The sequence below is a fragment of the Pongo abelii genome, chromosome 5, assembly GCF_028885655.2.
Source record: "Pongo abelii isolate AG06213 chromosome 5, NHGRI_mPonAbe1-v2.0_pri, whole genome shotgun sequence".
NCBI lineage: Eukaryota > Metazoa > Chordata > Mammalia > Primates > Hominidae > Pongo > Pongo abelii.
Window position 1 is genome coordinate 145,632,219 of NC_071990.2, and position 1,153,433 is coordinate 146,785,651.

The 1,153,433-nt window shown below is 38.9% G+C and overlaps 3 protein-coding genes, 1 long non-coding RNA gene, 2 other non-coding genes and 2 pseudogenes across 16 annotated transcripts; 6 read left to right on the forward strand and 2 right to left on the reverse strand.

The window, feature by feature from the left end:
* Positions 1 to 24,883: 24,883 nt before the first annotated feature.
* On the reverse strand, positions 24,884 to 27,162 carry SF3B5 (splicing factor 3b subunit 5). Its single transcript, XM_002817451.5, has one exon. The coding sequence runs from the start codon at positions 25,480 to 25,482 to the stop codon at positions 25,222 to 25,224; it is 261 nt and encodes an 86-aa protein (XP_002817497.1). The 5' UTR covers positions 25,483 to 27,162; the 3' UTR covers positions 24,884 to 25,221.
* A 15,204-nt stretch (positions 27,163 to 42,366) lies between these two features.
* On the forward strand, positions 42,367 to 55,415 carry LOC129060095 (uncharacterized). Of its 2 annotated transcripts, XR_010140533.1 has the most exons (4): positions 42,367 to 42,711; positions 42,838 to 42,915; positions 54,643 to 54,738; positions 55,241 to 55,415. It is a non-coding gene; the product is annotated as an uncharacterized LOC129060095 (long non-coding RNA). The 2 variants fall into 2 exon arrangements; XR_008526516.2 differs by having other exon boundaries at positions 54,643 to 55,397.
* Positions 55,416 to 80,179: 24,764 nt separating this feature from the next.
* Positions 80,180 to 118,146, forward strand: STX11 (syntaxin 11). 2 transcript variants are annotated; one of them, XM_002817452.6, is made up of 2 exons: positions 80,180 to 80,429; positions 116,400 to 118,146. In XM_002817452.6, exon 2 carries the CDS (start codon positions 116,405 to 116,407, stop codon positions 117,266 to 117,268), a length of 864 nt encoding a protein of 287 aa, XP_002817498.1. In that variant the 5' UTR covers positions 80,180 to 80,429; positions 116,400 to 116,404; the 3' UTR covers positions 117,269 to 118,146. The 2 variants fall into 2 exon arrangements, with proteins under 2 accessions (XP_002817498.1, XP_054414243.1); XM_054558268.2 differs by lacking the exon at positions 80,180 to 80,429 and adding an exon at positions 85,907 to 88,974.
* Positions 118,147 to 129,992: 11,846 nt separating this feature from the next.
* LOC100446464 (translationally-controlled tumor protein-like) lies at positions 129,993 to 130,766 on the reverse strand (annotated as a pseudogene).
* Positions 130,767 to 146,289: 15,523 nt separating this feature from the next.
* TRNAL-UAA (transfer RNA leucine (anticodon UAA)) lies at positions 146,290 to 146,372 on the forward strand. Its single transcript has one exon. It is a non-coding gene; the product is annotated as a tRNA-Leu (tRNA).
* A 68,835-nt stretch (positions 146,373 to 215,207) lies between these two features.
* UTRN (utrophin) lies at positions 215,208 to 789,196 on the forward strand. 9 transcript variants are annotated; one of them, XM_063724628.1, is made up of 75 exons: positions 215,208 to 217,834; positions 223,762 to 223,932; positions 333,769 to 333,830; positions 352,489 to 352,581; positions 354,161 to 354,238; positions 354,598 to 354,690; positions 356,916 to 357,088; positions 359,719 to 359,834; positions 360,522 to 360,682; positions 365,189 to 365,392; positions 367,325 to 367,506; positions 368,505 to 368,655; positions 370,132 to 370,251; positions 374,066 to 374,167; positions 376,966 to 377,073; positions 377,357 to 377,536; positions 378,362 to 378,531; positions 381,120 to 381,243; positions 384,869 to 384,956; positions 389,892 to 390,130; positions 390,293 to 390,473; positions 392,308 to 392,453; positions 393,768 to 393,980; positions 403,407 to 403,520; positions 404,305 to 404,460; positions 409,529 to 409,699; positions 411,918 to 412,097; positions 415,087 to 415,221; positions 417,263 to 417,412; positions 418,386 to 418,547; positions 419,737 to 419,865; positions 420,593 to 420,766; positions 422,961 to 423,116; positions 434,960 to 435,130; positions 446,661 to 446,840; positions 449,631 to 449,759; positions 450,312 to 450,482; positions 451,892 to 452,050; positions 452,474 to 452,611; positions 457,644 to 457,835; positions 458,679 to 458,851; positions 466,757 to 466,907; positions 468,784 to 468,959; positions 473,302 to 473,437; positions 475,033 to 475,182; positions 478,528 to 478,603; positions 484,415 to 484,629; positions 486,738 to 486,855; positions 490,465 to 490,670; positions 492,928 to 493,082; positions 512,659 to 512,848; positions 615,116 to 615,288; positions 636,704 to 636,860; positions 666,668 to 666,797; positions 684,315 to 684,583; positions 687,876 to 688,022; positions 690,815 to 690,893; positions 694,047 to 694,107; positions 708,186 to 708,247; positions 710,568 to 710,642; positions 718,152 to 718,353; positions 725,413 to 725,498; positions 730,055 to 730,212; positions 734,045 to 734,211; positions 739,288 to 739,399; positions 756,829 to 756,965; positions 763,534 to 763,572; positions 763,797 to 763,862; positions 764,977 to 765,042; positions 771,934 to 772,092; positions 772,455 to 772,695; positions 775,319 to 775,430; positions 776,890 to 776,982; positions 782,952 to 782,974; positions 787,148 to 789,196. In XM_063724628.1, exons 2-75 carry the CDS (start codon positions 223,854 to 223,856, stop codon positions 787,154 to 787,156), a joined length of 10,299 nt encoding a protein of 3,432 aa, XP_063580698.1. In that variant the 5' UTR covers positions 215,208 to 217,834; positions 223,762 to 223,853; the 3' UTR covers positions 787,157 to 789,196.
* LOC103891016 (rhomboid-related protein 4-like) lies at positions 325,800 to 329,398 on the forward strand (annotated as a pseudogene).
* Positions 789,197 to 1,131,669: 342,473 nt separating the features above from the next.
* On the forward strand, positions 1,131,670 to 1,131,741 carry TRNAQ-UUG (transfer RNA glutamine (anticodon UUG)). Its single transcript has one exon. It is a non-coding gene; the product is annotated as a tRNA-Gln (tRNA).
* Positions 1,131,742 to 1,153,433: the final 21,692 nt, after the last annotated feature.

Here is a 1,153,433-nt window from a genome sequence, read left to right on the forward strand (position 1 = left end):
CAAGTAGAAATACTTCCCACTGGAGCTTTCACAAATATTTTTGCATCTTTCCGTTATTTATTTTTCTTCTTTCTTCTCTGAGAAAATGGTTCTCCTTGCAAAAGCTAATCCCTGTGACTTTAGCTCAAAATCCCAAACTTCTCCAGGATTAGACTATTGGTTGTCACATTTTACTTGCATTTTTAGAGTCTTCCACTTTGTTGACTCTTGGGCCTCTGCTTTCAAGCTTATGTCTTCATTATTCTTTAAATAATAATCATTAATATTAATATAAAATTTTCCAGCAGCTTTGCCACTTCCTGAAACTATTGACTTGTAGTTCAGTGCTCCCTTATTACCTCTGAAGTTTAATATTGAGTGTCAACTTGATTGGATTGAAGGATGCAAAGTATCGTTCCTGGATGTGTCTGTGAGGGCATTGCCAAAGGAGGTTAACATTTTATTCTGTGGACTGGGAGAGGCAGACCCACCCTCAATCTGGGTGGGCACCATCTAATCAGCTGCCAGTGCCGCCAGAATAAAAGCAGGCAGAAGAACGTGGAAGGACTAGACTGGTTTAATCTTCTGGCCTACATCTTTCTCCCGTGCTGGATGCTTCCTGCACTTGAATATTAGACTCCAAGTTCTTCAGCTTTGGGGCTCAGACTGGCTTCCTTTTTCCTCAGCTTGCCGACAGCCGATTGTGGGATCTCACCTTGTGATTGTGAGAGTCAATACTCCTTAATAAACTCCTCTTTATATATACATCTGTCCTATTAGTTCTGTCACTCTAGAGAACCCTGACTAATACACCACTGAACTTTGTCAATGCATGTCTCTGCCCATTACCATTGGTTCTTGTCCCTACTCACTGTGGAACCCCTTAGTATCCACACCTTGCAGTCTGGCTTCCTCACCACTCTGCTTTACCCATTCTTTGCAATCGACAGTGACGTCTTCTAACTGACAAGCCACTGGGCTCAATCTTTAGCATCCTTAACTTTTCCAAATGATTTACCATAAAAATGGTTCTGAACCATTTACCAGGTTGATTTGTGCCTCTCCCTTCATATTCTCTTCCCAAAGGCTCTTTTTTAAAAAAGGAAACAGGGGATTTTAAAATTAGCTACGTGATTTAAATTACTGTTATTACTTTTATTTAATGGTCTTAGTTCCTTTGACGGTCTACCAGTTTGAACACTTCAAAACAAGCCAGACACCTGAGCATCTCATGTCATACATCAGTAATCCAAAATTAGGTAGAATCATTGCAGGCTGAATGTTTGCATCCTCCAAAAATTTATATGTTGAATCTTAATCCCCAAAGTGATGGCATTAGGAAGTGGGGGACTTTGGGAGGTAATTAGATCATGAGGATGCCACCTTCATGAGTGGGCTTAGTGCCCGTTCATAGGGACTTCAGAGCTCTCTCTTGCTCTCTTTCCTCCGTGTGAGGATACAATGAGAATCCTGCAGTCTGGAACCTGGAAGAGGGCCCTCACCAGAACTCACTCATGCTGGCACCCTGGTTTTGGAATTCCAGCCTCCAAAACTATGGGAAATAGATTTCCATTGTCTATAAGCTACCCCGTCTATGGCATTTTTGTTATAGCAGCCTGAACTGAGTAAGACACATTTTATTTATTCTCTCAATCTTTTCTGTCTATACATTTGCTTGGGGAAGGAGGACAGGGTTCTAAGTAGCCCCAAGGAAATAGCTAATAACCCTAAGCAGAGGCAAAGCAATTATCAAGAAATTAAGGGAAATCCTACATGAAATTATCTGTCCATTCAAAGCTGTTATCTCTACATTGAAGAAATAATGCCAGCCCTAGCAGAAAGTAATTCCTCCATTTGCTTCAGTGATTCTATATCTCCTGGCTCTCCTAACACTCAAAATATTTCTTTATCATCATTCTTTTCTCTTTTCCATTCTTAAATGTGGTGGTCTTCCAATATTTTAGCTTGAAACATTTCCCTTTATCTTCGCTCATTCTCCTTTCCACTTATGTTCTTGGGAAGCACATAGTAAATCACGTCTAGGCATACAGATTCCAAATCGCTAGCCCTGAAAGATCCCCAGTCATAAGATACCTGGTTTTTTTTTTACTGCCTGCTGAACATCTTGCCCTGCAGTGCCCACCAGACTTTCTCACTCAACATTCCAAACTGAACTCAGCATCTTATCACTATAACTAGTTTCCTATTTCAATTTTCATAATTCTAGCAGCACTGCCATTCTCCCAGATGCCTACATTTGAAAACTAACTTTGTGCCTCTGTTTCTTCTCTGTCCTTCCCTCCCCATATTGTATGTCCCAAATCTATCAAAAGTACACTTTGAGTAAGCTTGGCATGTGTATTCTTATGATACCTATCTTATTCTGTCGGGAATTATACAGATGTGACCATTTTAAGGAAAATCCATAAGAAGAAATGAAATTTAAATAGTAGTATTTAGACACTTAAGTTAATATCAATGATACTATTCATTCTACAAAAAAGTACTTTTGTATAACCTCGACAAGTACGAGATGTAAAATTCAACTTCTACCTCTAATAATTTAATTTTTACAGGCTAAAATTACATGCAGTTATGATATTTTTGCCTACTAGAAGAAAATAGTAACATTTTTAAACTATATATCTGTCATTTGTCAAAGTAATTTTATTTTCATATGAAAAGTTTAAGCATACAAAGAAGAGAAAGTAGTAAAATGAACTCTCATATGACCATTGCTTAATTCAATAAATACCAATATTTTGCCATGTGTGCATAATATATTTTTTCTTTTCTTTTATTTGTTAAAGTATTTAAAGCAAAACGCAGACATCAGCTTATTTCATTCCTGTTTACTTTCTTATGCTATTACAACAGTGTTATATAATAGAAGCATATAAGCATGTCCATACTAGCACATAGAGCACATAATAGTGTTATAATGTGATTATAACACTAGCAAAATTCATGGTCATAACTTGGTGTTGTATAAAACCCATACTGTATTCAAATTTTCTCTATTGTCTCAAAAATGTGTTCTTACAACTGTTTTTTGGGGGGTGGGGTATTGTTTTATTTTAATCAGGGGTCACACAAGTTCTACCCAAGGCATTTTGTTGTTATTGCTCATAACTCCTTTTCAGTCTTTTTATTTTCCATGCCATTAACTTGTGGAAGAAACCAGATCCATAATATTCAAACATCCCACATTCTGCATTTGTCTGCTTACTTCCTTGTGGTATAGTTTAACAACTTGTTCCTCTATTCTCATAGTTTCTGTAAACCGATGCCACTGTTTTGTTTTCTGCATTTTGTATATTTTTCCCACTGCCTGTGAGTCACTCAAAGAAATACATCTTTCAGTGATGCCTTTTTTCCTGGATTCATCTCAGTTGGGTTTTAATCTTTCAATAGATACCAATTATGATGAATTAGTCATATTCTAATGATTTCCCTAAGACTAGACTGATGTATTAATGAGGGTTCTGACAACACATAAACATGAGTTGAATAAAAGAAAGTTGTCTTTGAAGAATTCAGGAAATGATTGTAATTGTTTTATACAGCTAAGTTCTTTGATTCAGTATGTGGTACTGTAAGAACATTCTCTGTGGTATCATGATATATATATATATAAAAATATATATATTGGTTTTTGTCCACTGTTCCTGGTTCATACCTCCCATAAGCCCTTGCTACAGTCTTTGTTATAATGTTGGGTGTATTTGGCCTCAGGGATAGGCCTCTGCCTTTCTCCTGCCTTCCTTTCACTCTCCTGTTTCCCCGCCTCTCTGATAGTGGGTGGGTCTTAAGACCCTCCCAGGAGAGGGTTCCACCCTATACCCTGGGGGAAGGAAAGCTGATGTTTTGAAGCTTTCATAAAAAACCCAAGAGGACGGGTTCAGAGAGCTTCCAGGTAGCTGAACACATTGAGGTGCCTGCAGGGTGGCCTCCAGGGAAGGCATGGAAACTCCATGTCCCTTCCCCATAGTCACCCTACACACACCTTCATCTATATTCTTTGCAGTATCCTTTATAATAAACTGGTAAGTGTAAATAAGTGTTTTCCTGAGTTCCGTGAGTGGCTCCAGCAAATTAATTGAATCCAAAGAAAGGGTCATGGAACTTGGGACTGATGTGTGTGTAAGGGGAGGCAATCTTGGGACTGAGCCCTCAGCCTGTGGGATCAGACACTGTCTTAGGGTAAATGGTGTCAGAACTGGATTGGAGGACACCCAGCTTGTGTCTATTACTTGGTGTGTGGGAAAAAAAAAAAAACCCCACACATTTGATCACAGAGTCTTCTGTGTTGACTGTTGTGTAAGAGTAGAGGAAAAATGTGGTTTGAGAGAGTTTTCTTTACTACATTCTCTTTTTCAAAATTTACTCATTTAAAATAATAAAATATCTTCACATTTTAATTATTATTTTTGATAATGAGAGCTGGGTTTTGAAGTTTTTAGAAGTAAAGAAGCACTAGGCCGGGCACAGTGGCTCATGCCTGTAATCCCAGCACTTTGGGAGGCTGAGGCGGGTGGATCACCTGAGGTCAGGAGTTCGAGACCAGCCTGGGCAACATGGTAAAACCCCTGTCCCTACTAAAAATACAAACATTAGCTGGGCGTGGTAGCGGGCGCCTATAATCCCAGCTACTCAGGAGGCTGAGGCAAGAGAATCACTTGAACCTGGGAGGTGGAGGTTGCAGTGAGCCAAGATCATGCCACTGCACTCCAGCCTGGGCGACAGACCGAGGCTCTGTCTCAAAAAAAAAAAAAAAAAAAAAAATGAAGAAGCACTTATTTTTGAGTGACTGGAGGGATTTAACTTATGTCTGTGCAGACGTGTTATACTTAATAGTGTATGTGGACAATCTTGTGTTTTAAACTGAAGCTCAACAAGGTGATTTATTTCCCAAGTATATATAGATATTACAGTCATATTTTTATCATAAATATATACAACTTTTTTATAAAGATACAGTTTCTAAATATTTTCTCTACACTCAATAATATGAAAATTTCATAAAGGATATTATAATTACATTTATTATCTACAATATGCCATTTATGTGTTTACACTCTTTATATGTAATAAGCCTTTTAGGCTTTACAAAAATCCTATGAAATAGGCTTTAGAATTGTTCTCGTTTAATAAGGAAGCAGAGGCAAAAATCAGTTAGGTCCCTTTTCCAAGGGCTTTCAGGTCCAGGATTTGAATCTAGATAGCTTAGCCCTCTTGGTCTTTGCCCTTAATTTCCATGCTGTGCAAAGCTTGCATTAAAGTAGGCTAAGTGGGGAGGTGGGCGGAAGCAACTCATTAGGTCTCAGCCTGTGTAGGCCAGTGCCCACTTCCAGAGTGACCCCAGGAAACTTCTCCAGTTACAGAGGGGCTTTAGGGAATCCCCGTCCAAATAGGGCAGTGTGAGATAGACCTGAGAAAACTGTTGAAGAACAGTGGAAATCCCCTACCATCGAGAGATTTGAAAGAGTCTAGCATTTTCCTCTTTTGTCTCTTCAGATGGAACTAGTCCATTAGTTTATAGCAACTGCAGCAGTTCACAAAATAATGGGTATAAGTGCCCTTGGAGGAATCTAGACCAGCTCTGTGTAAGCTTAGCCACATTACCTTGGTTCACCATGCCTTTCAAAAACACTAAGGAGAGTGGAGTTTGCATTTTGAAGATCAGCTTAGAGTGAAATGACTTAGGTGAAAAGTTGCTTGTTACACTTGGCCTTTTTGTCCTTCATGCTGAATATTTCATTTTAGATCTTCAAAGACTTCTGTAAAGAAAGCTCTTCTAGATTAAGAAGACATTGTATTAAAGTTGCAATTGGATTGGCTGGGTTTTGTTTTGTTGCAAAAACACCTCTCTGTATCTGAAACCTCTCAACACCACCCGGAAAACTGTTGCTGAGATTATTTGTATTAGTTTGCTAGGGCTGCCGGAACAGAGTCCTGGTGGCTTACATTAACCAACACTTATTGTCTTATAGCTCTGGAGGCTAGAAGCCTGAGATCAAGGTGTTGCCACGGTTGGATCTGTCTGAGGCCTGGGAAGAAGACTGTTCCACAGCTGCCTGTTAGCTTCTGATGGTTTCCTGGCAATCTTCGGTGTCCCTTGGCTGGTAGATGCATCACGTGTTCTCTGTCTTCATGCTCACGTAGTGTTCTTCCTATGTGCATGTCTGTTTCTGTGGCCAAATATTTCCTCTTTATAAAGGCACCAGTCATATCGTATTAAGATTCATCTTAATGACCTCAGTTTTAACTTGATTGCCTCTTAAAGACTGTTATATTTAGAATATTTGTCCCCTCCAAAACTCATGTTGAAACTTAATCCCCAATGTGACAGTATTGAGAAGTGGGGCCTATAAGAGGTGATTGTGTCATAAGGGCCATGCTCTCATGATTGGATTAATCAATTCATAGGTTAGCAGATTAACCCATTCATAGATTAATGGATGAATAGGTTATCATGAGAGTAGAACTGATGGCTTTATAAGAAGAAGAAGAGAGACCTGAAGAAGAGGGGGCACAGTCAGCCCCATCATGTGATGCCCTGTACCGCCTCAGGACTCTGCAGAAAGTCCCCACAAGCAAGAAGGTTCTTACCAAATGCAGCCCCTTGGCTCTGAATTTCTCAGCCTCCATAACTATAAGAAATATTTCTTTCTTTGTAAGTTACCCAGTTTGAGGTATTCTCTTATTAGCAACAGAAAATGGATTAATGCAAAGACCCTATTTCCAAATAAGGTCACATTCCAAGTGAGGTACACCGGGTTAGGACTTCACACTATTTTGGGGGGGGGGGGCACAATTCAACCCATAACACTATTTTTTGTTGTTGAAATTAATGTTTTGTTTTTCGATTTTTTCTATTATTTTTATTTCTATTTATTTCTTAGATTATTGGCTGTGTTTTTATTTTTCAATGACAGAATTTTCTCCTCCATTCTGTCCCCTGTCCCCTCCACTGCCCTTGCCCTTTCCTGTCTGTCCAATTCTTCCTGCACATTGATTCTGGGTTAAACTTGTAGCGGCACAACTTTGAACAAGTAAATCTCTGCACAAAAATTCCCATTGCCCCCAGAATTGAGCCTCGGCTTCTTGGGTTGGCATTTTGGGCTCTTTTACAATCTGGCCTCCAACAGAGCTTCCCTTAAGAATGCTCTGCTCTTGACTGGCTTTCTTCTAAGATACATATTTATACTTGCACTTTTTCTTACCTTCTATTCTCTTTTTTCTAGAATGCCTTCTCTCATTTATCTTTGTTGACCTGAGCCATATCCTTACTTAAATGCCAAGTTCAAGAACTACTTCTTTCAGAAGAAAGACCCTATTCATTTCTAGGGGTCTGCTTTCTGCCAGTTATCACTACCTCTTCAGAACCCTTGAACCATTCACTTGTCTTCTTTTATCTACTCTCTTGTAGTAAATGCTGTATATAAGACACAGCAAATAGATGCTGATATGGTTTGGCTGTGTCTCCCACCCAAATCTCATCCTAAATTGTAGCTCCCATAATTCTCACATCTTGTGGAAGGGATCCAGTGGGAAATAACTGAATCACGTGAGCGGTTTCCCCGATACTGTTTTCATGGTAGTGAATAAGTCTCATGAGATCTGTTGATTTTATAAGGGGTTTCCCCTTTTGCTTGGCTCTCTTTCTCTCTTGCTTGCTGCCATGTAAGATGTGCCTTTTACCTTCCACCTTCCACCATGATTGTGAGGTCTCTCCAGCCACATGGAACTGTGAGTTCATTAAACCTCTTTTTCTTTATAAATTATCCAGTCTCAGGTATGTCTTTATCAGCAGTGTGAAAACAGACTAATACAGATGCCTTCACTTTTCAATTAGAGTATAAATTCCTTAAAGGCAAGGTTTATGTCATTTACTTCTATGTTCTTTTTTATTTTTGTATCCTTACCATCCTGACAAAAACCGGTACTTTATTTCATGAAGTCTAAAATGCTATCAGATGTAGGATGCACCATTATTTTATATACCAGTAGGAGGAAAAAATGTGACTGCTTAACTGAGGGCACAATGCTTTCTTATATTCTTTGTGGTATCAAGAGTGTTGATGACACAGCGTTTCTTAAAATACTTCATAAAAGAACTAAAAGCCATTGGTGCTGAGCTGTTGAGCTGACTGTGCAAGTATAGAGCAAGAGCTTTTTGACCCTTGCTTCAGAAATGTTGCTAAACATATCAGATTCACTACTTGTCCCTACCCCTCTTCCCATTACAATTTGGGTTCTGAGAGCTAAGAAAATGATCCCATATTTGTCTCTGGATTTTTTCTCAAGCTGCTGACACCCCTTTGGACAGGTCTTGATTTTGGAGTTTTTGATATTTGGGTACGCACAGTCAAGCCGTGTCATGACTGCCATTGGGCCAACAGTGATTATATGATGCTGCCTGATTTTGGAGATATAAAGATGTGAAGAAAAAACATGTACATCTTAAAATACAGGAAATGCAGTATGTAGCATGTAGCCTGACTGACTGAATGCTTAACAAATACTGTAAGTATTTTTAGGGGACAACTCTGGCTTAGTTTTGTTCAGCATCCATTCAGTCTTCTCCTGATAACTGTCCCCCTCTTTCTATCAATGGGTCCAACCCCTTACTACTGTGGGCTTGAGTACTTCTGGAGGCATTGACTTTGCCTGTGATCCAGGGGTGGAACATATGCCCATGGCTAAATTAATCAACATGTTGATGTCCCCCGTCAGAATGATTGGTCCAGGGATCATCTGGGATTTGAACCTGAAGTACATAGCTCTTGGAGCTACTGTCAGCTTCAGGAAATGGCAACAATACTGAGGAATCAGAAATGAGAAATTAACAGAGAACAACAAAGTTCCAGTCACATATTCAAATCGTGGATCTTAAAGCACCAAGACTGAAGCGCCTGGACTCGGTGGTGACATGAGCCCTAAGCTCTTTTTGCCTCAGCCTGTGGATTTCAATGTCCTTCTTTTGCAACTTAAATTATCTTGAATGAGAAGAGGGAAGATGAATCCCTAGGCAGAGAAACACATTCAAGAAATATTTATTGCCTGTCTACTGCATACTGGCACTGTGTTACATCCTGGGCTATAAAAATGAATAAAATAGTCTCTCCCTTGAAGCGCTTCCTAGGTTGGAAGAGAAAAATCTTTCCACCAGCCTTGACCAGGTTAGTTTGGCATTTTCCTTGAAATCTTTTGCACACCCTGAAAATGATAAATATTAATTTTGTATTAGTGGCTTCATTAGGAGGAATTTCCACAAGTCTGCAATATAACAGATAAAATTTGGACTTTTCTTAACCACATATTTGTGAGAAACTCCATCTTTTCCATAGGCGTAATATTTTTTTTAACAACAAAATTAAGACATGATACCAATTTATCACGTGCAGTGGTGTGATCATGGCTCACTGCAGCCTCAACCTCCTGGGCTCAAGTGATCCTCCCACCTCAGCCTCTAATGTAGCTGGGACTATAGGCACACATCACCACATCCAGCTAATTTTTTTTTTTTTTTTTTTTTTTTTTTTGAGACAGAATCTTGCTCTGTCACCCAGGCTGGAGTGCAGTGACGCGATCTTGGCTCACTGCAAGCTCCACCTCCCAGGTTCACGCCATTCTCCTGCCTCAGCCTCCCGAGTAGCTGGGACTACAGGCACCCGCCAGCACGCACGGCTAATTTTTTGTATTTTTAGTAGAGACGGGGTTTCACCGTGTTAGCCAGGATGGTCTCCATCTCCTGACCTTGTGACCCACCCACCTTGGCCTCCCAAAGTGCTGCTGGGATTACAGGCATGAGCCACCACGCCCAGCACGATTTTTGTATTTTTTGTAGAGACGAGGGTTTTGCCATGTTGCCCAGGCTGGTCTTGAACTTCTGGACACAATCAACCTGCCCGCCTCAGCCTCCCAAAATGCTGGGATTACAGGTGTGAGCCAGCTCGTCCGGCCTAATACTATCTTTTAAAATAAGCAGTGCTGTTTCAAGGAAACTGTTACTGAAGGTATGCACAAACTCCCAAAGTGCTGGGATTACAGGCGTGAGCCACCTCACCCGGCCTAACATTATCTTTTAAAATAAGCACCACTGTTCCAAGAAAGTTGTTACTGAAGATATCCACAGAGACAGTAGAGTGTAGTTTGAATTAAATCTTTTTTTAGGTCTATGTACCATGCACTACCGATATTCAAGGTTCAGTTACTTGGTAGAATAGAAAATATTCAGCAGTTCAGGCTGAAGAATAAGAAACGATGTGTCACTTGGGAAATAACGCCTGCTGTACAAATAAATGCCGTATTCCTTGCATTGCTTAACATGGCAGAGATAAGCCAAATGATGTTGCTTATTAACGTGCTGGGCATTTGAAATTGCATTTTAGCATTCCTATAAAGAGCCTGACATTGAAAGATTTCAGTAATTTAGAGCTGATTGGAAGAAATTATACTACTTAAAACTCAGAAAAATTAGTATCCTCAAGTGCATATTTGAAAAAATGAGTTAGTTAATATCAATATGAATGGGAATTTAAAAAATCAAATGCTAAGTGGGAACACAGGATTTTAGTAGGAGTCTTATATATGTGTAATATATTTGAATATTTGAAACCTAATAAATATGTGCATATGAAAGCCAATTTATATTATGCGAATTGTCTAGGACCTTGTGTCTGAGGCAAAAAACAGCTCTTACACAAATTAGAAATGATATACTAGAATTGAGAGAGACTTAAAGACCATGTGGGTGCAGGGAAAACTCTTCATTTGTAGAGGAGGGCTAAATTGAATAGATCCGAATATAACTTTCATGAAGGCGGGAGGTAGCCATAATCTCACAAAGAACAAATGTGAGGCAATTTTACAGGCTTTGACTATCAAAGAAACTTTCTGTATAGTGACAACTATGCATATATTATTGGCTTTTTTTTGAAAAACGGAAAGAGCTTTTCCAGAAATACAACAGTGACACGCATCACCGCTCAAATTTTGACTATGTACAGAATAACTGTTAGGAGGTCACTTTGGCCTTACAGTGCCCATAATGCTATCAGAAAGATGTGCCCAGCCGGGTGCGGTGGCTCATGCCTGTAATCCCAACACTTTGGAAGGCCAAGGCAGACAGATCGCTCAAGGCCAGGAGTTCAAGACCAGCCTGGCCAACATGGTGAAACCCCGTCTCTACTAGAAATATAAAACTTAGGTGTGGTGGCGCGTGCCTGTAATCAGCTACTCAGGAAGCTGAAGCAAGTGAATCGCTTGAACCCTGGAGGCGGAGGTTGCAGTGAGTGGAGATTGTGCCATTATATTATACTCTTTTGGAGGCAGAGCAAGACTCCATCTCCAAAAAACATGCCCTTTGACTGGCACTCTGTGAATAGCATCCTGAGAGTTCCATCTGACTTCCCACTAGAAACATTCCAAGAGTCCTGTCCTGGATAGGGATGTTGTTTGAATCTTATTATAGAATTTGCAGTAAGCAGGCCGGGCACAGTGGCTCACACAGGTAATCCCAGCACTTTGGGAGGCTGAGGTGGGCAGATCACTTGAGGTCAGGAGCTCAAGGCCAGTGTAGCCAACATGGCAAAACCCCATTTCTACTAAAAATACCAAAAAATTGCCAGGTGTGGTGGCATGTGCCTGTAATTCCAGCTACTCAGGAGGCTGAGACAGGAGAATCACCTGAACCTGGAAGGTGGAGTTGCAGTGAGCCAAGATCATGCCACTGTACTCCAGCCTGGGTAACAGAACAAGACTCTCTTAAAAAAAAAAAAAAAAAAGAATTTGGAGTGATCAAAGTTGCTGGCTTAAAGAGTGAATAAATCCACAAATATGGTCTCGGTTTTGGGTTTTTTTTTTTTTGACAGAGTTTCTGCTCTTGTTGCCCATGCTGGAGTGCAGTGGTGCGATCTCGGCTCACCACAAGGTCTCCCTCCCAGGTTCAAGTGATTCTCCTGCCTCAGCCTCCTGAGTAACTGGGATTACAGGCATGCGCCACCACGCCCAGCTAATTTTTGTGGTTTTAGTAGCGACAGGATTTCACCATGTTAGTCAGGCTGCTCTCGAATTCCTGACATTAGGTGATCCGCCCTCCTCAGCCTCCCAAAGTGCTGGGATTATAGGCATGAGCCACCGCTCCCGGCCTTAAAAATACTTTCATTAAATAAATTCACCACCTTTAAACTTTTTTTTCAGATTTTTGATACAGAAGCCTGAATAACCACCTCAAATGCAGTTCATACATTAAGCATTCTCAGGTGCTCCTACGACAAATGAATAACCTCTACAATCTTTTTCTACTGTAGCCATAACAGTATATACATATTATTTAGCATTCAGTTTCCCATTAGTGATGTGTATTTTATCAAAATAAACTTGTGTTATCAAATGAAGAACTCCTTCATGCACATATGCCTTATTTACCATCTTAAAAATTCCTATCTGCAGGACACAATCTTTGGAGTGTGGAAAATGTAATTAGTACTGCATGTCTTAATATATGAATTTTAAAGAAGTTCTAGGGCTGAGAGAAAAGGGTTAAAGATGTATTGGCTTCACTATACTAATCATCTGTTGTTTCTTATCATAGAAGAGCAAGAAAGAGATAAGTGGGAAGGGAGATAGAACAAAAGCCAGAGAACACGCTGAAGGGCTACAGGAAAAAAAATGAATGTCTAATCAGCTTTCATCCTCATGAGTGTGAATATGCTGGCTTTCCACAATTTGCCTTCTACAAATTTTAAGTCTATTTAAATGAACTGAAAGACAAGGTGCATATTTAGTCCTGTGCTCCCATGTTATAGTCATCACCTCCAAAGTCCTTACTGACATGTATTTACCTCAGATTTCACCTTCCATAAATCAATAATTGTTTTCCTCTGCATATGGGAAACATTTTGGTTTTAGCAATATATTTTTTCTTCAAGAAACTAAAAGAATTTTCATGTGATCCTATAAAAATGGGTATTGTGTCACTTTTTATTCAATCAAATATGTATTTTGAGATTTACTTGGCTTGAGACTTTCATTTTATTATGTGAAATTATCAAGTTATTTGAACATTTCATATTTTTCACACATGCTTATTTGTATGCTGATGATAGAAACAAGTGTGTATTTCTTTGAAAGATGTTGAGATTAGGAAAAAACCCCAAAACCTATGCTGCTTGTCAGACTTGATAAAACTAAAATCACTGAGGTAAGGTTGTTAACACATCAGAAAACATCAGAGTTCCACGTTGAACGTAAAGGGTAGAAAGATTCATAATCAATCTATGTTTAGCATTTTTCTGTGTCCCATCTGAACTGTTTCCAGTCGTCATTGTTCCTCATGAATTTGTTTGTTCATTTGTTTATTTATTCACTTACTCATCATTCAACAAATAGTTATTGTGTCCACTCTGTGTCATGCACTACTCTAGAATCTGGAGATGCATTGGTGCACTACATTTTTTTGTTGTTGTTGAGACGGAGTCTCGCTCTGTTGCCCAGGCTGGAGTGCAGTGGCATGATCTCAGCTGGGTGCAACCTCCACCTCCCAAATTCAAGTGGTCCTCCTACCTCAGCCTCCCGAGTAGCTGGGAATACAGGTGCGCACCACCACGCCTGGCTAATTTTTTATTTTTAGTAGAGATAGGGTTTCACCATGTTGGCCAGGCTGGTCTTGAACTCCTGACCTGAAGTGATCTGCCCGCCTCAGCCTCCCAAAGTACTGGGATTACAGGCATGAGCCACCCTGCCTGGCCTACTACTTTTTTTTTTTTTTGAGGAAGGGTCTCATTCTGTCACTCAGGCTAAAGTGCAGTCGTGGCACAATCATGTCTCACTGCAGCCTTGACTTCCTGGACTCAAGTGATCCTCCCACCTCAGCCTCCTCAGTAGCTGAGACCACAGGTGCGTACCACCACACCCAGCTAATTTTTTTGTTTTTGTTTTTGTTTTTTTGTAGAAATGGCATTTTGACATGTTGCCCAGGCTGGTCTTGAGCTCCAGAGCTGAAGCAATTTGCTTGCCTCGGCCTCCCATAGTGCTGGCATTACAAGTGGGAGCCACCATGCCCAGCCTCATTTTCTTTATTAATTGTGAGTGCAGGACCTTGTTTTCATAATCTTTGTATCACTCTTTAGTGCTTAGGACTGTGCATTACATGGTCTGACTAGTATTGTCAGTCAACAAATATTTTTCAAATATTTTTAAAGTGTCTATAGTGCATTAAATGCTAAGCTACATGATGAATAGCATCAGCTAAAATTGTTGTTCTTGCTTCATGAGATTTTATCATTTAAAGCAGGGGTCCCTAACCCTTGCTGCAGACCCGTACTGGTCTGTGGCCTGTTAGGAACTGGGCAGCACAGCAGGAGGTGAGCGGTGGGTGAGCATTACCGCCTCAGCTCTGCCTCCTGTCAGGTCAGTGACAGCATTAGATTCTCATAGGAGCTTGAACCCTATTGTGAACTGCGCACGTGAGGGATCTAGGTTGCATGCTCCTTATGAGACTCTGAGGCGGAATAGTTTCATCCCAAACCTCCCACATCCACCCCCTCAACTCTCCAATCCCCCAATTCCCCAGCCCTGGTTCATGGAAAAATTGTCTTCCATGAAACTGGTCCCTGGGGCCAAAAAGGTTGGGGACTGTTGATACAAAGTCCAAGTTAACCTAGCAGAAAAACACAAGAAATAAGAGATGTTCAGCTCCTAAATTTCATAGGAAAATACACATTTTGCTCTTTCTTTTAAACTGGTTTTTAGAAAAATGTATTCTAAGGCTGATACACTTTTTTGCAAGGTGAGATGGACGAAGTAAGATTAAAGAACCTCTCTTGAAAGAGAGGCTGAGAAAATTAGAAGACTGGTTGAGGAATTTAGATAACAACTGGAAATGGTGGGAGGAAAAGGGGTCAAGCGGAGGAAAGGAAGAGGGAGAAGCTGAGGAAGGTCCAGATGAAAAACAGAGTGGAAGGAGCTGCTTTGTAGAGATTGAAGTGTTCAAGAGTCCATCACCTCTTATTCTAACCAATTGATTACATGCCTCCTTCGCTGCAGACTGTGAGATCCACAGAGGCCGTGACGCCATTTGCCCCAGTGCAGGTTCAATAAATGTGTGTTAAATAAATGGCTAAGAGTAAAGGTTCTAAAAATAAGAAGCCTACATTCATATAATACATTAAATATTTGAAAACACATGACACACACCTATATACTGAGGACATTTTGCCCGCATCTGAGGAGACGTATATGAGAATGTTTGTTGCAGCACTGTCTGAAATAATAAAATGCTGGAAGCATTCTAAGTGCCCTTAATTAGAGAATGCATGTATAAATTGTGTAGTATATTCCTATGACATAGTGTTAAAAAGGAACGAACTACGTAACTATAGCTTTCAACTTGGATAGATCTCAAAAATATAACGTGTGGGCCAGGCACAGTGGCTCACGCTTGTAATCCCAGCACTTCGGGAGGCTAAGGTGGGAGAATCGCCTGATCCCAGGAGTTTGGAATCAGCCTGCGCGACATATGGAGATCCTGGCTCTACCAGTAATAAAAAGAACTAGCCAGGTGTGGTGGCATGCATCTGTGGTCCCAGATAAGTGAGAGGCTGAGTCAGGAGGATTGCTTGAACCCAGGAGGCTGACACTGCAGTGAGCTGTGATCGCACCACTGCACTCCAGCCTGGGCGACAGAGTGAGACCCTGTCTCAAAACAAAAAACAAAAAACTATAATATATTAAATTAAATTATGTGTGCAATATGATACTCTATAATACCATAACATATAATACCATATATAATTCAATTATATGTATAATACCATATCTGAATATACCGTAATACAATTATAGGTATAATATGTTGGTATATTATAATATCAATTATATGTATAATACCATATATGTATATGTATAATATGTATATAACCCATATGTATATAATACCATATATATCTACTTTAAACAGCTTTATTGAGATATAATTTACATACTGCGAAATTCATCCATTTAAAGTGAACAATTCAGCAGGGCACAGTGGCACACACCTGTAGTCCCAGCTACTCCAGAGGCTGAAGCAGGAGGATTGCTTGAGCCCAGAAGTTCAAGGCTGCAGTGCGCCATGACTGCGCCCGTGAATAGTCACTGCATTCTGGCCTAGGCAACATAGCAAAACTCTGTCTCTAGGAAAATAAAATGAAATAAATTTAAAAATAAAATGAACAATTCAATGGGTTTTGGTAAATGTATTATTAATTTTTAAAATTGCAGTAAAAATACATAACATGTAATTTGCCATTTTAATTATTTAAGTGTACAATTAATTCACTTGCATTAATTCACAGTTTTGTACAACCATCACTACTATGTTGTGATTATTTTGGAAATAATTTTCCATTACCCCTAAACAAAAATTCTGTAACCATTAAGCAATAATATGTCATTGCTTCTACCCCAAACTTCTAACAACCTCTATTACTTTCAGTCCTGATGAATTTGGCTATTCTAGGTACATCATATAAATGAAATTATACCACATTTGTCTTTTTGTGTTTTGCTTATTTCATTTAGCATAATGTCTTCAAGTTCATCTATACAGCATGTACCAGAACTTCATTCCTTTTTTATGGCAGAATAATATTGCATCGTGGGTATATGCCACATTTTGTTTATCCATTCATCTGTTAGTGGACCTGTGGATTTCTTCCACCTTTCGGCTATTGTAGATAATGCCGCATTGAACACTGGCATACAAATATCTATTCCAGTCCTTGCTTTCAATCCCTTTGATTATATACCTAGAAATGGAATTGTTGAATTATATGATAATTCTATGTGTAGCTTTTTGAGAAACTGCCAGATAGTTTCATTTGTGTGCATGTATATAGATGTATATATACGCATATGCATACATATACGCATATATACATACGTATATACATATGTACATATGCATACATATGCATATGTATATAACACATGCATACATATGCATATGTATATAACACATGCATACATATGTATATAACACATGCATACATATGTATATAACACATGCATACATATGTATATAACACATGCATACATATGTATATAACACATGCATACATATGTATATAACACATGCATACATATGTATATAACACATGCATACATATGTATATAACACATGCATACATATGTATATAACACATGCATACATATGTATATAACACATGCATACATATGTATATAACACATGCATACATATGTATATAACACATGCATACATATGTATATAACACATGCATACATATGTATATAACACATGCATACATATGTATATAACACATGCATACATATGCATATGTATGTATCTATACATATGTATATTTATGCATATACACATATATTTTTAAAAACACAATAACACTTCTACATATGGTTCCTGGATACAAATATACGTTTATAAAATGTAATGGCTATACGGGAAGAACTTACTCATAGAAGTGATTACTTTGGTGGTGGGGGTAGGGTTGGACATGAGGACACAGGAGAGACTGGGCTACAAATGGTCAAAGGAGACAATAGTTTTACCTGCAATGCTTCCTTTCAGTTTTAAAAAGGGGCATAGATACATAATTTGCAAATTGTTTTAAAAATAGAAAAAAGGGAAGGAAATTGGACAAAACGTGAGGTAGAAGTATCTCCATGTTATATTATTCTGTGTACCTTTTTTTTGTTTAATTAGAAAGAGACAAACTTTTCTACAAGGTACACATCATTCGATTCTCATATCAAAACTGATGAATGAGATAGTATTAATACCAATGATATCGTTTTAAAGGCAGAATTCTGAAACAGACAGCAGTGGGCCAGAACCAGAGATGAGTGCCCTAGTCTGCTGGTCCGGGGCTTGGAGGTGAGGAGAGGGAGGCTGAGATGATGAACACCCTAAACGCTTTGATGCTGTACCACAGGGCCTCAAATCACCTCCTGTATTTTCCCTTCGTTTGTAATGTTACGAAGACACTTCTGCTTTAAAGGCCACTGTTTTTAGAGGAGACATGGAGGAAGCAAGGATAAGGTTCACTGAAGTAGGAGGACAGAGTGATAAGAGGGACGCCTAAAGGACAAGATAACAACTGAGAACAGTGGCTAGGAAATGAAGGAAGTAGAGACGAGGAAGGATTCTGAGCTAACGCAGATCACAGATGGCGCTTGAAAGAGCCATTTGTACCAGACCCTTTGTGTAGTGTGAGAGATGAGATGGACTCTTCAATGTCTTGGTTTCCTCCCAGCACTCCCTCCGCTCCAGGTTTTGGTATTTCAGGGTTGAGTGGGCAGGCGTGATGGAGCACATGTGTGTATCACACATAAAGAAGATGCAGGACAGAGAGAGCTGGAAGAAATGTGCGATGTGAAATGAAAAGCCAGTTAAGAACAAATTGTCATCTCTCCAAAGCAGATCAACTGTTGGCTGCCAGATCATTCAGTACTGATGCCTCATCAGTACACATCTTCCAGACATTAATAAAATTAAGGAACAAAATGTATTGGTTTTCTTCTTGCTCTTGTCCTGAAAAAGAATGAGCTATACATAGCTTCATAACTAATTTGTGCAATATAATTAATGTCTCCTTTCTTTGTAATATCTTTAATTTGCTAGTCTAAGAGAGGTGGAAAGAATCAGAGCTGAGAACGAAGAATTTCCATTCACAAAGGTATTCGCTTTCAGCGATGGAATTACAACCCAAGGAAGGGAAAGTTATTGTGGCTATGAGTTCCAACCTACACACTGCTGCCAAATTTATCTTCCTTGAGTTCAGGGTTGAATACATCATTTCTCTATTCTAAACTGTTTTCATTACCAAAAGCAGTATCCCTGAAATATTTTTCTCAGAATTATCTTTGTATTTCTTAAGAAAATAAATTCCAGGATTAAATAAATGTAGGAAATGATGGTCAAGCAAAATTTCTTACTATAAAACTTTAAATAATCTGAAGCATGAATCTCCAAGGTATATGGCATTTCTGAAACTTATTTTACCAAGACAGTCCCCCCCCACCTTATCCCTAAAAACCAAAACCAAAACAAAACCAAAAAACCCCAAAAAACCATTGATAATTTTTCAAGGAAAATCAGAATTCTGTAAAATACATTTCTGGAAACCCTCATCGACCCCATGAAGAGACTGGATGCTAGTTTAAGTCCCTGCTCTAGCTCTTACTTGCTGAGTGATATTGGGCAAAACCCTTAAATTTTCCTAATATTTTTGCTTATTAGTATAATGGGATAATAACTTTCTCAAGTTTGTCATGAAAACTGAGATGTTGATGTTAGTCTTTGGCACATAGTGCGCCCATAGTAAACAGTAATTTTTATGTTATTGTTATCAACCTAGGACATAGATCCTGGTTTTCTAGCTTTATGAAAGCAGGGAAGCAGGGGCCAAAGGGTGGGAGGTCTTGTAAGCCATAAGAAGTTAATGGAAGTAATGGAGATGGTTTTGTTTTTTGTGTTTTTTTTGAGACAGAGTCTCGCTCTGTTGCCCGGGCTTCAGTACAGTGGTGTAATCCCGGCTCACTGCAACCTCCGCCTCCCCGGTTCAAGCAATTCCCCTGCCTCAGCCTCATGAGTAGCTGGGATTACAGGCACACACCACCACGCCCAGCTAATTTTTGTATTTTTAGTAGAGACAGGGTTTCACCATGTTGGTCAGGCTGGTCTCAAACTCCTGACCTCATGATCCACCTGCCTCGGCCTCCCAAAGTGCTGGGATTACAGGCGTGAGCCACCGTGCCCAGCCTGGAAAAGGTTTTAATAGAGAAAAGGGATTTGAATTATCCTGCCCTTGCTAGGGCAGCTAAGCAACCTTGCCCTAGTCTTAAATGTGTAAGTTTTGGCCAGGTGTGGTGGCTCACACCTGTAATCCCAGCTCTTGGGGAGGCCGAGGTAGGCGGATCATGAGGTCAGGAATTCAAGACCAGCTTGGCCAACATAGTGAAACCCCGTCTCTACTAAAAATACAAAAAAATTAGCCAGGCCAAGTGGCAGGTGCCTGTAATCCCAGCTACTTGGGAGGCTGAGGCAAGGAGAATCACTTGAACCTGGGAGGCGGAGATTGCAGTGGGCCAAGATTGCACCACTGCACTCCAGCCTGGGCAACAGTGCAAGACTCAATCTAAAACAAAACAAAAAAAGTGTACGTTTTATTAGTCAAGGCCCTGCCCAAATGCCTTTCTTAATGCCCTCACCTAGTACCTAACTGGCGGTTTGCAATAATCTCTTCCTGTACACTCCTGTAGCCTTTTTTTTCTAAATTTTTTTTTTTTTAGCATTTATCACTTGCTACTACATATTAAAGTTATTTATGTGCCGCTATATTTATTTCTCCAACTAGCATGCTTTCAAAGGGCCCATATCTTGTCCCATACTTTTAAGCATAATATAGTCACCTGTAAAATGATCACTAAAATTTGTCAAATGAAAAACGTGCCCAATTCTTTATAGTTTACCAAGTGGCTTTCTAATTACATCACTCTAAATAAATATAGAAACCGCTTATTTTTCTCCGAAGTTATCAGGAATCTACAAGTTTAGATCTTTTTCTGAAAGTAATTTCCATCTGAGTATCATCTGCTGCCCTCCTGTGTTTGACACAAATATTCTCTTATATGAGAACAACAAAAACAGAATGGCTCGATTAAATTTATTTGGACTGCACTTTTACTTTCAGATACTTGAAATGTGTTTCCACACAAAACAATTGTGCTTCCTACTAAGATTATTTTTATTCAATCCTTATTCAATATATTTCAAATTACATTTTTTACTTAGGGTTATATGAGATCTTTCATATTGCTCTGATATTCTTTCAATATAATCTACTAAACTTTTAGTATTTCCATTTAAAAAATCTGAGACAACTTATTTCAAATTATTCTAATATTATTTTTGTATACTAGACCTACTTGGGCAACAGTACAAGACTTTGTACTTTGAAACTAGAAAAACCTGGTTACTAGTTGTGCGATCTTGTGCAAATTACTTTTCTGAACCTGTTTCATCTGTAAAATGAAGACTGTACCACCCAAAGATCACACAAAACACTTAGCACACCATAAAAATGCTCAATATGTTAGCTGTTATTAATACTATAGGAAACATGTTTTCAAATGGCTCTTCTTTAGTATTACCTATTATGGTAAAGTTAAAGACTGCCTAAGAACATGAATTAGCATGGGCCCAGTATATCACCTGGATTAAGCTGTCCTTTGATATTCAACACTCAAGATTTATTGGACACCTGGGATGTGTTAGACATCATTCTAGATACTTAGGATATATTGGTTTGTAAAAAAGACCAAAATCCTTGCCTTTGTGAAACCTCACTCTTCATGGAGGTCTTTAAGTTACTGACTTCCTCCTAAATTCTTACTGTACATGTTACTCATTTCTTTACATATGCTATCCCATACCATATATCCAGTCCTTTCCTCTCTATCTCCAATGCAGTCTGCAATCTCTCTTGGTCTACTGCTACAGCCTTGAATTGGGGACAGGAGCTCACTCTAATGACACTTCGTATATCTTTATCAAGTTTTGTAAGGATGGTGACTTAGTTTGACTCTGCTACTCTTTAAAGAGGAAAAAAAATTAGTGTTGACATTTTTATTTAATTGCCAATTATTACAATCTATTTTCTTTTACATTACCCAAGTCTATTCTCAACACAGCAGCCACAGGGATCACCTAAAACCACAGTTCAACTGCTTTTCTTGAAGTGATGGCCCATTTCATCCTTTCTTTTTTTTTTTTTTTGAGACGGAGTCTTGCTCTGTCGCCCAGGCTGGAATGCAGTGTCACACGATCTCGGCTCACTGCAAGCTCTGCCTCCCGGGTTGACACCATTCTCCTGCCTCAGCTTCCCCAGCAGCTGGGGCTACAGGTGCACGCCGCTATGCCCAGCTAACTTTTGTATTTTTAGTAGAGCCGGGGTTTCACTGTGTTAGCCAGGATGGTCTCGATATCCTGACCTTGTGATCCGCCCGCCACGGCCTCCCAAAGTGCTGGGATTACAGGCGTAAGCTACCACGCCCGGCGATCTCATCCATTTTTGATAAAATATCGGCCAAATACCCAAGTGTAAACAAACATAGTTTAATCTCCTATCAGTCATTCTTTCCAGTAAAAATGGTAAGAAAGAAATCCCAGGGAAACTGAAGCCAAAACTATTTTCATAAAAGTAAGATTTTATTTGCCTTTCTTACTGTTAGCATTTGCACAGATGGTGCAAAAGCAAGTGATAAAACTACCAGCACTTAGCATGAATCAATGGAGGGGCACAAAAATGTATTGCTAGTCATTGTATACTTCATTGCCATGCACCCTCAGTAAAAACAAAAACAAAAAAACTCAGTTTCACTTAAGAATGTGCTTGATGAAGCAGTAAAAATTACTAACTTTATGAAATCTTAGCCCTTAAGATGTCTTTTAATATTCTGTGTGATGAAATTGGTAATATGCATAAAGCATTTCTGCTGCCTACCAAAGGACAACAGTTTTCTCAAGGAAAAACACTTTTTATTATTTGAGTTGCAAACTGAATTGGCTACCTTTTTTTTTTTTCAAGGCACATTTTTACATGAAAAAATGACAAACTGTATCTTGTTACTCAGACTTAGGTATGTATTGGGTATGTATTTGGCAGACATTTTCTTGAAAATGAACCAAGTGGGCCTTTCACTTAAAGGAAAACAATAATATTTGCTATCAACTTCATGCTTGATAGCTTGATCAAGTTCAAGCTATCAAGTAAAAACTTAAACTTGTGGAAAACTTATACCCTTCACGGCAGGTTTTTCAGTTTCCCAATACTATAAAACCTTCCTGAGACAGGGATGATATTAATCAATGTGATTTTTGATATGTATAATGAATGTAACAACATTTGGAAGGTCTGTATAACTCAGTAACCCATTACTTTTCAGATGACTGATGCATGATGTTCCAAATCAGGTATGGGTAAAAGATCCATTCAAAGCTCAAGATACATGAATGAATTTTAATGGAACAGAATAAAAAGTTCATTAAACCAGTTTCAGATTCCATGTTGTAACTAACCTTTAAGAAACTACCACTTGTTGGGTTTTAGTAGAATATCAAAGAAGTATATGTACATCTATTTGAAAAAGTTAAATATTCCTCCCATACTAAATATTTATGAGAAGTGGATTTTTTCATACTTCGACAGAAATTTCATATCCCAACAGTTTGAATGCAAAAGCAGATATGAGAATCAAGCTGTCCTCTATTAAGCCAAACACAGAAGACCTTTGAAAAACCGGTTTTTCTTAGAAGCCATTCTTCTCACTAAATTATGTCTTGGTAAATTGCCATTTTTCATAAAACAAAAAAAGTTTTTGTTAACATGAAATGGTTTTATTATCATTATTTTTACCATTGACCTGAGAATTTTCATTATTTTTCAATGAATTAAAACTTTTGTTTTCATTTCTATGGTGGTGAATACCAACAGCCACAATCCACATAAACAGAGGCTCTTTGGTGTCTTCAACAATTTTCTAGTGTAATGAAAAGTTAGGTGCAATGACTCACCCCTGTAATCCCAGCACTTTGGGAGGCTGAGGTGGGTGTATTGCTTGAGCCAGGAGTTCAACAGCAGCCCGGGAAACATGAGACCCCCATCTCTACAAAAAAACTAAGAAACACAAAAATTAGCCGGACATGGTGGCACGTACCTGTAGTACCAACTACTTGGGAGGCTGAGGTGGGAGGATTGCTTGAGCCCTGGAAGTTGAGGCTGCAGTGGGCCATGATCATGCCACTGCACTCCAGCCTGGAGTTCCAAAGCCACCACTGATTTAAGCTATGCCAGGTCACGTGACTTCTCTGTGTAAAAACCTTCCAATGGTCTGGAGTGGTGGCTCACACCTGTAATCCCAGCACTTTGGGAAGCTGAGGTGGGAGGATTGCTCGAGGCCAAGAGTTCAAGACCAACCTGGCCAACATAGCAAGATCCATCTCGTATTTTTGAAAACTAAAATTAAAAAAAAACAACCTTCCAATGGCTCCTCAGAGGTTCATATATTGTCCTACAAGACTCTACTGTTTCCCCCTCCATTACCTGTCCCTCTACTTTTCCCTTTGCTCACTCCCTCCAGCCATGCTTGCCTCTTTGAAGTTCCTCCAATAAGCCAGACATACTCCCAGCGTTAGTACCATTGCACTGGCAGTTCCCTCTTCATGGAAAGCAATTTCTCCAGTTTTCCGCATGGCCATTTCCCTCATTTTCCTAAAGTCTTTGCTCAAATGTCACCATCTCAATAACTTGTGCATCATATTTAAGATTACAGCCCTACCAGCTACTCCCACCCGCACCACATACATTGTTCTCCCCTCCCCGCAGCATCTTCTAACATTTGCTTATTACGTCTACAGTGTTTGACCTCCTTTCTCCACCACCAGCATAATGTAAGCCCCAAGAACATGGGAAAATGCCTGTCACATAGAGCTCAACAAATATTTGTTGAATGTAGAATGGACGAACTCGCTTGCCAGCTTGTAATTTCTGGAGACACGGCCACAAATTCCCAAGAAAAAGAAAGCTGCATTTTAAAGAGGCTAGGGAAGACAATGACAGCAAAGCTGCAAAGACTTTTAAAACGGGAGAAAAAGAAGATGGGATACAATAACCACTAATTTCAATACTGAAGGCATTGTGGGCCTGAAAATAACGCTCTTGGGAGAAGTGGCAGTCGGGGAATTAATTATAAAGGTAGACAGGGAGGATCTAAGTGCCTGGCCATGGACACTGGCATGCGCTCCCTCACCCAAACCCACTTCCCGCTCGGCTCTTTCCGGAGCCTTCCACCCCAACACAGGAAGTTCACACCAAGAGACTGAACGATTTGTAAACTTTATGGAAAAAGCCAATGACAACCAATTAGCCAAAAACCAGACGCCAAATCCCATCTCACTCCAGCGCCATGCTCTCAAACGCTTGCCGGCTCTAGGACCTCTCCACCAGCACAGTTCTCAGGGGTCCTGCTGGTCTCCCAATGCTGTTCTCACATGAAGGCAGGTCAGGCGGGACTCCCGGGGCAAGCACTTCTGTACGCAGAAAGCACGAGGCGCAGGAGAATGGAGAGCCGGTCCTTTGGAGACAGGAATACTCAAGAGGATTGGCAAACCGGAGGAACGCTGGGAGAGGTGCCCTGCACAGCGGTGGTAAGGCAGTCTCAGTTCTCCTCGGGCTTGTCGGCTGGCGGTCCACAAGGCTGAAGCATCTTCTCCATCAAGTTGAAGCGGACTCGCGCTTTGCTCTCATTCTCCGCAATGGCGAAGTAGTTGAGAAGGTCGAAGTGGCCCATGTAGGAGCAGTACGAGTCGCGGTGTTGGTTCACCAGCCACTCCCACTTGGTGGTGTCGGCGTGGCCCGTGCCGATGTACTTGGACTGCAGGTGCTCCAGCTGGCTATGGATGGTGTAGCGGTCAGTCATCTCGCCGCTTTCCCCTTCGCTCTCAGGTCAGAAGCCGCAGGCAACAACTCGCCGCTCCAGCGTTTTACAGGAGAGTGAAGCCACCGCGCGGAAGCTCCAGGCCCCCGCCGTCGCAGAAGAATGGCGTCACGACGACTAAGTAGCGTAACTCTCGCTCATAGGGCTCAGAGGCGGAAGCGGAAGCACATTCTGTCACACAATTGGAGTTGCTGAGGCGACGCCACAAGTGTGCCCCCCCTCCCCCGTGGACAGCCCCGCCCCATCAGAGAACGTTGCATGATGGTCCACTTAGTGGCTAAGGGAGGCCCTTTTCTGACAGGGAGCGTTGCATGCTGGGACTTGTGGTGTTGAGAGTTCGTGCACGCAGGCTTCCGGGACTCCTGGTCGCGTTGTGTTTGTTTGTTTGTTTGTTTAAGACGGAGTCTTGCGCTGTTGCCCGGGCTGCAGTGCAATGGCGCGATCTCGGCTCAGTGCAACCTCCGCCTCCCGGGTTCACGCGATTCTCCTGCCTCAGCCTCCCGAGTAGCTGGGATGACAGGTGCACACCACCACGCCCGGCTAGTTTTTTTGTATTTTTAGTAAAGACGGGGTTTCACTATCTTGGCCCGGCTTGTCTCGAACTCCTGACCTCGTGATCCGCCCGCCTCGGACTCCCAAAGTGCTGGGATTACAGGCGTGAGCCACCGCTCCCGGCCCCTGGTCGCGTTTTAGAAGCGATCTGGGGACCTAGTGGAGGGCGATGTCTGGAGGCAGGGAGCATACGTGGGTGGCTTGGGGCTGATAGGAAATGGGAAACCCAAGTAGGACTGGACTACGAGCAGCCCCGAAAATAAACTCTTGGTGTATTTCGGAGCCTTCGTGGCGGCACGGCCGTCCCTTCACAACCAGGGATGGATTACCCAGAAGTCAGCAGGCGCCAGTTCTGGTCCCAACTATGTCTCTTAGGAGTTTGTGGCATAAGAGAGTTATTTCAGCTCTAACCAGGGTGCTTGGTGAGCAAGTACAGCACCAGTTCCCACACATTCCGGCTTCCACCTCATGCTCCTCCTTCCTTTCTAGCCACTTATTTTGATATCCTCCCTCCAAGGCCTCACCTCACCCTACTTGGCTCTTCCATTCAGTGGGTTTTGTGGATTCAACCAACCCGATTGAAAATATTGGGGGAAAAATATCAGTCTGTACTGAAATGTAGAGTTTTTAGGTTATTATTCCCTAAACAATACAGTATAACAACTATTTACATAGCATTTACATTGTATTAGGTATTGTTAAATAATCTAGAGACAAACTATACAGGAGGATGTGCGTATATGCAAATACAAGCCGTTTTATATCAGGGACTTGAGCATCCTCTAGTTTTGGTATCCATGGGGGTCCTGGAACAAATCACTCACGAATACTGAGGGACAACTGTATTGCTCCATGTTACCTGTTGTGTCCATCCCCATTTCCTTGTACAAGCTATTCCCTCTACGTGGAATGTCTGTTCCCTTGGTGAACGCATCTCCCTTTAAAGGCAGCTGAAATGCACCTCCTTAGAGTTTTCTCTGGCTGCTCCAGACAGATGTAAACTCTCCTTCCTCTTTGCAAGTTATACGTCTCTTCCTTATTATTGCTTTATGTCCTACTGTTTGGTTTAATAACGTCCTTACATGGGTAGAAGCTACTTGAAAAAAAGATCCTTTTAAAAAAAAATCCAAAACAAAAATTTGATAAATGGATAAATTATTACAACCGAAGAGAAGGAAAACTTTACTGGGAAGGAGATAACTTGAAAATAATTTTATTCTGCTGTTTAAACTTTGTTATAACAAATGTTTCACTCCTAAAATGTAAAGAATTTTGTCAGGCATACTTCTGGGAGATGTATCAAACCTTAACATTTTGCCATTTTTCTCTGGAGCCTGTTTTTTTGATTGCTGAAAGTGTGTATCCATGCACAATAGTTGTTTTTGTTATGCATGTTTTAAAGCTATATATAAATAACACTCTGTCTATATTGTTATAAAAGTTGCTTTTTGCCCTTGTCAGTATTCATGTTACATGTTATGTAACTTTAGTTCATTGTTTACTGCTATATAGTGTGTCACTTAATTAGTATACCATAACATGTCCACTTTCTCAATGATGGGCATTTATTTTCGTATTTTTGTTATTAGAAACAATGCCGCAATAAATATTCTTGTGCATGTGAAGGTGTTTCTCCAGGGCAGTGGTCCTCAACCTTTTTGGCACCAGGGACTGGTTTCGTGGAAGACAATTTTTCCACGGACAGGGGTTAGGGGTGGCAGTGGTTTCGGGATGATTCAAGTGCATTACATTTATTGTGCACTTTATTTCTATTATTATTACATTGTAACATATAATGAAATAATTGTACAACTCACCATAATGTAGGATCATTGGGAGCCCTGAGCTTATTTTCTTGCAACTAGACAGTCCCATCTGGGGGTGATGGGGGATACTGACACCCAAAGTGTGTTGCTTATGTCCAGTCTACTCTGTAATCTCATTTTGGTTGCTATCACTGCAGAAAACCCTCCTTCACAAAGATAGCATGTTGGAAATGGAAGCAGGCTTTTCTGTGCTTTGGTGCCAATCTGAGGATATTCCGCCTTGACTCTAATCCAGAACATATGGAGATTTGAAGTTGTCTCAAACATACTTTTAAAGCCACCATTATTTGCAGTCTCAAGCAGTTGATCTTCTAGCACGGGCAAAGTTGATTCACCTGGTTTTTCACAAATGCGTCACGGATCCATTCCTTCCCAGTTCGGAGGTCTTTTGTAATTGGGAAGTAATGCCAATTACTCTTTTGAATGTGAGATAGGTGATCATGCACCGGCTAGGAGAAAAAAGGCCCTGGCTCAGTCTCTTTCAAAATCTCTACTAATGTTTGAAACGTCAAAAATCCCGGTGGTGACTTGTCACCCCCAAAATTCCAGTTGGATTTGAATGCAGCCACTTTATCTGCCAACTTGAACACAGTTGTTCTCCTCTGAAGTGACAGATTGAATTCGCTGAGCAGGTTGAATATGTCACACAAGTAAGCAAGTTTTGCCACCCATCCTGTGTCACTGAAATGTGCTGCCAGTGGTGACTGTTTTTCTAAAAGAAATCTCTGTAGCAGCTCTCCTAACTCAAAAACTCTGGCCAGTGATCTACCTTTAGAAAGCCATCTCACCTCTGTGTATAAGGAAGATGAGTGTGCTCTGCGTCCATCTCCTCACAGAGCTGTGCAAACAGAGGTGAGTTAAGGGCAGGTACTTCAATATAGCTGATAATTTTAATCACATCCTGCAAAACGTTGTGAAGTTCAGGTGACATTTTTCAGCTAGCCAGCATTTCTCCATGGACGACACAGTGCATAGACACATTCAGAAGCAACCTCTTTGACCCAAGTAGTGAAGCCAGAAAGCTGTCCAGTCATGGCAGTTGCTCTATCTATGCTTATACCCAGTCATGGCAGTTGCTCTATCTATGCTTATACCAACACAAAATGGCCAATTCAGTTTTCTTGATGTGTAATCATTTAAAGACTTGAATAGTTCTGCAGCTGTGGTGTTGGCTGGCAACAAAAGTACACGTAACATAGCCTCTTGCACATCCTCCTGAAAATATATTCACAAAAACAAGCATTGTTGCCTTGTTGTCAAGATTGGTAGACTCGTCAAACTGGATTGTATACCATGGTGACTTATTAATCCTCTCTAACAATTATGCCTCAATATCCTCTGCTATTGCATCAATTTGTCTAGTTGTGGTGCTAGCCAAAGAGGAACGCGTGCCTCCTTTTGAACTGCAGCCTCTCCTAAAAGTTCACAACAGATGTCCTTAGCAGCAGGAAGGATCAACTCTTCACCAATAGTAAAGGGCTTCTTAGCTTTAGCAATGTGGTTAGCCATTGACTGATGCTCTCGGTACAGACACACTTGATGGGGTAGTGGCCTTCAATAATTGCTTCTGTTTGTGTTCATGTTTTTTTCTTTTGAAAAACTCCAAAACCTGGTCTTTTAATGCAAGTTGGTTGGTCTCCATGTGGTAAAGCGGTTTTGAAGCTTTCATAGTTTCAGTGGATAGAGAGTTACCAAGTATTATACAAAATGAGCTTGGAGAATGTGAATTACCTGTTGCAAAGGGTAATTTAAGTAGGACCCTTGGTGTTTTCTTTTAAATGCAGCTTTCTTTTCACTGGCATTCTTAGAGTCTTCTATCTCATCATTGAGTCTTTCTCCTTTTTCAAAGAAGCTCTCTAGTGATGTTTGTTTTTTACTCATTTTGGCTGGGGTTAGCTTGTGTGCTTACCAAAACTGTGACTGAGACAAGTGCTGGAAAGAAGCGTGGATGGAAGCGGTAAATAATGGGTGGGCCATCCACAGACTAAAGTAAGTGTTGAATTGTGCCTTAAAGCCTGCCACCAGATGCAGCTGTATAATCGAAGTACATCAATTCACTTGCCACTATAAAGCCTGCCACCAGATGCAGCTTAATTGCCACTTACCACTCACTGACAGGGTTTTGATATGAGTCTGCAAGCAATTGATTTATTATGGTCTCCGTGCAGTAAAACCTCTGCTAACATTAAACTATATTTGCAACTGCTCCCCAGTGCAAGCATCCCCACCTCAGCTCCACCTCAGATCATCAGGCATCAGATTCTTATAAGGAGTGCACCGCCTAGATCCCTCACATGCTTAGTTCACAATAGGGTTGAAGCTCCTATGAGAATCTAATGCCGCTGGTGATCTGACTGGAGGCGAATCTCAGGCGGTAATGCCAGTGATGGGGAGTGTCTGTAAATACAGATGAAGCTTTGCTTGCTTGCTCACTGCTCACCTCCTGCTGTGTGGCCCAGTTCCAGGGGTTGTGGACCCCTGCTCTAGGGCATATACATAGGAATAAAATTGTTGAGACTTAGGGATGAGTGTCTTCAAGCTTTGCTAAGTGTTGCCAAATTGCTTTCCAAAGTGATTGTACCAATTGGTTCTTCCACCAGCAGAATGAGAATTCCTTTTGCTCCACATGCTTTTCAGTACTTGGTGCTGTCAGATATTTTTTAATTTTTCAAATCTGTTGGATGGAATGGAATTTCAATTTGGCTTTAATTTGCATATCCCTGATTAACTAGGGAGGCTGGAGATCTTTTTGTTTATTGATCTATTTTATTTCTGCTTCTGTGAATTGCGTATTCATATACTTTGCCCATTTCCTACTGGATGTTTGTATTTTTCTTACTAAACTTCAGTAGCTCTTTCTTGAGACGGTCTGGCTCTGTCATCCAGGCTGGAGTGCCGTGGCTTGATCTCAGCTCACTGCAACCTCTATTTCTCAAGCAATTCTCCTGCCTCGGCCTCCCAAGTAACTGGGATTACAGGCACCCACCACCACGCTTGGCTAATTTTTGTATTTTTAGTAGAGACGGGGTTTTGCCATGTTGACCAGGCTGGTCTCAAACTCCTGGCCTCAAGTGATACACACACCTCGGCCTCCCAAAGTGTTGGGATTACAGGTGTGAGCCACTGTGCCTGGCCTAGAAGCTCTTTACATATTCAGGATACTAGGCTTGCGGTTATAAGCAATGAAAGTATCTTTTCCCAGTCTATGGCTTTTCTTTACCCTTTCTTTAGGATATCTTTTGTTGTAGAGAAGTTAAATTTAAAGTAGTCAGATTTATCAGCCCTTCTTTACGGTTTGTGCTTTTTGTATTTGGTTTAGAAAATGAAATCAATCAAAGCCCTTTCCTGCCAAGGAGCCACAAAAAGAGTTTCCTTTATTGTCTTCTAAAAGTTTTAGAATTTTTGTTTTTCATATTTACGACTTTAATCCACCTGGAAGTTTTTGTTTTGCTTTGTTTTGATTTATGGATCTAATTTTTAGTATTTTCCTATTTGGCTTTCTAGTTACCAGTGATAACCAATCATTTATTAAATAGTGCATCTTTTTTCTCCTCATTTAGTGCTTCTATTACTTATTTATAGAGCTGGGCATTCTATTCCATTAGTCTATCTGTCTATACCTTTAACAGTAGCACAGGGTCTTAATTACTGAACCCTTATAATAGGTCTTCATATCTGATTGGACGAAAGCCTGTACAATTTTTTTCTTTCATAAATTTATTGACTATTCTTGATCTTTTGCTTTTCCACATGAATTTAGAATTGTCAGAATCCTTATGGCAATTGTGATAAAGTCAAACAAAGCCATGAAAATTAATCTAATACTATTTCTATATCATTAAGAATGATTCTAAGATATGAGAGAATTCCTCAAATTCAAAAGCCTTTAGAGGTAAATGGAAAATGCCCTTATGTGTATTAATTAAGAGTCAAGGTATATTAGTTTGCTAATGCTGCTGTAACAGAAGTACCACTGGTCGTTTAAACAATAGAAATTTATTTTCTCACAGTTCTAGAGCTAGACATCCAAGAGCAAGGTGTTGGCATGGCTGGTTTCATTCTGAGGTATCTCTCCTTGGCTCTCTGTGTCTTCACAAAGCTTTCCTTCTGTGCCTGTTTGTGTCCTAATATCTTATAAAGACACCAGTCATATTGGATTAGGGCTCACTCATATAGCCTTATTTTAACTTAATTACCTCTTAAAGGCACTGTCTCCAAATACAGTCCCATTCCAAGGTACCGGGGGTTAGGATTTTTTTTTTTTTTTTTTTTTTTTTTTTGAGACGGAGTCTTGTTCTGTCACCCAGGCAGGAGTGCAGTGGCGTGATCTCAGCTCACTGCAACCTCCACTTCCCAGGTTCAAGCAATTTTCCTGCCTCAGCCTCCCAAGTAGCTGGATTACAGGCATGCACCACCATGCCCAGCTAATTTTTGTATTTTTAGTAGACTTGGGGTTTCACTATGTTGGCCAGGCTGTAGGATTTTAACATATGAATTTTAGAGGGACACAATTCAGCCATAATAGTTATATACAGTGACATGGAATACATAAAATAACTTGCTTTTTACATATTTGTGAATTTGATTAGATTTAGGAAAATAATTGAAATACTTGAAAAGGTTTTATTTATTAAATCAGATAATTGCAATACTTACAAGGAACATAAAATATATTAATAACTATGGTTTAGACCTGGCGTGACAGCTCACGCCTGTAATCCCAGCACTTTGGGAGGCCAAGGCAGGAGAATCTCTTGAGTCCAGGAGTTGGAGACAAGCCTGGGCAACATGGTGAAACCCTGTCTCTACTACAAATACAAAAATTAGCCGAGGTTGGTGGTACGTGCCTGTAGTCCCAGCTACTCGGGAGGCTGAGATGGGAGGATTGCTTGAGACTGGGAGGTTGAGGCTGCGGTGAGCTGAGATCTCACCACTGCCCTCCGGCCTGGGTGACAGTGAGACCCTGTCTCAAAAAGAAAGGAAAAAAATTAACTATGATTTAAAGTGTTTAAAATAGTTAAACTCTGGAGTAGAACTAAATTTTATTCAAAGTCCCCTTTAAAAGGACCACTAAAATTTGCTAAACTTAGAAATAGATTAGGATTTTTAGCTGAAGTTAAAAGCTTAGGGGAACAGGTAGTTTTTCAGTTTATAAGTTTAGTAGATTGAGCATCAGCTTTTAAAACCTAAATAAATGCCTGAATAGTACTTTCTACACTCCCCCAGATGATCCTTAAAGGCACTACAAAGCCTCACATTTAATGCAGTCAGCTTTCAAATAGCATGAAAACCTTGCTGCAATTTTAATTGTAATTATATTTAATTTTTAACTTGGAGAGAGTTGTCATCTTAACTATGTTGAATTTTCTCATTGATGCACATAGTGTATTTTTTCATATATTTACTTCTTTCTTTCTTTCTTTGTCTTCCTCTCTTCCTCTCCTTTCCTTTCCTTTCTTTTCCTTTCCTTTCCTTCCTTTTCCTTTCCTTTCCTTTCCTTCAACAGAGTCTTGCTCTGTTGCTCAGGCTGGAGTGTAGTGGTGTGATCTTGGCTCGCTGCAACCTCCACCTCCCAGATTCAAGCAATTTCTCATGCCTCAGCCTCCCGAGTGGCTGGGATTACAGGCATGTGCCCCCATGCCTGGCTAATTTTTTTGTATTTTTAGTAGAGACAGGAGTCACCATATTGGCCAGGCTGGTCTTGAACTCCTGGCCTCAAGGCCACCTCGGCCTCCCAAAGTGCAGGGATTACAGGCATGAGCCACTGCAACCTGCCTAAGTCTACTTTTCTTAATGTAAAATAAAGTTGGTATGATTTTCTCCATTCATATCTTTCCCATATTCTGTTAAGTTTATTCCTGGGTATCTGCCATGTATACTTATATTACACATGAATTTTAAATTATGACCTAATAAGGAATATTACAATTTCTTACACTTGTTGACAATAAAGAATTTTGGTCTGGAAACAGCGATCTTATTGGCAAGACATGCCAGGAGAGCTGTGAGCATTTCCTAACCCAAGATATTACCTCAAGTCAATCCCACCTCTTAGGTTACTTTATGTAACTATCAAATGTTGTCTTTACTATGTGACTTTGGGGAAGAAAAAAAAGTAAACAGAAATCTTAAAAATAAAATTTTACAAATGCTGTCTTACAGTTCAGCATTTGAGTAAGGAAAAATATGCAATAAAAGATTCCACTGGAAAAGTGTATAGAATTTAAAATGTGTAAAGAAAAAATTACATATGTTTTAAGACAGAAAATTATATTTTGTCGAATCTGTTTTTCAAGCAAAGTCTTCCTTGTCCTTCTTGGTCTTGTGCTGCAGGCTTTAAATTTTTTAAAAAGCCATTTAACATTTTGACTAGTAAAGGCATAATCCACACATAGAGAACTATAACAAGGAACGCAGTATCTAACTTATACCATTTCTCACCCCCATCTTTAATGAGTAACCACACTGTATTAGTTTCTTGTGTATCCTTTGGGAGATTACATTCATGGATATATAAGCAAATACAAATATATATAGTATTTTACCCCCTTTTAAAATTCATATGGTAGCAAAATACTCACCATAATTCTCTACCTTGGTTTTTTGTGTTGGTTGTTTAATTCTGTTCTATGTTCTTTGATATATCACAGAGATCATCACATATTAGTACATAAAAAGTTTCCTCATTCTTTTTTTCCTTGTATTATTGCCACATAATATTCCATTGTATGGGTGTATCATACTCCAAGTAACCACCCTTTTATTGATTACCGTTTATATTTTTTCCACTGCTGCAATGAATAACCTTGCTGCAATGACTAATACTGTACATATGTTATATTGCACATGTACAAGTATATTCGTAGGGTGAATTCCTAGTAGTGGAATTAGAGCGTTATTTAAGACAATGAAACTACTGTTGTGCACACACTTAATGCAATCATGAATTTCTAGCCATAGTGCTTCTCAGTGATTTTTCAAATGTCATGGATTACCAGAAATTATATTCAAATTTTATTATGATCTAAGAAAGACATGAACTTTAAGTAGAAATTAACTAAAGTCGCATCTCCCTTGGTGAAAAATTATTTTAGATATCATTTCTGTCTGTAAGCAAGTATTAAGAGGACTTTCAATATGTCCAGATGTTGAAATAATGTTCCACACTAGGTGTCGCCAAAACAGTATTTAAGGCCAACAAATGGAACAATGGTTGAGAACATTTTTATAATGAGGCACCCTTGAGCTTCTCAATCACAGTAAGCAGAAAAGGTGCCTTGTGACTTAGATGCTAAAAATAATACTTTGGTGTGCTGTATTTTTAAAGGCAACTAAGACTTCCATAATTTAGGAGAAAAGGAAGCAACCATTCCCTTATCATACTTTGGGGGCACTACACAGTAAGTGGTGATGTGGAATTTAGGTGATACGGAATTTAGAGAATTTTTTAAATAAATTTGCTAGTTATGATCTTATTTTTCTGTGATTGAAAATGTCTTTATCTTCTACTTTTCTTTTTCCAACCATTGTAGGTTTCGTATATCCGGGCAGATCTAGAATTCTCCATTTTTTAAGGGTTTTACCCCTGATTGGGGATATACTACAAGGGTTAAGTTTTCTGTGCTTTTCATATAACTTCTCTTGGGGCAGATGTGATTGCCATGGGCCTCCATTCTATAGCTCGTAAGATTTAATAGGCTGATTCCTTTCTGTTCCTTAGTGATAACATTAAATCACAAGCCAGTGCAATTTTTAAACAATTTCTCATTGGAGAAATTTTACAAAGAAACATTGAAGCACTGTATGCACGTTCCATTTGTTACAGTAATATGAAATTTACTCTTATAATAGTATTTTTATGAGAACAAGGGTCTTAGTTCAGGCTGCTATAACAAATGCCGTAAATTGGGTAACTTAATAATAACAGAAATTTATTCATCACAGTTCTAGAGGCTGGGAAGTCCAAGATTAAGGTTCCAGAAGATTTGGTGTCTGGCGAGGGTCTGCTTCCTGGTTAATAGACAGACGTCCCTTCTCTGTGTCCTCATGTGCCTGAAGGGGCATGGGAGCTCTCTTGGGCCTCTTTTATGAAGGCACTAATCCCATTCACGACAGCTCTCCTTTCATGAGCTAACCTCCCAAAGGCCACACCTTCTAAAACCACCACCTTGGAGTTGAAATGTCAACAAATGAATTTTGGGGAGACACAAGCATTTAAACCACAGGAAATAGTTAAGAGTCACAATTTGTCATTTTCACAGTTTACCTAAGAGAGGGAAATCATCTTTAAATACATGGTGAGAAGAGGTTTGAGGTCTAAAAAAAAGATTTAACTGAAGATTTTTTGTAACTTCAGTAAAAGGAATAAACAGGGTGCTATGATAAAGAATAATGGGGAAGAAGGAGGGGGCCACTGAGGAGAAGGTGATTGAGGGAGGCCACTCTAGAGAGGTAACACTTGCATGCGTCCTGAGGAATGACAAGCCAGCTATGCCAAGAACTCTGGAAGAGCGTTCCAGGCATAGAACAAAGGCCCTGAAGTGGGGAGAAGGTTGAAGGACTCTAGGAACCACTAGACGGTTGGAGCCTAGTGACAGATAAATAGTTACATTAGATGAGGCTGGACATGGAAGCAGTGGCCAGGTAATTTACAGTCTTGTTTGAATTTTTAGCCTATTGGGAAGCAAAAAAAAGTTTGAAGCCAGGGGAGCACTATGAAACCCTCATGTGCAGAACGGGGGCTTTGGGGGGGAGGGAAGAAGAGAGTGAGCTAAATACAGCCACAATCACAATCTGTGTAAAGATGCATGTACAAGACTGCCCTGTCACTTCAACCATCTCTTGCCTCATCATTGTTCCAAACACACTGGCCAGGCATGTTTCTATCTCAGAGGCATTTTTCCTTTTTATTTCCTCTGCCTGGAATGCACTGTCTCCAGATGTCCATGTGGCAAAGGACCTTGGTTCCTTTAGGCCTTTGCTCACAATGTCACTTTTTAAATAAGTCCCTTTCTGGCCAAATTACCTAAAACTGTAAACCTGTCCCTCCATTACCAATGTTTCCTACCCCTATTTCCTTTATTTTCCCCTTAGCACTTATTGCTAACATACATGTTTAACTACATATAAATACATAAATAATGTTTTATTTATCATGCTTATTGTCTGTCTCCTTATATAGAATATAAGGTCCATGAACACAAGCACTTTTGGGTTTGGTTCATTGCTCTGTCCCCAGCATGAAGTTCAGTGATTGACATAAGTACTAAATTAATGTTGATGGAATAAATAAATGAAGAAATGTTCATGATGGCCTCTTGAGTGATAGCAAAGGATTGGAAACAACTTGAGTGCTAACAAAAAGGAATAATTACATCAATTATGGTATAAGCATAATATGTAGCTTTTAAGAGGCCCATACCTAATAGATATAAATAGGCATAAAAAGACATCCATTTTTTATATTAAATGGGAAAAGGAAGTTATAGAAGTTACATGATCCTATCTTTCAAACACACACCACACACGCATGCACACACACACACACACACACACAGACACTTGTATCAGCATAGGAAAAGTATTGAAGGAAATATTAACCATTTGCCTTGGGGGAATGAGATGGGTGATTAAGGGGGATTTGGTTTGAATCATGCATTACCTTTGACATAAAAACAAAGATTGAACAAACAAACATTATTTAAAATCAAAATGTGATTCTACTCCAAACCTACCAACATGGATTAAAATGTAAAATATTGACAGTATTAGAATATTGCTCTCATAATGGAGTAGGCAGGAGATAACCAAAATCTCAAAGGATCCCCCAGGAATTAAAACTAGTCACCTCAACGTCTCGACCATCCTTTATCTTAAGCCTAAGAGCTGTGGATTTGGGGGGAAATTTTATTCTATAGAATTAACATCAGAGAAAAAGACCCATGACAAGGCTTACAAAATTATGAATATACTAATTTTTTATTGTTTTTGAGTTGCTTCAGTGACTTATCTAAGAGGATTGCATGAAACAGTCTTTCCTAGCTGAGTCAGTTCAGCTAAGGTCCTTGAACAGCAAATAATTACAAATTAGAACCTGGAGTCTAAAAATAAGAGGTGAAATGGATGGGACGGACCTTCTGTGCAAATATTGAACACTTCAGGTTTCTAATTAAAGATGTCTTTCATTACAGTCTACCCAGGGGAAAAGTTGCAGGTGAACCCATAAGAAAGGAGCTGAGCTTATACTTTTCTTTTTATCTGAATTTGAGCAAGTGTAAGATTTGTCTGGTCCCTAGGGAAAGTTTAATGCCACTTCTCAATCGACATGGGGTAGTTGTTACATTTCACTTTTTAGAACAGGTATGTGTATGGAAGTGATGACAGGTGCATCCTTATTCATGTATGGTTTCTTTCATTTTTCACAAATTGCACTTACTTTCATAAAACAGAACCACATTTTAAAATCTCCATGTAAATTTTTGCAATGTTATTTATTTCTATCATATTTTCTTCACATTCACCTATGAGTGTTCCCTAAGGATCTGTGTTTAATTGTCTTCAGTGACCCGAAAAGACCATGCAGAAGCAAGCCTAACCAATTTTTTTTTTTTTTTTTTTTTGCTGTTCATTTGTTTGTGGTAGCTCAAAACCAAAAAAGAATTTGGGGATGGAGCAGATTGACACTCACAGCCATAGCTAACTATTTTTTTTTTTTTTTTTTTTTTGAGACAGAGTCTTGCTCTCTGTCCCCCAGGCTGGAGTGCAAATGGCATGATCTCGGCTCACTGCAACCTCCGCCTGCTGGGTTCAAGCAATTGTCCTGTCTCAGCCTCCCAGGTAGCTGGGACTACAGGCGCATGCCACCATGCCTGGCTAATTTTTGTGTTTTTAGTAGAGGCAGGGTTTCACCATATTGGCCAGGCTGGTCTTGAACTCCTGACCTCGTGATCTGCCCGCCTTGGCCTCCCAAAGTGCTGGGGTTACAGGCATGAGCCACTGCACCTGGCCAGCTAACTACTATTAAAGAAAAAATTATTCAGTGATACTTGTTGAAGCATAGTAAGGAAGAATTTATTCAGAATCATCAAGGTAGGTACAGGGATGACTGCAACAGTGTGTTGCAGTAGGGGAGAGAGATTGGGCTTATCTTCCAATACAGCCTGGACAAGTGGGAATTTATAAACAAGGAGGAGGGTGAGGGGCAGTGAATGGAAAATTACTAGGAGGAAATATCAGGGGTAAAGGGGATTCTGGCTAAATCAACCCAACAGGATTCTTGCTGAAGATAGGCCAGGATGATCAGACATCACCTGGGGGAGGATGGAGACGAGGAACCTGATCAGATATCAAGGATGATCAGATTATTGAGGATAGGGGGTTCTGGTGAAATTGACTTAGCATAGTTCTTTTGCTAAAGCTGGATTTTACAAGGAAGTGCACAGATGGGCCCAGGAGAAAGTTCAGAAACCTGATTGAAGAATCTTTGTCAACCAGGCACGGTGGTTCAAGCCTGTAATCCCGGCACTTTGGTCAGGAGTTCGAGACCAGCCTGGCTAACATGGAGAAACCCCATCTCCACTAAAAATACAAAATTAGCCTGGCATGGTGGCACGTGCCTGTAATCCCAGCCATTCGGGAGGCTGAGGCAGGAGAATCGCTTGAACCTGGGAGGCGGAGGTTGCAGTGAGCCGAGATCATGACACTGCACTCTAGCCTGGGCAACAAGAGCGAAACTCCGTCTCAGAAAAAAAAAAATAATAATCTTTATCAGTGTCCATAGTGCTATTTCCCCACCCGTTCTTTTGACATTTTCTTCAGCTTATGTAAGCCACTATGCAAAGCAGTTTCAAGTCTCCCTACTTCTAAGTGGATGTTTGCTTCTAAATCCCTCTTATAAAGACATTCCAGCAGGCTGCTGAGGACCGCCTAAATAATGAGCTTCAGTGAGTTAGCTGCTTTAGTTGTCTGAGGAACATATTTAGTCTGTTAGAAACATAAAAATACTTTCAGTCAAAGCCCCGTCTTCAGGGTCCTCAAGATAGTGAAATTCTGCTTTGGCATCATACCCTTCATCTCTATTTTTGGATCTCTTGATTTGCTAGACGGTCTTTTTACTTGCTTAATCACTTTACTTAAAAACGTAAGAAAAGCACATGGAATTTGGTCCCAGTTTTAGTGCAGTTCTGCCCTGAGACCAAGGCAAGAGTGGGGCTTTCCCCGCACCCCTCACTTTAAAGGGACCTGTTTGGACTCCTCTGTGAGCTTCACCCTCCCATGAGCTGCAGAGTCCACGGCGCAAGGGGACATTCCCACCTAGGTCCACACCCCCATGCTCCCCACTCCCTCAATCCCTGGCTTGGACTCACACAGATTAAATTTTGAAACACAGATTCCAAGTATGAATAGCCCCAAGCCCACATCCAGGGCTTTGCGCAGGTTTCTTTCCTGCATCTGCCCTCCCAAAGGCTCACTTTGCTGCTCAGGTGCATAGCACTGGGCATGCAGTGTGCCTAGGGAATGGCTCTTGGCTGGGATGTTCAACTCATGAACTCAGAGAGGCAGGTTGAGAAATTCCATCTGAAGAGTTTGGGCTCAGAGCTCCCTCGTAACTTAGAGATGATTTTTTAAAGGACTCAGGTGTCCATCTTTGGTTCAGAAAAGATGATCTCGTACCTAAATGTCTCCCATGTTGCCATCCCAGTCTCAAATGTCATACTGGTAAGTGACCTTATGGTCATAAATTGTATATTTATTAACAATGACTTGCTCCAGGTGGTAACCTCAGTTCTTTTGAAATAGAACATCTGATCTTGTAATATTAAAGCTTCTTTAACTTGTGATGTTAAAGCTGCTTCCTTTACTAAGCAAGTGACTTTTCAAATTGAAGATTTATAATTAAATGCAAAGCTGGTAAATTATAGCATGCCACCAGTATGAATACTTTCATGTTAGGCTTAGGAATAAGCTTTTTATTATTTTCTTTAAAGTGTTTATAATATTTAAAAGAATTTGCCATATTAGACTACCTTACGGATGTCTTGTGATTCCATTTATTTAAAACATGTAATTTACATAATTTCAAATTTTAAAAAGTAAGAATGTGAGCAAAAGTGTAAGTGGCATAATATGTAAGAGAAATGGATTTATCAAATTTATTACTTAAATTGAGATTTATGAGAGCCTTTGAAGTGCTCTGGAAGGTTTTAAAAACAAGATCAGAGGCTTGCTTGTTCAGGCATTTGAAATGCTAAAAATAAATCAAATATATTAAGCCCATTAATGCAGTTTAAAATATTCAAGGGGGTTTGCTGGATACAAAGTCAATATTAGAAAGTAATGGTACTATATTCCAGCAACAAGAAAATAAAATGGTCCACACATAAATGAATGCTCGATGTACAACAAAGGTGCAGTACAGGGCAGCGGGAGAAGAAAGTCTTTCTAATAAGTGGCGCTAGGACAATTGTGTACCATGCTGGAAAAAGATGAAATTGAACTCCTAATTCACACAAAAGTCCATTCCAGGTGAATATGAGATCTAATATGTTACAAATTATTCAGTTATCCAATGATTAATACAGAAGAATACCTTCGTGACCTGGGGGGGTGGCGAAGGGTTTCTTAAATGAGACACAAAAACACTAACCATAAAAGTATAGATTAGTACAATAAATTACATGAAAACAAAACACTTCTGTTCCACAAAAAATGCCATTAAAAGAATAAAAATACAAGCCATAATCTGGCAGGAGATATTTGCAACTTGGGTAACCAACTATCAACAATGAAACTTGTTTCCAATCATATAAAGACCTCTTTTGGTAATTTGGTAACAAATTTGGCAAGATAAAAGGCAGAAACCCCAATTAAAACTAGGCAAATGACTTGATTATGCATTTCACAATAGAGAAAATCCAAATGGCTACTAAACATGGAAAAGTGTTCTTCACATAATTAATAAACAGAGAAACGCTAATTAAAATAATAAGATGTCACTGAGTACCTACTGTATTAGCAAACTTTTTAAAGTTTCATAATATCAAGTGTTGATGAAGAGTTCTAATCTTTGGTGGGAATGTACTGTAATTTGTACAGTCAGTTTGTTTTTCTTGTTTTGTTTTGTTTTTTGAGACAGGGTCTCACTCTGTCACCCAGGCTGGAGTGCAGTGACACAATCTTAGCTCACTTTAAGTTCTGCCTCTCAGGTTCAAGCGATTCTCCCATCTCAGCCTCCCAAGTAGCTGGGACTACAGGAGCATGCCACCATGTCTGGCTAATTTTTGTATTTTTGATAGGGACGGGGTTTCGCCATGTTGGCCAGGCTCTCTTGAATTCCTGGACTCAAGCAATCTGCCCGCCTCGGCCTCCCAAAGTGCTGGGACTGCAGACATAGCCACTGCACCTGACCTGTACAGTCACTTTGGAAAACAATTTGGGATTATTTTACTGTGTTGCTTGGAGGAAGCATCACCCCTCTGTGAATCAGGATCTTTAGAAATAATTCCCCAAATAGGTCACTGGGAGTGATGGTGGAACCATTCCAACTTTCACTTCATTTCCAGTTCCATGTATTCTATATACTGGGATTACAGCACCATATACAGTGGCAGATGCTTGAAGGTCTCTTCTGTAACCTGAGGATAGTGCACTATATTTTGCAGGGTGTCATCTCCCAGCCGGCACTTTAGCTGTACCTTCAAGAGGCAATGTCACTACTCTTTCATGACGGCAGTTTCTAGATGGCGCATGATCCACAACCACACGCCCAGTGCCATACCTCAGTTGCTATGAAGACAGTCCTGTGGTTCAAAGACAATGTTAGGCGCCATCCCAGGTCAGTAGGTCTTACACTTTATGAGTTTGCACACAATGGAGATAGCTGAGGCACTACAGGCAGGAAAAGTAAAAACATATCTGGAATATGTGTCAATCCCATTCAAGATAAAATTTTTTTTTCCAGAGTTGAATGGAACTGATATAAACAATAGGCCGCCGAGTGACTGGTTGGTCATCTGAAGGAAGAATACCAATAAGAGAAGTAAGTTCTAGGGATCTGATATACAGCATGGTGACTATAATTGATACTGTATTTTATACTTGAAATTTGCTTTCAAGATTGCTAAGATCTACTTAAGCGTTTTTCTACCACAAAAAAAGTAACTACATGAGATGATAGGTGTATTAATTAGCTTGATTGTGATCATCATTACACAGCGTGTATGTACATCAAATCTCCACATGCACACCTTAGATACATAAAATTTTTATGTGTCAGTTACACCTCTATAAGGCTGAGGGGAAAAAGAAGGAATGGTACCATATCAAGTACTCGGGAGTGATCTTTGTTGCTGAAAGTTTAGACATCTAGCAGCAACAGTAGGTAGATCAGCCATGGTGAGACGGAGTTTATATTGTTGGACCCAAGCTTCAGGGTTGCTTGGAACATAGCAGGAACCTGTTTCAGAGTCTTTTTCATTCTTGGCCCAAGTCAAAATTAACAGTTTTCCAGATTATTCCAACAGTTTGTTGAAGAGCATTCCCAAGTGTTTTATATATTTTGCCTCCAAAATGGCCTGTAAAGGAAGGTGTGACATATAGAAGCTTGTCCTTTACCTTGGAAGGGATTTCTCAGCATAGTCCAGCATGTTGATGCCTAAAAACTTAATTGAAGTGTATGGCTGCCGAATCTTTGTAGTGTTTTTCTTCCTTCATTTAGATTACATGTCTTAATAAGATGTCCAGAATAGTTGCCATTTCTTGCTCCTAAGGTCCAAATAACATGATGTCACCCACTTAGTGACCCCAAGTGAAGTTCTGTGGAACATTCAGATGGCCCAGAACCCTTTGCACTATCACGGCAGAGATGTAGAGAATTGATACAGTGCTTGGACAAGACCATGAGTGTATACTGTTAGCCATCCCGTGTGTTTCTGGTCTTTCTGAATGATAGAGAGCAAAATGGAAGCAGATCAATAGCCACTAACCACACAAGCAGCAGTGTTAATCTGCTATAGTAAAGATGTCACATCGAATACAGAAGATGTTATTGAAGTTACTACTTGGAGAAGTTTGTAGTAGTTCAAGGTCATACGCTCTGATTCACCTGATTTTCTAGGGGGCAGAAAGGTGAATTATATGGGGTTATAATGAAATCCAGCACCCCTATATCCTTTAAATTTCTGAGGGTGATGCTAAACTCTGCCATGTCACTCCTGGGATGCGATGTTGCTTTTGATTTATAGTCTTGGCGGTGGGGTGAGAATGTAGTTTCAGGGGCTTCTACTTGCCATTCCTACTACAATAGCTCTTACTCTATAAGTCAATGAACTAATATGAAGGTTCTGTAAAATCCTAATATGTGTGTTCCAATTATACATTCAGAAACTGGGAAAATGATCTCTGTGTGAATCTGTAGACCAGAGGACACATGCATCCAGCTAGGACTCCATTAATTACTTGACCCTCATATACTTCTGCTCTACCAAGAAGTCCGTGAAGATGCTTTTGTTCTCTAGGTATCTGCATCAATTCAGACCCTATATCTAACAGTCCTCATAAAAGCTATGTATTCCCATTTCCAGAGCATGATACCCTAGTGTATAGCCAAAGACCTTTTGGGGAATAGCTAGAGGAATTGCTACTGTATACATTTGTCCTGGCGTTGAGGTGTCCTTCTTCATATGGACCTGGCCTCTCTTTCAGTCAAGGGGAATGTTCTGTAGTGGGTTTGAAAACTACCTGAGGTTTGGAAACTGTGCAAGGAATCCTGACTTTCTACTGGAGTAGCTGACCACAGTCTTCCACTCATCTGCTCTTGGTTTTTCTTTTGATTTTATATATATTGAGCAATATCCTTGATGGCTACACATCTATCTTATCCCTTAGAACATTTTATTCTATTTTTTAAAATGAGCTATTCAATTTATATGAATTTTTAGATTAGGCAAAACTAATTATTGGTGAACTAAATCAGAACAATGATTGCCTCTGTGGCTGGGGACTTATTGGGGCATAAGACACCTTTTGGGGGTGATCAAAATGAGCTTTCTTCTTTTTTATTTTTAAACTGGCAAATTAAAATTACATGTATTTATGGTGTACAATATGATGTTTTGAAATAGGAATGGGTTGTAAAATGGCTAAATCAAGCTAATTAATAAATGCATTGCCTCACATACCATTTATTTGCTGTGAGAACACTTAACATCTACTCTGTTAGCAATTTTCAAATATATCATACATTGTTATTAACTATAATTATCTCATTGTACAATAGATATCTTGAACTTGTTCTTCCTGACTGGCTGAAATTTTATATTCTTTGCCCAACATCTCCTCAATCCTCAGCCCTCTCCATGCTAGTTCCTGATAATCACCATTCTACTCTCTGCTTCTGTGAGTTCAACTTTTAAAAATTCCACATACAAGTGTTTCATGTGATATTTGTGTTTCTTTCTTCCTGGCTTATATCACTTAACATAATGTCTTCCAGGTTGATCCATGTTGTGGCAAATTTCTTTCTTTTTCAAGGCTGAATAATATTCCAGTTTGTGTGTCTGTGTGTATATGTGTGTGTGCAGGTGTATACATATCATATTTTCCTTTTTAAAGTTTTATTTCATTTTCAATTGACACGTAATTATACGTATTATTTATGGAGTACAATAAGACGTTTTGATATATGTATACATTGTGAAATGTTCAAATCAGGGTAAGTAGCATATCCATCACCTTACATATCTATCTTTTTTTGTTGTAAGAACATTCACAATCCTCTTTTCTAGCTATTTTGAAATATACAATACATTATTGTTAATTATAGTCACTCTGTTGTGCAGTAGAACACCAGAACTTAGTCCTCCTATCTAGCTGTAACATTATACATGTTGACCAACATTCCCCATCTCCACTCTTCCTCACTACCCTCCTAGCCTCTGGGAACCATTATTCAACTTCTATGAGATCAACTTTTTTAGATCTCATACTTTTTTAGTATTGTCTTTTTTAGTATTTGTCTCTCTGTCCCTGGCTTATTTCACCTAACATAATCCTCTGGATTTTTCCATGTTGTCCCAAATGACAGGATTTTATTCTTTTTTATGGCAGAATAGTATTCCACTGTGCATATGCATACACCACATTTTCTTTATCTATTCATCTGTTGGTAGACACTTAGCTTGATTGCATATCTTGGTTATTGTTATTAGTGCTGCAATCAACATGGGAGTGCAGATTAGCTCTTCGACATACTGATTTCATTGCCTTTGGATATATTCCCAGTAGCGAGATTGCTGGATCATATGGTAGCTCTATTTTTAATTTTTTGAGAAATCTCTCTACTGTTTTTCATAATGGCTATACTAATTTACATTCCCACAAACAATGTAAAAGGGTTCCCTTTTTTCCATATCCTCACCAACACTTATCTTTCATCTTTTTTTTTTTTTTTTTTTTTTGCAGTTGCAAGATTTAATAGAGTGAAAACAGAGCTCTTATACAAAGGGAGGGGACCCAAAGGGGGTTGCTGCTCCCTGCTCGAATGCCTGGGTTTATATCCCAATCATTGTCCCTCCCCCTGTGCTCTCAGGTGATAGATGATTGGCTATTTCTTTACCTCCTGTTTTACCCTAATTAGCATTTTAGTGAGCTCTCTTTACTACCTGATTGGTCGGGTGTGAGCTAAGTTGCAAGCCCTGTGTTTAAAAGTGGATGTGGTCACCTTCCCAGCTAGGCTTAGGGATTCTTAGTCAGCCTAGGAAATCCAGCTAGTCCTGTCTCGCCGTTCCCCTTCTCAACAGGAAAACCCAAGTGCTATTAGGGAGATTGGCCAACGACCACATTTAACTGCTTCCTGCTGAATTGCGGTGTAGTAGCGGTCGTGCAGTTGAGATTTCCTCAGGAGGGGTGACTTCGATGTCATTAACATCGGAGCATGGGCTGGCAGGCTGGTCCAGGGGTCTGTGGTAGATCTTAGTTATGGACTGCATCTGGAGCTCCATTTGAAGAACGATTTGTAGTTTTACAGCTTCGATTCTGGAAGAGACAAACTTAACAAGGAGGTTAAAGACACAGGGATAGAAATGTATGGCCTGCAGTGCAGGGGATTATTTCTTTGGCACACTTCACAGGCCCTGACTATCTGTTTGATAGTTTTGAAAAGGCCTGGTCCGGTAAGTAATAATTTGGCCATCTGATGGGTGCTATCAATGCCTAAGTGGAAGATTTGGTGAAGGGTTTTAAGTAATTTCCATTGGTTAGCTGAGGGCAAAAATATTTTTCCTTCTTTTGTGGCTAGCCATCCTGAGGGAAGAAAACTGTGTCCTCGTGGGGTTCCCCATTCTATTTCTCCTGTTATGTACTGGGGCTTGGTTTCCCGGAGGGGATTACCCCATACTAGGGATCCTTCTATAAGCAGTTCTAATGGAGGGTCCTGCGTTGTGGCTTTTTTGGCTTCAATATCCACTTGGCGGTTCCCTTCTATTTCCCTTTCCTTTCCTTTCTGATGACCCCAGCAGTGTAAGACTGCCACCTCTTTAGGTTTCTGTACAGCCAATAATAATCTCCTAATGGCTTCCTGATGTTTGATAGGTATTCCCTCGGAAGTTAGGAATTCCTTTTCTCTCCATATTGCTGTGTGGGCATGGAGGACTAGGTAAGCATACTTAGAGTCTGTTTATATATTTACCCTTTTTCCTTCTCCTAATTCTAGTGCCCGAATAAGGGCTATTAGTTCTGCCAGCTGAGCGCTAGTTCCTGGAGTGAGGGGATTACTTTCAAGTATTCCATTATCACTAACCACTGCATACCCCGCTTTTCAAAGTCCTTTTTCTACAAAGGAACTTCCATCAGTATACAAGTTGAGGGCAGGATCAGTCAAGGAACCTTTAGACGGTCCCCTCGAGTGGCATAGGTTTGAGCAATCACCTGTTGACAGTTATGTTCTATCTTTTCTTCATTGTCTGGAAGAAATGTGGCTGGGTTAAGAGTTGCACAAGTGTGCAGTCACAGCACTGGCCCTTCAAGTAATAGAGCTTGATATTTAAGCAAATTGTTGTCTGACAGCCACAAGTCTTCATTAGCAGTGAGTATGTCATTTTACTTCATGAGATGTCCACACAGTAAGATCTCTTCCCTGTATTATTTTAACTGCTTCAGATACTAAGACTGCTACTACTGCCACTACCTATAAACAATGAGGCCAACCCTTTGCCACCACATCACTTTCCTTACTCAGGTATGCCACAGGTTGCAAGCTGGTCCCTCAGACCTGTGTAAGGACTCCTAGAGCTATTCCTGGTTTTGCTGTGACATATAAAGAAAATGTCTTGCCCTGTTGTCAAGCTTAACACTGGGGCTTGGGTTAGGGCCTTCTTTAGGACCTGAAAAGCCACTTCTGCTTCAGGTGTCCGTCTTACTAAATGGGTATTTGCTTTCTGAGTTTTCTTAATTAGTGTATGTAATGGCCTGGCTATTTCGCTGTACCTGGGAATCCATATTTGGCAGAAGCCTGTTATGCCAAGGAGCCCTCTTAGTTGTTTTTGGGTTTTAGGATGAGGATAAGCCAATATAGGCTGGATACGTTCCTCACCGAGGGCCCTGGTGCCTTTGGATAGTTTTAGCCCTAAGTATTTAACCTGCTGTGAGCAGAGCTGAGCCTTTAGTTTGGAAACCTTGTAGCCACAGGTGGTGAGGAAATTTAAGAGTGCTTGGGTGGCTTGATGGCACAAGGTTTCTGAACGGGCGGCTAAAAGTAAATCATCCATGTACCGAAGGACAAGAGTGTCCAGGTATGAGAACTGGCTCAAGTCTTGGGCTAATGCCTGGCCAAATAGATGGGGGCTATCCCTGAACCCTTGGGGTAAAACAGTCCAGGTGAGTTGAGACGTTGGGTTCAAAGGATCTTCAAAGGCAAGCAAGAATTGAGAGTCAGGATGCACAGCGATGCAGAAAAAGGCATCCTTAAGGTCCAGGACTGTAAACCACCCTGTTTCCTCTGGTATTTGGGAAAGCAGAGTATAAGGGTTAAGTACAGCTGGGTATGGAGGGATAATGGCCTCATTGATAATCCTGAGATCTTGCACTAACCTCCACTGTCTGTTGGGTTTCTGTATTCCTAGAATTGGAGTATTGCAGGGGCTATTGCATGGTTTTACTATGCCTTGGGCTTTTAGGTCCTTAACAATCTTTTGGAGTCCTTGCTGGGCCTCGGGTCTAAGGGGGTACTGCCTTTGGTAGGGAAAGGAGGCGGAATCCTTTAGTTTAACTTGAACAGGACATTCTTTCCTTGTCCATATTGTCCTTCTATTGCCCAGACTTCAGGATTAATTCCTTCCTCAAGCAGGGGACAACAAACTGGTGTTCCTTCTCCTATGTTCAGGTGTATATTGGCCCCTGCTTTTGCTAGAATGTCTCTCCCTAACAAGGGAGTGGGGCTTTCAGGCATAATTAGAAAAGCATGTGAAAAGAGTAAAGTTCCCCAGTCACAACTTAGTGGCTGGGAGAAGTATCTAGTGACTGGCTGTCCTAGGACCCCTCAGATAGTGACAGATCTGGAGGACAGTTGTCTGGGACAGGAGAATAAGACTGAGAAGTCCATGCCAGTGTCCAGGAGGCAGTTAACCTCCTGGCCCTCAATGGTCAAGCATACCCGGGGATCTGTGATGGTGATGGCATGGGCTGGCGCTTGCCCCGGGCACCCTTAGTCATGCTGCTGGATCATCTGGTTAGTGGCTTCTGACTCAAAGGACCTTCATCCCCTGGGGCAGTGGGCCTTCCAGTGATTCCCTTGACATAAGGGGCATGGACGAGGGGGTGGCTTATTTTTATTTGGACAATCTTTTTTAAAGCATCCTTGTAGACCACACTGGAAGCAAGCCCTATTAGGCATTTGATTTGCCCAGCTTTTCCCTTTTCTAGAGCCTCCAAAGTCCACTTGCCTGAGGGCCATGACTAAAGTGGTGGCCTTTTATTTTATCCCATTTGTCCCGTTCTGCCTGCTTCTCCTGATCTCTATTATAAAAAACCGAGGTTGCCAAGTTCAACAGGGTTTCTAAGTTTTGCTCTGGGCCTAAGGCGGACTTTTGAAGTTTTTTTCTAATTTTTGCAACTGACTAAGTGATAAACTTATCCTTTAAGATAAGTTGGCCTTCAATAGAGTCAGATGACAGAGAGGTATGCTTCCTCAATGCCTTCCTTAGTCTCACCAGAAAGGCAGTAGGATTTTCTTCCTTTCCCTGTGTTATAGTGGACATTACTGAATAATTTATAGGCTTTTTCCTAGTTTTTTTTAGTCCTTCTATCACGCAAGTTAGCAAATGTCTGCAGACCAATATCCATGTTCTGATTCTGTGTCCCAGTCAGGGTCTACACTGAGAACTGCCTGCTGGCCTGTGGGGAATTGTTCTTTCCTCTGTTATCATCCTATCATTGACCTGACTGAGATATCAGAGATTGCCAAACTCTCGGGCTGCAGTTATGGTGGCACTTCTCTCATTTGGGGTTAGTGTCTGATCCAGCAGTAACATTATATCTCTCCATGTCAGATCAAAGGATTGTCATACTCTTGTAAAACATCAATATAGCCATCAGGGTTATCTGATAATTTACCTAGGTCTATTTTAATTTGCTTCAAATCTGAAAGAGAAAAAGGCACATGCACTCCAGCTGGGCCGAATTCTCTTCCTCCCACCGCTTGGAGGGGGCATAATTGGGGAATATTGGCACTTTTTGGTTCATTGTTTGCCCCTTTGTCTATCTTCTTTTGGACCATTTGGGTTGAAAGGGGGTCCTTATTTGTTGGGAAAGGAGTCAGGGGGACACTGGGGTAGGGAGGTAGACTCTGAGGGCTTCCTGTAGGGCATAAATCACACTTTTTACATAATTGTGAGTTGTCTCTTAATGAAAAGAAAGTTTGTACATATGGCACTTGACTCCATTTGCCTTCTTTTCTACAAAAGAGGTCTAGCTGTAAGATGGTGTTATAATTTATACTTTCCTCAGGAGGCAAGGTTTCTCACCCTTGAAGAGGATATCTTGGCCAGGAGGTACTGCAGAAGAATATAAGTCATTTCTTTCTTAGCATCTGAGGGTCGAATTGGTCCCAATCCTCCAGAATACATCTTAGGGGCATTTTTGCCTTGGGGGGAAAGTTTCTCATTGCTTTGGAGGTCCCTTCATGGTAACCAAAAAGTTACTAGGGGTTCTTGTTCTTAGAGCTCCCAAGATGGTGGCAGGCTGCTTCCAAGATGGCAGCAAGCCTCTTGTTCTCTGACTTGGGGTTCTTGGCCTCACGGATTCCAAGGAATGGAATCTTGGGCCATGTGGTGAGTGTTACAGCTCTATTAGAAGCCATGAGTTATGGAGGAGAACCATAGACCCCAGCAACTACTGTTCAGTTCGATTAGAATGAACCCGGGCACTTAGCCATGCAGGAACAATGGCAAGCTTTTAGCCAGATTGGGAGCGGCAATGGCCGTCTCGCTGGATCATAAGCACAGCGGACACCCTGCTGGATCCGGAGGGGTGGAGGTCAGCGGCGGGTCTGCAACAGTGGCAAACAGCAGTGGTGGATGGTGAGCGAAAGCTCAGCTCGAGCTGTAACAAACACAGACCAGAAGAGTGTGCAGTTGCAAGATTTAATAGAGTGAAAACAGAGCTCCCATACAAAGGGAGAGGACCCAAAGGGGGTTGCCATATATTTCATCTTTTTGATAACAGCCATTCTAAGAAATGTGAGGTGATATCTTATTGTGATTTCAATGTGATGATGATTAGTGATATTGAATTTTTAAAAAATATATCTATTGGCCATGTGCATGACTTTTTTACGAGAAATGACTGTTCAGGTCCTTTATCTATTTTTAAATTGGATTATTTGTTTTCTTAGTATTGAGTTGTCTGAGGTGTTTCTTAGCATCTATTGTTTGAGTTCCTTGTATATTTTGCATATTAACCCCTTATCAAATGTATGGTGTGCAAATATTTTCTTCCATTCTGTAGGTTGTCTCTCCACACTGTTGATATTTCCTTTGCTGTGCAGAAGCTTCTCGATTTGATGTAATCTCATTGATCCATTTTTGCTTTTGTTGCTCCCATTTTGGAGGTTATAGCCAAAAGATCATTGCCCAGACCAATGTCATGGAGCTTTTGTCTTCTGGTATCTTCTAGTAGTTTTACAGTTTCAGGCCATATGTTTAAGTCGTTAGTCCACTTTGAATTGATGTTTTGTATATGGTGTGAGATAAGGGTCTAATTTAATTCTTGTGCATGTAGGTATCCATATTTCCCAACACCATTTACTGAAGAGACAGTTCATTTTTCATTGTGTTTTCTTGGCATCTTTGTCCAAAATCAATTGAGAGTAAATGTGTGAATCTATTTCTGGGCTCCCTGTTCTGTTCCATTGGTCTAAGTGTCTGTTTTTATGCCAGTACCATGATGTTTAGATTATTATAGCTTTGTAGTATATCTTGAAGTCAGGTAGTATAATGCCTCCAGCTTTGTTCTTTTTCTCAGGATTCCTTTGGCTATTTGGAGTCTTTCATGGTTCCATATGAATTTTAGGACTGTTTTTTTCTATTTCTCTCAAAAATCTCATTGGAATTTTGATAGGAATTTCAGTGAATCTGTAATTTACTCTGGGTAGTATGGACATTGTAACTATATTAATTCTTCTAATCCAGGAACATGAGATGTCTTTCCATTTATTTGTGTCTCCAATTTTTTTCATCACTGTTTAGTAGTTTTCAGTGTACAGATCTTTCATCTCCTTGGCTAAATTTACTACTATTTTATTTTTTGATGCTACTGTAGATGGGATTGTCTTTTTAATTTCTTTTTCAGATAGCTCATTGTTAATGTGTAGAAACACTACTAATTTTTGTATATTGATTTTGTATCCTGCAATTTACTGAAACTTTTTTTAGTTCAACAGCTTTTTCTTGGTGGTGTCTTTAGGGTTTTTGGTGTATAAGATTATGTTTCCTGCAAACAGAGACAATTTTTTTCTGATTTGGATGCCTTTTATTTCTTTCTCTTGCCTAATTGCTCTGGCTAGGACTTTTAATTATCCCACAGAGTTTCTGGTGGTCAGAAATCTAAGGGTGGTTTTGCTGGTTCACTGTTGGTGGTAACATGCTACTGTGTGGCCTCTGGAATCTTATCATCCCCATGACTACTAGGGACCCTAGTTCTGAAATAGCATCTCTTATCATCAACTCTGGTCTACAGAGCAGAGCCACCACTCACCTCAATGACACTGGTGTCCTCTACCAGGAATTTCCTTTTTGCCTTGATGCATAGAGTCCTCCATACTCTTTCAAGAATCATATTTAGCTGATAAGTTTCCAGTTTCATGTAGTAGACCCTGTTTAGCATGTACACTTTGGTGGGCCTTTCAATCCCTTCCTCCACTCTGCCTGGCAACTCTGGTACCTCCGCTTGATTTAATAGGGGCCATTGCTCTTAAAATCTCCTGAAGTCCATCCCAGCTAGAACAAAAAATATTGGCTTGATAGTTTATTTTCATTTCACCTATATATTTCACTAAACTTTCCGCTGGCTTAGGATTCAGCTGGAGTGATGTGTGATCCTGAGCTCTGATTGGTGTTCCAATTTTTCCCATAAAATTGAGGTTAATACAAAGTGCATGAGATCATTATAATCAGCTCAGTAAAAAGAACTGTGGGCACAAGAGGTCAGAGAGTGCACAGAAGAGGAACAGGCCCCGGGAACAAATAGCTTAAACTTACAAAAGAGCTAGCATGAAGTCCTATTTTTCAGGAAGAGGTGTCTATGTAAGGCCAACGTGAGGTTCACTTTCAGGCAATTTATTAATGTTAATTGAGAGCTTTTTCTTCATTTCAAATACTATAGCCTTATTTTTCCTGTCTGAACTCAATAAACAGCTAGTAAAATTAGCCAACATGGACAAAAATTAACACAGAAAAAGCCTGTGGTCATAAAACACATTAACTATTCAGCATTGAGACTATTTTTATTTCTATCTTCTGCCAGAAAATTAGCAGGAATTAAAACTATAATTTTTTTTTCTTATTTCCATATAGGCCTGAGAGGTTAAAATAGAAAGTTAAATAACATGAGTGACATACCAAATGACCCAGCAAGTGTTTGACTGAGATAAGTTTTAACACTTCTGCTAAAAAATTGAAAAACTGTCACTTCCTTGTTAGAGCTGAAAATAGTCAGCTCTTACAAATTGTTCTTCCTGATGCAAATCCATATTAAGCTTTGTATTATTAACACGAATCACCCAGAACAATTCCAAATGGGACTTAGGGAGAATTGTGTAATAAATAATACTAGATTGTTGATAAAGCATTTAATCCAGTTTAAATGAGAGCTTTACCCAAAGAGCGCTGACTTGAGCTTTTTTCCTTTCCTTCTATAAATTCAAGGCCTACATACAAATTCAATTTAATAAATATGTATTATGCAGCTGTTAGGTAAAAATTCAGTGACTAGGTGCTCCCAGGACTACAAATGTGAAGAAGATGTAGTGAATACTATGTAAATTACAATGTAATTATGGTAATGAATATGAAAAATGTATAATTTATTACAATGGAAGGCAGCATAAAAACTGACTATTCAGTGAAGGGGTGGATTACTTTTCATGTGATGAAAAAGGAATTTATAAAAGAAATGATATTTTGGGTAGGCTTGGAAGTCTGTGCAGCATTTCAGAAGTTGGCGATTGTCCTTTAGGATGATCATTCTGGTGAAGGGTCTTTCTTTCATGAAACAGGTCATGGAGAACTGAAAGCTCATGGTGTGTTCAGAGAACAGCTAGTAGAGGAGAGGAGGAAAGAAGAGAAGGAAGGAAGAAGATCCAGCTGAAATGGTACTATGGGGACTCTTAATGCTCCATTAAGCCAAATGGTTTGGACTTCATCTGTAAGTAATAGGAGCCAATGAAGAGTGTGGGACAGGAGAGTAATTCAATTCAGTATGTATTTTGAATTGATGGCTATGATAGTGACTAAGGAGAATTAGAAAGTAGAGGCAGTTAGACTAGTTCGGTGGCTGTAGAAATAGTCTAGGTGGGAGATGAGGTCACATTTCAAAGGGCCTTGAAGAAATGGGCCCCTGTGGCAGAGATATTGTGTTGTCTTCCAATGTCTGTTTGTTCCTTCTTGCTTTACTTATAACCCGCTCACCTTTCACTGGGTGCATCTCCATTCGGAATAAAGATTAATCCCTGCCTCCTTTGCAGTTAGATGGGGCCATGTGTCTAAGGTCTGGCTAGCAGACATAAATGGAAGCAGTCTGTGTAACTTCTGCAGAATGACCCTAACAGAAGGGATTCACTTTTCTTTATCTTTTCTCCTTTCTGATGGTTGGAGGCTGGCCATGGTGGCTACAACTGGAGCAGCCATTTGGGCCATGAGGTGAGTTCAAGATGAAAGCCAAGCACAACCTAGAAGGACCCTGACTCCCTGACACCCTGGTTTACCATACAAGACCTGGACTGATTCCCTCTGGAACTTTATCTGAGAGAAATAAACTTCTGTCTTGCTTAAGCCATTGTTATGGTGTCTTTCTCTCATTTGTAGCTGATCCTAATCCTAATTTTTACATTATCCTTCCATAAACTGTGAAGAGCCACAAAAAGTTTTACACAGAGGAATGAAATGATGAATATCATCTATTGCAAGAGCTTCTGTGCTCACCATGTCTTGAAAGAACTGCAGAGACTCAATGCTTCAGGCAACAACACACCTTAGGAGGCCACTGTAGCCACCTGGTTTGAGAGGGGACCTGGACTGAAATAAGGCAGTGGGAATGGGCCATCATTCCATGAAGATGCCCACAGCCCTTTCACAACTCCCATGTTTTTGCTCTTACTAGTCCTTGTGATTAGAAAGATCTCACCTTCAAGACCTACCTAGTCCTGAAATGATCTTCGGCATTCTCACAGAGTTTTGTTTTCCTACAAAAGTTTGTCCACTCATTTCTTTGTTCATGCTATTAATGCTCTCTCAAACACATATATAAATCTGATGGTGTCTTTCCTGGTTAAACTCCCTGGGCAGACAAAGCACTCCAAGAACTAACCATCATGGAACACTTACTGTGCACCGGGCAGATTGTTACGCCCTTTATATGCACTATCTTATTGAAGCCTCTAAACATCTCTGTGAGGGGAATAGCTTCTTTCCAAGAACCCTGGACTTCCCTCAAAAGCAACACTCTCTCCTGGTTATCCTACATAGGCAAGGGGATATGTTGTTGATAGTGTTGTTTCTGCCTTGGCGCCTCTCAAGTCGCCATTGGGAAGGTGGCTGCCCCTAGAGCTAGAGGCTTCTAAAAGGGAGTCGTTAACACCTATTGTCTTCATATTTCTGTATTAGCCACAATTCTCAACAACAACAAATAAACTCTATGTCTTTTATATATTTAAATCACTGGTCCAACTTAACAGATATTTACTGAATAACAATTCTGAAATTTACATTCTACAATTTATTTTGGTGAAGGAAATGAAAAATAACACAGTTTTATTTTATTTTTCCATAGATTAGCCAGTTGTTCTAATACCATTTACTGAAAAAATAATAGTACTTATTTCTCTCTCTGGTTTGAAATACTATATTAATCATTTATTTTAAACTAATTTCACATATATGTGTATCTATAGGGATTTTATAAACTCAAATTATTCCTGGGAATATAACCTTGTAATTGTGTGGAGTTTTTAAAACTCTTTTTTTTTTTTTTTTAGACAAGGTCTCACTGTGTCACCGAGGCTGGAGTGCAGTAATGCAAATTTTAGCTCACTGTAACCTTGAGCTCCTGGGCTCAAGCAATCCTCCCAGCTGCCTGCCACAGCCTCCCAAGTAGCTAGGACTACCGGTGTAGGCCATCATGCTAGGCTAATATTTAATTTTTTTTTTTTTTTAAGAAACAGGGTCTTACTATGCTGTCCAAACTGGTCTTGAACTCCCAGCCTCAAGCAGTCCTCCCACCTTGGCCTCCCAAAATGCTGAGATTACATGCATGAGTCACCATGTCTGACCCTAACTATTTATTTTGGAATAATTATAGACTCACACGAAATTGCACAAATAGCTCAGAGTCCTGTGTTCCCTTCCTCGCAATGGTGATATCTTATATAACTACAATATCAAAACTAGGAAATTGGTATTGGCAAATTATTGTTAAATAAGCTACAGCTATTCAATTTTTCACCATTTAAAAAACATTCATTCACTATTATGGATGTGTGAATAGTTCTATGCAATTTTATTCCAATACATAGATTCATGTAACCACCACCACAATCAAGAAACAGAACGATTCCATTACCTATTTCTTCATATTTGCACCTGGCCCTCACATTCTTCCACCTCTTCACCCACTTCTCTGTGTACTGGCAACCACTAACCTGTCTCCATTTCTATCCTTTTGTCATTTCGAGAATGCTTTATAAATAGAATCATTACTGTACATAATGTTTTGAGAGTGACATTTTCCACTGAGCATGTTGCCCTTGACGTCCATCTAGGTTGTTGCATGTATCAATAGTTCATGTTTTTTGGCTAGGCATGGTGGCTCATGCCTGTAATTCCAGCATTTTGGGAGGCTGAGGCAGGCAGATCACTTGAGGCCAGGAGTTCAAGACCAGCCTAGGCAACAAGAGGAAACCCCATCTCTACTAAAAATACAAGAAATTAGCTGGGTGTGGTGGCTTGCACCTGTGGTCCCAGCTACTTGTGAGGCTGAGGCAGAAGAATCACTTGAACCCAAGAGTCAAAGGTTGCAGTGAGCTGAGCTTGTGCCACTATACTCCAGCCTGGGTGATAGAGCAAGACCCTGTCTCAAAAAAAAAACAAAAGTTCATGTTTTTTGCATTAGTAAGTAGCTTTCTGTTGTATGGATTTGGTAGTTTGTTCAACCATTCACCCATTCAAAGACATTTGGGTTGTTTGCACTATTTTGCTATTTATAAATAAAATGGCTATGAACATTGGTGTACAGATTTTTGTGTAAGTTTTCATTTCTCTGGGATAAATTCCTAAGATTGCAACTGCCAGGTTATATGGTAAGTGCATGCTTTGTTTCATAAGAAATTGCCAAATTATTTTCCAGAGTAGCTATACCAGCAATGTATGAGAGATACTCTTTCTCTGTATTCTTAGCAGCACTTAATATTATCACTACTTTTTTTTTTTTTTTTCAATGTGGTGTCTTGTTCTGTCGCCCAGGCTGGAATCAGTGACACGATCTTGGCTCACTGCAACCTCTGCCTCCTGGGTTCAAGTGGTTCTTCTGCCTCAGCCTCTCGAATAGCTGGGACTACGGGCACATGCCACCACGCCCAGCTAATTTTTTTTTTGTATTTTTAGTAGTGACAGGGTTTCACCGTGTTAGCCAGGATGGTCTCGAACTCCTGACCTCGTGATCCACCTGCCTAGGCCCCGCAAAGTGCTGGGATTACAGGCGTGAGCCACCGCGCCTGGCCACATTATCACTACTTTAAAAAATTGTGATAAAATTCACACATCATAAAATTGACCCTTTTGTGATAAAATTCACACACCACAAAACTGACCCTTTTAAAGTGTGTATTTCGGCTGTTTTTAGTATACGCACAAAGCTGTGCAGCTATGCCCACTATCTAATTCCAGAATATTGTAATCATCCCCCCCACACACACACAAACATATCCACAGGCAGTCATCCCCCGTTCCCTGTCCCTCCTCTCATACCCTAGCAACCACCAGTAGACTGTCTCTATAGATTTGTCTATTCTGGACATTTCATGTAAATGGAATTATAATGTGTGACCTTTTCTGTTAATGCTATTTTTATTAGTTGTTCTAATAGGTGTGTAGTGATACCTGATTGTGGTTTTAATTTGTATTTCCTTAATGACTAATAGTGTTGAACATCTTTTCATGTGCTTATATGCCATCACTATTTCCTTTTTGGTGCAATATTTGTTCATATCTTTTGCCTGTTTTGTAATTGGATTGTTTACTATTGAGTTTTGAGAGTTCTTTATATATTCCAGATGTAAGATCTTTGTCAGACATAAGACTTACAAATATTTTTTCTCAGACTGTAGTTTGTCTCCTCATTTCTCTTTACAAGGTCTTGCACAGTATAAAAGTTTTAGATTTTGCTAATTTATTAACTTTTCTCTTTTATGGATCATGCTTTAGATGACATGTCTAAGAACTCCTTGTCTAGCTCTGTCTCAAATACAAAAACACAAAAGCAAAATCATAATCATAACCCACTGAAAGTTAGTGATATAGAGAAAAATCTTAAAGGAACTAATAAAAGAAAAAGCTAAAATGATAAGAACTTATGAACACAAAGAAGGAAATGACTGGCACTGGGGTCTACTTGAAGGAGGAGGGTGGAACGAAGGAGAAGAGCAGAAAAGATAAGTATTGGGTACTGGGCTTAATACCTGGGTGATGAAATAATCTGTACAACAAACCCCCATGACATGTGTTTACCTAGGTAACAAACCTTCACATGTACCCCAAACCTAAAATAGAAGTCAAAAAAAGGAGCTGAATACATATAAGGATGAGATTATCATATTAAAGCCAGAATACATTGGAATAGCATCTTTAAAGTGTGAAAAGGAAGATACAAAAGGAATAATGAATATTTCATTTCCTATATGCACAGGGAGTTGGCCTTCCACAGTCAGAGCTGGTTAAGCACACTGTGTAAGGTTGATGTCTGTCCTTACAGCCGATGCTGGCACTGTAGGGATGGCTGTGGCTGATGCAGGGAAGAAAGATGGATGCCAAGAGGATGAGGAGAGCAAGAACAAGCTAGAGCTCACAGAGCAAACTGGAACCATGTCAGCTCCTGTTGCCTCGGGTCTTGGTGGTGTGGGTGTCCTGCAGAATCTGAGATTCTTCATGAAGGAGCTAAACACACGCCTGGGCCAGCAGTCAGAAAAGGTGAAGGAGGACCTTGGGGAAGGTGGAGCAGTTGAAGGCCTGGCTGCTGTCTCCCACCAACAAGAGATCCAGGTGATAAATGACAATGTGTAAGAACTACAAAAATGTCTGCTGCTTCATTTCCTCCTAATCTCACATAAGAATCTCCCCTGTGACCCTTCCTAATCAAAAATGCACACTGAGGAGAATTTGTAGAAATGTAATTGAGCTCTACACGCACATGTAATATTTCAGTTTATTTTAGCAAAATTTGAATAAAGTGGACATGGTGATAAAGATGTCTGGAAATGGCCAGGCATGATGGCTCATTCCTCTAATCCCAGAACTTTGGGAGGCCAAGGTGGGATGATCACTTAAGCCCAGGATTTCAAATCCAGCCTGGGCAACATAGTGAGATCTTGTCTTTATATAAAAATTAAAAAAATATATATATATATCTGGGTGTGATGACATGCACCTATAGTCCCAGGTACTCGGAAGCTGAGATAGGAGGATTGCTTGAGGACAGAAGGTCGAGGTTGCAGTGAGCCATGATTGCACCACTGCATTCCAGCCTTGGTGACACAGCGAGATCCTGTCTCAAAAGAAAGAAAGAAAAAAAAAGAAAGAAAGAAAAGAAAGAAAGAAGGAAGGAAGGAAGGAGAGAGAAAGAGAGAGAGAGAGAAAGAGAGAAAGAAAGAAAAGAAAAGAAAAGAAGGAAGGAAGGCTGAAAACCATCTGTAAAAAGCAGCATGCACATCTCGTTGCTTTAGATCTGGTTTATTGTGGTAACCATGCCCCAGAAGAGTTTCATCAGCTGTACTTACTGGAAAATATTATCTGGCTAGATCTCAGGTGGAATTTTGGCTAGACCAGGGGAACAAGTCTTCCCCAGGTGGAATTTTGACAAAAATCTATTAAATGTACACAGATGAGGGCAGAGTGAAGCAAAGCAAGAAGGAAAATTGGGGCATCGGAAGAAGCAACAGTAGGAAGTCTTTCCCTCCCAGAGCCCCGTGCAGCCTGGAGCCAAAAGGAGCTGTGGTGTGCAGGGACCCTGCTGGTGCCAGAACCTCGGTGTCACCCGGAAAGAGTAGAGAAATACCCTGACCCAGCCTCATTCTGCCTTCTGATCTCCTGCCAAAGCCTCCCGAGGCTCCAAGCAGCAGAGAGAATGGCCGAAAATGGATCTAGGAAGACAGAAAATAGCTGGTGCGAGTGATACCTAATTCAGCCAAACCTCTTGCTGTTTTACCAAAAGAATCTGAAATAGTTATGACAATAAATAAACTGATGTAGGGTTTATATTTTCTGTGAAATTTGCTCTTTCTCACTGAAGTTAAACCATATTCATCATTTTGACAAATACCATTACTTTTCATTTTTTTCTCAAATGGAACATTGCCCTATAAATTATTTTCATAACAAAGAGTGACTCAACTTTCAACAAAAGTGATGTACGGAAATCTGCCATGTTCTCATTCATAAATTACTCACTATTACTCATAAATTTTCTGAATGTTAGTCAACCTCTCTAAGTGTTCTGGGTCACGATAACTCATAGTTAGGCACTGAAAATACAATTCAACTATTCTAAAGGTGAAAGTGTACAATGGACTAATATGACATTCATGTAATAACATAAGAAAACCGTCAGCTCAACATAGTCAAAGCACTAACTGCACTTAGTTCAAAAAGTTGGTGGATTTAAAACTCATGAAGCCAATACTATAACAAAACACTCTCCAAGTATACTCTTGCTCTTAATAATAAGTTTAAAAGGCTGGACATGGTGGCTCACACCTGTAATCTCAGCACTTTGGGAGGCCGAGGTGGGCAGATCGCTTGAGCTCAGGAGTTCAAGACCAGCCTGGACAACATGGTAAAACCCCATCTCTACAAAAAAAAAAAAAAAAAGATACAAAAATTATCCACGTATGGTGGCATGTGCCTGTAGGCCCAGCTACTCAGGAGACTGGTGTGGGACGATCACTTGAGCCTGGGAAGCAGAGATTGCAGTGAGCTGAGATTGCGCCACTGCACTCCAGCCTGGGTGACAGAGCGATACCTGTCTCTCAAAAAAAAAAAAAAATAATAATAATAATAATAATAAAGTTATAATGTACAGCATAGATCTCCGGCTATTTCTTTGGAATATATTTGAGCTTCACCCTCCCTTTCCTCCTTCCTTCTTTCTTTCCTTCCTTCCTTCCTCCCTCCCTCCCTTCTTTCCTTCCTTTCTTCCTTCTTTCCTTCTTTCCCTCCCCTCCCCTCTCTCCCTTCCTTTCTTCTTTCCTTCTTTCCCTCCCCTCCCCTCTCTCTCTTCCTTTCTTTCTTCTTTCTTTCTACTTCCAAGCACTTTCATGTACATTCCCATTTAATCCTGAACAGAGGCATTATTTCCATAATGCAGATAATGAAACTGAGGCCCAGAAAGTTTGAATGACTTTCCCACTCTCTCCAGCTTAGAAAGGTATGACCCATGAATTGAAAGCAGGTTACCTGCTCAACCCCTCCGTACTTCAATAAAATACTTTATTACATCTTAAAAAGGCCATTTACCTGCCTGCGGCTGGGTAACCTATACATAGTTTCAATGACGTAGCTGCCCTAAAAACTCATCTTCTGACTTCATTCCTATGAATGCCCTGGCTTGCTAGGGGGATGTGTGAGCAGCCATTTTTATTTTTAAAAACTTTTTGCAAACTTACTGGCTCCACAATGGTAAAAATAAAATAAAATAAAATAAAACAAAATAAATCAAAACAACAATAAAAAACTCACGTGGGAGTGGTGACCTCTAAAAGCCACTCTTCAGGTCAAGAGATAAATTGGCTATAGGGACAGAAATTACAAATGCAACTGAAACATGCCTGACAAATTCCCGAATCAACTCAAAAGAGGAGACCTGCTCAAAGTCTGTATTTGTCTCTTTAATCTTCCTCAACGAGCATTGCAGAGTGCAGGGTAGAGTGTGAGGTTTTCTCCAACACATATTTGCAAGGACATCTACTCTAACTTGCCACTTTCCCTCCATTCACAATGATAAGAACAATAGTATTTATTGGGTTCTTACTACCTGACAAGTGCTTTTGTCAAATCTCTCCACAGTAAGCTCACTTAACCGTCGTATGGACCCTGTGAGGCAGGTGCCCTTATCTTGATTTTATAAATAAAGAAACAGACAGAGGCAAGTAAAGTAACTTGGCCCAGGTCACCCAGCTAGCATTGGCAGAGCTAGGCTCAGGGCCTAGGCAGTCTAACCCAACCCCTGCATTTTACCACCCTCCAGCCAAGGTCTTCTTCAGGTCCTGCGTGAATGTGCTCCCATTAATCTGTGAACCTCTTGCAGAGTAGTAACAGTTTGTCCCAGTAGACTGCCCAGTACTGTGCAGACTCAGCAAAGTTTATGGAATAGCTCGATAATAATGAATGGAGGAAGGAAGGGACAAAGGAAGGAAAGGAAAGGAAAGGAAAAGAAAGGAAAGGAAAGGAAAGGAAAGGAAAGGAAAGGAAAGGAAAGGAAAGGAAAGGAAAGGAAAGGAAAGGAAAGGAAAGGAAAGGAAAGGAAAAAGCACGGATATAAAAACACTTGTTCCGAGAGGTCAAGAAAATAAAAGATTGTTTTAGGGTGGGTGGGGGTAGGAAGAAAAGGTTACAACAAGGAGCTGTGAATAATGGTAGAATTTTAGTCAGCACAGATGAAGAAAAGGAAATTTCAAGAAGAAAATTATATAAACAAAGTCAGAGAAACTGGAAAGCCCAGAGATATATCCAGGGGATAGTAAGTGGCCCAATTAGTCATGGCTTAGTCTTGGGCAACATGAAGGGATACAGGGAGATAAGTCTGTTCAGGTCCGTTGAGTTGAGATTGCCGAATACTTCAAATGGTAGGATGAAGAAAGTGTTGGATAAAAAAATGGAAGCCCCTGGAGGAGTTTGAAGGAAGAGATGGGAGGATGACAATCTCAGGATTGTGCATTAGGAAAATTAAAATGGCACTAACACATAGGGAATTGTACAGCAGGGGCTGTCGATCTACAGTGAATGGATCCCTTGGGTCCATCGATGAGTGTCAGGGAGTCTGTGAATCCCTGAGTTGTACATAGAACTTTGTCTGTATCTGTATATGTGCAAGTTTCTACTGAGAATATCCATAGCCTCTCATGACTCCCAAAAACTGTGACCTGCTTCTATCAAAAGGACTATCCCAAGGCAGGAGTCCAAAAAGAGGCCAACATTCCACATGTATGAATACTTCAACATTATAAATCAAGCTAAGAAACTGTTAAATATGTTCTTCATCCTACGTTGGCAAATATAACCTTACAATGATGAAACTGAGAAATATGTGACTACAAATGGGAAAATATTTTTAAATGCCTAAATTTAATTATTACTGAGCATATGTTGAGTGTTGATGGACCATCAATGTTTGAAGAATAAGAAAAAATATATACAATTCATACATTACGGCCCATTTATTCCTCATAACTTGTTTTTCTCACATTCATTCAACAAAATATTATATTGTTATAGTAAGATTTCACATAGTTTTATTCTGTTGACATAACAGTCTAAAGAATTAAAAAATAAACAATAATGATATTCAAAACTCACTTTGAATTTACTTTTGAAAAAATACAAATTCTAATAAATGTAAAAGACTCAAAATATCAAACAATATGTTAACATTATCTAATAAAGTTAAAAGAATTACAATGACAATGAGAAACCACTACACGCCTGTAAGAAGTGCTAAAATCCAAAGTACTGATGACACCAAATGCTGGCAAGGATGTGGAACAACAGGAACTCTCACTCATTGCTGATGGAAATGAAAGATGGCACAGCCATTTTGGACGACGGTTTGGCAGTTTCTTACAAAACGAAACATACTCTTACTATATGATCCTTGGTGTTTACCCAAATGAGTTGAAAACTTATGTCCACACAAAAACCTGCACACAGATTTTCCGGCAAATTTACTCATAACTGCTAAAACTTGGAAGCAACCAAGATGTCCTTCAGTAGGTGAATGGATAAACAAACTGTGGAACAGCCATACAATGGAATATTATTCCATGAAAAAAATAATTCAGCTATCAAACCACAAAAAAATATGGGGGAACCTTAAATACATACTGTTAAGTGAAGGATGTCAGTTTGAAAAGCTATGCACTATATGATTCTGACTATATGACATTCTGGAAAAGACAAAATTATGGGTACAGTAACCCATAGCGAATATTTTAGGACAGTGAAACTATTCTGTATCATACTGTATGAGTGGATTACACATGTCTATACTATACTAATCATACATTTGTCAAAACCCAATTAGAGAAAAATCACACACACACACATATACAAACCCAATAGAATGTATAACACAAAGAATGAGCCCCAATGTAAACTGTGGGTTTTAGTTAATAAGAATGTACCAGTATGGCTCATCAATTGTAATAAATGTACCACATTAAAACAAGATGTGACTAAAAGGGGAGACTAATGAATGTAAACACTTAAATGTTATCCTTTGCTTCATTTGCCATTTGAGAAAATGAAACCTATTATATTCACTAATATGTTATATCATAAAATAATAATACTTATAAAATATCTTTTCATATTAAAAAAGATTAAGACACAAAAGTTTTCTTATTTATCCCTTTGTGTGGATGGGAGAAGATGAGGGGGTATGTGGGAATTCTCTGTACTTTCTGCTTAATTGTTCTTATAAATCAAAAAGTGACCTCCCCAAAAGTCTGTCAATTAAAACAAAGGCAGAATACAAATTATAACTAATGAACATAAATACTTACAAATTATTTAAATAGATCAGGATTTCATTAATTTATTAATTCATATATTTTGAAGCTATTATTAGATGCATAAGCTTTAGAATTGTTATCTTTCTGATTAATTTACCACTTTATCACTATGAAATGACCTTTTTTATCTCTAGTAATACTTCTAATTTGCTTTCAAATGTACTTTGTCTGATATCAATATAGCCACTCTAGCTTTTTTTATTCGTGTTAACATGCTGTATCTTTTCTCATAACTTCACTCGTGTCTTTATATTTAACGAGTACCCTTTCTGTAAGCAGTATATGGTTGCATTTTTCTTTTTGTACAGTCTGACCATCTCTGCCTTTTAATTGGAGTGATTAGACTACTTATATTTAATGTGATTATTTATGTGTTAGGCTGAAATCTAACATCTTGCTATTTGTTTTCTGTTTGTTTCATCTGTTCTTTGTTCCCCTTTTCCTCTTTTTCTGCTTTTTTAAGATCAATTGAGTATTTGAAAAATTCCATGTATTCTTCTCTTTCAGATGACTATAAATGCAAAGTACAGCTTGCTGTGATATCTGATGGCAGGATGACATTATGCTACCACCGTTCTGTGGACTTTCCATATGAACACACCAAACCTATCCCTCTAAACAGATCCGTGCGTAATAACTAAGAAACACGTGACCAGGTGCTCGGAACCAGATTAGAAGAATATGAGCACCTTGAGCAAGGACCCAGATAGACCAGCTTAGCAAAATGTTTGTTACTACTAAGCACTGTTGGTATCCTCATGGACAGTATCACAGTGTCATAAAAAACTGAACCCTCCAAAAGACAGATGATTTTGAGGTTTCTGGGAATCAAAGAGAAATGTTATCCTTTACTTCATTTGCCATTTGTGAAAATGCGATGTTATATTCACTAATATGACATATCATAAAAATAATAATTATAAAATCTCTTTTCATATTAAAAAAACATTAAGATAACAAAAGTTTTCTTCGTATCTTTTTCTGTAGTTTTATTTCTTCCTTACCCTGCGTATTAGTCTATCCTCACACTGCTATAAATACCCAAGACTGGGTAATTTATGAAGGAAAGAGGTTTAATTGACTCGCAGTTCCCCATGGCTGGGGAGGCCATGTCAATTTTAAACTTACAATCATGGCAGAAGGAGAAGCAGGTACTTTTTTCACAAGGCAGCTGGAGGGAGTGAGTGTGGGAGTGCAGTAGCATTTATAAAACCATGAGATCTCGTGAGAATTCACTATCACAAGAACAGCATGGAGGAAACCGTCCCCATAATCCAATCACTTCCCTCCCTAGACACATGGGGATTACAATTCAAGATGAGATTTGGATGGAGACACAGCCTAACCATATCACCTTGTGTCAGTTCTGTATGGAGATCTTCTGTTAGTGCCTCCTTCATGTAAGTTCTCTTTCTTTCTTTTTCTTTCTCTCTCTCTTTCTTTCTTTTCTTTTCTTTTACAGGGTCTCAGTCTGTCACTCAGGCAGGAGTGTAGTGGCATGATCACAGCTCACTGCAACCTCTGCCTCCTGGGCTCAAGAGATCCTCCTACCTTAGCCTCACAAGTAGCTGGAACTACAGTAGGGCACCACCACACCTGACTAATTTTTGTATTTTTTGTAGACACCATGTGGCCCAGGCTGGTCTTGAACTCCTGGGCTCAAGCAATCTGCCTGCCTCGGCCTCCCAAAGTGCTAGGACTACAGGCGTGAGCCACTGCACCCAACCAGTTTTTTCTTTTTTAATGTCATATGAAACAGAAGTGTATCTTACAAGCAAAGGTGTCTCATATTAAAGGAAATATAATTTTAATATTTCCATGTTACAGATTAGGAAACTGAGGCACAGAGAGGTTAGTTAGCCAAATTCAAACAACCAAAAATTTGTGGTGCAGTATTGCAGATTGGGTTGTCTAGAAGAATTTGCAGAGACAGAGTTTGGGAGGTAAGATGTTTATTAGGCATCAACACCCATGAAAGGAAGATATTGGAGGCAGAATTGGGCAGAGGAAGAAGTCAAACTGGGATGGAGGCCTGACAAAGCCTCAATCAATCTGGCCAGGAGCTCTGTTAGCATATTGTGCTCATTAGAGTATCCTGCATAGAGCTGAGATGGCCCCAGCTTTATCCCTAGCACAGGACACAAGCTGCTGGGGGAAGGTGTAACCTCAGAGGAAGCAGCTCTCTGTAGCCAAGTCAGGCCCGGAGTGCTCTGACAGTTGGATGTGCCTTCTGACTTCATTTCTAGCAGTTGCACATCAGATACTTCATGAGAGGGAGAAACACAAGCAGGATACAAACTCAGGCAGTCTGGTTCCAGAACCAGCGCTTCTGACCACGAGGATGTTCTGCCTTCCTGACAGATGCATTGGGATCAAACCATGGTTGGCCTGGAATCCAGACATTCAATCCAGTCTTTTCTCTATACCATGCTTTTCCACATAGCACAACCATAACTACCTGCCCAGCGTTTCAAACTATTATTGATGTTTGCAGAGGGTCCAATTGTTCTACAAAATTGAATTTGGATGGTAAGCTAAAAAAATTATAATTCAGGATTATCTGCATACTCCGCTTTATAAGTATACAGTCTCACCATTTACATCTGGTTGACACATGTGTGGCAACAAATCAAAGCCTGGCTCCAAGTAAAGCTCAGGTGATGTCTTGGTGATCTGCAGCACAGAAGGCAAATGATAGGACAGCTGAGTCATCATACAGCCTTCAGTAGCACAAGCATGCCTAACGTGAAGCACCTGTACCTCCTGAGTTACCGCCACGTTCCTGTTTCAAAGGACATGCATCATACCCAATATTTAAATTCATTAGGACTAAATATGATCATAAATATTGAATAAAAACATTTTCATTAAATTAAATTCATATTTTGGCATTTTATTTTAGCGAGCATTTTAGATTGATGACTTAGTAATGAACCATGGATTGACGATTCAGGACAAATGTATAGTTTAAAAGAGAAAATCAGAACAAGGATAATGAGAGATCCTCAAATGCATGTCTATTGTATTAAAAATAAATAGTATTCAAAATATTTGAATATTTTCATATTCAAATATATTCAAAATAAAGAGAATCACATAGCTAACAAGTGAAATACAAAACACCCAAATGATCTTTTCTACTTTTAGAATAAAACTTGCGTGGTTTTGTTTCATCAAAACAATGTTAAATCAATGCTGTTTTATTATTATTATTACTTTGAGACTGGTCTTATTCTGTGGCTCGGGCTGGAGTTTGGTGGTGCAATTAGGGCTTACTGCAGCCTTGACCTCAGGTGATCCTCCCTCCTCAGCCTCCCAAGTAGCTGGGACTACAGGCTTGCACCATCACACCTGGCTAATTTTTGCTTTTTTTTTTTTTTTTCTTGTAGAGACAGGGCCTTGCTCAAGCTGGTCTCAAACTCCTGGGCTCGAGATCCACCCATCTCGGCCTCCCAAAGTGTTAGGATTATGGGCATAAGCCACTATGCCCAGTCTATTTTAATATTATTATTAATTTTATGCTTTTAATGTGCAAATTGGTTTGGATTTTATAGTTTTTTAAAGGGTCTACAGCCATAAGGAATTTATAGCTTGTTTATGTTTAAGTAACACTGTGTTTATATTACATTCAAGTAACACTGTGGTAGAAGTAATTTGTCAACACTGGGTGCCATATAGGTTTTTTCTTGAAAAGGGGCCCACTCATTAATTTGCAGAGATTCTGTGCCAGGTCTGTGGAAGAAATAGGTGTGAATAAATTAAGTCTAGCACCCACATTTGCACTGTAATCAATTATGAATTGCAGTTTGCATGTGGACTTTTGTAAATGTTTCTTTGTGACTAGGGATACAGGGTTGTGGCAAAAGTTCCTGTTTCATAATTCACCTTTCTTCATCACCAACCTGTAGAAAACTAGGGTTTAAAGAAATCAGCTAGAGCAGCCTGTTTTCAACACCCTGAGTGATGCAAGGCAATGTTAGACCCTACCAAAGATCACTCCTCACACCTGGGGCACACAAGGAAAGGAGCGAGGGACTGAGAGGAACATCCGTCGGCTTCTGCAAGGTCTCAAAAAGATCATCACCCACAGAGGCAGATGTCTTAAGGAAAGACTGTCCTTTGAATCGGTGAGTTCACTGCTCAGACTTCAACCTGTTTACTCTGTCATTTTTGGTCAATTCACATATATATATATATATATATATATATATATTTTTTTTTTTTTTTTTTTTTTTTTTTTTTCAGAAAGAATCTCACTCTGTCGCCCAGGGTGGAGTGCAGTGGCGCAATCTTGGCTCACTGCAACCTCTGCCTCTTGGGTTCAAGAGATTCTTCTGCCTCAGCCTCCTGAATAGCTGGGACTACAGGCGCATGCCACCACGCCTGGCTAATTTTTGTATTTTTAGTAGAGATGGGATTTCGCCTTGTTGGCCAGGCTGATCTTGAAATCCTGACCTCAAGTGATCCTCCCACCTTGGCCTCCCAAAGTGCTGGGATTACAGGCGTGAACCACCGCGCCTGGCCCAATTCATCATTTGAAACAACTTATTATTTTTTGGTGCCAGTATTGTACTTTCAAATTTTCTTCAGGGTCATGGAAGGTTGCTAGCAGGCTGTGGTCCGTGAACTCACAGAAACTATAAACCATCTGTGAAGAAGGAATGGGTCCATCTGAAGAGTGCCAAAGGGAAAAGTAAGACAGAGACATGGAGCAGCCTCAAGGGGATGAAATGGATGAAGGGGAGGAAGAAGAGAAGAAAGCCAGATCTCAGCCCCAAAGTAAGGCTTCTTGGCGTGGAAGTATAGAGTTTCTAAATAGATGACACAAATTCATCTAAATGAACAGAATATGGCTATACAAATGTTTAATGTATTTGTGAAAATTATACTTGTTGAAAACTAATTATTCACATTCAAAACCAGTATTTCAAGGCTTGTGGCTAAACTATTATCTGTAAAAGGCATGGCTTACGTGTTACATTCTGTTTGTGCTTTTCTGTTTCACTTTTATCTGTTCTGCAGACGAAGGCAATGGTGCAAAAAGGAGTTTACCAGAAATGAGTATTGAGTAACAGTCTGATCTTAAAATACTTTTGCAACTTGTTATGCAAAAATCACAGTTGCAGAAAAATTGGTTTCCATCAAGAGCTATTAAGTGGATCAACTAGATTATCTCTAGATCAGATTTTTTAAAAACCCATTCTCCTTCACAGAAAACTTTTGTTCTATTTGTATACATTAGAGCAAGCAGTACATGTCAAACTTCAGGCCTCTTACAAGTAAGCAAATAGATCAAAGAAAAGTTTTTACTTAATTGAAATTTGGGTTAAAGTAAAGATACAATAGTGTCAATTCAGGAATTGTAGGCAGGAGCACAATTTAACAAATACCAAAATAATACAATTTTTCGCCACATGTTTTCTACCCCTATTGGTGTATCTTGGAAAAAGAAATGATCTTAGTAAATAACAAGAAATTTGCTTTTCTGTGAGAGTCATCTGTTGCATTCTTTTCTTTTTTTAGTATTTTTTCTAAGCTTACCTTGAGTTCATATTGCCCTTTTGTGCAGATAACAGGATGAAAAAATCATTTGCTATGGAAAGTCATTATTTTCAGTTTTTGTTGTTGTTGTTGTTGTTTTGAGACAGGGTCTCATTCCATTGCCCAGGCTGGAGTGCAGTTGTGCAATAAGGGCTCACTGCAGCCTTGACTTACTGGGCTTAGGTGATTCTCCCAACACAGCCTCCCGAGTAGCTGGGACTACAGACACCAACCACCACACCTGGCTAATTTCTTTGTATTTTTTTTGTAGAGACGGGGTTTTGCCATGTTGCCCAAGCTCATTTTGAACTTCTGGGCTCAAGCACTCTGCCCACCTCTGCCTCCCAAAGTGCCGGGATTACAGGCGAGAGCTACTGCGCCTGGCCTCTTCTGCGGTCTCTAACATTGTTCTTGAATTATTAATGGTGAAGAACCTGGATTTTTGTGTTACACACTAGTATTTGAGTCTGAAGTCTTCTGCTTGTTGTTTCGGACAGTGGACAGGAGGCTATAGGGTTCAGTCTATTCCTCTCTTAAATAGGGTTGAGTTGTGCACATTTCACAAATCTGTGATGAGAAATTAAATAATATACGACAATGTGAACATGGTGCTTGGCACATTGTAACCAAACAATAGTATTGGTTATCTTTAATATTGGTATCAGCATTATTAGGTTTATATTTTTTAATGATCTCATGTTTGCTAAAAACTGTACATTTTAAACAAGCTTCAAGGGATAAAAACTGTGTTTTCTTGTATGTGAGTAATGACTTGTTTGCAGTACTGAAACCTTTGGAGATTTCATCACATATCTAGAAGTAATTTAAGATATGCTTATTACATATTGAAATATTTAAAACTTTAACTTATTATATATTGAAATATTTAAAACTTTAACAATTAACTTGATTTTACTGTGTAAATTTCCATTTATGGGATAAAGAAAATGTGGTATATAAACACAATGGAATACTATTCCGCCATAAAAGAATGAAATCATGTCATTTGCAGCAAAATGGATGGAACTGAAGGTTATTATGTTAAGTAAAATAAGTCAGACATAGGCAAATTTCACATGTTCTTACTCATGGGAGCTTAAAAGTTAACTTCATTGAGGTAGAGAGTAGAATGATAGATACCAGATGCTGGGAAGGTTGTGTGAGTGGAAAGGGGGATGAAGAGAGTCTGGTCAAAGGGTACAAATTACAGTTGGATAAAAGAAGTAAGTTCTAATGTTCTATAACAGTTCTATTGTTCTATTCCTGCTAACTATAGTTAGCAACAATGTATTGTATATTTCAAATTAGCTAAAATAGGGAACTTGAAATGTTTCCAACATATGGAAATGATAAATAACTCAAGGTGAGGGATACCCCAAATACCTGGACTTGATCCTTACACATTCTATGCATGCAACAAAATATCATATGTACCCCATAAATATGTAAAATATTATGTACCAATTCAAAACACTAAAAGATTTCTCATTTATATGTTTCCATAAATTTATTTCTACATTTTATGTAGAAAAGCTATATGCAAAAAGATTTGCCTGTGAATCTGGGAATATATTTCTAGTCTGAGTGTACTGGAGAACAATTTATATGACATACAGTCTGGTTTCTTTATAAAGCTAACAAGTGGATTGAAATAATGATATGATGATATCACTAGGGAACATTTCTGTCAGGATTGTAGTTATAAAATTTTCAGAGATGGGATTTGGAGACTATGCTCTGGCTACTAATTAAGAAAACTGTATTAGTTAAAGTCCCAAAGGGAAGTGGATGGCATATTCAAATTAGGATAATTCAAGCAGAGGTTTTAAATAAGGGGTCTATTACAAAGATACGGACAGGGTGGAGGGGAGCTGTAATGGAAGTTTTGACTGCGAAGCACGAGTATGGAAAAGTATCTGAAACCAGGAAGGGAGAGAGACATGTAGAGGAGACCACCTTAGACGAATTGGGACCTTTTGTTGAGGGGCATACACGAACTTCTATTTGGAATACATTTCCTGACCTCATTCCCTGCCCCTGTCCTCCTGCCAGTTTTCCTATTTGCAGGAAAGCTATGGGGCACAGGCAGCTGTCAGAATAATCCATTCAGATCAGACTCCCAAGTCAGAGAACAGGTGGGAGGGAGGTGGAAAGTGGATTGGAGGGGCAAAAGGAGATCTCTGCACACATGCTGATACTATACAAATCTAGAATTTATTTGTTCTCATTATTATATTCACTTATGGTAACAGGTGTTTACAAATCAGAATAGTAGCTTTATAAACATGCATTAGACAAGATCCTTATAGGAATTACATTTTAAGCTACTTTTTAAATAATGGGAAAAAGATCCTAGCTTAAAATCTATGCTCCGTAAGAAAAAAAACATATTTTCTAACTATTAATATATGAGAGCTAGATAGATATTCCTAGGTCTTGTTACGTCTAGGTGCCTCCCTCTAATAGGCTGTATCAGGGCCTTCATCTCAGTGCTTACTATGGCCATTCATTAACTCGTCTTTCAACAAATATTTATTGAGTGTCTCTAATGTTCCAGGTATTGTGCTAGGCTCTAGGTAAAAAGGAGTAGGTGAAACAGGCATAATCCTTGCCTTGTTGAAACTTATGATTTAGTAGGTGAGTTGAACGATGTAGACAAAGCTTCAACTAGTTTTGTAAGTCTGCATTCACAGAGGAAATAAAGAGCAACAGAACCACATGATCACTGAGTGTCCAAATACAATATTTAAACATGAAAATTAGAGAGTTCACAGAGCAGCCGTTGAGGTACAAAAAAGCCACAGACTTTTAAGCAGCATATTTTCTCTCTCCTGAAAGAAAGATCTTAAACTTAAATTTAACGCTGGCCAGTTCTGGAAAAGCTTATTCAAATATTGTTTGTAAGATGAGGCAGAGGTGGCTACCAGAATCTAGAAAGTGCTGTCCAATATAGAAGCCAAATATTAATAACTGTCTACGATAATGGAAATATTATATTCTGCACTGTCCAAAATAGTAGACACTAGTTATGGTGGCTGTTAAGTACTTAAAATGTTGCTAATGTGGCTGAGGAACTGAATTTTTAAATTGTATTTAATTTTAATTAATTTAGATTTAATTAGCCACATGCGGCTATGGTACAGTGCAGATCTAGAACAAGGTGTACTAGCTGAGACTTGCTGAGCACAAGTTGCTTCATTTAACCTCATTTCCTTTTTGACAGGGTTAATAACGGTCAATAATTTACTCACATACTATCATGTGTCCTGCAGGGTATGAAATAGAAATCAAAGATAGTCTAAGGGGAATAAGTGTTGGCAAGGAGGTGGAGACATTGGAACCCTTGCGCATTGCAGGTATAAATGTAAAATGGTTTGGCTGTTGTGGAAAATGGTAATGATAATTCTACACAAAATTAAACATAGAATTACCATACGACCCAGCAAATTCATTTCTGGGTATATACCCCCCAAAAATGAAAGCAGGGACTCAAAGAGATATTTGTACACTCATGTTCATAGCAGCATTAGTCACACTAGCCAGAGGGTGGAAGCAACCCAAGTGTCCATTGACAGGTGAATGGATAACCAAAATCTGGTATATACATACAATGAGTTATTACTCAGCCTTAAAAAGGAAGGAAATTCTGGCACATGCTACATAGAGCATGGGTAAACATTGAAGTCATAATGCCAAGTGAAATAAGCTGGTCACTGAAGGACAAATATTGTATGATTCCACTAATATGAGATACTTAGAGCAGTCAAATTCATTGAGGCAGAAAGTAACATGGTGGAATCTAGCAATTTCACTACTGGGTATATATCCAAAGGAAATGAAATTAGTGTGATGAGATTTTTGCATGTTCCTGTTCATTGCAGCATTTTACAATAGCCAAGATACAGAATCAACATAAGTGTTCAACAGTGGATGAATGGATAAAGCAAATGTGATATATATACACAACGAGGTACTTTCAGCCTTACGGAAGAAGGAAATCTTGTCATTGTGACAACATGAATGAACCTGGAGGACATTATGTTAAGTGAAATAAGCCAGGCACAGAAAAACAAATACCACATGATGACACTTACATGTGGAATCTAAAAACATGGAACTCATAGAAGTAGAAGCAGAATTGTGTTTATCAAGGACTGAGTTAGAGAGATGTTAGTAAAGAAAAAAAAGTAGAATGGTGGTTGCTAAGGGTGAGAGGGAGGAGAGACTACGGAGTTAGTGTTTAATGGGTGCAAAGTTTTAGTTGGGAAGATAAAAATGTTCAGGATGGTGGTGATGGTTACACCACAATGTGAACGTACCTGTATTTAATGCCACTGTACACTTTAACATAGTTACAATGGTAAATTCTATATTGTAAATATTTTATCACAACAATATAAGAAGTTTAAACACATTCTTTATCTGCAAAGAGTTCTCGAACTAGCATGAAAAAGAGAAATGGTAGTTGGTGGTTACTACATGGTACAGGGATACACAATGACTATTTGACTGAGGGCCATGAAGGAGTTGCATTTCAAAAGGGTGGCTGTGCTAGAGGACCTTCCAACCCTGGGATTCAGTGGGTTTAGAGCTCTGTAAATTAGGAACGGCACTAGCGTGCAGGATGATGGCCACGGCTGACAGATCTCCATGCAACTGCCACGCCCCGCACCCAGTGCCTGCTCTGTTTTATCTGAGCTTCACCCTAAGGTCCTTATCGGTCATCATCTCTGAAAAACTGCAGACTGGAGGGGAGAGCCAAGGTCTCCAGAGAAATTTATAAAACAAGAATAACCTGGGGTTTCAGCTGGGTGTGGGCAGATCAATTGCGGAAGATAATTCACATTGGCCATACTCTAAACCCTGTCATTATGCACCACCATGCCCGGCTAATTTTGTATTTTTAGTAGAGACGGGGTTTCTCCATGTTGGTCAGGCTGGTCTTGAACTCCCAACCTCAAGTGACCTGCCCGCCTCGGCCTCCCAAAGTGCTGGGATTACAGGCCTGAGCCACCGCGTCCGGCTCTTGCTTTTAATTTCATTGATAAAATATGTTCTTGCCTCCACATTTACCAGCATCTCTGCCATACTTTCTGAATAGCTGGGACAACAGGCATGCACTACCGCACCCGGCTAATTATTTGATTTTTAGTAAAGACAAGATCTCCCTATGTTGCCCAGGCTGGTCTCTAACTCCTGGGCTCAAGTGATCCTGCTACCCTGGCCTCCCAAAGTGCTGGGTTTACAGGCTACCACACAGCTGAGATTATCATTTGAATCCATGAGGAAGACTGCCTGAAAAAGTAAATTGTGGATGGGGAGGGAAGGGGAAGATTGCTAGGGATTAAGAGCGGCATTTTGGACACGTTCAGTTTGGAGTTGTTCTCTCCTGTTACCAAGGACGGACTCTTTCTTCTATTTTACCCCAAATTTCCATTTGTGCATTGGATTGCACACCTGCTCATCTACTCAAGAACATTGCTCCAGTATGTAACCCAGTTTTTCTCCCCCATATCATCCCTCTTTCCTTTCCTTTTGGTTCATGCCGGTGAGCGTACAAACGTGTATAGCTTCTAATTAAAAAAAAAAAAACTGCTTTGACTATATGGTTCCTTCCAGTTTCTACTCCATTTCTTTGTCTTCATCTGCTGTTTTTATTCTTTCACTCCAAACAGGCTTTGGTCATCCCCCACTAAAACTCTTCTTACCAAGCTCACCACTGACCTCCATGTGGCCAAGCCCATTGCTCAGTTTTCCGTCCTAATTTTACACACTGTAGCAGCAATTTCACAGTTAATCATTCTTTTTTGCAACATTTTTAAATTTGGCTCCTGAAACGTGTTCTCTCTTGGTTTATCTATCTCACTAATCAGAACTTCTCATTCTCTTTTTTTGATTCTTTATCTTCCTAACCTCTGAACTTTGGAGCATGCCAGGACTCAGACTTCAGACATCCCCATTCTGTCTGCACACCATCTATATGCTAAAGAACTCCAAATATATACCACCATCCCAGACTCACCTAACCAACTGCCTTCATGACAACTTGACATCTCCAAACTGAAGGTGTCCAAAATGCCACTCTTAATCCCCAGCAATCTTCACCTTTCCTCCCCATCCACAATTTACTTTTTCAGGCAGTCTTCTCCATGGATTCAAAGGTTAATCTCAGCTGAGCATGGTAACTGATGCCTGTTAACCCAGCACTTTGGGAGGCCAAGGTGGGAGGATCACTTGAGCTGAGGAGTTGGAGACCAGCCTGGGCTAAAAATAAAAAATTTGCCAAGTATGGTAGTGCATGCCTGTAGTCCCAGCTACTCGGGAGGCTGAGGCAGGAGGATCACTTGAGCAGGGGAGGTCGAGGCTGCAGGGAGCCATGATCATGCCACTGCACTGCACCCTGGGCAACAGAGTGAGACGCTGTCTCAAAAAAAAAAAAAAAAGAAATTAAAAATGTCATCAGCAAGCACCCTCACAGACACACCCAGGATAATGTTTTACCAAATATCTGGGCACCCCATGGTCCAATAAATTTGGCACATCAAATTAACCATCATAGCTTTCTAACTCTTTGGCCTGTTTTAATCTTTGTCCTTTAATCTATCCTCAACAAAATGGTAGATTAAAAAAACAACCAGCCACATCATTTAGCTTCTCTGTTAAACATTCTTCAGTCTTCCTATCTCAATCACTGTAAAATGTAAAGACTATCACGACTACTAATGCCCTACATGCTCTATTCCCCACTCCTAGCCCCACCACCATCACTCTTCCTGGACTCTGTTTTGCCCACACTGATATTTCTCCCAGAAGCCAAGCATGCTCCTGCCTCGGGGCCTTTACTTCCACTGATTCCTAGGCTTGAAATGATCTTAATCCCAGTAGCTGCATTGTTTCCTCCCTCAATGATTCTCTTATCTTAGATGGCTTTGCAATATACCCATTTTTAAAAATATAACATAACTCATCCTTCTTATTTTACTTTCTTTTAAAATAAACTATTTTTTACAACAGTTTTAGATTTACAGAACAATTGCAAAGGTAGTACAGAATTGCCATAAATTCCATTTCAGATTTCCCTATAATTACCATCTTACATTACATTCTTCACAACTAATTAATCAACCTTGATTCTTATCACTAATGAAAGTCCGTACTTTATTTAGATTTCCTTAGTTTTTCCCCAAGTCTTTTTTCTGTCCCAGGATCCCATCCAGGATACCACATTACATTTCGTTTTCACGTCTCCTGAGTTTCTTCTAGGCTGCGGCAGTTTTTCAGACTTTCTTTATTTTATTTTTATTTTTATTTTTGTAGAGACAGCATCTCGCTATGTCGGCCAGATCAGGCCTCGAACTCCTGGCCTCAAGCAATCCTCTCGCTTCAGCCTCTCAAAGTGTTCGGATTACAGGCGTGAGCTACCACGTCTGGACTGTACTTTCCTTACTTTTGATAACCTGACAACTTTGAGGAATATTGCTCAGGTATTTTGTAGGATGTCCCACTATTGGAATTTGTTTGATATTTTTCTCATTATGAAACTGAGGTTATGGTTTTCAGGGAGGGAGACCACACAGGTAATACGCCACATTCATCACATCATATTGACTACATGCCATCAATATGAGTCACGATTGTTGACGTTGACTTAGAACATCTGGCTGGGGTAGTGTCTGTCGGCTTTCTCCATTGTAAACCTACTCTTTTCCCCTTTCCATATTGTACTATTTTGGAGGAAGTCACTGTGCACAGCCTAGGGTAGATGTCTACATAAATTATTTGGAATTATTCTGTATAGGAGATTTGTCTCCTCTCCACCTTTTATTTATTCAATTATTTATTTATATCACTGTAGACTCATGGATATTTTTTACTTAGGCTTGTAATCCAATACTGCCTTGTTTAGTTTACTTCGTTGCTCAAATGGTTCCATCTTTGGCAACTGGGAGCTCTTTCAGGTGGTTCCTATGTCTAAACATTCTCCCATCAAGGCAGGATTCGTTCTTTATTTTTATTTTTTTTCTTCTCATTCAATTGAGACAGAGTCTCATTCTGTCGCCAAGGCTGGAGTGCAGTGGCGCGATCTCGGCTCACTGCATCTTTGACCTCCCAGCCTCAAGTGATCCTCCCTCCTTAGCCTCCCAAGTAGCTGGGATCACAGCGCGCGCCACCACGCCCAGTTAATTTTTTTTTATTTTTTGTAGAGATAGGCTTTCACCATATTGCTCAGGCTGGTCTCAAACTCCTGGGCTCAAGAGATCCTCCCCCTTCGGCCTCCCAAAGTGTTAGGAATACGGGCGTGAGCCACCGCGCCCGGCCCGATTTTTCCTTTCTTGAGTATCATCACTTCCTTACTTTTCAGCCTCAGCCTTGTTTTTCAAGGTGCTTTACCACCACCTGGCACAATCCACACTTTCTGTTTATCTCTCCCCGTTAAAGTGCCGGGACCTGGAGGGTGGGTCTTGGCAGTATTTTTGAGCGCGGTGGGCACACAAGGGGACACTCAGTTGATATCCAGGGAATGATGAGCCCGGCGGGTGTTGAGGCCGACTGGAGAGAGGTTGGCCGGCAGGGTTCCGGGAAGGCAGTGCTCGGCCTGTGTGTGACCGCAGGCTCCTCGCCCGCCTCCTCGAGGGTCCCAGGGATGCAGTACCTGCCGCAGCTTGCGCAGCCACACCCACGCTCAGAGACCGCTTCCAGCGTCCTCGCCGCGGAAACGCACCGGACTGCAAATGTCACCACCGCAGCGGGGATTCCCGGGGAAAGTCCAGCGCGCTCCCTGCCCTGGGGACCAGAGGATGAGCGGAGGAAGTGTCTTGGGCGGCAAACATCCCACTCCCCGCGCCGGTGCGCGCAGCCCGCGGGAACGCCCCGGTGCTCGCGGGAGGGGCTGGAGCTCGTCCCCCGGCTCCGGGCGGTCCCGAGCGCACGGACTCCGGGTGGGGCGGGAACCCGTGCTCTGTAAGCCGGCTGCCGCCGCGCCCCAGCGCTGTCATCCCGGGGCGGGGCCTGGTCCCCAGCTGTGGTCGCTTCCTAAGCGGCGGGGGCTGAGCCGGCGGCGCCCAGATGCGGCCGCGGCGGCGCGGAGCTCGGGCGGCCGTGGAGGAGCCCAGCCTCGGCCGCAGGAGGCGCCTGGAGGGGAGCCGCCGGGAGCCGCGCAACAGGTTTCCTTCCGCATCGCTGCGCCCACAGGGGACGCGCGCCCTGCCGGGAGAGGGGCTTCTCGGTTCGCACACTCGCTCCCGGTCCAGGTTTGTTTTTCTCTTCCTGAGCCCCCGTTTCTCTTCCTGACTATTTTACCCGTGCGCGGAGAGATCGGGGAGGCAGGCGGGCCGGGGCGGGGGCACTGCCTAAGCTCGGGACCCGCGGCTGTGCCTTAGGTGGGATTTTGGATCTGGCGCAGGTCCTCACGCCGCGTCTGGGCACCTTCGGAAACACAGCATTGGGTTTCTCATATAAAGCGGAATGATTTTTTTTAAATTACTTTTAATTTCAGAGGCTGAGGGACTTAGGATTTAGTGCTTCATAAGAATTATTTTAGGGATACCTGTTGGTAGGCTGCCTTTATAAAGTGTCCACCCAAGACTACTTTTATTTTAAATCGAAAGGCTGAAGTGTTCTTTTGTTATCACTTCTTCACTTCCTAGTAGGGTGACTGTGTCAAAAACACCAGAATGGGTACTTCTTGACTTGAACTTGGCAGTGTCACTCAGTAGCCAGGAAAGACGGAGAAATCGATAGAGCCTTGGAGCAGTCCCTTCGAAGCCCACGTAAGACTTTGTTTTAGAAACATGGAGAGAAGTAGTGGCAATGCCTGCGAGAACCACGCCGTCCTGAGAGGGAATTCTGCCTTTTTCTAGACTCCGCTGACACCAGCTGAGATCTGTATTACTTCCTGTGGTTCTCACACACTTGTTTCAGCCGTTTCTCAGCAAAGGGAGGAGCTGTTATTTACAGGTATCCAAAAATGAGTCACAGGGCTGCTCTCTTAATTGTGAGACTTTGTTAATGAACTTTTGAAAAGCGAGGCTTGCTTTAAAATGAGACTGTAGATGTGAAAATGCCTGCCCTGCCAACCTGGGGCAGTGGTATGGGAAGTGACGATTGAGTTTTCAGTTTCCTAAGGCGCCTGATGTTACAACATGCCAGTAAAGGTCACTGGGCTGATCTAAGATAACCATTGAAATCATGTGCTTTGCCACAGAAGCCCAAGAGAAAACTAATTTCATTATTCAATGACCATTTTGCTGTCATTTTCACTGCATGGGAGAAAGGTATCATTTAATATGGTGATTGTAAGTAACTCTCTAAAATCAAAATATTTCAGACAGTTTGTGTTTACTAAGTTGGTGCTAAAACCACATGATGATTTTTGAAGCGGGTGGGTCCCAGTGAGAGTAGAGAAATTTAAAAGTTGAAGCTGACAGGTCCTATTGCGGTGGGTAACAGCCCTTAGGAAGGGACTGCACACTATCTCAACATGGTAGAGAAGGGAGCACCGTCTCTACTGGAGCTGAGTTGAGCTGAATTCAGCCCCAAACAACAGTTACCAGGTACCTTCTCTGTGCCAGCCTCTTCCCTGAACCTTGCTTGTACAACCATGAATAATAGGATCCTGCCAGCAAGGTGCTAGGGTAAATCTATACCCAGAGTGAAGTTTCTGTCCCAATATAACTCAATATGCTGGGTCCCAGTGTATTTAAAGAGTAAACTCAGCAGATTATCACCCCTAGATAATTGCAGTCACCTTTAGTTAATAGTGTGACTTTAAGAAATAGTGTGACTAATTAATAGTTTATTTAAATACGCTGGAAAATCCAATATAATGAGATAGGTGCTAGGGTAAATCTATACCCAGAGTAAAGTTTCTGTCCCAATATGACTGATGTTTCTCAAGATCTGGGATTTGGAATGGACTGGGTCATGGCTGGAAGAGCAAGGAAGCTTTGGAGTTTAGTCATTTACTTGTCTTTGTAGGCAGCCTATTCTTCATTCGATACATTATTTAAAAATATATGAATTTAAAAGGTGTGGTTTTTAAAGTGCTTGAATGAACCATGTTTCATATTATTTAATAACCATGTAAAACGAAACTCAGCTGATTATCACCCCTGGACAATTGCAGTCACCTTTAGTTAACAGCATGACTTTTAGGAAATGGTGTGACTAATTAATAGGTTGTTTTGTTTTGTTTTGTTTTTTGAGACAGAGTCTCACTCTGTTGCCCCAGGCTGGAGTGTAGTGGTGCAATCTTGGCTCACTGCAACCTCTACCTCCTGCGTTTAAGCAATTCTTGTGCTTCAGCCTCCCAAGTAGCTGGGACTACAGGCACCCACCACAACACCCAGCTAATTTTTGTATTTTTAGTAGGGACAAGGTTTGGCCCTGTTGGCCAGGCTGGTCTCGAACTGCTGACCTCAGGTGATCTGCTTGCCTTGGCCTCCCAAAGTGCTGGGATTGCAGATGTGAGCCACCATGCCCTGCCTAATAGTTTATACATTGGTAACACTATATTGAAGCAAGTTTTTGATCATTGTTTTTGTAGTTCAAATCAACGTTTTTTATCACATTATAGCCGTGTGAGCCAAAATGAATAAATCTGCCATATCACAGTTTACTGTTGCAATTGAAATCTGCTGAGATGCTTTTGAACTTGATGCCCAAGTATCAAAATTTTTAAGTTTCCCCAGTTTGCTAAGATATCCAACTAGTAAAGGCAACAATGCTAAATTTCAGGCAACTTTACCTTAATTTCCAAACTTTATTCCTCCTTTGAGAGCCCTGAAGTTACTTTTTCTATGAGAAAGAAAGGGTCGAGTTTGTCATTCAGCATTGTACTCCCTGAACTTAGCCCAGGCTTGTCTCATGATAAGTGTTAGAAAGTGTTTATTGATGGGATAATGAACCTTCGTGTAGGAGGATGAATTGTCAGGCAAGTGGAAGGGTAGGTGACCCAGCAGAAGGAACAGCACCCATAGAGAAGTGAAACAGCACTGGACGTTCAGGAAACTCCAGCCTGTTTAGTGACAGCACAGAGCGAGGCCTAGGGAGACAGGAAGGGCCAGATCACAAAGGCCCCATGAGGGTTTAATAGTACTGAAGCCTTTGAACAAGTGAATGATATTGTCAGGTATGTGTTTAAAAAGTAATAACAAAACTTGGAATTTTAAAAATCTTAGATTAGATGAGAGTGACATTGACCCTAGGAAGACACCGTGGAAACTGTTGTCATATTGCAGATGGGACATTAAAGAAGGCCTGAATCGGGCAGTGACAGTGCAGACGGGAAAAGAGGGAAGGGGCTGGTAGAGGTTTAATAGGTGGAACACTGTCGGGTGTGTATTTAGAAGTGAGCAATGAGGAGGTGGGAGCAGTTAAGATGACTCCCACGTTTCTAATGAATGACTAGGATAAGAATATCCTACTCGGTGGAAGAATAGGTTTGGGCTAAAGGGTGGTGAGAAGCTCACACAGTACTTGGCACATGATCAGTGCTCATTAAGATTTTTCAAACGAATGCTAGTAATAGCTAAAATTTATTGAGTGCTTATTATGGGCCATGCACTATCCTAGGCTCACTATGTGCATTAAGCCTTTTACTCCTCAGTACAATCCTGTGAGATAGGTACTCAAATTAACTGCTTTGACTGGTGAAGAAAGTGCAGTGTTAGTAATTGACAGAGCCAGAAATGGTTCCCAAGCACTTGGTTCCAGAGCTTGCATTCTGAAGCACTCTGCTGTGATGTGCTGTCTTGATGAATGAATCAATGAGGTTTTGGACTTTGTGGTAAGGTTGAAGTCACTCTCTTGCCCCTAACAATTCTTCCTTATCCAAGAATGGCCTTGATGCGTAAGATGGGCCCTCAGTGTCCCTACTGTGCTACATGACATCCCACCCCCTACCTTCACTCCAAGAAATACCTGATTCATCTAGGAAGAAACCTGGAATAATCAGACATTTGTATCCTGGGAATTGAAACATCTTAATGGAGACTCACAGTGTCTGAAGGTTCCAAGTGCTTCAATCATTGTGTCTGCAGAGCTGCCTTGGTTACCACCCCTCCTAAACACTGAATGCTCAGCTTTTCATATTTCTCAGATGCACTCAATGTTTTGTTGCTAAGATTTTCCATAGGGAAGCAGAAAGGCTAGCAAGGGAGGCGTTAATCTACAGAGCAGGGTCAAATGGTGGAAGAACCACTAACAAATGCAGACAGGTACATAACAACTCCAGATCTTACATTCCTGACTTGTGATCTGCCTTTTGAATCCTATTTTGTTCTAGTTTTACCCTGAAGCAGGCGCCTTACCTGCCTGTAACTTCCAGAATCTTATTAAGTGAGTCTGGTCCTGCTGTGTCTCCTGTTCTCTTGATTTTAGCTTGGCAAAATGATTCCAGTATCTTGTATTCAGAACTTGCTTTCTATTTGGGGCACCTGGGTAGATTCTTTTGTCTGAACAGCAGTATTTTGACCAACAACCCTGTCCACGTGCCCCCCTGCCCCCCGCCTCCAAAAAAAATGATCCCAACTCTTAACTGTTCTCATTGTTGATAATTCAACCTATCCTGACTTGGATTAATATCCTGATTTTTGTTCAGCAATCAGGGACTAAGAATTGATCTAGGAAGAGACTGGAATAATCAGACCTTTTCTCCTGGGAATTTACATTTTAATGGAGACTGTCTGAAGATTCCCAGAGCTTAAACCATTGTGTCCACAAAGCTGCCTTGGTGATCTTTTCCTCAAAGACCTCTACTTTGGACCATGTAAGGTTTAAAATGCCCAATTAATGTTGTACCCAAACTGAATCAGCAAACTCATTTATTGAAGCTTTAAAATGTTCAAGTATCCACTTTGGGAGGCTGAGGCAGGAGGATTGCTTGAGCCTGGGGGCAGCGGCAGGGGCAGGGGAAAATGTTCAAATGTCTAAAACTTGAAGTTTTAAACTATTTTCTCCACACATGAATTGAATGTTTTGTTCAGCATTTCTTCAGATTCACTGGGAAATCAACATATTTATAGTCGCCCATGAAATGAGAGTGACATGAAGCCTTGCAGGGTAATAGAGCCCACATGTCTACCCCTTGGTCTGAGCTTTTATGTGCCTGCCTGTCATTCATTCAGTGCTCAGATCACAAGAAAGGGAAGGGTTTTGGTTAATATTTCATATCGGTTTGTCTTGGCTGTTCAATTCAACTGTGGTTTCCCTGAGAGAAGAGAATAGCTAGAGTTGGGGGCTCTGTTAAGCCACCTCTAAGGCTCCTCCCCGTCCTAATAACCATTCTGTGACTTTTACTAATAATGAAACCATCTGTCAGAGTAAGTCATTTCTTGGCCACTCCTTCTGAGTTTATGGATACCAGACATTATCTGTGTATTTCATTCAACTTCTTTGTAAGGCTCAGTAATTTGGTAATATTTAGAATGATGTAGAGTTTTAGAATTGGTAATTTTCAGTTGCCCTTCTTGAGCTAATTAAATGTGTTTTAAAATTTAATCTTTCTCTTTCTTTCTTTCTTTCTTTCTTTCTTTCTTTCTTTCTTTCTTTCTTTCTTTCTTTCTTTCTTTCTTTCTTTCTTTCTTCCTTCCTTCCTTCCCTTCCTTCCTTTCTTCCTTCCTTCCTTTCTTTCTTCCTTTCTTTCTTTCTTTCTGTCTCTCTCTCTCTCCTTCCTTCCTTCTTTCTCCCCTCCCCTCCCCTCCCCTCCCCATTCCTCAGGATTTTCCCTCTTATTGCCCAGGCCAGAGTGCAATGGTGCGATCCCCGCTCACCACAACCTCCGCCTCCCAGGTTCAAGCAATTCTCCTGCCTCAGCCTCCCGAGCAGCTGGAATTACAGGGATGCACCATCACACGTGGCTAATTTTGTATTTTTAGTAGAGACAGGATTTCTCCATGTTGGTCAGGCTGGTCTCCAACTCCCTACCTCAGGCGATCTGCCTGCCTGGGCCTCCCAGAGTGCTGGGATTATAGGCGTGAGCCACTGCACCTGGCCTCATTTCCTTCTTTTCAGTGGATAGGACATCACAATAATCTAGAAAATACTAAGTCTTCTAGAAAAGTATTTCCCATTTTGTATACTTGTTTTACTTGTTTCCCTGTTCAAAGATGCAAAGAGATATTCCATTACTCCTTGCATAACTTATTGTGTAATAAGGTCAATTTCAGTTTTGCAGAATAGTGAAATAGCTCTGTTTTTATCTTCCTATGGAAACAGTAAGCAAGTAGTTCTGTCTTCGGTTTCAGTTTCAGGATTGCAGAAATCTCTTTTCACTGTTATATTTCTAATTTTCTATTATATACTTCATTATGTTGATTAGTGACCCAAATCTGTTGATTTGAGATAAGTAGGACATAGTGTATTAGCTAAATTCTGTAATAATACAACATTTCCCACCTCCTCCTCCCCTCTTCCTTGACTACTGCATGGTAAACTAACATATAATGATGTTCAGGTGGTAATATTATTTAGCTGTTTATTGTTTATGAAGTACTGTCATATACATTATTTCTGTTAATTCTCATAACAGCCAGAAAGAATGGAGAAATAAGGATTCATTGTTGCTGTTGCCATTATCCACATTTTATAGATAAGGTGGGAAACACCTGGAGAGATTAAGTGACCACCCAAGATTGCCCAAGAAGTTAAGTGCAGAGGCCTGCTACATGATGCTGTCAGGACTTGACTGAAAGGTGCAAGTTCAGTGTCTCAGGTCAAGTTGCCAGGAAACAGACCCCGAGACTCTGAGATTTCCATACAGGAGATTTTTATTGGGAAGTGCTCTGGGCACAACACACAGTAGGAGAGAGGGAAGCGGGATTACACAGGGGGAGAAACTGAACTGTGGGGCGTGCACAACAGCGGCCTCAACAATGAGGAGCTTGGAAGCTGGGATTGTTGTTCAGAATTGTTCTGCCTCCTGAGGCAAGAGGCTCAGCATTTGTACCTACATCAACGAATCATTGGATGCAGGCAGCAGCTCCCTTCAGTCCAGGGCAATTTCTGGAACTGGGAGCCTTCAGCAGCCAGCCTTCCTAGTACCTGGGGGACTGAGGATCTTGGTCCAGAAGGGGATCTGGATACCACATCATTTACTACATTTGCAGCCAAGAGAGCATTCTCCTCTGCAACAGCCTTACTTGTGTCTGATGGCCCAGACCATCACCGTGCAGAGTGGAGCCCAGAAAGTTGTCATTTTTTTCCAAGGCCCTTAAGGATTTTAGGATAGTTGACCAGAGAGCAAGAAGACAAAGTAGTCTTAATCCTAAGAAGATTAGGAGCAGAAGAGCCAGGGAGAGTAGGCCGTGGCGAGGGCAGTAGTGGTGTTTAACAAAGAAGGCTAAACTCTGGCACCCAGGTAACAAACAAATGTGGCTGTCCAGACCCAGAACAAAAGCATAACACACACCAGTCCTTGCTGTAAGGCTAGGCTTTAACATTGTTAAATATTGAACAATTTTGTGATATTAGGGTTCCCCCCTCTCTCTCTCTCTCTCTCGCTCTCTCTTTCAAGCCCTTGAAAGTCCTCAAACCAGTCCAGTGTGTAGTCTGTAGATTATAACCTCAGAATCTCACAATCTCAGTATGTAGTCTGTAGATTGTAACTTTCAGAATTACCAAAGATATTTCTGTACAAAAAAACAGGGGGAAAAAAAAAAAAAGAAAAGAGAAATAAAAGTCCAGGGCCCCATTCTAGATCCACTGGAATAGAATCCAGGGGTGGAACTCATGAATTGACATTTTCAACACATTTTCCCCAGATGATTTCGATACATGCTATAGTTTGAGAACCTTCACCCTAAACTCTTATGCCTTTCGTGGTGACCAATTCTATTGAGATTTTTTCAGATTATCCAGAAGTCATGGGAACCATGGGACAGCAGAGGAGCACCGGAGCCTTAGTCCCAGCAGGCCTGGTATAGTGAGAGTCATCCCTTGCTTTTCATTTAAATTCCTGATGTGGCCAACAGACAGCACAGCCCAAATTCCTTTGCTGGCTTCTGACCAAGATTGCAAGAGGGAGAGAGGTGTCCCTGGCTTGGCCTTATACTATCTTAGATAGCAGAGTGAGAGATGCCAAATTTTTTGAATAGTTGCAGATGGGGGATGGGAATCAGTGAACTTAGAGGAATCAGTAAACTTTCTAGGAGAGTAAGAAGGTTTCAGGATATCTTATGCCAGAGGAAGCTTTGAGGTGCTTTCTTAAAACTTTAATAATTGTCTAATAAGATCAGAGATAACTTACAGGAGAATGTTAAGCATTCATAAATGTAGGATGGTATATTACCTGATTCCCTGACATTGCCAATGATTTTTTCTTCAAAGGGAAAAGCACTTTTAAGCCTACCAATTTTTACTCCTGAAACACCAAATTGCTGTGTTTCTTACACTTTCCATGCTTCGTGCCTTTGCTGAAGTTGTCTGTGCCTGGGTCCCTTTCCCTTCTCCCTACCAAGCTAACTCCTTTTAAACCTTTTAGGATCAGCTCAGACACCACCTTCCCTGCCCTGTGGCCAGACTGACTTCTCAAAGTATTCCCAATGATCCCTCTATTATGGCATTATTATCGTTATTCTCTCTAACAGCCTGTAAGAGCAAGAACAGTCTTTTTCATTTTTGTGTGTGAGAGACCTAGCCTCATCAAAAATGAGTGAAAAAAATAATGATTCTGGTGAGCGTATTTATTCAACAACTATTTATCGAGGCTTTCCTATATGCCGGGTGCTCTGGAGTAAATGGTGCAGACACAACAAGTACAGCTCCTGACCCTGTGAAGCTTATGGGCAAGCAGAGAAGGTAAGTAACAATTGAATATGTTATCAAACAACTAGCAATAAAATATGGTGAGTACCAGAAAAAGAGAAGTGAAATTATAGAGCTGGAAACCCAGCCTAGTCTAAGGTCAGAGGAAGTGTCTCATTTTCCTGAAATATAATCTGTATCAAAATAGAAGTTACGGTTTTGGCTTTGGTTACAAGAGACTACTTTTTAACAAAAGGAGATCTTTTGGTTGAACTAGTTCAAAATTGACTCTGTGTGTGTGTGTGTGTGTGTGTGTGTGTGTGTGTCCATCCAGTATGTGGAAAAAGAGAGTGCAGGAAAATAACACCTTCGTTTAATGAGGTAAAATAGGTAACAAGGAACGGAGAGGGAAGTTTCTGTGTGTCTCATTCAATGCACCATTACTAGAAGTTATTTTGTTAATATTTTAATATGTAATATACAGTGGAAGAAAATAAATGTAAAGCTCTGAAAATCATGAACTTACATCACAGCCTTTTAAAAATTATCTCAAGGATCTGATTACTACGGCCTAGGAGGGTGCTTGACGGATTTGCTTTTGGGTCTTGTTGGAGACAGTGGGTGAAGTGCATTGCCCCAGAAGTCCATGTCCACTGAGGTTTCTCATCTTTCCAGGTCACTTTTGATGCCCTGGGTGAAGAGGCCACAACCCCAGTGTTGCAATTTGCAGCCTCCACCCAGCTTGGTGGCTCATGCTGGGTCCTTTTTTTCCTTTTCTGGCCAGTTCTTGTTTTTTAAAAAAAATTATGATTTTTGAGAGACTCTGTCGCCCAGGCTGGAATGCAATGGCACGATCTCTGCTCACCGTAACCTCCGCCTCCCAGGTTCAAGTGATTCTCCTGCCTCAGCTTCCCAAATAGCTAGGACTACAGGTGTGCACCACCACACCCAGCTAATTTTTGTATTTTTTTAGTAGAGATGGGGTTTCACTATATTTGGCCAGGCTGGTCTCGAACTCCTGACCTCAGGTGAACCACCTGCCTCAGCCTCCCAAAGTGCTGGGATTACAGGAGTGAGCCACTGTACCTGGGCTTTTTAAAAATTAATTTTGTACCTGCTTATTTCTCCCCATAAATTGTAGGCTTAGGGTAAGGATTGAGACTTCCTGATTTTTAACTTTTGAACCTTTGCAGCTCTTCTGCTGCAATTTATTTACATTTATTATATTCAATAGATAAAGGACCTTAAGTTTAATATATAAGTTAACAGGCAAATCTTGGGTTGAAAAAGTACCAGATTCGTTCTCTAGTGAGAACCTATTTCTTATTTAACCTGACATCACAAAGCAAATAGGCCAAGTGCTAACATGTGCATATTTAACCTATGAACCTCTACATTAAGTACTAAGAATACCAACCATTTGGCTGATTGCAGGGAGGGAGGGATTAATTCACCATAAAGCAGGACTTACTAGATGTAGGTGGAGTTATGTAATGCTCCGCTGTGTTCCATTCAAGTGGATAAACATATCCACACCATTCAGCATTTTGACCACACTGACACCAAAAAAAATGGAACTATAAATTATAGTGCGAGTGAACATTTAACTCAGGCTTGAAGTATGACTTCAAGTGAATGGATGTGTGAGGTCCTGTGATGACCATTTGCCATGTATTTTCATATCTTTCCTCACCCCCTTTGGCATATTCCTTGGTTTATCTCAAGTATAACTTGATTCATGTTCTCATTTTTTGTCTTGCTCTTACCATAAATATTATATAAAAGGAGCATATGAATGGTAAGGAAATAATTCTAGACATCTGTTCTTGCACTTTTCATTTTGTATAAGTTGAACTTGGTTCGTTGCTGAAGTGTAGGTAATGATTTTAGCCACTGTGAATCCAGTTGAATACTTCATTAACTGTAAATGAGCTCCATTTATTATATTTTCATTAAGAATTTGAATTTTTAAATAAGAAGTGATGATGGCAAAATGGAGTATTTTCTGTTTTTGAAAGTAAACTCGTTAGAGGATGAAACGTATTCCTTAAGGAATCAAAATTATAATAGCGTCACCTCATCTGAAAAGATTAACAGTTAGTGGAGGAAAATCCTGTTTAGTCAGCATATTTTTGGTATTCTTTAATTGGAAATTTTCTTTTTTTCTCCTTTGAGACGAAGTCTCACTCTGTTGCCTAGGCTGGAGTGCAGTGGCATGATCTCAGCTCACTGCAACCCCTGCCTCCCAGGTTCAAGCAATTCTCATGCCTCAGCCTCCCTAGTAGCTAAGATTACAGGCGCCTGCCACCGAGCCCAGCTAATTTTTGTGTTTTTAGTAGAGACGAGCTTTCACCATGTTGGTCAGGCTGGTCTCAAACTCCTGACCTCAGGTGATCCACCCACCTCAGCCTCCCAAAGTGCTGGGATTATAGGCGTGAGCCACCGCGCCTGGCCGGAAAATTTCTTGTTATTAACTGCCTTTTGCTGGAACTTCAAGTGCTATGGATAGTTTGCATTTCTGTTGACATCTAGATACCTGCACCCATCACTGTTCACAGCAGCACAAACACAATAAATGTTTTCATTCATAGGATGTTTTCTCTCTGAAATTCCTATTATTTGGAATTTGAATGTAAGGGACTGGACCTCTAAGCTCCTTATCTTTACTCTGTTATTTTTTCAACTCTTTTTTCTTTCTTTCTCTTTATAGAAAAGGATCTTCTATTTTTCTGCCTGTAAGATATAGGTCAGTGTGCTGGTAAGTAGGTGAAGGAGGAGGGTTTGAAGGTGCAACATTCCATGTAAAAATATTCACTGAATCCTCCTCTTTTCAGCTGGCTACCTCTACCGCAGTCTAGATTCTCTTTTACCCTGTTCAGAGTCTAATCTGTCATCTGTCTACTCTTCTGCCAGGGTAGAACAGAGGATGGAGGGCCCTCCCACTTCTTTAAAAAGCTTCTGACCAAACCCAACTTGTTAGTACCCCACCATCACGCCCTTTCCCATAGGTACTCGGCCTTTTATTATGAGTTCTGAGTCTTTAGAAATTTATTTGATGGTGTAACTTCAGTTGCCTCTTGGACTTCTCCATTGTTCACTGAGGATTTATCAGACCAATTATCATTTATCCATTTGCTTCATAATTTCCAACATTGTGTTGCTGTTTTCTTCTCTCTTATTCTTTATCCTAGTTGGCTTATGCCTTTAGAAAGTTCCTTTAGTGGAGTTTTGGAAGGGAGCAAAAGAAATGTTCAATTTGCTATTTTATCCAGAATGTGGAAGGCATCTTCAAAAATGCAAATATGTTTTCTGGATGGAGGAGTATATTAAGCTATTAGCACTTACAAGCAGATATATTCATCAGAACAGTTGTTTACTGCCTTAAAATATAGAGGATGAATTATAGGCATGGGATGTTTTGATGGACAAATTTGAATTTGGATAGGGGATGGGAAAGGTTGAGGGACATCTCTGGTTGGAGGGCATCTCCAGAAGGAAGGCAGGATGAGGTGGTTTGCCATGGTGGAGTTTCTGTAGGCCAAGACAGGCTAAGAGCAGTAAGTAAAAAATTACTCAACTATCATTTATAAATTTTCTTGTTGATATTCATAGAAAGTGTGTATGTTTACCAACATGAGTGACAACATAAGTATTATCTAAGAAAATACCTGCATTTGTTGAGAATTCATTCACTGTGTGTAAATACCTTTTGAGGTTCATTGTCTTATTCTAGTTTGCTCAGTGCTAGGAGTCCCATGCAGGCTTATTCGATTCTGCATCCTTATTTAAACACTAAGCGGTTCTTTGTGTCGTAGTTGAAACCAATGATTGAAATTAATAAATTCATTGCAAATACATAGAAAACTGAAGATGAATTCCTCCCATGATCCTCATAGTTCTGTCTTTAAATGTGTTGTGAGCCTCTGTCAGATAGTTGATAATGGGGAAGTTGCATAAGTCAGTTTTGTTTTCAACTGTGTCTACATTTAAAATATCTCATCAGTCTTACCTTCTGTCAAATTTATAACATTTTAATTCATTTCTTTAAAAATGCTTTATGGCGTAGGCATCATGGCTTATGCCTGTAATTCTAGCACTTTGGGAGGCCAAGGCAGGAGGATTGCTTGAGCCCATGAGTTTGAGACTATCTTAGGCAACATAGCGAGACCCCATCTCTACAAAAATTTTAAAACTTAGCCCATGGTGAGACCCCATCTCTACAAAATTTTTTATTTTTAAAAAAATTTTTTTAATTTTTGTTTTTTGAGACAGAGTCTTACTCTGTCATCCAGGCTGGAGTGCAGTGGTGCAATCTCAGCTCACTGCAACCTCCGCTTCCTGGGTTCAAGCAATTCTCCCTGTCTCTGCCTCCCGAGTAGCTGAGACTACAGGCACCTGCCTCCACACCTGGCTAATTTTTGTATTTTTTTCTTAGTAGAGGCGAGGTGTCTCCATGTTGGCCAGGCTGGTCTAGAACTCCTGACCTCAGGTGATCCACCCTCCTCGGCCTCCCAAAGTGCTGGTATTACAGGTGTGAGCCACTGTGTCCGGCCCCAAAATTTAAAAATTAGCTGGATGGTGGCACATGGCTTGTAGTCCCAGTACCCAGGAGGCTGAGGTGGGAGGATTGCTTGAGCCCAGTGGATGGAGGCTGCAGTAAGCTATGATTGTGCCACTGCACTCAAGCCTGGGTAATAGAGCAAGACCTTGTCTCTCTCTCTCGCTCATAAGAAGGTTTATGTTAAGTTTTTTTTTGTTTTTTGTTTTTGCTTATCTAGAAAATATATTTTAAAAGGACTGGGACCACCTATGTTTTGCTCACCAAGCTAACCTCATCATATCATGCCTGGCACGTAAACACTCAATAAATACTTGTTGAATAAACACATGAAAGTCCCTGTCAGAGTAGCCTGTGCAAACATGTGTCCTGAAAGATGTGGATAAGAATATCAATCACATAGTCTACTTTGTGAATATTACTTAAAAGCTCATTAAAAGGCTTCCCAACTTGGTTTATGAAAATAAAATAAAGCTAATGGATGCCATTATTTCTATGCTGTTGTGTATATTTTAGCTAATAGAATTGAGGTATTTTAATATTGTGTTAAAATCAAATGATAAAGAATACTCAACATAAGTAAAAGTGAAAGTTACGGTATTTAAAGTTGTATGCATTTCATGATTTCTGGGAATTATTCTGCATGGATACTGATAGTCTATTCACAAGAGAACAAATTACATTATTCTTTAGCTACAGAATTTTCTGCACTTTTGGACATATAGAAAGATATCTACTGATTCCCATGATAAACATTACCAGTATCACTGGAAACATGCAGCATCTCTTTTATCCAAATTAGAAGCTCACATAGGAGGGAAAATTAAAATTCTATTAGTATTAAAAGATGTTTAAGATTTTTTTCAATACCTATAGATGTTGGTTCTATATAGCTTTATTTTATTTTATTTTATATTTTTGAGACAGAGTTTTGCTCTTATTGCCTAGGCTGGAGTGCAGTGGCACAATCTCGGCTCACTGCAATCTCCACCTCATGGGTACAAGTGATTCTCCTGCCTCAGCATCCCAAGTAGCTGGGATTACAGGCACCTGCCACTATGCCTGGCTAATTTTTTTTTATTTTTAGTAAAGATGCGGTTTCACCATGTTGGCCAGGCTAGTCTCAAACTCCTGACCTCAGGTGATCCGCCTGCTTCGGCCTACCAAAGTGCTAGGATTACAGGTGTGAACCACCATGCCCAGCCTATATAGCTTAAAAGAGCACAGTTGCTACATGGAACAGTTTCAATTGGGGTAAATGTATAAGAAATTTGATCAATGACTACTTTTTAGTTGGTTTTGTTTTGCAAGGAGATATTGGTTATTTGTCTTCTTTGACAGGTATAATGCAATATATTCACTTTGAAGAAAAATTTTCTTGGCCAGGCGTGGTGGCTCACACCTGTAATCCCAGCACTTTGGGAGGCCAAGGCAGGCAGATCACCTGAGGTCAGGAGTTTGAGACCAGCCTGACCAACATGGAGAAACCCTGTCTCTACTAAAAAATACAAAATTAGCCAGGTGTGGTGGTGCATGCCTGTAATCCCAGCTACTCGGGAGGCTGAGGCAGGAGAATCGCTTGAACCTGGGAGGCAGAGGTTGCGGTGAGCAGAGATCGTGCCATTGCACTCCAGCCTGGGCAACAAGAACGAAACTCTGTCTCAAAAAAAAAAAAAAAGAAAAAAGAAAAACAGAAAAATTTTCTTTACAATAAGCAAGTTTGTTTTCTTAGCTCCTTTTATATAGTGAGTACAAAGCACCTAACTTCTGTCTTCCTGAATAGAGCATTAATATGCTATAACTTGAGTTATAGGAGTAATATAAAAACTAATAATAGAATCATTCTTTTTGTTTTATAGAATCATTTTAGATCATATGATCTGCACATGCTTCCAAAGGAGTGGTACTTACAGTATCTTCAATAAGCTACCTGATAAATTAACTGATTATGGATGGTAGTAGTTCAAAATACTAACTCCTAAGACTGCGTTTGTAAAATACTTTAAAGTTAACAAAGTGCTTTCATGTACATAACTTATATTACTTAACGATCAAAAAGTAACCCTTCTGAGGTAAGTAGAATTATTACCATCTTACAGATGAGGAAACTGACAGAGATGTTAAATGTCTTGCTCAACTTTACGCAGCTAGACATGGAAATGGGAATAAGCCCTCACTTACCAGGCCAAGTACCCTTTCTCCTACGTGGCATTTGCTTTTCAAATGATATTAGCAGCAGCAGGAGTATCTACCCTTTGCTTCTTGTTTGGAAATAGTACTTTTAAGGCTTCTATCTGTTAGATGAAGAACAAGATCTTTTCACTACATGTTCTTGAATCTAACTAAAAATCCTAACACAATCTACCACCACTAACAATGAAACCTTATTAATTGGTGGTGGGGGTGAGGGGAATACAGCTTACCTTTATGAGACACTTATAAAGAAGAGATGTTCAATGTATATGTAATGCATTCAAATTGTTAACTTGTTCCCAAAAGAAAAACTAGCCACTGATTTTATAAACATTAAGTCTTAAAGATGTCAGTCCTCAGACTGGCTTAGACGCTTCAAGATTTTCACAATCTCTGGGACGTGTGGAATTGGGGTAACCACCTTGAGGTTCTTAAACATGAAAGCACACATGAGGATTTTGTTGCATTCTAAAATTTCCTTTACTTTTGCAAGTTTCCCTCAGTCTTCCTTTCTTTCTGTTTCTTTCTTTTTCTTTTCTTTTCTTTCCTTTCTTTTTTTTTTTTTTTTTCTTTTGAGAAAGAGTCTCACTCTGCGGCCTAGGATGGAGTGCAGTGGTGCGATCTCAGCCCACTGCAACCTCTGCCTCCCAGGTTCAAGCAATTCTCCTGCCTCAGCCTCCCAAGTAGCTGGGACTACAGGCATGTGCCACCACACCCTGCTAATTTTTGTATTTTTAGTAGACACGGGGTTTCACCATGTTGGCCAGGCTGGTCTCAAACTCCTGACCTGATGTGATCCACCTGCCTTGGCCTCCCAAAGTGCGGGGATTACAGCCATGAGCCACAGTGCCTGGCCCCACCTTCCCCCTTTCCCCCTTCCCTTCCCTTCCCTCCCCTCCCCTCCCCTCCCTTCCCCTCCCCTCCCCTCCCCTCCCCTCCCCTCCACTCCCCTCCCCTTCCCTTCCCTTCCCTTCCCTTCCTTTTCCTTCCTTCTGTCTACCTCTCTCTTTCTTTTTACCTGACTTCACCTGCACAAAAATTTTGTTGATGGAAAGTACACTGTGACTTGCCCTGTGGCCCTGCATCTCTGAGGGATGCCCCTGGGAAGGAGAAACCCCACAGAGCCCCTGTGGTTTTCCAGGGAAACAAACTAAATTTCACAGTAACAGGATTGGTTCTTCTGAACACTGTCTCTTAAGTGTTGGCAACCTTCTGGTATAGAAAAGAATCTGGAAGAATATGTATTATATTTTATCATTGGTTATTTTATAGAGTTAGTATATATAGTTGTATTAGATGATGGAAAATTGTTACTTTTCATGTTAAACAATTCTGTCTTATTTGATTTATTATTACAGGTTGAGTATCTCTTATCTGAAATGCTTGGTACTAGAAGTATTTTGGATTTCAGATTTTTTTGGATTTTGGAATATTTGCATATACATCATGAGATATCTTGGGGATAAGATCCAAATCTAAACACGAAATTTATGTTTCATATATACCTGTACACATAGCCTGAAGATAATTGTATACAATGTTTTTAATAATTTTGTGCATAACAAAGTTTATGTACATTGAACCATCAGAAAACAAAGGTGTCACTATCTCAGGCACCCACGTGGACAATCTGTGCTTGCTTGGTATCACCATCATTCCTGACTCTGAATTTACATGCTACTGATAAGCAATCACTTCTCCTTGTTTTCATTTCTATTTTCTTTTTTTGAGACAAGATCTTTCTCTGTTGCTCAAGTTAAAGTGCAGTGGCATGATCACAGCTCACTGAAGCCTCAACCTGCTGGGCTCAGGTGATCCTCCCATCTCAGCCTCCCAAGCAGCTGGGAATACAGGTGTACACCACTGCTCTCGGCTAATTATTGTATTTTGTTGTAGAGGTGGGGTTTCACCATGTTATCCATGGCTGGTCTTGAACTCCTTGACTCAAACAGCCTGCCTGCCTAAGCCTCCCAAAGTGCTAGGATTACAGGTGTGAACCACCATGCCTCACTACAGTCATGTTCTTAGATTTATTCACACATAAGTACTTATGGTAAAAAAAAAACATACCATTAATACACTGAAAAAAATAATGTGTTCAGGGTAACTAAGCCCAGTAGCATCACCAAATACCTATACCCACTGTTAACAGCAACAACAATGGCAGGCTTTCAGTCTCTACGTGCAAATTATGTATTCTGATTAAAAAGTTACTGTACACTGTATTTTTTTTAGGTGAAAAGAAACATCAGTAACAGTTGAGGCACCAGAAAGTGGGTCTTCTGAGGATGAGGAGGCATTCTGCTGGATGGCCTTTTCAAATGTTTCCTCCAGAGTCATCTGCCTCGTTAACAATGGTTTTTGTCTTAGAAGTCTCTTTGATTTTATAAACTGACATCATTTCTTATTCTGTTATACATGCACGCTGCTCTAGTCCTTCAGTAAGCTCATCACACATCCACTATGTCATCTATAGGCATTTTTTCTGCAGTGTTAATGGTATCTTCCTTGTCACTATTATCACAATCATTTTCATTGAGAACCATTTCAGCTTTTTCATCATCAGTCAGTGAATGAAGAACTGTAGCCTCCTTGTTGATGTTAAAAAAAACTTCATTGATATCTTCTTCCAGCTTACTGACTGACTCTGAAGGTATATTTTTTGCATATGTAAGGAGGTCATACATCATTTTTTCTCTCATCTGATATACGGAATCCTTCAAAGTCAACACCTTGTTCATCATCATCACTGAACACGCCAGAGCTTGTGCCAGGTATACACAACTGTATCTTTAGTCATGTGTTCTAAACATTGGCAACAGCATATATGGCATCCCTCATGCTAAACTCCTTTTGAAAATCTTCTACACTCATGCCTCTTTTCACTGCTGCTAGCATGCTGTTCAAGAAAGCATTATTTAATCCTCATTGATCTAAGGATACCTTGTCACATGGATGAAGTAGAGAAGTCACATTTTAGGGAAAGTACATGGCATAAACATTATTTTTGATGAGAATTTCCACTGGAGGATGAGCAGGACAGATGTGAAGGAATAACAGATTCTTGCAGCTGTTATCCAGTCCAACGTCCCTGCAGTGAACACAAGCTCCTGGTACCAAGTGCTTATGAAACTAATCAGAAAAGACACCCCTGGTGATCTAAGCCTTTTTATTAGCATAATGGATTGGTAAGAAATTCACTCCTTGGAAACAGCAGAGACACAAGCTTTTGCCTATCATAGCCAGATTACACTTATGCATGCCTGCTGCATTAGCACATCCCTGCACAGTTGTTCTGTCCTTGGCATCCTTAATTCCTGTAGAGGCTGTCTCAGCTCTAGTCAGTGTCTTTCCGGGGCAATAACACCAAAATGGTGATGTTTTATCAGCATTGCAAACTTGTTCTGGAGTCAAATTTTCATCAGCAATGACCTTGGCAAACTCATCAATTAATTTCTCTGCTGCTTTGTGATAAGCAGATGCTTCATCACCACACATCTTTGAAAATTTGATGCTGTCTTTTCTAAAATTTCCGCAACCAGCCTTTTGATTATTTACAGTTTCCTTCAGTTTTCATTTCACTGTGATAGATCTTGCATGTTTATGATCAGTATACCATTAAGTGGCATGTGTTCAGTGTGAGGCTGATGGATCCACCCTTTCAATACATGATCAAGATCTTCATTTCTAGCTTTATACAGTGGTTTCCTCCCTCCCCCCCTTCCTTTTTTCTCTCCTTTTCTTTTCCCTCCCTCCCTCCCTTCCTTCCTTCCTTCCTTCCTTCCTTCCTTCCTTCTTTCCTTCCTTCCTACCGATGAGGTCTTGCTCTGTCACCCAGGCTGGAGTGCAGTGGCACAATCATAGCTCACTGCAGCCTCAAACTCCTGGGCTCAAGTGATACTCTGACCTCATCCTCTTGAGTAGCTAGGACTACAGGCACACACCACCACACCTGGCTTTTGTTTGTTTTTTGTAGAGCCATAGTCTCACTATGTTGCTAGTATTGAACTCCTGGGCTCAAGTGATCCTCCCGCCTTGGCCTCCCAACACACTGAGATTACAGGTGTGAGCCACCATGCATGGAGTGTTTACTATTTTAACTTAACTTCTGTTCATCATTTTCAGCATGGAACTTCAACAATTTATCTTTGTTTCTTCAGGTCGTATAAGGTGGTCATTCCAACACCATATTTTTCTGTCTGGTTTCTCCAATAGCTTGATTTTCTTTGCTACAGATAAACATAAACGCTTCCCCTTTTTCTTGTCACTGTTAGTCATAGAAGTATCTGCAGGCCTTTTTGAAATTTTCAAAAATGTCAGAGCAGAGTATAAGCAAAGAGTCATAGTGATTAATACATGAAGTTCTTGGTGTTATGTGGGGCATGGTGGAGAATCTGCTGTTGGTGCATCCAGCCTGCTGCACACGTGCCATTCTATTACCTTTTGTGTGTGTGTGTGTGCTTGGGAAGGGGAATCTGGGCATGTGCAGAAAAGATATATTGCAGCTGAAGGGGGATGGGAGGGTCTTTTTTGCCTTGGGGGCGCTGAGTAAACTGTGTGTTATGTACTTGTGTTTTGACTGCGACTTGTCACATGAGGTCAAGTGTGGAATAGTCCCCTTGTGGCCAGTGCTCAAAAAGTTTTAGATTTTGGAGCATTTCAGATTTCAGATTTTCAGATTAGGAATGCTCAATCTGTATTATTATTATTATATTTTACAAAGAGCATGGGTTGCTTTCATAATCAGAAAGAGATATTTTACAATAAAATAGTTGGAAGAAAGGTATTTAAAACCTCAAATAATTGAGTAATGCACAGGTATTAGTGTTCACTTATGATCATAGATAAGACAGAAAATGAACTGTTAGTAGTGTAATTAACAAATGGCATCATTTATACAAATAGTTACTGAATCTACATTAGTTATTTGAGGGAATTTAAATCACATGAATACGTGACCATAGGTAACATATACAGAGTGCTCACTCTCTGCTGGGTGCTAGTCTAAGAGCTTTACATGGCTTACCTCATTTAATCCCCTCTACTATCCTATGAGGTAATTATTTATACATGGAGAAGACCAGGTATAGAGAAGATGGCCTACAACAATACAGAACATAGCAGAGGCTTGAAAAGCACTCTTCGATTAAGAATTGCACTCATCTGTTCAGAATTGCCCTAATTGCTGTGAACGCTGAAGCCAGTGAGGAAACCCAGGCAAGACCCAGTAGCGGCAGAGTTGAGATCTGGATATGTCTCCACATAATTCCCCAGGCTTGAACACTTAGCCCCTCTCCTATACGTCCCTGAGTAGAGGTGGAGTTCTAAACTGATCCTACAGCTCTGAAAAGAAGTGTCCTGATTGCCATTAACATTTTGAAGGGGGTTAGTAAGGCCATAATAAACTTCTGAAATTCCTTAGAAACCTAGTTCACATCCCGCTAATTTTTGCCCTTTTTAACACGGCAGCAGGAAACTTCTCTGGTCCAGTCTTTGATGATGAAGGAAACTTTGGGATGTGGCAGTGGAGTTGTGTTGTTTGGGAAGTTGCAATGTGCCTACATACTGTTTATTTTGGTGAGCTGAATGATAGACTTGTGATACACTTCAGACTATCCACTTCCATTTAAAAACTGGCTCTTCAAGTTCTCAAAACGTCTTATCAGACTGAAACTCAGCCAAGGTTAAAACTGCCAAGTATCTCTGTACTTTCCTGACCCCACTGCTCAAGGACTCCTATTTAGCACACTGTATTATCGAACAGCTTTTGCAGAGTCTTTGTGTGGAAGCTGTGTGTGTGTGTGTGAGATAATCTTTTTTTAGCATCTTTTTTTCTCCTCACCGTAAGTATGACCACAGTCTTCAAAAAACAAACAAAAAAGAAGCGCTGTCTTCAGACATGTTAAGAAACATGTGCTTTTAAAAAATGTGTATGCTTTATATTAACTTTTGCATACAATATGGGTAGAATATCACAAAGGTCTACTGAATTAAAATCAAGATATTAATATATACCTTAAGTCACAATTATTGGATAGGTGACATACTTCATAAGGACAACAATTTCGTTCATGTTGCTTATGTTTGTGTTTTAAAATCATAGCAATAAACTTTTGTTTTAAATGCATGAGAATTTACTTTCCAGAAATTATAATTTATCCATGATTCACAACAGCCTCCAAGTCTTCTTTAAAGAAGAATACACCTTAAGGAGCATAGAGAAACCCAACGAGAGGTGTCCATCAGGTAGCTTTGTCAGTATAACAAGCCACCCCCAAATAACAATTTTCTATTTCTCATGGGTGCAAGGATTAAATGAGATAATCCGTGTAAACCTTCCACAACAGTCTCTGGCAGATAGTAAGCACTTGTGGTTCTTCTACGGATTTCACCTGGACTCAGTCATGCAGCTGTAGAGGTGGGTCAGCTGGGGGCTGGCCTAGCTCTCCATGTGGTCTTCATCCTCCAGGAGGCTAGCCTGAGCTTTCTCACATAATGGTTTCAGTGTTCCCAGAGCGGATAAGCCCCAAGGTGCTAGTGCTAGTGCTGTTGAAGCCCCTGCTTGCCCCGTGTTTCCTCCCATCCTCTTGGTCAAAGCAAGTCTCATGGCCAAGGGTAGAGAAACTAATTCAAAGGGTAGAGAGACCGACACCACTTCTTGATGGGAGGTGCTGCTAAGAATTTGTTGGCATTTGTTGTAATCAAGTATAGTCTGTCTCTGACAAAAATTATTCACATTTCTCTTGCAAGAAAAATATGCTCCTTCCCATCCCAGGATTCCCCGAAGTCTCATCAGATTATAGTATTAGCCTTGAAGTCTGGAGACTTATGCCTGATCTGCATGAGATCTAGATACAGTTCAAACTCCTCAGAGATAGCTCTTCTTATGCTGATCCTCTTGATCCCAGGACAATGAACAGGCTGTCTTTCCCATACACATCCAACATATAACGATGCGATAGGAAAAGGATAACAAAAGTAGGGACCCCATTTAAAAAAAAAAAGCCATTAACAGGATACATATGACAATCACTGGTCCATAGCAGTTCTGTCCAAGCACATGTTACCAGGTGCCCCTGATCCTGGGCTAGGCCATGTTCCTTGATTAGGACCCAGCTCTGCTTTTCAGAAGTGGTTTCCTGGTTTATAGTCCTCCACTGCTCTTGGCTCTACCCTCTGAAACTCTTCTTTTCCCACAACAAATGGCTTATTTTTGCTCCTAAATAGCTTCATTGGCCTAGATCCTGATCATAAAAAGTTGGGGACCCAGAGGCCTCTTTTCCTTTGAAAAGTCATTGTATTTTTAGGCCAAAGTTGTGTGTGTGCTTTTTAGTAAAATTCTCTTAAAAACTTTGTGGATTTCCAAATACTCTAATTAGGCTCCATGCCCCTAAAACCTATGTTCATAATTGTTTTCATGTTAGACCTCTGTCTACTTCAGGCTGAGGATCAGGTTGTTTGAGACAACACACTTAGAGTCTTAGAGCTCACTTTGTCTAGCTGAGAAGGTCTATGAGGCACCTTATTCAATTTTACCAAGGTCTTTACTCTAAGGCCATCCAAGGCCATTTCTTACTTAGAATTGTTTCTTCCCGTTGAAGAGACTGGAGAGATAAAAAGTTTTTATTTTCCTGTCTTGTGAGTTCTGGTTTCCCTCTATTTTCTCTAAATAATGCTTGCAAACTAGATGATTCAATTTTTAGTTTGTCTCTATCGTGCAGAACTTCTATGTAGTTATAGACACACTCAAACACTTTCAACATTGTCTGGAGATCTTTGCAGTGAGATGCAAAATTCATACCAACATTTTCAGCCTTTGGAGCTGCCATAGGCAACAGTGTTGCCAAGTGTTTGGCTGCCTATGATATGGGCTGCCTTTTCCCCCTGACTGCTCTCGCAGTTTCCTCACCACTGCCACCCTCCTCTGACAGTCTGCATGCCATCTTTCCAGTTTTACTTAACAGTTACATCACTGCTCTTCACCTGCTATCTGGTGCCAAAGCCAAGGTGGAATGTTTTAGGTTTCTGTTCTGGCAGCATGCCACTTCTAGGTACCAATTTTTCTGTCATTTAGCTTATGCTGCATAAGAAGCTGCTACCCATTTTGGTGGTTTCAAACACAACGATTTATTATTTCTCACTATCCTGTTGATTGGCTGAGCAGTCTTCTGTTGGGCTCTCCTCGGCTTCTTCATTTTCAGTCTTTTGGTGGGGTAGCTGGTGGTTGTGCTCAGCCTCGAGTACTGCTCAGCTGGGCATCATCTTCCTGCAGGCTAGCCCAGGCTTTGTCATATAGTGGAATTAAGCTACCCAATAGCAAGCCCTTTTGCACAAATGCTTTTCAAACTTCTGCTTGCATCATATTTGCTAATGTCTCAATGGTCAAAGCAAATCTCAGTCTCATAGCCACCCTCAAACTCAAGGAGTTGAGAAATAGTCTGTACCTCTTGATCAGAGAAGCTGCAAAGAATGTGTAGTAAGAACATTTTTATTTTTATTTTATTTTTATTTTTATTTTATTTTTATTTTGAGACAGGGTCACGCTGTCATCCAGGCTGGAGTGCAGTGGTATGATCTCAGCTTACTGCAACCTGTGTCCCAGTTTCAAGCGATCTTCCAGCCTTAGCCTCCCGAGTAGCTGGGACTGCAGGTGTGCACCACCACACCCGACTAATTTTTGTGTTTTTGTAGAGCTGGATTTTGCCCTGTTACCCAGGCTGGTCTTGAACTCCTGAGCACAAGCAATCCACCCGCCTTGGCCTCCCAAGCCAGGATTACAGGTGTGAGCCCCTGTGCCTGGCTAGAAAAATTTTTTTTGCACCCTTTCACAAAGAGTATGTACAAATTCAAGGGGAAAGAATGGGGCCACCTAGGAGGTGAGATCAAGAATGTGGGATGAGAACAGATGCTCACCACGTCATGGAAATAATCTAATTGGTTGATGTATTCATGGTTCTGATACTATCTGGTACTACAATACTAACATTAGGCCAGGCACAGTGGCACACATCTGTAATTACAGCACTTTGGGAGGTTGAGGCGGAGGGGATCACTTGCGCTTAGGAGTTTGAGACCAGCCTGGGCAACAGGCAAAACCCCATCTCTACAAAAAATATAAAAATTAGCCCGTAGTCCCAGCTACTCGGGAGGCTGAGGCGGGTGGATCACTTGAGGCCAAGAGTTCGAGACCAACCTGGCCAATGTAATGAAACCCTGTCTCTACTAACAATGCCAAACATTAGCTGAGCATGGTGACACACGCCTGTAGTTTCAGCTACTCAGGAGGCTTAGGCATTGGTAAACATAGGAGACAGAGGCTGCAGTGAGCCATGATTGTGCCACTGTACTCCAGCCTGGGCAACAGAGCAAGACCCTGTGTCAAACAATAATAATAATGATAATATAGTAAAATTAGTAGTTATCATTTGTTGAAGTCTCAATATATGCTACTCTCATGAAAATGCTTTATACATGTTAGAATTTTATTGCTATAAATGGAAATGGCAATTACATAAGAGTTTTTTCCACTTTGCTAATAACATTTTTTTTTCTTTTGCCTCATCCTCCCGAGTAGCTGGGACTACAGGCATACGCCACCATGCCCAGCTAATTTTTGTATTTTTAGTACAGATGGGGTTTCACCATGTTGGCCAGGGTGCTCTTGAACTCCTGAACTTAGGTGATCCACTCACCTCGGCCTCCCAAAGTGCTGGGATTACAGGCATGAGCCACCGCACCCGGCCTTAATAACACTCTTTTAATCATTATTTGTATGTTAATACAATGAGCCTCTCTTTCCTCATCTTTACAGTGAAGGCATTGTGCAAGCTAATCATTACAGTCTTTTTCTGCTCTCACCTCCTTTGATTTTACTTAACATGGTGGTTGGGTTGATTAAGGAAGGAACACAGTAAGTAGCTGCTCCTTACCCGCCTGACTTCCACACCCATGGAGAAATAAGAAAGGAAAAGCAGTCAGAGGCCAAAGGGTCTCATTAGTGACTGATAAAGACAAGGTTGGAAAATGTGGCTTACACCTGCAGGACTGTGCATTCTGATCTTGAAGCCAGCATTAGCTGGATTTACCCTCCCTGGCCAGAGCTGATTTCACCCACCCCACCCAGGGGTAGTGCAGAGACAACACAGGTTCTCTGGTAAACCCACTTTTAGGAAAAAGAAAGAAGTGGCTGGGCTACTGCAGACAGGTTCTTCTTTTAGATTCACTAATTAGATAAGCAACTCCATGCCCCTTTGCAGGAGGAGGTGGAGAGAGATGCCAGAGAAGGGAAGAAACAGAGCAGAGAATATTGCTCCTTAACAACACTAGCACCTCCCGACCTAGCACCTCCCCACACTAGCGCCTCCCACCCTAACTCCCCCAACAGCTTCAATGCATGATTAAGTGGAAAGGGCATGAACTCAGGACCTGGACAGATGTGTTTAAATCCCAGACTTCTCTCTTACTCACTGGGTGAACTTAACTTTTCCGAGACCCAGTTATTAGTAAATTGAAAATGATGCTACCCTCCTGCCAAGGTTATTGTGAGGATTGTGGTGGATTTTATATCAGTTCTCCAGCACAATGACTGGTTTTGGGTGCACACAGTCTGTCACTGAGATTTGTTTTTCCTTCCTTGCTTTATGGAGTGGGCTTGATTCTAGAGGGCTGCAGACACATGCAGAAAGTTACTATTATTGAATGTTTGCTTCTCGAATGTCTTTGCTTGCCACAATCTGTAAAGGGAGTGAGAAGACTGTCAGTGGTGAGTGGAGATAACTGAGGAAGGGTTTGCTATTTTAACTCCCAGGAAAGAGAAACATTTTAAATCAAATAAAACTATATCACCACATGGTTCAAAGATGTTAATAATGGCCATTTGAGTCATTAATAAATTGTCTCTAATGCCCTCCTTTTTAAAAAGCAAGGAAGTGTGTCCATGCATTTTAGAAGAGGATTTCCAACAAAGATAAGTAGATGCCTTTGACATTTGAAGGGAGAAACTTCAGTTACTGTAAAGGTTACTTACATGGAAAACCCTCATGCATTGATGATGTTGGATAACTCAGATATTTCTGTACCTTGTGTAAAAGATATCAGCCATATATAAGAATATTTTTTCTGGGAGAATTTAACAGGAGTAACCAGGCAATGAGACTAGAATAAGTGGCCCAAAGGACACTGTTTATGAGAAAGAGGAACAGATAAAGGAATGTAAAAATTCTGTGAGCTTTTCCTTAGCTGGTGTTATGAGTTGGAAAAGAAAAGGTCATTGATGATTCTGGAAACTCCATGGATTTCTCCCTTTAAAAGATACTTCATGGAATAGTTACAAAATATAAAGGAATTACTTAAAGGCATATATGTTTTCCAACTGGACTCAAAATCTATTCCCCATCATTTTTTAAACATAGATCTTCACTGTATTTTCCAGGAAAAGTTTTGCTTCACATTCTAGGGCCAAAGGGAAATCAGATGTAAGATTTACAACTGTTTTAGTTTGTAAATACTAATAGAGATACAAGTGGAAAAATTTGCACAGATGACTTGAGCCTTGAGCCTTGACCCTTGAGTGCTCCTGTCTTTACTTTCTCCCTTAGAAAGCTCATCTACTGGCTGGGCGCGGTGGCTCACACCTGTAATCCCAGCACTTTGGGAGACTGAGGCAGGCGGATCACAAGGTCAGGAGTTTGAGACCAACCTGGCCAATAGAGTGAAACCCCATGTCTACTAAAAACCCACAAAAAAATTAGCCGGGTGTGGTGGTGCACACCTGTAATCCTAGCTACTCAGGAGGCTGAGGCAGGAGAATTGCTTGAACCCGGGAGGCGAAGGTTGCAGTGAGCCAAGATTGCACCACTGCATTCCAGCCTGGATGACAGAGGGAGACTCTGTCTCAAAAAAAAGAAGAAAGAAAGCTCATCTACTGTCCTTTCCTGTTCTGGCTTCTATGCACCTGACTGTAAAATTTACGTCTCCAAGTATCTGTGTTCTGTTATTTCAGAGAGTTAATAATTTTATGGATTTTTTGAAAGTTGTGATGACTTACTCCCTGTTTTTAGGGCTGTAGCAACTGAAGTGTTGCAATGTTGGGGAAACTCTGATATGAAGAAATTTGTGTGGGAAAGAAAGTAGTGATTCTAATGGTGACAGTACTTCCATGTGTTAATCCAGTTCTAAGAATTAGATGCTAATAATTGTTCCTAATAGAAAAGCTCAATTTGGGAATACATTTCCTATTAGACTAACGATTTTAAAAGAAACCTTGTGGGGAGTTTAGGAAAAAGAAGCTAGTGTAGCTTTGTGGATTACAGATGGACTCTCAAGTAGTCACACTTTTGGGATTTATATCTCAACTCCATAACTGTGTGACTTTAGGCAAACTGCTTAAACTCATTAGGCCTCAAACCTGTAGACTGGGGATGATGATAATACCTCATAAGGAATAAATGGGTTAATACCTGCCCATTGCTGAGTACCGCATTTGGCATTTTACAAATGCTTAATAAATGTTCACTGTAGAGCAGAATGTATGAAACCTACACAGGAATAGCTGCTTTGATTTCTCGTGCATTTCTACATAAAGCATCCGAAAGCATATTGCTAAAAGTGAAATCCCAACTACCCACTGGCTGTTTATCAACTGTGCATATCAAACTGCCTTTTTCTCTTCACACACTGGCAGAAATTCTGATTGAGGAAACTGAAAAATGAATTATGTCAGAGGGCATCAAATGAGTAAAGCGATTGAAAAGTAGAGACTGTCTTCTCCAGAAATGCTTTGAATAACTCCTACCTGCTTTCGCTTTAGAGCAAAGAGAAAACAAGAGACATTTTAAAATTATTTCTTCTAGCCTCAGACTTTTATCGTTATAAACCATTTCAATTAATACTCTTCAGCCTTTCAAATTTTGCTTTGAATGAGCCCTAAGACAATATTAAATGCGTTCTTGCCCAATGCACTTTAAGATACGATACAAGCTTTTTTTTTTTTAATTAACTTTGGAGCAGCAAGAAAATTAGAACTATTTATTAGGAACTTTTTAGTTTTAACCTGTAATGTTTAGATGTTCAAAGAATAGTGTTTCCCTCTGTAGTAGTCTGTTTTCATGCTGCTGATAAAGACATACCTGAGACTGGGCAATTTACAAAAGAAAGAGGTTTAATGGACTTACAGTTCCACGTGGCTGGGGAGACCTCACAGTCATGACGAGGCAATGGTGAGGCATGGTGAATGCAAGGAGGGGCAAGTCACATCTTAGTGGATGGCGGCAGACAAAGAGAGAATGAAGAGGATGCAAAAGCAGAAACCTCTAATAAAACCATCAGATCTCATGACACTTATTCACTACCACCAGAACAGTATGGGGGAAACCACCCCCATGATTCAACTATCTCCCACCGGATCCCTCGCACAATGCATGGGAATTATGGGAGTACCATTCAAGATCAGATTTGGGTGGGGACATAGAGCCAAACCATATCACCCTCTTAGATGTGTCATTTTAAAAATCAAGAAACAGTGCACTGGTTTTACCAGTTGAGTGAAATTATTGTTTATGAACCTGTTGGGGAAAGTCCATTTGTTGTTCTTTAAGGGCTGTGTTACTATGGGGTATGCTAGAAAGGAACTGCTAAATTACAATTACACTCTACCTGTGGAATTCCTAGGTGCCTCTGGTGGCGGGGATGTGTGGGCAGGAGGGACTGGATGAGGTGATTGAGAAAGGTGTACACAGCGTGACCCCATGGGCTGTGCAGGTTGTGATCTCACCACAGATGAGAGAGACTGGCAGTCCAATCATGCTCAGCTCACCAGGCTGCATGCCCTTGGGCAGGGCTGTATCCACCTTTCAGAAAGGGCCCTTTCACAAAGATACTATATAAGCCCAACACAAAGCCTCATTAAGGCACCCTATAGACCAACAGAGGACCTTCTGATTTGTAATAATCACTTTAATCATACGTTTACAATTGGTATAAAATTAGGACATAGGAGGTATGTCATAGAATCTGAAAATCAGAACTTGGGTACTGTGCGTAAGTCCTGTATGGAGTGTATATCTTGGGGACAGGGTCGGTTTTGCTTCTGAAATAGCCGAATTCCATTTGCAAAGACTCTCTCTTTCTTTCTCTTTCTCTGTGTGTGTGTGTGTATCTACAAGCTGATCTCCATAATAAGCTTCACAAGGTTTGCTGTGTTCCTTGAGCTGCTCTGTATTGCATATTCCCATGTCTGAAAATTTCTCACTACTTGTAAAAATACTTTAACATCTTGCTGTGAAACAGGAAAAGGTTTTGTTTCCTGGTTTTGGCAAAATTTGCTTAATGCATATGTTAGTCTTTTGGGGCTGCCTAATAAAACTTCTCCTTTATGATCAGAGAGATGCTATATACATCATTTAAAAATGATTCCCTTAGAGGCATGTTGGGAACAATGACTTTCACAATTGTTCTTTGTAGCATCCAGTGTCTTGGTTATTTATGTGTGATATGGTTTGGCTGTGTCCCCACCACATCTCAACTTGAATTGTATCTCCCAGAATTCCCATGTGTTGTGGGAGGGACCTAGGGGAAGGTAATTGAATCCTGGGGGGTGGTCTTCCCTGTGCTAGTCTCGTGATAGTGAATAAGTCTCATGAGATCTGATGGGTTTACCAGGGGTTTCTGCTTTTGCTCCTTCCTCATTTTCTCTTGCCACCACAATGTAAGAAGTGTCTTTCACCTCCCACCACGACGCTGGGTCCCCCCCAGCCATGTGGAACTATAAGTCCAATTAAACCTCTTTTCTTCCCAGTCCTGGGTATGTCTTTATCAGCAGTGTGAAAATGGACTAATACAATGTGGTTGTCACCTCCACTCTTTGGTCTTCTGAGGTAGGTAGAAACCTGCTTTCTGAATTGTTCCTTCCTGATACGACAGAAAATTTTAACATTCTATGTGCCAAATATAGTAGGCTCTTCAAAGCAGGATCTAGGTCTCAATGGCTAATAGAATATCACCATCCTTCCTTGTTCCCTGTGAATGCTATCAGAGTATTTATTCATGTACCTGAGGGTGCTTCATCATAGTAAGCTCAGTCTTCAATTTTATTCATACTCCCATGCCTGCAGCAATTATAATTTTCCATCATAAATGAAGGGATCAGAATAAACTATTTCAAACGTTCTTGATTCCTTTTCCTTTTGAGCTTCAGAGATTGTTGTTATGGAAGTGAGTTTTCAGCTGACTTTCTTATTTAGCCTCCATACCAGGGAGCCAGAAGGCAGTGCTTATGAAAGCCACCATCCTTCCACTGGGGGAGAGAGGCCAATAGCTACCCCTTTTCCTTCTCTATCAGTTTTTTGCAGTCTCGACTGCCCCCAAGCTAGGAATTATTATAAGTTTTCCAGAATTGCACGATAATTATGAATAAAAAGCTGACATGGGCCAGGTGCAGTGGCTCATGCCTGTAATCCCAGAACTTCGGGAGGCTGAGGCAGGTGGATCACCTGAGATCAAGAGTTTGAGACCAGCTTGGCTAACATGGTGAAACCCCATCTCTACTAAAAATACAAAACTTAGCTGGGCATGGTGGTGCATGCCTGTAATTCAAGCTACATGGGAGGCTGAGGCAGAAGAATCACTTGAACCTGGGAGGCAGAGGTTGCAGTGAGCCGAGATAGTACCACTGCACTCCAGCCTGGGCAACAGAGCAAGACCACCTCCAAAAAAAAAAAAAAAAAAAAAAAAGCTGACATGGTAGGTATCTATGGAATGGGTCACAAATTTGAGTATGCATTATAATCACCTGGAGATCATCCTAGGCCTACCGAATCAGAAACTCTAGGTGCCCAGGCATCTGTTATCTTTGAAGCTCTCCGAATGATTCTGTCATCTCCTGCAGACCGAGGACCACTGAGCTACCATCATCTCTTTGTTCCTTTGTTTTCTCTTACACAAAACTTTATTGCTCAATGAAAAAAGGCTTAAGCAATAACCCCTTCCTTCCTTATTGGATCTAGTTTTCAGTACAGATTATATGCATGCCTGAAAAGAAAATTAGAAAGCAGAAGCAGATTTTTGGTAGTTGATTGTCAATTTTCTTTTGAATTCTTCACCTCCATGCAAATTGAAGCAGGACTTATTTTTAGCAACTTGATGAATGCAATTTACCAAAGTTTATTACATTATCTTTTATTATAATAAGACAGGAAGGTCAGTGGAATTGTCTGATTTTTCTTTCTCATTTACCATAGTTCTCTTTCTAGGAACTCATAGTACAGAATCAAGCTATGGGATATATAGGTTATTTTGATGCTCTATTTGTGCCCACTTCTATATTGTTGTATAACTAAGTAGTGTATACACTTTTAACCTTTTTGGAGACATTCTTAGGAATAGCAGTCTCTTCATTGACTTTCTATTGCAGTTTTCCTAATGTTTGCTCCCTGGTGACTAGGAGACCTTCTATGTCAGTGGAGACAACTCATCTGAGGCTGGCTGAGCCAAGAAACGTGGGCAGGAAGGCAAGGTGAAGGCCCCCTTCCCTCCTTCTTTACCACATCTCAATAGAGAATCTTTACATCTCCTGTACCCTTTCTTTTTCTCTTATTAGCACATTATGGACTTGCACCTTCACATGAGCTTGGGCCCTTACCTGATTTATAATTTGTTATCTATGACTTTAGGGTTGTTCAATCTTGAGAAGGAATGACTGTCTCTGGACATCTTCCAAAACCATTTTCTATATGGTTGAATTGTACTTGACTCTTCATATTGTGATGAGATGATTTCGCCCAATAGCTTTTTAATGGCCGTAGGAGAGCAATACAGAGCACAGGACCTGTCTAGGATGAGCAGGATACATACAAATGATTCCTAGTGTCCCAGGGCATGGCACAGTCCCTTACCTACCCATTTCCTGCCATTGAAGTGCCTTGTAAGGCTTGGCCAACATGTAAGGAAGGAAGGCATCTCTCACCTATTCTTGCCTTGTTCATCAAAATGCATCCATTCCATCTCATCCACTTGTTGCATGGTAGACTATATTGGGTACTAACTGAAGCAGACGGGTACAGCTCAACTCTACGCAAACTAGCTAATGTGCTTTCCCCAGGTAACATAAAATGTTAACTTGATTGCAATGCACAGACTTTTAAAAGTTGCTAAGGAGTTAGTCCTTTAAACGAATAGTATTTATTGTTTTGTGGGGGTTTTTAAATTATGAAATGTGTGTGGACATTATAAAAATTTTGGAAAATACAGAAAAGCAAAAGGAAGCAATTTAAACCATGTATAATACCACAACTCAAAGAAAACTATAATTAACATTTTGATGTGTATTATTCAAGTTTCTGTTTCAGAATGCTGCACATTCTCTTTCTCCATAACTACTTTTTATGCCCAACAGAGTATATATGCTTTTCATGCCATTAGATAGCCTTCTAAACTCTGTGACTTATGTAGAAGCCAGGACCTCATTATTGTGCATTTAACTTATTTCTGAATTTCTGTAAAAACAAGGTGGTGATGAAAATATTTAGAGCAATGAGTTTCATACACTTTTGCATTATATCTTTAGAATAAATGTACGAATGTCAAAACAAATGCACACTTGAAAAGCTTTTGATACATATTACTAAAGTGTCTTCCAGAAAGATTCTATCAATTACCAATTTTTTAAAATAATGAATAGACTTTATTTGCAAAATCATTAAGTTGCAAAAACAAAGACACCACAGGAGTTTTAAATTAGACTTTTTTTTAATCTAGAAAAAAAATTTAATGTAATTGCTTAGTTCAGCAGAAGCTGAGAGAGGTCTCAGGACCCTGAACAATAATACTGATTTTATTATTTTATTTTATTTTATGTTTTTAAGTTCCGGGGTACACGTGCAAGATGCGCAGGTTTGTTACATAGGTAAACATGTGCCATGGTGGTTTGCTGCACAGATCATCCCGTCACCTAGGTATTAAGCCTAGCATGCATCAGCTCTTTTCCCTAATGCTCTCCCCTCCCCCGCCCTTCCCCGACAGGCCCCACTGTGCATTATTCCCCTCCCTGTGTCCAGGTGTTCTCATTGTTCAGCTCCCACTTATAAGTGAGAACATGCAGTGTTTGGTTTTCTGTTCCTGCATTAGTTTGCTGAGGATAATGGCTTCCAGCTTCATCCATGTCCCTGCAAAGAACATGATCTCATTCCTCTTTATGGCTGTGTAGTACAGTCTAACATTGATGGGCATTTGGGTTGGTTCCGTGTCTTTGCTATTGTGAATAGGGCTGCAGTGAACATTCACATGCATGTGTCTTTATAATAGAATGATTTATATTCCTTTGGGTATATACCCAGTAATGGGATTGCTGGCTCAAATGGTGTTTCCAGTTCTAAATCTTTGAGGAATTGCCACACCGTCTTCCACAATGGTTGAACTAATTTACATTCCCACCAACAGTGTAAAAGCATTCCTATTTCTCCACAGCCTCCACCAGCATCTGTTGTTTCTTGACATTTTAATAGTCACCATTCTGACTGGCATAGATGGAATTACCAGTATGTTTTGAGAGTTCCCAGAATCCTTACCCATTTGAAAAATGATTGTTTTTAAAAAATTCCGGCTAACTTTATGGGCAAGAAAATTCTCAGCAGTTTAATCTGCATTTCCTTGTTTAATACAGAAGTCTTTTGTGACTATATTTTTATACTTTTGCTAAAGATTATTTCGTGCAGTGGTTAAGTGGTGCTATTCTAACGCCTGAGTGTTCACTTACTGGTGACCTTGAGTAAATTCCTTGATCTCCCTATGCTCACACCAACTCTGATAATGGCAGTACCTACTCATAGAATCTGTATGAAGACTAAAGAGGGTATCACATGAAAGATGCCTAGAAAATATCAGGCATATATAACATACGTTTATGTTCTCTGTTATTTACGTCTTCTCTGAATTGCTTCACTGTCTTTGGGTAAGTTGATTTTTTGGTAGCTTAGAAATATATATATTAAGTATCTTAACCTCTTGTCTGTCATATATTATAATTTCTCCCTAGTTGGTGGTTTGTCTTTCAGTTTTGTTCAAAGGGAGGAAACAGTTGAATATCAAGAAATTCAGACCAGGTGAAGGCATAGTTTTGGTCCAGGGTGGATCTTTTTTCTGCCTGTCAACCATACTGCTAGGAGAATCACCTTCCCCATCATTGAGAAGGTCTGGTATTGATTATAGCCACCAGGTATCAGAAATGGCACTTTAAGCAGCTTACGTTGTTATATTAAAAATCACCATCATAGAATAAAACTTCTGCTTAATTTATGTAAATAATGATCGTGGTAGATGAAAGGCCATGGTTAGTATTTCACCATTTTCCATTTACCACCAAATCCAACTTGTCAGCATTCCATTAGTGGTGATATAAAATTAATTACTTCAACTTGAAAGAAGCTTTTAATTTGAGACCAAGAACCCTGATAGATTGTGTAACCATTAAGTGTTACTACTTTTCCCCTCTTTGCTGCAAATTGTGTAGTAGAAACAGAATCTTTCTCATCATGAAGTCTTGTGTATAAAGGCAAGATGTTCCCTATATTAGCATATATACATGCGACTAAAAATGAAAGTTTTTCACTTCATTGAAAAGCAATATGGACATAGAGACTAATACTTTGCCTTACTAAGCAGAGGGATTACCAGAACCATCCTTGTAAAAACATGAACATTCTGCTTGAGCTGCTGACTTGTTTCAAAAAGCTATTAAAAGTGGGCAAACATTGCTGCTACATGATGAATGAATGGGAGTGTGTTATATTATTGCTACTAGGCCACGTATGATTGGAATTTTCCATATAAAAGCATTTACAAAGCAGTGTTATTTACGATGCTTATCATTAGGGAATGATACTGAGAAGAGTAAGGAAACTTCAGCTTCTAAATTTTACACTTAGATTTCTGTATTTTGTTGTCATTTTACTTCAAGCATGTTTTACTTTTACAACATCTTCAAGAGAAAAAAATTTAAATCATGATTTGCATGGTAACTGTTTTAAGAGTTGTTAGTATGTACAGGAGGGGATGCTTCCCAGTGCTGAAATAGACACAAAATAGGCAACATTTAGATGTTGGCCCCAAAGCCTTGTAGATTGTCCTCAATTAAAAATACTTAAGTTTGCAAGTCTTTCTTCTTCTTTTTTCTTTTTTTTTTTTCTGTGTCTGTTTTAATTTGCGACGATTGGAAAACATAAAGCAATGAAAACAGATGGTTTCCCGATGCAATCTAAAATTTTCACACACCAGGGCCTGTTGTGGGGTGGGGGGAGGGGGGAGGGATAGCATTAGGAGATATACCTAATGTAGATGACAAGTTAATGGGTGCAGCACACCAACATGGCACATGTATACATATGTAACAAACCTGCACGTTGTGCACATGTACCCTAGAACTTAAAGTATAATAAAAATATATATATATAAATAAATAAATAAAATTTTAAATTGCTGCTTGAGTTCTGGACGGCTATGATATTGAACTGCAGGTGCCCACAGGCCTTAAAACACAACTGTTTCATGTTGTTCAGTCATCTTATTTCTTTCCTTGTAAGCAAAATGTCAGAACATTTAGCACCTTTAGTGCACTTAACTGCCCACACCGAGGAATACAAAATTGGGACTGCTGAGTAAAATGTTTAAGTTTCAATCCCTTGAAGGCAAATATTTGACTCTCAATAGAGAAATTTAATTTCATTATCTCTACTTGCAGGCAGAATGAAAGACCGGCTAGCAGAACTTCTGGACTTGTCCAAGCAATATGACCAGCAGTTCCCAGACGGGGACGATGAGTTTGACTCGCCCCACGAGGACATCGTGTTCGAGACGGACCACATCCTGGAGTCCCTGTACCGAGACATCCAGGACATTCAGGATGAAAACCAGCTGCTGGTGGCCGACGTGAAGCGGCTGGGAAAGCAGAACGCCCGCTTCCTCACGTCCATGCGGCGCCTCAGCAGCATCAAGCGCGACACCAACTCCATCGCCAAGGCCATCAAGGCCCGGGGCGAGGTCATCCACTGCAAGCTGCGCGCCATGAAGGAGCTGAGCGAGGCGGCCGAGGCCCAGCACGGCCCGCACTCGGCGGTGGCGCGCATCTCGCGGGCGCAGTACAACGCGCTCACCCTCACCTTCCAGCGCGCCATGCACGACTACAACCAGGCCGAGATGAAGCAGCGCGACAACTGCAAGATCCGCATCCAGCGCCAGCTGGAGATCATGGGCAAGGAAGTCTCGGGCGACCAGATCGAGGACATGTTCGAGCAGGGTAAGTGGGACGTGTTTTCCGAGAACTTGCTGGCCGACGTGAAGGGCGCGCGGGCCGCCCTCAACGAGATCGAGAGCCGCCACCGCGAGCTGCTGCGCCTGGAGAGCCGCATCCGCGACGTACACGAGCTCTTCTTGCAGATGGCGGTGCTGGTGGAGAAGCAGGCCGACACCCTGAACGTCATCGAGCTCAACGTACAAAAGACGGTGGACTACACCGGCCAGGCCAAGGCGCAGGTGCGGAAGGCCGTGCAGTACAAGAAGAAGAACCCCTGCCGGACCCTCTGCTGCTTCTGCTGTCCCTGCCTCAAGTAGCAGGCCGGCCCAGGCCGCCACCGCCCATCCCAGACCATGGAGCGCGCTGGGAAGGAGGCACCAAAGCCGGGAGCTCTACCCTGCAGGGAGTTGCCCCAACTGTTTCCGGAACTCAGTCTTTAGAGAAGAAACGCCAGGTTCAAGAATTGCAAACCAGCCCGTGCTTGGAAAGATGGTTAGTTGATACCGTCCGATGATTCTTCAGTAAAGATAGATTCCTACAAAGTTGTGCAATGTCATTATATGACACCTTGCACTCTTACCCTCTTGACAGAAGCCAAGTAAGGAACTGACGTTGTATCTGACTGTAGGGTGGATGTCTGAGGCCTGCCTCCTAATAAAGACTCAAGGAGGAAGTCAATTGGGCATCTGCTAATAGAATGAACTCATGATGGAAACTTCAGTTCATTTACTTTGTCCTGAAAATTCCCTGGTTCTGTTCCATTTTGAGCGAAATTGGCCTTGGGAAAAACCACGTTCTTCCTTTCCAATTCTTCATCCGGTCTACGCTGTGCAATTCCTCCCCAAATATAGATCTTATTTCTGCTCATTTTCCCTACTTATTAAAATCACACCAAACACTTACTATTTTCTTATCTCTTTCACTTTTTAAATATCTTTCACCAGGTTATATTTTGGTATTATTTTTCCAAACATTTGTAAGCACTGAATATCGAACAAGCACTCAAATTGAAGTATCAGTCACGTTTTATGTATTTTTTCACTGATAAAAATTATTTAACATTTATCTTTTTACTTTATTACATATGCACATATATGTAAATGTAAAATACTAATATTCACTAATGTATGTACATAATGATCAATTGGTTTAACTTCTTTTATGTAAGTATGGTATATAAATTTCAAGAAGAACACTTTTCTGGCTCTTGGTGTTGGTTTGCTTGTTTTGAGTTTGTTTCACTCCAGTTTGCCCCTTCCTAGTCCAGTTTGGGTCAAACTTCATGTTAAACAACTCTGCATTGGTTATGGCGGTAGACATATGGCAGTAGAAAATGTATACAGAGCTAGAGACAACTACCATTCTTGGATATATTGCTTTTGTTTTACTGTGGACCATTCCTTCCATGCATTGAAATGGAGAAATTCAAAGTAAAAGAATTGTTTTTCAAGCAAGGTTAATAAACATTACATTATACACATATTTTAATACATTTCTGTCTTGACCATTTAGTTTACTTTCTCAATTATTGTTAAAATTTTTCGTTTTCCTTTTTTTTTTTTTTTTTTTTGAGACAGAGTCTCACTCTGTTGCCCAGGCTGGAGTGCAGTCGCGGGATCTCGGCTCATTGCAACCTCTGCCTCTGTCTCCCAGGTTCAAGCGATTCTCCTGACTCAGCCTCCTGAGTAGTTGGGACTATGGGCGCATGCCACCATGCCCGGCTAATTTTTTGTGTTTTTAGTAGAGACGGTGTTTCACCGTGTTAGACAGGATGGTCTTGATCTCCTGACCTCGTGATCCGCCTGTCTCAGCCTCCCATAGTGCTGGGATTACAGGCGTGAGCCACCGTGCTTGGCCTTTTTTTTTTTCCCCCTTTTGAGACAGGGTCTTCCTTTGTCACCCAGGCTGAAGTGCAGTGGCATAATCATGGCTTACTGCAGCCTTAAACTCCCAGGCTCAAGTGATCCTCCCACCTCAGCCTACAAATAGCTGAGACTAGAGATATGTGCCACCATGCCCGGCTAATTTTTGTATTTTCTGTAGAGACAGGGTTTGCCATGTGGCCCAGGCTGGTCTCAGACTTGTGAGCTTGAGCAATCCGCCCACCTTGGCCTCCCAAAGTGCTGAGATTACAGGCCTGAGCCACTGACCCTGGCCAAATTTTTTTTCTACTAGCTACTGAGGCTGCCACATCTGGATGGAACTGAGTGGAGGGGGAAAAGAATGAAAAACTCTAAAGAATTCCCATGAGGGTGTCTTGCTTTCTCTCCTGATTTACAATACTTTAGCAAAATCATCAGGCTTTAGAGATATGGTGTAGTCTGCAAACTTTTTAATGCCCTTACCCACATTTACCGTGTTTCCCGGCCTTCCTCTGTGTCAACTCTTAGCTCTTCCTAATCATTATTTAATACATGAGTGAGTTGAGTAGTGATTATATTTCTCAGGTCCTTTAGAAGCTGGAATTTTAAAAGAATTAGAAGGAGAAGTTTATGAATTCTTTGGAGCTCACTGCCTGACTTGCTTATGACCAGGAAAATCTATCCCCTGTATCTAATTGTAATTTCATGGTTAAATTTGAGAATTGTGGAAACCAAGTTCCACAAGGCTATTCTCAGATTTCTCCCAATTTCTTTTTCAGCTAACTCCAGGGATATGTATCACCTTTGACTTAATTCCCTTTCTCTAAGGGAAAGGGGAAAAAATGTTCACATAGCTCCATTGCAATGCTTTTTATAATAGAGGAGAGATATTGTAAATAGAGACTGCCAGCCAGTTTCCACAAAAAAACAAAGAGTTCATAAATTTGACATGTTTGAACCCATAAAGCATTTTCTTTGCTTGGAACCATTATAAAAGTAAGTGAGTTTTCAGGCTCTATATACATTTTAATTCCTCACATTTTATATTGGAGAGTTCGGTACAGACTGTCCATTACTGCAGCAAAAGAATGAGTGAACTGTTGCCTATGGAGAAAGAACACTTCTTCTTCCTGCTGTTTGGGAACCATCTCAGTGTGGCATAATGGTTAGGAGTACAGATTCCAGATCCTGTTTCTTAGATTTAAATCTTGACACTGCCACATACTAGCTGTCTGAACCTTGGTTTCTCTGCGCTTCAGTTTCCTCGTCTGTAAAATGGAGATAATAGTACTTACCTCATAGAGCTGTTGTGAAAAGTAATGACTGAATATGTAAAAGCACCTAGAACAGTGCCTGGCACATGCTAAGTGCTTTGTTCATTATTGTTGTTGTTATGTAATTTTCTCTCAGAGTGAGAGCACTGTTAGTGACCCAAGTAAATTTATAGTTTTTAAGTTCAGAGGAAAAATAAAGCCTATTTTTTGTTAACAGTCTTAATAAATTATAAAATGGAATAAAGAAACCAAGACCCCATCTTCTGTGAATATTGGGGCTTTTTTTTTTTTTGACAGTCATAAAGATGTTTTCACTATGGCATTTCTATCCCTGTGTATATCCAAACATGTCCTGAAGAAGAAATGAGATGTTCCACCAAAAACAGGAAGTAAGCAGGAAGTAGCTGTTCTGCTCAGCTTGGCAGGTGTTCTTTCCTAATTCTTCCCAAGCTGTGAGTCAGAAAGTCCTGGAAGGAGTTGTAGGAAGTTGTAGAGGCTGGGTCACTGACCTAAGGGAAGGGGTCATTTGGCCCGCCGCACGGCCTGGCCTGTTCACCAAAGCCCTTCCTGGCTCTGACTGCCACGCCAGGCAGTGGGTGATATGCTGACTTTTTCCTTAAGAAAGTGTGTTCTAGTGCCACCAAGAGATGCTGTAGAGCTGGCTTTACCAATCTCATGATGCTTGCTTGGCAACTCTGAAAGGTGACTTTGGCCAAGAAGACCTGTGGCAATTCTGCAAATTTTATACACTCATATCTTTTAGGGTACAAAATGAAAGAACAAATCACAAAGAATAATAGATCCTTCAGGAGCTGAAGGTAAGAATCTTTTATAGCTATTTTAACATATACGGTGACTACTTTCTACTAGCCAAATATCAAATTTTACAACTACAACCAAGCCACAGATTATAGGTGGTGACAACTCCAGAAATGTCATAACTAGGAAAGGTGCTCATCTAGTATGCGTTGGTATCCAGGATAATATGAGTTAGAATTTTAAAAATGTCAGTCATTCAAAAATATTTGAACTGTGACATCACAGAAGTAATTTTATGGCCTTTTAAAGTAACAACTTAGAACAGTGCTCTTTTTATATCACTGCCTTTACATTTATTTAAAAACAGTCCTAATGCTTTATAGTTAAATGTCATATGCAGATATGTTCAGGCTCTAACATATAAAGTTCCTAGCTTGACAGGAAGCTACTGAAGATTGTGTACAGCTTAAAAATAATAAAATAGGGTAACTATAGTCTTCATTTTTATGTATAAATTCTATCATTCTATATTTTACCATCAGACATATTTCTACTCCTTTCTTTGAAATATGCAGAGCATCTCCAACTGCAGCATGCAACTCATTCATTTGTAATCAAGACGATAGTTTGAAACACCCAATTGTAATCAGAGCAACAGTTGACTTTTGATAGCAGAGTTGAAAATCATTGCAATTAGTAAAATGGGGCTATTAGAAATGGAAAGTGAATAGGATCTAGAATGTAACTTCATCATATAAATGATGAGTGTCTTTATTATCAACACATGTTATTAAGAATGGGCAAGATGTCCTTAAATACTAGAAGCTTTTGTAAAGTCATGTATCTATGGATAATAAAGATTTTCTGAACTGATGTTCTGAGTGAGACTGCAAAGGATGCTTTAAAACGAGTGATATCTGGCCGGGCATGGTGGCTCCCACCTATACTCCCAGCACTTTGGGAGGCCAAGGCAGGCAGATCACTTGAGGCCAAGAGTTCAAGACCAGCCTGGCCAACATGGTGAAACCCCTTCTCTACTGAAAATACAAAAATTTGCTGGGCATGGCGGTGCATGCCTATAATCCCAGCTACCTTGGAGGCTGAGGCACTAGGATCACTTGAACCAAGGAGGCAGAGGTTGCAGTGAGCTGAGATCGCACCACTGCACTCTAGCCTTGGCAACAGAGTGAGACCCTGTCTCAAAAAACAAGCAAACAACAACAAAACCAGTGATGTCCTGCAAAATGAGGATTGAGAGACAAGTCCCCAACACTATATTTTTTAATTCCTGATGTTTCTTTTTAAGTTATATTTTATATTCTACTTGAAGCATCCATAGATACTTCTTGGACCTCTTCTATTTTTCTTAATCTATATCTCTACATTTTCATGGTCCTATAGCCAACTCTTTAGACATATCCACTCTTCTGTATTTCAGCATCCCATAATGTTTGATAGAGGGTAAAAATAACAGAGTATACACACACACACACACACACACAGAATCTACCATCGTCCCCATCCCCTGCTCCTTCTGTCTATCTTAACTTGCAAATGGCAGGATCAATCAACTGCCACCTGCCCAGGTCAGACAATTATCCTCTCTTGCTTCCATTACTTCAGCAGCTTTTAATTGGCCTCTGGCCTCTAGTCTTATCCTCCGCAGTCTAATCTCTGTACAATGCTATAGTACAGTCACAGTGCCTTTTTGTTGTTGTAGTCATTATGTTGTTGTTTTTAATTGCAGTATTATACACATGACTTAAACTTACCATCCTAACCATTCTTAATTATACAGTTCCTGTATTGGTTGGTTCTCACATTGCTATAAAGAACTATCTGAGACTGGGTAGTTTATAAAGAGAAAATGTTTAATTGACTCACCGTTCCATAGGCTGTACAGGAGGCATGGCCAGGGAGGCCTCAGGAAACTTACAGTCATGGCAGAAGGTGAAGTGGAAGCAAGCACATCTTCACATGGTGACAGGAAAGAGAGAGACAGAGAGACAGAGCAAAGGGAGAAGTGCCACACACTTTTAAACCATCAGATCTCATGAGAACTCACTCACTGTCACAAGAACAGCAAGGCGGAAATCTGCTCCCATGATCCAATCACCTCCCAGCAGCTCCCTTCCCCAACATTGGGAATTATAATTCAACATGAGATTTGGGTAGGGACACAGAGCCAAACTGTATCAGTTCCCATACTGCTGAGTACACTCATATTGTTGTGCAACCAGTCTCCAGGGTTCTTTTCATCTTTCAAAACTGAACTCTATACTCAATAAACAAAAACTGCTCATCCCTCCAGCCCCTGGCAACCACCATTCTGCTTTCTATCTCTATCAGCTTGACTGCTCTAGATACCACATAGAAGTGGTATAATACAGTATTTGTCCTGTCGTGTCTGGCTTATTTCACTTAGCATTATGTCCTCAAGCTTCATCCATGTTGTAGCGCGTGTCAGATTTTAAAGCTCAATAATATGCCATTGTATTTATAGAGCACATTTTGTTTAGTCATTCACCTGTCAATGGACACAGGTTGCTCCCACTTTTTGGCTGCTGTGAATAGTGCTGTTCAACTGCTTAAAACTCTGTAATGGCTGCCGATTGCTGTTGGGATAAAATCTCATCTCCTTAGTGAGGTTCTTCAAGGCCCTGAAGGAGCCAGGCCCCGCTTACTTTCAGCTTCATCCCTGACACCTTTCATTGCTTGCTTGCTTTCCTTCCTTCTTTCTTTCTTTCTCTCTCTCTCTTTTTCTTTCTTTCTTTTATTTCTTTTTCTTTCTTTCTTTTCTTTCTTCTTTCTTTCTTTTATTTCTTCTCTCTCTCTCTCTTTTAGAGAGAGGGTCTTGCCTAGGCCGGAGTGCAGTGGCACAATTATAGCTCACTGCATCCTCAAATTCTCAGGTTCAAGCGATCCTCTCACCTCAGCCTCCTGAGTCGCTGGGACCACAGACACGGGACACCACCCTGGCTATTTCAGAGCACTGCACCCACCCACTCAGTTACATTGTTGCGTAGGAGCTCTGTGAAGTGCATATTTAAGGACTGCATCGCCCCCATCTTCACGGTGTTATGTGTGCTTCTGCTACTAAACTGCTTTTTTATTTTTAAGGACAACCAATAGCATCTTACTTGTTTTGGGATCTTAGTATTTTGCATGGTATCTTTTACAGGCATTTGGGTATTCGTGTTCTACATGCAGAAATAGAGATATTCAGAATTTGTTTTCTGCTATGAGTGACTTTTTGTATACCTTTTTGAAGATGCATATTTTACAGCATAAAGCACGGTATCTAGTTTCTCCTCCCAGAGGATCTGTGTCGGGTGCTGAGGCCAGGATGGGGTTGGAGGCGCAGTGTCCTGAGAACAGGGGTGGGACTTAGTGAGGGGAGGGGACATGGGACTGGAGAAAGACTGCTTGGGAAGAAGCAGATCATGCAGGAGAACGGTCAGTCTGAAAAGTTGAGTGGAGAGAGAATGAAGTTCTGAGTCACGGGCACCGAAGCCAGCAGAACTGGGAGCAAACAGAGGCTGGGATTGGGTGCTGTATGGCAGAGCCTGGAAGAAATAGCTTAGTCAAGGTACAGACTCAAGTTGGATGCAAAGAAAGTTGTAAAACTACATTTTATCTGGAAGTGATTTTCTTTTTCTTTTTATTCTTCCAAGCATGTAAAACAAAGTTTGGTTTTTTTTAAATTTTGGACAAAATATGTTGGCTTGAGTTTCAGCTGGACACATTTCCATCTAACATGGCATCCAGTAGGGTAATTTGTGCAAAGTACTTAGCTCCCTGCTCCTAGTCATATGGGGCTGTGTGGCAGCTTTGGGCTTCAGTCCTAAAACGCCCTCAGCCACTGAAGTTGCCATGATATGATAATGGTCTGAGATGCCTCAGTCCGTGCCTCTGAATATGTCAGGGAATCCCACCACCCCCCACCCCACACACATGCAGAGTGTTTATGAATCCATAATACTTATTCAATACAAAAATGTCTAACAGCCTGTGGATTGTGCAGAACAGTAACAGCAAGGGTCTTCTTTTCCTACAAGCGTTGAAGACCAAGGAGAGAATAGAGGACCCTAAACTGCCCTTGCTTGGAGCTGCAAGTTCTCTCCCTGCTGAAGCTGAACCTGCAGGTTGACTGCTGCTTGAGCCTGAAGTGCCTCGCAGCCACCAGCAGCTGGTGCCCCAACTCTTTGAAAACATGGATTTGGGCCAGGTGTGGTGGCTCACGCCTGTAATCCCAGCACTTTGGGAGGCCAAGGCAGGAGGATCACCTGAGGGCAGGTGTTTGAGACCAGCCTGGCCAACATGGTGAAACCCCATCTCCACTAAAAATACAAAAATTAGCTGGGTGTGGTGGCGCATGCCTGTAATCCCAGCTACTTGAGAGGCTGAGGCAGGAGAATCCCTTGAACCTGGGAGATGGAGGTTGTCACAGTGAGCCGAGATCGTGCCACTGCCCTCCAGCCTGGCCTGGGCAACACAGTGAGACTCTGTCTCAAAAAAAAAAAAAAAAAAAGAAAAGAAAAAAAAATCCACAAAAAACAAAACAAACAAAAAAACACATGATTGTGAACCAAATCAAGCAAAGACTCTCCAGTGGGATAGTGACTATAAAAGGAATGTTACCCCCAGATAAAAACAAACTATTTAGATTCTACATAACAGAGGAATTTCTCTTGTGGGTAGGAATGTTTAACTAATTCATTCCTTGGCTCTGCTATGTGGTTTACCCTGGTCTCAGGCACCCTTAGAAGGGCAAAGATGAGGTAACATGGTTTCTTTTCATAATCTTCATCCACCCCTTGTCATCTGGTTTATGGAAGAAACCTGTCAAACAAGAAATGTTACCTAGTGTCAAGATGTTAGGACATGCAGTTACTAGGAGAAAGTAAACGGCCTGGAAGATGAAAGACATGGCCATTTTTTTTGAGGCTGCAACTCCACAGGAGGGGTAGCTTCTATTGTTTTGGCTCCCTGCATTGGCCATTATCAATATTTGAAGTGACTTTGCAAGAAGTTCTCATTTCCAAAAGGAAACCATAGCTTTATTAGAAAAATTTGCATCTCTCTTCTCTGATAAGAGTGTCAGTGCCACATTAAAAATGGCCTAGCAGAATGCACTGTGGGTATGGGAGTGGTAAGGAGAGATCCTTTCCTTCTTGCTAAGAGACAAAAAGGCTTAAAATAAATATTTTTGGAAGAAATAATCCAAAGTGATATGAATGAGTCTGAGTTATAAAATGAAAAAGAAGAAAAGAAGAAAGAAGGATGACCTGTTCCTAGACAGAAAGTAAGTCAGGGCCGGGCGTGGTGGCTCACGCCTGTAATCCCAACACTGAGAGGCCGAGGTGGGTGGATCATTTGAGGTCAGGAGTTCGAGTCTAGCCTGGCCAACATGGTGAAACTCCATCTCTATTAAAAATACAAAAAAATTAGCTGGGCGTGGTGGCACATGCCTGTAAATCCCAGCTACTCTGTAGGCTGAGGCAGGAGAATTGCTTGAACCCGGGAGGTGGAGGTTGCAGTGAGCCGAGATCGTGCCACTGCACTCCAGCCTAGGCAACAAGAGGGAAACTCCATTTCAAGAAAATTAAAATAAAAAATAAAAAAAGTAAGTCAGAAAGCAAGAAAAACTTGTGCACTCAGAAGGGCAGACCAAGAAAAGAGGGCATGGCTGAGTGGACCAAAACTTAGAAAGTCAAGCTGAAAATACAAAACACAGACTCTCCTGTGAACTAGTTCAGTTTCTTTTCATCTGTGTACCAACAAACGGAAAGAGTAAGTAAACAACTCTCTTGGCTGATCTTGTCAAAAGGGACAACAGTTACAACTAGAAGTTGGTAAGTTGTTTTCATTTTCCTCTGTGCATGCCCTGTGAGTATAATTTGGTAAAATTATATATTATGATAGTCTGTGGCATAATATTGTTTGGGCTTAAATTCAATGTAAGTGAGATGAAAATTTTGGAAATTTCTCCTAACAACTAAAGGTATTTACAGATTTCTAACTCAAAGCCTTTGCATTAATCTGTGTGTTATTTTATTTTTCCTTTACTTCTCTCTTTTTCTTTTTTTTTTTTTTTGAGATGGAGTCTTGCTCTGTCGCTCAGGCTGGAGTGCAATGGTGCGATCTCGGCTCACTGCAACCTCCACCTCCTGGGTTCAAGCCATTCTCCTGCCTCAGCCTCCTGAGTGGCTGGATTACAGGCACACGCCACCAGGCCCAGCTAATTTTTCTATTTTTAGTAGAGACGGGGTTTCACCATGTTGGTCAGGCTGGTCTCAAACTCCTGACCTCATGATCTGCCTGCCTCGATTTCCCAAAGTGCTGGGATTGCAGTTGTGAGCCACCATGCTTGGCCTCTTTTACTTCTTTTGTTAAAAAAAAAAAAATTTAAGGCCTGCCCATTGTCAGTCTGATAAAATACAAATGCCATTCTTTTCTTTATCTTCTTATTGTATTACTCTTTAATAGGTAAAACTGGGAGAGAACAATGCTATTAATTCTATTTAGTTTATTGTTTATTTGCTTATTCTGCTTTTTTATTCAGAAGAAAAATTTAAGAACATATATTTTTTTTCCATTTTCGAAATTGTCACAAAGTCTTAAAAACAAAGCAGATACTGTGTTTTATACCTCAAACAAAAATTCAGAGAAATAGAAACATACCATGTAGCAAGTAAGCAATTGAATTCCTTCTTAAACTTTATTGTAAAAAACAAACAAAAGGAAACATCCATGCATTCAAATATATATTAGTAATTCCTCTGATTTATTTGACAGGAGAAAGAGGCTGGGATTTGCCAACAGCCCACATACTCTGTGTGGACTTGGTTGACAAGTGCTTTCCCCCTCCTTAGCTGTACCTGCACACTACACAGCAATAAATCATCAAATGTGCTTAAGGAGAGCAGGCAAATTTACTGCCACCCAGTGCTTGGTAGCATAAAAACACAGTTACCACATCCATTATTCATGGTATTGGGTCAGATGTGTAAGCCCACACACCACAGTGTGAAATGGCAAGGGCTTCTACCCTTAACTCTTTCCTACCTTTCTAAGTGATCCCATCTACCCTGTGGCTTTGCTACCTTATCCTGATCATTGTCAAACCTTTGTGGAGAGACGGTTGGCTGCTGATGACTCTGGCAGCCCTCTTTAGTTTGACTGATAAGGAGTCGACGAGTGTCAACATCACCCAAGATTCCCACATGTTGTGAGCATGAGTAGACAACGTCCCCGGGCAGATGGCATCCAAGCTAGACTCATTTTCCTTCGAGTGCACGACTGCTCTCATTCTCACCATTGGTAAAAGATTGTTTTTGAGTAGCAGGGGTCAGCTCATAACGGCTCCAGTTGGGTCCTACCCAAGCATAGTGTATTAGTCTGTTCTCACACTGCTAGAAAGACCTGCCCCCGGTCTGGGTAATTTAAAAAGGAAAGAGATTTAATTGACTCACAGTTCCATGTGGCTGGGGAGGCCTCAGGAAACTTACAATCATGGTGGAAGGGGAAGCAAACGTGTCCTTCTTCACATGGTGGCAGGAGAGAGAAGCGCCAGCAAGGAAAAGCCAGACACTTATAAAACCATCAGATCTCATGAGAACTCACTCACTATCATGAGGACAGCATGAGAGAAACTGCCCCCATGATTCAATTACTTCCCACCAGATTCCTCCTATGACACCTGAGGATAATGGGGATTACAATTCAAGATGAGATTTAGGTGGGGACACAGCCAAACCATATCACATAGCATGGGATAATCAGAGACTACATGAGCATCATCCATATCCTACTGCCTACTTGACCTCTCTTCTTGAACGTCCCACAGGTTCCTCAAACTCAGTATTCTGTTTTGCCTCCTATAGGCCTTCTTCATTCTGCCAGTTATCTAGAGGCAAAAACATCAGAATCACTTTCATTTCCATCATCTCTGTTCATAGCCAAGTGAAATTAAAGAATTATTGCCAATACTAAAAAAAATTAATATCTGTGGACTACTATACGGCTGATGTCATCTAAAATGCACACCAGATACCTGAGATGTAAAGACAACTATAATTTCCTGTCTGGATTTTTGTAATTGGCCCAAAAAGGAAGTGGTTTATACATCAGAGAATTGTGTTTTGAGTCACACTTAAATTTACATAGTCCTTAATGTTAATGGTTGCTCCTTTAATAAATGTCTGTTGCACAGAACTGATATTAATTAATTTTGGTTCTACCTTGCATACATATTTCTTACACATTTGTAAAGTACCTAGGACCAGCTTCTTGTAGACATGTTGTACCAGAATGATTTTTAATAGCTACCTATTTCACCTTCAGCAGTGTTTGCGTTTAGGTGATAAAAATTATATTGTCAACCAACATATATATGATATGTAATCTGGATGTACCATTGTTTGACATTTTCTAAGTCCACTCTGCCCTTGGATCTCTAACCAGTTTAGTTTGAGACCCCAACCTGAGTAATTGCAGAAAGACCCTTCCTTTAGTTAGATTGTCACACTCTTTGATATAGAGCAGGTGGGGACAGAGGATGTGGGCTTTCTTCACTGCCAGGTCCCAAGCCCATATTTCTTGCTAGCAAAAAACACAAGGTAAAATAAATATTCTTCATGAAGAAAGAAAAATTTGCCAGGTGCAGTGACTCACGCCTGTAATCCCAGCACTTTGGGAAGCCAAGGCAGGTGGATCACTTGAGGTCAGGAGTTTGAGATCAGCTTGGCCAACATGGTGAAACCCTGTCTCTACTAAAAATACAAAAATTAGCCAGGTGTGGTGGCAACAGCCTGTAATCCCAGCTTCTTGAGAGGCTGAGGCAGGAGAATTGCTTGAACCCAGGAGATGGAGGTTACAGTGAGCCGAGATCACACCACTGCACTCCAGCTTGAGTGACAGAGCAAAATTCTGTCTCAAAAAAAAAAAAAAGAAAGAAAAAAGAAAAATTTAAAGTAAAATTATACAAAAAAGAGAGAAAATTTAAAAAAAACAAATATTGAAATTAAAATACAAGATTAAATATGAATGTAATGATTATAAGATAAAATAATTAGACTGATGATCAAGGAAATAAAAAGGTATAAAATATAAAATAGAATAAAAATATAAATTGGATTCATTAGTTTTTTTTTAGTTTAAATGCATTTTATTTTTCGACAACCTACATAATATGTTCTTCTTAAAAACAATGCCTCCACTCCAAATAAATCATGGTCAAAATAAATGAAGAGCTCAAGATGACATCAGTCCCATTTGTCTTAAGTCCTGGTGTTGTGTGGATGACAAGCAGAAGCCAGTTACAATGACAGGTGATAGATCCAAAGTAATTGCCAAATTTGTTAACATTTTTCCATTTCTAAACCATCCTTAAAGAAAATCATATATAGGGTCACACCATCTTCACCGTAGTCCAATAGAGCAACCATGCCATCTGGATTCATGTTTTCACAATTAAAGTACTGGTAGTTTTTGAAATTAGCAAGGATGTCCTTGATTTGTTTTGCAGCCCCTGTCATAAAAGGTTTTACTGTTTCTGGTCTCTGTTCTTCAAGTTTGGCTTTGATTGATTTCATGTAATCTTTGATGGACTTCTTGTAGGCTTCTTTTGTGAAACTTGTTTCCTGCAGGTGATGGTTCATGACAACATCAACACCAGTGATTACTGTGCTATCTGTACCTTCGCCCTAGGGGCATTCAGCAGAGGCATTACCACCAATGAGTGAGTCATCAATGTTACCCTCTATCCTACCGACCATCTTCCCCTCCACCTCCAGGTACAGCCCGTCCACGATCTCCCAGATCTTGTAGATGTCGGAAAACATCTCATCGTGGCTGATGAGGTCCCGGTAGATAATCATGATGGCGGCTGAAGGGAGACGATGCAGCGCTAACTTAGCAGGAGCCTGAAGCTCGCAGCAAGCGCGGTGCAGCCTGAGCGGTGCCAAGGTGGAGAGGGGAGCGGGTGGGGTGGGAAAAAAAGCTGGATTCATTAGTCTTTTATGAAAAATATAAATATGGATTAAAAACAAAAATTCTAGGCTGAACTAGGAATATAATTTCAAAAGGATGTGAAAGTATTATTTTTAATGGAAATATAAATAAAGACAAAGTAGGAAAAACAAAATAGAGGCAGAATACTTAAAGAATAAACAAGTAAAATTGAAATGGGGGAAATTAGATAAAATAAATGAAATAAGATAATATATGTAAAGTGCTTCTCACAGTAAAGTGATGTTGAGATGTTGCTCCATAAAACAACATTTATCTTTTACAAAATTCGAAAATAAAACATGAGGGGATAATGGGGGCAGGAAGGAGGAGAGTCCTAGTAAAAGCAAACGAGGAGTCTTTGGCAAAATTCTCATTTAGCTTTCTCTAGAGTTGGGTCCTGGATAGCTGGGAGATAGGACGCACAGAGCAATACAAGGTTTCTATCCCCTCTGCCCTCGTCCCATGTCCCCAGCAACCTTGCATCTCTTTATGGTATCCATCAGAGGGGATCCAGAGCTGTCTGAAAGAGCCTCACCACAAACTGGATTCGTTGACTTCACACCTGCTCAGCCACCACCTCTTTTCTTTGGCATCCATAAGAACAGCATGCACAGGGATCGAAAAGTGCATTGAAAGTATTTGGTAGTCCTCAGTATAAGCACAGATGGCTTCCCATTCTCACCCTTAGATGCAAAAATGTGTCCTAGTAGTAATGGTAGTTAGTGATAATATTCTGAAGATCTATGAGATGGCCATATTTCTTCATAATCTGTTTAAATAATGGATTTAAAACTCACCTGGAAGTGGAAGCATTTAACTAACGTTTAAATAAAATTGTATTAGAATGATGCTAGGAAGTGAGAGATTTCTGGTAAAGTGAAAGTGAAGGTTCTATCAAGGACAAGAACACAATTTGGGAAAAGGAAGCATTAAGGTTCACACAACAATTTTTATATATATATATATATTTGCACACACAAAATCTATATATGTATAAATATATTTCATATATAACCCCCCAACACAAGACAGCAAGTTCACCCTCTGGAGATAGCCTTACTTATAAAATAGAGATAAATATTAAGAAATAAAGCCAATAACAGGCGCTCAGTCAAGGAAGCAACTTCTAGGGAATACTTTAGATCCCTTCACTGATCTGCACATATTCGTATGAAGACTCAGCTAGGAATGCCTTTGACAGAAACTGTACTGTGATCACAGTGACCCTAAAACTTGAGCATGCTTCAGTATCACTGGACTCTGAGATGCAGATTCAGGACATTGGGGTGGGGCCAGAGAAAGTGCATTTCCAACAAGTTCCCAGATAATCTTTATGCTGTTGGTCAGAGGACCACACTTTGAGAGCCACAGGCTTATATTTAAAAGCATGCTAATTTTCTTGTACAACAAGAAGACTGGAGGTAAGTGGTTTCTGGTTGGCTGTAGCTCCATAAGGTCTTTGAAGGCAAAATCCCTTTCTAATTTACCATCTGACATCTTTGGGTATTAGCACATTATCCATAGAAATGCGACCTCCCTGCCCCCAATCCTGGCCCTGTGGTCACAGCATAGCCAACGCAGTTCCAAGGTTTCTATCTTCACATTGTCATATCCAATAGAAGTTCCTCTTCAAAAGTTTAGTTTGTTTAGTTTCCTTATTCTCTACTTTCAAGGTCCAACTTCCTTATCCTTTTTGCCTCCCTGCTCCTGGTTCCAGTAAACAACTCTCCCACCAGTCCTTATCTGCAGAGCCCACATCTGCCATTCACTCTGTAATTTACCACTCCCACTGTAACAGCTCTTCCCGCCAAAGCTGTCTTTCAAGTTAGCCAACTGGGTTCAGTTTAGATTGTGTGGTCCAACTCCAGCCAACAGGGACAGGACACAGTAGTAGGGACAAGTTGCGTTATGAATAAAAACCCTTTCCCTCCTTTGTTCAGTGTGCTCTCATGGCAACTGCGAGAAAGCACCCTTCTGCAGAAGTAAATTTGCCTTGCTGAGAAATCTTTTGTTTGAGTGCTCATTTTCTTTGCGACTCTGAGCTTTGCTTCCAACAACATGATCCCATTCAAGGGAGGAAGAAAAAGGGAAGGAATAGCAAGCACAAGGCTTTTACTTCCCAAGACTCTGTTTTTTAAATCCAAAAAGAAAATCCTTTCCAGAACTTCCAACCAGCTTTTTCTTATCTCTCATTGGCCAGAACTGGATCACACACCACTCTGCAACTGTCTCCCAATGAATTACTGTATTGACCAAAGGGATAAGATGACAATTACTGGTTTACACTAATAATGGTTCATTCCCTGGGGCTGGAGAATAAGTCTACCTTCCCTGAAATTAACGTGTCTCTGCCCACTGTCTGAATAAAATAAGATTTCCTTTATCAGGGAGAAAGGTGAGGAATGGCTGTTGGATAAGCAAGCAACAATGGCTACCAAAAGAGCCCACCTCATGCTGTAGCAGTGAAACAGCAAAAGAGCTAACATAACTAACTCCATTTTTGTTTAAGAGGGCTTTGCCCATTCTTACACATAAGCTAGGATAATTTCAGAGCACTGAGACAATATGCAAAAACAACTAGTAAAGTCTGGGGTTAAAGGGGAAGTAACTATGGTTTGTTTAATATTTATTATTTTTTTTAACTTTTAAGTTCAGGGTTATATGTATAGGTTTGTTATATAGGTAAACCCGTGTTATGGGGGTTTGTTGTACAGATTATTTTGTCACCCAGGTATTAAATCTAATACCCATTAGTTATTTTTTCCTTATCCTCTCCCTCCTCCCTTCTCCCTCAAGTAGACCCCAGCACCTACTGTTGCCTTCTTTGTGTTCATGATTTCTCATAATTTAGCTCCCACTTATAAATGAGAACATGCAGTATTTGGTTTTCTGTTCCTGCTTTAGTTTACTAAGGATAATGGCCTCTAGCTCCAGCCACATTCCCACAAAACACATAATCTCATTCTTTTTTATGGCTGCTTACTATTCCATGGTGTGTGTGTACTTCATTTTCTTTATCCAGTCTACCACTGATGGGTGTTTAGGTTGATTCCATGTCTTTGCTATAGTGAATAATGCTGCAGTGAACGTTTGCATGCATATGTCTTTATGGTTGAATTATTTATAATCCTTTGGGTATATATGCCCAGTAATGGAATTGCTGGATTGAATACTAGCTCTGCTTTTAGCTCTTTGAGGGACCAGCATACTGCTTTCCACAATGGTTGAACTAACTTACATTCTCACCAACAGTGTATAAGCATTCCTTTTTCTCTGCAACCTCACCAACATCTGTTATTTTTTGACTTTTTACCAGTAGCCATTCTGACTGGTGTGAGATGGTATCTCATTGCAATTTTGATTTGCATTTCTCTAATGATCAGTGATGTTGAGCTTCTTGTCATATGTTTGCAGTCACAGTTATGTCTTATTTTGAAAAGTGTCTGTTCATGTTCTTTTGCCCACTTTTTAATGGGGTTGTTTTTTCTTGTAAATTTGTTTAAATTTTTTATAGATGCTGGATATTAGAACTTTGTCAGATGCAAAATTTTTCTCCCATTCTGTAGATTATCGATTTACTCTGTTGATGGTTTCTTTTGCTGTGCAGAAGCTCTTTAATTAGATCCCATTTGTCAATTTTTGCTTTTGTTGCAATTGCTTTTGGCATCTCCATCATGAAATCTTTGCCTGTTCCTATGTCCAGAATGGTATTGCTTAGGTTATCTTCCAGAGTTTTTATAGATTTGGGTTTTACCTTTAAGTCTTTAATCCATCTTGAGTTGATTTTTGTATGTGGTGTAAGGGAGGGGTCCAGTTTCAGTCTTCTATATATGGCTAGCCAGTTATCCCAGCACCATTTATTGAATACAGAATCCTTTCCCCATTGCTTGTTTTTGTCAGCTTTGTCAAAGATCAGGTAGTTGTAGGTGTGCAGCCTTATTTCTGGGCTCTCTATTCTGTTCCATTGGTCTATGTTTGTTTTTGTACAAGTATCACATGGTTTTGGTTACTATAGCCCTATAGATAGTTTGAAGTTGGGTAGTGTGACACCTTCAGCTTTGTTCTTTCTGCTTAGGGTTGCCTTGGCTATTTGGGCTCTTTTTTGATTCCATATGAATTTTAAAATAGCTTTTTTCTTGTTCTATGGAAAATATCATTGGTAATTTAATAGGAATAGTATTGAACCTTTAAATTGCTTTGGGCTGTATGGCCATTTTAATGATATTGATTCTTCCTATCCATGAGCATAGAGTATTTTTCCATTTGTTCGTGTCATCCCTGATTTCTTTGAGCAGTGTTCCATAGTTCTCATTGTAGAGATCTTTCAGCTCCTGGTTAGCTATATTCCTAGGCATTTTATTATTTTTGTGGTGATCGTGAATGGGATTGCATTCCTGATTTGGCTCTCGGCTTGATTGTTCGTGTATAGGAATGCTAGTGATTTTTGTACGTTGATTTTGTATTCTGAGACTTCACTGAAGTTGATAATCAGTTTAAAGAGATTTTGGCCTGAGACTGGGGTTTTCTAGATATAGAATCATGTTATCTGCAAACAGGTATAGTTTGACTTCCTCCCTTCTTATTTGGATGTCCTCTACTTCTTTCTCTTTCCTGATTGCTCTGGCCATAACCTCCAATACTATGTTTAATAGCAGTGGTGAGAGATGAGGACATCCTTGTCTTGTGCTAGTTTTCAAGGAGAATGCTTCCAGCTTTTGCCCATTCAGTATGATGTTGGCTGTGGGTTTGTAACAGGTGGCTCTTAATATTTTGTGGTATGTTCTTTCAATACCTAGTTTGTTGAGAGTTTTTAACATAAAGGAGTGTTGAATTTTATTGAAAGCCTTTTCTACAAATATGGTATAATTATGTGGTTTTTGTCTTTAGTTTTATTTATGCAATGAATCACATTTATTGATTTGTGTATGTTGAATCAGTTTTGCATCCCAGGGATAAAGCCTACTTGTTGGTAGTGGAGAAGCTTTTTCCTGTGCTGCTGGATTTGAGTTGCCAGTATTTTGTTGAGGATTTTTACATAGATGGTAATCAAGGATATTGGCTTGAAGTTTTCTTTTTCTGTTGTGTCTCTGCCAGCTTTTGGTATTAGGATGGTGCTGGCCTCATAGAATGAGTTAGGGAGGAGTCCTTTCTCCTCAATTTTTTGGAATTGTTTGCATAGGAATGGTACCAGCTCTTCTTGGTACATCTGATAGAATTTGGCTATGAATCTGTCTGGTCCTTGGCTTTTTTGGATTGGTAGGCTATTTATTACTGATTCAATTTCAGAGCTCATTTTTGGTCTGTTGAGGGATTCAATTTCTTCCTGGTTCAGTCTTGGGAGGGTGTATATGTCCAGGAGTTTGTCCATTTCTTCTAGATTTTCCAGTTTGAGTCCAGAGAGGTGTTCATAATATTCTGTGATGGTTATATGTATTTCTGTGGGGTCAATGGTAATCTCCCCTTTGTCATTTCTACTTGTGTTTATTTGGATCATCTCTCTTTTCTTCTTTATTATTCTACCTAGCAAGCTAACCATTTTATTTTTTATTTTTTTCAAAAAAAAAAAAAAAAAAACAACTCCTGGATTCGTTGATCCTTTTAATGGTTTTTTGTGTGAACCCTTTGGTTCAGTTCTGATTTTAGTTATTTCTTGTCTTCTACAAGTTTTGGGATTGGTTTGCTCTTGGTTCTCTAGTTCTTTTCGTTGTAATGTTAGGTTGTTAAATTGAGATCTTTCTGATGTGAGTGTTTGGTGCTGTAAATTTCCCTCTTAACACTGAATTAGCTGTGTTCCTGAGATTCTGGTACGTTGTGTCTGTGTTGTTATGAGTTTCAAAAAGCTTCTTGATTTTTGCCTTAATTTCATTATTTACCAAGAAGTCATTCAGCAGCAAGTTATTCGATTTCCATATAAATGTATGGTTTTAAGCATGCTTTTTAGTCTCGAATTCCATTTTTATAGTGCTGTGGTGCTGTGGTTGTTATGATTTCAATTATTCTGCATTTGCTGAGGAGTGTTTTATGTTCAATCATGTGGTTGATTTTAAAGTACTGCCATGTGGCAATGAGAAGAATGTACATTCTGTTGTTTTGGGGTGGAAAGTTCTGTAGATGTCTGTCAGGTCCATTTGATTCAGTGCTGAGTTTAGGTCCTGAATATCTTTGTTAATTTTCTGTCTCAAAGATCTGTCTAATATTGTCAGTGGGGTGTTAAAGTCTCCCACTAGTATTGTGTGGGAGCCCAAGTCTCTTCGAAGGTCTCTAAGAACTTGCTTTATGAATCTGGGTGCTGCTGTGTTGGGTGCGTATTTAGGATGGTTAGGTCTTTTTGTTAAATTAAACCCTTTACCATTATTTAATGTCCTTCTTTTTTCTTTCTTTTTTTTGTTGTTGTTGGTTTAAAGTCTATTTTGTCTGAAATAAGGATTGCAATGTCTACTTCTCTCTGTTTTCCATTTTCTTGGTAGATTTTTCTCCATCCCTTTATTTTGAGCCTATGTATGTCATTGCATGTGAGATGAGTCTCTTGAAGACAGCATACCATTGGGTATTGCTTCGTTGTCCAGCTTGCCACTCTGTGCAATCAGCATTTAGCCCATTTACATTCAAGGTTAGTGTTGAAATGTGTGAATTTGATTCTGTCATCATTATGTTAGCTGGTTATTATGCAGACTTGTGCGGTTGCTTTATAGTGTCACTGGTCTGTGAACCTCAGTGTGTTTTTGAAGTGGCTGGTAATGGTCTTTCCTTTCCATGTTTAGTGCTTCCTTCAGGAGCCCTTGTAAGGCAGGTCTAGTGGCAACGAATTCTTTGGCACTTGCTTGTTTGAAAAGGATCTTATTTCTCCTTTTCTTATGAAGCTTAGTTTGGCCACATAGGAAATTATTGGTTGGAATTTCTTTAAGAATCTTGAATATTGTCCCCCAATCTCTTATGGCTTATAGGGTTTCTGCTAAGAAGTTCACTGTTAGTCTGATGGGCTTCCCTTTGTAGGTGTCCTGACCTCTCTCTCTAGCTGCCTTTAACATTTTTTCTTTCATTTCATCCTTAGAGAATCTGATGATTATGTGTCTTGAAGGTGATCTTCTTGTGAAGTATCTTACTGGGGTTCTCTTCATTTCCTGAATTTTAATATTGACCTCTCTATGTAAGTTGGGGAATTTCTCATGAATGAAATCCTGAAATATGTTTTCCAGCTTGCTTCCATTCTCCTCATCTCTTTCTGGGACACCAATAAGTCATAGATTTGATCTCTTTACATAATCCCATATTTCTCAGAGGTTTTGTTCATTCCTTTTCCTTCTTTTTTATCTTTTCTTGTCTGACTGTCTTATTTCAGAAAGCTATTCATTGAGCTCTGAGATTCTTTCCACAGCTTGGCCTATTCTGCTTTTAATACTTGTGATTGCATTATGAAATTATTATAGTGTGTTTTTTAGCTTTATCAGGTTGGCTACATTGTTTTCTATACTGACTATTTTGTCTGTCAGCTCCTGCATTGTTTTATCATGATTCTTAGTATCCTTGGATTGATTTCCAATGTACTCCTTCATCTCAATGATCTTCATTCCTATCTGTATTCTGAAATCGATTTCTGTCATTTCAGCCATCTCAGCCTTGTTCAGAGCCCTTCCTGGCAATGTAGTGAGGTTGTTTAGAGGAATGAAAGCAGTCTGGCTTTTTGAGTTGTCACTGGTTCTTTCTCATCTTGCTAGGCTAATGTTCCTTCAATTTTTGAAGCTGCTGTTCTTTGGATGGGCTTTTTTCCTTTTATCCTATTTGATGCTCTTAACGATTTTATTGTGGAGGAAGGTGGGTTCAGCCAACTGGCTTCATTTCTGGAAGATTTTAGGGGGCCGAAGCTCAGCTTCCAACCCCTGGACTATATGCTCTAACTCTAGGGGACTTGTATCAGCCTCAACTTAGTTCTCTGTCTCCTCGAGGCTAGGAATCCACTGTGCTGGGGGGCTGATATGCTCCCAGGTGGCTGGTCACTACACTCCAATTGGTGGTGTCAACCAAAGTGTTTTTGGTGTGGTGACAGCAGGATTGTCCTCATTCTCACATGCCAGCAGCAGTGGCAGCATGGTGAGGTGCATGCTTCTTGGCTGCAGCAGGGTGCTAGTGGATGCCAGGGTGCCTGCCTCCCTGTGGGCATTCACAGCTGCAGTGGAGGCAGCACGGCTTGAGGAGGAGGAGGGTCCCACTGGCAACTGTACATGCAGTTGTGCTGGTGGTGGTGTTAGCATGGAGTTGGGGTGCTGATCAATGCAGGTCTGAGTGTGCCATCTGTGCACGTTCATGCAAGTGGGGATGGCTGGGGAGGGTCTTCTGTTCTCTGTGCCTACTTTCACTCTACTGGCAGTGTTGATGCAGGGGCAGGGCATTGGCAGGGACAGGGCTAGTGGGCTCTATGCCCACCAAGGCTCTGACTGCAATGGCAGTATGGTGGGGGAGGGAGGCTGGTAGAGTCAAATGCACTTCTGCCAGCAGCAGTGGTGAAGCAGGGTGCATGCAGGGTGCATGGTGCCTCATGGTGGGGCAAGGATAGCAAAATCTGCTCATGCACATACATGCTGACAAAGCAATGTGGGGGGTGGCCATGGGCCCAGGGGAAGCTACGGTGCAGGGAAGGAGTGGGTAGACTGATATGTGGCCATGGAGACCACCGCACTGCAGCTCTCCACTAGTCAGGCATGGTCCACCAGTGCAAAAGCTATAGTGTGGGCCCCCAGGGCACCCGAGGCTGCCCTGCAAGCAGACATTGCCAGGTTGGGGTTCCAGAAGGGACCAGAAGACCAAGGACTACTCAGGTCAGACCAGTCCAGTCTAATGGGCAAGACCACCCTGCAGAGTTCAAGTCTGACAGTTCCACTAGGACTTAAGTCTCCTGTGGGAGCTAGTGGAGCCTAGAGAGATGGCTATCCCTGGCTGTGCTCCACTACAGATGCTCCCTCACCAAACACTCCAGGCTGTGCATCAGCTGGCTGCCCCTGCCACTTCTCTAAGCAGCTCTCCTTGCCAACTCAGGTGTCCGTGGTGGTTGAGGGGTCTCTACCTGCTGGGATTCCAGAGGCTGTGACAAAAGCAGGTTGCTCCTTACCAGTTCAGCTCACCCATTACCCCAGAGTTGCTGGGGGCCAGAAACGAGCCCTGATGCTTGGTAGCCTCATGCAGGGTTCCCAGCTTCCTCCCCCTTCAGCCCAGCTTCTGTGTCTTCCCTGCATCTACTCTTGGTGCCTTCCCTCTGAAGGTCTATTAGGAGTGTGCCAGTTATCCTGGTTCCCCCATTCCTCTGTGGCAGCTGTTCAACCTGGTTGTGTCTAGTTGGTCCTTGTTAAAGATTTGTAGAAGCATTATGACCAAGGACAAATAATTTCCTAACCTCCTCAGACCCTCGCTGCCACCTAGGTGTCTTCAGTCATTGGTTAACTCTTAATCTCAACTCTCTCCTCCACCCTTTGCCCTTAACATAAAAAGAGCCTGAAATTTGTAATGACTTAAGATGATATTTTGGAACGGCAGTTCACCATCTTCTCGGTTTTGCCAGCTTTCTGAATAAACCTGCTTTTCTTCCCATCAACCCTCGTTTCTTGTGTCTGGCTTAAGTGGCAAACCTGGGTTCTGTTTTAATGCCAGACAACCAGCGGAGATATTTTACATGCATATTTCACTTAATTCTCACAATATTTCTCTCAGGTAGGAATTATTATTCCCACTTTACAGATGAGACTTGAGGAAATTGGTAAGTTGTCTATACAGCTACGAAAGAATTACGATTTGAACTAGCTCTACTGACTTGACAGTTTAAACAATACATTTATATTACTATGCACTGCTGCCTTTTATTTTATCGATAGTTCAGAAAAATTATTGTTATCATAATGAAAACCCTCTGTTATGGACGAAAAGGCAAATTTACATCCTGCTTTACCGTGTAGGATATGTGTATACTCTATTTCATAAAAGTTTGAGACAAAAATTTAAATTCTACAAGTAAATAAAGAGAAAATTCTGTCACCAAAAAGAATACATTTCTAATAACACAAACTGTAATTTCTATTACAGTAGGGCCCCCTTATTCTTGAGGATACATTCCAAGACCCCCAGCAAATGCCTAAAACTGCAGATAGTACTGAATGTGATATACACTATGATACTTTGATCTGACCACCAGGAGGGTTACTAAGTGACTGACAGGCGAGAAGTATAGACAGAGTGGACATACTGGAAAAGAGATGATTCACGTTCCATGCGTGAGATTTCATCACACTACTCAGAATGATACTCAATGGGAAACTTATGAATTGTTTGCTTTTGAAATTTTCCATTTAATATTTTCAAACCGCAGTTGACTGTGGGTAACTGAAACTGAGGAAAGTAAAACTGCAGCTAATGGGGGGCTACTGTATAATGAGTAACGCCAGGCAGAGCAAGAAGGATATTTCTAGAGTGTAATTTGGAGCTTCCTGAGTTTTGTAAACTCACACTTGTAAGTGCAGCTTATTCTTACTCCTTTAACTTTACAACTGTGTGTGTGGTGGGAAGATAGGATTTATGGGGGGCTTGGAAGAGAGTTAGGCAGGGAAGAGCAGGCACGAGAAAAAGCAGAGGAGAGACAGAAAATGGTTTAGCATCTTCAAAAGACAAGGGACCCCAATTTAGTATGACTTTGATTATACGGGTTGTGAATGAGAGGTTTCACATTTTACTTTATTTCTACATTGTTTGGATGTCATACAACGTTTACAACTTGAATCTGTTTCTGTAAAGATGTTTTCATTCTGAAAAGATTAAGAGAGAGAAAGATAAGCATAGAAGCTACATTTCAGAGGATTCTGGAAAAAAACAGAAAGCAAATGAGTAGGCTTGGAAAGTACGGGCAATCTATTTAAGAATTTGAAAACAAATGCAAGAAGGAAAGTTGGATGTTAGCAAGGAGGTTAGCAGGATTACTCTTTCTTTTAAAATAGATGTGTAGAAACCCACGGATGCAAAGATGGGAACAATAAACACTGGGGTATTACAATGGGGTGTGACAGAGTGGGGAAAAGGGTTGAAAAACTATTAGGTACGAAGTTCCCTACTTGAGCAACAGGTTTATTAGAGGCCCTAACCAAAGTATCATGTAATATATCCATGTAACAAACTTACACATGTACCCTCTGAATCTAAAATTTTTTTTAAAAAGAAAGAAAAATTTAAAATATATATAAACAGGCCATGCGTGGTGGCTCATGCCTGTAATCCCAGCACTTCGGGAGGCTGAGGCAGTTGGATCACTTGAGGTCAGCCCTGCCAACATGGTGAAACCCAGTCTCCACTAAAAATACAAAAATTAGCTGGGCGTGGTGGTGCATGCCTGTAGTCTCAGCTATTCAGGAGGTTGAGGCAAGAGAATCGCTTGAACCTCAGAGGCAGAGGTTGCAGTGAGCCGAGATCATGCCACTGCGGTCCAGCCTGGGCCACACAGAGAGACTCTGTCTCTAAATAAATAAATAAAATATATATAAACAACTCTGAAAATAATAAAATAAAATAAAATAGATGTAAAGAAACAAAATACATGCCTGTGAGCACATCATCAGTGCTAGAGAAACTAACTTTGCCTAGTATTAGTGCTATAGTATTAGAATTAGTGCATTACAGTATTAGTAGAATATTAATATTAACGTATTAGTGCTCATAGCTATGTAAAAACAGCACAACATTTAGCAGCCTAAAGCAACAAATATTCATTATCTCACTTGGTTTCTGAGGATCATGAAATCAGGGCTTAGATGGGTGGTTCTGGCTCAGGGTCTCTCCTGAGGTTGCAGTCAAGTTGCTGCCTCTTGTTACAGTCATCAGAAGGCTTGACTGAGGTGGAAGACTCATTTCCAAGCTCACTCATGTGAGACCTCAGGTCCTCGTGGTGGTTACTAGAGGCTTCCGTTCAGAGCCTCCATGTGGGACATCACAGCTGGCATCCTCCAGAGTGAATGGTCCAAGACGGGACAACCACAGTGGTAGCAGCAGTGCCTTTTGATGATTTCATCTCCAAGGTTGCAGACCACTTTCATTTTATTCTGTCCATTAGAAATGAGTCACTAGATTCAGCCCACACTCAAGGGGAGGAAAGGTAGTCTTCCCCTGTTGAAGACGGAAGTATGAAAGCATTTATGGACATATTTTTAAAACCATCACAGAATGTATGAAGAATATCATGGCTTAACTAAGCACATATACACACTGAAAACTAGTTTAAATAGCGTGGAACATTTCTCTGTAAGAAGTATGTTAAATGCAGTTTCTTGAACGTGAAGCCATTTTGATGTTACAAAATCTGTCCTAATATTGACATTTACTCTCTAATATTGTCAGTTATAACAAATGCCATGGCACAGTGCTTTTCACATTTTGTTCCAACACTCAAGTGGGTATTTGTCATGCCTTGTAGTTGCCAGCAAGTTTGGCAACTTTTCCTATGTTTGGGGGATTTCTTCCATTTTCAAGACTGCTTCCTGAGGCAGAAGCCAGAACTTTCTTTCCTATCCACCCTTGCAGCAAGCATCCAGGGATGGAACTTCTGTTCTTCCACACAGACACTTCCATGTATGATATAGATTTGGAAGATGGCAGCATGGCCCTGAATCCAGTTTCTAGGAAGGGTGGAGTAAATGACTTCAATGATGGAATCAGACCTTGGACTCTCTCCATCTTGGGGTTCTGCTTCCCCCTGTGCTGGCTTTATTCTCAGATTGCCTGTCTCTTCCAGTGCTCCTAGTGCCTCATCACCGCACTCCCAGTTTATCATTCTCAGAATTTTCATTATCAATTGCTTCACTTAAACAAAAGAACAAACAAACAGTGGTACAAATAATAGCTATTTTATTATTTCCACAGATTTTGTGAATCAGGAATTGGAAAAGGATACTATGGGGACAAACTGTCTACGCTGCATACATAATAATATGGGGTAATTAACTGGAAGGAATCAGTGACTGTGGGGGAGGAGTCACTTGATAACTAGGGGCTGGAATCATCTGAAGGCTCATGCAGTAATATTTATAGCAGTTAATACTGCCTGTTGTTTGAGGGCAGTCACCTGAAACAACTATATGTGGCTACTTGGGCTTCCTCACAGCATGGTGGCTCAGTTCCAAGATCAAGTATCTCAAAAAAACAAAGTGAAGTACAGGTACAGCAACTTTTATGACCTAGCCTCAGAAGTCACATAGTATCACTCCTCCACACAAGCTCCTTTCCAGATTCAATGAATGAGAACACAAACCTCCCCCTCCCCCCACATTCCATCTATTAATGGGAGGGGTGTCAAAATCACATTGGAAGAAAAACATTAGTAATGGGAGATACTGTTAGAGTTTTGCTGTGTGGCAGGTTGTATTTTTCCAAAGATGACCAACGATAAACTAACTTGTACCAGGCTCATCCTTAAACAGCAGCCAGAAATTTTTAATACAATTTTGAGGCTTCAGAACGTGCATTTCTAAGGGATACCCTACGATGCGGCTGTGTTACTCCAAACTGTCTTATACTAGGGGCTTGTTGGAAGCTGAGTCTGGGGTTAAGAAAAATATCATTCAAATAGTACTGTGGTTTGAATGTGTCCCTCACACACCTACTTTACAGGGTTGTTAAGAAATTTTTATTCATTTATTTTAGAAATGGAATCTCACTATGTTGCCCAGGCTGGAGTGCAGTGGTGGCTATTTACAGGCACAATTATGACACACACAGCCTTGAACTCCCAAGCTCAAGCAATCCCCTGGCCTCAGCCTCCCGAGTAGCTGGGACTACAGGAACGCAACACCACGCCCAGCTGAAAATTAAATGACAAGATATATGTAAAGAGCTTAGAGCAATGCTTGTCACATAGTGACATGTTCTCAATCCATGTTATTATTATTTCAGTGCCTTGAAAGCCATTTTTATCAAGACTGTGGCCTCTGACAATTTGGCGCCACACAATGGAGATGGCGGGTGGCAGGTGGCACTCTGGTGACCCCATGTCATCACCACGTGGCTGCCTCTTGACCCTGGCAGAGTCTAAGTTCCCTTTCTTCTCTCAGCACCGCAGGGCAAGGCCTGAGGAACTGCTCTTGCCTGAGCTCCTGTTGTGTACTTCGGAGGGCCGGGCCTGGCGCTTAGAAGGAGGGGTGCTATTGAGGTCAGGACATAGGCGCAGGCCTCTGACAGCTTACAATGCTGTGTGGCAAAGTGTGAAGGGGGTGATTCTCCCGGTTACTATCCTGAGGCCCTCTCGCAGGGGCAGTTTTCTAAGAGTTGGCGGAAACTCCGGGAACCAGGGCAGCAGGCTCGTGACAGCCTGTGTTCCCAGGCATCGCAGGAGTTCCAGGAAGAGGCAAGACAGTTCTTACAATGTGACCCAGTAGGAGAGCCATTGGTGAGGTCTTGCACAGTGAGGTTAGTGTGTGCAGTCTCCAGGCTGATAGAAGTTCTTGATGAAGAAGTCGCCGCCTGCACCATATGAACAAGGGCGTGGCCGGACAGTCGTGTGGCTGCCAGATCCCAGCTCAGCCACAGGCCCCTACCACTCCACAACACAGAGCCTGGGCTCTGGGTTCTGTGGTAGATATGAGGTCCTGGGTAGTGGGGAATGGAGTGGAAGTGCTGGGAAAAGGGATAACAGGACAAACTGAATCTCATGCGCACAGAAAGGAAGGAGAGCATTGCAAAACAAGAAAGGGGAACAGAAATATCTCATTGCATTGTAGGGCAGCGGGGGCAAAGAGGAGGCCACCGCACTGCATCCAAGGCTGTGCAGTGGCGATGGTGCCTTCAGCCACCAGGAAGGGAGACTTTGCCACGCTCCCCTGCATGTGGCGTGGCACAGGCGACACGCGCATTTCTACAAAGCCTCCCTCCCGTGTGACTTGTGGCACGTGCGAAGAAGAAAAGCGGCCCCTAGGGGCAGAGGGTCCAGGAACTCTGCTGCTGCCCGTGCACCTCATTCCTTGAAACCTACTCTGCTTAGAACAACACAAACTAAACGCCGCCCTGTGGGCCGCGTCCCTGCACCACCAACCAGGCGCCTCCAGAACGCGCTCCCAGGAACCCAGAAGTTTGCTGGTGTGTGTTTGCGGCGCCCGCGGACCTCGAAACTGAAAGCTAGAGGGCCCGGAGTCTGGCCCCAGCCAAAGGCCCGCGAGCGCCGCTGCCGCAGCCGCCGCCCCAGCGGAGAGCACGCCGCTCCGCTGCAGTTGTCTTCACTGCCTCAGCGGGCCGGGGGCAACAGTGAGCCGCGGCGGCGAGAAACCGAGGTACCGGCGTGGCGGCCGCCCCAGCCCGGGCTGGGAGAACCGAGAGAGTGGCAGCGAAAATTCTCTGCGTTCTGGAAGGAGGGTGCGGGCAGGAGGAGGTAGAGGACGCCTTGTAAGCAGAGCGAAAACAACGTTCAACGTCGGTACCAGGATGGCCGAGTGGTTAAGGCGTTGGACTTAAGATCCAATGGACATATGTCCGCGTGGGTTCGAACCCCACTCCTGGTAGCTTCCCGTTTTTCTCTTAAATTATTTTATTTTTTAAAAATACGAATCTCACGGAACACACCACGCCTTGGACATTAGAATTCCGACTTCTGGCTGGGAGAAGCGCAACGCTCACATGCAAAGTCCTACTTCCCACCAAGAGACCGCGCAGGCGGCGGTCCTCAGAGCTCCGCTCACCTTCCCAGTTGCGGGGCGGGAGGCGGCCGGGAGGGGGAGGGCTGTGACCTGGAGGGTATTTTTAAAACTGCCTATGCAAAAAAGTAAAAAATGCATCTCTTTTTTTCCCCCCTCTCTCTCTCCCTTTTTTTTCCCCCCGCCAATGTTAATTTTGTGCACACAACCCTTCTATTAACTCCTAGAAGGCGGAGACTGTATCATCCTAGATGTAAAATGCACTCCAACTTGGGTTCGGCTTAGAATTTTTAAATACAGCGTGGTCAAGTTTTTTTTTCTTCTTCTTCCTTTAAAATTGTTTGTTTAATGAGAGCCATCTAAGAATTTTTAAAAGTTGCAAGTACAATGCAAATAACTTCTTTTCCTCTCTTGAATCATTTAAAAGTAAAATACCGAGTGGATGCCCAAGTACTACTATTAAAATCAGGAAATTAACATTGATGATTTAATACCATCTAATCCTCGGTCCGCATTCGGTCACCACTTGTCGCAAGAATGTTCTTTATAGCAAAAGGCTCCTCTTCAGAATGATGCGTTGCATTTACTTGTCCTGTCTCCTTCGGCTTCTTCCGTGTGGATCAGCTCCTCAGCCTCTGCTGACTTTCATGATCTTGACACTTCTGTTGACAAGCCAGCCGGTTTGTAGAATGTCCCTTTGTCAGTCTAGGTTTTCTGGTGTTTCCTCCTGATGAGATCCAGGCTCTGTTTATTTAGCAGGACTTCCACAGAAGCCATGCCGTGTTCTCACGGCAGCCTCTCAGGCGGCATGATTTCCGTGTGGCCTGCTTCTCTGCCAGGCTTCTCCTCTATAAAGTTACTGTTTTCCCTTTGTGATTAGTACCTGTTTTAGAGGGAAGTGCTTTGAAGCTGTGTAATATCCCGTGCCTTATCAAATTTTCATTTTATTCAATTATTTATGGAATTATAAGTTATGTACTTACGTACCCATGATGCCCTATTTTAATTAATGGTTACAATCCATTCATTCATTTTGATGCTCAGGGTGTCTCAGATTGGGCCAGTGACAGCCCATTCAAGCTGACTTTTGACCTGTCTGCATTATTCTTTAGCACTTCCTTACTTCTTACTCCAAGACAGTCCAGATTTACCTTGTGCTTTCCTGACCCAGTACTAGAATCAGCCATTTTCCAAAGATCCTTGGTTCCTTTTAGTGGAGAATGATATCTAGAAACCAAGGTCTCAGTGCTAGGTGTGCTCATTGCTTTTGAGGTGTTGCTACTCCCAGGCCCTCTGGGTAGACAGAATTAAGGAGTGTGTGTGTGTGTGTGTGTGCGCGTGTGTGTGTGTGTGCATATTTATCTATTTGTATATTTATCTATATAAATATATATCTATGTTTATTCATATATCTTTATGTATATCAAGGAGTTTATATATACCTCCAATTCTGATCCAACACTATAGACTTTGTTTTATTTTGTCTCCCCGTCCATGTTTGTAACTCCCTGAATTCCTGCCTCCCCAATGCAGATCTATACATTGCTTACGCTCACGTAATGGCTTTAGAATTGAATTGTTCAAAAAGGAAAGAGAAAAACAGTGTCTACAAATTTTGGAAATAAACATCCTGCCAGCAACTGAGAACAGGCTCTGAGCCACTCACTATTAGATACTTGGGATGTGCAGATAAATAACCCGGCCTCTGTCTCAGTGAGCTCAGATAGCAAGAGACAGAGATTTTAATAAGCCACACTTGTAATGAAAAAATATGAATTATGCCCAAGGTGCTAAAGGAGTGGTTTGGGAAGGCCTGACTCTTCCTCAGAGAGCCAGCTTTAGTTGAGAAGTGAAAGAAGAGAAGCAGGGATGAGGGAGGGGCAAGGGGGAGAGGGAGACAGATACAGGTGGGGTAAGCCACCTGGGAGCCATCTGGGGGCCCTGTGAAGTATGATGCCCAGGATGCCCTGAAGGATTTGCAACAGAAGGAACCTGACGAGTGTTATATTTGGAAGTATCTGTGTCTACTAATGTAGAGAATCTTGGTCTGTCTTTATAGGCTTGGAATGGGGGGCATGTTGAATTGGTAGAAAATATTTTGGGGGAAAAATTGTTTAACTCTGTTAATAGCCAGTTAGACTGAGCTCAGTCTTTCTCTTCCTCCTTAAAAGCCCAGGACTTTTTCCTTGAAAAGCAGATTTGTTATATTAGATTCTTTATATATTTTCAAAAGTTCTTAAAACATAGCGAATATATTGAAGTTAAATTTGAATCGTTAACTTAGTTTGAATTAAATTTAAATTAGTTTGAATTAAATTTGAATTATTAAATTTGTATACTGCCACTAAGCTTATAATGATTTTCTAATAATTATCTTAACAAAAAGAACTTAAGTCAGTCCTTTGAATTATAAATTAACAGTGCGGATTTATAAACATTCTCTGTGGGTTTGAACTAGTTGTAAGTTATTCAAAATTGTTTGATTATTTTCTATTGGGCTTTTACATAGATCTCTGTAGAAAAGCTGCTACCAATGTATTTACGCAGTGACACCTACTGGTTAAGTTGAGGCAAATTTTTTGTTAAATTCTGTCTGCCTTATTCTGACTATAGAATTCTGATAATTTGCTCCACAGTTACTGTGTTTGGAAGCAGATTCAGGCTGTATCTATGTCAGCCAGTAAATTGACTTTCTTTTTTCTCTTTTAATCATTAATGATAAACCTGCCATGGAAAATAATCCTGAATCACTGATACAACTTGCACGAGACATTATTTTCATTGTATCAATAGAAGCTTTATCGCACTGCATCTTCTTTGTTTGTTTCAGTTTATTTTCCAACTCCAAATCTGGCTATGAAGTTGAAGGATAATAGATATCTGGATTAGCCATCAACTTTAAAACGCAGAAGTCATGTCCAATTTGAGAGATCCTTAACAAGTAGCATTCTTGGTCCTCAGTAGGAAGTTGGAATTTGGAAGCCTTAATTATTTTGCTTGTTTTTCATTTTACTTTCAAATACAATTGCAGCTAGCTAAAGAACAAATTCAATGTATGCTATGAACCTCACCCATATGTTAATTGTTCAAGTGGGATAAATGGTAATGCTCCATGTTTTAATAAGTCTGTTTAGTTCAAAGATAGTGTGTAAGACGCAGAGAACATAATCCCAGGTGCCTTGCATCTCCTCATTACTCTGCTACCGGATAAAGGGTGATTGCGAACCAACCCGGCCTATGTTTCATTTTCATCAAAATAGATTTTGATGCCTCTGAACCATTTATCAGACTGCCTGGCAGAGAAGAATGATTCTTTTGTTGTTACTATATCATTTTAGAAGAAAATAACATTGAGGCAGAATCCCAGGTTGTAGATTAGTATTTGGCAAAGGCCAAACTCAATATTAAGAGCTCTGAAGCAAAAAGTGGATGTCCCAGTGTGAACAGGCTGCACTGGGCAGTGACAACCTGTGACTGTGGAATGTAAGCCAGCCAGGGCCAGAACTGTCTCATTAGCCACACCAGTCAAGGGTCAGCAGTGGGTCCTTACAGAACTGAAATGAAAACTTCGTCCAGCAGAGTGTCTCCAGTACATTACATGCACTCAACAAATACCTGCTGAATAAGTGAACTACCCCGAAATCCATTGAGTATTCATAATTCATTTTGTGTGTTGTACACATATTAATCCTTATTCAGGGCATGTGTTTTAAAATGTACTATGGATTTATTTTAATCAGGAACAGTAGGACACGACACAAAAATGACTGTCATGAAGGAAGCAATTTTTATGTCGCAGATCCCTAGACACAGGAGTCACACTACACCATGCAGGGCCACATGGGGAAGGAGTGGGGTCAGTCAGTGGCAGAAAGATTGAAGGGAAAGCATAAGTGACAATCTTTATTATGGGTACCAAAAAAAAAAATAGAATGAATAAGACATACTATTTGGTCACACCACAGAGTGACTATTTTCAATAATAACTTCATTAAACATTTTAAAATAAACAGTGTGGCTGGGTGCAGCTGGTCATGCGTGTAATTCCAGCACTTTGGGAGGCCGAAGTAGTTGGATCACTTGAGCCCAGGGATTTGAGACCAGCCTGGGCAACATGGCAAAATCCTATCTCTACAAAAAATACAAAAATTAGCCAGGTGTGGTGGCGTGCACCTGTAGTCCCAGCTACTCGGGAGGCCGAGGTGGGAGGATAACTTGAGCCCAGGAGGCTGAGGCTGCAGTAAGCCATGATCACACCACTGTATTACAGCCTGGGTGACAGAGCAACACCCTTTCTCAAAAATAAAGCAAAATAAAAAATAAAATATAATAAAACAACTAACAGTGTAATTGGATTGTTTGCAACACAAAGGACAAATGCTTGAGGGCATGGATACCCTCTTCTCCATGATGTGATTATTTCACATTGCCTGCCTGTATCGAAACATCTCATGTACCCACAGACATATACAGCTTCTATGCACCCATAAAATTTTTAAAAATAAGAATGAAAAAGCAGTAAGATTTTATAAAACAGCCTTTATTGTGGTTTTTGCAGGAAAAAAGGGGGCAAGAAAGGGTAAGCATGCTTAAGATTGGCTGGCTTGAGTAATTTCAGCAGGCTCTGAGGTGTAAGGGCTATTCTGAGTTGTCTCCCGTCTCTAGGAATTAGCTGACCTTGGGAGGGACAATCTCTGCCCAATCAGTAAGACCCCAGATGCCAGAGCATTAAAAATACACAACATTTTAAAATATAGTTAATACACTGTGGGTTCAGTCATTCTCATACTTATTTTACTTCTTTTCCCTCTCCTCTTCTTTGTTCAGCTAGGGTGGACCTTACTAATCAAGATTCAGAAGTCAGCTGGGAGCAGTGGCTCACACCTGCCATACTAGCACTTTGGGAGGCCGAGGTGGGCGGACAGCTTGCACCCAGGATTGAGACCAGCCTAGTCAATATGGCAAAACCCCATCCCTACGAAAAATACAAAAATTAGCCAGGTGTGGTGGCGCGTGCCTGTAGTCCTAGCTACTCAGGAGGCTGCGTGAGAGGATTGCAGCAAGAGGATTGCCTGAGCCCAGGAGGTCGAGGCTCGCAGTGAGGCGAGATTGCGCCACTGCACTCCAGCCTGAGTGAAAGAGTGAGGCCCTGTTTCAAAAAAAAAAAAAAAAAAAAAAAAAAGCATTCAGAAGCCCAAAGAGGCAACACTTAAGTAGTTTTTGAGTCATTGAGTCATTTCTATCTGGGTAGGCTAGACAATACACTTGTGCAATTCAAGTTCTAAGTTTATCTTTGGGTTTAGGTTGTGTTTTCAGGCATTTTATTCACTGCCATAGCATGGTAAGGTTGGCAGTTACTGAATAAGGTGACTTTTTTAAGTTGCATGGATAAGATGGATTATTTAAAAGAGTGTTGAATATTTGCCTCAATTCCACAATTTAATTTATATATAAACACAGAATTGTGTGTGTTTGTGAAATACACAGCATAGGTCCTATGAGGCAACACAAGAACTGTGATTAGGAGTCTGCCAGTTCAATTTTTAATCCTAGCTACAACCCGTGGTACCTGTGTGACTTTAGACTGGCCATTCAGTTTCTCCAAGTCCCTGTTTTCTTGCCTATGAGATGGAGTTGACAATAATAGTACCCATCAAACAATTCATTGTAAGAAATAAATGTAAGGTTGAAAAAATGCTTAGAAAGTGCCTGGCATATAAAATGATCAATAGATGAAGCTATTGTTATACTTTAGTGATTCTTATAAAGTGTGTATATGGATTGACTGTGAGATCAGTTTTGCTATAAAGGCAAAAGTTGCTCATGGAATTGATTTTGTTGGATGTACATTGTGTGTGTAAACTAAAAATAAAATTCTAAGTCCCCACTGACTAAACAGATCTCCTCTTAACCAAGGGGACCCCAGAGTAACCTTGAAAACTGAGTTGTCACTTATGGTGAGGTGAGAGGTCAGGCATGCCTCCTTATATCCTCTCCCTCACTAACCAGGATCAGGCTTTCTTCCCTAAGGCCTAAACAGAAACCAGCCCTTTCAAAAGACTCCACCACGACATCAACCAACTGCCTGACACTGCCCCTCCTCATTTGCCTAATAAGAGACTACCAAGCATGGAGTGGTTCTTGTCAGTCTGCGGAGGAGGTACAGTAAAGGTTTTTGTGTCCTCTGCTTCACCTTTTTTTTTCCTCTGAGACAAAGAGTCTTAATCTGTTGCCCAGGCTAGGGTGCAGTGGCATGATCATAGCTCATTGCAGCCTCAAACTCCTGGGCTCAAGCAATCCTCCCACCTCAGCCTCCAGAGCAGCTGGGATGACAGGCTCAAGCCACCATGCCCAACTAACTTTTTCTTATTTTTCATAGAGACAGAGTCTCACTATGTTGCCCAGGCTGGTATCAAAATCTTGGCTCAAGTGATCCTCCTGCTTTGGCTTCCCAGTGTGCTGGAATTACAGGCATGAGCCACCCCATCTGGCCTCTGCTTCATGTTTTGACATCAGAGGGCTGAAAACTGCATTCTGGGATCATGCTAACACCGCCATTTTTTGTACCTGGGACTCATGAAGGGGCATGAAGCTCAAATGCTCACGCACATCTTTCTCCTTTCATAAGTATGCATGAGTCCTCCTCTGGCTTATTAAATATGTATTATATATTTGCCATCCTGCCCAGCATAAATTCCTATTCCCTTTGCCCCTTCCTCAAAGTGTCTTTCTGGCTTCTGGCCAGAGGCTATATTTCCCCGTCTGTCATAATGGCCATCCTGCAGGCTGGAACTCTTTATGAGAAATAAAGCTCTCCTTTCCAAATTTAAGAATCTCATCATTCTTCAGTTGACAATTGTATTTGCCACAGCAATTGCAGGAGAGTAGAATGAGATCATCAGCAACAGATAGAATTTTTAAAAGAGAGAAAATTGGGAGAGGGACATAGATTGCATTCTTCTGATTTATTAAACTTTTTTTCGTTTAAAAGTTTTGAAATGTCTAATTTTTCATCATCAACAACCTCTTCTTAAAGAAAAGTCTGGGTAATTCCCTGAATAATTTCTGAATAGCAGAGTTCTAAACTCTAACTTTTCAAATGCACAATAAGAGAACTTATTGTTTCTCCCTGTGTATCACACCCACTGGGTTAGTCACAAATAGCTATATTAAGGATGTTTTTCACATTTTTTAAACACTAGCAATTTGGACCCACCCAGTTCAGCTTTTTAAATGCAACCTGACCTAAAAAAAAATATTTTTAATCCCACATAAGACAAATAAGAAACCCGTAACACTCGGAAGATGTGCAAAATAATATATGATATCCTGCTTTTAAGAGCAGCAAAGTGCACCAGAGAGTATAAAGTGGAATTGAAGCCTGTTATTATATAGCTCTTTTACTGTGATTCAGTGTAATGCCTAATTCCATTAGTGCTCTACAAAGAACAACATGCACAAATGTACTTTTAGCTGCAGATAACAAATGAAGTTTTAAAGCGGCCTAATGAGTTAAAGTGACCTCGATATTATACTAATTGAGTCAAAAATTAGTCAATTACTTTTCTTTTCTTTTTTTTTTTTTCTTCGAGACGGAGTCTCGCTCTTTCGCCCAGGCTGGAGTGCAATGGCGCGATCTCGGCTCACTGCAAGCTCCGCCTCTCGGGTTCACGCCATTTTCCTGCCTCAGTCTCCCTAGTAGCTGGGACTACAGGCGCCTGCCACCAGGCACGGCTAATTTTTTGTATTTTTTTTTAGTATAGACGGGGTTTCACCGTATTAGCCAGGATGGTCTCGATATCCTGACCTCGTGATCCGCCTGCTTTGGCCTCCCAAAGTGCTGGGATTACAGGTGTGAGCCAACGCGCCCGGCCCAATTAGTCAATTTCTTTAGTCTCTTGTGAGTGGCCCTCAGATGAAAGTAAGATGAGGATGAACTTGGGTAAGTCTGGGTGGAGAAGCCGGCTTGGGTGGATTTGGGGTAAAAAGTGTTTCCCCCACTGAATTTCTCTGTTCTGCTTCTATATCTCAGCACTGTGAGCCAGCCTAAAGGCTCCTTCTAGAACACACAGCTTACTGCTGCCATTTACCCATTTTTTTCAAAATGTCTAGGAAAGTCTTGTGGAGAGATACAAGCACTGAAAGCTGGCAATCTCTAGTTCCAACTAGGCAATTCATTAACTCAGTAAGTATTTTAAAAGTGGCCAGAATGGGCACACCCACCTATGCTGGGAGCTGGGATATAGCAATGAATAAGAAAGATAAGGTTCTGCCTTCATGGTGTTAAACAACTAAAATCATACAATTGATTATTTCATAGTTATTTTATGGATCTCCCCTTGAACTGTGGGGTACAGTTCAGAGCAGTAGAGAAGAAGCAGAGGCTGTTCACAGAAGTGATAGAATGTGAATGAGGGACAAGAAGTAGTATTTGCCTATCACTGGGAGAAAGCCTGCATTCAGCCAAGGGACAGGGAGAAGGAGGAGGAGGCAGAGAGAAGGAAAAGGGAGAGGGAAAAGGGGAGAAGAGAGAGAGAAAGAGGAAAAGAAAGAAAGAATAAAGAGCCGGGTGCAACAGCTCACGCCTATAATCCCAACACTTTGGGAGGCTGAGGCAGGCTGATCACGAGGTCAAGAGATTGAGACCATCCTGACCAACATGGTGAAATCCTGTCTCTACTAAAAATACAAAAATCAGCTGGGCATGGTGGCATGTACCCATAGTCCCAGCTACTTGGGAGGCTAAGGCAGGAGAATTGCTTGAACCCTGGAGGCGGAGGTTGTAGAGAGCCGAGATCACGCCATTGCACTACAGCCTGGTGACAGAGTGAGACTCCATCTCAAAAAAAAAAGAGAAAGAAGGAAGGAATGAAAGGAAGGAGAGAGAAAGGGAAACGGAAAGAGGAGAAAAAAGGAAGAAGGTAGAAAGAAGGGGAAGAGGAAGGAAGGAAGGAAGTCGGGGGAGGGACCCTCCCAAACCTCACTTGAATTTCTGGATCACGTTGTAGAATCAACACCATCCTTGCATTTCCAATTTAAAACAGTAAGTTCCTCTTGTGTATAGATAGATAGTAGTTTGTATTGGTTTCTGTTATTTGCAGCTGAAAGAATCAACACCATCCTTGCATTTCCAATTTAAGACAGTAAGTTCCTCTTGTGTACAGATAGATAGTAGTTTGTATTGGTTTCTGTTATTTGCAGCTGAAAGAGTCCTGGCTAACTAATATAGCTTTTAAAGTATTGATATATATTTGAGTATCTTCATCAAAGGATTAAAAAAAATTGCAATGTTTCAGAAGGGAAACAGGTAATGTCTACATGAGATTTAATCATGGGCTTGTTGAATGTCAGAGTTGGAAGGGATTTACTTGAACAAATCTTCCAATAAAGCAGAAATAACCCACTGATCACTTCTGACAGTGGCAAGTAGTCTCTAAATCAGCGGTTCTTAATAGTGGTAGCACTGGCCCTGGGAGACATTTGGGGAAGTATGGGAGCACTTTTGGCTTGTCTTGGCTTGTGGGGGTTTCTGTCATGAGGAACAGCCAGGGCTGCTAGGCATGCTGCAATATCTGGGAGTCCCACACAATAACTAATCGTCCTTCATCCTGCAAGACTTTGGAATGTTCAACAGGATGTTCCTGTGGGTTAAAAGGCTGTTTATCTGGACCCACAGACTAACTCTGCACTTCATATTAAGCACAAAATATTTTTGCAAGCTTTCATTATACAGTTAGTTTTGCAAGTACTACAGCTACCATGTAACTTAAGGGAAAATTGTACTTTGTTTTACTCAGAATTTCATCAAGAGTTAGTTCCTGGCTGAGCGCAGTGGCTCATGCCTGTAATCGCAGCACTTTGCGGGGCCCAGGTGGGCAGATCACATGAGGTTGGGAGTTCAAGACCAACCTGGCCAACATGGTGAAAGTTGGTCTCTACTAAAACAAAAATTAGCCTAGTGTGGTGGTGCACGCCTGTAGTCCCAGCTACGCAGGAGGCTGAGGCAGGACAATCACTTGAACAGGGGAGGCAGAGGTTGTAGTGAGCCAAGATCATGCCACTGTACTCCAGCATGGGTGACAAAGCGAGACTCTGTCTCAAAAAAAAGTTTCCACACTGGAAAGTCACATCACTCACAGCAACAGCAGCCGTGGTATTTGAATCCCTGGTTCAATACATCCATATCAGTGTGCATTTGCAGCTGCTGTATTCCTGTGACTTGATGGGCTCTGTCTTTTATAATCATGCTCTAGCATTTACATACTGACTTTCATGACCTTTACCCTTTGGAAGGTGCAGATCAGTTCTTTTGGTCGAATGTTTTTCAATTTATGTTTGTCTCACACATTGTCATAACTAGATCCAGCAATACCACAAACATGCTGCCATGTTCTTCTTAGTATATCATATCAGGTGGCACATGATGTCAATTTGTCCCATTTCTGGTGATGTTGATTTTTACAACTTAGATAAGATGATACTGGACAGGTTTCTCCACTGTAAAGTTATTTACCACATTTTTGGTACTTCCTCCCATTAGTATGAGCATCCATTTATGATTTTTGTCTGAAACAATTATTCTTACCTACCGTACAATTATGCTTAAACTGTGATTCTTACCAAATGATGATTTCTATGTCCATTATTCCTTCTACATTTGCTAGTTGACATTACTTATTTGTTTTTATCAATATTGGCTCATGGATTCCTATCTTATTCAGTTAGTTTTAATCCATTATAATCATTAACTAAAATTTAGCTGTTCAAATTTCCAGATTTGGCCAATAGGAGCTCCTTCAGGCTGGTTCTTGTATTCATTCAATAGTTTTCCTTGAACATGTCTTACTTTCTGATACAAGTGTTCTAGGCTCATCTAGACTGTTTCCCTCCAGTGGCCTTGAATCATCTCAATTTCCAAGGAGATGATTCCTTTAGAGGAAACTGGTATTTAGAAACCAAAATCTGGGTACCAAATATGTTCATTGCTACTGGGATATTATTGCTTCTAGTCCCTTTCAGCAGATAGAGCTATGAAATATATGTATGTATGTATGCATGTATATCTACATACACCTCCAATTCCAGTACAACTGCACAGGGTTAATTCTAACTTTCTCCACTTCGATATTTGTACCTACTTTCTCCAACAGTGAGAAATCTGCCTTCCATTATCCCCACCATATTCACATAATCTCCTAATATGTAACCAATTTCCAGTCACATGGATCATCTCTTCTTCCTGGCTCACTCCACACCTGCTGGTCAAGTGGGTCCAGTTGGCTTGCTCTGGTCATACTGAACCAACACCATCCTTAACCTTGGGCCATGCCCAGATCCCAGGTAGCTATAATCTAAATGCTGAATTTGATAGACTGCTTTTAATAGTCTTTATTTTAGCTATTTTAAGTAATTATTTTGAATTTTGATTATGTTATCCACTGCATTCACTGCCCCTCCTAGTTTGGGGCTATCAAAACATTTAATAAATTTGTATTCAAGTTGTCGATCAAATCTTGAACACAACTGGAATTAATTCCTGATGGAATTAATACATTAATGTACACTTTTTGTACGTCATTGTTCAACTGGCTCCAAACTTATATTTAATGATTCCCTGATCTGGCATTTATTCATTGTGACCATAAGAATATCTGGAGATGTGCTTTCTAATACTGTGCCAAAATTAAATTACATTCTGTCTATGCATAGTAACCTTATAAAAAATATTATGTCGGTTTGACCTAAGATGTTGTTAATGAATCGATGCTGGCTTCTGCTACTTATTGTTTCTTATGAGAGGGCTTAAGTAACTTGCTCACAATGTAGTTAATAAGTGAAGATCTGAAATTTGAACCCAGGCTGATATATCGCTAAAATCTTGCCCTTTCCACAATGCCTCCATCTGTTTTCTTTGGGATGGGAAAAGGTCCTCCTTTTTCTGTTTTTATTTCATGCCAATTTAATGAGATATTGTCAGAGTGCAGGTCTTGGCCTGTAGGCATGCTCAAGGGCACTGCTTCAGTTCCCTGGGGGTATACAGGCAGCCATTCTTTTTCTTTTCTTTCTGTTTCTATTTTTTTTTTTTTTTTTTAATTTAATGAGACGGTGTCTTGCTTTGTCGCCCAGGCTGGAATGCAATGGTGCGATCATGGCTCATTGTAACCTAGAACTCCTGGGCGCAAATGACCCTCCCCAAGCAACCATTCTTAACAGCTTCTTGAAGCCTGTACCAAGATGTCCTGCTGAATTGCTCATTTGATGTACAGATTGAAACCTAAACTAGAAAGGCAGCTGTGAGTCTCTTTATGAGCAAAGCATTTCTAAAAGATGATTATGACAGTAAATTATTTGTCCATGTGAAATATTTACTTAACATTCTTTTACCTCTCAGAATATCAATATTTCAAATATTAAGGAGTTCAGCACAATTTTTTAGCTCAAAGGAGAGTTCAAAATTTGTCTTTTTTTTCTCCATTTTAAACACCTTTAATCTAAGGTACATTAAAACTTAGAAATGCCACAAAAGTCACTTAAGACATACCCATGTACTTGATAAAGGTGTCTATGCTAGATTTAAACAAGAGAAGAGAAAAACAAAAATCTCCTTAAGTAGAAGAGTTGTCCACTGAGGCTGTTTTGCTGGATTTCATAGAACGTTGTAAGTGCAAACATCACATTCTTGAGGTTGTGGTCGTGTTGAAGGGGTAAGTCCAGAGGAAGAGGAAAGGTTCTGAACAAAGGAAGACTGAAGCTGACAAGCAGGGAGAAAAACCCCCACAGAGGAGTCTGTACATTCAAGAGAAGTGGTGGGTGTCCTCACTGGAATACTTAGAGACGCACTGCACAAAATAACAGAGGCGCTTCTGTGGGGACCATCACAAACTGGCAGCCACTCAGAAAAGTTCGCCCACCAGACTCAGCTGCTTAGGGCTATCTGGCTGTCTGAGCTCCTGCGGTCAGGGCTGGCTGGCTGCTGTCTCTCAGGAAATGGCCTGTGGGTCCCTAAGTCCTCATGATGCACAGGATGCTACCGATGTGATGCATCTGAGGCTGAGCACGCATGAGAGCTCTTGAAAAGAAGCCTGCCAGGCCATTCATTTCACTTCATCCATACAAATACATTGTTTCTCCACTAAATCTTCATGCGAAACTAACAGTCCCATCCCGGTGTCATCCAATCAATCTAGATATTTTCTACTGGTTTTATTTAGTGTTCAGAAAACAATGTTGCCAAGATTGCTGGTTGCTCCCTCCCCCGATCTATTCTCCATTCCTTCTGCAGAAATTGCAGCGCGATACTGAACTGGACACAAAGCTGCCTGGAATAAAGCTGCATTGTCCAGCTTTTCTCTCCACTGCGAACAGCAATGGCAATAAGTTCTGGCCAGTGACTTATAAGTAGAAGTGTTATTGGACAGCTTCCAGGAAAACATCCTCAAGACAACATGTGTGTGCCCATTACCTGTTCCTGGGAACATGGATATGATGGCTGATGCTTCAACTATCACATTGCACCCTGAGGATGGAGGCCACAGCCTGGGGTTGGAAGACAAAAGAGCTAGAAAGAGCTTCTTCCTGAGGCCTTGTTAAAGCAAAACAACCATCCCAACCCTGGATTACCAACCTTCAGACGTCCATGAAGGCAGAAAGAAACTGTTATTTGGTGAAGGCTTCTTTCACCTGCAGCCAATGTTAATCCAACCTGATATTAATACAAATCAACATAAATATTAGTATTAGGATTAAAAACGTAAGAAAGAAGTCACTAGCCATCCTCCGCATACCATTGCTTTAGCGTTTTCTTTTTATTACACATCTTCTCAATTCTGCTCTGAAATGCTGGCCTACAGTTTAAGGAAATTGTCAGATTCCCAACCTGTCTATCTGAATATCAATTATTAGTCTGTTCTTGCACTGCTATAAAGAACTACCCGAGACTGGGTAATTTATAAAGAGAAGAGGTTTCGTTGGCTTATGGTTCCACAGCCTGTATAGGAAGCATGGCAGGGGAGGCCTCAGGAAACTTTCAATTGTAGTGGAAGGCCAAGGGAAGCAGGCACATCTGACATGGCTGGAGTAGGAGAGAAGAGAGAGTGGGGAGGTGCTACACACTTTTAAACAACCAGATCATGTGACAACACACTTATTATCATGAGAACAGCACCAAAACAGACGCCCACCCCCATAATCCAATCACCTCCCACCAGGCCCAACCTCCAACATTGGGGATTACAACTAGACATGAGATTTGGGTGGGGACACAGACCCAAACCATATCAATCGACTTAGAAGAAAATGTATCTAATTGAAAATACAGCCAATAATATGAACATTACGGTGCCAAGCAGAGCAGACAACAGCTTGTATATATATTTATTTTTAAGTTTCTTTAGAACATTGAAGGAGCAAAAGAGTTTCTAAAACTGAATGCTCTGGATCCCTCATTCTCTGCTTCTCCAAAGATCCTCAAATGTATGAGATTAAAACTCGAGAGAGTAATAAGATGGGAGTCATCAATATATAGGTGGCAAAGGAAGCAAAGGCCTGAATACAATTATGCAAGAAGAGGGGATGGTGAGAAGAGGGTCTCTGAGAGTACTGCAGAAAGTGCGTTTATTTTTGAGATGGAGTCTCACTCTGTCGCTCAGGCTGGAGTGCAGTGGCATCGTGATCTTAGCTTACTGCAACCTCCACCTCCCAGGTTCAAGCGATTCTTGTGCCTCAGCCTCCCAAGTAGTTGGTATTACAGGCATGTGCCATCATGCCTGGCTAATTTTTGTATTTTTAGTAGAGACAGGGTTTCACTATGTTGACCAGACTGGTCTTGAACTCCTAATCTCAAGTGATCCGCCCACCTCTGCCTCCCAAAGTGCTGGGATTACAGGCGTAAGCCACCATGCCAGGCCGAGAAAGTTCACATTTAAGTGATATTAGATATATCTTTGGATATATCTCTGCACACAAACTAATTTGGCTGGCTTTTGTTTGCATTCTGTGGCAAAGTCAGTTATAAAGTCCGTTGTTTGATTAGACTTTCCAAGTACTTTGAAGTAAATTAATACTTGTGTGCAAGCCCAATCTATGTTAGAGAAAAGCAAAACTAGGAAAGCAGCATTTTTTGGAAGGGAAAATCTTCTTTATGTCAGGCTGCACAGTCCTGCCAAAGTCCTTCTTTAGGAGCATCTGGGAAAAGGAAGGGAATCACTAACTCCAATCTTAACCCTGGCTTGAATCTTCACATTGGCCTTGACTTGGGAAGGTATTATCATCTAAGCCATTTTTTCACTTTATCTAGAATTGGTCACTTACACATGAAGAGAGGCTGGAAAATGGGAGGGAATAAAGTTCCTGGGAAACTGACCTGCCGTTCTGGAGCTAGAATCAGAATGGAAATTTGGAACTTGGAAGACTTTCTGTTTTTTTTCCCTCCGTTTGTATTTTCTATAATTATTTCCTTTTTGCGAATACATGGTATTTTGTAAAGTTCTCTATTCACGTAAAGACAGTTTCTTCTATTTATTTCTGTTTCTCAGTGCCTTGCATTATTGCTTGCTAAATATATTTCACCATTTACTCCAGGCTGAAGCATTGACACCATTTTGTGGCTTCCCCACATCCAACTCCAAGCTGCACATTTCACAGATAAATCACTGTAATTAATCACGCTCTTGAAAAGGAACAGGACGTGTAAAAGCCAAACTAATGTGCACCTTTAGCCCACTCCAATGATGCTTTGGAAACCGACTGCTGGAACCCTTAACTTTGGCTCTGTATTTCCAGATCCTCTAGCAGTATGAGATCATTGAGACTGTGGAATGAGCTGGGAAATTTTATTTTTCAAAAGCAACCAACCATACCTGTATATATGTAAGGATTTTTATTGAGTCCTGCAGTATCAATCCTTAGGCTTGGCTAGTTCATCAACAAACTCAGAAACAAACTGAAAACTAGAGGTTTGGAATTCAGACAGAACTTTCAAAGCCAGGGCTAGAGATGTTTGTATTAGGTTGCTTTGGTTTATTTTTAGAAGGCAACTATTTTCTCACGAGCAATTTTCTTAGGTAGCTTAAAATGCAATCATAGCCACAAATTTGAATCTTCTTTCCTTGAAAAAAAGGGGGAAAAAGAAAAGGAAGATTGCTAAAAATTATTTCCTATTCTAGTATGAGGTAGAAAGAGCGTTCTCATTTTTTTTTTCCTCAGGTAGATGAACAAAAAATGCCCCACATAAGTACCTTGAATTGACTTTGTAAGGATAAAGGCAATCACTGTTTATGCTTAGGAAATGTATCGCATTGGGACCTTAATGTTGAGTACAACTTCTTACCCCACCATAGTTGCCAAGTTTTGCTAAATTTTTTTTTCTGCTGTAAAAGTTTATTGTTTCATTGCCGGGGAGCACCTCCCAGGCCCTGGGGAAAAAGCCTTGGTTCTCACAAGTGGTTCATATTTTAATCCACTTTATTCCTGCCCTTTCTATTTTAAATGTTTTCAAAATGAAATCTCCAAATTGCATTCTATACAAGGAAATCTTGGTGGAAAATACGAGGGTATAACTCATTCTCACATAAGCAATTGTTTTAGATAATTAAAATCTTTCTCACAAGAAGAAGCTGAGAAAACAATTTCAAGAATTCCCACTCACTGAAAGCCAGTTTTCTGAAAGCTAATTTATAGAATAATCTGACATATCAAATTTACATGAATTTACAAAATTTGCTAATAGTGAATTTAATAAGAATGTTAAATTCACTATGGGCTTTCACAAAATGTTCAACTTTTCAAAATTTCAGCATCTCCTATGGGAATCTTTTAGTCCATATTTTCTTCTTAATATAGATCATTTTAGCTAAATTCTGATTTACTTTTAGATGGTCTTAAACTTAAAATTTAAAGCTGATAGAACTATGAAAATATTCCTGATAGGGCTAATAAATATGTAAGTAAAATTGATAAACCTGATAAGTTGGTCATTTGGCAAATTTGCTTGGTGTAAACTTGATGGGTAGTGACTGAACAAGACTTTGCCCCATTATATGGTGTAGTGTGTACACTGCATAAATCCAGGGGCGCCATTTACAGAGTATAATATGAATAGAGCCCCCTGGAGTTGTGCAACACAGAGGCATTAGACTTAACCTGGATCATAAGATGGCTGGCCCCAGCCAAGTGGCATGTTGTGAGCTCTATTAACTAAACTAACAATTCCAATTTAATTTGAAGGAGCACACAGATCCTAGGAGTTCATACTAAGAGGATGAAGGAGGGTCAGCAGCACAGTTTATAGGGTATGTGCTACACACTGAATGTTTGTGTACCCACCCTAATTCATATGTTAAATCCTAATACCCAATGTGATATTTGGACATGAGGTCTTTGGGAGGCGATTAGGTCATGAGGGTGTAGTCCTCATAAATGGGATTAATACCTTTATAAAAGAGGTCTCAGAGAGCTCCCTTGCCCTTTCTACCATTTAAGGATCCAGCAAGAAGACAGCTATCTATGAATTAAGAAGTAGGTCCTCACCAGACACAAAATCTGCTGGTGCCTGTGTCTTGAGTTTCCCAGCCTCCAGAACTGTGAGAAATAAATTTCTACTGTTCATAAGCCATGCAATTTACAGTATTTTAAAACAGCAGCCTGAATGGAACAAAGCAGTATGTTAGAATCATCTGGGGGTTCTAAAGATCTTCATATTCAGGTTATTCCCCAAAGCAATTAAATGAGACTCTTCTGGTGGCATCCAGGCATGAACATTTTAAAAAACCTTCTTAAGTGATTGCAATATGCAACTATTCTATGAGAAAGGATTTGGCTGGCATTTGTCTCCAGTTCCTGAGAGGGAGATTTTAAATTCTTAGAATTCCCTCCCGTGATAGTAGTGTCTTTGTTATTCATGGCGGCCCCTTGGACCACACCTGAGTTTACACTAAGGCAATGACTCAGAATGGGAACTAGGCATGCTGGGAAGACCAGTCACGTGATTAGAGGGTTGGGTCTTTGAACAACAGTGATATTAGCCCAACCTACAGGGTGGGGAAGGGGGCTGGAGACTCAGTTCAGTCATGTGGCCAATGATTCAATCAATCATGTCTATGTAATGAGACCTCAATTAAAACTCTGGGCACTAAGGCTTGGGGGAGCTTCCTGTGCAGGGATAGTGATGTATTCTGACTCCTTGGGGAGATGGCATGGAAGTTCTGCATTTGGGACCCTCCTAGATCCCACCCTATGTGTATTGTCATTTGGCTGGTCCCAATTTGTGTTGCTTGCAATAAAACTGCAATAATAAGAATAGTACTTTCTTGAATTCTCTGAGTCATTCTGGCAAATCGTTGAACCTGAAAACGTAGTAGGACCCCCCAAATTTGTAGCCAGTTGGTCAGAAGTGCAGGTGACCTGGGGACTCCTGAACTTGCAGCTGGCATCTGAAATGAGGGCAGTCTTATTGAGGACTTCCTGTAAACCTATGGATTCTGATGCTAACTGTGGGTGATTAGCATTAGAACTGAATTGCTGCATCACAGCAACCAAGTTTGAGAACCACTATTCTAGGAAAAGGTGGTTCAGAGCATCCAACGAGCACCGCAATCAAAAGATCCATCCAGGATCAGAGTGGGGATTTCATTGGGGTCCAGCTAGAATGGGGGTTTATGAAAGGAGGTAGAGGGCAGACAGAATGAGGCACAGTGTCTTGGCCTCAATGTCTCATATGGGAATAAGAATAGAAATTATGACCAGGACAAAAGGTCAGTGCCTATATATTGCAGGACACTATAGCTCAGCACTCAGATATGCTCCATTGTCCCCAGAAGCAGAGGGCTTAGGTACAGAGCCAAAGGCTCTTTCTAGCATCAACGACACCAAAAGTCATTAGAAGGAAGCTCTCTGTTTAACCAGGATGGGTCTTATGACTAGAGTGAAATTGAACTGGCTAGTGCTAGAATTTTCATTGATATAGAATTTTCATTGGATGGTCTGGGGCCAATAAGTACAAGATTTAAAGAATTTAAATTCTTCCAATGAGAGGGTTCTTAAATAAAATATGCTGAACATATTATACTTTTAATATGTTTTGGTGTCTTGGATGTCTTTATATGAAGATTGAATGAAACGTTCTTTTCAAAATTGGATTGTCACCAAGAAAGGTGAGCTGACCCTAAGGCCCAGGAGACCCCTCACCCCTTCCATTGTGAGAAGACACAGAGAGAAATTGTCCATGAGCTAGAAAGCAGGTGTGTGGCCTTGATCTTGGACTTCCCAGCCTCCAGACCTGTGGGAAATAAATTTCTTTTGTTTATAAGCCACCCAGTTTATGGTATTTTTATTACAGCAGAAAGAATAGACTAAGACACATTTAAAATGCCTAATGTCCTAAAGTTCTGTGAGACGTGTGATGTCCATCTCCACCATGGGGTTATACATGCCTGCTCTGTGACCAGCCTTCACCTTGCTGCATGGGATTGGTTAAGCCCTGAAATGCTTGCCTCTGCAACTGTCTGTTTTCTTTGCTTTCTTTATTGATGAACGTTCTCTGCTGATTGATTCTTCTTTCTTTCTCCCTTTCTTTCTCTCTCTCTTTATTGCTTCCTTCCTTTCTTTTTTTTTTTCTCTCTCTCTCTCTGTCTTTCTTTTCTCTTTTGAGGCAGGGTCTCACTCTTGTCACTCAGGCTGGAGTGCAGTGGCACAATCACAGCTCACTGCAGCCTCAACTTCCAGGGCTCTGGTGATACTCTCACCTCAGCCTCCTAAGTAGCTGGAACTACAGGCATATGCCACCATGCCAGGCTAGTTTTTTGTATTTTTAATAGAGATGGGGTTTCGCTATGTTGGCCAGGCTGGTCTGAAACTCCTGAGTTTAAGTGATTCTTCTACCTTGGCCTCCTTAAGTGCTGGGATTATAGGCGTAAACTATGGCACTCAGCCTGATTCTTCATTCTTTACATGTCATTAACTTTAATCAGGTTACTGCCAAATAAGGCCTGAGAGTAATTCTGTTTCTTTATCAAGGTGACTTTACACAGCTCTCCTCTGGTTTGTTGTGTAGTGGGTTTATGTGTGACTCTCAGAGGATAATTTTTAAAATTATCATTATTGTTTCTTCTGGTATGAAAAATATTTTTACTTATAAAATACAGAAAAACATAAAGTATAAAAATTATTCATATTCCACCACCTAGTTGGAACTTAATTATGTTTTCTTAGGCCAGGTGTGGTAGATCATGCCTGTAATCCCAGCATTTTGGGAGGCCAAGCAGGAGAATCACTTGAGGCCAGGAATTCAAGACCAGCCTGGGAAATATAGCAAGATCTCATCTCCACAAAAATTTAAAAGTTAGCTGGGTGTAGTGGCTTGCACCTGTAGATCTAGCTACTCAGGAGGCTGAGGCTGGAGGATTGCTTGAGCCCAGGAGTTTGAGGCTGCACTGAGCTATGATCATGCCACTGCACTCTAGCCTGGGCAACAGAGAGACCCTGCCTCAAAAAAAAAAACACTATATTTTCTTTACTTATAAAGTTTGTTTCTAGGTGGCTGGAAGTATTCTGCTTTTAAAAACAACTTTAACGAGATATTATTTACATACCATAAAATCTACCTATTTTAAGTATACAATTCAGGCCAGGGGCAGTGGCTCACGCCTATAATCCCAGCACTTTGGGGGACCCAGGCGGGTGGGTCACTTGAGGCCAGGAGTTGGAGATCACCCTGGCCAAGATGGTGAAACCTCATCTCTACTAAAAATACAAAAATTAGCTAGGTGTGGTGTCCCACGCCTGTAATCCCAGCAATTTGGGAGGTTGAGGCAGGAGAATCGGTTGAACCCAGGAGGCGGAGGTTGCAGTGAGCCAAGATCGTGCCATTGCACTCCAGCCTGGGCAACAGAGCGTGACTCCATTTCAAAAAAAACAAAAACAAAAAGCACTCACTGATTCACATATATATATATATATATATATATATATATTTTTTTTTTTTTTGGAGACCGCAGTCTCACTCTGTCACCCGCTGGACTGCAGTGGCATGATGTCGGCTCACTGCAACCTCCACCTCCTGAATTGAAGCGATTTTCCTGCCTCAGCCTCCTGAGTAGCTGGGATTACAGGTGTGTACCATCACGCCTGGCTAATTTTTGTATTTTTTGACTTTTTGTTGTTGTCGTTTTTGTTTTGTTTTGTTTGAGACAGAGTTTGACTCTTGTTGCCCAGGCTGAGAGTGCAATGGCGTGATCTTGGCTCACTGCAACCTCTGCCTCCTGGGTTCAAGCAATTCTCCGGCCTCAGCCTCTCAAGTAGCTGGGATTATAGGTATGTGCCACCACACCCAGCTAATTTTGTATTTTCAGTAGAGACGGGGTTTCTCCATGTTGGTCAGCCTGGTCTAGAACTCCCAACCTCAGGTGATCCGCTCACCTCAGCCTCCCAAAGTGTTGGGATTACAGGCATGAGCTACCGTGCCCAGCGTTGTTGTTTTGAGACTGAGTCTACCACTAGTCCATTTTCTGTCTATAGATTTGACTCTTCTGGATCATTTAAGTGGAATTATACAATATTTGGTCTTTTGTGACTGACTTTCACGTAACGTAATATTTTTGAGGCTTATTCATGTTGTAGCATTGTAAGTAATTTTTTCCTTTTCATTGCAGAATAGTCTTTCATTGTATGGATATACCACCACATTTTATTTGTTCACTCACCACTTGAGGGAAGAGTGAATGGTTTCTGCTTCTTCACTATTATAAATAATGTTGCTGTGAACATTTATGTGCAAGTCTTCATGTGGGTATATATCATCATTTCCCTGGGTCAATATCCAGAAGTGGAATTGCTATATTGTATGGTAAAATTATGTTATTGTTTTTTGAGACAGGGTCTCACTCTGTTGCCCAGGCTGGGGTGCAGTGGCAAGATCATAGCCTACTGTAGTCTTGAACTCCTGGGCTCAAGCAATCCTCCCTCCTTATTCTCCCAAAGTGCTGGGATTACAAGCATAAGCTACCATACCAGGCAGTTAATTTATGTTTAATTTTTAAAGAAAACTGCCAGACTCTTTTGAAAAGTGGCCCTATCATTTAAAATTCCCATCAGCAGTGTAGAGGATTCCATTTTCTTCACATTATTGCCCACACTTGGTATTGTCTGACTTTTTATTATAGTCATTCTAGTGGGTGTGAAGTAGTATCTCATTGTGGTTTTAATTTCCATTTTCCTAATAACTAATGATGTTGACCATCTTTTCATGTGAATATTAGCTACCTGCATATTTTCTTTGCTGGTAATGTCCATCCATTCCTTTGTCTATTTAAAAAATTGAATTTTTTAAATTGTTGATTTGAAGAAGTTCTTTTTATATTCTAGATACTAGTCATTTGTTAAATATATGGCTTGAAAATATTTTCTCCCATTCTGTGGCTTACCTTTTCATTTTCTTTTTAAAAACATTTTAAAATTTATTTTATTTTTTAGAGGTGAGGTCTCACTCTGTTGCCCAGGCTGGAGTACAGTGGCATCTTTGTAGCTCGCTGTATCCTTGAAGTCCTGGGCTAAAGTGATCCTCCTGCCTCAGCTTCCCAAGCAGTTGAGGCACATGCTACTATGGCTGGTTAATTTTAAATTTTTTGTAGAGACGTGTCCTCTCCATGTTGCCTAGGATGATCTTGAACTGCTGGCCTTAAGCATTCTCTCTCCTAGGCCTCCCAAAGTGCTGAGATTACAGGCATGAGCCAAGACAGCCTGGCCCTTTTCATTTTCTTAACGGTGTCTTTTGAAGTGCAGAAGGTTTTAACTTTCTTTCTTTCTTTATTTTTTTTTTGAGACAGAATCTCCCTCTGTTGCCCAGTCTGGAGTGCAGTGGTGCAATCTTGGCTCACTGCAACCTCTGCCTCCCGGGTTCAAGCGATTCTTCTGCTTCAGCCTCCCTAGTAGCTGGGACTACACCTAGCTAATTTTTGTATTCTTAGTAGAGACGAGGTTTCACCATATTGGCCAGGCTGGTCTCGAACTCCTGACCTCGTGATCCACCTGCCTTGGCCTCCCAAAGTGCTGAGATTACAGGCGTGAGCCACCGCGCCTGGCCAGAATAATTTTTTACTTTTAATTTTTGTGGGTACATAGTAGGTATATATATTTATGGAGTACATGAGGTATTTTAATACAGGCATGTAATGCATAATAATCACATCAGGGTAAGTGGGGTATCCATCACTTCAAGCATTTATTCTTTGTGTTACAAACCAATTATACACTTTGAGTTATTTTAAAATATACAGTAAAGTTATTATTGATTATAATCACCCTGTTGTACTACCAAATACAAGATTTTATTCATTCTTTCTCAGTGTTTTTTGTACCCATTAACAATCCCCATTTTCCACCCATCCCTCCACTATCCTTCCCAGCCTCTGGTAACCATCCTTCCACCCTCTATCTCCATGAGTTCAATTATTTTTATTTTTAGCTCCCACAAATAAGTGAGAACATGCAAAGTTTGTCCTTCTGTGCCTGGCTTATTTTACTTAGTGACTTCCAGTTCCATCCACGTTGCTGCAAATAACAGGATCTGAATCATACTCCATTGTGTATATGTACCACATTTTCTTTATCCATTCATCTATTAACAAAAACTTGGGTTGCTTCCCAATACAATTTGGCTCCGTGTCCCCACCCAGGTCTTACCTTGAATTGTAATAATCCCCATGTGTCAAGGGCAGGACCAGGTGAATGTAATTGGATCATGGGGGCAGTTTCCCCCATGCTGTTCTTGTGATAATGAGTGAGTTTCATGTGCTCCGATGGTTTTATAAGCATCTGGCATTTCCCCTGGTGGCACTCACTCCATCCTGCCGCCCTGTGAAGAAGGTGCCTGCTTCTCCTTTGCCTTTTGCCATGATTGTATGTTTCCTGAGGCCTCCCCAGCCATGTGGAACTGTAAGTCAATTAAACCTCTTTCCTTTATAAATTACCCAGTCTCAGGTATTTCTTCATAGCAGTGTGAAGATGGACTAATACACTTCCAACTCTTGGGTACTGTGAATAGTGCTGCAATAAACATGAAAGTGCACATATATCTTTGATATACTGATTTCCTTTCTTTGGGGTATATGCTTAGCCACAGGATTGCTGGATTGTATGATACCTCTATTTTAAGTTTTTTGAGGAACCTCCAAACTGTTCTCCATAGTGGTTTTACTAATTTACATTCCTACCAACAGTGTACAAGTTTTCCCTTTTCTCCACATCCTCACCAGCATTTGTTATTGCCTGTCTTTTGAATAAAAACCATTTTAACTGGGGTGAAATAATATTTCATTGTAGTATTGTTTTGCATTTCTCTGATGATCAGTGATGTTGAGCACCTTTTCAATAACCTGTTTGCTATTTGTATGTCTTCTTTTGAGTAATATCTATTCAGATCTTTTGCTCATTTTTAATTGAATTATTAGATTATTTCCTATAAAGTTGTTTGAGCTCCTAATATGTTCTTGTTATCAATTCCTTATCAGATGGATAGTTTGCAAATATTTTCTCTCATTTTGTGGGTTGGCTCTTCACTTTGTTGTTGGTATCTTTTGCTGTGCAGAAGCTCTTAACTCGATGTGATCCCATTTGTCCATTTTTGCCTTGGTTGCCTGTGCTTGTGGGGTATTACTCAAGAAATCTTTGTCCACTCCCCAATGTTTTATTTTAATAGTCTCATCATTTGAGGTCCCAGATTTAAGTCTAGATTTAAGAGTTTTCTCAATGTTTTCTTTTAGTAGTTTCATGGTTTGAGGTCCTAGATTTAGGTCTTTAATCCATCTTGATTTGATTTTTGTATATGGTGAGAGATAGGGGTCTAGTTTCATTCTTCTGCATATGGATATTCAGTTTTCCCAACACTATTTATTGAAGACTGTCTTTTCACCAATGTTCTTGGCATCTTTGTTGAAAATGAGTTCGCCGAAGATGTATGAATTTGTTTCTGGGCTCTCCATCTTGTTCAATTGGTCCATGTATCTGTTTTCATTCTAGTATTACACTGTTTTGGTTACTATAGCTCTGTGGTATAATCTGAAGTCAGGTAATGTGATTCTTTCAGTTTTCTTCTTTTTGCTCAGGATAGCTTTGGCTAATCTAGGTCTTTTGTGTTCCATATAAATTTTAGGATTCTTTTTTCTATTTCTGTGAAAAATGTAATTGGTATTTTTATAGGGATTGCATTGAATCAGTAGATTGCTTTGGCTAGTACAGACATTTTAACAATATTGATTCTTCCAGTTCATGAACATGGAATATCTTTCTATTATTTTGTGTCCTCTTCAATTTCTTTCATCAATGTCTCAGAGTTTTCATTGAGAGATCTTTCACTTCTTTGGTTAAATTAATTCCTAGGTAATTAATTTTATATGCACCTATTGTAAATGGGATTACTTTATTGATTTCTTTTTCAGATTGTTCACTGTTGACAAATAGAAATGCTACTGATTTTTGTATGTTGATTTGGTACTACCTTGTGCTCTATTGATTTGGCATCCTGCAACTTTAGTGAATTTGTTTGTCAATTCTAATAATTTTCTGGAGGAGTCCTTAGGCTTTTTCAAATATAATATCATATCATCTGCAAACAAGGATAATTCGATTTCTTCCTTTCCAATTTGGATGCCCTTTATTTCTTATTCTTGTCCGACTGCTGTAGCTAGGACTTCCAGTATTATGTTGAATAACGGTGGTGACAGTGGGCATCCTTGTCATGTTCCAGATATTGGAGGAAAGTTTTTCAGTTTTTCCTCATTCAGTGTGATACTAATTATGGGTCTGTCATATATGTCCTTTACTATGTTGAGGTATGTTCCTTCTATCCCCAGTTTTTTGAGGGTTTTTATCATGAAAGGATGTTGAATTTTATCATATGCTTTTTCAGCATCAATTGAAATGTTCATATGATTTTTGTCCTTTATTCTGTTGATATGATATATCACATTGATTAATTTGTGTATGTTGAACCACCCTTGAATCTCTGGGATAAATCCTATTTGGTCATGATGAATGATCTTTTTAATGTGTTGTTGAATTCGGTTTGCTAGTATTTTGTTGAGGATTTTTGCATCAATATTCTTCAGGGATATTGGCCTATGGTTTTCTTTCTTTCTTTTCTTTTTCTTTCTTTTTTTTTACTTTTTTGATGTGTTTTTGTCTGGTTTTGGCATCAGGGTCATACTGGCACCATAGAATGAATTAGAAAGTATTCCCTCCTCTGTTTTTTAGAAGAGTTTGAGTAGGATTGGTATTTGTTCCTCTTTAAATGTTTGGTAGAATTCAGCAGGGAAGCGAAGCCATTGAATCCTAGACTTTTGTTTGCTAACAGACTTTGTATCATGGCTTCAATCTCATTACTTGTTATTGTTCTATTCAGGTTTTGGATTGAAGAACTTCCTTTAGCATTTCTTGAAGGACAAATCTGGTGTTGATGAAATCCCTCAACTTTTGTTTGTTTGGAAAAGTCTTTTTTTTTTTTTTTTTGAGACAGACTCTTGCTCTGTTGCCCAGGCTGGAGTGCAGTGGCATGATCTTGGCTCACTGCAACCTCCGCCTCCCGGGTTCAAGCGATTCTCCTTCATCAGCCTCCCAAGTAGCTGGGATTACAGGTGCCCACCACCACGCCCGGCTAATTTTTGTATTTTTAGTAGAGACAGGGTTTCGCCATGTTGGCCAGGCTGGTCTCGAACTCCTGACCTCAGGTGACCCACCCACCTCAGCCTCCCAAAGTGCTGAGATTACAGGCGTGAGCCACAGCACCCGGCTGGAAAAGCCTTTATTTCTCCTTCATGTTTGAAGGATATTTTTTGCCAGATATACTACTCTAGGGTAAAAGTTTTTTTCTCTCAGTCACTCTCTCCTGGCCTGTAAAGTTTCCACTAAGAAGTCTGCTGCCAGATGTATTGGAGCTCCCTTGTATGTTATTTATTTCCTTTATCTTGCTGCTTTCCTTTGTTTATCCTTGACCTTTGGGAGTTTGAGTATTAAATGCCTTGAGATAGTCTTCTTTGGGTTAAATCTGCTTGGTGTTCTATAATCTTCTTGTACTTGAATGTTGATATCTTTCCTTAAGTTTGGGAAGTTCTCTGTTATTATCCCTTTGAATACACTTTCTACGCTTATCTCTTTATCTCTTCCTCTACCTTCTCTTTATCTCTTCCTCTACCTTCTCTTTAAGACCAATAACTCTTAGATTTGCCCTTCTGAGGCTATTTTCTAGATCTTGTAGGTGTGCTTCATTCTTTTTCATTCTTTTTTCTTTTGTCTCCTCTGACTGTGTATTTTCAAATAGCCTGTCTTCAAGCTCATCAATTCTTTCTTCTGCTTGATCAAGTTTGCTATTAAGAGACTTAGATGCATTCTTCAGTATGTTAATTGAATTTTTTCAACTCTAGGATTTCTGCTTGATTCTTTTAAATTATTTCAATCTGTTTGTTAAATTTATGATGGAATCCTGAATTTCTCCTCTGCGTTATCTTGAATTTCTTTGAGTTTCCTCAAAACAGCTATTTTGAATTCTCTGTCTGAAAGGTCACACACCTGTTTCTCCAGGATTTGTCTTGGTGCTTGTGGATGTTCATTGGAGTCTGGGCATTGAAGAGTTCGGTACTTATTGTAGTCTTTGTAGTCTGGGCTTGTTTGTGTCTGTCTTTCTTGGGAAAGCTTCCCAGGTGTTTGAAGGGACTTGGTCCCCAAGCCCAATAATCCTGTGGTTCTTGCAGATTCATAGCGGTACTGACTTGGTGGTCTTGGATAAGATCAAGTATTCTCTGGATTACCAGGCAAGAAATTCTTGTTCTCTTCCCTTACTTTCTCTCAGACAGAGTCTCTCCCTCTCTTTTCTCTTGCTCTCTCTCTCTGTCTCTGCTGAGCTGCCTGGGTTGAGGGTGGGGAGACACAAGCACCCCTGTGGCCACCACCACTGGGACTGTGCTTGGTCAGATCTGAAGCCAGCACAGCACTGGGTCTCACCCAAGGCCAGGTTTAACCCCTACCTGGCTACTGCCTGTGTCTGTTCAAGGCCCTAGGGCTCTATGATCAGCAGGTGGTGAAACCAGCCAGGCTTGGGTCTGACTCTTCAGGGCGGCAAATTCTCTCAGGTCCCAGGCAGGTCCAGAGATGGCATCCAGCATCCAAGGTCCTTCTCACTATTACCTCCCCTTTCCACAGGCAGGTGGCACTCTCCCTGTGGCCACCACCACAGTCCCATGGGGGTACTGCCAAGTTACCAGCAATGTTCACTTAACACCCAAGGCATACAATCAGCTTTTGATGAATGCTGCCAGGTCTAGGACTCACCCTTCAGGGCAGTGGGTTTGCCTCTGGTCCAGGGCAGGTCCAGAAATGCTGTCCAAGAGCCAAGGCCTGGAATTGGGGACCCCAAGAGCCCACCTGGTGCTCTAGCCCACTGTAGTTGAGCTGATACCTGATGCCAGCACATCTTTGAGTCTCACCCAAGGCTCATGGCTTACTACCCGGATATTGCTGCTGGTTTTTGAGAGCCCAAGGGCTCTTTAGTCAGCAAGTGATAAATCCTGCCAGGACTGGGTCCTTCCCTTCAAGGCAGCAGGTTCCCTTCTGTCCTAGGGTGTGTCTAGACACATTGTCTGTGAGCTAGGACATGGAATGGGCGCCTCATGACTCTGCCTGTTGCCCTATCCTTTAGTGGCTGAGCTAGTATCCAAGATACAAGACAAAGTCCTCTTTTCTTTTGCTTTCCTCTTCTTAAGCAGAAGAAAGGAGTCACTTTTGTTGCTGCAAGCTGTGCTGTCTGGGGTTGCAGGAGGGGTGATGCAAGCACTTCCTTAGCTACCCTGACTGGTGTTCCAGGTCCACTGGCTCTATGTCCAGCACAGCACTAGTACTTGCCTAGGAATTGCAGTTCTTGTGGCCTAGACCGCATTTCAAGTTTATTTAGGACCTCAGAGCATTTTAGCCCTTGATGCTTGCCGAAGTCAAGTTCTGACTGCTGGGATGGGTGATTTCCCTCTGGCTAGGGCTGGTCTAGACTCTCCCTTCATAGGCAGGCGTCAACAGAGTTTAAACTGGTTTTGCTTTCCACTGTGACAGGGCAGCACTGAGTCCACAGCAGGGTCCCACAATCGCTGTGCTCTCCCTCCTTCAAGCGCACAGATTGTCTCTCCATGCCATGCAGCCCTGCCAGGGGATGGGGGAGGGGTGGTGTCAGCAATTCAAGACTGTCCTTCCTATCCTCTTCAGTGCCTCTTTCAGCAATTTAAAGTTAAAACCAGGTTCTGTGGTTGCCACCTGATTTTTGTGTGTAGATACTTGTTAAATTGGTGCTTTTTGTGTGTAGATAGTTGTTAAATTGGCGTTCCTGTAGGGTGGACAAAGGCTTCTATTTGGCCATGTGGTTCAGCCCTCTTCCTTGATTACTGCAGTTCTGTATGATGTTTTGAAGTCGAAAATTTTGTTTCTGTTTTATCTTTTTGCTTTTTAAATTGTAGCCACCACTTGGTATGGCTTTTCTATTTCCTTTCTTGCTGTGAGCTCCCATACCTGGTTGCTATCAGGGTACCCAATTATATAACTCTCTCTTCTTTTTAAAACCAGCTCATCTTAATTATATGCTTTGGTCTGGAAACCAAAAAAACACTGTTGATACAGTGTCCCCACCATACATAGGCTACCAGCACAGAGAGAGGATAGAAATAACAGCCCCTGATAGTTTTCGAATGGAGAATACGCTATCTCGCTTACTCCCATGTTGACATATAAAGTTCATAATAAAGGAAGTGATTGTCTTGCTTTATTCTCTGGTCATACCTCACCCGGGGTACTGAGTTTTTATCTGGACATCATTATATGAGTTTTTCTAGTAAACACAACTTGCTCTCCCTCTGGGATATGAATTTTATCCCCATGTAAAGCTCTGTGCTGCCGATAAAGTTGTCTTTACTCCTTGCTTCTGACCAATCAGGATATTGCACTCCTTTGCTGACAGTGATTGGTCCAGGAGAAAGCAAGTGACACATTCCGAGCTACTGAGATGCAGTGAGACTTTTTCTGGGATTTCTGAGAGATTCCCATTCTTCTGTACTAGACTTGAGGTTGTAAGAAGGTAAGGCTGGACCTCTTTAACCATCTTGCTGTGCTGAATGAAATGCCTGCCTAGATATAGACTCTTCTTAGGAGAAAACAGAGCTGAGAGAGAAGAGAGACAGTGAATCTTGATTCTGGGGGTCTTCTGTGAGCCCCTGTATCAAATCATGCCTTCAGTGAATCTTACTCTGGAGATTTAAACTGTGCAAGCTAGTTTAAACTAGGTTTTCTGCCACAAGCAACCAAAATAGTTTTAATTGATTCACACGGTTTAAGAGAGACACTAATAAATTAGAACAAGCCCAGAAAAGAATGGCCAGGGGGTATGATCAGAATTGTGTCAGAGGGGGGATATTGAAGGCTGTTTGGCTTGACGAAAGGAGGTCTAGTGTGTATGTGTCCCAACAGACAAAGAATGTTAATGGTGCGGGGGTGGATACTAAACATAGAGTTATTTTCCAGTATGTAAGAGGGTTTCAGTGTAGAGAGTGATTAGATTTGTTCTACTGGGCTCCAGGGAGATAAATTGGAATTAATAATAGGAAGATCCTGAAAACAGATTTCAACTAAAAGTCTTAAATTTCTAACAGTTTAACCTTTCCTAAAATGGAATAAATTGCACTAATAATATGTCTGCTCTGTCTAGAAGGGTTTTAAGTGGCTTATCAGAGATATTGCAGAGTGGATTGAAGCAACTCAGTGGATGATGCTTTTGGAACTTTAATTATTTGAATATGAGCTTCACAATTTTTGCCATATGGTAAAGACACAAGTTGTACCACTTTTGGTTTAATATTTTCTTTGCATCAGCTCCCTTTTATGTGGAAGTAAGTTTATTTTAAGATGAAACTTTAAATCACTACTGTAAATGAAAACAAGTACCAATGACCAAAAATAAATAAAATAAAACAATGGGCCATGAGCGGTGGCTCATGCCTCTAATCCCAGCACTTGGGAGGCCGAGGCGGGTGGATCACGAGATCAGGAGATCAAGACCATCCTGGCTAACATGGTGAAACCCTGTCTCTACTAAAAATACAAAAATTAGCTGGGCGTGGTAGTACGTGCCTGTAGTCCCAGCTACTCAGGAGGCTGAGGCAGGAGAATCACTAGAACCTGGGAGGCAGAACTTGCACTGAGCTGAGATTGTGCCACTGCAGATCCAGCCTGGTGACAGAGCCAGACTCCGTCTCAAAAGAAAAAAAAAAAAAAGTGATTCATATCGAAATAGCAAAAATATACCTGTGATCTAGTTTCTCTTTGTTAAATGAGAAATTAATAGTTGAAGTTCTGATAACACACTGATCATTTCTCTTTGTTCCAATGGATTGAAAGACAATTGAATGGGAAATTATCTCACTAAGCAATTCAACCTTTGTAATATCATGCCTATGTGCCGCCTAAAATCATCAATCTATTCACACATTCTCAAAGCCCACAGTATGGGTGTGATTCACACCAGCACTTCCTAATCTTTTCACAACTTGTCACACAGAACTATATTTGTTGGCACACTGGGGTAAACTAAGGCAGCTGCTCATCATGTGAGTTAACTGGCCTAAGGGAGTTAACTCTAGCCCAGGCAGCACCCCCACCCCACCTGTGGAATAGGAGATGGATATATTGTCACACTGGTAAATGTCCCAATTAATGTTCCATTAAGAGTTCTTTCTATGAGTCTATGGTTCTATACTATTAACTCTTTTAAGTTTCTTCTTTTTGAATATATATCTGAGAGCTCACAGGCTGGCTAAAGACCATCTCTGCACCTTCTGGAAAATTTTCTTGTGAGATATTTGGTATCTCCCTTTGCACATAAGACAGAGGAACGGCCCAGAAGTCAAGTTGCTATGCTAAAACAGGAAAACAAATCCCCCTTGCTCCCTGACCACCAAATGAAACCAAAGACAGCTTCTTGGATTTATGCTACCCTTTTCTCTAAATGACACACTGGAAAATCTGACTCAGTAAATAAGTGAGTGTGTGTTTAAAGAAGCCCTCCTCATAATCCTTCTAATCTTATATGTAGAAATGCACTTTAATTCTGAAAACAACTGGTTCATTCTAAACCAAACAGACAATCAGGTAGAGCAAAATTGTGTTTAAGAGCAGTAGCTGGGGCTACCTTATTTGGAAGAATTTGGAGTGTTGTTTGGGTTGTCTGCAGCTCTTTCACTGCAGAACATCTGATACCAATTTACAGATTCCATGATTCATTAAAGGATTTTGGTTTGTTCCTATTCCTTTAGTCCTCTGTAGTTATCCTAAAGATTTCCCCACAAACAGATTTCAGTATTTTCCTGAATGGAGACGTTATTTCTCTGAGTTTATTTGTGTGTGTATGTGTTCTGTGTAGTCTTTTTTTTTTCTAGTTGTGGTGATTTATGTTACTGGTATGAGTCTTTCAAGTTCCTTTCTTGGGTGGGAGATCATTTTTGGCTTCAAACTAGAATGTCCCAGAATAACTGCTGGTTAAAAGACTCTTTTTGTGTTGCAATTTTAAGGAAGTCTCATGGTTGAAGCTGAGATCTATCTATAGACACCAAATAGAGTAGGAATATTTATATCCCTGATTTCTGCTCAAGGATTCCCATTATTTCAAAACACATTTAGCCCAATTCTCCACTCAAGCCTGGAAGAAGCAAAGCAGTGGGTGGCATCTAACGACATTATAGTAAGAGGCAGGATCGTAATTCTCAGTACGTTTCAATCTCCTGGGGACCTTGTGTTAAAATGCAGGTCCTGATTCAGAAGGTTGAGAATTGGGCCTGAGAAGTTTTTTTCTAATGGATTCCCAGGTGACGCTGGTACTGCTGGTCCATATAGTATTTCCCAAATTTGTCTGAAGCTGATTCACCTGGGGTTGTTGTTATATAGGCAGACTACCAAATCATTCCCTTAGGAATTCTGATTCAGAAGCCTGAGCTGAGGTTTTTAATAACCCTTCCTTCCAAGAGCTCCTCCAACCTCTGGTTCCAAGCTAGTACTTCAACGGATTTGATGGTACTCCTCTGCTACCTCCTTTCTTCCCGTTTCTTCTCCTACCTCCTTTCTTCCCCTACCTCCCACTCCTCTCCTTTTCTTCCTTCCTTTTTTTCCTTGCTCAATATTTGTTGGGCATCTCCTGTGTTAAATGCTGGGACAGTTTTGAATAAAAGCGCTAGTCCCTGCCCTTGTCTAGTAGGGGGAACAGACAATAGTCAAGTAAATAGGCAGATAAACAAGAGAATACAGTTTGTGACGTTGCTGGTAATTAGCGACTATTTGGGGCTGGAGGCATGGCAATAAGAAGAATTTACCAAGACAGTTGTAGGTAAAGAAAAGAGAATTTATTAGAGAAACCATGAAAATATGTTGCAAGGGTGCAATGGGCAGGTCAGCAGAAAGGAACTGACTGCAAAGAGACAAAGGCTTGCCAGGGATTTTATAGAATGGTGTTCGTGCTGTGTGCTGAAGAGGGCTTTGTGCAGTATCGATAATGCCAAGGTTGCAGTGAGCTAACTTGACTTCTATCACCCAAGGGTCGCTAGGTGCAAGAAGATTGTGAATTATTTGCCCAGGAGGGCTATGTGTCCTGCACCATGAAGAAAGGCAGGCTTATAGCTTATCTGCCTTCTCCTTTTGCTTTCCCTAGGTCCTGCCAGCCCAACTCCCCCTCCCTAATTAGGACTCCACATGTGATACATGTTAAGAAGGAAATAAATACAGCGATGTGCTGGAGAGGGATGGGGAGGAGGTTTGAAACTAAACCAGCGTCATCAAGAGAGCTCTTCGAGGAAGACAGTTAAGCTGAAATTCATATCCAATACTCCAGCCTAAGCCACACTATTTGTTGAATGTGCCCTGTGTTTGGGAGACCTACTGCCTTCATTCATGCTGTTTCTTTCACCATGAGTGGCTTCTCACTGATTCAATTTGCAGTTATTCAAAGACCAACCTAAATGCCATCACTTTCACCCAGGTTTCCAGGCATATGTGAAATCTCTCCCCACTGAGCTCCCAAAGCACCTGCTATACTTCCATTCCTGTCTAGATCATTCTGCCTTAAACTGCAGTTGCCTTGTGATATGGGTGCATTTTGTGAGCACACACTGTTTACCCACATTATCTCAAACTATTCAATAACACTGGTAGGTTATATTATTATCTCCATATCATAGATAAACTGAAATTTGGGGAAGCTAAGTAACTTGCCTGGAACTACAGAATAAAGTGACGGAGCCTAGATTCAAGCGATGACCTCCCAGTTGATCTGTTTTATCTCCCCCAGTAGGCCTTAAGCAACATGGAGGAAGTATTATATCTTTGTATCCTTAAATTAAAAAAAAAAAAAAACAAGTTGCCAAAGAGCGTTTGCATTTGTGTATCATAATGGAGAAAAGAACAAAAGAAGAAAACAGAATTCCCCTCCCATCTTGCGTAAGTTTCCCAGGGCTGCTGTAACAAAGTACTCCCAACTGAGTGGCTTAAACACCAGAAATGTATTTTCTTGCAGTTCTGGAGGCTTCAAGTGTGAAATTAAGATGTCAGCTGCTCCATGCTCCCTCTGAGGACACTGGAGAGGTATCTGTTCCAGGTATGTCTCCTGGTTTCTTGTAGTTCCTTGGCTTGTGGCAGCATAACGCCAGTCTTCACGTGGCAATTTCTATGTGTGAATCTCTGTGTTCATATTTCCCCTTTTTGTAAATACATCAGTCATATTGGATTAGAGGCCCACCCTATTGACTTTATCTTAACTAATCATATATGCAACAACCCCATTTCCAAATAAGGTCACATTCTGAGGAGCTGGGCATTACGACTTCAGCATATGGATTTTGAGAAAACACAATTCAGTCTCTAACATTCTACTGTGTAGCTTCTATCACAATGCTGATTGCTAAACCAGGGAACCTGATGTAGTTTTCCTATTTGCCTTTGCCTAAAGGCAACACTGCAGAGGGGTCAAATGATCAATTTAGACAAGTTCAGGAGCTCAGTTCAAAATAATGGCCTCCACAATTTTTGTTTAACAAAAATGAATACACAAATTGTGTATATCCATACAAGGAAATATTACAAAGTGAGTACACTTTTACATATAATTTATTGAGTTTTTATTATGTACCAAGCATTGTGCCAAATGTTTTAAACATGTAATCACAACTCAATGAGGTAGGAATAACTAGCCTTTTTATACAGGTGGTGAAGCTGAGTTTTGGAGTTCAGTAACACATACAGGGTTACCAAAATTGAAGCTGGTTTCTGTCTTCAGTAGATTCAGTCAATCATGAAAGCAAAAGAGGTCACCTGCACAACATGAAAAGCTTGATTTGCTTTAAGCTGTCATAACCTGTAATTCTGTCTGTCTCTCACTAAAGAGTCAGGCCATTACTGTATATAACATTACAATACCTACATATGAATTTGATAATACTTAAAAGACTTTACAAAAATTATTTCAAAATGGGATAAGCTTGGTAATTTTCACTAAGTTTTTACAGTAAAAAAATGAAATATTATTATCAATAAATATTGCTATAAAGAAGAAGGAAGGGCTGATAATTTAAGAAGGCCTAAATGAGAATAGGCCCAGACACAGTATTTCATAATGCAAAATATGTTAGAATGTTGCAAAGTCAAAAATTTAAATATAAAGTTCAACCAACCACAAGGCACAGGTCACATGAATATTAAGAGTATTGAATTGGCTGAGCATGGCTTTTGCTTAATAGATTGCAAAATTCCTGGGGACAGGGATTCTCCCATCTGAGATATTCCCATCTGACTCATCTTTGTATCCCTAACAATGTCCAGGACATTGCATATAACAGGTTTTAACACATTAAATTAAATAATTTTTTTAAAAAGTGGCTTATCTTTCTTGACAGAGACAAGCAGCATTTAAAGTTAAAAGAAAGATGGGTAATGTTTTATCATGTGTCAGAAATTGTTTGAAGTTCAATCAGAGAATGAGAGAGATTCTATTATCTCCATTTTAGAGATAACAGAACAGAAAGATTAAATAGCTCTCACAACTGGAAAGTGGTAGCAGTAGGAATCCACACCTGTGTTGTTGACATTTACAGTTCACATTCTCAACCACTGCACTATAGTGGCAGATAACACGACCAGCAAACAGCCAGAGCTTTGTTTTCTAAGAAATTCATCAACTGAGATGTTTACTAGCATCAGCCTATCATCAGGAGTGTATAGGATGTTTACTATCATCAGGAGTGTACAGCTCCTGTTCGAATTCAGGAAATACGGTGTAGGGATTAAACACTCTTATTTTTGCCATTACTCTAGACCTAAGTTTAAACTCTGATTTTGACACAGCTTGGCTGTGTAACCTTGTATGTGTTACTAAACTTCTGCAAAACTCAGCCTCACCACCTGTGTAATAAGGCTAGTTATTTCTACCTCACTGAGTTGTTGTGATTGCATGTTTAAAGTATTTGGCAGAATGCTTGGTACATAATAAAAACTCAATAAATTATATGTAAAAAGTATACTTATTTTGTGAGTAATATTTCATTGTATGGATATACACAATTTCTTTATTCACTTTTGTTAAGCGAAAATTGTGGAGGCCATTAATTTGGACTGAGCTCCTGAACTAGACTCCAACAGACCAGATCAAACCAAAATGGAGTCGCTCATACTAAATGCTACATAATCAAGTTGAAACTTTAAGGAAGCAGATAGATCCCAAAACAAACCAGTTTTCCTGAAAACAGGAGATTCCAGTCTAGCTGAGCCAGCATAATAAGGAAGTCCCCTCTGCTTTAATCCTTACCAAAAAAACGATTGTTTTTTTTTTTTTCTTTTCTGTTTTCTTGCTCTCACCTTGCAACCCCCACTGTTGCTCTGTGGAGCTCTCATTCTATTTCGTAGAATGAAGGTTACCCTGATTCATAAGTCATGAATAAAAGCCAGTTAGATCTATAACTAAATGTGTTATAATGTTGTCTTTTGACACTGTTGATGTATGTTTGGATTGTTTCTAGATTTTGACTATTACTCATAAAGCTATTATGAACATCCTTGTTCAAGTTTGTATGGATGTATGCCTTAATTTTTCTTGGATAAATACCTAGTGTGGCATGGGAGATATATGTTTAGTTTTTAAGAAACTGACAAAGTGGTTTCCAAAGTGGATGTACTATTGTACATTCCCACTGGCAGTGTATGAAGGTTCCAGTTCTTCTACATCCATGTCAACACTTGGTGTGGTCAGTTTTATTTATTAATTTACTCACTTATTTACAGAAATTTTTATTGTGAATTAAAACACTCCTAAAATTTATTATCTTAACCATTTTTAAGGGTACTGTCCGATAGTGTTAAGTATACTCACGTTGTTGTGAAACACATCTCCAGAACTTCCTCATCTTGCAAATCTGAACCTCTCTATATATTAAATAACAGCTTCCACTTTGTTCCCTCTCCCCAGCCCCTGGCAACTATCATTCTTTCTGTCTGTAAGAATTTGAATACTTTATTTATTTATTTGTTTATTTTTGAGAGGGAGTCTCGCTCTGTCGCCCAGGCTGGAGTGCAGTGGCGCGATCTCGGCTCACTGCAACCTCTGCCTCCCAGGCTCAAGCGATTCTCCTGCCTCAGCCTCCTGAGTGGCTGGGATTACAGGTGTCCGCCACCATGCCTGACTAAGTTTTCTATTTTTAGTAGAGACGGGGTTTTGCCACGTTGGCCAGGCTGGTGTCGAACTCCTGACCTCAGGTGATTCACCTGCCTCAGCCTCCTAAAGTGCTGGGATTACAGGTGTGAGCCACCACACTGGCCTGAATTTGAATATTTCAGATACTTCATGTAAGTGGAATCATGCGTTTGTTCTTTTGTGACTGGCTTATTTCACTTAGCATAATATCCTCAAGGTTCATTCATGTTGTAGCATGTGTCAGAATTTCCTTCTTTATTAAGGTGGCATCGTATTCCATTGTATGTATATTCCACATTTTGTTTATTCATTCAAGTGTCAATGGACATTTGGGTTCTTTCAACCTTTTGGCTTAAAGAACCTGATGTAATGGTCATACTTATTATTGAGTATGATGAATAATGATGCTATGAACCTGGGTGTGTAAATGTCTTTGAGATTCTGCTTTCAGTTCTTTTGGATATATACACAGAAGTGGGTTTGCTGCATCACACAATGGTTCTATTTTTATTTGTTTTAGTAACAACTATACCGTTTTCCAAAGCACCATTTTACAACCATAGTAACAATGCACAAGGGTTTCACCTTCTCCACATCTCTGCCAACACCTGTTATTTTCTGTTTTTTTTTTTTTTTATAGTAGCCGTCCTAAAGAGTGTGAGATGATATCGCGTTGTGTTTTAATTTGTATTTCTCTGATAGTTATTGATATTAACCATCTTTTCATATGCTTATTGGACATTTGTATACGATCTTTGGAGAAATTTTACCTGTTTGTTAATTGGGTTATTTGATTTTTTTGTTGTTGTTAAATTGTAGGAGATCTTTATATATTCTGGATATTAACACCTTATCAGACATATATGCTTTGCAAATATTTTCTCGCATGCCATAGGTTGCCTTTCCCTTCTGTTAATTGTTTTTTTTTTTTTGACCGGATTCTCACTGTGTTTCCCAGGCTGGAGTGCAGTGGCACAATCATGGCTCACTGCAATCTTAAACTTCTGCTGGGCTCATGAGATCCTCTTGCCTCAGTGTACCAAAATTCTGGGATTACAGGAATAAGCCACTGTGCCCAGCCTTGATTGTGTCTTCTAATGAACAAAAATCTTGAAGTCTGATGTATCCCTCTTTGTTTTCCTTTTGTTGCTTGTGCTTTGGGTGTTAAAATGATATCAAAGAAATCATTACCAACTCCAATGTCATAAAAATTTTCCCTGTGTTTTCTCCTAGGAGCTTTATAGGTTTAGGTATTACATTTAGGTCTTTAATCCATTTTGAGTTAATTTTTGTATATGGTATAAGATAAAAGTCCAACTTTTTTTTTTTTTTGAGACAGGGTCATACTCTGTTGCCCAGGCTGGAGTGTAATGGTATGATCATACCTCACTGGAGCCTTGAACTCCTAAGCTCAAGGAATCCTCCCATCCCAGCTTCCCAAGTAGCTGGGACTATGGGTATGAGCCACCAAGCCCAGCTTCTAATTACTTATGTATTTTATTTCTTTTTCTTGCCTAATCACACTGGCTAAAACTTCCAATACTATGTTGAATGGAAACAACAGAAACAAGCATCCTTGTCTTGTTCCTGATCTTAGAGGAAAAGCTTTCAGTCTTTCACCCTTGAGTAGGATATTAATGATGAAATTTTCATATCTGGCCTTTGTTATATTGAGGTAGTTTCATTTATTCTTATTTCAATGAGTGATTTTATCATGAAAGTTTGTTGATCTTGCCAAATGGGGTATTTTTTTGCATCAGTTGAGATAATCATGTGTTTTTGTCCTTTATTCCGTTAATGAGTTGTATTACATTTACTGATTATCATATATTGAGCCATAGTGTATTCTAGAAATAAAAACATCCTTTGGTTATGGTACATTATCCTTTTAATATGCTATTGAATTCAGTTTGCTAGTATTTTGTTAAGGATCATTGCATTAATATTCATCAGGGATATGGTCTTTAGTTTTCTTTTTTTATGGTGTCTTTACCTGTCTTTGGAATCAGGTTAATAATATTGGCCTCATAAAATGAGCTTGGATGTGTTCCTTCTCTTTAAATTTTTAAAGAAAAAGTTGGAGGAGGATTGTTGTTGATTATTTTTCAAATGTTTGATGGAATTATTCGGTGAAGTCATCTGATCCTGGGCTTTTCCTTATTGGGAGTGTTGTGGGTTTTTTTGTTTTGTTTTTGTTTCTGAGAGAGTCTCACTCTGTCACCCACGCTGGAGTGCAGTGGCGCAATCTCAACTCACTGCAACCTCTGCCTCCTGGGTTCAAGTGATTCTCATGCCTCAGCCTCCCAAGTAGCTGGGATTACAGGTGCTCACCACCATGCTCAGCTAATTTTTGCATTTTTAGTAGAGATGGGGTTTCACCATGTCAGCCAGGTTGGTCTCAAACTCCTAGACTCAAGTGATCTGCCCACCTTGGCCTCTCAAAATGCTGGGATTACAGGCACGAGCCACTGCACCCAATCCTGCTTTTTTTTTTTTAAAAAAAAAAAAAGAATATTTTAAATCTTGTCCTTAGAAACTATAAAGATTGTACATGATTTAGAAGTGAGACTGTACCAAACAATGGCCAAACAAGAATTATCCACTCTATGCCTTCTCTTTTGTCTGGTCCCTCAGAAATATAATGTTATCAGCTATGATTGTTGCCTCATGTTATTTGTATCCAAGTATTCACTATAGTTTACTTCCCTTCCACATAAATTCTAGACCTCTTTTTCATATACTGATGTGCCACACCTCTCAGGCTGGGTAGGAATACTGATGTTCTGTGCCGTGTTGACTTTTGACTGGTGTATCCATTTCAGCTAGGATTTCAAGACACTACGTCACCTATTATAGAAAATCTCCTTTCCTTTCATGATCATACCCTAATAATCATCTTCCTAATTAGCTCTTTAGTACTGTACATTATTTCCCTAATATTAACAACTAAATTAACCCATCTAAGCACCCGTTTCATATACCTCACTTTCCCTTGATTGCCATATCTCATTTGTGGGCAGAGAAGATGTGGTGACTAGATTTTTTTCCCCCAACTATTAAATCACAGGGTCTTGGCTCACTTGCCCAAGTAACTGCACATGATTCAGAGATCTTTCAAAAACCAAACTGCTGGATATTTTGGACTCACGTCTTACAAACTGATGAAGCATCTGCAATACAGGTCTTCAAAACATGACTTCTGCTTTCTTTTCTTACAATCCAATCTTTTGTCTTTTTCTGATGCTCTAGCCTGGACAGCCTCAAGCCAGAGGATCTGTTGGGAGGTTTTTAATTACTGATTCAACCTCCTCACTAGTTATTGGTCTGTTCAGATTTTCTTTTTCTTCATGATTCAATCTTGGCAGGTTGTGTGTTTCTAGGAATGTTTCCATTTCTTCCAGGTTATCCAATTTATTGGCATACAGTTGTTCATAGTATTCATTTTGTCTTAGTCTGTCTTTCATGGCTATAATAGAACACCTGAGGCTGGGTCATTTATAAAGAAAAAAAGTTTCTTTAGCTCATGGCTTTGGAAGCAGGGAAGTCCAAGATGGTGGCCACATCTGGTGAGGGCCTTGAGCTGCTGCATAGCATGGCAGATAAGGGGAAGGGGAAGAAAGCCATGTGAACAGAGACAAGTACAAAGGGCTGGGCTGGCTTTATATCTACTTGCTTTTGAGGTAACTAACCAAGTTCCTAGAGAACAGCATTAATCCATTCATGAGGGCTCCACCCCTGTGACCCAAACACCTCCTACTAAGCCCCACCTCCCAACACTGTGCATTAAGGAATTAAGGTCCCAACACCTGAACTCTTGGGGGACAGAGTCAAACCACAGCACTCTTATAACCCTTTTTATTTCTGTGGCATCAGTTGTAATATCTCCTATTTCACTTCTGATTTTAATTATTTGAATCTTCTCTCTTTTTTTCTTAGTTAATCTAGGTAAGAGTTTCTCAATTTTATTAATCTTTTCAGCTCTTAGCTTCATTGATCTTAGCTTCATTGATTTTTAAAATAATTTTTCTTTTTTTTATTATTATTATACTTTAAGTTTTAGGGTACATGTGCACAATGTGCAGTTTTGTTACATATGTATACATGTGCCATGCTGGTGTGCTGCACCCATTAACTCGTCATTTAGCATTAGGTATATCTCCTAATGCTATCACTCCCCCCTCCTCCCACCCCACAACAGTCCCCAGGGTGTGATGTTCCCCTTCCTGTGTCCATGTGTTCTCATTGTTCAATTCCCATCTATGAGTGAGAACGTGCGGTGTTTGGTTTTTTCTCCTTGCGATAGTTTACTGAGAATGATGATTTCCAATTTCATCCATGTCCCTACAAAGGACATGAACTCATCATTTTTTATGGCTGCGTAGTATTCCATGGTGTATATGTGCCACATTTTCTTAATCCAGTCTATCATTGTTGGACATTTGGGTTGGTTCCAAGTCTTTGCTGTTGTGAATAGTGCCGCAATAAACATACGTGTGCATGTGTCTTTATAGCAGCATGATTTATAGTCCTTTGGGTATGTACCCAGTAATGGGATGGCTGGGTCAAATGGTATTTCTAGTTCTAGATCCCTGAGGAATCACCACACTGACTTCCACCATGGTTGAACTAGTTTACAGTCCCACCAACAGTGTAAAAGTGTTCCTGTTTCTCCACATCCTCTCTAGCACCTGTTGTTTCCTGATTTTTTTAATGATTGCCATTCTAACTGGTGTGAGATGGTATCTCATTATGGTTTTGATTTGCATTTCTCTGATGGCCAGTGATGATGAGCATTTTTTCATGTGTCTTTTGGCTGCATAAATGTCTTCTTTTGAGAAGTGTCTGTTCATATCCTTTGCCCACTTTTTGACGGGGTTGTTTGTTTTTTTCTTATAAATTTGTTGGAGTTCATTGTAGATTCTGGATATTAGCCCTTTGTCAGATGAGTAGGTTGCGAAAATTTTCTCCCATTTTGTAGGTTGCCTGTTCACTCTGATGGTAGGTTCTTTTGCTGTGCAGAAGCTCTTGAGTTTAATTAGATCCCATTTGTCTATTTTGGCTTTTGTTGCCACTGCTTTTGGTGTTTTAGACATGAAGTCCTCGCCCATGCCTATGTCCTGAATGGTAATGCCTAAGTTTTCTTCTAGGGTTTTTATGGTTTTAGGTCTAATGTTGAAGTCTTTAATCCATCTTGAATTAATTTTTGTATACAGTGTAAGGAAGGGATCCAGTTTTAGCTTTCTACATATGGCTAGCCAGTTTTCCCAGCACCATTTATTAAATAGGGAATCCTTTCTCCATTGCTTGTTTTTCTCAGGTTTGTCAAAGATCAGATAGTTGTAGATATGCGGCGTTATTTCTGAGGGCTCTGTTCTGTTTCATTGATCTATATCTCTGTTTTGGTACCAGTACCATGCTGTTTTGGTTACTGTAGCCTTGTAGTATAGTTTGAAGTCAGGTAGCGTGATGCCTCCAGCTTTGTTCTTTTGGCTTAGGATTGACTTGGCGATGTGGGCTCTTTTTTGGTTCCATATGAACTTTAAAGTAGTTTTTTCCAATTCTGTGAAGAAAGTCATTGGTAGCTTGATGGGGATGGCATTGAATCTATAAATTACCTTGGGCAGTATGGCCATTTTCACGATATTGATTCTTCCTACCCATGAGCATGGAATGTTCTTCCATTTGTTTGTATCCTCTTTTATTTCATTGAGCAGTGGTTTATAGTTCTCCTTGAAGAGGTCCTTCACGTCCCTTGTAAGTTGGATTCCTAAGTATTTTATTCTCTTTGAAGCAATTGTGAATGGGAGGTCACTCAAGATTTGGCTCTCTGTTTGTCTGTTATTGGTGTATAAGAATGCTTGTGATTTTTGCACATTGATTTTGTATCCTGAGACTTTGCTGAAGTTGCTTATCAGCTTAAGGAGATTTTGGGCTGAGACAATGGGGTTTTCTAGATATACAATCATGTCATCTGCAAACAGGGACAATTTGATTTCCTCTTTTCCTAATTGAATACCCTTGATTTCCTTCTCTTGCCTAATTGCCCTGGCCAGAACTTCCAACACTATGTTGAATAGGAGTGGTGAGAGAAGGCATCCCTGTCTCATGCCAGTTTTCAAAGGGAATGCTTCCAGTTTTTGCCCATTCAGTATGATATTGGCTGTGGGTTTGTCATAGATAGCTCTTATTATTTTGAGATACGTCCCATCAATACCTAATTTATTGAGAGTTTTTAGCATGAAGGGTTGTTGAATTTTGTCAAAGGCCTTTTCTGCATCTATTGAGATAATGATGTGGTTTTTGTCTTTGGTTCTGTTTATATGCTGGATTACATTTATTGATTTGCGTATATTGAACCAGCCTTGCATCCCAGGGATGAAGCCCACTTGATCATGGTGGATAAGCTTTTTGATGTGCTGCTGGATTCGGTTTGCCAGTATTTTATTGAGGATTTTTGCATCAATGTTCATCAAGGATATTGGTCTAAAATTCTCTTTTTTGGTTGTGTCTCTGCCTGGGTTTGGTATCAGGATGATGCTGGCCTCATAAAATGAGTTAGGGTAAAATAATTTTTCTATTCTCAAATTTTACTTATCTCTGCTCTAATCTTTATTATTATTTCCCTAAGATGGTAAATTTTATGCTATATTCCTTTTATTTTTTTTCTGTGACAGGATCTTATTCTGTCACCCAGGCTGGAGTGCAGTGGTGTGATCATGGCTCACTGTGGCCTCAACCTCCCTGTCTCAAGTGATCCTCCGGCCTCAGCCTCCCAAGTGGCTGGGACAATAGGTGCGCACCATCATGCCTGGCGAATTTTTAAAAATGTATTGTAGAGACAGGGTTTCTCTCTGTTGCCCAGGCTGGCCTCAAATTTCTAGGCTCAAGTGATCCTCCTGCTGTGACCTCCCAAAGTGCTTGGATTACAGGCTTGAGCCACCATGTCCGGCCCTCAATGATCTTTTAATTCTAAGTGTAGTCATTCAAAATTCTTTAAGAATTCACTGTGGGTATATTTGTCTCCTTTACTTTACATGTTCATAGCTCTCAAATGTTGGTACCTATCTGCTATTGTAATTTTGAGTCAATTATTCTCACTTTTCTGTAGAAGAAGCAGCACTATCAAGGGACTGAAGTTTGACGAAGAGATACGCTCTCAACTATTTTTCAACTTGACTTTTTCATCATCACGTTTTCAGATATTCATCCCACCAAAAAAGGTTGTTGTATGAAATGATATTGTTCTCTTAATTTTTTTACAAAGATAGCATTTATAACATTATTGTAGATATTCATATGTTTAACTTCAGAGATTTATTTTTCAAGAGCTTTATTTATCAACAATAAAACCAGCAATGATGTTACACTCCCTCAGATGGCTTTAGGATGCTAATTGTGTTGTTGAAATTATACAGTCTAAACCACAGATGTGACTAGTTTTACACTTTTGCTTTAAAAAAATCTAAAACCCCTCTTTGTTAAAACAAATGAAACCTAAAACAGTACTATGTACTGTATAATAGATAACAAAAATATTTCAAGACAATTAGACTTAGGTGCAATTTGAAATACGTTTTTCTCTTTGGTTCTTAATGATTACCAGTGTCAGGTTCTTCTCCGCTTTTGCTTTCGAAACCAGAAATTCCCTTTCTTTCATCTAATTATTCCCATTATAAACTATATCACTTTGAACACATACAGTAACTCCAACTCCACACAGTGGCTTCATCTGCAATTTAAATTTCAATGTCTCCCATTATTCCTGTTGAAAACTATTGCTTCAATGTAATTTATTCAACGTTTTTATTCAAAAGATATTATTAATTGCACATCAAACTATGTGCCAAGGCTCTATACCAGAGACAGAATAGTGAATGGGAAAAACGTAGTCACTCTTGTGGAATTTATAGTCTAACTGGGAAGATGGATATTGAAGAAGCAATTATAAGGTTGATGAGTATTACAATAAAAGGGATTTAGAATGTTTGTTATGGGAATATTTCCTTTCCCTCTGGGCTTCAGGAAAATAAACCACTGGTTTAAAAAATATGACTATATTTCCTCTCTAATTTCCTACTCCTGGCAACCCAAAAGAAAGATTTTACATAGGGAGTATCTGTATTAAGAAATAGAAACAAGTCCCTCTGAATAATTTTTTCTTCCTTTTTAAGAAAATAGAAACATCCCTTTTAGCATGTGGCATATTTCTAGCTTACAGCTGCTCACTAGTAACATTAGGTATTTATAACAATTCTGTTAGTTTTCTCTAGGTGGCTATAGCTGTTCTTCACATTTTATAAACTATTACTGTTTGGGAGATACTTAGAAACAACCTCAAAAAATGATTGTATTCTTAGTTTTTAAATAATAGTTAAGGCAGTTGTTAGGTCATATCTACAAATGGGTTTCATGAGAGACCTGAAGAGAATTTGTTGGTCTTACATTTCTTGAAATGCCTGGGAGCTCTTAGAGAAAAGACCCTGTTGACTCTAAGGCCATGTTTACAAGTCAACAGTACAAAAGCATTTTTGCTATGAAAGTCATTTGGTGGATCTACAAGCACAGTTCAGCCTGACAGGGAATAAGTAAATGAATGACTTGATATCTTCCAAAGAATCAATGGGCCAACCTCAACCCCAGTGTTAACAGCAGCTCAAAAGGGTAACCTAGCATTATCTTTTAACCAGGACTAGACCAAAAATAAGATAAGTTACAGATTTACATGGAGAATCCTAATAGTATTTATGACAGGCCCAGAGACCAGCCCATTTATGTGAGTTCCTTTTTTTCTGTCACCCTCGTTCACAGAAGAGGGGAGGAGGTTTTGGCATTCAAGTCTTCCCCCAAACCCAGCCTCCTAACATCCCTGCTGTAAAGGGAAGAATCTGTGAGACCAAGTTAGCATTTCTATTGAATTCATACATTTTTTGACTGACAAGGAAAAAAGACAATAGACCTGGAATAATCAGGCTGTGCATTTGAGTGAATGTCAACTCCTTATGGTAGAAAGAGCCCCAAACTGGCCAGGCACGGTTACCTCATGCCTGTAATCCCAGCACTTTAGGAAGCCGAAACTGGCAGATTGCATGAGTCCAGGAATTCCAGACCAGCCTGGGCAACATGGCGAAACTCCTTTTCTACAAAAATATTTAAAAATTAGCCAGGTTTCATGGCACGTGCCTGTGTCTCAGCTATTCAGGAGGCTGAGGCAGGAGGATCACCTGAACCTGAGAAGGCAGAGGCTGTGAGCCATGATCACACCACTGCACTCCAGGCTAAGTGACAGAGGGAGACCCTGTCTCCAAAAGAAAACAAAGAAAAAGAAAAGAAAGCACTGAACCCTGGGAAATGGGAAAATCTCTTAATTTCTCTGTCTCTCTCTTCTTGTTTTTTTTTTGTTTGTTTGTTTTTTTTTTTTTTAATGGACTGAATTAGAAGACATGTTACTTCATACCTGTAATCTCAGCACTTTGGGAGGCTGAGACTAGGAGTTTGAGACCAAACTGGGCAACATAGCAAGACCCCGTCTCTACGAAAAAATTTAAAAATTAGCCAGGCATTGACCAACATGGTGAAACCCCATCTCTACTAAAAATACAAAAATTAGGCAAGTATGGTGGCATGCACCTGTAGTCCCAGCTACTTGGGAAGCTGAGGCAGGAGAATTGCTTGAACCTAGGAGGCAGAGGTTTCAGTGAGCCGAGATTACACCACTGCACTCCAGGTTGGGCAACAGAGCCAGGACTGTCTCAAAAAAAAAAAAAAAAAAAAAAATTAGCCAAGCATGGTGACTTGTGCCTGTAGTCCCAGCAACTTGGGAGGCCAAGGGGCGAGGATCAATTGAGCCAGAGAGGTTGAAGCTGCAGTGACCCATGATCGTGCCACTGGGTGACAGAGCATGACCCTCTCTCAAAAAAAGAAAAAAAGGGTTTAACATCTGACATCTGAATAATTTGAGATACTTTTTAAATTCAGATTCTGATTAGTGGTCTGGGATGGGAATGGGGTGGAGGTAGGTGGGACTGGGGTTAGGGATAGGAGTGTGGATTGACATATGTTTTCTAAAAGCTCCAATCATGATTCTGCTGGGGGACCAGTCATGTTCTACTCTAAAATGCTCAGGGATGATTTCAGGAAACATAGTTAATAGCCACAAGTAATACACTTGTACTACCTGTACAAGTATTGCACTACATGAAGTTTTACAACCTGTGCTGAAAATATAATATTTGTTGTTCTTTCCTTTTATCTCCCAAAAGCTAATCTGGTTTGACCCCAGGGTTATAAATAGTAATCACAATGATAAAGTTAATAATACTATAATTTACCATATGCCAAACACTGATTTCAAAATTTCATGTCTTCATATAAGACTCTTTACAGTGCTGTGGGATACAGTATGACTATTAGCCCCATTTTACAGATGAAGAAACCAAGGCAAAGAGAAGCCAAGTAACTTACATATGACAACAGTATAACGCATAGCAAAGTATACCAGGTAGATTCAGGCTGGCTTAGGGAAACTTTCTGTCTGGAGAAACCCAAGCTGCTTCCCTCTAACATTGGGTGGCAGCGTGGTTTTATGCAAAAAGGCTAGGCATTGGCATGAGACACTTATTCAAGGTCTGGCACAACCACTCACTAGCTATGTTAACTCAGGTGACCTTCATTCACCTTGCTAGTTGTCTTCGTCAGCTCAGGCTGCCATAGCAAAATACCATACGCTGGGTGGCTTAAACATCAGAAATTTATTTCTCACAGATCTGGAGGTTAGGAAGTCCAAGACCAAAGTGCTGGCCAGTTTGGTACCTGGTGAAGGGCTTCTTCCTGGTTTGAAGACAGACGCCTTCTTGCTATATCCTCACATATCGGGGACAGAAAGGGCTCTGGTCTCTGCTCTCTCCCTCTTTTATAAGGGCACTAATTCCATCATGAGGGCCCCACCCATATTGAGGCAGGAAAATAGGGTCTGGAGGCAGGGAACATAAGGCCGATTCACACTTCAGCTATGACAGGAAATATCCTCTCCACAGGGTGTTCGCTGAGCAAACGACTTTGTAACTTTATTTCATCCCGTTCATTTACATAAGGTGTACACCAAGTAACCAATGGAATCCTCTAGAGGGTATTTAAACCCCCACAAATTCTGTAATGGTGCCCTAGAGCCCCTATGTTTGGGCCCGCTCCCACACTGTGGAGTGCACTTTCATTTTCAATAAATTTCTTCATTCTTTCCTTGCTTTGTGGGTGCGTTTTGTCCAATTCTTTGTGCAAGGTGCCAAGAACCTGGGCACCCTCCTCCAGTAACATTATGACTTCATTTAAACCTAACACTTCCCAAAGGGTCCCACCTCCAAATACCATCCCGTTGGGGAGTAGGGCCTCAACATTGAATTTGGAGAGACACAAACATTCAGTCCATTGCACTAAGATTCAGTTTCTTTATCTGCAAAATATAAGGTTTGAGAATGAAATAAGATGTTTATAGGCGTTAGCCCAGTCTCATAATAAAACCAAAGGAAAACATTCAAAATAGGTATTGACTATGTATCAGGTACTTTTGAAAAAAATGTAAAGAGTGAAAATCACTTATTGAATACTATGTCTTCAGAGTTATGCTAAATGGGTTTATGTATTATATTCATTTAATCCTCCATCACCCTTATGAAGTAGGTATAATGAAAACTGAGAGGTTGAATATTTTCCTGATGTCACAACTGGCAAATGGGAGCGGAGCCTGGAGCCAGGGCATGTGCTCTGAGGTGGTCTGTGGTCTCTTCTATTTAGACAGAAATACGCAAACAATTATTTAAATGTTCACAAAATAAATTTAAATGGATTTTTACTTAAAATAGTAGGAGAGAAATCCTCCTACTTAGGAGAGATTCCTCTAATAGGAGAGAAATGCTCTACTTAAAATAGAAGGAGAGAAATCTGTTTTTCACCTTTATGGTCACCTTCTCTGCTGAGTAAAAATTGGAATACGTGCTCTTACCATGGGACAAGGTGGCCAAAAAAGAACCCAGGAGTCGAATTCTCTTTCTTGCCTCTCTCTTCTTTGATGTCAACCTTCCGCTCTCGATGCCTATTCCTCCATGTTTACCCAAGGCCAACTTTAAGGGAAGAAATGTAGCTGTGAAAGCATTGGCCCGAGGGCAGCATTCTTTTCCAGTGCTAGAATTCTTTAGTGTATGAGCTGTCGCCCAGCCCCTGGTTTTCTATCTCTGATTAGTCAAAAGGCTGTAGAAACATTTATACTCTCTCCTCTGGAAGAATTCTTCGGCATGCTTTCCCACCTACATCCCAGCTCGAACACTGAAGGAACATCATGCTTAAACAGAGAAAAGCTTAGTTTTGGGGGAAACTGATAGACAAGCTGGGATTGAGTTTCCTTTTTAGGAACATTTTCTAGATTAAAGAAAATCAGTTCTACTCTTAATATGTTAAAAATGTGTCATGTGTTGGTTATGGAATTTGTGGGAAAAACTTAAGATGGTATTGAAGTGTTCTAAAGAAACTGCAGCGTCATCACAAAACTATACAAGTGATATTAGAAACGAAAGCTCTGACAGAAAAACCTCATTTCAACAGAACCAGAAAAATGAATGCAACCACTGGATCTCTGGCAGGATCCAAACACTTGGCTTCTCAAGGTAACCACTGAGAGGCTGGAGGTCAAGTTCAGGAAGGTACCATGTAGAAACCATACTATTCATCCAGCCAACTGGAGACAGTTAACCGATCACAAAGAAAAATGAAAATTGCAACTTCTAGAATTTAAAGGGGTTAGTCCCTGGAATCTTGGCTCTGTTAATGGCATCGACCCCTCAGGTTAATATTAAACAAACCACACTCTGGTATTCATTACCTTATCGTGAGCCAAAGGAAGATAAGCAAAATATGCAGGGCTCTGACACAGCTGGAGTCGGCCACGTAACAGAATAGCTCTTGAAGAGCCTTTTACTAGTACCGTCCTGGTAACAAATAACATTTAGTGATGATTAAATGAGTATTTATTCTCACCAAAAAAATATGCAAAAATGTCCTCATATGTTTTCCTGTCTTAATCTCTTTTCTTTCCAATCTATAATTTTTCTTTAGCACAGGTTTTCTCATTCACTTAGTTTCAATGTTATTTAATCTTTATATAAATAGCCTTAAATCCCATAGAGAAATCAGCAGGTCACTAAACACTTAAATACTTATTAAGAAAATGACAGAAGAAATTTTTTCTATCTCCCTCTTCCGCTTCTCTTTTTAAATGAAGGTTGGTTGACAGTCGGGTGATCTCAGGCCTAAAGTATTTGGCTTTCCCCATTGTTCAGGACTCCGGGTAAGCCTTGGTAGGCGAGTGATCTACAATTAAGATGACAATCCCCACCCCTCTCCTTTGCATTTAGAAGTTGGGCCTTTGGGGTTTTACAGTGTGCTAGCACTCTTAAAGACTATTCATATTACTGCCTTTTTGGTTGATAAATTTGTATATCACGGTAGCTATTATAACTACCCTGAGCTAAAAAATGAACTGGAGATTTTTGCAAATATGCAAAAACTGCTCTTACTTTGGAAAAAAGCAAAAAAACAAAAAACGAAAAAAAAACCCCAACAATCTCAGCTTTCATAATTAATTTCAAAGGACAACCATCAGAACAATATTTTTTCCCCGAAGTGGGAAAATTGAAAAATATATATATTTTAAAAGATTTTGGAACTGCAAAACAGACAAATGTCCCAACTCTTAAAATTTGAAGTTAATAAACGCTTCAAAAATCTTGCTGAGCTAATTAATGAGACCTGTTCCCCAAACACTCCCTGTTGTCTTGAAGTTGAAGGAAGAAAATGCTCTTTTTCCCACCCCTCCCCCATCCAGCAGGAGGAGTTGGAAATAGATACTTGGTAAGTGGACCCCCGAAAGGGTTATCCCTTTCCAGTAAGCCTGGGTACAGTTAGTGCTACTAGGACAGGATGCTGGCTGAGTACAAGCCTGGCCGGAATTCCCAAAACAGAGGCACAGCTGGGGTGGGGCAGAAGCCGAGTCCTCCAAATTCACAGCTGCTACCAGTTTCAAAACTGTTTTTAGAAGCCTCAGGGCTGGGAGTGGAACAGGTTGTGTTCACTTAGTGTGGCTCAGTTTGCAATTCTGGGACAGGAGCCAGGTAGAGGATTTTCTCCCATAATTCTTAAAGATGACGTGTGCCCTCCGGAGAGATGTAACATTACAGACTATTAGAACTCGGTGGGCCTTGGGAGGTCATCTAGTGGATCCATCCACTCATCCTACAGGCCAGGCAGTGGAGGCTCAAAAAGTTAAGCAACTTGTCTAAGGTCACATAAATGGCCTCTGACAGAGCTAGGACTCTGTTAGCTCAGAAAACCCAGTGTTTTCTTCCAACTCATTTATAGTTGATTATCCAAATTGAAATTATATTAAAAATTTCAGATATAAAACATAAACTTTAGCACATATATTTAAATTTTAACTGTAGTAAAATACACATGACATAAAATTTATCATCTTACCCATTTTTAAATGTACGATACAGTGGCATTAAGTAAATTCACATTATTATATATATATTTAATTTGGATTCCATTTCTACCATTTTATTTTATGCATTCTATTGTTTGTTCTGTCTTTTCTACATTCTTTTATATTCCTTCTTTTTTTGGATTACATTTCATGTTTTATTTTTTCTTATTCTATTTTTTTCTTTTACTAGTTTAGAACTTATATCTTTGTTTTTTATATTTTATGGGATGTCCTAGAATTTATAGCATATATATATAAATGTATATACACACACATACATATATATACGCATTATATATGTGTGTACTTTAATGAAGTGTGTAATTTAATAAAGTCTTAAGTTAATCAATGTTTTACCCTCCTGAACAAAACACATACCTTTGGTTTTTTGTTTTTTATTTCCTTTAAAATTTTTTATTTCCATAGGTTTTTGAGGAACAGGTGGTATTTGGTTACGTGAGTAAGTTCTTTAGTGGTGATTTGTGGGACTTTGGTGCGCCCATCACCCAAGCAATATACACTGAATCCAATTTGAGTCTTTTATTGTTCATTCCCCACCCCCATGTACATATATTTAAATGCTGAGTATCTACATGGCAATTGAAAAGGTCAGTCAAAAATGTCTTCCCCTGGGCCTGGCGCGGTGGCTGACACCTGTAATCCCAGCACTTTGGAAGGCCGAGACAGGCAGATCACAAGGTCAGGAGTTCAAGACCAGCCTGGCCAACATCGTGAAAACTCATTTCTACTAAAAATGCAAAAATTATCTGGGTGTGGTGTCAGGCACCTGTAATCCCAGCTAACCAGGAGGCTGAGGCAGGAGAATCATTTGAACCTGGGAGGCACAGGTTGCAGTGAGCTGAGATTGTGCCACTGCAATCCAGCCTGGGCGACATGAGCAAAACTCCGTCTCAAAAAAAAAAAAAAAAAAATCTTTCCCCTTATCAGTCAGTTATTTAATGGACACATACCATGTGACCCTACATGGTGGGATCAGACAGCCTCTGGGCCCTCAAGGAGCTTATCATTTGTTTAGGAGACTCAATATATAAACAGAAGACAACTATAAAAGGCAGTATCTGATATGTTTTAAATGATGGTACTCACAGTAAGCGTGAAGAATCCAAAGGACACAATCATTATGAGATGAGTACTCAGGAAAAGCTTCAACGAGAAGGTAGACTTGAGCTACACTGATATGAGCAGGCACTCCAGATGAAAGAACAGAGCGACCATGGGGGTGAGCTGTAAAAGATGTTCAACAAAAAGTGACTAGAAAAGCCTCAGAGTATCCAGCATGGGTTGGTATTAGACTATAGATAAATGGCCATTACACATTGATATTATTAGATATTAGATAAATGCCCAGTTTTATCTTGTAAGCAATTGGGAGCCATTGAAGACTTTCGGATAACATGATTACCATGTTAACAAGTTGATTTGGTGGCAAAGTGTAGGATGGATTGAAGGAGGAAGAGTTGTTTGAGTGCGGCTAGTTAAGACGCCAATACAAAAGTTCAAGTACAAAGGCAAGTTCAAGTACGGTGGTAGGATTGGACATTGATAATGTAGTTATGTAAAAAATATATAATGAACAATCAATAGAACTTTTTAATTGCCGGGTGCGGTGGCTCGCGCCTGTAATCCCAGCACTTTGGGAGGCCGAGGCGGGCAGATCACGAGGTCAGGAGATCGAGATCATCTTGGCTAACACGGTGAAACCTTGTCTCTACTAAAAATACATAAAATTAGCTGGGCGTGGTGGCACGCACCTGTAGTCCCAGCTACTCAGGAAGCTGAGGCAGGAGAATTGCTTGCACCCGGGAGGCGGAGCTTGCAGTGAGCCAAGACCGTGCCACTGCACTCCAGCCTGGGCAACAAAGCGAGACTCCATATCAAAAAAAAAAAAGAACTTTTTAATCAATTAGATTTTGAGTGTGAGGAGGAGAGGCAGGAATATAAGGTTCAAACTGGAGTGATGAGAAATGTGGTTCCAGTTGAATGGATTGGGTAAGTGAAGTGAGGGAAATAATACGGAAGGGAAGTTCAGTTTTAGATATGCCAATACGGAAAAAATAGACATCCAAGTAGAAAAGAGAAAGTCCTTTAAAAAATGTATAGAGCTGTACAACTGCAAGGCATTACTATTCAAAACATTTTTCAACAAATGCTTTTGGTTTTTATCTGCATCTTTGGGCACAGTTTCAACAGTATTGGTCTCACCAGCTTAACCAGCTGAGATGGGAAGGATTAAGTTGATCACAATGTATGACATACTCTTCATACAGAAGTGTAAGGCTTGTAACTCAAAGCTTACAAAATGTCACTTTTACTTTATAATAATGGATAAATAATTGGAGACATAAAAGCTTTGAGTACTCTATTCAACTGAGAATATTCCTATGGAAAATGAAAAATGCAGTCAACAAATTTGATTGTTTTATGTTAAGCTGCTGAGTTTAAACATTTCAACCTGATGTTTTTTGTATGAAATAAATTTAGAAAATATTGTGTAAGATGGTTGTGTACTAACAGTGTTGGGATCAGATCAAATGACGCTTCATTGTTTATAAAGTCACTTAATTTTCCACTATTGTGACCTAGAAATGTTGAGCCACAAAGCAAAGGGAGCTTTGTTAACTATGAAGTAAATAGGACTCTGTAGTTTTCCTCCTTTCTTTCTCTTACCAGGAAGGACTTATCCACTGGCACAGTAGGCATAATGCCTAGGGATCATGATACTTTTAAGAGGCCTGTGAAATTCGACTAAATTTTGCCTGAGAAGGAAAAAAATTGAAATATTTAAAGTTATATCAAAAATAAATTTTAGTATTAATATTATAGTGTAAGGGGCCTACATAGTCCAAGTGCCTAGGCCTTATGACAATCATAATGCAGCCCTGCCTCGTATACTTAAACCCTCTCCAATTCTAACCATAAAACTATGGCTTTTTGCATTATTCTGCATACATTTATAAATTCTGTGAGCCTGTTTTTTTCAATTTTTATTAAAATACATATAAACATATATATATACACATATATATATATATTTTTTTTTTTTGAGACGGAGTTTCACTCTTGTTGCCCAGGCTAGAGTGCAATGATGCAGTCTGGGCTCACTGCAACCTCCACCTCCCGGGTTCAAGCGATTCTCCTGTCTCAGCCTCCCAAGTAGCTTGGATTACAGGCATGCACCACCATGCCTGGCTAATTTTGTAGTTTTAGTAGAGATAGGGTTTCTCCATTTTGGTCAGGCTGGTCTCGAACTCCCAACCTCAGGTGATCCCCCCCCCCACCCCCCGCCTTGCCTCCCAAAGTGCTGGGATTACAGGCGTGAGCCACTGTGCCTGGCCCATAAACATAATTTTAATTATCACCAAGTTGCACAAAGTTTGCAAAGACAAATAGTCTCCCAACCCCTTATTTTCCATATTCCTTTTCCCAGAAGTATCTATTTTTAACTTTTAAAGATGCTTCATCCATTATGTAACTCCATTTCTCTATGTAATATACTTGTAATGTTACTTCTGTTTTTTTTGTTTTTGTTTTTTAGGTTTAGACATTATCTATTGACTTCCCTTCACAAAGATGAGGATTTACGTATCTTTTGTCCTCCACCCTTACCAAATAAAGTCATAGATACTTCTAAGCTATTCATTCTCCTTATTTAGATTTATCTTATTTCTGAATAACTCAATATTCAGGGTTAACATTGCTGTGACTCTGTAGGCTATTCCGTGTCCAGCCATATGGGCAACTATGATGACATTTTCTTGACTGTACAACTTGTAGTTTTTCCTCAGTTAAGAATTGTCGTGTTTTCTCATTTGCCCAATTTTCTTTGTACACATTTATCCCTAATCTATACTCCTCACCAGATCGTTAAATCTTTTCTTGATACATTCATTCATGTTGGGTATTATCTCAGTTTTATTGTCTTAAGTTTCTTCTGGAGCACTTGAGCCTAGAAGTATCCAGATGGGTTGCCCCTATGCTTGGTGCATCATCCTGAGTAAGTGTGGGAATTCCTTTTGCATTTCTCCTATGTTCCATCTGTTTTATCCTGTAACTCTTGTGTTTATTTTTCTAGACTTACTCCATTATTTTGGTGGTGCACATTCTGCAGTAACTCCCTCAGAAAAATATGTGTATGGGAGAGGGGTAAATTTTTTTTTTTTTTTTTTTTTTGAGATGGAGTCTTGCTCTGTCACCCAGGCTGGAGTGCAATGGCCTGATCTCAGCTCACTGCAAGTTCTGCGTCCCAGGTTCATGCCATTCTCCTGCCTCAGCTTTCCAAGTAGCTGGGACTACAGGTGCCCACCACCATGCCCGGCTAATTTTTTGTATTTTTTAGTAGAGATGGGGTTTCACCATGTTAGCCAGGATGGTCTCGATCTCCTGACCTCGTGATCCGCCCACCTCAGCCTCCCAAAGTGCTGGGATTACAGGCATGAGCCACTGCGCCCGGCCTAAAGTTTTTGACTAAAAGATATGCACCCTCACACTTAGTTCAGAAGTTGGATAGATATTTAAGACAATCCTAAGCAGAAAAGAACAAAGATGGAGGCATCCTACTACCTGACTTCAAACTATACTGCAAGGCTACAGTAACCAAAACATCATGGTTCTGGTACAGGAATAGACATTTAGACCAATGGAACTGAATAGAGAACTCAGAAATAAGACTGCACACCTACAACCACCAGATCTTTGACAAATCTGACAAAAACAAGCAATGGAGAAAGGATTCCCTATTTAATAAATGGTGCTGGGAGAACTGGCTAGCCATATGCAGAAAACTGACACTGAACCCCTTCCTTACACCTTATACAAAAATTAACTCAAGATGGATTAAAGACTTAAATGTAAACCGGGCACAGTGGCTCAAGCCTGTAATCCCAGCAGTTTGGGAGGCCGAGGTGGGTGGATCACCTGAGGTCAGGAGTTGGAGACCAGCCTGACCAACATGGTGAAACCCCATTTCTACTAAAAATACGAAATTAGCCGGGTGTGGTGGCACGCACCTATAATCCTATAATCCCAGCTACTCAGGAAGCTGAGGCAGGAGAATCGCCTGAACCCGGGAGGCAACCCAAATGCCCATTGATGATAGACTGGATAAAGAAAATGTGGTATATACATACCCATGGAATACTATGCAGCCATAAATAACAATGGGATCATGTCCTTTGCAGGGACATGGATGGAGTTGAAAGCCATTATCCTCAGCAAACCAACGCCGGAACAGAAAACCAAACACTGCATGTTCTTACTTGTAAGTGGGAGCTGAATGTTGGGAACACATGTACATATGGCAGGAAACAACACACACTGGGGCCTGTCAGGGTGGGGTGGGTATGGGGAGAGGTAGGGCATCAGGAAGAATAGCTAATGGATGCTGGGCTTAATACCTAGGTGATGGGATGATCTGTGCAGCAAACCACCATGGCACATATTTACCTAAGTAACAAACCTGCACATCCTGCACATGTACCCCTGAACTTAACATAAAAGTTAAAGGAAAAAAAAAGAAATTGGCTAGATATTTAATACTATTTGGAAATTAGTTCCCTTCGGAATTTTGAATGCATTACCCCATTTTCTTGTAACTTCCTGTGTTGCTGCTGAGAAGTTCAGAGCCCTTTTGATTTCTGATACTTTGTATGCAATCTTCCTTCCCCCACCCACCTGGAAACTTGTAAAATCTTCTCATTGACCCCATTGCCTTAGTCAGTTTGGGTTGCTGGAACAAAGTACCATAGACTGGCGTATACACAACACAAATTTTTGTCTCACAGCTCTGGAGGCTGGAAGTCCAAGATCAGAGAGCCAGCACAGTCAGGTTCTGGTGAGGGCCTTTTTCTACGTTGCAGATGGCCTTCTTCTTGTATCCTGACTTGGCAGAAAGAGGGAAAGAGAGCTCTGTGGGGTCTCCTTTTATAAGGACACTTATCCCACTCATGAAGCTCCACCCTCAAGACCTAATTACTTCTCGAAGGACCCACCTCCTAATACTATCACATCGGGGGTTAGGATTTCAACATATAAACTGGGGGCGGGGGAGACATAAACATTCTGTCCCTAGGTCCCGTGTTCTGAAATAGCTCTGTGATGTGTCTTAGTGTGGATATATTTTCATTGCTGGATACTCAGTGAACCCTTTCACACTGCAGACATGTATCCTTCAATTTTCAGAAATCTTAAATTATTTCATTGATGAAATAATTGCTTTTTCTAATCTATCTCTGAGGAACTTCTTCAGGACTGGCCTTTTAATTTGCCTATGTTTTACCTGTCATTTTACATGCTGTTTTCTTTCCTTCTGGGAGATGTCTTCAACCTTCTCTTCCAATCCATCTATTGAGTTTTCATTTTTACAACGTTTAAATTTATTTTTTGTTCTCTGTAAGTTTGTTTCATTAATTTAAAATCTTCGAATACCTCTCTCTCTATAATAATAATAATAATAATTATTATTATTATTATTATTGAAAGATGGTGGGGAACAGCCAGGCACAGTGGCTTTTGCCTGTAATCCCAGCACTTTGGGAGGCTGAGGTGAGTGGATTGCTTGAGCTCAGGAGTTCAAGACCAGCCTGGACTACATGACGAAACCCTGTCTCTACAAAAAATTCAGAAAATTGCTAGTCATGGTGATACACACCTGTAGTTTCAGCTACTTGGGAGGCTGAGGTGGGAGGATTGCTTGAGCCCAGGAGGTGGAGTTGCAGTGAGCTGAGATTGCACCACTGCACTCCAGCCTGGGCAACACAACAAGATCCTGTCTCAAAAAAAAAAAAAAAAAAGTGGGGGTTGGGCGCAGTGGCTCACGCCTGTAATCCCAGTGCTTTTGGGAGGCCGAGGCGGGCAGATCACCTAAGGTCAGGAGTTCGAGACCAGCCTAGCCAACATGGTGAAACCCCATCTTTACTAAAAATACAAAATATTAGCCAGGCATGGTGGTGGGCACCTGTAATCCCAGCTACTAGGTAGGCTGAGGCAGAAGAATTGCTTGAACCAGGAGGTAGAGGTTGCAATGGCCAAGATCGCACCACTGCACTCCAGCTTGGGTGACAGAGCAAGACTCCGTCTCAAAAAAAAAAAAAAAAAAAAAAAAAAAAGATGGGAGGTTGTATTAGTTCGTTTTCACACTGCTGATAAAGACATACCCGAAACTGGGAACAAAAAGGTTTAATTGGACTTAGAGTTCCACATGGCTGGGGAGGCCTCAGAATCATGGCAGAAGGTGAAAAGTAGTTCTTACATGGCAGCAGCAAGAGAAAATGAGAGAAAAAGCAAAAGCGGAACCCCTCAAAAACCCATCAGATCTCATGAGATTTGTTTACTATCGCGAGAATAGCACAGGAAAGACCAGCCCCCATGATTCAATTACCTCCCCCAGGGTCCCTCCCGCAACACGTGGGAATTTTGGAGATACAATTCAAGTTGAGATTTGAATGGGGGCACAGCCAAACGATATCAGGGGTCTTGCTATGGTGTCCAGGCTGGCTTCTAACTCCTGGGCTCAAGTGATGCTTCTGCATAGCTGGGACTATAGGCATGTGCCACCTTGCTGGACTCTTCTCTATAGATATTAATACTAATTTTAAAAGAAGTGTAAATTTTTTTTTCCTGACAACCTAGTCTTTGTTTCCTTCAAGTTGCCTTTTGCTGTTTATGTATTTTATTTCAACATTTGTGCGAGAGGCTATCCTCAGATGTCTGATAATTCTTGACTGTCTGCTCATGATTAAGGGTATCACAATAAACGCCGAGCAGAAGCTCTCCGTACATGGGTGGCTTTCATTTCTTCACTGATATGGGTAGCTATTTTGGCTTGGAACCTCCACTGTCTATCTTATGGTGTTTCTTCTTGGGCTGTTCAGATTCCCCATAGAGGGCACCTTCAGTCTCCTGTATGAATGGGTAAGGCCTGGCTGCCTGTATTCTGGTTGTCATACTGGGAGAGGAGGCAGGTGGTGTCGATCCCCCTTGTTTTTGGTACAGTTCCCCTACCTTGACTTGGTTCCCTGGTCTAGAGATCCTCTGGTTTCTCTGTTCCAAAAACACAGTTCTAACCTTCTTCTGAGGCTGCAGCTGCCTAGTTGTGTAGGGTGGGCCAAGGAATTGAGGAATTTAACTATTTATTTCAACCAATCCTTTTGATCCTGTCCCTACTTCCAGGGTACTTGGTGCCTTCAATTCCTGGGCTTTTGCCTGACATTTCAGTGGAAATTATATATGTATTTTTCTTAGCTGCCCTTGCTGCTAACTTAGGATTAGGCTTTTTCAGGCCTGCAAAGTCAGTTTCCATTTGGCCATGTTCTTTCCTCCTTCAAAGGTGTTGTTGTCATTATCTCCCTCTCCTTGGAGTTCTATGCCTTAAAATAAGTCCTTTTGGTGTAGTTTCAGTAGGGTTTGGGAAGAAGCAAAAAGAGTTCAATCTCCATCTTTACCTGGAAGTCACTGCAATTGAGTTTTTGATTATAAAGAGTTTGAACAGCCTCTTGTTGCCAGGGCAACATGGCGGAAACCCAGCCTCTACAAAAAAATAAAAAAATTAGCCAGGCGTGGTGGCAGGTAGTCCCAGCTACTCCGGAGACTGAAGCATTAGGATCACTCGAACCCAGGAGGTGGAGGTTGCAGTGAGGTGAGATCATGCCACCGCACATCAACCTGGGTGACAGAGGGAGACCGTGTCTCAAAGGAAAAAAAAAGGTTAGAAGGCCAGGAGAGGTGGCTCATGCCTATAATCCCAGCACTTTGAGTGAACAAAGTGAACAAAGTGAAACCCCGTATCTATAAAACATACAAAAATTAGCCAGGTGTGGTGGCCCATGCCTGTAGTCCCAGCTACTTGGGAGACTGAGGTGGGAGGATCACTTGAGCCTAAGAGGTAGAGGCTGCAGTGAGCAGTGATCGCGACACTGCACTCCAGCCTGGGCGCCAGAGACCCTGTCTCAAAAAAAAAAAAAAAAATTGAGTATTTAGTTTTTTATATAAATACAATAACTTATGGGGCTTTCAAAATTTTGTATAACATTTTATAAGCATCTACGATCATCTGGCCAGTCTTAACACAGTGTTTTTTGTCCTCTTGTGTTGCTATAAAGGAGTACCCAAGGCTGGGTAATTTATAAAGAAAAAAGGTCTATTTGGCTTGCAGTTCTGAAGGTTGTACAGGAAGCACCAGCATCTGCTTCTGCTGAGGGACTCAGGCTGCTTCTACCCATGACGGAAGGGGAAAGGCAGCCAGAGTGGGCAGATCACCTGGCCAAAGAGGAGAAGAGAGAGGGTGGGAGGGAGATGCCAGGCTCGGTTTTTTTTTTTTTTGAGACGAAGTTTTGCTCTTGTTGCCCAGGCTGGAGTGCAATGGCACAATCTCAGCTCACTGCAACCTCCACCTCCCAGCTTCAAGCGATTCTCCTGCCTCTGCCTCCTGAGTAGCTGGGATTACAGATGTGTGCCTCCACGACTGGCTAATTTTGTATTTTTAGTAGAGACGGGGTTTCTCCATGTTGGTCAGGGTGGTCTCGAACTGTCGATGTCAGGTGATCCGCCTGCCTCGGCCTCTCAAAGTGCTGGGATTATAGGCTCTTTTTAACAAGCAGTTTTCAAGGGAACTAATTGAGTGAAAACTCACTTATTACCTCAAGGACTGTACTAAGTGCTTCATGAGGGATCCTCCCCCATGAACTCAAACACCAACACCTCCCATTAGACCCCGCCTCCAACACTGGGGATCAAATTTTAACATGACATTTGGAGGGAACAAATATCCAAACTATATCAGACAGCTATTGCATTAACCCAATGTTTTGCAAACTTGAGTAATGTTCTAACCCTACTTAAGGAAAAATGAAATCTATAGATTCCTGGTGCTGAATTACATTATTTTAATTACAACGTTATTTAAATGTGCACAAACAAGAGGCTGGGCGTGGTGGCTTATGCTTGTAATACCAGCACTTTGGGAGGCCGAGGCGGGCGGATCACGAGGTCAGGATATCGAGACCATCCTGGCTAACACAGTGAAACCCCGTCTCTACTAAAAATACAAAAAATTAGCCAGGTGTAGTGGCGGGCACCTGTAGTCCCAGCTACTTGGGAGACTGAGGCAGGAGAATGGCGTGAACCTGGGAGGCGGAGCTTGCAGTGAGCCAAGATCGTGCCACTGCGCTCCAGCCTGGGCGACTGAGCGAGACTCAGTCTCAAAAAAAAAAAAAAAGAAAGAAAGAAATGTGTACAAACAAGCTTGCACTATTTATACTTATAGCTCTTGTTCATTTATATAAGACAAAACCAATACAACAAAAGCACATATTTAATTCAAATTAACAACATAAATTTAATGTGACAGATTATTTTAATGGAGCAGAATTGCTGCTCTAAATGTGAATATGGTGCTTATTGCTGTGTCATGGGTTCTTTCAAGTTCTTCATCCATCTGCTACTATGTGTTGCATGAGAGACAAATTCATCCATCTCTGCCTGAATTTGAAACACAGAGAAACCATTTTTCAGATAGCAAGGTTTGTTGCCATACAAGCATGACTTAGCAAGAATGCATCTTTTACCTACTGAGCCTGCATCTGTTCTTATTATATTAGTCTCTAACAAATATGACACAACTTCATGACACCAAGGGGATCATAAATGTGAAAAAGAATTTTGCTCTTCTTTTAATTTAAACGTATTTTCTGAGGAATGTTTGTGCCGCCCACATGAGTTGACTGGTGACACCAGTCGGTCCTTAGCTCTCTGGGAAGCTTTCCTGGAGAAGGTGACCGTTTTATCAAAGCAGGAAAATAGTATGTACTTATGTAGAATTACAGAAATGAAAAGCACCTTTTCCTGGATTTCCTTCACAAAGTAAGAGCAAATACTAGGCGAATAAAGCTGCCTATTGGAAGAAGGGTACATTTGATGTGGCAATACCATTTCATTCTCGGGCAGATGGCCACCAGTTTGAGGTCTGTGGTAATTTGAACTACACTGAAAAGCAATGTGACCTAATTTTGTAAAACAAAATAGTTGACTTTGTTAAAATAATCAATATTTTAAAATTGTCTGCATAACTCCAATAGATTTCCCAATATTTTCCTCTTTTACTGCAATGAACTGCTTGGGATTTCCCCTAGGCTCACATAGCTAGAAATGCCCAGTAATCACTGAGAGGCACTTATCAGTGCATTGGAGCCCCTTGCTAGTTCCCCAGAGAAAAAATCCACAGTGTCTGGTCCTGCCCTCCAGGCCCTCGATTTAAGATGGGAAACTCATGTTTATTTATTTGAGACAGGGTCTCAGCCTGTCGCCGAGGCTGGAGTGCAGTGGCACCATCACTGCTCACTGCAACCTCGAACTCTCAGGCTCAACCGATCCTCCCACCTCAGCCTCCCAAGTATCTGGGTCTACAGGTGTGTGCCACCCCGCCCGGCTAATTTGTATTGTTTTATTTTTTATTTTTTGGTAGAGACAGAGTCTCAATATGTTGCCCAGGCTGGTCTCTAACTACTGGGCTCAAGTGATGGCCCCTGCCTTGGCCTCCCAAAGTGCTGGGATTAGAGGCATGAGTCCCTGCACCTGGCCACATCTTTGAAAGGCAGAGTTAAGAACACAGAAGAATTTGGCATCCATCTAAAAACTATGAGAGTTTTCTAGAAGGAAATAATGGTTGATAGGCAGGGCCAGTTGATTAATACCATAACTTGGTCAGGCGCGGGTGTAAGTCATGTTGGCCATCTCTTCTCAATACACAGAGGCGGTGCCCACAGGGAGGAGTCCCGGAAGCAGGGAGGGGGGTGGGGGGACGGGCCATGGAGACACCAGATCCCTTAGAAATCAGCTGACAGTTTAGAGTCAGCCTTCCAGAGGGGCATCAAAAACATTGAGCTGACCTCATCCAGCTTTCCTGTCTGATGAGTTGCACTGGAGCAGGAGGACGCACAATCCAGGCTAGAGGGGTGTATCTTGCAAGTGAATTGCAAGGGTGTGTCCAGGAACCTGAACCTTGCCTTTGGGCAAGGAAGCTGCAGAGCTACACTGAGGGTTAGGGCTCTTGCCAAATAGGCTGCGATTTAGGGCATATTCCAGTTCCAATAACTAGCTGGAGTCTGGCAGGAGAACCAGTGCAAAACTAGACATAGAAGATGTCTGACCATAGCCTGGAAATCTAGATGGTGATCCCCCACCCCCCGCTTACCAGGCTAAGGCTGCAACTGTGTTTGGGTTAGCATGTGTCAGGGAGCTAGGGAGACCACGCAGGACTCCAACAAAAGGAAATGTTCTTCCTGCTACTTGCCACCATTCATACATATTCCATGTCTTCTGTTGCCTGCAGCCTTCTCATAGGGCTGCTCTTTTCCTGGTTAATTTTTATATTGAACTGGGCTCATTCAGTTGCAAGTGACAGTATACCAATACACATTAACATTCAGGATAAAGGGAGTGATAGGGCGCTGCCGATGGGCATGGAAGCCAGCGACTCTTGGCATTCTCAATTTTCTCTGTATATTTTCAGCTCCCAGTGCAATGGTTTAATTTTCTCCTTCTATAGAAGTGGAACTCCAGCCAGTAGTAGGAGCAGGAGAGGGGAATGGAGGGATTTTGTCTCAATTTTATGTCACTCCAGTTTACTAATTCCAAAGGAAAAAAGAAAAAGGTAACTTTCCCTTTCAGTGTTACCATGAAAACGCCTAGCAAGGACTATTATGGGCTTAACTTGGATCTCTGGTCCCTTCTTAGACTAATTACTGTGGTTGGGGAAGGGGCCCTATGATTGGCTATTCCTAGGTCATGAGCCCACCCCCAGGCTCAGTGATTGACAGTCCCACAAAATGATTGACAGCCACACAAAATCTAATTGGAGCAGAAAAGGAAATTTCCAAAGGAAGGAGTAATATTCCTTCAATAAGAGTGGAAAGATGCTGGGCACAGCAAGACAACAGGTGCCTTTTAGGATTCCTACTCAACTGCTAAGGCTCGACTCAGGTGTCACTTCTTGGTACTGCCCATTCCTGTCCTTTCTATTGGGTTATGTGTCCCTCTTCTGGCTCATGTTACATTTTGGCTGTACTGGTGTACCCTATTAATTTATAATTGTCTATCTATGTGTTGGTCTTTCTCATGAGACAGTGAGCTCTTTGAAGGTAACCACTGTGGCCTATCCCATTTGCATATCCTGCTTTGCAGCAGATAATGGAAGTTCCAGGAATGTTTTCAATAAAGAATGAATGAAGACAATCACAAAATGGCAGCCAATCCTCTTGAGTTAAAAGAAAGGGGAAAGGAACATAATAAAAGTAAAAAGTACCAGATTTGGTGGTAAATGCTTTATATTAACTAACTAATTTGATTCTCACAACACTTGCAGAAGGTATTATTCTTTCTACTTTACAGGTAGGAAACTAAAGGTTAAGTTCCACAAGCTTACATGGCTAATAGCCTTCAATATCATAATGAGTACTTAGGTAACTAAAATCTAGACCAGTTCTCTTTCAGCTACGCTCGCTTTCTTCCCCCACCTCCTCCCCTCTTCTTCTGGTTAACAATGAACTCATGTAACATAGGGATCTTCTCTTTTCACTTCTCGGTAATTTGGACACTTCCCCCAATAGATTGTTTTATTTTACCTAAAGGTATTCCCTGATCAGCTTTGTATCTTTCATTTTCTTCTTTGTAAAATCACAGAGTTGGCTGGGCGCAGTGGTTCATGCCTGTAATACCAGCACTTTGGGAGGCCGAGGTGGGCGGATCATGAGGTCAGGAGATCGAGACCATCCTGGCTAACAAGGTGAAACCCCATCTCTATTAAAAATACAAAAAATTAGCCGGGCGTGGTGGCGGGTGCCTGTAGTCCCAGCTACTTGGGAGGCTGAGGCAGGAGAATGGCGTGAACCCCGAAGGTGGAGCTTGCAGTGAGCCAAGACCATGCCACTGCACTCCAGCCTGGGCGACAGAGCGAGACTCCGTCTCAAAAAAAAAAAAAAAAAATTAAAAAAAATTTAAAAAATCAGAGGGTTGATGGAAACACTCTAAAATCTTTTTCAGCAACAACATTATAAAATTATACAAATTAAATTAAGACAAGAAAAATTTATAAGTAGGATAAACTCAGTGTAGACTGTGTTTTGTTCAGTTTTCCCCGAAGGTGGTGCTCTGGGTTTCCCACCCTCCACTCTCTTTGTGTCTTTTCCTTCTCTTTTTGGGGCTTCCTTTATTCTCCCATTTTGATCAATCAGTTGCTCTTCTCTGCGTAACAATTTAGTGCTTTTATTTTGCCCTTAGCTTCTTTGGATTCCACATTTCAGCTCCTGTATTCTCAATATTCCTGTCCTCCTTGTCCTCTCATCATTAAACTTTCTCTTCAGAGCCTCATTTCCTCAGAACTGGGCCATGCTTCCTACCACCTGTGCAGGTTAAATTGCCAGGAATAGTCCTAGGGTGTTAACAATTGTAGGTAACCTCCAGGGTGGTCTGAATCGAATGAAACACTTGAATTCAAAGAGATAAAGCTAATCATGGGTATTTCACAATTATGATTGATTCAGTATGGATTTTTTTTTGGTAGGGCAATTTCTTGACCTCTCCAATCATCCAAAGTGGCCTATTTAAGGCCAGCACCCCAGGGCACAGGGGCTCAAAGTGTGGCTCCTCAGCTATTCTGATCTAAAGCTAAGGAGTGGCATGTTAAACCTGCAGCTTCTCGGGCCCCACCAGGCCTACTCAATCAGAATTTCTGGGGAATGGCAGTCAATCTGAATTTAAAATATATTCTCTGGGTAATTCTTGAGTGCACTAAGTTGTAAGGAACTCAGCCTTTGTGCTATTTATTTTCTAAAAGTTTCATGTGCTATTATTTTTTGTTTCTTCAATTCTATTATAAAAATTTATGTATATGATAAAATTTTATCAACTCGCACACATACTAGATGTTTGACTGAAGAATTTACCAAGAATACGCAGCAAAAATCCAGTATCTATTACACACAAGCTCCAGATTTATACTTTTTTCACCTGAAAAACATAAGAAAGGCTAAATTCCGTAAACTTTCCTCCTCTCTTAAATGCTTGTATGTGGGGCTTTAATTATAGTCAATACCAAAGGTAAAGCTAAAGGAGTGTCTTGTTTTTTTTATACATTGTGTGTTTTCCCATGTTTCTACTGTTTAAAGAGAAACTGCATTTATATAGTCTTGCACAAAGTTTAGTAGCAAATGTTTTCTTTTTGGTTCTTATATTAGGATGCAGTTCCCTGTATATGAACAATATGTGAATCATGTCTATATACACTATACACACATACACATATATCTTTATATATGAATCTATGTATACACTACTCATATCATAATTTTCTCCTTTGTCAAAGGCTTTCTCTCCTCCAGTGACACTAACTCCATTTTCCTTAATTTTCACCGTTCTATGGTGACTGCAGGGCAATTCTGACTTTGGGTTACCAGTAGACCCAGGGCCACATTTCTATTATTCTCTCCACATGTTCTACAGCGATCTGATCTTTGGGATGAGCAGACAAAACCCCACTGGGCATCCTTGTTGCAGGCCCATTACCTCAGAGGCCTGTCTCCACCGTGCCTCACCTAGATTCTCTGGATATAAAGGAAGATCACACTGTGCTTTATGGATATATAGCCCTCTGTGGTCAAGATCGCCCACCAAATGTGGTTTCCCTACCAAATAAAGAAAGTGTTGGGGGACAGGACCAGCACAGGACCAGCTTGAGATCTCTTGATCGTTCCATCAACAAGAATTCCGCCCTCCCTCCCTCCCTCCCTCCCGTCCTCTTCCTTCCCTTCCTCCCTCCCGTCCTCTTCCTTCCCTTCCTCTCTCCTTTATTTCTCTCTTTCTTTCCTTCTGACAGAGTCTTGCTCTGTCACCCAGGCTGGAGTGTAGTGGTGCCATCTTGGCTCACTGCAACGTCTGCCCCCGGGGTTTAAGCGATTCTCATGCCTCAGCCTCCTGAGTAGCTGGGATTATAGGTATGTGCCACCACGCCCAGCTAATTTTTGTATTTTTAGTAGAGACAGAGTTTCTCCATGTTGGTCAGGCTGATCTCGAACTCCTGACCTCAGATGATCCACCTGTCTCGACCTCCCAAAGTGCTGGGATCACAGGTGTGAGCCACTGCAACCAGCCAACAAGAATTTCTTTAGCCTCTTTTGCTCATTACCTACAAAGAGCATCGGTCTCTGCCTGGAGAGAAGGGCTAGAAACAGATAGGGCACAGGTCCCCAGGTAACTGGCTGTAAGCCACTATGGCTGATATGCAGGGCAGGTCACTCCTGCACAGAAGGTGGCTGTTGGCCTCATGTTCCATCTCTTACAGGCATTGAGGAAGCTCGACTAAACATCTCACAGCTTACAATCCCAGAAATCATAGGACCCTAAACGTGCGTTTTTCAAAATTTTTGAGCTAAAATGATCTATTGCTTTGTAAATTGTGAAGTGTGTCACAAATATTAAGTGACAACATCCTCAAACACTCCAATGTGGCCTTATTATCTATTTTGAAGGAGAAAATCTGAGTTTCATCAACTCAACCAGGATACAGTGAGTGAGACGCAACTTTTGGTGTCTGCAAAATGATCAGTTAAAAAAAACCTGGGGGCCAGGCGCCGTGGCTCACGCCTGTAATCTCAGCACTTTGGGAGGCCGAGGCGGGCGGATCAGGAGGTCAGGAGATCAAGACCATCCTGGCTAACACGGTGAAACCCCGTCTCTACTAAAAATACAAAAAATTAGCCGGGCGCGGTGGTGGGCGCCTGTAGTCCCAGCTACTAGGGACGCTGAGGCAGGAGAATGGCGTGAACCCGGGAGGCGGAGCTTGCAGTGAGCGAGATCGCACCACTACACTGCAGCCTGGGCAACTGAGAGAGACTCTGTCAAGAAAAAAAAAAAAAAGAAAGAAAGAGAAAAAAAAAACCCGGAGTCCCTGTATGTGACCATACTCAGCTAGCACTTGATCTGTTCTTTTCTTATGGCATTTATCTCCCGGATCTTGTATATACCTACTTGTTTACATGCCTTATCTCACCTACTACATTCCAAGTTCTTTAAGGGTAAGATCACTATCAGATTTATCTTTGCTTTACCCACAGAACCATCAAACCTGACAGCCCTAAACTGATGCTTGTTAAATGAATGAATGAATGAAGTGAATGAATAAAATCATACCCATTTCAAGTTAATCCTTTAGATTTTATTTGGCTTATACGTAGAAAATCATCAAAAGGAAGGAAGCTGTCCTAGAAACCTTGTAAGGAAGAGTCTCTTTTGGGAATCTCCTACCTGCCCCCCTCCCTGGAGCACTTAAGGATGGATGTGGGAACCTTTCACTATAACAAAAGGCGAGTAAACTCTTTCTGAAAATTCGTTTAAGGCCCCTAGTGGTTTAATCTTTACTGCCGCGTAAATTAACTCAAATATTAAGCCAGCAATAAGCCGGCGCTCCAGTATCAACCATCCTTTTCTCTGTTAATACGAACTAGGAACTCAGGTTGCTGTTTTCTTTCCCCTCCCACGTGTGCTGATCGTGTAAAAGAATCACAGGAACACACGAACAATGAAATGTGTAAATAAGAAAAATGCACACACATCACGAGCTCATTTCTTCCCAGATATTTTTTGGTCAACCTCTCCAGCTTGGAACAGGCTCTATAACAGATGTGCGTTTGTGTGTGCATATTGGAAAACAGAAAAATAAGGTCAGCACAAACACTACTTGTAATACAAACTAATGTTAAGAGAAAACCTTTTTTAATGTTAACAACGACACTAGAGAAATAATGTAAAATAAATGTACGGTTGGAACTAGAGGTAAAAAAAAAATCAGCAACGTCAGCAAACTGAGATGGGGTGAGTTGGAAGGCAGATTGGAATTTATCTCTTAAAAAAAAATCACCCTAACCAGAGACCTGTTTTGCCTAGGGGGACGTAACTCACATTTTCGGATAATCTGAATAAGGGGAATTGTGTCTGCTCGAGGCATCCATTCGGGCTTCGGTCTCCGGACTCCCGGCTCCCGGCACGCACGGTTCACCCTGGAGCGCGCGCCCCAGGCCAGCCAAGCGCGGAGCCCGGCTGCTGCGGGCTGGGAGGGCGCGCAGGGCCGGCGCTGATTGACGGGGCGCGCGGTCAGGTGACTTGGGGCGCCAAGTTCCCGTCGCGGTGGCCGCGGTGACCGCCGAGGCCCGGCAGACGCTGACCCGGGAACGTAGTGGGGCTGATCTTCCGGAACAAAGTTGCTGGGCCGGCGGCGGCGGGGCGAGAGCGCCGAGGGGGAGCCGGAGCGCTGCAGACGCGCGGGCCGGAGGGCTGGCGCTTATCTGCACCCTTCTCATTGGGAAAGCGGACCCCCGGCTGCCCGGAGACTAGCCCCTTCCCAGGGTGTGGCGGCGGCAACGCGCGACCCAGCGGTCCTGCGCCCCACCCTCCCTCCTCCGCCTCCAGCGCTCGGCTCCAACAAAGGGGCAGGCCCGCAGCTGGGAGGAGGAGGAGGAGGAGCCGCCGAAGGAGCGAGCCTCTCTCGCGCACAAAGTTGTGGAGTCGTTTTTCCTCGGAGCAGGGAAGCGGGCAGCAGCAGCCGGCCGCGGGCTTTCTCCCGCCGAGGGGCGAGGAGGAGCCTCTGGCTCCAGAAGCCGATTGGGGAATCACAGGGAGAGGCGCCCCCCTTCTTTTGGGTCATTTCTGCAGACGGAAAACTCTGTAGCGTTTGGCAAACTTGGTGCCTGCGCGCCCGTTCCAGGTTTGCGCTTTGACTGTTTTGTTTTTGGCGGAACTACCGGGCAGGAAGATTGCACAAGAAAGGGGCGTTTTCAGTCGGGTGTCAATTTCTTTTTCTTTCTTTCTTTCTTTTTTTTTTTAAATTTCGGATCTTGTCTGCTTCTCCACGTTTTATTTTTTTTTAAAAAAATACATCGCACCACCAAACTCACACTCGCACACACCCCCGTGGTTACTCCGTGTCAAACTCCTAGAGGAGCCCTTGGCCAGCTCGGGGTGCGGCAGTGGCGGCCGGCAGGCGAGGCGGCCCGCGGGCAGCAGGTAAGCCCATGCATTATTGAAGCCTTGGGCTGGTAATGTGACTACAGCCCCCGAGGGAATGGGGCAGGGGCCGGGAGGAGGATGGCTCTTTTTGCGGTTCTTGCGCCTGGGATCGGCGTCCGGAGCTCCTTCCCAAGTCCCAGAGTCGAAGATGGGAGGAACTTTTGCTTGCCTTTTCCTCGGGGCCTCAGTTTAGCTCCCCGCGGTGCGAAAGAGAATGCCGGAGGCGTGGAGAGCTCGGGCGTGGAGGTCCTTGGGATCTGTACTAGTTATGAACGATCCAAACTTATCTGACCAGCTCTGTGCTGTCTCCCTGCTCCCCTAATCCTCCTCCCCGCCGGGGTGAGAGGGTCGCCCTTCGTGCATCGCGCGGTGCAGAGCGCTGGGCCAGTGATTTGCAGGAGGGGACGTGGCCTCTTAGGAGAGTCTGTCACAGACACCCGGGCCCGGGGAAGGCGGGGCTCCGGCGGTGTCCACAGGAGAGGGTGGGCAGAGGATGGCTGTGTGGTCGGCGGCCAGCAGAGCGCTTCCCAGCCAGCCGCCCGGCGGGGAACGTGCTTGACCTCTGGGTGGTTGCTGCTCCCAAGGGTGGGGCTCCAGAGAGTGTGGCGCGATCGCCAAGCTCCCTGCCAGCGGCCCTGGAGAGGCTGAGGGGACAGGAGGAGGGGGGCGCCCCATTGGTGTGTAGTCCCGCGCAGTCGCCGGCTCTCCTTTTCCGGACTCTGGGGATCTCTTGCTGCAACTGACAAGGTAATTCATGCCCCGCTTTGGCCCGGAGTCCGAGGCTGTGGTTGCTCAAGGCCACTTAAAAACCAGCAAAGCACCAACTGAAGGCTGTGCAACTTTTAGATGGCAGGTTGTTCAAAGGGATTTTTTCCTCCAAGCCTCAGATTACGAAAGGGACTCATTCCAGTGCGTTTTTCTAGGAGGAGGGAGAAAACGTTGCCCGACCTCCGAGAGAGCTGTGGGACCAGTACTTTATTTTACAATGAACTGCAGAGCTCGGGTTCTAACTCCATGGCCCCGCTCTCTGAGGTGTTCAGGACAGGGCCTCCGCTTTCCCAGCCTTCAGGTCAGCCGGATCACCAGGGCCTTGCGGGCCAGTTCCCCCTGCCGCGGTTGGGAGGGTCAGTTCAGCGGTCGCCGCGGCCAGAGCGCACGGAGCTCGGGGGAGGCCGGATTCCCTAGGTGTGAGCCGGCGCTCCCGGCCTCCCGGCCGGGCCGCAGCGACCGCATCCATTCCTTTGTAAGTTGCACCAGCCTCAGGAAGTCGATCTGGGCCCTCCGGGTTCGTTGGCGGTGGGCGTGGGAGACGCAGCCTGCGGATAGCTCAGGGTCAGGGGAGAGCTGGAGGAATGCGAAGCTTGTGGGTAGTTCTGCGGTGACGGCCAGGGTTGGCGTGGAACCATTCCCCGCCCCTTTTACCAGCCTTTATGGGACCGATGAGACAACTCTTTAACTCTCCTTTGGGTGTTTACCTAAAATTTATTGGCCCTGTAAACAGTATTAATCACAGTAGTATTAACCTTCCCTGGAGCGCTGCCGAGTGTAAATGGCAGTTCTTGGCACTCACCGTTTTCTTTTACTGTGTTTCAAGCAGAGCAGCAAACTCTTGTCCGCTTGGCCTCCTTTTCTACTATCTCAATCATTCCTAGGTTTTGGTTCCTAGAGTAAATCAATGAATAGTGTTTGCATTTACACAGCATTTCCATCATAATGCACACTGTTGGATGTGTATGTGCTATATACATAAAATATAGTACCAAATAAAAATTATATACATATATTCATTGTATAATTCCTAGAATCTTAAAAAATTGAAACATTAGTTTTGTCTTTAAGGCCGTGACCTTATGTTTATTTTTTAAACACCTTATGTTTATTTCATACACTCTTGCTTGGTGGTCCATATGACAGCCGGAAGCGTTCTGAAGGGAGAGTTAGTGAATATCGACTTGACTGGATTGGTTTCAGTAAGAACATCTGGCTTTTACAGAATATCATTTGAGGGAAAGGGAAATCTAGGGCAGAGGTAACAATAAATTGCATTTGTATAGGGCTTAAAGCTTCTAAAGCAACATCTTATTCATTGATTCTCAGTTTCTCACCTAGCCTTCTGTGAAGATGGTGTTCCCTCCATTTTATAGGCGTGGAAGAGGGAGGGTCACACTGGGATACATTGTTCGTGGTTAAACTTTGATTCTGTCTCCTGAAAACCAAAGATGCTGCATTCGGCAATTAGAAGGGGTCATCCTTTGCCTTAAGTTTACTCAAATTCCTCTGGCCATTAATGGCAAGTAACCTCAGTGGCTATCACTATTTAAATAGCCTTCTGTTATTCTTCTTTCTTCCCATTTTCCCCTGTACTCTGATCACCTTTTCTGCTGTATCTTTGCAACCTGTAAGGGATTTTCATTATCAAGAAGAGAAAAATTTGAAAAATCACGTTGAGGAGAGTGGCAAGTGAAACATTATAGTGAAGAAGTGTTACTGATAATGTGCAAATGGAATAAAGTAGTGTGTAAACAGTTGACTTTTCTCTTTTATGGGTGAATAAAGGCTTTGGGTAGCATAGAAGTGGAGATCTTGGCTAAGACCAATTGTGAAGAAAAGCATTAGACTTACTGCTCCAAAGTGATACACTGTAGATCTTTCCAGGAAAGAGAATTTTTCCTTGGGCAAACTTAATTTTCCATAATAAACTTTTATAGACATTCTTCTGAACAAAGTTTTTGATTCTTGAATATAATAAAATACACTTAAGAATTTAGCAAATCCTTTATGGTTATGTACTTGAATGAAAGAACGTAATCACATAATAATCCATAAATTTTTAGCAGTAGTAGAGCCTATAAAAAATGAAAAAAGTCTTTTAGACTCTCATAAAATCTGTCAGATTGATGATCCGATGATCCAATCCTTTACATCCAACTCTCCCTCTCTCTCTTTTTTTTTTTTTTTGAGATGGAGTCTCACCCACTCGGTCGTCAAGGCCGGAGTGCAGTGGCAGCGATCTTGGCTCACTGCAACCTTTACCTCCTGAGTTCAATCAATTCCCCTGCCTCAGCCTCCTGAGTAGCTGGGATTACAGGTGTTTGCCACCATGCCTGGCTAATTTTTATATTTTTAGTAGAGACAGGGTTTCACCATGTTGGCCAGGCTGGTCTCAAACTCTTGACCTCAAGTGTTAGCCAGGTTGGTCTTGAACTCTGGACCTCAGGTGATCTGCCTGCCTCAGCCTCCCAAAGAGCTGGGATTACAGGCATGAGCCACCATGCTGGACCCAACTCTCTTTTTTCTCATCTCCGCTTATATAACTCAGAGGCATCTGAAGCTCTGCAAATCCAAATCACATTGATGATTCCTTTATCCCAGCTTGCTATCCTCAGTGTTCCCCAGCTCAATGACTCACACTTCACCTAATTGCTGAAGCCGAAATTGGGGAGTCATTTTGCACATTTTGCATATTGGACATGAATCTCTCATATCCAATCAATTCCCAAATCCTATTGACTTTCTTTGATATCTAAATATCCCACATATTCACCCATTTCTTTCCATCTACTCTTGTTCAGACCACACTTGTTTCCTGCATATAATATTACCATAGAAAGAATAGCACAATAAATACCCACATGTCCTTTTTATTTTATTTTATTATTTTAAATTTTTATTTACATGGAGTAGAGACAAGGTCTCACCATGTTGCCTAGGCTGGTCTCAAACTTCTGGGCTCAAGTAATCCTCTTGCTTAAGCTTCCCAAAGTACTGGGATTACAGGTGTGAGCCACCTCGCCTAGCCCCAGATGCCCTTTAACAAGTTTTCTCACTTACTTTATTTTTTTTGAGGTGGAATTTTGCTCTTGTCACCCAGGCTGGAGAGTAATAGCACAATTTCGGCTCACTGTAACCTCCGCCTCCTGGATTCAAGTGATTCTCTTGCCTCAGCCTCCCAAGTAGCTGGGATTACAGGCACCTGCCACCACACCCAGCTAATTTTTGTATTTTTTTTTTAAGTAGAGATGGGGTTTCACCATGTTGGCCAGGCTGGTCTCGAACTCCTGAACTCAGGTGATGCACCTGCCTTGGCTTCCCAAAGTGCTGGGATTACAGGCGTGAACCACCTTGCCCGGCCTAGTTTTCCCACTTATTTTACAATACTTACTGCATCTTTCTGTCTGTCTGTGTGTATATGCATATATACATCTACGTACATATATCAACCTAAATATACCTGTATCAGTATAGACAGATATATGCTATTCTGTTTGAACTTAAGTTGAAGATACCATCACACTTCATTGCTAAATATTTCACCACATGTCTCTTACAGTCAAAGACATTCTCCTGCTACAATACCATTAACTAATGTTAAAGAAATTTAACATTGATACAATAATATTGTCTAATACATAGTCCAAATTCAGATTTTTCAAATGATCCTCAAAATGTTTTATTTTAAAATTCTGAATTCAATCAAAGATTACATTTCATTGTCATGTCTATTTAGTCTCCTTTAATTCACAAAGTTCCCCCTCTCCCAGGTAATTTTGGTTTTCAAGACACTGACAGTTTTGAAGAAACCAGGCCATTTGTTTTGAAAACTAGCCACGGTCTAGATTTGTCTGCTCATGAGAAGATTCACGTTCAACATCTTGGCAAGGATATTGTGTTGATGATGTAGTGATTTTCCATTAAATCGCATGATGCCCCATGATTGGTTATGTGAATTTTGATCACTTGGTTAAGATTAGGAATTTTTATTTTTCCCCAACATATTACTACAAAAAAATTCTCAGACATACAGAAGAGTTGCAAGAAATTTTCATTCAGCATTCATATACCCATGGCCTAGGTTCCTTAATTTGCATTTTGCTATATTCTGCCATAGTCTTCGCTGGTTCCCCACATATTACTGTGGTCTACCTATAAGCCACAATCGTGTTTTATTTATTTATTTTTTTTTGAGATGAGGTCTCACTCTTGTCCTCTTGTCACCCAGGGTGGAGTGCAGTGGTGTGATCTCAGCTCACTGCAACTTCTACCTCCCAGGTTCAAGCAATTCTCCTGCATTAGCCTCCTGAGTAGCTGGGATTACAGGTGCACACCACCATGCCTGGCTAATTTTTTTTTTGTATTTTTAGTAGAGACAGGGTTTCACCGTGCTGGCCAGGCTGGTCTCGAACTCCTGACCTTGTGATCCACCCGCCTCGGCCTCCCAAAGTGCTGGGATTACAGGCATGAGCAACCGTGCCTGGCCCTTGATGATCTTTTAAAAAGGCCAGTTTGACCATGTTGGTTCCCTCCTTCAAACCATCTACTGGCTCCCCATTGCTCTTCGGATAAAGACACAAATCCTTGACCTGTTCTCCATGGTCCTATCCCTTGTCCTGCCCAGCTTCTTCACCTGTTTCAACAGGTACACTTGTCTCTTGGCTGTCTTCTTTCCAGGAACACCGGCTTGTGCTCCACTCTTTGACTGCTCCAAGATTCTTTCTGCCACTTCGCATGGGAAGCTCTTACCTTTTCTCTTTCTGTTTCCCTTTTTGGCTAATTAAATTCTTGTCATCTTTAAAGGCTTGGCTCAAATGTCTCTTCAGGAAAGCCTTCTCTAATTGCCCAGGGCAGGCCAGACTCCTCTGCTGTATGCTCTTAATACTCTGTGCTTCCCCTTTGTATGAATGATTTGTAGTCTATCAGTATTGTAATGAAATAATTAATTATATAATTAATTGCTTAGTGTGTGTAAGCTCCATAATGGCAGAGGCTATGTCTCTTGTTGATAGTCATAACACCATTGCCTGGCTTGGTGCTTTACACGTGGTAGGCACTCAATAAATATTTGGTGAATGAATAGTTACTATTAATAACTATATAAAAGATATAAATATATTTTTTCAAGTCAGTACTTTCTCTTTTCTTTTTAGGTATTGATGTCAAGCTGAACCATCGTAGGAAGTTGAAAGTCTTAGAAAGAGGACTTGGTAAAGTTTTTGGATTATCTTGAAACTCCGGCAAGATGGCCAAGTATGGAGAACATGAAACCAGTCCTGACAACGGGCAGAACGAATTCAGTGATATAATTAAGTCCAGATCTGGTAGGTAAAGGAAGCTCAAGACAGTTATGGATTTTTATGTATTTAGAAAACCTATGTTTCTTGGATTGATTTGCATTGTTTTTGCAAGAACTTCTTGGAGGTGAAGTTCTTTTGAGAAACTCAATTCTGACAAATGACTATAATTTTGTAAAAGTATATGTCAAAGGTATAATATCTCTGAGTGTCCTATCCTTTCTCAACCCAATTTTGTCTAACTGTGTGTCGACTGGCATTGCTTAGTGAAACTGCTGCTTGTAGCTAAAGGTTGTTCATTTGGAAAACTACTCCATTAAAATAAAATATGGCTGAACATTTTTCTTTCTATTTTCTGGAAATTGAAGGGATTATATGCTTAATGTAGGAAGTGCCACAGTTTCTGGCAGGAAAGATCCTTTCACAGTTTGATTTCATTACCGTATATCCTCACCCCCATCCCTCTTGGTGGCCATTGATAGGCCAACAGGTGTCCTACCTTGAAATATTTTATGAGCCTTCTCAAGATAAAATTTTCACCTAGGTAATCTAATAAACCAGACTCAGACAGATTCATGGTTTTCATGCGAACAGTTAAATTGGGGTCCTCAGGATACCACCCCCTTCCTCCAATCTTTTTATATAACCAAGTGCTTTTTGACTCTGGCTGTACAGATGAATCAACTGGGGAGTTTTAAAAAACGCAGATGCATTGGCTCCATTCCAGACCCATTGAATAAAAATTTCTGTATTTTTAAAAAGCTTCAAATATGATTCTGAGACAAACTCAAAGGGGAGATATTTTTGAACAGGCAGAACACTTCTCAGCTTTGAAAATTACACAGAACTCCACCCTGAGTGTGAACACTATACTTAAGTAACTTTGAAAAGTTACTCTGAGGTATAAAATTACATCCAGTGTCACTTTAAAGACAAAAAAGGAACCCAAAGCCTGTTTTTGCTGTGTGAACCATCTTTATGTTATGTTAGAAGCTTATTTCTTATTATGTGAAACTGTAGAAATACACAGTGAAAATAAGATCCAAATTAACTGTCTTAGAATACACATTTTCCTCCATGATACCGGTGTTGGTTGATTGATAAAGATTTTAGTTATTATAGATTTGGCTGTAAATATGTAGCAACTATTGTGTAGCTTGACGGGTCTTTTGAAGGTATAGCTTAATATCTTGTTTTAAAATATGCTTTGAGGATGTTCTCTTCCTGTAAAATTCTTTTTGTTTTAAATGTTTTAGTGGTATAAGGTACTACAAAAATGTAAGGGATTATTAATATCTTCTTAGGAGTAGGGAATACATATTCAGACATATGTAAATATAACAGAGGAAAATGGAAGAGAGACGATTTAATGTCTCCATACTAGTCATTTTCTATAAATTGTGAGGAGGTATATTCCTAAATAGTTTTCTGAGTCAACCTTCATACTAGTAAGACTTTTGATATTTTTAACTTGTACTTTAGCCATGTCCATAAAAGAGTAATTATCTAATTTCAGAAATACTGTGTATATATAATGAACATATAAACTCTCAAACTATTTTAATTTAAAATTATCTTTTAAAAAGGCTGATGAACCTCAAATATTGCTGGAGAACAGTTTGGCAAAAATTATAACATGTTTTTAACACATGCATATCAATTAACTGAGTAATTCTATTTCTAGAGTTTTTCCCTAGGCAGTACATAAAAAGGTACACTCAAGAAATTGATCACAGTATCATTTATAATAGAAAACGTTGTAAATACCATGAAAATCTAATATTAGGAATTGGTTAGATCATTATTTCCCAAAGTATTTTGAAAAGATCAAAAGTTCTAGGATTGTTAATGTGTAATTCATAAAAGGATGTTATGGTCAAATAGCTTTAGGAAATAGTTGTTTAAACCTATTATTCTGTTTCTTTACTCTAGCACATCTGAACAGATCATACATGATCTCAGTAGAGGTAACTAAATTAGGGTATATCCATAAAGCAGAAGATTAAGCATTCATAAAAAGTGATACAGATGTGTGTGATGTGTGTGTGTGTGTATGAACATAGAAGTGTGTTCTTGATATAGTAAGTAAACAAGTATGTATTATATGAAGTCATTTATATGAAAAATGTTTTTAAAAAAATTAATGAAGTATACAATAAATGTTAATAGTGGTCATCTTGGCATTTTGAGATTATTACTTTTTTTTTTTTGCTGATTTATATTTTCTAAAGTTCTTCAATGAACCCACATTACTGAGTTCTTATATTTTTAAAGATTATCAAATTGCTTAGAGTGTTTAGATGCCAAGGTTATGACTATTTACTTTTTTTGTGGTGGCATCTACTTCAAAACACACTGAAAATTTAGTTGTTACATAGCTCAGATATGAATCACATTCTTTTGGCTGAATTATGTTGCAAAAGCTGGTAGATAAATTTGGATTTGAATGGACCCATTAGTCCCAATCTGGCTTCCTCTAAGGGACTTTTTTTGATTCTCTTAAGACAAATGCTTACTACACAGATGTAATATTTCATGGTACTCTAAAACTTACATATTTTAAGAGATTTTTAGTTTAGATTAAGTCATAGGAATAGTCTACATATCATATATGTATTTTAAAGATCCTCTGTCTACATGCTCTATGCCAAATTGGTTGCTTTCCCATTTTTTAAAAGGGAATACTTTCCTATAGGAAAATTTTGATCCTCATCTGCTCTTCCAGGTTTCTTTTTTGGGGGGAAATTGGATGAAAGTGGGGGGACAGAGAGTGTGGTTTCTGCTCTCTAAATCCTTGAGTTTGGCCAACCCAAAAGCCTGGCATAATTAAATTGGCATAATAAAAACGTCTATGCATTTTATGTTAAATTATTGTGATTATTTTTATTGTCCTCACTTAGTATTACTTTGTTTCATGCCATTTGTGAATATTATAATTTTTTAAATTTTATAATTTTAAAGCCATTTCCACCATCTAAACAGAAATAGGAAGTTGTCAAGTGTAGGTAATGAAGTAGTTTCATAAATACAAAGCCATATATTTATTTATGGTTGTAGTATACTTGCCTTGGGTTTGGGTGAGTTTTAGAAAGGAACTGGAAAGAATTTGATCTATGATGACCAAGGATTTGGTGTTGGGTAAAAGTAGACCTGTCTTTCTCTAACTTAAAGGCACATATGCCAAGTTCATCATCAAGGACTGTATTATTAACAGCCTTAATTAGTAGGCTTCAGAAAGCTCAACAAGTTAGTAAATATTTTGAAACAATAGGCCAAGACTAAGAATTTTTAAAAAGTGAAATTTATTGCCAGTAGAGTATGTGATGCAGAAAGTTCTGCTTGGAACATTTTAAACATGAAATAATAAAGTGGTTTGGGATGCATATACAATCGAAGAATATCCTCACTGCTATTTCATTCAATAATTAACATACATTAAAGCTAGTAACACAGAATAAGTCATCCTTTTCTGTTGCTGTCAGTGTTGTGGTTTTATCCCAGAGCCCCATAGAAAGAGTAGACCTCAGGGCTAAGGACAGTGTGTCAGCTGGCTCCATGTGGAGTTCTTGACAGTTTGGGATTATAGACTCTCAGCTGGGAAAGAACTGTTTGATGAATGAAATAGTTGGGCAAGCTTCACATTTTTGGATAATTCAATGTGTTCTTCAAGAGACCTTGGGCTGGAAGCCTGCGTGTAACAATTTTATCATTTCTTCCTTTGCATTTTCTCTTCTTGTCTAATCTTAGGATCTAATTGTTGAGGGAACCTTAGAGGCCCTATAACCCACCCATGCCTGTGATGTGCTCACCCAGTCTCTGTTTGCACACCTCCAATGATGGCATCTCACTGGTGATGATGATGATGATGATTCTAGCAACTTATACTTATTGAACACATTCTGTGCGCAGATGTGGTGCTAACAGTTTAATGCTCACAACCACCATTTTGCAGATGATAAATGTGAGTCACACTGAAGTGATTTGTGGCACTGGCCTTCTTTCTATTTCTCCAAAGACCCGGTGTGTCTGCCTCAGGGCCTTTGCACATCTCTCTTCTTCCATCTTTGCCTGGCTGGTTCCCTCTTGTCATTTAGATGTAGGCCTAATGTCACCTCTTCTGAGATCTTCCTTGCTGACTTTAGAAAGTAGCTCTCCCAGTCACTCTTGACTGCATCTCTGTATTTACGTTCCCTGTGTTGTTCTTACCACTCTCTGGTACCTTTTCTGGTACTGTGTGTTCATTAATAGCCTTCCCACTAGAACAGGGGTCCCCAACCCCCAGGGCCTGGACTGGTACCAGCCCGTTGCCTGTTAGGGACCAGGTGGCACAGCAGGAGGTGAGTGGTGGCTGAGCAAGCACTACCGCCTGAGCTCTGCCTCCTGTCAGATCAGCGACAGCATTAGATTCTCATAGGAGCGAGACTCTGGTGAACCGCACATGCGAGGGATCTAGGTTGCCTGCTCCTTATGAGAATCTAATGCCTGATGATCTGAGGTGGAACAGTTTCATCCCAAAACCATCCCCCTCATCCCTTGGAAAAATTGTCTTCCATGAAACTGGCCCCTGGTGCCAAAAAGGTTGGGGACTGCTGCACTTTAATTAACTCCCCAAGAGCAGGGACCAATACATCTCTGGTACTGAGCCCAATGCCTGGCTCATAATAGGTGAGCAATAAATGTTTATTCAATGATAAAGGCTACAGAGTCTGGAAGTGCCAGAGTGAACTCAGATGATCTGACTCTAGAAACCCTGCATTTGACCTCTATGGAGTGCCCAGTCTCCTAACTCACAAGACATTTTATTCCATTGCTGCTGGGTGACTCTTCTTCATTTTGTGCCTAATTCTGTCCCTTACACATTTTGCACTGTATTAATTATATTTATACAGCTCTTCTATCTCTTTTTTTGTAGTTTTCAGGGGTGGGACCCTGGGCTGTGAGGTAGAGCTCCTCTGGACCCCAGGTTAGCATCTCAGAGCCCTGTCAAGGGAAGGCCAATTGTAAGAGACACAGCCTACTGCTTCTGGGCCAGTTGCAGCCTTTCTTGATTTTTGGATCTAGTCTTTGTCATTCTCTGTTGAGTTAGCAAAGGGGAAAATACCAGAGGACAAACAGTCCTTTGGGTGGAAGATTGAGAAATGGATTATGTGTTTCTGACGTGAATTCCTTTTTCTCTTTTCTTCTGACTACTGCGCAAGGCTTTTAACTAGCTGAAGTTAAAAAAAAAAGGTAGTGGATTTCATAAGGACTGACATTTGGCATAGTGTAGGTCCTGGTCCGATGCCCAGATAGGTATCTGTGGTACTGAAAGGGTTGGTTGAGGAGTGTAGGGGAAGGAAGCAAAGAGAGACCAGTGAAATAAAAATAAGACAAATTATTAAATATGAAATATTATACCTGGTTACATTTATAGCAAGCCTCCTGAAAATCTGCTATGTTTGGAAAGTAAACTTGCTTAACAAGATTCAGTTTTATGAAAATTCTGAGGAGGATTACCTTATTTGTTTATCTTTCTGAGGCCTTTCTTGAGGAAAGACAGTGGTTAAGTTGTATTTAGGCAGTCATTGGTCTATTTCTTTCTTTTATGTTTAAAGCAGTATCTGTGAGGGGATTTTTCTAAACAGCTCAAGGGACTGTGAGAAAATAGTTCATTTTTTGTTTCTCCTGAAGCTTTCCTTGGCTGGAATACCTGTGCTTTGAAGGGAGGTCTTTGAGCAGGTTTGTTTTTTTCCATGAGCCCTGGGGATTTGTAGTGATAGACAGTAACCCTGATGGAAATTCAACCCTGGCAGAGAAGGGCAGCTATTCTTGTCCTGCTTGTAAAAATATTCTCCATGTTGTCACCTCATTATGCTGAAGTAGTGCAATCATGAGAAAGTTTTTTTGTATTAATGTGATTCTCATGACCTGTTACTATGGTTGTGAAACTTTTAGAGGAGATCCATTCACGACTGGAAAACATGAATTGCTGAGGATGATTCTAAGCAAAGGAAGTACATTAATTATATAGACAGAACAGAGAATTTAATTTTATTGAACCTTATTTGTACCCAGAAGTTTGAACTAGATGCTGATATGATGATTTTTCTGGGAACAAGTCAACATGCAAGACTATTTGAGCAGCTGTAAATATTAGTTAAAATTTAATCTAAAGCAATGGAGAAAGGGTACCCTGCTCAAGTGGTTTCAGATGCATTGGCTGGATTTTTTTTCTCCCCTTAAATTGTGTGGAGGCATAGACATTTACTATGTTATATTTTTATATTTTTATATGCCTTAACTGTTTAATAATAAATAGACTTAATTCAGTATTTGAAATGTGAGGCAGTGTGAGTTCTTAATATGTATTTACTCTCAAGATGATGGCTTGTGGACTGAGAAATTGAAACCAGGTCCCAGTCCTTTCACTTTTACTTCCTGTGACACTGGATTTGCACATGTCAATTCCAGGAAGCAGGTAAAGTTTCCAGCATCCATGTGGTTCTCCAGTCTTTGCATTTGTGCCTTTAAACAACCAAATACCTGAGGTTTATTAATATCCTGGTGGGGCTCTTCTATCAGAAGCACATTCTCTTGGCCCGGTTAATAAGGGAAATGTCTGTGTATGCGCATCTGGCAGCTAAGATTAAGGTTTACGGTGGTATAACCTCACCCTTCACTTTTAAGAAATTAAGTTTAAAAAAATGCAGATCTGTCTTTCATAGCAGTGGAGCTCAACAACACATAGAGCATGAGAGTCACATTTTTTGTGTGAATATTTTCGAATAAGCCTTTTTTGGTATGTGGACGGGTGGCTAGTTACATTCAGTTCAATGCTTTTAACATTTAATTATGGAACAAAATCTTTTTTCAAAGTGTAGAAAAAAGCATATAAGGGCATTTCTGATGTAGCAGAGGAATCCAATAAAAAAAAAGACTGTGTCTCTAAAGTGGTACAGCTTTGAAATTAACACATTTGTATAATTTCAAAAGTATGATCTCTTTAGGTCTTTTTCTTTAATTTCATAGTCTTAATTTTTGCAAATTTCTTCAACTCCATTCTCTAACTAAGATTTTGATATACAATATTTATATGCAAAAGATTTTTGGTGCAGGAAATAGCATTTTGAGGTTGATACTAATTGATTTGTTCACTTGCCCCTCAAAGGCTGTGTGTGAGTCATGTTATTTAACATTGATCCAGTCAATATGTAGATTTATGCACATGCTTGTATTTTGAAAACTAGGTTTTGAGCTTCTCACATACGGAGTTCCTAATTCAAGCTTTATGTCAGAACCATCCTTCTGGGTCCAGACTCAGATATGTGGGGTGGGGTCCCAGCATCTGGAGTTTTAACAAGTTCTGTGGGCTATTCTCTTTAGTGCTCTTACTTTATAGACAAGGAAGGCAGGTTTAAAAGTCATAGAACCAAAGTGAAAATGATCTGCATTTTAGAGGAGCAAGGAAAGCTACAATGTTTATTATTTCTACTTATAAACACTTCCCTTTAAATAGTTTGAAAAGATAATAGATTTCATGATGTTGGGCATTATTTCTTTTACACTGTATTTTGAAGAGTTTGGGTTGTGTTGGGTGAAGTTAAAAGTGAGGAAAGTGGGTCAGGAGAGTGATGAAACCTGGTGCATTTCTTATTTTGGCCCATTGAACCAGAAGATGATACCAATATATCTAGTGCCGACATATTTCTCCACTGAGCTCCTTAGTTATTGCTGCAGTGTATTCAAGGTCTTCTTGCTGTGAGCCTAACATCACATCTTGAACTCTTTTTCTAGGTAATGTATCAGCTTAGAGTCCGCTGATGCATTCATTATAAAAATGTATTGTGTATATTTTCTAATATGTTATTTCAAAGACAGATGTGTTTTTGAACCATGGTAGGAAAAAAACTCTTCACATTCAGCCTCTATGCTAGTTTTCTTAAGGGGGGTTAGAGAAATGTATTATATATGTATTAATATTTGCCTCCCTGTTTTTTAATTCTAAATAGGTGACATATTTAATATAACTATACTTGCTTTTGAAATAATTTGCCTACCATTCTTTAAAATGAGTGAATTTTAAAAGATGAATAGTGATTTTTATGTGAAGATGAATTAAAGAGTTAAGTGACTTATAGACCACCATAGCATTTTCCCTGTGGAAAAATGTTTATTTTTGTGTTTTTACATGTGATATCAATGGCCAGTTCTATAATGTTAATATATCAGACCCTTAATTATATATTAACTCCCATTTTGATAGTTTGTATAGAAAAATCAGAGTTGACTTGAATTATTTGAACTTGCATGCGCTTTTTCAAGATATGTAACGTGTTGTAAATTAGAAGAGTGTTGGTGTTTTCGGAACACACGCATATGCTTGCTGTCTCAGGGCAGTCTTGTTGGGCATTTGGTGTCAGACATATCTTATTCTGAGGGCCTTGGCATCACGGCAGATTGCTTAGAGAGGGGGACTCTCTGCATATATGTCTAAGGGAGACATTTAGGGAAGTCTCATGCCATCCTATCTTTCTTTCTTTCTTTTTTTTTTTTTTTGAGACAGGGTCTTGCTCCATTGCCCAGGCTGGAGTGCAGTGACTCAATTTCAGCCCTCCGCCTCCCAGGTTCAAGTGATTCTTCTGCCTCAGCCTCCCAAGTAGCTGGGATTACAGGTGCCTGCCACCATGCCTGGCTACTTTTTGTATTTTTAGTAGAAGTGGAGTTTCACCATGTTGCCGAGGCTGCTCCTGAACTCCTAACCTCAAGTGATCCACCTGCCTCGGCCTCCCAAAATACTGGATTACAGGCGTGAGCCACTGCTCGTGGCCGCCATCCTACTTTCTAACAGCACTGCCCCACTCTCCCCCTCGCCCCAAAAACCACCGTGAAGGAGGCAGAGGGCACCAGGTGAAGACTGCCCATAGTCCTTTTCTTACCTCTGTAACTTCACTTGTTTTGTGTTCTGGGCTTGATTGTTCTCCTTCTCCCTGCATGCCCAGTTTTGCAGCCTCCATCTTTAAAACATCAGCATCAGTGCCACCAACTGTTCTACTCTCTCTGCTATCTCCATGCCAGAATCAGTCTTTCCCATGTGTTCACTCTTCATTTCTGTTTGTGGCCCTTCTGGCTTGTGTATGTCTATATGCCTTTTTTCATCTGACTTTCTGATGCCAGCCTTTAGCTTCGTCTCCACACACACAGTAAGTGCTTAATAAAGACTTGTGGCCGTGTGCAGTGGCTCACGCCTATAATCCCAGCACTTTGGGAGGCCAAGGTGGGTGGATCATCTGAGGTCGGAGTTCAAGACCAGCCTGGCCAACATGCTGAAACCTCATCTCTACTAAAAATACAAAAATTAGCCAGGCGTGCTGGCACTCACCTGTGATCCCAGCTACTTGGAAGGCTGAGGCAGGAGAATCGCTTGAACCGGGCGGCGGAGGTTGCAGTGAGACGAGATTGTTCCAATGCACTCCAGCCTGTGCAACAGAGTGAGACTCTGTCTCAAAAAAAAAAAAAAAAAAAGACTTGCTATGCCTTTTAATGTTTTTAAAAAATTACACTTGCTTACATACAGACCTCATTCATTCAGCAAATGGTTATTGTTCATTCATTGTTAGATGCTGGGCTCAGAGATAAGCAAGACCCACCTCTGTTCTTAAGATGCTCTCAGGCTAGCTGGAAAGAAAGACATCAATAAACATCCCCACACAAACCAGGGAAACACGGAGCGAGGAAGGATGGGTTCTTGCTTTGGTTGGAATGAGGGTAGGTTTGAGTGAGAGAGCGTGAAAGAGGCAAGGAATTTGAGGTGTGCCTTGAAGGATGTGTAAGAGGCAGCCCTGTGGACAATGTGGGAAGAACATTGCAGATGATGAGAAAAGAGCAAGGCATTTGAAGTCTGTCCCTGGTAACTGAGTGTGGCTGGGGTAATGGGGATGATGGGAGAAGCTGGGGTCAGATTTCGAAAGCCCTTTTGAAGCAGGGTTTATTTGATCTTTCCCTGTAAGAAGCCACTACAAGATTTTAGGTGAGTTAATGACTAGCTCAGAACTGTTTTTCAGAAAGATAACTTGGCTGGCAGTAGGAAAGATAAATTTTGAAGGTAGCAGAGTTAGGGGGAGGCAGGGAACAGGTAAGAGTTGTGAAAAAATTGAGGTTAAAGAATATAAGGACTTGGACCAGAGTGGTACAAGAGGAGACTGAGTAGGGGAAAGGATGTGAAAAGTGGTTAGCAGTTAGTAACAGGGTGTGCAAAGCCTCAATGTAAACTTCGCCTTTGTGGGATTTGTTAGTTAGTATGTATAAAGCCTCTAGGTAAATTTCACCTTTGTGGAACTTTTTAGTAACAGTATCTATAAAGCCTCGATGTAAACTTCACCTTGGTGGGATCTGCTTTATGTTTTCAATGAGGTACCTAGTTTTTCAAATCGTACTGTAATTCAAAATTTCAACACTTTCAGTTATTAGCTTTTCCTCTAGAATTTTCATGATCAATTTCTTAACCATTTACAGTTACTTCTACTTCTTATTGAAGTTGACTATTGCTGTTTTTCTCACAGTACCTCTTGGTCAGTTTATATAGGGAACTTCAAATTCAGTTCAGCTGCAATGGGATCTGTATTTTTTTCTATATATATTCTGAAAGAAGGGTCATGCTTTAGGAAAAAGTTGATGAAAATGAGAAAAGAGATGGTTTATTCATGTCTATGCAGTATACTATTAACATTTCTTTGAAAAAGTAGCAAAGAAAGGTAATATTAATCTCATCTTAAAGTGAAGGTAAAACTCTTGCACAGCTAAGAGAAAACCTATATACTAAAAGAGTTTGGAAAACTACTTCAGAGGAACTTTAATTGAAGGGTAGTCTAATGTGATGCTGTGAAGATAATGTCATCCTCTATTAGTAATTTCAGCTTCAACAAATAGGATAGAATAAATGCAAATTAAAAATAAATTAGGAGCAGATGTTGAGAAATATCTTACATTTAGGGAATTCTTAAGTGGTAGAAAGGCCCTGGAGTTCAGTTAATAAAGCTGGGATGCTCAGAAATTATAATAATTCAGGTAACAGATGCTTTCCTTAATGTGATGCTCTGCTGTGGAGGTTTTGGGAATAGAAGAAAGAAGAGGCTGTTATTGTCATACTGTTTGTAAGTTCATCTTTCCTTACATTCAGTGGATAACTAAAATCCACTATACATGCTGGTATTTCAGAAATGGTGGTTCCCTTAACCTTCAAGAAAAAAACAAAAGTTCTCATTTGTAAACGCTTGCAAACATTCTTGGGTTGTCTCTTGGTGGTACCCAAGTTTTTGCTTTGGCCAGTAAGAGACTTTTGCATAGTACTTTGTTGCCTTGCCTCTACAACATGTTAGGCTTGTGGATTGGCGCATGGTGAATAAGACACAGTTCCAGCTGTCAACTGTCTGTCACCTAGAGAGGGCAGGTACACAGGAACTTAAGAAAACAGATTAAACAGGCAGTTACACAGTTGTAAAAGCAAAAACAGCACAGATTGCTGTGTGAGCTCACAGGAGGGGTACCTGACATCCCAGGGCTTCAGGGAAGGCATCTTGGAAGAGTGGATATCTAAGCTGAGATCTGAAAGAATGAGTGGGGATGTGGGGAGGCTGTTAAGACAGAGGGAGTTGATGACAAGAGGTTTGGAGGTGAGAATTGTGAGGTTTTCAATATGGCTAAAGCAGGATGCTGGAGAATGAAGCTGAGACCAGTTAATGAAGAGTGTTGTAAGCCATCTTTAGGAGTTTGGATTGTATCCTAAGCATAATGGTGAATCTTTGAAAGGGCTTTAAAATAAAAAAAAATATATGTTTATATATTTATCATTTTTAAAATCCTGAAGTAGTCAATATAAAAAAATGTACAGGAAATGATATATCAGATATGTTAGTGCCCTCATTTGAAATTTATCAGCTGTTAATATTTTGACTTTTTTTTTTTTGAAACGGAGTTTCACTCTTGTTGCCCAGGCTGGAGTGCAATGGCGCGATCTCGGCTCACTACAACCTCCACCTCCTGGGTTCAAACAATTCTCGTGCCTCAGACACCCGAATAGCTGGGATTACAGGCATATACCATCATGCCTAGCTACTTTTTTTTGTATGTTTTGTAGAGACATGGTTTCACCATGTTGGCCAGGCTGGTAATATTTTGACATATTTGATTTAGGTTGTATTTTAAAGAGCTAATTATGTCAGCATAGATAAATCTTAAAAACAATTTGACTACAAACAAAAATCAAGTTGCACAATGTATTGAATGGTACTGTATATAAAGCTCATATACCTGCAGAAATTACCCTGCGGTGTTTATGTGTTCATATTATAAATATATAGCAAAATACAAAAATTTTTATGGAAATTATAAACACTAGATTTCTTTAGAGATAGTGAGAGAGGAGATTCTTCAGTTTTACCTATAATATTTAATTCCTCAATGAAAATAGAAATAGAATCTTAAACTGATATGAAATAATGCTGATTTGTGAGCTGGGTGATGATTGTCTTAAGCCCAGTTCCTTGGAAATAGAATTTGAGACAGAGATTTGTGTGCACTTGAGAACAATTCCTGTTAATGAAAGAAATGAGGGAAGAAGGATTGGGCCAGGGAAAAGCTGAAGTGTAGTTGAGTTATAGCAGGGCCACCATTGGATCCATAGGGAATGCTGGTGCTGGGATGGCCCTTCAGAGATTTCCCAACTTGAGGCACTGTGTTGAGCCTGGGGACCTTTGCCTTGACCAGTAGGCTTTAGGCTGACCCTGGGAAGGAGGTGAGGTGAAAATTTGGGCAAGGCAGCTTGGCCAAGGGCAGTTCCTGGAGGGCTGCTCAGCTATGAGCCCTCAGCTGCTGGGGGAATGAATTTGTGCATTGCCCTGCCTGAAAGGCAGATCTGGATAGGAGATTCACTGCAGTCATGGACCTTGTACCATTTTCCTTTGCCTGTTATTGTCTATTTCTATGTCTGAAAGATATGACATATTAAATAAAAAAAGCTTCCAATTTCTAGAAGCAGTACTCACCGAACTACTTCCCTGACACATACATACCTCACACCCTACACACACCACACACCACAAACCGTAGCTGTAATATCAGGTTACAGCTTTCTGTTATAACCTGTTATTAAAAAAAAAACAGGTTTCTGTTTTATTTTCCCTTTTCTCTGTGTTTTTGGCCTCCTCTCTCTCACTCCTGGTTTGGGAAGGCCTTGCTTCCTCTGAAAGGTTGTGAGCAGAGGGCTGATCTGATCAGATTTGTTCTTCTGATTGGTGCTCTAGAAGCCACGTGGAGCATGGATGGTGTGGGGTGGGTGCTGGATGAGGCAAGGCTGGGGTTCTGGAGGACCTTTGGGTGACTGTCACAGTTAGAGGGTAAGAGGTATTGAAGCCAAAACTGAGATTGAGGTAGCTGGGAAGGTGGAGAGGGGAGAGTTTAGAAGCTTTAGGTAGGAGGCAGACCTGATAGGACATGGAGGTGGTCTTCCAGTGATGGCTAGTGGATGGGATGGAGAGAGAAGCCTGGTTTTTGACTTTAACACTCGCAAATGAAGCCTTTCTTTCTAGGTTTTGTGGAGAGGGCAGTGCATAAGGGGATAGTAAGTGAAGTTCTAGGTTGAGTTTTGAGGTGCCTGGAGATATCTGGGAAAAATATGTAATATATATATTTCTCTTACATGTATGAGACTGGCTTGGGCTGGGGTCTGCCCTTGAAAACTGGCAGCTGGAGTCTTGAGTACTTTCCTGAGTCATTTTTTGAGCTCTTTGCAAGATAATGTTAAAAATTCAAGAGGCGGAGTGCGGTGGATCATGCCTGGAATCCCAGCACTTTGAAAGGCTGAGGTGGGCAGATCACCTGAAGTCAGGAGTTCAAGACCAGCCTGGCCAACATGTTGAAACCCTGTCTCTACTAAAAATACAAAAAAAAAAAAAAAAAAAAAAAAAATTAGCTGGGCATGGGGTCGCGCGCCTGTAGTCCCAGCTACTCAGGAGGCTGAGGCGTGGGAATAATTTGAACCTGGGAGGTGGAGGCTGCAGTGAGTCAATATCACACCACTGCACTCCAGCCTGGGTGACAGAGCGTGACTCTGTTGCAAAAAAAAAAGAAATAATAAAAATAAAAATCAAGAACTGTTGCATATTTTATTTATCTTTGTATTTTCTGAGATATTTTTGACTCACCCTAGAATGAACATCTGGATGGTAGATGATGGCAGCGGAAGATGAAGAATTAAGAAGTGGTTTTTGATTTGTAATATTTTTTAGTAGATATTATTAGTTGATGCCACAGTTGTTGACTGTATTTATCTCCCAAGGGCATAGGAAGCCCCCTTGCAGATATTACTCTAGCTAGCCTGATTGGGTGTTTGGGGAGGGAGAGAAGAGGTTAACAATAAATCCTGCAATGTGTGCAGAAGTTTTTACACTTGTGTTTCTGCATATTTTCTTAGAAAAAGGGTCCACAGTTTTCATTATATTCTCAAAGGAGACCTATGACATAATGAAAAGTTAAGTCTTGTTAGAGGAAGAGTGACATATTAGGGTTATGTCTTCATAATGTTTCTTTTTTTCTGAAATTAGATTGGCAGTTCAATACCCTGGCATGAGTTGACACTTTTGCTGTAACTCAAATTCTGGTCCTTATTTTACTTCTACTGCCTTGAAGCCACTCAAACAAAAGACCTGATTGCTAGAATTAGGGTGAGAAGACACAAAGTTTGAAGGGCAAAATTTCTGATAATGTTTGACCCAGTTTTGCATATAATGAATTTTTATTTGTTGATGAATCTTTCCCTTTTGTTGCTAAAAGTGGCAAATAATCAGACGTAGATTACTAATTAACAGTCTGCCTCAGGTTTTTTTTTTTTTTAATTAATGAAACTTGGGCTTCATCAAGCTCAGGTGGAATGGGTATCACAGTGCTTTATTTTTTCTGACATCAAAAGAAATTTCTTTGTCAAAGTGTAGATATGTTTGTTGTGACTGCCTTTTGTGTGGGTTGTTTTCTCCCAGCCCTCTCCTACTATAGGAGAGAGAGATAGTGGCCCTTTGCTCCTCATTCCACATTCAGACCAGATCCCCCAGCTGCAATCTCCTGCCATCGAGTTGCGTCACCAACTCAACCTCATTGGTGAGATGTCATTCCCTCCTCCCACTGCTCACTCTCATTTCTCAGTGAGTTTAGCTCTGTCACTGTCTCTAAAAGTTACTCTTGTTTTAGTGATTTGGGTGTAAACATTGATGATCCTTCTAATACTCTGTCCTCTTAATTTCTCCAAGTTCTCTTTCTAGTGATCTTGTCTCCCACTATGGTGGGTATATTCTGGCTAGACCAGGTCATTGTTTATGGTGGCAGCCCCTCTGTCATCTGAATTTAAGTGTCCCATTGTCTTGGTACTAGCATGGCTCACTGCAACCTCCGCCTCCTGGGCTCCAGCAATCCTCTCACCCTGGAGTAGCTGGGGCTATAGGCATGCGCCACCATGCCTGGCTAATTTTTGTATTTTTTTGTAGATAAGAGGTTTCATCATGTTGCCCATGCTGGTCTGAAACTCCTGGGCTCAAGCAATCCATCCACCTCAGCCTCTCAAAGTGTTGGGATTATAGGTGTGAGCCACCATGACCGGCTGACTTTGCCTACTCTTGTCCTAAGAAAATTGAAGCAAACCAAAGAGGAATCCAGAAACTCCAGTACCACATCTATCCTCAACCAGAACCCACCCAAGGCCACCCTAACCGTGTACATGGTACCCATCCTCCTTTACTTACTCAAGGGCACCTCCCTTCTCTCTTCTGCATCCCTATGATTTCCCCTTTAGTGGATCTGCTTACAAACATGCTATTGTTTTTCTTCTAGCAAAACTTCACTTTGATCCCACCTGTCTCTGTAGCTACCACGCCATTCCTCTGGTCCCCTTTATGAAAGAGCTCCTCAAAGATTGTATATATCAACATTTGCAGTTCCTCTCCTTTCATTCCCTCTTAAGACCACTCAAATCAGGCAGACCCCCTACCAGTCCAGTGAAACTGCTCTTGTCAAAGTTACTAGGGACCTCCTTGTTGCTAAATCCAGTAGTCAGTTCTCAGTCCTTACCTTATTCCCACCTCTCAATAGCATCAACACTGTTGATCACTCCCTCCTCCATGACGCTTTCTTCATTTGGCTTTGAGGACACCCCACACGCTCCTGGTTTCCCACCCATTATCTTTTGCTGATTCTTCCTCTTAATGTTGGAGGGTCCAGGACCCAGTCCTTGGACCTCCTCTCTGTCCCCACTGGTGCCCTTTGTCATCTCACCAGTCTCCTGGTTTAAATACTATCTGAATGCTGGCTCCAATTTCTATCTCTAGCCCAGACCTCTTCCTCTGAACTGCATGCTTGCATTTCCAGTTTACTTCACATCTTCTATGTTCAGATATGAAAATCTGAACTCCTGATCTCCCCTAAACCCCAAAGCTGATCCCACAGTCTTGCTTGTCTCAGATAAAGGCAATGTGATTCTTCCAATTGCCCAGACCCCCAGTTTTGGAGTCATCTTTGTAGTCCTTTCTTTCTCTTATACCCACATCCAATGCAGCAGATCCTGCTGGTTCTGTTTTCCTAATACTGAATTTATACAGAATCTGGTCATATTTTACCATCTCCACTGCTACTGCCCTGGTCTAGGGGACCATTGCTTTTTCCAGAATTTTCTCCTTACTCATCTCTCTGCTTCCTCCCTTGGCCCATGGAGGCTGGTCTGAACCCCGCAGTAGAGGGATCCTTTTCAAATCAGAAGTGGATATGTTGCTTTAGGTTTCCAAGTCTGCAGTGACTCCCCATTCCAGTTGTAATAAACGCAAAAGACCTTACAGTGATCTACAGGGCCCTGTTGATCCTGCCTGGCTTCATCTCCCTTTACTAGTTTGTGCTCATTATATGAGGCAGGCACCTCCCAGGTCAGGGCCTGAGCCCTCTTCTAGCAGATAACCTTATGGCTAACTCCTTCCTCTCAGAGAGCTACTGTGCCAGTCAATTAAAATAGCAAATCCTTCCCTCATTAGCACTCTCCACCCCCTTTATCCTGTTTCATTTTTTCCCATAGCACTTACTGGATTATGCTGATTGTCTTTTTCCACTAGAATGCAGGTATTTTGTCTAGGTTGAATCACTAGTATCTAGAACAGTGCCTGACACATAGTATTTGCTCAATAAATACATGTGTGCAGAAGCAACTCACATTTTTCATTGCTTTCCACAAGTGTGAGCCTGGGCAACATGGTGAAACCCCGTCTCTACAAAAGATATAAAAATTGGTCTGGGCGCAGTGGCTCATGCCTGTAATCCCAGCACTTTGGGAGGCTGAGGCAGGCAGATCACCTGAGGTCGGGAGTTCGAGACCAGCCTGACCAGCATCATGGAGCAACCCTGTCTCTACTAAAAATACAAAATTAGCCAGTCATGGTGGCTCATGCCTATAATCCCAGCTACTCGGTAGGCTGAGGCAGGAGAATCGCTTGAACCTGGGAAGCAGAGGTTGCAGTGAGCCGAGATGCGCCATTGCACTCTAGCCTGGGTAACAAGAGTGAAACTCCATCTCAAAAAAAAAAAAAAAAAAAAAAAGGCTGGGCATGGTAGTGCATGCCTGTGGTCCCAGCTACCTGGGAGGCTGAGGTGGGGGGACAGGGATCATTGGGCGTGGGGGGGGGCATGCCTGTAATCCCAGCTACTGGGGAGGCTGAGGCACGAGAATTGCTTGAACCCAGGAGGCAGAGGTTGCATTGAGCTGAGATCGTGCTACTGCACGCCAGCCTGGATAACAGAGCAAGATGCTGTCTCAAACACAAACAAACAAGTGTGCAATCCCTGAGAAAAATATCAGTTCAATCTTTGTTGTATCTTTATTGTCCTGATTGATTAGCTGCATGTCAGTCTTTGACTGTGTTTCCCAGATGCTCACGACAGATGACTTGATGTTGTTTTCAACAGGCAGTCATGAAATGAGCAGACTGAGGTCAGTGTAGTATAGATATTTGTCAGCGTGGTTGCCAGCTGCCTTTCCTCTTCTAAGATTGCCCTTTATTGTGTGATTATATTACATTTTTATTTGGCATGAAAATGCCCATTTAGTGAAATGATGGGGATCTTCCTATGAGATGAATTCTGGCATAAGAAGCTTTCTTCAGATTACTAAGCACTCTAAAAGGTCCCAGGTTATGGGGCTCTGGAAGGTAACGATGCGAATACTTCACTTGGTTATGTGATTTTTATTTTTGCCTTGGAAGTCTTTCTGCAAACAAGTCTTCCAGTAGAGGCTCATTTAGGAATGTGATGATGCATTGCTGATAGGTAGGATGTGGCTTTCTATACAGCAGGGTTTGGGGGGTGGGACTGGCAGGTGAGTAGCTCAACCCAGGCTTCTGAGGGTCCTTGATGTCTTTTGGAACACAATTTAAAAGTCACTGCTTTAATTGCTAAATTCTAGAAAACCTGGGTGCCCTATTTAAAAAAAAGAGTTTACCTTAGTGTCAAAGAGGAACTAGGTTCTAGTTTTAGCTCTGCAGATCACCAGCTGTGTGACCTTGAATATGTCACTCAAGCTGTCTGCACAATTAATTGATTTGTTTGTAAGGTAAGGAGTGTGGACTAGATGACCTCACACTGATCACTTTCTCAGCTCCAGAGAACCTAATTGTTAATGCTTAATCGTGAGAGCTGTGCTCAGGAAGGGCTGTGTTCTAGTACCTTCTTCCTCATCACTGTCATTTCAATATTATCTACACTGATCTTCGCAAATATTCTGCACACTTGGATTCTAACCTGCAATAGTGCTGTTGGGGTTATAGAAATATAGATTATATGATGGTATTTAGGATAAGCATTTTTATCTCTAAAATAAGTTAGATATCAAGGATGGCATGGTATTAGATTACACAATATTTGAAAAGAATAATAAGAAAAATCCTGCGGGATTTAAAAATCTTATTAGTACTCTTCTGTAGAAATACTTTAGGGAGTGGTTCAGACAGTATCAGGTGCTGTGGGTGTAAGCATGGCCACCTGCTAGCTCTGTGAACCTGGACAAATGGCTTAGCTGCTCTGTGCCTGAGTAAAGTAGAGATAGTAATAGCACCAACCTCCTCGTGTTGTAAAAAGTAAGTGAATTAACATATATAAAGCAATTTGGGGCCGGGCACAGTGGCTCATGCCTGTAATCCCAGCACTCTGGGAGGCCGAGACGGGCGGATCACGAGGTCAGGAGATCGAGACCATCCTGGCTAACACGGTGAAACCCTGTCTCTACTAAAAATACAAAAAATTAGCCGGCCTGGTGGCGGACATCTGTAGTCCCAGCTACTCGGAAGGCTGAGGCAGGAGAATGGCGTGAACCCAGGAGGTGGAGCTTGCAGTGAGCCGAGATTGCGCCACTGCACTCCAGCCTGGGCAACAGAGCGAGACTCTCAAAAAAAAAAAAAAAAAAAAGCAATTTGGAACATAGAAGCACTCAGTAAATGTAAGCCGTTACCTCCATACAAATAATTATTATAATGTGGGTTTATTTCTTTCCAGTCTTTTAAAATAAGCATGTAAAAATAGTTTTAATCATATTGCACTAGGAAGATTTGTTTTTATTTCTTAAATATATACAGAATTTCCCTTTTTCCGCTTCTTTATATTTAATAACAAGACATTCTAGGATAGACTAAGCCTTTTCATGGCTAATTGTCCTGTGGAATTCTTTTAGTTTTTCTCTTCCATGTTTATATATTTGATATGATTTTCTGGTAGAATTCTTGAAAAAATAACTGCATCACACAGTAGCTCTCCTCTCCCATTTTATTTTATTTTACTTGCTGAGGCTGGATACTATATTCTTTTGGCTGAAATCACCATAGTGGGTTCATAAAACTAATTTCCAGCCAGTTTATGTAGATCATTTGCAAATTTATTAGTTACAGAGCGGCTCCATGGGTGTACCAAAGAAACCTCAAAATACAGTGGCTCAAATAAAATCAGAGTTTATTTCTTTCTCTCCTTATAGTTCAGAGTTGGTGGGTGATGGAGGGTGGGAAGGTGGCTCCGCTTCATATGGTCTCTCAGGGATCCTGGTTCCTTCTCTCTTGTTCTGCCTTTCCAAAGTGTTGTTCCATCTTCTTGACGAGGCTTGCCCGTCAACACTACGTCAAGTTCTAGTCCAAGGAAAGAAAAAAGAGAAGTAAAAAATAAGCAATTTTTAAAAAAGTGCATGGCCCTCAGGTTGCATTCCTGATTTCTTTTCACATCCTACTGGCTGCTGCTTAGCCACGTGGACTCATCTTGCTGCAAGGGAGGTTGAGAAACAATGGCTTGTGCTGAGCTGGAACTGTGGGGATGGAGGAGAAGAGCAGGTTTCTGATACTGGAAAAAAAAAAAAAAGAAAATAGAAAGGAGAATGGATAATAATAAATACATATGCTTTTATAACAATTTCGTGGGCCAGGTTTGAATTTGGAATTCTCCAAGTCTTCGGATTCTATGACAGAACATGATGGTGGAGAGAGCTGCCCCCTGGCTCCAGTTTGCAGACTTTTCCCTTTGTCTGCCCATGCCGGCTCCATTTGACACTGGGAAGGGCTTTGCACCCAAGTTTGTGGTCAGTTGGCCAAGCACCCGTGGTCTCCTACTCTTCCCCACTTACAAACAGTAGTGTGGTCCACTCTTGCTTGGGAAAGAGCCCAGTGCTCATTTGAGCAGGGAGTACTAGGACCCTGTGCCTCTAGACCATGCTTTAGGACTTGCATATCCCCTTGGTCCTCTGATTTCTCTATTTCTGGGGGAGAGATGGGGATGGAAGAGGGTAGAGTAAGGCCCTCTAAAAGGCAGGATTTAAGGCAAGGTCCTCGCTTGTCTAGGTCTACAGGTGATGCTACAAAGAGAACGTTACATTGATTCGGTTCTTAAAATTTTCCCTTTTCCTCATGCTTCTGTTTCATTAATATTCATATTTACTTTTTATAATATACATGTTATATCTTTAATCCACTAGGAGTAGAATATTTGTAATGAAATGGAGTGCTGTTTTAATGGATGAGAAAGGTAGGGAGGGGCTCAGAGAGGGAGGCTGGAGAATATTCACTTATTTAGCTTAATGTTTTCAACAGCTTAAAAAAAAAGAAAAAACAACCTTTGAGTGGCCCTTGTGATTAAATGGCAGTTTGCCCAGACTAGAGGGAGCCAGTGTTGGGAATAAAAACTAAGATTCACTTTGAAAAATCTAGAAAAAAAATGACTACACAAGTCATAAGAATGTGCTTGGTGGCTTGGGTTGTCTGAGAGCAAGTGAAGTAGGGCGTGGGCCTGATTTCTGCATTCCCTCTCTGCTCAGCCTTTTAGCTCCTAACCCCATCCACTCCCTAGAGCTGGCCAGCCCAGACCCAGGACCTGGATGCTGACCTCTTCAGGGCTGAGCTGTTGCTGTGCTCAGACATCATGACAACTTGTTGATGGGAAATGTAGCTGAAAGTCTAGCACAAAAAGCTGCTCTTGGGTTGGCCAGCAAACCTCCTTCATGGTGAAACTCTCCATCCCTTATCCAAATCCTTGGGACCACATATGCTTCAGAATTTATGATTTTTCTTTTTCCCATTTCAGAAGGGCTATGGCCCATATGCCCTATGTTACATAAAGCCTCCAGAGGAGTTTGGGACAGTACCCTATCATCCAATATCTTCATAATTCTGCAGCAAAATGTATGAATATTTACACTAAGTGGAACACAAACAGAGTTATAAATAGCCTCAGGTCAGTTCAGGTCACGTTTTGCTGCCAAATGGGTTATGAAAAAAGCCTTTGGTTTCCAGAGCTTTTCAGATCCTGGCATTGTGGATAAGAGATTGTGCACCTGGTATGGTGACTGCTTTCTCAGTGTCTATTTGGTGCCATTTTACGTGTATTGCATTTGAAGTACTCACAACAAATATACATATATATATACCTCTCTCTCTATTTTTTTCCTTATTTATTTATTTATTTATTTACTGTTTTAACAGCTACGGAAACAGGTTTCATGAGCTCGAATGGCTTACACAAGATCAAGAGGAGATGATCTCCTTTGCAAACAGAGGCCAGGACCCAGGGCCTGGGCACTTAGTGGGCTATAAGAGTTTCTAATTTGCTTCTTTGAAGCATTGGAACATAAGCCAAGCTGCAGAATCCTGTTTCACATTTAATGGTAGCTGAAAGACAATACCGCAGTAAAAGTGCCATAGGATGTAATTATCCTAACATTGTTTCTTAAGAAAAGGCATCTTAAGTTCAACCAGCGGGGTCAGGAAGTGGGGTCCTTGGCCTGACCAGTGGCTTATCTTCCTTCCTGGAGGGCTGGCAGGGGCAGTAGGTCAGTCAGGGCACTGTTCCAGGACCCAGTGGCAGTGTGGGCAGCACTGTGGTGAGACGGGAAGAGAGGAAGGAAGGTTCGGGTGCTTGATGTGCATCGAAGAGGTCAGGGAAGGGGGAATTGGCTACTGGCTGAGGTTCTGACACTAGTTGGACAGGGCCCGATGCCAAACTCTTGTTCCTGTTCTCACCTAGAAATTGCCGTTAGTTAATGCTGCTGCTGGGCATTATTTTAACTTAGACCAAGGCAGCCCTTTTGCGTGGGCAATTAGATAACGGCACCCACTCTGGAGAGACACAGTCTGATGGACACACTACTTCGTGGGCTGTGCCTCTGTGCAAAGCAAAAGGTGTTCTTTCCTCCGTGCCGCTGTGCTGGCTGGATTTCAGCCTCGTTTGCCACCTTGGCCTCGTGCCTTCATGCAGTGGACAGATTTCAGGCAGCTTGGCATTAGTAGGAATCTACCTGAAAAGCACTTTATATGTGTTTGAATCCTTGGCATGATTTGGTGACGATCTGGCAGAATAGGTATTACCATGATTTGACAGATGAGAACGTCATGGCGCTGTGAACTGCTGACGGTCGCCTCAGGGCTCCATTGCTATCTGGACAGGAGGACAGGACCGTTCCCTGTAACCTCCCTCCTTCAAAATGGAAGAGGCAGCCGGAGGATTTCAGGATACATTTCCCTCAGTTGTTTCATTCTGCACTACCTTCTCATCTTTTATGGTTGTATTAAAAAGTGGGGCCTGGCACAGTGGCTGACGTCTGTAACCCCACACTCTGGGAGGCCAAGGCAGGAGGATTACTTGAGGCCAGGAGTTTGAGACTAGCCTGGGAAACATAGTGAGACCCTGTCTCTGCAAGAAAACAAAAAAAGTCTCTAAAAAACAAAACAACGGATAGACTGATGTTGGTTCCTATTTGGATATATGAGGCAATTGGTGGCTCTTACTGACCCCATAGCTCTCATTCAGGTGGTTTGTGTGATAGTGGGCACAATGTTGGTGCCAACTGAGTTGAGAAATGCTGTCATGTTGAAAGAAAGCATCGGAAATGAGAGGGTCTGGGTAAATACATTAGTAGTATAGCTGTTGCTTTGTTTGCAATCTCTTCACTTACATTACTTTCATTTAAAATTAACCATAATCTGTTAAACTTTTACTTCCAATAATGTATGGGTTCAGGAGTCTTAGCCAAAGTCAATGTTTTTCACAGGAAGTATCTGGATATACATTAACTTTTAAAATTGTAACCAGTTAGTTTCACTATAAAAGTTAGCAAAGTGTGAATGAATTGATCGCTTGCTAATCTGGAGCACATAAGGGAAATTAATTTTAGATGGAGAAAATATTTCCTAAAATAACAGAGGGAGGCAGAGAGCTAGGTGTATGTGTTGGGCCTTTCAAATATATTATTTCATTTACTCCCTACAATAATTTTATGGGGAAGATATAATTGTCAGTGTTTCATAGATGAGGATATGCTTGTTATTAGTTAGGACTTAGAGTAAGTTTTTTGTCATATTTAAAAAATGCCCCATCTAATTCTGAATTCTTACAGAGAGCTACATAGGAAGTAGGATTTTGAAAAAACAAAAATCAACAACAATGCAGAGAGGAAGAAATGAGTGGATTGGTAAGATAAGGCCATGGGTAGTTCACAGAAACTGCTTGCTTTCTCTAACGTGCTTGCTCTGCTTGTTAAACTTTGGATGCATATTTGTCTCAAAGCGTCATATTAGACAAAGCAATAAGAAAATGGTTAGTTTTAAGATCGACATAATTCATAAATTCTCACAAATACATTTGATAAAATAAGGCAGTTTTTGTTTCTCCTGGTCCTGAGGCCCCCCAAAACTCAGAACCTCATAAATAGGACAGCGAATGATACGGAGGAAGCTATTTCTTCAGCTACATGTGATAATCTAGATTAACAGAACTCTCATTTGTGGCATCGCATATTGTAAACCAGTTACAGTACAGAAAATCATTTTAACAAAAGAGAGATTGCAGGAAGTTTGCCAATGATTTGCCTTAATCCTGGAGCCAATTTAAACATTCCAATCTGATATATATATTTATTTTATTTTATTTTTTTGAGATGGAGTCTTGCTCTTGTCAGAGTGCAGTGGGGCCATCTCGGCTCACTGCAACCTCTGCCTCTCGGGTTCAAGCAATTCTCTTGCCTCTACCTCCTAAGTAGCTGGGATTACAGGCACCCACCACCATGCCTGGCTAATTTCTGTATTTTTAGTAGAGATGGGGTTTCACCATGTTGGCCAGGTTGGTCTCGAACTCCTGACCTCAAGTGATCCACCCACCTCGGCCTCCCAAAGTGCTGGGATTATAGGCATGAGCCACCGCACCCAGCCCCAGTCTGGTATCTTGATAAATTACCAAATTTCTGTAATAGAGATTAGTACCTTCTCTTACCTTTCTTTTTATAAATTAATTTTTTAAAATAGTCCTCAGACTTTCCTGTTAAGGAACCCTTTGATAGTTGATCATACTGCATGGTACTTTTTCCATTGCTTTATATAAATTTCTGCTCTCACAGTCAGTAAATCTGAACATAAGCATTTCTTTCTGGGCTTTGTTCTGTCCTTTCCTTTCCTGGAAATAGCTTCCAGATGGGATTGTTTTCTTTTGACAAACCTCACGACTGTATGTTTCACCATTTTTTGACCTATTATCTCTTTTTGAGTTTCATTTTCGGCTTAGGTACTCTGCCTGTAGGATTTTTTTTTTTTTTTAACACCCTGTGATATATACTGAAAATACTTTGCACTGTTAAAAGCCTGTACAATAATACTGTTAACGATGAAGTGCTGTGGACTTCTCTGTAACTCCCAGTTCTTCAAGGGAAAATTTTCCTTCAGTGTATTCCATCTTTCTTACTTCTTCAAGTTTATTTAGGGAATACCAAGAAATAAAGTGTTGCTTAGTTTAATTCCTTTATAATGTCTTTATTTTTATTTATTTATTTATTTTCTGAGATGGAGTCTCACTCTGTTGCCCAGGCTGGAGTGCAGTGGTGGGATCTCGACTCACTGCAAACTCTGCCTCCTGGGCTGAAGTGATTCTTGTGCCTCAGCCTCCTGAGTAGCTGGGATTACAGGTGCCTACCACTACGCCTGGCTAATTTTATTTTATTTTATTTTTGAGACTGAGATTCGCTCTATCGCCCAGGCTGGAGTGCAGTGGCGTGATCTCGGCTTACTGGAACCTCTGCCTCCCGGGTTCAGGTGATCCTCATGCCTCAGCCTCCTGAGTAGCTGGGATTATAGGCACCTGCCAGCACGCCTGGCTAATTTTTGTATTTTTAGTAGTGATGGGGTTTCATCATGTTGGCCAGGCTGGTCTTGAACTTCCGACCTCAAGTGATCTGCCTGCCTTGGGCTCCCAAAATGCTGGGATTACAGGTGTGAGCCACTGCGCCTGGCCTGTAATGTCTATTGAAAATAAATCTAGCTGGGCATGGTGGCTCATACCTGTAATCCCAGCACTTTGGCAGGTGTAGGCAGGCAGATTGTTTGAGCTCAGGAGTTCAAGACCAGCCTTAGCAACATGGTGAAACTCCTCTCTACAAAAAATACAAAAATTAGCTGGGTGTGATACCCGCACCTGTGGTGCCAGCTACTTGGGAAGCTGAGGTGGAGGGATCACTTGAGCCTTGGAGGTCGAGGCTGCAGTGAACTATGGTGGTGCCACTGCACTCCAGCCTGGTTGACAGAGTGAGACCCTGTCTCAAAATAAAACAAACAAAAATAAATTTGCTTAAAATTTTTTTGAGTTAAAGTTAATTTTTATAATATTTAGGTTTTTTTTTTCCTCATTATTCTTTCACATTTTTCCAAGTTAAGGTACATGAATTTTACTCTTTTAATGTTGTGGCCCAGGGTAGTCTGTCTGCCAATCAGGCTGTTAAGTTGTGGGTCTGACATTTTCCTTGGAAGTGCTGTTTTTGGGCATGTTAGACTTTCTGTACTTGTGTGTTGCCTTTTGGCAGAGACCTCGACACTTAAGGATTTCTTGATAAAATGACAAATTGTTTCATGAGGCATTTACTTGGTACTAGACATTTAGATGATTGTTTCTCAGAATAACTTGGTTGACTAACATCTTTCTGCTTCCTGTCGTCATGATCACTTCTGCAAAGGACGAAGCCTAGTACATTTTCTGGTAGAATTTTATATACCATAAGATTTAGTCGAAACATTGTATGTTTCTATCTTCAGTTTTTGGTCCCAAGTTATTTTAAGTAATTTTTTTTTTTCTGTTGCCCAGGCTGGAGTGCACTGGCGCCATTTCGGCTCACTGCAACCTTGATCTCCTGGGCTCAAATGATCCTCCCATCTCAGCCTTCAGAGTAGCTGAGACCACAGGCACATGCCACCATGCCCGGCTAATTTTTGTACTTTTTGCAGATACAGGCTGGTCTCAAACTCCTGAGCTCCAGTGATCCGCCTGCCTCACCCTCCCAAAGTGCTGGGATTATAGGCATGGGTCACCGTGCCCCGACTTAAGTACATTTTTTTTTTTTTTTTGAGACGGAGTCTTGTTCTGTCACCCAAGCTGGAATGTAATGGCGTGATCTTGGCTCACCGCAACCTCTGCCTCCCAGGTTCAAGCAATTCTCCTGCCTCAGTCTCCTGAGTAGTTGGGATTACAGGCACGTGCCACCACGCCCGGCTAATTTTTGTATTTTTGGTAGACATGAGCTTTCACCATGTTGGCCAGGCTGGCCTCGAACTCCTGACCTCGTGATCTGTCCGCCTCCGCCTCCCAAAGTGCTGGGATTACAGGCGTGAGCCACCGTGCCTGGTCTTTAAGTAAATTTTTAAAGGTGTAAATTCTGCGGACTCGGATAAAAATAATTATTCTATTATGTTTTAACAGATCGTTAGAATTGTGAAGATTAAATGAGTTCAAAGTATTTGGCTAATATTGTTAGAGGCTGTTGCTTTTGTTATTATTATTACTATTACTATTATGTCCTGGCTTCATTCCCGCCCTCTCTTTCCCTCTTTGCATCATTGCCTCTGACTATCTCCAGGCTGCTGATAGTGAGAGGGGACGTCTCCCAATCCAGGTTACCAGGTCTGGATGAATGGACTCTGACCCATGTTTCTGGCCACTGGAATTTTGCCTTTGTGAATATTATAAATAGTAATACGTATACAAAGAATGATTATGAAATAATCAATTATAAATTGATTGGAATGTGTCTGATGCTCAGACATACACACACAATTTGACATTCTGGTTAGATTTCTCTGTGCAGGAAGCAAGGGAACAACAGAGCAGTGAGAAATCAAAGGAGAGAAGGGTATTCTGGGGCAAAAGACAGTTTCCATAGGTAGAATTACAGAGATAAAACCATTAATCAAAAAAAAAATAGTGCACCACTCACTCGATTTTTCCACCCCTTCTTTTCAGTCGTGGTCTGAGCTTTCGCATTCAGGTTGATGATGAACTAGCATGTGCCTCATTTAATACTGGGAACTTTTATTTACCTGAGTCTGCTTTTTGAAATCTGTTAAGTGTTGAGATTCTATCTGCACCTTATTCACCAGATTCACTTATTGTCTTTCCCTGCTAATGGGGATGGAGTGGGGGGAGGTGCTCGTGGCAGGCACTCAGACGAGCTCACTGTGCAGCAGTGGTTCTAAGGGCACAGCTGTTTGGAATCAGCTGATAATTTTCAAGCATCTCTATCTCATTATATTAAACACAGTTGCGCACGTTTAGTGGTTGCTTAATTTTAACCTGAAACACTGTATGAAATAATTTGATGTATAAGAAGTATTGTAATAAGAAGAGTAGCTTAATGGTTTTTCATGTTTTCTATGCCAGCCACTATTTAACCATTTTACTATTTACACACACACACACACACACATATCCATATACACCCATATCTGGGTATATGTGTTTGTCTATATACATACATATATGTGCATGTACACACATATATAAATTCTTTTGATCCTCACAATAACCCTATAAAAGAGGCACTTCTATTATCGCCTTTTTACAGTCAGGAAGCCAAAGCAGAGAGTGGTTAAGTAGCTTGCCCAACACAGGTAATGAGGGACAGAGCTGGAATTTAAACCCAAGTGGCTGTGCCATACCTTTTTTTTTGTTTGTTTTTTGAGACAGAGTCTCGCTCTGTCACCCAGGCTGGAGTGCAGTGACATGATCTCAGCTCACTGCAGTCTCCCCCTCCCAGGTTCAAGCGATTCTTCTGCCTCAGCCTCCTGAGTAGTTGGGATTACAGGCGTGTACCACCGTGCCCGGCTAATTTTTGTATTTTTAGTAGAGACGGGGGTTTCACCATGTTGGTCAGGCTGGTTTCGAACTCCTGACCTCGTGATCTGCCCACCTTGGCCTCCCAAAGTGCTGGGATTACAGGCCTGAGCCACTGTGCCTGGCCTTTTTTTTTTTTTTTTGAGATGGAGTTTTGCTCTTTTGCTCTATTGCTCAGGCTGAAGTGTAGTGGCGTGATCTCCGCTCACTGCAACCTCTGCCTGGGGTTCAAGCGATTCTCCTGCCTCGGCCTCCCAAGTAGCTGGGATTACAGGTGCCTACATTCACGCCTGGCTAATTTTTGCATTTTTAGTAGAGATGGGGTTTCATCATGTTGGCCAGGCTGGTCTCGAATTTCTGACTTCAAGTGATCCACCCGCCTCGGCCTCCCACAGTCCTGGGATTACAGGCGTGAGCACCCGGCTGCCCATACTCTTAATCACTACCCTGGAGTACTTCTCAGTGCTGAGCCTCTAACTCCAAGCAAATGATAATTAAATAATTACCACAATATGCCCAAAGTTATTTTATTACAAGCAAATTTATGAAATGATGCAGTTTTTTTCACATGGAAACTGGTTTCTTTTGTTTACCTTGGATGGATGTTTGTTTGGGAGTTGGCTGTTTTCATTTGTTAAAGAAATATTTTAGTTGGGTGTTTGTATAGCAAGTGATCTTGGTGGCTCCCTGCAGTGTGTCCTGCACTGGTGAGCACCTAGTGAGCATTCACTGAATGTATCTGATGGATTTACCACACTCATCTGTGAACCTGTAGCTCAGCTAATCCCCCTAAACCTGTGAGTGGCTCCTTTCAGCTGCCCTGCAGGGGACTTTGTGGAGCAAGAATTTATTTTGACCACCAAACTACCCTTGTGAATCATCACCAAGAGCTTCTCTCGTTCTCTAGTAGGATTTGGAAATTGAAGACACTTTGACTCAGAAATACCTTCCACACAGGGACTCATTAAATGAAACTAACATCCTGGTGGGCAAAGTGTAGGAGAAAAAGTAAAAGTGGATTTCGGCCGGTCACGGTGGCTCACGCCTGTAATCCCAGCACTTTGGGAGGCTGAGGCGGGCGGATCATGAGGTCAGGAGATCGAGACCATCCTGGTTAACATGGTGAAACCCCGTCTCTACTAAAAATATAAAAAATTAGCCGGGCGTGGTGGCGGGTGCCTGTAGTCCCAGCTGCTCAGGAGGCTGAGGCAGGAGAATGGCATGAACCCGGGAGGCGGAGCTTGCAGTGAGCCGAGATTGTGCCACTGCACTCCAGCCTGGGTGACAGAACGAGACTCAGTCTCAAAAAAAAAAAAAAAAAAAAAAAGTGGATTTCATGGGCCATTGTGAGTCACTGTCTTGAGCAGTGCTTTGTACATGGTCTCAGGAAAAAAAAAAAAAAGTGGATTTCATGGGCCATTGTAAGTCACTGTCTTGAGCAGTGCTTTGTACATGGGGACTCCATCCATGTATAAAGGATTAGTGAGCAGTATACACATAGGGAAATATGTAGGGAGTGTGTGATTCTGATCTTTTTAGAGGCAAATCCAGTTTAAATGTGGAGAGTGGCACTATTTTGGCTTCCTAGCAATTCAAGTTCTAATGCTTACATTTAAGTAACAAAGATGTTTGCATTGATGAAGCATAACCTTGGCAATTCTTAAATTTGGGGATTGGATTGACTATACATCCTTCAGTAAGCTATTAAATCATCATGACCACTAGGTAAATGGTGGATTAACTACTATAAAGATTATTTATGAGTTTTCCAACATCATTCATCTCCATCCCCTTATCAAGACTAATAGACAAATGATTATCATTTGAATGAGAGCCAGAAGAGCCCTCCCTCCCTCCAGTTAATGATGGGCTGGAAAAGAGCAAGGAGATCACTTTTTGTGATAATCTGTTTTAAATGTTAGGGGATTTTAAATATTCTTGCATCAGAATCTATGAAGCACAACATTAATATTTATTTTGCCTAAAAGTTTGCAGTCATTTAGTAGCAATTACTTTTATCTTTTTCTTAAGCTTTCTCAGAAATATTAAGGTTTAAAGAAAATAAAAGAAAGAACACTTTATTAAAATTTCTTTCTCTTGCTTGTTCTCTCTTTCTCTTGCTTGTTTTTTTGGTCGTATATTAAACATATATCACGATGTGGGCAAAATATTTTTTACAAGCTTCTTGACTGCCAGGGGATTAATCAAACTGGCTGTATGTGTCCTTTTAAACCAAGTAATTTGAGCGAAAGCTTGCAATTTTATGAATATGCTGGAAAATCTTACCTTTATTAGCTTGAGAAGTTTTCCCCATCCTTAGGTAGCCAAAGACAATTTTACTCGGTTTTGTGGGGAACATTGGTATCAGATGTGAAGTTCTTTCTGATCTACAAGGTGGTCTTAAAATTATTTCTGCATTTCACCATATTACTATCAACGACATTTGTTTTCCTTTCAGCCAGGATGAGAATTGCTATCTGTTTTCGGAACTTAGAGGCAGACCTTTATGGGTGAGAGAAAGCTGAGCATTTGGGTTCTAGAAACCTTTACATTGGGTGTATTTTTATTTCATTGTTAATATCTCGATATAGATTTGCTTTAATACATATAGGTGAACTTTGAGTTTCTGTATTTATTTTGGCACACATTTTTAGAGATAAAATTTATTTAAATTTTTAATAAAACATTAATGCAATTTAGGATTTTTAGTACATAAAGTAAAAGTAAGTCTGCATCGAGGTCCCCAAATAGCAACTGTAATTTGGCTGTATTGATTTACCAAGTCTAAAGTAAAATTTCACATTTGAAAATAAAGGAAAGGAAATGTAATTTTATGCTATGACTATAAAATTTCTCTCTATAGGAAATCATTGCATATTTCAAATTGGACTTAATCATAAAGAGAATAATTAACTGACAGTTACAGCTGATGTTATTAATATTACTGTCCAAATTCTGGGTTTGACCATAAAATATTTAGCAAGACTATCTTTTGGAATTCAAGACTATGAGAACCATGTCTTGCTTGCACACTGCTCCATGTGAAACTCAGTGCCAGGCTCATGGAAGTGGGACCATTTTAGGAATCTTCCTATGTATAAATTAAAGAGAGCAGAACTTACAGTTAAAAGTGATAGAGCAATTTGTGTTTATCATTGCTTGCTGTCATGTTGCTACTATAATTACAATAAGAGAACAAAAAGGAATAAACTCCTGTGGTCAAAGGGAAGTGGAAATGAAATAACCATTGATGGGGAAGAAAGATGATGGTGGAGTGGCTTTCTCATGCATCTCACAGATTTTGCAAACCCTCTGATTGAAAGTTGCCAGTACTGTTTGAGGTTGGGTCAGGGGAAAGTGGGAGAAGTTTGAAGCTGAAAACTGAGAGTTTGGTTGAGAATCTTTAAACAGCGCACTTTGACTCTCAGAGCTTTCCCCTTCTTCCTCACCTGCACAGGAGAACAGAGATTTATATATTTTTTCTGGAAAAACTGAACTCCGACTTGGGATCTTTAGCCCAGAGAGCATGGCAAGGCTCTGAATAGACATCAGGAAGATTAACTGACACCAGGAGGTCCCCCAGTTCCTGAAGCTATACCTGTCTGCCATGGCTTGAAGTGTCCCCCAAAGTTCATGTGTTGGAAAGTTAATCCCCAGTGCAACAGTGTTTGGAGGTGGGGCCTAAAAAGAGGTGATTAGGTCATGAGAACTCTGCTCTCTCTCTTGAATGGATTAATGTCATTATTGCAGGAGTGGGTTAGTTATCTTGAGAATGGCCTTGTTATAAAAGTGAGTTTGACTCTCTCTTGCTTACTCGCTGTCAGTGTATCCTGCTGTTTCATCTTTCTCCATGGGATGATGTAGCAAGAAAGCCCTCAGTAGATGCCGGTGCCATGCTTTTGGACTTCCCATCCTCCAGATCCTTGAGCCAAATGAATTTCTGTTCATTATAAATTACCCAGTCTGTGGCATTCTGTTGCAGTAGCATAGAATGGACTAAGACAGCCTCCCATCGCCGATCAGCCCCCAATTAAAGAGTGCTTTTACTGGGAGTGCCGTATAGTTACAGCATGTAAATTGATTACCTTACTTTGAGCCTGCCAGTTGGTAGATGACACCCAAGCCTATGCATTGTTGAGCCTCATTTTGAAATGGTAAAGGCTCCTAGGAGTCAGCAGATGTTTGAAAGCCTCCACCGATAGAGCCTACATTAACACAAACAAAAGGAAGGAGCCACTTAGGGGAAACAGGAATGTGGCGTGTATCTGCAGAGAAGTAGGAAAATAATTGTGTCTTTGAAACAAGAACAGAATGTGATTAAAAAAAAATCACAGAATTAGAAAGAGATCTTGGAAATTAAAAGTGTGATATCAGAAACAAGATCTCAAGTAGAGATTGGAAGAGTGGATATAAAAGTGGTAAGTAAAAAAAGTCTTATAAATAATGTCTGACTTGCAATCAGGAAGGAGCTTTATAAGCATAGTATTTAGAAATGCATAATCTATTGTCAGAAGAAACAGATAACAGAGGAAAGGGGACGCCTAAGCCTACTGCATTGTGTTATCATCTTATTTTATTGAAAACAAACTTAAGTGTATTTATTACTTGGATAAAAATTGAGAAATATATAATGAGATTGACTGTAGAGATCATTTTATTAAAAAATTTTATTGATAGTACAGAAAATGCTGTACTTTTTTTTTGGCAATTTCGTAAAGCTCTGTGAATAACATGGTTCTTTAGTTTTTTTTTTTTTTTTTTTTTTGGTAGCCCTCTTTTCTCAGCACCAAATTCTTGCTGTTGTTAGGCACGGTGATCCTAATATTTTTTATACTTTCTGCCAGGCCTGAGAAGCTTCATGGCTTTACAAATCATCTAAATCATCACATTGTGTGTGTGGCTGTAAATATCCAAATTATTTTGAGGCAAGTTTCTCCTCTGATGTGACGGCCACGTATTTTCCTTATTGCTGGTGATGATGGCAGTGTTTTCTGTGAGACATTTTACACTTGTGGTATATTTAGCTCACTAGTAATGAATTACAAATGCAAGAAACTTGGAATCCTGAATGAGTACTAGGAGCGAGCTGACTTTCAAGCTGAAATGGTCTCTTTCCAACATTTTCTGACTGATACACCACATTTAATAGTAAGTGGCTTCCTTCTGCTCTTCTCCATCACTTGCAACCATGGATAGCTCTGTGGTAACACAGACCCTCACAGAATCTTAGATCTGGAAGATGCTTTAAGGGGCCAACCAGTCCAGTTATTTTCCCCTATCCCTGAGGAATCCCACTCAAGGAGGGAGAAAATGATTTTCTCAAGATGCAACTGTTCCTATGAGATGACTAGGGGTCCGAACTTGGCATTCTTTCTGCTTCTCTAGGCCACCTGGACCTGAAGGACAGTTCTGACTTTCCTTCAAATCTCATGCCATTGTTGATGCTCGTCTGGTGGATTTGTGCCTGAGAAGGGATGTTTCGGGAGGGATTTTAGGCTTCTGTTTGCTGTGTGAAGTCGAGGGGGTTTTGTGAATATTCTGTAAGAGATGTGACGCCTGTGGATGAAAGCAGACAGATGAGGCCGACCTTGGGCTTGGAGTCTAAGTTTTAGAGACAGAAAACAGGGAGTGGGTGAAGGAGAGGGGAAATGGGAGGAGGAGAAGGAGGAGGGGTGCCAGGATCATTTCTTTTCCTGTTACGCATTTTCCTTTTGGCGGGAGAGAGTGAGAAAGCTCCTGAATGTAACTGGAGCTGCTGAACTGAACTGGTCAGAACCTGTCCTAATTTGCGTAAAAGAAATGCTGTGGTATTTGTTTTTCCAGAGAAGCCCATATAACGCAACCAGGGCCTGCTGGCTGCTCTCGAGGTTCTGCAGAGCTTGGTTTTGGTGTCTTCTCTGAGCCTGTTTTCTGCTGAGGCAGCCCCTGGGTGTTGCCCACTGGCCTAACTCCCTCCAGGCTCGGCCTTTCCCGTCTCATCAAAGCTCTTTTTTCCCTGGATTTTAATGGTTGGCTGATTAAAGCAGTTCATAGTAAGGTGTTAATTATAACTCTTTCGGGTGGTTATGTGCATATATTCACAGAGTTGTTACAGAAGTAAGGGGGCCGGGCTGCTCGTGGTGGCTCACGCCTGTAATCCCAGCACTTTGGGAGGCCGAGTGGGTGGATCTCCTGAGGTCAGGAGTTCGAGACCAGCCTGGCCAACATGGCAAAACCCGGTCTCTACTAAAAATAACAAAAATTAGTTGGGCATGGTGGCGGGTACCTGTAATCCTAGCAACTCAGGAGGCTGAGGCAGGAGAATCACTTGAACCCGGGAGGCGGAGGTTGCAGTGAGCCGAGATCACACCATTGCACTCCAGCCTGGGCAACAAGGGCGAAACTCTGTCTCAAAACACAAAACAAAACAAAACAAAACAAAACAAAACAAAACAAAAAACAATGGAAGTTAGATGGGGCTGAATTTCCAACTGCGAGGCTAGAACTAGGACAACACTGTGAGGGAAATCAGAGTGTAATACATTCCTCAATCCCACCTGTCTACTATCGCAACCCCACCTGTCTGCTATCCTCCCTTTGCAAGCCCAGGGCCTTAATGGTTCAAGGATGAGTCTTTCTAGAAAAAAGGGGGAGAAGTTTCTTTCCTTTTTTTTTTTTTAAACAAAAGAAAAACAAACGTGTTTATTAAGATATGCGTAGTGCATACACATGGGAGTACCCAGACATGAGTAATTCAAAGGGTTGGTTAGAACTGGGCTTATCTAGCATCTTAACAAAGGAACAATAACTTTTTAGAGAGGTGATGAAACAAAGGAAAATGACTTTAAGCTTCCAGGTGTTACCAGAAGTTTCTTCAAATCAAGAATATTCTTAGGAGTGTCACGGGTGTCTAATAGTTGAACTGTTAAGTAACTCTTAAACTTGTTAATGTCTCTTGGGAATTTCTTCTTTTAGAGTTGTTTTGTATTAAAACCAAGGAAATAAATATCTTTATTTGTTTTAAAAATAGTATCTTAATTTATTAATTTTGTTTATTTTGCACTGACTTTTTAAGGAAATATTATTTCCTTTTACAATGAGTAAAAATACATTCATTCAGAACAAAATATAATTGTTTCTTGGTGCATCAGATGTTTATATCTTGTGATAGTGATCTGTTAATAGATCAGGGTTTTTATTCTTTATCTTCATCCCCCCTTCATTGCCCCCATAGACTCCTTCGGCAGTTCAGTGAAGCCAGACAAATTTTTTTTTGAGACAAAGTCTCGCTGTGTTGCCCAGCCTGGAGTGCAGTGGTGCGATCTTGGCTCTCTGCAACCTCTGCCTCCCAGGTTCAAGCAATTTTCCTGCCTCAGTCTCCTGAGTAGCTGGGATTACAGGTGTGAGCCACTGTACCCAGCTAATTTTTTGTATTTTTAGTAGAGACGGAGTTACACCATGTTGGCCAGCCTGGTCTTGAAGTCATGACCTCAGGTAATCTCCCTGCCTCGGCCTCCAAAAGTGCTAGGATTACAGGCGTGAGCCACCGCACCTGGCCTTTTTTTTTTTTTTTTTTGAGATGGAGTCTCACTCTGTCACCCAGGCTGGAGTGTAGGGGCGCGATCTCAGCTCACTGCAACTTCTGCCTCCCGGGTTCAAGCAATTCTCCTGCCCCAGACTCCCAAGTAGCTGGGACTACAGGCGCATGCCACCATGCCCAGCTAATTTTTGTATTTTTAGTAGAGACGGGATTTCACCATGTTGGCCAGGATGGTCTTGATCTCTTGACCTTGTGATCCGCCTGCCTCGGCCTCCCAAAGTGCTGGGATTACAGATGTAAGGCACCGCACCCAGCCTGACAAATATTTTTAAATGCATAAAATAGAGTACATGGCATTCATGCATACAGTTACCAAAATACTGAAAAAGTCTGTGAGAGAGTAGTATTTGCTGTTTCATTAGTGTGTTCAGTAAGAACTTCTAGCATCTCTAACCTCTGTACTCTTCTGAAATAACAACAAGCCAAATGGTATTTTCAAGATACCTGCTAGAGTTGTAAGGTGATGTGAAAATGGTTATGATTTTTGCTGGTGACACAGTCAAAGCTACCACTAATAATGTGTTTTGTGATCTGCCATCACAATGGAAGGAAATGCAAATTTCTGTTAGAGGTCAGTGAAAAGATGTAATTGCTTTTCCTGTCCAAGTTCATGGACCCCCTGCCTGGTAATAACCCCTGATAACGATGATGGCTTAAAATGAATATTTGTTTCCTTAAACCTCAGCAGTGGCAGCAGTGTGCCACAGAGTGTTTCAAAAGAGACAACAATTTTAAATGGAAAGTAGTCTTGGGTGAATGCCCCATATGCCAGGCACTGCCCTGGGTGTAGTTGACAAAACTGATGAGCTCTATGATGGCATCTGGCCTCTTGAGTGTGTAGACTAGTACGAGGACCAGACATCCAATTGCAGAGCATACAAATAGTTGTTTAACTGCTTAGAGGGTAGACATTCTGCAGTGCTGTCATGGCAAATCACTCGGGGACTTCATAGGGACCTGGAATGAATGATAGTTTGAGTGGTCAGGGAAGGCCTTCTTGAGGAAGCTATTCAAGTCCATAGTTCAAGGTGGTGGAGGGCACTGGCTGAAGGCAGAGCTGTGTGCAGGCTCTAAGCTGGCAGAACTTGGCCCACAGAAAGCCTGATTGAGGCCAGTGATTGGGAGTGAAGTGAGCAGAGGGCTGTGGATTAAAATTGGCAGAAAGATGCAGTCTGCATTTCACTCAGTAGTATTTCTTATCCTGATTGAAGGGGCATGGTTTACCTCTTAGTTTGAGGGCATGTATTATTTAGTGCATTAATGGATGGATCCCTAAAAAGCATTAGGAATTAGTTTGGAGTATGTAGGTTGAAAAATAGGTTATAAAATTGATGAGAACAAGCTCTCTTGCAAGAGTTAGAAACATAAAAAGAAATTTTTCTAAATGCTAAATTCCTTAACAATTTTCCTCACTCAGATTTCTATTTGGCTTGAATCTAAGGAAAACCTGAGAAGAGAGGAAGTGCTTGGTTTCTCTGTATACCGAGCAGTTTCAACAGTGGTGTTTGTAGAAATGCATACCTTGCTGTTCCTAGGCAGATAAGTGTTGTCACACGTCTTCAGATTTTAAGGCGACAGGCTCCACACCTGGCAGAGGCTCAGACAGAGCAGACGAGGATTGGGCTATTCACAGAGGCAGGAATGTGACCATTCTGGTCCGGGCAGTTGGGGAGGAACTCATCTATCCACGGTTCCCATACTGTTTGGCCCTGTTTTTCAATTTGACTCCATCAAAGCACATTCTCCAGCCGAGGGGTACACATCCCTTTGTGACTTCAGAAATCATGCACTGTTGGTTTGGGAGTCTTAACTTCATTTGGAGGACACGCTGAGCCCACGAGAAATGGAAGTGAGATCTGAATCCACAAACAGAGACGGCAGACAGTCACAGGCAGGTAAAGACTCATTGAGAATGTGGCTACTTAAATTTTGTCCACCTGTTCATTGAAAGGAAGCCGAGGCATGACTCTCCGCCAAGAATTAGTGTGAAAATTACTGAGTTAACAGATTCTAAATTATTTTGGCCTCTGGGTGACCTAGGAAGTTTTTAAAAAACGTTTTTTCTTAATAATGTTATGAAATAAGATAGTTACATGTAAAGAATCTAACAAGGTCAGTCATTAAAAACATTTTCTAAATATGATTTATTCTGCTTACTAGCCTCGTAAATCATCTAGGATAGGACCACTGTCAGCCTCAGAGCCTAGCACAGAACTTGGCACTTAATGCGTGTTTGTTGAATATGAATGGATTGGGTCCAGGGTCTAATGATACACTGTGAAAGTTATTCCATCACTTCTCCGTGATGGAAAAAGATTTGCCCAAAAGTGTCTGTTGTATGAAAATCATATGGGGTAGAAATTAAACTGTAAATGAGTTAAGGAGCTGTAACCTTGGCGCTATTCCAAATCTCCAACAATTGAGTAGTTAATTAGTGCCCCTGCATCCATTTAATTTGTCCATTTATCTCTTGGTTCGTTCACTGTCATTTATTTCTCTCTGCTGGTGCCAAGTTATGTGATAGGCTGCTGGGAGGCAGACAAGCAAGATCTCTGCTTGCAGGCTTTCAAACACAGCGATTCAGCAGCGTGGTAAGACGTGTGCTCATGATACATACTATGTGCTGTGGGACCACAGGTTAGGAAGGATAAACTCCGGGAGTTTTGCTCTGCCTCAGAGTGTCAAGGAATGTTTCCCAGAGAAGTGACTTGCAAGGTGGCAGAGAGGAATGTGGAAGGGAGGAATTCCAGGCTGAGGAGAAAGTGTTTGGAAAGGCAAATGCTCAGTGAATCATATGGTGAGATGCCATTTTCAAATGTATAATGCACCTCCTTGTCACTGTCCATCATTGCCCCATCCAGCCACACTGGTCAGCTTTCAGCTCTGGGAATAACCTCTGTTTACAGGGTCTTACCTCCATCTGGAATACCGGCCCCCAGCTCTTGGCTATCTCCTTCTCCTCCTTCTGGGATTGGGCATTGGATGAAATTGCACCTGCTCAGAGAAGCCTGTCCTGACACCCACCTGAAGTAGATTTTGTGCTATTGTCCCCACCATCCACACTTGTCACCATTGCTCATTGCTTTTGTTCACTTGTTTGTTTACTTTAGTGTTGATAGGTCCCTAAGACTGTGCCCTCCCTGTGGGCAGGGACTGAGGTTGTCTTGTTCACGATTATGTCCATAGTGCCTTGTACAGTGCCTGTTCTGTAGGGATGATAGATCCTTGTGAATGAATGAATGAATGAGTGAATGAAAAGGCGGAGTCACTTAAAAGAACAAAAGCATTTGTAATAGACTTGCTATTCCTGTTTATTCTTTGAAATTTGAGGTGATTCTTAACTAGCCACTTAGGATCTCCATTAAGAACCGTAGTCAAGACCTTTGGGTATTACCTCAAAGTAAAACAAAGTGGGAGTATTTTGGATCTTTGGAAGTTAACTTTAAAAAAATCTAAGGACTCTTTAAATTGAATATATAGGGAAGAGAGAACTCCTACTCAGAATACTTGTTACAAACACAAGAAAAATTCATAGATTAAAAAAATTGAACAAAGAGTATCATTAAGTCAAACCGTTTTTAATAGTAATGTTGTAAAGTTATTTATGAGACTATTTTTTATGTGTATTCTCAGTTCTCTAAAACTTCCTGATAATTTTGGTGATTTACTCTTATCTGTGCTTTGAACACTTTATTCTTCCAATTAATATCATTATTTTTAACTTACTGAAACCTTTCAACTTATGTAATCAGTAACGTTCTCAAGCTGATATTAACCTTTTATTTATTTATTTATTTATTTGAGATGGAGTCTCATTCTGTCACTCAGGCTGGAGTGCAGTGGTGCGATCTTGGCTCACTGCAACCTCCACTTCCCGGGTTCTGGCGATTCTCCTGCCTTAGTCTCCCAAGTAGCTGGGATTACAGGCTCCCGCCACCACACGTGGCTAATCTTGGTATTTGTATTTTTAGTAGAGATGGGGTTTTGTCATGTTGGCCAGGTCCGTCTCGAACTCCTGACCTCAGGTGATGCACCCACCTCGGCCTCCCAAAGTACTGGCATTACAGGTATGAGCCACTGAGCTCAGCCTGATATTAACCTTTTAATTCAATACAGTATTCCCGTAACAGACCTTCTCCCATTGATGGGCTCATTTTTATTGCTCTTTGTTCTCTACTGATTCTGTCAGTTTTTAGAGCCCATAAAATGGCTTCATTTCTATGCCGTCTTATCCACATTCAGATTTTTCATATAGCATGTCATACACAGCATAAGACATTTTCCATAACATATTATGAGTTGATGATTTCTATCATGTTGAAGAAGATTATACAACAACACTTATCTTGTAAATTCTCTTATAATAGCAGGTAAAAAAATGTTATGTGAAATGGCACATTGAAAGAAAGGAAAATCTAAAGGTAGATTGCTTAAATGATTGTGATTGTTTTTCCCATTGGATCCTCTGCAGATGAGAACTTCCTGCATAGATCACCCAAGGGGTGGCAGATCGGGCTTCTCAGTTTCAGCCAGGGGTGGACGGTTTGCACCTTCTGATGTGTTCATCAGCAACATGATGAAGCCAGTGTCCTTGGCTACTGATTCCAATCTTTTGTTCTCTTCTTGGAGAAATGGGGAAAAAGATACACTGAATATACTCATGTAGATTTTGGTTATCTTTATTTGTGAAGAAAATTTTTTGGTTACCTCTCATTTTATTCATTCGTTCAGTAAATATTTATCCACCCACCTACTATGTGCTAGGCACTGTGATAGTCACTAGGTATTAAAAAAAGTATATTGATGATCGATGCTAAGATTATTTTCAAACTATTTTAAGACTCCTAAATTAAAAGAAATTATGTATCAACAGACAAATGCCCTTTTATTTTTTTCCCTACAAAATTGCTGCTGGCTAGAGAATGATGATGATTTGCACTTCTGACATCATTGCCTAATGTTGGGTTTCTGTGCCTGGGCCCTTTATGCTGTGGAGGCAAATGGTGCTTTGAGTGTCTTAATTTCACCGGAATGCTGCACCTGTTGCTGGCTATTCTTGCATATGAAATCCAGACCCTAGAATCACTTGCTTTCATTTCCTTTTCCTCCTCCCTCTTTCCGGTGTGTGTGTGGGGGGGTGGGGGTGGTGAGGCGGGGTGGGGGCAGCAGATTAGAAGCTTCTGTGAAGAGTAACCACCTTCCTGTTCTGTCAAGGCTATGATTTTAGCGCCCCCGGGAGTGGTAGTGTTGCGTCACTCTGTCATCTGTCGCCGAAAGACTCATAATCCGGGCAGCCTCAAGAGTTTGAGGCGTGGGTTTGTGCCCGAGTTTGGGGTTCTGGGGGAGGGGTGAAGTGGAACAGGCTTTCAGCAGCTGCTGCCGCCACCTGATACCTGGAACCTTACTGCTGTTGAGGAACATGTATTTCCTCTTGGCTTCATCTGCTGTTTGGCTATGACTGAGGAAGACAGGAGGTATTGCATAGTATCATTTACTTTCATAAACATAACTTTGACATCTCTAGGCTTCATGTTGGTTCAGGCAATGCTCTCGAAAGCCAGGGAGCTGCTTTGTAAGATGCATGCTATGGCTGAAGGAATGGCTCAATAGCTGGGACCTGGCCCTGAGGTTAAATCCACTCACAGCATGAATTTGGTGTTTTACTTTGTGTCCTGAAACCTCAGTAACCTCATTTTTCAAGTGAGAGTTGAAATATTGACACAACTTAACTTTTAAGAATTTTGAAGGCATCAGTGAAAATAAATTGAACGAACTTTGAAGTTCAGAGATCTCTAAAAGTGAATACAGACCAAATTATATCCTGATGATCAAGTAGGAACATCCGTAGTTTTAGTACTATAGTTCACTGACAACCTCCAGAAGGTTACGGTAGCCTAACATTCCTGATTTAAAACCAACTTTGCCATGTTTAATTTATTTATACTTTTATAGATAGATTTACTACTGGACATTCTCTGGCAGAGAAAAATTTCATGGAAAGTGAAGTTTAATGTGAAATGGCACATAAGTGGTCCTGACTTGCAAGCTCAGGAATGGCTTGTTCACCACTGTCCTGGAATAAGAGATCCCAGCTTTGTTCTTGTCTTATTTCTGGATCACCCTTTCTCCTTTGTACCTTCTGACATTGTTTCTGAGTTCCCTCCTCCCATCTGCCACCTGCTCCTTTGCAACTCTGTAGAGCATTTTAATAATAGGTTGTTTGTGCCTGTCTTGCTTCTGCAGCGCTCACTCCCACCTGTTTCCTCAGCCTCTGCCTTCTGCTTTCCCCCTTTTGGCATGCTGTGGCCTGCCTCCATAGTTGGACCCGATTCCTGAGGCAATGATATGGCAGGTGCCTCAACTCTCCATCTATAGCACTTGCCTTGCCTGGCCTGGGAACCGGCTCTTTCACTGCTATACTGCATGGAACAGAGTAGGTGCTGCTTAAACCTATCAGCTGCCTGGCTCTCTCAAATGCTCTTTCCAGGAACTCTGGTGCTGTGAACCCACTGCTGAATCTCGTGGCTCATAAATAAACTCTCAAGTGATAATTGTGACTTGAATTCTCTAGTTCTCACCTGACCACCTCTGAATATCATCCTGGAACTGTCTTTATATCATCTTGGAAACCCTGGAGCTGATTTGAAATACCTCTGGTCAGTTCCTCAGCATCAGTTCTGTCTAATGAACACCTAGATTCTTCATTGTCTCCTCACTCTTGGCTTTAAGTTGTCACAAGTAGATGATTATGTCTCATTCCCAAGTAGAGATAGGACACATGAGAGTGGGTGGGTGTGCCCATAGTTAGACAGGACTATCTTTGTGTGGTACCAGCTGCGGCAGGATCTACAGATGACTCACATATGTTAATACCCACATCTTCTGAGTGGCCAACATCCTCAGATTTGCATGTGGGCATTTGCAAGAGGAAGCACACAGATGCTGTGATCAGGGCTGAGATGCATACAGGTGTGTCTGCTGGGCTGCGGCAGATGGTGGCCAGTGGAAGACAGGTTGTAGGCAGGGAAAGTGTTGCCTCATGGAGGGTGATCCTGATATGGTGGGAACTTCAATCCAGACTCCGACATCGCCATGGGCAAGCTGAATGACAGTAAACAACCTTCAGGGCTTGGGGACGTCAGCACACTTGCCTGTGGAGAGCCATCCGGAAGACAGGCAGTGGCACAAGTTTTCTGAGGTAGAGATTGTGACTGTAGGTGACCAAGAAACAAAATACTATGAAGACCACATTGGGGTTCATAGGCTGGTGGCCCTGTAGGACACTTGGTCACATTTTTTTTCCTGCCAACACCAAAGAATAATTTCTAGGTGTCTCTTCTTCACACCTTCCCATGAAGCTTGAAAGTTCTAGAGCTCACCAGAAACTAGAAAAATTTTCCTTACTATGACAGCAAGTGTGCTTCGAGAAAACTCACTTACTGACCTTTGTTCCACAACCCAGCAGGTTGCCACCTGATTTATAAAAACAGATTATGGAGACAGTCCAGAAAAATTACTCCCTCTTTCTTTTTTTTTAAAGTAATATTTTAAAATTCCTTTCTTCTTGAAGTATTTGGGTTGTTTTATCAATTTCGTTCACTGTTGCCTTAAATGACAATTCTTGCCTCCCTGAGGAACTCTTGGCCTTCCTTCCTGCCACTAGAGTGAGAAGTTCTAAGCTGGAAGGGTCATCCCAGGGATGACTGCTTTAAGCAGCCAGTCATGTAGGGTTGCGCCTGTGGCCCTGGCAGATTGGACCCTGTTTCTACCAAGTGGTGGCATCACTTGGCTTCCACGTAGTGTTTTTCTCTTCTCCTGCAGATCGCTGTCAGCCACTGGAGGCCTCACCCACTGGGTTCCAGACGGCTGCCACTTCTGTTTAGAAGCAACACTGCCAGTGAGAAACCCTGCCACACACAACACACACACAGACACACACAGGCACACACAGAGACACACACACACACAGACACACACACACACACGTGAGAGGAGGGCCACCCTGGGAGGAAACCCTGAATTCTCCCCTCTTAGCACACTCCTTCTATCTCCTGGTGGAGGGAGAAGCTGTGTGCCCCTGTTACTACCTCTCTTTACCTCCTCATTAAGGGCTTTGGTGCGATTATTGTCTCCCTTTTAATCTCACTACTTGCATGCAGCTTTCTTGAGAAAGGTTATAATTTAATCCTGAAATACAACTTCTAGGAGTTTTCTTTTTAATTCATCGTTCCAAGTAGGTGTCTTTGTCTGTTTCCACATTAGAAAATGAAACCAATACTTAAATATGATTTCCCCGCTTTTATTGGCATGCTATTTAAGATCTGTGTCTGAGGTCTGGCTCTGTGTGGTTTGGAATACTTTATTGTTATTATTATTATTATTTTGAGATGGAATCTTGCTCTGTCTCCCAGGCTAGAGTGCAGTGGTGCGATCTCGGCCCACTGCAACCTCTGCCTCCCTGGTTCAAGTGATTCCCGTGCCTCACCCTCCCGAATAGCTGGGATTACAGGCACATGCCACCATGCCTGGCTAATTTTTGTAGTTTTAGTAGAGATGGAGTCTTACCATGTTGGCCAGGCTGGTCTCGAACTCCTGACCTCAGGTGATCCACCCGCCTCAGCTTCCTAAAGTGCTGGGATTATAGGCATGAGCCATTGCGCCCAGCCTGGAATATTTTCTAAGCTCTTTGATGATGGCGGCTTAGATTTAACTCTCTCTGACTTAATTTTGTTGATTTTAATGTCATTCAATTCCATTAGTATACTCATGTGGAAACAAAGGCATGATTTCAGATTTTATTTATATCTTCATGCTTTGGAAAAACAGTCTCATGAGAAATCACTCAGCCCTTTAAATACCATCCTTGACATTACTTTTTTGGGTTTGCTTGTTTTTAAAACAATTTTTATTGGCTTTTGCTTTTTATAGTTTTTTGAACCATACCAACAGTAGCATAATGAATATTTTTAGACATGTGCTTTTAAAATCATGTGAAAATTCTTTTAATGTCAACATGAAGAGTTTTGTTTATAATCATTACTGTGATCAAGAACTGAGGTAGAATTTCCTAGCTGGACACAAATGGGTTAAAAAAAAACCCGACATGCTCTTTGATTATTGGATAAGTTGTATTCTAAACAATATTACTCTGATGAAGATATTAAGGGGAGTTAATTAGATTGTGAGACTGTTGAGGACAGTTGATGCCTTTTTCATTTTTGCATTCTTCTTGGGTGCCATGTAGTTGATCAGTATAGTCATGGGTCTTAGTTCTGATCGTAGGGAGCTGTGTGAACTGCGTGAAGCAGACGAGACTCCATCCTCACATGGGAAACCTTTAAGGATTTTGAAGCTGGGCAGGTGCAGGTTAGTAGAAAGATCACTCTGGGCTCTGTGGGAGAGTGATTCAGAGGGAAGAGCCCCTAGAGGCCCAGGGAACATTGCAGGTGGCTCTGCCAGGAGACCAGGTAGAAGATGTGGTGAGGGTGGGCGGGAGACGGATGAAACTGTGGATTTCGTAGGTACAAATTCATCATCCTTCATCTTTAGCTACACTATTGAAGAAGACCTCTGAAAACCAGAAGGTGTTTTATTTGCAGTTCATTAGGCAAGAAAACTTGAGTTTGACCTGAACTCATTTGGTGTTGAAGCCTGACTTGAACAGCTGGAACTCTTTTAAAGTCCTTATGTATGTCAGGCATCCTTCATAAACATATGTATTTGCTGCAGGGCTATTAATGTGTTTGATTAAGGCAAGTTGCCCTGGATCTTGCTGTTTTTTGTTTTCACTGTAATATATGACTTGTGCTATATAACTTTTCGCAAATGGGAAGAGTTCTGGTTCAGCAGCACCTCTGGCCCTAGGGTTTTGGAAAAGAGGTTGTGAAACTCTTTGACATGTGTTTACAGGATAAGGTTGATGAAACTGACTGGTAAGAAATGGAGGCAAGATCTATGGAAGAAAAGAACATTTTTGGGAAGACTCAAAAGTTAATGATGACACTGTCTCATTAACATTGAAGGGAAGTAGAACTTTAGGAGGGGTCAGAAATATTCATTAGATAGGCATGATTTATTGAAAAAGGATGCATCTTGAATTTTTGAAGTGTTGCTTGTATGTGATCTTGGACTGAATTGTAGACCAGAAAAAGGGGGCAATTGCAGAAATTTGAAAAAGACCTATAGATTAGTTCATAGTTTTGCATCCATGTGAATTCTCTGGTTTTCATCATTGTACTCTGATTATGTAAGATGGTAATATTTGAGGAAGTTGGATGAAGGGAACATGAGAACTCTGTGTACTCTTTTCTTTTTTTTTTTTTAACCACTTCTTTTATAAGTCTAAAATTATTTCAAGATAAAACTTTGAAAAATGAGAAAAAGAGATGTTTGTCATATCAGGGAATGGTATCATTCATGATGCTTTTAAGTAGAGAGTATCTATGAGCAGAAGTCTAGTTTTCTAGGAGAATTCAAAGTCTAGAAGTGCAAATCGAGTAAAATTTCAGTCAGGCCTTCACCCCCTCCCAATTTTTTCTTTTTAAAAAAGCTGACCTGGTTTCTATCGTAAGATTATCTTTTTATATTCTGACCTGAGAAAAATGCTTGACTCTAGCGTAATTGTATAAAGAAGAGTTCTAGGCCGGGCGTGGTGGCTCATGCCTGTAATCCCAGCACTTTGGGAGGCCAAGGTGGGCAGATTGCTTGAGGTCAGGAGTTTGAGACCAGCCTGACCAACATGGGGAAAGCCGTCTCTATTAGAAATATAAAAATTAGCCAGGCATGGTGGCGCCTGCCCATAATCCCAGCTACTCGGGAGGCTGTGGCAGGTGAATTGCTGGAACCCGGGAGGCGGAGGTTGCAGTGAGCCGAGATCGCACCACTGCACTCCAGCCTGGGCGACATAACAAGACTGTGACTGCGTCTCAAGAGAAAAAAAAGAAGAGTTATAAAATGGAGAGCTCATGGGAAGTACCATAACTTGTCCCTTGCATTTAGTCTCCCTGGTGTTGGAGGGTGTGGTTTGGCTCTAGTTCTTGTTTGTAGCTCTGCAGGGCGAGGAATAGGTGTATTAGTTAGGACTGACAGTTATAATATGATGTTCAAAGCCAAGAGGGTTTACAGATAACAGGGAAGAATGAAGAAGATGTGTACCTTTCATGGCCAAGGTCACCTTGCCTGGGTTTTGTGGTGCTGATGCTGCTGGGTGTATATTTCCTCCGTGGAGAGAGGATTAGTTTCTGAATTCCTTTGCTTCCCTCTCTCACTTCGACACTACCTCCTGTAGTTTCAGCTAATTTGTTCTGTAATTCTCTCTCCACTCCAATTCTTTCTTTCCTTTTTGATGAGAGTAGACCTAGGCTGGCAGCCAGTTGCTATTGAGCTATAATAGAGCTAGTGGTATGAACAAAATTTGATTACTGCTGTCAACACCAGATTGAATAAGAAAGTGCATACCCTAGACAGATACTTGCAACATAAATGGTCTACTGATTTCACAAGAACTAGAAAATGAGGCGACCGTGTAATCTAGCAGAAGAATGGATCTGTGAATAGAGTGGGTCCTGACATTGCACAATAGTTTTCAAAAGTGCCCCCCTATTGATCTTTTTAGAAGAATCTTCAGATAAACTGATTTTAGCTTCTGATTTTCCTCACCATCAAGTATTTACAGAAACTCCAATGAAGCCTTTGCACTTGTGTGTGTTCAATGGTTTGCTTTTCCTACATAGAATCTAGTTTGGAAGTTATATTGGCTGTTACAGACCTTGTTTGCTCCTGAGCTATCATGATATTTCCACTTAGCTTAATATGAATGTTTTAGAAGTTTCCCACTATGGAAAGTTCTATTTGACATATGAAAGTTCAATGGTCAATTTCATAGTCAGCTCCATGGCAAGAAATAAATAAAACAATGGATTACAGAGTATAGCCTTGGGACATGGGAAATTTTTTAGAAGATGGATGAGTCATTTTATTAATACATGTTGCAAGGCCCGAGGCCTTATATCAAAAAATAAGGAAAAAAGTTTTTATTTTTTAAAGTTAATAGCCTTCTGATATTTTCTTTGTTGTACTTTGTATAGTTTTTGTTCTGTTTAGTTTTGGGGGGATCAAAAAATAAATCCTAGAATAGAATGTTTTAGGAAAAAGGTAATTAACATCATTGTACATGAATTTGCTCAAACACAGTAAGGTCTGAAAAAAAAAAGATCTTCTCTTTGATGTTGATTTGTTTGAATAATTACTATTCTCCCAGTACTGCACGTTTGGGAGGGAAGGAGAAATTGTTGCTAGTGTCTAGATTTTGACTTGTCTTCCTTGGCTACCTTCAAAATTTGAGATCCTTAATCTTAAATCACATCTGGTCTAACAATTCTTCCTATAAACAGTTATGACTATTTACTGAAAAAGTCTGCTTTTATTGTGCTTGTTTCTATTTCAGAGGAAGACATATAAAGACAGGTGGAAAGAACTGATTTGTAAAGATTGAAATGTCATATTTACATTTAGAATTTCATTTCCTTACCAGTTTTCAGAAGAACCCTTTGGGAGAGGAAGCAGGGCCAAGTTCTTTCACAGCCTCTTACTATAGATAGAAATACGAAGGCCAGCAATATTTAGCTGGTATGAACCCATACAGCTGTACCAGGAACAATGTTGAAAGTCTTTGATTCCTATTGGAAAATAGCCACTGTTAAAGATGGATACCTTCAGGACCTCACTTCAGCATTGTAGCCAGTATCCGTTCTGACTAGGTGGTGCCCACGCCTCACTGGCTGTTCTGTATTTTGAATATTTAGTCCTGATTCTAGAAATGACATTTTTGGGCTATGGATAAAAGACGGGTTTCGATAGCCATTAAGGAAATGCAAATCAAACCACAGTGAAATGTCACTTCATACCCAGCAGGATGGCAATAATAAAGAAGATAAATAATAACAAATATTGGTGAGGATGTGGAGAAATGGGTATCCACATACACTGCTAGTGGGAATGTAAAAGGATGCAGCTTTGGAAAGCTGTCTGGCAGTTCTTCCAAAGGTTAAGCATAGGGTTGCCATATGACTCAGCAATTCTGCTTCTGGATATATACACACACACACACACACACACACACACACACGCACCATACCCCACACCCAAGAGACATGAAAATGTATGCCCACATCAAAAAGTTGTACACAAATGCTCATAGCAGAATTATTGATATTAGCTAAAAGATAAAAACAACCCAAATGTTCATGAACTGATAAATACATAATAAAATATGGTCTATCGATACAATGGAATATTTTAAAAATAAATGAAATATCCATACGTAATACAACATGCATGGACTTCAAAAACATTATGCTAAGTGAAATAAGCTAGTCACAAAAAACCATATACTGTATGATTTCTTTTATATGAAATGTACAGAATAGGTAACTCTATAGAGACTGGAAGTAGATTTTAGTGGTTGCCTTGGGCTAAGGGATGGGGATCGATTGTGGTGATGGTTGTAGAATTCTTTGACAATACTAAAAATCATTAAATTATACAGTGTAAATGAGCTAATTGTATAATATATGAATTATATATCAATAAAGTTTGATGCAAAAAAAGATTAATGGGTATTGACTATGAGACATCATCTGTATCACTATGCTTTTTCTGGTCTCCCTCCCTGTGACAGTCCTAGAAGACAGGTGAAGTCAGCCCATCCATTTTACAGATTTGGAGACTGAGGCTTAGAGAGAGAGAGTATTTTGCCAGAGTCGTACAGCTACTAGTCTAAGGAAAATGCAGAGATGAGGAGGGAGGAGAGTAGGGGAAGTACTGTCAGTTTCTCTTTTCTGTATCACAGTACAGTAGCAGGATGAGAGATGCCTTTGAATTCAAACCTGTGTGTATCCTGACAAAGATACATAGTCTATGAGAAGTCTTTGCTAGTAAGTAGAAGATTTCTATTTCACAACAAGCAAGAAAAAGAATGAGAGAAGGACTAGAAAGTAGATGTGATCATATGCATAATGATTTTCCTTGCTTTTTACATGTATGTGGTGGACATATGCAGAAGTAACAGCAGGAGTTCGAGACCAGCCTGACCAACATGGTGAAACCCCATCTCTACTAAACACACACACACACACACACACACACACACACACAGACACACTAGTCAGGCGTGGTAATGAGCGCCTGTAATCCCAGCTACTTGGGAGGCTGAGGCACAAGAATCACTTGAACCCAGGAGGCGGAGGTTGCAGTGAGCTGAGATCACACCATTGCACTCCAGCCTGGGTGACAAGAGTGGAAAAAAAAAATAATGATAATAAAGAGAGCAAGGTGACCACAAAAGAGAATAGGCTGGAAAAATTAGTCTAAATGGTGGCCTCTTATCTTATAGCTGCATGTGGTTAAGTTTATTTTTTCCATAACAGCAAATCCTAAGGGATGAAGAAGAAATCCTTTTCAGTTTTACTTCCCCAAGGTATGTATAACTACTACAGTGAAATAATAAGTCCAATTTATTCTTTGAAGTATGGTTAATATGTAACGAAACTCCTAAGGCCAGTTGTATACCCAGGGCAAACGCCTTCTAACATCTTTATTTATCTACACAGTGGGTAGGGAGGTGGGTGGAGTGCCCCTTCCCAGCTGACACTGTCAAAACAGGAAGCAAAGTTATAATCTCTGTCATAGGAACATGAATAGAGGCCCTTAGTTGTGACTATTAAAAAAACAAAAAACCTACCTAAGGAGTTTTCACTGACTACAAAGTGTAACTTCCTCTCTGGTGTTTAGAGGAGGTGGGGTTAGGTTTAGTCAGATCCTCTCATGGGAAAAATAAAAGCCACCAAAAAAAAAAAAAAAAAAAAAAACCCAAAAAAAAAACACAGGACATCCCAGTGTGCAGTTCGAAGGCTGCTTTTGTTGTCCACTTCCTCCACATCTTTTTCCTTATCATCTAAGCAGATGTAGGTGATGAGCGGCCCGGCAGCCACCACGTTTCATTGGAAAAAGTGCAGATTGGATTTGCCAGGGCATGTAGCTCTCCAGGCTTGCAAGCGATTACCAGGTAAGTTTGTCAACTTGCACGACTCCCAGCCAGTGAGGTTTTCTTAAGAAACGTCTATGAAGACAGGGTTGTCTCGTTCACTTTTGTTAAGTAACAAAGCTTAGGACCAGGCTGGTGACAGGAACAGCCTGTCCTTCCTGCTGCCACGTCTGTTGTGGACCCTCAAGAGTAGAGACCAACGCTGTCTGCTTCACACTTCTCTTCAGGAAGTGATAATTCACCAGAGTTATTAGCTTCTTTGGAAGAAGCCTTCTAGGATCCCTCCATTTGTAGTAGCAAATGTGCTTCACTTTACCTCCCTGTATTTTCAAAATAGCTTACTCTGTGCTGTTTACTGCCATCTAGAGAAGAAGCCTCCTTTGTGGTGTTGAGTATTGGCAGACCTCATCCCATATTGTATTTGATTTACTCTGTTGGCTAAAAAGGCATTTTACTTCTTGAAATATTTAGTTTCTACCTGAGAAAGGGGAGAATAAAACGTTTGTACTTTGGGGGACAGTATGAGTGCTGGGGTTTCTGTTTCAGTGCAGGCTTGTCTATGAGACATGTATATGCATAACTTCATGTAGGGAATGTGTCATGCACTTTTCTCTCGCTGAAGTTTACTTCCGGGGTGACTTAGTTTTTCTGATCAGTTTAGATGTTCATATCTTGTTTAATGTATACATGTGTGTACTGGTTGTATGAGCTTTTGGAGGGGAAAAAACCCCAAGTGATGTGTTTTATTTGATTATACATATCATGCATGAATGTTGTCACTACGAAAAAACTTTGAGGCTGGTTGGTTTTCTTTTTCAGTGTTTTCCTTTCTTGTGGAATTACTCTTTCCCTCTTAATGTTTTCCTTCTTAGCTTCAGTGAATGAGGTGGTAAGGGGTTGTAAGTGTTGTCTCTGTAGAGCAAATTCAAACCAAAATGATTGGAGCAGCCCATATTTTCTTAGTGAATTGGGTTTCTTGAACAAGTGGCATAGGAGACTGGTGTGCTACAATTCTCATCATTAACTGTTACTTCTTTCATAAATAACCATGTGATCCCAACACAACATCAAAATAGCTCTCAGGGACCTGAATTAAAACTCCGTGTGGGCCGGGCATGGTGGCTCATACCTGTAATCCAAGCACTTTGGGAGGCTGAGGCAGGAGGATCACTTGAGGCCTGGAGTTCGAGACCACTCTGAGCAACATAGGGAGATTCCATCTCTACAAAAAATTAAAAAACCAGCCAGGCATGCTGGCATGTGCCTGTGGTCCCAGCTACTTAGGAGACTGAGGTGGGAGGATAGCTTGAACCTAGGAGTTTGAGACTAGTGAGCCATGATCATGCCACTGCATTCCAGTCTGGACAACAGAGGGATACCTTGTCTCAAAAACCTGCATAGGAGCAGCAATTGCAGGCTTCTGGCCTTTCGAATATTTTCTTTGATAGTCATTAAATCCTCTCTCTTTCCCCGACATTAAGAGTCTCTGTAGTCAGCTAGTCTTCATCAAAAGGTCTTGCTACAAAGGGTCTAGGGTAACCATAGTGGTTGAAATCAGAAGACAGCTAGAAGAAAAGTACAAACAAACCTTTAAATAATAAGCAGGCTTTGGCCGGGGGCGGTGGCTTACGCCTGTAATCCCAGCATTTTGGGAGGCCAAGGTGGGCAGATCACCTGAGGTCAGGAGTTCTCGACCAGCCTGACCAACATGATGAAACCTTGTCTCTATTAAAAATAAAAAAATTAGTCGGGCATGGTGGCACGTGCCTGTAATCCCAGCTACTTGGGAGGCTGAGGCAGGAGAATCACTTGAACTTGGGAGGCGGAGGTTGCAGTGAGCCAAGATCACACCATTGCACTCCAGCCTGGGTGAAAGAGCAAAACTCTGTCTCAAAAAAAAATAAAAAATAAAAAAGCAGGCTTTTAAATGAGTAGCTACAGTGTTAAATGTATTTAAATGCTGTGCTGGTTGAGTTCTGGTTCATTTAGATAACATTCTTTCCTGCCCTATGACCAATCAAAAGGCTTTAGGAAAATAGCATTTTTAAAATTAAAGTGTATTTCAGTGCATGTTATTTTAATAAAAATAGAAAACCAATGTGTACATGATTTCAAATTTCACAAGGGCCTAGATTCTCCTCTCATCAGTTGTTATTGAACTGATATTTTTGTGTGTGTCTGTAGTGTAGACTCTTTAGTGATCTTGTTAGAAATAAGGACATTAAATTTAATGTTAAAAACAATATTTTCATCCGGGTGCAATGGCTCATGCTTGTAATCCCAGCACTTTGGGAGCCCGAGGCGTGCAGATCACCTGAGATCAGGAGTTCAGGCCAGGAGCCTGGCCAATGTGGTAAAACATCGTCTCTACTAAAAATACAAAAATTAGCTGGGTGTGGTGGTGTGTGCCTGAAATCCCAGCTACTTGGGAGGCTGAGGCAGGAGAATCGCTTGAACCCGGGAGGCAGAGGTTGCAGTGAGCTGAGATTGTGCCGCTGCACTTCAGCCCGGGCATCAGGGCGAGACTCTGTTTAAAAAAAAAATAGATCTCTATCTCTATCACTATCTCTCTGTCTGTCTACCTATCGTCTATCTATCTATCTATCTATCTATCTATCTATCTATCTATCTATCTATCTATCTAATCGATCTCTATCTCTATCCAGCTCTATCATCATTTTCACTAGATGTTAACAATAATATAACTGAGATAAACCAAAGTTTTAAAACAAACTTGAAAATGTGAAATGAATAATTTGGAGGCGCGACTGGCCATTTAGGCATCTATGAAGGCCCAGATGACTCATGTCTGGAAATTGCCACTGCTCAGGAAACCACTCCTGGGAGCCCTGCTCGTTTTGCCATCCTTCCTGCTTTCTTGCGTGCCGACAGGACTCTATGTCAGCTGTTTCCTTTTTACATGGAAGGGTTAAAAGATTCACTACTTGGGTCCCCCATTAGAATCACCAACATGCTGGTGCCCCACAGTCAGAGATCGTGACTTGATTGGACTGAGGCCCTGCTCTGTAGCTTGTCAAAAGCCAGCCAAGGGTGTCCAATGTGGAGGGTACAGGGGAATGTATTCGTCCCCCACTAGACTGAAAGCTCCATGGGAGGGACTAGAGGCAGCTTTGTTACTGCTGCCCCCTAGCACCTGAATGTGTGCCTGATGTGCAGAAGAGGCTCAGTAGCTGCTTGTGAATGAATGAATGAATGAGTTCCTTTGAGTAACAGGAAATTGGAAGAAGATTGGACAGAGGCTTAGTTATGGTCTTTGCTGATGTAGGAGAGTGTGCTATGTTAGGCTGAACAGTGGCTGTCATCTTGGAAGACACTCCAGGAAAAGGTCACAGGGGAACAGGTGGCTGATCTGGGGGAACGCTGAACAGACCTCTCAGAAGAGACAAGGCTCCAGGGCAGTGGTGTCCTTATAAGGCAAGGCAGGTTGAGAACTTCGGGAAAGAGAATTTCATCAGGGGCTGGGTGTGTGTGTGTGAATGTGGATGTGAGGCCAGATGGGGACACTCCTGGGAGAATCTCCTGAACCGTGGCTCATTCTTTGTTTTTTTTTTTTTGAGACAAAGTCTCGCTCTGTTGCCCAGCCTGGAGTGCAGTGACACATTCTTAGCTCACTGCAGCCTTGACCTCCCAGGCTCAAGTGATCCTCCCACCTCAGTCTCCTGAGTAGCTGGGACTACAGGTATGTGCTCCCATACCTGGCTGATTTTTAATAGTTTTTCTGTAGAGATGGGATCTCGCTATGTTGCCCAGGCTGGTCTTGAACTCCTGAGCTCGAGTGATCCTCCCCCCTTGGCCTCCCAAAATGCTGGGATTACAGGCCTGAGCCACCATGCCCAGCCGTGACTCACTCTTAAAGGAACTCAAGTCTTTTGTGTTGGAACTCCAGGAGGTTGACGACCACACTCATCTATTCAGTCAGCATTTGCTAGGTACCTAGCACACGCCCAGCTCTGGGGAGGTATGGGGATATAAAAATGAAGGTGATTTGATCCTTCCCCTGTGGAGGTTAGGACCTGGAAAGGATGGTGTGTGAAGTGAATGCTAGGTTTGCTGGTCGCTGAAAGGAAGGAACGTTGTCATCTTTGTCATATGTTAGGGATTGCCGGACCCACCAGTTGACTATATCCCAATAAAGGAACACGGAATTTGGAGTGATCACAGGGCAGTGAGATTTGTCTGGGAAGATATCTTAGGACTTGTGAATTTTTTGCAGATCTTAATAATTATAGAGAAAATGAGTAGGTGGTTAGGAAGACCAGTTAACTATAACTTACAGAGGTGAGAGAATGAGAATTGTTAAGTTGGGAGAAAAAGAGTAGAAAGAGTGACATGTGAAAGAAAAGAATCAGCCGGGTGCGGTGGCTCACGCCTGTAATCCCAGCACTTTGGGAGGCCGAGGCGGGCGGATCACCTGAAGTCGGGGGTTCAAGACCAGCCTGACCAACATGGAGAAACCCTGTCTCTACTAAAAATACAAAATGAGCCGGGCCTAGTGGCACATGCCTGTAAACCCAGCTACTCTGGAGGCTGAGGCAGGAGAATTGCTTGAACCTAGGAGGCGGAGGTTGCGGTGAGCAGAGGTTGCGCCATTGCACTCTAGCCTGGGCAACAAGAGCGAAACTCCATCTCAAAAAAAAAAAAAAAAAAAAAAGAAAAGAAAAAAAGAAAAGAATCTTGGGTGGAGAAAATGAGAAATGGGATTAACATGGTACTGAGCAGTTATTTTTTTTTGGTTCTGAGACGGAGTCTCACTCTGTTGCCCAGGCTGGAGTGCAGTGATGGGATCTCTGCTCACTGCAAGCTCCGCCTCCCGGGTTCACGCCATTCTCCTGCCTGTCTTCCGAGTAGCTGGGACTACAGGCGCCCGCCACCACGCCCGGCTAATTTTTTGTATTTTTAGTAGAGACGGGGTTTCCCCGTGTTAGCCAGGATGGTCTAGATCTCCTGACCTCGTGATCCGCCCGCCTCAGCCTCCCAAAGTGCTGGGATTACAGGCATGAGCCACGGCGCCCGGCCCTGAGCAGTGTTTTAAGGGATGGGACTTGGCCCTCAAGATGTGGGTTTCCATTACCCCTGCCATGGGCAGGGTAAGTCACTGAACCTCTGAGAAGGGGACTCCCAACCAGGAGGATCACAGGATCTCCCAACCAGGGAGGATGCCTCGGGAGAGTGTGGTCAGGATTCATGATGTTACACATTTTAAAGTTCTTTGCAAGCTATAGTAATAGTTCCAGGTAAATTAATGGAGTAATAAATTCTGTAAAAATTACAAAAACCTAGTCTGTTGATAATGGGCTCTTTTAGGTAGAGTCTAGGGTAGGAAATCAAACATTATATTCATAATGGTACTTGAAATATATTTAAGCTGAAGCTGCACACTCCATCATGTTTTTGGTATATTTTTCCTTGGCGTTACTTGAAAGGCATGCTCATGAAACTGAATTTGGATCTGTTTCATGTTTTCACTTGGGTTCTCTGACCCGTACTTAGAGGCCACCAGGTGCTTCCTGTTCTAACTGTTTGCAAATTCAAGACTTGGTTGGAGGGCCATTCAGGGGACTGGTGTGGGGTTAGATAAGATCTGGACACAGCGACTCCCTTGCTCCTGCTCCAGTATTTTGACCTTCATTTGAACAGTTCAATGAACTGGCAACTCAAGTCGTTTTTTCCCACTGAACTAGAACTTTCATTGTTTTGCAGAGGAAGATGACTCATAGCCGAGTTCTACCATTGTGCTAAAGTGAAATTTTAGTCTAGGACTAAAGGAACACAAGCCAAACTTTCTGTCTGAGCTACAGAGTACTGAAACTTAGACTGTGAGCTGGGCAGGAATTCCTGTGGCCCTCTGTGTGGAGTTGCTCTCAAGGAAAAGGAGCATTTAAATACATTTTTGACTCCAAATTTAATTTTTAGTAATATAGTTCAAATGTCTTTTAAAATATCTTAAGTAATCAGACTGTTTTCTAAAAAAAAAAAAAAAATGCAAAATGAAAATTCTACAAAGTAGAAAACTGTCATTTCCTTCCTCTCTCCAAAACCATTGTTAATAGTTTTGTTTCTTCTGCTACCCTTGTTTTCTATGAATGTAAAAATGTATACCTCTATGGGTAAGCATGGCTTTTCTTTTTTGAACCAAAATTGAAATCATCCTGATTTAGTGGCATCCCACTTAAAACATTATTAAAAACTACCTGTGTACATGTATCTTAGCTTACTTGGGCAATTGCTGGGGCAAATATGCTTTTACTGTTAAATCGTCATCTACAACAGATGACATGTAGAGAGCTGAAATGTAGTCTATAGTTGTTTGAACTTGCATTTCTTTTTTGTGGAATTGAACTTCTCTGCATATGTTTATTGGCTCTTTGGACAAATTCTTCAGTGATTTGGCTTTTCATGCATTGCTCATTTTCTTTTGTTGCTTGGATCCCTGACTTTTATACTCTTAATGATTCCAAGGGAAATTCCTACAAAATGGCAGATTTGGGATGACTTATTTGAATTTCTTTTGAGTTCTAAAATGGTTAACTGCTACCTTAAAAGATAGGTATTATTTTCAGATCTCTAGGACAAAGGTTTGAGTCTTTGGACTTAGATTCTATAGTATTTTCTTTTTTTGGCTAATATGGAAGATGTCATCATCCCAAACTGTGCTGAGACTAGTAGTTATTTAGATACACTATTTTATTACATTTTCATATACTGATAAATTATTTCCATACAAATGGTAAGTCCCAGATTTATTTATTAAAAAAACCATTTTTTATATATTTTATGGAACATGGAGTTAGCAGAAAGATGCTGTGGAGTTAGGCTTAAAATTAAGCCCTAACTATTCTGCCTCCTGTTGTGGGGCTGTTGTCAGTCTTTAAAGGTGCATCTTTGTAAAATCTTGCAACTTGACAGATTGCAAGAAGGATTATAATAAATGGTGGCTGTTTGTGTTAGAGTGTTTCAAGTCAATACAGGAAAAAATACATTTAGATGCTAAGTGAAGATAAGACGTTAGTTTAAATGAGGCCCCATATGCACCATCATATTGAAAATTTACCAGTGTGTCCTCGTCCTTCAATTTAGATTTGTTAGTGATTTTTCACATCAAAGCATTGAAGCTGTAATTCTATGTTGGGTTCATTTAACCACAGATCCAGTAAATGGCAGGAAATAGAGAGCTATACAGGACAGCAAATGGCCTGCAGTTGCGTGGAGGATATCTTTGTGGCAAGGTGCCTGAGATGTTTTGCTGGTTTCAAAGTTTGCTATCATTTGTTCAGAAAGGTTTTTATTGCTTGCAAGCAAGCAGGCAAGCAAAGGAAAAGGGCACGCAGCCACCTCCGCTATGATTCTGTGCTCTATTTGCCTTTGGTGCCTTATATAAAAAGCTTTATTTAGTCTGCAGAGAGGTTGTTTCTCCAAATAGAGGTGAACTGTCATAGTAGTCTGGAAACGTGATAGATTTCAGTTGAATGCCGCTGATCCAAATACTCTGAGATGAGAGGCTGGGCTGTGTGGCACTTGTAAGATAGGCACCTTGCACAGATTCTTCCAGGTCACTTGCACATATTGCCAGTAGAAATACCTCATCAGATAGCGATCCACTTGGCGCTCTGAGAAGCAACTCCTCCTATCACACCGACACTGCTTCTTTTCTCCTGGCTCAGCCAGTCTCTTGCTGGGAACCTGCTGCCAGAGTTAGTCTCTTGGCTTCTGCCCTGGCCTATTTTCTTGTCGACTTCTGGATTCTGTGCCTTTAGCTTCTCCTTGGACTCATTGGCCATGACTCTCTTTCTGGTGTTAGTAGCTCCTAGATTGTGTTTGACAGAAGAAATTTATTCCCCTAGCAAATTCACTTTCGGCTGAGATAACTCTAACCCACCCACGCAATTTAGCATCTGCCAATACTCTGAGACCCGCTGATTGTTAATCAGTATTTATTATCTAACTCTGAGTAACGAGTGTTATAGCAGGAAAAGTAGAATCTTTTTTGTGTGTGTATGAATGTGGTTTAAGGGACTTTTGAGGATAGAGGAGAAATAAACACCTTGAAATGAATTATTATATTTTATCTTTGCCTATGTGAATTCTTTAAAATAATTATTAAATTCTCACTTTGCTCATATGCATTACAAATTTCATAGTGATGGTATTTAAAGAGGGAGGTTACGGATATTTTGCAAGTGGGTTGAGGCAATAGTTCTCATTTCCCTTTTCATGTCCCATGGGACCTGTCATAGCTGTCTGCCTCCCTCCTATGCATTTCTCCTGCTGTTGCAAGGAGAATCTTATGTTTTATGATGAGAATTTATTTGGTGACTAAGTGAAGTGTGCACTATTCTTTTAAAAAGTCCTTGAGATTGCATTCTGTATATTTGCTGAATTTGTTACTAGGCCTTATGCTGCAACATTTCTGAGTAATAAAATCTAAATAAAAATAAAAGGTTGTTCAAGGTAAATCTATGTCTTGATTACTGAAATAAAGTATTGACATTTATTTCCCACAATTTGGGAAGTTATTCAGTAAATAATATTTGCCTGGTGTTTTATAATGAATCATTTTTATCGTATTGGGTTTGTGTTAGGAAGACTGTCAGCGTTGATTTTCCAGTAGTTTTCTAAATGTTCTCATCTATTTATGTTTCTTCTTCTTCTTTTTTTCTTTGAGACAGGGTCTTGCTCTGTCACCCAAGCTAGAGTTTAATGGCATGATCTAGGTTCACTCTAGCCTCGATCTCCGGGGGTCAAGCAGTCCTCCCACCTCAGCCTCCTGAGTAGCTGGGATTACAGGCATGTGCCACCACGCTCAGCTAATTTTTCTGATTTTTTTTTTTAATTGAGACAGAGTCTCGCTCTGTTGCCCAGGCTGGAGTGCAGTGGTGCGATCTCAGCTCACTGCAACCTCCCCCTCCCAGGTTCAAGCGATTCCCTTGCCTCAGCCTCCCAAGTAGCTGGGACTACAGGCGCATGCTACCACGCCCGGCTAATTTTTTGTATTTTTAGTAGAGATGGGGTTTCACCGTGTTAGCCAGGAAGGTCTTGATCTCCTGACCTTGTGGTCCACCCGCCTCTGCCTCCCAAAGTGCTGGGATTACAGGCGTGAGCCAACGTGCCCGGCCCTTCTGATTTTTTTTTTTTTTTTAAATAGAAACAAGGTCTCACTATTCCCAGATTAGGGTCTTGAACTTCTGGGCCCAAGTAATTCTTCTGCCTTGGCCTCCCAAAGTGCTGGGATAACAGGCGTGAGCCACTGTGCCTGGCTATTTATGTTCCCTAATTACTGCAGTGCTCATTCTTCTGTCAGCTTCAACTATGCCACACATGACTAGGAATTAGAAATAAGAAAACAGTAACCAGCCTGGCCAACATGGCAAAACCTTGTCTCTACTAAAAATACAAAAATTAGCTGGGTGTGGTGGTGAGTGCCTGTAATCTCAGCTACTTGGGAGGCTGAGGGATGAGAATCGCTTGAACCTGGGAGTCGGAGGTTGCAATGAGCTGAGAGATATTGCCATCAAACTCCAGCCTGGGCAACAGAGTGAGACTGTCTAAAACAAACAAACAACCACAAAAACAAAAACAAAAAAACCAAGGAGCCAAAAATAAATGACTCAGTGAACATTTATTGAGCACCTGTGGTTTGCTGGGTGCTGCGGTAGTTGTTGAAGGTGCTGGGATGTTTTAAAGTTGGTTTTAAACTTAAGGATTCTACTTACTGGCAGCCTAGAACCACTGCATATGCCTTGCAGAGATGATGATGGACACTTGTGTCCTCACCTGTGCAGTGCAGGCACATCAGTGAAGTGCCTTAGATTCTCATTTTGCAACTGTTTTCACACTTGGGTATCAGTTTCTAGATCTAAAGCAGTAAATGAGAAAGGCAGTGGGTGTGAGTGCTGCTATAAACTGACACCCTGACAATAATGATATGCCTGTTGACAGGCTGATTGCAGAGGAGATGAAAAAATAAAGGGCAGAACAAAAAAGTCTCAAAGCTCTGCCCCCTGCGTCAATAGGAAGCTGTATTTTGCTACTCAAGTAGGCTAACATTGGAGAAATAATTAGCAAGTGAAAAAGTTCTTCCACCGAAAGGACAATGCAAGTTAAGGCAGGTAGTCTGGTTTTCTGTGCTGCAGCATCCAACCAGGTTCTAGAATCCTGTTTTCATATTTTGTTGGACCCAACTGGATTAAAACAAAGCCCCTTTCTCTGGCTGGGTAGTGGCCTGAGTTAGGTGGTTTCCACTGCTCTGATTGGTACTTTGGAGCCGGTGTCCAGTGACTTTCAGAAGCAGGGTAAATATTCTTGGTATTGAGCAGTTCTCTGCTGGATGCCGGGCCTGTCCTCATGGTTCATGCTGCTCTTAGATCATCAGCCATTCACTCCTATGGTTGGTCAAGGACACCTTCCCTAGGAATTCTCTGCTGACTTCCAAGTGTGGGTTGGGTGCCCCTCTTCTCTGCTTTCTCCTTCCCTGCTTGGATTAAATTCAGATATTCTAAGATGTCTTCATCTGTCACAGCATTCATGACGGATGTTACTGATCAGTGTTTTTGAAAACAAGGTCTATCTCTGCACGGTGTTGAAAGATAGGTGGAACTTATCTTTTAATAATCTCTTCAAGTGGTCATTGTGTATGTTTGAGAACCTCTCCTTTAGACCATGAGCTTGAAGAAGGTCCTGTTCTTGTCTTTGAATCTTTAAACCTTCCCTAGCTCCTGGCACGTTTTTTAATTGCTCAGATTTTGTTGTTGTAGTTCAGTGAATGAGGTAGAATTCCAGTAATTTTTTTGTTGTTGTTCGGTGAATGAGATAGAATTCCTGTTTAAAAATGTGTGGAAAGCAGGTATGCCTGTGGAATCCAAATCCAGCAATGTGATCAAAAGCCGCTTGAAGGATTTTCAACCATTTTTCATTTCTTTCTTTTTTTTTGAGACAGAGTCTCTGTCACCTTGGCTGGAGTGCAGTGGTCCAATCTTGGCTCACTGCAACCTGGGCTCAAGGGATCCTCCTACCTCAGCCTCCAGAGTAGCCGGGACTAAAGGCATGCACCACCATGTCCCACTAGTTTCTGTATTTTTGGTAGAGATGGGGACTCCCTGTGCTTCTCAGGCTGGTCTCGAACTCCTGGGCTCAAGTGATACACCTGCCTCTGCTTCCCAAAGTGCTGGGACTATAGGCGTGAACCACCATGCCTGGCCCATTTTTTCTTATTGTTTTGTAAATCAACATCATGTGAAACCTAAAATGTAATATGGATATACAAAAATAGCTTTTTTTATTTTCTTGCTCAAGAAAATAAACTGTATCTTTATTATTTATATTTTTGCCTGTTTTGACATAAACCTTTTATTTTAGAATAATTTTACATTTATAGAAAAGTTGCAAAGATGGTATGTAAAGTTCCCCAGTTACCACTTTTCGCCGCTGTTACCCAGTTTTCCCCACTGTTAATATCTTACATTACTATGTTACATTGATCACAATTAGTGAACTGATATCAGTATTGTTATTATTAAAGGCTTTAAGAGTTATTGTTGAAGATTTATAAATTTATAGATGAAATAATATTTAGAACATACCAAGTTTTGAATTAGAAATATTTTAAAATTTGAATTCTTTGATTTTAAGAATTAAAACTTTTGAATTCTTATATGTAGTCATAGTTGGGAATATATCCACAAGGCAAGTAGACCAATTCTTGTGAGAATGATTCTGAAACAGGTTTTTCAGGTGTCATTAGCCTTCTGGAACCTCAAAAGGGGGAAGGTTACTTTCAAAGGCTAACATTCATTTAATCTATCTGTAGTACTCCATATGAATGACAATCATTACTTATCGACGTCTCAGGTTTTTTTAGATATGATATGTGTTTTAATTATTTATAGTATATTCAGGCAGAGGTGCTATTCGAAATATTTATCAGGTTGGCATAGGCCTCAACCACCCAGACTGCTGTTCAAGTAATCAGAAGGGATGCTGGCTGGTGAATGTGTCAGTCCTATTAATGTCTAAAATGTCCTAAAAATGTCTCCAGACATTGCCAGATGTCTCGTAGGTGGCAAAATCACTTCTGGTTGAGAACTCCTGATATAAAGCAGTTAGAACAGGCTGGCACTGCTCTAGTAACTGCTTTCTAAATAGTCACTATTATTATTGTTGTTGATATGTTTCATTTGTTATTTCTGATAACTTTTAAACGTATACTGCTTAGCCCCAGCACTTTGGGACGTTGAGGTGGGTGGATCACTTGAGGTCAGGAGTTTGAGACTAGCCTGGCCAACATGGTGAAACCCCGTTTGTACTAAAATTACAAAAATTAGTTGGGTGTGGTGGCGAATGCCTGTAATCCCAGCTACTTGGGAGGCTGAGGCAGGAGAATCACTTGAATCTGGGAGGTGGAGGCGGAGGCAGAGGCTGCAGTGAGCTGAGATTGCACCATTGCGTTCTGTCTTGGGCGACAGAGCAAGACTCCATCTAAAATATGAATAAATAAATAAATATATGTGTGTGTGTATATGTGTGTGTATATATACATATGTGTGTGTATGTATACACACACATATACTGCTTATCAAGACATATTAGGATTTCTTTATATAGTTAAATCACCACATGCATAAAAAATAAAGTTACATTTTTTTGTGAGATTTACTCAGAATTTGTCGGAGACCCATAGCCTGTTGTAGGAAGAAATGTAAGTTCTATTCTTGAGGGAGATTTTCAGCCTTTTTTACTTGCCCTCACCTGCCTTGTTCCTGACACTGCAGCCTTGAGAAAGGTTTGAGACTGTTGGAGCACATGGGTGTGGAATTTGTAGACCACTTGTTCTTCCAGACTTCCTCACACCCACCCATAGCCTGCTTTTAGTTGATAGTGGCTCAGCAAGGGTAGGAGCCTGTACTTTGGCTTATACCAAATTCCCCTCATTTCCGCACGATGATATGTTATTAGTATTCTGATCCCTGTTATTTGTTAAGTTAAGCTGTGCTTCAGGAATCTCAGAAGATCACAGCATTTTGTTTTCAGTGACTTCATTTCATAATATATGCTCTGGGCAGGTGAGACTAGACTTAGAGACATTGAAGCCCAACAATTTAATATCCACAAATAGTGTTTTATTTGTAGTCTTCCTATCCTTTCCTCTTCAGTGTTCTAGAAACAGATGCTTACATTGTGTAAACACTTCTTCTGTTACTGATTCTACGGTATCCATTTTCCTATTAACAGGATGAAGATTTTGTTTTTTAATCCTCAAGTCTACGAGAACGGAATAGTCAGTGGGATATGAGGATCAGATAAAAATCCCCCACTTTAGAATCATTGATCTTAGTACTTCCTGCAGAAACTCTGACAGCCTTATTTTTTTTCCTCCTTTGAAGCCACGTAGGTGTTTTTGGGAAATATTTATTTGCTGATATTGGTTGATAATAATTATTATTTTTATTTCAAATGAGATGCTGCTGGTAAAATTATTGTTAAGTCTACTCAACTTAGTAAACTTATATCAAAAGCCAGGTTTTACATCTGGTAGAACAGAGATAGTCAATTCCTTGCTCTAGGGAGAGGAAGGGTAGGAGCCTGTGGCTGCCTCACCGCCATCTTGTCCCCAACCATTCTTATACACTAGTTTGATTCAAGCACTTGAGCTTTGGAGCCAGACTGCCTGAATTTGGATTCAGCTACTTTTACCTGGGCAAACTGCTTAACTTTAAATGTCTGTGCTCTTTGCTGAAAAATGTGGACAATAAAAGCATCTATCTTATATGGATATTGTGGGTATTAGACTATATAGTAGTCCATTTAAGAAGCATTCAGTAGATGTTGCTCATAGTAACAGCAATAATGTTACTACTACTAGTATGACTGCTACTTTTGATAAACTTAGAATAACAGTTTAAATTACCATATATATTAAAACTGTAACAGTGTAAATTATCTTAACAGTCGAAATACCATGACAGTGTGTGTATACACACACACACACACACACATACACACACACTTTTTATAATGGAGCTGCTAAAATGAATCAGGTTTAGCTGAATTGAAATTTGATTCTTTTTGCCTATTTGCTATAGGTGATAGTCAGCCATGAAATAAGTAAAATACAGAAGGAGGTAGATACAACATTTAGATTTTTTAGCCTTACATGAAACAGTTATGGCTTCAGAATTTAAGGCACCAACATTTGGTGGGGTCCCATGGAAATTTTTATTTCTAATTTCTTAATATTAACCATCTTCTTCTTATTCTGTTAACTCTTGTGTTGTTTAAAAAACATTCCAGTATTCTTTCTTTCTTTAGTTTTTTGAGATGGGGTCTCACTATGTTGCCCAGGAAGGCCTTGAACTCCTGGGCTCAAGTGATCCTCCCGCTTCAGCCTCCTCAGTAGAAGATTCCAGTATTCTTATCTTCATTGTTGAGTGCTTTTTCTTTTAAAAATTGCAATAACATTTTAAAAATTAGAAAAGAAAGAAGCATCCATTTCTATTTCTACCATATTAATACAACAGTAACTTTCATTTGTTATTTTCCCATTTAGTCTTTATACTCGTACTTAAAAATAATTGGAATTATGTAATATTTCTAATTTTTAGTTCTGGTGTTTTAGTTTGACATTACTTCATAAGCATTTTCCATTTTTTTCTGTTAGGTAGTTATACCATCATTTATTTAACGGTTTTCCTGTTTTTGTTTTTAGTTTACTTCTAGTTTCAAAATTATGGATAATAGTACAACAAAAATTATCTTTATTGATCTGTAAAATGGAGATAATACAAGTACCCCAGGGTTGTTGTAAGGATTATATGAGGGGATAGATATAAGGCAGGTTTGTCCACCGTGAGACAGTTCCATTTTGCTGTGGGAGCTGTCCTGTGCTTTGGGGATGCTGGACAGCATACCTGGCCACTGTTCCCCAGTGGTGACAAATAAAAATGTCTCCAGACATTGCCAGGTGTCTTGCAGGGGCAAAACCACTCCCAGTTGAGAACCCCTGATATAAAGTCGGTAGAACAGCCTGGCACTGCTCTGATGAGTGCAGTGTAAATACTTGCCACTATTATTATTGTTGTTGGCACCATCCTTCATTTCAGGTATTCATTTCTGATAAATTCCTAGAAACAGAATTTATGGGACGAGAGGTTAGTTTTAGGGTTTCTGATATGCCCTTCAGAGGACTGTAACACGTTTAATGTCATCAGTTTATATAAATATGTCAGTATCTCTGAGGCCCAGCCAGTATTGAATTGTGAGTACCCAAAATACAGTTTTGTTTTCAATTTCTGTAATTACTAGCCATGATGAGCATCTATTATATTTTTTTTATTTGCATTGCCACATTTGAAGATTCTGGTAAAAACCTTTGTCTACACATCTTTTTTTTTTTTTTCTTTTTTAGTTACTCTGCCATTCAACAGTTAAAGTTGAAATTCATCCCTCAGTAGCCAAGTCTGTATTACATTTCATCGCTTGATGTTTAACAGCCTCTGAGTAGAACATTGATTGAGATCCTTTTGGATTATTGTGTTTTTCCCAATGTTGCTGTATAATATGAAACCTTCCAAAATTTAAATATAAGGATAATTTTGTGGAAAGGAATACAACTTTGTATTCAGTGATATATGTCCTGTAACAGAAATGATTGCCTCTGGTTTCAGTACCCTTTTATTTCTCTTTTCTTTTCTTTTTTCCCCTCCCTTCCCTTCCCTTCCCTTCCCTTCCCTTCCCTTCCCTTCCCTTCCCTTCCCTTCCCTTCCCTCCCCTCCCGTCCCCTCCCCACCCCTCCCCTCCCCTCCCCACCTCTCCCCTCCCCTCCCCACCCCTCCCCTCCCCTCCCCGCCTCCCTCCCTCCCTCCCTTCCTTCCTTTCTTTCTTCCTTCCTTCTTTTTTCCCTTCCTCTCTTTTCTCTCTTTGTTTTCTTTCTTTTCTTTCCTTCTTCCTTTCTTCCTTTCTTTGTGTCTCACTTGGTCACCCCGGCTGGAGTGCAGTAGCATGATCTTGGCTCAATGCAACCTTCACCTCACGGGTTCAAGGGATTCTCCTGTCTCAGCCTCCCGAGTAGCTGGGATTACAGGTGCCTGCCACCATGCCTTGCTAATTTTTGTATTTTTAGTAGAAACGGGGTTTCACCACGTTGGCCAGGCTGGTCTCGAACTCCTGACCTCAAGTGATCCATCCACCTTAGCCTCTCAAGGTGCTGGGATTACAGGCGTGAGCCACTGTGCCAGACCTGGTTTAAGTGCCCTTTTGGAGATAACCCCAATCCTAGGTGTAGCAGAGGCTGCTGTTGACCCCACTCCCTGCTGTCAGTACTTCTGGTGCACTGGGACTTCCAGCTGCCCACACCGGCATGCCTTTGCCTGAGGGCATTCTCTAGCTGGAAAGTTCACACTCAGGGCTGGCAGGAAGTGTCAGCGTCCAGCAACCCATAGCCAGTGACTGCTGCTATAGTATAAATTCTCCAGCTCTCTTGCATCTCAGGTCAGCTACTTTTGAGATGAACATTTTACACTGCATCTCCAAGTTCCCAGTTGGGTTGTGATTGAATGGTAACTTGCTCGATAATGACCTTTTTATTATTGGCCACCTTTCCTTCTTTGTCTCCTTTCTCTACTCCCTACCAGTGTTTCCTGGGATCACTTCTGAAATAAACTACTTATACTTGAATGCTTGTCTCAGGGTCTGCTTCTTGGGGAAGGACCAAACTAAGATATTATTAGCCAACTTTTCTTTTGACTTTGATTGATGAAAGAAGAGGAGAGATCAGACCAGGAGAATAGAAATATTTTGAAGACCTGTCTGTATAAAAAGTAATGAATTTAACTTCACCGGTTGAAGAGACTGGACAAGTAAATATTCTTGTTATGCTGCTGCCCAGGGTGTCCTAAGAAAGAGTCTTCAGATTGTACTATGGGATTAAAGCCATGGCAGATGGCACTTAATGTCCCTGCCTAATCTGACTTTCCGCCCACTTTCTTTACACCATAGTCTGACTTAGGGGCTTGCTGGATTTCAGAAAGACTAGCTTTTAGTTTGTGGCTAAAAAGACTGGCTGATGTTAGGAAGGGGGAAAAGCACCTTATGTGTTGCCCTACTAATTTTATCCTTGATTTTGAGCTAATTATTAATGCTCCAGGGAAAAATTTTAGCTTGGCAGGCAGGGAAATATTAGTTTTAATTGTGAGCTTAATCCAGAGGGCTATGTTTGAGTTAAAACCATCCAGGAGTCTTCCAGGGAAGTCCAGAATCTTCCAGGGAAGACCAGGTGGATCTATTTCTGGATGCTAAAAGGGGCATTGCAGGGCTGATAAGGAAATAAGTCCCTTGTTGTTTAAAAAAAATTTATTTATTTATCTATTTATCTTTTTTAGAGACAGGGTCTCACTCTGTTACCTAGGCTGGAGTGCAATGGTATGACCATGGCTTACGCAGCCTCAACCTTCTGGGCGCAAGTGATCCTCCCACCTCAGTTTTCCAAGTAGCTGGGACCACAGGTGTGTGACACCACACCTGGCTAATTTTCTTTTTTTTTTTTTTGTAGAGATGGGGTCTCACTATGTTGCCCTGGCTGGTCTTGAACTCCTGGGCTTAAGTGATCCTCCTACTTTGGCCTCCCAAAAGTGCTGAGATTACAGATGTGAGACACCTCACCCAGCCAGAACTGGCTGTTTTTATTAGAGAGACACAGGTCAATTCCTGGAATTTTTTTTTCCTTTATGCTGCCACTTTCTTACTTAAAAGAATAAAAATCAAAGCCAAATTAATTATAGTAATCATAATAATGGCAAGAAAAAAAAGAAAAGGAGTAAAATAGAGTTGTGAATGTTTGCTTTGTTATTAAACATATCAACTCATTGGAGCTGATTTATATAAAGTTAAATCTTGCTAGAATAGCTGGATTCCTTCCTACATGGGTGGGGTGGGAATGCTGAGATCCTGGTGTGGGCATTCCATGCCAGGGTAGAAATTTCCTGCTCAGGCACTTAGTGAAGGAGCCAACTGAGGGAGGATAGGTGATGTGCCCGCCCATCCGGGGGCACCCAGTGACCTGTGCACACCACCCCCTATCTGCCCAGGACCCAGCCATGTTGTTCATTGTACCCTTTTCAGACTGCTGACCTCCAGGAGCACTTGTCTTAAAGTCGCATAGCTGTATTTTTCTTCTCCAGGAAAATTTTGAATGTATTTTCTAAATAGCTGAGGTCATTGCATGGTCTTCAGTGAACTTAGCTACAAGTGAATGTGACCTGGAGTGACCCAGAGTGAGTGCTGGCCAGCATAGGTTTCACATTTTCTGTGTGAAAGTTCTTCTTTTGTTGTTTGTGATTAACAACTGGATAGGATATAAAGCCAAATGATTTCATTGTTGAACACAGACTTGAAGGTCATGAGAAACTGCCTGTTCAAATTATACTTTGCCAAGACATGGAAAAAGGTCTGCATCAACACCTGAATAGTTTTAGAAATACGGTAGAGAAGGAAAAAAATGACATGCCATTTTTTATGTGATGTGAAAGTTGATTTCCACGCGATGCAATATCTTGGGTCCTTACAACATCTGACCTATGAGGCTGATGAGTTTGCACTGAGTCAGGACTTTAAAACAAAGGTGTATTGAGGACCTACTGTGTGCCAGGTCATTTAGAATGAGTTTTTTATGCTAAGTAATGTGTTATATTTATGCTTATTTTGTTAAGTGCTCAGTTTCTCTTAGGTTTTGCATTATATGGGTTTGCTATTTTTTTAAAAAAATATTTTTAATTTTTTGGGTATGGTTTGCTATTTGAAACATGATTTTGAATAAGTTTCTCAGTACTTAGCACTTTTAATTTTATGTTTTCAAAAGATTTTTTAATGGTTATACATAATAATTGATCAACACACAATGGTATTTAAATCTAAAAATAGAGAAACCATGGCACACAAAACACAGTATCTTACAGAACTGTATTATTTGCTTCTTTTCTATATGTTTTCTAGGCTTTTGAGTCAGATGTTAGGAAGGGGTCTGTCCATCTTTAATTTTCCCACTTTGAGAAGCACTGAAATATTTCTATACATATGTCCATTGGTATAGTGACCTAACACCTACAACTTCAAAATCATTTTGAAATCGACGCACAGAGAGCTTGGTTTTCCAGAACTGGTGAGGTGTAAGATGGTTGAGGACTGACTTGGCCTTGTCGGACCTGTTTCTTTGTAGCATTATTACTATTTGTTTATTTTCCACCTGGGCCTTACATCTCCCCTCTCAAGACAGCGTCTAGGTCCCAACTCAGTTGGTAGGAATTTGTGCAGTAGCCGAAACTGCAGATGGGCAGAGATACAAACTCACTCAACTCCCATTACAGTCTGGAGGAAAATGTTCCAGGTAGAGGGTACAGAATTAATAGGGGGTAGCTCTAGAAAGCATACTGAATACCATGCTAGGTAGGCATTTAGCCCTGTAGCATATAGATGTATCTGAATTTAAAGGCAATGGGTGATGTTTGGAGGTTTGGAGCATAAGATATTTTGTGATCAGAAGAAGGTGAATCTGTCAGAGGTGTTTAGGAAGCAAATACAAGGGTAGATAGTATGGGAGGTTATTGTAGTACCTTCAGAGAATGCTATTGAGGACCTGGATGTTGAGGTTGGTAGCCTGGGAATATCTGGGCTCTGTTGATGCATTAAATTGAGTTATGGCAAAGCTCTCTTCATGGATTTCAATATTTGTGATTCCACTGCTTAAAGCTGAGCTCACTCTTCTTTTCAGTGTAAGTGTGATGAAAGGAACTTGCATGTGAGAGTCTCCCTCTCGTTGGGTCTGTGCTATTGGTTTGTTGATTAGGAACTCAAATGGTACCTGCAGAAATTGCCTCTGATTGGGACCTGCTTCTCCCCACTGTCTCCCTTATGTTTCCCCCTGAGAGGTAAAAGGAGTGATTTGGGTCAAATGTCCTTTGTTTTGGGTTGGTTTGTGTGGGATGACTCCTGGTGTGGATTTTGTGTGTGGGTGCTAATGTACTTATAGCCAGCTGGGGCTAGAAGCTCAGGCACCTACAGCTTTGCTCTCCCCGCTTCGCGTTTTTACTTCTGATTTTCTGTTTCCCAATTTGTGATTCACAGGTAGGGATGAATGACTGAGAAGCGTTGCAGATGAGTCGGTGTATTTGTTTCATTTTGTGGTTGTTTCCAATTAGCACAGATTTGATGGCTTAAAACAACACAACTTTAGTGTCTCACATTTCTGAAGGTTAGAAGTCTGACACGGGTCTTACTGAGCTAAAATGAAGGTGTTGACAGGGCCATGTTCCTTCTGGAAGCTCCAGAGGAGACTCCTTTCCATGGTCTTTTCTAGCCTCCACAGGCTGCCCATGTTTCTTGGCTCATGGCTCTCTTTAGTCTTCAAAACCAACAGTGGTGGGTTGAGTCCTTCTCATGTGGCTTGTTGCTCGCTCTGCTATTCACCTGTCTTCCTTTTCCACTTAGAAGGCCCCTTGTGATTTCACTGGGCTCACCTGGCTAACCCAAGATAACCTTCTACCCTAAAGTCAGTTGATTAGCAAACAATACTTTCATCTGCAACCTCAATTTACCCCTTGCTGTGTAACCTAAGGTACTCACAGGACATGGGCCTCTTTTGCAAGTGGAGAGGAAGAGGATGTATTATTCTGCTTGCCACATTGCATAGCTCTTGATTTTCACTTCTTTTAAAAAAGAGCATCTGCAGAAAGAATTGAGAGTGGTGGATAATTCTCCAATCATTCCTGCTTTCTCCTGAAATAAATTTCATCCCTTTCTTTTAGCAGTTGATTTAATAATTAATTTTAAAAATAATGTTAGAAGAAGCTTTTCCAGTTCATGTGTGTGTTATGATGCATATGTTTGTCTGATGATGGGGAAAAAGGGAAGGAATGTTACTCAAGTACTTGCAACCTTAGGGACAGCCTAGGATTGGAATTCTGGAGTAGATCATGAGGAGTAGATGGTCAACTTTCTTGTGACAAAAGCATGTACATAAACCACTTAGGATTCTCCATTTTTCACATTTTATTCTGAAACTGCATGCTTCCGTTAATGTGATTTAATGGCTTTCTCTCCGTGTCATTGGCAGGATTGTTACTAAGCGACAAACATTCAAATGTACTTGGGAAGAAAATGAGTAGCCAAACTAAAAGTGAGATTTAAATGACTCCTATTTTATGAAAAGTGAAGAAGTTCAGAGATTACTTAAGGTATTTTTTTGGTGATCTGTGGATTCAATGATCGTTTCGTTCATGGAAGAAAGTTTTATTTTTATTTTTATTTTTACTTTTTTTCTGAGACTGAGTCTTGCTCTGTCACCCAGGCTGGAGTGCAGTGGCGTGATCTCGGCTCACTGCAACCTCCGCCTCCTGGGTTCAAGCGATTCTCCTGCTTTGGCCTCCTGCATAGCTGGGACTGCAGGCATGTGTCACCACGCCTGGCTAATTTTTGTATTTTTAGTAGAGACGGGGTTTCGCCATGTTGGCCAGGCTAGTCTTGAACTCCTGACCTCAGGTGATCCACCCGTCTTAGCCTCCCAAAGTGCTGGGATTACAGGCGTGAGCCACCGCACCTAGCCTGGGAATTTATTTTCACTAACTTAAAATATTATGGCAGCTGATAGAGATTTATGTGCATCGCATTCTATTTCTGACACAATAAACAGTGTAATCATCACATGAATATAAAAGTTGATGTGTTAAAGCAGTACGGCTCATGTTTATTTACTTGAAAGCCAGGAGAGTATACCCGTGGGAGATGTTGCTATCAATAAATTTTTACCTATATATATTTTAACTTTGATTTTAAGTTCTGGGGTACATGTACAGGTTTGTTATAGAGGTAAACTTGTGTAATAGGGATTTGTTGTACCGATTATTTCATCACCCAGGTACTAGGCCTAATAGCCATTGGTTATTTTTCCTGATCCTCTCCTTCCTTCCGTCTTCCAGCCTCTGGTAGGTCCCAGTATCTGTTGTTCCCCTCTATGTGTCCGTGTGTTTTCATCATTTAGCTGCCACTTAAAAGTGAGAACATGCGGTATTTGATTTTTCGTTCCTGCGTTAGCTTGCTAAGGATAATGGCCTTCAGTTTCATCTGTGTTTCTGCAAATAACATGATCTCATTGTATTTTATGGCTGCATGTATTCTGTGGTGTATCTGTACCACATTTTCTTTATCCAGTCTACCATTGATGGGCATTTAGGTTGACTCCATGTCTTTGCTGTTGTGAATAGTGCTGCAGTGAACATACACATGCATGTGTCATCACGATGGAATGATTTATATTCCTTTGGGTTTATACCCAGTAATGGCATTTCTGGGTTGAATCGTCGTTCTGTTGTTAGGTCTTTGAGGAATTGCCACACTGCTTTTCACAATGGTTGAACTGATTTACACTCCTACCAACAGTGTGTATGTGTTGCTTTTTCTCTGCAACTTCACCAGTGCCTATTCTTTTTTGACTTTTTGATAATAGCCATTCTGAGTGATGTGAGATGGTATCTCTACCGGCATTTTTGTTTGTTTGTTTTTCGTTTAGACGGAGTCTCACTCTGTCATCCAGGCTGGAGTGCAGTAGTGCAATCTTGGCTCACTGCAACCTCCACCTCCCAGGTTCAAGTGATTCTCCTGCCTCAGTGTCCAGAGTAGCTGGGACTACAGGCGCGTGCCATCATGCCCGGCTAATTTTTTGTATTTTTAGTAGAGATGGGGGTTTCACCATGTTGGCCAGGATGGTCTTGAACTCCCGACCTCAAGTGATCTGACTGCCTCGGCCTCCCAAATTGCTGGGATTACAGGTGTGAGCCACTGCGCCCGGCCCCTCTACCTGTGTTTTTAATAAAGGATTATATATGAGTCAAGGATTTGTTAAAAAAAAAAAAATCCTTCCAAGATAATTATAGATACATTAGTCAGACCTGTCACTTTTTTTGGTCAATTTTACAGATGTTAATTTTATTTTATAGATATGTTCTTTTTGTGACTTTCCTCAATTATTATATTGACAATGCAATTGTTGTTAAATAATCTCTAAATTATTTAGAATAATAGAATATTTTCTATTATGCATTTCTGAAAAACTCAAGTTACTGTTAGAATTAAGTAAGGATTTTGTCATAGACAAACAGATGTAGCGATAGCGTAGTAACCTACTAGGTTAGATACTGCCTGAATCTTTTGTTCTTATATGGATAAATTCTACGTGCTTTTATTTTTCAAGGAGAAACTTATCTTCAAGAAGACAGTTATTTGTTGGGGGGGTGGCCCAGGAGAAAAATCCTAAGAATGTGAAAACCCCCGTATAAGGAGAAGTTTCTGTTTCTTTCTCTTTTTTTGAGATGGAGTTTCACTCTTTTGCCCAGGCTGGAGTGCAGTGGTGCCATCTCGGCTCACTCCACCCTCTGCCTTCTAGTTTCAAGTGATTCTCCTGCCTCAGCCTTCTGAGTAGCTGGGATTATAGGCACCCGCCACCACGCCTGGCTGATTTTTGTATTTTTGGTATAGATGGGGTTTCACCATGTTGGCCAGGCTGGTCTTGAACTCCTGACCTCGTGATCCACCTGCCTTGGCCTTCTGAAGTGCTGGGATTACAGGTGTGAGCCACCGCACCCCGCCTTCTGTTTCTTTTATTACTGATAATCCTTAGTGATCTAAAGACTGCGATCCTATAAGCTTGTTGCTACTTTCCCTTTTCATGTCTCGTAAAAAGCCATGGTACAGGCTGTTGGGAATTATCACATGGACATTGAAGATAACCTAATTCTGGCCATTGGTTTCTTCAGTTTCTTTATACTGCAGTGTGTAGAAGAAAGAAAACTGTGACATATATCAAACCAGAAAGACATATGACATTAAAGGAACAATGAGCCTGGCACAGATTAAATGCTCAATAAATATTTTTTAAAGCAATGATCCAAATAATTTGTTTGTGTATGTTAATTTGTTAATTTTTATATGCTAGATTCCTTGTTTTTTGGCCTTAGGAAAGAGAAACATATCTTTACCATTAAGGAATATACATGATAAGCATGGCTGGGTGGCTCATGCCTGTAATCCCAGCACTTTGGAAGGCTGAGGCAGGCGGATTGCCTGAGATCAGGAGTTTTAGATCAGCCTGACCAACATGGTGAAACCCCATCTCTACTTTAAAAATGCAAAAATTAGCTGGGTGTGGTGGTGCATGCCTGTAGTCCCAGCTACTCAGGAGGCTGAGGCAGGAGAGTCGCTTGAACCTGGGAGGGGGAGGTTGCAGTGAGCCAAAATCATGCCATTGCACTCCAGCCTGGGCAACTCCGTCGCAAAAAAAGAAAAAAAAAGGATTATAAATGAATAAATGACAAAGTTTTTTAAAGTTAGGGTCCGTTTAGTAGCAGTTTGGAAATTACAGATCAGGATCTAAGAGAGACCTAATGACAGTTCTTTTGTGACTTACAAGGTGTCTTCTTACTGTGTGTGACTTAAGGGATTTTGTTTTGTTTTATCTTTTAATTTCTGTTTTGACCTTTCATAAAATGAGACCTTACAGAATTCTCTTAAGATAGTGTTCATAAACTTTTTTTGGATTGAGAGCTTTTTAAAAAAATTGATGTGGAAGTTATAGAATTTCTGCCTGTGCTCAAATTCACATATGTGAGGACATGCATTATTTTTCTCATAACTTTAAGAAGTTTGGGAAGTCACTAAAACTTACCCACATCTGTTCATTCGTTCATTTTATTCGTATTTGTTTATTCATTTCTATGGCTTGTAATGTTTGTAGGACCATCTGACAGAGTGCTACCCTTAGTTGTTTTCTTTCTTTTTAAATACAGTATTGTGTAGTTGTATTTTGAAAGTCAAACATTTCATCACATAAAAATTATAACCTGGGCTGGGCATGGTGGCTCACGCCTGTAATCCCAGCACTTTGGGAGGCTGAGGTGGGCAGATCACAAGGTCAAGAGATCGAGACCATCCTGGCCAACATGGTGAAACCCTGTCTTTACTAAAAATACAAAAATTAGCTGATTGTGGTGGCACGCGCCTGTAGTCCCAGTTACTTGGGAGGTTGAGGCAGGAGAATCGCTTGAACCTAGGAGATTGAGGTTGCAGTGAGCTGAGATTGCGCCACTGCACTGCAGCCTGGCAACAGAGCGAGACTCCATCTCAAAAAACAAAACAAAACAAAAACAAATTACACTCTACTCCTAGTGGGGAACCCTCTGATATGGTTTGGTTGTGTCCCCACACAAATCTCGTCTTGAATTGTATCTCCCATAATTCCCACGTGTTGTGGGAGGAAACTGGTGGGAGGTAATTGAATCATGAGGGCAGGTTTTTCCCGTGCTATTCTTGTGATATTGAAGTCTCATGAGATCTAATGGTTTTATAAAGGGCAGTTCCCCTGCACATGGTCTCTTGCCTGCCACCGTGTAAGACATGCCTTTGCTCCTCCTTCACCTTCTGCCATGATTGCAAGGCCTCCCCAGCCATGTGGAACTGTGAGTCCATTAAACCTCTTTTTCTTTATAAATTACCCAGTCTTTGGTATTTCTTCACAGCAGTATGAAAATGGACTAATGCAAGAAATTTGTACTGGTAGAGTTGGGTACTGCTAATTAAGATACCCGACAATGTGGAAGTGACTTTGGAACTGGGTAATAGGCAGAGCTTTGAACAACTTGGAGGGCTTCCCAGGAAGATGTTAATCCCCAAGACAGTGGGGAAAATGGCTCCAGGGCATGTCAGAGGTCTTCATGGCAGCCCCTCCCATCCCAAGCCAGGAGGTCTAGGAGGGAAAAATGGTTTAGTGGGCCAGGCCCAGGGCCCTGCTACTTTGTGCAGTCTTGGGACTTGGTGCCCTGTGTCCCAGCCATGGCTAAAAGGGGCCAACATATAGCTCAGGCCGTTGATTCAAAGGGTGCAAACCCCAACCCTGGGAGACTTATGCATGGTGTTGGACCTGTAGGTGCACAGAAGTCAAGAATTGAGGTTTGGGAACCTCCACTTACATTTCAGAGGATGTATAGAAATGCCTGGATGTCCAGGCAGAGGTGTGTTGCAGGGGCAGAGCCCTAATGGAGAACCTCTGCTAGGGCAGCGTGGAAGGGACATATGAGGTGGGAGCCCCCACACAGAATTCCCATTGAGGAACTGCCTAATGGAGCTGTGAGAAGAGGGCCATCATCCTCCAGACCCCAGAATGGTAGATCCACTGACAGCTAACATCGTGCACCTGGAAAAGCCGCAGACAATGCCAGCCCGTGAAAGCAGCCAGGAGGGTCTGTACCCTGCAAAACCACAGGGGCGGAGCTGCCCAAGACCATGGGAACCCACCTCTTGCATCAGCATTACCTGGATTTGAGACATGGAGTCAAAGGAGATCATTTTGGAGCTTTATGATTTGACTGCCCCACTGGATTTCAGACTTACATGGGGCCTGTATTCGTACTGAAAATCAAGATCAAGTGAGCTTTTGCCCTTTTGCTCCATGGGATGTTTCTGTCCTCCCTGAGCTCACCTTAGGACACGTGCATTACTGTTTGACAGGTGTACTTCCCCAGTCAAACTCCCCACCTAGCACTGTCCCCAGTCCCCTGACTCATCCCTGCAAGGGGGCCTCCCACTTATTCTGCACCTATCATGTCTCTTCACTGTGCCAGAATAGAGTCAAGTTCAATAGGGTCTTCTCTCCCCACTGATTATTTTTTTGTTTGTGTGCATTTACTAATATGAGTATTAAGATATGAATTTATATTGCCTATTTTTAATAAATACAAGATGATATTATTTATATTGTTTACAGGTTTTGTTTTTCCTTAGCTAAATATACTGAATTCCTTTCCATGCCAGTATTAGTAGATCTAGCATGCTTTTTTAAATCCCCCTATTACCCATTATTTACCATGAACCTAATTCTACAGACATACTAAAGTTCTTTGCAGATTAACTCTTATTTATTTTTATTTATTTATTTATTTTTTTGAGACGGAGTTTCGCTCTTGTTGCCCAGGCTGGAGTGCAATGGTGCGATCTCGGCTCACCGCAACCTCCGCCTCCCAGGTTCAAGCAATTCTCCTGCCTCAGCCTCCCAAGTAGCTGGGATTACAGGCATGTGCTAACACGCCCGGCTAATTTTGCATTTTTAGTAGAGATGGGGTTTCTCCATGTTGAGGCTGGTCTTGAACTCCTGACCTCAGGTGATCTGCCCGCCTTGGCCTCCCAAAGTGCTGGGATTACAGGCGTGAGCCACTGCGCCCGGCCGCAGATTAACTTTTATATTTCACATAGCTGGTGGCAGAAATAAGGGTAGAAGAAGGAGTGACAGATTGGAGTGATATCTTAGTTGCTAAAACTCTGCTTTGTTCATCATCTCAGAGAGTGGGTGCATAGGGCTGAGGAGGCATACATTTTGAAAAGAGGGGGTTGTTGACTAAGAAATAGGCCTCCACCTAACAGAACACCCACTGTGACTATTTACAATGTTTGCATCTCAGCAAAAATACCATTTGTATTCTGAATTCCTTTGTTTCAACTACATAACTCAATAAGAAAGAAAGTTTCCTACAATTGAAAAGAATAGACAGTGTTTAAAGGCCAAGTTTTGCCTTCCTTTTAAGGCTGAATGTGCTTTATTTTAAGCCAGTCTTCCTCCTCAAGTTAAGAAGGGCCTTCTGGTATTTCTGTGCAAAGCACCAGTAATACTGTTTCTTTTAAGTTAATCATTTTTAATCCTGCTTATTTTATTTAGTGCCTATTGCTATAGCATCTAACGAGCTCAGTGCTTCTGACAGTATATCCTACGGATGCTTGGGGGCAGATTGCCTGGGTTGGACTCTGCTCCAGTTCTTATTAGTTGTGTATGTCAGCTCTGTTTTCCCATCTGTTAAATGGGACAGTAATAGCCACAATAATACCTCATGGCTGTTGTGAGGATTAAAATAAGATAATGCAAGTGAAAGACAGTCCAGAGGATGGGAGAAAATAGTTGCAAATTAGGTATCTGATAAAGGTCTAGTATCAGGAATAGATAAAGAAGTCTTTGTATTTTTTATTTTATTTTTTTTTGAGATGGAGTCTTGCTTTGTCACCCAGACTGGAGTGCAGTGGTGTGATCTCGGCTCACTGCAACCTCTGCCTCCCAGGTTCAAGCGATTCTCCTCCCTCAGCCTCCCAAGTAGTTGGGACTACAGGCATGCACCACCATGCCTGGCTAATTTTGGCTAATTTTTCTGTTTTTGTAGAGACGTGTTTCAGCATGTTGGCCTGGCTGGTCTTGAACTCTGGACCTCAGGTGATATGCTCACTTTAGCCTCTCAAAGTGCTGAGATTATAGGCGTGAGTCATCATGTCCAGCCAAGAATTCTTATAACTCGACAATCTAAAGACAACCCAATTGAAAAATGAGCAAAGGAATAGATATTTCTCCAGAAAAGATAAACAAATGGCTAATAATTATTGCCCATGAAAAGATGGTCAACATCATTAGTCACTTAGGGAAATGCAAATCAAAACCATAGCGAGATTTTTCTACTTTGCGCCCACTGGTATGGATGTAATAAAAATGGAAAGAAATACGTGTTGGCAAGGATGTGGGAAAATTAGAACCTTATATTGCTTGTGAAAATGTAAAATACTGTAGCAGTTTTGGAAAATATTTTGGCAGTTCTACAAAAAGTTAAGCATTGAGTTATCATATAACTCAGTAATTTCTCTCTAAGTTTCATGCCCAAGAAAACCGAAAACATATGTTCACACAAAAACTTGTACATGGATATTCATAACAGCAGTATTCATAATAGGCAAAAAGTGGAAACAACCAAAATGCCCATCAGCCGACGAATGGATCAACAAAATATGGTCATTTCATATAATGGAGTATTATTCAGCCACACAGGAAATGCAGGACTGATACAAGCTGCAACATGCATGGGCCTTGAAAACATAATGCTAAGTGAAAGACGTCTGGCACAAAAGGTGACATATCATATGATTCCATTTATATGAAATGTCTGCCACTGGAAAATCCATAAAGAGATAAAGTAGGCTAGTGGTTTATTAGGGCTGGGAGGCTGGCAGGGAATGGGGGAGTAACTGCTAATGGGTTTCTTTCTGGGGTGATGAAAGTGTCTGGAATTAAGATTGGATGATTGTCGTATAACTTTGTGCATACACTAAAAAACCACAGAATCATACATCCTTTAAATCCGGATGGATTTTATGGCATGTGAATTATATCCCAATGACAAAAAATAGGATAATAGTTGGGAGGTGGTACCATGCCCCTAACATGGTAAGCACTCTATGTGTTAGTTATTTCTGCTACTGCTGTCATCATCTTCATTGTTACTACAAAATTAATTTCATTCATTATTCCTAAAAAATATCAATTTCTTATGGTTATATTATTTCTAGTTCTTTTCTTCAAATTACACAAATATTAGCCACTCAGTGCTTGCAGAATATTTTCAAAGGTCTGCATTTGTGAACAGGTCCTGGGATGGAAAGCCTTTGAATTACTGTGGGTGTATGTGTTATCCATTTGCTTACACTGCATCTTCTTACTATAAAATAAAGTACTTCTTGGCAGATCATATGGCATCTATGGATTTTTCTTCTTACTTTCTTTTATTTGATTTATATAATTAGGTACTCTCAACTCCCATGATGGAGAGAAGGCAAAGAAACCAAGAATAGGATAACGCTAAGGAATGCCTCAATCTTCTTTTAGTTTTTTATTTTTGGTTGAATAATTTTAGTTTAGTTCATGGAATAAGGTAAATATTTTACATTTGTTAATAACTCTATACTTTGTTCCAGGTTCAGTGGCTTACAAAAATACATATGACGGACGAAACAAAATTAAAAAATGAATCAGTGGAGACAAAAAAGAGCACGGATGTTAAAGTGTAACTAAAAGATGCCTGGCATGGTGGCTCACTCCTGTAATCCCAGCACTTTGGGAGGCCAAGGCGGGCGGATCACTTGAGGTCAGGAGTTCGAGACCAGCCTAGCCAATATGGTGAAACCCCATCTCTACTAAAAACACAATTTTTTTTTTTTTTTAGATGAAGTCTCACTCTGTCACCAGGCTGGAGTGCAGTGGCGTGATCTCGGCTCACTGCAACCTCCGCCTCCCGGGCTCAAGTGATTCTCCTGCCTCAGCCCCCAGAGTAGCTGGGACTACAGGCACGTGCCACCACACCCAGCTAATTTTTGTCATGTTGGTCAGGATGGTCTTAATCTCCTGACCTTGGGATCCGCCCGCCTCTGCCTCCCAAAGTGCTGGGATTACAGGTGTGAGCCACCGCGCCCAGCCTTAAAAATACAAAAATTAACTGGGTGTGGTGGCCTGCGCCTGTAATCCCAGGTACTTGGGTGACTAAGGCAGGAGAATCACTTGAACCTGGGAGGCGGAGGTTGCAGTGAGCTGAGATTGTGCCTCTGCACTCCAGCGTGGGTGACAGAGTGAGACTCCATCTCAAAAAAAAAAAAAAAAAAGTAACTAAAAGTAAATACTTAAAAAGTATTGGAATTCCTCAATCTTGATGAAATATCCTTTCCATGTTTTCTCCCATAGTTAAACAAGGAGTTTTTCCTTCTTTTAGGCAGTAGCTACATAGTATGAGACTTCTAGTAGTGCGCTATGCTAACATATCACACTTGAATGTTTTTTGAAAATATTTTACGTAAAATACATGTCCCAGAAGGACTGTATCTTTAGTTGGTTATCTAGAATTAACATTTGGATTATGTTTGTTAAATGCGTCAGCCATATCCTAAGTGCTGTGATCCTTTTAGAACTATTAACAGATGAGACTGGGGTGCATTTTATGGTTATGAGAGCTAAATGATATTTATGCAAGTGTGTAAACATTAATAACTTAGGGTTTATAAGCATGTTAGAACATTTAATTATGGCTAGGGAAATGCACATTAGCTATCTAGCACAGATCTAAAAGTGATTTCTTTCCTTAAGCTTCTGGATTTCTTTCCTCAAGCTTAAAGGGTGTTCTAATTTCATTATTATCAATCTCAAGATCACTTCACAGTTTCCTGGTGGTTGGGTGTCATGGTGACTTTTTTTTTTTCCAGGCTCTTTGTTTGGATATGTGGCCTTGTTTGAGTTGTCTTTAATTGCTGTATATCTGTACCCTTGTTTGCTTTTGCCTGGCTACTCATTCTCGGTGTTTCACTTTGACCTTTGATAAAGCTGTGACTGTGATTCATTTTTAGGGTGAATTCATCTGGTTGGTGGAATCTAGCCTTGCCCTGCCAGGCGGCTGCGTGGGTGTTGCTTGCTGGTTGGAATGTATCCATTGAAGGCCTTAGTTGTTGGAGTCCTTGCTTCCTAGCTCCACCTCTTTGTTTGAGGGCGCCTCTCTTCTGGTCTGGTGCAGTCTGGTCTCTGTCAATCAGCATGTTCTGCCAGGCTTTTTATGGCATGTTTTCTTCCCCCCCACATAGGGTAGCAGCCTTTTTATAAGTTGTAGTGGGTTTTTGATACCCACTGTCGTTTTTCTTTTTTTTGAGACAGTGTTGCACTCTGTCACCCAGGCTGAAAGTAGTGGCATGATCACAGCTCCCTGCAGTCTTGAACTCTGGGGCTCAGGCAGTCCTCCCACCTCATCCTCCTAAGTAGCTGGGACTACAGGTGTGCACCACCATTTCCAGCTGCTTTTTTTTAAAAAGTTTTTTGGGTCGGGCCCGGTGGCTCACGCCTGTAATCCCAGCACTTTGGGAGGCAGAGGCAGGCGGATCCCGAGGTCAGGAGATTAAGACAATCCTGACCAATGTGGTGAAACCTGGTGTCTACTAAAAATATAACAATTAGCTGGGTGTGGTGGCGTGTGCCTGTAATCCCAGCTACTCAGGGGGCTGAGGCAGGAGAATCGCTTGAACTCGGGAGGCGTAGGTTGCAGTGAACTGAGATCGTGCCGCTGTGCTCCAGCCTGGTGACAGAGTGAGACTCTGTCTCAAAAAAAAAAAAAAAAAAAGTTTTTTGTAGCGACAGAGGCCTCACTGTGTTGCCCAGGCTGATCTCGAACTCCTGGACTCAAGCAATCCGCCCTCCTTGGCCTCCCAAAGTGCTGGGATTATAGGTGTGAGCTACCATGCCCAGGCTTCCCAGTGTCATTCTGATTTGAATTTTTCTAGAAAGATTTCTAGAATTTTTCTAGAATGATTATTGTATCCTAAACATTTATAGCATTATGTTCTTTACTTTTTATTGCTTAGAAAAAAATAGTTTAGTGACTACTGGCAATTTGCAAATTAAAGAATTATGTATAAAATTGCTATAGGTGCCTGTGATTAAATTATTTTACCAAGATTTCACTTCTAGAGAACTGAAGAATTTACCAAAGTAAAAGTGGTCTAACTTTATTACTTGGTTTATAGAAATGAATAAATCATAGTTAATAGTACAGTATATTAACAATACTGTACTCTAAGCTACAGATTAGAAAAATATGCACCCTATTTGTCACAATAAATGGAGTGACCAAAGCTATAGTATATCAAATCTCTGACTATTATATATTTTTCTATACCAAGTCACTTCTTTTTTTGTTTGTTTGTTTTTGGGACAGAGTCTTGCTCTGTCACTGAGGCTGGAGTGCAATGGTGTGATCTCAGCTCACTGCAACCTCTACCTCCTGGGTTCAAGTGATTCTCATGCCTCAGCCTCCCCAGTAGCTGAGATTACAAGCGTGTACCACCACACCCGGCTAATTTTTGTATTTCAATAGAGAAAGGGTTTCATCATGTAGGCCAGGCTGGTCTTGACCTCCTGGCCTCAAGTGATCTACCTGCCTCAGCCTCCCAAAGTGCTGGGATTACAGGTGTGAGCCATGGGTGCCCGGCCTGTACCAAGTAACATTTATTTCTGTTTGCAAGAATATACATGTGCTTGTTACAGAGTTGAGTTTATCATATTCTATCACCATGTATTTCCCATAAATCTATTAAGTTAAAATCTGTGCCACTTATCAAAGTTTGGTGTGATTACATATATATACATAAACCTGTATGATCTTTGAATTGAGAGCCTTGGTGCTAGCCTGAGAGTCTGTGTGTATGAATGCAGGTGGCAAGAGTGAGGCATGGATGGTTGCTATTTTTTTCTACCGGAGTGCCATTATTAACAGTTTCTTTTCTGTATAGTCACTGTGAACACTGTTGTGGGGCTGCTCCCTGTGTGTGGCTCTGCCTCAGAACCCACAGAGTCGGCTGGCTCCCAGACCTACTCTGTCTCTGGTTACAAGTCAGTGTCTTATTTACTGGAAGTTAAAAGACAGGGCACTGTTGATTTACACTGTGCTTCAGCATGCCTTTATTAGTATTTCTTGGTTCTTCCATCAGTGAGTCTCTGATTTCTTCACCAAAAAATAATCTTGCACAGAGTCATGATCCTCCCTGTTTTTATAAAACACTGAGCTTTGGAAAGGGAAATGATTACTCATCACAACTCTAAACACTAGGATAAAATGTTCCTATTTAGATCAATCGGGGGCCAATTTAATTTTCTAATGAACTTTAGAATTGCTTTTGTGGTCTGCCTTTAGGGACTATTATTATACCAGTTTTTCTTCTTTTTAATGTCTCTAGAAGTCAATTTTCATCTTTGCCAAGAATTAAAGGATCCTTAAACATGTGAAAAAGATGAGAAAGACAGTGGATCATCTTGATGAAGATGGTCTTGCAATTTTGCAGAAGGTTGAAAAGGCAATAGATATAACAGATTCATGTTCTTTTTATTGAAATGGACAAGTTAGAGGTCTAGATTGAATACACACTGTGTTTAGACTTAATAAACACTTTCAATAAACTTATTCAATATTTTTTTGATTGACAACCTGTATTTGGAGCTGCATATACTATAGAGATCAAAGTTGACATTTCTTGCCCTCTTGGGCTTACCCAAAACAATATGTAATCAAATTAAGATAAGTACTGGGTGCACAAGGAAGGAAAACAGGTTGCCTTTAGAGACTGGAGGAGTCGTCCAGAAGTCTGCTCTGAAGAGAAGATGTTTAAAATTAAACCTGCAATGTTCATCTGAATTAAGCAGGTTGAGAACAGGGTGAAGGAGGCAGGCATAGCAGCATGAACCAATATCCTGAGGCAGGAAAGGGCTGGGTTTGTCAGAGTAACACAAAGGTCAGTGTGCTGGAGCAAACTGAGGAGGGTGAGTGTTTCAAGACAAGGCTTGGCATAGGAGTGGTCAGATGATTCAGGGCCTTATGAACCATGTTAATTTAGTTGTTCCAAAGTTCAGAGAGTTGATTAGAAGGAATAAAAAGAGAATTTAGGAGACAGTGTCAGAAGGTTATTGGCTTTAGGCTGGAGGCAAGAGATGACAGTAGCTTGGACTGGGGGTTGACAGTGGAACTGAAGAGATGTGGATGGACTCAAGGTGTATTTAGGAATTAGAACCAACAAAAGTTGATAGAAGGGTTAGATTGTGGTATTAGAAGAAAGGATTCATTTCAGCATCCTGGCATGAACAAGTGAATGGATGAGAGTGCTTTCCCATTGTTGGGAAAGACTAGAGGCAGAATAGATTTGAGAGAGGAGCAACAGTTCAGTTTTTTGATGGGTTAAGGTTGAAATGAGTCTGTGAGCTATCTCAGTGGATATGTCAAGTAGGTGGTTAGACACATAGTATGTGTTTATCTCTTGCTGCATAATAAATTATTATGAAACTTAGCAGCAAATCTATATTAGTTATCTATTGCTCTGTAACAAGTCACCCCAACATTTGGTGCTTTAAAACAACAAATATTTATTATCTCTTGCAGTTTCCTTGGCCAGGAATTTTGGAGTGGCTTAGCTAGGTGATTCCAGTCCAGGGTTTGTCATGAGATTGCATTCAAGATGCTGGCCAGGGTTGCCATCATCTGAAGCTTGACCGAGGCTAGAGGATCTGATTCCAAGATGGCTTAGTTACATGGCTTTTGGCAGAAGGTCTCAGTTCCCTGCTGGCTCTCGGTCGAAGGCCACAGTTTCTCGCCACGTGGGCCTCTCTCTAGGGTGCTTGAGTGTCTTCATGACATGGCAGTGAGCTTCTCCTAGAGTGAGAGAGATATGAAAGAATGCAAAGGGGAAGCTGTAATACTTTTAGTCTCAAAAGTCCCACTCATCACTTCTGCCATATTCTATTCGGTAGAAGTGAGTCACCAATTTCAGCCCATACTCAGTGGGTGGGGAATTAAGCCCCCCACTTGAATAGACAGCCACCAAATAATTTGTGAATGTATTTTAAAACCACCACACAAGATTTTGTAATTGAGAAGAAAGGTTTGGGCTGGAAATACAACATTAGAAGTTTTGCACATAGATGCTGTGGAGTGAGTAGATGCGTGACCACTTAGTAAAAGTGTGAAGAGGTCCAAGACTGATCCTTTAGGAAATCTAACTTGTAGAGGATCTGCTGTGGAGGAGTAGAGGAGAAGGATGAAATGGAATATGGGAAGATGAGAAGAATTTTTCAGGCAGTGAGTGTTCTATTCTGTGGAAGCCTACTGGAATGTGTATTTGACTTTCCTTTTTAAGAATTTCTTCTCTAAATGAATGAAGAATGAATAAATAAATGTCATGTATATGTTCAAAATTTTAATTCTAAGTATGATTGTTATTGAAATGCTTATAAAATTAAGAATGGAAATCAGCATTAGGAATGCATAATAACAGAGTGGGAGGTATTGGTAAAAAATTATTTAATGTCCAGACAATAAAATACCTGTGAAGCTTTAAAATGACATTATTAAAGAATGTGCACTGTAATAAAAACAGATTTATGTATTTTAAAGAAATATAAAATACTATGTAAGGAAGAAGCAGACAAAAATGTCTAGGAGGATTTATATAAACCTGTTAATACTGGTTATCTCTGGGCAGAGGGAAAATGGGTGATTTAAGTTTCCTTCTTTTGGTTTGTCTAAATCTTCCTTAATAAATGGGAATTGCTTTTGTAATAAAATGTTTGAAAATATCCCCTCCCAAAATAAAGAAAAATAATTAAAATAATGATAGTTGAAACTCAATTGAGGGGCCCGGTATGGTGGCTCATGCCTGCAATTCCAGCACCTTGAGAGGCTGAGGTGGGAGGATTGCTTGAGGTCAGGAGTTTGAGATAAGCCTGGGCAACATAGCAAGACTCCACCTCTAAAATAATTTTTTAAAATATTAGCTGGGCTTGGTGGCTCATGCCTGTAGTCTGAGCCACTCAGGAGGCTGAGGTGGGAGGATTACTTGAGCCCAAGTCAAAGCTACAGTGAGCTATGATTGTGCCATTGCACTCCAGCCTGGAGCCTCAAAAAAGAAAAAAAAAACTTGATTGACAAAAGTTTAAGTACAACATTTGGCTCTGAACTTCCTGGCAGCCAAGACAAAATGATACAAAGAAGATCTCTGATCTTTGTCAAGACAGCCTGCTTTATGCCTGGTCCCCAAAGTGAGCAGAAGTGAGGCACCTTGCCCTCTAGAGCAATTCCTTTCTTTATTTTTTTTTTCTTTTGAAGGATTTCTTTTTTAAACTTTTATTTTAAGTTAAGGGGTACATGTGCAGGTTTGTTTTGTAGGTAAATGTGTGTCATGGGATGGGGATTTGTTTACAGATTATTTCATCATCCAGGTATTAAGCCTAGTATCCATTAGTTATTTTTCCTGATCGTTTCCCTCCTCCCAACCTCCACCCTCCAACAGACCCCAGTGTATATTGTTCCCTGCTATATATCCATGTGTTCTCATCATTTAGCTCCCACTTAAAAGCGAGAAATGTGGTATTTGGCTTTCTGTTCCTGTGTTAGTTTGCTAAGGATAATGGCCTCCAGCTCCATCCATATCCCTGCAAACAACACGATCTCATTCCTTTTTATGACTGCATAGTATTCCATAGTGTGTATGTGCCACATTTTCTTTATCCAATCTACCACTAATGGGCATTTAGGTTGATTCCAAGTCTTTGTTACTGTGAATAGTGCTGCAGTGTCTTTGTAACTGAACAATTTATATTCCTTTGGGTATATACCCTGATATGGCTTGTCTGTGTCTCCACCCAAATCTCATCTTGAATTCCCAGGTATCATGGGACGGACCCAGTGGGAGTAATTGAATCATGGGGGTAAGTCTTTCCTGTGCTGTTCTTGTGATAGTGAATAAGTCTCACGAGAACTGATGGTTTTATAAAGAGGCGTTTCCCTGCACAAGCTCTCTCTTTTCCTGCTGCCATCCATGTAAGATGTGACTTGCTCCTCCTTGCCTTCCACCATGATTGTGAGGCTTCCCCAGCCACATGGAACTATAAGTCCATTAAACCTCTTTCTTTTGTAAATTGCCCAGTCTTGGGTATATCTTTATCAGCAGCGTGAAAACAGACTAATACGTATCCAGTAATGGGATTGCTGGGTCAAATAGTATTTCTGTCTTTAGTTCTTTGAGGAATTGCTGTGTTGTCTTCCACAGTGTTTGAACTAATTTACACTCCCACCAACAGTGTGTAAGTGTTCCTTTTTTTCTTCAACCTCCCTAGCATCTGTTATTTTTTGCCTTTTTAATAATAGTCATTCTGACTGGTGTGAAATTTATATCATTGTGTTTTTGGTTGGCATTTCTCTAATGATAGTGATGTTGAGCCTTTTTTAATATGCTTGGCCACATGTATGTCTTCTTTTATTTAAAGCAATTTCACATAAGCTACAGCAATGTTCTTAAGTCTTGGGAACACAGAGGGCATACTTTTAAATGTAGGTTCTGTGAAGGCAGTTGTGCAGGCACAGGGTAGATTCCTATATGTGGCTTAGGTAAGCTTTGTGATGATTTGGTATAACAAAGTGGTAAAGTTTTATTATCTTGAGAATATAGCAGTTGGTATTCCCTTAGACCAGATTCCTTCACATCTCTGGATGACTGGGCCGCACCTGATTCCTTAAGCCTGGCTGGAGTCAAGGAGTCTGTATTCTAAGACAGTTCTCCAGGGGATTCTGATGTTTTGCTATATCTGGGAATTTGTGCAGTCTACTATTCTTTTTGACCATGATGACAGTTGGGTTTTATTGAGAATTAACCATGTGGCTCTTGCTGCATGCTGATTATTATCTTTAATTCGCATAACAATTGTTTAAGGGTTGCATTTTTACCCCCTTTGTATATAGGAGAAAAATAAATTGTTCAAGACATAAAGCAGTTAAAAAGCATTCCATAAAGTAGTTAGGAGCTGGGTTTTACCTTATAAGGCTGTTGGGATTAAATGAGATAATGTGTACAAAGTAGTTAGCCCTGTGTCTGGCACATAGAAAGTGTTGAATAAATGTCACTTTTATTATGAGAAAACATGACTCATGGATGGAGGCTCTGATAGCATCCTTAGTGCATGCATCTCACTATTCCAATCATCTGTCCTTCAGTGTTACGTCTTCGATCAGAGTTATAGGACATGTCAGGCTTATTTTATCTTATTTTCTTTTATGAGAGAGGGTCTCATTCTGTCACCCAGGTTAAAGTGCAGTGGTGTGATCATGGCTCACTGCAGCCTCAAACTCTTGGGTTCAAGTGATCCTCCCACCCCACCCTCCCAGGTAGCTGGGACCACAGCCATATGCCACCACGTCCAGCTAATTTTTGTACTTTTTGTAGAGACAGGGTTTTACCATTTTGCCCAGGCTGGTCTCGAACTCCTGGGCTCAAGTGATCCACTCTCCTCGGCCTCCCAAACTGTTGGGATTACAGACATGAGTCATTGCACCCAGCCCATTTCAGCCTGTTTAACATTCCTTTTACAGTGCTGGAACATCCAACTCCAACTTGTAGACCAGAAATATTCCTGAATTTCTTTCCTCAGACTTATCTCAGTGGCACCAGATTGAGTTAGGATTGAGTTTAGCTGCAAGTAAGAGAAACCCTTTTACAATAGATTAACTAAGAAAGAACTCATTTTTCTCAAGTAAGCTTTAGTCTGTAGGTAGGCAACCCAGGGCTGGTTACCTGCTCAGGGAAACTGGCAGCTTCTGTCTTCCTGGAGGAAGCAGAAAGGCCCAGGGCAAGATGTTCATGCCAGCCAAGTCTGTTAATTTTTATCAGGGAAATAATAGTTCTCCTGGGTCTTCCACCCAATATACTTCTCCCCTCCTCTGGGCAGAATTGAGCCAAATGGTTATCTCTAGTTGCAAGGCGAGGTGAATATTTTAACTGACCACCTTGCTACAGGGAAAAAAAGTGGGATTAATCTTGTAAGTGAGAAGGAGAGAAAGGATGCTTGAGTAGGCAACTAGCAGTGTGTACCACAGGGAGTTCCAGCAAATAGTTCTATCTTAAATACCATGTCTAGAGGCAAGATCAGAGTGAAAACAATTCTGATTCTAGAATTCAGGTTACCTGTAATTATATTCTGAAAGAATGATAGGTTGAAAATATGAGTATTAAAAACAAAATTGGAACCAAGTACAATTTCTCCATTTGTCTTATAGGGGAATATATAAAAAGTTGAGATAAATTAATCTCTTTTCTTGAAAAAAATAACACTGTGAAATGGACATGAAAAATGTTTATTGCATCTGGTTTTTTTCCCCTATGTTTTATTTCAGTAAAATACAGATAACATAAAATTTATTATTTTAGCCATTTTAAGTGTATGTACATCTTGTTATATAACCATCACTACCATCCTTCTTCCGAATTCTTTTCTTGTTGAAAAACTGAAAATATATACCCATTAAACCAGGGGTCCCCAAGCCCTGGGCCACAGGTCGCTACCAGTCTGTTGCCTGTTAGGAGCTGAGTCACACAGCAGGAGGTTAGCGGTGGGTGATCGAGCATTACCTCCTGAGCTCTGCCTCCTGTCAGATCAGCAGCGGCATTAGATTCTCATAGGAGCACGAACCCTGTTGTGGACTGTGCATGTGAAGGATGTAGGTTGTACACTCCTTATTAGAATCTAACTAATGCCTGATGATCTGTGGTGAAACAGTTTCATCCTGAAACCACTCCCCCACTGCCTCCCCTACTGCCCCGCCTGTGGAAAAATTGTCTCTCACAAAACCGGTCCCTTTTTGGTGCCAAAAAGGTTAGGGACCGCCACATTAAACAACAACTCCTCACTCCTCTCTCCTCCTAGCCCTTGGCAACCACCATTTTACTTTCACTATTCTAGGTACCTCATGTGAGTGGAATCATACCATAGTTTTCTTCATGTGACTGGCTATGTCACTTAGCATACTGTCCTCCATGTTCATCCATGTTGTAGCATGTGTCAGAATTTCCTTTCTCTTCAAGGCTGGTTATTATTCCATTTTATGTAAATATCACATTTTGCTAATTAATTGATCTGTTTGTAGACACTTGGGTTGCTTCCATCTTTTAGCTTTTGTGAATAGCGTTCCTATTAACATGGATGTACAAATATCTTTGAGATTCTGCTTTCAGTTCTTTTGGTTATATCATTGTATATGCTTTTTACTCAGATCCCATTTCTCCTTGACATAACCCTAGGTAATGGTGGTTAGCTTACTCTTATCTTGAGGGAAATGCTGAAGTTTTGAGGAAAGATCATTCATCCAAATCTTTTTGTTTGATTCACTCTTGCTAACCTCCAAGAAAAATTTGTGATCACGAGTTATATTTTATACAGTCCATAGGCTCAGGGAAGGGAGTAATTCTAGTGTTCCTAAAAGATGCCATTGCAGTGCTGCAATGCAAAAAAACGCTAGGTTTTGGGGTGTCCTTAGGAAGGAGACAAGAAAGAAAACAGAGAACGTTATCCTTCCTTTGCAAAGCCATGTTGACTGTGCACATGGATTACGATCTGAGATTCTGGTCTCCTACTTAAATGATTTAACAGTGGAAGGTATTCTAGTGAAGGAAACCCAAGTCCCAGAGTGAATGCATTTGTTACTTTTGTAAAACTGACTAAAGTGATCAATACTCTTCAGTCTAAAAATATGAAAGTGGAAAGAAGACATACTTACCAGCTATAAGCTTAATTATTTCAGAAAAGTAAACATAAACTTATTCTTCCAACCTTCAACAGTTATCTGGACCTTTTGATGCTTAAAAGACCAGCAAATGTTCAAGACAAATGAGAGGAAGAGCTATTTTACACTGAAGATATAATTAGCAAGTTTGCAGTACCCAGTGATAGTATAGACTGAATTTACAAATTTTTTCTTTTAAGGGCAAATAAATGTCAGACTCACAGTAGACTATTAAATAAAGATAGTGCTGGCAGAACCCTATTTTTTTTTTTTTTTTGAGACGGAGTCTTGCTCTTTCGCTCAGGCTTGAGTGCAGAGGTGCGATCTTGGCTCAGTGCAACCTCTGTCTCCTAAGTTCAAGTGATTCTCCTGCCTCAGCCTCCTGAGTAGCTGGGATTACAAGTGCAAACCACCACACCCGGCTAATTTTTGTATTTTTAGTAGAGACAAGGTTTCATCATGTTGATCAGGCTGGTCTTGAACTTTTGACTTCAGGTGATCCGCCTGCCTCAGCCTCCCAAAGTGCTGGGATTACAGGCATGAGCCACTGTCCCCAGCCCAGAACCCTAATTTTTAACAGTGACAAGAAGTTAACATGAAGGAAGTCATTAGGAAGGGGAGTGGCCTGTAAATGAAGTTTCTTGCGCTTTTGCTCAGGCAATGGATTTTATCTGTCCCCCTCGTCCAACCCTACCTGAATAAGCTTTTTAATTAAAAAATACATTAGTAAGGCTGGGAGCAGTGGCTCATGCTTGTAACCCCAGCACTTTGTGTGGTGTAGGTGGGCGGACTGCTTGAGCCCCGGAGTTCGAGACCAGCCAGGGCAACATGGTGAAACCTCGTGTCTACAGAAAAATACAAAAATTAGCCAGGCATGTTGGCACATGCCCTCCAGGTACCTGGGAGGCAGAGGTGGGAGAATCACTTGAGCCTGGGAAGTTAAGGCTGCAGTGAGCCGTGATCATACTACTGCACTCAAGCCTAGGTGACAGAGTGAGACTCTGTCTCAAACAAACAAACAAAAAGTATTAGTAGTTTATGTGAACTTTTTCATAGTTATGAAAATTAAAAATAAGACTATGTATTTTTCAATATGAGACTAAACCTTTCAATTATTTTATTTATTAACTTCCAATTTATACCCTTTTAGGCAAAGAGTTCTGTGCTTTATGGGCCAATTTTTAAACTGTGATGTCCAGGGGAAGAAATTTTTAGCCCTGAGTTTTGAAGGGGAATGCCGTATTCCTTTCTGACTTGTTTTTCCTGCTTATTATAAATATTTATCTTGGACAAAGGATTGCATTTTAGCGGATGTGCAATTTTACAAATTTAATTATTAAAATGACTCTTCTTCCTTTTTTTATGATCTTACATTTTGTTTTTAACTTGTCATGGCGGATATTAAAACACTCCAAATAAAGACAAAAAAAATATTTAAAAAAACCCAAAAACAACTTCTGAAATACTCCATTTTTTCTTATTTAAAAAAATGCTATTTATAGTAGTACTTGGCATTTCATCAAAGTACATAAGCAAAGGACAGATACTCCTCATTTTTTCCCAGGTTTCTATTCTTTTTCTGAAAGTGAGTAAAATATTAGGCTTTGGAGAAAGTCTAGGTAGTTTGGTGTGATCTGTTGGTAGCATTTTGTTTTGCCTTAATCTTCTATTTTTTTCTTCCCATTTTATTTATTTGTTTTTTTGAGATGGAGTCTCATTCACTTTGTCGCCCAGGCTGGAGTGCAGTGGCGCGATCTTGGCTCACTGCAACCTCTACCTCCTGGGTTCAAGCGATTCTCATGTCTCAGCCTCCTGAGTAGTGGAAATTACAGGTACGTGCCACCATGCCTGGCTAATTTTTGTATTTTTAGTAGAGATGGTGTTTCACCATATTGTCCACATCTTGAACTCCTGACCTTAAGTGATCCTCCTGCCTTGGCCTCCCAAAGTGCTGAGATTACAGGCATGAGCCACCGTGCCCGGCCTTCTTCCCATTTTAATAACTAATTATTTTGCCTTAAAATACTTGAATTTATTGCAAAAGGTGTATTTTAAATGATTCAGCTCCCTCTTCCACGGTGTTTCTGTAGTGAATAGACTGGAAGCTGGGAAGAAAGTGACCTCCATAAACACAGTTATTTTACATTATTTCTCTCTCTGGAGAGAGAATTAGCACTCTCTTTCACTTCCAAGTGGAAAACCCACTGGACAGGCAGGTGTAAATAAAGCAATGTAACCCGGCAAGTTTCATTTTTAGAAATATGTGGGCTTTATCCAGTTTAGGAGCTTAGCTCCCGATACATTTCTGTCTCCCATCCTTTGGGATTTGGGAGCGCTTTTTGTTTTTGGTTGAGTGTTGGCATCTACAGTATCTCCCTTCCTCCTAGATCCTTCCTGTCTGCATGTAAATACAGATATGCAGAAGTCTCCCTTATTCTCACCATCCTCCACCAAAGCAGACAGACCTGCAGACAGACAGACCTTGTGTCAGCCCAGTTTATTTTTTAGCTGACAAATTCTCTTCCTTGCCTACTTGTCCTCATTAAGTGGAGAAAAATACACCTTTTAAAAGATGGGTGCATTAAAGAAAAAATGTTACAGAAGGTATTACGTATTTATTACAAACTTAGAAAATATGGCTAACAAATAATAGAATATAAGAGTCACTCAGAATCTTCTAACATACAGATACAGTGCTAACATTTTGGCTCTTGACTTTCTGTCATACGTACACTTACGTATAAGTGAAGCACTGTGTATATTCTTTAATGACCTGCTTTATTACCCCTTAATACATTGTGAAAATCCTTCCTTGTCTTTACGTATTCATTATATGTACCTGAATATCATTTTTTTAACCTTCTGTTTTTTTTTTTTAGAGACAGGGTCTTGCTTTGTTGTCCCACTGGAGTACAGTGGCACAACCATAGCTTACTCCAGCCTCAAACTCCTGGGTTCAAGCTATTGTCCCACCCTAGCCTCCAGAGTAGCTGGGACTACAGGTGTAGACCATTGTGCCTGGCTAATATTATTTATTTATTTATTTATTTGAGACAGGATCTCACTCACCAAGCTGGAGTGCAGTGGTGTGATCATGGCTCACTGCAGCCTCCACCTCCCCAGATTCAGGTGATCTTCCCACCTCAGCCACCTGAGTAGCTAGGACCATGGTGTGTGCTACCACGTCATGTGCTACCACACCTGGCTAAGTTTTGTATTATTTTGTAGAGATATGAGATTTTGCCATGTTGCCCAGGCTGGTGTCTCAAGCAATCCACCCACTTGGGCCTCCCAAAGTGCTGGGATTACATGCATGAGCCACCTTGCCCTACCCGCTAGTATCCTTTTTAATGCATGAAAATATACTTTGAAACAGTTCTCATGGATGGACACTGGGAAAGCTAGACCCCTGTGAGAGTTTGAGCTCCTCAGTGTGAAGACCCTCTCCTGTCTGCTCTAATGTTGCATTTTCCTGGTATGAACCCTGAATATCTGACAGAGGTCTCAGTTAATTTAGAAAGTTTATTTTGCTAAGATTGAGAATGTGTGCCTGTGACACAGCCTCAGGAGGTCCTGATGATATGTTCCCAAGGTGGTCAGAGCACAGTTTGGTTTTATACATTTTAGGGAGACATGAGACATCAATCAACAACACATGTAAGATGAACATTGGCTTGGTCCGGAAAGGCGGGACAACTCGAAGTGGGGAGGGGGCTTCCAGGTCATAGGTTAATAAGAGACAAATGGTTGCATTCTTTTGAATATCTGATTAGCCTCTCCGAAGGAGGCAATCAGATATGCATTTATTTCAGTGAGCAGAGGGGTGACTGAATAAAATGGGAGGCAGGTTTGCCCTAAGCAGTTCCCAGCTTGACTTTTCCCTTTAGCTTAGTGATTTTTGGGGCCCCACCATTTGTTTTCCTTTCACACTGGGCTTGCTTGATAAGTTCACCTGAGTATCCTGCTAATCTGTCATATTTTTTTGTGCAAAGAGGAATTTCTTTCCTTAATCAATTTCTTTCTGTGCTTAAAAAAATTTTTTTTACACTTTTTGTTTTTTAATGGAGAGACACCATTCTTTAAGTTACCAAAGTCTGAGAAGTTTTTGCACTTCCCTTTCTCCTTCATTACTCTTTTTTTTTTTTCTTCCTGAGACAGGGTCTGGCTGTGTCGCCCAGGCTGGCATGATCTCGGCTCACTGCAACCTCTGTCTCCCAGGTTCAAGCAATTCTCCTGCCTCAGCCTCCTGAGTAGCTGGGATTGCAGGCGCCCGCCACCACACCCAGCTAATTTTTGTGTTTTTGGTAGAGACAGGGTTTTACCATGTTGGCCAGGACTCCTGACCTCAGATGATCTGCCCATCTCGGCCTCCCAAAGTGCTAGGATTACAGGTGTGAGCCACTGTGCCCGGCCTCTCCTTCATTACTCTTATAATAATTCAGTAGTCCAGTCCCAGCATGGGGGGTGGGAGACTTGAAGTAATATTGGTCAAAGAATATAGTTTGACAGGAGGAATAACTTCAAGAGATCTATTGTACAAGGTGATAATTATAGTTAATAACAATTTGGTGTATACTTGAAAATAGCATAGAGAGCAGATTTTAAGTGTTCTCATCACAAGTAAATGGTAAATATGTGAGGCAAAAGCACTAAGAAATAAAATTTTGTCTCTTAAGAGCCATAGAGTCTAATTGAGAATAGAACAGGAGACACGCTGTATAATAGTGATCATGCCTATCCACCTCACCAAGTCCCGGCAGCAACCTTCTCTCTTTAATTCAATACCTATTGCGTCCACCTCCCCCTTTCTTGTCTCATTACTCCTCTACTCTTTCAGGCTCACTGGTGTCTAGCACGGGCAATTCTAATAAGCCTCAAACTGGCTTACTTTCTTCCGGTCTCCCTCCCCATGAGTCCATTTTTCATGTTAATCTCACTAAAGCACCCCTCTGATCATGTCACGCTCTTGCTCAGGAAAAGCCAAGGGCCCACATTGCTTGCTCATTTAACCCCTTGCTGTGGTCTTCAAAGTCCTCTGCAATTTAACTGCAGCCTGTTCCAAAATTCAGTGGCATCACAGCTCTGATAAAAAACCACCCAGCCAAAGGAACCTCTTCACAGTTGTGTCTGCATCATGTTTTTAGGACTTTGCTGCAGCTGTTCTCTCTTCTACAAATACCTTTCTAACCATTTTTACGTGCCTCAAACATAGTAATTCAAGGTCTAGCTCAAATGCAACCTGTTCCTCAAATCTTTCCGTGATCCCCTTGTCATCCCCATCAAGACATATTTTTCTATGAATTTATGAATGTATCTGTACCTGATATATTAGTTATAATTTTCTATTGTCTTAGTCCCTTCCCCACCCATCCCAGGCCACTGGACCACAGCTTCCTTGAAAGCAACATCTGGATCTCTTTTGGGACTGACACACAGTAGATGCTCTGTAAATGTTACTATTTTTTTGTACAATGTTTTTCACAAAATAGCTGTACAACTAATTTTTATTAAATGACTAGAAAATATAAAACTTAAGACAACAAACATAACAAAGAGTTGGAAATATTCCCAGTTGTTTTTTTTTTGACACAAGGTCTTGCTCAGTCACCTAGGCTGGAATGCAGTGGTACATTCACAATTCCCTGCAGCCTCAAACTCCTGGGCTCAAGCAATCCTTCCACCTCAGCCTCTTGAATAAGTGGTACTACAGGCGTGTACCACCACACCCAGATACTTTTTTGATTTTTTGTAGGGACAGAGTCTCCCTGTGTTACCCAGGCTGATCTTGAACTCCTGAGCTCAAGAGATCCTCCCTGGAGGCCTCCCAAAGGGCTGAGATTACAGGTGTGAGCCACTTGCCTGGTCCCCAGTTCTTATTATGTCCGTTTATTTGACTAGAAGTCTTACAAAATGACCTAAGCCAATTTGATTATGCATAATTATAAATTTTGGCTTTATTTTTGATTGGTAATGTTGGCTCCCAATGCCACTGTCTTCCTATAAGAGTCATAACAAAGGCAAGTTTCAGACCAAATCCTGCCATGAACGTTGGCATTCATTAAGCAATCATTATTGGCAAGTAGGCTCGAAAAACAGTTCATACAGCCTGCATGTAAAGTTGGTAAGCTGCAGCTCTGCGTCTTTTTTGTTTTTTTTGAGACAGAGTCTCTCTCTGCCACCCAGGCTAGAGTGCAGTGGTGCAATCTCGGCTCACTGCAAGCTCCGCTTCCCGGGTTCACACCATTCTTCTGCCTCAGCCTCCCCAGTAGCTGGGACTATAGGCGTGCACCACCACGCCCATCTAATTTTTGTATATTTAGTAGTGACAGGGTTTCACCATGTTAGCCATGATGGTCTCGATCGCCTGACCTCGTGATCTGCCCGCCTCGGCCTCCCAAAGTGCTGGGATTACAGGCGTGAGCCACTGTGCCCGGCAGCTCTGTGTCCTTTTGAAGGTCATAGTTAAAGTAAATGCAGCAATATTCTAGAGCTGTATAATTTGGTGCATTGCATGCTGAGTTCCTGAACTGTAGCTAGTCTGAATTGAAATAATGCTGTAAATGTAATATACACCCAGGATTTCAAAGGCTTAGTAAGAAAAAAAGACTATAAAATATATTTTCAAGATGTTTCAAAATATTGAGTATACGTTGAAATGATAATGCTTTGGAGATATTGGGTTAAATAGTACATATTACTAAAAATTCATTTTACCTGTTTTTTAATGTGGCTTTTAAAATTATGTATTTGACTTGCATTATATTTTTATTAGACAGTGTTGTCTTAGGGAGAGGATTTAGTCTTATAATCAGCAGCAGATAACTAAAATCCTCCAGCCAATGGCTGAACATAGGACCTTTAGGGATCTAGCCTCCCAGACTCACTAGATTTTTATATTCTGTTTAATCAATGGTGGGGCATGTCTAGAAAATATTTTGACCAGTCCTTGTTCATTGAATAACACTAAAGTCAACAGTGGGAGGATATTTCTAACATTCTAATTATGCCAATTATTAAGCCACAGTAAAAGCACATTTCTCACATTCATTAATTAACAGAGTCTCTGGTGTTGATGAAAATAAAGATAACTGATGCCTTTGTAGTGGTCCACTCTGGAGTTTAGCCTTTCTAATTAAATTATAGCTGAACTTCTCTGGAATGTTATACTGGCTTGGGACAAATGTGAGCCTGTAGTGTGGTTTGCACACTGGAATATGTGTGTCTTACTGTGACCTTGGCAAGCTTTTGTAGTGGTTAAGGCACCCAAGATAGCATCCTAGCTGTCTCTTTTCTTAGCGTTCCTTTCATAATTCTTCTTTTTCACTTTATAAAAGAAAGTCGTACCTCTCACTCTCCTCACATTTTACTGTGCTGCATTGCTGTGAGGCATCAAACAAGAGGACCATTTAAGAATGCAAAACAAAGAGCAATCCTTTAAAAATTTTTTAAATGGCTGGTGCCTTGTTGCATCCAGGCAAGGCTTTGTGTCCAGCTGCCATCATCCATCCACCCATCCATCCATCCATCCATCCATCCATCCATCCATCCATTCCTCTATCTTAGAAAGAGAATTCTCAAGTGAGATGTTATTTGGAAATACCTATAACATGGTTTTTAAATCCAAAACCAAGTCAGACTCCTCTTGTCAGAAAATAAATCTGCTTTGGCTGATTAGTTTGACAGTGAGGACTAGTTTTGCCAATTAGGTACCAGAGGAGGCATTTTCTATTAATTGAATGAGCTAAATTTGCAACTCCTTAACAGCATGCTAGAAATTACATCTTTTTAATGATTTAAATTTATGATAAATATCAGTTGTCAACTTTAAAAAATGTGCACGGAAATTCTTTTGGAAGTTCATGAACAAGAGTGTTTGAAGCTTCTGACTTAAACTAGTTTAACACAAGCATATTACACTTTGTATGTTGAAATCTTCTAAAGTATATTATAGACGTTATATGGGAAGTTTTAAGAAGAGAAAGAAAAGATGGAAAAAGACAATCCAGAAGAGAAATGGTAGAAAGAGACTGACCCACATGGTGCAGGGGGCCCAGACTGGTACAGCAGGCCGGCTCTGTGGCTGAGAAGTCCAAGATGGTAGCCTGTGTCATGACAGGTCCAGAGAAGGGTGTTGAAAAAGAATACTCAGTGATGCAGGATGGAGGGAGGTTTGAATGTTCAAATAAGTAGAACAGGCAGAAGGAGGTGGGTTCTAAAAATGAAGAGGAGAGAAAGAGGGGGAGGGTCTTTGCTCCAGTGATTCTCCAAATGATGGCGTGTAGTAAAGAAGGCTTGGCAGATTTGTTTGAGGGGATGTTCATTGTGGCCCTTAAGGTTATGTAAACTTTTTTAGATGTCTAATCCTGACGAGCTGGAGACACTTTCTCTTTGACCCATGAGTTTTTTGAGGTTGCATTGTTCTTTGATGCTACCTGGAGACTCTCCTGTCTGGCAGAATGGAAAGATCAGTGCTTTAACGTATGTGGATTGCTGTTGTCTGGGTCTTGTCTATCTCAAGGTGTTGTATGGGCCCTGACACACTGAGGACTAAATTGAAGTAAGGAAGCAAGCCAAACTGTATTGCTGGTCCTTTTTATCCACTGGAGTTGTTGGCTTCAGAATGTTATCATTGGCTTTTACAATGCTCGTTCACTGCTTGATGCTTTTCAATTTATTATTGAATTATCATATATATGTGTATTAGTCTCTTTTTATGCTGCTAATAAAGACATGCCGGAGACTAGGTAATTTATAAAGAAAAAGAGGTTTAATGGACACATAGTTCCATGTGGCAAAGGGACGTCTCTCATGGCAGCAGGCAAGAGAGAATGAGAGCCAAAGGAAAGGGGAAACCCCTTATAAAACCATCAGCTCTCATGAGACTTATTCACTACCACAAGAATAGTATGGGGTAAACCACCTCCATGATTTATCTCCTACCAGGTTCCTTCCATAACCCATGGGAATTATGGGAGCTACAATTCAAAATGAGATTTGTGTGAGGACACAGACAAACCATATCAATATGTATTCTCTCACAATATATTTTTTATTTGACTACGATGACCCAGTGTCATGATCTTAGAAGACAGATGGCATACATTGAAAGGTTTCCTACATTAGCTCTATAGAAAATCATAGCATTCCTACATATGCATATGGAGAGATATTTGGGTAAAGTATTGTTCTCTTTTTCTTTGGATATTTTATACATTTTTTTGTTTGAAAATTGCTGTTTCTTGGATATTATATTGTTTTATTCTGTGAATTTATGAGGAAGAGCTCTCATAATATGAGGAAAATAATGAAATAAATAAAGTAATTAAAATGAGAAAAATATTATTTGAATAATTAGCAGTCTTGCAAGGACATATTTTTGCTGCTATTTTGACAAGTAGAACATGTCATGAGAAAGTCTGAAGGTCAAATCACTGGAATGGTTTTTACATTCAAAATGTTTTCCCCATTTTTTTTCCAGGCTTATCCATCTAGAATTATATGTTAATGAAACAGTTGCTTTTTCTTGAGATTTCTGCAGACAGTTTGTAGAACATAATAGATATTTATTTGATAATAATAAAGTGAGGAATTTAATTTCACAGAAATTTTCTTTCATAAATTTAGCCTTTTGTCAATCAATAAAAAAAGTTTTCTGTTGGCTTTTCATGACAGTGACTCATATCATTGTGACTAATTCACTGTCCTAAATAATCCCTCCTTGTTCTATGACGTTTCTAGCAATTTTAATGAAAATCTTCACTCCACGACAAAAATTCAAAGTGAAGTGTTTGTATGTAAGGTTTACAATCTCTACCCCCATAAATGGAGTCTGTTTTTCTGCATTTGCAACACATATAATATGGTTGATAGAAAAGATGTTGAGTTTTTTGTTTTTTGCAAAATATATTTCTGGAGGAAAGGTTTCAAACAGTGTCAGATGCCTGTAAATCTTAGAAACATTCTTTCAGTTTAAGTTTAGCCGCTCTAGAAAGTGCAAGTAGAAAAACATTATCTCCTGTATTCCTATGCATTGTTTAAAAAAACTTGAGTTTGTTGAAAAGAAAACAGGTTAAGAAGTAAATAAACTAAAATTAGAAGATGGAATTAATGGTTACATTTAATTCTGAAAATAATTATTTTGAAAGTAAATCAATCATTTGGCAATATGGTGTGGATTAAATGTGAAAAAGCAATTTCTGAACCCCAGCTACTTCAGGTTAGCATGCTGTTAAACTTGAACTCATTCAGAGAGTCTTCAGGAGGTCTCTAAGTTTGGGGGTTTTGTTAGGTAGTTTCTGTGTTTTCAAAGTCAGTCTTACACTAGAATGGCTGTACATTTTTTTTTTTTTAAGGAAAATAACAAATATTAGTGAGGATATGGATAAATTGGAACTCTCATGCATTATGGTGAAAGTGTAAAATGATGCAGCCGCTATGGGAAATAGTTTGCTGGTTCCTCAAAAATCTAAACATAGAATTACCATATATTAACCTAGCAATTTCACTCCTGCATCTATACCCAAAGGAAATGAAATCGGGAACTCAAAAAGATACTTGTACACCAGTGTTCATTGTGGCATTGTTCATAATAGCCAAAAAGTGGTCAACTAGTGCTCATCTTTAGACAAATGGATAAAGAAACTGTAGTTTATACATACAATGGAATATTTTTCACCCTTAAAAAAGAATGAAGTTCTGATACAAGCTACAACATGGATGAAACCTTGAAAACATTATGCTAAATGAAATAAGCCAGACCCAAAAGGACAAATATTGTATGATTCCACTTACATGACATATCTTAAATAGGCAAATGCATAGAGACGGACAGTAGATTAGCTATTACCAGGGGCTGGTGGGAGTGGGGACTTACTGCTTAATGACTGCAGAGTTTCTGTTCAGTGTGATGAAAAAGTTTTGGGAATAGATAGTGGTTATGGTTGTATAACATTGTAGGTGTAACTAATGCCACTGAATTGTATGATTAAAAATGGCTGAAATCACAAATATTGTTATGTATTTTACCACAATTAAAAAAATCTATTAATATGCCAAAAACGATTGAATTGTAAACTTTAATTGGGTGAATTATATGGTAGGTGAATTTAAATGGGTAAATTGTATGGTAGGTGAGTTGTATTATAGGTGTGTGGATGAATTGTATGGTAGGTGAATTTTATACCTCCATAAAACAGGTTTTTAAAAAGAGGCAGTCTTGTGAGTAGGAGGAGAGCTAGGTAAGAAGACATGAATCTTGATTTGATTTATGGCACCATCCAACTGCGTGTCATGAGGGGTAAGTCCCTGACCTCTCTGGTCACAGGATGGGATCCCATCAGGCACCCTCTTATATACTTCCTACTCCTATCCTCTGTGGCTCCGTGATAGTAAGGTGGATAGTTCTGGTGGGTTAGGTTGGTTTCAGCTGCAACAAGTATGTTCCTCTGCCCAGGTGCGGTGGCTCACGCCTGTAATCCCAGCACTTTGAGAGGCCAAGGTCGGTGGATCATGAGGTCAGGAGTTCGAGACCAGCTTGGCCAAGATGGTGAGACCCTGTCTGTACTAAAAATACAAAAATTAGCCAGGCTTGGTGGCACGCGCCTGTAATCCTAGCTACTTGGGAGGCTGAGGGAGGAGAACCGCTTCAACCTGGGAGGCAGAGGTTGCAGTGAGCCAAGATCACACCATTGCACTCCAGCCTGGGCAATAAGAGTGAAGCTCCGTCTTAAAAAAAGAAAAAATGTTCCTCTGATGCGTAACATGACGTAAATTCTAAATGCAGTCCAGATGTGGCTGTAGACATTCTAGGATCCCAAGGCTCCATAATTGCCTTCAGTTTTGGGCAGAGTGGACGGGTCATTGGGTCATGCTAGCAGAGCATGTGCTTGCTTAAGGAGATTGATTTTTTTCAGATAATCTCGATTTTATTACAAGAACATTTTTAAAGCATATATTTTAACTCCATAGCCTTCTTCTCTTTTATGGGCATAAACAGTTTTCAAGATTGAAAACTTTCTGAAATTTGGATTGTCTTAGCCTTATTTTGAGATCGTTATATGTTATAGCCCTCTGTGTTTTCTTGTAGATACCACAATTATATTAAACATGTTCTTTTTCGTGAGGTATTGAGTCTGAGGCTGAAATGAAGAGATATTGACTAGGCTTATTCTATCTAGAATGTCCTTCCCATCTTTGCATGAACCGTACTTCATCTATTTTTCAATATATATTTTAAAGCCTTCTTTTTTCCATTAAATTCTCTTTAACCTCCTCCTACATGGAAGTGCATTGAACACAGGCTCCACAGTCAGTTAGACCTGGTTCTCTCTGTGGCCCAGCATTTGCTGGGTGGGTGGTGCTGGACAATTCATTTAACTTCTGCCTCAGCCTTCTCCTTTGACAAATGGAGTTGTTTTCCTTTCCCTTCTCACTTCCACCATTTCCACCTCTCCTTGCCTTAGGGCAGAGAGGAGTTACCAGCAAAAAGACTGGCAGCATTGCCTTCTGTCTCCTGCTCACCATTGCTGATGACTGGCATTTGTATTTCAATATGGCATCCGTGCTCTGGAAAGGAATAATCTGGAAAGAAGACTGGGAAGTAGATGGTTTGCCTGTGTCATCACCACATTTTCCCTGTTACCTGGGGTGGTGTACCTGCTCTTGCAATCTTCTCTAATTTCTGGATGAACCTGGCTTCAGAAGGTACTGTGCTGTAGGTTTTTCTAGGAGTTTTGTTTGCTTTGGAGTTTTAACAACCATCATTGCCTTGGAGGCTTTGTCAACATTTTGAGCTTCCTTGTCCTCAACAGATTTGCTTGTTGGGCCACACTTGTGCCTTTTCACTTATTCTCAACCAGGGACTTCTTTCACTGGGCATCTGGCTGGGATTCATTAATGCACACTCAAGGGCCTCTGAAGAACATCATGGAAGCATGTGCGAGCATTTTTTTCCCTCCAGTTATTGGTTATCCAGGACAGTGATATCACTTCAATTGTTCAGGCTAGTCTGGATATCAGGATCATTATCTTTATGGCAGGCCAGGTTATTATGAAGAAGCACCCAGGAGCTATGATATATACACAGCAGAACGGAGAGAAAAGGAACAGCTGGTGAGAGCATGAAGAGCCAGCCCCTGGGATCGAGAAAATACCAGGAATAGCTCACTGCCCTGCGGGCTTCTTCTCTCAGAAGAAATGAGACTATAATGGCTTCACAGGTTTGACAGTGAGTGAGGTGGCACAGCATCTTGGGAAGACATGGTCCACTTGTGTTATTATTGCCCATTGGATTCATTCCCCAAGCAACTAGTTCATTGTAAACTAAAGCAAAGTATATCATTAAAAAAAAAAAATCAACTTGTATTTCGCTTTTTACAGAGTGAAGCGAAAGTCTGTTTTAAATGCGGTTTTTAGCTTTAATAACTTCAATGTTTAAATGTGGCAAATTCACAAAAATATCATTTGAAATGTTAATTATCTAAACTTCTTGTACACTTAGGTAGTTTTGACAATTCTGAAAACTACATTTTTTAATTTTAGCTTTTCTAAGGTCCTCTGAGGATGTCAGATTTTGAAAGAAACTCAGGGAGGTTAAACATTTCTGTTTGAGAGCAGTCTGTCTCCTGTTGGCTTTGTTTCTTTGTCTGCATATTTATAATATTTTACAGATTATTATATAACATTTATTATTCCCATTTGACATTTTAATACATATTGTTTGAATAAATGAATTAGTGTTTGGGTGTGATTGGGTATGATGAAACAAGAGAGCATAATGGCATAACTAAGTGTGAGTGGCAGATTTATATTGGGAGTGATTCACATGTAGGGCCCACAAAAAGAAGAAATGAGAATATGATCTGAAATGCTTTTGTTGCTTCCAAAATAATGATCTTTGCTAATGAGAGGTTGGCTTTCTAGGGTGTATTAAGTTTTGCGTTTGTGAAAGAGGCCTTAATAAAATCAATCCAAGTTTAAAATCATCCAATAAGAGATTTCTTTCTTGGCTAAAAGTCTAGGTGCTTCTTTTCTGAATAATAAGCTGCACTTTAGGGAACTCATGTTATGTTAGTGTCAGCCAACTGGACACTCTTAAATTGCTTCAAATGGTGTACTAGAGGATAATGCTTTGTCTCTAATAACAGTAGAGTTTTAGAGGTGATTTGTGTGCTTTCATAGGGGAAACAACTCCTAATTTCTCTGCCACATTTCCAGTTTAGGATTTAAATTGAGATATGTTGCTACGTTCTGCTAAAACAATTTTCCATACGCATTTGAGCTGGTGAAGTGAAAACATTTTCGAACCAGTTTCCTTGAAGATTTATCAAGCAGTTTTGTTGATGTGTCTTGCTGTACTTCTTTTACCTATCACAGAAATAAAATTCCAGGCTAGGCAGCAGTGAAGGCCTTTGGATCTGTGTGAGCATGTCAAAAGCATTTTAAGAAGAGCAAAATATTTAGAGGAAGAATGTGGAAAAGCAGCCTTAAGGGATTTAACACATTTTTCTTCTTCTAATTCAGTCTCGTGTTCATCCCTCTAATGGAGAAAGGTCATTAATGGATAAGATTTGCTAAGCCAGCAAAGGCTTTCAGAAACAAAATGGTTTTCAAAAATCCAAGCCTAAGGAAAACACGGTTTGAATTTGGGAGCTTGAAAGAATACATTTAGAGAAGGTGTATATGCAGTGTAAATTATATTCATTCACTTAATATTATACATATATATTTATAATCAAGTTATATGTACGTTTGTTGTATTCTTACACATTTTTGTTTTGGAGAAGTTAAAATAACGAATTGGCTTGATAATGAAGACTGAAATAATTTGAGACTGTGGAAGTTCTGTATAAATTTCTAGGCAGACAAAATGGCTGATCAGAATAGCATGACGGAGTTTTAGTTGTCCTGTTACTCATCTGCTATTTTTACGTGCCCGAGATCTGGGCCAAGATTGTTTACCCTAATTGTTGTGATGTGGAGGTTAGTAAGTGTGTGAAATTTGTTACATTTCAATCTCATAATTGAAAAGCCACAGGCAAATTCTTGTTCTTTTACTGAATTCCTGTCTAGTAGAAAATAAGAAGTATGTGTGTTTGTATATGTGTGTGTGTCTGAAAAAGGAAAATGCAAACTAGTCTTTGAAATGTGTACCCCCTTTTCCCCATTTTTAACTGTATCAAGAGAATGAATGCAGAAGTGTATTTATAAACTTTGAAGTATTTTTGAAACATTTGGATGTTAGAAAATGTATCGTTTACAGACAAATAATTTATCTGTTACTTAGACTTATATTCTGACATTGGCTTGACCCATAAAATAAAGACTATTGTTGAAACATTATCTTATTCATTTTTACAAACATAAGAATGGGAATCCATAAATTTGATTTCATTTCATATGTGAGAAAATGGAAAGATTATTATCATTTGATAAGGTAATAGTGCTAATTTCTTTGTCCACTTTATATCTGGGGAGAAACCTACATAGTATTAGATATTTTAATATGTTTTTGAAATAAGAAGGTTAAATGCTCCGGAAATAGGTTAAGAAAATGTAAAATGTAGTAAGATTTCTCTCTTAGAATTTTTTCCATTTTTATGGCCTCAAATTCTTAAGTTGTGTAAATGTTATCAAATTAAGATAATTTAATACTTATTTATGACCTTTCTATATTTTTTTATTCATGGGATTAAATAAAACTACATATAACAAGATTTATAAAAATAAATCCTTTTTAAGGTAGTGGGACAAATAATTGGATTTTCCAAATGCCCTAAACACTGATTTTTAATATTAAATTCATTTTGGTGAGGCTGGTATATCCCCCTCTTCAGGTTGATGTGTGGCGGTAGCCTTATATTCCGAGTATAATCTCTACTGTGTCCCTCTTTGATATGAAGATGGTAAAGGGTCATTCAGTGTGTAAGCAAGTTCTCTTGGTTAATAAATGGCTTATGTGGCCTTGATCAGATAATATAAAGCTTGAAATAGGGATCGTTGCTGTCTTTGCCATCCTTTCTTGAAGGAAGGTCACCTCTGAGCACCATTAATATCAAGGAGTTTCTTAAACAGCAGTTTTGTTTTCTATACTACTTGCTCCCTTAGTGTCTTGGAGTTGGTCTCCAATTACCTTTATGGATTTGTAAAAGTGCTTTTTTTTTTTTTCTGAAGCTGCTGCTGTATTTATTCTGGGAATGACCTTTTAATTACAAACTCTCCTTCCACAAGAGGGTAAGGACCAAAGACCACAAACTGGGTGAAGTGGTAGGTGAACCTCTAATGATCCTAGTAGAGGTTCGTGAGCAGGTGTGTATTTAATGTGGAACTGATGCTGGAGGGCCAAGCACACCTGGGCCTCCTCCATTATTATTTTGCTGCTCTGATGTGGGAGGCAGCCCAGCAGTATAAAAGGTGGCAAAGGAGGCAGGACACACATATGGATGGAGCCACACCTTTCTGCACTGTTGCAGATACGCCTTGGACAGCTTTCTGAACAACTGATAGAGATTGTGAAAATGCTGTTTTGTAGGCTTTAAGCCAACAGTGACTCTTTTACTGGCTTTAATAGAAAATCGGGGAGTGACGGAAAAGTATGATTTGAAGAGGTCCAGTGGATATTTATTCATCTACCTTGCTTACACTTTTACTGTAATCATTATAACAACGAGCTGAACACCAGCTCTTCGTCAAGTGCTTTTCATTTATATTCACTAACCTTTACAGTACTCTTGCAAGCTAGGTATTATTTATCCCCATTTTACAGATGAGAACTGTGAGGCTAAGCGATGTTATAATGACCCAAGGTCACACAATAAATGGATTGGGACACTGTCTATTTGGTTCTAAAGAGAAAGTCTTTTTCTCTTTTTGTTAGCCACACGACCTGCTTGTACGTAACCAAATCCTTCTACCCATATTCCAAAAGTTCAGGGTGGTCAGTCTTTTAAAGTAACTTTTCATTTTTTTATGGCTCAGAAAATGAATTTGTAATCAAAACCAAAATTGATAATGGTTTTAAATTCTTCTGATTTTTCTACCTGTAAAAGTTTGTATAGATCAAGATCATTAAAACCTCATGCCAATCTTACTACAGGAAAGTGGGTTACAAGATTGACCATAAACCTTATACTGTCATTCTAGAGGGTGTAGGACCAGTATGAAGAGGGAGGAAGTCACAAATTCCTGAGTTTTTATTGGATAACTTTAATTTTTGTTTTTAGCATGCTGACATTTTGATTATGCTGAAATTTTACTTGCACAAAATGTAGCAGAAAGTGCTACGGGTACTAGCTGGAAAGTAGGGCTCTGATTCGATCGGATAAACCTGGATTTGGTCACTGATGGCAGGACTCTGGGGTTTAGGGTGAGACAACCTGGTCCCTTGGGAAAGGTGCCTGAGCCTCCCTCTGTTGTAGGCAGTGTTGGGCTCCATAAGTGAATCGGGCAGTCATCGCATTCTGCATTAGCTGCGCATCACTGTGCTCAAGGAGCTCGACTAATAGGACTATTTTAAACTCTCCAGGATAGAGATAACCTTATTTGGTGCTTTACTAAAGGTACAGACTCTCATACTTTTTCCTTCTCTTTCTTTTTCCATTCCACAGATGAACACAATGACGTACAGAAGAAAACCTTTACCAAATGGATAAATGCTCGATTTTCAAAGGTAACTGAGACTTTCAAAACCTTCGATGGTTCAGATGTCTCATTCTGATTGAAGGAGTTTGGTTGGAAGTGCAGTGAATTTTCCCCAGGAAGTGTCACCTAGCTGAAGTCTTCTGAGTATGCAGATACATGTATTTTTCCTTTATTCTCTCCTAAAATATGTTTAGATGGAAATTCTCATGCACATAGTTTATGGGACGCTATTGACTTTTACCTGGCCTTCTCCAGATATCTAAGGCAACAGTTAGCTGTTTTCGATTCTGCGAATCCTGGGTACATCTTGGAAAAGAATATATCATTGGGAAAATTTTTGTGTTCTCTTGGTTAAGAGGATGATGATTTCATTTTGCCTGGTTGAAACCAAATATTATCATTCAGGCAGTCTTTCTTCCCTGTCAGAAATATTTATGGATTTTTATTCTTGTGGATGTGGCTAATAATATTTATCTGCCTTGTGTTTTTTTTTTTTCTTGTGTACTTCCTTAATTCCCCCGCACCCCAAAGATCTGCTCTTAGCATTTCTAACCATTTAGAACATAATCAATGCTTTGAGCAATATTTTTTCTTAGGGGCAGAGCATGCTGAAGAGAGGAATTGTCAGTGCTATTTTCAAATCTGTTCTAATATGGTTATCTATTAGTTATTAGTGTTGGAATTTTGTGCACTAAGGCTGAGGTAGGAGGAGAGTTTTCAGGATAACAGATTGTGTAGGACTCTTCTACAGCAAGATGAAAAGTAGAAGTTTCTCAGAGAAACACTGTTGTGGTCTTTTAAATAGTATAAAAGCTATTTTAATGAAGAGTTGCTTTTCAAAATTTTTGGTTGCTTTTCAAAAGTTGTAAAGGTTAGAGACACAAACATTGGTATTTCTTGAGGAAAAATGAGGATATCTTAAGGTTACTTTGAGTAGCAGCATGGTTTAAAAAATGCTCCACATCCCAATATTTATAGTTGGTTATTTGATTTCACTGCTTTTTGGGCTTTATAAGTTTATCTTGAGGGGTATTTTATCTTGCCTGTGAGTATGTAAGGAATGTGAAAACTAACTTTGACAGAGGGTTAAAAATATAGAGAATTAGAACATAAAGGTGCTTACATAATTGGCAGTTATATGTGTAGGATTATTCCAAAGCACATGCAGGTGTGTTTTGGTAAATTTTAATTTGTTTTATTCCAGAGACACAGGTAACATATGTGCATCTTGGGCTTGACATGAATAAAAACTTTTGAACTATTCATCTGCATGTGACCATTTTCCAGAGAATGTAGTTTTAGCAACTGGGAGTCTGGATATGAGGTGTTTTATTCCAGTGGTCTCATGATTGCTCATATAAGTAAGATTATTCTTCCTGGTTATTCACGAGGATAACACGGTAATTGTTTAGATAGAACCAGTGAAGCAGTTTTTAGCAGCTTAATTTAGTCTTTGGGGAAGAATTGCCTTAGAACTAATTTTGAAGATTGTTTTGAAAGCATTAAACTTGGTAGACCTAAGTTTAGAGAGCATTTGAAGCTAGGTAAATTACTTTTTACCTATTTATGAAAATGGAGAGAAATAAGTAGTAAAATAGGACGTGGAAAGGGTTTGTAGAGGAAGAGAGATGACAACTGAGAAAGAATAATTGAAAAGAAATTTCTCAATATTTATGGTGGGTCATTGACACCTTTAAAAAGATCTCAAATAAAACAAAATCTGGTAGTACCAGACTAGTTTATTAAATGAACTTGATATTTAAATTTGTGCATTTATAATGTCTATTATTTTGCAATTAAATGGGGCTTTAAGTCCCATGTAAATTGTTTGCCCTGGAATGTTTGTATTTCTTACCAAGATACTAGAAAGACTTGGTAATTTTTATCATTTTTAGTAAAAGTTATAGTTAGTTTTAGCTAAAAGCGTCTGTATTAGTTTTTGGAGATGGTAGTTTCTAAGCTCAGCTTCTGTGTTAGTGTTTGGAGATGGTGTTTGGAGAAAAACTACCAAAAGTGGGATGACTCTGAAAACTTTTATTTTCATCTAGCAAGAAATCAAAACCTAGAAGGAATTTGTCTGAGAAATTATGAATAGTTGGAGATGGGAGGCTCATGGCAGTGACACTAAACATCCACATTATTTTTTCTTTCCTCTGGCTGTCTTAAGACCATAAGTTGGATTGCTTCCAATTGGGGATAGTGAAAGAGGGAGTAACACATTTCTAGACTGGGAGATTTCCATAGACTCCCATGTGGCTTAACCCTTGCTGAGCTGGGGAAAGACTGTATTCATGCCTGGTATTACTAGGTAATGCAGAGGCTAGAACAAGAAAAAAAAATCCCATTGAAGGGAATGAATTTTTTTTCATTTTTTAAAATCCATGTCCTTTGGTACATTGTATAATTTTTCAGTGAGTCCACTACTTCCCTACAGTGTGGGTTCCTAAACAGAACAACAGGGCCCTTGTGCTGAGAAATCCAAACAGACACTGATGGCACCTTCTGCCATTTAGGAATTTGTTTTAAAACAGACATTTGTCTGGATATTTCCTTTGTGGCCTCCTCCCCATCAAAAGTCTCAATCAAATATCAAGTCTTGTTAATTCCAATACCTACATATATTCAAAATTGTCCACTTACTCTATGTAGAGTGACAGGTCTCTTTTCCAAGTCTTTGTTATTGGTGTTAGAAAAAATGGTGAGAGACTTTACAATGGGCAAAAAAAGACTAGTGGGTGTCCTGTTAGCTCAGGCATCTGAATTATCTCTGCCTTTAATTATTTTTGAGCTACTTTACAACTAGGTAAGTTGTGGAAAATAGGTATGCAAATGATTCTTATCCGTGAAAATGAAAATTATTTGGAAAGCAGTTAATTATTACTCCTTGGATAGACCAGTTTTTGCATCTATTGCAAATCTATTTCAGTTTTCATTTTTCTTGTGTAAAACATGTGTTTTTTAAAAATTTTCCCCTGAACTGGTTGTAACACCTTACTGGGTCCCTCATTAATTAATGAGTTAAATAAAGTCTTTGACACACATTATTATCACATTGGTTTGCAGTCATGACTTTACCTTGTTTGAAAATTATCCTTGAATACATGGACCACTGTGATAATCTGCTAATTGGTTCTTCCATTCCATGCTCCACCTTCTCCATCTCCCTTTCCTTTCTTTTTGCTTTTTCTTTTGAGACACAGTCTAGCTCTGTTGCCCAGTCTGGAGTTCAGTGGTACAATCTTGGCTCATTGCAGCCTCTGCCTCCCAGGTTGCAGCGATTCTCCTGCCTCAGCCTCCCTAGTAGCTGGGATTATGGGCGCATGTCACCATGCCCAGCTAATTTTTGTATTTTTAGTAGAGACAGGGTTTCGCCATGTTGGCCAGGCTGGTCTCGAACTCCTGACCTCAAGTGATCCACCTGCCTTGACCTCCCAAAGTGCTGGGATTACAGGCGTGAGCCACTGCGCCCGGCCTCCCCTTCCATTTTTAAGAGAGTATCTATGGTGTTTCTAAAGGGTAAACCTGAATACCTTTTTCTCTTCTGTAAGCTTTTTCATTGGGTGCCCGTTGTCCTTTTTTTAAAAAACAAAATAAAAAATTGAAATTGTGTAATTTTTGGTATATAGTGTGATGTTTTGGTCTTACTTGGTTATTAAAGCTCTAAATAGCTGTCTCCCAATTTACTCCTAATTTTATTTTACTTTCCTCTCGCTCCCTCATTATGCTCCAGCCACACGGCCTGTGCTTACCATCCCGGTGAGCCCTCCCTGGCCTTTGCACGCAGTCCTTTCTCTATCTCTTCCTGGCCAGCTCCTACCCCTTCCTTCTTGTCTGAGCTGAAATGTTGCTTCCTGAAGGATCCCTTTTCTGAGCAGGCTAGAGTAGATAAGCTGTATACTCTTAAAGTGTTATGATTTGAAGCACTTACCATACTGTAATTTAAATAGTTGCCAGTCTTTTTTCCTAGGTTAGGCATAAACTCTGTGGGTGAAGGGACTGTCTATTTGCTCATTGGCATATCTTTTGGCATTTAGTAGGTATCCAATAAAGTATTTGTAGGCTTAATAAATAAATGAATGAAAATGACATACATTGAATATGCCTAATTCTATATGTTCATAAGCCACTTGGGGATGGTTGCATTGGAAAGAGACAGGAGTAGAGTTTAGGACTGAGTGCAACATGACATGAATTGTGCTATGTCCTGGATATGAATACAATGCATCAGGGCTTTTGCTGCATTATTCACAAGAATAAACAAATCCAGCTATCCAAACTTTCCCTATTTACCTGATTTCTTGGAGTTGTGCTGCAGTGGTTGTTAAATAACCACTTGGACTTAATGCATATTATTATTTACCCAATACAATTCTTCACATAGAATCTAACTACTAAATTCACTGTGAAGAAAAATAAGACTTAAAACTTAAAGCCAGCACAATTCTTTTCTTGATAAGGGATTTGGTAAAGAACTTGAGAATAATATCGGTCTAAAACCATCTTTTAATTTGTAACTGTATATGAATATACAGTAACCAAGACGGTGCTCACTCAAAATATGTATTCTTTTTGCTGCAAATCCTTGTGAACATATCATAGAGTATACAGTGCTTTGGAATTCAATGATCCTGAGAAGTCATAGTGTAGAGTAAATTATGGCTCTTGGATTTTTAAAAGTTATGAAGAGCTCAGAAAAAGTGATTATCTAAAAAAAGCTAAAAATTAGGAAATTAAACACTTATTTCTGGATATCCTGCTCATTTATTTATAACCTCAGGCAAATTATTAGTCAAGTTTTTCAGGTCACCTGGTCTACATTTCTATAGCCATAAGACACAATTGATCATTATTTACCTTCCTTATATCATGAAGAAATATTGAGGCATTGCTGAGAAGTGTATAGGAGATGATAATTACTTAGGAATGCAAAATAAAAACCCTATCAGGTACCTCGAATTTGTGATAGTCCTGCTTTGTGGATCCATGCCATACATAAACAGAAAAGAGAAAAAAGCATTGGCTCATTAAGCAAGCCCGCATTCTTCCATTCTATGGTGTGTACGACTTGACTGTTTTGCCCCTTCTAAATTTCAGAGCCTCTGGCTTGTTAGCCGGCCGGTCTCCCAAGGGAGGCAGCAAAGGCCTCATTGCTTTGCTTTGGGAAATTTGCTCTGACTTTGAGCCTGCATTTTCTTTGGCTGACTTTCAGAGCTGCTCATCTGGCAGAGCTGAAAACATACAAATTGCAGAAGTTCTTTTATCTGTTTGGTGAGATGGTTCTCTAAAGAGGCTTCACAAATAAAGGTTAGGTAGAAAATATGCAAACTTAAAAATGCTGAACTTGAGTTTGTGCAAATCCCTGCTTTTCTCTTTTCTAAGACACAGATGAGCCAAGTTTTCATGTAAGTTACAATTCCAAACTTGAAATTCAAATTGACAGAACGTAAGAGAGGAAAGCCATGAAGCATTTTTTATGAATTCCAATATGGAGAGCTATTAAGATATTTTCCTTTAGGAGACAGTGAGACATTGCTTTTAGATATTGTTTTTCTACTTTTTTCATGTTGGAAGTTAATAATCACTAAAATAAGGGTGGGAAAAGATGTGGAGGGAGATTTGTACAGGAGGTGCAATCGAAGGAGCCCAAACCCTTTTCCACCTCTAGATGTTCAGTCTTCTCTTTAGTACTGTAAAGAGGCTGACAGGCTTCCTGTGTGAAGATAAATCCCATCTATAGTAGAGGCTTGAGCTTGAAGAGTTACACACTGGGTCTGCCGTTGGTTTATTTTATGAGTATGCATATGACAACTCAACTGATTGTTTCAGGAGCCATACACATTCAAGTGGTTCCTTAAAAAGAAATGTGAATTTGTGTCTATTCACTAATACCTCTAAAAAGAAAACAATAAAATGCACTCCATATTCTTAAACACCAGCTTCCAGATATACTTTGGCTATACTTATGCAAGCTTTGTTCTTGTTGCTCTTTGTTTTGTTTTCATTCAATTTGAATTTTTAAAATTTGATTTTTGTCTCAAAATTGTTTGTAAAATGAATTTCACCTTGGTTGAAACTAAAAACAAGTGATTAAAATTAAAACTGTCAAGTATTATTTAATATGCTATGCTTTGATGAGTACCTAATAAAGGGTTTTGATTCAGCCTATTGGTATTCATAATTGTGAAGCAAATTTGGTAGTCTTTGTAATTGATGATCAGTTTAGAAATTGATCAACTGGGAGGAAATGACTTTTCACCCTTCACTTAGGAAGGAGTGAGCAGGACCACCTTCCTTGTGCTTTTCCATTCAGCCTCTTGTGGCTCCACCATCTCTAGCTTCAGAGATGGGCTCTGGTGGTGCAGGGAAGTGTGGGCTTATGCCAGGGTGGGAAGTAAGGTATCAAGAGGGGATTGCTGAGAGGTGGTGGTTGAGGGGAGAGAATCTCTATCTATTACACAGAGCAAGGAGACACTGGACCCATTTCCAGCTGTATCTGGCCTGGGAAGCTTTTAGCTGCAATTGCCACAGGTAACCATCCACCAGCCATGAGTGGAGTCACACTTAGGGGGAAGCTGACATTTATTTTTGTTACTATATGTTGGAGAAATAAAAAACCCTGCCAACACTGGTATCTCTGGGTACCAACATAGAATACAGAGAAAACACAATTTACAATTAAGTGTGCATGTATGGTTAAGTGCATGCAGGCAGTTGGCTAAAGACGTCAAAGTCTGGACAGAATTTCACACAAATATTCAGTAAAGTGGGAGAAAGAACAATGAACAGTTGTCTCTGTGAGAGACAACTAGATGTGCCTTGTTGTGATGGTCTCTTGTCCACCTTCTCAACAACTCCTGTGTTTAACTTAGCTTGAAAAACTGGAGACTGGATTTATCTATTTCCTGACCAAAAAAATTGGGTCTATTTTGTTTTAAGGAGACACCCTAAGGGAAGGGAAGGAGCAGTGTACCTGCCTCTCCTTTATATATATTGAACAAAGGGACTTTGATTTTATTTACCTTTACGCTATCATAATCAGTGCTGTTACCAGTGCCTCACCCTAGTCTCATGGAAGCCTATCTTTTGAAGGACTGCCTTCTTCAAACATTTCTACTGTATTGCCAGTTGTGTATACATGGAATAAGCTATATTGTTTCCTGAGTTTGCCAACAGACCTTGCCTGGTATGCATAAGGAGTCAGAGCTTTTTATTTAGGTATTTATGTTATTTGTTTTATTTCCATAGGTTCTGGGGGGGAACAGGTCGTGTTTGGTTACATGAGTAAGTTCTTTAGCAGTGATTTGGTGAGATTTTGATGCACCCATCACCCAAGCAGTATACACTGTACCCAATTTGTAAAATTTTATCCCTCACCCCCACTCCCACCCGCACCCCCCCCCACCAGGTCCCCAAAGTCCATTGTGTCATTCTTATACCTTTGGATCCTCACAGCTTAGCTCCCACTTATGAGTCAGAACATATGATGTTTGGTTGCCCATTCCTGAGTTACTTCACTTAGAATAATGGCCTCCAGTTTCATCCAGGTTGCTGCAGATACCATTATTTCATTCCTTTTTGATGGCTGAATAGTATTCTGTGGTGTGTATATGTGTGTGTGTGTATATATATATACACACCACAATTTCTTTATTCACTCATTGATCGATGGGCATTTGGGCTGGTTCCATATTTTTGCAATTGCAAATTGTGCTGCTATAAACATGCGTGTGCAAGCATCTTTTTGGTATAATGGCTCCTTTTCCAAATGCCTACCTCTGATGGGCATTTGGGCTGGTTCCATGTTTTTGCAATTGTGAATTGTGCTGCTATAAATATGCATGTGCAAGCATCTTTTTTGTATAATGACTTCTTTTCCTCTGGGTTGATACCCAGTAATGGGATTGCTGGATCAAATGGTAGTTCTACTTTTAGTTCTTTAAGGAATCTCCACGCTGTATTCCATAGTGGTTGTACTAGTTTACATTTCCAGCAGCGTTCCCTTTTCACTGCATCCTCGCCAACATCTATTGGTTTTTGATTTTTTGATTATAGCTATTCATGCAGGAGTGAAGTGGTATCGCATTGTGGTTTTGATTTGCATTTCCCTGATCATTAGTGATGTTGAGCATTTTTTCATATTCTTGTTGCCCATTTATATATCTTCTTTTGAGAATTGTCCATTCATGTCCTTAGCCCATTTTTTTTTTTACTTGCTAATTTGGAGTCAGAGCTTATTCAACCTCCAGACCTAAGCTGATTGTCCGTGGAGTACGCTAGTGGCCCCTGCCTCTGGCTGCCAGGTATCTGAGCCCCACAGTGGTTTCTTATCATCCCAGATTTTATCATCACTATACCGGTAACTTACCAAAATTGAGGTAAACATTCTGTTACATATCTGTATGACTTGTGATTCCCTGAAAGATATTACTTGGTTTGGCATGTGTTTTACAGTATTTTATAGTTCTGAAGGTAGGTGCACATTTACTGATTCAGAGTGTTCTCTGCACATTTACAGTGAACACTGTAAATCATTGCTCTGTAGTTAATGTGGCATACTCTGTGATGACCGGCACCATCTGTTTCTCTTGTCTCTCTCTCTTCCTCTTCTTCTCTCCCTCCCTCCTTTCAAGCAGGCTTCTAAATGGAATCTTTTTCAATTCTTAGCAACTTGTGCTGACCACCCAGAATTCTTAAAGAGGACGGCTGAGAGATCTGCACTCACTAATTGTTTAAGTGACTGGAGCACATTTTGCTGGTTTTCTGTCGTCGAGGTGTGGAAGGAACTCATTAGGCATTATTGCAGTGCCCTCATTTTGCTTTCAGTCTTCTCTGTGGAAAGCAATGCTGTGTTTGTTCTTTTACCACAGAGTTGAATCATAAAAGTAAATACTAAATATCATACAGTCTTCATTTCATTGATTAAGCTACACATTTTATAATTGAGATGAACCTAATTTTATTGTTTTGCTTAATCTTGACTGGAGACAGCATTCTTTTTAAAACATCTATTATTTGTTTTATGCAATAATACATAAACTTTGTAAAAATTAGATAAATCAGTAAATCCAAAGAAAATTGTTCAAACTACTTTCAATTCCACCATCAAGAGAAAAAGTGTGGCATTTTGTTGTATAATGGTTTAAAAATGTATTATCATATAAATATATTATCATTAACTAAGATGATGTACATAGTGCTTACTGATGCATTATTGATTATTAAGAAATTGAAGAATTACAAGAATGTAAAAGATGCTACATTTGTGTCAGTGTTGAGATTGGGGTTCATGAGTTAAAGATTCTAATTTGAAAAGATTTAGAAATGTTGCATTAAATTATTTCTTTTTGAATTTTTAAATTAACCAACTTCTTGCAAAAAACAGATGAGGAGGGAGAGAGAGAGACCATAAAATTTACAATGTTATCAGATGCTTGGGCATCATTTTGAACTATCAGGGGCATCAGATTAATCTCAGATTAATCTGAGGAGAGTGTGAATATATTATGGTATATACACTATATATGTTTGTGTGTATATATATATATATACACACTATACACACACACACACACATAGACACACAGTAAACAATGAGACTAGTAATTGAATTAAATAGAGTGTCTCAAATCCTGTTTTGAAAATAGGGTGTAAATAAATAATAGAATAATCAGTGTCAAAGGGCTCAAATTTGTTATTCGTTTGTAAGATGACACTCATCAGACGCGTTACTTTTGAAAGCATTTAAAATCTGTGATCTTCCAACTGTTTTTATTATATGCAGTTGTAACTTGATTGCTTCTAATGGGTTTAGGTAAGTCATAGGACAGATTCTGTCTCCCTGCTATATCTGTTTCTTTGTACAATTTTGGCAGCACCAAGCTAGATTTGCAAATTCACCTTAACGTGTTTGCCATATTATGTTAGTACTGTTTTTTGTTTAAATCTACAGTCACGTGTCGCATAAGGATGTTTTAGTCATTGATGGACCACATATATGATGGTGGTCCCAGAAGATGATAATGAAGCTGAAAAATTCCCATAGCTTAGTGATGCTGTAACTGTTATAAGGGCATAGCACAATGCCATTTACTCGAGTGAATTAGTCTGTTCTTATGCTGCTACTAAAGACATACTTGAGACTGGTAATTTATAAAGGAAAGAGGTTTAATTGACCCACAGTTCCACATGGCTGGGGAGGCCATGGTGAGAAGCAAAGGAGGAGCAAAGTCACGTGTTGCATGGCAGCAGGCAAGAGAGAGAGCATGTTCAGGGAACTAACCATCAGATCTCATGAGACTTGCTCACTATCGTGAGAACAGCACAGGAAAGACCTGCTCCCATGATTCACTTATCTCCCACTGGGTCCCTCCCACGACATGTAGGAATTATAGGAGCTACAATTCGAGGTTTGGGTGGGGACACAGCCAAACCGTATCATCAGGTATTTGTGGTGATGCTGTCGTAAACAAACCTACTGTGCTGCCAGTTGCAGAAATGTCTAGCACATACAATTATGTACAGTACATAATACTTGGTAGTGATAACCAACAACTATGTTACTGGTTTATGTATTTATTATAATTTTATCATTATTTAATTAATTTATTTTCAGATAGAGTCTTGCTCTGTTGCCCAGGCTGCAGTGGTGGTACAATTATGGCTCACTGCAACCTCTACCTCCCCTGTTCAAGCGATTGTTCTGCCTCAGCTTCCTGAGTAGCTGGGATTACAGGCACGTGCCACCGTGACTGGCTAATTTTTGTATTTTTAGCAGAGACAGGATTTCACCATATTGGCAGGCTGGTCTCAAACTCCTGACCTCATGATCTGCCCGCCTTGGCCTCCCAAAGTGCTGGGATTGCAGGTGTGAGCCACTGTGTCTGGTCCATTATTTTAGAGGGTACTCCTTCTACTCATTAAAAAAAAAGTTAACTATAAAACAGCCTCAGGCAGTTCCTTCAGGAGGTGTCCCAGAGGAAGGCATCGGTGTCATAGGAGATGACAGCTCCATGTGTGTTATTGCCCCTGAAGACCTTCCAGTGGGACAAGATCTGGAGGTGGAAGACAGTGATATTGTTGATCCTGACCCTGTGTAGGCCTAGGCTACTGTGTATGTTTGTGTCTTAGTTTTTGACAAAAAAGTTTAAAAACTAAAACAATACAGTTTTAAAAATTGAAAAAGGCTTATAAAATAAGGACAAAATGAAACAGAATATTCTTGCACAGATGTGTGATGTATTTGTGTTTTAAGCTGTGTTATTATAAAAAAGTCAAAAAGTTAAAGAAATTGAAAAGTTTATAAAGTAAAAAAGTTATGGTAATCTAAGGTTTATTATCGAAGAAAGGAAAATATTTTAAAAATAAATTTAGTGTAGCCTAAGTGTACAGTGTTTATAAGGTCAACAGTAGTATACATAATGTCCTAGGCCTTCACATTCATTTACCACTCACCCAGAGCAATTTCTAGTCCTGTAAGTGCCATTCATGTTAAGTGTTCTATACAGGTGTACTATATCTTTTTTTTTTTTTCTTTTGAGACGGAGTCTCTCTCTGTTGCCCAGGCTGGAGTGCAGTGGCGCAGTCTTGGTTCACTGCAACCTCCACCTCCCAGGTTCAAGCAATTCTCCTGCCTCAGCCTCCTGCATAGCTGGGATTACAGGTGTGCACCACCACAACCAGCTAATTTTTATGTTTTAGGAGAGACTGGGTTTCACCATGTTGGCCAGGCTGGTCTCCAACTCCCAACCTCAGGTGATCCACCCGCCTCGGCCTCCCAAAGTGCTGGGATTACAGGCATGAGCCATTGTATCCAGCCTAAAATCTTTTATATCATATTTTGGCTGTACCTTTTCTGTGTTTAGATACATAAATACTTACTATGTGTTACAGTTGCCTGCATTATTCAGTACAGTAGCATGCTCTATAGGTTTGTAGCCTAGGAGTGATATGCTATACCATCTAGCCTCAGTATGTTGTAGGCTATTCCATCTCGGTTTGTGTAAATATACTCTATGATGTTTGCACAATGATGAAATCACCTAAGGATGCATTTCTCTGAATGTATCCCTGTCCTTAAGTGACTCATGACTGTATTTGGAGTCTGAGTGCCGTGAAGTCAAGAGCTGCTTTCACCAGCCTTGGTTTTCGCATACTGTATGACAGAAAGTAGGCACTGATCTATCTCTCTACTGGAAAATCCAAGGCCCAATTCTGCTTCTGATTTGTTATTGATACAAAGAATTAGAATTTCACTCTTTTAAGAAATCCAAACTGCACTTTCTAAATCTTACTTTCTTATTCAAATTTTTATAGATTTTTTTCTATTACTACCACTGTTGCTGAAAAACATGATCTGTGATAGAAATATTAATAATTGTGCTTTGGGAGTATTGAAGTAGGGTAAGAATAATACAGTATCAGATCAGAGAGAGGGTGGGACCAGATCTCACAAGATTTTTATTTGGAGTTTGGATTGGATTTGCCTGTAATGGACACCCATTAGGGTAAATCAGGGAAATGACACAATGTGGTCTGCACATTAAAATTGGAATTATTCTGGCTCTTACTTAGAAGCAAAGAGATCAGTTGGCTGGAGCTGGAGTTCAGGCAATAGATAATGGCGGTTTGGGCTAGAGTTGACACAGTGACCATGGTAAGAAGTGGTCATGTTTGGGATGTGTTTTTGGAAGTGGAAGGACAGGGCTTGTGGGTGGGTTAGAGGTGGAGAAGAAGTGAAAGGAAATGAATCAGGAATGACTCCTTTGTTTTTGGCCTGAGCAAGAGTCATGATTTCTTGATATATGATGTATTTGCAATTAATCATATTCTGTAGTCCGTGTGTGTGTGTGTGTGTGTGTGTGTGTGTGTGTGTGCGCGCATATTTGTGTGTGGCCTTTCTCCAGAGTTGACCAGTTCCTTAAGGCATTCCTCTTTGATTAATCCTATATTTCACCTATATGTGGTCATGCTCTATGCAGAAATTGCTCATCGGTCACCCTATGACCTGGTGTGCCTGTAGACAAGATCTATTTGTTTAGCACAGTGTTTTAGGAAATTACAGTTATCAGGAGATTATACATATAAATTCAGATTTCCACCTTCTTTTTGAAAATGACAAGTTCTGCCCACAGTGAACCTGAATTCCCATATGGCCACACTTAGCTAGAACTGAGCAGGAGCTGCCACTTGAGCCTGCAGAGCCAGCTGATTCTCCAGATGTGCCTGGGGCCCATCAGGTTTGCTTCCCTCAAATGTGTCATCACTGCAGTTGTTTGCAGCCCTTGCTCCCCGCTAGACCCCCCTGGCTTCTCCCCATGCATTGTGATGACCGTTTGCCTTTGTGCTCTAACATTTTAAAATCCAGCAGCAGTAGGGTCCCAGCTGCAAGTATGAATGCTGGTCTCACTTGTCAAAATGGTGATGGTAGAGGGAGATGAGACTTGGGGACAGCCAAAGCTGGCCACACTAGGGCTGTAGTATCTGTCATCTAGAGTCGTGTCATGTGGTTGTTTAATTTTTTTAAAGTTAAATGTGACCCAAGGCTTATATACCCTTCAAGTTCAAGACTGTTCATTTATACCATTTTGTATTTATTGGAAAACTATGGAAACTCTCTTGAGAATAAGGAGAATGACCTGAACTTGGCATTTCTGCAGGGCCAAGCACAAAGGAGGTATTCACTAAATATTTGTCCAAATGCATTATTCAACTGTATTCTCTTTGTCAGAGAAGTCTCTGCAAATGAGTCTTTGCAAAGACTTCAAAATCGAAATAAGAGGTTAACTGTCAGGGTGAATCAGTTTTTATTTTTATTCATAGATGACTTCTGACATTTCCAAGCTGTTTTGCAGAGTGGATCCCAAGTTTACAGCTTGTGATACCAAAGCACTAGACACGCTTTAAAGTGGTGTACTAGGAAAAAATAGTCTGCATTTTGAATTCATCAAAATATAGTATATATCTTGTTGCTCTCTTTGGGAGGCCACTAAATATATCCCACCCACTCCAGTGATTAACTATTTTTTTCCCTACGTATCCCAGTCTAGTAATGAAATATTTTCTTCCCTATCTGTCCTAGTCCTGTGCCTTCATAATTTTAGTAGCAGTATAGCACAGATGTTGAAAACATAGATTTAGAGCCAGATTTTGTGGTATCAGATCCTGGTTCTGCCTCTCATTTGTTAAGTCACCTCCACATCAGTTTCTTCACCTGTAGAATGAAGATGATGATGCTGTTTTTCTCGAAATACTATTATAAGGGAATAAATAATACATCTAAATAATACAACTAAATCTTTATAAGTCTCTTAGAACATATCTGATACATAGTAAATGCTTGCTATAATTATGTCTAAGAACATTTCATATTTCTACTGCCTATTTGCATATGGCCTATGAGCTAAGATGGTTTTTACAGCTTTAGGTGGTTGCAAAAAAATCAAAAGAAGAGTAATATTTTGTGACATGTGGGAATTATGTGAAATTCAAATTTTAGTGTCTACAAACAAAGTTTTATTGGAAGATAGTCATTCCAATTGGTTTATTTGTTTATGTACTGTCTATGGCTGCTTTCACTTTACAACAAAAGGTAGTTAATTGTTTTTGAATGAGATGTGTTTCTGCAGCTCATCATATGACATATTAATGAAACCTGAGACTTGTGAGATCTTTCTCTGTGAATTGACACTACCATGTTCTCATGTTCAGGGCCTGCTTTTGCCTTCCTGCCTGAGATGAAGAAATGCTTAGTTGTTGTCTCAGTCCTTTCAGATATTGTTGATATTTTATTACACTTTTCTGCCGATAGAAAACACTAAAGTTATGCTTGTGATATAGTCACATCAACCATTTAATGAACATCTGTCATCTTAGTTTTTAACAGGTGAACAAATAGACGCAGAAAGGCCAAGTAACTTGCCCAAAGTTCTATGGCCAATAAGAGGCCTCTTGTTTACAGATGAGGTCATTGATGGACATCCATAATTATTTATAATATGAATAAATATTTATATTTCTTTTTTTTTTTTTTCGAGATGGAGTCTCACTCTGTCACCCAGGCTGGAGTGCAGTGGTGTGATCTTGGCTCACTGCAAGCTCTGCCTCCCAGGTTCACGCCATTCTCCTCCCTCAGCCTCCTGAGTAGCTGGGACTACAGGAACCCGCCACCACTCCTGGCTAATTTTTTTTTTTTTTTTTTTTTTTTTGTATTTTTAGTAGAGATGGGGTTTCACCATGTTAGCCAGGATGGTCTCGATCTCCTGACCTTGTGGTCTGTCCGCTTCGGCCTCCCAAAGTGCTGGGATTACAGGTGTGAGCCATTGTGCCTGGCCTATATTTCTTTTATATAATGCAGTTTTTTGTTGTTGTTGTTGTTGTTTGCTTGTTTTTTTGAGACAGAGTCCTTCTGTGTTGCCTAGGTTGTAGTGCAGTGGCATGCAGTCTCCGATTCCTGGGTTCAAGCAATTTTCCTGCCTCAGTCTCCCAAGTAGATTACCTGGGATTACAGGTGTGCGCCACCACACCCAGACATTTTTGTATTTTTAGTAGAGATGGGGTTTTGCCATGTTCGCCAGGCTGGTCTCGAATTCCTGCTCAAGTGATCCTCTCGCCTCGGCCTCCCAAAGTGCTGGGATTACAGACATGAGCCACCATGCCCAGCCAGTTGTTTTATATTATATTATTTTTTGGAAAGTGGAGAGTGGATTTGAGAAGGGTTACAGGCTGCCCAGGTGTTATATTAGCTGCCCTTGCCATCATCAGTATTTTCTAAGATCCTTTCTATGCCTGTATAACCCCATTTGTTTCTCCCATGCACTTTACCTATATATTTTTGCTATGCCTAAGACCTGAAAGTGAATTTGGTTATTTGTTGGCTATTTTGCAAAACTGTACTTCTGGTTGGGTGGGGGAGGGGGATTAGAGGTAGGCAGGTGACGAAGGCCACTTCTGCCCATTGCTTTTACTGACAGTGGGTAGCAAGTCCTCAGGGGACTTTCCCCTCAAGGGGAAATTACCCCTTACCAGGCTTCCTGAAGTTCTGCCTCTGGAAAGTGGCCCCTGCATCTTGCACATCTCTGTGTTATTTTGATTGATGGGGAAAATCTGTTTGTCCCTGAATCTATCGCTGCCTGTGAAAAAGGCAGCTGGGAACAGAAAAGCAGCTTTGTTTCAGATATGAATAAGTAACAGTGTATTCTTTACTGATTCTGTGGTGAAAACTTTACTGCACTTTCCCTCATCTGAAGTATATGAACAATGAAAAAGGCACATGCTAAAAATTATGAGTTGGCTATACCTAATACTTATTTAAAAACAGATAGAGAGAGGGGAACAAGGGTTGAAAAACTACCTACTGGGTACTGTATTCACTACTTGGGCAATGGGATCATTCGAGAGCCAAATCTTAGTGTCCCACAACATACCCATGTAACAAACCTGCATATGAACTCCCTGAATCTGAATTTTTAAAAAGATAATTAAATTATGCCTTGTAAAAAACTCAATAAAGTCTAATTCAAGGGTCAACTCCTGTCTGAAGCCCTTGCCCACTCCCTGGCTTGCAGTGATCTTGGGGTCTCTCTCCTCTGTGCTCCTATAGCACTAGCACACTTTTCTATTCCAGACCTTACACATTGCACCGTAATTATTATTTTCTAAAAAAGAGTATCTCTTCCACTGAATGGTAAGCTGCTGAGTGTGCAGACATATGGAATCTTTATTCATCTTTGTAATTCAGGTCTCTTCAGTTGCACGCGCGTGTGCACACACAGACACACACACACACACAATAAAAACAGATAAGGAATCACAAGGGAAGGAAGGAAGGAGTAATGCCAAATTTTACGAAACTTCAGAATGGCTCCTTCTTCCCCCTCCATTTCAAACTCAGAGTAAAGTTTTGCTTCATATGAATGATATGTATATATTTTTTAAAGTGAGAAATGAAGAAGATAAAAGAAGTATTGGTTAAAAAATATCTATTATTGACAGGAAGTAGGACTGTTAATCTCTGTGGAGATTTTATTATACAAGGCAGTAATTTGATACAAGATAATACAACATTTATTAAATATCACATTGTATTCTATAGTTCTCAGGGCATTTTCTTATAATATTCTATTATTTGATCTTTACAGTGACTTTTGATTTAAAAGGTTAGGTAGCTGAGCCTGGTTCACCAGGTAGTTAAAGGTCAAACTGGACTTAAAGCCGAGGCTTCCTGATTTTCTGTGCGGTGATCACCCCATTGCATAATAATTCATTGTATCACAGACAGGCAAGGATCTACCAAACTTACAGTGAATGGAGTGGGATTTTCTGGCATCAGACACTAGAGCAGGATTATCTGTGGGAGTTGATGCTATTTATCAGGAACAAGAGTTTAGAAATTCTATAAGCTTTGTAAGTTAAAATCTTGGACTGGTACTAGTTTTAAGCACAAAAAGTATTTAATTGTTAAGCCCAAAGTGCCTTAAGTGTTAAGAAATTAATAACCAGAAATACAGACTGAACACCTCAGTCCTGAAATTGATGACCAAATCACATGCTCCCATAATGGAAAGGCTGGAAGACGTTGTCACACTGTGATGTGAGATGCAGTGACGAAGTGACAGTCCTCATACTTTTAGTTGGCCTCTGCACCCGGATGTTGTAGGCTCATTTACATTTTTAATGCGTCTCATTATCATTGCTTTCTCAGGAACATATACCATACTCAAGGCCTATTATTTTGTCGTTTATTGTTCTTTCTTCCACTTTACTATATATTTGTGTGAAATTATGTGCAGACTTTGTATTTTTTTTTTTTTTTTGAGATGGAGTCTTGCTGTGTTGCCCAGGCTGGAGTGCAGTGGCGCGATCTTGGCTCACTGCAACCTTCACCTCCTGGGTTCAAGCAATTCTCCTGCCTCAGCCTCCCGAGTAGTTGGGATTGCAGGTGCCTACCACCATGCCCAGCTAATTTTTGTATTTTTACTAGAGATGAGGTTTCACCATATTGGCCAGGCTGGTCGCAAACTCCTGAGCTTGCCTCGGCCTCCCAAGTGCTGGAATTACAGGCATGAACCACGATGCCCAAAGGCCTATCTATGTTAACAACAGCTTGATTTGCTTTCTTTGTAAGGAAAAATGCAATTTATTTCAGCTTAAAATATTCTTCGTGGGATTTGAAAATTTCTGTATTTGTACTTGTTCTTTCTATAAAAGACAAATTTGGGCCAGGTGCAGTGGCTCACGCCTGTAATCCCAGGACTTTGGGAGGCCGAAGTGGGCAGATCATGAGGTCAGGAGATCGAGGCCATCCTGGCTAACACGGTGAAACCCCATCTCTACTAAAAATATAAAAAATTAGCTGGGCGTGGTGGCGGGCGCCTGTAGTCCCAGCTACTCTGGGAGGCTGAGGCAGGAGAATGGTGTGAACCCTGGAGGCGGAGGTTGCAGTGAGCTGAGATAACGCCACTGCACTCCAGCCTGGGCGACAGAGTGAGACTCTGTCTAAAAAAAAAATAAAATAAAATAAAAACAAAATAAATAAATAAAACCCCCCAAAAGACAAATTTGGATAGTCTGCAGATCATCCACAACATTTTAATTGAGCAAAAAATGAAGCCACTCATTTATTTGCCAGGTATATATGGAGTTTCTGCTGTTGGCATACCCCATATTTTATTTGTGTTTTTCTTTTACAGAGTGGGAAACCACCCATCAATGATATGTTCACAGACCTCAAAGATGGAAGGAAGCTATTGGATCTTCTAGAAGGCCTCACAGGAACATCACTGGTGAGCAAGTCATCTTTGTAAACAATGGAGTCTCCGGTCATTACTGATACTTGATGACTCACTGTGGGTACCCATTAAAGTGAAAGTATCCATTTTACTTTACATTCAAATGTAAAGGCTGAAATTCAGAACATTTTTAACAAAGCATTTTAATGAGTGCTTTGATACAACAACATTTTGGCTCTTCTGAGGGCTCTGTTTTTATTGAAGATAAAATTACCTTAAATGTTTATTGCTCTGAGACAGCCCAGGATGAGAGAATTACAAAAAAGATTGAATTTATAGAGAGGACACAATGTTTTGAACAGTAGAGTCTGGAGACAAACACATTTAAGAGTTAACTATTTTTAAAAATAGTTGTTAAGGCTGGGCGCGGTAGCTCACGCCTGTAATCCTAGCACTTTGGGAAGCCGAGGTGGGCGGATTGCCTGAGCTCAGCAGTTCAAGACCAGCCTGGGCAACATGGTGAAACCCCATCTCTACTAAAATACAAAAAATTAGCTGGGCGTGGCGGCATGTGCCTGTAATCCCAGGTACTCAGGAGACTGAGGCCAGGAGAATTGCTTGAACCCAGGAGGCGGAGGTTGCAGTGAGCCGAGATTGCGCCACTGCACTCCAGCCTGGGCAACAGAGCGAGACTCTGTCTCAAAAAAAAAAAAAAAAAAGTTGTTAAAAACTATGACATCTATTTTTGATTCAGATTTTCAGGATTATATTTTGTTGATTTATTTTTTAATTACAACTCTATTATTTTATGTGTAGGGTACTCCGAACTCATGCAGATAAAACTGCCAATGAAGAGGATGCATTTATGGGTACAAATGTTAACTCTAGAGGTAGAATTACTATCACAGTACAGAGAGATGCACTCCTGAAGATGAATTTCTTTCTGGCAGAAGTGTGGGATGTCATTCTCTCCCTTTGCTCTCCAGGTGGTGGGTAGACAACTGTTAGACAGGCTGATCCCTCTCTCAGATAAGGTTCTGGCCAGTGAAGTAGAAAGAAGCTACATAGGTTATCTTTCCCCAGATGGGAATTCCCTGCCTTCCGAGGACTCTTGCAATGCTACCTGGAGCCTGAGATGGTGCCTCTTAATCCTCCTTGCTCTGTTCACATCTGTGCAGAATAAAGAGGACACAATTTCTCTAAAATCCTTCTGCAGCCAGACCAATTGAGAGAAAGGAAGCTTTGTTCATAGAGCGCTGGTTTCCAAACTTGTCTGCACATTAGAACTACAGGCAATCTTTTAAAAATCCCAAGTCCAGACCACACCCTAGACCCATGAATCCACGCTCTTTGGGGGTGGGGTTGGACAGAGGGATTGGTGTTTTTATGAAGCTGCCTAGATTTCAATGTGCATGCAAGTTAGGGAACTGGTATCTTAAGATGTTGTTAGTTAAGGGATTTTCATACTGTAAACACCAGCTTCCAGGGTGGTAACCTGAGACCTCAGCCAGAGCTCCTGCCTCTGAGGGGCCCTGTACGCTGAGCTTCACCTCTATGTGTGTCTCAATGTTAGTGTTAGTCAGGCATATGGAGGGACAATCAGTTTTACTTGCTTTTGTGTTTTATTTTCCAGCCAAAGGAACGTGGTTCCACAAGGGTACATGCCTTAAATAACGTCAACAGAGTGCTGCAGGTTTTACATCAGAACAATGTAAGCGTGTAATGTGAGTTTTGGGGGTCTGTGCTGCCATCAGCATGATTTATTGTGAAACTCACCGACTGCTTGATGCATTGGCATCCACTGATTCTTGCAAACATTTTTTCTTATGAGAAATATTGAACTTTTTCTGTGTGTGAAGAAACAGTCATGTGCTTTTTCTGATGGCTATATTGATCTGTGGTATAAATAATACATTTTTGAGATTTAAGCTTACCTGATTCTCTAAAATGAAATTTCTCTTATCTCTCACTTATACTGCTGTCCAAATGTGCTAAAATAAAAACCTGGAGTTCTGTGAAGAAATTGTCTTAAAAGTGTTTTTGTTTCTGTTTTTTGTTTTGTCTTAATAGGTGGAATTAGTGAATATAGGGGGAACTGACATTGTGGATGGAAATCACAAACTGACTTTGGGGTTACTTTGGAGCATCATTTTGCACTGGCAGGTGGGGAAATTTCCAATCACTTTTTAACAGAGATGGAAAATGTATCGTCTGTCTTTTAGTTTCTTAAGGCTGCCGTAACCAAGTACCACAAGCTGCTTGTCTTGAACAACAGAAATTTGTTGTCTCCCAGTTCTGGAGGCCGGAAGTCCAAGATCAAGGCATCAGCAGAGTTGGTTTTTCCTGAGGGCTCTGAGGGAGACTCTGATCCAGGCCTTGCCCCCAAATTCTGGTGGTATGTCTGCAATTTTTGCAGTTCCTTGGCCTGTGATAACATAGCTCCAGTGCTGACGTGGCGTTCTCCCTGTGTGCATATCTGTCAAATTTCCTCTTTTTGTAAGGACATCAGTCATAGTGGATTTAGGACCCACCTTACTCCTGTATGACCTCATTCTAACTAGTGACATCTGCAATGACCTTATTTCCAAATAGAGCCTCTCTCTGAAGTACTGAGGGTTAGGACTTCAACATATTAATTTTAGAGAACATAATTCAACTCATAACAATTTTCAATGGAAGAGGCTGACAAAATGCCCTGTTTTCCTGGCATAGGAAAAAAAGTACCTACCTTTCTTATGTTAAATTTTAAAAATTGACATAAATCTAGAAAAGTTGCAGGAATAGTTCGAAGAATTCCCAAGTACCTTTTACTCACATTTCCTAAATGTTACCAGTTGTCTATATTTCATTTGTACTCTCTCTCAATCTGCCTAAAATATTTAGTGTGTATTTTCTAAAGCCATGGCATTTTCCTAAAAACAAGAACTCTCTTATGTAAACACAATAGCATATTGGTATTATAATAATATGAGATGTAAAATATTGATATTTAAAATGCCAATTATTGATTATTAAATATGAAGACTTAGTATATACTTATTAAAATCAAGAAAATAACATTGAAATAATACAATTATGTAATCTACAGATCTTAAGATTTTGTCAGTTGTCCCAATAATATCCTTAGTAGCAAAATAAAATCTGAGATGATGCATTACATTTATTTTTCATGTCTCTTTAGTCCTCTTTAATCTGGAAGTTTTTGAGTCTTTGTATTTCATGATATTGATATTTTTGAAGAGTGCTGGCCAGTTATTTTGTAGAATGTCTCTCTCGGTGGGCTTGGGCTTGGCTGAGCTTTCCTTATGATTAAGTTCAGGTTGTTCACTTTTGGCAGGGACGTCACAAAAGTGACGTGAGTTCTTCTTAGTGCATCATATCGGGGATAGGTGAAGTCCATTAGTTCTTTTTCTGGCAGTGTTAACTTTGATTGTTTGGCTAAGGTGGTATTTACCAAGTTTCTTCCCTGTAAATTGACTACCCTTTGTTATTAAAAGTATCAGGTGAGGATATACTTTGAGACTGTATAAATATTTAGTTTTTATCAAACTTTTATTCATTAGTTTCAGCACCCATAATTTTTGCCTGGACCAGCTATTATTATGATGCTTGATAGATAATGATTTTCTAATTTCATTAATCCTTCTACATTAGTTGGCTTTCTACTTGTAAGGAAGAGCTTCCCCTCGTTTCTTGTTTCTCTATCTTATCTCTCTCTCCATTCATTTATTCATTTGTCTATCAGTATAGATTCATGGACATTTGCATAGGTTTATAATCTTTTACTAGCACTCATTTCAGTGTTCAAGTCGTCCTAGATTTGGCCAGTGTGAGCCCCTTAAATTGGCTCCTGTGTCCCTTAGATAGATCTATGTTATTCTTTGAGCACTTTCATAGAACATATTTACTAATTTAGAATAATAATATAAAATGTTAGTTCTAGAGTATAATTGTGATTGCAATCAGGAAAGATACTTTATTTTGTAGTCACTCAAAAGTTTTTCCTTTCTCATTTTTGTAGAAAATAAAATTTTTTTAATTGAAAAGGTCTTTGTAAACACATAGAGTTCAAATATGACTTTCTATGACTATGAAAGTTATGTTTATTGTAAGCAAACATAGTACAAGTATTGCTTTTAAGATATAGAAAACACAGTAATGTATAAAAGTGAGGTAAAAATCACCTCAAATTCTAGTCCCCCAAAATAATCACTGTTAAAATGTATTGCTCTAGTGTCTACAGAAAAATCTGAAGTAAAATGAATGCCAGTTACCCGCTCCATAATGGTTAATTAGTGCAATATTGCTTTTTCAAGGACTTCATTGAAGTAAATTGAAGTAAATTATTGAAGTATTAGTTATAGACAGGCCTGGTTTCTCTTATATAGGTGAAAGATGTCATGAAGGATGTCATGTCGGACCTGCAGCAGACGAACAGTGAGAAGATCCTGCTCAGCTGGGTGCGTCAGACCACTAGGCCCTACAGCCAAGTCAATGTCCTCAACTTCACCACCAGCTGGACAGATGGACTCGCCTTTAATGCTGTCCTCCACCGACATAAGTGAGACATTACTCTATCTAGAAGTGGGCTTTACAAATTCGTGTCTCCTCTCTGTCCCTTTGCTGCCACCACTACTCCCTGAAGCCCCTTCTCCAGTCCCACTGCTCTCCTTTCTGCACATGTTCTACCAAAACCTTCAGAAAAGAAATATCGGCTGGGCGCGGTGGCTCACGCCTGTAATTCCAGCACTTTAGGAGGCCGAGGGGGGCGGATCACGAGGTCAGGAGATGGAGACCATCCTGGCTAACACGGTGAAACCCTATCTCTACTAAAAATACAAAAAATTAGCCGGGCATGGTGGCGCATGCGTGTAGTCCCAGCTACTCGGGAGGCTGAGGCAGGAGAATGACGTGAGCCCAGGAGGTGGAGCTTGCAGGGAGCGGATATCGCGCCACTGCACTCCAGCCTGGGCGACAGAGCGAGACTCCGTCTCAAAAAAAAGAAAAAAGAAAAAAGAAAAGAAATATGGAAGAAAACTACCCATGAAGTTTTGATTTCCTTAGGACTTAAATGCCACAATACAAGGTCCATAGTTTCTCCTGCATTTTTTTGAATTTAAAAAATATGAAATAATTCACATAGTTCAACCCCACTCATTCAGCACTGAGAATGTATACAAAAAATTGTGTTAGCTTTTCTTCTCATACGGAAAGTAAAACTCTGTAAATTTAATGCATTACCAATTAAAAATAGCCAAATTTTCTTTAATGAAACTTGTGAACAGATTCTAATTATATAAAAGACGAGGCCCAAGAATAGCCAGTAGACTTCTAAGAACCAGGCTGAAATACTTTCCAAAAAGAAACCCAAACTATGAAGCTATATTAATTAAGACTATGCAGTACTATCAATACACGCCAATATAAGCTGAACCACATGAAATTGCCGATACGTGAGTGTTTTTGCTATATAAGAATGGCGTTTTCATATGGTTCAACCTAATAAAATTAAGAACTCAGAAATTGCTCCATTATACAGGAAAATCTGATATACGCTTGAGCTGACATTGCAGATTAATAGATGGTTTGGACAATTGATTACCCATATACAAATAAATGTATTGGATCTTTACTTCACCACACTAAAAAAAAAAATAATGATTTCTACATGGATCAGGGATTTAAATGCCAAAGGCAAAATTTGTTGTGTTTTATTGTTGTTGTAAATGATTACTTTTCTCAAGTTTCATTTCCTCTGTTTTTTTTTTTTTGCTGGTATATAAAAGTGCAATGGACTTTTCTACATCTTATATCCGGAAACTTAATCAGTTCTTACAAATTTTAGTAAGTTTGTCTCTGTAGATTGTAGGTTTTTTGGGGGAGGAGGGATTAGAATGTCCTAGAATTATGATCCTTTTATTTCTTCTGTTTTCTTTTTTGTTCTCTGTTGTGCCTTGTCCTTCAATGCAATGTTGATTTGAATTGGTGATAGTGGGTAGAATTTTTGTTGTTGATAACAAAAGGAGTGCTTTTAGTGTTTTACCATAAGAATGATATTTTTTGTAGCTTTTTTGGTACACTTTTTATGAGGTTAAAGGAGGTTGCCCTAGGTTTTTAGTTGGTTAAGGGATTTTATCAAGAAACTGTAGAATTTTAGCTAATATGCCTTTCCATTTATTAATTAATCGATTCCACAAATATGTGTGGGGTGCCTTTTATGTGCTAGACACAGGGTATACAGCAAAGAACAAAACAGGCAAAAATCTTAGTTCTCCTGGAGCTTATGTTCCAACAGAGGGAGACAGACAATAATAAAGTTGTGTAGTATATAGAAATAGTACACACACTGAAGGAAAATACATCAGACAAGAGCAGAGGAGGCACCTGGCATAGGAGAGGCCAGTGGCTGCAGTGACCTGAGTGGGGGGAGTAATGGGAGATGAATTCAGGGAGGGAAGTGGGGGAAGTACATCCCAGAAGGTGGGTGGGTCTAACATGCAAGAACAGACACAGAATAAAGAAAATGATTAACTTTTGGATAAGTCAAAGCAACAATAATGTCCAATTTGTGAGATTAAAAGAAAATCAGGATAGAAATGAAATACAGTCCTAGACAATATAGTAGCATGGAAGCGGGGGATTGGAGGGAAACTCTTCCAAGGCTTTTGTTTTAGGAATATCCTGAGGACAGATTAGAGCTGGATTTTGTGTTCTGCTAATCTTGATCTTTTAATTGAAGAATTTAGTCCATTAAGATTGATTATGATGATTTATATATTTAGGTTCATTTTTACCACATAGTGTGAGCTGCTCATTTTTCTTATTTTTTCTATGTTTTTTTTTTTTTTTTTAACCTTCTTATCTCTTTTTGTATTGGTAGGTTTCCCCTTACCGCCTTTTCTTCTTCTACTCTTTGGGAACATTATATACCACTTCTAGTCTTAATGGTTACCACAGAAAATAGCAGTCCTATTTAGCTAATACAAGATCCTTGGAAAGTATTATCTGTTATTTTCATATTTGTGAATTAATTTCAAGTATGTATTTGACAAGCCTTCGGGATATAAAAATAAACTCAAAAAAACCTCACAAATAAAAATAATCTAAAACTAAAATGTATTAGATTATAACAATGCCTACTTTGTTTCCACATATTTCATCTTCATTGCATTTTATTTGCATGGTTTTCAGACCTGATCTCTTCAGCTGGGATAAAGTTGTCAAAATGTCACCAATTGAGAGACTTGAACATGCCTTCAGCAAGGCTCAAACTTATTTGGGAATTGAAAAGCTGTTAGATCCTGAAGGTATTGTTCAGTATTTAATTTCAACCTTGATTTTGCTTTACAATTTTGCATTCTTGAAAAGCAGTGTTTCTTTGTCCTTTTTAAAATGAATTATGAGACTTGAAGAACCTTTTCCTTTTTGGAGTATAGGTGCAAGTCATTTTATTACTGACAGTTATTAATACTTTTGTACTTAGCAATTTGTAGGATCTTTTAGGTAGAAATTTAACTACAGCACTGGACAATAGTTAATCTAAATTAAGTAAGAGTTAAAGTTTTAAGAAAATGTAATTATTAGATAAATTCAGTATCTGGTTAGTCCATTAAAATGCATTTTTATGTGAGCTTCTTGCATGTGATGTAAAGACTTTAGTTATAAATGTTGCAGGATTGAATTCTAGACTTATTTTCATAGTATGAATAAAGTCTGTATCTTTATCTTAAATGGTAACATATGGTAGCTTATCTTTGACCATTTTGGGGAGGCTTTTAGGGAAGACTTTAAAAAATGAGATACTGAACAAAAATAAGTAATCCCTTTTGCCTTTGTCTCATATATTATGAAGTGGCAATTTACTGGTATTGCAAAGATTATATATTAGGTATTGTTTATGGGTACTAAGGAGAGTTATTTTATATCTGATATTGAGCAATTCACATATTTTGGACACCTGATTTAAGCTGGTTCTTATGTTCTTCCACTTTTAGATGTTGCCGTTCAGCTTCCTGACAAGAAATCCATAATTATGTATTTAACATCTTTGTTTGAGGTGCTACCTCAGCAAGTCACCATAGATGCCATCCGTGAGGTAGAGACGCTCCCAAGGAAATATAAAAAAGAATGTGAAGAAGAGGCAATTAATATACAGGTACAGGTAACATTTTATTAAGGTGTTTGGCTTGCCATATTTGTTTTCTCCTAGGTACTAGATAACACTTTCAGAGGGTTTTTTTCTTGACTGAGAACATCTTGGTTTCTCAGCTTATATTTGCATAAGAAGTTCAGCTTAGCAGTTAGCATTCTGTCCACGCGTGTAATAGAAAACCATAACTCAATGGACTTTATTAAGAAGGAAAATACCTTATTTCACCCAGTAAAACTGGGCTGTTGATCATGCTGCTGCATGACATGCTGAGAATCTATGTTTTCACATCATCTGATTACTAGCTTTTATTTCTGTCATGTGCTAAAGATGGTTTTTCTCATATCAGCCTAGTTTTTTTTCTAAGTAGTAATTGTCTTTCTTTTTTTGCCGTTGAAAAAAGATTTTTTTTCCATTATGTATCTCACAAGGGCTATCAAAATGTAAGCCTTATTTTCCCTTTTCTTTAGGAGGAGTAATGTATGGTAAACTACTTGGTGAGCTTTTCATGAAGGGATTATGATGATTTCATTCATCAGGATGTAAATGAAGTTTTAAAGAGAGAAATAAAATCATAATTTATTTTCTTCCTTAGTTATACTGTTTGAATCAATCCATATTTAATGTCATTCTGTTTTAGTCTAACCAGTCCTTATAATTCATAAGATGAGAACATCTTAAGAGTTGGACCTGAGAAGTCACTTGGTTCAACATTCTAGTGACCAAGCAACCAACATATACATGTAGATTTCAAAATTATAAGAACTACATTTCAGAGAGAAAGACAGCTTGGGCTCTGGACCTTAAATTCATCCTGCTGCTACTTGTTTTGGGTTGTTCCTTAAACTTTCAATCACAGTTTTGTCTGCAAAATGTGGTTAAAACCACCAACTTCATAAAGATAATGAATTCAAAGTATCTAAAATAACATTAATAAACACTCAACAAGCAACAGCTATCATTATTATCATTTTTCTTCTTGATTTGTTTTGGCATTCTCATTTAACAGATTTCTTTAAAAAATATTATTTAATTCCCGTATTATGATACTAGTCTTGAATTGACATAGCATCTTTTTTTTCCTTCCTCTGAGATTCAGAGAATTTACTTATTATTTTAAATTTTCTTTGGGTAATATGTACCAATCCTTTTATTTCCCCCATTTCAAAAATAGTGTGATTTATAGAAAAAGAAAAAAATTTACTGAAAAGAAAGGATTGAGAAATGAGGCCTGATTGTGAACCTATGGCTCTCTTTTGTAGTGAATATCAAATGATGCTGAGGAAAATTCCTAACTTACTATAATTGAAAAAAATGCTAGGAAGTATTTGCCTCTAAAAGTATAGTTATTATTCTACATTAATGATGTACCTTTTTAGTTGGCTCAGATGATCTTCTGAGTTTGTTACCGGGTTTTAAATTCATTTGCTTAATGCATTTTGTTAGAAGGGGGAGATATTTTATTTAGTTCTTATAGTTAAGGACCTTCTCTCTTAAAAAGGAAGGAGACTTCATTTACTTTTCATGATGTGTAGATAAAATAATCACTTCTGTTTAGGGCTCAGGGTGGCATGATAAGAACTTCAGAAAACATTTGCTATTTGATTAAGTGCAAGTGTATTAACACTAACCTCTTCATTTGCAAGCTTTCATTAGTGTCTTAGAGGCTGAATTACGTTAATTGAAAACTAAAATGTGATCAAGTTTTAATCTTCTCTCTGACATAGCTTGCCATCCGCTACTCTCCTAATAGCCAGACTTCTTCTGCCCTGTTCTTTCTACAAACATACGCTGGTGGTCAGTGAATAATTCCTGCATTTCTCTTTAAATATCCGTCAGTTGAAAGTTTCCTCATGTGTTTGAATTAATACCGTCTGAACATTTGTGTTTAGATAGTGCCTTCCTTCTCCACCTCATGGATGCTGGTGCCTATCTCAGTGACCTTTGGCTGGTCACTAACTTTCCTGGTTCTTAGATATTCTCATTATAGTATACAGGTTTGGAGCTGAATGATCTCCAGGGGTTATTTTAGCTCTACAGTTTTAGGATTTTTTGTCCATAACTTAACTCATTTTTCTTTCTCTGTCTTTGGCACCATCTGTCTTTTAATTATCCACTGTTTCGACTCTGTGCTGATTGGTTCATTTCTTAACTCATATATTCAGTTTCCTGGATTCTTCAAGCCTTCCTCCAAAATATCTTTTGTGTGTGTTTTCATTTTATTGCAGCCTTCATACTCATTTTTATTTTATTTTATTTTATTAGTATTATACTTTAAGTTTTAGGGTACATGTGTGCAGGTTTGTTACATGTGTATACATGTGCCACGGTGGTGTGCTGCACCCATTAACTCATCATTTAGCATTAGGTGTATCTCCTAATGCTATTTAAAGACTTCATTTTCTCCTATAGTTTACAAGCTGTAGCCTACCTCTGCTACTCTGCCCTGCAGTTAGAGTGGACTTTTTCCACTTTTTCCCCAAGATTCTTGTTCATGCAGTTTCCCCTCTGTTAAATGCTTCTGCACCCACTATTATATGGCAGCCTGCACATTTTTCCTCAGTTTAAATGGAGCCTTTTCAGAGAAGTCTTTTCTGATTAATCTATCAAAATACAACTCTCTGTCTCTCTCTCTCTTTCTGTCACTCTATCTTGATTTCTTACTATCACAGTATTTTTGTAAACTGTGTTAAGAATTTTAAATTGTATCTTAAGAGCATTGGGAAAGGCAGTGAAAGGTTTTCAGCAGGTACGTGTTAGGATGGGATTACATTTTTGAAAGATCATTCTGGCTGCTGTGTGAGAAATGGACTGTGGATTGTGAAGGTGAGAGTGTTGGGTGGGGGAAAACAGGAAAGTAAAGACACTTGTCAGCAGGTATTCCAGTTCAGAAAATGGATGTATGTGGTTGTGGAAATGGAAAGGTCTGGATGGATTTGAGATAAGTTTTGAAGGAAGGTCAGAATTACTTACGTATTAAATGTGGAAGATAAAGGAGAGAGAAGCCGGGGCTGGCTCCCAGGTTTGTAGCTGGAGTACCTAGTTGCAGGGAGGAGCCATCTACTGAGATGGAGAAGCCTGAGGAGGAACAAGCTTTGGAAGAAAGTGAAGGTTTTGAATATGGACATGGTTTAATATGCCTAGGAGGCGCTGAAGTGGAGATGTGAAAATAGTGGGATATGAGAGTTTGGAATCGACTCCTAGGTGGTTCTAGATGGTTCTTTAAATCCAGTAGGAGTAGATGAGATTACTCAGACACAGTATACAGTGGGGAGAAAAAAGAGCCTAGAACTTAATTTTGAGGAGATTCATTACTTATGAGTCAGCAGCTGCTGTTGAACCAGCAGGAAACCAGGGCAGCGTCACAGAAGCAGGGAAAGAAGCTTCTGAAAGCTCAAGCTGCTCAGCCTTGAGGAGTGCTACCGAGGGCTGAAGCAAGGAACGTGGGTGGCCAGCTCTCCAGGATTATTTGGGGCAGTTCTGGTTTAGATTTGTCGTTCGAGCACAGTTATCATCAAAAATACTCTAGTTTGTTGGTTAATTATATGGTCACCCTGAAGATGATGCTAGAAAGGTCCGTTTGGCAATGGGAAGGTTATTGATGACATTGATAAAATCCTTTTCAGTTGAGTCATGGGGCAAATAGCAAGTTGAAGTTAAAGGGAATGTTAACAAACCGTAGCTGTTAAATACTTGAGCATTTTTTGTATTGTTCTCTATACATTTCTGTACGTTTGAAATATTCTACTTAAAAATTATGCATGAGAGTTGATAAAGTAGAGACAGAATGTAGGAAAGTCTTAAAGAAGTCTTGCTCTGAAAGGGAACAAAAGAACTAGGGAGAGTCAATTTGGTTATAAGCTCTTAAAGTATATATGGAAATACTCAGTTATTTAGAAGGAGGTTGAAAGAAATTTATTCCGTGAGCCCTAAAAGGCCATCAGATAAACCAGAGGGCAACTGCCTAAGAAAAATACAATCAGTACAACAGGCTGTGTGGCTGTCTTTTAGTGTCTAAAATGCAATGCTAAAATGCAGTTCAGCAAAAGCAATTTACCTAAGGGTCAAAGCAGAATTCTCACTTTTCTTTTTCTTTAAATTACAGAAAAGGCCTAACATGTTCCAACTCCTCTACGAAACTTTCCTGACTGTTTTAGCCTTTGTTGAACTCAAATATCATGCCTTGTTGGGACCATGGCATTTACTTTTCTAATAGCTGTTTTTCAATTTCTGTTCAGAAGTGATTCATGTGGGTTCTCTGTCCCTAACTATATTAGAATCTCCTTGAGTACAGAATTCATGAGTGCATGCTGCTTTTATACTCTTTGCTACCCTAGCGGACTTACTCAATGCTTCTGACTCATTCATGGCAGTGCCCATTTGGCTCCTGAGAATTGGATTAGTGCCTAAGACAGAGTGGTGTGTACTTTGGGTTCGCCATGCAGTGTGAGTTTGCTGAACACCTCTTGCTTTCATGATAAGTGTGGGTTTTTCTTGGCTTTGTTTTTACAGAGTACAGCGCCCGAGGAGGAGCATGAGAGTCCCCGAGCTGAAACCCCCAGCACTGTCACTGAGGTTGACATGGATCTGGACAGCTATCAGATAGCGTTGGAGGAAGTGCTGACCTGGTTGCTTTCTGCCGAGGACACTTTCCAGGAGCAGGATGATATTTCTGATGATGTTGAAGAAGTCAAAGACCAGTTTGCAACCCATGAAGTAAATATCTGTAGTTTCTTAGCAGGCTGTGTCCCCCACGGGACCTGAGCCTTAATCAGGGACTCTACTCTCCTATTTGTTATCTACTGAATTCTGTTCTTTGGAAAGGTCAATGGTTTATTTCAGGAACTGTGATATTTAAATAGTGCTTTGTCACAAAATTGGTATGGGTGATTAAACTGTGCCTCAGAATTAGATTTTAGATTTTAGTCTCCTTGTGTGTTTTGGAGAGCCACTGATGAAAATCATTGCATAGTACTGCTCAGTTCTGAAGTGCATTGTTATATTTCAAAAGCAAAGGAGTGAACCAATACACCAAATCTTTAAGATTTGAGTGTTCCCTAGGAAATGATTATTCTTTTTAATTGCATGATTAAACAAATGTAATACCCGGGGTTCCTGTATTTTTTATGTCATAAAAGTTTCCTGCTCCTTTGAGGACATACTATATTGCAGTATAGTGAATTTCACTATATGGAGATTTCTTTTGGTTAAATTTTTCTTTTGTATAGTTATGTTAATTGACAGATCTTATTTGTTGTTTTGGATAGAAAATAATATAAGTGGTAATATTTCTTAAACAGTTCCTCTTGGGTGAGTATGGTATTTTATTTTATTTTATGTGTATATTTATGTATATATAAAATAAATACATATTTATATATAAATATATATAAAATAAATACATATATAAAAATATATAAAATAAATATATATAAATATATATAAAATAAATATATATTTATATATAAATATATATAAAATAAATACATATATAAAAATATATAAAATAAATATATATATAAATATATATAAAATAAATATATATTTATATATAAATATATATAAAATAAATATATATTTAATATATATAATAAATATATATAATAAATATATATAAATATATAATAAATATATATAATAAATATATAATAAATATATATAAATATATAATAAATATATATATAAATATATAATAAATATATAAATATATAATAAATATATATATAAATATATAATAAATATATATTTATATATAAATATATAATAAATATATATAAAATAAATATATATTATATAAATATATAAATAAAAATAAAAATATATTTATAAATATATATAAATAAAAATAAATATATATTATATATAAATATATATAAATAAAAATAAATATATATTATATATAAATATATATAAATAAAAAAATATATATATATTATATATAAATAAAATATATAAATACATAAATATATAAATAAAATATATACGTACATAAATATATATAAATTATATATATATATATATATATATATGTATATAAAATTTTTTTTGTTTAACAGAGTCTTACTCTGTCACCCAGGCTGGAGTGCAGTGGTGTGATCTCGGCTCACTGCAACTTCTACCTTCTGGCTTCAAGCGATTCTCGTGCCTCAGCCTCCCAAGTAGCTGGGACAGCAAACATGTGCCACCATGCCTGGCTAATTTTTTGTATTTTTAGTTAGAGATGGGGTTTCACCCTGTTGTCTAGGCTGGTCTTGAACTCCTGACCTAGGTGATCCACCTGCCTCAGCCTCCCAAAGTGCTGGGATTATAGGTGTGAGCCACCACACCCAGCCTTTTATTTTATTTATTTAGAATTCCATGTTCATGATCTATGAGTAGCATAGTCAGCATTTACTTTAAAATAGCTGGTATTATCAGATGCAACATTGCTTGCTTTGAGCTTTTTCTCTTTTAACTTATGACAGGTGTTTATTCCTATTTTCAGAGATTAAAAAATGGGGTCAATGTCTATTTTATTTGCGCTCTACTAGGCTACCTTTTTCTGCATCACTGACATTTAGGTTAGGCATTAGCAATTTGTTCAGTTTTCCTTTTTTTTTTTTTTTTTGCACTGAGTAGCTCACAAATTATAACAATGTCCCTTTCTAGGCTTTTATGATGGAACTGACTGCACACCAGAGCAGTGTCGGCAGCGTCCTGCAGGCAGGCAACCAACTGATAACACAAGGAACTCTGTCAGACGAAGAGGAATTTGAGATTCAGGAACAGATGACCCTGCTGAATGCTAGATGGGAGGCTCTTAGGGTGGAGAGTATGGACAGACAGTCCCGGTGAGTGGAAAGCCAAGAAATGCACTGAATTCCACAGGCTACTTTGCACAGTTGAGCTCTAGTAGATGTCTGCATGTCTGTGAAAGCAAGATGATTACAGAACTTGCCTTGGAAAAGTAAGACTCTTTTCTATGGGTAATATTGCTGGAATTCTGCATGATCTTTGTTTCCCCTTTGATGTGTTAGCCATACCAAAAGGTAAAAGTTGAAATACAGAATTTAACAAAAAGGAAAAAGAGGATAGGCGTGGTGGCTCATGCCTGTAATCCCAGCACTTGGGAGGCCGACGTGGGTGGATCACTTGAGGCCAGGAGTTTGAGACCAGCCTGGGTGACATGGTGAAACTCTGTCTCTACTAAAAATACAAAAATTAGCTGGGCGTGGTGGGCCACGCCTGTAATCCTAGCTATTTGGGAGGTTGAGGTATGAGGATTGCTTGAACTCAGGAGACGGAGATTGCAGTGAACTGAGATTCAGCCACTGCACTCCAGCCTTGGTAACAAAGTGAGACTGTCTCCAAAAAAAGGAAAAGACATTTCATATGGGCAGTTACTTATTTGCAGTATTAAAATTAGCTAAACATTAACTTGGTGTGAAGACAGGACTATGTAGTATTGATCTACTTTTCCATTTTGTGACTTTTATTTTAAAGCTTTCTCATGGTTTATTTTATTTCATGTATTGTGTCTTAAGGAGCAAACTGCATTCATTGCCACTTCCACCTATTTAATAAGCAGGAATTCCTGATTGAAGAAACAATGATTCTGATATGAATACAGGGCGCTGCTATTTGCATTCTTTGTCTGCATTTAATGAACTCCATTTAGGAAAAAATAAAAGTTTACTTTCCTGGCTTCTGTATTTAAAGACTAAATGCTACCTTGAGTGTTTAGACAAGGGTGTCTTCCCTTGCCCTGTATCTCTGGTGCCCAGAATGTATATTTGACTTTGCAAAGGGAAAAGGCTTGTAGGAATAATGCTGTGCTCCCCACGGACAGGCTGCACGACGTGCTGATGGAACTGCAGAAGAAACAACTGCAGCAGCTCTCCGCCTGGTTAACACTCACAGAGGAGCGCATTCAGAAGATGGAAACTTGCCCCCTGGACGATGACGTAAAATCTCTACAAAAGCTGCTAGAAGAACATAAAGTAAATCTGTCTCATATTTCTTTGATACCTTATCAAATATGAAAGAGCAGCACTTAGCATCTCAGAGGCTGATGACGTCTATCGTTAACATGAAGTTGGGGCACTTCTTCAGTGTTCTCTTCATTTAGCAGCTCACAGGGTGGAATTGATGGGGATGAGACTTTTCTGAGCCAGGGATAAAAGGGCAGGGTAAAATTTTATATGTGATGTGCAGTTTTCTTATGAAAGTACATAGCTTTCATACAACTGGAGAAGGGTTCTTTTGACCCTGTAAGTGGCTAAGAACCCTAGCATGTTGGCGTTCATGCGGTGTGTAGGTGAACAGCAAATTCTGAGAGGTGTCTGTACCTAAACCTTTAAGGAGAGCTGTTTCTTCATCTCTGATCCAGGAAAGCATCAGGCATTAAGTGAGGAACCAAAATTGGGTGGGCAATTTAATTTGGTCACAAGTTTAGGAGATGAACTTTTCATACTCAAGATAAGGATAGAATAAAATACGCTCTCTGTAAATTGAAGACTTTTTTTGATCAGTGAAACATTGAGGTAACTGATATGTAAACCTTTAGGGGTACATTAAACACAACTCTGAGAAGCATTTGAGAACACTATTGATAGTGTTTCAATAAATTTTCTTTTTTTTTTGAGATGGAGTCTCGCTCTGTCACCCAGGCTGGAGTGCAATGGCAAAATCTCAGCTCACTGCAACCTCTGCCTCCTGGGTTCAAGCGATTCTCCCACCTAAGCCTCCCAGGTAGCTGGGACTACAGCATGTGCCACCACGCCCAGCTAATTTTTTGTATTTTTAGTAAAGTTGAGGTTTCACTGTGTTGGCCAGGCTGGTCTTGAGCTCCTGACCTCAAGTGATCCACCTGCCTTGGGTTCCCAAAGTTCTGGGATTACAGGTGTGAGCCACCACGCCCAGCCTATAAATTTTTTATACACATGTATCCAATGACTATGCTCTTCCCATGGAAAAGGTGAGAGAATCTAAGGTGTCCATACTTCCTTAACTGCTTTGTTGGGTAGCTAATCAGAGTAACTTTTGACTGTCATGTAGTGCTCTACTTATCTCTTTATACTGTCCTACACTAGATAAAATGATCTCTGACTTGGTATATTTAAGCTCTGGACTTTTTTTGCTTTACCACTTCTACATTTTTGTCTTAATTCCTAGTATGGACACTCAACTCCTTTATGCTGTAAATTCTGAGGGAGGGCCAGAACTTGAATAAAAGTGGTAATATCTCCATTTGCAGTCTGTTATAACACTGCATCCTCAAACTGCCTTTGTTGATAATGGAATGTAAAGATGTATAATAGGATTAGTTTCATTAGTAGAACACTTAGGGTAATGATTGGAAATTTAAATATGATGCCTCATTAACTGTCCTTAATTACTATTGACAACTGAGTGCATTTTAAATAGGTAAATGTGAAAGAGTAGAAATAATGGTTTATCTTAATTTTTTTCTCTAGAGTTTGCAAAGTGATCTTGAGGCTGAACAGGTGAAAGTAAATTCACTAACTCACATGGTGGTCATTGTTGATGAAAACAGTGGTGAGAGTGCTACAGCTATCCTAGAAGACCAGTTACAGGTAAGGCTGCTGTAAAGTTGGATAATCCTGAGGGACCTGTGGTCTGAGACACAATTACTTAGTGCCCTTGTTCTTCATGTCCTTTCTCATTCTTTGTCCAGAAGGGTAGAAAAACCTCCCTTTGGTTATACTTCCCAGTTGGGGTTCTACAGTGTGTGGGCTACAGGAGTACTCAGGTATTGATTCTTTACTTCAGCTCTTGGGGTGAATGGGTGGGGTTGGTTGCAGTCCCCAGCTTCCTTGTGCATAATGACAAGATTTGGAAGCACAGTGTATTAGTCCATTTTCATGCTGCTGATAAAGACATACCTGAGACTGGGAAGAAAAAGAGGTTTAAGGGACTTACAGTTCCATGTGGCTGGGGAGACCTCACAATCATGGTGGAAGGGAAGGAGGAGCAAGTCACATTTTACATGGATGGTGGCAGGCAAAGAGAGAGAGCTTGTGCAGGGAAACTCCCTTTTTTAAAACCATCTCAGATCTGGTGAGACTCACTCACTATCACAAGAACAGCAAGAGAAAGACGTGCCCCCATGAATCAATTACCTTCCACTGGGTTCCTCACTTGAAATGTGTGAATTGTGGGAGTTACAATTCAAGATGAGACTTGGATGGGGACACAAGCAAACCATATCATTCCGCCCCTGGCCCCTCCCAAATCTTATGTCCTCACATCTCACAACCAATCATGCTTTCCCAACAGCACCCCCAAAGTCTTAACTCATTTCAGCATTAACTCGAAAGTCCATAGTCCAAAGTCTCATCTGAGACAAGGCAAGTCCCTTCTGCCTATGAACCTGCAAAGTCAAAAGCACGTTAGTTACTTCCTGGATACAATGGGGGTACAGGCAAAGAGTAAATACATCTGTTCAAAATGGGAGAAATTGGCCAAAACAAAAGGGCTACAGTCGCCATTTAAGTATGAAATCCGGTGGGGCAGTCAAATCTTAAAGCTCCAAAATGATCTCCTTTGACTTCATGTTTCACATCCAGGTCACGCCTATGCAAGAGGTAGGTTCCCATGGTCTTGTGCAGCACTGCCTCTGTGGCTTTGCAGGAAATAGCACCCTCCTGGCTACTTTCATGGGTTGGTGTTGAGTGTCTGTGGCTTTTCCAGGTGCACGGTGCAAGCTGTCAGTGGATCTACCACCCTGGGGTCTGGAGGACAGTGGCCCTCTTCTCAAAGCTCCACTAGGTGGTGCCACAGTAGGGACTCCGTTTGGGCCACATTTCCCTTCTGCACTGCCCTAGCAGAAGTTCTCCATGAGAGCCCCACCCCTGCAGCAAACTTCCGCCTGGACATTCACGTGTTTCCATACATCCTCTGAAATCTAGGTGGATGTTCCCAAACCTCAATTCTTGGCTTCTGTGTACCCACAGGCTCAACACCACATGGAAGCTGCCAAGGCTTGTGGCTTGCACCTTCTGAAGCCATGGCCTGAGCTGTACCTTTGCCCCTTTTAGTCATGGCTGGAGCAGCTGCGATGCAGGGCACCAAGTACCTAGCCACAGGCACAGGGACCCTGAGCCCAACCCACGAAACCATTTTTTCCTCCTAGGCCTCTGGGCTTGTGATGGGAGGGGCTGATGTGAAGACCTCTGACATGCCTGGAGACGTTTTCCCCATTGTCTTGGTGATTAACTTTTGCCTCTTTGTTACTTATGCAAATTTCTGCAGCCAGCTTGAATTTCTCCTCAGAAAATGAGATTTTCTTTTCTATTGCATTGTCAGGCTGCAAATTTCTCAAACTTTTATGATCTGTTTCCTTTATGAAACTGAATGCCTTTAACAGCACCCAAGTCATCTCCTGAATGCTTTGCTGCTTAGAAATTTCTTCCACAGGTACCCTAAATTTTCCCACATTTTTCTGTCTTCTTCTGAGCTCTCCAAATGTTTCCAACCTCTGCCTGTTACCCAGTTCCAAAGTCACTTCTATATTTTCGGGTATCTTTTCAACAGCGCCCCACTCTACTGGTACCAGTTTACTATATTAGTCCATTTTCATGCTGCTGATAAAGACATACCTGAGACTGGGAAGAAAAAGAGGTTTAATGGACTTACAGTTCCACATCGCTGGGGAGGCCTCACAATCATGGCAGAATGGAAGGAGGAACAAGTCACGTCTTACATGCATGGTGGCAGGCAAAGAGAGAGAGCTTGTTCAGGGAAACTCCCTTTTATAAAACCATCAGATCTTGTGAGACTTATTCACTATAATGAGAACAGCATGGGAAAGACCTGCCCCCATGCTTCAATTACCTCCCACCAAGTTCCTCTCAAAAAATGTGGGAATTGTGGTAGTTATAATGCAAGATGAGAGTTGGATGGAGACACAGGCAAACCATATCACACAGGAACTGATCTTATTAAGTGATCCACTGACTTCTTCTCAGAAACACTTGAGGAGCTTGTTAAAATGTAGATTCCTAGGCTCTACCCACTACCTAAATCTAGGTGAGGGAGGGATGCAGTGAATTTGCAATGTAAGAAAAATTATGTGCATAGTAAAGTTTGAGAATTTCACCTAGTAGGATTCAATATCTCAGTGTTTTCAGTAGATTAATATGTGAATTTCAACAACAGTTTTGGAAACCTCCCAAAATTGCTTCTTTTTGCACAAAGGCAATAGTGGATCTTTACAAGTCTTTAACAGATAAATTTATTGGTATTTTATTTGAACAATACTTGGATTTTCTGGTAAGACATTGCCAATTTATTTAAATATGATGCCTCATTAAGTGAGGCAATCCAAACTGTAATTTCATCACGTGAGGTCCTTTTGCTTTTGTAATATTTAAAGTCAGACAGTGGTTCTAAGACTTGTATGTGGTAGTTAGTTATTATAATCTGAGAGCTAAGTATTCATGCCTTGACTATTTAGCAGTAAGGAATCTGAGATTCAGAGAGGTTAAGTAGTCCTCCTGAGATTTAAATAGACAATGAGTTATCATGCTGAGACTGGAAATCTATCTTCTGGCTCTTAAGTTTTCTCCCCCTTTGTACTATGAAAAGCTTATTCTCATATTAAGTATCAAAATAGTATAATATGAATTAAATAATTCTTGTTCACATGTATATAGTACAAAAATAAATTTTAACATTTGTTAATCATTATTTGTAAAATTGCAATAAATTGATTTTGGGAGAAAATAATCATGAAGAGTGATTTTTTATAATTAATAAAATTTATTTAGTATTGCTGATACTAGTAAGATTCTGTTGCTAGTTTATGTAACTTATGGGGAATTTTTTTATGGATCACATAATGTAAACAGAACAAATCGTTTGATTTTCTTATTGTCTCGTAAAAATTCTCTTATTCAAAGCAGTTTTTATAAGTTAAACATTTTTCATAATTTTGATACTACAGATGAAAATTTTCTTGGCATGTAAAAGAGTTAAGGAATATAACAGACATGCTGGTTTTTTTAGCTAAAAATTTGAAAAATTTGAAGCACAAAAAGTAGATATGTTTGTTTTATTTTTTAATAATATGTAGAAATGTCATATTCTCATAAAAACCACAATGAAATAGAAAGAGCAGGTTTGGAGTCAAAGATTCAGAGGATAGAGTTCTAGTTATGTTAGTTTCTAGCTACGTGAAATCATTTGTTCAATTCTATGGAAATTAGTTTTTCTAATTCATACATTTCTAGGCCTAGTCTGTGTTATCTTAAAGCAATTTTTATAAGAATACTTTTTATAAGTTGTTATGCTATAATAAAGAACAATGGAAATCATTAATTTCTTCAAGGATTGTGATAACTCTTTCTTAAGGCTGTGTTGACAAAGGATGGTTTCTCGTTTTTCTAGAAACTTGGTGAGCGCTGGACAGCAGTATGCCGTTGGACTGAAGAACGCTGGAATAGGTTACAAGAAATCAATATATTGTGGCAGGAATTATTGGAAGAACAGGTATGAAACTGTTTTCCATAAGGGGCAAAATAAATGGTGGAAAGTAACCCATCTTTTATTGTGACATTAGAATAAAGTTGCCTTGTTTACTTTTCTTTGAAAGGAAAATATGTAAATAATTATTTTAAAGATCAAATTTCTATACAGTTTATAACTGATCATGAAGCTTATTCACAGAGGTTATGTCATTTGGCTCCATTAATTTGACCTGTTTTCATTACTTGGAATGTTAGTACTTAGATATGCTATTTTCATGATTTGTTTGACATTATAGTTATTAGTGGATTTGTGTTGGGTGATGTATTTGAATTTGTATCAACACAATGCCTAGCATATAATTTGTGCTCAGTAAATAATGAGTAATGAATCCACTCAACACACTGTGAACTTTAATTCCCTAGATTTTTTCTTGATTTTTAACAAGTATTGAAATTAATGAGAAAATATTATTTAGTCACACCTTTGATTTAACACTGGGTTAATTGCATATTTTTTCCACTAAGTGTTATCACAGCAAATGAACCTGTTGTACAAAGCTGCCACCTTAATTTTTCAATAGGACTGGTGGCTCTTTGCCCGTTCTCTGTCTTTCCAGAAAAGCAACCATTGAAACAAAATACAAATAAAACTTTTCTCCCCAAATACCAAACAGTTGTGGTTTAAAAAATAAGTAGATACTGGCCGGGCAGGGTGGCTCATGCCTGTAATCGCAGCACTTTGGGAGGCTGAGGCGGGCGGATCACTTGAAGTCAGGAGTTCGAGACTAGCCAAGCCAACATAGTGAAACCCCGTTTCCACTAAAAATATAAAAATAAGCCAGGCGTGGCGGTGGGTGCCTGTAATCCCAGCTACTCAGGAGGCTGAGGCAGGAGAATCGCTGGAACCCGGGAGGCGGAGGTTGCAGTGAACCGAGATTGTGCCATTGCACTCCAGCCTGGGAGACAAAAGCGAGACTCCCTCTCAAAAAAAAAAGCAAATACTCTATTCCCACATCTCTCAGTGTCCATTTAGATTCTTTTAAATGCATTTCATTTCCATCTATAAGAAGCAACTATATTCTCTTCAGGGGAAAAAACTCAAGTGTATGATGTTTTGTGGCTTACTAAATATGTTGGCAGATAGTTGCAGAATTTGTCCAAATATAAATTGTTAATGACTACTTACCCCTCCCTCAATCTGTGGTCAGATTTTTCTTATTAGGAATCACAAAAGGGACCTGATTCTGATTTCTGAAATGTTTACATTTCGCTTTACAAATATTTACATTTCACTTTATAAATATTTACGTTTATTGTGAACCTTGTAGTTAGGCCAAAAAGTCTCATAGAATAGTTAAAATTTTACTTCAATAATGACAGTAGAAAGGCCGGGTGCAGTGGATCACGCTTGTAATCCCAGCACTTTGGGAGGCCGAGGCGGGCGGATCACTTGAGGTCAGACCAACATGGTGAAACCCGTCTCTACTAAAAATACAAAAAATTAGCCAGGCCTGTGGTGGGCACCTGTAATCCCAGCCACTCGGGAGGCTATGGAGGCAGGAGAATCGCTTGAACCCAGGAGGCAGAGGTTGTAGTGATCTGAGATGGCACCACTGCACTCCAGTCTGGGTGACAGAGTGAGACTCTGTCTCAAAAAATAAAAATAATAGTAATAGTAATAATTGCAGTAGAGAACATCGATTGCTAGAGAAAACCATTGTGTTACTCTTCTATCCAGTAAACTAATTGCAAATTTATTTGATGATAAAAAATAGTTTAAAAATAGAGTACTAGTATTTCAATCACTTGTATCACTTTAGGTTTTAAACTGACCTTTCATCGTGTTCTACAATGATCTGACATTTTAACTATACCTTTTGTGTGTGTGTGTGTAGTATCTACATGTTCTGTCTTATGGCATCATTATTTATGTGCATATCTTACCAGCCTCACTAGACTGAGGACAGTATCCATTGGGGGGTGAAATATAGAAGCAAGGAATAGTTGTTAAATATTTAATTGATAAATAAAATCGCTGAGAAAGAATTGATTCCATTGCAAATACAGAACCAAGTTTTTTTCCTCCCTACTAAATAGAAAAGGGTTTCCGCCCTAAATGCCACATTTTGGGATAAATTATCACAATGTAGCTACAGTTGTTTTCCATCCCTTCTTCAGGATTATCTCTCTACATGATTGAATATCCTCACTTAGAAAACACGCATTGTTGTCCAATGAAGTTTAAAAATCTTTATATGGGCTTTGGGTGCTCTTCAGACTCCCTCCTTTAATCATAATTGCTGTTGAACCTTGAATGTTAGTGTGGATTTCCTACGTGATGCCATGGAAAACACTGGTTTTGGGGTGTGGACCCTAGACCCAGCTCTGCCATTAGCTAGCCAAGCGATCTGGGACATGTAACTTGACTTCTCTTTCCTTCCTTTCTAAAATGAGGGGCTGGGACAAGACAATCTCCGAGCTTTCTTCTGCCTCTAGAAAGTTGCAATGTAATTCCTTTGGAGACTTGCATAGTTGGATTTTCCCTTTTCCCTCCACCTATCTCCTTGAGAATTAGGTTTAATTCCCTAGGTATGAGGCTAATGTCTGATTGTTCTGTTACAAATCTGAGAAGGATAATATTTTAAAGAAAGGTGTCTTTCTGGGTCATCTGTGCCTCAGACTTAAGTGTTTGAAGGCCTTCTTATCCCCATGTAAGGGTGAAGCCTCTAATAAAATAAAAGTTAGAAATTTGGACGCATGATTTAATTGAATTACCAAATGATTCTGCAGATAAAGTTCAACTTTTGTTATTACTTGTAGTGCTTGTTGAAAGCTTGGTTAACCGAAAAGGAAGAGGCTTTAAATAAAGTCCAGACAAGCAACTTCAAAGACCAAAAGGAACTAAGTGTCAGTGTTCGACGTCTGGCTGTAAGTGATGGGGTTGTCAGCATCTGTGTTGTAAGCCTATGATATCTTAATGTTTTATAGCTAATGGTTAATACGATTTAGTGAATGCAGATTACAGCTCATTACCTAGCATTAGACTGCTGCCCTGTAACAATCTGGAACCATGAGTCTTACCTTTTAGCATAGTGAACTGCAAAGCATGTACATTTTACTATAAAATATACATGTTTAAAATTTTTGGCTGGGGAACAGAAAGATAAAGTCCTGTTAAAAAGAGTCATCTAATAAATATCTGAAATACTAGATTTTGAAGGAAGACATGGAAATGAAGCGTCAAACATTGGATCAGCTGAGTGAGATTGGCCAGGATGTGGGACAATTACTTGATAATTCCAAGGCATCTAAGAAGATCAACAGTGACTCAGAGGAACTGACTCAAAGATGGGATTCTTTGGTTCAGAGACTAGAAGATTCCTCCAACCAGGTACTTTTTGATTTGGATCGTATGTTGTGCCATGAAGTGAACATATAAAATTTAAATGTTCAGGTTAGTTTTAATTTGTATGAAATAAAAGAGTAGTAGGCAAACTAAAAAGTTGATTACTTACACCTGATGAAAAATTGACATGTGAAAATCGTTTTCTAAAATAAGTTTTAATAGATTCTCTTAATATCCTGTAATTTAATTCATAGTAACTGATTATACTTAGCCAATAAATAATCTTAACATCTTAAATCTTAAGTAATCTTATTAATCTTAAAAATATTTTAATGAATTAGCCAAACATAAAACATTGGTTTGTAGACAGATATTCTTAGCAGCATTATTTATAATAGCCAAAAAGTGGAACAACTCAAATATCCATACACAGATGAATGGATAAACAAAATGCGGTGTATGCATACAATATTATCTGATAATACAAAAGAACGAAGTATTGACACATGCTACAACATAGATGAACCTTGAAAACACTATGCTAAGTATAAGAAGCCAATCGCAAGATTATATATGCTATGATTCCATTCATAGGAATGTCCACAAGGGGAAAATCCACAGAGATAGAAAGTAAATGCGTGGTTGCCACTGGTGGGAGTGGGGAATGGGGAGTATTGGTTTATGGCTATGGGATTTCTTTTTGGGGTGATAAAATGTTCTGGAGACAGACTGTGAGGATGATTATACAGCTGTGTAAATGTGCTAATAACCATTAAATTGTATATTTCAAAGAAAGAATTTTATAGCATGTGAATTATATCTCAATGAAGCTGTTATAAAAATTGAAATTTTGGATGGCTTTTATTTCAGGTGACTCAGGCTGTAGCAAAGCTGGGGATGTCTCAGATTCCTCAGAAGGACCTTTTGGAGACTGTTCGTGTAAGAGAACAAGCAATTACAAAAAAATCTAAGCAGGAACTGCCTCCTCCTCCTCCCCCAAAGAAGAGACAGATCCATGTGGATATTGAAGCTAAGAAAAAGTGAGAAGAGATAGAGAAATTGTTCAAATCCAATATTGCACATACTATATTTTCTACTTGGTGCCTATTTTGTACTAATCATTAATCATAGGCAAATCTAGACATAATAATAATTATTATTATGAAAAGTTAACTACTGAACCACTCCCTGCCCCTGTCTTCTGAATATTCTCCTTGGCACTAGCTAAGCATCTAAATTTTCTTGGATGATTTTATTTATCCTGTGTTCAATTGGGAGAACTTTGTGATCGAACCTTTCTTTCTTCCTTTCCCGTTATTCTCCTTGGAAGGATGTGATTGTCCATGACTGTCTTTTTATTCTTGACAGTGACCTCCTCAGTCTTTGAAGATAGCTTTTATATCCCAGTTTTTCTTGTCAGAAAGTGCAGGGGATCCTTAACCATTCCTATTAACATGGTTTCCAGACCCTTTTATATCTTCTGTCTGCTCTAGAAACCACTATTAGTTTGCCTTAAAATGGACTACCCCAATAATCGAGGGCCTTAAATTACTGCTTAATGCAGTGCCTAGTTTAGAATATATGCTTAAAAAATGGCGGCTCATTTCCACTTCTCTTCCCCTGGTGCTGCTGTGGTGGTGGTTTTTACCAGCTCCGGGGTACAGTGGGACAGTCATTTCCTAGAATGTAGATACCTGTTCCTGTGACTTGCGATCATTGCATCACTCTTGCCCATATTGAGAGCAGATGCTGACTGAGTCTCCAAGGTCATTGTAAACATGCGATTTTTAGATGGCCGTCTCTTCTCTGAAATATTAAATAGAAAGCTGCTGTTAAGATGACAGGAGGAACATATCCCTGTTTGAGCAATAACTTGACCCCAGATGTTTATCTAGAGCATCACAAAATCCCTCACATATTACAGGGAAAATCTACCTTGATGAAAAGATAAAATATTCATAGTTCACCAGAAACACTTTAAGCAAAGTTTCTCACAAGAATCAGCAGTAACGACTTGTACCACTGCTTAACGTATCGAGAAGCTCTGTGGGGAGGGTACTAGTTAAGAAGATAGACAGTCTTGGTTTGAATCCCAGCCTCACCCTTTGTTAGCTTTGTGACATGGGACAGTTACTGAAAACCTCTGTGAGCGCAGTACCTTCATCTCTAAAGGGGATAATAATAGTGTATACTTCTTAGGGTGCTGGTGAGGATTCCTTGAGTTAATAATAGACATGAAACACTTAGAAAGGGGCAGGGTAGAAGGTCAGCAATCAGTGATCGTGGCTCCTCTTGTTCCTCCTTGCTGTGGTTTTGACCAACCTTCTCAACACCTCTCAAACCTGTCCTTTCGTCTTCCTTCCCACTGTTACTATCTTAGTTGTGACTCCCGTTGCTTCCACAGCCTGTTCTCGGCTCTTGTCTCTCTTTAATGCCTTCTCCTCGGTGAACACTAAAGGATAAATAGAATCATGTCAGTTCCATGCATAGAACTCTCCCTTGGCTCTCAGCTGCCTTTGGGGTAAGTCAAAACTCCTTAATATGTCCTGCAGGGCCTTCCTGTAGCTGGTCCATGTGATTCTTGGCCACATTGTCAATTGTCCCTCCCTTGTGAGTTCAGTACTCATTATTCCAGACACGCCTAACTAATACTTGCAGTTTGCAAAATGTGATCTTCCCTTTCTTTGCTTTCCCTTGGCAAGGGAAACTCCTCAGTGTAATGCTGTTGTTCTCCTCTAGGAAGCCATCCATGCCCCAATTGGATTAGAAGCCACTCCTGTGAATTCCTGGAATTAGCACCTAGCAAATTCTTTTGTTATTGCCTGTTACTTTCCATTGCTTACTAGACTAGAAGCTCCTTGGGAGCTGAGATTTGTATCTGGTTCACTTTCATATCAAGAGCCCAGCCCAATGCCTGACATTTAGTAAGGCTCAATCATTACATATTGAACAAAAGATGTTAACTTTAGTAATATCTGTACTTGTTCTTTGCTGATTATCTAACCAAATCTGGTTTTTATTATCTATAAGCATTTATAAAAATACAAGTGATTCCTTATAAAGGTAAAAATTGTTTTAATATGTAAAGTTTTAAAATTTTTTATTTAAGGCCAGGCATGGTGGGTCATGACTGTAATCACAGCACTTTGGGAGGCCAAGGCGGGCGGATCACGAGGTCAGCCTGGCTAACATGGTGAAACTCTGTCTCTACTAAAAATACAAAAATTAGCTGGGCATGGTGGTGGGCACCTATAATCCTAGCTATTTGGGAGGCTGAGGCAGGAGAATCGTTTGAACCTGGAGGTGGAGGTTGCAGTGAGCCGAGATCGTGCTATTGCACTCGAGCCTCGGCGACAGGGCAAGACTCCATCTCGAAACAACAACAACAACAAATTATTTAATTATTTTCTTCAATTATTTATTAACCCTATAATATTATTACTCTTTTCATACTTTTAGTTGTAAATATATGATCTCATTTTGCATGATTACCCTATTTCTGGGTTGCTGTTTTTGGGGGAGTGATAAAAAAACATATTCCTGATGAGCACTTGAGTTGCTCTTTCTGGAGTCAAGTAAAACAATAGAAGAAAACATGACAAATGGTCACCTCTGAATCTTCAAACAGGTTTGATGCTATAAGTGCAGAGCTGTTGAACTGGATTTTGAAATCGAAAACTGCCATTCAGACCACAGAGATAAAAGAGTATATGAAGATGCAAGACACTTCCGAAATGAAAAAGAAGTTGAAGGTAAAAAACATAAAACACATATATCCTAGTGCATAAAATAGTTCGTCATGCTGGATTTTCTGCTGGCATAAAGACATTATGGAATTCAAAAGCCTCCTGTAAAATAAATGTAGGCAGAAGGTAGCTTTTAGTACATTGTAGTGAATTTTGAATCCATTCATGCTAGCTGTCATCAGATCCCTATTTGGAGGAGGGTTTTTTTTTCCATCTTTGTCAATCATTGAGATGTACAGTGAGGAATACTTCTTCTGGTGATCCAGTTAGTGGTACTACTTTTTAGTCAGTTTAGATCACCCTTAATCTGGTATCTAATAATTTATGACTTTATATTAACATTATTCTGAAGATGTTTTGCCTTCGGAATACAACAAACTATTTTAAATCAAAAAGTGTCTTCAATATATTTTCTTTAGACTTGTACAAAATAAATACAATTTATTTAGCCCTGCCGCTTTCCATGCTTACTTGTGTTTCTGAAGAGTGTGATGGGCGCTTGCAGAGCTTTTTTTGTCCTTGGTGCTTATACGTCTCCTACACATTACTGCATTAACTGTTTGGGCACCTGGTGTAAGTCTGCAATGGTTTTTGTATCAGCAGTAGAGTTTTATTTTAAAGAGTTTGGAGGATATTTTAAAAACAAGATGTGCATAACTATCTAAGGTTTAAGTTGGAAAGTGGTGGGTGAAATGGGAATTGAGATGAGGCTGGGTTTGTTGGTGTCTTCCCTACAATCTAAAAATCCAGAGGGTGAGGTGGTCTGAGCTCGAACTTGCAAGAGGGCTTAGGGCACACCAAGCACAGGGAGCTGTTTTCTTTGTCCATAATGACCCTCCATTAAGCCCACCTTTCTGTGTGGTTGAAATGTCCCCACTCCAGGAGGCTTTCCTTAGCCTCACTAGAAAGAGTTCAGTGATTAATCTTTTGACTTCATGTGGCTTTGGCCATATCTCCGTGAAAGCCCTTCTTGCATTTATGCTGTTGTTTGTTTATATGTCTGCCTGTTTATGTGTCTGCCTGTGCGGGCTTAGAAATTGAAGATAATTTTCCATTGCACCCTTTTTATTCAGCACTTGCTAAAGCTCTTGTGGCTCATGGAAGCGGATTGTGATGATTGTGGGTGGGCAGGGGGAATGGGGAAGTTGGTTGAGCTGGGAGCACCTTTATCAGAGCCTTCTCTGCACAGAGAGTTGGGAAAGCCAGAAGTGGGGCCTATGTTATGTCATTTCATGTGCTTCTCACAGTTCTGAAAGATGGATAGATGATTTTAATGATCACTGACCAATCAATTGTCAAAGACGTTCAGGTGGCAGAAAGTTTAGTAGTAACGGTGATCTTCATGGAACAAGTCCCACAAAATACTGATAAGTTAAAGGCTATCCTGTGATGCAGGAACAACTTTACTGGCAGAAACTGTTACTATATTTGGGGGGATAAAGTATGTAAGGCGTGGTTGGCGTTCCGTTGTGTTTCATTTAATATTTATCTAGAAGTTCATTTATTTTGTTTCAGACAAGTAGTAACAGATGCCAAAGATTTGGAAAAAAATATATAAAACAAAGAAAATGTCAGCATTACTCTAATCCCTTATTTTTCTTGCAAACTGAGGAAAGATTAACTTCTTCTTCTTCTTCTTCTTCCTCCTCCTCCTCTTCTTCTTCTTCTTCTTCTTCCTCTTCTTCTTCTTCTTCTTCTTCTTCCTCTTTCTTCTTCTTTCTTCTTCCTCCTCCTTCTTCCTCCTCCTCCTCGTCCTCGTCCTCCTCCTCCTCCTCCTCGTCCTCGTCCTCGTCCTCCTCCTCCTCCTCCTCCTTCCTCCTCCTCCTCCTTCCTCCTCCTCCTCCTTCCTCCTCCTCCTCCTCCTCCTCCTCCTCCTCATTCCTCCTCCATTATTTTAGTGAAGGAGTATCTTGTTCCAACAGATGAATTACCTGGGTGGAGAATTTGTAGTCTAGTCTCCTGCCATCTTAAGAGGTAGCAAAAAATCAACTTGTTAAAAGCAGATAATTGCCTTTTTCTCCAGTTTGATGATGACTTTTACATTGATCCTTGGTTAGGCAAAAGTAAATGGTGTTTCTTAGAATCTCTTGCTAATATTCCTTGATCTTTGACTATAAGAAGGTTGTTCTACCTAGTCACAATAAACTTTGTGAAAATCAAAGTAGGATAGCTGAATTTATTTGATAGCACTTACATGTAAAGAATTTAGAATTGGGATTCTTCTCTGGATTGTCTGGTTGAAGTAATATGGGTTGCTCAGAAGTTTTGATTGTGTTATGATGGATACTATTTGAATAGTTAATATATAAATATCAGTTGGGGATGGAGGAATGGGAGAAAATTCAAATACTGAGTTGTGTGCACATATACTTGTGTTTGTGTGTGTATACATGATTTTACTTGCTTCATTCTTACTAGTTCTGGAAAGAATTTTGTCTTGGGAATATCAAACTATAGAGATAAAAAAAATAATGAAATTAAGAGCCATTCCTCAAACATAAAGAACAAAATGCGGGCTGGGCTTGCCATGGCTCATGCTCATAATTCCAGCACAAGGCAGGAGGATTGCTTGAGCCTAGGAGTTTTGAGACCAGCCTCGGCACCATAGGGAGAACCCCGTCTCTACAAAAAGTAAAAAAAAAAAAAATTGTGGGGCATGAGCTTGCACTTATAACTCCAGCTACTCGGGAGGCTGAGATGGGAGGATCCCTTGAGCCCAGGAGGTTGAGGCTGCAGTGAGCCATCATTGTGCCACTGCACCCCAGCCTGGGTGACAGAGTGAGAACCTGCCTCAAAGAAAAAAAAAAAAACCAACAAAATACTTTGGTTTGGGTTCTAAAGCATATTTTCTATTTTCATTATTTAAAAATTATGTATGAAATATGATTGTGCTTGAAGTTTACATTAAACCCTAGACTTAATATAATGCAAACAAATAATACTGAGCCTCAAAATATTTCTATCCATTTTTCCTGTTTTCTTTCTTTTGAGATGGGAGTTTTGCTCTGTTGCCCAGGCTGGAGTGCAGTGACGCGATCTCAGCTCACTACAACCTCTGCCTCCCGGGTTCAAGCAATTCTCATGCCTAAGCCTCCCGAGCAGCTGGGATTATAGGAACTTGCCACCACACTTGGCTAATTTTTGTATTTTTAGTAGAGATGGGGTTTCACCATGTTGGCCAGGCTGGTCTCAAACTCCTGACCTCTAGTGATCCACCCCCCTCAGCCTTCCAAAGTGTTGAGATTACAGGTGTGAGCCACCATGCCAAGCCTATCCTTTTTTCTTATTAGTTAATTTTTGTTCAGCAACCTCTGTCATAACACATTCAATTCTTTTGACTCAAACCATTATTTTTATGGTGTGGCATACTCAGGGTATGTATGTGAATAGATATCCTGGATCTAAAACATAATTTTAATTATTTCCTTCTGATAGGACCTTATAATTATCATGTACATTTTTTTTTCTTATAAAAGAAACCAATGCTTTTTAGTTGCTGTGATTATGTTTGAATTTACCTTTTCAGATTTAAAAAGAATGTAGGAGGGACAATAAACGTAAACATTTAAAACAGCAACATTATATTGAGAAGAAAGTTTGCAATATTCTTATATTGAGACTTCATTTGCAGGCATTAGAAAAAGAACAGAGAGAAAGAATCCCCAGAGCAGATGAATTAAACCAAACTGGACAAATCCTTATGGAGCAAATGGGAAAAGGTAAGATCCTTGATTTTTTTTTCCCCATATTTTTCAGATGGTGGCATCGAATAATATTACAGTTTGCCCTATTAAATATTTTGCTTTAATACTCGAATCCTCTTTTGGCTAGATAAATGGTTTTCAAAAATGTTTTTAGGCAGCAGAATCTTTAAAAATGAAATTTTATTCTGAAGCTGATTGTAAAAAAACAGATAAAAGCAAAGTCGTTCTGATTTTGTATGCGGTGGGGGCTGGACACCCTGATTAGCAGAACAGTTAAAACCCACTAGCATAGTATATTTTAAAACTGTATCCTTTGGGTTTATATATTGGGAATTTGTTTTGCAGGTGGTAGCAAAAGAAAACTTTACTTGGCAACATTTGGGAAATGAAGTTACATTAAATTCATTAAGGGTATTTGATTTTTGATAACTTTTAATGCATTATATTTATTTACTACAGTATTGTTATAGTTAAGTTTGATAAGGTGTTACTTTTATATGAAATTTTTAAATGCTCCCAAGACTTTTTTTTTTTTTCACTGTAGCTCCCAGTGACTCAGAATAAGCTAAAGATTAATATTCTTGGTGTGCAGTTTTGCATACGAATCTCTCTTTGTTCTAGAGAAATGTTGAAAGACATTTGTTGCACTCCATGTACGTTGGTCTAATAATGGTAAGCACTTTGGAAGGCTGCTGTAGCTCTCCTTGACACCTGTACAGATACCTATACAGAATTAGGAATATTAGTTTGACAAGAATCTTCAAAGCAGTAGCATTTAATTTTTTATTGTTTGACTTTTTGTTATGGAAAATATAACTATATAAAAGCAAATAGAATACTATCATGCACTTCCTTGTATCAGTTACCTAGTTCAATAATTGACAATATTCTGCCATTCTTGAATTATCTATACCTTTACTCGTTCCTCAGCCTCTCAATTATTACTATTTTTACAGTTTTCTTGGAAGTAAAATTTACTTACATTGAAATACATGACTTAGCTGTGCTGTTTTGACAAATAGATACACCTGTGTAACCTACACACACACATCACTATGTAGAAAATTTCCACCTTTCCAGAAATTTCTCTTTTGGGTTAGTCACCTTCCTCCCTCCAGAAAACAACTATTCATGTTGTTTTGACCTTAGATTATTTTGCCTCCAGCCTTTAACAAATATGTTTATTTATTTAGTATGTATACTGGATATGTGTATACACACATGCACACATGCACACAAACACACAGAAACATATATACACACACAAACATATATAGATATATACACATACACACAAAATATGGAATGTATACCATGTGGATAGTGTATGTCCATTTATTTTGAAATTATGCAAATGTATTATCAAGCCATATATTATTAATAAAGGTTAATTTCTTTAAATAAATTAAATAGAATAGTATTTAATATTTTCTTTCAAAATCCATTCTAGCAGATTGTCTTAGTTGTCCTGCCTGTGGGCATCCCACTTGGAGGTTACTCTTTCCAGTATTTACTTGAAGAGATCCAGAGACACAAACAGATGATAACTTCCCTTGAGATGCTGGTTCATTCAATAATTATAATGCATTGGATGTTAAATTTATTTCCTTTATAAGCATAGATTTTCTACTTCTACCTCAGCATTGTACCTGGTGACTCTGACTTTATCTGATGTGAATATGGGATAACTTCTTGAATCTGTGTACTGAATTTACTCCCATTTCTGTCGGGTTTTCAGCAGTGTGGCAGAATTATGAAGATGGGGGAGACTTGATGTAGATGAGAAGTTGGTGCGAGGTGATGTTATAGTGAGAATAACAGTGATTGGGGGAATGGGCGAACTTGGATTCTCCTGTCCTTTTCTAGTTTCTTATCCTTGGGAAAGTCTTGGAACCCTTGTTTCTTTGCCTTGGTGTCTGGAAAATGAGGGAGTTTATTAGCTGACTCTTAGCTGTTAGTTTATCAGGTGACTATTAGTTTATTAGCTGACTATAGGCTTTGGTCCATAAAATTTTACTGTAAATGGGTCCTAACTAGACACATTCTGGACATTGAGTTCACATGAAAGTGCTACTTGCAAAAGGCCAAAGGCAACACTGGAGAATAGATGACATGGGGCTTTTGTCACCTAATTTATGCTTGTCCAATTTCATAGGAAACCTTTTATAGTTTGTATTACCATTTTTTTTCAAGCATTGGTGGAATTAGAAATGCATTCATTAGAGGACCCTAATTCTTTTTTGTTTTAAAGATGCATCTATTAAAAAAAATTTTTTTAGGACAACAGTGGGAAGCTGAGAAATGGGGGAGCTGAACTGAATAAAGTCTGTGTGTTCCAGTTCAGTTAGGGAGGCATGTCAAATTCTTCAGTAAAACCCATGTTTGAATAATCACGTCACTGTTTTTCTGAAACCAGTTCCATCAAAAAGCCCACCATAGCCAATTCTGATAGGTCTTTCCTGCCTAATGCATTTTACGTAAGTTTTGAGGTATCTCATAGAACATAGAAACATTTTTAGAAAATAAAATAGCTTGAGGCTGGGCGCAGTGGCTCACGCCTGTCATCCCAGAACTTTGGGAGGCCGAGGTGGGTGGATCACGAGGTCAGGAGATCAACGCCATCCTGGCCAACATGGTGAAACCCTGTCTCTACTAAAAATACAAAAATCAGCTGGGCATGGTGGCACGTGCCTGTAGTCTCAGTTACTCAGGAGGCTGAGGCAGGAGAATCACTTGAACCAGGGAGTCGGAGGTTGCAGTGAGCTGAGATCGCACCACTACACTCCAGCCTGGTGACACAGCAAGACTCTGTCTCAAAATAATAATAATAATAATAATAATAATAAAAATAAATAAATGAAATAGTGTGTTTCATTTGACTTTCATAGCTGATATACTTGGTTTTCTTCGTTTAGCTTATCTTGTTCCTAGAGATCCTCACCTAATAAAATACAGTAGTTGGGCATCTGGATAATGTGGCTTTATGAATCAATGCCCATTGTGGTTGCCTAAGCATAAAAGCCTATGAAGTTTGGTGAAGGTCCTATGTTTTGTAAACATTTCCCTTGATTCCAATAGTGATAGACTGAGAAGTGTAAAGTCAAGTGAGACTGAGTGGCAGGAATGCGTTCTATTTTCTCTCTTTTAGACAATTAATAAAGTGATATGCTGTTGATTTTGCCTTTTGACTAGTCACCTTCTAAGAACTCTGTGTTTTATAGAAATAGAAAATTTTAAACTCTGGATCTCTGGGAGTAAAACAACTATTTTTAAAGACAATGTGAAGTTTTCCTTTTATAAGATGTAAATTGTGCTTGAATCATTACCGGGCATCACTGTAACCAGCAATATCTCAGGATTAGAGAAAGGGAGATTCAGATGTTTAAAATTGGTTTAGAGGCAAAATGAATGGCTTGTAAGACATTGTCAGTGAAAAAATAACTGAAGTTGTTTTAACTGCCCTTGTTCTTGAAGTGAGCACCTCTTTCCAGTTTTCTAGATGAGTAGTGATAATTTTCCACCTCAGACATTTTATTTACCTACTTAATTTTCTTCCTTGATTAGTATGAATTGTCCAACATAAAGATGATGTGGTTGGTGTTACTATTCCTTTGCCTGCCTAGAATAGAAATGACGGGGCAGGGGCACGACCCATATCTCCATTGTTCATATTGTTAGGAAAATGGTGATTTGTTTTGTATACTCTCCCCATTAACAGGGATAACGCAGCATGGCTTGTGGTGTGAATGCTTTGCTTATGTCTCATATTCTCTTACCTGAGAGATGGTGGTGAACAGTGAACTTCTGCAATTGACATAGGTGACACATTCAAATGACAGCATGATATGCCCCCATTTATGATTTTCAGTAGACACAGTGTATTATAAAATTATAAAAATTTTCAAAGTTGCATTGTCTGTGGATCATACATGACTTTTTGTTTTTATGCCTTTTTTTTTAGTTCAAGCTCTCATTATCCTGGATTTTGATTACATATGTTTATAAAGCAGGGTTGTTTTATTGCTTTCCTACTCAATAAAAATGTGAAGCCATCCTTTCGGTATGCATGTTCTCCTCCGAATAGAAAGATTCCTTTGAAGATTTCCCATACTTTTTCATGGTCATTTTAGAGGATTTGAAGGTCTTTTAGATTAAGGGGAGGACTATGATAAAACCTATTATTATATATGACTTTATTATTTTTAGGAACATTCTCTACTTTTCAAAAATGTTGGACAAATAAAATGATAAGATTTCAGTAATAAAAATGGTGGCATTGTTTTCCCTGATGTATTTCTAAAGTAGATCATCTTATTGCTGCCTCAGTCTTTTGGTATTTGCTTATTTATATGCAAGGTCCCCAGTGGGCTTGCTGATGCTTCTAGAGCCTGGCTGCCGGCTTAATATTCCTGTACTCACCAGGTTGCTTCCCAGCATAAGGCATCCTCGCCATTCATTTCTTAATTTATATGACGCTGTGCTTTGGTCACCAAGACCTGAGCTGCCTCCTAGTTTTTCTAGCCAGCTGTCTTTTTTTCCTAGGACAAAGGGTCTTCTTTCTGAAGTTGGGCCTGGACAGATCAAAGTAGTTGATCTTATTTCACTGGTTCAGGTGACAAACTAGCAGAGTAGAAGCATGGCATGGATGGAAACATATATTATCTAGAAAAGGCAGTGGCTGAAGTTCTACTGATGTGTCTTTTGCAATATCTGCACTGCTCCTGAATCGTTATTTTATAATGTGTTTCTTCTTTGGTCAAGGGATTGAAATAAACATAATTATTTTTAAGTGCATCATTATAAATTTTTGTTGTTGTATTAAAAGGGACTTAAGAAAGTGATCATTATGTGTGACATTGCCTCTCTATTCTGAATGTTAGAATGTTTAGAATAAATTCAAGACACATTTTGTAATATATAGACTGCTTGTTTTTCATGTCTGCATAGAAGGCCTTCCTACTGAAGAAATAAAAAATGTTCTGGAGAAGGTTTTATCAGAATGGAAGAATGTATCTCAACATTTGGAAGATCTGGAAAGAAAGATTCAGCTACAGGAAGACATAAATGCTTATTTCAAGCAGCTTGATGAGCTTGAAAAGGTCATCAAGACAAAGGAGGAGTGGGTGAAACACACTTCTGTTTCTGAATCTTCCTGGCAGTCCTTGCCAAGCTTGAAGGATTCCTGTCAGGTAAGGAGCCAACCGTCTGGAACGTGGAGGAATTCTATATGCAGTCCCAGAGTTAAGGAGGGCTTCTCGTATCATGAACTTTAAGTTAATGCTGCCCTGATTAACTTCCTTTGAGGATGTTCATCTTCAGTGAGTTGTGTGACCATATTTTCTCTTCCTTAGTGGGAATTGACAAATCTTCTTGGCCTCCACCCCAAAATTGAAATGGCTCGTGCAAGCTGCTCGGCCCTGAAGTCTCAGCCTTCTGCCCCAGATTTTGTGCAGCGGGGCTTCGATAGCTTTCTGGGCCGCTACCAAGCTGTACAACAGGCTTTAGAGGATCGTCAACAACAGCTAGAGAATGGTAAACCCAACAATTTTAATATCTCCTCTCTCAGTTTGTCTTAATGTAAACATGACTCCCAACATTTAGAACTTGAGTACACTTGCTTGCTTTGCACCAACCTTCTCCATTTTCCTTTGTGCCTGTATTGTTCAAAGTCTTAAAGTCTTCTGTATTCAGATTCTTTTCCAGATTCACACCTTTTTGTAAACATACAAACAAGTTTCACATTCTCTAAAATTGTGTCAGTAGGATATAATAATAATAATTTTTTTTTTTTTTTTTGTAGCAACAGGGTCTTACTCTGTCACCCGGGCTGGAGAGCAGTGGTGCAATCACAGCTGCAGCCTTGATCTCCTGGGCTTCAGTGGTCCTTCTGCCTCAGCCTACTGAGTAGCTGGGACTACAGGCATGCACCACCATGCCTGGCTGGTTTTTTATTTTTAGTAGAGCTGGGGTCTAGCTATGTTGTCCATGCTGGTCTAGAACTCCTGGGCTCAAGTGATCTTCCCACCTCAGCCTCCCAAAATAACAGGTGTTAGCCGTTATAACAGGTGTTATAACAGCCTCCCAAAATAACAGGTGTTAGCCAAAATAACAGATGTTAGCCTCCCAAAATAACAGGGATAACAGGTGTCAGCCATTGTACCTGACCTGGATATAATGATTTTTAAAGGGTTTTTTTTTTTGGAGAAACAGGTGCAATTTCTTCCTTTGGTTGAGGAGGCCACTTAATATCATTGCTAGGAGGATTAAAATGAATGATCCCTTCTGTTTCCTCAAAATAGTTAAAGTTTTAGCAGTCCCATACTCTCTTTTAAAAGAAATCATATTCCACTATCAGACTCAGAGAAATTTTAGAGTTCTTACTTTTGGAATACACTTGGTTTTGGAAGGTTCACTGTTAAAGGTTTTGAAAGCTCATCCCTCCTACGTTACACTATTTACTTCCTAGCTGCCATTTGAGTTAGGAACTGTGTTGCACTCTGCATTATTATTTTGAGTAGTGCACACTGAAACTTTCCACATGTAACCCAGCCTAACTGCAGCAATTGTAGATTGGGTCATGACTGGAAGTGTCTGTATGTGTGCATGCTAGGCAAATGTGTCGTGTTGCCTTTCTTCTGAAAGTGCATCCGGACAGCATGTCTTTGTTCCTTGAATTCAGTTATGTGAAATACATCTTTGAGGGTACCTCTTTCTCCACTTATTGGTACAAGCTGTGCTTTCACTTTTGACAAGGATCAGTAGGCAGTTTAACTTTTGCTGCTAGTTGGTTTCACCTCTTTGTGCTTCAAGAGACTCCCTTCCTTTCCACACAAGTGTTACTTCTACGATATTTTTACATTAGTGACTGAGGTAGACACTGTTCCAGCTGGCTGTTCAGTCGTTATTTCTCAGGGTACCTGGACAGCATGGTGGCAGTATTTCCATATAATCTCCTCCACTCTGGACCTGGGTTTGTCTACACGGTGGAGCTTACAGCAAGACTGGTTGAAGGGATCTTTGTTTTCTTTTATTCTTTGTGTAGCTGTTAAGGAAGAGGAGATTATATGGGACAAAAGGGACATTGTTGTTCCATCTTCAGAGAGACATTTCATCATGAAGAAATGAAGAAAAATTGTAGTGGGTTAGTTAATATTTCAAACGTCAACATCCGCAGGAATGAAGTCACTGTCTGACTCTCAGAAATGCCAATGGAATGATCTATGTTGTTAATTAACAGAGACCCTTTTACATTGTAATCATGGGGTCTCCTTTGCCATGTATTGGAATTCATTTAGGATAATGGTCTATGTAATAATATTGGGTCCCTAATATGATTTTCTCAAACTAAATATTTTTAAATAAACAGAATTGAAGGGCCAACCTGGACATGCATATCTGGAAACACTGAAAACACTGAAAGATGTGCTAAATGATTCAGAAAATAAGGCCCAGGTGTCTCTGAATGTCCTTAATGATCTTGCCAAGGTGGAGAAGGCCCTGCAAGAAAAAAAGGTAACATATATTTTCCATGTTAGAACTCTAGCGCTTCTTCTAATATCTCCTCTTACATATTTTGAAATGTTTTTTCAGAGATTAAAAAAAAAGTTGGTCAGTTTTGTTCATCATTGGTCCAAAAATTTGTTTATGATTTGAGGGTTAGTTTGACCTCACATAAAAGAAAATACAGTTATTAAATATTTTTTCATAGAAGAAAAGCATATTTTCTCCTTCTGCTGTGATTAGTTTAAAATTCTCAACCTGTTCATAAAATCTGCTAAAATATCTTTATGAAATGAGGACTATCAGTTGACGTGTTGATGTATACTTTTTTCTGCATCGAATAGGAATGTTTCCGTGGTCATTTAGTTGTGTAGCCTTATGGCTCCGCGCTATTAGATGAAAAGGAGAGCAGCCATTGAGCACTGCACACTTGGCCCACACTGGGTTTGCTATTCCCTTGGTTTTTAGTGTTGAGAATACGCTGTATTGCCCACACACAACTCATGAAGAAAAAGCTTTAATTTTTGTGATTATGCCTATTTTTTTCATGAGTTTTTCATGTTTTGTTTTGTTTTGTTTTTTGATTTCCAATTTTTAAGTTCAGGGGTACTTGTGCAGGATGTGCAGGTTTGTTAAATGGGTAAACGTGTGTCATGGTAGTTTGCTGCACTACGTATTAAGCCCAGCATCCATTAGCTCTTCTTCCTGATGCTTTCCCTCTTACCAGGCCCCACCCTCCAACAAACCCCAGTGTGTGTTTTCCCCACCATGTGTCCATATGTTCTCATTATTCAGCTCCCACTTATAAGTGAGAATATACGGTATTTGTTTTTTTTTGTTTGTTTGTTTCTGAATTAGTTTGCTGAGGATAATGGCTTCCAGCTCCATCCATATCCCTGCAAAGGACATGATCTTGTTCCTTTTTATGGCTGCATAGTATTCCATGGTTTATATGTACCACATTTTCTTTAACTAGTCTGTCATTGGTGGGCATTTGGGTTGATTCCTTGTCCTTGCTATTGTGAATTGTGCTGCAATGAACATAGTGTGCATATATCTTTATAACAGAATGATTTGTATTCCTTTGGGTATATACCCAGTAAGATTGCTGGGTCAAATGGTATTTCTGGTTCTAGGTCTTTGAGGAATCACCACACTGTCTTCCACAATGGTTGAACTAATTCACACTCCCACCCACTGTTCTTTTTAGATAAAAATGCTTTCTAATGCATTTTAAAGTGACTTTTGACTTTATATAGCCCATTTTACTATATCTGTGCAGACACATTTTTGTGCATATTTTTAATCTTTTAAAACTTTTTCCAGGCCCTTGATGAAATGCTTGAGAATCAGAAACCTGCATTACATAAACTTGCAGAAGAAACAAAGGCTCTGGAGAAAAATGTTCATCCTGATGTAGAAAAATTATATAAGCAAGAATTTGATGATGTGCAAGGAAAGTGGAACAAGCTAAAGGTCTTGGTTTCCAAAGATCTGCATTTGCTTGAAGAAATTGCTCTCAAACTCAGAGCTTTTGAGGTAAATCCAGAGGCCACTGGGAGTTTAAATTTATTACGGGGTAAATAGTAATTATAAGATTCACATATTTATTATTTAAATATTTTACATTCTTTCTAGACCCACATTTATTATGTATTTAAGTTGGGACTTATCAAAGGTGTACTTTTAATGTGCTGGAGAGCACATTTATTTCCTTTTGCCTGGAAGCAAAGTCAAAAGTAGAGTAAACTGGACCTTGAAGATAAGAGAAAATTGCTTAAAAATGGTCAAAATAATGTTTCAGGCATGGAGGGCCTGTGTGAAATACAGACTGTTGATTAGATTATAGTAGTAACTTGGTTGGGGTGGTAGAAATAGCCCAGGTAGTAGTAAATTGCTGAATACATGAAACTACTTTTTGCAGGTTTTTGACATTTGAAGTCAAAAGTCAGAGACAGGCCATCGACAGTGTCAGAGTGGGAAGGCAAATTGTTCCAGGGACATGAAAATTCAGAAGCAGGATCCTTCACTATACCTGAAAATGTTGACAGATGCAGCAGTGATAAAGTTTAAGAGGAAAGAATAAGTGTGAGGACGTATAAGGAGAGAGTCAATGTCAATAGAAGTCAGTGTCAGATTTTAACATTCTGCCTGTGAGAAAGATGGAGAAGCAGAGTTTCCAGGTCACCTGGTATTTTAATAGGAAAGTTCTGGGTGGAGAATGAACCAATCACACTCTCTCCCCGCAAGGCTTCCTATCCTCCAGTGACTGCTTACCTTGGTCTTTTTTTTTTTTTTTTTTTTTCCCAATCAGTCTGGGATCTTTGTCTTTTTTAAATTTCTTATTCACCGATGTATGCCAAGATGTACTCTTAACTAGAGCAATGCCTGGCACAGAGAAGGCATCCAATCAATATTTTTCAGTGAATGAAATGAAATTAGCAATAGGAGATTTAGATTTGGATATATCTCTGTATATCTATCTATCTATCTATCTATCTATCTATCTATCTATCTATAGATTCTCTTGGAAGCTAAATCCAAATATGTGTAGATATATATCCATATATATAGAGAGATGTCTCTGTATATATGCATATACATCTATATTTATATAGAGAGAATCTAAATCCGAATCTATATATATTTAGATGTAGATCCAAATATATGTAGATACAATACATATATCTACATATATTTGAATCTACATCTAAATATTATATCTACATATATTTGGATCTAGATCTAAATATATATAGATTTGGATTTAGATGCTAAGCACATTTGCATAAGGAATGTTGCCCCCAAAAAGTGAAAAGATTGAAAGCGAAGACAAAAATTGATGAAAATGTATGTTTTGAAAATCAAAGTCAGAGAACACGTGGTAGAAGAGGAGCTGGAAGACCTCACAGATTAGTGTGGAAGGGATCCAGCCAGATTCTCTGAGTGGACCACTGAATTTGGAGGGGCGTTCTTTGACTCAGGAACTAATGGGTAGTTCCAATGAATGATCAGCAGAAGATACAGATGGAGAGGTTGTGTGTGTGTGTGGGTAGCTGTGTGTGATGGTAGTGACAGGAGGCAGTTTTTCTCTAGGTGTAAGTGCAGTTCTGGATGGAGATCTCATTCAAATAAACCAGTAATTATGGAGAGAAATGTGTTTTGTGTGGCTTAGTGTTTTTGACTCATTTACTTTTTTTTTTTGAGATGGAGTCTTGCTCTGTTGCCCCAGGCTGGAGTGCCATGGTGAGATCTTGGCTCACTGTAACTTCAGCCTCCCGGGTTCAAGCAATTCTCCTGCCTCAGCCTCCCGAGTAACTGGGACTACAGGCACATGCCACTATGCCCGGCTAAGGTTTTATTTTTAGTAGAGATGAAGTTTCGCCATGTTGGCCAGGCTGGTCTCAAACTCCTGACCTCAGGTGATCTGCCCTCCTCGGCCTCCCAAAATGCTAGGATTACAGACATGAGCCACCATGCCCGGCCCATTTTACTTTGTGATGGTCCCACTTCTCATTGTGTATTATGAGTTGTAATTGTTCCCAGCTTTCAAAATGAGCATTGACCTTTTCTATAATTCTAAAGTTTTTGGTTATGGTCCCAGCATTGTATTATCAGTGATTCTCAACCGGGGTGATTTTACCCTCCAGAGGATACTTGTTAATTTCTGGAGGCATTTCTGCTGTCAGAACTGTGGGAGAAGACTTCCAGTGGGTAGAGGCCAGGGATGCAGCTAAACATCCCACCATGTACAGGACAGCCTCACAACAAAATAATCATCTGGCTCCAAATGTCAGTAGTGCCAAAGTTTAGCAATGCCAGATTAAACATTCCCCATCTTTTCAAAAGATCATCCCTTTGTTTTCAGATTTAAGTCCAAAGTGTAAATGGAGATTAACCTCAGAGTTAGTCTTCTTTTGACTCTTAAAAGTATATCTTAGGGTTAGCTAAATGTATGCTACTATTTCAATATGGAGCTTAAAGAGAATAAATATTCTCCCAAAACACAAAAGAGTCCTGTGGTTATAGTAATCCAGCTTTAAGCTTTGGTGGGTTTTTGCTATTAATGTAGCAAATCCAGGCACTAAAAGTGGTCACTTGGAAATATTTATTTCCATTAAAAATATCCAACATCAAATATGTGTGTCTGGATATTTAAGTGTTTGTTGTTACAGTAGCAGATTTGTAATGTCCAGTAATTTTTTTATTTGCTTCTTGTATACTAACTGCAAGATTGTAGTTAAGGAATACAGTGTCTATATTTCTTAATTGTATAACTCCTTCATTGAAATACATGTTTTATCTTAAATTCAAAAGAAAACTCCTTTTTTTTGCTTTGTAGGAATTGCTGGTTACTTAACTACTTATGATTTACTTGGGAAAACTTTAAATTCCACACCCTCAAATTATTAGATAAGTATAATAAATATTTATTTGAAGATTATCATTGTTTTCCCTTTTTCGATGACCTGATATATAATTTTTTAGGCATTTAATTATTTTTGTCTTTAAGGCATGAAGCACAGTAGGTTTTAGATTCAATGCCAATTCATAATAATGTTTCGTAGGAACAAAATAGTTAACTTGTTTATTTTTAAAATGCATTTTTCATTATATGAGTAGTACTTGAAGCTTACACATTGTGAATAAATGAATACCACAGAAATACTTACAGTGAACATTTAGAGTTCCTGTCCTTCCCCAATACCATTTTCTTTCCTGGGGGCAGCTAATATTAACAGTGGATCCTTGTACATACAAATTAGACAAGAAAAATTGACAAATATTGCTAATTCTAATCATTTTTCCCCACACTATGGAAACAAATGATATTGGAACTGTGTGAGGGACATTTAAATCCATAGTCCAGATAGAGTTTGGAAGTGAATCCCACTACTTAATAACATCTTTCATTGATACAGCATATTTAAACTTTGAAAGTGTTTTCATGGCTATGTGCTTGCTTTTTTCTGCTAGCCTTCAATATTTGTAAGAGGCTGTTAGTTGTGTGCGAATTTTAGTTTTCTGTTATTTGTTGGCATTGCAGTGTTTTTCCTCATTTGCCTGCATTTCCTTTGTCTCCATAGCTGGTTCCTTTTGTGCATGTAGAGCTTGGACCTACGTATTCTTATTCATTGTGTCATGCCCAAATACATTCTTAAATTCTTTTTATTTGTGCCATGCCAAAGCAATAACCTCCATTCCTGTACTTATGAGGTAAAATATTCATTGTTACTTTTAAAAAACTACTGTACCCCTTCCAGGTGACAAAACATTTGAAAATACGTGAAATGGGTATTTCTTTTTTCCATTATTGATTTTACTGACTGGATTTTCATGTGAATCATGGGGATAAAATATTATAAAATCCTAAGAGGCTGCTTATATATCTCTCCTCACCAGCAGTAATATCTTTGGATTTAGGGGCTGCAAAGTATTTCATATTATGTATTTCCTTTTCCTTATTCAAGAGCTCCTGCTGTATGTATAACTGGGAAATGATAGATGTCCCCAAGGCACACACAAAACTGTCTTCTATTTTCCAGCGCTCCTGCCTTTTCAGGCTCCTCTTCCAGGCCCTTCCTTCTGGGTTCAGGCTCTCATGCAATCTCTTTCCCTGACAATTTAATTACCCTTTAAATCCAATTCCCACTTCCTGTCTCTTCTCTCTGGAATTCATCTTTCACACCAATACCAGAGTTGTACTTGTGAAAGGATCTGGTTGTCTTCACCATTAATACAATTAATACAAAATGCCATTAATACAAAATGTCCCTTTCTTGCCCTGAAGCCCTCCCTGCATCTCCACTGTGAGCTGGGGAGAATAAGGTGGGTCACCAAAGACCATCCTAGACTATTGCCTTTCTCCGGAAATGTCACGTACTTGCTAGGAATTCACATCCCTCCTCCTCCTGTCTGCTCATCTGTCTTCAGCCCAGCTCATCACTACACCCACAGCTAGATAATCGTTCCCTCCTCTGTGATTCGACTGTGTGTCCTTTACACCTTCACAATGACCCATCTCAGGCCGTCTTTTATTATGGTGAGAAATGTGTGTCTCTCCTCCCACGAGGCATGAGCTCTTTGAGGGTTGGATCCCTGTCAGGCATAGAGCAAGTTAGCAGATGTGAATGTAATTGATGTGTCCAGCCTCTCTAGTGAGAGTGGATTTATACAGTCTAAATGCCTGGTTATCCTAAGTGGCAGGACACCTGTGTAGTCATGCCTCTTCCTTCAATTGTTGAACAGTCAAAGGCACACGTGAATGGACTTGCTCTGACCCGGAATCTGGAAGGGGGCGTGCTGGAGCTCCAACAGGCAGAACCAGGTTTTGAGAGTACTTTGGAAAGCATTTTAGGGTAAAAATGCAATACTTTCTAAGAGTAATATTAGTACGGATGATTTAACCCTTTTTAGGTAACATATAATTGATGTAATTATCTCGTAAGGGTTTGGGTTTTTTTTTTTCTCATTTGTGAACACATTTTACTTTACTGAAGGGAGTATTCATATATTCCCTTCCTTAGATTTAAGAACCTTATTAGTTTTTAATAAATAAGTGTAGTAGCAGTGTCACTGTTTGTCTTCCCTACTAAGTGAGAGAGCACATTTTCAAGGTTGTGTTTTTGAGGTTATTGAATATTATAAAGTGAAACAAAATAGGAACCTGGCTACCTTAAATTACTGTTTTAATTCTGGCTTCACAGTATTTTTTTTTTTTTTCTGGTCTATGTCTTAAAAAGCTGTTGACATTCCAACAGATGGGGGAGGAGCAATAGAAAATGCCAAGAATTTAGCTGTAATCAAGTCTCCGGAGGTAGTTGTGTACCTTGGAATCTTACTGTCTTAAATCCAGATTTACCAAGCTTTAAATTACCTCCATCCTTAGCTCACAGGATGGGGGATGGGAAATGACATGAGATAAGGTCAGAGGAATTGTTTTAATGACCTTGCCGTTCCTTGTCCGTGATCCCATAGCAGGGTGTTGCCCATCTGAAATGCTTAGAAATCATTGCTTTTGAGCAGTGATGGTCCGTGTAGACTTTGACCCTTCTAAACTAGAATATTTGATATTTTGATTTTCAAAAAATACTGTATTCGTAATCATATATTTATTTGAATATTTGTGAGTAAAAATAGGAGTGAGAAATGGCTGCCCCAGATTAGTACTTAGTTTATTTTTTTTGCATGTGAAATAATGACATTTGCTTTAGAAATTTACTAGCAGTTTTTATATTTTGTTTTGGTTTATAAGAACTGAAGTCCCTTAAAGAAGTGTGTGTGTGTGTGTGTGTGTGTGTGTGTGTGTGTTCTATAAGCAGATGGAGGTGAAGAAAAAAATCGTCATTATTGTAGATTCAAAGCTTATAAATGCATCAGCTAAGTAATTTTTAAATGGACAGAGAAACACTATTTTCATGTGAGCTCTTTGACGATCTTTGTAACCAACGTCTTTGCTGTGGAATTGACTTAAAGATGAGCAGACTTTTGGTATATTTGAAAAGCACAGGAAACATCTGCTGCAGGTTGATTGTGACAATATTTTGCTCAGGGAAAGAGGAGACAGGATAGGGAGAGTGGAAGGCAGAGCAGAGCTCCCTGTCTCCTGCCTTCGCCCCTACAGGTGGTAGGTAGCATGGATCTTCTGGACTTGATAACCCTTCCCACGCGGTGTGCCACGAGGTGGAAACGCCGAGTGAGTGTGCTGCTGCCAGACACTTCTAAAGGGTGGGCCTTTCATTCTGTACCGATTCCTTCCCATGAGCTGTATTTGGCCAGGTCTAGCCAGATATATAAGCAGTAGCCGTTTGAAACCGTTACTTTGAAACAGTTACAGGATACAACAAGCATTAATGTTGGCAGCAATTAAAAAAGTGAAACCCATGCTTACGCAAACACATGCTCATCCTGGCTGTTCATTCCTGTGATGCCTCTGATGGGACATAAACACCAAAACTTGGATGTGGTAACTCTTATGGTCTTAATCTTGGTAATAATAAAGCAGTTGGTTTTGTAGATCTTAGTATAATAATCGCTACCATTTAGTGCATTCTTCTATGTGGGAGTCTCTGTTTTTCAGAACAACCAGACAAGATAGTTGTTATGATTCCAGTTTTACAGATGAGTTACTAAGACTCAAAGAAAAATTAGTTTCTCAAGGCCCTATGGCTAGGCAGGTGCTGAGCTTGGTAGTCAGACCTCAGCATTTCTTTATATGGGCACACTGTCTCTTTTAGAACACAGCGTGGTTAGAATTACATGCAGGATTTTTAGTAGTGAAAATATTATAGTGTGGCTTTACAGGTTCCCTTCTGTTCCCTTTGTCACTGTTGGGATGATCCATTGGCCTACATGCCTTGTCTGTCTGTTTCTTTTCTCTTTCTTTTTTCTCATGTCAGAGGGAGAGAAGGAACAGATACACGTGAATTGCGTGTGCCCTCATGGGTCTGTGTGTATTAGAGAGAGGGTGGGAAGGACGGAGGGAGGAAGACGGTCGAGGCCATAAAACTTCCTCATATGCCAGTGACGAGTAGTTAAGGCCACTTACTCAAGTCAAAGCCAATTGTGGTTAAAACTTCCTTGAAATATAATGCTTCCATATAAATTTTGAAAATTTTGGATGAGGAGACTATCAGTTTTCCTTATTCAAACTAGAGTTAATGAATTTCCCAGTTATACAGCAGTAATGCATTCTTAAAAGTGCAGAATGGAGATTAGCAGTGCAAGAATCTGTGGTGAAAAGTCAAATGGAGAATTTTTAAAGTCACATTTTATGAACTCTGTGAATGTATTCACACTTTCTCTCTTTTTGCACTTCTTTTTTGGATGCCCCACTCTACCTGTCCTGAGCATATCTTCCCAAGAAGCCTTCTATGCTAAGATCTTGGAATGCTGGAGCAAACACAGAAGTGACCTGTAACCAACTGAAAATATATAAGGGTAGCATGGACCTGTGGGAATAGTGTCAGGCTGGAGAAGAGAGGAGGAAGCAGCTTGGGGAAAGTGTGCAATGGAACTGAAAGGCTTTCAAAGCTGTGCCAAGAATAAACAAGATGCAGAAGTGCTTAGACAGGATGGTATAATATTAATGGAGGACACAGAGAAACCTAGCTAGATAAGCACTTTTTACTTGCCATCTTCATCAGAGAATGGCCTTCAAAACTACAAAGTATAGAATAGTCATTACTGAGAGTGCTTTAGAGCCTGAACTTAGGACCACAAGCAAAACCACTCCTCCAGATGCATAAATCTGCATCCCAAGTGGGATTTCTACCCATGATCTCAGGGTCACTCACGTCATAATCTTGTGAGAAATTACCAGAAAAATGGAGATGGAGGAATGTCCTAATTAAGAGGAAACATTAGTTTTTAGAAGCTGAAGATATAAAGTAAGTTTGATGTCAGTTCCTAGCCAAACTGTAAGATGAATAACTGACTAGAGATCTTATATGTGCTTGGGAAAGAATGTCGTGGTCACCAGGAATCAACATGGATACCACTAATAGGCCTTGCCCAGACTCATTTCCTTTAAGTACTACTTTCTTTTCTTTTTTTTTTTTTTTTTGGAGGAGGAAGACTAGATTATTAGATGCACAGAGTGATAACATCTCACATTTGAAGATGCTCTCTCATTTAGTTCAAATAATGCTCACCAATGAACGTTCTTGGCAAGTCTTGATTTCACCAAAGTATTTGAGATAATCTCTGATAACCTTATATCTAAAGATATAAACTAGTTAGATCTTTGTGATCAATTCAAACATTATAAGGATCAGAATAGTTGGTTCTGGGTGGCATATTTTAAGGACATTAAAAGTTGATGTAGTTTCCAGAGCATGTTGATCAGAGTAGTCAGCAATACCTAATGTCCTACAGACATCATGGAAGGAATTGGGAACATGTAATCAGTAGAAGACTGGAGAAAAACGTGACAGTTGCCCACCTATGGAAAGAAATGACAATGACTTTGGTATTGGAGCTCAAAAGCTAAAATTGCATCTACTTATTTGCATTTTTTTTTTTTTTTTTTGAGACAGAGTCTTGCTCTGTCACCAGGCTGGAGTGCAGTGGTGCCATCTTGGCTCACTGCAACCTCTGCTTCCCAGGTTCAAGCTATTCTCCTGCCTCAGCGCCCCCTGAGTAGCTGGGACTACAGGTGCCCCACCATGCCCCCAGCTAATTTTTGTATTTTTAATAGAGGCGGGGTTTCACCTTGTTGGCCAGGATGGTCTCGATCCTTGACCTCGTGATCTGTGGCCTGGGTCTCCTAAAGTGCTGGGATTACAGGCGTGAGCCACCGTACCTGGCCCTTATTTGCATTCTTCAAGGCCTGGTTCCAATGTTACCTTCTCTCTAAAGTCTCTTTCTCTTTGCAAAATGTTTGCTTTCACATTTGTCTTTGAACCCCTATCGCCATACACAGTAACTGGATTTTATATATATAGTAGCTGCTTAATAAATGTTGGATGGAATATTGGAGCTGAACGGTGACTGTCTTGAGTTCTCAGATAAAAAGGCATCCAAAAGCAGAAATGAGAACCATCTATTGTATTCCCTCCACCGTGCTGTTTGTTTATTCCTGCTCTGAGTTACTAACTTTAGAGAAAGATTGTTCTAAATTATATCAGAGCAAAATATTTTATAGCTGATTAAACCTAGAAATGCATTTTTTCCCTGTAATTTGCATTTTAAATCATAACTATTGCTTGCATTTAAGCAAAAAGAGCTAGCGTTTGGAAATTTTTAGAATGGTTACTAACCTGTCATCCCTTGAGGATTTTAGTCAAGAATGAAGAAAATAATCATTTTCAAAGTTGGAAGGTTTAAAAAAAGAAATAACATAAATGAAAGCGATGCTATCGGAGCTTTAAAAAGTTCCCTTTCTTCCAGTGGCGGTAGATCTTGAGATGTAGTAGGCTGAATGTCACGGAGTAATATCCCCCTCTGTTATCATGTTCGATTTAGGCTGATTCAACAGTCATTGAAAAGTGGATGGATGGCGTAAAAGACTTCTTAATGAAACAGCAGGCTGCCCAAGGAGACGACACAGGTCTACAGAGGCAGTTAGACCAGTGCTCTGTGAGTTCTGCTGATCTGGGGAACTTGTCATAAATAACATTTTATTCTTTTTCTATGTTATTAGCTGCTATTATTAAAATTGTGAGAATATAACATAGCATTAAATCTAGATAAAATATCTTTCATCATAAAGCTTTTATGACTTTATAGCTAATAAAAGAACGACAGATTCTTCAAGTTTTTATTTCTGGACATGGTTATAGAATTTTGAGAGGTTATAGAATAGAGAACAAGAACAATTTTGGTTCATTAGGAGTCATTGTATATTGCATTTCTTGTGCCACATGGTGAGGATTTAAGAAAAACATATTTAACAAATGAATTTGAGAAGTGTCTGTTCATCAAATTCATTTGTTAAGTATGTTTTTCTTAAATCCTCACCATGTGGCACAAGAAAGGCAATATACAATGACTCCATGTTGTGCACATGTACCCTAGAACTTAAAGTATAAAAAAAAAACCAAAATGAAACAAAAAAAACAACAAATGAATTTGCTAGTAATAGTGCATGCAGTTTATATTTGGTGAAATCATCAGGCTTCTCTACATTAATTAAAAGACTATTCCCTGCTGAGGGTCAAGTCTTGCCGGTCTAATTTGACAGATGGCTATATCAAGCACCCAGGTGAAATGAGTTTCTTAAGGCACAATATTTCTCAAGTAGTTAGAAGTACTGACTCTTAAGCAGTTTGCTTGTCTAATATTTGCAGGGAGATAAGCAAACTATAATTATGGCATCCACTTATATAGAAATGAACTCAACGTGCATCTTTTATGTGTTTAGGCATTTGTTAATGAAATAGAAACAATTGAATCATCTCTGAAAAACATGAAGGAAATAGAGGCTAATCTTCGAAGTGGTCCAGTTGCTGGAATAAAAACTTGGGTGCAGACAAGACTAGGTGACTACCAAACCCAACTGGAGAAACTTAGCAAGGAGGTGAGTTTTTCAACGTTACTGCCTATGGTTTTGAAGAGATATAGACTGTAGCTTCTCTCAACTGACTAAATGTATTGTGACCCATCCAGTTTGAAAAACAATGGTCTAGAATAACTCCAGCATGGGTAGTGAGCTGGGGCAAAAAAAAAGCATCATTTTTTAAATTAAGAGAGGGTGCTGATTGTCCAGTTTGGCTCAGGGCTTACCCATTCTTTTCTTAAATCTGGCTTGAAACACATTTATGACACTTGCTTTACCCCTAAAACATTTGAGTGTGACCATTTATTTACTTAGCAAATATTTCTTAATCAGTTGACACCTGTCAAGCATCACTCTAGGCACTGCAGGTACAGCATTGAACAAGGAAGAAGAAATTCCTCTTAAGGAGCTTACATTCTAGTGAGGCAGATAGATAATGAATAATATCATGGAGGAGTAGCAAGGAGTTAGGGCTAGGTGGGTTATTTCAAATAGCATGGTCGGGGAAGGACTTTCTGAGATGGGGACATTTGAATAAAGAACTGAGTAAAGTAAGAGATGAGCCTTGTAAGGTTCAGATAAGAACATTCAGGCATGGAGAATAGCAAGCTTTAAAACTCTGTGGTGGGAATGAACTCGGTTTGTTTAGTAAAGAATGAAGGCAGTGTAGCTGGAATAGAGCAGAGTGGAGTTAGTGAGTTGGAGAATGGGAATATTTGAGGTTAGAGGTAGGCAGAGGATGGATTAGCTATGGCCTTGGAGGAAGGGACTTGGGATTTATTTCAAGTATGATATTACACAGAAAGCAATTTGAAGGTTTTGAACAGGGAAGTGACATGTGATATAGATCTTTTAAGGTCACTCTGGCTTTTTGTTTTGTTTCCTTTTTTTAGCAACAGTATCTTGCTCTGTCACCGAGGCTGGAGTGCAGTGGCACAATCCTAGCTTACTGCAGCCTTGAACTCCTGGGCTCAAGCAGTCCTCCTGCCTCCTGGGTAGCTGGGACTATAGGTGTTCACCGCCATGCCTAGATAATTTTAGAAATATTTTTGAGCCAGATGCAGTGGTGCATGCTTGTAATCCCAGTTCTTTGGGAGGCTAAGGTGGGTGGATTGCCCGAGCTCAGGAGTTTGAGACCAGCCTGGGCAACATGGCAAAACCTTATCTCTATAAAAAATACATAAATTAGCCGGGCATGGTGGTGTGTGCCTATAGTCCCAGCTACTTAGGAGGCTGAGGTGGGAGGATGGCTTGAGCCCAGGGGATGGAGGTTGTAGTGAGCTGAGATTGCACCACTGCACTCCAGCCTGGGCGAAAGAGCCAGATCCTGTCTAAAAATAAATAAAAACAAAACAAAAAAAATGGTAGAGATGGGGTTCTTAGAGGCTGAGGCAAGAGGATGGCTTGAGGTCAGCAGTTTGAGACCAGATGCCAGTCTGGTCAGATGCTGCTGACCTCAAGCAATCCTCCTGCCTCAGCCTCCCAAAGCATGGAGATCACAGGCATGGGCCACTGCACTCGGCCTTTCTCTGGTTTTCATGTGAATAGTTTGCTCTGGGAAGGCAAGAATGAAAACGGAAAGAATTCTTATAAGGTTACTGCAGTCTTCGAGACAGAGGATGGCCCCACGCACTCGGAAGGCTAGAGAAGAAGTGATGGAAGGCATGAGAAATATTAGGTTTGAAAATAAAGAAGAGACCTAAGGAAAGAACTGGATGTGTGATTGAAGAAAAAGTGAATGGTCAAGCATGACTCAGGATTTTTGCAAAGCTTCCACTTTGTGTGAATTGTGGTATCATTTACTGCAATAATGAAGGAGAAGCTTTTGTGGGTGTAGGTGAAATGATGACTACCATTCTGGAAGGGTTAAATTTGATGGTGGAAGCTAAGGAGGAAAAATCAGTAATGGAGAATGTGGGGTCCCAGATGCTAGGTGGAGAAAACTTTTCACAGTGCCTAATGCTGAGGATTGCAGAGTCCAATCGAAACAGAAAATCAAGCTTTAAATTTGATAAGGAGGCATTTAATAACCTTGAGAAAGTAGGGTCAAGGAACTGGTGGGAAAAAAAGTCATAGTGGAGAGTGTCCGGGAGGGTATGGGAACTGAGGAACTGGGACATCAAGCATAACCAACTTTGAGAAATTTCTGTCTTCAGGAGAGCAGAGAAATGGGTGGGTGCTGGTGATGGGAATCCAAAGAGGTGGTTTCGTTATTTTTAATAATGAGAGATATTAAATGAGAGATATTAATGAGAGGACCTCACTTTAGAAAACAAAATGATGGTGCAGAAAGAGATTGAGATAGGAGAATTTATCAAGCGAAGTCTGTGATTATGCAAGGATGAGATCCACTGTCTAAGTGAAGATGTTGCTATGAGATATGGTTTCTTCGTGGTAATGGAAGGGAGGAAATGTTATGGGAACAGGAGAACTGGGAGATATTCTCTCCCGATTGCTTTGATTTTTATTAGTGGAATAATAGTGAGGCTATATATAGCTGAAGTGAGTGACAAAGCAGTGGAAAATAGAAGTCAATGTGAAATATAGGCATACCCCACAGTCATGTAAATAGTACGTATTTCTTAATACAATGCTTTTGGCTAATGTTTGTATCAGAAAAATTTATATTTGCATAACTGAATATTTTGTTTTGTTTTTGTTGTTTTACCCAACTAACTTATTTTGAGCATGTTCAAATGTAAAGAAAAGTTAAAAGAATGATAAAAAGGAACAGCTGTATATCCATCCATTCAGAGAGTTGCTAATGTTTTACCACATTTGCTTTCTCTCTCTTTGCCCTTCTCTTTACACACACACACACACACACACACGCACACACACCCTTTTTTTTTGCTACTTTTGAACAGGAAGTTGAAAACATCATGACACTTCACCCCTAAATACTCTAGCATGATTTTCCAAGCATGAAGGCATTCTTCTGCAAAACCACAATACCATGATCACACTTAAGAAACTAATAATGTTATACTCTCATCTCTTATCCTAGCTAAATTCAAATTTTTCTCAATGTACTGTAATCTGATGGCATGTGCCTTAAGGAACTGGGGTTTTTGAGGAAATAAATAGAAAATGGTTTGGAAGTGGCAATGAGGATCAAGGAAGGTGACAATTAGAAGTTAGTATATCTATCTATCTATCTATCTGTCTATCTATCTATCTATCTATCTATCTATCTATCTATCAATCCATCCATCCACATACATATGATGACAAAGAATTCATTGTGAATTACTGATTCAAAATACAGGAATAAATATATGGGAAATTTAAAGTGTCCTCAGGAAGGAGGTAACCACATGTGTGAATAATTATCTAGAGCATTTCCAGACTATTGCATTGCATTGACTAGTACAAATGTTGAAGTAGTTTTGGATAAACATAATTTTGCCAAATTTTCATTTTGCTAAAAAGAACAGGCATATAAAACAAATCAACAAACAAAGATAGTCTATTTCATCTATTATATTCATGATATCCTGAAAAAAAGGAACATTTTAATGCCAAAAAATAGGAAGTATATATTCTCAGGATACTTAAAGGTAATTTTGAGGGTGTTTTGTTGTCATAAAGCTTATGGTAGTGTCTTTATTTTCTTCATTTCTTTTTGGAGCTGTGAAAATTATATTGCTGACTAGTGTTCAAAAAGTACACATATAGAGAATTTTCTGGAAGTGGGGCCCAAGAATCTCTGTCTCTCTCTTTTTCTTTGTGTGTGTGTGCATGTATTTTAATGAAAAGCTTACCAGGTTAACCTGATGATCAGCCAGGCTTGGGAATGGGGTTGTGAGTGTTGCTGGCATCAGCTCCTTGGTTACCCTGTGGGGACAGTGGAAGAAAAGCTCTTGTTTGGTCCTGTCTATTTTTATGCCAGAGATCCTATTTGAAGGGAGGGACTGGGAAAGCCTCTGTCTCTTGCTTAACTCTAACTTCTGTGAGAATCATCCAGTTCCTGTGCTGGCCTTTGGTTACTATCAACCTAGCAGCCAAGCAGGGCCTGGCAGGGTGGCCACTACTGTGGCGTTTAATTTGAGCATGAGGCTGAACCTGCCAAGTAGAGGTTGGACTGTGACTGCAGAACGGTGCCTTCTCTCACAGTAGAAGTCAGTTTGTCCTTATGGGGAGGAGTGCTCTGAAAATATTTCTAGACTTCTCCGAAATTTTTAACTAAGTTACTGAATCAGAATCAGACAACTATCTATTTTTTACTGTAACTTTTTTGTGTCTGTGTGGCATATACAAACATAGTAGATATCAAAACCAAAATTTTATACAGCAGTGTCTTATGACATCTTTAATAGCAGCCTCTCCCTCCCTGCTTTTTAAAAGTGAAATCTTAGTGGGAAGTGCAGTTAGAAAGAAGAAAATGGACATTTTGGTTGCTTCTAGGGTTTTTTTTTGAGACAGAGTCTCGCTCTGTTCCCCGGGTTGGAGTGCAGTGGTGCGATCTCAGCTTACTGCAACCTCTGCCTCCCAGGTTCAGGCGATTCTCCTGCCTCCGCCTCCCAAGTAGCTGGGACTACAGGCATGCACCACCACGCTTGGTTAGTTTTTGTATTTTTAGTAGAGATGGGGTTTTGCCATGTTGGCCATGCTGATCTCAAACTCCTGACCTCAGGTGATCCCCCTGCCTTGGCCTCCCAAAGTGCTGGGATTACAGGTGTGAGCCACCAAGCCTGACCGGCTTCTAGATTTTTTGTTTTTGCTTTTTTTTTTTTTCCATTATAAGTAGTGCTACATTAAATTCACTTCATATATGTGCTTTTACTGTTATAGATTAGATTCCTACAGCTGGGATTACAGTCAACAGTTACGCGTTTTCAAAATTATAATAGCTATTTCGAGGTAAGAGTATTATCCAAATGTGGTGTGGAATCCCAGTCTTAAGATTATTTTCATTATTGCTTATATTCCACAGCATTAGCATGAAATGTATGAGATTTTATCTGAATTTTAAAGCGTGCAATAAGTTGTGGAAAGTTATCACTGTGCCTTTAAATATTAAGAGCTAAAACTTGACATTGAACACATTAACATTTGTTTATTTGGGGGAATGGCTTTTCCTTTGTAGATCGCTACTCAAAAAAGTAGGTTGTCTGAAAGTCAAGAAAAAGCTGCGAACCTGAAGAAAGACTTGGCAGAGATGCAGGAATGGATGACCCAAGCCGAGGAAGAATACTTGGAGCGGGATTTTGAGTACAAGTCACCAGAAGAGCTTGAGAGTGCTGTGGAAGAGATGAAGGTGAGGCGGGGACAACCAGTGCCAACAGGCTTCATGTCTCCCTCCTCCCTTTAAAACCAGCCCATCCGTCATCTTTCTAGCTATCAAGCACTATGTGCACGTAGCATCTTTCACAGTAGGTTTTTGAATTAAAAAAACATAACAGGGTAGCTGCTCTGATTTTAGCAGGGGAAGAAAGCCAGAAGTCCACATTTGGCTTGGCCCATGAGTTGAGTCCATGAGAGCCCGTGAGACAAGCTCTTAAGTTAGACCTTTGGGAGGTTACAGAGAATGACTTAAAAACCTCTGGTGGGCATGAGGAAGAATGACCATTTTTTTTAATTGGGGTAAATACATATAACATTGGTCAGTTTAATTTTTAAGTGCACAATCCAGTGGCATTAATTGCATTCATCACTATTTGCAAAAATTTTCACGAAGAGTTATTTTTTGTAAGGGGAACAAAAGAGACCTCCCAAGTTGTCTGAGGTTTATTCTTATTTTCCTCTTACTAATCTTCAGTTAATACATACAGCACATATGAACACCGACGTTTCATTAGAGCAGATACTAGTGGTAGGAATGCATCAGGGGAGTTCATATTAGTTGGATCCACTGGCTACATCTCCTGTAAACTTGTACTCCTCTGTCGATAGTCTTGAACACTCTCTTTTTATATATAATAAAATAACTGGGCATCATTCCCAAATTTCTAACACAGCTTCAACTGTCCTTGAGTGTTCAAGCCAAAGGAGATCGTGTTTTCAAAGCTTTTTTTTCCTGTAAGCTTAAGCAACACAGTGACTAATGTTTTACCTCAAAGTTAACTTACCTGGAAGTGTAACTAAAGCAAAAATCTGTGATTTTTTTCAAAAAAGGGATTGTATGATATTCCTACATTATTATACATGAATCAAAGTAAATATGACAGGAGACTTGTTGGAAGTTGTTTTTTCACTAAAACATCTTTTTTAGTGTAGCTCTTTTTGAAAGATTTAAAAATACTCAGTACATAAGGTATTTTAAAATAGGCTACCGTGTTAAGAATTGTCTCATTTATTATCTTTCTTTACACTATTGGCATTGTAGTTCTGTGGATTTTGAAAGTTGCTATAGATGAGATTTGAGAAAAATGATATTTAAATATTTGATTGGGCAACGTTTTATTTATTTTTATTCTTTCAAACAGCCATTAGGACTTACAAAACCACTACACTTAATTACTTTCCCCCAATCTAAGGAAGTTCAAAACCATTAAGTAGTAGAGAAAAGTAAAGGGGAAAGTGAAAGACTCTTTTATTTTTATTTATTGCCATTAAAAGTAATGGCATAAACCGCAATTACTTTTGCACCAACCTGATAGACTGATTTTCCTGAATGTCCGGTTGTTTATCTTAGCACTGAGAAACAGCTATTTCTGGATCAGATCATCTCAGTCTAGCTTTATCATTGAAATGCTATTAATTAGCAGAAGGATAAATGTGCCTCTGTTCTAGAATTTTTTAAAAAGTTTAAATTATTTAGAGAACTTTTAAAGATACTTCTACCATAGTGTACCTCAATTTTTGTGAAAATTTATTTATCGCAGTGTAATCTGCTCAGCCCTCCAGTGATAATGAAAATTCACTCACTTAAATTCTGATCTTGGACCCAGACTTTGAAAATACTTCATGTCAGTAAACATACTTTGGATAACTTATGTTAACACTGCTGTTATGACATGAAAACATTTGTGGGGGCTGAGTACATTGGATGCATGAGTGAAATTTCAGAGTTAGCATTCGTATTTCAAAAACACTCACTGGGCTGGGTGCAGTGGCTCACGCCTGTAATCCCAGCACTTTGGGAGGCCAAGGTGAGTGGATCACCTCAGGTCAGGAATTTGAGACCAGCCCGGCCAACATGGCAAAGCCTCGTCTCGACTAAAAAATATGAAAATTAGGTAGGCGTAGTGGTGGGTGCCTGTAATCACAGCTACTCGGGAGGCTGAGGCAGGAGAATTTCTTGAACCAGAAGGCAGAGGTTGCAGTGAGCAAGACTCCATCTCAAAAACAAAAACAAAAACGAAACCCCACAAAGAACCATTCACAGTTACCTAAATAATGTTCTATTTTGGCAGTTAGAATCATCCAGATGTTTTAACTTTGGTTTAATTCTTGAAAAAAAAAAAAAAAGAAAAGAAATTGGTTACTGAGAAAGGGAGACATTTTTCAAGTTCATCCATCCTTTCTTGGAACAGAGGGCAAAAGAGGATGTGTTGCAGAAGGAGGTGAGAGTGAAGATTCTCAAGGACAACATCAAGTTATTAGCTGCCAAGGTGCCCTCTGGTGGCCAGGAGTTGACGTCTGAGCTGAATGTTGTGCTGGAGAATTACCAACTTCTTTGTAATAGAATTCGAGGAAAGTGCCACACACTAGAGGTATGTAATTATTACTATTATTATTATTATTAGTATTATTTTCAGTGATGTATTTCTGAGATCCAAACTTGTAATGTTTTGGCCATTTTCAAATCTTGGAGAAAACTTCACTTTTCTTTCAAATTCTGGATCATAAAGGAAAAATAGTTCTTGGGAAATAGTTTGATAAAAATGAAAGAAGGGTTAAAAACAGGAGACCAAAATCTGTCCCTAATTATCAGAAGGTTCTTGGGCAAGTCATTTTATATATTCAAACTTTACTTTTTTTACATGTGCAATCCAGGTTTTCATGTAACAGATGATCTGTAGGGCCTGTTCCAGTCCAAAAATTGCAGAGCACATTGCAAGCCTCTCTTTTGTTTTGTTTTGCCTGGTTGAGTACACAGAGAGGAATTATTTTATTTTGAGCGGTGTCTAAAGTTCAAGAGTCACCTGAAGGAAAAACAGAACTTAAATATGTGACAGTTTTACTGGGCCTTAGATAAAATACCTTTTTTTTTCCTCCCTGGCATAAAATGTAAATGAGTCTATGAAAATGTAGGTAAGTCTATGAAATTTTTTTAAACTAAGAGTAAGGTTTTGCTTGTTTTTTTTTTATAGTAGTATGACTTTTGTTATTGCTTATTGGAAGATTTAAGAAGGCTTTCAATTTACAACAATTTAATTTACATTCAATTTGACATAAAACAAATATTTGTATTGTGGCAAATCCTGAAATGGTAAAAAATGGCAACTGCAATATTTAACCTAAATTCATTCATTACTTTGATCATTCATTCATTTGTAAATTCATTCATTGCTTGTTCTAAACCAATTTTGTGCTAAGATAAATATGTATCATTGAGGCAAGTTAGTAAGAAAGCTACTTGATTCGGGATCTGTCTGCTTCTTGGAAGTGGTCTTTGAGTCATCTTTTCTTTCTCATAAGAAAAGAGGTCGTGCTTGCATCTGAGAAGATTTTTGGTCTGCTTTTTGCTTGTAGAAATCGGGGGACTAGAAACTCTTTTCTTTTATTCTAATTCAGTGGCTGGAAAATTATGGCTGAGGATTTTGTTTTGTTTTGTTTTGTCTGAGACAGGGTCTTGCTCTGTCACCTGTGCTGGAGTGCAGTGGTGTGATCACAGCTCACTGTAACCTCAAACTCCTGGGCTCAAGTGACTTTCCTGCCCTGGCTTCCTGAGTAGCTATGACTCCAGCCTTGCAATGCCACACCTGGCTAATTATTTTTAAATTTTTTTTGTAGAGATGGGGGTCTTGCTATGTTGCCCAAGTTGGTCTGGAACTGTAGGGCTCAAGCCATCCTCCTGCCTTTGCCTACCAAAGTCCTGGGATTACAGGCATGAGCCACTGCACCCGGACTGGCTGAGGGTTTAAATCTAACTTGTAGTTTGGTTTTGGATACCTGGTTAACTGAAAATAGTTTATACATTTCTCAAGGGTTGTACAACACACACCCGCCTCCAAGAAGAATCTGTGATGGGAAGCAAATGTGTCCTCCCAAAACCTAAAATATTTACTGTCTGGCCCTTTGTAGAAAAATGTACTGCTCCTTGATCTGGTAAGCATACTTCGTATGGAGTGTGGACCAGCAGGTGCCTTCACTCATTTATGTAGACCAGCAGATGCCTTCACTCATTCAGTACATTGAAGACGACAAGCCCAGGAGGCATCCAGCTGAGTTCTTTTTCCTAAACTTCCCACTTAAATAAGTTCCTCTTATAATAAGGGATTATAAATTTATAAATGTATCCACCCACTACACAACCCCTGGGTCCCTGCTCCGGAAACCTCAGAGGGGAATGAGTGATCAAAACCAACATAGTAAGAACAGTATAACTCCAGTTTTGGTAAAATGTGGTTCTCTTCTTATATTGACATGTCCTCATGAATTTAGAAAAAAGTTGGGAAGGCTACATTGCAAACTTTTACATCAGTTAGCTCTGAGTTGGAATTGGGTGGGTCCCAGGAGATTTCAGTTTTCTATGAAATTATTTTTTAAAAATTTACAATTGGGAGCAGTTTTTTCCTTTTGTTCGAAAACCAAACTTTTTTTTTTTTTTTTTTTTTTTTTTTTTTTGAGATGGAATTTCACTCTTGTTGCCCAGGCTGGAGGGCAGTGGCGTGGCCTGGGCTTACTGTAACCTCCGCCTCCCAGGTTCAAGCAATTCTTCTGCCTCAGCCTCCCGAGTAGCTGGGATTACAGGTGCCTGCCTCCACACCCAGCTAGTTTTTGTATTTTTAGTAGAGATGGGGTTTCACCATGTTGGCCAGGCTGGTCTTGAACTCCTGACCTCATGTGATCCACCTGTCTCCCAAAATGCTGGGATTACAGGTATGAACCACCGCACTTGGTCTTTAAAAAACAAACTAAATAATGTTTCTCTCTTGTTTTTCCTACTAATTATATAGTTGTATTTTTGACATTTAAATCAGATCATGGAATTTATTTTAAAGAGTGAGGCAGCCTCTTGCCTACTCTTTGCTCCCCACCCCTCACCAACTGGTCTCATATGATTTTTTTGATTATTTTATTTTATTTTATTTGAGATGGAGTCTTGCTCTGTTGCCCAGGCTGGAATGCAGTGGTGCAATCTCGGCTCACCACAACCTCTGCCTCCCAGGTTCATGCCATTCTCCTGCCTCCTCCCGAGTAGCTGGGGCTACAGGCATCCGCCACCACACCTGGCTAATTTTTTTTTGTATATATATATTTTTTTTAGTAGAGACAGGGTTTCACCGTGTTAGCCAGGATGGTCTCAATCTCCTGACCTCGTGATCCACCTGCTTTGGCCTCCCAAAGTGCTGGGATAACAGGCGTGAGCCACCACGCCTGGCCGATTTTATTTTTTTGAAGCTTCAACTCCATCAGTTCTGCATTCCTAGGTATACTCACATCCAGATGAAATTATTAGCGATCAAAGAGAATGTGTAGCACTAGAGACGATGTGTGAAATGGCTTTTTGTCTAATTTAAATTTTTCATGCTTTAGGAGGTCTGGTCTTGTTGGATCGAACTGCTTCACTATTTGGATCTTGAAACCACCTGGTTAAACACTTTGGAAGAGCGGATGAAGAGCACAGAGGTCCTGCCTGAGAAGACGGATGCTGTCAACGAAGCCCTGGAGGTTGGAACCCGCGATCTCCATGGCATTTCTCTTTGTTGTGATAAGGCCACACGTGTATTACAATGAGGAGTGTAATGCTTTACGCAGGCAAATGCATTTGCTTCCTCAGTCGTTTTCAATGTCACTTGCATTTTCTTCCATAGCCTGAAGTGTTTATACAATCATGTGTATTTAGATTATTGGTGACCCACTATATCAGCCTCAAGATGTGGTTAGCTGTTTGACATCTTACATTTTAGACATGTTGAAGCACTCTAGTGGTTTTCCAGTTTATTTTAGTAGGCCCTGGACAAAGCTCTGCCATATGTTATTAGGACAACTGCTCTCTTGTTTCGTCAACAAGTTATTTTTACTCACTAAATACAGCACTGACAGTTTATAGGGGCTTCCTGTCTCTTATCTTCAGATGCTAGAAATTAAAAGATAGTGGTTGAGCCATGGGATCTTGTCGTAGGAGCTTGTCTTCAAGCCTGGATTTGAACTCCTTGAGGCCAAGAAATGTACCTGATGCTTTGTTATTCCTCAGTTCCCAGCACAGTGTGTAGCACACGTTAACTTAATAACTGTTTCTTAAATGAAATACAATGCAAAGAGGGTAGGTTTGCTTAACAAAAAAGAAAAGGGAAGGGGGTAGATATGCTTTTAAAAATGTCATGGTACCATGTGGGAACTGAGTGGACAACTGGATTAAAGGTCAGAAATGAGTAAAATGTGACACTTACATTCCAGGAGATGGATGCTCTGCTAGAGAAAAGATGTCACTTCTCAAATATAGCAGAGTGAGAGACAGAGTGAATGAAAAATATGAAAAGCTTAATTTTTTTTCCTAATATAAGAGTGAATACGTATATATTCTTGAAATATGGAAAATAAAGAAAAGTATAAAGCAAACTCTAAGATAAACATTTTAAAACAGTTTGTAGATTTCTTCCTAATTATTTTTTATGTATGCATACTAGAAGGTAGTATATTGGATCAAAGGCTTTGGAGTCTTTTATTTACTTATTTATCTTTTTATTTGAGATGGAATCTTGCTATGTTGCCCAGGCTGGAGTGCAATTGCATGATTTTGGCTCACTGCAATCTCCACCTCCTGAGTTCAAGCAAATCTTGTGCCTCTGCCTCCTGAGTAGCTGGGATCACAGGCGTGTGCCACCACCGCAGCTAATTTTGTATTTTTAGTAGAGATGGGATTTTACCATGTTGGCCAGGCTGGTTTTGAACTCCTGACATCAGGTGATCCACCCGCCTTGGCCTACCAAAGTGCTAGGATTAGAGGTGTGAGCCATCGCACCTTGCCAGGCTTTGGGGTCTTAAAGGCTTTAGAGCCATGTTGGAATGAATCTTAGCTCTTCTTTTGACTGTGTGTATGTAGGCAAGTAATTTAACCTTTCTGAGCTTCAGTTTTCCAATCTGTAAACTGGGAATGCTATTTAGCCCATATGGTTAATTAGATTTATGTATATAAAAAGTGTGTATATAAAACAATGCCTCTTATTCTGCATATATTGTAGGAAAATGACTACTTATTTTTAGTAATATAATTGATAAAAGTTGAGATAATTTTGCTTGTATAGTACTGTTCTCTGCCTTTGAACTTTGTGTCATATCATGAGCATTTCCCCATATAATTAATAATTATTTTTAACTTTTTATTATTCATTTATTTATTGTTTAGAGACATAGTCTCACTCTGTTGCCCAAGCTGGAGTCCAGTGGTATGACAGCTCACTGCAGCCTTGAACTCTTGGGCTCAAGTGATCCTCCTGCCTCACCCTCCCATAATTAATAATAGTTGAAATTATTTTTGTGAAATTATATCATCATATATCACTTGTGCTAATTTCTTAATTTTATGCATTTTTTAATCCCATGATGGATATTTTTGTGAATTAGTAATTTACTTAACTTTTGGTCCTGTTCCTTAGGTAGATTTTTAGAAAATAGAATTACTTGTTTAACAAATAGACATTTTGGGGATCCTTGATACCTTTTGCCTTAGTAAATGCATTATTATTTTTTTTTCCCATCTCCATTCCAGTCTCTGGAATCTGTTCTGCGCCACCCGGCAGATAATCGCACCCAGATTCGAGAGCTTGGCCAGACTCTGATTGATGGGGGGATCCTGGATGATATAATCAGTGAGAAACTGGAGGCTTTCAACAGCCGATATGAAGATCTAAGTCACCTGGTAAGAGTTGGGACATGCATGGGTGTTGATTAGGTATTAATGAAGTGGAGCTGGCCCTAAGCTCCATATCATAGAGCTTTAATGTTGGAAAAATCTTTGATGTTGGTTAAAGTTGGTAACCAGTGCTAACAGGGCCATTGAGGGTATTGAAATATTCAGAAAGGAGGAATAGATCTAACACTCTAAGACAGAACTTGATGATTAAAAAAATTATTTTTGAGATTCCTTCTACTTACAAACTATTTAATTTTCATTAAGGATCATATGATAGCTGTATATAAGAACAACAACTCATACTATCCTAGTAAATATTAGGGGCATGATATTTGACATAAGCTGCTATGAAAGCCATAGTCTCTTAGTTCATATCCAGGTTGTAATATACATATTCCTATCACAAATTAGAGAAAGAACACTTCTTTTATAGGAAGGTTGGGTATGAATATTAGGTGCTTCCAAACACATATTAAATAATAACTGTTGATGTTCAGCCCATGAATAACATCAAGCTTAACCCAAAAGTGCAGTAAATAGGAGTTCGATATGTATGTACACCTATAGAATTTGTTTTAGGCTTGGGAAAAAAAGAGACTCTGATGTTTATGTATTGATAGACATTTTTCTTATGTTTTATATGCTTATTGGCAGACATTGCTGATTCCTAAAAATGCTTTAAAATTATAATAAATAACACATTTTTATCTTCTGTTTAATGCATCTTATGGGAAACTTTTACATTTTTGTATTTCAACATTATATATAGAAAGAAGTAATAATTAGTAATTGAGCTGCATGGTACATAAGATCCTAGTGGGACATTTTCACTGTTATCATTAGTAATTATTATTTATTTATAAAGAAAGCTAAAGTCTTGGATGAAAGCTTTTATGGTCTTTGCTTAGTGGCCAGAATATATATATTCTGCTATTTGTTTGTGTTGGGCAACTAATGATTCAGTTTCTCCTTTGTGCAGGCAGAGAGCAAGCAGATTTCTTTGGAAAAACAACTCCAGGTCCTGCGGGAAACTGACCAGATGCTTCAAGTCTTGCAAGAGAGCTTGGGGGAGCTGGACAAACAGCTCACCACATACCTGACTGACAGGATAGATGCTTTCCAAGTTCCACAGGAAGCTCAGGTATTGCCGTGCATTTGAGGGCTTTTGAGCTGTAAAGAGAGCTTACTAGGTAATTGCCTCCTCAACTATAAGAGAACCCCTCCTGCTATCCAAAACCGAGAGTCAATGGGAAAGATTGACCTTACTTACAGGGCAACATTTGGGTTTTGGAGTTCTCTTGCTTTCTATGTGAGACTCTGGCAAAAGTCTTATATAGTTTATTTTATTTATTTATTTATTTGAGACAGAGTCTCACTATTTCACCCAGGCTGGAGTGCAGTGGCGCAATCTTGGCTCACTGCAACCTCTGCCCCCGAATAACTGGGACTACAAGCATGCGCCACCATGCCTGGCTAGTTTTTTGTATTTTTAGTAGAGAGGGGGTTTCGCCATGTTGGCCAGGCTGGTCTTGATCTCCTGACTTCAAGTGATCTGCCTGCCTCGGCCTCCCAATAATTTTTGTATTTTTAGTAGAGACGGGATTTTGCCATATTGTCCAGGCTAGTCTCAAACTCCTGACCTCAGGTGATCCACCTTCCTCAGCCTCCCAAAATGCTGGGATTACAGGCGTGAGCCACTGTGCCTGGCTGAAAAGTCCTGTATATTTTAAATTGTAGTTTTCTTAGCTGTGAAGTTGGGACAATTCCTTCCTTATAAATAGGTTATGAACATTAGAAATGACAAATGCAAAGACCTTAGCATGTGCGTCATGTACAATAGTCATACCATGCAGTGGGCCATAATATTATTCTTCTTATACAAAAACTTATTATTATTATTTTTTAGACAGATTCTCACTCTGTTGCCCAGGCTGGAGTACAGTGGCGTGATCTCGGCTCACTGCAAACTCTGCCCCACGGGTTCAAGCAATTCTCCTGCCTCAGCCTCCCAAGTACCTGGGATTATAGGCGCCCTCCACCGTGCCTGGCTAATTTTTGTATTTTTAGTAGATATGGGGTTTCACCATCTTGGCCAGGCTGGTCTTGAACTCCTGACCTTGTGATCCACACGCCTCGGCCTCCCAAAGTGCTGGGATTACAGGTGTGAGCCACCGCACCCGGCCTACAAAAACTTATTAAAGCTTCTGTGGAGGTCAACACTATTTAAAATACAATATCATGTATTACACAAAGATATAGAACTTTTGTATTGTCTCTTTCTATACTTAAAAAAAAAAGGACATCCTCTCCCCTTTACAATCTCTTTTTAGAAAATCCAAGCAGAGATCTCAGCCCATGAGCTAACCCTAGAGGAGTTGAGAAGAAATATGCGTTCTCAGCCGCTGACCTCCCCAGAGAGTAGGACTGCCAGAGGAGGAAGTCAGATGGATGTGCTACAGGTAAGTAGGGCCAGGAGCTTCTTTTTACTTTTCAACATGTTGGGAATTATTTTTTTAAAAAGAGAAAGAATTGATTACTTGGGCACTGTTGGTATTCTTTGTGATGTATGCTGTAGGATGGGAGTGATGTGTTGAAGGTTGCATCCCAGGGCAGCAGAAACAAATTGTTGCATGGGTGGAAAAATATTAAATCTGATTTTGATAGTTGAGTTGAGAAACAGGAGAGTGAGCCAGATTTAGAAGTTAGCTTCATATAGACTTTTTCTTTAATGCAGAGCCTCTGTCAGTATTGTGTGGCTGATGCTGTGGGCAGGCTGAGCATGAATTGGATACAGCATCATTTAGTTCTTTCATGGTTGATGTGACATTGACTTTCACTCTGAACTTGTGATGAAGGGCATTTTGAGTTCTAGGTTCCTGAACTATCTTTTTGAACATGAAGTTTTAATTCCAGTGAGGCCAGCTTTATCTAAATTTCTTATCCAAATCTATTACTTCTGAGATTGAGACACTGAGTGTTGTAATTTTTGACACTGGGCTATGCAGTTCACTTAGGCGATAGGGTACCCTCACTGAGTTTCAATAGGATTTTTTTTTTTGGGTCATATTTCTAAATTTTTTTGTTTTTGGTGCTTTATGGTACAAATTTTTAGTAGTAAGTATTATGCTTATGATGAGAGAGATAATCATCCTGATGGGAATTGCATATTTTCATTTCTGCAAACAGAGGAAACTCCGAGAGGTGTCCACAAAGTTCCAGCTTTTCCAGAAGCCTGCTAACTTCGAGCAGCGCATGCTGGACTGCAAGCGTGTGCTGGATGGCGTGAAAGCAGAGCTTCACGTTCTGGATGTGAAGGACGTAGACCCTGACATCATACAGATGCACCTGGACAAGTGTATGGTGAGGCTTTTGGGTGACTGGCACATCCAGTGGCTTTTTCAGCAGCTGTTATGGCTTGGTCTAGCAAGTACATGCCTAGTGTGTCCAATGATCACTAGTCTACAGTGTGCTAAACATAAGGATTGATGATGGAAAACATGTTAAAAAATAAGAAGTGTCGTCTTTCCCTCCAAAGAAATTAGAAGAGATGAGAGATAGCTAAGGAAACTAGAATAGACATGTATATAACATGATGACAAACAAAAACCCAAACAAAAGAAATACATCTTAATCACCATGTGAAGTTAGGAAGGCTTCAGCAGAGTGTGACTAATAAGCAAAGTTTTCAAGGATAAATTTGAGTTAGCTAGAAGAACCATACTTAGAATGGATATCGTAAAAATTCCATTTTCTAGGAAAAAGAAGTTTCAATAGAAATTTAAACCTTAAGATAAGAAAGAAGAAATGATATATAAAGGCCTTATTACTTTTTTAGTCTTGAACTTTATAATTCAAATTGAATAGAAATTTAAAAATAATGTGGCTAAGGGGACACAATCTTAGAATTAGTGTTCTGCTTGAGAATCATGGAACTTAAGATGAGACTCTTTAGGACAGGAGAGGTATAGGGACAGTTCTTTGTGCTTTTCAAAACAAAGGATAAATTTTAATATGTATGTGCATGTATGTAAGTATTTATTTGATTATTGTGACATAATGGTAATCAGAGAAAGTGCTGTCCTTGACTTCATGGAACATAGTTCAGGGGTCTGTTACATGACAGCGTCCTATGAGATGTTGAGATGATGATGTATAGGTGTCAAGAGAAGCTGTTTAGAATAAAGCTTTTTGGTTTCAGGTAACTAGGAAGAAGACAGCTCTGAATTTGACCTACAGAACTCTGATTTCTTTTTTTATATTTAAATTTATTTTTATTTTTAATTTTTGAAGACTTTTAGGTTCAGGAAGTACATGTGCACGTTTGATACATGGATATATTGTATGATGCTGAGGTTTGGGCTTCGACTGAACCCATCACCCAAATAATAAATGTAGTACCCAATTGGTAGTTTTTCAGCTCTTGCCCCTTTCCTCCTTCCCTCCTTTTGGAGTCCCATTGTCTTTGCTTTCCATCTTTATGTGCATGTGTGCCCATTGTTTAACTCCCACTTATAAGTGAGGACATGTAATATTTGGTTTTCTGTTCCTGCATTAATTTACTTAGGCTAATGGCCTTGAGCTGCATTCATGCTGCTGCAAAGGACATGATTTCATTTTTTATGGCTGTGTAGTGTTCTGTGGTGTATTTGTACCACGTTTTCTTTATCCATTCCCCCATTGATGGGCACCTAGATTGATGACATGTCTTTGCTATTGTGCGTAGTGGTGTGATAAACACGGGAGTGCATGTGTCTTTTTGGTAGAACGATTATCCTCCTTTACATATATACCCAGTAATAGGATTTCTGGGTTGAATAATAATTCTATGTTTAGTTCTTTGAGATATTTCCAAACTGCTTTCCCCAGGGGCTGAACTGATTTACAATCCTACCAACAGTGTGTGGTGTTCCCTTTTCTGTGCAGCCTTGCCAGCATCTGTTGTTTTTTGACTTTTTAATAATGGTCATTCAGACTGATGTGAGATAGTATCTTATTGTGGTTTTGATTTGCATCAGAAATCTGTTTACTTATAGTCATATACATCTTGATATATCGAGTTTTGTATTTTTGATTATACAAATAATATATGCTCATTGTGGTAGACTTAGTACTTCTGAGAAATAGAAATAAATGTTAATAATTCCAAATCCAGCAGACAGCAGTAGCCGGTGTTGGCTTTTTTTAGTCATAACATGCAAGATTTTTAAAAAATATAATTTTAATTGTGATAAACATTCTGTTTTTAGTCCTAACGTCCCATTTTATGTAGGAAAAATATTTATATTATCAAGTACTTTCATAAACATTTGTCTGAGATTTTAAAAGAATGAGCATAAACTCTATTAGTTTATTTTCTTGTCAGATTTGAAGAAGTTATTACAAGCTTGATTTCATTTGACTTGACCTTCAGACCAAATCTGAGAAAGATGATGGCCTTTGATCGCCATAGTTAGGTCTTGGCTGTCAATCTGTGTAAGCTGTGTTCTGACATGATGCCAGTTGGCAAGTTGTCACCACGATGTGTAATTTGTCTTTTTCTTTGTTTGTTTTAAAGAAACTGTATAAAACTTTGAGTGAAGTCAAACTTGAAGTGGAAACTGTGATTAAAACAGGAAGACATATAGTCCAGAAACAGCAAACGGACAACCCAAAAGGGATGGATGAGCAGCTGACTTCCCTGAAGGTTCTTTACAATGACCTGGGCGCACAGGTGAGGAGAGCAGCCCCACAGCTCATCTCTCTGTCTCTCTCTCTCTCTGTCTCTCTCTCGTTCTCTCTCATGTATTTTTAAATTTCACTTTTTGGAAAATGCATGTTTGAAAATTATGAGATTCATACGTGTTTTCAATTTATTGTAATAATTTTTGTTATATTTCTTTAAATGTATGTGGTAATATTACAGTGATTCATAGTTACACAGAAATTTATTTTTGGCTAGGCACAGTGGCTCACGCCTGTAATCTCAGGTCTTTGGGAGGCTGAGGCAGGTAATGGCTTGAGCCCAGGGGTTTGAGACCAGCCTGGGCAACATGATGAAACCTTGTCTCTACAAAAAAATACAAATGAAAACCTCCAAAAACAAAACAAATTAAAAAAAAAAAATTAGCCATGGTGGTGCGTTATCTGTAGTCCTAGCTACCTGGGAGGCTGAGGTGGGAGGGTTGCTTGAACCTGTGAGGCAGAGGTTGCAGTGAGCTGAGATCACACCACTACACTCCAGCCTAGGCAACAGAGTGAGACACTGTTTTAAAAAAAAATTTATTTTTAATATTTAATTCAGGCTAATATTTATACTTTCAATGGCTACTGATATTCCATAAGTTATTCTAAGGAAACTACAAGTAATATATATTCATTGTGGTAGACTTAGTGTGTCCGGAATTGGTGGGTTCTTGGTCTCACTGACTTCAAGAATGAAGCCGTGCAGTGAGTGTTACAGCTCTTAAGGTGGCGCATTTGGAGTTTGTTCCTTCTGATGTTCGGATGTGTTCGGAGTTTTTTCCTTCTGGTGGGTTCGTGGTCTCGCTGGCTCAGGAGTGAAGCTGCAGACCTTCGCCGTGAGTGTTACAGCTCTTAAGGCAGCACATCTGGAGTTGTTCGTTCCTTCCGGTGGGCTCGTGGTCTTGCTGGCTTCAGGAGTGAAGCTGCAGACCTTCACGGTGAGTGTTACAGCTCATAAAAGCAGTGTGGACCCAAAGAGTGAGCAGTAGCAAGATTTATTGCAAAGAGTGAAAGAACAAAGCTTCCACAGTGTGGAAGGAGACCCGAGCGGGTTGCCACTGCTGGCTCGGGCAGCCTGCTTTTATTCTCTTATCTGGCCCCACCCACATCCTGCTGATTGGTAGAGCCAAGTGGTCTGTTTTGACAGGGTGCTGATTGGTGCATTTACAATCCCTGAGCTAGACACAAAGGTTCTCCAGGTCCACACCAGATTATCGAGATACAGAGTGTCCACACAAAGGTTCTCCAAGGCCCCACCAGAGTAGCTAGATACAGAGTGTCGATTGGTGCATTCACAAACCCTGAGCTAGACGCAGGGTGCTGATTGGTGTGTTTACAAACCTTGAGCTAGATACAGAGTGCCAATTGGTGTATTTACAATCCCTTAACTAGACATAAAGGTTCTCTAAGTCCCCACCAGAGTAGCTAGATACAGAGTGTCGATTGGTGCACTCACAAACCCTGAGCTAGACACAGGGTGCTGATTGGCGTGTTTACAAACCTTGAGCTAGATACAGAGTGCCGATTTACAATCCCTGAGCTAGACATAAAGATTCTCCACCTCACCACCAGACTCAGGAGCCCAGCTGGCTTCACTCAGTGGATCCCACACAGGGGCTGCAGGTGGAGCTGCCTGCCAGTCCCCTGCCATGCGCTCGCACTCCTCAGCCCTTGGGTGGTCGATGGGACTGGGCGCCGTGGAGCAGGGGGTGGCACTGGTTAGGGAGGCTCCGGCGGCACAGGAGCCCATGGAGGGGGTGGGAGGCTTAGGCATGGCGGGCTGCAGGTCCCGAGCCCTGCCCCACGGGAAGGCAGCTAAGGCCCGGTGAGAAATCGAGTGCAGCGCCGGTGGGCTGGCACTGCTGGGGGGACCCAGTACACCCTCTGCAGCCGCTGGCCTGGGTGCTAAGCCCCTCATTGCCCGGGACAGGCAGGAGCGGCCGGCTGCTCCAAGTGCGGGGCCCGCCAAGCCCACCTGTAACTCCAGCTGGCCCGCAAGCGCCGCACGCAGCCCGGGTTCCCGCTCACGCCTCTCCCTCCACACCTCCCTGCAAGCTGAGGGAGTGGGCTCTGGCCTTGGCCAGCCCAGAAAGGGGTTCCTACAGTGCAGCGGTGGGCTGAAGGGCTCCTCAAGTACCGCCAAAGTGGGAGCCCAGGCAGAGGAGGCGCCGAGAGCAAGTGAGGGCTGTGAGGACTGCCAGCACGCTGTCACCTCTCATTAGTACTTCAAAGAAATACAAGGGAAAAAATAAATGTTAATAATTCCAAATTTCAATGGATAGCAGTAGCCGGTGTTGGCTTTTTTCTAGTCACAACATGTAAGATTTTTCTAAGTGTAATTTTAATTGTGAGAAGCACTCTGTTTTTTAGTCCTAATGTTTTCCCATTTCATGTAGGAAAAATGGGAAATAATAGTCCCTGTAAAAACTCAAGTTGTTGGTCCTTAGATTTCTAAACTGAATAGTCTACTGAGAAATGTTAAAACATCAGGGCTCTAGTAAATAACCAGTGGCAAGAAGTTCACATTAATCTACCAGGATTTGAAATCCTGGCAAGAGGTGGAGGAGCCAAGAGGGCAGAATAGGAACAGCTCCGGTCTACAGCTCCCAGCGCGAGCGACGCAGAAGACGGGTGATTTCTGCATTTCCATCTGAGGTACCGTGTTCATCTCACTAGGGAGTGCCAGACAGTGGGCGCAGGTCAGTGGGTGAGCACACCGTGCACCAGCCGAAGCAGGGGCGAGGCATTGCCTCACTCGGGAAGCGCAAGGGGTCAGGGAGTTCCCTTTCCAGGGGTGACAGACGGCACCTGGAAAATCGGGCCACTCCCACCCGAATACTGTGCTTTTCCGACGGGCTTAGGAAACAGTGCCCCAGGAGAGTATAGCCCGCACCTGGCTCAGAGGGTCCTACGCCCACGGAGTCTCGCTGATTGCTAGCACAGCAGTCTGAGATCAAACAGCAAGTCGGCAGCGAGGCTGGGGGAGGGGCGCCCGTCATTGCCCAGGCTCGCTTAGGTAAACAAAGCAGCCTGGAAGCTTGAACTGGGTGGAGCCCACCACAGCTCAAGGAGGCCTGCCTGCCTCTGTAGGCTCCACCTCTGGGGGCAGGGCACAGACAAACAAAAAGACAGCAGTAACCTCTGCAGACTTAAATGTCCCTGTCTGACAGCTTTGAGGAGAGCAGTGGTTCTCCCAGCACCCAACTGGAGATCTGAGAACGGGCTGACTGCCTCCTCAAGTGGGTCCCTGACCCCTGACCACTGAGCAGCCTAACTGGGAGGCACCCCCCAGCAGGGGCAGACTGACACCTCACACGGCCGGCCGGCCAGGTACTCCAACAGACCTGCAGCTGAGGGTCCTGTCTGTTAGAAGGAAAACTAACAGAAAAGGACATCCACACCAAAAACCCATCTGTACATCACCATCATCAAAGACCAAAAGTAGATAAAACCACAAAAATGGGTAAAAAACAGAGCAGAAAAACTGGAAACTCTAAAAAGCAGAGTACCTCTCCTCCTCCAAAGGAACGCAGTTCCTCACCAGCAACGGAACAAAGCTGGACGGAGAATGACTTTGATGAGCTGAGAGAAGAAGGCTTCAGACGATCAAATTACTCCGAGCTACGGGAGGATATTCAAACCAAAGGCAAAGAAGTTGAAAACTTTGAAAAAAATTTAGAAGAATGTATAACTAGAATAACCAATACAGAGAAGTGCTTAAAGGAGCTGATGGAGCTGAAAACCAAGGCTCGAGAACTACGTGAAGAATGCAGAAGCCTCAGGAGCCGATGCGATCAAATGGAAGAAAGGGTATCAGCCCTGGAAGATGAAATGAATGAAATGAAGCGAGAAGGGAAGTTTAGAGAAAAAAGAATAAAAAGAAACGAACAAAGCCTCCAAGAAATGTGGGACTATGTGAAAAGACCAAATCTACGTCTGATTGGTGTACCTGAAAGTGACGGGGAGAATGGGAACAAGTTGGAAAACACTCTGCAGGATATTATCCAGGAGAACTTCCCCAATCTAGCAAGGCAGGCCAACATTCAGATTCAGGAAATACAGAGAACGCCACAAAGATACTCCTCGAGAAGAGCAACTCCAAGACACATAATTGTCAGATTCACCAAAGTTGAAATGAAGGAAAAAATGTTAAGGGCAGCCAGAGAGAAAGGTCGGGTTACCATCAAAGGGAAGCCCATCAGACTAACAGCGGATCTCTCGGCAGAAACCCTACAAGCCAGAAGAGAGTGGGGGCCAATATTCAACATTCTTAAAGAAAAGTCTTGCCAAACTAAGCTTCATAAGTGAAGGAGAAATAAAATCCTTTACAGACAAGCAAATGCTGAGAGATTTTGTCACCACCAGGCCTGCCCTAAAAGAGCTCCTGAAGGAAGCGCTAAACATGGAAAGGCACAACCGGTACCAGCCACTGCAAAATCATACCGAAATGTAAAGACCATCGAGACTAGGAAAAGACTGCATCAACTAACGAGCAAAATAACCAGCTAACATCATAGTGACAGGATCAGATGCACACATAACAATGTTAACTTTAAATGTAAATGGACTAAATGCTCCAATTAAAAGACACAGACTGGCAAATTGGATAAAGACTCAAGACCCATCAGTGTGCTGTATTCAGGAAACCCATCTCACATGCAGAGACACACATAGGCTCAAAATAAAAGGATAGAGGAAGATCTACCAAGCAAATGGAAAACAAACAAAGGCAGGGGTTGCAATCCTAGTCTCTGATAAAACAGACTTTAAACCAACAAAGATCAAAAGAGACAAAGAAGGCCATTACATAATGGTAAAGGGATTAATTCAACAAGAAGAGCTAACTATCCTAAATATATATGCACCCAATACAGGAGCACCCAGATTCATAAAGCAAGTCCTGAGTGACCTACAAAGAGACTTAGACTCCCACACATTAATAATGGGAGACTTTAACACCCCACTGTCAACATTAGACAGATCAACGAAACAGAAAGTCAACAAGGATACCCAGGAATTGAACTCAGCTCTGCACCAAGCGGACCTAATAGACATCTACAGAACTCTCCACCCCAAATCAACAGAATATACATTTTTTTCAGCACCACACCACACCTATTCCAAAATTGACCATATACTTGGAAGTAAAGCTCTCCTCAATAAATGTAAAAGAACAGAAATTATAACAAACTATCTCTCAGATCACAGTGCAATCAAGCTAGAACTCAGGATTAAGAATCTCACTCAAAACCGCTCAACTACGTGGAAACTGAACAACCTGCTCCTGAATGACTACTGGGTACATAACGAAATGAAGGCAGAAATAAAGATGTTCTTTGAAACCAATGAGAACCAAGACACAACATACCAGAATCTCTGGGATGCATTCAAAGCAGTGTGTAGAGGGAAATTTATAGCACTAAATGCCCACAAGAGAAAGCAGGAAAGATCCAAAATTGACACCCTAACATCACAATTAAAAGAACTAGAAAAGCAAGAGCAAACACATTCAAAAGCTAGCAGAAGGCAAGAAATAACTAAAATCAGAGCAGAACTGAAGGAAATAGGGACACAAAAAACCCTTCAAAAAATAAATGAATCCAGGAGCTGGTTTTTTGAAAGGATCAACAAAATTGATAGACCGTTAGCAAGATTAATAAAGAAAAAAAGAGAGAAGAATCAAATAGATGCAATAAAAAATGATAAAGGGGATATCACCACTGATCCCACAGAAATACAAACTACCATCAGAGAATATTACAAACACCTCTACGCAAATAAACTAGAAAATCTAGAAGAAATGGATAAATTCCTCAACACATACACCCTCTCAAGACTAAACCAAGAAGAAGTTGAATCTCTGAATAGACCAATAACAGGAGCTGAAATTGTGGCAATAATCAATAGCTTACCAACCAAAAAAAGTCCAGGACCAGATGGGTTCACAGCCGAATTCTACCAGAGGTACAAGGAGGAGCTGGTACCATTCCTTCTGAAACTATTTCAATCAATAGAAAAAGAGGGAATCCTCCCTAACTCATTTTATGAGGCCAGCATCATCCTGATACCAAAGCCTGGCAGAGACACAACAAAAGAAGAGAATTTTAGACCAATATCCTTGATGAACATTGATGCAAAAATCCTCAATAATATACTGGCAAACAGAATCCAGCAGCCATCAAAAAGCTTATCCACCATGATCAAGTGGGCTTCATCCCTGGGATGCAAGGCTGGTTCAATATATGCAAATCAATAAATGTAATCCAGCATATAAACAGAACCAAAGACAAAAATCACATGATTATCTCAATAGATGCAGAAAAGGCCTTTGACAAAATTCAACAACCCTTCATGCTAAAAACTCTCAATAAATTAGGTATTGATGGGACGTATCTCAAAATAATAAGAGCTATTTATGACAAACCCACAGCCAATATCATACTGAATGGGCAAAAACTGGAAGCATTCCCTTTGAAAACTGGCACAAGACAGCGATGCCCTCTCTCACCACTTCTATTCAACATAGTGTTGGAAGTTCTGGCCAGGGCAATTAGGCAAGAGAAGGAAATCAAGGGTATTCAGTTAGGAAAAGAGGAAGTCAAATTGTCCCTGTTTGCAGATGACATGATAGTATATCTAGAAAACCCCATTGTCTCAGCCCAAAATCTCCTTAAGCTGATAAGCAACTTCAGCAAAGTCTCAGGATACAAAATCAATGTACAAAAATCACAAGCATTCTTATACATCAATAACAGACAAACAGAGAGCCAAATCATGAGTGAACTCCCATTCACAATTGCTTCAAAGAGAATAAAATACCTAGGAATCCAACTTACAAGGGATGTGAAGGACCTCTTCAAGGAGAACTACAAACCACTGCTCAAGGAAATTAAAGAGGATACAAACAAATGGAAGAACATTCCATGCTCATGGGTAGGAAGAATCAATATCATGAAAATGACCATCCTTCCCAAGGTAATTTACAGATTCAATGCCATCCCCATCAAGCTACCAATGACTTTCTTCACAGAATTGGAAAAAACTACTTTAAAGTTCATATGGAACCAAAAAAGAGCCCGCATCGCCAAGTCAATCCTAAGCCAAAAGAACAAAGCTGGAGGCATCACGCTACCTGACTTCAAACTATACTACAAGGCTACAGTAACCAAAACAGCATGGTACTGGTACCAAAACAGAGATATAGATCAATGCAACAGAACAGAGCCATCAGAAATAATGCCACATATCTACAACTATCTGATCTTTGACAAACCTGACAAAAACAAGAAATGGGGAAAGGATTCCCTATTTAATAAATGGTGCTGGGAAAACTGGCTAGCCATATGTAGAAAGCTGAAACTGGATCCCTTCCTTACACCTTATACAAAAATCAATTCAAGATGGATTAAAGACTTAAATGTTAGACCTAAAACCATAAAAACCCTAGAAGAAAACCTAGGCATTACCATTCAGGACATAGGCATGGGCAAGGACTTCATGTCTAAAACACCAAAAGCAATGGCAACAAAAGCCAAAATTGACAAATGGGATCTAATTAAACTAAGGAGCTTCTGCACAGCAAAGGAAACTACCATCAGAGTGAACAGGCAACCTACAAAATGGGAGAAAATTTTCGCAACCTACTCATCTGACAAAGGGCTAATATCCAGAATCTACAATGAACTCCAACAAATTTACAAGAAAAAAACAAACAACCCCATCAAAAAGTGGGCGAAGGACATGAACAGACACTTCTCAAAAGAAGACATTTATGCAGCCAAAAAACACATGAAAAAATGCTCACCATCACTGGACATCAGAGAAATGCAAATCAAAACCACAATGAGATACCATCTCACACCAGTTAGAATGGCAATCATTAAAAAGTCAGGAAACAACAGGTGCTGGAGAGGATGTGGAGAAACAGGAACACTTTTACACTGTTGGTGGGACTGTAAACTAGTTCAACCCTTGTGGAAGTCAGTGTGGCGATTCCTCAGGGATCTAGAACTAGAAATTCCATTTGACCCAGCCATCCCATTACTGGGTATATACCCAAAGGACTATAAATCATGCTGCTATAAAGACACATGCACACGTATGTTTATTGCAGCATTATTCACAATAGCAAAGACTTGGAACCAACCCAAATGTCTAACAATGATAGACTGGATTAAGAAAATGTGGCACATATACACCATGGAATACTATGCAGCCATAAAAAAGGATGAGTTCATGTCCTTTTTAGGGACATGGATGAAATTGGAAATCATCATTCTCAGTAAACTATCGCAAGAACAAAAAACCAAACACCGCATATTCTCACTCATAGGTGGGAATTGAACAATGAGAACACATGGACACAGGAAGGGGAACATCACACTTCGGGGACTGTTGTGGGGTCGGGGGAGGGGGAGGGATAGAACTGAGAGATACACCTAATGCTAGATGATGAGTTGGTGGGTGCAGCGCACCAGCATGGCCCATGTATACATATGTAACTTACCTGTACGTTGCGCACATGTATCATAGAGCCTAAAGTATAATAATAATAATAATAATAATAATAATAATAATAATGATAATAATAATAAAAAGAAAAAAAAAAGAAATCCTGGCAAGAAATATCTCTAATTTGGGCATTTTAGTGAATCCATGCAGGAGTTGTTGAGCATTTTCTGTGAGTAACTGAATTTTTGCCCTGAACGCAGGAGAGCAAAGAATGTGTGGAAGTGTGAAACCTTAGTAGGTAATACTGAAAACCCATGTTTGATAGTATTTTGGATCCTCCTTCAGTTAGGAAATATTAACTACTTACCGTTGAGGTAATATTGAAGTTTCTATATAAGCCCAGAGAAAAATAGCTGAAATTTTGTTTCCAATTGAAATCAGAATGACCAGTTTATACTTTTTCTAGGTGATTCTGATCTCACTTCTGCAAGCTTAGATTGTTGATGTGATACATTTTGATGCATTACATGTCTAGAACACATACCTTAGAGCTTCTTTTTGGAATTATACAGCTGGTTATTCATTAAATATTATTATATTTATTCACTGACTGGGCATTTTATGAATGGAATGGTATTGCTGGTTTTTGCACTAATTCTCCAATTGTGACCAGAATTTTAGTATTAATTAATTTTATCATTTAAAGTTGCACTCAATTGAGATTTTACTCTGTGTCAGAAATTATACAAAGAGACAATGGTGAGGAAAGATATAAATTGTCTCTTTGTCTAATGGAACTTAGGGTAGTGAAAGAGGAGTTCATTGAGTAGTTACATGAAATGATGTCACATTATCAGTCTGAAGAGTTATGAAGAATGTACATGGTTCTTTAAGAGTATAGGTAAAGGGGGGTTTCACCCAGTCTTGTGTTAGGAAGGCTTCCCTGAGGAGGTGATGCATAAGCTGAGATCTGAAGTCTGGGTAGGAGTAACCTGGGTGAAACCAGAGGAGATTTCGAGATTGATAAAACAGTATATATAAAAGCTCTAAGGCAGGAGGCAGTGTGGTACATTTATGTGGCTAGAGCAGAGAGAGCCAGTGTGGGGAACATGGTGCTAGGGAGACAGGATTAGACGAAATCCTGCCAATGTCATAGAGTTTGTGTTACAGATTAAAGTCTGTGTCTTAAGCAGTTATTGCACAGGTTGTAGTAGGCAAATCACATACTCAGATATGTCTTTTAAAGGATTACTCACTGCATTTTGGAAGAGGAGTTGGAGAGAGGCTGGAGTGGATGTGAGGAGACTAGTTAGGAAGTCATTGTTGTACTCTTGGTGAGAGATGGTTGTACCTTGAACTAGGATGGAGAGTGGAGATGGAGTGAGTGAATTGATTTCAGACATATGTAGGAAGTGAAATCAACAGGACTTGGTCCAGGAGGAGAGATGAAGGATGACTCCTGGGTTTCTGGCTTGATGATGTGGATGGTGTGGCCATTGAGATGGGTGCTATAAGAAAAGATAGAGGTCCGGGTGTGGTGGCTTATGCCTGTAATCTTTGCAATTTGAGAGGCCAGGGTGGTGGATCACCTGAGGTCAGGGGTTTGAGACCAGCCCGGCCAACATGGCAAAAACCCGTCTCCACTCAAAAAAAAAAAAAAATTTGCTGAGTGTGGTGGCGTGTGCCTGTAATCCCAGCTACTCGGGAGGCTGAGGCAGGAGAATCACTTGAACCTGGGAGGCTGAGTTTGCAGTGAGTCAAGATCGCACCACTGCACTCCAGCCTAGGCAACAAGAGTGAAACTCTGTCTCAAAAAAAAAAAAAAAAAAAAGGTAGAAGCATGCAGAAATCACAGGTATGTATTGGACATGTTGACATTTTAAGTACCTTTGAGAATGTTAATTGGAAATGTCGGGTACTCACATGGTTATTCAGGTCTGGAGAATATATCTGGACTGAAGAGGTGGATTTTATGAGTCATCTGTGTAGAGGTGGTAATTAAAGTAATCAGGGATGATAGATTGTCTAGGAACAGGATATAGTGAAAGAAGAGGGCCCTCAACCAAGTCTTAAGAATTACATCATTTAGTAAGAAATCTCAGGAAGATGAGCTTGCAAAAGAACCTAATATAAGTAGCAAGAAGTGGTAGGGACACAGGTGAGTACTAGGTCTGGAAAGCTAGGGGAAGATGGTATTTTGACAATGAGTGTAGTTACCTGTTTTGGATATTTTGAAAGTTAAATATGACGTCCATGTAAACATATTTATTAGATCAGTTGCCATTGGGGTCATTATTGAACTTAGCAAGGGCAATGTCTGGGAGTGATGGCGGTAGAAGCCAGAATGGCATGGCTCAATCCAAAGATTGTACCACCCTGGCCTTGGCCTTAACCTCTTTAAGTTTCATTTTCATTATCCATAAAGTAGAAAGAGGCTTTGTGAATTTTTATTGCATACATGTGTAAGATTCCTTAGCACAACACGGAAGCTGTATTAAGAGCTTGGTAAATGTTAGTTAAGTTCATTTATTTTCTGTCAACAACGAGAGTAAAATAATAATAAGGTTTAGGTTGTATAGTCATGTATTGCATTTTAAGTTAAAGTGGTTAATTATAAAACGTATAATTGCGAAAATGTTGCTATTTTCCCCTCAAGTTACTATAATACAGTATATTTCCTTCATGGAGAGGATTCTAAGATATCTTATGTTCAAAATTATAATAGATACTAGTGGTTTTTTAACTTTATTTCTGCCCCTTTATGTGTGTTTTTCTCGCTTAATACTCATAACAATCTTTTTTTTTTTTTTTTTGGGACGGGGTCTTGCTCTGTTGCCCAGGCTGGAGTGCAATGGCAGGATCACGGCTCACTGCAGCCCCAGCCTCCAGGGCTCAAGCGATTCTCCCACCTCAGCCTACTGATCAGCTGGAACTACGGGCATGCACCACCATACTGGCTAATTTTTTGTATTTTTTGTAGAAATGAGGTCTTGTCATGTTTCCCAGGCTGGTCTTGAACTCTTGGACTCAAAAGATTTGCCTGCCTCGGCCTCCCAAAGTGCTGGGATTATAGACATGAGCCACTGCGCCCAGCCTCATCCCAATCTTTTGAGGGCTATCCCTCTGCCAGTGTCACTTAGGAAATTAATGATAGAGCTAAGATGAAAACCCAGGATTGCCTGGCACTTAACCACTACAGTATATTGCCTCCTTGCAGAAATACAAGCTTAGAGGATTGAAAGGTGCTAAGACAAAGGTTATGTATGTCTTGGGGGTTATATATGAATCAGTTTGGATCTTTAGTTAACATTCTGATTCATTCTCATTTATGTTCATTCCCATCTCAGTCTCAGTCTCTCCCTGTCTCTCTCTCCGTCTCAGGTGACAGAAGGAAAACAGGATCTGGAAAGAGCATCACAGTTGGCTCGGAAAATGAAGAAAGAGGCTGCTTCTCTCTCTGAATGGCTTTCTGCTACTGAAACTGAATTGGTACAGAAGTCCACTTCAGAAGGTCTGCTTGGTGACTTGGATACAGAAATTTCCTGGGCTAAAGTAAGTTGCAGTTCAGATGAAATATCAGCATGATGCCAGCATAACATGGCATTTGTTCTGGGCGACCTGGTTGGATACCATGTCCCTCCATTTCATATTAAATCTAGCCTTTTCTTTTTTGCATTGTTTTTCCTCTTCTCTGTCCTAAGAAAAAATATTTTAAAAACAATGATTATATTTTATTTTCTTTATAATTTCTACTTTTAGATTAAGGGGTACATGTATAGGTTTGTTACATGGATATATTGTGTAATGCTGAGGTTTGGGGTATGAATGATCCCATCACCCAGGTAGTGAGCATCGTACCCACTAGGTAGTTTTTCAGCTCATGCCTCCCTCTGTTTCTCGCCCCTCTACTAGTCCCCAGTGTTTATCGTTCCCTTCTTTATGGCCTTGCGTACCCAATGTTTAACTCCCACTTGTAAGAGAGAACATGTGGTAATTGGTTTCCCATTCCTCCATTAATTCACTTAGGATAATGGCCTCCAGCTGCATCCATGTTGCTGTAATGGACATGATTTCATTCTTTTTTATGGTTGTATAGTATTCCATGGTGTGTATGTATCACATTTTCTTTATCCAATCCACCATTGATGGGCACCTAGGTTGATGACATGTCCTTGCTCTTGTGAATAGTGCTGATGAACATATGAGTGCATGTGTCTTTTTGGTAGAACAGTTTATTTTCCTTTGCCTATATACCCAGTAATCAGATTTCTGTATCGGTAATCAGAATTCTGTTTGAAGTTCTTTGAGAGATTTCTAAACTGCTTTCCACAGAGGCTGAACTAATTTACATTCCCACCAACAGTATAAAAGTGTTCCTTTTTCTCTGCAACCTTGCCAACATCTGTTATTTTTTGACTTTTTAATAATAGCCATTCTGAATGGTGTGAGATGGTATCTCATTGTGGTTTCAATTTGCATTTCTCTAATGTTAGTGATGTTGAGCATTTTTTCATGTGTTGTTGGCTGCTAGTATGTCTTTTGTGAAGTGTCTGTTCATTTTCTTTGCCCACTTTTTAATGGGGTTATTTGTAAAACAGCTCTTTTAATAAGATATTTTTATCTTGATTCCAAAAGCATTACATTCATGGATCATCAAGGCCTTTATAGGTATTATGTTTATATAGTACTTAAAAGCCTAATTCACCACCTTTAAAATCAATGACACATATTTACAGAGTATTTACAAAGAATTGTGCTGAGTTTAATTCTTCGTTAATAACATTTTAAAACCAATAACTAATCTTTCTATTGCAAACTTACAGATGTAAAGAATATAGGAATAGAATTTTAAAAAATCAATACAAGAGTTTTCTTTAACCCTGTATTTTGAAATCACAGAGATTAGAAAGTTGATTTGCTGGTTCTGGCTTCTGCAGTAGACAAAGAATTGAATGGAACACGAGTAGTTCTTTTAACAAGGCATTCTGTTTTCCTAAATCTCTTTCCTGAGAAAGAAGCACGTATACTAGTGGGAAGTGCTGAATATACATGATCAATACTGTGACTGATGTTTATATAAAGCCACAAGTATCAGTTTGACACCCTCTACAGCTCTACACATTTGCTGTGGGCTTGAGGAGAAGGGCCTTGCTGAGAGGTTGTGGGGCGACACAACTCCTGCTTACTTTGAATGCTCTGTGGAGATGACAGCTGGGAGAAAGTTAAGATAGTAGACACTGGAAAGACTATTTTCAGTTTAGAAAAAAGCTCATGAAAAGCGTGTTCATGCCATGAGCTGTGTGAGTGTAAAGGAAGTGAAGAAAGGAATGTATGAGGGAAATGAGCATTGCAAGTCATCGGTGTGTTGTGGATGAATGCAAAACAAAGACACCAAACTTTATTTTTGTTAAATTTAAGTTTTTCAAGGACATATTATCTTCCTCATGCAGTATACTTTGAAAATCATTACTTTTTCAATTAGTAACATAAGTAATAGAAGCTATTTGAATGAAATTTGCCTAATGTAATACAAAAAAACAGGAGCAAAAATCACCTATAATCAAACAATACTGTTATTTTTTTCATTTTTTTGAGCACATTTCGATGTGCACATGCAAAAGCATATATTTAAAAATAAATTTTATTGTAACTAGTATTTATTGACCTTCTTTTAAAAACTTACATCTTTGGCATTTTTCTTTACCTATACTTGTTTTTGTATAGCATATTAGAGATATGCATAGTATTTCATTCTTAATTTTTTTATTTTCTCATTTTTCTATTCATGTCCATTTAAATTATTACTATTTTCACTATTATAGATAATGCTATGGTGAATATACTAAACCATATCATACATTCATAATTATTTCCTGAGGACAAATTCTTAACCCTAAAAGTATTGATCAAGGGACAGGAATATATCCATTTTTAAGTCTTACACATATTATGCAATTGTCCTTCAGAAATAGTGCACCCACCACATGCTAATGAGGATTTCCACTTGACATCATGTTTTGGTTATTTAATTAGAACATTTTTGACAATTTTATAGGTCTTCTATAGCGCTGTTAAAAATACCACTTTTTCCTCTAATTCTGACCATTTTTTATCACCAAATTGGTCTTTTAATTCAGAGCTTTTTATCTGTTCTGATTATCAATGCTTAGTGAGTTGTGTTTGATTGCAAATAATTTTTTTTATTACTGTAGCTTCCTTTTTTGTTTTTTTAGTTTTTTTTTTTTTTTTTGAAAAAAAGTAAATCCTTCTGAATATTTTTTAATGAACAAAATCCATCTTTTTCTTCATTATTTCTGCCTTTAGTGCTTAGAAAGACCACCTCTACTCCAGGTTCATTTAATTATTCACTAATTTTTTTCTACTAGCTTTTTTTTTTTTTTTTTAATTGTTATACTTTAAGTTCTGGGATACATGTGTGGAACGTGCAAGTTTGTTACATAGGTATACACGTGCCATGGTCATTTGCCACACTTAACCCATCATCTACCTTAGGTATTTCTCCTAATGCTACCCTTCCCCTAGCCCTCCAGCCCCCAACAGGCCCCAGTGTGTGATGTTACCCTTCCTGTGTCCATGTGTTCTCATTGTTCAATTCCCACTTATGAGTGAGAACATGTGGTGTTTGGTTTTCTGTTCCTGTGTTAGTTTACTGAGAATGATGGTTTCCAACTTCATCCAGGTCCCTGCAAAGGACATGAAATCACATTTTTAATAGCTACATAGTATTCTAAGATGTATATGTGCCACATTTTCTTTATCCAGTCTAACATTGATGGGCATTTGGGTTGATTCCAAGTCTTTGCTATTGTGAATAGTGCTGCAATAAACATACGTGGGCATGTCTTTAGAGTAGAATGATTTATAATCCTTTGAGTATATACCCAGTACTGGGATTTCTGGGTCAAATGATATTTCTAGTTCTAGATCCTTGAGGAATCACCTCTTCCATAATGGTTGAACTAATTTACACTCCCACCAACAGTGTAAAAGTGTTCCTGTTTCTCCACATCCTCTCCAGCATCTGTTGTTTCCTGACTTTTTAATAATCGCCATTCTACCTGGTGTGAGATGGTATCTCATTGTAGTTTTGATTTGCACTTCTCTAATGACCAGTGATAATGAGCTTTTTTTCATATGTTTGTTGGCCACATAAATGTCTTCTTTTGAGAAGTGCCTGTTCATATCCTTCACCTACTTTTTGATGGAGTTGTTTGTTTTTTCTTGTAAATTTGTTCAAGTTCCTTGTAGATTCAGGATATTAGCCCTTTGTCAGATGGATAGATTGCAAAAATTTTCTCCCAGTCTCTAGGTTGCCTGTTCACTATGATGGTACTTTCTTATGCTCTGCAGAAGCTCTTTAATTTATAGATCTTATTTGTCAATTTTGGCTTTTGTTGCCATTGCTTTTGGTGTCTTAATCATGAACTCTTTGCCCATGCCAGTGTCCTGAATGGTATTGCCTAGGTTTTCTTCTAGGGCTTTTATGGTTTTAGGTCTTACGTTTAAGTCTTTAATCCATCTTGAGTTAATTCTTGTATAAGGTGTAAGGAAGGGGTCCAGTTTTAGTTTTCTGCATATGGCTAGCCTGTTTTTCCAACACCATTTATTAAATAGGGAATCCTTTCCCTATTGCTTGTTTTTGTCAGGTTTGTCAAAGATCAGTTAGTTATAGACGTGTGGTATTATTTCTGAGGCCTCTGTTCTGTTCCATTGGTCTATATATCTGTTTTGGTGCCAGTACCATGCTGTTTTGGTTACTGTAGCCTGATAGTGTAGTTTGAAGTCAGCTGGATGCCTCCAGCTTTGTTCTTTTTGCTTAGGATTTTCTTGGCTATATGGGCTCTTTTTGGTTCCATATGAAATTTAAAGTGTTTTTTTCTAATTCTGTGAAGAAAGTCAATGGTAGCTTGATGGGAATAGCATTGAATCTAAAAATTACTTTGAGCAGTATGGCCATTTTCACAATATTGATTCTTCCTATCCATGAGCATGGAATGTTTTTCCATTTGTTTGTGTCCTCTCTTATTTCATTGAGCAGTGGTTTGTAGTTCTCCTTGAAGAGGTCCTTCACATCGCTTGTAAGTTGTATTCCTAGCTATTTAATTCTCTTTGCAGCAATTGTGAATGGGAGTTCACTCATGATTTGGCTCTCTGTTATTGGTGTATAAGAATGCTTGTGATTTTTGCACATTGATTTTGTATCCTGAGACTTTGCTGAAATTGCATATCAGTTTAAGGAGTTTTTGGGCTGAGACTATGGGGTTTTCTAAATATACAATTATGTCATCTGCAAACAGAGACAATTTGACTTCTTCTCTTCCTATTTGAATACGCTTTATTTCTTTCTCTTTCCTGATTGCCCTGGCCAGAACTTCCAATACTATATTGAATAGGAGTGGTGAGAGAGGGCATCCTTTTCTTGTGACAGTTTTCAAAAGGAATGCTTTCAGCTTTTGCCCATTCAATATGATATTGGCTGTGGGTTTGTCATAAATAGCTCTTATTATTTTGAGATATGTTCAATTAATACCTAGTTTATTAAGTGTTTTTTAGCATGAAGGAGTGTTGAATTTTATCGAAGGCCTTTTCTGCATCTATTGAGATAATCATGTGGTTTGTGTCATTGGTTCTGCTTATGTGATGGATTACGTTTATTGATTTGTGTATGGATTACATTTATTGATTTGCATTGAACTAGCCTTGCATCCCAGAGATGAAGCCGACTTGATCATGGTGGATACACTTTTTGATATGCTGCTGGATTCAGTTTGCCAGCATTTTATTGAGGATTATCGCATCGATGTTCATCAGGGATATTGGCCTGAAATTTTCTTTTTTGTGTTTTGTCTCTGCCAGGTTTTGGTATCAGGATAATACTGGCCTCATAAAATGAATTAGGGAGGAGTCCCTCTTTTTCTATTGTTTGGAATAGTTTCAGAAGGAATGGTACCAGCTCCTCTTAGTACCTCTGTTAGAATTCAGCTGTGAATCCATCTGGTCCTGGGCTTTTGTTGATTGGTAGGCTATTAATTATTGCCTCAATTTCAGAACTTGTTTTTGGTCTATTCAGGGATACAACTTCTTCCTGGTTTAGTCTTGTGAGGGTGTATGTGTCCTGGGATTTATCCATTTCTTCTACATTTTCTAGTTCATTTTTGTAGAGGTGCTTATAGTATTTTCTGATGGTAGTTTGTATTTCTGTGGGATCATTGGTGATATCCCCTTTATCTTTTTTTTGTGTGTGACTATTTGATTCTTCTCTCTTTTCTTCTTTATTAGTCTGGCTAGTGGCTTATCTATTTCATTAATCTTTTCAAAAAACCAGCTCCTGGGTTCATTGATTTTTTTGAAGGGTTTTTGTGTCTCTATCTCCTTTAGTTCTGCTCTGCTCTTAGTTATTTCTGTCTTCTGCTAGCTTTTGAATTTGTTTTGCTCTTGCTTCTCTAGTTCTTTTAATTGTGATATCAGGGTGTTGATTTTAGATCTTTCCGGCTTTCTCATGTGGGCAGTTAGTGCTATAAATTTCCCTCTAAACACTGCTTTAGCTGTGTCCCAGAGATTCTGTTATGTTTTGTCTTTGTTCCCATTGGTTTCAAAGAACTTATTTACTTCTGCCTTAATTTTGTTATTTACCCAGAAGTCATTCAGGAGCAGGTTGTGCAGTTTCCTTGTAGTTGTGCGGTTTTGAGTGATTTTCTTAATCCTGAGTTCTAATTTGATTGCACTGTGGTCTGAGAGACTGTTTGTTACGATTTCTGTTCTTTTGCATTTGCTGAGGAGTGTTTTACTTCCAATTATGTGGTCAATTTTAGAATAAGTGCTATGTGGTGCTGAGAAGAATGTATATTCTGTTGATTTGGGGTGGAGAGTTCTATATATGTCTATTAGTTCCACTTGGTACAGAGCTGAGTTCAAGTCCTGAATATCCTTGTTAATTTTCTGCCTCACTGATCTGTCTAATATTGACAGTTGGGCGTTAAAGTCTCCCCCTATTATTGTGTGGAAGTCTAAGTCTCTTTGTAGGTCTCTAAGAACTTGCTTTATGAATCTGGGTCCTCCTGTATTGGGTGCATATATATTTAGGATAGTTAGCTCTTCTTGTTGCATTGATCCCTTTACCACTATGTTATGCCCTTCTTTGTCTTTTTTGATCTTTGTTGGTTTAAAGTCTGTTTTATCAGAGACTAGGATTGCAACCCCCGCATTTTTTTTTTGCTTTCCATTTGTTTGATAAATATTCCTCCATCCCTTTATGTTGAGTCTATGTGTGTCTTTGCACAAGAGATGGGTCTCCTGAATACAGCACACTGATGGGTCTTGGCTGTTTATCCAGTTTGCCAGTCTTGTGTCTTTTAATTGGGGCATTTAGCCCCTTTACATTTAAGGTTAATATTGTTATGTATGAATTTGATCCTGTCATTATGATATTATCTGGTTATTTTGCCCATTAGTTGATGCAGTTTCTTCATAGTGTCCATGGTCTTTACATTTTGGTATGTTTTTGCAGTGGCTGAAACTGGTTTTTCATTTCCGTATTTAGTGCTTACTTCGGGAGTTCTTGTAAGGCAGGCCTCATGGTGACAGAATATCTCAGCATTTGCTTGTCTGTAAAGGATTTTATTTCTCCTTTGCTTATGAAGCTTAGTTCAGCTGAATATGAAATTCTGGGTTGAAAATTCTTTTCTTTAAGAATGTTGAATATTGGCCCCCATTCTCTTCTGGCTTGTAGGTTTTCTGCAAAGAGATCTGCATTAGTCTGATGGGCTTCTCTTTGTGGGTAACCTGACCTTTCTCTCTGGCTGCCCTTAACATTTTTTCCTTCATTTCAACCTTGGTGAATCTGATGATTATGTGTCTTGGGGTTGCTCTTCCTGAGGAGGGGTATCTTTGTGGCATTCTCTGTATTTCCTAAAGTTGAATGTTGGCCTGTCTTGCTAGGTTCGAGGCGTTCTCTTGCATAATATCTTGAAGTGTGTTTTCCAACTTTGTTCCATTCTCCCTGTCACTTTTGGGTACACCAATCAAATGTAGGTTTGGTTTTTTCACATAGTCTCTTATTTCTTGGAGGCTTTGTTTGTTCATTTTCATTCTTTTTTCTCTAATCTTATCTTCACACTTTATTTTATTAAGTTGATCTTCAATCTCTGATATGCTTTCTTCCGCTTGATTTATTCAGCTATTGATACTTGTATATGCCTCATGAAGTTTTCGTGCTGTGTTTTCAGCTTCATCAGGTCATTTATGTTCTTCTCTAAATTGGTTATTCTAGTTAGCAGTTTCTGTAACCTTTTTTTCAAGGTTCTTAGCTTCCTTGCATTGGGTTAGAACTTGCTCCTTTAGCTTGGAGGAGTTTGTTATTACCCACTTTCTGAAGCCTACTTCTGTCAATTCATCAAACTCATTCTCCAACTGGTTTTGTTCCCTTGCTAGCAAGGAGTTCTGATTCTTTGGAGGAGAAGAGACATCCTGGTTTTTGGAATTTACAGCATTTTTGCGCTGGTTTTTCCTCATCTTTGTGGATTTATCTACCTTTGATCTTTGATGTTGGTGACCTTCGAATGGGGTTTTTGCATGGTCATTCTTTTTGTTGATGTTAATGTTGTTGCTTTTTGTTTGTTAGTTTTCCTTCTAACAGGCCCCTCTGCTGCAGGTCTGCTGGAGTTTGCTGGAGGTCCACCCCAGACCTGTTTGCCTGGGTATCAGCAGGGGAAGCTGCAGAATAGCAAAGATTGCTCCCTGCTCCTTCCTCTGGAAGCTTCGTTCCAGAGGGGCACTCGCCAGATACCAGCTGGAGCTCTTCTATATTAGGTGTCTGTTGACCCCTGCTGGGAGGTGTCTCCCAGTCAGGAGGCACAGGGGTCAGGGACCCACTTGAGGAGGCAGTCTGTCCCTTAGCAGAGTTCGAGCTCTGTGCTGGGAGATCCGCTGCTCTCTTCAGAGCCGGCAGGCAGGAACGTTTAAGTCTGGTGAAGCTTTGCTCACAGCTGCCCTTTCCCCCAGGTGCTCTGTCCCAGGCAGATGGGAGTTTTCTCTATAAGCCCCTTGCTGGGGCTGCTGCATTTCTTTCGGAGATGAGACAGTCTGGCTACAGTGGCTTTTCTGAGCTGTGGTGGGTTCTGCCCAGTTTGAACTTCCTGGAGGCTTTGTTTACACTGTGAGGGGAAAACTGCCTACTCAAGCCTCAGTAATGGTGGATGCCCTTCTCACCACCAAGCTCCAGCATTCCAGGTCGACTTCAGACTGCTGTCCTGGCAGCGAGAATTTCCAGCCGTTGGATCTTAGCTTGCTGGGCTCCATGGGGATGGGATCTGCTGAGCTAGACCACTTGGCTCCCTGGCTTCAGTCCCCTTTCCAGGGGAGTGAATGGTTCCGTCTTGCTGGTGTTCCAGGCACCACTGGGGTATGAAAAAAAACCCGAAAACTCCTGCAGCTAGCTTGGTGTCTCCCCAATCGGCTGCCCAGTTTTGTGCTTGAAACCCAGGGCCCTGGTGATGTAGGCACCTGAGGGAATCTCTGGGTCTGTGGGTTGTGCAGGCCTTGAGAAAAATGTATTATCTTGGCTGGATAGCACCGTTCCTCATGGCGCAGTCCCTCATGGCTTCCCTTGGCTAGGGGAGGGAGTTCCCCAACCCCTTGCGCTTCCCTGGTGAAGCGACACCCTCCGTGGGCTGCACCCACTGTCTAACCAGTTCCAGTGAGATGAACCAAGTACCTCTGTTGGAAATGCAGAAATCGCCTGCATTCTTTGTTGGTCTTGCTGGGAGCTGCAGACTGGAGCTGTTCCTGTTTGGCCATCTTGCGAGCCACCTCCTCTGCTAGCTCTTTTATAGTTTCATCTTTTTACCTTTAATGCATTAATCTCTCCAGAATTTATTTTGGTGTATTTTGTGAGTTAAGGCTCTAACCTTCTTTCCAAAAGGATAACCAATTATTTTAGTGCTATTGGTTGAGTAATTAACCTTGTCCCCATGGATTTGACATGCTAAGTTCATATATTCTTATTTTCCTGTTGCCTTTCGTTGTTTTCTGCTCCACTGATCTGGCCCCATGAAATGTACCAGTTTTTAGAATGTTTAGCCATGTTTTATAGTATATTTTAACTGCAGTTAATGGGTTCCCTCTCTTTATGCTTCATTTTTGGTATATATCTTATATGAACTTTAGAATTTTTATTGTTAAATTCTTAAATTCTATTGGAAATTTTGATTTGAATTGCCTTGAATTCATACATTTGTGTAGTGCAGAATTGATATCTTTGTTATATTAATTCTATTTGGTAACATATATGTCTCATTTTTGTCCTAAATTATTTCACATTCCTACATCATGTTTTGATTTTTTTCTTTATAAACATTATTCATATATGCACAGGAGTTTATTCCTACATATCTATTTTTATTGCTATGTAAAAATATACTTTTCGTTTTTTTTTACAGAGTGCTTATTGTTGATACATAGGTGATATTGATTTTATATATTTAATTTTTAAACATCCATGTTCATGTACTCATAAATTCAATTTGTTTTTCAGCTGATTCTCATAGCTTTTTTAGGTAAACACTCAAAGCAATGAAAAATTTGTTTCTTTTGGAACAATATGCTCTTAAGTTTCCATTTAATCTTATTTCAGAATTGAAATAATAAAGATGATATATACAAGTCACAAATTCACAGCACATTCTCTTCATTAGAGTAAATCAAATGAAACATCAGTATGTATTAATAACATAACCACCATCTTTTTATCATTGTCTTTTCAGATTTAAGGAACATGCAGATTTCACAACATTTTAATATATTTGCACTTAAAGATTATGTAAAATTATTTTCAATGCAAAGCTTAAATAATATTTTCATTTCTGAATACTGTTTTTATTCCATAACTTAAATATCACTATTTTCAATGTAATCTTTTTTACTGTAAAAAAGTATGTGTACTATTTAGGTGTAATTACTTGTAGGTCATTATTTTTTATAGTTCTTAAATGCTATTATAGTCAATCAGTACATACCCACTGAAGAAATGAAAGATTCTTATTAATAATTGCTGAGAGCATGGCTATTGGGTATCCTTTATTTTTTCCCCCCTTGCTAGAGAATAACACTGGAAACTAGTATTTCAGTTCCTTCATAAATATACCAGTAATTGACATGGCCAAGTGAGTGTTTAAACCTGGACTCACTTGTGAATTTGTAATTGGTATGCTTTCCAAGATGTGATTTAATGTAGAAATATAAACTTGAGCTCCTTAAAATGATTGGTTTAAATGTTGATTTAAAAAATGGTCAATAATAGTAGCAGTAGGGTAGATACATGCATATTGCTTTTTGATTGAAAGAGCTTTGTAGTTTTAATTGTGGAACTCATGCTCTCTCTATAATTCTGTGACTATATACTTTGCCTGGTGAAACTTACGAATGTGCCAATCACTTTGTCATCATATCATCCAGAGTATTATCTTTGCACTTATGACACTTGTAAGACCAAAGCTTAGACTTGCTGTTCTCTTGTGAATTACTGACATGAAATGTTTTTTTGTAATGTTTATTCCGCATAATATATGTGAAATCACCCAGCTATAAGATGTTATCCTTACAAGTACCTATAGTACACATCGATAGTTTCCTCTGGTAATCTAGGAGATAAATTCATTGTGAATTTTTTTAAGTTGTGAGTTCTAGGATCCTTCTGCTTTGCCAGCTTGTAGTTACTAAAAATGAAATTGAGCCTTTACATTTAGAGTGATGATGAAGGTAATTGGCATTCATATGTAATAAATGGATTTATATTTAAATAAATGAAATAATTGCTTTCCCACAGCTGAGTGTGTTACACTCATTGGTATTTGTTGAATTACCCATTTTGTTTTCCATTTGGAACTTAAGAATTCTCACTATGTTAATAAGTTTGGGAATTTTATAAACTTTGACATTGTAAATTATCTAGGGAGTCATGGACTACTTTGTATATGTGGCAGAAAAGTTTTTAATAATTTAAGGTTGTATATACTTCTATAATATTCTGAAGCATCAAGTAGGTCTTGGTGTTTTTATTTTCTAGAATGTTCTGAAGGATCTGGAAAAGAGAAAAGCTGATTTAAATACCATCACAGAGAGTAGTGCAGCCCTGCAAAACTTGATTGAGGGCAGTGAGCCTATTTTAGAAGAGAGGCTCTGCGTCCTTAACGCTGGGTGGAGCCGAGTTCGTACCTGGACTGAAGATTGGTGCAATACCTTGATGGTATGTCTCAGGAAAAAGTTAATGATGAAATCTTCTCCTCTCTTCTAGTTATTTTTTAAATGAATACAACTTTGATTAAATTTCAAATCCTGTTTACCGTGTGTCACAGTGATGTTTTGCTTGTGAATTAATTTCATTAGACTAGGTTTTATTTTTTCTTTGGAAAGGTAATAACTAGAAAGAATTTACAATGTTTCTAAATATTCATGATCTGCATGGAATGAGGTACTTTCATATTTTAGTAAATGCACCTTATTTGTTTCATTTTAATGATTTCATATTTATTTGATTTTCATACTATCAGAAGCTATTTTTATATAAAATCTTTATAGTGTTTGAATAATGGCATACTGGTTAAGAGCACAGGCTCTAGCATCTGATGGCCTATGTAAAAATTTTCACTACTAGCTTGGTAACATTGGTCAAGTTACTTAAACATTCTCTAAACCTCAGTTGTTTAATTTGTAAAATGGACATTATTATATCTATCTCATACAGTTTTGCAATGATTGATTATGAGCCTTAAACATGTAGTGCTCTTAAATAATTATATGCAAAACAACCAATTTTAGATTTTGCTATGATTATAATTATTAAATATTGTATATGTGTTAGTCTTTGGTTATGCCACTACTCTGTAAATTATCTCGTGGAAATAGTCACCATTTAATTTTTATAGTGGTTTTATGTTCCTATGATACCAACTGTGAATATATGGCCACCCCACCCTCCCCTGCTGAGGAAGGCATTGTCATTTATAATTTTTTTTTAATTCTGAAATACCTGAGATAGGACTTTTATCAAATTTATAGAATTACTAGGTAATGGATAGAGACATCAAAAATACATTATTGTGTGTTTGAATATTTATTTAAATTCATCAGGATGTGTAGGGCAGTGAAGAGCATGGGCTTTGCTCTTGATCTCTAACAGATTTATATCCACAGTCCATGACTTATTATCTGTTTAACCTTAGCTAAGTTACTTAATGTTACTAAGCTTATATTTCCATATATAGAGAATGAGAACAAAAGTATATACCTAATAGAGTTGTTAAATATTGAATATAATAGTGAATATGAGATTCTTGGCTCAAGAATATGCTCATTAAATATTTTATATATTAATTTTTAAGTACTAGCTTTATTTCACATTCTTATGGCCCTTATTTCAGTCCATACCTTTCAAACTCTCCATTCAAGCAGTATCTTTCTCATGCTGTTAGAACATTTGATTTACCTGCTTAATAGGGGTAAACAAGTCTGGTGCTCATCAGTTCTTCCTACTTAGAATCCAGATCACTGTTGATATTTTCTTGTATCATTTATTAGTTCACATTTTCTTTTTTTTAATGTTTATTTTAAGTTCGGGGGTACAAGTGCAAGTTTGTTTTCTTTTATTTTTATATCGTTTATTTGTTCACTTTTTTTTTTTTTTTTTTTTTTGAGGCTGGGTGTCACTCTGTCACCCATGCTGGAGTGCAGTGGTATGATCATGGGTCACTGCAACCTCGACCTCTCCATGCTCAGGTGATCCTTCCACCTTAGCCTTGCGAGTAGCTGGAACTACCAGCATGCACCACCACACCTGGCTAATTTTTTAATTTTTTGTAGAGAGGGGGTTTCACCATGTTGTCCAGGCTGATCTTGAATTCCTGAGGTCAAGTGATCCTCCCATCGGGACCTCCCAAAATACTGGATTACAGGTGTAAGCCACCACACCCAGCCTACATTTTCTTTTTTCAACTATGTTTCATATTATAGATTAATGATTTCTTTCTTTGTAAAAACTTTAACTGTCTAAGCATTTTCCAGTTTCTTTTATCCCACAAAATATAATTGCTAAAGGTTAATTTCATCATAAGTCTCGTTACCCTTTTTGGTCACACTCTAACTTCTTGCCTTAGATTAACTGTTTCTCCCAGTCATAATCTGCTTAACTCTTGCTTCTGTTTTCAAATCTGTTCTGTCAAGCACATTTCATGTCCTGCTTCAGTACATCTTGCTGTGGTCTGTGCCAGATGTAATATTAAGGGCTGGTGATACTGAGGTAAGGAGACAAAGGCACTGTCCTTTGAGCAGAGTATACAGAATCTTTTTCAATTCATATCTTAGTCATTTAAAAAAATTATTCCTTAAATGAGTTTTTTAAAAATATGGGCCAGGTGCGGTAGCACACACCTGTAATCCCAGCACTTTGGGAGGCTGAGGCAGGCGGATCACAAGGTCAAGAGATCGAGACCATCCTGGCCAACATGGTGAAACCCCATCTCTGCTAAAAATACAAAAATTAGCTGGGTGTGGTGGTGCACACCTGCAGTCCCAGCTACTCGGGAGGTTGAGGCAGGAGAATCACTTGAACCCGGGAGGTGGAGGTTGTAATGAGCTGAGATTGCGCCACTCTACTCCAGCCTGGCGACAGAGCAAGGCTCCATCTCAAAAGAAAAAAAAAAGATTGAAGAGGGCAAATCAGATTAGTTGTAATATAAGAATAAGGACTAAGAGATGAACTTGCATTGAAATTGAAAAAGAAACTTTCACCTTTTATTCTACTTCAACTTTTTATTGTGCTGAGGTCTAAATCAAATAAATTTAAAAAGTGTTAAGCACCATAGATGTGCATTTTTAGGAATGAGATTTATTCACTGAAGAAGAGCTCTGCAGGAAGGTGAAAGCTCTTCTTTAAATTCATGATACAGTTTGCTCTTCGAAGGTCTTTTAAATCTCTTTTAAGATTATCATCTTAAATATTTCATATGGTTATGTAAGCATTTTATTAATTCCTTTGTAGAACCATCAGAACCAGCTCGAAATATTTGATGGAAACGTGGCTCACATAAGTACCTGGCTTTATCAAGCTGAAGCTCTATTGGATGAAATTGAAAAGAAACCAGCAAGTAAACAGGAAGAAATTGTGAAGGTAGCAAACCTAGAGACATCAGTAACACTTTTGGGAGTGGAATGTTTTGTTGTCATGTTTTCTCTTGTGGAATGCTCTAAGTTACTCACGCTCTCATTCCTCCCAAGCATTAGATTCATTAACATTTATTTTGATGGGAGAAACAGACAATAAGAGACAAACTCAATAAGAGACGAACTTGAAATTGAAAGACTTGTAAGAGATTTCAGCACAATCAACCAGAGTAAGAGCTATTCACATAAGATGCCGATGAGTCTTGCTTACTTTTGTATTCTCCACTGAGTCTGTCTTACTTCTGTAGTCTCCAATGAGTCTTACATACTTTTGTATTCTCCAGTGAGTCTTACTTCTGTATTTTCCAATGAGAATTACTTACCTCTGTGTTCTCCAATGAGTCCTATGTGAACAGCTCTCACCTGGTTGATTATGCTGAAATCTCTTACTGGGAATCCCAGATGTTTATTTAAACTACCTTTCATTCTGTATAAGCATCACACTCATGTTTGGATTTGATTTTTCCCATGAGATAATTTTGTGTTTTCTTATAATTAGCGTTTAGTGTCTGAGCTGGATGATGCCAACCTCCAGGTTGAAAATGTCCGCGATCAAGCCCTTATTTTGATGAATGCCCGTGGAAGCTCAAGCAGGGAGCTTGTAGAACCAAAGTTAGCTGAGCTGAATAGGAACTTTGAAAAGGTGTCTCAGCATATCAAAAGTGCCAAAGTGAGTAATTATGTTTTTAGAGTAAACCATTTTTCCTATGGGTATGTATCTAAATGATAGTCATACAGTACATACATCAACAATTTTGTTTTATTATTTTAATTTTATTGTTTTCTCTCTCTGTCACCCAGGCTGCAGTGCAGTGGCATGATCTCACTGCAACCTCCGCCTTCTGGGTGCAAGCTATTCTCCTGCCTCAGCCTCCCGAGTAGCTGGGATTACGGGCAACTGCCACCACGCCCAGCTAATTTTTGTATTTTTTTTTAGGAGAAATAGGGTTTCACCATCTTGGCCAGGCTGGTCTTGAGCTGCTGACCTCAAGTGATCTACCCGCCTTGGCCTCCCAAAGTGCTGGAATTACAGGTGTGAGCCGCTGCACCTGGCCAACAATTTTTAAATTAAAATGTTTTTAATCACTTTTTCTTTGAATGGAGCATTTGTCTGTATTTATTTGTGATTGTGCATATGAAGGAGAGAAAACAAGCAATTAGTATTGAGAAAATAACCTATTTGAGAAAAGGTTTCAAAGACTCAGTCAAAGGTTAAAATTGGTTATGAAATGATGAAACTAATTCCCAAGCTAGGGATGAATATTAAACCCTTTATTTTATGGTCACACTCTATATATGTGTTCACATTGCACACACCACAGAACTTGTTTTCTGTGTTTTACATGACGACCAATCTACAAGTTACAGATAATTTCACAGTTTAATCCTAATGTAGGAAAGTACTACCTGATTTTATAAATTTAAAAAAGAGCTTTAGACATTTTTAATTAACAGGGTAATAAATGGGAGCTTTATGAGAGAGTGCTAGTTTTCCCACACTTAGCCAACCCCAGATGGTATTTATCTGCATTTAGTTTTATTAAAATTGTTTTATTGAGTTTTAGTTAAACAAATATAAAATTTTTCTACGTAGATGTTATCTGAAAAGATGACATTGAGAAATATGCACTTCTTTGACGTTTGTGTATGAAAATCCAAGGGGAATTCTACTGAGGAAACTTAACTGGGAGACATTCTGTGAGGTGTCCCTGCCCTGGGGGCCGGGTGGCTGTTCTTCCTTTCTGTGGCCATGGTAAGGATAGTTTCTGGATCATGGCCATAGTTTCCTGCTATGCTCACATGTGGTCTCCAAATCCACGGCACAACACTCTGGGCAGCCACAGTGAATTGCAACACTACATCACATCCCTGGCTAGAGTTTGGAGAAAACGGGTCATTCAGAGAAGTCTGAATTGGTAAAATCATTGCCATATAAATGAATGAAACCAAAGTTAGCTGAGCTGAATAGGAAAGTCAATTAAAAAAATGTTAGTTTCTCTTTTGACACCCTGTCTCTCTGATTAATGATGGAAAGTCAAATTAAAAATGTATTTTCAGAGAATTCTTTTCCTTCTACAGTTGTTAATTGCTCAGGAACCATTATACCAATGTTTGGTCACCACTGAAACATTTGAAACTGGTGTGCCTTTCTCTGACTTGGAAAAATTAGAAAATGACATAGAAAATATGTTAAAATTTGTGGAAAAACCCTTGGAATCTAGTGATGAAGATGAAAAGGTTGGTTCAAGGAGATTTCAAAACTGTGGTGTTCTCATTTTTCTTCTCTATTAATTTTATTTTTACATCAATGATGTTTGCCCGTATAATCTGTCAAACATGATGAAACAGATTCAAATGTGATTTTTTGATGTGTGTGTATGTAAGAGTCACATGATTCATGTGCTTAAAAAGAAAATAGACTCAGTTTCTGAACTAGACATAATCCTTAGTATTATCTAATGTTTGCTAAACTCTCTTTGAGATATTTTATCTTCAAATACAAAATATCTTTAAAAAAACATAAATTTTTTGATCGTTCAGGTTAACATATCTTGACTTACACTATACTAAGTAGGTTAGTTTTCCTCCTTAGGAGCTGATAGGAAGTGACCTTATGCATTTTTCTTTTGAGTCATTTTTTTTTTCCTTTTAAAAATTTAGATGGATGAGGAGAGAGCCCAGATTGAGGAAGTTCTACAAAGAGGAGAAGAAATGTTACATCAACCTATGGAAGATAATAAAAAAGAAAAGATCCGTTTGCAGTTATTACTTTTGCATACTAGATACAACAAAATTAAGGTATTATTATTGGAGAGTCTCTGTTGCATTGAAATACCTTACTTAACTCTTGCCATTCAGATGTGTGATGCTGCATCACAGATGCTTTAAAACACACCAGCTGGAATATCATCTCCTCGTTTCTAGTGTGTGTTACTAGATGTGTTCATATTTTTGGATGGCGCAGAACTCAAAATAGAAATGTAAAACCTTATTATTGGCCATCTCTTTTGGATTTCTGATTATGTTATCAAACTTAAAAGAGATCTATCTATTTCAGAAGTGGCTTCCTCCAATTCCATATTTTATTTGTGAAGGTCTTGTCTATGTCAAAAAAAAAGTTTCTAGTTTAAAAATAACTCAGTTTGTGAAAGTGATGTAATATGATTTATATTCTAGTAAAGATTCACTACCAGCTCCCTTTTTATTTCTTTATATTTTTCTTTTTTTTAAAGGTGGGGTCTCACTGTGTTGCCCAGGCTGATCTTGAACTCCTAGGCTCAAGTGATCCTCCTGTGTCAGTATCCCAAGTTGCTAGGACTGTGGGTCACCATACCCAGCTCCAGCTCTTTTTAAAATGGCAATCTTTCTAGCTGCATTTTAAGTGTGCTGTTGTTCCCTGGGGTCCATTCTTTGGTAGTTCCTTCTGGAACGATTTTTATTTGATGACTTTGGAAATTAAGTAGATCGATTATGGTACTGCATTTTTACTGTACCTTTTCTATGTTTAGATATGTTTAGATACATAAATACTTCCAACTGGGTTTCAGAATTGCCTGTAGTATTCCGTACAATAACATGCTGTAAAGTTTTAGCCTAGGAGCAATTGACTATATCACACAGCCTAAGTGTGCAGGAGGCTGCACCATCTAGGTTTGTGTAAGGGCACTCTATGATGTTTGCATGACAATGAAATGACCTAGAGACACATTTCTCAGAACATGTCCCTGTTATTAAGCAATGCATGACTATACTTTAAAAACTAGCCATTCTCTCAAGGCTGAAGCCTCAACATCCTTCTTAACTATTTCTTGTTCCTCACATATCTTCTCACATCGCACTGAGTAGGCATTAAAACTGTTGAGTCTGGTTGAAGCAACATACAGGTTTGAACCTGAAGTTAGATATTGCTCTACCAGCTGCTTGTTTTATGACCATGAGAAAGTGACTTAGCTTATTTTACTTCACTATCCTTTCCATAATTTAGACTAATGATTTTCTCCCATGATATTATAGTCCATGGACATATTCTTATGTCTGTTTTTTCTCCCTCTAGCATGTCCTTTGTATCTTCCTCACAGTTATTCGCCCCAAAGTCATGGCTGATCATGTCATTCCTTCATCGAAGAAACTGTTTAGGAAAATATTGCAAAATACAGAAAAAGCTTTAAATGCAAGGTTTGTCAATATAACGACATACAAAGTCTTCAGTCTGACCCCTGGCTCCTTATGTCTTTGATTTGCTGTCACTTCTCATGCAGTACAGCTATGCTGGTTTTCTTTACATTTTCCTAAACACATCATGTGCCTTAGCACATCTGGGAACTTATTAATTTTATTCCATTCCCTAGAGTGAGTTTTGTCTTTTTAGGTTAGCTGAAAAATACGTTATCTTTTAAGACTCAGCTCCATTTTTATTTCTAACTTCTGTCAGATTATATTATAGTTCTCTGCTTTATTGTGACTTTTTAAAGTATCTTTCTTCCCTAATGCTTCTCCAAGTTCAGGCCATATCTTTTTCATCTTTGGGTCCGAAATCAGAAATTATTACTGGCACAAAATAGAAATAAGTTTTAAGCTTTTAATACATAAATAAATTTGTTTGTTAAAAGTACTAATATATACTATACAAGCTAATTTCATTCTGGCTTTACTAACATTGGTAGGCCAACTATGATACAAACTTCAAATCCATAGTTTTCAAACTGATATGATTCTTAAGTGTGAAGATTAGAATTACTTTGGGGAGCTTTAAAAAAACTACAGTGCCCAAATCTAATTCCTGAAACAGGTAAATCAGAATCTCTCAGGTTGGACCTAGGTGTGGGCATTTACAAAAACAAAACACAAAACATTTGTAGATTATTTTAATGTACAATTAGGATTGAGAAGCACTAGTTTACAGGACTCATTGTCTTATCTGAAATATATTAAGTGACCTTTTCCAATTTGTTTACTAGAGTATTACTGTTTTTAAATTATGTATGAGCACTTTATAAAGATATTAACCACTTGCCATAATTGCTAGAAAGTATTACCTTATTGATATTTATCTTCTAATTATTTTATCTTTAAGATATAACCATTTAAAATTTTTGTTTAGCCACAGGTGACTATGTTTTCCCTTAGTGATTTTTCAGGGGTTTCTGTTTTGGGATCTAAAAAGTTTTTATCCTCCAGAAAGTTGATGAATATTCAATTCTGTTTAGTTCCAGGTTTTTCCTATGGTTTGGTAAAAACAAAACTTAGAAATTTAATAAAACACTCACTTAAAAGTCTCTTTAATCTGGACTTTGCTATATGATGTGAGCTACATCATGTAACACTGTCTCATTTAAGTACTGACCTCTAGTATATTTGCGTTTCTGTGTCCTAGGAGAATTCTTTAAAAATAAAATTATCCAGAAGTAAAGTCTTGGTCAGATCTCAAGGACATTTTTTTAGTCCTAGGGCATTTTGATTGATCACTCTCTTGGGGGAAAAATCTATTTTGGGAATACAGAAAGCACATGTTTAAGTCTTGAACAGCCTTGCTGCTTCTGCAAGAGTGGGAAGGCTCAGAAAAATCCTGGATTATCCTATAGTCTGAAAAGAAAAAGAGGCAGTCTTAATGAATGTGAATTTTTTAAACTTGGAACTTTATGGTACCTACTAACCTCCCTAGTTTATTCTAAAGCTTCAGGTACATGTGGTCTTGCAGAATGATGATCCGTTATGTAACTGAAAAAGCAGCACAGGAATTCCAGTCTTGTAGTAGTAGCTGAGGTATAAAAGTGGCTCCCAACATTTACCTAATGGAGCAGATTAAAAAACAAATGTGGCATGTATTATCTAGTGGTGCTAACTGAGGAAAGTACTACAAAGGTAAATGTCCCTACAAGCATAATAAAGTAGTTGGATGTCTGGAGTTTTTTGGTCTTTTGGAAAACAGATGACCTTTCAGCAAAATCTTGGTTAATGGATGGGAAGCCAAGAAGGAAAATGGGTCCCAGTTTCCTCTTTTACTTTTTTGACATGATTACTCAACCTAGAAATACTTTCATTGGGCTATTTTCTTTTCCTTACAGTTAAGAGAGAGAACAATTGAGCCTAGTTTTCGGATCTTCCAAAATAAAAACACTGGCTTATTTGAAATGAAAATCCAAAAGAATTATTTTTGATTTTTTCTTTTCTTAAAAAATACTTAGCATCTTTTTATTCATAACTGGTTTCTGGGTAGATATGTTATTTATTTCAGCATTCTTTTATATTTGCTTAAAACACAATTTGTTTCCTTAGACATATGGGTAAATATCTAGAAATGCTTTCTGACTAAAATTTAAACTTGTGGCATTAGGATAATAAAATTAATCTTGGAGAGAAGTGTAATTAGTTCTGTTGTTAAAGTCAAGAAATGTATAGACCTGCTTCTAACCTGGCTATCCAGAACTACCCTCAATTGATTGAAGCAGTAGTTTAACAAATTCTAGGAGGCAATAATGCAGTCCTCTAGGTTCAACACCATGTTATCCACTCAATGATTTTAGTCATGAGTCTTGGATTCATTTAGAGATTGGATTGTAACCGTTTTCAAGATCACTAACTGAATTAACATGTATTTGTGATCATTTTACCTATCATCTTGAATTTACAGATGATTATCATTTTTTATAAGTTCAACATAGGAGAAGTGAAAGTGTCAGGGAAGGTACCTTAATTCATGAGCAGCTGCAGTTTGGCCCTTTGCAAGTGGTAATAGATAGCACTTATTAAATTGTGGCCATCTAGGAGTAAAGGATTTGAACTCCTGAAGGACTGGTGGTCCATCCCAGAGAGCACTTTATTGTTTAGAAAGCTCTGAGAAGAGGGCCGGGCGCGGTGGCTCATGCCTGTAATCCCAGCACTTTGGGAGGCTGAGGTCAGCTGATCACTTGAGGTTAAGAGTTCGAGGCCAGCCTGGCCAACATGGTGAAACCCCATCTCTACTAAATATACAAAAGTTAGCTGGGCATGATGGTGCATGCTTGTAATCCCAGCTACTCAGGAAGCTGAGGCAGAAGAATCGCTTGAACCTGGGAGGTAGACGTTGCAGTGATCCGAGATCATAGCACTGCACTCCAGCCTGGGAGGCAGAGCAACACTCTGTCCCACACCCCTCCAAAAAAATAAAAATGAAGAAGAAAGCTCTGAGAAGAGGATCCAGAAAATCTATATTAGGGCAGATGAGTAGTCCATAGAGCCTCAAGTCTGTCTAAATATGACACTTCATGATCTATTTTCTAATGTAGGATATTCCTGCTCTGTAATATGATTCTCAGAGGTTAAGATTACATACTGAATTACCTGGATATTATTTTAATCAAAACCCTTTGTGCATTTCATGTTGTGTTATGGAAACATGTTTAACTTGCTTATATTTTTAGCAGTGAGGTCCAATTTTAAAATTGTGATATTTTTAAAGGAGTGAAATAATAATGGTATCAAAATGTTTTATTTCATACAAAACTTTATGATTGGCAGCATATTCTCATTCTTTCAACAACTCAAGAAAGGAATTGTTATGTTTTTTGTTTGCTAACTGAGTTTAGATGACATAGATCTTAAAGCCTGTCAAATTAATAACATATTTATACTGTTTAATAGCATGCTGCAGATGAAAATTAGGACACAAATTGTTAAGGGTTTCTGTTGCAAGGCAGGTTTATAATATAAAATATTAAAACTAAGTTTTAAAAATTTGGTTCATGATATTGCATTCCTTCACACAGTAGTCTTGTATTGTTATTATTCATTGTGGGGGTATTTTAAGATATATCTTTTCTTTTTTTTTTTTTTTTTTTTGCTCTTTTTGTAGGCAGTCCCTATTCAACAGAGGAAAATGGGTAAACTTGCTTCCGAAAGTAGATCATCACTTCTTCCTACAGATTATCTGGTTGAAATTAACAAAATTTTACTTTGCATGGATGACGTTGAATTATCGCTTAATGTTCCAGAGCTCAACACTGCTATCTACGAAGACTTCTCTTTTCAGGAAGACTCTCTGAAGGTAGACCTCTGGGCACTGTGTTTGAATGGCCACAGTTAATGCAGAAGTAGAGGAAGAAATTTGTTCTTGTGCCTACTTAGATGGTCTATATCTTTTACAATTTGTGCCAGGGGGTTAATAATATGTATGACTAGTAAAACTTTCCTATATTGTCAAAGAAAATATAATAAATTTTGAATTTTAAAAAAGTGGTTATGAATTGTTAACTGTGCACAGTTATAAATTATTTGCAACATCAGAGCCTTGTTTAAAATTAAACAGAGACAGAGACCACCTTCCTGTCTTATAAACTAGATTGTCAGTTGATGTTAATTGTCAGCATTTATCAGGCAATCTAATAATGGTTTAAAATTGGCCAGTTGGTATGGAATGGCATCTTGATTGTAAGTTAATTAAACTTTTAAATTCTAGCAAGGCATTTTCATGTAACTTGATTGCATTTATATATAAAGTCACAATAAGTTCACTGATAATATGGATTTGATAGTGCATTCCTCTCATTTAAACTAGCATTTTTAGGTATTTGAAAATATCAGTATTTCCAGCTTCAAATGCCTCATTACCTATAGAGAATGTTACTGAAGCTTTTCATGTGTCCTGTATAAATGCTGCTATTATGAGGACTTTTTTCCCTGCCCTGAGTATATTATGTAGCGTATTCCACACACTTTGGCCAAAACAGGGTATCATTTAAAAAAAAAGTTTCCAGTTTTCATGATTAACAATGATTATGTCTCATTATTATTTCAAATGAGTGTTCTACAATATAAATATCTGGTCATCTGTGATTCCTTTTTTTGTTATTTTGCTGGATTTTGTTAATCTATGACAATATATATTTAGAATATCAAAGACCAACTGGACAAACTTGGAGAGCAGATTGCAGTCATTCATGAAAAACAGCCAGATGTCATCCTTGAAGCCTCTGGACCTGAAGCCATTCAGATCAGAGATACACTTACTCAGCTGAATGCAAAATGGGACAGAATTAATAGAATGTACAGTGATCAGAAAGGGTATGTGTAAATGAAATTAATATTTAATTTAAAAAAATGACTGCAAGTTCTTGGGCCATGAAAAAGGTCATGTGGACATTGAGATTAATGAGAACATGTTTCATATCCTTGTAGGATGCCCTATTATTTTCTTTTTTCTTTTGAGAAGGAGTCTTGCTCTGTCACCCAGGCTGGAGTGCAAGTGGCAGGATCTCGGCTCACTGCCACCTTTGCCTCCCAGGTTCAAGCGATTCTCTTGCCTCAGCCTCCCAAGTAGCTGGGATTACAGGCACACACCACTACGCCTGGCTAATTTTTGTATTTTTAGTAGAGATGGGGTTTCACCATGTTGGCCAGGCTGGTATTGAACTCCTGACCTCAGGCAGTCCACCTGCCTTGGCCTCCCAAAATGCTGGGATTACAGGTGTGAGCCACTGCACCTGGCCGTATGCCCCGTTTAATAAATTGTGATGAGTATAGTTCCTTAAAGGAGGAATGTGATCATGTATAGATGACCATTTATAACATAATATCTTAATAATATAGAAGCACTTCTAATTTTTAGTGTCAAAATTGTGTCCATTCTCTTTAAAAAAATTGAAGAATTTTTTCCTTAATGTTCACTTTCTCAGCACACTTGATGATTAATGTGAGTGAAGAACAGAGGAAGCTACAGATAATTAGAATCCATATATAATACCAAACCCTTTTTTATAGCCTTCTGTTTAAATGAATGCTTTTGAGCCTTCTTCTTACTAGATTTTGACCAGGCCTATTAATAGGTAGAAATGAAAACAGGTAAGATTTTTGCCAGTAGCTGTGGATGTGATGGAAAGGCAAATAAGTTATGAAATAACCCAATGCAAAGTGCTGTATAAGAGGAAAGGGAGCACAGAATAATACATTGGGTAACTTGAGAGACAGATGCACAAAAACTAGGCATCATGTTCCTTGTCTTTTTTTCTATTTTAGCCCACATATTTCAATGTGACTAATCCTTGAAAAGATAGCTTTTAGTGGCCTTTGGTATATTCCTTTGTATGGATTTTACAAATTTTCTCTTTGTACCTTTGGAGAACATTCTTTTACATACATCTTTATCCATACTTATATTTCATTAGGCTTGATCACTAGATGAAGACAAATTTCTTTAAAAATAATGACATTTTAAACCTCTGTGTTAGATCATGAAATTGATTACTATACCCCTCCCAACAGTATTTGTAAAAATGTCCTTCTTTTTGAGCCCTTACTAACATTGACAGGTTTTTTTTATTATTTAAAAAAAAAAACTTTGCCAATTTAATAGTGATAGATTTACATCTCAATTTTATTTCCATTTTTTAATTTTTAGTGCTACTAATTTGTGTACGTTAATTTTGTATCCTGAAACTTTGCTGAATTTATTTACCAGTTCTAGGAGCTTTTTGGATGAATCTTTAGGGTTTTCTAGGTACATGATCATGTTACCAGCAAACAGTTAACAGTTTGACTTCCTTTTAACCAATTCGGATGCCCTTTATTTCTTTCTCTTGTCTGATTGCTCTGTCTAGGACTTCCGGTACTATGTTGAATGCGAGTGGTGAAAGTGGGCATCCTTTTCTTGTTCCAGTTCTCGGGGAATGCTTTCCATTTTTCCTCATTCAGTATAATGTTGGCTATGGGCTAAAAGTCATAGGTGGCTTTTATTACCTGAAGGTATGTTCCTTCTATGCCAGTTTTGCTGAGAATTTTAATCATAAAGGGATGCTAGATTTTGTCAAATGCTTTTTCTGAGTCTGTTGAGATGATCATGTGATTTTTGTTTTAATTCTGTTTATGTGGTGTATCACATTTATTGACTTGTGTATGTTAAACCATCCCTGCATCCCTAGTATGAAACCCGCTTGATCATGGTTTATTCTCTTTTTGATATGCTATTGGATTCAGTTAGCTAGTATTTTGTTGAGGATTTTTGCATCTGTCTTCATCAGGGATTTGGTCTGTAGTTTTCTTTTTTGTTATGTCCTTTCCTGGTTTTGGTATTAGGGTAATACTGGCTTCATGGAATGATTTAGGGAGGATTCCCTCTTTCTCTATCTTTTAGATAGTGTCAGTAGGACTGCTACCAATTCTTTGAATGTCTGATAGAATTCAGCTCTGAACCCATCGGGTCCTGGACTTTTTTTTGCTGGTAATTTTTTAATCATGATTTTAATCTTGCTGCTTGTTCTTGGTCTGTTTAGAGTTTCTGTTTCTTCCTGGTTTAATTTAGGAGGGTTGTATATTTCCAGGAATTTATCCATCTCCTCTAGGTTTTCTAGTTTATGCATGTAAAAATGTTCATAATAGCCTTGATCTTTTGTATTTCTGTGGCATCAGTTGTAATATCACCCATTTTGTTTCTAATTGAACTGATTTGGATCCTCTGTCTTTTCTTGGTTAATCTCACCAATAGCCTATAAATTTTATTTATCTTTTCAGAGAACCAGCTTTTTGTTTCATTTTTTTTTTTTTTTTGTATTTTTGTTTGTTTGTTTCATTTTCATTTAGCTCTGCTCTGATGTTGGTTATTGTTTTTCTTCTGCTGGTTTTAGGTTTGGTTTGTTCTTGTTTCTTTAGTTACTTGAGGTGTGACTTTAGATTGTCTATTTGTGCTCTTTTAGACTCTTTGATGTAGGCATTTAATGCTATGCACTTTCCTCTTAGCACCGCTTTTGCCATATCCCAAAAGTTTTGATAGGTTGTGTCACTATTATCGTTCAGTTCAAAGAATTTTTAAATTTCCATCTTGATTTCATTGTTGACCCAATGATCATTCAGGAGCAGGTTATTTCATTTCCATATATTTGCATGGTTTTGAGGGTTCCCTTCAGAGTTGATTTCCAATTTCATTCCACTGTGGTCTGAAAGAGTACTTGGTGTAATTTTAGTTTTCTTAAATTTGTTGAGACTTGTTTTGTGGCTTATCACATGGTCTGTCTTGGAGAATATTCCGTGTGTTCATGAATAGAATATATATTCTGCAGTTGTTGGGTAGAATGTTCCGTAAGTATCTGTTAAGTCCATTTGTTCTAGGGTATAGTTTAATTCCATTGTTTCTTTGTTGACTTTCTGTCCGGATGACTTGTCTAGTGCTATCGGTGGAGTATTGAAGTCCACCACTATTAATGTGTTGCTGTTTATTTCATTTCTTAGGTCTAGTAGTAATTGTTTTACAAATTTGGGAGCTCCAATGTTAGGTGCATATATATTTAGGATTTAATTTCCTGTTGGACTCATCTTTTTATCATTATATAATGTCCCTCTTTGTCTTTTTTAACTGCTGTTGCTTTAAAATTTATTTTGTCTGATATAAGAATAGCTACTCCTGCTTGCTTTTGGTATCCATTTGGATGGGCTGTCATTTTCCACCCCTTTACCTTAAGTTTATGTGAGTTTTTATGTGTCAGGTGAGTCTCTTGAAGACAGCAGATACTTGGTTGGTGAATTTTTATCCATTCTTCTATTCCGTATCTTTTAAATGGAGCATTTAGGCCATTTACATTCAATGGTATTATTGAGATGTGAGGTACTATTCTATTTATCATGATATTTGTTGCCTCAGTACCTTGGGTTTTTTTTTTTTCATTTTGTTATTGTTAATAGGTTCTTTGAGATTTATGCTTTTTTGTTGTTGTTGTTGACAGAGTCTTGTTCTGTCGCCCAGGCTGGAGTGCGGTGGCATGATCTCGGCTTACTGCAACCTCTGCCTCTCAGGTTCAAGCAATTCTCTGCCTCAGCCTCCCGTGTAGCTGGGACTACAGGTGCCCACCACCATGCCTGGCTAATTTTTTTTGTATTTTTTGGTACAGATGGAGTTTCACTGTGTTGGCCAGGCTGACCTCAAACTCTTGACCTCAGGTGATCTGCCTGCCTCGGCCTCCGAAAGTGCTGGGATTACAGACGTGAGCCACCACACCTGGCCAAGATTTATGCTTCAAGGAGATTCTATTTTGTTGTATTTCTAGGATTTGTTTCAAGGCTTAGAGCTCTTTTAGCAATTCTTGTAGTGCTGGCTTGGTAGCAGCAAATTCTCTCAGTATTTGTTTGAAAAAGACTATCTTTCCTTCATTTATGAAGCTTAGTTTCACTGGATACAAAATTCCTGGCTTATAATTGTTTTGTTTAAGGAGGCTGAAGATAGGACACCAATCTCTTCTAGCTTGTAAGGTTTCTGCTGAGAAATCTGCTGTTAATCTGATAGATTCTTCTTTATAGGTTACCTGATGCTTTTGCCTCACAACTGTCAATATTCTTGCCTTCTTATTGACTTTAGGTAACCTGATGACCATGTGCCTAGGCAATGATCTTTTTGCGATGAGTTTTCCAGGTGTTCTTTGAGATTTTTGTATTTGGATATCTAGATCTCTAGCAAAGCTGGGAGGTTTTCCTCAATTATTCCTGCAAATATGTTTTAGATACTTTTGGATTTCTCTTTTACTTGGGAACACAAATTATTTGGTCTTTTAACATATTCCCAAACTTCATGGAGGCTTTGTTCATTTTTTAAAATTCTTTTTTCTTTTTCTTTGTCAGATTGGGTTAATTCAAAAGCCTTGTCTTTGAGCTCTGAGGTTCTTTCTTCTACTTGTTCGATTCTATTGCTGATAATTTCCAGTGCATTTTGCATCTCTCTGAATGTGTCCTTGATTTCCAGAAGTTGTTTTATTTATGCTGTTTATTTCACTCGAGATTTTTTCATTCATATGCTGTGTCATTGTTTTGATTTCTTTAAGTTGGACTTCACCTTTCACTGGTGCGTCCTTGACTGGTTTAATAATCGACCTTCTGAATTCTTTTTCTGTCAATTCAGGGATTTTGTCTTGGTTTGGAGCCATTGCTGGTAAGCTAGTGTTAATTTTTTTTTTTTTTTTTTTTTTTTTTGAGACGGAGTCTCACTCTGTTGCCCAGGCTAGAGTTGCAATGGCGCAATCTCGGCCCACTGCAACCTCCGCCTCCCAGGTTTGAGTGATTCTCCTGCCTCAGCCTCCTGAGTAGCTGGGATTCCAGGCACGCATCACCACACCAGCTTATTTTTGTATTTTTAGTGGAGATAGGGTTTCCCCGTGTTGGCCAGGCTGGTCTTGAACTGCTGACCTCAGGTTATCTGCCTGCCTTGGCCTCCCAAGTGGCTGGGATTACAGGCATGAGCCACTGCGCCCAGCCTAGTGTGATCTTTTCGGGTGTTTTAAAGAACCTTGTTTTGTCATATTACCATAATTGTTTTTCTGGTTTCTTCTCATTTGGGTAGAGCATGTCAGAGGGAAGATCTGGGAATCAATGGCTGCTGTTCTGATTCTTTTGCCCCATGAAGTGCTTCCTTGATGTAGTGCTCTCCTCCTTCCCCTAGGGATGGGGCTTCCTGAGAGCTGAACTGCAGTGATTTATTATTTCTCTTCTGAAGCTAGCCATCCAGCAGAGCTACTGGGTGCTGAGCTGGTACTGGGGAGTGTCTGCAAAGAGTCCTGTGATGTGATGTGATCCGTCTTCAGGTCTCTCAGCTGTGGATACCAGCACCTGCTCTGGTGGAAGTACCAGGGGAGTGAAGCGGACTCTGTGAGAGTCCTTGGTTGTATTTTGGTTAAGTTCGCTGGTTTTCTATTGGTTGGCCCCCAGCCAGGAGATGGTGCTTACAAGAGAGCATCAGCTGCAGTAGTATAGAGAGGATTAGGCGGCGGGCAGGGCCATAGAGCTCCTAAGAAATTATCTTCTTTGCCTTTGGCTACCGGGGCGAGTAGAGAAAGACCATCAGGTTGGGCAGGGTTGGGTGTATCTGAGTCAGACTCTCCTTGCGCATGGCTTGTTGTGGCTGCTATGGGGGATGGGGGTGTGGTTCCCAGGCCAGTGGAGTTATGTTCCCAGGGGGATTATGGCTGCCTCTGCTGCATCACACAAGTCGCCAGGGAAGTGGGGAAAGCCTGCAGCTGCAGGCCTCACTCAGTTTCCATGCAGCCCACGGCCCAAAAGGCCAGTCTTAGTCCTATCAGGAACCCTTCCACCACCCCCAGACCCCCACTGGCCCAACAGCATTGGGTTTATTTCCAGGCAGCTGGTGAGCAGGGTTGAGAACTTGCCCCAGGTGACAAGTCTCCCAGCTGAGAACGCAAGCTGATCCCCAGTTCCTCGGCTCTCCCATGCAGTCTGCAGCAGATTCCACCTCCTTCAGAGGGTCTGTAGATTCTCTCAGTTTTCCTGGTATATTCCTGCGGTAGTTCTTGGAACAAAAGTCCACTATGTGTCTGCACATGCTGCTGTTTGTCTGAGTGGGAGCTGCAAGTTAGACCTTCCTCTTATCCACCATTTTTTTTTCTCTTTGTCACTGATGATACATTCTAAGTTTAATGTTTATATTTTCAGAGTCTTTAGATCTTTGAAACAGTCTTATAGCATCTCGAATTTGGAAATTGTGATTGTTGTGTAGTTATTGTGAATTTTTGCAAATGATAATGAGCGTCTTAATATCATCTCATAGTGCCTTTTTTTAAAGTGCTTTTATTTTTCCATGTTCGATAGAAAATTGCTTTACTGTGGGCAGTATTAGCAAAATTTTAAAAGTAATTTTCATGGAAAAAGACAATATACACATTATTTAGGGGTTATTGATATTAGGAGCCATTTTATTTAAAAATATATTTTATTACATAAAATATAAATTTTATTAATATTGTTAAGATCTCAGAGATCACTTCTAAAACTCAGCTCCATTACTCTTAAACAAAAAGATAGGAGAAAAAATTATTTAGGATCCTAGTCCAATAAAGCTTTTCCTTTTTATACTTATTTCATGTATCCTGAATATGACAAGCACTGGGTTTTACTTTGCCATCTTTAAAAGAGTTTGGTTTAAACAGAAATCTCAATAGCCCTCTGTCTTATTGCCTAACTTGGGCTCTGCATGCAGTTTCATACTTTGCTGTATTTAGGTAAATGGGACCCTCAGAACCAGTCATTACCCGAAGTACATTAATCTGCTCAGGCAGCTGTGATAAGATAACATAGACTGGGTAGCTTAAACAACAGACATTTACTTTCCCACAGTTCTGGAGGCTGGAAGTTCAAGATCAAGGTGCCAGTAGATTTGGTGTCTAGTGAGGTCTCTCTTACTGGCTTGCAGATGGCCACCTTCTTGCTGTGTCCTCACATGAGAGAGCTCTGTGGTGACTCTTCCACCTATTATAAGGACACCAGTCCTTTCAGACGAGAGCCCCACACTTACGACCTCACTTAACCTTATTTGTGTCCTGGAAAGCTCTGTCTCTAAGTACAGTCACATTGTGGGGTTGGGGCTTCAACATAAGAATTTTGATGGGACATAATTCAGTATATAACATATAGATAGAGGAGTATACGGGCATTTTGAAGTGTTTTGGCCTTTTGTGCTTTATTCTTGCCAGGAACTAAGTGTTCTGGTACTAAAACAACGTATTTTTCCCCAAGAAAATAATGAATCATATTTTATATTTCACAGTATTTAAATGTTAAATGTATAAAGTTGGATGCATTAACATGCCTACAACTAATCGATCCTGATTTTTCAAGCCAGAAAAGGCTACATCTTTTTAGTTAAAAAGCTGCTCGAGTGTGTGCATGAGTGTGTTTGTGAGTGTGTATGTGAGTGTGCATGTGTGTATACGTGAGTGTGCATGTGTGTATGTATGAGAGAGAGGATTTGGTAGCTGGTGGTGTGAACAGATTGCTTTGCCCTTGGTATGATGCCTGTATCTCTAAGAGGAATTATTACCTGTATCCCACTACGAAAATTGGTTTTGTAGAGCAACAGGCTGTGAATTCAGTGGTTTGAGGTCTTTCTGTTTAAATGAAATTTGTTTTTCTTTTTTAGAAAAATTGCTCTAGGCAGTCCTGGAAAATTTGGAAACCTATTTTATTTTGTTTATTGTCCTCTAGTTATTTTGACAGGGCTATGGAAGAATGGAGACAGTTCCATTGTGACCTTAATGACCTCACACAGTGGATAACAGAGGCTGAAGAATTACTGGTTGATACCTGTGCTCCAGGTGGCAGCCTGGACTTAGAGAAAGCCAGGATACATCAGCAGGTGAGTGCTTTCTGTTAGAGGAGGGGGACTGCACATATGGTTAGTGTATGCCTGTTAAGACAGATTTCAGAAGTAGGGACAAAATATATTAATTTTTCAGAAGTCAATGGACAATTTGTAATTTTTCTTCCAGTTCTTGTTACCAGTTATAAAAGTTTAAGAAATTGGTCAATCACAATTTTCAATCAAGATTTCAAAGAAATTTAAGTCAAAATACTCTTTAGTGGCTAATGTGAAAAACAATTTTATTTAAACAATTTTATATTTAGAATAAAATTTGTAAAATGTTATGCCTAAGACTATACCAAGAACAGAAAATATATTTGCATGCCTCACCTCTGTTTTTTGTACTTAAACACTTAGGCATCTCATTTTTCTTTGTGTCATTGATAATTATCATAAAGTAAATTATTCTGGAGCAGGGGCAGCTGCTCATGTAAGTCTAATTCAGTCTTGGGAAAATATAACACAAAGTTAGTTCTGCTGATAACAAGAGGTCTTTAAAAATAATGGTAGAAAGCACACACAATTTCAATTCTACCATTGATAAAAATATTTTCTCTTTTATTAAATTTTTAAATGTATTTTATTTAGAAGCACATGACAAGTTAAAGATAATTCATTTATTTTTCTTATAAATGTGTTAATGCAGCCGGGCGCAGTGCCTCACACTTGTAATCCCAGCATTTTGGGAGGCCAAGGCAGGCAGATTACGAGGTCAGGAGATCGAGACCATCCTGGCTAACACGGTGAAACCCCATCTCTACTAAAAATACAGAAAATTAGCCAGGTGTGGTGGCACGCACCTGCAGTCCCAGCTACTCGGGAGGCTGGGGCAGGAGAATTGCTTGAACCTGGGAGGCAGAGGTTGCAGTGAGCCAAGATCGTGCCACTGCAGTCCAGCCTGGGTGACAGAGCGAGACTGTGTCTCTAAATAAATAAATAAATAAATGTGTTAATGCATTTTTCTTATTTTTGGTGTTACAGATAAGTGTTTAAATTTGACTTGAAAATATCCATTTAATCTGTTACTTAAACATTTGTAGACCAGTGTATTAGTCTGTTCTCATGCTGCTAATAAAGACGTACCTGAGACTGGGTAATTTATAAAGGAAAGAGCTTTAATTGACTCATAGTTCAGCATGGCTGGGGAGGCCACAGGAAACGTCTAGTCATGGTGGAAGGGGAAAGAAACATGTCCTTCTTCATATGGCGGCAGGAGAGAGAAGTGCTGAGCAAAGTAGGGGGAAAGTCCCTTATAAAATCATCAGATCACTCTCACTAGAACAACATGAGGGTAACCACCCCCGTGATTCAGTTACCTCCTACTAGGTCCCTCCAATGGCATGTGGGGATTATGGGAGGTACAATTCAAGATGAGATTTGGGTGGGGACACAACCAAACCATATCAACCAGTGAAGCAATATCTTAGTAAAATGCACATTTAGGTTTACTTGTATATGGTAGGACACAAGGATATAAGGATATATTGGGGTATATGATTTTTTAAAGCAATGCCTTCAAGCACTTGTTTGAAAGAAGATGAGCAATTCATTTTCTTCAAACATGATTGATACTTATGCTTTATGTAAACAGCTGTTATTTGTTTTAGTCATTAAGCTGCCCTATTTCCTTCTGTTTTGCCTGATGACGTTCATGGGGGTGGGTTAGATTTCAAAATAGATTTCATTTAGCATGTTCATTGAAATGTAATTAAATTGTTTTAAAATGCCTTTTTTTTTTTTAACATAAAATATCTTTCCAGGAATTTGCTTCTTTCACACTTAAACTGATACCACAATACTTGGGTGGATTCATTGCTTCAGAATCATTTACTTATTAGTGAAATTAATCTTGGGTTGTGCTCTGTTACAGGAACTTGAGGAAGGCATCAGCAGCCACCAGCCCAGTTTTGCAGCACTAAATCGAACTGGGGATGGGATTGTGCAGAAACTCTCCCAGGCAGATGGAAGCTTCTTGAAAGACAAACTGGCAGGTTTAAACCAACGCTGGGATGCAATTGTTGCAGAAGTGAAGGATAGGCAGCCAAGGTGATTTAGCTATGATTGTTGCAGGCACAGGAGTGAACATATTTTGGATAGAATCTTTTAAGATGCACAATCCAATGAGTTCTTTTATTGTTTGACATTATAATAGAAATTTTACTGACATTTAAGACCTCCGCTGCCCACGTTCCCCCTTCCTGTATTTTTAGGCTGTCCATAAAGTCTCACTTTTCTACTCAAATACTATATATGTAAAAATCAAACACCTTTATTCCTTTTATTTACGACTGCTTATTATGATATGGTGATTATGATGGGAATTTAAAGTAGCTGAAATAACTGAAACTCCAGGTTTCAGGTTTGAAGGTCTGGGTTCAAGATCAGACCTTCCCTTTGCTTATTTCCTGACTGAGCCTACCTTAGTAATCTGTCTCACTAAGTTGTTTTAGTGTCAAATGTTGTGTTCTATTCATGCTTTGCAAATAATAAAGTTCTTCATCTATGTAATATAATACTATAATATAATATAATATAGTATTATTAATTTTTATGTCAGATTATGTAACAATGACTCAGATTTTATTTGGGCATCTTCCATTTGCAAATTTGTTTGATTACCAAGGAATATAATGCTCAACACTATAGACACTTTCCATATTTAAAATTATTTGACATTATTTTCTGAGACAGTCAAGATTTATGAATGATTTCTACTTTGCTTCATATATTCTGTCATTAATGATCTTTTTTGTTTGTTTGTTTCTTGTTGGTAATTTAGGGTTAAAAACTCCACGATATTTTTTTTCTGTTAATTTTAACTCTGTTGATGAAATATTTTAGTGATCAGCTATCATTTTGTGAAAGACCAATCTAATACTTATCAAGTCCAGTATTATTATGCAACCTAAAATATTCAAGTATCATGTGACATACAGTTGCTTTTCATTTAAAAAATCTATTATTTTGTGTGTTTTGGTAAGAGACAAATAATAATCTGTATGTTTGGTTGAGAGATTACCACATGGCAGAGAGAGTATTTGGTACCTTGCACACGTTGCCTTGTTTGGGAGTCACAACTCACCTCTTAGGGGACTGTTAGGCCTTGTACAGCTTTAGAAACTGAGGCTAAGAGAGGTGAGGTTAAGTAACTTGTCCAAGATCTTATAGAAAGTAAGTGATCGTGCTGTCTTTTGCTCTCAAATATTGTGCTGTACAAACTTGGAAAGAGCGCAGAACTCTCTGGCCAAAGTGTCTTCCTCTGGAAATGAGAACTATGATATCACCACAGAGGATTGTCATGAGGATTAAATGCAGTAGTGTTTGGAAAATGTACATGCCTTGACTATTCATAGTAAACACATGAAGTATCTATTTCTTATGAAAGCAAGTTAGCTTAGAACTTACTCTCTAAGCATATTATTGCTGAATTTTGCCAATGATTGATTAATGACTTGATCCATATTTATTGAGCTCTATGTTTAGCACTGAAGATAGAAGTATGATTAAGGAACTCAAAGACTAAGAAGAAGAAAATGATGAAAGAAAACATCATTAAAAAAATAGAGTGTCACAGAGGCAGATGTGATGGGCTGTGGAATTTAAGTGTCACAGAGGAAGGATGCCGAAGCTGAGTTTTAAAGCATTTATAGCAATTTGCTATAAATTTCTTCTAGGGAGGGCCTTCTAGGCACAAGAAGTAAAACAGCAGAGGTGGGAGGCATGAATGGCATCGTCGAGTGAGAGATCTGCAAAGGATTGAAAGGAGAGGAGGGTTCAATGACCAGGGGAAGGATTGGAAAATGAGGTCCCATAAGATCTTATATGTCATACTATTCAGTTTGCATGGAGGGGCTTAGCTTGAAATGATTTATCTCCTAGACCTTTATTGTTTTTTTGAGACAGATTCTCGCTCTGTCGCCCAGAACTGGAGTGCAGTGGCATGATCTCAGCTCACTGCAACCTCTGCCTCCTGGGCTCAAGCAATTCTCGTGCCTCAGCCTCCTCAGTAGCTGGGATGACAGGTGCCTGCCGCCATGCCTGGCTAATTTTCATATTTTTAGTAGAGATGGCATTTCACCATGTTGGCCAGGCTGGTCTAGAACTCCTGACCTCAAGTTGATCCGCTGGCTTTGGCCTTTCAAAGTTCTGGGATTATAGGCATGAGCCACTGTGCCTATCCTCTCTTAGACCTTGTTAAGGAAAAACATGTACCTGCTGGGAGGGTTTTAACAATAAATGCAGAAATTCTTCTAAAGATAGATCTATGTGGAGTGTGGTAATTACAGCTCCTAAAACTAACAAGGTGAAGCTAATACATGTTTTTACTCATTTTTTGGAAGTGAAAATAATAATGAATCTCTTCCCCAACAGCTTATATTTTGACTAAAACAATATTTGTCTTCATAAATTAATGCTAAACTTCACTTTAGGTTTGTAATCTATGTTAAATTGGGACCATTTTGGGTAGATTGTATATATATTGTTAACAAAAGTCATTGAGAATTATCACACAGTTCAATTTGTTTTTGTATTGAGTGCCTGTAGTTAAGTATTTGCATAGTTCAGCAACCTGTGGGGTTATTTCTTCCCTTTTTTGGAGACAAGGCCTTGTTCTGATATCCAGGCTGGAGTGCAATGGTGCAATCGTAGCTCACTGCATCCTTGAGCCCCTGGGCTCAAGCAATCCTCTCACCTTAGTCTTCTGAGTAGTTGGGGCTGAAAGTGTGTGCTACCACACCCAGCTGATTTTTAAATTGTTTGTAAAAATAAGGTCTCGCCATGTTGTCCAGGCTGGTCTTGAACTCCTAGGCTCAAGTGATCCTCCTGCCGCAGTCTCTCAAAGTGCTGGGATTACAGCCATGAGCCACCATACCCAGTGGGTTATTCCTTAGTGAGCAATTGTTATCTTCTGTTAGAACATGAATTTATAATTTGTTTTTACTCTTGGGGGTAACATTTAAAATGTAGATTATATTTAGCTAATTTGCAGATGAAAATATTGGGTGACTCAAATATATCTTATTGAAATCACTTGATAATGCTAGTTTCCTTCATAGTTCTGTTTTCAAAGTACTAAATTAGTCATGATCTTGAAATATTGGAAAGTGAAATTTCAACCCTTTTTTGGAAACAAAGGCCTATAATAGTATTTTGGGTGTTTCCAAAGTTGTTATTTAAGTTAAATACTTTTCACTATGGAGGGTAGATTACTTGTTTTAGTCTTAGTAATTAGTGCTATTGCTGTATTTATTTATTTTTAATCTTAAAGCAGCATTCTTTCTCGATGGATACTTAAAAATTATGATTTTGTAGTGATTTTCATTTTTTTAAACATTATACATCGTATATTGGCTGTTTATTAAATATATAAGTATGATTTAATATTTTATTACATGTATTGCAAGATTATGTTAGACCTTTTCTGATTGAAAATGAAAACTCCTAGCTGTAAAAACATAAATTCTTATTAGGAATGATATAATATAATTCATTTAAAAATTGCATTCAGTTTTTAAACCAGCAGTTAATTATAGCAGCTAAAAAATAAGGATACCACCAGGCTTTTAATAGCTTTCAAATTCTTTTAAAAAACACATAATCTTATTTGTCATATGAGTTCTAATCATATTCCTCTCTTCTGACAGATGGTTTATATTCTTATAAATGTTATTCTTATAACACTATAAAGATCTAATTGAGGCAGTTCCTTTTTTATATTCATTTGACTGTTTTCCTTGCATCATTTAAAATTTTTGCTTTGTTTTTTTCTATATCTCTTTTTGTAACTTAGTGCTATATTCAAATATAATAATAGTTATTTTAATAAACAAGCCAAATTCACATGTTTCTTGTCTTCTCTAATACTTGTAAGATTCTCCCATTCTTGATACCTTGCTTTGTTCTTATTCTTTTTGTCCTATGAATAAAGTAGAGTAATAGTTACCACCTAATGTGATAACATGTCATATAATGATTCCTTTCAATATTCGTGAAACACTCAAAGAGAATTATGCTTTTTCCCTATTATTTTAGATAAAGACATTTTTCATGTTTTAAAAAATTTCCATTACGTTGCAGAGTGTTATCTAACTGTAAAAAAGGCTTTTGTATTCAATTTCTACATAACTTTTTATGATGAGGGAAGATAATATTCTTTAGTTTCAATGGTTTTGAATTTAACTAAGGAAAAAAGCTTCTTGGTCTATTATTAAGCAATCTTTATATTGTAGAATATATACATTGTTTCACTTAAAAATATATATTAAAATAATTGTTAGAAATTATTTATTTTGGGAAATATTTAGTCAGGATATCCAAAGCAAATATGTAAGGTTCTGCTTAATTAGGCAGTTTTTCCTCAATATTTTTAAATAATATATTCTTTTAGGCTAAAAGGAGAAAGTAAGCAGGTGATGGAGTACAGGCATCAGCTAGATGAGATTATCTGTTGGTTAACAAAGGCTGAGCATGCTATGCAAAAGAGATCAACCACCGAATTGGGAGAAAACCTGCAAGAATTAAGAGTAAGTTGTTTATTTCTGTCTATATGCCTTTTGGTGCCCGAACATTATACTTCAGAATCACATATTGCATGTCTGAAGAAGAAAAGGGAAAAGAAACTTTGTACTTTTTGGTAAATGTGGAGAACTTGAAAGAGGAATATCTTTTATTTTTTAAAGAGCAGTTATAATTTTGGTCTTGCAGAGCTTAAACTTCACTTATGTAAAAAGAACAAACTGTTATGGTGTCAGTATTAGACCAAAGGTTTTTAGGATATTGTAAACTGACCTTATCATTTTAAAATACAATAGGGCTATGAAATTTCGTTTTTGTTTTTAGATTCGGAAGACAATTACTGATTATTGTCTATAAAGCTGCAAAACTCAACTTTATAGATAATAATCAGTAATTATCGGAGTGACTTGCTGAGGAACAAAATGCAGCTTGCAATAGGTTTAGTGTCATGGTTGTATTAATCAGATTTTCTTTGTTGGTTTGCAACTAACAAGTATTGTTTATAGTTGTATATGTATATAATCTGTAAAAATTCATACATAGATAGATGTATAAATATATCCAAATATCCATAAATTTTGTATTCATAAATATTTATTTTTTGTGTTAAGAATTAAAATACTTGTTGCAGAACACTCAGCATAATGTGCTCACATTTTTATTTAAAAAAAGAAATTGTGGGCCGGGTGCGGTGGCTCACGCCTGTAATCCCAGCACTTTGGGAGGCCGAGGCGGGTGGATCACAAGGTCATGAGATCGAGACCATCTGGCTAACATGGTGAAACCCCATCTCTATAAAAATACAAAAAAAAATTAGCCGGACGTGGTGACAGACGCCTGTAGTCTCAGCTACTCGGGAAGCTGAGGCAGGAGAATGGCGTGAACCCAGGAGGTGGAGGTTGCAGTGAGCCGAGATCTTGCCACTGCACTCCAGCCTGGCTGACAGAGCGAGACTCTGTCTCAAAAAAAAAAAAAAAAGAAATTATGAGTGTGTATTCATACATGTACAAGCATAAAAGTGTATGTGCTGTACGTGAAAGGTTACTTACTAATTCAATCAGAGATTTTGTCTATAAAGGAGTATGATTGAAGCATTTTCAGAAAGAAACATTGAATAATGATGAAAAATATTTTGTGAAACATATATTAAGTTTTCTTTTTAAAATGTGACAATATCTAACAAGCTTCCTTTTTTATCTAAAAATTTCAATAGTTTTTTTGGGAATGTCTGTTTTGTAAACAATTTGAGGAGAGTTAGAAAAGGTGGGACAGTATATTAGGATGGATGGAGTAGCAAGGAGGAGATAAGAACAGAATGTTAAATTAGCAGTGTAAAAATAATATATGACCCGGTTAAGAGACAGTGAGTACCAGAGAGCACGTTTGTGCACGGGAGTGCAAAAATACACACGGAAGGCATGTGCTCACTCCCTTCTTAGTTATCATTTGTTAGCATGAGCTTAAGCTTCTTATAGGTTTATTTTTTCACTTAACAAATTAGAAATTTACATTTGTAATAATACCAAAAAGGTTTCTAATACAATTCTTGAATTTTCCCTTATCTGACTACCTTCTAACCACACCTATCTTTTAACTTCTCCAGGACTTAACTAAAGAAATGGAAGTACACGCTGAAAAACTCAAATGGCTGAATAGAACTGAATTGGAGATGCTTTCAGATAAAAGTCTGAGTTTACCTGAAAGGGATAAAATTTCAGAAAGCTTAAGGACTGTAAATATGACATGGAATAAGGTGTGTATAAAGTTACTATCACACATTTCTCATATTTATTGATTTTGTTGTCAGAGATGTGGGATCATGTAACTGCTTTACTTTCAAGTATATCCAAATGGGGCGAATTTTACTAAAGCTTACTAATGTTTATATTTTTTATCTGTCATAGAGGCATATATTCTAGAAGAATACTTTTTATTTTATACAGAACTCTTTGGCCTAGGGGATTTATACATTATATACTGCATTAAATAATGAATATATGTTGGAATTAGGTAAGAAAATTCCAGTGATTATATTCTGAAAATGAAGACCTTAAAATAGCATTCTGAGCTGGGTTTGTTGGCTCATATCTGTAATCCCAACACTTTGAGAGGCCGAGATGGGGGGATCACATGAGTCCAGGAGTTAGAGACCAGCCTGGCCAACACAGTGAAACCCCATCTCTACTAAAACTACAAAAATTTGCCAGGCGTGGTGGCACACATCGCAGCTACTTGGGAGGCTGAGGCACGAGAATTGCCTATACCTGGGAGGTGGAGGTTGCAGTGAGCTGCAGTCACACCACTGGACCCCAGCCTGGGTGAGACAGGGAGACCCTGTCTCAAAAAAAAAAAGAAAGAAAGAAAGAAAGAAAATAGCGTCCTGATTTTGCACATGACTTTTCAAACATGTATGTTTATTTTCAATGATTTTTTTCATTAAATATATATTTAATAGGTTCCAGTGAAATGTAATGGCATGTGACTACAAATACAACTAAGATATCTTTCCCTCCTACCATTATTTTTTTTTTGCCATTGAAACAGTTAAAAGTAGATGAAGTCATAGATATCTTTTTTGTTTGACCTGGTACATACCATATCAGAGTGTGAGGTCTATATAGGACATTGAATGGATATGTCTCTGTCCTTGGTTTGGATGGACTCCATATCAGCCATTTTATCTCTCATCCTCTTTAAATGGTAGCCATTATCCTATAGCTAATGATGCAGGTGTTTTATTGATCTGGTCTCTCTGATTGGGAATCACTGCCTGTTGAGTCACTGTGATTCACACATGTGTATCTCTGGTCTGGACCTTTCTCCATACTCTAAACTTGTGTGTGCAACTACCTGCTCAACATCTCTCCTTAAATGTCTAATAGGCACCTCAAACTAACATACACAATCGAGCTTTTGATATCCCTCTCCCTTCTGTGCCTTAATGTACATCTCCCACCTTAGTCAATGGAAGTTTCATCCTTATTATTACTTAAGTCAGAAATATTGGAGTCAATCCTATGGTATATGAATTCTATCACAAAAAGAAACAAAGAAAACCCCCAAACCAAAAACTATACCTCAGTCACCATTAGCAGCTTTTCCTTCAAGATACATATCTACTGGATGGATGGTTTATTGGATAGCCAGATGGCTACGTGTGATAAGGCAAATGTAGAAGAAGTTTGACAGTTGTAGATGTCAGAGGGCACCTAGGTATTTCCTCTACAATTCTTTCAACTCTTCTTAGGTCAAAAAATATCATACATTTGACTGTTTCTCACAACCCCCATTGCCACTAACTTGTTTCAAGCCTGCCATCATCTCTTGTCTTGATGACTACAAAGGCTGCCCCACTCATCTCCCCTGCTTCTTCCTTTGCCCTTTGTTATTCTGTTGTAGACAAAGCAGCCAATATGATTGGTTAAAACATAATTCAGATCAAGTGACTTACCTGAGCAAAGTCCACCAATGTTTTTCTATCTTGCTCAGGGTGAAAGCCAAAATGCTTTTTTGGCTTATAAGGCTTCTCATGGCCTGGCGTCCTGTGGTCTCTCCTACAATATCCGCTGCTTTCTCTCCCCTACACTCCTTTCCAGACACGTTAGGTCCCGTGTCACTTGCCAGAAAGGTTGTCCATATTCAGTCGGAGCACACATATTTATTTAACACGAAGGGTATCAGTGGGTATTCTGCAGAAAAGGGCACAGTTGTTAATTTGGGTGCACTATGTCAGACAAAGCTAGAGCTTTGGTTATTGCAGGATTTCATGTAGATTTTAATATAATTCACTTTGGTGAATTATGAATGTCTAAGACCAGCAATGCTCATTGTGCAGAAAATCTCAACAAACATAATTTGGGAAATTCTAACATGGGATATTTCATTCATTCATACAGTCATTCATTTCACTCAATAGGTTTTTATTGGATTCTCACTTTCTGCCAGGTATCATTTTAAGAGATAGGAATGCATTAAAGAGTGTGGCATTCCCTCTAACTCAAAGAGCTTATCATGGATGAGACCAGCAGACAAGCAATTATAACATCCAGGTAGTGATGGGCACATAAAGGTGGAGCACCTCCTTGGCTTTGAGGGGTAGCTGTGGAAGGTTTTGTTGAAAAGATCACATTCCGGTTAATTTATGAAGGATGAATAAGTATTGGTCAGGTGAAGAATGAGGGAAAGGGCAGTGTAGAGAGAAGTGGCAAATGAAAGTGTCTAGAAGAGACAGAGAATGAGCACAGTGTATATAGGTCCAGGAAGTAGCCCACTATAGAATGGAAGGCTGAGGGATGTTCTCAGAGATGAGAACCTGGGGGCCTCACTGTGCATCACAAGGAATTTGAGCTCCATGTTGCGAACAATCTACCACTTTGAGGGTAGTGGGCAGCTATTGATGGGTTTTAAGCAGAGGAAAGTCATATTTTTGAAATATTGCTGTAGCTTTACTACAGAGATAGATGGAGTGATCCTAAGAATTGATATAGAAAGATTAGTTAGAATCTTCAGTAGAGTTTATGAAATGGGTGTCAGGGAAGATAGGGATAAGGAACTCAGATTTGGACATATCTGAATATCTAGTTCACAGAGAGGGCTGGACTGAAGATATGTTTTGGGCAGTCTTTAGCCTCTCAAAACTCCATTTGATTCCTGAAACCTTTGGAAACCAGGACTCAGAGAGAGCCCAGGGTGAAGGGCAAGAAGAGCAACACACCTACCCTGGAGGATACTGGTATCTGATGGACGGGCAGAGGAAAAGGAGTTGGGGAAGCAAATTCAGGACAGCCAGCCAGAGAGCTAGGAGGAAAGCCAGAATTGCAGAGTAATAACAGAATTCAAGGGAGGAGGAGTGGATGGCATTACCTGGTGCACAGGGGTCAGGACAGCTAAGGACTGGTTGGTGTTTTTGATAGCAATGTCAGTGGAGTTAGGGGCTCAAACAAGATTGCAGTGGAGAGTGAAGGTAGAGCCAGAAGTTTAGGTGGTTAGGGGAGGAAAAGTAGCAGAGCTGCCATTCAGAATAACACCTCTTCTTTTGAACTACAGTCATCTTTATTTATATAGTATTCTTCTCTTTCTGTTTGTCCTGATGCGGTAGATTTGCAGAGAAGTGCCTACTACCCTGAAGGAATGCATCCAGGAGCCCAGTTCTGTTTCACAGACAAGGATTGCTGGTAAGATACAGTTTATCTTTAACAAAGTTTTTTAAAAAATCAATATAGTAAAATTTTGTGATATGAGCCTCATATATGAATTAGAAAGACTTACTTAGAAACGTCGTGCCATTTTCTTTATTTAACCTACTTTCAATGATTTGAAAAGAACATCTTCTTTAAACCCAAGACACATTTGGCTGCCCAGTGTGGGTAAGGCATTTGTTCTCGTGGCAGATAAGGCTGGCCTTTCTCTGGACTCCAGTGCTACCTGGGCATCCACAGGTCCCGCTGAAGGGAAGATGAGAGGCTAGGTGTGAAAACTGGGGACTAGTTTTCTGGGTCCATGCAGCTTCTCAGGAAATAGCTATAACTTGCTGTGTTAACATGAACTTGGTTAGCATATGTAATTAGACCCTGATCATGACTGAGAACAAAACGTTTAGATATCCTGGGAAGCAGGTGGGAGATGGATATTTAGAAGCATTCTCCAACCTGGGAGACAAATACTTCTCACTTGGATGTGGAGAAAGAAGAATGTTTTCTCACTATTTCCTTCTCTCTTTATCCAGATTAGATCGCAGGCTCCTGCCCCATAGCCACTGTTGCCACTGCCTTGCAGGTTTTCTGAACCATCATGCCCTGCTCTTCCTCTGTTGAGTCACCTGGCAAAACCCCAAATGTGACTAACTCTAACTGTCCACTCACTCCCTGCCAGCTGCTTCTGCTGATTCTTTTTATTGCTCCTCCCCGCTTTTTTCTTCTCCCTCGTCCTTCTCCTCCTCCTTAACTTCCATGTCCACCTTCTACTTTCTACCTCTTCCCTCGTCCTCCACCTCTACCTCTTCCACCTCTTTTTTTTTTGGGGGGGGGTCCTTTTTATTTCTCTTATTCCTCTTATTTTTCTTTTCCTTCTCTTCCTCCTCCTCCTCCTCAAGTTTTGAAAAAAGTGATGAGAGACAAGATTTTTTTTTTCATTTTTCGAGATTGCAAGCTAATTTAGGACCAAGTTTGTGTTCTTTATTACTTGTATTTCTGGAAATTTGCACCAAAAATACCTGGGGCCTGATCAAGTTTCTTGATTAATATTCAGAACACTTGAGTTGACGTTTGGGTACTGCTGCTTTGCAAATAGAGGCTCAACTCCGTAATCATAGGGAAAGAATTTGATGCATTTTATAAAATCGTCATGGGTTATCTTACTTTTTAAAACCTCGATATGGTAAAGGAACAGGGAAAATTTGAATACATATTTAGAAGTATAAAAAGCTAACAGCAAAGCTACAACTTCCATTAGGTGGATGGCTCCTTTTTAACAGGATATTCGTCCTTGGGACAGGCCTGAGACCTGAAGCTAATCTTAGTATGTCTCTCTCCTCCTACGTAGTGTTTTAATTCAGTTCCTTCTTCTTTTTAACATTTTATTTAGAAAATAAAATTAACCATTTTAAAGTGAACAATTTAGTGACATTTAATGCATTCACAATGTTGTACAACCACTATTTCTATCTAGTTCCAAAATATTTCTATCACTCCAAACTAAAACCTCTTACTCATTAAGCAGTTTCTTCCCATTCCCTCCTACTCCCAGCCCCTGGCAACCACCAATCTGCATTCTGTCTCCATGGATTTCTCTATTCTGGATATTTCATATAAATGGAATCATACGATGCTTCTTTCACTTAGCATAATGTTTTTGAGGTTCATCCTTGCCAACACCTTGCCGACTGTACTCATTTCAGAGCTATGACTATTCATCTCAAATGAGCACTCAGCACTAAGAGACAGTCCTACCGTACTTTCTTCTGAGTGCTCCTTGGTACTCATTTCTTAACTAATGACCTCATCTCATTTTCAAAAGAAAAAAAAAAAACCTTTTTCGTTTTCCCACCAGAGAATCCATCAAGCTACCTGCAGCTGTACCCATATACTTTACACACTTCCTTCCTATTCAGCGAAAGGGTTATTATCTCTTTTCTTTTCTAAGAACAGCTCCTCCACTTATGCATAGGATTCCATATTCTCTGGGCTGCTTACGTATCCTCTTTCTCTGATAGCTACTAGATCATCCTTATTGCCATACCTTTTGATGCATGTAGCTCTAGTCTACTCATTTAAACTGATGTACAGTATTACATAACATCGGATATACTACAATCCTCTAAATTCTCTTCTGTACCTATGCTTACCAGTCCCAGAACTGTAGACATTTTTTTTTTAGATGATTCACCCAGTCCTTAGGCCAATAAACTTGTAGTCAACCTCACCTCTTCTCTGGAATTAATATTCAATCCATCAGCAAGTAGCATCGTTTCCATGTTCCATTCCACCTACTTCTGTGGTCTTGAACACCCTCATCTTTCTATCTAGATTATTGGAATATGCTCCTAACTCATAATCCTGATTCTTTTCTTGCCTCAGTACTTCTCCATGACCTATTCCTCTGATAGCAGATAGAGTGATGCTTTCTAAACAAAAGTTTGATTGTGTCGTTTCTTTGATCACAGTCTTTTAATCACTTCCATCCATATAAATGAGTTCCAAAGTCTGGCCTTAGTCCAGAACACCATGCATATCTGCCTGTCTCTTTAATCACATTTCTTACTGCTCTTCCCTTTGTTCATTCTGTTTCAAATACACTGGTCTTCTTGCTGTTTCAAACATGCCAAGAACATAATCATTTCTGGTCTTTGTGCTTGCCGTTCCTTCTTCTTGTCTTCCCCAAATGTTCTTCCCTCAATATTTTCATGTTTCACATACTCACTTCCTTTAGTTCTCCTTCAAATATCCCTTTCTAGGATAGCTCTTTCTTGCCCACAATATCTCAGATACACCCTGTCTCTCTTTGTCTTCTTGCATTGATTTTACTTCGTAACACACCCATTTTCCTGATAGAATGCAAGCTCTGGCAGGGCGCGGTGGCTCATGCCTGTAATCCCAGCACTTCGGGAGGCCAAGGCGGGTGGATCACCTGAGGTCAGGAGTTCGAGACCGGCCTGGCCAACATGGTGAAACTCTGTTTCTACTAAAAATACAAAAATTAGCTGGGCGTGGTGGCGGGCGCCTGTAATCCCAGCTACTTGGGAAGCTGAGGCAGGAGAATCGCTTGAACCCAGGAGGTGGAGGTTGCAGTGACCCAAGACCGTACCATTGCACTCCAGCCCGAACTTTGTCTTGTACACTCTCATGCCTGCAGCGTCTAGAATAGCCCCTTACACATAATAGGTTCTTAATAGGTATTTGATGAATTAAAACAATGAATTTTTTTTATCTACAAAAAAAGTTAAAGTGAAGATGGGGCAGAAGGATGTGTGAGGTATTCTGTAGGGTGTATATCTAGTGATGGAATCACTGGATTTAGCATATGGGTGCCTTCTACTTCACTAGCTGCCATTAGGGTGCTGTCTAGATTACTTGGCCCAGTTTACACTGACACTGGCTGTGTGTGATGGGTTCTTATTGTTCTACAGCATTACCAGCACCTCAACACTTTGATCTCAGGACACCTTTACACTTGTAAAAATTATTGAGGACCCTCAAAGAGCTTTTGCTTTTCTGAGTGATATTTATCCATATTTACCTAACTAGAAAAAAATTCCATTAATTCATTTATTAAGTTGTTTAAAAATAATAATAAAGCCATTATATGTTAACAAAAATAGCATGTTTTTGTAACATTAGCATAAGATGCTGGGCACAGTGGATCATGTCTATAATCCCAGCAGTTTGGGAGGCTGAGGCAGGAGGATCACTTGAGCCCAGGAGTTTGAGACCAGCCTGCGTAACATAGGGAGACCCCGTCTCTACAAAAAAATAAAAATAAAAAAAATTAGCCAGGCTTGGTGATGCAGGTTTGTAGTTCCAACTAATCAGGAGGCAGCGGTGGGAGGATCACTTGAACCCAGGAGGTTGAGGCTGCAATGAGCTGTGTTCGTGCCTCTGCTTCCCAGCCTGGGTGACAGAGTGAGCCCCTATCTCAAAGAAAAATAAACAGTCAAACAAACAAACAACTCTATTTTCTAAAACAAACAAAAATCTGGAAAAGCTGCAGTTTTATATTTTTTGAAATCTCTTAACTGTCTAGTTTAATAGAACACAGCTGTATTCTTATTTCTGCTTCTGCATTTGGTCTCTTGTGATGTCACATGTTATGTAGACTTAGATAAAACACACTGTACACTTGGGAGCGACTGAGCCTAAAAAGGCAAATAATGTGCTGATGATAATAGTATAGGCATCATGACCCTTGGAAGGGTCTCTAGAAACCTAGAGCTTCTCAGATGTCACTTTTCTGATGGTGGTCCTGTGGATGTAGGGTATTTCATTTTAATTTGTACTATCTCAGTTATAGAAAAGGTCGGACATTTATTTCACATTTTTATGTTTATTGCCTTTTTTATTTCCTCTTTTGTGGATTGTCTTTAGATGATTTTTTAAGTTTTAGAAAAAGTATTTTGGCTATCAGTTCTTTGTCTGCAATGGGCATTGCAAATACCATCTCCTTTCATGTTTCAAAGGCTTTTAAAATCTTTACTTATGGTGCTCTTTGGAGTTCTTAACCATTAATGGTTTATTAATAGCTTCCCTTTTTTGTGTGTTTTGTTTGAGAGCTACTTCAGTCCTCTGAAGTAATAAACATTTCCATATTTTTAACTAACAATTTTGTTTTTCATATTTAGGTCCTTAATCCACTAAGAATTCATTTTTCTATGGTGTATGTGGGGTTAAAATCAGTCCCATCATTTCCCTGCTGCAGCCATGGGTCACCACTTTATTGAACAGTAAATTCTTCTTCATTGATCTGTAATTCAGTCTCTGCCAAGGTCAGATTTCGCTGCCATCTACACACTGTGACTCTTCTCTTCTGTTGGTCTCTTTAAATGTCTCAGTCCATAATATATTGAGTTAATAATTATTAGCTAAATAATATAACTTAATATCTGGGAGGGCATATTCCTCTATCAAAAAAAAATTTGACTGTTTTTTGTCCTTTTCTCTTCAATATTAATTTTATAACCAGAAATTTGAATTAATGATTTTGTTAAGTTACATTCAAGCCTGTTGGGATTTTTATTAGGATTGTGCTGAATTTACAGATTGACTATACATTTTAGAAATTTATTTAAGCCTCATCTAATATATCATACCTGAAGTAGGTTACAGATAGTTTTAATTACTAATTCAACTACTTATTGTATCAAAACCAATCAATTTGGCAATGAATATTAAATACATACTTTTTTTGTATTTTTGACTCAGTAATTCTACTTGGGAAATCTATGCTAAGATAGTGATCAGAAATGTGCAAAATACTCTACAGGAGAAGATATTCTTTGCAAGTTTTTTAAAAATTAAAATAAAATTTCAGGAGCAATCTAAATATCCAAGGGTTAAATAAAAGTGAATATGGGTATAGGTTATTACATAGGTATTCATAATTGTGTTTACTAAGAATAAAATATGCTCACATTATAAAGTTAAATGAAAAAAGAATAAAAAATTATGAATAAGTTGGCTTTATAATTAAAATCATCTTGCCAAAATAAAATAATATTTCCAATTCTCCCACATTTGTACTTTTGGTTTTTCTCAGTGTCAGTGCTGATTATGTTCTAGAATGTTGTGAAACTGTTTCGTTGGCTTGATAGCTACCAAAGACATATGGATATTACAGGTAATACCATAGCCATTTCAGTATGAAAAAATAACCTCTTAGAATTTTTTTACTTAAACTAAATTTTATTTAAATACACATACATGTGTGACCATGACACCACCACAATTAAAACATCCTGTTGATTGATTTCTCTTTTGCTACATTTTTCATTTCAGCTCATCCTAGTGTCCAAAAGGTGGTGCTAGTATCATCTGCGTCAGATATTCCTGTTCAGTCTCATCGTACTTCGGAAATTTCAGTTCCTGCTGATCTTGATAAAACTATAACAGAACTAGCCGACTGGCTGGTATTAATCGACCAGATGCTGAAGTCCAACATTGTCACTGTTGGGGATGTAGAAGAGATCAATAAGACCGTTTCCCGAATGAAAGTAGGTGCATAGTGTAAAAGCTTGTCGTGGAAACACCACAACCCAGAGGTAGACCAGATCTGTTTGAATCCCTTTTGCTTATCCTAAACCATGAGAGAATGAGGTTTAAAAAATTCTGTATCTGTCAAACAACCATCCAGGGCTAACTACAAAGCATAGAGCTTTTCTTGCATTTATACTGTTGTGATATGATCAGGTTTACTGACTTAAAGACCCAGTGCATTTTTAAAATCTAAAACTGATACCATAAAGCTAGGCACATTAGTATAAATATAAGCTGGCATTAACATTTCATGCCTGTTGTGTGATGTAGGATAATCTCCTAAAGTGCCTTTGCAACTTATATTTCATGATGAGATTAATTTCTGATTTTAAAAGTGAATATCTCCTATAATTTTATTACTATACATGTGCCATCTAATATTAATTTGTAAAATTCTTTTTCCCTATTTAGTGTGTGCTAAGTTCTGGGCTGTGAGTGGTACAAGGATACTGACAAGAATATACTAGGTAGAAATTGGGAATCTACAATGAAATAATAATAACAGCTCTTGCTAACTTTTATTAAGTGCTTCGTGTGTGCTGGTCATTTTTCTAAGTATTTTACACTGTTATCTCATTCAGTTCTTTAATAATCTTGTGAGATAGGTACTGTTTTTATCCCCACATTACAAATAAGCCCACACCGAGGCAGAGGCACTGAGTGCATATGAGTTGAGAAATTACTGTGGCAAGGCAAGAGTCTAATAAAAGCCTCAGGAGAAGTACAGGCAACCTGTTGGGGGAGCCAGGATGAGGAAGGGGATCCCTTCTCCAGTGATGGAAAGCAAACTGTGTGGGATTTTGGCATCTGGGATAAAGTGGTGACATTCCTGGTATAGGGAACAGAGTGAATAAAGTCATGTGGTACAGGAGGCAAGAAGGACAGTAGGGCCAACATTTGTGCAATTAAGAAATACAGTATGAAGCAAGGCAGGAAAAGCAGCTCAAGTTCCCTTTGTGAAGGAGCCTGCAGGCTGTGCAAAGCCCTTTGGATTTTTAGTCTGTAAGCAATTGGTAAGCATCTTTCTTCCCATTTCTTTTTCTTTTTAAAATTGTGTCTATGAACTCATGATAACCATGCTCTGCTTTAGTAGAAGACTAGGATGGATTGGAGGCAAGAAATACTTAAATCAAGGCAAAGGGCCCTTTCTGAAATGACTAAGATGATGCTGTCGCCATTAGCAGAAATAAGGAATAGAAGAAATTGAGTGTGAATGAGGTTTTGAGTGATTTAGTTTCAGACATGTTGTGGTGAGGAGTCCTTATGCCATTTAGAAGGAAGTGATCAGTATTCATTACCATGTGCCCTGGGATTTAGGATTGAAAGTTGTGAGCAATCCATTTAGAAGTAATATTTGACACCAGAGGAGTAGCTGAAATCTACAAAATGGGTGAATTTGTAAAGAGGAAGGACTGGGAAAAAGTCATTTGCCACTGTTTGTGTTTTTTGTAAATTGTTTTCTAGTCTCTATGACTGTCATTAGTTCTGTACTGAAAACACATGATTTTCCTGATGTTGTTACCATTTCTCCCATATTTATCAGCACTGAGAGGCAAACCATCTACAGCAGCAGTTTTTCATGTCTAAGAGGATTTAATTTATAGTTATTCCTCTTAGCACTTTTCTATGTCACCCCCAACCCTATGACATTAGTTTGTGTTTGTACCTGACACAGAACAGATATGCAAGGCATCATCAGCAGCAGCAATAACTGCTAATGTTTTCAGGGCATTTTTCAGCTTTTGAAGGGATTTTCTTTATTTATTGTCCTCAGACTGGATGTAATTGAGCTGTCAGTATTTTATTATTTCTTTTTTGTGAAAACAAAAACACAGAGAGGTTAAGCTCCTTGCTTGGTGACTCAGGTGCTAAATGGAAGAACTCAGATTTGAATGCATGTTCTTTGACTTTAAATCATGCACTCATTTTCTGCCACGTTGCTGATGCCTCACCATGCCATAGAGGAGGAAAACAACGACAACTTTGATGTCAGCACAACTGTTTTGCTTATTATTCTTCTCATTTGGCTTATTAACCTATCCGAATAATCATTTCTACTTAACAGATTACAAAGGCTGACTTAGAACAGCGCCATCCTCAACTGGATTATGTTTTTACATTGGCACAGAATTTGAAAAATAAAGCTTCCAGTTCAGATGTGAGAACAGCAATTACAGAAAAATGTAAGTTTTTTAAAAAAAGTTATGTATCATCATCCACTTTCCCTGCAAATGGTGACACACACACACACACACACGTACACACACACACAAACACATTTTCAAAGATTATTCAACTAGAAAGTGATAGTGTTTAATATTTGTTAATCTTTATTTATATAGAAATGTAGCTTTCCTTGTTTTTATGTTTTGTGAACATTGTTACAATAACCTTATGAAGTCCTTAATTATTAACATCACGACTCTTAAGTAATTACTTACACATTGGGTTTTCTTCTCTTAACTTAGGCTTTCTTTTAGAGGAATAAAAAAAGGTTAAAGGAACTCATAAGAATGCAAATCCTTTCTCTCATTATACTTTATTCTCTAAAATCAGGTCTTACTATGTCTTTTAACTCAACCCAAAATTCAGTCCACAAATATTTATTGAGCAACTGCTATGTGCTTATGTGACTGGCATTAATTTGGGGATACTTTAGTTAAAAATGAGAGAAAACAGCAACAAAAAATAAACATACAAAACAATAGCAAACAAAGATCCTTGCTTGGGGTTTGCATTCTAGCTCAGAAGCATCTAGCTTCTACAAACCCTTCTTAGTGGGAATGTACTACCAATAGCAAACGAAGTCTAAATTCTGAAGATTGACACCTAGGGATTGTCACAATCTGCTGCCACTACCCCTTCTCTCACTTCAGCCCTCAGCCCAGCCTGTAATTATGCTGTTATTCCTTAAAATATCCAGACATTTCCTAGTCTTCTTATTTGAATTATTTTTTTTCTCTTGGCCTTTTCTTCCCAGGTGAAATTCTACGCAGCAGCTAAAATTTCATCCCCTTTGTGACGTCTTTCCCTCCTCTTCTGGTCCCTGGTGAATGTTAATTTCTATTTTTAGTTCCTTCTATGGCCTTTCCCCCCATCACTTTATTATAGATCTTACAACTACTTTAATTCTCTCTCCCTTCCATAGATTGTGAATATCCATCTTTCTGACCTTGGGCCTTTAACAGTGCCCAATACAAATTAACTACCTAATAAATATTTGTGGCAAAATATAAACTGGAAGGATAAAGCCTAATATTTGTCAAGGGAAGAAAGTCAGCTACTCTCCCTATAAAAAGTATGTTTTGATTTCAAAATAGTCATGGTAGCAACAAGGTTATTATAGGAGATACATTAGAAAAGAACTTTTAATGTCTAACAGTGTTGGCTTATTTTTACTAAATACGTCATTTTCCTTCTTTTCTCTTTTTATGAATGGATGGATTGTGCCTGTTATGGAACTTTGGAGTGAGCCAGTTTCCCTCACATCACAGGGGAGCTCCTCTGCTCTAGTGATACCAAACTATTGACAAAGCCATTTCCAGTTTGCTTTTTCTATCATCTTGATTTTTTTTTAATTATTATTTTTTCCATCACCTCTCTTTTTGTCCAGAACTTCTTTCAGGTGTTTGTTTTTTTGTTTTACAAGACTTCTCCTAAATATGTTCCCTTTCCCATTTAATGTACATGCTCTATTTTCTCTCTCTATATAAATATTTCTGTGTTGTGTAGAGGTTCTATAACCTTCATTACTCCTCATTATATGAAAAACCCTTCCCAGGGGGAATGTACTGCTATGAATAGTAACTTCGTTTTAGGGCTTAACTCACAATGAGTGGGATAATTTGCCTATTTCTTATGATAAACCTGTGATATTTACTCTCGCTTGATGTCTTTGGTTTCATTTGTTTAATATTAAAGGATTCTATTAGTAATAGAATTTGTCATAAGTACTTTATGTAACTTTTTAACTGACAAGAGAACATTATGATAGATTTGGCCTCTCTTTCTTAAGTTTAAAACTTAAGCAATTTATTTAAACAGCAAAGGCAGAATAAAACAGATTGTCTCATTGAGCAAGTTTTAAAGAATGATGACGTGTAGGTATAACTTAAGGCCTGAACAACCTTAAGTTGACAGCTTTTTTTTTTTTTTTGAGATGGAGTTTCACTCTTGTTGCCCAGGCTGGAGTGCAATGGTGCAGTCTTGGCTCACTGCAACCTCTGCCTCCTGGGATCAAGCGATTCTCCTGCCTCAGCCTCCCAATTAGCTGGGATTACAGGCACCTGCCACCATGCCCAGCTAATTTTTGTATTTTTAGTACAGACAGGGTTTCACCATGTTGGCCAGGCTGGTCTTGAACTTCTGGCTTCAGGTGATCCACCTGCCTTGGCCTCGCAAAGTGCTGGGATTACAGGTGTGAGCCACCGCACCCAGCCAGTTGAGAGCTTTTGAGTTTCACTATAACCATATATTATCCCAAGAACTTTGCCAAAGTGTTCCATGATAACTCAGCTGGAATGTTATCTTGTAGTTATGTTCCTCGTGGGCCTGGTACTTAACTATAGCCTTTCTTTTTGTCTGATATCCAAAGCATCTTCCAGCAGTGTGGTTTTAACATTCTACCTACTTATTATCAGCAGGTTCTTGCAGATATTCTAAGTTATTGTTTATTAGTACCTCAGTTCAAGATTATAAACTAACTCTGAAGTGATTAATGAAAAATTTAAGTTTCCAGCCGGGTGCGGTGGCTCATGCCTGTAATCCCAACCCTTTGGGAGGCCGAGGCAGACAGATCACGAGGTCAGGAGTTTGAGACCTGGCCAACATGGTGAAACCCTGTCTCTACTAAAAATACAAAATTAGCTGGGTGTGGTGGCACACACCTGTAGTCCCAGCTACATGGGAGACTGAGGCAGGAGAATCACTTGTACCTGGGGGCGGAGGTTGCAGTGAGCTGAAAGCTGAGATCGTGCCACTGCACTCCAGCCTGGGCGACAGAGCAAGACTCTCTCTCTCAAAAAAAAAAAAAAAGTTTCTTTAGATCTCTCTGTCCTTAAAACCTTGTTAAAAATAGAGAAAGGAGAAGAGAGGAAGCTTGAGGAGAAACAGAAAGAGAGAGAAGGTGATAATGAGTGAAAGGAATGAACAACAATAAAAGAGGAAGGACAAGAGCCAGTATGGAATTTTTATGACGAAGAGCTGCTGGGTGCACAGTACATGAATCTCTTTTACTTTTAGTGTTTCTCTTGAACTTGAACATATAAAATTCCTTTTAGAGAGTTTTCCTGCTACAGTAAAATAAATGCAAAAAAAAATCTTAGTTCATTTTCTTCTAAAATCAAGACTGCCTTAGAAAATTCTTCTTTGAGGGTAACAAGTGACTATCTCTCTGTCTTAAAGTTGGATCATGAAGTACTGTTAAACCCTACCTTCATCAAACCAGGTCTATAAATACAACTGTAAATACAAAATTAAATAGAACATTATTTTCTTTATAAATTTTTGGCAGTATCAGTTTATAATAGTAGATATTTTCTTGGGAGTTGTTTTAGGGCACTGAAAATAGAGTTCAAGATTTTTTTTTTTTCTCAAACACCATTTCAGAAATATATCAATTGTATACGATGGCAGATGTATATTAAAATTCCTTCAAAATGTGTTTATCAGCTCACCTTCTTTCTTTTTTCTGCTTATAGGCTTATTTGTGATACATTTGATATATGGTATTTTTCTTTCTCCTGAGAGTTACATGTTGGGATTCTTTTTTTCTTTTATAATGCTACCCTCAGTGGAAAGGGTCAAGAACCAGTGGGATGGCACCCAGCATGGTGTTGAGCTAAGACAGCAGCAGCTTGAGGACATGATTATTGACAGTCTTCAGTGGGATGACCATAGGGAGGAGACTGAAGAACTGATGAGAAAATATGAGGCTCGACTCTATATTCTTCAGCAAGCCCGACGGGATCCACTCACCAAACAAATTGCTGATAACCAGGTAAGACTCATCAGATATTTTTTGGCAGTATTGTTTTGTTGGATATACTTTTTTTCTATTGTTCACTGTAATTCTTAATAATAGGACCCTGTCATGTTTTTTCCTAAGTTCTTAGAGTATGTATTGAAATTTATATGAAGAATTTGATCTGGAAGATTTTTTTGAAAAATTTCTGGAGGCATAACAAGTAAGAATGTGCATGTCTCCTAGATTTTTAGCTCACTGACTTTTTGCAAGTGAAACACACCCTCAAATCAGCATCTAGAAAGAGAACACTTTCAAGATTCCAGGAACCCTCTTTTGCTCCCTTCTGTACTGTGTTAGTCTGTTCTCACATTGCTATAAATAACTACCTGAGACTGGGTAATTTATGAAGAAAGGAGATTTAATTGACTCACAGTTCATTTGAGGGCTACTGTAGTGAAGCATGACTGGGAGGCACCAGGAAACTTAAAATCATGGTGGAAGGCAAAGGGGAAGCAGGCACCTTCTTTACAAGGCAGCAAGACGGAGAGAGATAGAAGGGAGAAGTGCCACACATTTTATTTATTTATTGGAGACATTGTCTCACTCTGTCGCCCAGGCTGGAATGCAGTGGCGCTATCTCAGCTCATTGCAACAGCCACCTCTTGAGTTCAAGCGATTCTTGCCTCAGCCTTCCAAGTAGCTGGGATGACAGGTGTGCACCACCACGCCCAGCTAATTTTTGTATTTTTTGTAGAGACGGGGTTCCGCCATGTTGCCTAGGCTTATCTGCAACTCCTGAGCTCAAGTAATCTGCTCACTTTGGCCTCCCAAGTGTCACACACGGTTAAACCATCCGATCTTGTGAGAACTCACTCACTATCACAAGAACAGCAGAGGGGAAATTCATCCCCATGATCCAGTCACCTCCCACCAGGCTCCTCCTTCAATTGGACATGAGATTTGGGTGGGGACACAAATCCAAACCATATTACTTACTTACCCTGAAGGTTATTTTTATTAATAAAATTTTCCAAGACTTTCATTTGAGGGCTACTATACTGAAGAAATCAGGTAAGTTTAGTTTCCTTTAATGTCTTTTTAACCAAACTGTTTTATCAATTTCATAATAGCAAGCATCTTTTTTGTCATCAGTTCAGTTATAGAGTTGATAATATTGAACAACTATGGTATGTTTAAAAGTGCTTTTAAGATTCTCTGTATAAAATTATAAAATATTCTTGAATTGGAGGTTTTGGTTGTGAGGTTACAGTTTGGTATAACATTTATTTGCCCTTCAGCTAGCCTAAGATAGAAGTGTATATTTGTGAAGAATTTAAGAGGGTATATGTAGAAAACAATCGAAAATGTGGAAGTATGTTTTTATTCTCCACAAATGCAGACTTTACTTGGTTACAGTTTTAAAAGCAAGTGGCCAGTTATACGCGTTTCTGGATCATTCTCTGTGTTTGTGATACTGCTGACTGTTTCCACCAAATGACTCCCAAGTAATAGTGAAGCCCCGGGCCCCTTAACTAGAGGAATACAATTAAAAGTGATGTCAGTGTTTCAGTTATCATATTAGAACATTATTTTTTAATCAGCAGTGTGATTCTTTTCTTCTGAAACCTTAGGGTGATTTAAAATCTTCCCAATTGCTACAAAAAGCATTATATTAAAGGTTTCAGTTGTCATTTAGATTTCATGGTGAGTACCTTGATCCAGAGACTCTCAGAGGCTGAAAAACTATGTCAAAGAACCAATGCCAGTGGACAAATTCAGCATCAGTGGCTATTCAAGCAAGCTCTCAGTAAACCTTGCTTGGCAGCTTGATCCATTCAAGCAGTTATCTTTGTAAACACACCTTGTGATCCAGGGGCAAGAGATGGAAGACATCATGTTGTTGATCCTTCACGTTTCTCCAGGCATGTATGCAGGAACTCTCTCTGTATTCAGTCCTTTATGACGCATGTCCATGTAAGGATCAGAGGTACAGCAGAAGGAATGAAAAAGACAAATGGTTTGAGGAAGGAAAATATCTCAAAAAGAAAACGATAATAATCTGGTAATATTGTCATCTGTGTACCCGATCACTTTCTTGGACACGTTTCTTTTCACTTCTACTAATTTTGGTTTAAGCTTACATATAACAAAAGGGTTTGCCCCCAGTCTGTTTTCATCTTGTGGTATCTGTATCTAAAGCATGTCAAAATCTGCCGGGAGTACTGTTGTTTTGATTATGATAATTACTGAGTGACCAAGTCTAACAAACAGACCTGCACTTGCACCTCAGATACTGCTTCAAGAACTGGGTCCTGGAGATGGTATCATCATGGCGTTCGATAATGTCCTGCAGAAACTCCTGGAGGAATATGGGAGTGATGACACAAGGAATGTGAAAGAAACCACAGAGTACTTAAAAACATCATGGATCAATCTCAAACAAAGGTAATTCTAAGGCCCTGGCAGGTACATGTATATTGTCAAGTTGAGAATTTGATGGCTTTGGCTTTCTCATGGAAACCTGCCAAACATGTGGCAACTACAAGTACAATTTATTATGTTTTTTTTATTTTTATACTGTGATGTGCTGAGTTAGTATTATCATACTTAGTACAGAATGTATGCTTATACAATATGTATTTGAATTTTTACAATGGAGTTTTTTGTTTTGTTTTTTTTTAAATCAGCCTAAACCTTGCCAGTGATTACGTGTTCTGATTGTCTTACGCTCTCAGTATTATCTAGAATACACTTTGTAGTCTTCTGATGGTAAGGAGTGCAGGTGTTCACAAATGCATCAGGGTAATGGTATCCCTAAAGGTAATTGGAATAGCATGCTATTTGGGTGGGGCATCCTAAGTTGAGGACCAGACACACATGGATCCAACACTGAAATAATCTATGTGCATTTAGGATTTTAGTTAATTTACTATCTTTTTTCCCATTACTTTGTCTAGTCAGAGTATTTGGAACAGCCCAAAATAGAATATGTGTTTACAAGAGAATTTTCTGTCACTTGAACACCTAGAATTTGACAAACTATAAACAGTGATTAGCATCTCTTTAAGATTGCATATTTATATTCATCATTAGTAAAATAAGATGTTTACATCATGCATATAGTACTGGGAATGCCTGTGTCTAAGTGAAATTATGCACATCTTTATTAAAATGCAACTGTCTTAAAACCAATTTGGTATCAAAACACATCTATTTTGACGTGAATAAAATCGGTATTAGAGCACTTTGTATTCCTGATATATTCCAGCTAATAAAGTATGGCTAAGCATTTAATAACATTTTGACATGGATAAGTTTTATGCATTTCCAGAATGTTATTTTTAGTTACAATCTCTGAAGCTCTGAAAACTCAAAGAAGAGAGTTATGAGGGCAGAATGTGAGGTTGAATGTGTTGTTAGATATACCTTGGATACTGGAGAAAATAAGACTGGGTTAGCAAAGACAAAACTTCACAAGTGGTTAAAGCAGAGTGGCTATGATATTGGTCTTTCTAACATTTTACTACAACTTTTCTCTTTTATTATAATAGGTTATTTGGATATAGTAAGGATATCATAACTCTGGCGGGGAAGAAGGTGAATTAAAAACAGCTTTAACCTTAAGAGATAGCATTAGGAGATATACCTAATGTTAAATGACGAGTCAATGGGTGCAGCACATCAACATGACACATGTATATATATGTAACAAACCTGCACGTTGTGCACATGTACCCTAAAACTTAAAGTATAATAATAATAATTAAAAAAAAAAAGACCTACAATCAGACAAAGCAGGTCAGAGAATTTCTTTATGGCCATCTCCAAGATAGAAAGGTAAGGGAGGACTCCTGCCTTCAGGAGAGAAAGAAGGAGGTGAAAGAGCAGGAGAAGGTCACAGAGAGAGATTGTTTTCTGAGGCCTGCTTCTGAGCCCTGAGGCACCCCAATATTAGAACAAAAGGCTATAACAAGCATTATGGGAGTTATGATGCAGGAACTGTGGATGAAAACATATACATACTACAGTAAGTACAATGAATAAAAATTATTTGCATAATATAGCTAACATAAAAAAAAGAGATATAGTCCTGGAATATACTTTATCTTTGTGTTTCCGAAAATTCCATGTATAATAGTTAGGACTTTGTTTTCCTTATAAACTTAACAAAAAATTTATCCCTTAGGAATGTGTGGGCTGCTTTATTTAGCACCTCCAATTCTTCTTCTTATTTTTTTTTCTTTTACTTTGTAAATATTTTAAGACAGCCTACAGCAGTAGTTGGATGAGATGGAAGAGGCAATTAAAAATGAATTATATTACAAGGTGATTTTTCATTTATCATAGCTAAGACAATTACAATGTTCCAGTTTCTTTGTAGTTACAAGTGGTTGTCCTTATTGTGTTTTCTCTCTGCATTTTCCTGGGGGTGGAAATAAGTAATTATATTAATATTTAGACATGATTTGGATATATTATGATCTATAAAGCAGGGAAAACAGAGCAAAACTGGCTCATAGGATCCCTTCGTGAATGACAACTAGGGCTTCTATATGTAAAGAGAGTTTTCTCTTTTAAACCCAGTGAACTTTACAATTTTTAACTATTTTAAATGGACATCTTTGTAGAATATATAAATCTTTCTTTGCCTTCTTAAAGCTTGTGAATGTATATTTAACTTTTTTCTGAATTCTTGGTATTATTGTTGCAAAGATAGAATTAAGGAACTTTAATGGATATGAGTGACCTTAGAGTTCTTCTGAACCAGTGTTTCTCAACCTTTCTTTACATTATCGCTTCCCTAAGGAGCCTTTGTAGACTCATCTTCCCATGAAATTTTAATACCATGATATACTGTGTACTGTATGGGTGTGCTTTATACATAAAAAGAGTACATTTTTTCACCCTCCCCCTGAAAAGAAATAACCATTTATTACCTCTGTTGAGAATACATGGTCTAATCTAATATTCTCAGGCTCAGAGAAGTTAAGTGACATGTTCAAAGTCGTGCAACACAGTCAAGATGATATTTTTCTATACTAAATGGTAATGTTCTTCATGCTGTGAGTTCTGAAGAATTGGCAGTAAATTTATTCAGGCTGCTATACTTTGTGAGATTTGGGGCTTTGTTTTGTGCATATAAATTTTGAGTATCGTCTCATTGTCAGGCACTGTACTGACCTCTTCACACACATCATTTCATTTAATCTTCACAACAACCACAGGAGAGAGCTAGCATTTTCATCAGTCCTATGTTAATGAATAAACTGAAGTACAGAGAAGTTAAGGAATTACTCAAGACTACACAGCTTATAATGGCAGAGCTGGGATTGTAATTCAAGCTTGACTGTCAAGTCAGGCTCTTATCGTCTCTAAAAACAGTTTCATTTTTCTTCTTTGAATCAGACTGTCAGCCGTTGCTGACATTCTTGGTGACTGCTTTGTGTACCCGCCTCTCAGTTCTGTCTGTAATTCCATTTACTGATTCTTATCTGTGTTGAGTTTAGAAGCCATATCAGATGAAAGATACGGGGCCTTTTTTATGCATAATGTAATGCACTCCAGTACGTGGCCATCACACCCCGTCTAATGGCTGCTGAGAGGCCTTTTTACCATGGCTGCCCTCTTATCTTCCAGCCTGTTCTGTATATACATCATTGTCAGCCAAATTCTGGAGGGTTGAAGGGTTGTTATACTTGCACATGGAATACTGTGCAGCATAATATGTGAAGTTCAGTATCAGCTTTCAAAGGAAATGTTTTGTATGAATTGCAGTTAGCCTAAATAATTTGGCTATTCACAATTATAAGTCCACAATCCCTTATCTACAATGCCAAAATCTAAAAACAGCTTTGATAACAGAAATCTTTGAATTGCCGTGCAGCTGTTTATTAAAGTCTTTGTTTATTCTGGTTAGTGTGAATAGCCTTGTTCCTTGCTGCAGAAATATTAATGTGTTTGATTGCTTCCCCAGACCCTGTTCAGGGGTAGTAATTAATATAGTTACTTTCATAATATTAGTTTTCTAATGTTCAAAAATAATCTTAATTCTGAAACACAACTGAATCCTGATTTTTTGGATTCTTTGAACAGTAGGCCTGTCTCTAATGTTTCTAACTAATCTATATATCCTGACCACTACTTTTTTTACTTATAACTTTTTTTCCTTCCATCTCTTAATGCTAATTAACAAATTTTCTAGTGCCAGTTGAGATAGTGATTGTTGAAATGTGTTTATAGCACAGTCAGTGTGGATGCCTGATTTGGGTCTGAAATGCTATTTTAGCTGTATATATTTTGGCACTCCAGGGCTAAAATAACATTCTATATGTATATATATATACACACACACACACACACACACACACGTATACACACATGTATAACACACATGTATATATACATACACATATATGTGTGTATGTATATATACACACACATATACACACACATATAACTGTGTGTATAGACGTGTTTGCACATGCATGTATATACAGGTATGTATATATATGCACACTCATGTATATACACACGTAGTTATCTACACTGAAGTATTGTAAAGGAAATGAGACGGTATAACTGTGTGCAATAAACAGTTTCTTAGAAATCACTAATTACTCTGTCTTTCTGTCCTTGTCCTTATCGCATTTTACCTTGCCTATGTTAAGGTATTTCTAGGTTTGTACAGGCAGAACAGAAAGCACTGAGTGTAAGGTATATGGGGCAATCCTTGGTTAAAAGCTCATCTTATGCACTTGCTTTCTGTGCTAACCTATAGGAAGTTATTTCAACTCACCGAGTCTCCATTTCCTTGATTCTAAAGTGGAGAACATGTCTAATATGTAGGGTTATTGTGATATCAAAAGTTATGTGTAAAAGTTCTTGGTAGGTAGTATATGCTTAAGAAAAAGTTGCCCAAACTGTCATCATATGCTCTTTCATATAATGTCTTTCTGATAAATCCACTGCCTTTAGTCAAATGCACAGTACTTTCTGGGGTTAAATTAGCAGAAGGTTGAGTCATTATCAGTTGTTTGTCCATAGTCATTTTGAACTCTTTCTACTTTAATTAATGATAAAATACTTCATTGTCTGCTTTTCTGAGTGCAGTATAGATATTCTAAAACTTTATTAACAGATGAAATTTCTTAGAAAATGCAGTTTCCTTGGTTTGCAGAATTATCACAGTTGCTGAATTTACCTTGCAATTAAGCATTTCCTGCCAAAGCAAAAATCCAACCATCCTGGGAAGAAAAGGTACAGAATTTAAAAAGATACAATTATTTATTTAAAAAAATATTTTATTTTATTTTATTTTATATTTTATTTCATATTTTATTTTATTTTGTTCCAGGATACATGTGCAGGACATGCAGGTTTATGACAGAGGTAAATGTGGTGGTTTGCTGCATCTATCAGCCCATTACCTAGGTAGTAAGTCCAGCATATATTAGCTATATATCCTGATGCTCTCCCTTCTCCTGCCCTCTTCCTACAGGCCCCAGTGTGTTGTTCCCCTCCCTGGGTCCATGTGTTGTCATTGTTGAGCTCACACTATAAGTGAGAACATGCGGTGTTTGGTTTTCTGTTCCTGCATTAGTTTGCTGAGGATAATGGCTTCCAGTTCCATCCGTGTCCCAGCAAAGGACATGATCTCATTCCTTTTTAGGGCTGCATAATATTCCTTGGTATATAGCTACCACATTTTCTTTATCCAATCCATCATTGATAGGTATTTGGGTTGATTCCATGTCTTAGCTATTGTGAACAGTGCTGCAATGAACATACACATACATGTATCTTTATAATAGAATGATTTATATTCCTGTGGGTATATACCCAGTAATGGGATTGGTGGGTAGAATGGTAGTTCTGTTGTTAGGTCTTTGAGGAATGCCACACTGTCTTCCACAATGGTTGAATTAATTTACATTCTCACCAACAGCATTAAAGCCTTCCTATTTCTCCACAGCCTCACCAGCATCTGTTGTTTCTTGACTTTTTAATAATTGCCATTCTGACTAGCATGAGAAGGTATCCCATTGTGGTTTTGATCTGCATTTCTCTAATGCTCAGTGGTGTTGAGCTTTTTTTCATATGTTTGGTCACATAAATGTCCTCTTTTGAGAAGTGTCTGCTCATAAGACACAATTATTTAATGTGGGAGGCACAAATACAGATTTATCCAGTAAGATAACTTTATTTTCTTCTTTTGAAATGGTATTATCTTTCTCATTAATATTTATTAATTAATTAATAATGGCCAGCTAGACCTGTGGAATGTATATAGTTTTCAAAAGATTATTTAAATATTGTATATAGTAAAGACTGATTTTGTAACTATTCTGAAAACAGGTTAAGTTTCAAAAATTTAATTTTGATTGATTTTCCAATAATTTTGTTGTATATTTGGAAGCTTCTATTATATCTGTTATTACTTTTTCAGTAATGATGTTTATTGTCCTTATAGATTAATAAAAATGAAGCTTTTTTCAGCATTTATTCTTTGTCCAATTTGGTCAATTCCTTTTAACAGTGATCAATAGAAGATACTCATATTGGGATTGTTTCATAAGGCCTGATATCAGCCAGGCTAAACCTTCAAGCTCTTAAAAACGAATGCTGTAGCAGCTGTCATTCCCGAATGAATGGGCTCAGGTGAAAAGTACAGGTAGCCTTATCCTCCCAGCATGTCCACCAATATGAGGTTCGGAGATTTGGGTCAGTCAACTTGATTTATCCTCTCGGAAGCTTACTTCTTTCCCTGAAAATCACCTTTATTTTTCAACTTGTTTTGTTTATTTTCTTTGCTAGCATTTGATTTTTAGTTTTCCCTTCCAAGTTGGGAATAAAGCTGGCCAAAAAGAGAAGTGTAAAAATTATAGTCTTCTATATTTTCCTCTTCTGTTACATTGTTTTAATATTTCAAGTATCATTTTATTACTTTTTTTAAAAAAACAATTGCGAACAATGTCTTTGTGATAAATGCCTATGAATGTTAATGTTTTCATTTTGTAAATATCAAACTCAAGCATGCGGATATTTTCTCAGCACATTTAGCTCCATATCAAACAAACTGAAGAGCCAATGCCCACAGAAACAATGCCCACAGTCTCTGTTTTTGTTTTCATTTGTTTCTTTTTCCATTAATTGATTAATCAACTAGTTAAACAAGTATTTATTTAGCTTCCTATTTGCCAAGCTCTGTGACCAGCCCTAAAGATTCAACCATAAATATACCTCATTCCTGCTCCCAGGAAGCTGACATTGCATAGGGGAAGCCTTGCAATGTACGTAAGTAAATAGGAAAATAATACCTAACTGTAGGAGATTGTTTTGGAGGTGAGAGAAATTAAAGAGGTGCTGTGTAAGAGAGGGAAGGCACCTTCTTCACAAGGCGGCAGGAAGAGAATTGCTGAGTGAAGGGGGAAGAGCTCCTTATAAAACTATCAGATCTTGTGAAAACTCACTCATTATCATGAGAACAACACGGGGGAAACCATCCCCGTTATCCAGTTATGTCCACCTGGTCTCTCCCTTGACACATGGGGATATAGGGGTTATAATTCAAGGTGAGATTTGGGTGTGGATACAAAACCTAATCATATCACATGGGAAGGAGTTTGGATATTAAAAGTACAATAGAAAGCTATTGGAATTGTTAAGGAAGGGAGTGACACTGCCTAATGTGTATATATATTAAAATTTAATCTTTCTGGATCTTATGTGGATAATAGGTTGCTAGTGGGTATAGTAGAATAATTGGGAAGACCAGAAAGGAAGTGATGGCTGTGGTCCAACTGGGACATGGTGGTCCCCGTGGCTACTGTATGCCAGCAATGATGGAAAGAAGATGGTAGATTTGCTATATATGCCTTGGAAGTAGAAAAGACATTTTGGTGGATTAGATATATGCCTTAAGGGCTTGGAAACAGTCCAAGATGGTATTTTGTAAAAGGATGAGTGTAAAAGGTACCATTCACCGAATTGGGAAAGGATGTGGGAGTTTTAGAAGAACAAAAATTACAAGTTGGGTTTTGATAAGTGTGAGATGCCTGTTAGATATCTAAGTATATAGGTGAAATAGGCAATTATGTATATTAATCTGGAACTCAGATGTTTTGGACCTCAGATATGAATTGAGAGTTCTCAGCATTCACATTGGAGGTTGAACATGTGGGACTGGATGGGATCACCAGGGAGGGAGTGTAGATGAAGAAGAGAGGGGTATGCTTAACTGGGTCTATAAGGCCTAGGGTTTGGTGATTGAGCAAAAAAGGAGGAAGGAGCAAAAAGGACTCAGAAAAAATTTCCAATGAAGTGGAAAAAAATTCGCAGATTTGTCGTGTTCAGAAATAGAGGGAGGAGAATATCTCTTAGAGGAAATGGAGAGAGGAGAATGTTTCTAAGAAAGAATGATCTACTGGATTGAATTGGGCTGAATAATCAAATAAGATGACACAGCACATGATTTTGGGAATTCCACAGCTTGGACATTCCTGGTGATTTTGGAAAGAGCAATTTGGAGGAAGTAATGTGGCCAGAAGCTAGAGAGTGAGATGAAGGTGAAGAAGTAAAAACAGTTTGTGGAAACAACTTTAGAGAAGTTTGTCTGAAGAGGGACAGAGAGATTAGGTAGTGCTTAGTGTGGGGGCTGTAGGGTTAAGACAGTCGATTGACTTTTCTGTTAAAATGGATTATAGTAAAGCATGTTTGTGTGCCTATGAGAATGACCCACTAGATGAGAGACTGGTGATTAAATGCAGAGGGGACAAAGGAAGGAGGACAGGAAGGCTTTGAGAAGATAAGAAAGTGAGATTTAGAGAATTGGGTTTGGTAAGAACTGGAATGCATTTTTCATTATGACCAGAAAAGACAACGAGAAGGTGAGTTTAGATGTATGTGAACTAGACCATTAGTGGTGGAAGATGAAAGGTTCTCCATGCAAGAACTGAGCTTTATGATCTATCGAGCACATTGTCAGTGAGGTTGGAGGTAGGACTAAGAGAAGTTGGAAGAGAGAGGATTGGGTGTAAGATCAGATCTTTGTGAGTGGGATGGAGAGTTTCCTAGGGTAAATGTATGGTATTGCTGGGCAGTAATGAGTGCCTATTTGTGGTTTATATTATTAAATGTAAGGAAAGGTAGTCCTGTTGAACTCCTCTTTAATAGCATTCATCTACTCCATGAGGCAATGAAGAAGAATGCAGATGGAAGTGGGAGAAAGATGGAGCAGGGAAGAGTAAGATCTTTGGAAATGAGAGGAGAACAGGATTGCCTCTGGTCCATAATGGTGTCTAATGTGTCCCTTTCTCTGGATGGTGTCGTCCCTCACTAGAGCTATGGCTTGGCAAACAGACCTTGAGTTGGATTTCAAACTTCACTTCCTCATTGAGGCAGCGGTCAACCTCTATATATAGTGCCCCTGAACCTGAAGCTCAGTATAGGAACATAGTGGCTACATGTGTTGTGCTTTCCACAGCGGGATTTTGCCTGGAAGATGGGTGAACAACAACCTGGAGGTAGCAGTGGGGAGCAGGGAGGACCCTTATTCCAGCTTCTCAAACTGAGGCATAAAGGATCTGAGAGAAAAAGGAAAAGCCTTCATGAAAAGTTTGCAGGGGACCCCATGCAGTGCCTCATGTCTGTAATCCAGCACTTCGGGAGGCTGAGGCAGGTAGATTGCTTGAGTCCAGGAGTTCCAGGCTAGCCTGGGAAATATGGCAAAACCTCATCTCTACAAAAAATACAAAAATCAGCTGGGTGTGGTGACACATGCCTCTGGTCCTAGCTACTAGGGAGGCTGAGGTGGTAGGTTTGATTGAGCCTAGGAGGTGGAGGTTGCAGTGAGTTGTGATCACACCACTGCACTCCAGCCTTGGCGACAGAACCAGACTCTGGAAAAAACAAAAAGTTTGCAGGAGAAATAATGGCCCTATGGAAACTGGTTTCAGTGAAGACAAAAAGGGATTGGTCTGGGGAGATAGAAGGTACAGCAGAGTCTGCTGATCCTAGAAGAGGAGCTCTAGAGCATGGTGGAAGAAGGGTTAGGGGAGTGTGTTGGAGCAGACTGGGGATGGTATGGGAGTTATGGTTCAATATTGGTTGACTAACGAAGACCAAATATCTGGTAGTGACTTAGCTAAAGGGGAAATAGGATGTGGTGAGGGAAATCCTCTCAAGGAAATGACTCTGTGGTCTTGACTATTTATTTCCTGACAATCACAGCCCCAGGAGAGATGCTCCTTTGGGTTCACAAGGCTGTGGGCGGGGATCATGGGGTAGCAGCAGGGGGTTGTGGTGGGAGTGTCAGTGGGGGCTAGCAGCTTAGGACGGGGTCTCCTTGAGTCCCATGTAGTGAATTTTCAAATATCATGATGACGATCTATCCTCTACGTAACCAGGAATGGTCACTAAAAGACCATAGATAGATCTTTGGAAATATGTGCAGTGACTGATTCTTCATTTCAACTGAATTTTCCCCACAGCATGCTTTAATGTATTTCTCAGGTGAATATTATTTAAAAGAACAAAATTACCTTGTGAAGGTGCTCACTGAAAAGTTTAAGGAATTGTTTCATTGTAAGTTTTCTACCTGCCACTCAAACTACTGATGCTGCTGTTTTTCATTCTAAAAGAGATAAATGTATTTAAATATTATATTAATGTAAAGGTCACCTTTTGAGCACACCAAAATTTGGCAACACACATTGATGGGTTTCCTGAGATGCCCTTTTCATTAAACTCTTTAAAAAGAGAGACATATCTACTCATGTTCAAATACTCTTTTGACCAATTATAAGTAGATGCACAATTGATTAAATAATATATCTTGTAGCTTAAAATATCAAGTATTATTTAACATCTTTAAAATAACATTTTAAAAAGGCAGGTATGTCAGGTTTTATTGTGTTACAAAATGACTATAGGCTATAGGGTGTCATAGCTGCTTTTATTACAAAAATATCTTTTAAAAGCTAAGCGTTCACATTTAAAAAAAAATCCTACTTCCCTTTAATGTAAAGTATTATAAATCTGTCACCCGTGGATGTCCTTAAATCTTTTATGGGAAGCTATTTATATTTTTAGTTGGTGTCATTTCTTGCAGTAAAGACTTTTATAGTCTGTTGCTTCTTCTGTTTGAAGTAAAAAAAAATTATTTCTGCTAATGTTACCCTTCTAAACTTAAAATGTTGTATCTTTAGGTTTTTAGCCTGTGTTCTTTGTGATTTGTAGATTTAACAAGAGATTTAAAAAAAAATTTCTTTGCCTTTGTCTTCTAGCCACAAATTCCTAAGCTTAAAATCATTTCTTTTCCTGTAAGAGCATTCCTTCCCTTGTATTATCTCGTTACTTTTCTCAATACGTCCTCTAGCTGTGTTCTGATCTTTCTTGAGACATAGCAGTCAGAACTGCCAAATATAAAATCTACATTGAGAATCGTAGACGAATGCAAGTTCAGTGCTGGATGCGATCTTAGAGCTCTTCCACATTAATGCTTCCCAACCTTTTTTGCGATCGGCACACTACCCATCTATTCCCGCCAGTCACCTTTCATTTACATGCAGCGATTCTTAATGAAGCTGAATTTGAAACTAGGGATGGAGGTGAGAGTGGAGGAACACTTCTAGTAGGTTTTGTGATTCCTGTGATGGATTATGTAGTTTTAAAAGGATCTCTGGAGATTTTAAAATGGGTAATTTACTGATCCAGTACAAGCCCCTTATTTTAAGGATGAAAAAAATAAATTGGAGATTTGAAATGATTTACCCCAAGCCATACAGCTACTAAATGGTGGAGGTGATAGAATTAGGTCATTGTCTTCTGAGAGCAGTGTACAAATGGCATTAAAGGTGGTATATTAGCCTGTGTAATAGAGTATGAATACGTGTTCCTGAGACTCTAATTTCAGTGATTTTATTGACTTATGATATTATAATAAATCATGTGGAATTCCTTGAGAATGGATAGAAAATCTTGTATTGTTGAGTATACCGTACTCTAGCCTAGGGTCTAATTTTTAAAAGTAAGAAAAAATAAACTGGAGGTGGAGGAAACAACTAAGCTATAGTCTATTAGAAATTTTATATAAATTATATTAATTTCAAAAATCAGAATATAAAATAACATGTATAAGCTATGATTTTAAATTTAAACACATACATTCATTATAATAATTTGAAGACAATTTGAACTGCTATAAGTAGGGTTTGACTCTTAGTATAGTCATTATGTTTAGTAGTTAAGTTTATGATAAAAATTTGATACCAGCTATATATGCATTAGAAAAAATTCCAGGACACTTCTCATTAAATTTCACATTTGCATGCAATAAGCAAAATTAATTTCCTAGTATTTCCCCAAATTCATACATGAGGTTAGGGAAAATATTTACGGAGTATTCACTATATCTTGATACATTTATATATGTATACCTCATTTTCTCCTTAAAATATTGATGCAATATGGAGATGTTATTCCTATTGCTGTATAAGTTTATTCAATAAATACTTGTTGAGTTGCTGCTGTATGTAGGTCCTGGTCCTACTGGGTGCACTGATGAGCAACAGCTTTAAACAGGCAAGAAAACAATTGCTTACTGTCATAATCAGAGATACAATGAGGAAGGCAGAAAAGTGTCCCCCAAAGAGATTATTCAGGATTTTCTGGGTGAGCCCCATTTCATCCCAGGAGTCCTTAAAAGTGGAGGAGGCGGCAGAAGAGTGATTCAGAGAGATGTGAAGTGAGGACTTTACCTGCTGTTGCTGGATTTGAAGGTGGAGGAAGAGGCTATGAGTCAAGGAATGTGGCAGCCTCTAGAAGTTGGAAAAGAAGAGGAACCGGATTCACCCCTAGAGCCTCCAGAAATAAATGCAGCCCTGCTGATAACTTGATTTTAGTCTAGTGGAGACCCGTGTTGATCACTGACAAAACTGTAAGATAATAAACTTGTGTTGTTTTTTACCACAAAGTTTGTGGTTATTTATGATAGCAGCGATGAAACACCAACAGCCATGGTAGGGGAAACTATGGGATGCCTTGGGGAAGGTACCATGGTTTTGGAAAGTGTTTGCACCCAGGTCTGGAGGGTCAGTAGAAGTTAACCAGGTGGGACAGGGAAAATTAGTGGAGGCTGGAGGAAAGGAGCAGGAGGATATTTAAGGTAAAAAAAAGTAAAATGTAGAGTTCTGGATGCGACAGAGGCAGTGACTGCTCAGAGGATTAATAATTGGTTCATTTTTATAGATAAATAACATATGAAGTATGAAGCGGGGAGATGCCTCCTGGGGAGGTGAGCCAGAGTCAGATCATGGAAAACCTGTGTATCAGGCAAAGTTTAGGGATGATGAAGACAATCCTTGCCCAAGCACTTGTGGCTAGTGTCTTTGTCTACCTTAATCCAAAATCCATATTTTTTTACTTATATAGCCAACAAAGTAGACATCTCTTACAAAATAACTAAAATTTGTTTTTCTGAAAGTTTCCTACAAAGTGAATATTTTTAAAGTAGTATCTCTTTTCCCACTGATGATCGATCAGTAGATAATTTGTCAATAGGTGGTCTAGCTTCTGGATTGAGAATGTTCCACTGGTCACCAAAGTGTGCTGCTGAAGTTACTCTACCCAGTGGAATACTGTCTGAGGCCAAGTGCTCATGGTCTTCTTAGCTCACTTTTCCTTTGAAGTATGACCTTAGGTTGTCTACCTCCCCTCCTAGCCTCGTCCTTTATACTTGCTAGGTATCTAAATATCTGTCATATAAAGAGAATCATCTGCCTTTACCCTTAGGGTTCTTAGACATTTGCGTCCTTTTCCCTAGTTTGGACATTCTCAGGGTTTAATAGAATTAATCTGTAATGATCTCTTTTTACATTAGCTGTTGCCATATAACCTATTATCTGCATATGAATATTCTTAAATAATAAAAAAGAATTCTGATTATGGGAAATGAAGGTGTTTGACCTTACTAAATTTTTTAGTGACTAAATTTTATATATTGAATGTTCTTAAAGGAGAATCGCCTGTTTGTAGTGGATTGATTGCATATGTGCACTCCTTTAATTGTTTTCTAGCGCCTTTTTAGCACAGCCTTCATTTGGCTATTCTTAATGTTTTTTCTGTTGATGTTTTAAAAATAGAAAATATGGGCAGAGTTTGGGGAAGGATAAAACATCACCAACAACAACCACTCAAATTCTAGTGGGTAACTTCTAAATTTTAAAAATTAAAAAAAATTCACCTATGATTACAAAAAAACGAACAACCACTAAGCACTGAAAGGTTTATAACAGAATATAGTTCTTTTCCCTTGACTCACTGCAGTCCCCTTCCTAGAGGCAACTATTCTCCTTACCTTCTTCTATCATTTTTACATTTCCATATTCTAAAAATGAGTATGCCATCATCTTTCAATTCTTCAGTATTAGATATTGTCTGCTGACATCCTATTTTGGTAAATACATAGGAAGCTGCTTAGGGATGCTACTGTTCTTTTCCCTGCTTCGTCATTGAATTTCAGGTAAACAAATATACAGTGTTGATATTATTTTGCCTGTCCAAACATTATTACCAGCTAAAAACTGAGGTTTATTATAATTTTGTTTCCTATGTGTTTGTTTTACCTGAAATTAATAATTGCCTTATTTTTATATGCCTAGTTTTCTTTGCACCTATTGCTAATCCCTCCCACATTTTCCAATGACCTGACAGTACAATTTTCCACAAAGCCAGTCACATTAAGCAGGCTATCACTTCTAATATTGTTCCTTGGTCCTTGGTGACATCTCTTCTGGAGACATGCTTTCTAGGCCTGCTACACAGCCATCATGCTGGGTATTTGCTTTGCTCCTAGTTTAGAATCCCTGTTCCTTGGATCTCTTGGAAGTTTTGTGTTATTCGTTTGTTTTTGCCTTTTTGTTTTGTTTTGTTTGGGTTTATTTGTTTTCTTTTTTGGGGCGATGTCCTCATTTTGTCTGAGTGTATCCTTTGTAAGTTTTGTCACGTTAAAACAGGAATGCAGAGTGGTGGCAACGCTGAAGACAGCCCATACCTGCTCCAGTTTGGATTCACACCCTCTTTTCTGTGATCTCCTGTCACCATTAACAGGAGAGCCCCTTTGCTTCTTCCTGGGTTGGATCTCTTTTTTATGCTTCTCGTATCTTCCTCCTTCTTGATTTGCAAACTGAGTTCTGTGGGGGACATCTAGGAGCTTCTTGAAAAATGGTATGTAGGAGTTATTTTTCATAATTAGTTCAATTATTATTTTTAGGTTTTTAAAAAATTTTTTACTCTAAGTTCTGGGATACATGTGCAGAACGTGCAGGTTTGTTACATAGGTATACATGTGCCATGGTGTTTTGCTGCACCCATCAACCCATCATCTAGGTTTTAAGCCCTGCATGCATTAGGCATTTGTCCTAATGCTCTCCCTCCCCTTGCCCCCCACCCCTTGACAGGCCCCGGTGTGTGATGTTCCCCTCCCTGTGTCCATGTGTTCTCATTGTTCAACGGCCACTTGTAAGTGAGAACACGCAGTGTTTGGTTTTATGTTCCTGTGTTAGTTTGCTGAGAATGATGGTTTCCAGCTTCGTCCATGTCCCTGCAAAGGACATGCACTCATTCTTTTTTATGGCTGCATAGTATTCCATGTTGTATATGTGCCACATTTTCTTTATCCAGTCTATCATTGATGGGCATTTGGGTTGGTTCCCAGTCTTTGCTATTGTAAATAGTGCTACAGTAAAGATACATGTGCATGTGTCTTTATAGTAGAATGATTTATAATCTTTTGCATATATACCCAGTAATGGGATTGCTGGGTCAAATGGTATGTCTGGTTCTAGATCCTTGAGGAATCACCATACTGTCTTCCACAATAGTTGAACTAATTTACACTCCCACCAACAGTGTAAAAGCGTTCCTATTTCTCCACATCCTCTCCAGCATCTGTTGTATCCTGACTTTTTAGGAACTGCCATTCTAACTGGTGTGAGATGGTATCTCATTGTGGTTTTGAGCTTTTTTCATCTGTTTGTTGGCCACATAAATGTCTTCTTTTGAGAAATGTCTGTTGATATCCTTCGCCTACTTTTTGATTTGGTAGTTTGATTTTTTCTTGTAAATTGTTTAAGTGTAGGAGCTAATCTTAAAGACATAGCATGGCCAGGCACAGTGGCTCAGCCTGTAATGCCAGTACTTTGGGAGGCTGAGGCAGGCAGATCACTTGAGGTCGGGAGTTCGAGACCAGCCTGGCCAACATGGTGAAACCCTATCTCTACTAAAAAACAAAATACAAAAATTTGCTGGGTGTGGTGGCACATGCCTGTAGTTCCAGCACTTTGGGAGGCTGAGGCGGGCCGATCACCTGAGGTCAAGAGTTTGAGACCAGCCTGGTCAACATGGTGAAATCCTGTATCTATTAAAAAAATACAAAAATTAGCCACGTGTAGTGGCAGGCACCGATAAGCTACTTGGGAGGCTGAGGCAGGAGAATTACTTGAACTTGGGAGGTAGAGGTTGCAGTGAGCTGAGATCACATCACTGCACTCCAGCCTTGGTGACAGAGCAAGACTCCGTCTCATAAAATAAAATAAAATAAAATAAATAAAATAAAATAAAATAAAAAATAAATAAAATAAAATGAATATTATGGAAAGATTGTCATTTGGTAAATACTTGTATAAATAGGACTCAGGAATATGAAGGTATAAAAAGTTCTGCTGAAATGCAGTTTATAGAATGGGTGGAAAGATACGAAAACTATATAGTGTAGTTAAAATACAATTTAAGAATGAAACAAGATCATCATTCAAGGCCTTTTTCCAGGATTCGTGTGATTAATCGTTGTTTGAAGAGGATTATTGACCTTTTACGAACTCATAACAGGGAAACCGAACTGGGATGGAAGGTTCTGGAAGAGGTAGTCGTTAACCCTTAAAGGAGTGGTAGGATTGTGATAAATGGAGAGGGTCAGCAGGACATTTTTATATGGATATAACATTTTCGTGTGGATACAATATTAAGAATATTGTAGAGAAAAAGGAGCACACCACTATTACCTAAACAGAGTATTGAAGAAAACTAGGGGATAAAGTTGGAGAAGTAAACTGGGATCAATTATGGAGGAAATTAAATTCCAGGCAAGGAAATTTGAACTGATTCTGCAGGTTAAGAAGTAAGTGCTAGGATGAGGTTGATGACATTCAAGAATGTTATATAAACAGAATGTTAGTATGTAGTCTTTAATGTCTGGTTTCTTTGACTTAGCAGAATGCATGTGAGATTCCATGCATGTTGTTGCGTGTATCAGTAGTTTGCTTATATTTATTGTGGAATAGTATTCCATTGTATCCCTGTACCAAACTTTGTCTATCCGTATGTAATACCAGTTGGTATTTGGGTTGTTTTCAGTTTTTGGCCATTACCAATAAGGCTGCTATATACACTGACATACAGATTTTATGTAGACATATGGTGGTGTTTTTTTGTTGTTGTTTGTTTGTTTTTGAGACAGTCTCACTCTGTCACCCAGACTGGGGTGCAGTGGCACAATCTTGGCTCACTGCAACCTCTGCCTCCTGAGTTCAAGCAATTCTTACTGCCTCAGCCTCCCAAGTAGCTGGGATTACAGGCATGCCCCACCATGCCCAGCTAATTTTTGTATTTTTAGTGGAGAAGGGATTTCACTATGTTGTCCAGGCTGGTCTCAAACTCCTGACCTCAAGTAATCTGCCTGCCTCGGCCTCCCAAAGTGCTGGGACTACAGGCATAAGCCACTGTGCCCCACCTAGACATAATAAATAAATAGGTATTTATTACTCCTAGCAATAAATACCTAGGGGTAAGATTGCTGAGTTGTATCACTAATGCATGGTTAACTTTATAACAAACTGCCAGCTGTTTTTCAAAATGGCTGTACTTTTACCTGCAATGTATGAGAGTTGCAGTTCCTCCACATTCCTGCCAACCCTTGGTATAGTCATTTTCTTAAAGCCATTTTAACATGAAGCAATGTCTCATTGTGGTTTGAATTTACATTTCTCTAATGATTAATGTGCTGAGCATATTTTCATTTGCTTATTTGTCATCTAAACATCTTCTATGGTAATGTATAGGTTTAAATCTTTTGCCCATTTTTTAAAATGATATGTTAAAAAAAGATACTGCATCATTATAAAATTTAAAAAAATGCCAAAAAGTGCAAATAGGAAAGTAAACCAACTTAAATCCCAGCACCCAAAATTAACTGTTTGAATGTTAAGTTAATATTCCAGACATTTCTCCCTCTATGTATATATACAGATAGAAGGACAGATGGATGGGTGGATGAATGGATGGACAGAGAGAAAAAATACGTGTAAATAAAGTCTATTAGATATGCTGATTTCTACTGTGATACAATTTGTATACAGTAGTCTCCCCTTATCTGTGGTTTTGCTTGCTGTGGTTTCAGTTACCTGCGGTGTATACAAAAAGAAATCTTGAGAAAGAGAGAGATCACATTGACAGAAGTTTTACACAGTATATTGTTATGATCGTTCTATTTTATTATTAGTTATTATCATCAATGTCTTACTGTGCCTAATTTATAATGTAAAAATAGGTATGATGCATGGGAAAAAAACATGGTATATATAAGGTTTGGCACTATCTGTGGTTTCAGACATTCACTGGGGATCTTGAAATGTATCCCCTACAGATCAGGAGGGACTGCTGTATCACAAAATTCATCAGGATTTTTAGTATATTCACCATGTTGGGCAACCATCACTACTCTTAATTTCAGAAAATTTGTCATCCTCCAAAGAAACCCCATACCATTAGTAGTCATCCTCCATTGTCCTCCACCGTGCAATCCTAGGCAACACCTAATCTACTTTCTCTCTGTATATGAATTTACCTATTTTGGAAATTTTGTATAAATGGAATTTCACCATATCTGGCCCTTTGTGTCTAACTTCTTTCACTTAACATAGTGTTTTCAAGGTTCATCCATATTGTAACACGTGTCAGTACTTCATTCCTTTTTATAGGTGAATAATATTCTATGTATAGACATAGTATATTCTGTTTATTAACTTCTCTCTCAATTTAGGTTGATTCTACTAGTTGGCCATTATAGATAATGCTGCTACAAACATTTGTGTACAGGTTTTTCTGTGGAAATATTTCCAGTTCTCTTGGATTTAAATACCTAGGAGTGAAATTATCGATACTAATTTTTAAAATTCAGTTGTTTTCTTATTATAGAGCTCTGAAGAATATAAAGTTTTAAATGTTGAATTTACAGGTGTGTGTATCTCTTAACTCATATAACTCCAAGATAGCTCTGTGTTCTAATTTTGATGTAGATTTAATGAAGGGTTTATAGAAGCTCATTTGTCCAATGCATTCTAAATATTACTAAATAAGAAACCAACTTGTATAGATATGAATTGTTTAAAATATATAAAGTCAGCTGCTTCAATTATTTTTATTTTGTCTTAAATATTTCTTCAGCTTTTATTTCTTCCTAGAATTCATTTAGCCACTGACTGTAGGAGTATTTGTTGATATTGTCTTTATGTAAGTCAACACAAAAGGCAATTGTATTGACTTACATAAAGGCAGTATCAACAAATATTCATATAGTCACTGACTGTACGAATGTTTAATCCTTAAAGGAGTGGTAGGATTCAGTGACTGAAAGAATACAATTGCCTTTTGTATTGACCTACAACATATGGGGGAATAATTTAACTTACAATTATGAATTGTAAAATGTACTTATAATTATTGTATCTTATGGATGTGATTTTAATATTTTTATGACTCTCCCCCTTTCACTCTTCTCAGAATTCACATGACCCCCCCCACTAAGGATTATTCAAGACACACATACAAATAAATCTCCCAGTTACCTATGGTGACTTGACTAAAAGGTCCTTTGGGGGCTGCCTGTTAGTTTTTTATTTAGGGGATGCGTGATGTGGAATGTCACACTGTAAGTAATGGAGCCATGCTGTCATATTGTTACTTTCAGTATTGCTGACAGACAGAACACCTTGGAGGCTGAGTGGAGGACGCTGCAGGCCTCTCGCAGAGATCTGGAAAACTTCCTAAAGTGGATGCAGGAAGCAGAGACCACAGTGAATGTGCTTGCAGATGCCTCTCATCGGGAGAATGCTCTTCAGGATAGTATCTTGGCCAGGGAACTCAAACAGCAGATGCAGGTAAGTGCATGGGAAACCACACCAGTACTTGTGTTTGCCCTGTGCGCTTTTGATCCCTCTGCATGCAAATGTGTTACCCTTAAAAGGTGAGGTTGTCACTTTATTCTCCTATGAAATCCGTGCTCTCCTGTGAATAATAGGTTTCTTGAAATAAGCTCTATTAGATATTTTTACTTAATGTTAGAGGGGAAAAACCCACCTTGTTTTATGGAAGTAATAATTGTTTATTTAGAGTTAGAGGCTCACAGCTATTCTGCTTTTTGTCATTTTAAGCCCTATTACGGTTAGCTTTATTGAATCCTAAATTATAAGGGCATTTTCCCTTAATGTGAAGTTGTTTCTTTCTCCATTTATTATACATACTTAATATAAAAGCTGCAAAAGCTCTATGGCTTAGTTTATAACTAAGAATATTAGGCTTGATGGTATTACTTTTATGTCATTAGCTTGATAACTGTGATTGTATATGTAGTCTGAGGTTCAAATATTTCTTCTACACAAAATGTGCTAATATAAAACTTTTCACTTATAAACATTATGAGGAATCTTATGAAATATGTCTGAATCTTTTTCTGCCCTCAAGTAGTTCTGCTTTAGTGCTCTTGAACCTTCCAGTTCAAAATGTGATTCAGGTGGAGTGCAGTGCCTCACACCTGTAATCCCAGCACTTTGGGAGGCCAAGGTGGGTACGTCACCTGAGGTCAGGAGTTCAAGACCAGCCTGGCCAACATGGTGAAACACCATCTCCACTAAAAATACAAAAATTAGCGAAGTGTGGTGGCGTGCACCTGTAGTCCCAGCTACTTGGGAGGCTGAGGCATGAGAATTACTTGAACCCAGGAGGTAGAGGTTGCAGTCAGCCAAGATCATGCTGCTACACTTCAGCCTGGGTGGCAGAACGAGACTCTCTGTCCACTCCCCAAAAAAACAAAACAAAAACCTGTTTCAATGGGGAAGTCTCCTTGTCAACCATAGTATGACATCTGATTAGTTTATACCATGCCATGCTCACATCAGTTTGACAACTATTATTTCTGATGTACTTGTGAACATGTGTTCCATTGTCTTTTGTTGTTGTTGTTTTGTCACCCAGGCTGGAGTGTAGTGGTGCAATCTCAGCTTGCTACCACCTCTGCCTCCTGGGTTCAAGCGATTCTCATCCCTCAGCCACCCGAGTAGCTGGGATTACAGGTGTGCTCCGCCATGCCCGGCTAGTTTTTGTATTTTTAGTAGAGATGGGGTTTCACCATGTTGGCCAGGCTGGTCTCAAACTTTTGACTTTAAGTGATCCACCTGCCTTGGTCTCCCAAAGTGCTGGGATTACAGGCCTGAGCCACCGTGCCTGGCCTCCATTGTCTTTTGATACATGTCTCCACTTGTCCCAGTTGGTCACATGGTTCTTCAAGGGCAGAGATTATATTATCCATATTGTTGCCTATGCAGTGCCCTGTGTGCAAATGCTAAGTAAATACTGACTGCTGTCCTTGGACCTTGACTCACCATTAGGAAACTCAGCATTGAAACCTTTTTTAAATCCGTTCTTAGGAACTCTTTTCTCTTAAAACATCAAAAAGACTGTTTTGTAAAATGTCAACAAATGTGTGGATCTGGATGAAGGATACAGAGTCTTTCTTTGAACTACTCTGATTCTTACAATTTTTCTTTAAGTTTGAAATTATTTTCACTGAAAAGTTACACAATTTGAAAAACAGATCTTTTTGGAATGAGCTTATTTATAAATTGTCCCTGTGCATGAAAACTCATGGTGTTTTACTGTTGAGTTCTTAAGATTCATTTGTTGAAAATTTCTGTTTAAATACATTGCTGCTTGTATCTTATTCATTGCACAATACATTTTGTGACTTGGTAATGAGTGTGACCAGGCAAGTATCAAAATTAAATCTGTTCCTTTGACTCGCTGTTTTGAGCCTCATGAGGTCACTATAAATGTTAATTGATAAAATATTTAGCCATCATCTGTATTTTAGGAGGTCATAGAGGACTCTGAGTGTGGGTAAATGCTAGATTATTTATTTTTTTATGATTTAAACAAGAAAAAGCCTGACCTATAAATGCTCGCAGTTAATTTATGCAATGGTTTTAATTTCAGTAGCTATCTAGGCTGTGCACTTGAGTAGGTAACAGTTTATACACAATGAATAAAGGAGGCTTTAAATGAACCCTGGTAATGAGCACCAGCAAAGCACAGGCCTATTCTGGAGTTTAATGATGTCTTCTGACATATTTTATCTTAGGATATATTCTTACCATAGCTAAGACTCTTCTCAATATTTAATGAATATTCAAACAGTGGAAGACAAATGTAAATAGAAATGTTTAAAATCTTTCAAAATAAAAATATCTAAGCACAGGATTACTTATGGCAAACAGCATCAAGAAAGGTTGCTGATAAAAATATTAAAATACATTATAATGCTTTATAAAATATAATACATTATTACTTTAGCGTTGCTAAAAATAGTCTCTTTTGGCTGGTAGAAAGTAATAAAGAGGACATTTACTAAGAGTCTACTAAAATTCCTTTGTTTAAAGATAAATATGTACATTTATGTTTAGAATGTTTCACATTACAGTAATTTGCATGATTTTTCACTCCCTTGCTTTGTTATTAAATGCTCTTAATTTTAAAATGTTCTCTCCATTCTATTTTTTAAAAATTCTATGGTTTTATTTTCAGTACCTTATAGATAGATGATTGTTAGAGATTTAGTACCTTTTACTGAGTTTTTCTGAGGAAAGAGAATTTTAATTTTTTTATGGTGTTGTATATTAATGATTCTCCTTTTATATGAGTGAACAGACATTTAAAATAGAAACTTGTTTGGAAATGGAGAGATGTTTGTTGGAGAAAATGACTGTACAAAAGCATGGCAAATCATAACAGAAAAGTTCTGGTGGCATGGTGGTGTTAGTGGTGGTGGTGGTGGTGCACAGTCTGTGCACTAAGGAAGATGGAATAAGGAGCTTGGTGTATCTTTGCTGCATGCACAGGATGTGTATGTAGAACTGCTTAGCTGACACGTTTCACTGTTTATACTTGCTTCATGACTTGTGACAACCAGATCCAAGGCCAGGGGAGTATTTCATGAAGACAAAGCAGTTTATTCTATGTTCAGTTTAAGGTGAATCTTGGGTGAATTTTGATAAGGATAGTTCTAAAGCACATGGAAGATGATTAACTTTTGGGAGTATGCTATGATACATGCCATTCTTTTAAGGATGAATGATGATTTGGATTTATGTATCTATGTTTCATTGCCCTGCTGCAAGGCTGTTAGGATTTATTCCGTAGCAGAGGCCTTTTGGCAAGAGAAAAGCCGATTCTTTGGAGACCTGCAGGAGAGACAAGCTTCCTTGAGAACTGAGCAGTCCAGCTGATAGAGGGTCTTAAATGCCATGCAAGTATTTATATTTTAATCCAGTGGCAATGAAGGGAAGTCATAAAGGATAGTAACAAGAGTGATGCAATGGGATTTTTGCTTTATAGGAATTTAGCTGATGGTATGAGGAATGGACTTGAACTAGACCAGAGTGACAGAAGAGAGGCCTGTTAGGATACTCATGTAGCCATCCAGGCTACAGGTGATAATTACCAGAAAGGAGACAATGGCAGGGGTAGTAGATCTAATGACTCAATAGTATACATAGACTAAGGAAGGGGAAAGACAGATTGCCAAGTGGCGTTAGAGCCTAAGAGTGGGAACATAGAAGAAAATGTCAGGGCAGGGTTGCAAGTTAGCGGGACATGTGTGGGGATGGCAAATTTCATCCATTTTGACTTTGTTGAAATGAAGCATTGGAGTAACATCCAGGAGGAGTTGCCTGGTATGCAGTTGTCACTGTGAATCTATATTCAGATAAGAGTATTTGGCCAAAGATGCAGAAACTTTATTTTTTGCTTTTGTATGAAAGCCCATTATTGACTTCCAACTAGTTTATTAGTTCAAGTGCATTTATTCTTAATGTGCATGTTCATATTCTAAAAGATTGTTATTCTTTTAATTATATTTAAAAATTTTAGCTTTACATTTGGCATTACCAATTAATTGAAATGCTCTGATTCTTTCCTGGGTAAAATCCTGAGTTCTGCTGCCTTTCTGGAATGGTGTTGTCATGGGTGGCTGATTTTGCTCTCTAATAATTTATGTTTTAGGATTATTACACTTTTATCTCCTATGTTTGCTTTTAGCCTCATTTTCATCCTCTTGTTCCATAGGTGCAGACTTTGATTATAGATGTTTTAGATTTTTCTCCTGTGCCCAGCTCCATGCTTAGCACTGTGCTTGAGGGGTGAATGCCTATATCATGGGGACTTCATCTGCTGGTTCTAGGACAGGGGACAGGAATTATAGCTTCATACTTATTTAATAACAACTTTCTTGGCATATAATTCACATACTGTACAGTTCATTCATTTAAATTTTACAATTCATTTGTTTCTAGTCTATTCACGGTTGTACAACCATCACCACAATCAAGTTAGAACATTTTCATTACCTCAGAAAGAAACCCCTTCCCTTTACTAGCAATTTCCCATTCCTCCCCGCCAATTCCCTCCCCTCTGAACAATCACTAATCTATTTCTATCTATTTGCCAAATACCTTAGCATTTTATATTCTATCCTTTGAATATGTGCTCCACTTTTGGCTTTACACAGATATGGTGACATTGTTAGCCTCACCAGAGGGAGGCAGTGTAGATTCTCAGTTTGGACCTGCAGGGAAAAAAGATACAGGCAGACGCCCACAGAACACTGGCTGATAAACACATTCTATAAGACCCAACAAAGTCGGCAAAGCACTGCTTGATAAACACCGTTCTGTAAGACACAATATAGGACTTTAAATCGTTCTAACATGAAGGACTAAGAAAGGCAAATGAAGTAAAGGAGGAAAAACAAATACTTGAAAATACTGCATTTCTTTTAAAGAATCATGGCAACATTAGACAGAGGTGAAATTGCAGCATTAGCCCGGTTACCAGTTTGAGCAGGACACTGATAATGAGCAACATCTGGGTTCTATTTCTGGCTGTGCTCTTTGACCCAGTCATTTAATCATCCAGGGTTATTTTGCACATCTCCTGATAGTACTTTACCCCGGTTGATATTTGCAATGATATTCAGGCTGCAGTAGAGAATATGTCTCAAGTGTGTGTGTGTGTGTGTATATGTATATATACATAAAACCCCAAAATTCTGTACTGGATTTTTATATGATATAATTATGGCCTCATATTTCCTATTCATAAAATTAAAACAGCTTTATGGCAAATAAAATGAGATCGTGAAGATGCTGTCTAAGGGGAAATGTGGCAATTTGGAATGTTCAGTAGTCAATTACAGACTTTTAATTTTTTATTAACTTAGCTGTTTAATTAGACAAATCCTAACCTATTCCATTTCTAATGGCTTTCCTTCTCGGCAGGCAGATGAGAATCCACTGGATCACCCTGCTTTTAGGGTATCTTAGTCACATAACCCCTGCAAATATTTTTTGTTTTGCTTTATTGTTGTTGTTTTGTTTTGTTTTAGGTGATCTTGGGCTGAGACCTGTCTGGGGGTGATTTTTTAGCACTCAGTGTATGGGCTGTTGTTATCAGAGTCAGTTGTACCCTTCAGCTCTTCTCAAGATTTATAACAGGGTCTCCTGTTCACTAATTCACAGAGCACAGCTAGAGCTGCATTTACTGGGTAGTGAACGTATCCCTCTTTAGAGAGGGTGAATGCTCTGTTCTCTCTTAATAGAAACCAGCTACAGGGCATGCACCGTGGTGGTGGTGGTGGTGGTATGTTGAATCCCTGTTCCCAGGGGATGTCCGCTTTCTATCTGCAGCTTTAATGTTTCACTTAATATCCTCTTTGGCTACTGAGCGCACTCCTCTCCCGCAGCCGGCAGCGCTTGGCTGCTCGACAACTTCCTTCATTTCTGGCCATGCCGGGCTGAGCAAGTGCTGCCTGTGAGCATCTGCTGGGGGGCTTTCTTCTGTGGCGTTTGTCTGTGTTTTTTAAATTGAGAAGTTGAAGGAATACCAGCCTCCTTTTTCCTAGAACCTAACCCCCTATATCTTTCAAATGCTTTCCTGGAAACGAGCATGCTCAGAGAACTGACAAATCATTGTCCAGTGACCGGGAGGAAATGATCGTTGCTCTTCATTTATAATGCAAATTCTGAGGTGTCTCCAGAAGTGTGGTAAACTTAAAATGATGGCTGTGGTGAGAACGTCTCTGCAGAAAGTTGTGGTTTTGTTGCATCGCTTACAAAGGATGGCAGTTTCTTCTCCTCGGTATCAGAAGCTCTGTAAGGTAACTGAGTGATTGAAAATAAGGATCTCGGGTGTCTGACAGTTCTACTGTTTCTCAGGCTCTAAAAACTAATCTTTCAGGTTCTTATCAAGGAAAGATTCCCTTTCTTAGTAACTGATTGTGAAAGCTGTTAAAGTGAATTGCATAATTACATTTTGTTTAAAAATCTAAAACAGGTTTTAGTTTTAGTACATAGTTTATTTTGCAATTGACACAATCTTGTCTTCTGAGATGGGCTAGTGAAATGTTTGGAGAAAATATGATAGCAAAACTACTACATTCATTAAGACCTGTTACCTCTCTGGTACTTTGCAGTATCTTAATATTGAATGGCACATTAATCTTATGTAAATTTTAGTAAAATTAAAAGAAGATTGCCAAATAATCTTTCAGTAGATTTTTTAAAAATGTTCCATCATTTTATAGCTAATTGCTTTTTCAATTAAAACAATTAAAACACATTTTTAAAAAATGATCAGACTGAATTTCATCATAAAACATCCCCTATATTCTTGAATCTCCATATATTATAGTTACACTTGAAGAATTTAATTTCATTTGGATAGATGAATTAAGTAGACTTACAGGAGGCAACTTGTTTGACAGTTGCAAATTTCTAATACTACATCATCCTGAACATAAACCATTCAATCAGCTGCTGTATTTTTTTAAGTCAGCTGTTATATGTTTGATCATAGCTTTGTTTTATTCAAACTATGTTGATACTATGTCATTACTTTTGTCAAAATTAGAGTGTTTTGATATAAAAGGAGAGAGTTATATTAGCAATTTTTACACTACCGCAGTACTATATTCCTCCTTCCTATCATATTTTTAGTACCGTTCTCAAGAATGTATCTTGTTGCTCTGTTAGCTGCCCAAACTCATTTGTGATCAAAACAACTGTCTCTAAGAAAATATTATTTTTCTGATGATATACAATATGGCATGTCCAGGCATCTAGATGATGCTTATATGGCAGCAGATTGAGGTGGGAAGCAGTATTCCATTAACTTTATTATATCACACTGTAATTTCTTATGATTTGGCCAATTAGATATATTGCTGTCTGGAAACTTTTTTTTTTTTCCCGGAAGTTTTGGGAGACAGATTCAGGTAGTGGGGTATTCTTTTCAGAAATACTTACAAGAGTTTTATTTGCATAAGAAGTTAATTAAAACTTAATGGAACTTAATTAATTCAGTTACAAAGATTTGTAAACCTAATTATTTCAACGTGTTGTGTTTTTCTCCACTTCAATGGATAAGTTTATTCTGGTAAAACATTTATGTTTTTCATGAAAAGGCAATTTTGATAATAGATAAGAAAAGCTCATTCACTAATTCATGCTATTTAATTTTTTTTAACTACCAGTATGAATGTATTCTTTTTTTTTAAGAGCAGGGTCATTTTCCTGATCCATTTGTGTGTGTACTTTCACAAAACCAAATATTTTTCTAAAGTTGAAGGTATTAAGTTAGTGCAAAGTATGAAACAGCAGAAGTCAATATTGGAGAAAGTTGCTAATTAGTTTCCTAATTCTACCGCAAATAGACACAAGTTAAGTCACTGAAGTCATTGGATAAATTACCATCAGAAGTGCTTTTTGGGAAGACTTCTTGATTTATAATTTCCTAAAGATACCATGAAAATTTAAATGTTTAGAATAAATGTTACTTATTTCATTTAGAAAATTAAAATTTACATCATTTGCTGTTGAAATACTATCTTCCACGTATTCTTTCCCATATGCAAAATTAACAACTGCCTGGATAACGCAATGAGAAATGTACAATTCCAGTACATTCCAGCAGGTGTCAGTATAAGGCAGTGACATAGGAGATTTTGCCTAAAGAACTGGAAATCCAGATTAGGAAGCGGCGCAATTACTATGAAATAAATACACTAGTAACAGATAAATTTTATTTGTGTGGTTATATTTTGAAAACTGATCTAAGTTATTGAGCTATATTAATTTAATGAAATAAAAATTTAGTTGTAGACTTAAATATTAACAGTTGCCATCTCAAATATTGTTAGAGGTAGCTATACCAACCAAAAATACTTAATTGTATGTTAATTATCAGTAGTCCATGTGTCATACCTAAAAGTTTAAATAGGTTTGACATTTATTTGCTTTAAGACACTGTAAATTCCCTTCCCATTAAATTGTAAATGCTGCCTTGACTTTCTCCTTATTCCTCCCACATTCTCTAAATTTAGTTTCTTAGAAAAAAATGCTTTAAGTTTGTGTTTCTCCATAAAAATATAGAAACAGTCTATTGTAAATACATTTAGAGACCAAAATGAATGAGAATAAAATGTGGCATAATCTGAGGGAAATTTGACTATTTAAAATTCATATTGGCATTCTGAAATTCAGTGTCTGAATATTTTTATCGTCTTTTAAATTCCTCTTGAGGATCATTCTTTTTATGTATTATTTGTTTAGTCTTTTGTTAGACTTTTCCCTCTGTGGCAGCTCGTCTTTTCTGCTTATTTTCATACTTCTCCTGTTTGTCAGAAGATAGTGTGTGTGTTACACGAGTAGATATTTGTGTAGAATATTCTCATTTTGTGGGTTTTCTTGTATGTTTCAAAGAGAAGGGAGGAATGAAAAAGACATGTCACAGCTCTCAGAGTTAAAATATACTCCCCTCCCACAACCTATTTACACATTCACGTGTATTTTTTGCCTTTAAAAATATTTCTTCTTGGTTATACATCCAATAAAATTTGAGCAGGAAGCAAAAACATAAGTGCTGCTTACTTGGAGATATAATTAGCAGCATTGAAATTGCCCTGATGACCTAAAATCACCCTACACTGGATGCTAATTTTCTCAGATATGGTTTTGTTTGCTTAGTTTCTTTAAAATTTTCATGCCTATAAAATAATTTTTCTTTTAATAGAGCACAGTAGAAACAAAGCTGATGTAAATGATTTGAAAAATAATATTGAATTTAATTTGTTTTTATTGTTATGTGATTACTTTGGGGTGTTTTGTATCATTAAATCTTTAGATTAGAAATGAGTTATTTGTGTTAATGTTAAATCAGAAGAGATTTTTATAAGTCCTCCTTATTTTTTTCTTAGTGCCAATTTCTGTAAAATATTTAGCAATTCAGGGCATGGTAAAAAGCAGTTTCCTGTAAAGTAGATTGGGATATGAACATTATAGAAAAATGAGAAAAATTTAAAAATATTTAGTGCTGTAAATTGAGTTCTTTGTGACGCAGGCATTTTAGAAAATGTTGATTTAAGTGATATAACTTCTATTTGCTTGAATGTATATGTAAATCATTTTAGTTTAAGTGGTTTTAGTCACCCCCGAAACTATTCTGATCATATTTCTTCAGCAAAAATCTTTTAAACATCTAGCTGTATATAGATGTGTATTCATTTAAAAATTATACACATATGCCATGGTGAAATCATGTATTAAATATTAGTAGTGTATAATTTTGTTCTTACTTTCTACTGTTGCCTTTTTGAACCCCAGTTGATTCTTTTTCTCTATGTGGTATACACAACACGATTTTGGTGACTAGTCATTTACATACAGAGTGAAACTATGGCTATTCTTAGCCTGGCCTTCTGGGGGGCTTGAGCTTTCAGTGTGGTGCTGATCTCAAAGTCTTCCCTGGAAAACTGTGTCTTCTGTGGTATTAAAGCAACTACTTCTGAATATTCTGTGAAAAATAGAAAGAGACCAGAAGATTCCACCTAGCAAGTCACGATTGACCAGTGGTGTCTACAAAAGGCTTGCTTTGTGGCTGTGTGTGTGTGTGTTTTCATGTTGTGGACGGGGACAACACAGAACTATGTAGTGGCTTGTAGTGCTAATGAGTAATAGATAATGAACACGAAGGCACATTAATCTCTCAGCAGGTTTTTAAATTCACTGATGAAGTAAGGTCACACATTATTTTTCATCTATGTGTACAGCTCCCTGTATTTAGAGGTAGTTAAGGTTGAGTATGTGGTTTTTTAAAAGACACTGAATGGAATGGTGTATTTTTGACAGGTTGAATTTTGTATTTTTTACTCTCAAACATTTCCCCACCTTTTTTTTCACATGGAGAACCCTGCTCTCCTTGAACAATTAAATCCTGAAGTGATCCAGGGCAATGGAGATTTACTTTATCATGATCTGATTGTTGAGATGTATGTATTTTAAGGTCAACTCTTGGATTCCCTCAGTTTCTCTCAATAACCAACTTATGCATAGATTGTTCGAACCATGGAGCTCAGAGTCATGACCTTCTAGTCTGGAAGTTAGAATTCCCACTTGATCATATGAGTTGTCTCTTCTTGGCTTCATGAGAAAGTCTTGGTTGGATTAGTTCAGAAAGTGTGTGAAGGTTGAGGTTTAATGGAGAAAAACGGCATATGTAGACAGGTTTGCCTCCATCTAACCCTCTCTATGGATGCCGTAGGTGTGTTTCATGGGAGCTGTATGGATACCCACACAGACTACTTTCTCTACTCTGCCTCTGTTTCTGCACTTCCTAGTCAGGTCAAGATTACAGACAAAAGTGAAATGGGATTAAGGAGAAAACACCTGCACCCCTGCCTGCCACTATCGGATATGATTCCTGTGGCTTCCAAGAGCACAAGTGCCATTTTAGAAGGCTCTTGGACCTCTGTTTTGCTGTAGTTCCCCATGTTGATATGTGTTGTCAAAATTATGTTTTTAAAAAGTTATCCAATTAACTAAAATTTTGTTAATCAGAAAACTCATGCTATCAATGACTTGGATAAAGTCAATATAATTAGCTAAAAGCAGTATAATTAGATCTGATGCAATGCTTTGTCACTCACTTAAAAAATAACTAATACATTCTACAATATAGCATTTTAAAATTATTTTATAGCCAAGATATCATTATCATTGGTGTATGTCTAGAAGTGTAATACTAGTACAAATCCGGAGCAAATAGAAGGTCCTTCTGAGATGGAGTTGAAGTAGTATTAAGGATATGGATAAAAGGTCCCCTTTATTTGTAGAGTATTACTTGATAATTGTAACTTAAAAGGTTGATAATTTGTGTTTTCCTAGAGGCAAAGTTTATTAAATTTCAAGTGGAAATTTCCTAGCTGTAGGTACTGCTAGATTTTAAATGTGCAGACATAGCTCCTTCCTCTTACTCTTAACTGTGATCACTACCAACTTCTCTTAGTATATTTGGTAGTTTATTTTTAGTTCTCTAAAATAAGCAATTAGTAGAGTTCCTACCATAGAGATAAAAGAATGTAGAAAATGTTATGTCTTGGTAGCTTTCTCAGTTTCACAAAGCTTATTCATTTCTGGGCGAGGTAAATGAGTCCAAATAATTGAAATTGGAAAAGATGTGAAGTGCATCAGAGGGTTGCTTTTCATTTTTCATCTTCTAGTTTGTTCAGTTCTGTGGAACTCTAAAAGATTAATTTATAACACAGCTCGCTTATAAAAGTAGACAGTGCCTTTTAATGCTTAATAAATAATAGGCTTACGTGAAAGTATGGCTTCATAAAGTTAAGCAAGAATTTTGGAAAAACATTAAATGGAAGAAGATGTTGAACTGTTTGCACAATAGACAACTATTTTGTTTTGATTTTAACAGAATTGAGAGAAAAATGGTTGACTACAACCATAGAATAACTGTTAGCTGTTTTGATGGGAAAATATCTTGATACTGCTAGTACAGTTTCCTTACATTTTTAGTATTTTAGAGTTTACAATGTGTTTTCTCATCTATTACAGCATTAATAAATATAATATTAACAATATTACATTATCGTTTGTCCTTAAGAGATAGATAGGAAAGAAATTTGTTTTGCAAGTCAGCAAGTGAAGGAACATGCCAGTAGTTAGTTGCTCAGCTAGTATGCGGTGCAGCTTGTGTTCAACATAGATTTTCTGCCTCAATAGCCAGTGTCTCTCTACCTGTAATTTTAGATAGATAATTTTAGAAATTATATTGGGATAAAATGGGTCATTCAGTATAGAAGATATAGAAAGAGAGATTACATTAACTAAGTAACAGATATTGTTTTGTTCTGAGTTATTTCCATATGCATTTCCTTGTCTAAAGAAATTTAACCTGCAGTCTCCTTTAAAACATGAGCTGGAGCATGAGGAGAACACTCCATGTTCCTTTAAAACATGGAATTCTGGAGAATGAGGAGATGTTGGAAATCATCTGATTCAACCATTTCATTTTGGACATAAGGAAACAGAGATAGTCTATAATGGATGTTTTATTGCTGACAGCTTTTTTTTTCTCTTTTTGAGACAGGGTCTCTGTCGCACAGGGTGGAGTACAGTGGGGCTATCATGGCTCACTGCAGCCTTGACGTCCTGGGCTCAAGCTATCCTCCTGCCTCAGCCTCTCGAGTAGCTGGGATCACAGCTACTGTGCATGCCACCACACCTGGCTAATTTTTTTGTATTTTTTTGTGGAGACAGGGTCTCACCATGTTGCTCTGGCTGGTCTCGAACTCCTGAGCTCAAGCAATCTGCCTGCCTCGGCCTTCCAAAGTTGCTGACAGTTTTGAGCAGGTGGCTATGTACTTGTTTTCCTAGAAGTTTAAAAGTAAGGAAATATATTCTTTTCAAAACTATTTCGATGTTCGATGTTCAAGTATTGGCTATATAATGTTAAGGAAATAAAGATTTTTTAAAATGAGTTCATTTTGCACTTTCATAAGAAAGATGGATTGGGTCATTTCCATCCATATTAAAATAGTTGGTTCTGGTTTTTGATTTATAACTTAATTTGGTTTGATTCTTAATAATACAAACGTTAAATTATGTGTTCATTGAACCCAGTTCTCCATACCCAAATGTAGTTTTTTATCATTATATTTAAAAGGACATAATAGCTCCCTAAGAAAGAAACTGAAAGGAGTCAACTAACTTAACAGACTGAGCTGTTTAAAATAAGAAATATATATATATATTTAAAAATTTAATTCAAAGAACATGTATTGAATGGCTGTCATGAACCAAAGATATGTGCTAAGCAGCATAAATGTAAAATGCAGTGTTGCATTTTCCATGGGAAACAAGGAAGTACAAATAAGTTGTTCTGAGGAATTTTAGTCGTTCACACGAGTCTAGCGTGAGACTAGATTCAAACAGTTCTGGCTTTGCCACTTACCAGTTATGTAACCTTGGCAAATCCTTCCACATCTCTGTTTCAGTTCCCTCTTCAGAAGATAGGGTTGGAATTAGTCTCTCTCTCTCTCAATCTACACATACACACACACACACACATGCACATGCACACACACACACACACACATAAGGTTGTTGTAGGAGTTAAATAAGTTAATATTGATAAGATGGTAAAAACAAAGGCTGGCACATAACTGCTATGTGGGTTGGCTACTGTTGTTACAGTTACCACTATTGGTAGGATTGTTCTCCCACCTTGATTGAGTGTGGATCAAATGAGACGATCCACTTGACACGCCCAGCACAGTCTCATGTCCCTTGGGTGTGGTGATGGTATCATCATCTTCATTATCTTTATCTCTGAAGTAACCCTTACATCTTAACAAGGATGTTCACATTACAGTTGCCTGAGAATTTTTCCAAAGGATTCATGCCGCTGCAGACCTTGACTCACTGGGGTTCAGATGCACCCTGGTCACCCCACTGCGAAGATGCCATAAACTCCTGCTTTCAACAGTGAAGGAGAAAATACATCTTTGAAATTTTCCCTGGGGTTGATATTTTCTCTGAGTCTCAGCTTGAGGAAATGCAAGAAAAAACTTCCCTTGACCAGTGGGGCTTGTGATAGAAACTCCTGTAGGATGCTCCTCAATTTGTGAAGCCTTTTCTGGATTATAGATTAGGCTCTGAGATGGCCCCTAAAAATCTAGTTAACCCACAAAGAAACTGATATAATGCTGATTGACATAAAACCTCATATTAAAAAGAAGTCCTATTCCATTGCCAGAAACTAAACAAAGCAAAGGAAAGAAGTCGTCTTTACTGTGAGTGATACAGGAGGAAAAACAAACATGGTTGCTTAGTAGAGGATGGAAAGAAATACTGAGAATTTTAAATGTACTTCTGAAAAGTATACATTTTAAGAATTATGCTTTTTGGTGCCATCAGTTTTGAGTCTAAGCTCACCCCCCAAAATCTGAATTTAGTATTCTTAGTATAAGTCAGTATTAATTATAGCCTTAAAAAAAAGCTCTTGATTCTTGGCTCAAAAAATTTATAAAATGAGGAATTTTCCTTTTTTTCAGGGTAAATGTTGCAAGAGTTAAAGGGGTAGAGAAAAGGGGGAACTTTTTTAGTTGAAAACGTTATCTGATTGTGTATTTACTCTGGGTTCAGAATTTTAAAAGACTAGAGTGTAGCACCTCCCCTGGCATCCCGCAGGCCAGGGTGGTTGTGATATAGAAGTATGGGAAATGCTATTTGCTTTGGAGCTTTATTCTAGGATTTTATAGCCTTCCTTTTACACTTTACACATCATGAATGCTTTGTACATCATGAATGCTTTTTTTATGTCATATATTGTGATTTTTTTTAAAACAATGTAAATAAAATTATATTGAGTGGCTGCACCATAATTTATTCAGGGAACCCACTATGGTTAGGTAACTAGGTTGTTACCAATGTTCTCATGATAAATAATTCCATGATGAACATCCTTATACATCATTAAGTGCATCCTGATTATGTACAGGGTACGTTATTAGAATAGCATAACTGGACCAAAAGGACCAGAACAATGAAAAGCTTTTTAATTTTTTTTAATTTTTTTAGTTTTTTTAGACAGAGTCTTGCTGTCACCAGGCTGGAGTGCAGTGGAGTAATCTCAGCTCACTGCTACTTCCGCCTCCCAGGTTTCAGCAATTCTCCTGTCTCAGCCTCCTGGGTAGCTGAGACTACAGGCGTGCACCATCACGCCCAGCTAATTTTGGTATTTTTAGTAGAGACGGGGTTTCGCCATGTTGGCCATGATAGTCTCGATCTCTTGACCTCGTGATCTGCCCGCCTTGGCCTCCTAAAGTGCTGGGATTACAGGCGTGAGCCACCCCACCCAGCCAACGAAAAGCTTTTGATATTTATTGCCGGATTTCCATCTTGCAAGGTAGCACCTGTTTACATAACCACTACCAGCTTGAATGCCTGATTTCTTGTACCCTCACAGACAATAGGCAATACCAATTAAAAATATTTTATGAAGTTGTTAGATGAAAATCATAACCCTGTTATAGAATATAAACTGAAACCTAGTCAAGTTGAATGATTTACCTGTGTAGGATCAAATATTCTATCCCAGAACTGTCTGAATTTCAGATACTGAGAACCCATTCACTGTAGTTTCTAAAATGGGATGCAACAAATACAGTATAATAAAACTAAAAGTTGTCTGAACACAGAAGAAGGGGCAGTAAAATCTGAATTTAAAATGTCAGAGAAGTGTTAGTACTAATATGGATCTTGAGGAGTAGATAGAATTTTAGTAGAGCAGAAAACTCTGCGAATAGACTGAATGAGTAAACATGTTACCAGATGCAAAGTCTTGACTAGGAGCTGTCCACGTTCTTGGCGCAATGAACAAAGAATTGAACAAAATGCACAAACAAAGCAACGAAAGAATGAAGCAATGAAAGCACAGATTTTTTGAAAGAAAAGTACACTCCACAGAGTAGAAATGGGCTTGAGCAGGTGGCCCAAAAGCCCTGATTGCAATTTGCTTTAGGGATTTTATTAAACTAAAAAAATTTGGTGACACCCCTAGGTACCCTTAGAGGCCTCCAATTGGTTACAATACCCTATGTGAAAGAAGGATTGGCCTGTGACCAATCAGAGGCTGAAGTGAAGCTTTGACCTGAGACCAATCAGAGGCATTTCCCATTTGTAGGGCAGGGTAGAGGGGTTTTGTAAAAAGAGGAGTCTCTGGCCTCTTCTCACTTGGGCATGGAGAGATGGGGTTTTCCTTTTGGCCCAATTCCAAGAACTCAGCCATGGCTTGGCCTTAGGCTGCCTGTCTCAGACCCTATTCTCCTGCCTCAGACATGGAGCGCAAAAGTACGCTGATTGTATTCAGAGAACGTTGGGTACTTGTCCATCATAAATGTCTACAAAGTTCATTCATTTACGTTTTTGTATTAATAAAAAAGTTGCCCTTTTGATTGCCAGCTATGTATGCCAGATCTTTTTGACTGTTTCCAAAATTTAGTTCATTTTCAAAGGAAAAATATTTGTGAATATTGGAGATACTCAAACACAGACAGCATTTCAAAAAAGGAATTCTAAAAAAGAAATTGCATAATATTTGTATCTTTAAAATAAGGACATAATTCTTCAGAATGCATCTTTTAAAGGAAACAGCCTTCTTTTGGATGTAAGTCAGTTTGGTATGGGAGTGACAAAAATGTTATACTTTTATGTTATGACTTAGTTGATGAGGGAATTACACAATATTTCAAGCAAAAATGAAAAATAATTCACAGTAGAAGTCAGTCTGTCTAGAATTAAATTATAGATTTGTAGAACATTAGAGTTTATGGAAATTGTAGAAATGACTTGACCAATTTCCTTATTTTATAAATAGGGAAGCAGTGCCTTAACATCTATGTAGAGCTTTGCTCTTAAAGTGCTTTAATATATTTTTTTGTGCTGCCCAAGGTCACACAACCCACTGGTACTCCATATTTAAGCTCCCAGGAGATTACTCTAGTATCTTTCACTACATCTTGTGTGCATTTATTTTTGTGGAATTTGTATTTAACTTTGCCTGGTACTATAATTAGCTATTCATTTCTTTTTGACCTTCTGAATTGTAAACTCTTGAATTTGGGACTATACCTTGTTTTCGAGTTCTGTGAACAGAACAGTATTTGTAAATATTGAATAAATAACCCAAATTTCAATTTTTCCTTAGATTTAAAAATTAATACAGTAAAGCAGAAGTTCTGTATACTTTGACTCTAGTTTTTTTCTTTTCAAAACAGTCTTATTGATATATAATTCATGTAAAATTCACTTTTAAAATGAACAATTCAGTGCTTTTGGCATGTTCACAGGGTTGTGCAACCATCACTATAATCTAATTTTAGAACATTTTTGTCTCTTCTTAAAAAGAAATCCCTCATACTCATGAGCAGTCATTCCCTATTTCTTCCCACCGCACTGCCCCAGCCCTAGGCAACCCTGAACACTTTCTTTTTTTAATATTAGACTGACAGTAATATTTTGAAACCATGGGATTAGGTAAAAGTTGTGGAAATATAATTCTAACTCATTGTGATAAATTTACTACCTTATCTTAGAGAACTTGATAGTTTTGAGTTTTAATTCTTAGTACTATCTAGGGCAGCTTATGTTTAGTGCTATGTAAATCATATCTATAAAATATGCACAGTAATGTACTTTTAATAGAAATTATTTAGAATACAGTACAAGTAAAGTATAATGGGAAAAATGCTGAATTTGGAATCACAAGATCTAGATTTGATTCCTTACTTGTTTGATCTTATGTAATGCCCAAGGGACATATCAGTCCTCAGTTTTGTCTTCTAGACAGTGGGAATAATTTACATTCCAGATATTTTAGAAAGCTGTTATAGGACCAGTGTATTAATGTTTATGAATTTGCCATGCAGAGCTAGTGTTATGGAAATCGAAATATTAAATTTCCTATAAATAAAAAAATAACAATCAATGACAATATTTATCTACCTTTGATTTTCTCACCATTCACTGCTGAAATGCTTTTTGAAAACAGTGACTAACTCAGACTTCTGTGTGTCTCAACTGAGGCGGGAGAATGTTGAATACTAACCACCTGAGGTCTTTCTGCAGTGCAAGGTCAGTTTATTTTTCTTCTTTCCTGGGGCACACAGCCACCTTCCATATTGAGGTACATTCTCTGCCAGTAAAATCATACTATTTCCAAACAACTTAGATTCAAACTGGGGCTACATAAAAGGGTCCATGTCTTCAGAGCAGGACTAATAGCCCCTGAGTCTGCAGCATCTAGTCAAATGAAGTATTTTGAAGTCTTTATTCAATCCAAAATTAGGGCAGCCATAATTTTAAAAATCTATACGTTAGTAATCTTAGATGCTAGGAAGGCTTGAAGAAGGAAGATCTTTCTTGAATTTCCATAATAATTAAACATTCTGGTAAATCTCAAATGGTTTTTGCATAATATGTTTTTTGAGAGTGTGATTTTGATAGGTAGTGAATAACCTGAATTAATGACCATAATGACTGAGTGCTGTTTTGCATTAATTCTTGAAACAAAACCTAGATTGTTTCATTACATGGCCTGTCTTTGTGGAAGATCCTTATACGGTGTGGTGGTAAAGAAAGGGGAACATTTGCTCTGTTTTGAAGTAATTGCTTCTAATGGAAGCCTAATGACCTATTATGCTTATTTCTAAAAGCTGAGCAGTAAGCTTGATAGGAAGCTAGAGAAAGATTGGAGAAATTATATCATATAAACCAAAATTTCAGGAAGGTGCATGTGGTTGAGAATCAATACCTCATTAGACAACTTAATAATTCAATAGTTTACTTATGCCAAATGTCATCCTTACTTTAAAAGCTGGAGTGATTTCTAGAAATGTGTCCACATCCTTGCGGGTTAGGGTACGGGGCAGCTTCTGGCCAGCTGTCGTTCAGGTGTCTTATGGTTTTTCCGAGTTTCATATGCAGATCAAACAGGTCAGTGAGAGTAGAGTTTTCCTGTGGGTATTGAAATGATAACATTTAATAACCTATGGTGACTTTGGATATTCTCAAGTTTAACTTCCTAATTTTTTCAAGATCAGGAGACAGAAGCTTAGAAGAGTTAAGTGATTTGTCCTATAGGATTAATTAGTAGTGGCAATGACCAAACTACGATGATATGGATATATTCCATTTTTGGGTTTCATGGGACTGTACTACCAAAGTGTATTTTATATGTTTCTAATTTGGACTATTGACACCAAATGAATCAAATAGTTGGAGTAAATGATTTACTTGAAGGTGGTTCCAAAACTTAATTAATGAAATGTATCTCTTTAGATAAAACACATATGGTAACATCTTAACAGCTGTTGAGTCTGGTTGTCAGTATATGGGTATTTATTTTACTCTTTTTTCAATTATTCTGTATGCTTGAGTATTTTTATGATAAAATGTCTTATAGGTAACAACAACCCTATTCTAATAAAAGCTGGTCAGATTACTTGAACCCTTGCATACTTTACTGTTGGGCATCATAAAAGAATTTGAAATGCTTTTTTTTTTTTGTATTCTTCATGTTTCAACTTCAGATGGTGACAAGCACAAAATGGCTTAAAAGTGTCTTGGCCAGGCACAGTGGCTCACGCCTGTAATCCCAGCACTTTGGGAGGCCAAGGTGGGCAGATCACAAGGTCAGGAGATTGAGACTATCCTGGCTAACATGGTGAAACCTTGTCTCTACTAAAAGTACAAAAAATTAGCTGGATGTGGTGGCACATGCCTGTGGTCCCAGTTACTGGGGAGGCTGAGGCAGGAGAATCGCTTGAACCCGGGAGGCGGAGGTTGCAGTGAGCTGAGATTGCACCACTGCACTCCAGCCTGGGCGACAGAGTGAGACTGTCTCAAAAAAAAAAAAAAAAAAAAAAAAAGTGCCTTAACTTACCTGGCAATAAACATTTATTGAGTCTGCAGCTTTCATTCACTTAGCTCATTTACATTTAAGTGAAACACATTTAAAAACTCATTTTTTCATTTTGCAAAAGCTAGGCATGCCTACTATAAAAGTTTGCAACTTTTCAAAGCATGAAATATGTAGAGTTGATAGCCTCATTTATTATATTTTACTAGTTCCTCTAGAGATGAACAACAAAATTGTCCTTTATGAAAGCTGTCATTCTCTAAAATTCAATATAATAGGAAAGTTGGTGTGTAATCTTATTTAACAAGGCTTGCAACTGATAACTTTTGTTGAGACAGGCATGGGGGCCCTTCTTTTGGTGTTGACATAGTATCTTTTTGTCTTTCATATTCATCAAGGTTAGTAGAAAGTTATCAAGTTTCTATTCTTAAGCTCTAGAACTATCCTTGTCTTTATTTATGAAAGAAGCATAAACTTTGTCAAAGGAATGATTTACTCAAAATAAGTTATTGTAAAGCCCATTCATAACTATACCTTTTTATTTTGCTTTTCTCATTTCTCTGAGTCATTACTTAAAGCTGGTGCTTTATAATTTGACTTAATCACATATGGTGTGATTCTTTTAGCACACATACTGTTGTTTTTAAATCATTACATTTTAAACTTCTTTATATCTAGAATTTTTACATTGCCAGATAACCTGAACTTTCCCCTGCTTATCTGGTGAAAGAATGATAGGAATTACAATGTTTGAAACATAGTGTTGTTCCTTATTTACTAAAAATTATATGGAACAAAATATATCATTCTGGCTTCCAAGGATGAATCTGTCAATGAAAAGAGTCAAACTCTGTAATATTTGAAGAGATTTATTCCAAGCCAAATATGAGTGACCATGGCCCATGACACAGCCCCAGGAGATCCTGATAACATGTGCCCAAGGTGATGAGGGTGTAGCATGGTTTTATACATTTTAGGGAGAAAATAGACATCCATCAATACGTGTAAGATGTACATTGGTTTGGTCCAAAAAGGCGGGACAACTTGAAGTGGCTTCCATGTCATAGGAGGATTCAAAGATTTTCTGATTGGCAGTTGGTTGAAAGAGTTCATCTAAAGACCTGGAATCAATAGAAGGGAGTGTCTGGGTTAAGATAAGGGGTTGCGGAGACCAAGGTTCTTATTGTTGCAGATGAAGCCTCTAGTTAGCAGGCTTCAGAGAGAATAGATTGTAAATGTTTCTTATCAGACATAAAAATGTACCAGACTCTTAATTAATTCTCTCCTGGTTAGGGAAAAAGACCTGGAAAGGGAAGGGGGTTCTCTGTGGAATGTAGATTTTCCCCATAAGAGACAGCTTTGCAGGGGCATTTCAAAATATGTCAAAGAAATATATTTTGGGGTAAAATACTTACATTTCTTTCAGGGCCTGCTGTCTGTCATGTTGATATCTTGTTACTAGAGAGAGTCTGTTTTGTCAATCATAAGGTCGCTGTATTAATGTTAATGCTAGTCAGCTGTGCCTAAATTCCAAAGAGAGGAAGTTATAATGAGGCATGTACAACCACCCATTCCCATCAAGGCCTGAACTAGTGTTTCAGGTTTACTTTAGAATGCCCTTGGCCCAGAAGAGGGATCCATTCAGTTGGTTGGGGGCCATAGAATTTTATTTTTGGCTTCCAAATCAGAATGAATATTGCTAGACTAGAAACAACTCAAAGGTTGTTGGAGAATTTTAAAATGTATTTATTTATTTATGACATCTAGTTTGTGCTCTTGATTAATTGCTCTTGATTAACCTCCCTCATCTTTAAATTAAATCAAAATTAGCAAATATTTATTGCGGTCTAGGAGAAATCTCATTTAAGGCACAAAGCACTGTGTAAAGCAGTAGAATGTTTTCTTTACTAATAAAGGACAGAAATTGAAGACCAGGAATTAACCAGCCCATATATTTCCTGATATATACCTGATTTAGTACAGGTGTATTTGGGGAAATGGGGTGGTTGGTTAGGGCTGGAAGAAAGTGAGGAAGAGTACTCAATTAAATAGTTCTCATGATATTATTTTATATTGAAAAAATCTTTGAGAGGTTAAACAAATAATTAAGGTAATTAACGAAGCAGTGAGGGGTACACTGGGTTGGAGGCGGGAGGTTATCATTCTGGACATACCTTTAACTGTGTGGAGGGAAATGGATATGTCAACTGTGCTGAAACTTGTGTTTTTTTAAATCTCTAGGTTGGTTTTGTAAGGTATAAAAAATGTTTTTTAGAGAAACCTCTGAATGTCAAAGAAGTATAATGACAGCTTGAATATGCATATACAGCAAATCACTTATAATTTTGTTTGGCAAATGAAAATAGATTTCATTAGCTTTAAAATAGCATTTACACTTTTACTCTTGGATATATTAAAAAGAAAGTGCACATTTTGTAAAATGGAGTAGAAAGGAAGGAAGAAGAAAATAAAACTTACCAGTTAACCATACTATTCAGAAGGGAATATTATTAATGTGTTACTTTCATTTCACTCTTCTTTTCTGTGTGTACACAGGCATACCCCCATCTTATCACACATAGCTTTACTGTGCTTTCCAGCTGTAGCATTTTTACAAATTGAAAGTTTGTGGCAACCCTCTGTGAAACAAGTCTATCAGTGTTGTTTTTCCAACAGCATGTACTTTGTGTCTCTGTGTCACAGCTTGGTAATTTTTGCAATATTTCAAACTTTTTCATTATTATTATATGTTATTTTACCCAGTGATCAGTGATCTTTGATGTTACTATTGATATTGTTTTGGGCACCTCAAACCACACCCATATAAGATGCTGAACTTAATCGATAAATGTTGTGTATGGTCTGACTGCTCCATCAACACACCATTCCCGTCTTACACTTTCCTTGGGCCTCCCTGTTCCCTGAGACATAACAATATTGAAATTAGACCAGTTAATATCCTTACATTGGCCTCCAAGTGTTTAAGTGAAAAGACGAATTGCACAATGCTCACTTTAAATAAAAAGCTGGAAATGATTAAGCTTAGCAAGGAAGGACTGTCCAAAGTCAGGATAGGTCAAAAGCCAGGCAGGCCTCTTGCATCAAACAGTTGGCCAAGTTGTGAATGCAGAAGAAAAGTTCTTGAAAGACATTTAAAGTGCTACTCCAGTGAAAACACAAATAATAAGAAAGCAAAATAGCCTTACTGATGATAGTGAGAACATTTTAGTGGTCTGGATAGAAGATCAAACCAGTCACAACATTTCCTTAAGCCAAAGCCTAATCCAGAGCAATGCCCTAACTCTCTTCAATTCTATGAAGGCTGAGAGAGTTAAGGAAGCTACAGAAGAAAAGTTTGAATCTAGAAGAGGTTGGTTCATGAAGTTTAAGAACAGAAACCATCTTCATAACACAAAAGTACAAATAATAAGCAGCAAATGCTGATGTTGAAGCTGCAGCAAGTTATCCAGAAGATGGAGCTAAGATAATAGATGAAGGTGGCTACACTAAACAACAGATTTTCAATGTAGATGAAGCAGCAGCTTTCAATTAGATGTCATCTAGCACTTTCATAGCTAGAGAGGAGAAGTCAGTGCTTAACTTTGAAGGTTCAAATGACAAGACTCTCTTGTTAGTGGTTAATGCAGCTGGTGACTTTAAATTGAAACCATTGCTCACCTACCATTCTGAAAATCCTAGGGCCCTTAAGAATTATGTGAAATCTATTCTATCTATGCTCAATAAGTGGAACAACAAAGCTGGATGACAGCACACCTGTTTGCAGCATGATTTAATGAATATTTTAAGCTCAATGTTGAGACCTACTGCTCAGAAAAAAAGATTCTTTTCAAAATATTACTGCTATTGATGATGTACTGGTCAACCAAGAGCTCTGATGGAGAGTAATGCTATTTTCATGCCTACTAACTCAGTATCCATTCTTCAGCCCATGGATCGAGATGATATTTTGATTTTCAAGTCTTATTATTTAAGAAATATGTTTCAGAAAGCTATAGCTGCTATAGATAGTAATTCCTTTGATGGATTTGGGCAAAGTAAGTTGAAAAGCTTCTGGAAATGATTCACTGCTCTAGATGCTATTAAGAGCATTCTTGATTAATGGGAGGAGCTCAAAATAGTGACATTTACAGGAGTTTGGAAGAAGTGGATTCCTACCCTCATGGATCGTTTTGTGGGGTTCAAGAGTTCAGTGAAGGAAATAACTACAGCTGTGGTGGAAATGGCAAGAGAAGTGGAATTAGAAGTGGAGCCTGAGGATGGGAATGAATTGCTGCAATCTCGTGGTAAAACTTGAATTGTTGGAAAGTTGCCTCTAATGGATGAGCAAAAAAAGTGGTTTCTTGAGATGGAATCTACTCCTGGTGAAGATGCTATGAACATTATGGAAATGACAATGACATTTAGAATACTACACAAACTTAGTAAAGTAGTGGCTTTGAGAGGCTTGAGAAGAACAAATCCAGTTGTGAAACAAGTTCTAATGTGGACAAAATGCTACCGAGACATCTTTCATGAAAGGAAGAATCAATAAATGGGGCAGACAGGAAGAATCAATGAATGGAGCAGACATCATTGCTGTCTTATTTTAAGAAAATGTCAGTCAACCCTTAATTGAGCGGCCATCAAATCAGGGCAAGACCCTCTACCAGCAAAAAGTTTATGACTTGCTGAAGGCCCAGATAGATAATCGTTAGCATTTTTTTTTGCAATAAAATATTTTAAAATTAAGATATGTACAGTAAGTTCTTCCTTAACATTGTTGATAGGTTCTTGGAAACTACGACTTTAAGCAAAATGTCATATAACAAAACCAGTTTTATCATGAGTCAATTGATATAAAGAAGAGTTAAATTTCTACAGCATATTTTTTTTTATTTTTCTTTTGAGACTGAGTTTCACTCTGTTGTCAACCAGGCTGGAGCGCAGGGGTGCGATCTCGGCTCACTGCAACCTCCGCCTCCCAGGTTCAAGCAATTCTCCTGCCTCAGCCTGCTGAGTAGCTGGGACTTCAGGCACGCACCACCAGGCCCGGCTGATTTTTTTTGTATTTTTAGTAGAGATGGGGTTTCACCATGTTGGCTAGGCTGGTCTTAAACTCCTGACCTCATGTGATCTGCCCGCCTTGGCCTCCCAAAGTGCTGGAATTACAGGCGTGAGCCACTGTGCCCGGCCTCCTACAGCATATTTCTCATCACAAAAGATCACCAAACTTCTAAATAAAGACCAAAATACTTCTAAAATATTGAATTGTAAGCTATGCATACATTTAAGAAAGATTAGTAAATACAAGTGAGATACTCATTTACCCAGTTTTAGGTGAATCAATGAGGGATGTTTGTCATAGTGGTGGGAGTAGATGAATAAAGGAACAAATGTTTGCAAAGTGAAAATTCTCAGTATCGCCTCCTCCCACCATGCAATTCCAAAACAATCACAAACAAGCACTACTCACTGAACACTGAACACTTTCAGTGCAGACTCCATACAGACAGGGGCCCTGACAGGAAGCATTGTTTTTTCTCATCAATATTATAATGAAACAATGTTGAATTAAATGACATTGAATGAAACAACATTATTCTAGGACCTGCTGTGTATTAGTTTTCTTAGACATAATGCTATTGCACACTTAATAGACTAGTTTAGTGTAAAATAGCTTTTTTATGCACTGGGAAACCAAAAAAATTGTGTGACTCATTTGCTTTGTTGTGGTGATCTGGAACGAAACCTGCAATGCTCCGAGATACGCCTGTATGCATGTAAAGCATCTTTGTACAAATTTAGAATTGTCTTTTATATAATTCCTTTTGTTTTTATGAATTTTTTTGTTTGTTTCTCCCAATAGTACTTTATAAGCATATTTGTATTTCTTTAACTATTTTATGTAATATTTTTAGGGCAGTGGTAAACATTCTGTTGCATTTTGTGTTCTGGACAAATTGCTTTCTGATTTTGATCTTATAAGGTTGCAGTGAATTCTTTATACATATCTTTTACTGTAACAAATGATTGTGTTTTGTTAGGATAGGTTTCTCTGTGTATGTGCTAGATCAAAGGTTATACATTGAGAGGTGGCTTTCCAGAAAGGCTGTCCCAATGTCTACCCCTATAGCATATGAGAACACTCGTCTCGCCATACTCTGATTAGCCTTGAATTTTATAATTTTTAAATCTTTGTTAATCTGAGCATTTTATGCATCAATCAGTGATTGCTTGTAAGAATTTTTTCTCATATTTATTGACCCTTTGTCTGTGACAAATTGTTTATTTCCTTTGAGGTGGGATACATGTGTTTGATGTTTCAACACATGGTTAACATCTCTTTGATGTTAAGAAATGCCAATTACTAGGAAGCAGTTCTGTCATCGAAGTTATGAGGTATATTTTTCCCTAAGTATTTGAGAACAAAATTTTAGTCTTTATCGTAGAAACTTTTGATATTTCATGAAAAAAGTAGACATTCCAATGATTTATTAAAAATACCTAGTCAGTGATATATCCATTAGTTCCTAAAAAGAAAGCAGAAGTTACAAGAATGGCCCCAGCATTATTTAAATAACTAGTATTTTTAAGGGAATTTACTTTTATATGTTAATTAATTCGGAAATGGTCTAGTCAACTCTTGACACATCAGTGATATATCAATACTCAGAGCCTCATATGATTTCCATCAAATAAAATGTTTGAATTATAGGTGTGTGTTTGAAATATGATGTTTTCCAGAATATGAATTCTACCTCTGCATCCTGTCTCCATTTTTCTGCTTCCTTGTAATTCCAGATCCACTGGGCTTTAAAATTAGATACTGTTTTACATTTGATTATGTTACTTTCCAGGTCTATGAGCCCTTTTCACATCTAGGCGGTAGAAACAGTAATTCATATCTCTGAGCTCGAAAGGTAAACCATGCATGGCCAGGTCTTACCCAGCACATTGCCTACACATGTATAAGGTATGCCATATATATGCTGTAGTTATACTCCCTATGGCCTTCTGAAAAGCCATATAGGATTATGAGAGAAAAAGAAGAGTGTGAAGTGGGGCAACTTCCACTCAATTATGAATGCTGTTGCCTGAAGAAATCAATTAGCTGATTTTAAGGCTTTAAAGAATTAAAAATTGCATGTTGCTACTATACTTCATAAAATTCTAGGCTGATCTGCAAGATTATGAAACTGACTTTAGACTAATATAATTTTTTTAAACTCAGGAGCTTTGTGTAAATGAATTATTATTATTCAACTAATGGTGTGTCCTGTCTATCATGAAGAAGTTGTCTTTTTCTGTCATGTGTCTCCCCAGTACAATATGTGGAATACTTTGTAATTTTTTTTCAATTTTGAATATTAAAGCTTGATAGCATAAAAAGGCCAAGCGTGGTGACTCATGCCTGTAATCCCAGCACTTTGGGAGGCTGAGGCAGGTGGATCACCTGAGGTCAGGAGTTCGAGACCAGCCTGGCCAACATGGTGAAACCCGGTCTCTACTAAAAAATACAAAAATTAGCTGGACATGGTGGCAGGCGCCTGTAATCCCAGCTACTGGGGAGGCTGAGGCAGGAGAATCACTTGAACGCGGGAGGCAGAGGTTGCAGTGAGCCGAGATTGCACCATTGCACTCCAGCCTGGGTGACAAGAGCGAAACTCGGTCTCAAAATAAATAAATAAATAAATAAATAAATAAATAAATAAATACATGAAAAATAAAAGACAAAAAAAATCACTAAAGTTTGCAAATATTTTGTCTGAGCCTAGTCTCATAGTTGTGGAAGAATCCACTTCTCACGATATATCGTTGGCTTCCCTGCAGCTCTCTGTTGCTATTGAGTAAAGCTCTATTGCCATGAAAAAGTTATTCCAATTACTAATGAACACAGATCTCTCTTTGGAAGGTCTTGGTCATTACCCCTTGGATCTTAGGCTAATGGTATCACCTTTGTACCAGGTCATAGGACCTTCTCAGTTAATCCTATTTTCTGTGACAGTTATATATCCAAAACAGCACGGTACAAAATTTGTAACAAAATTAAATTTTTCATGCATCAAAATTTTATAGCACATCTGCCAAAGGTTTGCTATACACAGAATCACAGCCCTGATATCCAGCATTGGCATATAATAGGTATTCAAGAATACTTGATGAGATGAATTAGGATAGAATAGAATTACCAGTTTGCTAGGCAGGGCATTCCTTTGCTGTTTCATTATGAAACTCCAATTCCAGGTCTGTTCCCACTCTTATTTCATTGTGACCCGAATAACTTTTCCATTATCATTCAGTTTTGATAAGAGATAACCTGTCAATTATTTGTATAAAATTACTTAGAAGTGAATCAATATTCTGTTTATTGTGTCACCTCTACTTTAAAATGCTACAGTCCTGTTTCTTGCAGCTAATCTCAGAATTTGTTAACTTCAGTGTGGGTGCCATTTTTTTTTTTTTGGTATTTCATGTTTTGTATCTAACAACTGAATTTAATACTTAAGTATAAAGTAAGAAATCTTCATTTCAGGTTTTCATAGTATAAATGCAGGCTAAGTTTCCTGATATCTGGGATATTTAGAAATTAAGCAGAAGAAATTATTTTGAGGATTTTATGACAGCTTTTTACTCTTATTTTAAATTCTCCTTATCTTTCTTTGTAAATGTTTGCATTTTTGAGTTACTAAAAATAATTTTCAAGTTGTGTACCTGTCTTAGTGGCATTTATGTCCATACTGCAAAAACTCTTTCTTGGAAATTTAATATAGTATATGTTTTGTGATTTTTTTCATGTCTTAACATTTTAAGTTGAGGTTATTTGCTTGTTATAACCAAATGGAAATATATTCTAATTGTACCTTGTCGGCCTGAAATGTGATAATGCAGTGATCGGTGATCATAAATGAACTTAGTTTTATTCCGTACTATTTGTAAAACAATATTTGACATTGGGAAGTTAAACAACTGGTCTCTTTGTTATTTTGATGTGATGACATCATCCTACACAAAACACAACTTCAAATCATATGCAGCTTATCCATGCACAGACATAATTACCAATACAAACCAAAAGAGAGAGCAAGAAAGAGAGAGCGAGCTAGAGGGTGTCTATGACCTATAATAATTAGCATTTTCAGTAACAACATCTGTTGCTGACAATATTGGCAGTAGCACAGGAAACAGCAATCATTAAAATTAGCTAATGCTCAGTTTAAGTGCTACACAATATACTGACATTTTCAATATTTTCATTAGTTTTGCATTTTCTCATTCCAGTAAGTATCTGTTTTCAAGTTTGCATGAATGCCTTGTATTATATTAAAAATGTTTCTCAGACCTTCTCTCAAATTGATCTGGGTCTTAAAGTAGTATTTCCAGTGGGTCAAAGTAGCATTGATGCAAACTCTTAGAAATATAGTATCCAACACTCTTGAATTGGATTCTGTAAGTTTGATCTCACATGATTTAGATACTGAGTTAGAAATTCTCCATAACCTGCAACACACATTTTCCTAAAATCTCATTGTCTTAGCTTTCTTGAGTTTTTATCCTGGAAAGGTGCCAATATTAACTTTAGAAATTTAGCGAAGTGTAAGTCAATGAGAATAATTTTACAGGTGACCTGCGATTCCTCACTCAGAGAGAGATCTGTTATCCAGGATGCTTCAGGTGAGCCCCTGTAAGGAGGAGAGAAGTGAGGGGCTGTGGCTCCACCACATGATGTCCTTGGCCTCATTGTACATCCTTTACCCATTTATTTGCTGGTTTGTAAATATGTTAAAGTGAAAGAAGAAAAGTAATTTTCTCTTTAAAGGTAAAACTCACTAGTGAATCAACATTTGAATCATTTACTAAGATACATAAACAAATATGGAGTCTGCAAAATTGCTTATGAGAATCAATGTTGAGCCAGAAATTATGTTTCTGCAAATATTTTGATGAGCTGAAACATTTTCTATGTATGTCTTGTTAATCCTGTCTTTAACAAACTGGATCTCTGTTGAACCCTATTCTGGGAGATAGTGTGTACTGTGAAAGTGATTTCTGTGGCCCAGTTTGGAAAATTCTGCAAGTTATGCCTTCCTTTGGAGCTACATGATGCACATTACATTTTTAAGGCTATGAAAAGTTCTGCTATTTAACTTTGTTCATCTCAATATTTTCTAAACATCTTCTTTTCTCCTGAGCCAACTTTTACCATGGAAATAAGTTTAGGAAATGCTCTTTCTGCTATATCAACATTTCACTGATAATCTTGCTTGAGAAAATTTGCAAAAAGGACCATAGGTTTCACTGGGTAAAGGCCAGTTGTCTGATTTTTGGGGCACTTTGTAACTTTGATATTATCCTGGTGGGCTTGTACACTAGACTTTATCAGTACACTTAGAGATGGACACTCATCATCATCATCAAAATTCACCAAAAACTTCTGTATAAACTACAGTACATTTTTTCATTATTTTGGTAGTTTCTTGTCCAAAGACTGTTGTGCCCATGAATCTGTATAACTTAGAAGGTCAGAGATAAACTGGAAGAGATTGAAACAAGAACAAGGACTGATGAAATAACCTTGCTTTAGAGTGATCTTGTTTTGTTTTCTTTGGGACTGTCTCAGCATTAGCATTGAAATCCTCTTGCTCTGAGAAACCCTTCAGTCCCAGATAAAGCAGGATGGTCAATCACTCTACTGCCTTCTAACACAAATCTTGTGTTCCCCAGATTTCACTTTTATCTCTCCACACTAATGTTGTGATGGTTAATTTTGTGTGTTAACTTGGTTAGGCCATGGTATCCGGATTTTTGTTCAAACTAGATGTTTTATGCAGTTATTTTTTAGAGATGAGATTAACATTTAAATCAGTCAACTTCTAGTAAAGCGGATTATCCTCCATAATGTGGGTGGGTCTCATCCAATCAGTTGAAGGCCTTAATAGAAAAAGACTGACCTCCCCAGAAGAAAAGGGAATCCTACTAGCAGATGGCCTTTGGACTTGAAGAGCAGCTCTTCCCTGGGTCTCCAGTCTGCTGGCTTATTCTGCAGATTTTGGATTTGTCAAGGCTTTGCAATCATGTGAGCCAATTTTCTAAAATAAATCTCATCAGCAAGGTGGTGGAATAGAAGTTATCTGGCCTCATTCTCGGTTCCCCTCTCTCCCAGAAATTCAACTAACAACTATCATCAGGCAAGAATACCATTGTGAATATCCCAGAACTTGAGACATCCACTTGACCACAGAACTGAGAAAAGCTGTGGCTGAACAATAAGCGGAACAGTTTTCTTTGACTGTACCACCCCTCCCCCAAGCTGGCACAGTGGAACGCACACAGAATTTCCCTAGACCCATGGTTTCTACAGGGGGAAAAGTGAATTGGAGGAGGATATTCCATTTCCTCGCCATTTTGGGTCCCTTTGCGGGAGGGAGATATGTGAAGGACATGAAAAAGTTGTTGTGTGGCTATTTTAGAAAGTAGTTGAGATAGGTTTTATCTCAGACATCCACACACGACCTCTCCCTCTATGTGCTTTGCCGGCTCCAATTTGTTTGGGTCTGAGAAGAGTAATTTCATCTTGGTATCTGCAGCTTTGATACTACAAAGCAAAAACCTATAGTAGTTGCACAAAGTATAAAAAGAAAGGATTCAAAACATACAACCACAGAAAACCAGAAAAACCACAAAGGAAGACAGTACAGAGAAAGAAGGAAATGCAGGATCTAAATTAGAAATCAAATTCCAAAACGGCAGTAGCAATTGTTACCTATCAGTAACTGCCTTGAATGTAAATGGATTAAATTCTTCAATAAAATAACAAAGACTGGCTCAATGGATGGGGAAATAAAGAATAGATTAAACTCTCTATTATAAAAAGATACAGAGTAGCCAAATGGATTAAAGAAAAAGTAAGATCTAATCACATGTTGCCTACTAGAGACTTGCTTTCCTAGTAAGCATGTACATAGAAAGTGAAGGGGTGAAAAAAGATATTTCGCACACATGGAAACCCAAAGAGAGCCAGGGGAGCTATACTTATATCAGACGAAATAGATTTAAAGTCAAAAACCGTAAAAGATACAAAGGAGGCTATCACATAATGATAAAGGTATTAATTCACAGACATAATTGTACATGCATATGAATGCAACATTGGAGAGCACCTAAATATATAAAGCAATTATAAAATGATCTGAAGGGATACGTAGACTGCAGTGCTAAGATAGCAAGGGACCACAACATCCCACTTTGAAGAGTGGACAGATTATCCATACAGAAAATCAGTACAGAAACTTCGGACTTGAATTGCAGTGTAGACCAAATAGACCTAACAGCACTTTCCATTCCACAGCAATAGAATACATGTTCTTCTCAAGTGAACATAAAATAATCTCCAGAATAGATCAGATGTTAGGCCACAAAACAAACCTTAACAAATTTAAGAGTATTGAAATCATATCAAGTGTCCTTTCAGATCACAGTGGGATAAAACCAGAAATCAGTAACAGGAGAAATCTTGGAAAATACACAAATATGTGGAAATTAAAGAATATGCTCCTAAACAGCCACTGGGTCACAGAAAAAATAAGAATGAAATTTTAAAATGCCTTCAGACAAAGAAAAATGGAAACATAGCATACCAAAACTTATGAGATGCAGCAAAATTAGCAGAAAGGGGGAAATTTATAGCAATAAATGCCTATATCAAGAAAGAAGAAATATCATGAATAAACAATCTAATGTTACACCTCAAGGAACAATAAAAAGAAGAACAAACTAATCTGAAAGTGACCAGAAGGAAGGAAAGAACAAAGATCAGAGCCAAAATAAATGGAATACAGACTAGAAAAATAAAAGAAAAAATTCAACAAAACTAAGAGATTTTTTTTTGAAAAGATAAACAAAATCAACAGACCATTAGCTAGACTAACCAAGAAAAAAAAAAGATCCAAGGAAGTAAATATCAGAAATGAAAAAGGAGATATTACAATTGATACTCCCAAAATACAAAAAGGATCATAAGAACTGAACAATTATACAGGAACTAATTGAATAACATAGAATAAATGAATAAATTTCTAGACACACACAACCTATCAAGATTAATCATGAAGAAGGAGAAAACCTGAACAGACCAATAATAAGTAAGGAGATTGAATCAGTAATAAAAATTCTCCCACCAAAGAAAAGCCCAGAATTGGATGACTCCTCTACTGAAATCTACCAAATATTAATGAAGAACTAATACCAATTCTAAGCTTTTCCAGAAAATCAAAGTAGACGGAATACTTCCAAACTAATTTTACAAAGCTGGCAATACAAAAGCTAGACAAGGCCAGGCATGGTGACTTACGCCTGTAATCCCAGCACTTTGGGAGGCCAAGGTGGGCGAATCACCTAAGGTCAGGAGTTTGAGACCAGCCTGGCCAACATGGTGAAACCCTATCTCTACTAAAAATACAAAAATTAGCCGGGCGTGGTGGCACTTGCCTGTAATCCTAGCTACTTGAGAGGTGAGGCAGGAGAATCTCTTGAGCCTGGGAGACAGAGGTTGCAGTGAGCCGAGATTGCACCATTGCACTCCAGCCTGGGGGACAAGAGCGCGACTTTGTCTCAAAAAAACCAAACCAAACCAAACCAAAACAAACAAAAAAACGATAGGGCAATCTCCATAATGAACACGGGTGAAAAAACCCTCAATAAACTATTAGCAAACCAAATTCAGGAGCACATAAAAAGAGTCATTCGCCGTGATCATTGGGATTTATCCCCAGGATGGAAGGATGGCCCAGCATATGCAAATCAATACATGTGACACATCACAGTAACAAAATGAATTACTAAAACCGTATGTCCATCACAATAAATGCAGAAAAAGCATTAGAAGCATTTGACCAAATTCAACACCCTTTCATAATAAAAACTCTCAACATATTAGCTGTAGAGGGAATGTACCTCAACACAGTAAAGGATATATAGACAAACATTTAGCTAACATCATTCCCAGTGGTAAAAAGTTGAAAGCTTTTCCTCTAAGATCAGGGGCAAGACAGGGATGCCCACTATCACAACTTCTGCTCAGCATAGTACTGGATGTCCTAGCCAGAGCAATTAGGCAAGGGAAAGAAATTAAAGGCATTCTTATAGGAATGGAAGAAATGAAATTGTCTCCATTTGCAGATGTCATGATCTTCTGTATAGAAAACCCTAATGATTCCACCAAAAAACTTTTAGGACTGTTTAATTTAATAAAGTTGCAGGATACAATGTCAACATATAAAAATCAGTGGTGTTTTCATATACCTATGACAAATTATCCAAATAGAAAATTAAGTAAACAATCCCATTTACAGTAGCAACAACCACAACAAAATACTTACGTATAAATTTAAATAAAGAGGTAAATGACTGTATATTGACAACTATAAAACGCTGGTGAAGAAAAATTAAAGAAAACACAAATAAATGGAAAGATATTCTGTGTTAATGGATTAGAAGACTTCATATTGTGAAAATTTCCATACTACCCAATGTAATTTACATATTTAACACAATCTTTGTTAAAATTCCAGTGTCATTTTTTACAGAAATAGAAAATAATCCTCAAATTTATATGAATACACAAATGATTCTAAATAGCTAAAACAAATCTGGAGCAAGCAAACAAACAAAAAACAAAGCTGGAAGCCTAACATTCCTTGGTTATAAAACATGTTATAAAGAGACTGTAATCAGAACAGCATAGTACTATCATAAAATTGGCATACAATTCCACATTGATCCATGGAACAAGATAGAAAACCCACAAATAAACCCACACATTTATAGTCAACTGATTTTTGATAAAGGTGCCAGGAACACACAATGGGTAAAGGACAGTTTCTTCAATGCATTGTGTTGGGAAAACTGGATATCCACATGTGAAAGAATGAAAGTAGACCCCTTACTTACTCCATAGGCAAAAATCAACTTCAAATGGATTAAAGACTTAAATATAAGACCTGAAACTGTAAAATTCCTAGAAGAAAACATGGGGAAAAAGTTTCCTGACATTGGTTAAGGCAGTGATTTTTTCAATATGGCCGTTCACCAGCAAAAATAGGCAAATGGGATTGAATCAAACTAAAAAGCTTCTGCACAGCGAAGGAAGCAATCAAAGTGGAGAGAGAACCTACAGAAGGGGAGAGAATATTTGCAAACCGTACATCTGATAAGGGGTTAATAGCCAATATATAAAAACACTCAACTCAGCAAGAAAACAAATAAACTGATTTAAAAATTGACAAAGTACCTGAACAGACATTTCCTGAAAGAAGATATAGAAATGATCACCAGGTACATGAAAAAATGCTTAGCATCACTAATTATTTGGGAAATGCAAAGCAAAACCACAATGAGATATTACCTCACCCCAGTTAGAATGGCTGTTGTCAAAAACACGAAAGATAACTGGTGTTGGAGAAGATACAGAGAAAAGGAAAAGAACTCATATATTGTGAGTGGGGATGTAAATTAGTACAGCCATTGTGTAAAATGGTATGAAGGTTCTTAAAAAAGTAAAAATAGAAATACATACAACCAAGTAATCCCACTTCTGGGTCTTTATATCCAAAGAAACTGCGATCAGTGTTAAAGGGATATTTGCACTCTCACGTTCATTGTAGCATTATTCACAATGGCCAAGATACGGAAACAACAACAAAACATCCATTAATAGATGAATGGATAAAGAAAATGTGGTATATCTCCATAATGGTATACTATTCATCCTTTACAAATGGGGTAAATTCTGTCATTTGTGATAGCATGAATGAGCCTGGAAGTTGTTATGTAAAGAGATTAAAGTCCTTTGTAAAGAATGATAAATACTGTCTGATATCACTTATCTATGGAATCTAATACATTTGAATTAATAAAAGTAGAGAGTAGAACTATGGTTATCAGAAGCTTGGTGGGGGGGGTAGGGAGAGAAGGAAGGGCAAATTGTTGATCAAAGGCTACAAAGTTTCAGATAGATAAGAGGATTTATGGCAAACCAAGGAGAGACATGAATGAGAAGAGGGGCTACCAACCAAATCAACAATAATGTGTTATATATTTCAAAATTTCTAAGAGAATAAATTTGAGATGTCTTATCAAGAAATGACAGGTAAGCAAGGAAATGAATCAGTTAATTAGTTTGACTGATCATGCCATGTTGTATCCATGTATCACATTGTATCCCATAAATGTGTACCGCTATGGTTTTTCAATTACAAAACAAAAACAAAAACAAACACTAAAAGCATGTTGTATGATTTCATTCATATCACATTTTAGAAAGGCAAAATTATGGTTATGGAAAGCAGTTCAATTGTTGACAGGGGCTTGAGAATTGACTACAAAGGGACGTGAAAGGACTTTCTGGAGTGTTAAAAATGACCTATATCCTGATTGTGGTGGTGGTCCCACTACTGTATACATTTGCCACGACTCATCAAATTGTGTACTTAAAATTTTATTTTAAATTAATTATACTTCAATAAAGCTGACAAGAAACCCCTCCCCAGAGAAAACTGAGGAACTTATAAAAAATAGTGATATGATTCTCTTGTATTTTGTAAAATTAAATATATATACACGCATTAAAATATATTCTAATGCATGTATGCAAACATATATATTTTCAAAACACTATTTTATTTTATCTGACTTTTTCCATGCTAAAAGTACTCATCAGATTGTCCTTGATTTCTTCTTTCCTCCTCTCACCTGTGACTGCGCGAAAGAATGATTCATTATGAGTCAGAGCCTTTTTTTTTTCCTTTTCTGAATTTTTAGTAACGACTCAACACTAGAAGTATCAGCAGCTGTCATTAATTAATGACATTATTGTCTGTCATTAATTTTACCAATGGTTGCAGGTATAGCCTGAAAGAATAGGTATGATGCTGGTATGTAATGCTTTCTCCTGCTTCTAAAAGGTGCTGTGGGGAGGTGTTGAAAGAGATTCATGGTGGTAAACAAGAATATAAATTCAAATATTATCTTAAAACAGAAACAGTAAAGCATGGAGAAAAGATCCAGCTGATTCTAGAAAGAGCAAATGAAGGAGAAACATGAGTGAAAAGAGTGGCTACCAAATCATAGGAAAAAATACAAGAGTCCCAGGACCTTCCCACAATGACAGATTCCTGGGAAGGTTTCCAGTGAGTTTTTGAACCTAACCACTAGGTTAAATACATCCTTTTAGTCTCAGCTCATCTTCCTAATTAAGTACAAATTCTAAAATAATTGTAAGGTTTTCTCAGATATGTGATGGATTACATGTCAGTTGCATCATATTCTTCAAGCAAAGTAAATGAATGAATGAATGAACGAGAGAATGAATACACAAAAGGAGCTAGGTATTCCCTGAACATTGCCAGCTTCCTTTGGCCTGTGGTGCTTCCATTATCAGCAGCACTTCAGTTAGAATGATCCCTATGAATTAACTTTAAATGAGGAGGTCAACTGTGCTTTTGCACAGTGGTGTTAAATATGTGGATGAATAAATTCTTCCTTGTACTTTGGGCAATGGAGTCTATGTAGGGTTAGAAATATAGGCTTTTTCTAAGTTGTTCTCCTCTCAGGAAAGTTATTTACATTATAATTAAAGAAGTTTAGAAGCAATTCCTGACCTTAAACAAAAATAACGTGTAGCTTTCAATATATGAATCTTTAAGAAACCCTGAACATTTCAAAGGCACAAATTAGAGCATTAGTCTAAATAACAGACTCCCTCTTTCCCGATGTTCATTTATAGGGTATAAAATATTTGATAGAAAAGTTGAGATACAGAAAAGATACTAAATTTCATGAAACATTGTTACGAATCAATTACAGACATTTTAGTTTATTTAAAACCGTTTGTAACTGTTCAGAAATACTTACACTGAAAGGATGTCCACAAAGCACTAGATCTGTAGTTTCAGTGGAAAGTCAGTATTATATATTATAATATTATAAAATGACACACTTCTCAATGGCGCAGCTTCCAAGAAGTCATTTCCTATATTACTTGGCCATAATCACTATTAATTCAGTTTCATAAATGATTGGACATGAGCTTTTAATTCCGAGCCTTCATAAATATGATTTCCTCTGTCTGTTTAGACTGTTTTCTTTAGGAGTCCACTTGTCTAACTTCAGTTGCCATCTCAGGCATTACTTCTCCTGGGAAGCCTATGTCACTGCCTTTCCCTTTAGACACCTGGACTAGGAGTTTCTCTGTGCTCATATGATACCCTTTTCTGTCCTGAGTTTTTCATTCAGTTAGTTTCTGAATCCTTTAGCTCAAACCAGAACATTGTAAGTCACGCTTGATTGCTCATTTTTTCACCTACCCTATGTATTCCTATTTGGTGCACCTCAGCTAGCACATTGGTCTCTGCCTCCAAAGTATATTCTTAACCATCTGTCTCTCTTCATTTTCATGGTTAATCCATCAAAGCCATGCCATTTTTTCCAGACAAATGGAGTAGCCATCTAAGTGTTCTTTTGGCTTCTAGTATTTGAAGCAAATACATAACGTAATAAGTTATGTAAGCAAATACGTAACATGACATAAACCAAGTCATGTCAGTTCTCTGCTTGAAACAACCCAAAGGCTCCCATTACACTTATAATAAAATCTAAACCCCTTACGCTGCCCTACCCGGTCCTGCATGATCAGGCAGGGCCATTTGTCTCTCTGACATTTTTTAAATTTTTAAACATCACTCCTGTCCCCTGGCCCACTGTATTTGGCTCTTTTCTCTTCCTTGTACATACCAAGCATTCCTACCACAGGACCTTTGCACTAGTGTCTCATTATCTTGAAACAGTTTTCACTGATCTCCATGTTGTAACTCCTTCTCGGCAGTAGCATTGGACTCTAAGGATGTACAGTGTTTTATACTGTGTTTAATTCAGTTACTCTGAATTAGATAAGCAGTGGGCCTCAACAGCATATAGGTGAAATCTTGAATAATTTAACAAGTATTGATTCTGAACTATTGTTAAATAATTCACACAGTTAACTATAATTGCCGTTATTGCTTAAGAACTACTTATTAAGCAGGGTTTGTGGCTAGAATTTAAAGACGATTTGTTGGATACCTTTAATTTATAGAAATGTATGATAAAGATGAGAGAAATAACTGTTAGCAAATCCTTTGGATTAAGCTACAAGCCATTATAATTTGCAGTAGCAAGCCTTGTAATGCTAATGACAAATATAAGTCAGTTTGTTTCCTATGCACTCATTGATCAGTGGTTACTTTGGAAATTTGTGTTTTGTCTGATAGTTTTTTTTTCTTTGAAAAGCGCTTTTTAAAAAAAGATTTTAAAAATAAAGGTGAATTTCACACAATCTAAAATTAACCAAAGTGAACATCTTTGGTAGCCTTTTACTTTGATTTTTATGTATATTATTATAGTTATTTAATATCCTCTAAAAATACCCAGAATGGCTTACCACTTCCTTTCCAAGAAAAGAATTCTTTAGTCTCCCCAAATCCTATGCCCACTGGCTCATTGTACAGTCTCTCTGAAGTCTATGCCAGTTCCGCTCTTATAAATTGTGAGCCTGTGTTTCTTGTGCCAGGTTCTATTCCAGGCGCAGGTGGGCATCAGTGCAGCCAGCCCGCCATAGCGTTCTACCACCTGGTGTAGAAATCTGTTAGGAATACGGGAAGAATATTTGTGGTCTTTATTGACTATCCTTTGCCTTTGAATCTGTGAGCAGAAATCTATTATTGAATAAAGTCCCATAAATTCAATTCAAACCCTGCATTATTGATTTTCAAGCAGAACTTGTGCCATAATACTGTTATACTGTAGTTGGTTACATTCAGGGTCAATAGAAATAATCTCTTGAGATATCAGTGGATAATTTTCATTGGGATTAGTCAGGAATGTGTTCTGTCTTCCATCTGTCTGCACATTGTGAGTTCTTAATGATTTGATGCCACTTTTGGCTGAATTATATCCACCATACCATCACTCTGGTGAGCAAAAAGAGAAGCATTCTGTGTTATACAAATGATATGTTTAGAAACATAACTAAGAATGTTTTTAATCACCCACTGGCCTACCCATCCAATCCCTGCTATCAATTAACTATTCTGAAACCATCCTCATGATTTCACATGATATTTCCTCTATTTAAAGTAGTTTAACTGTAAGTCACCTCAATTTGGTATCCAGGTTTGCATTTGGCAATCAGTTCCTCTTGGCAGCCTGAGCAAGTTATATTTCTTAATACTAGACCTGCTGAGGTTATGTTTATGGAGACCAGAACTGTGAGTATTGATTTATGTTTGCTTTGAACATCTTCCAGTCTAAAGTCATTGTGGCTCTGCTTTGTTGATGAACTGCAGGAGATTGCCCTTGGGTTTGCATTGAGTGAACTTGGCCCCTGTACTTCTTCAGATCATTTCAGGAGAGTTGAGGTGGACTTCTCTTTAGGAAGGTGTTCTTTTTTTTCAGCTCTTCTTAAATGTCCATCAGTCTTGCTCTGCATAGCCAAGTTGTTGAAGCATGATCACCTTGCATTGAATAAGCTGCAGAGCTACTGTTCTACTGGGGAGTATGCTTGCAGGGGAGCATAATCTCAAGTTTACTGCCACCCACTCAGTACCATGCAGAGCTTGCTTGGGAGTTCAGGGAAGATTGTTTGAAATATGCAGTTCAACTATTTTTCCAGATAATCAAAAAATCCATCCCTCGATTTAGCAGAACATTGAGAAATCCTTTCCTTTGACTATATTGTATTGTTTCTCTAAAAGCTTGCTTTGATTAAATTGCACCTGGGTGTTTAAAAAGAGAATACATGTGAGTGTTAATGCACTTACATTGTAATTCAGATGGATCTTTTTTGCAAACTAAATTAAAAGGTACAGAGACCATTCAGAGAAGCCATCTGTCACTATTTGAAAGTTATAATTAGGGTCATAATTTTTAATGTCATTGTCATACATTGGAAAATGGAAGCTTTGGGATATCCACTGGAGGTTTTACCTCTTCTCTACAATGCCACACTAAATTTGGGAATTTATTCAGCTGAAATTTTTTCTTTCAAGTTTAAATATTATATTTACTTTTTATTGATGATACTACTAAGTACAGTGCTTCCTTGAGTGTATTCCTTAATAAATATTTCTTCAATTTGTTTGAATATTTTGCCACAAACCAGTCTTTAGCTTGACATTTGAATTTAATCTTCCATGTATTAATTAGGCATGTACAAAACACATGCTTATTTATTAGACATGCACTAACTGTACTTTGGTTACAGACTAAAAGACTTTAGAGTTGGTTTTCAAAATCTATTTGCTTCAAAGAATCTTAGTAGTCAGTAGTTAATCAAGAAACTTTAAAAAATGAACCCCATTTTAATTTTATTTACCCGTCTAGCTATTCATTTATTTGACAGATATTTATTTTTGTGCCTACTATGTACTTGGCACAATGATAACCTTTTCCCAGTTCTTTTACTCTGTTATTATTGTTTAAAGTTTGGAAATTAAAATACTCTATATTATATGCTATATTAGTTAAAGCTAAGCATGGTGCTGTATCATTAAACACAACAATAACAGCCAAATAAAGTTAGAACACACCAAATATGTTTTATTTACATGCAAATATTTAAAATGATATATTTAGGTATAATATTTAACAACTTTAATGTTCCTTGCATCAGAATTTATATTCTTTCAAGAAGAGCCTTTTTAAAGATAAGGATTAAATTGACCATGCATAACTTTGATGTGATTAAGCTATTTGATCTTTTAAATAGAATCATTTGATTTTGTTGACACTTAGCAATAGCCCATTATGTTAGATATAATTTCTTTGTGATCATAGTAAGTTTAGAGTCATAGATGACTCCCTTGAGGTCTTAGTAGCATATTATGAATTTGGTGTCTATATGATTAAATAAGCACAACAAAATTCATATCAAATTGGTCGATAAACACATTTTTAATACTGTGCCAGACTATCATTATTAATTTTTAAATCAATATGTAGTAGTATGACCACAATGTCATATTCATTAGTAAAGTACAGCTGTTCTTTATGCCATCAGGATTACTTGGCATTTAAGCAGTGCCTTCTACTTTAAATGATGCCATTATCCTTTGAGGACTCTGCCTATCAATTTGGTCAGTCTAGAAATGCAACTCATTATAGAATGAAGCAGAATAGTTACTGAAGCAGAATACAACTTTACAACCTCTTAAACCAGAATATGGGAGAAGCCCAATTTACCTTTAAAACTTTTGGGTGTCTACACAGAAAAAGGTGTTAATATGCCTTGTGAAATTTCTCAATGGTGAATACATTTTTTATTCTATGTGATTTATTTCTGGAGATTTCCATTAATCTTTGTGAAGTTGCTGTGGAATTTGGTTGGGTTTGTCAAAATGTGTCAAAAATGTGAAGTATCCCAGTTCTACTAATTTTCTAACACAAAGTTAGATGGACAAAGTTAGATGACAAAGAAGAAGACAAAGTTAGATGGACTCCATACGACAGAAGAGGACTTAAAAATGATGCCTTAATATGTGCCCCCATTTTGAGAGTGAAATTTTGTGAATAATGTTTCTATTGCAATTGAGTTAGAAATAAGGAAGCATTTTAAAACCAGGTGGGTGATTCAACGCTAGACCACCCAGGAAGGGCATTCCTTCTGTAATAGGAAAGGTCTTTAATCCCAGAGTACCACATCACATGTAATGTGTAAGTGTGGATATATCTGGAGCTCTCTCCCAGATATCCAGTGTGTCTACGTCAATGTGTCTCTCTTTATCTTTTTTGTTAAGCATGCGAATGGAGAGTTACATGTTGGATTCCTCTTGCATCACTTAAGATGCCTTCTGCTTATATTGAGCCTGGCTTATTTGGAGTTAGCTTGTAAATTTAATGAGATCATTGTGATGGCCATGACTGCAGAATGGAAAATGTCACTACTATGTGCCAGTTTGTTTAAATCATTTTTAAGTACCCACCTGTGCTGCTAAACCCTCCATTTGCATTTTATTGGCTAATATGTTTTTGCTCCAGAGCCGGTTCCTTTAACTCTGATGCCTGGGTAAATTAATCGGGGTGTGCATGCCATTGCCCTTTTAGCTTCTGCTCCTGTTCTAATAAAGGCTCCATCTGCTTAATTGGTAGACTTACAGGCCTTTCTTATTTCAAAAAATCACTTTGAAAAAAAGCATAGCTTCTCAAGGGAAAGAAGAACCAGAACTCTTGAAAAAGGTATTATTTGGGAGATGTTAAATTTCTGCCATCACTGTGCTGAGATGTATGTAGTCAATGAGAAATAGCATCCAAGATAATACTGGTTTTCTTACTACTTTTTTTCCATCTCTTGTACATCTCTATGTCTGTATTTCATGAAAACCTACCTTCTCTAATAAAGGTGTGGTGAGCTGGGGACAAGACAACTCTGGGGATTTACCTGTTATAGACAAACTCTTTACTTTTTTTCTTTTTGATCCTGCTGCCTTCTTGGTGATATTACTATCAGAATGAGGAGGGAATTAAGGATTATTGTAAAGTGAAATAGCAGCTTCGAGGTCTGAAACACTGAGGGAGAAGAAGGAAAAGAAGAGACATGGTAAGGATTCTAAGGAGGCATGAAGATATCTGGGATTCCCATTCTTTTTGTCCACAGCATACTTAGGTTGGTCAGGTGTAAGTGAGGAGAGCTTGCATAGTAACAGCAGCTCCAGTGTGGTATTAGTAGGGTTAATGATTGAGTGTATGATTTACAGTATTGGATCTAAGGGTATCATGAAGTCAGACTGTAACCTTGGACAAACTAGTTAACCTCTTTGGGCCCCAGTCTCTCCATCTACAAAATGAGAGTAATTAATAGTGGTATTACCTCTTAGGGTTGTTGTCAGGATTAAATGAGCTATTGCAGGTAAAGTGCTTAGAAAAATGCCTATTTGTAATATTCATTTTTACTAATAACTATTATTAGGAGTGGGAATAACAATTTCAGTGAGTTGTAAAACATTGATTGTGAACCATTTTAGAGAACGATAGTTGTTTTATTGCTAATGTGAACAAACCATACTGTATATGAAACTTTTTATGGTTCTCCAGAGAAACCATGTATTTTTTCTGACTTTGTACCTATCCTTTTGCTTGGATGCCTTTCTTCTGATCCTTCAGGGCCCATATCAAATGTTATCTTATCAGTGAATTGTCTCTCAACCCTTTCAGACAGAATGAGTTTACACCCTATCTTGGGCTCCCATAGCACTTAATGGCTATTTTTAATCTAGCACTTACCTCACTATGATGCAATTCTCTTCTCAGGTTTGTATATTCTCTTCTTGATGGCAATGCAGAGTCTTCTCATAGTTTCAATAATCAACATATGTAGCCTGTGTATGTGAAACAGGTGGATGTTGCTGACACTTGATTAGGAAAGGTATAGTGATTCTCATCGTGTTCACAAGTCAGACTCTCCTTATACCTCAATGACTGCCATATCTTTTACCTTGCATATGAGACCCCCAGTATAAGAGTGTAATAACTATCTGATTCATTTGCTAGTAATGCTCAAGGGAATTGTTAAGCTGATCTGTTTGGTTTATGGAAAAGATGTTTATTCTTCTTCCTACGCCTTCTCTTTTTTCTCCTTTGCCTCCTCCTTTTGTCCTTTTCCATCTCCTCTTCCTCCTTGTCCTCCTTTTTCTTCCTTCTCTCTCTACCTCTTCTCCTTTTTTTGGTTATAGTTAGTTTATTTAAAGCTCTTGCTTATTTTTGCTCATCCTTAATACAAATAGATCTTCATTGTATTCATGACGTTTTATCACATTCTTCATGAAATTTTAATAAACAGTTGAATATTTTCTATTATTTATACATATGTGTAATATTACCATTGAATGAGTGTTTTATCTTACAATAGATAGTATCCTTTTTTTTTTTTTTTTTTTTGGAGACGGAGTCTTGCCCTGTCGTCCAGGCTGGAGTGCACGATCTTGGCTCACTGCCACCTCCACCTCCCAGGTTCATGCAATTCTCCTGCCTCAGCCACCCAAGTAGCTGGGATTACAGGCATATGCCACCACACCTGGCTAATTTTTGTATTTTTATTAGAGATGGGGTTTTACCATGTTGCCCAGGCTGGTGTCTAACTCCTGACCTCAAGTGATCTGCCTGCCTCGGCCTCCCAAAGTGCTGGGATTACAGGTGTGAGCCACTGTGCCAGGCTGGGTGGTATCTTATAATCAAGAAAAGATATAAGTATTTTTATGACATCAAATTTAAGAATAATAGCCAGTTATATATTTGTGGGATCATGTGATAAAAATATACTGGTTTACTATTTTAGATGGAATAATAATGTGTCTTTTCTGATATCTTTACAAGTATGTTAGAAATCATCTGTATTGTAATGTTGTTTTACCTTATCCAAGGGGAAATAAAGCATGAACACTTATAGGCTCTTATTTATAAATGGATTTTTAAAATATGTTTTCTCACAAAGAGGAAATTCAGCTCTAGAAAACAGGAAAGGATTGTAGGAACTCCCATCTGCATTGGAAAGTGACTGTCACTCTCCTATTGGACAATGATTGTTGCAGATGATACCTGTTTCTTTCTGGATCACCTTTGTTTTTAAAATGAGACAAAACTAATTAACAGAAGAACAAGATTATTGGCAACTCCATTAATATTAGTATAGAGACAGTGCTAGCAACATGGCATTTTAAAGAATTACAGTGGCAGTTCTCCCAATCAGCCAGATTTCTTCCAGAAAATTATAAAGGAATCTCCTAGATAAACTTATTTTCCCACTGGTGTTACTTTATCAGCCTAAGTAGTAGCTCTGTAAATAGAGGACCAAACACTTGAGTTTGGGTCCTGATTTTGTAATTAGTGTGAATTGGGTCAAGTCGTTTAGATTCTCTGGGCCTCAATTTCTTCATCTGTAATATGAGAAAGGTCGAAATAATTGATTTAGCAATATATTTTATCAATCATAATAGAAATATTAGTGATGTCAGTGAAGCTTGTGTATATAAATTCATTTTTTCAATCATTTAAGGAACTTAGATATAAAATACACCTTTAATTCACCTTTGGAAATTTTTTACAAAGTGTTTTATTTGCAAATGACAGTGATAGCAAGAGTTAAAGTGTAAGGCTATTTTGTAAATGACTTTAAATGATTCTAAGTACTTGTTACTCTTAACTACGCTGTTTCATTCATACATTGAAATAGATCCCCTTTGGAACACTGGGGAAGATTGAAGATTGCTTTTAATTTCATTATGGCACACAGAATTTAGTGAAGAAAAATGGTAGTCCTCTTTCAGATAGATTACTAAGTCAGCTGTTTGGAAGTCTTGGTGTAAAAATGTCTTAGAGCTTTGCAAGTTATAGAGATAGAAAATGTATTTAATTTTACATTTGGAGTAAACTTTTGGAGGGAAGTTTACATTTGGAGGGAACATTTGGAGTTGCTTCCAAAATTTCAGTTCAGAAGATCAGAAGGGTGGCCAGGGGCCGTTACCAGGAAGAGTGAAGTGAGGGTAAGGTTGACAGGGGCTGGACAGAAGGGGCAATGGGAAGGAGATGAGTTTCTTTTTGGCTTCCTTGACATCTTGGCAACTAATTCACTCTTTGCTTTGTTAGTATTTAGATTTCAGTGCTTAAAAAATTATTCACAGAGTTCTTTTCCCTTCATTCAACAACAGGTTCTATAGCACATCTTGGGAAAATTATCCTGCATTGGTAGGGGACTGAAAGACAGGAAGATGAAAAATACATGATACCTTTAATAATTTTTGAATTTTGGAATTTTGGAGGGCAGATAAAACTATATCCCTGTGGCAATAAAAGAAGACAAGTAGAATAAAGCAATCATTGAGAGAGAGGAACAAAGTCTTACAGTAATTCAGATCTGGGAGATTATTTCTATTTGGGAAAATTGGTCACCAGCTAGATGTTTTATGCTGAGTTCCTAAAGGTAGAAATGGTGGGAAAGAAAGAAAATGACATTGAGGGCAGAGGGGACAGCTTGATTAGTGGCTTGGGAATGGGATGAAGCCAGTGTTGCCAAGTAGGGTCTGTTAAAAGGAGCATATTGGGAAAATGAGGACAGAAAGATAAAATTAGGTCAGATAATACAGGATTTTGAGTTCTTGTCAAAGAATATGAGCTTGAATCTAGATTTGAGTATATTACTGAAGGTTTTTGAGCAAGGGAGGGCATTACTGTGCTTTAGAAAGATTAATCTGGCCACAATTTATAATGTAATACGGAAAAGTAATAGGTGGAAAGAAGAGGGAGACCAGGCATGATGACAATAAGAGCTTAGACAAGAGTCAGCCAACAACCAAAGAATGGAAATGTCACTAAAAATGGAAAAGCAGAAGTAGATGTGGGCAGTTTGAATTGGTAGAAAATAGCCACTGATACCTGGTTATCATGGGTGTGTGAGAGGAGAGGGAACATTTGGAGATGCTTCCAAAATTTCAGTTCAGAAGATCAGAAGGGTGGCCGGGGGCCATTACCAGGAAGAGTGAAGTGAGGGTAAGGTTGACTGGGGCTGGGCAGAAGGGGCAATGGGAAGGAGATGAGGAGTTTCTTTTTGGCTTCATTGACATCTTGGCAGCTAAGTCAGCTCTCCAGCTAGAAATGTGCAGCAGGCAGTGGTGATACAGTACTAAGATAGGATAGGAAGTCAGGTCTTTACGAGAGCATTTCAGTAAATAGCCTTAGGAACTTAGATTAAAAATCAATGCTTGATGAGGCAGTGAGTCTAGATCGTTTTTGACAGTGAAATCAAATACCATGAATACGTTGAGGGAGTAATGAGACTGAGAGATTTCTTTTTAGAAAAGAGAGCGGAATGTGTTTTCTCTCTGCGGGCAGAGTCAGAAGAGAGGACAAGATGAACATTATAACAGAGGAAAATAGTGCTTCTGAAATTCCATGTCACTTTCCACAGCAGTGGCTAAAATTGAAATTAAGGCACTCTAATGGCTACTAACATTGAATTATTGGATTGGCAATAAAGTCCCTAATGAAGTACTTTCATTAGGAAGAAAATATCCACATGTCTGGAAGAAATAGTGTGATGCCCCCTGGAAAGAAACCAGTGAATGTAATGTTTCAAATATGGAGCAGCCACAGCAAACTTCTGTAATGCTAGGTCAACAATGAATTAATAGAGTCAGTTTCTTGTTAAAATAACTGTCTTTTGCCTTCATCAATATTTTACATACCCTTACTGGCTACCTGTCTTATGGAAAGCTATGTAATTATACTATTTTGAGTTGAATTTTTTATGGTTTATGCTTTCCATGGAAATTTGATAGGATAATCTCTTTGTGAGGTATTTATCTGTATATTTGATTCCTTAACTTACCTGCGACTTCTTGACTTTGTTGGTTTTCAGAATTAAAAACTTGAAAGAATTTTGTTTATTTTGGCATGTAAAGAATACTGGTCTAAAATCACAACCATTAGAATTCATTTAGATTTTTCAAAGGAAGTGGTTGAAAAGCTGGAGGACTGAGATAAATTGGTGCTATGTTCAGTGAGAAGCTAGCAAATTTATGAAGGAATGTGCTAATGCAAATACTTACGAATTGATTTGCTCTACATATTTTCCCTAGGGCCCCTTAGTCCTCTATTACTTATTAGAATCTTTACCTTCTGTACCACAGAAGTAAACCTAAAGCACAGCCTTACTAATATTATTTTTGCTTTCATGGGGCCAATTGAATATATTTCATCTTCCTTTTATGTGACAAAAATAATTGAGAAACATCAAATGATGTTTAATTTTTTTGAAAACATAAACAAAACTGGAGATTTTGTAAAGCCTTGTTCTAAGCTTGAAAAGAAGGAAAAAAATCAATTTCTGACTGAAAAGTTTCTGTTGACACTGGACTGAGCAAACAGTTTTCTTTCAGACAATATTTCTATAGCTGTATCACAGAAATTAGGGCCTGACAGTGACCAGTAGTTTATTTTCATTGCCTCAGACTTTCAAAGAAAGCAAATATGGACTTGTATAGTTATTAATTAAAAACATGTTAAGCAGTGGTGGGTGTTTATTTAAAGAATTCATGCAAATCTTGATTTACATTTTTAAACTAGTCTATTATCTCTCAACTTTTCAGTTTGTTTACCATGGTACTGCAAAAATTATTTCAACAAACATCTGAAAAACTCTCCTTATCACAGGGTCAGTAATAAATAGTTTGTTATCCCAAGCATGGCTTTCAGAAACGTCTGCAGGTTTTCTGGGCACAAAGTATCACTCTAACCTCCTTTAAATCAGTTTCCCTCTCGCGACTGGTCAAGGGCCAGACTAGAGAAGAACCCAAATGATATTCCGACCTCGAACGTGAATCCGCTTTCCTCCCCGCCTTTCTGCACTTCTCCAATTCTACTCCACCTTCATGAGTTAAAAATAATTCCTCTTTTAAGGCAGAAAAATCGGTAGATTTGGTTACAGTGGGTTTGCACATGTCCACAGCTGCCTACAGGCCACTCAGTTTCCCCCAACACTGAGATTGTTGCCTCTGTAGCAAGTTTGTGTTGTGGCTTTTCTTTTTTCTTTTGAGACGGAGTCTCGCCCTGTTGCCCAGGCTAGAGATGCAGTGGCGTAATTTCAGCTCACTGCAACCTCTGCCTCCTGGGTTCAAGCAATTCTCCTGCCTCAGCCTCCCGAGTAGCTGGGACTGCAGGCAAGCGCCACCACACCCACCTAATTTTTGTACTTTTAGTAGAGACGGCGTTTCACCATGTTGGCCAGAATGGTCTCGATCTCTTGACCTTGTGATCCGCCTGGTGTTGTGGCTTTTCTTATACACAAATCACAGTCTGCGTTTGTGTTACCTGCATGTCTCTTTTAGGCATTTCAGTTTGCAGCCTCTGGTTTATATCTTATGTCTTTGTAGATCATTGAGAAATACGATATGATCTATACAAACAAAACACTGACCTAGTTTTAGGCCCCATTCAGTAACCTTTTGCCCTACCTGTGTGCGTGTGTGCACGTGCGGCAGGCTGGGGGTTAGGGGGCTGGGGAAGAGCATGGCACAGTGGGAGGATGAATGGGATAGGGGGGTGGGGTGGGGTAGGGTTGGGGGTAGAGTTGTCTCCAAGAGGAAGATGTTGGGTATAGTTGTGCTTTGCACAAGGGCATTATATCTAAATGGTGTCATTCCCATTGTAAAGGCCAAAGCATTGTCAAAGAGAATAACAGCTGTTACGTTCGTTTATCAGTTTACTTTCTGTTTCTTCACATGATTTCAGATAAAAGGTGTTTTGAATAATATTGATAACCCTTATCTTTCTGTCTTTGAATTCATTGCTCTATTTTGTAACTGACTGTAAATATGATCTTTTTAAAAACTATGGTAAAATATACAAAATATGGCATTTTAACCATTTTAAGTGTACAAATCAGTGGCATTAGAGACATTTACAGTGGTGCAACTATCACCATTAGCCATCTCTGGAATTTTTTTATTATCTCAAACAGAAACTCTGTTCCCATTAAACAGTAATTCCCGACTTCCTCCTTCCCTCCAGTCCCTGGTAATGGCCACTCTACTTTCTGTACCTATGAATTTGACTACTCTTACCTCATACAAGTGGAATTACACAATATTTGTCTTTTTGTGACTGGCTTATTTCATTAGCATAATGTCCTGAAGGTTCATCCAGGTTGTAGCACATTTCTGCATTTCCTTCCTTTTTTTTTTTTTTTTGAGATGGAGTCTCGCTCTGTCACCCAGGCTGGAGTGCAGTGGCATGATCTCAGCTTACTGCAACGTCCATCTCCCGGGTTCAAGCGATTCTCCTGCCTCAGCCTCCTGAGTAGCTGGGATTATGGGTGCACAACACCACTCCCGGCTAATTTTTTGTATTTTTAGTAGAGACGGGGTTTCACCATGTTGGTCAGGCTGGTCTCTAACTCCTGACCTCGTGATCCACCTGCCTTGGCCTCCCAAAGTGCTGGGATTACAGGCGTGAGTCACCTTGCCTGGCCAATTTTCTTCTTTTTTAAGGCTAATTATTATGCGTATATCACATTTTGCTTATCTCTTTATCATCTCTATGGGTACTTGGGTTTTGACTTCTTGGCTATTGTGAATAATGCTGCTATGAACATTGGTATACAAGTATCCGTTTTAGTCTCTGCTTTCATTTCTTTGGGGTCTATATAAACATGACGTTTTAATCAGATATTTTATTCACCTCTCAAAGCTCTTGTTCCAGTGTTCACTTCCTTTGAAAAATCTGTATGAATATAGTATTCTTTTATTATTGTACTCCTGAGAGGAGGGTGTTAGCCCCTTTTTTTTGAAATGCGTGCAGAACTCCAGTGCTTAAAACTTCCACCAGAAACCATTGGTTTCTATCCCACAAGAATTCCACTGAAGTGCTTCTCTTTGGAAGCCCTACTGAGCTGTTTAAACTGTGTTTCTTTAGAACTTCCAACATTTTCAGCTTTTTCTTGACTTTTTCTCTAATAGACATGCTTTAGTTAAAGCTCCTTCATTCTGAGTTGTTCTGTGAACTAGATTTCATGGTTTACTAACTCATATCCTAAATAGAATCATCCAAAAGAATGCATAGAAACATTCTGTTGATTCCATTTTGGTTGGTATGTGACTATTAAGGGTTCTTACAGTATGGTGAATCTCAGATTCCTCAGAGGGCTCCCTGAAGCTGAGGATGATAGATCTGACGATTCACAACTCTCATCTCTTTGGGATACATTGGTCATTGTTACAGAGTTAAACTGCCCGGGGAGATAGGAGGTTCTGGAGTTGAGGGCTGGTTTAACTGATCAGGGCATTTAACCTGTGTGGCATTGGAACTGTAAAATACGACAAATTTTTGGGCTGGAAGAATAAGGTTCTGCAACTGTTAAATTTGATTAATGATTACCATGTGTATGGAAAATTGGTTATTACATTGGTAGCTCTCTTTATGAAATTTTCTTTTATTCTGAGCGTGGCCAATAGCAGTACTTATCCACATTCTTGAAAATCTTTCCCTTTGACCGTGACGTACAAATCTTCATTGCTTACCTTGAATCTTAATATCATGAGTGAGCAAAGTGTTAGCATATTTGCTTATTTGCTCTTACTTATTTTTCAGAAGGTGCTACATATTCTTAGTTTTTTTTAAAAAAAGCAAAAAAGGATGTGTAGTAAACAATCTAGTGTACTGCATCCTAAATGAGGCATCATGACCATAGACTGTCATTGTCCTTGCAAGAGGCAGCCACCGATACCAGTTTCTTGTGTGCTCTTCCAGAGATACTTGCTGTATTGTCTTTTATTTTAAAGTGTGGCATACATACAGGAAAGTATGTAAAACATACGTGGACAGCATGAAGAATCATAATTAAAACAATCACTATTCCAAGTTATTGCTGATTCTTAGAAGCTGTCTGTGCCTCCTTGATCAGATCCCCCTTCTCTCAAAAAGTAACCTCTATTCTGAGTCTTGTGATTCCATGTCCAGCAAGGATGTAGGGATGTTGTATCCTAAATGCCTAAGTGTTTAAGTCTAGAGACTAATTCCTTTAAGCATTGTTGGATTGTTCCTGGTGCTTTTGAACTCCAGTGTAGATGTTTTCATGTAATCACTGTGCTCCTCATCTGAGCTGAAACTTTGCTTCTGCTTTAGCCATGGCATGATTCAGATATGTGAAAGATAATTCCATCTCCTTTGTAATTTAATTTATTTGTGTCATTTTAGGCATATTGTGTACCTGCTAATGTAGAATGGAGATCTAGAATATGGAAGACAGTTTAAAAAATTTTAAAGCATTCAAATACGGCATTCTGGCCGGGCGCAGTGGCTCACGCCTGTAATCCCAACACTTTGGGAGGCTGAAGCGGGCGGATCACGAGGTCAGGAGATTGAGACCATCCAGGCTAACATGGTGAAACCCCATCTCTACTAAAAATACAAAAATAATTAGCCAGGCGTGGTGGCGGGTGCCTGTAGTCCCAGCTACTTGGGAGGCTGAGGCAGGAGAATGGTGTGAACCCAGGAGGCGGAGCTTGCAGTGAGCCGAGATCACACCACTGCACTCCAGCCTGGGTGACAGAGCAAGACTCCATCTCAAAAAAAAAAAATAAATAAATAAATAAAAAATAAAGTGGCATTCTGATTGGGAGTTACTAAGCATATATATTATGGGAAGGATAACATTCAAAAAGAGAGCTTAGTCTTGTTAATTTTCATGCTTTGCTGAGGGCCTGTGTATTAACCTGTTCTCACCCTGCTAATAAAGGCATACCTGACACTGGGTGATTTATAAAGGAAAGAGATTTAATTAACTCACAGTTCCACATGGCTGGGGAGGCCTCACAATCGTGGTGGAAGGCAAAGGAGGAGCAAAGTCACGTCTTGCATGGCGGCAGGCCAGAGAGTGTGTGAGGGGAACTCCCCTTCATAAAACCATCAGATCTCGTGAGACTTATTCACTATTATGAGAACAGCATGGGAAAAACCTTTCCCCATGATTCAGTTACCTCCCACAACATGTGGGGATTATTACAATTCAAGGTGAGATTTAGGTGGGGACACAGAGCCAAACCATATCATCCTGATACAAAACAGGTCATTAATAAATATTTATTGAATAGAATTGAGCTGGAGAGTTTGTTATATGCATATTTAAGTTACTCTGCATACCATTAATATGTTTCCCCGGTTTGTAGGTCTGAAGATTAGGCTTGAGTTCAGTATTTATCTGCTTATGTGTCCTGTGCTGCAACTGTCACCCTCCTTGTCCCTCATTCAGCCCTGCTCTTTCACAATAACCACCCAAGAACACTTTTCAGATTCTTTTTTCATCTGCATGTAAAAAAAAGAAGAGAGAAGATACTTTTATTATTTTGGTTTTGGTTCTTCTCTCTTCCCTGCTTTGCCTTCCCTTCATACATGCAGTGGTATTAGCGGTCATGTCCCCTGACCTCGGTTGAGGCAAAGCAGAGGGTGTCATATCAGTTGCAGTGGAGAGACCCTTCTCTGTCCTTGTCTGTAGCTGAACCTGCCAAGTGATATTCCCTTCTAGTATGAGGATGGAGGACAAGTTTTTGAGATTGCATTGCTGAAGGTAAAACCGAAAGAAGATAGAGTGAGTGAGTGAGTGAGTGTGTGTGTGTGTGTGTGTGTATAACTGTTCTTTTGAAGATGACATGGAACTATTCCTAAGTAACCTCCTGTCTGGCATTTACTTATTTCACCTGGCCAACTCCAGCAGTGCTGATCTTAGGATGTCTTATTGTGTAGCTTATTTATATTCCAAATATTGGAGGAAAGAGAGGGAGTTTGGAAAGAAATTTTAGTTTAGAGAGCTTTTAAAGTACTCATGGCTCATCATTCTTTAAATTCCAAAAATGACTAATTTGTGGGGATACATAATTAAGGAAGAAAAGGTTTTGTGAGGGAAAGGAGTAGCAGGGAGTGCTGAGAGCTTGGCTTATGTATTGGAAAATCGTGGTAACTTAACAGGTAATCAAGGTTGTTGAGAGAGGTGCTGTCATCATTTCAAAAGAGCGTAGAATATTTTATTTCATTTTGTCTACTGTGGATCAGTTCTCCTCTCGTTTACTTCTTTTCACATTTCTTATTTGGGCGGGCTTTGGGCTCTATCTTCTATTTCCTTCTATTAAAAAAAGTTTTACAAGTTATTCCACTTGGCATTGGGAACACAATAATGTCCTACTTCACTGAGGCATACTAATGCTCTGGAAAGAAAGAAAAAGAAGGAAAATTAATTTAGAGGGAATGGAGGCTAAATTTTCCATGGTGAAGAAATTCTGACCTTTTCTGAGTAATCGTAAAAGACTGACATTGCTACTCTTTAGATGTTAAGAAAAAGGCTTTCAGATACCTTGGCTTGTAAGGGACCAGGGAAGCGCCAGAGTCCATCAAAAATGTAAGGACATTAATTAGAACGTGCATATCCAAAAGCTTTCTGAATTCTGTGGGGACCATCTAGCTTTTAGATGATCTTGAGGGAACCAAAGTTGTACTGAGAAAACCCAGTTTCCTCTTAATTCCATCCTATGTGAAAACAACTTAAGCCTCAACTGCACTAATTTATGAAAATGGATCCTCTTTTTTTAACATTTGGTTTTTGGTTATTCATATTGTCTATATTCTGTTCTATAATTGTATCCAAGTGTTAAAATATATTTTATAAATATACTGACACTGAAAAAGAAATCAAAAGCTGAGAAACGTTTGTGAATATGGCTGGAGAGTCTCAGTAAGATGGGGGACATCTCCTCAAATTGAAGATCTGGGAAGTAAGTAATAGAAACTTACAGACAGATTGAGGTGCAGTTTTTTTTCTACTATTTTTTTCTGAAAATTTCAGAAATATGAGAAGTGAAATAATAGCAAACATGACTCAGACCTTTATAAATTGTCTTTCTTGACAGCAGAGATGTACAATTTTGTAAAATATTGTCCTTAGTCTTGAACTGCAGAAACTCCTTTCTCTGATACCTGCGGTCTTATTTAATTTTTACATCTTAACAGCAAGAGCATACCTATGATTTGTTTTCACAAATGTTAGAAATTCTGTGTAAGAATAGACTTAATTTTATATTCTAAACTTTTACCTTTTTTTTTTTGAAACTGAGTTTTGCTCTTGTTGCCTAGGCTGGAGTGCAGTGGCGCCATCTTGGCTCACTGCAACCTCCGCCTCTCAGGTTCAAGCGATTCTCCTGCCTCATTCTCCCAAGTAGCTGGAATTATAAGCATGCACCACCATGCCTGGCTAATTTTGTATTTTTAGTAGAGACAGGGTTTCTCCCTGTTGGTCAGGCTGGTCTCAAACTTCCAACCTTAGGTGATCTGCCCGCTTTGGCCTCCCAAAGTGCTGGGATTACAGGTGTGAGCCACCGTGCCTGGCCCAACTTTTACCTTTTTAAAGTTTGTTTTTAAACAACCAATAATATCTGGCATAATTTAGTATTTTGCCAATGCTTCATTGCTTATGTGCAACGAGGCATTTAACAAAATAAATTGGACATATATATTTATAATTATTCACCTATTCCGTCAGATAGTACATTTCTTAAGGAGTAAGGAAACTTGAACTTGAAATATAACCCACTGCTTCTGCTTCTCCTTTTCTTTTTTTTTTTTTTCCCTGAGACGGAGTCTCGCTCTGTCGCCCAGGCTGGAGTGCAATGGCGCGATCTCGGCTCACTGCAAGCTCCGCCTCCCGGGTTCACGCCATTCTCCTGCCTCAGCCTCCCGAGTAACTGGGACTACAGGCACCTGCCACCACGCCCGACTAATATTTTGTATTTTTTTTAGTAAAGATGGCGTTTCACCGTGTTAGCCAGGATGATCTCGATCTCCTGACCTCGTGATCCGCCCGCCTTGGCCTCCCAAAGTGCTGAGATTACAGGCGTGAGCCACCGCGCCCGGCCTGCTTCTCCATTTTGTTCACAAAATATTTTTTCCTCAGAAATGTGGCATTGAATGATCTATTGTTTTGTAGTGAGTACATTATCTCAGTGAACACAATTTCTTTCAGGTAGTCACCAGAGTACTCATCAAAAGAAAAAGCAATGTAAGTACCATTTAATGGGCTGCACTACATTTGATGAGTTGACTGCATGTTTTGAGTTATCTGTTAGACTAGTTTTCATTCTTTTCCTTCCCTTTGGTATGATAACTTCTTTTAAAATGGTTTTATTCAATCCCAGGAAACTGAAAATACTTGAAAAAACATTATTTTGCAATTTGTCAGAAAATATTTCCTCACTACTTGACTGTCTGGTAATCTCAAGCATGGTTAGTATAGTGTTTCCTATGAGCTAGAAGGTTTTTGGGTTAGATGTGCGGGAGTAGGCATTCTGCCTGCTTCTAAATGTCTAGCTGCACAGCTGAGCAAAAAAGCCCAACCTCGCAGTCAGAACAGGCTGCCCAGGTGAACTCCTATTGTTCAGCCCCATTCAGGCAAACTATAAGATCATGCTGTAGTAGCATAGTGTCCGAGCCGGTGCTGGTGCCTAGTGAGAATATGGACAGTCCAGGCATGGGATGTGTGGATGTGCTGCCTTCGCAGTGATCAAGAATTCGGGATTTTAGAGCCCAGTAAATAGCTCATGAGAACTTGGGTTTAGAAAATCTGAACTGCTGGGCTACCCTGAAGTATCTTGAATTGAGGAGCTTGGGTGAAGAAGTCCTGGTATCAGTTGGGGGCCCTTCAGATGAGCTGCCATCTCGTGACTGTCTGTCAGGGACATCTTTTGGCCATCCCTGGTTAGCGTTGCCATGTGGGTGACAACTAGGAGACTTTACTTGAATGCCCCCACAGATGCATGGCTGGGATGGCGTAGATTCTTTCTGTTTCTGGCAGCACTGTCTCAGGATTAGGGTTTATGAGGTTAAGATTAACGGAGACAATAGAAGAGAATCTTGACTCGATAATATGTTTTTTATTTTGTAAAGGCTTTATTGCAGTATAATTCATATTCCAAATAATGTACCCATTGAAATTGTGCATTTCAGGTATTTAGTGTATTTACAGAGCTATACAACCATCACCACCCTCTAGCTATTATCTCCGAATCCCCACTTTTCCCTAGCCACTGGAAACCTTGGGTCTACTTTCTGTTTGCCATTCTGAGTATTTCATATAAATAGAATCCTACAGTTTATAATGCTTTGATGACTGGCTTTTTTCACTTAGGATCATGTTTTTAAGGTTTGTTCATGTTGTAGCTTTTGTGGTACATTCCTTTCTCTTTATTGATAAATAATATTCCACCATGTGGATAGGCTACATTTTGTTTGTCCACTCATCAGTTGATGGGCATTTGGGTTGTTTCCATTTTTTGGCTATTCCGAATAATGCTGCTATCAACATTTATGCACAAGTTTTTGTGTGGTTTTATTCCTCTTGAGTAGAATTGCTAGGCCTGTTAATATGTTTTTAGTCTTTTGTGTATATATGGGAATATTGTCACCTAGTGTGAAATGGTTTTTAAAGGCAATCAACAATCTAAAACCTCCAGTTACTTATGGTTTCCTTTTTTTTTTTTTTTTTTTTTTTTTTGGAGACAGGATTTTACTGTGTCACCCAGGCTGGAGTCCAGTAGCTTGATCTAGGCTCACTACAGCCTTGACCTCCTGGGCTCAAGCGATCCTCCCACCTCTGCCTACTAAGTAGCTGGGACCACAGGCACACACCACCACCTCTGGCTAATTTTCCTATTATTTGTAGAGACAGGGTTTCGCCACATTACCAAGGCTGCTCTCCAACTCCAAGGCTTCAGTGATTTGCCCACCTTGGCCTCCCAAAGTGTTAGAATTAAGGGCATGAGCCACCATGCCAGCTTGCAGTGTCCTTTTCTGAATTCATAGACTTCTCAGTATTATTTAACAGCTAGCCATTTTTTTTTTTTTTTTTTTTTTTTTGAGAGGGAGTCTCACTTTGTTACCCAGGCTGGAGTGCAGTGGCACGATATTAGCTCACTGCAACTTCTACCTCTTGGGTTCATGAGATCCTCCCACCTCAGCCTCCTGAGTAGCTGGGACTATAGGTGCACGCCACCATGCCTGGCTAATTTCTGTATTTTTAGTAGAGATGACGTTACGCCATTTGGCCAGGCTGGTCTTGAATTCCTGACTTCAAGTGATCTGCCCGCCTTGGCCTCCCAAAGTTCTGAGAGTACAGGTGTGAGCCATCGTGCCCAGCCTAGGCCCCTCTGCTGCCTTTAAAAAAAATTTAATAATTCACATTATTGAAATATTTAAACCTAGTCATTCTTTCCTTTGGCTGTGACTTCTTAGAAAATTATTTGTTTTTTTTTTTAAATATATGAATTGATGACTTTTGACACTGTATTTGGGTGTTTATTTATAATTTATATGCATGAATTTTAAGTACCCTAGAATTGAGTGTAATAGTGATAGTATTTTTAAAAGTGGAAATTTTTAAGATATAGTATGTTGCAAATTTTTAATAAAAGTTTCTATTCCATCGAAGTGTAAGCTGTCATGATTTGTTTCGTACTTTCTTATGCTTGTAATTAGAGAAAATGTGGCACATATACATCATGGAGTACTATGCAGCCATAAAAACGAATGAGTTCACGTCCTTTGCAGGGACATAGATGAAGCTGGAAACCATCATTCTCAGCAAACTCACACAGGAACAGAAAACCAAACACTTCATGTTCTCACTCATAAGTGGGAGCTGAACAATGAGAACACATGGACACAGGGAGGGGAACATCACACACTGGGGCCTGTCAGGGGGTGGGGGGCTAGGGGAGGGAGAGCATTAGGAGAAATACCTAATGTAGATGATGGGTTGATAGGCACAGCAAACAGCCATGACATGTGTATACCTATGTAACAATCCTGCACGTTCTGACATGTATCCCAGGACTTAAAGTATAATTTAAAAAAATAGTTTTAAACTGGTTTCTCTAAGAAAGTTTTTCTTTGATAATGAAGATAACAAAGAAGATAGATATTAGCAGCAGAAGTATTATTTTCCTCATATTTCCAGACATTTTAATACATATTTCCAGACATTTTAATAGTCATCTTTATAGCTCACTCCAATGCTATAAATTGGGATTATAGTTGCTTTCAGTATAGCATTTACATCTTTCTTATTCTTTTTTCTTTATTCATTCTCTCTTTCTTGAACTCTCATTCTCTCTCTCACTGGTCTTGTTAAGTAACATGATTGGATTTCTGCTTTGAGCGATCTTTAATTTTGGTTACAAACTGTAACAGACTAGCCTTGAGTTTTGTTTTTTTTTTTAATGGTAACTATTTTGTGATGAGGTGGTTGAAATTGTGCTTCTTTCTTTCTTTTTTTTTTTATTATTATTATCCTTTAAGTTTTAGGGTACATGTGCACAATGTGCAGGTTAGTTACGTATGTATACATGTGCCATGCTGGTGTGCTGCACCCATTAACTCGCAATTTAGCATTAGGTATATCTCCTAATGCTATCCCTCCTCCCTCCCCCCACCCCACAACAGTCCCCAGAGTGTGATGTTCCCCTTCCTGTGTCTATGTGTTCTCATTGTTCAATTCCCATCTATGAGTTGAGAACATGCGATGTTTGGTTTTTTGTCCTTGCGATAGTTTACTGAGAATGATGATTTCCAATTTCATCCATGTCCCTACAAAGGACATGAACTCATCATTTTTTATGGCTGCATAGTATTCCGTGGTGTATATGTGCCACATTTTCTTAATCCAGTCTATCATTGTTGGACATTTGGGTTGGTTCCAAGTCTTTGCTATTGTGAATAGTGCCGCAGTAAACATACACGTGCATTTGTCTTTATAGCAGCATGATTTATAGTCCTTTGGGTATATACCCAGTAATGGGATGGCTGGGTCAAATGGTATTTCTAGTTCTAGATCCCTGAGGAATCGCCACACTGACTTCCACAATGGTTGAACTAGTTTACAGTCCCACCAACAGTGTAAAAGTGTTCCTATTTCTCCACATCCTCTCCAGCACCTGTTGTTTCCTGACTTTTTAATGATTGCCATTCTAACTGGTGTGAGATGGTATCTCATTGTGGTTTTGATTTGCATTTCTCTGATGGCCAGTGATGATGAGCATTTTTTCATGTGTCTTTTGGCTGCATAAATGTCTTCTTTTGAGAAGTGTCTGTTCATATCCTTTGCCCACTTTTTGATGGGGTTGTTTGTTTTTTTCTTGTAAATTTGTTGGAGTTCATTGTAGATTCTGGATATTAGCCCTTTGTCAGATGAGTAGGTTGCGAAAATTTTCTCCCATTTTGTAGGTTGCCTGTTCACTCTGATGGTAGTTTCTTTTGCTGTGCAGAAGCTCTTTAGTTAACTATTTTGTGATGAGGTGGTTGAAATCGTGCTTCTTTCTTGATTTTTGTTTGTTTGTTTGTTTTTTGAGACGGAGTCTTCATTGACACCCAGCCTGAAGTGCAGTGGTGTGATCTTGGCTCACTGCAACCTCTGCTGCCTGGGCTCAGGAAATCCTCCTGCCTCATCCTCCCAAGTAGCTGGGACCACAGGTGCATGCCACCACACCCGGCTAGTTTTTTGTATTTTTGGTAGAGACAAGGTCTTGCTATGTGGCCTAGGCTGCTCCCAAACTCCTTAGCTCAAGCGATCTAACTGCCTCGTCCCTCCAAAGTGCTGGGATTACAGGCGTGAGCCACTGCGCCCAGCCAAGTGCTTCTTGATTTCTATCATATTGTGATGTTCAGAATCTAATGTAGTTATGTGGCCCTTAGATTACTCTGCCCTGTACTATCTTCTTTATTATTTTATATTCATTTATATTATACTTCTAAATTATAAAATAATAGTTTAATATAAACTATATATAAATCTAATATAGATTTTACACTATGAAATAATGCACGTTTCTTGAAAGAGCAACTATAGTAGTAGATAGATGTTATAACGTGCAATGTCTCCTGCCCTGGGATTCTTCACTTCCTAAGTACCACACCCAGAATAAGCACTATTTCTTATACAGCTTTCCAGAAAATTTTATGTATTTTTATATAAGCACTTGTATTCACATACACGTTGTTTAAAAAAAAAAAAAAAAGAAATGGTGTTTTTCTGTACATGGCATATGTTTCAACATCTTGCCTTTTCCCCCCCACCCTAATGGACATTGGGTAATGATGTAACTAATTTCTGCTTTTCTGTTTGCTTTGGCAGCCAGGGAGCTCCAGGCTCATTTACACTTGCTGGGAGCCCTGTACTCAATTATAATTGTCTACTGTAGCCTCCACTTTCTGATTTAATTTTCTTCTTTTTCTGAATTTTAAAAAAAATCTTTTAGAAAAGTTTTATTATGGCTTCTTTACATGAGCCTTTTAAACAACTTGAGTGAATAGGAGGATTCAGGAATTATGGCTCATAGAAGAGACATATTTAACCTTATGTATCAGACATTGTTAGACACTATGCTGTATTTGTATAACTTCAGTGTTTGGAAGCTCTAGATATCAAGATCATATTTAGGAAATTTTCTTTTCCAACATGTTAGTTAGTTCTGAAATACCCCAAATGGTTAATGTAGTTTATAAACTCCGAAAAAGCTTTTTATCTAATGAGAGCACTGTTTTAAAAAAACCACTAATGATTTTCTAGTTGAAACATTTGAAACAATTTTGAAGTACAGGGGACTTTTCTTTAAAACAGTGCTCATTATACTCGGAAGATAAGCTTTTGCGCATCTGTCATCCTTGTTGATGTATTCATACTGTTTTTATTCTTTGAAATATATTTAAATAGAAAAAATAGTTCATGTTTTTTGTCATTCTTTCAGACTGCAGTATTTTGTTTTGAATGTGGTGAAATTGGTTTTATTACTCTTGGGACTGCTTATCTCTAGGGCCTGGATGCTTCCTTTAAATAGGGATTCACAGGTAGTAAATCACTAGAATTTTTGTTTAACAGTGAAAGAAGTCACTTAACATAGGTCTGTCATAGTTCTGTCTTTGTGTGTCACTGTATGTAGAATTTCATAGTAATACAACATCCATTTTCTTAGCGAAGAGTTAGGTCTAGGATATATCTGTTTGGAAAATTACATCAGAATTGATTTTCAATTAATCAAAGTTACTAAATAGTGCTCTGAGTTACCAGTGGTATTTAAAATTAATTTTGGAAGTTGCACACGTACTTTATGTGTATTTTCTTTTTCTTGTATGATAGAATGATATATATTAAATTGTAGTTATTGCTTATGATCCTTTTAGAAGGCAATGGTGCTACTGAAGGAGGCTGAGGTGGGAGGATCGCTTGAGGCCAGGAATTCAAGACCAGCATGAGCAACATAATGAGACCCCCATCTCTAAGAAATTTTTTAAAAAAAGTTAGTCAGGAATGGCTCATGCCTGTAGTCCTAGCTACTTGGGTGTCTGAGGTGGGAGGATTGCCCAGGAATTCAAGGCTGCAGTGAGCTGTGATCTTGCCAATGCACTCCAGCCTAAGGGACAGAATGAGACTTTGTTTCTAAAAAATAAAATAAAATAATAAAAATAAAAGAAAAGGAAGGCAATGATGTTCTGCATCAATGACAACAGCATGGGCATTGCCAAGATCTTTGATGAGCTTACTGCTTACCTCTCCCCAGATTTTACATAATTTTATCTTCCTGTCCCATGGTACACTGACAATACTCTCCTTCAAGTGTCCTCACCTCTTGATTTGTCATATACTCTTAATTTTATTGCTACATTTGGCCATTTTTTTTTCACTTTTTTTCTTTGTTCACTTTCCTTTGCTCCATACTTCACTAATTTTCCAGATTTCTGTCCTTAAATCTCTTTCATTTTCACTGGATATACTTACTCTTCCCAGGCTTCTGTAACAATCTATTTGCTTTGTCTCCATCCCATAACTCTCTCCTGAGCTCTAAATTATTATATGCGACTGCTCACTGGACATACAAGTTCGTGATTCAACAGACCCTTTAAAACTCAAATCTGTTTCCCTTAGTATATTCCCTTGTTTGTTAATCTTGCTCAGTTACCCAAGGCAGAAATTTAGGTATCATTCTTGAATACTTTGTTTCTCTTCCTTTCCACACCCGATCAATCAAATACACAATCTTATTGCTTCTTACTTTTTTTTTCTTATCTTATTGTTTTATTTTCAGTATTTTTTTGAATCATGAAGCTGTATAAACAGACAAGGTGATCTGTGTTGTGTTAGGGCTATCTGTGCCATGTTGCTGTGGGAGTTTCTATATGGAAGAGGGGCATTAACAAAGCTTTGAGATGCCAAAGCAGACTTTCCAGGGAAGAGCATCTGCAGATAATTCTGAAGAATGTGTTGATAGTATCTTGGCCACAGGACCATGAGGCATTATCAGGGGCAGGAGAGAGGGAGGCTATTCCCAGGAAAGGCTCCAGCATGTGCCAGAGATGATGCAGACAACATTAAGATTTGAAAAAATGGCTCAGTGAACAAAGTGTTTTTGGTTTTGAGAGAGAGATTGAGAGAGAGAGAGAGAGAGAGAGAAACCAAGGGATCATGATAGTTATAGTCAAATAGAGGAAGGATTATCTTTTGAAAATGTGTTGGTTCTGTGATACAAGAGGAAGCTAAGACGTATCGTGGAAACATCTCCCTCCTCCACCTTAATATCAAGAACAAATTGTGGAATCTAATGTTAATGAGAAGTAGTTCCCCATTGTGTCAGATGCTCAAAGACAAATTGGAATATACTTACCAAGTATATTACAGGTGGAATTGAATTATTGTAAAGAGTAGATTAGAGAGGACCACCAAAGTCCAGTCCCAAACATGATACATTAAGTGTATCCCTTAATATAATACCGAAGAACCCCAAAAGCTTTACAGTGTCTAAACTCTATTTTACATCTTCCTCAACTGATATCATACATTCCATTTATATATTTCTGTACTAAGATCATGAATTTAGAGTTTATTGAGAAATCACCAGAAAAAAAATGTGTTAAGTTTTTATCCCTTAAAGAGTGTCTTACAACTTACAGATTTGAGCAGGGAGGTATATAATCAGGAGTACAGTTTATGTTTGTTTATTCAAAGCTCTGATCTCATGAAAGTTGCTATATAAATGCTTGTTTTAACAACTGTTATTATTGGGGGTTTGTATGAAAGTCTGCCAACTTGGTCCCAATATTTATATTATAAATTAAAATGTTTTGAAAAGAACTGCTTCTCAACTGTGATCCTCATTGTTTTTGAAATCTAAAATACACTAATTTTTAATTTTTGCAGTTGAAATAGTTTAATGCCAGCAGTCTTTTGGTTATCAGTTTCATTTGAAGACCAGAAGTTCCTGAACAAAGAATATTTATTTCAGATTAATAAGTAAATAAAGTGAAATAAAAGATTTTTTTCCTTTGAAATTGAGGAAGATCAGTTATTAATAATACAAACTGTGCACTAGATTGTATCTTAGGGTTCCTAACTCATTCTTACCAATGATAATAACTCTGAACCCAAGAGTATCTGAGACAGTTCTCAATTAATTTAGAAAGTTTATTTCGCCAGGGTTAAGGATGCACCTATAACACAGCCTCAGGAGGTCCTGAGGACATGTACCCAAGGTAGTTGGGGTACAGCCTGCTTTTATACATTTTAGAGAGACATAATACATCAATCAATACATGTAAGATTTACATTGGTTCGATCTGGAAGGGTGGATGGAACAACTCAAAATGGAGGAACGGGTGCTTCCAGGTCATAGGTAGATTTGAAAATTTTCTGATTGCATATTGTTTGAAAGAATTATTCAATGTAGAAAAGAATGTCTGGGTTACAATAAGGGGTTGTGAAGACTAAAGTTTTATCCTACAGGGGAAGCCTCCAAGTAGCAGGCTTCAGAGAGAACAGATTACAGATGTTTCATATCAGACTTGAAGTCTGTGTTGATGTTAATGCTGGAGGGGCGTAATGAGGCATGTTGACCCGCTCTTCCATCTTGGCCTGAACTAGTTTTTCAGGTTAACTCTGGAATGCCCTTGGCCAAGAGGATTGGTCCATTCAGATGGTTAGGGGGGCATGCAGAGTTTTATTTTGGGTTTACATAACTCATTATGGAAATGATTCCTTGGCCCTAAGGTAATTATGGAGTCTGGATGCCATGCTTATATTAAGTAAGATACCAAAATGCTACTTTTAGAGTTTGAGTTTCTCTTATGCTTTCAGAAATTCAATTGAGTAGAACTCGTTATTAAAGAAAAAATACTCAAGACCCGAATAATATTGCCATGAATAAAGCAGTTGATTAGTGATTGGTTGACTTTATGCTTTTCAGTTCACAGAAATATTGCTGAGGAATCTTGACACAGGCAATGCAAGTGTTTACATGAATATGAAATTAGCAACTATATTTAGCTATAATTAAAATCTAGTAAGGTATGTAAAACCTGTTTGTCTTTGACTAGAACTTATTCCAAGTTAATGAGATCTCAAACAAGGCATAGAGTGTGTGTCCCTTTTTGAAAAGATGATGATATTTTCTTAATTACTGTCTGTGTTTGGGCTGGCCAATTTTGACCCAGTTAAAAGCTGCAAAAGCGTGGTCTGAACTTCTCTTTTTATTATGGCTAATTTTCCTTTAATTTAGACTACTTATACAAATACCCAGTATTATAAGCCAGCAAAATTAACAGGTGTGGATTTAATATGTGGGTTCACAGAGATTATATTCATTGTATAAAGCCTAATTTTTTGTCTTAGTTGTCCTAGTCATGTTTAGATCTTATTTCAAGCCATTTCTTTTTCATTTTCTGATAATCTGATTTCATTCTCACCTCCTTAATATCTTCTTTTTTGTGTGTTTGCAGTCTTTTGTTTTTCTAACTCTAATCCCAAGAGGCAAAAGTAATACATTTTGAGGGATTTTTGAGAAGTTTTGTGCTTGCCTTCCCCTTGTTCAGATAAGTTGTGCTGCAAATGGCTCCATTCCTCCTGTTTTGTCATAGTGATAGGAAAGTTTGTCTAGAGATAAAATGTCACAAATCTGCCCACCTCCTCTACTCTCTCAGGGGACTCTACAACGTCACGGTTTCTTATCTATTTAATTTGAAATGCCTTCTTTATTTGGGGGAAATTACAAAATAGTGACACAGTCTCCCCAGCCCAAGAAGGAGGAGATTTTTTTTTTCCCAGTAGGGCAGTTGTTTTATTTTGAATATATAGTCTTCCCTAGAATTGAGGGAATAAATATTGGTATGGTTTTTTAGTATTTATTTCCCTGGGTAGATTATATTTATGACTGTAAAACGTATTATTGGATGTGCTTCTCAAATGGATTTTACATAATCAGAGAAATTTTAACCGTGAGCCTAATTTAATACTTTTTTGCTCCTTCTGAGTTTACATAAACTTTTTATTTTTCCATGGAGTCTATCAGAATCCCGAATCCTCTGTGTCAGTCTTCCTTTCATCCTGATCTTCAGGATATTTTTCCTGGAGTTATTATTATTATTTCATAGTATTTATATAGCTCCTATTTTATAGTAGTACCTACTATTTTATAGTAGATTGTCCTGGAAAACTTATTGGTGCATGAGAAAAGTTCAAGGCTAAACTTAAAGGTACTGGGTAGTCAACGGCTCATGTCTCTATCAGAAAATGATGGAGACTAGAAAGTAACATACATGAGTGTTATCATTTTAAAACTAGAGAAAGAGTCGTGGAAGTTGGTAGGGGGGACTTTAAAGGTGAAAGTTTAGATTATGGTTTATCAGAGAGGAATGGAAAATAGTGTATTTTAAGGAGACTATAAGTATCCAAAGTGTAGGTTAAGGTTTAAAATACTACATTTGAGTAAAACAAGAAGAAAAGAGTTTAACGTTTTCCTGTAAGAGAGTAGGTTGTATTGGATAGTCATGATGTTCAGATTTTTATTTATTTTGTAAATAATTTTGTTTTGTTAAAAATTTGTGTTAATTGAGCTGGGCACGGTGGTTCATGCCTGTAATCCCAGCACTTTGGGAGGCTGAGGCAGGCAGATCACCTGGTCAGGAGTTCAAGACCAGCCTGGCCAACATGGTGAAACCCTGTCTCTACTAAAAATACAAAAATTAGCTGGGCTTGGGGGCAGGTGCCTGTAATCCCAGCTACTCGAGAGGCTGAGGCAGGAGAATCGCTTGAACCCGGGCAGTGGAGGTTACAATGAGCCCAGACCACGCCATTGCACTCCAGCCTGGATAAGAGTGAAACACCATCTCAAAAAAAAAAAAAAATTGTGTTAATTTTGCTGAGGTGGTCCTGAGACTGGATCAAAAATTGCAGCACTATATTCTTCTAGAAACATGCACACATGTTTTTTAAAATTGTTTTACCTGCACAATTGAGTTCATGATGTTTCTGTCGTGTCACATTTGTAATGTAGTTAATTATTTTCATCATCTTCCTGAAAAGGCAAAATCAATGGGAAATTTTTCTTCTTAATATTGAGTCATGTATGACTAATTTATATTTACCTTTGCAAAGCAGGGAAATATGTGAATAAGAGGCATGAATCCACAATTGCTAAAGCAAATCAATACATGTGAAGGAAAAGCAAAACCCTATGTAGGCCTATGTAGAAACCTTATGCACAGAACTAAATGCTTGTTAAGTAAAAATTCCTAATCCTTATCCTCTTATGCCATTTTAAATTAACTCTAAAATTAGTATTGGAAAAGTCTCCCTGATTTGTTCAAATGGCTGATGCTTACATGTCATTTTGGATCCAGAGATGCAAAATATAAGAGCTTCATACATAGGTTCAATACTTTTCTAAACTGAATTAGGATTTTTGAATAAAATACCAGGGTATTCAAAATGAATGATTTTTATCTGACTCATTAAGAAGTAAAAATAAATATTTTATTACACATGTAGTATTATTTAGTTTTACAAACTGTTAATATCATAATAATCTCAAGAAGTTCTAAAAATGGAGATAATTATGACAGCCATAAAATATAAAGCATATGGAATTATATATTTGGCTATATATTAGTCATACATTTTTAGGGCCTAATTTATATTTTTTTCCCTGGCAGTGTTTTAGTTACATTTTTCCACAGTGTTTTTCTAAAAAAAAACTGTATCATTTTGTAATTCTTAGTTTGTCAGAGAAACAGACTTTATCTCAGGTTCATTAAAGAGCAATAATAAATTTGAATTTAGTTGATGTAAGAGTTGCCAGTACCAAAATGGAGTGGTTTATGCCAAGCAGTAATAAAATGGAGCCAGGAGGCCTTGAAGTAAGGGAGCACACACACATATGCCTATGATGGAACTTATCCCAAGAAATTCCTCAGAACCATAGTATTCCAGATAAGCTGCTTGCACAAGGAAGTTTGCCTAACAAGAGCTGCCTTCATCAATGAGCTAATGTGGATTCCTGTAACAAGCTCCTGGAACCAGTGGTCTTTGTTTCAATACAGTTCATGTGGACTTTTTTTCTTTCAAAAGCTTCCCCTTGCTTCAGCCTCTTTGCATACACCTGTGGTGGACCATAGCAAGCATAACCTGAATTGCAATTTCTTGCTCTTCTCAATAAACTCTTTGTTGTGGAGAGTTGGTCCCTCTATTGTTTATTTTAGGTTGAGATTAGCATAGAATTTTGTAAAGTCCTGGATGTATATCCATGCCAGGGATTAAATTGGATTCTATTCCCAAGTAATTTTTGTTCTTGAGGACACTCTAAGGAATTATTTGTGGCTGCCTTAATTATTAAAAATAATTTTGTTTATTCAGTTCAATAGAATTGTACCTTTTAAAATAGTTATAGTCCTTAGATACTGTTTTGTTATAAAGTATTTTGTTTTGAAGATGTCTTTAAATTTACTGGCTTCAAAGAAAACTTCTGCATTATTCCTTGGGCTTTCCTCTTAGTTCAATTTAGAAGGAACAGAGAAAACACAAACATTTAGATAATTAATGGAAATAGGATTCATGTCATAAAATGATACTTTGCAAAATTAACAAGGTAGCAAATACACAGGTGATGTTAGTTTTTTGATTAATAACAAGAGACAGAATCTGAAGGGTTAGAGGAAATGCATAGGAATCTGAAAAAATAAAAGGATCTGGAGAAGACACCCTTAAAGGTGATGATCAAGAAATCTGTGTTATATAACGGGGCTGTTGGGGCTCAAGGAGAACAAATTTTAAAAGTGGCAGGAGGTATGGAGAAAGCTATGTTGGTGATGCGAATATTATGGGCTTCTCAAAGCATGGTTCTGACTCTGGCAAAAAGTGGGAGGTCAGAGCAGAGTTGGCTGCTTGTAATGGGAGTGGGGGAGAAAGCAACTCTTTAAAAAAATTTATGTCAAAATGGTATTCAGTGGCCCATCACATTGAATCAACACACCTTTATTGAAAACATATTATTTAGCACACACTCTAGGGGTTCATTTCTCTTATTCTCTGAACTTGAAATCCTTTTCTTGTTGATCTTTCATATGGGTCACTAAACAGATTCTATTTTACCTGATTAAATAAATGGTAACAAGGCCTAGGTCTACTCCTTTGATTTTACTGTATACTTACTTAACAGTTCACTTTGTCAGACTTCTACCCCCTCTACAAGATTAAGAAAATTAGTGGTTACAGTGTCATGCAATTCTATTTGGCTTGAAAAGTTATTGAGGCATGTTTTTCCACCTTTTTAACCTTCATTTATTTATTAGAAGCATTCCCTTAAGTGTATGATGAGTCAACATTGGTTTTGCCTGACTCCAGTAAAGTCAAAGCATTATTTAATTTAAAATGTGTGCATGTTAAGTTCCTTTCTCAGCATTTAATTGGAGACTTTTTTTCCACAGTTAGCTCACCAAAATGTTACTAGGTTCGTCTGTGGCTGTCTGCTATTTGAACAGACAAGCAGCTAATTAGAATAACAGAACAACATGACTGTCATTCCTCCATTCTTACAGGTTATTTTTAAAAAGAGATTTTGTTTAAAAGAGAAAATACGTATTATATTAAGGAAATATAAGATCCATACTCTCCTTGAGGCATTTTTTCACTTCACCATGCCAACATTCCTTTATTCCCTATCATAATACCGATCAAGAAATGGGAGGTTTTCCTAAGTAAAGAAAACCTCTCACACATAAAAATTCCAACTGGGAAAGCAAATGTATCAGGGGGTGGCTTTTAATTTGACAAAAGATCTCCTACATTACAAAAGAATTTTTCTAAAGATTACTTTATGTAGATTACTCCCTCAGTGTACCGAAAATCAAAGAATGTTCCACATTTTAAACACGTTTTAAAATGGGCACACCTGTTCCTAATATTCTTATGTAAATGGACCTATTTACATGTGAGACCCAATGTGGTGGGTAAATGAAAACCAGTGTGTGAGTTACTCAAGTTTGTTAATGATGTTAGAGATATAGTCAAAATAGCTCAGTCCACTCTTGCTACGCTATTTTGTCCAGCCAATCTCTCATCCTCCCTTCATCCTAATTCCAGAAGAGAGGATAGGAGTAAAAGCAAAATCTTATTCCAAAAAACACACTCTGGAAAGAAAGAAAACTCTATTGGATAATACTCAGTTTGGGATTTGTTTTCTCCTGTCTAGTTCTTAGTACCCTTAGAATTGAGATAATTCATTATTTGTCACTCAGGTAGGTTTTGAGTGAACTGATATATTTAATTAGATCCTTAAAGCCCATAGGATTTATATTGGTCATTTCTGTCAACTGTGAATCTGCTCATACTTGTTCTTCATGAAACGATGGAATAATTTTTCATGTATTTTCGTGTGTCAATCTGAAAAGAAACAGGTTCTCCGGAACAGAGGAGTTTATTTGAAAATAGCAGAGGATTGTAACCCAGAAAATGTGTGCTGAGCCAGATCACAGGCACATCAAGGAGATTGGGACCAAAGGGAGACTTTTAAAGACAAAGAGAAGTCTTCATAAACTGTTTATTAAACCAGAAAGATCATTGGTTACAAGGGCTTGCTGTAAGAGTTGGCGACAAATCATTGTTAAAGACATCATTACTAGACAGGTGTCCTTGTGCAAGCTGCTTATCTGGAGCTTTGCAGTCTAGGGGAATTTCCTTGCTAAAAGTCCTGTTACAGGCAAATGTGCAGTAAATGCAGGAATGTCTCCTATAAGGCCTTTACAGGCATTTGTGAGTGAGGGCTCCCCCTTCATGGCCTTCCAACTCCATTTGCTAGGGTTTGACATAATTGATTCCATTTTGGTATCAACAGCTTTCACACATGGATAGTTCAGAATGGAAGCTCCTGTAAAATAATACTTTTATATGTATTTTTTCATGGTATCTAGTACCTGTGCCACATAGTGAATGCCTGAATAAAGGACCACATATATTACAGTTGTTAGATTTTCTTAGGGACCCTATTGTTTAAATGACTTATAATAAGCACTTACTGTGTGATGATAAACACTATGCTATTTATGTCACCTATACTTCTTACTTAACATTAACACAACTCTACACAGTTTGGAATATTACTGAAATAATCACTTTATAGCTAAGAGAGTAGAGCATGTATGGGTTAAGCTCTTGCCCAAGGTCAGACAGTGAGCTGACTTGTGTCTTCCCATGTTGTCACTGATGCATCTTCTCCTTCGCTGGCTCTTGTTCCCTTTATCCCTTCAGTAATATAAAGAAACTACAGCCTTTCATTCCAAATAGAGTGAAAATACACCACTCATTCATTATTTTTCAATTATAGTGCAAGGACGAGCAGTTTACCCTAATATCCATTTCTCATTTGGTTGGGAAATTCACCAACAGAGCAGAAAAGCACAGTGGGGAGAGACCTCAGGGGAAACACATACAACTTTGAGATAAACCCTATTTTTGTTTCAATGTTAAAATTTAACTTTTAATCCCTTTGTAGTATTTACACAACTGTCAGTGAAATGATAGATCTTCTAGCTCATTTCACAAGAGGGCAGCACTTTCTTTTAAAATTTAAAGTATGACTAAAAAAATACAATCAAATTAACGTTTTCCATCATGAAGTTAAGCTTGAATGATTTACAGGAAGTTAGGAGCCTCTCTGTCCTGGGGGAAATTTATGAGTTAAGATGAGTGCAGATCTGCAGGGTAACTTGGGATCCTTAGAAAATGGAACGATGGATTCAAATCAAGCCCTAGAATTTTTGACTTGCAATTTGAATTTGGAGACTATTTTGGTAACTTTGTAAATGTGTAAAAGTCTGTCAAGATCATGTCTTTCTTTTCTATTATGGCAAAACATGAAGAGTGAATCATTTTAATATATTCAAATTGTTTTGCTCTTATCAAATAAAAAGTATTTATTGAGCAATGGTTTTATGTTTAGGATTCTATAGGTCATTTGAGGGACAAATTAACTTTTTTCTTCATTATTTAAAGAGCTTAACTCCCTTGGGGTGACAAGGAAGGGAAAGCACATTGGCAAAACAACCTGTAAACAAGCCAAGGCAACATGTAAATAAGGTACAGGGTAACAGTACAGCATAATGGAGATGGCCGATTTGGATAGGAAATTGTTGAATTAGGATTATAATGCAGGGCTTTGAGTAGAAGGTGGAAATTGAATTGGTCCTCAGTGGGTGGATAAAATTTGAATAGATTTAAAAAAAAACAAAACACGGGGAGGCTATTATTTAAGAAAATAGAATCCTGTCAACAGAGAAAAAGTACGAAGTGCATCAGGGCATGCTAGGAAAGCCTGTTGTTTAGAACATTGTAGGAATGATGCCTGGTAGGTAGGATAAGGCTGTATTGTGGCACCTTGAAAGTTAGGAATCAGGGCTGTACTCTCCAATACCATTGCCGCTGGTTGTATGTGACTATTTAAATTTAAATGAATTAAAATTAAAATCAAAATGTATTTCCCCAGTCACATCATTAGCCACATTTCAGATGTTTAATAGCCATCCTATTATTGAACAACACAAAGATGGAATATTTTCATTATCACAGAAAGTTCTATTGGACAGCACTGCCTCACAGTTTAGTTATTTTGGGGTTGGAATATGGAGAATCATTAAAGGAACAGGGAATGATACGACAGTATAAAGCATGTTTGAATTTTAAATCTGTAAGCCGGGAACCTAAAGGGAACTTCTTTTTTTTAATGTCAAGTGTTTTTGATGGAGCGTAAACAGAACTTGCCAGGTATAAGCATTTTGTATAAGTGTTCTAAAAACTGTCATATTTAATTTTGATTTTAAATTAGCTACTAGTATACTAGCTTTAATGAGGAAATAGAAGGTGAGCTAAAATAAGTAACTTTTACATTAGTTTTCGAATTCAGTTAGGTTTGTCATGCAGCATACAGAACTTGAGAATACAGAGAGACTGGATTCAAGAATGATGGCGTGAAGAAATCCTGTGAGGAGATGTATTAGCTCATTCTCATGTTGCTAATAAAGACAGACATACCCAAGACTGGGTAATTTATTTAAAAAAAAAAAAGAGGTTTAATGGACTCACAGTTCCACATGGCTGTGGAGGCCTCACAATCATGGCAGAAGGCAAAGGAGAAACAAAGTCACATCTTACATGGCGGCAGGCAAGAGAGCTTGTGCAGAAGAACTCCCCTTTATAAAACCATCAGATCTCATCAGAGTTATTCACTATCACAGGAACAGCATGGGAAAGACCCGCCTTCATGATTTAATTACCTCCCACCAAGTCCCCCCCCACAACACGTGGGAATTATGGGAGCTACAGTTCAAGTTGACATTTGGGTGGGACACAGCCAAACCATTTCAGGAGGTGAAAGAGAAGAGAAGCAAGAAATATCAAAAAATATTAAGATATTTTGATATTTAAGTAGTGTGTATATGTGGGTGTATTAATTGGTGATTCCAACTTGTTTTAAAGTTTCAAAGTTGTTTGAGATGGTATGTATGAGATAACTTAGTAATTCAATAACGACTTTTGGTTGTCTACTATATGTTAGAGACTGTTGTAATTTCTGGGGATATGTCAATGAATACACTAAAGCATTGCTATTTTAGGAATGGCTTCACTGATGTGATGAGTATTTTATTATTCAATGTGGCTTTTAATAATTACTGGTCATAGGCCGGGCGCCGTGGCTCACGCCTGTAATCCTAGCACTTTAGGAGGCCAAGGCGGGCGGATCACGAGGTCAGGAGTTTGAGACCAGCCTGACCAACATGGTGAAACCTTGTCTCTACGAAAAATACGAAAATTAGCCGGGTGTGGTGGCATGAGCCTGTAATCCCAGCTACTCAGGAGGCTGAGACAGGAGAATTGCTTGAACCCAGGAGACGGAGGTTGCAGTGAGCCCAGACTGTGCTACTGTACTCCAGCCTGAGTGACAGAGCAAGACTCTGTCTCAAAAAATAATAATAATAATGATAATTACTGGTCATTGATAAATCTTTATGTAATCTATTTATATTTTATTTTAAAATTTTGTTGTTAATAATAGCCAATGTTAACTCTTAACAAGTTTTCTTTGTGGTAAAAAATGAAGAAATATTTTAAAATATCATACACTTAGCTTCTCTCAAAATATTAGGTTTTTGCAAAAGTAATCATGGTTTTTGCTGTTAAACCAACTGAAATAATATATTATAATAATATATTTTTAGAGTTTTTATCAATTTTTTAAAAATATATGAAAACCAGTGGAACCCTCACCTCTGAAAAAGTCAATGCAGGCGTTTCTGGTATACATATAATAATAAGAAAGTCTTAATTGTCCTGTAACTAAAACTATCTAAACCTCAATAAATTTTTGTTGAAACAAATGCGGAATTATATAGTACTAGTGAATGTCTTTCTTGATAAGAGTGTTTGCTCAAGTGTTAGAGGAACATTCTACACAGAAAAATTAAGGTTCAGACAAGAGTTCCAGGGTCAAGCAGCTAGATAAGTGTCATAAAGGAAATCATGACACAGGTGGTTTGATTTCAAGAGTGTTATTGTTTCTTATTTATCCCATGAAGTATATACTATAGGGCCAGGATGAAATAATACAGATAAGTAATCTAGTTTACATGGTAACATCAATGAATATTTTCTCATACAATTAAAACGTTTTCTGTATTGCTTTTCAGACTGTCATAGTAGTAGAATGATCTGACTCAATTTTTAGTGAGGAAGTTATCTTCTGATGACTTAAGTTCTTATCATCCTGAACTATATATAGTCTTTTCTATACCAATGTGTAGTGTTGTCAATTTGCATTGTAAATATCTTCTTCCAGTTTGTGTCTTGCCTTTTTATTTTCTTTACAGTATTTTTTTTTTTATTTAAATAGGTTTTTGGGGGACAAGTGGTGTTTGGTTACATGAATAAGTTCTTTAGTGGGGATTTCTGAAATTTTGGTGCACCCATCACTGAGCAGTGTACACTGTATCCAATGTGTAGTCTTTTATCCCTCACCCCCCTCCCACACTTTCCCCTGAGTCCCCATGGTGTTGTACTTTTAAAGGCTCTATTACTTCCTAATTATTCTGTATTCTGATTTTAAAGTTAAAACACCCTCCAGATCAAATTCTAGATGGAAATTGTACTTTAAATTCCTTTGTTTAGCAATTTCAAATGCAGAGCTTGAGATGACAAGACATTGCAAAGTCCCTCCTACTGTGGCTTAACTTATCCCTAAACAAGAACGTGGCTGATGTCAGTGTCAGATGGTGCTTCACCTGTGGCCGTTCATTTCCTTTAATATTTTGTTGCAGTAACCTTCATGGCACATAAAGCCTCCTGTCTCTGAACTTGACAAGCAGGGTCCAGGGAATAAGACTTAATCACTATCACAAGAACATCACGGGAAAGACCTGCCCTCATGATTAAACTATAATTTTCTTTTTCACTTCTGCAACTTAGATCCATGAACGAAGGTGCTATTCGCATTGCAGCATCTCTTTAGACACTAGTAGACTCTGGCACTTTCACTCTGCCATAGTCTAGGTGGGATCACTTAAACCTACTTGAAAGATAAAGCGATGCTTCAATTGCCTGGACAAATCAGGCCAGACATTCATTTTCAAGTGTTATCAATGGATTTTTATAAACATTCCAAAAAACTTTAGACCGTAGTATCACAGTATTAGATGACAATAGGGATACTCATTTCCTTGGGAAGAGAATAGCTTGAGTTATATAATGCCTGTTTAGACACAAAGTTGTCCTTTAAGTAAGCAGGAGTTACTAGTTATAAAGTAACTTATGAGAACAAAAAGGCTTTGTTCTATCTGTCCCTTAGAAAAGCTTACCATTGACCAGCCCACTGCTTCAGAAGGCTTGTTTCTATTGAGGACTGGTTTAGTAGTGTTAGACCATCTGGCACCTCAAAACTTCTGAAACTTTTAAAGGCAAAAATAATTGTCTCCAGTAGCATTAGCTTTCAGATATAATGATGCCACACTTTTTGGAATAGGTATCTACCCAGGAAGATAAATGTGTTTTACTTGGGTATTTTCTATCTATTGATTTAATTTTGTATGAAAATAGAAACACAGGCTGTGGTGAAATTTTCACACAGTATAAAAGATTTAACATTGAAATGTTTCATTCTAGACACTAAGCTCTCCAGTCCCTCCCTCAGAGGTCGCCATTATTGCTATATTATAGATCTTTACAGAAATATTATCTATATCTCATAGATTGTACCTGTACATAACTACATATCACTCCCCCGCTTTTTGGCATATGCATAGGATATGTACGTGCATACATATTAGAGATTAATTATTTGCTCTTAGAAATTATCTCCCTCTTGGCCGGGCGCGGTGGCTCACGCCTGTAATCCCAGCACTTTGGGAGGCCGAGGTGGGCAGATCACGAGGTCAGGAGATTGAAACCATCCTGTCAAACACGGTGAAATCCCATCTCTACTAAAAAATACAAAAAATTAGCCAGGCATGGTGGCAGGCGCCTGTAGTCCCAGCTACTTGGGAGGCTGAGGCAGGAGAATGGTGTGAACCCGGGAGGCGGAGCTTGCAGTGAGTGGAGATCACGCCATTGCACTCCAGCTTGGGCGACAGAACGAGACTCCATCTTAAAAAAAAAAAAAGAAATTATCTCTCTTTTACATAGTTGTACAGCATTTCATTATGTGAGTCTGCCATAACTTGTTTACCCAGTTACCTTTTCATGGACATATAGATTGTTTTCAGCTCAATAAGTCAAGTAGGACTTATTGAGCATCCTTGTACATATGTCTGTACACATGTTTGCAAATTCCTAGTGATATAATTTCTGAGTCAAAGGTTATATGCATTTTAATATTTGATGGGCATTGTTAAATTATCCCCTACCCTCAAACTTGGCAGATTCTAATAATCTCTAGGAAATGTAATGGCTTAACGTAAAGGAATTCTTCATTTTGTAATCAGCCTATTGATTTCCATGTAAGCTGCATAATACATTGTCTGTGTTCACTGTCTACGTAGAACTCATTGCTCAGAGCAAACATCTGAAGAAAGAGAGATAACGGTACAGAAAGTAAATATGACTGGAGGGGGAAAAAAGGGTGATTGTGGTGTGTGACTTTTTGTGGGAAACCATAGTTGTAAGTGTGAGTGGTTCATGTGGTTAAGTATTAACTGGTTATTGGTGATATTAGTGAAGATGGATCGTGATTAGGGAGTTGAAGTAGGTTTAGAGTGTGATTTTGCAGAGAATGCAGAATGGGTTCCTAAGTAAGAAGATGACAGGGACATGGTTCAGAGTTGAAGCAGTAACTCCACAATGAATGGATTAGCTTCCAAGCATGAGAGAAATCCCACTGCTTAGTATTATACACAAAAGTGTAGCTGATCGCGTGGGGTTAGTTTGAACTTCCTCTGCGTTTACCCAATGTTCAGTTCCTTAAATATGTATTCAGATCATAGGAACAATGCCCTCCTGGGGAAAGTACCAGCTTTTTACTTGTGACTGAAAACAGCGCTTTCAATTTTGATTTGTTTTGACATTTTAGTTGCTGTTATTAAAATTTGTATTTGAATTTTGGCTTTATTTTTCTAAATCTACATAGCTGAAGAAAACTGGAGAAACCTTTATAAAACCTTTTGAAAACCTTTAAGAGCCTTCTTCCCAGAACCCTGTTGATTTAGTTGCATATCCTACAGGCTTGTGCTGTCAGTAGACATCTGGAATTTGAGGCTTGGCCTCCTGAGATTGTTTCCCTCTTGTCTGATGCTGCATATTTCTTAGGAAGAATATGGTTTGGAAGCATTAACTTGTCTTGGCATTATTTTTAGTCACCAAATAAAGTGCTGTCTGAATTATTAAATATTTAGAAGGTTGCTGAAGGCTGACTCCAGCACCTGGTTGGCTAATTCAGAAGCAAATCAGCTGGTATTTCTCTTCCTGAACCCCTACCCCACCCACCCATTCCCCTGAAGAAGAAAAAGCTCTTTGAGCCTCTTTAAATGTCTATTGGAATCTTTTGGTTATGTGTTATGGAAAATATATTAAGTATTGAATCTTTTTCTTATGAATCCTAATTTTTATTTATCCATGACCACCTGTAAAATTATCAAAGTAGATGGCATTATATTGAAGAGACAAACATTAAAAATAATTCTTTGCGTACGAAGCATAGTGCCTGAACTTCCTGGGATAAAAGGAGAGTTTTCCCTTTCATCAGGGGACTCAGGCCTCCATCCTTAGATTGAACTTTTTGCCCTTTAGGGCTGTATATTACCTTAAATAGCTACCAGCTGACACACTTCACTGCTGGCTGATGTTAACTTGAAAGCCAAAATGTATGGACTGGTCTCTCCCTAATGGAACTTCAGTGGTAGAAGACAATGAATTGAAAACTCGGATCATGATTAGGGTCTTGAAGCTATTTTATTTTCGAATTCTAAATCCCAAGTTAGAAGGGTTATGAAAAGGAGAATTGTGTATATTTCTTTCACAAGAAATAAGCTGGATCTTTCTTTGAGTCAGAATGGGCTTACAACAAATAAACTTTTCTCCCCATGCCAGAAGCTCCTCATTTTAGTAATGAATAAGCCATGATGTAGTGATTTATGTGTAATCACCTATTGACCTTCCATATGCTTCACTTTAGAGGCTCCTAAGAAGCTTTTCTTCTTTTCTTTTCTTTTTGTTCTTTGTATTGGCCAATATAAAGAGAAACCTGTTAGAATTTACATAGAAAACATACTTGATCTTTACAGTTTTAAAAATTGTGTTTAGTGGGAAGGGTGCCTTAAGATCCACTATAGGAGTAAGATATAAAGTTCTTATTTGACTGAGGTGTAAAGAATCTTTTATTGCCTTAATAAAATTACAAAATAGGTCATCTTTTAACAAATTATATGAAATATAGTTTTTAAGTACAAAACTTTTGTAAATTGTCCTACCCTTTGAAAGTTATTGGCAAAGCCATACATATAGCTCTCTTCATTTTGGCATCGGAATGTGGTTTTTATTAAGCTGTTTAGATTTAGATTTTATTGAGTCCATTGCTGAGTTTTCCTGTGTGCTTCTCTGTGGTTCTAGAACCTTGTTGCTTTTTCATGAAACTCTGTGTCTATGTTTGAAACACGGTTTATTTAGCTAGAGATTCCTGGGTTATTCAGTGCTGATCTGATACAGGGATTGATAGTGTCAAGCATATTCTACCTACTGAGGATTAGTGAACAATTTATTTGCACGTTGGCTTAAGTTGGGAAAATGGCAACCACTTCAAATGTCATCATCTAATTTATTAAGTCTCTCTGGTGATGTATTGCTTTCACTGGAGGCATCTATTTTTTGTTTTAATAATTACAGGATTACAGGTGATAATGTATCAAAGAGGTGTTTAATAAAAAAGGACTGTGGAAATGTAGGTATATTACCAAGATGATATTTTGTGTACTGACTTTAAACTAAGAAAGTAATCTTTTTTTTTTTTTTTTTTTTGAGACAAAGTCTCACTCTGATTGCCCCGGCTGGAGTGCAGTGGCACGATCTTGGCTCACTGCAGTTTCGACCTTCTGGGCTCAGGTGATTCTCCCACCTCAGCCTCCCAAGTAGCTGGAATTATCGTCATGGGCCGCTACATCTGGGTAATGGAAAGTACACTTTATCTTATAGATATCAAACACAAATTCATGATGAAATGTGCTCACTTTTATAAAAGCAACTCACATTTACAAGTCTTTTAATGTATCAGTTATCAAAGAGTGCAATACTTTTTAGTAATATATTAGATATTTAGCTATTTGAATTTCACAGAATGACTTTGGATCTTTACATGAATAATCTATTTGACTTTAACACTTAAAAAACAACATTTTTAGTTGCTTTCTTGTGTTTTAGTGAGAGTATAGTTACCCTGTAATTAAAATTAGTTAAGAATTTAAAAAAAAATCTTTTGAATGATCCCATATTCTTTTGATGATCCGTTTTTGAATATGCATCCACTGAGTTTTGTACTCTTTCTTCGAAAGAAGCTGCCATCAGCTGGGTGTAGTGGCTTACGCCTGTAATCCCAGCACTTTGGAAGGCCGAGGCGGGTGGATCACCTGAGGTCAGGAGTTTGAGACCAGCCTGACGAACATGGAGAAACCCCGTCTCTACTAAAAATAGAAAATTAGCCGGGCTTGGTGGCACATGCCTGTAATCCCAGCTACTCGGGAGGCTGAGGCAGGAGAATTGCTTGAACTTGGGAGGTGGAGGTTGCACTGAGCTGAGATCGCACCATTGCACTCCAGCCTGGGCAACAAGAGTGAAACTCCATCTCAGAAAAAAAAAAAAAAAAAAAAGAGGCTGCCATCATAGCTAGATTTGTCAATATCATAGTTTTTGTTGCCGCATAACTGTATATAAGGGAGTTTTCGGTAAGTGTCTTTGTTTCCACCTTAGCAGAGGATGTCAGTTCTGAGAAGGTAGCTGATACAAAGGCAACAGTTTCTGGATATTCTACTCTCAAATTCCACAGGAGAACATACTCTTGTTCCTTTCTCCTGTCCAGGACTCCGGTACTTATCAGGCTGATAAAAGTTCCCTTGCTCTTATCTTTTGGGAAGAAGGCCTAATACAAAGGATACCCTTTCTTTTCCCTCATCTTTATGCCTTGTGTTTAGCCTTGGGTGTGGATACAAGATATTTGGGGCTCTAATAATAACATATCATTCTTGTCTTGTTATAAGAGCCCTTTAAACAGAAAGGGTCTACTTTAGAGAAAGACTATGGTATTCCCTGTTGTTCCATGGAGTTTTTGTTTAATTCACCCTTCTGATCTGTGCATGGGGGAATGGAATGGCGTGTTTGCACATGTCTCTGATCCCAGCCATCCAGCACCCTGGGTGGTAGCTGGAAGTTTGCCCAGCTGAGAAAGATTGTTCTTTTTCTCTCCCTCTTTTATTTATTTATTTATTTATTTATTTGTGTGGTGGTGGTGATGGTGCTGGTGCTGGTGGTTTCTTTTGTCTTGTATTTATGTAAAAAGTTTATTTGCTGCTCTTGAAAGATCTCAGCATGTGGCCCCCGAGTCTTTACAGACCAGGTTCCCTGTGGCCACTTTCTCTGTAAGTTTCTTCACCACAGTTCTGATGGTTGGTCTTCATGCTGATGTCAGTGCTGTTTTGATCCAAACTGTAGATTATTTTTACCTGTGAATTTCTGAATAAACATTAGATTAACACATTTGTTTTTGAAATCAAATGTGCGTTGAGGTGAAACACGTTCTGCTAGAAAGCTCATAAAGCAATTTTGCCCCTGGGGATATGCAGGTTTTTATGAAAAAATAATGAAAATATTTTAAAAGCTTGTTAAAATTTGTATAGATGGGCATATGTAAAACACATGCTATTTAAATACTGATATGAAAATAAGTTAGGAATGAAATAGAAAGAAAAATTATTTGCAAATCCAAAAAATAATACCAACATTGTATACTGTTCCCTGATAGATTTTTAGTTTTTCTGGTGTTAAATGGAATCTCTTACGACCCATGATTAAGTAAGTGCTAATGAGCCCTTTAGGAGATGCATATTCTGATTTTAGGGTTTTCCCCCTGCTTTGGTCTATGCCTTGATGCAAAAAAGTAAACTTATTTATATTAAAATTTACATAATTCTACTTGTGATAGTGTCACTATTATAAGCACTGCATCTTTATGATGAAATTCTGCCTACAACTAGAGAAACATGTTTCAAATGGACATTTCTGTTGTACTTTATTGGTATACAGTATAGCTATGTAATGCAAAAGCAAAATCACATTTGCCTTGGAATGATATCCATAATATCACTACAAAGAATTTATAATTTGGATTGGAGTTTTTTTCTTTAAAGCGATGACACTTAAAACTTCCTGGAAGATGGTGTTTCTCTGAGTGCCAGTAGCAATTTAACATCAAAATGGAAGACACATTCAATGTAGTTATTACTCACATTTTGAGTACAGTAGTTTCTCTCATTAAGTTTTATGTCAGAAACAAGTAAATTCCCTATAAGAAAACAGTCTGAATGACTTTCAGCGGCATCAAAGAGATCAAAACACTTTAAAACTATTTTCTTCATCAGTTTCCTGCTAACACCTTTTTGAAAAATAAAATTAATCAACGTGTATTTCCTTTTGTGATTTGAATTGTTTTGTACATTCATTCCCTTTTCTTTTCATGGGTTGGCTCCCAACTGGAACATGGAACCTGTGATCCATTCAAGATTGAGACAATGTAAGAGATAGAGAACTGACTTTTGGGGCAGGCAGGCCTCCAGGAAGTGGGAGTGAGCTTTCACTTCAAACTGTGTGAGGGGTGGTGGAAAGGGAGGATGCTGATTAAAATAATAAACAACTGCTGGAAAGAGAAGTTGATTACCACACTGCTGTCAGATCAGCCAGGGGAGCTGCCAGAGCCCACTGAGGCTGCTCTCTCCTGCCACAAGGCCGGCACAAGGGACTAGATTTGCTGCGAGAGCTTTTCTCTGGACAGATAGAACACCTTTTAAAACAACTTTAGTTCTCTTGCATTGACAGCATCCCTTAGGCCAGGCTGACCTAGGGAAATGGACTGAAACTAGCTTGGTGGTTACCATAGCAACCCAGGCTGCTGGTGTCTGGGAGAGTGAGAACCGGTGGCCTCTTGTCCTGTGTTTTGGTGTTTCTTCAGCTAAGAGTACACTCCTCCTTCGAACTCTACATAAGTTATGCTCTTTGAAAACTGGCTCTTTACCCAGGATTTTTTTTTTTTTTTTCGTTCTGAAATCAGTCTGAATGGAGGAAGTTGGTAATACTTGGCTTTTTTTTTTTTTTCTTCTCTCATGCAAGTTTCCAGGATATAGCTTCTTTTTTTGCTGTGTGTAATTGAGACCAAACTCTAAGCTTGGGGCCCAGGAGAGAACAGTTGTGGCCTGCAGGTCATTAGTGAGGTGAGCAGAAGGGAATCCTGGGCTTCCCAGAGAAAGAGGAGAGCATGCCAGCCTCGTGGAACACAGCTACCAGGAAATACAGAAGCAGGTCTATTCCTTGCGAACTCCGAAGTCCATGAAAAAACGGACCCACAGTGGGGTGGCTAAAATGTCCCAGCGCAAGCTGCCGCTGCTGATGATGGACCATAGCTCAAGGGCAAGGCTTGTAAAGGATTTTACAAAGGATTTTAAAGTATAGCCAGAAAAGATACGGTGTTTAGAAGTTAAACGCTGTTGTCTGAAGGAAGTTTGCCGGAAAGATGTAGGCTTCAAGGGCTACTGGACAATGATTGGTCTGAACTTCAACTTACGGGAACTGCTGACAAAATTTGAAAAGGTATGCAGAAAGCAAACTTCATGAATGTACGTTTTTCCTTTCTTTCTTGCCTTTTTTTTTTCACTATACATTTAGATAGATACTCTATTGACTCTTTGGTGGTTTAGTATAATTTATAAAGAATATTCGATTTTGCTGTCTCCTTTAAAGATGTTTTTCAAGTAAAGGGCTAATTAGCAATTACTTCCTTTGGTCAGGAGGGCTTCTCATGATGCCTGTCACTTTTAGAATTCCACATCAGAAGAAACTCTTTGTACTCAAGTCAGCTGGTAATTTAACTGAAACTTCTTTGAAGAAAAAAAAAATAAAAAGAAAATAAAAATCCAGCAACAAACACTGGGTATTGGTGCCAAAGTCTGACTTCGTAGGCATGGGTTCTGTTCTCCATACCCCTCAGGTTTATCTGTCCAGCCACTGCCTGCCGTGCACTGCCCTGTACAGCCCTCTGCCTGGGGACTCAGCTCTGGGTGGCAGAAGTCGCTTCACAGTGACAGTGGCACAACTGACCTCCGGCTTTTTATCTGAGCGTGTCTGTTTTAAACATGGAGTGCTTGCATGCACTGTGAAGCTTTAATGCTTGGATTATTAAATGTGCGTGTAGCTCTTTTTTCCATACGAAGACTCCTGGCACACTCTAGATGGAGTCTAGCCTGCCAAATACTACCTTACATTTATAGTTAAAACAGAAAACCTCCAAATGCATGTATGTGCTCCTGCCCTCTTCAGCCTTTGATGCCAAGCACCAATCTTCTTCCAATTTCCAGTCTTTAAAGAAAAAGAAAGGCAGAAAGGGGTGAAGTCCTCCCTCACTTGGTATGTAAGTCAATTATTAATATTTAAAAAGCTGTGCTCAGTGGCTTTCACCGTGAATGCCCCATGGTTCATTGCAAGTACAAATACTGTAGAAGTGAGACTGGATTGAGTCATTAAAAGAATAATGGGCTTTTTCTTACAAAGCACAATTGCCAGAGGGAAAAGATGCAACATCATGCCATCTGAAAAGTTTGGAAGCTTTTCCAAAACAATTGCAATCACTGCTTGCCTTTTGATGATAGGAACGTTATGGTGGGATGAGTGTGGGGAGAGAAGAATTTAGCTCCTCGCTCCCTCCTGGCCGTGGTTGCTTCTCCCAATCTCTGTCTGCACCTCTACTGTAATGTAAGGATTAGGCTTGTAACACAGGGCGGACTTCGACCTCTCGCTTTAATATGTCGTTAAGCATCTAAATTCCTGAGAGTAAAAGACGGTTCTCCCTCAGCTTGCTCTCCACTTAGAAGGGGCGGGGAAGGCAAGGAATATCTTCGTTATGGCAGCTGGTAACAGCAGGTGACAAATTTTATGACCATAAAGAGGTCTGTTAGCTTGTTTTGTATAGATTTGTCTGTTTCTTCCTTTAAAGGTATAGAGCATATGTTACATGAATAATTCATTACTTAGACCCCCGAGAGGCAGTAATTGTGGGCAATAGCTGGACTTTTGTATTGTAATTGCTGCTATTAGTCTTAAAAGTCTAGGTCAGATACCAGGGGTTCCTAACCTGCCTCAGCTTCAAGCCATTTTATTGGCAGAGTTAGAAGTTCTGGTTATATTAGCATGTTTCCCCTTTTAACTCCCAAGTCTTAGTATTTGTCTTATTCCTATTTTAGTAGTTGAATTGACAGTAAAAGATATCTACTGGCTTCTTCCTGTCAAAGGCTTGATTTGGGATTTTTATTATTATTTATTTATTTTTGAGACAAAAGGCGAACTCAAAGAAACAGTCCTGATGTAATTCTCAGTCTGAAGTACTCCATATATGTGTATTTTTGTATTATATATGTTTTATAAAACACCTATGTGAAAGTTGATCTTTTTGGCCATATTTTACTTATAGGAAGTTGTTGTACATGAATGTATTCTTTCCTAAGTGTTAAAATCCTTTGCGTATTCTTATAAAATCTGTCTCATATATTGAGACATTGCTTCATTGGTTTATTGGCAGGAAAACTGGAATTATGGAAAAGTATCAGTACCTCACACTTCTCAAATACAACTAACCACCTTCCCCCAACAAAGCAATAATGCCATTTCTAGGGAAAGACCAAGGCCTACTGCTATAATGCAGAAGCCGCAGGATCCCTTCAGAAGCTGAGTAACAGCCATTCTACACCCAGAGGTAGAGTCCCTTTACCCTCAATTCTCAGTCCTGTCTCTTCCTCAGTATTAGTAACCTGTTTCTAGAGAGAATACTAGCCTTAATGATTTACCACTTTTTACATCAGCAGTTGTCATTGTTCAGTCTGAAGTTTAGGTGACCACAGTAGAAAGGGGATTTTGCTGTATTCCTGAAGGAATTTCAGGCTTTAAGTAAACGAGGGTCCACTGTTAGACTAGTAGACTCAAATCCTGATATGCTCAGTAGTTGAGGCCAACAGCTGAGCAGCAGGCCTTCCAATGGTGGCTAATCTGGAAAGTTATAGACTGGTCAGATCATTAAAATTCCCAGGTGCAAGCAGACCTTCAGCATAACTTTAAGACAGCAGTTTTTTTGTGAAGGTAAATTGAAAGGGATATTTTAGTTGATATTTTTGAATTTTGGAGACATCCAGTGGTTTTGTGATTTTTATTGGATATCCACTCATATAAGAATGTTTAGCACGTGGTTGAGCACCTTGTCTCAGCATATGTGATGCTGGGATTGTAGTTTCCCAGAACAGGCAGTATGGGCAATTTCTAACCTTGGGTACTCATTTCTAGTCTTCTAGAACCAGAAAGGGCAAGGCTGGGAGTCTCTTGCAGGCAGGAAGTATTCTGTTCCTACAAGATGACAGCTCATTACAGATTAGGAAGGCCCAGTTGGAGGGAACCATGCCAACTCCAGAGTGGTACCTAAAGAGGAAGAACTTCTTACCAGGGGAGGATGACCCCGTAGCAAGATGTGCCTGCCAGCAAGCAGGTCCTAATCATCTAACAAAGTGATAAGGGCTGAGAAGTTGTGCCCACGGGCTCAAGGGTGACTATGTGAAGAGTTCACATTCAAAGTTGACTAGTCCACCAACACACCTCTCTGAGATCCAGCCAATAGGTAGTTTTATTGCCACCCTGATTTTAATTAATTTTTTTCCCTGAAAGTGCTTCCTGAAGGAAGTATCTCATGACTTTAGGGACTATTAACATACTATCATACTTAAGCCATTTGCATTGTGTACTGTATTTCTTTTGTTTAATAGTCACAGAGGATAGTGTAATGGCCAATTTTAGCTCAGTGACATTTTGAGTGACTGTTGCCTTTTATTAATTTATTCAGATCTGCTACTGGATGGTTAGTGATAATCATAGTTCTCTAAGGGATTTTTTAATGTATGTGTCTGCTGTGTGTGAGTGCCATTCTCTTAGTACCATTCTCTTGGTGACTCCTTGGGCAAAGATGCTTCCCATCATAACAACACAGAGAGAAACCACTCAATGCTGAATTTCTTTATGGCATTTACCTCCTTTCGCCTGACTCTAATTTTTAAAATTACAATTTGAAGCTATATTGTATTGCTCAGTTTGCAATATCTCATTTTAAAACAAATGTGTCCTCAATAAGATATAGTAAACACATTTCAAAGTCGAATCATTTATTCCCTACTTAGCAAATATTTGTGAAGTGTGTACCAGGTGCTAGTCTAAGAGTATAGATGGAGAAGACATTGATCTTATGGCCGAGTGGGAGGATACAGACAAGGACATTTTCAATGACAACTGCATAATTAAGCAAAAGTAGATGAAATTATAAGAGTAATAATAGCCCTAATTTCAGTACTTGTGAAGTCTCTCCTGGAGAAATTACATTTAAACTGAGACTTAACAGATGAGTTTAAGTTGAAAGAAGGAAATGAGATTATATACCAATGTGTGTGCATGTGTGTGGCCCATGGGTGGACTTGTGTCAGGGGAAGAAATTGGGAGCTTTCAGGGTAACAGGGACTGCTTTGACACGGGTCAGAAGTTGAGAAGCTGTGTGCCCCAGGCTTGTAGTTTTAAACATTTGAAATGCAATAATTTTTCTCTGGGTTTTCTAACCTGTTCAGTTTTGATTACAGGATCTGATTTGTTTGTTCAGTTTTCATTACACTATCTGAGTTTGTTCCACTTAGTAATTTGACTGTTTTCTACTCTGTTGTCTTACCTTTTTTTTTTTTTGGAGACATGAACTTGCTGTGTTGCTCAGGCTGACCTTGAACTCCTGGGCTCAAGCTATCCACCCACCTCAAGTCTTACCTATATTTATCATCACAGATAATAGGAAAAGAACATTATTAGCATCGATTTCTTAATTCAGAAATGCTGCTGATTTCTGAATTAGACCTGAATCATCAGGTCTGAAATGTAGACCTGATGATACCACCTCTATTGTCAGTCAAAAATGTGATTCAATAGAGTGATTAAAATCTGTGAGATTAGTTGTTGGAAGAAAATTTATAGAATAATAATTAAAATCAATAAATTAATTGAATAATTAATGACAATTACTATCCCAGAAACCTCACAAACTGTTTCAAAACATATTTACACATGACATAACCTTTGAAGATGATGTTATTTGCTTATTCTATTATTATTTAAGTAATATATATATATATATTTTTAAAATCATGATTCCTCATTTTCAAAACCTAAAATCAACCTAAGATTGATCCTAATAATCAATTCTGAAATCCAGTCTGACTTTTGAAAGGAATAGTGGATTTATTTTCCTCTAATGATTAACTTTGTTTAGTTAGCCTGAGCTTTGGTACATGATAGCGAAGTTGTTCTAACCTCATTTCTTCTTCACCTTCAGGAAAGGGGTCAGAACTCCTTCAGAAAAAACATCACTGTCGCCACATAAGGTTAAGTAAATAGGTGGTGCAAAAATAAACCAAAATTATTTTAACAAGACCGAAGAGGATGAATCTAGTCTAGTACCCATTTAGTTGTTGAAGACTTCCTGGTGGTATTGTTCTAAATCTCTGTTTCCTGTCAGAGATTTCAGACAGTTCTGTTTATTATAATGTGAGGAAATATTTTTGCTTACATATTTAAGCAAAATATGTTTTATTTTCATGATGTTTTATTGATTTGTTTTATAATGTATATCACATAATTTGTTTATAATGTTTTATAATCAAGCTACTACTTGTAGCTTTATAATCAAGTAGTAGCTTGACTATGAAACATTATAAACAAGTTATGTGATATACATTATAAAGTGTTTACAGTTATATCTCTATGGGTTATATCATTAGAGAAATGCCCGGTTAAGGGCAAAACTTGTATTAAAATACTAATTATTAAATAAGTAAAAAGTAAATAAATAAATGTTTTCCCGTATTTGTGAAGTTTATCTTGATCTGAATAGTGGGTGTTGTTTACCGAAAGACTAACCACTTATCAGTGAATCTTTGTGAGCTTTTGTAGCCATCTTCTGGAGGGCTGTTCTGAGGGTTTGCATCTTATGCTTTTGATGGTGTTTTATTTAGAGAAAAGTGTGTAGTCCTATTTTTCTAACTCCTGGCTTTTCTTAACCTTCTACATTATACTTACATTGTTTTAAAATACTTTTCAAGTGAATCCTTAAGACATTGCTTCTGCCCTGTTTTCAAATGTTAGTTCAACTGCTTGAATATCTCGCCGTGGCCCCTCTGTGCACATGACCGGCTTATGTTAAATGCTTGGAAGAGCATTGTGTGCTTCAAGATGGGTTACATTCCCATAACTAATTATCAGTAACCATTTTGTGCTGTTTAAAGTTCAGAAGGGCTTGCAGGTGACAGAGGTAAGCATTAGTAGGGTCAAGTCTCCCAGCTGTGCAGTGAGAGTCAGCCCTCTTTCATGGAACTTTAATTTATTGTAGCATCTGACGCCACATCAGGGTCATGATCTGACAGCCTCCCATGCTGACATCCTGAGTTTCAAATCAGTGCATCATTGCATAGTGATCTATGGAGAAACATGATTCATTAACTGCATTTATTTGTAAATTTTCAGTGCAGGCTTAGCCAGGACTTTGCAGTGCAGGCTTCTAAATTATTTTAAGTTGCCCCATTAAACTTTGTAAGTGAAAAAATTGCACAAAATGATTACTACATTTCCTTCCAATTTTTCAATTGTTTGGTTTTATCCTAGCACTATAGTGGCCAATTTGCCAGTCAATCAAGATAAATCTATTAATCCACTCATACATTGATATGTGTATCTATGTGTCATCTATCTACTCTGTTTACATTAGGGTCCTTCTATGTAACAGAGACTGTGAGGATACAGAAGAAATATTAAGATTATTTTCTGTTTTGAGGAGCTCTGAGTATATTTGGCAAAGTTAATATGCCACCAAATGTCAAATAAAACAAAATAATGTCTGCGGATTTCCTTTTCTTTGATCACTTGTGGTTGTTGATTTTCTTCCCAACTTTTGATGATAATCGTGTGTGGAAGGGTTTTCCACATACTGAAAATTATATTCCAACATGAACATACGATCACTGGTAGCACAGTTAAAGAAAGCTTTGTGGAACTGCTTATCATCCTTGGTTGGGCCAGCTATGCAGTCCTGTTTCATTCCCATTCATCATGGTAGCTGGGTTAGAAAACACATCGCCTGATCTGATGTGAGAAGGCGAATTTTCTTTATGTTCTTGGCACCCGTATGTCCTGATGTTGCGTACGCTCTTGTGAAACTTAGAAAACTATGCATCTTAATGTACCACTACTACTACTTCTTCCTCTTCTTCCTCCTCCTCCTCCTCCTTCTTCTACTTCTTCCTCTTCTTCTTTTAGAAGAAATCCCCCTCTGTCGTCCAGGCGGGAGTGCAGTGGCACCATCTCAGCTCACTGCAGCCTTTGCCTCCAGGGCTCAAGTGATTCTTCTGCCTTAGCCACCCGAGTAGCTGGGATTACAGACATGCACCACCACACCCAGCTAATTTTTTTCTATTTTTATTAGAGATGGGGTTTTCATCCTGTTGGCTAGGCTGATCTGGAACTCCTGACCTCAGGTGACCTGCCTGCCTCAGCCTCCCAAAGTTCTGGGATTCCAGGCATGAGCCACTGTGCCCAGCCTTTTACTTTTTGCTTCTCTTCAATATGAAAGGAATCAAATAGGTCAAACCACATCAGGATGTTGTGGTTTGAAGTTGTCTTGTGATTTTAGGTGTGGTTCATCGATAATGATGTATAGGAACTTAAACAGGAAATTTGAAGCCAGGTTCTTCTTGGCAATAGAGAGCAAAGAGGTGCCTTGCTTGTTGTGTCATTGAGCTTCTTGAGAAAGATGGCTACCATACAGATATATAGCATAAGCATAAAATCATTGTAAAACACTATCTGCACATCTTTAAATATGTCTCTTTAGATGTCTTAAAATGCACTTCAGGACACAAAAATAGAACAGTTGTATCAGGAGATGACACCGAAGAACTGTTAAGCGGAACTTCCCTTTTTCTTTTTTTCACTGAGAATTTCTATCTGGCACATCTCAAACTATGATTATAATGAGACTGCAATTTTCTATACATAATGTTGCACAGCCTGAGAACCTTGAATCATTATCTGGCTGTGTTTCCCGGCTGCCCTATTCACTTCTGTTCTGCACTGCTCTGGGATAGAACTGCCAGTGAAATGCAAAAGATTCAACAATCTCAGAGTTTTTATTCAGCAGTTAGGCCTAATTCTGCAAACTGCAAACCACACTTGCATTGGACCAGATTTGGTTTTGTCATATGGGTCAGATAACCTCAGAGATCAATGGGTTTGCAAATTTGGACCATAAATCTTGCAGGAGCTGTCTGTTAAACTTTGTGTTCATCTGACCCAGTCTCCAAATCTGGCCCTATTAGTGTCATGTTAGACATCTCAAATCCCATCAGAAGTAATACTAGGTCAGTGCTGCCCATTCACCTCATGTAACTGACGTCTTCCTAACATGCCGATTGGAGTAGTGAGGTGCAAAAGGCCCTTCCATGGGTGTTTCTGGTTAGCGGAGGTCTATGGGTGATTGAAAAACAATCACTCAGATGCTGGTCCCTAAGCCTGGATTCTTGGTAGAATGCATGGGTGTGCTTACTAGGAGTGAATTTTAAATGAAGAAAAGCATTCTGAGTATTTAAAGTATTCCTATGTAAATTCTCACCCTGCTTATTTATTTATAACAGGAGAAACTTACGATGAGTGAGGCTGTCTTAGTCAGTTTGGGCTGCTATAACAAAATGCCATAGACTGAGTAGCTTATAAACCACAGAAATGTATTTCTCTCAGATCTGGGGACTGGGAAGTCCGAGATCAAGGCACTGGCAGGTTTGATATTCTAGTGAGGGCCTGCTTTCTGGTTCATAGGTGTTACCTTCTCGGTGGGTCTTCACATGATGGCAAGGGCAGGGCAGCTCTCTGGGGCTTCCTTCATAGGGGTAGTAATCTCATTCATGAGAGCTCCACCCATGACCTTATCACCTGCCAAAGGCCCCACCTCCTAATACCATTATTGTCAGGGTTGGGGATTCAAAAAAAAGAATTTTGGGAGGACACAAATATTCAGACTATAGCAGAGTCTTATAAAGAAAAGCTTCAGAGTAGAAGGACAATAGAACTACGGTGTTTAGGAGTTTGCTCTCCTTTACTAATTCAGATTCATTGCCTGAAATGAAAGTTTTTTTATTTCTGCAGTGAGCTGTTTTACTGTTCATTACCAGTGAAAGCCATGGAGACTCACAGCACATCTTCATACCCAACTCTGTTGCCTGCTTTTCTGTTTGTAAATTCACACTTACTTATGATACATTAGTGGCTGTCACGCCAGAGTTAGCTACAATGAGGTTGCTTCCATTAAATTCAGGAGGAAAAGATAATTGCCAAACTAATATGGATAGTTCCCTTATAGTTTTATAAGGGAAGAGTAGGAAAAAAATTGGATAGACACTCTATATCTTAAATTTGTTAGATTTATCTAATAAAAAGAAACTTTGAGTTTAACTTTTTGAAAACTCAGAGAAGTATAGAGATGAGAACTAAACTTATCTGTAATCCTCTTCTATAGAGGTTATACTATTTTTGTTTATTTTTATAGTGCTATTGTGTATGTGTAAAATTATACACAAATGCATATGCCAATTAAAGTACGTACTTTTAAAAATGAAACTATCATAATATATAGTTTTATATCCTGTTTTTAAAAATATTATATCACCACTAATATATTATGATAGCTTCCACTCTTTTACTCTAAAAACAGTCAGTGTGTTAAAACATTTTTATACATAAGTCTTCTTAAGTTAGATAATTTTAACATTTTTATGGCTTCTTAAAATTGCAGTAGTTTTGCAGGGAACAGGTGATGTTTGGTTACATCTATAAATCCTTTAGTGATGATTTCTGAGATTTTGGTGCACCCATCACCTAAACAGTGTACACTGAACCTAATGTGTAGTCTTTTATCCCTCACCTCACCTCCCACCCTTCCCCTGGAGCTCCCAGAGTCCATTATACCATTCTTATGACCTTCTGTCATCATAGCTCAGCTCCCACTTATAAGTGAGAACATACGATGTTTGATTTTCCATTCCTGACTTACTTCACTTAGAATAATGGTCTCCAACTCTATCCAGGTTTCTGTGAACGCCATTATTTCATTCCTTTTTATGCCTGAGTAGTATTCCATGGTGTGTGTGGGGGTGTGTGTGTGTGTGTGTGTATACATATATGTTTACATTTTCTTTATCCACTTGACTGATTGGCATTTGTGCTGGTTCCATATTTTTGCAATTGCAAATGGTGCTGCTATAAACATTCCTGTGCACATGTCTTTTTCATATAATGACTTCTTATCTTCTGGGAAGATACCCAAGTATGAAATTGATGGATCAAATGGTAGTTCTACTTTTAGTTCTTTAAGGACTCTCCATAGTGTTTTTCATAGTGGTTGTACTAGTTTATACTCCCATGACCAGTGTAAAACTTCCCGTTTTACCACATCCACACCAACATCTATTTTTTTTTATTTTTTAATTATGGCCATTCTTGCAGGAGTAGGGGGGTATCACATTGTGGTTTTGATTTGCATTTCCCTGATAATTAGTGATGTTGAGCATTTTTTCATGTGTTTGTTGGCCATTTGTATATCTTCTTTTGGGAATTGTCTATTCATGTCCTTAACCCAGTTTTTGATGGGATTATTTGTTTTTATTCTTGCTGATTTGTTTGAGTTCCTTGTGGATTCCGGATATTAGTCCTTTGCTGGATGCATAGTTTGTGAATATTTTCTCCCACTCTGTGACTCTATGGGCTGTCCATTTCCTCTGCTGATTGTTTCTTTTGCTGTGTAGAGCTTTTTCATTTAATTAAGTCCCATCTATTTATAATTGTTTTTGTTGCATTTGCTTTTGGGTTCTTGGTCATGAAGTCTTTGCCTAAGCCAATGTCTAGAAGAGTTTTTCTGATGTTATCTTCTAGAATTTTTATGGTTTCAGATCTTAGATTTAAGTCTTTGATCCATCTTGAATTGATTTTTGTATGAGGTGAAAGATGAGGATCCAATTTCATTCTTCTACATGTGGCTTACCAATTATCCCAGCACCATTTGTTGAATAGAGTAACTTTCCCCACTTTATGCTTGTGTTTGCTTTGTTGAAAATCAGTTGTCTGTATGCATTTGGCTTTATTTCTGGGCTCTCTTTTCTGATCCATTAGTCTATGTGCCTGTTTTTATACCAGTACCATGCTCTTTTGGTAACTATAGCCTTGTAGTATAGTTTGAAGTCAGGTAATGGGATGCCTCCAGATTTCTCCCTTTTGTTTAGTCTTGCGTTGGCTATGTGGGGTCCTTTTTGCTTCCATATGAATTTTAGAGTTGTTTTTTTTCTAGTTCTATGAAGAATGATGATAGTATTTTGATGGGAATCATGTAGAATTGATAGATTTTTTTTGACAGTATAGTCATTTTCACAATATTTATTCTACTCATACATGAGCATGGGATGTGCTTCCATTTGTTTGTGTTGTCTGTGATTTCTTTCAGCAGCATTTTGTAGTTTTCCTTGTAGAGATCTTTTACCTCCTTGGTTAGGTATAATCCTAAGTATTTTCTTTTTTTTACAGCTATTTTAAAAGGGGTTGAATTCTTGATTTGTTCTCAGCTTGGTCACTGTTGGTGTATAGCTGTGCTACTGATTTGTGTACATTCATTTTGTATCCTGAAACTTTACTGAATTTATTTATTGGATCTGGAAGCTTTTTGGTTGAGTCTGTAGGGTTTTTTAGGTATACAATCATGTCATCAGCTAACAGTGACAGTTTGACTTCCTTTTTACAGATTTGGATGCCCTTTATTTCTTTCTCTTGTCTGATTGCACTGTCTAGGACTTCCAGTACTACGTTGAATAGAAATGATGAAAGTGAACATCCTTGTCTTGTTCCAGTTCTCAGGGGGAATACTTTTAACTTTTCCCCATTAAGTATAATGTTGGCTGTGAATTCATCATAGATGGCTTTTATTACCTTAAGGAATGTCTCATCTATGCCAGTTTTGCTGAGGGTTTTAATCATAAAGGGATGCTGGATTTTGTCAATTGCTTTTTCTGTGGCTATTGAGATGATCATGTGATTTTTTTGTTTTTAATTCTATTATATGTTGTATCACATGTATTGACTTACATATGTTAAGCCATCCCTGCATCCCTGGTATGAAACCCATTTGATCATGATGGATTATCTTTTTGATATGCTGTTTGATTCAGTTAGCTAGTATGTTTTTGAGGATTTTTGCATCTGTGTTTATCAGTGATATTGGTCTGTAGTTTTCTTTTTTGTTATGTCCCTTTCTGGTTTTGGTATCAGGGTGATACTGGCTTCATGGAATGATTTAGGGAGGATTTCCTCTTTCTCTGTCTTGTAGAATAGTGTCAATAGGATTGGTACCAGTTCTTTGAATGTCTGATAGAATTCAGCTGTGAATCCATCTGGTCTTGGACTTTTTTTTTTTTTGGTAGCTTTTTAATTACCATTTCAATCTTGCTGCTTGTTACTAGTCTATTCCGAGTTTCTCTTTCTTCCTGGTTTAATTTAGGAGGGTTGTATATTTCTAGGAATTTATCCATCTCCTCTATGTTTTCTAGCTTATGTGTGTAAAGGTGTTCACATTGTTCATGGTAGCCTTGAATCATCTTTTGTATTTCTGTAGTATCAGTTGTAGTATCACCCATTTCATTTCTAATTGAGCTCATTTATATCCTCTCTCTTCTTTTCTTGGTTAATCGTGTTAATGGTCTATCAGTTTTATTTGTCTTTTCAAAGAACCAGCTCTTTGTTTCCCTTACTTTTTGTGTTTTTTTGTTTGTTTGTTTCACTTTCATTTAGTCCTGCTCCGATCTTTGTTATTTCTTTTCTTCTGCTGGATTTGGGTTTGGCTTGTTCTTGTTTCTCTAGTTCCTTGAGGTGTGACCTTAGATTGTCTGTTTGTGCTCTTTCAGACTTTTTGGTGTAGACATTTAATGCTGTGTACTTTCCTCTTAGCACCACTTTTGCTATATCCTAGAGGTTTTGATAGGTTGTGTCACTATTATTGTTCATTTCAAAGAATTTTTTAATTTCCATCTTGATATCTTTGTTAACTGAAAGATCATTCAGGAGCAGATTATTTAATTTCCATGTATTTGTATACTTTTGAAGGTTTCTTTTGGAATTAATTCACAATTTTATTCCATTGTGGTCTTCTGAGAGACTACTTGATATAATTTTGATTTTCTTAAATTTATTGAGGGTTGTTTTATGGCCTATCATATGGTCTATCTTGAAGAATGTTCCATGTGCTGATGAAAAGAATGTGTATTCTGCAGTTGTTGGGTAGACTGTTCTGTAAATATCTGTTAAGCCCATTTGTTCTAGGGTATAGTTTAAGTTCATTGTTTCTTTGTTGACTTTCTGCCTTGGTGACCTCTCTAGTGCTGTCAGTGGAATATTGAAGTCCCCTACAATTATTGTGTTGCCATCTGTCCCATTTCTTCGGTCTAGTAGTAATTATTTTATAAATTTGGGAGCTCCTATGTTAGGTGTATGGACTAATCCTTTTATCATTATATAATATCCTTTCTTGTCTTTTTAGTTTTTGCTTTAAAGTTTGTTTTGTCTGATATAAAAATAGCTACTCCTGCTTGCTTTTGGTTTCCATTTGCATGTAATATCTTTTTCTAATCCTTTACTTTGAATTTTTATGAGTCCTTATGTGTTAGGCGAGTCTCTTGAAGACAGCAAATACTTGGTTGTTGGATTTTTATTCATTCTGCCATTCTGTATCTTTTAAGTGGAGCATTTAGGCTATTTACATTCAATGTTAGTATTGAGATGTGAGGTACTATTTTATTCATTATGCTGGTTGTTGCCTGAATACCCTTTTTTTAAAAATTGTGTTGTTGTTTTATAGGTTCTGTGAGATTTATGATTTAAGGAGATTATATTTTGGTGTATTTCAAGGCGTTTTTCAAGATTTGGAGCTCCTTTTATGATTTCTCATAGTGCTGATTTGGTAGTGGTGAATTCCTCAGTGTTTATTTATCTGAAAAAGACTTTATCTCTGCTTAATTTCTGAAGCTTAGTTTCACTGGATGTAAAATTCTTGGCTGATAGTTATTTTGTTTAGGGAGGCTAACAGTAAGACCCCAGTCCCTTCTAGCTTGCAGAGTTTCTGCTGATAAATCTGCTGTTAATCTTATAGGATTTCCCTTGTAGGTTACCTGATGCTTTTGCCTCACAGCTCTTAAGATTCTTTTCTTCATTTTGGTTTTAGATAACCTGATGACCGTATGCCTAGGTGATGATCTTTTTGTGATGAATTGCCCAGGTGTTCTTTCAGCTTCTTGTATTTGGATGTCTAGATTTTTATCAAAACCATGGAAGTTTTCGTTGATTTTTTTTTTTCAAATAAATTTTCCAAACTTTTAGATTTCTCTTCTTCCTCAGGAACATGAATTATTCTTAGATTTGGTTGTTTAACATAATCCTAAATTTCTTGGAGGCTGTTTTTTTAAAATTATTTTTTCTTTGTCTTTGTCAGATTGGGTTAGGTAGAAAGGCCTTGTCTTTGAGCTCTGAAGTTTTTTTTTCTACTTGCTCAATTCTCTTGAAACTTTCCAGTGTATTTTGCATTTCTCTAAGTGTGTCTTTCATTTCCAGAAGTTGTGATTGTCTTTTATTTATGATATCTATTTCTCTAAAGACTTTTTCATCCATAACCTGTGTTGTTTTTTTAATTTCTTTTTTTTGAGATGAGGTCTCCCTCTGTCACCCAGGCTGGTGTGTAGTGGTGTGACCTTGGCCCACTGCAACCTCTGCCTCCCAGGCTCAAGCAGTCTTCCCACCTCAGTCTCCCAAGTAGCTGGGACCACAGGTGCATTCCACCATTTCCAGCTAATTTTTTTGTATTTTGGGTAGAGACGGGGTTTCACCATGTTGCCCAGGCAGGTCTCAAACTCCTGAGTTCAAGTGACCCTCCTGCCTTGGCTTCCCAAAGTACTGGGATTACTGGCATGATCCACCACACTTGGCCATTTTAAAAATTTCTTTAAGGTGGTTTTTACCTTTCTCTGGTGCCTCCTTGAGTAGCTTAATAACCAACCTTCTGAATTATTTATCTGGCAATTCAGATATTTCTTGTTGGTTTGGATTGGATCCATTGCTGGAAAGGTAATGTGATCTTTTGAGGGTGTTATAGAACTTTATTTTGTCATATTACCAGAACTGCTTTTTTAGTTCCCCTTCTCATTTGAATAGACTGTTTCATTGGAAAGATCTGGAACTCACGGGCTGCTGTTCAGATTCTTTTGCCCCATAAGATGATCACTTGATGTAGTGGTCTCCCCCTTCCCCTAGGGATGGGGCTTCCTGAGAACCAGACTGCAGTGATTGTTATGCTCTTCTGCGTCTAGCCACCCAGCAGGGCTACCGGGCTCCAATCTGGTCCTAGGGAATGTCTGCAAAGAGTCCTGTGATGTGATCTGTCCTCAGGTCTCCCAGCCATGGATAGTAGCACCTGCTCCAGTGGAGGCCGCAGGAGAGTGAAGTGGACTCTGTGGGAATCCTTGGTTGTAGTTTGGTTTAGTGCTCTGGTTTTCTCGAATGCCAGTTATGCTAGCAGTGAAGTTGTCATGTGAACAGACTCAGGACTTGTGGTTAAGCTGATGTGTGGTAAGCAGTGGAATTAGCTGTTGTTTTCTCCTTCTTTGGAGCAGGGTTGTTCTGTTATGAGTTGCTGTCATGACTTGAGTTGGTTGGCCTCTAGCCAGGAGGTGGTGCTTTCAAGAGAGCACCAGCTGCAGTAGTAGAAGGATGGTATAATGTTGCCCTATGTTGGCCAGGATGAGTACTCAGGTCATCTCAGGTGATGGGTGAGGCTGTAAAACTCCCAAGAGCTTATGCTGTCTTGTGGCATTTGCAGTGGCAAGTTGCTTCTTTGAAAGGGTCTGTGAATTCTTTTGGTTTTCCTGGTATGTTCCTGCAGTGGTTCTGGAAACTCACACTGCAGTTCACAGTGTGAGTCTCCAGACGCTGTTCTGTCTGTCTAAGCAGGAGCTGCGCATTAGACCTGTCTCCTATCTGCCATTTTCCTCAAAAGAATTTTAAGTCTATGGCTTTTGATATAGATTGCCAAATGTTTCCCCAAAATCTGAACCAATTTTTAAAAAATTTATAATAATTCTAATTTTACTTAAACTACCCCCAAATGTATTTTATAAAGATAAACTATTTTTCTTTTTTTTTGCTTTTTCATTCAATGCTAGATATAAATAAATTATTGAAATTTTCCAGATAATGCATGCAATTGTTTTGGATAAATCAGTGGGATAATATTTTATTTTATATTTAGTTATCAAAATAGATTAAGGGCAAGTAAAGTTAGGGAGACTGACCTTCTTTGTACTTTCTTTATACTTAGCCAGAAATTTTTCTGTTACAGAAGAATTAGATTGTTATTTACATGCCAAATATATGTTTTTAGGGCTTATTCCCAAGAATGATCTTTCACATCAATAATAAAATAATTAGGTTGATAAATTTAAGAACCATTTTAAATCAAATAATATCACTTAAATATGTGCATAAAGGCTAGATCTTGTCAAAATTTCCCTCTCCCCTTTTTCTCTGTTTTTGTGTGTACATAAGCCTGAATATATCAGTTATTCTATGCTTTTGGAAGTATTTTTGCTGACAAGTTAAAAGTTTTTTTTTTTTTTTTAATTATACTTTAAGTTCTGGGATACATGTGCAAAACGTGCAGGTTTGTTACATAGGTATACATGTGCCGTGCTGGTTTGTTGCACCCATTAACCCGTCATCTACATTAGGTATTTCTCCTAATGCTATCCCTTTCCTAGCTCCCCCACCCCACAACAGGCCCCAGTGTGTGATGAAACCATTGTTACTAGTTTTAATTTCTTAAAGTTGATGAACTTGTATATAAAAATATTCTTTTAACTTTTAGAAATAAATTTTATAAGACTGAAAGGACAAACTATTAGTAAATGTTTCAAAATGTGAAAAACACTGTAGTTATAGTTATGTAATATCTTAGTGACCTCTGTAAGATGTAATGTTTTAAGGGAAGTTTTACCTATGTGAAAAGGGGAGAGTAAGAGTCTGTTGGATGTTAAGCAAAGTTCAATGATTTGGCAACAACAGTTGTATAAAATTTCAAAAATTGCTAATTGAATCTGATATACCAACTTCTAACTAGCTGGTACATGAAATATAGATTATAATACATTTTTTAAAAAATTGAGGAGTCAGTGTATTGAACACCTTTTAAAAAATTTCAATTTAAGTTCTGGGATACATGTGCTGAACGTGCAGGTTTGTCCCATAGGTATACATGTGACATGGCGGTTTGCTGCACCTGTCAACCCATCATCTAGGTTTTAATCCCTGCATACATTATGTATTTGTCCTAATGCTCTCCCTCTCCTTTTCCCCTACCCTCCGACATCCCCCAGTGTGTGATGTCCCCTTCCCTGTGTCCATGTATTCTCATTTTTCACCTCCCACTTATGAGTGAGAACATGCGGTGTTTGGTTTTCTCTCCCTGGTTAGTTTGCTGGGGATGATGGTTTCCAGCTTCATCCATGTCCCTGCAAAGGACATGAACTCATTCTTTTTTATGGCTGTATAGTATTCCATGGTGTATATGTGCCACATTTGCTTTATCCAGTCTATCATTAATGGGCATTTGGGTTGGTTTCAAGTCTTTGTTATTGTAAATAGTGCTGCAGTAAACATACGTGTGCATTTGTCTTTATGGTAGAATTATTTATAAACCTTTGGGTATATACCCAGTAAATGGGATTCTGGGTCAAATGGTATTTTTGGTTCTATGTCCTTGAGGAATCGCCACACTGTCTTCCACAATGGTTGTACTAATTTACACTCCCACCAACCGCGTAAAAGCATTCCAATTTCTCCACATCCTCACCAGCACCTAACTTGTTTACTCACCATTCTAACTGGGAGGAGATGTTATCTCATTGTGGTTTTGATTTGCGTTTCTCTAATGACCAGTGCTGATGAGCTTTTTTCATATGTTTGTTGGCCACATAAATGTCTTCTTTTGAGAAGTGTCTCTTCGAATCCTTTGCCCACTTTTTGATGGGGTTGTTTGCTTTTTTTCTTGTAAATTTAAGTTCCTCGTAGATTCTGGATATTAGCCCTTTGTCAGATGGATAGATTGCAGAAATTTTCTCCCATTCTGTAGGTTGCCTGTTCACTCTGATGATAGTTTCTTTTGCTGCCCAGAGTAATTGATAGATTCAGTGCTATTCCCATCAAGCTACCATTGACTTTCTTCACAGAGCTAGAGAAAAGGACTTTAAATTTCGTATGGAACCAAAAAAGAGCCTGTATAGCCAAGACAATCCTAAGCAAAAAGAACAAAGCTGGAGGTATTGAAGATTTAAAGACTATAATTTTCAGAATAATAAGAATTTTGGAAGCACTTGAATTTCTTATAATTTAAGGTGAAATGAACTATTTTGCTTGAGAGCAACTCATCTGTGAATATAAAGATATACTGATTCCTAACATTTGCATTATCTATTTGCTTTTTTCTGTTTAGGACATCCAGGCAGAAATTGATGCCCACAATGACATATTTAAAAGCATTGACGGAAACAGGCAGAAGATGGTAAAAGCTTTGGGAAATTCTGAAGAGGCTACTATGCTTCAACATCGACTGGATGATATGAACCAAAGATGGAACGACTTAAAAGCAAAATCTGCTAGCATCAGGTCAGAATAGTCAATATCAAAATAAAAATAATGGGCTGGAAGGGGTAGATACTTGTGATTTTTGTATATCAGAAAGAGAAAGCGCAGCCTTACCACCACTGCTACTTCATCAGAAATAGTTTAAGGTTTTAATGCAAAGCCTGTTTCCTTGAGTTATATAGTTCAAGCTCTATTTGTGTCCAATACTCTGCCAACTGTTCTAGACTATTCATAAATGTTCATATATTTTAAACCTAACAATACTGTTAGCAACATCTGCTAATTACTGAGTGTTTACCTTGACTAAGTACTTGTTAGGATCTTTACAAATGTTACTTTATTTCATAATCAATAAATCCTGGTAAGGTGGGTGGTAACATTATTTCTTCTATGAGGAAACAGAGGTTTAATGAATATAAGGAACTTGCCAAGTTTTGGGGCTAAGAAGTGCCAAGTCAGAATTTGAATCTAGATCTTTTTGACTCTTGGCAGTGAACATGTTTTGCTTAATCATGCTGTTTGTATGTCTCATTCAAGATGTATTTATAGAAATTAAATACCTCTTATGGACACTAAAATGGAAAATTGATGATTCATGTCTGCATTTGGAGAGAGTAAAATTAAATAAGGATGAACCTTAGGACCAGAATTCTGACTAGGAAAAGACCTTGAAAATTACCCAGAGAGACAGTATGATTAGTGTTATTGGGGTCAAGAATATTTTAAGATCATATTTAATAGAGAGTGGACAGGTCCTAATTATATATAAATTTAGTGAATACTGGCTGAAAAATATGTTATTGAGCAAAAATCTAAAAGCAGAACATTGGCAGGAAGTCCTAGATCGGCTTTTGTTTTGTTTTGTTTTGTTTTTTGCCGTGTACCATGTGTACAACCTTTAAACCAAATGGTCTTGAATTTGACTGTGACTTTACTATTTACTCTCTGATCTTGAACAAACTACTCAGCCTCTTTGAGCCTTAGATTATTTTATTTATAAAATCAGAATAGAAATATTTAACACTCATGATTGCTATGAAGATTGAACGGAATGATTTGATAGTTCCCTAATCTATGTAAATCCTGCCTAAGAAAGCATCTAGTTAAATATTTTTATACATAAAGGGGCTCACTGGATCTGCCTCAGCTGGTTTCAAGATTTAATGGAGAACAGAATCTTCAATGATTACTTATCATGAATGAATTAAATTTTTTTTTTCTAAGATGTCTTGAAAGGTTTTTATTCTTCTGGGGCTCAGAGAGTGGAATTTGCGGTTCCTCTTACATGTGAGGAAGGGAGCAATGTAGCATGGACATGGATGCTCTGTGTAAAGTTCCCATTGTAAAATATAATAGGTCAGCACTGGCCAGCTACTTTTTCTTAGTAAGAGAAAAAAATTAGGGAATTCTATGTAGTGAGGGATTATACTTGTTTAAGACTTGAATTTTCAACTGCCTAGATCCCATCAGGTTGCAACTTTCCATTCCTCATAAATATGAACAAAAATATTTAAAATACTAATAGTGAAAAGCATTCATTGAGCATCCAACAAGTCATCTATGCCAGCAACCTAAGAATTCCAGAGCTGGCCCTAGTGAAGATGGTATACATGGTGCTGGGATTTTCAGAGGTTAGAGAATGACTTATTTAGGAATAATAAGTTAATGAAGACCTATATCATAAACATCATCCTAAGTAAAAAGTTACAGACAAGAAATTTTTGGTCTTTCTTGGGAGTTATTGCCTAAGCCTATCATGACACATTTTTTTTTAACCTGGAAAGAAAGAACTTATAAACTACAGTTGGAATATTATGTAATAAGTAAGTTAACATTATTTTTAGAAGATGGGAGAATATGCTTGTGCCAGTGGACTTTTGCATTAAGGTAGATCAGACGTTCCAGTAAAATGTGATAATAAATTAATGTGATAATGAATTAAAATAACTTTTACTTTGATTAGTCACCTCAAGAGATTCAAGCACTTACTCAAGCATGTAATAAAAACTTATTTCTGTGCTTAAGGCATTGCTATTAATAAGATATAGTCCCTACCCCTAGAGGTTCACAAATCTGTTCAGATTAAGGTAGGGCCCAAAGCAGAGAGTGGTTACTCTCACTTCAGATGATCAAAGAGGCTTCATAAAAGAAGTCATTCCTTAGCTGAGCCTTGAAACATATATAGTTATTCCCCAGATAGTCTAGGTGATGACTGGGGACGGGTAACTAAGTTAGGGGCTTGAAATAACGCTGTGTTTATATTAAAATCAATACATTAAGTCTGGCTGAGACAGTTTGCTGCTGGTGTCATGGGGAAAAGACTATGGCTAACAAAAAGACAGGGGTAAGAGACAAGTCATGCACACCTATGTGTAACCAAGCTCCCTTCCACTGTGGATGGAATTGGGAGCCTTTTGAGTAACATGATTAGGTTTGGGCTTTGGAAGAATCCCTCACACAACTATGGAGGATGCCTCGGATGAGCCTGTTCCGAAGAGGGGAGACCTGGTAAGAGACACTTTCGGCATCTAGGAAAGGGAAGAGAGATTGAGTAGATAATTAGTTCACATTGTTAAGGCACTGGTGAGACATCCGGGAGAAGATAGCCAAAGCCATTAGATGGAGATCTGCTCTTCAAGAGAGAGCGGTAGGTGAAATAGACAGATGGGAGGGGATGTCTAGAGACAGGTGGCAGGTAACCATTGTGAGTTAGTTATTAGAGAGGGTGAAACATTAGAAGAGGGCAAAGAAGTCCAAGAAACTGTAATACATAAGGAATGGTGAAGGAGCGGGAAGCAGCAAAGAAACTGAGAAGTCCCTATCCTGAAGAGGGACGAGATCCAGGAATGCTGTCAAGAGCCAAGGAAAGAGGGATTTCTAAAAGAAGTGCATAAGTAATGGTGCAGGCTGCTTGAGGAAGTGGAGTAGGATGAGGCCTGCAGAGTCGAGGAGCAATTAGAAGAGCTTTGGTGGCTTTTTGCCAGGGCCTTTTTTTTTTTTTTCGGTTGAGGGAGAAATCTGATTGCAGAGGACTAAAGTGACAGAAGGGGAGGTGAGGACGTGGAAATAGAACTGAGTCTACTCAGTCTCATTATCTCAAGGAACTCATCTGTGAAGGGAAGAGGAGGGAAGAATGCATTTGCTGTATTATTATAGTTGATAGTATTGCAAGTTTATAACAGCTGGCAGCTGTATCTATATCTGTATTAACCTGTCCGTGCTTTTACAGAGATTAGGTATGGCTTTTTAAAAATTTTTTTAATTTTATTTTCAATGTTTGTGGGCATATAGTAGGTGTATATATTTATGGAGTACACGAGGTATTTTGGTACAGGCATGCATGCAATGCATACTAATCACATCATGGAAAATGTGGTATTTATCCCCTCAAGCATTTATCTTTTGTGTTACAAACAATCCAATTATACTTTTTTTAGTTATTTTAAAATGTACAACTAAGTTATTATTGACTATAATCACCCTTGTTTTGCTATCAAATACTGGATCTTATTCATTCTTTCTATTTTTTATACCTATTAATCATCACCATTTCCTCCCCATCACCCCCCTGCCCCACCAACTACCCTTCCCAGCCTCTGGTAACCATCCTTCTACTCTATCTCCATGAGTTCAATTGTTTTGATTTTTAGATCCCCATAATAACTGAGAATAGTCAATGTTTGTCTTTCTGCGCCTGGTTTATTTCACTTAACATAATGATCTTCCCTTTCATCCACATTGTTGCAAATGACAGAATGGTGGAATAGTACTCCATTTTGTATAAATACATTTTCTTTATCCATTTATCTGTTGATGAACACTTAGGTTGCTTCCAAATCTTGGCTATTGTGAACAGTGCTGCCACAAACATGAGAGTGCAGATATCTCTGTGATATACTGATTTCCTTTCTTTTGGGTATATAGCCAGCAGTGGGATTGCTGGATCATATGGTAGCCCTATTTTTAGTGTTTTGAGGAACCTCCAAACTGTTCTCCATAGTGTTTATATTAACTTACATTCCCACCAACAGTTCACAAGGGTTCCTTTTTCTCCACATGCTAGACAGCATTTGTTATTGCCTGACTTTTGGATAAAAGCCATTTTTAACTAGATTAGGTATGTTTAGCTAAAGGCGTAAATGATCTATTCTTTATTTTCATATTTAAAAAAGGAATGAGATAAAATTAAAATAGCATGTTTGTTATTACTTGGATATTTATAAAAGATAAAATAGTTTGTTATTTAATTTAGCCTCTACATTTGCCAAAAATAGTGGCACATGGTATGTGCTCAGTAATTGTTAGCTATTATTATTCTCATTGATTACCTCTTTGGCACTAATTTAAAAGACATAGGAATTCTCTCTACCCTATGTTTTTCTCTCTTGGTCAGTAATGTTGGGGATTTCTGAGAAGATCTCCCAAAACAGCTTCCCCCTTTGCTGGCTGGATTCTGAACAAGTATGAAACAAAGTGTGCTCAAGGGGCATTCATCATGTGGCCAATAGAGAACTCAAATGCCATGTTAATTACTGATAGAGGCCAGGTTGGAGGTGGTAACTTAGAGTGAAGGTGAGTGGGGCTGTCAACCAAACCCCAGAATGAGGCAGAATCACCAGCAGTCACTAGGCAAGGTGGCTTCCCAAGTGAGAAACCATACATGGAAGAGGAGAAAAGAACTCAGTATCTTCATGGCCTGTTGTCAAGTGGACCGTATGGGCTGAGCTAAGCATGCCCAATTATTCTCCCTGAATTTACATATCAGATTCATCACTCTACCTTTGCAGGGACTGTTTCAGGGGTGGAGAAGAGACCGGAGTGTGCTTAGTGAGAAAATCCCTCCCCAAGGAGTGGGAGGAGTGTTCTCATAACAAATCTGTAGAGGCAGTCCACCTCCCAGGCTCCTGACTCCTTCATTGCCTACTGAAAGTGATCACTGTGGAGCACACTGTTCAGCCCTACTTCTCTGTTCTTTCCTCTCATTCCTTTAATGCACCATCTGCCCCTTATACTGCCTTCTATTGTGAACACATTCTCCTATGTCTTAAATATTTCTCGAAACTCTTCCATCACTTTTCTCTCTAAATGTTGGGTTTCCCCTTAATTGCCTACTTTGGTTGAAACTCTTTTCAATAGAGGTTAATTTCCTCATTTTCCTCACCTAGCAGCCAATGAGAATATTCTGAATCTTTACCAACTGCTATGGACACCAAACGGCCTGAATACCAGCCATAAACATGAAATGTGGTGCCAGAAAACACTGGCTGAAAAGGGAGCCCTGTCACACAGGGATAAGAGGGACAATTGCCAGCCTCATTGTGACTCGTTAAGCATTGCTTCTCCATCTCTCAACAACATCTCCTTAGAAGTGAATGCATCCATTATCCTAATCTTTCATCATCTTATTTCTGCTTTTTCCTGAATGAATGTAGGACACGCTTCTACATTCCTCATTAATTCAAGTGTCCCTTTACTTTTTTTTTTTTTTTTTTTGGGAGACAGAGTCTTGCTCTGTCGCCCAGGCTGGAGTGCAGTGGCACGATCTTGGCTCACTGCAACCTCCACCTCCTAGGTTCAAGTGATTCTCCTGCCTCAGCCTCCTGAGTAGCTGGGATTACAGATGGCTGCCACCATACCCAGCTTATTTTTGTATTTTTAGTAGAGACAAGGTTTCATCATGTTGGCCACGCTGGTCTCAAATTCCTGACCTCAGGTGACCCACTCACCTTGGCCTCCCAAAGTGCTGGGATTACAGACGTGAGCCACCACGCCCAGTCCCATTTACCTTTTATTCGCCATCCTTTTCTCAGCTATTATTGTTGATGCCAATATCCATATTCATAACTTTTTATATTTTGATTTCCAAGTTTCTTTTTACTTTATCTGTAAATGCCTTTATCCCTGTTCTAAGTCCCATAGACCTTGTCACACTGGGAGTCAGTTAACATTTCCTGTCATCTTGGCATCCCTGAGATAATCAATCTCCAGGAGATTAAGGGCAGACTGTTTTCCAGAGTACACATTTTATTTTCTTACATTTGACCTGGCCATGTGCATCCAAATGCAATTGGTTTTCCCCTATTAGTTAGTGAAGAGCCCTCTGTTGTATCAAATCAAATAAGAATTGTTTACAACCTCATCAGTATAATAGCTCTCCTTCACATTAAAGTTATGAGTCCTATCTAGGGGGGTGCCTTCCTTCATTAGCTTAGTATATACTGGACCTATCTACTGTTATCTAACTTTATAGTTTTATCCAGTTCATTTTTATTTTTTACTTATTTATTTTTTACAAGTTTTACAATTTCAGTAGCTTTAAGGGTACAGGTGATTTTAGTTACAAGGATGAATTGTATAGCAGTGAAGTCTGAGATTTTAGTGCACCCATCACTTGAGTACTGTACATTGTACCCATTTTGTAGTTTTTTTTTTTTTATCTCTCACTGCCCTGGTAACCTCCCCGACCTCTGAGTCTCATATGTCCATTATATCACTCTGTATGCCTTTGCATACCCATAGCTTATCTCCCGCTTATAAGTGAGATCATATAGTGTTTGGTTTTCCATTCCTGAGTTACTTTACTTAGAATAATGGCCTCCAGCTCCATTCAAGTTGCTGCAAAAGACATTATTTTATTCTTTTCTATGGCTGAGTGGTATATTTCATGGTATACACATACCACATGTTCCTTATCCACTCATTGATTGATGGACACTTAGGTTGGTTCCAAATCTTTGCAATTGTGGATTGTGCTGTGATAAACATACGAGTGCCAGTGTCTTTTTGACATAATGACTTCTTTTCCTTTTGGTAGATACCTAGCAGTGGTATTGCTAGATCAAGTAGTGGATGTACTTTTAGTTCTTTGAGGAATCTGCTTAGAGATTGTACTAATTTGCATTCTCACCAGTGTATAAGCATTCCCGTTTCACCACATCCTCATCGACATCTATTGTTTTTTGACTTTTTAATAATGGCCATTCTGGTCAGGGTAAGGTGGTATCTCATTGTGGTTTTACCAGCATTTCCCTGAGGATTAGTGATATTGAGTGTTTCTTCATATGTTTGTTGCCCAGTTGTATATCTTCTTTTGAGAAATGTCTAATCATGTCATTTGCCCACTTTTTAGTAGGATTATTTGTTTTTGTTCTTGCTAATTTGAGTTCCTTGTAGATTCTGGATATCAATTCTTTGTTGGGTGCATTGTTTACAAATATTTTCTCCCATTCTGTGGGTTGTTTTTTTGCTCTGTTGATTATTTCTTTTGCTGTGCAGAAGCATTTTAGTTTAAGTAGGTGCCATTTATTTATTTTTGTTCTTGCTATATTTGCATTTGCTTTTGGGGTCTTAGTCATAAATTCTTTGCCTAGGCCAATTTTCAGAGGAGTTTTTCCTAGAATTTCTTCTAAAATTGTTAATGGTTTCAGGTCTTAGATTTAAGTCTTTAGTCCATGTTGAGTTGATTTTTGTTTATAGTGAGAAATAGGAATTCAGTTTCATTCTTCCACATGTGACTTTCCAGTTTTCCCAGCATCATTTATTGAATAGCATGTCCTTTTTCCAATTTATGTTTTTGTATGCTTTGTCAAAATAAGTTGGTTGTAAGTATTTGGCTGTATTTCTAGGTTCTCTATTCTGCTTCATTGGTCTATGAAGATGCTTGATATAATTTTGATTTTTAAAAATTAATTGAGACTTGTTTTGTGGCCTTATGTATTTTGGAGAATGTTCCATATGCTGATGAGAGGATTGTATATTCTTCAGTTCTTGAGTAGAATGTTCTGTAAAAAGCAGTTCAGTGCACTTGTTCTAAAGTGCAGTTTAAGTCCAGTGTTTCTTTGTTGACTTTCTGCCTCAATGATGTGTCTAGTGCTGTCAGTATAGTGTTGAAGTCCCCTACTCTTAATGTGCTGCAGTCTATCTCTTTTCTTAGGCCTAGTAGTAATTGTTTTATGAATTTGATAGCTCCAGAGCTAGACGCATATATATTTAGGATTGTAGTATCTTCTTGTTGGATTGATCCTTTTGTCATTACATAATGACCTTCTTTGTCTTTTTTTAAACTGTTGTTGCTTTTAAAGTCTGTTTTATCTGATGTAAGAATAGCTACTACTGTTCACTTTTGGTTGCCATTTGCATGTCATATTTTCTTCCACTTTATCTTGAGTCTATAAGAATCCTTATGTGTTAGGCGAGTGTCTTGAAGAGACACTTTGGTTTGTTTTTATCCATTCTGTCACTATGTCTTTTAGGTGGGAAATTTAGACCATTTATGTTCAGTGTTATTAAGATGTGAGGCACTGTTTCAGTTATCATGTTGATTGTCACCTAGGCACTTTGTTTTCTTTATTGTGTTATTGTTTTATAGACCCAGTGAGTTTTATGCTTTCAGAAGGTTCTGTTCTGGGGCATAATGACCTTTTGTTTCAAGACTGAGAACTCCTTTTAGCATTTCTTGTGTGGCTGGTCTTGTATTGACTTGCATATGTTGAACCATTCCTGCATCCCTGGGATGAAACCTACTTGGTTTTGGTGAGTTATCTTATTGATGTGCTGTTGGATTTGGTTTACTAGTATTTTGTTGAGGATTTTTGCATCTATGTTCATTAGCGATATTGGTCTGTACTTTTTTGTTGTTATGTTGTTTCCTGGTGTTGGTATCAGAGTGATAATGGCTTCATAGAATGAGTTAGGGAAGATTTTCTCTTTCTCACCTAACGCATAAGGATTCTTATAGACTCAAGGTAAAGAGGGTGAAAATATATGCAATTGAAAACCAAAAGTGAGGAGTAGCTATTCTTACATTAGATAAAACAGACTTTAAAGTAAAAACAATCAAAAAAAGACAAAGAAGGTTATTATATAATAATGAAATAATCAAACAAGAAGATATTATAATCCTAAATATATATGCATATGACAAATTCCTTTGGCATTTGGCTGTCTGAAAAATACTTTATTTCTCCATCATTTATGAAACTTAGTTTTGCTGAATACAAAATTCTTGGCTAATGGTTTTTTCTGTTTAAAGAGGCTACAGGTAGGATCCAAATTCCTGTTAGCTTGTAAGGTTTCTACTGAGTCTGACTTAGCAGTCTGCTAAGTCTGCTGTTCATTCGATAAGTTTTTCTTTATAGGTTACTTGATGCTTTTGTCTCAGTGCTCCTAGAACTGTTTCCTGCATGTTGACATTAGATAGCCTGATGACTATATGCTTTGCTGATGTCCTTTTTGTAGTGAGTCTCCTAGGACTTCTTTGTGCTTCTTGTATTTAGATGTCTAATCTCTAGCAAGGCTAGAGAGGTTTCCTCAGTTATCTCCTCAAATAAGTTTTCCAAACTATTTGGTTTTTCTTCTCCCTCAGGAACACCAGTGATTCTTAGATTTGGCCCTTTTACATAATCCCATATTTCTTAAAAACTTTGTTCATTTCTTTTCATTCTTTTTTCTTTAATTTTGTTTGGTTGGGTTAATTTGAAAGCCTTGTCTTTTGACAGGCTTTTGACAGAATTTTGACAAGGCTCCGAAATTCTTTCTTATACTTAGTCTAATCTATTAAAACTTTCCACTGGGTTTTGTAATTCCTTAAATACGTATTCCATTTCCAGAAGTTCTGTTTTTTTAAATCTATCTCATTAGAAAATTTTTCATTCATATCCTGAATTGTTTTTATAATTTCTTTATGTTGTTTTTCACCTTTCTTTTGTATCTTCTTGAGTAACTTAATAGTCATCCTTTTATATTCTTTATCTGGTACTTCCAAAAATTTCATATTGATTTGGATTTATTGCTGGAGAGCTAGTGTGATCATTTGGTGGTGTTAAAGAACCTTGTTTGGTCATATTGCCAGAATTATTTTTCTGGCTCCTTCTCATTGCAGAAGACTATTTATTCTAATTATTTTTGAATTTATTTTTTATTCGACTATGTGTTCTTTTAAATTTCTTTTTCTCTCTTTCAGGATGTGACTTTAATGATTCTAGTTTATTGTAACCTAATTCAGCTCTGCATGCTTTCAGGGGTGAAGACTCTGTATGAGTTCCTTGGTTATAGAGTCTGTATGATGGCTTTCTCAGATACTCATTGTAGTAGTAATGTGCTTGGTGTGTGAGTAGGTTCACTGTCTCCTGTGGCATTGGAATGGCAGTGGTCTCTTGAAAGTTATCTCATTCCCCAGTGGTGTGCACTTATTTATTTTATCCAGTATTTCATTTACTAGGTTGAACAGTTCAGATTTCAGGCCAGTAGTGGAGGTGTCCATGAGTAAAAACCATACAGGTGGGTAATGTAATACCCAGTGATGCACAGAGGTCCCAGCCTTGACAGGGGCAGCTGGGGGATCTCTCAGGGAAATGCACTGAGGTCTTTTCAGGGAAAAGGGAGGAAGCTACCTCAGCCCTCCTGTCAGGCCAGCAGGAAAGCCCCACTACCCAGTCACTCTCCTGACCCAGTTTCCTGGCTATTCAGATGACATAGGTACCTCTTTCCATCTGTAGGAATGCTGATGTTACATATAGAGAGGGACTGTGACTCTACCCCTCATGTAAGCCTGAACCTGGAAGGCACTTCTCTTGTGGGGATGCAGTCACCCCACTGTTCTAGAATGGCTGTCTACAGGTGTACCCACGCCAAGCTCCTGTGGGAGCAGCCCCAGGTGTGTCTGCAATGGTGGGTGAAGGAGAGAAGTCCCCTCCTTCAAGACCCTTCACGAGCACCAGGGCTGCCTGACTGTTGGGGCAGAGCTGCAGACTTTCTCCACTGAGCCCAGCATTACACCCATGCCTCTGCTGAAAGAAACTTCCCACAGGTGGAAATGTCTGGGACCCAAGGCCTGCCGTCTTCATTCTTTTGTCCCACGGGTTGCTCCCTTGATGTGGAGCACTCTCTCTTTCCCTTAGGAGTAGGAACCCCTGAGGGCCAGACTACTGTGAATGCTGCTGCTCCACTCGGTCTAGCAACCCATTTGGACTGCCACAGTCCAGGCTGGTGCGGGGGGAATGTCTGCAAGGGATCCAGTGATGTGACCTGTCCTGAAGTCTCACAGCAGTGGGTGCCAGCACCAGCTCTGAGGGGGGTTGCAGAGGAGTCATGTAGACTCTGTGATATTCCTTGGTTATAAATAGCCTTAGTGTGTTGGCTTTCTCACATGCCATGTGTGATAGTAACGAACAGGTCACGTGGGCAGACTCAGGGCCTCCTGGTTAGCCAGGGTGATGCAGGTAATGGTGACGGCCAAGGTCACACAAGTTTTCCCCTTCCTGGTGTGGTGTTATTCTCCTTGCAGATGCTATCATGGAGTGTGTCAGTTGGCCTCCAGCTAGGAGGTGGCACTTGGAAAAGAGCACTGGCTGTGATGGTACTGGCGGGATTTATGCTTTGCCTTATGTTACCCAGGGGAGGTACTCTGGTGTCCCAAGCAATGGGAGGGGCCATAGAGCTCCCAAAAGTTTCTTGTGTGTGTGTGTGTGTGTGTGTGTGTGTGTGTGTGTGTGTGTGTGTGTGTGTGTTACGCTACCAGGAGGAGTGAAGGGGCAAAACCAAGAGGGAGGTGGGTCAGCCAGGTCCATGCTCTGGCTCTCCACAGGCGGACGCAGGCAGCAGCCCTAGTGGGATTGGAGGACAGTTTGCTGGCTGCTGGAGTAGTGTTCCAAGGAGGAGCACAGCTGCCTCTGCTGCACAGAAGAGTGCAAATGAGGAGTGGGGTGTAGCCGGCAGCAGTAAGACCCACCTAGCTTCCCTGCACTTGGCAAGGCAGGTCTCACATCTGCAGCATTCCACTAGCAGCAACAGCTAGCAAAGTTCCAGCCAGTCTGCACTGAAACTCAAAACTGCCCCAGATCATAAGCCTTCCCAGTGGAGATGGAAACTGCAGGGCTTTCAGGCCATGCCCATCCTCATCTGCCCATGAAGCAGGGGCACCCAGCTCCTGTGCCCACTCAAGTTTATATCATGAATCTCATTTGGGAGCTTCTCTTAACCTGCGACCCGTGCCTGAGTTAATTGGCTGACCTCCGTGAGGTCTCCTGTGAGACAGGATCAGGAATGACTTCCCTTCATCCCTCTGGAGACTGGGAGTGCACACACAGCGCATCCCAATGTGGTTCCTTCTCATCTACTCCCCATTGCTCACTACATCAGCTCCGGAGCTGGGTAGGGTTAAGGCCTTTCCCCTGACCTGGATTGCCAGGTTCCCCAGTGGGTGTGTATATCTTGTAGGCAGTTTCTCCCTTTTTCACACTCTGGGAACTTACAATTTTTGGCCTGGCTCATGATATACACTGCAGCCTGCTGCTTCTTTCAAAGGGTCTGTGGTGTCTGTCAGTTTTCTTGTTAAGTTCCTGTGTTGCTTCTTGGAAATAAGTTCACAGTATGAATCTTTACACACTATTTTGCCTTTCCAAGTGGAAGAGGCATGCTAACAATGCTTCCAATTCACCATCTAGGGAAAAAAAAAGTTTTATTCAGTTTATATGCTAGATCTACAATATTTCAACTTGATTATTTATTTATTTATGAAACAGAGTCTTGCTGTGTTGCCCAGGCTGGAGTGCAATGGTGCAATCTTGGCTCACTACAACCTCCATCTCCCAGGTTCAAGTGATGCTCATGCCTCAGCCTCCCATGTAGCTGGAAATACAGGCACGTGCCACCATGCCCAGCTAATTTTTGTATTTTTAGTAGAGATAAGGTTTCGCCATATTGGCTGGGCTGCTCTCGAACTCCTGGCCTCAAGTGATCCACCCTCCTCGGCCTCCCAAAGTGCTAGGATTACAGGCACGAGCCACTGCACCCGGCCCCAACTTGATTATATTTAAATGCACATCCTCCAGTATTTTCAACTGTCAAATTCTCCAGCTTTTAAACATTTATTCCTTTTTTTTCCTGAATTTTCACATCTTTCTTCTAATCTTCAGTTACTTAAACCCTTCCTCTTTTCAGACTCCATTAATCCCTTCTACCTAGTTTGGAGCCCATCATAAGATACTTCAGCAGTGTCAAGAGCTTGAATTTCCTTTCCCCTTTTAACTTCTTCTATTTCCCAGTCTCTGACATTCCAATGTCCACACCCTCTCTATCCCTTGCCTTTAATCTTGGATTCTGCCTAGTGTTGCACTAGAAAGTGAAAAACGGTAACATTGATCCTGCTATAATTTGATACTTTCTACTTACAATTGTGATTTTCAATGATTTTCTATTATGTTCACCGCCTTGCCGATTTTATTTTATTTTTTAATTATTTATTATTTAGATTTCATGTTTATTTTATTTAACTTTTATTTTCAGTTCAGGGTACATGTACAGGTTTGTTATATAGGTAAACTAGTGTCGTGGGGGTTTGTTGAACAGATTATTTCATCACTCAGGCATTAAGCCTAGTACCCTATAGTTATTTTTCCTGATCCTCTCCCTCCTCCCGTCTTCCATCCTCTGATAGGCCCCAGTGTTTGTTGGTCTCCTCTATGTATCCAAGTGTTCTCATCATTTAGCTCCCACTTATAAGTGAAGACATGTGGTATTTGGTTTTCTGTTCCTGCATTAGTTTTCTCAGGATAATGGCCTCCAGCTTCATCCTTGTTCCTGCAAAGAACATGGTCTTGTTCTTTTTCATGGCTGCATAGTATTCCATGGTGTATATGTACCACAGTTTTTCAATCCAGTCTTATCATTGATGGGCATTTAAGTTGATTCCATGTTGTTGCTATTGTGCATAGTACTACAATGAACATACGTGTGCATGTGTCTTTATAATAGAATGATTTATATTCCTTTGGGTATATACCCAGTAATGGGATTGCTGGGTCAAATGGTATTTACGTTTTTAGGTCTTTGAGGAATCGCCACACTGTCTTCTCAATAGACGAACTAATTTACACTCCAACCAACAGTGTAAAAGTTTTTCTTTTTCTCCTCAACCTTGTCAGCATCTGTTATATTTTGACTTTTTACTAATAGCCATTCTGACTGGTGTGAGATGGTATCTCATTGTGGTTTTGATTTGCATTTCTCTAATGATCAGTAATGTTGAGATTTTTTTTTTAATATGCTTGTTGGCTGCATATATGTCTTCTTTTGAAGTGTCTGTTCATGTCCTTTGCCCACTTTTTATGGTGTTTGTTTTTTCCTTGTAAATTTGTTTACATTCCTTATAGATGCTCAATATTAGACCTTTGTCAGATACATAGTTTGCAACAGTTTTTTCCCATTCTGTATATTTACTCTGTTGATAGTTTCTTTTGCTGTGCAGAAGCTCTTTAGCTTAATTAAATCCCATTTATCAAATTTTTGCCTTTGTTGCAGTTGCTTTTGGTGTCTTCATCATGAAATTTTTGCCCGTTCCTATGTGTAGAATAGTATTGCCTCAGTTGTCTTTCAGGGTTTTTTGTTTTTATACTTCTGGGTTTTACGTTTAAGTATTTAATCCATTTTGAGTTTTTTTTTTATATGGTATAAGGAAGAGGTCCAGTTTCAGTGTTTTGCATATGGCTAGCCAGTTACCCAGCAACGTTTATTGAATAGGGAATCATTTCCCCATTGCTTATTTTTGTCAGCTTTGTCAAAGATCATATAGTTGTAGGCATACAGCCTTATTTCTGAGTTCTCTATTCTGTTCCATTGGCCTATGTGTCTATTTTTGTACCAATACCGTGCTGTATCATGATGCCTCCAGCTTTATTCTTTTTGCTTAGGATTGCCTTGGCTATTGTGCTCTTTTTTGGTTTCATATGAATTTTAAAATAGTTTTCTCCAGTTCTGTGAAGAACATTATTGGTAGTTTAATAGGAATAGCATTGAATTTATAAGTTGCTTTGGGCAGTATGGTCATTTTAATGATATCGATCCCTCCTATCCACGAGCATGGAATGTTTTTCTATTGGTTTTTGTTGTCCCTGATTTTTTTGGGCAGTGTTTTATAGTTCTACTTGTAGAGATCTTTCCCTTCCCTGATGAGCTGTATTCGTAAGTAATTTATTTTCTTGTGGCAGTTGTGAATGGGATTGTGTTCCTGCTTTGGCTCTTGGCTTGATGATGTGAACAGTTGATGTGTAGGAATGCTAGTGATTTTTGCACATTGATTTTTTTATCCTGAGACACTGCTGAAGTTGTTTATTAGCTTAAGGAGCTTTTAGGCTGAGACTGTGAAGTTTTCTGGATATAGAATCTTGTCACCTGCAAACAGATATAGTTTGACTTCTCCTCTTTCTATTTGGTAGCCCTTTATTTCTTTCTCTTTCCTGATTGCCCTGGGCATGACTTCCAGTATTGTGTTGAAGGGGTGGTGAGAGAGGGCATCCTTGTCTTGTGCCAGTTTTCAAGGGGAATGCTTCCAGCTTTTGCCCATTCAGTATGTTGTTGGCTGTGGGTTGTTGTAGATGGTTCTTAGTATTTAGAGGTATGTTCCTTCAATATCTAGTTTGTTGAGAATTTTTAACCTAAGGAGTGTTGAATTTTGTTGAAAGCCTTTTCTGCATGTATTAAAATCATGTGGTTTTTGTCTTGTTCTGTTTATGTGAAGAATCACATTTATTGATTTGTGTATGTTGAACCAACCTTGCATCCTAGGGATAAAGCGTACTTGATCGTGGTAGATTAGCTTTTTCATGTGCTGCTGGATTCAGTGTGCCAGTGTTTTGTTGAGGATTTTTGAATTGATGTTCATCAAGGATATTAGCCTGAAGTTTTTTTGGTTGTTGTTGTGTTTCTGGCAGGTTTTGGTATCAGGATGATGCTGGCCTCATATAATGAGTTAGGGAGGAGTTCTTCCTCCTCAATTTTGTGGAACAGTTTCATTAGGAATGGTATCAACTCTTCTTTGTACATCTGGTAGAATTCAGCTAGCTATGAATCCATCTGGTCCTGGGCTTTTTTTGGGTGGTAAGCTATTTATTACTGACTCAATTTCAGAGCTCATTATTGGGCTGTTCAGGGATTCGATCTTTTCTTGGTTCAGTCCTGGGAGAATATATGTGTCCAGGAATTTATCCATTTCTTCTAGATTTTCTAGTTTATGTGCATAGAGGTGTTCATAATATTCTCTGATGGTTGTATTTTTGTGAGGTCAGTGGTGATATCTGTCTTGTCATTTCTGATTGTGTTTATTTGAGTCTTCTCTCTTTTCTTCTTTATTAGTCTTGCTAGCAGTCTATCTATTTTATTTCACTTTTTTTCAAAAACCCAGCTCCTGGATAAGTTGATCTTTTGAATTTTTTTTTTGTGTCTCAGTCTCCTACAGTTCTGCTCTGATATTCACCATGCCTATTTTAAAAGATTTTGATCCTTTTTAGTCCCCAAATTCTCTCTCTGCAGGTGGCCATTTTTTTTTTTTTTTTGAGAATGAGGCCATCTGATTGATACTCTTTATGCTACTTCGAGTATTTAATATGCATTGGTTCTGTATTTCACATTATGCTTTTATTGTGCTAAAGTTGATATTAAAGTTTTATAGCATAAAATGTCATGGCAGGGAACATTTGCTCTAATTTATCATAAGTTTTTTAAAAAGAAAATGTCTGCCAAGATGATAATAACAGCTAATATTTGTTGAATATTTATATGCTAGATCTACCCTAAGTGTTTTACAGGTATTACCTTCTTTGACCATGGTGTGGCCATTGGAACAATGTAATAATATGTGGCTCAATACCATAGGTTAATATCTTAAATGTTATTTTTCAGTCTCTTTGGATAGCCATGATTAACCTCTTTTTTTTTTTTTTTTTTGGAGACAGAGTCTCACTCTGTTGCCAGGGCTGGAGTGCAGTGGCATGATCTCAGCTCATTGCAACCTCCACCTCCTGGGTTCAGGCGATTCTCCTGCCTCAGCCTCTCAAGTAGCTGGGATTACAGGCGCCCGCCATTACGCCCAGCTAATTTTTTGTATTTTTAGTAGAGACGGGGTTTCGCCATGTTGGCCAGGCTGCTCTTGAACCCCTGACCTTGTGATTCACCCGCCTCAGCCTCCCAAAGTGCTGGGATTACAGGAGTGAGCCACTGCGCTCAGCCTAAACTTTTTATATACTAAAATCCAACATGCTACATCTTCTTTAGCATCTAAAACAATACATACAGTGATAAATTTCACTTCAATCTGTACAAGAGAAGAATGCTAATGATTTGAAACATCAGCTAGAAGACAGGCTGTCAGGAACTTTGATTATATTTTTTACTCCCTGGAAAAATGTGAATTGGAAATACACTAATAAGTTCTCTGCTGTGGATGACATGGGTTTAAATTTTCATGTTAAACTTATTTAATTTGAGATTGTCTTAATTAAATATCCATTTATCAGCATAATGATGTTTAATATAGATCTTTATTAACATATGGTTTCAAAGGCCAGTAAAATTGTCAAATCTAATGAAAACAGAGTTCAAAGATAAAATTCTGTCTTCCCTTTCTTTTATGAGTCTCTTAAAAATTCAGGGCACCTTTTTAAAAGCCCTTAGAGAAGATTAACCTTTAACATCATCATTTAAATCTAATGTTACCACATTTTACAATGTCATTGACACTATGTTTAGCCTTAGATAGTTGCTTTTCCTAACCATATTGTAAAACTACTAATTTTTTTTTTTTCCAAATCTAATAGAGGAAGATTCAACTGCTCTCTTTTTTTTCCTGGTTTCTCTAGTGTAGCACATTCTAATAGAACTTTCTCCAATGATAGAAATTATCTATATCTACACTGGTTAATACAATAGCTGCTAGCCATATGTGGCCTACTGAGCACTTGAAATGTGACCAGTGCAACTGATAATCTGAATTTCAAAATTTACTCATTTTATTCATCCTAAATTAAAATTTAAATAGCCACATGCTGCTGATGTCTACCATATTGGAATCACAGCTTTGTTCTTTTCAGCACAGTCAGACTGAATTCTGAAGACTTGACTCTTTTCTCCTAATATGTCTTAATTCCTTTCCTGGGAGCAGGAACAATCTTTTAAAGTTACTTGTTGTTCTTGGACTAATTAAGTTATTTTCTTTCATTATAACCCAATTTATAGTTTGGAGATTTTACCATAAACCAAAAAATATATATATACTTTTGTAGTAAGAATACCAAATTGGACATTTGATTCTGGGTAGTCATTACACAACAGAGGATGGGATATCTGCCAGAGTGGGTGCTCCGTAAATGTTTGCTTGTACTGAGTAAATGAAAAACTGTATTTTATTTTAACCAATGCTCCTTCTCACACTCACTCACACTATTTCCTTTTATATCTGTACACTGGGAGAAGGAATAATAACTTGCTTGAAGATACAGTTTGTTTGAAAGGTGGAGGCTTTTGCTGATTTAAAACAGATATTGGTTTGTAGTTACTTCCATAATTCCTTCCTACTATGCTTAAATGATGAAGTACCATTTTTATGGGTCTTTACCTTCTAACATGTTTTTGCATTACATTTTTTAAGAATAACTGGTCACTTAAAAATGCTTATAGAGTTGTAAAAAATGATTCAATTTTAAAAGGGGTAACTTGCGTAAAAGATATTCTGTAGTAGACATCATCCTAGGTTGATAATGCAGTCAATAAAAGTGTTTATTGCTTTGTACATATCAAAGTACTAAAGGAGTGAACTGAAGCAGCTGAGATGTTAGAATAAGTCAATTGTCTAAAAATATGAATGCCCACAGATATGTTTGATAAAGAAATGTTTTATGTGAAGATTTTGAAAATCTGGTTGATCACTAGTTATCAATAGTCTTAGAGAAATTTAAGTTTTAAAATGCTTATAGGATAATTGAGAAAGTACCACTAAGCTGAACACAAATTTAAAGTTTCTTCTTACAAAGCATTTGACCTGTTGCCCAAGAAAAGGCTTTCATCTTTCAAGATGAAAGAATTAAAATGAAACTAGAACACTGAAGGCTACTACAGAAGCATGCATTTATTTGGGCATATGGTAGTAATCCACTAAACACATAGTTATAATCTATTTGAGAATAACCAGAACAGATTTGCCAGACAAAGATTCTGCCAGATCAACTTGCTTTTTACTATGGAAAATCAAAGATGCAGAGAAGCACACATATACCAATGTTTTCTTTTTGATTTCAAAGCCACTTCAGCATTTCTTTTAAAAAGTATTGTCTTCGTCCTTATAATTAATAGATAGTTCTTCAGAATCTAAATACTGTAAGTTTCAGTAATCAGTTTCATTATTTCTGTGCAGTCAAAGAAGACTGCATTGGAAAATATGTTTGTGTGCATTTCAATACAATAAGTTTGCAACTCAATTTCAAAGGAATATAATGTATGATTTAGTTATTGATTATTGAGTTAAACTACAGACATTGAAGATGCAGGATGAAATCATCTGAAATAAAAGGGCAGGGAACACGTATAAATGTTTTGCACATGGAGACACTCAAGTGCTTCTTGATTGAGGACATCTGATTTCTAGCTGGTTTTGCAATTAAAAATATTGGAAAGAAATTGCAGTAGCTCAGTCAAATTTACTTGCTGCAACATGGCTTAGAACTACAGAGAGAATTTTCAGTTACTATAATTGAAATTATTTAGTTCTGCTCTGTGACAAATGAAATTATTAGTTATCAGGGAAAGGTAATTACATATTTGGCCTAAAGTTAGTCAATATGAACACAGAAAAGCTGGAGCTCAAGCAGAATCAGGCCCTTGTTAACCACAGTTTTGTAAAACGAGTTCAATTGTAGCACCTGTGGAATAAATAGAACTGATAGTAAATACAGGAAAATAAATTTTCTAATCATACTGTTCTCAGAGATTTACAAAATGCTTTGAACTTCATTCTGTATTTAAACTTTTCTTTTATTATTTCACACTTAGCTTTTTTTAATCAGCATATGCTGATGAAAGGCAGACATGTGTCTTGTTACACCTCTAAACCTCAAAGATCATGGGCAGTCACAGTAATTCCATCTCCCCAAGTTAAGGCATAAGCCCACATTCACAGTCTGCCCTCTGGGGTGATGCAGGATTGAGTCAAGTCCAGTTCGATTCCTTGAGTCGCTGGAGTTGTTTCTGACTGATCCATATTTTCAAATCTAGTCCACCAGTGGGCCTGAGGCTGGATAAGTGGGCTTTCACCAGGGCCCTAGCAAGAGCAAAAAAGGAACATGTGCATAGATTTACACTCCTGTTCTCAAGGGCCTTTGCTCTTATTGGAACCTTAACCACGTAAAAATGTATTTCCTAAACATATCTGTGATTATGGAGTTCATAATCTAAGAATCTGAAGGTGCATTTCTGTGTTAAATGCAGAAATTATTATTGAAACAAAGACCTCACCTTTAAATGAGAGTATAAAGTACTGCAGTGACTTTTGCCCAACTGTTCTGTATTCACACTGGTCATTTGTCACTAGACATTGGTCAACCTTAAGCCAAATAGTATCCTGTCGAAACAATGCCTGATTATTTTCCAACTTTTTGAGGTAAACATTGCTATTGTTCTGCTTTTTGGTTACAAGAGAAGGAGTTTTTGGTTACAAGAGAAAGTAACACATTAGTAATTTCCATTCCTAAAAAAGTTAATCAAGACTGGGTGCGGTGGCTCACGCCTGTAATTCCAGCACTTTGGGAGTCCCCGGTGGGTGGATCATGAGGTCAGGAGTTTCAGACCACACTGAACAACATGGTGAAACCCCGTCTCTACTAAAAATACAAAAATTAGCTGGGCATGGTGGCACATGCCTGTAATTCCAGCTGTATTCAGGAGGCTGAGGCAGCAGAATCGTTTGAACCCAGGAGGCGGAGGTCGCAGTGAGCCGAGATTGCGCCACTGCACTCCAGCCTGGACGACAGAGCAATACTCTGTCTCAAAAAAAAAAAAAAAAAAATTAATCGGTGTTTTTTTTATGGAAAGAAAAATATTATGAGTCTGTTGTAAATCCTTAAATGGTGTAAAAATAGATAAAATTAGGTATTTACTGTGCTCTTAGTGATTCTTTTCCTCTCTCTCTCCATGTATAGAGATAAAATGAGAAAAAATATATTTGGATGTGCATATATACTATACATAAACTATCAAAACTTGGTTTATAATTTTACATTCTATCACGGACATCCTTCTTGAAAGCCTTCGTTTTGTATAGGTCTGTGTTTTAAATTTTGATAGTTATTACCAATAAATCCTCTGAATATTATAGCCTATTCAAAATAGCTGTTTCTTACAGGAAATGGATATATGTGTGTGTGTATACATATGTGTAAATATATATATTTATGTAATATACATATTGTATATATGTATATTATACATATATGTATAATATATTGTAATATATTATAAATACATATATATGTATTTACAAGGAGTCAGTCTCTTTTGTGGAAGTAAACATTACTTGGTCAGATAAGATTATTATGCTAAAGGAAGGTAGATAATTTTGTGAATGTAATTTGCATTTCTAAATGTGGTTATTATTATTATTATTATCTCTCAACAGGGCCCATTTGGAGGCCAGCGCTGAGAAGTGGAACAGGTTGCTGATGTCTTTAGAAGAACTGATCAAATGGCTGAATATGAAAGATGAAGAGCTTAAGAAACAAATGCCTATTGGAGGAGATATTCCAGCCTTACAGCTCCAGTATGACCATTGTAAGGTAAGTGGATAACCTATAGTGAGTCGCTTAATTCAAATTCTAGTGAGGTAGATATTTGAAATAAAATTATAGATAAGTGTTAGAGTTGAACCAATTATCACAGGATTCCCCCCACCACCACCGTCTGCTTTTAATTGTCAGTAGACATTTAAAGTGCATACATCGTTTCCATTTGTATTATCTTCACATTTAATTAAATTTTTTTCAAACACTACCAGTATCTAAAGTATAATATTGCTTTTAGCTTATTATGAAGTTTATCTAAATTTCTAATAGGTTTTAGAATCATAATACATTGAGGTTTTGTTTGTTTGTTTGTTTGTTTGTTTTTTTGTTTGTTTGTTTTACCAAGTTTCACTCTTGTTGCCCAGGCTGGAGTACAATGGCATGATCTCGGCTCACTGCAGCCTCCACCTCCTGGGTTCAAGTGATTCTTCTGCCTCAGCCTCCCAAGTAGCTGGGACTACAGGTGCCTGCCATCACACCCAACTAACTTTGTTTTTTTTTGTTTTTTGTTTTTTGTCTTTTTGTTTTTTTTAAGACGGAGTCTTGCTCTGTCACCCAGGTTGGAGTGCAGTGGCATGATCACAGCTCACTGCAACCTCTGCCTCCCAGGTTCAAGTGATTCTCCTGCCTCAGCCTCCCGAGTAGCTGGGACCACAGGTGCCTGCCACCACACTCAGCTAATTTTGTATTTTGTGTTTTTTTTTTAGATGGAGTCTCGCTCTGTTGCCCAGGCTGGAGTGCAGTGGCATGATCTTGGCCCACTGCAACCTTCACCTCCTGGGTCCAAGCGATTCTCCTGCCTCAGCCTCCCAAGTAGCTGGGACTACAGGCGCATGCCACCATGCCCAGCTAATTTTTGTATTTTTACTAGGGACGGGATTTCACCATGTTGGTCAGGCTGGTCTCGAACTCCTGACCTCAGGTGATCTGTCTGTCTCGGCCTCCCAAAGTGCTGAGATTACAGGCATGAGCCATCTCACCCGACCTGAGAAAATTTTTAAACTACAAAGTAACTTAATCTTAAATTCAAAAGTCATCGTGTCATGAGGAATTACAAACTATCTTGTTTACGTTTAATAAAAGTTAAAAATAAGGACTTGTAGTAAAAAAAAAAAAAAAAAAGTAATGCAGATGAAGACCATACTGTTTAAAATCATTTTATGTGTTTTACTTTTCTGAGCCAAGCCCTTTCTTTGATTACATTTTTATACTGCTCAAATTTCTGTTCCTATGCAAATCTATACTTTTACTCTGATTAGCCAAAAGATATGCTGAAATGTTATCAACTGACACATTAATCCTTAGATCCTTGTGTGATTAAATTTGTGCCTTGTTCACTTTCCATTGATTTCCTTAATATCTCTTTATGCCCATTTTCTTGTATATACATATCATCTTTATTTTATTGTATTTTTTATTTCTCCCATGTAATGAAAGTTCTCATTCTAAATCTGGTCATTTTAAGGTGACATTATGATTCTATTTCCATTTTAAAAATGACAAACACGAATGCACACATCTCCTAAAGGAAAATGTCATTTATGTAATAAGTTGCTTTAATACAAAATGATAAGACCCTGAAATTTATTTATTTGATTTTTGAACCCTTGTGGCTAGATTATCAAAATTACCATTTGGGTGTATTTTTTTTCTTTCTACTCGAAGCAGAAATATGATAGAGAAATAGCTCCAAGATAAGAAAAAGGAAAACACTGTTGATGTATGATATGCAAGATAATAATAATAATAGAAGATTTAAAATGACCGATTTAAGGAAATCACATTCTCTCCTAACTTTTTCTAACTTTTGCTTCTATTAATTATTCATACAGTAGTCCCTTTTTGTGGGTTACAGTATTAGGGATGAAACAGAATAACAAAAAGCTCTTCTAATAGATGTGCTCTGTAAGGAATACAAGCTGCTTATGGCCATATGCTAATAGTGTTTACTGAAATCCAAATCTTGAGGTATTAAATGATTTTCCTCTTCTGGCCTTAGCACATAAAGTACGTATCGGCCTCTCAGTCTGTCCTGGCTGTATTTTGGCCTCCCTCCCAGCAAGGTAACCTGGATTTAGATTGTGTTTTGCTCTATCTTAGAGCACTGCAGGCAGTTGCTCTGCTTCAGTCCTTGAGACCTAAGCCTTTAGGTAATGAAGATAATACTGATAATGATGGTAATACAATTGGTTCATTTATTCAGCAAGTATTTATTGAGTGCCTAATACAAACCAGCATATTCTGGTCACTGGTGACTCAATAATGAACAAAACCAGGTTCTTACCTGATTGTGAGAGATGGACACTAGGCAAATAGGCAATAAATATATATGTCCTATGGTAATAAGAAAAATAAAGCAAGGTCAAGAAGATAGAGGAGGATGTGGGATTATAGGCCAAGGTGCTATTTTATATGGAGAAGGTCAGGAAAGTGTCACAAATTGGGTGATTTTTGAACAGAGACCTGGAGTGATGTAGTAAGCACTTAGCAACCCCTCTTGGAAGCAGAACATTTAGGGAAAGGAGGCAGAGAGCACAAAGACCACAGAGCCTGCAATGTTTGGGGCATATTTGAGGAATAGCTGGGAGACCAATATGTTTGAAAAAATTTAGCCAAACATAGTAGATAGGAGATGAAGCTGGGGTGGCAGGTGGGAGAAAGGGATTCAGATCATTTAGGTCCTTGAATATTCTTTCTTAAGGACTTTGGATTTTACTCAATGAGAGAGGAAGCCATGGAAGATGTAGGTATCTATAGTGCTGTGATCTAATATTATGTAATAATATAGGTAAATTATGAAGAGTAGAATATAGAGGAGTTCAGCACTATTTCAGTAACCCAAGTGGTGGTGAATTGGAAAAGGGTATAGCCGGAGAGATGATGAAGAGTAACTGCTTTCTGAAGACATTTGGAAAGAATCAACAAAATTTGCTGATGGATTGGATGTGTGGAATGTGAGAAGAAGAGCCAAAGATGTCAGAAGTCAAAGATTTTTGGACAAAATAAATGGAAAATGGAAGTACCTTTTAGAGAGATAAGAAAACTGCTGGAGGAGCAGTCTGGGAAGGAAATGTAAGAGCTTGATGTTTGACATGTTAAGCTTATAGATGTTTAAGCTGTTGGATATATAAATCTGAAGTTAGAAGAAAGATCAGGATTAGAGATCAAAATTGTCAGCCTGTATATCAGCCCTGGCATTGGATGAGATCACCTATAGGGAGAGATTGTATGTGATTGTACCAAGGGAAAAAAAAGTATTCCAAGAAATGAGCCCTGAGAAGCCACAACTTCAGAGGTTGGGAAAATGAGGAAACTGAGAAGGAGGAGCCAGAAGGCTAGAAGAACCAAGAGAGAACAGAGTCCAGGATGCCAAAGAAGGAAAGTGTGTTATGAAGGAGGGCGTGATCACAAGGATCAAATATTGCTGAGAGGTTAAATAAGATGAGGACAGAAAATTAATCATCTCAATACCATCTTGTTGACCTTGGACAAGAGGTGTTACAGTGGCACGATGGAGTTGGAAGCATGATTGGAGTAGATTCAAAAGAGAATATGAACAAAAGTACAGAAAACCATTTTAAGGACTTTTACAACAAAGGTAACAGAAAAATCAGATAGTAGCTGAAGAAAGAATGTAGGGTCAAGTAGTGGTTTTGTAACTCATTGCTGAGTAGTGAATTATGAAATAATATATTAATATTATTTTCTTATTCAGCATGTTTTATGCTGGTAAGAATGATTCTGTGAAGTGGGAAGAATCAGTGATGCAGGAGAGAGGATACCAGCTTAAACAGTGACAGGATGCAATCCATTGCACAAGTGGAGCAGTGGGTCTTAGGTCTGTCTGACTCCAAATATATCATCATCCATTTAAAACCTACTTACCGAGTAACTTTTATGTCCTAGCACCATTCTAAGCACTGGAGATATATCCTCACATTTTTGGTTTTGTTTTTACTTGAGTCTGTTCCCTCTTTTTTGCTCTGTCACTTTCCTAGCTTAGTTTATGAAAGAATATGAAGCCACCTTTTTCACCCTTTTTCTTTAGCTGCCTTCCGAAAATGGACAATAAAGAAATGAATATTAACATTATTCTCAAGAACTAATATTTTAGTGTATAATGCTAGCTTTCTGCTAAATTAGTACTCGGTATAGATTAGCTGAATAAATTGATTCACAGAGTTTATAGAAAAAACCCTCCAGTTATCTGCTTCCTCTAGAACATGATACAGTACAGAAAGGTGTGCTGGGTTTGGGGTAAGCATTCTTTGTAGGTCATTGCTGAAGTCACAGGGCTGGAGGATTCCATGATTCCTTCCAGGGTAGCCATCATGTATTAATAATTATGTTAATTGTCATCATGTTTGACATTACCCCTACAGAAAAGAAAAACTCAAGGGAAGAAATAAAAGCTTAAAAGATGAATTTTCTGGCTGGGCACGGTGGCTCACACCTGTAATCTTAGCACTTTGGGAGGCCGAGGCAGGTGGATCACGAGGTCAAGAGATCGAGACCTTCCTGGCCAACATGGTGAAACCCCGCCTCTACCAAAAATACAAAAATTAGCTGGGCACAGTGGCGTGCGCCTGTAGTCCCAGCTATTTGGGAGGCTGAAGCAGGAGAATTGCTGGAACCCAGGAGGCAGAGGTTGCAGTGAGCCAAGATCGCGCCACTGCACTCCAACCTGGCGACACAGTGAGACTCCGTCTCAAAAAAACAAACAAACAAAAAAACCCAAAAACATGAATTTTTCATATTTTCTTTATAGGTTGTGACATTTGCTGTTGCTTTGTGAGTAAAGGTTTGAAAGTCCAGTGTCACATTTTTTAATGTGAGACACAAGATCTGTAATGTAGATAATCTACTGTGAACTGTGTGTGGCCATGAGTTTTAGGGTGCACTGGAGGCAGGTAAGGAGGGTTGTTGGCTCCTCATAGGTGTGATAATTTGGGTTAGAGGTGTGAGTGAGGTACTGGTAGTAGAAGAGGCACTGAGCTAGAATGAGAATACTTTTATTTAAAGGCTGGCTCTGTCACTGATGACCTGGGTGACCCTGAAAAAGTCATTTGACTTACCCAAGCTTCAGTGTATGGAAATAAGTAGTGTCTTAGTTCCTTTGGGCTGCAGTAACAAAATACTATAAACTGGGTGGCTTATAAACAACAGAAATTTATTTCTTACAGTTCTGAAGTCGGAGAAGTTCAAGATCAGTGCACTAGTAGATTTGGTGTCTGGTAAGGGCCCACTGTCTGGTTCATGGATGATGTCATCTCACTGTGTCCTCCCATAGTGGAAGGTAGTCTTTTATATGATACTGATCCCACTGATGACACCTCCTCACTCATGCCCTAATCACCTTCCAAAGACCCACCTCCCAATACCATCACTATGGGAGTTAGGATTTCAACCTGTAAATTTTGGTGACACATAGACATTCAAACTGTAGCAAGTAGTTCCATTTCTACACAGAATTGTTCTGACAATCAAATGAAATAGTGGAAATGAAGGTAATTTAGGAAAAGTAAAGTGCTGAAGGGCAGTATATAATTTTATTTAATTATGTATATTCTGTCAAAAGCAACCTTCTTTACCAATTGCCAAGAGTGATGTTTTAAAATTACATTACTATAAATATTATATAAAATATATATAATTAACATTAATTCATACTGATATAAATCTACATTATTACAATTAGGGCTAATGATTATGCATTTGTAGATTGAGAGCAATATTTGAAGAAGTGTGGTACCTACCTGTAATTATTTATCTTACTGAACATCATCAGTCATAATTATTGAATAGTCTAAGCATAGTTTAACCTTAGCCTTGCATCCAAGAATTCCCTTCCTAAGAGTTTATTTAATAGTTTTTGGCCAGTGTTCGAACATAAACATAAGTCTCTAACTTATCCTGAGTCTCTTCTTAAAATCAAAATCTCTTATGGGTGTGTAAGAGATTGCTCTATATTTCAGGGCAGGTTTTTTTTTAAGTCCTCGAAAATGTCCTTTTTCTCTGCTGTTATATTCTATTGATCAGGAAAAGTCTTTATTTAGTGTATATGCATGTATAATTTAGAATTGTCAATTACTGGACTGAAAGGACCCTAAGAAATAAGAGTCTAGTCCTCTTATTTACGGTAGAGGAACATGAGAGGCACAGTGTAGTTTAAGGAAACCTGAGTTTTCATCCCTCCTTCCCTCTCTTACTTTCATTTACTTACTATATGCCTGGTAGTTTATTTTATTTTTTAAGGAAAAATAGCTTTATTTTTAAAAGAAATCAATTCTCTATTTAAAGCATACATGAGACAGCATCTTTCAGTTAGTCCTAAACTTGATTACGTATTCTCATTATAATATTCCAATGACATTCTGGAAATACATTTCAAGTATGTCATCATATACTTATTGGTAAATATCAAACAAAGCTACTGACTGTGAGGGAAAATTTTCAGTAATTTTTTTACCTACCCAGAGATACTCATCCCACTGTATATCTGGGATTTTTCTGAACATTTACAAATTTTAACAAAATTCTTTTTTTTTCCATTGCGTGCATCAATATGCTAAATTCTCCACTACAATCCAGGTAAAATACTGATAGTGTGTGAAAACCAGTGTATTTTCTAATACTGCCCATGATAGACAGAGTGAAATTACAGCATAAAGAGTAGCCAGGAACCTATACTGTAAACATTATTTGGCTCCAAGTATCTTGCAACAAAGAGCTGCTAATAGGACTATACATAGCACATAGAACACAGCAATCCTGGATTGTAGTATGCCTGTAAAACCCTTTAAAGCATTTTTTCTCAACCTTTTTATCATTACCCTCCTTTTCAATTACAAAAATTAAATTCAAATTAAATTAAACAGCTTTAACTATAAATTTCTTCCTAATGAGAGAAATTAATACAAAAGATTTTTTTGGGTAGGATGATTTTGGAAGGTCACAATCCATATCTAAGATTTTTTTTTCACCCCAGGAACCAATTTTTGTTCCCAGTTGAGAATGTAAGGGTTAAAGTTGATGAAATAAATTAAATAGCTTTTAACATTATTAGAGAGAAAAAAACCTAATGGGTAACAATGGAGGTTGAGATAGTTGACTTCTAGACCATCTCTGTTCCATACTTGCTGTATGATCAGGGAAGAAATCATGTCTCTTTATTTTCTTGTTTGGGAGAACACAGGAATAGCATAAAACCTAATAGCTTGGAAAAATCACTTAATCTCACTGGACTTAGTGAGGCTATTAATTGAAAGAATTGGTGTAGATCAGTTGTTTTCAATTCTGGCTGCACTTTCCTAGGGCATATAAAAGATATCAATGCTCAGTTATATTTACCCAGACCAATTAAGCCAGTCTCTGGAGGACATGGGCTCAAACTATAGTGTAAATCAGAATCATCTGATGGGCTTGTTAAGCCACAGATTGGTAGGCCTCACTTTCAGAGCTTCTGATTGAGCAGGTTTTGGGGGGGCCTGCAAATGTGCATTATCAAGTTCTCAGGTAATGTTATGCTATTAGTCTATTGACCACACTTTGAGAACTGCTGGACTAGACATTTGTGTAAGAGTGAATGTGTGTGTGTGTGTGGTGTGTGTCCCCAGGTGAATTCTAATCTCAAAACTATTCGTATAGAAAATTTCAATAAGGTTCTTTTAAGTTCTAGGATACTCAGATTTTAATATAATAAGAGTTGTTAAACATCAAGATGGCTTATAAAAAGGAGACCTATGGACAAATATCAACTTCTTGGTCAATTTTCATTAAAAACTCGTTTCTTAAAGCCTTTTATGGTATTTTTTTGAAAATTAACTTTTTTTTTTTAGCTGCATATATGGGTCTTTACTTCACTTTTCAGTAAAGATAACTTATTTGGTTATCAGTGTCTGATCATTTGATAAGACCAATGGAAGGTTTGGATAGTAGCCAGCTGTTTTTGAATTGCTTGAAGAGAATCTTGTAAATTTGTAGTCCAGAGGTAATTCCGTGATTGCTTCAATACTTGGAATTGCAATAGTGCTGTAAGTACTGATTCTTTTACAAGACTATGTATAAACCAAGAAGTCTTCTGTATTTTCCAGTCCCAAAACTGAATCGATAAAAAAGAGTGCCATTTTTTAGATAAAGTGTTTAGAGGCTTTGCCTTTGGCCTCTCATATTTTCCTTTCATCTCTAGAGGCTCTGACTCCTCGGGCCTCTGACTCCTCATGCCTTTATCCGCTCTGAGTTCTTCTAGGATCTAAGACACCAGAGAGGTCTTGGTATAGAAAAAAACACAGTCCCTGTTTACATGAAATTTACATTCAAGGGAGATCCTCTGCTTATCCTTAAACTTAGAGTTCCTGTTCTCTGTGTTTTGAGAAATCATTTCCCAAAAGGTTATGGCTGAGCTGTGAACTGCACATTGTTATCCCAAATCTCAGGTTGTCTTTGCCCAGTCATCCACTTCTGTAACCCCCAACTTTTCTCCGTTGGTGTTTTAGTCTATCTTTTGCTGCTATAACAGAATGCCAGAGACTGAGTCATTTATAAAGAATAGAGATTTATTTGGCTCACACTTCTGGAGGCTGGGCTCACAGTTCCAGAGGCGGGGAAGTTCAAATCAAGGGCTGGTATCTGATGAGGGTCTTCCTGCTGTGTCACCCAATGGTGGAAAGCACAAAGGCAAGAGAGTGTTCATGACAGAGAGGAGATGGAAGCTGAACTTATCCTTTGAGCCCACTCCCTCTATAACTAACCCACTCCCACTGTGATAATGACGTTTGTCCATTCATGAAGGTCAAACCCTCATGACCTAATCACCGCTTAAAGGCTGCTCCTCTTAATATCAGCACAGTGTCACTTAAATTTCATCTTGAGTTTTGGAGGGGACATTCAAACCATAGCACTTTGTTACAATTCAGGCAAGCTTTTAGTTCATGTGCTCATTTATTTCCAATCTCTTCTTTAAGGGAATATAGAACTCTTTTCAATTATAACATTATGATGTAGCTTTAAACCGAACATAAAATAACTTTTAAGACCAATTTTTTCAGATATGTTTTAGCTTACTGAAATAAAGTTGCTTCTCTTTCCATTTAGTCTTGTCTATTATTATAAATTCTGTTAGTATTTTTTCTGATCTTCTACTTTTTAGGTCTTTTCCTTTTTGTAATAAAGTTAAAAAATCTTTTTAGCTACAAAGAACTCTTGTCTTACAGCTCAAAAGTACATAATTAGAATCAATCAAGATCAACCCTCAGATGGCTTGATACTAATATTAGCCAAGATTTTTTATTCCCTAAAAGTTCCCATAGAAAGAAGGGGACCTTGTACTTGATTTCTAATTCATTCTGTAATCTTAAGGTAATAGTTTGAATTACTTTATTTCAAGCAACACAATACTGATTAATTTGACGTAAACTCTCACTGCTAATTTAAGATGTCTAAAGAATATCAGATGGAATTTTGTGAAGAGACAAAGAACTTAACACTAATTTAATTATTCTAAAATGTATGATCTCATAAATGCAAGTTTTGAATGCTGCTATATACAGCCTTTATTTAGGGGTTGATGTATAGAAACTCATGTATTCTGAGTCTTCCGATTCCTAACTATCTTTATATATTCTAGTCCTTTATATGTACATAAATGATTTAATGACTCCTTTTCATAGTTACTCTTTGATAATAGTGGTGCCAATCATTTCATTCCCCATCCATCCATCCATCCACCCACCCACCTATCCACACTATTCACCAAATGCCTTAATGTTAAAGTTGATGCTTCTGTACGAAGAGCAATAAGGTATAACCTCTGCACCTCAGTGATACATTTTAATAATTCCTATTACTAAAATCCCTGTGCTTGTGGTTTTTTGGCTGTATCCAGAGGGAATACTTTACATTTAAATGTTTAGGTGATGGCTCTGAGATTTCCCCTTAGAATGGGGATATAAAGCAATGCTTTAAAGCATCTCCTATGTTCAAACACCTAGCAGTTATAGATCAGATATAAAAAACAGAAAACCAAACATGGCATTGTGGGCTCCAAAACCTGACAATCATTCTACAGGCCAGAAACAAAGCAGAAAAGCAAACTATCTAGTGATGTTGATGCTGCTGGAAAAATGTAGCAGACCCTAGTGATGAGCAGGCAGGAAGCCCCATAGCAAAGACTCAGCTCAAAACCCTTCTCTTACACACGGAAATGAGTGATTCACAGATTGGCATCCTTTCCTTCCGTAGTGTAAATGCCCCAGGCACTGCTATTATGAAACATCAGTGTATTGTTGATCCTTAATTAAATGTGCATACTTTCTTGGGTGTTTTAATCAGTGTCTCAGAACATTGATGTATTTTCAGCAACATCAATAATAAATACTTTGTTCAGTGCTTCAACAATACATAAACATTTGAGACCTGGGGCCTAGCACATAGTAAACACTCAGTAAAAGGTGGGTGATATCTTTTCCCATAATTGTCGGGAGTCTTTTCTGGTAGTTTTGATCATTTTTATTTTGTTTAAAACTATATAGGCTACATGAGCAGTTTTAACTAAATAAAACTGTATTAGTACCTGTTATTTACCACCTAGTATAACCCAACAGAACTAGCTTTCAATTACTATCTAGATTAACCTGTCGAATTAGACAAGGGTCACCCTCCAGTCTTTGCAAGTATCAGTTTGGTAAACAGCACAATCATATTATTTATTTCATGTAAGTACATGTTTAATTCCCTCAAATGTTAAAATAAATTGCTACTTAAAAAATATATAGTGCTTTAAGGACTGTTTTAAAATAAATGGATAGGCCGGGCACTGTGGCTCACACCTGTAATCCCAGCACTTTGGGAAGCCGAGGTGGGTGGATCACTTGAGGCCAGGAGTTCAAGACTAGGCTGGCCAGCATGGTGAAACCTCATCTCTGCTAAAAATATAAAAATTAGTCAGGCGTGGTGGTGGGTGCCTATAATCTCAGCTACTTGGGAGGCTGAGGCAGGAGAATTGCTTGAACCCAGGGGGCAGAGGTTGCAATGAGCCGAGAACGCACCACTGCACTCCGGCCTGGCAACAGATTGAGACTCCCGTCTCAAAAAAAAAAAAAAAAAAACAAACAAAAAAAAAAAACAAAAAACTAACTAACTTACTAAATAAATAATAAAATAAATGGGTAAAGTTGAATCTTCCCATCTAATGACTTAAATCAAATTTTTAGTTTCATTTTTGAAGTTTTGAAGAAGCTGAGGTCACTTATATGCAACTTCCCTTTCAAGAATGTGAGCTTATCATTCAGTCAACAATTACCTATAATGCACCTACAATGTATATAGCGTTCATAATGTTATGGATTTACTCTAGTCAAAACTCTCGAGTGGATAAAATTGCCGATGCAGATTTTACTGTTCAGTTTGCACTTCATTTTCATAACAATGTAAATATTAACTGATGTAGGAGCAATTATCAGAGCTCTAATACCCTTTCTCCAATAGAATGCATATTTGTTGTTAGAAAAGCAAATCTAGAATAATTGAAAGTGCATGATTCAGGTATAATTTCTTGTTTGTGTGTTCTTTCTCTCAGGGCTACTCTGGCCTTTGCTTAACCCAGTTTATTTCCTATATTCAAGCTTTATTATACAAGACTCAGAACATATCTGGCCTTAAGCTGAATTGCCAAGAAACATTAGCAAACTTGCTCATTAAAATAACAAATTCTAACATTGTCTTTAAAACAACAACACCCTACTGTTAAATTTAGGCTGTGTGTGTGTGTGTGTGCGTGTGTGCGCACGTAGGTGTGGTAGAATTTTTTTTCCCCTACTAATCGGAGACTCTGCCTGCAATTCTGTAATTTTGAGGTCTTGCTGTGTTAGAAGGTTGCCTACAGTGGGAAACTTGTCTTTTTCTGAAATTAAAAAAAATTATTTTCCAAGTTCCTCTCCAACCTTTGCTAATCTATGTTGACTTACTCCTTATTAAACGCTCAGCTCTCTAAGGCCCATTAGTCAAGCTTTTACTTGTGTGCAGTCCTGAAGCAGCAGTTCTGTCAGTGAGCCCGCACCTACCTGCCACACCCCATTTAGTTGTCTGCACCTGGACTTGTCTCCTAATCATAATATGTAATATTGCAACTTTACCCCAAAGGGCCATAGAATATCCATGTTTAGAGGGAGAGGTGAGACAGCCTAATAGGTGTCACTCTCTGGTGGTAAAATTAAGAGTGGATCACAAATGTAGGGAAGAAACAGAGGCCTGTAAAACCAATGAACCCTTTTAAAAACAATCATTTTACTGCCTCTGCACATATTTAGCCCAGAGATAATTTATTTTATCTAGCAGTTCATATATTCACTCGGGTTGAAACTTAGATATTGTACTTGATGTTTGCTGCATACTTTGCTAGGTGCCAAGCATGCATGAGTTTGTAAGACTATTTTTGCAATCATGGAGCTCACTTCACTGTCTAACAGTGATGCAGGCTTGAAAACAAGTAACTACAGTAGATATTAAAAGTGCTGTAATACAGGCATGGACACACAGCCAAGGAGACACGAATCACGATTATTTGTGCTTGGGAAGATTGGGAAAGGCTCCACAGAGCAAGATGCTTTTGAGCTGAAAGACGCCTTGGAATAAGTAAGAAATCACTAAAGGGTGTTACCAAAATGCTTTAGGGAGGAAATTCTCCAAATTAGCCATGGCATGTTTTGGGAATATGCAATAGAGTAAGGGGTGCTGCTTACCTCCTTTTGTGATGATACTTAGAATAAGGCTGAAAGAAGAAAATACAAGTTCAGTACCTAATCCAGTGCCACATTAGAATAGGTACTAATTGAGGATCCCTTAGCTGAAATATTTGGGACCAAAAGTATTTAGATTTCAGATTTTTTCATATTTTCGAATATTTGCATTACACTTACCAGGTGACCATCCCTAATCAAAAAATCTGAAATTCAAAATGCTCCTAAGAGCATTTCCTTTGAGTAACATGTTGACGCTCAGAAATGTTTGGATTTTGGTGTATTTTAGATTTTGGATTAGAGATACTCAACCTGTATTGCATATATTAGCTGGATGAAGGAATACATTTATGTGTGCATGTATTTTAAAGAGTACAGGGGGCCGGGTGCGGTGGCTCATGCCTGTAATCTTAGCACTTTGGGAGGCTGATGCAAGTGGATCACTGAGGTCAGGAGTTCAAGACCAGCCTGACCAACGTGGTGAAACCCCATCTCTACTACTAAAAAAAAATCAAAAAAATCAGCTGGGTGTGGTGGTGTATACCTGTAATCCCAGCTACGTGGGAGGCTGAGGCAGGAGAATCGCTTGAACCTGGGAGGTGGAGGTTGCAGTGAGCCAAGATCACAGCATTGTACTCCAGCCTGGGCAACAAGAGCGAAACTCTGTCTCAAAAAAAAAGCAGGGTGCAGTGGCTCACGCCTGTAATCCCAGCACTTTGGGAGGCTGAGGTGGGTGGATCACCTGAGGTCAGGAATTCTAGACCAGCCTGTCCAACATGGAGAAACCCCGTCTCTACTAAAAATACAAAGTTTGCCAGGCGTGGTGGCACATGCCTGTAATCCCAGCTACTCAGGAGGCTGAGGCAGGAGAATCGCTTGAACCTGGGAGGAGGAAGTTGCGGTAAGCCGAGATTGTGCCATTGCACTCCAGCCTGGGAAAAAAGAGTGAAACTCCATCTCAAAAAAAAAAAAAAAAAAGAGAGTACAGGGAAGGATACTATTTTATTACTATGAAAAGCAAAAGAATTTCTGTCTCATTTTTAATATTGATATTTAGTATTCTGATTCAGGTATTATTTTTTATGTCACTGGGGTGGAACCAAAATGAATTTTGTATATTAACTGCTCATTGAGGGATGTTAACCAAAACTTTCAAGGCACTATGTAGGAGATTTTTTTTTTAATTTTGTCTGCATACCAATGGAAGGTAAGCCTGTTTTCTGTCTCTTTTTTCATGTAGTTTTATTAGTGCTATCAAATTTAATGAGTGCTCTGCCCTTTTTTGATGTCATTCTGTAATGACTTCAGATCCATATATGCTGATTTAGCTTTGAAAGCAAGTTGGGAAAAAAGTAAATTACATTCTAGCAGATTTGTCTCATGTTTGCGTCATTTATTTTTTTCTGCTTATATTCTCCAGTAAGCAGTTAACTGCTTTTTTGAAACCAAAAGCTAAAGAAGCCTGCTGTACCAGCAATACCTCTATTTGTTATAGTTCAGCTGCCCTGCATTTAGGGCCAGCTTCTCAGGTGTCCCATGCAGTCACACAGGGCTCTGCTCTTACAAGGTTTCTGCACTTGGCTTAATGTTCTTCTGCTGCCATCTTGAGATTCTTAGTAATATTTGGACAAGGGGCCCTGTTACACTGAGGTCTGCAATCACATAGCCAGACCTGCTTGCATTGCAAAGAACATTAACGTATATATTCTGAAACATGTAACACAATATTGAATGCCTCTTAAAACTTGCTTCAAGCGTCTTTCCATCTCCTTAGGTAAGGAAGCCATCCTGAGCCCCACTCTGAGTTACATGCCCCTTGTTGTAATTTGTGATGTCTCTGTTTGTTAGTGTTGGCTGAGCTTTGACTTAGGGGTTCATTCCAAGACCTCACCTTTCCTGCTGACTTATTAACTGTTCCTCGGACTCTGCTTGACTTCTAGAACACCACACTCTCCTGATGTTTTTCTTACCTCACTGGTAGCTCTTTCTCAGTTTCCCTTCCTGGTTCCTCCTTCTCTCCCCTGTCTCCTAAAATTGGGATGTGTCACTTGTCAGGCCATGTCACCTTCTCTATATTCACTCCTTCTTGGGTTTAAAAATGCCATCTATATGCCAAGCACTCCCAAAGATATGTCCGTTTACATGTCATCTCTACTTGAGTGTGTAATAAATACCTCACACTTAATATGACCAAACTGACTTCCTGAATTGGCCCCTATAACATGTTCTACCCAGTGTTCCGCATTTCAATTGGTAGGAATATTATTTCAGTAGCTTAGGTAACAAATAATAATCACCTTCAATCCTGTCTTTCATTTTCAGTCTGTTAGGAAATCCTGTGGTTCTCTGTTCAAAATATAGAATCTGAATCTACCACCTGTCACACTCCTCTGTCTCTGGAAGTATCAGTCCAGCAACCAGAGTGTTCCTATTAAAATAAATCAAACTCTGTAGGGGCTTCCTGACTTATTCAGAGGAAAAGCCACAGTTCTCGGAATGGTCTACAAGGCCCTACCTGATCTGACCTACCCCCTACTCACACCTTGCTCATTTCCTCTTGCTGTTTTTTCTCTGACACACTGGTTTCGGCCACACTGGTCCCTTGCTGAGCTTTCGGTCACAGTGCCAGGCTGTCTGCTCTGCCCAAAATGCCCCTGCTTTACTCAACTTCTCTACTTGAACTGCAGCTCCCTCTGAGCACTCCTCTCTCTCTCTCTCTCTGTCTCTCTCTCTCCCCCCGACCCCTCAGCCTTTTCTACTTCTTTCTTTTTCTATAGCATTTATCAGAATCTAATGCAATGACTTATTTTATATGTCTTTTTTTTTAATGCCTGGTACTCTGGATGCTCGATAAAAGTTGAATGTTGACTGAAAGAACTATACCCAAAGGGAACATGTCCTTTGGTGTGAATGTTCCTTTTGTGTCTTTATTTCTCAATAATTCTTTCTTATTCATTTGTGTTCTAAAGAATATTACATTTTGAAAATATTCCTACTTAAAATAGCCAAATCTTTAATAAAGGTAATAGCTGACATAGAAGTGTAAGCAATAATTTTCTCTCAAGAGCTAGAAATCATTTGTTACATGACGTATTTGAAATGTAAGCAAATTAAATAATACAATTGCACTTTATGCCTTGATATTGTAGTCAGTTCAGAGGTTATCTTTTCTCTGTCTTAATATTCTCTGTCTTAATACTGCCTAAATTGTTCAACTCAAGAATGGGAAAGATTTTTACATAAGGGAAAATGAGTTGGCATACCTTTAATTGTTGAGATAACTTTTAAAATATAGCTTATTTTTTTTAGCTGTATGTGCTGGATATTGCTAGATTCTTCCAGTGTTCGTGCTTCTGTCTGTTGTAGGAATTTGATACCTTTGAATGCTAGATGAGTTGAGATTCTTAACAAACGCAGGGAGAAGCTTAAACATATGGAGTCTCTCATTCAGTGACTATGTTGTCATGCGTTATATTTTATAAATAAATCTAGCCCCAGGTCATTGAAGCAAAATATAAAGGGAAAGTTTTATGATTGTTACAGATATAAAAAATGGGCTTCTAAAACACATTTGTAATTCTTAATAATGCTGTTCTTTGAAAGTAGTAATTTATTCAATGCTAAATGAGCTCAGTTCTAGTGGGCATTCCTTTCTTAAAAGTATACTTTTTAATTTCGAAAATAATAACGTATTACAGAGTTTATAAAATAAGGAATAAAAATATGGCCATAATTTTATCACCATAACAACCCTTTTCATTTTGCATTATTTCCTTTTTGCATGTTTACCTTTTGCATAGTTTTACTTGGGTGCAGAGTTTTTATGTCATCTTTTTCACTTAGATACATGTCATGCCTATTTCTTCACGTTGCTATGTGGTCATTATCACAATAACTTTTCAAGGTTGCATAATGGCCTCTAGTGTGGCCATATCATAGAACCTAAGTATATTCCAGGTGTTGGAGATTTAAGTTTCTTTCAATTTTTAAAAAATCATAAATAATGTTATAATGAACACTTTTGTGTTCATAGCTTTTCTGGATCATTTTCTTAGGATATATTCCCAAAGGTGAAATTCCTGTTTCACACAATATGACCATAGTAATGACTTTTGATATATATTGCCAGCCTACTTTCCCAAATGATCAAACCAATTTTTTGCCTCCAGCAATGTGTGAAAGTGAAGCTTTACCATACCCTGGCCTGTGATTTCTCATTTTGTTCTATTTTTAGTGATCCTTGTATGGTTAGCAGTAAAATACTAGTACTTCATAGATGTATAGAAATTTAGAAAACAATTTTGGAATATCAGACACCTGAGTCAAGGTTCTCCCACAAAGAGGAAGAGGGGAACTGGTTTGATGTTTGGTTAGTCATGCCTAGAAGGATAGGAGAAAAGCTCTCCATGGTTTGTTAAACACATTAGTTGAAGAAATTTATATTTATACGAAATTAGTGTGTGTGATGTCATCTAGCTGACCATTTATACCTCCTTAGAGAATTGCTTTGCCCTTTTATTCTGGAACAAATTGGTTCACAAAAAAAAACACTACATTTATTTCTTTGCTTTCTAAGAATCTAAACTGATATAAGAGTCTTGCAACACAGTTTTCTGCTTATGAAACATTTTGGCTTCATCTTGGAGAATCACATAATTCCATTTTTTTCTTTTCTTTTTTTTTTTTTTTTTTTGAGACGGAGTCTCGCCCTGTTGCCCAGGCTGGAGTGCAATGGCTCCATCTCAGCTCACTGCAACCTCTGCCTTCTGGGTTCAAATGACTCTCCTGCCCCAACCTCCCGAGTAGCTAGGATTACAGGTGCCTGCCACCACACCCAGCTAATTTTTGTATTTTTAGTAGAGACGGGGATTTCACCATGTTGGCCAGGCTGGTCTCAAACTCCTGACCTTGTGATCCGCCCGCCTCAGCCTCTCAAAGTGCTGGGATTACAGGCATGAGCCACTGCGCCCAGCCTGAGCCACCACACCCAGCCCATTTTTTTCATAATTAAATAATTTATCCCTTAGAAGAGTTAAGTCGTCTACTTTCAGATGTTCCTGCAAACAGAGGGCTTTGTTCTGGCATTGGTCAACCAAAGCTCTAGGTAAAATGGCTAGAACCTTCCTCTACAAGTAAGAGTGAACAGAGGCTTTGGAAAGAAATTCAGTCTGGGACAAGAGCTGAGAAACATGGTAGAATTTTAGATTAGCATCATTTTAATAGTAATGGGCTGGGTGTGGTGCTCACACCTGTAATCCCAGTGCTTTGGGAGGAAGAGTCAAGAGGATCACTTGAGGCCAGGAGTTCAAGACTGGCCTGGTCAACAGAGCAAGACCCTGTCCCTACAAAAAAAAAAAAAATTAATTAGCCTGGTATGGTGGCATGCAACTGTAGTTCAGCTACTTAAGAGGCTGAGGCAGAAGGATCACTTGAGCCCTGGAGTTCAAGGCTGCAGTGAGCTTTGATGGCGTACCAGCCTGGGCAACAGAGTGAGACCCTGTCTCTTAAAAAAAGTAATTTTTTATTCTACAGCACTGAATAGTTTCAAAATATCTTTTCATTCACTGTCTCACCAGTGAAGTTAGTAAAATGAGAGAGATGATTAACACGCAGAGAATTTAAGGGACAAACCCAAGTAAGGGCTCATGGGCACAGGGTGAGTAAGGGTGTGCCTGTGTGGTATGGACTGGATGGTACCTAAGGCTTTGGCTGCAAATCTGTGTCTGGTTTGCAAAGAGGCCATGGTGAGGGAGTGTGGTGAATGCTAGATCCCCGTGAGGGAAGGCTGCAGCTCATGCTGGTGGTGCAGGTGGCATTGGAGCCGGATCCCTAAAGGGTCAAAAGGGGTGACCCCTGTGGATTTCTTTGACTTTCACCAGTGAGGGTCAATGAGATTGTTAAGAAAGCGAAACAACACAGATGTTGTCTTGAGATAATAATGTCTTCTATGGGGGCTGGAAGGGGAAGACTACTTCCTTTTCCTACTGTGGAGTTGCTCCATGCTGCTTTCTTCCAGAGACCTACTTTGTATGAAATACTCCCATTTCTCAGGTGTTTTCCTTCCTTGATCCCCTCTAACAATGGCCTCCTGAGGTTCCACATTTTCTTTTATGCCAGTTTATTCATTTTTTCATTCATTAATCCAAAGGATATACTGAGTGCTGGAATCTAATGAGAAGGAGCACAGCTATTGAAAATTTGAAGCAAGGCCAGGCTCAGTGGCTCATGCCTGTGATCACAGCACTTTGGGAGGCCAAGGCGGGCAGATCACCTGAGGTCGGGAGTTCGAGACCAGCCATGACCATGGAGAAACCCTGTCTCTACTAAAAATACAAAAAATTAGCTGGGCGTGGTGGCGCCTGCCTGTAATCCCAGCTACTCAGGAGGCTGAGGCAGGAGAATCGCTTGAACCCGGGAGATGGAGGTTCTGGTGAGCCGAGATGGCGCCATTGCACTCAAGGCTGGGCAACAAGAACGAAACTCCGCCTCAAAAAAAAGAAAGAAAATTTGAAGCAAAAGCCTTCTGAATTGCAAAGACCATGAGGAGGAAATAGCTTGGCATGTTCTCGGAACAGAAATAAGGACTTTGAAGCTAGAAATGAGGGTGTATTAGGAGATGACATCAGAGAGCAGGGAGGGTCCAGACCTTGGTAGGAAGTTTAGAATTTATTGTAAGTGCAACAGGAAGCCATGGGAAGATTTTCAACAGAAGACAGGATCTGATTTATCTATCATGTTAATTTTGTAATTTAGAAAATTTTAAGAAAAGTGCGTGTTAGCAAAGTTTGGTGCTTGATACATGGACAATTTGGATAATGGCTTTAGATTGAAGAAAGGTTAGGAAACAGTTGCTATTTAAAGAAGGAGGGTGACCCCAGGATTTAGTTCACACCCACATGTTTGCTTTTCTCTGTTCTTAGCTCAGTCCATATGACCAACTGCTAGTTTAGGACAGAAGGGGTTCACAGGGATTACCCTCTTCCCTCCAGCTCTCTTAGACCCCGTTTTCTTATTAAAAGATTTGCAGGATCCCGTCTCTGTCAGTGATGTCAGCAACCCAGCCATTATGGTGAGCTGATGCCATGCTCATGAAGAAAATGAAGAGCAGCTGATTGACTTCCGAGTATTTCTACCCTAAGCCACGCCAATCACTTCTTTATACCATCTTACCTTTTAAACCCTTGTCTTTCTCACTAAGTTATAGCAGGTGGGGAGAAATGTTCCAAGACCATTAAAGGAGGATAATTGGGAATCTCTCTATAGACATTTAAAGTTGAATAAGCAGCAATTTATTCGGCTGTCTGGTGCTCAGAGGCACACCAGTAGCATCCAAGAGCACCCTGAGTTCGAAGGAGTCGGAGAGGTGAGACAGGAGGAAGGGTGTCTTCAATAAAGTGAATTCGGGCTCTTGGAAATTGTGTTGAGAATGGAAACTGTGATTTTTAGTAGCTACATTCTGATATTTACAATCAGGTCTTTATCAATCTGCCATTTCAGGGCTTCACTTAGTTTAAGTAAGTATGTGGAAGGTACACAATCGGAAAAGCCGTGAGAGAATACATTACCTTAAATGTGTTTATTCTATTTGTTTTCTTGAGTTGCTTTCCACCTTATTACCTTTAAGCTAGTTACAATTTTTTTTTCAACACACAGCTCATGTGTAGTTGAGAAGGTTGACCTCCCTCCCTCCTGTGTGTATTTATTCATAATGAGGCTCCTCGGTACCCCATGTGTACCTCTTTCAAAGATTTGTGGCACTTAACCACGTTCTGAGCTAGTATTGTTCTCTCTTCCTCTTTAGACTATAAGTTTCTTAAAGATTGGGTTTATAGCTGATTGTTGCCTTCTCTTATGCCTAGCATATTTTTATATATTGTGTATATTTGTACTTTAAAATTTTTATTTTGGTGGAAATCTTTGTTGGAAAATCTGTTATACACTTTAATGCCTCCTAAGGATGGGAGAAAATTTGAATGTTTTCATTTGGACACAAGATAATCATTGTGCTCTCCAGTTGTTATTTTTGACTCTTGAGGTATTTGGGATTATATCTCCTTCTACTAAACACCTCAGAGCATACAACTTCTAAAACATGATTTCAGTATTTCCTTTGTTGCTGTTGTTGTTGTTTTGAGACAGTGTCTTGCTCCATCGCCCAGGCTGGAATGCAGTGGCACCATCATAGCTCACTGTAGCCTCAAACTCCTGGAGCCAAGCAGTCCTGCCTCAGCCTCCTGAGTAGCTGAGACTACAGGTCCATGCCACAATGACTGGCTAATTTTTGTTGTTGTTATTGAGATGGGGTGTAGCTATGTTGCCCAGGCTGGTGTCAAATTTCTGGTGTCAAATTTCTGGCCTCAAGCAATCCTCCTGCCTTGGCCTCCCAAAGTGCTGGGATTACAGTTATAAGCCACCACAGCCAGCCTCAGTTTTCCTTTTTGAAACTATTTTGTATCTTCCTACTTGTTCTAACTGTGCTGGTCTACTGCTGGGAGGCCAAAACTTCACTTTATACAGTTTGTCTGGGAGGGGAATTGAAGGTCTTTTCACGTATCTACTACAGGCTGAGCATCCTTTGTGTAAAATTCTTGGGATCAGAAGTGTTTCAAAATTCAGAGTTTTTGGGATTTTGGAATATTTGTGTATCCATAATGAGATATCTTGTGAATGAGACCCAAGTGTAAACATGAAATTCATTTGTTTCAGATATACCTTAGACACATAGCCTGAAGGTAATTTTATACAATACTTAAATAATTTCATGCACTAAAGTTTGTATACATTTGAACCATCAGAAAGCAAGAGTATCAGGTGTGGAATAATTTCAGCACTCAAGTTTCAGATTTTGGAATATTTCAGATTTGGGATTTTCAGATTAGGGATGCTCAACCTGTAGAATGCAAAATACATAAGCTTTGTGACAGGTTGTCATGTAAGAGCACTTTTAGCTCAATGGTCAAGCCTCGAGTCAGCAAGTAGCCAGATGTCTGCTGCATAGAGATGTATGTGGTTGCTAGGTGTCTCTCCCATCAACCACAAGGACTCTTTCTCTAACTTCCGTGATAGAAAACATTTTAACAGAAGCAATCACCCTCATTCTTCACTCACTCAGCTCTGACAGCACTAATCTCTAAGGTAGGCATGCACTTGCCTCAGAGCCTTTGCACTTTCCATTTTCTCTGCCTAGATTGCTCTTTTGCCAGATATTCTCATGGCTCGCCCCCTCACTTCCCTCCAGTTTTTTTTTTTTTTTTTAAATATCGCTATCTTTCAGATGCCTTCCCTGACGACTTACACAAAATATTACCAACCCTCATCTTCAACCCACCATCTCTCTCCCACTTATCCTGTGTGGTAGATTTTTATAATAATGAATCATGCCTCCCTGTGTCCACACTCCTATGCAGAGGGAAATTTTTGCTCTTGTCATCAAAAGATAAAGCGCATTTTTCCATTCTCTTGAATCTGTTCTGGCTTCATGACATGCTTCAAACAATAGAATGTGACACCGTGATGTGCAAACTCTAGAGCTTTGCTGTCTAACATAGGAACGCTTAGACATATGTAACCATTTGTATTTAAATCACAATTAGATAAAATTTAAAATTTAGTTCCTCAGCTGTACTAGTCATATTTCAGATACTAAATAACCATATGTGACTAGCAGGTACCATATTGGAGAGCAATTAGAGATGACATAGGGGGAAACTGAGGTACCCCAGGCAATAGGCAGTGATGATTTCCAGACATGTGAGTGAGGCTGTTTTGTCCCGCCCTCCCCATCCAAGCTGCAGGATGACTATAACCTCACTAGTAATCCCAGGTGGTACCAGCCAAAGAACAGGTCAAATTGCCAACCCACAGAATCATGAAAAATAATTGTCATTGTTTTAAGCTATAAGTTTTATATAGATTTGATACACAGTCATGATAATGGAAACACCCTTCAATTCTAATGACTGGCAGTAATTTGGAAACCATGCCCTAAGGAGTTACCTCATGGGTGAGGATGTCACAAAATGAGGAACACAGAGTGAATCCATACCATCCATGACAGTCAGATCAGTTTCTTATTTATCTAAAAAGAGAAAAGGATATTTGCTATTACTAAAATAAAAACCAACAGCAGACTGAAATACTTATTAATAGCACAGACTTAGTTTTACATCAAAAAATTATTACCAGTAATTTGCAAAGTAGATAGTTTAAAAATACAGAACTAACTGGAATCCATTAATTATTTCAATTTAAGGTGAACAGATTGGGTGACTTTGTTGTATCTTGCTCTGACATATTTTGTAATATTAAATACATAGTATTTAATTCTGAGAGCATTTCTTCCATAATTTATTATGCTGAAGCATTTATTGAGTGCTTTCTATATATGTCTAGGCAGGTACAGTAGAGGATTTCAGATGATTAAGACCTGAACCTTACCATGCAGAAACTCACAATTTAATGGAGGGGACAGATGCATGGTCAAAATATATGCACATTAACACAATACAAGCTCTGTTAGAGGAATAGGAAGTGCTCTAGAAACACTGAGGTGGGAGCAGTCACCTTGTTATTGCACACACTGAACACACAGAATGAGTTCTTACTTTGCATATGCATTGGGGATAAAGACTAGAAAAGAAACAAATTAGGCCGGGTGCAGTGGCTTACGTCTGTAATCCCAGCACTTTGGGAGGCCAAGGTGGGTGGTTTGCCTGAGCTCAGGATTTCAAAACCACCCTGGGCAACATGGTGAAACCCTGTTTCTACAAAAATATTAAAAAAAATTGGCCAGGCATGGTGGCGCATGCCTGTAATCCCAGCTACTTGGGAGGCTAAGGCAGCAGAATTGCTTGAGCCCAGGAGGCAGAGGTTGCAGCGAGCCAAGATCATGCCCCTGCACTCCAGCTTGGGCGACAGAGTGAGACTCCATCTCAAAAAAAAAAAAAAAAAAAAAGGAACAAATTACCTAGAGAATTGTTTTGGGTAAATTATTGTTTTATTTTAATAATAACCTTATTGAGATAGTATTCCTGTATCATAATATTTACCCATTTAAGGTGTGCAATTTAGGGGCTTTTAGTATTTTTACAGAATTGTGCACCATCATTGCTATCTAGAGTCATAACTTTTTTTTTTTTTTTTTTTTTTTGAGATGGAGTCTCGCTCTGTCGCCCAGCCTGGAGTGCAGTGGTTCAGTCTCAGCCCACTGCAACCTCTGCCTCCTGGGTTCAAGTGATTCTCCTGCCTCAGCCTCCCAAGTAGCTGGGACTACAGGCATCCACCACCACGCCTGGTTAATTTTTATATTTTTAGTAGAGATTGGGTTTCACCATATTGGCCAGGCTGGTCTTGAACTCTTGACCTTGTGATCCTCCCGCCTCAGCCTCCCAAAGTGCTGGGATTACAGGCACGAGCCACCGCGCCTGGCCCATAACTTTTTTGTATTCCAAAAAGAACATCCATACCCATAAGCAGTCACTCCTATCCCTCCTCTCCCTCCCCAGTTCCCCAGCCTTAAGAAACCAGTAGTCTACTTTCTGCCTCTATAGACTTGCCTGTTTGGGACATTGCATGGTAATGGAATCTTACACTATGCCCTTTCATATCTAGCTTCTTTCACTGAGCATGATTTTAAAATTCTTCCATGTTATAGCATATATCAGTATTTCATTCATTTTCATTACTGAATAAGATGTCATTGTATTATGGATATATCACATTTTGTTTATCCATTCAGCAGTTGATGGATATTTGGGTTGTGTCCATCTTTTGGCTATTATGAATAAGGCTACTACAAACATTCATGTATGAGTGTTTATGTGTAGAGTGTTTATGTATATACCCTATGTGTAGAATTGCTGGGTCATGTTGAAAACTCTGTGTTTAACATTTTGAGGACATGCCAAACTGATTTCCAGAGTGGCTGTGATATGGTTTGGCTCTGTGTCCCCACCCAAATCTCACTGAATTGTTATAATCCCCGCGTGTCATGGGAGGGACCTAGTGGGAGGTAATTAAATCATGGGGGCAGGTTTTTCCTATGCTGTTTTTGTGATAGGGAATAAGTCTCATGAGATCTGATGGTTTTATAAAGGAGAGTTCCTTTATAACAGCACATGCTGTCTTGCCTCCCGCCATGTAAGACGTCCCTTTGCTCTTCCTTCGTCTTCTGCCATGATTGTGAGGCCTCCCCAGCCATGTGGAACTATGAGTCCATTGAATCTCTTTCCTTTGTAAATTACCCAGTCTCAGGTATGTTTTTATTAGCAGCATGAGAATGGACTAATACAGGCTGCAATTTTACCATTCCACCAACAAGCATCAAGGTTCCTGTTTCTTCACATCCTCACTAAAAGTTGTTATTACCTGGAACAGAACTGTTTTGAATGAAAATATAAATTCATTAAAACAGAAAAATTCCAATTATATTATGTTATTTGCATGTAAGGTGGCCCATATATCAGTCACGTGATATTAGAACTTAAAGCTGAATGCCACTTTGTAGCTCTGTGTACAAAACAGCTCATTGGAGTCTAATGATCTTATCATTAATGTTCACCAGGTGGTTGGGAAATGCAGGTTTTCTTTTATGTCTAATTGAGAGAGTTAAAGCGTGAAATGATTATATGTATAAAACTGTTGAAAGTTAAATCTATTTCTGACATACAATTAAATATAATTGAAATAGGACAAATTGAATAACAAAATTAAATTTACAAAATAGGATATGAATGGAAATTATCATATGTATGCTGCTTTGTAGGATATTTGGGTGGTGTGTTGGCATGAGGGCCAGAGCCCCGTATTTGTACTTACTTGGCGTGGTTCCCACCTGCCCAGGCTTGCCTCCTGTACTTCCCTACATTGGCATATCAAAGGAGTTCGCAAGACATTCTCCAGCCAGCACCCTGCGCAGAGAGGATTTCTTTTTTTTTTTTTTTTTTCTGAAGCACTGGAGTTTAATGTGGTTAGGAAGCAAAATACAATCTAAGACTCAGACTTGCTTTTAATGAATCCAGGAGACCTGACAATGATGTATTATAAAAAACAAAAATAAAAATCTGACAATACCCCCCAACTTGTCAGAGGCTTCCCATAGCCCATGATTGGGTTGAGTGAGTCTCAGTGCATAAGAAGCAGTGCAGTGGTCTTTGTGGCCTGACCTCCGCCCACACCTTCAGCTTCAGCTGCTACCGCTCTCTGAGTATTGAAGTTTTTGTAGTTCCCTGAGGGCACACACTGTGACACTCCTGCATTCTCTGCTAGTGTTTAGTTTCCTTTGCTGGGAGTACCTTTCCCTCTCTGCAAGACTCAATTTACGCACCACCTCCCCCAGGAAGCATTACAGATCCCCCAAGGCTCTACTAGGTCCCAGACATGGCATTAGTCTGGGTGCTTTGTTTACCATGCTGAACAAAAACAGAAAAAGTCCCTGGTCTAGTGGAGCTTATATTTTATCTAAGAGACAGCTTTAAAAAGGATGAGGGAATCTGTGATATGGCTAAATCTAGGGAAAGAGCTTTCCAGGCAGAGCAAACAGCCAGCCAAAGAGATTACTCTATTGTGAGAGTCTCCATGTTAAACTAATAAAATTCCATCCATAAAGGAAGTTGATAGGTTGGTTTTCCAAAGTATGCTTTCTATAGACCAATATATACACATTTCCATTTCAATTTTTGAAATCTAAAAAGAAGTTCCAAGACAAATCTCTCCTTTGCCCTCTTCCCTCCCCACACCCCTACACAGTGCACATTTTGTGGACTATTAATAGTCTAGAATTCCTAATCAGAAATTACTGTACACCTAAGTTGCACAGATCATATTGTCTTCTTTCTCCAACAAAAGATCTGGATTTGCCTGTAAAATATATGCCCCGTAATAGTTTTATATTTCCAGAGGGCCAGTTCTGCCTCTGCTCTTCCTTCTCTGAGTCATTTGCCTTTATGTCCCGTCTTTTCTCAGTTTTTAATCTTTCCACATCATTGCCTATTGGTGTTTTCTGGTTGATCTTTTGTGCTAAATTCTAAATACCATTGTGTGAATTCTTCCTACTATTTGATAAACCAGAGTGAAGAGGTGTTCTAAGATCTTCATCTTCTCTTCAGTGGCTTGCATTAAATCCATACATTCCTGGAACTTCTGCTTCCCCAGGAAGAAATCTAGCACAGGCCTTGCACAGCATTTTAAGAATCTTCACTACTCCTGGGCCAGGTGCGGTGGCCCATGCCTGTAATCCCAGCACTTTGGGAGGCCAAGGTGGGCGGATCACGAGGTCAGGAGATGGAGACCATCCTGGCTAACACAGTGAAATGCCGTCTCTACTAAAAATACAAAAAATTACCCAGACGTGGTGATGGGGCCCTGTAGTCCCAGCTACTTGGGAGGCTGAGGCAGGAGAATGGCGTGAACCCGGGAGGTAGAGGTGAAGGCTATGGTGAGCTGAGATCGCACCACTGCACTCCAGCCTGGGCAACACAGCAAGACTCTGTCTCAAAAAACAAAACAAACAAACAAAAAACAACAAACTATTCCTTGTTGGGTGTGGTGGCTCACAGCTGTAATCCCAGCACTTGGGAGGCCAAGGCAGGTGGATCACCTGAGGTCTGGAGTTTGAGACCAGCCTGGCCAACCATGGCCAACATGGTAAAACCCCATCTCTATTAAAAATACAAAAATTAGCTGGGTGCAGTGGCGGGCACCCAGCTACTTGGGAGGCTGAGGCAGGAGAATCACTTGAACCTGAGAGGCAGAGGTTGCAAGTGAGCCGAGATTACGCCACTGCACTCCAGCCTGGGTGACAGAGTGAGACTCCATCTCAAAAAAAGAAAAGAATGTTTACTGCCCCCATATTTTTTGGATTTAGGAAATATCTTGACCACTAAAATTAAAAAAAATAATTTTGCTATATTACCTGCTGTTTTTCACTATTTTTTAAGTAACATGATTTTTCATGTCATTATTATATATTTTTAGGTGATTATGGAAGTAAATGCTAGGAATATTTTTATTCCTCTAGAGCTTCTTGCTCTAACAACGTAATAATCTAAGTTAAAGAACTGGCTCAAGACTTATAAATGTGTATTTTTTTGGATTAAAAATCTTTTTTTTTCCATTTTTCTTGTATCTTTTTATTTTCATATATTAAAACTTTAAGTGCCAGATGTATATAATCTTTTTTTTTTTTTAATTTCCTGAATGTCACATCCTGCAATTTCTTCACAAGCTGCATTTGTTAAATAGGAGATGATGGAAGGTTTGTTATCCCCGCCCCCACCACCCGCCCCCCACCCACCAACATAGTCATTTAATGCTCATCAGTGATAATTGCTGTGCGAATTTAGTTGATTTGTGCTTGCTTCGCTGTCAGTCTTTGGTTTTATGGATCTAGGAAGGACATATAAATGTACCTTTGCATTTTAGAGAAAGTCTTATTTTATCCTATATCCTGTGTTACACCACTATATCTTAATTGTGGGTTTTTTGGTTCACTTTGCTCTTTCATTTTACATTTTTTATCAAAGTAATAATTGTATAGTTTAAAAGTCAAAATAATATTTACAATGCTTACACACAAAAAAATAGCATTTTTGTCACTCCATCTCTCACTAGTTCTTGTCAGCTCTTCTCATCCCTCCCCATCTGTGAGGGTTAAGCTACACTTTGGTTAGTCCAAGCGCACTTTCCAGTACGCTTACCATGTTATGACTTATCTCCTCTATACACGTGTAGGAAAATTATCAGTAATAGTGGTTTCTAGAGTAGTACTTGAGGAGGGTAATGGGTGGCGTGTGCATGCTTCATGGCCTTATTCAATCAAGCACTCTACTCTTGATTTACTGCTAAATCCTCCTTGAATCTTTAGATTTCCTAAAGGCTATCATGAGAATTTCTGGATATAGAAAATGTAGCCCATTATTCTCTGTCAGCTTCATTACCAGTGTTTTTGTGTGTGTGTGTTGCTTAGATCCATATTTTTATATAAGATGACTATTCTGGTATTTCTAGATTTTTTCATTCTTACCTTTTATTGACTATGGAAGAAAAGGATCTAGCCTGCAAATACTGTAGCATCTCAACATAGTGATGTCAAATACTACTAAAAATTTAGTTGTCTTCAAAAGGAAAGATTTTATTCATTCTGAAATATAATGAAAGTTCAGTATTTTAGAAAATAAAAGTCTGACTTTTCATAATAGGTTGCCAGGGAACTACACTGAAGGCAAAATATTAGAGCCAGTGGGTGGTTATGTGTTTAATTTTAAGAGGATAACAATATTAACAAATTCCATTTGGCAACAGCATTAAAATTGCACCTGAGAAAATCTTCATTACTCTTATCTTGCAGCAGTCACTGAAGGAGTTTGGTTGTTTTTATAGGTGCAGGGGTGAAAGTTTAGCTCCACTTCAAAGAACAAAGGTGCTAAAGAGAAACTATTCTGAGAATCATAGATTTGCATGAAAAACCTCACAAAAGAAAAATAGTAATTGCCTCAGCATGAGAGATGGAACATATTTTAAGATAATTGGAGACTGTTTTGTATGTGCCCTCATTGGTTTATTTTTGATTTCATGTATGTACTTTGTTTCCATCGCTTCATTTTTTTTTCTTAATGTATTCTGAATAATGTAAAACCTGTCTGAGGATCTTATTGCTACTTGTGAAATTACCTTTCTCTGTATCATTGGATGTTATTTTTTTGTCAGTCAGTCTTACAAGAAAAAAGTATCTTAGCAAAGGCTATTATATTTTATCAATCTGACATCAGTGAAAATCCTAAAAGTACATTTTGTGTAAATTCAAATACACTGTAACAGTTTCCCTTAGGTGAACATTTTAAAGCTGTTTCTTTTTTTGTATACTTAACTTTTACAGAAATTATCTTTTTTCCTTTGTATTTTTCTTCATTCATATCTATAAAATTTACATTTTGGCTTCTAACTTAGCTGAAATGCTTGCTATTAGTCATTTTCTTGCTAAGTGTGGTCAGAAGTGGTATAGTTGAAGATGTCCCATAATTTGGTGAACACGTGAGGTTACAAACTCAACTTTTGCTTCTCTTTTGAAAGGCCCTGAGACGGGAGTTAAAGGAGAAAGAATATTCCATCCTGAATGCTGTCGACCAGGCCCGAGTTTTCTTGGCTGATCAGCCAATTGAGGCCCCTGAAGAACCAAGAAGAAACCTACAATCAAAAACAGGTGAGACTGGTTTCTCCACTACATCATAAAAACACATGCTAGGAGAACAAAAAACCCAAAGTCAAGTAGGAAATTTCCTTACAGCATTTTAGGATCTAATATTTAAATCTTTTCTTCTAAGTGTTACTTTATTCAAATATGTCATTAATTCACAGGTATCTAGATTCTTAAATTAAGAAAATAAAATTTTTGTATACCTCAATATCAATTTTAAAGGAAATTAACTGCAGAAAAAAATAGATTGTCCAAAAAGTGTAATGTAACTATAAAAATAATTTCTATAAGAAATAAAAATTTGTATTTCTTATATTTAAACAAGTTACATGATAAATAATTGCAAGTAGTAGAAAGTTATTAAAATATAGTAAATATACAAAATATTTCAAGATCTATAAGTAAGATTACTTTTGAGAATGACACACCAAAGTCCTTTCTTTTACAAGCAGACAACATTTCTTTAATTTAAAAATAATACCCTGTGTGTTATTTACTTTGGCTTAAAATTTAAATAATAACTACCTTACTAGCAAATTTACTAGCAAAAAAATATATTTCTTATATTTAAACATGTTATGTGATAAATAATTGCAAGTAGAAGAAATTTATTAAAATATAATAGTAAATATATAAAATATTTAAATATCTATACGTAAGGTTACTTTTAAAAATTAGACACCAAAATACTTTTCTTTTACAAGCAGACAACATTTGTTTAATTTAAAAATAACCTGTAACATTTATATACTTTAGCTTAAAATTGAAACAGTAACTACCCTCCTAACAAATAGCAATATATCACGTAGTAAACTTAAGAGAAAATGTGTAATGAATTCTGGGTCCAATATATATCTGTATTGTGATTTTTCACTGCTGACAATAAAATCATTCTGATGCATTTTTTAAAATAAACATGCCATTCAAAATCGTTTTTCATCATTCAATTCACATAGTAACAGCAAACCTGAAAGATTGCCTCATGCTGTGTCCAGCAGTGTAAATCATAAACATTTATTACTTGTAAGGGAGGCATAGTTAGAAAATGCTTTCTTTGACTATAACTGGAACTGGATCAGACATATGGACAGGTAGCCATTTTCCTACTGAATCTTACTCAAGGAACCTTCTTCAGTCCAAATAAATTTCCCATCAAGACCATAATCTTTTTACTCTCTGAAACTAGTTGTATATAGGTGTGTGTATGTATACACATACGTACACATACACAGAGCACACTTAACTTGTCTAGCATTTCTTTTTGTTTTCTGCTGGTGGTATCACTGTCTTTACAGTTAGAAAGCTAAGTCGTTGTTGAGTCTTCTACTTTTCACCAAATCCAGTGGTCTACAAATCACTCATAATTATTATTTCTTTTCTTTTTCTTTTTTTCGAGACAGAGTCTCACTCTATCACCTAGGCTGGAGTGTAGTGGTGCGATCTCGGCTCACTGCAATCTCTGCCTCCCAGGTTCAAGTGATTCTCATACCTCAGCTTCCCATATAGCTGGGACTACAGGTGTCCACCACCACGCCCGGCTAGTTTTCGTATTTTTAGTAGAGACGAGGTTTCGCCATGTTGGCAAGGCTGGTCTCGAACTCTTGGCCTCAAGTGATCTGCCTGCCTCAGCCTCCCAAAGTGCTGGGATTACAGACGTAAGCTACTGCACTCAGCCTTATATTTGTTATTTCTATCTTTGAAGAATTATTCTTTCTGAGTACTCTGTTATATATATATATATAATGTATACACAGACACGTATATATACACACAACATACTCATGTGCACACACATACTGCCATTAATTCCACATTCTCAGCCTTTTGTGTGTAGATTTAGAATAGTTTTAGGCAGAATCCGTTGCTACTTTTGGTAGCATCAGTCCCATTGCATTGTTCTGTCATCTGTGTGCAACACGTAGTATTTGCCCATATATTCTCTCTCTTCCACTTTAGTCTACTACTGATAAGTAAATCTTATCATGTAATCATATTCATGTTTCTCCCCTGATTATACATCTTTCTTGACTTTCCATTGCATACTGAAAAAAATCTTGGCCTCCAGCATGACATTTATTGTTTTATTTTATTTTATATATTATTTTGAGACAGGGTTTTGCTCTGTTGTCCAGGCTGGAGTGTAGTGGTGAAATCACGGCCCACTGCACATCAACGTCCCGGGATCAAGTGATCAATCCTCCCACCTCAGCCTACTGAGTAGCTGAGACTACAGGCTATCTTTTTAAAAAGTTTTTGTAGAGATGGAATCTCATTGTGTTGCCTAGGTAGGTCATGAACTCCTGGGCTCAAGCCATCTTCCCATTTTGGCCTCCGAAAGTGCTGAGAATACAGCCGTGAGTCACTGTGCCCAGCCTAGCATAATATTTATTTTAAAAATCTTTGGATCATCACCTTGAATGAAAACATGCAGCAATTAGGCATATAATTGAGACTACTGATTAAAGTACACGAATGTGATTTCTGTGCACATATGTTGCACTCTGAAGATATCATTTGCTGAGCTTAGGTCTATTTTGAATATAGCACATTTGATCAAATGGACCACAATCCTTGTACATTGCTGCTGTTTGGAAAACATACTGCTTTCGGCCGGGCGCGGTGGCTCACGCCTGTAATCCCAGCACTTTGGGAGGCCGAGGCGGGCGGATCACGAGGTCAGGAGATTGAGACCATCCTGGCTAACACGGTGAAACCCCGTCTCTACTAAAATACAAAAAATTAGCCAGGCGTGGTGGTGCATGCCTGTAGTCCCAGCTACTCAGGAGGCTGAGGCAGGGGAATCGCTTGAACCCGGGAGGCAGAGATTGCAGTTAGCCGAGATAGCAACCCAGCCTGGTGACAGAGCGAAACTCCATCTCAAAAAAAAAAAAACTTTGTCATTGAAGCCCTCCTGATTTTTCAACAAATTTTTTACTACCATTTTTATAGTTCCATAACCAATCTATACTATCTACTTCCTTGAATGATTTTGGAACTGTCTTGTCATGGATGTGCTACCTTCTCTTCTTTCATCTTTTGAAGTTCTTTCAAAAGAACATTTTAAGGCTTGCTTATGTCCTTTGTATACAATATTAGAATGGTTAAGAGCCTTAGAGATGAACTAGTCCGAGGCTGCTCACTTAACAGATGAGAAAACTGAGGTCCATTGAGGAAAAATGAACTGCTCAGGTCTCAGCCCAGTCCTGTTGGATATCTAACATATGCAGCTTTTATTTGTATTGATTTTCAGATGTTAAAATTTTCTTACTTGCCCTAAGTTGAGGAATCCAGTTTTGAGCATTTTATAACCTGTGCAATGCCTGTATATATCAGGTACTCAATAAAAGTTTGATGAAGAGTACATGACTGCTTGAGTAAATAAGAGGTGTAAAGAAATTCATTTATTTATTATTCTGACTTTATATACAACCTATTACAAGAACATTTTTATGAGCTAGATGGTTAACAATGATTCCTCTCTCACCCCTCCCCCCGCCACCGTCACCATATGTAACAACAAGGAAAATGAGCCCAGATGTCTCATGTACCGCATAAATATATATACACTTAACTGTGTACCCACAAAAATTTTTTAAAAAAGGAAACAAGCCCAAACTGTAGAGAATTCTTTGAAAGAGTTGAATTCATCAGTACTTGCTTTTCCTCACAATCTCGAGTCTATAAAGAATAACTGTAGATGGGAGAAAGTGATATTATCAGCAGTAGAGTAATTGGATTATTGGTTTTTAAGACGAAATGGAAATAAATCCCAACTTTTCTAGAATAAGCGCTCAACATCTATGAAATTCCTTTCCTATATCTATCAAGAAACCCCTGCCCCTTCCCGTCACCCTGAGTCCATTCTTCCTGCAGTGTTTGCATCTTACCTCATGCACCTCCATCTTCTGGGTTGCTCAGGCTAAAATCCATTGGGCTGCTATTGGCTCCTTTGTCCTTTTGTTACCCAAATCCGTTCTGTCAGCCAGTCCTGTCATCACTACATTCAAAATGTACCTAGAATATGATCCTTTATCACCACATCTACTATGCTCTCCTGGTCTAAGCCCCTACTACCCCTTGGATGATTGCAGGTTCCTTCAACTCATCTCCCTGCTCTGCCTTTGCTCCCATATTAGAGATTTCCAACACAATAGCCGTAAGGACCACTTGAATATGTAAGTGATATCATGTGACTCAGGAAAGTCAAATTCTTATAATTGCTCACAGACTCTATGCCAGGGGGTGCCACGTTACCTTTCTGACCTGGTCTCTTATTATTGTCTCTTTCATTCCACTCCTTGTAGATGTAAGCTCCATGAAGACAGAGGGTTATTTTTTTTCACTGCTGTATTTTGTAATATTTAGAATACTATCTGGTACATGGTAGGTGCTTATTACGTAGTGTTTGAATGAATGCATGCATGAGCTGAGCACTGTCCAAGATGGATAAAGAAGTATAAGACGTGTTCCTGGGTTTCAATTTAGTGGGAGATCAAGACTAGCACAGAGGGTGAGAAAGCAAGCAATGTAAAACTGTCCATACTCATGCACTCAGTTGTGTCCTGAGGATTCTAAGTGATGCGGGCTTTCCAGGAGAGAAGGACTCTGAGGGTCAGAGTGGAGAGGTTGATTCCTGAGCTAGTCTTAGGGGTATGGACAGGTAGGAAGTGATTAAGTTTGGGAAAGAGGAATGGCCATGCTGGGGAAGAGGATCCTTAGCAGAACAGCTCAGCCATAAGGAAAGAGCAGCTGTATTTTGGGGAGTCAGTAGACAGCCTGGCCTGGTTGCCAGAGTCTTATGCCTGGACGGCAGATGGGGATGAGATGGTTGTATGTGCTGAATGGTTCAGACTGCAGAGGACCTGGGAAGTCAGGCAGAACATTGTAACTTCATACAACAAGAAAGAAGGTGCTAGTACAGTTTTGTTTTTTTAAGCTTGGAGAAAAAAATAAGAAGTTCACTTGTCTCATCTTATCCAATTTAAAATCCACCTTCAGTCAGCTTTTCTTGTCTCTTTGCTTCCCTAGTACTTTGCAAAGTTTATAAAAAGCTACTTTAAAGCAGCACAAAGTATTACATCACTAAAACTCCACATTATTCTAGACTCTTCTCAGTGGTCAGTCATTTAAGGGTTAAAACGATATTGTATAATTTTAAAAAAAGTTTCATGAACATTCTAGTCATGCATCATTCATAGTGTTGGTGAGGAAGTCTGTACATTTGGGCATGCATGTTTCAAATCCCTAATAAAATGTCTAGAAAGATACACAGAAAAAAGAAAAGATACTGGCTTTTGAGTTCTTATTTTACTGTGACATTCAGGATGTTTTAAGCCCCATGTTTTTAATACTACATTTGTGGGGGCAAGAAAAAAAGAAGTCATGTCAATTTAACTTTATGTTTTTTTGTTGTTGTTGTTTGTTTATGATTAGCAATTTTCATACTGCCTCTTTTCCTGATACTATTTTCTATAACACTGGCAGGTTTTACTTGTTAAAAATAAATCAAAGAAAACTATCCATAATAGCTTTTATACTTTTGTTGTTTACCATGATTTATGTACATCTGCTATTAGAAATAGCAAGCGTTTGAACATTAGTTATCCTGTTTGATGCTGAAGTACTCAATGTTGGAGAGGTTAGATCAGGAAGAAATCAGGTGATTTTTTTCAGTTCTATTTAATAAGCATTTTGTGAGTATGTGATGTGTACCATGCTATAAGGACATACCAATATGGAGTCACCTCTTTTCTTTTAAGTAACCATTCTAGAAAACACTTTCCTCCATGATTTTTATCTCCAATGCCTTTTTTTCTTCCAGTTCCTTTAAATTTTTTTTCTATTACTAATTATCTTATACTGTTGTATGTATTTTTAAGTATTTAAAAATCATTATTAATTGACCATTCCACATTAGGTTCCTCCATACCAATCTTATGCTAGGCCTATTTCAATATATTCTTAATTGGCATTTCTCCATTAACATAACTCCCAAAATGATAAACCTAAAGCACAAACCTGGCATGAGGTTTCCTGGGGATAAAAACTGCCCGTAGTGCATGCCATGGGATCTGAGCTCCTCCACCTGGCACAGAAGGCTGCACAGCAATTTGGCCTCAGCTTTTCCATCCGGCCCCACCTTGTGCCTCTCTTCACTCCACTCTTGAGGTTCGTTGGAAGCCAGGCTCCTCACGACGTTCTGCAGGTAGTGGTCTTCCTTGCCTTTGCCCCATTGCCCATCCCAGTTTTCTGCCTGTAGGTCCTCTGACCTGATTTCCAACGCTTGCCTCATTTGCCCACGCAGCTGCTGGTCATCCTGCTGGCTCTGCTGGGGCTTTGTGTCTTCCTGGACACTTTCCCTTCCCGAGCTCTCTGCCATGGTTCCCTGGCACCCTGTGGTCTCTCTCGCTGTGTTTTCCAATGTCTGCGTCTGAAGCTCGGCCCTTCCCTCTTTTTTTAGTGACTACCCTCATTGATGGAGAATCTGAAAGAGTGTAAAAAAATGATCTGAGCAGCCAGGATAGAGATTGTACGGAAAACATAGTGCAGATCCTTTTCTTAGATCATGGGAAAGCCACTGAAGTACTTGTCAGAGGTATTAACTTCTACTGTAGACACTGGTGTGACTGTATGAACTTGGTGTCCGGTGAGTGATGGGTAAGTAGCAAAATGAAGTGACAGGACGGGGACAAAGATTAATGGTGAGAAATGACTCCAGCTGTCTGACAGCAATGAGGAGAAAGAAATGATAAAAAGATATGCAATAATCCTAAAATAAAACAAAACCAGTTTAGTCTTTGGGACTTTCAACAGTAAAAGAAAACTGAAGCTGTGAATTATGGTGTGTGTATTTCTGAAGGCAGAATATAAATCAGTTAAGAGAAGGCATAGGAATTTATATTATATTTTAGTAAATTTTCTTCCAAAATGGTAACCATAATAAAATAGGGCTAAATGGGTAAAAAGTAGCTCTTTGGAAAACTCAGCTACTCAGATTTCTGCTTATAAATGGCTATTAAGTAAATATGATTTTTAGCCGAACTAAAATTATCTGAATCCTTGTAGAAATTTTACCAAGTTCACAACTTTGTCAGTAGTCCCTGACTTTTGTTTGAGCAATATGGAAATACTTAATTTCATTTAATTTGTATCATGTCAATGTATACTTTTTCCTTTTAATGCAATTGAACTGTTTTTCATTTGATTTTAATCCCTAGTTTGTATGTGTCAGAAAGTATCACAGTACAACAATCAATCTCTCATCCTTTGCATTGTTTTTGTACTTTTCAAGCGACTTTCATATTCATTCTCCTGTCTATCCCAATGAATTAAGCCGATCATACAGTATGATTTTTTTAAAAAATAAAAACACAAAGGCCAAGAAGATATTATGGTGCTGACCAAAGTCATTCAGCTAATGAAAGGTAGATGCAAAGAACAGAGCCTTATGCGTCTATGACAGTGACTTCCTTACCTCTGGATTTTGGCTGGCTTTTGACTCATCCCTTCAATTTTATCTCCTCTATCTGTGTTCACTGACGGCCATCTGGCCCCTAACTTCCTAGCTCCTCCTTGATCTCAATGTCTAGAGCCTCTTAACCTTGCATCCATGTTTTCTGGTCTCTCCCTTGTGCTGCCAACCTCCCCTGGCTGTTCTCAGTCCTAGATCAGAATTCCTGTGTGAACCACACTGCTGCACAATGAAGCTGTGCGAGACGACAGCCTTCACCCACCCCTACCCCCAAACCTCCAGAGGGAATTAGGGAATATTTGTGCCTTCTCTCCTGTTCATTACCTTCAGTTCAGTTTAAAAGTCAGATCTGCACAGGGGAGTTGGAGCCTTCTGTCGGTCTTCCTCTCTCCACACCACATACAGATGCAGGCAGGCAGGCACGCACATGCACAAGCACCCCCCACCAAACATACTTTATGATTTAAAGCTAAGGTATCAATCACTAAATAAAACTGCTAACAATTTTATAGGCTATCTCACCTCTAAATGTGTTTAGAAAATTACACAATTCATTGTATACATATGTATGGAGAATACACCTGTCTTCTGCTTTTGATATTTTTAGATTAAAAAAGAGATTACATTATTTTATTCACCAGTTTCCTCAGGAATCATCTTTAAAAGTTATTCCAGTTAAAGCATTACTGTTACTACAACTACTGTTTTATTTAAGCTGCCTGAATATCATTTCCGTTTCAGCCTGGAGCAGTCAATTTTGCTTAACTTAAATATTTTATTAATAATCATAGAAAAACCCAGCTATTACTTAATTTAGTCTATTTGTGCATGTATAGTTGAGTATAGTGGGTATAGTTGTGTATGTGTGTATATGCATATACAACTTTATATAGTTGTATGTGAATGTATATGTGATGAATAGTTAATAATAATTTTTCAGATGAAAAAGTATGTATGGGTTAATGTTTTCCTCTTTGGTCCTTTGACAGATGGCTGTGTATGTTTAGTAGTATGTAATATTTAACTCAGGGTATGCTGTTTAATTTTTAAATATTTCCTGATATTTTAGAAAGCCAAGTATTAAGAGTATTTTTCTTCCCTGTAAAATCTCATATATTTTGTGATATAACAAACAATTGATAAGTGACATATTCAGTCCACTATGTCAGTCCACTTTATATGCCAGTATTAGCAAACTTACGCAAATACAATTTCATAGTTATTAAATGAGTGAAGATTTGAAATTATTATATAGTTTAGTAGAAGTTACTTTTGTATTCTCCATATAACTTAAGGTTACAACATTATTTTCTTGTATGTAATAAAATGAGGACAAATTACACATTAGTTAATAGAAGTAACTGGGCTAGTAAAACTAATGGGTGTTTTCTCCCAGGGCTTTTGTTTTCCTCATAACAACTTTATTAATTGGAGCCTCATTCATTGTCAATGACAGGCACACAGCTTCCCTAAGTGTAGGCATGAAGGGGAAGGCATTGGCCTCCATAACCGAGCTACAGTAGAGATGTAGCTGACCACAGGGACTGCAATACCACCCAGAAGGCTTTTCTCCATGTCTTCTTCTCTGCTTCTCTGTACGGGTTTTCATTTTCTTAGCTTTCCTATGACTGTATAGCTCACAACCTCATACCAGGAAGGGCTCACCCTTCTTTAGATCCAGAATATTCCAGGAGAGGGCTCTGGTTGACTTGGCCTGAGTAAGATGGGACTCAGGGTCTGCTAGGATTGGCAGACCCTCTTCATAATATCATGTTAAATGGAGGAAGTATCCAATCCCATAAAGGAAGGGGAAAATGAAAAATGGTAGTAAATGCAGACATTCCCAACAAGCCAGCATTTCACGGGTGCTGACCATGTGCCACACACTGTGCCAAGAAACTTACCTGCCTTGTTTAATTGCATTCTCATAATAATTCCTTGAAGGGTGAATACTTACCACCCATTCTACAGATGAGGAAACTGAGAGTCTGAGAGGCTTAGAGGCCTACTGTCTTCTATGTGACAGAACCAAAATACAAACTAAGGCTTATATCACAAAACTTGATGCTCTTAACTGCCATAGTGTACTATCTTAAACTACTTCCATAATAATTAGTATTTGTAGCTATTCAATAGAAACATTTTATTTTCTGTTTTCTTCGATTTTAAAATAATTCACACAGTAATTGAATATGTTTATAACTCTTTGCTTTTTTCTTTATTACTGTTCTTTCTTCACTGAAATACCACCCTGCATAATGGAATCATAAACAGTTCACTGATTTCCTAACACCGAGGGAGAAGGTGTCTAGGCAATATTAGACTTTGTCTTTTTAATTTTCATATAAAAATTTGAAGTATAAGTAATTGCTTTCAGGCCTATAGACCACGACAAGAATTTCATTAGCTTCTCAAGTCCAAATTAGATTAGTAAAGTTGTAATGCATGAAAAAGCACAGAAAAATATAGTTACTTTCTTTTCCAGTGTTCTTAACTACAGAGCAGTAATGTGATTTTTCACAAATTAAAGTTCTATAATATCTGTATGAATATAATGCATCTAGTCTTCACCTTTTCTAAAATACAGTGAGCCAGCTGAGTAAGCCCATCAATTGGGTAAAAATTTGGAAAATGTTTTTCATGCTAACTCCTACCGTAGTAATAAAATCTCATTTAAATAAACAACAGTCTTCATGAAGAATTAGATGATAAAGGTTTGTTTGATGGACATAGCATTTTCAATTAATTGTTTACCATCTGTTATGTTCTCTAATCAGTGTTACAGCCATTCATAAATCACATTTGCCTCATAAAAAGATGGCAATAGTTTACACGTGTGTATTTTATTATAATCAGCATCTGAGACATTACTTTCTGATTTAAACATAAAGGACCGGAGGATACAAGGCTCTTTTAGTGTGATATAATGTCCTTATTTTTTGTGATTGTTGTTGTTCTTAGTAGAAAACTGGAATCTCCCAAGAATTAGAGGTTTTGCCATTTTTTAAGAAGTATAATCCTAGCAAAGGCATGAATTCTCCTCTTCAATTAAACTCATCACTTATTTTGGCAGTACATAAACATAAGCCATATTTAACTTATAAGAATGGCAGAGCATGGATAGAAAGCTCCAGACTTCTTTGTAGCTCGATCAATCACTAGGGGCTGTGTTTAGCTGGGAAGCAGCCTGGGGAGAGATGGGCAGTCGTGTGGCAAGAAATAAAAGACTTTGAATCTAAAACTCCTGTCCTTTGATTCTTGAAGGAGAAAGGGGAGAATTTTCTTCTTTATTTTCTTTTTATAGTTAAAGATATTGTATAGAGATTGATTTATGCATTTAACAAGTACGTTTTGAGTGCCTACCATTTACAAGGGGGGTGTTCTAGATACTCGGGATACAGTAGTAGGCAAAACAAATGTTTTTTCCCTCCTGAAACATTCTCAGCTTTTCCTCTTTCCTTTTATTGCCACCTGCCTGCCCCCAGTGACCCATCTGTTGATGTCCAGCCCAAAGGAATTCACTTGAATAGATCGCAAAACTGCCGCTACTTAGAGGAAATTCAGGGATTATTCCTGAATGAAGAAAACGGAAAGATCTCAGGTTGCTTAGTGAGGCCCTGGTTGTCTGTTCCAGGGTCTCTTTGCTCTTCCTGCTTCTTTCCTTGCAGTTGCATCTGTCTAGTGGTTGGCCCCTGCTTCTTCCTCCACTCAATACTGGGCTTATTTACTTTGGCCACTTCACAAGAAGAGTAAACCTTGAATGTATTTAGACTCCAGTTCTGCCTCTGTTGACTTCAGGTCCGTGGTACCATGTAGCTCCCTACACAGTGTGTTTTGTATTCTGAGTTCCCCTCCATTTGTGTCCCCTCTCTTAATAACTTGCATTTACTATTTGTGGAAGGTAGTCCCTAAATCTATTTACTTTTGAGGTCTTGATGTTCCCTAAATATATCTATGTTCTCTTTTCTTAAAAAAAAGAAAAAAAAAGAATTTGAGAAGTCCACTGGCAGCATGGATGAATCCATGCCATCTTTATCATATCTGTATTGAAAGATTTAGGCTACATATTAACAGGTGAATCTGCTCTCAGTAGCCTCTTGTTATTGTCATCCTTATAATTTATTAAATGGACATAATTAGAAGCACTAATCAGCCATGGCACTTGATGATGTACTTGTAATCTGGCTTATAATGAGTGGTTGTCATCAGTTATTGTACAGAGTAGGAAATGGTCAGGGCCCTCTCAAACACTGATTGAACATTTCAGAGTTATTAAATGGATCTTAATCACTTAATCAGAAAATTAGAAAATAATGTATTTCCCAATATTTTAATCAGAAACATCTTTTGGTCGTGAGGAAAGAGAGAGAGAAATAGGAGGGGGGTAAAGAGAGAGAAATATTGAGAGAGAGCAAGTCAAGTCTTTTCCCTTGAGTTCTTATTGGCTAATCAACCTGGTTTGCTTATGTGAAAATCTCTACAGATATCTAAGCCTCCCAGAGCTAGTTATAAAATACTAAAAAGGAATGAAAGCGTAACCTTCCTCAAGAGCCTACTGTGTGCCACACATGTGCCAGTAGCTTTCTATATATTAACTGAGGTTGAAAGAGATAAGGAATATATCTAGGATTATATAACTAGTTAGTATTGGAACTGGCATACAGTCTCCTAATCTTTTCTTCTACCCAACTGTCCAGCAGTAAAAATGTCAGTTGTGAATTTTTTTTTCTTTACTCGATTGTTTTAATATTTCCTTTTCATCTTTTGGTAGAATAAAACAATAAGATTATAGATACATGCAAAAAAGCAAATAGTATAAATAAGGTATTTGGAATTACCATACTTGAAATGACTTTGTAAGGTTGATCCTTCTATTTCACAATAGTTTTTTTATAAGTGCTTTACACAGATATGAGGAGGAAGAAAAATGAAGTGAAAATATGTCCACTTAAAAGTGTAAAGTTGAATGTTCTCAATAAAAAGGAGCACTAAAAATTCTATTCAGTCCAACTCAATTAAGTAATTATATACTGAGGACATACCAATCTCTAGACTGGCTACTATAAAATCGATATGGAAGGAAAGAAAACATTCTTGACATTGGGCTTTAAAACGTAAGAGTAGAAAAGCCACAATGGAGATTACAAATGTTGATATCATAATTGAGAAAAAAATACAATACATATGGGAAATGTTTATTAAACAATAACACTGGGTGAATTCTAATAAATTTCTATCATTATTTCATGGGAGAAACATAGTTTCATTTTTAAAATTTAAAAAATAACTTTGTGTAAGCACACAAAGGAAGGGTTTTTTTTCCTCTACTATTAAGATTTCTTTGAGATATACAGAGGCTCAACCTTCTTACATAAATGAATTGAGGTAAAATAGACTCTTGAAATAAAATATTTTTCTAGCATGAGAAAATAAGGTTTGCACTTGATAAAACTGGGCTGGGCAGGTCAAGTAACGGGCCTAGGGGCAATGGGCAAAATGGGAGCAGGACTGATTCCAAATCCTAGTCTTTGTTCCTGGTCCAGCTTTGGTTTTTCACTTGCATTCTAGGGAAGTGTATTATAGTCTTTTTCCTCATAGTATAAAGGAGAGCGTGGCATAAATGCTGTGCCACTAATTTGCATATTTGAAGAAGTAAAGGTAATTGGATGACAGAAAACGTCAGGATTGATCTTTCCTTTTTCCTCTCTTCCTTTGTCTTCTTCCTGTTTCTTCTTTCTAAAAGATAGTTATCTGTGCTCCCTGAAATAGCTTTGTAATGCAATAAATAAATTGGTATTTAAAAATTATGAAATATGAATATAAAATAAGTATAATATTTATAATACAGAATATATAAATATATAATATAAATAAATATAAAAGTATAAGTAAGAGGCTAGGTGAAGTGACTTATGCCTGTAATCTTAGTCCTTTGGGAGACTGAGGTGGGAGGATCACATGAGGCCAGAAGTCTGAGACCAGCCTGGGTAACATAGTGAGACCTCATCCCTAAAAAAAAAAAAAAAAAAAAAAAAAAATTAGCTGGCCACTGTGGCACATAACTGTGATCCCAGTTACTCAGAAAGCTGAGGTGGGAGGATCACTTGAGCCCAGGAGTTTGATGCTGTGAGCCATGCTCACGCTACTGCACTTCAGCTGGGGCAACAGAGCAAGACCCTGACTTAAAAAAAAAATGGTTTATATATATATATATATAATTTTTAAATATATAGATATATAAAAATTATATATAATATATACATAATTTTACTTATGTATATTATACATAAATATATATATTTTCTTCTGAGTAGTTGAGTGTATATGTATGTGATATAATTCTACCCTCCAATTTTGGCCAGTTCAATGGGAAGACCTGAAGGGAGGAGAATGGAGAGTGACAGGGCATACACACACACACACACACACACACACACACACACACACACACACTTTAGAGGGTAGGAAAGTGACATAGGAAAAAAAGTCTTCTGGTCTCAGAATTGCTAGCAAATTTATTTGGTTTTCTCCTGCTGTTTTCTCTGTCTCTAGCATTAGCCTCTATTACTGCCTTTCCCAATGCAGATTAGATTACCCTCTTATCACTGAGCTTCATTTGCTCTCTGGCCTCCAGTATTTAGTGACTGTGCTCTGCGTTGACACAAGAACCCAAGGGAGTGGAAACGTCCTGTGAGCTTCAGCTATGTGGTCCAGAGAAATCAATTTATATGCCAGTAGGCTAGCCGCATTCCATCCTGACAACCTGTTAGAACCACCTGGGGAGCTTTGGCATCTGTCTATCCATGCCAGACCTTACGCTGACCAGGGAAATCAGTACCTTTTGGGGGAGGGTTCCTGGATTATCAGCCTTAAAAACTCACTCAGTCCCTCACTGTGAGGGTAGTTCCTAACATGACAGCGGGGTTCTTCACTGGTGGAGAAGATTCTCTACTTCTACTTGTAGGTGGGCTTTAGCATTTACCACAAATACCTATTCAGAAAATCTCAAGTAACATTTGTCCTTTGATTTTCAAATGAGAGGACTTTTTTTTTTTAAGAATGCAATCATTTCCCTTTTTTTCATTTTTTTCTGCCTTTTAGATGTTTGAATTTATTTTTTATTTATTTTACCCCAAATAGTCATACCTTCATATTTCACGTGTCACTTCTTCTTATGTGTTTCACAGACTTCTAGAAAGTTTTTGTTTTGTTTTTTACTTTGCTCTGTGCTTGGCTTAAAGTATGCATTCAGCTGAGATTGTTGCTGTACTGGGAAACTCTTATTTTGACTCAAAAGTGATTCATTGATATGTTTCCTTTCTGGCAGACAGATGGTGAATTGAACATAGAGCTTTTCTTTTCTTCTGAGTAGCTACTTGAGTGGGGATTATGTAATAAATACTGCACAAGGACTGCTCAATCAATAGATTTTTACATTAAGGAAAGATAAAAACATCAGAGGCAGCAGATGATGTTTTGTCACAAGACAAAGAACCCATGGGCCTCCCCGTGCCAGGTTATTTAATGTCTGACAGAATGAGTTTTTACTTTATCTGAGGAAAATTACCATAATTAAGTTGTCCGTTCTGAAATGAGTAGTGTATTTCTTTTTTTTACAGTAGTCAATGCTTAAGATATATTTTTGAAAAAGCCCAAGTGACTTATTAACAAACACAGGTGTTTAATCATAAAAGTTACCACCTCTCCTGAGACTAAGAATTATTTTTTTATCTTAGACATAGCATTTTATATTTATATAAAATATATACAATATAAGTATTATATATTCATCATTTTTTAGTTATCTTTTTTTTTTTTTTCTGAGATGGAGTTTTGCTCTTGTTGCCCAGCCTGGAGTACAGTGGCACAATATCGGCTCACTGCAACCTCCGCCTCCCGGGGTCAAGCAATTCTTCTGCCTTAGCCTCCTGAGTAGCTGGGACTACAGGCATGCGCTACCATACCCAGCTAATTTTTTTGTATTTTTAATAGAGACGGGGTTTCATCATGTTGGCCAGGCTGGTCTCAAACTCCTGACCTCAGGTAATCCACCTGCCTTGGTCTCCCAAAGTGCAGGGATTACAGGCGTGAGCTACCGCACCCAGCCTAGATGTCTTAAAGTTATAAAGATTTAAATAAAGTTTGCCTTTCTAATGATACACTGGCCTTCAGAGAGCTGCTTTCTCAGAAGCCTTTGCAATCCTGACATGTTGCATGTTTTAAGGCTTTTCTCTCGGCTCCTAGACGGTTACTTGAACCTGTTTATCTAATTCACTTATTTTTTTATTTTTATTTTATTTTTTTTGAGATGGAGTCTCAACTCTGGCACCCAGGCAAGGGCACTGTGTTGGCTCACTGCAACCTCCATCTCCTGGGTTCAAGCAATTCTCCTGGCCCAGCCTCCTGAGTAGCTGGGATTACAGGCGCCCACCAGCACGCCCGGCTAATTTTTATATTTTTAGTAGAGATGGGGTTTCCCCATGTTGGCCAGGCTGGTCTCCAACTCCTGACCTCAGGTGATCCACCCACCTCAGCCTCCCGAAGTGCTGGGATTACAGGCATGAGCCGCCACACCTGGCCTCTAATTCACTTATTTTCTTTATTTATCTTGTACTGGTATATTCAGCCTGTCTACCGATTGTGATGTTTTCTCTTCTTTCCTTCAGTTCAGCTGCCAAGAGATTTCTGAAGTTTCCCTGTAGACTTCCACCACTTAAGCAGCACAACTTGTAGTTCTATGGTTGCTAAATATCAATGTCTAGAATTTTTTTGAAATTTAGAGAGACAAACATATGTGTTCTGTCACCTTTGACTTGGCTTTTGTATACTATTTAAATAAAGTCAGGCAGACCAATTTACACTGAGGATGAAAGTTACAGTTTAGGAGAGCTTGCTTCTGTGCATTTTATGATGAAGTTCATCTTATGATGATCATTTTCAAAGTGATTTGGAACATTTTGAGGTGAAGTGGAAATTGCTAATGTGATGTGTACTGAAAGATGAGATGTTATCACAAAGAAGAATGTGTTTTCTGTCTCAAATTAATGTACAGTTTATGTCGATTGCACTGCCTCTTTATTTGCAGTGGACAGTTGGATACCACCATCAAACCAGCTAGATAGGAAAGGAGGTATTTTTAAGGTGTAGAAGATAGTGAGGCCCCAGGAGTGTGGAGCCATGCTGGAGACCTTTCTAAGCTGTCTTGAGAATTTCTCCTCAGTGTTGACTGCATTCCTCTGCCCTTGCTTTACCAGCTCCCCATCTCTTATATTTCTGACCCTTGGCTTTGAACTTGACTTTGATTTCTGTCTGTATCCTTTGTTTCTCCTCTGGACTGTTCCAGCCCACATCCTGTGGCCTGTCCATGTGTTATGCCTGCTATTTTTATCTGAAACTCTTAAGTTTATCTCAGGCATTGCAGAAGCCCCCTTGCTGTATTACAAACTTAGGATGGTCCTTGAAATCTTGCTATCTTCCTGCTAAAATGTTTGTGGGCTGCAGATGATGCCCTTTATTAAAACTAAACTGCTAAACAGCCTTAGAGAGATGATCACTATCTGAGGTATGTTATTTGTCTTCAGTTATTTATTTTTAGGAACACAATAAATTAATCTTATTTTCTGAGAGTTTTTGCTTATAATTTATAGTCATTCTTCATTAATTATACTTACCATTTCTTCTGAGAGTACTGAAATGAAAAAGTGTCTTTGGATTTTGTGTAACTAAATTTATGATAAAGAAAAATTGGTTTATTTCTTGTGTTATCTTCTTACATTTCAGTGGCTTTACAAATATATTAAAATTCAGAAACCGGGTCAATTTATTAATCTCAGTAACTGTTTTATTCTCCTTTTGAGTGTATGATTAGATATAGCAGAGAATTCATGGATGAAGTATGGAGAATTTTTTTCTTACCCTGGACAATTTTTACCAGAGTAATTTTTTCTTACTTTTTCTCTGTATTTCTCAGTAACGATGGTAACACTCACACTTGGCTATTAAGAATATATAATCAGACATACAAATTATTCTTTTTCTTTTTTTAATCACAGAATTAACTCCTGAGGAGAGAGCCCAAAAGATTGCCAAAGCCATGCGCAAACAGTCTTCTGAACTCAAAGAAAAATGGGAAAGTCTAAATGCTGTAACTAGCAATTGGCAAAAGCAAGTGGACAAGGCATTGGAGAAACTCAGAGACCTGCAGGGAGCTATGGACGACCTGGATGCTGACATGAAGGAGGCAGAGTCCGTGCGGAATGGCTGGAAGCCCGTGGGAGACTTACTCATTGACTCGCTGCAGGATCACATTGAAAAAATCATGGTCAGCATCATTGTCTTTGAAGGATTTTTAAGAAATGTTTTCTTGTTAAGTATAACACAAATAAAGAGTGCCACATATATAAATTGTTATAAGGGATTGTTACAAAGCCAACGCCGCTGCAACCCCACCCATCAGGAGTCAGGACAGGTGCTTTCCATATGACCCTCATTGGGGTTCATTGGAACCCCCTGCCCCCAAATAACAACTAATGTAACTTTTATGATAATTTACATTTATTTTTATTTTTTATTCAACTGTGCATCTCTACACAATATAGATTAGGTTTACCTATTTTTAAAAAATATTTTTAATCCCCAGATTTCCCCTCTCTTCCTTTTTCCTTTTCAGTTTATTTGTTAAAGACACTGAATTGTTTGTTTTGTATTGATTCCCAGAGCCTGGATTTTGCAGAGTTGTGTCCATATGGTATAGTCTCCAGGTTCCTCTCTACTCGGTATCTCTTGTAAATTGGTGGATGGAGATAGAGATTTAATCAAAAGCACACTCTTTTACTGGGAACTCTCATCTATAAATTGTATCTTATTGTATATTAATGAAGAATTAGTTTAGCTATAAATTGTTTGTAGTCAGGAATTACCCAAAGCTATGGTTGTTAGACTTATGGTTACCTCCCCTTTGGTTCCCATATTCTAGAACATCTCCTGAAAAAAAAGTTAATAAAATTTAGACAATAAGAGATACAAGAGATGAAGTATACCCCAAATCTCACTGACAGTGTAGTCAGATAAAAATAAGTACTGAATTTTGCTAAATATTATTAAATATGTCAAAACAACTGGAAAACGAAATTCTTGGGGGTAATCAAATAATGTTAACTCCCTAAAATTATCGTTAATCGTTCTTATTTACAGAATACACACCTTCTGGCAGGAGAAGGGCTTAGGAGTCACACCTGCCAACAGACTTCCAGTTAGCACCTTTGATACTAGCAGATGTTCTGTTTTTATGGCAAGGAAGGCCACATAGTCTTTTATTCTGTTATAGGAAAGTGCAGTCATAACATGATAAATAGGTTCTTTATGCTAGAACACACAGCAGTTCTGAAACCATTTTAAAACTTGCCTTATCTCAAGCCCCTTAATTTGGAAGCTCTTCAAAAACAAAAGATAAACTTTCTTGATAGAAAGACTCCTCATTGCCATATAACACCTGACCATAAAAAGAAAAACAAAAACCAAAGACCTTGTTTGTCAAAGCTTTTTAAATGTTTTAACCTGTGGCTTATATAGAGAAACATTATTTTTGGAGAGGAAAAATTTGAATTTCTTTTTTGTTCCAAAAGATTTTTAAAGCCTGTCTTGAAGTTATATTCTATTTTTTAAAAGTTTACTATCTTTTGAAATAAAATAGGCTATTATGTGAAATTATATGCATCTCAAAACATTTTCTGGCATTTCATTTTTAATCTTTAATAGATAAAAATAAAAAGATGTTGATTTTAAAAGCTAATTACAGTTCTTGAGTCCTCCAAGGTGCCTACCCATGGAGAGAATATTAATACATATAGTTAAAATCCTGACTGAAGAAACCTTGAAGGATTTGAATTCTGTAATTGTTCTCAAGCTGAATCTGAGGGACCCAGGCCTTTTCAAAGTCCAGACTGAAAAATCCCTTTGTCCACCCTAACCCACCCCTCCTCCTTCCCTGTGCTTCTATATTAATTGTGAATTTTTTACACTTATAATGCCTCTATTACCATACAACTGCTCTTCTTATATAATTGTATTTGTGTGTTTTTCTGTGTGTACACATTCTGTCATCTATTAAAATGCCAAATCTGCAGCAATGGAAAAAAACTATCTGAACTCTTCTTCTCCTTCCATATTGCAGCAATTCCCATGAATTTGTATGCATCCCTTCTTCTACCCTGTCTCTGAAATGTTGGTAGCTGCAGGGTTTGGTGATATTTCTTACTTTACACGTGTTGACTTCAAACTTAACAACATTCATAGTTCTCACCCTGACTCTAGTCTCTTGAAGAGACTTAAAGAGCCTCCCCACTTAAAGAGTGGACAATGTGGAAATGAGGAAACCTGAGGGCAAAGCTAATGGGATGTTTACGACACCTACTACTTCTAAATTAAGTTTGGTACATTATTAACTATAATTTTGTGGCCAATTTAAATTTAAACTGTTTTCCTTTAGTATCCCAGTTCCATTATCCATTCCGTGTTAGCTTAATATTGCTCAAATATCATTTTTGTGGGCCTTTGTCAATAGAAATGAATTCTGTCTCTCTTGGATTGCAAGTCGTGTGCTGAATAGTGAGGGTCTATTCCCAAGCAGCTTCCATTCTTTACTGGGGACATCAAGAATATGGATGCTCATAATTACAATTTCTAAGTGCTCTTAGTAAGTTGTTTTAATGATTCTAGACCTTGCTCAGAGGTGGCATTTGTCAATTCTAAGACTCATTTACCTTTTTTCCTGTAGACTCCACTCTTCCTGCCCAAGGCCTAACCACAGACAGTGATTATAAATGATTTTGACAGGGATAGATCTTACCTCTTGAGTCTGTAATAGGCATTGGTTTCATGGTTAGGAATGTTGTTTCTACTGGCCACTTTCTAACTTAATTTTAAGTGGAAACATGTTAAAATCAAGTTGTTGCATTTGGTGAAAAAATATTAAGGTAGCTATGTTAAAACAAAATAAAAAGAAAATACGAATACAAACTAAAGATAGAATCAACATTAGATATCAGTAAAGTGGAAAATAATGGCACACATTTTCCAGAGTAAACTGCATATAATAAAAAGCATGAAAGGAAATACATAATCATTTAAATAAGTTTGAATTATAATTTTTCTCTTCACACACTTATTTATATTCTTTGGGTTATTACCCAAACAATGACTTTTTGGTTCTTCATCCAAGTTACTGAAGACCTGAATTAAGTCAGCTGTTGTTGAGTGGGCAACTGTAGTTGATTTCCTCTGAGCTGGCCTTGCCATTTATTTGGAAGTACAATTCCAGGACCCCGCATGTACCAAAACTCATGTATACTCAAGTCCCACATTTCCCCATGGAACCTGCATGTAGGAAAGGTCAGCTCTCCATATATATATGGGTTTCGCATCCTGCAAATACTGTATTTTCCATATGTTTGGTTGAAAAAAATCTGTGCATAAATGGACCCAGGCAGTTTGGTTGAGAAAAATCTGTGCATACGTGAACCCATGCAGTTCAGACCTAAGTTATTCAAGGATCAACTGTATTAGCTTTTGTTATATTCTTTTCCAATAATATATTTTTGGTTCTTTTCTTCTAGGCATTTAGAGAAGAAATTGCACCAATCAACTTTAAAGTTAAAACAGTGAATGATTTATCCAGTCAGCTGTCTCCACTTGACCTGCATCCCTCTCTAAAGATGTCTCGCCAGCTAGATGACCTTAATATGCGATGGAAACTTTTACAGGTATCAGCTTATTCCCCTTCGTAATGCAGGCTTACACCCTGGGTGGTCTTTTAACCCTACCTCACTATTTTACCACTCACAGTTTTCTCTTTCTTTATTGATGGTACTTGATAATGAATTTAGCATGTGATGACATCAGGTATTTGTCTTTCAGTATCTTGAACCTAAAGTCCTCATTTATTTATAGAGTTTAATTTTTTGATGTACTATTCATATGATATTTGTAGAAAATTGCAAAAGGTTAAATAAATCACAGGAATTGAAACCTGTGGTAGGTCACAGAAACATTTTTTCACATAATGGCTCATAAAGAAGTCATTTTTCTTACTTTCATCGTGTATTTTTTTTTTCATTTTGAAAAATTAGGAAAGTCTCTATTGTTTTTCTTCTGATTGTTATTTAAATATCTTCCTTATTTTTTCCAGATAGCACATTTATACCAGTGGTGTTTACCTTTAGTTCTTAGATTTTAGCTAATGCAGTTGGTTTAATGACTCTAGACCTTATTTAAATATGCAATTTTGATGTAGTGCATAAAAACATTTGAGAGATATAATATTTTATCATATAATAGATTGCTGAATTAATTCAAATATCAAAGCACTCAATGGTTCATATTTTCCTAATGAAATTGAAGAAGTGAGAAATTAGTGTACAATATTTTACAATCTTAGTCTTTGCAAACAGTGTTAATCACCTAGGATTAGTAAGCAAAATCTGTTAAATTTATATGTGTTTTTCTAGTGGGTGGAACACAGAAATATTTGCTCTTTATTCTTTTTTTTTTTCTTTTGCTCTGTTTCTCTAATTCGTTGTCTTCATGTGATGATTCTTATGGTCCATCTTGGTTTACTTTCCATTCTATTTCTGTTGTCACCATTTCCAAAGATTAGAAGTTGGGGAATATGTTATACTTGAAAGAAGATATGTATTCTGTCATCCTTATCTATGATCCTGGTAACCTCTATAGCTTAGATGTTAGTTGCTGGTTGGATAAGAAGAGAAAAATCTATGCTGGTAGGCAACACTGTTGAATTGCAGGAGTAATATTTTCTTTACTCATAAAGTGTGGCATTTGAAGGCTTTTAGGCCTTAATGAACAAAGTGCATACTAATGCAATTTAAATAGCTAACTGGGAGGAACTAATGCTGTACAGGGAACCAGACATACAGAGTTTCATTTAAGGACAGCTGCAAATGAGATTGTCCCTCTAAGTAGAACAATAACTGGCATTACATGACCAAGGCTAGAAAGAGGAAATGGAAATGTCAGTAGGCTGTGTGCAGTTGTTATTGATTTGCATTCAGTTTCTCAGTTTAGTAACCCTTTACATTTTCATAATGCAGAGAACTAACTATAGAATGTGTATTTTAAAAAGGCTAGGCATGGGGGTTCTTGCCTGTAATCCCAACATTTTGTGAGGTTGAGGTGAGAGGGTCGCTTGAGGTCAGAAGTTTGAGACCAGCCTGGGCAACATAGGAAGAGCCTGTCTCTACAAAATAAAAATTAAAAAATTACCTGTGTGGTGTGGTGTGCATCTGTGTTCTTAGCTACTTGAGAGACTGAGGTGGGAGGATCACTTGAGGCTAGGAGTTCAAGGTTACAGCGAGCTATGTTTGTGCTACTGCACTCCAGCCTGGGCAACAGAGTGAGACCCTGTCTCTAAAAATAAAACAAAAACAAAGATGTGAATAAAAGATGTAGAGTATCCAACTTGGGCAGCATAGTGAGACCTTGTCTCTACCAAAAAAAAAAAAAAAAAAAAAAAAAAAAAAAATTAACCTGGCGTGATTGCACATGCATGTAGCCTCCCAGCTACCTGAGAGGCTAAGGTGGGAGGGTTGCATGAGCCCAGGAGGTCGAGGCTGCAGTAAGCCATAATCATGTCACTGAACTCCAGCCTGGACAACAGAGTGAGACTCTGTCTTTACAAACAAAACAAACCAAAACCAAAAATGTATATTAAAAAATATGAAGAGTACATTAATATGCCTGTACAAACTTAAATATATATCTCAACCCGAAGTAGAGATGATCAGATACAAATTTGGAGGAAAATAAGATGTTGCATACTCATATGTCTTTTCATTCTGTTTATCTTCTACCACCTCACTCACTCTATCCTTCTAAGTGTCCACTATCTATGTACTGTCTATTTCTCTCTCTCTCCCCCCATATATATATATATAAAATCTATTATCTAACTATCTAACTATCTAGTTTCCTGGGCTTCTTTTTCATTTGCTCCCCATAACACTTTTTACCATCTTCCTTACAAAAGAGAGATGAGTGGTCACTGATCCCGTGACCACATTTTGACTTGAGAGGCTTTACAAACAATGTACTGCCTTAGAGGCAATGCAGAGTAACAGTTAGGGCACAGATTCTGGCACTGTATGACCAGAATACGAACAGGAGTGTTGCCACTCACTAGCTTTATATCCTTGGGTACCTCTTTGTGTTTTAGTTTCTTAATCTGTAAGATGATGATAAAAATAACCTTTACAGTTATTGTGAAGACTAAAGCATTAATTTCTATAAATTGCTTAGACGAGTACCTGGCACTGTTTACTATTATTTGAGGTCAGAAGGAGTCTCTATTTTTTTTTATTTTTTATTTTTTTACCATTACTCTGGTACCAGAGACAGAGAAGGGGTCTAAGGGGTCTATATAAACAATCATATCCTGGGCAATAGCATCATTTATTATAGTCTTTAAAGCAAAAATATTATTAAAGTTGTTGTTTCAGAATCAAATTATTTCCTCTGACTTGCATGTGTATGTGTATAGGTTTCTGTGGATGATCGCCTTAAACAGCTTCAGGAAGCCCACAGAGATTTTGGACCATCCTCTCAGCATTTTCTCTCCAGTAAGTACTAATGAACTGGACTGATCACATTAATTGAATGAATTAGCATTTTCTTTCACTTTAATTGAGGAAGCCGTATTCCTTGCTATAAATATGTTTATTTAGATAGATGCATGTAAGGAGGTACTAACATCAATGAAAATATTGCTTAATGGTTATTATTTGTAATAACGTAATGACAACTGAGAAGTCTTCAAGGTGGAACAGAAATGAACTCATCTTTAGCTATGATTTCTCATTGGAACGTCTGTTATGATAACTAACAGTATCACATCATCATTGCTTTGTCATAGGCAAAGATTATGAACTTTTTCATAATAAAGAAATCAGTTTTATCTTTTAAGATTTTAAATTAATTTTTCTGCTTAAAAAGTGCTTATTTAAAACACACCTTCAACTTTCAAAGTAAAAAAAAAATCACTCCCCATAAATCTTTAAGTGGGAAGATTTTGATTTATTAGGCTCACTGCGATTATATTTAGTTTTTCTTCTATTCAAGTATTGCGTATGTAGCCAAGCCACCTATGTAGAATTTTATGTAATATTTTTCAACTGGAATTTTTAAATTTATGGACTATTCTTGAGATCTTGAATGAACAATTTGAGCTTCTACTTTATTTATCATTCACAGCTGAGGATACTAAAGAATGTCGGCTTTATAGTCAACCAGATTGAGTTTAAACATTCATTCTGTCGCTTACCAGACCTGTAAATTTCTGAAGGTTGATCTCTTTGTCTTAAAATACCATATTACCTATTTCCTCTGATTGTTTTGAGAACTCAATGACAAGGCATATCCAATTACACAAAGCACCTAGCACAGTTCTTGACACAAATGCTTTTAGTAAATATTAATTCCTTTCCTTTCATTTCCTTTGGCAAATATATGTAAGAAAGCAATTTGTTTCATTTAATTCAATTTAAGTAAACTTTAAAACTTAGGGCAAAGCTTATTTCTCAATTATGACAGTTTTTTTGCAACTATAACCATAGAAACAGCTAAAAAATACTATATCTTCTAACTAAATTGATTACATTTATATTTCCTCTTAATCTTTTTGTCACTGTTGATAAACTGCCTTACCTCAGTTAAAGGTTGGGCTTTTCTTTTACAATTTCAAGAATCTTAATCAGTCATTTTTCTGCCCCTTCCTGTCCTATACCTCTCTACCTCTCACCCTCCTCACTGCCCCCACCCCTACCTCAACTCCATACAGTTTTTCTGTTTCACAAACCTTAGACCTTAGGTGGTTAATCTCTGGTATAGGCCTTCCTGGAATATACTGTGTACCTAGATGCCAGGACACATTTTTAAAGTCCAGATACCATCAATGTTGATGAAGTAAATAGGTTTGCTGTATACTTATTAGATTATTAAGTATTCCAGATTTCTAAAGCTCAGTTTTTCAAAATGTAAAGCTATGTACCAAGACCAAATGAAAGAGGAATTTACAAAATAATTGAGACTGTCTTTACAGTTCTAACTATCAGTTATCTTTAATATTGATGAAATGCTATGCTTTCACCTAGCAATCACTCTCATAGTAGAAATCAAGCACATATTCTTTTGGAAGTGAAATATTGTGAAATTTATACACATTTTGTGAAAGTCAAATACATGGCCTTGTATTATCTAACACTGAGAATCCAAGGAGGTGGAAGCTATTCAAATCAAAACAATTATTAAAATGAGTGGGGAAGTGTAAACAAAGTCCCAATTAATAAATTTAATAATTGTTATCCTTTGCTGCTTGGAATCTTTGGCTTTATTATATTTCTTGGACTTTAGCCATGGTTATAAAAGAAGCCTGTTTAGTTAGGCACAAAATAAAAACTGACCTATTAGCCTGGTGCCAACACTGAAATGAGGTTGGCTCTAATGAGAAATGTAACATACCTACTTCCTCATTTTCATCCCTTTTTTATACTTTGGTGGGCATAGATTGAGAACAGAGTGCTTGCCTTTTATAAAGAGAGGAAGAATTGTTGAGTAGAAAAATTCCTCAACTAGTGTTCAGAAATTGAGATCACATCTGAGCTCGACCGTTTATTTACTGGCTATCACTCTTTGGGCAAGTTATTTTATCGCTACACATTTAGTTCCTCATCTATCAAATGAAACTTTAATGTGTATCTTGCTGGCTTCCTTACCAAAAACATATATTTGAAAATGCTTGGCAAAGTTTAGAATGCTGAATAGTTGTAAGATATTAATGTGACATGAAATTGAGAAAAAAAAGTATTGGTGACAACTGGCTACATGAGGATCTGATGATATTTGCAAAGTATGAAAATTCAAAGTATTATTTGAATTTTTGTATTTGTTCATTTACCAAAGTTCTTTTATGGCACTAAATTCACATGTACTATTCTTCTTAAATAAGTCTTAAAATAATTGGTTAATGTAGGAATAATATATCTTTTATAAGTAAGAAGTAACTAGAATTGTAAAAAAAAAAAAAAAAAAAAAAGAAAAGTACCTCAATTTAAAAACCCTATAAAATCTCAATCTTAGTAAGGTCTAGTGCAAAAGTAGGAGACTGGGCTGTCTGTGTGTTTCAGATGAAAATAAGAAATTGGGATTTTTCTGCCTAGACGATTGATTGCCTTGGTTCTTCACAACTTTTTGCCTATTTTTAAATTCTTTCTTTTTAAATTTTATAGAAATGAATTTATTTAAATGCCATCTGTACTCAATAGCTACTCCTGTGACTATGATGCAAAGTAAAGAATGTTATTAGTCATCTGGAAAATTCAGTCTTGAAAAATCTAATTTTTAATCTGGATATACCAGGTAAAATTAATTTTGGTTTTAGCTTTATCAAAAATATATATGGAGTACAGTTTCCAGGTGGCACTAAGGTTTAAATTGTAGTATTTATAAACAACACCATTTGAAAGTTTAAAAGTATTTTTATCAACAGGTTAGATTAGTTGGCATTAGACCTTGAACCTGTGTTGTTTCTTGTTTTACTTCAAATGAATCCTTAAAGCCATTTTTTGTTTGGCCCAGTGGATCTCATAATTATAGGAATCCAGCTCAGAAACCAGAGCAGTTCATTGAATTTGCTATAAAATGTTCAGTTGTTTTGCATTAAGGTGTAAGGCTTTTTGGTTTCCAACGTTTCCAATAATCTCCCTTTGTTTCCTCAGCGTCAGTCCAGCTGCCGTGGCAAAGATCCATTTCACATAATAAAGTGCCCTATTACATCAAGTAAGTTGATTTTAATTCTCCTTTATGATACCAAGAAAATCATGTTTTATTGATAACTTAAGAGGCTTCTCCACCCATAACTTTTAAAAATGGAATTCAGTCCTATTATCTGAAGGAAACTGTGATATAGTTAATATTAAAAAGAAACTAGTTTTAACGTGAGAATTGTATTTTTCATTTATCAGATTAGGGATATAGGTGTCTTTAGCTGATATATTTTAAAGTAGAGATTTAAATATTTGGAGACAGACAATACGCTCTGATGGCTCTACTGTACTCCAGCCTGGGCAACAAACCAAGATCCAGTCTCTAAAAAGTAAAAAAAAAAAATTGGAGAAAATGACAGAATTTCAAAATACTCTTGATGTAATGATATTTGTCAAATTGTACAAATTCTAAACCATTTTTCTTCCTCTAAGAAAATCCAAATAAAAATGTCTTATACTCTTGTCATTTTATTCCACCAATAAGAAATAATGATTTATCATGAAAAAGTTACATATTGTCAAGTTTTTCTTTGTCTTATAGAAGTTATCTGCATTATTAGCATAGGCTCATCATTCTTTGATTTTGTTGTCCAGTTAGTTTCTCCTTCTTGCATACTGTTTCTTCTTATATGACATTTTATAAGTTTTGTATAATTTACACAGGCTCTTAGTAGACCTTGATCCTTGGCTTAGGGCTATATATTGTCATGGAACAGAATGATAAAATACTACTTCTGCAGTCCCTTGGAGTATAACTTAGTAAAGATATTAATTTACAATGTGCTCTAGTGATGAGTCATAGTTGACCCTATTTTATGTGTCAGACAAACAGCATCATAATCATGACAACACCTATTTATTGTCAGGAGACAGCTCTGTCTCAGGTTAGCTGTGTGACCTCAGGTAAGTCAGATGAAGATCTCTGGGCCAAGTTTCCTTTTTATCATTTCTAACATGGGGTGTGGTATCTCCAAAATCTATGCAAATGCTAATAATCTGTTCTTCCAGTATACTTCCTGAAAACGTTGTGTGAAGTCCATGTTAGTGAAATAGTCTTTTCTTATAATTTTTTATTACAGTCTGAGAGGTAAGCTCAGGGTAAAAAACAGGTTTGCATAATATATAATAAATATAATAAGCAATATATGTTACATTAGCTTATGGGAGTTTAATATTTTTATCAGTATATAACCTACAGTGCACTGAGTTGTGAACTGAGTTGAGAACAAGGTATTAAAGCAATTGATTGGTGTCAAATTTGCCCAAGTAAGAATGGAAAGAGGTCAGACGCTGGATAAGTTGGCATGTCTCTAGTGAAAGAAGATGTGATTATCTAACTGAAAACGTTTAAAACTGTTTACATTTTTATTGTACACTGTAACAATAGTAATAGTATTAGAGAACTTTAATTTGCTTGGGTGAATATTGACTTGAATTTAATATTACAAATTTAGATACAAATCTGATGCACTGTGGTAGGCAAAATAATAACTGCTCCCAACCCCCGAAAGATGCCCACATCCTAATCCCTGGAACCTGTGAAAATGTTAGGTTACATAGCAAGGGAGAATTAAGGTCATAAATGGAATTAAGGTTGCAAATCAACTGACCTTTAATTAGGGAGATTATTCTGGATTATCCTGATGGGTTTAGTGTAATCCCAGGGGCCCTTAAAAGTGGCAGAGGAGACAAAGAGAGATTTGAGAATGCTAGCTACTAGCTTGGAAGGTAAAGGAAGCGGACATGATCCTTAAATGCAGGCAGCTACTAGAAGCTGGAAAAGGCAAAGAAATGGGATTCTTTCTTAGAACCTCCAGAGAAGGAATACAGCCCTACCAACTTTGATTTTATCCCAGGGAGACATTTTTGTAACAGCAATAGAAAATTAATGCATGTACTATACAAAAATCAAGAAGTTCATGCAAATTAATTGAAATTAATTAATTTATTGAATTGACTTAGAGTCCTTTATCATCTGATTTTTAAAAAAATGCAAACTGGATCTAGTTTTTGGGTTTTACTAAATAAAAAAATATTAAATATCTTGCTTTATGTTTATATCATGATTATCTGTGTGGTTTGGCACTTTTAAAGTCCATCCTTAATTTTAGCTCTTTTTTTAAATGAATTTCTGTATGTTCAGGTTAATTATATATGACTGAAAATTGTCTAAATCAGAATTTCTCCAATTCAAAATGTTTATAATTTTGGAAGGATCTGGTAGGATTGTATTCTTGTTCTTGTGGGGCAGATCGGTAGAATAAAAGTTAGTTTTACCTGGCTTCCCATTGGCTAGAGCACTATTACCAGCGCTGGAAAATAGATATAATGATAGCCAGTATTTTAAATAATAACGTTTAGGACCGTAGCGTTTAAAAAAATCTTCTCCATCACCAGTAAAAGATCGGATTGTTTAAAATACATGTAGTTTTAGTGTTAAATGTCTTTTAAGCCTTACAAATTTTTAGAAATGTGCCCATTTGTATATAGCAAATTCCCGTTTTCACAAAACTTGTTTAAGCAGGATCTTTCATTGTGTAATTTAACAGTTTATTTCCTCATGAAGAAGGAACATCAAATTCTGAAGGTAGAGTTATAAAAGCCAATATCTATGTGTGAAGAATTGTTATGAAAACAAAATTTAATTCCCAAATTAATAACCAAGCAAATGGTGAATGAAAAAGCATTTAATATACACTTCCCTTTGCATGGCTTCAAAAGTAGAAGAAAAATGTTTAAAACAAATTTCCCATGATTGCCATGCAACGAGAATTTCCTGGAGCAAATTAGAATGTATATGGCTGACAAAAAATAATATTCAGATAGAAATATTCAATGTTTTTGATGTTTAAATATATCATCTGTGTATTTACTGTTAGAATATGGCCAGAAAGTTGAAAGGAGATTAGGAAGGGCAAATTATTTTTATGTCATATTTTAATTTTATAGATCACTTAAAACCCACTTTGATGGCTTCCCACTGCATTTCTGTCTCTCTAGGTAATTCCTTATTATTATTTTGAAGTGCAATGTGGTGGCTCCATGACTCACATGTTTGTAGAAAATGAAAGAATATAAATCTGAACTGAAAGAGTCTATATAGTATAAATCCCTCTATTGGTTAATATCTTAAGTTAAAACTAGGCTATATAGTATAAGCCTCTCTATTTGTTAATATCTTAAGTTAAAATTAACATTTGAAAATTTTATTTGCTGCCTCTAAGGTAGACTTTCTGAAACTGATGTAGTTATTTCTTTTTTCCTAGTATAGTGCAATGAGAAGTCATTGTATTCAGGGTTTAAGAACATTTAAAATGGGGCTGGGTGCAGTGGCTCATGCTTATAATCCTAATGGTTGGGAGGCTAAGGCGGGTGGATTGCTTGCCCCCAGGAGTTCAAGACCAGCCTGAGCAACATAACAAAACCCCATCTCTACAAAAAATTAGCTGGGCATGGTACCATGCGCCTATAGTCCCAGCACTCAGGAGGCTGAGGTGGGAGGATCACTTGAGCCCAGGAGGTCAAGACTGTAGTGAGCCATGATCACACCACTGCACTATAGTCTGGGCAACAGAGTGAAACTCTTGTCTCCTAAAAAAAATAAAATAAAACAAAGAGAGAGAGAGAAAAAGAAAATTTAAAATGGTTCTTGCTGCCTTCACAATATACAAAAATCTGCCATAAAAGCCAGATCTCTCTCATTGTAAATCTTTGGTTATGTATTTTGCACAAGTTATTCATTTCCTCAGATAAAAGTTAACTTCCAGGGAGTATGAGGGATAAGAGGAATGAAAGCCTTGGGTTCGGCTGAACTTTCTTAATGCATCACGTTAACCATGTAAAATTCACCACTTCTCAGTTTGCCACAGAAATAATAATAACATATAATAATAATAAATAGTTGCTGTGGGAAATAATAATGATCATTGTAATAAATTACAGTTTTGAACAGTCATTTGCCAGGTGCTGTGCTGAATCTGGTGCATAGATGATCTCTTTTAATTCTCTCATTAGCCAAGTGAAGTATAGGTACTATAATTACCCCCATTTACAGATAAGGCTTAATGAATTATCAATAACTGCGTTAAAAGTAATTAAAAAGCACACTTACAGCTTGCTTGAGATTACACAGCTGGTAAATAGAAGAGCTAGTGTTCAAACCCAGGGATTGTCTACAGCTCCTGAACTCCTGATCACTATGCGGTGCTGTGTCTTGGCCCCAATATTAGTTGAGTCAGAGGACGGAAGTTTTTAGTCCCATGGAAACTTTGACTAGGACGAAGGATTATATTTAGGAAGGAGGATAGTAGTGGAGAAAGTATGAGCAAACATCCTTTCTTTCATACCATAGACGGTTACCATTTACTATGCACCTCCTGTGTGCCAGCAACTGAGCCCAGCTGTCCAAGGACAAAGCCCATGCTTCTTCCAGTACTCCACACTGCCCTTGTATAGGCTTTTCCATAGGCTAATTTCTACAGGAGGATCTATTTTCTAGATGTTGAAGGCAGTTTCACACTGTGGTCTGGTAATGGACAAAGGTGCTTTTTCATAGATAGGAAGATGTCATTCCCACAGTCCTTGCCAGTTGGACCTTGAGAGGAACTCTGAGGTGGGGAAACACACTCTTTGGCCTTCCTCTATCTTTCCCCATTCACATGATCCGAAGATTTCTGTCAATGGGTAGATTTAAGTATCTGTGAGTAAGATGGCCAACAAAGCTGGCTTATAAGTCCTAAGGGACTTGGAACACAGATGGTTCTCTATACATCCGGCCTGTTGGTAAGTCACAGTATTTAATAGAATTTAATAAGGTGTAGTTAGGAAATAAGATTTTCCTTTTTCCTTATGACATCTTCTCTAAAGCCTGAGTTGTTGACTTTTCAGTAAGCCTTTAGTTTTGCTACAGATGACTATTCTGTTCTTGTGACAAGGTGTCACCATCACAATTTAACAATTCTATAGCTCGGTTTTTCCCACTGGAGTCTGAAGTGCAGATGGTAATTCTTCATAGAACCCTAAATACAATGTACAATATCACACAACACACAGCTTTCATTATGAACATGTTACTAATCTCTGGTTATATATACCATGCATGTCACATTTTCTAAAACTGACATTCCTCAATATTGCAAGAAATTAACCAGCATAAATTTGTCTATACCTATAAAATTTGCTGTCTTACGTTTCTTTCCCTTGTTCTAACTCCCCCTTTGAGTGGATCCAAATGGAGATTATCCTCAATTTATTACATCTCTCTTTATACTTTTATTTTCCATTCTTGTGCCCATTATTGATAACCCTGCAAAGCTCTTTTAGACCCCTTCTCATTTCCCAAGGCCACCCTCTACCTGCCCTAATCGTTTAGTAACTGAAAGGAAATGAAGTTTGTAATAGTTGTAAAATCTTGGGGAGCAAGTAGTTGATCTTTATCGCAGTCATACAGTTCATTTGCATAGATTATATATACTTGTCTTGGCAGAACTACATATACCATCTAGAGGAGAGAATTCATGCATACTTGTTTAGAAGAATTGTGCGCCAGCTTAGGCAATACAGAAGAAATAGTCCTTCCCTAAATATGGGCAGAGAGGAGTATCAGCAAGGCAATCTCCAAATACTCAGACTAACAGGAAAATGAAAGTTAACAAAGTGTGTGTAGCAGCAACAATGAAGAATTAACATGAAGCATTTTATCATTAAAGGTTATAGAAAACTTATCCCAGAACAGAATAAACCCGTAACAAAGGTATAATTAACAATGAAAAATAAACATAGCTCTCTCAGAAAGGGTCCCTACAGCAGTCTTTATTTCTCCCTTCCCTCTTTCGTGAAGATGAGGGATGGTATCTTTTCGGTTTCAGTTTTTTAAGTAAAGAACTCTTGGGCCACATTTTGAATCTCTTTCAAGAACTGGAGCTTGTGGTTTTGGTTTTAATGATAAAGAAGTAAATAAAATAGAAGCAGAAGAAAAATGTACTGGAGAGTCTGTTTTTCTAATAGTCTGTGACTCTGTTTTTATTGAAAATAAATATTTAAAACTCACTGGGCCAACTCTGCTGATGGGGAGGTAAGAACAAAATTGCTTTTTGAAAGAATGTAAGTACCTTAGGATCACTAAACTGCTGGGCTTGGGGGGGCTTCAGATAAATGAGCATAAGCATACCTTGGCTAACTGAAAATCTAAACAGCAGAAAGCCTGCCCTGCAGCAGCCAGCAAACCGTCACTGGGAAGAAATCTTATGTATTACTGGTGTCCTAGTTAATTGAGGTAATTTAGGTGGAACTGACATTGTCTTTGAGAGACATTAGGTAGTTCAGGACTTAAAATATCACCTTCACTGCCATTAATCTACATATTGTTGGGCCATGAAGTAGTATTTTGGCTTGGAATCTTCTAGATTACCCAACTCTATTGCATTATAATGGCACCATCAGCCTTACTGGGCAATTTGATTTTTAGGCTAAGGGATGCAGTTAGTAAAGTTCTACCATACAATATAGGAAGGATCACTGTGGGGCCATTTAGAGAGGAAAAAAGATATCTATATAAAGATTAAATTTTTAAAACTGCCATTGCAATTAGCAAAAGTACAGAAGTAATAATGTTTAAAATTGTAAAATATATAGAAATATGCTGATTATAAAGTAAAATAATACAGTAAAAGATTTCATATAACCATATAGAAAAAATTAGAAGTAATTAATCCCTGCTTTTAAAAATACATAAAAGAAAGAGATAAAGTAGTAATTTTTTTTTTTAAATAAAAAGCTAAAAGCTACAAATCCAGCTTTTAAAAGCAAACTTAAAGGATACAATGATCCCCTCAACTGTTGTGGGAACATAGTCCTGGTGTTAACACCTTCAGATGGCTGCATACAAGGCTCCCCAGGGCCAGTGCAACAACGAATGACCTACAGGAATTTGGCTGATGGTCTGAATCTCCCCAGTTTGAGAGTCGGGGAGATGAGGGTGGGGTTGGGTGGGAGGTGGGGTTCCCTATGAATTCTGGGCTCATGTAGAAATATTATCAAGCTAGCGGCTCCCCTGGGTTTACTGAGTATTTGCATGTTTATATTTCCAGACAATCTAGTACCCTCAAGACAGTTATTATCTGTCCCTCCCCTCGCACATAGGCACATCAGTTTTGATCATTAATTCTACTACTTTATTTAAAAACAAACACAAATCAATCTTGTCTTATTGTTTTGTAACAAATGTTCTATTAGTCATACATGCAATATTGACATCTTATATTTTGGGGTGTATAGTATGGTAGCCTATTTCTATGTAGTCCTTTCCATGTTTGTATCTTTAAATCTACTTCTGAGTGTGAAATGACTTTAAGTGTATTTTGTTTCAAAGACGGGGTCTCACTCTGTTGCCCAGGCCAGAGGGCAGTGGTGCAACCATGGCTCATTGCAGTCTTATACTCCTGGCCTCAAGTGATCCTCCTGCCTCAGCCTCCTGAATAGCTGGGACTACAGGTGCATGCCACCATGCCCAGCTAATTGGCCTTTTTTTAGAGATGGAGTCTTGCTATGTTGCCCAGGCTGGTCTCAAACTCCTGACCTGAAGCAGTCCTCCTGCTTTGGCCTCCCCAAATGCTGGGATTACAGGCATGAGCCACTGTGCCCAGCCTAAATGCATTTTATAATCAAATCCTACAGAATTATTCATTATTTACAATGTTGTCTTCCTGCCTCCTGTCTTCATTATCATGAGATACTAATGGCATTTTTTAAGGAAGACTCTAAACTTTTACAGTACCTATTACCAAATAGGATCATGTATCTTATTTGAATTTTGGACAGAATGTTTTTTGTTTTTTTTTTTCTTGAAATCCTGACCTCCACACTTCTTTTCTCTTAAGTTAATTTTTTGTTTCTAAAAGTATATCTTTGGATTTCCTGCCTTTAAAAGCTTAGAGGACAGTAGACAGTGTTTGCGAGTGGATGAGGAAGTTGAATATAACCTGAGGAATATATAAGTTACTCCTGTAGCTTTCTCACCCACTACCTCCATCCTCTCCCCACGGGCTTTTCCACACAGACACACACATACACACCCACACCCACACACACACACCCCCCCCCCCACACACACACACCCACACACACACACCCACACCCACACACCCACACCCACACACACACACACACACACATACACACCCACACCCACACACACACACCCACACACACACACACCCACATCCACACACACACACACACACACCCACACACACACACCCACACACACACCCACACACACACACCCACACACACACACCCACACACACACACACCCACACACACACACCCACACCCACACACACACACCCACACACACACACACGCACATGCACAGAGTGAGAATCAATGTTACTGATGGGGGTACTCCACATTCTTCCTGTATTCTAGTCTTGGATGAAACAAGGACTGAAAAGATGATAAATTCCAAAGTAAGTACACCACCTCTCAGATCTTTAAGAAGGTGTTACTCAAATAAATGATGTCATATCAGATTGCCAACATTTGTTTTCACTCTTCATACTTTAGGCAGCTGAATGCAAAATCTATTAGTTGGGAGCTCGTGCTTGATTCCTATATATATGTAACTTCTATAAGTGTACATAAAGTAAATGTTAACAGAACCTGTATTTTGCCTGTGTCAACTTCCTTTTCTGGAGACTTCTGGTTTTCTCATAGCCCCTCCCACCTTCTAATACACTGTATAACTTACTTACAGTGTTTGTCGTCTCTTATTTTTCCCCATTCTGAGGCGTGGCCACTCCACTTGGCACCATGGAGTTCATTGCTAATAATTATAGGACCAGTTTGAGTGCAGGAGAAAAGTTAGAAGCCAAACAGAAGTGGCTTGAGTGGTGAATGGGACACGAGGAAGTAGATATGGTACAGTACTCATTGGTGAATTTTGTCTGTGAAGGAGAGAAGAAAGGTGATAACTAGCAGAAAATGTAGACTTGAGGTAGGGGTGTGTGTGTGTATGTGTGTGCTTAAGGATGGCATGTCTGTAAACATTTATATTCTACAAAGGATAGTCTTCTTGAGAGAGGGGTTGACAGTGCAGCACAAGAAATTTTTAAGAAGTCATTGGGAAGAATTGGCCTTTAATAAGAAGGGGGACAATTTCTCAGTTAAAGGGGAGAGAGGAAAACAAACTGGCAGTTGGAGGGAGGTTTCCTGAGTTGGTGGTGGAGAGAGAAAGGAGTCCTCATCTAGTAGTATTTAGGTTTTCAATGAAGCGTGAGATAAAGTAAAATGATATTAAGGCAGAGAAAGAAACCAGTTTGGGGAGAGAGATAGCAGTAGTGAATTTCTGTTTTGGAGTTTGGGAAAGCAAGTTTATTAGGGAATATAGTGCAGTTGCCAGGAGTTGGACATTTGAGGTTTGAAATCACATATTTTGAAGTAAAATGAGTCTGTCTGTTGAGTGATTTTCTCCAGTTGTTTTTATCCACAGCTGCTCAGGTCCAGAGTAGGCAAGTAATTGAGCTGATCCAGACATGGGATTTGCAAGGGGTGAGAGAGAAGCAAGGGAGATGAGGTTATTTGTAATGATTCTAATGATAGACCATGGACTCAAATTTGGACAGATTCATCAAGAAATATTTTAAAACCTTAATTATGCAAATATACTTCCATATCAAGAGCTTAGCTTAAAATGAGACTATCTCTGTTTAAATCCCATTTCTATTACTTACTATAGGACCTCAGACAAGCTATCTAAGCACTCTCTGCCCTAGTTTTTTTAATCTGTAAGGTGGAGACAATATTGTCACCCAAGTCATAGCATTGTAATCCAAATTGAATTTACACGTAGAAAAAGTTTATCCAAAAAAGTTTACTTGGTACAAATTGAGCACTCAAATAGCATGTTATTACTGTGATTAATATACATCCTGACCTAGTATATTTTACTTTGCACAGCAAAGAAGAAATATTTTTCTTTCTTTGATTGTCTTATCTCAGAGCAATATACATAGTTCTTGTCCCCATATTTGTATTTTTACTTATCTTTAGTTTTGTTCTGTTATATGCCTTTATAATTATAATTGGAATGGAATGATATATAGCAAACCTCACAAAATCCAGTTACAAGCATAAAATTGGATAGCTAGTAACAAATAAGTATATTTGGGTAAGTGTCAGTTTTTGGACAAACAAGTTGCCTTCTGATCATCCTTTAAGGTTTCATGGAAAAATATGAGACCACTCTAATGAGGACAAATGGGTTTAAGAAGTATCTTCCGCAGAGCAGTCATTTGCCCAGAAATCAATATTTTACCAGCCTATCAAAAGTGCATGTCCTTTGCTTTTGGTTCATTGTGTTACGTATTAGGCAGTATTGCAGCACAACTTTTTTTGTTTTCTTTGTTTGTGCTACAATCTTATATTATTTGTGTTTTACTTTCTGTGGCTTATCAGTGTTATATTGTTATGAATAGTAATAGGTGGAAGGATATACTACTTCTTAACCTTATTGGCTTAATATTTTAATAATATCCATAAAATGCAGAGATTATATGTTATCCCAGCTGGGGCTCTTCAGAGTAAGGGGGCACTTTTAATAATTATACCAGGATGCTGATGTATAATTCCTATATACAGTCTAGTATAAAGCAGGATTTATACTGCTTGAAGGATAGTTTTCAAAATAGGCAAAAATCTTAACTCTTATACAAATACAAAAAGAGCATGTTTCATTTAACTCATAATAAGGGAACCAGTAAGAAGTTATAATAGGTTCCAAAGAGAATACAAAACGTCACATATTTATAGTCAGATTAGGGATGCTAAAATGGATTTACCTCTGGATGCAAAGCTGACAAACTGGTCAATATCCACAGGACAATAATCAGTTGCATTCTACTGGGCACAATTTGCATTTATATGGACAGAAATCATTTGCATTACTATCTGTTTTCTTCAGTTTGCAGAGTTTAAAATAGCTCAGAGATAATTTAAGCTTTGCAGGATACCCACTGATTTTTTGCCCACAACAAAGACCTTCACAATTTTTCCCTGCACAGGTAAAACTGTATAGCTGGCCAGCCTAGTTACATGTCACATGTTCTCACTATTGTTTGCTTCATATGATTTTGTACTTAACTGTTAATTGCTACTTTGTTTTTGTTTTTAATTTTATTCTTGGATAGATTCCCATGGCTGTTGCCTTTTAAAAAGAGGATTTTTAGTAATAAAATCATAATTTTATTTTAGAGCTTATCAAGCTGCACAATATGAAGTCCCACTCCCTGTTCATATTTGCGATTAATTAGAACCCAAGCTGTTGTTATTTTGGGGGAAAATGCTACTTTTATTCTGTTTTGGTTGCCTACTCTGGGAGGACTTCAGGCATTTTGGCAAGAGGAGCTGAGCTATCTGCAGCTGTTCAAATACTTTAAGCCTTTGGGTTCATTGTGGATTTTGCTTTAACCCTCTCCCCCAACTTAAAAAAAAAACCAGCAGCCAACTACATCGCCTGTTTTTTTTTATTTCTGTTGTTTGGTAAGCAGCAGTTATACTTTTGTAACCAGAGGCTGTATTTATTTTCTGTGTTGGCAGTTCTGCCTAATGAATCAACTGGTATTGAATTCACAAAGGGAGATGCCCGTTCCCTCCCTCCATCTGCTTGCCAAATGTGTGTGTTCCCTCAGCTCTCAGTAGTGGTTTCACTAAAAAGAGCCATTAGCAAGAGGTGTTCACCTTGAATTCTCAGTCCTCCGCATGACTGAGAAATAGTGGTATTTTCCTCTTGTCATTCCGTGGGGGTTGTGTGAGGTGAAGACCCAAACCTGTAATTTGTTGTTTAAGTATAACGTCTGGCTGTACATTACCAATGGCTTTAGTTTGGTTCTTGAGCCTTGGTTTGCTCCATCATGATGGGATGTCTGTCTCTGGACAGTACTGTTGTCATGGGGATTTAAATTCCCTGAAAGAGAAGACAAGAGATCAATGAACCCTAGTAGGTTCTCTCAGACTGGGAGCCCATGATGCCTTACTGGAATTGCATTACCTCCTCAGCAAATCCTTCCATACTTGTTGGTGATAGGGAGGAAATTCTTTTTGAGACTCAGCATTTCTGTAAAGCTCTGAGCCTAACGATGAATAGTAAGAATTTAGGTCAAACAACTTCAGTACCCGGCTCCATGGTCTTTGGAGCAATTTGTAGTATCACTACCAGCAAACCAAAAGGGTGGAATGGTTTTGTTGGTGTTCAGTAATGAACCATGAAGTTAGAAGTATTTGTCTCTGCATTGGAGTCAAGAATCTGGTTAGAGGAGCCCGACAACTTTCCATCTCTTTCCAAGACAGATCTTCACATTGTAGTTACATTATTTTGTTTGAGATCTTGGAATTTCCAGGATACATACCCAACTGCTAATATTTCCAGGATACATACCCAATTGCAAATGCACACTTTAAATATTTTTCAAAGGTAAGTATGAGTTATTTGGGGTTTTTGTTACCTGTGTATATATAACAGTGATGATGTTCTTTTCCCAGTGACATGCCCCAGTTTTTGATATATTACATAGGCTTGAAAAATAATTTCTCTTGAATTTGATTTTATGAACGTTGTAGTATCACTCTCTTAGGTACTATGCTGGTTCGTTTAGCTTACTAAATAGTTTTATAAGAACTAGGTGTCATTTAAGAAGTCTTTGGAGCATTATTAAATGTTATTAATCTACCCTGACCTAGATAAGGGGCACTTAACTCTTTTTAAATGTAAGGCCACTGACCCACCAAAGTCATGAACTGTTTACCTAAGAAACTTAATTGAAGCATTCCATTTATGTTTTAACCTCAATTTATTACCCCAAAACTTCCATCTAACGTATGAATTAGTTTTGAAATTTACAGAAAAAGAGAAAGTATAAAACTTGCTTTTAAAGTGAAGAACATGAGGAAAACAATTTAATACATATAGAAAATAATAATACTGGTTAATGGGAGGAAGCTGAGAAGAGGAACACAGAGTCAAAGTGGCAAGAGACACTTGCCTGAGGGGAGTGGGGAATCCAGATACACATGAAGAGAAGAAAGGGTAGATTTGCACTGAGGAAAGTTCGACTCAAGGTAGAAGAGGAGGGAGGCTCCGTAGATTGCGGGATGATGTTATTCAGAGTTAAACTTGTTTCTGCAGTCTTTGGAAATATGACGAGACTTTTAAGGTGTAGTGACTCTCACAGCACTACTTGTGCTGTTGGAGGATTTGTTCTGAATGATAATCTACATCTGTTCAACAGATATGGGTTTATTCTGGAGCCTGCATTGATCTGGCAACATCAAGCCAGGACCCAAGGGTTTGTGACAGTCACATTTTATATCTAGGTTTTAATTTTTAGTTTCAGTTCTGTTTGAAATAGGCAAAGCAAAGATTTCATTTGTCTTTTTACAATCTAGTTGCTCAAATTAAATTTATTATTAAAAAATTTTTATAAAAAACTTTTGTATAGAGATAAGGTCTCGCTATGTTGCCCAGCTGGTCTCAAACTCCTGGGCTCCCACCTCAGGCTCCCAAAGTGTTGGGATTATAGATGTGAGGCACCACACCTGGCTAAAATTTATTATTAATATTTTTTATTTTTTTGAGACAGTGTCTCACTCTGTCACCCAGTCTAGAGTGCAGTGAAACAATCTCGGCTCATTGCAACCTCCACCTCCCAGGTTCAAGCGATTCTCATGCCTCACCCTCCTGAGTAGCTAGGACTACAGGCACCCGCAACCACACCTGGCTAATTTTTGTATTTTTAGTAGAGATGGGGTTTCATCATGTTTGCCAGGCTCGTCTCAAACTCCTGACCTCAAGTGATCCACCTGCCTCAGCCTCCCAAAGTGCTGGGATTATAGGAAGAGCCACTGCCCCTAGCCAGTGTTTCAAATATTAAGTAATAATTGGGCATTGGGTTTCTGAATGGTTGATAATGAGGATAATTTTGCATGTATTTTTAAAAATTTGAAAAAAATCATTTCTACTTGGGTATTTCCTTTTTGCCCTATATGAAGTTTTTTGATTTTTTGTTTATTTTTAAAATTTTACCTTTTTTTTTCCAGCCATCAAACACAGACCACCTGTTGGGACCATCCTAAAATGACCGAACTCTTTCAATCCCTTGGTAAGTGTTATTAATAGTAATAAATTAACCTAAACAACTGAGAACTGTGTATTCTTTTTTTTTTTTTTTTTTTTTTTTTTTTTGAGGTGGATTCTCGCTCTGTTGCCCAGGCTGGAGTGCAGTGGCGTGATCTCGGCTCACTGCAACCTCTGCCTCCCGGATTCAAGCAATTCTCCTGCCTCAGGCTCCTGAGTAGCTGGGACTACAGGCGCCCACCGCCACTCCCAGTTAATTTTTTGTATTTTAGTAGAGACAGGGTTTTACCGTGTTGCCCAGGCTGGTCTCGAACACCTGAGCTCAGGCAATCCACCCGCCTCGGCCTCTCAAAGTGCTCCCGTGAGCCACTGTGCCCGGCCGAGAACTATATATTGTTAAATAGGAGCTAATCACCAGCTTTTCCTACATGGCATATTAATGTTAAAAGAATCATGTCACTGACATTTAAAAGCAGTTAAATTTCTAAGGGCAATGCAGTAAACAGGTACTGCCTTTCTTAGGAGAATTGTGTGGTTTGAAATCATGTGAGCCAAAAAGAGTTGATTTACAGGGAGGAATGTAATTGTAGTTTTTACCTCCTTCGTATTGAGTCATCTTAACCTTCAGCTTTGCACGCAAAAAATATATATAGATATACAATTACAATATAGCCAACTTTAATCCACTGCCTTAAATTTGCTTTTGGCTCACTTTTTATTTAGTACATGCCATCAAATTAGCTCACCTAGTTTAAATTTGTCTAAATTGTTAAAAGCTAAATTCATTTTTATATAAAAATGCAAGAAAACACAGACGAGAATTCCGATTTTGTTTTAATTTCTAGTGCAATGTGGCTTTCAACTTATTGTTTAACCTACTTCCTCTGGTTGGTCCAGTGGTTTTTTTAAGTTTTCTCTTTGGGTAGCTAAGGAGATGCTGGAGGGAAGAGCAGCACCTGAAGCCTCCCTCTCCCATTTCAATAAAAAGGATGTCCCCTTTTTTAATCTCTTTAAATGTTGGGCTTCTGTGTGAGTTTTTTTTTTGGTGAGTGAAGGACCCTGCAAAAGTTGGACAAACAAAGGACATAGAACTGGTTTGCTTAGTTTGTAAAATGAGGGGGCAAAATTTGATGATATCTGAGTTTTCTTTTAACTCTACTAATCTCTGATACTCTGTCTTTAGGGGACAAAGAAAGAAATTACAATATCTATTGTTTCCAAAGAGTTGAGTATTGGTTGTAGGATCATTTTAACCAGATCTGCAAAAGGGCAGAAAAAGCAGATCAATCAGGATGGGAGGAGCATAGAAATAAGATGAGCTCCATGAATAGTGAGCTGGACAGTGTGGTTGGAAGAAAATGAAGTGTCCTTGGGGGAGATGCCCCTGGAGGAAACTCTCCTTTATCGGGAAAAAAAAGGAAGGGCCCTCTGCCTACTGTGCAGTGCATTTAATAAGCCATATGACTGCTGTACTTTCTATTCATCACCTTCCTCTTTTTCGTACCAAAGGGCTGAAAGGGGTGGTACCTTTTCTCACCCATCATAAGGGTCATGGTGACCCTCCTATAACAAAAGACAGGTCAACCAGAAAAGCACAAGAAATTTACTTAATCAAAGTTTTACCTGACATGAGAGCCTTCAGAAGACTCAAAGACAACAGGGAAAAGTATCTGTTTTTACTCTTAGACTGAGTGAGGAATGGATGACTGCATTGAATTGTGATTGGATGAAAGCGTATAATTTAATGATAATAGACTGAGAAGGGAATTCCAGCAAGGCCTATCTATTCAGATTCTTCTTGGCCTCTCCCTGCAGCATATTCCTTTCCTGTAGGGACAGGATACCTGTCACAGGGGAATCTTCAGGAGAGAAGGGAGAAGGTCACAGTGAACTTGCTAGATTTTATGGCTTGCTTTGGGGAAGAGAAGTTCTAGTTTTTATGACCCACCTTGGGGAAGAGGAATTCTGGTTTCTATTTATCACTTTGGAAGGAGAAAGAGGGTCAGGAGACAAGAAACCCAGAGGTCAGAGAGACCTTACTTCTGAGGACTTCCAGTCTCCTTCATTTCAAAGTACTCAACCCACCGTGTTCTGAGCCCTGACACCTGGTTGAAAATACTTTCTTAGAATTTTTTCTGTAGCACTGCTTTGAGATGTATCTCAACATGGTGCTAATGATCATTTAATTTTTTTCTTAAATACGTCTTGGGGAATTTGGGAGAAGGCTTTTTATTTCAGGCAGACATAATATTTTTTCATCATCCAAAGTAACCAAATACATTCTGGGCATTCAATATGTATTCAATAATAAGCCTATCTTCGAACTGTTCCTTTTTCTATTTCAGCTGACCTGAATAACGTACGTTTTTCTGCCTACCGTACAGCAATCAAAATCCGAAGACTACAAAAAGCACTATGTTGTGAGTTATTCTACGAAAGTTAATCAATCTGTTACTTGAATTGCCTTTTTTTTTTTTCCCAAGAGAAAGATAAATGAAGAGGATGGAGTATTTGCCGAGTTAATCTGGTTTTCAGTGTACCTCACTCAAGGAGTTGGTTTTGTTTCTATAAATGTTTTATTACTTGCCCCATCAGTGTGCAGTACTGAACACATGCCATTCTTACTTGGAGAACAAAATTAACTGAAACACAGGAGTAATGTAAAAAGCTTTTTCAAAAATTGTGCTGCCACCTAATTTAAAAGGATTAAATCAAAGAAAGTATTAAGTCATGTGTTTTCAGTACCTTTTGCCCATTTGGAAGTGTAGAGTTCCAGTTTGTCTCAATACAACTGTATATAAAGAAACACTAAAAAATCACATTCCTGATCTAAATTTGAACTGGCACCTTAACAAGTGAGATAAAAAGCTCTATTTTCTTTTAAATATATCTTGAGACATTTAGTATTATCAATGTGTTTTTCCTGTGGAGGATGTGTTCAGAGTGGAATTCTGTGACAGTCCTTTCATCAAAAGGATATTTCCCCCCGCAAAATAACCTAAAATTAAGTAGCAATGTGAATACTTAGCATATAGATTTATGCTATCTGGATTCTACTTGTGGTTGTAGTTCTAATGATTGAGTCTACCCTAGGCCTTGTCAGATAGTTGATATGGAAAGTGATATTTACCTATTCATTTAAGATAGGGTAAATTGAAAAGTTTCAAGTATTCTTGTTTGCTACCTTTTGTTAACCGTTAATATACGTCTAGGCAGTTCAGTGATGCTTTGAAAATTATGCTTTAAAAAATGATATGTTAGGGTTGAAAAATCTGTTCCTTGAAAGTCAATAGAAATTAGCAATAAATTTTAAGCTGGCTGCATGAAGAGTTGAGGAAAGAGAGGTATAATGTCATTGAGAAAAAATAGTAATGCAAAGCTTGAAAATAAGAAAAGCTTAAGCTATGTATGGAAGAGAAGTCTACAGGGCTGAAAGACACCTCCAGATAAGGCAGTGCAAGGAAGAATGAGATGACCTTGACTCTTGCGTAATCCACAGAGCCTCAAAGATAATTAGCAGATTGTAGTAGTTGCAGCAAGTGTTGCAGAATTACCAGGACAAAGAAAAGAAAGCCACCACGCTCTGGCTACTGATCAGTATGTTGAGCGAAAAGAGAATAGGAAGTAAATTATGAACACACAAAAGGGATGTTTGGTCTGTGCAGGAGTCCGTGGTGACAGCAGTTTTGAAAGAGGCTCAGCTGCACATCCAGGATCCAGTTGATGGGTCTGGAAGTTCTTCTCAGGCCTGATGAGCTATAAAATGAGGACAAATGACTCAGCCACAAAATTTCCATTGACAGAAGACTGCTTTTTGTTGTTATGAACATGGTCCCAGTTTTCAACAACACTTCTGGGTGGATAAACATATTAACACATTTGGTGTTTTCTTCTCTTGGTTCTTTGGATTCCTAAAGAAAAAAACCCCCTCCTCAGCTCTTCCCCTCCAACCTGAGAGGAACAGAAGGGATGCTCCTCCAACTTCTAAACTAAACGAGATTGGTAATGACAATTAAACAACTAAATGACAGTTAGAAAAGGGCTAGATTGTATTGGATTTCAAGTATATGAGGTGTTTTTTTCAGAGCCAACTGGCCTTCACTTTTCCCACAGCCTTCTCCTACTCCCCTCCAGCCAAGGCCTCTGGGCCACTCCTGGAGCTCACCAGTTTATTATTAATCTGCTTCTTCCTCTCCCTTCCTTTCCATTTACTAGAAATACCCTGACCCTTTCTCTGCACTGGCCTGTAACCCTTTCTTCCCCCCAAATACTGTTAAAGATTTACCTCTTTTGGAAACATTTACAAGCTAATCCTACCGTCTCCATGTTTTCTCCCAGTAGTTTACGATTGCCTGTAATAGCAGGTTCTCTCACGTTAGTGACAAGTGCTTGCCTTTGTGTGCTCAAATAATGTTTGGTGGATTGCCCCGTCTCCACTGTGAACTACTTTAGGTCATGGCTGTCTCTCATTTTGTGCAAATCCCCACTCAGCATAAGGCCGAGGGCAGTGTCATTGTTCATTCATTTGTTGGGCTCCAAGATTGTGCAGGAGATAAAATAGTATAAACAGACTTGATTCTCACACTCAAGGAACTCGTATTTGGAGAATGTTGCACATGGACCCAATGCACTGCTTACAAAAGATTCCTGCTGCTCTCAGAATGGAATGGTCTTTGCCTGGCTCACCTCTCTGTCCACCTCCTTCCTTCTGCTCCACCGGGGAATCACCATTTCATCATCCACTTAGTGATAGAAATGGCAAACTCTGTATTCCATTCCTCCTGCCTAAAAAGCACTTGTCCTAGCTCTTTGTATAGGTTGGTGCAAAAATAATTGCAGTTTTTGCCATTAAAAGTAAGTTAGGGTATTTCATTAAAAGTAATGGCAAAAACCTCAATTACTTTTGCACCAACTTAATACTTCTGTTCTTCCCTTGGCTGGTACACTCATTCCTGTAGGTCTCAATGTCATTGATCACCTCTCTTTTAATGAGGTTTTCTATGGCTCCTCATAGAACTGTTCTTTTCCTTACATGACACTTCTGGTGCTTGGTTTAGGCACTAAGGCAAAGTGTCAATCGTAACTTTTAATATTCTGTTTATTAGTTATTGTTTGCTTCTCCATCATGGGAGGGATCAGTCTGTGTTCATCTCTACTTAGGACCTCATACAATTTCTGGCACAGAGCAGGGGTTGCTTAGGACACATTGAGTGAATGATTTGAGTTTGAAGGTTATATAGCAGTACTCCAGAAGATGTGTCCAAGGAGATTTATAGCAGCACTTTTTAATAGTAAAACTTATTCAGTTTTGGCATATTTATAAATATAATACAGCCACAAAAATCAATGAACTAGTAATCAGCATCAACATGATTTAATCTTAGAACTATAAAATTAAATGAAAAAATTAAATGGCAGAAAGAAAATGTGTACCACTCTGTTCCATTTATATGCAGTTCAAACCCATGCAAAACTAACGCTATATACACTTTTAAAAACTGAAAGTGAAATACAAAGGTGAATGGTTACCCCGTAATTGTAAGAGGATGTAATTAGGCAGGATTTCCAAGGAGCTTCCAAGATAGTGGTAACATTCTGTTTTTTTCATCTGTGTGGTGGACTAATGGTTGTTTGTTCTGTTATTTTCTTTTAGACCACACATATGTATTTTCTGTTTTCCTTTGTATTTTGATTTTGAAACTTTATGTGATAGGTAATAGCAGAAAAGCAAAAGGGAAGTATGTTCTGAGGAGGGAGAGAGTCCTCTCATTATGAAGAAGAAGGCAGGTTTCCTTGATTAGTGGGCATATGAGCCAGGCTATAAAAGGCACCTGGGATTTAGGCATGGGGCATTTAATTGGGAATAAGAAGGGAAGGAGTTATCTGTGTGAGAATTAAGGTGTGGACGGTGTTCAGGGAATATCAAGTTATACAGTCTGAATGTAATAGCTTAGCTATTTTGTCCAATATCCAGAAATTTCCTTAAAGTTAGTTTAGGTCAATTTGAAGGTCATTTCTTTCCTGAAATTCCTTTCTGTTTTGTTCCTCAAGTTCTTAATTGTGTTGTATTTCATGTTTGGATATTTTTCGTTATAGAATGGGGAGCCATGAGGCATTTTCTGTATTGTGGGAATTTAGAGATAGGGCCAGAGGTGGAAGTATGCTTTAGGGACTATCTAAGAAAGACCAAAGGGCAGAGAACAGAGAATGGGTAAATAGTTCAGGCAAAGGATGATCAAGGCTGAGCTGGCTGGGAGTTGTAGGAGGGGAGATGAGGGTCTGGATTTTTAAGGCTGCCTGAGGAAGAACTGTTGACTGGGGGTATTGGGTAGTTGGTAAATTGTGGCGGGTAGAAGAAGGAAGGATGTTAGGCTATTTCACGGTTTGCAGACTGGATTTCATCATGACAAGAAGGCCAGGCCTTTATGGGCATAGGTTCCTGAAAGAGAATTATATAGCTCTTGTAGGGATCAGAGCAATGGGACGTGGGTCAAGTGTTGAGGCAGGAGATCAGCAGGAGAAAAGAGAATCTGGAACCATCCAAAGAGAAGCAATAACAGAAATAAAGGGAGTGAGTGAGGGCCTCAGGCTCACAGAGTGAAAGGCCAGATGTGAAACCTTGAGCTCTGCCTATATTTCTGGGGAAGAGGAGATAGGGGAAATGCTAAAAATAATAATAATTAAAAAATAAGAAAAAAAGAATGGCCACATAGCTTGACACCTGTAGAAGTGTCACAGAAGCCCAAGATTGGGTGCTTAACAGTGTTCATTGTTTTGCAGAACAGGAGAGTGATGATGCATTTCTATTCCATCCCCTGTGCCTCGTATGTGGGATTAAAGAAAAAGTCAGAAAGTTGGATAGAAAATGATTCTGCTGTTTGTTTCATTTACCACATGACTGAGCTGTCATTTGTCTCCCTTTGAAATGAGAAAATCTTAATCATAATTTTCTAGGATTTAAATGTAGTCAGTTCTTTAAAGGTACCTAAATGTGACACACTTCAGGAAGATTTACGCTTGACTTAGGCACTAAGACAAAGTGTCAGAGTAAATCACTAAAAATTGAAGACATGATAGTCTGTGGGATGTGGCAAATTAGTGTCACAGCTACAGAATGTATAACCAGGGAGACTTCAGAAAGAAATGCAAGGACAGCCTGATGCAGGAAATGCGCTTTTTGGAATTTGGTCTGTTGTCACCTGATGCCATGTGGGGATCCAATAGCAGTGCTATGTTACTGGCATAATTAATGTCGGAATTCAGAAAACTTACAGCCTTTTGGCCACATTTGAATATGTTCCTTGGTGTCTGTGGGGAGCTGTAGTTCCCTAGCTACTGCCCTTTATTAAACACTTTCCTTTGTCAGACACTTTGCTTCTGCCCTCTAGAGGTTTACAATTGAAAACTGTGTACAGTTGACACCCAAAACTTAACATTAACAGTCAATTAACACATATTTGATATGCTATGTATTATATACTCTTATTCTACAACAAAGTAAGCTAGAGAAAAGAAAATATTAAGAAAATAACAAAAGACAAAATATATTTAATATTCACTAAGTGGAAGTGATCATCATAAAGGGTCTTCATCCTCGTTGACTTCATGTTGATTAAACTGAGGAGGAGGAAGAAGAGGAGCAGTTGGTGTTGCTGTCTCAGGGGTAACAGAGGCAGAAAGGGTAGAGGAGGGAGGAGAGGCAGGCACACTCAGTGCTTAACTTTAATTGAAAAAACTCCACGTGTAGGTGGACCCTCACAGTTCAAACTGGCACTGTTCAAATGTCAACTGTACAGGGCAAAGAAATGAGGTAAGAATGACAGTGAAAACTCCAGGTGGTTCTTAGTTTTTTTCTGACACCTTCTCTAACTCATATGAAGCTTATTTGACTTATTTTTGTTATTAGCTTAAGTTTACCAATGATACATTTGACATCTGAAGGAAATGGATTGGTTCTTTATCCAGACTTGTATGTTTTATGCTTATCTCTTTAAAAAAAGAAAGTCTTCCCTGTTGAGTTGTTTTTGAAATCATTGTACTCTGTATGGGTTTAAAGCAGTTCTTTTAATTTGTAGATAACTTAAAAAATAAATAATTCTATGTTACTCAGACAGCTAGCATGGACACATTTCATATATGTCTTTAAAAATTCAAAATTATTATTCAATGGTTACAAATGGATAAATACAAAGGAAGCTGTTCATTTTAGTTAACTGTCAAAATATGTCATCTTTTTGAGAGAACAGTTTTTGCATCAGGCGAAGAGAAAGAAGTTGGTTTTATATGTATATAACCTTATTTTTTCTCTTTGCCTCTTATTTTTAATGCTAAAAGTTAAATATATAACATATATGTATATAACCAACTATTTTCTCTTTGCCTCTTATTTTTTAATGCTAAAAAGTTAAAAAATAAGAAAAAATAAGATTAGAGTTCTTCTGTTTTTTTATGCTAAAAGGTTAAATACAGAGACAGAGAAAGAATTTTATAAAAACTGATGTCTATGAGCAGACCTTAAATTAATGTGGGCTCTAATTTTCCTTACCCAGATGTTTAGATTTAGAAGAGTCATCTCCACACTCAATAAATGTATAGATAGATACATGGTAGTTTGATAATCTGCTTTGTCTCTTTCTTTTCAGTTAGTGAATGAATGACTTAAAATTGATTAAATTAAAAAAAATTTTGTCGTTTTCATCTAAACTCCTCCTTCAGGCCTTTGCAGGCCTCCCCTTGGGCAGTGTGTGCCTGGCCCATGCATTTCTCCTGTCTATTTCACTGTAGGCAAACACCACTCGTGTGTAAGTCACGCATCACCCACACTGCAGTCCACCATTCCTTAGAGCCTCTGGGCTTGAGTGAATTCTTGCCTTTTCTCAAGCACTTCTCTAAACCTGGAATTCTTTCCTCACTTCATGTGGATCTCTTGTATTTTATCCATTTTTCAAAGCCCGTTTCAAATCGCACCTCTCCAGGGAGCCTTTTCCAGTTGTCCTTCCTCTCCTAGAAGTAGTAGCTCTGGCAGAAATTTGAGTATTCTTCTCACAGGGCATGTTTACTCCTTTTAGTAAAGCCATCAGTATATCTTTGAGAGCAGGGGCTCTGCCTTCACCTCCTATGCACACCCTCCTGGCTGTAGCCCCAGCCATGCCTACCATAGAGTTGTACACATGAAGAGTAAGGATGGGAACAAATTTGTGAAGACCAATGGATGTGGGGACTGTCTAGTACTTCTTAGCTACAGGTCACCTCTGTGTCTAGAGTACTGACTGCTCTAGTACTTCTTCTTAGCTACAGGTCACCTCTGTGTCAGAGCATCATCAGAAGTAAACCAGGTTAGGGCCAGATTGTGACAATCTTATAGATCAGGCTTGATTCAGCAGGCAGTGGAGAGCTGTTATTTTTCTATAAAACCTGTTTTTTAATATGGAGCGTCTTCAGTAAATTTTGTATGTAATGATGTACATGATAACTGTTTAAGAACAATTAGTTTGTCTGTGATACAAAGAATGAAGAGAGCAGTGCACAGGCTGTTTGCAGGAATTAAGATGAGGAGAGCAGTGTAATATTTGAGAAGTGTTGCCATTTGGAGTAGATTGAGAGATTTATGCCTTGCTACATTTAAAAGCAAAAAGAGCCTGGCAAAGGGAAAGCCAGAAAAAGAAAGTAGGAAAAATTAATATTCCAAAGAGCAAAAAATGAGATAAGATTGGGAAGTGACAGAGTTCAGATTCAAAAGTACAGAAGTGTGGTAAAATGTAAGAATGGAAATGTGTTTGTTTCTTTAAAAGCTGAAATTTAGCTAAAAAGGATAGATTCTTAAATTGAAGAATCAAGCTAAATACTTGAGACTAGAAATGCCTTTGTTGTGATGTTGTTATGTAATGTAATGTAATGACTGTACACATTCCTTCTTCTCTCCTGGTTAGTGGATCTCTTAGAGTTGAGTACAACAAATGAAATTTTCAAACAGCACAAGTTGAACCAAAATGACCAGCTCCTCAGTGTTCCAGATGTCATCAACTGTCTGACAACAACTTATGATGGACTTGAGCAAATGCATAAGGACCTGGTCAACGTTCCACTCTGTGTTGATATGTGTCTCAATTGGTTGCTCAATGTCTATGACACGTAAGTTTATATTTTTTTCTCATTAAAATACAGTCATTGAATGAAATATGTTAATAGAAAATGTCTGATTTTTAAGTGATTTTTTTAATAAGTGCTTTCAAATTACTTTCCCAGTGGAAATATTTATGTTTGTTGTTGAAAATGAATGATTTTACAAATCATTGAGCTTCTTAACAAACAATAGAACAGAAAAGAATGTACATCTTTCATTTTAAAATTTTGCTTCAATTTACAAAGACTGTCAAATTTATAGTATTCTTTGCCAAAAAGCTAGGGGAAACAACATGGCTAAGTCCTACTTTCTTCTTGTTTCATAATGTCTCACAGTATTTCTTTTTTCAAAATAAAAAATCTTCTATTTATTGTTATGAATTACAATAATTTATTAGCTCATAATAATCTGCTCTACAATCTTTGTAATCCAACTGAAGAGTGATTTGAATGGCCATGAACAAGATAGTCTTTTAATATTTGCTTTATTTGCATAGTGGTTATGTGTGTGTGTATATATATATATATAATATATATATAGTGTTTTAAATAATTTATGCTACAGGACACTTTAATATCTGTCATTTAATTAGGTACTCACTGTTCATAAAGCACACTCTCAACTCCCAGCATAACTCATTTGCCATTAATTTGGCCCTTTTGAATACGACAGTGCATTTGTGAAATAGTCAGTTCTAGAAAGACCTGCTGTGGGCTGACATTTCTGAAACATTAGGAATTACTCATTGTTCTGGTAGGAGGTTAAAGTATGCAAAGATGAAATAAGAAAACTAGAATTGGGCCGGGCACGGTGGCTCACGCCTGTAATCCCAGCACTTTGGGTGGCCGAGGTGGGTGGATCACCTGAGGTTAGGAGTTCGAGAGCAGGCTGACCAACGTGGTGAAACCCTGTCTCTACTAAAAATACAAAAATTAGCCAGGCATCGTGGCAGGTGCCTGTAATCTCAGCTACTTGGGAGGCTGAGGCAGGAGAATCTCATGAACTCAGGAGGCAAAGGATGCAGTGAGCTGAGATCACGCCACTCCACTCCAGTCTGGGTGACAGAGCAAGACTCTGTCTCAAAAAAAAAAAAAAAAAGAAAAGAAAAGAAAACTAGAACTGTTGTTTTGCCTCTCATGCCCAAAAAGTTATTATCTGTTAATTAGCTACATGAAAATTTGTATTTACCAACCTTTGATTTAGAGATAAAGAAGATAGATGATCATTCATAAATGCACACATTTAGGAGCTGATTGGTTCTGTATAGGAAGTAAATAATGACAATAGCTTTAGCAATGAGCTGACTAAAAATTTGGATTTTTTTTCTATTCCTTTTAGTTTACATGTAATAACTGTACATATTTATGAGGTACACAGTGATATTTCAATACATGTATACAGTTTGTAAAGATCAAATCAGGGAAGTTAAAATATCCATCACCTGAAATATTTATTACTTCTTTATGTTGGAAACATTCAGAATCCTCTCTTCTATCTTTTGAACCTGTGAGATAAATTATTGTTTACTGTATTCACCCTACAGTGCTATAGAACACTAGAACTTATTCCCCCTACCTATATGTACTTTTGTACCAATTAATGAAACTTTCCCTATCCTCCTCTCTCAATTTTTTTTAATTAGAAAAGTATTTTATCTTTTAGTGCTCACAAATATCATAACAAAGTCTTTCTAAATAATCAGCCACTGTGTGCTTGAGGGCTCTTAAGAAACGCGCTGAAGCATGAGTCTCAGTTACCATAATGAATACGGGATTTGCGATATCTCTGTCTGATATTTTTTAATACATTTCATTTTAATGCACATTTTAAGTTCTCCTAGGGTAAAATATTACCATTAGCCTTAATCCACCATTAAGTTGCTCTTCAATAATTTAAATCCTCAGAAGATACTTTTCCATAGTAAATTCACCAAAATAGTTGGTCAAAGGTGTTTTAACTACAAAGCCTGTATCTTAACTTTTACATCCCAGGAAAATTACTAAATGCATAGAATACTTAGGAACTCCATTCAGTCCTATAGAATATGGTAGAGGTATACATCTTGAACTACATTTTAAGGAAGAACTGGAGAAGAGGTTCAGTTGCCTTCTATTTTCCATGGCTCTGACACAGTGTTTTGGTTTTCTGGGGCTACCATAACAAAGAATGGTAGACTGAATGGCTTCAACAAGAGAAATTTATTTCCTAACAGTTCTAGACACTAAGAGTGTGAGATCAAGGTGTCGGCTGGGTTGTGTCTTTATGGAAGCCACTCTTTCTGGTCTGCAGATGGTCGTCTTCTCCCTGTGTCTTCACATGGTTTTTCCTTGTCTGATGTGTGCTCATCTCCTCTTCCTCTAAGGACACCAGTCATATCAGATTATGACCCACTCTAATGACCTCATTTTAACTTAATTACATCTTTAAAGACCCTATCTCCAAATACAGTCACATTCTGAGGTACCAGGAGTTAGGACCTTAACCTATAAATTTTAGGGGACACAGTTCAGTGCATAATCTACACATATGCTCTTTTCACTGGACAGCCCAAAGGGAATAGTGCCACTTGGTTGGGAGGAAGCAGTGTGTGAAATGGCGTGACTCATATTCTAGGGAGTTAAATGTTGGCACAGTTCCACTTGCCTCCATCAAATGGGAATATGTGGGAAATGCTACACTTTGCCACTGTTTCTCATTTAGAAAGACAGTATCTTGAATTTCTCATTTTTCATTTTAAAGGAAAAAAATTTTTCAGGACTAATCTCCCTTCTATGTAAAAGAAAGATGGCAAAGACCATGCTGGATCAGAATGGTACCCATGCAGTGTAGCTTTCTATCTTGGAGAGTAGTATTGGGGATTAATCTATGGAAAAAACAGTTACTCTTATGACAGTAGTGTCAGATGGCCAGAGCTGGTTGCCCAGGTTTCTCTAACAACCATGATTTATTTATTAATCTAAATAATAGTTATTAACTCTTTTCAGCCAATAATTTTCTTTGAGAATCAGATAGAAATTACTATCTACCCTCCAATTAGGACATTACAGACTCATACATCTGTGAATCTGAGGAATGGTACCTTGTTCTAACACTTCTATTCATTCAGCCATCCTGACATTCACTCACTAATCATATATCCATGACTGCCTTCCTTCCTGGCATGTGATACAGCCAGAACTGGTATTTTCAGCTTCAGCCAGCTCTTGATAATGAGTGATGCACACACAGATCACAGAATTCTCAAAGTAGAAGGATTTGGGGATCTTTAATTCTGCCCTTTTCTCTTTACTAATTGAAAACCTTACCCGTTGAGACAGGAGAATTTATCTACCTATTGCATATTAGTCATAATTAAAGAACTAGTGTTCAGTCTTTTGATAATCGTTTGACTATTCTTACTATATTTCTATATCTAGGAAACATAGTACTTTAAGTGAACAGTTTTTTTCCAATTTTAACATGTACCCACCTCCTGATATTCTGAACTTTGTAAAGAAAAATTATTTTCATCTGTCATGGATGACAAGAATTCAAATTTTTGGTTCTGGTTGCTGTGTGAGTTGGCAGCTACTTAACATTGGCATCTTAATTTTTCATCTGAAAAATTGAAATAAAAATATCCACTCTGCTTACCACACAAAAGGTGATTATGAAGGGCAAATGAACTAATATATGTAAAAAGTACTTTATAAAGATAAAATTGATTTCATTTATGAATTTGCAGCCTCAGTCTTCTTCCCAGATTAAAAGATCTTAATTTCACAATCTTCCTTCTGGATTTAATGGAAATTAAAAGTGTTTAAATCATGATATAAAGCAATAGTCTGGAGTACTTGTTTTAAATGTGTTTTTTTCCTACCAAAAATATTAACCTCATTTGCAGCAGTGTCATTTTTTCCACTATTCCAAAGATGGTATAATTTTATAAAGTAAAAGTCTTTATAGTTAAACCAATTTAAAGAGTTGCCTATGAAAACTATCAGGAGACTAAATATGTCAACACTGGGCTATGTCACTCACTAATATATTTTACTGTCTCCCTCTTGTGTCTCACATCCACATAGCTTATTTACATCAATGTCCTTTATTGTCTGGTCCCACATAACCTGTACAGTTCGCTCAACCAGTTCACCTTGATGCGAGTCTCTGACCCACCTGAATGCATCTTATTTGTTTGTTTTTGTTTTTGTTTTTGAGACAGAGTCTCACTCTGTCACCAGGCTGAAGTGCAGTGGCGTGATCTCAGCTCGCTACAACCTCTGACTCCCTGGTTCAAGCGATTTTCCTGCCTCGGTCTCCTGAGTAGCTGGGATTACAGGCACCTGCCACCACGCCCAGCTAATTTTTGTATTTTTAGTAGAGACGGAGTTTCACCATGTTGGCCAGGATGGTCTCGATGTCCTGACCTCGTGATCTGCCTGCCTCAGCCTCCCAAAGTGCTGAGATTACAGGCGGGAGCCACTGCGCCCGGCCAGAATGTGTCCTATCTCCGATGCTCACACCTCTGCCTCTGTGCCTTTGCTCAGGCTTTCTCTGTGATACTCTACTTTCTCCTACTTGGGACAGTCATGCCATGACATACCTTCTGTGTCTGATTTTGGGTTTATCTTCTCTGTCACATGTTGTGAAACTAATGACTACCTAGACTAAATCATTAATGATAGGCAGCCACAATGATCTTGTACTTGATGTTTGATTTCCATACATAAAGGATTGTCTCATATGTTTTCTAGTTGTATTCTTATCTTACCTTCATCAGCTAGTGTGTGAGTTCATCGGGGTGGGAATCATGTCTTCTACTTTTCCCTTGGCCCCAACAGTACACAGAGCAATGCCAGTATCACAGTAAGCCTTTGTAACTGGTGATGGTGTGATGAATGGGTGATTGACAGCATCAGTTGTCTTCCTGATGATATTCCTTTCTTGTGTTGTGACAGTAGAGTGGGAGTCATGCTTTAATGCGTATTATTTTGACCATTTTTCCCTGTAGGGATCACTTTATCCACATTCATGTACTTGTCTCAGCCCATTCACAAAGCCTTCTGTTATCCTCTGCAAGTCTATTGTCTGACTGGGTCCAGAGAGTAAAAATTTACTGCTTTTGAAAGGAAGCAAACATTGTCTGTTTCATGTGATAATTAGGAAACTTGTAAAAAATATAAAGTAGAAACACAGTTTGTAGCTTGGGTGTCTGTAGGGTTAATGTGAAACTAGTGTTTCTGTAATTGTGAGAAATGATTATATTAATTTAGAAATTCTGCTTAGAAGGCCTATGTTTATTTTAATATTAAGTATTAATCACTTCATAGGTTAATTCAGAATGTCATATACCTACATACTAAGGGTTCAGTAACTTTATTAGGTATGATTTAATATAAATTATAAATTCTAGCCTATTGAGGGAGTACTTTGAAAATACATTGCACCAATCCCTAAGCACAATTTCCTTTCTTATTTATTGCATACTTTATATGTCATAATATGCATACAGAAACTTCCTTCAGTACATATAGTTGAGAATGGAAGAATATCAATTAGTATAAGTAGTAAAAATATCAATAAAATCAATGATTAAATATAGTTTGGCAAGAAGACTGCTTAAAATTAAAGTTATGTGATACAAATATTTATGTTTTTAAAATAGCACAAATTATTAACTTTTATACTTTCATATATTTATGTAAACTTTTAGTTATAGGTTTTAAGTGTGCTGTACTTGTGTATTAAAAACATATAAGAAAATGGACAATAAAAACCTAAAATGAAAATGGATCCTAAATCTGCAATAATAAAGATAGCAATAAAGGCTTTTTTTCTGGGCTATGTGTTATTCCATAGCAAGGATAATATCTTATTAATTTTTGTAATTATCTTCCAATCCCTAGGACTGGAACTACTGTGACTAACATTTGGTAGATTACTCAGTAATTCTTTGATAAGCAATGAAATTAAGAAAACTCTGTGCTTTTAAAGATAAAAAAACATGTTTCATCTGGTCGACTTATAAGTGAAATAGAAATGATCTGTCCTTAGCATTGTGTAAAACTGTGTTCTAATGTTGATTAATTAATACATTCTGGTTTTAATTATAATTTGATACTTCCCCAAGTAGGGATTTTACATCTGTCTAAGATCACTGACTATTAAAATTGCAATAGTAATTTATAAAAACTGCATTGACAGAAAATTAACTATATTCTAAGGGCGTATAATTTGCTGAATACTTAAATACCAATATTTGTACTTAATTAATACTTAATTACCAATTAGTATTCAGCAAGTTGTAAGCTCTTAGTATATAGTTAATTTTCTAGTCTATGTTCTTGTTTTAGATATATCACTAGACTTTTCTTGCTGTATGAAGTCACATATATAGTGTGTGTAGCTCTAGCTATTTTGAATCTTGCATCTACAATTATTAACATAGGTTTAATTCATAGTCTTTTTTTTTTTTTTTTTGAGATGGAGTCTTGCTCTGTCACCCAGGCTGGAGTGCAATGGCACGATCTCGGCTCACTGCAACCTCTGCCTCACAGGTTCAAGTGATTCTCCTGCCTCAGCCTCCCGAGTAGCTGGGATTACAGGCATGCACCACCATGCCCGGCAAATTTTGTATTTTTAGTAGAGATGTGGTTTCTCCATGTTGGTCAGGCTGGTCTCGAACTCCCGACCTCAGGTGATCCGCCTGCCTCGGCCTCCCAAAGTGCTGGGATTACAGGCGTGAGCCACTGTACCTGGCCAATTCATAGTATTTTTAAAGGTGAAATCTTTTCAGCTTTATAATAATCATTTTCATTTTGTTTTAATTCATTCTTAGTTCATGTTTTGTGTGCAAAGTGACTTAAAGCTGTATATTCTTCTAGACTTGGCCAAACACCCTGTTAATATATGTCATGAAATTATAGTATAGGTTTAATATTAATTGTTAAAAGTTAATAGAAAAGTTGCATCTTTAAGACACAATTATTTTTGATGGTTTCCCCCAAGAAAATAGATATTCAGAAACAATGAACATGCTGTATATGGTTTTAAATGCATCTAACACATTAACATTCTTATAATTTTAGGGGTCGAACTGGAAAAATTAGAGTGCAGAGTCTGAAGATTGGATTAATGTCTCTCTCCAAAGGTCTCTTGGAAGAAAAATACAGATGTATGTAAGACCTTTCTTATACCAACAGTGTTTTTAGTAATAATAATGATTATAACAATTTATTGGAAACTTACATTATAGAATTTGTTAGTAGTAATAGTTCTCTCTCTTTTTTTAACCCTTACTGTGCCTATACCAAGTTAGACAAAGGGTGGCAGTGCAAAGACTTGGGGCTTTGTGTGAAATGGAAAACTGATTATAACTAAGAGGTGAGGTACCAGGATGGAGTGAGACCGAACTACAAATTATGTTTCATTTAATTCTTAGAATAATCCCTCCATAATGTAGGCATTTGAGATTTCCATTTTCTGGCTGAGAAAATTAATGCTGAGATAGGTTAAGAATCTAGTCTAAGACTGCAGAGCTGATAAGGGATGGGGCTAGAATTAGATACCAGGTTTTTCTGACTCCAAAGCCCAAACTTTTTTTTATTTCTTTATACTTCCGAAGCTTAAAAGAAAAAGATGAACTAGAACCTTTACGGACATAGACGATAATCCTAAATAAATATATTTTACAGTTGTGACAAAATAAAACATGATTTTAAAATTTTTATTATATTTGGATTTACCAAATAAATCAACAGTGTTCCTTTACCTGTCAATTAATGAAAGGTATATTGGCTTTGGAAAAGGCTTGTGTTCAGGAGCCAAGGAGACCTGTCTTCAGATCTCTACCACTTAGTAGCTGAGTGTCTTTGGGCGGGTTATGTGATTTCATTGAATATTGCCAACTAAGAGGTAATAGTATTCCCATTTTACAGTTCAAGAAGTTGAAATTTAGCAAATTTTCTTCAACTGAAAAAATGAAGCTAATAATTCCTTCTTGGAGAAGAATTAGGAGTAATGTTTAAGGTACCTAGAAATAGCAGTTGTTGAATAAATGGTAGCAATTGCCGCTGAGTCCCCAAACCCTTAACTACTATCACATATCTTTTGATTTATTTTTGTCCATAAAATGTGAATTTGATCCCACCATGTATACTCCCAGATGATTCTTTACAGAGAAATCCATACATTTGTGAGAGAGGTTTAGGGATATTCTGTAGATGGAGAGATACTAAAAAACAATAGGATGTTTGATTATAGGCCCTGTAAGCTTAGTTCAGTTTTGTGCCTTATGTGAACATGCATACATTTTAAAAGCTTTTATTTTCTGGGATTTCTGTGAGGTTATTGGATTTTGAATTTCAGGTCTAGACCATGATGGCTTGTTTTTCCTACATAGTTTGACAAGAATGTCAGTGAAAAGAAATGTGGATTTATATAAGATGAAAAGCTGATTGTAGGATTAGGAGATAGGGTGCTATGACGGAGTGAGAGCCTAGTTAGCCATGCAGAAGAAAGCTTTGCCCAAGGCTTTTGCTTTGTGGCATTTTATCCAGAATTTAAGTAGTTTTCAGAATCATAATCATGGAAAGATATAATTTCAAAAGCTGAAAACGTTATCTTTTTATAATGATCAGGAAAGGAAAATGTTAATTAAAACATCAGTGTTACAAAATTAGAAATGGATTTTTTATCATCTCTGATTTGGGGTTTCTTGTGCTTCTGAAACAATTAGGGTTCTCTGAAAGTAACAGTTATAGTGTGGAGCTTACTCTGAAATATTTGCAAATTCAACCTCAAAGCTTACACTGTGGATAATTCAACATTAACTTTCAGATTTTGGCAGGGGAAGCAGAAGGCTCTGCAGTGAAATTTCTGATATTTAATTGAATCCAGGAAGTATGCCATTTTAGGACTAATTAAGAAATCTCATGGGTTTTAATTTTTAATCTAAGTCTTTACTGGGATATCCAGACTTTGGAAAGTCCTGGGGTTTTGTTTTGCTTTTTACTTTGAGGACCTTCACCACTCTGATTCCAGTTTCTGTTATATCATTATTGTTTCCTTTATTAGAATTAATATTCAAGACAGTTTGCTCTTCAAATGCAATGGCAGGGCCGCCATTCAAGATCATTGGTATCTGTCTGAACATTGATTTTATTAATACAATGCCCAATGTCAGTGTCTTCACCCCATAACACCTTCTTCTCTTGGTCCTTTCCTAAGAATATTCCTTGTTTAGGTTCTAACAGTGCCCTGGCCTTTATGCTTATAGCTGGCTAACTTCCTTGCCTCATCAAAAACACATTTACAGACCAGGCACAGTGGTTCATGCCTGTAGTCCTAGCTACTTGGGAGGCTAAGGTGGGAGGATCACTTGAGCCCCAGGAATCGGAGGCTGCAGTGAGCCATGGTCGGACCACCACACTTCCAGCCTGGATGACAAAGCGAGACCTTAAAAAAAAAAAAGTACACATTTTCAAACCATCCTTTTAAATTATCATTAGTATCTCTTCTGTGCTTATTTATTAGAATTTGAGTTTTTAGATTATGACTTTCTTATTACCTGTCCCTTTACCCTGACATTGCTTTTTGTATCTGACTATAATGTTGAGAATGTGAACTTTTGTAGGAATTTTTATAAGGATTTATAGAAATACGTCAAAATGTCTAAGGACACTTTTGTCCTTATGTTTTGTGAGTAGTTTTACCTTAATAGTGGCATAGTGGTATAGCCATATGCCTCAAAAGAGGAAAGTTAGGCATAGTTGATCTTGCTGAAAATGTGCACTTTTCTGCAAAGATTATTATACATATGCATCAACTTTTATTTACTTAACAGACCTCTTCACAGGGACTGGTTTAAAATAAACATCATGCTAAGACTTCTGGATAAATATTTTTGTCTATGATAGTCTTATTTTTTTTAATGGAAAGAAATAAGTAGAGCGCTAACCAAATCTAAGTGAAAAAATTATAATAAAAATCAAATTTCTCTTCATTGAATTTGCTTTCCCTATGTGTGCTTATAATTAAAGCCATACTTCATTATAATTACTGTGTCAATATCACTGAGCTTGGTTCAGTTTGAAATTTCACCACTGACAGTGTTAGATCTAGCATTATATTCCTTATAAAAAGAGAGAATGGACCAGGCACGGTGGCTCACGCCTGTAATACCCAGCACTTTGGGAGGCTGATGTAGGGCAGATCAACTGTGATCGGGAGTTCGAGACTAGCCTGACCAACATGGAGAAACCCCGTCTCTACTAAAAATACAAAATTAGCTGGGTGTGGTGGTGCATGCCTGTAATCCCAGCTACTCGGAGCTGAGGCAGGAGAATTGCTTGAACTCGGTAGGCAGAGGTTGCAGAGAGCCAAGATCGTGCCATTGCACTCCAGCCTGGGCAACAAGAGTGACACTCTGTCTCAAAAAAAAAAAAAGAAAAAAAAAAGAGAGAGAGAAAATGATGCATTTTGATCTGATATCAGGTACTGTTTGAAAATATTTTTAGAATCCAATAAATATTTACTCCACTTTCTTCTATTCTTGGAAAATGTCACATGAAGAGCATTTAGATTTTAAATGCTTTTGAATTTTTAGAACTTGAAAATTTATTTCCAAAAAGTATTAATTTCTATAATGAAGTCGATTGTTTGTATTTGAAATTTCTTCCTATTCCAAAAGTAACTTATCTTAGGATATTAGCTTTATTGTTGAAAATAATATATAATTTTGATCTTCAAAGTATTGTATATGGTGAATAAAAGGTAAACGAAGAGTGGACAAAATAGAAGAGTTTTAATTTGACTGAATTAAGAAAATTATAAAACAAATCAGTTTTTTAATGAGTGGAAAAACCTAAAAACTGTATGAAAATATGCACAAATTTTTAAATTTGATTAAATGTATTTCATTACATGAAGTAAAACAAAAATAGTGGTTATAGCTAATAAGGAATGGGAGACTGACCCAAAGGAGAAAAAGCACACCTTCTTGTACTTTTTAGTGTTTCTTTTATAAAATAGATGTGAGTATTAAAGTCTTTAAAATAAGTTATTATATATATATTTAGTAGAATATTGAATTTAGAAGTGAACACAAAAAGTTGGTAAACAAATCTGTTAAAATTTAAAGGTTTGTTATTTAAGGTACGTTTATTCCTTTGTGTTTTTTTATTTTTTTTTGAGTTGGGGTCTTGCTATGTTGCCCAAACTGGTCTCAAACTCCTGGCTCAAGTGATCCTCCTGCCTTAGCCTCTCCAGTAGATGAGATTACAGACATGCACCACAGCACCCAACTACATCTATTCCTTTGACAAGTCATGAAGGAAGCTTTGTTTTGGCTCATTCTTTCTCAATAAGAAGGGAAGTTCTTATGAAGTTCATAAAATTAATTCATATGCGTTTATTGTATCATTTTAAAAAGGAAATTTGTGTTTATTGATTTATATTATATATGCATGATTTATGTTTATGTATATACATAACCCATTCTTGCAGGAACGGGTTAACTACATGCTTCTTAAAATAATCTAATATCATGTGTAATGCAGAATATTAAGATCAGAATATTAAGGTCATTGGAATTCAGGAGACAACTAATCAGATTCATGTCCTTCTGAAATTTTTTTAATCTGCATGGTTCAGTCCACATTACCAAAGATATATTTTAAGTAAAAGAACACTGTAGGCAGATGAAAGTTAACCTCTTGCTTCTCTTTGCAGATCTCTTTAAGGAAGTGGCAGGGCCAACAGAAATGTGTGACCAGAGGCAGCTAGGCCTGTTACTTCATGATGCCATCCAGATCCCCCGGCAGCTAGGTGAAGTAGCAGCTTTTGGAGGCAGTAATATTGAGCCTAGTGTTCGCAGCTGCTTCCAACAGGTAAGCATGAAGGATCACTGGTGTGTAGGATGTGTTGGGGAAGGGTTTTGAGGATGTTCTGAGACATGGAATAGGGAACTCGGGCTGGAGCCAAATACTGGAAGACTTTGGGTACCATCCAACAAGTGGTGTATTTCATTTCCTAAGGCTCATTTGCTTCAAAAAATAGCAACTCTTGCAAAGAGACTTGCTGTTTTTGTTTGATAAAATCTACAGTCTTTAACCTGTGCCATTAGATTGCTGTTTGTCCTGCCCTTTTCCTGGCCTCCTGTCCTACCATTCCTCTCCTTGCTCTCCGCTTTCCAGCCGCACTGTTTTATTTCCTTGATTCCTGCCTCAGCAGTGCCTTTGGACCTGTGTCTGCTGTTTAGACGTTCTTCCTTCCCCACTGCCCACTAACTCCCTTCTCATACCTAATCCTTATTTGATCTTTAGATTTTAGCTTTAACTCTCACATCCTCTGAAAATCTTTCTCTGACCTCTTCAGATAATGCTATATTTTCCTGTTATATTCGTCTAATATCGTCCACCTCTTCCTTCTCATACTCAGTACAATTATAATTACACACTGAATTATATAATTCATGGCTTAGTGTTTGTTTCTTCTCTAGGAACCTAAGTTCCATGAAGACAAGGACTGTGGCTATCATTTTACTGCTGTATCCTGTCTTAGTTTGTTCAGGCTGCTATAACAAAATACCATAAACTGGGTGGCTTTTAAACAACAGAAATTTATTTTCTACAGTTCTGGAGGCTGTCCATGATCAAGGTGCTAGCAGATTCAGTATCTGCTGAGGGCCCACCTTCTGGTTCATTGCAACCTTTCTTGCTGTTTCCTCATATGACGAAGAAGTGAATGATCTCTCTTGGGCCTCTTTTTTTGTTTGTTTGTTTTATACTTTAAGTTCTTGGGTACATGTGCAGAACGTGCAGGTTTGTTACATAGGTATACACGTGCCATGGTGGTTTGCTGCACCCATCAACCCGTCCGTCATCTACATTAGGTATTTCCCCTAATGCTATCCCTCCCCTAGTCCCCCACCCACTGACAGGCCCCAGTGTGTGATGTTCCCCTCCCTGTGTCCATGTGTTGTCATTGTTCAACTCCCACTTATGAGTGAGAACATGTGATGTTTGGTTTTCTATTCTTGTGTTAGTTTGCTGAGAATGATGGTTTCCAGCTTCATCCATTTCCCTGCAAAGGACATGAACGCATCCTGTTTTTATAGCTACATAGTATTCCATGGTGTATATGTGCCACATTTTGTTTATCCAATGTATCATTGATGGGCATTTGGGTTGATTCCAACTCTTTGCTATTGTGAATAGTGCCGCAGTAAACATACGTGTGCATGTGTCTTTATAGCAGAATGATTTATAATCCTTTGGGTATATACCTAGTAATGGGATTTCTGGGTCAAATGGTATTTCTGGTTCTATATCCTTGAGGAATTGCCACACTGTCTTCCACAGTGGCTGAACTAATTTACATTCCCACCAACAGTGTAGAAGCGTTCCTATTTCTCCACATCCTCTCCAGCATCTGTTGTTTCCTGACTTTTTAATGATCACCATTCTAACTGGTGTGAGATGGTATCTCATTGTGGTTTTGATTTGCATTTCTCTAATGACCAGTGATGATGAGCTTTTTTTCTGTTTGTTGGCTGCATAAATGTCTTCTTTTGTGAAGTGTCTGTTCATATCCTTTGCCTGCTTTTTGATGGGGTTATTTTTTTTATTCTTGTAAATTTGTTTAAGTTCTTTGTAGATTCTGGATATTAGCCCTTTGTCAGATGGATAGATTGCGAAAACTTTCTCCCCTTTTGTAGTTTGCCTGTTCACTCTGATGATAGGTGTTTTTTCTTTGTTTGTTTTTTGTTTGTTTGTTTTTGCTGTGCAGAAGCTCTTTAGTTTAATTAGATCCCATTTGTCAATTTTGGCTTTTGTTGCCATTGCTTTTGGTGTTTTAGTCATGAAGTCTTTGCCCATGACTATGTCCTGAATGGTATTGCCTAGGTTTTCATCTAGGGTTTTTATGGTTTTAGGTCTTACATTTAAGTCTTTAATCCATCTTGAGTTAATTTTTGTATAAGGTGTAAGGAAGGGGTTGAGTTTCGGTTTTCTGCATATGACTAGCCAGTTTTCCCAACACCATTTATTAAATAGGGAATTCTTTCCCCATTGCGTGTTTTTGTCAGGTTTGTCAAAGATCAGATGGTTGTAGATGTGTGGCATTATTTCTGAGATCTTGGGCCTCTTTTATAAGGGCACTAACCTCATTCAAGAGGGCTCCACCCTCATGACCTAATCATTTCCTAAAGGCTCTACCTCCTCGTACGATCTCCTAAGTGGTTAGGTTTTTAACATATGAGTTTTGGGGGGACAAAAATATTCAGATTATTACATTTCCTGTGCCTTGAACATCGTAACTACTTTAATAAATATCTGCTAAATAACTGAATTAAAATGTCCTGAATTCTTTTTAAGACAAGATTTTAAAAATATATATACATTAAAGATGTTATTAAAGTATCAGTTTTTTTCTTTGAGACTATGCATACAAAAGAAAGATGTACAAAGTTTTATACTGATCTAAGTTACTAATTTTAAACTGCGAAAGCACTTTCATTTCTTTTTAATGTTTACTGCATATAAAGACATTTTAGAAATGTTACTACTGATGTTATACATATGCATAAAGTACAAGTCTACAGATATTTTGGCAAAGCATATCCAGTGATTTATCATTGCTAGGGAAAAAAAAGGCTCACACCGTGTCTTTGAGGAGAATTGATGTCATGGGTTATTACATTTTATAATGGCCCTTTTTCTTATTTTAGAAATACAAAAAATATCAAATGCAAATTCTAAATATGATTTATAGTCATACATGTAGGTTCACAGAATGACCTCAACAGCAACAGGAGGATAGAACTGGTAGAAATTTAGCTTTGCACATAGGAAAATTACTTAGTATTGGGAATCGAAGAGGGATTGGGGAGTTTTATGTAATTTATCCTGATAAATTTAAAAATCCTGCAAAGTACATCCATAGCAATATGCTTCCTATGTGATGATATAATGGGACTAGAGCAGGACACACAAAAATGACAGCATTTATTTAGCATTTATAATGGCCTTCAAGTTTGTAAAATTATCGGTGAGTCTTTCACAAGTTTTTACTGTCTTAGATGAAATTTTTTTTTTTTTTTTTTGAGATAGATTCTTGCTCCGTTGCCCAGGCTGGAGTGCAGTGGTGTGATCTCGGCTCACTGCAACCTCCGCCTCCCAGGTTCAAGCAATTCTTCTGCCTCAGCCTCCCGAGTAGCTGGGACTACAGGTGCACGCCACCAGGCCCAGCTAATTTTGTGTGTGTGTGTTTTAGTAGAGACAGGGTTTCACCGTGCTGCCTAGGCTGGTCTCAAACTCCTGATCTCAGGAAATCCACCTGCCTCGGCCTCCCAAAATGCTGGGATTACAGGCTTGAGCCATCACACCTGGCCAAATGAGTTTTACAGAATTATTTATGTAAAAAGATGACTTTAAATTGGGTGGTTTTGGTTTTTGCTTTTGTTTCTTTCAAAATCTGAGTATATTGAAGTCTTGGTATTTTTTTCCTTCTTCGTATGTGACAATTTCTGCTTTTTCTACTCATAAGTTCTAGAATTTTCTTGACTTGAAGAACCTTAAAGCATTGTGACTTAACTGACATGGAAAGAGTTATATAGTTTCCTCTTCTGCACAAATTTTCAGAAGCTTATGAAGCAACAACACTTGCTACAGTTTAAATGAAGGCATTTCTTCACTTTTAATATGTTTCTTTTTTCACCAGAATAACAATAAACCAGAAATAAGTGTGAAAGAGTTTATAGACTGGATGCGTTTGGAACCACAGTCCATGGTTTGGCTGCCAGTTTTACATCGAGTGGCAGCAGCGGAGACTGCAAAACATCAGGCCAAATGTAACATCTGTAAAGAATGTCCGATTGTCGGGTTCAGGTAAGGCATGCCAGTGCTGGAGGAGGCTATTTTCTGTTCCCTTTGTGTAATCTCAGTGGTACGTCCATCCTCCATTCCCATTCATTCCCATTTGGAGGTTTGCTTTCTAAATAATTGATATGTTCAGTATGTCTCATCTATCTAAAAGTAGCATTTCTTTTTATAACTACTACATGAAGCATATTTTATTGTTGTTGCTATTATTATTGTCATTTACACTACTTGGATCAGAACCAGAGATTTTTATGAATGTCTGTTTACTTAGGTCACAGAAATGATTCATGCATGAAAATTGTATGGCTGATTATAAACATATAACCCTGATGGAATTTAGTAAATATTCTGAGGTCTTTGGGTCAGACTTAGTAAGCAGGAGAAGCAATGTTTAATTACCGGCTGAGAAGTAATCAAATTACTTCTTGTTATTTCTGCCAAGTTTGATGTGAAGTACATTATCCTGACTTCTTCCCATGAGGAGCACTGCTAAATGCCATACTTTAATGTAATCAGTGTGTCCAGTTTGTGACCCCAAAGCCGACAGTGCAGAGTCTGTGGTTTGTCCTAAGGTGGAGATTTTTGGACATCCTGACCCACTCCTCTTAACATAGGTATGCATTTGACCTCTTGAATATATTATATTTCTCTTCTGGGGGGAATCTGGAAAATAGCCCCAGTTTAGTTTGGAAATCTATTATGAAACAACATAAGCCTGCTCAGTAGGGAAATTCAAGATTTTATATGTAGCTTTTTTTATTTATTTATTTTTTTTTTGAGACCAAGTCTCACTCTGTCACCCAAGCTGGTGTGCAGTGGCACGATCTTGGCTCACTTCAACCTCTGCCTCCCGAGTTCACGTGATTCCCCTGCCTCAGCCTCCCGAGTAGGTGGGACTACAGGTGCATGCCACCACACCCGGCTAATTTTTGTATTTTTAGTAGAGACTGGGTTCCACTATGTTGGCCAGGCTGGTCTCAAACTCCCGACCATGTGATCTGTCCTCCTTGGCCTCCCAAAGTGCTGGAATTACAGGCGTGAGCCACCATACCTGGCCCTATGTGTATCTTTTATTCGTACCAGAAGATGAAGTACCAATACGGTGATTCTCTGAGGGAGAGTCAAATCAGGAGGGCTGAGATTGGTGGTTGTTTTATATTGTATCAGTATTAGTATCTTGAATTAAACAGAATTGCTTTCATTTGACTGACTTTATCAGCATAATAGTTTGTATGAAGCATATCATTGCATTCTCTGTGGATGGCTAACATAAGAAATGGAAATTCAAAAGTTCTCTTCTCTCATGCATTATGGTGTAGTTGGGAAGACTAAAGTATTGTGAGGTCAGAGGGCCTTGCTGCTTATGCATTCTAAGAGGAGGAAAAGACAGGTAGGTAGTGTGAAGTAGAGTGAGCATTAGCCTGGCAGACAGCCAGGGTAATAGATGACTTCCAGTGGAAGTCAAAGCACAAATGATGGAAGAAGAAAAATGGTAAAGTCACAGTTTAAATGCAGCAGGGTTCTTGGAATGGCTACATTTGGAGTATCTGGTAGACAGAGATGTACGGGAGAGGGAATAGCTGGAATGTGGGAAGGTCAGTCTACTACTGGGAAGATAATTCAAATGAGAGATGTAGTCATCAAAGCTAATAATCACTGCTATTTATTGTTTACTTTATGTCAGACAATGTGCTAAGAGGTGTTATATTTGTTATTTTAGTCACTTTTCGTAACAACTCTGTAAGATTGGGAGTATTACCTCTACTTTACACATAAAGGAACTAAGACTCCAAGATTAGTCAACTTGCCCAAGGCCAGGCAGCCGATTGTGCAGAGACAAAGTTAGGATTCAAATCCAGAACTCTTTGGTTCTCCAGTTTGTGTTCTTAATCAAGATGGTTTTAAAAAGCAGATTAGATTTTTAGGAGAGGAAAGATTTAATATTAAGAAGTAATTAAATGATATTGAAAAGAGCAATTGATTTAAGGCACTAATTATTAGACCAAAAATATTACTCTGGATATAAATTGTAATGTGAAGCCATGGGAAATATCCAGATGAATTGACTTGGGAAGAGACTGCCATATATAGATATATATAAAATCTGCCATATATGGCCATTGGTATAACCTAGAGATGCCGTGAGGGACCATATTTCTCAGCATCTGATGGATGTAGAGAGTGAAGGAGAGGACAAAATACTCTAAAAACATTAAATATTTGAATGACCTTTAAAGTTTCATTTCTTAAATTAAAAATGACCTGAAACAACTGTGCAGAATATTAAGATTTAACTGAGTTGTGGGTACATGGATGTTTATTATATTCTCCCTACTTTTGAATTAACTTGAAATATTTAATAAGAAAAATATGAAAGAGCAATTATAAAGGGTGAACAACCTGAAGTGTTAAATTTCAAGGGTTTAAGTTCTGCTAGTACTATCAAATTGACCTGTAGATGTCTCTGTGATATAGATGTGAAATTGACCAGCAGGTCAGAGATTAAGGTTATGGGAGGATATTCAGGAGATAGTGTATCGAGAAGTAGCTCTGGAGTCAGGCTACTTGGATTTCGATCCTGGATCTATTGTTTGGTGCTGAGACTTTGAATAAGATACTTGGCCTGCTTGAACCTGAGTTTCTTCAACTTCACATTCTGTGAGTGTTTCCTCATAGGAATAGTTAATACATGAAAGTGTCTAGGACAGTTCCTATCACAGAGTAGGCATTCAGTAAATGTTGGCTCTTTTTGTTGCTACCAATAACATCATTAGTGTGATAGTAGCTAAACCTATGAGTGTGTTGTTGAACATTTCCATTAAGTGGAAATGCCAGAAAAATCTGGACAATGATGTTGCTCAGTAAAAGGCAAGATTAGGGAGAGGTATAATAAGGGAGAGAACAGGATTCTTCAGAGAAATAAAGAAGCATAGTGTTGTGGAAGTCAAAAAGAAGGCTTTAGCAAGATGGTAGAGGTGTTAAGTGCATCAGAAAGATTCTTTGAATCAGGAGAAGTCATTGGGAATCTTAGAGAGGATTCTATCCGTGTCATTATAAAGATGGCTCAGGAAAATACATAGGCTAATATGTGCAAACAACTTGTTTAAGAAATCTAGCTATAACTTCAAATATGTCAGGATATTGAAAATTGAAAGATGGTAAGTGATATATTGTCTTACTTTTACTTGCATTTATATTTTTCCTGTTTTCTACATTGAGAATATAGTACATCTAAAATTTGTATTTCAAATGAAAGAGAAATATGTCCAGACTTGATACCTGGTTTAGGCACAAGACTGAGCAAGCAAAGGCTTCTTCAAGCTAATGGTGACTTAATTATTGCACAAAGATTACGCATGAAGGTAATGAATATAAGAACAATTCCAATAGTAAAATGGGGTCCAGTTGGAATAGGTCTGATTAGCTTAGTTGTAAAGAGATGCATCTTTCTCTGTGGCTTCAGAGAATGAATGGAAAGGCAAGTACAGACATAAAGATAGAGGAATATGTCTATTATAGAATAATCTTAACTTCATTCAGACTGTCTTTCTATCAGGCTTCTACCCAAGATATATATATATATATATACATATTTTCCCTGAACTTTTATAAATACTGCTAGAGTTTTTCACTAATTACTTCCAAATAAAATGTTAATGAAATCTTAGATTTACAGAATGTTTTGTAAGCTGGGAATTGTTTCAGTTAGAATCATACACAATTCCTTAATAGTAGTTGCACAAATAAATTAGAGCTTTAGTTTTCTTTCTTGTAAACAAAGTGAAGGTAGGTAATCCAAGACTGTTCTCTGTGACCACCTGGGCCCTTAGCTCTGTTTTCATGCACTGTCATCCCTAACATGTGGCTTCCATCTTCAAAGTCACTTCATGCTAACGAAGTGACTCTTCTGGAAGTCAGATCCATTTTCCAGTGGGGAGGAAGAGGGAGCATGCCTCTTCCCAGCTGAGTCAGTCCCTTGAAATTCCAATTAGAACCCCCACCCAATAACTTTGGTTTGTATTGCACTGGCCACCAACATCAGCAAGAGAGGCTAAGAAACAGTAATTTTCTCAAGGCTCATTGCCAAAATGTGCTAACAGTAAGTACAAGGGTATGTTACCAGTGAAAAAGAGAGAATGGCTATCTGCCAAGGGAGTATTCAGCAGCAAACAAAATTTCATTTAGAAAGAAGGTGTCAGTCATACCTGTCAAGCCATGCTGATAGGTCAAGAGATGTTGTTAGTGTATGTGATTGTTTCAAACCAATAGCCTCCTTGGCAAAAGTAAGCTGGCTGTAGTATATACAGAATGATTTCCTTAAGATTGATTTGCAAGTGATTTTTCAGGTCATTTTAGAAGCTACTCAGCACTTAGTAGTTTACAGCCACACAACCTTTAAATTTTGCTTCCATTTTCATTCTGTTGGTTCTATCATTTAATTTTTTTCTGTAGATGTGGGTATAATTTATGTTCTTAGTTCTACCAGCAATGCTGACAGAATAGATTTTGGAGAAGATGTTTTCCACTCAGACCCACAGAAACTTATCATCTAAGGTTTTGCTTTTGTAAATAAGATTCTGCAAGTAGAAGTCAATATGCAGTGTCATTCTTATGCCCGAGATTTTAAAACACCATTTCCATTCAAGGATGCATTGTGATCAAGGCTTTATTTAGTTTTTCCTTTGTTACACAGTATTTCTTGATTTCTTTTTTTTCTAGTGACTAATTTAAACCAAATATAAAAGTGCTCATTGTTAAAAACTGTATCTTTGTGAGGGAATTTTAAAATTCATTTCTTATTGATGGTATAATTGATATTTTAAAATTTGATGTTTCAACTTAATAGATACAATTCTTTTCTTGTTTATCATTTTCCATTCATATTCAAACATTAAAAGAAATCTTCTGACATGTATATTTGTCTCCCTCTCATGTATAAACAGATAGAAGCATGTTTCAGAGACTTGAACTCCAAAATTTTATTTTATTTTTTTGGTAATTTGGATGAATGAAATTTCTTACCACAAATTTAGACTAAATAATAGTAATGCAAGCCAATAAATTTTCTTTTCTTTTCTCTAGGTATAGAAGCCTTAAGCATTTTAACTACGACGTCTGCCAGAGTTGTTTCTTTTCGGGTCGAACAGCAAAAGGTCACAAATTACATTACCCAATGGTGGAATATTGTATACCTGTGAGTACTAACCTACTGTTTTGTTTTTAATACGCTGCCATTGAATTAACTAGTATCTAAAATTTTATTGTTTATTTAGACTTAATCTTTTTTGAAAAAATATCACTTTGAAGATTTTTTTTGTTTTCTTTTAAGTAAACTCATTTATGTTGAATTAATTAGTGTAGAAAAAATATTAACTTTTTTTAACATCTGTGTTTTGATTTTAAACTTTTTTGGTAGCAAATTCTTTTAAGAGCTGATACTGACCTACATTGAAAATGATACTATGTAATGAAAAATCATGTTTTAGACATATTTATGCTTTCATAGTTAAATACCATATTCATATTAGCAAAAATACAGAAAATGGAGATATTAAAAATATAGTTCCTAACTCTAGCTCCTGAATAAACTACCTTCTAATTTTTCCATATCTCTGGTTTTAAGATTCTATTTATATTTATATTTATGTATCTTTGTTCCTGATATTTTTCACTCAACATTCTGTTTTGTCACACAGTATAATTTTTTTTAGTCGCAAAATTTTTAATTGGGTGACTTACTACAGTTTACCTAACCAGTCCCTGAAATTTGGACATTTAGTTTATTTTCAATTTTCTGATGTTATAAATAACACTCTTACAAGTATCTTTGTGAAGGTAGCTCATTCCAGATATTATGTAAATTACATTGCAATAGAATAAAGCACTGTAAGTAGGTTATTTGAGTCAATGAATATGAGTATTTTTTATGGTCAAAATACTTGATGTCAAGGTTTTTTTCAAAATAGGTTTATCCCAATTTACGTTATTATCACACTTTGTTAAAGTTTCAATTTTACTATAGCCCCACCAGTATTGGACATAAGTTCTTGTTCCTTTGATTTACAGCTATTTTTTCCTGAAGTTATCCTCATGTTCTATTAATAGCTATTCTTTTACTTCCTTCCAAATAATGCCCGAATGTATTCATCAAGCTGTCTATTTTCTTTGGCTTCGGGAATTGAGTTACTTTTTTGGATCATAAATTGACAGAAAGGCTGCAATACTTATAAAATATACACATATAAATCTCACACTCATAGGTATCTTATCTCAAATAAATAAGTGCCCTGTGTATGGAGAGGAAATCTCTAGAAAATATTGCTGAATTATAATGGAGGAAGTGCCCATATCACATAATAGCTTTAACCAGGAAAAAGAAATCTCCCCAAGAGAATTTGTGAGACATTATTTATTACTATTATTAACTTATTTATTCACTCAACAAATTAATATTGAACATTTTGCAAGTGTCAGGCCCTCTTGTCAAAGATAAACAAAACCAGACACTAGTTAAAGTGGTAAGGACAGATTTTAATCAATAATATACTGATTATGCACATATACTTCTGTTTGTGCAGAGGTGACTGGGTGTTTTCAGGAGGGAATAGACTGAGGAAACAAAAGAGGGACTTGAGCATAGGCAAGGAAGTGAAAAATGACAAAGCATTGGTCAGCATCAGTTCCATCAGACCAGCTGTGTCTGTGAGCTGGCAATTGTCAGAGTTGGATTCTACCATTCCAGAGAGACTGGGAGACAGGGGTCCTATCCTTCCTGATGATTACATTTCAAAGAAATGGCTTTCAGATCCTTGAGAAAGACACCCCTGAGTTGTTGGAGACACATCCACATCTCAAAGGGACAGAGGAAGGATTCCCCATTGTAAGCCCTTTTCAGTAAATGCCCTAAGAAAGAGTGAGCAGGGACCTGTCTTCCGGTGTTGACTAGAGTGAACAGTAAATTCTTTTGGCAGCCTGGAGTTTGTTTTTCAGGCAGACGCTTTAAGGGGGCAGATGCCTTAATAATCCCTTTTTTAAGGGTCATCCTAGGGATGTGGTCTTGAACTGTTATAAATTATGTTCATGTTTGTTTAAGTCTTTTAATGGAGAAGTGGGTGGAAGGGGATGGACAAAATGATTTGTGCTGAAAATTTGCAGCTTTTATAGGCCAAGGCTTCAGTAGACAACAGAGCTTACAGGAGGCCAACAAAAATTTGGTCAAGGAGAGAATCCTTGTCAGTAATTTCAGCTCTGATAGTGTATCAGAGTCTACCCAGAAAGATAAGATTGTGGACTTCCTGCTACTCTCCCTTTAGGAGGAAGAATGTGTGAGAATGAACAAGGAAACAAATAAATGGGGTTATTATACATTGCAGTAAGTGCCTTTAAGGAAATGAATGGGTAATGAGATAGAATGATTAGAAGAGACACTTTAGATAAAGAAATCAGTAAGGTTAGTCTGAGCTGACATTTGAGTTGAGACCAAAGTTTGAGAAAGATTCAGCCCTGTAAAGAACTAGTAGAAGCATGTTTCAGAAAGAAGAAACGAAACATACAGTGATCTGAGATGGGAAAAAGGTTAGTGTGATTGGGCTGCAGAAAGTGGAGCCTGTTCCCCAAGGGACGCATGGAAAGGAGCACTGGTTACACAACTGGAAGTGCCCAGTGCAAAATGAAGCTGTTGGGGGTGGGGGGGGGGCGGCCCTTGTTTAACAATTATTAAGACTTCCAAGGTGGCAACATCAGAGGAGTAAATCAAGTTCAAGGCCCTTCTGATTGTAGGGCCCTGTACAACTGCATAGGTCCAATATCTTTGAAGCCCACCCTGAGGTTGGGAAAGAGGTGGGTGTAACCAGGGAACAGAAAGAAACCGGGACAAATTTGACAAAAGAGAGGCAGTAGTAGGAGATGGAATTAAAAAGAAAGGAAACGATCAGATGGTATAGAACCCTGGGGACCATTGTAAGGAATTTGGATTGGGGAAAAATATCATAGTAATATTTACATGAATAGCTATTATAGAAAATTAGAAAGCTGATTATAAAATGCTAATATCAAAATATCATAAAGTAAATATATGTTGTCGCAGTAAAGATATATAAAATTCTATTTTTCTTGGTCTTAAACATATAATAATTCTTAATGGCTTTACAAAATACCTAAACAATTTGAAACCCACATATCTTCAACAGTTGTCATCCAGTGGGTGCATACTTAAGAATCACTGATACACGTATGAATTCCACTTTCCAACTACCAATTTTAAATGAAATCTGTAAGTTACCCAAAACTGTTCTTGTTGCATAGTCTTTCAAAAGTCACTGTTTATCATTTCCAAGATTGCAGCTTATCCTGCATTATACAAGGATAGCTTCATTTTTTAAGACATCCTTTTCCCATTTCTGAGCCTTTGTAGTGATCTTATCAACAGCCTACTTATAAATCATCTGTATGACAGGTCACTTTCTGCATTTGACCCTACAACTTTTTGTAAAATAACTAGAAATATATGTAAATTGAATCTTTAAAAAGGTACTTGCATTTAATAGCAATTAATGACCTGATTTAACTGCTTTCTGAAATTTCTTTCTTTTCACCCACATTCTTTACATTTGCTCTACTCTTTTAAGTTTTATTTATGGTTCATCCATCTTTTACTCAACATTTCCTAAAGTCATTTCATGTCTGCCTTAGAAAATGAACTCAAGTGTGAATTTGTTTGGTACAGTGATAATAAGCACCACTTGAGTGTTAAATGGATTAGACCTTCCCATATGGACCTTGATGTTTGCATTCCTCAGACTGCATCTCCCTTTTTAGTTAAGAAGATGCTCCAGTCACCTTACTGACTTCATCTCTTTCCTTTTCAATGTCCTTTACAGCTGACTCTGAATGTTTCTATTTTTAAGAGCTTTCCACAATTTAGAAACCTTATTTTAAATCCACAAAGCACGCTAAATATGTTGCCAATATATCTGCTTATGATTTATGGTAATGTTTTCTTTTAGCTGTAAGAAGACTAATGGTATATGAATGAACTATCATGACTCATGAAAGCATTTTATGATATTGATAATTTATATAAATATATAAATTATCTGAAGAAATGTAGCAGAATTTTTATTTCTCTAGGAAATGATTTTTTGTCTTATTTCCCTCTACTATTCTATAATCCAAATTTGTACATTTAAGAATTCTTTCATTAGGCTTAATAAGAGTTGATCTTCAAGAGACAGCATGACACAGATGATATTTAATGCCTGTCATCATTCTGTCTCCATATGTCCAAATCCCACCTTCTCACAAAAACAGCTCAACTCCCACTTTGTGTGTGAAATCTCTCCCAGCTCCTCCAGTTTTACCCTCATCAAAGCACTTAGTTCAGGGACCTCTGCCAATAGCCTCTACTTTACCAATTAGCATTTGATTCTATGTTCCCTTGTATCATTTTCTAACTGTGCGGTGTTTTTGTCTTCTCAATTATCTTTTTACCTCCTTGAGGACTGGGATGACTTTTATACTTTTCTCCCTGTGTTAGTTAAATTTGCATCATAAAAGCCAAATGAGCTCATATCTGACTTTATAAATACTAGTTATAGAATATTAAAGCTGGAATTAAAGCTCTAAGAGATCGTCTAACTTATCTTTATTTTGAAGAAAAAACTAAGTCTTAGAGAAGGTAAGTGGTTTGTGCAAAGTTAATGGCATGGATTCAGTGACTTAACTCCATTAGGGAAATACACACACACACACACACACACACACACACACACACACACGCAGTTAGCACATTGGAAAATAGGGGTTTATGTATATCCTTGCTGGAATATTATGTTTGTTGAATACCCTTTTACATACCAGGCATTTTGCTAGGAGTTGGAAATACAGAGAAAATTTCATGAAGGAGAGAAAATACCTCTATGTGGAGAAATTCAACAAGACTGTAATATTTTTTAGAATGATTAAGCTTATGAATCAAGACAGTAGTCAATTTTTTTTTCGTATTATCCATGCACTAAACCTTTGAATTCAGGGATTATCATTTTTTTAATAAATAGTTATATCTAAGGTGTTCAGATTTAAATTTCTTTTTTATTTATGATTATTTAATTTCATCGTGAAAATTACCCTACTCAGATCTTCTTTAAGATCATCTTTGTTGTAAGTAACCAAAATTTAATTCAAATTAGAAACATTTTCATATGTTGTTAGAGCATATAAAAGATAGTGTGTGGTTTTGTTTTTTGAGATGAGATCTATTCTGTTAGTGAATTTCAAGTGTATTGTCTGTAGCCACAAGCTGTACATTAGGTCTCCAGAATTTATTCATCATATAACTGAAAGTTTATACCCTTTGACCAGTCTCTTCTCTTTTCCTCCATCCCCCAGCCCCTGGTAACTACCATTTTACTCTGTGCTACTATGAGCTTGACTTTTTTTTTTAAAGATCCCGCATATAAGTGAGATCATGCAGTATTTGTCTTTCTGTATCTGGGTTATTTCATTTAGTATAATGTCCTCCAGGCTCATCTAAGTTATTGCAAATGACAGGATTCCCTTCTTTTTTTATGACTGGATATATTTCACTGTATTTTCTTTATCTGTTTTTCTGTTGTAGGATACTTAGGTTGATTCCATATCTTGGCTATTGTGAATAATGCTACAGTGCACATAGGAGTATAAATATCTTTTGGAGATAAAGATTTTATTTTCTTTGGATATGTACCCAGAAGTGGGATTACCGAATGATATGATAGTTCTATTTTTAATTTTTTAAAGAACCTTTAGATTGTTTTTCATAGTGACTGAAGCAAAGATAGTTCTTTAAATTGGAGAGTTCTTCTTTAAATTTCACATGATTTATAAAAGTTCATACAATTGCTGACAGTGAGAGAGAACTGGATAGGGTTAAATACTAAGGAGAATGGAAAATGTTTAGAATAGCTACTAGGGTCAATCTTGAGTCACACAGAGATGAGTAAACTGATTGCTACCTTGTCACTAGAGTGCAGCTGAGGTTAATTGGCAAGGATATGTAGTTTGTGACTCCATCATTGCTCAGCAGCTTTGGAATTAAAAGGTGAAAAGTATATTTGAAGGCCAAGAGAGTGAAAAATTCAAAGGTGTTAATGATACTGTGGTTGATTTGAGGTATCCTCATGCTGAAGAAATCCCAAGGTGGGATAAAGGGCTAGACATCAAGATGATGGGGAAAGAAGAGGTTTATTTATAATATAAGAAGTGAGAAGAAGAGTCAGAAGATTCCAGTCAGTGAAAGATTTTTTCAAGTTAGAGATTTTGGACTAAAAGTGGCTTTAAGTTATGATGAGGCCTGGGGTATGGCCATACCCCAATGTGTGACTGAAGTGGGACATAGAAAGTTCTAGAAATGAGATGGCTTTTAGAAGGTCATCACTGCGTCTCTAGAAATGAAGTGACAGATGATAGCCCTGTCTGGCATTGTGCCATCAAAGGAGAGGGGAAGGGCACGTTGGCTTTAGTAGATGAAGCTAAGGGGAAAAGGGTGTGTAGGAGAGGAAAAAAAATCATCTTCCCATCTTAGTTTCATAGTTGAGGCTCCTGTAACAAAAGACAGATTAACAAGAGAAAAGCATACAAATTGATTTAATATAAATTTTACATTACATGGAAGCCTTCATCAGGAAGAGAAGACCCGAAGAAACATGGAAGCCTGTGTATTTTTATGCTTAGGTTTGATGAAGAGTGGACAGTTGTGTAGAAGTGTGATTGAATAAGAAGATACGACCTAATGCTAATGAACTAGGGGAACTTAGCAAGGCCTGTTTGTTCAGATTCTTCTCTGTGTCCTGTTTTCAGTGATAAGGATGTTTCTTCCCTCCAGGAATAAGGAGGGCACCTCTCAAATAAGGGTCTTATGACCCTTTAGGGAAGAAGGGTGGGAGAAGGTCAGAGAGATCTTGCTACATCTGCTGTTTTCTCAACTGCCAATGTGCCATATTTGGAGGTAGTGTGTCCTGAACCCTTGCCAAGTGTAAACATCCTTTTCTCTTGGTTTTTATGAGAGATTATACAGCCATGAATGAAAACGATGATATAGGAAATGGCATTATCATGGGAGCTTCGGGATTGATTCAAGGAGATAGGCTGAAATACTAATTATGAACAAGATGTAAAGTAATGTGTAAAAGAACACAGAATCCACTGTAATGGAGAAAGAAAGGTAGATAGATAGGCTGTATGCATATAGTGAGGTACAGTAACCACATCCATGGAGAGAAAATGTGAAATTGAGCAAGGTAATGGAGGAAATAGTAAAAGGAAAGAAGGAGGAAATAAGCAAGGAAAGGTTAGCCAGGGTAGAAAGGTAGTTTGAGAGAAATGTTAGCTCGGGGAGAAGAGACAGGATATTTGCAAAATTTTGTAGCTTGAAAGGTCAACAGCATCAGCTACTTCCAGCATTTCAATTGCAAGGGTAGATTCATTGTCAATGTCATAGTTTAGTTGCTGAGCTTTACATAGGACTAGTTTGTACTGGTAGCTTTGATGAGTTTAGTGAGAAGAGGCGACGACAGGAAAAAAATACTTCGATGAGAAACAGCTTATTAAATTAATACCACTCAAAACAGATTTATATTGCAGGTTTTAAGCAAATACAGTTGTTTTTAAAGCAACAGGTTCAAATGTATTCTTGTTGATATTAATATATAGAGAAATAAACCAAAATTACATGTTTTCCATGAGAAGAATCATATTTTCAGTGAGAATTACAATTTTCTAGTAAAAATAGCGAATTTCTTTTTTAAAAGATAAATTGTGTCTTTTTTTATGAACTATATGCTATTGGCAAAAATAAAACCCACACACACACACAAAACCCAAAAAGAACAAAGAAAAAAATCTAGAAGCAGTTGTTTTGACCAATCCTTTCCACCCCTGCCAGCATCAATGTACTTCGTAAGACTATAAAAATCAAATATTTTAAAAATGCTGATTCATTCTTTGGAAAGCTCTACCTTGAGTAAGGGTAGTTTGTTTTTTGGCAGTCTTGTCTCTTCAGATGTGACGTGGGGTGTTTGCCAATATACTGAAAACGCAGCATCATGGCTGTTTCTCTGACCGCAGCATCCTGAAGTGGTGTTTCAGCTCTTGCTCACCTTACATCGTTTTCCCAGTAGGTTCAGTGCATGTAGATTTGTCATTAGCTTTTAAGGTGAGGTTTGGGCAAAATCCATTTTCCTTTGGATGACTTATCATCCTACTGATTCTTGACTCCTTGGTGATTCTGCTAATGCTAATTTTTTTAGCTTCATATTTTTTCATTAGGACTTGAAAGTCTCTGAGCTTTTCTTACTGATTGCATCCTATCCATGGCATTCAAATGTGTCTGAATTTCAACTTGTTGAAATCATTGAAACTTAAATAAAAACTGAGAGGTTGTTTTATAGTTAAAAAAAAAAAAAACCTGTTAAGAATGTCTTTAAAATAAGACTTGTGATAATGAAATGTACCGCTTAGCAGTATGCATATACCAGTTGGGACTACTGATTTCTATATTTAAGAAGTAACTCTTGCTAATGAGGGTGCTGTTCAACAATGATTTTAGTGCTTGTGTATGATCCAAATGATAATGTTTAATTATTCTGTTTGCGTGCCAAGTGACTGTTTTCTTTTTATATAACCTTGATTTGCCTCTTTGTAAGCCCTTGTTTTCTTCTGTATGTAACTTTTTCATATTTGTAATTAACAGTTTAAATCCACTGTTTGGAGCATTAAGGAATTAGTTAATACTGATATCTCAAGTTAAGAAGTGACCACCCAAAAAAAAGTTGTTGGGAGAATTAAAACAAATATTTTTTGTTTTGTTTTGTTTGTGGTTCTTTATCTTGTTTTGTTTAAATTGTTTGGTAATTAGAAGTTATGTGTTACAGGATTTAGGTTATTTGGTAGCATTGCGAATAGATTCCTTTTGTGTGCTGCTTTGTGGGTCTTTGGGGAGAATAGTAAGAGTCCTTTGAGCTGACCTAGTAAAGTCATTTATTCAAGGATCACTTGATTATAAATACTGGATGGGGGTTAGCTTTTCTACATTCTAAATTGTTCTATAACTTATCCTTGCTGTTTCTTGTGATACGTATTAGTGAAAAGGGAACTTTCAGCCATATATTAATGCTTTTGAAGTTCAGTAGTGCATAGATTTCAGCATAAAGTAAGATTATACAGTTTGCAATATGAACAGGGACATATAGAAGGATACACATGCATTCATATAGAGATATACAAACTCAAGCAAAAGATAGAGTAACTCTAAATTATGTTCCATGTGAAGTATCTATATTTGCTCTCTGTCGAGGATAAAATAGAAGAAAATTTAAAATTTCCTAACTATTTTGGTTGGTGAAATACAATCTCAAAAGTAAAAAATTATTTGATTTCGCCTTATAAGTGATTGTCTTTAGGGTTTTGCTACAGATAGATATATCACAGGTACATTTTATAATTCAGTGATACTTTCCGTATTTGTTCATTTATATTAGTTGGTGGGGAACAAGTAAAAACATTGATTAATTCTTATTATACAGGTAAGTTTCCATTGTCTTATGGCTACTTAATAGCAGTACAGTGGAGTAAAGTACATTTTCAGAATTCACATGCCCACTTATCTGTGTAGGTTCAGTTCTAAAATGTTTTTCACAGTGAGTCACCATCATTAGCTTTCCAAAAATGACAATTTCAAGGACAGCCCTAATTTGTACGTGTGAATTTGTATGTACTTGTTGAAAATCAGTCCAGAGGCATCTGGGGAAGATGGTGGTAGCATAGCATCAGAGTTTTGTTGTTGTTGTTGTTGTTGTTTTTTGAGATAGAGTTTCGCTCTTGTTGCCCAAGTTGGAAGCAATGGCGCAATCTTGGCTCACTGCAACCTCCGCCTCCCGGGTTCAAGTGATTCTCCTGCCTTAGCCTCCTGAGTAGCTGGGATTACAGGTGTGCGCCACCACGCCCAGCTAATTTTTGCATTTTTAGTAGAGACAGGGTTTCACTATGTTAACCAGGATGGTCTCAATCTCCTGACCTCGTGATCTGCCTGCCTCGGCCTCCCCAAAGTGCTGGGATTACAGGCATGGGCCACCCCGCCTGGCCCAGAGTTTTTCCATGTCTTTTGCCTTTGCCATTTTCCTTCCATTTGTAAAGTAGTTACATTTATAAAGAGACATTTGTAAAGAGAATAACTAGACAGCAAAACTAAAATGTACAAATTTGCAACCAAACTAGATGACAAGAGAGATCCAAAATAAATCCAGGTGGTGATAAGCCACCACCAGCCACAAAATGTACAAGACATCACTGCCTGTATGAGAGGAAAGAGAAGGAAGTGAGGGTGCCTAATAACCGGATAGCCCCCAAAATAGGCAACAGATATTTAATGGAAAGCTGGCTTGAGAGCAGAGCTGAACCTGGAAGGGTTTTCCCATGCACAGAGACTAGGATAAAAAGGTGTGACATTTCTAGAATGCTCTTGCTTGCTGTGAGCTCTCAGACTGGACCCATCAGGGCTTCCTTCTAGAAAGAAGGTCTCACGCTGAGCAAAACTTCTGGGAATAGAATCAATATGGAGCATCTCAAGGCAACAGAAATGAAAGGAGAAGGCCTAGTCGAAAATGTGCCTGTGTGCTGGTAAAGGGTATGGGGGAACAGGACTAGGAAGTCCCAAACTCAAGTACTGCTATGAATGGAATGTTTATGTCCCCCAAAAATTCATGGGTTGAAATCTAATCCCTAGTGTGATAGTGTTAGGAGACTGGGACCTGGAAGTGATTAGGTCATGAGGATGGAGCTGTCATGAATGAAATTAGTGCATTCATAAAAGTGATCCCAGAGAGCTGTCTCTTCCCTTCCACCTTGGGAGGACACAGTGAGAAGACGGCTGTGTATGACCCGGGAAGCAGACTCACTGGACAACAAATCTGCCAATCCTTTGATCTTGGACTTGCTAGTCTCCAGAACTGTGAGAGATAAATCTCTGCTGTTTTATTTAAGCCACTCAGTCTATAGTATTCTGTTATAGCAGACTGAATAGATTGAGACACGTACTGTAATTGTAAATACCACACAAAAGCAAAAGAAGAAGAATCTCTGTGAAGTTAGAAAAGCTTTCCTCAACCTCATTTCATTATAAAAATTTAGGAAAATTAATTATACAACCAAAAAAAATGAGCAACAAAAGTATCAAGACCAAATCTCATATAAAGCAATTGTAAGAAAAAGAGATAAGGAACAAAATTACATCACTACAAATAAAGCATGCCAGTGTAACTACCTTATGAATGGGAGGAAAATAGAAAAGTAAATCTATATTTTAATGTTTCCACTAATCATATGGGTGGTAGTATGGGTATTAGTGTTCTAAGACTATTATGTATGTAATATGATAAAAAGCAAATGAATAATTATGGGATTGTCTAGGTCTATCATCTTTTGTGTCCTTGAGAACCAGATTTTTGGTTTTGAAAAAAGGAGATAGAGGTGTATTAGAAAGCAAGTTAAGTTAAATCAGAAATTTGAATTGGAATCATCAATGTAACTTCAAGAGAAATTTTACCTTCAAATGCATATTTCCCAGCTCCGTGCAAAGAAAAAGCCTGTTAACACTGAAAAGGCCTAAAAGGTGTGCTTGGAACATCTTGTAATAGTAGCTAATAAGGAAGCTGTTGAAGACTGTTAGAGTCACATTAAAAGTTGCCAACTGAACTTGACCTTCAGTAATGAGCATTGCAATAGATTGAACCCCATCAAATACATTAAAATCTTTGAGTTCCTCATGATATTTAAAATGAACAAAAGCATTGATCATCTTTGGAAAATGATGGGAAACCATTTCATGCTGTTGAAAATTAGTCAACACAGTCAAACATTTATCCTGACTTTTCTAAATGAACTGTACCACAGAGTACCTAAATGTTAGACGTGGTGATGTTTCTTTATAAAAGTATGCATTAGGCAGGGTTCTCTAGAGGGTCAGAACTAATAGGATAGATGTATATATGAAAGGGAGTTTATTAAGGAGTATTGACTCACATGATCACAAGGTGAAGTCCCACAGTAGGCTGTCTGCAAGCTGAAGAGCAAGGAAGCCAGTTCGAGTACCCAAACCTCAAAAGTAGGGAAGCCGACAGTGCAGCCTTCAGTCTGTGGCCAAAGGCCCAAGAGCCCCTGGCAAACCACTGGTCTAACAGTCCAAAAGTTGAAGAACTTGGAGTTTATGTTCGAGGGCAGAAAGCTTCCAGCACGGAAAAAGATGAAAGCCAGAAGACTCAGCAAGTCTGCTCTTCCATCTTCTCCTGCCTGCTTTATTCTAGCCGTACTGGCAGGTGATCAGATGGTGCCCACTGATTTGATGGTACCCACTCGGTTTGAGGGTGTATCTGCCTCTCCCAGTCCACTGACTCAAATATTAATCTCCTTTGGCAATACCCTCACAGACACACCCAGGAACAGTACTTTGCATCCCTCAATCCAATCAAGTTGACACTCAATATTAACCATCACAAAGTATTCCAAGTAATAAATGAAAAATGAATGATAGAATGACACCATTTTGCAATTCCCAATGAATGGATACGGACACTTCGCATGAACAGCTGCTAAGATCACATAAGAGAGATGACAGCTATTATGTGCCTCCTATAACACTGCCAAATACCACTAATTGTCTTGACAAAAGTCTGATGCATTATCTGGATCAAGTTGCAGATTTGTAGGAGGTTATCAAGAGGACAGATGAAAGTGCTGAACTGTACCAAAAATAGACATTCTGTAAAATCCAGACTCTGGAAAACTCTGCAGGTCAAATTATCTCAGTTTGCCAACAGACAAACTGTAGGGAAATGGCAGGTGTGGAGGAGGGACCTGTAAGTTAAAAGTGATTTAAAATATATCAGATTTTTTTTTAATGAGCAAAACCAATTAAGGATAGACATTGGAATGATAAAACTATTTTTAAAACATAATTCAAGTTATGTACTACTTCAAAAAATGAAGTTGATGGTAATAATGGAGAGGGGAAGAGAGTTGTGCCTGGAAGGGGCTTCTCGAATGTGCAGCAGTGTTCTGTTTTCCGACTGATAATATTTCATTAAGCCATACATTTTTTGTGTATATATTTTGTTTTACTTTAAAATAAAAAGAATTATAAAAATAAATCAGTCTAGTCACCAAAATTTTACAAATGGCTATCTCTGGATGGTCAAATAGCTGGCAATTTTTATTTTATTTTTATTCCTTCATGTATATTTTATTTTTCTTTCTAGTTGTGCTTATACCAAACATGTGTTATATACACCATTTAAATCTTTTTTAAGTAGCTGGGACTGCAGGCATGTGCTATCATGCCTAGCTTTTTTCTTTTTTCTTTTTTTAATTTTTTTTTTATGGAGACGGGGTTTTGCTGTGTTGCCCAGGCTGGTCTGGAACTCCTGAGTTGAAGCAATCTGCCCTTGTTGGCCTCCCAAAGTGCTGGCATTACAGGTGTGAGCCACTGCCTCCAGCGTATTTATAAAATGACATTTTAATGTAATTTTTTAGAAAACCAACCACATGGCATCTAATCAGTACATTATTTAAAATGAAGGACAAATTTAGGATGCAATATTAGATATTTTAGTCAATGGCTATGGATTCTTTCTCTTTCAAAACTTAAAACAGTTCCATTTTTCTAGAAGCAGTGACATAGTCTTGTAAAAAGACTCAGGTTTTCAAGAACATTTTTTTCAGAACTGAACTTGGTTGGAGTCCATCAAAGGCTTAGTGTGAGTTTACTTAGGCTTCAAAAACCTGATGAGAACCTCCTCAGAGGCCATGATGGTTAAATGAGATTGAAGGTAAGATGCAAGATCCTATGCTAACATGTTACCCTTGTGTTTGATCTAATGGGATCTGCAAAATCTGTTCTCCTTTTCTTACAGAAATAAACAGAAACTGAATCTTCCAAGAAATGCATTTAAAATGTTGGGTAATTTGTGTAGTAATGATTGTTCCTTTCAATTTTATCTTTCTGTCATAATATCAAAAGTTATTTGCTTAAAAAAAAAGAAAAATGTATTATACCTAGTGTAAAGATAGAGTTGAGTTTGATTATATTTATTATGGTAAGTGGGTGGTTCTCTTTTTTCTTCCTTCCTTCCTTTCCTTCGTTCTTTCTTTCTTTCTCTTTCTTTCTTTCCTTCCTTCCTTCCTTCCTTCCTTCCTTCCTTCCTTCCTTCCTTCTTTCTTTCTTTCTCTCTCTCTCTTTCTTTCTTTTTCTTTTTTTCTAAACCAAACCATTATTTTAGCATTTTAAAATAGAGAAATATTAGGTACTACCGTTATATAATAAAAATCAAATCAGACCAAGTATATATAAATGTTTTAACATTTTTGGTGCAAAAATGGGTTAAATTCACTTTATTGGCTCTATCCCAGCCGAAGAATTACATTCTGATAACCTGAATATAATCCCTAATTCCTTAGGATGAATTACTTTTCACTTTTTCTTTTAATATTGCATAAAATTTATGGCAATAGTGAGTTAATGCTCTTAGATTACAACTCTTTGTGCTAGCTTTTCCCCAAGGAAATAAAAATAAGCTATTTCTGTGTGAGTGTGTACTAATTTTTAAGAACATGTACATATGAGTATTATTAGAAACTAATTTCAGTAACTACTGTAACTTTTTGGGACAGCAAGTAGTTGTTTGTTGGTTATTTTGTGCATGGGATAGAAAGGGGTTGTTTGTGTTTATTGGTTGGTTTTGCTTTGGTCTTTCATGTCTTGAAAATATTTAGCTAAAGAATGTATGCTGTGGAATTGAACTGGCACTTTTGAATAATTTGTCATTTTTTTCACAAGCAAGAGTTCATGTTGGAACTCAAATATAGATAAACTAGAAGAACTGATGCTAAGTAAAAGAAGCAAGTCATAAAAGACAATGTATTATATTAATTTGTTTATATGAAATGTCCAGAATAAGCAGATTCATAGAGAAAATAGATTAATGCTTGCCATGGGTTGTGGGAGGAGAAGGGTCATGGGTACAGAGTTTCTCTTTGGGGTGATGAAAATGACCTGTAATTAGATAGTGGTGATTTTTTTTAACTTTATGAATTCACTGAAAACCGCTGAAGTGTAAACTGTACCATACCCTTTCTGAGGCACCCTGGGTAAGGGGCCTGATGCCTTGCCCACCTGGCCTTTTCTCCCACCCACTCACTTCACTCAGGGCTGTGAATTGAAGACCTGGATATGGCTTGAAAACCACTGGCCTAAGAGATGAAAACTTTTACATTGCTAGGTATGGAGTTTACTCCCAAGTAAAAGCTGGAGTCCATTGCTCATTAAGTATTTCTCTATATTAACAGTGTACTAAGAACAGACAAAGAAATAAATTGGGTCATAAATGCTTATTCTTACACACGGGTCCTCTTTATGCATTTCTATTATGGAAACTTCTTTTTTTCCTTCCTTACCAAGACATTTAGGGTAAGCATATCTCTAAACTAAATTATCTGCAGTTGTGATAACCATTGCAAAAGATGTGAAAATCGTTTATAGTAGATGATATATCCTTTTGGCTTTATTCTGAGACCCAGATACTGCTTCTCTAAAAGTTTCCTTATTTGCTCCCAACTACAATCTGTTTTTTTTTTTTTTTTTCCTTTTTTGCCTGGTAAGAGCTGAATACTCTCAAACCGTCAGATCTTATAACAACCCTTTTTCCTCCACAGGGTTTCCTTGAATTCTTTTTCTTTTCATGAATACCTTTTTCTTCTGCACTTTTGCTTTGCATTTGGGAAGGCCTATATCCATATAACTGCAGATCATTATGTAGTCAATATTCAGTTATTTGGGAAAAGGTGGGTCATTGTGAATCTGATGGCAAGGCCTGGTGATAGCGTGGGGCTGGCACCTTGTTGCAGGTTGTTTGTTTTGTCAATTTAAAAACTGATGAATTTTAAATGATAAGTAGCTGCGGCTTAATCATGTCTCATCTCTGCTTTGCAAGCCGAGAGAATCAAAAGTTCCCTTAATTATTTACTAGAAGCAGACATGTTTTGATAGAATGGGAATGGATAGAAAGTGGCAAAACTATATAAGGGTTGACTCAGAACTTAGTTGTTTTCAAAAATAGTTTGGTTTTTTTTGTTTTTTTTTTTAATTTTTGGCTGGGTGCAGTGGCTCACTTCTGTAATCCCAGCACTTTGGGAATCTGAGGCAGGTGAATCACTTGAGGTCAGGAGTTTGAGACCAGCCTGGTCAACATGGTGAAACCCCATCTACTAAAAATACAATAAATTAGCCGGGTGTGGTGGTGCGCACCTGTAGTCCCAGCTACTCAGGAGGCTGAGGCATGAGAATCGCCTGAACTTGGGAGGCAGAGGTTGCAGTGAGCTGAGATCGTGCCATTGCATACCAGCTTGGGCAACAGAGCGAGACTCTGTCTCAAAAGAATAAAAAAAGTTTCTGTCTCCAAAACAAGTTTCTGTGAGTCCTGGGCATGCATGTTGTGAAGGAAAAGCTGAAGGGCAGGGAGAGGGAGCAGGCAGCGGGTAAGCAAATATACTTATCACTCAGTGTCTGATTACAAGAAAGTTTCTGTCTCCTTCTCCCCTTCTCCTCCTCCTTCTCCTCCTCCTCCTCCTCCGCCTCCCTCTCTCTTTCTCTCTCTTTCTGTCTCTAAGAGGAGGGAGTGAGGTATAATGAGTGGTAGGTTGAGCAGCCAAGTTGGAGCCAGAGGATCATGGGCTTCATTAAGTTCTATGCAGGTAATGTAAATATTTTAAATGCATCTTCAGAAGGATCACAGTTGATATCTGTATTGTAAATAGAAACTAGAATTGTGATATACAGTAGAAAACTGGGGCTTGGAGAACAATAGTTCATGGGATAGGATGATGGGGTGGGTGGGGTTGGGGTAGTGTTAGTCCGTATCACCCTAAATGATTATCAAACTAATCATTTAGAAATACCTAAGGGAACAGTGACATTTTATACCACTATTAAAAATGTAGTTCAGGTGAAATAATTATATGTCTGCATAGTTGGGAAAGGACAAAGAAATCGACAGTATTCCTTCCCAAACAGAGCACCAATGTGGCCCTGCTCTTTCTCTCTTATTTATTGTCTTGTCTTTTTCCCCACAGGAATATATGCTGGCTTGTGTGTAGCCAGCATCGGCTCTATGACTAATTTCCATTAACACAGCTTGGTTAAAACCATATAATAGCCACAATACTCTGTCATCACTAAATTAATAGCAAATTGAAATTTTTTTTAGTGATAAGAACCAGCCAATAGTTTGGAAAAATTAGTTTGGAAAAATTTCAAAACTAATTTTACTTTTTGGCCCAAGTTTTAAAATATTGGGGAAATGAACTAGTTATGGTTTATTTTCAACAGAGAATGAAAAAGTATAAACTTATCACTGGATATATTTAGTGATGAGTTCTTATTGCCAAGTGTTTTCATGAGACTGTGCTTTATTTCAAAAATGCATAAAACTACCAAAACTGGTGACATTTAATTGCATCAATTTACATCTGCTCTGATTTTGTTATAGATAGTTATTGCCTTCCATTTTACTGAGAGAAGTGTAATTGTTTTCAACCTTATAGACAACGTCTGGGGAAGACGTACGAGACTTCACAAAGGTACTTAAGAACAAGTTCAGGTCAAAGAAGTACTTTGCCAAACACCCTCGACTTGGTTACCTGCCTGTCCAGACAGTTCTTGAAGGTGACAACTTAGAGACGTAAGTTTGATTTTAATATTAAATCTAGTGTGAACATTTATATCTGATGTTGTCTTTTTTATGTTAGTAACACACGAGAAATTGTTTAATACAAACTGCATTTTAGAGGAGGTAAATTAAACTTGGAATCAGTCTTCACAACATGAATTTTTACTATTCACTTTTGACAATGTCACAGCCAAAATTTCAATTTTAACCTTGCACGTGTCCTTAAATTTTAAAAATATGTATTAATATGGCAACCTTAATACACACTGGTCATCTCTTTTGTCGGTCATCTCTTTTCTTTTTAAAAGCACTTAAAGTGCGGCATTATATAGTCTTTCATTATTTATTTATTTTCCTTTTTTTCCCCTTATGGGGGGTGTTTTACTATTTCTCGGAGTATGTTTTATACTCTTTTTGCATCTCTTTAATATAAATTTATTAATAATACTTAATCTGTTGATTCAGATATTTATGCTAAAATTCTAAAGTATCACATTATGATTCTAATCTATTTTTTATTGAAAATGAAGACAGCAAACTGAGATAGCTTTATAATTACATAAAATAGAAAAGATTTCAATTTTAACCTTGCACGTGTCTTTAAACTTTAAAAATATGTATTAATATGTCAACCTTAATACACACTGGTCATCTCTTTTGTTAGTCATCTCTTTTCTTTTTAAAAATACTTAAATTGTGGCATTATATAGTCTTTCATTCTTTTATTTATTTATTTATTTTCCTTTTTTCCCCTTATGCAGGGTGTTTTACTGTTTCTCGGAGTATGTTTTATACTCTTTTTGCATCTCTTTAATATAAATTTATTAATAATACTTAATCTGTTGATTCAGGTATTTATGCTAAAATTCTAAAATATCACATTATGTTTCTAATAAATGAAAACAGCAAACTGAGATAGCTTTATATATTACATAAAATAGAAAAAATTTATTCAAAGTGTATAATTTGAGATGGTTAGCATAGATGAAAGTTTCAAGATGGTGAAATTACTATGTGATTATAAAGCAAAGGGAATAAGAATTTATGGCCTGAAGTGAAAAGAAAAAAAATGTTTTTCAATGACCCAGAAAAAATGCAAAGAAGTAATTTTAAGGTACTAAACAATTATGTGTTAAGATCAAAATAATAGATTTTAAATCTTTGAATTGCTTTTTAATATGTCAGCATAAATATTCCTGCTAAGGCCATTTTCTTGTGGTTGAATCTTGGGGAAAATGAACTTTTATTACTAATCATCAACAGAGTGCCTAGTTGTATAGCATAATGAAGTTCTAGTCAGAGAAAGACACCGTCTCAGATGACTAGAGAAGAGAAACTCAAAAGTGTGAAGTTTTCTACTTTATAAAAAATAGAGAAAATTGTAGTAAGAAGTATAAAAAATGTCAAGTGCAATTTTTGTGAAATGAAACTTTAACCTTCAAATTCATAGTTCATTTTATTTTGTACATGAGAGAAAATCAGGGAGTAGTAATATCTTAGTGCATTGTGATAGTCAATGTCTCAAACATGTCAAAATAGAAGAATACAGTATTTGATCTGCAGACCAAAATAGATTTTTAAAAATCCCTGTAGACCTCAAACTTTGCTAAACTTATGTACCAGTTTGTCTGTTTTATTTGTGGAATGGCTAAGAAATAGAAGAAAGACCACAGCCAAAGCATAGGAGATACCTTTTTCCCTCTATAGGTAATGTCATGTGTGTGTATACAGAAAGAAATACAATGCAAATGCATATTCAGATAGGTCCATGTATAACACATACACGTACAGAATGTAAGAAAAAATTTCAGCTTTATGATTACTGTGCTTGATATCAAACTGTGTACACTTAAGATATATTCTTTCCACTTGATATCAAACTGTGTACAATTAAGATCTATGTCTTTCTAAACATTCTTTTGCATAGTACAATTTAGAAACAGTTTTAATAAAGCAATTTCAATTGAAAGAGAGCTATTCGAATACATTCAGGAACAGTAGACTTTTGGTCCTCTTTTTGATTTGTGGGTATGCTTTTGTCCTTTCCTTCAAAAGGCTGTGTGATAATAGATTCTTATTTGTCTTAGTATCTAATATATGTTTAACTGTGCTGATGCCTTAGGATAAAGACAAAATTGTACTTTTTTTTTGTATCCCATCCAATTAACCTTTGACATGGATAATTCTGAGGCACAGAATTATTACTTGGTGCTTTAATTTACGGGATAATTTGATAGGTTTGAACTAAGCGATGTGCCTTTTAATCTTTTGCTAAACCATTGGCGTTCTGCATCACAAATGTCTACACCCTTTACAGGAATCATGCAGATAGATGCATATTTTATACTCCTTTAAAACATTTTTAATTTCCCTTTCAATGTCAAAATAATCATTGGTGTCAGTCATCCTATTCTGAGTGACTCTATTAGGTAAAAATTAACAGAAAAGCATGCCAAATAATTTTGTACTGTGATTTTGGGGTGTAATTCTGAAAATGCCTCGCCTCAATTCATTCAATTGAAAATGAATTTATGAGCATTTTTAGTGAGAGGAAAACAAGAGAAAAAAAGGAAGGAGTGTAAGCTTGCATCAGATGCTCCAAGATCCTTTTTGGAAAGATTTATGAACTACTAGATATAGTGGGCAGGTTTTCTTTTTTTAATCCTAGACCAAGCTCTCGGGATTTGATATAGTTCACTTTTCGGCTGAGCCCTTTCTAGTACAGGGCCACTTAATCTTCTGGTGTAACAATTTATGTGAGTGGGTAATAAAAAAGTTTGATTTTGTTTATTCTCCTATTTGTGGGAGGAGAACATTGGAGAAAAACCAGCGAAGTGGCAAATGTGTTGAAGTTATTTATGAAGCTAATTAGAATTTTCTTTTGCTTCTTTCTTTTTCATCCTTGCAAAATGTAACATTTTATCCTCTGCCCAGTAATTACACATGCATGCATGGAGGAGGGGATTTATGGGGAAAATGAGTTATTACTAAAAGGGAGTAAACAAATCCATGCTAAGGTTTATTCGATGAATTTTATAACTATGCAAAATTTTTCAGAAAATAAATCAATAAATGAGTAGAGTTTGATTAAAGAATACTCCATTGAAAATGAATCTGAGGAACAAGCTAAAATAGTAGCAAAAGTAATTCAAGAGTTGTGAGAATTATTATTGGCTAAAGAGATAGGTTGGTTTCCCTAAAGATTAAAAAAAGTAAAATAGACACCTTTCCCTGGTATTGGTTAAAGGAGAGTAAATGAGTTTAAAGATTTTTTTAAGAGCCTTTGCTATAGCAAGAAACAAATGCAATATAAGTTTAACTACAGTTGCAGTTAACACCCGACTAGAAGGAAGTATGACAGCCAAGTTGAGACCTGAAAGATTAATAGGGCTAAGTGCTGTGTGTTTGATGTGGGAGGTTGAGAGGGAGAGTTTCTGGTCCAAGGAAGCATTTTCAAAAGCTTGGAGGCAAGATAGTTTCAGAAACTGGGGTGGAAAACTAGCAGCAGTGGCAAGAAATGGCAGTGGAGAGAGAAGATGGAACCATGTAATGAAGGGCCTTCTAAGCCATGCCAAAGTGTTTGGAGTTTATTCTGAGAGCAGTGGGGAGCCTTTGAGGGTCTTTGAGTAAAAGCAGCAAGGATCCCACTTACCCTGCTCTGGAGCAAATGGATTGAAGAAGGCAGAAGACAAAGAACAAGGAAGAGTCTAATGACAATTTAAGGCACTAAAAGGGTCATTAAGTTCTTCAAAGTCTGGGTTTTATATATAAAACCATTTTATATATATATATACACACACATATTTTATATATATACAAATATGTATATATGTGTGTATATATATTAATATAATATTATATATATATATATTTTTTTTTTTTTGAGACGGGGTCCAGTTCTGTTTCCCAGGCTGGAGTGCAGTGGCACAATCACAGCTCACTGTCTCATTGCAGCCTCGACCTCCCAGGCTCAAGCGTTCCTCTTTGGAAATTCCTAGGCAGTATGTGAAGTTGAGGGGGGTGTCCCCCCAGCGTTAAGAATGACACTGAATGATCTGGCTCCAGACATAAGCCTGTGAGTCAAGCAGAACAAGTTTTCTTGTATCAGTTTGTAAATTAAACTTCTGGGTGAAATTTTCAGCCTCCCGAGAAGCTGGAACTATAGGCATCATGACACCACGCACAGGTAATGCGTTTATTTTTTGTGGAGATGGGGTCTCGTTATGTTACCAAGGCTGGCCTCAGATACCTGGGCTCAAGTGATCCTCCTGCCTCAGCCTCCCAAAGTGCTGAGATTATAGGTATAAGCCACCGAGCCTGGCCTGGGTTACATTTTACATGATACTAAGTGATCCTCTTGCCTCAGCTTCCCAAACTGCTAGGATTACAGGCACAAGCTACCGAGCCTGGCCTGGGTTACATTTCATGTAATATCTAAGTATTTGTAGTAGAGTCTGATTTCTGGAATATTAGTGTGTGATTGACAAAGTCACCTGTTCAGCCCCCATGCTGGAGAGCAGGGATAGGCTGCATTCTGAAGCCTGGGCTAACACACACATTGGTCTTATTTCCAAGCCTTTTTAATGATAGGTTGTAACTATGCAGTTTCTTATTTTCTCCTTTCAGAATTAAATGAAAAAGCTTATCATTTAATCTTTTTTTCTACAAATCAAAATTTTCTGAAGTCAATGAAGCCCAAGGTTTGACTTTTTTATCTCTATTTCTTTTTTTAGAAATTTTTCAAATATATAACAAAACTTGAGAAACCCTTCAGTTCAGCTCTCTACCCTTGCCATTCTCATTTTAGGTCATGGATCCCTTTTGTGCTAACTGGGTTAAGTTAGCAAGAACCAGTCAAGCAATTTGACAGAGCTTTTCCAAGGTTGATTAAGACAAAAAAAAATACACTCTTCTTCTATTTGAAGTTCATGGCATATGTTTTGCTACACTTGAATTTTGGAAATAATCTCTTAAGCAGTTACTGTTTTTAGAAAGTATATAGCATATCATTCACCTGACATTTAACATATTTCAGGGTTAATGAAGAGCAGTGATGTGGAAATAGTATTGACTAATACTATGTTGTTTTATTGTTATTGTATCTATTTTACACATATGTAAATTAAGTTTACTGACAGTATAGATATTGTGACAAAAAGTGTGGATGAATTCCTGGTTCTGCAGTGAGAACACAGGGACACAGGAAGGGGAACATCACACACCGGGGACTGTTGTGGGGTGGGGGGAGTGGGGAGGGATAGCGTTAGGAGATATACCTAATGCTAAATGACGAGTTAATGGGTGCAGCACACCAACATGGCACATGTATACATATGTAACAAACCTGCACGTTGTGCACATGTACCCTAAAACTTAAAGTATAATAATAATAAAAGAAAAATAAATAAATAAATAAATAAATAAATGCCTGGTTCTGAAAATAGATCTGAAGAGTCTTAGTTTTTCATCCCAATAAGATAATGTTCAAAAGTCTTTGCTGTGTAGGCATCAACCTGCACTTCACTACAGGAGATGAAGAGAAAAGTAGGCATTATAGATACCTACTTTCTTTTTCTAAGTAGGTGTGTATAATAGAAATAGGAGAATCAAGGAGTTTTGGAATAATTTTGTTTCAAACACTGTTAGCTTTTGCAGACTTTATTTAATTAAATAGCTAATTTTCTTTGTACTTTAAATGTTCTGCATTCATTTACTCTCCTTCCTCCTCAAAAAGCTAGGGTTGGAACTAGCTTTTAATTAGGATCAGTTGTTTTCAAAAGTATTTCATGGAGACTTGGGAATTCTTAGGCAGTATGCGACATCCCCAGCTTTAAGAGTGACACTGAATGATCTGGCTCCAGACACAAGCCCCTGAGTCAAGCAGAACAAGTTTTCTTGTATCAATTCATAGTTTAAACTTCTAAAAAGCATTTTTCTGAAGAAAATGTATCGTGATCTCAGGAAGTTGCCTTCCGTGTTATTTATGATGTGACATTTTTGGTGGGATCTAGGGGTGTTATCTAGGTTGCATGTTTGTTCAATGGGTCTGTGAGGTTGAGGTATTTTGGGTGCATCTGTGTTTGAATGTTTACATTTAAAATTAGATGAAGAACAGAAAAATCTAATTTTATTGCACCTCTGCCATCAACATATAATGTAGTGTTTCATTTTTAACTTCATCTTTCTAACCAAGTTTCTTCTCTAGGAAAAACAAAAATATGATTGCATCCCCCCTTGGTATATTATAGAATGTTATCTTTACATTATTCTATAATTTTGAGTTATTTTTGAGCATTCTGGTTTTTTCCCCAGTATGACTGTTTAAAGATGTGTTTGCTATCCTCGAAGAAATATCCTGTAATATCTGTGAAAAGGCCCCTGCAGACTCTTGAATACACAGCAACTTCTCTAGAATACACTGTGACTTCTGTTACTTTTGATTTCCCCATGGTGGCTCTCAGGGCAACCATATATATGAGCGGAAAATAATTGAGAATCTCCCCACACCCCCACTGCTTTTGTCTTAAATTGCTCTAAAGTGTTTGTTCTGTGACTTTTGTCTCCCTCTCCCCTCTTGCAGTCCTATCACACTCATCAGTATGTGGCCAGAACACTATGAGTGAGTATTCATAGCCCACGTGCAGGAGAGGTGTTCTGATCAGTGGTACTAGCATGGGGGTCTTACTAAACTCTTGGTCTAAAATAATACTTCTGTGTTCTGGGTAACAATCCTAGTGGTTTGTTTGCATGGCAAATTCATTACTTAAGTAACCTAACATTTCTAATCGTAACATCTATCAATATTTGGGCATAAAATTATTGCTTTGTTTTTTTCTTTTAAAGCCCCTCACAATCTCCTCAACTGTTTCATGATGACACCCATTCAAGAATAGAACAATATGCCACACGGTAAGAAACTTTGATCAGAGCCCTCCACTGCACTGCCACCCAGAATGTATCTATTTCTAATTAATCTAATATCATTAATATACCTTGATTTAAGAAATGCAGTTTTGCAGGAGTTATGATTCCATTATATTTGGAATTTGGGCTCTCATATTTTCATGATGCAATTTGCACTTTACCAAACACCTGCTATATATTCTGTGAAAAGCAAACCTAAACAGGATGTGATTCTCCAGCTAATGAGAATCCAAACACTGTACAAGCAGGATTTAGATAGTGTAACCAAGTTTCAGTGAATGAAAGTGGGATTGCAGGTATTCTCAGGAGATGGTGCATATATGAATTACAATATGTAATTAAATTTATGCTAATGCTTTAGGGTAGGGGTTTATTTTAGAGTCTCTAAATAATATAATATATAGGCTGGTCTTGATGGTGTGCACAAACTTTCAGAAAAGTGGTATATACTAGGTGTCTGTGGTTCTAGTAACTAGCTTTGCCTAGAAAGGTTAATTCAAGCATCATAAAAATGGTAACATTTGAACTGGGTCTAGGCCAACTAGAATTTCTAGGGGAAAGTCTTTGACTGATGGAATAATATACTCAAAAGCATTGAGCTGGGAAAGAGCATGGTTTGTTTACTGAACTGCAGGTAGGGGAAAGGGAAATAGATGAGAAAGTGAAGAGACAGAAGTTGAGGTCTGATAATGAAAAACCCAGCCACTGAAGAGTTGGATCATGTCCTGAGTTAAAGGGAGGTCATGGAGAGTTTTTATGAGAGGAACATCATTTTATTTGTTTGAGAATGTCACCCTCACTTCGATGTAGACCAACTAGAGGGTGAAGGAGAGCCTAGGTCTGGGAGCTCAATTAGAAGATTAGGTCAGTTAGGAGACTTTACAACATGGCATAAGATAAAGGCCTACAGGCATTAAGGCAGTGGTGATAGAAAGGTAGCTCAACATGAAACGTTTTAGTTTTACAATCGTGTTAGGAGATTTGGATCTTTCTACGTTTTGTCAGAATTTTGACAATTTAAAAATGATTAAGGATGTACGTCCAATTGACCGTGTCCTATATGGCCACGTTGTCTAATCTCCTTATTTTTATTTTGCAGACTGGCCCAGATGGAAAGGACTAATGGGTCTTTTCTCACTGATAGCAGCTCCACCACAGGAAGTGTGTAAGTAAATCATGAAATTAGTGCTGCCTGGGAAGTCTAGTTCTTGTACTATGGCTGTCAGAAACAATCTTCACTGATGTGGCTCTGAATCTTGATCCCAATCAAAATTATTAAGTGTCATTCCAAAAATTTCTACATAGATTTTATGCTTTCAAACCATGATAGTATAAACTCAATATGTGTATTTACTTTGTTTCATATAAGTTAATGAAAAAATCTTAACATTTGTCAACTTATATACTGCAGGAAAATCAGATTGTTTTATTTAGAATAACAGGTGTATATATTCATTCCATTTGTCTTATATTTCTTATTAATTTAACAAAGGTAATTTGACAGAATATGTGCCCTTTCTGTGAAATCCTCTTCCTTCCACTAGCTAACATTTTTTCCATATTATCTGCATTCAGCAACTCTGACCCACACATGCTTAGATATATACTCCTACCCTTCATTGAAAACTGTTAACTCCTCTGCCAATGTTTTATTTTATTAGCAACTAAGAAAAGCCTCATTGACTTTAGAATACTAAAAAGATGTTACATACTAAAAAGCTTTCTAGCCAATAATTTTATTTCTGATTTCCCCATATGTGTATGTTCCACTTGGTTGTGGAACTTTCTCGGCAAATATTTTATCACTGATTATCCCACTATTGTGTGTCATCTTACTTTTGGAACTTTTCATTCTTTTTTTTGTGCCCTGGAATTCACATTTTTAATTCTGAATAATATCTAAAAGACTAACATTGTCAAGCTTATGTGACTTACAAAGCTTTATTGTGGTTTGGATCTGATGGGAAGCTGTAAAGTAGACAGAAAAGTTGTCAAACATAGTAGTTGGGTGTTTTCACTAAAAAAAAAAACTATGGAGAGTGCTAGGTTAAAATACTTTAAGTGCTCAAATATAGAATGTTCTCTTTCCATATTTTCTAAAAATTGTTTTATTTATTATTATGCTTATAAATAAAAGTTATCAGGAGGTTTTTCAATTTCAAATTTCAAAGATTGCATCTGAACACTTGACCATAATGTAGTAGAGATTTATACATTATCATTCATGTACTATGAGTGTGAAACAATTCCCAAATCAAAATAAAGGTATATTCATAGTGCTTTTTTCATATTTAACCTACTAGTGTGCATTTCATGTAAAGTAGTTAAGTATCTTGAATCTCTCCTAAATCAACAAATTTCCTCAAGGCTGACCATAGCCAAAGCGTTAAAGGAAATAAAAGATAATAATTCAGAACAAAATCTTACTTCTTTAAAATGTTTGTCATGCCCTGTGAACACAGTAAAGGTAATGCTCAAATTTAGTATATTGTATCTTCAAATACGAATAAATACTATTTTCAAATTTAGCACTGTTTCAGAAAAGATTAACATTTTTTAAAAAGAAAAGAAAAAAAGTCAGAAGATTAACAGTCAGATACATTTTAATATACTGTCATTAGATATATTAACTCATTCACCCATCCAACAGATAGTTGTTATTAATATACACCTACCATGTAATGGTGTGCTGGAGCCAATTGTGAGAGCTGATTGTTACATTTTCAGGATGTTTGTAAGCTGTTAAACAGAGCCTTTTTAAAAATAATTTATGTACATGTATATACAGTTACAATTAAATAAATTAGATTAAAACAAAAACAAAAGTAATTCTCAAAACTCATCACATCCTAATGATTTTACTTCATTTCACTAATATCTATGCCCTTGGGATTATTTATTATAAACTTGTCCATCCCGCAACCCACAAGCCACATGTGGCCCAGGACAGCTTTGAATGCAGCCCAACACAAATTTGTAAACTTTCTGAAAACATTATAAGATTTGTTTGCGATTTGTTTTTTTTTTTTTTGCTTTTTTAGCTCATCAGCTATCATTAGTGTTAGCGTATTTAATGTGTGGCCCAGGACAATTCTTATTCTTCCAGTGTGGTCCATGGAAGCCAAAAGATTGAATACTCCTGATTCATTATCTCTGTCAGGTGGTGTGCAAATGTGTATCTTTTCCCAGTTCCACATTCAGTGAAGTCATGAACTTGAAATTGGCCATGATCAAAGTATTTAAATCACAGAAGTTGCAAATGCCACAAATCAAGGTCTTTTTCTCTTGGAGAACCTGTTAAACATTTACCAACTCACGACCGCCATGCACCCAATACTGCAATAGGTCTATAGATGCAGATACTGTCTCCATGAATCTTATAGGCTAAAAAGGAAATAGATAAGTAGTCCTACCAGAAGAACATGATGAAGGCATTTGTGGTAAACAGAATGATGGCCCCCCAAAGATGTCCACATCCTAATCCCTGAAGCCTGTGAATATATTACTTTACATGGCAAAAGGGACCTTGCCACAGGTTTTTAATTAAGGACCTTGAAATAGAGAGATTATCCTGGATAATCCAGGTGGCCCCAATGTAATCCCAAGGGTCCTCATAAAGGGTAGGAAGGAGAGCCAGAGTCAGAGAAGGAGACAATAGCAATGGAGGCAGAGGTCAGAGAGAGATCTGCAGATGCTGCCGTGTTGGCTTTGAAAATGGGGAATGCAGGTGACCTCAAGGTGCTAGATGATGCAAGGAAACAAATAATCTCCTATGAACCCTAGGATGGGCATTATTATGAGTCCTATTTTATAAACAAGGAACCTGACATCCAGAAAGATAAATGACATGTCCATGATCACCCATATATCTATTACAATTAGATATATGAGTACGTTCGATTGACTCTGGACAATTTAAAAGGAAATTGATGTTATGAATACTACATATATTTGAAGGAAAAATTGAGCAATGACATCTCAGGACAGGATAGCACTCATGATGGTTCTGGGGAATCTCAGAAGCGGGAACTCAAGGACAACAATTCCTTGGGCCATGGCTATCAGGATGTCTCACTCCATCTGCCATCTGCCCTTGGGTGACACTGGAAAGAAAGAATGGGGAGGCTAGCTGTGGTTTACACAGGCATTGCAGTTTGCAGATCTGAAACCTAGAACAGAACAATCCTTAAAAGAAAGAAAATTATTATTTTTATTTATGTCTCATCTACTTTCAAAAGCTCATTGAATGAATCACAGTTTTTTGTCATCTGATATGTACTAATTTTGTAATCTAGATAGTGTTTACTATGTGTGACTTAACTGTAGTATAATTATATTCCATCTAATGGTATTTCCTTGGTGCAAACCTATTATTTTTGCAACATTTTCTATTTTAGCACAAGACATACGATTGATGTTTAATGTCCTTGATCTGGTACCTCATATTCTATCTGCATTTAAAGAGTTTGTTCTTGGTTTTTACTATATGTAATTAAGAACTAGAATGTATCTATTTTTATATTCAACATTTAGACCTAATAATCTGTGAAAAACACTGAAGACTAAAATTGTATGTTTTATATAAATGATTGTTAAATTCTTATTTTTGTGAAAACTGCCTTAACTTTCTTCCAGATACCATAATGAAAGAATGCAATGATAGTGGGGATGATAATTATAATAATATGTTAAACTCTATCAGCTTCCCCACAGAAGGGAATCTATAAGTTTGTTGACAACAAAAATACATCTCAAATCTAATTTTGGCTGGTTTCACTATGGATAGTCAGTCTCCAAATCTTTAAAACAAAAATTTAGTTGGTATTAATATTAAGCACTGAAGTTAATCCATGAGGTCAGGTGCTGTAGTAAATGTTCTGAGGGCATAATGGTGGCTTGTGATCTTGGAGGAACTCTACGCCAGGATCTGTGGTCAAATCATGGCCACAAGATCAGCCAGGTAGCTTAGGAGATCCAAGTTTTCTTTTAATTCTTGTTGTCCTTATATTAGTTCTTATTTTAAGTGTTTTCTTTCCATGTTTATTATTTTCTTTTAGGTATGTTATTGATAGGTATCATAGAACTAATTTTTTGTTTGTTTTGTTTTGTTTTTGTTTTTGAGACAGAGTCTCGCTCTGTGCCCAGGCTGGAGTGCAGTGGCACAATCTCAGCTCACTGCAACCTCAGCCTCCCTGGTTCAAGTGATTCTCCGGCCTCAACCTCCTGAGTAGCTAGGATTATAGGCACCTGCCACCAAGCCTGACTAATTTTTGTATTTTTAGTAGAGATGGGGTTTCACCATGTTGGTCAGGCTGGTCTCGAACTCCTGACCTCAAGTGATCTGCCCACCTCGACCTCCCAAAGTGCTGGGATTACAGGCGTGAGCCACCATGCCCAACCAACTAATTGTTTTTTTAACTAATATTAGAATAAGTTTACCTCTTTTTTTATCGTAACACCTGAGATTACCATCTACTTTAGTTCCATTTTGCATTATCCTTGCTCATTCTTTCTTTCATTTGCTATGTGGACAAAGTGCTTTGCCTGTACACGTGAATGACCTGCCTGGTCATATGAAAGGGTAGGTTAGGACCGTAGATATTGCTCCATTGTCTTTGGACATCTAATATTATGGAAAATAGGAAGCTAAATGTTTTTCCACCTCTGAACATGATTTACTGTTTTATTTTGATTTCTGGCAGATTGCTTGTGATACTTTATCTTTAAAATACAGACATTTTCCAGGGATACATATGAATGTGCTTTTTTTGCTATTATTATTTTTGGGTACTCTGTCTTTATAGTTTCTATACTCAGATCTTTTTCATCCTGAGAAATGAGAAATATTTACAAGATGTTCTACTGAACTCTTATTCTGCTGTTTTATTTTATATCTACTATATCTTTACACTTTGTCCATTTGTCCTATCCATATGTTAGAGCTGCTCTTTTGTCATCTTTTATCACCTCTCTCTTCACATGAACTTGGTGAGGTGCCTCCAGGCATCACTGACTTTGCATTATGTAATTCACTGCAGCTCATTGGTGTCCCAGTGGTGTTGAGCCATTAGTCTTAAACAGCTTGCTTCTGCCCCGGATAACACAGCTAAGTTTAGGGTGTTGGCCATTTACTTCCTATGAGGAAAATATACACATACACAGACCCATATCTCCCTGCCAGTCTGTTTGATTTAGCTACATGGGAAACTGAGGAGCTTTTGGATTGCTTTCAAATGCTGCTCTCTGCAGTGGTGCAGTACCCATACTCTCTTCTTCTGGTCCTTCTAAACCCAGGAACAAGCATGGGATTCTTCTAGAGGTTCCTTCATTCGTTTCCCAGTGGTGCTGCGTTTTCTCAGGAAAGGGAATCAAAGGATGATGCCGCAGCTTACTTCAATCCTTAACCCACTGGTGTTCCTTATTTCCAGTTTCTAACTGTGTTGTAAGGGTCCCACCCCATCCTCTTTTAAAATTTATTTGATAAAAGCAAATTATGTTGTGGTCTTAACCAAAGCATATGACCTTTATTTAAATATATATGTACTCACATACACACATGTACATATCTGTATCTATATATTTCTAGAGGGAGAGAAAAAGAGAGGGGGTTTATTGATGAAGAAAGCAAAATAAATCAACAAGTGGCACATCTGAACTTTTGCTCTGTCTGTTTGACAGCATAATACCAGAACATTCAGTTTTCTCAATTGCTTCATCTATCTCTCTGATCTCCATGCTTAGGAGAAACCTTTTCTAGGAATTCACCGACTTTCTGATACAATTTCCAGTCCCTTCCTTGTTAGAGTAAACTGCAGTAACACCGAGATGAATTTTCAAACCAGAATTACAAGTACCAGAGGTCTTCCCCAGCATCAAGTGTTACTCATCAGCTCAAGGGCACAGGTCATCTCAAGGCTCTGGTGAAGCTGAGAGAGGCCCAGGACTGCCAGCACCACACACCAGGTTCTTTCTGGCTGCAATAGGTTGCTGTCTGACTCCAGAGTAATAGAAGAAGTCTCTAAGAGACGTTTGCAGCCCCCATCGCTTACACAGGAAGGAGCTGCTTCAGTCATGAGATAGCTCCATTTCATACTCTGATAGCTACATAACTGACATGAGGTTTTCCTGCTGCCCTATCCTGTAAAGCCATCAATTCCAGGACTTGTTTACCAAAAGCCATCAAAACGGACCACATGCCATCTGCTGATGGACTGCCCTGCCATCTGCTGATGGACTGCCCTGCTAGCATTAGCCAGGAGATTGGTATTTGCACATTTATAAGATCTCACTGGATCTCTCTTGTTGAAAGAAGATAAGAAATTCCGAGTCTGCTAGAACGCATTTTCTTGCCATAAATATATCAACTTTGTTAGACGTTCACTTAGGTCAGTTACTAATTCAACCACGTTACTGCTATGTCTAGTTCATTAGACAAGTAGTTAGATAAGTGGGAGAACCCGCACGCATTAAATGTAGTTTCTTGTTCTAATGCGGAGTGATCAACCCTAAAAATGACCTGCTAATAATATAAAGGAAAATATCTGTAGAGACATTATAAATATCTACAATTATAATTTGTGCTGAGCTATTTAAATAAAAGAACATAAGGATTATAAACCTTGTCATATGGGTTACAAAGCATTTCAAAGTTACTTTCAACCAAATTCTAAAGACAGTGAAGTCAGATGATTCTTAATTCAGTAGTCTTTTAATCAACTCTTTAGGCATGGAGTAATTGATTTTGTCTACATTATCTTTTACACTAAATGTTGTTCCTTATTTTTGTTTTTTCTGCTGAGTAAGATATCCCTTCTGAAGTTTGTGAGATAGAGCTGTTAGATGAAAGAAAAGCCTGAAATGTTGGCTCATATAATATCCATGCTCTGCTAGATGAACTTCTTCCTAGAGTTTTAAAAGGGAGGTCATGGAGACACTGAGCTCTAAGACAAACTTGGCCCAGCCACTATCCTGTCCATCATTATTTCTACTTCCTTTATGTCCAAAAACATCACCATCCAGATGTGAGCCTCTGGGTCTGTTTCCTTTGTCTTGCTAGGGAAGACGAGCACGCCCTCATCCAGCAGTATTGCCAAACACTCGGAGGAGAGTCCCCGGTGAGCCAGCCGCAGAGCCCAGCTCAGATCCTGAAGTCAGTAGAGAGGGAAGAACGTGGAGAACTGGAGAGGATCATTGCTGACCTGGAGGAAGAACAAAGGTGTGCTAGGCCTGGGAGAAGGAAATATGTCATCCTTTCTTTTGTATGAATTTCACTGTAGCCCCCATTTATTCTCTTTTTCAAGACTATTGTCTAAGAAATCTCAGTGGAGTGAAAATTTTAGAGGATATTAACAAACTTGCATGCTGGCTGCAATACAGCAGCATTTGGGGGTTCCTTGATGATGTCTACTGGGACACTTGCTTAAAACTACAATTTTATTCATGCATGCTCATTCTACTATTAATACACATTTTTATATAAGAGGAACTAGCATGAGCTATATTTGAACCTCACAGACAATTTTGGAGAGAAGATAATGCACGTGGTAGTAATTCTGTTTCTCCCTCTTTCTGTATTAGAAATCTACAGGTGGAGTATGAGCAGCTGAAGGACCAGCACCTCCGAAGGGGGCTCCCTGTCGGTTCACCGCCAGAGTCGATTGTATCTCCCCATCACACATCTGAGGATTCAGAACTTATAGCAGAAGCAAAACTCCTCAGGCAGCACAAAGGTCGGCTGGAGGCTAGGATGCAGATTTTAGAAGATCACAATAAACAGCTGGAGTCTCAGCTCCACCGCCTCCGACAGCTGCTGGAGCAGGTAGGGTGTGTAGAATTCAGCGTCACACCTCCCCAGACCACCTGTCCACTGCCCTGTGTGATGGTCCAGGTATCAGGAGAGGCAGAGAAGTCCACTTTCAATTTCTTACTTCCGTAGTTAATTTAGACTGGCTTAGAAATTTCCTTTTACATGTAACCATAGAAATCCTCATTGGCACACAAAAATGTGTTTGCCCAGCTTACAATGGAATTTCCCAGTCTTCTTTAACAATGAAGTCCGCCTTAGCTCTGAATTGTTTGAGAGAAAATATCCTGTGACATATATCTTCCTAAATTATACATGGGAAGCATCTGTATTAAGGAACGGCAAGAGACCTGAAATCGGCATTCTAAAGCTTTCTTCCAGTGAGACAAGAATGCTGACTCCAAGAATCGTTATTTTCTATTTTCAAGAAATTGAGTTAAAGATGGTTATTAATTTGCTACTATTATTTCCTAACGCTGGACCATGTTTTGTGGGAGTTGCTTGCAAGCTTTCTGGATGATAAGAAATACAATTTACATTATGATGAATACATACATGTATGGAGAACACAAAATAATACTTGCCTTTATAGAGAAATGCCAGCTCTTATTTTCTATTTTCCCTTTCTTCCTCCCTCCCTTTCTTCCTTCTATTTTTCTTTCTTAATGCTGGTCAGGACCTACTAAATTGATTCTATAACTCATCAGTGGGTTATTGCATTCAGTTTTGAAAAACGCTGTTCTTTGGGATATAAAAGAAGCATCAATACAGTTTCTGCCTTTCTGGTGCCTGCCATCTTGTTAGATATCACAGCAAGATACTTTCATATGTGAAGACACAGCACGCTGTAGGGAATTAAGTGCTTGATGCCACATAGTAGTTAGGAATAGGAGTGATGTCTCAGAAATAGTGATGGAGAGACTTTTGCAGCAGGTGCAGAGAGCGTAGAATCCCAGCACAGGGGCCAAGAGCTCCTCTCTCTTGAAGAATCCCTGACATCAACATGCATGTCATCTTTTGTCTTTTTCTCTAGCCTGTGCTGTGTGGAGCTCCTATGTGGTATAATAGGAGTGCCTTTCTCCAGAAATAATTTATTGACTCAAAGCAGGAACAACTTTCTCTCCAGTGATTCTCTCAAATTTTAGAAAACTACCTTTTCACAGTTGCTCTCAGTCTTTTTAACTTATCAGAATAATTCAAAACAGTGTCATTTCTGCCTTACCTACACATAGATCACGCTTTATAATTTGACCATACACTTTTCTCTATGTCTCTCAGTGTTTCAGAATTTCGGTGAGGCTGTTCAGTGGAAGGCTTACTTTGGGGCCTCCCAATCCCACATATTTGGAAAATAAGAGTTTCCCAAGAGTGACCCAAGACGTGGGTTTCTTGAAGCCCTCCGGAATGTTTGAGTCTTACTTAGTGCCATCCACATACATTGAAAAAGTTACATTTTTCATTCCGTGAACTTGAAGTTTCCGAATGGTGCTGTGTAAGGGATGGATTTTCTCTTGCAATCTCTTGTTTAGAATATGAAGTGTTAGTGTCAACGACTTAGTGCATAGATGGAATTGCTGCAGAAGGAAGCTGTGCTCAAAACCTTTATTTGCCATGGCTGGTTGATGCTCACAGGAGAGCAAAAGGCTTTTCTCTTCACCCTTGCCTTCCCCTACTCCCTCCATCCCATTAGAAAGTGCTGCCTAATGGCTCATGTGCCTTGAGAATCACACAGTAATGCTTTTAGAGATAGGTGATATCCAAATGGCTCTCTGTACCCAAGACTGCAGAGCTCTTATCTCTTCTAAACAATTTAGCATGATGAATGCTAGAAGTAGATGGAAAATTCAACTCTGATAGTAAAAACTGGCAGAACTACCAGGCTTCAACTAATATAGATTTAATGGAAAAATCTGCCTGAAAAACTTGTAACATCTGCATTCCCTGTATGGTGGCTCACACTTTCTAATTTGACCGTATATTTGTCAGCACATCCATATTGAAGATTTGTGTGAGTGCCTTTACGAAGTATTTACTAAGTGTCAGGCTGTGCTAACCATTTTAGAAATAGTCATTCTTCACTCCCCTCACAAAACCCTATAACACAGCATTATTATTACCCTCCCCATTTTACAAATAAAGAACTTAAAGCATAGAAGGTTCTACAGTTTTCCCAGAATTACACAGCTTATGAGTGGCAGAGTGGGAATTAGAATCCAGGCAATCTGAATCTATAATCATGCTTCTAACCACTCTCCCAATATTGCCTTGGAATATGAGCTGATTTTGAAATTGGATAAATTTACTGTATTAGAAACCCAGTGCTGATGTTTAAAATGTGAGTGAACTATGCTTGTGAGTTCACTTAACATTAAAACAATAGAAAAATTGAGGGATAAAAATGGTGTAGATAAATGAATCTTGCAGCATAACCAAGTGGGTTCTTCAAGGTGTCCAAGCGGAAAGAGAAGGACCAAAGCCCCCACCAAGCTGATGCTAAAATGTATTGAAAACATCTGAAGGCAAAGACTTCTATATGATTTAATTATCCATGGTGAGGGCGGGGAAGTTAAAAAGGAAATGTTTTTCCTTATGATTATTTGAATCCTTTCTCTGCTTTAACCTCTGAATGTGGTTCCAGCCCGAATCTGATTCCCGAATCAACGGTGTTTCCCCATGGGCTTCTCCTCAGCATTCTGCACGGAGCTACTCGCTTGATCCAGATGCCTCCGGCCCACAGTTCCATCAGGCAGGTCGGTGTCCCCAATGCACAGCTCCTCTGCTGAGTCTGCTTTGTGTTTTGCCATTTGTTTGTGTTTCCTGTTAAGTAACATTCTTACTCACTGGTGCCTTAGGAAGTAAAAGAGTTTTTGTATTTGGTCTTAAATAGGTGCAAATCCATTTCAACAATATCAAAAAGCAGACATTTTCAAATAAGCTATAATATACTTGTTTATATAATCTGTAGAAGTGGATCGAATTTTGGATAAAAAAGACTCCTCTGCCCTTTAGAATAAGCAAGAAATTAAATTATTTGCTTTGTGAATGATTTTTTTAGTACACTTTCTTGTCTCTAAAATGTTATATTGGTACATATTCAGGACTAATAATATTATACCAAACATTATGGTTGTATCTGCCAAGGCATGGAAACTCATTTATTCACTTTTCTTCATCCTAGTCCACTTAGACATTGTCTTGCCTGTCCCGTCAGAGGCAGCGGTCCCACGCATCCTGTCCTTGGTCACAATGGGGACCTGTCACTGATGCTAGGAAGGACTCAGTAAACTAGGTGTTAACCAATGACATTTTGTTATCAATTAAATTAAAATTCTAGAATTTTACTGAGAACTATATATTGTAACCAAATTAATTTGTTGGTGGGATATCGTTTGGTACATTAACCAGAAAAAAATTAAAATATTAGCCAGGTGCGGTGGCTCCCGCCTGTAATCCCAGCTCTTTGGGAGGCCATGGTGAAACCCCATCTCTACTAAAAATACAAAAATTAGCCGGGCGTGGTGGAGCGCACTTGTAGTCCCAGATACTCGGGAGGCTGAGGCAGGAGAATCGCTTGAACCCGGGAGGCGGAGGTTGCAGTTAGCTGAGATCGCACCACCGCACTCCAGCCTGGTGATGGAGGCTCTGTCTTAAAAAATATATATATTAAAATATTAAGATGATTTTCGTATTTTTTAAATAAGAGAATTATTTTGACTATGGATTATAGAATAAAAAACACATCCTAGTTAAAAGTATCTTAAATAAGATGCCTTTACTTTTGTGGCAGGATAAGCTGGCCTAAGCCAAAGTCTCCAAAAAGAAAGGAGGACAGAAAAAGAAATTGATGGATTTTTTTTTTGTGTGAAAACATACCTGTGGTACAAAAATAATAGATTTCTCATTCAAACACTGAAATAATAAGACTATATTACTTGTCTTTCAGTGTCATATTCAGTCCCCTGGTGTGTGGATTCTTTCTACACAAACAAACAGCTAGTACATGTTAGTTATGTAAAATTATATTACCATTACCAACACTCAAGCAAAAATGTTTTGGGTATATTCCCCTAAAATTCCCTTTGCAATGGGAACTCTTTTCACGTTGATATTTAGAGGCTGGTAGGAGTATTTCCTCCTGAATTTGGGTTTTAGTGGAAGGCTAGACATTAATTTGAGAAGCTTTGTTGTTCTCTTTATTTGCTGTCACAGCGGGAGAGGACCTGCTGGCCCCACCGCACGACACCAGCACGGATCTCACAGAGGTCATGGAGCAGATTCACAGCACGTTTCCATCTTGCTGCCGTGAGTATGAAAGATCGCAGCACCACAGCTGCGCGTGTTCCTTCCCTTTCTCTTTTTCTGCATGCAGCCCTTCGCCTTCCTCCTTAAGATAATGAAAACCTTATTACAAACAGGACTGAATATTATTTGAAAATAAGGCAAACATTATATAAGAAAATGAAGCTCAACCTAGATACTATCAAGTAACGGGGGTACAGTTGCAACGCAATTCTGCTCTTTGAGATTTTTCAATATGCTCGATGAGTGATAAAATGAAGGCAAATAAAATAGTAAGTCTGGTTTTAAGAAGAAATTATCCTCTTCGATGCAAGCTATCATAAGGAACACATCTTAGTTCAAAGAAGAGCTTTCAGTGGCATGCCAAACAAGGCATGGAAATAGCCTTTCTAGTGTAATTCCCTCTCTTTTCTTCAAACATTGTTCTCCAATGTCATCAGACTCTAGTGCAGAAAGGGATTATTTTCAGATTTTCCCTTTTTATTCCTGCTGGTTTCTTTTCTCATGGAATAAAATAGTCATTGTATAAAGTCCAAACAATTTAAGGCATCATAGATTAGGACCCTGTGAAGTTTCCATCTGAACAACCAAGAGCCAGAAAATAACCAAATTCTGGGAGAAATTATATAATAATTCTTACTTATTCATTTTTTCCAAGTGTTTTGTCTTCAGCACCTTGCCACATTGCAATTTTGGCTGAGCTCTCACCTAAAACACTTCTGGTGTTTCTAGCAGAATATATACGTACAAGTAAACTGTATGTATATATATATACACACACACACACACACACACAAATATATAAATGTATATAAATTACTTAGTGCTATAATTATATTTTAAATAATCTTTGAAAGGATTTGAAGACATTATTTGTAATTTTAGAGAGATTTACTCTCAAACTGATTTTAAATCCGGGGCAGTCACTAAAATAAGAATTCATGTAAAGCATAGCCTCTTATTTTACCCTTGTCTGTCATTTCCTTAGAAAATGCCATCCCAGGCTGGGCACGGTGGCTCACACCTATAATCCCAGCACTTTGAGAGGCCGAGGCGGGTGGATCATGGGATCAGGAGTTTGAGACCAGCCTGACCAACATGGTGAAACCCTGTCTCTACTAAAAATACAAAAATTAGCCAGGCATGGTGGCGTGCACCTGTAATCCCAGCAACTCAGGAGGTTGAGGCAGGAGAATTGCTTGAACCTGGGAGGTAGAGGTTGCAATGAGCCGAGATCGCGCCACCGCACTCCAGCCTGGGAGACAGAGTGAGACTTTCTCTCCCAAAAAAAAAAAAAAGCCATCCAAAATGATGAAAAAGAGATTATCAATTATCAGGAGTGTAGGTAAATAAGATATAATGACTTCATTTAAAAACTATTATTTACTTTATACAACTTTGTAATTTTTAAAATACCATCATTAGCAGAATGTGAAAACAGCTATTTAAAATATATTTCTGGCCCAGGTGCGGTGGCTCATGCCTGTAATTCCCGCACTTTGGCAGGCTGAGGCAGGTGGATCACTTGAGGTCAGGAGTTTGAGACCAGCCTGATTAACATCGCGAAACCCCATCTCTACTAAAAATACCAAAAAAAATTAGCCAGGTGTGGTGGCACAAGCCTGTAGTTGTAGTCCTACCTACTTGGGAGGCTGAGGCATGAGAATTGCTTGAACCCGGGAGGCTGAAGTTGCAGTGAGCTAAGATCATGCCACTGCACTCCGGCCTGGGCAACAGAGACTCTATCTCAAAACAACAACAACAACAAAATAAATAAATAAATAAAACATATATTTCTTTGTGAATTTTCAGGAATATTTGCCTAAAGATTATATTATGGTTTCCACCAGCACGTGAATATATCTATTTGTGTTTTGCCAGTGTGTTGTTTCCCAGGTTTTCATTTGTAGATCTACTATAATGCTTCTCAAAGTTTGCAGAATCACATTTACACTACATCAATCTCCACACCCACCTCCCAACCCCCCAAAGCACATGCGTGCATGTGCACACACATGTGGACACACTTTTGGCTCTATAGAGTCTCACAAAAGCTTAAGAGGATCACTGAATGCTCACATGCTACCAGATTGTTGCTTATTTTCTAGGCTCTGTAACCACAGTAATAGATAAACTGATTAAAACTAGTTTATTAATTATAATTCGAGGTCAAATTTATTTAGAGGTTTTGATTTTCAATTGTATGGTACTTAGTGAGTAGATAAAATCTCATCATAGTCTTTATGAGCCAGAATTAAATTCTTAAAGGAAATTACTTTTTAGTTCAGCTTATACCTAAATAACCTTAATAATTAGTTAAAAACAAATTCTGTACATCAAAGCATGTTTAGAAGTTTTTATTTAAATATCATGGACATTTTCAATTGTAAAAGTCAGTTGACAGTGATAGCCAGGATGGGGAGTGTGTTTCAATATACACCTTGTAATAAATATAAAATATATAATTTCCATATTAAAAATTTTATTCTAGAAATGTGGGATTTTTTCCAAGTTCCATTTCCTAAAGAATTTACTCTTAAATTTTTCTCAAAGTATACTCTGACATCTAGATTTTACAAAAGATGGACCCATGTCATTTTAAAACAGAACATTATTAAAAATAAATAATCATAATTTAGAGCAAAAATGAATTGTAACAGGTAAATGTATGTATCTCGTTTTATGGCCTCACTTTAAAGGCAAGTATAAAATTCCTATTGGTTGGGGATCTTGTTAGCTATTCATTGATATTGGTTTCTGAGAGGAGTATACACAGTACCTTCCATGGGACCCACATCACAGAGATTCATCCTCTCCCCTGCATTGGTCCCCTCTTCACCAATGTCATTCTCAGTGTTCAGAGAGTGGTTTGTGGAGCCCTGAGATTCCTTAATGTTTATTAAGCTTGAATCACATTCGTCAAAAACTCAAAACCTACTGAAATGCAATGATTTCCTCTTAAATATGTTTATATGTAAAATACCCATAGCCTTCTATCTGATAAAAAGCTGTTGGTTTAAAAGTATTGGTTTGGAGCAGCTGGCTTCATGTTCTCATAGACTTAACTATGCACATTCACAAATATTTATAATAGTCATAGTTTTCTGAATGAGCATTACTAGTCATGTCTTCTTTTCAAGAATTCAAGCACATCCATGTATGAAATGATGAGAAGTGTATTTTAGAATCCTTTGAAATCTCCATGTTTTAATTTTTGGCTTCTGAAAGTTCTGCTATTCATATTTTTTCTCTGGTATTATAAACATATACAAGATAGGGACAGCTTTCCATAAAAATAAAAGCTGAATTGACTTATTTATAAAATTGATACATATTTTCATATTCTTCCTGTAATTATTAAACCTTTTAAAAATTGATGCAGAATAGAAATCAGCATGGGAGGTAGACTCGGTGCCCAGTGCATGTGTCTTTCTCTCTCTTTTTTTTTTTTTTGAGACAGAGACTCACTCTGTTGCCCAGGCTGGAGTTCAATGGCACGATCTCAGGTCTGTATAACCTCCACCTCCCAGGCTCAAGCAATTCTCGTGCCTCAGCCTCCCAAGTAGCTGGGACTACAGGCATATGCCGCCACTCCCAACTAATTTTTGTATTTTTGGTAGAGATGGGGTTTCACCATGTTGGCCAGGCTGGTCTCAAACTCCTGGCCTCAAGTGAACCACCCACACTGGCCTCCCAAACCGCTGGGATTACAAGCATGAGCCACCACACCCGACCCCAATACATGTTTCTGACTTGAGTGAATGATTACATTTTCTAGCTGGGAAGGTTTCCTTGTAGCATTCCTAGATAGTACTCAGAACATTTTGTAGGATTCATTTGTTCTTTTGTCTCTTTAAAGTTGCTCAGCCAGCAAATATTTTAATAAGCCTTTGTGATTCCCAAAGCTTACCAACCACCTTTGGAGAATTTATCTAAACAAATCAGATTGGCACCCTCCCAATGCCAAGCCAATCCCTTGAGCCCCTGTAACTAATGAGAACTTTAAAAATGCTTGTCGCCAGCACACAATGAATTGATCTTCATGTTAATCTTGACTTTTGATCCTTTGTGGATTAAAAATTAGCATGGCCCCAAATGAATTTCCACTCTTGGCAATCTTGGAATTAAAATGAAACTCTGTATTCATAAATCTTAATTGTGTGAATTGCCTATTTTAACATTACCGTTTTTTAACTGGGTCTACACATTGTTGCACATAACACTTTAGAACTCCTTTGTCTGAATTAATATCCCAGTTGGTCCTGATAGCATCCTTGAATTATGGCCTTTTAAAGTCTTTTTTAAATTATTTATGTTGAGTCTTAGAGCAGAGAAGCAGACATTTCCTTCACTTCCTGGCAAGGAGTTAAGGAAAGGGGTTTAAATGTACTGCCAATTAACAAGTGTACTTACTAAAATTCCCACTGACTGCAGTAACTATTTTTATTTTTTGGTATAAATTTTTTTTGTCCATTTTTTACTTATGTCCTTCAAATGTATGGAATACTGGCAGTAAGCCAACTAATTTTTGCTGATAGACCAAGAAATGCTTTCAAAATTATTTTTGACCCACAGGCATATTTTTACTATGAATTGCCTATGTTTATTAAGCTTGAATGGCATTCATCAAAAACCCAAAACCCACTGCAATGCAATGATTTCCTTTTTAAAATATTTTTGTGTGATTTGTTCAGGCAAATACCCATAGCCTTTTATTTGATAAAAGGCTGTAAGGTTAAAAGTATTGGTTTACAGCAAAATGGATTAGACTTCTGTCTAGGGTTTGGCTATTTGTTATATTTGTTACTTGCAAGAGAAGCATAACTCTGTCTGTTTTAAAAAGAGTGTGTAAACCTATGGTGTACTTAATAATAATTCAACTCAGCTATCCTTTGGACACTGTGGAGGTCCACTCTTTTCTCCTGGATGTAATTTACAGATCTGTTAGAACTAGGCTTCTTTTAGCCTGATTTCTCCCCCAAATACTGGGCCTCACGCTTTCCCTCCAGACATTATGGGAAGGGTACTCTTCATGCCTGCTCTTTTTTTCTCACATAGCTCCCAGCACACAGCACATGGTCACTGATGTCCTTTCTCCCACTCAGCATAGAACAGTGAGAGATGGAAGGAGTGCAGCATGCTAAATGATTAGGGACAACTTTGATTTGACCAAGAACAGATTGTTGCCATTACTGGGGGACAGATCTCCTCTTATTCCCCCAGCATTGAGAATGAGATGATCATGTAGCAAAAGAGGGGACGAAAAGCAGATGCCTTAGAGAAGAGATGGCAGTGGCTGCCCTTGCAAAGCCCGCCAGATCGTCTTCACTGTCGTGGGCTCTGGAACCAAAAAGGAATTGAGCTATCTGTGTGGAAAGGAGAATTAGATGCCATATTCTAACTTCTCCATTGTTCCTAACTGGGCCCATCCAAGGGACTATTATTATCCCAAGTGTCCAGAAGGACACTGAGGATTTGGCCAGCACTTTCCTTGATGCAAGTACTTGGCCACCATTTTCCTGGGCCTTAGGGTGCAGGGTGTGTCAAGGGTGGGTCAAGGGAGGCAGAAACCAAAGACTTATGCCTTCAGTGGTCCCTTGGTCAGAATTAGTACTCAGCAAAGTAAGTAGAACATGCTCTGTTCTGATACATAAACCAAATACACAGTATGATTTAAATAGGAAATGAGATTTTTTGCAAGACTAAGTATTCAGTGAATGCTTTAGTGTATGCACTAAATCTTAAATCACATGGGATATGAGAAACTAACCAGGAAAACTAGCCCTCATTGAAGCATTAAGCCAGGAAAAAAAAAAATGTGTTTCTTGTTTTTCCTATTAGCATCCATTTAACAACTGGGCTATTATTACCCTATGTAGAGTGATGCTTTCCACACATTTGCATGCCTGAAAGTTGGAACCAACAAAGTAACAGGACTGCCAATAAGTGATTTATTTTGTTTTCTCTTTCAGCAAATGTTCCCAGCAGGCCACAGGTAAGAGTTAATGGGTTGGTTGGCTCTATGTTACTGATCCCAACTTAGAGTAAGCAGATTATCCACCACTGATTTTATTCCTTCTTTATTCTCCATGTAAATAAGTAAACTTACTTGACATTTAAATGTTAGTTGATATTGTACAACAGTTTGTCAGTCTGGGGGTGGGGGGTGGCTCCCAAGCCACAGATACCAAAAATACCATGTGTTTGATCCTTTGTGTTCTAACAGCTTTTTAATGGCATCTTATGTGCTACATAAAGTCACTCTAGATAGATTTGACCACCACTGCTCTCTCAAATGTCTACTTAAGGTGGCTATCACAGAACATTGACCTAAAAAAAAATGTCTAGTACCACAGAGGTGGTTTTGTTACTTTGCGGGGGAAAATATTTCAATTTTTTACTTAAAAATTTGCTGAGAACTGTTGGCAGCTGTAGCCTTATGCCTTTTAGTATTTTCTATAAACCAAAAAGTGTATGAGACAGGTCTCAATCAATTTAGAGGTTTACTTTGCCAAGGTTGAAGACACACCTGGGAAAAAGATAAGTTTCATTAGGATTTGTAGCCTGTGTTTTGTTTTGTTGTTTGTTTTTGTTTTGTTTTGTTTTGTTTTTGTTTTTTCCCAAAAAGGATTTTGAGGGCTTTACAAAAAGGAAAGAGCAGGCAGGAGGGGGTGGAGGAACAGTCAATTATGCATTTGTCTCACGCTCAGTAAATCTGCATTTTATATAATTAAGATAAGGTATGCCTAGAGTAGAAGAAGCAGTCAAATACGCATTTTTCTCAGGGTGGGAGGAGAGATGACTTCTAGTCCTGCCTTTGTCCTGTAAAGATAAGCTGTTAATTCACATTGTCACGGTGAAATTCAACAAAACTCTATTTTAGGGTAAAGATTTGGGGGCCCTTAGAAATTTCCTTGTGAGCAATTTGTGAGGGAGGTCACTGGCCTTCTATCTTTGCAACTAGCTGCTTAGGAAGGTAGTTTTTGTGTGACTCAGTTCTCACTTTTAATTTTTCCCTTTAGCATAGTGAGTTAGGGATCCTGAGATTTTGTTTTCCATTCACATTTTCTTATCACATACTTTTAGTAATAATGTGCCACAAAGCCACAGCAGCTTTGGAGAACATTTTCTTTCATGAACTTGTTTACTAATCTTCTTGAAACAATGAGCCTTCTGAATGATTGTCTTATTGGCAAGAGAGGCTGGGATCTTAACTAAAAGACAAGGGTATGTGAAGTAGGCTAGGGGTGTGGTGAGCTGTGGGTGTTCTCTCCTGCTTGCTTCTGTTGTCTAAGTGAATTGGAAGCCGGGACTTCAGCAGGGAGTGAGGTTGGGGAGGAGGTGTCAGAAGTGCGAGGAGAGACTGGAGGATGTGTGATAGCTTCTTGGAGAATAGAAGAGCAGATGGCCTGGGAAATAGAGTGTGACTACAAGCAGCATTAAAGGTGCCACTCATGAATTTAACATGAGGCCATTCTGCAGGATTGTAAGTTGCCCTCTAGGCATATTCACGTTCATGAGCACAGACACCAGAGTGGGCTGAGTATTGGCATTTAAAAAGTTGAAGTTGGGGTTTGACAAAATGAGTACAGTGATTCAAGGGAAGAGGCAAAGAAGTGATTATAATGATTGAACCAGATGCTTAAGCTCAGTAGCGAAAGGAATGAGGAAATGTCCAGTGTGGGAGACAGAAATAAAGATGGGAGGATCAATGGATCCTATTATCAAAGGATGGATACATTTGCAGTTGTAGGGGAAGTAAGCTGTGGAGGTAGAGGTGGTTGTCAGAAGCTGGGTTGAATGATATTGAAATTAGAGGGGTTGCAAGTATTGGTAATGGTCCATATTTGGACCTTTGTGTGAATGGCTAAGAAAGTTGGAGGTCAGGACCATTGGAGGAAAAGAGCCTAAAGAACCAAGAAGCCAGAGTGCTGGAAGAATCATCTCCGTGGGTGTTGAAATCACTAACAAACATTTAAAAATAGCTTTAGAGTAGGGGGCATTGAGCCATTTTTTACTTCAAAAAGTGAAGGAACATGACCTACTGAGTCAGTAGATGACTGCATAATGGATTTGTGTAGTCTGATGATATGAGATTCAAAGCTGGGTGCTTTTAGGGAGAAGAGAAAGAAGATACCCCAAAGGCCCCAATGAGGACCAAGGAAGACTCATGCAGTGTATGAGGAATGGGGGAGAGTGGGGAGGGGAAGTACTGTGTGAGAGGGTTATGAGGGAAGCTGTGTCTTCAGGTAGATGCAGATATTGATTAGAGCAAGTAGATACAGGCAGCATTCAGAGAAGGGTTTGGGAACATGGGTTTTGTGGATCACAGGCCACATGACCTATAGGACAGGTTTCAAGAGCTAGGAATAGTGAGGCATGGGGACACAAAAAGGGGTATGCAGATCTCTATATGACTAGAATACAGGTGATGGAAGGACAACCAGGAGTCTAGAGCTTTTTAGGGTGGCCCATTAAAATTAACGATAAAGGGTACAACGAGGTTAGTCCTGATGGTCCCCAGGTGGAATGAGGTTGTGAGTGACAAAGGCAAGGAGGGAAGAGAGAATCTTTTAAAGTCCTCAGATATAATACAAGTGCTCAGAATTTAAAGCAGAAAATGATCTTAGGAGGCCTTCTCCTCCTACTCTGTTTCTAGATTTTAGAAATTGAGTTTACAAAGAGCTAAATGGTTCCTGGTTGTACAGCAACTTAGTGGATGGAGCAAACATGTAACTCAATACAAGAGGCCCCTTTCCCATTTTCTTCCTTCCCTCTCCATGTGTTTTTTCCTTCTCTTCTCTTTTCTTCATTTTTCATGTCTTGGGTCAAATGGAAATTCATGAAAAGTATATATTTTCACCTGGAGGGTTGGGCTAATATTTACATAGCATGATCTTAAGTTTTTAGAATTCTGACACCTAAAATGAGCAGTATTGTGTGTCCAATTAATAGACACATCTAATTCTCAAGGATAATGGAGTATATAGACATAATTCAAAAATCCTCTTGGCTTTATATTTAACATGAATCAGCGCCAGAGTTTCAGTTATCAATATTAATATGTAACAAAATGTTCCTTTCTCATATAGGGTTAATCTCTCCCCTTCTCTGTCCTCAAACCACTTTGAATTTACTGTGGCCAGCACTTACCTCATATTAGAATTGAATGAGGCTGCCTGGCTGAGATATCTTCCACACCTGCTTCGCAGGGGGCCTCCCCTTAGTACAATGCCTGGAACCCATCAGTGTTTGCTGAATTTTTGCTCCCTCTAACGTGGCAATCAAATGTTCAAAATGGAGAAGCAAGTGTCTGAAGAATCCAAATTGGAATAGTCGTGGAGAATAGGCTCTAGGCCAGAGTCAAATGAGTTTACTGCTTTCAGCGTACCTGGGAAAAGGAGGGGCTCTGTGCACAGCTTTTCCAGTGGCTTCATTAGGAATGTGCTTCCAGGGAGCAGGATAAAGTCCCCCATAAAATAAGGTGTAAAGACGGAGTATCTTTCCTGAGGGTCCAGGAAGGCCTTTTATGATTTATGAGGCATGGACCAGTTTGGATGATTTCATTTTAGAATTTTTTAAAAAATTTTTTCTAATTTCAAAATCCTTTTAGAAGACCAAATGTTTGACCCTCCCTTCAAAAGGTTGCCACCACTTCCATGAGTGTGGCCTGGATTTATATTGTCTCTGACCTGGGGCATTTAACTTTAACGGCACCACTGCACACCCGGGCGTTATGATTCCTGCCTTCTCTTCCTCTTCTCCGGACTCCAGCTTGGGATCAAGATGGGTTGACATTGTTAGGGTACCCCCTCTACAGATGACCTCCCACAGTCCCCCAGGAAGACATGGGATATTTTCACCAGCCTCATTCACTCACCATTGGTACCTCCAGCAGAAAGAAATGAAGTCCTCTCCATTTTAACTTAGCTTCCAGCCTGGCCAAGAGAAAAGACTTTCAGACTTCCCTCTAAATCAGCTGCAGTGATAGAAAGCAGACTAGGTAACTTCAGCATGAGAGGGAGGGACTTCATTGCAGGAAGCAAAAGTCACATGGGAGTTAAGACTACTGAAAGAAGCACTTTTATTTTCTTGAAGAATTGACAGATCTCTGCTTCCTGTAATGTTTTGTGCAAATTTCTGACAGTGCTATTTTCCCTTCCCACAGGCAATGTGAAGTATTCATCCGGCCAACCAATGTTTCCTGACGTAGAGTGTTGCCCTTTTCAGCAAATGCCAATTCCAAGTTCCATTAAATCAGAAGCTCCATGGCTCCTTGGCCCACGGTGTTGAGTGCTGACTGTGTGTTCTACTGAAAGAGTAAAACACTGACTATCCAAAGAGAAATGGATATTTTGTTTTTATAATAACCATATATTATTGTTTTCTTCTTCCCTTTCTATGCAAGTGTAAATTAATGAACAGAGAGGTATTTGGAAATGGTAATACATTTGTCACGGATTTGTATAATGTATACAGCATTGGGAAAGTGGGTGGGGGCTTTCTAATATGATACTGTCTTTTTAATAACTATGACAAAGCTTACATAAGAATTAGAAGACCAATTTACATTTTTACATTCCTTCTGCTGTTCATATTAACCTTGCACAATAACTTCATTATTTCTTTGACTCTTTTACCACAATGTTTTGGTTATTTATAATTTATCAGCCATATGTTTATCAGCCATATAACCAAATAGATCCCAAATAGATCCATGTATTTGTTTCCATGATTTGGCCACATTAATAAATTCATAAATTTCAATCAAATATCTTATATATACACACATATGGTTTAAGCTACAGCCCTGTGTATGCCGTTTAACTTTATTTGACTTTGCCCGCTTACTTCTTTGCTGACCACTTGGGTAACTGTAATTAAAATCTTATAAGCCTAAATGGCATTTCTTTTGGGACATTTTTTCCTGCATTTTATTCCCTTTTTATATAAGTAGGAATTAATTATTTATTTTATGTCTTAATCTATTTGATAAATAAGACTACATTATAATAATCTCAAAGAACATATTACCAAAGGTTGCCCACTTAAGCATATTTTCATTTTGACACAGAAACAAAACTTAGTACAACCTTTCCTAGTTCCCATGTCTTGATTTTCATCATGACATGCACAGCAAACCTTTACCTATTGTGATACCAGAACACGTTATTGTCTTTCGTTCCCTTCAAAGAGAATTTCATTGTTGTTTTGTATTTTTCAAGTCCTTAATAGTTCTTGAAACTCCTAGTTGTTTTCTTACTGAAAGCAGACACACATTTAGTGCACGGCTTATTTTACCTTTCGGGTGAAAGATCAGATGTTTTTATACCCTTCACTAGATCAATATATTTGGAAAGAATGTTTATCAAAAGTCTATGTCACTGCTTCTACAGAAGAATGAAATTAATGCTTAGGTGATGGTACCTCCACCTACATCTTTGAGTGCACTCAATTATGTATTTTGGTTTAGCTTCTGATTCAACATTTAATTGATTCAGTTTAAACATGTTACTTAATTAGCAAATGTAGAGGAACCAAAAAAAGGTGAAAATAACATGTTTTGATTCAAACATAAAGACATAAAAACATGAAGACATTTTAACTTTGGGTTCTCTTTAGCTGGGATCTGGCCAGAAGGAGGCTTAAAGTTAGAAATTGCTATTATTTTAGAATAGGTTGGGTGGGTTGGGGGGCAAGGGTGTCTATTTGCAGCAGAGATATTTTGAAAAGAAGAAAATTGTTTTATATAAAAGGAAAGCCATGACCACCTTTCTACCTCAGATCCATCTTCATCCATTGCATTGGAAACTGCTTTATGCTGCTGCAGTCTGCAAAGTCTAGAGCTTTTATCAGGCCATGTCATACCCAAGAAAGTACCTATTTAAAGAAAAAACAATTCCCTGAGCTCTCAACTCCAAGTTGTAAATTTGGTGTCTTCCTTGCTCTTACTTTAAAAAGTCATTGTGTTAATTTTTTTTCTGCCTGTATTTGTATGCAAAATGTCCTCTATCTGCTATTAAAGAAAAGCTACGTAAAACACTACATTGTAACCTTCTAAGTAATAATAAATAAAAAGAAATATATTGCAGTAACAACAATGGGAAGTAAGTATGTAGTTCTTTTGAAATATGTGGTAAAGAACTAATCACAGACTGTCATCTAATCTGGTTACATATTGTATTTTTCATCCTGAATAAAAGTAATTTTAACACAAGATGACTTTGATATTCTTCAGCTGGGTTCACTGATAGAATCTGAGTTTTGAATGCACATTTATGAAAATAAGATATAGAGATAGCCTGTGTCCTGATACATCTATGTTTTTTCCTGCAGTTTCTCTCATACACACTAATACAGTCTCCTGTTGCTCTCATTCTTTCTCTCTCCCCATCTCTTACACATACGTATAATTATGTGATTCTCAATTTATTTTACAGATAGGTTTATTGAGAGAGAAAAGTAATATTGGACGTAAAAATGTGTACATGAAACCTGTTGAGTGTTTTAATAACTAGATGCTATTGACATTAAGTTCCTTTCAAATGTACTTTTAGTTTCATGCTCTCAAATACTGTATGCTTTTTATCCGTACACTGGATTTTAACCACTCTAGTAGGTTTAATCAATTTCTGAAGCCATTCAGTGGGAAACAATGTTGAGAATCATGTTGCTTGATTCTAAAATTAAAAGCTATCTTTGAACTAGAAAAATCATCTAAAATATAATTTGTTAAAATAAAACTGATACATTCTGATGAACATTTTAAACATCCTGTGTACCACTAAGTAATGCTGACATTAAGCATTCCTGAGAAAACACTTGATTTCCAGCAACTTGTTGACTAGGTAGCTGAAAATAGAAGTGAGAGCAAATGAACAAGTTTTGCTTTCATACTGCTGTGGTTTGAATGGGTCACCCACAGTTCATGTGTTGAAAATGTAATCCCCAATTCCATAGTGTTGAGGGGTGGGACCTTTAAGAAGTGATTGGATCATGAGGTCAGAGGTCATGAATGGATTAATGTCTGTCATCACAGAAGTGTGTTTGCTATCTCAAGTGGGTTTATTACCAAAGCACGTTGGGTTCTCTCACTTTCTCTTGCATGTTCTCTGCCCTGTCACCTTCCACCATAGGATGACGCAGCAAGACAGGCCTTACCAGATGCTGACACCTTGATTTTGGACTTCCCAGCCTCTAGAACTCTGAGAAATAAATTTCTTTTCTTTGTAAATTACCCAATCTGTGGTATTCTGTTATAGCAACACAAATAGTCTAAAGATGTATACTGTGCCTTCAGGTTGTTATATATCACATATATATATAAAATATATATGTTACAATCAAGGCACAGTATACTCTACTGTGAAGGCATAGAGATAGATAGATAGATAGATAGATTAGATAGATAGATAGATAGATAGATAGATAGATGATAGACAGATAGATAATCTTTGTAGTTTGCTCTTGGGTATCTTTTCTCCCACCCACATTCCTGTTTCAGTATGCCAGCTTTTTCAAAGGCCTTTCTAAATTCATTAGTGGAGAATTTAATGATAATGCAGTAAACCACCACTAACGCTACTACTTAAACCTATGAGTAGGGTCCAAAAGCTTCACTGACATATAATGTCAGCTTGTGTTTTTGTGAGGTTAATTAAGTAACCAGAATGAGGCTGCTACAGCGAGCAGGAGATAATCACAATTACATTGCATCCACTGCCTGTGATATCAGTTATCTATTGCCACAGTCATGCTGCATGGGAGCCATAAAATCTTAATGATAAACATTTATTTAGTTCATGGTATATGGGGTTCAGCTACTCTGGGCAGACTCTTCTGATCTCAGTTAGACTTGCTCACACATTTGTGGCCAGCTTTGGATCACTTGAGGGCTCTGCTGATCTTGGCTGGGTTGCACCCAGGTCTGGGAGCTGACTGGCAGTTGACCAATGTGGCATGGTTAACCTAGGATGACTGGGGACACTTGGATGAGTTCCTTCATCCACTAACAGGCTAACCTAGGGATGTTCTCATGCAATGGCAGAAGTGTGGGCATGCAGAAGGAGGCCTTTGCTGAAACGTGGCACATCTTCAGCCAAATTCTGTTGGTCAAAGCAAATTACAAGTCTTGGTATGGGGAATGCATTTCATGTCTGTACTGAGAGAAACTGAAAAAGTCAAGGATAAAGGATAGGTATAGCTATAGAGAGCATAATGAACTGGTGGCCATTAGGTTTCATTATGTAAACCTTGAGACAGGCAAAGCGGAGAACTTGGAGCCAGAATATAAAGTATCCATTTCCTTAGGCTTCATGTCCACTGCTCCAGTGGAAGGAAAAGGCAGTAGCCTCTTTACAGGGGCTTCTTTTAAAACAAAGGTCAAAAAGATCAGCCCTTTCACTCCAAACTAACAGAGCAATTTCAAAAGAAAAAACAAGTAGGAAAATTTAGCATGCCTGTGCCTAAAGTCCTAAGAGAAGAAGACCTCAGAACTGATACTAAAATTAGGAAAAATAAAAACAGGAAAGGAAAAAAACTGTGAGAAATTGAATAAAGATGCTACAATAAACTGCTCAGATGAACCTTTGTTCATGTTTAATGTTAAAAAATTTTAGCTGGAAGAACACACAACATGTAGGAGGCTCCTCATTTTGACCAAATCAGTAGGGCACATGTGATACAGTGCCCCTCCCAAGGGGCATGTTTAAAAGCATGCAATTTATTTGCACTTTGCATAAACTTACAAACTTAGCTCTAATCTCTCATTTTAGAGGCCTTCAAATTGTGGCATATTTTAGAGTATTTGCAGTTGACACATATGCTTAAATTCAGATATTCTTTTAGAGACAGCTTCTTTTTTTGTAGTTTTGAATTTTGTGGGTAATTAGGAGAAATGAACTGACAATTTGCCTTCAGCTTAGCTCTGTCCTCAGACCAGAAATCACAAATTTTGAACTTGTAATTGTATTAGAGTTCTCCAGAGAAACAGAACCAATAGGATAGATATAGATATGTAGAAAGAGATTGATTATGAAATATTGGCTGACATGAATGTGGAGGCTGAGGTGTCCCACCATCTGTTGTCTGCAAGCTGGAAGCCCAGGAAAGCTGGTGGTGAAGTTCAGTCCAAACCCAAAAACCTGAGAACTAGGAGAACCAATGGTGTAAGTCCCAATCTCAGCCCAAAGGCCTGAGAACCCAGAGTGCTGATGTCCGAAGGCAGAAGATGGGCTTCCAGGCTTGCACAGGAAGACCAAATCTGCCCTTCCCCCCACCTTTTTGTTCTATTCCATCCCTCAGTGGACTGGATGATGCTTTCACATTGGTTAGGGCAATCTTCTTTACTCAGTGTACCAACTCAAATGCTAATCTCTTACACAAACATCCTGACAGACATACCCAGAAATAACATTGTACCAGCTATCTGGGCATCCCTTACCCCAGTCAAGATGACACATAAAGTCAACATCATAATAATTAAATAAGAAGAGTTTCCAGGTTGCCATGGGATGTAATTACACTTAGTCCTTGATATTATTTTTTCTAGGGCCATTTTTCAAAAACATTAAAATATTGATTTTTAAATGTTTTGTTTGTTTCTTTGCCTAATTAAGAATAGGAATTTCCCAGCTTCTCCTATAACTGACTAAAACATCCAAGGCCAAGCATGGTGGCTCATGCCTGTAATCTCAGCACTTTAAGAGGCTGAGGCAGGAGGACCACTTGAGGCTGGGAGTTCCAGACCAAACCTGTGCAACATAGTGAAGCCCCTGTCTCTACCAAAAAAAAAAAAAAAATTTGTTTTAATTAGGCAGTTATGGTGGTTACGTGCCTATAGTCCTAGCTACTCAGGAGGCTGAGGTGGGAGGATTACTTGAGCCCAGTAGTTTGAAGTTACAGTGAACTGTGATCACACCACTGCACTCTAGCCTGGGTGACAGAGCAAGATCCTATCTCTAAAAAAATAAAATAAAATATTATCCAGTTGGAATGTGACTGCCGTGTAATAAATACAACTGTAAGGACCATTTATTTTCTCTCTTCCAACCTCTCCTTTATTTTGAAGGTCTGGCTCTTGCATACAGGTAAAAGCTTACTCTTCAGATCTTTTCTTTTTTTAAGAAGAACAATGCTGTAGATCGTCACAGCCTATTTGAAATATTTTATAACTCTATTCCTTTAGTGTTTTGAGAAAGCATGTACTAATTCTTAAATTTATTTCTCATAATATTGATAACAAAAGGAATTCTATATAGCAATTATTGGAAATGTGCCCTGTGAATATAAACCAATTCTCTTGAGATTAGTCATCAAGTATCAGTTCTCTTTGGTTTTATCACCACCCGTAGATAAATTAAGTGGAGTTCCTGAATCAGAACAGCTTAGGACCAAACCCATACGTACGAGGACACCAGAGTGTATGTCACTGTATTTGTCCTAGCCTCAGAGACGAATTGTTTAGTTATTTTAACTTTAACTGGTTTTGCAAGTTTAAACACAACTTTATATTAGAGCAGTAAATTGTGGTCCTCATAGCACCCTCCTCAGAATCATCCGGAGTCTGGGTAGACTCTCCCCAAAAATACTGAATATGAAGCTCCACAGACCATGCTCAGGAATCTGTGTTATATATGTCTGCTGGTTCCAGACAAATGCCACCAAAATAAGCTATTGATGGTACAAAGCTCTGCTATTTTTAAAAGCCATAAGAGAACAGTCCTTGACAGTTTTTGTGGCATCTCAGAGGGGAAATGGCTTGATTGGGATTGCATAAGGAGAATGCTGTAATAGTTGAAGATTGGGAGACATGGCAAGGCAAAGGTTTTGAGGCAAAGATTTTGAAGAATCTTGGGGAAAACAGCTGTTTGATACTATTGAATAATTTAACAGTTTGATGTTCATACAAGTGAAGTTTTAGAAAATTTTTGGAACAGATAATCAAGTTACAATATAGTCATGATCTTGAAGACAGAGGAATATCAAAGCTATGTTAGTGAAGATAATGAACGCATAAAGTCATGTCAATGTAGAGAAAGCTGCATGGGTGTAAGATGCTTTTGGTTCTCAGCTTCTTCAGCCAGAGTTAAAGGACAAATCATTAATATCTGGAGGCAGGATCAAGCCACACCTTCACTGCAATTTGCAGTGTCGTGATTATGTATTATATTCCCAGGATGGTCTTTTCAACCACTGTAAGTGTCAGATTTTCCTGTTCTTTTTGTTGGATGATCATTTGTTGGACCGTTACATGGGACAATGGCTGCACAGAGTATGCAAAATGCTGGGGATCACAAATCCAAGTTCTGCAACCTAGAAAAAGAGCTGCTGTAAAAATGAGCTGCTGATTAAAGCAGCTCTATTCTCAACCACCACTTGCTCAATTTCATGAACCTCGTGGGCCAGGACTTCTATAGCCTTGGTGATATTGTCTAACTCCCCTGCTAGTATATGAAATATAGTATGTATGATTCTCTTAATTTTTTGGACTTCTCTCTTGAAAAGAGAAGAAAGTAATCCAGAATGCTCCTTGAATAGTTATGGCTCCAAATCAAGTCAAAATTTTTATCCTTCTTGAAATGTTATCAAACAACTCTTTGTCCAACAAAAAAACTGATTGGCCAAAATATATTCTGATTGATGTCAGAGATTATCCAGAAAGAGGGCATCAGTTTAACAACACAAGGAGCCCCTAATCCAGGCAGTAGCCAAAAATCCAATACTTGTCACTGGGGAACCATCCAATAATCTTTCTTTCTTTCGTTCTTCTTTTTTTTTTTTTTTAGCCAAAATATCCCTATGAAACAATGTTGAACCCTTGCCAAGCAATTTTGAACAATTTTCATACAATTCATCAAAAGTGGCATGACACCAGGCAATGAAATTTGTAGTATTGATATCATTAGATAGAGATAAAGAAAAGGGAAAGTGTGCCTTTAAAGAGCTGCAAAAGTTTAAGACAGCCGCCAAATATATACCCTCTGTTTCCAAGTTCTATTTCTGTGAAAGTTCAGTGACAAAGACTAGCTTTCATGAAAGTTCCCTGAATATAGTCTTGGCAGGGGTAGGAACCAACCTTTCTAGGTATGATGTTGATATGTTTTGGCTCTATGTCCCCACCCAAATCTCACCTTGAATTGTAATAATCCCCACATGTCAAGGGCAGGGCCAAGTGGAGGTAATTGACTCATGAAGATGGTTTCCCCCACACTGTTCTCATTAGAGTGAATAAGTCTCGTGAGATCTGATGGTTTTTACAAATGGAAGTTCCCCTGCACAAGCTCTCTTGCCTATGACCATGGTTCTTGTGACTTTGCCTCTCCTTTACCTTCTTCCATGATTGTGAGACCTCCCCCAGCCATGTGGAACTGTGAGTCCATTAAACCTCTTTCCTTTATAAATTACCCAGTTTCAGGTATGTCTTTATCAGCAGCATGAGAACAGGCTAATACAGTAAATTGGTACCAGGAGTAGTTCTAGAGGAACAGAATTCTAAGGATGAATTTATTTAGTTGGTTTTGGGGTTTCTGGAGGTGGCTGCTTAATATTATTAGACCCCAAAATTATAAGGACTCGACTTCTAATAGTATGGAGAACACTCATAGTTCTTGGCATGAACTGTTTCGAGGGTTATGCAAAATAAATGCATTCAATACTCCTAATTCACTGCTTGTGAGAGGCAAGGAGTTTAGTGACTCTGTACATAACACTTCTGACTATATGTGGAGAACCAAGGAATATAATGAAGTTGGTTGGTTGCTCCTAAGTTCGCTAGGCAAAATGATGAAGGAAAACAACGAACTCAGGGATTCTAACTCCCTGTTCCGGAAGCACATACTGAGCCTCAAATCTGCTAAGATTGCCCTGAATTAGAGTCTTATCTCCTGCAGAGAAAGAGCTGAAATTGTGGAAAATCAGACACAAGCTCTTATCATGTGAATGGCTGACCTGCAAAGAAAGGGCCACACACAGCCTCGCCGGATGTCTACTGTTAAAGTGAGTGTCGACTTGATTGGATTGAATTATGCAAAGTATTATTCCTGGATGTGTCTGTGAGGGTGTGGCCAAAGAAGTTTAACATTTGAGTCAGTGGACTGGGAGAGGCAGACCTACCCTCATTCTAGGTGGGCACCATTTAATCAGCTGCCAGCATAAAAGCAGGAATGGAAAGAGTAGACTGGCTAAGTCTTCTGTCCTCCATCTTTCTTCTGTTCTGGATGCTTTCTGCCCTTGAACAACAGACACCAAGTTCTTCACCTTTTGGATTCTTGGACTTACAACAGTGATTTGCCAGGAGCTCTTGGGCCCTTGACCACAGACCGAAGGCTGCATTATCGAATTCCCTACCTTTGAGGTTTTGGGACTTGGACAGGCTCCCTGGCTCCCCAGCTTGCCGATGGCCTAATGTGGGACTTCACTTTGTGATCATGTGAGTCAATTCTCCTAACAAACTCCCTGTCATGTATACATCTATCCTATTAGTTCTGTCACTCTAGAGAACCCTGACTAATACAAATGTGATAAGGGTTTTAGATTTCCAGTGATCAGTCCTGTTGTGGTATTTGCATCTAAAAAGTTATTTTATTGTTGAATCCAAGTACCTAAGAAGTCAACTAACTCATTACAAAGAAATGATAGGAAGAGAAGCAGAATATTTCCCAAAGGGATTGTGCACAAATGAAACCGTACATTTGGTTGTATGCCAGTTCTCAAGGAAATTCTAGATAGATATTGAATTTAGACGTAGGAGTGACTAAGAATGCAAAAAATATATATATATTAGAAAGAGGTGCTTTATAGATAACATAGTTAAAGGCAAACTGAAACAAGCAAAAGAGGAAACAAGATAGCTAGGAAAATAACAAAATAATTCATTTTAAAGCATGATAGTCTGTGGCTTTGTTTCATGAATCCAAGGTGAATTCAGAAGTCTTGGTGGAAGCTATTTCCTCCCAAAGTCTGTTTATAGAGGGTAACTTGAGGTCTTCACAGAGGACTTCATCTTCCATTTCTAGGATGGTTTATGCCTGACTGAAAGACATGGCTCCAAGAATAAACCCCTTGGATTTTCACTGTCCTGCTAATTGTTAACAGTACCTCAAGGGGTACTGTGCATCAGGGTTTCAGGGCTGTCTTTCTCTGATATAATTTCTGGAAGACCCATTCTCTAGGTTTCAGTTCATGTAAAGATAACTTAAGAGGCAGAAAGACAGCTCCCACCTGTTCACGGTAGGACTAAGTGTATTGCCTGAATCCCCAGCATTCTTTGGCCATGGCTGCTTGCAATCGTGTGGACATATTCCTAAATCCAGATGGATGCATACATTCCTGAATAAGTGGCAGAGCTTTTCAAAGCTCTTGCTAAGCCCCAGTAAAATGAGTTTTCCATCACTAAAGTGATAGATAAATAATTTCCAGGTTTGGGAACACAAAATAAAAAAAAAATTATTTTTGGCTACTCTTAGAGCTGTAAATATCTGATGAAAGGCTTCAATCAAACTACAAATTAACAGGTATTGATCAGGACATATTCATAAATCATAGAATGCATATATATGAAATCAATTTGGAAGCATTCTGAGGGTTGGCTCTTGTCCATGTCCCATCTTTATAGCTTTTATTAGAATTGTGCTGTTGACATATGAGACATGTGTCAGAGGACCCTTGACCATTTTGGTAAAGTTTTGCTGCTGATGTTGACTGAGTGTAGAGGCAAATATGTCCTTGCTAGAGTGGGTAATTCCACGTAAAATTTTGCAAACTTCCTTTGCTACTGAGGGTCATCCTTAGAGTGCCTGAAATCACCCCTGGGAAGTGTGCAACTACATATTTCTCAGTATCCTTTCTTTATGCTGGAGTCAAATCCTAGCATTCTGAAATAACTTCTTGGAACATACCCAGAGATTTGGTTTCTTAGGGTAGGATCCTTGTGAAGGCTGCCTGAATTCCTTTTGTATGAGTTCCTACCTTATTATAGCTACTGCTTTAAGAAGCATTAGCACACTCAAAATTCCTTTAATTTGCTGAGCATTTTAATTTGAGATTTCTACAAAAGTCAAGAACCCCTGTTTGTTTGCAAAGCCTTCCAAAATTGTGAACTACTCCTAAAGCTTGTCCACTCTCAGTGTGTATTTTAGCTCATTTATCTTTAGCTAACTGACAAGCTCTGATGAGAGCAGTAAGTTTTAGCACCTGGTAGATTTTGCTTCTATAAGGAGTTGTATTTTAGGAACAATAAGAGACCTGATACAGTAGATTTTACCTAATATTATATTTTTCTGTGTAGTCTTAAGATATGGTCCATCAAAAACAAAACTAAATCTTGATTTCCTAGTGTAGTTTCTCGCATATCTATTCAGGGAATAGATAGTTTGAAAAGAGAGGTTAGAGAGTCATAGATGTCCCTGTTTTAAAGAAAAGGAAAGAAGAGTTGCAAAATTCAGTACTTACTAGAGATATGCAAATAAAGAGAGAGAGAGAGAAATAGAACTTCTAGGAGGTAAGCTTACTTACTGATAGTTATCATTTATTTTCAGTGAGAGACAAAGACCAGATATTGGGAGGGACCATCAAGTTTAAAGAACTTTCTAAAAATCAAGTGAACAGAGTCTCCCTAGTTTAGCTGCTGTGGCTATCGCCCTTAGGCAAGGTGAGTAGACTTTTGCCACTGAGATAAGAGAGAAACTGTAGTGAGCTTTTGGTCTCTGATTATTTACAAGAAGTTGCATTAGAACACACAGGGCTTATTCAAATCTCTCACATTATATATGAATAGACAAGCTTATGATAATTAGGTTGGCATAGAATGAGATGTATTGAAGAGTTAATTTTAACTTTTGAAAGGAGTGTTTCTGTTGGGGTTCTCAGAGAAGAGCTTTGGTTACCAAGGGATATAGTTTGGCTCTGTGTCCCCACCCAAATCTCATCTTGAATTGTAATCCCCATATGTGGAGGGAGGGACCTGGTTGGAGGTGATGGATCATGGAGAAGATTTCCCCCATGCTGTTCTCATTATAGTGAGTAAGTTCTCATGAGATCTGATGGCTTAAAAGTGTTTGGCACTTCCTCCCTGTCTCTCCTGCTGCCATGAAAGACGTGCCTTGCTTCCCCTTCATCTTCAGCCATGATTGTAAGTTTTCTGAAGCCTTCCCAGCCATGCAGACCTGTGAGTCCATTAAACCTCTTTCCTTTATAAATTACACAGTCTTGGGTAGTTTTTTATAGCAGTATGAAAACAAACTAATACAGAAAATTTTTACCAGCAGAGTGGGTCACTGTTATAAAGATACCTGAAAATGTGGAAGTGACTTTGGAACTGGGTAACAGGCAGAGGCTGAAGCAGTTTGGAAGTCTCAGGAAGATGAGGAAAGTTTGAAACTTCCTAGAGACTTGTTGAATGGTTGTAACCAAAATGCTGATAGTGATACAGACAATGAAGTCCAGGCTGAGGCAGTCTCATATGGAGATGAGGAACTTATTGGGAACTGGAGTAAACCTCACTCTTGCCATGCTTTAGGAAAGAGACTGATGGCATTTTGCCCCTGCCCTAGAGATCTGTGGAATTTGAATTGAAAAAGATGATTTAGGGTATCTGGCAGAATAAATTTCTAAGCAGCAAAGCATTCAAGAAATGATTTGGCTTTTTCTGAAGTATACAATCATATGTGTTCACAAAGAGATGATCTGAAATTGGAACTTGTGTTTAAAAGGGAAGCAGAACATAAACATTTGGAAAATTTGCAGCCTGACCATGTGGTAGAAAAGAAAAACCCATTTTCTGGGGAAAAATTCTAGCCACTGCAGAAATTTGCATAAGTAACAAGGAGCTGAATGTTAATTTCCAAAATAATTGGGAAAATGTCTCCAGGGCATATCAGAGATCTTCCCAGCAGCTCCTCCCATCACAGGTCCAGAGGCATAGGAAGGAAAAATGGTTTCATGGGCTGGGCTCAGGGTCCCACTGCTCTGTGAAGCCTCAGGACATGGTGCCCTGTGTCCCAGGTGCTCTAGCTCAGCATGACTAAAAGGGGCCAAGGTACACCTCAGACCATTGCTTCAGAGGGTTCAAGCCCAAAGTCTTGGTGGCTTCCACGTAGTCTTGGGCCTGTGGGTGTGCAGAAGCTAAGAGTTGAGGTTTGGGAACCTTCACCTAGATTTCAGAGGATGTACAGAAATGCCTGGATGTCCAGACAGAAGTCTGCGCAGGGATGGAGCCCTTATGGAGAACCTCTCCTAGGGCAGTGTGGAGGGCAAATATGGAGTCGGAGCCCCCATGCAGAGTCCCCACTGAGGCACTGCATAGTGGAGCTGTGAGAAGAGGGCCACCATTCTCCAGACCCCAGAATGGTAGATCAACTAACAGTTTGCACTGTGTGCTTGGACAAGCTGCAGGCACTCAATACCAGCCCATGAAGGCAGCTCTAGGGGCTGTACCCTGCAGAGCCACAGAGCAGAGCTGTCCAAGGCCTTGGGAGCCCACCCCTTGTGTCAGCGTGCCCTGGATGTGAGACATAGAGTCAAAGGAGATCATTTTGGAGCTTTAAGATCTAATGACTACCCTGCTGGATTTCAGACTTGCATGGACGTGTAGCCCCTTTGTTTTGGCCAAGTTTTCCTAATTGGAATAGAAACATTTACCCAATGCCTATACCTCCATTGTATCTTGAAAGTAACTAACTTGCTTTTGATCTTACAGGCACATAGGTGGAAGGAACTTGCCTTGTCTCAGAGAAGACTTTGGGCTTGGACTTTGGTGTTAATTCTGGAATGAGTTTAGACTTTGGGGGACTGCTGAGGAGGCATGATTTCATCTTGAAATGTGAGGATATGAGATTGGGGAGGGGCCCAGGGTGGAATGTTACTGTTTGACTCTGTGTTCCCACCCAAATCTCATTTCAAATTTTAATCTTCATGTATTGAAGTAGGAATCTGGTGGCAAGTGATTGGATCATGGGGATGGTTTCCCCCATGCTGTCCTCAGATAGTAAGTGAGTTCTCATGAGATCCTATGGTTTAAAGGTGTTTGGCAGTTCACCTCTCTCTTTCTGTCTTCTCTGCTGCCATGTAAGACATGCCTCACTTCTCCTTCACCTTCCACCATAATTGTAAGTTTCCTGAAGTCTCCGCAGCCATGTGTAACTGTGAGTCAATTAAACCTCTTTCCTTTATAAATTACCCAGTCTCAGCTAGTTCTTTATAGCACTGTAAAAACAGATTAATACATCAGGGATTTGGTTAAGCCATACAATGAAGTGGGATTTTAGGAAAGCTGGTAACTCCTGTATCCAGTGAGATCCAGGAATCCTCTTGTTTCTTAGTTACTCATCTGGAAAAGTTTTGAAAGGCCAAGTCTGTTAAGAGAGGATTTGAGAAAAGTCATATTTGAGATAATGAACTTTACTTTGACAAAATTGTAACTTCTCTTTGGAAAACTTATGCCCTCTCTGAAAACAGCAAACAGATACATGGAATCAATCTTAGAGCCCACCTCATCCTTAGAAAAACACAAAAGATCAACCACATATTTGAAACCACCTTTGCAAAATTATGACAGTAAGAGAAATCTGATGTCATTGGCTCCATCTTGGTTCTGACCTCCAAGCTGTTCTTAATCATTCCTGGGTGTAGGCCAAGCTAACTTTGGGAGGAATTTAGTTTATAGTTTATCCTTAAAGCAGGGATGATAACACTTCTTAACAAAACTAAACTGCCTTTGTAAAAATTAACGAAAGGCCACAATATTAGGATTATGACAGGGGCCTGAATTCTGATAAGATGTAAGTGTAGCTTCTATAACCCCTTACTGCTTAGGAGTCATATGTCCAGAGGCTACAAGATTTGTGGCTTTCTCAATTGCTCCTGTAGATAACATCTGAAAACCAGAGATTGATCTTCTTGAGATCTTTTTCAGACTCATCCCACTGGACTCATGACTTATGACTCAGCTGGTCCTGTGGCCCCACTCAGAGGTGCACTTAGTGCATGAGGACTGTTTGCCATACCCCTATTTCATCCCAAACCAATCAGCAGCAGCCGTTCCCTAGCCCTCTGCCCACCAACTTGTCTACAGAAACCCTAACCTTTGATCCTTCAGAGAGATTGGTTTGAGTGATAACTCCAGTTCTCCCATGTGGGCCAGTCATGTATCAATTAAACTCTTTCTCTACTGCAACACCATGGTATTGGTCAATTGGTTTTCTCTGTATACTGGGCAGGAAGAACCCATCAGGTGATTACATGTTGGATAAGAACAAAATGACAGGAACATTTAAAGTCATTGAGGTTGTGATTGAAGACTTGTGAAGAGTAGGAGAGTGTCTCAGTAACTTCCTTGGCCACAATCGTTAGAGTATTGTTGTTTTTTCCAGGAGAAACCAAACAGGTACTGACTATTTTGACCTAAAGGGACACTAAAACAAACAGAACACAGACTTGCTACTGTAAAATTGTTAGCCTCAGAAGCTACGTAAAATAAAATAGTATCTGAGTTTGCCACTACAAGGTAACAGGGAATAACTATCCTGATATCTTCAACAAATATGTGTATATATATTTGTGTGTGTGTGTATATATATATATATGTGTGTGTGTGTATGTGGGATATATATATGTGTGTATAAATATATGTGTGTGTGTATATATATGTATATATGTATATATATGTGTGTGTATATATATACACATATATATATATGTATATATATATCCCCAAGGGTCCTCCTATTCATAATAATTGCATAGCTAATTTGAATATTGATTTACCAATGTCTGTGTATCTCAATCAAGCCCACATTGCAGATCTGAAGGAGGAATCAGCCTTTTATCAACAAATGTTCTAGCATTTGTAGACAGCATTATTGGGGCTGAGCCCATCAAGGTTAAGGCTGTGCCATTTAAACCTCAACTCAAACTTGTACAATATCCTCTTAACCAGAGATTAAAGAAGGATTATAACCAATAGTCAAAAGCCTAAGAGAGAAAGGACTCATCATACATTGTAGCATTCCTTACAATATTCTTATCATCCCTGTTAAAAACCCAGAAGACACACACAGCCCCCACCGCCACACACACACACACACACACACACACACAAACACACCTATGTGTATATACACATCCGAGGGTGACATTTATGGACTGGAACACAAGGAATGTCTGACAATTGTTAGAGACACCCACCACCTGAGTAGTTTGTTCACATCAAAAGTGAGGTTGCATAACAGAGACAGAGTTTCAGTTTAACAGCAGCATCTCTATCAATACAACAAATTGCAAGGTTTCCCTTTAATGTTTAGAGAAATTTCTCCTTGTGAGTTTCAGGGTAAAACAGGAAATTGAGTGTTTGATTTCTTCTTGGAGTACCCTCATTGATCATCCACTTTATTTTTCTCCTATAGTTTCTTAGCAAATACAAAACAATTCTTTTTCCAATGTCTTTCCGCTTACAGTAACTACCCGTGACTTCATCAGAAGCTCCCTTCGCCCATATAAAATGATGGGTATGGAGCATCTAGATGTATTTTTTTCCTATAAAGTCATAAATTTATCCTAAGTATTATTGTGTTTTGTACACACACACAGGAGATATATGTGTGTGTGTGTGTGTGTGTGTGTGTATATATATATGTATATAAAACAGGGATGATAATAATATAATCCTTATAATCCTTCTTTAATCTCTGGTTAAGAGGATATTGTACAAGTTTGAGTTGAGGTTTAAATAGGGCAGCCTTAACCTTGATGGGCTCAGCCCCAATAATGCTATCTACAAATGCTAGAACATTTGATGATAAAAGGCTGATACCTCCTTCAGATCTGCAATTTGGGCTTGATTGAGATACACAGACATTGGTAAATCAATATTCAAATTAGCTATGCAATTATTATGAAAAGGAGGACTCTTGGGGATTTCAGGAAAACTATTAAGAGAATATTTAATTTGGCAATTCAATTTGCACAGTAAAACACACCCTATGAAGTTAGCAGATATGTGTTCTCATTAAGGAAGAAAACACGTCTTGGTTAAAGATCCGAGGGTGACTGGAATACAAGGAATGTCTGACAATTGTTAGAAACACCCACAACCTGAGTAGTTTGTTCACATCAAAAGTGAGGTTGCATAACAGAGACAGAGTTTCAGTTTAACAGCAGCATCTCTATCAATACAACAAATTGCAAGATTTCCCTTTAATGTTTAGAGAAATTTCTCCTTGTGAGTTTCAGGGTAAAACAGGAAATTGAGTGTTTGATTCCTCCTTGGAGTAACCTCATTGATCATCCACTTTATTTTTCTCCTATAGTTTCTTAGCAAATACAAAACAATTCTTTTTCCAATGTCTTTCTGCTTACAGTAACTACCCATGACTTCATCAGAGGCTCCCTTCACTCATAAAATGATGGGTATGGGAGCATCTAGATGTATTTTTTTTTTCCTGTAAAGCCATAAATTTATCCTGAGTATTATTCTGTTTTTGGAGTAAGCCTTTTTCAAAATGTTCAATGAGGGATTGAAAGCCTGATAAAAGAACTATTTCCCAATCTCACTTTTGCTTTCAGTGTAGATCCCCTATTTCTAGTGTTGATGAAAAGAGTCAAACTCTGTAAAATATTTGTAGAGATTTATTCTGACCCAAATATGAGTGACCACAGCCTGTGACACAGCCCCTGGAGATCCTGAAAATATGTGCTCAAGGTGGTCGGGCAACAGATTGGTTTTACACATTTTAGGGAGACATAAGACACCAATCAATAAATGTAATATGTACATTGGTTCGTTCCAGAAAGGTAGCACAACTGGAAGCAGGGCCTTCCAGGTCATAGGTGGATTCAAAGATTTTCTGATGGGCAGTTGGTTGAAAAAGTTTATCTAAAGACCTAGAATCAATAGAAGGGATTGTTGGGGTTAAGATGAGTGGTTATAGAGACCATGGTTCTTATTATGCAGATGAAGTCTCCAGAGAGAATAGATTGTAAAAATTTCTTATCAGACTTAAAAAGATGCCAGACTCTTAGTTAATTCTCACCTGGATCAGGAAAAAGACTTGGAAAGGGAAAGGAATTCTCTATAGCATGTAAAATTTCCCCACAAGAGACAGCTTTGCAGGGCAATTTCAAAATATGTCAAAGAAATATATTTGGGATTAAAATACTTTGATTTCTATCAGGGCCTGCTATCTGTCATATTGGTATTTTATTGCTACAAAAAGTCTGTTTCACCAGTCTTAAGGTCTCTTTTAATGTTAATGCTAATCAGCTGTGCCTGAATTCCAACAGGAGAAGGATGTAATGAGACATATTTGACGCTCTCTTTCCCATCATGGCCTGAAGTAGTGTTCAGGTTTACTTTAGGATGCCCTTGGCTGAGAGGAGGGGTCCATTCAAGTTGGATGGGGGGCTTAGAATTTTATTTTTGATTTACTCTAGTTTAAGACTATTGACAAAAAGTGGGGAGTGCAGGGGAGGAAAAATCTTTCCTTCTACATTTTTCAGTTCACAGCTGGGTATTACAAAAGACAGATTAACAAGAGAAAAACCAAGCAAGGCTCGTTTACGTGTATATTTCATACATACGTGGGACAAAGTCTGGGAAGAGTAACTCTAAGCGGTGTTTAGAACTTGGGCTTTAATATCATCTTTAGCTAAAACAAAGAAAGATGGGTTTGAGGGAGGCAAGTTTTGGAACGATGACCAGAAAAGGCATGGTAAACAAGAGTAAGATTTGTTATGCAGATTTAAGTCCCAGACTTCTCCATTTGTGACAGTCTCTTGTGATGTAGGTTATACTTCTCTTCCTGGTACAGAGAGGGAAACACGCTTAGATATGGAGATTTTACTTTTATATGTAAATCTTCCTTTCAAAGGGTATTTGATAATTCTATTTTCAGAGCTTCTCCTGTGTCTAACTTTTCTAAAAATAATCAGCTCAAAATAACCCTTATGGTCAAGAGGCATACAGATGAACTTTGATTTACAATGGGGGTTCATCTTGTTAAACTCATTGTAAGTTGAAAATGTCCTAAGTAAAAAATGCATTTAATACACCTCACCTACTGAACATCATAGATTAGCCTGGCCTACCTAAACGTGCTCATAACACTTACATTAGCCTAGAGTTGAGTAAAATTATCTAACACAAAGCCTATTTTATAATAAAGTGTTGAATACCTCCTATAATTTATTGAATACTGTACTGAAAGGGAAAAACAGAATGGCTGTATGGGTACTAGAAGTACAGTATCTATTGAATGTGTATCACTTTTGCACCATTGTAAAGTCCAAAAATCATAAGCAGAAGCAATGTAAGTCAGGGACTGTCTGCACTGGGGGTAGTATATTCTAATCTCCTACAGTCATACTTCAGGGTGGCATTTTCTGGCCACCTACAGTCACAAAGCTGACGGACATCTACCTTGGGATATACCCCTGCATTCTGTCTAAAGGTGGTAAAGAACCTGGCATTGAAGAATAAAATAAACTCATCCTTTCTCTGCCTACAAGACTATCAGAGTCCAGCCTATTTTCACAAGAAAGTTTTTGGGGATAGCCTCCAAAAGACTGTGTTCAACACCTCTAGCTTTTTAAAAAGCCCTCTAGATTCCTATGCAATTGAGGTTTGGGGGTTACCCTTGAGATCTTCCTGTTCTGCCTATTCTTTTAATTTTCTGCATCTGAATTTCCACTAATGGCTTAGTTAATTGGTACAGAACTGGACACACTGGCTTATTTGTTTCTAAAACTATTCTACATTCTTCTGCAAATTTCTGGGCTTTAGAAACTTTCTGAAAATGGCTGTCAGCTCAGACTGAGACCGGAACTCAAAATCAACCCTAAGAAGTGAAGGAAACCAAAGTATTTCACCCCAAAATGTGGCTTCCTGGTAAAATGTGTATTTGGATTAAAGGTTATTCAAGGCCAAGAGTGGTGGCTCATGCCTGTAATCCCAGTACTTTGGGAGGCCCAGGTGGGCAAATCATTTGAAGTCAGGAGTTCAAGACCAGCCTGACCAACATGTTGAAACCTCATCTCTACTAAAAATACAAAAAAATTAGCTGGGCGTGGTGGTGCATGCCTGTAGTTCCAACTACTCAGGAGGCTGAGGCAGGAGAATCACTTGAACCCAGGTGGCAGAGGTTGCAGTGAGCTGAGATCAGGCCACTGCACTCCAGCCTGGGTGACAGAGTGAGACTTCATCTCAAAAATAATAAATAAAGACTCTTCAAGATCAACGGATGCCGGAAGAGACTTCTGCCCATCTACATAAAGACCAGAGGGTCGAACCAAGGAGGACAATCATTTTTCTTCCCTCTCCTTGTTGTTTCATCTCATTATTTCCTGCAGAAAAGGAGACTGAAGAATGTAACCACACCTGGACAGACTCTTTCACAAGATAATGTCTGTCTCTCAGGCTCATTCAATTTTCAAAGAGAACCATTTATAAATTAACCTCTGTTCCCCAGCCCGTTCATTCTCCCAAGTAATCATTCATTGACCCTCATCAGCATTACTTTTATTCCCTTTCTGCTCCCTGCCCTCTAGTAAAAGGCTATGTAAGTATCTGGGTCCCATTGGGATATGCGGTTGGTAATCACTCTGTGGTCCTCCCCCACGCATGTTAATATATTTGCATGCCTTTTCTCCTTTTAATCTGCCTTTTGTCAGTTGATTTTCAGCAAGCCTTCAGAGGGTGAAGAAGTTTTCCCTTGACTCCTACAGAAGCTTTCCCTTTTCTGTGGAAAAATTTAAGAGTTAGTTGAGCTTTGGGGGTTTCTGGCCACCTGGGAGGGAAGGTCAGTGTGTCAGAGGGAGAGATAGGAGCAGAGGGAAATGGGGGTGTGTAGTGTGGTGGAAAAGCAATGGCACGATAAAGACATTAGGTTCATCACGTGATTTGAGAGTGTCAAAAAGGGAGATTGTTTTATGTTTTTCAGACTTTCTTATGTTTTGGCCAAGAATGTTCTTAAGCAAACAATTTTGAAATTGGAATTCCTTTTAAATGCTTCCTTATACCAATCAAAATTTACAGACAATGGGATGTTTGAAATTTTGGTTCCCATGAATTCTAAGGTGTATTGCAAATGAACAATTCTGATTATATCAAACTTCTCCCAAAACGACCATTGTACAGTCTGCCCCCCATATCCACAGGTTTCAAGACTGTTGGTTCCACATCTGTGGATCCAGCCAACCACAGGGAGAAAATATCCAAAAAAAATAGCATTAAAAAGTAGAATAAAATTAATATAGTCCAGGCCTGGTGACTCACACTTGTAATATCAACACTTTGGGAGGCTGAGGTGGGAGGATCGCTTGAGCTGAGGAGTTCGAGACCAGCCTGGGTAACATGGTGAAATCCTGTTTCTACAAAAAGTACAAAAATTGTCTGGGCATGGTGGTGTGCATCTGTAGTCTCAGCTACTGTGGAAGCTGAGGTGGGGGGATCACTTGAACCTGGCAGGTGCGTAGTATAACAACTATTTACATAGCATTTACATTGTATTAGGTATTATAAATAGTTTAGAGATTAAAATCATACAGGAGGATGTGCATTGGTTATATGAAATAGTAGACCCTTTTAAATAAGGTACTTGAGCATCTGTGGATTTTTGTATCTGCAGGGGTCCTGGAATCAACCCCCACAGACCAAGGAACAAATATAATGATAAATTATCCTTGGGGAATTATGACATTTTGAAAACTAAACTCATTATTTGAAGTTGGAATGTAAGAAATCTGAGGCAGATTTCTTACATTCAAACTACAGAATTGGCCCAGATGTTACCAGCAAGGGTCCCAATCCAGAACTCAAGAGAAGGTTATTGGACCTTGTGCAAGAAAGAATTTGGGGCCAGGCTATAGAGTAAAATGAATAAAAGAATAGCTACTCCATAGGCAGAGCGGCAGCATGGTCTTCTCAACTGAGTATACTTACAGTTATTTCTTGATGATATGCTAAACAAGCGGTGGATTATTCATGAGTTTTCATGGGAAAGAGGTGGGCAATTCCCAGAACTGAGGGTTCCTCCCCCTTTTAGATCATACAGGGTAACTTCTGGATGTTGCCATGGCATTTGTAAACTGTCATGGCACTGGTGGGAGTGTCTTTTAGCATGCTAATGTATTATAATCAGCATATAATGAGGAGTGAGAAAGACCAGAGGTCACTTTCCTCACCATCTTGGTTTTGGTTGGCTTATTTACCAAGTCCTGTTTTATCAGCAGGGTCTTTGTGACTTGTAAATTGTGCTGACCTCCTATCTCATCTTGCGACTAAGAATGCCAGGCACAGTGGCTCACGTCTGTAATCACAGCTCTTCAGGAGGCTGAGGCAGGCAGATCACTTGAGGTCATGAGTTCAAGACAATCCTGGCCAACATGGTGAAACCCCTTCTCTACTAAAAACACAAAAATTAGCCAGATGTGATGATGGACATCTGTAGTCCCAGCTACTTGGGACGCTGAGACATGAGAATCATTTGAACCTGGGAGGCAGAGGCTGCAGTGAGCCAAGATCTTAGCACTGCACTCCAGCCTGAGTGACAGAGTGAGACTCTGCCAAAAAAAAAAAAAAAAAATCCCTAATCTCCTGGGAATGCAGCCCAGTGGGTCTCAGCCTTATTTTACCCAGCTCCTATTCAAGATGGAGTTGCTCTGGCTCACATGCCTCTGACACAGATGAGATGCAGACAGACAATATGTGACTGAGACAAAGCCTGGGAATCTTGGAACTGTCGGTCAAAGTGTGGTTTGTGTATCTCATGGCTCAAGCCTCCCAGCCTAAAGGCCAGACTGTCTTGACTGCAAACCTGACTAATTAGAGAATATAGAAAGGCTTGGAAAAAAGATCTTTTCCAGAATCAGACTTCTGTGGACAAAACAAGATGAGATTAGGGAAAGTTCTCATAAGGTTTGGGTAGTGATCTGGGACAACGTTTGTTCAAACAAAATTGAAAACGCCTTTGCAAAGATGATGACAGTGAGAGAAGTCTAGTGTGGCTGACTCCACCTTGCTTCCAGCCTCATAGGCTGGCTGTCCTTGTTCATTCCTGGGCACAGGCCAAGCTAACCATGGGAGGAATTTAGCTTCTAGTTTAACTTTACAGCAGGGATGATAATAGTCCTTCCCTAAAACTGATCCCCTCCTTGTTCAGGGACTGAAATTCCCTTTGTAAAACTGATGAAAGGCCACAAGGTTAGGAAAGGGCCTGAATTCTGTTAAAATGTAGGTGTAGTTAAATAATAACTAGCCTTTGTCTCCTAACTTGCTTTTCTACAATCCGTTACTGCTCAGAGTCATGTGGCCAGAGGTCACAAGATTTGTGACTTTGCCAATTGATCCTATATATAACATCATGATTGTAGAACCTAATACCAGTATTTTGAGATGTATTTCAGACTTTTGCATTCTGGCAACTGACTGACCCCATCGGGACTTGTGACTCATGACTCCATGGTTCCTGTCCCCACCCCCAACCACCACCCAGAGGTGAACTCAGAGTGCAAGGACATTTTCCACACCCTTATGATTCATCCCCAACCAATCAGCAGCGACCATTCTCTAGCCCCCTGCCTACCAAATTATCCATAAAAGCCCTGGTCTCTGAGTTCTTGGGGAGACTGATTTGAGTAATAACTCCAGTCCTTTGGCCTGCCCAGCCTTATGTTAGTTAAATTGTTTCTTTACTGCAATAATGCTGTTTTAGTGAATTGGGTGTATCTGTGCAGCAGGCAAGAAGAACCCCTTGGGTGATTACAAATTCTGAGAAGAAACCTTTTGACCTTTCCAATTCATAGAGCCAGTTTGTGAAGGAATGTGGGACCTCTGCCTGCCTCTTTCCTATGAACTTTCCTCTTATAAATATACAACAAAAAGTGACAAGGAGAGACAGAAACAAGTGGTTGTGTTGTTAATACTAAGGCAGTTTGCACCATGAATAAAAGTTTTCCAAATCTGATCAGAGAACAAATAATTCCTAAAATGGATTCTTTATTCCTAAGAGTTAAACTTAACATATAGAAAACTCACCACTGGTTTCTGAGACAGTGGTGGAGTTAAGAATTTGCATTTCTTTCTTTTTTTAATATCTTATTTTATTATATTTTAAGTTCTGGGATACATGTGCAGGACATGCAGGTTTGTTACATAGGAAAATGTGTGCCATAGTGCTTTGCTGCACCTATCAACCCATCACCTAGGTATTAAGCCCAACATGCATTAGCTATTTATCCTGATGCTCTTCCCCCACCCCCTGCCCCCTCCAAGAATTTGCATTTCTAACAAGTTCTCCCAGGGCTCAAGAAGCCACCAAGTATCTATTATTAAGTCAAGGATCTTGAGCAGGAATCCTAGTGGGAGCTCTAAGCGTGTCAAATACTGATTTCCTGAAAACAAAACAAAACAAAACAAAACAAAACACCAAAATAACCTATTGATAAGACGAAGCTGGTAATAAAGTACCACTTGACAGTCTTCAATGAGGAGAGCAAAGACAGGATGTATACGTATAAGGTTTGGATTCTGGTTTAAGATGGGTCTTTCAATACAGGATCTTTCAATATTAGGAGTGGGTGAGGGTCACACTATAATAGTTTGGAATGTATAGGCGTAGCAAGGCAAGAATTCCGAGGCAAAATCTTAAGACTATGAAGAGTGAACAGATGTGTGATGCTACCAATGGTAAAGTTGAACAATTTGATGTTCCTTTAAATTGGGTTTTGGGAAGTTCCTGGAATAAACAATGAAGTTACTTGCAACTTTTTTCTTCCTGGGCAAGAGATTATCAGATAGTAAAATCATGTAGACAAAGACAGTAAAATGCTAAAGTAATGTTAGTAAAATCATGTTAACATTGACAGCTGTGTGTAGGTAGATTTTTATATATATATTTATATATTTTATCTCCTTTGGAGCATTGCATATACACAAAATGTAATTATCCTAGTATTGCATATGCAATTGTCATATTATTGATGAAAATAGACTGCAAATTTAGAGATGTCAATATTAAAATCTACTAGCAAACATGCAATTACTATGATTTAATTAATACTTATCTTCATTATAACTTCATCTTGTACATCACAAATTTTCATTGAAAAGTACGTTGTGATATTTATGAGTCTAAAGAAGCCTCATGTCATGGCTAATTTATTTAGCAAGGGTTGGGGGTATTGTATTAGGCTAGCAACTGAAACTGAAGATGCAGTGCACACATTTGTTTGAGTTACTTTTGGATAAAAAGAATTTTGGTGAAGAGGGTGGGAGGACTGTTCTAATATATTTAAGAAAAATCCTAATAATCATTAGTTGACTGAGAAAATAGTTGTCAAATTTTATGAGATAAGAGAGCTCATATCAGTAAAGTGGAATCTTCAGACCAAGATCAGATAATCCTGCTCAGCAATATAGTCAGTAAGTTTTGCTTACTTTCAGATATTGATTATCCAAGTGTGTTTCTGGGACCATCGGCATTAGCATCACCTGAAAACTTGTTAATCTACAAATTCTTGGGCCCCACTTCAGAGCTACTGACTCAAAAACTCTTGGATTGGCCTAACAATCTTGCTTTAACAGCCCTGGTATAGGGTCCAGTTTGAGGATCTCCTAATGTTAGGGTAGAATCCAAATGCTCTGATACACAGATAACAAGCTTCTTTTGAATATTTTGGGCCTCAAAGAGTACAGGAACTGAAGAAACCAATTAGTCAATGGAGGCTGAGAGAGTTTGTGCTATTTTATCAAATTAACTATACAAATATTTTTAACTATACAAATATTTTTAATTGAGACCCCATACACTTTAGAAAACTATTGTGATAAGAATACTTTTTAAAAGGTAAAATCATGACTCACCTACAAATATAAATGAACATTTAAAGATTTACTCCTTAAATTAGTTAAAGTACCAGTAAGATGTTAAAAACCATATAGTCGTGTTTGTCAGATTGGAGCAAAAGTAACAAGGTCAAGATGAGATTTGCAATTGTTAAACATTCGGACACATGAGCTTTCTGAAGGCAAAAGCATAGACACAAAAGAGTAGATGGGTATCCAATCCTTCTGTGGAACTTGCAGGCCAAGACAAAGCATAAAAATTGATTAGGAAATCATTAGAAACTTACAAAAGTATTGGAAAAGTATTTCAAGTTCATTGTGGTAAAATCCATATTGCAAAATGTATCATTTTAACTATTTTTAAGTGTACAATTAGTAGTATTAAGTACATTCACATTCATTTCCAAAGCATTTTCATCATCCCAAATTGAAACTATGAAACTTGGCACCCTTTAAACACTAACTCCTTATTCTGCATTCCCCCATGACCCTGGAAACCACTATTCTACTCGTGTCTATGAACTTGCTTATTCCAGGTACTTCATATAAGTGGAATCATAAACATTTGCCCTTTCGTGTCTGGTTTATTTCACTTTGTCTTCAAAGTTCATCCATGTTGTAACATGTATGACAATTTTATTCCTTATTAAGGCTGAATTATATGACATCATATGTTTATGATACATTTTGCTTATCCATTCATACATACTTCAATAGATATTTAGGTTATTTCCACGTTTTAACTATTGTGAAAGTACATTTTTTAGTAGAGTACTGGGGGCGATGCAGATCACAAGAGACTAATTGAATAAAGAGGTTAGTTAGTATTATCTGTATCAATTCAAGAGAAGTATAACTGTGAGAGTGAAAGGAAACGTGGAACAAGCCATGGAGGCATGCAATGTCCCTTTAAATGCAGTGGTCCATATCACAGAAGGTTCTGGCCTGCAGGGCGAAAGTGCCAAGATAAGGGAGAAGAAGTGAACCTAAGAGCAAGAAAGACTGCATTTGGAATCTTAATATTCTCTTTCCATCAATCCACATGATACCCAAGAAGAACATAGAATTTAACAAAGTTCAGTATCTGCTTACTTGGCAGTTAACAAAGGGGGAAGCTTCTGTGAAACTTCACTTTGAAAATTCAAAGTTTCTTTTCTGATAGTTGACCTATATCCAGTCCACCAGTAATAGTCTTTTCTTGTTTCTGCCTCAATCTTGGTCTCTCTCTCTCTCTCTCCCTCTTTCTCTCTGTCTCTGTCTCTCTCTCTCTCTCACACACACACACTCAAAACTCAAGGACAAAGGGGAGATAGATCTAATTGTCTAATTGACCAAACATTTTTTTAAAGCCACATAAAAATTACAACACTTATCTGCCTGCAATCACACAAACTTGGTCATCATTTCACACTAAGCTTCATGCAAAACAGGAGGGAAAAATGATGATTTTTAATGCTGAGAAAGTAATTTTGTTTTAAACATAGGAAGGAGTTTTTCTGTTCCTAACAAGGAACACCCTGTGATCCTATGAACAAGAAACTTTCCTATTATCAATTTTTAAAACATCTAGTAAAATACCACTGCGCAGTACAGGACTACAATATTTCACTGTTGCCTGGTCTAGGGGCACCATTCCCTCAGTGATTAGCAAGAACTAGGTGTTTTCTTCAGGGAATCGTGTGATAATTCATTTAACAACATAATTTCTGAAAACCTTTTAAAAAGTACACATACCTATTACTATTTAATTCTTACAAATATATTTAATTATAGCTGATATTTAATAACTAAGAAATTTCATTCTTTTATACTTTCATATATGACTTTCCCAACGTAAAATCTCTCCTTAAATCTGGTTGTTTATTAATTGCCTGGTGGCTGCCCAAACACTGGGGAAGATGCATTTTATCACTTCCAGATTCCTCAATGTGTTCTTCCCTGGCACTTTACTAGAAATAAAAGTAATAAACCTTGTCTTTACTCAATACTTGCCATGTTCTTAGACACTTGTTCGAGACCCATTACATACCTTACTCCACTTCTCATAAAATCCTGCAGGATGGCTCTTATGGCCCCATTTTGCAGATGAGAGAACCTGCTCAGCAAGGCTACTTCCTGAGCAGGTAACAGGCAAACCTGGGTTTTAAACCCAAATGTATCTCACTCCAAAGTTGTGTTCTCACCTCAAAAATCAGCCTCTCAAAGGAGCAAGTATGCCACAGATAGTTTAACTAACATCAGTCAAGTTAAAACTCCAATGAGGCAAGGACATCACGAAGTACATTTTGGGAATAAGTGTTTTAGGAGAGTGCCATACTTTCCTTCATACTTGTTACAAGAAGGTGGTTCAGATTTAGATAAGCCAGGATGAGTATTTCTATCACTGTCCCCAACTCTCTCACATCAGGGACGTTCTGGGCATCGAGCCATTACTTTTCTCTGTTCCACAGGTGTGGAGAGCTGAGTTAATCATAGCCTCTGGTTCATGTCACACTGTTTCCCGGCTTGGCGCCAGACTCCTCTCCTGTTGTTATCTGTCTGATAATTCCCTTTTTTTGCCATTATCCACTTTCCTTCTCCTCCCCCTACCACTAAGGCAAGTCTGATGTCAGCCTTTCATTTTATTTGTTCCTGAAAATGCTTACTGTGGTTTCTGTGCAAGTGTGAGGATGCTGAGGGCTCACCGTGAGGCATAAACCCTGCACTAGAACCCCTTTGGGGTCAGGAATGGGGACTCCAGTTGTGGCTTTGCCCCTCCCCAGCCAAGACATTTTCAAAGCGACATTTTCATATTCTCAGTGAGCCTATTCCCTCATCTAAAAACGAGGATAATGCTACCTGTCTTGCCGCTCATAAAATAGTGAAAGCTATAAAGCTCACATGTGGTTTTATCTCAGGAATCATCTGTGCTATAAAAAGTGATGGCTGTTTTGATGTGGCCACTTTTTGAAGATATTCCATGTAGAAGTCTGATTTCAGGCTGCCATGGACTGAGCTGAGTCCCCTGAAAGTTCGTATTTTGAAGCTTTAACCCACAATGGGACTGCATTTAAAGATGGGGTCTATAAGGAGGTAATAAATGCTAAATGAGATTACAGAGTTCTAATCTGACACAACTGACATTCTTATAAGAAAAGGAAGCAACACAAGAGCTCACTCTCTCCATGTACTCACAGAGAAGAAGCCGCGTAAGGACACAGTAAGAAGGAAGCTGTCTGCAAGCCAGGAAGAGAGCCCTCACCAGAAACCAACCCTGAGGGCGCCTTCATCTTAGACTTTTGGCCTTCAGAACTATGAGAAAATATGCCACTCAGGCTATGGTATTTTGTTATGGCAGCCCAAGCAGATGAAAGTACAGACCCTCCTCTGCAATGTGTCATTTGTACCAAAAGTAAACACCATTAAAAGTATGATTCCTAACCCTGGAATGTTCTGGAGTGATAAGACATTCCCACTATGAAATTAATTTGCATTTTACTTAATGTGTGCTAGATGGCACTTTTGGAAGACAGCCACAAATCAGGGCTGCCGGTTCTGCTGCATGTGACAGCAGAGTGGTGAAGCATTAAAGAGAGAGGAGCTCTCACCAGACCCAATGTCTCAACACTCGTTCCTCCTAGGATGTGCTCCACAGCAACAAAATTCTGAAAAATCTATTTGTTACTCTAACACCTAGAACAGGAAAACAAGAACTGAGAAAGGTTGGTTTGGGTGGCAGGCAGTGAATTCACTAAGGTCCTTGTTCCCCCTTTGATGTCTCATGGTTCAATAACTCCTTTAGCATGAGTGGACACAAATATCATTTCTGGAGCTGCCAATATAATTGATAAAAAGTAGCCAATATTACTAGATAAGCATCTGACACCAGAATTCCCCTTAAGAAGGAAACTGGTTTTGTATTCAGAAAAATACTCCATCAGGGTTTGGCCATAGCCAGTGACATGTCATGAGCTCCTGGAGTACAGCCGTTCAGTGGGAGACAAGGAGACAAATATGTCCTTTATTCTGGAAAGGGGGTGGGAAGGGTGGTGACAGATAGAAGAAGAGGTGAAGGCGAAGAAGACAGATGAGAGGTTTTGCCGATGGCTGCATGTGGCGTGATAGGACCCTTCCCTAAGACTCCTCGTATCTCCAGGAAAGTTAACATCCCCATATGTATGGTGTGAGTGCATCTGTTATGAACTCAGGTGAAAGGTGAGTCTTGTGCCTGGGCAGTGACTGAGGTAGCTCATGTTGTCATGGTGGTGGAGACAGAAGGTGCCCGAGGCAAGTGAGGCATCAAGAATCGGGAGAATTCATGGTGAGGGGGCCAGGTTGCCACAGGTCTTTAAAAATTTAGTACTTACATCAAATCGACTTGCAAGGACCTTTGCTGACATTCAAACCACAGGAATAGAAGAGAGCCAGGTGGTCCCACATTTTTCAAACATCTGAATGGAGTGTGGATGAACGTCCCTACTAAAATATTTTCAGCCGAACCCCATCTCTCACCCTGAGCTTTATGCATCTACCAGGTTGTTTTTCCCAGGAAGTTTGAGCCCATTAGAGGCAAAGTGAGGGATGAGAACCATGTTAGGCTGCAGAAAGGGACACTAAGAAAGCCACAGAGATGCAGGAAATAATGACACAGGAAGCCTGACTTGTAGTAGGCAGCCATAAAGCTGGCAGGGGTGACCATCATTTGTCAGGTAAAATACTCTCTCAAAGCTCCAGCTGGTTTCTGCATGCAGAGCTAAGGAATCACTCATCTGGGCTGGGCACAGTGGCTCACGCTTCTAATCCCAGCACTTTGGGAGGCTGAGGTATGTGGATCACCTGAGGTCAGGAGTTCGAGACCAGCCTAGACAACATGGTGAAACCCCATCTCTACTAAAAATTCAAAAATTGGCAGGGCATGATGGCTTGCACCTGTAATCCCAGCTACTCTGGAGGCTGAGGCAGGAGAATCGCTTGAACCCAGAAGGCGGAGGTTGCAGTGAGCCGAGATCACGTCATTGCACTCCAGCCTGGGCGACAAGAGTGAAACTCTGTCTCAAAAAAAAAAAAAAAAAAGAAAAAGAAAAAGAAATCCCTCATCTGCCCTGCAGCCACAGCACTCACAAAATCATCCACCATATTCAGACATATTGGAGCCAACTGCCTATCGGTCTGAGATGATGCATCACTTTCCTAGATTTTTTCATCCTCCCTTCACTCTTTGCTGGCAGCAATCTTCTGAGGCTTCAGTGCAGCTTCTTCCTATGTATAATATGACATGATTTTTAAATGGTGGTATCATTCTAAACTTTGGAAAAATAGAATTAGGAAGGATTGAGATGGTGTAGGGCTGGTAGTCTTGCACTGAACTACCAATAAGGACAGAGACAATCTTTCTGACTCCTGAAATTTGTTTTTTGTGCCTCTCCTTGTGGATAGTCCTGAGCTTTTAATCCAATACAGGAGTACAGAGAGGCAAGCAGTGTCTCTGTTTAGTGCTTCTCTTTCACCTCTCATCTCTGCAGACCTCTCTGCAAGCAACAAAGTTTGACCTCTTTCTTTCCAAAAGTAATTACAGCTCCTATCAATTTTTCCATAAGAAGATAGATATGAAAAAAAAAAAGTGAAAACTTGATGGAGCAAGACATGGAGTTGAATACAAATGTCACTTCCTTGCCTCTGTTTCACATTTCTCTTAACTATAATGAACACACTCCCTTGGAGGCAGAAACCCAAGGCTAGTTGTGACAGAAATGGAAATCAAGCAATTCAGGTTCGTTGGCACACAAGTGTTATGATTCCATTTCAGGAGACAAGAGGTACCCAGGGAGTCTTCACATTTTGTTATAGTCTCATCTCCACCCTCCACTAAGTTTTACTTAATTGGAAATTAGAATAGAAATTATGAGGAAAAGGATTTTTCTTTCCCCTTTAGGGCCATCACCTAGTATATATTTATCACAGTGTCCCCTTACAGAAAGATGGAAGGGGCTAGGAGACAGACAATGCTTCCCTGGAGGCGAACGAATACATTAGGGTTTTATCTTTCCGACAGACACAGGCACTAGGAATATATGCAGAAATGTCTGGAGGCATTAATATGGAGCTAGGCAGACAGAAACATTCTGGCAATTGGCTTCTTTCTATTGAAGTTGTGATCATGTTGAAAGCCTGGTTTCATAGTGAAATTGGTCACCAGCTATCAAACAGCTCATGATGGCAAAAAGGAGGGAAACTATGGCTGAGGGCTGTATGTGGCTCACGGGCACCGTGTCAGAGGGACCCAAAACAGGATCAGGGGAGGCAGAATCCAGAGACTGGAGGAAGCCCACAATGACTTCCCTTCCCTTGACCTCTGATGCTGTTGATCTCTCCTCTACTCCACCACTGGAGACTGATAGGACCAGGATTTCTGGACTGAGTAAAAACCAGCCATGCTGGGAAGTAAACACTTTATTGGAAATATGAAAGGGAAAATAAAGCATAGCAAATATAATGTGGATAAAACAAAATCAAATGTTCAGATGTAGGAAAATAATCCATAGAAACATAGTACTCCTCCTTCACTGGTCTCGTACATGACCAATAACCAGTTTTGCCTGATACAGATGACATGAGACAGCACCAGAAGTGTCATTGTGATGGAGGTGACAGCTTTTGGAAATATTTACTGTGGTTTGCCAACAAGAAACACCCCACTGTTTTCCTAAAACTCATGGAGTTCAAGGTCGGCCTGTTGTGCTTGAAAGAATGCTTGGTAGAAATCCCTGCTTGTTAGCTGACACAAAAGACAGACATTTTCAAACGAGAAGGAAACATGCAACTGGGCATTGCTCATCTACTTTGATAGACATTCCGGAAAACAACATTGCCCAGCATGTAGAGATAAAGCCTGCTTGACTTTAGCATTGGAGTCCTCAGCGTTTGACATTTTTAAAGGAGTTCAGCATCTCAGCCAGGTCAGTCAGAGAATAAACCCATGGGCACAGAAATCCAGAAAGCCTTGTTGGTGGCTATTTTTAAAAATCATGGGTTTATTTATTTATTTATTTATAGAGATGAGGGTCTTGCTATGTTGCTCACACTGGTCTCAAACTCCTGGCCTTAACTGATCCTCCTGCCTTGGCCTCCCAAAGTGCTGGGATCATAGGCATGAGCTGCCACACCTGAGCTCAAAATCATGAGTTAAAAATAATTCAGGTAGTTCTGAGAAAATGGGCTGACTGCTGGCAGGAAAGGCTGAGAGCGAAGGAAGCGTTGCTCAAAGCAGCCAGTGGATGCTGGGCTGCCAAGCTCAAGAACATCCACCCAGGACATCTGTTGAAGGGTCCAAGTCGTGAATGTGGTTTCATGGGCCGGTAACTGCCCAGGAAGAGCCACAGCCTGACCTTCAGGAGAATCAGGAAGGTGGGGTGTGCTGTGAACAAGGCAGGCAGTGAGGAAAGCAGAGCTCACCAGGGGCCAGGGACTTCCTTACAGGGGCCCTCTGTGCCTCACCTACGAAACATGTAATTTCCAACACGCTGTCGGAACTCAGCGGTCGTCCTGTGCCCAGGAAAGGATAGTTTTCACTGGTACCACATCCCCCTCCTTCTCTGTTAGAGGCTGAATTGTGTCTCCCCAGAATTCAAGTGTTGGAGCCCTGACCCCTAGGACCTCAGGATGTGATTGTATTTGAGATAGGGCCTTCATAGAGAGGATTAAGTTAAAATTACGCCATTCAAATGGGCTCCAATGCAACCTCAAAAGTGCCCTAAGAGGAGGAAACTGGATTACTAGAGAGCCACTAGGGTTGTGTGTGTACACAGGGACGGCGATGTGCAGCGACCGCCCAAGGGCGGCCGCCTGCAAGCCAAAGAGAGAGGCCTCAGGGGACACCAGCCCTGCTGGCACCTTGATCTTGGACTTCCAGCCTCTTGAACTGTGAGAAAACAAATTTCTGTTGTCTAAATCATCAGAATCACCAGTCTGTGATACTTTCTACGGCAGCCCTGGCAAACTAACAGGTTCTCTTTTTAAGAGCCTTTATTTCCTTCTCTTTCTCCCTTCTGTTTATCGTCTTCTGTATGAGGACACAATTTAAAGAAAATATCTCAAATTTGCTTATACTAAATTATAAATCATCTTGAAATGTCCCCTTTCCCTGAGCTATGCTGCTTGAATTAAATTAACACAATCCCTGCCATGATGCTCAGGAGTGAAGAAGACGTAAGTGAGTGGCCAGGCACCAAGAAAGATGCAGTGGATGCTGCTCCTTAGTAAGCAGACCCTAAACATCAGCTCTCCGCCTCTGGTTTGCTCTGGAACCTTAGGCCAGAAGTCCAAGCATGGACTGGGAAACTGACCTGCGTTTCCTGGCACACTATGAATGAAGTACCAGGCCTGGATGTGGGATGCCAGAGCCCTTATTTAAAATCTTCCCCTATTGTTGAAAAACTCCAGTGGCCTCCAATCTCTCCCCTCATCTTCATTACAAGGAATCTTCAGCAGAAAATAAAGGAAATGATGCATTTCAAGGTCCAAGGAATCTGGACTCAGGCAGTTTGAAATATAAAAGACATTAAAAATGTGAATAATGGCAAGTCCAGGAGTGGAGGAACTTCAGGTTGATTTCATGACTCAGGCTGTTCTCCCTCTCTTTCACTTTCTTCAGCATCAACTTCATTCTAGCAGCAACCAGAGGAAAAGGAGAATGTGACTTCCTGTAGCTTTTTCTTAGGAACAAGAAAACTTCTTAGAAACTTCCTGGAGGATTTTCTGCTGCATCTCAGTTTCTGTAAATAAAGAAGGCTGCAGGAGGAAATAGATGCCAGGTAGTGACTAATAATATGCACTACTTTGTCCTCTACTTCTCAGTTATTACCATATTTGAGAATCAAGCAGAACAATAAAGGATAATAGGAAATGGTGTATTGGGTTAGGCCATTTGGTGGTCAACAGCTTATAGCTACCTCCAGCAATGGTGTTACCATAAAACCAATGGCATAAAGAGAGATCGAACTACCAGAAAAACACAAGAGTTGTCTTGAAGACCCAAGCCAGGTCCGTGATCCAGTTAGCCTAATTTATTCTGCCTTGGTGACTATGCTTCTTTTTGTTCTCTGCTTGTCTTTGTGTATTTTATTTTTATTTCTCTCACTACCCACCCACTAGTTAATTCTCTCTTACTCCCCTATGGAAATTCTATGTAGAAACAGTCTGTGTGACCTGCCTAAGCAGCACTTTTTGCTCTTTATCTCTGAACTGCTCCTGCCTAGCCTATGGCCAGGTAGCCCTTAGGTCAAGGGTCCACTCTGACTCCATCAGCCTTCACCTCTCCCTCTTCAGAAGAGGTCTGAGGGCAGAGCAGGAATATTGGCATATTTAGTATAGTTATTATGCATCTCCCTTATGCTAAGAGCAAGTCTGTATTTAAATTCTCTTAAATGAGATTAACACCAAAAAAGGAAAGGGTGTTATGGTCCAAATAAAAATTAAATACAAGTCTAATGTCATTATCTTAAGTAACGTGGCATGTTCATTTCAGTGTGTAAGGAGGGAGAAATGTGAAAGGGCAGGGACTATAATTATTTATGTTTATATTTTACCTATTAGACTTTCATTAGATTTTCAGGTACTGTACTACTAAAGCATATTGGTGTATTTAAGGATATTAACTAAGTCTCCAAGCCCTTCATGTTCACTGTTATCTAAGTGCTGTTCTTTCAAACGTCATCATGAAGTGCAGAAAAAGGGAATAATGATGCAATAATGTAAAAAATCCTGATCCATATATTGTTCCTGCAGAATCCTCAGCCACCACCCAAGTGGGCTTACCACGAATGAGCTTTAGCTTCTCTCTCTTCCTCCCTCTCTCCCCCTTGTTCTATAACCTCAAGAAAAATCCAAAGAGAAAAATGGGAACTAAGGTTGCAACTCCATCATTATTGTACCTCGAATCCTTCTCAAGACATTTACTGAGAGTTTGTTACTGTGCAGAGCCACTAAAGTGCTTACTTTGACAAGATTTCATATCTTGCCTAAGTAGACAGAATAAATGCAAGATGAGGAAGGCACCAGCAGAAAAATCCACAAATACAAGAATGGAGCAGGAGGAGAAAAATCATCTGCTGAAATTCAGGAGCAGGTGTCAGTAGAGGTGGCAGTGGAAGATTTTCAAAGGGGAAAATTATGTTAAACTCAGCACAGACAGAGAGAGGTCTTACACATGTTTACTCACTGCAGAGAAGAGGAATATTCTGGACACGGAGCAGACAATCAAGAAATACTTACTCAACAGAGGAATAGGTGTGAGCCACCATGAGTCGGGTTATAAGGGCTACTGCTGTAATTATAAGTTCAATGGCAATGATTAAGAGTGATTTTTTTTTGTAGTAATAAACGAAAACTTAAGTTGACGTTTAAGGGATCAGTCAGAAAATGATTGGAATGAAGGCTAGAAAAGTCTGTAGCTGAATGAGCAAAAGAGAAGTGTGAACTCAAGTGGATAGAGTTCATCAAAGCTTAAGATAAAGAAAAGCTCAGTGGGAGAATGAGAGTCATATCATGATGTGGCAGAAACGAAGCCGGACCAGTGAAGGGGGCCTGGTGTGGTCTGATAAGCATAGTCTATTGAGACCACTTGTGCTAGAGACAGTCTGAAGCAAAAAATGTCAGAGATAAGGAGACACCACAATACATGAAAATCATGTGGAACAGTGCCTTGCATCTAAGGAGAACGTAATAATATTAGTTATTATCAATATTGCACTAAATTGTCAGTATCTCAGTAATTACCAGAATTTTAGACCTAATTTTTTTTGTGAACATGTACCCATGTACTTAGGTAGCTATTTCTTTTCCTATTGGCTACTGTATATATCTGTGTAATACTGAAATAGATGCATGACTTTTTCTATGCTGCAAATATGCCTATTACAGCTATTATGATTGCCTAGGGAAGTCTTATGTAATAAAAAATGCTTTATTTTCTCTGTGTTAATGCAGTGAAAAGACTTACATATACATTTTTATTTTTCAGCAGGTAGAGAAAAAACACATACAATTGAAACATTAGTCTTCCTGCCATTATTCCATCATGTCCACTTTTCCATGGTGACTATCAAATGCTTTCTTGTCCCTGCTTGCTCACTAGCAATTAATTGCTTAGTCCAGTTGATGCCTTGCTTTTTAACACATTCATGCTCACTTGTGAATACATTAGATATACAGAAAAGCTGGTGAAAAATCCTTGGATTTTTGTATTAAAAAGCCAATAAAAAGAGATTTCCTTAGGCAGCACATCAAATCCAGCTGAAGTGGCCATCTGCTTCTCCCTGGTGATAGATGGCCACTCAGAATGAATTGTGGTCCTAAGTAGATATTCTAGAAATGTATTTGGAAATTGGATGCTGCCTCTAATTGTATTTTTCCTTAGCTTTTCTCTTTTACATCTTTCACATAAATAGTATTATTTTAAGACACTTTTAAAGAAACTTCCAAATTAAAAATAAACCCATGAGAGTAACACATTTGCAATTAGAGGATCAAGTCTTACCCAGCCAAGTAATCTTTATCTTGACATCTGCTTTCAGATTGAGCACAGGGTTTCTCTTGAAACCCTGTACAGTTTCCCTTGAAAGACTCCATTAAAATATTAGTAAAGGGATTTTAAAGAGCTATAAACCCACAAGGTAAAAAGAATGGAAAGAAAGCTACCAGCCGATGAAATATTTCAACAAATGTGTGGTTTATTAACCAGGGTTCTCCATAGTAACACAACCAACAGGATACCTATGAATATGTTATGAGATTTATTTTAAGGAATTGGCTCATGTAATTGAGAGGGAATGGCAGGTCTAAAATCCATGGGGCAGGCCAGCAGCCTGGAAACTCAGGTAGAAATTGATGCTGCAGTCTTGAGGCAGAATTTCTTTGTCTTTGGGAAACCTCAGTTTTTGCTCTTAACGCCTTCAACAGATTGAATGAAGTTGACCCACTTTATCAAGGGTAATCTCCTTTATTTAAAGTGGCCAGGGGCAGTGGCTCACACTTGTGATCGCAGCATTTTGGGAGGCCGAGGCAGGCGGATCACCTGAGGTCAGGAGTTCATGGCCAACATGGTGAAACCCCGTCTCTACTAAAAATACAACCTGGGAGTGGTGGCGGGTGCCTGTAATCCCAGCTACTCAGGAGGCTGAGGCAGGAGAATGGCTTGAACCTGGGAGGCGGAGGTTACAGTGAACCGAGATTGTGCCACTGCACTCCAGCCTGGGTGACAGAGCGAGACTCTGTCTCAAAAAATATATATAAATAAAATAAAATAAAGCTAACTGATTGTACATGTTAACCACATTATGAAATTCTTCCATAGCAACACCTAGACTGTAGTAATAAATGGGTTAAACGAATGGGTTCTGTAGCCTAGCTAACTTGACACATAAAACTAATCATCACATATAATGACTGACGAAGCAGGGAAATGAAAATTGTAAATGGAAGTGACTGCAGCTCAAAAGGGGCTGATTGTTCTCTCTCTGCCAACAAAAAGCCACACACACACACACACATACACACACACACACACACCTGTTCTTATTCCTAAGCACAGAACACTTGGAAGCCAGAATATTGCTACCCTATGTCAGAATTTATGCTGGACAGACACTAAGTGATTTCCAATGATCACTCTCTAGTATTCACATCCTTGTATAATCCCTCCCCTTGCATGTGGCAAGACCTGTAACTTGTTTCTAACTACTTGGCTACGGCAAAGGTTGCAAGATATCACTTCTGTGGTTCTATTACCCTAAGACTTTGTTTTTCAAGAAGACTGTATCCAGAGATTCTCCTTGTGGACATAATGAAATAAGCAGAAAATGCCAAGGAAGACCATTTAGCAAGGAATTGCAGTTGACTTCTTAGAGATAAGAATGACCTCTAAGAGAATTCTACCAACAGTCTGAATGAGTTCAAAAGCAAATTCTTCCCCAGTTGAATCTCCAGATGATAACTGATTTTTAAAAAATTCACCAATGGCATGATCCTCTATGAAGAATATATAAAACCTACAAAAAGCAGCTAGAAATAAAAAGTGACCCTTGCTAGGTTGTAGTGTACAAGATCAACATACAAAGATTAACTGTATTTCTATAAACAAGTAACAAACAATTGAAAACAATTTTAAAACAAATTTGAAAAAATTTATAAGCAGTATCATTTTACATTGCATAACAAATATAAAATGCCTAGGTATCAAGTTGACAAAAGTTGTGCAAGAAACCGTGTACAGAATGAGACATTGCTGAAACCACAGAAGACCTAAACAATTTAAATGATATACCATGTTCATAAATCAGAAGACAATTTTCTTCTGATGTCCATTGTCCTCAAGTTAATTTGCAAATTAAATACAATCCCAGTCAAAATACCAGCACAATTTTTCTGTAGAAATTGATAAGCTGATTTTAATATTAATGTGGAAACGCAATGCCAAGTATACAGGATAGTCTTTGAAAAGCAAGAACAAAGTTGGAGGACTTCTACCTGATTTCAAATCTTAAAATAAAATCTGTAATAATCAAGAGAGTGTGTATTGGCATAATGATAGCTTAATAGATTGATGGAACTGGATCCAGTCAAGAAATATACTCAAACATATGGGGGCAATTGACTTTTTGTTTTTGAGGTGGAGTTTCACTCTTGTTGCCCAGGCTGGAGTGCAATGGGCCCATCTCAGCTCACTGCAACCTCTGCCTCCTGGATTCAAGTGATTCTCTTGCCTCAGTCTCCCGAGTAGCTGAGATTACAGGCATATGCCACCAAGCCCAGCTAGTTTTGTATTTTTAGTAGAGACAGTGTGTCACTATGTTGGTCAGGCTGGTCTCGAACTCTTGACCTCAAGTGACCCACATGCCTTGGCCTCCTAAAGTGCTGGGATTATAGGCGTGATCCACTATGCCCAGCCGGCAATTGACTTTTGACAAAATTGCAAAGACAATCCAATGGAGAAAGGATAGTCTTTTTAAGAACTGATGATGGGACAATTGGATATGAAGATGCAAAAAAATTAACACTGTTAATAAAAATTAACACAAAATAAATTATAATTCTTAATGTCAAACCATAAGCTAGAAACTTCTATAAAAAAGCATGCAAGAAATATTTGCAACCTTGGGTTAGGCAATTTGTTTTTTAGATATGGCACTAATAACACAATCAATAAAAGAAAAAATTGATAATATAGTCTTTATCAAAATTAACACCTCTGCTCTTACAAACATACTGTTAAGAGGATGAAAACAGTGATAAAGTGAAAAAATAGTATTTTCAAATCATCTGTTTGATTAAAAAAAAAAACAACAAAAACTTGTATCCAGAATATATAAAGAATCCTGGCCCGGCACAAGTAAACTGATTCTCATATTAGTTAAACAATTAGTTGGCCAGGCACAGTGGCTCATGCCTGTAATCCCAGTACTTTGGGAAGCCAAAACGGACAGATCACTTGAGGCCAGGAGTTTGAGACCAGGCTGGTCAACATGGTGAAACCCCATCTTTACTAAAAATACAAAAATTAACTGGGTGTGGTGGTGCATGTCTGTAATCCCAGCTACTCAGGAGGCTGAGGCATGAGAACCACTTGAACTCGGGAGGTGGAGGTTGCAGTGAGACGAGATGGTGCCACTGCACTCCAACCTGGGTGACAGAGCAAGACTTGTCTCAAAAAAACAAAAACAAAAGCATCCTAGGAACACAGTAATAGGAACAAACAAAACAAAACCCAATAAAGATGTGCAAAAGATTTGAAACAGTACTTTACCAAAATAGGTATATGGATGACAAACAAGGGTGTGAAAAGAAGCTTAACATCATTAGTCGTTAGAACAATATAAATTGAAACCATAATAAGATACCATTACAAATCTATTCAAATAGCAAAAATTAAAAAGACTGACTGTACCAAGCATTGCTGGGACTATGGAGCAAACTTTTCTAGCGGAAAAGAATATGTTCATGATTTTGATTGTGGTGATGGTTTCCTGGCACATATATTTGTCAGTATATATGGTTGTTAATATTTTCTCTGCTTCTAAATGCTTCCTTTTGGTAAAGTTTCTCCTTCTCATTTCATAGGATTCTGATAAGCCTGACAATCAAAGGGGCACCTCAAACTCTCTGCCAAGTGAGGCTCACTAGAGACCGTTTTTTGTTTGTTTGTTTGTTTGTTTTGAGACAGAGTCTCGCTCTATTGCCCAGGCTGGAGTGCAGTGGCGTGATCTCAGCTCACTGCAAGCTCCACCTCCCAGGTTTACACCATTCTCCTGCCTCAGCCTCCCAAGTAGCTGGGACTACAGGCGCCCGCCACCATGCCTGGCTAATTTTGTTTTATATTTTTAGTAGAGACGGGGTTTCACTGTGTTAGCCAGATGGTCTGGATCTCCTGACCTCGTGATCAGGAGATCACTTCTCGGCCTCCCAAAGTGCTGGGATTACAGGCGTGAGCCACCGCGCCTGGCCACTAGAGAACTTTTTGTAGATTGATTCCGATGTTGGAAGGAAGAGAGCCCAGCTCTTGAGAGCCTAGTGCTGTTGAGGCATTGAGGGTCCTCTTTGCCATGTAGAGAGTGTTGGTTTAAAGAAAACCCATGGAAAAAAGCAGGGGGAAATGGAGGGCGAAGGGAAAATAAATCCCTCTGACATTGTTTGAATTCCCAGATTCAGCCATTCCTGAAGCCAGCCATTACCTTGAATTTCCCAAATAAATGAACTCTAAAATTCCCCTTTTAGGCTTAAGATAGTCTGAATTGAGCGTCCATCACCACAACTGAAAAGAAGATTCATAAAATGCTGAATCCGAATTTGTGTCACTACAGGACAGAATCTTATAATCATGGTGACACACTGTCTTACTGAATGTTTTAGTATGCAAACGTCAGTCCAGGGAAAGTGTAGCTTTGGAAGGTAATGTGCAATAAGTAAACTAAGAGCAATGCAGACACACCGGATATTATTACACCAGTGTGTTTTTTAAATACATAATACAGGGAAACAGAGACGTCAAATAATTTAAGAATAATTCAGAAGTCTGCCTGAAGAATGACATTGTAATGTCCTTTGGTGACAACAGAAGAACACAGAGTAGAATTGTCAAGAGTGGGTCCTGTCAGACTGACCTAGCTTCCATTTCTGAATAAAATGCCTGCCAGATAGATTAATGGGGAGTTTACCGTAACTGAACATTGCAGACAGTCCAGCTTCACTGTTTGACCATGGTAGAGGTGTTCCCTTGGGCCCTCAACTTCCTCATCTGTGAAATGAGACAATTTCAACATTTGTGTTCTTCAATTCCATAACTTAAAAAAAGGGGGGATGGGGAAGAAAGATGTCTGGCTGATGGGCTGGGGGTGGGGTGGGATAAAGCATTCCCCCCTCCGCCACCCCGCCAGAGAGACCTACCAGGGTCCTTGAAGGCTGAATCATCCTCCAGGTAGTGGTCCCTTGACCTTGGCACTATGACATTTTGGGCTGGATAATTCTTTGCTGTGAGGGCTGCCTTGGGCATTGTAGGATGCTTCGTAGCATCTCTGGTCTCTACCTACTCTATACTAGTAACAACTCTCCCATCCCCAGTTTTGTAACAGCCCAAAATATTTCCAGACAAAGTCAATGTCCCCTGGGAGGCAAAATCATTCCTACTTGAGAACTTCTAGAGGCTTAGTGATGGAGAGGAGTGCTCAGCGTGGGGATGCTGTGAAGGAAGCAATGAGGCAGGTGGTAGTGGCATTTTAAAAAACAGGATCACAAAGGATCTTGGGGACTTAGGGAGAGTGGTCAGAAGCAAAAAGCCTGGTGTTCAATAAGGTCCAGCCAAAGATAGGGCACTTAGGAAAACCAAAGCGCACTCCCTTAGAATGGGGAACACACACCTGAATGTGACAGTGCAGGGTAAGAGCATGGCATATCAGAGGAGAACAGATTCAACTGCAAAAAACAAGTGGCAAAGAGGCAATCATGATTTGGGGTGTGGAAGAGGTCATTTTTAATGGCAAATTGGAAGGTTCTCTGTGGGTCTAAACTGGCTGCATCCTGGTCATGAGCCTGTGCTGAACAGGCCTCTGCTACCCCAGCCCTAGAGACCTAGGGGAAGTGACTGAAATATTGTCACACAGGAGCTGAGAAGGTAGGCTCCTCGGGCTAGAGAAGAGGGGACTGAGATTGCCTGATTTGAATGGATCGCTAAATTCAGCCTGGAGAAAACACGGCCCACTAGCTGAGAGGGTTTCTGGTCTCTATTCCTCCCACCCCACCTCTGGTGGGGGAAGTTCTTCTTTTTCTTCCATTTGTCATTATTATTTTTACATTGAAAATTCACTTTGGCCCATTTCATCTTTGTTCCTTTCTCCTGATCATTTTGCTCACATGAAGGGGCTGACTTACTCCTGTTAAGTCTATGTAGAGGGTATTGAATTGGACCTTTATGTTTAATTTGCTCAACCTCTTTGTCTGGAGTCCTGTCTTGTGCTTGTTGAATGGTGTGGGCAATTTAGTTAAAGGTTACTTGGGATGTTGAGTAAGAACTATGTCTTTGAGTACACACAAATATTACAAAAAAAAAAAAAAAAAGGAAACAATGTTGAATCTGCGCGCTCTCTCTCTTTATAGACATTATGAATCCTTATCTCAACAAGGAGGACCGGCAAAGGGTGGGAAAGATAAATAACTAAATATAAGAGCATGTCAGGGCTATGGGAAATCGAGAATCACAGAATAGTTTGCTTCTGAGAGACAAAAGATGTGGTGTGTCAACAAAGAGGGGCATGGAGTCTGAAGTTCCAGACATGGCTGTGGGGGTGGCATGTAGGAGGTGGTTGCAAATTTCTTTGCCTTAAGCTGAGACTTCAGGGAAAACGTAATTTTTATTCTCCCTGCATTAGTGATCATTTTTAGACCTCTTGCTCACTAAATAGCAGGAGGGATAAGATGTGTGTGTGTAAGGGGGGAGGATTGATTTAATCCAATCCAGCAGTCTTAGTATGCTAAACATAGCATATTTCTCTGATTATATAAATAATTCAGGCTCATGGTAGAAAATCCAAATGATACATAAGAGTAAAGAAGAAAGTAAAAATCACTTGAAAGTCTGCCATTCTTCAGCAGCCACCAAGCACATGTTGCTGACCATCCTTTTGCTGATTCAGTAATTTGAACAGTCTCTCTGGGTTGAATGCTTGGATTCAGATCTTGCTGCCTCTGTTTCTCTTCAAAGCAATGCTATCTGTATCTGGGTGCACAAAGAGACTTCCTGGGACTTCCTCCCAGCAGAGGGAAGGGGGCCTCAGATCTGCCTCCTCTAGTCTCTGCAGCATGGTTTCTTACCCCTAGTTCCTGCTACCATTCATAGCTGAAGTTGGAGGCTTGTATAATTCACGGTTACATCTTCCCTGCCTTGGCCAGAGTCCTTGTTTAATTGGGCTCCCCTCAGCTCCTGACCCTTCTGAGTCTCTGGCACATTCTTTCTTTGGCTCTCTTACCTCAAGATAGGCTGAATGCAGGCCCTGTGATGCTGCTTGAGCTATTTTCCCATGACACCAGAGAGCAGGAAGAAGTTCTGCTACCTGTCCATGAAGAGAGGACAGCTTCTAGATGATCTGTTTCAGAATCCAAATAGGGTTTGAATTCCTGTTCAAAAGTCCACTGCTCAAGTCATTCGCCTCAATGTGTCTGAACCACATTCTATGCTCTTGTCCAAATCCTGGAGCAGTGACACTGGCTCTGTGGCATCACCGTCTCATACCCCGCTGCTTCTGCTTCTTTCCTGTCTGCACTGTTCTGTTCTGCAGGGCTGGGAAGGGTAAGCCTCTCCCTATCTCATCTTCAACACCACCCCCTCTCCTTTCCCAGAAGCTATTATGCAGGATGGGGTGAAAAGAGAGATGCACTGGCTTACCCATTGGGGAAATACCGTGCTTGTTGAGAGGTGCCAATAAGAGGATGGTTTTGAGTCTCAGGATGGCCCCACTGAAGAGAGAATGAAAGGAAATGGATTACTTCCCCCAGAGGATCAGGTTTTCTATAGCATTCATGAAGATTATATGATTTCTCCCTCTCCAGAAGTTTTAAAATGAGATGTCTCAGATTTCATAAATCTGCCTCATTCCCTTTCCTATCAAGGGAAGATGCTCCTGCTTTGTCCCTAAGACGCTATGGTCATCAGATAACTCGGCGGTTTCTCAGGCACCACGTGGGGAGTAGCTGGAATTAGTCACACTCCAACCCCTTGCACATGGCCCAGTGCCTGGCACACAGTTGGCTGTCTGCAAACACTGTTGCAGAAGAGTGAAAAAAAAATGATGGATAAGTTCTGCTCTACATAGCTAAAGTTTATTTTGTTTGAAGACTGAAGAACAAAGGAGACACCCTTCCAAGGTCATGGATGATTCTGTGAGTCTGTGTACACATTCCCATGGCTAGACAGCATTATATTAAAATCTGTCAATGTTTCTACGCTGTCCACCAAGCTGGCTACTGTGCTAGGTACTGACATCTGTAAACACGTAATTTATATTCTTCTGTCACCTGCATTACACTGAAGGAACATCCCTCGGGTTCACAGAAATTAGTTATCCCATAGGCTGGATGGATGATGGATAGGTGGCTTTTTTACCAGCCCAGCTAGGTTTGGAAAATGCCAGATGCCTTCACTATTCCACCGATGTGTTGATGCACATGATTAAAAAGCCAGGGGCATGCTCAGAGCAGGAGTACAAAAAGCAGACGTTTCTCCCCCAAGGGAGCTGTCTCCAGTGACCCAAGGCTGCCATCATGCTGGGATCTGTGATGTCCTTTCTGCTCCCCACCCTCCTGGAGAGAAACCTGGCAGAGTTGCAACCTTGGAGCAAAGAGGCTTCCAGTCTGTTATTTTCATTTTTCTCAGCGGGGTCTTTCTATGCCTAATTGCCCTGTTTACTCTTCCTGTTCTCTTTTAAAAGCCTGGCATTCAAAGCAGAACTAATTCTGTTTTAAGAGATTGCCAGGAAGCAACATGAAATCTACCTGCTTTTGAGTTTCACATTCCATTTTATTTCTTTCTCTAAATAAAAGCAGAGCATTTTATTTTGCGTTCCTCTGATATCTCCCTCTATTTTCTTGATTCTTCAGGCAGAACTCCCTGTGTTCACTGTTCCGTCAATGAAGATGGAAAGAACGCTTAAGCTTCTCCTGCTCTGTCGCTGGCCTAAAGCCATCCAGCATCTGTTTTTGGGGCCACTAAACAAATCTGGTCACAGCTCTGGGCCTGGAAGTGCATTGGAACATAGGTGATAGTTCAGGTTTACCCTGACCGCTTCTAGAGAGTTCTAGGACATCATGAGTATATCATGAAAAAATATCTGGATCTCATTCTCCATTCTTGTCTTTTGCAACTCAGACTACTTCCAGAAAGGTTAACTTTAGGGTATTACTTGTAAACACTCTAAGGAATATGACATTTTACATGTCTTTTAGCATATTATTGATAGGAACATCAGTTAATGTTCCTTCATGTGTTTGTTGTTACAGAATCCACAAAGCCAATTAGAAAGTTGCTTTTCTGGTGCCTCCCATTTCTTACAAATACATATTCCTCACTGCTTGAATATGTAGCTTAACTGTAATTAATCAATTTCAACTAATTAAATTGAAATTGAACACTGTATGAGTTTTGCTAGGGCTGTGATAACAAGCTACCATAGTTATCACAGTTATCTGTTGTGTTGGGTGGCTTACACAACAGAAATTTATTCTCATAGTTCTAGGGGCTGAAAGTCCAAGGACAAGTTGTTGCAGGTTTGGTTTCCTCTGAGGCCTCTCTCTTTGGCTTGCAGACAGCCAGCCACCTTCTCATTATATCCTCATGTGGTCTTTTCTCTATGTGTGTGCATCCCTAGTGTCTCTGTGTGTCCAAATTTCTTCTTCTTATAAGGACACCAGTCATTTTGGGTTAGGGTTTACCCTAATGGCTTTATTTTAACTTAGTCATCTCATTAAAAGCTCTATCTCCAAATATAGTCACAATCTAAGGTATTAGAGGGATTAGCACTTTTAACATATGAATTTTGGAAGGTCAGTCTCAAATCTGTCTCCCCGACCAACTGAATTGGGAGGTTTATACAGTGGGAAACGAATGTAAAACAGGAATTAAGGAGGGGTAAGGAAGCAATTATGAAGAAAGAGGGGTCTGGCATCTTATTGAATGCAGGGATCTGATGAGTTTCAGTCCCTTGCCTGAGGGGGAACTCAGATGAGACAAATGTAAACTACAAGTTTTAAGACCAGAAGGGACAATGTCTGTGTTTATTCAAAAACTTGTAAACATAATTTCTATGGGGCAATTGGGCTGGTTTTGCCTTCACCCATGAACTTGGCTTTCAAAGCTGAACCTCCTGCATGATGGGCCTCCTGTGGCCTGCAGAGCTCCAGTTCCTTCTCCATAGAGCCCAGCCCAGGAAGATTTGGTTTGCAGATGAGAAAAATGAAACAACAGAGATCAAGTGACTTTCCCAAGCTCACATTCCAGCAAGTGACAGAGCCATGATTCGGACCTCTTACTCAGCCCAGCCTTCCTTTCTTTACCCCATGTAGCCCATAGTCAACTATAGAATCAGTTGGAATCAATAACACCTCTGCTTAGCATCCCAAAGTCTCACATCAGACCTTTAAAAAAACATATTTTGAGAAAGTAGCCTTATCGGTCCTAAGTGTATTAAATCAACTGATTTGTCAATTGGAGATAGAATAATTTCTTCTTTTTCTGGTGACATAAATTTCTCACCTCCTTTAGGGAGAAGCATAGAGGAGGAATTCCATATTTTCATCCTGATACCATTATGATTCCATTGATCAAATGGTGTGTTTCAAAGCTCTTACGGATCAGTCATGAAATTTCTGAGGCTCTGTGAAGGTCAAAGCCCTTTGTGGTCAGCACCTCTTATTTCCATGGGTGAGTCAGAAGTTTTCTGTATAAATTGCCATAGCCTCACCTTTGATTTAAAATATTCAAAAAAGATGCTCTTAGTGTCTCTGATTTTTAAATCTATGATTCAGGGCCTTGTGCACTACTTCTTGTCATAGCCAAAACAGATTTTCTGAGGTTTTCTTTCATGATGAATTAGAAGTTGCTCTTGGATCTGACTTTGATCTCTGCTCTTGGTAGTTTCCTGAAAGTTTCTTCTAATTGATGAGTTAACTGGGAATCAGCCGATATACGGCTTTTATGACAAGGAAAGTTTACCCGCCTTTCTACTCCTGTTTGTCTGCCAGGAGGAAATGTGCCTTGAGTTCTCTGAAAAGCAACAGACTCACCATGGAAAAACAAGTTTTCTTTCTCTATATTCGTTAAATACACGTTCTTGAGAGCCCTATGTCATAAATAATATTAAATATGTATCTCCTTATGCATTTATTTTTTAAAGCAATTTTATGGAGGTATAATTAACATAAGATACAATGCGTAATTTTAAGGAAAAAGTTTAATGAGTTTTGTCAAATGTAGAGATGTAAACATCACTGCAGTCAAGGTAGAAAGTCTGACCATTATTCCTTAAATTTCCTTCTCATGCTTTGCAATTAATGGCCACACCCAACCTCAGCTTTAGGCAAGAATGAATCTGCTTTCTGCAATTATAGTTCTGCTTGTTTAGAAGTTTATGTAAATGAAATAAAGCAGGGGTTCTGGAATCTTTGGGGTCTGGATTATTTTGCTCAGCATTTAAAAATTTTATTTGGTGATTCATCCATGTCTTATGTGTAACAGACATTTATTCCTTTTTATCACTGAGTAATATTACATTGTACAAAGGTAACACCATCTGTTTATCTATTTACACTTCTAGTAATTTTTTGCAAAATAATTACTTGAAATGTAATATTGGTAATTACTTGGTATGTAACTTATTCTATTTTCTTGAGTTAATATTTAGGAGTGAAATTACTGGGTTGTGTGGCAAGAGTAATTTAACTTACAGGAAACCATCAAACTATTTCCCAACGTGGTTGTGCCATTTTACATTCCCATCGATAGTATATGAGAGTTCCAGTTGGTCTGTATTCTCACTGACACTTGATATTGTCTGTCTTTTTAATTCCAGTCATTGTTGTGGGTTTATATTATTATCCCATTGCAGTTGTAATTTTGATTTTCCTGATGACTAATGATGTTGGGTATCTTTTCATGTGCTTTTTAGTCATTTTTAAATGTTTGTTTCAACATTTTTCCCATTTCTATTAGGTTATTTTTCTTCTAATTGCATTTACAACATTTAAAAAATAAATTCTAGGTATAAGTTATTTGTCAGATATATGTATTGTGAAACTCTTCTGCCAGTGTGTAGCTTACCTTACCTTTTTTTTAATGTTATCTTTCAAAGAACAGAGGTTTTTAATTTTAATGCAGTACAATTTACCAATTTTTCTTTTATCCTTTGTGCTTCTTGTGTTCTAGCTAAGATGTTTTTACCTATCATGGTTACAAAGATATTTTCCTACATTATTTTCTAACAGTTTAGTTTTTCTTTTACAAGTATTATCATTTAGCTTTTTTTTTTTTTTTTTTTTTTTTTTTTTTTTGAGTTAGAGTCTTGCTCTGTCGCCCAGGCTGCAGTGCAATGGCGTGATTTTGGCTCACTGCAACCTCTGGCTCCTGGATTCAAGTGATTTTCCTGCCTCAGCCTCCTGAGTAACTGGGATTTCAGGTGCTTTTTGTATTTTTAGTAGAGACAGGGTTTCACCATGTTGGCCAGGCTGGTCTTGAACTCCTGACCTCAGGTGATCCGCCTGCCTTGGCTTCCCAAAGTGCTGGGATTACAGGCACGAGCCACTGCACCCAGCCCATAATTAAGCTTTTATGTTTAGGTTAACACTTCAAATTAATTTTGTGTGTAATATGAAGTAGGGTGAAGTTTTTCGACATTAAAAAAAAACTGTCTACTTTTGCAAACAATATTTTTTGAAAGGGCTTTTCTTTCCCAATTGGCACTTTTTCAAAAATCAGTTGACTGTGTATGTGTATATGCCTATTTTTGGACTCTCTTCTATTACTCTGACCTATATTTGTATCTTTACTCCAAAAATATATTGTTGTTGATTTTTTATTACATGTCTTCAAAACCAAGTAGGATAAATCCTACAACTTTGTTCTTTTATTATTTTTTTTAATTCTCAGGCTTTGTATTTCTATAAAAATTTTAGAATACCATTACTAATTTCTATGATAAAACAGCCTGCTGGGGTTTGGAATGAAGTTGTGATGAATCTGCAGATTAATTTGGGGAGAATGAATAGCTTAGCAATATTAAATCTTCTGGTTCGTAAGCATGGTATATTTCTCCATTTATGTCATTAGTAATTTTTTCAGTAATGTTTTAACATTTTATGTGGGCTTTGCACATATTTTGTTAAATTTATCCACAGTAGGTCATGTTATTGATACTTTTCTGAAATAAACTTTCATATTTTTAAAAATTTCACTTTTCAATTGTTTTTCCATAGTGTTTAGAAATACAATTGATTTTTTGTATATTTATCTTATATCTTGGGATCTTACTAAATTCACTTATTAGTTCTTTGTAACTTGTGGTTTCTAAAGGATTTTCTATATCTGTGATTATGTCATCTGAAGATAATTTTATTTTTTTCTTCTCAATCCATATGTTTTTTATTTCTTTTCTTGCCTCATTGCATTGACTAGGCTGTTTAGTGCTATTTTGAATAGGAAGTAGTGAGAATAGAATTCTTGTTTCATTCCTGATTTTAGGTGAAAAGAATTTAGTCTTTATTAAGTATGAAGCTAACTGTAGGTTTCTTTGATGCACACACACACCCACACACACACACAGAGGTTTGGTATTTCTTAGGTTAGTTTTTATAATTCTCTCAGATTCGATTTGCTAAAATGTCTATTTTGCCTTCATTTTCTTTGGCAATTGAGTAAAATCAAATTTACTAGTTTATTTATATGTTTATATTGAGGTGAAATTCATGTAACATAAAATTAACCATTTTAAAGTATACAGTTCAGTGAGACAGTACATTCACAATGTCATTCAACCATCACCTCTATCTAACTCCAAAATATTTTCATCACTCCCAAAGGAGACCCTGTACCTATTAAGCAATTATAGGCAACTCCCAATTCTCTCATACCCCCAGTCCCTGGCAAACACTAATTGGACTTAACTATCTAGATAATTCATGTAAGTAGAATATACAATATATGACTTTCCATGTCTAGCTTCTCTAACTTAGCATAATGTTTTTGAGGTTGATTCACTTTATGGCACATATCAGTACTTCATTCATTTTTATGGCTAAATAACATTCCATTGTATGGATATACCGCAATTTATTTATTCATTCATTTATCCATTGATGGGCATTTGGGTTGTTTCTACCTTTTGGCTGTTGTAAATAGTGCTGCTATGACTATTTGTGTACATCTGAATATCTGTTTTCAATTATTTAAGAAGTGTATTGCTGGGCCATATGGTAATTCTATGTTTAACTTTTTGAACAACCACCAAATTGTCTTCCACAGTGGCTGCACAATTTTACATTTTTACCAGGAATGTATGAAGGTTCCAATATTTCCATATCCTTTTAAGTCCCAACAAATGTTGGCACTTGAATTCCAAGTTGGCAGTGTTTTCTTGCAGTGTTGGCCCTTGGTGGGATTAAAAAATTCTTTTGATTATACCCATCCTAGGGGGTGCTAAGTGGTATATCCTGTTGTGTTCGATTTGCATTTCTTTAATGAGTGAAAAGGGCTCTTGGTATTACAGGAGGGATTGCATTCAATCTGTAGTTTGCTTTGGGGAATATTGCCATCTTGACAACTAAGTACTTCAACTCATGAACATAGATGTTTTTTCTTTTTAGGTCTTCTTTAATTTCTTTCAGCAGCAATATTTTGTAGTTTTCAGTGTACATATCTTGTACCTCCTTGATTAAATTTATTCCTAATTATTTTATTCTTTTTGATGCTGTTCTCAATGGATTTTTTTCCTTTCCAGTGAATGTCTTTCATTTCTTGTACTTGCTTAATTGCTCTGGCTAGAACTCCCAATCTAATACTGAATACAAATGCAAAAGTAGGCATCCTTATCTTTTTCTTCATCTTAGGAACAAAGCTTTCAGTCTTTTACCATTGAGTATATTAGCTATGGGTTTTTCATAGATGTCCTTTAACATGTTGAGGAAGTTCTCTTTCATTTCAAGTTTGTTAAGTGGTTTTATCATGTGTCAAATGCTTTTGTGTACCAATTAAGATAATCTTGTTTATTTATTGTCCTTCATTCCTTTAATACAATACATTACATGGATTGATTTTTATATGTTGAACCATCCTTGCTTTCCTGAGATTAATTCTACATGATTTACCTTTACTTTTGAAGGATATTTTTGCTAGCTGTAGAATTCCAAGTTGGCTGTATTTGCTTGCATAAATTGAAAATATTATACCATTGTTTTCAAATGTGCTTTTATTCCCCTGATATAAAGTCTACAGTCATTCTTTTTCCCTCTGTCTGCTTTGTAATGTTCTGTTTTTCAGCAGGTTTATTGTGATGTGTCTTGGTGTGATTTTTGTTTGTTTCTTCTACTTGAGGTTTGTTCATTTTCTTGGATTTGTGGACCTATAGTTTCCATTACATTTGGAAAGTTTTTGTTCATAATTTATTCAAATAATTTCCTACACCCATTCCCTTCCTGTGGGACTTTAGTTGCATGTGTATCAGACTATGACATTGTTCCAGAGTCACTAAGGAGCTCTTTTTTAAAAAATTATTTTTTCTTTTTTCTCTGTGTGCTTTAGTTTGCATAGTTTCTATTGCCATGTTTTCAAGTCACTGATTTTGTTTTTTTCTAAAGCTCTTCATCTGCTCAATGTAACGAGACTGCTGTTTTCTTTGTTTTCTCTCCCTGGGTGTCAATCCATGAAGTGCCTCCAAGCAGAACTCCAGAGTGACTGTAGCACTCACCTTGTTTGATTCCTTTTCTCTGGCATCACAGTCTTACACTGCTTGTTAGTGCCTGAAGGTAATTGTTTCATATGTTTTATCCAGGTTTTAAGTAGTTTAAGAGGGTAAGAAATTTTGTCACTGGTTACTCCATCATGGCCAGAAGCACAACTCTCCTACTGCTTCCTTTACTTAGTGCATGATTAATAGTTTGGCTTCAGCTTTTAACTAATTTCTTTAGTAGATGTCTCTAAATGGTTACTTGCCTCTGAAATTGATAAATCAAGAGCTCTGTCTCCATGACTTTAGAGATTTCTAGCAGGAAGCAGAGAATATTTGACTTAAAGAACTGCATCAAACAAATGCAAAAATTCAATGATTTGTCTGAGGATCTGAGTCCTAAAAGTGTAGGAGAGAATGCACTGTCTCCCACTTAAGTCAGTCCGTTTGACAACACATTAGCTTCCATTCCTCCTGCCTACAAAGAGCAGGTATTGTCCCCAAGTATTCCAAGAGACACCACGATTGCCAACAGTTAACCCATTATAATCATTGTCTTATTGCTCTTGCTCATATTTCGTGTGTCTGTCTATCCAGGGAGCACCATGTGTAATTTGATTTAATACACAGCATGTAGAATGAATGATAAACTATAATCTCAAAGGAATTGGAAGGACATTATTAACAAAAATTAATTATCACAACTACCATATATTGTGTGCCTGCTATGTGGTAGGTACTATATATGTAATATTTCTAATCCCAATAACCATACTAAGAGGGAAACAGTCAAATTTCCATTTTACTGAGGCAGGAATAGTGAGATAAAGTATTGCTGAGGTCTCCGGCTAAGTGACAAGCAGAGGCAGAATTTAAACTCCTATCAGATATGCTCAGAAGTGTTGTTCTTTCCACTATGTCATGTTGATACCAGCAAATTCTGAAAAGGGAACAAAACCATGGGCTCTTGCTTATCTCCTGTTTTGCGCTTTGTGGAGGAAAAGCTATCACTCTTCTCTCAGCAAGAGTTTCCTATTGTACAGATACTACTATTTGATTCTATTATTGAAGGCTCTGATAGGATGCTCACACAAAAGGAGTCTCACATCTTAGCATAGTTTCCTTTATGCCTCCTGAGACTTCCTCCTGTTCTGGTCCCAACTATTCCTCTAAGGCCTCCATTCTCATGCCATAGCTCCTGAGCAATGACTTACAGGAGCAACACGGAGACTCCTAGAAAAACAGTGGGGATTCCAGCTTCAGCATAAAAAGTCTATATATATTTTACATCTTGCTACACTCAAATTTTAAAATAATCAGGTCAATAATCATACTCACTAACATTATATCTAATGTCAAAATTGTCTTTTATTAATATAATAATTAAATGAAGACTGTATAAACCTATGTCCATATAGCTATTCTAAGGGTTAATACAATCTTGCCTATAACTTGGAATATGATGTGAGAATAGTAAGATATAGTTTGAAAACACTTTCAATTGTCTGGATTGAAAGAAAGCATTGCAGATACAGAAAACAAATTGAGTCTGCCCGCAAATCACTTGCAGTATGAGATTTGGAGATCCTATTCAAAAAATGCTTTTTTCTCCCTATTTTTCTATTTGACGGTCATATTAGCTCCTATCTTTTGTCAATGGCTCATCTCCAGTTATCTTAGAAATATACCTGAAAAAAAAGAGAAGTTATTTTTCTTCCTATAAAAAAGGCACACTGAGTTATTCCTAGCAGTCTCTAAATGGCAAAGTTGCTTCATTCTCATAATTTACCTGTGATTTTCTGGGACTAATAAGTTATATTTTGGCCATAGACAATAAATCAAATTTGAAAATTACAAACATTAAAACTTCCAATAATAAAGATAGAGAAAGTAATAATGGTTTCTTTGCTATTTCTTTTGCTTATTGGTTTTGTCTTTGTCAGGTGTTTAATTTAAATTACAATTGTAGAATGAGAGTTATCTGTCTGCTATTTTCATCTCCCTACCATATTTTAAGCTGCTTGAGGCAGGGCCATGACAATAGTTACCTTTGTCTCTCATGTCTGGTAGCATGTCTGACAAATGGTAGACACTTGTTCTATATATTTAAATAAATGGAAGTTCAAAAATATTTCATTTCCTAAAAATTTCACAAAGAAACATTGTCAGCTTCACTGTGGGAGAGTCACATGAGAGTTTATTGATGTTTCTCCACCATATATAAATTTTGCTAAATTTAAAAATTTTTAAACAGTAAAAAAATACAACAAATACCTACATTACTGACACCCAGCATTAGCAATGGTCATTATTTTATTGTATTTGTTTCCTTTAAATAGAAAAAAAAATCACAGATATAGTGAAGGCCTTTTTTAATGGCCCCTGCTCTGGGTTTATGTTCTTTTTTTGTTGGAGTACCTCCTCAAGTGAGGTCTGTTAAAGAAAGTCCTTTCAGATTATGTCTATCTGAAAAGTTTTTACTCTATCTTCATTCTTTGCTGGTTAGTATATCATCTTAGATATACAGTTTTCTTTCAGTGATTTGAAGATATTATTCATTCTTCTCTACTATAATTGTTGACATTGATGTATGCGTGGTTAGTGTTATTCCCTCCACGTTAACAAACAGTATTTTATGTCTATTTTTTCCTAAGATTTTCAGTATTCCACATACTAATTATGTTAGCTGTGGATCTATTTTTTCTACCTTGTCTTGGATTAACAAATTCAAAGATTCCTTACCCTGGTGATTCATATCTTTCATCAATTTTGGAAAATTCTCAGTTGTATCTTAAAATAGTACCTCTTCCCAATGTCTCTATTCTTTCCTACTGAAACAATGTTTAAAAATGAAAAAGATGTGTGTTGCATCTTCTCATAGCCTTTCTGTCTCATTATTTCCCTTTCATATTTTCTACTTATTCAATTCTTTTGATGAATTGGGCTACATTCTTGAGCTTGATTTTGCTTTTATTACTTATCTCTTTTGCTGTACCTAATTACTCTTTGGCTTATCAAATTAGATTTTAATTTTATAGATGAATTTACAATTCTTCCATAAGTATTTAATAATTTTAACTTTTGAACCTATATTTGCTAATTTTATTTTCTCAGTTTCTTAGGGCATTAAGTCTACTTTTGATTGTATCTGTTAGATTTGACTTGTAAATAATTATTTCCTTGTGTGTCTTTTATTTCAGAATTGGGAGCTCATGTTTTGTTGTGCATGATTTGTGAGACCTTGTGTACTTTGAAGACGGTATATTCTTCCAGAGAATATATCCATCTCCTTATGTATGAATTATCACCATCTTGGAACTATTTATATGCTGATTTCTCTCCCTCTGGGTTCTCAGATGATATTAGTAGTGTAAATTCAAACTCTAAACTGTATGAACACAGGCATGAGCTCTCAGGAGATAATTTTTTTCTTCACCAAAATACTAGCTTTAGGCAAACAAGAGATCTTGTCATCTCTCTGGGCTGATGGATAAGGTTTTTCTAATCCACCCTTTTATGGGAGCTAGAGCCCATCAAGACTTGTGGCTTCATGAGAAGGTCTTTGGTTCTAATTCTTTGCCTCACATGAGCTCAAGGCCTTAATTCCTATTCCTGTGTGGCTGTTGGAGCCCAAGCCCCCTGATAACCAGACAACGCACCTTCACGCCGTGCAGCCATGGCATCAACTTCTGCTTGCTGCTTGCTTTTAAGTATCTTCTTTGTTCTGGCCCATGGGAAATTACTGTTCTTGGGAGAAATTTATTATGTTTTCCAGAATTTCTAGTGTTTTGTAAGGGAAGTGAGTATTTCCAGTTATTGGTAGCATACTGCATTGCCAGAAATGAATGAGTCTATTGGGTTTTCTATGTAGATAATCTTATTTTCTGCATCAAACGATACTTTTATTTCTTCCTTTCAAGGATATGTGTATTTTTCCTCCTTGTTTAATTTGCCAGAACCTCCAGTCTTGAAATTAATGGTAATTTCATCATTCAGAATAAGATTGGTTATAGATTTTGGGTAAATTTCTTTAATCAAATGAAGAAAGTTCTCTTCTAAACTCAATTTCCTAAAAGCTCTTTTTAAATCATAAATGGGTTTGAATTTATTACATGATTTTCCTGTATGTGTTAAAATCACTACTTTTTTCTCCATTAAACTTTGGATTTTCTAAAGTTAAGAGTTTTTCTAAACCATCAAAACATTGATAGTTTTTCTAAAGGTGAATGATATTTTGATTTTTGGGATGAACCCAAATTGACTATGGCATAATTTTCCCTCCAAGTTTTTACTTTAAAAAATTTAAACCTATAGAAAAGTTAAAACCAGTAGTACAGTGAGCAACCATATACCTTTCATGCAGATTTGTGAACGTTTTGCCATATTTAATGTCTTTCTCTCTCTGCATAAACACAGACACGCACACACATCTATCTAATCTATCTATCTATCTATCTATCTATCTATCGTCTATCTATATTTGGAACAGTGTTTTGCTGTGTTGCCCAGGCTGGAGTGCAGCAGCACAATCACAGCTAACTGTAGCCTCGACCTCCTGGGCTCAAATGACCTTCCCATCTCAGCCTTCTGAGTAGCTGGGACTACAGGCACACACCACCATTCCTGGCTGTATCTTTTCTCAACCGTTTGAAAGTAATTTATAACCATGTTACAGTTCTATATATTTTAGCACACCTCTCCTAAAGACATTTTCCAAAATTACTACAATACTATTACTCAGGAAATTTATTACATGCCATCCTTAATAAAGGACATTAAATACATTCCCTAATTTCTATTTCTAGATTCAAATATAAATATTTATGAAACACTGTTGCTATGTCAAGCCCACAACTGGCCACAGAATAGAATAAAATGCAAGTGCAAAAATGTATTTTTTGACAGATTGACAGTGACACTTCCATGGGAAAAAAACACAGACCTCGCCTTGGCTTTGGCAAGAGGTAGGTCCCTGCTGACTTTAAGAGGAGCTGCTCCAGGCAAATGGTAAATAGAAAAGCCTTTATTGGAGTGGATGAAAGAGAGAAAAAGATGGGAGGAGTTGGGAACAGTGTGGCCAGAAACCCTTTTGGGAAATTTTGTCATGAAGAATAGAGAAATAGATAGTGGCTAGAGGGGGACATGAAATCATGGAGGTTTTTAAAGAATTGGGTCATATTAAGGCATGTTTTGATGTCAGTGGGAATAATCCAGTAGAGAAGAATATATTGATAATGAAGGATAAAAAAGGTTAATTGTACAAGTGAAATTCTTGAGAAAGTAAGAGTGCATGAAGTAAACGGAGCGAGAGCCTGAGCTAGAGAAGGGAGGTTCTCTCATTGTAACAGAAAAGCAGTCAAAGCATGGGCCACACACAGAGACCTTTGTGCAGGGATGAGGTTGTCTTAGGCCAGATATTGGCAAATGTTTTCTCTAAGGGGTTAGACAGTAACTATTTTAGGCTTTGTGGGCCATGCTGCCTTCGTTGCAACTATTTAACTGCCATTGGTGCATGAAAGCAGTCACAGACAGGACATAGACAAAAGAATGTAGCTGTGTTTCAAAAACTATTTTATAGACATTGAAATTTGAATTTTCATGTGTTGCAAAAGAATATTTCCCCAATTGTTAAAACTATAATTTGCAGACCCTATTCTACACTGATGGCTACTATCTTTTCCATTATGTGTGAACCAGAGCCATTGTCAGCTGAAAGCATGGAGTGGGGATAAGATGTTAAAATTAGAGGGATGTTACAGAAAATCAGAGCCAGATAGTTAAAGTGGTAAAAAGATTTTATTAGGCTGGGTGCATTGGCTCACACCTGTAATCCCAATACTTTGGGAGGCTAAGGAGGGCAGATTGCTTGAGTTCAGGAGTTCAAGACAAGCCTGGGAAAAGTGGTGAAACCCTATCTCTCCCCTTCCTGGAAAAAAAAAAAAAAAAAAAAAAAAAAAGCTGGGCATGGTAGCATATGCCTGGTCCCAGCTACTCAGGAGGCTGAGGTGGAAGGATCACTTGGGCCCAGGAGGCAGAGGTTGCAATGAGCCAATATCACACCATTGTACTCCAGCCTGGGTGACAGAGTGAGACCCTGTTTCAAAAAAAAAAAAAAAAAAAAGAAAGAAAGAAAGAACGAAGAACGATTTTATGTAGGAAATATTGTAATAGGAGAAAAGAGACCTTAGGATTGATCTGGACTCAATTCCAAATATAAGTGGGAATTTATAGCCAAGGAGCAAGTTGGGGTGGCAGTTGGGCAAGGTTGGTGGATGGAAAATTACTAAGAGGAGACATTGGCTGGGCGCAGCGGCTCACACCTATAATCCTACCACTTTGGGAAGCCGAGGTGGGTGGATCACAAGGTCAGGAGTTCAAGACCAGCCTAGCCAACATGGTGAAATACCATCTCTACTAAAAATACAAAAATTAGCCAGGCGTGGTGGCATGCACCTGTAATCCCAGCTACACGGGAGGCTGAGGCAGGAGAATAGCTTGAACCTGGGAAGCCGAAGTTGCAGTGAGCCGAGACTACGCCACTGCACTCCAGACTGGGTGACAGAGCAAGACTTCACCTTGGGGTAAAAAAAAAAAAAAGAGAGAGAGACCTCAGGGGTTGGAAGAGTAGGAGGAATTCTTGCTAAACTGATCTAACAGGATCCTTGCTGAAGGCATGCCAGGGTGATCAGATATCACTTGGGTGATAGTAGGGAAATGAGGATTTGATCAGATACCAAAAGTAACAGATATCAAGAGTGAATGATTCTTACTCAACTGACTTTGCATGATTCTTGCTGAAACTGGGCTATGCAGGCCTGAAGACAAAGCCCAAGGACAAGGCCTGGTTGAGAAAATGGTTTAGGGGCAACTCACTAAACTTTGATCAAGGAGAGGCTTTGTCAAGGGAGAGGAGAAGCTATTAAATAATCATTTTGAAGACAGGCAGATAAAATTTATTAAGGGTCTACAGTAGCACTATTTTGCCAAATTAATTGTCAAATTTCTATTTGTAGTTTAAAAAGATTAAGGTGAGTCTAGTCAGCACAGGAATCTGATTTTCTCCAGAAGCATTCAGCTGATTTGGCAAAGGTGAAGAATGAGTGGTTACTTAGGTACTATCAGAACTAGGTGTTGCTAAGGGGGTTAAAAAGAGAGAAAGAGGGGCAAGGAAATTAAGAGTATTTGCTCTACTTTGAATCCCAAATAACTTCAGAGAGAAATGTGTACACTAAAGGCATATTATTCAGGGAAAAACAATATGATTGGGGGTTGCAGTGAGGTCAGAACCTTACTGCAATGGAATTACTAGGGTACACTGGAAATACTGAAATTGAGTCTCAGAGATAGGGGAGTGAAAAGATAGTTTATAAATATGCAGTCCCTCATGATGACAAGATATGGCCATGAGTTCCATGGCTGAGGCGGGGCAGAGAGAAGAAGAATTGGGGCTGAGAAACATCAAGAACCTGAAAAATGTTGAAAATGGATGTTGCACAAGAAATTATGCCAAGATGAATGGTGGAGAGTTAGGCAGCAAAGCAAGTGCCGAAGCAAGGGGGAAAGATCAGGAGACCATGTATGAGGCAAATAGGAGTGATCAGGGGTTTTGAAGTCAGCCGACATGAAGTTCAACGGGGCAGGTGAAATAATTTTTGTTTTATTTTGGTGGTTTGTTTCCAAAAAGGAAAAAGGACCTCCTGCCTTACAACATCCAGGCACATATTTATTGTTTGTTCTGGTTGGATGCTTCCATGAACCAAATATTCTAAATGAAATGCTTCTCTCTGGGTCTGTTTAAAACTTTTATATGGTCTTCTCATTGATTATAATTCCTTTAAGGCCACAATTCTTTTTAACTGTGTCATACAAATGAGAGACCCAAAAGTAGTTAAAACCTCCCTATTCTTTATAAAACCCAAAATAAAATTCAAAGTAAAGCATGTAAAGACAAGCTTGGCTGCATATCTGCATTTTATTGGTAAGATGTATGACTTTCCCTTTGTCCTGCCTCACAAGAATTAATAAGTAACTGCAAATACAACAAACAGAAATGGGAAAAAATAATTTTCCTTTTGTGCTAAAGCCACACTGGTTCTTTTGGAAGTAGAAGACTAGAAATCACCCCAAAGAAGCTCTCTTGCTACAGTTACAAATCACAGCACAACTGTTGAGTTACACAGCATTCACTGACAGGCTTGGAAGGAATCAATGTGTCTTACCACCCTTAGAAGGCAGTGAGCCCATGCTAGTTAAGGTTGGGCCTAGGCAAAAAGAGAACTGAAATGGTTAATTGTTACAGTTCAACATCTGCTAAGCACTTGGGAGCAAAATGTTAAGACAAGGGCCAGATTCTTCACGGACCAGATTCTTCATCAAAAAATTGAAAACTTATATGAAATGAACTTTTTTAAAAGAAAATGATAGAGTAGCATAACTGAGTTGAAAAGAACAAATAGAAAACCTGCATAGACCAATGACCATCAGAGAAATCAAATAGTAACAAAAATTTCTTCCTCACCTACTCACCCACCCTAAAAATACAGTAGGCTGTTTATAGACAATATTTTGCAAATTTTCAAAGAACAGTTAAATCACATCTTATTTTAAAAGTTCCTAAAAATATAAAAAGAGCTAAAGCTATCTGACACATTTTTATTACCCTGTTATAAAAACTGGAAAAAGTACAAGAAAATAAAATTGTGGGCGAGGAAATTGAATACAACAATGTGTTACAAATAATCATCATAACCAAGTTGATCTATTGCTTTACGAAATGATAGTTCAACTTTAGAACAGCTGTCAATATAATGTTGCATATTACCTGGAGATTAACAAAGAAGAGTCATATGCAGGAAAAAGCATTTGATAAAGTTCAACACCAATTTATGATGAATCTGTTAGCAATAAAACCTTTTAGCGAACTAAGAGCAGGGTGAAACTTCCTTAATTTGCTGAAGGATATATCAAGTATCAAAAGTAAATGTGATACCTAATGGTAAACTCTTAGAATGTATTTCCATTAAATTTAGGAATAAAACAAGATGTCTGCTTTTCCTGTTATTAAAGTATAGGTCCTAGTTCTTTCGATAAGAAAAGGAAATAAAATGAAATGTATGAAGATTGGAAAGAAAGAGGTAAACTGTCATTGCTTGAAAATTTTGTCGTCTCTTAAGTAACAAACTAAGAGAATAAATGGGAAAATTCTTTGGGCTAAAAGAGAGTTCAATAATATACAAACTTCAATAACGTTTCTTTATACCATTAATAAGTAAAAAATCTAATGAAAAAACAATACTATAAAAAATACATGGGTTGTTTTCAGGAGCTAGTCTAAACTGCGGCAAAGCTGAGGGTTTAAAAAGATTAACTTCACCACAAGGGGAAAAGTGAAACCAGAAGAGAGAGTCAAACACTGGAATGTTTTCAATTACTTATTCTATGATTGGTTTGCATTTAGACTCCTTTTCTTGAAGCAGGAGCTTAGTCATGTTAATTCTAACAACTCACACCAGCAGATCCTTCTGATTGGAATGCCCTCCCTAGTATCTGCTGAGTTATCTCTCACAAAGACAGCTCTTCCAGTTTTTGGAAGCTCTTGCTGTATCTCATTAATCTATGTAGCTTTAGTGTTTAACACAGCACAATGTTGGGCACATAGGAGAAAGCTTGTCATATCTTTCTTTGTTGACTGTCTGATGCTCAGAAGAGGAAGACTTTTTGGGTACTTGTTTTTATGTTTGTGTATTTGGTCACTTTACTCAATATATTGCAAGTGTTTTGTGGCCAGGCACAGTGGCTCATGTCTGTAATCCCAGCACTCTGGAAGGCCTAGGCATGTGGATCACCTGAGGTCAGGAGTTCGAGACCAGCTTGGCCAACATGGCAAAACCCTGTCTCCACTAAAAATACAAAAATTAGGCTGGCATGGCGGCACATGCCTGTAGTTCCAGCTACTCAGGAGGCTGAGGTGGGAGGATTGCTTGAACCTGGGGGACGGAGGTGCAGTGAGCCAAGGTTGCACCACTGCACACTCCAACCTGGGTGACAGAGTGAGACACTGTCTCAAAAAAAAAGTGTTTTTTTTGGTGCTGTATATGTGAAATCCCAATATGTGAAAAGTCACACATTGGGATTTTGTCTCTAAAAATAAGGTAACTTATAATACTCAGGAGACTACTTCTCTGCAGAACCTTTAAGCCAAGGATACTGGGTTTGTGTTTGTGATGAAATGTACTTTTCTCTGGAAAAGGCTGAGTAGATGTGTACTTCAAAATAACATCAGGCCTACAGGCTACTGAAAATGTACCTATTCAAGGATTCTGTGTAGGCCTTTAATGCTTTGAATGTGAACTGCATACTTATTCATTTGGAGCCTTCTCTCAAGCTTTTGTTCTGAAGTCATCAAACTGAGATTAAGTTTCCTAATGCTGTTTTCTTCCTTAAATGATCCCTTTCAGTTGCTTCTGATAGAAGATTGCCTTTTCCAAAATGACTTACTCTCAAAAAGGGATACTTCAAGGGAGTTGAGTTTTGCTATACTACTTACCCTATAGCTTTGCTGTCACCTTAATTCATTCCCTTTTTTCTTTATGTTTATTTTTTTATCCTAATAGGATAGTAACAATAATATATTATGTTTATCAATTGTTTTATAGTTTATAATTTTCCATATATTTAAAAATTTAAAAAATTATTTTTTCTTTTTTGCCTTCAAATAACATCTTACTTGGAAGTTGATATGGTTTGGCTGTGTCCCCACCCAAATCTCATTTTGATTTGTAGCTCCCATAATTCCCATGTGTTGTCGAAGGGAGCCGGTGGGAGATAATTGAGTCATGGGGCAGTTTCCCTCATATTGTTCTCATGGTAGATAAGATCTGAGGGTTTTATAAGAGGAAGAAACCCTTTTTTGCTTGGCTTTCATTCTTTCTTGTCTGCCACCATGTAAGATGTGCCTTTTGCCTTCCGCCGTGATTGTGAGGCCTCCCAGTCATGTGGAACTGTGATTCCATGAAAACTCTTATTCTTTATAAATTACCCAGTCTCAGGTATGTCTTTTTCAGTAGTGTGAAAATGAACTAATACAGAAGCTTAAAATAAATGAATGGATTAAAGAGCTGAGATGCTCAGATTAAAGAGCTGAGATGCTCAGGTTAAAGAGCTGAGGTGCTCAGGTTAACGTGTGTATGGTAGAGTGTGGGAAGGAAATTATGTCTCAGTGAACTAAGGGCTCTGCCACTTCTAGCTGCATACATCAAACTTCAAAGCCGCTGACATATACTTTTACCACTACACTTCAAACTACATAGGGCAGGCATTTTTAATTCAGGTTTTTCAGACAACTGAATTTAAGCAATTTGTTTAAACTCTTACACATGATAAGTACCAGAGCCAAGATGGGAGCTGACACCTCATCAAACAAACTCAACACTCTTTCACAAACATAATAGATAATTATAGCCTGGACAGAAGTGCATCTTACATATGACATAAGTAACATATATACAGTTTAGTTAAAGTTATTATACTCATAAATATTCTTCTTCAATTAAAAATTTGTCCAACTTTTTAAATAAACTGTGGTACATACATTTAATGGGCAGTTTTGTAATCATTAAATAGAATTAAGCACTCTATATATACTGATATAAAATAATTTCAAAGATACACTATTCAGTTTTAAAAAGCAAATCAGAATAGTGCTATTATTTGTGTAAAATGTATGTATGTATGTATGCATGAATGCATATGATTGTGTCTAGAGTATGATGGAATAAATAAACCAAAAACTGTTGGACACTAATTTCTTCCAGGAGGGGAACAGGATGACTGGGAATTAGAAGTTACAGGGAAAATATTTTTTTCACTGTATATCATTTGGTGCCTTTGAAATTTTGTACCATCTGCATTTAATCACAAAAGTCACAAAAAGTAATTATTTTATAGAAAAATTTGGTCTATGACAATGTTTTGCTAAGGACTACTTTTTGACCGTCAACCATACCAGGTTCCCCATATGTTCTCATGTCATTGTATATCATATCTTTATTCATTAATTTTCAATTATTCAACATTTTTGTGATTTTAAAAATTTTTGTTTTTTCATTATATAATGATAAATGGATCAATTCAACAAGAAGATATAACAATCCTAAGTATATATGCACCAAACTCCAGACCTCCTAGGTTTATAAAATAATTACAACTACAACTAGGAAAAGATGTAGACAGCAAGGCAAAAATAGTTCGGGTCTTCAACACTCCACTCAGTGATCAGCACTAGACAGATCATTCAGGCAGAAAGTCAACAAAGAAACACTGTATTAAACTGCACTCTAGAACAAATGAACCTAACAAATATTTACAGAACATTCTACCCAAGAACCGAAGAATATACATTGTTCTCATTAGCACATAACGTATTTTTCAAGATAGTCCATATGATAGGCCACAAAACAAGTCTCAATAAACTTTAATAAATTGAAATCATATCAAGTATCTTCTCAGACCACAGCAGAATAAAGCTAGAAATCAATTCCCAAAGGAACCTTCAAAACTACACGAATACATGGAAATTAAACAATCTGCCCCTAAATGATTTTTGGGTTAACAATGAAATCACGATGGATATTAAAACAGTTTTTTGAAATAAATAATAACAGTGACACAAGTTATCAAAATCTCTGGGATTCAGCAAAAGAGGTGCTAAGAGGAAAGTTTATGGCACTAAACGCCTTCGTCAAAAAGTCAGAAAGATCATAAATTGACAACCTAATGTCACACCTCAAGAAACTGGAGAAACAAGAACAAATCAAACCCTAAACTCACAGAAGAAGAGAAATAACAAAAATCGGAGCAGAAATTGAAACAAACAAGAAATGCAAAATATCAATGCTATGAAAAGTTGGCTTTTTGAAAGGATAAACAAAATTGATAGACCACTAGCTAGATTAACCAAGAAATGAAGAGAGAAGATTCAAATGAGTGCAGTTAGAATTGAAAATGGAGACATTACAGTTGACACCACAGAAATACAAAAGATCATTCCAGACTACTATGAGCACCTGTATGCACATAAACTAGAAAGTCTAGAGGAAATGGAAAAATTCCCGGAAATGTACAATCCTCCCAGTTTGAATCTGGAAGAAATAGAAATACTAAACAGACTAATAACAAGCAGTGAATTGAATCAGTAATTAAAAAAACCTGCCAACAAAAACAAGTCCAGGCCCAGACGAATTCATAGCTGAATTCTACTAGACGTTCAAAGATGAATCAATACCAATCCTACTGAAACTATTTCAAAAGATTGAGAAAGAAAGAATCCTACACAACTCATTCTATGAAGCCAGTATCACCCTGATACCAAAGCCAGAGAAGGACATAACAACAACAAAAAAAGTACAGATCAAAGTCCCTGATGAACATAGATGCAAAAATCCTCCACAAAACACTAGAAAACTGAATCCAATAGCACATCAAAAAAATAATTTACCATGATCAAGTAGGTTTCATCCCAGGGATGTAAGGATGGTTCAACATATACAAGTCAATAAATGTGATTCATCACATAAACAGAATTAAAAGCCAGAACCATATGATCATCTCAATATACGCAGAAAAAGCATTTGACAAAATCCAGCATCCCTTTATGAAAAAAAACTTCAACAAAGTAGGCATAGAAGGAATATACTTCAAAATAATAAAATCCACATATGGACAAGCCCACAGCCAACATCATAGGGAATGGGGAAAAGTTGAAAGCATTCCCCCTAAGAACTGGAAGAAGACAAAGATGCCCACTTTCACCACTTCTGTTCAATTTAGTACTAGAAGTCTTAGAGCAATAAGGGAAGAGAAAGAAATAAAAAGACATCCAAATTGGAGCAAAAGAAGTCAACCTATTGGAGAAGAAGTCAACCTATCTCTCTTTGCCAATGATATGACCTTATGCTTAGAAAACCCTAAAGACTCTTCCAAAAGACTCCTAGATTTGATGAATGGATTCAGTAAGGTCACAGGTTACAAAATCAATATACAAAAATCAGTATCACTGCTATACACCAACGACCAAGCTAAGAATTAAGTCAAGAATTTAAAAAAACCCTAGGAAATACTTAACCAAGGAAGTGAAAGATCTCTACAAGGTGAACTACAAAATACTCCTTAAAAAATCATAGCTAACACAAACAAATGGAAATACATCTCATGCTTATGGATTTGAAGAATCAATATTGTGGAAATGACCATACTGTCCAAAGCAACCTACAGATTCAATGCTATTCCTACCAAAACACCAATGTCATTTTTTCACATAATTAGAAAAAAATCTTAAAATTCATGTGGAACCAAAAAGAGCCCAACTAGCCAAAGCAATCCTAAGCAAAAAGAACAAACCTGAAGACATCATTTTATCTGACTGAAAGTTACACTACAAGGCTGTAGTAAACAGAATAGCATGAACATTATTGTATATGGAGATATATACATACACTATGTAATAGTTCATATAATATATATATGCTATATAATAGTTTATACATTATACTATTCTTCCATAAAAAAAGAATGAAATAATGTCTTTTGCAGGTACTCGAATGGAACTAGAGGCCGTTAGCCTAAGTGAAGTAACTTCTGGAATAGAAAACCAAACACTGTCTCCTCACTTATAACTGGGAGCTAAGCTATAGGTATGCAAAGGCATGCAGAGTGGTATAATAAACATCGGAGACTCAGGACAGGGAAATAAAAAAGTTAAAAATAAAAACATATCCTTATGATTATTTGATTAATATCAATCTCTTTCACAAGACTATAAGATCCAAAACATCAGGACTGCATGTATTTTGCTCTTTTTATCCTACCAGAAAAAAATTGTCCAAGCCTTAAAAATAGGCAAGAGGTTTCTGGGTATCCTTTCATTAGAGTACTGGGTACTGTCTAGTGCAGAGTTCCCAAAGCCCCAGGCCAGGGGCCAGTACTGGTCATGACCTGTTAGGAACTGGGCCACACAGCAGGCAGTGAGGAGCAGTCACGTGACTGAAGCTTCATCTGTGTTTGTAGCTGCTCCCCATCACTCGCATTACCACCTGAGCTCTGCCTCCTGTCAGATCAGTGGTGACTTTAGATTCTCATAGGAGCATAAACCCTATTGTGAACTGTGCATGTGAGGAATCTAGGTTGCATGCTCCTTATGTGAATTTAATGCCTGATGATCTGTCACTGTTTCCCATCGCCCCCACATGGGACCATCTAGTTGCAGAAAAACAAGCTCAGGGCTCCCACAGATTCTTTACTGCCGGCTGGCACAAGATGTGTCATAGCTGAAGCTAATCTCATTAAAAGAAATGAAGAAACACAGGATAAAAAGTGGAAAGTGAGATACACTTGTTCTTAGAATAAAGTAGCTCAGTTAATAATGCTGAGTTGTAGAATTATGATAATAATGGTGAGTTGTATAATTATTTCATTATGTATTACAATGTAATGATAATAGAAATAAAGTGCACAAAAAACGTAATGCACTTGAATCATCCTGAAACCATCCCCTGCCTCCCTGTCTATGGAAAAATGGTCTTCCATGAAACCAGTCTCTATTGCCAAAAAGGTTGGGGACCACTGGTCTAGTGGACCCTTTGCAGCTCCACTCTCTAAGTATCTATTTTAGCATTATCAATGTTCTAAGAATTTGCATCTTTGATTATTTTTCTACTGACCAAGCTATCTTATAGTTTTATATGCATAGAAGTTACAGAAAACAGATAGCCATGCATAGGAATGCAAAGACAAGGTCTTATCTTGTAGCTTATGGTTATGGTTATCAAAGAGATAATGGTCAAAACATTACATTTTATTGCCATAAAGGATATTAACCAGCTTTATATTTATTAACATATTTATTTCAGCATTTCTGATTTTGTGTGTGGGTGTGTGTTTGTGTATCTGTTCTTCAAATTCTCCTTTGAACCAGTTTTTAATGTTTTACTACTTCCCAAGTCAGAAAGTGTGAAGGACCTGAGATGTTACCTTACTTGTGGAAACATCAGATGCTAGGTAGGATATCAGACCTTTGCTATTCACAGCAATAACTGTGTAACACTGGTTTCTCATGCCCAGCATCATACTGGATGGTGCAATGAGAGCCAGATGGTTATACCTCTGAGTACAGGGTGTTGTACCACAGGAGAGAAACTGCAAAATTATGAAGCAGCTTGGAGCTTATACAGAAGCTGAAACATCTATTCCCTCTTCCCCTCTAGAGAAGGAGTGAGATATTAGTTTTTACCTGGTTATCTGTTACTCAGAATGTAAACAAGTCCTGTCATGGAAGAGGGGAAGGTTTTTACTCTGGAAAACAAAGATTTGGTTCTGGGATAGATAAAAAAATATTGTATTCTTCTTGGAATGGGAGCAAGTGTCTTCATCATAAAGACAAACAACTCCATGAAGAACACCCTTAATATGTGAAAAGCAAATGCTCGGGGGAGGGAAAAGAGGAGGCATTCTCTGTCATTATAGCATATCAATTGTTATGCTAAGGAGACACACACGGTGCAGGAATACTAAGTAACAGAGAGAGGATTACCTTCTGACAGTTCTCTTATTAATAAGTTGAATAGAATCTTTAACATGTATTCATTTTGTAATTATGCAAAAGTCAGAATTTCAGACTTCAGAAGTTATTTTTTTTAGAAATCCCAATGTTCTTAGTACCTAGCACATAAAAATGTTCAATAAATATTTATTGAATTAATAAATAAGTGAATAAAAAGGTAAGAATTAGTTTTTTTGTATTGTCAAAGATGATTATAGAACCTTAGTGATTTAAATAATATTACAGAAAATATCACCTCTTTTTTTTTCTATTTTTTATTGGTAGAACTTGGGAAGTAAGCATTATTAATTGAACTACTTTATTCTAAAAACAGGTGTATCCCATGTTTCTTCATTCCTTTTCATGAGATTAGCTTCAGCTATGACACATCTTCTGCCAGCCAGCAGTAAAGAAGGGCTTGATGATTACATGTGACACTTTGAGAAAGAAAAAGGGTCTAAACAGGCAACTTCCAAATTCCCTTAATTGTAGTTTATATTGATTAGGACTCTTTTGCTTGCAAATAACAAAAATCAATTCAAACTACTTTAAGCAAAAGAAAAGAAAATAAAATTTATTGGACAGATCATGGACCACGTCATTGAATTTGAGGGCAATGAAGCAACTAGACCTTAGGAACCAAAGTAAAGATTGCAATGCTGCAAGGAAGCCAGAGTCCTCCTCCCTCTCACATTTCTGCCTCTTCTGTACCTCTCTTTCATGACCCTTTCTCACTGCTTTCTTACAGGCTCTATGGCCTTGTATAAAACAGCTGGTACCTCGTGCTTCCAGATAACAGTTACTTATCGCAGACTAGTGACCCAGTGGGAAGCAGATTTCTTGCTCTCTCAAGCTAAAGAATTGCTTTCCCAGTTCCCAGGACAGGGACTGATTTCTGTCTCAGGCATTGAACCAATGAGACCATGGTGTTTGAGGGTGGGGTGACACACTGTAGAAATGTGTCAGCTTCTGGGGTAACCTTGTGGGTAGCAGAAAAGGAAGTCACTTCTAGAAAAGCAGCATTAGACAATTTAATAAGTGTTCACTAGAGTAACTTTTAAAAACTATTTGTGAAAAAAAGAGACCATCAACTCAGCAAACTAGAAAAGCATAAAACAGGGCAAAGGCACAGTCTGGTAATAAAGAAGGGAATAAGGAATGTAAAGTTGTGGAAAAACAGAATAAATGAGACTCAGAGGGAAAATGGAGAAGGTGGAGCTTTTCCAGTGGGGTGATAATGGTGCTTGTGTTTTCCTAGAGGTATCTGAAAGTCTAATGAACAAAGTTTTAAAAGCATTTCGTCCTCTCATGAGCTGTCAAATATAACTTCCTGCAATGCCAGAAAGATTCTATATCTGCACTATCCAATTTAGAGTGCATTAGCCACATGTGGCTACTGAATGCTTGGAATGTGACTAATTTGACTGAGGGAATGAGTTTTTAATTAAATTTAATTTTAATTAATTCACATTTAAACAGCCACATGTGACTAGTGGCTACCAGATTGGATAGTGCAGCTTCACACCTGATGGACTGCATATCCAGACCATGGCCACGCTGTAGATAAAAACAGAACTCTGACCCATTACAGACAGTGACCTGCCCAGGAAAAAGCCAAGTCAGGTTTGTGTGAAGTCAGACCACTAAGAACAATCCAGAAAGCCAATCACCCCTGTAACATTTAGCAAAAAAAGACCAGGACTTCAATAATACTTGACAGCTCCCCTATTTTTTGTCACCACTTCTCATTTAGGACCAACCAGAGAGAGCCAAATATGCATCCATATGATGTGCTCCATGATGAGTTAGCCTGCTCCAGGCCTGCAGTCTCTCATCACGGCACGTTTGAAACCTCTTTTCTCTATTCCAAGCTTTTCCACCCCTTTGTCTGCCTCTGAGTCTCTGCCAAAACATGAGCAATGGTGGCTGACTCCTTTGCTTGTTTCCATTTGGTTAATATTTAATTTCCACATAGTATTGATTTAGTTAGTGAATTCTATTTATGCCTGTATGTGTTACTTAATTGTTTTGGCACATGCCCGTCAGTGCTGTATTTTTATGGTATCTGAATGGGAAACCACTATGTCATAGGGATTTATATATTTTTAAAAATTGACAAAAACACAAGTTATCCTTGATTAATATTTGGGGATATGTACATTCAGTAGTCCCCTTGTATTTAGTACATGTGCCCATTTGTAAGTGTATAAATTAGGGTTGCCAGATTTAGCAAATAAAAATACAGGACACTCAGTTAAATTAGAATTTCAGATAAACAACACATTAATTTTTGGTGTACATATATCTCATGAATTATTTGTCCTATTATGCCACAATCAATTCATTGTGTATCTAAAATTCAAATTTAACTTGGCATCCTGGCTTTTATCTGGCTGCCCTGGTATAGATGCTCCTCCCAAAGCGTGACTGTGTCTCCAGTAGCAGCTGTGGCTGAGAGTGTGCCCAACATCTGCTTCTCATGCAGCCTCATTCTGGCCAGCTTTTATGTAGGGCAGACATCTCAGGAGGAAGAGCCAACAGAACCAGAAATGTTCCCAGACATGTTGCTTCACCACCGTGCCTCTCTTTCTTTCAGCAAACAGGAGTGGTAGGAGAGGAAGTCAGAGCAGAGCACTGGTAAGCTTTGCATTTGCTACAGAGAGGTAGGGGTGCTGGAACACACAGAATCCCCTGGACACAGCCCTATGGGCCCCATGGCATCTGTGCTCTGGTGGTGCAGTGCTGTTGTGCAGGACTTGGAGGGATATTCTACAGCCTCTCTAATCCTTCCAGGCACCCAGAAATGCATTTGATCTTGATGAATGTGTATAGGCTTCTATTTCTGCCTTGTCTCCTTGATCCCAGCTCAGCACAACTGCAGAGCTCACTCTTTTAAATTTAAGTTTAATGAGATTTTACTGTGTGCCAGGCATTGCTCTAGTTGTTAGGAATTTTGCTGAGAATAAGATAGATAAGATCCCTGACACTAAAGATCTTATATTCTAGTCTGAGGGAAAGATAATAAATGAGTAACAAGTAAATGATTATATAGGTACCTGCTAATAATAAATAATATGAATAAAACATAAGCAGGGTAAGTGGAAAATGAATAAACTCAAATGCCAATTCCTCCTCCAAATCATTAAAATGACCTGCTGATAAAGCAAAACTGAGTTTATCACTAATGCAGGAAGATGACTACTACCTTGACAAAGTCTTAGGAGAGTCTTAGAGTGGAAGAGAAAAGGTAGGATATTACTGAGTTCTTGAAATCTGGTTTAAGACAGGTCTTTCAAATGTCAGGCCTGATTGAGAATGGACACAGAAAGGCTTGGGTTTGGAAGAGTAAACTGTCAGGCCTCTGAGCCCAAGCCAAGCCATCGCATCCCCTGTGACTTGTACGTATATGCCCAGATGGCCTGAAGTAACTGAAGAATCACAAAAGAAGTGAAAAGGCCCTGCCCTGCCTTAACTGATGACATTCCACCATTGTGATTTGTTCCTGCCCCACCTTAACTGAGTGATTAACCCTATGAATTTCCTTCTCTGGCTCAGAAGCTCCCCCACTGAGCACCTTGTGACCCCTGCCCCTGCCCACCAGAGAACAACCCCCTTTGACTGTAATTTTCCATTACCTTCCCAAATCCTATAAAACGGCTCCACCCCTATCTCCCTTCGCTGACTCTCTTTTCGGACCCAGCCCACCTGCACCCAGGTGAAATAAACAGCATTATTGCTCACACAAAGCCTGTTTGGTGGTCTCTTCACACGGACGCGCATGAAATTTGATGCCATGGCTCAGATCGGGGGACCTCCCTTTGGAGATCAATCCCCCGTTCTCCTGCTCTTTGCTCCATGAGAAAGATCCACCTATGACCTCAGGTCCTCAGACTGACCAGCCCAAGAAACATCTCACCAATTTCAAATCCGGTAAGCGGCCTGTTTTTACTCTCTTCTCCAACTTCCCTCACTATCCCTCAACCTCTTTCTCCTTTCAATCTTGGCGCCACGCTTCAATCTCTCCCTTCTCTTAATTTCAATTCCTTTCATTTTCTGGTAGAGACAAAGGACACACGTTTTATCCGTGGACCCAAAACTCCGGCACCGGTCACGGACTGGGAAGGCAGCCTTCCCTTGGTGTTTAATCATTGCAGGGATGCCTCTCTGATTATTCACCCACGTTTCAAAGGTGTCAGACCACGCAGGGACGCCTGCCTTGGTCCTTCACCCTTAGCGGCAAGTCCTGCTTTTCTGGGGGAGGGGCAAGTACCCCAATCACTTCTCTCCCTGTCTCTACCCCTTCTCTGATTTTCTGGGGCAAGGGCAAGTACCCCTCAACCCCTTCTCCTTCACCCTTAGCGGCAAGTCCCGCTTTTCTGGGGGAGGGGCAAGTACCCCAAACCCTTCTCTCTGTGTCTCTACCCCTTCTCTGCTCTTCTGGGGCAGGGGCTAGAACCCCTCAACCCCTTCTCCTTCACCGTTAGCAGCAAGTCCCACTTTTCTAGGGGACAAGAACCCCCAATCCCTTATTTCCGTGCCCCAACCCTTTCTCTGCTTTTCTGGAGGGCAAGAAACGCCCACCCCTTCTCCGTGTCTCTACTCTTTTCTCTGGGCTTGCCTCCTTCACTATGGGCAGTCTTCCATTCTTCCTTCTTCTCCCTTAGCCTGTGTTCTTAAGAACTTAAAACCTCTTCAACTCTCACCTGACCTAAAATCTAAGCATCTTATTTTCTTCTGCAATGCCACTTGACCCCAACACAAACTCGACAGTAGTTCCAAATAGCCGGAAAACGGCACTTTCAATTTTTCCATCCTACAAGATCTAAATAATTCTTGTTGTAAAATAGGCAAATGGTCTGAGGTGCCTGACATCCAGGCATTCTTTTACACATCAGTCCCTTCCTAGTCTCTGTGCCTAGTGCAACTTGTCCCAAATCTTCCTTCTTTCCCTCCTGCCTGTCCCCTCAGTCCCAACCCCAAGCATCGCTGAGTCTTTCTAATCTTCCTTTTCTACAGACCCATCTGACCTCTCCCCTCCTTGCCAGGCCAAGCTAGGTCCCAATTCTTCCTCAGCCTCTGCTCCTCCACCCTATAATCTTTTTATCACCTCCCCTGCTCACACCTGGTCTGGCTTACAGTTTCGTTCTGTGACTAGCCCTCCCCCACCTGCCCAGCAATTTACTCAAAAAGGTGGCTGGAGCCAAAGGCATAGTGAAGGTTAATGCTCCTTTTTCTTTATCCCAAATCAGAAGGGTTTAGACTCTTTTTCATCAAATATAAAAACCCAGCCCAGTTCATGGCTCATTTGGCTGCAACCCTGAGACAGTTTACAGCCCTAGACCCTAAAAGGTCAAAAGGCCGTCTTAGTCTCAAAATACATTTTATTAACCAATCTGTTCCCAACATTAAATAAAACTCCAAAAATTAAATTCTGGCCCTCAAACCCCACAACAGGATTTAATTAACCTCACCTTCAAGGTGTACAATAACAGAAAAAAGTTGCAATTCTTTGCCTCCACTGTGAGACAAACCCCAGCCACATCTCCAGCACACAAGAATTTCCAAATGCCTGAACCGCAGCAGCCAGGCGTTCCTCCAGAACCTCCTCCCCCAGGAGCTTGCTACACGTGCTGGAAATCTGGCCACTGGGCCAAGGAATGCCCGCAGCCCAGGATTCCTCCTAAGCCATGTCCCATCTGTGTGGGACCCCACTGAAAATCAGACTGTTCAACTCACCTGGCAGCCACTCCCAGAGCCCCTGGAACTCTGGCCCAAGGCTCTCTGACTGACTCCTTCTTGGCTTAGCGGCTGAAGACTGCTGCTCAATTGCCTCAGAAGTCCCATAGACCATCACGGACGCCGAGCTTTAGGTAACTCTCACAGTGGAAGGTAAGCCCGTCCCCTTCTTAATCAATATGGAGGCTACCCACTCCACATTACCTTCTTTTCAAGGGCCTGTTTCCCTTGCCTCTGTAACTGTTGTAGGTATTGACGGCCAGGCTTCTAAACCTCTTAAAACTCCCCAACTCTGGTGCCAACTTAGACAATACTCTTTTAAGCACTCCTTTTTAGTTATCCCCACCTGCCCAGTTCCCTTATTAGGCCAAGACATTTTAACCAAATTATCTGCTTCCCTGACTATTCCTGGACTACAGCCGCATCTCATTGCTGCCCTTCTTCTCAATCCAAAGCCTCCTTTGCATCCTCCTCTTGTATTCCCCCACCTTAACCCACAACTATAAGATACCTCTACTCCCTCCTTGGTGACCGATCATGCACCCCTTACCATCTCATTAAAACCTAATCACCCTTACCCCACTCAATGCCAATATCCCATCCCACAGCATGCTTTGAGAGGATTAAAGCCTATTATCACTTGCCTGCTACAGCATGGCCTTTTAAAGCCTATAAACTCTCCTTACAATTCCCCCACTTTACCTGTCCTAAAACCAGACAAGCCTTACAAGTTAGTTCAGGATCTGCGCCTTATCAACCAAATTGTTTTGCCTATCCATCCCATGGTGCCAAAACCATATACTCTCGTATCCTCAATACCTCCCTCCACAACCCATTATTCTGTTCTGGATCTCAAACATGCTTTCTTTACTATTCCTTTGCACCCTTCGTCCCAGCCTCTCTTTGCTTTCACTTGGACTGACCCTGACACCCATCAGGCTCAGCAAATTACCTGGGCTGTACTGCTGCAAGCCTTCACAGACAGACCCCATTACTTCAGTCAAGCCCAAATTTCATCCCCATCTGTTACCTATCTCAGCATAATTCTCGTAAAAACACACGTGCTCTCCCTGCTGATCATGTCCGATTAATCTCCCAAACCTCAATCCCTTACAAAACAACTCCTTTCCTTCCTAGGCATGGTTAGTGCAGTCAGAATTCTTTCACAAGAGCCAGGACCACACCCTGCAGCCTTTCTATCCAAACAACTTGACCTTACTGTTTTAGCCTAGCCCTCATGTCTGCGTGCAGAGGCTGCCACTGCTTTAATACCTTTAGAGGCCCTCAAAATCACAAACTATGCTCAACTCACTCTCTACATTTCTCATAACTTCCAAAATCTATTTTCTTCCTCATACCTGATGCATATACTTTCTGCTCCCTGGCTCCTTCCACTGTACTCACTCTCCCACAATTACCATTGTTCCTGGCCCGGACTTCAATCCAGCCTCCCACATTATTCCAGATACCACACCTGATCCTCATGACTGCATCTCTCTGATCCACCTGATGTTCATCCCATTTCCCCACATTTCCTTCTTCCCTGTTTCTCACCCTGATCGCTTGATTTATTGATGGCAGTTCCACCAGGCCTAATCACTTCACACCAGCAAAGGCAGGCTATGCTGTAGTACAAGCCACTAGCCCGCCTCTTAGAACCTCTCATTTTCTTTCCATTGTGGAAATCTATCCTCAAGGAAATAACTTCTCAGTGTTCCATCTGCTATTCTATCTGCTATTCTACTACTCCTCAAGGATTATTCAGGCCTCCTCCCTTCCCTACACATCAAGCTTGAGGATTTGCCCCCACCCAGGACTGGCAAATTAGCTTTACTCAACATGCCCCGAGTCACAAAAACTAAAATACCTCTTAGTCTAGGTAGACACTTTCACTAGATAGGTAGAGCCCTTTCCTACAGGGTCTGAGAAGGCCACCGCAGTCATTTCTTCCCTTCTGTAAGACATAATTCCTCAGTTTAGCCTTCCCACCTCTATATAGTCTGATAACAGACCAGCCTTTATTAGTCAAATCAGCCAAGCATTTTTTCAGGCTCTTAGTATTCAGTGACAGACTAATGGTCTATTAAAAACACACCTCACCAAGCTCAGCCACCAACTTAAAAAGGGCTGGACAATACTTTTACCACTTTCCCTTCTCAGAAGTCAGACCTGTCCTCAGAATGCTACAAGGTACAGCCCATTTAAGCTCCTGTATAGACGCTCCTTTTTATTAGGCTGCAGTCTCATTCCAGACACCAGACCAACTTAGACTGTGCCCCCAAATAACTTTTCATCCCTACTATCTTCTGTCTAGTCATACTCCTATTCACTGCTCTCAACTACTCATACATGCCCTGCTCTTGTTTACACTGCCGGTTTACACTGTTTCTCCAAGCCATCACAGCTGATATCTCCTCGTGCTGTCCCCAAACTGCCACTCTTAACTCTTGAAGTATATAAACAATCTTTGCTGGCAGGACTATGCTGAACCTCCTTAGGCACTCTCTAATTAGATGTCCTAGGTCCTCCCAATTCTTAGTCCTTTTATACCTGTTTTTCTCCTTCTCTTATTCCATTTAGTTTTTCAATTCTTACAAAACCATATCCAGGCCATGACCAATCATTCTACATGACAAATGTTTCTTCTAACAACCCCACAATATCACCCCTTACCACAAGATCTCCCTTCAGCTTAATCTCTCCCACTCTAGGTTCCCACACCACCCCTAATCCTGCTTGAAGCAGCCCTGAGAAACATCACCCATTCTCTCTCCATACCACCCCCCAAAAATTTTTGCCGCCCCAAGACTTCAACACTATTTTGTTTTATTTTTCTTATTAATACAAGAAAGCAGGAATGTCAGGCCTCTGAGCCCAAGCCAAGCCATCGCATCCCCTGTGACTTGTACGTATACGCCCAGATGGCCTGAAGTAACTGAAGAATCACGAAAGAAGTGAAAAGGTCCTGCCCCGCCTTAACTGATGACATTCCACCATTGTGATTTGTTCCTGCCCCACCTTAACTGAGTGATTAACCCTGTGAATTTCCTTCTCGTGGCTCAGAAGCTCCCCCACTGAGCACCTTGTGACCCCTGCACCTACCCACCAGAGAACAATCCCCTTTGACTGTAATTTTCCTTTACCTTCCCAAATCCTATAAAATGGCCCCACCCCATCTCCCTTCACTGACTCTCTTTTCGGACTCAGCTCACCTGCACCCAGGTGAAATAAACAGCTTTATTGCTCACACAAAGTCTGTTTGGTGGTCTTTTCACATGGACGCGCATGAAATAAACCATGTTTGATGAGCCCAGATGAGCAATCTGTTGATCTGAGAAAAGGAGTTTACTTGAATGAAAGCTAGCGTTGTTTGGATAAATGGACATTGGGAAGTTCCTGAAAGAAACAATCACGTGATCTGCAACTTCATCTTCCTGAGCCAGGGTTTTCTGGAAGAGTGATATCCTGTAGCTGCAGATAGTGAGCTGTGTGGTTGAGATAGTTTGAATGCTGGGGGCTATTTCAGTTGCTGTGGTCAGGGAAGGCCTCCTAGTTGATGAAACCTTAGTAGAGGTCTGACTGTTGTGAAGGGTGAGCTGTGAGCAGTTCTAGGAAATTCAGCATTCTAGCCAGAGAGAAGAGTCAAGGCAAATCCCTTGGCATGGGAAAGATTTTGAGTGTTGGAGGACTAGCAAGAGAAGCAGGATGGCTGGGGAAACCATTGAGCAAGGGGGAGGTTACTTGGAGATTAGTCAATACCTTCCCAACACTAGGAAGAGTTTGGATTGAATTCTAAGGGATATGGGAAGTCATTGATGGTTTTAAAAAGAGGAGTTATCTGATTTACAGGGTTAAAGGACCACTTTGGCAGGAAGACCAGTTAGGAGGCTTTTGTAGTATTCCAGGGGAGGGCAAGGTGGCTTGGTCTTTGGTCATAGCAATGGAGGTGATGAGAAGTCAATGGTGTACTAGGAGTTATCCTTGACTCCTCTTTTCCCGAACATCTCACATTCAAACTATCTACCTTCAAAATATAACTCCTAGTATTTTGACCTGAATAACTGGTTGAAAAGCTATTCCATGTTGTTATGGACTGTGTGTGTTCTCCCAAAATTCATATATTGAAGCCTATATCCCAGTGTGACTGTATTTGGATACAAGGCCTCCAGAAAGGTAAAATTAAGGACATATGGGGTCATAGGATAGGATTCTAGTTTAGTAGGACTGGTGTCCTTATAAGAAGAAGGGACACCAGAGATCTCTTTCTTTCTATTCACAGACTAAGGAAAAGCTATATGAGGATAGAGCAAGAGGGCAGCCAACTACATTCCTGGAAGACAGCCCTGAAACCAACCCTGATGGCACCTAGATCTTGACTTCTGGCATCTGGAACTGTGAAAAAATAAATTTCCATTGTTTAAGCCATGCAGTCTGTGATAATGTTTTATGGCATCTCTAGCCAATTAATATGCCATGTAGTATTATATAGAAAACTGCGGAAAGAGTAGATTTGGGCAGGGTGGGAGCATGGGGTAAAAATAAACAGTTCTCCTTGTGGAAATGGTTGTGGATTATATGAGTTTTAAAGTCAGAGTGAAGGATGTTGAGATATAAAGGAGAGAGTCAGTAATGTGTGGCTTTGAGACTTGGATTTTTTCTTTTCTTTCCTAAACATCTGACTCTACCACCACTAGCCTCCTCCATTCCTGCCTTCTTGAATAACTATTTCTATTATGCCATTTCTCTTCTTCCTATTGAACACTACTTTCTGTGAAGGATTAGCTGTGATGTGGTGTAAAACTCTTTGGACTTAGGCCAGGTATGGTGGCTCACGCCTGCAATCCCAGCACTTTGGGAGACCGAGGCAGGCAGATCACAAGGTCGGGAGATCGAGACCATCTGGCTAACATGGTGAAACCCCGTCTCTACTAAAAATACATATAATAATAATAATAATAATAATAATAATAATAATAATAATAAGCCAGGTGTGTGGCAGGCTCCTGTAGTCCCAGCTACTCAGGAGGATGAGGCAGGAGAATGGCATGAACCTGGGAGGTGGAGCTTGCAGTGAATTAACTCACCACACTAAAATGTCATTGAATAATATCAATAAACACATACAATTTTATTGTATATAGATTGCGGCACTGTACAGCAGCCTGGGCAACAGAGCGAGACTCCGTCTCAAAAACAAACAAATGAACAACCAAAAAAACCTCTTTGGACTTAGTGTTAAGTACTCTGGGTTCAGGTCCCATCTCTAACCCTTACTATCCCTATAGCCAGGGAGTCTAGGGAGTCTTGAGCAACTGATTCACTTAACCTCACTGGCATCAACTTCTTCACCTGAAATATGAATAAAGATATTTACCTTACAAGCTTATTATGAAATAACAACTATGCATGAGAAAAAAATGAGTGTAAAAGTATTTTATAAAGTGAATATAGCAATAAAAACGTGTTTATTGATATTATTCAATGACATTTTAGTGTGGTGAGTTAATTTCCTAGGAGTGATTGCATATAAACTGTAGAGAAAATACTTGACCCATGAAAGACACTTCCATTGTTAATGATGCAAGGGAACTTCTGTCTATTCTACTTCCCCAAATCTCTTCATATAAATGAGTGACCAATCTACCTACCAATGAAATCAGTTTCATCCTCAATTTTCTATGGAGTGAACCTGTTGCAGGACAGATGGGTTCCAAAATTGAGCGTTAATCTGGGATGGTCCTTGGCTTTACCCGGGATAGAATTTAAGGGCAAGCTGGATCACCAGAAGACAGTAATCTTTTGTTGAACAGTACTGCTCCTTGCAGGGAAGTTCTAATCATAGGCAGTGCACCCAGATTTATCAATGTATGGGCTCTTGGCAACTGTATTTGTACTCACTTAAACCCACCTTCAGTTACATGTGAATTAAGAGGCAGGTCAATGCAAATTGAAGGGAAGGTTATTTGGAACTTCCTAAGAAAGAGACAGTAACTTAGGGGTTGTTGGAATGGAAAGAGGGGGTAACTTTTGGGTTGCTGTCGTGGCATTTGTAAATACTCATGGCACTAGAGATTGCTTTCATTGCTATCTGCTGGTTCCTGCTGGTTTCTTCCCTTTATCCTGTCTGGACCAGACCCTGATTTAGTTAGCAGGGTTGTGTCCAGAAAACCAGTCCTGCTGGTCTCCTACCTCAGATCTATTTCTGTTTATGAACTAGATTGACTTGCTCTAGAAGATATAATACAGACTATAACATAGAGTTAGAGATTTGTAAGATGTTAAAGTATCCTTAGATATATTGTCCAGAGATGGCAAAATTGCAAATTAAATTAGCACTCTTATATCTTTTGGCCATGAAAGACATTACTTATTTACCAGAGCACATTTGTCTACTAAGCCCTCAATAGCCTCAAAATCATTTTCTTTGTGGTGTAGAGCCTCTACCATTTTGTTTCAGCAGGAAAATTTTATTTGCCATCTGTGATTCCTTTCATTATACAGATGGAGAAACTGAGACCTTGAGAGGTAATTTGTCTAACAGCATGCTTACTTAATGTTAGTGAATGCCAAAAATACCTAAGCAGGAAGCTGCATTTCTATATATGGAAAATGAATGTACCTATTATAAATGTGCATATACCTTCACACCTCACCACACACGTATACATGATTGTTCATTTGAAATCTTTTTTTTTTTTCTGATTGAAGATACCCCTAAGGAGGCTGGAGACACCAAAACATCTTTCTTAACCTAACATTGGCAGTATTGAGGCACTGCCTTCTGAGAGAGATGACTTTTGTCTTTTACTTAATTAATTATAAACAGGAATCACTAGATAGCTGTAGGTTGTTGTTTGCTTACTGTATTACAGCCAAGCTCTGCCATTCTTAAATCTCTTTTAACTCTTAAAAAGGCAGGCAGAGAGGTTTCTTCTCCTTTGATCTTCTTAAGGGCACTGATACATTAAAGGATGCTATGATGTCTCAGACTGCCAAAATATAACACTGATAACACTGTGTGCTCTCCAAACACAACATCCTTCCTATAATATCTTCCCTTGACAGACATAATTACTTGAATCATCCACAGGGGCCTCTAATGAAACTTTCTGTTTGTGGCAACTTTTGTTTCATTTAATTAGCTGTCTGCATGAGCAGTGCATGAAGGCAGTTGTTTTCTTACACAGGAAAGAATAATGTCAATTCATTTCTAAGGGTGAGCTAAATTGAAGGTGCCTGTATTAGAAGAATCACTTTCTATTTGGATTAAGCAAGCTGTCAATATTGCAGCTCCTATGTTACAACACTCTTGTTGCCATCTAACCTCAACCTATGTATGTACAAATATTTCATTAGGTTACTCCTATAACAGGACATTAAAATGGGACTTGTCCTATCTTTCAATTGAGGCCAAAGACACTAGATGCCACCTTCTAAAATGAATTGTAAGTCAGGTCACTGATTGAATGACTCTCAAGCCACACGATTTTTTTAGATCTTTTTAACGATCTAAAAAGTGGCTAGTATTGGGCATGATAAGTAGAATTTGGAGAGGACTTCTTTGCAGTGAGCTATCTTGTTGAGTTCAACCTATGAAACGAGAGAGTGTGTGTAAAGGGGGCAATTGCCCCTAATCCCAAGTCTAGCATGAAAAACTCCGATGGGATCACATTGAGAACTTGATATGCAATCTCTGTAGGTTTTTGAATCAGATTAATGGGGCTTGGCTCATGCTTGAGAAGACTGCAGTAGCTTGTGGTTTAGGAGTGAACTGTCTGTGATAGCCTGCCTTCCTTCCAACTGCAGACCAGTGGGCATGATTCCTAAGAACCAGATATGGGAACCACACTAGTAATGTCAGCCTTAACTCATTTTAAAAGTGACTGTCTTGGAGAGATTTTCAGTTATGGTAGCATAAAAACATTGGTGAATCCTTTTAGCCAAACTGAACAAAATTGTCAAACGAATGAAATATTTCCAGGCACTGGACCATAGAGCCCAGAGTGTGTAAACCACAATTTGAGAATCATGTATTCTTAAAAATCTGGAGTGCTTTGGGAAGGAAAGGCAGACATCTATGCCCTTTTGCTTGGGCTGCTCCCATCTTCCCTCCTGCCCCAGCACAGTTGACAAGAAGTATAGTTTTACCAGTGTGGTGCTGTCTACAAAACCCAGCAGCTTTATTGCCAGAGGGAACAGAATCAATTTGAGAAAAAAGACAAAACCCCATAGCTGTGTCAGCTAAAACTAAAGAACTTGGTAGAAAATAAATGGGGAGGACCTGTAGCTTTGCTTGTCTAGGTTTGTGGTCCTGGTTAGGGTGAGCAGTGAACTAGCAAAAATTTAATAAGAAGATCTTGGAAGAGAAAGAGCTATGAAAGTCCTAAGATATACTTTTCATATATCCTTGGCCTACTGGGAAACTACATTTATTCTAGCTTTATCCTAGCATAAAGTATAAGTTAAGGGACACTTGAAAACTTGCTGCAACTTGGAATGTACTTCCCAGCCCATATACAGATCAATGAACAGAAGGAGGAAAACTTATGGGCTTGAGGGGTTTGAACACAATCTCAATCTACATTATTGTCTGATTACTAAACTGTGCAGTTATAGGAATAACACCTAGGAAGCCAGGATAAAATAGAAAAATAAAAGAATACAGAATGGAGACATCAGTAGGTACATATTTTTGGGGAGACAGACATCGGAGTTTATGTCCAAGCAAATTAATAAAAAAGTAACACTTGGAAAAATAAAACAGAATCTATACTTGCTACAATTATAAGACATGCACAGAAACAGAGAAGTGTGACTCATACTAAAATAAAACCCAAAACCCAGTTTATAAAAACAGCCTCAGAATAGGTCTAAGTGTAAGCTTTAGTAGAAAAATGCTTCAAGGCATCTCTCATAGATATGCTCAAAGAAGTAAAGAAAAATACTGTGACAATGACTCAAAAAATAGGGAACCTCATGAGAGAAATAGAGGCTCTAAAAAGGCCCCAAATAAAAATTCTAGAGTTAAAAAGATCAATAACTGAAATAAGAAATTCACTAGATGGACTCAAGAGCAGATTTGAGATGGCAAAAGAAATAGCAAACTTGAAGTTGGATAAATCTGAAGAACAGAGGGAAAAAAGAGAGAAGACAAATTAACAGAGTATTAGAGTCCTGAGGGGCAACATCAAGTGTATCTATATATATAATAGCTCTCACAGAAAGAGAGGAAATAAAGAAAAAATGTTTTCAGAAATAATGGTGGCCAGGCACACTGGCTCATTCCTGTAATCTCAGCACTTTGGAAGATTGAGGTGGGTGGTTTACTTGAGCCCAGGAGTTTGAGACCAGATTGGGCAACATGACGAAACCCTGTCTCTACCAAAAAAAAAAAAAAAAACCCTGTAAAAATTAGCCAGGCATAGTGGCATGTGCCTATAGTCCCAGCTACTCAGGAAGCTGAGGTGGGAGGATTGCTTGAGCCTCACAGATGGAGGTTGTACTGAGCCAAGATTGTGCCATTGCACTCCAGCCTGGGAGACAAAGTCAGACCCTGTCTCAAAAAAGAAGAAAAGTAAAAGAAAAAGTAAATGTCTGGAAACTTCTCCAATTTAATGAAAACAATTTACAAATTCAAGGAGCTGAATAAATACCAAGTAAAATAAACAAAAAAGACCCACTTCTAGACATCATAGTGAAATTGATGAATGTTAAAGAGAAAATTCTGAAAACAGCAAAAAAAAAAAAGAAAAAAAGGTGACTCATTATATACAAGAGAATGACAAACAATGAATGATTGACTTCTCCTTCAAAACAATGGGGTCCAGAAGGCAGTGGAATGATGTATTCAAAGTGCTGAATACAGCAAAACTATTCACCAAGGATCCTATACCCAATGATGTATTCAATGATGTATTTTCTCCCTGTTCATTCTCCTTTTTTAAAATTGAAGGTGAAACAAAGACATTCCAAGATAAGCAAAAACTGAGGGAATTAGTTGCTGGCAGATCTGTCCTACTTGAAGTACTTAAGAAACTCTTTCAGGCTGAAAGAACTGATACTGGACAGTGACTGAAATCCATAGGAAGAAATTAAATATGCAAGTGTATATGCATAAAACATATACATATATATTTATTACATATACACACACATATGTGTGTGTGTATATGCATGTGTATATATACACATACACACACATTTTCTCTCTCTTTTCTTCTCTAAAGGTGACTCTGGTCTGCCAGATAAGGGGCCAAGCAACAAAAAGCAGAGACAGAAACTCAGAGTGAATCAGGGGTGGTTAGCTAGAGAAGATGATTCTGTGAATCAAGATAATTGCAAAAAAAGTCCAGGACCAGATGGGTTCACAGCCGAATTCTACCAGAGGTACAAGGATGAGCTGGTACCATTCCTTCTGAAACTATTCCAATCAATAGAAAAAGAGGGAATCCTCCCTAACTCATTTTATGAGGCCAGCATCATCCTGATACCAAATCCTGGCAGAGACACAACAAAAACAGAGAATTTTAGACCAATATCCTTGATGAACATTGATGCAAAAATCCTCAATAAAATACTGGCAAACAGAATCCAGCAGCACATCAAAAAGCTTATCCACCATGATCAAGTGGGCTTCATCCCTGGGTTGCAAGGCTGGTTCAATATACGCAAATCAATAAATGTAATCCAGCATATAAACAGAACCAAAGACAAAAACCACATGATTATCTCAATAGATGCAGAAAAGGCCTTTGACAAAATTCAACAACCCTTCATGCTAAAAACTCTCAATAAATTAGGAATTGATGGGACGTATCTCAAAATAATAAGAGCTATTTATGACAAACCCACAGCCAATATCATACTGAATGGGCAAAAACTGGAAGCATTCCCTTTGAAAACTGGCACAAGACAGGGATGCCCTCTCTCACCACTCCTATTCAACATAGTGTTGGAAGTTCTGGCCAGGGCAATTAGACAGGAGAAGGAAATCAAGGGTATTCAATTAGGAAAAGAGGAAGTCAAATTGTCCCTGTTTGCAGATGACATGATAGTATATCTAGAAAACCCCATTGTCTCAGCCCAAAATCTCCTTAAGCTGATAAGCAACTTCAGCAAAGTCTCAGGATACAAAATCAATGTGCAAAAATCACAAGCATTCTTATACATCAATAACAGACAGACAGAGAGCCAAATCATGAGTGAACTCCCATTCACAATTGCTTCAAAGAGAATAAAATACCTAGGAATCCAACTTACAAGGGATGTGAAAGACCTCTTCAAGGAGAACTACAAACCACTGCTCAAGGAAATAAAAGAGGATACAAACAAATGGAAGAACATTCCATGCTCATGGGTAGGAAGAATCAATATCATGAAAATGGCCATCCTTCCCAAGGTAATTTACAGATTCAATGCCATCCCCATCAAGCTACCAATGACTTTCTTCACAGAATTGGAAAAAACTACTTTAAAGTTCATATGGAACCAAAAAAGAGCCCGCATCGCCAAGTCAATCCTAAGCCAAAAGAACAAAGCTGGAGGCATCACACTACCTGACTTCAAACTATACTACAAGGCTACAGTAACCAAAACAGCATGGTACTGGTACCAAAACAGAGATATAGATCAATGGAACAGAACAGAGCCGTCAGAAATAATGCCACATATCTACAAGTATCTGATCTTTGACAAACCTGACAAAAACAAGAAATGGGGAAAGGATTCCCTATTTAATAAATGGTGCTGGGAAAACTGGCTAGCCATATGTAGAAAGCTGAAACTGGATCCCTTCCTTACACCTTATACAAAAATCAATTCAAGATGGATTAAAGACTTAAATGTTAGACCTGAAACCATAAAAACCCTAGAAGAAAACCTAGGCATTACCATTCAGGACATAGGCATGGGCAAGGACTTCATGTCTAAAACACCAAAAGCAATGGCAACAAAAGCCAAAATTGACAAATGGGATCTAATTAAACTCAAGAGCTTCTGCACAGCAAAAGAAACTACCATCAAAGTGAACAGGCAACCTACAAAATGGGAGAAAATTTTCGCAACCTACTCATCTGACAAAGGGCTAATATCCAGAATCTACAATGAACTCAAACAAATTTACAAGAAAAAAACAAACAACCCCATCAAAAAGTGGGCGAAGGACATGAACAGACACTTCTCAAAAGAAGACATTTATGCAGCCAAAAATCACATGAAAAAATGCTCACCATCACTGGCCATCAGAGAAATGCAAATCAAAACCACAATGAGATACCATCTCACACCAGTTAGAATGGCAATCATTAAAAAGTCAGGAAACAACAGGTGCTGGAGAGGATGTGGAGAAATAGGAACACTTTTACACTGTTGGTGGGATTGTAAACTAGTTCAACCCTTGTGGAAGTCAGTGTGGCGATTCCTCAGGGATCTAGAACTAGAAATTCCATTCAACCCAGCCATCCCATTACTGGGTATATACCCAAAGGACTATAAATCATGCTGCTATAAAGACACATGCACACGTATGTTTATTGCCGCATTATTCACAATAGCAAAGACTTGGAACCAACCCAAATTTCCAACAATGATAGACTGGATTAAGAAAATGTGGCACATATACACCATGGAATACTATGCAGCCATAAAAAATGATGAGTTCATGTCCTTTGTAGGGACATGGATGGAATTGGAAATCATCATTCTCAGTAAACTATCGCAAGAACAAAAAACCAAACACCGCATATTCTCACTCATAGGTGGGAATTGAACAATGAGAACACATGGACACAGGAAGGGGAACATCACACTTCGGGGACTGTTGTGGGGTGGGGGGAGGGGGGAGGGATAGCACTGAGAGATATACCTAATGCTAGATGACGAGTTGGTGGGTGCAGCGCACTAGCATGGCACATGTATACATATGTAACTTACCTGCACATTGCACACATGTACCATAAAACCTAAAGTATAATAATAATAATAATAATAATAATAAAAGATTAAAAAAATATGCAAATTAAAAATACAGAATGCTTTCAAAAAAAAAAAAAAAGATAATTGCAGTCAGGGGGTCTCTGAAGGGGAGTCTCTAACAAAGGCACAAAGTAGCCCTTGGAGATAAGAATGAGCTTTAAATATTTGCTAGATTCAGAGAGAATGAAGGCAAGTTAAAGTAGAAGTAGTCAAGAATTTTTGAGTCTCCCATACCTCTCCTTCCACCCTCTGCTTCCATTCTGGCAAAGTCTGAAACAGCAGTCAGTTCAGTGGGGAGAAGAAACCATCCTCCTCCCCAAGTGGCAGGCAGCCTACCTATGCCTGGCCCTAACCTAGGGTGAGCAGGGGATAGGGTGATAGGGCTTACCTTCCAAGCTGGATTGAATTGTGGGTTAATGTTGAACCGGATATTTTTTATTACTGAATTGTTTGTGAATTAAAGGATCTGAAGAAATTTTTGGTACCTGAAAAGGGCCAGAGGGGGAGTTGAGAACCCGCTCATTCAGAAACAGAAGACATTCTACCCTCTGCCCCTACCCAGCAAGGTTAAAGGGTAAGTGGAAGCCAAAAGTAAAGTTCCTTTTATGAACTCATCCCATTCCTCCTGCATGTTACATGTCCAGTGCACTTCCCTATTCTTCACCATCATTGAGATTTCTAGTTCCTTAATCCTTTCTTTTTTTCTCCTTGTTTGTTCTTTTTATGATTTAACATTCTTCCCTCTTTAGAGCAGACTTCACAATTAGTTACTTCAATCAAGTCTTCCCTGTTTTCAATGGTTTCCTCCATTTTTCTACCACACAAATCTTGTAATCATTCTAATCTAACTGGTTCTCTTTCTCCTTCTACAGATGAATTAACGAATAGTAGAGAAAATAACACGTCTGGATTCTTGGTACCAGGATCGTTTTAATGGTATTTGGCATCAGGTGGGCCATTTAAACTACTCAGTAAGACCTTTGTCTGCCTCTGGTCAGTTTCCTCTGCCATTCACCCCAGAAGTATCATGGATTTTAACTGCTCTGATCAAGTTTCTTATTCCACCTCTGCACTTTCTTCTCTTAGCTGCCGAGGCTGTTGTCCACGTCCCAAAGATAATTGAAGTTGAAGTGGGATGAACTCCAGGCTGACTCACATCTTCACTTCTTCCTCTATAGCCTTAGAGAAAGAAGCTTCAAGTTACAGACAATCTCAAGTTCATTCATCCTCTCCTATCATTTCTATATTTACTCCTCTTTAGTATTTTTAAACCTTTTCCTCTTCACTGACTTCTCAACACCTTGTGAACATAAGAAAGCTCATTGTAAATGAACTCCTCTGCTAGGCCTCTATATTTCTTCAGCCAAAGCCCTATATCAAGGCACCCCATTACAACCAAGAATATTGAAAAAGTAGTCCGCACTTTCTGCCTTCATTTACTCAGAGCCCATCAACTCCTCACATTCCTGGAAATGGATGTTCACGCCTTCTAATTGACAGACACATTGCTGTTTTCTCATCTGCTCTGTGAGATTTGATAATGTTGATGGCCCCTTCCTCCTGTAGATCCTTTTCTCCTTTGACTTCTAGGATACCCTTTGTATTTGTCCGTTTTCATGCTGCTGATAAAGACATACCCAAGACTGGGCAATTTACAAAAGAAAGAGGTTTAATGGACTTACAGTTCCATGTGGCTGGGGAGGCCTTACAACCATGGTGGAAGGCAAGGAGGAGGAAGTCACGTCTTACATGGATGGTAGCATGCAAAGAGAGAGAGAGGGAGAGCTTGTGTAGGGGAACTCCTCTTTATAAAAAAACCATCAGATCTCATGAGACTTATTCACTATCACAAGAACAGCACAAGAAAGACCTGCCCCCATGATTCAATTACCTCCCACTGGGTACCACCCATGACACATGGGAATTGTGGGAGTTACAATTCAAGATGAGATCTGGGTGAGGACACAGCCAAACCATATCACCCTTCTCCCTTGGATATCTTTCTTCTTTTTTGATACTTTGTTTCTGTTTATTTCTGAGCATTTTGTCTTCGGATTTTGATCCTTTTACTCTACATTTTCTCCCTAAATGATATCACTGAATCTCAAAGTTTTAACTGCAGACCCATAACAACCCAGGCCTCTGTGTATTCAAGACCCTGGACATCTTCACTCAGATTTCCATTCCACTAGCACCACACACACGATGTGTCTAATGCTCATTATCTCACCCCAGCATACATACATATAAGCTGATAGACAAATGTCTTGCCTAGCTTGGTGACTGGCATCATCTATCATTTTGCTATCCAAGCCGGGCTGACATGAACTCGCACCTATCTAATTTACTTCTCCTTCATCTATCCGTATTCAATTGATTTCTAAATCATGTAAATTTTAACATCTTGATGTCCAGCCCACACTTTTCAATCCCTTCTATTATAGTCTCCGTCTTGGCCCCCAAAACCTGCATGGACAATTGCTACACTCTATTTGTTTCTACAACTCTGCCAGGCCAAATGTTTTTGTATGCCCTTTCCTGATGAAATATCTTTAATTCCTATGGCTTTCACGTTAAAGCTTATATTTCTTGCCAGGCTGGTAAGTCTTTCATGATATCCTCTCTATGCCCCTCCTCAAAGTTACCTCTTCAGACACTGCTTTGTGTCCTTTCTCCTCAATACTACCCAGCTCTTTTTATCATCATGGAATTATTTGTTTTTCCTCAAATCTGTGGTGTGTTTCATGCTCCTGACCCTTTGTGCATGTTGTCCCCACTGCTTCTCTGTCTTTTCCCTACTCACTGCTCACCTTGCAAGTCTCAGGATGTTCTCTTCTCTAGCAGAATTTTTTTTTTTTTTTTTTTTTTTTGAGACAGGGTTTCACTCTTACACCCAGGCTGGAGTGAAGTGGCGTGATCTTGGCTCACTGCAACCTCCGCCCCCCGAGTTCAAGTGATTCTTCTGCCTCAGCCACCAGAGTAGCTGGGATTAAAGGCACCTGCCACCATGCCCAGTTAATTTTTGTATTTTTAGTAGCGACAGGGTTTCACCATGTTGGCCAGACTGGTCTCAAGCTCCTGACCTCAGGCGATCCACCCGCCTCAGCCTCCCAAAGTGCTAGGATTACAGGTATGAGCCACTGTGTCCAGCCAGCAGAGCTCTTTTCTTCCTCCTTTTGCCCTCACTCTATTCTGTTGACATCATTGTGTCAATTTGGGATTCAGTCTGCCTTTCTGTAAGGTTCCTGGGGGCAAAACCTCATCTTGTTCATAACTGCATACATAGCACAGAGCACAGTACCCACCACTTAGGAGGCACTCAATCAATATTTCTTTAGTATAATTGAATTAATGGTCATAAATTGTTCTGTGTCTAGGTAGCAAACGTCCTTCTCCTCTCATCAGCCATTTCCACTCAGATTTTGTGTAGGGGTCAGGATTGACAGCCTGCCTCTCAACAGGCCCCAAATTTCATCTCTTGAGGAAACTGGGAAAGGAGTCAGGGTGCAGGTGGACTTCTAGATCTTTCTCTGGGTCTCTGTGCCAAGACCCTTCAGTGAGTATTGAGGCATCAGTTCAAGTGGGAAAGGTGACGCACTGTGATTGCTTTTTCTACTTATTCATGTATTTTAAAAACAAATAATCAAGAATTTTGGAAGGCCTGGTCTTCAATTCCAGTCACTATTCTCATGCAGTGCAGGTCATCTGAGGTTCTTAAACTAATTGGGAAATGTAACAGAATGTCCAGTACTGTATCTTCATTTTCTTTAGAGAAACCAAAACACATGAGATTAAATGACTTGCCAAAGGAGATCTCTTAGCTGTTGGTGAAATAAAAAGAAATGCTTATTCTTCTTCTATCCAATCCTGGACTCCATCCCCATACCTTTTTTAAAAAATGGGAAAATGAAATTGGGTATTATGGAAAGGCTCTTTTCAAAGTTCTAGTGTTTTAGAGTTATTATAATTTTTTTTTACTTTATTCACTCTCTTATCACCCAAAGGATATTGATTGATCAGACTTTGCGAAAGACACACTGCTACATTTGAGGCTTGAACTCAACTAGAGCTAGCCTTAAGTCTGATCCTGGCTCTCAGTGGCTGTGTAAACTTAGACCAATCACTTAACTCCCCTAAGTCTCAGTTTCTCATCAGTTGAACTCATTTGGAGGAAGTATAAAAAGATAGGATTGACTTTGACCCCAAATGTTTGTTCTTTAACCAGACACATGTGCATAATAATCTCCAGACTAAGAGTGCCGCAGCATAAAGAAACTATCTCCAGACTGTAGTTCCACATTAGAAGCATGTTTGAGTGCAGGAGAAGAGGATGAGTCAGAACAGTGAGCAAAGCATTTGAAAAGTTCAGCTGAAACCTAAAGACATTGCTTTCAGTTTTGATTAAGGAACCATTAATTTTATTTTAACAGATTCAAATGGTCTTTTTGGTTCAGCAATGGTAGAAGAAATTGTCCTCTTTAACTAAATCTCTTCCCATCCTTACCTGTTTTTCTCCGTTGCCTCTCTCCGTGGTGGCTGTCCTCCTGCAACTGAAGCCCTTTGTTGGGTGTTTATTTTTCACAAACTATTAGCCTGTCATGCAGGCTTATTTTCTACCAGCTACTTCTATAGAACCTGGAAAGCTTGTTGGTCTAGTTGATAAAGTTACAGCCCAAAGCTCCATAATTCTAGAGATCTAATTCTGGGACAGAAAATCCCTGGCTAGCTGACTTAAGGAAAAAAAGCCATTTGTTATTATTTTGTTTCATCTCACGCTCTTTGTAGATTTGACGTAACTATACCCTAAAGAAGGGCTGACGAATACTATCAGTATTGATAATTCAAGATAGTTTATGTATTTAATGCATACTAATAAAATTGTATCCTTCTTTTTTCATTTATTTCTTGCTTGTCCTGCCATGCCTGTAAAAACTGTCAAATACACATTCCAGAATCACAACACAGACAGTGCTGATGAGGAAAGACTGCTGAGCAAAGCACCTGAGCTTCCCTGGCATGGTCTGTTCTGTCTCTGGCCCTGGCATCCACCCCAGACATCAAGGACCAAATCAAAAAGACTTAGTTCAGGAAGAAAATGTTTACTTTTATTTGAGGCAGAGTATACCAAAGGCCTGTACTGATTCCTTCTAGCACTGGAAATCAGGTAAGCTGGAAGGGATTACCCGGAGTGCTAACCCCTCTGTCAGCCCAGGCTGAGTCAAGCAGAAGCCTGACAAACAGCAGCTGATGGCACTCTTACTGTCATTGTAGATTTGCTTTGTGAGAAGTACGGAATTCAAAACAAGTAAAGGAAGGGTCTTTCTAATCGCTGCTATCTTCCAGCATTAGAAATAAACAGGCTGGAATCTTGAGGTCATTCTTGGAAGAAAGTGATGAAATTAAACTGTCAACCTTGATACCAAATGATTGTTTTGCTTTCTGGATTATGACTAAGAAAAAGTTATGGAAACCCAGTGGATCATGATTTTCAGGAATTTCTCTTCAGTTGGCTAATAACCCCTTATGGGCTTGGTTCATTGACCTTAGAATTGATGATGAGGTTTAAAAGATACTTTTAGAAACTATTTTGTAAAAGTCTTTAATGATGGCCAGTTATGAGATGTTAATCTTAGGTAAAAGGTTTGGAAAGATGTACCATAGAATTCAGGAACATAGAAATAATAAAGCAGAAATCATGGGATTCAGGGAAAAAATGGTGAAGGGATGATCTACTAAGAAGCAAACTGTTTGAAATGGGAGAAAAATCTTCAAGAATTCAAGGCCCCTGACACGGCCAAAGACAGCTAAAATAGGAAATATTGATTGAAGTAGTTTCCGGTTAGCCCTGGGATATTTTTCAAGTACATTTACTTCTGTGATCCAATGCCATCAGAAATACGAAGGACACTGAGATGTGTCTGTGAATCATTCATGAGATGACTTTAAAATGATCTCTTTAATTAGTGATGACAACTGGCTGGTTAGTTTAGGGCCTCAGTGGACTGGATTAGATTAGGTCTGCCAGGGAGAGTATTCGGTGACCCAACACATGGAATAAAGTTCTCCCATCTCATAAGAGCTGCAGGGCGTGGAAACTGTCTGTCTGAGATAGCTGAAAAACACACTTTTGACTTTGAGAAGAGACATTTTAAAAGTGGCGATGATTGAAACAATGTGTTTTAGGAGAAAAAGACATAAAAGAAATGGACTTCACACAGAACAAAGACCTTCGTCATATTAAAGAGACAGAAATGGCAAACGATGTACGTGACTCTCCCAGAAGGCCAGATAATGCACTTTAATAGGGAGTAGAATAAGGTACTGTGTTTTCCACATCCTACATTTTCTCCCAAGATTCCAGGCTCCAAGCCCAAACTGACAGTATCTATGTGATACCTGTAGCCTTTTACCTGTCTCTGAATTGCACTCATAGCAATCACCTCACAATGGCCCAGGAGAGGGCTTGATGATCTGAAAGCATAATTAAACTTTGGAGAGAGAATGGCCCCATAGACACTTTCACAGCAGTCTCACAACTTCCACATTCTCTGTCTATCTCTCTGCTGCCTTCTGTCGCCAAACCCAAACTCCTAAAACTCTTATCTCCCCCAGGCAGGGGTGTCAGAGATTCTGGCAGGTTGTCATGCTATTGAGTTTGGAAACCTTGGACATTCCTTGGGTGAGCCTACTACTATGTTGTCCAGCAGTTGTGTATCATAATCTGGGCCTATTGGCAACATTTTAATGTATTTATTTGTTAATTAATTAATTTTGTTATTTGCCAATGTGAAGTGATAGCACAGATGGCAAATACAGAATGCCTGAAAAATATTTAACTACTTCTCACTATCTTTATACTCATCACTCTAGACCAGCTCACCATCAATTCTCACCTGGGTTATTTTGATTGTTTCTAACTGGGCCTTGCCTCTGTCCTTTGCCCCCTTTCAGTCTATTCTCCACAGGTGGCAGATCTTGTGAAGACATAATCCTGATGCTGGCACTCCTCTGCTCAAGAGTTTGCAATGGCTCCTTATTTCAAAGCCAAAGTCCTTTCAATGGCCTCTGAGGGCTGGGATAGCCTGGCTCCTCACTAACTCTCTCTTCGTCCCCTACTGCTCTCCTCTGTGTTGTCTCTACTTCAGCCATAATGGATGGAGGGAAGGATTGATGAAGCACAGGGGAGATTTAGAGCAGTGAAAGTATTTCATATCATATTATAGTGGTAGATACATGACATTATGCATTTGCCAAAACCCATAGAACTCTACTACACAGAGTAAATCCTAACGTAATCTATGAACTTTAATTAATAATAATGTATCAATATTATTTCCTGAAAGTAACAAATGAACCGTACTAACGCAAGATGTTAACAGTAGGGAAAATTGGTGAAGGCAGGTAGATCAGGAGAATATGGGAACCCTCTGGCGTTTTTTTTTCTGTTCAATTTTTCTATAAATCTAAAATTACTCTTTAAGAAACTGTATTTTTTTTTTTTTTTAAAAAGAGATCTTTCACAAAGGCAGTGCATTCTTCTAATGTAAGGTCGTGGATGGATAAAGGGAGGAAAAGAGTGGAATGAAGATGTGAATTTAGAAGTGACGGCAAAGTGTCATTTCAACCTTCATATATTAAATGGCCTTGGCTCTCATCCTCCTGGGGAGAAGCCTATTCTTGAGTTGATTTTTCATTTATCCAGTATAGCGGACTCCTGTGGAGATCATTTTGGAAAGTCTTGATATCTCAAAGCTATCCACTCAGAGTTCTTCTCTCTGATCTGATAACATAAAAATGTTTAAGGTGGGAGGCTGGCTAGGTGAAATGGAGTCCCAGAACCAAAAAAGACTTTAAACTTGATCTGTCTTTGTCATGATCCCTGACTGTGCAGAGGCATGCTCCATGAAGGAAGGACTCAGCAAGCCTCTGCCTCATCCTGACCTTGGGCCCCAAGAGAACATGTAGAACTCAAGCTTGGTGATCATCTTCCTAGGACATTTATATCTTGGAAGACAAAACACAGACCTTTTTCGCAGGTGTTCTCAAAGGTGGGCTGGTGAGTTCTAGATGGAGTCAAGCAAGTTTGAATCTGGGAAATGCAGATTGAGGCCACATGTTAGAGACTATTGGCTGAGTTTTGGGATTATTACTAAATCTGGAATAGCCCGAGGCTTTTTGGTATCGTGCTGAATCCAGGAGTAGGGGTGAGACAAGAAGGCATTGGGGGTTAATGGAAAAAAAAGAATATTACCTCTTCCCTCAGACAGTATATTAACCAGAGTGCAACATGAAGTTCCCAAACATGCTCTCTAATTAATGCCACAACCAATCATTAGCCTCTGAGCTTGGAGGAAATCAGCACCCTTCAAATACTGAAGGAAAGGAAAACAGTCTTTTTGATGATATATTGGTGCTTGCTTTTTGACAAAGTCATTAGCAAGATGGACTATGACCTGAGCTATATAACAGACCATTAAAACCTCTGAGGAGAATTTTATTACATCCACACTGCCAGTCAATGTCAATGAAGGTCAAGTAAGATTTCTGTTCTTGTGAGACATTGAGCCGTGCCCGGCCATGACTCTGTGGGCAGTTACAAGAGCGTATGTTTAGAAGTTGCTTTCCTAACAGCTAGGAAATGCTGCCCCGTCATGAGCACCCACATGTACCCAACCTCCCCTATGCAGGCTGGGGTGAGACTGCATTTTATGCTTGTTTGTTTTCTCTAAGCGTTAATGACAAATTTCAGATTGCACACTGATATGGTTTGGCTGTATCCCCACCAAAATCTCCTCTTGAATTGTAGCTCCCATAATTCCCACTTGTTGTAGGAGGATCCTGGTGGGAGATAACTGAATCATGGGGATGGTTTCCCCCATACTGTTCTCGTGATAGTGAATAAGTCTCATGAGACCTGATGGTTTTATAAGAGGAAACCCCTTTGGTTTGGTTCTCATTCTCTCTTGTCTGCCACCATGTAAGACGTGCCTTTTGGCTTCCACCATGATTGTGAGGCATCCCCAGCCACATGGAACTGTGAGTCCATTAAACCTCTTTTTCTGTATAAATTACCCAGTCTCAGGTATGTCTTTATCTGCAGCATGAAAACGGACTAATGCACACACAGAGCAATCTTTCAAACTTTTGAAACCTGGTCATTTAATTCTCCTGCTTAAAACCCTTAAAGCCTCCCAGCACTCTTACAGTAATGTTCAGAATCTTCCATGGGCCTCTGAAGTCCTACAGGACCTGACTGCTGCCCTTCTTACAGTGTTCAAGTCACAAAAGACATTCTCTTTGGTGCTTGAATGGCACTAACTGCTCATCCCTCTGTTGGGAGCCTCTTTCCCTTGCACACTCCTCCCCTCATTCTCCTAAGACCAAGATTAATTTCTGCTCATTCTTCACCTATCAGGTTAATTGGCAATTTGAGAGGAAACTCCTTGCCTGATATCCCTGAAAGTCAGGTGCCTGAAGTTTTGTAATTATTGCACCCTGTGCATTTTCAAACCCATCATCTCAGTTGTAATCATTCTGCTAGATCCTCCTAGATGAGCCTACAGACTCCATGAGGGGAGGAGCTGTTTCTATCCCAGACTCTGCTCTAGCTTCTGTTCCTAGCACAGGCTCTGGCACAAAGTAGGTGGTTAAGAAATACTTTCTGAAGATTGAATTATTTGTAACCATGACCTTAGTCATTTTAGTTTCCTATGGGAATGGTATACCAAACATGCATTGCTGGAAGATTCTCTGAAGGTATTTTAAGCTTAACAAAGGGACTTTACTATTTTTTTAATGTAAACAGGCAATAGTAAAACCCTAGCAAAATAAAATTGAAAGGAGAATTCGGTCCTTATGCTTCGGAGAGTAAGCAACTCACCATTTCAGAGCAAGCTGAAAGACATTGCCCTCTTGTCTCATCCATCAGTGTATTACAATTATGAATTCACTTCTCTCCCTCCAAAGGATCTTGGATGTGGTCTAGTATCCTTCTAAGTGACACCATAAAGAAGGGGGCACCATCATATTCCAAAATCAGGACTGTTCTGTGTTCATAATTCAGTACGAAGTGTAGATATCCAGAATGTGCCACCTTCTGAATAGCTAATACTTTTAGGTTCATATCCTAGTGTTTTGTTTGCTAAGCCTCTTGGAGTTCTGAGGAGAAGAGTTTCTGTTCCCAAATTTGATAAAGGTAGAACTCTTCCATCTGCTGAAGGAGGCAAACATTAGAGATGCTTCCTCATCCCACCACTTGGAGACCCAAGTCCGTCTTTGTGAGGAGGAAGTAAAGGCTGTTATCATCTTAGAATTCAGGAGTTCAGCGCCATGGACTGAATGTTTGTGTGTCACCTGTTGATATCCGCACCCCCAATGCTATGTTATGAGAGGTGGAACCTTTGGCAGGTAATTAGGTCATGAGAATGAAGCTCTCAGAATGGGCGTATTGTTCTTAGAAGAAGAGATGTGAGAAACAGATGATCTTTCTCTTTGCTATGTGGAGATACAGTGAGAAAGTGATCGTCTGCAAACCTGGAAAAGGGCCCTCACCACAACCTGACCATGCTGGGTCAAGATCATTAGAACACCCTGATCTTGAATTTCCATCCTCCATAACAGTGAGAAATACATTTCTATTGTTTAAGCCACCCAGTCTATGGTAATCATAATAGCAGCCAAACTGACTAAGACCCTTAGCAATATCTGTGATTAGCTCTTCTGAGACTCATGAAGAGATGTGATACAGATTATGATATCTTATATGCTTATAAATATATAATATACTAGTGTTTATTAATGTATCAACGTTAGAGATCTTTCTGATATCAACATGTATATACTTCTCGTTTAGTAAATTCAGTACTATGAAGATAATTTATTTTTCCTTGAACACTGGAAATTTTCCCATGCCTCCATATGAGTATTAGTTTTGACTTTCTAGAATTATAATTGCAAATACAGAAACTGCAAAAGACAGGAATAAATATTAAAGACCCAAGGGCATAATCTGAAAGTTTAGTTTTGCCCCTTTAATAATTAGTATGAGCTTATTTTCTCCTAATTTATTTCTTCCCTCTAAAATTAAAAGCCAGAAAATTCCAACTGAGTAAGTCATCCAATTTGAGGTCTATTTTTTTGAGGTGGGAAATCTTGTCATAAATTTAACAGATACAATAACTAACTCTTCAACTATGCCTCCTACTGTATTCTATCAAGTTGAGTTTTCTTTAGTTAAACATAGACGCAGGATAAAAAAAATTCCAAAACCAAATTCACCTAGTATTTTGATGTTTAGGATGCAAAAATTTTTATAGGGTTTGAGAAGTAGGTTTGTAAACAGATTTTGGTTTTGTGTATGCATGTGATTTTTTCATCCCAAGCAACTCCTTATGGAAGAATAGCTTTCATTTTATTAATAATTTATAAAGGCCGTTTGTACTTGTTGTTCTCTCTGCCTGGAACACTCTCTCCACAAATATGCACATCTCATTTTCTTATCAACTTCAGGTAGGTCTTTACACAAGCATAATATTATCTAAGTAGGTCCTTCCCTGATTGCCTTATGAAGAATTGCAACCATTCTCACTCAACGTTTTCTATCCTCCTTCCCTGCTTTATTCTCTTCATAGCACTTATCCCATCTAACATTTCATATATTTTACTTACTTATTTTATTATTCTCTGTGTCCCGCAACTAGAATGTAAACTCCACGAGGGTAGAGATTTTGCCTGTTTCCTTCTCTGCTTTATTCTCAGAGCCAGAATACTGCTTATCATAAAGTAGACACTCAGTAAATATTTATCAAACACATTTTATCAAATCTTTCTCAGCAATCCCAAGATTAAAGGTTTAGTTTACTGGTTGTTTGAAGAGGGGGTTGGCAATTCATATAGAGAAAACCAAGCTCACTGGCAAGGGTCCCTTAGTGACTGCTGAGGTGAGTGGTCTCATGGGCTGGCAAGTACAGAGATCACCTGTGTGTCACCCAGAAAACACAGTAAATTTGCCATTTGCAGAACTTCTCTGAGATTTCAAAATTACTGTCAATAGTTCTGGCAGTTAGACAAAAATTTTGTTTTCTTTTACCAAGGGTGGCTTTAGTAGATGTAAATTTTTCTTTTAAAAATGGGTAGCGTTTTTCCTTCCATATATTCTTTTAGAAAGTAAGAATTCCATTATTTAGTTTAGAAAATAGAAATTCAATAATAGTCCATACCATAACGGAGAAGAATGAATACTCCATCTTGTTTGTATGTGTGCTTGTAAAGTTGGACTCAGTTGAATTTTCATGTTGTATTGAAATATTCTAATGGGAAGAGAGCACATTTTTGCTCTCTTGGCTCTCTTAATTTACATTTCATTCTATGATAAATGGAATGAATCATTTGTTGTCCTGGGGCAGCCTCCATGGGTTTAAACTTCAAGGTATTCTTTCTTTCATTTTACATTTAGGCATGATACAGGAATTCAATTGTGCGTAAAATATATTACTTTACATACATAAACAAAATCTAGATATTTTCAGATGACTTGACTTTTGCCTTCCTTCTCCATTGCCTTCTGCCATGATTGTAAGTTTCCTGAGGCCTCCTAGCCATGCTTTCTGTTAAGCCAGCAGAACTGTGAGTCAATTAAACCTCTTTTCTTCATAAATTACCCAGTCTCAGGTATTTCTTTATAGCAGTGTGAAAATAGACCAATACATAAGTGATGGTAGCAGAAATTAAGTGCTACACAGGGAGGAAGCAGCATGAGCCCACAGAAACTGGAAAGCCAGCAGCAGTGAAGTCAAGAAAGAAGCCATAGACCCAGCATTGGGGAGAAGAGCTGAGGCACAGTAGTGGCAAAGGCTGGGTGAAAGCAAACAGATCTATAGCTGAGGAAGGGTTAGCCCATAGGAGAGAGGCCTGGAAACCAAAAACAGCATTAGCACTATTCAGATTCTCAGTGACTTACCAGTTCATGATATTGCAAACTTCATGAGGCCTGCCTGTCTGAAATTGATTTTCTTCCCAATAATTCTTGCCATTTAACTTTCCCTGGAGCTGAAAAACATAACACTGATAATAGATTTACTGAGCCCTCACTTTTTGCCAGAGTTGTTTTAAGAGTTTTTCCAGGATATTCTTTTTCATTTGTGAAGCTAATCTTTGAAGTAGGTACTTTTATGAATCTCAGTTTACAAATGAGAAAATGGAAGCAAGAAATGTTAAATTAACTTGCTGGAGATCACATAGTGATTAGGGAGTAGAGCTTGGAATTCAAATGTGGTAGAATGATTTAGAGCCCAGACTCTAATTGACCATGGGATACTACCTCTATATGGTTGAGATGTGTCCTCTGCATTTCCATGTTTATTATTATTCTACTGCTCACACCCCACAGCCCACCATATTCTTGTTTATATTCTTGGCAACACCCAGAGTTCATAACAAATCTAGAGATCTACCAGTGTGAATCACTAGGCAATCAATTTAAACTCCCTTTTTGTAGGCATATCGTAAAAGGTGTTATGCTAACCCCACTGTTAATGTACCAGGCCAGCTCCTTAGGATATAATGCTTCTCTTTGATTTGTCTCTAAGAAGAGTGATGCTCCTATCATAGGACATCCTGTCCTAAATTCCACTGAGTTGTTGTCTAGCTCTTCCCCTAGATTTAGATCTCCTTAGAGTACAAATTGCTTTTTATTTTTTCTCTTTTGTATCTCCCACACTGCCTAGGACACAGTAGATGTTCCAAAACAGTTCAGTGAATTAATTCAATGCCTTCTTATTTGTACTCCAGGCTACAGATGTGTATTCACACTCCGTTCCAGACTACCTTGGGAATGAGCCAAGTGGTAAATAGAGTCAATAGAGAGGTTATACTGGATTCAAGGTGGCTTTCAACCCAGAATGCTAATATGTAGGCATTAAAAAAATTACTTTGATATTAGAGACAGAAGGACAGACCAAACACTTTGGGTCAAGATCTATGTAATTGAGTTAATAGTACATACTTAAAAATAATACTTTTATTTGTATAGTACTTTATAGATAGAAAAGTATTTTCATTTAAATTGTCAAATTTGATACTCACAGTGTATTCTGAAGATTTATTGTTCCCAGTCTTAAAGACTGTTCCTTACTCAAGGCAGGCAGCCATGTGGGCCAGTGAGGTCTCTCTGCTGTTGCAGGCCTGTGTATCTCCCCACTCCACGGGTCACTGGCAGCTCTGCCTAGAAATCCCCAGGACAGGGGTGAGGTAGGGGTAGAGATGGAGGAGGTCCTTCTTCATTCTATTGTAACCTCCCAATGGGTTCACTTTGTCCGCGGCCTAGACATAGCCGATTTCTCAAGACAGGGGAATTGCTACAGAGAAAGAGTAATTCATGCAGAGCCAGCTATGTGGGAGACTAGAGTTTTATTATTACTCAAATCAGTCTCCCAGAGCATTCAGGGAGCAGACTTTTTAAGGACAACTTGGTGGGTGGGGGAAAGCCTGTGAGCCAGGAGTGCTGATTGGTCAGAAATAAAATCATAGGGAGTTGAAGCTGTCTTGTGCTCAGTCAGTTCCTGGGTGGGGACCACAAGATCAAATGAGCCAGTTTATCAATCTGGGTGGTGCCAGCTGATCCATCAAGTGCAGGGTCTGCAAAATATCTCAAGCACTGATCTTAGGAGCAGTTTAGGGAGGGTGAGAATCTTGTAGCCTCCAGCTGCATGACTCCTAAACCATAATTTCTAAACTTGTGGCTAATGTTAGTTTTACAAAGGCAATCTAGTCCTCAGGCAAGAAGGAGGTCTGCTTTGGGAAAGGGCTGTTATCATCTTTGTTTTAAACTATAAAGTATAAACTAAATTTCTCCCAAAGTGAGTTCAGCCTACACCCAGGAATGAACAAGGACAGCTTGGAGGTTAGAAGCAAGATGGAGTCCATTAAATTAGATCTCTTTCACTGTTTCAGTCATAATTTTGCAAAAGTGGTTTCACTATCTGTGATCAAACCTCTGCAATAAGAATGACAGGTGATCATCTTTCCCCTGGGCGCCACCTCCTCCTTCCATTCCTTCTGAGTCTTCTCCAACCCAACACATACTCAATCAGGATGGAGTTGGAAACAAATTTTGCTAAAAGCTCAGACTTCAGAGGAGATTGTAGCTTCACCTAAAAACTTGGCCTTCCAAAGTAGGGTGACACACATGAGACCCCCCTCCTGCACTCCTTCATGTCAGTCCCGTCTCCTTTCTTGGCCACCTCCCCCTTCAACAACTTTTCTAGCATCCCCAACACCTTTCCTTGAGAATCTCCATTAGTCTCCACGTGGAGATGCTTCTACCACCATTTCTCCCTCCTGAAACTTTAGCACAACACTAATTTTGGAGATTCTTCTCTGCTCAGCCATTAGTTTTTGAGGAGGGAGACTATAAATTATAGTCTTGCAAGTGATGATGGACACGGGAATTTCAAATCCTCTTTAGTCTCCCCACCAGAGATAGGCAGGGAAATTTCCTCACAAGTTTCCCTGGGATGCCAGAACATATTGTCACAGTCAAAATTACTTTCTCCTGGATAATACCATCATCCCTCAGTATCCACAGCTCATGGATATAAAAATCCCCATATACTCAAGTTCCTGATATTAAATGACACAGTATTTGTATACATAAATAAAAAATAAAATAGTAAGCTCCTAATCAACTGAATGGACTCCTCCACCCCCTGGGCAACAGGATCCTAAAGAAAATCTGAAAAACTAGTTCAGGCCATGACCGGAAGACAGGGTTGGACTTGCCTGTTATACCCTCTTCCCTTTGGAGTTTAGGCACAACTGAGCAGCACTAACATTAAAATAAAGATCATAAGAAAAACAGACTTTTTGTAGCAATAAGATAACCAACTCCAGCCTGACTCTGGTATAGCACCATGTGAAAGATAGCAGGTTCTTGAGGAAATTATTTTACCCCAAAATATATTTTCTTTGACATCTTTTGAAATGCCCCTGTAAAATCATCTCTTGCGGGGGAAATTTGCATTCTGTAGAGAATTTCCTTCCCTTTCTAGGTCTTTTCCTGATCCAGGAGGTTTAACTAAGAGTCTGACACATTTTAAGGTTCAAAAAGAGACATTTACCATCTATTCTCTCTGAAACCTGCTAACTGTAGGCTTCATCTACATAACAAGAACCTTGGCTTCCACAGCTCCCCTTTTCTTAATTCGAGCTTTTGTTTAAGCCGACTTCAACTCTGTAGGCAAAGGTTAACTTTCACCGATTGCAAATCGGAAAATCTTTGAATCCACCTATGACCTAGAAGCCCTCATCTGCCACACCACTTTGATGTGTCCCACCCTTCCAGGCCAATGTGTACCTTACATGTATGGATTTATGTCTTTTCTTCTAACTTTTGTCTCCCTAAAATGTATAAAACCAATCTGTAACCCAACCACTTGGGGCACGTGTTCTCAGGATCTCCTGAGGCTGTGTACTGGGCAGTGATCACCCATATTTGGCACAGAATAAGTCTCTTCAAATATTTTACAGAGTCTGGCTTTTTTTGTCAACTTACATAACCTACGCACATTCTTCTGCATATTTTAAGTCATCTCTAGATGACTTATAATACCTAATACAACATAAATACTATGTAAATAATTGTTATATTGTATTTTTTTGTTTGTATTCTTTTAAATTACTGTATTGTCTTCCTTCCTTCCTTGCTCCCTCCCACTTTCCTTTCCTTTCCATTTCCTTCTTTGTTTCTCTCTCTCTCTCTTTTTCTACCCGTGGTTGGTTGAATCTGTGGATGTGGAACCCATGGATACGGCGACTGACTGTACAGCCAAATATCATATGGAGAAAGAATAGTCACCCTGCTCTTGAAGAATAATAAACTCTGTCATTATTGTAAGAGGCTTTGACTCTTTCCTGAGCTTGGATCAAGTTACAAGAACCTCTACTAGGTGCAAACTGGTTTATCTTTGTCATCCAGGAAGGATGACCCAACCCAGATTATTTTTGTAAAATTTCAAGTCTTTACCTTTTTTTACACCAAATCCCATCCCCCTCACTCAAGGGAGTGGGGTAGATTGATTCTATCATAGTGCTAAGAAAATAGAACCATAAAGAAATTAAGTGAATTACCAAGCAATGGCAGATGTAAGACCTACATGTCTCCCTCATAAATATTAATTGTGTACTTTGCAAGGGATTTACTGGCAGCTCTGAGGAAACTTCTGATGGTAAATTATTGAATCTATTTGTTGATCTCATTTCTATATTTCCTTTCCAGCTCCCTTTAAAACAAAAAGTGTTAAATATATTCAAAAGCTCTTGATTTAGAATGATCAGGAGGTAAGTTTGCAAGCTGGAAATTTTTCTTAAATAGCAAACTGGAAATTTCTGAAGACAATAAGGCAAATATTAAATATTCTTAATGTAATAGCTTTTCTACAAGTTCCCCATAGCTGATGTTTATAGCATTTGTATTTTGCTTAATTATCTCCTCTACTGGCACTGTGCTTTGCACATGGTAGGAACTCAACTGGAGAATTCGATATATGATTTCATTGAGAATGTTTGAGAAAAGTCATCCCAGAAATCAGACCCTTACCTATAGTATTCAGGCTAGGCCAGCTCACCATCAACGAATTCTGCTCTGCCTTTGAAATTATTTTAAAAAAATCAAGTCATGTGAAAGTGAATGTGTTTATCAGAATTAACAAGATTTAAAACATTTCCCACTTTATTTTTGGTGAGTTCCTTTTCTGGCCGAAAAAAATTCTGGCTCATTATTTTCAAAGTATTGCCTTGCCTAAGCAGGGGTGCACACACCTTCCTTCCTCACTCAGCTTTTCTGATCAAGTCTAAGGATGGTTGTGTTTTTTTAAAAAAGTCCTCACTTTGCCTCCCTCCAAAAGTCTCATTTCACCATTGCCCAGTCTCTTTCCTCCCCCACTGCGTATGTCTCTTTCTCCCTCCCTCTTGTATTTATTATACACCTACAGAAAGTAGAATTTCCCTTGGTGAATGCTTGATAAGTTTGTTTTACCCACCATTTTATGTTTTGGGAATTGGTCTTTTCACCTCTGCCAGCAGCCTCAGCATTGCTGGGGCATATTTCCAGATTTTTAAGGAAAGCAGCGCTGTTTTTGAGCTAAGGGTAGTGGACATTCCCCGACCCATTTTTTTTTTTTTTTTTATCAGATTGGTAAGTGTGCCACAGGCTGGCTATGACCTGTGGTGTCTTTCTAGCAGCCATGAAAGAATGCGGCTGGCATTCAAAGACATTGCTTTCAGCCTCAGGTCATTGGAGATGAAGATGAGCCACGTAATAAGAATGCAGACTCTGAGCAGATCCTCCAGAGGGATAGACAACGGAAGGCAGGCCTGAATCAAGCAAACATTTGTAACAGGATGGTAAATGAGACTATTCTTGCTGGTTCACTTGTGGTTGAGGCCTCAGAGCTAAGATCAATAAGTGGCAAATACCCCACATTCTAAAGAGGGTGCTTGAGGTACCCAGAAGATGAGGATTTCCTTGAGATAAGTGAATGACTGGCTGTATTGCCCTCACTGGGAGAGGATGGTATTGGATTGCTTGCTAGTCCACCAAGAGGGGAGCTGAGGGCCTACAGAGATGCTCTCTGAGTTGGGAGGGATGTCTTCCAGGGAGGAGACTGCCATCTCAGTCTTCTCATGCCCTGTACATTAAGATGCAAAACTTGGGGGCCCCATGCCATTCGGGGATGACCCTAGGATCAGAGCAAAGAATGGAGAGAAGGTTCTTGGAGAACTTGTGTCCTGTTCTCCTTGTGCCTCCTAAGCTGGAGTTTCAGAGATTGTGTCTGGTCCTTATCTGGAAAGGGCAAAGATGAGAAGCTGGCTGACATTGCCCCTGAAGGCAGCATGAAAGGAGAGGGCCACCTGCATTTTCTGATTTGGCAGGCAAAGGGGCTGGGTATTTTCCTGAGAGCCAGGAGAAGAACAAAGCAAGGGTCAGACTTGAAATGGATCCCACTACAATGGGCTGCCTGATCCCAGGAAGGACCCCAGCAGAGAGAGCCTACATGGGGCACACACTGGCAGCAGGAATGAGGGGTTTGGCTAGGGGTCCAGCCAGAGACTACGTAGGTCACAGAGACTAGCTGTGAGAGGTCTCTGTAAAGAGGGGGCCAAACGGTTTTTGGAATTGACCCAGGAAAGAAAGAACCAACTATGTAACAGAGGATTCTGTGGGGATAGTTTGTCACGATACTAGTTAAGGGAGCCATTTCCCTCCTTCCTTCTTTTTCTTTTTTTTTTTTTCTTTTTCTTTTTTTGAGGCAGAGTGCCACTCTGTTGCCCAGGCTGGAGTGCAATGGCACGATCTCAGCTCACTGCAACCTCTGCCTCCTGGGTTCAAGCGATTCTTGTGCCTCAGCCTTCTGAGTAGCTGGGATTACAGGCGCACACCACCACATCTGGCTAAGTTTTAAAATATTTTTTGTAGAGACGGGTTTTCACCAAGTTGGCCAGGCTGGTCTCGAACTCCTGACCTCAAGTGATCTGCCCTCCTTGGCCTCCCAAAGTGTTGGGATTACAGGCATGAATCACCGCATCTGGCCCTCCTTCCTTCTTTCCTCTTCTCTTTCCCCTCCTCCCAGACACCAGAGGTAGCACAGTGAGATGGAAGGAGGAGGGAAGGAGGACAGTGAAGAAATAGTTCTGAGCTGAGGCAGGGCCTGTCCCTTCCTTTCTGCAGGCTCAGGTCAGGAGGCTAAAAAACTTTAAATTGGTTGAGAGTGAAGTTTGATATTAGACAGAACTAGTCTGTTTATCTTAAAAGATGGTACTGTTTATTATTATGTGAAAGGCAGCAGAGAAACTATGAAATCTGCCCAAGAAATAGAAGGAAAGGCCAACATGAGAAACAATAAAGATTCCTTTTTTTTTCCTCTGTACCCTCAACTGTGCCTGTTGTATTCAATAAGTATTGTTACATGTTCTTCCAATAAGGTTTTGAAAAGAACGTTACATCAATTTATTTTATTTCTGTTGAGAAGCCCTCATGACCAGACTCCCTTCAACATGTTACACCTTAAATAAACAAAAGGTGTTCTGAATGGCTTAGGTGGGAAGGGATTGTTGCTGGTTTAAATAAGGACAATTTGAATACCCACTACAAACTTTTCTAGCATTTGCCTAAGATGCTCACCAGTTCCTTTTGGTTAGGCGGCATGGTATCTCAAGTAAAAATGCTCTCTGAGACTGCAAATACAGCTTGGGGGAATTCAGACAATGACTCATGGCCTTGGTCCTTGCTAGAATTTTACTTTACATAACACTACACGTTGTTGGGAGTTGTGAAGAAGTTCATTATCTTCCTGTGAATAGGAATGCAGGGGAACTATTTATTTCAAGTTTTATCTTAGGTCGCTTTCAGTGATCTCTTAATCTATTAGATTGGTGCAAAAGGAATTGCAGTTTTTGTCATTGAAAGTAATGGCAAAACCTTCAATTACTGCAATTACTTTTGCACCAACCTAATAGTTCAACTTTGGCTTGGCCATGTGCCTGCATGTAGATAACACCCATGGGCTTAAAGAAAATTTAACTGTGGTGAGTTGAATAATTTATTGGGAGTTGATATTCCATATCTTACAATTAAAAGAGAATTTTGACATTCACTGTTTGGAGACTGGTTCTGAGGTTGTGTAAAGCTCTAACCTACAGTGGCACAACTAATATTAGGCTCACATGAAATAAATTAAGTCCCTAAGCAACTAAACTTTAGGGCTTCTGTGAAACATGGAAATGTCTGAAGTGAAGGCTTTGTAAATGGTCCTCTGTACATACACTGAGAATGTTAGGCCTACCCCATGCAATTGTCAAGAAGACATCTACCACCTATCTATCCATCTGTCTGTCATCTATCTATCCATCTATCATCTATCTATCCATCTGTCTATCATCTATCTATTCATCTATCATCTATCTATCATCTATCCATCTATCATCTATCTATCCATCTGTCTATCATCTATCTGTCTATCATCTATCCATCTGTCTATCATCTATCTATCTATCTATCTATCTATCATCTATCTATCCATCTATGTATATGGAGAGTTATTATGAGGAATTGGCTCACATCATTATGGAGGCTGAGAAATCTCACGGTCTGCCATCTGCAAGCAGGAGATCCACGCAAGCTGGTGGTGTAATTCAGTCTGAGTTCCAAGGCCTGAGAATCTGGGAAACTAACCGTGGGAAATCACAGTTGAAAGTCAGGAGAAGAAGAGATGTTCCAGCTCAAGCAGGCAGGTAGGAAAAAAGGAGCAAATTCCTCACCCTCTACCATTTGCTGTATTCAGGCCCTCAGTGAACTGGATAATGCCCGCTCAGATTTGGGAGGATGATCTATAGTCATGCGTTGCTTAACCATGAGGATACTGAGAAATGAATTGTTAGACAATTTCATCATTGTGCAAACATAATAGAGTGTACTTACACAAACTTAGATGGTGTAGCCTACTACAAACCTAGGCTATATGGGATAGCCTATTGCTCCTAAGCTGCAAACCTGTATAGCATGTTACTGTACTGAATGTTGTAGGCAATTGTGGCACAATGGTAAGTATTTATGTATCTAAACATATCTAAATATAGAAAAGATACAGGGAAAAAAGTTATAAAAGATAAAAATAGTATACCTTATAGAACACTTAAAATAAATAGAGCTTGCAAGACTGAAAGTTGCTTTGGGCGAGTCAGTGAGTGTGTGTGAAGGCCTAGGACGTTACTGTACACTAATGTGGACTGTATAAATACAGTACACTTAAACTACACTACATTTCTAAAAGAAAAAAAGTTTTCTTTCTTCAATAATAAATTAACCTTAGCTTACTGTAACATTTTTACTTTCCAAATTTTGTTAACTTTCTTACTCTTTTGTAATAACACTTAGTTTAAAATATGAACACATTGTATAGCTGTATGTATTTTCTTTCTTTATATCCTATTCTCTTTTTTCTATTTTTATTCTTTTTTTTTCTATTTTTAAGTTTTTAAATTTTTTTTTTACTTTTAAAATTTTTTGTTAAAAACTGAAACACAAACACACACATTTGCCTAGGCACGCACAGATTCAGAATTATCAATATCATTGTCTTCCACCTCCACATCTTACCCCACTGGAAGGTTTTCAAGGGCAATAACAGACATGGAGCTGTCATCTCCTATAACAAAGCCTTTTTCTGGAATACCTCCTGAAGGACCTGCCTGAGGCTGTTTCACATTCAACTTTATTTTTAATAAGTTTTTAGAAAAGCAATTGTGCTACGACCTTATGATGGCTATAATGTCACTAGGCAATAGGAAATTTTCAGCTCCATTATAATCTTATGGGACCACCATTGTATATGTTGTCCATCCTTGATTGAAATGTCATTATGAAAGTACTTTACTGAGTCTACCCATTCAAACGCTAGTCTCATCCAGAAACACTCTCACAGGCACACCCAGAAACAACACCCCTCTATCCCCCCTCCCACCACCTACTCAAGTTGACACGTGAAATTAACCATCACACTATGCCTCTTCAGAAGAGACAGATTGGTGAAGTTCAAGTACAGGAAGAAATGTTAAGCAAAGAATAAATAATTTTCTCTTTCTTTTCATATCTGATATGGATAAAGCCAAATAATTAAGTATAAAATATGGCATCTAAGATTTATATTAGACAAAATAAGAACACATTTAAATAAGGATTGCTAAGAAAGAGTGTCAAGTCTCTCATGCCAGGACTGGTTGTATAGCCAAGGCAGCACTCTGGTTTTGATGTTGGCATGTAAGTCACAAAGGGCAAATGAATGGGCTATGGAAGTTCATCCGATAAGCTCCACTACATCCACTACAGCAGGGACAGTATTCTGCAAACATTCCAGTTTGTGGTGTAGAAAGGTCTGTGAAATGCTGGCTTGCTCCTCCATCACCTTCCACTTGTGTGTGTTGAGAGAATTAAACAAATCTCTCATTTTGTCTGAAACTAGAACCTGGGTTTAAATGTTTTCAATCTGAACCATTTTTCCTAAAGAAATTCATGATAACTTGCACATTCAAAATTAAAATCAAGAGGCTAATTTGTGACAAATTATTTAAAAATCATTAAACGTTTTACTCATTTCCATTTGGGAACAAGGTGCCTATTTGCAAGTCTTAGAAATAGGTATACCCTTTCAGAGAGTCTTCTGGAGCCCAGACTTTTAGAAATCGTAAATGTACATGCCATTAAATATGGTGTTCCCTTTAAGATGTGTAGTTACTGAGTAAAAATCTAATATCCTACAACCCAAACAATCATAATGAAATCCAATCTGTACTCCCAGTTAGGTGATTCAATGAAATCATACATGATGAGCTTGTCATCATGAGAAATAGGAAACAGGAAATGCAGATTTCTATCATGCAAACAATGTCCTTAGGAAAAATATGATCACAGACCAATGAATCTATGAAATAAAGTTATAGTTTTAATATTAGCTTACATATTTATATAATTTATTGGCATAGAATCATTAAAACTTCTCTTGTTAAAGCGTCATTCATTTTGAAAGTTCCGCATTATAATTTTCCTAGTGTGATGTAATCCTTTAACCCATTATTTAATATTCATTAAAAAAGACTCAACTTATTTACCTTAGAAGACAGCTTATGAATTACTTTTTCCTAAAGTATTTTCCATAATCAAAGGCAAAAGTTTTCTTTCTTTGCATCAAATGCTATTTCCATTTTTTCCCACTAACCCATGCTACCAACAATTCTCTTTTTGTATTTTTATTGGTACCTTGAAAGAAGATGCCATGTCCTTCTGGGTCTCCTCTTTTTACGACATAAATTTAGCTTTCCCGGGCTCTTTGTCTGCCATCTCGTTTGACTGCTGGATCATTCTGGGCTGTCCTTTGCATCTCCAGGGGGTTGTTATTACTCACCTTGGCGAGGTTACTGGGGAGATCAGGTGCACCTGAGAACCTTTTTGCACTCACTTGTATCCCTGTCTCCTCTTACACCTTGGGCTTACATCAGACACGATCTCAGATCAGATGGAACTTACTAGGTTCTTTGCCTCCTCATATTGGGAGCAAGAACAGCTGCTTGTGTCACTGCCTCTGGCCTAATGAGTTATTGGGAGACAGAAGATCCAGCACTTTCTTTCCCTAGGACATCCTGCAAAGAATCTTTGCTGCTTTTTCCTAATGCTTCACCAACAAGCAAGCAAAAAGGCAGATGCTGAGAAACTGGTGCCTCCTGGAGCTTTGGTTGTATCCTGAAACCAGGGCTTCTTCCTTAGGTTAAGCAAGAGCTGTGGGCTGTTGTTATCAAATCAGCTTCATTACATCATAGTCATGCTAGAAGGCAAAGAAGCCATCACAAGTATTTGAAGAAGTCAAGATCTATACCTTGGGAATTCTGGAATTCTCTACACATTCTCTAAGCTTTGTCTGACCCTTGTATAAGGAACTAGTAGAAAGTGTCACTGCATCAGTGGTGTCTAGTAAATGTTTCACAACAGGCTTTCTGAAAAAACAAACAAACAAAACTATACATACATATATGTACAAAAGTTTATCACAAATTTTATTTATGTATATGTATATTTTATTTATTTGTGTGTATAGCACACAACTGACAAAAAATAATAAAATACACATATTCTTCATTGTAAATTGATTTTCATAGAATGCTGTAGTTGATATTTGCTGAAACTGTTATCCTTATGTAGCCAACCTGCGGTTGCAGTTGATAAATGAAGGTAGCTCTGATATGAATGTTGTTTAATATTTTTATAGGCATTAATGAGTAAGACAAAAGTGAAATGAAAAAATAAATATGTGTGCCAGAATTTTTAGTGTGTCAATGATGTGAGCAACTCCTTTGCTTCAAATACTGAGAATAGTCCTCGATATTTTTGTGCTCTTCACATTGTAATGGCATCAGACATATAAGTTTAATCTGCATTATTAACATGTTTGTCATCACGTTCTCATGTCTAGACTATCAGAAAAAGAGTAAATCAAGCTCTGATTGGTAGCCACCATGGCCAATTTAAAGCTACCAACATAACATCACTGATTGCAGAGTTGTGAAGAGATACACAATAGCACATCAGCATATATTATTCCTTCCATACAGATATACTAGACATAAGGAACCTCTAAGGCATAGACAATAGGAAAATGTAGTTAAATAATTAGGATGTGATGAATTTGGAGGTATTTATCTTTGCTTTTTAATTTTTTATTTTAAATTATTGTGGATACATAATAGTTGTGCATTGTTATATTTATTTTTAATAATTCATTTGATTATAAGTATATATAATTCAACTTTCGATAATGGCTTTATTTAATGACTGACTCATGAAAATCCTGAAAAGTTAATAACTGGCTCTTGTAAACCAGTGCAAGTGGGCTCCAGTGCACCACTGGCCATAGCTCATGAGTATTAAAAATGTTATCATAATGGGAAATTCGAGCCAGCATGGCTCTGAGGGATCATCTTGTTCATTACTTGTCCTTGCTAAGTGTGGACTCTGATGTGTTGCTGTTTGAATAGGAGACTGTATCAGCAGAGTAAGTTCTGATCTGGTTCCCAGGTGCCCGGGGTGTGAATCACTGAGAAAGCATCTCTACCATACATGGGCCCTTTTTTTTGAGGGGAATGGTGGCAGGGGAGTGGTAGCTCTTGATGAGGGCTGTTAGGAGGGTAAGATGCCAGGCCAGTGTCTCTTCTCATGTGCCACACTCCGTGTTATGTGTATGTAGGGAGTGGAAGTTGGGCGGAGAAGAAAGGAGACGTTGAGAAGTTACATCCCGCAACTCAGGACTCTAAGACTCTAAGGCAATTGTGAGCTTTGGGAATGTCTGAGTAACCCTCAGAGAAAAATATTCTCTGTAAATTCAGAGGCAATCAGAGATGAAGCAATGAAATGATATAGCTCTAGGGGAGAAATAAAGTTTCAAACTTGTGATTATGTAAAATGAGAGAGGGAAAAGTTAAAATCATCAATTCCAGCTGGGACTGGAGTCATAGTAGCTAAGAACAGTTAATATGTACTGACTTCCTGCATATTTATAATATGCTAAGCACTTTATATGTATAATTTCACTTAAACTACACAACCACCATATAAAATAATTTTCTCACCAATTTTCACAAAGGAAAACAATAGGGAAACAGGTTGAGAAAGGAAAACTGTTGTACAAGGTAATACATAAAGCAAAGGCCAGAGCTGGAATTCATAGAAATCATAAACTTTTGAATCATGAATATACATAGTTATGATTCCTTCCATTAGCTCCCCATATATTGGGACCAAGAACAGCATTGAGTTTTCCTGGTTAGAGGAGGGTAAAAAGGCAAAGGGGGTGGGTTGGGTAAGAGAGTGGTCCTTAGTTCTCTGGAATATTTATCTATAACCAGCATGAAAAAGGGGATCAGACCCACCATTTCTACCACCATTAAAATACTGGGCTAAATACCACCATCACCACTCCTATGGATTGAATATTTGTGTCCCCTCAAAATATATATGCTGAAACCCTAACCCCCAATATGATGGTATCTGGAGGTGGTTAGGTTTGATTCAATCATGAAGGGGGGACCTCATGATGCAATTTGTGCCCTTATGAAAAAGGAGTGTCCCCCTGTTTTCCACCATGGGAGGATAAAAGAAGATGTCCTCTGCAAACAAGAAGAGTGTCCTTACCAGACACCCTACAGTGCTTGATCTTGGACTTCCCAGCCTTCAGAAACGTGGGAAATAAATGTTTGCTCTTTAAGCCACCCAACCAAACGTTTGTTAAGTCAATGGTAATTTGTTATAGCAACCTACTAAGACAACCACTGCCTCCAGCAATAACAAAGTACTATGAATTACAAAAGGGTTATCAACTCCAGGGGCCCAGACACCAAGACTGAAGACTCTAATCACAGTTCCCTCAATCCAATCTCCTGGAACGACGTAACTATCTGTCTTTATAGAACATATTTTTACCCAAAAACCAGTATGAGAGAAACAGAGACAAATGACTGCTGACTGTAAGACTAACGATAGGGTTTAGTTGAGAAGCTGAGGAGTGTCTGTAGCTGCACATGGAGTAATGTCTCAGCAGGTCAGGCTCTGACCACCTGAACCTCCACTGTTAGCAGAGTGGACAAGAAAAAGAGTACAAACCTGTCCAGCAATGGCCCATAGTATGTCCTGCATGGGTTTGCCTTGACTGTTGTCCTGAGTAAGTAATTTGAATTTAGTATTTTCTCTACTCCTTGTTTGTACTCTCAGCCCCACTGCCACATTCAAAGTGGCAAGACTACTGGCAACAATATTATTTTTATTTTACAAATTATCTTTTAGCTTGTTTCATATTTTAAAAATACAGCTCATTATAGCTGTTACTATTGTGATTTTAATAGCCCCCAAATGCAATTCTGATGAAAAGGATGAAGGAAAAAGAGCCGCTTGCTACTATCGTACATGCCAGTTTTAAACATGGCCTAAAAATTATTTGCCACTCCTCCTACTAGCAGATGGGGTCCATATCCCTTCCCTGTGGATCTGGTTGGATTTGTAACTTCTCTGACCCCTGGTGCCATGGGTCAGGTGGTGATTCCCTGAGGCTAGTTCAGAAAAGTCTGTGTGGCTTTTATCTGTCTTCTTGGAGCTCTCTTTTTTGGACACTCCCACTCAAAACCCAGTCTCTATGCCACAAGAAACTCAAACCACATGGAGAAATGACTTGTTGGTGTTCTGTCCACAGTCCCAGTCAAGCCAGCCTTCAACTCACCCTAGCCCATGCACCAGACATGCAAATGAAGAGGCCACTTAGGAAGTGGCTCCCCTCACCCTCGCTGCTCCACTTCTCAGCCTCAGAAGTCTTTCTGGCTGAGGCTCCAGACAATGTAGGGCAGAAAAAAAGCTGTCCCTACTATGCACTTTCCTAAGTCCTTGCCTACAAAATCTGTGAGCATAATAAAACTGTCATGGTTGCATGCTACTAAATTAACAAGGGTTTGTTTTAAGACATACGTAACTGGAATACATACCAAAGAAGCATCTCTGCAAATATAAACATTTGAATGCCTTTGGTATATGCAAAATCACTATCACATCCTTGCTCTGAATATTCGGAGGGAAGAATTGCTTGAGTTCTTGGCTTCTGGAGGAGAAGTGGTAGATCCATGAGTGAAAGTCCCCCACAGCAAGCTCTTAGAAAACCAGCAATGGCCTAATGTTTCTAGTTACAGTTGCTACAAGAAACATTAACACAAAGAATGAAGATCATCCCTGTTATTACCATAATCCTTATAATAAAGGTCCTAGGCTCCTATTTTTACTGTTGTGTTCATTTGGGCTTATTTCTATATCTTGTTATGCTACAAACACTTGAGTCTGAGTGTTTTGGGGTTATTTCTGTATCTTCTCATCCTACCTGCATTTGAGTCTCTGCGTGTCTGGGGTACGTAATGGTAGGAGGCATTCAGAGTAGCATTTGTGTGTGCCCAATGGCAACATGAAACACAGGCAATGGTCACACCTGGCGCAGATCACATATGGAGTCAAAGGGCTCATCTCTCTGATTGTTCCCCAGAGAACACTAGAAATGTGATTAGTGAGACCCAGATGATCTTCGTTCCTCTTCCTGTAATGATGAGACCCAGGAAATTGTGTTGGAGCAACTGTGGTTGAAAATTATTCTGCGGGTAGGCGGTTTCTATTTTCAGGCTTCCAGGATGATCTAACCAAAGTGAACTATGTAGGCCGGGTGCAGTACCTCATACCGGTAATCCTAGCACTTTGGGATGCCAAGGCAGGTGGATCACTTGAGGTCAGGAGTTCGAGACCAACCTGCCCAACATGGTGAAACTCCACATCTACTAATAAGACAAAAATTAGCTGGGCGGGAGGCAGAGGTTGCAGTGACACAAGATAGCGGCACTGCATTCCAGCTTGGGTGACAGAGCGAGATGCCATCTCAAAACAAAACAAAACAAAACACAAAACAAAACAAAACAAACAAAAAAACAAAGCAAAATATGAACTATGTATTGAGAAAAATGTGCCAAGGATGCCCAGTTTCTACAGTTGTAACAATATCAAAATTAATTGTCTTTTCTACAAGCGGTTCTCTGCTGATACTTTTTTGAGTGGCTTTTGGATAAAATTTCACTTTTTTTTTTTTTTTTTTTTAAGGAGCTGAAAGACTAGGAAAGTAGGTACTGATGTGGGCTTGGTTATATGCAAGGTTGTTTGGATTAACCTTTGGGATAAATAGGCCTACTGCCTACTGATTTAATACAACAACTGGTCATTTCCCTCAGTAGTTGGTTACTTATTTCTAAAGAATTATTCAGCACTATTATTGAGTGAAGAAGCAACTTTTATGTAACATTGTTATAGTCTAGGGCAGATATATTATTAATAATACAAATAAGCAAATATTTACCAATAAATAAATTAAACACTTGCATTATTTACAATAAAAAACATTTCCAGGAATTATTATTGCTTTAGAGTTCTTCCTACAATTACAGAAATCAGAGAAGTTTCTGGATAGCATATTAATTTAGTGAAAATAAAATATTGCATCTTCTGGGAAAATCCTCATTAACTGAAACTTTCTTCTAAACATAAACATGGACCAGTGAAGTAGACATGACTCTTGATTTCTCCCTAAGTACGATTTGCTGTGGGTGGATAAGAAAAAGAATCTTCTTCTCCCCTTATAGGCAATGATCATGCATCTCAGTTTGCTTGAGGTGGCAGTACACATTTATACTTGTTTTCCTGAAATATCTGTAAGTAGAATCCCCCTTCACTCTCAAAAGTGTTTAGATGATAAATTACATGGTCCCTCTTATTCACAAGTCCAGGGGAAAAGCTCTGTCCCTCACACACATCCCCTTGGTGGCAGATTCCGTTTGTTCACATGAATCACAGGTCATAGCATGGAGTCCTATACCTAATTTCATTCCTTCTGTGCAGAACAGAATTGATCGAATCTATATTCCCCTTGGTTTTCACTATAAAACTGAATTACCTGCAATTAAAGCCCAGTTTATCTTATTTGTATGGATTAAATGCCTGTAACTTTTACTGAACATTTTCTGAGATTCATTAAAATTTTGCAAACATATTATTTGCAATCATTAAAGGCTTATTTTAAACACAGTACTCCTGGATGGACTAAAAACTGTTTTCCACATGAATTTCTTAGTTTCAACTGGACTGAAAGACCAGATCCAGTATAGTTGGAAGAACATCAAATTTGTGGGCTGGAGTTCTATGCTTCAGTTCATACTCTGTCCCACATACTGGTGGAAAATACATCCCACCAGTACATGGCCCAGGATTGGCCCAATTTACACCTGCTCTCCAGTGTAGTTATTAAGACTGCCTCCTTTCATTCTCAAAAATATCCTGGTTTAGAAGATAAATAATACGGTCACCCAAATTATCAGCCATATAGAATCAGGCAAATCACTAAGTCTTTGTGTTTCCATCCCTCATTTGCAAAAAAATTACCCATCTCAGAAAGCTATTTTGAGGAGCGAATGAGAGGGAAAACATAAGAGCTTTAAAACATACTAGCAAGTGTAACCTATTAGACAAGCTTCCTATTTTTCATCCTCCTGCTCTGTGTCTGAACGATACAAGGATTTGTGGACTTCTTACAGCTGACCCTGATTCTTGCTCTCAGCTGCAGATGTTGCACTTTCTATTAAAGGTTCAGCCAAGAAAATGGGAAAGACATTTTTTCCTTTTCCTCTGGCTAAGCTCTCCACTACCTTTCATCCACACCACACCCATTCCTGCTTCCAAATCTTTCTGCATGTTCTACCCACCTTGTGGAATATCTAGCTTCTCTTTGCCACTCTCACTTTCTGTATTCTTAGCTAAAGTCCCATCGCAAATCACATCTTTTGAAAGAAGACTTCTGTGAGTATGATTAGGGGCTTGAAGGTGCCATCTATAACTCTTCCCTAAGAAGATTCTGGCCAATTAAGTTTAGGTACCAAAAAAAAAAAAAAAACCCACAAAAAACAATAAATAGGAATGGAAGCATCGCTTTATTCATTTGGGAAAGCACATGTGACCATCCAGAGCTCTGATAATGGCTGGAATAGCACGAGGCTTGAGTGGAGAATTCTATTTCCTAGCCCAGATCTAGATCTTGAAACTTACATGCTTAGGTGTGCCATGTGTGAGAGAGAAAGAGGAAAAAGAAGAGAGGAATGAAGAGAGATGGCCTTCAGAGCTGACTAAGCCCGCTGCTTAGAAGGTGACCTCAAGCCTTCCCACGTTGGAAATAATGAAGATAATTTCTTTCATCCTACACTAATCATTCTCTTCTTCAGACACCATTTTATCTTAGAGGTAACATTGCACAGTTTAATGAATTGTTTCATGTAGGTCAGTTTTTAAATTGTGGCCATATTGCCAGCTCCTGAACATCACTGATTAATTCTTCAGGTCTTCAGCATCTTTGAGAGAATCTAGGATAAACATGGCTCCTACTAGATAATTAATAGTTATTGGTTGAATGATTGAGTTGCAGGTTTAAATGTTATGTTTGGAGGGAAAATAAGACCCTTTCTAATTTGATAAGATCACATAGTGGGGCTGTCCTGCTAATGCTGATACTACCCTTGTTGCTGTTGTGCTGTAAAAAAAAAACAAACCTGATAGCATCCACTCCTTAAAAAGAGGGAGAGAGTGCTGAAATGGTATCAGCAAACACTTCACCAAACACTTCACCCTCCTGAAAACATAGAAGAGACAAAGCATGGAGAATCATTTTAAGTGCCAGTGGAAAAGATCAGCTCACTAGTCAACAGACTCATCTCCTTTCCTCCTGTACCTGTAGCTAAACCTTATTTCCCAGACTCCTTTGCATGTAGGTGTGGCCATGCAACTGGGTTCCGGCCAATGGAATGTTGGCAGATGTGCTGTGGATCACTTCCTGGCCTGGCCCACAGAAACTTCCTGTATAGGACCTTCCACATGCTTTCCCTTCTGCCTGGACAAAGGAAAAGACCCACAGAGAAACTCTGACAGTCCTTGATTAGAGGGTATTCCTTGAGAACCTAGTCCCTGAATTAGTACTTGAGGGAGAGCTACTCAAAAAGGAATACTAGCATTGGGCTGTGAGAGAAATAGACTTATTACCATTGAGTTGCTTGAGAAACTTGAGGTTTACCTGTTAACAGCTGTTGCTGTGTGAGGGCTTGCTTCTTATTGTTAGAATAACCAAGAATAACCAAGGATAACCAAGGTATTTTTTCCCTTACAAAATAACCAAGAATAACCAAGGTATTTTTTCCCTTACAAAACTATGACACAAATAACAATGACTGCAGAATTCATTGACTATAAATTGTACCTGGATTTCAGAGAGGTTACAAAGTGAAAAAAAAAAAAAAAAAAAAAGGTGCATCTTAGAGTTGATAAAATAGGATAATTCAATATTTTGGTGGTTTTTTTTTTCATGCTACCATCTGAGTCCCATAGCCAGCTCCTTGAAGAATTTGAAGAATGGAAAAACTACTGTTTCAGATAATCAGAATGTAAGCTCCTAGAGGATTGAAAATTTATCTGTCTTATTCACTCTGTCATATTTCTAACATCTAGAACATCAGTTAACACATTGCAGGCATTCAGGAAAACTTGTCGATTGAGGGAAGGATGTCGAAGCTACGGGCAGCATGCGGGCCTGCATGGGGAATGGATTCTCTGTCTGTAGTTAAGCTCTTGGGAAAGTGAATGACAATGAGCATCACAGATTCAGAATCCAGAGTGATTTGATGAGTTGCATATTTAATGGCATCATCGTGCAATGCACGTCTGCAGTGCTTCTGAAATAGCGTTCGGAGGCAGGACCTGGCCTTACAATGAAGACCCTTGAGGAAATGCGTTAAGACTTCAAAAGATGTGTTTATTTATTGATGTGAAGTATGATCTTTATGGTCTTCAGTGTTTAAAAATCAATAAAGCAGTTTGATCTATTTGGCTCTGAATAATTTCAAGTGTGTGCTTTTTTTCTGATGATTGCCTTTTAGGTCTCCTTGAGGAAGTCACTATGACTGAGAGCGAGGCACACACCATGTCAAGAGTTTCTCCTGCTCAGACATGCCTTGAGTTGGCCTTGTGGGGCAGGGCAGTAAGCAAGGACTGTGTCTTGCCCATTGCTATATCCCCAGTGCCCATTTTGGCACCTCACACAGAGTTGGTGCTCAATGCATATTTAGTGAATATGTTGTAATTTTTATTTAGAATGACTGAATGGATGACTCAAAACTGAAAGCTGAATTGACTTCTATCTGGAGTTTGAAGAAAATATTAGCCGCCTTTTGTTTGAATGTTTATTATGAGTCAGGCACTTTACAAATATTATCTTGCCTAACGTCAGAAGAAAGTACTGGCATTATCTCTATAGGACGGAGGAAAAAGGTGAGACTCAGGAGGACAAGTCATTTTTACAAAATCACAGGGAGACAGTACTCAAGTTGAGCTCAGAGTAAGCCATTCTTAACCACTTTGCCTAGTTCTTGAGAAATGGTGCACTTTAAGCACTGGAATAGCATCATAATTTCAAGATGACCCAGCTCCAACTGTGCACACTCATCCCTTCCTGGTGGAGGAGCTTGACCTCAAGTTAATGAGCCTGAAAGAGAAGTGAGGAACATTCTTTTTTTGAGAAAAATTGTTCCAGTTGTGCAGCACTTTTTCAGCCCAAGGCATCTGTGATACCAGGTGAGGATGAGCAGAGTGATCCACCCCATGCTATCTCTTACCTCAGCTGCTGGGCATCGACAGTTAATTCTAGACCCCTGTTTATGCAGCATAATATTACAGGCTCAGAGTGACTAAAACATTTGTAAGGACCCAGACTTCTTAGAGCTGCTAGAGGCAGGTCTTCCTGGGAGATGAAAAGATTACAATGTCATCGTCCTTTAAATGATAACAGGGCACTCATGCTTTTCTTTTAACCTGAAGGGAAAATCAACACATTTTACCCTGTGGCAGAATAGAACTGGGACTTACATTTCAAAATGATCATTGCTGACATCTTGTTCTATGTGCCATCAATTTTTGTTCAGGCACCTAGAATTTGTTTTTCCTCCAGGAATTTGGAGTGATGTGTACACATCATCCTCTCACCCAATGTTATACTTATTCGTTGTGTCAAACTAGTGGCCGATCGAAATGATTCCACAAGTGCTGCAAAAATGCAAAGTATTTTGTGTTTCAGATTGGTCAGTAAACACAGAATCTCTCTTTTATTTAGTGCCAGTAGCTAAATTCATTGGATCCCTGATTATTTGTCAGGCAGCAGTTTCTGCCACAGTAGTTTCCAGTATTCTTTGCAGAAGCTGTGAGTGCAATATTCACTGTCCTCTGAGTGCTTGTCGGAGGCCTGGGGAGTATTTTAAACATGATAATTCTATCCAGAAATTTTCATGGAGGTAGAAGACTAACCATGGGTTTCTGATTACGGTGCAGACGGAGGCATTAAAAAAACCCAAGTGCAAGACAGAACACTATTCTTTTTCATTAAAGTATTTCCACTCTGATTTTTGGCTTTAACAATGATGAAAACAAAATGTAACTACTTAACTAGAAGCGAATCACTTTTTATAGTGTTATGAAAAGAAGAATATACATAAATATATTGAGGGGTGTCATGGACTATCCTTTGAAAGTATCTTCAATGGGCCAGGCGTGGTGGCTCATGCATGTAATCCTAGCACTTTGGGAGGCTAAGGCGGGTGGATCACCTGAGGTCAGGAGTTCGAGACCAGCCTGGCCAGTATGGTGAAACACTATTGCTACTAAAAAATACAAAAATTAGCTGGTTGTGGTGGTGAGTGTCTATAATCCCAGCTGCTCAGGAGGCTGAGGCAGGAGAATCGCTTGAACCCAGGAGGTGCAGGTTGCAGTGAGCCGAGACCACACGACTGTACTCCAGCCTGGGTGAAAGAGTGAAACTCTGTCTCAAAAAAAAAAAAAGTATTCTCAATGAAAATAATGTCCTTAATACCTTCCTTAGCTAGTGTCGTGCCTTTGTCTATAAGGACATATATTTAGTATTACCCTCTCTGCTTATTAGGGTGGCATTCAGAAATAACAAGTATTTCATATGGAATACTGACATTATAATGGGCATGAATTTGTAATCACAAACTCAAATCTGGCCATGCAAGATGTGTTACATTTCTTTGTTGTCAAATAGTCTACTCTGAATCCACCTCTTGTCAGGCTAATGAGAGAGAAGCTGGTCATTACAGGGGACTAGGAAGTTCTCAGTTAATTAGAAAACAGTAGCAATAGCAGTAGTAATGACATCCATGTCCCTGCAAAGGACATGATCTCATTCTTTTTTTTGACTGCAAAGTATTTCGTGGGGTCTAGGTACCACATTTTCTTTATCCAGTCTGCCATTGACGGACTTTTACATTGATTCCATGTCTTTGCTATTGTGAATAGTGCTGCACGAGCAAAGATTTCATCAAATGAAGACAACAAAAGTAATGGCAACAAAAGCAAATTTACAAATAGGATCAAATTTAATTAAAGAGCTTCTGCACAGCAAAAGAAACTATCAACAGAGTAAACAGAAACAGACAATCTACAGAATGAGAGAAAATTTTTGCAAACTAGGCATCTGACAAAGGTCTACTATCCAGCATCTATAAGGAACTTTAAATTTACAAGAAAAAACAAAAAGTGGGCAAAGGACATGAACAGACATTTCTTTTATTCTTCTTCTTCTTCTTCTTTAAGTTCTAGGGTACATGTGCACAACATGCAGGCATGTTACATAGGTATACATGTGTCATGTTTGTTTGCTGCACCCACCAACTTGTCATTTACATTAGGTATTTCTCCTAATACTATCCCTCCTCCAGCCCCCCACCCTTCAACAGGCCCTGGTGTGTGATGTTCCCCACCCTGTGTTCATGTGTTCTCATTGTTCAACGCCCAACTATGAGTGAGAACATGTGGTGTTTGCTTTTCTGTCCTTGTGGTAGTTTGCTTAGAATGATGGTTTCCAGCTTCATCCATGTCCCTGCAAAGAACATGAACTCATCCTTTTTTATGGCTACATAGTATTCCATGGTGTATATGTGCCACATTTTCTTAATCCAGTCTATTATTGATGGACATTTGGGTTGGTTCTAAGTGTTTGCTATTGTGAACAGTGTCACAGTAAACATACGTGTGCATGTGTCTTTATAGCAGCATGATTTGTAATCCTTTGGGTATATACCCAGTAATGGGATCACTGGGACAAATGGTATTTCTAGTTCTAGATCCTAGAGGAATCGCCACACTGTCTTCCACAATGGTTGAACTAATTTACACTCCCACCAACAGTGTAAAAGCGTTCCTATTTCTCCACATCCTCTCCAGCATCTGTTGTTTCCTGACATTTTAATGATCACCATTCTAACTGGCATGAGATGATATCTCATTGTGGTTTTGATTTGCATTTCTCTGATGACCAGTGATAATGAGTGTTTTTTCATATGTCTGTTGGCTGCATACATGTCTTCTTTTGAGAAGTGTCTGTTCATATCTTTTGCCCACTTTTTGATGGGGTTGTTTTTTTTCTTGTAAGTTTGTTTAAGTTCTTTGTAGATTCTGGATATTAGCCCTTTGTCAGGTGGGTAGATTGCAAAGATGTTCTCCCATTCTGTAGGTTGCCTGTTCACTCTGATGATAGCTTCTTTTGCTGTGCAGAAGCTCTTTAGTTTAATTAGATCCCATTTGTCAATTTTGGCTTTTGTTGCCATTGCTTTTGGTGTTTTAGTCATGAAGTCTTTGCCCATACCTATGTCCTGAATGGTATTGCCTAGGTGTTCTTCTAGGGTTTTTATGGTGTTAGGTCTTACATTTAAGTCTTTAATGCACCTTGAGTTAATTTTTGTATACCGTGTAAGGAAGGGATTCAGTTTTACTTTTCTACACATGGCTAGCCAGTTTTCCCAGCACCATTTATTAAATAGGGAATTCTTTCCCCATTGCTTGTTTTTGTCAGGTTTGTGAAAGATCAGATGGTTGTAGATGTGTGGTGTTATTTCTGAGGCCTATGTTTTGTTCCATTGGTCTATATATTTGTTTTGGTACCAGTACCATGCTGTTTTGGTTACTGTAGCCTTGTAGTATAGTTTGAAGTCAGGCAGTGTGATGCCTCCAGCTTTGTTCTTTTTGCTTAGGATTGTCTTGGCTATGCAGGCTCTTTTTGGGTTCCATATGAACTTCAAAGTAGTTTTTTCCAATTCTGTAAAGAAAGTCGTGGTAGCTTGATGGGGACAGCATTGAATCTAGAAATTACCTTGGGCAGTATGGCGATTTTCACAATATTGATTCTTCCTATCCATGAGCATGGAATGTTCTTCCATTTATTTGTGTATTCTTTTATTTCGTTGAGCAGTGCTTTGTAGTTCTCCTTGACAAGGTCCTTCAATCCCTTGTAAGTTGGATTCCTAGGTATTTTATTCTCTTTCTAGTAATTGTGAATGGGAGTTCATGATTTGGCTCTCTGTTTGTCTAGTATTGGTGTATAGGAATGCTTGCAACTTTTGCACATTGATTTTGTATCCTGAGACTTTGCTGAAGTTGCTTATCAGCTTAAGGGGATTTCGGGCTGAGATGATGGAATTTTCTAAATATACAATCATGTCATCTGCAAACAGAGACAATCTGACTTCTTCTTTTCCTAATCCAATACTCTTCATTTCTTTCTTTTGCCTGATTTCCCTAGCCAGAACTTCCAACACTATGTTGAATAGTAGAGGTGAGAGAGGGCATCCTTGTCTTGTGCCAGTTTACAAAGGGAATGCTTCAGTTTTTGTCCATTCAGTATGATGTTGGCTGTGGGTTTGTCATAAATAGCTCTTATTATTTTGAGATATGTTCCATCAATACCTAGCTTATTGAGAGTTTTTAGTATGAAGGGCTGTTGAGTTTTGTTGAAGGCCTGTTGAATTTTGTCGAAGGCCTTTTCTGCATCTATTGAGATAATCATGTGGTTTTTGTCATTGTGATGTTTATGTGATGGATTGTGTTTATTGATTTGCATATGTTGAACCAGACTTACATCCCAGGGATGAAGCCGACTTGATCGTGGTGGATAAGCTTTTTGATGTGCTGCTGGATTCAGTTTGCCAGTATTTTATTGACGATTTTTGCATCAATGTTCATCAGGGATATTGGCCTAAAATCAATTTTTTTGTTGTGTCTCTGCCAGTCCTTGGTATCAGGATGATGCTGGCCTCATAAAGTGAGTTAGGGAGGATTTCCTCTTTTTCTATTGATTGGAATACTTTCAGAAGGAATGGTACCAACTCCTCTTTGTACCTCTGGTAGAATTTGGCTGTGAATCCGTCTGGTCCTGGACTTTTTGTGGTTGGTAGGCTATTAATTATTGCCTCAATTTCAGAACCTGTTATTGGTCTGTTCAGATATTCAACTTCTTCCTGGTTTAGTCTTGGGAGGATGTATGTGTCCAGGAATTTATCCATTTCTTCTAGATTTTCTAGTTTATTTGCATAGTGGTGTTTATAGTATTCTCTGATGGTAGTTTGTATTTTTGTGAGATCAGTGGTGATATCCCCTTTATCATTTTTTATTTGGTCTATTTGATTCTTTTCTCTTTTCTTCTTTATTAGTCTTGCTAGCAGTCTATCTATTTCGTTGATCTTTTCAAAAAAACAGCTCCTGGATTCATTGATATTTTGAAGGGTTTTTTGTGTCTCTATCTCCTTCATTTCTGCTCTAATCTTAGTTATATCTTGCCTTCTGCTAGCTTTTGAATTTGTTTGCTCTTGCTTCTCTAGTTCTTTTAATTGTGGTGTTAGGGTGTCAATTTTAGATCTTTCCTGCTTTGTCTTGTGGGCATTTAGTGCTATAAATTTCCCTTTACACATTGCTTTAAATGTGTACCAGAGATTCTGGTACATTGTGTCTTTGTTCTCATTGGCTTCAAAGAGCATCTTTATTTCTGCCTTCATTTTGTTATTTACCCAGTAGTCATTCAGGAGCAGGTTGTTCAGTTTCTGTGTTGTTGAGTGGTTTTGAGTGAGTTTCTCAATCCTGAGTTCTAGTTTGATTCCACTGTGGTGTGAGACACAGTTTGTTGTGATTTCTGTTCTTTTACATTTGCTGAAGAGTGTTTTACTACCAATTATGTGGTCATTTTTAGAATAAGTGTGATGTGGTGCTGAGAAGAATGTATATTCTGTTGATTTGGGGTGGAGAGTTCTGTAGATGTATATTAGGTCTGCTTGGTCCAGAGCTGAGTTCAAGTCCTGGATATCCTTGTTAGCCTTCTGTCTTGTTGATCTGTCTAATATTAACAGTCAGGTTTTGAATTCTCCCATTATTATTTTGTGGGAGTCTAAGTATCTTTGCAGGTCTCTAAGAACTTGCTTTATGAATTTGGGTGCTCCTGTATTGGGTGCATATATATTTAGGATAGTTAGCTCTTCTTGTTGAATTGATCCCTTTACCATTATGTAGTGGCCTTCTTTGTCTCTTTTGATCTTTATTGGTTTAAAGTCTGTTTTATCAGAGACTAGGATTGCAAACCCTGCCTTTTTTTTTGCTTTCTATTTGCTTGGTAGATCTTCCTCCATCCCTTTATTTTGAGCCTATGTGTGTCTTTGCATGTGACATGGGTCTCCTGAATACAGCACAATGATGGATCCTGACTCTTTATCCAATTTGCCAGTTTGTGTCTTTTAATTGGGGCATTTAGCCCATTTACATTTAAGGTTAATATTGTTATGTTTGAATTTGATCCTGCCATTTTGATGTTAGCTGGTTATTTTGCCCGTTAATTGATGCAGTTTCTTCATAGCATCAATGGTCTTTACAATTTGGCATGTTTTTGCAGTGGCTGGTACTGGTTGTTCCTTTCCATGTTTAGTGCTTCCTACGGGAGCTTTTGTAAGTCAGGCCTGGTAGTGACAAAATTTCTCAGCATTTGCTTGTCTGTAAAGGGTTTTATTTTTCCTTCGCTTATGAAGCTTAGTTTGGCTGAATATGAGATTCTGGGTTGAAAATTCTTTTCTTTAAGAATGTTGTATATTGGCCTTCACTCTCTTCTGGCTTATTGGGTTTCTGCCAAGAAATCTGCTGTTAGTCTGATGAGCTTCCCTTTGTGAGTAACCCTACCTTTCTCTCTGGCTGCCCTTAACACTTTTTCCTTCATTTCAGCCTTGGTGAATCTGACAATTATGTGTCTTGGAGTTGCTCTTCTCGAGGAGTATCTTTGTGGTGTTCTCCGTATTTCCTGAATTTGAATGTTGGCCTGCCTTGCTAGGTTGGGGAAGTTATCCTGGATAATATCCTGAAGAGTGTTTTCTAACTTGATTCCATTCTCCCCGTCACTTTCCAGTACAGCAATCAAATGTATATTTGGTCTTTTCACATAGTCCCATATTTCTTGGAGGCTTTGTTCATTTCTTTTCACTCTTTTTCCTCTAATCTTGTCTTCTCACTTTATTTCATTAATTTGATCTTCAATCACTGATATCCTTTCTTTCACTTGATCAAATTGGCTATTGAAGCTTGTGCATGCATCACAAAGTTCTTGTACCATGGTTTTCAGCTCCGTCAGGTCATTTAAGTTCTTCTCTACACTGTTTATTCTAGTTAGCCATTCATCTAACCTTTTTTTCAAGGTTTTTACCTTCCTTGGAATGGGTTAGAACATGCTCCTTTAGCTCAGAGAAGTTTGTTATTACTGATCTTCTGAAGCCTACTTCTGTCAACTCATCAAACTCATTCTCTGTCCAGTTTTGTTCCCTTGCTGGCGAGGAGCTGTGATCCTTTGGAGGAGAAGAGGCGCTCTGTTTTTTGGAATTTTCAGCTTTTCTGCTCTGGTTTCTCCCCATCTTTGTGATTTTATCCACCTTTGGTCTTTGATATTGGTGACCTACAGATGGGGTTTTGGTGTGGTTGTCTTTTTTGTTGATGTTGATGCTATTCCTTTCTGTTTGTTAGTTTTGCTTCAAACAGTCAGACCCCTCAGCTGCAGGTCTGTTGGAGTTTGTTGGACGTCCACTCCAGACCCTGTTTGCCTGGGTTTGACAAGCGGAGGCTGCAGAACAGCAAATATTGCTGCCTGATCCTTCCTCTGGAAGCTTCGTCTCAGAGGGGCACTTGCCTGTTTGAGGTGTCTGTTGGCCCCTACTGGGAGGTGTTTCCCAGTCAGGCTACATTGGGGTCAGGGACCCACTTGAGGAGACTGTCTGTCCATTCTCTGAGTTCAAACACCATGCTGAGAGAACCACCTCTCTCTTCAGAGCTGTCAGACAGGGACATTTAAGTTTGCAGAAGCTGTCTGCTTCCTTTTGTTCTACTATGCCCTGCCCCCAGAGGTGAAATCTATAGAAGCAGTAGACTGTGCTGAGCTGCAGTGGGCTCCACCCATTTTGTGCTTTCCGGTCTCTTTGTTTATACTGTGAGGTACTCAAGCCTCAGCAATGGTGGACACCCCTCCCCCCATCAAGCTGCAGTGTCGCAGGTTGATCTCAGACTGCTATGCTAGCAGTGAGCAGGGCTCCATGGGCGTGGGACCTGCCGAGCCAGGCACGGGAGGGTATCTCCTGGTCTGCTGGTTGCTAAGACCGTGGGAAAAGTGCAGTATTTGGTCAGGAGTGTATCATTTCTCCAGGTGCAGTCTGTCATGGCTTCCGTTGGCTAGGAAAGGGAAATCCCCTGACCCCTTGCGCTTCCCAGGTGAGGCAACGCCCCGCCCTGCTTTGGCTCACCCTCCGTGGGCTGCACCCACTGTCCAACCAGTCTTAACGAGATGAACAAGGTACCTCAGTTGGAAAAGCAGAAATCATCCGTCTTCTGTGTCGATCTTGCTGGGAGCTGCAGACTAGAGCTGTTCCTATTTGGTCATCTTGGCAGACATTTCTTAAAAGAAGACATACATGTGGCCAACAAGTATATGAAAAAAGCTCAACATCACTGATCATTAGAGAAATGCAAATCAAAACCACAATGACATACCATTTCATACCAGTCAGAATGGCTATTAATAAAAAGTCAAAAAATAAGAGATGCTGGCAAGGTTGTGGAGAAAAAGAAATGCTTCTACACTGTTGGTGAGAGTGTTAATTAATTCAACCATTGTGGAAGACTGTGGTGTTTCTTCAAAAACCTGAAGACAGAAATACCATTCAACCCAGCAATCTCATTACCTGGTATATACCCAGAGAAATATAAATCATTCTATTATAAAGACACATGCATGTGTATGCTGATTTCTTTTCGTGTTAGATAGCTTTAGGGTGTTTTCTGGCATTATGGAAATCCTACTAAATGGAAGTTGAATCAAGGAAATATTTAGTTTGCTGAGGTCATGCTGGGTGCCTTCTGTGTGTGATTACATTCTTGCTCTTCGTATGAGTATAGGAATGGTTTCCAGAAATGCTCCCATGACTAGCTCAGTGTTGAAAACAGTGGTGCAGGACCAGAGGTTGATTGTGATATAAACAGATCCTAAGGCACTGGAAGTATGTGGGTAATGAAGAAAAAATAAGGTTTGAAAAGTTTGGAGCCAGAAGCTAGTCTATGGGAAATTCTTCCAGTTATCAGATGTTTAGCACTGAAGCAATTCTTGCTGATAATTAGTCAAGAAATCCTCTATAGGGAATATACTTGTTAATGCATTATATACAATTATTTGAATATCACATACATTTTTATTTTTAAGCTAAAAGCATGAGAATATTATTACTTAGAATATTTGTATTTGTAGCACGATACAAATACTTTCCACATAGCAGTGCCATAAATATTAAGTACGTCTAAGTGCGAAATCATGTTTTATGCATCCCAACAAATTAGCTCAAATCTTAGTATATCTGAGGCATATGTCCTGAAGTAATTTGGAGTCCCAGATGAATTGACATTTAAAATTACCACCAACATTTCAAAACACCCTGAAAAAATAAGTGGTCCAACGATGTGCTATATGTATTTATTATTATGTTAATATACTTAATATTAGAAAATTATTATTATACAACTATGGAGCTCACGACAATATGGCAGTAGGCTAAAAATAAATTTGAACCGTTTTTGTACATACCTTAAATTCAAATTAATTTTGTACATTGTTATCCAGAATTATTAACTACAACAAAAGCCAGATTCTATGGGAAGAGAATATTCTAACGGAAGACAGGAAATGTAATATAAAGACAATCTTGGCAAAAGATAATTTGGCACAAAAAGACAAAATTTGGCAACATGTCAAAAACTCTTTTACTGTAACTGAAACTAAAAATTCTGATGGTCAAAATCATAAAAAAAAATCATGATAGACAAAACAAACAAAAACATGAACAGATAATAGGGATGACAACAGAAGAGATAAATAAATGAATAGACTCCCACCCTGTGAACAGAAAATAGAAGGAAAATGAAAGTAACAGCAAAGAAAAACATAATTTGTATGGTTACCAGTGCATGAAAGAATTTCAATAACAGCTTTATTGGGAAAATTAATTGACTTTGATAAGTAGCATGTTTGTCCTGATAAATGTACTCCAGCATTGTTTGATCAAAGAAATTTATTTCCCTCTTCAAATTATGATGCCAGTAATAATTAGAGAGTTTAACAAATATACAATGGACAATAGAAATATCTTTAAAGTTGGTGTTATAAAAAACACCAAAAGAAAAATGTTCAAACTGTTTTGTGATCCCAGCTAGTGAGTCCAAGATAAGATGTTGTATATATTGTATAATTGACAAAGTGTTTTAATAGGCAGACATAACTTCCTGAAAGTCAGGAATACTCCGCAGACAGGCGGGTACTGGAATTACATATCAATCAAAAACAAATGCACTAGACACCAACTTGAAGAACAGAGAAGAGTCAGTTTTATTATTAATGTTTAATATTGTTTTTAAACATTTAAAAGAGTGGTTATGCCTTTTTTTATTGCAATTGGCAATTTATAATTGTATCAACGTTATAAGGTACAAAGGGATGTTATGAATTATAAACATAATGTGGAATAATTAGATCAAGCTAGTTAACATATTCATAACATCAAATACATTATAACACTTATTTGTGGTGAGGACATTTGAAATTTATTATCTTAGCATTTTGAAATGTACAATACTCTAGTATTAACTTTATCTACCATGGTGTGAAATAGAATTATAAAAAATTTCCTCCTGTCTGAGATTTTGTACCCTTTGATCATCATCTCCCTATTTCATGCACCCAACAGCCTCTGTAGCCACCATCCTACTCTTTGCTTCTATAAATTTGATCATTTTAGATTCCATATGCAAGTGAGATCATCTGGTATTCATCTTTCTGTGCCTGGTTTATTTTACTCATCATAATATTCTCCAATTCCATCCATGTTGTCACAGAAGACAGAATTTGCTTCTTTTTTAAGGCTGAATAGTATTCCATTGTGTGTATATGCCACATTTTCTTTATTCATTCATCTGTTGATGGCCACTTAGGTTGATTCCATAACTTGAACAGTGCTGCAATTAACATGGAGTGCAAACATATCTTCAACAAACTGATTTCAAACATTTTGTGCAAATACCCAGAAGTAGAATTGCTGGATCATAGGGTAATTCTATTTTTAGTTTACTGAGAGACCTCCATATAGTTGGCAAGGAGGTAGAGAAAGAGCAACGCTTGTACCTTGTTGGTGGGGATGTCAATTAGTACAGGCATTATACAAAACTGTATGGAGGTCCCTCATAAAATGTCTATTCAGGTCTCTTGTATCAATCTTTTCATTGAATTTTTTTTCTTGCTATTGAGTTGTTTGAGCTCCTTACATATTTTGAATATTAACTCCCTATCAAAGGTATGGCTTGAAAATATTTTCTCTCATTCCATAGGCTATCTCTACACACTGATAACTGTTTCCATTACTATGCAGAAGTTTTTTAGTGTGATGAAATCCCCTTTATCTATTTTTGCTTTTATTTCTGGTGCTTTTGGGGTCACACTCAAAAAAATCATCACACAGATCTATGTCATGTAGTTTTTCCTCTCTGTCTTCTTCTAGTAGGTTTATAGTTTCTGGCCTTATGTTTATGTCTTCAATCCATTTTTAGTTTAATTTTGTAAATGGTGTAAGATAAGGGTTCAATTTCATTCTTCTTCACATGGATATCCAGCTTTCTCATCACCATTTATTAAAGAGACTATAATTTTCCTGTTGCATATTCTTGGCACTTTTGTCAAAAAACAATTGTTCACAAATGCATGGGTTCATTTCTGGGCCCTATATTCTGTTCCATTTGTCAATGTGTCTTTTTTTTTTTTTTTTTTTTTTGCCAGTAATGCTGCTTTAATTACCATAGCCTGTAGTATGGTTTGAAATCAGGTAGTGTGATACCTCCAGCTTTGTTTATTTTTTTCTCATGATTGCCTTGGCTATCTGTATTTTATTTATTTTTTTTGTGGCTCCATATAAATGTTAGGGTTTTTTTTCTATTTCTATGAAAAATGACATTGAAATTTTGATAGGTATTGCATTGAATTTGTAGATCAGTTTTGTAGTATAAATGTTTTAGAAATATTAATTCTTCTAATTCATTAACATGGAATATCTTCCCACATATTTGTGTCTTTAATTTCTGTATTAGTCCATTCTCATGCTGCTAATAAAGACATACAAAAGACTGGGTAATTTATAAAGGAAAGATGTTTAATTGACTCACAATTCCACATGGCTGGGGAGGCCTCACAATCATGGTAGAAGGCAGAGGAGGAGCAGAGGCATGTCTTACATGGTGGCAGGCAAGAGAGTGTGTGCAGTGTGCAGGGGAATTCCCCTTTGTAAAACTGTCAGATCTTGTGAGACTTATTCACTATCATGAGAACAGAATGGGAAAGACCCACCACCATGATTCAATTACCTTCTACCAGGCCCCTCGCATGACACATGGGAATTATGGGAGCTACAATGAGAAGATGAGATTTGGGTGGGGACACAGCCAAATCATATCAATTTCTTTCATCAATGTTTTATAGTTTTCAGTGTACAGGTCTTTCACCTAATTGCTTAAATTTATTCCTAAGTATTTAATTTTTGTAGCTATTGTGAATGAAATTGTTCTCTTGATTCCTTTATCAGATAATTTGGCATTAGTGTACAGAAATGCTACTGATTTTGCATGTTGATTTTGTGTCCTGCAACTTTTCTGTATTTGTTTATAAGTTCTAGTAGCTTTTTGATATATTGAGTAGGGTTCTTTCTGTAAGATCATCTAATCAGCAAACAGAGACAATTTCACTTCTTTCTTATTTGGATGCTTTTGGTTTGTTTATTTTGCTACTGGAAGTCTATTCTAGACTTCCAATACTATGTTGAATAGAAATGGTGAGAGTAGACATCCTTGTCTTGTTCTAGGTCTTAGAAAAAAGTTTTCAAATTTTCACCATTGAGTATAATGTTAGTTCTGGTGATTCTCATATGTAACTTTTACTATGTTGTAATACATTCCTTCTATACCTAATTTGGTGAGAGTTTTTTCATAAAAAGATGTGCATTTTTTTCAATTGCTTTTTCTGCATCTAATTAGATAAATTGATTTCTTTCATTGATTCTGTTAATGTGATATAATACATTTATTGTCTTGCAGATGTCAAACCATCTTTGTATCCCAGGGCCAAATCTCATTTGATCGTGATAGATGATTCTTCTAATGTGTTGTTGAAGTTGGTCTGCTAGCTTTTGTTGAGATTTTTTTCATCTATGTCTATCAAGGATATTTGTGTGTAGTTTTCTTTTCTTGTCATGTCTTTGTCATTGGTATTAGATTAATTAATACTGGCCTTGTAAAAGGAGTTCAGTGTTCCCTCTTCTTCAATTTTTTGCAAGAGTTTGCAAAATATTGGTATCCTCCTTTGAATGCTTGGTAGAATTTAGCCATGAAGCCATCAGGCCCTGGGCTTTTCTTTGATGGGAAATATTTTATTACTGATTCAAGCACTTCACTTGTTATTAGTCTATTCAGATTTTGTTTTTTCATGACTCAGTCTTGGTAGGTTGTATGTTTCTAGGAATTTATCAATTTTTCCTAGGTTATCCAATTTGTTGGCCTATAATTGTTCATAGAAGTCCCATGATCCTTTGTATTTCTATGGTATTGATGATAATGTCTCCTCTTTCATTTCTGACTTTATTCCTCTTATCATTTTTTTCTTAGTCTAGTTAAATATTTGATTTTTTTGATCTTCTCAAATAACCAACTCTTAGTTTGATTTATCTTTTGTATTGTTTTTCTAATCTCAACTTTATTTCTGCTCTGGTCTTCACTATTTCCTTTCTCTTGCTAACTTTTGGCTTAGTTTGTTCTTTATTTTCTAGTTCCTTGAGGTGTTATGTTAGGTTGTTCATTTGAGATCTTTCTTCTTTATTGAAGTAGGCATTTATTATTATAGAAATTCCTCTTAGTATTTCTTTTGATCTATCGCATAAGCTTTGGTATGTTGTGCTTCCATTTTCACTGGCCTCCAGATATTTTTAAATTTCCCTTTTAATTTCTTTATTTACTCCATGATTGTTCAGGATTATGTTGTTTAATTTCCACCTATATGTGAATTTTCTAAAATTCCTCCTTGTATTGATTTCTAATTTTATATCATTTTATTTGGAAAATATTTGATATAATTTTAATCTCTTTAAATTTGCTGAGGCTTGTTTTGTGCCCTAACATGTGATCTATTCTGGAGAATATTCCATGTGTGTTTAAGAAGAATGCATATTCTGATGCTATTGGGTAGAATGTTCTTTATATGTTTTTTAGGTCTATTGGTCTCAACTATAATTAAAGTCCAATCTTTCCTTATTAATATTTTTGTTGGAATGAACAGTCTTTTGCTTAAAGTGGGGTATTAAAATTTTCCAGTATTAAAGCATTGCAATTTATCTCTACTTTCAGATCCTTTAATGTTTGCCTTACATATTTGCATGCTTCAATGTTAAGTGTATGTATTTAAAATTGTTATATCTTCTTGATGAATTGACCCTTTTATCATTATATAATGTCCTCCTTTGTTTCTTTTTACAGTTTTTGACTTAAAGTCTATTTTGTCTGGTATAAGTATAGCTCTCCCTGTTCTATTTGGTTTCCATTTGTGTGGGATGTCTTTTTCTATCCCTTCACTTTCAGTCTATGTGTATCCATGAAAGTTAGGTGAGTTTTCCTGCAGGCAGCATACAGTTCGATCTTACTTTTTTATTCATTAAGTCACTCTGTATCTTCATATTGAGAATTTAATCCATTTACATTTAAGTAATTATTGATAGGTAAGAACTTACTACTTTTTGAAAATTACTTTCTAATTGTTTGCAGATACTTTGTTTCTTCCTGTCATGCCATCTTCCTTTATTGTTTGATGACTTTCTTTAGTGGTATGCTTTGAATCCTTTTTATTTTTGTTCTGTACTTCCACAAAAGATTTTCATTTTGTGGTTACCATGAGGCGTCCATAGACCATATTGTACTTATATCAGCTTATTTAAAGCTTATAACAACTAATTTGACTGCATACAACTCTACATCCCTCCATTTTATGTTTTTATGTCATAATTTACACCTTTTTGCAATGTGCATACTTTGATAATTTATTTTAGATATGTTTATTGTTAATAGTTTTGTTTTGTAACCATTGTATTAGAGACACAATTGCCTTACATGCTATCTTTAAAGTTCTAGAGTATTCTGAATATGGCTCTGTTTTACTTATATCATTGAATTTTGTGCTTTCATGTTTCACATTATCAATTACCAGCTTTTTGTTTTAGTTTGAAGAACTGCTTTTAGTAATTCCTATTAGGCAGGTTTAAGGTGATAAACTCTCTTAGCTTTTGTTTGTTTGGGAAAATTTTTATTTCTCCCTAGTTTCTGAGAGACAGAGTTGAGGTATAAAGTATTCTTGCTTGGCAGGATTTGTTTTCACCACTTTGAATATGTCATTTCACTCTTCATTGGTATGCAGAGTTTTGCTGAGAAATCTGCTGGTAGTTATATTCAAATTCCTTTGTATGTGATGTGTTTCTTATTATGTACTAATTTCAGAATATTTTCTTTTTTTTGTTTGTATGTTTGTTTGTTTTTTGTTTTTTTGTTTTTTTTGAGATGGAGCCTTGCTCTGTCACCCAGGCTGGAGTATGGTGGTGTGATCTCAGCTCACGGCAACTTCTGCCTCCCAGGTTCAAGCGATTCTCCTACCTCAGCCTCCTGAGTAGCTGGGATTACAGGCATGCAACACCACACCCGGCTAATTTTTATATTTTTAGTAGAGGTGGGATTTTACCATGCTGGTCAGACTGGCCTTGAACTCCTGACCTCGTGATCCACCCTCCTCGGCCTCCCAAAATGCTGGGATTACAGGCATGAGTCACCACGCCCAGCTTGTCTTTGATTTTTGATAGCTTGATTATTATGTGTTGTGGTATACTCCTCTTTGGGTTGCAATTGATTAGAGACCTTTACACTTCCTGTGCCTGGGTGTTGGCATCTATCCCTAGATTAGGAAGGTTTTTGGCCACTGTTTCTTTTGATATATTTTCTTGCTCCCTTTCTCATTCTTCTTCTTCTGAGATTTTTTAGTATGTGAAGATTTGGTGTCCTGATGGTGTCTCATAATTCTCATAGGCTTTCTCCATTCTCTTTCATTCTTTTGTCTTTTTGTTTCTCTGACTAGGTAATTTCAAGTGTCTGTCTTCCAGCTCACTGACTCTTACTTCTGCTTGATCAAGCCTTCATTGAAGCTTTCAACTAAATGTTTCAGTTTAGCCTCTGTATTTTTCATTGCCAGGTTATCTATCTGGCTCTTTTTTAATTGTTTCTAGTTCTTTGTCAAATTTCTCACTTTTTTCTTGTATTGTCTTCAAATTTCATTTAAATTTTCTATCTGCATATTCTTGTAGTTCACTGAACTCTTTATGAATATTATTCATAGCTCCTCATTTTTTTGGAGTCAGTTATTGGAGCTTAATTAGTTTCTTTTGGAGGTGTCAGGATTCCCTGAATTTTGTGATCCTTGTGTCCTTGTGTTGTTGTCTGTATATTTGAGGAGACTGCCTCCTTTTCTGGCCTTTACAGGTATTCTACGGTGAGGATATACTTTCACTATTTAGTTCAGATTGTGATTCTGGAAGGGTCAGGTGGTAATGACACCAGGCAGACAGAGCTTGTTGTGAATTCTCTAGTTGCCTGGCCCACTGCTTTTGTTCTGATGTTGGGTGGGCTGCTGACTGTGCTCCACTGTATGTTGAGATTACTGGCTGGGTATTGCTATCAAGTGGAGCTGCTGGCTGGGAATTGTGAGGGATTCTTATCGGGTTGGTCACAAGATGTATTTCCAGGCTGGGTAATAAGCTCTTTGAGATATACAGTCGTGCAGGTCTGTAGGCTAGGCTTGGAGGTTAGGTAGAATTGTTGCTCAGAATAGGTAGTATCAGAGGCTATGCTCCTTAGAAATGCATAATTGAAGATTGTCTCACTGCTAGGGTGGAGATGTGTGTGATGAGCTTTGGCTGAGTTAACTGGCTGTTTGACCTACTGGGTCAAGCAGGTTTAACCCTTCTGCTTCTCTAAGATCAGTGAGGTGAAAGTCTTTTTGCCTGGGGAGAGTATTGGGAGTGCTTTTTGGCTGAGTGGAGCTACTGCCTGACTTCCTGAGTCAAACAGATCTAGCCCCTTTGCTTTCCTGAATTCCACAAAAATGGGAGTCTCTCTCCCTGGGCAGAGTGTTTGCCAGGCTTTTTGGCTGGGTGGAGCCACAGCTCGACTTCTAAAGTAAAGCTGGTCTATCTCATACACTTATCTGAGATGTGGAAAGGTAGAAGTCTCCCTTCCTGGGTGTGGTCATCGGGAAGGGTTCTGAGACTAGACAGGGAGACTAGCAGTATAGGAACTCAAGCTAGGTGGTACTTCCCACCATGCTTCTGAAGGGGATCAGCTCAGCTTTGTAGGTGGGCTATGAGGTTTGCAGATATCTCTGATTTGGCAAGAATAGCTGGCAGGAACACACAGGTACTATCAAGATCTGTGCACTGGTCACTATGACCTCTACCTTCTTTCTTTGTTTCTACCTAACTCCACCTTGTCTACTCATGCCATTTTTCCTAGTATTCCCCATAAAATGAGACTAGGGTGAGCTGCCCAGAAAGCATCTTGGAATGCAAGGAAAACTGGATGACTTCCTCAGCGTCTCTTTTCCTCTTGTAGAAATTGTAGGCCCAAGAAAATCCTCTCAATCTGGCACCATGTAGACTTGGAAGAGGGATGGGGCAGCACAATCAGTATGAGACTGTTCTTCTTATCCTTCTAATTAAAATTTCATTCAATTCTGTGGAAAACAGGGGTGTCTCAGGCTTGTTGCCAAATGTTGGGGTTTTCAAAAGGATGCTCTAGTCTATAGATACTTGCTAGATAAACTTTCTGTAGAGGGTGTGGAGCTTGAGACATCTTATTCTGCCATTTTTCTGATGTCATTCCTCCCATCAAATTTTTAAGTGAAGGCCTTTCCCCTTCAGAGAATGCAATGAAAAATGGTGTTCTTCAAGTAGTGATAATTATTGAAATAATGGGAATTACTAAATAAATGCTACATTTGATTTGTTTTTGTGTGAACACTTGGAAAAAATTTCAAAATGAATAACCAAATGTGCCTTAATTATCCCAAATTATTCATTAGAATTAAATAATGGGAAAACATATAAAGTATTAAATCAGGTAAACCAGACACCAAAAATTACTATATTATTATAGCATCTACAACAAATGTGATTTGCTAGTTATTATCATGTGCTACTGTTTTCACTGAAACCTCAAGAATGACTTTTAAATATTTCACCAGCCAAAAATTCTCTGTATGTAAAAGTGACAAGTGGAATTACTGAATATGCCCCAGGATTATTTAATAATCCAATTAATGAAGAGAAGTGACTCATATGAACAAATTAGAAAAAGATTTAAATTTCTTGCCACTTTAAGATGAAATAGTGACTTTAGTGATCATATTATAAATGCATAATACAATACTACAATGATGACATAAATGACAAACTAGTCAATGAGTGTTATTAATTGAAATGGTATTTAAGATTGATCACAGCCAAAGAAAACTTGAAATGACCTGATATCTTACAGCTCACATAAAGAAGAAACTTGATAGAAGTTTTCCTGAATTTGACAATTCAAAAAATTTGCATGATACTACCAAAATAATTTATAGAGCTGAAAGAAAATTTTTTAAAGTTTAAATAACAACTAAAGACAATAATACATCAAAATTCAATGAACTCTGCTAGAAGACAGATTTTCTACCTTTGCTATAGAAAATTAACAATTGTCATATGAAAAGGATATCAAAGAGTGTGCAGATAATAAACGTAAGCAAAAATAGTATCATATAGGTGGGTAGGGCTGTTCATAAATAAAATATTTATAATTTATTTATGGATTTATGATGCTTTCTGTTTTTAAATGCCTTTAAAATGCATAATTTGTTGTGTTTTTTTCTCCTTCTAAATCAATTTTCTCCTTAATTTTGTATTCACAACTTTGTATTTTTTTAAAAAAAGATTCCTTAAATGGTATGCAATTCAGACCCATGAAACCTTTGGTTTGTCCCTGCTCTAATCTTAGGCTTCCTTTCAGTTTGGGAAGGTCTCTTCATTTTCCCTCTTTGGATCTTTTCCTTCCTGCCTGGAGCCAATGATAGATGGCCAGAAGGCAACTTCTGTTCTAGGGGTAATGATACTTTTGTCCGCTAGAGCATTGGAGACCAAAAGATTGGGGGGAATGCAAGGACGGGAGTAGAAAATATTGTGAGAATATTTGTGAGGGGAAAATATACTTCCATCTTGCATTGTGCCACACTCGGATGCCTGCCCTTTGCTCTACCAGCTCCCTGATCTCCTATTCATTCGCTGTGACATTCAGAGTAATCTCTAAAGCAAAAATTAAAGAACTAAATGAATGTCTTACTTGGTCATGTGACTTGTTGATTTATTTATTGGGTCCCTGCTCTGCCTGCACAACGCTGTGCTGTCCACAAGTGTAGATTTCAAAGGTCTTAGCTTTAAAGATGAAACTTAGGCTAAATGTGGAGGTCGGAGGTGGGGGCTCAGGTGGCCCCTGGAAAACCTATGTCTTTTTCTGCTTTATATGCTAGACTTTGATATAATATAAGATTGTTTGAGAGAAGCGGCTAGTGTTAAGGATTTGGAAAATCATTAATCTTAAAGACATTTTAAACTCCTGACTTCCAAAGCTTCTTAAGATCTAGTCCAACTTCTGTCCCAGGTTCACTGTTGCCAGCCTACAATATGCATTCTCTATTCCAGCCACTGAAAACTGCTCCTCTGTTCTCAAACATGCCATACTCTCTCCCTTCTGCCTTGCACATGCTCTTCCTTCTCTAAGAATGCATTTTCTTCCCTTGTTGGAGAGACAAACTCCTTTCACCCTAAGTCTCAGCTTAAACGCTGCCTCTGCCCAGTGCCCCATTCACATTTCCTCTTTCCTCTTTCCCTCTGGCAAGCCCATGCAATGATTTATTTATTTGAATCAATTTTGGCACAGGACTCCGACATTGTCTCATAGTTGTTCATCCAGTTTCCTAATTATGAGTTTTTCATCAGCTCTTGTCCTGTTAATCTTGTATCATTGGGACCTAGCTTGGGATTTAGTATACAGCAGGGGCTCAAAAGAATTAAATGAATGAAGAAAAGATAAAAAATAAGTGAAGCTAAACTAAATGATATTTATCAAGTTATAGTCATACTTCCCTGAAAAGGCATTTCTTGAGTTACAAACCTCTAAGTTGTGTTGGTACTAAACAGATGAATTGTGAGCTGTGTTTTGCCTTTATTCTCTTCTGCCCCTACCTGATTCAGACAGCCTTTGCCTAGCCACATGATATTCCCTTCTGCTCAGTTCTGGGAATTGTATTATGTAATAGTTCTTTGCTACCAATTCCTTCTATCCTTTGAAATGAGAGCATGCAGAGGATGTATTTGCCTATTTCTTTTTAATGATTTTTCCCCAACACTTATTTTGCTGTGGAAAATCTAACCTTCCTTCTTTTCAGGTGTCTTAGATCAGTTCCTTTTCTCTTCCTTTGTTGCGTTTCTGAGATGATATCCTCAAAATACTGCATGGCTTAAGAATCATGTAAAGGCTACATTTTAATCAAGAAAAGAGAAGGTGGTCTGAAAATACTTTTATGCAACAAATATTTAGTACAGGCAGTGGTAGGTAACGGGGTCATAGAGGTGACCAGGACAGGGAACATCCCTGACATCACGAAGCCTGTAGTCTAGTTGGGGAGACAGGATTAAAGAGCTATCCAGACAAGTGACCCTACTATGACCAAGAATTAGGATTGAGGTAAATGCATGAATGCTCAGGGCACTATGATACTCAAAGAGGAGAGCCCTCTGGTCTTAAGTTGTGAAGATGAATAAGGAGGCCTGGTTAATGTGGAGAAGCTGGGTGTAGGAAGGGGAGATTTAGAGACTGATGAAGAAGTGTGTCCAGAAACCCTGAGCTCAGAAGAGCCTGAAAAGGTTGAGGAAGACAAGAGGTCTGTGAGGCAGAAGCAGAGAGGGGTAGAGAAAGTGGCAGGAGACAAGGTTCCTTAACAGAGCAAAGCAACCAAGCCATCCTGTCAGCCTTGAAGTCCTTAACACTCTCCAGAGGTTATTATCCAGATTAACTTTCTTTTCTATTTTGCTTTTTTAGTTAATTATGAATATAGCAATGGTATGTTATCCTTCCCCCTCCTCAAATGTAATGCATTTTTGCTATCATACGGGCTATTTAGGCATCTGCGGGCTAGTGTGGAACTCTGATATCATTTCTGTGTTTTCTTCTAGGGGATAATTCCTCCTGAAATCCAAACACTGTCCATACTCTTCTGGTGCACCCGTTTTTACATTGGTGAGTGCCTGCATTACTAGACAGGTGTCTTATCTGTGATGACTGCTGAGGGGTAAACATTACACTCATTCTGAATAGAAAATGATAAGCTCCTTCTGCCTGCCAGGGAAATTGTGGTTTTCATAATTTTATTGCTGAAGAAATAGTTGTCATGGCAATAATTTGTACGACTTTGAACAGCCATTGGGTGTGTACTGTGAATGGTGAGCTTTCAATGCACCAAGAAAGCACTGCCTGATGAGGATTCTGCACAATGCTTTGTTGAAGGTGTTGTATTTCTATGGTTTTTGTAACATAATAGATTGAGTCTTCACAACTTCAGGTGATTTCTATAGGTATTTATTTAAAGCCCTTAAGATGTTCCTTATGTCAGAAATTGTTCATGTGCTACTTTGTGCTTTAAGTTCATGCTCAATGCCTTCAGTCATATGGGTTGGCAGTTTGCACCTGTGAGATTCAAATCTTAGCACCTCTGAAATAATTTTACTGACTCCAACTGTATTACTTCATACTCACATTGCTATAAAGAAATGCCTGAGGCTAGATAATTTATAAGAAAAAAAGTTTAACTAGCTCACGGGTCTGTAGGCTATACAGGAAGCATAGTGGCATCTGCTTCTGAGGAGCCCTCAGGAGGCTTACAGTCATGGCAAAAGGTGCAGCAGGAGCAGGCACATCATATGAGGAATGCAGGAGCTAGAGAGAGAACAAGCGAGGGAGGAAGTGTCACACATTTTTTTCTTTTTTTTTTGAGATGGAGTCTTGCTTTGTTGCCAGGCTGGAGTGCAGCGGCGTGATCTTGGCTCACTGCAACCTCCACCTACCGGGTTCAAGCAATTTTCCTGCCTCAGCCTCCCAAGTAGCTGGGATTATAGGCATGTGCCACCACACCCAGCTAATTTTTGTATTTTTAGTAGAGATGGGGTTTCACCATGTTGACCAGGATGGTCTTGATCTCCTGACCTTGTGATCCACCCTCCTCGGCCTCCCAAAGTACTGGGATTACAGGCGTGAGCTACTGCGCCCAGCCCACACACTTTTAAATGACCAGATTTCACAGTAACTCACTATCCCCATAACTCAAACACTTCCCACCAGGTCCCACCTCCAGCATTGGGGATTTATAATTCAACATGAGATTTGGGTGGGGACAGAGAGCCAAATTATATCACCAACAAATATTTTTGAGTGCCTACTATGAGCATGATGCAATTCTAGCCCATGCAGAAGATAGAATGGACACGAACACACATGCCTAAAACCATAGCAGCTAAATTTTAAAACCAGATATAGGCATTACTTGATGTTATGATTAATATGGAATAGCCTCACTATGAGTTAGAATTTGTAGCACATGCTACATGAGAGTAAGGTTGGTGTGTGTGGACTGGAAGTCACAGGTGAATTTTCTATACTCCTTTCTGGTTCATTTTCTTACTGCTCTCCTTGTAAACAAGAGGCAGCATAATGTCGTCATTAAGAACAGAGTCTGGGATGTCTCCATTTAAGCACTTTTAAAATTTTCTTTGTGACCCAGTTTCCCCCTGTAAAATGATGTTATAAAACTATTTTCTTTAGGGATTCATTCTGGGGTCTAAATGAGTTGCCAAATACAAAGTTCTTAGAGCTATGATAGTACACACTAATATTACCAATAAAGGATGGTAGCACATTCAGGCACATTTGGCACATCTTGGCTTCCTGATTTAGTACAAGTGTGGCTCTTTCTAATCAGTAAATTGTCTCAGAGAGATGGACATATTCGTTTATTGATCCATCCATATATCCAGTAGTTATTTATTCAGTATCATAAATTGGGAGCCATGGGTTTAGGTGCTGGATATATAGTAATGGATAGACAGCTTGAGTGAAGGAAGGAGCAAAATCAGTGGTTGTAACCTTTGAGGATTTCATGGAGAGTAAAATTGCAAAAATAAATGTGGGGATTGATATCAGACCACCAACATTTTACTTTTCCAAGTAAGGATGTTAAAAACAACCAATTATCATTTGGTATCACCATATTTTAACCCCCAAACAGCAAGAAAAACATAATACCAGAATAAATGAGTCTGTAAGTGAAGTAAATTTATGTTGGGAACAAGAGTTGACTATGTTTACCTGGCACATGATAGTGCTCAATAATGATCTGTTGAACAAATATGCCATTTCCCCATTTTCCCCAGGATTTTGCAGACCAAAGAAACTTTATTTGCAGACCAATATTTAGGAGGATGGGAGAAAATGGGCTTCCAGTTGTGTATTTGGATTAGAATCTGCAGACATATTTTACTTCATGCATCTTCAAGGAAAAAAACTGGACAGAAAGGTGTAAGTTTATCTGATTAACAGATGGTGGTGACTGATGGCCAGATAAAAAGGGTTATTGGAGATAAGCCTTAGAGTGTTCTTTTACAAATTATGGGAATGAATTTTATTTCATAAATCAAAATTTTTATGAGTGTTCTGATTTTTATATGCTTTGTGGTTGAGGGTTATATTCCTGAGACTTTAAACAGAAGCTTTGTGGTTAACAGCTAAAAATCTCAGAAAGCACACTGCTTGCTCTCAGTAAAGATAACAAGACATAACCATACAGGTATAAATTGAGAGACCTTTTATTCACCGGGATAATCTTTTATCATTGCCCTTTGTTCACTGTGATCCGATTTTCAAGGAATGTTCCTATTTTCTCATCTTTTATTCTTTATCTTACTAGAACCCAGTTATAATAGATTTATGTCAGCAGGATGCTTCCTTTCAAGGCTTATTAGATACTACTGGGTGCTACATTTTTTCTTAATTTTAACCAAGGCTGAGTAATTTTTTTTCTAAATAATTTGATTTCCACTGGAACCACTGACAAGAAAATGTTTGTAATCCAACTGATTTCCTAAGGTTGAAAGTAACGACATTTCTTTACATGTGTTTATGTAAACTGCAGGTGACTTTTTGCTTTTGAAAAGTACCCAAATTTGAAGAACAGCAAATTAGTGTGGGATCAGCAAAGGAAAAGGGTGTACCTCTCTACCTATGATTGTCCTTATAAACTTGGACTTTCTGGGGCTAGTAGAAGCTGACTTATGAATAGCATAGAATCTGTGAGGAAGAGGTCAAGTTGCAGACTGCAGGAATGGGGAGTCGGATCTCCTGTGAGTAAGAGACTTTCTTCTTAAAGTCTGTCTTAAGTGAGCAGTGAGCAATCCAGATGACCATACTACCGAAGTCCACCAGTTTGACAACCTCAGCTTCTTTGAGACACAGAAATCAAATTGTCTTCAATCAAATGGCATTACAATTATTTAAACTTTCTACTTTTTTTCCAACTCTCCTATTATAAAAATATTTTTATAATTTCTAGAACGTCCCTAACATAAAGAAATAGTAAATGCTTGAGGTTATGAATAGCCCAATTACCTTGTTTGATCATTATGCATTGAGTTCTTGAATCGAACTATCACATGTACTTCATGAAAATGTACAACTATTATGTATCCATGATAATTAAAAATTTTTAAAAATGGAAGAAAAAATTGTATCCTTTTTATAATTAAAAGGTCAAGATCAGGAATATATGTCAGACCTAGTTCAGCTGGGGACAGCGGCTCACGCCTGTAATCCTAATCCCAGCACTTTGGGAGAACAAGGAGGGTGGATCACTTGAGGTCAAGAGTTTGAGACCAGCCTGACCAACATGGTGAAATCCTGTCTCTACTAAAAAAAAAAAGAGAAAAAGAAAATACGAAATTCACTGGGTGTGGTGGTGCATGCCTGTAATCCCAACTACCTGGGAGGCTGAGGCAGGAGAATCGCTTGAACCCGGAGGCAGAGGTTGCAGTGAGCTGAGATCACACTGTTGCACTCCACTCCTGCCTGGGCAACGAGAAGGAAACTCCGTCTCAGGGAAAGCAACAACAACAACAAAAAACCTAGTTCTTAAAGAGCAATACATATTTTCACTCAAAATCTACTTACCTTTACTCTAGACACCATTTTAGTGCATTGAATTATTTGTTTTGTTAGCCCAGTTCACTAGAAAAGGAGTAGGCAGTAGAGGGTAAAGAACGTGCAGTTGTAAAAGCAAAGGCTCCAATCATAACTTAAGAAAAAATGGAGCCTGATGCAAGAAAAGTGGCAAAATATTCTGAATTGCAAACATTAAAAAATAATCTCATTCATTCTACTAAGTGTTGAGGCATAAACCTTACTGTTGTTTGATTCTCTTCTCCATAAATATAACATTATATCTAGCAACTTTTGATTAAGAAGACGTGTGTAACGCGTTAATTTTTTTTTTTCTTTTAAACGTTTAAAACAAAATTTAAGAAGAAACTGTCATTATATGGGTAGTTCTTTGCTTCTGCTGGGGAGTTTTGTTAAGTGAAATATGTTTGTAAGAGACATAGGATTATAGATAAATTTATCACAGCTCTCTTCCCAAAATCTTCTCCTTTTCTCTTCTATAATCACGCCTCTACTTAGGAGTCAAGGAGAAGCAGCCAAAGAAAAAGTTACCAGACTAAAGCTGCAGGCCTATTTTATATTTTCCAAGGAAGAAAATGTAGACTATTCATTCTTCTTTCCATGGTGACATCCTTTAGAATCTAAAAGAAAGGCAGGATTTATGTGCTATGGGTAGTGATCAAAGCAGACACTACCATTTATTTCTTAAATTGCACTATGCATGAGCTACCCCAATATGTTTTCTCAGGCATTTTCCTGGTTTATAGTATTTCTACATCTCGATGGCTTCGTGCTACTTTTTTACTGTTTCTCAAATCAGGTCACCTTAGCTACAGCATAAGGAGGCTTGGGTGTCAGGGACCAACTCAAAGCCTCTTTTTCCATGACTTGGTTATTTCACTCATAATGATGTCTGCATTTTTTATCTTCTGGATTATTTGTAATTTATGCTACAGAACTTAATTCATTGTTAGCCACTGGATTCCACTGTAGCTTTTCCATTCTCCTATTCATAGCACTGAGATTGGTTCAGATTATAACCAACACAAGGGTAACTCACAGTACTTCTGAATCACCCACAAAGACTAGCTCAGATCTGTGCACACAGTTACTAATCAGTAAATGTATGATCACCAGTTAATGTATTACAATGTAAGTTTAAGAGGGAACCAAATAAGGAAATGTATGGAGAACTAAAGACATATATGATATTCACATTATCATATTTTGAATGAATTTACATATTATACCATACCTTGAATAAAAAATAACTTAATATGGTTAAATATATCAATTTACTTTTTATCTAGACTGCTTACTTGAAATTTCCCTAACTGATTATTAACAGAGATGTCAAGAACTACATTGGTGCTCACACTAACATGGGTAAAACATCGTGAAGTTTAAAAAGGGTTCTATAAAGTCTCTATAGATCTGTATACTTTCAAACACTAGGCAAAGATGATTAATTTTATATGTTCTTTACAGCACATCTATGTCCTGTGATAATTATACTAGTTATAATCTCTCCTTATCTCCACCCTGATAATAGGTTTTTCTTTTTTTGAGATGAAGTTTCACTCTTGTTGCCCAGACTGGAGTGCAATGGCAAAATCTTGGCTCACTGCAACCTCCACCTCCCAGACTCAAGTGATTCTCCACTTATAATTCAAAAAGCAGCAACAACTGTAGAGGTATATTTATGCTTAATCTTGTCCTAAGGTTTAGAAAATTGTCCATAGTACGGGAATTAGTATTGTCTTTTCTTTTTAAATTGTTGTGGATCTGTACTACTTTTGTAAAATATAATAGAAATGAATTTGAATGTTGTCGTAATGTGAAATTTCTTTTTAAAAGATTTTATTGTAAGTTGACAATTTACATTTTCATATGTTTATGGGATATAAAGTGATGCTATGATCTATGAATATAATATGAAATAATTAAATCAAGCTAATTTACATATTCATCACCTCAAATACTTATCACTTATTTTTCTTTCTCCTTTTTTTCTCCACAGCCCCCACTTGGCCTCTCTTACTTACCATTTTTTTTGTGATGAGAGCATATGAAATGTACTCTTAGCAGTTTTGAAATGTACAATACACTATTATTGTATAAATCACCATGCTGTGCAATAAACATTCAATAAAAAAGGTTTTTCCTTCCAATTGAGATTTTGTACCCTTTCAATTTTTGTGCTTATCTCATTGCACATCAGTAACAAACAGTTTGCATAGTGGTATAAGTCTGAAGATCAGATGAAATAGCACTGGTTTAAAAGACATTATGCTTAAAGGCTTTGCCTGCAATCACCCTATTAAACTACTGACTGTCTCCAGGAATCATGCAGGCTGTGGGAGTCTCCAGGTCATGAAGGACAGCCTTTGTCATTAGACAGAACTGGTATACTAGTTCTTTCTCTTCCCTTTGGTAGCTCCTTGTCCACAGGTGTCTTACTTACCTCATTAACCCCAGCTTCCTTATCTCTAAAATGGGGATACTAACTATATCAGCCAGTCAGGGTCTACCTAGGAGACAGAAGCTATGCAGGAATTTTTGAAGGAGAAGTTTAGTATAAAATTATAAACTATAACGGGATTGATGCAACGAGGGATTGGCTAATATGATATGAAGAGAACTCTGTAGAACACAGGAATAATAGATGTGAAGAGCAGCCACTGCCCCTAGGGCTGAGACAGAGAGCCCAAAGAAATGACCTCTACAGGGCTGAGCTCCAGATGCCATTGAAAAGGACCCCTCCAGGGCTGTGGCTTACTGGATGGTAAAGAGCTCACTGTGGTGCCAAGCTTGCAGAACTTGCTGGAATCCACTGCCTGAGGTTCCAGGGGAATTTTCTATAAAGCTGCCTGAAAGGGTATCAGGGGAAGCTTCTGGGTACTTAAAAATGGAGTCTCTCTAATCCCGCTTTATAGTTTCCCTTCCAGAATGTCCCTAGTTCTAACTACACTTTGGTAAGAAGCAGGTCAAGTCCCTGGGTAGAGTGTGACAAATTCTCAAGTCCCTTAAAGATTTTTTTAGAATCTGGGGGAAGTGAGGAGAGAGTGAGGGAGGTAATATAGCTACTAAAAATGTTGAGGCTGTCCTCCAGGAGGATTTAGGGTTCATTTTCAGCAACATGCTGAAAATATGATTAGCTTGTTGGTTTCTAAGCTACATCCCAAAGGAAATATTAATTTGAATTCTTTGGGTTGCAAGAAACATAAACCAACCCTTCTGAGCTTAAAGAAAAAAGGAATTCATTGGAAAGATACTACGGAAGTTTGTTAAAGTACTGGGAGAATTTGGAGTTCCTTCCAAACTCCGGGTGGAAGAAAAGGTCCTTGTACAACTCTGGGGTTTCAGCAGCAGAAATTAATGTCTTCTGTAGTCAAACTCATGAACTCAACTCAGTTCTAGTAAAAATCAGTCCCCAGGCCTCACAATAAGGTATAGGAGAGAGACTCTGACTGATCCAGCCTGGGCAAAACGGATACCTTGCCTGGATTCTCCACTGAGGGACCAAGACACATGGTCACATAGTATGGTCTTGACCAGCAGAGGGTTGAACAGAGTAGCAAGGCTAGAACTGGAAATGCTGACATCCTTTTGAGCCAGGCAGTCAGTGAAGAGAGGGCTGCAGAAAGAAGTTTTACCTGTAGCCCAGTGTTGCTAATAAAATGTTGAAAAACTGAGGGCAACCAGACTTGTTCCCACAAGTGATAGCTGGTTTTCATTTGGGGATCTTCACTTTGTGACAAGCCAGATTTCCATTTCCATCAGATAAAGCCTGGCAATAATGAACATCTTCCTGATAACTCTCATCATGGTTTTCCAAGGAGCTGAAAATGGTAATTAATGCAAAAGCTGTGTTTATTTGTTCGTGAAATTGAGTGCGTGCCATCCTTTGATACTGTGTCTCCTTGAAAGTGAACGTTTGGGAGGGGGTGGGAAACACACTGCACATTAAAGACTCAATTTATTTGACAAGATGCTACAACAAAGACAACCTCATGTATATGAAAATCCTGGCTCTTCCTTGCTTTGCCAAAGTAGAGTTGACAGAGCAAGGAACAAGTGTCTTCCCCATTCCCCTCCCTCCAGAGCTCCAACCCCCTCCTTCACATTGCTCTTAATAAGGTAGCCACAGGTTTGGGATGACATTGTCTATTTCACTCTAGGACACAGTTCAGACTTCATGCCCCCAAATCCACTTACTCAGAGTTTTTAGTAGGAGGCTGAGGTGAGCAATTTTGTCTGATCGATTCCTCAAGGCCCTCAAGGGGGCACCAAGGCATGGAGGGCTAGAAGATCCCTTATGCAGCAGAAGAAAATAGGAAACTGTGTTTAAGAGGAATTCTAGGACTGGGAGCCTCGTAGTTGGAAGCTCCAAGTCTCCCTTTCCTTTCAGCATTTTAAGTTATGAGTTTTGGTTTTTGCCAAATCTGCATTTCTTAGGCTTTTATGATCAAATATTAGTCATAATGGGAGTGAAACAAATGCTGATGTGAGGCTCTAAGGAATCTTACACACACACACACACACAAATACATATACACACATACTATGCACATGTACATCTCACACACACTATCTGCGTGTAGAGCCATACCACGTATACACAAACCACCCACAAAACTCAAATGCATGCATTCACATAGGTGCAAACACGCTTATGCTACACAATATTACAAATACACACATTACCCATGTGCACAAACACAAGGCACATCGCAAACATACACATTCACAACAATTCACACCCCCACACAGTACACTCAAATACGCTACAAATATACACATTGCATAATATCAGGCACACATATCACATGCCCAAACATACCTCTATGCCACACATATGACACACACACAAAGATACTCACTCCACTATGTGCCACAATGCGGTTATCTCCTACACATTCCCCACAATACATATTCCATAATACACCTCCCAATGTACCATATCATACTTAACACTTACACAACCACCCATAGCCTGTGTCAGATGTGGCTTATGATCCACTACCCTAATGATGGTAGAGTGAATAAAGGCCCTCAAGATGTCAGGTCCAGCCAGGCGCAGTGGCTTATGCCTGTAATCCCAGCACTTTGGGAGGCTGAGATGTGTGGATCACTTGAGGCTAGGAGTTCGAGGCCAGCCTGGCCAACATGGCAAAACTCCATCTGTACTAAAAATACAAAAAATTAGCCAGGTGTGGTGGAGGGTGCCTGTAATCCCAGCTACTTGGGAGGCTGAGACAGGAGAATTACTTGAACCTAAGAGGCGGAGGTTGCAGTCAGCTGAGATAGCGCCGCTGCACTTCAGCCTGGGTGACAGAGCAAGACTCTGTCTCAAGAAAAAAAAAAAAAAAAAAAAGATGTCAGGTCCTAAATCCTGGAACCTGTAAATGTTACCTTATCTGGAGAAATGTTCTTGCAGATGTGATTACTCTAAGGTACTTGAGATGGGGAAAACTGTCCTGAATTATTTGGGTGGGCCCTAAATGCAACTACATATATCTTTATAAGAGGAAGGAGAGGGAGGCAACACACACATACACGAGGAGGAGGCAATGTGACTGAAGAGAAAGAGACCAGAGTCATGGGCCAGAAGCCAAGGAATCCTGGCAGCCATTGGAAACTAGAGGAAGAGCTGGTTTCTTTGAGCAGGCGTCTCAAAGCTTAGGTAAGCTTAGGCAAGAGTTGGAGACTTGGAGCAGAAATAATAGGAAAGAGACTTGAAGAATCTTGAAATTTAAGAACTTTTAGAATTGGAAAAAGCAGACGTTTTGAACTTGAGACACTAATAATAATAGAAAGAAGTTCAAACAACAAAGACCTATTTGAAATTTTTAGTTAAACAGGAACCTTACTCTTGCAGCAAAGAACACATAAAGGATGTTTCCTCCCCACTCTGGTCTAATTTTTAGATGGCCACAAAGGAGCTACCAGAAAGATGAAAAAGAGTCATAAGGGCAAGAAAGCCATGAAATTAAGCAGTGCTGAATTGTTTGTCAAAGGATCCTGGCACGTGGAGGTGAATAGAATCAACTGAGATTTTTAGTAAATTATATTGATAAAGTCATCACAAGCTGAGATTTTTAAAAACTGGCATTTATAAATCAGCCTGAAGGCTCCCAAATGACACCAGCAGAACACGGGTTGAAAAAGCTATGTAGGCTTCCAGGAGAGAACACTTCTCAATGCTTAGTTCAAATATAAAGATAATAGAAAACTCCCAGGGAACAGAGCCAGGGGCCACAGAGAGCTATGACAAGATAAATAAAGCCGAAGCAGAATCAAAGCAACGGATGTCTTCCATTGCTAAGGCAGGGGGTCTATATTGTTTCTTCCTGGGAAGATTTGTTATGGCTACAGACCACGACTGCTAAGTAGCTCCCATTCTTCCCTTTACCCAAAAGAAATTTTAATTGGAATATAGGTCAGTGGCCCATGAGATGACACACACATCTGTCCCTGATGGAGAATGTTCTACACCACCAGGCACAGTGATTGGATGGGACTTTAGGTCAACATCCTTGGAGAGGTGGTGAGGCATAAAGAGGGTTCTTTATGTGTGGGAAGAAGGCTATATCAGAGAGGCAGGCTGTGGCCGAGATGGCTGGATGCCAATAAATACTTGTACTTCCCTTTCCATATTGTAGCTGGGAGATGGTGCCTTGCCAGGGGCCACCATTACCAGTCTCAGCTGTTTCAAGTTGTGGTCATGTGATCAGTACTCACCAAGAAAATGCGAAAGGAAGGGATGTGTATCATTTCTGGTTTAAGAAGTGAGCATGCCTTCTCTGCCATCTCTTTATCCTTCTGACTGGATGCAGTAAACCTGAGATCTGAGGAAATACACAGCCATGAGATGGCAGGAGTGAGGGTCCCTGAATTACTGCACAATAGGCGAACTTCCACCACCCAGAAACACTCACATTGGGCTGTGACACAAGAGAAAGAAACATCTTTTTTATTGAGCTACTATATTGTAGGATTCATTTATTATAGCATTAGTATATTAGTATTAGTATATTATAGCATTAGTATCACACTAATGCATATATCATATGCACATACCACCTATACACACACACACCACATACTACTCACAGCTACATACACATACATAAAACGCACATATTTTCTTATGCCTCACTGGGAGCCTCAGGGACTTCTATGCTGTGCCAATACATGCACCAGAAGGTCCTTATATCCATGATGCTCTGGATCATTGAGGGGATAGTTATACTTAAGAGAACAAGTTATTGATTAACAGACTGATATTGCAGTTTGGGATTTGCCTAAAATACTCTGCTCTCTTGAATCTTCTTTCTTTGTAAAGGTCAAGAGCCCTCTTGCTATACATGAACATGGGTGGATGAGGAGTTGAAATAGAAGGAGGTTTTACTAGTTCATTTTCACATGGCTATAAAGACATCCTAAGACTGGGTAATCTATACAAAAAAGAGGTTTAATTGACTCACCGTTCTGCACAGCTGGGGAGGCCTCAGGAAATGCACAATTATGGTGGAAGGAAAAGCAGGCATGTCTTACATGGTGGCAGGTGAGAGAGAGAGCAGGGGAAACCACCACTTATAAAACCATCAGATCTTGTGAGAACTCACACGCTATCATGAGAATAGCATGAGGGAAACCACCCCCATGATCGAATCACCTCCCACCGTGCCCCTTCCACGACATGTGGGGATTAAAGTTCGAGATGAGATTTGGGCGGGGCCACAAAGACAAATCATATTAGAGTGAACTGGGATATTAGAACTGGGAGTAGATTCATGTGTAATTACATACATGGAGAAGAGAGGCAGTTTTGGGAGGTGTCAGTGAGCTGGTAGTAGAACTAGGTTTGGAGGCAGGGCCTGCTAATTTCCTGGTCAGTTATCTTTCTGTCTTATAGGTCTTCTTCCTAATTTGAAGAGCCACTTAAGGCCAGGCACAGTGGCTCACGCCTGTAATCCCAGCACTTTGGGAGGCTGAGGCGGGCAGATCACGAGGTCAGGAGATCGACACCAGCCTGGCCAACATGGTGAAACCCCATCTCTACCAAAAATACAAAAATTAGTTGGGTGTGGTGGCATGGGCCTGTAGTCCCAGCTACTCGGGAGGCTGAGGCAGGAGAATCACTTGAACCTGGTAGGCGGAGGTTGCAGTGAGCCAAGATCGTGCCACTGCACTCCAGCCTGGCTACAGAGTGAGACTGTCAAAAGAAAAAAGAAAAGCCACTTAAATCACACATTAGGAACAAAAGTCAACTGCTCTAGTAAAAAGCTTAGTCCTAGAGGAAATTAAAATGATGGATAACAATGAAATTTGAGATTACTTGTAAGCAGCAATCATCACACTACACAGAGCTTCACGAATGATTATATAGAAGTTAGCTGTGACAAAGAATCAGTACTCACTCTTCACTCATTATTGGATTTATTATTTTCTAAAAAGTGCTTTCCAAGTTGCATTTTAGTATTGAATTTTTTAAGCTCATTGTTTTTATAAGTTCAAATAAATATTTTAAACATGCCCTGTGACCAATCCTCCTTGAACTCTGGGCAGATGGCCTTGCCATATTTACAAAGATTCTTGAGAACATCAGACATGAACTGGTTTAAATCCTAACTGCACCTCTAAGCCTGTCTGTACCATTATCATTTCTTACACAACTTTAGAAGAATAGAAAGCTCTTTTCTTGCCTAACTCTAAATCCTACAACTGTGTCATGGTTCCATTTCTAGCTCTTTCTGGAGCTTACCTCATCAACTATTCTCACATTCTTTTTTATGTTTACATTCTCATCTTACATTGCATTCTCGTCTTAGCCTATAAACATGCTTGTATCTCTTTAAAAACAATTCCTAAACTGAATCTTTAAATCCTGAGCCCACTTCCAGCCAATATCTTGTCTCCTTCCTTTTCCTAATTATCACCAAAGTTCTGGAGTTTTCCATATTCACTCTCTCCACCTTACCTCACTGCATTATGAGTGTTTTTCCTGAGGTTACTAGTGATTTCCTAATTCCAAAGCAGTAAAATGATTTTATTTTGCCTCCTTTGACTTCTCTGTATTACTAATTATTAGTTGTGATTCTCTTCTTTGCTCACCTGTCTTGATTCTCCTTCCACCTCTCTAGCTGTACTTTCACCATCTTCTTTACCACCTCCTATTCCCCTTGGGATTTAGGGTTGGAAACAGGAATATAGATAGTATCTGGCTCTTGGGGTTATTGTGTGAATGAAATGATATAATTTATATAAAAGTTATGACAAGTACCTGGGACAGAGTTAGTGCTCAGGAAAAATGCAGTCACAACTGATGAGTTTATTTTAGACTGGTCAATTTGAAATGTTTGTGACATTCTACAGGTAGTTCTAGAAACAAGAGTCTGGATTTCAGGAGTGAGAGCTGGAGCAGTGGATCTGGATTCATCAGTGCATAAATAGCAACTGAAGATAAGGGAGATTATGAAATTATCCAGGGAGCATATATTTGTCAGGAAAGACTAGGTTATGCTGAGATAACTTCTCCAAGTTTTCATGGCTTTAAACAACAAAAGTTTAATTCGTGCTCATGACATGTGTCCACTGTGGGTCAGGAAGAGGAATTCTGCTCATTGTCCTCATTCAAGAACCCAGGCTCCCTGTCCAGCTATCAACTCAAACAAGGACAGTTACAGTGTCACAGGGAAGAGAGTTGTGGAGGTCCTCATATTAGCAAGAAAGTGCTCTGGTGTTCAAGTGGCCCAAGTTCCTTTTGCTCACAATTTGTTGGCTAAAACTCATCACAAGGTGCACTCATTTAGAAGTAGGAGAAGAAGTGCAATTCAACCACGTGTCAGGGAGATGGAGAGCAGGAAATACTTAATAAGTAGCACCAATCACCACCAGAGTTATGTCTAGAATGGAAAGCAAAAAGAATACACTACTTAGGAGAATACATTGGATTGCCTTTTGTTATCTACTACTTGTCCCTTCCATAATGGTTAATTTTATGTATCAGCTCGAGCAGGCTGTGGGATGACACAACGGCTGGTAAACATTATTTATGGGTGTGCCTAGGAGGGTAATTCTAGAAAAAATTAGCATTTGAATCAGTAGACTGAGAAAAGAAGATCACCCTCACCAATGTGGGTAGGCACTGTCAAATCTTTTGATGGCCCAAATAGAATGAAAAAGTGGAGAAAGGGTGAATTTACTCAGTCTTCTTAAACCAGGGATTCCATATTCTCCTGACCTTGAACATCAGAACTCCTGGTTTTGGGGTCGTCAGCCCTCAAAACCTACGCCAGCATCCCCTAACACTCACCACACTCACTGGTTCTCAGGTTTTAGCCTCAGACTCAATTACTCCACTGGCTTTTTTTGTTCTCCAGCTTTTATATTGTAGGACTTCCGGGTCTCCATAATCTTGTGAGACAATTTCCATAATGAATTTCCTCTTATATATCTCTTTAAACTCCATTGATTCTGTTTTCTGCAGAACCCTGGCTAATACACCTTTCCCAATTCAGTACCTAGTTTTTAAAACCTCTCGGATAGGGCCATCTTTTGTCTAGATGCTCAGCCCTGATACCTCTAAATTAAAAATGACTCTTTCATCTCCTTCACTTTTCCTTTCTGATTCAAATATAGAATTCCATCAATTCAATAATAAATATATTGCCTGAATTCATCACTTTCTCTCTGTCATGTCTGAAACTATTACTAGAGCCTCTAAATTGCTTTCAGTTAGAATGACCTTCTGAAACACAAATTTGGTCATCCCGCAGGGCTTTAAAAATAGAATTTTTTTCTAATGAAGTAATTTTCGGGATGGAGTAAAGATGGAGTGATGTTGGTTATGTATGAGATTTTCTATCTATTAAAATAAAAACTAAGGTTAGAAAACTTTTAGGAAATGGAAAAGTATAAAGAAATAAATGTGCATATATCTTTGTTGTATTTGACACAGTTGCCTACTCCTTTTCAAAACTGCTCTTGTGGTTCTAGCACTCTCTCTGGTTTTCCTTCCAACTGCTTATCTGCCATTTATGACTTCTCTCTTCATCTGCAGGATGCTTAAGTACGGTGTTCCTTTTGGTCCAAGACTTCTCTTCCCCCCAACTTTGTATCTCTCCCCTCACACCCTTTCTCTGTCGCACATACACACAGCCAACACTGACTTCTTTCCTCAAACATCAACCCGTACCTCCAACTGTCTCCTGAATTTTCTTTTTTTTTTTTTTTTGTTTTGAGACAGAGTTTCACTCTTGTCACCCAGGCTGGAGTGCAATGGCGCGATCTCGGCTCACTGCAACCTCCACCTCCCAGGTTCAAGAGATTCTTCTGCCTCAGCCTCCTGAGTAGCTGGGATTACAGGTGCCCGCCACCACACCCAACTAATTTTTTGTATTTTTAGTAGAGATGGGGTTTCACCATGTTGGCCAGGCTGGTCTGAAACTCCTGGTCTCAGGTGATCCGCTTGCCTTGATCTTCCAAAGGCTGGGATTACAGGCATGAGCCACCACGCCTGGCTTGCCTCCTGAATATTTTAATGTTATCTTAGAATGGTAAGCACAGTATGTTCAAAATTTAACTCATTTCTTCCTCTTCAAATATTCCTCTACCTAGTTCCTTATAAGCTGCACAAGCCACAATAATTTTTCCTCTTCTATCCTCTCTATACAATTAGAAGTGCTAAGTACTATTGTTTCTAAACTAACTTTCTCTATCCTTCTTACTCTCTTCTCCATCCCCACTGCCAGAGCCTCAATTCAGGCCCTTATACTTTCCCATTTGTAGAACTGCAATGGGGATTCTTCACAAATCTCCTTCTATCCTCCATACTTTTCTTCCAACATTCAGCTGGCCAGCATATCCTGTCACTGGAGTAGACTAATTTTTCTAAAACACAAACCTGATAGTAATGTTACTTAACAATTTCTTAATGGCTTCCTATTGTGTTCAGAATGAAATCTGATGATCTTAGCATGGCACAAAAAGGTTCAATGGCTTGATTCTTGCTTGCTTGCCTCCCAGTCTTGTCTCCTGCGAATTCCTCAGGAGCACCTGGAAATTCAGAGATACCAATCTGTGGTCATTGAAAGACAATACTTGGTTCTTTATACACGTCATTGCTATGGTCTGAATGTTTGTGCCTGCCCCCCATTCATATGTTAAAATCCTATGAATTAGGAGCTGGGGCCTTAGGGAGGTAATGAGGCCAGAGCGGTAGAGCCCTCATGAATGGTATTAGTCCCTTTATAAAAGAAGTCCAAAGCAGAGATATAGACCAATGGAACAGAACAGAGCCCTCAGAAATAACGCTGCATATCTACAACTATCTGATCTTTGACAAAGCTGAGAAAAACAAGAAATGGGGAAAGGATTCCCTATTTAATAAATGGTGCTGGGAAAACTGGCTACCCATGTGTAGAAAGCTGAAACTGGATCCCTTCCTTACACCTTACACAAAAATTAATTCAAGATGGATTAAAAACTTACATGTCAGACCTAAAACCATAAAAACCTTAGAAGAAAACCTAGGCAATACCATTCAGGACATAGGCATGGGCAAGGACTTCATGTCTAAAACACCAAAAGCAATGGCAGCAAAAGCCAAAATTGACAAATGGGATCTAATTAAACTAAAGAGCTCTGCACAGCAAAAGAAACCACCATCAAAGTGAACAGGCAACCTACAGAATGGGAGAAAATTTTTGCAATCTACTCATCTGACAAAGGGCTAATATCGAGAATCTACAGTGAACTCAAACAAATTTACAAGAAAAAAACAAACAACCCCGTCAAAAAGTGGGCGAAGGATATGAACAGACACTTCTCAAAAGAAGACATTTATGCAGCCAAAAAACACATGAAAAAATGCTCATCATCTCTGGCCATCAGAGAAATGCAAATCAAAACCACAATGAGATACCATCTCACACCAGGTAGAGCGGCGATCATTAAAAAGTCAGGAAACAACAGGTGCTGTAGAGGATATGGAGAAATAGGAACAGTTTTACACTGTTGGTGGGATTGTAAACTAGTTCAACCATTGTGGAAGTCAGTGTGGCGATTCCTCAGGGATCTAGAACTAGAAATACCATTTGACCCAGCCATCCCATTACTGGGTATATACCCAAAGGATTATAAATCATGCTGCTATAAAGACACATGCACACGTATGTTTATAGCGGCACTATTCACAATAGCAAAGACTTGGAACAAACCCAAATGTCCATCAATGATAGACTGGATTAAGAAAATGTGGCACATATACACCATGGAATACTATGCAGCCATAAAAAATGATGAGTTCATGTCCTTTGTAGGGACATGGGTGAAACTGGAAACCATCATTCTCAGCAAACTATCGCAAGGATAAAAAACCAAACACTGCATGTTCTCACTCATAGGTGGGAATTGAACAATGAGAACACATGGACACAGGAAGGGGAACATAACACACCAGGGACTGTTGTGGGGTGGGGGGAAGGGGGAGGGATAGCATTAGGAGATATACCCAATGCTAAATAACAAGTTAATGGGTGCAGCACACCATCATGGCACATGTATACATATGTAACAAACCTGCACGTTGTACACATGTACCCTAAAACTTAAAGTATAACAATAAAATAAAATAAAAGAAGTCCAAGGGAGCTTACTCACTCCTTCCACCATGTGGGGACGTGGTGAGGCGATGGCTATCTTTGAACTAGCAAGAGGACCTTCCCAGACTCCCAGTCTATCATCACCTTGATCTTGAACTTCCCAGCCCCCAGAACTGTGAGAAATAAATTTCTGTTGTGACCCAGTTCATGGTACTTTGTTAAAGCAGCCTCAGTAGATGAAGACAATCTTGTGCTATCCCTTCTGCATGGGATGCCCTTTTCTTGTCCTTTTCATCTCCACACACCGTTTTTTTTTGTTTTTTCTACAAGGTAGAGTATGTTCTACTTCTAATCATTGTGCAAGATCCCAGTCTGAAGTAAATTCTTTTCAAAAGTTTTCTTGACACTCCTGAAATTCCTTTCCCTGTCCTGACTTCCTTCTCTAGTTTCCACATAACATTCTGTATTCACCTTTAAATTTCAGGTGGATTATCGCACTGTAATGTCACTATGTATTAACCATGAATTGCTTGAAGGAAAATACTTGGTATCCCCAGCACCTAGAGTAGTACCTTGCACAAACTGGACATTCATAATTACTTGTAAACTGAATGACCAGGCTCAGTGCTCCTATCACATTTTATACATCATTTCCTCACTGCCTTGTGATTATTTTCTTTTTATGTCTTTCTCTAGTACATTATAAAACATTCCCATCCATTTATGCAATTCCACACACAAAATAAGCACTACAAAAATGTTACCCGATGCTGTCTAATGTAAAATTTTTGGTATATCTCAAAATAGTGTTCAAGGTAAGGATTCATTTTAGAGTGTAATATAAAGGATACATGACTTGTTGCTATTTTTATGGTGACCATAAGATTTAGAGAGGGAAAAAAACTTCACACTAATTTTATAAGAACTTCCTCTTACAGTTATTTTAATTTTCTTAGATTTCAAGATTGTTCCTAACAAGTATAAGAAGTTGTACCAATGTCTTCCTAAGAGAAATGGAAGAAGCAAGAGGATATAAGAAAAAAAAAAGAAAAGGATGAGAAAAGAATGAAGGAAGGGAAGAGAGGAGAGGAAAAAGAAAACTACAAACAACAGGTACAGGTGTTCCAGTTCATAAGAAACACTTCAAAGTATCCTTACACATATTTAAAAACATATATAAATATTTATACATTTGAAAGAATTGATTACAAGTGCACTAGATCTAACACCAACTTTAATTTGCAAATTTAGTATTTGTTAGAGGAAATGAATGTGTTTTATTCCCCCATTGGTTAATATCACACTTTGTTATATACGACAGTGAATGGGCACTATTTTAATACTGGGAAAAAAGAAACATCAGCATTTCCAGCACATCTTAAATGCATATTCACAGTAGATGAGAATAATAAGTGATTTCTGATTTTTTTTTTTTCTAATCTGTTCCATTTCTGCATTTTAATGAACACCTTAAATTTTCTGTTTAAGTCTGTTCCGGCAGTTTTGAATTATTTTCTCTGGGAAAATGATTAAGAAAGAAAATCTCTGTTAGGAGAAGAGCGTGCAGTAATATGAATTAATCAAACACAAATGAAAAAGGATTAAATTCGATGAAGAAGCTACATTTCTAAATTTTTTTCTATCTCTTCAATCAAGACAAGGGTCTTTCTCTTAAGAGCTTATAATCTAATTGGAGAGACAGAGCACAAACATAAAAAGATGAGTGGCTCTAAGGGGAATCCAAATGAATTGTCCAGACAGTAAATGCTACAGATTTCAGAATCTGGAGAAGAGCCCGAAAGCCTAGGTGGCTAAGTCTTGAACTGATCTTCAAAGAAATGAGAGGGGGGATCTTCAACAATGGAATGTGACTGTTAATGAGAGCAGTTTGTTTTGAGGGTGATGAACATCTTCTAAAACTATGGTGATAGCTGTACAACTCTGACTATAATAAAAACCATTGAATTACATATTTTGAATTGATGAATTGTACAGTATATGAGTTACATCTCAGAAAAGCGTTTATATCAAAAAATATTAGCTATGGTCTTGACATCAGTTACAGAAATGGGGACTGAGGCTGCTAAGGACATTATGTTTTCCTCTTTTTCTTTCCTCTACTTTTTATTAAAAGGGATGTTGGCAGTGCTTAACTTTACAGTTGAGTTTTACAGTTGAGTTTCAGTCACTAGTCCAATGAGAAATTACATCTGAAATAGATGTAGATAACTGCATATCATGAGGAGTCCCTGAATTATTGAGGTAGACATAGGGACAGACACAGAGGTTTGTATCTCCTTTCTTTAGGAGCACGTGGTAACAACTTTCTACAAAGAATAGTTATAACATATTAGGTGGAAGCTTGGTGGTGTTGCATGGGAGGAAAAGATGGCTGAATAGTAAAAATGGATACAGAATAATCCATTTTTGGTCTATTTTGCTGTCACATCCAGTCTTCACTCTCCTCTGACTCTGGTCTGTATAGCAGAGTTGGGGAGGGATGGAGGGAGGGAGGGATGACTTCTGTAGGTTGCATTTCCCAGGTTATGATCACCACTGGCTTCTAGATTGGTTTGGTCAGTAGGAGGCGCTAGGGAAGACTGGCGGACAAGAATAAGTGAGAATCTAGGGTACTTCTCACCCTCTCTTCCTGACTTGAACAGCTTCTCTGGGAACAGCTGCATCTTTCCTGTTGCTATAGCTTCTGGCATAGTTCCAGTTTCTTCTGAGTGAACTTAAATCTTGAGCTTTCTACAAAACTTCCTCTCCTTATCCTTCTAGCTAAGATTAGCAGTTGCTAATCTATGTGTTGCCTCACCATCCCTTGTGCTATGATCTAAATGTGCCCCCCAAATTCATCTATTGGAACTTGATCCCCACTGTGGTGGTCATAGAGATGGGACATTTTGGGACGTGATTAAGTCATGAGGGCTCTGCTCTGAGCAAGGGATTAGTGCCTTATAAAAGGGCTGGAGGGAACTAGCTTAAGCCCCCTTTGACCTTCTACCTTCCACCTTCCACCATGTAGGGACACTGTGTTTTTCACTTCTGGAGGACATAAGTGTTTCCAAGATACCATCTTGGAAACAGAGAGACCCAGCCCTCACCAGACACTGAACTTGCCTTGATCTTAGATTTCCCAGCCTTCAGAAAAGTCAAAAATAAATTTCTATTATTTATAAATTACCCATTCTGCTGAATTTCGTTATAGGAGCAGAAATAGACTGAGACATCCTGTCTTGCTTTTCAGGTCTTCCATCACTTGTGAACCAATTTCCTGTAGAAAGTTCTTTCTGTTTAAAGTATTTTTAGTGGTTTCTAGTTTTCTGTTTGGATCCTTAAACTGATACAGCGTGAGCAGAGTAAATGTGGAATGAATACACTTAGTATATGGAGACCTGGAAAAAATGAAAAACAAAAGGAATGCAGGAGGCAGAGCCATTTAGGTGAAGACAATGAGATTTATTTTAAAGTGTAGAATTTGGGAAAATATGGTAGTAATGAATAATTGCCTCAAGTATAGGAAGAGGGTTGGGCATTGAAACTGGAAATACAAAATTTGAGATCCATTTCTAAGAAATGAGCACTGAAGCAAAGGCAATAGCAACAGAAAAAAATAGGGGCTGGGCGCGGTGGCTCTCACCTGTAATCCCAGCACTTTGGGAGGCCGAGGCCGGTGGATCACCTGAGGTCAGGAGTTCGAGACCAGCCTGGCCAACATAGTGAAACCCTGTCTCTACTAAAGATACAAAAAATTAGCCAGGCATGGTGGTGTGCACCTGTAATCCCAGCTACTCCAGAGACTGAGGCAGGAGAATCCCTTGAGCCTGGGAGGCAGAGGTTGCAGTGAGCCGAGATCATGCCAATGCACTCCAGCCTGGTGACAGAGTGAGATTCTGTCTCAAATAATAATAATAATAATAATAATAACAAGGAAGAATGTAATGAAGATGAAAGAAAATAAAAGGACATGGAGAGAAGCCTGAGGAGCTGTGGAGGCAGACTATTGAAGAGCCAATAAAGGACTAAAAAGATTTGTCACAAAGTTAAGGAGAGAATCTGCTTAGCGGTAAGTGTAATCTCATGGAAACTAGGCAAGAGAGATAATGAAGAGAAAAGAGTTAAATGTTAGATAATGCAGGGTAGTCAGGGAAAAGGAAGACTGAAAAGGGTTACTGAGTTTGGTCATGAGGAGGTTACTGATGACCTTGAAAATGTGATTTTATTAGTAGTGTAATGGCTGATCATGCATTGCCAAATCATTAAGTAGGTAGAGAAGAAATCAGGATTAAAAGTATACAGAAATAATTTTATTGTAGACGTTTCCCAAGAAATGGAAGACAGAGCTAGTATAGCAGCTAGAAGAGGAAACATTAGTTTCACTCGAGTCAGTGTGAAGAGACCACCAAACAGGCTTTGTGTGAGCAACATGGCTGTTTATTTCACCTGGGTGCAGGCAGGCTGAGTCCGAAAGGAGTCAGGGAAGGGAGATAAGGGTGGGGCCGTTTCATAGGATTTGGGTAGGTAAAGGAAAATTACAGTCAAAGGGGGTTTGTTTTCTGGTGGGCAGGAGTGGGGGTCTCAAGGTGCTCAGTGGGGGAGCTTTTTGAGCCAGGATGAGCAAGGAAAAGGACTTTCACAAGGTAATGTCATCACTTAAGGCAAGGACCGGCCATTTACACTTCTTTTGTGGTGGAATGTCATCAGTTAAGGTGGGGCAGGGCCTTTTCATTTCTTTTGTGATTCTTCAGTTACTTCAGGCCATCTGGGCGTATATACGTGCAAGTTACAGGGGATGTGATGGCTTGGCTTGGGCTCAGAGGCCTGATATTCCTGCCTTCTTATACTAATAAGAAAAATAAAACAAAATAGTGTTGAAGTCTTGGGGTGGCGAAAATTTTTGGGGGGTGGTATGGAGAGAGAATGGGCGATGTTTCTCAGGGCTGCTTCAAGCGGGATTAGGGGCGGCATGGGAACCTAGAGTGGGAGAGATTAAGCTGAAGGGAGGTCTTGTGGTAAGGGGTGATATTGTGGGGATGTAATAAGAAACATTTGTCATATAGAATGATTGGTGATGGCCTGGATACAGTTTTGGATGAATTGAGAAACTAAATGGAATAAGAGAAGGAGAAAAACAGGTATAAAAGGTCTAAGAATTGGGAGGACCTAGGACATCTAATTAGAGAGTGCCTAAGGAGATTCAGCATAGTCCTGCCAGCAAAGATTATTTATTTACTTCAAGAGTTTAGAGTGGCAGTTTGGGGATAGCACCAGGAGACATCAGCTGTGATGGCTTGGAGAAACAGTGTAAACTGGCAGTGTAAACAAGAGCAGGGCATATATGAGTAGTTGAGAATGGTGAATAGGAGTATGACTAGACAGAAGATAGTAGGGATGACAAGTTATTTGGGGGCACAGTCTAAGTTGGTCTGGTGTCTGGAATGAGACTAGGGCCTAATAAAAAGGAGCATCTATACAGGAGCTTAAATGGGCTGTACCTTGTAGCATTCTGAGGACAGGTCTGACTTCTGAGAAGGGAAAGTGGTAAAAGTATTGTCCAGTCCTTTTTAAGTTGGTGGCTGAGCTTGGTGAGGTATGTTTTTAATAGACCATTAGTCTGTCACTGAATACTAAGAGCCTGAAAAAATGCTTGGCTGATTTGACTAATAAAAGCTGGTCTGTTATCAGACTGTAGAGGTGGGAAGGCTAAACTGAGGAATTATGTCTGACAGAAGGGAAGAAATGACTGCGGTGGCCTTCTCAGACCCTGTAGGAAAGGCCTCTACCTATCTAGTGAAAGTGTCTACCTAGACTAAGAGGTATTTTAGTTTTTGTGACTCGGGGCATGTTGAGTAAAGCTAATTTGCCAGTCCTGGGCGGGGGCAAATCCTCAAGCTTGATGTGTAGGGAAGGGAGGAGGCCTGAATAATCCTTGAGGAGTAGTAGAATAGCAGATAGAATAGCAGATGGAACACTGAGAAGTTATTTCCTTGAGGATAGATTTCCACAATGGAAAGGAAATGAGAGGTTCTAAGAGGCGGGCTAGTGGCTTGTACTACAGCATAGCCTGCCTTTGCTGGTGTGAAGTGATTAGGCCTGGTGGGACTGCCATCAATAAATCAAGCGTGATCAGGGTGAGAAACAGGGAAGAAGGAAATGTGGGGAAATGGGATGAACATCAGGTGGATCAGAGAGATGCAGTCATGAGGATCAGGTGTGGTATCTGGAATAATGTGGGAGGCTGGATTGAAGTCCCGGCCAGGAACAATGGTAATTGTGGGACTTAACAAATAGTGAGTACAGCTGAAGGAGCCAGGGAGCAGAAAGTGTATGCATCAGGTATGAGGAAGAAAATAGATTTTGGAAGTTATGAGAAATGTAGAGAGTGAGTTGAGCATAGTTTGTGATTTTGAGGGCCTCTAAAGGTATTAAAGCAGTGGCAGCCGCTGCACGCAGACATGAGGGCTAGGCTAAAACAGTAAGGTCAAGTTGTTTGGATAGAAAGGCTACAGGGTGTGGTCCTGGCTCTTGTGTAAGAATTATGACCGCACTAACCATGCCTAGGAAGGAAAGGAGTTGTTTTGTAAGGGATTGAGGTTTGGGAGATTAATCAGACACGATCAGCAGGGAGAGCACGTGTGTTTTTACGAGAGTTATGCCGAGATAGGTAACAGATGAGGAAGAAATTTGGGCTTGATTGAAGTAATGGGAGCTGTCTGTGAAGCTTTGCGGCAGTACAGCCTAGGTAATTTGCTGAGCTTGATGGGTGTCAGGGTCAGTCCAAGTGAAAGCGAAGAGAGGCTGGGATGAAGGGTGCAAAGGAATAGTAAAGAAAGCATGTTTGAGATCTAGAAGAGAATAATTGGTTGTAGAGGCAGATATTGAGGATAGGAGAATATATGGGTTTGGCACCACGGGGTGGATAGGCAAAACAATTTGGTTGATAAGGCGCAGATCCTGAACTAACTTGTAAGGCTTGTCTGGTTTTAGGACAGGTAAAATGGGGGAATTGTAAGGAGAGTTTATAGGCTTTAAAAGGCCATGCTGTAGCAGGCAAGTGATAACAGGCTTTAATCTTTTTAAAGCATGCTGCAGAATGGGATATTGGCATTGAGCGGGGTAAGGGTGATTAGGTTTTAATGAGATGGTAAGGGGTGCATGATCAGTCACCAAGGAGGGAATAGAGGTATCTTATACTTGTGGGTTAAGGTGGGGGGATACAAGAGGAGGACGCAAAGGAGGCTTTGGATTGGGAAGAAGGGCGGCAATGAGATATAGCTGTAGTCCAGGAATAGTCAGGGAAGCAGATAATTTAGTTAAAGTGTCTCAGCCTAATAAGGGAACTGGGCAGGTGGGGATAACTAAAAAGGAGTGCTTAAAAGAGTATTGTTTAAGTTGGCACCAGAGTTGGGGAGTTTTAAGAGGTTTAGAAGCCTGGCCATCAATATCTACAACAGTTATGGAGGCAAGGGAAACAGGCCCTTGAAAAGAAGGTAATGTGGAGTGGGACGCCTTCATATTGATCAAGAAGGGGATGGGCTTACCTTCCACTGTGAGAGTTACCTGAAGCTCGGCGTCCGTGATGGTCTAGGGGGCTTCTGAGGCGATCGGGCAGTGTCAGTCTTCAGCCACTAAGCCAAGAAGATCTGGGAAGGAGTCAGTCAGAGAGCCTTGGGCCAGAGTTCCAGGGGCTCTGGGAGTGGCTGCCAGGTGAGTTGAACAGTCTGACTTTCAGTGGGGTCCTACACAGATGAGACGTGGCTTAGGAGGAATCCTGGGCTGCGGGCATTCCTTGGCCCAGTGGCCAGATTCCTGGCACTTGTAGCAAGCTCCCGTGGGAGGAGGTTCTGGAGGAACGCCTGGCTGCTGCGGTTCAGGCGTTTGGAAGTTCTTGTGTGCTGGAGATGTGGCTGGGATTTGTCTCACAGTGGAGGCAAGGAATTGCAACTTTTTTCTATTATTGTACACCTTGAAGGCGAGGTTAATTAAATCTTGTTGTGGGGTTTGAGGGCCGGAATTTAATTTTTGGAGTTTTATTTAATGTCGGGAGCAGATTGGGTAATAAAATGTATTTTGAGAATAAGATGGCCTTTTGACCTTTTAGGGTCAGGGCTGTAAAGTGTCTCAGGGTTGCGGCCAAACAAGTCATGAACTGGGCTGGATTTTTATATTTGATGAAAAAGAGCCTAAATGCTATCTGATTTGGGATAAAGAAAAAGGAGCATTAACCTTGACTATGCCTTTAGCTCCAGCCACCTTTTTAAGAGTAAATTGCTGGGCAGGTGGGGGAGGGCTAGTCACGGAATGAAACTGTAAGCCGGACCAGGTGTGAGGAGGGAAGGTGATAAAAAGATTATAGGGTGGAGGAGCAGAGGCTGAGGAAGAATTGGGACCTAGCTCAGCCTGGCGAGGAGCAGCCTGGGGAGGACGGGAGAGGTCAGATGGGTCTGTAGAAAAGGAAGATTAGAAAGACTCAGCGACGCTTGGGGTTGGTACTGAGGGGACAGGCGGGAGGGAAAGAAGGAAGATTTGGGACGAGCTGCACTGGGCAGAGAGACTAGGAAGGGACTGATGTGTAAAAGAATGTCTGGACGTCAGGCACCTCAGACCGTTTGCCTATTTTACAACAAGAATTATTTAGATCTTGCAGGATGGAAAAATTGAAAGTGCCATTTTCTGGCTATTTGGAACTACTGTCAAGTTTGTATTGGGGTCAAGCGGCATTGCAGAAGAAAATAAGACATTTAGGTTTGAGGTCAGGTGTGAGTTGAAGAGGTTTGAGGTCAGGTGTGAGTTGAAGAGGTTTGAAGTTTTTGAGAACACAGGCCAAGGCAGTAGAAGGAGGAATGGAGGGTGGAAGGTTGCTCATAGTGAAGGAAGCAAGCCTAGAGAAAAGAGAGAGTAGAGAAACAGAAGGAAGGGGGTTCAGGGGTTCTTACCTTCCAGAAAAGTGGGAAAAGGGGTTGGGGCACAGAGATAAGAGGTTGGGGCGCAGAAATAAGGGGTCGGGGCACGGAAATAAGGGATTGAAATTAAGAGAAGGGAGAGATTGAAGTGTGGCACCAAGATTGAAAGGAGAAAGAGGTTGAGGGATAGTGAGGGAAGCTGGAGAAGAGAGTAAAAAGAGGCCGCTTACCGGATTTGAAATTGTTGAGATGTTTCTTGGGCTGGTCGTTCTGAGGACCTGAGGTCGTAGGTGGATCTTTCTCACAGAGCAAAGAGCAGGAGGACCGAGGATTGATCTCCCAAGGGAGGTCCCCCGATCTGAGTCATGGCACCAAATTTCACTCGTGTGAAGAGACCACCAAACAGGCTTTGTGTGAGCAACATGGCTGTTTATTTCACCTGGGTGCCTGCGGGCTGAGTCCGAAAGGAGTCAGGGAAGGGAGATAAGGGTGGGGCCGTTTTATAGGATTTGGGTAGGTAAAGGAAAATTACAGTCAAAGGGGGTTTGTTTTCTGGTGGGCAGGAGTGGGGGTCTCAAGGTGCTCAGTGGGGGAGCTTTTTGAGCCAGGATGAGCCAGGAAAAGGACTTTCACAAGGTAATGTCATCACTTAAGGCAAGGACCGGCCATTTACATTTCTTTTGTGGTGGAATGTCATCAGTTAAGGTGGGGCAGGGCCTTTTCATTTCTTTTGTGATTCTTCAGTTACTTCAGGCCATCTGGGCATATATACGTGCAAGTCACAGGGGATGCGATGGCTTGGCTTGGGCTCAGAGGCCTGACAATAGGTATTTCTAAATTTATTTTTAAGAAAATGTTATAACTACATATATTTGTAGATGAGAGAAAAAATGCCAATGGATATTATGTGAACAGAAATGAACGAACTATGGAGGATGAATGATGAAATAAATTGCCAGGGAAAATAAAACTGGGTTCAGGACATTGGGAAATGGATATACTGGGCAAAATGTAAAATATGTGTTTGGAAATAAAAAGTAACAGATAGAAGTATAACAACGCACATTGGAGAAGGAGCGTACGCAAGCTTAGAGAGCTTGTGATATGTAGCCTGGCTTGACTGTGGAGATGTGGGTGTCGGGCCATAGGAGGATGTGAGCAACAGCTGCGGTGAGGATTTAAACAGCAATTCAACTACAGATAAATAAAATGTTGATGAGCAGTACTGAGAGCCTGGTTCAGGTTAAAGAGCAAAAAAATCCATGAACTCTGGTGTCAGCAGAGACACAATTGGTGGGTAAGATTAAAGGAATGTTGATGGATAAGGGTAGGTTTGTGAAATAGTAGGCATGGTAAGGGTCAACAGCACTTGATTACCATTTGAACCAGTCAACACAAAGTGTTAAGTGAAGGCTGACATCTAGTGTATTGCATTGATGATGTCTCTGTGGGTGGGGTAGGTGAAAGATGATGAGCTTGGCTTATGACACCTTACGTTTAAGTAAAATTGTCTAGCAGGCAGTTGGAGGTGTTGGACTAAATCTCAGAGTAGCAGATGTAAATAGTGAAGCTAAGAATTTGTATGAGAGTTTTGTGATAAAAAAATGTAGAACAAGAAAGTTAGAATGCCAAGGACTAAATGTATGACCATATCTGAGGAGTGGAGAGGAAATGAAGTCTGAGAATATGTAGATACAAAGAATTAAAAAATTTTGCTGAAATGGAAAGTAGCAGTGCTTTCTCTCTAAGTTAAATTTCCCAAACTCGATGTTTTACAAGTGGGACTACTATTTTTGTCCGTATCTGCACATTTGCATCCCTAATAGACATCTTGCAGAGGACGCTGAATGGCCCTAATGTTTTTCCACATTTAAAAAGATGAGCCCATTCACAGGGAAGCACACTAACTGAAAGAGAAATTTCTGCAAATGTCTCGTAATAGGCACATTCATGGGTGACAAAGCACACTGAAGATTCCTAGAGTTGTATGTGTAAGAGCTGAATGGATACATTTGGAGGTTGAAAGAGCAAACATGGCGTTGCCACATTCAACTCTTCAAATTCTTCCTTGAAAATTAGAAAGATGACTTTTCTGTTCCAAGTGCTTTGAAATAGATTATGGCACTGCCATATTTTCTCAGAAATTCATTGTGGCCTAAGACTACACCACAGTGGCTAAGTTTTTTCTAAGGCATCTCACGCATAGATGAGCCAAAATTGTATTCTATTCATCTAGCATAAGCTCTTTACAACATAAAAAGCTCTGATTGCTCAGAGATGACAGACTTTTGAAGCTGTGGGTAGCATCGTGGTACTACTCATCTCCCATCCCTAATGGAGTCAAGGCAAAGAGCTTATATCAGGGGCCAATAACAAGGGTGGAAGTAGGAGTAAAGGTTATATCAATTTCACATAGGAAACTTTTTGAAATACATGTGTTCTGGCATCTCTCTCACTTCCGCACTGACCCCTTCCTAAAATAGAAACGACTTATATTTATCTTAGGATACCTCTTTGTACTTGTTTAAAATAACCTATGCATCAACAATCAATTAAACTTTCTGCTATAAAGAAAAGCTCCTGGCCCAAAGACCTAGAAGCATCTAAATATCACTGTGACAGCCATCCAGCAATTTCTATAAACTGATAGGTTATTTTCTGATTTCAGAAGGAAATCTTAGCTACGTAAGATGATGCTTCTATTTGATACGGCTCAGATCTGCCTTCTTCTCTCTAATCTTACTTCCATGTTTGGTTCAAACCACCACCATCTCGAGTCTGATTATCAAACTTATCTCTTAATTCGATCCTTACTTTTAATCATGTTCATGCAAATTTGTCTTTTTCATATTCCTATCAAAAATAACTTTTTAAAATACAAATTGTTAATGTCATCTTCATTTACTCAAAAAGATTTGTTGAGCATCATTAGATGCCAGAAATACAATAATGATAAAAAGAGAGCTCAATGGAAAAGACACACAGTCAAGTACTAATAATTACACTGAAGAACATGTAAATATGTAACAAAAAGTATGTGACCTACTGGGGATGTCAGAAAAGGTTAGCCTGAGGAAGTGGCAATGGAGGAGAGAGGTGGAAACTATAGAGGGTAGATAGGTTAATCTAGACAGAGAAGGCAGCAAGTGCAACAGTGTTGGGGTGGGGGCCCAGCATATATTTGAAGAGCTGAGACAAGACCAGCATGGCCATAGCCCAGAGAGTGAGGGAAGAAGAGTTGGAAAGCCAGCAAGGGCCAAGTTATGCAAATTATTACAGGCACTTTTTAAGGTCCTTAGTTTTCATCATAAGAGCATTACAAAGTAACAGGTTTTAAATACGGTAAAGAAGGAATTAGATTTGCACTTTTTACTAGCTTTTGCTTCAAAGTGAATATCAGATTGGAGGAAAACCAGAGATTTGGGAAGACCAGCTAGTACTTTATCAACATAATCTAGATAAGAAGTACTAGAAACTTGGACTGGGGTGGTGACTATTGAAAAGGAGTTAATCTGAGGGACTGGAGAGACATTTTAGTAGTAATCTGTTGACAGAGTGAGTATGGGGATTAAGAAGATTTCATGTCAAAAATGCTGCATATATTTCTGGTTTATGAAATAGCACAGATGATGGCAATAGTCACCAGAATATGCATCACCAGGTGAGAGCTAGATTTGGAGGGAAACTAGATGTACTGGGTTTGGATATATTGAGTTGAAAGTGACTTTGACATTTTTAAGTTTTAAAATGTTTACTGGCTTCCCATTGCTCAAAGAGTTAAATCGCATCTCTTCAAAGTGAATTTATAAAACCTATGTGATCCACATCCCATGCTCACCTTCTGTCATACTCATAAATTCCATATTCCAACCATTCTGAGTTAGTGGAAATGTAGTGAATGCCCTAAGTATTTCACAGATTCATGGCTTTGCAAATACTATTACTTGGACTCTGCAGCTCTTTCCCTGTGTTACCTTCTGGAATGCTGACTTACCTCTTGTTTGGTTTTCAAGACTTAAACATCATCTCCCCTGGAAAGAGTTATTTTTAGTTTTTCTCTAACGTTATGTGTGTGTGTAGATGTATATGTGTGTAATTATTTATGATTGTCAATTTATGGGTCTTTCCCACTAGATTGTGAATGCCTTGAGTTTGGGACTGTGTTTTGCTCATTTCTGTAAACTCTGTGTATAGTAGCCAATAAATAAGTTCAATGCTGGAATGAATAAAAAAATGAATTTTGAATTCTTTTTCTTATTTCCAGGAAAATATTTTAAAATTAGGCTACTTTTTGTTAACATAACCAGGAACTGCTGATATGACTAAAAAGTTTGAACTCATGTACCTATGAGTGATTTACATTAACAATACTGAACCAAAGAATTAATTTTTTCTTGCCAAATCAAAAGTAAAAACTCCAGTAAAAAAGCCATAGTATGTTTCCTGAAATTTGTAGACTATCATTTTCACATGACCATGAACTAAAAGCCAAAACCAATACTAAAAGGCAGCATTTTTTACAAGTTTTTTTTCTGATTATAAAAATGATATATGCCCACTGGGAAAATATAGAAAAGTACAAAACATATGAAATGTAAATATAACCCCAAGACCAAAAAAGAGCCACTTTAAATATTTTATTTGTAAATCTTTCCTGTCCTTTTCCTGTGCAAGCACATGCATTTTACCAGCTTTCCTAATGGAGAAAAATGTTAGGCCCAAAGTGGGTATTCCAAGCCACTTTTAAAACTGGCTATTAGAGTTGTTACGTGTTAAATAATGCAAGGAGGTTTTCTAGTTCTCTCCAAGGCCTGTCTCTCCTGCTTTCTCTCTTTAAGCTGTCACAGGTTAGAGGACTAGTCAGGGCCGGACTGGCTCACCTTGGGCAGGTCAGCCATTAACTCTCTCTTTGAAGAAATAAATGCCCTTGGTAAACTCTAAGAGTCAGGTTTAGAGGGAGGTAGTGAATGACCACACTTAGTCTTCAGGGTCTAAGCTGTGTGCTCAGCACAATTGTTAACAGCCAGCCTTGCTGTGTGGGGGACAACTACTGGGAGTTACTGACTCAGCTATTGGAATGACTGAGTCATACTTTGAGTCAGATTTAGTTTCTTATATAGACTTCCCTAAAGAGGCATGTCAAGAGGGCAGATGATTTTTAAGAATGCACTTGTTCATTTCTGGGTTTCCAGGACATATCACTATCTAAATGCACTTGAAATCTTACATCTGCACTCCAACTGTGGATCTCATGGTATTCAGGGATAAAATGGTGACCACAACATGTGGTACAGGTGAAGGCAAAAGAATGCACAAATCATATGTAATTTTAGCCACGTAGAATGCCACAACAGTGTTTGAGGGATCATTAAATTATACAAACATACACACATATATGCACATACACATATATAATATATACAATTATACATATTAAATATACACATATATACACACATTTACACAACCAAAAAAGTAGCTCTGGGCCTAGGATATTTGTCAGAATTATTTCTGTCTATTTTACAGCAACTTAAAAAAAATCCCAAATGTTACCCAAATGTCAGGGATTTGGTTTAGGGCCCATTGCTTGCCTCACAAAAAGCCAATCACTGAGACAATAAGTATTTCCAGGAAAGAAGACTTTAACCAGGTGCTGCAGCTGAGGAGAACAAATCAGTCTCAAATCCATCACCCCAACCAACTAAAATTGGAGAGTTTATATAGTGAGGAAGGAATGTAAAATAAGAATTAAGGAGGGGTAAGGAAGCAATCATAGGGAATGAGGTCTGGTGTATCATTGTCTGGATACGGTGATCTGGTAAGGTTTAGTCCCTGGCCTGAGGATCAATTTCCTGAGGGAGGAACTCAGATGTGACACACATAAATTTCAAGTTTTGAGACCAGGAGGGTCAATCACTATGTTTATTCAAAAATCTAAATATCATTTCTATGGGACAATCGGGCTGGTTTCACAAACATGTTTGCTTTACTTTTGTTAGATATTACAAAATGACAGCATTTAAATCAGTTAGTGTAGTTTAATTATGTCTGAGTGATTTGCTAATTATTAGACATCATTTCCACAAAGCATTCATTCATTCTTTGATTATTCACTTGGTTACTTGGCTGAGCAGAAATGTTGCAGAAATTGGCTGTGAATACCTTAGGTTAGTTTTCAAGGCAACATAAACACAGTCAATATTCTCCTTGCCCTGTCCGTGTCTGTGCCTCAACCAAGCATCTGCTCATGCATGGCTTTAGCAGTTTGCAGATACTTTATTTATGACCCCATGTCCCTATTTGCTTTCCTACCCTGTGAGTTATAGTGAATTTTGTGGACATCTAAAAAAGAAGGCAGCAATGACAAAACACCAAACCCACCACACTGCTTCAGCCTCTCCTGGCCACATCCTAGTCAGAGCCATCCTTATATGCATCACATCTCTGCCTCGTTTTCCCAAGCCCTCCTTATCTGGAAGGCTGTTGAAGATTTAGAGATGACAGTTGTGTTACAAAACCCCATTCTGGGGAGAAGGCAGTCTGTTTAACAGAGTCAAGACATTATCAGGTTTCTTTTATTCAGAGGATCTGAGAGGGCTCCTTCCTGTGAAGTGTGAGTCAAGCAAATGAGTCTAAAAAAGTCTTTATCAACAGAGTAGCTGCAACCTCAGACCATGGCTCAGAAGCACTCACTCTGTCAGGAGAGCCATTGAACAAAAGGGCCCAAATGGTCTCTTTAGAGTTTTCTTACCTTCAAGTCATCTGGTTTTCTTATTAAGTTTCCTCTTCTATTTTTTTTTTTTTAATGTTTGTCTTTGTTTTCCTTGAAATTAAAATTTTAAAATTACGCAGAGTTATGTTATTTTTATGATTATCCCTCCTTTCTCTCCAAAACATGAGTCTTGTTCCATCATTGGTTCCATAGGGCAGCAGAAATGCCATCCCAAAATATGCTACTTTGACGTAAGAAGTATTTTGAGTTAATGGCATTAAAAAAAAAAATAGCAGATTCAAAAAGGGCATTCTGACTTTCCATTTTCTTCCTGAAAGCAGGAGACAAAACTCTCCTGTGAAAGGTGTGTCCCCCCTGTGCCAGAAAGAAGGAAGGTATTCTTATCATCGGAGATGGGGGCTGAAGGTGAGAGAAATCCATACAAACAACTCTTGTTAAACTAACTCTTATCTTTCTAGTTACTTTTCCACAATTAACTGCCCCAGCCCAAACCCTTTTCTAGTCTGTGTTTTCACAATTTACTACCCTTTGTCCTGCCTGGTATGTAAGCTTTTGACTCTAACTGCTTCTTTGGGTCTTCATTTCTCTTGTGAGGGCTCCCACGTATATGTGAAAATTACTAAGTAAAGTGTGTATGCTTTTCTCCTGTTCATCTGTCTTTTGATAGTCAGAGTTACAGAGCCCTGGCCTGAACCTAAGATGGGTCTAAAAAAAGGTGTTGCCTCTCCTGTGGTCCTTCTTTGAATAATGTTATAGTCTTACGTATAGAGAACTTAGGCCATAACATAAATGCAAGTATAATTTTATGCTAATGATTGTTGATGCATATTAATCACCTTAAATTTTTTCTAATTAAATAAGAGTATCACCTCATCTTTTGAAATATTGCTACATATATATCTATTTTTCTGTTCAGTTTTTATTTATTTTAATCAACAGGTTAAAAATGTATATATTTATTGTATACAACATATTGTTTTAAAATATGTATACATTGTAAAATGACTAAATCAAGCTAATTAACATATGCATTACCTCACATAGTCACATACTTTTCTTGGTAAGAACACTTAAAGTCTACTGTTAGCAATTATCAAGAATACAGTGAATTGTTATTAATAAAGTTGCCATTTTGTACAATAGATCTCTTGAATTTATTCCTTCTAACTAAAATTTTGTATGTTTTGATCAACATCTCCCTACTCTCCAACCCACTATCATTAGATACAGAATAACGTAAAGAACCTTTGTATCTATTTAGACTGTGTGCCAAATTAATGACACCTTAAAGTTTTTGTAGTTAAAAACAAAGTACAATAAATACCCTGGACATAAAGATTATATTACCCAAAGGAAGATATTTGTAGTAGGTTCTGTGATGGGTTGCCCTGATTCCTTCTTGAGGACCAAGGCAATTATTTGTACATTTTTTATTTTAATTTATTTTTATTTTTAATATTTATTTATTTATTTATTTTTTGGGACAGAGTCTCGCTCTGTCACCTGGTTGGAGTGCAGTGGTGCTATGTCGGCTCACTGCAACCTCCACCTCCCGGGTTCAAGCGATTTTCCTGCCTCAGCCTCCCTAGTAGCTGGAACTACAGGTGCGTGCCACCATGCCCTGCTAATTTTTTTATTTTTAGTAGAGACGGGGTTTCACCATGGTGGCCACGATATTCTCATCTCTTGACCTCGTGATCTTCCCGTCTTGGCTTCCCAAAGTGCTGGGATTACAGTCGTGAGCTACTGCACCCGGCCAGGTAATTATTTTATTCATGGAACAAATAGTTTTTAAATGTCTAATATATGGCAGGATAGGGAATAGGACAGACGTGGTATTTGCCCTCATTTACCGTAGACAATCAAAGTAGATGCTTATGGAACAGGAAATATACTTAACAACTAGTATGAGAAAAAAATGCAGGATAATGTAAGGAACTTATATTGAAGGTAATATCCCACGTTTTATTTCTAGAATGGTAGAATAAGAAGAAGGCAATTTCTTGAATTTAAGAAGTTTCTTTCATTATTGTGTGAAAAACAAAAGTAGTATTCCAAGGGCACACAGCTTTGGTTGTTTTGCTATGAGCCTTTGATCCTAGCTTTCTCATGGTTGACATCATTTAATTCTTCAAGGCTAGGCCCCAATTCAGGTCTTTTCTGACCATGTTTTTTTACTCTTCATTTTCATCATAGCACTTGCTACTATTAGTAATTGTAGTATTTATTTCTTGTCTGATTACCCTTCCTCCCCAAATGGCTGGATACATGTATTTTCTATTTATTTACATATTATCCAGCAACTATTACTATATGGGTCATATAAATTGCTCTGAATAAATACTTTATAAATGAACAGATAAGTAGAACCCATGAGACAATGAAATAAAGTTGATTGCTCTGATTGGTCTACAGAATTTGAATGATGACCTCACCTGCTGGATCACTGTCTATTCAATTATGATGAATGAAGTTCCAAGAGATTTTATTAGTTGATTCAGTAAGGGTCCAATGGTCAGATAAGTTTAGCAATCATTGAAGTAAACAAATGTAACTGGATTCCCTTATTGCTGGATTCCTCAGAACTTTTAATATCCTAAAATACATGTGACTGTCTATGAGGGAGATACTGTGTTCAGAATTCTGAAAATTATTTTGATGTAGAAATTTTTCTTTCAGGAAACACTTGAAACTCCATGGGATATAGTTTGGAAAATGCTGGCTTACTTTATTATCAGGTGAAACCTATAAAGTGAGAGATCAGAGAGCTTTTCAATCTAATTTAGCGGTCAGCAAGAGTTAGTTTGCCTGGATCTGATTCAAAGATGGTCTCAGGAAAGCACTGAAGGATGAAATTACCAGGACAGGTTGTAGGTTGTATTCCCAGTCTTTTGGGATTGGTAGACTTTTGTGTAAAGTTGCTTTCAGTTTCAGCAAAGGCCTCTCCATTCTGGGCATGAATAGAGAAATAACTAATCAATACTCTGCTCTGCTCCTTGCTGGTCTGATATGTTGCCTATACTGCACCCCAAAGGTTTCCTGTGTTCTTCAAGGTTCATCCTGGTCAAGATTGCTGTCTGCTGGAAAATCCTTGCACACACTTGTAATTTTTTTCTCAAACGTAGCTTGCTGGTTTTATTCCTCCCTTCTAGGAATCACATATCAATGTACTGCATAGCAAGAGGTTCTTTGAGATCAAGAGAAAGATGTCTCTGGAATTTGTGCTTAGAGTCTATCTCCCTGCCCAGTGGGTCCCTAGCCATTGGATCCTGCACAGTGGATATTCTCCCTTTCTGAGTCTAACATAAGATTCTCTGAGTGACAGGCACAGACTGTGGTGCAGTTCCACCTGGCCCTCCACTTTCTGCAGATGCTCTAATGGGCTACTTGTAGAGAAGCTTCCTCTATGGAGAGCTCTTATGTGCCTTTGCCTTAATGTGGCCACCATCTGAGAATTCTCCTCTCTCCTCCTGACATTGGTCTTGAGGTGACCTCACAAGCTCACGTCTTTCCAGAGCTATACTCACCTGGAACGGCAGGGGAAGGGAAAATTGGTGAATAGAAGGTGGCCTTCCAGACACCAGCTGCTTCCACTCAGCCTGCAGAATACCACTGTCATCTCCCAAGGCTTGTTGACAGCATTCTTACCCACTTCTCCAGAGTACCCTGTATTCATGCATTACTTGTGTAAGTAAAATTTAATCTGACACCAGCAGCAATCTTCAAATTCTCCATTTGCTTTTATCCTGATTCTAGCCTATACAGATCAAATCCAACCCTACAACTATGGAAATGAATTCCCCTAGCATGGTGAGAAGTGCCACCCGTCACAAGGAGGGGTTACTGTACAGGTCATTGCTTCCTCCTTTTCAGAAAGTACCCCTTAGCTGCTGGGAATTACTAGTGATACAGTCTGCTTTAAGGACATTTTGATATTCTCTTGAGGGAGGCCATTTTCTCTTGGAGAGGCCAATACTTGAGCTTTAAACAGAGAACATAGCATCATTCTGTCATGAAACTGACTCTATTTCATTTTTACCTTTAAATCAAACACAAAAGTATTGGAGATGTAAATAATCATTTTTTTCAAAGTGTTTCAGCCTTATGAAAATTTAAGATATTTTCTTCTTAAAACAGGGTTATTGTGAGAAATAATATAAAAAAAATTTAATGTGCCTTGCACACTGCTTCACACGTTCACATATTAGATAATCAGTAAATTTTAACTCTTTTCTCTTTCTTTCTCATATATCTAATGCAAAGAAAATAAAAACATTTGCCCCCATTATCCAGATTTCTGTACCAGAACTCATACTCCTGGGTCAGAATTCTAGCAGTTGTAAACTGTAAGTTCCAATTCTTCCATAGGTTACACTGGCAATAGGATGGAAGTTGAGTGTTTCTCTTTTGAGCCATAATTTTATACCACTGAGCAAAAATGGAAGAGTCAAACTGCACAGACTGATTATTCACTTCCCTGTGTCTCATTGACATGCAGCGGAGTTAATACCTTCTCATTCCTAGCCTTTCCATTTCAGTGGCCCATAATCTTTTCTTTCTGTAAGGGAGGCAAATAGTATTCTTGATCCTGATTACCTGGATTAAAACTGAAAAACCTCTTCAGGCTGATGTCCTGGAGAAATTGAAAAAGTTCCCTGTCTATTTGAAATGACTTAAACTGTGAGGCTGGAACAAAGGAGTCATCTCTTCGATAATCGTCTCCTCTTCTTGTCACTCAGAGTCCAATTAAATAAATGATGACCTGATCTTTTGTCAATTGTCAGCAGATCTGGCTTTCATTTTTAATCAGCCTGCACATCATGTGGCCTTTTAAATTGTCTCTTCACCCTTTCCTTTGTCCATAAATATGATGAGAGTGGGAGTTGAAAACAGTAGTTTTAAGAATAAGATAAATATGCAGATTTCTGTAAGCATTCTTCATATTCTTTTGAAATCACGACTTATCTTTCCTCTGCAAGAATAATTATGCCACTGATTTAACTTGTCAGGACCACTGAACGGCTTCTGAATGCTGTGGGAGCCTTCCATTCAGGAAGATGTTTTAAGGACTGATTTTTCTCATTTTCACTTCTATTCCTATCTTTAACACACATAGTTTCCATTTAACCACCACCAACAAAAAACCCCACATGCTTTTAACTGGAAATTGATTGGAGGATAAATAAGTGCTTGAAAACAAGGATGCATTGTCTTTTTTTTTTTTTTTTTTTTAAAGATTTAGGAGTCTGTCCTCATTTGTGGGTATAGCCTCATAATGGGTATTTCTATGCTGCTAGGATCAGATGAGTTATGATTCTTTTCTCAAGAAGAAAGTCCTTGACTCAGAGAGGGATCCAAGTCAAGGGGACATCAGGAAAGCAGACTGCAATGTGAAAAGAGAGAAGAAATAAAGATTCAGTAACCTTCACCCAGACTGATGGGCAGCATTCATTTACACTTAGGAAGAGATTACACTTCAGTCATACCCTCCAACAGAGGCATCAGCACCTTTTTGAAGGAAGTTTCTGGAAGCGGAAGTATTTTCTGGCAGGACTGCAGATGTCCCAGCACCCTGGGAAGAGGAGAGTTTATCTGTCATCTTTTCTTTACCTTCAACTCAGATGGAAATGGCAGCTTTTAATTATGTGTGCCAGGACCAAGAGCAAAATAATAAAGGAGAGCTAAAAATAACTTGTAAGACTTTTATTTTTAGTAATATGACCTACCAGGTATTCCACTACCCTCTCTTCCAAAAAAAAAAAAAAAAAATCACTAGGTAAAATTTAACAAGACACTTTGATTGCATGGCTGAGTTTCAAAGATAGAAAGGGAAAATCTGCACAACTAGGAAACTGCAAGTCATAGCTGAGCTCTCTTAGGGGCATTAGCTAGATTTAGTGACCAGGTTTTCATTGCCCTTGGGAGAGACAAAAACCTGGACTCCATAAAATGGAAAATCAACTAACTGCATAGAAAACCACAATCATAACAGTGAAAAGATGGACTGAGAAAAAAAAAAAAAAAATATATATATATATAGAGAGAGAGAGAGAGAGAGAGAGTTACCAGCAAAGGTAAAACTATCTGTCATGACCTTGTTGGTGAATAGAAGAAAAAAAGTCACCTCCAAGAATTTGTAACCATAAGCCTGGCCTCATTTCATTAACTATTTTGAAAAGATAATGTTTACCTACTGAGAAAACTTGAGGTGATAATGCCCATTAGCATAGTCCCCTGGAGGCAGTAAGCAGAAACAAATGGAAATTATTTCAGCAGGGCCATGCTCCCTACACAGGCCGTGAATAAGTGTCCTTGGAAGTTGCAAAATACGAATTTACGTTTCCCCAGAACTTCAAATAATAGATTCCTGAGGTTCACATTATTTTCTTTAGTGACATAATACAAACAGTGACAAATAAAAGATGAAATAAAAATATGATCAATTTATAAGATACTATGGAGTGAAGCAGATAGATTTGGAAAAGAATAAAAATACAATTTCTGAAGATGAAAAATATAATTGCTGTAATTAAACACTTTATAAGTTAAAGAGCAGATTAGACACAGTAAAGAAATTGTGAACTAAAAGCTAGAAACAATGAAATCTAACACAATACAGCAGAAAGAGATAATAAAACAGATGACAGAGAGATTAAATGATAGAAAACTGAATAAGAAGCTCTCAGCCGGGCATGGTGGCTCACACCTGTAATCCCAGCACTTTGGGAGGCTCAGGTGGGTGGATCACCTGAGGTCTGGAGTTTGAGACCAGCCTTGCCAACATGGTGAAACCCTGTCTCTACTAAAAATACAAAAAATTAGTTGGGTATGGTGGCGGGCGCCTGTAATTCCAGTTACTCACGAGGCTGAGGCAGGAGAATCACTTGAATCTGGGAGGCGGAGGTTGCAGTAAGCTGGGATAGTGCCATTGCACTTGAGCCTGGGCGACAGAGTGAGACTCTGTCTCAAAACAAAAACAAAAAACAAAACAAAAACAACAACAGAAACAAAAAAAGAAGCTCTCACATACATTTAACATGTATTCAGAAATGGAAAAATAGAGAAAATGAGAGGAAATATTTAAAGAGATAAGTGAGAATTTTCCAGAATTGAAAACAGATGTGAATCTACCAAACAAGACTTAAGTCCTAAGCAATATACATTTTTTAAAAAGAAATCCTCCTGTAAACACATGTCACACATTTTTAGTAGACCAAAACTATCACAAAAACATTCTTTACAGAGGAATTTCATGTGATTTTTTTTTTCTTTTTCAGTTCAATAGTAAGAATTGGTATTTTGCTACCAATTAGGCCATATTCATCCATTAAACAAACATTTATTGAGTGCCTACTATGGTCTAGGTATTGTTTAATGTGCTGGAAATAGAGAAATGAACAAAAGCGGCCAAGTCTGTTGTCATGGAGCTTTCATTCAAAAAGTCATTCACTAACTGGCTGTCATGTGCGAGATATTTCTTTAAAAAGACCTGCACTTAAAAAAAAAAATAACAATTTTGAGTCAATAATGATTCCTTAATTTTTCTTTAAGAGAGTTCTTATTTTTACTTGTTCAGTTAAGAAGATTCCATAAAGAAAGCTAAGAAAATGTTATAAGATTAGAACTATACTTTCATAATATCATCACATTTCATAGCATTTTTGCTACTAAATTAATGATATCTGAAAAATTTCTGCCAAAACATTCTACTGAGAGTTGAGGAAATATGAGGTAATTAAATCAAATTTAATAACTAAATCTGTTGGGTAATCATATCTTACTGGTTAAAGAAATAAACAGGAAATTGAGATATTGAATCTCTAGAGTCTCCTTCAAATTGGCTATAAAAGTATCTGAAAGCTCAAGGGTAGAGATTGTGTTTGTTTTGCCTTTGTGTTCTATTTCCAGCATGTAGCACAATCCCTGGCATGAAATAAGTGCTCAGTAAATATTGATTGAATACTGTGTTGTGAATGAATGACCACTGCAAGTCAACTAAACCAAACTGTACCATACAGTTCCAGTCAGAAAAACGAAAATAAAAATAAAATGCATTTTTTTTCTTATTACAGTTTAGGAGACTAGAGAAAATAAAGCAGAACACAGGAAAATACTTTGGATTCTTTAAATGAAAATTCCATGTGAATTGAACTGTGATGATTATTATTACAGTTTCAAATTTTATGATCTGAATGAGTTATTCACTCATTTGCATTAAGTATAAGCATAAGGATAGAAAATCTAGTGTCTGACCATTCTTGTCAAGAAGAATCACTTATTGGCAAATCGTCTGTATTTGGGATAAAATGGTTAAGACAGTGCATATAATGTAAAAGAAAATTAAATATAATGGCTAAATAGAATGGCTAACTCTGATTTTAAAAAAATCCTTAACATTTTCTGAACGCTTCAATTTTTTGGTAAGATGAGGCTCTGGATCAGCATAAAACAAAATAAATTTAAGGCATATTTGTGCCAGAAATTTCAGTCTGCATTTTTCAGACAGGAATAATCATATTGTAATCCTACTTGAGATCAAATTAATCTGAAAAAGAAAGTTCCCAGGGGACAAAAAGCACATTTTTTTAGCTTCTTGTGCACAGCATCTGGCATTGTGGGTACCATGTGCAGGTCCGGTTCACTGTCTCTGTTGCCACTGATACTGGTGAACTAGAGTCCAGGCAAGAACGGAAGTACCACAGGACTACATGGACTTTGAAACGGCAAATACTACTACAGGGCATGAGCTCACTATTTTAAAATTTTAGGGTGAAAGAGGTCCTTAGTAAATATTGAAGCTGATGAGCAATTGGCATAAACATAAAATATATTGGAAACTGACCTCTTTGGGCCCTAAGCTGGTTTGGGTTTAAAAAGTGGATGCTGGTGATAATTTGAATGCAGAAAATCATGTCTAGAGCCTAAGGTGCAGGTAAAGGAAGGAGAAAATGGGTAGCTAAAGTAATCTCAACACAAAATGCTAAAGCAATTATGTGGCCCAAGTCGAAACAAACAAACAAACGAAAATAAAACTGGCCATGTAGGCCAGTTACCCAGAAGGAGTATAATCCGAAATAGGAGAAAGCATACATATCTGAGTAAACTGTTAATTACTAACTTTAAAAAGTGAGTATTATCAAAGATATTGGGGACACAGGTATGTGGAGCAAGTGCCAGGAATTTAGTTGTTGGGGGGTGGGTGGTTATTTGAACTATCCTGGGATTCTCTGGACGCAATTTCTATATCGAGGTATCATCATTGGAAAACGCTGAGAAATGATATCTTAACTTTTCCAGAAGACCCAGAATAATCATAGGGACTATTAACTAATTCATTAGGAAGATAGGGAATTTTTTCTTTCCCCAAATAAGGATGGCAAACAGAATTCAAATACTTTTCACAACCTTTCATCACTGTGCTGTTATAATGACTGAAGACACATTGGGTTTTTAATTATTAGCAATCTGGCTAGCACTGCATAACAAAGTTTACTTGCTAATTGAGATGAAATGTGTTTTGTCATCAACAAATTGAAACAATATTGTGTATGCATGCTACAATATTTATGTCTCTCTTTTTCTATCCTACTATGAAAACATCATTAGTTTAGCACCATTTGGTCATCATAATCTCTCTTTGTTTCACAGCAATTCCAAAGGCATCAAATATTCTGGTGCAATGCACTCAATATGTTGAGCTGCACTCATTAATTTTGGAAATTAAATGGTTATGCTTATTAATGTGAGCTTTCACCACTCTTCAAGCTTTCAAAACTGAATTGAAAAAAATGGCATTACATGAATCTACATTTGGAAAATGTGAATATCGTCAGTGTTCTTTTTTGTTGGGGGGAGGGATTCTTGAAGGGCAAACTAAATTGTTTCTGTTCTATATGCATAGGTTGGAGAGACACAGCTTATCAAAAAGACAGGAAGTAAAAGAGCATGGTAACTATTATAGAACTTCAATTTAGAATGTTTGAATTTTTGTGCCCAGCGTATCTCTTTTGTGGTACATATGAAAGTCACAAAGATCAATAGGAGGGGGTTTTAGGAGGCACACAGCCTGTCGGTCCAATGTGTTGCTTATGTCCAGTTCCTTAATGCCTAAGTTCTCAGGATTGGGAAAGAGGCCAGACAATATATATTTTTGGATTTAAATTTATTTTAGGTTGGAATATCTTTTCTAAAGGACATGGGAATGACTAGGTAATTGGTCTCAGTGTCACTTCTTGACCACAGTAAATGTGTTTTCTCTTTAAATAAATGAATCTAGAAGAAACAACAAAGGAGTGCCTTCTGTTTTAGCTCAGGATTCACATAGCACGGAGGAGGAGTGTGCCAAGATGGATGAGAAAAAGCCATTGGTGAAAAAGTTTCAGATGAATTGTGAACTCTTTTTCACTCTCCGTATATATGATGTTTTGGCAAAATCTATAGCATTGATGGTCATGCTTTTTAGTTTCTGGCACTTCCTGTAAAGCAAGTTTGTTGGCTTTACCTGGAGAAAGAATTATACTGACAGGCAGTATCCAGTAGTGACCTGACAATTTTGTCTCCCGTGCTATCTGTCATCTTTGTATTCATTTGTCTTAGAGTCATTCTATTCCTTGAAGAAATGAGACTGCCATCTTCTGGTGGCCTTCAGTGTAGTTAGGTGACTATCATTAATAACAGTCATTGTCTTTGCTGTAAGATGTTACCCTTTTGCTGTTTATATCATTAAAATATGCTTGTCTTAGGCTTGGGGAATAAAAACTCAGATTTGACCCACAAAAAGGAGAACTTATCGTGTGTCGACATTTTTACCACTTTCTTTTAATGTTCATAATCACTCATCTGTGTTATAGTTTTTACAGTGGAATAAAAAATTATTTACAATTTATTTCCAGACATTTCAGAACTATCTGTGAAAAATTATTAGAATTGCTCATAAGGTATAATAAACATGATTTTGTGTATAGAATCATACATAGTACAGAACTATGAATATCACTAGTACGTGATGCATGCAGATGACTGTATAATAATATAGTGTCTAGGTGTAAAATAAAATTTACAGTGTTTTCTAATTACATAAAAGGCAGCCATATGGCTAAACATATAATGTTAAATGTAATATAATATCTCTACTTTACAAAAGAGATCATTAAAACTCAGATGGGTGCCCCAAGTCATATAAGAAGCAAAATTAAAATGTATAATAATAATACATTCTGAATCCAAAGCTGGTGTCAATTTCTGCCTAGTTATTAGCCTTTAAGGCTTGTAGAAAAGACAAAAAGCAGGGGAATGCGATAACTTTTTGTAAGATAAATGTATCTGACTTGTGTTTTTCAGTATGGAAAATTTTTCTGTTTTGTTCACTAGTGATTTTCTATTTTGTTGACTAGTGATTCCAAAATATTTCTTTCTTGTACCTGCTGCCTCTCATGGCATTATTTTTTTGAACAGATACCATGTCTCAGCCAATTTCTCCTCTCTTTTACCAGGGATAATTTAGATGACACATAATTTGTGTTGGAAAAAAACTTCTCTAGTTCTCACACTGATTATCTATCTATATTTCTACTACCTTTTCCCAGAAAGGATTTGAATTGTCCAATATACATCTTGAAGACATGTCGGTTCCTTAAATATTCTGTGAAATCAGACATTAACAATGAGCATAGCATTTAATAAAACATTGCCTGGAAATTATGTTCATTAACTTTTGTTAAGGTAATTAATACTGTGACTACTAGCCAAGCAACACCAGGAACACAGGCGTATCAAAGTTAAATTCATTAGTGTAATTAACACATACCAAAGCTACTGTAGGGTATTTCAGAAAAGAGGGAGTTAGGTGACAGTATTACTTGTAGGCTGGAGCTAATCACAGGCAAGTCTTCTGAGATACTGGGCAGAATTTGTAAACTCGGGTGTTTTTGAACAATCAGAAGGCTTATGAATCCGGGAAAAGTTAGATCGGTTTATCTGTGATTTTATCTTGGAACGTATGTCTGAATGGAATGAAAAATGTGATCTTAGATAATTTGCTTCCATTTAATGATTTGGAATACTTTACCTGTTTTGTGAGTCAGAGGACAGTTTTGCAAGTTGATTCTATGTCAGTTCTCAATAGCAGAATAATTTTATTGTTGGAAGATTTATTCTGTAGAGATAAAATATGAGATTCTTCCTTCTTTTTCTTTAATTATTATTTATTTATTTATTTTTTTGAGACGGAGTCTCGCTCTGTCGCCCAGGCTGGAGTGCAGTGGCGCGATCTCGGCTCACTGCAAGCTCCGCCTCCTGGCTTCATGCCATTCTCCTGCCTCAGCCTCCCGAGTAACTGGGGCTACAGGCGCCCGCCACCGCGCCTGGCTAATTTTTTTGTATTTTTAGTAGAGACGGAGTTTCACCATGTTATCCAGGATGGGAGGTTCTTCCTTCTTAAACAGATGTTTATTCAATTCATTCTTCAAATATTTATAAACTATCAATATGTGGCAGATACTGTGCTGTTGCTACATCGAATTTATAATCTAGCTAGCAGTGATTTAATTATGTGATTAAAGCAACCCTCATTTAGCTTTTCCAGCTGTGTCTTCATTTTTAAAAAAGATTATTTTTAATTGAATTACCAGCTAATTCATATGAGAAGATATTTGGAGTTTACCTACTGTGGTAGAGACTGCCAACTGACTTAGCCATATAGGTCTCGATTTGTAGAGGAACACATGGCTACCCGAAATTACAACTTCATTTCTCTACTTTTTGTAGTGAAGTGTGGTCACCTGATGAAGTTATGGCAACAAGATATAAGGGAAAATGGTATTTATATTCCAGGAAGCATGTACAATGCAAAGGAAGGATGGATAATCTCTTCAAAACTACCTCCATCCTGCTACCCCAATGCCTGGAATGCAGAAGTGATGGCTGGAGTTTGATCAGCCATGTTAGGTAATGAGGTAGAATCTATGTGATAAGGATGGCAGAGAAACAACACAGAAGAAACCAGTGCCTTTAAGGATCATTTAATCCCATGGTCACTTCCCTCTAGAATTCATTTACTTGTGGAAGAAATATATGTTTCTCTTATTTAAACCATTTCTACTTTGGGCTTTCCATCACTAATTTAAGTTTGTTCTGCTCAAGAGTAAAATAACCAAGAATTAAAGTGATCACAACTAAGCCCTTCCACCCCACCCCTGGAAGGGACAACAGCTGAAATAGTGAATATTTAAAGCTTTAGAAATTTTCAATTATGAGATTGTACAAAGCTTCTTAAATAGCACCTCTTATATTTTAGAAAACTTTGCAGATTTGAACTTATTTGATCCTTATGGCAAATTCATAAGGGAGACAGGAAAAGTACTAATGATCTCATTTTAGAGACAAAGGAACTATGACTCAGAAGAATTATCACATATCCAAATTCATTGAGTGTATTAGTAACACTTCCAGAGCTAAAATCCAGGCCATCCCTGGCCCAGAGATTTGTCTACTGCAATTGTTGAACTCACATTTTTCTCTAGCACTCAATAATTGTGAGAGATTAATAAAGACACTACATTTTGGTAATAGCAACTTAAATTTGAATTTAACCAACAAGTGAAATAGGAAGTTTTATCTTTTTGGAGGCACCCAACTAGAAAAGGTTAAATCTGGGAGTCCTGGGTTCTAACTCTGAGACTGCATACAAACTTGACTTCTTGTTTGTTAAATGAAAGGGATAAAAGTGATTATCTCTAAGGAATACATTCTCTCTAGGGTCTCATCCAGTATAGATACCCTCTGATCAGCTATAAGACTCTAACCCACATACACCTGTCTGCTTCCTATTTTGGGAGAAACCTTAAAATAATCAGAGAATATTTATTGGTTTAAAAAAACAACAATGCTTCCATTAGATATTTGGGGCCACTCTATTGCAGGAGTCCTTATCTGAGAATAAATATCACTAAAGCTTTGTATGAATTGGGAATAATTCAATTTCTGTTAGTTTTCATGGAAGTAGGTTTGCCATATTTAGCAAATAAAAATACAAGATATTCAGCTAAGTCTGAATTTCAAGTAAACAGTGAATAGTTTTTTAGTATAAGTATGTCCCTTGCAATATATGGGAAATACTTATACTAAGAATTATTTGTTGTTAACCTGAAATTCAAATTTGACTGGGTGTCTTTGGTTTTATCTGGCAATCCTACATGGCAGGTACTACAGAGTGGCTCGTTCACTATTTAATTCAACCTCCTTCTGGTGTATTCCTATGACATGGAAAGGTGTAGGGCATTTTGTATGTGATTTAAGTACGGTCAGTCTGATGTGCTTGTTCAAGACTGAAATTCAGAACTGGGTTACATAGGAAAAGAGGACATGAAACTCCATCTTACTTGTGCAGACCTTACAAAGGCAATGTTCTTCTGGAGCTAACAGATTGTAAGCAGAACTTTCCTGTTTCATAAGCTGCTTCTTGGTCATGGCAGGAGAATCAATTATTTCAGTGGTCCAAATATATGTGGTACATCCTTGAGGATCATCTCTACAAACTCAGCTGAGAGTCTAATTTTTTTGGTCTTGATTCTATAATAAATTGTCTTGATCCTGTAATAAATTCTGTTCTACTTAAAGTATTTGGAAAAGTTTTATCTTCTCTGTGACTAGACCATGACTGATATCATTACTAAATTATTTTAAATAGTAAAGAAAAGAGAAAAAAATGAGATGTTCTCCTTCATTTTTAATCTTATAACAATACCATAAAAATGAACATTTCTTAAAGAAAAATCTATAGCATTCATCAGACCACCATAAATAATTTTATATTTTGGCTTATCCATTAAATCATTTTTGTGATTCTTTCAGTCCTAGTTCATATGCAGATGTCATTTTTCATATGGTAATCACAAAGCAGATAAAATTTTACATTCTAATTTTCTCTCTTAACATGATGCCATAAATACTTTCTGTGTTTACTTAGTTCTCATAATTTTTTAAATGGCTGTATAACAGCTCTTATGGTTGACATATCGTAATTCCCTTATTTTTGGATGTCAAGAGTTTTAGCCACTATAAATGATTTTGTAGTTAATAAGAATTTTTATTCTCCTGCATAATTTCTTTCTGAATTATTTTCTTAAGATAAATTCCCAGCAATGAGATAATTGGGTCAAAGACTATTGAACTTTCTGTGTATCTTAAAATGTTTTTCCAAATTGCTTTCCATAGGGAATGTGGGTGGAAAATTTTATTGATGCCTGAATTAAGGGAAGCCAGTGAAAGCTTAACATCATTCAGAATATATGTGACCTAGCAGTACACAACCCCCCAACATACAGAAGAAAAATGCATGGAAGTTGTGGCAGTGACTATGAACAAATAAAAAACAATATGAGAAAGCTGTCTTTTTAACAGAACACCATTCTCTCTTATTCTTTAGAGGAAATATATTTTATTTATCTTAGTTTTTAAAAATGTCTTTGTGTGAGGAACCAGGAGTAGCTTTTCTGGCCTAACATCTCATGGTCTCGTTTTTCCATCCTTTGTTTCTTATTCCACAAATGGAGCAAACCATCAAGAATAGTTACTTTGATTAACACATATTAACACTAAGTACTTATTATCTGGTTTCAGATTTGGCTCAGAAATATTGCTGTTAATATCCAAAATATATAAGCAACTCCTACAACCCTATAGCAAAAAGTCAGAAATATCCAGATTAAAGAATTGGCAAAGGAACTGAATAGACAGTTCTCTGAAGAAGACACATAAACAGCCAGCAGGTATGTGAAAGGGTGCTGAACATCAACAGTCATCAGAAAACTGAGATAACAATGAGTAATCACCTCACACCTGTTAGGATGGCCATTATTAAAAAAATGAAGTGTTGGAGAAGATGTGGAGAAAAGGCAACCCTGTACACTGTTGGTGGGAATATAAATTGGTACAGCCACTGTGGAAAACAGGATGGAAGTTCCTAAAAATAATTAGAAATAGAATTACCATTTGATGCAGCAATCCTACTTCTGTGTATATATCCAAAGGAAATAAAATTAATATCTTAAGGCTATATCTGCATTCCCATGTTCATTGCAGCATTACTCACAATAGTCAAGAAATAAATACAACATAAGTGCTCATCAACAGACAAATGGATAAAGAAAATGTGAGAAATATATATAATGGAATGTTATTCAGCCTTTAAAAAGGGAAGGAAATTCTGTTACTTAGGAAAACACAAATGAGCCTGGAGGGCATTACACTAAGTGAAAGAAGCCAGACACAGAAGAACAAATACTGCATGATCCTAATTTTTTGAGAAACCCACAAGTCAAACTTATAGAAACAGAGAGTAAAATGATAGTTGTCCAGGGCTAGGGGGAGGAGAAATTTGGGAGGTATTGGCCAAAAAGTACAAAGTTTCAGTTACACAAGATGATTAAATCCTAGGATCATCTACAGCATGGTGCCTGTAGGTAAAAATATTGCATTGTATCCTTAAAAATTTGCTAAGACGGTAGATCTTATAAGAGTGCTTTTACCACGAAAACATAAATAAAGAGGGCAAGAGGAAAAAATATTGCTGTTGACTCTACTGCAAGACATAGCTTCCTTCTAGTGTGGTAAAAAGAGACAGGAACTTTATTTCTTTTTTCTACTAAACTGTTGTTTAGATTTAGTTACAAAAATTTCCAAATCTGGAGTTTTGTCTTAGTTATTAAATTTAATTGAGGCTTAGACTAAGTTTCCATCTTCTTATTTTCCCACCAAAATTATCCCAATGTAGTTTTTTTTAGGTGTTCAACTCTGATTAACAGAAGGTGTTTTTGGGGGGAGGATTCCTAACATAGAACTTCCAGTGGTTAATTCCCATTGCAAGATAGTAATTTTTGTCTCATTTTGAACCAACAAAACAGAAAAGAGTTTCAAGCATCAGATCTTATGGCATGCTGCCATATAGGTGGAAACTCTTTTGGGCAGAACTGATTAATTATGATGTTAGCAACTTTTCTCAGTGTGGTCTGACTCCATTAGGTGGAGGTCAGCAGTTTGTTTTCTGTAAGGGGCCATAGAGGAAAGATTTTCAGCTTGGTTGGCCATACAGTCTCTGTCATGACTATTTAATCTGCCTTTGCAGTGTGAAAGCAGCCACAGAAAATATGTAAATGCAAGAGTATGGATGTGTTCCAATAAAAGTTTATTTACAAAAACAGGCAGCTGACCCATTTAGCCTGCTGGTCATAGTTTGCAGACACCTCACTTAAGGAATGTGGCTTTAGGTGACCTCCAGTAGTAATCCCACTTTGTTTCAGAAATCTTTCAACCCTAGTAGGATTATCAACTTTACAGTGAAAAAAAATTCAATAAAAAGTAAAACTTGGTGTATTAGTGTGTTCTCATGCTACTAATAAAGACATACCCAAGACTGGGTGATTTATACAGGAAAGAGGTTTAATGGACACACAGTTCCGCATGGCTGGGGAGGCCTCACAATCATGGCGGAAGGCAAAGGAGAAGCAAAGTCATGTCTTGCGTGGCAGAAGGCAAGAGAGAGCTTGTGCAGGAAATTCCCCTTTATAAAACCATCAGATCTCATGAGACTTATTCTCTATCACAAGAACAGCAGAGGAAAGGCCCACCCCCATGATTCAATTGCCTCCTGCAGGGTCCCTCCCAAGAGACATGGGAATTGTAGGAGCTACAATTCAAGATGAGATTTGGGTGGGGACACAGCCAAACCATATCATTTGGTTTAAAAATGAACTCTGATGATAAACTAAAAAGAAATAAAGATTGTGTATAAGACCATTCCAAAGTGATAGCAAAGGACACTGATGCCTAGAGGGTGGATCACGAAGTGAGGAGATTGAGACCATCCTGGCTAACATGGTAAAACCCCGTTTCTACTAAAAATACAAAAAATTAGCCCGGCATGGTGGCAGGTGCCTGTTGTCCCAGCTACTCGGGAGGCTCAGGCAGGAGAATAGCATGAACCCAGGAGGTGGAGCTTGCAGTGAGCCAAAATCACGCCACCGCACTCCAGCCTGGGCGACAGAGCAAGACACTGTCTCAAAAAAAAAAAAAAAAAAAAGACACTGATGCCTAGAAATAAACGTGGAAAAGCTATCAAGAATTCTAAAGGCTTTCAAAAATGGATTCCCTCAAAGTAGATGAATGGCAACTATTGGTCTTCGGAATAACACTCATGTCCTCATTTTGCCATCATATTTCCTCTCTCAGTGTTCATCAATCTACCAACAGTTAGTTGTTAACAAGATTGAGTACCCTTTGGGCAGTGCTTTTCGCTGTCTAAAGTAAACCAACATGCCTTGACCTCATGAGGCAGAGAGCCAACATTGCACATGGCACACACTCACTTCCATGTGCAAGCCCTGTGGGACTCTGAGAGGTTGAGTCTCTGGAGTGGGTTGGAATGGGGTGGAAGTAGAAAGGTCCAGAGTTCAGAGAGCTGCCTTGAGTTACACACCTAAATGGATAGTACACACATTAATTGTTTTAATTCTACGACTCTCAAACATGACTTTATTCTGCCTCCTTTAGGTTAGGTAGGAAACAAGGTATTTTTTCCTTTTTTTCTTATTCATATAAGTAAGTGAGAAAAAGTAAAAACTAGAATACTTCCTGTTATTACTAAAGGTGACTAGACATACTAAAGATGTATGTCTAGTCACCTTTAAAAAATGGCTCATGAGACACCTGAGAAATACCCTTCTGCGCATACAAATATGCTGCTTGTTCACACAGGAAGCAACAAAAGCAAGCATCCCTCCAGTGCACAAAATCCCAGATATGAAAACATGATGGAGCCAACAGAGGACACTGATCCTGCTTGCCCTGCCCTCAGGAACCATGCTGTACATATTCTCCTCCGTTTGATCACCGTCCTGTGGCTCCTTCTCCATGTCATTAGTTCTCCGACAGCTGTTTTTCTTCTCCTCTTTAGAACTGTCTTGATTCTCACTCCCCTCTGCTGTGCCTTGGTGTCTGTACTTGGTTCCTTCTTGGCTTGATCACAATGAGAGATGTTAACTTTTCTTTAAATTGGAGTCGCTTTTCTCCAAATTTCAGAGGTGGAGGTGAATGAGGAGGTGAATGTGAAGGTGGAGAACGACTGAATGAAGTCACAATGTTGGCTTTTCTGGCTCTATCATGGTCCACGCTTCATGGAAATGTTCCCTTTTGGAGTCCTGGCTCCCAGGCTCTGAAATTTCCCAAATGATAAAATATCAGAATATACTGATATACTGAATATACTCTGGTGCTAATACAACTTTGCTGAATTTTAAATTTTGCCAAGTAAGGACAATTGAAAAACAAACAAACAAAAACCCTAAACAACCAAAACAAATAATAACTGCTACAATCACTATCATTTTATAAAAGAAAACATTTTTAACACCTCAAGTAGGCCATACTCTCAGAAGGAACAGTGCCTTAAATTGAATTTACTTTGTTTTACAAAAATCTCACTGCGTTGTCCTTATATTTTTCACTTTGCCTCTGACAGCTTATAACTTAATTTTGAATTGGCCCATGTCCAGTGCCTGGTGTTTGGGAAGAACTGGTGTAATGGAAAGAATATTATCTCTGGAGTCAGACAGAACTGGCTTCAAATCCTGGCTTCTACACTTGACATTGAGTGAGTCATAGGACGGGTCTGAGGCTTCCCAAGGGAGGGAGTGCCTACCAGGTGCTGTGCATAAGGGTGACAGAGTGTGTCTCTCATTCCTGTCTGGTCTGTCTTCCCTTTGTCCTTTGTGTATAACTTATTACCAACAGCAAGAAATAAGCAACTTCACCATGAAAGTTATTTTTAAGTATTTTGTTTTTTAATTGATATAATCATATTGGTTATTTGAAGTGTAGCCTTCGTATATACTTACAAATACCAATTAGTAAAAATGACTTGAGCGATTTAAATATCAGCCTCTATAATGTTTTAAACAGTTAGTAAATAAACCAAACAAAAACAAAATAAGGGCCAGGAATGGCGGCTCATGCCTGTAATTCCAGCATATTGGAAGGCCAAGGCAGGCACATCACTTGGGGTCAGGAGTTTGAAACCAGGCTGGCCGACATGGTGAACCCCATCTCTATTAAAAAATACAAAAATTAGCTGAGTGTGGGGGTGCCTGCCTGTAACCCTTGGCTAAGGCAGAGAATTGCTTGAACCCCAGAGGTGGAGGTTGCAGTGAGCCGAGAGAGCACCACTGCACTCCAGCCTAGGTGACAGTGAGACTCCGTCTTAAAAACAAACAAACAAACACCTAAGCAAAAACCACAGAGTCAATGCAGTCTATTCCTCAGACCCTGGGTGTGTCAACTGATTCAGGATACTCTGAGCTCTCTTCTTGACTGGTCTTCATCCCTGGCCTGCTGTCCTTGGCCTTCTAGCCCAGTTCAGTAAGAATCCTGCCAAGCCAGATTAGCAGAAGCCCCATCAGCCCCAACCACTGATATCTAACCAAGTTCCTTCAGTAATTTTTTATTCACTCCCTTACCCTTCCCATTGGCTATAAACCCCCAGCTGCTTTGTCTGTACCCAGAATTGTGTTCCCTCTGGCAACAGACTTGACCCCTAATGTAATCGCCTTAAATAAAGTCTTCCTTGTTTGTTTAACTCTGTGCAGTGCAATTTTTCTTTGCCATAGCCCAAACCCACACCATATCAGAAAGAGGTCTTCCTGGGAGAATGTGAAAGGCCGTGTGAAGAATTAACCTCAGGAACCATCAGCTCCAGAGTTTATAAATTAATTTTTTTTAAATTTCAGGGATCAATATCAGGTGGAATTGTTCTAATCTGATTACCTGGGGAAAGAGAGAAGTCAATTTCCATCCCTAGGGGATAAACTATTATTTTGGAAGGGGATTTTCAGAAAAAGGGTCATTTTTTTAAATTCATGAAATGTTTATTAGATCATTTACATTACCATAATTATTTTTCTAGTGCTCAGAAGACTAGCAAGGAGCCTTCCTTAAGTGCCTTCACTGACGACAGGTTTGTTATGGGTAGAAACACTAGAGGTTGGAGGTTTCCTCCAGCACCTGGCAGCATTGATATTGCTATTAGTCCCCCCAACTTTTACTTTCCTGCTACTTCAAATTTGGCCTTCTTTATTACTGAAGAGAAAGAAATGGGCATTAGGTAGGAAAAGTGGTTCAGAAAGTTCACTTTTCTAGAGTTGCATTGTACCTTTCTGTCATAAAGTTGCATGCATTTTTCTGCTGTGGTTTACAGGTCTTTTCACAATATTGCATGCCACATACAGCTTGGATCCTCTTGTCTCACTCTGTGGCTTAGGTTGCTAACCTGACAGGGTTATTTAAAGGAAGAGAAAAAAATATTTTTCAAAGTCAGTGGAAGCTTTGTAACCATGAGAACATTTGGGGATGAGGCAGTCAGTTCAATCAATCCAGTGTGCTCATGCGAGCAGAGGCCTCCCGAGCTGCTCATTGTGCGATCAGACTTAGATGGCTTTCTGCCTCGTTTGCAGGACCATTTTCAGTAAGAAGAACCTGAAAGACTTCTTTAAAGATTCTCCAACTCTTAGGTAAAGTGAAGTCTGAGAACTGGGAAAGTAGAGGTAAATCAGTCAGATGTATGAAAAACAGAAACATTGCAAATGGTATCACGATGATTTGTGGGGGGGCTGATTTTTGCAGTTGGCAGCACTGTGCCTGCATTTGGGTAAACTGGCCTCAGACAAATCTCAGTGGAGCCTGGGCTCTAATTCTGTGGTCTGAACAATGAACTCCTTTCTTGGCCGTCCTCTCCCTTTCGTGTTGGGGGCTAAATCTGAGTGTTTTATTGTTGAACAAGATCCAGTCAATGGTTTTTCATATAAAAGCCCCAATATTTAATAAAACACACTACTCATGTTAGTGGAAATGCTAGTTATCGGCCGGGCGCGGTGGCTCACGCTTGTAATCCCAGTGCTTTGGGAGGCCGAGGTGGGCGGATCACCAGGTCAGGAGATTGAGACCATCCTGGCTAACATGGTGAAACCCTGTCTCTGCTAAAAAAAAAAATACAAAAAATTAGCCGGGCGCGGTGGTGGGCGCCTGTAGTCCCAGCTACTCCGGAGGCTGAGGCAGGAGAATGGCGTGAACCTGGGAGGCGGAACTTGCAGTGGGTGGAGATCTCGCCGCTCCACTCCAGCCTGGGCGACAGAGCAAGACTCAGTCTCAAAAAAAAAAAAATGCTAGTTATCAATACCTGTGGAAAAGAGAGTTCTTAAAAATATAGTTTGAATGAGATTCCTGTCTTGGTTCTGTGCTTACATATGTTGAGGATGTTTAGATACGGGAATGTTTCTATCAGTGTATTCATTTCGTAGGGCAGCTGTAACAAAGCACCACAAATGGAGTCAAACAGCAGAAATGTATTCTCTTACTCTTCTGGGGGCTAGAAGTCCAAAATCAAGGTCCAGCAGGGCCATGCTCTCTCTTCCTAGCTTCCGGTGTTTGGCAGTGTTCATTGGCATCCCCTGGCTTGCAGCTGCGTAATTCTAACCTCCGACCGCGTCGTCGCATGACCGTGCCCCTCTGCGCGTTTGTCTTCACATGGAGCTTTCCTCTCTGTGTATGTCTGCCTTTGTTTTCCTTCTCCTCTTCTAATAAAAACACCCGTTATATTGGTTTAAGGGCCCACCCTATGCCAATATGACCTCATCTTAATTATATCTGCAAAGACCCTATTTCCAAATAAATTCAAGAAATCTTTGGGGGGGTGGGGGGAGGGAAATTCAACCCACAACAGAAAGTATACCTCATCTTTTTTAACGCTTGCATAATATTTCATAGTAGGAATGTACAGTCAAGTGCTGCATAATGACATTTCAGGCAGTAACAGACCACATATACAATGGTGGTCCTGTAACATTATAAAACCCTATAACTGTACCTTTTCTATGTTTAAATCTGTTTAGATACACAAATATCTACCATTGTGTTCCAATTGCCTACAGTATTTAGTAGAGTAACATGCTGCACGGGTTTGTAGCCAAGGAACAATAGGCTGTACCATAGTCTAGGTATGCGGTTGGCTTGATCATCTAGGTTTGTGCAAATACACGTTATGACGTTCACCCAACCACAAAATTGCCTAATGGGGCATTCTCAGAATGTATTTCTGTCATTAATCAATGCCTGACTCTACATGGTTTATACAATTATTCTTCTAATACTATTCAGGTTGGTTCACCAGTACAAATAATGCTTCAATTTTATCTTTCAGCGCTTCATTGATTTAAATATTTGTCTATTCATTTGTTGTTTTCTCATCTTCCTATTGGAATATAAGTGCTCTGATGTCAGATACTGTATTTTACTTTTTCATTGTAGTCATTCCAGCTCCTAGCATAATGAAAGGCATGTGGCCAATGAATAAAATATTGTTGTCCACTTATGTAAGTAGTATAAACTTCTGAAGCTAGATTAAAAATTTTGAAGATGCTGCCAAGTTGTTCTCAAAATCAGCTGTACCATTTTACATTCCTGTCATCACCCATTTCTCTATGTGCTTACCACACTGTATATTACAATATTTAAAACTTCACTAATTTGATGGGTAAAAAAGGCTATTTCATTATCATAAAATAATTGTATTTTTAAATTGTTTTGCAAACCTACCTGATTCTAAGCTCCTCAAAAGCAGAATAGGTTCATAGATATCCTTATATTTTCTGCACCTGCAGTCTGGGGCATAGCAAGTACACAATAAATAGCTACTGAGGTTATTTGGCATCCATTTTTGATCTTTTCATGTAATTTTTTTCCTCAGTCCTGCAATAGTTTCCTGTGGCTGCTGTAAAAAATTACCACAAACTGGGTGACTTAAAGCATAAGAAATTTATCTTCTCCCATTTGTAAAGGCTTAGAGGTCTAAAATCAAGGTGTTGGCAGGGCCATGATCCCTCACCTCTTCCTAGCTTCTGGGGGTTGCTGGCCACTCTTGCCTCACCCCAATCTCTGCCTTTGTCTTCTCATGGCCTTCTCCTTTGTGTCTGTCATCTTCCTATAAAGATACCAGTCATTTGATTAGGACCCACCTAAAACTCACGTGTATTAGTCTGTTCTCATGCTGCTAATAAAGACATACCCCAGATGGGATAATTTATAAAGGAAAGAGGTTCAATTGACTCACAGTTCCACATGGCTGGGGAGGCCTCACAATCACGGCAGAAGGCGAATGAGAAGCAGAGTCATGTCTTACGTGGTGGCAAGTAAGAGAGCTTGTGTAGGGGGACTCCCATTTATAAAACCATCAGATCTTGTGGGAAGTATTCACTACCATGAGAACAGTATGGGGGAAACTGTCCCCGTGATTCAATTATCTCCACCTGACCCTGCCCTGGACACGTGGGGATTATTACAATTCAAGGTGAGATTTGGGTGGGGACACAGCCAAACCATATCATCATGTCTACCCAAGATCTGTGGATGTGGCCTTATTTGTAAATAGGGCCTCTGCAGAAGTACTCAAGTTAGGATGAAGTCACACCAGTTTGGGTGGGCCCTGATTGAATTGTTACCGGGAAGTTCTTAGTCTTACTTGGGAGAAAGAATTCTACCAAGAGACAATTTAGCCTCCATGAAAGAGAACTTATTGAAGGAAAATAGGGAGCAGAGAGTTTATTTAGAGAGAGACAGCACACTTTGAAAGATGAGGCAGAGCAGGCTGCTGATAAAGAGTATGAACCCGCGGCTGCCCAACAGTTCTGCTTTGGGTATTTATGATGTCAGATTTTTTTTCTTCAAGTTCCCACCTCTGTCTTAAGTCTCTGTCTTTTTTCTTTGTCTAGTTTTCCCTCTTCTGCCTTAAGTCCCTGCCTTTTCCCTGCCTAGTTTCCACTCCAGGCTTGTGGGACCCTCACTTACTATTAGTTGGTGCACACACGTGGGCCCGGCGTTGGAGCTGAATTCTACCTAATGGCTACATTGCTCACTACCACCACTCCAGGAAGGTTGTATGGTGGTCAAATCTATACTTATCGCACCTGAGTATCTCTTAGGATTTTTCCCCTTTGCCCTAACCTGTACTTATGGTGCCAGCATATTTCTCAGGAATTTTCCCTTTTGCTCTCTTTCCTTTCTTATTAGCGTGTACCTAACAACATTCTGACATTTTAACTGCAGAGTGAATGATTATTGGTGCATTTAAAGAAGCATTTCCTTCTGCGTATGTCCTTCCCCTCATCTCAGCTCATTTCTAACATGCATGTTTCCGGTGATCTCTGGGGTGTGACATTTTCCAGACCTCACTTTTCTCAGGGGCTCGCCACCCCTGCTCATGTCTAGCTATCTGCCTGCTCTAAAAGAATGATTGGTATCTTTATAAGAAGAGGGAAATTATTTAACCCAGTACAAGACCTACAGAATTTCTCACTCACTATCTTTCTAGACTTTTGTGGTTATCTCCATAGCTCTAGTGCCCTGAAGACAGCTCTTGACATCAGGTATCAAAACTTTCATAATTTTCTTTTGGCTCTGAGTTATGACCTCAAGTCTCTGATGTCCTTGACCATTACCTGCTCTGCAGTGCCTCCCTGCTTCTCAGTTTTGCACCAAAGGAAATGGCTTTTTGCTTCATGCAACTCAACTAAAAACAGCAGACAGATGACAATGATCCCAAGTACCTGACTCCCTACTGTGAATCCCTCAAGACTGCTTTTTTTCAACGAGGACAAATAATTTTCCTACACAGACTGCTACCTTTTCCTTAGATTCTTGCCCTTTGAAGCCTGAAACTGGTGTAAATGCTAATTTGAAATTAACATACAATTTATGTCTTTACTAACCTCCCTTGGCTTATTTCTCACTTCTTAAGTAGGGCTCTCACAAATACCTCACCCACCCATTTGCTTCCTTTTTAAAGAACCTATCACTCTTTCCTTCAGATCACATTGAACATATTTAAATTCTCTCTGGCTCTTATGTGTGTGTGGGGTAGTGGTTGTGTGCATGTGTGCAGGTGTATATAAAAAGCAAAGGAATTGGACAGACAGATCTGCAATGTCCTCCTTAGGTTAAGTGCTTGTAAAAGCAATAGAAAGTACTCATCCAGAAGCAGTCTAAACAGAAGATAATCTCTCCATCTTTCATTGAATTTCAGAAGTTTCTGACAGGGCTCACTATTTAGGAAAAGTTGGTTTAAAAGACACTGGAGCACTTGGTCCCATAGGGGACTACCTCAAAGATTATCCCTTTTGCTGGTGGGGGGAGGACGATATTGTCGGCCAGTCATTGTGACTCTTTTCATTTGCATGTGGCTGCCAGGTAGCTTCGCTCTGATTGAGTGACCTCCTTTTAGATTGCTGCATACCACACCCATAAGTGGTCTGCTTGTGTTTCTGATCAAGCAATAGCTAAGCAAAGCAACACCATCTGAAGGAGTGCTTCCTGAGATCTTATGGAGGAACTCTTTTCTTTTTTGAGACAGGGTCTTGCTCTATTGCCCAGGCTGGAGTGCAGTGGTAGAATCATTGCTCACGGCAGCCTTGACCTCCTAGGCTCAAGCCATCCTCCCATTCAGCCTCCTGAGTAGCCGGGACCTCAGCCTCCTGAATAGCTGCCACCATGCCCAGCTAACTTTTGTGGTTTTTTTGTAGAGACAGGGTTTTGCCATGTTGCCCAGACTGGTCTCAAATTCCTGAGCTCAAGTGATCTGCCTGCCTCAGCCTCCTCAGTTGCTGGGATTACAGGCGTGAGTCACTGCACCTGGATTTCTGGAGGAACTTCATTACACTTCTTACATGAACACTTCCCTTACCAGCTCACAATATCTAATCAGGGTTCACTGCTATTTGAACCCTTTAATTCCTTCCCTGTCTTTCTTCTTCCTCAAATACTTATTAAGCTTCTATTCTTTACCAGTCCTGGGGCTAGAACGAAGTGAGAAAGATTAAAACAAGATGTAGGATTTTCCCCAAGAGACTGAATGTACGAATGGGTAATGGTGAGCGCATATACAGGACACTGACTCACGACCTCTGTAGCAAACAGCACAGGAAGCCAGACAGTAACCTCTGCAGCAGTCAGCCCAGAATGGTCAGAACATTGCTTATGACTGCCAGCTTTCCTAGTTTTTGGCTCTGCTTTCAACTCAAGACCAAACAGAAAACCCAATATGCTCCCCAGACCCCTATCACATAAGAGACACCAATTCTATTTAGCTCACTCCTAGCTTCCCCATGCTAATAACTGCTGATCAGAGCAGACCTGACGCTTTCTATTTTTGGAACTATAAGGCTTTTCCACTCCCTTGCCTACCTTTGTGTCTCTGCTAAATGCAAGTGATGGCAGCTGACTCCCTTCCTGCAGTAAGCTCTGAATAAACAACTCATGCTTATTCTCATTCTAGTGGTGGTCTTTGTTTATTTCCATAGCCCCTCAAGGAACTGTTAGAAGATAAACTTAGGCATATTAAAATTTTTAAGATTTTATTTTAGCATTTAACAATGCATGAATCGAGAAGCACCAGACTGCACATGGTTTAGCATTTCACTGTAGAGGTGAGGGTTGGTGTGAGAGTGAAGAGAGAGAGACTTTTATAAGATATTCGTGGAAGAAAGACAAAGAAAACATATTTGATTAGAGTAGAAAGTCCTTAGAGATTACTTGAGAGTTTCTGATTGATATATTCTCTAGTTTCATCTTACCATTTATAGTGAGCTTCAGTTTGCTCATGTAGGAACTTATAGCACTTGACTGCCCCAGTCTAATGGCCTCGTAGTTAAAAAAAAATTTTTAACAATTTCCTCCTTTTGTCTGCCACTCACTTATGAGAGACTGGCCAAAACTTGAGCATAAGCACACCTCTCTGTCAGAATCATGTCTGCTTTGTCTTGGTCTCAGCATGGAACTCATAACTCATGACATCAGACTCATTGAAGAAATATTCCTTTTGTTCATCTTGTTTTTTGTCACTAATCACAGGGAGACCATCTGTTGTACTGTTGATGGCTGCAAACATGCATTTAAAATCCTTGAGAGAACACAGTGCACCTGGGAGATTAAATGAGGGCTATCAGGAAGATAAATCCAAGAAGATTGGAGTATACTGCTTAGCCAAGGTTTTCAGAAACCAAACAAGCTAAGATTTCTATGGAAACAAAACAACAACAACAACAACAAAAAACAGGTTAATGAATATAACTCAGTCTATGTGTTCAGAAGGCAGTTAGTCAAGCAAATGTTTAGATTTGAGCTCAAAGCATATTTTCCTAGTTTGCAGTCTGTATGTCACTGGTTACGGCATCAGGCATCTTGGTGAACTCCCTGAGTGGGCCACATAACCTCAGGCCCAAAAGTTGTCCTGTGAAATTTATGTCGAATAGTCTTGCTCCAGCTTGTAGGTTTTGTGAAAAGTTAAGTTCATATATAAAAAAATTTCAAGAACAATGAACATGATGAATCTGATATCTATGAGGGTGTATCATAGTTTTTTACTGAAACATTATTTTTCTCTGTACAGTTGTCCCTGTATTTAACAAAGAAAATCACAGTAAGACAAATTTGTTTGTGAAATAAGTCATGAAATGTGGACTGATTATTTACATAAGTGCAGCAAGTCTAGTGGTTGACCATATCGCCTCCTTTCAAGGTGCTTAGCCGGAACTTTTAATAAAGACTTTCAGATTCGAATTTTAAAAGCCTCTTCAGACTAGCAAGCCATGTCAAGAACTTGTCGTCAAACTTTGCCAGCAATACCTATACGTTTAGGTAAATTTCTCTCTTGAGGTCTTTAAAATATTTTTTACATTTTTGGGCCTTACTTTCATAAACTAGGGAACCCTTAAAGCCAAATAGTAGGCCAATTTTTTCCAAGAACTTTTTTGCCTCCATAAAGTCAATCTCAGTTCTTTAAAACTATCTGGTCATATCTAAAACTATGCATATTCTTAAATATGACATTCCAGTCAAAGCTTTGGTAATATAATTAATGTTTCTAATTATGTCCTGTTACAAAATCAACTAATTCTTATTGAACTTATGCAAATAACTATATTGCCATGAAAATAAGAATATTTTATGGTTTCTGAATTTTGGAGGGCTCAAGTAGGGAGAAAAAAGTACATGCTTCAATTTTGCTCACAGAGGTATATTTTACTAAATTGCTGTAAGCTATTGGTAGCTTAAGAAAAAAGAAAAAGGTTTTCTTAAATCTTGAAAACACTAAAGAACTAGCAATGTTTCAAACAAAAAGGCCATAAAAACCCATTTTTTTCATCTGTTCATTCACTCCCATGTAATTAATTCTTGTTCTGCTTGATGGTGAGCAGTTTCATGAACCAATCAGTTTCTTCACTAGAAGTCTGGAAATTCTTACTCATTCCAATGTCAAAATCCTTAAAGTTAGAAACTTGTACTTGTCAGAGTCCTTTTCATATATCTCCTTGAATACAAAACACTTTAAAATTATGGTTGCTTGCAAAAGCTTTCAGTAAAATACCAGAACAAAACTGTCTATGAATGACAAGATTTAAAATGGCCATGGTAAAAGATCTGATAAGAGTTCATTACAATGCAATTGATAAGAAAATTTTATCGATTCCGTGACATACAACATTTTAAGATAATAGCTAGAATTATGACTGAAAGTTATATCAAGACTATCAGATTTTTAGGAATTTCATGCAATTTCTGGAACACATTAATAACTCATCTATATAAATATAACTCAAAGAAAGTTAAATATCACTTATTTTTTGTCAATACTTTCCATGCAATTTAACACATCAAATAACTCAACTTAGTTTAACATCTCTCCTTTTATAAGAAGAGAGAATAAAGTATTTTGAGATATTATGGGTCCCCTCTAGAAGCTCCCAAAGTTAGTTCAAAGTCAAAAAGTCTTAATTTAGAATTTGATTTTGGTTTAAACTAAATAAAAAGTTTAAATACTTTATTAAACAGGATCATAGGCTACTGGGAAACTAGAGTCATTCATTTAACCAGAGTGATAATTAAAATACCTTAAAAGCAAATACAGAAAGTTACTTAGTTGTAGAAAATCTTAGCTCTTTCAATAGAGAGGACTCAATATTTATTTTGAAGTCATCAAAGACTGGAAAAAGACAAAAATTATTAATTATTTTAATAAGACCCAAAAGTCATTTCCCTTAATTCTATTTTTAATTAATATATTAATTAGAATTCTTACATTCTAGTAGCTTTAATTTCTAGTAAAAATTGGAAAGTAAGCAATGGTCAACTTTCTGTCACATTAGCATTCAGTAGATTAGCATCATTTTTTATGATTTTTGAGAAGTGTCAGCTTCCTCATAGTACAATTTTTCATTGTGGCACACGAAATATTTACTAAGTGACTCAAATATCTTTAGTTCTTCTATAATAAGCCAAATGTGAATAAGGTTAAACTTATGTTCAGTAATTAATAGGATTCAGTAATTTACCTTATTTGGAAATGATCTAGATAATTTAATAAATATTCATAATTTAACTTAGCAAAACTCTAAGGGTATAAGGTATGAAAGAGATTTGGAAAATTATTTTAGCAGACATATTAAAAACATAATTATTCTTGAAAAGTTTATTTATAAATGTTTATTTCTCTTATGGTTATTTAATTCACTTGTATTTAACAATTATCTTGGATTACTCATTAAAATTTATGAGACAAAAGCTAGCCATTAGACAAAGCTGGCTATCATCTCAAGTTATTTCCCTGATAACTATTTTTACATCATGCACATGTTAGGCAGTAGTTATCATGAAAGCAAGAATCCTTAAAAAGTTAAATATGTGTTTTTTTGTTTGTTTGTTGTAGCTGTGCTGGATATATACAAAGTAATAAACATTGCATCCATTTTCACAATTGTTCTTGGATAGAAGTTATTTATAGTTCTAGCATCTTAAACATCTAGTAGAGATAACATAAATGCATTTGATTAATAAATCCATGTAAAACAAAAGTCGTGTGTCTGCATTATATATAATGCCAACACTCTGAAGACATTCCTACATTTAATTAAACCAACATAGTTTAGCTTTTATTTACTGAAGATTATATCAGATCATGTAAATTTAAATTATTTTGGGTTAGTTCTTATTTTTCTAAGAGGTTAAAGAATACAACATATAAGTGCTTACTTTTTCTTTTAAGTCAATTAAATAGAGCTTTTTAATACATTAATTTTGACATTAGCATACAGAGGTAGAAAAATGTATCACATATGTGTAACATACATAGACATACATGAACATATGAACAGAAGCAAATCTTATAGCTTTCATTCTGAAATTTTAGTATGTTCCAGGTACAGTCATACAAAACTTACTAGTTTGTAAATAAATATCTGGATGTGAATTCTGTTTCTGGCAGATGGAACAAAATTACCTGTCCTAATATCTAAAACTTTTGACTAATATTTGTAAAGGAGATCTTTAAGATTTCTTATTTGCACTTTGTAAGGAGTCTTTAGGAGGCAACTTTTAATTTATTTCATCTTTTAGAAACCTATGCATGATAATCAAAAATACATCTCATTTTTGTTTCTGAGGCATTTGGGATCCCTCTTTTCCTTCAGTGAACTCCACAGATGAGCAATTTTGATTAGGTTAAAACTTCCCCACTGTGGCCACCAAAATTCTAAATTATTTTTGGCAAGGTTTACCTATTTTTCTAGAAAATAATAGGTTCCAAGATGGAGGAATCCCAACTCTCTGAATTTGGATAAACCCATTATCTAAATCTTCTTAGTTATTTCGCAGAATCTTCCTAGATATCTTTCCATGATCTTTCCTGCCTGAGGCCTCTTACTGGACCCAGTGCAGGTTTTGTTAGACCCAGTCTGATGTTGAACCCAATATGACTTTCAAATCTAGTCTGGATTAAAAATGATCAGATAAACTACGGGTGCTTTACCCAAGTTGTGGAACTTGTATTTGAGAGTGGGTGCTTACTGAGTGACCTTTGGTGCAGCAAGAAAAACAGTAAGCACAGTGGTTTTCCTAGGTACCTATGTTTGTTTGTTCATTACTCTGAGGGTCTGCATCAGCACCCTGGTCCTCACTTATGACACCAGAATTGTTAAAAGGTAAACTCAGGTATATTAAAATTTTAAAGAGTTTATTTGAACATTTAATGATTCATAAGTTGTGCTGTACCAGACTGCAAGCAGGTTAGCATTCCACTGTGCAGGGATGAGGGGATAGAGAAATGTTTATATGACATTTGCATATATTTGCAAACACAAAGAAAATATATTTGATTGGTCAGAGTGGAACTTGCTCTGTCACCCAGGCTGGAGTGCAGTGGCGCCATCTCGGCTCACTGCCGGCTCTGCCTCCCAAGTTCACGCCATTCTCCTGCCTCAGCCTCCTGAGTAGCTGGGACTACAGGCACCCACCACCACACCTGGCTAATTTTTTGTATTATTAGTAGAGACGGGGTTTCACCGTGTTAGCCAGGATGGTCTCGATCTCCTAACCTCGTGATCCGCCCGCCTTGGCCTCCCAAAGTGCTAGGATTACAACTTGACAGTTTCTGACAGTTTCTGATTGGTAAAGTCTGTGGTTTCATTTTACTCTTTATGTTGGGCTTTGGGTTGCTTACATAGAAATTTAAAGTGCAGGAGTCTAATGGCCTCCCAATTACGATCTGTTCAACAGATCTCACAGCCTAGTGGGGAGAAACAGTATTAAACATAGAATTTTCATACACTAAGATAAACAAAGCAATAGAGTTATATAGCAAAAGGTATAGGGGAGGCAGCAAAAAAGGGAGTAATACATATTTCCTTTTTTATTGATTATTTGATTGTATTACTTCATTTTTGTTGAAGAATGTTGGAGTGGACTTTAGGTTCTAATACATTTCACGGGAGAGCTATGTTAATTTGGAGCTGAAGAAGCCAAGGACTGTGGAGAGCATCAAAGCCTCATTAGATAGAGTGACTGCCTCTGGAGTGCATCCTTTGACACTGCTCCACCTACATCTAAAAAGTAATAAAGAATGCTACAGTCACGAAGATGTCTGTGACCTTTTCTTCTTCTTCCTTTCCCTCCATTTCCTAGAGAAAGACTTGCTAGTTCTGGATATGCCACCTCCAGTTCATGGGAGTGGCATTACAGACTCCTTTAAATGAGTTATAAAGGCAAAATGTTTTATTAATATGCGTATATGTATTAGTCCGTTCTCACGCTGCTCTAAAGAAACACCTGAGAATGGGTAATTTATAAAGTAAAGAAGTTTAATTGACTCACAATTCCACAGGGCTGGCAAGGCCTCAGGAAACTTACAATCATGGTGGAAGGGGAGGCAAACACGTCCTTCTTCACATGGCAGCAGCAAGAAGAAGAATGAGTGCCCAATGAAGGGGGAGGCCCCTTATAAAACCGTCAGATCTTATGAGAACTCACTCACTATCACAAGAACAGAATGGGGAAAACTGCCCCCATGATTTGATTATTTCCACCTGGTCTCTCCCACAGTGCATGGGGATTATGGGAACTATAAGTCAAGATGATATTCGAGTGGGGACACAGCCAAACCATGTATCAATATATTTATATATTCATTCAGCGGCTTTAAGAACAGTTTTTCTTTGAGTTGATTATTCTCTTTTAATAGAAATTTCCCTGATGAAAAGAAAAATTAACTGTTGTCAGCTTTAAGTAGGAGAATCATAGACAGGGCTGTGATAGAAGGAGAGCCTTCTGCCGAAGAGCTGTCTCTGCAGACTTAACTGTTTCTGGGGACAGTCCAGTGGTGAGCACATGGTCTTCCTACAATAGGGTTTTTGTAAAGGTTGGGTATTGTTAAAGAAATTCTGGCTTCCTCAGAAAAGAATGATACAGATTTTGGCTTGTCACTCCTCCTAGAAATTGAAGCTTTCTGGAATAAGCCCATCCATCAGTCCGTGCAAAGCAAATGGCCTTCTCCTGCCATATGGGCCTCATGATAGTTATTGCTTCTCCTATCTAGGTGCCAAGAACAAACTGAGTGTAAAAACTGAGAGTCTAAAAAAATTCAGTGGCTGGGGAATTTCCATCAAATGTTTTGACTGCCATGCAAAAAGGGCATGATGATGCAATAATCCCTTTGTGGGGAGGATGGGGTGCAAGGAGCCCTGGTAATAGAATTTTAATAGCCCAGTGTTCATTTTTGTAAAGATGTTTGATGATCGCAAGCTAAGGTGATCTAATGCATCTACCTTACTTTTTGCATATTCCTCCCCCCAAAACCTGGGCAGGCAGTTCCTACGCTGGACACAATTTTCTAGTGGCAAGGTTAGCCTGAATATGCCAATGTTGCTGCCGAAGCTGCTGATTCTCTCCTGCCATGACTAAGCCCCTTTAAAATGGCACATTATTCTTCTTTAAATATGTGTATTTATATTTTGATTGTAGTTAAAATTTGTGGGCCTAGGTATGTCTTTTCAAGATGAATTTGCTTTATTCTTTTCTAATCTTTAAGCCCTGATTTTTAAGTTTAACTCTCAGGGAAGAAATTTATTTCAGAGTTTGGAGAGATGCCTCCCTACAGCCCACAAGAACTGCTAAGAACTCTTATTTTTAAAAATAATCTCTTTTCTTATTCACTGATTAACCTGTTTCTCGAGTGTCGGTTCTTGTAATTATTCCTTGGTGTAAAAGATCAGAGCTGTAATGAAAAGTTTGAGAAATTTCACTCACATATTCTAGAGGGGAAGTTTGATGTTATGCTCTTATTATTGGATCTCTTATTTCTCTTATTTATCATATAAGGATCCTCAGTGGTATAGTGGAAAGCATTCTTAACGTGAAGTCCAATTATGTTGTTTTTTCATCCTTTTATAGTTATACAAATATCAAACGTGCAAATGTCAAACATAAGTGAGTGACAGTTTTGCTAATATAAGGAATTAAACTTAAAATTAAAAATTAAAAAATTAAAAAAAAATCTGTATATTAAAGATAATAATACCCAAACCTGATAACCTCACAGGGTTTTGGGGAGGAAAAATATAATTAGTCAAAACACTTCATGATTAGTAATGTGTCCCATAGTCGTATTATTTTAATAATTTTTATAATCATAATTTTTAGAATACTTACATTTTTGTGGGTACATAGTAGGTATATATATGTTTATGTGGAACATGAGATGTTTTGATACAGGCATACAATATGAAATAAGTACATCATGGAGAATGGGATATCCATCCCCTCAAGCATTTATACTTTGAATTACAAACAATCCAGTTACATTCTTTAAGTTATTTAAAAATATACAATTAAGTTATTATTGAGTATAGTCACCCTATTATGCTATCAAATAGTAGGTCTTATTCTCTCTATTTTTTTGTATCCATAATTCTTAGAATACTTAATTTTTATTTCATAGACATGTTTTGTTGTGCTGCTCAGATTCCTCCTGCAGGATTAGAGTGCTTATTTGCAGCTGCTGGAAGGACGGACACAAGATGACACTCAGCTGTCACTCTTACTTGGGAGTTGTCTCAGTTAATGTCATACCCTACTCAAGGTCATACCTCTTTCCAGGGACAGCCCACATTGATGAGTAATTAACCCAGTAATATAAAGGCTTGATCCCCTAGCCTCAACCTGGGACACCCCTAAAGGGCTATCCAAATTCTAGAGCTTCACTGGAGGTCAGCTAAAACATTCACTGGGACTTTGTCACAGCTCACTCTTTCTCTGCGAATCCTCTTTTCTTCTGTTCCTTTGCACAGGTGTTGGCTCCAAGACACCTTAGTTAACATTGTGCACATTCATCTTCCTGCCAAAGTCTATGTTCCAGAGGACTCAAATTACAAAGCTGAGTACCAGATTGATGAAAGTGGATGCTGAGAAGGGATTTTAGAGTTGGATGGCCTACTGTCCAGTTGGAACATGGAACTATTGGTGTGTGGAACACAGATAGCTCTTGGCACTAACAGTGAAATTATTTAAATGTTTACTGGTGATGAAATGGGATGCTATACTGATGAAAGTTAATTGTACCATTAGTTGGTGCCATGTGTCAGGAATTTGGGAACTATATGGATGGTTAAATCAGGCAGCTATTGATAATATTGCACTCTGAAAACAGATAATTCAAATCTAAGAGTGATTAATTGTTGAAAAAAGCCAAATTTGAAAGCCTTAGCAGCATATAAAGAAGTTCTCATTTCCTTCAGTGGAACAGCAGAGAAAGTAGAAGGCCAACCCCTGTCTTCTCAGAAAGTTCAAAAAAGGTTGAACTCTAAAAGAAGGGGGGGTCTGGGCCGAGTGCGGTGGCTCACGCCTGTAATCCCAACACTTTGGGAGGCCGAGGTGGGCGGATCATGAGATCAGGAGTTCGAGACTAGCATGACCAACATGGTGAAACCCCGTCTCTACTAAAAAAAATACAAAAATTAGCCAGATGTGGTGGCACACACCTGTAATCCCAGCTACTCGGGAGGCTGAGGCAGGGGAATTGCTTGAACCTGGGAGGTGGAGGTTGCAGTGAGCCGAGATCACACCACTGCACTCCAGCCTGGTGACAGAGTGAGACTCTGTCTCAAAAAAACAGAGGGGGTCTGGCCGGGCATGGTGGCTCATGCCTGTAATCTCAGCAATTTGGGAGGCCGAGGCAGGCAGATCACCTGAGGTCAGGGGTTCGAGACCAGCCTGACCAACATGGCAAAACCCCATCTCTACTAAAAATAAATTAAAATAAATAAATCTTTACTAAAAATAAATTAGCCAGGTATGGTGGCACATGCCTGTAATCCCAGCTACTCAGGAGGCTGAGGCAGGAGAATCTCTTGAACCCAGGAGGCGGAGGTTGCAGTGAGGTGAGATCATGCTACTGAACTCCAGCCTGGGCTACACAGTGAAACTCTGTCTCAAAAAAATAATAATAATAAAAAAGACTGGTCTGCTATGTCAAAGTAAAAGCCCTAACCAGAAGAGAATAGGACCCAGCATTTAGGATGGAAACTTACGTGTTGAATGTGCATGTAAATCTTATATCCCTAAGTTCCCCTGAGCCTACAGAAGTGAAAGGCGGGGACTCCTTTCTTGTTTGAAGAGCATTTGGAGGCCTCTGTTTTAGAAGACATCATCTGCTCCCTCAGGATCTTCCCTTCCTGGCTACTAGAGCAATAATTAGGTCAAAGACAGGTCTATGCAGGGTCCTCTAGTGGAGGAAAGGGAGTAATCCCTGAAGAAAATGGAATTCCTGGACAATATGTACTAGCAGAAGCTAGAAAAGCACATGTACGACTGTACGCTGAGGGTGATAGCCCAAGAGGTGGCACAACGGAAATTTAGATAAAAGAGAACTTATCATTAGAGAGCACTCTCTCAGGATACAGAATTTAGCACCTTGAAAGCATCCGGAGATGCCCCGAATGTGCTTCTCAGATGGCTCCTAGAAATATAGAAAATGCTGTGGTCTGCACAGAGAGAGATGGAAATGCCAGAATTCCTACAGCAGACAATGAAAGAAGGAATTAAAAGGTTCAGAAAAATAGGCTTGCTGGAGAGGATATAATAGGTAGTTCTGGAAATTCCACCTGATGACTATATTCTGTGGATGTGCCTGAGGCACACGCCATTGGCCATAGCCATGAGGAACGCACTGGTGAGAATGGAGGCAACATCACTGAGAAGCTCAGGGTTGACATCATTACGGGTCATGTCTTCCATCTGTAATGGGAGATTCCATTACAGATTTGGGCTCAGAAATGGCAATGGGAATCACAGAATCCTGAAAAAAAAAATGAATTCAGATAGCAGCATGTCACCCCCTCAAGCCAAGTGGACCCAATTATCATAATTAGTGGCAGCAAAGGGGCCTGACTCAAAGAGAGTTATCAAGATGGTTAAACACACCTACAGGCAAAATAGATGGGCAGCCAACAAGTGTACTTGAACTTGTACAGTCAATGGAAATCAAATTGGGTAATCAGGAAGCCATGAGCAGCTAATTCAATAAAATGTCACAATTCCTTACCTGGTTTCTGGACCTGAAACAGTTTTTGAACCCAGAATTTATTGACTGAAAGAAAGGCTAGGTCCCCTGAGGGACAGACCATGCAATACTGGCCAAATGTACCTAGTCATGATTTTCCTAATCCTTCCCCAATGGTACTTACTGCCATTTGTGGGAGTAATTATGTACTGAGGAAAGAGCAACACTCAAACCTTTTGAGGCCTGATGGACAAGGATCTGAGTTGCTCCCTGCAGACTTGAAACCTGTTAGAGTGGGAGCATTATGTGTATCTGGTGCAGCTTATGATAGGTTCAATGGGTCCTTGGATGAACGTGTTATTTATTTTCCTGGGACCCAAAGGTACAATAGACACACTAGGTAATTGTCATAATCCTCCACTCAAACCAACTTCATCTTTGGCCTATGGGGTAAAACTATTATAGTAGAGAAAGTCAGGTGAAAATCCCTAAAATGTTCTCCTACCCTCCTTAACAATAATAAATACTGTGAAAAAAAACTTATCTTGGGGTATAGGGGAGAAATGAGTGCCTTTCTTAAAGCCCTAAAGTTGTCTTGATCCCACCACATCTCCATTTAACTTACCAGTTTGGACCCTGCAAGTACCAGATTGGTCCTAGAGGGTGATGACAGATTCTTGCAAATTCAACTCAACAGTTGATCGGTCGCGTATACTGTGCTTGAAGACATATCTTTGCAAGATTAGACTAACACAGCTTCAAATACATGATATCTGACCACTGATCAGTTACATGTATTCTTATTATTTTCATCTCTATCCAAAAAGAGGAACAGAAAGAGTTTGTGTTTACTTTAAATGGAAGTTAGTATTTGCCATTTTGTTCCAATGTTATGTCACCTCCTCCTCCAGCTGTCAAATATTGACCAGATGAACATCCTGTAGGACATTACACTGGTCTCTGGAATGATAATATCATGCTAAAGAGAATGGATAAGCAAGAAATTGCTAGCATGGAGAACTCTGTAAGGACTCATTCTCCAGAGAATGAGCAATCAAGCCTGCAAACATTTAGCGAGGCTACACATTCTCCACACCAGCACATCTCCCCAAAAATGAAGGACAAATTATTTATTTTGCAACTTCTACCATAAAGAAGAAAGACCAGTGCATGGCAGGCCTGTTTGGACTCTAGCTGCAGCATATTCTGCACTTGGGAACACTGCTCTAACATGTCTATATAGTGGGTGACTCAAAAGGCTGCCAAATTTGAGTTAGGCTCAGGGCAAGAAAGGATTCATTAACAATCATTGAACAGGCTTCTGTCTGAAAACACCATTAAATGCAGAAAGTGCAAAGCTTTGACAGCAAAAAGTGGGTGAGGCTGCTCTGCAACCTGGGCTAGGTGAGTGGGCAGGCCCTGTGGTGTGAGAGACACTGGTGGAGAGTACATGCCACAGGGAGTATTATGGTAAGCCCCTGCTGGGGAAACTGCAGTGCAGGTGAGCAGGGCTTTGGAGCAACAAAGAAGAGAAACACAATTTTTGAAAAACACTTCGTGATACCCCTGGGCCTTAGTAGAACAGAACATCTGACCATGGGCACCAAGTGCTCATGTGGACAGAATTATCCATTATCAGTTAGGTTTGTGCAGACCCACTAAGTCTAGGTCAGGCACATCCAGCAGCTAACTTTTCAAAGAATAGGGGATGTTCATCTGGGATAACTCATAGACATAACCAGGAGCATGAGCAAGCTAGATGAGCATGTGGGTTGGACACCCACTTCTCCACCACTATTGGCTCAGTGCTTCCCTCTCAGCCTGCATTGGTGGTAACATGGGAAAGCCTTTATACAAGCTGATAAAAGAGGAAAAAGCCCAAGTAAAGTTCATAGGAGGCTTAGCTGAAAATGGACAGTGGCTGCACTACAGGACAATTCAGGGATGTTCTTGGGTAGAGCTTCAGGTAGTGCATCCAGTATTCCTTGTGGCTCAAGGATGAAACATATACAAACACATGAGTGGAGGTTCATGCTTTGGTTGACTGGCCTGGATCCTGAGAGGAGAAAGATTAGAAGACCGGGAACCAAGAGAACTGGGAGGAGAGGCATGTGGGTGGACCTTTGATATAAACACCAAAGAGTAAACGCCCTGGAGGAGGAACAGGACAACCAAATACAGAGTTGAAATCAGCCAGCTTCTGTTCTGTTTACTCCAGTGCTATCACACAGATGAATGAAACGAATAGTCATGACTGCAGTTGTGGAAGTTCTTCATGGGCCCAATAGCCCAAGAAGGCTGACTGAGCTGACAACGCATTCTCAAACTGCCAGTGGCAGAGACCAATGTTGAGCCACCAATACAGTTGATACACCAATAACATCCCTTGGGAAGACCAATATCTACTTGTGGCATGTTGATTACATTTGAATCCTTCCCTGGAAGGAAGAGTGATTCCTTTTTATAGAAATAGACACATATTCCATGTATGGGTGGTTTGCCTTTCTTGTCTGCAGGGCTCCCACCAGCATCCCTAGCAGGGGCCAAGAGAGTGTTTGATTCCCAAGCAAAAATCACACTGCATCAGACCAATGGACACACTTTCCAGCAAAGGAGGTACAGATGGGAATCCAGGACTGTAGAATTCACTGTTTGTGTGTTGCAATACCCAGTAGTGCCAGACAATAGAATGGAAGAACAGTTTATTGAAGACACAGTTGAAAGACTAATTCAAAGGTAATACTTTACCGGGATGGGGCTCCATTTTCTGGAATGAAAATTATTTTATTTATTATTTATTTATTTATTTATTTATTTATTTTTTGAGACAGAGTCTCGCTCTGTCACCCAGGCTGGAGTGCAGTGGTGTGATCTCAGCTCACTCTGTCTCCCAGGTTCACGGCATTCTCCTGTCTCAGCCTCCCAATTAGCTGGGACTACAGGTGTCCGCCACCACGGCTGGCTAATTTTATGTTTGTATTTTTAGTACAGACAGGATTTCACCATGTTAGCCAGGTTGGTCTCGATGTCCTGACCTCGTGATCTGCCCACATCCCAAAGTGCTGGGATTACAGGCTTGAGCCACCGCGCCCGGCCAAAAATTATTTTAAATAAAAAAAATTTCTTAAAGGTGCTGTGTTCCCAACAGGTGGAACATATAGATTCAGGAAACAAGTGTGGAGGAAGAAGGTGTTAACCTTGCTAGCCATTACTCACATTGATCTACTTGGGAAATCTGTGCTTCCCATCCCTATGAGTTTAGAGATCCTTGTTCTCAAAAGGGGAGCATTTCTTTCAGGTGACACAGCCAAAGTCCCTCTAAACTATAAGCTAAAGCCACTCTCTGGGCACTTCGGGCTACTCGTACCAAAGAATAGCAAACAAGAAGACACATTTTCATTTTAGCAGAGATAACTGATTCTCGTCAGGTGGAGGAGACATGACTGCTGTTACACTTGGGGACATGGAGGAGTACATCTTGCACCCCAGTGATCCACATGCATACTTCTTGGTACTCTTTTGCCCTGCATTGACTGTAAATAGACAAGTGTAACCACCCCAGTCAGAGAAGTCAAGGTGATTAGATCCCAGGGATGAGGATGTGAGTCACAGCATCAGGTAAATTATTGAGCTGTGGGTGGGAGGAATCCAGACTGGTCAGTAAAGGAGGGACACGATGAGACAGCTGTGGCCCTGAGATCAACTCCAGCCCTGGTGGGTATGGTTCTCACTGGCCTTCTTCTTAGCTTCACCTAGGAAGGGAGGTACCCTGGAATTCTGGAGAAGATGCTCCCAGAACCTACAGGAAGAATTGATCCATATGATGCTAGGGTAGCTGAGTTAATGGTGTTGTGTGCTGCCCCGATATCTTTTCAGAAACGAAAGACTTGCTCCCCAGCTGCTGAGAGTGCTGCCCCAAGATGGTGCTCAGTGGTCACCCTCTTTGAGAGTTGCTTTAGCTGAAGGAAACTGACTCACTCAAGGTCACTTTCTTTTTTCCAGGGACAGCTTCGGTCGGGTCCAGTGACTGTCAATTAAAGGGTATAATGAACCTGCCCCTTGTCCCAACTGGGGACAACAATTCTGGATGGTTGCTATAGGCTGACTGAGGCTAAGGGTGGGCTCGCATTGGGTTCTGCTTCTGCCTCTGTGTAATCCTGTGTCATGCCTCCTCTTACACTGGTGTTGCTCCCAATTCCTGTGCAAGACTGGGCCTTGGCTAGCAGGTTTGCTATGTGTGATCAAACCCCACTGCCAAGGGAAGAAAATCCAGCCTGTGTAAAAAAGTTGAAGTAGTTGAGATCTTTTTTCCCTTCTTTCCTGTAAATGTAAAGTTTGGACTGTGAGGAGCTGGGGGAGTTAAACCATGGGGAGCCAAGATGAGAGGTTGTGTAGAGCATGTCTTTGGTTGGAATGGGGTTAAGGTTGGTGGAATTAGAGGTAGGGAGATAGAGGGGAAAAATGCATCATTTATGAGGAGAAGCCACGAGAGAGAGAGAAAGAGATTGAGAGCGTCCTTGGCCTTCCCAGTTTCTGCTTTCCATCTGTAGTTAGTGAACTGTCCCAACTGTTCTTCCTTAATATTCCACTGAATTAGAGACCCACTTCTCCCAGATGTATACAAACAGATTGCTGTGTTTTAGTTAGCTGGAGTTGGTTGCAACCAAGATTCTTGACTAGAATGAGTATATAGTATCTTTAGTTTTTGAAACTGTTTTTACATGTGTTTTTGTATTCATATAAAAACTACTCTGAGCTAATGTTTTAGATGCATAGAATGGAAGTTAATTGAAATTTGTATTAGTCAGATGGTGCCCCATGGAGAATACTCCAACACTGTGTTGTCTAAATTTTTGGCCTAGCAAGGGAAATAGAACTAGGACAGAATTAACATTCACATTATTTTTCTTTCATTAAATGTCTTTAGAGCAAGAAGTCCATGAGAATAAAAAAGCTGCTTCATTTTCCCTACTGAGCTGTTTTACAAAGGGGCAAGATGGGGAGTAAGTGGCAGATAGGGAACAAGAATGAAACCATACTAATGCCATTTAATATGAAAAAATGTATAGTTAGAATTCTGATAAATATGTCACTTCTGATTTCAAAAATTAGTCTTCATAGAAAAAATGTTAGTGATATTTGAGGAAGGGTATTGCGTCATTTCAAAAATAAATAAGGGAAGTTATTTTAGATGTTGTGCCACCATTTAAGAACCCATTCTTGCAGACAGGGAGCAGTGGCATTCTGCATGATTCAGTGTGCCCGGAAACTGCCACATAGGTAGGGATGACGGGAAGAAAGGAGTTTATCGATGAGCCAGTGGTTTTCAAAGTGAAGCTCCTAGAGCAGCAACAGCAGCAGCATCTGACAACTTGATAGAAATGCTCCACTGCCCCACCTGGACCTGGCCTACATACCCCAGACCCTAACCTCCCAAAAATACTGTCCTATGAATCCCATTGACTTAGGCTATCAGCTTCTGAAGTTTCTTGTTTTTCTTTTTCCAGATTGTTGTAGTGTTAGGAGAAGAACTATTGCCTCAGATCTTGTGAATATAGCTTGTATGTGTTCAGTGCCTGTGGATTCCAGAAAACTGGAGCCTCTTTGCCTCAGCTACAGTTAGTTTGTAGTTCATGGTATCAGTTGAGGTTTACACTGCAGGGTTTCTACCCAGGGGCCAGACGGTAGAAGATAGGAAAGGAGATGTGGGGTTGGAAATGCAAGTTAGGATCTTGCTTTAAACGATTGCACCTTGTTTGTCCATGCATCCTCTTGAAACTTAGTGAATATTTTTGTGACAAGAACGATAAAAAAAACCTTTCTGGGACAAATATTTTAATCACATTTAATCACATGTAATCAAAATTTTGGTCTTTTAACCAAAACTTTTTTAATAGACATATTTCTATTGGAAATTAACTAGAACGTATACCTGGTACAAGGAGACTACAGATATCTCCTGACTTACTGAGTGGTCTAAATCCATTTTCTTCTGCTAATTAGACCAGCTGCATACAATCTGGATCAAAAATTACCCAAAAGGATTTAAATTCTGAAAGGAAATAGAGCAGGGCACAGAAAATGTATCTGCTTCTTCTCCCATTTTCTTGGTCTTCATAAATACTTTGAAGTTTAAAAAATATTCTCTATCCAGAGCCATTTCTAGTCATTACTCATTTGTTAGGTAATCTGCCATTGTGTGAGAAATACAGGTGTTTAAACACATGCATCTGTCACATAATAATATTGTAAAGGTGAAAACTATTACGTCTTCATTGAGTCTCAAAGTACTAGCACACTAATAGTAAGATAGCATGTTAATTAATCACCAATATTAATTGAATAATTTAAAAAACCTATGTTATTATAATCTTTTATTCCCAAAGCCACTCAACATCACTTAAGAAGAGAAAAATGGCTAATGGAATACAATTAAAATATATATTATTAAATCCTTTAGGTTTTTCACACTTTTCTTTAAAGTTGTGTTCATTCTAGTGAGCAACTAGGTATAAGGTTGATTTTAATTTAAATATGATTTCTCAGTTCCTAAAATTTGATTAGCAGTTGGTTGTCTGTATACACAGAGCTGGCCACTAACAGTACATGTTGTTTTGACCAGGAAAATGAGTAAGAAATGAGGTTCAAGGTCTCTGTCATCATAATCAGCATATTTCATTCAGCTCCATCTTATTCAGGTGTCCATGCAGCAAACAGTCAATTTCTACCCGGTCCTTGAAACTTTTCATGATCACCCAACCTCACATGATCCCCTGCTTTCACTGTATACTTGTGTGTACTGTTTACTTGATGCTGATTCTATACTGCCTTGAATTTATATCTATTATGTTTTGTCTGAAAGCTGAATTGCAGGCCCCCTGAAGAAGGAAAACTCTCTTCTAACCTACGCATATTAGTGTTATCACATACATGGGGTCGCCAATAAGGCTAACAGTGGATTTCTCAACAGAAACCTCACAGGCCAGGAGAGAGTGAAATGATAGAGTCCAAGTTCTAAGTGACTAAAAAAAAAAAAACTACCAACGAAGAATACTTTACTTAACAAAGCTATCCTTCAGAAAGGAAGGTGAAATAGAGACTGTCCCAGACAAACAAAAGCTGAGGGAGTTCACCATCACTAGACCTACTTTACAGAAAATGCTAAGGGAGTTCTTCAAGCTGGAAAGAAAGGCTATTAATTATTAGGTTGGTGCAAAAGTAATTGCAATTCTCGCCATTACTTTTAATGGCAAAACTGCAATTACTTCTGCACCAACCTAATAGTAACATGAAAACATATGAAAGAATAAAATTCACAAAAAATGTAAATATATAATCAAATTCATAATACTCTAATACTAACCTACACATTAGAACCATAGCATCTTGTATAACATTACAAAAATGTACAGCTTCCTACACACATAAATATTTATTGTTTTAATGTACTATACTCATAACTTCCCTCAAAGATTTCCTCATAGCAAGAACAACAAAATGTTTTCCCAAGAATCTCAGAAGTCATGCAATTCAGCAGTCTTCTAGAGAATGTTTTTCTCTAAGGCATGCTTGAAATGAAAGCTATAAAAAGAGAAAAGAGACTATTACAGAATTAAGCAGAAGTAAATAGTGCCACATCTCCAAAGACTGTATACATAAGTAAAGAAAGCCAGATGGTCCTCTTCATTAAAAAGATATGAAATTTGACACCAACATGCAGAAAAAAAATTGGTTGTCAGCTTTTCTTCAATTCTAAACGTCACCTTAGATTTCAGGTTAAATTGATTCTCCTGGAAAATTCTTCAAACTTTTTAATGAGTCTATAGGGTTTATTTTTGGGGGATCAAGCTAGTGTTGTCCTTGTGTGTGTCATAACTTCTGACTTTGGAATATTCCACGCTCTCTCTTTTTGAAAGTTTCTATTTTTTAAGTTTATATAAATCTGTATTTAAAATCTTCTTTCATGTCTTATTTCTGTATTTTTCTCAGCATCTAAAGATAGAGTTCCATGATTCTCTGTTTCTGCTTCTTTTTTCTCCTTCTGGACTCACTGTGCTATCTTTTCTTATTGTTTGTGTGTACTCTTGCTGTTAATGACTTAAGATATTATTTAATATATTATTGACTTTATTGCTTAATGTCAATATCGTACAAAATTATTGTTAAAACTTTGCTATTGGGGTTAAGTATCATGTTCTTCTTATAGGGTGAGAATTAGTGTTAAAGTAAAAAGTTCTATCAAAACCTTATCCACACTGGCTGCTTAACGTATGATACTCATAACTTTCACATTGAGAATTAAATTGTGTAAGCATTCCCAGAGGCAATATACTTGTGGAGGATGTAGTAACTAAATATTCATAGGCCCCTAGGCAAGCAGTGCATGGGCTTAAGGGAACTGAGAAACCCTCTGAAACACAGATTTTCAGTGTCTGAAATACGACAAATGTTTGTAATTCCTGAGAATTCCAATGATGTAAAGTATATGGAAGCTGTCTGCTCAAAAGGCAATAGACTTTATCTAAATTTATTCTCAATTATTTGGACATGCATCCTTTTGCAGTTCTGTCACTCGATCTTTGTGATACTATATGCCACTCTTAAAAGTTTCATTACTGGCATTTTGGTTTATTTCACTCAATTCTCTAGGGGAATGTCATTTCTTCATTTCAAAATTTGCACCAGGGCAAGTGATTGAAGTTATTAAAATGAGTTGGAGCTGCTAATTTTAAAAGCTCAACTGCAGAGATTTTCATTGTATAAGTCCAGAAGTGGTTCAGTTGTGTAGGAGTTTGCAACTTCATGTCCATGTGCCCCTAAGGATCAGTGTATGGCCTTCACGGGGTCCAGGAACCCTCGGAAATATTGAGTATTTGTGCATCTGTTCATTTTTTTTTCTAGATAGCAAGTTGATTACTTTGTCATATTCACCATAAGATTAAGAATCATAACCTTGAAGGGAGGCAGCATAAGAAACCTGCATGGAGATTTTAGTGTGAAAACTTGTGTTAATTCATTGACAAAGGCCTAGCCAATAGTGATTCAGAGGAATCTGGGTGCCAGTGCCATTTACCTTAGGAAACATGGTATTTCCAAATGTATAAGGGGAGGGTGTGGTGGTGTAGACATTTCTACATCCTATCATTTCCCATTTTGTGACAACCTATCAGCACCCAAATGTGGCATTTATTTTAAAATTGACTCAGTCATCTACAGAACCACAGTTGAGGGAAGTACAGAGGAAAGAAATAATTGCTATCCTTCCTTCCAAGCCACCAAAGCCAGTTAAGACAGGACACGCTGGACTTAGGAGAGATTTCCAGAAAGAGACTGCTGGTGCTTTTGCTATCCCTTGTATCGAATTTGTGGGAAGATTCCCTAAGTGGGTTCAAGATGTTTTGGAAAATTACAGAACCCAATCGTCAGGCAGTGGGAAGCAGTGAAAGTTTTGTCTAGATATTAATTGGCTCTGCATCTAATAGGAAATAAAGGCCCAGTGAAACCCTTTTGGCTGTCTCGTGGTACTCTGGATTTTTCCAGCTCAGTGCAATAAATAAGAGTCAAAATACCATCTTGCCTGGAGAAGAAAATCATAATATTTATAGGCTTTAGAACACCAGGGTTTTTTAAGGCTGAATAAAGAACTCTTATGTTGTCTGCTGTGTTTTTCTCCTCTTTCCTTTCTTTATTTTTTCCTGATTCTCCTCTTTCTACCCCTCTTTTTTTTCTGAAATGGAGATAGTGATGAGGACCCTGAATTTTGCCAGTAAAGTTACAAGATGGTTACTCAAATAAGTTCTCCTGTTCAAACTCCTACCACTGTGTGAATTTATTCTAAAACATTTTAAGACATGATTGTTTTAAGATTTGCTTAAACACCACCAAATAGACTGATATGTTACTTCAGCTTAGAAGGGCTTTTGGGGTTTGGAGGTAGCTCCTAGCTCCTCTGTGCAGGGGAAAGAGGAGGAGTTTGGGGCATCAGATTCAAAATCTCCCAGGCTGATTAGATGGGTACAGACTGGCACACGCCTTTACTTGGAGTTGGCAAGGGCCCTTCAGATGACCATGGACCAAAGAGCTATTACCTTTCCCATCTTCTTCCAATAAGTACACACTAGTCTCCAAAGGAAGTGTAAGTTGCCCTTTCAGTGATTTCTTTCTAAGTGTCCTGAACAAAAGCAGAGTTCGAGTATCTGGAATTAAGTCCTGGTAGAACATAGGTTCTCCTGTGGTGAGTCTTCCTTCAGAGGATGACTCAGGTGGATGCCTCTGCCTTCCATGATGCTAGCCTTCTCCTGACAATCCTTCTCATAGCCCCTCCCATGCAATCCTCTTTAACCCTTCACTATTCAGTGTTTCTGCCATCTCTCTCTGAACAACCCAACTCGCCAGAGTCTTTGCTCAGTCCCATGTGTAGTTTCAGTCTAGTCTTCGGGTAGCTTGACTGGATGTCAGCAGAGCTTTGTCTGCTCTAACAGGTACTGTCTCCTCAAGGCTGAAGGGGCCTTCTGGTCGTAGGGAAGACGGGTTTGAGATAACAGAAGGTTCTCTTGTTCAAACGGCCCAATAACAGAGCTGTGATCTCATTTTTTTCTAGAAATTTTGGACACAAATAGTATGGTGACCATGATAACTGATTTTTTCTTTCAAAAGTTTCCCAAGTTTAGTTTACATAAGAAATGCTTACTCTCAGCGTTTATGCCCCCTCTTTACTCCTATCGTTAAAAAACTAATCTTTGTGATTTTTTATGAAAGTGAAAAATTTGGCCGTATTTTGTACAAAAGCATGATTCCCCTTTTTGTATTCACCCCTTAGCCTCCCATCTCAATGAAACATGCATTAATTGACAACGCTTTTGCATTTCTGACAAATGGCGTCTTGTTTCCAAATTTCTCATTAGTCCTCAAGCTTCATCCTTTTAGCACAGAAAGGGATTTAGTGCTTCTTGCCAAATGAGAAATTATGAGACACGATTCCTTAGACAGTATGGCCAAGGATGCTGTCAAGTCCTTGATGTATTGGAGTTTTTTTAACATCCTTGCCATAAGGGGATGGAGTAGGGATATACCCATTTGAAGTCTTGGTTATTAGTTTCTACCTTGCCTAAGGTGGATTTATGGTTTGGGGATTCAAAATCAGGACCAAGTCTTGAATTAAGTTCAGGGCTTGGAGGGAAGCTGTCATGATGTTTAGTGTGATCCAGACATTAGCCAGAATTGTTCTCATGGTACAAACTCCCTCAAAGTAGAATTTGATGTATTTCACTGGACATAAACAGTGCATGGTAATATATTCACATGAATAGGTGAATGCTCTCAGAACCCTTTAAAAATGATAAAAACCTACCTTACCTTACAAATCTCGAGAGGTATGTGTAATGATGATCATTTAGGAAGTTAGAAAAAAAGACAGACTAACAGAAAAGAATAAGTCATAAGTATATAGAGCATCTTGGGAAGGATGACAAAGGAGCTGGCCACACAGGCAGTGAGTGAAAAAAATATGTCATTGAGTGTATATATTATAAAATAGGTTTTCTTTGTAACTATGTATAAAGCCTACAGAACCTTTGCATGATTTAGTTTCCCTTTTTTGGTTGATGTTTTAAAATCAATCTTTTAAACAAAAAGTGATGTAGATAATTTTACATTTTTTCTAATTTTCCCAACTGGCTATGTATGATGATTGTATTGGGAGTGAGTCATTGTATTTAACTGAAAGCATCTCTGGTATTAAAATTTCATTCTTGTTTCCTAAGAAATCTTAGTCAAAACAATAGTAACATATTCTCACAAAGGATAGTCTATAAACTGATGAAGTACATTATTCATATGCCACAATATAATAATCACAAGACCATTACTTCATAGAATACTATGCCCAGTGACAATACCTGTGACGATGAGATAATAGCAGCCATGAGCACTCCAGGGACGAAGGAGGATTAATCATTGAACAGGCATTATTATCATTAATAATAAACTCTGTGAGTAAGGTAACATGGTTTTCATCACTACTGCTATTGCACAGATTGTAGATTTGTTTTCAAAGTTTAAATTGATGACTACAGAAAACTAAGAACAGTGCCAACAGAAGTAATAAAATGTTTGTAAGTTAATCCACCACAAAAGCCTGGAAAACCAGTCTTTGCTAATTGCTCCAATGCATGGCCTGGATATTGACATTTAGTGGGTAACTGCTGAAATGAAATAACGATATTTTCCAAACAGTGATTTGGAGCCAGAATTGATTCCTGCACACCCACTTGGAGATGCATTTGGCTGGGGGTAGCAGATGGGTGAAGATGGTGGTTGCCTTCCACCTCCGATATCCTATTCGAATCTTAACTTCCTTTGAGTTATATTTCAAGATTTTCCTTCTCCAGGAAGCTTTCCTTGGCTCCTAGACCCTATGTGTTCAGTTCCCACCATGCTTATTATTTGGACCTTTCCTTTCAACACTTAGACACAGACTGTGTGATATTGATGGCCCTTTCCACAAAGATTATGTTTCTTGAAGTCAGAGGCTATACATTACGGTGCTTTTTTATTTTCCAGTGTACACAGCATTATATACAGGGCAGGCACTCAAAAATTTGGTGAATTGTATGCAAATGATATAATTACAGCATTTTCAACCTTATGATACCACTTAATTCAAGTCCTAGTTTTCCAGATGAGGAAAATTAAGCCAACAGAAGTTAAGTTCTTGCTCAAGATCATATGACTACTATATAATTTAAAAATAATCCAAGCACATCATTTGCTTAGGAAATAGGTGTTTCATTCATGTTCTTATTTAACCTATTTGTTTAGTAAATAAATTTGCCTTTTCACCAGCATTGCAGAATTGTATCTCATCCCTACTACTGCTGGGATCAGTGAGGATTTGATATATTTGCTGTTGTCTTTAGAACTCTGATGCTGTCATTAATATATATCAACACATTTGCAAGTGCTTATACATTTTCTTTTTCTAACTCGATGGTTTTAGGCTTCATTGTGAAGTCTCCATCCTTTGTTGCTATTGGAATGATTGCATCTCTTCTCACATAGAGCTTTGTTTCTACCTGGACTTTGTTGCTTTCCACAATTAGACCTGCATTGTGATTTGGTGAATAGATGTTTATCTCCCCTACTATTCTGGGGCTGTTTGAGCGTGGAGAATCACAGAATGATCATCTTGGTTTCTCTATAGCACCTAGTCCAGTTCTTTGAATACAGTAGAAACTTCATAAATGCTGAATAAATTGTTTTGTTCAGTCTAATGTAATGAAATGATAGTTACAAGAGTGTGTTTCTGAAAATCAGGCTTTTTTTTCATGAAAATGCTAACCAGAGCCTTTTGCCCACTATTTGAAGAGGAGAAAGAATGTAATACAACCTACCAATTTTTTGTGTGGCATCACAAAACAACTTACCAATTTCCTAAAAGATAACTAAATCTAGTAAAATGTCTAGGTAGAAGTAACTACCATGTTAGGAGTAAAAAGCTTAAATATCACTTTCTTTTTTTTTTTTTTATATACATAAAACTCTTTAATATAGTGAATTATACACTCATTTTATTTTTTTTATTTTTTATTTTTTTACAAGGCAATGTTCAGTTTATTTAGTGTCAAGAGCATTAAAATGTGATAGCTGAAAATTGTGATAAAAGAGAGGTGATGTTGGGAGCCAATGGGAGCTTTGTGCTTTTCTTTCTTTTTTTTTTTTTTTTTTTTTTTTTTTTTTTTTTTTTTTGCACACTTTATATTTTATTTATTTATTTATTTATTTTTTTTTAATTTATGAAGTATTTATTGATCATTCTTGGGTGTTTCTGGGAGAGGGAGATATGGCAGGGTCATAGGATGATAGTGGAGAGAAGGTCAGGAGATAAACACATGAACAAAGGTCTCTGGTTTTCCCAGGCAGAGGTCCCTGCGGCCTTCTGCAGTGTTTGTGCCCCTGGGTACTTGAGATTAGGGAGTGGCGATGACTCTTAAAGAGCATGCTGCCTTCAAGCATCTGTTTAACAAAGCACATCTCGCACCGCCCTTAATCCATTTAACCCTGAGTTGACACAGCACATGTTTCAGAGAGCAGGGGGCTGGGGGAAAGGCCATAGATCAACAGCATCCCAAGGCAGAAGAATTTCTCCTAGTCAGAACAAAATGGAGTCTCCTATGCCCACCTCTTTCTACACAGACACAGCAACAATCTGATCTCTCCTTCCTTTCCCCACACTTCCCCCCCCTTCCTTTCAACAAAACCGCCATCGTCCTCATGGGCTCCCGATGGTCGCTGTCTCTTCGGAGCTGTTGGGTACACCTCCCAGACAGGGCAGCCGGGCAGAGGCGCTCCTCACCTCCCAGACAGGGCAGCCGGGCAGAGGCGCTCCTCACCTCCCAGACAGAGCGGCCGGGCAGAGGCGCTCCTCGCTTCCCAGACGGGGCCGCCCGGGCAGAGGCGCTCCTGGCTTCCCAGACGGGGCCGCCCGGGCAGAGGCGCTCCTCGCTTCCCAGACGGGACCGCCCGGGCAGAGGCGCTCCTCACTTCCTCCCAGACCGGGTGGCAGCCAGGCAGAGGCGCTCCTCACCTCCCAGACGGGCGGCGGGGCAGAGGCGCTCCTCACTTCCCAGAGGGGGCGGCCGGGCAGAGGCGCTCCTCACTTCCCAGACCGGGCGGCCGGGCAGAGGCGCTCCTCACTTCCCAGACGGGGCGGCCGGGCAGAGACGCTCCTCACTTCCTCCCAGACGGGGTGGCTGCCGGGCAGAGGCGCTCCTCACCTCCCAGACAGGGCGGCCGGGCAGAGGCGCTCCTCACCTCCCAGACAGGGCGGCCGGGCAGAGGCGCTCCTCACTTCCCAGACTGGGCGGCCGGGCAGAGGCGCTCCTCACCTCCTAGACAGGGTGGCCAGGCAGAGGCGCTCCTCACTTCCCAGACGGTGTGGCGGCTGGGCAGAGGCGCTCCTCCCTTCCCAGACGGGATGGCAGCCAGGCAGAGGCGCTCCTCACTTCCCAGAGGGGGCGGCCAGGCAGAGGTGCTCCTCACTTCCTCCCAGACGGGGTGGCGGCCGGGCAGAGGCACTCCTCACCTCCCAGACGGGGCAGCTGGGCAGAGGTGCTCCTCACTTCCTCCCAGACGGGGTGGCGCCGGGCAGAGGCACTCCTCACCTCCCAGACGGGGCGGCCGGGCGGAGGCGCTCCTCATCTCCCAGACGGAGTGGCCAGGCAGAGGTGCTCCTCACTTCCCATATGGGGTGGCGGCCGGGCAGAGGCGCTCCTCACTTCCCAGACGGGGCAGCCGGGCAGAGGCGCTCCTCACTTCCTCCCAGACGGGGTGGCGGCCAGGCAGAGGCGCTCCTCACCTCCCAGACGGGGCGGCCGGGCAGAGGTGCTCCTCATCTCCCAGACGGGGTGGCCGGGCAGAGGTGCTCCTCATCTCCCAGACAGGGCGGCCGGGCAGAGGTGCTCCTCACTTCCTCCCAGACGGGGTGGCGGCCAGGCAGAGGCACTCCTCACCTCCCAGACGGGGCGGCCGGGCAGAGGTGCTCCTCATCTCCCAGACGGGGCAGCCGGGCATAGGTGCTCCTCACTTCCTCCCAGACGGGGTGGCAGCCGGGCAGAGGCACTCCTCACCTCCCAGACGGGGCGGCCGGGCAGAGGCGCTCCTCACTTCCCATACGGGGTGGCGGCCGGGCAGAGGCGCTCCTCACTTCCTCCCAGACGGGGTGGCGGCCAGACAGAGGCGCTCCTCACTTCCCAGACGGGGTGGCTGGGCAGAGGCGCTCCTCACTTCCCAGACGGGGTGGCCAGGCAGAGGCACTCCTCACCTCCCAGACGGGGCGGCCGGGCAGAGGCACTCCTCACTTCCCATATGGGGTGGCAGCCGGGCAGAGGCGCTCCTCACTTCCCAGATGGGGCAGCCGGGCAGAGGCGCTCCTCACTTCCTCCCAGACGGGGTGGCGGCCGGGCAGAGGCGCTCCTCACTTCCTCCCAGACGGGGTGGCGGCCGGGCAGAGGCGCTCCTCACTTCCCAGACGGGGTGGCCGGGCAGAGGTGCTCCTCACTTCCTCCCAGACGGGGTGGCGGCCGGGCAGAGGCGCTCCTCACCTCCCAGAGGGGGTGGCCGGGCAGAGGCGCTCCTCCCTTCCCAGACGGAGTGGCCAGGCAGAGGCGCTCCTCACTTCCCAGAGTGGGCGGCCAGGCAGAGGCGCTCCTCACTTCCCAGAGTGGGCGGCCAGGCAGAGGCGCTCCTCACTTCCCATAGGGGGTGGCAGCCGGGCAGAGGCGCTCCTCAATTCCCAGATGGGGCAGCTGGGCAGAGGTGCTCCTCACTTCCTCCCAGACGGGGTGGCGGCCAGGCAGAGGCGCTCCTCACCTCCCAGACGGGGCGGCCGGGCAGAGGCACTCCTCACCTCCCAGACGGGGCGGCTGGGCAGAGGTGCTCCTCACCTCCCAGAAGGGGCGGCTGGGCAGAGGCGCTCCTCACTTCCCATAGGGGGTGGCAGCCGGGCAGAGGCGCTCCTCACTTCCTCCCAGACGGGGTGGCGGCCAGGCAGAGGCGCTCCTCACCTCCCAGACGGGGCGGCCGGGCAGAGGCACTCCTCACCTCCCAGACGGGGCGGCTGGGCAGAGGTGCTCCTCACCTCCCAGAAGGGGCGGCTGGGCAGAGGCGCTCCTCACTTCCCATATGGGGTGGCAGCCGGGCAGAGGCGCTCCTCACTTCCTCCCAGACGGGGTGGCGGCCAGGCAGAGGCGCTCCTCACCTCCCAGACGGGGCGGCCGGGCAGAGGTGCTCCTCATCTCCCAGACGGGGCAGCCGGGCAGAGGCGCTCCTCACTTCCTCCCAGACGGGGTGGCAGCTGGGCAGAGGCGCTCCTCACCTCCCAGACGATGGGCGGCCGGGCAGAGGCGCTCCTCACTTCCCAGATAGGGCGGCCGGGCAGAGGGGCTCCTCACATCCCAGACGACGGGCGGCCAGGCAGAGATGCTCCTCACTTCCTAGACGGGGTGGCAGCGGGGCAGAGGCTGTAATCTTAGCACTTTAAGAGGCCAAGGCAGGAGGCTGGTAGGTGGAGGTTGCAGCGAGCCGAGATCACACCACTGCACTCCAGCCTGAGCACCATTGAGCATTGAGTTAGCGAGACTCCGTCTGCAATCCCAGCACCTCGGGAGGCCGAGGCAGGCAGATCACTCGAGGCCAGGAGCTGGAGACCAGCCCGGTCAACACGGCGAAACCCCGTCTCCACCAAAAATACAAAAACCATTCAGGCGTGGCGGCGTGCGCCTGCAATCCCAGGCACTCGGCAGGCCGAGGCAGGAGAGTCACAGGAGCCCGAGGCAGGGAGGTTGCAGCGAGCCGAGATCATGGCAGTACATTCCAGCTTCGATAACTGTGGGAGACCGAAAAAAGAAGGAGAGGGAGACCGAAGAGAGGAGGGAGAGGGAGAGGGAGAGGGAGAGGGAGAGGGAGAGGGAGAGGGAGAGGGAGAGCTCTTTTTTTTTTTTTTCTTTATTATTATTATTATTATTATTATTATTATTATTATTCTACTTTAGGCTCTATGGTACATGTGCGCAACGTGCAGGTAAGTTACATATGTATACATGTGCCATGCTGGTGCGCTGCACCCACCAACTCGTCATCTAGCATTAGGTGTATCTCCCAATGCTATCCCTCCCCCCTCCCCCCACCCCACAACAGTCCCCGAAGTGTGATGTTCCCCTTCCTGTGTCCATGTGTTCTCATTGTTCAATTCCCACCTATGAGTGAGAATATGCGGTGTTTGGTTTTAAATCAATATCATGAAAATGGCCATCCTTCCCAAGGTAATTTACAGATTCAATGCCATTCCCATCAGGTTACCAATGACTTTCTTCACAGAATTGGAAAAAACTACTTTAAAGTTCATATGGAACCAAAAAAGAGCCCGCATCACCAAGTCAATCCTAAGCCAAAAGAACAAAGCTGGAGGCATCACACTACCTGACTTCAAACTATACTACAAGGCTACAGTAACCAAAACAGCATGGTACTGGTACCAAAACAGAGATATAGATCAATGGAACAGAACAGAGCCATCAGAAATAATGCCACATATCTACAACTATCTGATCTTTGACAAACCTGACAAAAACAAGAAATGGGGAAAGGATTCCCTATTTAATAAATGGTGCTGGGAAAACTGGCTAGCCATATGTAGAAAGCTAAAACTGGATCCCTTCCTTACACCTTATACAAAAATCAATTCAAGATGGATTAAAGACTTAAATGTTAGACCTAAAACCATAAAAACCCTAGAAGAAAACCTAGGCAATACCATTCAGGACACAGGCATGGGCAAGGACTTCATGTCTAAAACACCAAAAGCAATGGCAACAAAAGCCAAAATTGACAAATGGGAGCTAATTAAACTTAAATATCACTTTCTAATCACGAGTTAATTAGGCTGTTAGTAATGACTGTGTATACAGTAACATGTACAGTTTTTATGCCGCATCATGAATATTATGTTTATGATAAGGTATAGAAATAAACACACATCGATAAATAAAGCTGTTAGGGAAAAAAAAGTTACAATAAAAAGCTAGTTTCTTGTAATAAATTCTTTGCCATCTATAGCTTGAAAAAAGTTGAGAATGGAGCTGGGGAGAAGGATTGAAGCAGTGGTTTGTCAAGGGTTATGGAAAGAGGTGGTATGAGGAGTTGCTGTGCCTGGGTGACTGTGTTGGTCCCCTTGGGCTGCTGTAACAGAATACCATTGACTGGGTGGCTTATACACAATAGGAATTTATTGCTTACAGTTCTGGAGGCTGACAAGTCCAGATTCAGTGTCTGGTGAAGGCCAGCTTCCTGGTTCCTAGATATTGCCTTCTCACTGTGTCCTCACATGGTGGAAGTGGGGAGGGTGTGCTCTGGGACCTCTTTTATAAGAATACTAATCCTATTCATGAGGTTTCCATCCTTACGGCTGAATCAGCTCCCAAGGTTCGATCTCCTAACACCATCACTTTGGGGGTTAGGATTTCAACCTGTGAATTTTGGGGGGACACAAGTATTCAGACCACAGCAGCAACAACAAGACAAATTTAGGCAAACTCTCAGAATCAGAGGAACTGATAAAGAGGCACCATGTTCCTGAGGCTATTTGAAAAGCTCCAGAATGGGAGGTTGTGATCAATCTGCAGGGGAGCTGGTTGAGGCTTTAGGATGAAAACATGCTAAAAGCAAACAACTTTACTTACTTCAAAGAAAAAGTTTTAAACAGAAATATTGTCATATCACCAATATGTTTCAGCGTAATGTTTGTCACTGCCTCTGCATGACTCATTCTGGTTTGATCCTCTCTTAGGGTCTACTCTCAGCACCAGTAACAGCCGAGACACTCACAGCTCCTTTATACTCTTGGTGATGCTGTACTTTGAGTATAACTTAAGACTTCTATCTGCACATCATGTTGTTAATGATGTTGTAATGAGTTTTGGTGACATTCATATAAAAATTTTCCTTATCAGTGTTAACAGAAAAACATTGTTGTGTGTGTGTGTGTGTGTGTGTTGAAAGATACATGTGTTTTGTCAAGTTTGTATATTAAAACCTAAAAGGGAGTTTACTGACACATTGCTCATATGACAGATATATGTGAAATAAGAGTGTATTATACATGCAGTCTCAGCTTGCCTTGTTCCATTTCAAGGGGTATATAATTCTTCCAAAGGAATAAAATTCTCACAGCAAAATGATTTTGAATTAATCAAGTCATTAAAATATTTATTGAGTACATGGAATGTTTATAGCAGAGTCAAAAGGATTGTGGAGTGAATCAGGCAAGGATTTTGAGATAAGTCCTGTCCAGAATCAGCTCCATCACCTCATGGGAAATGAGGTGGGGTCCACATAGGAGTGGGGGCTTGTGTCACAGACAGAATAGCTGCATCTTGATGGAACTGGAGGCATCTTCTGGGGTAGTGGCAGAAATCAAGCAGGAGTATGATCAAGTCTGCACTCTTGTTTAAAAGCAAATTCCCTATTTACGACTAAAGATATTCTTAGAGGAGTAGGGGAGAGGGTGGTTATTTATGTCTGTGAGTTTGGAATTCAGTAGTAAGTGATGACTTTACACTGAATTATTTGTCCTCTGCCTCCCAGGCTCTTTGAGGCCTGTAGCATCCAGGGATAGTGCTTTAGCCTGAGGCTTTAAGATAGAGGAAAGCTACAGGCTTCATAGTTATGAAGTCATCTGTCTTCAGCTCCCCAGAAGAGGGGAGACAGGAGTTGAAAACTATAAACACACCATAATATTTTGACGGGTTAGTCTGAAATCACAGTAACTATGAATTCATGCTGGTTGAACACAAATTTGGAGACTTCAATCCTTGTAAGGGACTCTGCCTTAACACCATGTGAACTGGGTAGGTACAGATTTTCAGAACACAGGAATTAAACAAAACCATAGCTAGCACCTACCATCACTGGTGAGTATGTGCAGTTTGCTTCTTAGCATCCATTCCCCCTCCCACATTTTCTTTGGCCACCATTCCTCATTCTCAGTCACTGGGTGCATGGCTTTGAGCTCACTGCTCTCTCAACGGATGAGTCTGGACTGTCCATAAATGGGTCTCTCTCCTTCAGTCAGAGTGACTGGATCAGAGATATCATGTCACACCAGTGGACCGAATTAGATGTTAGAAGAAACTGTTGGGGCAGCCCTGAAGAAGAAGTTCCCTCTTTCTTCTATAAGGAAGAAAGTCCTCTTTTTCTCTTCTTTGAAAAATGTAAGGAAGCAAGGGCCAGAACTAATATGGCATCTTTTATTGTTACTATTTTTCTTTTGTGTTGATTGGTTCTTGTTTTGGCTTCCACAGAAGGAAACTTGGAGCTTCTGAAGGATGGAGTAAGTGTGTTGGGGTGGGGCAGAGCAGGCTGGGGTGAAGCAGACGCTATGGCAGAGTACACACAGAGACCAGGCCCTTGGTGATATTGAGGGGCTACTAGATTAAGCTTTACCTAAAGCTGGATCCTATGTCTGCACTTTTATGTTCAATGAGCCATTATATTTATTTTTTTGTTTAAAACAAGTTGAGTTGGATTTTCCATTTCTTGCAACCAGAAGAATATTGATATTGCACCTGATGTTAAGAAAACAAAATTATCTCCATCCTGCTAACTCCTGGAGCTGACGTGGCAGGGATTACAAACTGCTTAGGAATGAGTAAGACATGAGAATAAGTGAGCTATGTTGTTTAATTGCTTCATGACTCATTTCAAGCATTTTAACGTTTAAAATTTTAAGAATATTAAATAACATCATGACTTTTTCTTCATTTTTATTTGTCTTTATGACCTGTGACAGAAACAATGGCATCTAAATACTTTTAAACAGCCTGTGCTTAGAATACTTGAGATAATTGCTCATAGTTTATTCAGGCTTTGGAATTGTGTAAAGCAGATAACCTGAAAGCCAGGTCACTATTGTTGGTTTCATTTATCATGGACCATTTATAATTGGTCTTATACTTTTTAAATGGAATAACCCCTTTTCCCACATTAACTACATCATCTAGAAGAATTCTGGACTGGTCATGGTGGAGGATGAAGGAGAGTCCTGACATTGTCATGTTGTAAATGCCTTGGGCATTGGTTTTTCATGACTGTGTGTATACATGCATACATGTGTTCAATATGGGTGTGGGAACAAGGAGGGCCAACTAAATTTGAAGTAAGACATAAAAATTAGCAGAAAATGACTGCAAACAGAGTGAAGAAAGACATCTTATAGTGGCAGAATGACTTACCTTCTTTGTCAATGCATCTGAAACTGTCTTGGAAAATCCAAATGAATCCACTGAAGAATTTTAAATTAATGAGAGTTCAAAAAGCACCTGAATCAAGAGAAATGCACAAAAATCAATACTTCTCTATACCAGTGACAGTTGGTAAGCAATTGTAATGGAAAAAAATTCCATCTACTGTAACACCTTCAAACCATAACTAGTTATGAAACAACATAAAAAGAGATATGTAGGTTCCATATGAAGAAAAGGACAGAAGCTTAAGAAAGATATAAAAGAAGATTGGAGTACTTTTTAGCTAGATGGAAGAACTCACTATTTGAAGGTATAAATTCTTCTTAAATTAACCTAACATTAGTATAATTTAAGTTCATATAACTTCTTTTCATATTTTTTCCTATAAATTCTTTCTACGATTTTAGGAAGAATTTATAGGAGAAAACAGTTGTTTTAAGAAGGGTTATTTTTGTCTAAATACCAAAGAGTTCTTCTCCTTGCCAAGCCCCAAATTATATAATAGGAGGGAGGGAGAAAGGAAGGGAGGAAAGAAGGGAGTAAGAAAGGAAGGAAGGAAGGAAAGGAGGAAAGAAGGAAAGAAGGGAGGGAGGAAGGAAGGGAGGAAGGGAAGAAGAAAGGAAGAGAAAAGGAGGAAGGAATGGAGGGAGGAAAGAAGAGGAAGGGATTGGGGAAGGGAGGGAGGAAGGAAGCGAGGAAAGGAGGGAGGAAGGAAGGGAGGAGGGAAAGAAGGAAGAGAGGGAAGAAGGAATGGAGGAAGGAAGGGAGGGAGGGAGGAAGGGAGGGAGGAAGGAAGGGAGGGGGGAAGGAAGAGAAGAAGGAAGGAAAGGAGGAAGGAAGGGAGGGAGAAAGGAAGGAAGGGAGGAAGAAAAGAAAGAGGAAGGGAAGGAGGAAAAGAGGGAGGGAGGAAGGAAGGGAGGAAGGAAGGAAGAAAAGGAGGGAAGGAGGGAGGAAGGGAGGGAAGAAGGGAAGAAGGAAGAGCAAATAGGAGGGAGGGAGGAAGGGAAGAAGGGAGAATATTCTAGGCTAAGGGAAAAACTAAAGCAAAAGCCCAGAGGAAGGAATGTGCTCAATATATTTGACTAACAGCATGAAGACCCCCAGGCTTTAGCAGAGTGAGCAAAGGAGTGATGAGTAAATTTAGAAAGGAAGCCAGAGGTCCGATTATACAGGACCTCATAGGTCAATGTAAGGACTTGGGTATTGTCATGGGTGTGACTGGGAAAGCAGAAAATGATAAGCGCTAGGGTGAAGCAAAGGGAGACATTAGTTGAGGGGGTGACTTTAATATTTGAGAACACAGAGGATGGTGGCTTAAGCCACAGGTGGAGCTGTAGCAATGTTTATAAATGATTCATTTCAGAGTAGTTTTGAAGGCAGGGCTGACAGGATTTGTGATAGATTGGATGTGGGTGTGTGAGAAACAGAGCAGTTAACATGACTTCAAGTTCGAGGCATGATCAACTAGGGGTTAGTGGTGCCATTTTCCTAGAAAGGAAACTCTGGGAAATGGGCAGGTTTTGGAGAAGGAGAGGAAGCAAGAGTACTGAGCTGGCCATGTAAAGTCTGACATGCCTATTACATTTCCACACTGAGATATCAAACTGGCAGTTGCAGAGGTCGATTTAGGTTTGGTGAGATCTAAAGCTTTGGACAATGTGAGGTGCTTTATTGAATAAAAGTAATATAAAGTTATAAATGAAAAATAGAAAAATATAAATACTTTTCTAGAATAAGAACATAAATCACAACGAATCTCACATTTTATAAAGCTGACAAATACCAAAATATCACTCCATTTAGAAACTATGAAATAGTGTTGAAACAGGAGGGTTCTCTGATCCCCCTCACAGAATGTGTGATGGGGTGTGGCTTGCCTGTTCAGTTGCTGCTGCTTAAACCCCTGGTGGGAGGGGGAACACACAGATGGGCAGGTGCAGGAGCCAGGGCAAGTGCACCGGGCTCCGGTCCTGTGGTAGTGTCTAGGGCTGGATGCCTGTGGCCCCAGTGTTACAATGCTCTTTTAGCCTTGCCATCTGCAGACGGCTTAAGCATTAACCAGCTCAGTGAATCCTCTGCCTTTTCACAAGGGCAGAGGGCCAGTGTGACAGCTTTCTGTATCCCAAGCTCTTGCCCAGAGTCCTGGAGGAATCAGGTCACACACGGGCTTGAAGGATAAATGTAGGATTTTATTGAGTGGTGGAGGTGGCTCTCAGTGGGATATATGGGGAGCTGGAAGGGGGATGGAGTGGGAAAATGATCTTCCCCTGGATTCTGGCGATCAAACAGCCAAACTTTTCTCCGACTGTCCATAGCCGAACTCTTCTCAGTGTTCAGATTCTCCTCTTCTCTCTTTCTCTGCTCCACCATGCCACAGTTAATCTGCTTTCTCCTTGTCTCCTCATCTGCTTCTGGAGTCTGGGGTTCAGGATTTCTATGGGTACAGGATAGGGGGTGTGGTGGGCCAAAAGGCAGCTTTTTGGGTATGAAAACAGAAAAGTCTGTTCCCACTTAGGGCTGTGGGTCTCCAGGCTTGAGGGTGGAGCCTTTGCCAGAGAACCACCCTCTTCTACCCAGTATTTCCTTGTCTCCTGTCTGTATCATTTTCAGTTAATTTTTTCCTCTAGTATGTTCAATTCAATTTCTTAAAAACATTAATGAAGGTGTGGAAGCATAAATCATGCAACTTTATACACAAATACAGAGGAACTTCCTATTTGTAGTACTTCTACAGAGTTTGTCTTAGAAATACAGGAATTCTGATAAATTCTCATTTGTACAATTTCTATGAGAAAAGAAAAAAGTGTGATACATTTTTAGTTACACATACTGCATAATTAAGGATTTTCCTAGTAAAAGAGAACTTTCATTGAGACCAGACATCAACAAAAACCAACCCTGCACTTAAAATTTTGATAATTGGAAGACTCTTCCATAGACTGCCTGATGGCTTTATACATGTCTTTCATTGCTTTTTTTTGCAGATAATAAAATGCACATATTGTGTATTTTGATGGGTTTTGACCAACGTATACACCCCGTAAACCATTATTAAAAATAAGATATAGGATATTTGCATCACTCAAAAAACTTCCCTTATGCCACTTTCTAGTCAATAACCCCTATAGAAGCAACAATTTATTTGATTTTTATCCCTCTACATTAACTCTTACTGTTCTATAACTTATCAAAGGGATCACACAGTGTGGGATTTGTGTCAGGCTTCTTTGCTTTTGAGACTCATCCATGTCTTTTGTGTGTATCAGCAGTTTTCTTTCTTTTTACTGTTGAGTAATTTTCCATTGTGTAAATATGCAATAGTTTATTTTTTCATTCTCCTTTTGATGGCCATTTTGATTTTTCCAGTTTTGGGCTATTATGAATAAAGCATCTATATGTGCTTTGTACAAGTACTTTTCTCGATAGAGATTTTCATTTTTCTTAATTAAATTCCTGGGAGTGGTATTGGTAAAACATAAGGTGGCTGTATTTTTAAATTTACTAGAACCTGCCAAATCATTCTCCAGTGTGGCTGTGCTATTTTCCACTCTTCAGTAGAAATGTATCCAATCCAGTTGTTCAACTGGATGTATTTTTACATTTTAGTCATTCCAGTGGGTGTGCTGTCTCTACACATTTCAAAACTTGTTTCTCCTCCACTACCCAAATATATCTGATGCTAGGTGTCTGTAAAACATGTTATCTGTGGTCTTACCTCTTTATGTAATGACTGGGGGGAGTCAGCACTCAGGACTTTAGGAGTATTCCTGGAAGTTGCTGCTAAATGAAGCTGGCTAGCAATACCTTAACTGTATCTGCAAGTAACTGCAAATGACAAAAATGTATCCAAATAAACATTAAATTTCTCTCAGTACTAACTCTGTTTTGACAAGGTCATCCTAATGACCCTTGGTCATTCCAACTGTATTCAACAGAAGAGAAAGTATGACAGTTGAGAAGGAGAAGTGGAAAGTGGAAAGTGATAGGTTTATTAAACAACCACAGTTAAAATATATTACTCTGCACATTTTATAAAAACAGATGACAAGTTGGACATATGTCACACAGGCTCTTTAAATGGGCCTGCAAAAGGAAAGGATACTGAAGCTTAAGATTCTTTAGTGTCACAGTTAGGTTGCCACTGGAAAATTGAATAGGAAGTTTCGAAGAGTGGTCAATCCTGGAGGAAAAACCTCATGAGTTAACTTGGTATTTTAAACATTAGGACTGGCCGGGCGCGGTGGCTCACACCTGTAATCCCAGCACCCGGCCGAGACGGGCGGATCACAAGGTCAGGAAATCAAGACCATCCTGGCTAACATGGTGAAACCCTGTCTCTACTAAAAATACAAAAAATTAGCCAGGCATGGTGACAGGTGCCTGTAGTCCCAGCTACTCGGGAGGCTGAGGCAGGAGAATGGCGTGAACCTGGGAGGCGGAGCTTGCAGTGAGCCGAGATCACGCCACTGCACTCCAGCCTGGGCAACAGAGTGAGACTCCGTCTCAAAAAAATAAAAAAATAAAAAACATTAGGACTGTATATGGTCATTTAGGCAATGTTGAAAGCAAAACTTCAGACAAATTAAATTTAACAGAATTTAATTGAGCAAAGAATAATTCATGAACAGGTAGTCCCCAGAACCAGAATGGGTTCAGAGTGACTCTGGGGCTGCCATGTGGTCGGAAAGACATTAAAAATGTTTAGCATGTTTGGCCTGGTGATTTCACTTCCAAGAATGTCTCCCATGGAAAAAGGTATGTACCCAAAGATGTTCCATGACTTACTTTTTTCATATTAAAGTGGCAAATGGGAAAATAAACACTAGCAACTTAGCAAGGAATAAATAATAAATATAGGGTCATGATGAAGTGATATCCAGCCCTTTTTCTGCACATCATCTATAATTTTTAAATCGAGTTATAGCTTATATCAAGTGCAGAAATCTTAAATACAATATTCACTGCATTAAGTGAATATACAGTGTTCACTGCATTAAGTGAATATACAGTGTTCACTGCATTAAGCGAATATACAGTGTTCACTGCATTAAGCGAATATAGTGTTCACTGCATTAAGCGAATATACAGTGTTCACTGCATTAAGCGAATATACAGTGTTCACTGCATTAAGTGAATATACAGTGTTCACTTATACTTAATACACAATATTCATTTATACTTAATACAGTGAATATTGTATTTAATTATATATTTTTAAAATTATTTATTGATTTATTTGTTGTTATTTATTTTTGAGATGTAGTCTTGTTCTGTCACCCAGGCTGGGGTGCAGTGGCATAATCTTGGCTCACGGCAACCTCCACCTCCTAGGTTCAATTGATTCTCATATCTCAGTCTACCAAATAGCTGGGATTACAGGTGTGCACCACCAAGCCTGGCTGATTTTTTTGTATTTTTAGTAGAGATGGGGTTTGCCATGTTGGCCAGGCTGGTCTTGAACTCCTAGCCTCAAGTGATCCTCCACCTGCCTTGGCCTCCCAAAGTGCTGGGATTGCAGGCATGAGCCATCATGCCCAGCCAAATTTCATGTTTTATACAGATACACCCATGGACCCAACACCATGATAGGACATTTTTAGTATATCAGAAGACTCCTCATATCCACTCCCAGTGTGCCGGTGTGTTCTAGACATTGAACGAGTTATACTTCTTATTTTCAGTTCATAAATTATACATCCGATTTGTGCACAAGTCTTTTGTGAGCTTGCTTTATTATGAATTAATCGTAAGAGATGGACATATTTGCTACGTGCTGACAAAATCAAGTTGCTGAACTTAAAAGTTACCATCACAAACTGGGCCATATTATATTTTTTTGAGTTAGTGGGGCCCTTGTAAAGATACAGCCAGGCCCACTTTTTGGTGGCACTTTGATATTGCCATGAGATTTTCCTTTCAATATTTACAGTTACTAATATAGGTTTAAGAAGTATTACCCATGTGACCATTTTGGACATGTTGAGTAGATTAATGAAATGTACTTTCTAAAAAAGATAAACTAGTTCACCTTTAACAAAATTTTTTTTCTGCATAATGCTTTAAAGTTTTAATTTGATCCAGGTAATTGCTTTCTCTTCGTGAGCCCATCCAACCTAAATAAAAAATGAAAAGAATCAGCCTCTTCCAAGTCAAATTCAGATTTATAACTTTACATGTAAAGTGAAGAAAAGAGGCAATGGAAATGACAAGACAGATTTGGACATGGACTAGATAATCCCTCTCAGATAATAGAACAGATCTTTAATTTTCAGAATTCTTTTTGCTTGAATGATTCCCCTTTAATATTTAAACAATCCTATTGAGTGTGATGAGACTCTGTGAACCTGAGTTACATACTCTCATTTGGGCAATTCATTACAATTTCTTCTGTATTCTTTCAAGTAACTGAATCAACTTAAAAATTTGCCTTGGTGACCAAGTAAATAAGAAACTGCTTGTTAAGAAAGAGTGATTTAGATTTGATGACTGTGAGTCAGTCTCAAAAGGCAATTCTATAAAAAGCGTGAAGTGAAAGTGTTCAAGCATACTTCAGGGAATTAACAGCAAAATTGAAAATGGCTTAAGAGGGAATAGAAAGTGCCAGAACCTAGAAAAAGCCCTACCAGTCATGTAGGAAGCATTAGAAGTAACGTTAGCAGTCAGAGTGAATGGTACCTTATGGAAGATTTGTTTTACAATAATCCCTAAAACCAGACATTTCAGTCAATTGGTCTTAGTTTAAATTTTATGGAGCAATGTCAGTTGATTTAGGAATTTACAAATAGTTAGATGTGAAGAGCATAGCAATTGCATTTGGAAAATTATAAAACAGTATCTATTAAAACTAAGTATATACATAACCTATGACCTAGCATTTCTTTTATTTTTTTATTTTTATTATTATTATTTTTTGAGACAGAGTCTTGCTCTGTTGCCAGGCTGGAGTGCAGTGGCACCATCTCCACTCACTGCAACCTCCGCCTCCCGGGTTCAAGCAATTCTCCTGCGTCAGCCTCCCGAGTAGCTGGGACTACAGGTGCCTGCCACCACGCCTGGCTAATTTTTGTATTTTTAGTAGAGATGGGGTTTCACCATGTTGGCTAGGATGGTCTCGCTCTCTTGACCTAAGACCCAGCATTTCTACTCCTAGATATATGCCCAAGAGAAATGAGTTCACGCACCCACAAAAATCCATGTGTAACAATGTTCATAGTATATTTATTCACAACAGCCCCAACTGGAAACAACCCAAATCTCCATCAGTTGGAATGGAAAAATGAATTGTGAAATATTCTTATAATGGAACAAGGAAAAAACAACGAGAAGAAAAACTGCAACTACCCATAATAAAATGGATCAATTTCATAGATATAATATGAGAGTAAAAGAAGCCAGAAACAAAAGAGTACAAACTGTATGATTATGTTTTCATAAAGTTCAAGAGTAGGCAAAGTTAAGTTATAGATTCATAAGTCATAACAGTAATCACCCGTGAGTGAGGTATTGACTGGAAAGGGACATGTGGTAACTTCCTGGGGTTCTCTATCTTGACGGCATAGTGGTTGCTCAGGCATACACGCATGAAAAGTTCACTGAGCTGTGCACTTAGAACTAGTGTACTTTATTGTATGTTATGCTTCAATAAAACCAGTTTTTAAAACTAATAACAAAGTCAGTATTCAAAGAGGATAATCTAGTCGAGCAACCCATAACAATGTTTTGGTCAACAATGGACCACATGTATAAATAGTTCCATAAGATGATAGTAGAGCTGAAAAATTTCTATCACTTAGTGACAGAGTGGTGCAATTACTTTACTTTAAAAATAAATTCAGTGTAACCTAAGTGTACAGTGTTTATAATGTCTACAGTAGTGACAGTAATGTCCTATACCTTCACATTCATCACTCATTGACTCACCAGAGAAACTCCAGTCCTGCAATATTTATTGATGGTAAGTGCTCCATATAGGCGTATACTTTTTTTAAATCTTTTATACTGTATTTTTCTGTACCTTTTTTATATTTAGACATGTTTAGATACACAAATACCATTGTACTCCAAATGCCTGCAATATTAAGTTCAGTAACATGTTATATAGATTTGCAGCTTAGAAGCAATAGGTTGTACCATCTAGTCTAGGTGTGTATTAGGCTATACCATCTAGGTTTGTGTAGATACACCATATGATGATTGCACAATGACGAACTTACCTAACGATGCATTTCTCAGAATGTATCCTCATTGTTAAATGAAACATGAATATGCTTGATTTCATGCCTCTTTCTTTCCAACTTCTCAGCTAGATAATTTCTGCTTAGTAAATAAATAATTATATTATCAAATGAACATTATTAAATAGAACCAAAGGCAAATTGGCTATGTGGCTACAAATCAGCTGCTGGATTATTGCTAGTCATTGGTAGGAAAATCTTTTGTAAATACTATATTTCCTATCCCTTAAAGCTGGTGTTGTCTATAGCCTTTCATATTATATCATCTGGCTCTTCCAGAATGGTATTTATCAGACTCAAAAACAATAGCACCCTTTTCTGAAAGAAATCTTCCCATTAGTTTGACTAGCTATCATCCTGGTTTCATGAGAGTATTACTTAGGTGCAAGCTCTGTGACTTTTCATTCAAGCAAATTCTTATCTCTACTTAGAACTGCTGGTCATTTAATTGACATAATTTAAAACTATTTCCAGTTGTATTAAACATTAAACAGCATGAAGACTCTCACTAAATGCTGGTGCCCTGTTCTTGGACTTCCCAGCCTCCAGAACCATGAGCCAAATAAATTTATTTTCTTATTAAAAAACAACTATGTATTTGATCTGAAGAATAAGTCAAGGGAAAAACAAAAACCAAGCATAGAAAAGCAAAAGATAAAAAATACTCTTCCAAACTAAATACAAAAGAAGTAGTAGGCCAGGTGAGGTGGTTCATACTTATAATCCCAGTGCTTTGGGAGACTGTGGCAGGAGGATTGCTTGAGGCCAGGAGTTCTAAATATTGACCAGCCTAGTCAGCATAGTGAGACCATGTCTTTTCAAAAAATAAAAAATAATTAGCTGAGTGTGGTGGCACATGCCAGTAGTCCTAGTTACTCAGGAGTCTGAGATGGGAGGATTGCTGGAGCCCAGGAGTTCAAAGCTACAGTAACCTATGATCATGCCACTTCACCCTAGCCTGGGAAACAGAGTGAAACACCATTTCCTTAAAAAACCCTGAAAAAAAAATTTTTTTTAAGTAGTAGCATAGTACCTGGAAAGTACTAATTAATTGAAATAGGCACTTGCCTGACACATTGTTTTCATCACAGGTAAGTCTGGACTATGATGCTGAGAGAGTTCCATCAAATAATTCAGGAACCTATGGAAATAAAAAATAAAGCTAAGTTTTTATGTATCATTTCTCAAGGTACATAAGCCTTTTGTATTGATGATATCAAGTGGGGTATTATAATTTGTTAACCTGGGGTACATTTCTGCAAGAAAGAATTAAACTTTTACATGATCCTTAGAAATGCAAAATATGAAATCTGTAACTGGAATGGGATTCCAAATGACTATGGATGTGGCCCTTATTCTGAGTGAAATAGAATATCAGTCTCTGGGACCTGCTTGACCAGTTACTACCTTTATGACTTTGGAAAAATGACTCTTTATATCAGATAAAAGAAGGGGAAACAGAATTTATAACTAAATATTCCAGAAGACTAAACACATGCCCTCATTAACTTCTAAACCCTCTGAGCCCCTTGATATACATAGGGGATTGATTCCAGGACCCCCTTGGATACTAGAATTTGAAGATGCTCAATTCCCTTATATATAAAATGGTGTGGTATTTCCATATAACCTATCCACATTCTCCTGTGTACTTAAATCACCCCTAGGTTACTTATAATACCCAATAAAGTGCCTACACATTGCTTCATTCAAGTGGGTTCAACATAGTACTCAGGGTGTGGCAAATTCAAGTTTTGCTTGTGAAACATTGTGGATTTTCTTCCAAATATTTTTCATCCATAGTTGGTCGAATCCACTGATATGGAATCCTTGGGTACAGAGGACCAACTGTACATATAAATAAATAAATAAATAAAGCATAAGCCCACAAAGACAAATAAAATGGAAGAAGAACAGCAGGATCGATATGGAAGCAAATGTCTAGAGAAAGAAAAGCATGTGAATGTGCAGTCTCTAATATAGCAGTGTAGAATCAGCTGAAACCTAAACAAATGTGGATGGGGCACCAACAGGATGCAGGTACATGCTCATCCCACTGGAATTGGAATGATCCATTTCTGGAAGGTGAAGGTGAGTGGTGGTGCTAAGAACAGAAAGATCACTTCCAAGTTGTATAAGGAGCAGGCAAATCTTTCCAACCCCATCCCACATGCCATGTAGTCAGTTAGCTACTGCTCTTCCACCTGGAAAAAGAGGAGCGGCTTCTCCTCTGGAGAAATGTAACTGGAGGGACTGTATTCTTGGAGCACCAAAAACACTAAGGGGCAGCAGCAAAGTGCTAAAAACCAAAGGATTATGTAAAAGTCTAAAAAAGTCATGAAGTTTCTTACCTCATCTCCCCTTCTGTGTGCCCAAATGCTAGCTACCAAGTTTATAACTTTCAGTTTTTCTTGATTGGCCAAGGAGAAAAGACCAACAGATGTCGTCATTCAGATAGTTTACCCAAAACAAACTGATTTCTCCTTAATCACCAATAGAGTAGCAATAAACTATTAGTGCCCCATTATTAAATATAAATGAAACACTAAGCATCCTGGATATTTGAAGAAAACTTCCAATATGAAATAAACAAAATAAACAGAGAGAAAAAAGGTAAGAAAAACAACTAAAGTCATTTAAAACCCATTCATAATATTCTTCTGAGAAAGTATTGTCTCCATTAGTTGAGAAGAGAATGCTATAAATTGGTACTGAAAATAGAAAGAGCTTTTAGAAAATTAAAAACAGAACATAATGGTATGAATTTCAAAGAGATAAACAGAAAAATGAAACACAGAATTTGATAAAATCTCCTGGAAACTAAAAATCTCCTGGAAACTAGGGGTAAAGCACAAAGAGGTGGAAAGCAAGAGAGGAAAAAATTGGAAGAACAAGAAAGAAGGCACAATATCTGACTAGCAGAATTTTTAAAAATAAACAATAAATAAAATGATGGTGGTTGGGGGTGGCTATCAAGAGATAATATCAAGTATGACTTCATATCAAAAGGCCCCACTGCGTGTCCAGCACAATGAGGAAGAACTTCCATCATCATGTAATTTCCACATAGAACTAAGGAAAGGAAGGGACTCACAAATGATTGTGTGATCAGGTTGTGGATCAGATTAACACTAGACTTTTCAACAATGCATTGAAACTAGAAAATAATGAAATAATGTCTTCAAAATGTGGAGGAAAAGTTCTTTCCAACCTGGGATTCTGTCTAGATAAATGAGTGTAAATGTGGAATAAATTCATTTTCATATAGGTAAGGTCTTCAAAAATTTTACCTCATCTTCACACATTTTTTCTCATCAAGCTGACAGAACCATTGTTCAATAAATAAATTAATAAAGAGGAAAAAAATAAAATCCATTAAAACAGAGGATTCAACACAGAGAAAGAAAAAAAGTTAATGACTAAAGGAAGTTATTCTAAAGACACCTGGTTATAAAGGAGAGAGAGTAGCTGGCTTAGATGGTACACATTGGATCAGGAGGACAAAGCCTTCAGGAAGAATTTCTAGAAAGAAAAAAGTGGATATGTTAGTGTTTCAATCCATTTGTTTTGCTATAATGGAATATCTGAGGCTCGGTAAATTACAAGGAAAAGAAGTTTATTTGGTTCACTGCTCTGCAGGCTGTACAAGAAGCATGCTTCCATTGCTTCTGATTCTGGTGAAGAACTCAGGTTGGTTCTACGTATGGAGGAAAGAAAAGGGGAGCCAGTGTGTACAGAGATCATGTGGCAAGAGAGGAAGCAAGAAAGAGAGGAGGAGGTGCCAGACTCTTTTCAGCAACCAGCTCCCTAGGGAACTGAGAGTGAGAACTCACTCACTCCCATAAGAATGGCACTGAGCCATTTGTGAGGGATTCACGCCCATGATCCAAACACCTCCCACCAGGCCCCACCTCCAACAATGTGCATCAAATTTCAGCATGAGAATTGGCAGGGCCAAACAAATCATACCAAAACATAGTAGTTAGATTTCCTGATGTGGTGATTTTTACAGTTCTGTTGAAGATTTGGTAAAGAATTAGTGATAGAAACACACAGAAATTAAGCAAAAAATAAAATATAGAGAGAGAAGGTACAATCCCTAACTTCCAGAAAAATAAAACTATGTAAAAGAAAAGTGATGTTGTCATTGCATATTATGTGGCTCAGCATAATATACAATACGTAAAATATTTACAAGGTAATAAGGATGTAAACACTGAACATTGAGAAGAGGGAGAAAGGGAAGTGTGGATGTACAGGTTGAACAGAGTGCCGTGGAAGATTGTATTTTCCAAAGGTGGCCCTATCAGTGCTTCCCATCCATATGCTCTTTTCTAATGTGACCTTGTGAATCTCCCATCAAGAGATGGAGTCCAATTTTACTTCTGGTGAATCTAGACTAAGCTTCTGACCTAGATGTTGCTGACACTAAGTGACTATTGAGGCTAGGCTAGCAAAGGCCTTGCAACTTATGTCTGTTTCTCCCAGAACTCCTGCTTTTAGAGTCTCATCTGGCATATAAGAAATTTGTTTACCCTGAGACCACCACAGTGCTGGAGATATCACGCAGAGAAAGACCACATATATGCCCACAGGTTTCAGCTGTTTCACTACTCAGTCATCTGAGTCATCACAGTCCAGACATTAGATGTGTGAGTGCAAAAGTCTTGAAGAAGATTCCAGACTCAGCCACTGTCTGACCACTGCCACACGAAGAACCCTGAGACAGCTAGACGTGTCTAGCTGCACCTAGTTGAACCACACAACTGTGAGAAGTGGTAATAATTGATTGTTGTTTTAAGCTTTTATGTTTTGGGACCTATTTTAATAAAGCAATAGGGGAGCCAAACAAGTGCTAATTCTTATTTTTCATAATTTAAAGTCAAAAAACAGCAAATAAAGTACTCAAGAAATAGAAGCATAAGCATATTAGTTTAGAAACATAGCTGGAAATAATACAAAATACAAGAAAAAACTCAAACACATAAAAGTGGTTGTTCCTAGAGAGTAAGATTTCTAGGGTAAGCACAGGTGAGACAGAGGATCACTGATCTTAGCTGTAACTCTTAATGCACTATTTAACTTTCAGAGTTAAATACTCATATTTATTTGATAAAAATTAAATTTATAAAAATGGGGATATCTACCCTGCCTAGGAATCACACATTGCAAGTGCAAGATTTCCCCGAGTTTATGAGCATGAAAGCCTTTGAAAACTCTAAAATACTATCAATATGTGGCATTTTATGTATCATTATTTTTAATTTCCCTTTCTGTCTTCAAGCTTGTTCAACAAAAGTTCGAGAAAAATTCAGTTTAATTTATAGTGAAAATATGGGTTCTAGTACCAGTTTTAAACTAAAATGTTCAATCCGAGCCTCAGTTTTCTAACTTATTAATAAAGAATTGAGTAGGAGTGGACATGACATTGAATAAGTCACTTCCAAAATGTTAAAATATTTAGCATCTCTGGAACTCTACCTTAGAGCTCATCATTGCTAGGTTCTATGCTAGATTTAAAACAGTTTAAGACAAGAATTCTCAAAGTTTGGTTCTAGGAGCCCTCCCTATGCACTCTTTAAGTCATTGGGGACCCCAAATAGCTATTGTTTATGTGAGTTATAGCCTTTGATAATTACTTATTAGGAATTAAAAGTGTAAAATTTAAAATATTTAACTTATTTTAAAATGACAATAATAAACCCATTACATGTTGGAATATTTTTAATAAAGAATAATTGCTTTTCTAAATAAAACAATTTAATGAGAAGAGTGGGATTGTCTTATACCATTGCAAGTTAATGTTGGCTTAACAGACAAGGGCTATATTATATTTGCTTCTGTATTTGATCCACTGCAATATTACACATTAGGTAACCTCTGAAAACTCCACTGCACACTTGTGACAGAATGAGAGTGAAAAGGGCAAATAATGTCTTACTGTTACTATAAAAGTGATTTTAATCTCAGGGATCCCCTGAAAGGGCTTTAAGAAGACCTCCAGGTGTCAGATATTAGAACCCCCAGTTTACAACAATGATATGCACTGACTTCAAACAAATTTAAAGAGTGAGCTTCTAAAAAGTCAATCAGTCTTTAGAAAGTCAGTAGATATAGATCACAGATGAATAATTTTTCTTTGTTTTAAAAGTATAGGTATGAACAGAACGTATCAATGAACTTAGGGCAGCAGCAGCATGTGATGGTTAAGAGCCCTGTCTCTGGAATCAGACATCAGGGGTTCAAATCCTGGCCCTATTATTTATCAGCTGTGGCCACTTGGGCAAGTTACTTAGTTCCTCTGTGCCTCCAGGGTTAGTACCAACATTAAATGAGCCAATATCTTTAAATATTTAGGATGTTGAATGGTACATAATCAATGCTAACATATATTTGTGAAATAATATAAATTTCTTCCAGGAAAAAAAGTCAAATTCAGCTTATTATGTAAATACTGACCATAGACAGAGGTCCTGGGTTCTCTCCAGGCTTTACCACCTGTGAGTCACATGGCCATGGGAATTATTCAAACACCTGGCCCCCAGTTTCTCTGAGCATCCATCATTTACAAGACAGATGTGAGTCTCAACTGAGATGATAGTTATGAAAGCTTTTGGGGAAAAGTTGAGTCCTATGCTGCTCTGCAAATGTAAAGGGTTATTCTTGTTCATATTCTCACCTGTGTGATAATCAGCTTTCTGTGAATGTATTATGATTTTTGTTAACTTCAAGTATTCCTGCTGCTCTTGGATTTCCTTTGGCTTTGGACATCAGAAAGGCAATGATTGGAATATTGTTTTCTCTGCCTCTTGGCATTTTGATTTCTGCTTTCTGGGTAGTGTTCCCTTCCAAAGTAACTGCATTAGGAAGCTTTTGGATGTGTGATTTAGTTTTCACATCATGTAACATTTGCTGACTTTATCAGTCCCCTGAGGCCTCCGCAGGACAGAAGAGGAGAGAGAGACAAAAAGCTCTTACAAATACCATTATTATTGTAATTATTCACTAAGGCAGAAGGTGGTTTTATCTTAGATTCAAAGCTTTGCTGGGAGGAGGGAAGAGAGAGGAGCACAGAGCCAGGGAGACTGTGAGCACATTGGCTGGAGATGTTCTAACCATATTGGAAGGACAGGAGGTCACAGAAAGTCTGGTCCCATTCCATCAGCTTAGATCTGAGGGAGATGAAGTGGACATGACAACTGAGCATTCAATCTAATGGAGCCAATGTCAAGCCCTTAAACCAGGCTAGCCATGGATTTAGCTTGACCTGCAACCAGGAGCTTAGTTTCTTTCAGGACTCAGAGGCCTATAAAATATGGTGCAAAACTTTTTACATAACAAAATCTCCCACACTTCCTACACCTCTATTCCCATCATGGAACTATGTGGAGTTTCCAGAATCTGCTGTGCTGTTTGCCCACTTTTCCTTTATTCATGCTGGGACTTCTGCATGGTGTGCCAGCTTTTAGACCTGGCAAACACATTTTTCTTTCAAGACTCAGGTCAGTTGCTAGCTCATTTGGGACTGCCTAAGAAAACTTAGGTACTTCTTTTTGGTCTACTAATAGCATCTCAACTTAACTTAAAGGCCCTAGGGAATTTATTCATAAATGTTTGATTGACATATCTATTTCCACAATAGATATTGAAACGGGAGTGTTCTCTGACCCCCTTGCGAGATGTGAAACAGGGATGTGGCTCATTTATTTGGCCTCCACATGCTCAAACCTCTTATGGGAGGGGAGCATGCAGGTGAGCAGGTGTAGGAGCCAAGGCGAGCGCTTTTCGGGTCTGACCCTATGGCAGTGCCTAGGGGTGTTACAATGCTTTTTTAGCCCTGCTGTCTGGGGACAACTTAAGTGTTAAACAGCTCAGTGAAGAGTCAGTGTGACAGCCTTTTTGGGTTCCTGCACCCAGTGTGCCCTGAATTCTTGTCTGGCATCCAGGAAAAATCAGGTCACACAGACTTGAAGGATGGTGAATACAGGGATTTTATTGAGTGATGGAGGTGGTCTCAGTGGGATGGAGAGCTGGAGAGGGGATAGAGTGGGGAGATGATCTTCCCCTGGAGTTCAGCCATCCTGCAGCTGATCTCCTCTCTGACCATCCCCAGCTGAACTCCTCTGAAAGTTCAGACTTCTCTTCTCTTCTCTTCTTCTCTACCATGCCACTCTGCCGCTCTGCTGCTTTGTTGCCCTTTGGCTTATGGAGCCTGGGATTTGGGGTTTATACAGGAACATGACTGGGGGCCTTGGTGGGCCACAAGGCAACATTCTGGCCTGAAAACAGGAATGCCTGTTATTTAAGGCCAAGTGTTTCCAGGCTCGAGGGTGGGGCCTTTGCTGGGGAACTGCCCTTTTCTACCCAGTATTTCCCTGCCTCCTGTCCAGATCAATATTAAGATTTTTATGGGTAAGGACTCTCACTGAAGTATGCACATCTCTAAAAACTTAAGAGCATTCATCGTTCGTGTTGGAATACTAATAAATGTTTGCAGAATGAATGCATAACAAATGCCAAGAATGCTATATGTCTGAAGTTTTACTGTAGGGCAAAAATGCTGAATTACTGATGGAAGCTTCCCTTCTTGGATCCTGGTAATCAGATTGCAGTGTGGCTACTAGCAGGAACACAGGCAGGGAGATGGTGGCCATGTGGGAGCTGTGTTGGTGAGGATGAAGTTCAGTTTCTGCAAAGACAATTGCGTAAGAGTGGCAGTGGTGCAAAGGGGCTAGGCAGAGAAATTGTGATTCAAAGGCTCCACCTACCCAGCACTGTTTAGATTATTATTGTTAAAATATACCCCAGACCAAATGAACACCCTGTGGCTAAAATGAGACACACCAGAAATGGAATCAAATGCCCATAGCAGGGAGAAGGGTTGATCAGATACCCCTATATTACCAGCGGCCATAAGGTCTTCTTTCCTGTACTTGAACAAAAACTAGCTCTTAAAAACACCATCAAAACAGCTACAACTGGGAGTTTCCCAACTGACCTGGGTGGACCACCCAGCTCCAGCCAACTGAACTGCCACCACCCCTCCTTGTGGCCCCACTAGCAACTCCAATTGGATAGGAGACTGACCTTACCAACATTCTTTCCTGATAAACAGCCACAAACTTCAACCCAGTTTCAGCCAGCTCATGGAGAATGTGCAAACTTCTTTATGCTCTTTAGTTCACCTTTTGACATAAAATTTCACCTTACTTTAATGTTAAAACTCCACCCAAAAATAAGCACAATATTTCTGTTATGTATATTTGCCTACTGCCACAGGAGTTGACTTCCCTCATAAATATTCATAGACTTCCCCCAAACCTGCTAAATACACATCTAAGATGGCCCCTGAAAGACATAAACGCCAGTTCTTCCTCTCCCCTCTTCGGAGTGCACTTCCATTTTACACCAAAGGCTGTGTCTTCCCTATCTTTAGATTTTGTTTTGTTTTAAGAAAATAAAGCTCTCCCTTTTTCCTTCACAGATCTCATGGTCTTTTGTCAACACTATAAACATGTTGATTTCAGTCAGAAGCCAAGAGGTAAGAAGACGCTGTGGATGGAACTTGGGCTTTAGGCATCAAAGCCCACCACTAAATAGAAGCCCAGTTTTGGACAAGTTATGTAAGTACATGTAATCTCAGTTTTCTAGTTTTTAAACAGACTTAAACTTGAAGTGAGTGAGGAATTTTAAAAATTAAAGAGGATAGATTTTGCAGTGCTCTATGTACAAATTTCAGCTCAGGCACTGACTGATGTCCTAGGATGGCATCAGTTTTCCCCTCTTTAAACGGGAATAAAAATAGTTTTTGGATGGTTATAAGCATTAAATAAGTGAAATCACAGAAAATGCTTTCCATAATGCCTGACGTAAGAGCTTAAGAAGGGTAAACTAATATTTTTATTAACAACTATATAAAGGACTCAGCACACAACTAAAACATGTTAACTCCCTCACCCTTCAATATGGTGGACCCTGACCTAGTGGTCAATCTGATAAAGGTTGGATAAATGAAGTGTATGGAAATGTGAGCTTCCTTCCTCCTTTTCTTCCTCTCTTCCTCCCTCCTTCCCTCCCTTCCTCCCTCCTTCCCTCCCTTCCTTCTTGGCTGATTGAGAGCATTTGAAACTGCACAGGATTTTGCCCTTCTAGAACACCTGTTAGACTTTGCACAATCCAGGCAAATCATGTTCCTATGGTGGTAGATTTCCTGTGGAGCCTGAGGATAAAAATGCCAAGGGGAAGTCCTGTTTCCCGTATGTTAAATGAACGTGCGTTTTCTTCCCAGGAAAACAAATTAAAATATTGCGATGAAGAGGGTGTGCTTCAGAAACTCATGTTCCTGCTCTCCTGTGACTCTGATGATAAATCACAAGCACCTCCACACTGATATCTGGGAGAAAACCACATTGGAGCTGACAAAATATAGTTTAACTAAAAATAGAATCACAACATTTTAATCTATATTTTAAAAGTGTGTGGCAGGAATGGTAGGGTCCTGGAGGTGGGAAGGAAGGAGAAGAGGCAATATTACCAGCTCAAGTAGAGCTTCAACTCCTTTTCCAAGAAGCACTTAAATGCTGAACTGATGACTGAGCTCTTGGCAGGGGACAGTCTGCTGTGGTGTTGGGGCTCGGGTGGATTCCCAGCCTTTCTAAACGTAAATGAACTCTTTTTCCCCCTGGAGCCTGCGGGAAGCCAGAAAAGGACCTCTCTTCTATAGTATGGGAGAGCTGCAAGGTTCAGGGGATTAGCAAGTGGAGCACAGCAGCTTCGGCTTCAGTGGGTTGGATCCAGGCAAGCTAGTTAGAAATATCTCAGGGATGCCTGTCAGCTGTTCAGTGGCTTATGAGAATTGAGTGTGGGTAGCTGCTAAGTTCCTTTGGACACATTTTTTATAAGCCTACAGAAGTCTACTTTTGGTTCTTGACTATGCTGTAGTTTCATATGTGTTTACTCCAAAGTCCTAAAAACATTGAAGGGGGATAATTGTCCAAATGTAAACTATTATTGATATATTAAGATCTGTATTTATAAACAAATTTTTATTTTGATAGGCTCATCTAGTTTATCAGAAATGGGGCCATTACAAATGTTAAGATAGCCTCTGATACTGATAAACAATATTAAAGTAAGCAAAGGCACAGATCTTTGCTCAGATGGAAACCGGTTGGGTGGTTTTACTAATTCATTAATCCTTGACTGCCATCAAAGGCATAGTTGTATTTGTATTATCTGTTGGTAGAATTTATCATAGTAAGAAAAGACCTCTGCATTTAGGTAGAGTCATAAGTGTTTGTGCAGATAAATATATGCTTCTAATGTATTCCACTAATGCTTTGGAGAGTAAATACCCATAACTAGAGCAAATTGAGAGTAAAGTGCAATGCTGGCTTATCCAGTGAGCAGGAGCTCTTCTGTGGGACTTTTTCTTTTTAATTTGCAGAATAACTTTTAAATAATTTGTTTTATAGTTTGTTCAGAACAATTCTCCTTATCTAAGATACTTTTAAAATCATGGTCTGAGTCATAAAATTCCACCTTAACAATTTTAAATTCCCCTGGGTTCTAGAATCAGTTCCATTGCTACCGGTGTAATCCTGTGCAGTCTCTTCCTCTCTTTGCATTTAGTTTCTTCAGTGTGAAAATAGGATTGGATCAGGGCTGAACTAGATGTTTAATCAATTGCCCTTCAGCTCTAAAAATAAAAAAAAAATTCTTTGTAAACAAGTTCAGGTCACACTGAAGAGAATTTACCCCTCTGCCTAAATAATTCATAGACACCAGGAAAAAGTGATCCACGTACTCTATCCAAGTATCCTATGTATTCTCAAACTATTTTTGATTGAAGTAGAAGATAGGGTGTTTTGCTGAATGTTTATGAACCAGAATCACAGTCTTAATGGGAAATAGGTGGCACATTCAAATGGACACATTTAGGAGAACTTAGGTGGAATAACTATTTACATAGACACAGGTAGGATTAAAGAATATCAACTAGGTATGGTAGACATCCTAATAAACAATATTAGGAACTGTCACTTACCCTAGGACTGAAGGGTAAGAGGACAGAGTGGATACCAGTACACAGAGGGAGACCTATAACATTAGCATAAGAAAGGACCACTGGACAGGTGCCATGGCCTTGAGCAGGAGGGATACAGTCATTGCTAACCCATGGCCCCACAAGAGGGGACCTTCTCCTTCCTCTCTCTGAGCTCCTTTCTGCACCTTCTATTGATCAAATCTAAAGCCAGAGAAAAGGGAGCCTTTGAATATGGCCTGTGTTATTCAGGATTCTTTAGAGAAACTGAGCCAATGGGGTGTGTGTGTGTGTGTGTGTGTGTTGTGTGTGTATATATGTGTGTGTGTGTATATATATATATATAGAGAGAGAGAGAGATTTCAAGGAATTGGCTGATGTGACTGTGGGGACTGGCAAGTCTGAAGTCTGCAGCCTGTCAATCTGGTTGCAGTCTTGAGTCTAAAGGTAATCTTAAGGCAGAATTCCTTCCTTCTTGGGGTATTCTGGTCTTTTCCCTTAGGCCTTCACCTGATTGGATGAAGCCACCCACATTATCAAAAGTAATCTGTTTTGCTCAAAGTCAACTATTTGAAACGTTAATCACATCTAAAAAACTACCTTCACCAATCGCAACATCTAGACGGTATTTGACCAAACAACTGGCAACCATTCTTATCTAAGTTGATGCATAAAATTAACCATGGCAATATCCACATAGGTCAGCATTCAGGGGCAGGGAGGGTTGGAAAAGGTAGAGAGAGGATCAGAGGGGAGGGGACACAAACAGAATATTCAGCAACCTCTGTATAGCAATTCTATCAGACTTCCCATTCTTTTTTTCTGCACTTCCTGAAGGTAGGAAGTAGGAGTATTTTGCTCACTGCTGGCTTCCAAGTGGCTAGTCCAATATCTGGCACATAATATAGAAGTTTCCTCCAGAGTATGGGTTGAATTGACTCGAATATTTTAGAAGCAAGTTCTGAGAAATGAGTGTTTAGTGAATTTTCCCCAGAGAGTAGCAATATCTCAAGAACAATTTGCAAAACAGGTAAATGCCATCACAATTTTCTATCAGCATTTGAGCATAGGACAAGGTACCACATCAGATTAATCAGATGTAATCATATCTGCTAAGGCTTAAGACCAGATGACATTTCCAAGCTTCACTCTTTGCCTTATTAATAGAATAAATTTAGTTGTTGAACTGGATGGTCTCCCATGCTGGCAAAGACTTTAAATTGCTCCCTTTGTAATCATGCAATTATATAAAGGACTGGCTATATTGCTAGGGTATGATGGAAGTCATTTATCAGGTAAATAATTCTGAAAACAATCTAGTCTTAATGGCCCACACCTGCTAGGAATGTGACACCAGATTTACTCCCAACAAAGAAATGGGCTGGGAATCAAAATGCATCTTATGTGCCTCATGACAGTGAAGAAAGAATGAAAACAGATAAAGTTGAAAAGACTTGAATAAAGTGCACCCTAGATTATTTGACACATTATTTTTGAGGTCTCTGAATGGTTGTTCAAAAAACTTACTGAAATATTATCCTTTGAGAAGTTATTTTTTTGGGGCCAGCTTAATTTGATCATCCTGAAACCAGGAGTAGAGAAAGGTGAAAAGGATCAAAGACAGTCATAGGTCATCTGATGGAGGAAGAAGGGTATCTCCAAGGCCAATTGTGTCACTGAGGAGCATGGCAGCTATCAATCAAAATGCCAGTTTGGCTTTGTGCATCAGTTGGTTCTGATAAGCACCTGTTTCTTGTGTCTGTTGCTTTCCTGGTTTGCTCTCCAAATGAGCAGATCGTTTAAGTGGAAAATTAGCAACTGGCCATCTGAGAATAAAATGAAAAGAAATATGTAAATACTTCATACAGACACATGAGGCTTGGGTGGTACTGCTTCTCCTGTGTTATCAAAAGAAATTGTCTTACAAGGACAGCCTGAGGCTAAATGTGTGAAGTGGCTAAAAGTTGTCACATTATCTTTCTGCACCTGCCTCTGTTCCTCTTCTAAAGTCCTTGTCTTCTCCCCAACATCCTCCCAACACGTGCACATGCATCACCCCCACCCTCCAACTCCTGTAGCTGTCCTGGGTCTTATTCCTACAGAGTCTGGTGAAGCTCTTTCTCCACTAAGCTGGGGCTGTTGAATTTGTCTCTGTGTCCCCAGGGCTTAGCCCAACACCTGGAATCATGAAAGTGCTCAATAAATCTTTCATGAGTGAAGGAAGCTTCAATAGGATGTTAGATAAAAGAGCCTTAGTCACTTCTGGAGGGAGAGGTGTTTACAATTCAATAAGACATTCTTAAAGCTAGAGCCTCTAATAACAGAATTTCTGGCAACAGGATGGGTGGTGCATCACATCAGGAAGAGGAGCAGCTAGCTTTGCCTGGCAATGAGGAAGTCATGTCCTATACTGCCTATTGTCTGCAAACAGAAGGCAGCTCCTGCATTGCTAGGACTCTGGGTTCTATCTCAATCCAGGGCATTCAGTCACAGAAGGCTGCCACAGCTGCCACCAGCTCTCCTCTGCTTCAGAGTAAACCAGGGACAGACAAAGGGTGCCCCTCTTTCCAGTCCTATGAGTAAAGCATATCCTAAGATACTCAGCAGCAATCTGGCCCCTTGCTGATACCACCACGTGTGTCTAATCACCCTTCTTCTCCAGAATAATTATAACAGTGAAAAGGAGGCTTAGCATGACTAACTCCATCTTGCTCCTACCCCCCAACCCTCTGTGGTGATCTCTTTTGGTTAGTTACTTTTGCTTATTTCTGCATGTAGGCTAAGCTAACTATGGGAGGAATTTAGTTTATAGTTTGCAGTGAGGATAATAACAGTCCCTTCCCCAAACTAGCTCCCAAGGAGATAAGGAGGATGTACACACAAGTAACAATGTTACATTAAATATCTATAGGAACAATGTGACCTGACCAAGGACAAAGAAGTTTCTCAACCCCCCTGGATCCTTACTGCTGCCCAGATGTGTCTGGTCATTGGTCACCTCTTAACCTCAACCCCCTCCCTTCTCTTGCTTCCCCTAACCTAGAAGGAGCCTAAAATTTGTGTTAAGACAGTTCTTTAGGACACTCATCTGCCATCTTCTTGGTTTGCTGGCTATTGGGGGAACCTGCCCCCAATATTTTAACATAGGTTCTTTCTATTTTCCATAAGTGTCAGCCAGCTGAGAAATAAAGAGAAAGAGTGCAAAGAGAGGAATTTTACAGCTGGGCCACCGGGGGTGACATTACTTATCGGTAGGACCATGATGCCCACCTGAGGCTCAAACCAGCAAGTTTTTTATTAAGGGTTTCAAAAGGGGAGGGGGTGTAAAACAGGGAGTAGGTACAAAGATCACGTGCTTCAAAGGGCAAAAAGTGAACAAAGATCACATGCTTTTGAGGGAACAGGACAAAGGCAAAGCAGAACTACTGATAAGGGTCTATGTTCAACTGTGTACGTATTGTCTTGATAAACATCTTAAACAACAGAAAACAGAGTTCGAAAGCAGAGAACTGGTCTGACCACGAATTTACCAGGGCAGAGTTTTTCCCCACCCTAATAAGCCTGAGGGTACTGCAGGAGACCAGAGCATATCTCAGTCCTTATCTCAACAGCATAAGACAGACACTCCCAGAGCGGCTGTTTATAGACCTCCCCTCAGGAATGCATTCCTTTCCCAGGGTATTAATATCAATATTCCTTGCTAGGAAAAGAATTTAGCGATATCTTCCCTACTTGCACGTCCGTTTGTAGGCTCTCTGCAAGAAGAAAGATATGGCTGTCTTTGCCCAACCCCGCAGGCAGTCAGACCTCATGGTTGTCTTCCCTTATTCCCTAAAAATTGCTATTATTCTGTTCTTTTTCAAAATGCACTGATTTCATATTGTTCAAATACACATGTTTAACAATCAATTTGTACAGTTAACACAATTATCACAGTGGTCCTGAGGTGACGTACATCCTCAGCTTACAAAGATAACAGGATTAAGAGATTAATCTGTAATTTCTTACAGGCATAAGAAATTATAAAAGTATTATTTGGGAACTGATAAATGTCCATATTAAAGTGAAATCTTCACTATTTATGTTCCTCTGCCACTGCTCCAGCCGGTCCCTCCGTTCGGGGTCCCTGACTTCCTACAACAGCTGGCTCTTGAATAAAGTCACTTTCTTAGCCTCAACACCTTGTCTCTTGACTTACCGGCTGTGGTGTGGTGAGTGGTATGAGCTTGGACTCAGCTACACAATCTGCTCTACCAAGATGACTCCAGATCCATGATTAGACCTATGTCTTTATTTCCCATCAGAACCTAGCAGAGTATCTGCCAGATAAAATTTGTTAGATAAAAGATTTTTTTTTTGCCTGATCGATGTCAATTTGCTGCTTAGAACTATATATCTTTAAACTTCTGGTTTCCCTAAGGAAGTTACTTTTGTATTTTCCAGTGCTTTTTTTTTCTGGTTAAAACATTACACATGTAAATTCTTGATTAAAATATTCCCCAGTGACTTCTTATTTTATCAGACAGTTCTTTGCCAACCAATGTGCTAAAGATGGATGCTGGCATACTGAAATTCTGGCCCTCATCTCAGCCCAAGGCCCTACAGATAGGGCACTAGGTAGCTCAGGTCCTGGGTCTAGTTGCCTCTGACCAGCAACAGAATCTCTGTTTCACTCAACTTGCATTTCAGATGTTATCATTTTCTTCATATGCCATGATGTGGGGGAAAACAGTTGGAAAATATTGCTCTTCAGCAGGGGTTGGCATTTTTTTTTTTTCTGTAAAAAGCCAGATAGGAAAGATTTAGGCTTTGTGGGCCATATGGTCTCTGTGTCAACTAACCTCTGCCATTGCAGCACGAAAGTAGCAATAGACAATACTGAACTAATGGGCATGGCTGTGTTCCAATAAAACTATTTACAAAGATAGGTGGCAGAACGCAGATTTGGTCTGGGGGCCTTAGTTTGCCAACCTCTGTCCACAGGGTGAAGTTCGTTTCCTTGGTACAGTTGATCTTCCCATGCTCTTGTTCCGGTCTCCACGTCAGCCTCATCTTTTCTACAGGCTCAAATGTCCCACACCCTGGGAAGCAGTCTCCCTTTTCTCCAGGTGTGTGTCCAGTGTCTCTGCACCCACAGCACCATGTTCACACATTTTCTCACTTTCATATAACAACATGTTGGAGTGTCTGTCTTCTCCATCAGACTGCAACATCCTGGATGGTTGGGGGACTGTATCATGGTTATAGCTGTATCTATTAGACATAGCACAGTATCTGTCATATCACTATTTATTGCATGAAGTTCTCACTGTTTATTGCATGAAGAACATGGCAGCAAAGATAGAAGGAAGGAAGAGGGAAGGGAAGGAGGAACAGAAGAAGGAAATATGGAAGCATTCTCTTTCTGGTTGAACATTGTAAGTTTCATTGTCTCCAAGGAATATGCATGTCAGAGGAAGGTGTTGCTGACAAAGAAAGGCAAGGAGGGGTGGTAAAGAAAATGAGCAGGTGGTAGATTTAGGGAGAAGGTGGGGCCAATGGCAGGAAGAAGTGGTCTGAATTCTACAAAGTTCAATGGGTGCTACTGAGCCTGCATTATGTCAGAATTACTTGATGTTATCCAAGATAAACCAGCATCATAAAATATATTCCTTAAGTGGTGAAATAAAAGGTTACTGTGGCAAGATGCTATTCAGCAATGTATTTCTAGTACCTCTGGGGCTCTAGAATTTATGACAAGCAAATGAACCAAAAATAAATGAACCAAAGAAGTAATAAGTGATGACTGCAAACTACAATTTGGTTAATAATATACCTCAATTATGAAGCAAATCTAAAAGCCTTATGAATTAATTTCTTCTTCTTCTTTTTTTTCTCTCTCCTCCCTTCCCTGCTTTCTTTCTCAAGTTATTTCCACATTTCCCTTGTGGTATTAATAATCATATAATGGTATTTTCTGTATACCACAATCTGGAGTGAAAACTTTCTCATCTTAAAGAAAAGTGCAAAGTTTCATGAGCGTTATAACCATAAGTGTATCATGCTAAGTCATATTTCTTTAATCACTAGGGCTTACCCCCCACGTATTTTTAGTCATGGGTAATACATAGTGAAATTTAAGGCATAGAGTGTATAACATGCCAAAAATTAGAATGTTATGCCTCCATTCATGCCATAATTTGTACTTTATAAATAATGTACTTCCCCATAAATCATTTCAATTTGTCCTTAAGATCTGAATATTATATTGATACTGTGAGCCCAGCAAATGGGTTACATCTATTTAGCAGTAATATCTACTGTCATGTTACTGTAAGAATGTATTTTTTCTTTCTGTTATGCCTGAGATTTTGAGAAAATCTTACTCAAATGTCTCAGCTTTGTATCAGCTATATCATTAGGTACACAAGGACAGGTCTGAAGAGATGTTTCTGCTAAATATTTGAAAAAGTGGTAGGGTCTTTGAGACCAGTGTGGAGGCAGCTGTGGGAAACAATAAGAGCTTTCTAAGGGTAAATGGGGCTTAGGACACAGTTGGGTTTCCCTAGTCCAGTGACTAACATTCATGCACAGATTGTTCTTTAGGTTCCAAACTTGATCATTATAAAAAGAGCAATGGCTGCTTGGGCCAGGAGTAAACTTTCCAAAATCATGTAGTCCATTCCACGGGCTCCACATAGGATTGAAGCAATTTTTACCAAATCTACACAGAGGTTGAAACAGCATATTGGTCTATAACACAGCTTCTAGTCATTTTCACTTCTGGTAATAGTGCTTCTAATAATAGTGAGCATGTAATTTGACAACACATAGGAGCAGTAGTTTAAATTGTATTATCAGCAGATTATTCTTCTCAGCTTTGCTTGATTCCTCTAATATTTATTGTTACTCAAAAACATGCCAGTGCACAATATATTTTATAAGTCCTAAATGTATACTGTATTGATGGAAGTGAAGCTGATTTAGTACACACATATAAAAAGGTCCCCGCAGTTGTTCTAAAATCAGTTAACCCAGGACACTTCCACCACTGCCAAAGGAGAAACTATTTCTGCTGTCACTCACGCTTGACTACACCTTGTCAAACCCACAATAAAACTTTTCCTCTCATATTTCCCTCAAATTGGGAGACTCCTTAAATTATTCATTGCCAGGTAGAGCACACATTAACCTCAGCTTCTGCCAGAATGTTTGTTTGTTTGTTTGTTTGTTTCTGCTGTCGGTTATGCCCCAGGATATACTGGATTTGAGCAGAGGCATCATTTGAGGGCAGTTGGGTAGTAAATCTTCCTCGAGTTCTCTGAGAAAGCAGTATTTCACTGGCCAAGTGAGATTTGCCTTTTATTTAACCAGCAACACAATGAAAGCAAATGTTTTCAGCATCAGCATTTCCCTTGGCCTAATATATGTTTTAATGTTCTATAAACTTAAATGATTTTAATGGCCTTATGTTCAGTAAACAAGCACATAAACAAGATGTGGAGGAAATTTTCCTTCAGTGTTTTTCATTTCAATGCCATGTTTGTGGAGAAAAAATACAATTTCTATATCTTGAAGAAAATATTCAAGCCCCTCAAGTTATCCCCGGAAGACATCAAGGGATATTCATTATCCATTATTAGTATCTAAGAGTTAATGTTTATTTAACGTTTACTATGTGACAACATTTGTTTAAAATGTTTTGAATGTTTAAAAATGTTCTGAATTCTTAGTAAAAAGGCTCTATAAAGGATAATAATAAAAGGCTTTTATTATTATTATCTGCATTATATAGATAAAGAAATGGAGGTAAAAAGAGGTTAAATAATTGTTCAAGGCTCTACTATCTTTAAGTAGTGGAGGAAGCTCAAACTTGGACTTGCTCTAGAACCTGTCCTCTTAGCCACTAGGCTACCTTGCACTCTGTCATCTACAGGGTAATGACTGGTGGCAGAATAGGCCACCCCAAATATGCCACTTCCAGATAGTGATTATTTTGAGCTGAGCATAAGTGAGAAGAAGCAGATACAAGAAAAGCTCTCTGTCCTCCCTCATTTGCCTAAGAGCAGGACATACATTTGTAAAGATGTCCCCACTCCCCTCTCTATCAAGAAGGACAGAAAGTGAATCACCAGAGATAAACTCTCAACCCTTAACAGCTCAGAGGAATTTACTCAAAAGACTTTACTAATCAGCTTTACTAATAGTCCATTGGTTACTCCTACATATTTACCTTTCCATAATTTGCTGCCCTAAACACTCAAAGTCCTTTTCTTTTGTCTTGTCACTTCTCTAAAATTTATTGTTCTTTTGCTAAGATGCTATAAAAGCCCAAGTTCTAACTACCCCTTCGAGTTACTCATCACTGAGATCTCTCATGCATATGTGCAATGCACATGTTACAAACTTCCATTTGTTTTTCTCCTATTAATCTGTCTTTTGTCAATCTAATTGCACAGGGCCCCAGTTAAAGACCTAAGATGGGTAGAGAATAAAAGGATATTTTTGCTCCCCTACTGTACCATTTTCATGTGCGTCCCTGTGAAGAGACCACCAAACAGGCTTTGTGTGAGCAATAAAGCTTTTAATCACCTGGGTGCAGGTGGGCTGAGTCAGTGAAGGGAGATGGGGTGGGGCCATTTTATAGGATTTGGGTAGGTAAAGGAAAAAGGGGGGTTGTTCTCTGGCAGGCAGGAGTGGGGGTCACAAGGTACTCAGTGGGGGAGCTTTTGAGCCAAGATGAGCCAGGAGAAGGAATTTCACAAGACAATGTCATCAGTTAAGGCAGGAATAGGCCATTTTCACTTCTTTTGTGGTGGAATGTCATCAGTTAAGGCAGGAACCGGCCATCTGGTTGTGTACGTGCAGGTCACAGGGGATATGATGGCTTAGCTTGGGCTCAGAGGCCTGACATTCCTGTCTTCTTATATTAATAAGAAAAATAAAATGAAATAGTGGTAAAGTGTTGGGACGGTGAAAATTTTGGGGAGTGGTATGGAGAGATAATGGGCGATGTTTCTCAGGGCTGCATCAAGCGGGATTAGGGGTGGTGTGGGAACCTAGAGTGGGAGAGATTAAGCTGAAGGAAGATTTTGTGGTAAGGGGTGATGTTGTGGGGTTGTTAGAAGAAACATTTGTCATGTAGAATTATTGGTGATGGCCTGGATACGGTTTTGTATGAATTGAAAAACTAAATGGAATAAGAGAAGGAGAAAAACAGGTATAAAAGGTCTAAGAATTGGGAGGATTTAGGACATCTGATTAGAGAGTGCCTAAGGAGATTCAGTATAGTCCTGCCAGCAAAGATTATTTATTTACTTCAAGAGTTCAAGTGGCAGTTTGGGGATAGCTCCAGGAGATATCAGCTGTGATGGCTTGGAGAAACAGTGTAAACCGGCAGTGTAAACAAGAGCACGGCATGTATGAGTAGTTGAGAACAGTGAATAGGAGTATGACTAGACAGAAGATAGTAGGGATGACAAGTTTTTTTGGGGCACAGTCTAAGTTGGTCTGGTGTCTGGAATGAGACTGGGGCTTAATAAAAAGGAGCATCTATACAGGAGCTCAAATGGGCTGTACCTTGTAGCATTCTGAGGACAGGTCTGACTTCTGAGAAGGGAAAGTGGTAAAAGTATTGTCCAGTCCTTTTTAAGTTGGTGGCTGAGCTTGGTGAGTTGTGTTTTTAAAAGACCTTTAATCCGTTCTACTTTTCCTGAAGACAGAGGACCATAAGGGATGTAAAAGTTTCATTGAATACTAAAAGCCTGAAAAACTGCTTGGCTGATTTGACTAATAAAAGCTGGTCTGTTATCAGACTGTATAGAGGGAGGAAGGCTAAACTGAGGAATTACGTCTGACAGAAGGGAAGAAATGACTGCAGTGGCCATCTCAGACCCTGTAGGAAAGGCCTCTACCTATCCAGTGAAAGTGTCTACCTAGACTAAGCGGTATTTTAGTTTTCTGACTTGGAGCATGTTGAGTAATGCCAATTTGCCAGTCCTGGGCAGGGGCAAGTCCTCGAGCTAGATGTGTAGGGAAGGGAGGGGGCCTGAATAATACTTGAGGAGTAGTAGAATAGCAGATAGAATAGCAGATGGAACACTGAGAAGTTATTTCCTTGAGGATAGATTTCCACGATGGAAAGGAAATGAGAGGTTCTAAGAAGCTGGCTAGCGGCTTGTACTATAGCATAGCCTGCCTTTGCTGGTGTGTGGCAATTAGGCCTGGTGGAACTGCCATCAATAAATCAAGTGTGATCAGGGTAAGGAACAGGAAAGAAGGAAATATGGGGAAATGGGGTGAATGTCAGGTGGATCAGAGAGATACAGTCATGGGGGTCAGGTGTGGTATCAGGAATAATGTGGGAGGCTGGATTGAAGTCCAGGCCAGGAACAATGGTAATTGTGGGACTTAACAAAGAGAGTACAGCTGAAGGAGCCAGGGAGCAGAAAGTATATGAGTCAGGTATGAGGAAGAAAATAGATTTTGGAAGTTATGAGAAAGGTAGAGAGTGAGTTGAGCATAGTTTGTGATTTTTAGGGCCTCTAAAAGTATTAAAGCAGTGGCAGCCACTGCACGCAGACATGAGGGCTAGGCTAAAATGGTAAGGTCAAGTTGTTTGGACAGAAAGGCTACAGGGTGTGGTCCTGGCTTTTGTGTAAGAATTCTGACCGCACTAACCATGCCTAGGAAGGAAAGGAGTTGTTGTTTTGTAAGGTTTGGGAGATTAATCGGACACGATCAGCAGGGAGAGCATGTGTGTTTTTATGAGAATTATGCTGAGATAGGTAACAGATGAGGATGAAATTTGGGCTTGACTGAAGTAATGGGGGCTATCTGTGAAGCCTTGCGGCAGTACAGCCCAGGTAATTTGCTGAGCCTAATAGATGTCAGGGTCAGTCTAAGTGAAAGCAAAGAGAGGCTGGGATGAAGGGTGCAAAGGAATAGTAAAGAAAGCATGCTTGAGATCCAGAACAGAATAATGGGTTGTAGAGGGAGGTATTGAGGATAGGAGAGTATATGGGTTTGGCACCATGGGGTGGATAGGCAAAACAATTTGGTTGATAAGGCGCAGATCCTGAACTAACCTGTAAGTCTTGTCTGGTTTTAGGACAGGTAAAATGGGGGAATTGTAAGGAGAGTTTATAGGCTTTAAAAGGCCACGCTGTAGCAGGCAAGTGATAACAGGCTTTAATCCTTTCAAAGCATGCTGCAGGATGGGATATTGGCATTGAGCGGGGTAAGGGTGATTAGGTTTTAATGAGATGGTAAGGGGTGCATGATCGGTCACCAAGGAGGGAGTAGAGGTATCTTATAGTTGTGGGTTAAGGTGGGGGAATACAAGAGGAGGACGCAAAGGAGGCTTTGGATTGGGAAGAAGGGCGGCAATGAGATGTAGCTGTAATCCAGGAATAGTCAGGGAAGCAGATAATTTAGTTAAAGTGTCTCCACCTAATAAGGGAACTGGGCAGGTGGGGATAACTAAAAAGGAGTGCTTAAAAGAGTATTGTCTAAGTTGTCACCAGAGTTGGGGAGTTTTAAGAGGTTTAGAAGCCTGGCCGTCAATATGCACAACAGTTATGGAAGCAAGGGAAACAGGCCCTTGAAAATAAGGTAATGTGGAGTGAGTAGACTCCATATTTATTAAGAAGGGTACGGACTTACCCTCCACTGTGAGAGGAGTGAGTAGCGTCCGTATTGATTAAGAAGGGGACGGACTTACCCTCCACTGTGAGTTACCCAAAGCTCGGCATCCGTGATGGTCTAGGGGGCTTCCGAGGTGATTAGGCAGCATCAGGTCAGTCTTCAGCCGCTAAGCCAAGAAGATCTGGGAAGGAGTCAGAGAGCCTTGGGCCAGAGTTCCAGGGGCTCTGGGAGTGGCTGGCCAGGTGAGTTGGACAGTCCGATTTCCAGTGGGGTCCTGCACGGATGGGACACAGCTTAGGAGGAATCCTGGGCTGCAGGCATTCCTTGGCCTGATGGCTAGATTTCTGGTACTTGTAGCAAGCTCCTGGGGGAGGAGGTTCTGGAGGAATGCCTGGCTGCTGTGGTTCAGGCATTTGGAATTTCTTGTGTGCTTGAGATGTGACTGGGGTTTGTCTCACAGTGGAGGCAAGGAATTGCAACTTTTTTCTATTATTGTACACCTTGAAGATGAGGTTAATTAAATCCTGTTGTGGGGTTTGAGGGCCAGAATTTAATTTTTGGAGTTTTATTTAATGTCGGGAGCAGATTGGGTAATAAAATGTATATTGAGAATAAGACGGCCTTTTGACCTTTTTGGGTCTAGGGCTGTAAAGCATCTCAGGGTTGCTGCCAAATGAGCCATGAACTGGGCTGGATTTTTATATTTGATGAAAAAGAGCCTAAATGCTATCTGATTTGGGATAAAGAAAAAGGAGCATTAACCTTGACTATGCCTTTAGCTCCAGCCACCTTTTTAAGAGTAAATTGCTGGGCAGGTGGGGGAGGGCTAGTCACGGAACGAAACTGTAAGCCGGACCAGGTGTGAGGAGGGAAGGTGATAAAAGGATTATAGGATGGAGGAGCAGAGGCCGAGGAAGAATTGGGACCTAGCTCAGCCTGGTGAGGAGGGGAGAGGTCAGATGGGTCTGTAGAAAAGGAAGATTAGAAAGACTCAGCGACGCTGGGGGGTTGGGACTGAGGGGACAGGTGGGAGGGAAAGAAGGAAGATTTGGGACGAGTTGCACTGGGCACAGAGATTAGGGAGGGACCGATGTGTAAAAGAATGCCTGGATGTCAGGCATCTCAGACCGTTTGCCCATTTTACGACAAGAATTATTTAGATCTTGCATGATGGAAAAATTGAAAGTGCCATTTTCTGGCTATTTGGAACTACTGTCGAGTTTGTATTGGGGTCAAGCGGCATTGCAGAAGAAAATAAGACGCTTAGATTTTAGGTCAGGTGAGAGTTGAAGAGGTTTTAAGTTCTTAAGAACACAGGCTAAGGGAGAAGAAGGAGGAATGGAGGGTGGAAGTTTGCCTATAGTGAAGGAGGCAAGTTTAAAGAAAAGGGAGAGTAGAGATACGGAGGGAAGCAGTTCAGGGGTTCTTACCCTCCAGAAAAGTGGGAAAGGGGTCGGGGCACAGAGATACGAGGTTGGGGCATGGAGATAAGGGATCAGGGTGCAGAGATATAAGAGGTTGGGGCATGGAAATAAGGGATCGGGGTGCAGAGATATAAGAGGTCTGAGCGTGGAAATAAGGGATTGGGGCACAGAGATATGAGGTTGGGGTACTTGCCCCTCCCCCAGAAAAGCAGGACTTGCCACTAAGGGTGAAGGACGAAGGCAGGCATCCCTGCATGGTCTGACACCTGTGAAACGTGGGTGAATAATCAGAGAGGCATCCCTGCAATGATTAAACACCAAGGGAAGGCTGCCTTCCCAGTCCGTGACCGGCGCCGGAGTTTTGGGTCCACGGATAAAATGTGTCTCCTTTGTCTCTACCAGAAAATGAAAGGAATTGAAATTAAGAGAAGGGAGAGATTGAAGAGTGGAGAGGGGAAAGTGGTTGAGGGATAGTGAGAGACATTGGAGAAGAGAGTAAGAAGAGGCCGCTTACCCGATTTAAAATCGGTGAGATGTTCCTTGGGCTGGTGGGTCTGAAGACCTGAGGTCGTAGGTGGATCTTTTTCACGGAGCAAAGAGCAGGCGGACAAGGGATTGATCTCCCAAGGGAGATCCCCCGATCAGAGTCACGGCACCAAATTTCTTGTGTGTCTGTGTGAAGACACCACCAAACACGCTTTGTGTGAGCAATAAAGCTTTTAATCACCTGGGTGCAGGTGGGCTGAGTCTGAAAAGAGAATCAGTGAAGGGAGATGGGGTGGGGCCATTTTATAGGATTTGGGTAGGTAAAGGAAAAAGGGGGATTGTTCTCTGGCAGGCAGGAGTGGAGGTCACAAGGTACTCAGTGGGGGAGCTTTTGAGCCAAGATGAGCCAGGAGAAGGAATTTCACAAGACAATGTCATCAGTTAAGGCAAGAACAGGCCATTTTCACTTCTTTTGTGGTGGAATGTCATTAGTTAAGGCAGGAACCGGCCGTCTGGATGTGTACGTGCAGGTCACAGGGGATATGATGGCTTAGCTTGGGCTCAGAGGCCTGACAACCATGTACAGATGCCTTGTATGCAATTTTGCTAATATCTATCATGGCAATGAAGTAGGTATTGTCACCTTCCATGTTATAGATGAAGATTGTGAGGCTTATCATGACCAGAGCACTTGCCAGAACTCACATAGCTCATAAGTAGTAGATTTAGATTTGGGATATTAATTCTGTTTTTTTGTTTTGTTTTGTTTTTTTCCTTTCACTGCAACCTCTGCCTCCCAGGTTCAAGTGATTCCCCTGCCTCAGCCTCCCAAGTAGCTGAGACTACAAGCATGCACTACCACGCCTGGCTAATTTTTGTATTTTTAGTAGAGACGGGGTTTCACCATGTTGGCCAGGATGGTCTCAATCTCTTGACCTCATGACCCACCCACCTCGGCCAACCAAAGTGCTGTAATTATAGGTGTGAGCCACTGCACCTGGCCATCAATTCTGTTTTTATATTATAAGCATCATTCTTTCCAAGACCACAAACTTTGACTCAGTTTAGTGCTACTAAGATGTTTAGTTTTCACTGTTAGTGCTAAGATCTATTTTAGAAGGATGAACAATTTAAGGCTAATTCTAGAGCTTCCAAAGAAACTTTCCAAAGGGCTTTGCATTTCACAGTGGAAATTACTAATTAAATTTAGGACTAGATTCCCAGGGTGCCTGTAATTGTAAATTGTAACTCAGAGGCAAGCCCTGAGCTGTGGTCATCCTGGACTGGACTGGTTTTCCAAAAAGGCCCCTGGGAATGTAAAAATGGGTGGTGAAGCATTAGGAAAATACCTAGAATCAGGATGTAGGGCCTATGGAGGTCCTGAAACAGTTTTACAAAATCAGCTGAAAATGGGTCAGAACTCATAAATGCAACTAGATAAAACTTGTCCAAGCAGATTCAACTGCATTTGATTTTTTGGGTTGGGCTTTAGGTGGTGAATTATAAAAGACAACTAGTTTGTTCCAATATTTTTATTTACAGCTGCCATACAAATAAAGTGTGTTATGTTACTCTTGAAACATCCTAAAATAATCTTTTCTTTTCTAGAACCAGCAGAACCAAACTTCTAAACTACCTTGGGGAACATGATGACAGTATGAGTGAAAATTGGGTTGTTGTATAAAAGCTGAGTTATTCTATTCAGAGGTTTATCATTTATTCAGATATTTTTACAGTGTTTTTCTGCATTAAGGCACAAATAAAAGGGATAAAAAGACAAATGTTTTAAATGTCTAGTAGTAATGCTAAAAACAGCAGGAAAAAAACCCCACAATTAGATAACTGAAGTTAAAAAAATAGCTGAAACTTCCTGTCCCAGCAGGGCACCTCAGGTGATAATGACATTGCCCTCTGAATGGCAGAAAGGGAGCTGGGCTGAATGAGACTGGCAGAATGTTAATAAGCCTCTGTAGGTTCAGGCTTTCTATTTACTACAGTGACTCACCTTTGGTTCTGCAGAGGAGCAGAAATCCTCCAACTTGAAGGGCAGGGCTAGCCTTAGGCAAAATTGTGTAGTAGGTGAAGCTGGTGTTGGTTGTTCACCTTCTCTTTTCCACATTTCCCTTTCTCTCTCTAGGTGGCTGCTCCCAGATATCCCTTTCCTTATAGAGTTAGCTGTCTAATAAGATCCTTCAGTCAACAGAAACCTGAGTGTAATTCACCTCAGAACATTTTTTAAAAGGCAGGATTGAGGGTGGAGGTGTGAATGGCAGAAGAAAGGACCTCAAAACAGAGCCCATTGCTGTAGTTTTTGAAGTGCTGATCACAGTTCATTAGTGGGCAAAGTATTGTTTTACAAAGCTTTTACTTTAGTTGTTGTTGTTGTTGTTGTTTTGTGTGTATACAGTAAGTGGCAATGAGAACTGTATCTCAAACTGTAGGTAAAGAACATTTGCAGTTTAAGGCTGTGTGGTTAACAACCTAAATTTGTGAGCCAGCATGCAATAGTTGAAACCCGCTATGCAACTACGTTTTGTGACTTTGGGCAAAGTTTTTAAAAACCCATTTGTGACTTATATCCTAGTTTTAAATAGATATAATTCAGGGCCTTTCTTATTCCATTTGAGATGCTGTAACAAAATACCATAGACTGGGAGATTTATAAACAACAGAAATTTATTTCTGACAGTTCTGGAGGCTGGGAAATCCAAAATCAAGGCACCAGCAGATTCAATGTCTGATGGGAGCCTGCTTTGTGGTAACAGAAAGACTCTCCTTCCAGGATTCTCTAGACCTGGCAGAACCAAGACATTCCTATCCTCTCCAGGTGAAAAGGGTGAGAACCTGGGCTCAGAAATACCTGTAGCTATGCCCCTCTACCCCCATTTGGAAAAACTACTCTGAGAGAAACAAGTTGACTGCAGAGAGACATAAATGGAAAAGACTGGAAAACAGTCCTGAAACCAATATCACTCCTGTTCTTTTCAGTTTGGTTTCATACTCTCTCTTCTTTTTTTAAACTTGTTAGTTTGACTTGGTTTTCTGTCCCTTGCAGCCAAGAAGACTTGTTAATGGGATATTTGTTTTAGACATGTAAAAAGTAAGGTAGAGTTTCCTCTTCAAAGACTTTCCTTCCCATCTAATTAGGAATAAATAGTAACTTCTTGTAGAAGAAAAATTTATTCAAAGACCTGTGCTAACATTCTTAAATATCTGCTAGCCATAATAAAGAAATCAATGTACTTTATGTTCTTAGCTCCCACAGTTTAGCCTAAATATTTGCCCTGGCATGCTTATACTGGTCCAAGCAAGCATTAGGTCATCTTGTTCCTCTTCCTTATTTGAAGGTGTTTTTACCTTTCTCAGCATTCTACAAGTTACTTCCTCCTTCCTTTGTTCTCCTCTGCCTTTGCCTCTTTTGAAAAGTTCTAAGTTGCTAGCCACCAGGACAAATACAGAATATGAGGTCCCATTCCAGCCAATGGAAACCAGACACAGCAGTAAGGTGGACGCGTCAAATTATAAATGAGCCTGTCTCCTTTGTTTGGTGTACTCTCATGGCAAAACTGCTGGCGAGTGTACCCATTCTGCAGAAAGTAAAACAATGGCCTTGCTGAAGAAATTAATGTTCAAGTGCTATTTCTTTATGGCACCAAAGAACAAGCATTTCTGACAGACATCTTAGAATGGATGATTTTGCTGACCCTCCTCTTTCTGTCAAATGCAATTCATTGGCAAATTCTGTTGGCTCTTTCTTCAGTGAGTATCCAGGATTCCGCCACTTCTCACTACTTCCGGAATGACCACCATATTTCTAGTTGCTATCACTTTCCCCTGGATTTTTGCCTCCTACCCAATCTCCCTTCTCTCACCTCTGCCCTGCTGTACTCTCCTGCCAACAGCTAGATCTCCCAACAGTTCTAGAAACTGAAACAGATCTAGAAAAGCTAGATCCTTTTACAACAGTCCCTTCTCCAATGGAAACACTCCAATGACTTTTTGTCTCACTCAGAATAAAATCCAAAGTCCCTGTCATGGACTTGAAAGCCCTTAGTGATCTGACCCCTCTTGATCCCTGACCTCATCTCCATTATTCTGTCCCTTTCCCACTGAGTTTTATCCATACTGGTCTCTTGGATGTGCCTGGAACACACCAGATACCCACGCATCTTAGGACCTGAACTTCCTTTGCAGGGAAGACTCTTCTCCCAGTCAGCTGCATTCCACTCCCTACCTTCTTCAATCAGGTCTCTGCTTGAACATCACTTTATCAGAGATGCCTGTGCTGCCCAAACTAAAACAGCTCCTGCTCCCATTTCAATCTCCATTCTCCTCACTCTGTCTCATTTTCTGGTAACACTTACCAATATCTGTCATATTTAAAATGTATTTGTTTATTGTCTTTCTCCCATTAAGAAATCCCTAAGGGCAGTAATCTCAGCCATTGTGCTATATCATCAGCAGCTGAAACAGTTCCTGGCACCTAGGAGGACTCTGAATATTTTCAGCATAATGCATGTATGTGTGGGTGAGCAAATCCCTGACCTCACTCCAGAGAGAAATCAAGTTAAATGTACCTGGCTATGAAAGCAAGCAGGTGCAAACAGACATTCATCAGTTATTGCATATGGTACCTCAGATAAGCATTGGGAAACCCAGCCATTTGTGAACTGCATAAGTGTTGCTGGTCTCAGAAAACAGTTTCTCAGTCTCTCCTATGAAGACAGTGGGTAGGACATCAGCCAGCCAACCCAAGTGGTGCTAATAACACTGGTAACAACGATCATAAGTTCACATCCTTCTGTGAGCACTTACTCTACAGCCAGACACTCTTCTAAGTGCTTTGCGTTTGTTATCTGATTTAATAACCATAGCAGCCCCATGAGAAAGGTTCTGCTAGAGATGGAGTGTTTGTATCCCTTCAAAATCTTTATGTTGAAACATAATCTCCAATGTTTCAACATTGGGGCTTTGGGGAGGTGATTAGATCAAGAGGGTGGAGACCTCATGAATAGAATTTGTGTCCTTATAAAGGAGGCCCCAGAGACCTCTCTCATCCATTCTGCCATGTGAGGTTACAGCAAAAAGACAGCCATCTTACGAACTAGGAAGCAGGCTCCCCTCAGACTTTGAATCTGCTGGTGCCTTGATCTTGGACTTCCCAGCTTCTAGAACTGTGAGAAATAAGTTTCTGTTGTTTATAAACCTCCCAGTCTATGGTATTTTGTTATAGCATCCCAAATGAAGTAAGAAAAGCTCCGAATTAAGATTAGGAAATTAAGTCATAAATGGGCTTTAAAAAAACCTTTCCCAAAGTCACAAAACTTAGTTGCATACCTGGGTTTTTATATTACGTGCTGGCTCTTATTGAGGGCATTCTAAGATAGCCCACCTCTGTCCATGGCCTCACTTTATCCCTTCAAATAAGAACACAGACCAGTAAAGAAGCTACCGACTTGCTGCCTGACACTCTGTGAATTTGGGGGACTTTCTGCTATTTGGACTGGTTAAGAATGCAAAGGATGGGCAGTAGTAGGCACTAGCTTTCCTTTTCGGTGCTACAAACAGTCTAGGACAGGAAAAGAAATGGGCGTTTGCATTGAGAAGACATGACAATCAGCAAATGAGGCTTGACAGCTGAAACCAACCCCACTGAGATTGGTAAGGACTTTTCCTGTTTTTGAAACCCTTTCACAGTTTACTTGTTGTCTACAATAGTCCCTGAAAACAAATAAGGCAGGAAACTAGCTGCCACCCACCTCCTCTCCCCTCACCAGTCCTAAATGTTTGAAGTGAAGGAAAAGAAGATTCCGAGAGAATAAGTTATCAATCAAAGTCAGAAAGATATAAGATGTGAGAGCTTCAGGCTTGAGTTCCTCAATCTTCTTACCTGGACGCAGTGCTCTTCCAAATTGCATACAAAAACATATTTGATTATCTGTATATTCTCTAAAGTAAAATGTCGATAATTCAGTTGTTTTTCTTAAGCAGCTTACCAGAATGTGGGATTGCTTTCTTTGACAAACAAAACAAAACAAAACAAAACACCAGGCAAAGAAAAAGATACCAGACAACTCTCAGGCTGAGAAATGCAAATTGCTGCAAAAATATATTGTAGGAACTATTTTAAGATACCTTGGACAAAAACATCAGCACCATAATTAATAATAAGGTTACAAAAAGAACAAAATGCTCTGTAAAAAAACAAACCAACCAACCAAACAACCAAACAATAACAATAACAACAGCAACACCCCAAACAAAAAATTCTCTAGCAAATGGAAAGGACAGACATTCTTTGATCTGAGCAGCCCTCTTTACAGAGCATGATGCCCTCAGCATTGCCTTTGGATGTCAAGGGCAGTGATCCTACCTGGTGAGACAGGTTAGTCATACAAACCAAATTTTTCATGAATGTTTGTGAAAATTCTCATTCAATTTTGCTCAAGGCAATTTCTGAACTGACAGCAATGATAGACACAGCTTCCAGAGCTTTGTTTTTCTGAAGTCTAGACAAAATATATGTATTTTAAAAAATACCATGCACAATTAATCTTCCTGTTGCAAATGGCTGTACAGTTCACAGGTTGAGAATCTGATTCTTTATGAGTAAAGAAGCTCTGAAATTTAATGTGAGCAATTCTCCTCAAGCCTTCATATTTCCTATCAGCTTGGTATTTGTTTCTTAATTCATTCACGCTTTCACTCCTCTCTCACTATAATTCACTAAACCATTTCATGAGTGCCTACTATGTACAAGGCTTAGGCTAGATTGGACAGGATTTCTGTCCTTGGGAAGTTTATAGTCTCATGGAGTATGAATGTTGTGGGTGGGTGAATTCTGTGGTCAGTGTTATTCATGTAGCAAGCCACTAAAATAAAACCTTCGCTATCAGCTTGGGTTGTAAACAACATATAGAATATTTTGTTAAGTAAGTCAGTGTCAGCCCACCCCTAAAATCCAGCCTTCTCCTTTTTGTAGTTTTCTTTTTTTCGGTAGTTTCATTTCCTCTCCAATTATGAGAACAATTAGCTTAAAGTAGACATTTATCTATTGTAAGCAATTCCAAATAGATTTTGGTCTGATCTTTCATCTGCTGCTGACAAACTCTGCCATTCAGGTGTAGATACTTTTGATGTAGATTTTACAGTTTCATATTTCATATTTATTTATTTGAGTGAGGTAATAATTGTTCCAAAATATTCATTTTAGAAAAATAAGGGCTTCATTTACATCTTGCCTCTTTTGCTTTCCCAAGACTTTCAGACTAATTTTCTAATCTCATTGCTTGTTCTTAAAACCCTTAAAACAATATTCACTATTTGGAAGCTCTTTTTCTTTTTCTTTTTTTTTTTTTTTTAGTGGTAATGATGATATCAATGACCATTTATTTAAATAATAAGCTTTAAAATACCTTTGATACATTTGGAATAGTTGAGAAAATACAAATATGTACTGGAGATGTTAGATAGCATTAAAGAATTATTGGTAATTTTGTTGGTTGTAATGGTGGTATTACAGTTAATAGGGAGAATATTCTTAATGTTTTCGGGAAGCTCTTTTTCAAAAAGAGGCAGGGTAGAGGTAATGGGAATTTTTTTTTTTTTAATCTTAGATATTATGACTGGAAAAGTAAGCAAGAAAACTTAGGTGATGATACTGTATGATTCTCTCCTAATTAGTGTCCATCTGACTTACAGAGTTTTTTCTTTTGAATTTTAAAAGAGCAGTCAGTATTCAACTACTGCGACATCTACGTGGACTTTGGAAAAGCCACATTATTTTTTGGCTTATTTGAATTAACTCTGAGCCTAAAACCAACGCTGTTTTATTCTTCCTGCAGTGTAACTGGTGCATGAGCTAAAATTTTGAAGTTTACGTGGCCTCTTTTATAATTATCCTGGCTGGTTACCTACATCCATATCATCAACATTTAGATCTTACCTACATAATTTAGAAGGTATAAAAAATATTCACAAACTTCATATTTAAGATCAAGGATTGATCCTTTTGTCTTAAAAATAAGTAAATTGCCTGGAATTGTTGTCATTATTTTGACCCAGAAAGGATACCTGTTGCTGACCACTTCCTCAAAATGGTATTTATCATTAGGATTATTGCTCATTTCATATTTGGGACGTGAATGATAACTGAGAAGTATCATATCTTTGAGGTTGTATATCATTGTGGTATTTTGGTGTTATGACTCTGTGGCCCCATTTACCCATGTTGCAGTCATAACACAGGACAGGACAGAGTTTGTTTTTCTGATATACTGGCTCACTTGACATGTTCAAGCAACCTCTCAATTTCAGCCTTATTAGATAAGCACAGAATTTTTGCTACACACTCAATTCCACTTTAAACCCCTTCTGCCATTGTTCCTTCCCCTCCACCCAGTAACAATTTGTCTTCACCTCCTCTATGAATGCTGCTGTGCGACACTGCTCCAACTGTGAACTCTAAGGAAAAGCGGTGTCTACTGAAAAGCCCTGGGGTTAAAAAAAAAAAAAGAAAGAAACTTAGAACTAGTACATACAGGGATCCACTCTGTAAGTCAGTCAAGTAAAATCTCTTCACACAAGATAAATGTATTCAAATTTAGAACCTAGATAGAGGGGCCTGGCTTTTCATACCAGATGTGAATGTGGGAACCAGAGGCCCTGTATTATTTTACCTGGTAACAAGATAAGTGGGGTGTGAGTCACCTGGGCACTGGCCTTGTCCTCTCACAGATGAATGGCATCCACGAAGGTGCTGAAACACATTCGTCGTATGTTGGTGGACACGTCAACATTTAGGAATTGCTTTGAAGAACTTAGGGAAAAGTCCTCTTCTTTTTCTCAGAGCTGTAGGCTCTCAAATACACTTCAAGATTCATATCTAAATGCCACATGGAATATCTATCAACAGTTACCAACAACATATATTATGATGCCAGGCGGAGCTGCAGGTCCGTTGGTAATTCTCGACTGTCATCTGTGACTACGTCAATCTCGCAAGGTTACGTGCCGCCATATTTCCGAGAAGCAATGAGGGATATGTGTTTGAGATCCCTTTGAGCCTGGTTTATCTTCTATTTTGTATCATACAAGGTGACAAATTCTGCAAAATATTTTGAAACTGAGGTTTTTTGGGAGGAAATGTTTATTTGAAGCATATGGTTATAACACACATTTTAGGTATATGCATGTGTAATATGTATAATGTTTTCCTAGGGAAAATATTCAACACAATTTTTTCTTATGTGCGGAAAATCAAATGAAGAGTTTTAGGGATGCGGAGAGGTCTGAGATAAAACCTCATAAAGACAGAAGGAAATATAATTGTGTAGGAATATCTAGATAAATTAGCTGTTGACGAGTTTAGCTTCTCAGTAAAAAAAAAAAAAAAGTTTTCTTTGTTTTATCTCTTCCAACTTTTCCCCAAAAATCTTTCAATATCTATTTTTTAAAATGTTCCTCTGACAGTCTAGTTTGAAAAAAATAGTCAAACCTACAGAAAATTTGTAAAAATAGTACAATCAACACCCATTTGTCATTTACTTAGATTTACCAATTGTTAACATTTTGCCACATTTGCTTTCTCTCTGTCTCTCTGACTACTTGATTATACCTTTTAATGTTAGTTGCAGATAATCATGAAACTTTAGCCCTTGATATTTCAATAAATATCCTCTAAGAACAATAACTTTCTCTTACAAAACTATAATACAATGATCGAGTTGATATATTTAACATGATCAGTATTATTTAATTTATAGCCCATATTAACATTTACACATCAATCTCAATAATATTCTGTACAGTTTCTTTTTAATCCAAAATCGTATTTAAAATCATACATTGCATTTAGTTGTCCTGTTCAATATGCTAGCTAAGGCATTAGAGGAAATACCCTTAGGAAATACTTCTGTTTGACAGTGCCTTTAAAAAAACCTGCAAAGGAACCTCAATCCTTTCTAATAAAAAATGACCACCAGGTTTGCTTGCTCTCCACGTGAACAGTGCCCTTTGCTGCGCTGCCTGTTCTGTCTAGAGCTTTCTGGTAGCTCTCTATCTCATCGTCAACCTAATTAATCTTGCCATTAAGAAAAGGTACTTATCCTGTGTTTTATTTGTATAGGACTGTTATTTCCTCTGAGATGAGAAAGATCATATATAAATCTAGGCCAAAGGTTGGCAAACATTTTCTATAAAGAACTAGATAGTAACTATTTTAGATTTTGTGGGCCGAAAATTTTCTCTGCCACAACTACTAAACTCTGCTCTTGTAGCTTGAAAATAGCCAGGAGCAATATGTAAGTGAATGGGAATGGTTGTTTGCCAATAAAACTTCATATACAAAAGTAGTCATTGGGCCAGGGCGCGGTGACTTACCCCTGTAATCACAGCACTTTGGAAGGCCAAGGAGGGCAGATTATTTGAGGCCTGGAGTTCGAGAGCAGCCCGATGAACATGGCGAAACCCTGTCTCTACAAAAAATACAAAAATTAACTGAGCACAGTGATGCACATCTGTAATCCCAGTTACTCAGGAGGCTGAGGTGGAGAATTGCTTGAACGGAGTTTGCAGTGAACAGAGATGGCACCACTGCACTCCATCCTGGGCGACGGAGCAAGACTCTGTCTCAAAAGAAAAAAAAAAGCAGGCATTGGCCAGGATTTGGTCCCTGGACAATAATTTCCTCACACCTCCTCTTGGCTCACCTAAGCTAATACATAAGTGGTAATAATTAAGGAATTATCCTTCTTGGACAACTTAATTTTTTGTTTTTATGTTAGCTGCAGCATTCTGGAGATAGTCTTTTTATAGATAAAAAGTTTTGCCTGAACCTTGGAAACTATGTAGCTTGACTTCAATATATTCAAAAACATAAGTTTAAGAAATTATTAAGAAACTCTCTGCAAAAGAGAAACAGTCTTTATAATGACAGACTATTCAAAGATTTTTATCCACATACAAGAAACAACAAAGTTAGAAAATTCGATTGGAAACCTCAAACTCACATTTTAAAACTGCTATTTTGACCTACCGATATGTATTTCAGGGATTGTAGCAGGTTATTGGGAAGTAGGCTTTAACCAGGGTGGGCAGGGGGTTTTCAGGAAACTGTAATGGTGCCAAAATATGGCCACATACTCTGTCTACACTGGAGACTGGTCTAGCTGGCCTGCCTGGCTGCTGTCTCTCTACTTGCTTAAATACACAATGGCATAAAATGTGCAGACAGGGCTGGCAGGTAACCCAGGGTTACCTTCTGATAAAGAAGAACTATTTCAGTGCTTTCAGTAGCTGAATGCCATTCTGCTTCTCTCATCCTTCTGTCCCAAACTTCTGCATTTGGTCGTGTGTACTACTAAATAGAAAAATAGTATCACATTATTTTTAAGTATAATTATTTAAACATAAAATTTAGCATCCATATAGAAAACGAGCACAAATCATAAGTTGCACTTACCTCAGTTAATTCTTCCTAAGTAAATATATCTATGTAAGCACTACTCAGATCAATAGATAAAGCATTACAAACACCCAGTAACTTAACTCATCATCCATCCCAGTTATCCCCTCCACCAAAGGAGACCACTATTGTGACTTCTTTTTTATAGATTACTTCTACCTATTTTTGAACTTACATAGTTGTATTTATGTAGTGTGTATTTTTTGGTGTCTGGCCTCTTTTCCTTGTGAGATTAAAACATTGTGTAGCAATAATTTATTCATCGTTGCCATAGAATATTCTATTATATGCATATTTCACATTTCACTTATTTATTCTCTGTTGATGGAAATGGAGTTGTTTCTAGATTTTGACTTACACAGTTGATGCTGCTGTGAAGTGTTCATTCATGTCTGTTGGTCTTTTGGAGCACATAGTACACAGACGTGGAATTGCTGAATTGTAGGTTCTATGTACATTCAGCTTTGACAGGTACTACCAGTTTTCCAAAGTAATTACACCAATTTATACCCCCAATATGTGTATGAGAGTTCCAGCAGTCCGTTTGAAATTAGACTGTTTTTCTTATTGGCCTCTAGAAAATCTGTATATTTTAGACACAAAAGTTTTTTAGGGTGTATATATTGCAAATACTTTCTCCTGTTCTATGACTTGCCATTCAGTTTCCTAATTGCATCTTTTGATGAGTAGATGACCTTGACCTTGATTTCAATAGCATTTAATTTATCAGTCTTTTTCTTTGTAGTTAGTGTTTCTTGTGCTTTGTTAAGACAACTCTACTTATTTCAAAATAAAGAAGATATTCTTCTATGTTTGCTTTGGAATTTTTATCACTTTACCTTTTGTATTTCATTCTTCAGTCTACTTGGAAATAATATTTTTGTGTGGAAATAATATTTTTGTGAAGTAGAGGTCAAGATTCTGATATTACAATATGGTTATCCAATGGAATCCTTACTATTTATTGAAAAGACCATTCTATCCCTATTACACTTCTCTGTCAACTTTCTTATAAATAAACGATCATACATGGTTCTCTATTCTGTTAAACTTGTTTATTTGTCTATATTTGAGCAATTACCACACTGTTTTAACTAAAGAAGCTTTGCTATAAAAAGTCTTGATGTCTGTTACGTAATTCTTCTAACTTTCCAACTTCAAAATTGTCTTGCCTTTTCTTGGCAATATACATGACTATTTAGCTCGTTAACAATTTTTTTCAATCCTGTTGTATAATTTTTTTGTGTAAAGTATTTGGATATCTTCCGTTAGGTTTATGCATAATTATTTTATTTAAAAAAGTTGTCTTATCAATGATATCATTTAAAAATTTTTAGTTTTGTTTTTTGCTAGACTGTAGAAATTTTAACCACGTATCTAGTGTCCTTTCCTATTAAGTCTAGTAGCTTTACTTATTACTTCTAATAGCTTACCCCCACAAAGTATAACTACTATTCTGAATTCTATCACCATAGAATGGTTTTGCACTATTCTGAATTCTATCACCATAGATTGGTTTTGCCTAATACATTAACTTACTACTTTAATTTTTTTTTTGTTTTCATAGGATATTGGGGAACAGGTGGTGTTTGGTTACATGAGTAACTTACTATGTTTATCAGTAGATTTCCTTGAATTTTTTTACGTATAGAATCATGTGTTCTACAAATGATGACCACTTAGTTTCTTTCTTTTCAGTCCTTATATTTAAAATATTTTAAATATTGCCTTAGTACTTTGGTTAGGATTTCTAGTACAATGTTTAAAGGAAATGGAGATGGGGCATCTTTGTCTCATTTCTGATCACTCAGGTAGAAAGATTTTAGTATTTCATCATTAACCATGATGTTTGGTGGGAATTTTTGTAAATGACCTTTATTGGGATAAAACAAAATTTCTTTTTTTTCTAGTCTACTGAGAGTTATTTTATTTTAAAAATATGATCAATGTTCAATTTAAAAAGTTTATTTTCATAGTGTTTTTTTGCTTACATGGATAAATTATGCAGTGAATTCTTAGATTTTAGGGCACCTGTCACCTGAGTAGTGTACTTTGTACCTAAACTGTAGTTTTTTTAATCCCTAGGCCCCGTCATACCCCGCTTCTGAGTCTCTAAAATCCATTTTAGCATTTTGTATGCCTTTGCATATTTATAGCTTAGCTCTCACTTATAAGTGAGAACATACAGTTTTGGTTTTCCACTCCTGTGTTACTCAACTTAGAATAAACTTATTAAATGTTTTTCCTGAAAGTATTGAGATGATCATATGGCCTTTCTGTTTTATTCAAATAAATTAAGGAGTTAATCGATTTTTAAATGTTGAAGCAACCTTGTATTCTTGTAAAAACATGAATTTGATCATAATGTATTACGTATTTCATGTATCACTGGATCCAATTTGCTAATACTACATTTAGAAATTTTGCATCTATATTAATGAGAGAGACTGGCTTTACATTTTTATTTCTTGTAATGTCTTTACCAGCTTTTTGTATCAAGGTTATGCTGTCCTCATAAAATTAGCTTTGAAGTATTTTCTCTTTTGTTCCACTCTGCAAGGATTTCTTCTGTAAGATGGTGTGACTTTTCTCTTAAATGTGATAAATAATTTACTTCTGATGTCATCTGAGTCTTGAATATTTTGTTGCAAGGTTTTTTTGTTGTTGTTGTTTTCTGGTTTTTGTTTTTTTTTTAGATGGAGTCTTGCTCTTTCGCCCAGGCTGGACTGCAGTGGCGCTATCTCGGTTCACTGCAAGCTCTGCCTCCTGGGTTCACCAGTCTCCTGCCTCAGCCTCCTGAGTAGCTGGGACTACAGGGCAAGGTTTTAAATTAAGAATTTTACATGCATATCACACACATATGTATGTAAGTATATATTTCTTGTGTCAGTTTTGATATTTGTAGTTTTTAAGAAATTTTGTCTACATTTTCAAATGTATTGCCATAATATAGTACAATCTTCTTATGTTTTTAATGTCCATAAGGTTTATAATTATGTACCATTTCTATTACTAGCATTTATAATTTGTTCCTACTCTCTTATTTTTTTCTTTATCTATCCTATCAGGATTTACCAATTTTATTATTCTTTTCAGGGACTAACTTTAGGTTTTGTTAATTGTTTTCTATCATACATTTGTTTCTATTTCAGTTATTTCTACTCTTACCATCATTATTTTCTTCTACATTCTTCAGATTTAATTTACCATTCTTTTTAAATTGCTTGAGATAGATATTTATATAATTTTCAGATTTTTTGCTTTTATAACATATGCATTTAAGGTTGTATATTTTCCTCCAAACATGGCTTTAGCTGCATCACATGAACTATGTTGTGTCATGTTTTTCTTTATTATTTAGGTAAAATATCTAATTTCCATTGTTATCACCTGCAGCTCAAAAATAAGCTAATGTCTTGAGGGAAAATGTGGTGCCGAATGTAGGCTCACTTCTTTGAGGTTACATATTCTCTCTCTCTCTTTTTTTTTTTCTTTGAGATGAAGTCTCACTCTGTCACCCAGGCTGGAGTGCAGTGGCACAATCTTGGCTCACTGCAACCTCCGCCTCCCGAGTTCAAGTGATTCTCCTGCCTCAGCCTCCCAAGTAGCTGGGATTACAGGCACACACCACCATGCCCAGCTAATTTCTGTATTTTTAGTAGAGGTAGGGTTTCACATGTTGGCCAGGCTGGTCTCGAACTCCTGACCTCAGGTGTTTCTTCCACCTCCGACTCCAAAGGCCTGGGATTACAGGCGTGAGCCACCGTGCCTGGCCTGACATTATATTTTCTTAAGGATCTTGGCTGCTCAAGTACTGATTGCTTTTGTATACTTAAACTTTTGACTTCCAAAAGCTAAAACCACAAGTTTCTGCTCAGCTTCTGACTATTACACTACATATGAATCAACAAATACCTAGAACGAAAAAATGGTGGGGCAAATGAAGCAACTCAGTGTGCCTCCCTTCTTTCCAGGATCTGTCACTCTCACATGTTGGCTACCTTAGTTGCTCTCCCATTTTTTTAAAACTGCTATTTTTAAAACATTTTATTTAGTTTTTACACGTGTTCTCATTGGGAAGGCTGATCTGACTCAGATATTCTACCACACTAGAAGCACAAGTCAAATAACTTCTGAGCTGGGGAAAATATTAGAGATTAAGTAGAAATATAATTGGTCAAATGCTACAAATACTTAGTGACAGAGAGCTAGAATCTGTAATTCTTGATTCCTTATAAAGTAAAATATGTGAGGGAACGTGGTTCCAGGGTCATAGATATGGCAGCTGGGACTACTCATTCTTCTCCATAGTCTTGGCCTTAGGGGCAATCATTTTCTAATCCTGTAACATCCCCCAAATGCTCCCACTATGTGAATCTAAATTATAATACAATAAAAAATACATCCTCCAACTGTACTCCTAAACTGTCAACCTACAGATATTTTATGAAGCATATGGCACATATTAGGAATTGTGCTAGTACTGCAGAGACAAAGATAAAAAGCACAGATTTTTTTCTCATGCAGCTAACAGTAAAGAATGGGAAAGAGATAAGCAAACAAACAACAAGAAAATGATTTCTATGGGAATATAGAAAACATGCAATGAATGTACTGCTGAAGGAGCAATGGAATGCCTGGGGAGTTGAGGAAGACTTTCCTAAAAGGCAGGAGTGAAATAAGATTCCATGGCAAACAAATAGGAGAATGGAATTCCAGGAAAAGGAAGCAGTATGTGCAAAGGAATAGAAATATGAAAGAGTGTGATATGTTTTGGGAAATCTATAAGGCTTTTTTCTTCTCCTAGTGCTGAACTTTACAGTGCAAGGTTAGATAAAGACGCTAGCAGGTAGATGGAGATAAGATCATGATCAAATGGATCAAATGATAGGAGATGAGTGGGAGAATGGGCCTCAGACCTGGCAGGGGGAGAGTTTGGTTCACTGTGTCAAATTCTCCTTTGGGGTCCAACGAGATAACTATAATGAGTTCTACTTGAAAGTTATTAAAATCTTTAGCAAGGCAAATTGAGAAGAATTAGTTAATGCAAAAATCAAGTCTAAAGTCAGACTGCAATGGATTCAGACATAGAAGACATAGAGATATTCAACATAGTACTTTTTTTACTTGGCTGTTAAACAAGGAGTAGCTTTTAAATAAAAATACAACTAAGAAGGTAAATGTAAAACTAATTTAAATTCCATAAATAATATGCATTCACATTCTACCCTGGATTTTCAAAATTTAATATTATGTGGAAATTGAAATAGGGCTAATGATCCCTAAAATAGCAAAAGTAACTTGCTAGAAATGGTTTGCATATAAGTCAGGCTCCCTTAATGAGCCTTGCTCTCTCACCTCCTCATGTACTCCACATATCCATTCATGAACAAGGAGGCTCTCTCTTCATTTCTTCAACATGATACAAGCATATGTTGAAGGTCAGGCCTCATGCCTGGTGCTGGGGATACAATGGGGAAAAAATAGACCCAGATTGTGTCCTCCTCCTATTTCTTTCACAGAATCACAACAATAGAATTCTAAGGGCTGTGAGGAAAAGGTGCAGAATGCTATGGAGATAACAGGGAGATGTAAATTTGTCTGAGGGTTGAGGAGAGTGTGTAGGAAAGACATTCCCAAGGATATATAGAGTGTGATGATGATATGGTTTGGCTCTGTGTCTCCACCCAAATCTCATCTTGTAGCTCCCATGATTCTCACCTGTTGTGGGAGGGATCCAGCAGGAGATGATTGAATTACGGGGGCAGGTCTTTCCTGTGCTGTTCTCATGATAGTGAATGGGTCTCATGAGATCTGATGGTTTTAAAAATGGGAGTTGCCCTGCATAAGCTCTTTTTGCCTGCCGTCATCCACATAAGATGTGACTTACTCCTCTTTGCCTCCCACTATGACTGTAAGGCCTTCCCAGCCATGTGGAATTGTAAGTCCAATAAACCTCTTTCTTTTGTAAATTGCTCAGTCTTGGGTATGTCTTTATCAGCAGCATGAAAACAGACTAATATAGTAAATTGATATCAGGAGTGGAGTGTTGCTGAAAAGATAACTGAAAATGTGGAAACAACTTTGGAACTGGGTAACAGGCAGAGATTGGAATAGTTTGGAGGGCTCAGAAGAAGACAGGAAAATATGGGAAAATTTGAAACTTCCTAGAGACTTGTTGAATGGCTTTGACAAAAAAATGCTGATAATGATATGAACAATAAGGTCCAGGCTGAGGTGGTCTCAGATGGAGATGAGAAACTTGTTGGGAATTGGAGAAAAGGTGACTCTTGTTATGTTTTAGCAAAGAGAATGGCAGCATTTTGCCCCCGTCCCAGAAATTTGTGGAACTTTGAACTTGAAGGAGATGATTTAGGGTATCTGGTGGAAGAAATTTCTAAGCAGCAAAGCATTCAAGAAGTGACTTGGGTGTGGTTAATGACATTCAGTTTTAAAAGGGAAGCAGAGCATAAAAGTTCTAAAAATTTGCAGCCTGACTATGCAGTAGAAAAGAAAATCCCATTTTCTGAGGAGAAATTCAAGCTGGCTGCAGAAATTTGCATGAGTAATGAGGAGCTGAATGTTAATCCCCAAGACAACGGGGAAAATGTGTCCAGGGTATGTCAGAGGTCTTTACAGCAGCCCCTCCCTTTACAGGCCCAGAGGCCTAGAAGGAAAAGATGGTTTAGTGGGCCAGGCTTAGGGCACCCGTGCTCTGTGTAGCCTAGGGACTTGGTACCCTGCGTTCCAGCCACTCCAGCCATGGCTGAAAGGGGCCAAGGTACAGCTTGGGGCTGTTTCTTCAGAGGATGGAAGCCACAAACCTTGGCAGCTTCCATGAGGTGTTGAGCCTGCAAGTACATGGAAGTCAAAAATTGAGGTTTGGGAACCTCTGCCTAGATTTCAGAAGATGTACGGAAATGCCTGGATGCCCAGGCCGAAGTTTACTACAGGGGCAGGGTCCTTATGGAGAACCTCTGCTATGGCAGTGTAGAAAGGAAACGTGGGGTCAGAACCTCCACAAAGAGTCCCTGCTGGGACACCACCTAGTGGAGCTGTGAGAAGAGGGCCACCATCTTCCAGACCCCAGAATGGTAGATCCACCAACAGCTTGCACCATGCACCTGGAAAAGCTGCAGACACTCAATGCCAGCCTATGAAAGCAGCCAGGAGGGAGGCTATACCCTGCAAAGTCACAGGGCAGAGCTACCCAAGACCATGGGAACCCACCTCTTGCATCAGTGTGACCTGGATGTGAGACATGGAGTCAAAGGAAATAATTTTGGAGCTTTCAGATTTGACTGCCCCACTGGATTTTAGACTTGCATGGGGCCTGTAGCCCCTTTGTTTTGGCCAATTTCTCCCATTTGGAATGGTTGTATTTACTCAATGCCTGTACCCCCATTGTATCTAGGAAGTAACTAACTTGCTTTTGATTTTACAGACTCATAGGCAGAAGGGACTTGCCTTGTCTTAGATGAGACTTTGGACTGTGGAGTTTTAAGTTAATGCGGAAATGAGTTGAAACTTTGGAGGACTGTTGGGAAGGGATCATTGGTTTTGAAATGTGAAGATATGAAATCTGAGAGAGGCCAGGGGCAGAATGATCTGGTTTGTCTCTGTGTCCCCACCCAAATCTCATTTTATAGCTCCCATGATTCCCACGTTATGGAGGGATCTGGTGGCAGATGATTGAATTATGGGGGTGGGTCTTTTCTGTGCTGTTCTCGTGATAGTGAATGGATCTTACGAGCTCTGATGGTTTTAAATATGGAAATTGGCCTGCACAAGCTCTTTTTGTCTTCTGCCATCCATGTAAGATGTGATTTGCTACTCCTTGCCCCTTGCTTTCCCCCATTACTGTGAGGCCTCCCCAGCCATTTGGAGCTATAAGTCCAATAAATCTCTTTCTTTTGTAAATTGCCCAGTCTTGGGTATGTCTTTATCGGCAGTGTGAAAACAGACTAATACAGACATGAAATCCAAGAAATCCAAAGGAAGAGTAGGAGTTAAGAAGGCAAAAGGGGAAAGTGTATTTGGGGTTGGAGGGGAAAGCATTTTAGCATAGGTGGTGATCTGTGGTAGGAGTGTTGAAGTTGATGAGTGAGTGACCCAGGCAGTAGTGAGAGCAAGTCTTGTGGCTTGTTTTCATGGTTTTGAAAAACCATAGAAAGGCTTTCAGCAGAGGAATCACATAATCAGATTTTAACTTTAAAATATTCTTGCTGAAAGAAGAGATTGGAGGTGTGTGGTGGTGATAGTGGAAGAAGAAAATAGTAAAGAAAATCTTAAAAATTGAGTGAAATCAGCAGGATTTTGGTAGATTGGTGAAAAAAAGGTGTTAAGGATTGTGGTATATAATAAGCATAGAAGTACAAAATGTTAGAAACATTCGTGAGAAACAACAAAATGAGCCACCAAAGATATATTTACTAAATTTGTAGAATTCTGTTTCCATCTATTCATATGTCATAGGATGATGATGTTAAACCTAGCATAGCTACCTGATTGGGTATTTGGCTCAAAGGCAACCCACAAAGGTACTTGTGCAGGATTTTGTAGAAAAGGGTGAGGTCACCTCTAGAAAACAACACTCTAGGCTGTTTGTCCTCAGCAGAATGGCTGGCCAGAATCAACAGGAGATGCTTCTTTTATGCCTTTCCCTCAAGTGAGCTGGGTGCTGCTTGCAGCTGAATTAGAGTAATATATTTAATCGGCCCGAGAATGTTAGCGCAGACAGATTTTTCCCGCCTCCCTGATTGTAAATACTCATTCACTAAGATTTTATTTGTAGGCCAAGTTGGGAGCTTGTCTCCCTTATCATTTTAGATACATATTTCAAACAAATGATCTGTTTCACTTGGTTGAATTGGGTACTATAGAGAAATCTATACCTGCAATGGCAAGATGTGTTAATTCTTATAGGCTGGTGTAGCACCAATTATCACATGTGAGTAGTTATTGGTAAATTCAGCTGCATTTAATCAACATTGATTGAGCATCTAATGTACCAGGCACTGGGTTATGCCCTAGAGATATATAAAGGTCCATAAGAAATAGTCATTGTCTTTGAGGTATTCATAGTATAGCGAGGAAAGAAATATAAATAGATAATTTTGTTCAAGTCACTTCTCTTTACAGAGGACCCGCTATATCTGCTGCTCTCATTACTATGATGGTACTCAATAAGCCACTGAATTATGAGCTTAGTCACAGTAGAATGTGCATCTTCCTCTAGGATGCGTAAACAAAATACAGATAAGAGAATTCAGTTGATACTATGCAATTTTCTAATCAGGCCTATGATGACAAAAGTTCCAAATAGAGTTATCTTGGCTGCCACTGAAAACATAGCCTTTTATTATTAGGCCTTGCCTCCAGTTTTTCCTTTATCTTTAACTTTTTTTATTTTTATAATATTTTATAAAAATATATAAAATATACAGTAGGTATATATTTTATGAAATACATGAGGTATTTTGGTATAGGCATGCAATAATCACATCATGGAAAATGGAGTATTCATCCCCTAAGATATTTATTCTGTGTGTTACAATCTAATTATACTCTTAGTTATTTAAAATTGTACAGATTTCTCTTCACTAGACTGATTCCTTTCTTTTGGGTATATACCCAGCAGTGAAATTGCTAGATGGTATGATAGTTGTAGTTTTAGTTTTTTGAGGAAACTCCAAGCTTTTCTCCATAGTGGTTGTACTAATTTACATCCACACCAACAGTATACAAGGCATCCCTTCTCTCCACATTCTTGCTAGCATTTGTTATTGCCTGTCTTTTGGATATAAGCCATTTTAACTGGGATGAGATGATGTCTCACTGTAGTTTTGATTTGCATTTCTCTAATGATCAATGATGCTGAGTACCTTTTCATATGTTTCTTTGCCATTTTTATGTCTTCTTTTGAGAAATGTCCATTCAAATCCTTTGCCCATTTTTAAGTCAGATTATCAGATTTTTTTTCCTATAGAGTTGTCTGAGCTCCTTATATATTCTGGTCTTTAGTCCCTTGTTATATGAATAGATTGCAGATATTTCCTCCCATTCTGTTGGTTGTCTCTTCACTTTATTGATTGTTTCCTTTTTGCTGTTCAGAAACTTTTTAACTTGATGTTATCCCATTTGTCTATTTTTACTTTGGTTGCCTATGTTTGTGGGGTATTACTCAAGAAATCTTTCCCCAAACCTATGTCCTGGAGAGTTTCCCCAGTGCTTTCTTGTAGTAGTTTCATAATTTGATGTTTCAGCTTTAATTCTTCAATCAATTTTGATTTGATTTTTTATATGGTGAGAGATATGTGTCTCATTTCATTCTTCTGCATATGGATATCCAGTTTTCCAATCACAATTTATTGAAGAGACTGTCTATTCCCAATTGTTTGTTCTTGGCAACTTCATTGAAAATAAGTTCACTGCAGATGTATGGATTTGCTTCTAGGTTCTCTGTTCTGCTCCATTTGTCTATGTGTCTGTTTTTATGCCAGCACCATGCTGTTTTGGTTACTATAGCTCTGTAGTATAACTTGAAGTCAGGTAACATGATTCCTCCAGCTTTTTTTTTTCTTTAGTTAGAATAGCTTTGGCTATTCTGGATCTTTGGTGGTTTCATACAAATTTTGGAATAGTTTTTTTGTATTTCTGTGAAGAATGTCATTGGTATTTTGATAGGGGTTACATTGAACGTGTAGATTGCTTTGGGTAGTATAGACATTTTAACAGTATTGATACTTCCAATACATAAACTTCCAATACATAAACATGGAATATTCCCTGTTTTTGGTGTCCTCAATTTCTTTCATCAGTGTTTTATAGTTTTCATTATAGAAATCTTTCATTTATTTGGTTAATTCCTAGGTATTTAATTTTATTTATGCTATTGTAAATTGGTTTAATTTTTTTATTTCTTTTTCAGATTGTTCACTCTTGGCATATAGAAATGCTACTGATTTTTGTATGATCATTTTGTATCCTACAACTTTACTGAACTGGTTTATCAGTTGTAATAGTTATTTTTGTGAAATGTTTAGGCTTTTCCAAATGTAAGATCATATTATCTGCAAACAAGGATAATTTGAGTTCTTCCTTTCCAATTTGGATGCCATTTATTTCTTTCTCTTGACCAGTTGCTCTAGCTAAAACTTCAGTTCTATTGAATAACAGTGGTGAAAGTGAGCATCCTTGTCATGTTCCAGATTTTAGGGGAAAGGATTTCAAATTTTCCCTGTTCGGTATGATACTTGCTGTGGGTCTGTCACATATACCTTTTATTGTGTTGAAGTATATTCCTTTTATAACCAGTTTTTTGAGGGTTTTTATCATGAAGGGATGTTGAATTTTATCAAATGCTTTTTCAGCATCAATTGAAATGAATTTTGTCCTTCATTCTCTTGATATGATGTATCCTACCAATTTTTTTTGTGTATGTTAAGCTGTCCTTGCATCCCAGGGATAAATCACACTTGATTATGATGAATGATCTTTTTAATGTATTGTTGAATTCTGTTTGCTAATATTTTGTTGAGGATTTTTGCATCAATATTCATCAGGGTATTGGCCTGTAGTTTTTTTTTTGGGTGTGTCTTTGTCTGGTTTTTGTATCGGGGGATACTGGCTTCATAGAATGAGTTTGGAAGTATTTCCTTTTTCTCTATTTCTTGAAATTGTTTGAGTAGGATTGGTACTAATTCTTCTTTAAATATTTGGTAGAATTCAGCAGTGAAGCCGTCAGGTCCCAGGCTTTATTTTACTGGAAGACTTTTTTTTATAGCTTCAATTTTGTTATTTGTTATTGATATGTTCAGGTTTTGGGTTTCTTCCTGGTTCAATCTTGGTAGGTTTTATGTGTCTATGAATTTGTATGTTTCTTGTAGATTTTCAAATTTGTTGGCCTCTAACTGCTCATAGTAGCCACTAATGATCCTTTGAATTTTTGTATTATCAGTTGTAATAGCTCCTTTTTCATCTCTGATTTTATATATTTGAATCTTTTGTGTTTTTTTCTTAGTTTGACTAAAGGTTTGTTCTCTTTGTTTAACTTTTAAAACAACCAGCTTTTTGTTTCATCGGTGTTTTTATTATTTTCTTTATTTTATTTTCATTTATTTCTGTTCTTATCTTTATGTTTTTTTCTTCTACTAATTTTGAGTTTGGTTGGCTCTTACTTTTCTTATTCCTTTAGATGTGTTGTTAGGTTGTGTATTTGAAGGCTTTTTTCCCCCCCTTTTTTTTTGATATAGGCACTTCACTCTGTCCCATAGGCTTTTGGTATGTGTTTTTCTTATCATTTGTTTCAAAAAAATTTTAAATTTTCTTCTTAATTTCTTCATTGGCTGACTAGTCATTCAGTAGTATATTGTTTAATTTCCATATATTTGTATAGTTTCAAAAATTACTCATTATTGATTTCTAGTTTTATTTCATTGGGTCAGAGAAGATGCATCATATTTAAATTTTTTGAGTGGTTTAAGAGTTGTTTTGTGACCTAACATATAGTCTATCCTTGAGAATAATCCATGTGCTTAGAAAAAGAATGAGTATTCTGCAGCCATTGGATGAAGTGTTCTGCAAATATTTATTAGGTTCATTTGTTCTATAATGCAGATTAAGTCTGATGTTTCTTTGTTGATTTTCTGTCTAGAAGACCTGCCCAATGCTGAAAGTGGGATGTTGAAATCTCCAGCTATTATTGTATTGAAGTCTATCTCTCTCTTTAGCTCTAATAATATTTGCTTTATATACCTGGGTCCTCCAGTATTGTGTGCATATATATTTAAAATTGTTATATCCTCTTGCTGAATTGACTCCTTTATCATTATATAGTGACCTTCTTTGTCTCTTCTTATGGTTCTTGTCTTGAAATCTATTTTGTCTGATATGAGCATAGCTACTCTTGCTTTTTTTTGGTTTCCATTGGTGAGGAATATCTTTTTCCATCCTTTTTTTTTCAGTCTATGTGTGTCTTTATAGGTGAAGTGTGTTTCTTGTAGGCAATAAATCAGTACTTTTTTTTTTTTTTTGGAAATGGAATCTCACTCTGTTGCCCAGGCTGGAGTGCAGTGACAGGATCTCAACTCACTGTAACCTCCACCTCCCAGGTTCAAGTGATTCTTCTGCCTCAGCCTTCTGAGTAGCTGGGATTACAGGTGCCTGCCACCATGCCCAGCTAATTTTTGTATTTTTAGTAGAGACAGGGTTTCACCATGTTGGCCAGGCTGGTCTTGAACTCCTGACCTCAAGTGATCTGCCCACCTTGGCCTCCCAAAATGTTGGAATTACAGGTGTGAGCCGCTGTGCCAGGCCTACTCTACGTCTGTTGATTGGAGAGTTTAGTCCTTTGAAATTCAATGTTATTATTGACAAGTAAGGACTTACTCCTGCCATTTTGTTTGTTTGTTTATTTATTTATTTATTTATTTATTTTTCTGGTTGTTTTATGGTTTTGTCTCCCTTCTTTCTTTCATTCCTGTCTTCCTTTCAGTGAAGGTGATTTTCTCCGGAGATACGATTGTTTTTTGTGTATGTATCTATTGCATGCTTTTTGTTTTGAGGTTACCATGAGGCTTGTAAATACTATCTTGTAAACCTTTATTTTAAGCTGATAACTGTAGGGAGACCCCCTGAAACTATTGTTATGGAGTAAAAGATGAAATGCTCCTAATTATTGTAAATACAAAGTTGCATGCAGGATTGTGTAAAGACAATGCCAGGTCGGACTGCCAGAATGAGCCAACAGTGAGCGATGTGCTTCCCCCTGCAGAGAGCCTATGAATGGACATGCAGTCAGGGAGGTTTCACATCACCAAGATTCCTATCCCAGAAAAGCAGATGTTCATAGCTCTGGGAATGGAATGCGACCCTTGTGGAGAGCTTATAAATGGATGTATGAGGGAGCACCTGTTCATATGGAAAAGATAGGGCTATAAAAGCCCTCATCTTGCCACGGCTCTTCTAGGCCTCTTTAGGGTTAAGGTATACTCCCTTCTGAGAATTTCTGGTCTAACTGGTTGTCTAGCTTCACGACCTGTTTCTATGGATTGTTTGTAACCAGCTTTTGCTGCAACTGTTACTACTGATTAATATTTTGCTAATCATAGGTTATGGAAAGACTGCGTTTCTGTTTTAAGGCTCTGTTAGAAATTACTGATGCACACACTATATTGTAAATTCTTATCTCTGTATACTGTACTTCTACATATAGATGTTGTGTGTTATGTTAAAGAATTACTTCAACCCCATGTGACCATCTCACTTCATAATCAAATGATCCTAAATCCCTCACTAACCTACCCCTTCCCTCACTAAACTTAATAATAAATGCTAGTATATCCAGTGCATTGGCGGCATCGTGGGACTAGAAGGCGGTGACCCCCCTGGACCCAGCTTTCACTATCTTGTGTGTGTCTATTATTTCTTGACCTGCCGATCTGCCTGGGAACAAAGAGAGAGCCCCGTTGCATTGCGGGCTGCTGGCCAGATCCCACAATAGATAACAATTTAAAACATTGGCACAAGCAAACAAACAAGCAAAAAGAAAACTAATAAAGATTGTACACCTTCACTTCATCCTCCTGCTTTTTAACTCTTTGTTTTTACTATTTACATCTTATTGTACTGTCTATGTCTTGAAAAGATGTTTTAGTTATTATTTTGGATTGGTTCATTGTTTAGTCTTTCCACTTAAGAGTAGTTTATACACCGCCATTACAGCATTATTATATTCTGTGTTTTTCTGTATACTGACTATTACCAGTGAGTTTTGTACCTTCAGGTGATTATTTATTGCTCGTTAACATCCTTTTCTTTCTGATTGCAGTACTTCCTTTAGCATTTCTTATAGGGCAGGTCTGGTATTGATGAAAATCCCTCAGCTTTTGATTGTCTGGGATAATGTTTATTTCTACTTCATGTTTGAATGATAGTTTCACCGCATATACTATTTTAGGGTAAAAGTTTTTTTTTCCTTCAGAGCTTTAAATAGCCACTTCTTTCCTTGCCTGTAAGGTTTCCACTGAAAAGTCTGCTGCCAAACATATTGGAGATCCATTGTATGTTATTAGTTCCTTTTCTCTTGCTGCTTTTAGAATCCTTTCTTTATCCTTCACCTTTGGGAGTTTGATTATTAAATGCCTTGAGGTAGTTTTTTGGGGGTTAAGTTGGCTTGGTGTTCTATAACCTTCTTGTACTTAGATGTTAATATCTTCCTCAGGTTTGAAAAGTTCTTTGTTATTTTGTTATTTTTCCTTTGAATAAACTTTCTACCCCAATCTGTTTCTCTACCTCCTCTTAAAGTTCAGTAACTCTTAGATTTTCCCTTTTGAGGCTATTTTCTAGATCCTTTAAGTGTGCTCCATTGTTTCTGATCCTTTTTTCTTTTATCTTCTCTGACTGTGTATTTTTAAATAGTCTTTCTTTAAGCTCACTAATTCTTTCTTCTCCTTAATTAATTCTGCTATTAAGGAGTCTAATGCATTCTTCAGCATGCCAATTGCATTTTTCATCTCTAGAATTTCTGTTTGATTCTTTTTAATTATTTCAATCTGTTTGTTAAATTTATATAATAGAATTCTGATTTCCTTCTCTGTGTTGTCTTGAATTTCTTTGTGTTTCCTCAAAACATCTATTTTGAATTCTCTATCTGAAAGGTCACATATCTGTTTCTCCAGGATTGGTCCATTGTGCCTTATGTAGTTCATTTGGTGAGCTGGTGTTTTCTTGGATCGTCTTGATACTTGTAGTCATTCATCTGTGTATGGGTATTGAAGAGTTAGGTATTTATTGTAGTCTTCACAGTCTGGGCTTGTTTGTACCCATCCTTCTTCAGAAGGGTTTCCTGATATTTGAAAGGACTTGGGTCTTGTGATTTAAGCTGTATCTGCTTTAGTGGGGACCCCAAGCCCATTAACACTGTGGTTCTTACAGACTCATAGAGGTACCACCTTGATGACCTTGGGTAAGATCCAGAAGAATCTCTGGATTACCAGGCAGAGGCACTTGTTCTTTTCCCTTCCTTTTTCCCAAATAAATGGAGTCTCTCTCTCTCTCTGTTCTGAACCACCTGGAACTGTGGGTGGAGTAACACAAGCAGCCCTGTGGCCACCACCCTAGGGGTCAGACCTGAGGCCAGCACAGCACTGAGGTTTATTTGGGGCCCCAGAGCATTTAGCCTATGGTGATGAGACTTGTGGGAAATCAAGTTCTCGCTGCTGGGATTGGAAATTCTCTTCTGGTTAGGGCTTGTTTAAATGCTCACTCTGTGGGCGGGAATCAGTTGAATTTGGTTTGGTTTTTCTTTCTGCTATAACAGGTCAGCATTGAGCTCGGTGCCTCATAATTGCTGTGCTCTCCCTCTCCCCACACGGAGAATTGCTCTCTGCACCATTACACTGCTGCCGGATGTTGGGGGAGGGGTGACATTACTGATTCAAGTCTGTTTTTCCTACCTCTTCAGTGCCTCTGTCAGTGATATGAAGTTAAAACCAGGTACCATGAGTGCTCACCTGATTTTTGGTTCTTACGAAGTTGTTTTTTTTTTGTGTAGATAGTTGTTAAATCTGTGTCCTTGTAGTGGGGGACGGTCAGTAAAGCTTTCTATTCCGCCATCTTGCTCCACCCCTTTCCTGAGTCTATCTTTTATATGAAAAGTTTGGTCTACTCTATTTAAATCTGGCAACAGGAAAAATACCTACAACCTCATTCTTTCTCATGGGATAGGAAAGAAAAGACTGTAGACTCACAGAAGAATATCATAAACAAGGATATATGGGAAAGATGGCACTTAAGTTTCTGCCATTCCAATGACAAATGAAGAGAGGATCTTGCTTATGTTCATTGATACTTGCATGCTTTGATACCCATGTGCTCAAGACATCATTTGGGAATGAGTATTGGGTAGGTATAAGAGATTCCAGCACTCTGAATCTATCATGACACTTGCTGCTGCTCTCACACCCAAATACTTCTTCTGTTAGATTTTTCTGTAGCTTTCAGATACTCTTAGAAATGTGTGTTAGCTGAGATATGCCACAATATAGTCATTTCTCATTAACATGGGATGTTTCTTTAAAAAATGGCAGCTGGTCATGTGTCTTGTATGCTTTTAAACTGCTGCTGGTTCATGATGATAAATTCCAAAATAATTTGGTCATTAATTATCTAGCTTTTGTTAACCTCACCAGCCTCACCTTCTACCTTCAAGTTCCTGAAATTTTCTGAACTTTGAATCTCTGAACATATCAGGCCATGTCATATCTTTGTGCCTTTACACAGGTTTCTTTGTCTGCCAAAAGTACTCTTCCCCCAATTATTATTTGTCTATTTAAAATATGATCTCCTTTAGAAAGTGATTATGCTTCTTACCAATATTTTTGATTCTTTTGCCTTTCCAGGCATATAAAAGACTGTACTTCTCTACTCCCTTAAACTTAGGTATGGCCATGTGACTTGGCCAATATAGTGTGAGAAGTTCACTGTTCCCTTCTGCTTGGAAACACGTAAGAGCCCATGCATGACTCTATATATGCTTTTTTCCCTTGCAGGATCAACTGAAGAGGCCACGTGTTCAAGATGATGGAGCTACTGAGTGGCAAATCTTCCCTCAGCCGTGGACCAGTGTGTCACCATATAGAGAACAGTTACCCAGGTGGGTGACCAGACCACACTATAGTAGAATTTGTATAAGTGAGAAATAAATCTCTGCTCTATTAAGGCCATAAGAGTTTGGACTGGTTTGTTGCCATAGCACAATCTACCCCATCTTGACTGATAACACATACCTAACTCCTCCAGGAAGATTTACCCGCTAACTCAGTATTTACACAGCATTTTACTAAATAAACATAAGCATAAACATCTGTTTTGTAAATGCCACATTATTATTAAAATTTTATACATCAGTTTTCATCAGTAGACTGTGACTTCTTCAACAATGAGGGCCATGTCTTATTAAATTCCATGTCCCCCAAATTAAGCACAGTTTCTGGAATATAGATGCTCCATACATATTCATTGGGACTGAAGTTCTAACCATGGCTCTGTTGAGAAATTCATTTGATATTTATATGCTTTTAGCTCTCTCTTGTGAAAATGTAGATGAGAATGACCAGACTGCCCCCTCAAGGTCAAATAAGTTAATAAGAGTGAGAACACTTTGAAAAGTAAAAGGGTAGAAAACAATACATTATTGTTATGAGCTAGGACCAAATTGCTTGGGAAGGCAGCAGAACTGGAGGTTGTCTGCAGGACATATTGGGAGAATGCTTTTGCATTTCTCTTATTTACATGCAATTGTCAATGCTTTTCTTTCTTTTTTGGGACACACTTTTTATAATAACTGTAGAAGACAGAGGAAAAGAGGGTTGCAATTTTGCAGTCCCGCTGATCCTTTGATGGAATTCTTAATCTTCCTTTCCTGTGCTATCCAATCAGTGGCCTGCAGAAAATGATTCCCCAACCAGGAGTTGGACCCAGCCTATTGTGGAGATGCTACTGATGCCCAGCCCATCTCTCCCTAGTATTCATGTCCCTATGCACACACACAGCTTCTTACTGTGACACCTCTAACCTTCTGCTTTCTGCTACAGGAGTGTACTCATCCTGTATGAAATTCGGGTCCAAATTTCCTTGGTACTAATATCCCTGGAAGCATCCCTCTGCCAATAATAACATAGATGTTGGTGGGTAAGTACCCCAACTTCCTTGACTTTTAGATAGAAGAACTCTAAGCCATGTTATCCAAAGAGTCTTAGAGGATTCCTTGGAGTCAGAGCCCTGGCTGCCCATAGTGGTACCTGCTCATTAACCCATTCATATTGGTTTCTTCCCTATCCTAGTTTTCTTTTCTGACTCCTTTGCCAGTGATTCCTAGAATCACCCTGCAAATAAACTATTTCCACTCAAATCCTTGTCTCTGGCTCTGCCTATGGAGAACCCAATGTAAAATACTCCACTTTCCCCATTGTATTTCTTATATTTTAATATAAAAATATATTAACACACTTTGGGAGGCCAAGACAGGAGGATTTCTTAAGGCCAGGAGTTCAAGACCAGCCTGGCCAATACAGCAATACTTTGTCTCTATAAAAAAAATATATATATATATTTATTAATAACCATACAATAAATATAATAAACATATAATTCAAAACATATTAAGCATAAAACAAATAAAATTAAATAATATAAAATTAAAAGTTACTACTGATTGCTGCACAAATGGAAATTCCTTGGATTTATAAAGATTATTTAGTGAAATGTTTCATCAAAAGTACCAATGCTGTTCCAAGTACTATTTACCATAGAAAAATTTTTTCAAAAGCATTCTTCCCCTGCTTCTAATGAGGCCCTGCAGTCATTAGGGAAATCCTTGAGAGGGTGTGGGATGGTGGAGGCTCTGGCTCTGATCTTCAAGGGGGTGCCAATTCTTCACACTTAAGCCTGAGATTTATCACAAATGACACAGGTACCTTCATCCTGAGCACCGAAGCCTCAGTCTGTCTCTTTGTTAGAGTTTCCTTTCAGTCACTGGGAAAGCAAAGTAGAGGACTAGCCCCTTGTCTTCTTACTTCTTCTGACTTTAAAACGGCTGATTATGAAGAGAGTCTGCCTTTTATCAGCATTCTGACAGCCGTGACAGAATTGTTCTTCAAACCTTATTACCTTTTGATTTCTAGCTTCTTCCCCAATATTGTTTTCTACATTTCAGAGAATAAATTAGATACAATTTTCACTGTGGCTTGAATATACACTGTGGATGTCTGAGTTAAAGCTTGCCTGCTTATGAGTGAAGGAGGCCCAAGAGAAATAAGATATCACAGAAATAATTTAGCCCCAGAACCATGGCAAGGAGAGGAAAAAAATGCCACAGAGAGTATATTAGAAATTCAAAATATTGCACTTATTTTAGCAAGTGGAATAAATTTTTTCACATGAAATCTCTCAGATTGTAATAAAGACTAATTATTAATAACAAAGAAGCTTTGAGAGGCACGTTGAGAGGGAAAATATATGCAGATTTGGGCTGAGCATATGTGTGCATGAGTCCCGGCCATTTCAGCCACTTTCCCAATCAGCACTGATGGCAGAGAGTAATTCACATTGATTGCTAAACAGCTGAAGTGATTGAGTCTCCTGTTGTGCAGCAGTCCAGGCATTTGGGGTGAGAGTGCACTTGCTGTGTACAATGAGTGTTGGCAGCCTTTCAGAAACTCTAGCTAAATTTGAAAATGGGTTTGGGAACAATATCAATTTATGCCAAGCCAATTCAATAATTGGTGGAAAAACTAGAAGGGAGCCTGTTTTGGAAATAGAACATTTCCAAATTAGAGGGTTGACTTTCTCATATCATCCTCATTCTGGGGTTCTTCTCCATTTGTGAATTGTTAATCTTAATGGATGATGCTGCACAATTAGTATAGTCATGGTAAATTGTTACCCAGGCATTTCACATTTCATGTGTCCATTCATTTATTCTGTAACTATTTAGTAAGGACTTACTATGTTTAAAGGTACTATCTAAAATTTACCTAAATAACATTATTGAGGACATGGACTATCTCATACATAAGATTATGATCAGCAATGGGCTGAACTGAATAAGCCTGGAAGGATCCGTGAAGCTGGGTGTATACCACATGTGCTTGTGTGCTCTCTCTCTCCTTCATATACAAATATACATAAACATACATACACACACACTTTCAGGATCCTGAGTGTTCAAGATCAACATGAAAGTAGCAAAACTATAACAGTAGAAAAATACCTCCATGATTTCTGTAAGTTAGGAGACCTAGGGGGGCTAAGCCTGATTCTGCCAGTGACATCAATCTGACTTTCAGCAAATAAATTCACCTATCTCCACCTCAATTTCCTAGGAAGGCAGGGGCTTTTCTCTGTTAGTTTTACTACTTTATCCTCAGCTCTTAGAATACAGCCCAGCACTGGTAGAGCTCAATAAATATCTCTTGAAAGAACAAATAAAATAGTTTGATCTCAAATGGCTAGGGTCTGGGCTAGGCCATAAATGAATGACAAAGATGCGCTGATGGCCTTGGCCTCTGGCATATACTAAAAACAGCTTAGTGACATCCTTGGCCCTTCATCTTAGGCCCTAAAGTTAATCAGAGTTAAGCCTCTAGTCACTCCATGATGAGGACTTGTGAGCCCAAGGAAAAGAAGAGGCAGGAGGAGAATCTACCCCGATACTTAGCACAGAATTGGTCTGCATCTGGGTACAGCAAAATGATTTTGGTGGTGGTAAGGATTATACAGATATGAGTCCAAGCTATTTGTCAGGGTTTCACAGAAAAAAAGAAGTACTGAATCAAAAATCCAATAATATCTTTTCTAATTACTTTGGACAACCTGAAGCGTTAATTTCTCTGTGATTCCATTGCCTCTCGTACGCACCTCTTTTATTGCCAATGGTGTCGTTCGCTGTCAGTATTTGCTCGCATATTCCTCACAAGGTTATATGTTCACGGGGACTAAGATGTTTAGCACACAGCAGATGCTCAATAAATGTTTGTTTGAAGGATACACTGCCTTTCCTGGGCATGAACATTCACAAATGCTAAGTTCCTGCTTCACTTCATGAACATTTGAAAAGTTTAGTTTTATATTTCATAACGTTTCTTGCCTGTCAGGAAATATTTTAATGCAACTTACTCTACAAAGTGGTGGGAGGGAAGATACTTTCTCATAGCCCTCCTCTGAGGCATGTCTCAATTTCACTCCTTCCACAGAAGTGATTAATCACTTCTCTACCTTCTAACAATTGATTCTTTAGGTTATCCACAAAATGCACACCATGACCTTTTGAAAACCTTGATGTAAACTTGCCACAAGGACTCTTTTTCTCTCTTCCCAAAGGGAAATTCGATAGTGTTCTTTTCCATTGTGACAATATGTCATTTGCAAAAAATAAAATCAGGAGAAGGAAAGAAAACATTGCCTTCGTTACAGAGACCGATTCTGACATAGGAAGTAGTTATGATAATGGTTCATCAGAGAAGTGTCATTGAACAAAATTTTTATGGGCGAGGAAACAAATCTGTAAAGCATTGTTACAACTGTCCATCTGCCAGTCATCACAGAAATAGCCTTTTTGTACAGTACTTAAATTCATTCTAGAATGAGCTTTATTTAAATACATTTAAATATGCTATTTGGCATTGTAAGTAGGGAAGGGATCCCAAAGAGCAGCCTGTTTGGTAATTTATTTTGCAGTGCACACTGTTGCTAGGTGATAAGCAGCTCTAGTATTACTGGAATGTTTGACGTATTAGGTCAAAATTTGATTTTCTATACAGGGATTCTATTTGGTGGGCAAGCTTGGACCTAGGTGAAAAGGCAGAGACTCTTTGCTTCCTTGCCAAAGGGATAGATCTCCTAACTCTGCCTGGTTTATTTCAGCTCACTGAGGATTCTCTAAATTAAATTTTTTACCTAAGTTATCTGGACTAGTTCAGTTGGGAAGTGCTGACTCCCCCAGTTTCACTGTTGGCATCACCAAAGGCAGCTCAGTAGGAATGCTGTCTTTAGTGGGCAATTACCTCTGCTGACAGAATACAGAAAGTCTTGAATCTTAGGGCTTTGAACTTGACTAAAATAACAATAAATGAATTTTCTTTCAGGCTGGACATGGCCAGGTGACCACTGCTTTACATTGATTAAGTGGAATATTTTAGACCAAGCATGAATATCTTGTTTCTTCACCTCTGTATATGAATGGGATTCATCAATTTAGTGTAAACAGCCAAATGTAGAATTAGTCAGCTTAGATATTTAGAAATCTGATGAGAGGCAGAAGTGAGTTTTCTTCCTCTTGTTTTTTTTTTTGTTTTGTTTTGTTTTGTTTTGTTTTGTAAAATTAGTAAAGGGATAGTAATTAAAATGTTGGTAAAACATTTGATTTTTTCAACAAATTTGTATTGAAAGCCTAATATGAGCTAGATTCTGTTCTGGGCTCTTTAAATGCAAAGACCCTGCCCTGGGAGAACTCATGATCTATTGGAGGAAGTATCAGCCGAAAAGAAAATACAGTACAGAGTAAGAATTCATTTCGTAGAGTAGGATGGGAGCATGAGATGGGACCAACTCACTGTCACCTGAGTTTCTAATCTGTGTCATGCTTTCTTGGATAGTTTATATATATCATCTCATTGCCGAAAGACCCTAACATAACCAAGAAATCATTGAAGATAACAATAACTATTTTTAAAATAATTAACACCTAATAAAGACATTTTCTTGCACTTACAAGAAATATGCATAAATAATTTAGTAATGGGTGACTCAAATAAGAATATAGACTTGTTTTTTTATCCAAATGGATAAAGAATAACCAAACAAGATGGTGAGTAGAGCAATACAGAAAGCTAGAGGCAAAGAACTCGAGAAAGGATACTAAAAACTCAGATTAATGTAAGAGTAACAGCATTTCTATTTATTCATTTGTTCACAGGCCATGCATGTGTGGAACCCCCATATAATATCATTCATTTAAAAAGAAAGAGACTAAGCCAAGAGGAGACTGGTGAAGAATTGTTTATTTTAGATAACCATTTGGGAAGTTAGAATGAAGGAACTAGGTAAATTTGGGAGAACAACCTGTTTCAATGTTTACTGCCACAATCTACCATTTATTGGGCACCATGTCTGTGAGAGACACTACAGCTGGATGTGTCAGTACACTAACTTGATTCCACAACACCCCTCCCAGCCAGGCACTGTTAATTCTTCTTACAAATAAGGGTGCTGGGCCTCCCAACATTAAATGATTTGTTTAGATTGACCTTTGGTGGCAGAGCTGGAATATAAACCCAGGCCTGTCTGATTCCTCTAGCTGTATGTTCCCCCTAATTTAGCACTTGACAGTGGGTATAAAAGAATTTTCTAAAGCCAGGATTATATGGGGCTAACACTTAAAGATGCCCTGGAACAAATCAGAACAAAAACATACTCAGCTGCCTAAGGGATGAGCTGGACAGTCATGCCCAAGTTGCTCATTTCTGCCAGTTTGCCTTTGCCTGCTTATTTCTGGGTACAGTCAATGGTGGGTTCTGCATCTGTAGATTCGACAAAATTTAGATGGGAAATATCCGAAAAAATTGCTTTGGCACTAAACATATACAGATTTTTTTCTTATTTTTATTCCCTAAACAATACAGTATAACAACGACTTCATAGACTTTATATCATATTAGTTATTATTAGTAATATAAAGATGATTTAAAGTATATAGGAGAATGTGTGCAGGTTATATGCAAAAACTATTCATGTATAGATATATATTTACATCAGAGAATTGAGCATCTTTGGATTGTGGTAGCCACAGGAGGTCTTAAAGTCCCCCAGAGATACTGAGGGATGATTATATATATCTGATAATATAAAAACTGCTCATACTATAATACAGAGTTAATGAGAATAAAATTGCAAAGTCTATAAACAATTAGATAGGTTTTGTTTAACAATAGCATGTGAAAATACATAACAAATAAAACAAAGTGGCAGATTTTTTTTTTTTTTTGAGATGGAGTCTCGCTCTGTCGCCCAGGCTGGAGTGCAGTGGTGCGATCTTGGCTCACTGCAACCTCCGCCTCCTGGGTTCACGCAAAGTGGCAGATGTTTTAAACTAAGTTTTTTACAATAAGCAAAAGAAATGTATTTAATGTTCTACTGAAAATAGCCAATGTGTCCTTTATGAATAATTGTGTATATTTTAAAAAACACCATTTTTTCCTTCCCTTTCTCATCTTACATTGATTTTATAATCTCTTGAATTGCTAGTTTATGTAATTGGCTGGTGAAATAATTAGTAAACTTAGGCACACAGTGAAACTCTTTAAAATTAGGAACTCTTGTCTCTTAGCAATGATGCTATGCAGTTCAGTATTATAAATTTTTCAAAATTGTCGGCATAGTAATAGTGTTTGTTTTGTAATTTTTGTCAATACAGGAGTCATTGGCTAAATTTTTTTTTGAGATATTTGATGTCCTTCAAGGCTTCTCTAAGACCAATTATTTTCTCAGTGGGTGATTTGTGAGATCCCTTCATGATGTATGATTTTTGCTTTCTGTTGTATATTCTTTCATTTTTCCATTTGAAATGTAATTTTCTTACAATCAAAAGTCTTGATCGTCAAGATTGTAATATAACTTAAAGGATGGTCTGACTAACTGCGATGATGCCGTTTCTGAAGAGAAAAACATAAGAATAGAAATTTAGCTTCCTGTTTCAGGACTTTTCAAATCTCAAGAAAATCATTTTACTAGTTTGCTAGAATAGATGACTGGACTAATTTTTCAGTTATCCTTGCCTTCAAATAATATGAATTATAAAAAGACTTCTAGGATGGGGTCTTGCTGCCTAAATCAAACCTCTTTTCCCCTTTCTGGTTGGATTTATTTCAAAATGTCTTTCTCTCAGGATTCACTTTGCTAGTTGCGTACCATTGAGAGATTGCCTGGCATTCAGCTTAAACTGGGATAGCCCTTGTGCTATGACCACTCTCTGGAAGGCTTAGAAAATAATGTCACTGGCCATTTAATAAATAATAAGGGGAGACTGATGGAAAGCAAGACTTCCTTTCAACCTCTGAACAAAGTGGGTAGAGAGGTTGGGGAATGGAATGCCCAACATCACCCCACTCCTGGGAAAAAGGACACTGGCTCTGAAGTGGCAGTTGAGATACAATGAATGACTGACCTCACCTACGGCCAGAAGAGCATTGCAGCCCCTACAGGGCCTTGTGATGTGGACAAACAGTTGGCATACCCTGAGGTGAACTGCAAGGCCACAGAGGTGGCTGAATAGTGAATATTTGGGGCATCTTTCTGACATGAGCATTTCTTGAGCCATTAACTTATTGCAAGAGCATCAGATGCCACCCTTATGTTCAGGTATGTATTTTGTCTCCAAGAAGCACTCTGTGAGAATAGCTCATAGGACTGTACTCCTGGGTAAACTTCCAGGGACTCCAGTGGAGGTGGTCATGGCAGCCATGGCTACAGCTGTGAAGGAAACACCCAGGATGCATAGATCCTGCATTCAAGGACAGAAAAGTAATTCATTAAGGAATTTGGAATTCTGAGGAAATTCAGAATTTTTATATGTATTAGGGATGAACTGAGACAGAGATTCACTCCTGAGATATTGGAACCTTTAAAAAAATTTCGAACCACTTGCTTTTATAATATAAAACATAGGAGCTCAGTAAAAAATAGTACAGGATATGTCCCCAAAGCACCCAGCCTAAGATCAGTATCAAGAAGAGCAGTAGATGCTAATGGAGGCCACACTTAGCTCTGATTCCCCTGAGAATCAGGGTACAGAGAAACTGTGGATGTCGTAACTCTATGTCAACCACAAGAGTAGAGACAATAGAGCATAACGGTTTATTAAACACGAGTATTTTTCCAACGCTTTAAAACACTTAATTCTGCAGTTGCATAGTAACATAAGCAGCTTTAATTTTCATGAATGGCCATACAAGACATGAGAAAAATAATTTTTGAGATGCTCAAATTGGTGGAAACAGAGGGATTAAGAGTCATCTGGTTGAAAGCTGGGGACAGGTAATATGTCCTTTATCTAATTTCTAGCCACTTGATTTTGCAATACTGATTATAAAAAACAATCAATATATGTTTAATGGCATAGTGATAAAATGAATTGTATTAATTAATCAAATAGTATGTCAATTATAGATTATATATTTAACAAATCAGAGCTCATGATTTCTATATGAATATTTATCAATGAATCATATGGACTACACAAACTTTATTTTATATATTTGGAAAATAGGCGTGTGTGTGTGTATTTCTATGTATGTGTCTTTATTGTTATGAATCTTGGCAGATGAATAAATGAGTTTTTTAAAAAGCAGGTAGGAATAGATTAAAAAAAAAAGAAGTGATTGAATGGTATAGCACTGAGAACCAGCCTACTTTAACTTCTGATGCTAGTAAATAAAATATATTTGAAATATCTGGGAAACCTGCCAGATGAGAAATATTGAATATATTTTGAAGTTTTTTTAAAGGTTAGATTGAGGCATATAACAAAACATCCTCATAGAATGGGAAAAATCAGACAATCATATGTATGTGGATGCAGGATGCAAAGCATCTAGCTATGACTGAATGACTAATTTTCACACTTCCTCTCATCCTAAGCATTTTACCCAATATTTAGAATCATGCAGATAGAGTTGAACTAATAAGCTTTGTAGGATTTAAACATAAATAGATGAAAGAAGAGATAATGTCTGTGAAAACATTTTGAAAATTGAAAATGACCACATAAAATACTGTTTTTAATTAATGAGTCTATTGACACCATTAACTATTTAGTCATAGGATAGAAGACAAATGGCAGTTTTCTTGGGAACTTTCTAATAGATTAGATTCCTTTGTTCTGTTCTTACGTGCCGGGCCCATGCAAGTAGGGATGAGAAAGATTGCTGAAAACAAGATTCTGAAGCCATTTCTTTCTTTGTGGATCTCTGCATTTCTTCAATTGTATTTTTGGCTAAAATATTTCCTTTGTGATAAGTTTATTGAATAAATTTGAACATAATGATTAAGAGCGTAAATCAAGAGAACAAAATTTGTTTTTTATCTGAAGTGAGACCTTGGGCAAGCTGTGTAATCCCTCTAAGCCTTATTTCCTCACCTGTAAAATGTGGGATAACAGTAATTATTATTTATTTTCTGTAGGGTATATGCTAGTGCTTTGTTACACTAATGCTTACTCTTCAGGGTTTATTTTAAGCAGTATTCTATAACAGCCTTAGCATCTCGTCAGCACATAGAATCCCTTTATCCATATAATAATGATTACATTAAAAATTAGAATCAATAATTCTATTCAGTACATTTGCTGTTCCTTAAAATATAGCAAGTCATGCAATATGTAATCAATATATTCTTGTTCTACTTTCACACTCATCTCTCCAATCTGTCAGATTGAACTACAGTATAGTAGAAGAAGTATGAAGTAAAGTGAGCAAAATCCATATGTCTAGTCCCTGAAGAGTGCCCACATGCAAGACAGCAAGACCTCAGTGTCTGGGAACTCTCTATATCTGTCATTCTGACCACATGTCACCTCTGCTGGCTGTCCTTTCATTCTCCAGTGCTCAGCCTCTTCACTTACACTGTTTCCATCCCATCTGCTTTCTCACCTCCTGCAGACTAGCTGCAGCTTGAAAATCCCATCTCCCTCAACTATGCTTATTCTCTCTCTAAGAGGCCTTACATGACATCAGAAATACTTAATGATACAGTCGGAGTCATACACATTTGGATTACTGTACCCTCATTTTAGCTTGCCCAACAGTACTAAGTGAATATTCTTTTCATAATTATAAGACTATGAGTGATTCTGGGCCCCTTCTAAAGAAAGAAGTCACACTCTAAACTTGCCGTCGTGAATCTGCATCTAAGCTTTGCCATCACTTTTAATGCAAGTGTTTCAAGAAGGATGACAGGTAGATAAGTAGGCAGACAGACAGCCATAGATCCAGATCTGGACCTGTGCAGGCGTACATATATGGTATAGATCCTAAATATAGTCATGGTTAAAGACAGAGCTCTAGAGTATCTCCTGCCTCATCTGTCCCTGGCTAACTGGGGTGATGAAGGCTGCTGCATGAACCCAGGAAGGGCGGTGGGTGTGTTCCCTTTCACATGGCCCGGCAGTGGTAGTCTTCTCAACATAGGCACAGAAACTTATTTCCATCAGCTTAGACAGTTCTTTAGACTCACAAGGAACTGAGTTTGCTGTTGAGAATGCCAACTTATTACTCTAATTGTAGCTAAACCTAGGAATGAGGATGGATCAGCCACATGCAGAGGGCATATGAGTGATCATATACAAGTCCATGGTAAGGAAAACACCCAGAGAATATTTGCCATAAAAATACTTGCACCATATCAATATAGCCTGGGGTAATTTCCCTTTGTACTTTAAGGATATTTATATCTCAAGGGCATTTTGGTTCAACATGGGACAACTCTGATGAGTCGTTGTAGCTGCAGGGCACCCAGTGTGGTCAGACAGGGCTGTCATTGCACCTGCATCACAGCTCAAGATTTTCTTCTGCTCCACCAGGCTCTCATGCGAACAAGAGCTGGCCCTTGTGTATTGCATTTGCCTTTCCTGTATACCTATCTTGGCTGCTCTATTCACTACCTTTTTATACCTATCCATTCTTTTTCTCTTTTTTTTCCAAAGTTTTGTTCCCTTTGAAGACTGTTGCTATTAAAACATCCAAATTCATCACTTAAAAGTCAGTCTTTCTACAGGTTTCATCATGGAATTTTTGAATCTATTCTGATTGCACTAGTTATCCTTTAGTGAAACTATTTTTATTTCACAGACTTAGAGTCTCTCGAACTTGGTATGCAACTCTGGGCAAAAGCATTTGAATGTGTGTTTTTCATTTTGATTAAGAAATGAGAGCACTTTGAAGATACATCCGTGATGCTGGCTACCCGTACAGAAAATAAACTAAATGTCAATGGAACAGACAGAGAATCAGAGAACAAAAGAAAGTCAAGAGATTTACCCAAGGTCAGTGAGCACATTTGTTGTAGAGCTGAGAATAGATGTTACCTACCTCCTTGGCCAGTGTCCTGTACAATAGATCCCTCTGGTCAATATTTCTTTTTGTGCCATGAAGGGCAGTAGACAAACCTCTTTAGTATAACAAATGTGAGTCCTGGTGCCTTGGCTTTTTACTTGAATTTACTTCTATCCTTAAAATCTTCTTTTCAGTGCATTCTCAGGAGTACTGTAGTTTTAAGTTTTTTTTCTATTTAAACATACATATTTAAGTACTACATATATAAATATATAGTTTAAGAAAACTGAGACATAGAAACCATTTTACAGATTAGTTACCTGTATTAATATGAAAATTCATGCAATTTCTATCCTATCTTCAAGGTACAGTTCAAATACTGAACAATTTTTGTTATTCTTACTCCAACATACCAAAATTAATTATTCTGTCTCCTATAATCCTATATTTATTATTATATTTTTTTAATTACCTGTGCCTTTATCTGGTTTCTTTAAATGCAGATAATTTTTCTTATCCCTATTGGGATCCCTCATCCTTAGTAGTTTCTGGCATGTAGTATGAATTTAATAAATGCTAAGAGAAAATATGTTTATATACACCTTCAGTGATTTTTCCCCCTAGATTCCATTGTACTTTCAAGAAGCATCATAGTAGATATGATGCAGACCCAACAATGTAACCCCTAATAAATACCACACTTAGGGCTTTTCCAGTGCTCACTTTATATGGCATTTTGCTCTTGCAACTGTGCAGCAGGGAAAGAAAAATCTCCTGACTCTGCCAGTGGTAGGGCAGGGAGAGTGGAGAGCTGGCAGAGTGGAAGGGAGAAGCCTCTATGCTTTGACTATTTCTTTATAACACATGGGTAGAATCATTGATTCATTTGCACTCCATTGTTTCTGCTAGAAATGCAAGAAATCTGGTAGGGCTCAGAAAACAATATGGGAATGAACGGAGTAGAAAGGGTTCAGGTGATTATTTAAATTTCAGGACTGACATTTTCTAGAAGGAACAGAATGTGTTTAGGTTACTTCCAATTTAGGTTACTTCCAAGATTTGCAAGGTAAATTCGAGCCATGAGAACACCACCGAGGGGTTCCTGGTGCTTCTGTAGATCTGAGAGCGCTGCTATCTGAAGACAAATTGTGGCTCATGTCTGACGAGGGAGCTGATCAGTGGTCAGTGACTAGAATCCGATGTGAGGGCTGAGTGCAGGACTGAGAAAGGAAACAAATCAAGAAGTCAAAACCAGGTTGACAGCCCTGCTCATATAGAGGAGAATAATTTAGAACACAAGAGTATGAATGTGAACACAGTTGGCTACATAATGTGTGTTGATGTGTGCGTCTGTGTGGGTGGGGTGGGGGGGCACTTCATCAGGCTTAACATACATATGAGTGGATATGTTAGGAAGTTAACTACCGCAGGATTAGAAATGTGCACTCTGAAGCATGGTATTTTATGCATTTTGTATTTTCTTTGTACATTTAATTTATCTGGGGCTCCTTTACTTTTTAAAATAAAATTCCTCTAGAAAAATTCTTCTCTCAATTATGCTAAGGGGAACAAGGAAAATTTTGATTTGGTGACTTTCGAGCCAGTGTTATTGATTGATTGATCACTTGACATGTTGCTGGGCCCCACAACTTTAAAAGGGGAAACAGCAAAGTCTCATTAAAAATAAAAGGTTAGTCACTGTTGAGCTACTGAGAGGTAAGGTTGCAGAGGATTACGTGTCTTCCCAAAGTGAGGAGATTTTATTCCAGTTTGACCAGCCTTCAGATTCTCCACCTTTTACTGAAAACACTGGCCGGTCCCCTTGTAGGGATGATATGTCAGTTTCATCGGTCTACTCTGCTCTGAATTCTTAAAAAGTTTTTGGAAAATTTCCAGGGTCATGGATCACAGCACATCTTCAGAGTGCTTGAACCCATCAGCCAACTATTGTCTAGCCTGTGTGTCCTGGTAACTGGCTGAGTAAGTCAAGTCGTCCTGAATCACTAGTGCAGCACAGAGAGTCCATGCTCTGAGGCCTCCTCCTCTCTCCCACTCTCACTCACAGTCCCCCACCTCAGGACACCCTATCAGAGTTTCATCCTTTAGGGGACATCAGTCTCAGTTGATGAGATACCCTTTCCTGCTCAGGGCTTCTTTCATATCTTTGGAATCTTCCCATTGGAAAACAGGGTAGGACTGCTAGGAGCAGGGTTTTAAAGGAGGGTGGTGTAGGTCCTGGCTTGAGGGTGGAAGAGGAAATATCAGAGAAACCCCTAGGGAGACTCGCTAGGAGCTTGCCCCCTGCAGGAGATGCTCCTCCTATAGATCTTCTTCACTTGAACTTTAAAAGGTATTCTGTTTGTTTATTCGCTTGCTTTAACATGGAATGCTTTCCCATCATAGAAGTCTATTTTATAGAAATTAAAAGTTACCTTAGATTAAAAACAATTACCTTTGACTTTACACTTTCATTAAAATTCACCAAACATTTTGCCATGTCTGGCTTGAAAATGATGATGAAGTTGGAATTTTCCCCTTCTTTTCTTGGAAATCACACAAATATTATAAGGAGGATATGAAACAAAAGCACAAATTCCAAATGAAACCCGACTACAAAGTAAGTAAAGGGGCTGCCAAAACAAACAGAAATTGAGTAGGGAATGTGTGGGGAGGGAAACAGAGAGAGGACTCCAATATTTGAAAGTGCTGGCTCTTCACATCTCTCTGAGGGAAACAGAGCAAATCCCAGGTCTGCAACAGCGGGAACAGATAGCCTGTGGTGGGAGTTCCTCTAAGGAGAAGACGTATTTGCATGAAGCAGAAGCCCTGTACCTGTGCGGAAGAGAGAGATGGAAACACAGTCCCACAGCAGGGTATCTTCATTAATTTCTGATCAAGTTTACCTACAAACCCTGGTCTTGAAGGGGTCTCCACAGATGTTACTTGACTTCATCCAGGCCGTGCATCTCCTATTGATCCTTCCCTCCCAAATTTATCACATGGTTTATTTTTATTTCTTTTGGAGGCTCTTCTTCCTTTTACTGTTTTTAAATTTTTAAGCAATGTTAGATAGGATGGTGTCTAGCCTCCCCTTTTTTTACTTTTCTTTCCCTGTAGTCTCTTCTTTCAAAATTGTTCAGTTGCTTTGAGGCTACCCATTGGTTTTGCTGTTACCCGTTGCCACTTAATCTAATTTGGCTTTAATTTTTGCTCAACCATAGTAGTTTCTGGCTTTAAAAATTAGTCTTGCCAGGTGCAGCAGCTCAGGCCTGTAATCCCAGCACTTTGTTTGGCGGAAGTGGGCAGATTGCTTGAGTCTAGGAGTTTGAGACCAGCCTGAGAAACATGGGGAAACTCTGTCTCTACAAAAAATACAAAAATTAGCTGGGTGTGGTGCTGCACAACTATAGTCCCAGCTACTTGGGAGGCTGAGGTGGGAGGATTGATTGAGCCTAAAAGGGTCAAGGCTGCAGTGAGCTATGATGGTGCCACTGCACTCCAGCCTGGGTGACAGAGTGAGACCCTGTCTCAAAAAAAAAAAAAAAAAATTCAGTCTTACCTCTAAACCAAAAACAGGTCAATTCCTTAAAAAGCAATTCTCCAAAAAACAATTTGCTGAAGCATCCACTGGTTGAATGACAATTGTTTGAGTATACAAAAATAACCTCACAAAACATTTTAAAAGAGAATAATTTTCTTAAATGTATGCAACGGATAGGAATATATCCTTATGAATGTGTTAATGAATGCATTTTTCTTGAATATATTCAATGAAAATATTATAGGAATACATTATAGTTAGCAAAATTTTAAGAGATTTTTAATTTGTTAAAAGCTAGGGTACTTTAGCCTTATTATGTATATATTCTTCCTTTAAATATATTCGTGAAACTATTTTTGAATACATTAAACATATTATTCTTAAGGAAACATCCCAAGTTTCAGCTTGGGATGTCAAACATTCCCAAGTCAAACATTTCAAATTTTGTTTTGAAGTTTTCAGTTTCAATCTCTTCTTTTTCACAATTCTTTTGAAATCACTTTTTGTCTTGTATTTTGACATTTTTAGGGTTCAGGTTTTGCTGTGTGTGTAATGACCAAATTTATCAAATTAATAAAAAATAATCCTTTTAACTATTTGGAAAGTTTATAACAATTAGTATGACATGCAATATTTGTAACATTTTTCATGGATTTTGGTATTTTTATTGCATATTGAGGTATAACATGAACACAGCAAAATGCATAAATGCTAAGGGTATACTCAATGGATTTTAACATGTATATATGCCTGTTGAACAAGGTCAAGATCTAGAATATTTTCAGCATCTGAAGACCCTCTCCGTTTCCAGTCCTCAACCATCTCAGACCTCTCTCTGACCTCTATCTAGATGAGTTTGGTCTGCTCATAACAATTTTTAAAAGAATGTTCAATTTGCATCTGTTCGGACTCCTTGCTGCCTCAGTTATTGGAAGCTGGGCAAAGCGAAGGAACTTCCCGCTGGTGAAAAGATGGAGGCTGCCAGTCGCAGGAAAGGAGGAGCCTTAGGGTAGAGTAGGACTGAGACAGAGAGACAGTGTGAAGGCTCCAAAACCCTGCAGCCATGGCTTCCTACAATTCTCCTAGACCCTGCCAGTCTAGTTGATATTAAATATTATAAGCAGTATAAAGAATTAAAATTGCCGGATGCAGTGGTTCATGCCTGGAATCCCAGAACTTTCAGAGGCCGAGGCAGCTGGATCACTTAAGGTCAGGAGTTCCAGACCAGCCTGGCCAACATGACGAAACCTTGTCTCTACTAAAACTGCAAAAAATTAGCCAGGCATGGTGGCGGATGCCTGTAATCCCAACTACTCAGGAGGCTGAGCCAGGAGAATCGCTTGAACACGGGAGGCGGAGGTTGCAGTGAGCCAAGATTGCACCACTGCACTCTAGCCTGAGCAACAAGAGCAAAACTCTGTCTCAAAAAAAAAAAAATATATATATATATATATATATACACACACACACATATATATGTAAATATGGAAAATTGATTTTTTGAAGAATTGATCTTTGAGTGCATTGCTGCTCAGTGAATTATTTATTAGATGCAGATTCAGGGTGAGACACTGTAGCCTCTCTTTCTTAAAACAACCAAACTATTATACTGACTAAAGGCCAGTTTCAGAACTGGGAAGGAAGGAATGAGTTAAACGCACAGGCTTGGAGGACTACAAGTCAGTAGAGTTCTCAGTTGAATTTCTTCATCCCTCCAGAGAGAATGGTAGCAGAAACAGACTCGGGGGCTTTATGGAGAGAGGAACATTTTAACTCCTGACCTACGAGAAAGTTGGGCAGGACTTCCCTGATGGACCTGGTACTAAACAGCTGTCCCAAGACACTGAAGTGAGGATGGCCTCACATAACTCCAGGTAAAAAGTTACAGTTTGGCATCAGAACCCAGTTGTCACAATGATCCTAATTGTTGTCTTAGACACTGTGTAGAATTGACCAGACCCAATCATAGGTTGCTTCTGTGTGAGTGAGGGTGAGAGGGTGGGAACTAAGGTGAAAGGGAAAATGAGGACAACACAGAGTTTTCAGGCTCCATTGACTGGGTGCAAGATAGTGTCATTTGCTAAGTAAAGATTTGTGGGCAAAATGGAGACCTCAGTTTTTATGAGGTCACATTTGATTTTCTTACAATGTGGCAAACAGGCAGTTGGATTTACAAGCCTGTAGCTGAGAGGAGAGATAAATTTAGGAATCCTCAGCCTATAGACGTTGTTTAAAGTCACGAGAAAAACAGTGTTTTTAGAACTGTGAGTCACAATCCATTAGTGATATTACATCGTTTTTGTGAGTTAAGACTAAAATTTTTTAAAAAGTGAGTAGGAGTGAATATAGTATAATGGAATAGAAAATATCAAAAAGAATTATATAGACTCATAAATGATTATTGTGAGAAGCTGCTAATTTCAGTATATGTGTATACTGAAATTCACATATTCAGTGTGAAATTCACATATTCAGCATAAACACACATACTGAAATTAGCAGCTTCACACAATAATAGCTTGAGTCTATGTAATTCTTTTTGATATTTTCTATTCCACTATATGTATGTATATATAATTTTGGTATATGTGTATGTGAAATATACACATATATTTTATATATTTCATGTCCACATATGCCAAAATTATATATATATCTATAATCATACATATATTAAAATTTATATAGTGAAATTTCATTATATAGATAATATAAGCTATGTGTGTCCAAGTATGTATATGTGTTTGTATGTATTCACATGTATACATATACACATACATCTGTCATATACATGTTGTTAGGGAGAGAGTGAATAAGAGAAAAGGGCCCAGGATGATGAAAGGAAAATAAAAACTTGCGATGCCAATTCACTATGCCAAAAGAAAAAAATTAAGCTGGAAGCTGAGTCATGCAAGAAGCTGCCTTCCTTTTGTTTGTAAGCAGATAGCTACAGATAAAAGGTGAAATATCTCCACAGGTAGCTGCTCTAGGTTCACCTTATCTTAGGTAAAGTGCTGATTTACTGAGCATGAGATGAATACATAATTGTCTGTTCCCTTACCTGCCCCTTTTCTCTTTGAACATGTGGATTACCATTCCCTCCTTGTTTCCCCTCCAGCCTGCTTTTCTCCATTAAACACTGAAGCCCTCATAATCATCTTTGGAGAAAGGCACATACTACAGACTGTTTCTGTGACTCTGCATTTATTACTTCTAGGTAGGTCCTTAACTTTGGCAAAATAAAATTTTAAAGTGATGGAGACCTGTCTCAGATACTTTTTGGTTTACAGGACTAAGCCCTGAGTGACACTAACACCCATAAATGAGGAACTGGTAACTGAGATGGAGTAGCTGGAGTGATGTGATGACTAAATCTATGTGTCAACTTAACTGGGCCACAGGGTACCAAGATAGTTGGTTCAACATTATTTTGGGTGTGTCTGTGTGGGTGTTTCTGGATGAGATTAAATTTAAACCGGTATACTTAATAACACAGATTGCCATTCTCCAGTGTAGGTGGGCCTCATCCAATTTGTTGGAGCCCTGAATAGAACAAAAGGCTGAGCAAGAGACAAGTCATTCTCTCTCCTTGGCTGTCTTCAAGCTAACACATTTGTCTTCTTCTGCCTTTGAACTCAGACTGGAATTTACACCACTGTTTCCCCTGATTCTCAGGCTTTCAGAAGCAGACTAGAATTATACCATGGGCTCTCCTGGGTTTCCTGCTTGCAGATTTTGAGACTTCTCAAATGAACCAATTTCTAATAATGAATCCCTGTGACTCTCAATTTATGTATATAAATCCTACTTGTTCTCTTTCTCTGTAGAACTCTGACTAATACACTTGGTATAAGGGAAACTGGAAACAGATGTGTCATAGAAATCAAAAGAAACTGTTTCAAGTAGTAGAGAATGGTCAACTGTGTCTAGTAATGCAGGGAGGTAGGGGAGATGAGGCCAGAACTCTGTCTATTGGATTTGGTTCCCTGGAGATTATTGGTGGACCTTGCCAAAAATCCACTGAGTGGTTTAGTGGAGAAGAAGCTAGATTGGTGTGGGTTGATGAGAGAATGGGAGGGGACAAAGTAGAGACAGGGTGTATGTATGTAATTCTTACAGGAAGTTTGACTCTGGAGGGACTAAAACTGAAGGGGGCACGATAGTGCAAGTTGGTTATAGTTTAAGTAGAATAATAATTTAAATAAAATTATTTTTATGAATGAGAGAATGTGGAATATATTTGTGCCTCTACTGCATTACTTGTAGCTCTGATGTTGGTTTCTTGGCTTGGATCAAGGAGGGCAGCCTAGGTTGACTGAGATTGACTGCCTGGCTAGCTGTGCTGAGAAGGATCATGAGGCTGTTTGGCAGCAACACTGCTATCCTTACCTTAGATGGAGGCATTGGAAAACAGGTAAATGAAACAGTGATTTTAAAATGATATAATAGTGTTTAGTGGTTAGATTTCACCCAATTGACTTTTAAAAAGGAAAGTCTCATTCACTGAACAAAAATATGTTGAATAACTATATGTCTGGGAAAATAGTAGGCACTGTAAGAAGCAAAATAAAAGATGGTATTATGTTGGGCCAGACGCAGTGGCTCACGCCTGTAACCCCAGCACTTTGGGAGGCTGAGGTGGGTGGATCACAAAGTCAGGAGATGGGGACCATCCTGGCTAACATGGTGAAACCCCATCTCTACTAAAAATACAAAAAATTAGCCGGGTGTGGTGGTACTTGCCTGTGGTCCCAGCTACTCGGGAGGCTGAGACAGAAGAATCGCTTGAACCCGGAGGTGGAGGTTGCAGTGAGCCGAGATCGTGCCACTGTACACCAGCCTGGGCGACAGAGTGAGACTCCATCTCAAATTTAAAAAAAAAAAAATAGAAAAAAAAATGATATTATGTTATCAAGAACTTATAATGAAGTTAGGGAGTTAAGGCATATACACACAACCAAATTATAATTTAATGCCTAAATAACTGGCATAGGATTGCTACACACTGAATATTTATGTCCCCCTCCAAATTCATTTGCCCAATGTCATGGTGTTCAGAGGTGAGGCCTTTGGGAAGTGATGGAGCTCTCATGAATGGAATTAGTGACTTTATAAAAGAAGCCCAAGGGAGCTTACTCACTCCTTCCACCTTGTGAGGATACAGTGAGAATATGGCCATTTATGAACCATGAAGGGGGCCAACCCCACACCCAAAATCTACTATCACCTTGATCTTGGACTTCCCAGCCTCCAGAACAATAAGAAATAAATTTCTGTTGTTTTTAAGCGACCCAGTCTACAGTGTTCCATTATAGAAGTCCAAGTGGACTAAGATAAAGCAAATATGGAACATCGGTCATCACAGAAAGTATATTGGGCAGATCTAAATAATGCTTCCTTGTGGGGAACTTTCTTTTGAGATACTAGCTAAGCGTGCATGCCTTTCATACTCAGAGGTATTTTTAACTTCAAGTTTTATAAAAATTATTTTATGTTCACTAGAAAAGCCCATCTAATCTCAAATCATTCTCTCATCAGCCTATTACATTCCTACAATTAGTTTTCATTGCTTGGGCTTAAGCCCCTTATATAGCTAAATAAATTCCAAATACTCTAAAAGAGAAATGAGGAAACCATCCTACAGGTATTTTAAAAGTTATTTTTTTAAACATGTAAAAAATAAAGAGTATGGCTGTTTTTAGAGAAGTCTCTGATATGATTTGGCTGTGTCCCCACCCAAATCTCATCTTGAATTGTAGTTCCCATAATCCCCATGTGTCATTGGAGGGACCTGGAGGGAAGTAATTGAATCATGGGGGTGGTTACCTCTATGCTATTCTTGTGATAGTGAGTGAGTTTTCATGAGATCTGATGTTTTCATAAGGGGCATTTCCCCCTTTTGCTCATTGTTCTCCTTGCTGCTGCCATGTGAAGAAGGACATGTCTGTTTCCCCTCTCACCATGATTGTAAGTTTCCTAAGGCCTCCCCAGCCATGCTGAACTGTGAAACAATTAAACATCTCTCCTTTATAAATTACCAGTCTCAGCATGTCTTTATTAGCAGCATGAGAACAAACTAATATAGTAAATTGGTACCAGGAGTGGGGTGCTGCTGTAAAGATACCCAAAAATGTGGAGGTGAATTTGGAACTGGGTAACAGGCAGAGGTTAAAACAGTTTAGAGGGATCAGAAGAAGACAGGAAAATGTAGGAAAGTTTGGAAATTCCTAGAGACTTGTTGAATGGCTTTGACAAAAATGCTGATAGTGATACGGACAATAAAGTCCAGGCTGAGGTGGTCTCAGATGGAGATGAGGAACCCGTTGGGAACTGGAGTAAAGGTCACTCTTGCTGTGCAAAGAGATTGGCACCATTTCGGCCCTGTCCTAGAGATCTGTGGAACTTTGAACTTGAAAGAAATGATTTAGGGTATCTGGCAGAAAAAATTTCTAAGCGGCAAAGCATTTAAGAGGTGACAGAGAATAAAAGTTTGGAAAATTTGCAGCTTGACAATGCAGTAGAAAAGAAAAACCCATTTTCTGAGAAAAAAATTCAAGCTGGCTGCAGAAATTTTCATACATAATGAGCAGCCAAGTGTTAATCTCCAAGGCAATGGGAAAAATGTTTCCAGGGCATATTAGAGACCTTCACAGCAGTTCCTCCTGACAGGCCCAGAGGCCTAGGATGGATAAATGGTTTCATGGTCCAGTTCCAGGGTACCCCCTGCTGTGTGCAGCCTCGGGACCTGGTGCCCTGCATGTGAACCACTACAGCCATGGCTAAAAGGGTCCGAAGTATAGCTAGGGACGTGGCTTCAAAGTGTGCAAGCTTCAAGCCTTGGCAGCTTCCATGTGGTGTTGGTTTTGTGGGTGCACAGAAGACAAGAATTAAGGTTTGGGAACCTCTGCCTAGATTTCAGAGGATGTATGAAAATGACTGGATGTCCAGACATAGGTGTGCTGAAGGGACAGAGCCCTCATGGAGAACTTCTGCTAGGGAAGTGTTGAAGGGAAATGTGAAGTCAGAGTCCCCATACAGAGTCCCCACTGGGGAACTGCCTAGTGGAGCTGTGAGAAGAGGGCATTGTCCTCCAGACCCCAGAATGGTAGCTCCACTGACAGCTTGCACCGTGCTCCTGGAAAAGCCACATACATGCAATGCCAGCCAATGAAGGCAGCCAGGAGCAGGGCTGCACCCTGCAAAGCCACAGTGGCAGAGCTGCCTAAGGCCATATGAGCTCATCTATTGCATCAGCATGACCTGGATGGGAGACATGAAGTCAAAGTAGATCATTTTGGAGCTTTAAGGTTTGACTGCCCTGCTGGATTTCAGACATGCATGGGGCCTGTAGCCCCTTTCTTTTGGACAATTTATCCCATTTGGAACTAGTGTATTTACCCAGTGCCTATAACTCCATTGTATCTAGGAAGTAACCTAATGATCACCTAATGATTTTACAACCTCTTAGGCAGAAGGGACTTGCCTTGTCTCAGATGAGACTTTGGACTTGGACTTTTCTGTTAATGTTGGAATGAGTTAAGACTTTAGGGGACTGTTGGGAAGGCATGATTGTGTTTTGAAATGTGAGAACATGAAATTTGGGAGGAGCTGGGAGCGGAATGATATGATTTGGCTGTTTCCCCACCTAAATCTCATCTTGAATTATAGTTCCCATAATCCTCACAAGTCGTGGAAGGGACCTGGTGGGAGGTAATTGAATCATGGGGCCAGTTACCTCTATGCTGTTCTCATGACAGTGAGTGAGTTTTCATGAGATCTGATGGTTTTCTAAGGGGCTTTTCCCCCTTTTGTTCATTCTTCTTGCTGCCACCATGTGAAGAAGGATGTGTTTGCTTCCCCTTCCACCATGACTGTAAGTTTCCCGAGGCCTTCCAGCCATTCTGAACTATGAGTCAATTTAACCTCTTTCCCTTATAAATTATCCAGTCTTGGGTATGTCTTTATTAGCAGTGTGAGAACAGACTAATACAGCCTTCTAAGAACTAACTTTTAAGCATCTATCAGAGGTAGGTAGAGTTCATACAAAATATGAAATGTAGTTAAACAAAATTATTTTCAAGTTAATTAGCAATTCTGTAGAAAGAAAATGGGATGACAAAAGAGTCAACATCTTGGAAGGAAAATGAGTGGTCCCAAAGCCTAAATTTCTGGTCAACAACTGGTTTAGAATAGAGGAAAATTTATATACATTCACTCATTTCATCCTGTGAGGTATTTTTTTCATTTTACAGCAGCAGAAAGGATGTATGAAGAGGTTCACTACAACTTGCTCGACATCATGTAGCTACATCTTTTGACTAATTGCAGTGTTCTTCTCACGTGCTTTACCCAACTCTCTATGGAAACACAAGCATCTCAGGAATTTACTGGTTGAGTGATGGACTGGATCAATTAATTGAATTTTGATTCATAAGCTATTATGGTTTAAGGGTATTCTCTTTTTACCATGATTTGAAGGTGGGTGGCACACAAGTTTTGGTGTATGATCAACATTTGAGCAAACTGGTAAAATTCAAGCATTTTACCCTATATTACCAAATTAGTCCTGTCTAAAATCTACTCTGGCACAGCAATCAGATTGATTTTGTTATTATCATCTAATGAGATATGTATTTAGGAATCCCCCCCATATTTGCAGCCTGACCTCTTCCTACCCCATGAAATACCTTCAATCTTAAACCACCAAACATACTTCAAAATATATAAAAACCACATCCTTGGGGTACCAGAAGCTTGGGCCTGTTGGTGGTGTATTAAAACACCCTCACACTGCATAGCACCACAGGGAATATCTGCAAATCTGAGAACTAATGAAGCTGACCTGTATGCTAGCTTTTGGAAAAACTTTTTTTTAAGTTTTCAGGCAACATGATTTAGGATTCCTAATGAGTTAGGTTGCTGTCAGAAAAATATTTGGCTTCATCTTATAGGGGAATACACTTCAGTTCATATGTAGATGATGTCATCTCACATGAGAGTTCTCTAATTATTAATACATATATTCTCCCCATTTGTAAGCACTAATGGTGTGATAGTAAAAATCCTGCCAAAATTTTATTATGGCCGTGAGTAACTTGCCTTCCCAGATGTATTATACATGGCAGTATGTTGGGAATTAATATTTCTGGTATTCTTATTCCAGCAATAAGAAGCCTGGATTTCATTCCTGGGAGGTTGGGTAAAGAACATTGTATAACTGGAATGTGTTAGGTGTAATGCTGCCTGGCTGTAAAAGAAACTGGATGAAGCAAGAAGGAGAAATTTTTTTCTCCTTTAAAAAAATGTTTCCACAACCCTATGTCTCTAGTACCTATACCCAGGAGCTACCTAAAGTCAAAATCTTCCACTAATTGGAAAAAAAGACATTGAATTTTTTATATGGTTAGACTAAGAATTAGGGAGCATAATGGGTATTAGTTGCACATTTCACAGTAGAGTATAATGTGAAATGGTGTTTTCTCAGTGCAGGGTATTATATTCTTGAGATATTTTTAAACCGTTGACCATTCCTCTTCTGGCAGATTTTGTAGTTTGTGTGTCTGCTTACCTGAGATAAAAACTCCATTAAGGGGATTTTTGTGTCAATGATATGGCTTTTCTTGTCATTTCAAATGAAACTAGTTTCTTCTCAATTTTTATACCCATGCTTCAGTGTCAGGGAAGCTGCTCATTTATTGGTTCCAGGCAGAGGAAAAAAATGAAAATTGTTTTTGATGACTTAGAAGACTTCTTCCCTGGGACCCCTAGTCTCAGGAGATGCTTTTGATTCCTATTGTCTGAGAGATTTGAGATTCTCTAACTTGAGCTTTTTTTTTTTTTTTTCCCCCATTCTAGTCACCTTGAAATGCCCAGTTTTAACGGTGACAACCATTCTTTCTTTTCTCCTTCTCAAGTTAGGCTTGTTTCCTTTTCTCTAAGGGTCCATAATACACCTTCTTCCTGGCTGGGTCTCTCTCACTCCCTACTTTCTCTAGGTCATTTTCTTCTAACAGACATTAATGCAGTATTCCCCTGCAGCTTTTTCTTTGACTCTCTTCTCTCTTTTCTCACCCTCTTTAAGGATCTCTTATCTCTTGGTTTATCTCTCTACCTCACTCATGTGAAGGCAGCTTCCATAGGTATTGGTTTCATTCAAGATATTCCTCTACATTTCCTTAAATAAAACCTGCTTACAAGAAAATTTCATATGTATATAAAGAATAATACCATGCATCTCCACATTCCTGTCACCTAGCTTGTCAATATTTTGCCAGTTTGGTTTTACATACACCAGATCCAAGTTCAATTATATTAGGAAGGAATATATCACACACAGATAGTGCTGTGTGTTTTCTAATGAGTCACATAATTCGGCACATAATGACTTGTCTTATGTTATTAATGCTAATATTGATCGTTGGGTTCTGTTTACACCAATCTGATCTATTCATTGTCAAGTTCACCATCAACCTAATGATTTTGGCACTCTTTGATAATCCTTATTTAAATCCACTATTTCATTAGGGGTTAAAAATCCTTATTATATTATTTTGTCTTTATTTACTTGGAATTTTATAAGAATTTTCCTTGATCAACTGTTTAGTTACCCTGAAATACAGTTCATACAAGAAAGACAGTATACATATTTGATTTGTTTCCTTTATTTATGAATTTTCAGAATAATTAGTTGATGCCTTGGCAAACTTCAATACTGATGAGTGAAATTTTAATTTTGTTTTATTTTCTGAAGGGGTCCATGTCATTACATTCTCATAATTCTTAAAAAATATCTGATATCATTCATTTCTTTGCAGTCATTCTTTTTTTTTTTTTTCTTTTGACAGTCTTACTGTTGCCCAGGCTGGAGTACAGTGGCATGATCACCGCTCACTGCAGCCCCTATCTGCTGAGCTCAAGCGATCTTCCCACATCAGTCTCCTGAGTAGCTGGGACTACAGGCATGCACATCTATGCCTGGGTAATTTTTGTATTTTTTGCAGAGAAGGGGTTTTTCCATGTTGCCCAGGCTGGTCTTGAACTCTTGATATCAAGGGATCCACTCACCTTGCCTCCCAAACTATTGAGATTACAGGTGTGAGCCACTGCAACCAGCCTTGCAGTCATTAATCTTTATGCTGCTTATATTGTTGTAGATTAGGCTGTGGGATCCTCTCTTGAAATGGGCTTTTGTGCCCCTTTGACATGATCCCATCTGTTTGTGCTAGCTTTCTAGCATGATGGTATATGCTGAACAAATCCTGTATATTTCCTGATCATACCTGGAAGCAATTTTTATCAAGGAGTCCTGGTTTCCTTGAGAGAGAATTAGTATTTAGAGACCATAATGTGAGCTGTAGGAGTGTTTCTTTCTACTGGGTCATTACTTCTGCCTTTTCGATGGAAAGAACTAGAAAATACCCTCCTTCTTTTAAAGAGAATAAAATATGAGTTATACTGATATTTCCAGTTTAAATATAAGATTACATGATTGCTACTCAAATTCTTGGATTTTATACTTGAATCTCTTCTCTTATTCTAAAAATCTTCAATTCTAATAAAATCAATATAATTAGTTATTTTCTTTATCATGGAAAGCATCTATAATAATTTGAAAATAATTTCAAAATTTTGTTAACAAGTCTACAAAATCTTTCAAATTTTGTTGCAGTTATTTTGGTTCTTGGACTATATTCCATTAGAGATTTGCTGTTAAGGTACTATGTTTTAAAAGCTCATGAATAATTTATTTCCCTGTTTGATTGTGCTGTTAAGGTCATATGCAGTAGGCTCATTTTCTTTGGTCTGGTTTTGATTTTTAAAAATCACTTTTAAATTATTATTTAAATAACATAAATTAAAAATGTATATGGCGCCAGTCAAAATTATGTGTATAAATTCAGAAAAGTTTGCTTTCATTCCTGTCTTATCCTCCTTTCATTGGTAAACATATCTTAGCCTTATTCTTTCATTAAATCACTGTGAAAATATTAAAAACCATGTATGCAAATTTGATTCTCTCTTTTCTTATACAAAAGTTAGAAAACTATTAATATTGTTCTCCACTTGTATTTTTCACTTAACAATATATTCTAGAAATTACCAGCATATAGATGTCTTCCTTGTCCCTTTTTACCATTGCATAGCACTGCCTTGAGTGAACATGAATAACATAGTTAATTTAACAAGATTGTTGTAAGACTGCTATTGCTGGACATTTGGCTCTTTCTTTTCTGTGATGAACAACACTTTCATGCATAGCTTGTATATATAAAATTTTCCCCCACTTAATCTTTGAGATAGAGTCCTCTCAATGGAAAATAAATACACATGTAATTTGGTTATATTTTATCAAATTTTCCTTCATGTGTGTTACATAGTTTTGCATTTCTACCAACAATACATGGCAGTACTTGTTTATCCACAGTTTTATCAATGAGAAGTATGGATTTTTTGCTAATTTGATCAGTGGAAAGTAGTTTCTTAGCAAGTCAACATTTACATCTGTCTTATCATGAGTGAGGCTAAATATTGTTTCCTGTGTTTAAAGGCCAGTTGAATTAATTTTTCTGTAAACTGTCCATTTATATTTTTAATCATACTTCTTGTGTGAATTCTTTTTAAAAAGAAGTTCTCAATTTTTAAAAGTTCTGCGTGTATTAAATGATATTAGTCTTATCTATAAGTTGCCAAAATATTATATTCAATCTTCTATTTGTCGTAAGACTTTGTTTATGGTGTCTCTTGTCATTCAAAAGTCTTCATGGTTAGATTGTCAGATTTATTAATATTTAAGTTGCTCCTGGATTTTTAATTAACTGTATTACTTACCAGTATTGGTTTCATTTTGTTTTACATGGAGATCTCTGATTCCTTTCATTTCTGCATTTCTAATTCAAAATCAATAGGCCAAAAAAAAAATTTCTCCTCTTCCCCTTCTCTCTAGACTCACTTTCTTCTATTTACTTCCTTATTTCTATTAATAGTTCTGCCTGGGCCAGGGGCAGTGGCTCACGCCTGTAATCCCAGGACTTCGGGAGGCTGAGGCGGGCGGATCAAAAGGCCAGGAGATCAAGACCATCCTGGCTAACATGGTGAAACCCCGTCTCTACTAAAAAATATAAAAAATTAGCTGGGCGTGGTGGCAGGTGCCTGTAGTCCCAGCTACTCGGGAGACTGAGGCAGGAGAATGGCGTGAACCCAGGAGGCGGAGCTTGCAGTGAGCGGAGATCGTGCCACTGCACTCCAGCCTGTGCGACAGAGCCAGACTCCACCTCAAAAAAAAAAAAAAAAAAAAAAATTCCGCCTGATCTTGTCACTTGGGTCTAAAATCTCCAAGTCATGCTAGGTTTCTTACATGCCTTTTTCATTTTCAAATAGATTTCTTAAAAATCTGTTTGTGATCTTCTCATCAGGTAGAGGAGAATTCCATTCAATATTGTTAAGATTATAGAAAAAAAGTCACAAAATGCAGACTGAATTGACGTTAGATATTGAGCCTATTTTGGCTTAAAACTACAATAAATCAAATATAGTACTTACTAGTCAGTGAAACCAGTAATATATCCTGGAAGAATATTTTGATTTTTCTTAAGTTTTATAAATTAATTGAGCCAATAACTATTAATGAGTGAGTCTTAGAAAAACATAAATCAATGAGAAATAACCCTCTTTTTAAAGAACCAGCTTTAGGTAAGATGGACAACTCATGACTGTGTCTGCTTCCAATAAGCAGTTAACTCAGAATGGGGCAACTGAGTAGTTATATCTTCTTTGTGCTAAGGCCAAACATCCTTTAGAAAAATGGCTCAACAGTCACCAAATCATAGTTCAGAGAAGTCATCAGCATCAAACTGCTTAAAAGATACATTGTTTTGCAGAAGAACACCAAAGGAACAAGATATCTTACACCAAGAATAAGTGAACAGAGGCTTGTTGATTGGGGCTGCTTCTGTATTTTTCTCTTTTTCTTATAGTGTTACTCAATAAATAGGCTTACTTAAAAAAAGTGTTTGATATTTTGAAGTTCAGTGTGGAATGCCTATGGCCAATTCATATATGCTGTTGCTTAATTTCTAAAATAAATCCAGGTGTTCAATGTCATTTGGTAACTTTAATTTTCAAGGCAAAATAAAGCTTGCAGAGAGAGATATTAGAATGTTGTTAGTGGTTCATGTAGATGATAAAATTTGTTGTCAACAAGACCAGAATTTCACTTTCATGAGTTTTCAAGGTAGTTCACACAGTTCTAGGGTTACTGATGCACTAAAAATTATGAGCAGACTTACCAGTGGGTTATCTAGGGAGTGTTATTTTTTTTTTTCATTTTAAAAGAGCAACTAAAACAGAGTTTTAAATTTTAGTTTAGCATCTTTATATTTGAAAGAAAACTTTTAACTGTTGTCAGCAGTTGCTGAAAGTGAAGATGGGTTTAAAGAATGGAAAAAAAAGAGAATAGTACTGATAAGACCAGATAGCAAACTGCTTAATCACTGATGTTTAGGCGTAAAGTTAAAAAATTTTATACTAAAAAATTTGTAATTTAAAGTGGCCATTGATTCAGAAAACTTATAAAATAAAAAGTTTATTTGTGTAATTTCATAAAAAATGTTAAAAAATAAATACCCAAAAGTACAAGGGCATAATGTTAATAAAATTATATAGGCACACTATTGATAACATTGCTAACTATAGCACTGCCTAGCATTGCCTGACTCTCAATTTCTGTCCATTATTCTACTCCAAATAATTTTGTGCCAGGCAGTGCTGTAGTAATTTGCACATAATTTGGGGTTGACAACAAGTTATATGCATAGAATCAATGTTAGCCCTGGCACTACACTGTGATTGATGAGGAATCGGTGACGCAGTCTTTCCAATTGGCTAGGCTAGATACAGGGCTTCTTTTAGTTGGCTATATTTTTCACTTTGTTTGTGTGTTATTATATATCAGACATCAGTTTATACACAGTATGTAATACAAATAAAACCAGAGTAGGACATTCATGAGTTATATTATTCAAACTTGCATAACAGAGCTTGTGTATGAAGCAAAACAGAGTCTAAAAATAGAACTAAAGCACTTTTGTTCCCAGAATTGTTTTTCCATCAATACAGCAAATTAGATACCTTGATGACTCTCCTGACTAAAACAGGTACAATTCTGGATAAAATATGTTTTGAAAAGCTTTTTAAGTACACAGGTGAAAAGGAAGAAATACGGAGAGGCAAAAACAAAGTTAAACAGAAATTCTGGGGGCCAAGCAAATGTTAATGCTGGCATTTACTCTGGGGTTATCTGCACTGAGACCTTGAACTTTCCCTTTGAAGGCTGTACAAGCAAAGGGGATGGATATGAAGCCTCAAGAGTATATATGATGGAGAACCTGACAGGAGACTCATTTGAAGCTGCGACTCCAGAGAATTACAGTCTTTCCCTTAGTAGAGGAAAGCAAGGAGACTTAACTATTTTTACTCTGATATGAGCTGGAGGAAAAAATAATCTCACCTGAGAATTTATAACTAAATTTATCCTTAATGAAGATACATCATCTTGATTCATTCTATCTATGTGGTCTAAAAAACTTCAAGCAGCAAATTTAGTTTGGTCCATGTTTGAAAGTGACCCCAAGGTAGTGACACAAGCAAATATAAAACCCTTCTGGAGAAACTTAACTTCAACCCAGGCCTCAAAGTATTCTCACAGAAATAATTCTAAGGAAAATGAACAGGCTCACAGTAGAAAATCCCAAAGCACACGAGGTCCTGTGAGAACAAGTGAGATGAAACATGAAAACAGACCTGCAAGTACTTCTGGTATTATCAGAAATTGAATTGTAAATGAAGTATGAAATATGGAACTATGGAATATGCCTAAATAAATTGAAAATCTACTTGCCCTTTGGGCAAACAGGAGATTACAAAAAGTAACATAACACCTTGGAAAAATAATCAAATAGAACTTCAAGAAATCAAAAATGTACAAACAAAATTTAAAATTTTATGGATGAATTAAATAGCAGATTGGATACACTGAAGAGGAACTCAGTGAACTGGGATATAGGTCTGAAAAAATTTGGTATACTGATCCAAAAAGGCAAGATGAAAGAAATGAAGGCAGATTAACTCCTATGCTTATGAAGGATAGGAGTGACTCATATATTCTATATATAAATCTATGTAAAAATCTATAAGTCTATAATATCTCTATCTATCTATCTATCTATCTGTCTATCTATCTATCTATCTTCCAGAGATAATTAAAAGAAATAAAATGGAGGAGGCCATGTATAAGAAATAGTGGAGGATAATTTACCAAAATTTTTGAAAAGTACAAAGGCACAATTCTTCAGATGTAGAGAACCCAATGAATTACTTACAGAGACAAAAAATCAACACACAGACACACCATCATGAAATAGCTGAATATCAACAAAAAAATCTATCTTTAAAGCAGACAGAGAAAACTACAGACCTCCTACAGAGGAACAAAAATTACACTGATTTCTGACTTCTCAAAGGCAACAATGGAAGCCGGAAAAAAGCAGAATAACATCTTCAACATGGCAAGAGAAAATCACTGCCAATTTAGTATTATATCCCCAGGAAAGCTTTCTTTCATTAATGAGGATGAAATAAAGACTTTTCAGAGCTGAACAAAAGCTGGTGAATTTCTCATCAGAGGATGCTAGAGGAATTCTAAAGGATGACTTCAACAAGAAGGAAGATATGTCTAGGTTGAGTGTTTAAAATAAATGTATGAAAGATGAATAAATATATTAATGCACATATGGGTAAGTATAAACAAACATGAAATGTATAATAGTAATGATAATAGTGATATTTAATATGTAAAATACTGGACCCTAATAACATAAGTTCTTTATGTATCTAAAATTATTTCAAATAAAAAGCTTATTAAAAAAAATAACTAAGAGAGGTATAGCAAGATGGCCAAATAGAACCCTTTGGTGATCATCCCCCACCCACAGGAACACCAAATTTAACAACTATCCACACAAGAAAGCATCTTCATAAGAACCAAAAATCAAGTGAGCAATCACAGTACCTGGTTTTAATCTGGTATCAAGGAAAGAGGCACTGAAGAGGGTAGGAAACACAGTCTTGAATTGCTGACACCACCCCTCCCCCACCCCCTGGCAATGTTATGTGGCGTAGAGAGAGAATCTGTGTGCTTGGGGAAGGGAAAGCAAAGTTACCATATGACTCTGCAGTGGAACTCAGTGCTGCTCTGACACAGTGCAAAGCAACACAGGGCAGAATTTGGCTGGTGCCCATGGAGGGAGCATTTAGACCAGCCCTAGCCAGAGGGGAATCATCCCTCCCAGTGGTTGGAACCTAAGTTCTAGCTAGCCTCATCAATATGGACTAAAGCACTCTGAGGTCCTAAATAAACGCAATGGCAGTCTACGCCACAAGGACTGCAATTCCCAAAAAAGTCTTGGTGCTGTGATGTATTCAGAGCCAGTGGACTTGGAGTACATGCAACCCAGTGAGACACTAGCTGGGGTGGCCAAGGGAGTACTTGCATCACCCCTCCCCACTCCAGAAAGCACAGCTCTGGGGGGAGAAGGAAGGGTAAAAACAGACTTTGTCTTGCAACTTGGATACCTGCTCAGCCACCATAAAATAAAGTACCAGGCAGAGTATTGAAGCCCCCATTCCAGGCCAGAGCTCCCAGATGACATTTCTAGACCCACTGTGGGCCAGACGGGAACCCACTGCACTGAAGGGAAGGACCTAGTCCTGACAGAATTATCCAACTGCTGACTAAAGAGCACTTGGACCTTGAATAAACATCAGCAGAACCCAGGCAGCAGTTGCCACGGGCAACTGTGTAAGACCCAGTAGCATGCTGGCTTCAGCATGCTGACCTCAGCACATTCCCAGCTGCGATGGCCATGGGGAGACATGCCTTCTGCTTGAAGAAAGGAGAGGAAAAAGAAAAGAGGACTTTGTCTTGCAACCTGGATATCATCTTAGCCCCAGTAAAATAAAGCACCAGGTAGATTCCTAAAGCCCCCTGTGCCAGGCCCTAGCTCCTGGATGGCATTTCTAGACACACCCTGCACCAGAAGGCAACCTGCTTCACTGAAGGGAAAGACCCACTCCTGGCAGGATTCATCACCTGCTGACTAAGGGGCCTTTGGGCCTTGAATTAACATCAGCAATAGCCAGGAAATAGTTGCCACAGGCCTTGGATGAGAACCAATACTGTGCTGGCTTCAGATGTGACCCAATACATTCCAGCAGTGGTGGCCATGGGAGTGCTTCTGTAACTCTCCACCAACTCCGGGCAGCTCAGCACAGAAAGAGAGATTCCAGCTGGGCGTGGTGGCTCACGCCTGTAATCCCAGCACTTTGGGAGGCTGAGGCGGGCGGATCACCTGAGGTTGGGAATTCGAGACCAGCCTGACCAACATGAAGAAACACTGTATCTACTAAAAATACAAAAATTAGCCGGGCATAGTGGCAGGCACCTGTAATCCCAGCTACTCAGAAGGCTGAGGCAGGAGAATCACTTGAACCTGGGAGGCGGAGGTTGTAGTGAGCCGAGATCATGCCATTGCACTCCAGCCTGGGCAGCAAGAGCGAAACTCCATCTCAAAAAAAAAAAAAAAAAAGAAAGAAAGAGAGATTCCATTTGATTGGGGGAATGTTAAGAAAGAGAACAGAGACTCTGCCTGATAATCCAGGGAATTCCCCCAGATCTTACCCAAGACCACCAAGGCAGTACTTCTATGAATGTGCAAGAGTCACAGTGTTACTAGGCTTGGGGTGACCCCTAATACAGATAAGGCTGCAGTGAGCAAAAACTTAGATCACAACACCCAATTCCTTTTGAATACTTGGAAAGTCTTCTCAAGACGGGTGGATACAAACAAACCCAGACTGCAAAGATTAGAATAAATAACTCTTTAATGCCCAGACATAGATGAGCATCCACATGCATCAGAATCATCCAAGAAAACATGACTTCAAAGCACAAACTGAATAAGGCATCATGACCATCCCTGGAGTGACAGAGCTATGTGACTTTTCAGACAAAGAATTCAAAATAGCTATTTTGGGGAAATGCAACAAAATCCAAGATAACACAGAAAAGGACTTCAGAATCCTATGAGATAAATTTAACAAACAGATTGAAATAATTTTTAAAAATAAAGCAGAAATTTGGGAGCTGAAAAATTTGATTGACAAACTGAAGAATGAATGCAACAGAATCTCTCAACAGCAGAACTGATCAAGCAGAAGAAGAACTAATGAGCTTCAAGACAGGCTATTTAAAAATATACAGTCTGAAGAGTCAAAAGAAAAAAGAATAAAAGAATAAAGACTACGAAATAATGAATCATGCCTACAGGATCCAGAAAATAGCCTCAAAGGGGCAAATCTAAGAGTTATTTGTCTTAAAGAGGAGGTGGAGAAAGAAATAGGGGTAGAAAGTTTATTCAAAGGGATAATAACAGAGAACTTTCCAAACCTAGAGGAAAATATCAATATTTAAGTACAAAAAGGTTATAGAACACCAAGCAGATTTAACCCAATAAAAACTACCTCCAGACATGTAGTACCCAAACTCCTAAAGGTGGAGGATAAAGAAAGGATCCTAAAAGCAGCAAGAGAAAGCAAACACATAACATACAATGAAGCTCCAACACAACTGGCAGCAAACTTCTCAGTGGAAACCTTACATGCCAGGGGAGAGTGACTTGACACACTTAAAGTGCCGAAGGGAAATAAACTTTTACCCTAGAACAGCCATATCTGGTGAAAATACCTTTCAAACATGAAGGAGAAATAAAGACTTCCCAGACAAACAAAAGCTGAGGGTTGTCACCAACACCGGACTTGACCTGTGAGAAATACTAAAGGGAGTGCTTCAGTCTAAAAAAACAGAATCCCAATGAGCAATAAGAAATTATCTGAAGGTACAAAATTCACTGGTATCAGTGAGTACACAGACAAATACAGATGTAATAACACTGTAATTGTGGTGTGTAAACTACTCATATCTTGACTAGGAAGACTAAAAGACAAACCGATCAGAAATAACAACTGCAACAACTTTTTAAGACATGGACCGTATAATAAGATATAAATAGAAACAACAAAAAGATTAAAAGCAGGAATGGAGTTGATGGTACATTGTGGAGTTTTTATTAGCTTTGTCTTTCCGTGTTTGTTTTGCAAGCAGAATTAAGTAAGTTGTCATCAGTTTAAAAAATGAGTTATAAGATGTTATTTGCAAGCATCATGATATCCTCTAATTAAAAAAACTGTAACAGATACACAAAAAATATAAAGCAAGAAATTAAAACATACCACCAGAGAAAATCCCTTTCAGAAAAGGGAAGACAGGAAAGCAGAAAGAAAGAAAGGGAAGACCACAAAATGACCAGAGAAAATAGATAACAAAATGGCAGGAGTTAAGTCCTTACTTATCAATAACAACATTGAATGCAAGTGAATTAAACTTTCTAATCAAAAGACAGTGGCTGAATGAATTTAAGAAACTGGACTCAATTATCTGATGCCTACAAAAAACACATTTCACTTATAAAAGCACACATAGTATGAAAAATAAAGGGATGGAAAAAGACATTTTATGCAAATGGAAATAAAAAAGTGAGCAGCAGTAGCATATATATATATATCAGATAGAACAGACTTTAAGACAAAAATAATAAAAAGAGACAAAGAATTTCATTACATAATGATAAAGTGATCAATTTAGCAAGAGGATGTAACAATTTTAAATATATATGCACCAAACACTGGAACCCCCAGGCATATGAAGCAAATATTATTAGCACTAAAGAAAGAGATAAGACCCCAAACAATTTTACTTGGAGATGTCAGCACCCCGTTTTCAGCACTGGACAGATTACCCAGATGGAAAACCAACAAGAAATATTGGACCTAATATGTATTGTAGACGAAATGGACGTAATAAATATTTACAGAACATTTCATCCAATGGCTGGGAATACACATTCTTCTCTTCAACAGGAGAATAATGGATCATTCTCAAGGACAGACTATACATTAGGCCTTAAAAGAGATATTAAAAAGTTCAAAACAATTGAAATAATATTTGGTGTCTTCTCTGACCACAATGGAATAAAACTAGAAATCAATAAAAAGAAGAATTTTGAAAACTATACAAACACATGGAAATTAAACAATATGCTCCCGAATGAACAGTGGGCCAATGAATAAATTAAAAAGGAAATTTAAAAATTTACTGAAATAAATGAAAATAAATGAAATAAATGAAAATACAACATGCCCAAACCTATGGGATTCAGCAAAAGCAGTTATAAGAGGAAAGTTTATACCAATAAGTGCCTACCTCAAAAACATAGAAAATGTCACCTAATGATACATTTTGAAGAATTAGAAAAACACCAGTGGGTCAATGAAGAAATTAAGAAGGAAACTGAAAAATTTCTTGAAACAAATGGTAATGCAAGCACAACATACCAAACCTACAGGATACAGCAAAAGCAGTGCTAAAAATTTCATAGCTATAAGTACCTACATCAAAAAAGAGAAAAAACTTTAAATAAACAATCTAAAGATGCTTTTATCTTTTTTAAATTTTTCCTGAGAGACAGAGTTTCGCTCTTGTTGCCCAGGCTGGAGTGAAATGGTGCAATCTCGGCTCACTGCAACCTCCGCCTCCTGGGTTCAAGTGATTCTCCTGCCTCAGCCTCCCGAGTAGCTGGGATTACTGGCATGTACCACCACACCCAGCTAATTTTGTATTTTTAGTAGAGATGGAATTTCTCCATGTGGGTCAGGCTGGTCTTAAACTCCTGACCTCAGGTGATCTGCCCACCTCAGCTTCCTGAAGTGCTGGGATTACAGGCATGAACCACCGCACCCAGCCAGATGCTTCTCAAAAAACTAGAAAAGAGCAAACCAAATCCAACATTAGTAGAAGAAAATAAATAATAAAGATCACAGCAGAAATAAATGAATTTTAGATAAATAAAAACAATACAAAAGATAAATGAAACAAAACATTGGTTTTTTAAAAGGCTAAACAAATTGACAAACCTTCAGCTGGACTAAGAAAAAAAGAGAAAAGACCCAAATGGATACAATCAGAAATGAAAAATGAAACATTACAATTGATATTGCAGAAATTCAAAGGTTCATTAGTGGCTACTATGAGCAGCTACGTACCAATAAATTGGCCTGGAATAAATTGACAATTTCTAAGACACATACAACCTACCAAGATTGAATCAGGAAGAAATCCAAACCCTGAACAGACCTGTAACAAGTAATGAGATCAAAACTGTCAAAAAGGCTCCCAGTAAAGAAAAGCCCAAATCTGATGTCTTTACTGCTGAATTCTACCAAACATTTAAAGAATTAATACCAATCCTGCTCAAACTATTATGAAAAACAGAGAAGGAAAGAATACTTTGAAACTCACTCTGTAAGTCCAATATTACCCTGATACCAAAACCAGACAAAGACACTTCAAAAAAAGAAAATTACAGGACAGTATCTCTGATGAATATGGATGCAAAAATCCTAAACAAAACACTAGCAAAACAAAGTTAGCAATACATTAAAGAGATCATTAATCACGACCAAGTGGGATTTATCCCTGGGATGCAAGGATGCTTCAACATATGCAAATCAATCAGTGTGGTACATTATATCAAGAGAAGGAAGGGCAAAAGCCATATGATCATTTCAATTGATGCTGAAAAATCATTTGATAAAATTCAAAATCCCTTCATAATAAAAACCCCAAAAAACTGAGTACAGAACGAATATGCCTCAACACAATAAAAGCTATATATGACAGACCCACAGCTAGTATCATACCAAACAGGGACAAACTGAAAGTCTTTTCCCTGAGATCTGGAACACGACAAGAATGCTGGCTTTCAACACTGTTACTCAACATAGTACTGGACGTCCTAGCTAGAATAACCAGACAAGAGAAAAAAATAAAGGGCATTCAAAGTGGAAAGTAAGAAATCAAATTATTCTTGTTTTCAGATGATATAATCTTCTATTTGGAAAAACCTAAAAACTCTACAAAAAAGCTATTATAACTGATAAACAAATTTAGCAAACGTGCAGGATACAAAATAAACATACAAAAATCAGTAGCATTTCTATATGCCAACAGTGAGCAATCTGAGAAAGACATTTAAAAAGTAATCCCATTTGCAATAATCACACATAAAATAAAATACCTAGGAATTAACCAAAGAAGTGAAAGATTTCTATAATAAACATGATAAAACACTGATGAAAAGCATTGAAGAGACACAAAAAAATGAAGGAAAAAAAAAAAAACTCCGTGTTCACAGATTGGAGCAATCAATATTGTATAATGTCTGTTCTACCTAGGGCAATCTACAGATTCAATGCAAGGCCCTATAAAAATACCAATGACATTTTTCACAGAAATAGAAAAAACAATCCTAAAATTTATATGGAACAACAAAAGACAAAGAATATCCAGAGTTATCCTGAGGAAAAAGAACTAAACTGTAGAAATCACATTATCTGACCTCAAATTATACTACAGAGCTATAGTAAACAAAACAGTGTGGTACTAGCACAAAAACAGACACATAGACCAATGGAAGAGAATAAAGAACCCAGAAACAAATCCACACTTACAGTGAACTCATTTTTGATGAAAGTGCCAAGGACATACACTGAGGAAAAAATGGTCTCTTCAATAAACAGTGCTGGGAAAATTGGATATCCACATACAGATGAATGAAAATAGACCCCTATCTCTCACCATATACAGAAATCAAATTAAAATTGATTAAAGACTTAAATCTAAGACGCTAAACTATAAAACTACTACAAGAAAACATTGGGGAAATTCTCTAGGACATTGCACTGGGCAAAAAATTTTTGAGTGACACCCCGCAAGCACAGACAATCAAAGCCAAAACAGACAAATGGGATTACATCAAGTTAAAAAGCTTCTGAACAGCAAAGGAAACAGTTAACAAAGTGAAGAGACAACCCATGGAATGGGAGAAAATATTTGCAAGCTACCCCTCTGACAAAGGATTAATAATCAGAATATGTAAGGAGCTCAAACAACTCTAAAGGAAAAAAACTAATAATCCAATCAAAAACTGGGCAAAAAATTTGAACAGGCATTTCTCAAAAGAAGACAAATGATAAACAGTCATGTGAAAAGTGCTTGACATCTTTGATAATCAAAGAAATGCAAATCAAAGCTACAATGAAATATCATCTCATCCCAGTTAAAATGGCTCATATCCAAAGACAGGCAATAACAAATGCTGACAAAGATATGGAGAAAAGGGAACCCTCGTACACTGTTGGTGGGAATGTAAGTTAGTACAACCTCTGTAGAGAACAGTTTGGAGGTTCCTCAAAAAACTAAAATTAGAGCTACCATAAGATCCAGCAATTTCACCGATGGGCATATACCCCAAAGAGTGAAAATCAGTATATCAAAAAGATATCTGCACTCCTATGTTTGTTGCATCACTGCTCACAATAGTTAAGATTTGGAAGCACCCTAAGTGACCATCAACAGATGAATGGATAAAGAAAATGTGGTACATATACTCAATGTACTACTATTCAGCCATGAAAAAGAATGAAATTCTGTAATTTGCAAAAACATAAATAGAACTAGAGATCATTATGTTAAGTGAAATAAGCCAGGCACAGAAAAACAGACATCACATATTCTCACTTATTTTTGGGATCTAAAAATCAAAACAAGTGAACTTATGGACATAGAGAGCAGAAGGATGGAAACCAGAAGCTAAGTCCAGGGTAGTGGGGGTAGAGGGAGGTGGGGATAGTTAATGGGTATGAAAAGGTACTTAGAGAGGGGTGGCTAGCAAGATGGCCAAATAGGAACAGCTCTGGTCTGCAGCTCCCAGTGAGATTAACGCACAAGGCAGGTGATTTCTGCATTTCAAACTGAGGTACCCGGCTCATCTCTTTTGGGTCTGGTTAGACAGTGGGTGCAGCCCACAGGGGTGAGCTGAAACAGGGTGGTGCATTGCCTCACCTGGGAAGCACAAGGGGTCAGGGTACTCCCTCCCCTAGGCAAGGGAAGCCGTGAGGGACTGTGCTGTGAGGAACAGTGCATTCTGGCCCAGATACTATGCTTTTCCCATGGTCTTCACAACCCAGAGACCAACAGATTCCCTTGGGTGCCTACACCACCAGGGCCCTGGGTTTCAAGCACAAAACTGGGAGGCCATTTGGGCAGACACTGAGCTAGCTGCAGGAGATTTTTTTCATACCCTAGTGGTGCCTGGAATGCCAGTGAGACAGAACCCTTCACTCCCCTGGAAAAGGGGCTGAAGCCAGGGAGCCAAGTGGTCTAGCTCAGCAGATCCCATCCTCATGGAGCCCAGCAAGCTAAGATTGACAGGCTTGAAATTCTCACTGCCAGCACAGCAGTCTGAAGTCAACCTGGGACACATGAGCTCGGGGGGGGGAGGGGCACCTGCCATTACTGAGGCTTTTGTAGGTGGTTTTCCCCTCACAGCATAAAGAAAGCTGCCAGAAAGTTTGAACTGGGCACAGCCCACCGCAGCTCCACAAAGCTGCCATAGCCAGACTGCCTCTCTAGATTTCTCCTCTCCAGGCAGGGTATCTCTGAAAGAAAGGCTACAGCCCCAGTCAGGGGCCTATAGATAAAACTCCCATCTCCCCAGGACAGAGGACCTGAGGGAAGGGGCGGCTGTGGGCGCAGCTTCAGCAGACTTAAACATTCCTGCCTGCCAGCTCAGAAGAGAGCGCTCCCAGCTCCCAGCACAGCGCTTGAGCTCCGCTAAGGGACAGACTACCTCCTCAAGTGGGTCCCTGACCCCTGTGCCTCCTGAATGGGAGACACCTCCCAGCAGGGTTCGAGAGACACCTCATACAGGAGAGCTCTCGCTGGTATCTGGTGGCTGCCCCTCTGGGATGAAGCTTCCAGAGGAAGGGACAGGTAGCAATGTTTGCTGTTCTGCAGCCTCCACTGGTGATACCCAGGCAAACAGCGTCTGGAGTGGACCTCCAATAAACTCCAGCAGACCTGCAGCAGAGGGGCCTGACTGTTAGAAGAAAAACTAACAGAAAGAATAGCATCAACATCAACAAGAAGGATGTCCACACAGAAACCCCATCCAAAGTTCACCAACATCAAAGACCAAAGGTAGTTAAATTCACGAAGACAAGGAAAAACCAGTGCAAAAAGGCTGAAAATTCTAAAAACCAGAACACCTCTTCTTCTCCAAAGGATCACAACTCCTCGCCAGCAGGTGAACAAAACTGGACAGAGAATGAGTTTGACAAATTGACAGAAGTAGGCTTCAGAAGGTGGTAACAAATTCCTCTGAGCTAAAGGAGCATGTTCTAACCCAAGCAAGGTAACAAACTCCTCTGAGCCAAAGGAGCATATTCTAACCAAATGCAAGGAAGCTAAGAACCTTGAAAAAAGGTTACAGGGATTGCCAACCAGAATAACCAGTTTAGAGTAGAATATAAATGACCTAATGGAGCTGAAAAGCACAGCATGAGAACTTTGTGAAGCACACACAGGTATCAATAGCCGAATCAAGCAACCAGAAGAAAGGATATCAGAGATTGAATATCAACTTAATGAAATAAAGCATGTAGACAAGATTAGAGAAAAAAGAATGAAAAGGAATGAACAAAGCCTCCAAGAAATATGGGACTATGTGAAAAGACCAAACCTACGTTTGATTGGTGTACCTGAAAGTGAAGGGGAGAATGGAACCAAGTTGGAAAACACTCCTCAGGATATTATTCAGGAGAACTTCCCTAAACTAGCAAGACAGGCCAACATTCAAATTCAGGAAATACAGAGAACACCACAAAGATACTCCTCGAGAAGAGCAACCCCAAGACACATAATTGTCAGATTCACCAAGGTTAAAATGAAGGAAAAAATGTTAAGGGCAGCCAGAGAGAAAAGTCAGGTTTCCCACAAAGGCGAGCCCATCAGACTAAAAGCAGATAGATCTCTCTGCAGAAACCCTACGAGCCAGAAGAGAGTGGGGGCCAATATTCAACATTCTTAAAGAAAAGAATTTTAAGCCTAGAATTTTATATCCAGCCAAACTAAGCTTCATAAGTGAAAGAAAAATAAAATCCTTTACAAATAAGTAAATGCTGAGATACTGTGTCACCACCAGGCCTGCCTTACAAGAACTCGTGAAGGAAGCACTAAATATGGAAAGGAAAAACCGGTATCAACCACGGAAAAACATACCAAATTGTAGAGACCATAGACACTATGAAGAAACTACATTAAATAAAATTTCAGGCCAATATCCCTGATGAACACCAATGCGAAAATCCTCAATAAAATACTGGCAAACCGAATCCAGCAGCACATCAAAAAGCTTATCCACCACGATGAAGTCAGCTTCATCCCGGGGATGCAAGGGTGGTTCAACATACACAAATCAATAAACATAATCCATCACATAAAAAGAACCAATAACAAAAACCACATGATTATCTCAATAGACACAGAAAAGGCCTTCAATAAATTCAACAACCCTTCATGCTAAAATCTCTCAATAAACTAGGTATTGATGGAATGTATCTCAAAATGATAAGAGCTATTTATGATGAATCCACGGCTAATATACTAAATGGGCAAAAGCTGGAAGCATTCCCTTTGAAAACCAGCACAAGACAAGGATGCCCTCTCTCACCACTCCTTTTCAACATAGTATTGGAAGTTCTGGCCAGGGCAATCAGGCAAGAGAAAGAAATAAGGAGTATTCAAATAGGAAGAGAGGAAGTCACATTGTCTTTGTTTTTTTTTTTGTTTTGTTTTTGTTTTTGTTTTTTTTAAGCCCATAAAGAGTTTAATATTAATACATAGTGATTCCTCAACTCACGAATCTTTTGAGAGCAATGCTGTTATATATTTTATTCTATTAACTTATTTATTATTATTATTATTATTATTATTATTATTATTATACTTTAGGCTCTATGGTACATGTGCGCAACGTGCAGGTAAGTTACATATGCACATTGTCTTTGTTTGCAGATGACATGATTGTATATTTAGAAAACGCCATCGTCTCAGCCCAAAATCTCCTTAAGCTGGTAAGCAAATTCAGCAAAGTCTCAAGATACAAAACCAATGTGCAAAAATCACAAGCATTCCTATACACCAACAGTAGACAGAGAGCCAAATCATGAGTGAACTCCCATTCACAACTGCTAAAAAGAGAATAAAATATCTAGAAATACAACTTACAAGGGATGTGCAGGACCTCTTCAAGAAGAACTACAAACCACTGCTCGAGGAAATAAGTGAGGACATAAACAAATGGAAAAACATTCCATGCTAATGGATAGGAAGAATCAATATCGCAAAAGTGGCCATACTGACCAAAGTAATTTATAGATTCAATGCTATCTCCATCAAGCCACCATTGACTTTCTTCACAGAATTAGAAAAAACTACTTTAAATTTCATATGGAACCAAAAAAGAGCTCATGTAGCCAAGACAATCCTAAGCAAAAAGAACAAAGCTGGAAGCATCACATTACCTGATTTCAAACTATAGGATAAGGCTACATTAACCAAAACAGCATGGTACTGGTACCAAAATAGATATATAGACCAATGGAACAGAACAGAAGTCTCAGAAATAATGCCACACATCTATCTGATCTTTGACAAACCTGACAAAAACAAGCAATGGGAAAAGGAGTCCCTATTTAATAAATGGTATTGAGAAAATTCGCCATATGGAGAAAACTGAAACTGGACCCCTTTCTTACACATTATACAAAAATTAACTCGAGATGGATTAAAGACTTAAACATAAGACTTAAAACCATAAAAATCCTAGAAGAAAACCTAGGCAATACCATTCAGGATGTAAGCATGGGCAAAGACTTCATGACTAAAACACAAAAAGCAATGACAACAAAAGCCAAAATTGACAAATAAGATCTGATTAAACTAAGGAGCTTCTGCACAGCAAAAGAAACTATCATCAGAGTGAACAGGCAATCTACAGAATGGGAGAAAATTTTTGCAATCTATCCATTTGACAAAGGGCTAATATCCAGAATCTACAAGGAACTTAAATAAATGTACAAGAAAAAAAAACAACCCCATTAAAAAGTGGGCAAAGGATATGAACAGACACTTCTCAAAAGAAGATATTTATGCGGCCAATAAACATATGAAAAAAAGCTCATCATCACTGGTCATTAGAGAAATGCAAATCAAAACCACAGTGAGATACCATCTCACGCCAGTTAGAATGGTGATTGCTAAAAAGTCAGGGAACAGCAGATTCTGGAGAGGACGTGGAGAAATAAGAGTGCTTTTACACTGTTGGTGGGAGTGTAAATTAGTTCAACCATTGTGGAAGACAGTGTGGTGATTCCTCAATGATCTAGAACCAGAAATACCTTTCAACCCAGCAATCCCATTACTGGGTATATGCCCTAGAGATTACAAATCATTCTACTATAAAGACACATGCACACGTATGTTTATTGCAGTACTATTCACAATAGCAAAGACTTGAAACCAACCCAAATGCCCATCAATGATAGACTGGATAAAGAAAATGTGGCATATATACACCATGGAATACTGTGCAGCCATAAAAAGGATAAGTTCATGTCCTTTGCTGGGACATGGGTGAAGCTGGAAACCATAATTCTCAGCAAACTAACACAGGAATAGAAAACCAAACACCGCATATTCTCACTCATAAGTGGGAGTTGAACAATGAGATGCATTGACACAGGGAGGGGAACATCTCACACTGGGGCCAAGGCAGGTAGATTACAAGGTCAAGAGATTGAGACCATCCTGGCCAACATAGTGAAACCCTGTTGTGGGGCTAGGGGAGGGATAGTATTAGGAGAAGTACCTAATGTAGATGATGGTTTGATGGGTGCAGCAAACCACCCTGGCACGGGTATACCTATGTAACAAACCTGCACATTCTGCACATGTATCCCAAAACTTAAAGTATAATAATAAAAAAAAAAGAAAAAGTAGTTGGAAAGAATGAACAAGACCTCCTATTTGATAGCACAACTAGTCAATAATAACTTGATTGTATATTATAAAATAACTAAAAGAGTGTAATTGGATTGTTTGTAACATGAAGGATAAATGCTTAAGAGGATGGATACCTCATTCTCCATGATGTGATTATTTCACATAGCATACCTGTATTAAAACATTTTGGGTTGGTCCCATGGTGTAATGGTTAGCACTCTGGAATTTGAATCCAGCAATCCGAGTTCGAATCTTGGTGGGACCTTTCAAATGAATACATTTTGGCCAGGCGCAGTGGCTCACGCCTGTAATCCCAGCACTTTGAGAGGCCAAGGCAGGTGGATCACCTGAGGTCAGCAGTTCGAGACCAGCCTGACCAACATGGAGAAACTGTGTCTCTACTAAAAATACAAAATTAGCCAGGTGTGACAGTGCATGCCTGTAATCCCAGCTAGTTGGGAGGCTGAGTCAGGAGAATCTCTTGAACCCAGGAGGTGGAGGTTGCAGTGAGCCAAGATCATGCCATTGCACTCCAGCCTGGGCAACAAGAGTGAAACTCCATTAAAAAAAAAAAAAATTCAGGCCGGGTGCAGTGGCTCACACCTGTAATCCCAGCCCTTTTGGAGGCCAAGGCCGGTGGATCACGAGGTCAAAAGATCAAGACCATCCTGGCCAACATGGTGAAACCCTGTCTCTACTAAAAATAAAAAAATTAGCCTGGCATGGTGGTGGGCGCCTGCAGTCCCAGTTACTCAGGAGGCTGAGGCAGGAGAATCGCTTGAACCCAGGATTCGGAGGTTGCAGTGAGCCGAGATTGCGCCACTGCACTCCAGCCTGGTGACAGAGCGAGACTCCATCTCAAAAAAATAATAAAAAAAAGTTTCATGTACTCCATAAATATATACACCTACTATATGCCCACAAAAATAAAAATAAGAAAAAAACTGGAAAAGTAAAACTGAACACAAATTCAGTAGAAGAAAAGAAATAATAAAGGTAAGAGCATAAATACATGAAATTGAAATGAAAAAATATGTAAAATATCAACAAAACAGAAGTTGGCTTTTTGAAAAGATAAACAAAATCCACAAACCTTTAGCCAGCTAGACTAAGAAAAAAGAAAGACATCCCAAGTAATAACAATCACAGATGAAAAAGGAAACAACAACTGATATCACAGAAATTCAAGGAATCATTAGAGACTAACATGAGCAATATGCCAACAAATTGAAACACTTAGAAGAAATGGATATATCCTAGACACATACAACCTACAAAGATTGAACTATGGGAAAATCCAAAATCTGAATAGACCAATGACCAGTAATGAAATTGAAGCTGTAATAAAAATGCTTCCAGCAAACAAAAGCCTAAGACTCAATGGCTTTACTGTTGAATTCTATCAAACATTTAAAGAAAAACTAATACCAATCCAACTCAAACTATTCCAAAAAATAAAGGAGGGAATACTTCCAAACTCATTCTGCAAGGCCAGAATTACCCTTATATTAAAACCAGACAAAGACACATAAACAAACAAACAAACCAACAAACCAACTACAGGCCAAACATTGATGCAAAAACATTCAACAAAATACTAGCAAGCTGAATTTAACTACACATTCAAAAAATTGTTCATCATGACAGTGGGATTCATCCCAGATATGCAAAAGATAGTTCAACAAACACTAATCAATCCATGTGATACATCATACCAAGATAATTTAGGAGAAAAATTATATGATCATTTCAATTGATGCTGAAAATGCATTTGGTAAAATTTGACATCTCTTCATGAAAAAACCTTAAAAAATGGATATAGATGAAACATATCTCAACTCAATAAAAACCATATATGACAGACAGCTAGTATCATACTGAACAGGGAAAAATTGAAAGCCTTTGTTTTAAGAAGATGTAGAACAGGACAAGGATGCCCACTTTTACCACTGTTATTCAACATAGTACTGGAAATCCTAGCTAGAGCAATCAGACAAGTGAAAGATATAAAAGGCACCTAAATTGGAAAGGAATAAGTCCAATTATTCCTGTTTGCAGATGATATAATCTTATATTTAGAGAAACTTAAAGACTCCACCAAAAAACTATTTGAACTGATAAAACAATTCAGTAAAGTTGCAGGATATAAAATAAACATACAAAATAAGTAGCATTTCTATATGCCAACAACAAACAATCTGAAAAAGAAACTAAAAAGTAGTTCCATTTACAATAGCTACAAATGAAATTAAGTACCTAGGCAATAACTCAATAAAAGAAGTGAAAGAAGTGAAAGACACAAAAAATGAAAAGATATTCCACATTCATGGACTGGAAATCAATATTGTTAAAATCACTATTCTATCCAAAGCAATCTAAAGATTTAATGTAATTCCTATCAAAATACCAATGACATTATTCACATAAATAGAAAAAATTAATCTAAAATTTATATGGAACCACAAAAGAATAAGAATATCCAAAACCACCCTGAGCAAAAACTGGAGCAATCACATTACTGGATTTCAAATTATACTACAGAGTTATAGTAACCAAAACAATATGGTCTTAGCATTAAAAACAGACACATAGAACAATGGAACAAAATACAGAATCCAGACATAAATTTATGCATCTACTGTGAACTAATTTTTGACAAAAGTATCAAGAACATGCATTGGCGGAAATGTTTCTTCAATGAATGGTGCTAGGAAAACTGGATATCCATATGCAGAAGGATGACACTAGACCTCCATCTCTCGTTATGTATAAAAATAAAATGAAAATAGATGAAAGACTTAAATCTAAGATCCCACACTATGAAACTACTAAAAGAAAACATTGGGAAAACTCTACAGGGCATTGGCCTGGTTGAATATTTCTGGAGTAACACCCCGACAACACAATCAAAGCAAAAATGGACAAATTGGATCACCTCAAATTAAAAAGCTTCCAAGTATCAGAGGAAACAATCAATAAAGTGAAGACAGCCCACAGAATAGGAGAAAATATTTGCAACCCATTCATCTCAGAAAAGATTAATACCCATAATACATAAGGAGCTCAAACAAGTCTATATGAAAAAATCCAATAACCCAATTAAAAAATTGGCAAAAGATTTGAATAGACGTTTCTAAAAGAAGATATACAAATGGAAAATGGGCATATGAAAAGGTGCTTAACCTCATTGATCACGAGAGATATGCAAATCAAAACTACAATAAGATATCATCTTACCCCAGTTAAAATGTCTTTTATCCAAAAGCCGGGTAATAGAGAATGCTGGCAAAGATGTGGAGAAAGGGGAACACTCAAGCGATGTTGGTAAAAATGTAAATTAGCACAGCCACTATGGACAACAGTATGGAGGTTCCTGAAAAAAAAAAACTAAAAATAGAACTGCCGTATGATCCAGCAATCTCTCTTTTGGGTATATACCCAAAAGAAAGGAAATCAGTATATCAAAGAAATATCTGCACTCTCATATTTACTGCAGCACTATTCACAATAGCCAAGATTTGGAAGCAACCTGAGAGTCCATCAGCAGATGAATGAATAAAAAAACAGTATTCCATTGTGCTACCTACACACAATAGAATACTGTTCAGCCCTTAAAGAATAAGATCCTGTCATTTGCAACAACATAGATGGAACTGGAGGACATTAGGTTAAGTGAAATAAGTCAGGCACAGAAAGACAAACTTTGCATGTTCTCACTTATTTGTGGAGCTAAAAATTAAAACAATTGAACTCATGGAAATTGAAAGTAGAATGATAGTTACCAGAGCCTTAGAGGGGTAGTTGCAGGGGAGGATATGGAAATGGAGATGGTTAATGTGTACAAAAATTATAGTTAGATACAAAGAATAAGATCTAATATTTGATAGTACAGCAGGTTGACTACAGTTAGCAGTAATTTGTTGTACATTTTGGAATAACTGAAGTAGTAAAATTGAAATGTTTATAACACAAAGAAATAATAAATGCTTGAGGTGACTGAAACCCCATTTACCCTGATATGATTATTATACATTGTATATCTATATAAAAATCTCATGTATCCTATAAATATATACACATACTATGTGCTCATAAAATTAAAAATTATTTTTTAACTAAAAAATTTTAAAAACTAAGGAATAACAAACAGTACAGCACATTCAAACAAATAGAAAAAAAGTAGAACCAGAAAGAGAAAAATAATCCATTGATCCAGAAGAAGGCACAAAACACACACACACATGCATGCACATACATACAGGAGAAAAAACTTATTAATACCATAAAATTAAGCTCTAGAAATAAATCCAAATATACTATAATCACAATAAGTATAAATAGCCTTAATTCTCTAGTTAAAGTGACAAAGAATATCAACTGGATATAAAAAATATACTCAACAGCATGAATTTAAAATATATTTAATGCATTAGAACACAGGAGGCTTGAGAATAAATGTTTATAGAAAGATATATTAAGCAGATATTAATCAAAGCAAGGTAGTACATCCATATTAATATCAGACAAAATAGACTTCAAGGCAAAAGTATTATAAAAGATAATAATCCAAAAATCTCAAAAGATTCAATACAGTACATAAAAATATTTTTTTATGGAAGAATATAAGAATTCTTCATTTTTTGTGGCTCTCCTAGAAGCTGAGAAAGGTTAAGAAAATGGATTTTCCTGGAGAGACTTCAAAAGGAATACTGGCCATGCTGACATCTTTATTCAAGCCTGTATTAATAGGAAAAGGCAGAAAGGCAAACTTTTTTCTCCAACTATACTCTCAACACAGAATACTTCTGGTCATCAAAATCTGTGGGGTTTTCCATACCAAGCGATTCTTCAGCACCAACTGGGTGTCCTATAATTTAATTCAATCCTGTCACTAATTGAAGTTAGTACAGACCCTACAGGTTAAGGGCTGAGTCCCTGAAAACTGCCTCCTTCCCAACTTCAAATGCCAACCAATATCCTAGGTTGTTTTAACCTGTGCTTCTGATTGACTGACTATAAACCAGAGGTACCATGACCCCGTCTCAGGTTCAATTATCTGCCAGAATTTCTCAGAGAAGTCTGGGAAATACTTTACTTACATTTACCCATGTATTATAAAAGCATACAAATAAACAGCCAGCTGAAAGTTGCAAGAGCAAGATAGGGAGGAAGGAGCCTGGAGCTTCCATGATGCCTCAGGGTGCTCCACCTTCCCAGCACCTTCAGGAGTTCAGCAACCTGGAAACTCCCTGAACCCTGTCCTTTATGGTTTTGTACAGAGGTTTTATTATGTAAACATGATTGACTACATCAGTGGCTATTGGTGATTAATTCAGCCTCCAGCTCCTCTTCTTTCCCCAGAGGTTGAAAAGTGAGGCTGAAAATTGCAAACCTTTTTTCACTAGGTTGCTTCCCCTGACAAGTCCTCATCAGGAGGCTATCCAGGATCCCCCAGCTAGTCCCCCGGGATCTAATCAGCATACAAAAAGACACAAATCACTTTAGAGATTTCCAGGGTTTTAGGGGCTATGTGTAAAAAAAAAAAGGAGGGGTGTGTAGAGAGCAAATATATTTTTCTTATTATATTGTATATCACATATTTTTTATTATATATTATAATATCATAAAGTTCCGTAAGACTCATTTCAAACTTTTAGCCTGAAGAATTATAACAAATGTATGTTTTAAGCTATTACATTTGTGATAATTAGAGCACCAATAAGGAACTAAAACAAGCAGGTATTTTATTTAAGAAGAAATATTTATAGCTGATTAACATAACATGATGCTCAAGCTTATTAAGAGAAATTAAACTAAAATTATAATATGATAATATTTCATTACCATCAGATTAGGCAAAAATGAAAATTTAATAATGTCAGATTTATGGAGAGGATATTGATTAATTAGAATTCTCACCCACTTTAGGTGGTATAAATTTTAGGAAAATAGGGGCCATGGGCAGTGCCTCATGTCTGTAATCCCAGCACTTTGGGGGGCTGAGGTGGGTGGATCATCTGAGGTCAGGAGTTCTAGACTAGCCTGACCAACATGGTGAAACACCGTATCTACTAAACACAAAAAATTAGCTGGGCATGGTGGTACCTGCCTGTAATCCCAGCTGCTTGGGAGGCTGAGGCAAGAGGATTGCTTGAACCTGGGAGGCGGAAGTTGCAGTGAGCTGAGATTGTGCCATTGCACTCCAGCCTGGGCAACAAGAGTGAAACTCCATCTCAATAAATAAATAAATAAATAAATTTTAGGAAAATAGGCATTACCTAATATGTGAGTACACACATAACCTATGACCTAACTACTCCTAGGGATATAGCTGGAAAAAACACCATTTCTCTACACATACAACACTTCTGATAGCAAATGTGCTTTTTTTTTCCACATGAAGCAGTTTTATATCTCTCTGGATATCAGCTGTGTGTCTCACAATTTAATCCAATTCTGACCCTATTTACCTAGAGTTAGCATCAGGTCACACAAGTTAAATGCTTCAGTCCTACAAGACTAACACCATTTTTGATGCTAACTGCAAATCTGGGTCTCATGTACTTTTGACTGACTGGCTATAAATCAGAGGCTTCTACCACCCTCTTCTTGGGTTTGATAATTTGCTAGAACAGCTCACAGAACTTGGGAAAACACTTTATTTACATTCCATAGTTTGTTGTAAAAGACACAACTCAGGAACAGCAATATGGGTATATGTTTCATAATAAAAAAGTTTTAAAGATGATTTTATTTCAATGAAGAATACATTTGAAAAAAGTTGTTTTCTGGTCAAACCATAAATTAAAATATTAATGTTTTAATAAAGTAAAATATTGATGTTTTGACTTTAGAGTCAAAATATATTTTGTGGTTATTAAATTTGCAATTTGGAAAATTATTAATCTTTAAAAAAATCAAAACTTTCTCATTCATTTATTCTTTAAATGGATATTTATTGATGCCCGTCCATCAAGCACTATAATTTTTCTAGATTATTTGACTAAAAGATAGTCTTTGCTTTAGCTATACAAGATGCAATATTTTTAAAAGATTATATGAATATGCATCTCCACAGATGCCTACATTTCTGCCACAGATAATCAGAGAAAGACCAATTTGTTTGCAAAACAGGTCTAGTCTCATTAAACTTGGCCTGATTATTTACGTAAGTGTAGCAAGAACAGTGATCAACCATATAGGCCCTTTTAAGTCTGCTTTTAAAAAGGAATCTCTGATTAGACTTTTGAAAGTGTTCTCCCTGCTAGTAAGCCAAAGACTTGCCATCAGCATTTGCCTGTAATACCTATAAATTTAGGGAAATTCTTCTGTTTTTAAGAACCTCAAAATATTTTTGAGGTTCTTGGGCCTTCTTTCATGAGGCTTGGGAACATTTAAAGCCAGATGTCAGGCCAATTATTTACAAGGGCCTTTATTGGCTCCACAAAGTCAACCTTAGTTTTTTAAAACTGTCTGATCATATCTGATTCTATGTACATTCTCAAATGTAACGTTCCATTCAAAGCCCTGATAATACTGTATAACCAGAGTTTCCAGTTGTCTCCTGTTACAAGGCAAGCAGATTCCTATTGAACTTATGCAAATAATGATATTGCCATAAAGTAAGAATACTCACAGATAGCTTTTGAATTCTAGAGGGATCAGGTAAAAAGAAATTGTTTCATCTTTTTTCACAGAGGTATACTCTATCAAATCGCTGTAAGTTATAGATAGCTTAAGGGAAAAGAAAACTGTTTCCTTAAATCTGAAAAAGTAAAACATTAAAGAGCCAGCAATGTTTCAAACAAAAAGGCCATGAAATTAATAATCTATTTGTTCAGTCCCATGTAATTAATTCTTGTTCTGCTTGATGTTGGATTAGCAGTTTTATGAACCAATCAGTTTCTTCATTACAGTCCTGGAAATTATTTACCTACTTCAATGGTGTGGCCTTAAAGTTGGAAACCTGTATTTGTCAGAGTCTTTTTCATGAATCTTCTTGAAGATGAAACATTTTAGGACTACAGGTGCTTGCAAAAGCTTTCAGAGTAAAACAAGTAACCATCTATGGACAACAATGCTTAAAATTGACATGGTTGAAGATCTGATGAGAGAGTTCATTATGATAATGATGAAATTGACAAGGAAATTTGGATATTTCTGTGGCATACAATATTTTAACACAATACGAAAATTATGCTTGATAAAGTGTCAGGACACACCACATTTTTAGAAATTTTATGTAATTTCTATGACATTCATAACATATCCATGTAAATATAATTCAAAGAAGGTTAAACAACATTTTTTATTTGACAATGCTTCCCGTGCAAATTTAACATATCAAATAAGTCTAATTAGTGTGATACCTTTCCTTTTATAAAGAGTGAGAAAAAATAATTTTTATATATTCCAGAAATCCCTAGAAATTCTCAAAGTTAGTTCAAGGTCAAAAATACTTAATTTAGAACTTAATTTTGTAAAGTTTATAAAAAATATCAAAGGTTTAAAACATTTGCTTAAAATATAATCACACGTCACTTTGAAACAATAGTCATTCATTTAACCAGAGTGATAATTAAAAGACTTCAAGGGCAATTGCAGAAAGTTACATAGTTTTAGGGAAAAATATCCCTTTGCTGTTTGAATAAAGAGGACTCAGTTTTCTTAAGTATTTGAAGACCTAACAACATGAAGCACAGGAAATTATTTTAATAAAACACAGAATTTTTCTCCCAAGCGAGTTACTTAAAGGCAAAGAAAAAACTTTCACAATCAGTTTAAAAGAGAAGATCAAATTCTGGTTGTAGTTCAGTGGACTTTTGATATTAAGGCTGATTATTTTTTTAAAATAAGTTATAAACAAATCCGTTCAAATCTTAGCCACCTTGACCACAGATAAAATTCCTTTCCTAAGATTATTTGATTATTTTTCCACACACCTACAACTTTCTTTTTTATTTTTATTTATTTATTTATTTTGAGATGGAGTCTCGCTCTGTCACCAGGCTGGAGTGCAGTGGTATGATCTCAGCTCACTGCAACCTCCGCCTCCCAGGTTCAAGTGATTCTCCTGCCTCAGCCTCCCAAGCAGCTGGGACTACAGGCGCACGCCACCACGCTCAGGTAATTTTTGTATTTTTAGTAGAGATGGGTTTCATCATATTGGCCAGGATGTTCTCGATCTCTTGACCTCATGATCCGCCCGTCTTGGCCTCCCAAAGTGCTGGGGTTACAGGCATGAGCCACCACACCCAGCCCAATTTTCTTAAATCTATTCAGTTTTGCCTGTTCTCTTTCAGTGTGGCACAGTTCATGTTTACTAACAGACCCAAATATATTTTTTTCTTCTGTAATAAGAAGCCAAGTGTAGAAAAACTTATGTTCCACAATTAATGTTTCAGTATTTATCTGATTTGGAAAGTGATTTAGATATTCAATAAATATTCATTATTTAATTTAACTGAGTAAAACTCCAAGGGAATAAGTTACCAAAGAGACTTGAAAAACGCTTTTTTTTAGTGAGATTCTATCTCTTAAAAAAATTTAAAGCTCTCCCTCTCCCCTCTCCCCTCTCCCCTCTCCCCTCTCCCCTCTCCCCTCTCCCCTCTCCCCTCTCCCCTCTCCCCTCTCCCCTCTCCCCTCTTCTTCGGTCTCCCTCTCCTTTTTTCGGTCTCCCGCTGTTATCGAAGCTGGACTGTACTGCCATGATCTCGGCTCGCTGCAACCTCCCTGCCTCGGGCTCCTGTGACTCTCCTGCCTCGGCCTGCCGAGTGCCTGGGATTACAGGCGCGCGCCGCCACGCCTGAATGGTTTTTCTATTTTTGGTGGAGACGGGGTTTCACCGTGTTGACCGGGCTGGTCTCCAGCTCCTGGCCTCCAGTGATCTGCCTGCCTAGGCCTCCCGAGATGCTGGGATTGCAGACGGAGTCTCGCTAACTCAATGCTCAATGGTGCTCAGGCTGGAGTGCAGTGGTGTGATCTCGGCTCGCTGCAACCTCCACCTACCAGCCTCCTGCCTTGGCCTCTTAAAGTGCTAAGATTACAGCCTCTGCCCCGCCGCCACCCCGTCTAGGAAGCGAGGAGCATCTCTGCCTGGCCGCCCATCGTCTGGGAAGTGAGGAGCGCCTCTGCCCGGCCGCCCTATCTGGGAAGTGAGGAGCGCCGCTGCCCGGCCGCCCATCGTCTGGGATGTGAGGAGCGCCTCTGCCCGGCTGCCACCCCGTCTGGGAGGAAGTGAGGAGCGCCTCTGCCCGGCTGTCCCGTCTGGGAGATGAGGTGCACCTCTGCCCGGCCGCCCCGTCTGGGAGGTGAGGAGCGCCTCTGCCTGGCCGCCACCCCGTCTGGGAGGAAGTGAGGAGCGCCTCTGCCTGGTTGCCCCGTCTGGGAAGTGAGGAGCGCCTCTGCCTGGCCGCCACCCCGTCTGGGAAATGAGGAGCGCCTCTGCCCGGCTGCCACCCCATATGGGAAGTGAGGAGCGCCTCTGCCCAGCCGCCCCTTCTGGGAGGTGAGGAGCGCCTCTGCCCAGCCGCCCCGTCTGGGAGGTGAGGAGTGCCTCTGCCCGGCCGCCCCGTCTGGGAAGTGAGGAGCGCCTCTGCCTGGCCGCCACCCCGTCTGGGAGGAAGTGAGGAGCACCTCTGCCCGGCCGCCCCGTCTGGGAGGTGAGGAGTGCCTCTGCCTGGTCACCCCGTCTGGGAAGTGAGGAGCGCCTCTGCCCGGCCACCCTGTCTGGGAAGTGAGGAGCACCTCTGCCCGGCCGCCCCGTCTGGGAGGTGAGGAGTGCCTCTGCCTGGTCACCCCGTCTGGGAAGTGAGGAGCACCTCTGCCCGGCCGCCCCGTCTGGGAGGTGAGGAGTGCCTCTGCCTGGCCACCCCGTCTGGGAAGTGAGGAGCGCCTCTGCCCGGCCACCCCGTCTGGGAGGTGAGGAGCGCCTCTGCCTGGCCGTCACCCCGTCTGGGAGGAAGTGAGGAGCGCCTCTGCCCGGCCGCCCCGTCTGGGAGGTGAGGAGTGCCTCTGCCCGGCTGCCACCCTGTCTGGGAGGAAGTGAGGAGCACCTATGCCCGGCTGCCCCATCTGGGAGATGAGGAGCACCTCTGCCCGGCCGCCCCGTCTGGGAGGTGAGGAGCGCCTCTGCCTGGCCGCCACCCCATCTGGGAGGAAGTGAGGAGCGCCTCTGCCCGGCCACTCCGTCTGGGAGGTGAGGAGCGCCTCTGCCCGGCCGCCCCGTCTGGGAGGTGAGGAGTGCCTCTGCCCGGCCGTCACCCCATCTGGGAGGAAGTGAGGAGCGCCTCTGCCTGGCTGCCCCATCTGGGAAGGGAGGAGCGCCTCTGCCCAGCCGCCACACCGTCTGGGAAGTGAGGAGCGCCTCTGCCCGGCCGCCCAGTCTGGGAAGTGAGGAGCGCCTCTGCCCGGCCGCCCTGTCTGGGAGGTGAGGAGCGCCTCTGCCTGGCCGCCACCCCGTCTGGGAGGAAGTGAGGAGCGCCTCTGCCCGGCCGCCCCCTCTGGGAAGTGAGGAGCGCCTCTGCTCGGCCGCCCCGTCTGGGAAGTGAGGAGCGCCTCTGCCCGGCCGCCCCGTCTGGGAGGTGAGGAGTGCCTCTGCCCGGCCGTCACCCCGTCTGGGAGGAAGTGAGGAGCACCTCTGCCCGGCTGCCCCGTCTGGGAGATGAGGAGCACCTCTGCCCGGCCGCCCCGTCTGGGAGGTGAGGAGTGCCTCTGCCCGGCCGCCACCCCATCTGGGAGGAAGTGAGGAGCACCTCTGCCCGGCCGCCCCCTCTGGGAAGTGAGGAGCGCCTCTGCCTGGCCGCCACCCCGTCTGGGAGGAAGTGAGGAGCGCCTCTGCCTGGCCGCCACCCCGTCTGGGAGGAAGTGAGGAGCGCCTCTGCCTGGCTGCCCCATCTGGGAAGGGAGGAGCGCCTCTGCCCAGCCGCCACACCGTCTGGGAAGTGAGGAGCGCCTCTGCCCGGCCGCCCAGTCTGGGAAGTGAGGAGCGCCTCTGCCCGGCCGCCCTGTCTGGGAGGTGAGGAGCGCCTCTGCCTGGCCGCCACCCCGTCTGGGAGGAAGTGAGGAGCGCCTCTGCCCGGCCGCCCCGTCTGGGAAGTGAGGAGCGCCTCTGCCCGGCCGCCCCGTCTGGGAAGTGAGGAGCGCCTCTGCCCGGCCGCCCCCTCTGGGAAGTGAGGAGCGCCTCTGCCCGGCCGCCCCGTCTGGGAAGTGAGGAGCGCCTCTGCCCGGGCGGCCCCGTCTGGGAAGCGAGGAGCGCCTCTGCCCGGCCTCCCTGTCTGGGAGGTGAGGAGCGCCTCTGCCCGGCTGCCCTGTCTGGGAGGTGTACCCAACAGCTCCGAAGAGACAGCGACCATCGGGAGCGGGCCATGAGGACGATGGCGGTTTTGTTGAAAGGAAGGGGGGGGGAAGTGTGGGGAAAGGAAGGAGAGATCAGATTGTTGCTGTGTCTGTGTAGAAAGGGGTGGGCATAGGAGACTCCATTTTGTTCTGACTAGGAGAAATTCTTCTGCCTTGGGATGCTGTTGATCTATGGCCTTTCCCCCAGCCCCATGCTCTCTGAAACATATGCTGTGTCAACTCAGGGTTAAATGGATTAAGGGCGGTGCAAGATGTGCTTTGTTAAACAGATGCTTGAAGGCAGCATGCTCTTTAAGAGTCATCACCACTCCCTAATCTCAAGTACCCAGGGGCACAAACACTGCAGAAGGCCGCAGGGTCCTCTGCCTAGGAAAACGAGAGACCTTTGTTCATGTGTTTATCTCCTGACCTTCTCTCCACTATTATCCTATGACCCTCCCATATCCCCCTCTCCGAGAAACACCCAAGAATTATCAATAAATACTTCATAAATTAAAAAAATAAATAAATAAATAAATAAATAAATAAATAAATAAATAAAAAATTTAAAAATAAGCCAAGCCTCGTAACTACTCAGAAGGCTAAGGTGAGAGGATCTCAGAAGTTTGAGGCTTCAATAAGCTAAGATCATGCCAATGCACTCCAGCCCGGGCAACAGAGCAAGCTTCATCTCTATAAAAAAGCAATAATACTAATAAACAAAATAAAAAATAACTGAAAAAAAAAAAGAAAAACGCTTTTTAAGTAGGCATAACATCAAACAAAGCTAGCCATCAGCAAGTTATTTCCCTATAGGTATTTTCACTGTATGCACATGTTAGGCAGCCATTATGAAAGAAAGAGTCTTAAAAAGTTAACTACCCTGTTTTTTTTTGTTTGTGCTTGAAATATATTAGTAATGTACACTGCATGTCACTTACACATTTTCTTTATAATATTAAATATCTAGTAGAGATAAATGTATCTGACTAGTAAACCCAGGTAAAATAAAAATATCAAGCTCATATTATAACTAAAACTGATAACTCAAAAGATGCAGCTATTTTTTTTTTTTGAGCCAGAGTCTCACTCTGTTGCCCAGGCTGGAGTGCAGTGGCCTTATCTTGGCTCACTGCAACATCCGCCTCCCTCCTGGGTTCAAGAGATTCTCCTGCCTCAGCCTCCCAAGTAGCTGGGATTACAGGAGCCCACCACTACGCCAGGCTAATTTTTGTATTTTTAGTAGAGACAGGATTTCACCACATTGGCCAGGCTGGTCTCAAACTCCTGACCTCAGGCGATCAGCCTGCCTTGGCCTCCCAAAGTGCTGTGATTACAGGCGTGAGCCACTGCGCCTGGCCATAGCTATTTTTAATAAATGAACAATATTAAACTAATCTTATTTACCAAAGATTTACCAGTCATGAGAACTTGAAACACATTTTGGGTTAGTTTCTATAATTCCAAGAGTTTAAGAAAAGTATTGATGTGCTGCAAAATGACATTTCAGTAAATGGGGGACTGTGTATAAAAAGTGGTCTCATAAGATTATGATGAAGTTGAAAAAATACTGTTGCTTAATGGCTTTGTAGCATAGTTTGTAGTGCAATGCATTATTCACATGCTTATATGATACTCACATGTTTATGTGTTTTTGTAAACAAAACAACTGAACTACCAGTCATGTAAATTATAGCACAAACAATTATGTACAGTACATAATGCATGATACTGATCATAAAGGGAAACTGACCCAATAGTTCCATAGCTTTTTTTTAAATAAACATAGAAATCCACCCTTCTGGTTTTAAAGTTTAAAACTTATATTTGTTTTACGTGAGTTCCTTCCTCAGGAACCAACCTTCAGGCCTCTCAAAAAGAGTATCAAATAGCTGAAACTCACCAGATCGCCACATTCAATGAGTTGGATTTCTTCCTTTCCCCTCCCTAGTTCCTGCCTCCTTACATATTGGTACATTACTTCCTTGCTATACTGAACTGTACTTTTTATCATTATTTTAGACTATACTTCTTGTACTTATTTTAAAAAATTGCTGTAAAACAGCCTCAGGTATGTTTTGCAAGAGGTATTCCAGAAGAAGCCTTTCATTATAGGAGACAGCAGCTTCGTGCATGTTATTGACCGTGAAAAACTTCCAGTGGGACAAGATGTGGAGGTGGAAGACAGTGATCTTGATGATCCTTGCCCCATGTAGGCCTAGGCTAACGTATGTACTTTGCATTAGTTTTTAACACAAATTTTAAAAAGTTAAACATTTAAAAATAGGAAAAAGCTTATAGAATAAGATTTTAAAAATAAATATTTTTGTAGCATTGTACAACGTGTTTGTGTTTTAAGCTGTTACTGTAAAAGTCTAAAAGTTAAAAAAATTTTAAAAGTTTATAAAGTAAAAGGTTAGAGTAAGCTAAGGTTAATTTATTATTGAAGAAAGTTTTTATATACATTTAGGGTAACCTGAGTGTACAGTGTTTTAAAGTCTGCAGTAGTGCACAATGATGTCCTGGTTTTCACCTTCACTAACCACTCACTCATTGACTCACTCAGTGCAATTTCCAATCCTGCAAGGTCCATTTATGATAAGTACTCTATGCAAAAGCCCCATTTAAAAAATCTTTTATAGCATATTTTTTCTACACACTTTTGTGTTACAATTGCTTACTGCATCCAGTACAATAACCTCCTATATAGGCTTGTGGCCAGGAGCAATTGGCTACACTAGATAGCCTAGGTATATAGCAGACCATGCTGTCTAGATTTGTGTAAATACACTATATGATGTTTGTGTAACCAAACTCACGTTTGGCTGCTTGCTGCTTAGAAAGCCAGACACTGGAAGTGAGGTTTGGTGGAAGGAAAGCAGGTTTATTCAAGTGGTAGCTGCTTGGGAGACAGCCATATTCTAGTCTCAAAAAGCCATCACAAACTTTCAGGCTAACTAAAGGGGTTTTAAGGGGAAAGGTGACATGGAAACTATGTGTGTGAGTGGTGTAGGATATAGATCTGCTTGTCATCCAATAGCTATCTTGAGTAATGGACTATCCAGAGGCCTGGTTGGTATCAGGTTATGGATCAACTGTGCAACTGCCATCTCTGCTTCCTGCCTGGATTGTTTTAAGATTAGCCTTTGGAGTTCTCCAGTGAACAGGTAGTTAGATATATGTGTAGCAAGAAACGAAGGGAGGGAAGGGTTACTTTTAGAGAAAGCTAGCAAACTGACTATACTGGTTACATGAAGGGAGGGAAGGGTTACTTTTGGAGAAAGCTAGCAAACTGACTATACTGGTTACATTTGCACAGTGACAAAATCATCTAATGGCTCATTTCTCAGAACGTATCGTATCCTCGTTGGTAAGCAACACATGACTGTACTTAATTTATACAATCTCTTAGTTTTCCTTAAGCCAATTAAATAAAACTCTTTTAAAAGTTAATTTTGTCAATACCATCTGGAGGTAGAAGAATATCACATGTAGATTACACACATACATAGATGCGCATAAGCACATAGACAGAAGTAAATACATATCATATAGCTTCTGTATTAGTCTGTTCTCACATTGGTATAAAGAACTACCTAAAACTAAGCAATTTATGAAGAAAAGAGGTTTGGCCAGATGTGATGGCTCATGTCTGCAATCCCAGCACTTTGGGAGGCCAAGGTGGGTGGATCACTTGAGGTTAGGAGTTCGAGACCAGCCTGGCCAACAAGGTGAAACCCCATCTCTACTAAAAATACAAAAATTAGCCTGGCATGGTGGTGGATGCCTGTAATCCCAGCTGCTAGGGAGACTGAGGCAGAAGAATCGCTTGAACCCAGGAGGCAGAGGTTGCAGTGAGCTGATGGATTGCACCACTGCAATCCAGGCTGGGCAATAGAGTGAGACTCCATCTGAAAAAAAAAAAAGAAAAAAAAAGAGGTTTAATTGACTCACAGTTCTGCAGGCTGTCCGGGAAGCATGGCTGCAGAAGCCTCAGGAAACCTATAATCATGGTGGAAGGCAAAGGAGAAACAGGTACATTCCACATGCCTGGAACAGGAGGAAGAGAACAAAGAGGGAGGTGCCACACACTTTTAAACAACCAGATCTCATGAGAACTCACTCACTATCACAAGAACATCAAGCGGGAAATCTGCCCCCATGATCCAATTACCTCCCTCAGGCCCTTCCTCCAACACTGGGGATTATAATTAGACATGAGATTTGGGTGGGGAAACAAACTCAAACCATATCAGCTTTTGTTTTAAAATTTATGTCATATACCATGTACAATAATAAAAAAACTCACTAGTAGTTTATAAAATAATATATGAATCAGAATTTTATTCTGGCCAATGAAATAAGACTTTCTTCATTGATAGCTAACACTTTCTACTACTATTTGTGAAAAGAGGTTTTAAGATTTTTTATTTGGCAGTTTCTAAATACAGTTGACCCTTGAACAACACAGGTTTGAATGGTGGAGGTCCACATATACACCAATATTTTTTCAACTAAATGCAGATAAAAAATACAGTATTCCTGGGATGCAAAACCCATGCCTATGGAGGGCTGACTTTTTGTACATGCGGGTTCCAGGAATGGCTCTTAGGTAAGACAAGGCAAAAAAATTATATCTCAAATGCAGAGTTTAAACCTGTGCTTTAATACCATCATTTTCAGAAACAAAGAATGGTGTAGGTAAAGGCCCAGTTAAAATAAGATGGCCAAAAAAAGCAACTTAAACAAAGGTAAGGTTTGTTCTATAGATTTAAGCTGAGACCTCTCCAGTCTAAGAGTTTCTAGTGATTTAGCCCTTTTTTCCTTTCTTGTGCAGAGAGAGATCCACACTTACAAACGGAGATTTTCTTTATAGATTGATCTTTTTCCTAACAAAAGGGTCTCACAGTAACTGGCTGAAATAGTCCTTATGCCAGAAAGGCATATTTTGGAGGCTAATTCAGCTACACAGGCTGCTTCTTAACCCAATCTGTGTTTCTTTAACTAGATTACTGAGTTCAGGGTGGAGCTCATTAATAAGTAGAGCAAACAGAGCATTTTCTATTCCTGGACTCAGCATGGATAGACCAGAATCTTCTATAAACAATACTTCTAACCTTCACTTATAGTCAGAAACACGTTAATCCTTTTTCTTTTTTTTTTTCTTTCTTTTTTTTTTTTTTTTTTTTTGAGAGACGTAGTCTCGCTCTGTCGCCCAGGCTGAAGTAGAGTGGTGCAGTCTCGGCTCACTGCGAGCTCCGCCTCCCAGGTTCATGCCATTCTCCTGACTCAGCCTCCCAAATAGCTGGGGCAACAGGCACCTGCCAACACGCCCGGCTAATTTTTGTATTTTTAGTAGAGATGAGGTTTCTCCATGTTAGCCAGGGTGGTCTCGATCTCCTGACCTTGTGATCCGCCCTCCTCAGCCTCCCAAAGTGCTGGGATTACAGGCGTGAGCCACCGAACCCGGCCCATCCTTTTCTTTTCACAAGATTGAATGACCAGTTAGGGTTTGTTTAGTTTTTTAGGACGTACTTTGGGTTTTAAGAGGTTGTTATTTAATTAACCCTTTTCTTTGTCTATCTTGGAAGATTAAGTAATTGAATCTTCGATATATTTCTCAGTACCTTCCATTTGGCTTTAGCCATCTATTTTCAGGGTTTACCAGGTCCCAGTATCATGTAAATGTAAGCTGCCAAAGGTCATAGTCTTGGATCATATACTCCAATGAGACTTCTAAACTTCTTGGCAATTTTATGGAGGTTTCCTTTGGGACAGGAAAACATTTCACTTTTTCTCTGTGCTCAAGATTTTGATCAACACGAACAGGTGGTTAGAGAAGCACACCTGATTGTTCTGAAGGCCTAGATTTGGAAGGCACTTGTTTAATTTTCTTTTTATTTTTAGGGTGAGAAGGTAAGTAAGCTAAAAAGGTTTGTAGATTCAGAGTAGCAGAGAAGAATAGAGAGAAAGTGTAGTTGGAGATACGTCAGTCAATATACTGTTATTTCTAATCAATCAATTGCTTACACTTTTCTTTTGCCCTTTGTAAGGATTTTAGAGAATACATATATTCTCATTTAGTCTTTTAGAAGCTCTGCATGCCAAACATACATTCTGCATTGTTTCTGTGGCATTCGTAATCCCTTTTTTTATTCTAGCGCACTTTGCAAGTGAACAGTTTTATCTAGTTTAAGACTTTCATGCTCTGGTGGATGTGACTCTGAGTTACCTTTGGTAAGTTTCATCAGTTTCTCTAGAAAAGCACATATTCTTGGTCTATAGTTCTTATAGATGAAATTGGCAAGAGTTCCACATGGAGGAGTTCTAGACTTCTTGGATCCAGATGAATCCATGACCCCTGTCTTCTTGTAATCTTACCTACTGGAGACCTCCCTATTGCACCCAGTCCAGTTTCTGTCTGACACAGTATAACATCTCAAATAAAAAAATAAATAAATAAACTTCAAAACATAGGTTTTAACTGACATTTTTCCCTGAGAGTCCTAATCAGTCAGTGAGGAAGAAAGACACTGAGTTAAAACTCAGTATCTTTTTATTAGCAATTCTCCATTACATGGAAATATAATTTGTTCATCTATTGTCTGGATAGAAAAGGCAGAATGGAAACTAGAAGCAAACTGAAGCTCATACAAGGAAAGAACTAAATAAATGCATAACAAAACAAGATCAGAGTATTTTGATGTTAGATTTTCTACTTCTGCCATTTGGAGAAACCAGGGTATTGCAGAAATTAATAAGGCAGTACTTTATGGATTGACTTGTTCTGGTAAGAAGAGACCCCCAACTCTTTCATTACAGAGAAGCAATGTAAACTAAGCACCGAACTCCGTATCACTACAAATAGCTATTCTAATCTGCATGTCAGAATAAAATTGACACATTCATAGTATGTGGATATTTAAAAGAACATTTACAAGATATGTTTGTAGGCACTTTCTCTGAATAAGGAAGAACTCCTATGTTTCAGCTGCCTTCTCTCTACAACTGAACTCATCTGTTAACAGGATTAATTTTAATAAACCATTTCTAAGATCTAACAAAAATTAAAGTAGTCACTGTTTTTCACACTAAACCCAGTAGGAAATGAATGTTCCCCCAATTTCATAGACAGAAAACTGTACAGAGAGAAATAACGTGTCCATCAATATTATCATAGATGAAGTTGGTAAGGCAAGATGCATAATCAGTTTGTCAGCTCTTGGTATCTTTATAGCAGTTTAGATCTGTTCTTGGTGTTTCCTCTGCCCATGTGGAATTCACCTAAATTTTAGAGGGTTACAGGCCATGGAGGGGAGGATTCAAGAGAAGCTCTTGAAGAAAACAGGACTATCCACAGGCAGGTGTTCCCTGAGGAAATGAATTGGCTTCTAGGATCCACCCCTCTTTCCCAACTAGTAGAAACCATCCTTGAATATGGTGAATAGGTAAGGGACTTCTAGGAATTTACTTGCACTTGATTTTTTTTTTTTAGCAAAAGGGTCTCATAATAACTGGCTAAAAATAGTCTTTATGCCAGAAAGGCATATTTTGGAGACTAATTGAGCTACACAAGCTGCTTCTCAACCCAGTCTGTGTTGAGAAGACTAGGTTTGTGTGTGTAAGTATCTACACACACAAACCATTTAACTTAAAGGCACTATGTTTTGTGCCCTCAGGATAAATGGTTTGTATGTGTTGATGATTAGCTTAAATCAGAATTAGCCCTTGGATACAGAGAAACTTAAGGTATATAGAGGACGGATTCACACTTGTTTCCACAGAAACAGGATTTCCCCCCGAGCTTAATCCCTAAATGTCAATTTGATGTTTTCATTCTAAATTTTAAAATCATACCTTAGCTAAATCTAATACCATTTATAATATTTTGGAATTCTAACAGATATGGATAACCTCAGACCTCACTGTAGTGAAAAAATAAATAATTAGCACTTCTTAGTCCATTTTGGAAGATGTAATAAATGATAAAAATAGAGTTAAAAGACATTTTATTGTTGTTTTTCCTTTTAAATCTTCTTTATTTTTTCTCAGAGGTATAACAGGGCATATAAATAAAACTATGATAGGGTGTATCATGCCTGAATCAGTACAATAATGAAGACATTTCTCATGTGTTAGTAACTTACTAGTTCTTGATGACTTTGGATCCCGTCACATGCTTTCTTCGATGTGTGATTTCTAGTAAAATCCCAACTCTAATTCTGTACTGTGTCAAAAACTCTCTAAAAATACAAGTGTTAAAATAATCCCCCTTATTTAAAATTCAAACTTTACACATTTTAAAATATTGAATTTTGGCCACACACTGTGCAGATAACAGTTTTTTATCATTTTCAGGGAATTTACCATCATCTATACTTGATATTCACACTTAAAAAAATTTCTTTTAAATTCTACAAGGTAATGGTAGTAAGGTGATACTATCCTTTACACTAATCTCCTCTTGAGTCCCCAAAGAAGAGCTGTAAGAATCTTGAAAAGCAAAACAAAAAAGATATGCCTTCCTTAATTGTACAAATATAGTCATTAACAGCATAATGACATTTTGGTCAGTGATAGAATGCATATATGTCAGTGGCTTCCTAAGTTATAAGATTGTATTTTTACTGTACCTGTTTTAGGTTTAAATAGGTTTTGATGGACAAATCTTTACCTTTGTGTTTCAATTGCCTACACTATTCAGTACACAACATATTGCACAGATTTGTAGCTGAGCAGCAATAGGCTATGCCATATAGCCTAGTTGTGTAGAAGGCTATACCATCTAGGTTTGTGTGAGTTCATTCTATGAAGTACACTCTTCAAGTACACTTTATAATGTTTACACAATGATGAAATCGCCCAATGATGCGTTTCTCAGTATGCAACCCTGTCATTAAGCAACACATGACTGTACCAAACTGTCAAGGATGGGGCCATATACAGTCTATACCCCTCCATAGGAATTTCTGTAAACACTGGAAATGCTTGACTATTGAGGCCTGGAGCTACGGAAGCACAATGTAGCTAATGGCTCCATTCAAAAAAATTGTCACTTCTCTATTGTCCTTTTCATTAGTCACTGTCACTTTTCTGTTTTGCCAGTTTCATTTTTCCTCCAGACAAACATCCTGCAAGGCATTAAAAAGAAGGGCGGGAGACTAATTAGTGTGTCAAGGGGAACTAGAGTTATGGTGAGAAATTCAGAATCTCATTTTCCTTCCCCCCTTAGAATTGATTTTGCTGTCAGCATTCAAAAAAATAACAAATGGATGTGCTTCTATTATTTGATGGAGATAAAGTACTTTTTCCTCTCCAAGTGTAATTTGCTGCAAATTCTATTAACCAAAAATATATTTCAGAATCAAAATTATTAAACATTTTGAATGTCTTAGTCTAATTATTTGTGACTATAAAATGGATTGATTTGTATTTGTTTATAAACGTAATTAGGATAAATCCAAATAGAAGTGAAATAAAAGATATATAATCAGGTTAGAGTACTTGCCAGAAAAGCAATGATTTTTTTAAGAAGCTATGCAGCATGGGGAAAATTTTGCAATCTGTTATTGTAAGTATTATATTTATATAGTTTGTTTAGTTGCAGACTGAATGAGAGGT

Coding starts and splice junctions, on each gene's coding strand:
- SF3B5 (XM_002817451.5), bottom strand. CDS start 25,482: ATGACTGACCGCTACACCATCCATAGCCAGCTGGAGCACCTGCAGTCC.
- STX11 (XM_002817452.6), top strand. CDS start 116,405: ATGAAAGACCGGCTAGCAGAACTTCTGGACTTGTCCAAGCAATATGAC.
- UTRN (XM_024247832.3), top strand. CDS start 275,117: ATGAGCGGCCCGGCAGCCACCACGTTTCATTGGAAAAAGTGCAGATTG. Junction 486,856..490,464: donor AACAGCAATTACAGAAAAAT/GTAAGTTTTTTA, acceptor TGCTACCCTCAG/TGGAAAGGGTCAAGAACCAG. Junction 763,863..764,976: donor ATAGAACAATATGCCACACG/GTAAGAAACTTT, acceptor TTTATTTTGCAG/ACTGGCCCAGATGGAAAGGA.